The 991,721-nt window shown below is 47.1% G+C and overlaps 1 protein-coding gene across 2 annotated transcripts; it reads right to left on the bottom strand.

Moving 5' to 3' along the window:
- Nucleotides 1–16,926: 16,926 nt before the first annotated feature.
- DYRK1A (dual specificity tyrosine phosphorylation regulated kinase 1A) lies at nucleotides 16,927–650,497 on the bottom strand. Of its 2 annotated transcripts, none has more exons than XM_069202549.1 (13): nucleotides 649,757–650,497; nucleotides 536,099–536,277; nucleotides 496,646–496,720; nucleotides 407,155–407,354; nucleotides 368,380–368,472; nucleotides 327,217–327,405; nucleotides 262,549–262,696; nucleotides 256,649–256,935; nucleotides 197,530–197,676; nucleotides 161,131–161,271; nucleotides 154,495–154,801; nucleotides 97,079–97,203; nucleotides 16,927–20,031 (listed from the first exon to the last, which is right to left on the bottom strand). In XM_069202549.1, the coding sequence occupies exons 3-13, from the start codon at nucleotides 496,653–496,655 to the stop codon at nucleotides 19,414–19,416; spliced, it is 2,265 nt and encodes a 754-aa protein (XP_069058650.1). In that variant the 5' UTR covers nucleotides 496,656–496,720; nucleotides 536,099–536,277; nucleotides 649,757–650,497; the 3' UTR covers nucleotides 16,927–19,413. The 2 variants fall into 2 exon arrangements, with proteins under 2 accessions (XP_069058650.1, XP_069058651.1); XM_069202550.1 differs by having other exon boundaries at nucleotides 649,640–649,790.
- Nucleotides 650,498–991,721: the final 341,224 nt, after the last annotated feature.

Here is a 991,721-nt window from a genome sequence, read left to right as displayed (position 1 = left end):
AGGAGCCTCAACTCAGGGGAGGTATATAGTCCACTGGCCTCCAACACGTCAGTGTACAAGTTACTTACCTTCGGTAACGACATATCTGGTAGAGACATTCTAGTTGCAGATTCCTGACCTTAGAATTTACCCCCAGGCGTCAGATGCTTGCACGTCGGTAGGTGGTGTCGGTTGACTCTGCAGGTGTCGTTGGCGTCATAGTCGCTGTTATGATGTTGGGAATAGTACAAAGACGCAGCCCCAGCGCGGTGACCTAAGTTTCTTTTCACGACTTTCTACACCAAAGCGCAGAGCCACCAAGAACACTGAGACTGATGCGCCATAGCTAAGGCCCTGAAAGGGGAATCCCTGTCCCTTGTAATCAGTTCGTAAGCAGGGAGGATGGGTGGGCTGGTAAGCAATCTGCAACTAGAATATGTCTCTAACAGATATGTCTGGTATCTTGTTCATCTGATAGAGACTTCTAGTTGCAGATTCCTTACCTTAGAATAAATACCCAAGCAATGCCATCCTCGGAGGTGGTCTGCAAATCAAGATAATACTAGAAAGTCCTGCAGGACTGAACGACCAAAGTAGCCGTCCTGACGGACCTGACTGTCCAGCCAGTAATGTTTAGCAAATGTGCGCAAGGATGCCCACATAGCTGCCTGGCAGATATCCAGGGCAGGAATTCTGCGTGCTAAGGCAGTGGAAGCAGCAGTTGCTCTGCTGGAATGAGCACGCAAGCCCCCAAGGGGTTGTTTCTTGGCCAAAGCGTAGCACATCTTGATGCAAAGAAGTACCCATTGAGAGATGGCACGTTTTTGCACTGCCTTCCCTTTCTTCGCACCCACATATCCAACTAAGAGTTGATCATCCACCTGGAAATCTTTAGTACGGTTTAGATAGAACGCGAAGGCTTTTTTTCTCTCCTCCTCATGATAAGGATGTGGGGGTGCGTAAAAAGTAGGCAAGATGGATGGACTGGCCTACATGAAAAGGCATAATGGCCTTAGGAAGGAAGCCTTAGTGCACAACACCACTTTGTTAGAGTGCACAGACAAGTATGGGGGCTTTGAAGACAGAGCCTGAAGCTCACTCCCTCTCTGAGCAGAAGTGATAGCAACAAGAAAAATAGACTTTTAAGTAAGGAGCCGCAATGGACAATTGTGCATCGGCTCGAATGGAGTACACATTAAGAAAGTAAGGACAAGATTGAGGTCCCACTGAAGCATGATAAATGGAGTGGAAGGAAACAAATGGGTGAGACCTTTAAGGAATCAATTGGCAATTGGAGACTTAAACAGTGAAGGCTGATCAGGTAACCTAAAAAAGGCCCAAATAGCCAATAAATACCCAAAGCAGAGCCCTGCTAGGCTAAAGAAAGAACTAACAAAAGAACCACAGAAAGAGGAGCAGAGAGGGAGTCAACAGATTTGTTGGTACACCATGTCACAAATGTATGCCAACGACAGGCCTATACAGTTTTGGTGGAGGGACGCCTGGCTGCCAAAATAACATCACAGACTTCGGGTGGAAGGTTAAAAACCACCACTACGCGCATGAAGGCGGAGATTGGACAGGTTCAGGTGGAGAATCATCCCCTGCTGCTGCGACAGAAGATCCTCCCGAAGAGGCAGTCTGAATGGAAGATCCGTGGCTATGCTCAATAGCTCGCAATACCAAACTCTCCGTGCCGAGTCTGGAGCCACCAAGATAACTTGGGCCCGTTTGTTCTTGATCTTCTTGAGAACTCTGGGCAGAAGTGGTATAGGCGGAAAGGAGGCCGGAGTTCCACTTGAGACAAAAAGCATCTCCAAGTGAGTGCCACCTTGGAAACTCCAATGCGCAAAACTGACATTGCGCGTTCTCGTCGGAGGCTCTCCCCACTGCTAAAAGAGAACTTGCGCCACCTCTGGATGGAGGCACCATTCGTGATCGACTATGCATCGACAGCTGAGTTCGTCTGCTCTGGTGTTCAGAGCCCACCAGGTGTTGAACCACCAGGGTAATGTCCTGATGTTCTACCCATGTCCAGAGCCATAGTGCCTCCTGACAAAGGGTCCAGGACCTAACTCTGCCCTGTTTGTTGCAGTACCACGCGCCCGTAGTGTTGTCCATGAACACTTGCATTACTTTCCCTTTGAGAAAGGGAAGAAATGCTTTCAACGCAAGCCTTATCGCCCAGAGCTCCAGAAGATTGATAGGGAGCTCAGACTCGGCCAGAGACCAGAGGCCTCTGTATTCCGCCTCTCCTATGTGGCCGCCCCACCCCAGAAGCGACGCATCTGTCACTATGGATAGATCTGGCTGGGGAAGGGAGAGGGATCTGCCGTGGACTCAATGCGGATTCGAAAGACACCACTGCGGGTCTTTCACAGTCCCCTCTGAGATCTGGACCATGTCGGAGGTATTTCCCTGATGCTGCACCCACCGGAACTTCAAATCCCACTGCAGAGCCCGCATATCCCTTCTGGCATGTGTCACTTGCAGGATGCCATGAGGCCCAGCAGCCTCAGTCAGTCTTACCAAAACCCAACACAGAGGCTGAAAGATCAGTATCATAGCCTGAATATCTTGGACTCGCTTTTCGGGAGGATATGCCCAAAACTGCACTGTGTCCAGAACAGTTCAGATGAAAGGGAGCATCTGAGAGGGAGTCAGGTGTGACTTCAGGACGTTTATAGTGAACCCCAGCGTGTGCAGGTCTGCCATAGTCTGAAGGTGGGAGACGACTATCTGGGGCGAGTCCGCCTTCAACAGCCAATCATTGAGGTAGGGTAAGAAACTCCCAACTTGCGTAGATGAGCTGTGTCCACTGCCATCACTTTCATGAACACCCGAGGGACGCTGGTAAGGACAAAGGGAAGCACAGTAAATTGAAAGTGCTCATGATCTACCACAAATCATAGGTAACGTCTGTTGGAAGGCAGGATGGGAATGTGGAAATAAGCGTCCTGCAAGTCCAACACTACCATCCAGTCTCCTGGGTTAAAGATAGACAGAACTTGAGGCACGTGAGCATTTAGAATTTCTCCTTCATGAGGAAGAGACTGAGGTCCTGAAGATCTAGGATAGGACGTAAGCCCTTGTCTTTTTTGGGCAGCAAAAAGTAATGGGAATACCAACCACGACCTACTTCTGGCACAGGGACCTTCTCTATGGCTCGTTTGGCCAAGAAAGCTGCAACTTTCTGGCGGAGAAGTGCCAAACGATCCTCCGGAATATGGCTGACTGATGAAGGCATGGCTGGTGGCGCAGATTGGAAGGGGAGGGAGTAGCCCCTTAGAACGATCTGCAAAACCCACCTGTCCGTAGTGATGGATTCCCAGTGGGGCAGGTGATGGCGAATCCAGCCATCAACTGGACCGGCTGAGGGGACGGACTAAGAGGGTTTGCAGGCTGCAGCGTGGGAAGGAATGGACTGGGCAGACCTCTGGTTCCCTGGCCCACGTGGGATTCCGCGTCCCTCTCCACACAGCATGGGTGGCATGGTGCCTGGGTTAGGAACACAACAGGGAGCCCCTTCTGTGGGCACAAAAGGGGCAAAAGGTGGACTTTTGAGGGTGAGGGGCAGTGGAAAGGCCAAGGGACCGAGCCGTAGCCCCGGAGTCCTTGAACCTCTCCAAAGAAGAGTCCGCCTTGTCTCCAAAGAGACGGGAGCCATCGAAGGGAATGTCCATATGTGACTGTTGGACATCCCCTCAAAAAAACAGATGTGCGCAACCAGGCGTTGCACCTCAAGGCCACCGTTGCAACCGATCTACCTAGAGAGTCGGTCATGTGCAGCCCACAGTTGATCGAGAACTTTGCTGCATCTCTCCCATCGATGACAGCTTGGGAGACAATAGCACGGGCGTCCTCCGGTATCTGCAGCAGAACCTGCGCGACCGTATACCACAGAGATTGGGTATAGCGGCCCAAAAGGCATGCGGTGGTCACGGACTGCATGTTTGAAACTGGAGGAAGAAAACATGATCTTCCCAAATTGGTCCTGCCTTTTTGATTCCCTATCCGGGGATGCAGAAGGAATGTCAAAACAAAAACACCTAGGAAGAAAGACATAGGATTCGGGCGCTCACAGTGAGTCCATATAATAGTATTAACATTTCAATTGCGGCATGGTGCTCCTGGCAAGAGGATCTTCCTTAATCCTCCAATGTTTCAAGGGAAACTAACAATGCAAAAGACAACTGTCAGGGCACTCATGAACATAGGATTAGAAGTTGTTGATGTATAGAATCTTCAGTGTGGAAAGGACATCACACCATCAACAGTTCAGATTAAATTTATTTCTTGAAGCACACAGTCGTTAGACTTAAGAGGGAGGTGAGTCTGAGGAGGCAGGACCCGGTGCACTTTAAGGAGAGGGGAGATAACGTCAGAGGAATTCTTCACTAGATGATTTGTTCTGAGATTGTTTGCACTTTAATGAGATTTCACAAGTATCTGGAAAGGATTATTTCTTACATAATACTTACCTGAATCAAGCCCTGATGAAGTCCGTGAGAGGGTTCTCTCATAGGACGAAACACGTGTTGGCTGTGGTGGCTATATGAATATGAAACTCAAGGACAATTTTCTATTATTATGATGAACTGTGTGCTTCAAGAAATAAATTTAATCTGAACTGTTGATTGTGTGATGTCCTTTCCACACTGAAGATTCTATACATCAACAACTTCTAATCCTATGTTCATGAGTGCCCTGACAGTTGTCTTTTGCAATGCAGAAGGAATGTACCCGAGGATGAGGCTGCCTGGAAGGCTCTCAGGCATGAGGTGTTGGGACAGGAATTTAGGGTAGTTCTGGGTGGGCCAATGGCAGCGGGCAATAGCCCTGTTCACAGGAGCCCGTGTTGGGTCTGGACCAAGCACCCAACAGGACATCGGTGAGGGCTTCATTGAATAGCAGAAGAGGCTCAGATGTGGAAGCCCCTGGCTGAAGCACCTCTGTCAGGAGATTTAACCTCACCTGAACCTTAGGCAGCTCAAGGCTGAGGCCCTCAGCCACCCAACTGACCTCCATGGAATAATTTGCTCCCTCCACCGTAGCCAGAGTAGGAGGAGACAGCATGCCAGCATCTGGAGAAGTGTCCAGGCCACTGGCCTCACCAAACTCCTGTGCCCAGGCCAAATTGGGGTCATCCATTCATAAGGGTCCAGGGACCCCTCCCCAAATTCGTACCTAAAAGAAAAAGGATCAGTGTCCGACCTGGGGTGAGTTGGCCTCATCGAAGACAGAGGTGGTGTCGGCAGACGCCACTCTGACTCCGAGTTTTCTGGAATGAGGATCAGGTCGACAGTGGGCATCACCGCCGTCAGGCGCGTCGACAATCGAACCAGCATCAGGGAAGGTCCTAATTTTATGACCGGCACCATTGCAGATCCGGAGTGGACCTCGGTGGCAAGAGCTGGAGCCACAGGCGCGGAACCCGAGGGCCCCCAGACCGAATCAATTGGGCCCGAAGGCGCCATGTCGGGGTCGGCCTGTCCAAAAACGAGGCGCATGGCCTCAGAATTCTCTCAAGTGGGCGGGGGTTGCTCCAGCTCCCCGAAAGTCGGGAAGGTGCAGAGCGGACCCAGAAGCAGGCTCCGAAGATGGAAGCCTTGATCGTCGACCCTCCTCCTGCATTGCATCAGCCAAGAGATGGGGTGAAGTCAAAGGGTGACAGGATCTCTTTGACTTCTATTTCTTCTTACCTTATCCCAAAGACTTCGAGGAAGAAGAATGATGGTGGCTCCGCGAGCAGTCTCAAGACCTTCCCCTTAAGCGAGACTGGGACGAATGCGGAGTCGAGCGCCAGGCCGCCATAAGCTTGAGGGACTGCTCCCTCAAGGCCTTTGGGTGCATGGCCAAGCACTCTGAGCAACGCTTTGGGTCTGGGTCATGCTCCAAGCACCGCAAACAGACCCGATGCGGATCTGTCACTGACATCATGTGGTGACAGTCCTCGCACGGTTTGAAACCGGTCTTCGGGGACATCCTCGACGCACCAAAAAAACTCAACAAAAGGGTAGAAGTTGGTAAAAAAGAGACCAGGGTAACTCTCTCTGGATCAGCACGTGGCACGGAAAGAAAAGAACTGATGTCACTGCACTGAGGCGGCGTCTATGTACTACTCCTGACATCACGGCGACTACGCCGCCAACGCCGCCCCTGGAGTCGACCGATACCACCTACAGACGTGCAAGGGTATTGCTCGAAGAAAGAATCTACGGGGGGAAATTCTAAGGTAAGGAATCTGCAACTAGAAGTCTCTATCAGATATATCAATTCTCCTCATAGTACATTTGACCAATCTCATGACCTGCATTGTAATCATTGTCAGAATCTGTGCCAAACAAAAAATGCAGAGTGCACATTCGTATTAGTGGAGACCAATCAAGCATGGGAAGTGGGCCTCTACAGCAGCTGAGCAAGGTTTTAGTCGAGGTCCAACAGATGACGACTATGTATGAAAGGACAATTGGGGCATTGTCTTCTGGAGTCGACATACTGGGAACCAGTTTGGACCATGGCACTGGAGGAGTGGAAACTAGAGTTTGCCCTGTAGGCTGGTGCAGAGGGTTAACTTCCATGTGGAAATCCAGGCGGCGGTCTTATTGTCTCTGTGGGGCATGCAGGTGCACCATAGGGAGTCTGAAAGGATCTAAACAGTTTGAGCATGGCCTCACAGAACTTAAAAAGGTTTGGAAGTAGCAGACTGTGCCGAAATAAGTTGGGGGTGGTGGGGTGTCTCCGCTCTGAAGTTGTATGACTTTGAGGGCCAGATGAAGAAGTATCGGACTAACCCCATGTCTTCCCAGGGAAGTGTGAGTGGCAGTAGGGGACAAACGTCCTGCTTAAATTTCTTGTGTTTTTTCTTTGACTTACCTGAAGACTCGCTGAAATAAAGACTGACCCCTGAAAACCTTCTGCAAATTCTGGTCCTCGAATATGACCGATATCAAACTTTTGACTTTTACCCAACTCATCACTGAGTCGTCCACTTGGTGATCTAGAGATTCACCTGATGCACGGTCACTGAAAGCCTTAGAGCCATGGTTTGACCCAGGCACCTGACAAGGATCTGTCAGACATTTGTTTGAGACAGTCCATACAAGGCATAAAACCTGTTTTGGGATGCAATATGTGCCTTCCACACTGTAAAACAATTTTTAGATCAATGGGAGAGTTGCAAACAGATGAAAGCTTTGGATCCACGTCTGGTGACACAAAAAGAAATCACTGCACAGGAATGGCATCTATATAGGCTCACACGTCAAAATGTGAGGAATCTGTAGCTAGAAGTCTATCAGAAACTGTTACCATTGGCATCCAGTTTAGAGACTGCACCGGTGCTAAAGGTGGATGGCTGACGTGAAGTCAGATGAAGGATGATGAACTGACTGAGCAGAAGAGTTCAGAGCTGCATGGACTTTGGAAGAGCCCAGCTCTAACAGTTAAGGGCCGAATGTTCCATAAACTTCTTGGAGCACAAAGGAGCACAAGAGGATTGCCGGGGAGTCTGGGTTTGGGGTTGGGAATTGTTGCTGACTAACGTACACATCACCTCAATCCAGGTCGAGATGTGATCAGGGTAAGCTCCAGGGGCCAGGAAGGCCTAGAGCACACCCTTTGGCTCCGGCTGGGAAGCATGTGCAGGATTTACGGCTGGCGCAATGCCTATCAACTTCAGCTCCATAACTGATGCTGTGGTTTAAGAGCAGAACCATGCCATCTTGGTGGACTTCCTATTCACCTTCGACAGGCACAGGACCTGCTAACCTTCAGGAAACACCTCACAGATGAGCAGTGCGCTTTACAAATGCTATGATTGATTGATTACCAGTCAAAGGTGAACTGTAATGGGACCTGGTATGGTGCCTTAAAGCAGAGCAGGGCTATTTTTCCAACCACATAGTCCAAGGCCTTCAAGAGTTTGACTTTCCTATCCTTTATGTTATTTGCATGCATGTGCTCACACTTCTTGAAATAATGACACAGCCCAAAACAGCAAAGGTAAACATTCTCAGGGTACAAAAGCGACATTTGTTTTCCAGGAGATTGTACCCCAAATATTGCACTTTATGAACAAGTTACTTACCCTTAGCAATGCCCCATCTGGTAGAGGCTCTATCCAGCCCCAGGTTCTTGCCTTAGTTATCCCCAGGAGTTGGACTGGACCCGGAAATATCATGAGCGGGGCCCCTGTGCACTGGTAGGTGGTGTTGTTCAGCTCTTTGTGGAGTCTGTCAACTGCACTGTAAGTGGTGCATGGTGCCTATACGGGTGCCACCCAAGTGCGAAGTTATCAGTTTCTTCTTGATTTTCCATTTCAGGAACGCAGAGCCACAAACAACACTGACCACTGATGTGTGAAATTGGGCCCTGAAAAGGGAACATCGCTGTACCTAAAATTCTGTTTGTAGAGTAGTGTGGATGGGTGGGTCGGTAAGGAATCTCAGGCTAAACAGAGTCTCTACCAGATAAGAACTTGTTCATTTGATAGAGACTTCTAGCAGCAGACTCCTAACCTTAGAATAGATACCCAAGCAATACATCCCCTAAGTGGGTCTCCAAACCAAATTTAGAGTGGAAAGTCTTGCAGGACTGAATGGGCAAAGTGCCCATCCCGACAGACCTGGCTGTCCAGGAAGTAGTGAGAAGGAACTCCACGTGCTAAAGCAGTGGATGTTATCTGTGCTCTGTTGGAATGAACATACAAGCCCTCCAGGAGTTGCATCTTGGCCAATGCGTAGCAGATCATGATGCAGAGCACAATTCATCAGGCAATGGTTTGTTTCTGCATGGCCTTCCCTTTCTTGGCTCCGACATACCCCACAAAGAGTTGATCATCCACCCGGAACAGTTGTGTGCGGTCAAGGTAGAACAACAACGCTCTTTTTTGGGCACTGCTGGTGGAAGCCTTCCTCTTCCTTAGAGGGATGAGGCAGAGCGCAAAATGAAAGCAAGGTGACAGACTGGGACACATGAAATGGGGTGACTACCTTCAGCAAGAGGGATGCTAGAGTCCAAAGGACCAGTTTGTCTGGGTAGAAATGTACAGAGGCGGAGATTACAGCCCAGCATTTCACTGACTCTTCGGAAAGATGTATTTGCCACCAGAAAGGCTGTCTTGATGGTAAGAAGCATAAGAGGGCAGTTATGGAACAGCTCAAAGGGAGCACACATTAGAAAAGTAAGACCCAAATTGAAGTCCCAGTGAGGCATAACAAAGGCAACTGGAGGAAAGATGTGCTTAAGACCTTTAAGGAACCTATTTACAATAGGGGACTTGAAAAGGGAGGGCTGATCTGGCAAACACAGAAAATCTGAGTTGGCAAATAACCCTTCAATGTGCCCAATGCAGAGCACTGCTGGACCAGAGTAAGTATAAACAAAATAATTTGAGAAAGGGGTGTAGATAAAAGGTAAACCTGTTTGTGTGTATAACATGCCACAAAGTTGCTCTAACAGTCGGTTGGAGTATACAGTATTGGTGGAGGGACGCAGAGCTGCCAAAATAACATTACAGGCTTCAGGCAGGTCAAAAGCTGTCAACTGTTGCTACTCAATCTCTCGGCATAAAGACAGAATGTTGACAAGTTCGGGTGGAGAACCCTCCCCTGCTGCTGCAACTGGAGAACCTCCTGAAGGGCTGCATAATCAGAGGATCGATGGACATGAACAACAGTCCAGGACACCAGACTCTGAGCCCAGTCTGGAGGTAAAAGGATAACTTGAGTCCAGTCGTTCCTGAATTTCTTGAGAACTTGGGGCAGGAGTGGTATTGGCAGTAAGGCATACAGAACCTGCAGCTCCACTCAAGATGAAAAGCATCTTGTAGTGAGAGATGCCTTGAAAACTCCAGCGTACAGAACTGATGACATTGCACCTTCGCATCGGCAGCAAACAGATCTAACCAAGGCTTTCCCCACTGCTGAACGAGGCCTTACACCACACCTCTGGCTGGAGACGTAACTCGTGATCCGCTAGGTATCTTTGGCTTAGTTCGCCTGCTCTGGCATTCAGAGAGCCTGCCAAGTGTTGAACCAGCCATTTCCAGAGACACAGGGCCTCTTAAAGGGTCCACAACCACTCTCAGCCCTGTTTGCGTAAGTACCACATGGCAGTGGTGTTGTCAGTGAACACCTGTACTAGCCTTCCCTTAATGGAGGACAGAAAGACTTTCAATGCTAGCCCGATTGCTCGGAGCTACAACAGATTGATATGGGGTCCGGATTCTGCGAGAGACCACAGCACACTGATTTCCACCTCTCTCCGAGATGGTCACCGCAGTCCAGGAGTTACCGGTTTGTCACTACCATCTGATCTGGTTGCAGCCACCACTGCAAAGCTTTTACAATGCCCTCTGACATCTGGAGCTTCCCTGCTGCTGTGCCCACTGGAACTTCAGGTCCCACTGCAGAGCATCCATATGCCAACGGGTATGCGTCACAAGCAGAATGCAGGAGGCCATAAGGCCCAGCAGCCTCAGAGTCAGTCTCACCGAAATCCAGGATAGAGGCTGAAACATGGGTATCATAGTGTGAATATATGCTAGATTCCCCGTTCAGGAGGCTACACCCAAAACCGCACCATGCCCAGAACAGCTTAGATGAAAGGGAGCATCCGAAAAGGAACCAGGTGCAACTTCAGCACGCTGATAGTAAGTGGTCAACCGTAGTCTGAAGGTGGAAGATGACCACCTGGGGTGAGTTCACCTTCAACATCGTCACTGAGATAGGGGAAGAAAGGCACCCCTGATCTCATCAGGTAAGCTGCAACCACAGGAATCACTTTGGTGAACACCCGAAGGGCTCTGGAAAGGCCAAAAAGGAGCACAGTAAACTGAAAGTGCTTATGGTCCAATGTGAACTGCAAGCAACATCTATAAACAAGCACAACAAGAATGAAGAAGTATGCGTCCTGTAGGTCCAATGCTACCATCCAGTCTTACTGGTCAAGGGCAGATAGAACTTTAGCATCTTGAATTTCTTCTTTTCAAGGAAGAAATCAAGAGGGCACAGGTCTAGGATACGGCAAAGGCCTCCATCCTTTTTAGGTACTAGAAAGTAGCCTGAATAACAACCACAACCTATCTCTGGTGCTGACACCCTCACCATGGCTCTTGGTCAAGAGAGCCACCATTTCCTGGAAGAGAAATGAGATGTAGCCCTCGTCAGCCTGTCACAAGGAGGTGACATGGGTGGAGGGGTAGTCACAAAGGGGAGGGAATAGCCCTTTTGAAAACCTGGAGAACTCAGCGGTCGGATGTTATTGACATCCAGTTATTGCTCCAACCTCTGGCTACCAGGCCTATGGGTGGCGCACCCTCTGCCATGCAAAGACTGAGAAAACTGCTGCCCCCAGACTATGACACTGCTCTGTCTGGTGAATTGAACAGATCCAGCCCACAGTGTATGGCGAACTTAGCTGCATCCCTGACGTCAACAACGGCTTGGGAAAGTATGGCTCAGGCCTCCTCCGAGACCATAGGCAGCACCTGTGCAACTGAGTCCCAGAGCAAGTGGAAGTAACACTGTGTTAACCGAACGCAGTCCCAGGATGACTGAGAACATAATTTTCCCCATGGTATCCAGCCTCTTGGATTCCCTCTCTGGGGGAGTGTTATGGAACGCACTAGGATTTACTTTGGAAGTGGAGGTTTGGACCACCCATCTCTCGGGGGTGGTGTCTGTTGCGAGGAAACTGGGGTGGGGCATTGGCAGCAGGCAATCAACCTATACACAGAAGACCTTGTGCAGAGCTTGGGTCAGGCCCTAAGTAGGACGTCCAGGAGGGCTTTGTTAAACCGGAGAAGCGGTTCGGATGGGGTGACTCCCAGCTGAGGCACCTTTGTCAAGACATTCATTTTGACAACCAGAGTGGGCTCAACACCATAGCAGGTGAGGACCTCCTCCATAGCCATGGTAGAAGGAGAAACCAATGCAGTATCTGGGGAGGTATCCAGTCCACTAGTAGCCACTTGATCCTCACACCAGGTGTCCTCAGTGACATGTAGGGGCTTGTATTCCTTAGAGTTCTGTAGACCCCTTCCAATCATCTGCAAGTTCTAGTCCAAAGGAATAGGGCACAAATGCTCTGGCTTGGGTGGTCTGCCCCCAATCTGCAGTGGAGTCAGATGATGCTCCCCTTGCTTCGTGTCAGAGTTGAGGATGAGCATGGAGACTGTGCTGCAGGTGGGCGCATGGGAAGGCTGAAGTGGCTTGACTGGTGCCACTCAGGATCCATGTATGTATTGTAACAGGCACGCTGACGGAAGACCAGTAGGGTGAAAAAGTGCTGCAGGAGGTATGGACTGCCCAACAATGAGGTGCATGACCCCAGAAAACTCACAAAATTGGGAGGGGAGCCTTCCTGTGGACATCCATGCCACATCAGGAGACAAGGTCTCAAAAAATTTGTTGACAAAAAGTTCAATAAGTCAGTCAAATAACAATGGGGGGAGAGGGGGCTCTTCTCCAGATCTGCGCAGAAAAAAAAAATTTCAACGCACTGGGGTGGTACCTATAGTGCCATTGTGCATGTCACCTGCAGTGCAGACACCACCTACAACTGCGCAACGGTACTGCTCATGAAAATAATTCCAGATCCAGTCTGACACCTGAGGATTATTCTAAGGCAAGTCAGTATAAGATAAAACTTAATAGCAAAATTCAGAGAAAAGAAATTTCAATTTTGCATCCCAGGTAATGGAAAAAGGACCCAACATCAGTGAGCCGTAGTGGCACAGTTTGCAGCACCATGATGCATGTTTGGGGTAGAGCTCCTGCAATGGTGTAGCGCTGTGGTGCATAAGAGCGGTTACAGTTTCTGGATCTAGTACAGCCCAGGGCAGGATTCTTCTCTCTATTCTATCTGCAGAGAAAAGTACCAATCAGAAATGTGCATTTTTGTGAGTCAGAGGTAAAGAGTTAGCAAGAGAAATCTTCACTAGACAGAAAGGGTAGAACTCCTCTCCTGGCTTGCAAATCTAAAAACACCTCCATAGCAAAAACAAAAACCTGCTGCTGGTCTGCAATTGGAAGGAATGAGATATAAGGAAGAAAAGACGGCCCTAAAGAACAAGTTACTTACCTTCGGTAACACCTTATCTAGAAGAGACATTCTAGTTGCAAATTCCTTACCTTTGAATTTCTCCCAGGCATCCGCTTCATCCAGAGAATTTTGTAAGCAGTACCTCTGCACGAGCAGCGTCGATCAGCTCTGTCTGTTGTCGGCATCGTTCACGCCAGAAATGAGATTGCAGGTCCAATACAGGCATCACCCCGGAGCATTGACTTCAGTTTCCATTCACGACTTTCCACGCCAGAAGCGCAGAACCATGAAGAACACTGACTACTGGTGTGTCAAAACTAAGGCCCTGAAAGGGGAGTCCCTGTCCCTAGAAATCAGTTTGCAGAGCGAGGGTGGATGGGTGGGTCGGTAAGGAATCTGCAACTAAAATATGTTTACCATATAAGGCGTTATCAAAGGTAAGTAACTTGTTCAACTGATAAACGTCTAGTTGCAGATTCCTTACCGAGGAATAGATACCCAAGCAATACCATCCCCAGAGGTGGGTCTGCAAGCCAAGGTCATACTAGAAAGTCCTGCAGGACAGAATGGGGAAAGTAACCATCCCTATGCATCTGACTGTCCAGGCAGTGGTGTTTGGTTAATGTGTGCAGAGAAGTCCACGCTGCCGCCTGTCAGATGTCAAGGGCTAGAGCTCTACATGCTAATGCAGTGGTTGCAGCTGTAGCTAGAGTAGAATGAGCACACAAACCTTCAGGTGGTTGCTTTAAGGCCAGGGCGTAGCAGATCTTGGTGCAGAGTATGACCTTTGGGAGATAGTCTGCTTCTGCACTGCATGACCTTTTTTTTGCATCCACCTAATCAACAGAGTTGATCATCCATCCTGAACTCTTTTGTATGAACAAGATAGAACACCAACGGTCTTTTTGGGTTCAAACAGTGGAGCCTCTCCCCGTCCTTAGAGCGATGTGGGGGTGCATAAAAAGTTGGTATGGTGATAGATTGGCCTACATAAAAGGGTGTAACCACTTTTGGTAGAAAAGAAGCCCTAATACGAAGCCCCACTGTCATAATAGATGGAAAGTTAGGGCGTCTTAGATGATAATGCCCGCAGCTCACTCACCCTGCAGGCAGATGTAATGGTCGCAAGGAAGATTGTTTTCAAAGTGAAAAGCCCGAAGAGGACAATTATGGAGAAGCTCAAACGGAGTGCATAACAGAAATGGCAACACCAAATTCAAATCCTATTGGGGCACAATGAATAGGGATGGAGGAAACATATGTTTAAGGCCTTCAAGGAACCTATGTACAACAGGTGACTTAAAGAAGGTTCATCAGGTAATGTCAAAAATGCAGAAATTGCAGACAAATAACCTTTGAAAGTGCCCATAGCAGAGCCAAAGAAAGTATAAACAGAACCTCAGAAAGGTGGCGGAAAGTGGGGTCAACAGACTTGTCTGTGCACCATGCTACAAATTTCTTCCAAAGACAAAAGTATACTGTTTTTGTGAGGGACACCTGGCTGCCAAGATAATGTTAAAGACTTCGGGTGGAAGGCCAAAAGCTGTCAACTGCTGCTGCTCAATCTACAGGCAAGAAGGTAGAGAGTGGAAAGGTTTGGGTACAGAACCCTTCCCTACGGCTGTCACAGAAGATCCCCCTGAAGGGCCAGTCTGATCGGAGGATCGATGGACATGCTCAACAGCTCGAGATACCAGACTCTCCGTGTCCAGTCCAGAGCCACAAGGAGTATTTAGGCCTGGTTGTTCTTGATCTTCTTGAGAACTCAGGCAGAAGTGGTATGGGCAGAAAGGTGTACAGGAGGCCTGAGTTCCACTCGAGACAAAGAGTCTCCGAGCAATTGTCACCTTGGAAACTCCAACCAGCAAAATTGCTAAACAGTGAGTGTCATCTGTGAAGGTGAACAGATCTAACCAAGGCTCTGCCCACTGTTGAAAGACCTTGCGCCTCCTCCAGATGGAGACACCATTCGTGATCCGGTAAACATTTTCGGTACAGCAGGAAATTGTCCTGTTCCCAGGAGCCCCTGTGCCGGATTTGGACCAGGTACCCAAGTAGGACATCCGTAAGGGCTTCACTGAAGAGGAGCATGGGTTCAGAAAAGGAAACCCCAGGCTGAAGCACCTCTGTCAGGTTAGTCCTGTCTGCCACTGAAGGCAACTCAAGGTTTGTGACCTTAGCTGTCCTTCTGACCACCATTGAGTAGGAACGGCAGGAGGAGAAAGCAGCTGGAGGAGTATCCATTCCGCTGGCCTCAACCAAGTCTGTACGCCAGTCTATAGAGTCTTGGATCTGGTATTCTAAAGGGTCCAGCAATCTCTTCCATTCCTCATCATAACCTAGCCCATAAGAAAGGGGCTCTGGATCAAACATAGGAGGCAAGGCTCCTGCCAGTGTCAGAGTCGTATGATGCCCAACCACCTCAATGTCGGAGTTGGCAATGAGAATGGAGATGGCACCGCCCTTGGACATGGACGACGCCTGGAGAGTCTGGAAAGGTCGGGTGGTATGACTGACGCCGGTCTGGACCCAGGACCAGATCCACGGGTGACCACCAGCACCAAGTCTTAAGCCATTGGCACGGAACACAAATGGACCCCTTCTGACTCCATGTGGCCCAAAGGTGCTCCCACCAGTCGGGCTGCCCAAAAATGAGGCACATGGCCTCATAAAACTCTCAAAGTTGGGTAAGGGTTGCTCAGGCTCCCAGAAACTCAGACACTGAGTTGGCCCAGGATCCTCTGAACGAGGTGTAGAGTGCCAATGCACCCTCGTCTCATCGGCCTACGGAGGAGAAGTCAAAGTACTCTTCGACTTCTTGTTCTTCTTGTGCCTTGACTTACCCGATCGTCCTGAGGACTAAGAGTGGGACGACGACAGTGGAGAACTCCGTGACCACTCCCAGGACTTTCCTCTCATCCAGGACCTAAACTTGCACGAAATCGCGCCATCAGCTTCAGGGACCGCTCTCTTAAAACCTTCTGATGCATGGCCAGACACTCGGAGCACAACTTCGAGTCGTGGTCACACTCTCCAGGCACCAAGAACATACAAGGTGTGCATCAGTCATTGACTTGATGACATGACCCGCAGAGCTTAAACTCATTCTTACTTAATGACATCCTCAAAGCCCTAGGAGTAGAAAACTCAAGAAATCTTTGACTAAAAGTCTAAAAAATGTCAGTCAAAAAGTCATAGTGAGGTAGCTCTCTTCGCCGCAGTGCTAGCTGGCGTGAAAAGAAATGACAGCGCACTGGGTGGTGCCTATATAGGAACCACAATGTCATTTCCGGGGCAGACGATGGAGACGATCAACACCACGTAAAGGCGCGCTGGGGTGCTGTGCTGCTCAGGAAATTCTCTGAATCAAGCGGACACCTGGGGGAAATTCAAAGGTAAGGAATCTGCAGCTAGAAGTCTCTATCAGATAAATTGTAGCCGCTAGGTGGTGCATCACATTTTCCAGTTAAATTTGTCACAAATCTGAGCAGAGCTGTTTGAGGACTCACTGCACATAAGAGGCAGTGAAAACTCTGAAGATGGCCTCCAAGAGAGGAGTTTAAATCTACAACAGCGGATATAAAGTAGGAAATGTAGTTTTTGATACTTCTGTGTTATCTATACACAAGACTACCTGCATGGCATATGGGAATAATTAAAAAGCATATGAATTTAAAAACAGGTGAATCTAGAAGAATGATCCAATACTGTAGAACAACAGTAGCTATTTTAAGTGCATGTTGAAATCTGTCATATGCGTGAAAATACACACTGAGAAATTGCAAAGTCAACATATCAACACATTAAAAGAAAGTGTATGAGAAAGAACATAAATGGATAGTAAAATTATTTCAGACTTTTTCGTTTGTTTTATAAATTAAAAAAGTTAAGAGTCTGAGGACAAATTATTCAACTGTTTATCATACATAAGACTGCATGACTATAATACAAAGGGCTTATCTTTTTTTCATTTAACGTTACAATATACACAGCAAGTCCGGACTAGATCTTACAATCTGAACACAGGTATATTACCTTTTTCCATGCTGTTTAAGTTTACAATGCACAGAAGTCCTGTAACCAAACTGTGCAGTAAAGCACACAAAACTGGACTGTAACATAACACAGTGTGCAGAATTACTGGGCTTTGTAATTTTTTAAGTAAATAATATTTCCTTTAAAGTCTCACATTTTTGGTGCTTGCTAGAGTGTGTCAATGGGCACTGACAAATTGACCCTCATGTTTTTCCATCTTACATTCTTAGTCCGCAGAAAGTACTGGGCCTGTTTGTATATTGCTAATGTTTTAAAATTTTCAAGACATTGTATTTCCGTAACTCATGGATGTAAACATTTCTGAATTCAGTTCAAAAATACTTAACAATTCAATACACGAAGATTATGCACTTGGTAAAAATGGGATTTATGACATGTACAGCCTCGTTTCTTCAATCTAGGAACAGCAAATGTCCAGACCGCCTTGAGTGTGTAAAAACAAACTGCTCATTGCTTATCCCTAGCTGATTTCACGTGGCTTTCCCAGTATATATTCCCTGTGCTGAATAACCAAACTATTGTTTATTATGTCTCAGCTCATCTCCCTATCCCATTTCAAATAAAAAAATAGTTCTCTGATTACATGTCACTATTATATTTTTGTAATGCCCACCCATAAAAGGCATTACGTTAAGCAACAGCCTAGTCGACTGTGTTGTTTTAAGGCAGCATAACCCTAACCAATGAGGCACCTTTTAAAAACCACCATATCACCTCACATCTCCCAAACTTCACATTGCCTTTGCTTTAACTCATAGTATTCTTTTGGGCCTGTCCATGCTTTCACATCATCTTACGTTACTGGGGAATACACATCGCCGGCTGTTTCCAAATATTCTGAATCTAGTGTCCCTTATAACTTCAGGAGCCTGAACAAAAGCTTATAGTGTAACAGATACGATACTGTTGAATAAGGTCTAATATGTGCAGTACACAGATTGCTATTAATGTATGGCTATGAGTTCAGCAACAGTTCCAGTTTTGTATAAGCAATAGTACAGCCATAATTTCAACTGACGTTTAAAAATGGTCTAGTTACACCTTGTGTAAAAGTGCAGAACTGCTACATTATTGGTTACAGACATCTATGTGCTATAAAACAGCTTTGGTACAATAAATTATCAAAAAGGAAAATAAATTTTTGTAAAATTCACAGCATAATTGTGAGGCAAAAAAAAGCAGTCACATAAAATTCTGCAGTTTTAAAAATGTTCAGAATGAACAGAAGACCTCTTGTGCAGAAGTAATGGTGGAGATACCACGTGCTGAGAAAAAGCAAAATAAAGTAATAAAAGCAGGAAGGAACACAGTTGTAGTTATTTCCATCAAACGCAAACTACTACTTCTGCGACCTTCAACCAATAAGGAAGTCAAATTTATGACACACACAAAGTGACCTTGCAATACCCTACAAACAGTGGGTCACAAAAGTCTATTTTAAAAGAAAGGCCTCTTGAATTACCCATTCTCTGTGTTTTCAGCATTAAGGACTGTCTGCAAAAGCATGTCCAAAAGTGATTGCATCTGAAATGGTAGGCTCTAACTCAAGAGTCCAAATCCATAAGGCCAAAGGTTATACCAAAGACCACCACATAGACCTCCCCAACATAGGCAAATATAAACCTTTTGATTGCTTCTCAGTGCAACTTAGTAATGAGTCTGGACGTGTTCCAGCACTACCTGACTGTGGCCTCTATTTGGCGAGCCCAACAGTATTTCATTTTAGCTGCTGCTTTACTCCTCAGTAGGTTCAGACAAGGAGAGCTCTGATGACCGCCACATAGCATGCTCGATGTGCCTTCTGCATTCCATTGCAACTGTCCCTTTATACAATAAGAGATGCATTTTGCTTAGGGACCCCTCCAAGACAGTGCTGCCTTTTCTTTTCCCGTATTTTGGAGGCTTCAAATCCCCAAATCACACAAAAGGACTCATAGGGCCCATTTTTTGTAAATGTGCAGTTATATATTTGTTTTTATCTTGTTGGCAACAGGCTATGGATAGTACACATATCTGTGGCTGATTATTACAAAACAAAATAAAAAGTGATTGGGCTGTGGAAAGTTAAAATGGGAGAGCAAAAGGAGAGGCACCACCTCTGAGCAATCCAAAAAACATGAATTTGGATATGGCTCTTTAAAAAAATAATAAAAATACTTTCACTTAATTGTCTCTTTGAAATCTTTTCAAGTTTAAAAAAATAGTCAGCTTTGCCCTCTTGTAGCGGTTCAGTGTGTTTATCTCCTCCTGATTCAAGCAGCTTTGCACTTGCTCTTTTTGGGAAAACACCACTTCTAAAAACACACACAAACAAACCTAGTTTGAAATTAGTCACGAGCTAGCTACAGGACTTTGCTGAACACAAACTCCTGTCATTGGAGACTCTTCTCTATCAATTCCTTGCCTCATTGTCAGATGTCCTTCAGTTACAAAATGAGCAGGCCCAGTGTTTGCAGGAAACTGGTACGCTGGATGCCCTCCTATGCCAGTCTCTTGGCGTGGATTAGAGTAGACTGTCAAATTAATGTCCAAGGCTCCATTCTGTCCAAAGTCCAAGGCATTAATTGCCACTGGGCGATTCTGGTATGCCTGATTACCTTGATTACCGGTAGAGGAGGAAGATGTAGAGGAAGAAGTAGTTGAGGAAGACAGAGATGTTAGGGAGTGGTGTGTGTGAACCACCTCCATAGAATCCTGGGTAGAAGAGCTACTTGTTGGAGAATTATAGACCCTAGGCCTTGTTCTGCTGCCCAAATGTTGCTGTCCATGGTGGTGATGATGGTGGTGGTGGTGATGGTGGTGAGAGCTATTTGTTTGGTGATGTAATGCATTCTGTTGTTGAGGAGCTACATGGAAGGTTGTTTCTTGAACTGGATGGGTTTCAACCGTCACCTTTATTGGATCTTCAGTACCAGTCCAACCAACAGGAGGAGGAAACTGTGGTCGCACCTACAATTGAAAACAAATACTTCAGTTTTATCCATATATGACTTAACAGATACATATTTGTGGCTGAATAATTTATAATGCAAATCTCTGAAAGTCAAATTGAGAAAGGGAAAAGTACTCACCTCTAACCTTAGCTCGCCACTGCATTAATCTTCACTGAGTTAATGAACACTGAATAGTACTGCTCACATACTTCTACTTTATCTCAGAACACTTTACAAGAGAAATGCAACAGCAACTCCATTTCTGGTTAGATTGATGTTTTTGGGCCGAAGTATACAAATCGGATGAGAAGAATGGGGCAATCCAGGAGACTAATGTATGAATACAGGGCTTGCTGTTGCTCCTGTGTCTGAACTATCGTTTTTCAAACTCCAACCATAGCATTATAGACATTTTAGATTTTAGTGAAGAATTACAGTATTGTAGTTGGTGAAAATATTGGCAATTCTTACAACTTTTCCGAACTGAGAAGAGAGGGTAAGTTATTCATAATACTAGCTCTGAGTCATGGGTATTCTGTCAGAATCTATAAACAAAAGAATATCTCTGGACACAGAAACACCATTTGAAAATATCCTATCTTTAAAAAAAATCTATAAGATGGACCATTCTATCTTAATTTACAAAATGCAGCCAAGTCAGTCAAAATACATTTCATTGTGTACTTTTCAAACTGAAAAAGGTGTCTGATATAATCTTTACGAGTGCAAAACCGATTCTGCCCTTTAACAAAACCTGAATCTGTACATTCCCATCACGATCTCAATATCTAGCTTTGCAGCATAATAAAAACGGATAAACTGGCCGCATTTAATTAATTTAATAAAAAGAGGTGCCAATAACATCTAAAAATCCAATGCCATAAACGAAAGTGACAAAAAACAATTCACTAACTATGCTAGTATACAAGTTACTAAGGACAGGTTGCCAAAGTGTCACTATGCCTTAAAGGTATCCCACTCCTACAGAATCCCACCACTCTAAGCAGGCGACGTTTAGGTTAGTTCATTTTATCGACACAACAGGATCCTGGGTTTTTATTTACTTGTCTGAGGAAGTGGGAGGGTTGCTTATGACTGAGGATTCCTACAAAAGAGAACACTAAGATTACAGGCAAATAATAGTCGTAAGCAACAAACAGAACAGCAAGTCCATCCAACACAAAAACGCAGATGAATGAACAAAAAACCTAAGTGATATAACCAAATAGATTCCATAAGGAGGCCTATGCAACCTGACCATCAGCACTGGAGTCTTTTCCCCTAATAGAGGGAACTTTAAACTTTATACAAACCTTTCTGTTTGCTAACTAGCAACATAGTAAAATATAAGATACTATCCACTTGGCGGGTGATTTAGTAGGGAGCGAAAACAAGACTAACTGGATCATAATTCAAAAAAACCTGTTCAAATTGTTTAATCTCTTTTGTTTTGTCTAAACAGAATTGAAACACTATATCAGGAGAGCACTGGTTGGCAATAAAATATTCTGATTAACTTGAAAATCTGACAGCTCAGTTGAATTTTCAACACTGCCTTGTACTTATGGAGAGGGGTGTGAAACTGATATCTACCAAGCAGCCAGATGGATTGTGTGAGGAGGAGAAGCTTTGCAATACGTCTGTTACCAGGACTTAGGGCCTTGGCCTGGTAGTCTCCCTGCTGGGAGAGAGGAGAGCACCCAGAGAATCCAAGATCACATGCCCTGGAACAACAGTATCTGCCTGCTTGCCACTACCTGTGTGCCATGTGAAGCAGAGGAGAGGTGCTGATGGGAGCAAGGTACAGTAGGACGTCCTGTCGAGTGGACTACCTCTGTTAGGGGTGAGGAAACGGCTGCTGCATCAGTCGGGTCATTGTTCATGAGCAGAACCAAGTTGGTGACACTTGTATGCCAAAGGAGGGCCACTGTGAATTCAGTTGTGTACATCGTTCACTGGTCAGGCCAGAGTCTGTGCATAGTGGGAAAGTAGTGCCCCCATGTGCCAAGAGGCTGCTGTGAGAAGACCGCTGCAGCCCTGTGTGGTAATGGACTGTGACCCCATATTGCAGGAGGAGCCATAGCCAAGGACTTCAGTCTACCTATCGACCCAGGATGAAGGAATTGCACCAGGAGCTACATATTCCTCCTCCAGCCCTCAATATTGCGAGAGGAACCTGTGACAACTTGCAAAGAGGAGCCATCGAGAATCTCCAGGCACTGTGGAGGCATGACCAGGAATGATGACTCCGACAGCTGAGTGCAACACGCTTGGCTGCGTGCAGTGAACTCATTGGAGTTGACTGCTGCCACTCCAGCGGCGGTGAAGGAGCACGCTCAGGAAGTCCAGTCACTCAGATCCTGCGTGGTGCGGGTAAGAATGATATTGGGCCTGACAGCCCTGGGACAAAGGGCATCAGTGGAGAACTCATTGAAGATGTATGTGGTACATGTGGGTATGAATGATGGCAGAGAGTGTTTATCACTTTATGTCCATTGAGCGCTCTTATTTATATATAGTGATTGGTGATTTAAAAAAAAAAAAAATGTGATAAACATTTTGAAATCGTTTATTATTGTATGTATAAGGATATATTCCATGCTCAACGTTGACAATATCATTTAGGAATCCGGTGTTGGAACCTTTATAGGAGGTAGGTGTTTTTGCTTTTCTTACACTCATTGAAGATCTTTCAAAAATCTATCGACAATAGGGGACATGAACTGGGATGGCTGATCTGTCAACAGCAAAAAGGCAGAGAAGTAACCTTTGATGGTGCCAAAAGCAGAGCCCTGCTAGGCCAAAGAAAGAATAAATAAGAGAACTTGTGAAAGCGGTGCAGCTATGGGATCAACTGTATTTTCTGTACACCACGATACAAACTTGTCCCAGTGGCAGGTGAATACTGTCTTGTGAGAGAGACACCTGGCTGCCAGAATAATATTACAGACTTCAGGTGGAAGGTCAAAAGCTGTCAACTGTTGCTGCTCAATCTCCATGCATGAAACTGGAGTATTTGCAGGTTTAGGTGCAGCACCCTGCCCTGTTGCTGTGACAAGAGATCTGCCCAAAGAGGTAGCCTGATTGGAGGACTGATTCTCATGCTCAGGAGTTCTAGGTACCAAAAGCGCCATGCCCAATCTGGAGTCACAAAAATTACTTGGGCCTGGTAGTTCCTGATCTTCTTGAGAATTCTGGGCAGGGGTAGCACTGGCAGAAAGGCGTACTGGAGTTAGGAGCTCCATTAGAGACAAAAAACGTCTCAGAGCGAGAGCTGCCTTGGACACTCAAAACAGATGACATTACACATTCTTGGCGGTGGTGGACAGATCCAACCAAGGCTCTTTCCACAACTGAAAAAGGCCTTCTGCCATCTCGAAATGGAGATGCCATTTGTGATTCATTAGACATAGGCGGCTGAGTTCGTCCACTCTGGCATTCAGAGGCCCATTGAGTACTGAACCACTAGGGAAATGCACTGGTGTCCAGCCACATCCAGAGGTGCAGCACCTCTTGACTAAAGGTCCATGACCCCATCCCGCTTGCTTTGTTGCAATACCACATGGCTGTGGTCACCATCACTGCAGTTCCATTGCGGTACGCTCCAAAATCTGGATCATGTCAGAGAGGTTCCCCGAGGCTGCATCCACTTGAACTTCAAGCCCCACTGCACACCCCCAATATACCAACTGACATGAATCACCAGCAGGATGCCCTGATGCCCAGCAGCCTCAGAGTCAGTCTCGCTGAAACTTGGGATACAGGATGAAACATCGGTATCATAGCCTGAATATCCTGGAATCCCTGTTTGGGAGGATAAACCATTAACTACTAAAACACTGTGTGGAAATTATTTCAAGGAAATACAGGGATATTAAAATTGGGAGTCCATCATAGGGTATGCCTATGGACACTGAAGAATAGAAAATTGTAAACAGTCCTGTGGACTATATTTATACTTATTTATATTTATACTTCGAATGGTGCAAATAAAGTGCAAATAAGAGAACAAGAAGGAATGACAGAATGGCAAGTATTAAGAATAGGCAGTAGAAAGTAAATATGGAACAGAAGGGTGAAAGGAAGAAGGAAGGGTGAAAGGATGGGCAGAAAGGTGAAAAGACTGACGTAAAGATGAATGGAATGAAGGGTGAAAGGTTGCAGTGTAAATGACCTGAGGAGTGAAAATCTGACGGGGTAGGGAGAAGGAAAGTTGGCATTTTCCTGCCTTAGCCATTTAATGGCAACAGCTTGTCATTGGGTCCGATGACTGGGTGTAGCTGATAGTTGGGCTTCGTGTATTCCTACTAGACAGCCACACACAATAGAGAGCTTAGGTGCGCCTGGATGGGCCATCACTGGCACGATGGCAGGGTAGAGGTTGGACCAGTCCTAATTATAACTGAATAGGTTGTATCTTGCCTCCGCTCAAAGATCTGCCTTGCCCTGTCATTAGCATGGACCCAGGACAGGGAAGGCAGGTGTGCCTGTGGACTTCAAAGGGAAACCTCTAAAAGCTTGTTCCACTTCTCAAAAGGTCCAGGAATAAATACTAGACCTCAGACAGCAACTCAGTACAATTCTGGACCTGTGGAGACTTTGCCAGGAAGACTGCTGTGCTGCTGAAAGGACTTCTACCCTGCTGGACTGCTGCCTTGCTGGATTGTTGTCCTGTCTGAGAAAGAAGGACTGGACCTACACCTGAACTTGGGTCTCCCAGAATGACTCCAAGGACTATTCTACTGGCATCCTTTTCAGGGACATAACAGGCTCCCAACAACCTGACCCAGCACCCAGATCCAGCTGGAGTAAAGCCCTGACCTTCAAGTATTGAGGTTTTTTGGCTCTTGGTGACTGAGAATGGGCCAGTTGGTTCCCAAACTTCGTCGCTCGTACTGCCCGCCAACGCAAAGTTCCATCAACCCGACTTCGTGCTACAGCATCGACCACTCCCGGAGAGGGCCACCATGAAGCGCCAGCCCACCTGCTTGAGATGGCAACAGGATCCTTGGGCTACATCGACAACCGTCCACAATGCCAGAGCTGCTCACACAATCCTGTTTTATATCTGGCATAATTTCTTGTCTGTGGAAAGTTCTCTATTTAGGGAACCGGATGAGGTGGAGCTCTAAGCACTGTAAGGTTTCTTTGCAACCTAGACTTCGAGGAAGTCTGAAAGTTGCATGCTTAGGAGCAAAAAGGGTGTGAAACAAGAGCTTTGCATTTGGCTCTATTCTTCTTTCCACAGTTCTGAAATGGAAAAAATAAATCATGTAAGTGTGGAGGTCGGTTGCAGGAATCTTGGAACTAAGGTCTCCAGTTGCTTGTCTCAAATGTGGCAGAGGCTTCATAAACTTAAGTCACAGTCACAATTTTCAGCTTCTATTGCAACTAGTCAGCACTTTAAAAAAAGTAGCTATGTCAGGGAGGAGGAGTGTTCGATTTCTTGGAGTACTTGTTCATGTCAGTGCTATTATCCATGGTGGCTGAAGCAGCTACAGGCAAACATCTCTAGGAAGAAAAGGAATGCTGCTCACTGGAAACACTTGCCATCGTAACTTTGAAGGGTGCTAAGCATCAGACACTTTTCGTAATGTGAACTTTTGTCAGTTTATTGCACTTGAGTTGAGCAGTGATCAATACACCTTTAATTGTTTATTCCTGGGAGAGTCTTATAGGGTTATACTTTAACGCCTCTTAGGTTCTATGAATTAACCGGTCATCTGGCAGAAGAAAAGAATGAGCAGAGATAGGTGGTGCTTTTCCTGGGATTGACTTTGGCTCATGTGAAATATGCAGAAAGACATGCAGCTCTTTTGGCCAAGGAATTTCAAGGCTCTGGGGAAGCAGGCACAGCCTGATCCTTTTTCAGGCCTAAACACCAGTCACTGTGGAACAACCCTTTAACAACATGTGCCAAAGGTGAACTCTTGCAACATTACAGAAACTCGATGTTGGGGGTTTGAATAAATAACTACATTTCGCATTGAGGGCTAAAGACAACCATGACATCTTAACATTAGATATCAACTGGAACAACTGAGATATAAGAAAATAATTTTGGGGCCCAAAAAGGGGGGGAGGGGGGGTAAGAAGGTTCAGATGAGGGAGATAGCTCAGTCTCCATGATGGGGGATCCTGTGGGCACTCGATCTAGTCCCTCATGATGAACCAGGAGGTGCACTCCATCCTTGTACCTGAGCCTTCTGTATGCTTCTCAAGACATATTCCATTACTTCTTTTTGAAGTGAGAATCAAGAAGACAAGTCCTAATTCCTGCCCCAAGACTTATTTCCACAAAAAGAATGGCAATTATCAAAAGTCAGTATGGATACTACCAGTGAGAAGCGAGGTAATACCTTGAGTGAAAAGATGGAAAAAGGCACACATCTCATAAAAAAATGTATGTTTTCCAAGGGGAGGTCATGACCCCACATTTAAACACTGTTTTTGTCTACACAGCCTTCTCACTGGCTGCTGTGATCGGAAATCTTTGCTGAACTGTCTGACTTATCCTGGAAGGCATAATTAGAAGGTGTGGGTTCAAGGATTCGCGAAAGTGCAGTGCCAGTTTATTCACTCCACTTACAGGCTACAAAAGAAGCAAAAGGTTTCATTCTTCAATTTTTTTAAATGTTAAAAACTGAGGCGTTTTCAGTCAAACATACTTTTTAAGATTTTACTCCCAAAAACACATTGCATGGCTTGGAGACTTTTGGTGTTTATGATTTATTCTAAAGAAAAAAGTGAGTTTTGGGAGTTCAGTATGTGTTAAGAAATATTAGACAGCTTAATAACATCACATACAGCCATGATGGTAAAATATACATATATACACACACACTAGAAATGGCCTCTCTGCAGGGTCACCCCCCAAACTTTTTGCATTCCTCCTCCTCTTTTTCTGATCTCCTTTTTGCTGGCTTTAAGACTCTGGACACTTTACCACAGCTAACTAGTGCTAAAGTGCATGTGCTCGCTCCCAAAAAATATGGTAACACTGGCTCATACCCGATTGGCATATTTAAGTCCCTAGTAAAGTGCATTACATATCCCCAGGGCCTGTAAATTGAATGCTACTAGTGGGCCTGTGGCACTGGTTGTGTCACCCACATAAGTAGCCCCTTAACCATGTCTCAGGCCTGCCATTGCAAGGCCTGTGTGTGCAGTTTCACTGACACTTCGACTTGGCTATTAGAAATACTTGCCAAGCCTTAAACTCCCCTTTTTCTACATATAAATCACCCGTAAGGTAGGCCCTAGGCAACCCATAAGGCAGGATGCTATGTAGGTGAAAGGCAGGACATATACAGGTGTGTTTTATATGTCCAGGTAGTGGAAAGCTCCTAAATTCGTTTTCCCCTACTGTAAGGCCTGCTACTTTCATTGGCTAGCATTAGGGCTACCCTCATATACTATTTGAATGGTACATTTGGATCAGAAAGGGGTAACCAGGTCATATTTAGTATGGCCAGAATGGCAATAGAAAATCGTGCTTACTGGTGAGGCTGGATTTCATATTACTATTTTAGAAATGCCGCTTTTAGAAAGTGAGCATTTCTCTGCACTTAAAATCCATCTGTGCCTTACAGTCAGCCTGTCTCCAATCAACGTCTGGGCTGGGCTTTTTAACAGCTTCTTTGTGCATTTCACCCAGATAACCGCAAACAGAGGATACTCAGTCACACCTGCACTCATCTACATACTGAATGGGTCTTCCTGGGCTGGAAGGGCGGAGGGCCTGACACTTACATTCCAAAGGCTAGTGGCCTGCCCTCACACAATGGACTGCCAAACCCTCTACTGGGACCCTGGCAGACAGACCTATACTGAAAGAGGACCTTGGGTACTTCAAAACCACTCTTTGAAGTCTGCCCCACTTCAAAGGGATTTTTTGGTATATAACCTGGGTCCCTGACCCCACCAAATCAGACACTTCTGGACCTGGACCTGAACCTGCAACCTGTCAAGAGGCACTGCCTGGCTACACAAAGGACTCATCTGGACTGCTTTGCTGAGAAGGACTGCTGCCCTGCCGCCCTCTGACTTTGCTGAGAAGTGCTCTCCAAGGGCTTTGATTGATTTCATTTCCTAAAGGAACTCCTTGTGCGCTGAAAATTGCCACACAGCCTGCCGGAAATGATGCACAGCCTGCCTTGCGATGAGAAAATAGCCACACAGCCAAACCGGAACGACACAGCCAGACTTCCGGAGTGAAGAATCGATGAAGCACCTGCCTTGCGGCCGGAAATACGATTCACAGCCGAACCAGAACGACGCAGCCCGACTTCCCAAGTGAATTATCAACGCAATGCCTGCCGTGCAACAGAAAATTCGATGCACCACCATACTGGATCCACACAACGCCTGTGACTTTGTCCCGCACGCCCAAGATTATCACACATCGTCCCTGGGTGTCAAAATGATTCCCACACCGCAGTGAGGAACCAAGACTACGCACCAGAAATCGACGCAAAGTCCCTTGCAGCATGGAAAGAAACGACGCATCGTCTGTGCCGTGCCGGAAACTCCAAAACCCTATTTTTCAACGCATCTCCTCCTCTGCGGTCTCCGTGTGTGTTATTTTTTAAGCAAACCGGGTACTTTGTGTGATCAAGAGACAACTGTTGATTTCAAAGAATTAAGACTCTCTAATCTTGCAAAAGTGATATCTCAACTTGTGCTTACTGACTATCGTTTTGACCTTACTTTAACCAGAAAAACATCATATTGTTCTAAACCTGTTTGGCGTATTTTTGTGGCGTTTTCACTGTGTTACTGTATGATTTATTGCACAAATACTTTACACATTGCCTTCTAAATTAAGACAGACTGCTCAGTGCCAAGCTACCAGAGGGTGGTCACAGGATAATTTGGATTGTGTGTGACTTACCCTGACTAGGATTGTGGTCCCTATTTGAGCAAAGGTGAATACCTCTGCCAACTACACACCCCATTTCTAACAACACACATATAAACACACACACACACACATATATATATATCTACACTCCACACACACACACACACATATATATGTGGAAAATGTCACTTACCCAGTGTATGTCTGTTCGTGGCATGTAGTGTTGCACATTCACATGCTATGCATAGGTCCCGCCATCTAGTCTAGGCTCGGAGTGTTACAAGTTGTTTTTCTTCTTTCTTTTCGAGTCACGGGATCGAATGACTCCTTTCGGTAATAGTGGGAATGGGCATCGACACCTTTGTTTAATTGTTTTCCCGCAGAAGGGTGTAAGAAGGAGTGATAGAGTCAAAGAATGTAAATGTACAACTAAATGTAGTAAGTAAATAAGATGTCCATGTAAATGTGAAGTATATATCTATATGGAAAATGTCACTTACCCAGTGTACATCTGTTCGTGGCATGTTCCGCTGCAGATTCACATGCTGTGCACTGTTCCTGCCATCTAGTGTTGGGCTCAGAGTGTTACAAGTTGTTTTTCTTCAAAGAAGTCTTTTCGAGTCACGGGACCGAGTGACTCCTCCCTTTCGGCTCCACTGCGCATGGGCATCGACTCCATCTTAGATTGTTTTCCTGCATATGGTGAGGTAGGAGTGGTAGAATGAGAATAGTAAAGATGTCCATGCAATGGAATAGATATGTATGTACATAGTTTGTGCTAAAGGAATGTTTATTTACATATATACAATTTCTAATTGCAACTTAAACGGCTACAGGCTCCCGGGGAGGTGGGAGGGCGCATGTGAATCTGCAGCGGAACATGCCATGAACAGATGTACACTGGGTAAGTGACATTTTCCGTTCAATGGCATGTGTAGCTGCAGATACATATGCTGTGCATAGACTACAAAGCAGTAATCCTCCCAAAAGCGGTGGTCAGCCTGTAGGAGTTGAAGTTGTTTGAAATAATGTTCTTAGTACAGCCTGTCTTACTGTGGCTTGTTGTGTTGCTAACACATCTACACAGTAGTGTTTAGTAAACGTGTGAGGTGTAGACCAAGTGGCTGCCTTACAAATCTCTGTCACTGGTATGTTACCTAGAAAGGCCATTGTTGCCCCTTTCTTCCTAGTGGAATGTGCCTTTGGTGCAATGAGTAGTTCTCTTTTAGCTTTTAGGTAACAAGTTTGAATGCATTTAACTATCTACTTGGCTATACCTTGTTTGGATATGGGGTTACCAGCATGGGGTTTTTGGGAAGCAACGAACAATTGCTTACTTTTACAAAATGGTTTTGTTCTATCTATATAGTACATTAGTGCTCTTTTTATGTCTAATGTATGCAGTGCTCTTTCTGCTACTGAGTCTGGCTGTGGGAAGAAGACTGGGAGCGCCACAGTTTGGTTTAAATGAAACAGTGAAATGACTTGGCAGAAATTTTGGATTTGTGCAGAGAACCACTTTGTTTGTGTACTTGTATAAAGGGTTCTTCAATAGTGAACGCCTGTATTTCGCTAATTCTTCGTAGTGAAGTGATGGCTACTAGAAATGCTACCTTCCAAGTTAAGAATTGGATTTGGGAAGAATGCATGGGTTCAAATGTTGGGCCTATGAGTCGTGTAAGTACACTATTAAGATTCCACGAGGGTACCGGTGGGGTTCTTGGAGGTATGATCCTTTTTAGTCCTTCCATAAAAGCTTTAATGCCTGGTATTCTAAATAGTGATTTTGTGTGTTTAATCTGCAAGTAAGCAGAGATTGCCGTGAGATGAATTTTGATGGAAGAAAAAGCGAGATTTGCTTTTCGTAGGTGTAGTAAATAACCCACAATGTCTTGTATAGAGGCATCTAACGGCGTGATTTGGTTTGCTTGGCAGTAGAAAACAAACCTTTTCCATTTATTAGCATAGCAATGCCTTGTGGTAGGTTTTCTTGCTCGTTTAATGAACTCCATACATTCTTTGGAAAGATTTAGGTAGCCAAATTCTAAGACTTCAGGAGCCAGATTGCTAGGTAGAGCGTTACTGGATTGGGGTGTCTGATCTGTTGTTTGTGTTGTGTTATCAGATCTGGTCTGTTTGGGAGTGTGATGCGAGGTACTACTGAGAGGTCCAACAGTGTGGTGTACCACTGTTGGCGTGCCCACGTTGGTGCTATGAGTATTAATTTGAGTTTGTTTTGACTCAGTTTGTTGACTAGGAAAGGAATGAGTGGGAGAGGGGGAAAAGCGTAAGCAAATATCCCTGACCAATTGATCCATAGAGCCTTGGACTGAGGGTGTGGGTACCTGGATGCGAAGTTTTGGCATTTTGCATTTTGTTTTGCTGCGAACAGATCTATGTCTGGTTTCCCCCACTGGTGAAAGTATTTTTGTGGTATCTGGGGATGTATTTCCCACTCGTGAGTTTGCTGGTGATCTCGACAGATTGTCGGCTAATTGATTGTGAATGCCTGGAATATATTGCGCTATTAGGCGAATGTTGTTGTGAATTGCCCAATGCCAAATCTTTTGTGCTAGGAGGCATAGTTGTGATGAGTGTGTTCCCCCAGTTTGTTTAGGTAGTACATTGTTGTCATATTGTCTGTTTTGACAAGAATGTGTTTGTGAACTAGAAGAGGTTGAAATGCTTTTTGTGCTAGGAAGACTGCTAGCAGTTCTAAGTGATTTATGTGTAGTTGTCTTTATTTACTGTCCCATTGCCCTTGTATATTGTGATTGTTGAGGTGTGCTCCCACCCAATCAATGACGCACCGTTGTGAGAATGGCGTGAGGCACATGGTCTTGAAAAGGCTGCCCTTTGTTTAAATTTACAGGGTTCCACCATTGAAGCGAATAGTGTGTTTGGCGGTGTATCAACTCTAGATCTTGGAGTTGACCCTGTGCCTGCGTCCATTGTTTTGCAAGGCACTGCTGTAAGGGCTGCATGTGTAGCCGTGCGTTTGGGACAATTGCAATGCATGATGCCATCATGCCTAGGAGTTTCATTACAAATCTGACTATAGTGCTGATTTGGTTGTATGTTTGATAGCATGGTCTGGAATGATTGTACTCTTTGTGGGCTTGGAGTGGCAATCGCTCTGAGTGTTGTGTTGCTCCCAAGTATTGTTGTAGTTGGGATGGTTGTAAGTGAGATTTTTGGTAATTTATAGAGAACCCTAGTTTGTGGAGGGTATCTATTACATACTGTGTGTGATTATGACACCGTTGTTGAGTGTTGGCTTTTATTAGCCAATCGTCGAGATATGGGAATACGTGCATGTGATGTCTCCTTATATGGGCTGCTACTACAGCGAGGCATTTTGTAAATACTCTGGGTGCTGTTGTTATCCCGAAGGGCAATACCTTGAATTGGTAATGTTTTCCCTGTATGACAAACCTGAGGTATTTTCTGTGAGATGGATGGTTGGGTATATGGAAATACGCATCTTTTAGATCCAGTGTTGACATGTATTCTCCGTGTTTTAGTAAGGGGACTACATCTTGTAGTGTGACCATGTGGAAGTGTTCTGATTTGATGAATAGGTTTAGAGTCCTGAGATCTAAAATTGGTCTTAGTGTTTAGTCCTTTTTGGGAATAAGGAAATATAGGGAATAAACCCCTGTTCCTTTTTGATGGTGAGGTACTAGTTCTATGGCTTGTTTTGTTAATAGTGCTTGCACCTCTATTTGTAACATGTCTAGATGTTGCGCTGGCAGTTTGTGCGCTCTTGGGGGAATATCTGGAGGGAAATGTGTGAATTCTATACAGTAACCATGTTGGATAATTGATAGGACCCATGTGTCCGTGGTTATGTCAGACCAATGTTTGTGGTAAAATGTTAGTCTTCCCCCCACTGGTGATGTGTGTTGGGAAAGGGTGACAGGCAAGTCACTGTTTGTTATTGGTGGCCTGCTTAGTGGACTGAAACTTTCTCCTTGATCTTGGGAATTGTCCCCTGAAGGAGCCGCGAAACCCCCCTCTCTGATATTGGGATTGGTAGGTGGGTTTTGGTTGAGAGGTGGATGCCTCTGAAGGCTGTTGCCTGAAACCTCCCCTATATTGCGGTTTCCTGAATGTCCCTCTATACTGGTACGAGTAAAGCGCGCCCATGGCTTTGGCCGTGTCAGTGTCTTTCTTCATCTTTTCAACGGCTGTGTCCACTTGTGGCCCAAACAGTTGTTGCTGGTGAAAAGCCATGTTCAGTACTGCCTGCTGTATCTCATGATTGAACCCTGAGGATCTTAGCCAGGCGTGCAGTCTAATTGGGACTGCCGTGTTCACTGTTCTTGCTGCAGTGTCAGCGGAATCCAATGTGGAACGAATTTGATTGTTTGATATTGCTTGCCCTTCCTCTACCCCCTGTTGAGCCTGTTTTTGATATTCCTTGGGGAGATGCTGGATGATATCACTCATCTCGTCCCAGTGAGCTCGGTCATAACGTGCGAGGAGGGCTTGTGAATTTGCAATACACCACTGGTTGGCAGCCTTTGACGCCACTCTCTTTCCCGCTGCATCAAATTTCCGACTCTCTTTATTTGGCGGTGGTGCATCTCCCGATGATTGTGAGTTGGCTCTTCCTTGCAGCACTAACCACTACAGAGTCTGGAGGCAGCTGTTGCGTGATGAACACTGGGTCTGACGGGGGTCGTTTGTACTTCTTCTCCACCCACGGTGTGATGGCTCTCCCGTTGACTGGCTCTTGAAAAACTTGCTGAGCATGTTTAAGCATGCCTGGGAGCATAGGCAGGCTCTGGTAGGAGGCATGCGTGGAGGCCAGGGTATTAAAGAGGAAGTCGTCCTCCAATGGCTCTGAATGCATGCTAACATTATGGAATGCAGCAGCCCTGGCCAAGACTTGGGTGTATGAGGTGCTATCCTCCGGTGGAGACGGTTTTGAAGGGTAGCACTCAGGGCTATTGTCCGAGACAGGGGGATGGTAGAGGTCCCAAAGGTCTACATCATCTTGCGACTGCACAGTGTGTGTGGGTGACTGTGCAGTGGGCGTGGCAATAGGTGACCCGGTCCTTTCTGGCGAATGTGGGGGAGAAAGTTCTGGCAAAAAATGTCTAGTTGGCGATTTTTCCCTGGCCACATTAGCTCTTGGCTGATCAGTCTCTGATTGTGGTTGGAAAGCCAGCTTTCTCTTGAACTTGAGAGGAGGGGCAGTCTGGATCTTCCCAGTATCCTTATGGATCTGTATCCATGCCTGCGTTTGGTCAAACTCTTCAATTTGAAGCTCCTCTTCAAATCTGTGCCTCTCTTTTAGCTGCTTAGAGAGCCCATGTTCCTCGGTGTACGAGGTCTTTTTCGGCTCCGAAGCCGGTTTTCTCAGCACCGAAACGGCCATTGTGATGGAAGGCATCGGCTCCGAAAGGCTCTTTCGAGGCTTAGTTGACTCGACAAGTCGGTGTCGAGATTTTTCGACGCCGGGTTCTCGGCTTGAGTCTGAAGACTTTGGCACGATTTTGGCTTTTTTCGGTGCCGAAGGTGTTGCTTGGTCACCGCTTTGCTTTTTATGGGTCGAGCCATGGCCTTCAGGCAGTGGCGTCCCCGAGGCCTTTTGTTTCTTCGACTGACTGTGGGGTCGGGTCAGGCGTACTCACTTGTTGGCCTGCTGTAGGCAGTCGGTCTCCGTCTGAGTCGTCTGTGTCCGATCCCTGGATGGAGATAGCCATCTCCTCCTCTTCGACGTCGAGGTGTTCCGAAGTTTTCGATGCCATCTGCATCCGCCTCGCCCTCCGATCCCTCATGGTCTTCTTTGATCGAAAGGACTTGCAGGCCTCACAAGTATCTTCTCTGTGCTCCGGTGACAGACACAGATTACAGACCCGATACTGGTCTGTATAGGGATACTTAGCGTGGCACTTTGAGCAGAAACGGAAAGGGGTCCGGTCCATTAGGCTTCGATGACGTCTGTGGTCGGGCCGACCGGGCCTCAGCTGGGCGCGGAAGCCCCAAAGGGCCACCGAAAGGGTGTCTCGTAGGTGTCGATGGAAGATGTTTCCCGATTTCAAACAATACTGACGCTTTTCGATGATTTATAGTCTTTTTCCGATTTGAATAACGGAGCGAAGAGGAACATGTCCGAACCCGATGGCGGAAAGAAAATAATCTAAGATGGAGTCGATGCCCATGTGCAATGGAGCCGAAAGGGAGGAGTCACTTGGTCCCGTGACTCGAAAAGACTTCTTCGAAGAAAAACAACTTGTAACACTCCGAGCCCAACACTAGATGGCAGGAACAGTGCACAGCATGTGTATCTGCAGCTACACATGCCATCGAACATATATATATATATATATATATATATATATATATATATATATATATATATATATATATATATATATATATATACACATACATATACATACATATATACATATACATATATACACATACATATACATATATATGGAAAATGTCACTTACCCAGTGTACATCTGTTTGTGGCATGTTCCGCTGCAGATTCACATGCTATGCATAGTCCTGCCATCTAGTGTTGGGCTCGGAGTGTTACAAGTTGTTTTTCTTCGAAGAAGTGTTTTCGAGTCACGGGATCGAGTGACTCCTCCTCTTCGGCTCCATTGCGCATGGGCATCGACTCCATGTTAGATTGTTTTCCCGCAGAGGGTAAGGTAGGAGTGATAGTGTATAAAGAAAAGAGATGTCCATGCAAATGGAATACAGATATATATATACATATGTACAAATTAATGTTTTAACTTAAACGGCTACAGGCTCCTGGGGAGGCGGGAGGGCGCATGTGAATCTGCAGAGAAACATGCCACGAACAGATGTACACTGGGTAAGTGACATTTTCCGTTCAATGGCATGTGTAGCTGCAGATACACATGCTATGTATAGGCTACAAAGCAGTTTTGCCTCCATAAGCGGTGGTCAGCCTGTAGGAGTTGAAGTTGTTTGAAATAATGTTCTTAGTACAGCCTGTCCTACTGTGGCCTGTTGTGTTACTAACACATCTACACAGTAATGCTTGGTAAATGTATGGGGTGTTGACCAAGTGTTTGCTTTACAGATTTCCGTCATTGGTATATTTCCTAAAAATGCCATTGGTGCTACTTTTTTCCTGGTGGAATGTGCTTTTTGTGTTACTAATAGCTGCCTTTTAGCTTTTAGGTAACATGTTTGGATGCATTTTACTATCCATCTAGCTAGTCTTGTTTTGAGATAGGATTACCAGTATGTGGTTTCTGGAACGCCACAAATAACTGGTCTTCCTAAATGATTTGGTTCTATCAATGTAACACATTATAGCTCTTTTAATGTCCAATGTATGCAGCGCTCTTTCTGCTATAGAGTCTGGCTGTGGGAAGACGACTGGGAGTTCCACTGTTTGATTGATATGAAACGGTGATATCACCTTTGGTAGAAATTTTGGGTTTGTCCGAAGTATCACTTTATGTTTGTGTACTTGTATGAAGGGTTGTTCAATAGTGAAAGCTTGTATTTCACTAACTCTCCTTAATGAAGTAATTGCAACTAGTAATGCAACTTTTCATGTTAAGTATTGAATCGGACATGAATGCATAGGTTCAAATGGTAGACCCATGAGCCATGTGAGTACAATATTTAGATTCCAAGAAGGCGTTCTTGGTGGTATGATGCGTTTTAGTCCTTCCATGAAGGCTTTGATAACTGGGACGCTAAATAGAGAGGTGTGCTGTATATTTTGCAAATATGCTGAAATAGCAGTGAGATGTATTTTGATGGACGAGAAGGCTAAATTTGCTTTTTGCAGATGAAGCAAGTAACCTACAATGTCTTGTATTGATGCTGAAAGAGGGGCAATCTGTTTAGATTGACAGTAAAACACAAACCTTTTCCATTTGTTCGCATAACATTGCCTGGTAGTGGGTTTTCTAGCTTGTTTAATTACTTCCATACACTCTATTGGAAGATGTAGATATCATAAGACTTCAGGAGCCAAATCGCTAGATTGAGTATTGCTGGATCTGGATGCCTGATTTGTTGTTTGTTTTGTGTTAACAGATCTGGTCTGTTGGGGAGTTTGATGTGTGGTACTACTGACAGATCTAACAGTGTTGTGTACCAGGGTTGACATGCCCACGTTGGTGCTATAAGTATGAATTTGAGTTTGTTCTGACGCAGTTTGTTGACTAGAAATGGAATGAGCGGGAGAGGGGGAAAAGCGAAAGCAAATATCCCTGACCAGTTGATCCATAGAGCATTGCCCTTGGATAGAGGGTGTAGGAACCTAGATGCGAAGTTTCTGCATTTTGCGTTTTCGCTGGTGGCAAATAGGTCTATGTCTGGCGTTCCCCAGTGATGAAAGTATGTCTGAAGCACTTGGGGATGAATTTCCCACTCGTGTGTTTGTTGATGATCTCGGCTGAGAACATCTGCCAGTTGGTTGTGTAACCCTGGAATGTATTGTGCTACCAGGTGAATGTTGTTGTGTATTGCCCAATGCCAAATCTTTTGTTCTAGAAGGGACAGTTGCGATGAGTGGGTCCCTCCTTGTTTGTTTCGGTAATACATTGTAGTCATGTTGTCTGTTTTGATCAGAATGTGTTTGTGAACGAGAAGAGGTTGAAAGGCTGAGTGCTAGGACTACGGCTAGCAATTCTAGGTGATTTATGTGAAGTTGTTGGTGTTTGGTGTCCCATTGTCCTTGAATGTTGTGATTGTTGAGGTGTGCTCCCCATCCAATCATTAATACATCTGTTGTAAGTGTGGTTTGAGGCACAGGGTCTTGAAATAGCCGCCCTTTGTTTAAATTTGTGGAATTCCACCACTGAAGTGATATGCGTGTTTGGTGGTATATCAACACTAGATCTTGAAGTTGACCGTGTGCCTGTGACCATTGTTTTGCAAGTCACTGTTGTAAGGGCCGCATGTTTAATCTTGCATTTGGGACAATGGTGATGCATGATGCCATCATGCCCAACAGTTTCATTACAAATTTGACTGTGTACTGTTGGTTTGACTGAATTAGTGCTAATATATTGTGGAATGTTTGTGCCCTTTGTGGACTTGGGCTTGCAAGTGCTGTTTGCGTATTTAGTGTGGCTCCTAAATACTGTTGAATTTGCGCAGGTTGCAAGTGGGATTTTTGGTAGTTTATGGAGAAACCTAGAGTGTGTAGGGTTTGTATTACATAATGTGTATTGTTTTGACACTGTGTATGACTATTGGAATTTATTAGCCAATAGTCCAGATATGGAAAGACATGGATGAGTGGCCTTATTAGGTAGGCTGCAACTACCGCAAGGCATTTTGTAAATACTCAGGGAGCTGTTGTTATCACGAAGGGTAACACTTTGAATTGGTAATGTTTTCTCCGTATTACAAACCTGAGATATTTTCTGTGAGCTGGATGGATGGGTATGTGAAAATACGCATCCTTGAGGTCTAATGTTGCCTAGAAATCTTGTTGTAGCAGTGGGACTACATCCTGTAGTGTTACCATGTGAAAGTGTTCTGATAGGATGTAAAGATTTAGAGTTCTGAGATCTAGTATTGGCCTCAAGGTTCCATTTCTTTTGGGAATAAGGAAGTACAGAGAGTAAACCCCTGTTCCTATCTGATTTTGTGGTACAAGCTCTATGGCTTGTTTGAGTAATAGTGACTGTACTTCTTGCAACATGGAGATGTGTTGGGAGGAGAGTTTGTGTGGTTTTGGAGTTATATCAGGGGGAATTTGTGCCAATTCTTTGCAGTAACCATACGGATAATAGACAATACCCAGTTGTCTGTTGCAATTGGTAACCAATTATTGTGGAACGTTTGCAGTCTTCCTCCCAAAGATGAAGTGTTAAGAGGGAAGAGGTGGAGAGAGTCACTGTTTTGGCTGTGAGGCTTGTTTTGCTGGCTGATATTTTCCACTACCTCTGGGGAATTGGCCTTTATAAGTTCCTTGAAACCCACCTCGTTGGTATTGAGGCTGGTAAGATAATTTGGATTGTGAGGTGGATGCTTCAGGTGTTTGTGCTCTAAAACCACCCCTGTATTGAGGTTTCCGAAATGAACCTCTGTATTGTGTAGTATACAGAGCACCCATGGCTTCAGCGGTATCTGAGTCTTTCTTCATCTTTTCAATGGCCGTATCATTGAACGGCATATTAAGGACAGCCTGCTGGATTTCAGGCATAAACCCTGACGACCAAAGCCAAGCGTGTCTCCGAATAGTAACAGCAGTATTGATTGTCCTAGCTGCTGTGTCTGCTCTCTGTGTCTGGTGGTGGTGCATCACCAGCTGACTGACAGTTGTCCCTTTTCCTTGCTGCACTCACAACTACTGAATCAGGAGGCAGTTGTTGAGTAATAAATTCTGGGTCAGAGGGAGGTGGTTTATATTTTTTCTCCACTCTGGGAGTGATGATCCTGGCCTTGACTGGCTCTTGAAATATTTGATGTGCGTGCTTTAACATGCCTGGAAGCATTGGGAAGGGACTGATAAGTAGTGCGAGTGGAGGATAATGTATTAAAGAGAAAATTATCCTCAAAAGACTCGGTGTGCATGGCGACATTGTGGTATGATGCTGCCCTAGCCAGAACTTGAGTGTATCCAGTGCTATTTTCTGGTGGTGGTGGTTTGGAAGGATAGCAGCCTGGGCTGTTATCCGGAATGGGATCTGGATCATAGAGATCTCATGGATCGAAAATGTCCTGTTGTGAATCTACAGAATGTATAGGAGACTGTGCAGGTGTAGGAGTAGTAGGTGGAGAGACAAGCAGGTGAGGTGAATGAGGAGGAGACTGATGAGGTGAACATTGTGGAGGTGGAGATTTTTGCTTAGGCCTTGGCACTTTAGCTGGTGGCTGATCAGTGTCCAATTGGCTAGCTTCCTCTTAGTCTTCAGAGGAGGTGCAGTTATATTCTTGGCAGTGTCTTTATGAATATGAATTCTGGCCTGCCTTTCATCAATGTCCTCCATTTGTGTGAGTTCCTCTGAAAATCTATGGCTTTCTTTAAGTTGTTTCGAAAGTCCATGCTCCTCTGTGTAGCTGGGTCTTTTTGGCTCCGTAGCCGGTTTTCTCAGGATCGAAAGGCCGGGAGTGGATGTTGGCCTCGACTACGAAAGCTATTTTCGAGGCTTCGACTCGATGGGTCGGTGTTTGCCTGTTTCGGAGCCAGTGCTTTGGCTTGAGTCCGAAGGTTTCGGTGGCATGGCCTTTCTCGTCGCCGAAGTTGTTGCTTGGTCACCGGAGGTCTTTTTGCGGGTCAAGCCATGGCCTTCTGGAAGTGGCGTTCCTGAGGCCATATGTTTGGGCTTGGGTTGGACAGGGGCTGGCGTACTCACGTGCTGTCCTGCCGTGACCAGTCTGTCCTCCTCGGAACTGGACCCTCGGACGGAGACTGCGGTGTGCATAATCTCCTCTTCCTCCACGTTGAGACGTTCAGTGCTTCGACGCTACTTCCAACCTTCGCGCTCTTGTGGCTCAGAGTCTTCTTAGAGCGGAAGGATCTGCAGGCCTCACAAGTATCCTCTCGATGGTCTGGAGATAGACTAAGATTACAGATGAGATGTTGGTCTGTATATGGGAACTTGGCTTGGCACCGAGGACAGAAGCGAAATGGAGTCCGGTCCATGAGTCTTCCACGCAGTCGGCCCGACCAGGCCCGAGTTGGGTGCAGGTGCCCCGAAGGGCAAGTAAATAAGTTGGATCCGATGGTACCAAAGTGTCGATGAGAGATGATACGCGATCTAAACAATACCAACGAATTAGAGAGTTTTTAGAACTTTTCCGACTCAAACTACCGGAGCGAAAAGAAACACATCCGAACCCGATGGCGGAAAGAAAACAATCTAACATGGAGTCGATGCCCATGTGCAATGGAGCCGAAGAGGAGGAGTCACTCAATCCTGTGACTCGAAAAACACTTCTTCGAAGAAAAACAACTTGTAACACTCCGAGCACAACACTAGATGGCAGGACTATGCATAGCATGTGTGTACCTGCAGCTACGCATGCCATCGAACATATATGTGTGTGTGTGTGTGTGTGTGTGTGTGTGTGTGTGTGTGTGTGTGTACACACACAAATAAAACTGCAACTACAGGCGTCCAGGGAGGATGCATGTGAATCTGCAGCACTACATGCCACGAACAGATGTACACTGGGTAAGTGCCATTTTCAGTTCGATGGCATGTGTAGCTGCAGATACACATGCTGTACATAGACTAAAAAGCAGTCCTTCTCCTAAAACAGCGGTGGCTAGCCTGTAGGAGTTGAATAAAGTTTTAAGTACCGCTTGACCTACATTTGCTTGTTGCTGTGAAAATACATCCACACAGTAATGTTTTGTAAATGTATGTGGAGTGGACCATGTGGCAGCTTTACATATGACTGCCATTGGTATGTTACCTAGAAAAGCCATGGAAGCACCTTTTTCCTAGTGGAATGTGCTTTAGTGGTTATTAAAAGTTGTCTTTTTGCTTTAATGTAACATGTTTGGATGCATCTTACAATCCATCTTGCTAATCCTTGTTTAGAGATAGGATTTCCCTTATGTGGTTGTTGAAAAGCTACGAAAAGAAGTTTAGTTTTTCTAAACTCTTTTGTTCTATCAACATAGTACATTAGAGCTCTTTTAAGGTCTAGAGTATGACAAGCTCTTTCAGCAGTTGAGTCTGGCTGTGGGAAGAAGATTGGCAATTCCACTGTTTGGTTAATGTGAAAAGGACAAACTACTTTTGGCAAAAATGTTGGATTTTTCCTAAGTACTACTTTATGTATTTGTACTTAGAAAAAATGGTTACTTCAGAGTAAATGCTTGGATTTCACTAACTCTTCTTAATAAATTAATTGCTACTAAGAAAGCAACTTTCCAAGTTAGAAATTGAATATCACATGAATGCAAGGGCTTGAATGGTGCTCCCATTAATCTTGTGAGTACAATATTCAGATTCCATGCAGGAACAGGTGGGGTGCCTGCTGAGCAAGTCCGCTACCTTTTTCTCTATCCCTCGAAGGTACACAGATGAGAGCCTGATGCTTTGCTGCGAGGCCCAGTTCCAGATCTTTTGAGCTTCCCTGGAGAGGGTAAGAGATCTTGTGCCTCCCTGCTTGATGAGGTAATGCATCGTAGTGGTGTTGTCTGTTCTTATTACCACCTCTGATCCAGCAATCTTTGGAAGAAAAGCCTGTAAGCAGATAAACTGCTCTGAGCTCCAGCAGATTGATGTGCATTGTCCTCAACTCTAGTGGCTACTTGCCACTTACTCGAAGGTCTTGCAAGCTTCCAGAGAGGCGTCTGTGGTGATAGTCCACGGTGCTGGACGATGGAGAAACGAAAGGCCGGCAGACAGATGATGCTTCTGGGACCACCATACCAGAGCTTCGACTATTGCTGGGGTTATGCTTATCCGATCTTTGAAGTTTCCCGAAATCTGGAGCCATTGTAGATTGAGCTGCTCTTGCAGAGGCGGCATCTTGAGCCTGCAGAGAGGAACTGGAGGTATGCATGATGACATGATGCCCAATAAAGATTTGAAAAGGCAAACTGAAATGCGGTTTCTTCTCTGTATCGACTTTGCTAGAGTTAATATCTTTTGTTGTCTCTCCACAGTGGGACATGCTATGGTGGATTGAGGGTCCAGATTTGCTCCTAAAAATGTGATTTTGCATGATGGTAGGGGTTTGGATTTCTCCCAGTTGAGGGTCAGGCCTAAGCTGTTGAGTAAGGAAACGCACTTTCTTGTTGACCTGCGCACGCCTGCTTCGGTGTTCGCCTTTATCAGCCAATCGTCTAGATATGGGAATATCTGATGTTTTTTCCTCCTGAGGAAGGCTGCAATTGGCGCTAGGTACTTGGAAAATATCCTGGGAGCTGACTTTAGGCCAAAAGGGAGGACACAAAATTAAAAATGGCTTCCGGCTACCATGAATCTCAGGTATTGTCTGTGGGTTGGGTGAATGGGGATGTGTAAATATGCATCCTTTAGGTCTAGTGTAGACGTAAAATCTCCTTGGTTTAGTCGCAGAAGGACATCCAGTAGGCTTATGCGGAAGGACTGTTTTTTCAAGTAGATGTTTAATTCTCTGAGGTCGAGATTCGGCCTCCAGTCCTTCCACTTTTTGTGAATGAGAAAGAACCTGGAATAAAAACACCTTCCTCGCTGGAGGTACATTTTCTATTGCTCCTTTGAGGAGCATCTTGTTGATCTCCCTCTTGAGCTGTTCTAGATACCTTGATGGAGTTCTATGAGGAGGATTGGGAGGAGGCATTTGGACAAACTCCAAAGTGTGGCCCTGTTTCACTAATTGTAGGACCCACTTGTCTGATGTGATGACCTGCCATTGGTTGAAAAACAGGGATATCTTTCCACCTAAAACCAGAGAAGGAGGGTTGGATGCAGCCGGAGCCTTGGGTGTAACCGGCTCTGCGAGCCGAGTCATTGGCAGGGCGAGTTGAGAGTCCCTTAGAGCCAGATCTGCCGTAAGCTGCTTTTGGCAGTTGCCTTTGTGAGTAGTATTGACGGAACTGCTGATAGGAGGAAGGATACATTGAGTATCAGTATTGCTGGTAGCCTCCCTTATATGAAGGCAGTCCACGTCCTCTGGTTCAAAAGGAAGGTTTCCGATACTGGAGAGTTCCCAATGATTTCGCCGTATCCGTGTCGGATTTAATAGATTGTAGAGACTCCATCGAAAGGAAGGTCTAAAACTTTATTCTGGACCTCAGGTTGGAAGGACGTAAGCTCTTAGCCAGCCTTGCCTCCGACGGACAGCCGCACCTGCAAGCTGACAAAATGCAGTTGTGGCTATATCCATAGAACAGTATCAGTTCCGCTGATGTACGCTCTCCCTCGTGTAATGTCTTCTTCGCCTCTGATTTAACATCCTCCGGCAACTGGTCAATATGCGGGGTGATGTCTGCCCATAGTTGTCTGTCATATCTGGTTAACACTGCCAGGGAGTTAGCTGCTCTTGTAATGAGGCTAGCCATTAACGAGAACCTCTTTCCAATATTGTCCAACCGTCTACCCCCTCTGTCCGGAGAAGAGGGATTTTTGGACCATCTCTGTGCCGCCTGAGCAACCACTGAGTCTGGATGAGGGTGACTAGTTAGACATGCTAAAGCATCCTCTGGTGCTTTGTATTTCTCGTCTAGCTGGGGAAGCACTGCTGTGACCGTAGCAGGGTTGTGCATACCTTTCAACCCCGCTTCCCATAAGAAGTCGACTAATGGTATAGAGCGCACAGATTTCTGGCTCTCTAAAATCATATAAAAAGCAATCTGTTTGCTTGGCAGGCATTGGCAGAGCAAATCGTTTACCGCTCTCTTCTGGAGATTATGGAACCCCCCAATGTCATCTGGAGGGGAATCCACCTTCGGCTGAGAAGGAGGAGCAGGAATAATATATTCGTCCCACTCCGACTGAGTGTCAAGGAGCTCCCCTTCTTCTTGATCACCTTCCGAAACAGTGTCCTGCAGTATGGTCATATCCAGCGTGGCAACATTCTCAAAGAGGTTGGCCTCGGACGTGGAGTGGTAACCCCTGAAATGGGCGACGGAGGAGGTTGCTGTCCTTGAGGAGGAAAACACTTTATGTAGTCAGCCAGCATTGCTCTGAGATCAGAAAGCAGAGAGGTTGGTATGTATGCCCCCTCCCGATATGGTTGATCTCCTCCATAGTACTGTGGGTCATAGGTTTCGCCATATTCATCATCGTCCTCTTGATATTCGACATTTAATTGTGAGGGGCTATGTGTTGTTCCAAATGGACCCTCATCTTCTGACTCTCCATCTCCCCTTCCGGCAGGTCTACTGGAATGAGAGGAGTTATCTTACTAGGTGAGGTATGCTTTGGGTTAAGTTTTTCCTGTTTTTTCTGCTTTTTTCCCCCTCATCGGCGGTGTCGTCGACGGTGCAGATATAGCTTTCATCGACCGTGGAGTCGTCAACGACAAATGCATAGAGATCTTAATCGTCGACAGCCTTACTGAAGAGTCTACCGTCGACGATGGCAATGCGGACCCCATTGTCACTGCCATCGACGATGATGAGGTGTAGATCCTTGTCAATGATGACGTCGTCGACTCTGTTCTCATCGACGGTGGGACACTCGTCGACGATGTCGTCAAAACTGCTGTCGACGCTGAAACAGTGGAAGTCGTCGTCGACGGTGAAAAAGCACTCACCGACGGTACAGTCTTTGCCCCAGTAGCAGATGAAGGCCTTTTAAAAGGCACAGATGGCAGTACAGAGGATGACTTCTTGTGCCTTTCAGAGATGCTGGCATGACCTCTCTCCACTTTCTTGGAGGATCTATGAGGTGAATTAGAGGGGCTGCAGCCCTTGTAAGACCCTGAGGCGGTCTTTTTGTGGGCTTTTCTTGATTGCTCTGAAGGAGATTTTGTATCTGATCTAGCCCTTTTTGATGACTTTTTGGACAATGTTGAGTCATCACTATCTGAGACTGGATTATCTCTGTACTTAAGTTTTTGCAGCCATATCAACAATCTGCCTTCTCTATCCTTTAGAGTTTTAGAAGAAAAGGTATGACAAACCTTACAGTCCTTGGCTGAGTGGTCTGGTTAGAGGCAGTATATGCAATCCTGATGAGGGTCTTCAGAGTGTAGCCTCTTTTTACCACAGGTCTTGCAAGATCTGAATAAACCCTTCTTCTCCTTGTCAGACATGCTGTAGGCCTTACCCCCAATCAGTCAAAACAGGTTTTAGCAGAGAAAAAAAAAAAAAGCTTAAAGCTAATCCAAAGGTGTGAAGAAAGAGCAGAGTTCTGAGGAGACTCCCTAGCACGATGTCTGGAGGGTGGTGTCGTCTGATTGGTGGAGGCTCAAGCTTGGTCCTTTTACTTAAAATGACTCTGATAGACTGTTAAATTAAGAGGCTTAGGGCCCTTAGATTAGATCTATTTGAACACTACTTAGTTAAATGTACCAGGGGCTCCCATATCGACGAGGGAGGGATCAATCGACAAGGGAGGGATCGATCGATGGGGAATGATTCAAGTATGTGAATCTATGAAAGTTCCAATACATTCCCCCGGCTCTGCATCCTCTGAGGTCGGCGAGACTTCAGTCTGCACCAAGAAGCAATAAGGAATCTCCCTTGGAGTGAAGGAGTCGCTCCCCTGCATCTGCAGGCACCAACTGCAACGATGTCCGGCTGCGTGGATCTGCTCTCTCCTGGAACTGCGTGGATCCTGCATTACAGGTGGTGGTCTGGAGTGGTCCCCTCGGTCCTCCCTGCCCACTGTCCAACTTGGGAGACGGTAAACCCTTGCATCTCCTTGCAGGGCACTACTCCTGTGAACTGCGACCCTTGCAGCCACCAATGCTTGTTTGCTCCTGCTCCAAGGGATCTTCAGGCTCCGAGTAACCCCTGCCCCCCAGCACGTCTTCCTGCAAAGCACGGCCTTCTCTCTGCTGCTCCAGCAATGTGAGACTCCTCTTCAGGTGTGCTGACTGGGCCTCGCTGCAACTTACTGTGCCTGCTGCCAGTGAGTTGCCTGTGGGGGCTGCCACTGCTTCTGTTGGCTCTCCTGACTGCTGAGGGTCAACTTGGACTGCCCTCTAAGGGTCGAGTACCCTGGGCCTTGCTGGGCCTTGCTGGTCCTCTTCAGCCTTACGCTTCTTTTCCTCCTCTTGCATTTGCCAAGGATTGTTGGAGGTTCTCCTGCACCACAGACTATCTGCAACCCGACAATTAACGTGGGACACCATCTGCACTGCTCAAAGGACTCCCCTTTAGCTCCTGGGCTCCACACCTGGTCTTCTCCCCTCGTCGACCTGGTTCTGCATCTACTGAAGATTGGATGGTGGCTCCTGCCCCTCTGGGTCACTCAGGTACTCACCTCTTCGAGTCCCTAGTTCTTCCAGCTCCCCTCTAACAACTCCACACCCTTGAGTGGGGAGACTGCATCTCGCATTCCACTTTTAGTATATGGTTTGGACCTCCCCTAGGGCCCTTGCTATTTTTCTACATATTGCCAGTGCTTGTTGTTTCTATTCTATTTTCTGATTGCTATTGTGTATATAATTAGTGTGTACTTACCTCCAGTTATTTTTTGGGGGGGGGGGGGGGGGGGGGGAGAATGGACTGCTTATAAGTATTCTAGTGTGCTACTATATTAAAGTACCTTTATTTTTATAACAGTGTGATAAGTTGCTGTGTGACTATCGTGGTATTGCATAAACTTCGCATGTCTCCTAGATAAGTTGTGGCTGGTCATCCACAGCTACCTCTAGAGAGCCCTGGCTTCCTAGACACTGCATGCACTTCACTAATAGGGAATACCTGGAATAAGGTGACAACACACACCAGGCCAGCTTCCTAAATTGACCAGACTTGAGTGAGCTTGAAGGCTACAATCACAATTTTTTTTTACCATATGGCGAGGAATACAATCAGTTTTTGAATGGTTTAGTTTCAGTGATTTTGCAGCATCCAGTTTCCTACAGCATGCAGGTATTTGGGTAGGTCAAAGGTCCCAAGTCAATCCATTTTAAGAATAATTCTGGTGTTGGCAGCATGAAAGTTTAAATACATTGCGAAACCCAAGGAGTAGGAACAAGTCGACTTTATAGAAAAGGAACGCGATCTTGGGAGTCTTGGTGAACAAAAATCTTTTACTTGAATGGTTTGTGTTCCAATGATGAGGCAGACATGTATACCTTCTACTGATGTACTTGGTTTTCCTTTATCATTTAGTCTTTCCTTCAAGTAAAAGTTGAAGTTCGCGTTGTCAAAAAAGCCTGAAAGATCAAGTAGGAAGAGTTTACCAATTCCTTCGACTTTACCCTGATACTCGGACCAATTCCTTCGACTTTACCCTGATACTCGGACCATACCGGCTCGTAATTCAGTTCCATTTCCAGGTCGGAAACCAGATTCTTGGTCGGAAAATACGTTTTTTTTCCCTCAAAGTAATCAGAGAACTGAATGCAACTGTTTTGACCAATTTACAGGGAGTGCAGAATTATTAGGCAAGTTGTATTTTTGAGGATTAATTTTATTATTGAACAACAACCATGTTCTCAATGAACCCAAAAAACTCATTAATATCAAAGCTGAATATTTTTGGAAGTAGTTTTTAGTTTGTTTTTAGTTATAGCTATGTTAGGGGGATATCTGTGTGTGCAGGTGACTATTACTGTGCATAATTATTAGGCAACTTAACAAAAAAAATATATATACCCATTTCAATTATTTATTATTACCAGTGAAACCAATATAACATCTCAACATTCACAAATATACATTTCTGACATTCAAAAACAAAACAAAAACAAATCAGTGACCAATATAGCCACCTTTCTTTGCAAGGACACTCAAAATCCATGGATTCTGTCAGTGTTTTGATCTGTTCACCATCAACATTGCGTGCAGCAGCAACCACAGCCTCCCAGACACTGTTCAGAGAGGTGTACTGTTTTCCCTCCTTGTAAATCTCACATTTGATGATGGACCACAGGTTCTCAATGGGGTTCAGATCAGGTGAACAAGGAGGCCATGTCATTAGATTTCCTTCTTTTATACCCTTTCTTGCCAGCCACGCTGTGGAGTACTTGGACGCGTGTGATGGAGCATTGTCCTGCATGAAAATCATGTTTTTCTTGAAGGATGCAGACTTCTTCCTGTACCACTGCTTGAAGAAGGTGTCTTCCAGGAACTGGCAGTAGGACTGGGAGTTGAGCTTGACTCCATCCTCAACCCAAAAAGGCCCCACAAGCTCATCTTTGATGATACCAGCCCAAACCAGTACTCCACCTCCACCTTGCTGGCGTCTGAGTCGGACTTGAGCTCTCTGCCCTTTACCAATCCAGCCACGGGCCCATCCATCTGGCCCATCAAGACTCACTCTCATTTCATCAGTCCATAAAACCTTAGAAAAATCAGTCTTGAGATATTTCTTGGCCCAGTCTTGACGTTTCAGCTTGTGTGTCTTGTTCAGTGGTGGTCGTCTTTCAGCCTTTCTTACCTTGGCCATGTCTCTGAGTATTGCACACCTTGTGCTTTTGGGCACTCCAGTGATGTTGCAGCTCTGAAATATGGCCAAACTGGTGGCAAGTGGCATCGTGGCAGCTGCACGCTTGACTTTTCTCAGTTCATGGGCAGTTATTTTGCGCCTTGGTTTTTCCACACGCTTCTTGCGACCCTGTTGACTATTTTGAATGAAACGCTTGATTGTTCGATGATCACGCTTCAGAAGCTTTGGAATTTTAAGAGTGCTGCATCCCTCTGCAAGATATCTCACTATTTTTGACTTTTCGGAGCCTGTCAAGTCCTTCTTTTGACCCATTTTGCCAAAGGAAAGGAAGTTGCCTAATAATTATGCACACCTGATATAGGGTGTTGATGTCATTAGACCACACCCCTTCTCATTACAGAGATGCACATCACCTAATATGCTTAATTGGTAGTAGGCTTTCGAGCCTATACAGCTTGGAGTAAGACAACATGCATAAAGAGGATGATGTGGTCAAAATACTCATTTGCCTAATAATTCTGCACTCCCTGTACAGAGTAGGCTGAGTCCTTGTTTCTTCATGATTGCCTTGATGTGGGTTTATTTTTCATTTTCTGGGGATTTCCCCAGATGATAGTAATTCATTAATAACGGTTTTGGACAGAATGACTACAGATATTGTTTGGAGAAAATCCTTAAATATAAAGAGTGAGTGCACAGGTCAACAGGGGATTCATAGATTAGGCTAATATTAATTAAATCCTGTGTGCCTTTTGGGGACAACTGGATTTTAATGTGCTCATAAAGTGCCCAGATTGGCAGCAAGATGTGCTGTGCCTATATTCTTTAAAACAGAATTACAGAATTCCTCAAAGTGATTAGTCTTGTTAACAAAACTCTCAAATTTTGTAAGACTATTTTAGTAGCAACTGAGATACGCTTAAAGTCACTAGTAATATTTCTTAACTTTTTCAAATGATTTTTGAATTATCACTGTATCTAGCTTTGTTCCCTTTCTGGTCACGTGTTTTCCTCCACAATCTTTTTACTATACTGATTTTTATTTCAAGTATTTTCTTGACTTGGGGGTGTGGCCAGCAAGATTGCGAAATAGAAGCTCCGACCGGGGCTCCTGCCAGTGAACAAACAAAATCCTAAGGGATCTGCCCTAGTCAACACCCAGCTCCCCTGTATATTCTGTCTGGGATAGTGGACTAAGATTCTACACCGCTATGCCCTTGGAGCTGGAATATGGCACAGTACTGCTGTTGGCTGGGAAGTCAGACCCGGACGCATGAGTGAGGCCTAGACTGTGCACCTCTGCCCCGGAGAATCTCTGGCCTACCTCTGTTGGGCGTGTCGGCTAGCTGTGCAAGTAGTAGCAGCAGATGGGGACAGGACTTACTGTTTCCACTATTCTCCTAGCCCAGATGGCGCATTGTGGATCTGGCGAAGACAGATGAGGCTGCTCCTGCATCAACTCCGAGGGCCGCCCTGGGAGGAGTGGCACTGAGTACAAGGTGCTGTGGCTTTGCCTGGTGGGGATGCGAAGACTACTGGAGAGAGCAGACAGCACGGTCCCCTGCGAATACACAGGGTCGCTGCTGGGAAAGCCCCAACTCGCGAGAGAGAAAGGAGAAAAATCCGACACAGGCCCTATGGGGCTGCGGCGTAAGAGCAGAGCTGGGTGATACAATGGGGCCGTGGAACTCTGAAATGGAGGCCAGGTGATAATGGTGGAAATACACAGGGCAATCCTGCAGCAATATGGCGGTTTGGTACTGTGCTCTGGCTGTAAAACAGTGCATCGATTTAGGTGTTACAAACCTACATGAGAGGGCCGGAGAGTTAGAAGCCCCCTACAATCGGGCCTACTCTTATGGCTTAAGGACCTGGGACCTACGATAAACAAGGCACTGTGAATGGCTCATATGCTGCTGGTGCTACTGTACTTAATTACATATCACAGGGACATTCTGTGCTACGAGTCTAACGGACAATGAACGGGGAGAGGAGGTATTGGCTCTTATTTGAATACATCAATGCTGACTGGGTCATACATCTACCAGAAAGTGGGACTACTGCAGCACTCAGTGCAGTCTCTTGGGGCCCAGAGCTGATCCTCTCATCAGGACTGTGAAATACAAAGACTACCAACCCGGTCCGGGCCCCAACACATTTTATTGTTGCAACGCTCCCTGGTGCCTTTTTTATCCACAATGAACCACAGGCCAACAAAATCAACTATACTCAGGCAGCAATGGTGGCAGAAAATTCCGCAGAGACTCAGGCGAACGACAAACAGGGATGTACTCCACCACAAGCAGTGCCGGTCCCATCCCTATAGGATGTTATGGAGGCAATCAGGGGTCCCGTTCTGAGCTGGCCAAAAAATGTACTTGATTGCCATTGACGTAAACTCCTAACGACACCTTTGTGCAGTAGCAGAGTGATAGCGACTGAAGAGAATGTCAGAGACCTACAGCAACATGTAGCTACTCAGAAACAGACAGTGTATTCTGTACAGAAGCTATCTGTGAGGTTGGAATGACAGTGGAAGACTCTGAGGGAAGTTCAATAAATTGCAGTGTGTGTGGTTCCCGGAAAAGGCAGAAGGGGGAGGTCTGCAGAAATGTTCTTAGAGGACTGGCTTATGTCGTCAAGTTATAAAAGGGTTTCCAATTATTTCAGAACTGAGAGAGAACATGGTGTTGTGAGATCTACTTGAGTGCTTCGGCCTTGTGGCGCCTTCTACATCCTGGCTTTTAGCGAAGCGTTGAGAATCTGTGAGTTCAAAGTGTGGTTTTAAGGGACTAATACTTACAGGATGGGAATGGGGCGGGTAATGCAAGATGGCACCCAGAGCTGTTAAAGCCTGGGCGAGGCGACTTCACTGCCCAAGGCGAAGGGGGCGTTGGGATGTTCTGGTTGGTTTGGTTATCTGTTTACAGGGAACAATTGCTACTCGTGTGCCAGGATGATCTGGTGCTCTCACAGCGGTCGACGCACTCTGATGGGTGCTGGTGCACAGGACCGGGCAGTCTGGGAACGGCTGCCTAACCTGATGACAGAGAATGGCTAACACAAATTCATGCCATGGAATGGGAGGGGAGGGGCCTAGCACAACTTGAGATGCGCCACAGAGTTCATGCTATCTGAAACGATATAGTGTCAACTGCCTTGTTACACGAGACACATTTATGGTGTTGGGTGCGGGGCAAGGGCTGTATATCTAGTCTCAGGAAAAAGTGGAGGGGGTCTCATACTCTGGGTATGTACAAGGTGCACTAATATGCGTGGCACCAGGGGTTCCCTTCCAATATAGAGGCCATATGCTCGACCCAGAGAGTAGATATGGTATCCTTTTTTGGGAATGTGGATGGACATAAGATATATCTGATGAATGTTTATGTCCCTAATAGTGACTGCTGGGACTTCTATAATGGGGTGGTCACAGCGGCTGTCCGTTTTTAGCAGCAGATGTAATCCTAGCAGGAGACTAATTATGGGCTTGATGGAGAGCTAGATTGCGTGATACTGAAATTACACACGAAGCCAAACATGACAGGGCGGTTGGTGGACCTCCTGAGAGAACTCAAACTAATAGACCCATGGAGACAAACATACACAAACTAGGGTATACTTCTGTTTCATGCCTGCAACAGAACACACAGCAGGCTGGAATATTGGATAGTGTCGACTGCTCTGGCTCTACGGGTGAAGGATACCTCTTACCTCTTCTGTTATCTCTCTGACCACGTCCCGCTGCTGATGAGCTAGGGTAAGGGGCACGAGCATCCTGCAGTGTCCTGCAGTGTGCCTCTGGCAGCTGCGGTGGCAGCACTGACCAAACCCCCCATTTGAGGCAGATATCCAATTAGAGAGGGACCTTATTCACTGGGAAAAACACTTGAGGGAACTAGAATGGGGTCTCCTGCACCAATTACAAAATTAAATGACTGGCAACATACCCTACTGGCACTCTTGGATGACTGACGTGGGTTAGAAAAACATGTCCACGGCCTACCACCAGAGGCTACATGCAGAGGAGAACACAAGACTGGGGCCATGCTTGCATGACTACTTCGAAAGCAGGAGTCTGGGGAGTCAGTTGTGGTGTTACTCAAAGGGCGATAAATGAGGTATTTAGATTTCACCTGGTCAACCTATATGCAGACCGAGAAGAGAAGATAGATAGATAGATCATGGCGTTGCATTCTTGGTGGAGTTAACATTCCACACTCTGGGTGTAGAGAAACGTACCTATTAGATGAGCCTATTACCCAGGAGGAACTTACAGCAGCTATCAGGAAACGTATGACTACAAAATCGCCAGGAGGCGATGGCCTCTCTGAAGAATTTTATCATCATTATGCAGGACTGATAGCAAAAAAAATGCCATAGGTATACCAAGAGGCACAACAATGAGGGAGTTTACCTGACTCCATGAGGGAGGCACTAATAGTACTAATCCCTAAACCAAATGAGGACTCAACAGAACCCTCGTCCTACAGACCATTGTCCCTCTTAAACATGGATGCTAAGATACTTACTGGGGTCCTGGCAGCAAGATTACTTCTGCACCTACAGGCACTCATACACACAGACCAGTGCAGGTTTATAATGCACAGAAGCACCATGTACAATCTATGGCGTCTGGCACATGTACATCACACACTACATTTAAAGAAAGAGTCATATGCCCTAGTGCTGTTAGATATTGATCAAGCGTTCAATTCAGTAAATTGGGACTACTTATGTTTAGTTTTGAATAAAGTGGGACTTGGCCCCCAATATATCGCATGGGTCAAATTATTGTATGTGGTTCTCCAACGTCTGAGTCAGCCAATTCAGCTGGTAGATCAGTGGGGCACTATGGTTAGCAGCAGCAGTAAGAACCAGCAATTAAGGGATAAAAGAAGTGGAGCCCAAGCATTTCCTGGGTCTTGGGAGCATCAAAGTAGCAAAAAAGCATGCCAGCAGGCTGAATTACTACACATGAAAAAGAAAACAACCCTCACGGAAGCCATTATGAAGCAAGCAAGGAATAAACATAGGATAGTAACATGGAAACTAAAATCAAAGGATAGAGTAATGCTGGAAATTCATAAAGGCATTGTTGTCGCCAAGTAAAAGCAGAGAATGTTGAGGTTCCGTTAACATCCTGATTCATTCATCTACTAGTAAGAATAGTGTGGTCTCGAACTCAGATTGGGAGAGCCAGGTGGTATAACTATATATATGGATTCTGACAAAGCAGATGCTCAAAGTATATTTATGTTGCAACATGAACTAGATGGCCCTGACAACAGCCCCCTAAACGACCTGAAAACAATAAGCTAATAGCACTACTGGATGTGGAAAGCAAGGCACTTGCAAAGGTTCTCTTACAAGAGCTTGAAATTTAGAAAACGAAAAATAACATCACGCCTATGTATCAGATCAGGTTCAGATCCAACTCTTTCACGTTAGACAATGAACTTGCTCTATCATATTTGGGCACAAAAAGTTTTGTCCCCTTCACTTCATGTCTGCTTCTTAGATTATAGTGCAGCTCAGATGGTCGAACGCAACACCCCCTAGAAAACATTTGCAGATTGGGGGATACCCAAAAACCTGCTGGCAGCCATAACTGCCTTATACACGGACACATGGGTGTGAATCAAGATATCTCAAACCCAAGCATCAGAGAACATTTACACTAATAGAGGTCTAAAACCAGGCTGCGTTATTGCCCCCATACTTCTCAATCAATATACCACTGACATGGGCGCGGAGCTGCTTAAGGGGAATACATTCCCCTCCAAACAACTCTCCCCATAACATAGTATGCGGATGATCTGGTCCTGCTCGCCCACACTCAAATACAGTTGAAAAGGGGTCGGGATACACTTCAAAGGTATAACTTAAGGACGCTTTGCAGGCAAAGGCGGCTAAAACTAAGGTCCTGATTTTGGTCGTCCACCCAAAAAAATATCTGATGGAATGGAACCTCGGTTCACTAAAGATAGAGATGGAAACCAAATATAACTACCTTGAAGTCTGGATATCAGATTCTGGCAAAACAATACTTCAGGCAGCATCTCGGGTAGAGAGGATTACCTATGCCCTGTTCAAATTGCACCATAGGCTTAAATCTCCCACTGCAGAGAGAATCAGGTGAGTCATTAAGGCCAAACTATTAGCAACAATTACCAACAACCATCTTAGATACCCTGGCAGGCTCAACCCTGGCCGGCTCACCATGCTACTTGAGAATGGCCACCTAAAGGCCTGTAAGATAATATTTCGGATCCCAAGATCTACAAGGCACACAGTGATTTGTCTGGAATTTGACTTGGTGAGGATGGAGATAGAATGTAAAAAGGACATAATCAAATTCCACCACTGAGTGTGCAGGGCTAACACAGCTTTTCTGCGTGGGACTCTGTAAGCAATTTTCACACACATTTCAAGCAACTAGGCCAGATATTTACGGAGAGCAGAGGAATCCTTCGACCAAGTTCCCACTTACGTGCATGATACCCTTATAACAATGACCCTGCTAAAGAAAACTTTAAAAGAGCATGGGATGCGGCCCTCAAGTGAACACCCCAAAGCTTGTATCAGGAATATTAGAGGCGTAGATGATCTGGTGGAGTCACATGCACACACCTGATGCCAACCATATCTAAAGGCAGCACTGGGTGCCTGTGCGTTCCGGAGCAGACTGCAGATGCGGCTTTTAACTCTTCCCGCATGGGAGTATAGAAGCCACTGGAAGCCCTTGCACAGCACTCAGAAACAATGTGTGAGAAAACTGGGCTGATTGCAGAAGCCCCCTAACTTTTTGCCCCATTTTTCACTTTTGGCTGTTGTTAATTGGCTAGGCAACCTACCTATATATCCCTATTCTATGGTAGGGCATGTAGTTTTAGGGACCCCAGCATAGATGGTGCACCCATAGGTGCACTGCCGACGTGCCCAGTGTAATTTTAAAGGCAGGCCTGACTTGCTGGCTGATTTTGGAGTAAAGTTATATGCAAATTGGACTTAGGAATTAAAAGTACTTCCAAAGTCTTAAACTTCCTTATTTTTACATAAGTCTCTCCTAAGGTGTGTCCTAGGTGGCCCCAGCATGGGTGTAGTGTAACTATAAGCAGGGACCTTATAAAATATGTTTTATAAGCCCTGGTGAGGAAAAATACCCAAATTCGTTTTCCCTCATTGTAGTGAATAGGCATCATCGGCTAAAATGGGGAGACTATTTAAATTAATAAAGTCTCCAAATGAGGTGGATATGGCAAGTATGATCTCAAACTGATTGTTATAATAAATGCAACAACTAGCCATTGATGTATTTAATATAACTAGTTCAGGGAAAGTTTTAGAACTCTTCCTAAAAGTTACCAGTTTCAGCTCTTTAGTGCCCTTCTCTGATTGGCCAGCCTCTGGCAGACTGGCCAAGCTGCCCTGATGAGGTGTGAGGTGGCCTGGGCTGAACACAAAGGAGGCGCCTGGTCGAGGAGATCTGCCTCAGCAGATGGTGAAACAGGATGCGGGGAGAGCAGCTAAACTGGTCTTCAAAGGAGGGAAGGTCATTTGGAGCAGCTCATGACCTCCCCCATTTCCTGCAAACCCAGACAACCAGGTGCCCTCTTGATTAGATTAGGAGAGGGCAGGAGAAGTGTGTGTTAAGAATTTTAAGACACACCAGTGGGTGGGCTCAGCCAGACCTCACCTACAAAATTTCAGCTTCTGCCATTTTGGATTTTTAAGGAATGTTGCTTCCTGGGATTTTTTTTTGCCATACTTCCCAGGAAGTGGTCATCCAAGGGGGTAGTGGCCTGTCTGCAGACCTGCACCCACACCTCAGATCCCTGCTGGAAGAAGATACTGGAGAATGACTGCCCTACTTGACCCCTGGCCTGCACCTGGACACTGCACCAGCTGCACACGTTAGGCTTCAGCAATTAAAGGACTTTGCCTTGCTTCTGCAACACCAGGAGTGGACTCACTGTAAGCTACAGGTACAAAGGAGCTGCCTGAGTCCCCTGCATCAAGTACTGCAAGAAGAGCCCAGCTGACCAGCATCCAGTGGCCATTTGAGGATTCTGACCAGGTGCATTCTGGGAACTGTAGTCCCAAATCCCAAGGAGCAACTCAGAGCTTCTGGAACCTTGGATCAAGTTGTGGACACTTCAAGGACCCAAAAAGGACCTCTGGAAGAAGATCCAGAAGTTTGGAGACATTTGGAGCAACTGTTGTAAACAGCTCAATAAGTTGAAGAGCTGCACTGTGGGAGTTGTAGTCCCACACCCCAAGAGGCAAACCAGAGCATCCGAACCCTTGGCTGGTGCTGTGGACCACTATCCTGTATCAAGAAGCACTTCTGAAAGTAAGTGTAGCAGTGTTACATCATGGGTGGCCTGAACTCTGGACTTTGCCCCTGTCCAGTCTGACCTTTTTAACCCTTTGAGTGCTATTTGCTACTAAGCGCTATAATTACTTTTAATCTTTAAAAATTCATATCGCTAGTTGCCTACATTGGATTTTTGTCGTTTTAGTGTAATTTTAAGATGAAAATATAATCTATTTTTCATAAATTGGTGTTGGATTTTTATTGTGTTTTCCTTATTTACTGTTTGGTGATTTTTAAATGCTTTACACACCCTGTCTGCTAAGTTAAGCCTGGTCGCTCGTTGCCAAGCTACCAAGGGTTGAGCAGGATTAATTTATTGAGACCTGACGGGACCTAGTGGGGGTTAGTGGACTATTGCTAAATGCAGGTACTTACCTGGCCTTGCCAATAATCCACTTTCCAACACAATGCAAATTGTACAATTATCATACAGAATTAGTAGTCCATCTTGTATGTTGCTGTCCATTTCTGAAACACAGATTGGGAACATGTAAAGAGGGCTCTGAAGTACATGTTCACAGCGGTAGTTCCTATGGCACTTGCCTGCTTTGGTAAATTTTTCGCTGAAGCTGGCAGTGTTCCCTGGGATGCAGGGGATCAGCAAGGGGCAGTGATTGGGTGCTCTGATGCCTGAAAGCATGGCTCTAATTATCAAATGCCTAACACTCATACTTCAACTATGCTTTAAGTCTAAAATTAATCAGAACTTGCACATGACACTTTAGTCTCTCAGCTGCGTCTTAAATTATCTGGCTTATAGCTAACATTCATGTGTGTTGCTGCAGCAGACGATTTGTAATGAGTGTATCTATCTGGATCATGTGTTTTATATTTGTTCTTTTATTTCGTTTTGAACATTTTTGTAAGCATACTTTAATACGACAGTCCTCAACAGTAGTGTATTGTATCTGTATTTTATATACTGCTAGTAGATGATTTGCAATGATGGCATGCATTTTACTTTTGTTTTAATATGGGTAGAAGATGATTCGTAATGATGGTATGCACTATAAATATTCACTCCCTCATCTTTTGCTTTACTCTTGTGTATTTTTTTAAAGTAATTATGCAACAGAGTTATGATGATGTTTAAAACATTATTATATACAGAACCAATGGCAAGAGTGCTCATAGGTAATAGTGTTGGACAGATCTGTCCTGAATAGGGGCACCCGGCAGGGCTGCCCCTTGTTGCCTCCTACTTGTGCTGGCCATAGAGCCCATGGGGGAGCTCTTGCGTTGGATTCCTGTAGGGGACACCACTCATGTGGCGTCCCTATATACTGATGATGCGCCCTGGTGCACCTGCTGAGTATTCAGTTTCTACCCTCCTGAACTCCCTGCAGATCTTTGGTGAGGTTTACGGCCTCTTCGTAAACGTACACAAGTCACACTTTTTTCCGCTAGGCACATTGGCAGAGATGCAGATGGCATCTCTCCCATGGGTTGGTCTCCATTGGGAGGAGGGCGGGAGGGGACGGGGAGAGGCACTTGGGTATCTGGGCATAAAGTTGGTCCATATGGTACAGATGTTCCTGGACCTCAACATGGGAAAGGTGATGGAAAGCCGGAGGGCGTCTGTCCGCTTCTGGAAAGAATTGTCACAGTCTTTGATGAGTAGGGCAGCCGTGGTGAAGATGGGGGTACTTCCCAGAAATTTGTATGGTTTGTACCGAGTACCTTTTATGGCATCCCACAGAGGTATTTCACTGAGCTGGATAGTCTACTGGGAGGCCTATTATGGGCTAACAAACGGAAAAGAATGGGCTAACAGATGCTTAAACAGTGTTGGGAAGGTGGTGGGATTGAGACCCAAAACATACAACTGTACTAAATGGCTGCTCACATACAACCGGAGGTCCACTGGCTGGACAACAACGAAGACTGGAAAGAGATTCTCTTGCAAGGCACGCACAGGGAGCAGACACTATCAGCTTTAGTTATGAGCGGGGTGTAGGCGTGCAGGGTGTTGGAGCACACAGTTACACATGATTCATCGTGCTGCTTATGCACAGGACATGCCAATCTGGGACATGAAGCCTTTTGCATGAATTGCCAGCATCATGTCCGTACAAAAATGGAGGGATGGTGGCTGTGACTATCTGGGAAACCTTTATCGAGGAAATGCATTTAGTATGCAGGCAGATGCTATAGAATCGAACAATAAGAAGATGGTGGTTGATGCTTAAAGTCCGCACATCCGTGATTAAGATGAATGGCTGGTCAGTCCAAAATGTTGAGATACAATGTTAAGGTGCCAGGTCCGGTATGACACCCAGGTGTCCAGTGCACTGATCATAACAGAGTTATGAACTGTACTGGAAAACCTATTAAGAAAAAGATACCAGGGCACTCCAAAGTAGTCCAAGCAGTATAAACAGATAGTAAAAAAAAGTCTAAAATTCATAGAGAGATCTTTCTTATTCCAATAAGTTACCCTCTATTTCTGGTATACACAATGCGCAAACAGCCAACACGTGTTTCGTCCGAAGGACTTTTTCAAGGCGAAATATATTGAGTAAAGATGAATTCATAAATGAGAAGACTGAGTTATCATAGAGTCCAGCGATGACTTGTGCGTTCACAGGTGAATGTGAATGAGGTACATAGGAGGTCTGTCTTAGGCACATGCAAAAACCCTTGCACCTTTAAAGGGATTTAGCAAGCCCAGATCACAACTCTTGCGTATCCCCTGTCTGTTTACTAAAGGATCCTGCTTTGTCTTACTAGACTTCTGTCTTTTTTTTGTTGTGGGTCCAGGCCTGCTTCATACTGATATTTTTTTGTGTGTTGTACTTTTTTATTGTTTTCATAACCCGAAACAATATACAAAAATGCAGACCATAGGCCTTCAAGACTTGCATAACGTATACAGCCGAAAGTCTGTCATAAATACCCATGTCAGAATAATAAACAGATTAAGAGAATATCTACGTCCATGACATACAATTATTATCAGCATAGCTTTGAAGAAGAAAAATAGTCACAGTACAATAGTACAAGAACGCACCAATACGGTATCCTATTATAATAAACCAAGTAGGAAGAACACAACAACTCGACGGTGTAACTTTAGTACAGTATCGTTAGACCAGCAGAAGGGTACAATAGCATTCCAACATTCTCTCTCTGCTCTGCCCCTAACCCCAAAATGGGGCCGGGACAGTCTTACCCTACCAGAGTATTCCTTAACTAGATAAATGAGAAGGACAGGTACTAATGGAATGTTGTAGGAGGACGATGAATGATGAGGAGGAGATAGCTCTGGGAGACCTCCGGCTAGAAGGTATGAGCTGAGGATTAGGAACGATGACCCAATATAGTGTAAAAGAGAATAGTATCCTGTCCTTGGAATGGGGAAAAAGAGGCATGAAAGGGGACCTGAATGTAAGAGGAGGGGGTGCAGAAGTGTAATAATTCCCCAGTAACAGTAGTGTAGGTAAAGAGAATAGACATCCCCGAACGCTATAAGAAACAGATATGAAGTGATCAGAAGCGGAGGGAGGGGATTATCCGAAGGAGGGGGAATATACAAACCAAACTAGCAAAAAGAGAAGGGTGTCACTATGATTATGCAGAGGAAAAAAAAAGAAAAAAACAATAAAGGTTCGGGAAAGACATGCGTGCTATGAGGAGAAATAGGGGAGAATAGAACAGGAGGAAGACTGAATTAGAATGAAAGAAAGAAGAAAGAAAAGGAGCAGAGACAAGGGTAGGAATGCGTACAAGAAAGAGGTTAATGATGATAAGAGAGATGGTAGTAGCAGTAATAGTGGTAGTGACAGAGAGGAAAAGAACTACACAAAAAGGGAAAGGGGGCAGAACTGAGGTCATAGAATAGACAAAGCGATGGTAACATGAAAAGGAGAAGAGTATAATGAAGATGAGAATGAAAAAGACAGGGGCGAGGGGAGGGAGCCGTACAGCCTCGATAGAGTGCATGTTTGCATCCAGCGGAGGCCATTACCGGATCGGAGGAGATATAGTTAAGCAATGAGTGATGGCAAGTGATTCAGAGAAGAGGGGCCCCTTCCGTGTAGTTTGGTTGTGACCTTTCATGGGAAGGACTCCGCTCGCTGGTCCGGAGAGAAAGGGCAACCAGGTCTGTAAAAACACATCTGCTCTATCCACAGGTCGTATATAAGTCGTTCGTGGGAGGCTGCCTGATACATTGCAGCAATCCATTCTTCATGGGAAGGGACGGCTGCTGCACGCCAATGCCTGAGGATACATAGTTTTGCTGTGGCCAGTGCGGTGTGCAGTAAACAACCTTGTGGGCGGGAGAGTTCATAGAGCTCTCCAGTGTTGTGCAGTAGTAAAAGAGAAGGGGTGAAGAGAGGCGGCAGGGGCAACACTTCCCTAAGGGTATTCCCTGTGTGGTGAGCAAAAGAACGATGGATTAAACCCAGATCTGTGACTGGGGGTGAATGTTTGATTGGTTCTGCATTCCGTGCATCATTTGTGTCTTGCTATTCCCCACCAACCGCCAAAAAGGCTGAATGGCCGGACAATCATGTAAAATATGGGGCAAGTCGCAATGAGCGTGCGGGCATCTCCAGCAAGAGGCATGAGATAGTAATCCTGGAGTGCGCAGTTTCTGGGGGGTCCAATACCAATCATGTAAGGTTTTAAAAAGACAAAATTTCAAACGGGCCTCTCGGGCACCCCGGTCTTTAGCCTCAATTAGGTCTGCCCAGTCCTCTAGGTTGTAGTCGATCTGTAGGCGCACCTGCCACTTTTTCTTAAGGGAATTAAGGAGGGGGAGTGAGAAAAGATACCGATTTAATAATGCCTGTAGCCCTGAAACAGCTCCCTTCAATTGACCCTAGGTTTCCAGGTATTGGAATACTGGAGAGCGTGTAAGTTGCTGGGGGGAGTTTCCTAGACGTCTCACTAGACAATGTCGGAACTGAAGGAAACGCCATGAATAATGCTCAGGGAGATCAAATTCTTCCTTGAGCTCCTCGAACGACTTCCATGTATCACCCGATATGAGCTGATCTACACGCATGAGACCTCTCTGGTTCCAATCCCTCCAAAAGATATTCTTCCCCCCAATTTGAAAACTTTTATTGCCCCATAATGGGGCTCTGTCATGGGGGTCCACTTTTAAGGATCGATGCGCTTGCCGCCATGCTTTCCGCATAGCTCCAATCATGGGATTGGTTGTTCGCGGATATACCGGACCTGCATCATAAAGCATCTGGAGGCCTGATGAGGCGCCTGTAAGTGTCCGTTCTACTTCCACCAAGAGTGGCGGATCCCGTGCTCCCAGGAGTAAAAAGACCAATTGTGAAAGATGGAATGCGGAGGCGTAGTATTCGACTGAGGGAAGACTCAGACCTCCAAACTCACGCCGGGCTAGTAGTGTGGATCTAGGTAACCGTGGGCATATGGATCCCCAGGCGAAAGCATGGATGCAGCGGTCTATCTCTAGGAGGAGAGATGAGGGTATTTGCACGGGGGGCATGCCCAAGACATATAGAAATCTTGATAAGGTCACCATTCGTACCGCCTGCACTCTGCCCCACACTGAGAGGCCTAAATGATTTCACTTCTCAAAATCCTGTTTCATATTGCTAAGCAAGGGGTCTAAATTGTCCGTCACTATTTTATCCAAACCTTTGTTAATGTGAATGCCCAGGTAACGAAGACGTGAGTGTTTCCATTTGACCGGGAGTCCTTGCACTGAAGTGATGACTGTTACAAGGGATAATGGTAGTGCTTCACTCTTATCCCAATTTATCCGATAGCCCGAAAGATGTTCAAATTCCGTTAGAATTTCTCTAAGGGCCCGGTGGGAATTGGGCAGGTCGGTGAGAGTAAGTAGGATATCGTCTGCATATAGATAAATGACGGAACTCCTGTCTGGAATAGAAATTCCAGATATAACGTTGGAGCTGCGAATAACCGCTGCTAAGGGTTCCACAGCCAATAGGAACAAAAAGGGGGATAGCGGACAGACCTGCGTGTCCCTCTGTGGATCGAGAAGGTGTCAGAGAGAAATCCTCTGCAGTTTACCTGGGCCGTCGGGGAGTCATATAATAAGCGCACTCTATTAATAAAACTAGTCCCTAGGCCAAAACGTTTTAGGATTTCAAAGAGGTACCACCTCTCTATTCAATCAAACGCCTTCTCTGCGTCCAAAGAGAGAGCAAGGGCTTCCTCTTGCGTGTCTCACGCTGTCCAGATAGCATGAAAGAGTGTGCGGAGGTGTTTCCTTGATGAGCGGCCCAGCATGAAACCCATCTGTGTGTGGTAAACTAGGGAGGGAATGACCTTCTTGAGGCGAGATGCCAACATCCCTGCCAATATCTTAATATCCCCATGGATGAGCGAGATGAGGCGGTAACTTCCACACAGAAGAGGGTCCTTACCTGGTTTGGGTAAGACTGTGATGGAGGCTTTGTTGGAGAGAGGGTGTAAGGAACCCATCTGGTCGGCCCCTCTGAATGCCTTGTATAAGGCATCCAGTGTCAGCTCCCGTCCATTTATAAAATGAGGACATAAACCCATCCTCCCCAGGTGCTTTATGGTATGGTAAATTGGCTATCGCCTGCTGGATCTCCTCCTTGCTGATGTCGCCCTCTAGGAGCGCTCTACCTTCAGCCGAGGGACCGGGTATAAGGAAGGTGTCCAAGCGGTTAGTGTCCTCGATCGTTTCTGGGGTGTACAGGGCTTGGTAATAACGGCTGAATTAATTCGCAATTGCCTGAGGGTGCGTGATAAGCGTGTCGTCATGATTACGTATTGCTGGTATGGCCAGTGCGGCCTCCCTTTGACGGAGTTGGGTGGCCAGTAAGCAGCCTGCCTTCTCCTCGTGTTCATAGTGGCGACCTTTCAGCCATTGTAATGCATATTCCGCCCACGAGGTATAAAGGAAGTTGAGCTCCATTTTGGCTCGTTCTAGGTTGCAACGGCTGGACGGGGTAGGCGTTCGGGTGTACTCCTGGGTGGCCAGGGCAATACTATTTTCTAGTTTGCTCTGTTGGTCTCTCTTTTGAGCATTGGAGATGGCCGCATCGCTTATGAGCTGTCCTCTAATGGTTGCCTTCGCCGCCGCCCAAAGAAGTTGGGGTGAGGAAACCGAGCCCTTATTATCCTGAAGGTATGTGGCCACATGTTCTTTAAGTTGTTCCTTTCCCCTCTGGGTTCGGTATCTAGGATTGGGGAGGCGCCAGGGCTTACGGCCGGGTGAGATCAACCCGAGCTCTAGGGTTAATAAAACCAGGGAATGATCAGACAGTGCAGCCGGGAGAATTTCTGACATTCGAATCGACTGCACCATCCGGTGATTGATCAAAAAGTAGTCTGGCCATGATTGAGTCCCATGGACCGAGGAGACAAAAGTGTATTCACGGTCGGAGGGGCGGGAAAGACGCCAGCAATCCAGCAGACCATGATCCGATAGGACGTCATGTAGGAGGGCTCGATCTGCGTTTTTGCCCACATCAAGACCACTTGAGCGATCCAGGATGGCGTCCTGAACAATGTTCCAATACCCTCCTAGTATATATTGGGAGGCGCCAATCTGTGTTAATAGACGATTGAGAGAAAGGAAGAAGGAACGTTTGGAGCCGGTGGGAGCATATATGGAACCTATACAATTTGAAGACTAGCCTACTGTGAGCTTAGCAAGGACATAGCGCCCTTCCGGGTCGCACCATGTCTTAAGTAGTCGAAACTGTAAGGAACGACGAAGAAGTATTGCCACCCGCACCTCCTCCCCGAGCCTTGCGTTCCACTGTGTACTGATGGTGTTCTGCTGAAAAGCACCCAATCTCTACGGAGTTTTTCGGATTCTGATGGGGAAAGGTGTGTTTCCTGTAGTAGGGCAATGTCGGTGTGTTTAGAGCAGAGATAAGATAGGACCTCCTGTCGTTTGATGTAGTGGGTCATCCCGTGTACATTCCAGGACATAACTGTGAGTGGAGTCGTCGACCCCATGAGTGGACGTAGTGGGAGCCTAGTCAAAGAAAAGCAGAGTTCGGTGATAGAAAAAAAAAAAAAAAAAATGAGGTGTTAGGGGTAAGAAAGCTCTGCACAGGCGTGAGATGGGGGAAACAAAGAAAAGGGGAAGGTGTAAATAAAGCCCTCAGTCACAGGAGAAAAGAGTCAAGCAGGTGAAAAAGCAAGTCAGGGGGATAGGAGAAAATGCAAGGAAAGCGGGAGAGGAAGGAAATAGAGAGGGAGCAGCAGCCCCTAGACGACCGGTAAAGAGCAAATGATCTAGTAAGTTCAGAAGGGAGGAAAGGGGTGTAAAGATCTAAGAAAAAGAAAAACTAAGTGATGTTGGTGAAAGGGATGAAAACAGTTGCGCAGTATAGCTCGCTAACGAGAGTCCTACTAAACTGCTGGTCCGAACCTGTAAGGCCTGCGCGCCGGGAGGACACCGTTGGGGGGGGGGGGGGGGGGGGGGGGGGGGGGAGAGACAGAGGCGGGGGACTAATAGTTCACTTACAATCCGGTAAGTCCGCTAAGGAACCTCATTGTTAGACAATTTTGTGTGGCAGTGGGTAGGGCGCAAAAGGCTAGGAGTATGAGGGCTGAGGTTTGGGAGGCGGGGCTTGATGAATCATGAGATACGAAGTATTACTTAGGAGATAGGAAATGTGTAGTATGGAGTACCGCTGGACATGGTACGAAGGATTACGGCGGGAGGGGTTGTATTCTGGCTGGTCTCCCAAGTGGTTATTCAGAAGGTGGTGCCCCGGTGCGGACAAAGAAAGGGTGAGGGCTGTGTTTCCTTCACCTCCATCTGGGGCTAACAGCACCAAGAGAGCCTGCTTCAGTGGTTGGCAGATGTACCCCCGCTATTATCAGGGGGTAGGGGAGTAACTGTGTAACTTTGTCTAGGGGACGTCTAGGGATGGTAGGTAAGCCCCCGGATAGCTCGATGTGAGTGCCAAAATCTTGTTACGCCAGAGCACTGGGCATCCCTCTAGCTTGACAAGTGTGGGTAAATAATTTACTGGGGTAGAGTTAGCCTTTCCCTTAGCCGAGATGTGAAGAATGCGGAGGGGACATGGGGGAGACTCATCACGAGGGGAGGGGGAGACGTCCTGTGACCATCATCTTGCAGGGAGATAGATTAGAAAACTCAGATGGGGGAGTGCAGGAGCGAGGGAACCAATGATCGCTGTTGGCAGGGTTAAAACCAACCTCCAAAGGTCAGCCAAACGATTCGCATAGGATGAGTAATATCATACATAATTCAATAACATTAAAAAAATATCTCTTGTAGCAACTGTATCAGAGAAAATATGCAACAATAAGTTAACAGGACGTTTGCCACCGCTGTGGCTTCCACCTGTCCAATCATAATTCTAACCCAGAAAGAGCAAAATATTAGCACTTAAAGCAGGCGAAGGGCATCTCAAACCTATCATTGACAATAAGATTTTACATAGGCCCAAATCCCTCCCAGATCCCCTCCCACCAGAAAAGAAGTCATCAATTAGACAAGTTGAATTTGCCACTTAGCTATCTGAAGGTGGAAGAATCTGGTGCCAAGTTCGGATCGAGAAGTCCTCCGGGCACTCAGGGGGTCGGTGTCATGGATGTTCGTTGATTGTTGGTTTCAGGGGAGAACGGGATTTGTCTCTGCCTAAGTCCTGAGTGCAGTCAATCACCGCTTGAAGGACATGGTCACGACTGTCCTGAGAGTTAGAGGATCGTTCGTACATTCTGCCTCTCTTTTGTGAGGTTGGGCGCTGAGGTGGAGTAAGCAGGGATGGAGTAGTGAAGGCGGCCCCGGCAGAGAGGGAGTCAGAGCCCAGGTGTGCGGAGGCGGTATCCATGGGATGGGAGTCAAGACTGTTCAGGAAGGAGCCGAGGTCTTCTGGTTCGGTAAAGTCTCTGGATTTGACATTCTATGTAATCCACATACGGGCTGGTTTGAAAAGGCCATATTTAATATCATTTCATTTGTTAATCTGGAGAAATCTGCTGCCACTCTTATCTCGTAACCCTCCAGGCAGAACGGGCCTCGTGTTTTGGCTGCTGAAATGATCTGGCGGGCCTGCTCATGGCACTGATAGGACGTGGCTTGTCAGAGGTCACTTTGTGTAAAGGGCCAATCCTGTGTACTCTTTGGAACTCCAGCAGTGGTGAGAGCTCCATACCAAAGAGGTCAGACAGGAGGGTTTTGAGAAGTCTTGATATCAGATCCCTCCTTATGTTCCGGGATACCAAAAAAGCGCATGTTGTCCCTGCGACTCCTATCTTCCAAATCGGTAATCTCTGCCCGAAGGGACCGCAGCTCCGCCTCCTGATCGGGCAGTGCCGCCACCTGGCCTTCCACAGCTGTGAGACATTGGTCCAAGTCATTTGCTGTCTCCCGGAAGCCAGCGATGTCAGCGCGAATGGAGGAGGAGGCCACAGTTAAATCTGTTATTTTTAAACCCATCGCCTCCAGGTGGCGTCCCACTGAAGCAATCTCTTGCAATATGCGGTCTAGAGCCTCCAACGCGGGGCAGGGAGGGGCCATCTGCGCCACCATGGTTTTTGGTTGTGCAATGGCCTCAGAGAACAGCAGCTGGCGGGAGTGTTTACCTGAAGACGTCCCGTTTGGCATTTCCCCAAAGGTATGAAAGCTCCAGAAATAAAGTGCCCAGCAGGAACGTGCGTATTGGGCCCTGTTCTCGCTTCTCGTGGCATGTGGCGCAGTCGGACAGGCTACCGGGACTGCAGCCTTTGTAGAAGGTCAATCCAGTAGGTTGGGGCTGGGGGGGTGGTTTCACGCCCCTCCATACTGAATTTTAATAATTGATGTGGGAGGACAATGTTTATGTCCATAGTACACTTTCCTGCACACCCCCAGCTGTTAAATTAAAGGTTCCTGCCTTCTGGTGTGACTGTGTTGTGATGCCTTCAAGGAGAGTCACTTTTATCAAACAGCTGTGAGCTAATGTTCAAATTAGCTGACATCAATTGGTTAAGGGGTCACAATGCTATTAATACTGTTTGCCACCAGGTCTAGTGGAGATCAGGTGTGTATAACCAAATGTTGAGATCAACTGGGGCGCAGAGTAGCATGATAAATTGCTCACAAGTGAGTCACATCAGTGTGGCTGAAGGCTTTGGCTACATGGAATTTGCCCTCCCTTACACATCACATTCTAGGCCTGCTTGCTGAAAAGCTAAGTAGACTAGGGCATGAGAACATTTACTTCATTTGTTAGAGAAGAACTAGGAGTGTTCTAGGGTGTCCCTCACCAGCATGTTTATGAACCCTGCAAAGCTGGACCTACCTCATCCACCCTCAGAACACTTCTGGACTTGTAAAAGGATGTCAGACAGACTGAACCTGCTGTTCTTGGCATATGTGACCGGTCAGACTAACCTGAGGAGGTTGGGCCTTGTTCTACTCCTAATCCATGGACAGAAAGATTTCAGTGAATAATCCCAGTGGACCAGTGGCAACTGGACAGGGCTGGACTTAGCTGTTGGCCTCTGCCTGATAATGTGAGAGTCTCTAAGTGCCTTCCCTTGTGGTCCTGAGGGCCTTAGAAGTGTACTACTCTTGTTATTGTTTGTGCACAAAAAAACAACAACAAAAAAGGAAGGAAAGAAAAAAAAAAAAAATCTGGAAAACCCTGAAATCTTTTCCTCCAGACGTACCTTTAAAAAAAAAAAAAAAGATGTAAATCCTGCAATTCTGCAATGCTGGCTTGGAGTTCTGGTTTGCCCCACACGAAGATCTCACCACTTCCAAAAAAATAACAATCAAGTCTTCTTCCGAGTTTGGAATTTTCAGGAAGAAACCTGAAAACCTCCAAAGCGCCAGCAAGATTACCCTGCTTCAGGTATCCAGCCTTCACGATCCCTGCAGTAACTACAGCTTCAATTGTGTCCGGCGCAAAGAGTATTTTCCTGCACTAGTGTCCGGCGCACAGAGTATTTTCCTGCACTAAGACTTAGTAGAAATGTCCGTGTTTTTCTTAAAAAAAGTAACAGTCCATTTCTGAAGTAGGACATGGAAACCTTTTGACTCCCAGACTTTCATGGGGACCAATCCACTTGGTGTACCCAACTCGAGCTCCACTGCGGTCACCGGAAATTGCACAGTGGTCCAAGTCTACAGAGAGCATTACTTTACAATGGGTGTTTAATTTTTTTGGAAGCTTTTTTACATTTTAGTTTACAAACTCATATCTCCAGTTCACCATACTGTTTTTTTGTAGTTTTGGTCTTCTTTACTTATAAAATGTTTCTCTTTATTTTAAAATTGATTGTAGAGTTTCATTGTGCTGTGTGACTTTTACTACTGTTTATGCACTGCCTAAATACTTTATACATTGCCTTTTATTTAAACTTAACTACTTGTGTCATATTACACAGGATTGGTTACAGGTTAGTTTTATTTCATTTGTGCAACATCTAGCTGATGGTGGCCTTCCAGCCCGGTAAGGATGTGCCTCTTTTTGTATGGTTACCCCCAAAGTTCTGAACTGATGCAGCTGGTTGTCAACTCTAGTGCACAGAGGCCTGCTGACCAGACCTCAGTGCCCGGACCTTAAGATGTGTACGGTTGACTCGCTTACCCCCAATTGAATAAGCTAGCTTACCTGTAAATTCCTAGTATATGGTACCCAAGGTCTGTAGGTTCGAGGGGCACCCCAGTGACTGCAGCACTGCGTGTGCCATGTTTGACAAAGTTAAAACATGGCTTCCAGTCTGCCGCTGCAAACTGGAAGGGTGGTTTTTAACTAACTTGATTTTGCCATTTCAAACCATAGCAAAACCCAATCCTCTGTTTTTAGTATATATAAATCACCCCTAACAAAGTCCTAGAAAGCACCAAGGCAGGGTCCTGTATATTACAACCTGGAACATGTGGGTTTCTACTTTTACGTGTAAAAGAAGAACTGTCGTTTTTACTGTGGAACAAGCTAGTAGGCCCATTGGCAAGTGCAGAGTTAAAGGTTGACACCTCCGACCTACTAACTTCTGACTGGGACTACTAAAGGCAGTGCTGTAATGCATTAGACAACTCATTACATTAAGCCTGACTTGATGCTCAAGCAGAAATGAATGCAACTTTCTGTGCACATAGGGTCTTGTTCCAGAGACAATTTTATGTCCTCCAGGGGAGACCACGACCTCCCCCAAGGGCATTTTCTGAGCATAAAAACGGTATCCCAAGCTCTGAGAACTCCAATCTGGTGGACTGGAGAAGAGGACCAAAGAAGAACTGCAGTGCTGCACCAAGGACCCAGGCTGCATCAACATAGATTGTATCTACTGCACCTGGTGGCTACCAAAGGAAAGGGCTGTGCCTTCTGTGTCCTGCTTGTGGAGAAGTCGATTCTTGAACACAGCCAAAGAAAGAAAGTCTACAGGTCAGTTGGCTGACCACCTGTTCATAGCACAGTGCCACAACAGCTGAAGAAGCCTGACGGGGAGAGTTGGCAGCCCGGTTCCCAGATTGCCGCTCCTTGCTGCCGTATAGCCCAAGGTACCAAGACTCAATGCTCAAAAGTTTCCCCGAGTCTGATGGACCCTGGAGAGCCTTCGGGGGGCAGCTAGGTCACCCAGAAGGCAAGTTACCACCAAAAGAAGAAAACTGCTGTATCGGGTGACTCATAGCCCAATGGCGACTGGACGTCTGCTAAGCTCGAAAGGACTTTGAGACGTCGACCACTGTGGCCAAGATCGTCTCACCAAGCCAGTTGATCGAGGAGTAGCCCCAGGAAAACCCGTTCTACTGCACAGCAAACTTCAAAATCCTAGAGCATCTTCAGTATCCCTTGTATCAAGACCACTCGAAAAGAAATAATGGCATGGGACCACTAACACTGGCTCTGGACTGCAGACCATTTTTCATACAGAGGCAACTGATTCAATGGACCTTTTCTGGTCCCTGTGACTGGCTCTCAGTCGGAGTTAGCTGCTTAGAAGTAACTCTAAGAGACTGCATTGATACTCAAGTTTCCTGTCAAATTTGTTGAATTTGCAAATGCTTGTTAGCAATTTAACTAAAAAGTCTTGATTTACTATATCCGAAAAACGCTGTATCTCCCTTCAGTGGATCTTTTTAATTTTGGTGTTTATTATATATTCAAAAATCTAATCTACATTTATAAATTGGTATCAGATTTCTTGAGCGTCTTGTTTATTTCCACTGCAATCGTTTTGGTGCTGTTTAAATGCTTTACACTTGTCCCTTTGTGTATACTTGAGTCCTCAGAGCCACAGCTGCCCAGGTCTGAGCTAAGGGTACAGGAAACGAAACGTGACTGGTTATAAAGGTATTGGCTGTGTATCACACAGTAAGGTCACACAACCACGCCATGTAATACACTAAATTTCCTCACATCTCCAAATAATCCACTCTCCTACATATGAGGATTGCGTTCTTTCGTAAGGATCTAGTGTTTATCACAATACACTTCATATCTGTAGAGGCAACAAGAAAGTCATATCATTATCTCTGGCAGTGTTGATAGTAGTTGTTGTTGTAAGGGCCACAAAATATTGCAGTACAGAGCCTGGAGTTTGGTTTTAATGCTTTGAATTTTCTGGGAGTCGAAGGATCAGATGATGGCTGTTGACTGTATTGGCAAATCTAGGCGTACAAATCGCAAACAGAAGTTACTGGATGTTCCTTGTGGTTTCTGCTGGAGGAGGCTTTGAAGTACAGTGTTGCCTAGACTTACCAATAAGTGTCATGGCCAGTATGGTGTCAGAACCTATTGGTATGGTGTTGCGTCCAGTTTGTCAAGCTCATCCAAAAAGGGAAGTAGAGATCTGACTACATTAGGAGATGCAGTTAGTTGGGAAACTGGAATGTTAAAACACATGGTTCAAAGAGTAGTAGGAGAGGCATGTTGGACAGAGAACTGTGAATAGGTAGGCAAGGAGACAAATTATAAATATGAGAATAGGTAAGTCAGCTAAATGTCCTGAAGGACAAGATCGGTTAATGTTGCCAGACATTGCTTTATATTTTGTATCACTGACATCATGAGAGGAAGTTTGTTAAGGGTAATCATTAGATAAAGGTTTTTTTTCCTAGATAGTGGGCAATATATTAATGACTGGGACTGTGAATACAGAAATTAATTAAGGAAATGTCCTTTTAGCAGTAATGTCTGTGTGAAGTACCTTTGTGAACAAGACCTGGAACCTCAACCTAGGAAAAAACATGTTAATTATTACTTGTTTCCAACACTTGCTATGGTCAAACTTTTCAGTAGAACCTCTCCCAATTACAGTAAAAGGAAGTCCTGGTTGATGAAGGTTTGCTTCCTGTAGAATGGCCACGCAATCTTGCAGGAGCTTCAAAAATCCAAACATTAGAGTAGAAGCCAAACTGTCTAATTCAGTGAAGAACACCGGCATTGTAAACTGCTGAAAGAAAACTTGTTTACATGGTACATCTGTTTCTGCATCTTTCACACCTAGAAGAGGAATTGCAGTAACCTGAAGGTCTCTTCCAAAAGGTTTATTTCTTGAGATGAAGAATTCTGGATGTGGTACCTCCAATTGTTCAGGCAGTGCACTGCTGTACTATCGACATGACCAAGCTAGGAGTTTGTCCTGAAAGCTCAAAGGAATGACTTCCAGGCTGATGATTAAAGACACACCTATTCTGAGATAATATTTTAAAGGTGATCTATGTGGATTCCACACCATAACAGAGAAGCATGTTATTAACTTGAATAGGAATACACTAAGTGTAGGAAGCTGGCCTGGTATGTGGTGAGCACCTATGATGTTATAATCCTATACTAGGTACAGGTATCCCCTATTAGTGAGGTGTAGTTAGTGTCTAGGAAGCCAGGCTCTCTAAAGGTAGCTGTGGATCGGCAGACAAAGCTTATCCAGGACACATGCAAAGCTCATGCAATACCACTTGAAAGTCTCACAGCACCCGTGAAATATCAGTAAACTATAGCGACCCTAGGGGGAGACCAAACCCTATCCTAAACAAAATGGATGTGAAAGTCAGACCCCCACCCAGGTAAATGGAATCTGTAGAGGGGAGCCTTAGGAACCCCAAAAGGTAAGTACCAGAGTGCAACCCCCACTCCCCCCGCCCCCACAGTGACCAGGAGAGACAAGGTAAGTACCTGTTCTTTCTCAAACAGACAGAGAAACTTTGTAAAAGGACTGTGCAAGACCCATGGACGACTGCAAGAAACAGAAGACTGATCCAGACAGAAGAGGACCCTAAATAGCTCCAAAAGGGGATTGGTCACTTTGCAGGGTGACCACCTATCAGGAGGGAGCTGTGACGTCACTTGCCTGACCTGGGCACTCAGATGCTCCCAGAGGTCTCTGCTCACCTTGGATTTAAGATGGCAGAATCAAGTGTCCATCTGGAGGAGCTCTGGCACCACCCCTGGGGAGATGATGGACAGGGGAGTGGTTACTCCCCTTTCCATTGTTCAGTTTCGTGCCAGAGAAGGGACTGGAGGCCCCCTGAAGCGGTGCAGACTGGTTTATGCAAGAAGGGCACCAAATGTGCACCTTCAAAGCATACCAGTTGCTTGGGGAGGCTACCCCTCCCAAGTCAGGTAACACCTATTTCCAAAGTGTTGCCTCCCTCTCCCAAAGGAAATCCTTTGTTCTGCCTTCCTGGGCTTGAGCTGTTCAAGAAGCAGGAGGGCAGAAACCCGGCTGTAGGGTTGGCAGCAGCAAAGGCTGCCCGGGAAAACCCTGCAAATTGGTAGGAGCAAAGCTGGGGGGCCTCTAAGGAGCCCTCAAAATGCATGGAATCATATGTTTGATACAAACATGCCTAGGTTTGGAGTTACCATTATGTAGCCGGACATAGGTAGTGACCTATGTCCAGTACAAAGGTAAAATAGCTTCTCTGCACTCACGAAGTCCGGGAAAATGGAGCTGGAGATCGTGGGGGCAACTCTGCTTATGCAGGGGCGCCCTCACACATGGGTACTTCCACCCTGCCCTCTGGGCTAGGAGGCCCTGCCATAGAGTTGACTTGCAGTGTCCTGGTGCAGTGACCTGTAGTGAAAGGGTGCATGCACCTTTTCACGCAGGCTGCAATGGCAGGCCTGCAGACACATTTGCATGGGCTCCAATGGGTGCCATGATTCATGCTGCCGCCCATGAGGAACACCTAGTGCTGCAATGCCATGGGTACCTAGGTACCATATACTAGGGACTTATATGTGGGCACCAGTACGCCAGTTGTGGGGGTGTACTAAGTTGGGGACAACCAAATGTAGAGGGAGAGAGCACAGTCACTGGGGTCCTTGTTAGCAAGATCCCAGTGAACACAGTCAAAACACACTGACCTCAGGCAAAATGTGGGGGTAACTATGTCAAAAGAGGGTACTTTCCTACACTATGGAAAACTACTGGACTCATCATGCTAAAGAGTGAATCACTGCTTGAGCTAGCATTAAAGTATTTCCCCACCTGCCTTATAATTTGGCACTAGTGCTCTGCCAGAAATAGCTAGGGAAGTCTTTTGTGGAGAAAAGAATTCTTAAAGAGAAACTTAAATCATGGCAAAATGCAGGGGAGGGGAGACCTGCCTGGCTGTTTCATCTTCTTAAGATTGTGACATTTCAAAGAGAATCAAGACATCTCTCCTACAAGAAAGTATCCACAATTTCTGACAACAAATTAATGGTCTGAACTGATAGTGATTGATTTGCTATGAATGACCTACATGCCGGGAGGGCACAGTGTTGATTCCTGTCATCAAATGATGGTTAAACTGCTGAAGGAGAAATAGGTTACTGACTTGTATCAAATGTTTTGTGCTTTAGGTTAGCCTAGATTCACAAGTTGTAGATTATTCAGTAACCTTGTGGTTGGACTCAAACTATATGAAATGGTTTCTTACCTGTAACTCCAGTTCTCTCGTAGGGGTATTTCCATGATAGTCATAAGCACTGAATAGTTCTGCGCGCCTGCGGGGACCCCGGAGCACTGATGTGAAGTATATTCTTAAGTGCAGATACCAGCCCTTTGAAAAAAGGTCTGTCAAAACCACTTAAGAATACACTGTGCAGCCTATGTGAACAGCTACACAGGCCAAATTGTTAAAAAGAAAACAGCTGTATTGTAAATTCACGTTCAAACACTCATTTATTCTAGAAATGTAATAAAAAATACATTCTCATAATTTATTTACACCTCCCATGAGAATAAAACAATGCAGGGCAGTGTAGCCCCTAGGCTGCCATTATACAGAATGTAAATAGAGCTGTGCCTTTAAGAAAGTAAAGTCTTCCTGTATGTATCCCATCATGCACAGCAAAAGGCAGTTGCCTCAGTTCTTTTTGAAGGCTTGTAACCTGACATGAAGGAACAAAACATTAGTTGGAGTACCAACGTTGATACTACTATGTCAACTTTTCTTATGTCAACTCCACCGGGGAGGAGGGAGGGTTGCTTATGACTATCATGGAAATACCCCTACGAGAGAACTGGAGTTACAGGTAAGAAACCATTCCTTCTCTCGTAGGGGATTTCCATGTATAGTCATAAGCACTGAATAGACTAGCAAGCCCATCCCCATAACCGCGGCGGAGTAGACAAAGTAATACTGAAAAAACATGAATCATGCAAATAAATTCTTAAGCGATGCCTGTCCAACCTGCGCATCTACCCTAGCGTCTGTATCAAGGCAGTAATGCTGTGTAAAGGTATGGACCGATTTCCAAGTGGCTGCCTTGCATATCTCAGCCAAAGGGATATTTCTCATTAAGGCCGCAGTAGCCGCCTTCCCTCTAGTAGACTGGGCTTTTGGCCTGCCACCAAGAGATTTGTTCGCTAACTGATAACACAACAGTATACATGAAACAATCTATCTGGATAAGGAATGGTTTCTTACCTGTAACTCCAGTTCTCTCGTAGGGGTATTTCCATGATAGTCATAATCACTGAATAGTTCTGTGCCCCTGCGGGGACCCCGGAGCACTGATGTGAAGTATATTCTTAAGTGCAAATACCAGCCCTTTGAAAAAAGGTCTGTAAAAAAACACTTAAGAATAACACTGTGCAGCCTATGCGAACAGCTACACAGGCCAAATTGTTGAAAAGAAAACAGTTGTAGTGTAAATTCACGTTCAAACACCTATTTATTCTAGAAATGTAATAACAAATACATTCTCATACTTTATTTACACCTCTCATGAGAATAAAACAATGCAGGGCAGTGTAGCCCATAGGCTGCCATTATACAGAATGTAAATAGAGCTGTGCCTTTAAGAAAGTAAAGTCTTCCTGTATCCCATCATGCGCAGCAAAAGGCAGTTGCCTCAGTTCTTTTTGAAGGCTCGTAACCTAACATGAAGGAACAAAACATTCGTTGGAGTACCAACATCGATAATATTTATGGCAACCTTTTCTATGTCAACTCCACCGGGGAGGAGGGAGGGTTGCTTATGACTATCATGGAAATACCCCTACGAGAGAACTGGAGTTACAGGTAAGAAACCATTCCTTCTCTCGTAGGGGTTTTCCATGTATAGTCATAAGCACTGAATAGACTAGCAAGCCCATCCCCATAACCGCGGTGGAGTAGACAGAAGAATACTGACAAAAAACATGAGTCATGCAAATAAATTCTTAAGCAAGGCCTGTCCAACCTGCGCATCTGCCCTAGCGTCTGTATCAAGGCAGTAATGCTGAGTAAAGGTATGGACCGACTTCCAAGTGGCAGCCTTGCATATTTCTGCCAAAGGGATATTTCTCATCAAGGCCGCAGTAGCTGCCTTCCCTCTAGTAGAGTGGGCTTTTGGCCTACCACCAAGGGATTTGTTCGCTAACTGATAACATAACATTATACATGAAACAATCCACCTGGATAATGATTGCTTAACCGTGCCCAACCCTGTTCTAACTGGGCCATAGTTAACAAAGAGCTGTTGTGATTTACGTAAGCATTTTGTCCTGTCCAAGTAAAATTTCAAAACCCTCTTTACATCCAGAGAGTGCAGAGTTGTCTCAGCAGGAGTAGTTGGATTTTGAAAGAAAGTTGGTAATGAAATGGTTTGGTTCACATGAAAGTCGGAGATGACTTTTGGTAAAAATTTTGGATGAGTCCTCATTACCACTTTCGCAGAATGAAAAACCGTGTAGGGCTCTTGAGCGCAAAGGACCTGGATTTCGCTGACCCTATGCGCTGAAGTGATTGCCACCAGAAAAGCAGTTTTCCATGTGAGATGTTGAAGTGATGCCTTATGTATTGGCTCGAATGGAGGTAGCATCAGACGCGATAGGACAACATTCAGTTCCCATGGAGGTGATGGCCTCCTAATGGGAGGAAAGACCTTTTTTAAACCTTCCAGGAAGTCCTTAATAATTTGAATCCGAAAAAAGGAGGTTTGTGAGGGGCTCTTTCTGTATGCCGTTATAGCCGCCAAGTGTACCTTTATTTTTGACAATTGTAAGCCCGATTTTGCCAAACTTAGCAAGTATGGCAGGATAGATTCCTCTCCACAGGATACCGGGTCAATGTTGTTATCCAAACACCACACACAGAATCTTTTCCACTTGCTTGCATAAGCCGATCGTGTGGAAGGGCGCTTTGCTTCTTTCAGGATTTCCATACAGTCCTGAGGTAGGTTCAAGTGTCCATATTGCACTAGCTCAGGAGCCATGCTGCCAAACTCAACAATGAGAGGTTGGGATGAGATATCTGCCCTCTGAACTTCGTGAGCAGGTCCGGACGATGAGGCAGCCTGATGTGTGGTTTGGGTGACCGGTGAAGAAGGTCTGGAAACCACCATTGGCGTGGCCATTCCGGAGCAATTAGGATCATTTTGGACTGAGCATTGGATAACTTCTGGAGGACTGCCGGAATTAGGGGAAGCGGTGGAAAGGCGTAAAGAAATGCTCCTGACCAGCTTATCCACAGGGCATTCCCCAGTGTCCCTGGTTTGGTAATATCTGGAGCCGAAGTTTTGGCATTTTTTGTTTTCTGGGGTTGCGAATAGGTCTATAGAGGGGGTACCCCAAAGTGCGAAAATGGAACGAACGACGTCGTCGTGTAACACCCATTCGTGGTTCTCGTCCATTACGCGGCTGAGAGCATCCGCTTGAACATTCTGGTTGCCAGGCAGGTGAGTTGCCACTAGCGACAGGTTCCTGGCTAGAAGCCAATGCCAGATTGTCTGAGCCTCTCTGGATAAAATCCTGGACCTGGTGCCTCCTTGTTTGTTTACGTAATACATAGTGGCCACGTTGTCCGTCTGGAGAAGGAGAGTTTCCGCTTTCAGAGAGGGAAGGAAGGCTTTGAGCGCAAGGTGGACTGCGCGAAGCTCCAGCAGGTTGATATGATAGAGACTCTCTTTCTGTGACCACTTGCCTTGGACTCGAAGATGATCCATGTGCGCTCCCCATCCAAGCAGTGACGCGTCTGTTACGATGGTTTGAGCTGGAGGCTGTTGTTGGAAAGGAATCCCCACCAAGAGATTGTTGGGTGAACACCACCACTTGAGGGACTGTAGGGCGTGGGGAGAAAGGAGGACTTTGCTCTCCCAATCGTCCACCAGTTGACACCATTGATCCTCCAGGTCTTCTTGTAAGGGTCTCATATGGAGGCGAGCATTGGGAACGAGATGGATACAAGACGCCATGGAGCCCAGTAGAGAGGCTATTACTCTTGCAGTGATCTGTGGAGTTCTCTCTAGTTGTTTGCACTTTTGGAGAATCGATAATCGTCGTTCCTCCGAAGGAAACACCTTTCCTAGATTGGTATCTATAATGGCCCCTAAGTAATGCAACCTCTGAACAGGCGTTGCTGTGGACTTGAGGAGATTGACTTGAAGACCGAGATTCTGTAACAGCTGTAGAGCCCATTTGAAATGTTGTTGTGCCTCTAGATAACTGGAGGCCTTTATGAGCCAATCGTCTAGATAGGGGTAGACAAATATTCGATGTTTCCTCAAGTGGGCGGCTACCACCGCCATGCATTTGGAAAAAGTTCTCGGCGCTGATTTGAGGCCGAAGGGTAGAACCGCAAATTGGTAATGACGTTTTCCGACGGTGAACCTTAGGAATTTTCGATGTTTCTTGGTCACCGGAATATGAAAATAAGCGTCGCAAAGGTCTATCGCACAGAGCCAGTCGCCCTGACGAAGATTAAATTTGGTGCAAGGATAGCATCCTGAATTTCTCTTTGCGAATCCACTTGTTTGCTGTCCTTAGATCTAGAATGGGACGAAACTCTTGCTTGTCCTTTTTTGGCACAAGAAAATACCTCAAATAAATCCCTTTCCCGTGCTGGCTGATCGGGACGGGTTCTATAGCTCTTTTTTGTAATAGAATAGTGACTTCTAACTGAAGAGCTTCGAGGTGGTGGCTGGCTGGTTTGGGTGGAACAGATGGTGGAGGACTGGTGAATCAGAGCGTAACCATGTCGCACAATATTCAATACCCAGGCGTCTGATGTGATGTGTAGCCACTCGTCCAGATGATTTGAGATACTTCCCCCTACCGGAGTGGATAACGGAGGAGGGGGAAGCGAAGATTCAGGGCTTAGACGCGGGAGCCTGTCGAGTTGCCTGAGTTTGTGGTGTTGAACGACCCCTAGTCGACTTTCGTTGTGTGGAGAAGGCCCTTTGATGCTGCTGTTGCTGCTGGGGGCGTGAAGACATCCAGTGTGGTGTCTGATACCTGTGGGTGAAAAGTCTTCGCTGATATGGACGGAATACTTTTCGTTGTTCTTTCGGGCGTTCTATGCCTACCGCTTTTAGAGTGTCTAGCTCAGACTTCATCCTGGCCATCTCGTCATCGGCATGAGAGCCGAACAAAGTGGAGCCTGAGAAAGGTAAATTCTGTATTCTCTGCTGTGCTTTTGGTTTGAGAGATGTTCATCGCAACCATGCATGTCTTCTTAGCGCTACTCCGTGAGCGTAGTTATGTGCAGACAGCACCGAAGAATCAGCAGCAGCGCTTATTACCTGGTTAGAAACCATGGCTCCCTCACCCACGACCTCCAGGAAATCTTCCCTTTTGTCCTTAGGAAGATGCTCCGCAAACTGCAGTATAGAGTCCCAGAGGGCCCGATCGTATCTCCCTAATAAAGCAGTGGCGCTGGCTGCTTTCATTGTGATGGCTGCGGTAGAGCATACTTTTCGGCCTGCAGCATCGATCTTTCTGCTCTCTTTATCTGGAGGTGAGGAGGAAGACGGTGATGTAGAGTGCAACTTCTTTGCCGCTACTATAACCACCGAGTCCGGCACTGGGTCCGACCTCAAGAATAGAGGATCTTGTTCCGGTGGACGATACTTCTTAATAAGTCTGGAAGGAGCAGATTTCGTTGTGGCCGGTGTCAGAAAAATATCCATTGCCGGTTCAATAAGACCCGGAACCAGTGGAAGCAAAGGTCTCGAAGATGTCCTCTGGTGCAACGTCTCGAAGATTACTGATGTCGATGGAGCAGCTACCGCCAGCGGGATATTCAGTTTGGTCGCCCCTAGCACTAAGACCTCTTGGAATGTATTCACGTCGTCTATGGGGGACACTCTCGGGGACGGTGAGTCCAATAGGGTTGGAGAGTAGTCCTGTGTAGACGAAGAAGAATGTCTATGACGTGAATGCGGAGATCTCTGCCGTGACTCATGACGATGGTGCAGAGAGAAAGACGAACGTCTAGAGGAATGTCTAGAATGCCTTATGGATCGCGTTGGAGTCCTCGGAACAGACTCTGAAGGAGGAGCCGGAAGAGGAGCCGTAGGTGTTACTGGTGTCTGCGGCAACGGCGACTGTTGAGGAGAGAGCTGTGGAGACGCTGGGAGCAGGATGAGTGAGGCCGAGGATTTTGAAGTGGTATAAACCCTTTTAGGTCTCTTTGATTGTCGCCTCGACGTCGACACACTCCTCGACGTTGAAGTGCGGTGACGGCGGGTGCCTCTTGACGTCGATTCCTCTCGCCACTGAGAACCTCTTGACGTCGATGTGGTGACGGCGAGCACTCTCTCTCGACGTGGATCGCCCTCGCCGCGTCGACGGCGACCCAGATCCTCTCGACGGCGAGCGTCCACGCCGTCTCGACGGCGAAATGGCTGCCGACGGCGAACGATGCTTCTTCCTCGCCGGTGAACTAGTCCTCGACGGCAAGCATGTTGGCGCCGTTCCCGGTCTCGATGCCCTCGACGTCGTCGGAGACCTGTGCCGTTTTTGAGCAGGTCTGGTAGGAGTTGCAGAGGAAACAGGGTGAGCCCTGGTAGAAGACTGACCTTCTCCTCGCTCTGTGGCAGAATGACCACTTTTTCTCCTGTCCTCTCTTGCCTGAAGTCGGATTTTCTCCCTATCACGAAGAGTTCTTCTGGAGAAAGTTTTACAGATGTCACACGATTCAGGTTTGAGGCTGGATGGAAGGCAAATTATACAGACTCGATGTGGGTCTGTTTTAGCCTTTTTTCTGCCACAAGAAGGGCATTTATCAAAAAGTGAAGGCATTTCTAAACTAGAAAAACCTCAAATTTCTGTCAGAATTTAACAGAAAAGAGTAGCAAATGATCACTCAATATTAAAAACGTCGAGTGAAATTGAAAGTCACAAGATTTTGAATGAATTTGTCAAAAAAAGGCTTTGTGAGGTAGAGCTCAATGCTTCAGGGTCCTGTCAGAAAGGAGCCGGAAAAAAGAACTGAGGCAACTGCCTTTTGCTGTGCATGATGGGATACAGGAAGACTTTACTTTCTTAATGGCACAGCTCTATTTACATTCTGTATAATGGCAGCCTATGGGCTACACTGCCCTGCATTGTTTTATTCTCATGAGAGGTGTAAATAAAGTATGAGAATGTATTTGTTATTACATTTCTAGAATAAATAGGTGTTTGAACGTGAATTTACACTACAACTGTTTTCTTTTCAACAATTTGGCCTGAGTAGCTGTTCGCATAGGCTGCACAGTGTGTTCTTAAGTGTTTTTTGACAGAACTTTTTTCAAAGGGCTGGTATTTGCACTTAAGAATATACTTCACATCAGTGCTCCGGGGTCCCCGAAGGCGCGCGGAACTATTCAGTGCTTATGACTATACATGGAAATCCCCTACGAGAGAATGATTGCTTAGATGTGCCCAACCCTGTTCTAACTGGGCCATAGTTAACAAAGAGCTGCTGTGATTTACGCAAGCATTTTGTCCTGTCCAAGTAAAATTTCAAAACCCTCTTTACATCCAGAGAATGCAGGGTTCTCTCGGCAGGGGTAGATGGATTTTGAAAGAAAGTTGGTAATGAAATGGTTTGGTTCACATGAAAGTTGGAAACGACTTTAGGCAAAAAATTTGGATGCGTCCTCATCACTACTTTCGCAGAATGAAAGACTGTGTAGGGTTCTTGAGCGCAAAGGGCCTGGATTTCGCTGACCCTACGCGCTGATGTGATTGCAACCAGAAAAGCAGTTTTCCACGTGAGATGTTGAAGTGATGCTTTATGTATTGGCTCGAACGGAGGTAGCATCAGACACGAGAGGACAACATTCAATTCCCAAGGAGGAGATGGTCTCCTAATGGGAAGGAAGACCTTTTTTAAGCCCTCCAGGAAGTCCTTGATAATTGGGATCCTAAAAAAGGAGGGTTGAGAGGGGCTCTTTCTATATGCCGTTAGGGCCGCCAAGTGCACTTTTATTGATGTCAATTGTAAACCCGATTTTGCCAAACTTAGCAAGTATGGCAGGATAGTTTCCTCTCCGCAGGATATCGGGTCAACGTTGTTGTCCAAACACCACACACAGAATCTTTTTCACTTGCATGCATAAGCCGATCGTGTGGAAGGGCGCTTTGCTTCTCTTAGGATTTCCATACAGTCCTGAGGTAAGTTCAAGTGTCCATATTGCACTAACTCAGGAGCCATGCTGCCAAACTCAACGATGAGAGGTTGGGATGACATATCTGCCCTCGGAACTTCGTGAGAAGGTCCGGACGATGAGGCAGTCTGATGTGTGGCTTGAGTGACCGGTGAAGAAGGTCTGGAAACCACCATTGGCGTGGCCATTCTGGAGCAATTAGAATCATTTTGGATTGAGCATTGGATAGCTTCTGGAGGACTGCCGGTATCAGGGGAAGCGGTGGAAAGGCGTAAAGAAATGCTCCTGACCAGTTTATCCACAGGGCATTCCCCAGCGTCCCCGGATGGTAATATCTGGAGGCGAAGCTTTGGCATTTTTTGTTTTCTGGGGTTGCGAATAGGTCTATAGAGGGGGTACCCCATAGTGCGAAAATGGAACGAACGACGTCGTCGTGTAATACCCATTCGTGGTTCTCGTCCATTATGCGGCTGAGAGCATCCGCTTGAACATTCTGCCTGCCCGGCAGGTGAGTTGCCACTAATGACATGTTCCTGGCTAGAAGCCAATGCCAGATTGTCTGAGCCTCTCTGGATAATATCCTGGACCTGGTGCCTCCTTGTTTGTTTACGTAATACATGGTGGCCACGTTGTCCGTCTGGAGGAGGAGAGTTTCCGTTTTCAGAGAAGGTAGGAAGGCCTTGAGCGCAAGATGGACTGCGCGAAGTTCCATCAGGTTGATATGATAGAGACTCTCTCTCTGTGACCACTTGCCTTGGACTCGAAGATGATCCATGTGCGCTCCCCATCCGAGCAGCAATGCGTCTGTTACGATGGTTTGAGCTGGAGTCTGTTGCTGGAAAGGAATCCCCACCAAAAGATTGTTGGGTGAACACCACCACTTGAGGGATTGAAGGGCGTGGGGAGAAAGAAGGACTCTGCTCTCCCAATCGTCCATCAGTTGGCACCATTGATCCTCCAAGCACTCCTGTAAGGGTCTCATATGGAGGCGAGCATTGGGAATGAGATGGATACAAGACGCCATCGAGCCCAGTAAAGAGGATATTACTCTTGCAGTGGTCTGTGGTGTTCTCTCTAGTTGTTTGCACTTTTGGAGAATCTATAATCGTCGTTCCTCCGAAGGAAACACCTTTCCTTAATTGGTATCTATAATGGCCCCTAAGTAGTGCAGCCTCTGAACAGGCGTTACTATGGTCTTGAGAAGATTGACTTGAAGACCGAGATTCTGGAGCAGCTGTTGAGCCCAGTTGAAATGTTGTTGAGCCTCCAGATAGTTGGAGGCCTTTATGAGCCAATCGTCTAGATAGGGGTAGACAAATATTCGATGCTTCCTCAAATGGGCGGCTACCACCGCCATGCATTTGGAAAAAGTTCTCGGTGCTGATTTGAGGCCGAAGGGTAGAACCGCAAATTGGTAATGACTTTTGGGACGAAGCTCTTGTTTGTCCTTCTTTGGAACTAGAAAATACCTCGAATAAAACCCTTTCCCGCGTTGATTGATCGGGACGGGCTCTATTGCTCTTTTTTGTAATAGGATTGCTACTTCTAACTGAAGAGCTTCGAGGTGGTGGCTGGCTGGTTTGGGTGGAACAGATGGAGGAGGACTGATGAATCTGAGAGCGTAACCATTTCGCACAATATTCAATACCCAGGCGTCTGATGTGATGCGTAGCCACTCGTCCAGATGATTTGAGATACTTCCCCCTACCGGAGTGGATAACGGAGGAGGGGGAAGCGACGATTCAGGGTTTAGACGCAGGAGCCTGGCGAGTTGCCTGAGTTTGCGGCGTGGAACAACCCCTTGTCGACTTTCGCTGTGTCGAGAAGGCCCTTTGATGCTGTTGTTGCTGCTGGGGACGTGAGGACATCCAGTGTGGTGTCTGATACCTGTGGGTGAATAGTCTTCGCTGGTAAGGACGGAATACTTTTCGTTGTTCCTTTGGGCGTTCAATGCCTACCGCTTTTAAAGTGTCTAGCTCAGACTTCATTCTTGACATCTCGTCATCGGCATGAGAGCCTAACAAGGTGGAGCCTGAGAATGGTAAATTCGGAATTCTCTGCTGTGCCTCTGGTTTGAAAGATGTTAATCGCAACCAAGCGTGTCGTCGTAAAGCTACTCCATGAGCGTAGTTATGTGCTGACAGCACCGAAGAATCAGCAGCAGCGCTTATCACCTGGTTGGAAACCATGGCATCCTCACCCACGACCTCCAAGAAATCTTCCCTTTTGTCTTTGGGTAGGTGCTCCGCAAACTGTAGTATAGAGTCCCAAAAAGCACGATCGTATCTTCCCAATAAAGCAGTAGCACTGGCTGCTTTCAGTGTAATGGCTGTGGTAGAACATACTTTTCGGCATGCGGCATCGATCTTTCTACTCTCCTTGTCCAGAGGCGAGGAGGAAGACGGAGATGTAGAGTGTAATTTCTTTGCTGCTACTATAACCACCGAGTCCGGCACTGGGTCCGACCTTAGGAATAGAGGGTCTTGTTCCGGTGGGCGATACTTTTTAATAAGCCTGGAAGGAGCAGATTTCGTTGTGGCCGGTGTCAGAAAAATAGGCATTGCCGGTTCAAGAAGACCCTGGACCAGTGGAAGTAAAGGTCTTGAGGATGCTCTCTGGTGTAAAGTCTCGAAGATCACCGAGGTCGATGGGGCGGTTACCGCCAGCGGGATATTTAGTTTGGTCGCCCCGCACACTAGGACCTCTTGGAAGGTATTCATGTCATCTACGGGGGAAACCCTCGGGGACGGTGAGTCCGACAGGGTTGGAGAGTAATCCCGTGTAGACGAAGAGGAATGTCTATGACGTGAATGTGAAGATCTCTGAAGTGACTCATGTCGATGGTGCAGAGAGGAAGACGATCTTCTAGAGGAATGCCTGGAATGTCTTATGGATTCCGCTGGAGTCACCAGCACAGACTCTGAAGGGGGAGCCGGAAGAGGAGCCGTAGGTGTTACCGGTGTCTGCGGCAACGGCGGCTGTTGGGGAGACAGCTGAGGCGAAGCTGGAAGAAGGATGAGTGAGGGCGAGGATTCTGAAGTGGTATAAACTCTTCTAGGCCTCTTTGACTGTCGCCTCGACGTCGACAAACTCCTCGACATCGAAGTACGTTGACGGCGGGTGCCTCTTGGCGTTGATCCCCCCTGTCGCTGAGATCCTCTTGACGACGACCTTCCTCGACGTCGATGTGATGACCGCGACCGTCTTTGACGGCGAGCACTCTCTCTCGATGCCGATCGTCCTCGTCGCGTCGACGGCGAACCGGACCAGATCTTCGACGCCGACCGTCCTCGTTGCGTCGACGGCGACCCGGACCCAGATCTCCTCGACGGCGAGCGTCCACGCCGTCTCGACGGCGAAACGGCTGCCGACGTCGAGCGATGCTTCTTTTTCGCCGGTGAACCGGTCTCGACGGCGAGCATGTTGGCGCCGTTCCTGGCCTCGACGTCGATGCCCTCGACTTCGTCGGAGACCTATGCCGTTTCTGAGCAGGTCTGGCAGAAGTTGCAGAGGAAACAAGGTGAGCCCTGGTAGAAGACTGACCTTCTCCTCGCTCTGTTGCAGATTGACCACTTCTTCTCCTGTCCTCTCTTGCCTGAAGTCGAATTTTCTCCCTATCACGAAGGGTCCTTCTGGAGAAAGTTCTACAGATGTCACAGGAGTCAGGTTTGTGGCTGGATGGAAGGCAAGTTATACAGACCCGGTGTGGGTCTGTTTTAGCCTTTTTTCTGCCACAAGAAGGACATTTATCAAAAAGTGAAGGCATTTCTAAAATAGAAAAACCTTAAATTTCTGTCAGAATTTGACAGAAAAGGTTAGCAAATGTTCACTCAATATTAAAAACGTCGAGTGAAATTGAAATTCAAAAGGTTTTAATTGAATTTCTGTCAAAAAATGGCTTTGTGAGGTAGAGCTCAATGCTTCAGGGTCCTGTCAGAAGGAGCCGGAAAAAAGAACTGAGGCAACTGCCTTTTGCTGTGCATGATGGGATACAGGAAGACTACTTTCTTAAAGGCACAGCTCTATTTACATTCTGTATAATGGCAGCCTATGGGCTACACTGCCCTGCATTGTTTTATTCTCATGGGAGGTGTAAATAAAGTATGAGAATGTATTTTTTATTACATTTCTAGAATAAATGAGTGTTTGAACGTGAATTTACAATACAGCTGTTTTCTTTTTAACAATTTGGCCTGTGTAGCTGTTCACATAGGCTGCACAGTGTATTAAGTGGTTTTGACAGACCTTTTTTCAAAGGGCTGGTATCTGCACTTAAGAATATACTTCACATCAGTGCTCCGGGGTCCCCGCAGGTGCGCAGAACTAATCAGTGCTTACGACTATACATGGAAATCCCCTACGAGAGAAAAAGGATTTTTATACTTGTGGGCTTTGAACACAGATCATTTCACAATGACTTTGATTAAGTAAAGCATAAGCCCACAATTCCAATTAAAAGTGCACTATACATATATTTTTTCTTTTGCCTAAATTCAGCAAACTGCCAAGAAACTCAGGTTGTGCCGGAACCAGCTGTGGGATCAGCTGCAAAGTCGATTGACTTCAGTGGCGTGATCTAGGTCCACAGGGTTGCCCAGTTCCTACTCAAGCAATTGGAGTGGTGAGAAGGGGGCCCAAGTTCCGCTTACATTTCTTATGCTTCTTTTTTAAACTCACTGGACGATATGAATTGCAAAGGAGACCGGCTAAGTGAGCGGCTTCACCGATTCCTGGGTTGAGACCAAATCTTGTACCTGGGCTGTGAAATACAATGGTCTCAGAAAGAAGTCTCCTTATGCCTGGCGATGTAGTTTTGCCTCATGGTTCCAGATGGCATTCGGATTCATCAACGCAGTCACAGCAGGCCTTGGAGTTGTGACTTAACGTCAGACACCACAGGCACACCGGATGGGGAACTTTCACAGTCATTTCCTTGTGACAGCCCCAATAGAACATACAACCTGTCATATCAAGGGAAAGATTTCCCTTGCACACTGTAAAATGTAGTAGAAAATATAGCGGTAACAATTATCGGAGAGACTAGAGGTAGCTCCAGATCAGTGTCAGGAGTTGCAGTAAGAAAGTAAATGACATCAGCATGCTGGAGTGGTGTATACACAGGCTCCGCATGTCACTCCCAGAGCAGAACAGCATCAGTAAGGAGCCGCATGCTACCACCTTTAGGAACAGAGAGGAACTGCTGAACAGTTTCCGGACTCAGTCTGATACCCGGGAAATATTCAAAACGTTGAGGAATCTGAGACTAGAAGTATCTACCAGAAATCCCTTTAAAGAATGGAGCCTCTGGGAGGAGTTACATTGACGGAGCTATGTTTAGTAGAGTGGGGATGAAAGTGAGGGCCTATCAGTTTTGGACGATTTGGAGCACTTATCGACCTGATGCCACCTGTGGTTGTAAAAAGTGATCCCAACCCCTACCAGGCAACTAGAAATTGCAGAGGGTAAACTAAAGAGGTTTTGCAGCTGCTGTGGACAAAGGACAGACGACTGTGTGGTTCATTGCCCCTCGGGTCTGAAAGTTGGCAGTTTAATTCCTGACCTCAACCTTAAAATACCATGAAGGTCTGTTTTTACTGAGGCAAAGTCTGGAGTGGCCTCTGCTGGAACTCTTCGATGCCTCAAAAAGGGCAAAATTGTTGTGGCAAGTGCTGCGTAAGCAGTGAAATTCCAAGGGAGCTATCTATGAAACGCTTCAAGGCTGAGGTAGCCTTGTGAACCAAGAGAAACAACAAGCCCATCAGCTATTTGCCATGTTATATAATTGTTGAACACCACTGGAGAACCCTATGGAACAAATCCAAGTGTTGCACAGGAGCACAATACTGGTCGCGACTGCACTACCCAAACAGTTGGTAGAGTCCAGGCCCGAGCAAATAACGTATTTCATTCTGTCATGCCAGTCATGTATGATCTGTTGGAGGTTCGTTCTCTTGTCCTCCAGGAATGCTGGCAAGATCATCGCCACCATGTCCAACAAGGAATGTGAATAGTGACTTAGGAAGAAGCTGGAGTTGATAGAACATAGCAAACATTGCAAAGGAAGGATAAGTTACTTACCTGTAAATCCTAGTTCTCTTCCAGGGGTATCCTCATCAAAGTCACAAACATTGAATATTCCCGCCCCCGTGCGGGGACCCCGGAGCATACACAAAATACACACATGTATAAGTATGAAATATGCACGAAAAAAAAATATATATAGAGCATTTTTAGTAGCCAATTTTCATACCAAACTCACGTATACATGTGTAGAACAGCAATGCAGACCATATTTATAAACAGGCTAAAATGCTTTATTTCTATGGAGTTTTTTTTTTGTTTGTTTTTTTAAACAGTCCCTTTCAAAATTACAATAAGAGAAACTTTCCAAAGCCACATAGCTGGGCCCAGGGAAAGAAGCAGTAGCAACATCAGTAAAAAAAAGAGAAAAAACTACTTTGAAAACAACAGCCAATAGGCTGCAAGCAGGTCAACACAGGAGAACCATAAAATTCTGGCACCGTGCCTTTAAGACCCTGAGCACCTCCAGTATCCCACCATGCCTCAGGGGTGAAGGAGAGGTGACAGTTGGTTCAGTTAGATCAGTTATTTTTTACGTGACAACGTATCCTACAGATTAGAGAGTTGGTCTGTCCTGCACTTCTAGGAGACTTGCGTCCGGGGAGGAGGGTGGGTTGTTTATGACTTTGATGAGGATACCCCTGGAAGAGAACTAGGATTTACAGGTAAGTAACTTATGCTTCTCTTCCAGGGGATCCTCATCAATAGTCATAAACATTGAATAGATTAGCAAGCCCACCCCTTGTCTCTGCGGACTGTCCAATAGAAGTGCAGGAAAGGATATACACTATGCAAACAAATTTCTCAGAGACGCTTGCCTAACTTGAGCATCCGCTCTGGCATCTGAGTCCAAACAGTAATGCCTAGTAAATGTATGTACAGACTTCCATGTAGCAGCCTTACAAATTTCAGAGATTGGAACATTATTAAGGAGGGCAGCAGTAGCCACTTTTCCTCTTGTCGAATGAGCCTTAGGCCTAGCTAATAACGGTTTGTTAGCCAAATGATATGCAGTAACAATACATGAAACTATCCATCTAGATATTGTTCGTTTCGAGGCTGCATCGCCTGTTCTCATATGACCGTAATTTACAAATAGGTGGTGAGATCGTCTAATCAACTTGGTCTTATCCAAATAAAAGTTCAGCACTCTTTTCAAATCCAGAGTGTAAAGCTTTCTCCGCCGGAGTATCCGGATTGGGGAAAAAAGTTGGTAGGGAAATAGTCTGATTAATGTGAAAATCTGACACCACCTTCGGTAAGAATGATGGATGAGTTCGTAGAACCACTCTATTTTCATGGAAAACCGTGTACGGTTCCTTGGAGGACAAAGCCTGAATTTCACTGACCCTCCTCGCTGAAGTAATGGCCACGAGAAAAGCTGTCTTCCACGTAAGGTGTTGCAAAGAAGCTTTGTGGATAGGTTTGAAAGGAGGGCCCATGAGTCTAGATAATACTATGTTTAGCTCCCATGGAGGAGAGGGTTTTCGAATGGGTGGAAAAACCTTCTTGAAACCTTCTAAGAAATCCTTGACTACTGGTCTTGTAAAAAAGGATTCCTGAGAAGGTGACTTACGATAGGCTGTAATGGCAGATAAATGTACCTTAATAGATGACACTTGCAGACCCGATTTAGCCAGATCGAGCAGGTAAGACAGTATGACCTCCTCCTGAGCCAGTATAGGATTCTGACCTTGCTGACGACACCATATGTAGAACCTCTTCCACTTGAACGCGTAAGAACGCCGCGTGGAAGGTCGTCTGGACTCCTTTAAGATGTTCATGCACTCCTGCGAGAGCCCTAGATGCCCATACTGCAGGAATTAAGGAGCCATGCCGTCAAGCTCAGAGAGGGAAGGTTGGGGTAAAGTATCCTGCCTCCCAGCCTGCAAAGGAGATCCAGTCTGCACGGCAGCCTCCTGTGCGGTTGTTCTGATAGGTTGAGGAGATCCGTGTACCAGAACTGACGAGGCCATTGCAGGGCTATGAGAATCATTCTGGTGCTGGATCTGTAGAGTTTGTTTATCACAGCTGGTATGAGGGGAATCGGTGGAAAGGCATAGAGAAATATCCCTGACCAGTCGATCAACAGGGCATTCCCACGAGACCCCGGACGGTAGAACCTGGACGCGAAGTCTGGGCATTTCTTGTTTACCTCGTCTGCGAAGAGATCTAACTGAGGTCGACCCCATTGAACGAAGATGTCTTCGACGACCTCGTCGTGAAGAACCCAATCGTGGGCGTCCTCGAGGGTTCTGCTTAGGAAGTCCGCCTCCACGTTTTGCTGCCCTGGGAGGTGAACTGCTGTAAGAGACATTCCCCTCGCTAAGAGCCAATGCCAAATGGCATGAGACTCCCGAGACAGGGGCAGGGATCTCGTTCCTCCTTGTTTGTTCAGATAATACATTGTCGTCGTATTGTCCGTTTGTACTAGGAGAGATTTCCCCTGAATCGATGGAGCAAAAGACTTGAGAGCCAGATGAACTGCTCTGAGCTCCAGCAGGTTGATGTGGTACGCTCTTTCTTTGTTGGACCACAGGCCCTGAGCTTGAAGGGAACCCAGATGAGCTCCCCAGCCCTGAAGCGACGCATCTGTTACCAGAGTGTCGGACGGGATCAGCTGATGAAAAGGAACTCCTACTGACAGGTGATGTAACGCAACAATTGTCGTGCTCCTATCGGAAGAAGCATTCTGTCCTCCCAGTGGCCTGTGTGCTGGTTCCAGTTGTTCTCCAGAGCCTCTTGAAGAGGCCTCATATGCAATCTGGCGTTCGGGACAATGAAAATGCAAGAGGCCATGGAGCCCAACAGAGATGTTACCTGACGGGCTGTAGGTGCGTGGGAACTCAGAAGGTCTTGACACTTCCTCCTTATTGATAACAGTCGTTCCTCCGAAGGATATACTCATTCGAGCTCTGTATTCACTATTGCTCCTAGGTAGTGGAGGGTTTGTGTTGTGATGAGGGTGGACTTTTGGTAGTTGACTTGTAGACCTAGAGATCAGAAAACACTGAGCACAATGTCCAGATGGTTTTTCGCCTGCTCCAGAGAGGAGGCTTTCAGTAGCCAGACGTCTAGGTATGGATAGATGAAGATGTTCTGCTTCCTTAAATGCGCCGCTACCGTTGCTACACATTTGGAGAAAACACGAGGGGCAGATTTTAGGCCGAAAGGAAGCACCTTGAACTGATAGTGTTGGGAGGCTATCAGAAATTATAGGAATTTCCGATGTTTGGGAATGATCGGGATATGAAAATACGCATCTTGCAGATCTATGGAGCACATCCAGTCTCCTCGATGCAGCTGAGGGAAAATCTGGTGGAGAGCCAGCATCCTGAACTTTTGCTTCTTTATGTACTTGTTCAGCAGCCTCAAGTCTAGAATCGGTCTGAAAACTCCTTCCCAACTCTTCTTTGCTACTAGAAAATAGAGGGAGTACACCCCTTTCCCTCTGTGTGCGACTGGAACCTTTTCTATTGCTTTTTTCTGTAACAAAGCATGAGCCTCTTTGCGTAATAAGCTCATGTGAGCCGGATTGCATTTGGTTGGTGTCAAGTGAGGAGGAGGTTGCCGGAAAAGAAAAGAGTACCCATTCTCTACAATGTTTAGCACCCATTTGTCTTTTGTTATGCCACGCCACTCGTGAATGAACGCTGTGATACTTCCCCCAACCGGAGTGGTGCACGGTATTAAGGGAAGTGAATCCTCATTGTTTTGCAGAAGCTTTGGGGGTAGACTGCTGAGGTCTGCTTGACCCTCGGTCTCTTGTGGCTTTACGAGACTGGAAGAGTGGACGCCCTTGTTTCTGTTGTGGCCTCTGGGACATATGAGGGGTTTGAACCCTCTGTTGGAACGGGCACCTGTCGTAAGGCCTATATCTTCGCCTGAAGTCTTTCCTTCTCTCGAGGCCCACTGCCCTCATTGTGTCCACCTCCGCCTTCATACGTGCCATCTCCTCATCTGTGTGGGTTCCAAAAAGCGAGATTCCGTTAAACGGAAGGTTTAGGATACGCTGCTGCGCTTCCTGCTTCAATCATGTGAGTCTTAGCCAGGAAGGCCTTCTCGCACAAACCCCATGCGCGTAACCATGTGCTGCTAAGTCTGCACCATCTGCTGCCGCACTGATGACCTGATTGGAGACCAGACTTCCCTCCTGAAAATCCTGCCTGTCCTCTCTAGGCAGCTTTTCTGTAAACCTGCTCAGTGAGACCCAGAGTGACAGATCGTATCTGCCTAGGAGTGCGGAGGCGCAGGAGACCATCATTGAAGCCACCGTGCCACACATCTTCCTCCCCAGAGAGTCCAGGTGTCTACTCTCCTTGTCCGGTGGAACGGTGGAGGATGATGCCACTGAGTGCACCTTCCGGGCTGCGGCCAATATGACTGAGTCTGGCGGTGGATCAGTCCTGAGAAACAAAGGATCTTGATCAGGTGCCTTGTATTTCTTTAAGATCCTAGCAGGAGCTGATCGGAGGTTGGCTGGTGCTAAAAAAGTGTCCATGGTTGGTTGTAGAAGACCAGGCACCAGCGGTAACAGTTTCTTTGAAACCACCCTGTGTTGCAGGGTTTCAAAGATTACGGATGATGAGGTTGAAGGCTCCAGGACCTCAATATTCAGCTTTTGTGCTCCCCTGAGGAGCACCTTGTTGAAAGTTGTGATGTCGTCCACCGGGGAAACTCTAGCTGGTGGAGAATCCGTTAGAGTCGGGGAGTACCCTCTTACTGAAGACCCCGACAATGTGGACCAGGAAGGAGACCTTCTGTGACAGCGTGATCTGGATCTTCTCTGGGAGCGTGACCTGCTCCGAGATCTTGTTGCAGCGCGCCGAGGCCTAGTGGCAGACTGGCGAGACGCAGAACGAGCCCATTCTGTCCGCGCTGTTGGCGATGGTGTCCTCAGGAGAGAAGCCGAAGGTGAGTACATTCTCGAGTATTGCGATTCTGGAGAAGCAGTCGTTTTATTAAGACTCTCCAACCACCTTGGCGATAGGTTGATGGGCGAGATGTGCCCTGACGATGCGACTCTCGACCGCCCAGACGAACCACTCCTTATGGAGACCACTGGACTTGTTGGAGTGTTCTTATCAGCCGGCGGTAGCTGAGGTTCTTCTCCTTGTGAGATAGGCAACACCTGTGTCGACGTCGAAAGATGCAACGACGAAGGGAGTACCACGGAATGCTCTGGTCTCGACGTCGAGCGCCTCGACGGTGACTGGTGGTCCCTTGACCGCGACCTGCTCGAAGTCGTGTGCCTCGCCGTCGAGTGATGGGCCGCCGACAACGTACGTCTTTGCTCTCGCCGTTGAGGCGATCTCGACGTCGTCTTCCGTGCCGTCGAGGGATGCGAGGCCTTCGACGGCGAATGAGCACGGCGGTGCTGGCTCGACGTCGATCGGTGGGTTTCCGTCGACGGAGATCTGCCCTTATGATGGTTATGTGCCTTCGACGTCGTATCCATCGACGTCGGTCGGGTCGCCGTTGACGGCAATCTTTGACGATGTGACAGTGGCAGCGATTACGTCGACAGGGAACAAACAGGCACCTTCCTACCAGCTGACGTCGATCTAGCCTGTCTCTCCTGAGAATGGCTTGTTGGCTGCCTGGGAAGCGAAGAGGACGATGTCTTCTGCCTCTCATGAAGACCATGAAGTCTGATCTTCTCCCTGTCCTTCAGAGTTCTTTTTGACATGTTCTTGCAGTGTCTGCAAGTGTCAGGGCAGTGACTCTGAGGCAAACACACAATACAGAAAGAGTCCTTCTTCTTCCCACAGGAAGGGCACTTCACAAAAAGAGAAGGCATTTTCCAGTCAGGAAAAAATCCCTTGACTCAAAGGTGTGAAATGTCGAGTGAAGGTAGAAAAACGCTGTTTTTAAATATTTTCCTGAGAAAAACTGAGGGCTCAATGCTTCAGGATCCTCTCAGAAGAAGCCGGAAAAAAGAACTGACCTAACTGTGAGCCAACTGTCACCTCTCCTTCACCCACTGAGGCATGGTGGGATACTGGAGGTGTTCAGGGTCTTAAAGGCACGGTGCCAGAATGTTATGGTTCTCCTGTGTTGACCTGCATGCAGCCTATTGGCTAATAATGCTCCATTGTTTTCAATGTAGTTTTTTCTCTTTTTTCACTGATGTTGCTACTGCTTCTTTCCCTGGGCCCAGCTATGGGGCTGTGGAAAGTTTTTCTCTTATTGTAATTTTGAAAGGGACTGTTTAAAAAACAAACAAAAAAAAACTCCATATAAATGAAGCATTTTAGCCTGTTTATAAATATTGTCTGCATTGCTGTTCTACACAAGCATACGTGAGTTTGGTATGAAAATGGTCTACTAAAAATGCTATATATATATATTTTTCGTGCATATTTCATACTTATACATGTATGTATTTTGTGTATGCTCCGGGGTCCCCGCACGGGGGCGAGAATATTCAATGTTTATGACTATTGATGAGGATCCCCTGGAAGAGAAACATCCTTTTTGCAAACGTTACATGCACTTTTACAGTGTCTTCTCACTATCTGCCTGTTCTCGGGTGCGCAAGACCCAGGCTTTGCCCATTTGCCCAGGAGTATATAAGTGAGGATCTTTTTGGAGGGTATAAGAGGTTCCTGTGAAGTTTTCACCAGCTACAGAATCTCTGTGAGGGCATTAGTTTTGTTCTCTTTGGCAATAATTGTAGGCCTAGGACTTCGGATGCCCTTCGTATGACCATGGCAATGTATGCAGACTCTTCTGTGGCTGTGCCAGGAGTGTGCAAGTGTAGGTCAGTGGGTGGGGAGGTTTATAGGCCACTGGCACCCTTGATGTCCAAAAAGAGGTTTTCATGGTCTTAAACCCATGAGGTATAGCCATTATCAGGGTCAAGCAGATTATAGTGAAGTGGAAGCATTTCCGAATCAGAATGTGCAAGGAGGCAAGATGGGTGAGACTTTGGTGGAGGTTACGGCAGATCTGCTTACGGGTCCAAAAGGATTATCGGCTCCTCCTATGGGGTTGGTGATGTTAGTGCCGTCACTGAAGCTTGGAACTCTAGGTGCAGGTGTCGGTCCTGAAGTCGGAGCGGACTCTGGGATGGGTACAGTTGGCGTCTGGGACAAACACGCCGGCAGCAGACTGACTAGAGACTCCCTTGGACTCTTAGGGCCCAATCATTTTTGGGATCAGCCTCAGGAACAAGAAAAAGTCCACAACTTTAAGCAGGACTGGGTCTTTCGTGCCTTCATCGATTATCGACACAGAGCTTGCACTGGTGGTCCGCCAAATGGCCTTTGGATTCATACGTGCACATTTGTCATAGGACAGAGCTGTGTGAGGAGCCCAAACACCAGAGACAGACCTTGTGAGGTTCAGTCACTGACATTTGTTTGTGGCAATACTTAAAAGGTTTAAACCCTGTCATCTTGTGGGGGGGGGGGGGGGGGGGGGGGGGGAGGCATCACACTTGCGCACTGGTAAAATGTTTAAACATTGTATAACAAAGTCTGTTAAGTCTGCTAGAATTCAAGGAAATGAGCTCCAGATTCACACTGAAAAGTGAGGGGTAAAAAGGAACGGACGTCAGTGTGGGGAGTTGGTGACTATGTAGGGTCCCTGACATCACATCCCAGGGCGGGAAGGACCAGACAAGGAGACAAGGTTCTGGCACATAGGGGTATTCACAAGGAGAAAAATCTGCTGATAGAAAAACCCATTGGAAATTCTAGCTCTCCAGACTACGGAACAGTAAACTTTGCTTACTACATCATCCTTGAATAATTCATAAGCCTAAGTTAGCCTTGAACACCAGCAGCTTTGAAAGTTAGCAACCAAAATTGTCTTTGCTTAATAAATGTATACTTGCAAGATCCCTAAAAACACAAAAGCATGCTCTTTGTTTAAACAGTATTGACTATTTTTTTTTTTTTTTTTTTTTTTTTTTAAGAGTAAATGCATGTTCTTATATGATGAATCTTAAACACCTGCAAGAAGTGTCTTGATCATTTAAATGAACATGTATAAACCGTTCCTACCTTTGGACTATGCGTTTCGCAATCCATAGCTTGGACAGCAGCAGTGAAGTGTCCACCACTATGTCGATGTTGATGAGTTGGATCTGACCTTGCACGACCACTGTTGCTTGTTCCAGATGAACCACCTTTTAGTTGAGAAATATGCAATGACATAGTGAAAGGTGAGAGAAAGGCAATCTGTGTTGAAATAACGTGTCCATCAGCAGACAAAGCATATGATATTCATTCACAGACTTAGTCATTTTATTCTTTTATTTAGACAAGTGCTATTACATAAGAAACAACATTAAAATATTTTTAAATTTGAAGCGAACCATGCCAGAATCTACACAAGTTAAAGTAAATAGTAATTTATCCACAAAAGAAAAATGCTCAGTGAGTCAACTCTTGCACAGGTATCAAAATGGTTTCTTACTTTTAGGTGTAATGTAATTTTGCAGCTTGAAGAATTTTCTGAGCTCACCTGCTATGTATTATTCTGCCATCTACGGACCTATCACCAACTAACCCTATGAAGCAGATGGTCAATAATTGTATTTTCTTTAGTCCCTCCTCCCCTCTAGTTATACATTGGATGTTTCCCTCAGAAGCACCTAAGCGTTGTCACCATTTTTAGATTTTTTTTCCCTGTGGCAAATTTGATTGGTTCCTGGGCTTCCTATTTCCCAACTGTTTTATCCGTTCACAATCTGCATGTACAAAACCCCCCCATTTGTGAGGAGGGGGGGGGGAGGGTTGCATGTAAATCAATATTTTTTTTTCAAGCTGCTATACTACACGTACAGTTAAGTAATCACTTACTTGTGCAGCATCAATCCTTTCTTGATTCACATGATGTGCACTGATTTTGTAGCAGTATTCATCTTCCTAGGAAGGCTGGACTCCCTAGGAAGGCTGGAGAGCAAACAGGTGTACCACATAATAGTGTTTGGTGAAGGTATTTACAGATGACCAAGTAGCACTACACATATGTCATTAATGGAAAGGTTCACAAAGAATGCAAGTGTTACTCCCTTTTTCTAGTGCAGTGAGCTCTTTTGAATGTTGTATAGCACTTTTGCATTGTTTTTATTGTCCATTGACAACGGTCCCATTGGTTGGGGGGTTAGTCTATCTTTGCTGGTGCAAAGGAAATTAAGAGCTGTTTCCACTTCCTGAGTTTTATTTTATATCTGGCAGGAAAGACATGACAGCCCTCCTCATGTCAAACGACTGCAGGACTCTTTCTGCCTGCTGCTCTGGTGGCTGGAAAAAACACTGGTAGCTGAAAAGCTGGGTTAATATGGAAATGATAAACTATGTTGGTGAGGGACTGCAGCTTTGTCCACATGACCACCCTGTTATTACGTATCTGCATTTAGGGTTCTTGTGTTGAGTCCTTTTAGTCCATTAACCATGTGTAGTGAAAGGATAGCCATCAGGAAGGTTGTCCCAGGTGTTAAGTGTTTGAGTCCTGCCTTATGGCTGATATGTGGCCCGTCACCAAGTGAGATGGATTTAATGACCATGGTTTTCCTTTATTCAATTGTCAATTATCCCAAATGCCTCATCAGTGGATAAACTAAATTCACTTTGTAGCATAGCATTAATGTGTTGTGGCCTTCTGGCTCCTCTTTGGACCTCCAAATTTCTCTTAAGGAGCCCCAGGTGCCTAAGCTATGTCCTCAGGAAACAAGCTGCTGGGTGGGGGGATGGTTGGTTCCAGGAGGCAAACTTGTTCTTGGCGTCACAGGAGCCACAGGGGAACCTAACAGGGTATTCCACGTGAACAGGCCTTCCCTCTGGAGAGATTAAACAATGAATGTCATTGCTAAGATGGAGGAAGACAGTGAGCCTCCTCCTGACTTGCTGCATAGTGATAAGAGGGAAGGCATTGACTGTGGAAGGGGTTCAGCTAGCACTTGAATTACTGTATGAGCAGCAGAAGGAATGTAAAGAGGCCTTGGGACAGTTTGACAACCTCTTCTCGCTGACTCTAGGGTTGAACATGTCTCTGTGCATGACAGACCCAGGCGACAGTCTGCCAGTAAAAGGCAGGATGTACATAATGTATGACCGGGTTCAAGGATGCATTTAGGCCGAAGTTGCAAAAATGTTGAACACAGGGGTCAATAAAAGATCTCATAGTCCATTGTCTGGTCCTGTGGCTTCAGCACCAAAGGAAGGGATTAATGATTTTTGGTTCTGTGTGGAACACTGTAGGAAAGCGCCTCTTTTGACAAGGTCACTCCCCCACTTTTTGCCTGGTTTCTGGTGTAATTTAGACTGAAAGTGCACCGAATTCCTGTTAACCAGGTCCCCAGTGCCAGATCTTTCTCCTAAAAGTGCACAGTCATTTTTCCCCAATTGGCAAAACCTCTAGCACCCATGAGAAGTCCCCAGTAAATGGTACCCCTGGTACCTAGGGCCTGGGGTACTTAAACAGGGTACCTAAGGGCTGCAGCACAAATTGCGCAACCTTAAGGGACCCTTCACCAAGCACACAACAGACTGCCATGACGTACTGCGCGTCTTTGCGCAGACAAAAGTGAAAACATGACATGGCACACAGCCTGTGTAGCATGTCCCCTAACACTGCATGCAATATATGTAAGTAACCCCACTAGCAGGCCTTACAGCCTTAAGGCAGGGTGCATTATATTACATGTGAGGGCATATGTGCTGCACAAGAAGATATGCCCCTGCTATGTCTGTCGATTCTCAGACATTATTAAGTGACCAGGTAAACCATTTTAACTATATGTGCTGGACACTGGTCACTTCACATTCCCCAGCTACACAATGACTTTGATGAACATAGGGATGTTTGGTACCAAACGAACAAGTTAAATACCTTCGGTAACACCTTTTCTGGTGGGCACACTAGCTACCTGTGGATTCCTCACCTAAAGAATTTTCCCCACGCGCCAGCTTTCGACTGAAATTTTCTTCTAGCTCTACATGTCGACGATGACGTCACAATTGCCCGACTCCCACGCGACGCTGTATGACGTCATCCAGGCAATAAGAGGTCCTCGTCGATGTGCAGACATCAGTTATCACCATTTATTACGTGCCTTTGAGGCAAACAGGAGAACATTGACACTACAGATGTGATATGAACACATCAATCAAACTTATATACCAACATTTATTTCACTAATATGAAACCTAACCAATAGAAATAAAAAATACGAAATATGTGCATAACTATATACATATATACACATGTTCTCTCTCTTTTTTTTTTTTAGAATATATATTGTAAGGAAATGCCTCCTTGGCATGGTTACCCCCTGGCGTTTTGCCTTTGCTGATGCTAAGTTATGACTTGAAAGTGTGCTGGGACCCTGCTAACCAGGCCCCAACAACAGTGTTCTTTCCCTAAACTGTACCTTTGTCTCCACAATTGGCACAACCCTGGCACCCAGGTAAGTCCCTTGTAACTGGGACCAAGGGCCCTGATGCCAGGGAAGGTCTCTAAGGGCTGCAGCATGTTTTATGCCACCCTAGAGACCCCTCAATCAGCACATGCACACTGCTTCACAGCTTGTGTGTGCTAGTGGGGAGAAAATGACTAAGTTGACATGGCACTCCCCTCAGAGTGCCATGCCAACCTCACACTGCCTGTGGCATAGGTAAGTCACCCCTCTAGCAGGCCTTACAGCCCTAAGGCAGGGTGCACTATGCCACAGGTGAGGGCATATGTGCATGAACACTATGCCCCTACAGTGTCTAAGCAAAACCTTAGACATTGTAAGTGCAGGGTAGCTGTAGGAAGTTGGCTCTGTATGTACTATTTCAAAGTAAGAAATAGCATGTACAGAGTCCAAGGGTTCCCCTTAGAGGTAAGATAGTGGCAAAAAGAGATAATTCTAATGCTCTATTTTGTGGTAGTGTGGCCGAGCAGTAGGCTTATCAGAGGGTAGTGTTAAGCATTTGTTGTACACACACAGGCAATAAATGAGGAACACACACTCAGACAATTCCAGGCCAATAGGTTTTTATATAGAAAAATATATTTTCTTAGTTTATTTTAAGAACCACAGGTTCAAGATTTACAAACAATACTTTAAATGAAAGGTATTTCACTCAGGTATCTTAGGAACTTTGAATCATCATAATAGCATGTACAGTTTTGGCAAAAATGGCAATAAGCTATTTCAAAATTGGACACAGTGCAAATATCAACCGTTCCCGGGGGAGGTAAGTATTTGTTAGTTTCACAGGTAAGTAAAGCACTTACAGGGTTCACAGTTGGGTCCAAGGTAGCCCACCGTTGGGGGTTCAAGGCAACCCCAAAGTTACCACACCAGCAGCTCAGGGCCGGTCAGGTGCAGAGGTCAAAGTGGTGCCCAAAACGCATAGGCTTCAATGGAAATAGGGGTGCCCCGGTTCCAGGCTGCCAGCAGGTAAATACCAGCGACTTCAGAGGGCAGACCAGGGGGGTTTTGTAAGGCACCAGTGGGGGGGGGGGGAAACACAAGCAGGCACAGAAAGTACACCCTCAGCGGCACAGGGGCAGCCGGGTGCAGAGTGCAAACAGGCGTTGGGTTTGCAATAGGTTTCAATGGGAGACCCAGGGGTCTCTTCAGCGATGCAGGTAGGCAAAGGGGGGGCGCCTCGGGGTAGCCACCATCTGGGCTAGGAAGAGGGTCACCTGGGGGTCGCTCCTACACTGGAGTTCGGTTCCTTCAGGTCCTGGGGGCTGCGGGTGCAGTGTCTTTACCAGGCGTCGGGTTCCTTGAAGCAGTCAGTCGCGGTCAGGGGGAGCCTCTGGATTCCTTCTGCAGGCATCGCTGTGGGGGTTTGGGGGTCAACTCTGGCTACTCACGGGCTCGCAGTCGCCGGGGAGTCCTCCCTGTAGTGTTGGTTTTCCACAGGTCTAGCCGGGGGCGTCGGGTGCAGAGTGGAAAGTCTCACGCGTCCGGCAGGAAACGGGTGGTCTTTAGAAGTTGCTTCTTTGTTGCAAAGTTGCAGTCTTTGTGGAACAGGGCCGCTGTCCTCTGGAGTTTCTTGGTCCTTTTAGATGCAGGGTAGTCCTCTGAGGCTTCAGAGGTCACTGGACCCTGGGGGACCCGTCGCAGTTGGGGTGAAGTGGGTGAAGTGGGGAGACAGGCCGGTAGGGCTGGGGCCAAAGCAGCTGGTGTCTCAGTCTTCTCTGCAGGGCTTCAGGACAGCAGTCCTTTGTCTTCAGGTTGCAGGAATTATCTTCCTAGGCTCTGAGGGCCCCTAAATACTCAATTTAGGGGTGTGTTTAGGTCTGAGAAGGTAGTAGCCAATGGCTACTAGACCTGAGGGTGGCGACAACCCTCTTTGTGCCTTCTCCCTGTGGGGAGGGGGGGGGAGGCACATCCCTAATCCTATTGGGGGAATCCTCCATCTGCAAGATGACAGAGGATTTCTAAAAGTCAGCGTCACCTCAGCTCAGGACACCTTAGGGGTTGTCCTGACTGGCCAGTGACTCCTCCTTGTTTTTCTCATTATCTCCTCCGGCCTTGCCACCAAAAGTGGGGGCTGTGGCCGGAGGGGCAGGCATCTCCACTAGCTGGGATGCCCTGTGGCGCTGTAACAAAGGTGGCGAGCCTTTGAGGCTCACCGCCAGGTGTTACAGTTCCTGCAGGGGGAGGTGAGAAGCACCTCCACCCAATTCAGGCTTTGTTCCTGGCCACAGAGTGACAAAGGCACTCTCCCCATTGGGCCAGCAACATGTCTGGTATGTGGCAGGCTGGTAAAACTAGTCAGCCCACACTGGAAGTTGGGTATGTTTTCAGGGGGCATCTCTAAGATGCACTCTGGGTGTATTCCACAATAAAATGTACAATGGCATCAGTGTGCATTTATTGTGCTGAGAAGTTTGATACCAGACTTCACAGTTTTCAGTGTAGCCTCCCAGACCATATACTCTTATAGCTACTGTAAGGAAATGCAACAGCGACGCATCCAACAGGGTCCAGCGACCTCTGAAGCCTCAGAGGACTACCCTGCATGTAAAGGACCAAGAAGCTCCCGAGAACAGCGGCCCTGTTCAACAAACTGCAACTTTCTGCAACAAAGAAGCAACTTTTAAAGACCACACGTTTCCTGCCGGAAGCGTGAGACTTTCCACTCTGCACCCAACGCCTCCGGCTCGACCTGCGTAAAACTAACACTACAGGGAGGACTCCCCGGCGACTGCGAGCCCGAGAGTAGCCAGAGTTGACCCCCCTGACCCTCCACAGCGACGCCTGCAGAGGAAATCCAGAGACTCTCCCTGACCGCGACTGCCTGTAACAAGGGACCCGACGCCTGGAACCAGCACTGCACCCGCAGCCCCCAGGACCTGAAGGAACCGAACTCCAGTGCAGGAGCGACCCCCAGGCGACCCTCTGCCTAGCCCAGGTGGTTGCTACCCCAAGGAGCCACCCCCCCCCCCCCCCCCCCCCCCCTGTGCCTGCCTGCATCATTGAAGAGACCCCCGGGTCTCCCCATTGATTCCTATCAGAAACCCAACACCTGTTTGCACTCTGCACCCGGCCACCCTTGTGCTGCTGTGGGTGTACTTTCTGTGCCTGCTTGTGCCCCCCCCCCCCCCCTCACCCCGGTGCCCTACAAAACCCCCCTGGTCTGCCCTCCGAGGACGCGGGTACTTACCTGCTGGCAGACTGGAACCGGAGCACCCCTATTTCCATTGAAGCCTATGTGTTTTGGGCACCACATTGACCTCTGCACCTGACCAGCCCTGAGCTGCTTGTGTGGTAACTTTGGGGTTGCCTTGAACCCCCAACGGTGGGCTACCTTGGACCCAACTTTGAACCCTGTAAGTGTTTTACTTACCTGTGAACTTAACATTTACTTACCTCCCCCAGGAACGGTTGATTTTTGCACTGTGTCCACTTTTAAAATAGCTTATTGCCATGTTTGTCAAAACTGTACATGCTATTGTGATTATTCAAAGTTCCTAGAATACCTGAGTGAAATACCTTTCATTTGAAGTATTACTTGTAAATCTTGAACCTGTGGTTCTTAAAATAAACTAAGAAAATATATTTTTCTATATAAAAACCTATTGGCCTGGAATCAGTCTATGAGTGTGTGTTCCTCATTTATTGCCTGTGTGTGTACAACAAATGCTTAACACTACCCTCTGATAAGCCTACTGCTCGACCACACTACCACAAAATAGAGCATTAGAATTCTCTTTTTGCCACTATCTTACCTCTAAGGGGAACCCTTGGACTCTGTGCACACTATTTCTTACTTTGAAATAGTACATACAGAGCCAACTTCCTACAGGGAGGAAACAAATGGGTGAGACCTTTAAGGAATCGATTGATAATAGGAGACTTAAACAGTGGAGGCTGATCAGGTAACGTAAGAAAGGCTGAAATAGCTGATAAATACCCTTTAGGGTTGCCCAAAGCAGAGCCCTGCTGGGCTAAAGAAAGAATGAACAAAAGAACCTCAGAAAGAGGAGCAGAGAGGGGGTCAACAGATTTGTTGGTACATCATGCCACAAATTTATGCCAATGACAGGCGTATACCGTTTTGGTGGAAAGACACCTGGCTGCCAAGATAACGTCACAGACTCGGGTGGAAGGTCAGAAGCCATCAACTGCTGCAGCTCAATCTCCACTCATGAAGGCGGAGATTGGACTGGTTCGGGTGGAGAACCGTCTCCTGCTGCTGCGACAGAAGACCCTCCTGAAGAGGCAGTCTAAGTGGAGGATCCATAGACATGCTCAATAGCTCAGGATAGCACACTCTCCCGTGCCCAGTCCGGAGCCACCAAGATAACTTGTGGCCCGGACATTCCTGATCTTCTTGAGAACTCTGGGTAGGAGTGGTATAGGCGGAAAGGAGGAAGGAGTGCCACTCAAGACAAAAAGCAACTCCAAGCGAGTGCCACCTTGGAAACTTCAATGCGCAAAACAGCTGACATTGCGCGTTCTCTGCTGAGGCAAATAGATCTAACCAACGCTCTCCCCACTGCTGGAAGACCTTGCGCCACCACTGGATGGAGGCGTCATTTGTGATTGGCTATGCATCGACGGCTGAGTTTGTCTGCTCTGCCATTAGGAGGGCACACCAGGTGGTGAACCACCAGGGTAATGTCCTGATGTTCCAGCCATGTCCAGAGGCGTAGTGCTTCCTAACAAAGGGTCCAGGACCCTACTCCGCCCTGTCTGCTGCAGCACCACATGGTGGTAGTGTGGTCTGTGAACACTTGCACTACTTTCCCTTTGAGAGAGAGAAGAAATGCTTTCAACGCAAGCTATATCGCCTGCAGCTCCAGAAGACTGATATGGAGCCCGGACTCCGCCGGAGACCAGAGGCCTCTGATCTCCGCCTCTCCCATGTGGCTGCCACATCCCATCTGTCACTATGGATAGATCTGGCTGGGGAAGGGAGAGGGATCAGCCGTGGACCCAATGCGGATTCGAAAGACACCACTGTAGGTCTTTCGCAGTCCCCTCCGAGATCTGGACCATGTCGGAGAGATTTCACTGATGCTGCTCCTACTGGAGGACCACTGCAGAGCCCGCATATGCCATCTGTAACTAGCAGGATGCAGGAGGCCATGAGGCCCAGCAGCCTCAGAGTCAGTTTTACCGAAACCCAAGACAGAGGCTGAAAGATCGGAATCAAAGCCTGAATATCTTGGACTCTATTTTCGGGAGGATAGGCCAGAAAACTGCACTGTGTCCAGAACAGCTCCAATGAAATGGAGCGTCTGAGAGGGAGTCAGGTATTGGGGGGGGGGGGGGGGGGGGGGGGGGGGGGGCGGGGGGGGAGTCCGCCTTCAACAGCCAGTCATCGATGTAGGGTAAGACAAACTCCCAACCTGCGCAGATAAGGTATGACCACCGCCATCACTTTCTTGAACAACCGAGGGGCGCTGGTAAGGCCGATGGGGAACATGGTAAATTGAAAGTGCTTGTGACCTACCACGAATCATAGGTAACGTCTGGGCAGGCAGGATGGGAATTTGGAAATAAGCGTCCTGCAAGTCCAAAGCTACCATCCAGTCTCCTGGGTCCAAGGCGGACAGGACCTGAGCCAGGGTGAGCATTTTGAATTTCTCCTTCTTGAGGAAGAGACTGAGGTCCCCAAAGTCTAGGATAGGACGTAAGCCCTTGTCTTTTTTTGGGCACCAGAAAGTAGCCGGAACAACCACTACAACCTACTTCTGGTGCAGGGGCCTTCTCTATGGCACTCCTGCAAAAAGTGCCATGGATGCAGCCATTTTTCTTGTAGAATGTGCACACGGTGGATTCTGTATAGGTTTACCTACCGCTGTATGACAATAGTTAATAGCAGAGGCTATCCACCTCGCAATTCCTTGTTTTTTAGATAATGCTTGCCACTTACGTGGAGCACTGAAAGACACGAAAAGTTGGTTAGATTGCCTAAACTGTTTAGTTCTGCCCAGATAAAACTTCAAGCACCTCTGAACATCCAAAGAATGTAGAGCCTGCTCTGCTGGCATCGATGGATTAGGAAAGTTTTTTTTTTCAGTATCACTGGTTGGTTTATATGAAAATCGGACGGGACCTTAGGTAAGAATTTTGGATTTGTTAGCAAAATTACTCTATCCCTTTTGAATTGTAAGAAAGGATCCTGGATAGTGAATGCCTGTATTTCGCTTACTCTTCTAGCTGAGGTGAGAGCGAGAAGAAGAGAAACTTTCCAGGACAGGAACTTCATGTCCGCCTTGTGGATTGGCTCAAACAGTGGTTTCATTAATTGAGACAAGACCAAATTAAGGTGCCATGATGGAGGTTGAGGCCGTACCGGAGGAAATGACCTGAATAGACCCTTAAGAAACAGTTTTATGACTCTCGCTGACCACAGAGGAGGCACGTTCTCCATTCGCCTATAATGGGAAATCGCTGCCAGGTGGACCTTAATAGAAGAAATCGCCAAACCTGATCTGGCCAGGAGTAGAAGATAAGGCAGTATCTGCTGCAGTGATGAAGAAAAGGGATGCACTTGAACCTGAGCACACCAAGAGCAAAATCTCTTCTACTTTAGATGATAACATTTGTTGGTACTCTCAGCTACAGCTCTGGCAAGGATGGCTCTGCAATCCGAAGGTATATCTAGATGTGCAAACTCATGGTGTTCAGGAGCCAGGCTGTCAAGTGAAGTGAAGCCGGATCGGGGTGGAGAACTTGGCCCTCGTTCATCGTAAGCAGGGAGGGCATAACTGGTAGAGGGATGCTGCGGCTCTGCGAGAGGTGAAGGAGTTCCGTGTACCAAAACTGACGAGGCCATGCCGGAGTAATCAGAAGGAGCTTGCAGCGTTCGATCTTTGCCAGAACTCTTGGAATCAGGGGAATGGGAGGAAAAGCGTAGGCATAAATTCCTGACCATGCCATGGAAAACGCATTCCCCCAAGAGCCCCGATGTGCATCCCGACTTGCGAAGAAACGGCATTTCTCATTCTGCGGGGGTGGCGAAGAGATCCAGACTCGGTTTCCCCCATTGGGCGAAGACTTGATTCAAGACTCCTTGGTCCAGTTCCCATTCGTGGCTGGACAACCGTGATCTGCTCAGGGAATCTGCAATGATGTTCTGTACGCCTGGGACATGTTCCGCTCGAAGGTTTATTTTGTGGCTGATAGACCATTCCCAAATGCGCTGAGATTCTCTCGATAAGAGCAGAAACCTGGTTCGGCCCTGCTTGTTGATATAATGCATTGTCGTTGTGTTATCCGTCCAGATGAGAACTGAGGAACCTCTTATTTTTGGGAGAAAAGTGCAAAGCGCTAGTCGAACAGCCTTCAATTCGAGGTAATTGATGTGAAAGACTTTCTGATGAGGCTTCCATTTGCCTCTGACTTGTAGGTGCTGGAGGAAAGCACCCCATCCCTCGAGAGAAGCATCTGTAGTTATCACCCAACGTGCTTGTTGGGGAAGAAAATAAACCCCCTTCGCTAAGTGAGACTCCTGAGTCCACCAAGCTAAAGAGGGTATCATAGGCTTTGTTATCCTGATGATATCGTCGAAAGAGCCCATGAATTGTGTCCATTGAAGATCTAACTGCTCCTGTAGGGGCCTCATTCTTAGACGACAGAAAGGCACCAGAGGAATGCAGGAGGACATCATCCCTAACAGGGACTTGAAGAGGCGAACTGAAACGTACTTTTTTTTTTGTAAACGCTTCGCGAGGGAGATGAGCTTTCTCAGTCTGTCCTCTGTAGGGGCTGCATTGTTGGTGGAAGTGTCCAGTACTGCCCCTAGAAAAATTCTTCTCTTTAAGGGTTGGAATGCTGACTTTTCACGATTGACCATTAGGCCCAGGCTCATGAACAGCTCGATACAAGCTCTCGTGGACTTCTGCACCCGATATCTGGATCTGGCTTTGACCAGCCAATCGTCCAGATACGGGAAGACTTGATGGTTCTGTCTTTTGAGGAAAGCTGCCACTGGAGCCAAGCACTTGGTGAAGACCCTGGGGGCCGATTTCAGGACGAAGGGCAAGACTTTGAACTGTAAATGGTCTCCGGCTACTGCAAATCTGAGATACCATCTGTGGGAGGGATGAATAGGGATATGGAAATATGTGTCCTGCAAATTGAGGGTGGCCATGTAATCCCATGAATTTAGAAGGGACAGCATGTCTGATAGGGTGACCATACGGAATTACTGTTTTTTTAGATAAGTGTTGAGATACCTGAGGTCTAGATTTGGACGCCAACTTTTCTGCTTCTTTCGAACTCGGAAGAATCGGGAGTAGTAACCCTTTCCTCTCTCCTGATGTGGAACCCTTTTCTATAGCTCCCTTGAGAAGCAGGGACTCGACCTCCTGCTTGAGCAGATGCAAGTGCTTCACCTTTCGAGGAAGGGGAGGCTTCGTAGGAGGGTAGTGCAATAACTCCAGGGTATGGCCAAACTGGATGAGATTTAGAACCCATTGGTCTGATGTTATCTTCTGCCAGTTGTGGAAGTAGAAGGAAATCCTTCCCCCTAGTCTTGAGCCCAAGGGAAGGTTTGTAGCCGGAGACGATGGGAAGTCATTGTCTACGGCCTGTATCATTTGGTTGTCTTCCGGCCTTTCCTCTCTGGGAAACTCTCGAATAAGCTGCCTGTGGAGGCATTCTCTGTTGGAACTGAGGGCGAAAGGAATGGGATGCCGCAGAGACAGAAGGGTATCTATACTGCTGAAAACCTGGTCTATACGACGAGTAGCCTCGGCCTCCAGTTCCTCGAAAAGGCTGTCTTTTAAACTGCAGGGTGCCAAGGGACCTGCCCATGTCAGTGTCTGTCTTGATTGACTGTAGCGCTTCATCAATGTGCTTCCCGAAAAGGGCTTCACCATCAAAAAGGGAGGTAAAGGATTTTGTTTTGGACCTCTGGTCTAAATGAAGTCGCTCAAAGCCAACCCTGCCTTCTGAGAACCGCAGAACCTACCATATGACGGAAAGCCGTGGTGGCGATGTCCATAGCACAGTATGATTTCTGCACAAGACCTCTCTCCTTCCTGCAAGACTTTCCTGGCTTCTAATTTAGAGTCTTCTGGCAGTTGATCCAAATAGGGTGTAATGTCGGCCCATAGCTGTCTATCATATCTGCCTATGATAGCCAGAGAGTTAGAAGCCCTTATAATAAACAAAGCCATTAAGGAGAAGCGTTTTCCTATATTGTCTAATCTCCTACCCTCCTTGTCTGGTGGGGCAGAGATTGGTGCTGAAGGGTTCCTAGATCTGCGCTGTGCCGCATGGGCAATAACTGAGTCGAGTCTGGGATGGCCCGTGAGGCAGGCCGGAGAGTCTTCAGGCGCCTTACACTTGTCAAGGCGAGGTAGAACTGGGGTGACCGTGGCCGGGTTCTTCGTAACTTAACTTTAGTGCCCTCATTCCACATATAGTCCACAATCAGCATAGATTTTACACTCTTCTGAAATGGCTCCTTAAAATCCTACAAAAACAGTCCATCTGCTTTGTGGGCATGGGCAACTCAAACCTTTTTGCAGCTCTTTCAAGCAGGTTGTGGAAACCACTGATGTCACCAGGAGGGGAATCCACAGGAACCGGAGAGGGCGAGGACGGAGTAGGAATTTGATAGTCATCCCACTGTGTTAGTGCATCCGGTAATTCTCCCTCCTCTCTGTCATCATGATTATCCGAAGAGGACAAATCCTGCGTAGGGATGGAAATTGGTGTCTGTGGCGGTACATGAGATGGTTGGATTCCTGGATGGACCGGAGTAGAAGGCACAGAGGGTGCAACAGAAGGCTGCTGAACTTCCAAGCCAGCTGATGGAAACCGCCTTCTGTAGTCATCCAACATGAGTTGCAGATCAGCTATGAGTGATCCTTTTTTGGAAGATCTTCTGGGTGGGGGTTGAGGAAATCTGCCTCTTTTCTGTGGTTTTCTGGAGGAAGTTGACGATTCCTCACTGCCAGAACCAGACACTGGATTAGATCTGGACTTCTACTTCTGGAGCCAAATTAGTAGCCTACCCTCCCTGTGTTTGAGGGTTTTGTTAGAAAAAGGTGCTGCAAACTTTGCAGTCTTTGGCTACGTGGTCAGGGTAGAGGCAATAAATACAGTCCTTATGCAGGTCCTCAAAGTGGAGCCTTTTCTTCCCACAGGTCTTACAGGCTCTGAAAAGACTTTTCTTCTCTTTATCAGACATGGTGAATTCTCCTCAAAATAGAGTTCCCTTAAGTAAAGTAAGAAGAAGACACCTTACTTGCTGTAATTTCCTAGAGCATTTTATCCTTTGGGACAGGGAATGGGTACCTGCACGCAAAGTTTTGCCATCTTGCATTTTCTTGGGTTGCAAACAGGTCTAGCTCTAGAATGCCCCATTCATGAAAGAACCCTTCTTTTTTTTTTCTTAACTCTAAACTATGCCAGGTGCTTGTTTGGCCGCTTAGCTGGTTTGCATCTGCATTTTCAAAGTATGCAGCTGTACGGCCTTTAGGGCTAAGCGTCTTTAGGGAGTCAAATTCTGAATGTCCTGGGGCGACTTGAACAGCACGCGTGCCCTTGCCCCTCCCTAATCATGGAAGTAAAAACTTGCTGTTGTGTTGTCTATCTGTATTTGTATTGTTTTTCCCTTGACATGTGCCTCAAAGTGTCAGGAAAGCATCTTCAGTCCCAACACAATTATGTGTTTTACTACCTCCCTTCAATTCCAGAGATTTCTGATGGAAAATGCTACTTACCCTGTGAGCATCTGTTTGTGGCATGTAGAGCTGTAGATTCATATGCTGTGCATACTCCTGCAATCCAGTGTTGGGTCTGCATGTGTTCAAGTTGTGTTTCTTCAAATACATCTTTCGAGTCTCAAGGTAGAGTGACTCCTTTTCTTGGTTATAGTGCACAGAGACATCAACTCCATTGTTAGATGATTTCCTTGCAAGGCAGGTGAGGATGGAGAATGAAACTAAGTGATAAGTAAAAAGATGTCCATGAATAAGAAGAAAAAGATATCAGAAGATATTGCAACGGTCACAGGCCTCCGGGGCTGGCGCATGTGAATCGTCAGCACTACATGATACAAAAAGATGCTTACAGGTTAAGTAACCTTTTCCGTTTGAAGAATGAGTAGCTGTAAATACACATGCTGTGCACAGACTAAGCAGTACTCCCCAAAAGCAGTTGCTAGCCCATGGGCGTTGCAGTGGATTGAAAAAGTATATGGAGAACTGCCTGACCAATATTAGCTTGCTGTCAGGCTAGTACATCAGCACAGTAGTGTTTAGTGAAAGTTTGCGGTGTAGACAAGGTAGCTGCTTTGCAAGTGTCAGCTATTGGGATGTTCCCCATGAAGGCCAGAGAGGCTCCTTTCTTTGAAGTGGAGGGTTGCTCTAGGAGGAGCGGTTATAACTCTTTTAGCTTTAGCATAACATGTCTGAATACATTTACCTATCAATCTCGCAATGTCTGATTTGGATACAGCCTTCACTTTAAGTGTGGGAGAAAGCAACAAAACGTTTACTAAAAGTTCTAGTCCTATAAATTAGCTTGCTTTCCATTCATAGTATGGAGAGCCTGTCCGGCTACAGAATCTAGTTGAAGGAAAAAAAACAGTCAAGTCGAATGACTGATAAAGATGGAACTGAGACACTACCATAGGGAGGAATTTCAGGTTGGTGCGGAGGACAACCTGTCCCTATGAACTTGGAAGAAGGGTTTTTCCAGGGATAATGCTTGAAGCTCACTGAAATGCCTGAGTGAGGTAGTAGCAGTTAGAAATTCCACCTTCTAAGAGAGGAAATGAAACGGACACGACGTGTAGAGGCTCAAATGGAGGGCCTATGAGTTGTGTGAGTACAATGTTAAAATAACATGAAATTGCTGGTGAAACCTGGGGAGGAATCACCCTTTTGAGGCCTTCCAGAAGGCTCTAATAACAGGTTCCTTGAAGAGGGAGGGATGTGTTGTCTATTTTGAAGATAGGCAGCTAAATCCGCTAGATGTAAGCATATGGAGATGGAGACTACCCCGGAAACTTGTAAGTGAAGTAAATAACAATGTTTTGTACTGTAGCTTTAAAAGGGTCAATTTGTTTTGAGTTGACCACAGCAGACAAACCTCTTCCATTTGGCCACGTAGAGGACAACTGGTCTGCAGGCTTCCTTAAGAATACTCATACAGGCCTGCAGGCTTCCTTGAGAATGCTCATACACTCAGGTGAAGATTAAGGTATCCAAATTCTACGACTTCAGGAGCCAGATTGCCAGGTTGAGGAACCTGAAATCTAGGTGCCTGATTTGTCCTTGGTTCTGCGTGAAAAGGTCCGGCCTCTTGGGAGCCTCTCATGCGTGACCAGAAAGAGTTTGAGCAGAGTTGTAAACCATAGCAGGCAAGCCCATGTGGGAGTTACAGGTTGAGCATGAGGGATGCCTGCTGAAGCCTCAGAACCACAAACAGAAAAGGGAAAGGAGTAAAAGTGTAGGTAAATATCCCTGACCAATTTATCCATAGTGCATTGCTGCTGGGGTGTGGTAACCTGAAGGTGAATTTTGGGCATTTGGAATTGTCTGAAGTTGCAAACAGATCTATTTGAGGGAACCTACATTTGTGAAAGAAACTGAGGAGGACATGCAGGTTGGGTTCCCCTTGTGTACTTGTTGCTACATCCTTCTGAGGTTGGCAGAATCGTTGCCCATCCCTGGAAGATATTCCACTAACAAATGAAAGGTCTGAGATAGCTGAGACAGCTGTGGAAAGCGTGTCACCCCCTTGTTTCTGAAGGTAGTACATGGCTGCCATTTTGTCCATCCGGGCAAAGACAAACTTGTAAGAATCTGGCCCCTTGTTTGCAGTACCCCCTGACTTTTTGCCTAGCATTGAAGCTAACTTGAGTGTGTGTGCTGGGATCCTGCTAACTAGGCCCCAGCACCAGTGTTCTTTCCCTAAATGGTACCATTGTTTTCAGAACTGGCACACAGCTAAGTCCCTTGTAAAAGGCACCAGTGGTACCACGGGCTCTGTGACCAGGGAAGGTCCCTAAGGGCTGCAGCAAGTATTGTGCCACCCAAAGAGACCCCTCACCAAACACATGCACACTGCCATTGCAGACTGTGTGTGCTGGTGGGAAGGACAAGGTAAGGTCGACATGGCATGCCTCTCGGGGTGCCATGCCTACAAAGCACTGCCTGTGGCATAGGTAAGTCACCCCTCTAGCAGGCCTTACACCCCTAAGGCAGGGTGCACTATACTGCAGGTGAGGGCATAGCTGCATGAGCAATATGCCCCTACAGTGTGTAAGTCCATTGGTAAGCATTGTGCCGTGTGGCCACATTGAGTACATGGGCTGGGAGTCTGTCATTACAAACGCCACAGCTACTTGATAGCTTCAAAGAAGACGGGGAAGTTTGGTATCAAACTTCTCAGCACAATAAACCCACATTGATGCCACTGTTGGATTTATTGTAAAATTCACCCAGAGGGAATCTTAGAGATGCCCCCTGTACTTTACCCAACCCTTTAGTGTAGGACCGATCAGTCTGTGCAAGCTGCCACTAACAGGCAGTTTTCTGACCCCCATCGGCAGAGAGCCTTTGTGCTCTCTGGGGTCAGAAACAAAGCCTGCTCTGGGTGGAGGTGCTTCACACCTTCTCCCTGCAGGAACTATAACACTTGGCAGTGAGCGTTACAAAGCCCCAGGGCACTCCAGCTAGCACAGATGCACCTTCACCCCCACCCCCACCCCCGACCAAGCCACACTCTTGGTGGCAAGTCCAGTTGGAAAATTAGGAAAAACCACTTCAGCTGGGATCACCCCTAAGCTGTCCAGAGCTGAAGTGACTGTGGAGGGGAATGCTAGTATTTACACCCTAGCAGCAGTGTCAGCTGAATGTAGGGTGCAGCAAATGGAAGTCTCAGAAATGAGCTTGCCCTGTGATGCTATATCCTGACCCCGTTTTCTATGGTCCTCAGGGAGCTGTTGGAGAAGCTCCTCCATTTCGACTCATTGGCACAGTTATATCTTGCAATGAGGACCAAGGAAGTTGCAATATGCCAGTGCTTGGTTAATTGCAATGACACCCCTTTTCCTGCGGCATCTATGCATTTGCTATCTTTATCCGGCAGCGGGGCACCTCTGTTGGCCTGGGAATTAGATTGTTTAGGGGCAGTGGTGATGACTAAGTTGGGTGGGAGCTGACCACAAATATAAATAGTATCAGACACGGAAGCCTTATATTTTTTATCCACCCTAGGTGTTATAACCCTAATTCTGACAGGATCTTCAAAAATGTCAGAGGTATGCTAAAGCATGCCCTTTAGCATTGGTAGGTACTAGTGGATTGGTGAGTGTAGGAAAGAATTTCGAAAAGAAAGTCCTCTTCTAAGGGTTCCTTCTGAAGTTCCATCATATGGAAGGAAGCAGCTCTACTAATCTGATCTTGAAAGGATATATAGTCATAGTGAGGTAAAAAGCGGGCTGGGTAAAGGTCTGGGACCCCTGGTGGCTCTATACTGTAGGAGTCCCACGGCTCACCCTTTGGAGGAATATCTAACGTGTCATTCCCCCCACCACACCCAACCATGTCAGAATGTGGAGACCTCCTGAGGTGCAATGTCAAGGGGGTCCCCTGTCGATGAGGTGGGAAGGGAAAAGGCAGGGGAATGTGTGATGGTGCAAGAAGTAAGAGACTGATAACCTTATCTGCCTTCTTGCTCAGTTTTGAGGGAACTGGAGTGTCCAAAGCTTCCTGGAAGGATAGCTGTAGTTTGGAGGATGGAGCAGCTGGGCGCGAAGGTCTGGGAAGAATGTGGCCCGTGTGAGGGTGCAAGACCAGCTGTTTTTGCCTAGAATTAAGCTGATCCTGGAGCTTATGGAGGATGGGCTTGACTGCTGTGCTGGTGTCAGATCCGAAGTCTTCAGTTCCAAAAGTGTTTTCTGTTTGGGCCGCAAAGCTCTGCTCAGTGCCAAGCCGAATGAAGATGATGCCAAGGGTCAGCTTGCTGCTGGTGTAGTCTGAATTTGAAGGGCTCAGGCTGGGAGGTTTCTTCAGTGCTGGGCAGGGTATCCACAGCAGCTGCTCGGTGCCGACCATGACACAAAGGCATTGGCCTTCCGAAAGGTTTCTCTAATGTTGCAGAGAGGCTGCATGCTTCTTGGCAGAAGGCTACCTGGGATGGATTTGAGGGGGATGGGATGCCATACTCACAGACTGCTGAGCAGATGGGAGGTCCTCAATCTCCAGGTCAGACCCAGAGCTGCCTCCAAGGGAGAAAGCCTCTTCAACTGCTGCCGATGGCTATGGGTGATGTTACCCCCTCGACGTCACTTGGACCGAAAAGGTCTGGTGCGTCTTTTACGCTCCTCCACAACATCTCAAGTCAAAGGGTGCAACAGTCGCGAACAGTCTTCTTGGAGCAGAAGGAGCAGCAGAAGGAGCAGCAGGCGGTGCAGTCAGCCTGGTTGTGCTCCGTGGACAGACACATATTACAGATCTGAAGTAGATTGGTCTGAGGGTATTTTGCAAGGCAGCGAGTACACTAAGAAAAAGGTGTCCATTTCATCACCATCTCCATCGAGGCATGCTGGAGAGATGCGACGGAGATGGGAGTAGACCCAGAATGGCGAGGCTCAAGAAGGGCTGCGGTCGATACAGACCTGGCTTGATCAAAGTATTCAGATGTCGACCCGCAAAGGAAAACAGAGGAACGTGATCGAAGCAAATAAGGTAGGAGGGAAAAGTAAGGTGGGAGCCAGAAAGAGCACCACAACTTTGTCGTACCAGAGCACAGGAGCACACATCTGAACCCATTGGTGGAAAGTAAACAATCTAACAATGGAGCTGATGTCTATGCGCATTATCACAAAGAGGAAGAGTCACTACCTTGTAATTCGAAAGACTTTTTCAAAGAAAAACAATCCGCACACATTCGGAGCCAACACTAGATAGCAGGAGTACACACAGAATGTGTATTTACAGCCACACACATGCCTCAAAGATACAGATTACCCATGTGTGCTGCCTGACCACTGTGGGACACATCTGTAGTAATGCTCATGGAGGGAGTTGGTTGTCGGAAAGGCCTGCCTATTGAGGGGTACTTCAAGTTCACACTATTGTATATCGTTCTGCTCCATCTCTCTAATAACCTCTTGATCCTTTCCAGCTTCTGTTTGTTTGTGACCACTGGTGCTGAAGCCACTCTCGGACTGGCCTCAGAGTCTGGCATGTGGAGTTTGTGGGATGCATGAGGCCTCAAGTCCTCACTGCCAGTGATCACCCCTTCTGGTAAGTCAAGTCTGATCAGTCAATGCCAGGATTCACTTGGTTTTAGGGAATGTTTTACCCTACCTGGAATTTAGTCTTGATATATTTTCTTGCTCCCAGCAATGTATTTTCTTTCTTTGTTATTTGGGAAGATTACTGTAGGTTTAGTGAAACCCCAGTCTGTGTAAAGTTATCGTTACAGTTGTTTGTGTTCCTGGTATTGCGTGAGCAAGTTTGCCTTGATCTTGTAGGTACGGGTACATATGCAACCTCTTTCCTTCTTAAATGTACTACTAGATATTTTGTGAACAGTTTGTGTCCTGACTATCTCAAAAGGTACCATAGCTCCGACAGCCACCAGGTGGAGATCAATGGCGAGGTCTTGTTTCCAGAGACCAGTTGTAGTAAAGTGCCCTCTTTCTTGGCATGGTTACCCCCGTTTTCTGCCTGTTGTCAGTATGTTTGAATGTGTTTACTGGGTTCCTGCTAACCAGGACCCAAGTAACTTTGCTCTCTCCTCTAAATTGTACCTTTTTCTTCCCACAATTGGCATACTGCCCCTCCCCCCACCCCCATGTAGGTCCCTAGTATATGGTAGCTAGTTACCCAGGGCACTGGGATTCCAGGGGATTCCTATGGGCTGCAGCAGTTGTTCTGCCACCCATAGGGAGCCCATGCAAAGGATTCTGCAGGCCTGCTATTGCCGTCTGCATGAAACAGGTGTACGCACCCGTGCTCACTACAGGTCACTGCCCCAGATAACTATAAGTCACCCTTACAATAGGCCCTCCCAGCCCAGAGGGGTGGGTGCAGATACCTGTGTGTGAGGGCACCCCTGCACTAGCAGAGGTGCCCCCACGAACTCCAGACCCATTTTACTGGACTTTGTGAGTGACGGGGACGCCATTTTATATGTGTACTGGACATATGTCACTACCTATGTACAGCTACATAATGGTAACTCCGAACCTGGGCAGGTTTGGTATCAAACATGTCAGAATCATACCCCAATACTGTTGCAAGTATTGGAAGTATGATCCCATGCACTCTGGGGGCTCCTTAAAGGACTCCCAGCACTGCTACCACCAGTCTTACAGGATTTTCCTGGGCAGTCGAGCTGCTGCCACCCCTCAGACAGGTTTCTGCCCTCCTCTTGCTTGAGAAGCTCAAGCCCAGGAAGGCAGAACAAAGTATTTCCTTTGGGAGAGGGGTCCCAGCATAAGCCAGTCCACACCGGTTCAGGGATCTCCCAGTCACTGCTCTGGCACGAAAGTGGACAATGGAAAGGGGAGTGATGACTCCCCTGTCCATCACCACCCCAGGTGTGGTGCTCAGAGCTCCTCAGAGGGTCACTGGGTTCTGACATCTTGATTCCAAGGTTGGCAGGGAACTGTGGGAGCATCTGAGTGGCCAGGCCAGGCAGGTGACGCCAGAGCCCCCTCCTGACAGGTGCTTACCTGGTTAGGTGACCATTTCCCCTTTCAGGGCTATTTAGGGTGTTCCTCTGGGGTGGGTCCTCAGATTCGGCTTGCAAGACTCCAGCAGGACTCCTCTGCAACCTCTGCTTCGACTTCTGGCCTCCGGAACTGCGACTGAACCCTTCAGGGACCTGCAAGCTGCAAAATCCACGAGGACGACTCTCCTGCAACACTGTATCCAGACTTCCTGCCAGCTTTGCAACATTTCCCTGGCCGTGCATCCTCAGACGATTGCTACTCTTCAGCCTGCACAAGAAGAAGGAATCTCCTGTGGGCTGAAGGCATCACTCCCCTGTAACTCCAGGTACCTGGCTGCAACGACGACCGGCTGCATGAATTTCCCCTCATCCTGAGTGGCGTAGGCCCTGCATCACGGGTGATGGTCTGGAGAGTCTCCTTTGGTCCTCTCTACCAGCTGTTGCACTTTGGTGGTGGTAAGTCCTCTCCACTCCACGCAAGACAGCACCCCAGTGCACCCCATATTGTCTTGTCCATCAGGGAGAGGATAAGTTGGGTGTCATCGGAGACTAAGTGATAATAGCAATGTCTTGTAATTGGATGACGTTGGCGAGCAGTGTGATGCATATGTTGAATAGGGTGGAGCTAAGGCATGATCCCTCTGGGACTCTGCCTAACAATGTCTTCCTCCCTGATGTGAAGAATGGCAGCTGGACCCTTTGGATTCTTCCTGTGATGAAGCAACAGATTAATTTGAGAGCAGATCCTTGTATTCCCGACTTGTGGAGTTTTTTGATGACCATATAGGCCGAGAAGTGTACTGGCGTTTTCTATCCTTCTCAGAGTGTCAGCCACGCTTTACCTTTCAGCCCACCATCTCCATTCACTGTCTCATTTTCAGGAAGAGTACAACCTGATAAAGGAGCCTGTGCTCTCTTCTTCGCTGTGGCCACAGTGATTTATTCTGTGACCACAATGCCCTTAATAATAGAGGGGGGGTCTTTGGAGAATAGTTTGCATTTATTCTCTGGTCTTGGAATCACTGCCGTGCAAGAGGCTGGTTCTCTAAAACTTCCTTTCCTTGTCGATGATACTTAAGAGCATCAAGAGACACTGGCCCTATTTCTGTGAAGGAATAACCATCTCCAAAAGAAAGCATGATTCTGCTCCTCCAAGTTGTACCCTGCAGTTGCTCTCTTAATGAAGGTGATGTACACCACTATGTTGTCAGGGGTTGAGGGAGCCTGGAGGAACAGGAATTGCACCCCCCGCGCCACTCTCCCACCAGTTAATCCATATCCAGGTCTTGCTAGTCCCCTTCTGTGATTGCGAAGTCCTGTGAAGGTCCCTGTTCTTACTGTTTCTCTTAATCATACAAGATTTCTTCCACAGGCATTGTTGGGATTTGAAATCCCATCAGGGAATTCATTGGAAGCTCTCTTCAAAAACCCTTTTATTTTATAGGATTACTGTCATTTTAGGTTCAAGCTAACATTTTCTTCCCCATTCGACTTCTGGCATGAGGATCAGTCACTTTTTGCTCTTTGGAGTCAGGGCTTCCAATGTCCTTTCCTCTCACCAGATCGTTTTTCAGTGTCAAACCAGTCGAAGGGCTTACCTATATGACTGCCCTTGTGTTGGGAACAGTGGGCCTCTTTTTGTTCAACATCTCCTCGAGGGGGTTTGAGTCTAAAGTATTTAACTCGATCCAGCTGTACTTCTGAAGTGTTATTTTTGTGCACTTGTGTTCCCTTCACCAGCTGCTTTTTTTGGCAGTTCTTCCTTTAAGGGGTTGAAGGCAGTCACCTCTGTGTCAGACTCTTCTCCCTTTACCATTACTCGACAGACCGATGTTCTGTGAGGAAGGGCTGCTTCTACTATGACTATCGTGGTGAAGTGCACCCACCTCTGTTTTTCTCTGACATTCAGCATCTTAAGTTGTAACTGTACATGCCTCCGAGCATTTGGCACTGTGATCCTTTGGCAAGCACAGACTTCAGACAATGCAATTGACCTTTTGGGAGACCTTGCAGTAGCACTGTGGCAGAACCTAGAGGGTTTTCCCCATTTCCTTTGACGAATCAACTCCCTCAACAGACACAGTCCAACCACAAATTGAGTTTCCCAGTTTTCCTGTTTTGGTGCTTAAATTCTTTCATCGACATGCCTCAATCATGGAGCCTGGACTTTGTATTACTTTCATTTTGTTCTGTCAATGCTTTTCTTTGCTTCAGCTTAGATGGATCTGGTGCCCTGGCCTTGCTTCTTTGTTCAACAGAATAAAAAAGAATCTAAAGATGAAATACTGAGGGTCTTCAGAGGCATGTCTAATGCCACAGGAGGATGGACATTACAACAAACGGGGGTCAATGACTAGAGCAAAGAAAACTGCAGATTACCAAATAATGCACAGCATGGGAACCTAGAAATCATCTATGCTCCAAAACCTTAAAGTTTCTCTTATGCATGCTGTTGCAAACCTTCCATCATCTTGTGGCTAACCCGGAAGGAAAATGTTACTTACCCAGTAGACATCTGTCTGGAGCATGTAGTGCTGTAGATTCACATGCTTTGCATAATTCCACCATCTAGTGTGAGACTCAGAGTGCTGCAAGATGTTTTTGTTCGAATCACAAGATAGATTGACTATTCTTGGTGATACTGCGCATGGGCATCAAGTCCTTTGTTAGATTGTTTTCCCTCAGGCGGGTGAGGTAAGGAATATATATATATATATATATATATATATATATATATATATATATATATATATATATATATATATATATATATATATATATATAAAGAGTAAGGAAAAGAGATGTACATGCAGTGTATGGAAAATGTCACTTACCCAGTGTACATCTGTTCGTGGCATTAGTCGCTGCAGATTCACATGCTGTGCACATCCGCCATCTGGTGTTGGGCTCGGAGTGTTACAAGTTGTTTTTCTTCGAAGAAGTCTTTTCGAGTCACGAGATCGAGAGACTCCTCCCATTTCGGCTCCATTGCGCATGGGCGTCGACTCCATCTTAGATTGTTTTCCCCGCAGAGGGTGAGGTAGGAGTTGTGTATGCTAGTAATAGTGCCCATGCAATGGAGTGAATACGTATGTACATAATGAAGTTTAAAGTAATATATTTACAAATTTACAAATGTTCAAGATCAACTTCTAAACGGCTACAGGCTCCCGGGGAGGCGGGTGGGCGCATGTGAATCTGCAGCGACTAATGCCACGAACAGATGTACACTGGGTAAGTGACATTTTCCGTTCGATGGCATGTGTAGCTGCAGATACACATGCTGTGCATAGACTAGTAAGCAGTTATCTCCCCAAAAGCGGTGGTTCAGTCTGTAGGAGTTGAAGTTGTTTGAAACAATGTTCGTAGTACTGCTTGGCCTACTGTGGCTTGTTGTGCCGTTAGCAAATCTACACAGTAGTGTTTGGTAAATGTATGAGGCGTAGACCATGTAGCTGCCTTACATATTTCGGTCATTGGAATATTTCCTAGAAAGGCCATGGTAGCACCTCTCTTTCTAGTTGAGTGTGCCTTTGGTGTAATAGGCAGTTCTCTTTTTGCTTTAAGATAACAGGTTTGAATGCACTTAACTATCCATCTAGCAATGCCTTGTTTAGAAATTGGATTTCCTGTATGAGGTTTTTGGAAAGCAACAAATAATTGTTTTGTTTTCCGAATTAGTTTTGTTCTGTCAATGTAGTACATTAACGCTCTTTTGATGTCTAATGTATGTAGTGCCCTTTCAGCTACAGAGTCTGGCTGTGGGAAGAACACCGGTAATTCTACTGTTTGATTTAAGTGGAACGGTGATATGACTTTTGGTAAAAATTTAGGATTTGTCTGTAGAACTACTTTATGCTTGTGTATTTGAATAAATGGTTCTTGTATGGTAAATGCTTGAATCTCACTTACTCTTCTTAAAGATGTGATGGCAATTAAAAATGCAACTTTCCATGTTAGGTATTGCATTTCACAAGAGTGCATGGGCTCAAAAGGTGGACCCATGAGTCGTGTTAAGACAATGTTGAGGTTCCATGAAGGAACTGGTGGTGTTCTTGGTGGTATAATTCTCTTTAGGCCTTCCATAAATGCTTTAATGACTGGTATCCTAAATAGAGAAGTTGAGTGCGTAATCTGCAGGTAAGCTGAAATTGCTGTAAGATGTATCTTAATGGAAGAGAAAGCTAGCTTTGACTTTTGCAAATGTAGTAAGTATCCTACGATGTCTTTGGCAGATGCGTGTAAGGGTTGAATTTGATTATTATGGCAGTAATAAACAAATCTTTTCCACTTATTTGCATAGCAATGTCTAGTGGTAGGTTTCCTAGCTTGTTTTATGACCTCCATACATTCCTGTGTAAGGTCTAAGTGTCCGAACTCTAGGACTTCAGGAGCCAGATTGCTAGATTCAGCGATGCTGGATTTGGGTGTCTGATCTGTTGTTTGTGTTGCGTTAACAGATCTGGTATGTTTGGTAGTTTGACATGAGGCACTACTGAGAGGTCTAGTAGTGTTGTGTACCAAGGTTGTCTTGCCCATGTTGGCGCTATTAGTATGAGTTTGAGTTTGTTTTGACTCAACTTGTTTACTAGATATGGAAGGAGTGGGAGAGGGGGAAAAGCGTAAGCAAATATCCCTGACCAGCTCATCCATAACGCATTGCCCGGAGACTGATCTTGTGGGTACCTGGATGCGAAGTTTTGGCATTTTGCGTTTTCCTTTGTTGCAAATAGATCTATTTGTGGTGTTCCCCAACTCTGGAAGTAAGTATTCAGTATTTGGGGGTGAATCTCCCATTCGTGGATCTGTTGGTGATCCCGAGAGAGATTGTCTGCTAACTGATTCTGAATTCCTGGAATAAATTGTGCTATTAGACGAATGTGGTTGTGAATCGCCCAATGCCATATTCTCTGTGCCAGGAGACACAACTGTGTTGAGTGTGTCCCTCCCCGTTTGTTTAGGTAATACATAGTTGTCATGTTGTCTGTTTTGACAAGAATGTGTTTGTGGCTTATTATGGGTTGAAATGCTTTCAGCGCTAGAAATACTGCCAATAGTTCTAAGTGATTTATGTGAAACTGTTTTTGGTGAGTGTCCCATTGTCCTTGGATGCTGTATTGATTGAGGTGTGCTCCCCACCCTATCATGGAGGCATCTGTTATTACATATTGTGGCACTGGGTCTTGGAAAGGCCGCCTTTGGTTTAAATTTATACTGTTCCACCATTGAAGCGAGGTGTAGGTTTGGCGGTCTACCAACACCAGATCTAGAAGTTGACCCTGTGCCTGTGACCACTGTGATGCTAGGCACTGTTGTAAGGGCCGCATGTGCAACCTTGCGTTTGGGACAATGGCTATGCATGAGGACATCATGCCTAGGAGTTTTAACACCATTTTGACTTGTATTTTTTGTTTTGGATACATGGCCTGTATTATATTGTGAAATGCCTGAACCCTTTGTGGACTTGGAGTGGCAATCCCTTTTGCTCTGTTGATTGTCACCCCTAAGTATTGCTGTGTTTGACACGGCAGAAGGTGTGACTTTGTGTAGTTGATTGAGAAACCTAGTTTGTGGAGGGTTTCTATGACATACTTTGTGTGTTGTGAACACCTTTTTAGCGTGTTGGTTTTGATTAACCAATCACCTAGGTACGGGAACACATGTATTTGCTGCCTTCTGATATGTGCAGCTACGACTGCCAGGCACTTTGTAAAAACTCTTGGCACAGTTGTTATTCCGAATGGCAACACCTTGAATTGGTAATGTATCCCTTGGAATACAAACCTTAAGTACTTTCTGTGTGAAGGATGTTTCGGTATATGGAAATATGCATCCTTTAGGTCTAGTGTTGTCATGTAGTCTTGTTGTTTGAGCAGTGGGATAACGTCTTGTAATGTCACCATGTGAAAGTGATCTGATTTGATGTAGGTATTTAATGTTCTGAGATCTAATATAGGTCTCAGACTCTTGTCTTTTTTGGGTATGAGAAAGTACAGAGAGTAAACTCCTGTTCCTTTCTGGTGTTTTGGTACTAATTCTATTGCTTCTTTTAGTAGCAATGCTTGAACTTCTAGTCCTAGAAGATCTATATGTTGTTTTGACATATTGTGTGTTTTCGGTGGGACGTTTGGAGGGAATTTGAGAAATTCTATGCAATAACCATGCTGGATAATTGCCAGTACCCAAGTGTCTGTTGTTATCACCTCCCAATGTTTGTAAAATTGGCTTAGTCTCCCCCCCACAGGTGTTATGTGTTGGGGATGTGTGACTTGGAAGTCACTGCTTGTTTTGAGGTGTTTTGGGGCTTTGGAACTTCCCTCTATTTTTTGGGAATTGTCCCCCTCTATATTGCCCCCGAAAACTTCCCTGCTGATATTGGCTTTGATAAGGGGGCTTTGCTTGTGAGGTTGTGGCCTCTGTAGGTTGACCTCGAAACCCTCCCCTAAATTGTGTTTTGCGAAATGTGCCTCTGCTTTGTGGGGAGTAGAGTGCGCCCATGGCTTTTGCCGTATCAGTATCTTTTTTGAGTTTTTCAATAGCAGTGTCGACTTCCGGCCCAAACAACTGCTGTTTATTAAAGGGCATATTCAGCACGGCTTGTTGTATTTCCGGCTTGAATCCTGACGTACGCAACCATGCGTGTCTCCTTATAGTTATTGCAGTATTTACTGTCCTTGCAGCCGTATCAGCTGCATCCATTGCTGACCGTATCTGATTATTGGAGATACTTTGTCCTTCTTCTACCACTTGTTGTGCCCTTTTCTGGAACTCTTTGGGTAAGTGTTCTATGAAATGCTGCATTTCGTCCCAATGAGCTCTATCGTATCATGCCAAAAGTGCTTGTGAATTGGCAATACGCCATTGGTTTGCTGCTTGTGCTGCAACCCTTTTACCCGCAGCATCGAATTTGCGACTCACCTTGTCTGGAGGTGGTGCATCTCCTGAGGTATGAGAGTTTGCTCTCTTGCGAGCTGCCCTGACAACCACAGAGTCTGGTGTTAATTGCTGCGTAATATAAACAGGGTCTGTTGGCGGTGGCTTGTACTTCTTCTTCACCCTTGGAGTTATGGCTCTGCCTTTTACAGGATCCTGAAATATTTGTTTGGAATGCTTAGCATTCCCGGGAGCATAGGTAAGCTTTGGTATTGGTATTGGCTATGAGTGGAGGATAGTGTATTAAACAAAAAGTCATCCTCAATTGGTTCTGAATGCAAGGTGACGTTATGAAAAGCAGCTGCCCTTGAGACCACCTGCGTGTAGGATGTACTGTCTTCAGGTGGCGACGGCCTCGCAGGGTAACAGTCTGGGCTATTATCTGATACAGGAGCATCATAAAGGTCCCATGCATCGGGATCATCTTGACTCATTGCAGTATGAGTCGGGGATTGCATCAGTGGTGGAGTGGCTACCGGTGATGTGTGCATTGATGGTGGTGGAGTTGTTTGTCTTGCCACCTTTGCCTGTGACTGCTTGTCCTTTTCTTGAAAGGCAAGTCTTCTTTTCATCTTAAATGGGGGAAGAGTGCTTATCTTCCCTGTGTCTTTTTGAATGTGGAGCCTTCTTTGAGTGTAGTCTGGCTCAACTGATTCAAGTTCTTCCCTGAACTTATGTCCTTGCATCTGGGAGGACAATCCCTGTTCCTCTGTGTAGGAACCTGTTTTCGGTTCCGAGGCTGGATGTTTCGGAATCGAAATCTTTCGGTCGCCTTTTTGGGCTTCTTTATTTTCGGCGTCGTGGTGTCTCGGTGCCGAACCATTTCGGTGCCACTGTCTCGGTGCCGAGTCTGCTCGGAGCCGCTATCTCGGGCCCGAGATTGTTGTGTGGCGGTATCTCGACCGGAATCGGATGACTTCGCCACATGCATGCCCCTTTTCGGTGCCCGTGATCGGGCACCTATTTTTCGGGTTAAGCCATGGCCTGTTGGCGGTGGCGTCCCCTGGGCTTTTGTTGTCTTCTCGTGAGTTTTATGCTTTGACGTCTTACTCACGTTTTTTGGCGTTTCTTCGGGATCAAGCTCGTCCGAGTCCGATTCCTGGATGGAGAAGGTTTCTTCTTCCTCCTCGAAACGCCCTTGTCCTGTCGGCGCCGACGCCATCTGCAGTCTTCTCGCTCTTCGGTCTCTTAATGTTTTCCTCGACCAAAACGCTCGACAGGCTTCACAGGTATCCTCCTTGTGCTCTGGAGACAGACACAAGTTACAGACCAGATGCTGATCTGTATATGGATACTTGTTATGACATTTTGGGCAGAAGCGGAATGGGGTCCGTTCCATCAGCCTTGAAGAGACACGTGGCCGGGCCGACCAGGCCCCGACGGGGGATCGAAAAAACCCCTAAGGGCCACCGGAGCTCTTCTAAAGTCGGTGTCGATCTGTTGTAACTAACCCGATACCGAACGCAAACAATACCGACGAATTTTCCGAGATTCTAACTAACTTTCTGACCCGAAACACGGAGCGAAAAGGAACACGTCCGAACCTGATGGCGGAAAAAAAACTATCTAAGATGGAATCGACGCCCATGCGCAATGGAGCCGAAATGGGAGGAGTCCCTCGATCTCGTGACTCGAAAAGACTTCTTCTAAGAAAAACAACTTGTAACACTCCGAGCCCAACACCAGATGGCGGGATGTGCACAGCATGTGTATCTGCAGCTACACATGCCATCAAACATACATATATACACTAGTACAAGAAGAAATGCAGCAAACCCAGAAAGGAGAAGAGACGCACCAAGCCCTATTAGTATCCAGTAACTCACGATATATATAATAATACAAAATTATTCCAGGTACAATAGTGTGCAACTCCACCGAAGCTCCTGCTGCACAGAAGAGCCTAAGAGGTAACAGAGAACCCCATATGGTTAAACATAATAAGGGGGTGCACCACTTGATCCATCAGGTGAAATACAATAAATATATACAAAGTCAAATATAGTCAAAAAAGTAATGATGCCAAATGTCTGTTGGTTTCTTCCAAAAAGTTTTTAATTAGCACTGGTTCGTAAGAGAAAGCAGCCAACACGTTTCGCCCTATACATGGGCTTCTTCAGGGCTGTAAAGTAACATACGACCATACGAAAAGTAACATAACATAGTTGTAATGTATAGAAAAACAAGAAGGAACATATTAATGTATAAAACAATATTTTACAAAAACCAAATTACAAGAACACGATACATTTTGTGACTGTAGTGAAATTACAAAAAAGTTACAAAAAACAAAGAAAAACAATTAAGGTCGATATCAAATCGTATTTTATACACAGAACCAGCAAGAAAAAGGGGTGAGAGAGCATCCCAAGCAATATATATACATATATCTCTTGTGAGAAAGATGTGCACCGAAATAGAAAAGTGAATAAAGTAAGCTTCAAAGCCCATACAATTGTAATATACATATTAGAAGCAACGTGATAAATGTTAATATAGTTCCTTCCCTTAAGGTCACAAAATGACACAAGTTAGTTCAAATCATGAAGTGAAGCAATACATTTTTGAAAAAAGGGGAGTCAAGGAAAGCACATACCAATATTCCGATTCGGATACAAGTCGGGCTCGTAACGGGCATGTGAACGCGAATGCCGAAAGGTTCTGAAGAACCAAAAAGACTGAAAACAGGGGGGGGGAATACTTAGTACTATATACAACGAGTGCAGTAGGTATAGAGAATCAAATATTCTATGCTGTGAATAAAATATGCAGTGTGTACGCGATTGTCCCAAAGAGAAGTGAAAATAGCGGTACTGTAAAGACCGCAATAGTCAGTTAATAGGCTGTTTCAGCCTTACCTGAATTATCAGGATCCGCGATTTAGCGAAATCGGTATAGCCATAAAAATCCGAAATTAGAGAGAGTGTGTGTCCCAAACAAGGTGGACGGGTCCAATAATATATGGCCAGTCACCAACAGTGTACGGGAGTATAAAAAATTGTGCGTCGAAAAGTATCCGGTATTTGTAGTCCCGTCGTCGGCTGAAAATAGCATCGACACAAAAAACTGACTGTACAGAAGAAACAGTCCATGTTCAAAGCAGTCATTCATGGCAGCCATATTGGAAAGATGGAGCAACGAGTATAAAGGGACTATACAAGTCCAATATAACGCAAAGTTATAATTGATAAGAGTGAAGAGGTAAGAAGATGGCTTATCAATATCGCAAACATTATATTAAATGGTAATAGTGTATAAATGTCAGATGTATATGGTCCCGCCGTCGGCTCAAAATGACATCAACACAAAGAACGGACTCTACAGAAAAACACATCATTATTCCAATCGGTCATTCATGGCAGCCATATTAGGAAAATAAAGCAATAAGTATAGAGGGACAATACACGCCCAATATAACGCAAAATTATAATTGGTGAAAGTGAAAAGGTATTAAAAAATAACTAAGGAATATCACAAAAATTGTATTAAAACATAATAATAAATATAATAATAAGATGATCCAGAGAAGAGATAGAGGTAAGGATAGAAGTGCATAGGGGGAAGGGGAACAATCAATGTGAATCGTTAGTAAACCCAAGTGAGGGAAATATACCTATTCGTATAAGGTATAAGCAAAATTAATCATTGAATTGGCATAGACATAATCTATTTACATAAGTAGCACAAAGGAATATGAAACAATACCCACAATGTATATAATGTATTGGAATAGGGTTAAATTAGCAGATCTGAAAAAAATACAGAGCAAGAGAAATGTATATTTTCATCGTTATAGACCTATTAACATCCCCTTGGCTATCAATACATTAAGTCAGTATAGGAAGTCAGTATTTTGGCAAATAAATAAATATGAGCAAATTCAATAAATTCAACAAATTGTATCCATAATAAAAAATAGCTAGAAGATAGGAAACTAGTATCAGAAAATTGATATATGAACAATGTTACAATAACATCATAGATAGTAATGAAGTTCATGATCAGTGTTATGTCCCATCTCAACTGCTCGTAGGCGACAAATCCAAGCCGCCTCCCTTTTGCGTAATTGTAGTTGCCTACGAGCAGTTGAGATGGGACATAACACTGATCATGAACTTCATTACTATCTATGATGTTATTGTAACATTGTTCATATATCAATTTTCTGATACTAGTTTCCTATCTTCTAGCTATTTTTTATTATGGATACAATTTGTTGAATTTGCTCATATTTATTTATTTGCCAAAATACTGACTTCCTATACTGACTTAATGTATTGATAGCCAAGGGGATGTTAATAGGTCTATCACGATGAAAATATACATTTCTCTTGCTCTGTATTTTTTTCAGATCTGCTAATTTAACCCTATTCCAATACATTATATACATTGTGGGTATTGTTTCATATTCCTTTGTGCTACTTATGTAAATAGATTATGTCTATGCCAATTCAATGATTAATTTTGCTTATACCTTATATGAATAGGTATATTTCCCTCACTTGGGTTTACTAACGATTCACATTGATTGTTCCCCTTCCCCCTATGCACTTCTATCCTTACCTCTATCTCTTCTCTGGATCATCTTATTATTACATTTATTATGTTTTAATACAATTTTTGTGATATTCCTTAGTTATTTTTTAATATCTTTTCACTTTCACCAATTATAATTTTGCGTTATATTGGGCGTGTATTGTCCCTCTATACTTATTGCTTTATTTTCCTAATATGGCTGCCATGAATGACCGATTGGAATAATGATGTGTTTTCTGTAGAGTCCGTTCTTTGTGTTGATGTCATTTTGAGCCGACGGCGGGACCATATACATCTGACATTTATATACTATTACCATTTAATATAATGTTTGCGATATTCATAAGCCATCTTCTTACCTCTTCACTCTTATCAATTATAACTTTGCGTTATATTGGACTTGTATAGTCCCTTTATACTCGTTGCTCCATCTTTCCAATATGGCTGCCATGAATGACCGCTTTGAACATGGACTGTTTCTTCTGTACAGTCCATTTTTTGTGTCGATGCTATTTTCAGCCGACGACGGGACTACAAATACCGGATACTTTTCGTCGCACAATTTTTTATACTCCCGTACACTGTTGGTGACTGGCCATATATTATTGGACCCGTCCACCTTGTTTGGGACACACACACTCTCTAATTTCGGATTTTTATGGCTATACTGATTTCGCTAAATCGCGGATCCTGATAATTCAGGTAAGGCTGAAACAGCCTATTAACTGACTATTGCGGTCTTTACAGTACCGCTATTTTCACTTCTCTTTGGGACAATCGCGTACACACTGCATATTTTATTCACAGCATAGAATATTTGATTCTCTATACCTACTGCACTCGTTGTATATAGTACTAAGTATTCCCCCCCTGTTTTCAGTCTTTTTGGTTCTTCAGAACCTTTCGGCATTCGCGTTCACATGCCCGTTACGAGCCCGACTTGTATCCGAATCGGAATATTGGTATGTGCTTTCCTTGACTCCCCTTTTTTCAAAAATGTATTGCTTCACTTCATGATTTGAACTAACTTGTGTCATTTTGTGACCTTAAGGGAAGGAACTATATTAACATTTATCACGTTGCTTCTAATATGTATATTACAATTGTATGGGCTTTGAAGCTTACTTTATTCACTTTTCTATTTCGGTGCACATCTTTCTCACAAGAGGTATATGTATATATATTGCTTGGGATGCTCTCTCACCCCTTTTTCTTGCTGGTTCTGTGTATAAAATACGATTTGATATCGACCTTAATTGTTTTTCATTGTTTTTTGTAACTTTTTTGTAATTTCACTACAGTCACAAAATGTATCGTGTTTTTGTAATTTGGTTTTTGTAAAATATTGTTTTATACATTAATATGTTCCTTCTTGTTTTTCTATACATTACAACTATGTTATGTTACTTTTCGTATGGTCGTATGTTACTTTACAGCCCTGAAGAAGCCCATGTATAGGGCGAAACGCGCTGGCTGCTTTCTCTTACGAACCAGTGCTAATTAAAAACTTTTTGGAAGAAACCAACAGACATTTGGCATCATTACTTTTTTGACTATATTGGACTTTGTATATATTTATTGTATTTCACCTGATGGATCAAGTGGTGCACCCCCTTATTATGTTTATACATATATACACTATTTATAGAAGAATGCCACTACGACGACCACAGGCTTCTGGGTAAGGAGGGAGGGCGCATGTGAATCTACAGCACTACATGCCACGAACAGACGTCTACTGGGAAAGTAAAATTTTCTGTTCGATGACATGTGTGGCTGTACATACACAATCTTTGCATAGACTGTAAAGCAGTTCCCTCCAAGTAAGTGGTGGCTAGCCTGTAGGAGTAGCTTGAAAAAAAGTCCTAGGCACCGCTTGGCCAATATTAGCTTGTTGACGTGCTAAAATGTCTACATTATAGTGTTAAGTAAATTTATGTGGTGGAGACCAAGCAGCAGTCTTACAGATGTCTGCTATCGGAATGTTACCTAAAAAAGCCATAGAAGCACCCTATTTTCTGGTGGAATGTGCTCTGGGATTAATAAGTAACTGCCTTTAGGACTTAAGATAGCAAGTCTGAATATACTGGACTATTCATCTGGCTATGCTAGTTTTTGAAAGTGGACTACCTTTATGAGGCATGGAAAATGCTGCAAAAAGCTGCCAAGGTTTTCTAAAGTTTTTAGTCCTATCAATGTAATACAAAGGAGCCTTTTTAAAATTCTAGTTTGTGATGAGCCCTCTCTGCAACTGAGTCTGGCTGCAGAAAAAAAAATCAGGTAACTCAACTGATTAATGAGAAATGGTGAAAGTACTTTTGGGAGGAATTTATGGTGTCCTAAGAGCTACCCTATCTTTGTGTAACTGGAAGAATGGTTCTTCTGAAGTAAGACCCTGTATTTCACTTACAAATCTTAGAGAAGTGCTAGCTACTATAAAAAGCTACCTTCCATGAAAGAAATTGCACAGAACAGGAATGCATAGGCTCAAAAGGTGGACCCATGTGTCTAGTAAGTACAGCATTAAGGTTCCATGATGGGGGCTAGGGAACCCTGGGTGAAACGACTCTTGAGGCCTTCCATGAAGGCTTTGATAACTGGAATCCTGAACAAAGAGATATGTTTTCTCTTTTGTAGGTAAGCAGCTATAGCTGCTAAATGAAGTCTAAAAGTTGAATATGCTAAGTTTGCATTTTGTACAAGTAGCAGATAAACAGATTTGAACTGAGGCTTTGAGTGGGTCAATGTGTTTAGGTTGACACTAGCAGACAAAACCTTTACATTTTGTAGCATTGTTGTAGGTTTAATTGCCTCTCTAATAATTTCCATACAGTCTGAGAGGAGATTCAAATAACCAAGGTTGTCATGCCTATGTGGGAGCTACAAGGATCATGGTGAGTGATGTTTGTCTCATTTTGTGAACTAAAGACAGAATGAGTTGGAGAGGTGGAAAAGCGTAAGAAAATATCCCTGATCAGTTCATCCATAGAGCATTGCCCTTGGACTGAGGGTGTGGGTATCTGAACGCGAAGTTTTAGCATTTTGAATTTTCTGCGATGGCGAAGATGCCAATTTGTGGTGTTCCCCACCTTTGTACGTATTATTGAAGTACTTGTGGGTGAAGTTCCCATTCATGGACTTGTTGCATCCTCCTGAGGAGGTCTGCAAACTGGTTGTCCATTCCTGGGAGATTTTCTGCCACTAAGTGAATGCAGTAGTGAATTACCCATTTCCAAATTGTCTGAGCAAGAAGGGACAATTGAGAAGAATGTCCCTTCCCCTGCCCCCCAAAACTCCTCCCATGGGAGGTGAGATTTGAGAAAGTTGAGTGTGAACTCCAAGGTGTGGAGAAGATCTACTGTTTGCTGAGTGCCTTCTGAGGAATGGTGCAACTACCGCTAGACATTTTGTGAAGACCCTGGGAGCGGTCACCACCCCGAATGGTACAACCTTGAATTGATAATGTTTCCCCGCAATGACAAATCTGAGGTATTTGAGGTGTGCTGGATGAATGGGAATGTGAAAGTATGCTTCCTTCAGATCTAAAGCTGTCATGGAATCGCCTTACTGTAATAGGGGAATGATATCTTAGAAAGTAACCATATGGAAATGCTCAAAGAGAATACATAGATTGTAGAGATCTAGAATCGGTCTAAGAATCGGTCTAAGTGACCCATCTTTCTTTGGTATAAGGAATATACTCTTAGCACTTGCTGTGAGAGGGGAACTGGCTCTACAGCCCCTTTGAGAAGAAGGGATTATACCTTTTCTTTTAAAAGAGTAAGGTGGTTGTGTGAAAGTTTTCAAGTGCGAGGGGGAATAATACACGGTGGAGTGGAGTGGAGGTGAGCTCTAGATAGTAAAGCCATGTTGGGTAATTGATAGAACCCACTGATCTGTGGTGATATTAGACCACTGTGGATAGAAATGCATTAGTCTTCCCCCTAATGAGGAGGTGTAAGCTGGTAGAAGGTGCAAGTAGTCAATGGCGTGAATTAGAGGCACGCCCACTAGAGATGGACGCCTTCCCTCTACCTTTATTATTTGCACCTCGGAAGGAACCCCTATTATAGAAATGGGTGCCTTGCTTGGTTTGGGAGGTGGAAGGCTCAGTAGATGATGATTTGAAAATTAACCTGAATTTTGTGCAACAAAAATTACCTCTTTGTGGTGTGGTGAGTTTGGCCCCCATAGCCTTTACTGGTTCAGAATCCTTCTTGAGCTTGTCTATGGTGGTGTCAACCTCATGACCAAACAAGTGTTCCCTGTCGAAAGGCATGTTGAGAACTGCTTGCTGAATTTCTGGCTTGAAGCCTGAACATCCAAGCCAGGCATGCCTTCTGATAATACTGGTAATACCACATGCTGCGATATCAGCTGCGTCAGTGGCACACCTAATAGAGTGGTTGGAAATAGTTTGGCCTTCAGAAACTATTTCCTATCCCTTTTTGCAATGACCCTCTGGGAGGTACTGGAGAAGATCCTCTATTGTAATGTGCCAAGTGTACCTGCAAATTGGCGATATGCCAATGATTGGCTCTTTTCCCTGCTGCATCTTGTTTTTTTGCTCTGATTATCAGGGGGAGGTGCATCTCTCATTGATTGGCTGCTAGCACGTTTTCCGTGCTGATGACTATAGAATCAGGAGGTATTTATAACCGACTGAATATAGGGTCTGTAGATGCCACTATATATCTATATATATATATATCTATATATATATATATATATATATATATATATATAGATATATATATATATGGAAAATGGCTCCCTATTGCAGATAGCATAAATATCAGGCAAAAAGTGGGGGCTGACTTGACTGAGAAGTGTGCTGGGACCCTACAGCACCAGTGTTCTTTCACCTAAAATGTACCATTGTTTCCACAATTGGCACAAAGATAAGTCCCTTGTAAAAGGTACCAGTGGTACCAAGGGCCCTGTGCCCAGGGAATGTCCCTAAGGGCTGCAGCATGTGTTGTGCCACCCTAAGGGACGCCTCACCTAACAGATGCACACTGCCATTGCAGATTGTGTGTGTTGGTGGGGAGAAAAAGGCAAAGTCGACATGGCATCCCCCTCAGGATGCCATGCACACAAAATACTGCCTGTGGCATAGGTAAGTCACCCCTCTAGCAGGCCTTACAGCCCTAAGGCAGGGTGCACTATACCACAGGTGAGGCATAGCTGAATGAGCAGTATGCCCCTACAGTGTCTAAGTCTAATCTTAGACATTCTAAGTACAGTGTGGCCATGTTAAGCATATGGTCTGAGAGTTTGTCAAAACGAACTCCACAGCTCCATAATGGCTACACTGAATACTGGGAAGTTTGATACCAAACTTCTCAGAATAATAAACCCACACTGATGCCAGTGTTGGATTTATCACAAAATGCACACAGAGGGCATCTTAAAAGATGCCCCCTGTATTTTACCCAATCCTTCAGTGTGGGACTGACTTGGTGTGAGAGCCTTTGTGCTCTCCGAGGCCAGAAACAAAGCCTGCACTGGGTGGAGGTGCTTAACACCTCCCCCTTGCAGGAACTGTAAAACCTAGCAGGGAGCCTCAAAGGCTCAGGCTTCGTGTTACAATGCCCCAGGGCACGCCAGCTAGTGGAGATGCCTGCCCCCTGGACACAACCCCCACTTTTGGTGGCAAGTCCATAGGAGATAATGAGAAAACAAGGAGGAGTCACCCACCAGTCAGGACAGCCCCTAAGGTGCCCTGAGCTGAGGTGACCCCTGCCTTTAGAAATCCTCCATCTGGAGTTTGGAGGATTCCCCCAATAGGAATAGGGATGTGCCCGCGTGCCCTCAGGGAGGAAGCACAAAGAGGGTGTAGCCACCCTCAAGGACAGTAGCCATTGGCTACTGCCCCCTGACCTAAACACACCCTTAAATTTAGTATTTAGGGGCGACCCTGAACCCAGCAAATCCGATTCCGGCAACCTGAAGAAAGAAAGACTGCTGACCTGAAAGCCCCGCAGAGATGACGGAGACACCAACTGACTTGGCCCTGTCCAGAACCTGCAACAACTTTGCAACAAAGAAGCAACTTTTAAAGAGACTCTCCCTTCCCGCCGGAAGTGTGAGACTTCACACTCTGCACCTGACTCCCCTGGCTCGAGTTTGGAGAAACCAACACCGCAGAGAGGACTCCCAGGCAACTCCAACGACGTGGACACCCTGAGACGACCCCCCTGCACCCTCACAGCGATGCCTGCAGAGAGGATCCAGAGACTCCCCCTGACCACGACTGCCTGATAACAAAGGAACCCGACGCTTGGACCAAGCACTGCACCCGCAGCCCCAGGGACCGAGAGGAACCACCTACCAGTGCAGGAGTGACCAGCAGGAAGCCCTCATCCTAGCCCAGTCGGTGGCTGGCCCGAGAATCCCCCCCACCTGTGCCCTGCCTACATCGCCTAAGTGACCCCCGGGTCCATCCATTGCTTTCAGTAGCAAACCCAACGCCTACCTTGACTACTGCACCCGGCCGCCCCAGTGCCGCTGAGGGTGTGTTTTGTGGGCTTGTGCCACCCCCCCCCCCAGTGCACTACAAAACCCCCCTGATCTGCTTCCCGAGGACGCAGGTACTTACCTGTAAACAGATTAGGACCGGAGCACCCCTGTTCTTCATAGGCGCCTATGTGTTTTGGGCCCTCCTTTGACCTCTGCACCTGACCGGCCCTGTGTTGCTGGTGCTGTGGCTTTGTGGTTACCTTGAACCTCCAACGGTGGGCTGCCAATGCCCAGGAGACTGACTGTGTAAGTGCTTTACTTACCTGAGAAACCTAACCAAGCTTACCTCCCCCAGGAACTGTTGATTTTTGCACGGTGTCCACTTTTAAAATAGCTTATTGCATTTTATCCAAAACTGTGTGTACTACTGTTTTAAATCAAAGTTCGATACTTACCTGTGTGAAGTACTTTGCATGTTATGTACTTACCTCAAATCTTGAATCTTGTGGTTCTAAAATAAATTAAAAATATATTTTTCTATATAAAAACTATTGGCCTGGAGTTGAGTCTCTGAGTGTGTGTTCCTCATTTATTGCCTGTGTGTGTACAACAAATGCTTAACACTACCCTCTGATAAGCCTACTGCTCGACCACACTACCATAAAATCGAGCATTAGAATTATCTAATTTTGCCACTATCAACCTCTAAGGGAACACTTGGACTCTGTGCACACTATCTCTCACTTTGAGATAGCATATAAAGAGCCAACTTTCTAATGTGTATGTATGTATATATATATATATGTATATATATATATATATATATATATATATATATATATATATATGGAAAATGTCACTTACCCAGTGTACATCTGCTCGTGGCATGTAGTGCTTCAGATTCACATGCTGTGCATATATCGCCATCTAGCGTTGGGCTTGGAGTGTTACAAGTTTTTTTTTTCTTCAAAGAAGCTTTTTTCGAATGACGAGATTGAGTGACTCCTCCTCTCAGTGATAGTGCGCATAGGAATTGAGTCCTTTGTTAGATTGTTTTCCCGCAAGAGGGTGAAGTAAGGAGTGAAGAATTGTATATGTACAAATATACAGTAAGTAAACAAAATGTCCATGCAATGTACATACATATCTACATGATAAAATACTACAACGGCTACAGGCTTCCGGGGCGGAGGGAGGGCACATGTGAATTTGCAGCACTACATGCCACGAACAGAGGTCCACTGGGTAAGTGACATTTTCTGTTTGATGGCATGTGTAGCTGTAGATACACATGCTGTGCATAGACTGAAAAGCAGTCCCTGTCCTAAATATGTGGTGGCTAGCCTGTAGGGGTTTGAGTAGTTTGAAATAGTGTTTTAAGCACTGCTTGATCAACATTTGCTTGTTAACTAGATAGCACATCCATACAGTAGTGTTTAGTAAATGTCTGCCATTGGTATATTTCCTAAGAATGCCCTTGAAGCTCCTCTCTTTCTAGTAGAATGTGCTTTAGGAGTTACTAATAGTTGCCTTAGCTTTAAGATAGCAAGTTTGAATTCACTTTACTATCCATCTGGCCAATCCTTGTTTGGAAATAGGATTACCCTTATGAGGCTGTTGGAAAGCCACAAAAAGTCGTATAGATTTTCTAAAGTCTTTCGTTCTGTCTATATAATACATGAGAACTCTTGAGATCATGAGTGTGGAGAGCTCTTTCAGCAACTGAATCTGGCTGTGGAAATAAGACTGGTAATTCCACTGCCTAATTAATATGAAATGGTGAAACCACTGTGGGTAAAAATTTTGGATTTGTCCTAAGTACTATTTTGTGTTTGTGTACTTGGAAGAAGGGTTCTTCTAAACTGAATGCTTGGATTGCACTTTATCTTCATAAAGAAGAAATTGCAACCAGGAAAGCAACCTTACCTGAGAGAAACTGAAGAGCGCAAGAGTACATGGGTTCAAATGTTGGACCCATAAGCCTTGTGACCCATAAGCCTTATTTAGATTCCATGCAGGAGTTGGTGAAGCTGTAGGTGTAATAACTCTAAGGCCTTCCATAAAAGCTATCATGACAGGAATTCTATACAGAGAGAATCTAAACGTTTCCATTTATTTGCGTAGCACTGCCTGGTTGTAGGTTTATGTGCTTGTTTTAGAATGTCCATACGTTTCGATTGAAGCTGTAGGCACCCAAATTCTATGACCTCAAGAGCCAAATCACCAGGCTGAGTATGCTGCGATTGGGATGCCTGATCTGACCCTTGTTTTGAGTCAATAGGTCTGGTCTGTTTGGGAGCTTGTGATGTGGTACTACCGACAGATCCAATAGTGTTGTGTACCAGTAACGTGCCCACGTGGGACCTATGGGTATCATAGTGAGGGAAGTGTGACTGATCTTGTTGACCAGAAACACAATTAGTGGGAGATGGGGAAAGGCGTAAACAAATATCCCTGACCAATTGATCCATAGAGCATTGCCATTGGATTGAGGGTGTGGGTATCTGGATGCAAAGTTGTGACATTTTGCTTTTTCGCTTGTTGTGAAAAGGTCTATGTTTGGTGTTTCCCACATCTGAAAGTAATATTGAATTATTTGTGGGTGAATCTCCCATTCGTGTATTTGTTGCAGCGTCCTGCTTAAGAGGTCCGCTAGCTGGTTGTGTAACCCTGGGATGTATTCCACTAGCAGGTGAATGTGATTGTGAATTGCCCACTTCCAAATTGTTTGTGCTAGAAGGGACAATTGGAATGAGCGTCAACCCTCCCCCCTTGCGTTTATGCAGATAATACATTGTTGTCATGTTGTCTGTCCTTATTAAGACTTTTGAGTATGATCTGTGGTTGGAATGCTTTGATTGTTAAGAACATTGCCAACAATTCCAAATGGTTTATGTGGTGAGTTTGCTAGATTGAGTCCCATTTCCCCTGTATTTATTGTAAGATTGTTGAGATGGGCTCCCCAACCTGTCATTGATGCATCTGTGGTGATTATGGTCTGTGGCACAGGGTCTTGAAATGGACGCTCTTTTGATAAGTTGGTTTGATTCCACCACTGCAGAGATTTCTAAGTTTGGCAGTCCAAAAACACTAGATCCTGTAGTTGACCCTGTGCCTGAGACCATTGTTACGAGAGACACTGTTGCAGTGTTCTCATGTTTAGACATGCATTGGGCCCTATGCCTATGCATGATGCCATCATTCCGAATAGTCTCATAACAAACCTTACTGTGTAGGTTTGACTGACTTGTAATTGGGATATGAGAGTGTGAAACACTTGGATTTGTTGTGGATTTAGGTAGGCTAATGCTAACCGAGTGTTCAGAATTGCTCCCAGATATGGTTGAATTTGTGCTGGATGAAGGTGAGATGTCTGGCAATTGATTGTCAACCCTAGTTTGTGTGGGGTATCTATTGTGTATTTGTGTGTGCTGTTGACAGTTTCGAATGGTGATGGCTTTTATTAGATAGTAGTTCAGATATGACATGTATGTACTGTCTTCTGAGGTATGCCACAACTACTGCTAGGCATTTTGTGAATACCCTTGGTGCTGTTGTTACTCCAAAGGGTAGTACTTTGAATTGACAGAGCTTGCCCATTATCATAAACCTTAAGTACTTTCGGTGCTGGATGTATAGAAATGTGGAAGGAAGCATCCTTCAGATCTAATGCTGTCATGTAGTCTTGTTTTTGAAACAAGGGAATGGCATTCTGTAGAGTGACCATGTGGAAATGCTCTGACAGGATATATTGATTTAGAGGTCTGAGATCGAGAACTGGTCTGAGAATGCCATCCTTTTTTGGTAACAGGAAGTGTAGAGAATATACCCCTGTGCCTTGTTGACTGATGGGAACCATCACTATTACACCTTTAAGTAGAAGAGAATCTATCTCTTGTTTTAACAGAGCAATGTGTTCAAGAGAAAGCATGTGTGAACGAGGAGGAATGTTTGGTGGAGTGGAGATAAGTTCTAGGCAATAGCCACTGTGGATAATTCACAGTACCCATTTGTAGAAAGCTGGCTCTGTATATACTATCTCAAAGTGAGAGATAGTGTGCACAGAGTCCAGGGGTTCCCCAAAAGGCTTGACAGAGGCAATAATAGATCATACTAATGCTAAATTTGTGGTAGTGTGGTCGAGCAGTTAGGCTTATCAGAGGGTAGTGTTAAGCATTTGTTGTACACACACACAAGCAATAAGTGAAAACACACACTCAAAGACTTACTCCAGGTCAATAGGTTTTTATATAGAAAAATATTTTCCTTAATTTATTTCAGAACCACAAGATTCCTATTGGGTTAAATCCTCCAAAACAAGATGGAGGATTTTCCAAGGAGGGGGTCACTTCAGCTTCGGTCACCTTAGGGGTGGGGACCTGGCTGAGGAGGTGACTCCTCCTTGTTTTTCTCATTATCTCCCCGGACTTGCCGCCAAAAGTGGGGGCTGTGTCCAGGGGGCGGGCATCTCCACTAGCTGGAGTGCCCTGGGGTGCTGTAAGACCACGCTAGAGCCTTTGAGGCTCACCATCAGGTGTAACAGTTCCTGCAGGGGGAGGTGTGAAGCACCTCCACCCAGGACAGGCTTTGTTCTTGGTCACAGAGTGCGCAAAGGCACTCACCCCATATGCCAGAAACGTATCTGGGAGTGCCAGGCTGGCAGAGACCGGTCAGCCTAGCACTAGCCGTTGGGCTGGCATGCAGGGGGCATTTCTGAGATGCCCTCTGTGTGCATTTCTCAATAAATCCCACACTGGCATCAGTGTGGGTTCATTGTGCTGAGACATTTGATACCAAACTTCCCAGTATTCAGTGTAGCCATTATGGAACTGTGGAGTTTGTTTCTGACAAACTCCCAGACCATACTCAATATGGCTAACCTGCACTTACAATGTCTAAGAATTGGCTTACACACTGTAGGGGCATAGTGCTCATGCAGCTATGCCCTCACTTGTGGTATAGTGCACCCTGCCTTATGGCTGCAACGCCTGTTAGAGGGGTGACTTACCTATGCCACAGGCAGTGGGTTGTGGACATGGCACTCTGAGGGAAGTGCCATGCCGACTTAGTATTTTTCTCCCCACCTGCACACACAAGCTGTGAGGCAGTGTGCATGTGCTGAGTGAGGGGTCCCCAGGGTGGCATAATACATGCTGCACCCTTTAGAGACCATCCCTGGCCACAGGGCCCTTGGTACCAGGGGTACCTTTTACAATGGACTTAACTGTGTGCCAGGGCTGTACCAATTGTGGAGACAACGTAACAGTTTTAGGAAAAGAACACTGGTGCTGGGACCTGGACTTTATTCGGTTTTTTTTGGAGCTTCCCAGTCCAGAATTGTCTGGATCTTGGGTTGTAAGGGTTGCACTTGGCCTCCACCTACAAGGTGCCCCAAGTATACAACTGTTCTCTGCTGTATCTGGCATTTGGATGCCTTGATAGAGACCTGCTGCTTGCAGGGCCTGCAAAACTTTCTACAGGTGGACCAGGTGATCCTGCCAGTTGGAGCTAAAGACACCAATTTCATCTCATCTAGATAGACTGCACTAAAGGACTCAAATCCACCAAGGACTTGATTTACCAGCCTTTGGAAGGTGGCAGGGGCATTCTTTAAGCCAAATGGCATAACAGTAAACTGATAATGCCCATCCGGTGTTGAGAATGCTGTTTTCTCTTTTGCTCCAGGTGCCATCCTAATTTGCCAGTACGCTACAGTTAAGTCAAAGGTACTCAGGAATTTGGCTACACCTAACTTATCAGTCAGCTCATTTGCTCTTGGTATAGGGCGAGCATCTGTCTTGGTGACAGAACTGAGGCCTCTTTAGTCCACACAAAACCTCACCTCTCTTTTTCCATCCTTGGTGTGAGGTTTGGGGTCCAAGACCACTGGGATAGCCCAGGGACTGTCAAGAGTGCTCTGTTACTCCCAACTCCAGCATCTTGAGGACTTCCACTTTGATGCTTTGTTCGACTTGGTCAGACTGTCTGAATATTCTGTTTTTGACAGGTGAAGTGTCTCCTGTGTCCACATCATGGGTACAGGGATGTGTCTGTCCAGGGGTCAAGGAAAAGAGCTCAGCATACTGCTGTAGGACTTGCCTGCAGTCAGCTTGCTATTGGGAAGAGAGGGTGTCTGAATAAACAAATACATCCACTGATCCATCCTTAGGGTCAGTTGAGAGGAGATCAGAGAGAGGTACTCTCTCTGGTTACTGATGAGAATCAGTAACCATCAACATGGTTGTGTCTGCCCTGTCATTGTACGGCTTAAGGTGGTTAACATGGACACCCTTTTTGGTGTCCTGCTAGTTCCCAGGTCCACTAGGTAAGTGACCTGACTCTCTTTCTAGCACTGGGTAAGGGCCACACCATCTGTCCTGGAGTGCCCTGGGAGCCTCAGGTTCCAGAACCAAGACTTTATGCCCTGGTTGGAATTCAACCATTGCAGCCTTTTGGTCATACCACAACTTCTGGAGTTGTTGGCTGGCCTCAAGGTTTTTGGATGCCTTTTCCATGTACTCAGCCATCCTTGAGTGGAGGTCAAGCACATAGTCCACCACATCTTGTTTAGGCTTACATGATGGCCAACCAGAAGCTCAAAGGGAGAAAACCCTACTCCCTTCTCTGGCACCTCTCTGTAGGCGAAAAGCATTCATGGCAGAAGGAAGTCCCATCTCCTTTTGAGTTTTTCAGGGAGCCCCATGATTGTGCCCTTCAATGTCCTGTTGAACCCTTCCACAAGACCACTCGTTTGTGGATGATAAGGTGTGGTAAACCTATAAGTCACCCCACACTCATTCCACATGTGTTTAAGGTAAGCTGACATGAAGTTGGTACCTCTTGGCTACTGCATGTGCAGTAGTTGACCAAAGGGGAATTGCTTCAGGGTACCTGGTACCATGATCCACTACTACCAGTATGTATTGGTTCCCTGAGGCTATGGGAGACTCAAGTGGACCCACAATGTCCACACCATCCCTTCCAAAGGAGATTCTCCCCCCCCCCCCACCACTGGAAGTGAAATGAGGGGGGGCCTTTGGATGTCCACCTGTCTTGCCACTTGCTTGATAGGAGCTGCAAAACTCCCTTACCTTCTGTGACATATTGGGCCAATAGACTTGGTTCACTAATCTGTCTCATGTCTTGGTTTATCCCAAATGCCCAGCTAGGTGAATGTCATGGGCTAAGGTGAGGATGAACTTTCTAAACTCCTGAGGCACTACCACTCTCCTAGTGGCACCAGGTTTGGGATCTCTTGCCTCAGTGTAAAGGAGTCCATCCTCCCAATAGACCCTGTGGGATCCACCAACACTTCCTTTTTTCTGCTCAGCAGCTTGTGGTCTCAGGCCTTCGGGAGTGGGACAAGACTTTTGTCCCTGGCACAGCTGTTCCCTTGAGGCCCCCCCCGGGCCCAAGAGCTCTACCTGGTAAGGCACCAGCTCCATGGACTCAGTTAAATCAGGGGATAGGACATCTTCCTGGGATGACGTGTCCTGTTTCTGTACAGAGGCTGGTCCCCCAGTCCTCTTACCTTTTCTCTTCGAAGGTTGTGGCATTATTCCATGCTCCAACACTTCTTTTTCACCCTGTGCACTGCTCTGTGCCCTTGTCATAACACACACTAGTTCAGGGATACCCAGCATGGCTGCATGGGTCTTGAGCTTTACCTCAGCCCATGCTGAGGACTCCAGATCATTCCCTAGCAAACATTCTACTGGAATCGCAGAAGAGACCACTACCTGTTTCAGGCCAGTAAACCCTCCCATTCTAAAGTCACCGTTGCCATGAGATGGACTTTAGTTTCATTATCAGCATTTGTGACTAGATATATCTGTCCAACCAGATACACCCCACCCTCAGATACTAAAAGTAGCTTCAGTGTGAACACTGATTTGCTCTGGGCACACTGTTGATCCCACCTGGAGACTGGCTCTTACAGTGCTAACTGGAGTAGTAGTTGTGGAACTTTTCTTGGGACAGGCCTTGTCTCCAGTTTGGTGTCAATGCTGTCTACAGGTGTGACACCAGGCCTTAGGATCAAAGTTTTTACCCTTGTACCCATTTGTGGACTATGAAGAGGCTCGGGCCCACCCTCCTGAGCAGGGTTTTAGGGCCCTTGAGAAGACGCTTTAATTTTGTCCTTGGATGTCTCACCACCCTTCCCCTGGGAGGCTTTGGACCCCTTTCTTTTGGTCACTCCCTTTGGAAGTCTTGTCTTGACCCAGTGGTCTGCCTTCTTTCCCAATTCCTGGGGAGAAATCGGACCTAGGTCTACCAGATGTTGATGCAACTTGTCACTGAAGCAGTTACTTAATAGATGGTCATTCATAAATAAATTATACAGCCCATCATAGTCATTCACTCCACTGCCAGTGCTCCAACCATCTCGTGTTTTGACTGAGAAGTCAACAAAATCAACCCAGGCTCGAGGTTTTGTGAGCCCCCCCTGAACCTAAATCTATACTCCTCAGTTGAGAATCCAAAGCCCTCAATCAGGGTAGCCTTCATGAGGTCATAGGATTCTGCATCCTTACCATAGAGTGTGATGAGTCTATCCCTACACTTAACAGTGAACATTTCCCACAGGAGAGCTCCCCAGTGAGATCTGCTTATTTTTCTGGTTGCACAAGCCCTCTCAAAGGCTGTGAACCATTCGGTGACATTGTAACCTTCTTCATATTTTGTAAAAATCGCTTTGGGGATTTTTAGGATGTCTGTATTCTCTCTGACCCTATTTATATTGCTGCCACCATGTATGGGTGCTAAACCAATTTATTTTCTCTCCCTTTCTATAGCCAGGAGCTGTTTCTCCAAGGCTAACCTTTTGGCCATCCTTGCTAAAAAGATGTCCTCCTCATTGAGGCTGCTCTCAATGTTCTCAGTAGAACTGGACTCCCCTGTGGAAGAACCAGAGTCTGATTTGTGGAGACAGGGGTCCTGGAGCCCTGGTCTCCCTATTTAGGACAGGAGGGGGGAGTACTTCCACCTCAGTGGGGTGGTCCCTAGTGTACTCTACCAAGAGCTCCTGGAGATGGACCTGGGTATGGTTGGAACCTGTTTTAATTTTCTTCAGCTTACGGAGAGTCCTTAGCTCTGCCATCCCTAGATGGAGGTAAGGGGTGAGGTTGAGTTACACCACCATCTCCTCTGTGCTGGTCATTATGTCTCTAAAAGTTGGGATTACTTTTTAAGAAACCAAAAATTACTTCTAGTAGTTAAATCCTAACTTTTACAAAACTTTTAAACTTCAAAAGAGATGCTAACAGGGACTTACACAAGGCTCTCGCAGGACTTTTAAAAATTTGGAAAAATAGTCAAAATTAAAAAAATCTATTTTCTAATGACAATTTTGGAATTTAGTTGTGTGATCACGTATTGGCTGAGTAGTCCAGTTAAGCATTTGTTGTACACACACACAAACACACACACACAAACACAGGCAATAAATGAGAACACACAGGCAATGACTTAACTCCAGGCCAATAGGTTTTTATATAGAAAAATATTATTTTCTTAATTTATTTTAGAACCACAAGATTCAAATTGCAGGTAAGTACATTAAATGTAAGGTACCTTGCATAGGTATAGTTAGAACTTTGAACCAAAACAGTAATGTCCACAGCTTTTCATGAAATGGCAGTAAGCCATTTTAAAAGTGGACACAGTGCAAAATTCAACAGTTCCTGGGGGAGGTAAGAACAGTTAGGTTAATGTGGTAAGTAACGCATTTACAAGTTCAGTCTCCGAGGCTCAGGCAACCCACCACTGGGGGTTCAAGTCAACCCCAAACACCCAGCAACACAGGGCAGGTCAGGTGCAGAAGTCAAAGAGGAGCTAAAACAACATGGGCGCCTATGAAGTCAGGGGGTGCTCCGGTTCCGGTCTGCAGGCAGGTAAGTACCCGCGTCCTCTGGTAGCAGACCAGGGTCTAGTAGAGCACTGGGGGGGGGGGGGGGGGGGGGACCCAAGTAGGCACACAAAACACACCCTCAGCGGCACAGGGGCAGCTGGGTGCAGTGGGCAAACAGGGCGTCGGGTTTTCAATAGGTTTCAACTGAGGGACCCGGGGGTCACTCGGACGTTGCAGGCAGGGCAGAGAAGGGATTCTCGGGCCAGCCACCGACTGGGCAAGGGTGAGGGGCTGCCTGCTGGGCACTGGTGGTCTGTTTCACAGAGGCCTGGGGGGCTGCGTGTGAAGTGCATCTCCAGGCGTCGGATAGCTTTGTCCCGGGCAGTCGCGGTAAGGGGGGGCCTTGGGATTCCCTCTGCAGGCGTAGTCGTGGGGGTGCTGGGAGGTAGCCCAGGGTGGACACGTCGTCCGAGTCGCCTGGGGATCCTCTCTGAATCGTTGGTTTCTCTGTACACGGGCCAGGGGTGTCAGGTGGAGAGTGGTGGGGACTCACGCTTCTGGAAATGGGGAGAGTCCCTTTAAAGATGGTTTCTTTTTTCTTTGGTTGGACAGGTCTGCTGTCCACAGGAGTTCTTGATCCTTTGCAGTTGCAGGGCAGTCCTCTGAATTGGCAGAGGTCGCTGGGCTCGCAGGATGCGTCGCTGGTGCAGGTTCTTTGAAGTTGGAGACAGGCCGGCAGGGCTGGGGGCCAAAGAAGTTGTCGTCTTCCTTCTTCTCTGCGGGGTTTTTCAGCTAGGCAGTCCTCCTTCTTTGTAGGTCATCAGGAATCTGATTTCCTGGGTTCAGGGTCGCCCCTAAATATTACATTTAGGGGTGTGTAAGGGCTAGAGGGCAGTAGCCAATGGCTACTGTCCCTGGGGATGGCTTCCTATTGGGTTAAATCCTCCAAAACAAGATGGAGGATTTTCCAAGGAGGGGGTCACTTCAGCTCTGGTCACCTTAGGGGTGGACCTGGCTGAGGGGGTGACTCCTCCTTGCTTTTCTCATTATCTCCCCGAACTTGCCGCCAAAAGTGGGGTGTGTCCCCGTGTGTGGGTGGGGGTGGGGTGGGGGGGAAACTTGTCTGGGAGTGGCAGGCTGGCAGAGACCCGTCAGCCTTACACTAGCAGTTTGGTTAACAAACAGAGGGTCTTTAAGATGCCCTCTGTGTTCATTTTTCAATAAACCCCACACTGGCATCAATGTGGGTTTTTTCTGCTGAGAAGTTTGATACCAAACTTCCCAGTAATCAGTGTAGCCATTATGGTGCTGTGGAGTTCGTAATGACAAACTCCCAGACCATATACTGAATATGGCTACCCTGCACTTACAAGGTCTAAGAATTGGCTTACACACTGTAGGGGCATAGTGCTCATGAAACTATGCCCTCAACTGTGGTTTAGTGCACCCTGCCTTAGGGCTGTAAGGCCTGCTAGAAGGGTGACTTACCTATGCCGCAGGCAGTGGGTTGTGGGCATGGCACCCTGAGGGGAGTGCCATGTCGACTTTGCCTTTTTCTCCTCACCAGCACACACAAGCTGCAAGGCAGTGTGCATGGGATGAGTGAGGGGTCCCCTAGGGTGGCATAATACATGCTGCAGCCCTTAGAGACCTTCCCTGGCCACAGGGCCCTTGGTACCAGGGGTACTTTTTACAAGGGACTTACCCGTGTGCCATGGCTGTGCCAATTGTGGAAACAAAGGTACAGTTTTAGAGAAAGAATACTGGTGCTGGGGCCTGGTTAGAAGGGTCCCTGCACACTTTCAATCAAAGTTGGCATCAACACGAGGCAAAAAGTGAGGGGGTAACCATGTCAACAGTGGCACTTTCCTACAGTATGATTTCCCTGATGCTCTGCCCACTGGAAATTCATGTCCCATTGCATAGCCCTCATATGCCATCTGGCATGTTTGACTAATAGGATGCAGGAAGCCAAAAGTCCCAACAGCCTCAGAGTCCGTCTCACCGAAACCCAGGATAGAGGCCAAAACATCGGTATCATAACCTGAATATCCTGGATTTGCTGGTCGGGAGGATTGGCCCGAAACTGCACTGTTTCCAGAACAGCTCAGATGAAAGGGAGCTTCTGAGAGGGAGTCAGGCATGTTTATCATGAACCGCAGCGAATGCAGGAGGTCTCCCATCCTTGACAGCCTGGGTGAGTGTCCTGTACACCCTCCGGGACCTGGGGCAGTACTTGTGCCACCATATCCCATAAAGTATGGGTAAAATGTCGCAATAGGCAAGCGGTGTTTACCGACCTCAATGCCAGGCTGGAGGAAGAAAACATCTTCTTTCTAAGTTGGTTCAGCTTCTTGGATTCCCTATCCGGGCGAGCGGAAGGGAAGGCACCACAGGCGGTGGAGGCTTGGACGACCAAGGTCTCCGGGGTGGGGTGTTGGGTGAGGAAACAAGGGTCGCTTGGAGCTGGTCGATGGTGGCGGCCGATTGATCTTTTCACAGGAGCTCCTGGCCTGGGTTTGGACCACGTCCCCAGAAGGACATCTATAAGGGCTTCATTGAAGGGTAACATCGGCTCTGATGTAGCAACCCCTGGCTGAAGCACCTCTGACAGGAGATCAGTCCTGACTGGCACCGTAGGCAAGTCTAGGTCCAAGAGCTCAGCTGCCCTATGCACCACCATTGCATAAGATGCCCCTCCTCCATAGCCACAGAAGGAGATGAGGGAATGCCAGCATCTGGAGAAGTATCCAGTCCACTGGCTTCCCCTAGCTCCTCATACCAGTCCTGCTTCAATTCATATTCTAAAGGGACCTCAGACCCCTCCCACTCCACACCTGTGCCCGGCTGTTCATAATAAGCTTCAGGCACAGATCTGGGCCTAGTCGGCACCGTCGAAGTCTGAATCGGCGTTGTATGACTTCGTTCCGGCTCATCAGGAATGAGGATGGGGCTACCGCCACCAGTGGGCACCAGTGGCGGAGGGAGCGTCTACGTCGGGCCCGGAACAGGAAGAGGCAGACTGAGAACCCGGCACTGGTCCCGATCCGCTATCGGATCCTGGGGTCCCCAATGGCGCAGAAGCCACTGAATCTGATGGGGCCCCTGCTGACCCTGCAGAGTCCGAAGGGTGACCCGCAGGGGCTGCCCGGTGAAAAACAAGACGCATGGCCTCGTAAAAATCCTTTATTTGAGCTGGGGTCGCTCCGACTACCGGAAAAGGGGAGGGCTAGGGGGTTAGACACAAAGTCCGTGCTCGGAATGTCGATGTTCCTGAGATGCCTTGTTGGCCGACAGGCATGGCGAATTCAAAGTCCGCTTGGACTTCTTTTTGTGCTTCTTCCCTGTGTGCCCCGAGGACCTTGAGTGGGACGAAGAGGACTTGGGCTCCTGGAGCGGTTCCGCAAACTCCCCCTTGAGCGGGACTGTGACCTCTGAGGAGTCGCACTGACTGAAGTCGACTGCCAGGCTACCATGAGGTTTAGGGATCGCTCCCTCAAACCTTTCGGAGCCATGGCCCGGAAGTCGGAGCACGACTGAGTCGTGGTCCCTGATGAGGCACAAGAGACATACCTCACGGGGATCCATTACAGACATCGCGTGTTGACAGATGCTGCATGGCTTGAACCCTTGTCTTCCTAGAGGACATCCTCGCACAGACAAAAGTTCTTCGATAAAATATCGAAAAAAAGCTTACCAAAAAAGGTGAAGGATAGCTCGATCCCGGACCTGCGCTTAACCGTCGCAGAAGGAAAAGAACGGACGTATGTGCGCCAAGGTGTTGTCTACATAGACGACCGTGATGTCACACACAGCTCCAACGATGCTGACGAAGCCACGCGGAGCCAGATGACGCACGCGGAACCGAACAACGCCATCCGACGGCGCGCGCGCAGGGTATTGCTCGGCAAAAAGATTACGGATTTGAAGCGGACGCCAGGGAATTCAAAGGTAAGGAATCTACAGCTAGAAGTCTCTATCAGATTTACATGGAAGACCACCATGTTTTCAAAAACCATCTTGTAGTGATGACCACATCCAATTCTTGACACGTTATCCAAACGTTGACTATCATTAAAAAAGAAACTCATTCTAAGAAATTCACCAGATCCAGTTTTAAAAATGTATACACACACACAGAACAGCGTTTCCTATATGTATTTTATTAGTTTATCATTTTTGTGGTTGTCTATGAATCACCTGACACAGCCAGCGCCAAATTCATGTAATAAGCATCTACAAACTTTGGACCAATACTCCGTTCATGGGCTACATGCGAGATTAATTTTCTTGACCAATAATTATGAATGTCTTTTCTCAAAAACAATATTGATGCATCTACTCAGTTCCCTGTGTGCTATTAGATCAAAAGGTCTCTGTTCATGGAGTGCTTCTTATCATGGAATAGTGGCTTAGGATCTTGAAGGGATAGCTCATGTATGTTGCTCATATGTCTGTGCCAGAGGTTCCATCTCAGAATGTGGTGAATCACCCTGAGCTCTCAATAATAGTATAAGGGCATCAAAGGTGAAGGATCCCTTCATATTGCGCAAGTTACCAGAGAAGACCTCTTTGTCAAAGCTAACAATGTTGAGCAGGAGGGATGACTGGACTTTGGCTCTGGGGGACTCGAGTTATTGGAGCGGTTCCCATAAGGTTTAAGGTGGAAACATAAACTCTGTTCCTTAGCCACACTCACTCCAGACTTCGTAGTTTATGAATAAAGGTAAATTACACAGCTATGTCATCAGGAATCATTGTTCCATACTCCTCCAGCACTGTACAGCCGTATTGGACACTGGAGCAGCCTTCAGCAATGAAATATTGGACACTGGAGCAGCCTTCAGCAATGAAACGATTAATGTCCAATTCTAATTTAGGAAGTCTGCTGTGTATTACATCTCATTTGCAGGGGTGCACGGAATTGGTGGAGTTTCATTCCACGGAATTACATTAAAATTCTGCAGAATTTAACCAAGGGGCAGAGTGGGCACCACAATGTGCAGTGCACAACCCTCAGTGCCCTTACATAAGTATGTAAGGGCATGGAGGTGGATATACAGTGCATAACAGCAGTGCATACCCCTTTGCACCCCCTACATACTTATATAGGGACACCGAGGGGTATGCAGTGCACTACAGTGGAGTCCATACCCCTCGGTGTCCTTACACAAGCATGTATGGGCACCCAGAGGTATCCACTCCAGTTCAAGGGCACCAAGAGGTATCCACTCCAGTGCATACCCCTTGGTGCCCTTATATACTTATGCAAGGGAACCAAGGGGTATGCACTGCACTAAAGTTGTTTCAACAGAGAAAGAAAAAGGAGCAGTCCCTCTATGTTCAAAAATCACTGCATATTACACTTTAATTTGCAGTGGTGATTAAAGAGAGGGGCTGCTACCTCTTCCAGCCCTGTTTAAAAACAATCAGTGCTGGTTTAATTTGACCGGCAGAATGTTAAAAATTGGGTTGCCGGTTGACTGGGGTGTGAGCCCTGGTCAAGCAGCAACCACAATTCTTCTCAGTTTAAGGCACAAGTAAACCCAAAGTTAACCTGTGCTCACCATCTGGTAGCCTGGCACAGAGCTGCCTGGCTTAATTTGAAAGCAATGTGTAAAGTATGTATACAACACTTCAAACAGAAACGGATCACATACCAGGTTAGAAAAACAGATTAAGAGTTAAAAAATAAAACAAGACCAAAGCATCAAAAATTCAATCAGAAGACCTTGAGCTATGGACTTTTAAAACAGTGCTTAGAAGCAAGAAGCACCAACCGGGAATATCTGGTTATGATGGACCAGGACAAAGTCAAAGGTTCAGGCTGAGCGTGATAGAGCTCGGGGAGGCTACAGGGACCCAAGTTAGGCCTGCTGAACCAAAGTACCTTAAATCCTGGGTGCGGAGCACTGCATGGCTCTGAAACACAGATGCGTTGTGCAGCCGAGGTGATGCATTGGTTCTGGGATGCAGTGAGGCTACGTGGGAGGTCCTGTTGTGTCGTTGATGGCACTTACAATGCGAAGGCCAGTGTCAGGGATATGTCACAGCTCAGACCATGCTTCAGTTCGGATGAGCACCGAGACGGAGTTAGAGCTGTAGCGTCATCGATGAGGCTGCTGTCTAGGCATACAAGAAGTTTGCGTCAGGGAAAGCGTTGTGTAGTAGTGGTCCGAAGGCGATGCCTCAGTCCCAAGGTGCAGCAATGCGAGTCTGTGGTGTTGGTTCTGTCATACACAGCAGTGGTGATGCAACGGTTCTGCTCTTGCAGCAGAGAATGCATTGGTTCCGATGGAGCCAACACCTAAGGCCCACTTCCAAGGGTGCAGGACTGGGTTGAAACCCCTTGGCAGGGTGGACTGACAGTTGGCAGAGTCCAGGTGCAGGAGCAAGGCGGTGGGAAGTCTTGTTTGTCCCAGATACTTAAGATCAGGCGGCCAGCTAATTAGTCCTCGAGTCACTCCCGGTTCTGTGTTGGAGAGATACAGGTCCAGTCCTTCTCAGCCAGGCAAGAGGGCAGCAGGTCAGCACAGAAAAGTTCAGCAGAGTAGCAGTCCAGCAAAGTGGCAGTTCTTCATCAGCACGGCAACCCTTCTGCCTGGCACAGTATCCACAGGTCCAGATGTGTACTGAGGTTGTGGTGTCAGACGTACAGTACCTTTACCGAGTTGAGCCTTTGAAGTGGGGGAGACTTGCAGGACATGCCCTTTGAAGTTCACAGAGCCCCTGCCCTTGCTCCTGACTCACCACAGGAGGTTATGCAACCCTTTGTTGGTGGACAGGACACAGCATATTCAGGTGTAAGGCTGTGCCCAGCTCAACCCTCCCATCCTGCCCAGGATGTCCCATCAGGTCACACCTAAGCTTCCATTGTGTGTGGCTGTCTAGGAGGAATACACAAAGCCCAGCTGTCACCCCACTCCAGACATGCAAAAAGAGACAGGCAGTATTTATCAAATGGCTAAAATAAGAAAAAAGGCCAACTTTCTAATCGCAGCTTTTTCAGAACTGCAATTTAAAATCCTGCTTCACCATAAGCTGTGATTTTAAATTGCGATTCCAGAAACACCAAACTTGGAAAATCTCTCTCTTCCCAACTGGAACTTGTACTGATAAAAAGTTATAAGGCAACTCCAATGTTACAATATGGAAGAGGCAGGCCTTCACTATCAGGACATAAAACTTAAAAGTACATGCCCAACCTTTTAAAAACGCAGAACTTTGTCCTTGGGGCTATCTAGGGCCTATCTTAGGGGTCATGTACATGTATTAAAAGGGAAGGTTCGGGACAGGAAAAAGGTTTACTTTGCCAGGTCAACGTTACAGTTCAAAACTGCACACCCAGGCTCTGCAGTGCCAGGCCTGGGACATGTGTAAAGGGCTACTTACGTGGGTGGCACAATCAGTGCTGCAGGCCCACCAATAGCATTTAATTTACAGACCACGGGCACAGCTAGTGCACTTTAGGGGGGGGACTTATAAGTACATTAAATATGCCAACTGGGTAGATGTCAACGCGACCATGTTTTAGGGATAAAGCACAAACCTTTTAGCACTGGTCAGAAGTGGTAAGGTGTGCAGACTCGTAAGGCCAGCAAAAACAGGAGGTCTGAGGGCAGAAAGTTAGGGGAAACTACGCCAAGGATGCCAGGTTTAACAAGCAGAATTACTAAATTTGGGGGAAATTTAAAATTCCCCCTATCCCAGACTCATTTCTTGTGTTCTTGTGCACAAGGAAAGCCTTTAAAGCCAACGTTATTAGATATTTTAAATTCACTCTGAACGGATTTTTAAAGAAAAAACTAAAACAATACTTTTAGATAGGCTTTTGTTTTCATTTAAAAAAAATAATAATAATTTGTTTGGGAAAAGGTATTCCAAGTTACAATACATAAACACAGGTATCTTATGTTTATAAACATAAGTATAACAATTAAGTTTCTAAGATTCCATAATAAAGAATTAGTGATGCTTTTATGTTTTGCTCTTTATCTTTTTTTTTTTTAAACTCATCAAGGCAAAGCAAAACTCTTTAACCTAACCGCCATCCAGGAATTTCAAAAGGTCTCTGATATGGGTGACTGCTGTATTAGTTTCAAACTGGTAAGAAAGTGAGAGAAAAAGATAACTGAGAAGGCAGAACTCTACAAACAATTGGCTGCAAACATTTGACTTCCTTTTCAGAGACAAAAGGATGCAATAACAGTATTTGAAAAGGAATAAAGCGGAAGCAATGAAAGAATTAAAAACTACACTTTAAAGGTGCCTTTCAAGTGTATGCTTAGCATACAAGGAGGACTAACATGGTCAGAGCCACAGGGCGTTAAGTGATGTCACTGTTCAATTTCTAATGAATGGATACCATTCCACCTCAGTCTTCAACTAAAGGAGATTGTGTCCAATTTCTAAATAGTGGTAGAGTTACATTGCCCATCGATTTGGACCCAGAGTAAACAGAGTGGAGGAATTTGTATTATTATTTTTATTAAATTCAACAACAACCTGCACAAATAGTAGTGTACCTGAGCTTGAAGATGTACTGGAAGTGGTCCCTGAAGACTGTGACTGCTCCATGGCAGGACTCGTAGAGACGCTGTTACTCGTATTTGTACCTTCATCCGCTGTTTTCTTAAAGAAACTGTGCTGCAAAGCATAATAAGGTTGGATTCTGGTTTTTGGGTCATAGTCCAGCATTCTCAAAATTAGGTCTTTGAACTTTAAGTAGTCTGCAACAGTGTGACCCGATTCTCCAGAACGTCGACCGCCTGGCCCGCCAGTTTCCACTCCAAGAATTGTATGAAGTTTCCGAGTTCCAGCTGGTTTGTACTCCTGCATTGAGATTAAATCCATGTTTTACTTACAGTCAAGTCACACTTTAAATCATACTTTATTTACAGGGGCGCAGATTTTAAAGTTACTGGTTCTATTCATTAGCCATTCTTTTTTTCTTTAAGATACATACTACTTCTTAACTAATATAACATACACCGAGGTGTGCACATCAAGGCCCCCTCTTGACAATTGCATTTTATAACGTGACTGAAGCAGAGATCAAAGCTAAAACCATAACAGTCACAGAATTGAACTCCAAAATGTAACTAAACAAGAAGAAATAAGCAAGAGGTAGCCACATTGCAATTGCAGCTCAACTTCATGGATGATTACAACTGTAACTGTGTATCAATACTACTGTGTTGCCAAATATCTGGCTGCATGGGTATTATTCAAAATGTAGATGTTTAAGTGATAATAAAGTGGACGGCCATAAGCAACAAGCTCTTTAACAATGTTTTCTTTGTTAACTGTTGAAGACAGTTGAGGATGCATCAACGTACGTGCTCTGTAAATTCAAGCCAATAAATGAACACTGTTTAGCAACCTAGCATTCTTAAGTCCGACTTGTAGAAATTGGTGATGGGGTATGAACTGTTCTATTTGAACTACCATTCATCACAGTATCATAACTTGTAAGGGGAAATTCAGTAAGGATAGAGCAACAATAGTCACAAAAAGGCCAATTTGCCGGATCTCTATCAATGAAGTTCATTTTCATGCCCAAACCCACACTTTCTTCTTTGGAGATCTATTAATTGTATGCCTGTGATACCGGCGGCCTGTTGTCTCTGATCTGATGTACACCTTAATTACTTTCGGTAGCACTTTTTCTGGTAGAGACTCACTGCTGATTCCTCACTTTGGAATATTACGCTGCCGCTAGACTGGATCTGGCAAATCTTGAGCAGTATCTCTGTGCGCTGGCAGCTGGCATCAATGTACTCTATGTTGACAGCAATGTGTGCGGTGTCTGTATAAGCACCACCCCAGAGCACTGCCATCAGCTTCTTTCCTGACTATTTCTGTGCCAAAAATGCAGAACCATGTTACACCAACTGTTTGACCAGTGTACCGAATCTAACAGGATGTTATGGTGAAGAGCCCATTGCACAGAACAGAGAAGACTGGAGGGTCAGTGAGGAATCTGCGGTTAGATAGAGTCTACCAGAAAAGGTTTCTAACTTGTTATTTTGATAGAGACATCTAAACGCAGATTCCTCACCTTAGAGTAGATATCCAAGCAATACCCACTTAGAGGTGGATCTGTGAGCTGGCTTCAACCAGAAAACCCTGGAGTACTGCACAGGCAAAATGCACATCTCAATGGACCTGCCTGTCCAAGCATTAGTGCTTTTTGAATATGTCGAGGGACACCCACGTAGAGCTTGGTAGATTTCCATGACAGGTACAACCATGTGCCAACGCAGTAGTCGCTATGGTCTTAAACATGGTGGAATGGGCCCTCAGGCCTTCAGGAGGCTGCTTCCTAACCAATGAATAAGCAGATCTTAATGCAGAGTACAATCTATCGAGGAATGATCCGCTTCTTCCCAGCCCTGTCACTTTTCCCTTCAGTGAAGAGCTGATTATCTACGCGAAGGTTTAGAGCGATCGATGTAGAACAAAAGAGCTCTCTTTGGGTTCAGACAAAAGAGTCTTTCCTCCTTAGAGACGAGAGGGCACGGAAGAAGTAGCCAAAGTCATGGTCTGGCCAACATGAAGCTGAAGGACCACTTTTGGAAGAAAACAGGCACGTGTACTAAGAAGTAGTTTGTCAGGGAAAAGAGATGGCTTAAGGAGAGTGAACCGAGAGAGCTATAAGCTCAATGACCCTTCTGACTGATGTAATGGCCACCAGAAAGACAGTTTTGAAGGTTTAGAGCCACAGACAAAATCTGTGTAGGGACTTGAAGGGGGAGCACATAAGAAATGTGAGGACCACATTAAGGTCTCTTGGGGCACCACAAAAGTGGTAGAAGTGAACAAGTGCTGCAAACCTTTCAGTCACAACAGATGACTTGAACAGGGAGGGTTGATCCAGCAGGTGCTGGAAAGCCGACATGGCTGACAAGTAACCCTTAATAGTGCCCTACTTCTTGGCATGGTTACCCCCATTTTCTGCCTGTTGTCAGTATGTTTAGACTGTCTTTACTGGGTCCCTGCAAGCCAGGACCCCAGTAACTTTGCTCTCTCCTCTAAATTGTACCTTTTTCTTCCCACAATTGTCATAGTGGTCCCCCCCCCCCCCCCATGAAAGTCCCTACTATATGGTACCTAGGTACCCAGGGCATTGGGGTACCAGGCGACCCTATGGGCTGCAGCAGTTATTCTCCCACCCGTAGGGGGCCCATGCAAAGGATTCGGCAGGCCTGCCAGAGCAGTCTGAGTGAACCAGGTGCACGCACCAGTGTTCACTACAGGTCACTGCACCAAGTCACTATAAGTCACCCCTATGGTAGGCCCTCTCAGCCCAGAGGGGAGGGTGTAGGTACCTGTGTGTGCGGGAATCCCTGCACTAGCAGAGGTGACCCCACAAACTCCAGCCCCATTTTACTGGACTTTGTGAGTGCAGGGACGCCATTTTATGTGTACTGGACATAGGTTACTACCTATGTCCAGCTACATAATGGTAACTCCGAACCTGGGCAGGTTTGGTATCAAACATTTCAGAATCCTACCCCAATATTGTTGTAAGTATTGTAATTATGATCCCATGCACTCCGGTGGCTCCTTTGAGGACCCCCCAGCATTGCTACCTCCAGTCTTACAGGGTTCGTCCGGGCAGCCCGCTGCTGCCACCCCCTCAGGCAGGTTTCTGTCCTCCTGCTGCTTGTGACGCTCAAGCCCAGGACAGCAGAACAAAGGATTTTCTTTGGGAGAGGGGTGCTACACCTTCTCCTTTTGGAAATAGGTGTTACAGGCTTGGGAGGGGTAGCCTTCCCAGGCCACTGGCAATGCTTTGTAGAGCACATTTGGTGCCCTCCTTACATAAACTAGTCTACACTGTTTCAGGGACCCGTCCCTGCTCTGGCACAAAACTGGACAATGGAAAGGGGACTGATGACTCCCCTGTCCATCACCACCCCAGGGGTGGTGCTCAGAGCTCCTCCAGAGGGTCCCTGGGTTATGCCAGCTTGATTTCAAGGTGGGCATGGAACTTTGGGGGCATCTGAGTGGCCAGGCCTGGCAGGTGATGTCAGAGCCCCCTCTTGATAGGTGCTTACCTGGTTAGGTGATTAGTTCCCCTTTCACAGCTATTTAGGGTCTTCCTCTGGGGTGGGTCCTCAGATTCGTCTGCCAAGACTCCAGCAAGACTCTTCAGCAACCTCTGCTTCAACTTCTGGCCTCCGGAACCGCGACTGGACCCTCCAGGAACCTACAAACTGCAGATCCACGAGGACTACCCTTCTGCAACATTGTATCCAGACTTCCTGCCAGCTGTGCAACATTTACCCAGCCGTGCATCCTCAGAAGACTGTAACTCTTCCGCCTGCACAAGAAGAAGGAATCTCCTTTGGGATTAAGGCATCACTCCCCTGTAACTACAGATACCTGGCAGCAAAGACAACCTGTTGTAGGATCTCCCCTCATCCTGAGTGGCGTGGATCCTGTATCACAGTCTCCCTTGGTCCTCTCTGCCAGCTGTTGCCCTTTGGTGGTGGTAAGTCCTTCCCACTCCACGCAAGACAGCAACCCTGTGCACTGCATCCATTGCAGTTGCCAAGGCTTGTTTGCTTCCCCTCCAAGGGGAACTTCAGGCGACGTGTAGCTCCCGCCCCTGGCATTCCCTCCTGCAACTCCTGGGCCTCTGCGTGGTCCTCCGGCGATGTGGGAACATCTTCTGTGGGGCTGTGTGGGCTGCTTCAGCGACTTGTGTCCCTGTCCTGTGGGACACTTGTGTGTGCTGCCTCTGCTCCTGTGGGCCTTCCGTGACACGGAGGGTCGCCTGTGAATCCCCCTCCTGGGAAGATCTCTCCTGGGCTTTGCTGGTCCCCGACAGCACCTCTTTTCCTCCAACCATGAATTTTCCTTTGCCAAGGCTTGTTGGTGGAATTCCTGCACCGACACCCAATTGCAATTGTCCTAGCGTGGGAGTCCATCTGCATCCATCAGGAACTCTTCTCCGGCTTCTGGGTTGCAGTGCTGACCTGATCTTCACCATCAACCAACTCCTGCATCTTCATTGTGGTGGGTAGGGGTTCCTGCCTCCACTGGACTCTGTTGTGCCTTCTGGACTTGGTCCCCTCTATCCACAGGTCTTCTTTCTTCAGGAATCCACCGCTGGCTTTCTTGCAGCCTTCTCTGGGTGCCTTCTTTTCCTCCTTCTGGGTGGTTTGGGGAAAATCCAGTGCTTTACTCCTGCATTCCTGGTCACTGGGCGCACAGTGTTACTTAACTTTGTGGTTTTCTAATACCCCCTGATCCCCTCCACACATCTTACTTACCTAGGTGGAGGTGCCTTATACGCATTCCATTTTTTAGTATATGGTTTGTGGTCCCCCTGGGGTCACTATTGGTTATTACTGTTTGCCATGTTTTCTAATCTTTTCTATGCCTAATTCTGATTGCTAGTGTATATACTTAGTGGAATACTTAACTCCTAAGGGTGGGTCACTTGTCTAGTATTTTGTGGTGCCAAAAATAAAGAACCTTTTTTCTGTACAACTGAGTGTTTTCTTTCATGTGTTTAAGTGCTGTTTGACTACAGTGGTATTGCATGAGCTTTGCATGTCTCCTAGATAAGCCTTGGCTACTCATCCACAGCTCCCTCTAGAGAGCCTGGATTCTAGACACTGCCTACACATTACTAAGAGGGGATCCCTGGACCTGGTATAAGGTGTAAGTACCATAGGTACCCACCACACATCAGCCCAGCTTCCTACAATCACCTTAAAGAAAACAGTATACACACACACACACAAATAGGGCACCCACATAAGTGTCTATAATCTCTCACAATCAGGTACCAGCAGCTAGTGCACTGCTTGAAACAAGTATGGCCTACAGTCATATGTCACTAGCACTCTGGAGACAAATTGCACATTAAAAAATGTATTCCATTTTACAGGTGAAAAAACAGCATGTTGCCATAAAACAGTAACATGTTCTCGTCTATCAAAAACCTTTGTCCAACCAATGTTACAAATGAACCAGTCCAATAGAGGGTCCAAGAGAAGACAGACAATGCTAAAAGTAGTGCTGAGATTTCACTGAATGAAAACACAACAGTCAAGAGCAACTCTGTAATGAATTTGCACAATATCTTTTTTATGCTGTGCCTTGGCTGGGAGTAGATGTCAAAGGGGGCCATCTAATGCTCCGCACCTCACCAACTCAGTATTCATAATGGTTCACGCTATATACATTTCGGGGGGTGACTGGTGTGTCAATAACATGGAGGCAATTATGTATAGGTGTGATTTTAAAAAGGAGAACTACAATGTTTAAAGTGCTACATATGTCAGGAGCTGCTAAGTGGGATCATATTCAGTGAAAGACCTTCAGCCAAACATGGTATTTTAGTGCACAGTTTGCTTCATTTTGGGACATGTAGTTTCGTTATAAACATGTAAAGCGTTTTTGCTAAAAAGGCAGGACTGGCTGAACATGTCATGTTATCTTATCTAGGTGCCAACTGCCACCTAGATAAGATAACATGAATTTAAAGGCAAGGTTAAACACTTGCTCTCTAAAGCCCCACACATTTTAGTGCCTCTGCTTACAATATACGTGTTTGATATATGGTATTTATTATAATACTACTCTTTTAAAGCACCTCTATACCTCACAGTATATTTGTTGAAATGTTTGGCTTGCTTCTTATGTATATATTTATTTTGATGCTATGAAGAGAACAACTGAATATCAGTTATGTCTGTTATTGGTGATGGGGTGTACTTGTATCCCACAATGTCTTTGGTGGCGGGGGGTGGTTGGGGGGGGGGGGGTGGGGGAGGCTTTATGGAGGGTTGAGCATGAAAATAATTTGTTCGAAGACCACTGCACTAGGATCTTTCATAGCACTTGCCAGATAATCTTCTTGAGATGGGAGTATGTTGTAAGAATCTTGGTGATTGTGAAAAAAGAACACAAGTAATTTCCACTTGGAAAGAAATGCTCATTCAAGAGCTATGTCCCCAGATATGATGCAATGAAGTTTTTATCTTAAGAAAACACTAAAAGGTAGTGATTCAATTAAAAAAAAAAATGTGTTGAAGCCAAACATAAAATATTTCTTTATAAAGGTATTGATCACCGAAGTGAAACAAAATCTGTTTTTAACATCTGTTTGCGATACACGTTTCATGAAAAACATAGCATACCCGTTTTCCATCTTTGGTCTTCTTTAAGCTCCAAGTGCTATCTGGTGACTTCTCAAAGAATTTTCTTGCTTTGGGTGCTTGGTCAAGAATGTGAGTAGTTGGTACACCCAAAACCTCAACTATTTTGTTCATCTGATCCACCTGTTTGAAAAGGTACATATTTTTTAGTGTACTTACAATGTCTCCCAATTTGACGAATTAATGTCAAAAGAAACAAACCAAAGCACTTGTTAGATACAAAATACACTGTAAATAATGTAATATAGCAGATTAAGACAAATTACAAAAAAAGGCTTGGTTAAAATATGCAACCATTACCAATCAATTCCAAACAACATTAAACTATAGCACATTTACATGCTGTGTGTTTTCTCCTGCAACCTTCTGCTGTGTTTCGAATAGCACCACTTTTTTTTCCTTTTCAAAATCAATAGCTTCTCGTTTCAGATGTGCATCAATGACTCCTGTTAACATTTACTGAAAGTAATAAAGCGCCTATCTTTACAGATTTTGAATTTTTATTTCAGTATCACAATATGGATTTCAGTGTTTGTGATCACGTAATGTAGTTTGAGCATTAAGAGTGTGCACTCTGGTAGGTCAGAGAGGTGCTTAGGAATCGACAACACAAGCTGCAAATGTATGGTTACAAATAAGTCTCATTCCAATTGCAACACATTTAAGACTCACCTGCTTTGCACAGACTAAATTAGTAACCTCTAGTTTCCCTTAAGCGGTTGTCAGCATGAAGTAGAGCTCACCCTTCTTTTGAGTGGAATGTGGGAACAGTGTTCCTTCAAGGATTTCTTTAACTTAGAAATGGCCTTAGCTTGATGTGGTTGTGCCTAAAGCAGCTATGTTTGTGGACTGGTTTTGTACAGTCAGCATAACCCATAAGAGCCCTTGCTGATGCTCTATGAATGCACAAATGCATTTGTTCAAAAGGTGGGCAACAAACCTTATAAGCACTATATTTAGATCTTGCTAAAAACGTTTGGGGTGGAAAGACTTCAAGACCTTCCATGAAGACTGGAATGATTGGATGTAAACAGGGGCATGTGGACCCGTTTCTGTATCAGCCACAATAGCTGTCAGACTTGTGCTGATGTGCAGTCTAACTAAAATGTTTTCAACCTCTCAAGGTTATTTTGATATCCTACACAAAAGCACTGAAGGAATCAGTACTTGAGAAAAGTGGTTCCATTTAGACACAAAGCAGGCACTTATGGTAAAATGTAGGGCATCCTTAAGATATCAGGTGCCAAAAGTCTTGGTTTGCTTGTCGTGTAGGTTCTCATTATCCTAATGAGACTACAGGATTCGGGCGACAGAATCACCTGTACTGCGGGGGACTCAGTCTGACCCCGCACCATGTGGCGCCTGTCAGCCCAATCCGGGTTTTTCCGGCTAACTAGCAGTGCCACATCTCCACCAAAGAGCAGGGATGATTGGGGCAACTGGGCACATGACGTAAATGACTCCTCAGGGGAATCGCGGTCACTCAGATCCTCTCAGTTAAATTAGTCTCACATACACAGGTACAAATCAGAGGCAGAGTATAGTTCAATAAGGTTTTATTGAAGTAACTGCATCTTAGATAATAAGGCATGTATGGCAATAACCAGGACAGTGAAGCACATTAAGATTACAATTCTGACAAGGAGAGTATAACACAAGACTAACTCTACCCTATTGTCACTAGAGTTTATCAGGATAGTTCCTACCTAAGCTATGTTAGAACACAGCATGTTAGGCTCTGGTTCTGCCTTTCAGGTTCCCCCTGGGAAGACATCATCCCTCATACCTGAGCAAGAGGCCTGTAGTCTACATAAGCAGCTGTAGCAAAGCAATCAGCATACGGTCGTGGTCATCTGGCTGGAATCTCCCCATAAACTACATGGGTCAAAGTAGTGTTTTTATAATAAAACAGCTGATATTCCAAGAAAGGATCCCCACGTAAGACTGTGTATGTTTCTGTGAACATTGGAGACAAAGCGTACCACTTCTGCCGGCAACCTATCTTACTGCAGGCATGAGAAAAGCAAGAGTGAAAGAAACATTTTGTTTAAGAATGTAGTACTGACCTAGGCGGAGAACAGCTAGATAGAGAAAATAAAACAAGACCACAAATGTGGCTACTGTTAAAATAATATAATGAAGCTAAAATAAAACACAACTAGGTTAAAGTGCACAGCGGCAGGCCTAGGTTGCTAAAATGATGTATATAAAACAATAGCTAAAATGGCTACACAACACCCTCCCCGTGCCGGTTCAAAGGTGGACCAAAGCCTAATTTAATATATAAAAGCTACTAAAATTCATCCTAAGGCATATATATGTGAATGTCAATATTGACAAGCTAAAAGACACCTGAGCATGTATTAAAAGGAAAATTTAAAATGTTAATTGAAGTGTCAAGAAGAGCTGAATGGAGTCATTTTTAAAGTCGCCAATTGAATCTGAAATAACTGAAGACAGGAAATCTTCCGCTTCAGCAGGTGGTAAAGTAGGAAGTTCATTGCAAAGGAAAACCAAGGAGCATTCGTGTTCCAAAGCCTGTGGAATGCAAAACTTTGGCACTCGTTGGACTAAGCAAATTGCAGTGAGGTGGTAACTAGCTGAACAGATTGAGTAACAGGTGGAGAGAAAAGGCAAACTAAGATGGACAAATCCAGGATTGAGTAATAGGAATAAATTAGAATAGGAGACCAGTGCATCTTGTGAACCACATACAGAAGAATGTAAACTAAGAAATTGTCTGATGACTATCTGAACAGCATGAAACAGATGCAGAAGGTGGATCTATGGCGATGAAGGAATGGTTTCTTACCTGTAACTCCAGACCTCTCGTAGGGGTATTTCCATGATAGTCATAAGCACTGAATAGTTCCGCGCGCCTGCGGGGACCCCGGAGCACTGGTGTGAAGTATATTCTTAAGTGCAAATACCAACCCTTTGAAAAAAGGTTTGTCAAAAAACACTTAAGAATAACACTGTGCAGCCTATGTGAACAGCTACATAGGCCAAATTGTTAAAAGAAAAAACAGTTATAGTGTAAATTCACGTTTAAACATCTATTTATTTTATAAATATATTAACAAATACATTCTCATATTTTATTTACACCTCTCATGAGAATAAAACAATGCAGGGCAGTGTAGCCCATAGGCTGCCATTATACAGAATGAAAATAGAGCTGTGCCTTTAAGAAAGTAAAGTCTTCCTGTTTCCCATCATGCACAGCAAAAGGCAGTTGCCTCAGTTCTTTTTTGGAGGCTTGTAACCTGACCTGAAGAAACAAAACATTTGTTGGAGTACCAACCTCGATAATATTCATGTTCTATGTCAACTCCACCGGGGAGGAGGGAGGGTTGCATATGACTATCATGGAAATACCCCTACAAGAGAACTGGAGTTACAGGTAAGAAACCATTCCTTCTCTCGTAGGGGATTTCCATGTATAGTCATAAGCACTGAATAGACTAGCAAGCCCATCCCCATAACCGCGGTGGAGTAGACAGAAGAATACTGAGAAAACATGAATCATGCAAATAAATTCTTGAGCAAGGCCTGTCCAACCTGCGCATCTGCCCTAGCGTCTGTGTCAAGGCAGTAATGCTTAGTAAAGGTATGGACCGACTTCCAAGTGACAGCCTTGCATATTTCTGCCAAAGGGACATTTCTCATCAAGGCTGCAGTAGCTGCCTTCCCTCTAGTAGAGTGGGCTTTTGGCCTACCACCAAGGGATTTATTTGCTAACTGATAACATAACATTATACATGAAACAATCCACCTGGATAAAGATTGTTTAGACGTGCCCAACCCTGTTCTAACTGGGCCATAGTTGATAAAAAGCTGTTGTGATTTCCGTAAGCTTTTTGTCCTGTCCAAGTAAAATTTCAAGACTCTCTTTACATCCAGAGTGCAGAGTTCTCTCAGCAGGAGTAGTTGGATTTTGAAAGAAAGTCGGTAATGAAATTGTTTGGTTCACATTGAAGTCGGAGACTACCGTAGGTAAAAATTTTGGATGAGTTCTCATTACCACTTTCGCAGAATGAAAAACCGTGTAGGGTTCTTGAGCGCAAAGGGCCTGGATTTCGCTGACCCTACGCGCTGAAGTGATTGCCACTAGAAAAGCAGTTTTCCATGTGAGATGCTGAAGTGATGCCTTATGTATTGGCTCGAATGGAGGTAGCATCAGACACGATAGGACAACATTCAGTTCCCATGGAGGAGATGGTCTTCTAATGGGAGGAAAAACCTTTTTTAAACCCTCCAGGAAGTCCTTAATAACTGGGATTCGAAAAAAGGAAGTTTGTGAGGGGCTCTTTCTGTATGCTGTTAGAGCCGCCAAATGTACCTTTATTGATGACAATTGTAAGCCCGATTTTGCCAAACTTAACAAGTATGGCAGAATAGACTCCTCTCCGCAGGATATCGGGTCAATGTTGTTGCCTAAGCACCACACGCAGAATCTCTTCCACTTGCTTGCATAAGTGGATCGTGTGGAAGGGCGCTTTGCTTCTTTCAGGATTTCCATACAATCCTGAGGTAAGTTCAAGTGTCCATATTGCACTAGCTCAGGAGCGATGCTGCCAAACTCAACGATGAGAGGTTGGGATGGGACATCTGCCCTCTGAACTTCGTGAGCAGGTCCGAACGATAAGGGAGCCTGATGTGTGGTTTGAGTGACCGGTGAAGAAGGTCTGGGAACCACCATTGGCGTGGTCATTCCGGAGCAATCAGGATCATTTTGGACTGAGCATTGGATAACTTCTGGAGGACCGCCAGAATCAGGGGAAGCGGCGGAAAGGCGTAAAGAAATGCTCCTGACCAGCTTATCCACAGGGCATTCCCCAGTGTCCCTGGATGGTAATATCTGGAGGCGAAGTTTTGGCATTTTTTGTTTTCTGGGGTTGCGAATAGATCTATAGAGGGGGTACCCCATAGTGCGAAAATGGAATGAACGACATTGTCGTGTAGAACCCACTTGTGGTTCTCGTCCATTACGCGGCTGAGAGCATCCGCTTGAACATTCTGGATGCCCGGCAGGTGAGTTGCTACTAGCGACATGTTCCTGGCTAGAAGCCAATGCCAGATTGTCTGAGCCTCTCTGGATAAAATCCTGGACCTGGTGCCTCCTTGTTTGTTTACGTAGTACATAGTGGCCACGTTGTCAGTCTGGAGAAGGAGAGTTTCCGCTCTCAGAGAGGGAAGGAAAGCTTTGAGCGCAAGGTGGACTGCGCGAAGCTCCAGCAGGTTGATATGATAGAGACTCTCTTTCTGTGACCACTTGCCTTGGACTCGAAGATGTTCCATGTGCGCTCCCCATCCGAGCAGTGACGCATCTGTTACGATGGTTTGAGCTGGAGGCCGATGTTGGAACGGAATCCCCACCAAGAGATTGTCAGGTAGACACCACCACTTGAGGGACTGTAGGGCGTGGGGAGAAAGGAGGACTTTGCTCTCCCATTCGTTCATTAGTTGACTCCGTTGATCCTCCAGGTTTTCCTGTAATGGTCTCATATGGAGGCGAGCATTGGGAACGAGATGGATACAAGACGCCATCGAGCCCAGTAGAGAAGCTATTACTCTTGCAGTGGTCTGTGGAGTCTCTTGCAGTTGTTTGCACTTTTGGAGAATCGATAATCGTCGTTCCTCCGAAGGAAACACCTTTCCTAGATTGGTATCTATAATGGCCCCTAAGTAATGCAACCTCTGAACAGGTGTTGCTGTGGATTTCAGGAGATTTACTTGAAGACCTAGCTTCTGCAACAGCTGTAGAGTCCATTTGAAATGTTGTTGTGCCTCTAGATAACTGGAGGCCTTTATGAGCCAATCGTCTAGATAGGGGTAGACAAATATTCAATGTTTCCTCAAGTGGGCGGCTACCACCGCCATGCATTTGGAAAAAGTCCTCGGCGCTGATTTGAGGCCGAAGGGTAGAACCGCAAATTGGTAATGACGTTTTCCGATGGTGAACCTTAGGAATTTTCGATGTTTCTTGGTCACCGGAATATGAAAGTAAGCGTCGCAAAGGTCTATTGCACAGAGCCAGTCGCCCTGACGAAGATGTGGGTAAATTTGGTGCAAGGATAGCATCCTGAATTTCTCTTTGCGAATCCACTTGTTTGCTGTCCTTAGATCTAAAATGGGACGAAACTCTTGCTTGTCTTTTTTGGGCACAAGGAAATACCTCTAATAAATCCCCTTCCCTTGTTGGCTGATCGGGACGGGTTCTATGGCTCTTTTTTGTAATAGAATGGTGACTTCTAACTGAAGAGCTGGTTGTTTTGGGTGGAACAGATGGTGGAGGACTGGTGAATCTGAGAACGTAACCATGTCTCACAATATTCAATACCCAGGCGTCTGTTGTGATGCGTAGCCACTCGTCCAGATGATTTGAGATACTTCCCCCTACCGGAGTGGATAACGGAGGAAGGGGAAGCGAAGATTCAGGGCTTCGATGCGGGAGCCTGTCGAGTTGCCTGAGTTTGAGGTGTTGAACGACCCCTTGTCGACCTTCGTTGTGTGGAGAAACCCCTATGATGCTGCTGCTGTTGCTGGGGACGTGAAGACATCCAATGTGGAGTCTGATACCTGTGGGTGAACAGTCTTCGTTGATATGGGCGGAATACCTTTCGCTGTTCTTTCGGTCGTTCCATGCCTACTGCTTTCAGGGTATCCAGCTCAGACTTCATTCTGGCCATCTCGTCATCGGCATGAGAGCCGAACAAAGTGGAGCCTGAGAAAGGTAAATTTTGTATTCTCTGCTGTGCTTCAGGTTTAAGCGATGTAAGTCGCACCAATGCATGTCTCCTGAGCGCTTTTCCGTGAGCATAGTTATGTGCGGATAGTATCGAAGAATCCGCCGCAGCACTTATAACTTGGTTAGAAACCATAGCTCCCTCGCCCACGACCTCCAGGAAATCTTCCCTTTTGTCCTTAGGAAGATGCTCCGCAAACTGCAGTACAGAGTCCCAGAGGGCTCGATCAGATCTCCCTAATAGAGCAGTGGCACTGGCTGCTTTCATGGTGATGGATGCAGTAGAGCATACTTTTCTTCCTGCAGCATCGATCTTTCTGCTCTCTTTATCTGGAGGTGAAGAGGAAGACGGTGACGTAGAATGCAATTTCTTTGCTGCCACTATAACCACCGAGTCCGGTACTGGGTCCGACCTCAAGAATAGAGGATCTTGTTCTGGTGGACGGTATTTTTTAATAAGTCTGGAAGGAGCAGACTTTGTTGCAGCCGGTGTAAGAAAAATTTCCATTGCCGGTTCAATAAGACCCGGAACCAGTGGAAGCAAAGGTCTTGAAGATGTCCTGTGATGCAAGGTCTCGAAACTTACTGACGTCGATGGAGCCGGCACCGCCAGCGGGATATTCAGTTTGGTTGCCCCTCGCACCAAGACCTCCTGGAATGTATTCACATCATCTATGGGGGACACTCTCGGGGACAGTGAGTCCGATAGGGTTGGAGAGTAGTCCCGTGTAGACGAAGAAGAATGTCTATGATGTGAATGCTGAGATCTCGATCGTGATTCATGACGATGTTGCCGAGAGGAAGAAGAACGTCTAGAAGAATGTCCAGAACGCCTTACAGATCGCGTTGGAGTCCTCGGAACAGGCTCTGAAGGAGGAGCCGGAAGAGGAGCCGTAGGTGTTACCGGTGTCTGCGGCAACGGAGACTGCCGAGGCGAGAGCTGTGGAGACGCTGGAAGCAGGATAAGTGAGGCCGAGGATTCCGATGTGGTATAAACCCTTCTAGGCCTCTTTGATTGTCGTCTCGTCGTCGTCACACTCCTCGACGTCGAAGAGCGGTGACGGCGACCTCTGGACGTCGATTCCTCTCGCCGTGGAGAACCCCTCGACGACGACCCTCGACGTCGTTGTGGTGACAGCGAACGTCTCCGACGGCGAGTACTCTCTCTCGACTTCGATCGTCCTCACCGTGTCGACGGCGAGCCTGACTCGGATCTCCTCGACGTGGAACGTCCTCGCCGTGTCGACGGCGACCCAGATCCTTTCGACGTCGTGTGTCCACGTCGTCTCGACGGCGAAATGGTTGTCGACGGCGAACGAGGTCTTTTCCTCGCCGGCGAACCACTCCTCGACGGCGAACATGTTGGCGCCGTTCCCTGTTTCGACGTCGACGCCCTCAACGTCGTCGGAGACCTGTGCCGTTTTTCAGCAGGTCTGGTAGGAGTTATAGAGGAAACAGATCGAGCCCTGGTAGAAGCCTGACCTTCTCCTCGCTCTGTGGTGGAATGGCCACTTTTTCTTCTGTCCTCTCTCGCCTGAAGTCGGACTTTCTCCCTATCACGAAGAGTTCTTCTGGAGAAGGTTTTACAGATGTCACACGACTCTGGTTTGTGGCTGGATGGAAGACAAATTATGCAGACCCTATGCGGATCTGTTTTAGCCTTTTTTCTGCCACAAGAAGGACATTTGTCAAAAAGTGAAGGCATTTCTAAACTAGAAAAACCTCAAAATTCAGTCAAAATTTAACAGAAACTAGTATGAAATGATCACTCAATGTTAAAAACGTCGAGTGAAATTGAAATTCAAAAAGATTGTAAATGAATTTCTGTCACAAAAAACTTTGTGAGGTAGAGCTCAATGCTTCAAAAAAATAACTGAGGCAACTGCCTTTTGCTGTGCATGATGGGAAACAGGAAGACTTTACTTTCTTAAAGGCACAGCTCTATTTTCATTCTGTATAATGGCAGCCTATGGGCTTCACTGCCCTGCATTGTTTTATTCTCATGAGAGGTGTAAATAAAATATGAGAATGTATTTGTTAATATATTTATAAAATAAATAGATGTTTAAACGTGAATTTATACTATAACTTTTTTCTTTTAACAATTCGGCCTGTGTAGCTGTTCACATAGGCTGCACAGTGTTATTCTTAAGTGTTTTTTGACAAACCTTTTTTCAAAGGGTTGGTATTTGCACTTAAGAATATACTTCACACCAGTGCTCCGGGGTCCCCGCAGGCGCGCAGAACTATTCAGTGCTTATGACTATACATGGAAATCCCCTACGAGAGAAACATCATTTTTCTTTCATACTTTCAGTTTTTGCTTATTGCAAACTGAGTGATACAAATGTGATAGTTCACATTTGGAAGTGCTGTCAGAGAAAAACTCAGCTTATTCATGTGTCACCCGATGGGTTTTCCGGAGCTATGCAAATATTCACTCCAGGCAGGTCTTATGCCAGGAGACACATCTGATGGCTCTCTGTGCAGTGCCACATTTTCTGCGCAACTATTGAAAATTAAAAATGCCTCCCTCCCTGTTTCTGCTTAGAGTGCCTGGTTATCAAACATGTGATAAGAAGAACGCTGTGGTACAAATAAGTCTGAAAAGGCATAACAAATAATGCAGCTGATTTCAGTACCACCACACTAATCTAATATGTTTTGGGGTTTGTTCAAGGTCCATTTGAAGTGGGCAGAAAACAAAGGCATGTGTGTAACCCACCGTCTGATGGATGAGTCTGTGGTAATGCTTAAAGATAGCCTCCTCATTTATAAATGAAATTAATCCCCTCTGTTCTCATATAACCAAGCGGGGCTGAGTGGTACAAAATTGCCCCCATACTTTTATTTCAAATCATTATCAAATCTTACAAAGGTACTCCTATATCATCTTTTATTTAAAAAAATCATATACCCCCTCTCATACTCTTGCAGCCCACGCATCTACTCACAAACTGGTGAAACTTGTGCATCACAAACTTATACTCATTGATCACTCATTAATATTTCATTCATTCAATTCCAACCAAACCTACATACTCAAACCCACAGCCTCAACCAATTTACAATGTATACATTCTCTCATGATCTAACAAAGAACAGTACTAATTAAGCAATCCATATTCACTCATTGCTCAATGAATCCTTCTAGTGACTTCATCTTTCAATTTGGCTCATACAGGACAATATGTCTTAATCACAACATCATTATTCTGAGTGTCAATTGATGTATGGTTTTGTTCTCAAATATGCTTTGCAATTTGCAGTGGCTAGTATAGTTCCACGTGCTTCAGCCAAATGCCTTCATCAGGATTACCACAAGCTACAGGCTTTCAAAATGAGCCAGGACCGGATGAGCAAGTTACTTACCTTCGGTAATGCCTTTTCTGGTGGATACATTAGCTGCCTGTGGATTCCTCACCCAAAGAATTTTCCCCCACGCGCCAGCCTCGACGGAAATTTTTCTTCTAGCTCTGCACATCGACGATGACATCACAATCGCCCGACTCCACGCAACGCCGTGTGACGTCATCCAGGCAATAAGAAGCCCTCGCCGACGTGCAGACGTCAGTTATCACAATTTTTTACGTGCCTTTGAGGCGAACAGGTGAACATTGACTTTACAGAGAAATATAATTACATCAAGTAAAATTATATACCAACATTTATTGCAATAATATAAAATGATACTAATGGAAACAACACACTCGTATGGAAACAAATATATATACATATACACATCCAAACATGTTTCCTTTGAAAAATACCATATATGTAAAGAAATATATATATATACACATCTCATTATTATATACAAATATACAATAAACCGTTGCTCACCCAAGGAATTCGTGGTAAGACCAATCAGGCAATGGGGAGGCAGGTGGGACCGTGAAGAATCCACAGGTAGCTAATGTATCCACCAGAAAGGTCGTTACCGAAGGTAAGTAATTTGCTCTTCTGATGGATACACCTGCCTGTGGATTCCTCACCTAAAGAATAGAGTACCAAAGCAGTACCCCCTCCGGAGGTGGGTTCCTGAATGGTCAAACCAAGAAATCCTGCAGCATTGAGCGGGCAAAATGGCCATCCCTCCTGACCTCAGAGTCCAAACAATAATGTTTGACAAAAGTATGGAGGGACGCCCAAGTTGCCGCTTTGCAGATGTCAACCACAGGATCACCCCTAGCTAAGGCCGATGAAGCAGCCTTAGCCCTGGTGGAATGATCTCAGAGCCCTACAGGGGGTTCTTTCTTTGCTAAGGAATAACAAAGTTTGATACAGAGAATGACCCACCTGGACAGCGTTCTCTTGTGGACTGCTCTGCCTCTCCTCTTCCCCACGTATCCAACGAAGAGCTGATCGTCTTGTCTGAACTCCCTCGTCCTGTCGACAAAGAAGCTCAATGCTCTTCGTGGATCCAACCGGTGAAGCCTCTCTTCCTCCTTGGATGGATGAGGCGGAGGGTAAAAGGAAGAGAGTAATGGACTGCCAAAAATGAAAGGGTGTAACAACCTTCGGGAGGAAAGCCGCCTTGGTCCTTAACACCACTTTGTCTCTAAAAAAGGAAACATATGGGGACTCTACACGAAGAGCCTGGACCTCACTCACTCTTCTAGCCGATGTTATGGCCACTAGAAACAGTCTTTAAAACTAAGAATCGTAAGGAACAAGAGTGCATCGGCTCAAATGGCGATCCCATAAGAAAGGTCAATACTAAATTAAGATCCCACTGTGGCATAACAAACGGAGTGGGCAGAAACTTATTAGTGAGACCCTAAATGAACCTCAATGCCAAAGGTGACTTAAACAGAGAGGGTTGGTCTGGAAGGCACAGAAAAGCCGACAGCGCTGATAAATAGTCCTTAACTATGGCAACTGCACAACCCTTCTGTGCCAAGGTTAAGGCAAATAACAATACATCAGACAAATGGGCCTTCAAGGGATCAATTTGGTTCTCTCCACACCAACTGACAAATCTGGCCCACCTGCTTGCATAGTTCCATTTGGTTGAGTGTCGCCTGGCCGATAATATAATATCCAACACCTCCGGCGGGAGAGAAAAGGAACTCAGATTGCCCCGTTCAATCTCCAGGCATGAAGGTGCAGGCTCTGGAGGTGGGGGTGAAGAATCTGCCCCTGCAACTGCGAGAGGAGGTCTGCCCTGTAAGGGAGACGGAGCGGAGTGCACAGAGAGAGTTGGAGAAGGTCTGAATACCACACCCTTCTTGGCCAATCCGGGGCTATTAAGATGACTTGGGCCCGGTCTTGGCAGATCTTCCTCAGAACCAGAGGAATCAAGGGTAAGGGGGGGAAATGCGTAAAGTAACTGATCCTTCCAAGACGTCTGAAACGCGTCCCCCAAAGCTCCTTGCACCGGATACTGGAGGCTGCAAAACGACGGGCAGTGCGTGTTCTCCTGAGTGGCAAACAGATCTATCTGTGGATCCCCCACATCCGGAAGATGTAAAGAACCAGATCCAGATGAAGACGCCACTCGTGATCGGTCGAGATGCGCCGACTGAGACTGTCCGCACGCACGTTCAGAACTCCGGCCAAATGATTTGCTACCAAGCAAATCTTGTGGTCCTGAAGCCAGGACCAGAGTCGAAGAGCTTCTCTGCAGAGAAGATACAACCCCACTCCTCCCTGCTTGTTTATATACCACATCGCGGTAGTGTTGTCCGTCAGGACCTGAACCGACTGACCGGGAAGGGAGGAAGGCCTTGAGAGCCAGATGTATCGCCCGCAATTCCAACAGATTGATGTGAAACCTCTGTTCCACTGGAGACCAACAACCTTTGATCTCCAGGTCCCCCAGATGAGCTCCCCACCCTAGAGTGGAAGCATCCGTCACAACTGTGGCCACTGGCAGAGGCAGCGAGAACGGCCTTCCTTGCGACAGGTTGCCGACAGCAGCCCACCATCGAAGATCCGCTGCAGCGTCTGTGGAGATCCTTATCGAATCCTCGAGATCTCCTTTGTTGTGAAACCACTGCCTGCGGACGCACCACTGAAGAGCCCTCATGTACCAGCGTGCATGCATGACCAGCAGCATGCAAGAAGCAAACAAACCGAGCAGACGAATGACCTTGAGGACTGGGACGACCGCTCCATCTTGAAACATTGGATTCAACTGAATCCGCTGCAGCGGAGGAAAGCCCTGATTCAATGTTGTGTCCAGTACTGCCCCTAGGAACAGGAGGCGTTGAGAGGGCTCCACGTGAGATTTGGGCACATTCACTGAGAATCCCAGGTCGAACAACAACTGAGTTGTCGACTGCAGGTGACCACGCAAGAGCTCGGGAGACTTGGCTTTGATCAACCAATCGTCCAGATAAGGAAATACTGCTATTCCCTTTCTTCTGAGCTCCGCTGCTACCACCGCCATCACCTTCGTAAAGGCTCGAGGTGCCGAAGTAAGACCAAACGGAAGGACCGCAAACTGATAGTGCTACGACCCCACCACAAACCGGAGATACTGCTTGTGCGACTTGAGGATCGTAATATGGAAGTACGCATCCTGCAAATCGACAGACACCATCCAATCTCCTTCGTTCAACGCCAAAAGAACCTGTGACAGGGTCAGCATTTTGAACTTTTCCTGCTTGAGGAACCAATTCAAAATCCTCAGGTCCAGGATTGGCCTCAACCGACCATCCTTTTTGGGGATCAGGAAGTACCTGGAATAGCAGCCCTGACCCCTCTCCTGCTCTGGGACCAACTCCACTGCACCTTTCGACAAAAGGGACATCACCTCCTGTTGCAATAACAGAAGATGGTCGTCCAAACAGAAGGAGGGAAGGGAGGAGGAAATTCCTGAAAGGGAAGAGCATACCCCTTCTCCACAATGCCGGTGACCCAGGAGTCTGATGTTATGGACTCCCACATGCGAAGAAAGTGAGTAAGTCTCCCCCCTACCGGAGACGTGTGAGCAGGGAGTGGTGGAGGACTAAGGCTGCTTTCCCTGCTGCACCCCTCCGGAAGAAGAGGCATAGTGCTGCTGGGTGGCACCTCTAGTGCGTACTCTACCCCTGCCCCTGAAGGATCTGTAAGGAAGAGTTCCTGCAGATTGTTGTTCTGCCGCATGGAGCCTGCCACGAAAGGAAGCGCCACGACCAAAACCTCTAAACCTCCTAAAAGATCTAAAAGCAGAGGAAGTGGCTGCCTGTAGACCCAACGACCTCACCGTGGCTCTACTCTCTTTAAAACGTTCTAGAGCAGAGTCGGCCTTTGATCCAAAAAGTTTGTCTCCATCAAATGGCAGGTCCAGGAGAGTAGTCTGAACATCAGGGGAGAACTCGGACAATCGCAGCCAGGCCTGCAGTCTCGTCGCTATGGATGTGCCCATAGCTCGGGCCACTGAATCCGAGGTGTCCAGCCCAGATTGAATTACCTGGGTCGCCGCCGCCTGAGCGTCCGACAACAGGTTCAACACCTCCTGTGATAAACCAGGGTGGCCCTTAGCCTCATCCATAAGGGCATGAATATAACGGCCTAAAATGCAAGTCGCATTGGTAGACTTTAAAGCCATGCTACAAGAAGAGAAGGCCTTTTTAGCTGCCTAGTCCATCTTCTTAGACTCCTTGTCCGCAGGGGCCCCAGGGAACGAACCAGGAGCAGAACGGGAAGAGCACGACGCCTGGACAACCAAACTCCCCGGAGTTGGGTGCTTGGTCAGAAAGTCCGGATCACCTGGTGCTACACGATAGCGTCTCGCCACCGCCCAGTTCACGGCCGCCAAAGTCACTGGCTTTTTCCAAATGTCTTTAATAGGGTCCAAAAGAGCCTCACTGAAAGGCAGAAGAGGCTCTGCCACAGCTGACGCTGGATGCAGCACTTTGGCCAGGAGGTTTGTCTTCACCTCCGCAGCAGGAAGTGGAAGGTCCAAAAAGTCTGCTGCCTTCCTCACCACAGCATGAAAAGAAGCAGCCTCTTCCGTATACTCCCCCGGGGAAGGCAGGTCCCATCCGGGGAATTGTCCAGGCCACTTGCCGTATTCAAGCCTTGCAGGTCCCCCTGAAGGCTCCACGATTTCACCTTCCTCCAAATGCTGCCTCTCATATTCCTCTTCTTCCAGCAGCCTTAAAGCCAACCTCCTCGATCGAAGCCTGGACTCGACCCCAGCGTCGATAAGGCGTCGGCCAACGCCGAAGATCTTCGACGGCGCCGACCCTTGGAGCCATCCGACGTAGTCTGCGTCACTGGCCTTCTGGGCGACGCCAAAGGCATCGGCACCGAAGCAGAACCTCCAGAAGGAAGAAAAGGGTATAAAGGGTGTCGGCTTGTAAGGAGCCGGAGCACCCAAGTCAAAGGCCAAAGGACCTGACGGACCCACATGCCCACCACCAGGCGCCATGGTCGCAAAAATATTAAACATAGCATTCAAAAATGCTGCGGGGTCCGTGCCCGGCACCGGGAAAGCCAGATAACCTTGAGGAACCGGCGCCGGAGGGGAAGCTGATGACGGCCCAGGCATCTCCTGCTCCAGAGAAGCCCTCAGCTCCTGATGTGGATCCACTTCATATACCGACAGTGGAGACGTCGGAGAAGCTGGAGTTGTCGGAGGAGGAGGCGAGACAGTCGGGCTGATCTCCCACGTTGGTCGGCACCGAACTGATGGCGACCTCGAACGGGAGCGTTCTCTGCTCGATCGGCACCGTGAGTCATGACGCCGCAGAGAGTCCCTATGGCGCTGATGAGTCTTCGAGGACCTTGAAGAAGACTCTCTCCGATGATGCTTCTCCCTCCTCTTCTTAGAACGAGCAAGAAACAATTTTGCCTCTCGTTCTGTCAGGGCCTTAGGATTCATGCGTTGGCACGAACCGCATGACTCAACCTCATGGTCGGAACTAAGGCACCATAACCAATTTTCATGGGGGTCCGTAACCAACATACGACCTCCACACTGTTTACAGGGTTTAAAACCTGACTTCCTCGGTTGTGACATAGTTACACCGGAGTGAAACTGTAGCTCCCTGGTAGCCTCGAAGAGAAACCGTTACTTGAAGGTATGGAAAAAAGGGAACTGACATCTGCACGTCGGCAAGGGCTTCTTAATGCCTGGATGACGTCACACGGCGTCACGTAGAGTCGGGCGATTGTGACGTCATCGTCGACGTGCAGAGCTAGAAGAAAAATTTCCGGCGAGGCTGGCGCGTGGGGGAAAATTCTTTAGGTGAGGAATCCACAGGTAGTTATATCCATCAGAAAACTTTGTATCTCCGATCCAAGAGACTTCCCTTCCGGGCACTTAAAGCACATCCAGGGTTAGCTGAACTGAGGCCTCCCCAACTCAGCTTCTAAAATGTGTTTGCTTTCTTTTCATTTCCGTCACCTCATCTAATACCTTAGTATCTCCAATCTAAAGGGATCCCCGACTCGACTTCTAAAACATCTGTTCTTTTATTTTATGTCATCTCATCTTCTTCAATGCTTGGCTCAATTCAAAAACACCCATTAATGGAAGTTCTTCCCAGCTCCATCAATCTGCTTTTCCAGTTTGTCACTGCCTGAGGAATTGCTTTGCCCCTGTGAAAAGCTCTCTCTGTGGTAATGACCAGCAGCATTTGTGAATGTGCCCCATGTCTACATGTCAAGTGATTGTGCTTTTCCATCTAACATCTTTCTAGCCGCAGTCGTTTCAGACCACTGACTTGCAAACCATTTCTAGAAAGCACGCATTTATGACCCTGGGTTGAGAAGCAGTGGTACACAGGATTCCTTCATACTCAACAGCAACAACACCTTTCTCTCAACCACAAACTAATGGCCTTGAAAAGTTGAAGGATATTCAGAAATGACTAAACTTATTCCTGGGTAACATAAGGTTTGGCTGGCAAGGGAGCAAAGGCTGACTCCAGAATATTCCAGTTGTGACCCAGATGGAGATGAGAATTTCCAACATGGTTAAGGAAATAGTCAGTATAGCAATTAAATAGTTTGCATTATCTCTGTGTCAAACTGTCGATTTTAATCATCCCCTCCACACATATTCACCAACTAATTATATACTTGAATGCACTGTCAATGCAGTTGAGAAGCCACAATAATAGACACTTGGCAAAAACTACTGGTGCTGGCTTTAGTCTGAACTGCAGGTGGCAGACCTAATTATTAATCCAAGTGTAGGAAACGGTCATCTTTCTGGCATATTTGCTCCCACTTTTTGCCCGATGACAGTGTGCCTGGAATGGAGTTCACTGTGATCCTGCTAACCAACCCCAGTGACAGTGCTCTCTCCCGTAAATGTAGTAGTTTATTACTTTTTACACCCACATGTGGCATACTGGTGCACCCGTTTAAGGCCCTAGTATATGTTGCCTAGGTACCCAGGACAATGGTGCACCAGGGGTCGCCTATGGGCTGCAGCATGTATTATGCCACCCATAAAAGCCTATGAAAAATGTGACTGCAGCCCTGTCATTGCAGCCTGCGTGACTGCCAAACCTTACCCCTGCACTTAGACATTATAAGCAACCTCTCTGGTGGGCCCTTCAGTCCAAGGACAGAGCATGTCTCAAATGTGTGACGGTACCCCTGCATCAGCAGTGTATCCCTACAGACCCCAGGTCAATTCCTGGACTAAGTGCGGGGAAACCATCTCAAGGTATGTAGTGGACACTGGTCAACACGAGTGGTCCAACTACATAATGGCAACTCCGTACCTAGGCATGCTTGGTATCAAACATGTTGGAATCATGCAACTACACTGATTTCAGTATTAGCTGCATGATACTGTGTTCTCTGGTGGTTCCCTAGGGGGATCACCAAGTTGTGCCAGTGCAGCCTTTCGGGGTCCAGCTGGCAGTCTGCTCTGCTGCTGACACCAGACACCGTTATGCCCTCCTGCTGATGAACCAGGCTCAGACCAGAGGAGCAGAACAAAGGATTTCCTGCAAGGGAGAGGTGTGACCACCTCTCCCTGTGTATTCGGTGACTAAGGGCTGGGTGGCCTCTAAGGGCTACCAGACTGCTTTGAAGTGCACATTTGGTGCCATCCTTGCACAATCCGGTTTGCACCAGTTCATATAACTGCAGTTCACACTCCTGAGCGAAACTACACAGAGGACAGGGTAGTGCCCCCCCCCCCCTTCCAGGTCCTCCCCTAGGGAGGTGTCCAGAGCTCTGCCACGTAGCCACTTGATTCTGCCATCTTGAAAACAAGATGTGCATAGGCTCATGGGAGCATCTGTTTGGATAGGCCAGGCAGGTGACATCCCTGACCCCCCTGATAGGTATGTCACTATAGAGTGACCAACCCCTTTTAGAGTAACATGAGGGCTCCCTTGCGGGTGGGTCCTTAGATTCGTCGAGCAAGACTCTACAAGAAACTCTCTGCAAGACATCCTCTACTCCAGGCCACTGTAACTGCTGCTGGTCTTTGCCTGAAACCGAACAGGTCAGCCTTTGGTAGGAAGGCTCCCACTGCAACATTGTGCCTCCGTGCCCTGCAAGGATTCTGCAACATCCAGGAAGCAAAAAGGGATCTCCCTTGGAGTGAAGGAGTCACTCCCCTGCATCCGTAGGCACCTCGAAACAACATCGACCAGTTGGTGGGTTCTGCTGTCTCCCGACATCTGAAGATCCTGAAACCAAGGTGGTGAGTCTGTGGCCTCCTCTGGGTCCAACTTGTCTTCTACCCAAGTTGGGAAACTATGGGGCCATTGCTCCTGCCTCTGGACTGGCTCCCCTGTGCACCGTGGCATTTGCCAATGCTTGCTGACTCTCCCACCAGGAGATCTTCAGTCTCCAAGAAGCCACGGGCCCCCAGAACACTACAAACCAAAGATCAGCTCATCTCCTGCAACTCAAGACTTCTGGTTTGCTGGGCTGGTAAGGCCTCCCAGTGACTCCCTGTGTCCAGCACCTGTGCGTCACTTGGGTTGGGTTGGGGGCTCCATCAACTTCAGATGGCCTTCCTCTGTGCTGAGGCCAGCTCTGACTCCCCCTCAAGGGTAACGTCTCCTTGACCTTGCAGGTACTCACAACTTTGCAAACGTCTCTTCTGCTTCTATTTGCAATTGCCAATCCTTGTTGGTGACCTGACTGGTCACTGACCCTCCTGCTAACTGGCGACCATTGAGGGACCGCTCGTAGGCGACTCCTGGGATCCTGGACCCCACAAGCTGGACTTCTTCCACTGACTTGCAGGAACTTCATCTTCAGGAGGGTGGGCATTGCCACCTGGGCACCTCCTTGAGTGATGGACTCAGTCCCCTTGCTTTTCAGGTCCTCCACGTCCAGAATCTGTCCTTGGGTTCCACCGGCCTGGTCCCCGGGTTGTGACAGCAGCAGCACAATCCGAGGCATCCAAAGTCTTCTGAGAGAGTTAATTCTCCCCTCTGCATCTGGGTCCCCGGTGTATGTACTCCTGTTTCCTGGGAATCCTGGGGTAGGGGCACTCTCCATCCATCCTCCTGCCTGAGGGTTTCAGCAAGGTCTGCTGGGGAGGGTCCTGAATTCCACAATCTCAAACAACTGCTTTCTGTGTTAGCCTATGGGACAACTATGTGGTAACGGACTTACTCCTGGTTGCTGGTGTCACCTACTGTACCTACCTCTGATGTTTCTAATTGGCTCCAGCCCCTAGCTACTCACCACACTTGCCTCGGTTGGAGATCAACTTTCACATTTCATTCTGTTTAGTATATAGTTTGTGTAGGAAGCTGGCTCTGCATATACTATACCAAAATGAGGTATAGTGCACACAGAGTCCAGGGGTTCCCCAGAGGCTTAACAAAGGCTGAAATACATAATATTAATACTATATTTTGTGGTAGTGTGGTCGAGAAGTAAGGCTTATCAGAGGGCAGTGCAAAGCATTTGCTGTACACACAGTCACGAAATGATGCAGGTAGGTACACTATCAAGCATATGTATCCAATGTTCTTTGTTTGTTTTTTGCAGACAAAGCAGTTTACAATTAACACATTTCTATTTCAAAAGTTGACAGTGCAACTGTTCATAGGAGTCTACAGAGTCTTTGGGGGGGAGGGGGGGAGGGAGGGGGGCGGGGAAGAGACTTACACAGAAAACATTTAAGTAAGGTAAGTACATGACTACAATGTCCACAGGTCAAAGTTAAGGATGACCTCAGAAGTCCACCACCAGCAACATGGGCCAGCTGGGTGCAGAGGTCAAAGTTGTTTCGGGTTTACAATGGAATCCTAGGAGGCTGGGTGTGCTTGGTGGAAAGCAGATCGCAGGCCATTTTAGCTATAGTTTTATACACGTTATTTTAGCAAACTAGGCCTGCAGCAGTGCACTTTAACCTAAATATGTTTTATTTTAGCTTTGTTATATTATTTTAACAACAGCCACGTTTGCGGTCTTGTTTTATTTTCTCTATCTAGCTGTTCTTCGCCTAGGCCAGCACTGCGTTCTTAAACCAGACATTTTTTTCCACTTTGTGCTTTTCTTAAGGCTGTAGTAAGATAGGTTGCCGGCAAAAGTGGTACGCTTTGTCTCGAATGTTCATAGAAACATACACATATAAGCTGCTTATGTAGACTACAGGCCTCCTGCTCAGGTATGAGGGATGATGTCTTCCCAGGGGAACCTGAAGTGCAGTATTAGAGTTTGACATGCTGTGCTGTAACATAGCCTAGATAGGACTAGTCTTAACGATCGCAGTGACAATATGGTAGCGATATTTTTATTTTTCACTCTCCTTGTCACAATTTTAATCCTGTCATGCTTCATCGTGCTAGTTATTGGAGTAGATGCTTTACTAGCTAAGATGCAGTTATTTCAGTAAAATCTTATTGAACTATATTCTGCCTCTCATTGCCCTTGCATACGTGAGACTAATGTAACTGACAGAAACGGATGAGATCTGAGTGACCACGATTTCCCTGAGGAGTCAATTGTGTCATGCCCTCGGTTGCCCAATCATCCCTTCTCTTGGGTGCAGATGAGGCACTGCTAGTTAGCTGGAACAAAACCCGAATTAGGCCGACAGGTGTCACCTGTAGTGGGTTCAGACTCAGTCCCTCATAGTGCAAGTGATTCTGCCACCCCAATCCAGTATTCTCATTAGGATAATGAGGACCTACGTGACAACACTAAATACCTACCCTCAGCAGCACAGAGGCGGCCGGGTGCAGGGCGCGCAAACAGAGCTGGGTGCCCAAACTTCTCAATCGGGGGGATTCTGAGAGTCACAAAAGATGCAACAGGCCGAGTCAAGGTGGTCGGTTCTTGGAAACCATTGAGTGCCTGCAGGATGTTGCTGGACCGTCGGTCGGATTCCCCAAGGCCAGGGGGCTGTGGGTCTCCTTGGGCATCTGGAATACTTGTCGGATCAGGCTGCAGTCACGTCGGTCCTCCGGATTCAGGCTGGAGGCATTGTGTTGGCCAGCAGGGGTCAACCCAGGGTGAACCCGAGGTCAGAATTACCTGGGGACCTTTTGTGGACCACCTGGACTCGGGCTGTGGGCGTCTGGTGCAGAGTGGGCAGGGCTTGCAAATCCGGGGCGGTTCTGGAGTCCTTTTGGAGGTCTCTTTTGGACAGAGCCGCTGTCCTCTGGAGTTCTTGGTTCTCTGCTGGGCAGGCAATCCCATGGAGGTTTGTAAAGGTCGTTGGTCCTTCAGGATGCGTCGCCTTCTTGGAACAGTGGTCTTTGAAGCAGCAGACAGGCCGGTAGGGGTGGGGCCAAGTCAGTTGTCGTCTAGAGTCTTCACTGCTGGGGTCGACTGAGCAGTCCTCCTTTCTTCAGAGGTTGCCAGGAATCTGCTGAGTGAGGCTCAGTAGAGTCCCTAAATACTACATTTAGCGGTGTTACAGGGGTCAGCGGGCACTAGGGCTACTGGGCTGGAGGGTGGCTACACCCTTCCTGCGCCCACTCCCTTTGGGGAGGTGGGCAAATTCTTAACCCTATTGGTCCCTAACCTCCAAAACAAGATGGAGTATTCTGCAAAGGTGGGGTGGGGGTGGGACTTCAGCACAGGGCACCTTAGGAGTGGTCGTAGCTGCAGTGGTCACGCCTCCCTGTTTTACCTAATTTTCACACTGGACCTGCCGCCAAAAGTGGGGCTTGGTCCAGGGGCGGGTATCTCCACTAGCTGGAATGCCCTGGGGCACTGTAACAGGAGGCCTGAGCCTTTGAGGCTCACCAGCACGTGTTACAGTTCCTGCAGGGGGGAGGTATGAATCACCTCCACCCAGAAAAGGCTTTGTTTCTGACCCTAGAGAGTACAAAGGCTCTCACCCCATGGGGTCAGAAACCTTTCTGTTAGTGAAAGGCTGGCACAGACTGGTCAGTCCTCCACTAAAGGGTTGGGTAAAATACAGGGTGCCCTCTGTGTGGATTTAACAATAAATTCAACATCGGCATCAGTGTGGGTTTATTGTGCTGAGAAGTTTGATACCAAACTCCTCAGTCATCAGTGGAGCCATCATGGAGCTGTGGAGTTCGTAATGACTAACTCCCACCCCATGTACTCAATATGGCCACACTGCACTTACAATGTCTAAGAATGGACTTAGACACTGTAGGGGCATATTACTCCAGCTATGCCCTCACCTGTGGTATAGTGCACCCTGCTTAGGGCTCTAAGGCCTGCTAGAGGGCAGTGGATGGTGGACGTGGCACCCTGAGAGGGATGCTAAGTAGACTATCTTTTTCTCCTCACCCACACACACAAGCTGCAATGACAGTGTGCATAATTTTGGTGAGGGGTGGCACAATACATGCTGCAATCTTTAGGGACCCTCCCTGGTCACAGAGTCCTTCGTACCACTGGTACCTATTATAAGGGACTTAGCTGTGTGCAACGGGTGTGCCAATTGTGAAAGCAATGGTACACTTTTTGGAAAGAACACTTGTGCGGGGCCTGGTTAGCAGGATCCCCACACGCTACATCACAGAGAATTGTATGTAATATCCCCAAAGGAAGGTATACCAATTTCAGTTTTGGAATAGTGCTGTAATAAAGTATCCTTTACTTTTGCAACACTGGTGTAGTTCTTTCTTGTGACTAAGTTACTGCCTGACTCCTGTGGTATTTCAAATGCTTTACATTCCTTCTGAATTAGCTCTAGGGGTAGCCTCAGCTAACCCTAGAGAACTTCTGCTATCTGGATACCTATTCACTATCACTAAGGGCTGCCTGGACTCAGTAGAGGGTGCCACACCATAGGTGTACACCATAAACTGTGCCAGCCTCCTTCGCCAAGCATCATTCTTCTCCCTGCCACGTATGTTGCTCATGTTTTCCTTCACTGTCTGACTCAGACTACGTTGTGTGGTTGCAGGTGATAAGGTGAAATGAAACCAGTTGACTTAGATGAGTGTATCAGGTTTCAATTAATTCTTCAAAACAGAATTTTAATGCTCCTATGATGCACCTACAGATAACTATTCCGACCAACTTGTTTTCAGGGTGGTCCTCAACCATCAGCCGCACACTTCTGAATTTAACTATGATAGTTATTTAGAGGTCAATCTTTAAATCTCAATCAAATCAATGAGTTGAGGCCAAACCCTTAGGGTCTGCCCTCATGAGGAAATCAAGCTTTCCCCAAGGAGAATAATGAAATGAAGGTTTAATCGTCTTTGGGTGCTGATACCCCAGAGTTTGATCGGCAGGCTGTTTTTCCAGTTTACGGCGTTTGTTTCCAATGAGCCAAAATGTGTTAGTCCTCAGGGTTGATGGTGTATAAATGCTCCTTAGTTTAAAATTCTGGATGCGGAAATCCTTGCAGTGACACAGGCACACACTGGAATTCTAAAATCCTTCTTCAAAAGCACCTTATTGAGACAACACAGCAGAGTGCCCAAACGTCTGATCCTTTAAAGTTCAGTATTCACCTTACACCAAGATATGACTTATCACAGTCTTGGGGCAAGTGGAGATTGCAGACCTTTAGTGGGTCTCTCTAAGATTAGTGGAAGCAGTAGAAAGAATAAAAATTAAGAAGGGTATTTTTTTTTTGCCACTAAGGTTCCTTCCATTTTAGCCCAGTAAAATAATCTTATTGTTCCAACTAAAATATAGTGAGAAAACTTTAAATTAAGTAGATCGTGAGTTTTAATTGATTTGCATATATTCCATTTCCTCAAGCTTATATATTCCATTTCCTGGAGCAAAGGCCACTGAAATCAATGGTCGGAAAAAAACCAATTTAAAGAATGTATGTCAGTGTGCATTCTGAGTTTCAGGGGATCTGTTCTGGTTCATTAAAAGCATGTTTGAATTTAAAGTTTCATAAAGAAAAATACGTTTTAATATATCAAACCAAACACTAGATAGCAAGAGGTATCAGTGCGAGGATCTACTAGACATGCTGATATTTTCTTAATAGTTTACAATCACAGCATATGTTTAATGCAACAAAAAATAATTACCTGGATTTATTACAAGTGAATAAGTTACAAGTACCTTTTAATTTCTCTTACAGCAGAACTTCATATAAAGGACAGACAGAGGCGTTTAGTCATCAGAACAAGGCAGGATCCGCCACATGAATCATGACCCAAAAGCTCAAACCCCCTAGATTCCTATATTTATATTGACTGGTTTGTACCTACATAAAAGCCTCACTTTGCACCAGTGCACACACTAATGATATCAATTATTTGCACTCAACAATCTGGGACAATGTGTATGTTCACACAAAAATGCCTCCCCTCCTCAGATAGTGTCTATGCAGTGAAGCGTGCAGCAGTGAAAGACTAATTAGTGGTTCAAACCACTGAACTAACTTTCCCTGTTGGCAGACTGGGCCTGCTTTTGGAAGAGAGTACAATCTGTAACTCCACTCACATGTGACCCTCCACAGTGCTTGCACAGAGTAACATTTTTTATTTATCACTTCACAATCAAAATCACTGTTTTTCAAGAGAGAGTTTTCAAAATTAAAACATAATATACAGCGTTAGACTGATTTAAACATCATTCAATTGAAAACATAGGACAAATAAGCTTTCTTCAATTAAGAAAGTTTCCGTCCCACTTATGAAAATACCATCAAGTGTAGTGCATGTTTCCACATCACTGAATGCTCATGCTTCCGCCTGATAGCTTGCTTCAGTTATTAACTAAGTATCTGTACCATCCCGGAAGGTACAATCAAATGAGGTTTGATTAAGGCTTCTGGCTTGAGCATCAAAGAGACGAGTCAAAACTGTGGAAACATGAGGTATACATGAAGGTATTTTCATAGATGGGCCAGATACCTGTTTCCTATTAGAAGAAAGCTATTTGGTGGAAATATGATAATTTAGTGATATGGAATCTTGCACCCTGAACAAGTGGTAGCACAACCATGAAACATGTGTTAGCATCTTCAGTATTGAGCTCATTGCAAAATAGATTTGCTACATTTATTTCTACACGCAATAGGCAGAGTGTATATATTAAATATTCTACACAATTTCAAATCATTTTTCTTTAATTATATTTGTCATATGTTTTCATATTGAATGATGTTGCTCGAATCAATAGAACACTATAACATCTTGTTTTACTTTTGAATGAACTCTCAACAATGTTAAAAATACAAGTTAATAACAGAACAACTTTGATAATATTGTTTTTTGTCTAGATTTTCTTTTTCTATCCTTACTCCCTACTACCTTTTGTGTAACATGTATGTCAGATTGATAACTGACATTGCGGGTGAGTGTGCAGGGCCAATTGCACTGGATTATCCACAACCATGGATAACCATGGTGCTAATTCCTAAATTGCGCATAGTTAGATCTCCTTTTCAGAGCCTTTATGCCCAGGCAAACAACTGGGTCTCTGACTTGGTGCAGGCAGCCGTACAGATATTCTCTGATAAATTTCATAAGGAACAACAAACAAGTTACTTACCTTCGGTAATGCTTTTTCTGGTGGATACAATAGCTACCTGTGGATTCCTCACCTTATGAATTCACCCTTGCGCCAGCATCCGACGGAACATCTTCTTCCCAGCTCTCCACGTCGACGAGGACGTCACAATTGCACAGCTCCACGCGACTCCGTCTGACATCACCGTGCCAATAAGAGGTCCTCGCTGACATGCTGACGTCAGTTTCACCCATTTTTTACGTGCATTTGAGGCGAACAGGTGAGAACCGACTCCACAATAACTCCAATAAATACATGTATACATAAAATCTTCATGATGCAACATAATCAAAACCATAATTTATATATACACAGGAAAAATATCAATATAAACATACATCTATACAACCACATATCCTAGTGCAATCAGACAGGCAACAGGGAGGCGGGTGGGACTGTGAGGAATCCACAGGTAGCTATTGTATCCACCAGAAAAAGCATTACTGAAGGTAAGTAACTTGTTCTTCTGATTGATACAACTACCTGTGGATTCCTCACCTTATGAATAGAGTCCCAAAGCAGTACCGCACTCTGAGGTGGGTGCCTGTCTGATTACACCAAGAAATCCTGCAACACAGATCGTGCAAAATGGCCATCCCTCTGAACCTCAGAGTCCAAGCAATAATGCTTTGCGAAGGTGTGGAGGGATGCCTAAGTTGCTGCCTTGCAAATAGCCCCCGGAACCGCCCTTGTCAGGGCCGAAGAAGCAGACTTAGCCCTGGTGGAGTGGGCTCTGATACCGTCAGGGGGAACCTTTTTCGCCAACGAGTAGCAGATCTTGATACAAAGGATAACCCACCTGGAGATTTTTCTTTTATGAACTGCTCTGCCCTTCCTCTGTCCAATATACCCCGCGAACAGCTGATCTTCGAGGCAAAAGTCCTTCGTCCTTTCAATGTAAAAATTAAGCGCCCTTTAGGGTCCAAACGGTGAAGCCTTTCTTCCTCCTTCGAGGGGTGAGGAGGAGGGTAGAAAGATGGAAGGGTAATAGTCTGCCCTATATGAAAAGGAGTGACAACTTTTGGCAGGAAAGCCACCCTTTCAACACCACTTTATCTGAGAAAAACAAGGTAAAGGGGGGTTTAACAGAAATAGCCTGAAGCTCACTAAACCGCCTAGCCGAGGTTATGGCAACAAGAAAAACAGTTTTAAGCACTAAAAACCTTAACGGGCAAGAGTGCATGGGCTCAAAAGGTGACCCCATTAAAAAGGTTAAAACAAGATTTAGGTCCCACTTCCCCCTGAGACACATGAAAAGGAGTGGGAGGAAACTTATTAAGTAAACCCTTAAGAAACCTAACCACAATAGGTGATTTAAACAATGAGGGCTGATCCGGGAGACAAAGAAAGGCTGACAGAGCAGCTAAATAACCCTTAACCGTAGCCACTGCACAACCCTTTTTTGCTAAATCCAAAGCAAATAATAAAATATCAGAAAGGTGGAGCTTCAAAGAATCAATTTGCTTTTCTCCACACCAAACCACAAATTTTGCCCACCTGCCGGCATAAACTGTCTTAGTGGAGTGTTGCCTGGCCGATAAAATAAGATTCACTACATCTGGTGGGAAAGAAAAGGAACTTAGGTTGCCCTGTTCAATCTCCAGGCATGAAGGTGCAGGCTCTGGAGGTGGGGGTGTAGAACCTGCCCCTACGACTGCGAGAGGAGGTCTGCCCTGAGAGGGAGACGGAGCGGAGGGCACAGCGAGAGTTGGAGAAGGTCAGTGTACCACACCCTTCTTGGCCAATCTGGGGCTATTAAAATAACCTGAGCCTGATCTTGGCGAATCTTCCTCAGAACCCGAGGAATCAAGAGTATGGGGGGGGGAACGCGTAAAGCAACTGGTTGCACCAAGAGATCTGAAACGCATCCCCCAAAGTTCCTTGCACCGGATACTGGAGGCTGCAGAATGACGGGCAGTGGGTTTCTCCCAAGTGGCAAACAGATTTATCACTGGAGAACCCCACATCTGAAAGATGTGTTGAACCAGATCCGGAAGGAGACGCCACTCGTGATCGGCCGAAAAATGCCGACAGAGTATCCGCAACTACTTTGAGCACTCTGGCCAGATGATTCGCTATCAAGCAAATCCGATTGTCCTGAAGCCAGGACCAGAGACGCAGAGCTTCCCTGCAGAGAAGATACGACCCTACTCCTCCCTGCTTGTTTATATACCACATCGCGGTAGTGTTGTCCGTCAGGACCTGAACTGACTGACCGCGAAGGGATGGCAGAAAGGCCTTTAGAGCCAAATGTATCTCCTGCAATTCTAACAGATTTATATGAAAAGTCTGGTCCACTGAAGATCGATGACCCTTGATCTCCAGGTCCCCCAGAAGAGCTCCCCACCCTAGAGTGGAAGCATCCGTCATGACCGTGGCCACCGGAGGTTGCAGTGAAAACGGCCTTACTTGAGAAAGGTTGCCATCCACAGCCCACCATCGTAACTCTGTTATGTCGTCTCTGGAGATCGTTATCGACTCCGAGATCCCCTTTGTGTTGAAACCACTGCCTGCGGAGACACCATTTGAGAGCCCTCATGTGCCAACGTGCATGAGTGACCAACAGAATGCAAGAAGCGAACAGACCGAGCAGACGTATAACCTTGAGGACTGGAACAACCGCTCCTTTTTGAAACATTGGAATCAACGCCTGAATGTCCTGGATCCGCTGAGGCGGAGGATAGGCTTGTTTCAATGTTGTATCCAGTACTGCCCCTGTGAACAGGAGGTGTTGGGAGGGCTCCAGGTGAGATTTGGGTACATTTATCGAAAAACCCAGCCTGAACAACAACTGAGTTGTCATCTGCAAGTGACGCAACACAATCTCTGGAGACTTAGCTTTGATCAACCAATCGTCCAGGTAAGGGAATACTGATATCCCCTCCCTCCTGAGACTTGCTGCTACCACTGTCATCACCTTTGTGAAGACTTGAGGTGCTGAAGTAAGACCAAACGGAAGGACCGCAAACTGGTAGTGTTGAAACCCCACCACAATCGAGAGATACTTCCTGTGTGACTTGAGTATGGGGATATGAAAGTACACATCCTGCAAGTCGACAGACACCATCCAATCCTCCTTGTTCAACGCCAGAAGTACCTGTGCCAGAGTCAGCATCTTGAATTTTTCCTGTTTGAGGAACCAATTCAAAATCCTCAGGTCTAGGATTGGTCTCAAACGACCGTCCTTCTGAGGGATCAGGAAGTATCTTGAAAAAAAACCCTGACCCCTTTCCTGCTCTGGAACCAACTCCACCGCACCTTTTGACAATAGGGTCTGAACCTCCTGCGGAAACAACAGGAAATGGTCTTATGAACAAAACGAGGGACGGGGAGGGATGGGAGGAGGAAACTCCTGAAAAGGGAGAGCATATCCTTTTCTCACAATGTTTAGAACCCAAGAGTCACTCCCACTCGTGAAGAAAAAGACATAATCTTCCCCCTACAGGAGAAGTATGGTCGATAAAGGGGAGAAAACTAGGGCTGCTTCCCTTGTTGTTGTCCTCCAGAGGAAGAGGATGATGTAGGGTGCTGCTGGGTGGCCCCTCTTGTCCTAACCCTCCCCCGCCCTTTAAAGGATCGATATGGGAGGCTGGTAGGCTGCTGGACCGAGGACTGGGGTCTTCCTCGATAAACAGCTCTAAGCCCAAACCTCCTGAACCTCCGAAAGGACCTAAAAGAGGTAGAAGAGGAGGCTTGCAATCCTAAGGACTCTGCCGTGGCCCGGCTATCTTTAAAGCGCTCTAGGGCAGAGTCCACTTTATCTCCAAACAGCTTTTCCCCATCAAAGGGCAAATCCAACAAAGTGGTCTGTACACCAGAAGAAAACCCAGAGGACATCATCAAGCGTGCCTCCTGGTAGCAACAGATGTACCCATTGGCCTGGCCACCGAGTCCGTAGAGTCCAGGCCAGACTGGATTATTTGTTTTGACGCAGCCTACGCATCAGATAGGAGTTCACTAAATGGTCTCTGTACATCCTGCGGCAGGTCAGGAACCATGGCCTTTGCGGAGTCCATGAGGGCGTGGACATATCTACCCAGCACACAGGTAGCATTTGCAGCTCCATCCGCTTGGATTCCCTGTCTGATGGAATCACAGGGAAGGAGCCTGGATCAGACCGTGTAGAGCAAGAAGCCTGAACCACCAAACTCTCCGGGGTAGGATGTCTTGATAAAACCCCTGGATCACCAGCCGCCACTCTGTATCTCCATGCTACAGCTCTATTCACAGCAGGCGACGATACAGGCTTCCTCCAAAGTTCTAATATGGGCTCCGTAAGAGCCTCGTTGAATGGAAGCAAAGGATCCGCAGAAGTCGAGGAAGGATGCAGCACCTCTGTTAAAATGCTCGTCTTAACTTCCGCAGCAGGCAATGGCAGTTCTAAAAAGTCCACTGCCTTCCTGATCACTGTGTGAAAAGAAGCTGCCTTCTCCGTGAACTCCCTGGTGAAGACAATTCCCATTCCGGGGAAGTGTCCAGCCCACTGTCCGAATCCAGTCCCTGATACTCTCCCAAGGGCTCTACAATCTCTCCCTCCTCCAAAAACTGCCTTTGATACTCTTCCTCCTCTAAGAGGTCGCAAGGCCTTCCTGCATGACCTCAGTCGAGCCTCCAACCTCGGCGTTGACATAGAATTTGCCATCGTCGAAGACACCGGCTTCAATACCTGACGTGGAGCAGGAGAGGAAGGTTGACTGCGGTCGAATCCATCACTCGGATCCGGCGCCGGCACGGATCCTAATGGCGCAGAGGATACTGGTGGCTCCACCATCGGCACAGGCTGACAGGGTGATGAAATCGGCACCATAGATCTGGAAGGCGAGGTCACGGGATCCACAGGGCCTCGAGGCAATGTCATCGGCGCCGGTACGGTACCCTCAGCCGGATAGAATGGCATAAACCACGCCGCTTTGTACGAGCCAACGAAAATGCCAATGGACCCCTGAGTCCAGCCGGTGCACCAGCAGGGGCCATCGCATTGAACATAGAGAACATGGCATTCAAAAATGCCGCCGGATCAGCTCCCGAGCCAGGAAGGAAGGATACCACTGGTCTCCCTGTTGCACCTGTGCTTGCTGAACATCGGACTCCTGAGCAGCAGGTGAAAAATCAAGGACTGTACGGAGGTGCCACAACCTCAAAGACAGACAGCGTCGGAGAAGCCTCAGGGCTCTGGGGTTGAGGAGTCACTGTCACTCACCTCCCACATCACCGACGAGAAGGAGACCTCGATCTTGATCAGCTCTGAGTCGAACGACGCCGAGAGTCATGATGGCGCAGTTTCTTATGCTTCTTCGAAGAAGCATCGGAAGAGGTTCTACGACGGCTCCTATGACCCTTCTTCGCCTTGGCCAAAAAGAGTTTGGCCTCCCTTTCCTTTAACGCCTTTAGATTCATGCTCTGGCAAGACACACTCCTCGACGTCATGCTCAGATCTAAGGCACCAAAGACAATCTTTATGAGGGTCAGTGACAGACATGCGACCCAGCACTCTCTACATGGCTTGAAACCAGACTTCCTAGGGGGTGGGAACATTGTAACTAAAAAGTCAGATAGCAACAAGATGAAACCCTCCAACAGAAGCGAGAGCTAGGAGAAAACCGTTAGCATCGAAGGCACAGAAAACAGGGCACTGATGTCAGCACGCTGGCAAGGACCTCTTATTGGCACAGTGACGTCAGACGGAGTCACGTGGAGCCGTGCAATTATGACATCCTCATCGACGTGGAGAGCTGGGAAGAAGATTTTCCGTCTAATGCTTGTGCAAGGGTGAATTCATAAGGTGAGGAATCCACAGGTAGCTATTGTATCCACCAGAAAAAGGTATTTACCTTCTGTAACGCTTTCTTTATCTGGTAACAGCAGGGTTTTTCCCTGGTGATTCAACATCTCGGCAGGCTATCTGAACGCCAGAGTAGAAAAACTCAGCCCCTTACCAGATCACGAATGGCATCTCCATCTGAAAGTGGCACAAGATCTCCTTTAGCAGTGGGGGGAGCCTTGGTTAGGTCTGTTTGCTTCTGCAGAGCATTTGCAGTGTCAGCAGTATTGCACATTGGAGTTTCCAAGGCAACAATCGCTCGGAGACACTATCTTTAGTGGAACTCAGCCCTCCTGTATTGTGCCACCCATGGGAGCCCATGCAAAATGTGTCTGTAGGCCTGCCATTGCAGCCTGCGTGAAAGGGTGCATGCACCATTTCACTGCAGGTCACAGCACCAGTTCACTGTAAGTCACCCCCTATGGCAGGTCCTCCTAGCCCAGGAGGCAGGTTGCAAGTACCTGTGTGTGAGAGCACCCCTGTATGAGCAGAGGAGCCAATATTGACTGTAGGATTCCATGCACTCTGAGGGCTCCTTAGAGAACCCTCAGCATTGCTCCTACTAGTGTTCTGGGGTTTTCTAGGCAGCCCTCGCTGCTGCCACCCCACAGACAGGTTTCTGCCCTCCTGCTACCTGACCAGCTCAGGCAGAGGAAAGCAGAACAAAGGATTTTCTGTGGAAGAGGGAGGTAACACTCTCTCCCTTGGAAATAGGATTTATATGGCTTGGAAGGGGTAACCTCCCCGAGCCACCGGTATGCTTTGAAGGACACATTCCGTGCCCTCCTTGCATAAATCAGTTTGCAACAGTCCAGGACCCCCAGTCCTCTCTGCGCTCTGGCGCGAAACTGGACAATGGAAAGGGGAGTGACCACTCCCCTGTCCATCACACCCTCAGGAGTGGTGCTCAGAACTCCTCCAGGTAGCCACTTAATTCTGCCATCTTGAATCCAAGGTGGGCAGAGGCCCCTGGGAGCATTGAAGTGGCCAGGTCAGGCAGGTGACATCACAGCCCCCTCCTGAGAGGAGGTCACCCTGCTAGATGACCAGTCCTGGGCTATTTAGGGTCTCCCTCTCGGGTGGGTCCTCCGATTCGATGTGCAAGATTTCAGCCAGGACTCCTCTGCATCGTTTACTTCTTCTTTTGGCCACAGGACCCTCCAGGAACCGACAATCTGCAACTTCAGTGAGGACTCCACTTTGCAACATTATTTCTCCTGCTCCTTCCAGCAGCCTCAACATTTCCCTGGCTGTGCATCCTCGGAGGATGACGAGTCTTCAGCCTGCACAGGAAGTAGGAAGAAATCTCCCTTGGAGTGAAGGAGTCACTCCCCTGCATTCGCAGGCATCAACTGCCACGACAACTGGCTGAGTGAATCCTTCGGAACTGAGTGGATCCTGCATCACAGGTGTTGGTCTGGAGTGGTCCCCTTGGTTCCCTCTACCAGCTATCCAACTTGGGAGATGGTAAGCTCTTGCCTTTCCTTGCAGGATGGCACCCATGTGTACAGCGACTCTTGCAGCTACCGAGGCTTGTTCATTTATCTTCCAAGGGATCTTCAGGCTCCCTGTAGCTCCAGACCCCAGCACTACTTTCTGCAAAGCACAGTCTCCTGCCTGCTGCTCCAGCGACGTGGGACTCCTCTTCAGGTGTGCTGAGTGGGCCTCACTGCGACTCCTGTGCCAGCCGCCCTCTGGTTGCCTGTGCCTCCTCTTCTTGTGACTCCCAGCTGCTGAGGGTCACCTCGTTTGGTCGACTCCCCTCGGCCTTGCTGGTCCTATTCAGCCTTGCAAATCCCTTTTCTCCAACTCTTGCATTTGCCAAGGCTTGTTGGCCACTTACTTAATATATGGTTTGCCCCGTCCCCCCTCCCCCCACCCCCTTGACTGCCTTCCCTGTGGCCATTACATGTGCCCACAGAATGAGCTGCAGGCACTGTCGTTCAAGCCTCCATACCTTTCTCTCTACCCTGAGAGTAGTGCTTCATACTAGGGCTTCTTTTTTTTATCAAAAGTGGTTACGCCCTTATGTGTAAGCCAATCCATCACATTTTCTACTTTTTACACACCACCACATCCCTCTAAGGAAAAGGAAACTTCACTGCCTGGACCCGGAAACAGCAGTAGCATTCTACCTTGATCGTACAAAAGAGTTTCAGATGGACGATCAACTCCTTGTTGGTTTTGTGGGTGCAAAGAAAGGTTGGTCAGTACAGAAGCGGACCATCTCCAGATGGGTCGCTCTCTATATAAAGATCTGCTCTGCACTGGCCAAGAAGGAACCCCCTGAATGCTTGCGTACTCATTTGACCAGAGCCAAAGTAGGGACTACTATGTTAGCACACTGAGTTTCTGTCCTTGATACCTACCAGGTGGCCACGTGGGCAGCCCTGCACATGTTTATAAAAACACTACTTCCTGGGCAGTCAAGTCTTGAAGGACAGGCAACTTTGCCCGTTCAGGTCTGCAGGACTTTTGTGGTATATACTTGGTTTGCAGACCAGGGATGGTATTCCTTGGGTATCTATCAAAGGAAAGGAATCTACAACTAGAAGTCTATCAGATGAACAAGTAACTTACCTTCGGTAACGCTTTATCTGGTAGAAACATATTCTATTTGCAGATTCCTAACCATCCTTCCCACTCTGCAAACTGATTTCTAGAGCCAGTCACTCCCCTTTCAGAGCCTTAGTTTTGACACACCACAAGCCAGTTTCTTTGTGGCTCTGCACTTATGGCGTGGAAAGTCATGAAAAGAAACTGACGAGAGCGCAAGGTGGTGCCTACATAGTACCTGCAGCATCCTATCCGGCTTGGACTATGCAGATGATTGATGTGAAGCCAATCAACACCCCCTAATGTCGCACAGGGGTACTGCTCATGAAAATCTTCCAGATCCAGTCTGAAGCCTAGGAAGAATGCAAAGATAAGGAACCTGCATCTTTTTTGGGTATCAGAAAGAAGCAGGAATAGCAACCACAACCTACTTCTGGCACTGGAACCCTCTCTATGGCTTCCTTGACCAAGAGAGCTGTAACTTCCTTGCAAAGTAGGAACCAGTGATCCTCTTATGTTATCTTGTGTGATGGTGGAATGGATGGATGGTTATTCTTGAAGGGGAGGGAATAGCCCCTTCAGACTCTCTGAAAAACCCACTTGTCTGAAGTGATGGATTGCCAGCGGCAAATACTGCCTCTGACTGGCCCTTGATCAGGGAGGCATACTAAGAAGGCTTCAAAGGCTGCTGTAGGTCGGGATTTGTGGGGACTGGCCAGAACGCTGGCTCCCTGATCCGTGAGGTCTGCTCATCCCACACTTTCTGCCACACAGCAGCAGGGCAGCATGAGCGGCATGGTGGCTGGCCGAGAATGGATGCGGTTGGAGGCACCTTCCATAGTCATTGAGGGGGATGAGCGACCACCGCGAGGCCCAGGGACCGGGCTGTTGCCCTAGAATCTTTGTAGAACTGAAGCGCCAAGTAGGCCAGTCTCCGAAGAGATAGGTGTCATCAAAGTAGTCTGGGCAGCCCCCAAAAACATAGATGTCTTCAACAAAGTGTGGCACTTCAAGGCCACTGTCGACAAAACTGCTCCACCCACTGAGTCACTCGTGTCCAGTCCGCAATGGAGAGAAATTTGCTGCACCTCTCCCATCTGCAACTGCCTGAGAAAGTACGGCCTGGGCCTCATCCGGGACCTGTGACAGCACTTGTGCAATTGTATCCCAGAGCAGTCTAAAAGGCTCACGGACTGCAATGGTAGGCTCGAGGTGAAAAAAATCTTCATAAGTTTATCAAACTTTAGGGATTCCCTATCTTGGGGTGTAGAAGGGATCGCGCCCTGGGAAGCGGAGGACTGGGTGACCAAGCTCTTCATGGGTGGGGGTGTTGCATAATAAAGCTTAGGATTCCCCAGTGCAGGGATATGGCGGTGGGCAACTGTCCTGTTCACAGGAGCCCCTGTGCTAGTTTGGACCAGGTACCCAAGTAGGAGATCCATAAGGGCTTCATTAAAGGGAAGCATGGGTTCAGAGGAGGGAACACACCAGGCTGAAGCACCTCTGTTAGGAGGTTAGTCCTGAGTGCCACTGAAGGCAACTCAAGGTCCAAGACCTCAGCTGCTCTTCTCACCACCACGGAGTAGGAAGCCCCCTCCTCGTAGCCACAGTAGGAGAAGAAAGCATGCCAGTATCTGGAGAAGTACCCAGTCCGCTGGCCTCACCCAAGTCTGTATGTACACCAGTCCATAGGGTCGTGAAGCTGGTAATGTAAAGTGTCCAGCAATCCCTCTCATTCCTCACCATAACCAAGCCCATAAGATTTCATGCAATCTTTATGACCTCAAAAGCCTGATTATCACGGGGAAGTAATTAGAATCGATTAGCCAATTGGCTGTTGGTTGAGACAAAATCAATAACGTACATGCAAACAGAAAATGAGATCACCATGGACCAATCGGGTAAATGTTTACAGCCAATTCATATTATAATGGATGAGCTTCAGCAAATGGACAGTGCAGAGGGCTCACCAGCAAATCTTTTAAGAGACTGCATTCAAGAGAATTATGCATGTTTCATAAAAATGGCTGAGAGATTACTAGATTCAATTGTTAAAATTGCAATGATTTATGATAATCCAAAAGACCGATCATATTCATAACATACAGTGTTAGCACAATTGCTTCATTCTTGCTCAAGTACGATATAACAAGTTCAAAGGGTGCTTAATGAGAAAGTCCAGCTCTGAGGAAGTAGAAAACTGCAGCCTAGAAGACACGTCCTTTAGAATACTGATCTAAAAACTCCACAAACTGGCATAGTGAACTGACAGACTTAATTTGAAAATGAATTTGAACCCCTGTGCAAGGTGAGTTATAGAAAACGGGGTGGAAATCAGATTTAGTCCAATCAAAAAGTATCCTATAAACAAACGATGTTGCATCATGATGAAAAAGGACTCTTAGTTACATACCTCATTGGCTCCACTGAACAGTGGCTCGCCTGTATGCATTTCAACTAGTATACATCCAAGAGACCACATGTCAATTGCAAGGTCATAAGGCATTCCAAGTAGCACCTCTGGCGATCGATAGAAACGGCTCTGGATATACTGATATATCTATAAGTAAAATACAAACAAAAATGAGCTTACACCATCAAAATGTTGACAATATTTAAGACGACGTAACATTTAGAAATGCCTTAAATGAAACCTCATCCTCTGCAGAACAGAATTTCTTCCTCAGTATGTAAAAATTCCATCGCTAAAGAAAAAAATAAATCATAAAACTTGCACATTAAAGTTGTTATTGTCTGGTCTACTTGGCTTTAGATAACTGAAAGAAAGTCTTTTTCTGAACCCGATCGGTAAGTATTTGAGTCCCTGTGTAATTAAGCCTTGTTAAACTGCTACTATATACATGTGCATTACCAGAAAACATGGAAGTTATGACCACTGAATTGCTTTATTTCACCGTCTTCTAAGTGAGCTGAAAATTGTGCACAAATGGTACAAGCAAGCAGCCTAACTATTAATTTCCAAACAAGAGCCTACACAGAAAGAGTTTCTCCTTTCACATTTGGAACACAGCCTGCAACTTGAGATTTCTAATAGCCACGTGGCAGCCCAAGGATGCACAGGTATTAATATTAACTATTTTACATTTAAAATGTTAGGTTTTAACCTGTAAGTCAGCCTAACTTCATAAGCCTAACTTATGAAAGTTATACATAGCAGATAAGTGCTTAAATCTAAAATTTAAGAGACGCACCTAATTAGAATTACAAATGTAAGACAAAATTAACAGGCATGTTATAAAGTGTTTGAGACCATCTTCTAAGCTGCAGTGTATGCCAATGCCAATTTGGGGGTTGGAGGGTTTGCAGCAAGCACAATGGCTGCCACACTGTGAGGCTCTATCGATCAAAGTGCTAAATTCAGCATTTATCCACCTCCTAGAGGCCATAAGTGCCCGCAGACTACAGCCGCATTCCCTCTACAACTGGGGAGCAATGTGAGGGCCCTAATTTCATTCCCGTGGTCCTAACTTTAAACTTTCAGGCCCGCCTGGTAGTCGCTGACGACCGGGCAGGGCATACCGTGAGTGCAGCTTCTGGATCTGCTGCACGCGCTTGGAGACTGGACTCTGCTTCACCCATAGAACTACAGTGCTGCATTCCACTGCTGATCTGAGCATGACCATGGGGGGGGGGGGGGGGGGGGGGGGGGGGTGTGTGTGTGTGTGTGTGTGTGTGTGTGTGTGTGTGTGTGTGTGTGTGCGCGCGCGCGGGGGGTCCCTCACCAGGTTGCCTCACCTTGTGTGGAGGTTGCTCACCCTGACTGAACCTATGTGAAAATTCTACCAAGTGGAGTGCACTGAGTGATTGTAGGAAGTTGGCTCTGTATGTACTATTTCAAAGTAAGAAATAGCATGCACAGAGTCCAAGGGTTCCCCTTAGAGGTAAGATAGTGGCAAAAAGAGATAATTCTAATGCTCTATTTTGTGGTAGTGTGGTCGAGCAGTAGGCTTATCAGAGGGTAGTGTTAAGCATTTGTTGTACACACACAGGCAATAAATGAGGAACACACACTCAAAGACTGATTCCAGGCCAATAGGTTTTTGTATAGAAAAATATATTTTCTTAGTTTATTTTAAGAACCACAGGTTCAAGATTTACAAACAATACTTTAAATCAAAGGTATTTCACTTAGGAACTTTAGGAACTTTGAATTAGCAAAATAGCATATACAGTTTTCACACAAATGGCAATAAGCTATTTTAAAACTGGACACTTAGTGCAATTTTCAACAGTTCCTGGGGGAGGTAAGTGTTTGTTAGTTTTGCAGGTAAGTAAACCACCTACAGGGTTCAAAGTTGGGTCCAAGGTAGCCCACCGTTGGGGGTTCAGAGCAACCCCAAAGTTACCACACCAGCAGCTCAGGGGAAGCCACCACCTGGGCAAGGGCGAGGGCCACCTGGGGGTCGCTTCTGCACTGTAGGTCGGATCCTTCAGGTCCTGGGGGCTGCGGGTGGAGTGTCTTTACCAGGCGTCGGGTTCTTTGAAGCAGGCAGTCGCGGTCAGGGGGAGCATCTGGATTCCCTCTGCAGGCGTCGCTGTGGGGGCTCAGGGGGGTCAACTCTGGTTACTCACGGGCTCGCAGTCGCCGGGGAGTCCTCCCTGTAGTGTTGTTTCTCCACAAGTCGAGCCGGGGGCGTCGGGTGCAGAGTGCAAAGCCTCACGCTTCCGGCGGGAAACGTGTGTTCTTTAAAAGTTGCTTCTTTGTTGCAAAGATGTTTCTTCTTTGGAGCAGAGCCGCTGTCCTCGGGAGTTCTTGGTCCTTTTAGATGCAGGGTAGTCCTCTGAGGCTTCAGAGGTCGCTGGACCCTGTGGAACGGGTCGCTGTTGCAGTTTTTCTTGAAGTGGGGAGACAGGCCGGTAGAGCTGGGGCCAAAGCAGTTGGTGTCTCCGTCTTCTCTGCAGGACTTTCAGGTCAGCAGTCCTTCTTCGTCTTAGGTTGCAGGAATCTATTTTCCTAGGTTCTGGGGTGCCCCTAAATACTGAATTTAGGGGTGTGTTTAGGTCTGGGAGGGCAGTAGCCAATGGCTACTGTCCTTGAGGGTGGCTACACCCTCTTTGTGCCTCCTCCCTGAGGGGAGGGGGGCACATCCCTTTTCCTATTGTGGGAATCCTCCAAAATCAAGATGGAGGATTTCTAAAAGTCGGAGTCACCTCAGCTCAGGACACCTTAGGGGCTGTCCTGACTGGCCAGTGACGACTCCTTGTTTTTCTCATTATCTCCTCCGGCCTTGCTGCCAAAAGTGGGGCCGTGGCCGGAGGGGGCGGGCATCTCCACTAGCTGGAGTGCCCTGGGGTGCTGTAACAAAGGGGGTGAGCCATTGAGGCTCACCGCCAGGTCTTACAGTTCCTGCAGGGGGAGGTGAGAAGCACCTCCACCCAGTACAGGCTTTGTTCCTAGCCACAGAGTGACAAAGGCACTCTCCCCATGTGGCCAGCAACATGTCTGGTGTGTGGCAGGCTGGTAAAACTAGTCAGCCCACACTGGAAGTCGGGTATGTTTTCAGGGGGCATCTCTAAGATGCTCTCTGGGGTATATTTCACAATAAAATGTACACTGGCATCAGTGTGCATTTATTGTGCTGAGAAGTTTGATACCAAACTTCCCAGTTTTTAGTGTAGCCATTATGGTGCTGTGGAGTTCGTGTATGACAGACTCCCAGACCATATACTCTTATGGCTACCCTGCACTTACAATGTCTAAGGTTTTGCTTAGACACTGTAGGGGCATAGTGCTCATGCACCTATGCCCTCACCTATGGCATAGTGCACCCTGCCTTAGGGCTGTAAGGCCTGCTAGAGGGGTGACTTATCTATGCCATAGGCAGTGTGAGGTTGCCATGGCACTCTGAGGGGAGTGCCATGTTGACTTAGTCATTTTCTCCCCACCAGCACACACAAGCTGGCAAGCAGTGTGTCTGTGCTGAGTGAGGGGTCTCCAGGGTGGCATAAGACATGCTGCAGCCCTTAGAGACCTTCCCTGGCATCAAGGCCCTTGGTACCAGGGGTACCAGTTACAAGGGACTTACCTGGATGCCAGGGTGTGCCAATTGTGGAAACAAAGGCACAGGTTAGGGAAAGAACACTGGTGTTGAGGCCTGGTTAGCAGGCCTCAGCACACTTTCAAATCATAACTTGGCATCAGCAAAGGCAAAAAGTCAGGGGGTAACCATGCCAAGGAGGCATTTCCTTACAGTGATGCAACTGCATTTTGGCTGAGACAGCAAGGATTGTGAGACAGGCTGACACACCGGTTGCCATTGGGGGAGGCTGCCTGACCCCCGCCCACCCTCCCCAGCTGTCCAAGAACCAAGTGGGCCTGCTGGTGCCCTCTAAGGAGTGGAGTGACGGGGGAGGAAGGGCATAAAAATATCTACAGCTCCTGAACAACTCATTACGTATCTTCAGTTGTCAACTTGCAGGGGGAGGGTCGCTGCTCCGCTTAACCCACCGTAACAGTTAGCCCCTTGGTGACTTGTTTTGCTTGTGCACCCTCCCTACATACTCACTACCCACCCCCACCCCTGAAAAACAATCCGTTCGATGGCATGTGTGGCTGTAGATACACATGCTCCGCATAGACTGTGAAGCAGTGCCGTCCCAAAAGCAATGGCTAACCTGTGGGAGTCGCATTCGTCTGAAAAAGAGTACAAAGCACAGCTTGTCCAACATTTGCTTGATGCCGTGCAAAGACATCCACACTGTAATGTTTGATAAATGTGTGCGGATTTGACCATGTGGCTGCTTTACAGATATCAATGGTATGTTTCTCCACAAAGCCATAGGTCACCTACTTTACAAGCCGAGTGTGCTCTAGGAGGTATGGGTAGAGATATTTTAGCTTTAGTATACCATGTTTGGATACATTTGATCATCCATCATGATATACCTGCTTTAGATATAGCATTCCCTTTATGTGGAGGTGAAAAAGCCACAAAAAGTTGTTTATTGTTTAGCGTTACAAAAGTCTTTCGTTTTATCAATGTAGTACATTAATGCTCTTTTAACATCTAAAGTGTGTAGAGCTCTTTCAGCAACTGAATCGGACTCAGGAAAGAAGACTGGCAGCTCAACCGACTAGTTCAGGTGAAAAGCAACTACTTTTGAAAGAAACTTTGGGTTGGTACGAACTAATACCCTATCCTTATGTACCTGCAAAAAAGGTTCTTCTAAGGTAAATGCCTGAAGTTCACTCACACGTCTTAGTGAAGTGATTGCCACCAAAAAGGCTACTTTACAAGAAAGAAACTGGATTGGACATTTATGTAAAGGTTCAAATGGCTGTCCCTTCCATAGGTGTTTTAATAATTGGGATTTTTAATTATGTTAAATGTTGTCTATTTTGTAGGTAAGCTGCTATTGCTGCCAAATGCAGCCATACTGAGGTATATGCTAGGCCACAGGTTTGCAAGTAGAGCAAATAGCAAACAATATCTTGAATAGTTAAATTAAACGGATCAAGTTGTTTTGACAATAAATAGCAAACCTTTTTCGGTTTAGCAGCATAGTATGCTCTAATCTGGGGTTTGCAAAAATGGTCATGCATTCAGAAGGTAAGCGTAAGTATCCAAACTCTATTACCACAGGAGCCAAAACACAAGGTTGAGTTCTTTGGGAATTGGGTGTCTGATTTCTCCATGGTTCCGAGTGAGAAGGTCCCGACGGAGGGGAAGCTTCTTGTGGAACAACTGAAAGTTGAAGTAGTGAGGTGAACCATGGTAGACGTACCCAGGTGGGAGCCACCAGATTGAGGGTGAGAGAGGATTGTCTGAGCTTCCTCACCACAAATGGAAGGAGAGGGAGAGGTGGAAATGCGTAAGCAAATATCCCTGACCAATCTAGCCATTGAACACTGCCCTTGGAGAGGGGGAGTGGAAGCCTGGAGGCGAAGTTTGGGCATTCTGAGTTGTTTGCTGTTGCGAACAGATAAATGTGTGGAAATCCCCACTGATGGAAGTATTTTTGTAGGACTTGAGGTTGGAATTCCCACTTGTGAACTTGTTGCCACGTCCTTCTGAGTAGATATGCAGGATCGTTGTCTGCCCCTGGAAGGTGTTCTGCTAACAGCTGAACGCAGTGTTGAATTGCCCAATTCCAAATTGTATGAGATAGTCATGACAACTGTAGCGAGTGCCCCCCTGATTTTCTAAATAAAACATGGCAGTTGTATTGTCCATCCAGACTAGAACAGTATTGCCTTGGAGGAGAACTAGAAATGCTTTGAGTGCAAAGTGAATTGCCTGAATCTCCAAGTTATTTATGTGCAGAGTTTGATGTCTGCTGTCCCACATCCCCAGTATTGAGAGATTGAGGAGTTGAGCACCCCAACCTGTAAGGGAGGCACCCCGTGTGAGAATGAGCTGGGGAACAGGGTCTAGAAACAGCTGCCATTTTGTAAGATTTTTATGTTCCACATTGCAGAGAAGAGTGGGTGCGGCTGTCTACCAACATTAGATCGTGTAACTGACCCTCTGCTTGAGACCATTAACTAGCCAGACACTCAGGCAGCGAACGCAAGTGTAGTCTTGCATATGGGACTATTGTAATACAAGATGCCATCATCATCGCTAGATTTCTTTTTTGGCCTGTTTGTACTGGAACATGTTGATTGGGGGAAAGTTGACTCAAAGTTGTTATATTCTGAATCCTGACTGTATTGGGGTAGGCTAATCCTAAGTGCATGTTGAGAGCAGCTGCTAAGTAGGGCTGTATTTTAGAGTTGTAGGTATGACTTTTGTATGTTGATTGTAAACCCTAACTGGCATAGAAGATGAATGGCTGTCTGAGTGTGCTGCAGACATTCCTGAAGGGAACTGGATTTGATAAGCCAATTGTCCAGATATGGGAAAACATGAATACTTTGTCTGCATAGATGCACTGCAAGTACTGCTAGGCATTTTGTGAATACACAAGGTGCAGCTGTTACTCCGAATGGGAGAACTTTGAACTGGTAATGTCTACCTTATATCATTAATCTGGGATATTTTCTGTGTGCTGGATGTATTGTGATGTGGAAATAAGCATCCTTTAGATGTAGGGCAGACATGAAGTCTCCTCGTTGTAATAGTGGTATTTGGAGTGACCATATGAAAATGCTCTGATAGGATATACTGATTCAGTGGTCTGAGATCTAGATTTGGACCAAGGGACCCATCTTTTTGGGGAATGAGAAAAAACAGAGAATGAACTCCTTTTCCCTTCTGATGATTAAGTACTAACTATTGCACTTTTGTGAAGGAAATCCTGTACCTCTTGATTTAACAATTGGAGATGTTCTAGAGAGTCTGTACTTTTTGGTGGTATTTTTGGAGGTGTGGTTATGAGATACAGGCAGAAACCATGTTGGATAATGTCCAAAACTCACTGGTCTGTTATATTTTTCCAGCTATGGGAAAATTGCTGAAAATGTCCCCGACTGATGATGTGTGATCGGAGGGAATGAGAAGACAGTACTGTTTTGAGGTGGGAGCGGTAGTACGAGTAGAGGCACCTCTTCCTCCACCTTTGGAATTGTTTCCACTATATGATCCTCTACAAAACAAAAAAACCTCTTGAAGGGGACTGGGAATGCTGCTGTCTGAAAGAGGTAGAAGATTCTGATGCGGCTTGTCTATTACTTTGTTTGAAAGTTGTTTTATGAAACCAGCCTCAGCTTACATTTTTTCTACAGCTTGGTCTACTTGAGGGCCAAAAAGATGTTCCTGATCAAAGGGGGAACTTAAAAGCTTTTGTTGGACTTCAGGTTTAAAACTTGATATACGCAGCCATACGTGGTGGCATGATAATACAATCGTGTTTATTCTCCTGGCAGCGGTATCTGCCGCATCAAGAGCGGATTTAATACAATTGTTGGAAAACAACTTGCCCTCTCATACAAGTTGTTGTCCCTACTTTTTAAATTCTTCTGGAAGATGTTGAATAAGATCTTCCATCTCATCCCATGTATGCTCTGTCATATCAATATGACTTGTGAGCTGGCAAATCCTCTAGTGGCTGGCTGCTTAAACCCCCCACCCTTTTGCCTGAAGAGTCAATGAGCTTTGACTCCTTGTCTGGAGGAGGTGCGTCCCCAGATATTTGAGAATTAGCTCTTTTACGAGCATTGGAGACTACTAAGGAATGTGGTGAAATCTGTCTCTTAATATGAGCAGTATCTAATGGAGCTAGTTTATATTTTACCCTGGGTGTAATTATTCGGGCACGAACAGTGTCTTTAAAAACTTCATCCGCATGCCACGCCATCCCCCATAACATGGTCAGATACTGAGATGCCCTAGTGGTGGAAGAAAGTGTTTCGACTAGAAAATCATCTTCTATAGGATCCTTATGCAATGGGACCCGACGGAATGCAGCCACCTTAGCTACCAGATCTTTAAAAGATGTAGTGCCTGTAGGAAATTCCCTTTTTTTGCAGGGTTATCCCTTAACACCCTCCTGACTTTTTTTGCCTGGTATTGATGCTAACATGGGTGTGTGCTGGGATCCTCCTAAACAGGCACCAGCGTTCTTTCCCTAAACTTTACCATTGTTTCCATAATTGGCAAACCCCTGGGACACGGCTAACTCCCTTGTAAAAGGTACCAGGGAAAGCCCTCAAAGACTGCAGCATGTATTGTGCCACCATAAGGACCCTTACCAAACACATGCACACTGCCAATGCAGATTGTGTGTGCTAGTGGGGAGAAAGGGGTAACATCGACATGGCCTCCCTCTCAGGGTGCCATGCTCACCAACCGCTGCCTGTGGCACAGTTAAGGCACCCCTCTATCAGGGTTAACAGCCCTAAGGCAGGGTGCACAATACCACAGGTGAGGGCATAGCTGCATGAGCAATATGCCCCACCAGTGACCAAGTCCATTCTTAGACATTGTAAGTGCAGTGTGACCATACTGAGTAAACAGGGTGGGAATTTGTCATTACAAACTCCACAGCTCCATGATGGCTTCACTGACGAAGGGGACGGTTGGTTTCAAACGTCTCAGCACAATAAACCCACACTGATGCCCGTGTTAGATTTATTGTAAAATGTACCCAGAGGGCATCTTAGAGATGACCCCTGTATTTTACCCAACCCTTTAGTGCAGGACTGACCAGTCTGTGCCTGCCACTTACAGACAAGTTTCTGACCCCCAAGGGATGAGAGCCTTTGTGGCCTTTGGGGTCAGAAACAAACCCTGGTCCAGGTCCAGGTGGAGTTGCTTCACAACTCCCCCCTGCAGGAACTGTAACACTTGTCAGTGGGCCTCAAAGGCTCAGGCCTCCTGTTACAGTGCCCCAGGGCAGTCCAGCTAGTGGACATGCCCCTCCACCGTGTTGCTGGTTGTGCACTTTTGGGGTCAGCCTAAACTTTGACCTGTGGACATCCTAACCCCTGAAGACTGGAACTGTAAGTCGTGTACCTAAGTTTTTCTGTGCTAACACATTCCCCCCTTAGGACTCTATGGGCTGGTGGAGATGGTTTTGCCAAATATACATCAGAATGTGTCCCCTGGTGGGTGAATATCATGTGTGTCCCAAGGATCTAATGGTGGTTGTGGTGTGTCATCATCCCTCCACAGATCTTCTACATAGGAGTGTGGTGACTCTAATGCAGATTAGTGTATTAAATCTTCTGCCTCCAAGTGTGCATGATGTGGTAAAGGAGGTGGATTTTGAGAAGAGGGTGGGTGTGTCGGCCTGACGAAGTGCGTTGTGTGTCCAAAGTTCGCAGTATGTGAAGGAAACGTGACAGAAAACCAAGGATGTCTGTTTTGGAAAAAGGATGCAGACTCGGACCAGGGGACTGAGTGAAGAAAACCCACAACTGCTCAGCTAAGTTTTGATGTTGAGGGACTCCGGGACAAAGTGGGTTCAGCTCCACAAAGGTCCAGGGGCTCAGGATGCAGGGGTATCCTTTGACGTTGGAGAACAGCTTATTGGGGGAAGTCTTCAGATTGAGGCTGCAAGCTTCGAGGCAGAGCATGGCAGGGATGAACCCATGGTGGACTCGTCTCAGAATCACTGGGGAACCTTCACAGGACCGGTGGGCCACTCAGGTCATGGGCTTGCAGTTCCTCAAGGCAGATTTCTTTTTCTTTAAAGTTGGATTCTTCAGGACAGGTCCCTTGTCCGTGAGAGATCTTGGTCTTTGAGGAGGGCAGGCAGTCCTCCCAAGGCTTTGGAGGTCGCTGGGCTGCAGGATGGGTCGTCTTTGATGCAGATTCGTTGAGGACTGCAGACTGGCTGGTAGGGCTCGGGCCAAGTCAGTTGGTGTCTGCAGTCTTCTTTGCGGATGCAACGCTATAGGGTCATCTTAAGTCATTGGTAATCTGAGTTCTAGGATTCAGAGGTGCGACCTAAATACTGAATTTAGAGGTGTCACAGAGAGTGTCAGGTGGTAGACAAAGGCTACTCACCTTTAGGGTGACTACATCCTTTTTGTGACCACTTCCGTTGGGAAGTGGGCGTAATCCGAACTCTAGTGGCCTAATTCCATCCAAACAAAATGGAGGATTTCAAAAAGTAACGGCTTCTTCAGCTTGCCGACCTCAGGGGTGGAACTGGCTGGAAGTAGGCACTCCTGCTAATTTAACTAACTTTACCACCTGTTCTGCCACCAAATGTGGGGTCAGGACAGAGGGGTTGGTCATTTTCACCATCTGGAGAGACCAGGGTTGCATTACAAATGTAGCAAGGCCTTTGAAGTTCCCCGCCCTGGAATGTCCATCCTGCATGGGAGAGGAGGTCACACCTCTGCCCAAGTGGCTGGGGAGCTCATACTGACCAGTGTCCAGCATATGCATTTAAAATGTCTGTCCTGTATTATGTCTAGGAATCGACAAAGACATAGTAGGGTACTTTTGTTACCGACCCGAAGCTGGATGCCAAATTTGGTAAGAACTTACAATTTACCATACACAGGAACAAGTCTGAGAATCAGAATGCACTGAAAGGCCAGCTAAGTGACAATGAGTTCTAACTGCTTGTCAAATCTCAGGCCCAAGTGCCCCCTTCAATGGGGCCTGCCCCATGTTGGCTGGTTCACCAGCAAGGCTTTGGACCTCTCTAATGATCCATTTTAGCCACCCGACATATCACCCTTGGTTGGGCACTACAGGGAATCGATTTCGCCCCTAAGGGATGTTTCTCACGCTAATATCTTTGATATACTGCTCTGGGCTGTTTGTGGGCTGGGTTAGTCCAGACTGGTCCGACTAGGGAGCAGACGCTGGATGTCATATGGGATACTGCGTGCTGCTCTATCCACTTTGTAGAGCTGCTGAGTCCTTTTCCATCCCTAATTGCCCTCACTGTGATCCTGAGGTAACAGCACCCCGACTTAGACAGACATGTAAACCTATTTCCAAGAGAGAGGGTGCTTCCGCCCTCTCCCACAGTAAATCCTTTGTTCTGCCTTCCCCTGCTTGAGCGGTCAAGCAGCAGGACAGAAACCTGTCCAAGGGGCTGCAGCAACGTGGACTGCCCGCAAACTCTGGAAGACTGGCAGGAGCAATACTAGGGGGTCCGCTAAGGAGCCCCCAGAGTGCATGGAATCATGCCACCAATACTGGCATTAGTATTGGGGTATGATTCTGACATGTTTGATACCAAGCATGCCTAGGTTCGGAGTTACCATTATGTAGCTGGACCACAGGTAGTGTGACCTGTGGCCAGTACACGGGTAAAATGGCTTCCCTGCAGTTTTGAAGTCGAATGCATTGAACTGGAGTTCGCAAGGGCACCTCTGCTCATGCAGGGGTGCCCTCACACACAGACACCTGCACCTTACCCTCTGGGCTAGGAGGACCTAGCATAGGGGTGACTTACAGTGACCTGGTGCAGTGACCAGCAGTGAAAGGGTGCATGCATGGGCTCCCATGGGTGGTATAATACATTCTGCAGCCCACCAGGGACTCCTGGTGTATCAATGCCCTGGGTACCAAAGTACCATATAGTAGGGACGTACAGGGATACACCATGGGTGTAAAGGGTACCAAAGCAACCAAATTAGGAGGACAGAGCACAATCACTGGGGTCCTGGGTAGCAGGATCCCAGTGAAGACAGTCTAAACACACTGATAAACGGGCAAAAACTGGGGATAACCATGCCAAAAAGAGAGACTTTCCTACAATGTTTCTCTAGAGTTACTGCATGGAGCTTACTGGCACATCTAAGTGATGTGATTGCAACCAAAAAGGCTACCTTTCAAGAAAGCAACTGAATAGGACATGGGTGAAGTGGCTCAAATAGAGGGCCCATGAGCTTAGTGAGTACAATTTTAGGATTCCACAATGGAACAGGTGGGATTACTCTAAAGTTCTTGCAAGAAAGTTTTAATAACAGGGATTCTAAACAATGAGATATTTTCTGTATTTTGTTGTAATCTGATTGAAGTGTAAGCCACGTTAGCTTGCTGCAAATTAAGCAAATAGTAAATAATTTCTTGGGCAGATGCCTTAATTAGATCAATGAATTTTGGACTGGCAGCAGCAAACAAAACACTTCCATTTTGCTGCATAACATACTCTAGTTGCCGTTCTGAGTGTCTCCATCAAGATCTCCATACATTCAGGAGGTGAATTAAGATAACCAAATTCCATGAGTTCAGGAGCCATATTGCTAGGTTGAGTGATTTGAGGTCTGGATGCCTGATATATCTGTGGTCCTGTATGAGAAGATCTAGCCTGTTGAGGAGCTTCTCGTGAGGATTGTGCAAGAGGTCCAGAAGTGTTGTGAACCAATGTTGACGTGCCCATGTGGACACTACCACTATCATAGTTAGTGATGTCCGTTTGAGCTTGCAAACCAGAAATAGAATGAGTGGAGCAGTGGAAAAGAGTAAGAAAATATCCCTGACCAGTTCATCCATAGAGCATTGCCCTTGGAGGGAGGGTGAGGGTACCTGGATGCGAAATGTGGGCATTTTGCGATTTTTCTGTGGCAATCTATTTGAGGATTTCCCCATCTTTGGAAGTATGTTTGAAGGACTTGTGCGTGGAGTTCCCATTCGTGGACTTGCTGATGCATCTCGCTGAGCAGGTCTACAAAGTCGTCGTCCGTCCCCGGGGGAAACTTTGTCAGTAGGTGAATGTTTTGGTGATACACCCATTTCCATATTGCTTGTGCCAGTTGAAATAACTTGATTGATCGTGAATTCTCAGTGCCCCCCACCCCCATGTGTGTAATCCCAAAGATCCTGCACTGTAAAGTTTTGAAGATGTGCTCCCCAACTTTCAAGGATGCATCCGTGGTAAGAAAAAGTTGAGGCACAGGGTCTTGAAAAGGGCGCCCTTTTAAGAAGTTGGTGAAGTTCTACCATTGCAGAGTGGTAAGTTTGGCGGTCTACCAGCACTAGTTCCTGAAGACGACCCTGTGACTGAGACCACTAACAAGACCGACATTGGTGCAGCTGACGTATGTGGAGTCTGGCATGGGGTATGATGGCAATGCAAGATGCCATTATCCGTGACAGTTTTGACTGTGGGATTGTTGATTTTGTTGTAACTGAAGAAGCAGACACTGGATGTTTTGTATCCGAGCTGCATTGGGGTAGGCTAACCTTAGTTGAGTGTTAAGAAGGGCCCCTAGATATAGTTCAACGTGGAGAGGTTGTAGGTGAGATTTTACAAAGTTGATTGTTAACCCTAACTTCTGAAGAAGGTTCACTGTAATTTGTGCGTGGGACTGACACTGTTGCAATGTGCTGTCTTTGATAAGCCAGTCATCCAGTTATGGGCTGAATCTTTTGTCGTCTGAGATGTGCTGCAACCAATGCTAGGCATTTGGTAAATACCATGGGAGCAGTTGTGACCACAAAATGTATAACTTTATACTAATAATGTTTGCCGGCAATCATAAATCTTTAATATTTGTGGTGTGCTGGATAGATGGGAATGTGGAAGTATGCATCTTTGAGGTCTGAAATGGTCATAAAATCTCACTGTTGAAGGAGTGGAATGAAATCCTGAAGAGTGACCATGTGAAAATGTTCTGAAAGAATGTATTGATTTGGTGTCCTGAGATCTAAGATAGGTCTGAGTGACCCATCCTTCTTTGGAATGAGGAAATATAGCGAATATACTCTAGTTCCTTGATAATTGGGAGGAACTGGTTCTATATCCCCTTTTGAAAGGGACCTTGTACCTCTTCTTTGAGGATAGTGAGGTAATCTTGAGGTAACCTATGTGTGCGAGGAGGATACTGGGAGGTGTGGTTTTGAGCACCATGCAGTAACCATGTTGGATAATGGAGATGACCCATTGGTCAGATGTTATTTGTGTACATTGAGTATAGAAGTCCTGAAGATGTGCCCCATCTTGTGTTACATGGGGTTTGAGTATGTTGAGGTAGTCAGTGTTTTGTTGTAGAATCTGAGCCCCAAGAGTCGAGAGAAATTATGACCTCTGAAAGCCTCTGGCATAGGAACCTGAGGCCTGTTTGTTTTGAGAGGTGGAAGGCTCTGATGAAGTCGCTGATTCGTAAACCTCCCCCCCCCCTCCCCTCTTAGAGTGGGCAACGACAAAATCCTCTTTGTGCCTGTGACTGAAGAACTCCCATTGCCTTTGTAGTGCCTGTGTCCTATTTTTAGTTTTTCCAAGGTGGAGTCAACTTGTGGATCAAAGAGGCGTTCTTTATTGAAGCGCATATTTAATACTGCTTGCTGTACTTCTGGCTTAAAACCAGAGCACCTAAGACATGCATGACTTCTGATTAAGACACTTGTGTTTATGCCTCGTGCTGTGGTATCTGCAGCATCCAGCACACATATAATGGAGTGATTGGCAATGGTTTGCCCCTCTGACACAATTTGCTGGACATGTTTGCAATGTTCCTCTGGGAGATATTTGAGGTGATCCTCCATTTCATCCACCAATGATTATCGGCTTGCACAGCTACTCTTGCCTGCCGCATCAATCTTTTTACTCTCAAACAGGTGGGAGAGTGTTTCCAGTGGCCTGGCGATTAGCTCTTTTTCTGGCAGTAGTAGCTACTAAGGAGTATGGCGGCACTTGTGATCTGGTAAATAAAGGGTCATAAGGAGCTGGTTTGTATTTTGATATACTCTTGGCCTCATCATTCTCAAACGGACAGGCTCTTGGAAAATGTTTGCATGCTGCATCCTACCTTAGAGCATAGGGAGATATTGGTTGTCCCAGTGTGTTAAGTGTGTCAAAAGGAAAATCCTGTTCAATTGGATCCCTATGTAATGGTACATTATGGTACGCAGCTGCCCTAGCAATGACTTGTTGGTAGTATCCTCAGGAGGGGAAGGTCTAGCAGGATACAAGATTGGATCAGTATTAATAACGGAGTGTGGATCATAAGAATTCCAGGGATCATGATCTGATGGTATTTCCTCTAAATCATGTTTCTCAAATAATGATAAACCTTGTGGAGTGTGGTCTCCCTCACTTGGAAAAGTGGGAGAATGACGGGTAGGAGAAGTAGGTGGAGGCAAAGTAGGAGGTGGACAACGAACAAGCTCCTCTGTATAAACAGTCTTTTCCTTACGGAGCTTTTTAGGTGGTGCTGTGCCTCCTGAAAGGTTAGCTTCATTTGAAAAGAAACTGTAGGGGAAGCTACAATTCGTCTTGTGTCTTCCTGAATATATATTTTGCCCTGTCCAGCATCCATAAGATCTAATATGGGCTGAATAGGTGAAGGCGTGGATGAGTGGCTTGTGTCCAAATGCTCCGAAGAATTATGTTCCTTTGTTTTTTAGCTGAAATTTTCGGTCATCTTTTTTGATGCTGAACTCTGATCCGAAGACTGTCTGCTTTTAACCAATGTGTTCGGTGCTGAGTGCTTGTTAGTGGATTCTGAGACCCAAGTTGAAGAGGTCAGAGCCGAAGATGCAGCTGCAGTCTTCGGTGCCGAGTCAATGGGCGGGGCATCCGAAATGTCTGGGAGTGACCATGGCTTGAATGCAGTGGTGGTCTGATAAACTGGGTATGGAGTCGTTTTGGAGTTTTTGTGGTAAGAGGTGGGGCCACTGTACTCACGGTTTGCGCCTAAGTCAGTTCTTGGCTCTCAACATCAGATCCGAATCTTGGATGGGGACAGCTTCCTTGTGGGGCTCCACCTGCACATGTTCTTCTCCTAGAATATCCAGGGTGCCATCTGGAGAAATGCGTGCCATCTCTAGACTACGCGCCCAGTCTCAGAGTGTCTTCTTGGACTGGAGCAATCGGCATGCCTCGCAGATAGCCTCTCGATGGTCTGGCGAGAGGCATAACTTACACACCTGATGCTGATCGGCGAAGGGATACAATGGATTGGCACAGAGGGCAGAACCAAAACGGTGTCAATTCGATCTGGCTTACATTCTCTCTGGTGCCAAAGGTATCAAGGCTTAACGGCCCGAAGGGCGTACGGTCGAAAAAACTGAAACCCTCAAGTGAGAAACTGTCACTGCGAGAGTCAGAAAACCCAATCGAATGTACAATACAGTCGAATAGAAAAGACAGAGGCAAAATCTTGGATCGGAACGAAGGAAAACAATCTAACAAAGGACTTGATGCCCATACACAGTATCACCGAGAGGAAGGAGTCACTCAATCCAATGACTCAAACATCTTAGAAGAAAGAAAAAGAAAAAACACTTAACACTCTGGGCCCAACAGTATTTGGCAAGATAATGCCAAGCATGCGTATCTACAGCCACACATGCCACTGAACACAATGTTAAAAAAACACAGTTAACAACGACTTACGAGGCCAATCACAGGAGAATTAAGTTAACTACTGGGCACAGATCAGAACTACAACAGCAGGTCCCTCCGGGAAGCAATGGGGCGGCCGGGTGCCCAATGGTTTTCAATGGGAAATGGTCCTCGTGGAAACAGGCTGCAGGCTCTGGCAAGGAAGCCAGTCGGGGACAACAAACCAGTCAGTTGTAGATGTAGGGTGCTTGGGACATAGGTGCACCTTTGGTCCTTAGGTGTCCGGTTTCTCCGTCCAGGAGCACTCGAGGTCCGGGGGGCCTATATGTTAAGGCTGCAGGGATCATCAGGGAGTCTACCAGGGGTGAAACCAGGGTGGACTCAAGCTCAGGGAAGCTGGGGAATGTTGTTGGCACCAATGACCCACCTCAGATTGGGCTGTATGCAACGGGTGCAGTGGCTGCTTGAGGTGTTGGGTTTTCTCTCACCACAAGGCTGCAAAACAGGGGGCCTGTGTGCAGAGGCTGCAGGTGACTGGGGTGGGTCCAAGGTGGGTGAGACCACAATGGACTCGGACTCCAGACAGCTGGGGAACCTTGCTGGCACAACTGGTTGTCTCCACCTCGGGTCGTGGACGTCGGGGTGCAATGGTCACTTCGGGTAGAGTCCTTTGAGACTCAATCGAAGGGCAGATTGGCTGCTCACAGGAGTCTTTAGTCTTTATGGAAGGCAGACAGATCTCCTGGGTTTCTGGATGCTCAGCTGCAGGATGAGTTGTCTTTTTGGGCAGAGTTTGCCGAGGTCAGCAAGCAGGCTGGTTGGGTTGGTACCCGATCAGCTGCTTCTTATCTTCCTTTTCTGCAGGAACAACGTATTTGTTTTTTTCTTCTAGGTCATCAGGATCTGAGTTCTGGGGTCTAGGATGCAGCTGGTAAACTTGTAGCGACCAGTGTCCAGCACATGCATTTAAAAATGGCTTCCCTGTTCACTTACTATCTCTAATAATCGACAGGGACATAGCAGGGGCCTTTGCGTTAATGCACATAAGCCCTCATGTGTGAGTATGCACCCTGCCTTAGCGGAAACTTACACCTGGCATGTGCAGTGGTATGGAACCTGGCACACATGGTGTGACAGGTCGTGTTTTCAATGTTACTTTCACCAACACACGCAGGGACCTTCCTTAGTACATTAGGTATCAGGGGTACCATTTACTAGGGACCTACAGAGGGTGCTAAAGAGTGCTAATTGTGCCAAGCAACTGTGCAGTTTTAGTAAAGAGCTCTGGCACTGGGGACCTGGTCAGCACGGACCTAGTGCACTAACAGTCTAAATTACCTCATGTACCAAGCAAAAAATGAGGGGCTCACCATACCAAAAAGGGTGCTTTCCTACATGCTACCATCTAGTCTCAAGGGCCATGGGCAGGGTGCGTATAATTAACATGTTTCTCCACAGAAAGACATTGAGAGGGTAAAAGGTCTAAAATGCTGAATTAAGCTCCCCCAGTCCTTTTTTGGCAGCAGGAAAAAAATAAGTTACTTACCTGTAACTATAGTTCTCCAGTATTGGAATCTTTCATAGATTCACATGCTTGAATCATTCCCCGTCGTCGAGATGGGACTCCCCGGTACCTTAAAAAAGACAATGTTTCAAAGACACAACATCTATAATAAACAATTTTTCTTCATTTTAGCAACCCATCCAAGTCTTTATATAAAAAGGACCAATCTTGAACCTCAGCCAATCAGAGAGTACCACCCTTTAGAACCCTCCTGAGAAAAGCTCCAGCATCTCAGATTTTCTAAGCACTAGTGCACCAATCGACGATTAAACATATGATAGTCACAAGGGGGGCTTTCCCCAATACTGGAGAACTATAGTTACATGTAAGTAACTTATTTTCTTACTCCAATATTGGAACTTTCATAGATTCACATGCTTGAATCAGACTAAAAAGCAGTATTAAGAGCACATTGTATTAAACGTACATTGAAAAACCCCTCAATCAGAGATTGTAGAGCTGATCCTAATAGCATGCAAACATTATGTTTCGTGTGTATATATATCCTAAATCGTGATAGACACTCGTATATTATGGTATAAGGAAAACATGTAAATATAGCAAAGCAAATTCAAAAACATGCAATGTGCGAAGAAGAAAAATGGATGAAGGGAGGCAATGTGAGCTCACCGTTACTAGAACAGCTGTCTCAAGAGCGCCTGGTCAACCGCTGAATCTCCCTTAGGAATGGCATCCAGACAATAGTGTCTCGTAAAGGCGCGAGTTGTCTTCCAGGTGACTGCTCTGCAAATGTCCTGCAGGGGTACACCTGCAAACAGTGCCATGGACGCCAAGACAGTTCTCGTTGAATGCGCCCTCACCGAGAATTGTAAAGGTTTTCCAGCTGCTTGGTGGCAAAAGTTTATAGCCACTACTATCCATCTGGCTATAGTTTGCTTAGGAAGGGCCTGCCCTTTCCTAAGAGCACTGTATGCGACAAATAATTGAGTAGTGTAATGAAATGCCTCCTTGGCATGGTTACCCCCTACCTTTTTGCCTTTGCTGATGCTAAGTTATGACAAAGTGTGCGGGGATCCTGCTAACCAGGCCCCAGCACCAGTGTTATTTCCCTAAACTGTACCTTTGTCTCCACAATTGGCACAACCCTGGTGTAAGGAAACAGCTCCCTGTTGCAATTACCCCCCACTTTTTGCCTGATACTGATGCTGACTTGACTGAGAAGTGTGCTGGGACCCTGCTAACCAGGCCCCAGCACCAGTGTTCTTTCACCTAAAATGTACCATTGTCTCCACAATTGGCACAACCCTGGCACCTAGGTAAGTCCCTTGTAACTGGTACCCCTGGTACCAAGGGCCCTGATGCCAGGGAAGGTCTCTGAGGGCTGCAGCATGTCTTATGCCACCCTAGGGACCCCTCACTCAGCACAGACACACTGCTTGCCAGCTTGTGTGTGCTAGTGGGGAGAAAATGACTAAGTCGACATGGCACTCCCCTCAGGGTGCCATGCCAACCTCACACTGCCTGTGGCATAGGTAAGTCACCCCTCTAGCAGGCCTTACAGCCCTAAGGCAGGGTGCACTATACCACAGGTGAGGGCATAGGTCCATGAGCACTATGCCCCTACAGTGTCTAAGCAAAACCTTAGACATTGTAAGTGCAGGGTAGCCATAAGAGTATATGGTCTGGGAGTCGGTCAAAAACGAACTCCAAAGCTCCATAATGGCTACACTGAATACTGGGAAGTTTGGTATCAAACTTCTCAGAATAATAAATCCACACTGATGCCAGTGTTGGATTTATTAAAAAATGCACACAGAGGGCATCTTAGAGAGCCCCCTGTATTTTACCCAATTGTTCAGTGCAGGACTGACTGGTCTGTGCCAGCCTGCTGCTGAGAGACGAGTTTCTGACCCCATGTGGTGAGGGCCTTTGTGCTCTCTGAGGACAGAAACAAAAGCCTGCTCTGGGTGGAGGTGCTTCACACCTCCCCCCCTGCAGGAACTGTAACACCTAGCAGTGAGCCTCAAAGGCTCAGGCTTCGTGTTACAATGCCCCAGGGCACTCCAGCTAGTGGAGATGCCCGCCCCCTGGACACAGCCCCCACTTTTGGCGGCAAGTCCAGAGGAGATAATGAGAAAAACAAGGAGTCACCCACCAGTCAGGACAGCCCCTAAGATGTCCTGAGTTGAGATGACCCCTGCCTTTAGAAATCCTCCATCTTGATTTTGGAGGATTCCCCAACAGAAATAGGGATGTGCCCCCCTCCCCTCAGGGAGGAGGCACAAAGAGGGTGTAGCCACCCTCAAGGGCAGTAGCCATTGGCTACTGCCCTCCCATACCTAAACATACCTCTGAATTCAGTATTTAGGGGCTCCCCAGAACCTAGGAAACTAGATTCCTGCAACCTGAAGACGAAGAAGGACTGCTGACCTGAAAGCCCTGCAGAGAAGACGGAGACACCAACTGCTTTGGCCCCAGCTCTACCGGCCTGCCTCCCCACTTCAAGAAAAACTGCAACAGCGACGCGTTCTCCAGGGTCCAGCGACCTCTGAAGCCTCAGAGGACTACCCTGCACCTAAAAGGACCAAGAACTCCAGAGGACAGCGGCTCTGCTCCAAAGAAGAAACAACTTTGCAACAAAGAAACAACTTTAAAAGGACTCCACGTTTCCCGCCGGAAGCGTGAGACTTTGCACTCTGCACCCGACCCCACCGGCTCTACCTGCGGAGAAACAACACTACAGGGAGGACTCCCCGGTGACTGCGACCCTGTGAGTAGCCAGAGTTGACCCTCCTGAGCCCCCCCAGCGACACCTGCAGAGGGAATCCAGAGGCTCCCCCTGACCGCGACTGCCTGCTTCTAAGAACCCGACGCCTGGTAAAGACACTGCACCCGCAGCCCCCAGGACCTGAAGGATCCGACCTCCAGTGCAGAAGCGACCCCCAGGTGGCCCTTTCCCTTGCCCAGGTGGTGGCTACCCCGAGGAGCCCCCCCCCCTCCCCGCCCTCCTTGCCTGCCTGCTTTGCTGAAGAGACCCCTGGGTCTCCCATTGAATCCTATTGCAAACCCGACGCCTGTTTGCACGCTGCACCCGGCCGCCCCCGTGCCGCTGAGGGTGTACTTTTTGTGCTGACTTGTGTCCCCCCCGGTGCCCTACAAAACCCCCCTGGTCTGCCCTCCGAAGACACGGGTACTTACCTGCTGGCAGACTGGAACCGGGGCACCCCCTTCTCCATTGAAGCCTATGTGTTTTGGGCACCACTTTGACCTCTGCACTTGACCGGCCCGGAGCTGCTGGTGTGGTAGCTTTGGGGTTGCCCTGAACCCCCAACGGTGGGCTACCTTGGACCCAACTTTGAACCCTGTAGGTGGTTTACTTACCAGCAAAACTAACAAACACTTACCTCCCCCAGGAACTGTTGAAATTTGCACTGTCTAGTTTTAAAATAGCTTATTGCCATTTTTGTGAAAACTGTACATGCTATTTTGCTGATTCAAAGTTCCTAAGATACCTAAGTGAAATACCTTTCATTTGAAGTATTGATTGTAAATCTTGAACCTGTGGTTCTTAAAATAAACTAAGAAAATATATTTTTCTATTAAAAAACCTATTGGCCTGGAATTGTCTTTGAGTGTGTGTTCCTCATTTATTGCCTGTGTGTGTACAACAAATGCTTAACACTACCCTCTGATAAGCCTACTGCTCGACCACACTACCACAAAATAGAGCATTAGAATTATCTCTTTTTGCACTATCTTACCTCTAAGGGGAACCCTTGGACATTGTGCATGCTATTTCTTACTTTGAAATAGTACATACAGAGCCAACTTCCTACACCCGGCACTCAGGAAAGTCCCTTGTAACTGGTACCCCTGGTACCAAGGGCCCTGATGCCAGGGAAGGTCTCTAAGGGCTGTAGCATGTCCTATGCCACTCTAGAGACCCCTCACTCAGCACATGCACACTGCTTCACAGCTTGTGTGCTGGTGGGGAGAAAATGACTAAGACGACATGGCACTCCCCTCAGAGTGTCATGCCAACCTCACACTGCCTGTGGCATAGGTAAGTCACCCCTCTAGCAGGCCTTACAGCCCTAAGGCAGGGTGCACTATACCACAGGTGAGGGCATATGTGCACGAGCACTAAGCCCCTACAGTGTCTAAGCAAAACCTTAGACATTGTAAGTGCAGGGTAGCCATAAGAGTATATGGTCTGGGAGTTTGTCAAACATGAACTCCACAGTTCCATAATGGCTACACTGAAAACTGGGAAGTTTGGAATCAAACTCCTCAGCACAATAAATGCACATTGATGCCAGTGTGCAATTTATTGTAAAATACACCCAGAGGGCATCTTAGAGATGCCCCCTGAATACCTACCCGATTTCTAGTGTAGGCTGACCAGTTCCTGCCAGCCTGCCACACACCAGACATGTTGCTGGCCACATGGGGAGAGTGCCTTTGTCACTCTGTGGCCAGAAACGAAGCCTGTACTGGGTGGTGGTGCTTCTCACCTCCCCCTGCAGGAACTGTGACACCTGGCGGTGAGCCTCAAAGGCTCACCCCTTTTGGTACAGCACCCCAGGGCATCCCAGCAAGTGGAAATACCCGCCCCTCCGGCCACTGCCCCCACTTTTGGCGGCAAGGCTGGAGGAGATAATGAGAAAAACAAGGAGGAGTCACTCACCAGTCAGGACAGCCCCTAAGGTGACCCCTGCCTTTAGAAATCCTCCATCTTGAGTTTGGAGGATTCCCACAACAGGATTAGGGATGTGCCCCCCTCCCCACAGGGAGGAGGCACAAAGAGGGTGCAGCCACCCTCAAGGACAGTAGCCATCGGCTACTGCCCTCCCAGAGCTAAACACACCCCTAAATTCAGTATTTAGGGGCTCTCCAGATGCCAGGAAATCAGATTCCTGCAACCTGAAGAAACAAGAAGGACTGCTGACCTACAAGCCTGCAGAGAAGGAGGAAGACCACAACTGATTTGGCCCCAGCCCTACTGGCCTGTCTCCAACTTTGAAAACCTGCTCCAGCGACGCATCCGACAGGGACCAGTGACCTCTGAAGCCTCAGAGGACTGCCCTGGACTAAAGGACCAAGAAACACCCGTGAACAGCGGCCCTGTTCAAAACCAGCTACTTCTTTGCAACAAAGAAGCAACTTTCAAAGACTGCACGTTTCCTGCCGGAAGCGTGAGACTTCACACACTGCACCAGATGCCCCCGGCTCGACCTGCAGAAAAACACCACAGGGAGGACTCCCCGGCAACTGCGAGCCCGTGAGTAACCAGAGACGACCCCCCTGAGCCCCCACAGCGACGTATGCAGAGAGAATCCAGAGGCTCCCCCTGACCGCGACTGCTTGTAACAAGGGACCAGACGCCTGGAACCAACACTGCACCCGCAGCCCCCAGGACCTGAAGGAACCGAACTTCGACGCAGGAGTGACCCCCAGGCGACCTTCTGCCTAGCCCAGGTGGTGGCTGCTCCAAGGAGCCCCCTCTGTGCCTGCCTGCACCTCTAAAGTGACCCCCGGGTCCCCTCCATTGTTTCCTACCTGAAACCCAACGCCTGCTTTGCTCACTGCACCCGGCTGCCCCTGTGCCGCTAAGGGTGTGTTTTGTGTGCCTTCTTGTGTCCCCCCCAGTGCTCTAACTTTTTTGCCTTTGCTGATCTCTAAGTTACGATTGAAAGTGTGCTGGGACCCTGCTAACCAGGCTCCAGCACCAGTGCTCTTTCCCTAAACTGTACCTTTGCTTCCACAATTGGCAGAGTCCTGGCACTCAGATAAGTCCCTTGTAACTGGTACCCCTGGTACCAAGGGCCCTGATGCCAGTGAAGGTCTCCAAGGGCTGCAGCATATCTTATGCCACCCTGGGGACCCCTCGCTCAGTACATGCACACTGCCTCACAGCTTGTGGGTGCTGGTGGGGAGAAAATTACTAAGTCAACATGGCACTTCCCCACAGAGTGCCATGCCAACCTCACACGGCCTGTGGCATAGGTAAGTCCCCCCTCTAGCAGGCCTTACAGCCGTAAGGCAGGGTGCACTATACCACAGGTGAGCTCTGCTCAAATTATTCTTGTGAGAGAAGATTTTCTCAATATATTGTGTAGGAAGCTGGCTCTGTATATACTATTTCAAAGTAAGAAATAGTGTGCACAGAGTCCAAGGGTTCCCCTTAGAGGTAAGATAGTGGCAAAAAGAGATAATTATAATGCTCTATTTTGTGGTAGTGTGGTCGAGCAGTAGGCTTATCAGAGGGTAGTGTTAAGCATTTGTTGTACACACACAGGCAATAAATGAGGAACACACACTCAAAGGCAAATTCCAGGCCAATAGGTTTTTATATAGAAAAATATATTTTCTTAGTTTATTTTAAGAACCACAGGTTCAAGATTTACAAATAGTAATTCAAATGAAAGGTATTTCACTCAGGTATTCTAGGAACGTTGAATAATCACAATAGCATGTACAGTTTTGACAAAAATGGCAATAAGCTATTTTAAAAGTGGACACTGCAAAAATCAACAGTTCCTGGGGGAGGTAAGTATTTGTTAAGTTCACAGGTAAGTAAAACACTTACAGGGTGGGGGGGGGAGGGGGAGGGGGGGGGGGGACACAAGCAGGCACAGAAAGTACACCCTCAGCGGCACAAGGGCGGCCGGATGCAGAGTGCAAACAGGCATTGGGTTTCAGATAGGAATCAATGGGGAGACCCGGGGGTCTCTTAAACGATGCAGGCAGGCACGGGGGGCTCCTCAGGGTAGCCACCACCTGGGCTAGGCAGAGGGTCTCCTGGGGGCCTCTCCTGCACTGGAGTTCGGTTCCTTCAGGTCCTAGGGGCTGCGGGTGCAGTGCTGGTTCCAGGCGTCGGGTTCCTTGTTACAGGCAGTGCCGGTCAGGGGGAGCCTCTGGATTTCCTCTGCAGGCGTCGCTGTGGTGGCCCCGGGGGGTTAACTCTGGCCACTCACGGGCTCGCAGTCGCCGGGGAGTCCTCCCTGTAGTGTTAGTTTTCCACAGGTCGGGTGCAGAGTGGAAAGTCTCACGCTTCCGGCAGGAAACATGGGGTCTTTAAAGTTGTTTCTTTGTTGCAGAAAGTTGCAGTTTCTTGAACAGGGCCGCTGTTCTCGGGAGCTTCTTGGTCCTTTAGATGCAGGGTAGTCCTCTGAGGCTTCAGAGGTCGCTGGACCCTGTTGTATGCGTCACTGTTGCAGTTTTTCTTCGAAGTAGGGAGACAGGCCGGTGGGGCTGGGGCCAAAGCAGTTGTCGTCTCTGTCTTCACTGCAGGGATTCAGGTCAGCAGTGCTTCTTCTTCTTTAGGTTACAGGAATCTATCTTCCTCGGTTCTGGGAGCCCCTAAATACTGAATTTAGGGGTGTGTTTAGGTCTGGGAGGGCAGTAGCCAATGGCTACTGTCCTTGAGGGTGGCTACACCCTCTTTGTGCCTCCTCCCTGTGGGGAGGGGGGCACATCCCTAATCCTATTGGGGGAATCCTCCTTCTACAGGATGGAGGATTTCTAAAGGTAAGAGTCACCTCAGGACACCTTAGGGGCTGTCCTGACTGGGGGGTGACTCCTCCTTGTTTTTCTCATTATCTCCTCCAGCCTTGCCGCCAAAAGTGGGGGCAGTGGCCGGAGGGGCGGGCATCTCCACTAGCTCGGATGCCCTGTGGCGCTGTAACAAAGGGGGTGAGCCTTTGAGGCTCACCGCCAGGTGTTACAGTTCCTGCAGGGGGAGGTGAGAAGCACCTCCACCCAGTACAGGCTTTGTTCCTGACCGCAGAGTGACAAAGGCACTCTTCCCCATGTGGCCAGCAACATGTCTTGTGTGTGGCAGGCTGGCAGAAACTAGTCAGCCCACACTGGAAGTCGGGTATGTTTTCAGGGGGCATCTCTAAGATGCCCTCTGGGTGTATTTTACAATAAAGTGCACACTGGCATCAGTGTGCATTTATTGTGCTGAGAAGTTTGATACCAAACTTCCCAGTTTTCAGTGTAGCCATTATGGTGCTGTGGAGTTTGTGCATGACAGACTCCCAGACCATATACTCTTATGGCTACCCTGCACTTACAATGTCTAAGGTTTTGCTTAGACACTGTAGGGGCATAGTGCTCATGCTCATATACCCTCACCTGTGGTATAGTGCACCTTGCCTTAGTGCTGTAAGGCCTGCTAGAGGGGTGACTTACCTATGCCACAGGCAGTGTGAGGTTGGCACAGCACTCTGAGGGGAGTGCCACGTCGACGTAGTCATTTTCTCCCCACCAGCACACACAAGCTGGCAAGCAGTGTGTATGTGCTGAGTGAGGGGTGCCTAGGGTGGCATAAGACATGCTGCAGCCCTTAGAGACATTCCCTGGCATCAGGGCCCTTGGTACCAGGTGTACCAGTTACAAGGGACTTACCTGAGTGCCAGGGTTGTGCCAATTGTGGAGACAAAGGTACAGTTTAGGGAAAGAACATTGGTGCTGGGGCCTGGTTAGCAGGGTCCCAGCACACTTTAAAATCATAACTTAGCATCAGCAAAGGCAACAAGTCAGGGTGTCACCATGCCAAGGAGGCATTTCCTTACACCAACGAAAACCTGTTTAGTTTTTCTGAACTCTTTTGTTCTATCAACATAGTACATTAGAGATGAAGAGCTCTTTCAGCAGTTGAGTCTAGCTGTGAGAAGACGACTGGCAATTCCACTGTTTGATTAATGTGAAAAGGAGAAACTACTTTTGGCAAACAATTGTGGATTAGTACTATGTACTACTTTATGTTTGTGCATTGGGAAAAAAAAAAGGTTCCTTCAGAGTGAATGCTTGTATTTCACTAACTCTTCTTAATGAAGTAATTGCGACTAAGAAAGCAACTTTTCAAGTCAGAAATTGAATATCACATGAATGCACAGGCTCGAATGGTGGTCCCATTAGTCTTAAGAGTACAATATTTAGATCCCAAGCAGGAACTGGTGTGGTTCTTGGTGGAATAATACATTTAAGTACTTCCATAAAGGCTTTTATAGCAGGAACTCTAAAGAGAGGTATGTTGTATAGTTTGTAAGTATGCTGATATGGCAGTGAGATGAATTTTCATAGAGGAGAAAGCTAAATTAGCTTTTTGTAAATGAAGCAGGTAGCATACAATATCTTGTATTGATGCTTTAAGTGGGTCTATATTTTTAGGTTGACAGTAGTAAACAAAACGTTTCCACTTGTTAGCATAGCATTGCCTAGTTGTAGGTTTGCGTGCTTGTTTTAAAACTTCCATACATTCTACTGGAAGTTGTAAGTATCCAACTTCTATGACTTCAGGAGCCAAATCGCTAAGTTGAGAACACTGGGATTGGGATGCCTGATTTGATCTTTGTTTTGTGTTAACAAATCCGGTATGTTTGGAAGTTTGCAATGAGGTACTACTGACAGATCTAGGAGTGTTATGTACCAATGTTGCCGTGCCCATGTGGGAGCTATGAGTATCATGGTGAGAGAGGTGTGTTTGGCTGTCTAACACTAGATCCTGCAATTGACCCTGTGCTTGAGACCACTGCTGTGAGAGACACTGTTGTAGTGTTCTCACTTTTAATCTTGTGTGCTGTACTATTGCTATGCAGGATGCCATCATTCCCAATAGTTTCATGATAAACCTTACAGTGTAATGGTGATTTGGCTGTATCTGTGATATGAGATTTTGAAATGCTTGTATCCTTTGTGTATTTGGGTAGGCTAAGGCTTTCTGGGTATTGAGAATAGCACCTAGGTAAGGTTGAACCTGTGCTGGTTGAAGATGAGATTTTTGGTAATTGTGTGAAGAGTTTCTATTGTCTATTGAGTGTGTTGCTGACATTGTATAATGTTGCTTGATTTTATTAGACAGTCGTCTAGATAAGGAAAGACATGTATGTGTTTTCCTATGTAAGCTGCTACTTCCGCTAGACACTTTGTGAAAACCCTTGGAGCTGTTATGCTGAATGGAAGAACTATGTATTGTTAGTGCTTTCCCGCTATTACAAACCTTAGGTATTTTCGATGAGCTGGATGTAAGGGGATTTGAAAATATGCATCTTTGAGATCCAATGCACTCATGTTATCTTGTTTTTGCAGTAATGGAATGACGTCCTGCAGAGTTACCATTTGAAAGTGTTCAGACAGGATATATAGAGGTCCAGAATGGGTCTGAGAGTGCCATCCTTTTTGGGAATGAGGAAGTATTATGAATATACCCCTGTTCTGTGTTGAGATTTTGGAACCAATTCTATTGCTTCTTTTAGTAGTAGCGATTGTACCTCTTGTTCTAACAGAAAGTTGTGTTCTGGGGACAATCTGTGATAACGAGGGTGAATGTTTGGAGGACTAGAAATTAAATGAGTTCTAGGCAGTAACCATTGTGGATAACTGAAAGTACCCATGGGTCTGTGGTGATATTTTGCCATTGGGAGTGGGATTGCTGCAGTCAGCCCCCCACAGGAGATGTGTAGGGTTGTGGTATACTGAGGAAGTCACTGTTTTGATGGAGTGGTGACACGCTGAGGATTGAAATTTGCCTCTGGCTCTGAAGTGTTGACCTCTGCAAGAGCCTCTAAATGCTCCTCTTTGGTATTGCTGTTGACCTTGTGTAGGTTGTGAGGTGGAAGCGTCTGCAGATTGGAGCTTGAAACCTCCTCTAAAATGTTGTTTACGAAAGGAGCCTCTATAAGGTGTAGTGTATAGAGCTCCCATAGCTTTTGCAGTGTCAGAGTCTTTCCTGAGTTTTTCAATTGTTGTGTCAACATCAGGACCAAATAGGTGTTTATCAAGTGGCATATTGAGCACTGCTTGTTGGATTTCTGTTTTGAAACCAGAAGATCTTAACCATGCATGCCTACGTATGGTTATGACAGTATTTGGACTTCTAGCTGCTGTATCAGCAGCATCAAGAGTAGATAATTGCCTGGCCTTCTTCAGCAATTTGTTGAGCCCTTTTTTGATGTTCTTTTGGCAGGTGTTGTAAGAATTTCTGCATTTCGTCCCAGTGTACCCTGTCCTATCTCGCTAGTAGAGCTTGTGAATTGGCAATGCGCCATTGGTTAGCTGCGTGTGTAGCTACCCTCTTACCAGCAGCATCAAACTTCCTGCTTTCTTTGTCGGGGGGGGTATCCCCGATTGATTGGCTATTGGTCCTTTTCCTAGCAGCACTGACAACAGAGTCTGGTGGTACCTGTTGAGTGATGTAAGCTGGGTCTGTTGGTGCAGGCTTGTATTTTTTATTATTCATGGTGTTAAAATTCTAGCCTTTACAGCTTCTTTAAATATGTCTGCATGTCTGAACATGCCAGGCAACATTGGCAAGCACTAGTATTGTGAATGGGTGTAGGACAATGTATTGAAAAGAAAATCCTCCTCCAAAGGCTCAGCATGCCTTTGTATCCCATGGTACGCAGCTGCTCTAGAAATTACCTATGTATATGCTGTGCTATCCTCTGGTGGCGAAGGTTTGGAAGGATAGAGGTCTGGGTCATTTAGGGGTATGGGATCAGGATCATACAAATCCCAGGGGTCAACTGTATCACCACGCGAACATGTATGGGGGGGGGGTTGTTGGTGAAGTCAATGGTGGTGGGGTAGCAGGTGGTGGTGAGAAAGAAAGTTGTGGTGAATGTGGTGGATACATTAGTAAAGGTAATGGTTTCTCCTTCCTTTTAAATATCTTTGCTGGTGGGGGAGCAGTATCAAAATTTTCTTGAAACAACAACTTTCTTTTGGTTTGTGGAGGAGGTGAAGCAATGACCTTCCCAGTCTCTTTTTGGATATGTATCCTTGTTTGTTTGGCGTCCATGATTTCAAGTATAGGCTGAATATCTGATTCTTCCGAAATATATTCTGATGTTGTAGGCAATTTAGAGGATTGCTCATGGAATGTCTTTGAGCTGTGCTTTAATCGTCTCTAAAGGCCTTGTTCCTCTGTATAAAAAGATTTTTTCGGCTCCGAAGTGGACAACTTTTTCGGTCCCGAAGATACAGCCTGTTTCGGCTCCGAAGCTGGACATCAAACTTTCGACTCCGAAGAGTGTGGACGTCGGCTCGGCTCAGATGTGGAGCTTTTAATAGACTTGACTCCGGCATCGAAACCGGTGTGGCCTTTTTCGGCACCAAATTCGAAGGTCGTTGCCGACAATTTTCTTTAGGGTGGAACCATGGCTCTCTGGCAGTGGTACACCCAAGGCCTTAATCGCTCTTTTGGAAGTGGGTGTGCCGCAGTGATCGGTTGACTGTCTTTGTCCGATTCTGCTTCAGAGTCAGTGTTTAGGATCAAAACTGCCGTTTGTGCCTGTTCTTCTACGGTGTTGGTGTACTCTATGTTTCAATGCCATTTCAAGTCTCCTCGCTCTCCAGTCATGCAGTGTCTTTTTCAACTAGAACGACCGACAAGCTTCAGTCTTCTTCTCGATCTTAGGGAGAGAGACAGATTATATACTACGTGTTGATCTGTATATGGGAATTTTGCGTGGCATCGAGGACAGAATCGGAATGGAGTCCGATCCATCAGGCTTCGGCGTGGTAGGCCTGAAAAGCCCGGAGATGGGCACGTGCGCCCAAAAGGGCGTTTTCAGGTTTCCAACTGTACTATCGGCTCGATTACAGATGGAAACGCGATCAACACAATACAGACGGTGAAATAGAGTTAATATAAAGTTTCCAAATCGAAATTCTAGGAGCGAGAGGAAACACGTCCGAATCAGACAGCGGAAACCAAACAATCCAACAAAGGAGCACTATCACCGAATGGAGGAGTCATTCGATCCTGTGACTCGAAAAATACTTCTTAGAAGAAAAACAGCTTGTAACCCTCCGAGCCCAACACTAGATGGCGGGACTATGCATAGCATGTGTATCTGCATCTACACATGCCACCAAACACAATATATATATATATATGGAAAATGTCACTTACCCAGTGTACATCTGTTTGTGGCATGAGACGCTGCAGATTCACATGCTGTGCATTGTCTTGCCATCTAGTGTTGGGCTCGGAGTGTTACAAGTTGTTTTTCTTCGAAGAAGTCTTTTCGAGTAACGGGACCGAGTGACTCCTCCCTTTCGGCTCCATTGCACATGGGCGTCGACTCCATCTTAGATTGTTTTCCCCGCAGAGGGTGAGGTAGGAGTTGTGAGTATACTATAGGTGCCCATGCAATGGAGTAGTAATGTATGTATCTAATGTCTATTAAAATAATATTTATTTACATATTTACAATTGTCATGCAACTAAAAACGGCTACAGGCTACCGGGGAGGTGGGAGGGCGCATGTGAATCTGCAGCGTCTCATGCCACGAACAGATGTACACTGGGTAAGTGACATTTTCCGTTCAGTGGCATGTGTAGCTGCAGATACACATGCTGTGCATAGACTACTAAGCAGTTATCTCCCCAAAAAGTGGTGGTTTAGCTTGTAGTAGTTGAAGTTGTTTGAAATAATGTTCTTAATACAGCCTGTCCTACTGTGGCTTGTTGTGTTGCTAACACGTCTACACAGTAATGCTTAGTAAATGTATGTGGCGTAAACCAGGTGGCTGCCTTACAAATTTCTGTCATTGGTATATTCCCAAGAAAAGCCATTGTGGCGCCTTTCTTTCTAGCGGAATGTGCTCTTGGTGTTATCGGTAATTCTCTTAGCTTTAATGTAGCAAGTTTGAACACATTTAGCAATCCATCTGGCAATGCCTTGTTTGGATATAGGGTTACCTGCATGAGGTTTTTGGAAAGCTACAAACAATTGTTTTGTTTTACGAAATTGTTTCGTTCTGTCAATGTAATACATTAGTGCTCTTTTAATGTCTAATGTATGCAAGGCCCTTTCAGCTACTGAGTCTGGTTGTGGAAAGAAGACAGAGTTCCACAGTTTGGTTTAGATGGAATGGTGATTTGACCTTTGGTAAGAATTTGTACGGAGAACCACTTTGTTTATGTATTTGTATAAAGGGTTCTTGAATAGTAAATGCTTGTATTTCACTCACTCTTCTAAGTGATGTGATAGCTATTAGAAAGGCTACTTTCCAAGTCAGATACTGAATTTAACAAGAATGCATGGGTTCGAATGGTGGGCCCATGAGTCGTGTTAATACAATATTAAGGTTCCACGAAGGTACTGGTGGTGTCCTTGGGGGTATAATTCTTTTTAGTCCCTCCATAAATGCTTTAATGACTGGGATTCTAAAAAGTGATGTTGTATGTGTAATCTGCAGATAGGCAGATATTGCAGTGAGATGGATCTTAATGAAAGAGAATGCTAGATTAGACTTTTGTAAGTGTAATAAATAGTTTACAACATCCTTTGTGGAGGCATGTAGTGGTTGAATTTGATTAGTGTGGCAGTAGCAAACGAATCTCTTCCATTTCTTTGCGTACCAATGTCTTGTTGTAGGTTTTCTGGCTTGTTTAATGACCTCCATACACTCTTATGTAAGATTTAAATGTCCGAATTCTAAGACTTCAGGAGCCAGATTGCTAGATTGAGTGATGCTGGATTCGGGTGTCTTATCTGTTGTTTGTGTTGTGTTAACAGATCTGGTCTGTTTGGTAGTTTGATGTGGGGTACTACTGATAAGTCCAACAGGGTTGTGTACCACGGTTGGCGAGCCCAGGTTGGTGCTATGAGTATTAGATTGAGTTTGTTTTGACTTAGTTTGTTGACCAGATAAGGAATGAGTGGGAGAGGGGGGAAAGCGTAAGCAAATATCCCTGACCAACTGATCCATAGTGCATTGCCCTTGGACTGAGGGGGTGGGTACCTGGATGTGAAGTTTTGGCGTTTTGCGTTTTCTTTTGTTGCAAATAGGTCTATGTTTGGTGTTCCCCAGCAGTGGAAGTGGTCCTGTAGGATCTGGGGATGTATTTCCCATTCATGAGTTTGCTGGTGATCTCGACTGAGATTGTCGGCTAACTGATTCTGAATGCCTGGTATGTATTGTGCTATTAGGCGAATGTGGTTGTGAATTGCCCATGCCAAATCTTTTGTGCTAAGAGACACAGTTGTGACGAGTGTGTCCCCCCTTGTTTGTTGAGATAGTACATTGTTGTCATGTTGTCTGTCTTGACAAGAATGTGTTTGTGGGCTACTAGTGGTTGAAACGCTTTTAATGCTAGAACTGCTAGCAGTTCCAAGTGATTTATGTGAAGTTGTTTTTGTTGATTGTCCCATTGACCCTGTATGCTGTGATTGTTGAGGTGTGCTCCCCACCCCACCATGGAAGCATCTGTTGTGATAACAGCTTGAGGCACTGGGTCTTGGAATGGCCACCCTTTGTTTAAATTTATAGGGTTCCACCATTGAAGCGAGGAGTGTGTTTGGCGGTCTATCAACACTAGATCTTGAAGTTGACCCTGTGCTTGTGTCCATTGTTTTGCTATGCACTGTTGTAAGGGCCGCATGTGTAATCTTGCATTTGGGACAATGGCTATGCATGAGGACAACATGCCTAGTAGTTTCATTACAAACCTTACCGTGTAGTGTTGTTTCGGTTGTATGCTTGATCTACATTTTGGAATGATTGGACTCTTTGTGGACTTGGAGTGGCAATTGCCGCCCTTTGTGTGTTGAGTGTTGCTCCCAAGTATTGTTGTATTTGGGATGGTTGCAGATGTGATTTCTGGTAATTTATAGAGAACCCCAGTTTGTGTAGAGTTTCTATGACGTATTGCGTGTGAAGAAGACACTGTTGTTGAGTGTTGGTTTTTATTAGCCAGTCGTCTAAATATGGGAATACGTGCATGTGCGGTCTCCTTATGTGAGCGGCTACTACTGCTAGGCATTTTGTGAATACCCTTGGAGCTGTTATTCCGAACGGTAGCACTTTGAATTGATAGTGTATGCCGTGCATTACAAACCTTAAGTATTTTCTGTGAGAAGGATGGATGGGTATGTGGAAATACGCATCCTTGAGATCCAATGTTGTCATGTATTCCTCCTTTTTTAATAAGGGAACTACGTCTTGAAGTGTTACCATGTGGAAGTGGTCTGATTTGAATAAGAGATTCAGTGTTCTGAGATCTAAGATAGGTCTTAACGTTTTGTCCTTTTTTGGAATCAGGAAATATAGTGAGTAGATGCCTGTTCCTTTTTGATGATTGGGTACGAGCTCTATTGCTTGTTTTTGTAGTAGTGCTTGGACCTCTATTTGTAATAGAGGTAAGTGTTGTTGGGACAGTCTGTGCGTTTTGGGTGGCAAATCTAGCGGGAATCTCGTGAATTCTATGCAATAACCATGTTGGATAATTGATAGGACCCATGCGTCTGTGGTAATATGTGTCCAGTTTTGGTAGTATGTGGTTAGCCTCCCCCCCACTGGTGACAAGTGTTGGGGTGTTGTGACATTGAAGTCACTGCTTGGTCTGTCTTGGTTTGGTTGTTTGGAATTTTCCCCTTCCTCTTGGGAATTGTCCTCTATAGGAACCACGAAACCCTCCCCTTTGGTATTGTGCCCGATTGGTGGGTCTAGTTTGAGAGGTGGAAGGCTCAGATGTTTGTTGACGAAAACCTCCTCTGAATGGTGGTTTTCTAAAGGTGCCTCTGACTTGTGGGGAATTGAGCGCGCCCATGGCTTTGGCCGTGTCCGTGTCTTTTAATTTTTTCAATGGCTGTATCGACTTCCGGCCCAAACAACTGTTGATTAAACGGCATATTTAACACCGCTTGTTGAATCTCCGGCTTGAATCAAGAACTTCTCAGCCATGCATGTCTGCGAATGGTCACAGCCGCGTTGACAGTCCGTGCTGCCGTGTCTGCCGAGTCTATTGCGGACCTTATCTGGTTATTAGATATGGCCTGTCCTTCTTCCACTACTTGCTGGGCACGTTTTTGGTGCTCTTTGGGCAAGTGCTGTATGATGTCTTGCATCTCGTCCCAGTGTGCCCTGTCGTAGCATGCAAGTAGGGCTTGTGAATTTGCTATTCGCCATTGATTGGCTGCTTGTGCTGCCACTCGCTTGCCAGCTGTGTCAAATTTTCTACTTTCTTTGTCAGGTGGTGGAGCGTCTCCTGACGATTGAGAGTTTGCTCTTTTTCTTGCCACCCCTACAACCACTGAGTCCGGTGTGAGTTGCTGTGTTATGAACACAGGATCTGTTGGGGGAGTTTTGTACTTCTTCTCAACTCTAGGCGTGATAGCTCTTCCCTTTACAGGCTCCTGGAAGACCTGTTGCGCGTGCTTGAGCATGCCCGGGAGCATCGGCAGACTCTGATAGGAAGCGTGGGTGGATGCCAGAGTGTTAAAAAGGAAGTCATCCTCCATTGGCTCTGTGTGCATTGCTACGTCGTGGAACGTAGCTGCCCTGGATAGTACCTGCGTATATGCAGTACTTTCTTCTGGTGGTGACGGCTTTGTTGGATAACATTCTGGACTGTTATCCGATACTGGTGGATCATATAAGTCCCATGCATCAGCGTCATCCTGTGTCATCCCAGTATGTGTGGGTGACTGCATTATAGGCGTTCCCACTGGTGGCAATTGTGGTGAGTGAGGTGGGGACGGTTGTGGTGAGAACATCAGTTGTGGAGATTTGTCTCTAACCACTTTTGCCTTAGGTTGCATTTCTGTCTCCTGAAACGCAGGTTTCCTTTTTGATTTGAGTGGAGGTAAAGTTTGTATCTTGCCAGTCTCTTTTTGAATGTGTAACCTCCGTTGTGTATGGTCAGGTTCTTCCATACCTAACTCTTGCTCAAATCGATGTCTTTCCTTGAGTTGGCTGGAAAGCCCTTGCTCTTCAGTATAAGAGCTTCTTTTCGGCTCTGAGGCCGCTTTTTTAGGTACTGAGGTTTCTGTTACAGTCTTTTTCGGTTCCGAGGAGATTTTCCGTGGTTTGGTCGATTCAAACTCTCGGTGTCTAAAACGTTCGGTGCCGGATTCTCGACCCGAGTCAGAAGTCTTCGGCAATTCTTTGGCCTTTTTCGGTGCCGATGTTTGGTCACCTTCCTTTAAGTGGGTTGAGCCATGGCCTGCTGGCGGTGGCATCCCCATGGCCTTAAATGTTTTGGTGTGACCCTGAGTTTTGGACGGGGCAGGTTTACTCACGGTTCGTTGCACCGTCGAGGGTCGTTCACCTTCGGATTCATCCGAGTCCGTCTCTTGAATGGAGATGCTTTCCTCCTCTCCGACGTCAAGCTGTTCTTTCGGTTTCTACGCCATTTGTAGTCTTCTTGCGCGTCGATCCCTCAAGGTCTTTTTCGATCGGAACGCTCGGCAAGCTTTGCAAGTATCCTCTCTGTGTACGGGTGATAAACACAGATTACAGACCCGGTGCTGGTCTGTATAAGGATACTTTGCGTGACACTTAGCGCAGAAACGGAAGGGGGTCCGGTCCATTAGTCTGGGACGACGGGTGGGGTCGGGCCGACCAGGCCTCCGTGAAGAGTGGAAGCCCCGAAGGGCCGCCGAAGCGGTGTTGATGTAGGTGCCGATTCACTAACACTAACCCGGTAACGAGCGATAACAATACCGTCGAATTTTCGATACTTTTGCTAACTTTCCCGATTCGAAATACGAAGCGAAGAGGAACACATCCGAACCCGATGGCGGAAAGAAAACAATCTAAGATGGAGTCGACGCCCATGCGCAATGGAGCCGAAAGGGAGGAGTCACTCGGTCCCATGACTCGAAAAGACTTCTTCGAAGAAAAACAACTTGTAACACTCCGAGCCCAACACTAGATGGCATGATAATGCACAGCATGTGTATCTGCAGCTACACATGCCACCGAACATATATATATATATACACACACACACACACACACACACACCCACATATAGACATCATACATTAATATCTGCATGAGTACATTAACACATGGAACCAAAATAGGCTCTCCTTAATGAAATAAGTGGTATAGTAAAACCTATCCAACCACTGAATGACTGAGCTGTGCCGATTCCAGGTAACAATGGTGCATGAATTATAAGCACACTTTTCCAAGTCGCATCACAACATCTTCTCCAGAGGTACTTAAGCAAACAAAGTGATTGAAGTGTGAACTGCCCCAGTTGAATGGGATTGCTAGTCTTGGAGTGGCAGAACTGGATTGCAGCTGAAATCCATTCAGGGATGGTTGCATTGTGACTGGAGCACCCTCACGAGTGTGACTATCTGAGTTCAACAGTTGGTCAGTTCACACGAGTTTAGTGCGATGTAAGTAGAAATTTTAGATATCACTTGATACTTGGAGAATGAATAGACCCCTCAGCTGGTGATGCTGAATCTGAGAGAAAAGCACAAATATTATAGGTTCATTGGGGCAAAAACTGAAGGAACCATGGGAATAAATCTGTGGATTGGATCAGAGAAGTACTAAATTGCCTGTGAAACGCAAAAAGGCTTTTGAGTTGAGAAAGCCTGCATTTCCTGTACCCTACTTTTCGGGTGCGCGTTAGTAACAAGACGACCTTCCACGTGAGAAATATCAGGCGTATTCTGTGAGTGAGTTTGAATGAACTCTTCACGAGTTGATACAGAAATATGTTCAGGTGCCAGTCCTAGGAAGCAGCCCTTTCTGTAGGAAAACACTGAATACATCTTTTATGAACTTTGAATTGATGGAATTTAGGAGCTGTGCGCATAAGAGGAGAGAAGTCAGGTCAGGATGAATGGTCTGGCCTTCGTTTATTGTCAAAGGTTTACAGAATGTTGGCAGGTGAATGCGGTTGTGTTCTGATAGCAGGATAAGCTCAGCGAACCAATGCAGCCCTACTCACCTGGGGGATATTAGCACAAGATAACAGTACTTTCCTTTCCTCTTGGTGAGAATCTTTTCTACTAAATGTATTGGGGGGTGTAGGTCTAGATCCTGGACTCTCTATTGAAAGGCATTCCTACAAGATCCTGGATGTGGTTGCCAACTTGCATAGAACTGCCTTTTGCAGGTTTCGTTTGTTTCAAAGGGACGTAAAGCCGGTTTTGCCCCAGAACGAGAAGTTCATACTTCAAGCAGAATGATATAATTCCCATTCTTGGAGGCTGTTTCCAGTTTTGTATAGAATGTCTGCTATGAGATTTCTAGTCCAGGGAATATGTTTGGCCTGAAGAGTTATCCTGTGTGTCTTTGGCCGACTCCAGATTTCCTGGTCTTCCTTAGACAGCGCCAAAGATCTTGTACCACTTTGTTTATTCACATATTGCATGCCGGTGGTATTGTCCTTGCAAACTAACATCAAATTCTCTGCTACATTGGCAGGAAAGTTTGGAGACCAACCAGATGTCTTTGAGATCTAGGTGAGTAATGTGTGCTCTTCTGAAGCAGAGACTACTTTCCTCGAATCAGAGGCTCTGTAGATGACTGCTCTAGTTTTCCAGGGAAGCATTTGTAGTCTGAGACTACCACACTAGAGCATCCATCATACCTATGTGAAAATTCACCAGGCCCTCAAATGATTTGTTTGATTGAATCTACTGCTCTTGTAGTTGCTCCTGTAAGATATTCATTTTGAGACATACAAGAAGGATCATATTGATTGCTGAGGATCTGATGCCCAAAATCTAACTGAACAGACAGTGTCTACTTTCATGTAGGAGTTGATTATCTCTGTTAATTCACAAGGATACTTAGCTTGTGAAACAGCTTCAGCAAAGTCTCTGTGGCCTTGGACGCTTGAAATACCGTTGGTGCTTTTATCAATGAGTAGTCGAAGCTGGGGAAATCTTTCCTGAAAAAGCTGAAGTGAAGCCAAATGGAAGAACTCTGATGAGTGGGTGGGAATGCAAAAAAATATAAATCCTGTGCTGAAGGAGACCACATACGAGGATCGATTCTGGGACTACTTGTTAATTTCTGGAGGTGTATGATGGACACTCCTCTGTTTTCTGGTTTATGAGGCAAAACCAAGAACAGAAGCCCTTTCCTTCCTGAGAATGTGGGCCTTTCTATATGGAACCTTTGGTCAGCGTACTAGCACTTCCTTCCAAAAGAGATGGCGATGAGGTTTTGGTGGAGAAGTGGGCTGAATCTGGGTAAACTGCAACACATGTGGGAGATCCAGGACTTATTTGTCGGATGCTATTTCTGCCATAGATGACAACATTTTTGGAACTGTTCACCCCACTGAATGGTGTAATTAGCACCAGACTTTTGTCACAGTACGTAAATTAGCTTAAAAGCTACTGAGAGGGTTGCTAAGTCAGACACTATCAATGAATACGTCTCTTACTTGGGTCCCCCTAAAGATTGTTTTTTTGATTAGGCAGGATTATGAAAGACAGGGTTTCCCATGATTGTAATTCCTCTTGGACATATCAGCAATTGAAATAGGTTTTACAGCTTTCCTACTTGAAATCATAAAGAAAAAACAAACAAATTTCTTGTTTGCTACAGGAAGCTAGCAGCGTTTGGTCGCTCGCTCTGAAGGGTATGGAAACCACTGTAAGGAAATGCCTCCTTGGCATGGTTGCCCCCTGACTTTTTGCCTTTGCTGATGCTATGTTTACAATTGAAAGTGTGCTGAGGCCTGCTAACCAGGCCCCAGCACCAGTGTTCTTTCCCTAACCTGTACTTTTGTATCCACAATTGGCAGACCCTGGCATCCAGATAAGTCCCTTGTAACTGGTACTTCTAGTACCAAGGGCCCTGATGCCAAGGAAGGTCTCTAAGGGCTGCAGCATGTCTTATGCCACCCTGGAGACCTCTCACTCAGCACAGACACACTGCTTGCCAGCTTGTGTGTGCTAGTGAGGACAAAACGAGTAAGTCGACATGGCACTCCCCTCAGGGTGCCATGCCAGCCTCTCACTGCCTATGCAGTATAGGTAAGACACCCCTCTAGCAGGCCTTACAGCCCTAAGGCAGGGTGCACTATACCATAGGTGAGGGTACCAGTGCATGAGCATGGTACCCCTACAGTGTCTAAATAAAACCTTAGACATTGTAAGTGCAGGGTAGCCATAAGAGTATATGGTCTGGGAGTCTGTCAAACACGAACTCCACAGCACCATAATGGCTACACTGAAAACTGGGAAGTTTGGTATCAAACTTCTCAGCACAATAAATGCACACTGATGCCAGTGTACATTTTATTGTAAAATACACCACAGAGGGCACCTTAGAGGTGCCCCCTGAAACTTAACCGACTATCTGTGTAGGCTGACTAGTTTTAGCAGCCTGCCACAAACCGAGACATGTTGCTGGCCCCATGGGGAGAGTGCCTTTGTCACTCTGAGGCCAGTAACAAAGCCTGCACTGGGTGGAGATGCTAACACCTCTCCCAGGCAGGAATTGTCACACCTGGCGGTGAGCCTCAAAGGCTCACCTCCTTTGTGCCAACCCAGCAGGACACTCCAGCTAGTGGAGTTGCCCGCCCCCTCCGGCCAGGCCCCACTTTTGGCGGCAAGGCCGGAGAAAATAATGAGAATAACAAGGAGGAGTCACTGGCCAGTCAGGACAGCCCCTAAGGTGTCCTGAGCTGAGGTGACTCTAACTTTTAGAAATCCTCCATCTTGCAGATGGAGGATTCCCCCAATAGGGTTAGGATTGTGACCCCCTCCCCTTGGGAGGAGGCACAAAGAGGGTGTACCCACCCTCAGGGCTAGTAGCCATTGGCTACTAACCCCCCAGACCTAAACACGCCCTTAAATTTAGTATTTAAGGGCTACCCTGAACCCTAGAAAATTAGATTCCTGCAACTACAAGAAGAAGGACTGCCCAGCTGAAAACCCCTGCAGCGGAAGACCAGAAGACGACAACTGCCTTGGCTCCAGAAACTCACCGGCCTGTCTCCTGCCTTCCAAAGATCCTGCTCCAGCGACGCCTTCCAAAGGGACCAGCGACCTCGACATCCTCTGAGGACTGCCCCTGCTTCGAAAAGACAAGAAACTCCCGAGGACAGCGGGCCTGCTCCAAGAAAAGCTGCAACTTTGTTTCCAGCAGCTTTAAAGAACCCTGCAAGCTCCCCGCAAGAAGCGTGAGACTTGCCACACTGCACCCGGCGACCCCGACTCGGCTGGTGGCGATCCAACACCTCAGGAGGGACCCCAGGACTACTCTGATACTGTGAGTACCAAAACCTGTCCCCCCTGAGCCCCCACAGCGCCGCCTGCAGAGGGAATCCCGAGGCTTCCCCTGACCGCGACTCTTTGAACCTAAAGTCCCGACGCCTGGGAGAGACCCTGCACCCGCAGCCCCCAGGACCTGAAGGACCGGACTTTCACTGGAGGAGTGACCCCCAGGAGTCCCTCTCCCTCACCCAAGTGGAGGTTTCCCCGAGGAACCCCCCCCTTGCCTGCCTGCAGCGCTGAAGAGATCCCGAGATCTCTCATAGACTAACATTGCGAACCCGACGCCTGTTTCTACACTGCACCCGGCCGCCCCCGCGCCGCTGAGGGTGAAATTTCTGTGTGGACTTGTGTCCCCCCCGGTGCCCTACAAAACCCCCCTGGTCTGCCCTCCGAAGACGCGGGTACTTACCTGCAAGCAGACCGGAACCGGGGCACCCCCTTCTCTCCATTCTAGCCTATGTGTTTTGGGCACCACTTTGAACTCTGCACCTGACCGGCCCTGAGCTGCTGGTGTGGTGACTTTGGGGTTGCTCTGAACCCCCAACGGTGGGCTACCTTGGACCAAGAACTGGACCCTGTAAGTGTCTTACTTACCTGGTAAAACTAACAAAAACTTACCTCCCCTAGGGACTGTGAAAATTGCACTAAGTGTCCACTTTTAAAACAGCTATTTGTCAATAACTTGAAAAGTATACATGCAATTTTTATGATTTAAAGTTCCTAAAGTACTTACCTGCAATACCTTTCGAATGAGATATTACAAGTAGAATTTGAACCTGTGGTTCTTAAAATAAACTAAGAAAATATATTTTTCTATACAAAACCTATTGGCTGGATTTGTCTCTGAGTGTGTGTACCTCATTTATTGTCTATGTGTATGTACAACAAATGCTTAACACTACTCCTTGGATAAGCCTACTGCTCGACCACACTACCACAAAATAGAGCATTAGTATTATCTATTTTTACCACTATTTTACCTCTAAGGGGAACCCTTGGACTCTGTGCATGCTATTCCTTACTTTGAAATAGCACATACAGAGCCAACTTCCTACATTGGTGGATCAGCGGTGGGGTACAAGACTTTGCATTTGCTGGACTACTCAGCCAATACCTGATCACACGACAAATTCCAAAATTGTCATTAGAAATTGATTTTTGCAATTTGAAAAGTTTTCTAAATTCTTAAAAGACCTGCTAGGGCCTTGTGTTAGATCCTGTTTAGCATTTCTTTTAGAGTTTAAAAGTTTGTAAAAGTTTGAATTAGATTCTAGAACCAGTTGTAGATTCTTAAAAAGTATTCCAACTTTTAGAAGCAAAATGTCTAGCACAGATGTGACTGTGGTGGAACTCGACACCACACCTTACCTCCATCTTAAGATGAGGGAGCTAAGGTCACTCTGTAAAATAAAGAAAATAACAATGGGCCCCAAACCTACCAAAATACAGCTCCAGGAGCTTTTGGCAGAGTTTGAAAAGGCCAACCCCTCTGAGGGTGGCAACTCAGAGGAAGAGGATAGTGACTTGGAGGACAATTCCCCCCTACCAGTCCTATCTAGGGAGAACAGGGTCCCTCAAACCCTGACTCCTAAAATAATAGTCAGAGATGCTGGTTCCCTCACAGGAGAGACCAACACCTCTGAAATCACTGAGGATAGCCCCAGTGAAGAGGACATCCAGTTAGCCAGGATGGCCAAAAGATTGGCTTTGGAAAGACAGATCCTAGCCATAGAGAGGGAAAGACAAGAGATGGGCCTAGGACCCATCAATGGTGGCAGCAACATAAATAGGGTCAGAGATTCTCCTGACATGTTGAAAATCCCTAAAGGGATTGTAACTAAATATGAAGATGGTGATGACATCACCAAATGGTTCACAGCTTTTGAGAGGGCTTGTGTAACCAGAAAAGTGAACAGATCTCACTGGGGTGCTCTCCTTTGGGAAATGTTCACAGGAAAGTGTAGGGATAGACTCCTCACACTCTCTGGACAAGATGCAGAATCTTATGACCTCATGAAGGGTACCCTGATTGAGGGCTTTGGATTCTCCACTGAGGAGTACAGGATTAGGTTCAGGGGGGCTCAAAAATCCTCGAGCCAGACCTGGGTTGACTTTGTAGACTACTCAGTGAAAACACTAGATGGTTGGATTCAAGGCAGTGGTGTAAGTAATTATGATGGGCTGTACAATTTATTTGTGAAAGAACACCTGTTAAGTAATTGTTTCAATGATAAACTGCATCAGCATCTGGTAGACCTAGGACCAATTTCTCCCCAAGAATTGGGAAAGAAGGCGGACCATTGGGTCAAGACAAGGGTGTCCAAGACTTCAACAGGGGGTGACCAAAAGAAAGGGGTCACAAAGACTCCCCAGGGGAAGGGTGATGAGACAACCAAAACTAAAAATAGTCAAGAGTCTTCTACAGGCCCCCAAAAACCTGCACAGGAGGGTGGGCCCAGAGCCTCTTCACAAAACAATGGGTACAAGGGTAAAAACTTTGATCCCAAAAAGGCCTGGTGTCATAGCTGTAAACAGCATGGACACCAAACTGGAGACAAGGCCTGTCCCAAGAAAGGTTCCACTCCAAACTCCCATCCAGGTAACACTGGTATGGCTAGTCTCCAAGTGGGATCAACAGTGTGCCCAGAGCAAATCAGGGTCCACACTGAAGCTACTCTAGTTTCTGAGGGTGGGGTGGATTTAGCCACACTAGCTGTCTGGCCGCCTAACATGCAAAAATACAGACAGCAACTCTTAATTAATGGGACTAGAATAGAGGGCCTGAGGGATACAGGTGCCAGTGTCACCATGGTGACAGAGAAACTGGTTTCCCCTGGCCAATACCTGACTGGAAAAACTTACACAGTCACCAACGCTGACAATCAGAGAAAAGTACATCCCATGGCAATGGTTACTTTAGAATGGGGAGGGGTCAATGGCCTGAAACAGGTGGTGGTCTCCTCAAATATCCCAGTGGACTGTCTGCTTGGAAATGACCTGGAGTCCTCAGCATGGGCTGAGGTAGAACTAAAAACCCATGCAGCAATGCTGGGTATCCCTGAACTGGTGTGTGTGAAAACAAGAGCACAGTGCAAGGCACAGGGTGAACAAGTAGAGCTGGAGTCTGGAAGAATGGCCCAGCCTACCAAGAGAACAGGAAAGTCAGTTGGGAAACCAACTACAACACAGCAAAAGAAAGGGAACCTCTCTTCTCAGGAAGAAGTTCTGCCCTCTGAGGGAACTGAGCCTTTGGAGCTTGAACCTTATCAGGTTGAGCTCTTAGGCCCAGGGGGACCCTCAAGGGAGGAGCTGTGTAAGGGACAAGAAACCTGTCCCTCTCTTGAAGGCCTTAGGCAGCAAGCTGCTGAAGAGTCCAAAGGCAAGAAAAATGGAACGCATAGGGTCTATTGGGAAGATGGACTCCTGTACACTGAGGCCAGAGACCCCAAACCTGGTGCCACTAGGAGAGTGGTAGTGCCTCAGCTGTTCAGGAAGTTCATCCTAACATTGGCCCATGACATTCCCCTTGCTGGACATTTGGGACAAACCAAGACGTGGGAGAGGTTAGTCAACCACTTCTACTGGCCCAATATGTCCAACATGGTTAAGGAGTTTTGCCTCTCCTGCCCCACCTGTCAAGCCAGTGGTAAGACAGGTGGGCATCCAAAGGCCCCCCTCATTCCACTTCCAGTGGTGGGGGTTCCCTTTGAAAGAGTGGGTGTGGACATAGTTGGTCCACTAGAACCTCCCACAGCCTCAGGAAATATGTATATCCTGGTAGTAGTGGATCATGCTACCAGGTATCCTGAAGCTATTCCCCTTAGGTCGACTACTGCCCCTGCAGTAGCCAAGGCCCTCATTGGTATTTTTACCAGAGTGGGTTTCCCTAAGGAGGTGGTGTCTGACAGAGGTACCAACTTCATGTCAGCATACCTAAAGCACATGTGGAATGAGTGTGGAGTGACTTATAAATTCACTACACCATACCATCCACAAACTAATGGCTTGGTTGAGAGATTCAACAAGACATTAAAAGGCATGATCATGGGGCTCCCTGAAAAACTCAAAAGGAGATGGGATGTCCTCTTGCCATGCCTGCTTTTCGCTTACAGAGAGGTGCCACAGAAGGGAGTAGGATTCTCACCCTTTGAACTTCTGTTTGGTCATCCTGTAAGGGGACCACTTGCCCTTGTTAAAGAAGGCTGGGAGAGACCTCTCCATGAGCCAAAACAAGACATAGTGGACTATGTACTTGGCCTTCGCTCTAGAATGGCAGAGTACATGGAAAAGGCAACCAAAAACCTTGAGGCCAGCCAACAGCTCCAGAAGTTTTGGTATGACCAAAAGGCTGCACTGGTTGAGTTCCAACCAGGGCAGAAAGTCTGGGTTCTGGAGCCTGTGGCTCCCAGGGCACTCCAGGACAAATGGAGTGGCCCTTACCCAGTACTAGAGAGGAAGAGTCAGGTCACCTACTTGGTGGACCTGGGCACAAGCAGGAGCCCCAAGAGGGTGATCCATGTAAACCGCCTTAAGCTCTTCCACGACAGGGCTGATGTCAATCTGTTGATGGTAACAGATGAGGATCAGGAGGCAGAGAGTGAACCTCTCCCTGATCTTCTGTCATCAGACCCAAAAGATGGTACAGTAGATGGAGTGATCTACTCAGACACCCTCTCTGGCCAACAGCAAGCTGATTGTAGGAGAGTCCTACAACAGTTTCCTGAACTCTTCTCCTTAACCCCTGGTCAGACACACCTGTGTACCCATGATGTGGACACAGGAGACAGCATGCCGGTCAAGAACAAAATCTTTAGACAGTCTGACCATGTTAAGGAAAGCATCAAGGTGGAAGTCCACAAGATGCTGGAATTGGGAGTAATTGAGCGCTCTGACAGCCCCTGGGCTAGCCCAGTGGTCTTAGTCCCCAAACCTCACACCAAAGATGGAAAGAAAGAGATGAGGTTTTGTGTGGACTACAGAGGGCTCAATTCTGTCACCAAGACAGATGCCCATCCAATTCCAAGAGCTGATGAGCTCATTGATAAATTAGGTGCTGCCAAATTTCTAAGTACCTTTGACTTGACAGCAGGGTACTGGCAAATAAAAATGGCACCTGGAGCAAAAGAAAAGACAGCATTCTCCACACCTGATGGGCATTATCAGTTTACTGTTATGCCCTTTGGTTTAAAGAATGCCCCTGCCACCTTCCAAAGGTTGGTGAATCAAGTCCTTGCTGGCTTGGAGTCCTTTAGCACAGCTTATCTTGATGATATTGCTGTCTTTAGCTCCACCTGGCAGGATCACCTGGTCCACCTGAGGAAGGTTTTGAAGGCTCTGCAATCTGCAGGCCTCTCTATCAAGGCATCCAAATGCCAGATAGGGCAGGGAACTGTGGTTTACTTGGGACACCTTGTAGGTGGAGGCCAAGTTCAGCCACTCCAACCCAAGATCCAGACTATTCTGGACTGGGTAGCTCCAAAAACCCAGACTCAAGTCAGGGCATTCCTTGGCTTGACTGGGTATTACAGGAGGTTTGTGAAGGGATATGGATCCATTGTGACAGCCCTCACTGAACTCACCTCCAAGAAAATGCCCAAGAAAGTAAACTGGACTGTGGAATGCCAACAGGCCTTTGACACCCTGAAACAGGCAATGTGCTCAGCACCAGTTCTAAAAGCTCCAGATTATTCTAAGCAGTTCATTGTGCAGACTGATGCCTCTGAACATGGGATAGGGGCAGTTTTGTCCCAAACAAATGATGATGGCCTTGACCAGCCTGTTGCTTTCATTAGCAGGAGGTTACTCCCCAGGGAGCAGCGTTGGAGTGCCATTGAGAGGGAGGCCTTTGCTGTGGTTTGGTCCCTGAAGAAGCTGAGACCATACCTCTTTGGGACTCACTTCCTAGTTCAAACTGACCACAGAACACTCAAATGGCTGATGCAAATGAAAGGTGAAAATCCTAAACTGTTGAGGTGGTCCATCTCCCTACAGGGAATGGACTTTATAGTGGAACACAGACCTGGGACTGCCCATGCCAATGCAGATGGCCTTTCCAGGTTCTTCCACTTAGAAAATGAAGACTCTCTTGGGAAAGGTTAGTCTCATCCTCTTTCGTTTGGGGGGGGGTTGTGTAAGGAAATGCCTCCTTGGCATGGTTGCCCCCTGACTTTTTGCCTTTGCTGATGCTATGTTTACAATTGAAAGTGTGCTGAGGCCTGCTAACCAGGCCCCAGCACCAGTGTTCTTTCCCTAACCTGTACTTTTGTATCCACAATTGGCAGACCCTGGCATCCAGATAAGTCCCTTGTAACTGGTACTTCTAGTACCAAGGGCCCTGATGCCAAGGAAGGTCTCTAAGGGCTGCAGCATGTCTTATGCCACCCTGGAGACCTCTCACTCAGCACAGACACACTGCTTGCCAGCTTGTGTGTGCTAGTGAGGACAAAACGAGTAAGTCGACATGGCACTCCCCTCAGGGTGCCATGCCAGCCTCTCACTGCCTATGCAGTATAGGTAAGACACCCCTCTAGCAGGCCTTACAGCCCTAAGGCAGGGTGCACTATACCATAGGTGAGGGTACCAGTGCATGAGCATGGTACCCCTACAGTGTCTAAATAAAACCTTAGACATTGTAAGTGCAGGGTAGCCATAAGAGTATATGGTCTGGGAGTCTGTCAAACACGAACTCCACAGCACCATAATGGCTACACTGAAAACTGGGAAGTTTGGTATCAAACTTCTCAGCACAATAAATGCACACTGATGCCAGTGTACATTTTATTGTAAAATACACCACAGAGGGCACCTTAGAGGTGCCCCCTGAAACTTAACCGACTATCTGTGTAGGCTGACTAGTTTTAGCAGCCTGCCACAAACCGAGACATGTTGCTGGCCCCATGGGGAGAGTGCCTTTGTCACTCTGAGGCCAGTAACAAAGCCTGCACTGGGTGGAGATGCTAACACCTCTCCCAGGCAGGAATTGTCACACCTGGCGGTGAGCCTCAAAGGCTCACCTCCTTTGTGCCAACCCAGCAGGACACTCCAGCTAGTGGAGTTGCCCGCCCCCTCCGGCCAGGCCCCACTTTTGGCGGCAAGGCCGGAGAAAATAATGAGAATAACAAGGAGGAGTCACTGGCCAGTCAGGACAGCCCCTAAGGTGTCCTGAGCTGAGGTGACTCTAACTTTTAGAAATCCTCCATCTTGCAGATGGAGGATTCCCCCAATAGGGTTAGGATTGTGACCCCCTCCCCTTGGGAGGAGGCACAAAGAGGGTGTACCCACCCTCAGGGCTAGTAGCCATTGGCTACTAACCCCCCAGACCTAAACACGCCCTTAAATTTAGTATTTAAGGGCTACCCTGAACCCTAGAAAATTAGATTCCTGCAACTACAAGAAGAAGGACTGCCCAGCTGAAAACCCCTGCAGCGGAAGACCAGAAGACGACAACTGCCTTGGCTCCAGAAACTCACCGGCCTGTCTCCTGCCTTCCAAAGATCCTGCTCCAGCGACGCCTTCCAAAGGGACCAGCGACCTCGACATCCTCTGAGGACTGCCCCTGCTTCGAAAAGACAAGAAACTCCCGAGGACAGCGGGCCTGCTCCAAGAAAAGCTGCAACTTTGTTTCCAGCAGCTTTAAAGAACCCTGCAAGCTCCCCGCAAGAAGCGTGAGACTTGCCACACTGCACCCGGCGACCCCGACTCGGCTGGTGGCGATCCAACACCTCAGGAGGGACCCCAGGACTACTCTGATACTGTGAGTACCAAAACCTGTCCCCCCTGAGCCCCCACAGCGCCGCCTGCAGAGGGAATCCCGAGGCTTCCCCTGACCGCGACTCTTTGAACCTAAAGTCCCGACGCCTGGGAGAGACCCTGCACCCGCAGCCCCCAGGACCTGAAGGACCGGACTTTCACTGGAGGAGTGACCCCCAGGAGTCCCTCTCCCTCACCCAAGTGGAGGTTTCCCCGAGGAACCCCCCCCTTGCCTGCCTGCAGCGCTGAAGAGATCCCGAGATCTCTCATAGACTAACATTGCGAACCCGACGCCTGTTTCTACACTGCACCCGGCCGCCCCCGCGCCGCTGAGGGTGAAATTTCTGTGTGGACTTGTGTCCCCCCCGGTGCCCTACAAAACCCCCCTGGTCTGCCCTCCGAAGACGCGGGTACTTACCTGCAAGCAGACCGGAACCGGGGCACCCCCTTCTCTCCATTCTAGCCTATGTGTTTTGGGCACCACTTTGAACTCTGCACCTGACCGGCCCTGAGCTGCTGGTGTGGTGACTTTGGGGTTGCTCTGAACCCCCAACGGTGGGCTACCTTGGACCAAGAACTGGACCCTGTAAGTGTCTTACTTACCTGGTAAAACTAACAAAAACTTACCTCCCCTAGGGACTGTGAAAATTGCACTAAGTGTCCACTTTTAAAACAGCTATTTGTCAATAACTTGAAAAGTATACATGCAATTTTTATGATTTAAAGTTCCTAAAGTACTTACCTGCAATACCTTTCGAATGAGATATTACATGTAGAATTTGAACCTGTGGTTCTTAAAATAAACTAAGAAAAGATATTTTTCTATACAAAACCTATTGGCTGGATTTGTCTCTGAGTGTGTGTACCTCATTTATTGTCTATGTGTATGTACAACAAATGCTTAACACTACTCCTTGGATAAGCCTACTGCTCGACCACACTACCACAAAATAGAGCATTAGTATTATCTATTTTTACCACTATTTTACCTCTAAGGGGAACCCTTGGACTCTGTGCATGCTATTCCTTACTTTGAAATAGCACATACAGAGCCAACTTCCTACAACCACCAAAATTAATCTGGTGGGGGAATCCACCAGTTGTGGGTGTAATATGCTCTGAAGCTCTAGTACTAGAGCTACATGGACCTGACCCATGCTCTGCAGTTGGAGGCGGAGTGGTGTAATTGCTCCATATATTGCCCCTCGATATATTGACTGTTGAAGACATGCTCATATTTGCACCTTAATGCATGAAACTAAATTATCCTGGCTTATACGTGTTTTGTTCTTGTTGACAATTACATGTTTTCGTCTTAATTTGTATTGTGATAAAGTTCGAGGCGGATGTAAACTACTAGGCTGATGTAGACAATGTTTGTTGTTGACAAGGCCTTCGTCGCAACCGAGGCCGTCAGAGGATGCAGTCAGACAAGGCTGTCGTTGACAAAGCATACAGAGACGATGCCACTGTCGATGTGGTTCCCTAGTAGAAAACCATCAGAAGAGGCTGTCGCAAACGAACATCATAGATGTGGCCTTCGTAGGTGACCATCGTAGATGAGGCTGTCGTAGACGATACTGCCATCAGAGTTGATGCTGTCATAGACAACCATCATAGATGAGGCTGTCATAGACAACCATCATAGATGAGGTTGGCAAACACAACCATCATAGATGAGGTTGGCAAACACAACCATCACAGATCAGGGTGTCTTAGACAACCATCATAGGTGAGGCAGTCATGGACTAACATCATAGATGAGTCCTTCGTTGATGACCACCATAGAGAACAGTTGTCAACGAGCACCATAGATGGCCGTCGTTGACTACCACTGTAGATGAAGGTCATCGACAACCACCACCACCACCACTGTAGATGAACATTTTCAACGACAACCACTGTAGATGACCGTTTACAACGACAACCACTGTAGATGACCGTTTACAACGACAACCACTGTAGATGACCGTTTACAACGACAACCACTGTAGATGACCGTTTACAACGACAACCACTGAAGATGACCGTTTACAACGACAACCACTGAAGATGACCGTTTACAACGACAACCACTGAAGATGACCGTTGTCGGCGACCACCATTTTCAATTTCTTTTCTCTTTGAGAAGTGCTTTATGAAGTAAGTCTTTTTATGGCTTTTCTGGGTGCCTTCTGGGAAGCCTGGCGCAAAGTCTCCCTCTGACCTCTCCTGTGAGGTGAAGGAATCCTAACTGTCCTCATTATTAGTGACAGATTTAAGATTCTATAGTCCAAATAATAGCCTCATCTCTCAGAACGTGAGAGTTTTTTGAGGAAAAGGTTAGACATATTTATGAAGTCTTACCTTGTTTTCTGCTACTCTGACGTATTAGTGCCAGGGTTAGAGAAATGAAACAGGAAATATAATCCTGGATGATCCAAAAAGAAGTAAAAGCTGAAAAACCAAGCAGAACTCCGGGAGACTCCCTTCACATGACGTGCGGTAGAAAATCTGAGGGACTCAGCCTCTGTTGGGAGTGTTTTACAGGGTGCTGTCGTCTGATTGGTTATAGCTCAAGTTTAGTCCTTTTTTTTTTTTAAAAAGGACATGGATAGGCAATTAAACTTATTTGTTAGCCGGTGTTCATGGCACAATTTTGAGAAATGTTAAGACATACCCCCACTCAATCTAAGTTATCAACTGTCACCCATGTTGGGTCCTGCCTCCAACAAGGTGGCTGTGTGTCATCAAAGGATTGCTAAAAAGGCTTGGAAAGTGCGTCCGCTGTGAGGTTTGGGGGCAGAAGGAGAGAATGAGTTGCATGCTGTCCCAGATTCCCTCTCCTGTGGCACCGAAGCCACAAAAAGGCTTCAAAAATTGCTGTATCGGGTGGGTCTGGTAATACTCGAAGCCCGTAACATTCCCATGGAGGAGGTGAAATTGTTACCACGGCCAGCCAGTAGGAGCAGAGAGGCCCAGAAAGAGGGACACAGAGTCCCATAAGGTATGAGTATTGGCCTAAGAGGCAGCTGCCATTCACAAAAAAAAGGGCTGGGCTCGTCGGACCAATACATGAGACAACTCCCTTACTACAGGTTTCTATCCTCTTCGATTACCTGTCAGTAGGAGTAGTGGTGAATGAGTTTGGGTTCAACTTGCTTGCCAAATTCTGCACCACAAGGCTCTTAGTCGCAGGGTGCTGGTTAAGAAAGTCTAGGTCATCCGGAGCAGAGCAATGACACCTGGTAATATGTCGATTAACAGGTGGGCCTGAGCAGGGCTTGGCCAAGGTCCCCAAAAGCCTCCTTGAATGGAAGGAGGGACTCATAACTAGTTTGGCCAGGTTGGAACACCTCAGTCAAGATAGATTGAGAACCTCATGTACCCTTCGCAAAACCATAGCCAAGGAGGTGTTGTTTTCCATTGCAGAGACTGTAGGTGAAGCCATTCCAGAGTCTGAGAAGTTATCCAGACCACTGGCATTCAGAGCTACTCATACCAGTTCTCCTGATATGGCTGGGCAAATTCATCCCCAGCATTCTAGCATAGCCACCATTTTCATAACCTGGCCAAACAATTTGTGGAGGACATGTGCTCTCCCGCAGAACAAAAGCACTGTTGCATAGTAAGAAGGCTGGGTGAATGGTGGCTTGGTTAAAGAAGTGTGTGGTGTCAGCACTGGACAGCATTATGGGTCTCTGCGACGCTGAGGGTCCCCTGTAACTCCCCCTCCTGGGCCTTGCTGGACCCTGGCAGCACCACTTTTCCACTAACTGCGAGTTTGCATTTGCCAAGGCTTGTTGGTGGAATTCCTGCACCAACACCCATCTACAGTCTTCCTTCAAGCGTGGGAAAACATCTGCTTCCATCAGGAACTCTTCTCCAGCTTCAGGGCTGCAGTGCTGACCTGTTCTTCATCACAGTCAACCAACTCCTGCAACTACAGATGGGTGGGTTGTAGCTCCTACTCCTCCTGGACTCCACTGTGACCCTTGGACTTGGTCACCTCTCGCCACAGGTCTTCTTTCTTCAGGAATCCCCCGCTGATTTTCTTGCAGTGTTGTCTGGGTGTCTTCTTTTTCTTATTTTCCTCCTTTTGGGTGGTTTTGGAAAATTCAGTGATTTACTCCTACATTCCTGGTCGCTGGGGGGTACTGTGTTACTTACCTCAGTACTTTTCTAGTACTCCTAGCTCCCCTCTACACATTTTATTAACCTAGTAGGGGGTCCCTTGTTCGCATAACATTTTTTTTAGTATATGGTTTGTGCTCTCCCTAGGGTCACTATTAGTTATTGCTATTTGCACGGTTTTATAACCTTTTCTATGCCTATTTCTGATTGCTAGTGTATATATTTAGTGTATTACTTACCTCCTATTGGTGGGTTGCCCTTCTAGTATTTTTGGGTGATTTGTTCCAAAAATAAAGTACTTTTATATTTGTACAACTGAGTGTTTTTTCTTTCATGTGTGTAAGTGCTGTGTGACTACAGTGGTATTGCATGAGCTTTTTATGTCTCCTAGATAAGCCTTGGCTGCTCATCCACTGCTACATCTAGAGAGCCTGGCTTCTAGACACTGCCAATACTTCACTAAGAGGGGATACCTGGATCTGGTATAAGGTGTAAGTACCTTAGGTACCCACCGCACACCAGATCAGCTTCCTACATCCAAGAAATGTGGGTTACCAAGGGACACGGCTCCAAAGTGAAATGACTTTGGGAGAGCAACCTGGAAGCACAGTGACATCCTTGCACCCTCACAGAAGATCAAGAGTGGAGGGATGGGGCTGCGTTCTTCCCTGAGGATTTAGATCGCAAAGAATCTATCACAGGAAGAAACTTGGGAGCAGGAACGGGACCTGCCATTGGACCTTGGCCAATCACGATGTGGGGGTCTTGCAGTGTTTTGCACAGAGATATGCTCCCAGAAGGCCTAGGGGAGGCATCAAAGCACAATCACTGCAGCCTCTGAAGTCAACCCTAGGCACCACAGGTAAATGATGCGAGGGTCTGTCGGACATCGATTTGTGACATCCCCCACAGGGTTCAAACCCTGTAGATTGGGGAGGGGACATTTTTCCTTGCACACTGTAGAATGTTAGTCAAAAAAGTGGTCTCAAGAGAGGCAAGGGGTAGCTCCGGATCTGCCTCTGTTGGCATGGACAGAAAGGAACTGATATCTGTGCACTGGGGGATGCCTATATCGGTCCACGCATTTCATGCCTGGCATGTAATGATCTTGAGGGGGAGCAGTAAGCACCACCTTCCAGGGTGCAGGGGCACTGCCTAAGATTTTTTAAGATTCATTCTGTCACCTGGAAGACTATTCAAAAGGTGAGGAATCTGCAGTTAGCAATCTATCTGAATGCTAAGATGCAGCAGGTCTCATGTGCAGGGGCTGCCTAGTAGCTTACTGATATTTAAATGTAAACAAGATAAACTAATTGAGAAAAAGTGCAACATTTCAGTTTGAAAGTGTGCAGATCTCATGAAAGGATGTTTTATCTTTTCCTGTACATTTATACAATTTAGTTGAAATTTCATGATAACATAGGCACCCCAAATTCCTGACAGCCAAGATCAGAGCCTGAAGGCTGTGTAGAAAAATTAGGGTTGCTTACCTGCAACCGTAAATATCATTCAATTGCTGCAATCCTGCAGCACCTATGAGCTGCAAGGTCAGAGGAATCTACAGCTGCACTTAATATATGGTTTGAAACAATTATTCCCTTTTGTAAGTACCTTTTGAAACTTCTGTCTTCATGAGGGAAATAGAGAAATGTTATGAGTCCCAATGTAACTGTCACATTTGCTAAGTAAAGCTACAGTTATGACAGCTTTTATCACAGTAGAAGATGGGTCACATCTTCCTGCCTCCTCTAGACTCAGACTTACCATGGGGAGATAGGGGTTGGGGGCACTGTTAAAGTTGGCAAAGCAGAGCTGTATTTCCTTGCTACCGAAACAATTGCTGCCTGCCCTTAATAACATACTGATCAAGAACACTGCATTTTTTCCTACTGTATTGCAGGAGATGTTTTGGGAGGGGCTGGAGTTAGGAACAGTTCCATGCTAGGTTCCAAAAGGCCAGGAACAACAAGAAGCAACAGCAGAGCTGTAGAGAGGTGACAGGGAATTATTAAAATAACAGACTTAGGGGGTCATTCTGACCCTGGCGGTAATTACCACCATGGCGGAGGTCGGCGGTAGCACCGCCAACAGGCTGGCGGTGCTCCGCCGGGCATTCTGACCGCGGCGGTACAGCCGCGGCCAGAAGCGGAAAGCCGGCGGTGTACCGCCGACTTTCCGCTGCCCATGGGAATCCACCATGGCGGCGCAGCTTGCTGCGCCGCCATGGGGATTCTGACAGCCCATACCGCCATCCTGTTCCTGGCGGTTCACCCGCCAGGAACAGGATGGCGGTATGGGGTGTCGTGGGGCCCCTGGGGGCCCCACAAAGAATTTCAGTGTCTGCTTTGCAGACACTGAAATTCGCGACGGGTGAAACTGCACCCGTCGCACCTTCCCACTCCGCCGGCTCCATTCTGAGCCGGCTTCCTCGTGGGAAGGGTGTTTCCCGCTGGGCTGGCGGGCGGACTTTCGGCGGTCGCCCGCCAGCCCAGTGGGAAAGCCAGAATGACCGCCGCGGTCTTTTGACCGTGGAGCGGTCTTTCGGCGGGAACCGCTTGGCGGGCGGCGACCGCCGTCCGCCGCGGTCAGAATCACCCCCGGAGTTGTTGAAACCGTAGGCGAAAGTACATTCCAACTTCACTGAAGGTGTTGCTGTCACACACAGGTGAAACCCCAGAATGTGGAGAATCAGTTACAGATTGAAACTATCTTCTGTAAGACTAAGAAGAAGCAGCGAATCTAGAGATAAAGGTCCTTGGCATACAAACTCTGACAGGGGTGCTATTTCTTACCAAAACAAATTGCCTGAGCAGTGTCTATGCTGCCAAAATGGAGAGCCCAATCATTCTTGGCACAATATCACTTACTGTCTTACGAGTGAAGAGAGTGTTGTATGTTGTGCTAGAACAGTGGTTCCCAAACTTTTGACCTCGGTGGACCCCCCTCTTTATCATTACTGGAACCAGGGGACCCCCACTGAATCATTATAGGAATCCAGGGACCCCCCACTAAGTCATTACTGAAAGCTGGGGGACCTAATTTGTTAATATTATTTAATTTTCTAAGCAGTCGTGGACCCCCTGAGGAGGCTTCGCGGACCCCCAGGGGTCCCCGGACGACAGGATGGGAACCACTGTGCTAGAAGCTCCATTGGTGGCAAAGTTGGAACTGGCTTGAACAGTACTGAAGCTGGTATTGACATGTCAGGAAGATGAAAGGAGTCGGCTATGGAGAAGAGGATATAGTCACATAAGATATACCAAGTGATGGAGAGGAAGCAGAGGAATATTCAGAAATCCAAGTTGCTGGAGGTTTCCTGACCCATTCTGCATTAAAACAGCCTCCTAAACATCGGCGGCAGTACTAAATGTCTATATTTCAAGAATTCCTTCCATATCAACAGCCATGGTGTCTTCAAGACGATCCAGCTTTCAATTGTGAACAAGCAGCAACTGTTCCCATCTGAGAACAATGTTTTCCTTCCTGTGGCTCTTCCTCTGCAGTAGAGTTAGAGAAGCAGAAGCAAGCTAAGGAAGAGGGAGACCACTTTCTCTAACACTACAATTTCTCCAAAATTGACAGTTGTGTGTGGTGGTCCTCTTTAAACCTAGTGAGGCAAATCTTCTCCTGTCTTGAGGGTCCTCAACATCTTCTGACAGAGGAGACACACCTCCACCCAATAGTGATCAGGGAGACAAACAATGCATACATTGTGTGGACTGGTCTGCACCTTCTTTCAACTGCAGAAAATATATTTTGCAAACAAGATGACATTTATCTATGGAAAAATATTTTCTGGGCACAAACAGAAAATATACATCTCTGCTGTCTAAAGTTATTGAATAAAAATCCTTAAAATAAGGTTGGAAAGGTTCTGGAATAAAAGCCTGAGCTGACTGCTACAAGTTACTGTGATCAGGAGATGGAACAAATGAAGCAACTGTCACTGACACAACAGGACACTCATTTTATATTCCATTAAATACGCAGTGACAAATTTCCAGCCCCTCTAGACTGCCCTCTTTTCTTTTAATAACTGTGTGAAAGCATTTTGTCTCAGTATTCTTTCCATGGCAAGCTTTTAAAAATTAAATTGACTGCTTAAAAATAAAAAATAAAAAAAATAAAAACAAATTTACCCAATATGGCCTTTGACGGGCTGGCAGAACCATTAAATAAAAATATTTTTTTAAACAAGAGCTGGCACAAAGACAGTAGGGCCTGGCTTTGGCTGGCTACCACCCTTTTGGCTTTGTCAAATGCTTGCTTTATCATCACTTTTACAGAACTTTCTTGTTGGGTAAGCTCGCTGGACCTCATCAATCAAAAAAAAGTTAAGATATAATTGCAGTTTCAGGAAGCACAAATTCACATCATAGTCCTTGGCACTTAGCAGAACTAATTTGCGTCCAGATGTGCTCCTCGTGAAAGGGCAGAAAGGTGTCAACAGTAAGGTTAGCAAATGGCTGAAATGGGCTCAGCCACTGCCGCAAGCTATGTACTGTAGTTGGAAGAGGAAAAATGTATGCCAATAATAGACCAAAGGACGAAGAGGGCTTGCTAAAAATCCTCTAAGTTTATTATACATATCATTTTAGTAAAATCAAGAAGCCTTGGCTAACACCAAAGTTAAACTCTGGCTTATCTAAATAAAGACATACATGCTCTACGATCCCACACGTAAGCAAGGCAATTCAGTGCTTATGATTATTAATGGAGTTACCCTGAAGGAAAATACATTGTCTTGGTGAGCTGATAGGAGATCCGGAGCGCGCAACAGTTTCTTGTACATAAGATGTGTAGTTTGAATGGCGAAGCCATTGGCCCAATCATATTGTTCCTTTAATAGCTTTAATTAATCAATATTTTTATTTAGCAGCACTGCTATGAAGCCTTATTGAATATTTGCCCCAACTTAGTTAATTCTAAACACTATCTTTGTAAAGCAATGGCACCAATCGGCAATAAGCTGCAGCCACACTGCAAAGCCTGTTAAGTGTAACTTGAAGAATCACACCAGAAGATGGAATATTTGGATCAAAACACCTGTGTGCACACTGCTTAGGTACTTAAAGTGAAGCTGCAGGTTTCCCATTTCCTCCAGATCAGGGCTTTGCCTTAAACACTACTGAGGACTTGCTTCTCAACCCCTTCCTATGCTGCCACTGCTGATTTTACATGGGTGGAAGCTCACTGCAAAGCAAGGAGTTAAGTTGACACAAAACAAAGAAGCTATCTCTACCTGTATGAGAAACAGGAGGGAGGCGTGCAAGAAAACTACAAGACTAATAAATTCTGCTTCCAAAGCTCACTCCCTCCCCCTTAAATCACCTTATATTTGCTAGCCCTTGCCTTTTTCTAAACATGCTCTGGCACCAAACTAGCGTGTGCACTAGATGGATCGGGAGATTTTAATAAACGAGTAGTATAAGTATGTGCAAGGGCTCCCACATTCATATTCCATGTGGGGACAGATAGTCTGGTTCACGTGGACCGTAATCAAAAGTGCATCATAGTGATTATTCCATTCTGAATCAGGATGATTTCTAAATGCCAGGAAAGACTGCAGTTTTCAGAAAAATAAAATAAGTTTATGCTGGATGCTCACTTCATCAAGACAATCCTACTGCCAGGCAACAGCAAGCAAGGGGGTTATCGGTACCTTGTAAAACAAATGCAAAATATGAAAAAAAATTAACAAAAGGAAACATTGTCTCAGGAGACCTCGCACTGATGTACACTATTTTCTAAGTGGATGGCAACAAAATGCCCAAGTAAAATGCTGTCACTTATAAACAAGCATTTGCAATGTAATGGGTCTCACGTTTGCTCGCGGTAGAGCTATTAGCGTTGTAAATTCCTAATTGGACTTTTCTTGCCACACAAACTGGAAATAAAAACTAAAACAGTTGACATAAGCGAGCCGATTCAAAGCACCGCTGTGAGCGCGAAGTGGGACAAAAGGAAAAAAAAGAAGTTCGCTTGCAGTCAAAGTTGTCAGCAAAAGTGCAAATAGCCATGTAACAGAGTTGACGCCCAAGGCAGTAACAAAACCGCCCTAAGGAGGGAAACACGTCAAGCAGTTACCAATAAAAACAAAGGAATTTTAAAAGGCAAGCCCATGAACGAGTGATAGTGATGGGCGTGGTTAAAAGCCCACATACATACCAACATGTCGGAAAAGCAGCACTTGTGCGCTGCTATGCTCGACCTGAAAAGGGAGCCAAAGACTGAGGGTAGACTGGCTATTGCTCGATGGATGAAGACCACAGACTTAAAGCCCTGAAAAGTATGTATGTTGCATAGGATTTATTTTTAAGAAAAAAAAATAGTATATATAAAAAGGCCAGACCTTTCCTTCCCCCTTCCCAAGTCAAATGAATCTTTCAGGTGGTTCAGGACCCAACCAGGCAAATAAAAAGATAAATAGCCTTTCATAGACAAACTGTGTAACAAGAGGACATCATAATCTAACAACTTACCCTCTGTCCAAGTTGGCAGGAGCTACCGAAGTCAACAATCTTGATAGCGCTGCGTTTTGGATTGCAGAGGAGGATATTCTCAGGCTTCAGGTCACAGTGAATGATGCTAAGTTCTGGAGTTGCCAGGAAAAGCAGTGCAGTGCACATCTGCTGTGCAAATTTCCTTGTCAGGTTGAGAGAGACACCACGGAAATTGGTATTGCGCAATAGGTCATACAGGTTGTAGGAGAGCATTTCAAACACTAAACAGAGATGGTTTCGGAACATAAAATGTCGCTTCAAGTGCACTGAAATAAAACAAAAATCATGTGCCCGTATAAAGCTCAGGTTTACCAAAAGCAACACATTTTAAATCAACAACTCAGAAAAAGAACAACAAAATTAGCTTTTTATTTCAACAGAACATAATTTGCATGAAATCATAATTACTCACTCTACCAAATCTATGTCCATTAGGCTCTGTACGTTTTATTAGTCAGTTCTACTCTGCCTTTGGCAAGTACTGCGCTGCAATGTTCCAGACTATTTAGAACATGGTGTAGGAAAGTACCCTCTTTTTGGCATGGTTACCCCCAACTTTTTGCCTATCAATGTGCTTAGCCTGTTTTCACAGGGGTCCTTCTAACCAGGACCCCATTGATTGTGCTCTCTCCCTCCAATTTGGTTACCTTGGATCTTTGTGCACTACACAACTGGCATACTGGTGTCCCCTTATAAGTCATTAGTATATAGTACTTGGGTACCCAGGGCATTGGGACACCAGGGGTACTCCATGTGCAGCATGTATTATGCCATGGATGTAAAACATGTCTGCAGGCCTAACATTGCATCCTGCATGAAAAGGTGTATGCACCCTTTCACCACAAGTCACTGTCAGTACACCAGGTGACTCTAAGCCAACCCTAGGGTAAGCCCTTCGAGCCCAAAGGGCAGGGTGCAGGTTCCTGTGTGTGAGGTCACCCCTGCATGAGCAGATGTGCCCTTACGAACTCCAGTACAAATGCACTGGACTTCCTAAGTGTGGGGAAGCCATTTTACCCGTGTACTGGACACATATCACACTACTTGTGGTCCATGTTCATAATTGTAGGAAAATGGCCCTCAGTTGCAGTTACCCCCCACGTTTTGCCTGATACTGATGCTGACTTGACTGAGAAGTGTGCTGGAATCTTGCTAACCAGGCTCCAGCACCAGTGTTCTTTCATTTAAAATGTACCAATGTTTCCACAATTGGCACACCCCTGGCACACAGATAAGTCCCTTGTAAAAGGTACCAGTGATACCAAGGGCCCTGTGACCATGGAAGGTCCCTAAGGGCTGCAGCATATGTTGTGCCACCCTAAGGGACCCCTCACCTAACACATGCACACTGCCATTGCGGATTGTGTGTGTTGGTGGGGAGAAAAAGGCAAAGTCAACATGGCATCCCCCTCAGGACGACATTCCCACAAAATACTGCCTGAGGCATAGGTAAGTCACCCCTCTAGCAGGCCTTACAGCCCTAGGGCAGGATGCACTATACCACAGGTGAGGGCATAGCTGCATGAGCAATATGCCCCTACAGTGTCTAAGTCTAATCTTAGACATTCTAAGTACAGTGTGGCCATGTTAAGAATATGGTCTGGGAGTTTGTCAAAACGAACTCCACAGCTCCATAATGACTGCACTGAATACTGGGAAGTTTGGTATCAAACTTCTCAGAATAATAAATCCACACTGATGCCAGTGTTGGATTTATTAAAAAATGCACACAGAGGGCATCTCGGAGATGCCCCCTGTATTTTACCCAATCCTTCAGTGCAGGACTGACTGGTCTGTGCCAGCCTGCTGCTTAGAGACGAGTTTCTGACCCCCTGGGGTGAGGGCCTTTCTGCCCTCTGAGGCCAGAAACAAAGCCTGCTCTGGGTGGAGGTGCTTCACACCTCCCCCTGCAGGAACTGTAACACCTGGCCGTGAGCCTCAAAGGATCAGGCTTTGTGTTACAATGCCCCAGGGCACTCCAGCTAGTGGAGATGCCCGCACCCTGGACACAGCCCCCACTTTTGGCGGCAATTCCAGGGGAGATAATGAGAAAAACAAAGGGGAGTCACCCACCAGTCAGGACAGCCCCTAAGGTGACCCCTGCCTTTAGAAATCCTCCATCTTGATTTGGGAGGATTCACACAATAGGAAATGGGATGTGCCCCCTTCCCCTCAGGGAGGAGGCACAAAGAGGGTGTAGCCACCCTCCAGGAAAGTAGCCTTTGGCTACTGCCCTCCCAGACCTAAACACACACCTATATTTAGTATTTAGGGGCACCCAAGAACCCAGGAAATCAGATTCCTGCAACCTGAACCAAAAAGATAGACTGCTGACCTGAAAGCCCTGCAGAGATGACGGAGACGAGAACTGCTTTGGCCCCAGCCCAACCGGCCTGTCTCCTGACTCGAAAAACTGCAACAGCGACGCATCCAAGAGGGACCAGCAACCTCTGAAACCACAGAGGACTGCCCTGAACCTAAGGACCAAGAAACTCCTGTGAGCAGCTGCTCTGCTCAACAAACAGCAACAATATTGCAACTTTTCTTCAACAAGGATTTCACTCTTACCGCCGGAAGCATGAGACTTCACACTCTGCACCCGACGCCCCCGGCTCGAGATCCAGAGAACAAACACCACAGGGAGGACTCCCCGGCGACTGCGACCCCGTGAGTAGCCCAAGACAACCCCCTGGACACCACTGCGACGCCTGCAGAGAGAATCCAGAGGCTCCGCCTGACCGCGACTGCCTGTAACAAGGGACCAGATGCCTGGACCAAGCACTGCACCCACAGCCACCAGGCCTGTGAAGAACCGACCACCAGTGCAGCAGTGACCAACAGGGGTCCCTCACCCTTGCCCAGTCGGAGGCTGGCACGAGAAGCCCCCCCCTGTGCCCCGCTAGAGAGACCCCCGGGGTCCTCCATTGAAACCAATACCAAACAAGACGCCTGCTTTGCACACTGCACCCGGCCGCCCATGTGGGTGTGTTTTGTGTGCCTGCTTGAGTGCTCTACAAAAAAACCCTGGTTTGCCCACCAAGGACGCGGGTACTTACTTGCTGGCAGACTGGAACCGGAGTACTTACTTGCTGGCAGACTGGAACCGGAGCACCCCTGTTCTCCATAGGCGCCTATGTGTTTTGGGCACCTCTTTGACCTCTGCACCTGACCGGCCCTGAGCTGCTGGTGTGGTAACTTTGGGGTTGCCTTGAACCCCCAATGGTGGGCTGCCTATGCCCAGGAACTGAGACTTGTAAGTGTCTTACTTACCTCACAATCTAACCAATACTTACCTCCTCCAGTAACTGTTGATTTTTGCACTGTGTCTACTTTTAAAATAGCTTATTGCCATTTTAACAAAAACTGTATATGTTATTGCTCTAATTCAAAGTTCCTACTTACCTGTGTGGAGTACCTTGCATTTTGTGTGTTTACTTCAAATCTTGAACTTGTGGTTCGAAAAATAAATTAAGAACTTTTCTATATAAAAACTATTGGCCTGGAGTAAAGTCTTTGAGTGTGTGTTCCTCATTTATTGCCTGTGTGTGTACAACAAATGCTTAACACTACCCTCTGATAAGCCTACTGCTCGACCACAATACCACACAATAGAGCATTAGAATTATCTAATTTTGCCACTATCTTACCTCTAAGGGGAACCCTTGGACTCTGTGCACACTATTTCTTACTTTGAGATAGTACATACTGAACCAAATGTATACAATAATGTTAACTCTGAACCTGGGCATGTTTAGTAACAAACATGTCAGAATCATACCCCAATACTGATGTCAGTATTGGTGGCATGATTCCATGCACTCTGGGGACTCGTTAGAGGACCCCCTCCCCCCAGTATTGATCCTACCACTCTGCCAGGGTTTAGGGGCAGCCCACTCTGCTGTCACCCCTCAGACAGGATTCTGCCCTCCTACTGTTTGACAAACTCCAGCAGGGGAAGGCAGAACAAAATATTTCCTGTGGGAGAGGGGATGCAACACCCTCTCCCTTGGAAATAGGTGTTAAATGGCTGGGGAGGGGTAGCCTCCCCACGCCACTGGTTTGCTTTCAAGGGCACATTTAGTGCCCTTTTTGCATAATCCAATTTGCACCAGTTCATGGATCACCCCCCATTCCTGCTCTGGCACAAAAGCACACAATGGAAAGGGGAGTGACCACTCCCCTGTCCATCATTACCCCAGGGGTGGTGCCCAGAGCACCACCAGATGGCCACTTGATTCTGCCATCTTGGAAACAAGATGTGCGGAGGACCCTGGGAGCATCTGGTTGGTCAGGACAGGTGACTGATGTCAGTGACTCCCCTCTGATAACTGGTCACCCTGCAGAGTGACTAATCCCCCTGGTAGGACTATTTAGGGACTCCCTTGTGGGCGGGTCTCCAGATTCAGCGTGCAAGGCTCCACCAGGACTCCCCTGCAACAACCTCTTTTGCTCCTGGCCACCGGAACCGCTCCTGGACTTCATAGGAACCAAACAAGCCTGAGCTACCAAGACGACCTCGCTTTGCAACATTGTTTCCCTGGGTCCTTCTAGCAATTGCAACATTTCCAAGACTGTGCATCCAGTGGGGTCGGCAAGCCTTCGGCTGCACCAAAGAAGCAAGAAGTCTCACTTGGCGTGAAGGGGTCACTTCCCTTCATCTACAGGCACCAAAGGCAACAACGACCGGTTGATGGGATCTTCTGTCATCCGGCTCCAGGAAGAATCGCTAACACAGGTGGTGGTTTTGAGTGGTCCTCTGGGTCCTCTCTACCTGCTGTCCAACTTGGGAGATGGTGAGCCCTTGCCTCTCCTCGCAGGACAGTACCCCTGTGCGACGCTTGCAGCAACCGAGCTTGCTGACTCCTGCTCCAAGTAGCCCCGGCCTCAAGCACTTCATACTTTCAAGGACAGTCTTCTCCTCTGCTGCTCCAGCGACATAGGACTCCTCTCTGGGTGTGCTGACTGGGTCTCACTGCAACTTACTGTGCCTGCTGCCTGTGGGGGCTGCGACTGCTTCTGCTGACTCTCCCAACTGCTTAGGGTCACCCCAGACTCCCCTCCAAAGGTTGAGTCCCCATGACCTTGTTGTTCCTCTTCTTCCCTATAAATCCTCTGATGCCCAGATCTGCATTTGCTAAGGATTGTTGGTGGTCCTCCTAACCACTGACCAACTGCGACACAGGGACCGATGTGGGACATCATCTGCACGACTCCAAGGACTTCTCTGAAGCTCTTCACTCGTTGACCTGGTTCTTCATCCACAGAAAGGTGTTTAGTGGCTCCTGTCCCACCTGGACACTACTGTGTGGACTGGACACTGTCCCCTTCTTTTGCAGGTACCCTTCTTCAGTAATCCACCGGTGGGCTCTACTGGACTGGTCCTGGTCTTGCAATCTTCCTTTTCCAAGTCTCCTTGTTAGTCTTTGGGGAGACCAGGTAACTTCCCTCTGCTCTCCTGGTCGTGAGAGGGGGGTTACCTAGGTACTTACCTTTTGGGGTCCCGAGCTCTCCCAGATCCCTTCAAACTACTCCACAGCCTTAGGTGGGGGACCTCACTTAGCACTCAACTATTTTAGTATATGGTTTGCCCCCCCCCCCCTTTTTTTTTTTTTTACAGGACCCTAGCTATTTTTCACCAAACTTTTGCCAATGCTTGTTGTTTCTATATGCTAATTCCTAATAATTACTGATGGCGTGCAATGGTACGCTTGAAGAAAAATCTCCAGATCCAGTCTGATGCCCGGGGGAAATTCTAACGTAAGGAATCTGTAACTATAAGTCTCTTTCATAGGAGTATTTTAGTAGCCAAGATGATGATATAGAGATTACTTAGTAGACTAAAACAATTTGATGAATGATAAAATGAAAATACTATTTACCTATGTAGTATTTCATTTCAGTATCATGTTTGTTCATAAGCTCAAGAAGTCGTACTTCAATCTGGGCTTGATTTAAAAAGGCCTTCTTGTTCTTTATGATTTTAATAGCCACCCATTCTTGCTCCACTCTATCGTACGCCTTTACTACCTGAAAAACAGAAAATGTAAATATATTAGCAAAATATATTTTGTCTCGCAACACTTGTCCTTGTATGTCTACTTCTCTTGGTTCTTTCTATAGAATACTATCGCCTTACCCTGGTATGAAGTTTTACTAAATCCTTTCAAGAATGGAAAATGTCATGGTTTAATCAACTAATGCCACTAACAGTACATATAAAAAGTACATTTTAACAGTTAAAGTAAAAAAGGGCAAATTGATTTCAATATTCCTAATTTGTTTGATTCTAGACTCCATAAAAAAAATAAAAAAAATATTTAATATGCCAAACTGGACCTGAAAAAAAAAAAAAGATAAAAAGTATGTGAAAACTGATTCAGAAAAAAATAAAAATAAATAAATAAATAATAATAATACAATGCTTTGACCTCTCGCGGGAATGAGTTTGTATCCTAGACTTGGAGCATGATCAATAATTACATCAAGCCTGCGATAACTTCTTGTGTTTGATGACTTACAGCTTCACTTCCATATCCTGGATCACCCTCGGTGCATGAGGGTGCACTTGTCACACGACTGTTCTGCCCCGAGCCCAAGCAACAGAGAGGTACCTCATGCAGGTACATCATCAACATCCGTTTCCAATAGTCTTGGTACGGTTTGAAGCCTATAGCTTTAGAAGAGGACACAGTTCCCTGCAACACAGTGTTTTCTTGAAAAAATTTGGAAGACCAAAGAAATTGGGAGCATAGATCTGAACGTGCATAGGAAAGTGCTGAAGAAACTTAACTGCCGCCAATGTGCAGAGGTGCCATTTATTTGTAACTCCACTCCATTACCGGAAGTGGTAGGGAACCACATGGTCTAAACTATTGCATATGAACATTGCATAAAAAGTTTAGGCATCGTGTATGGCGCATGGGCAATATTTCAAAGGTGAAGAATGTGTAGTTAGAAGTATACATCAAAAAGTGTGTTATTGAAGGCAAGTAATTTATTTAGATGGATACAACTAGCTGCATATTTCTCACCTTCAGAAGATATACCAAAGCACTACCTTCTAAAAGTGGAAAGTGTGGATTTGAATTTTGCAGGACCAGCTGGGCAAAGTAACACTTCGATTTGACCTGGCTGTCAAGGCAGTGATTTTTCCGGAATTAGAGGAATTTGTACACCAACACCTCCTAGGCCTTCTGTGGTTTCTTAACGTGTGTGGAGCAGATTTTAATGCAGAGAACATGGACAGAGACTTCTTTTGCCAAACATTCCCTTTGTTGGTTCCAGTGAACCCCACAAAAGCTGACTATCCACAAGATGGCCTTGTGTGTTTAATATAGAAAATCAACACTCCCTTACATTCAAGATGGTGGAGCTTCTCCTTCGTCAATCGGGGTCGCAAAGCAAGAAATGTTGGCACAGTGATAGACTGACCGACTTGGAAGGGTGATACTATCTTTGGCAGGAAAGGGGTTTGTAGCACCAATTTGGTCTGAGAGAAAACAAACACGTACAGGGAGGCTGCCTGGAGAGAACCTGAAGTTGACTCATGTGACATGCAAAAGTGGTGGTGCTATTAAAGACACTTTCAGAAGCTTCAGCGGGCAACTGTCCACATAAGAACAATCAGATTTAGGTCCCACTGAGGCATGATGAATGGCTTTGAAGGAAACTTGTGTTAGGCCTTGTGGAAAATGCATCAACCAGTAATTTAAAGAGAAGGTTTATCAGGCAAGCATAAAAAAAGGCAAAAGGGGGGATAAATATCCCTTACGTCAGTCCACTGCAAGACAGAGCTGGGTCTACAATAAAACATTAAGATGTGCAGAAGTTTTAGATAGTATTCCCAAACCAGACCTCAAACGTTTCCTAGCACCCAGCAAAGACATACTGTGGATGGGCATCTGGATGCAAAAACATCTACTTCAGGCGGCATGGCACTCTGGTACAGCGAGCGCACAAATTCTCCGGGGTTGCTTTTTAGCTCTAGGCAGTGGAGTCTCTCCTCTTCCTTAGAAGGGCGTATGTAAAAATTAGCCAATGTGACTGATTGGCCTACATGTAAGGGTGTTGTAGGAAGCTGGCCCAATGTGTGGTGAACACCTATGGTGTTACACCTTACACTGGGTCCAGGCAAACCCCAATTAGATAGTGTTACAGTGTCTAAACAGCCAGGGCTCTCTAGGGTATCTGTGGGGAGCAGCCAAGACTTATCTAGAAGACATGTGAAGCATGTGCAATACCACAGTAGTCACACAGTACCTTAGCACACATGAACGGAACCACACAGTTTTGCAAAAATAAAGATACTTTACGGTACAAACACACAAGATATACACAGGTAAGTACTCATGAAAACCATAAATTAGCAAGAGCCCTATAGCGGGGGCAAACCATATACTAAAAAAATGGAGATAGAATGGATGTTCCCCACAAGAGTGTATGGAGTAGTTAGACAAGCTCTGGGGGAAGTGGAACCACAAAAGACAAGTACCCAGAAGATCCCAAGTTGCTGAGTACAGAGAGGTAAGGTATCCAGTTTTCCCAAAGTCTAACACAGGGATGCCGTGGTTGGAGAATGCAGAAGCACATTGGAACCCAAGGGCGGATTCAGGGTGAAGAGGATATGTAAAAGAAGGGGACAGAGCCCAGTCCAGGCAAGAGCGTCCAGGTGGGGCAGGAGCCAATGCCCACCCTTCTGTAGCTGAAGATCCATGTCGACTGTGGTGGATGAAGTCAAGCTGCTGGGTCAAGGAGCTGCAGAGGAGTACCTGAAGCCACCCAGGACAAGTCCCTCGCCAGTCACGGGATTGCAGATGCGTCAGGGGTTAGGATGGCCAACAACACGCACAAGCAAATGCAAGAGGAGCTGTTGGAGATTTGCAGAGCTGTGGAGGACCATCAAGGTCTAGGGGACTCAACCCTTGGAGGGGTGTCCGGGCTAACCCTGTTTCCTGCCTGCAACACAGAGTGGACCCCCCCGTCCCTCCATTGAAATCAATTACACACCAGACACCCTGTTTGCCCACTGCACCCGGCCTCCCCTGTGCCGCTGAGGGTGTGTTTTGTGTGCCTACTTGGGGGACACAGTCTCTAGAGGTAGCTGTGGATGAGCAGCCAAGACTAATCTAGGAGACATGCAAAGCTCATGCAAAACCACAGCACTTACACACAGGAAAGAGAACACTCAGTAGTATAAAAATAAAGGTACTTTATTTTTGGAACACAATACCACAAAATACTAGAAGGGCAATCCTTCAATAGGAGATAGGTAATACACTAAATATATAAACTAGTTAACAGTAATAGGCATAGAAAAGGTTAGAAAACAGTGCAAAGAGCAATTACCAATAGTGACCTTAGGGGGAGCACAAACCATATGCTAAAAAAAAAAAAAAAATGGAATTCGAACACAGGACCCCCCCCCCCCCCCCCCTCCATCTAGGTAAGTGGAATGTGTAGAGGGGAGCTGGAAGTACTAGAAAACCATAGAGGTAAGTAACAGTACCCCCAGCAACCAAGGAAGCAGGAGACAATCACTGGAATTTTCCCAAACCACCCAAAAGGAAGGAAAAGAAGAAAAGAAGACACCCAGACAAGACTGCAAAAAAAAAAAAAAAAAAACAGCAATGGATTCCTGGAGAAGACCTATGGAGAGAGGGGACCAAGTCCAAGATTCACAGTGGAGTCCAGGAGGAGTAGGAGCTACTACCCACCCAGCTGTACTTGAAGGACAGGAGCTGGTGAACAGGGAGGAAGAACAGGTCAGCACTGCTGCCATAGAGCCGGAGAAGAGTTCCTGATGGATGCAGAAGATGTCCCACGCTGGAGTGAAGATTGCAGATGGGTGTCGGTGCAGGAATTCCACCAACAAACCTTGGCACAGGCAAATTTGTGGTTAGTGGAAAAGTAGTGCTGTCGGGAACCAGCAAGGCCCAGGAGGAGTCAACCCAGGAAGGCGAGCCAGAGGGGGCCCTCAGCAACCGAGGGAGCCCACATGAAGTCATAGAAGGAGCCCACACACCACTACAGGAACGATCCCATGCCGCAGGGGAACCACGCAGAGGGCTGTGCACCGCAGGAAGGAGTGCTGGGGACTGGAGCTACACGTTGCCTGAAGATCCCTGGGAGGAAATGCAAAAAAAGTCTCGGCAGCTGCAAGGGTTTACCTCCACCAAAATTGGACAGCTGGCAGAGGACCAGGAGGACTACTGCGGACCACCACCTGTGATGCAGGATCCATGCAGCTTAAGATGAGGGGAGATCCATGCAGCCAGTCGTCGTTGCAGCAGATGCCTCCAAGGGAGATTCCTTCTTTTTTCTAGTGCAGACCAAAGACACGCCACCCTCAGTGGATGCACAGCCGGGGGAAATGTTGCAGTTGCAGGCAGGAGCACTGGAAACAATGTTGCAGAAGAGTAGTTCTTCTTGGAAGCAGCTTGTTGGGTCCTGGAGGTTCTAGTCGCAGTTCCAGAGGCCAGAAGCAGAGGTTGCAGAGGAGTCCTGCTGGAATCTGGCAAGCCAAATCTGAGGAGTCACCAAAGAGAGAGAGACCCTAAATAGCCCTGAAAGGGGGACTGTTCACCTAGGAAGGTAAGCACTTATCAGGAGGGGGCTCTGATCTCACTTGCATGGCCTGGCCACTCATATGCTCCCAAAGTTCCCTGCCAACCTTGGAAACAAGATGGCAGAACCCAAGGACCCTCTGGAGGAGCTCTGAGCACGACCCCTGGAGTGGTGATGCACAGAGGCGTGGTTACTCCCCTTTCCATTGTGCAGTTTTGGGCCAGAGCAGGGAATGGGGGTCCCTGAACCGGTGTGGACTGATTTATGCACAGAGGGCACCAAATGTACCCTTTAAAGCACCCCAGTGTCTTCGGGAGGCTATCCCTCCCAAACCCGTTACACCTATTTCCAAAAGGAGTGGGTGTTACCTCCCAAAGGAAATCCTTTGTTCTGCCTTGGTGGGCTTGATCAGATCAAGCAGCGGGGGCAGAAACCGGTCTGAGGGGGTGCAGCAGCCTGAGCTGCCCGGACATCCCTGTAAGACTGGTGGCAGTAATGCTGGGGGTCCTCTAAGGAGCCACCAAAGTGCATGGAATTGTACATTCAGTACTTGCAACAGTACTGGGTTATAATTCCGACAAGTTTGATACCAGACATGCCCAGGTTCAGAGTTGCCATTATGTAGATGGACACAGGTAGTGACCTATGTCCACTACACGCGTAAAATGGTGTCCCCGCACTCACAAAGTACAGGAAAATAGATCTGGAGTTTGTGGGGGTACCTCTCCTAGTGCAGTGCTGACCTTACACACACACACACACACACACACACACACACACACACACACACACACACACGTGCCTGCACCCTGCCCTCTGGGCTGAGAGCACCTACCATAGGAGGTGACTTATAGTGAACTGGTGCAGTGACCGATCGTGACCTGCAGTGAAAACGGGTGCATGCTCCAGTTTCACGCACACTGCAATGGCAGGCCTGCAGAATCCTTTGCATTGGCTCCCTATGGGTGGCAGAATAACTGCTGCAGCCCATAGGGATCCCCTGATACCCTAATACCATAGTACCATATACTAGGGACTTACAGGTGGGGGGGGGGGGGGTGTCCAGTATGCCAATTGTGGGAAGTAAAAGGTATAGTAACCAAGTTAGAAGGCGGACAGCATAATCACTGGGGTCCTGGTTAGCAGGATCCTAGTGAACACAGTCAAACACACTGACAACAGGCAGAAAATGGGGGTAACCATGCCAAGAAAGAGGGCACTTTCCTACACCACCTCTCTAATGTAATGGACTGGCAGCAGAGCAGGTGATGGGGAATCATGCCTCCGACTGGTTTCTGGTGGGTAACTGTCAGGCTCCCTGATCCATGGGAAGGATGGATCTCACATCCCCAGCCACGCTGAGGCTGGGTAGCATGCGAGGCATGGTGGCTGGGGGGGGAATGGTCGTGATGGAACACCCCTTCCGGGGCCACGAAAGGCGAAAGCCAGATGTCCTCAACCAGACGAGGTGTCTCAAGGCCACCGTCAAGGCAACTGCTCTGTCCAGTGAATCAGTCCAGTCCAGTCCATATCTGAATGTGAACTTTGCTGCGTCTCTCCCATCAGCACAACAGCTTGGAGGAGAATGGCCCAAGCCTACTCCAGGACCCGTGGCAGAACTTGTGCAACCGTGTCCCATATAGTATGGGTAAAACGGCCCAAAAGGCATGCTGTGTTCACAGACCACAATGCTAGGGCAGAGAAGGAGAACATTTTCTTCCCAAAGTGGTCCAAGTGGACCCTGGGACATAGCGGTTTAGCTAACCAAGCTCTCAGTGGCGTAGTGTTACATCAGAAAAGCTGGGTTATATGGAGTAGGTCTATGACAGCGGGCAACTGTCCAGGTCACAGTAGTCCATGTGCTGGGTTTAGACCAGGTACCCGGCAGGGTATCTCTAAGAGCTTCATTGAAGGGCAAAAGGGGTTCAGAGGATGAAGCCCCAGGCTGAAGCGCCTGTCAGGAGGTTAGTTCTGACTGCAATCGAAGGTGGTCGAGGACCTCAAATGCTCTAAGCACCACCACTGAATAGGAGACTGATCCTCCATAGTCAGTCGGGGGGAGAAAGAATTCCAGTGTCAGGGGAAGTAAACAGAAAAACTGGCCTCACCCAGGTCCATCTGCCAGTCCATAGGATCTTGGAGCCAGGATTCTAAAGGCTCCAGCGACCTCTCCTATCCCTCACCGTACCCTAACCCATAAGAATAAGGGTCAGGATCCGACATAGGGGACACATTGCATGCCTAAGTCAACATCACACGACACCGATCCAGCTCTGAGTCGGCAATAAGGATGGGGTCTACGCCACCCTGTGGTACTGGTGGCATCGTGAGCGTCGACGTCAGAACCAGCATCGGGGATCGTCAATGTGGTATGACAGACGCCGGTTCGGATCTAGGAACGGATCCCTAGATGGCCCCTCGAGCCAACACCACTGGTGCAAACCCCAAGGGGGTCCACTGCCACCCGCAGGGCCTGAGTCACTCCAGCGAAGTCGGGATGCCGAAAGATAAGGCGCATGCCCTCATAAAACTTTCCAAGTTGGGCAGGAGGAGCGGAGCCAACCCAGACGCAAGCACCAAGGATGGAGGACTTTATCGATGACACTCTTTCCCTCGTCTCATTGGCTGGCATAAAATCGAAGAACAAAACCGTTCTCAGAATTTTCCTCTTGATCAAGATGTGGAGCAACGTGGAGCAGAGCACCGGGACGTATGCCCAGGAAGGGGGATTGGTTACTGTAGGAAGTTGGCTCTGTATGTACTTTTTCAAAGTAAGAAATAGCATGCAGAGTCCAAGGGTTCTCCTTAGAGGTAAGATAGTGGCAAAAAGAGATAATGCTAATGCTCTATTTTGTGGTAGTGTGGAACTTTGAATCATCACAATCACATGTACAGTTTTGGCAAAAATGGCAATAAGCTATTTTAAAATTGGACACAGTGCAAAATTCAACAGTTCCTGGGGGAGGTACGTATTTGTTAGCTTTTCAGGTAAGTAAAGCACTTACAGGGTTCAAAGTTGGGTCCAAGGTAGCCCAGGGCAACTCCAAAGTTACCACACCAGCAGCTCAGGGCCGGCCAGGTGCAGAGGTCAAAGTGGTGCCCAAAACGCATAGGCTCCAATGGGGATAGGGGTGCCCCGGTTCTAGTCTGCCAGCAGGTAGGAACCCGTGACTTCGGAGGGCAGACCAGGGGGGTTTTGTAGGGCACCGGGGGACACACAAGTCAGCACAGAAAGTACACCCTCAGCGGCACAGGAGCGGCCGGGTGCAGAGTGCAAACAGGCGTCGGGTTTGCAATAGGTTTCAATGGGAGACCCAGGGGTCTCTTCAGTGATGCAGGCAGGCGGGGGGGGGGGTTGGGGGTTTGCCACCACCTGGGCAAGGGAGAGGGCCACCTGGGGGTCACTCCTGCACTGGAGGTCGGATCCTTCAGGTCCTGGGGGCTGCGGGTGCAGTGTGTTTCCCAGGCGTCGGGTTCTTTGAAGCAGGCAGTCCCAGTCAGGCGGCGCTGGGGGGGTCAACTCTGGCTACTCACAGGGTCGCAGTCGCCGGGGAGTCCTCCCTGTAGCGTTGGTTCTCCGCAGTTCGAGCCGGGGGCGTCGGGTACAGAGTGGAAAGTCTCACGCTTCCAGCGGGAAACGTGTGGTCTTTAAAAGTTGCTTCTTTGTTGCAAAGTTGCAGTTTCTTTGGAACAGGGCCACTGTCCCCGGGAGTTCTTGGTCCTTTTAGATGCAGGGCAGCCCTCAGAGGCTTCAGAGGTCGCTGGACCCTGGGGGACACGTCGCTGTTGCAGTTTTTCTTGAAGTGGGGAGACAGGCCGGTAGGACTGGGGAAAAAGCAGTTGGTGTCTCCGTCTTCTCTGCAGGGCTTCAGGTCAGCAGTCCTTCTTTGCCTTCAGGTTGCAGGAATCTATCTTCCTCGGTTCTGGGAGCCCCTAAATACTCAATTTAGGGGTGTGTTTAGGTCTGGGAGAGCAGTAGCCAATGGCTACTGTCCTTGAGGGTGGCTACACCCTCCTTGTGCCTCCTCCCTGAGGGGAGGGGGGCACATCCCTATTCCTATTGGGGGAATCCTCCAAAATCAAGATGGAGGATTTCTAAAGGCAGGGGTCACCTCAGCTCAGGGCACCTTAGGGGCTGTCCTGACTGGTGGGTGACTCCTCCTTGTTTTTCTCATTATTTCCCCTGGACTTGCCGCCAAAAGTGGGGGCTGTGTCCAGGGGGGCGGGCATCTCCACTAGCTGGAGTGCCCTGGGGCATTGTAACACGAAGCCTGAGCCTTTGAGGCTCAGTGCTAGGTGTTACAGTTCCTGCAGGGGGGAGGTGTGAAGCATCTCCACCCAGAGCAGGCTTTTGTTTCTGTCCTCAGAGAGCACAAAGGCCCTCACCACATGGGGTCAGACACTCGTCTCTCAGCAGCAGGCTGGCACAGACCAGTCAGTCCTGCACTGAACAATTGGGTAAAATACAGGGGGCATCTCCAAGATGCCCTCTGTGTGCATTTTTTAATAAATCCAACACTGGCATCAGTGTGGGTTTATTATTTTGAGAAGTTTGATACCAAACTTCCCAGTATTTAGTGTAGCCATTATGGAGCTGTGGAGTTCGTTTTTGACAAACTCCCAGACCATATACTTAATATGGCCACACTGTACTTACAATGTACAAGAATAGACTTAGACACTGTAGGGGCATATTGCTCATGCAGCTATGCCCTCACATGTGGTATAGTGCACCCTGCCTTAGGGCTGTAAGGCCTGCTAGAGGGGTGACTTACCTATGCCACAGGCAGCATTTTGTGTGCATGGCATCCTGAGGGGGATCCCATGTCGACTTTGGCTTTTTCTCCACACCAACACACACAATCTGCAATGGCAGTGTGCATGTGTTAGGTGAGGGGTCCCTTAGGGTGGGCACAACATATGCTGCAGCCCGTAGGGACCTTCCCTGGTCACAGGGCCCTTGGTACCTTTTACAAGGGACTTATCTGTGTGCCAGGGGTGTGCCAATTGTGGAAACAATGGAACATTTTAGGTGAAAGAACACTGGTGCTGGGGCCTGGTTAGCAAAGTCCCAGCACACTTCTCAGTCAAGTCAGCATCAGTATCAGGCAAAAAGTGGGGGGTAACTGCAACAGGGAACCATTTCCTTACAGTTACCTAGCAAGGTGACCACCTATTAGGAGGGGGGTTGTGACGTCGCCTGCCTGACCTGCACACTCCAATGCTTCCAGGTGCCTCTGCCCCTCTTGGATTCAAGATGACAGAATCAAGTGGTCACCTGGAGGAGCTCTGGGCACCAACCCTGGGGTAGTGATGGACAGGGGAGTGGCCACTCCCCTTTCCTTTGTCCAGTTTTGTGCCAGACCAGGGACTATGGGTCTCTGGACTGGGGAAAACCGGATTATAAAAGAAGGGCACAAAATGTGCCCTTCAAAGCATACCAGTTTGGGGAGGCTACCCCTCTCAAGCCATGTAACACTTATTTCCACGGTGAAAGGGTGTTGGCTCCCTCTCCCACAGGAAATCCTTTGTTCTGCCTGAGCTGGTCAAGCAGCAGGAGGGCAGAAACCAGTCTATGGGGGTGGCAGCCACGAGGGCTGCTGAGAAAACCCCAGAGGACTGGTATGAGCAATACTGGGGGTCCTCTAAGGAGCCCCTAAAGTGCATGGAAGAAAATGAGTTATTTAATGTAACATCAGTTCTCCAGTATTGGAATCTTTTATAGATTCACATGCTTGAATAATTCCCCGTCGTCGAGACGGGAGTCCCCGGTACCTTTAAGAAAGTAGTACTAACATCGGTTTAAACCTAAAGGCCCTTAGGCCTCTCAGTTTAGCACTCTATCAGAGTCATTTTAAGAAAAAGGACCAAACTTAAGGGCCCACCAATCAGGTGACACCACCCTCTAGATTCTTCCTGGGAGAAGCTCCAGTTCCTCAGATGTTTTAGGCACAAGTGCACAGAGGATGAAAGAGAGGTGAAGGTGAGCTTCTCTGGGAAGGCGGGTCGCAAGTGAATCTATAAAAGATTCCAATACTGGAGAACTAAAGTTACAGGTGTAAGGAAATGCCTCCTTGGCATGGTTACCCCCTGACTTTTTGCCTTTGCTGATTGAAAGTGTGCTGGGACCCTGCTAACCAGGCCCCAGCACCAGTGTTCTTTATCTAAACTGTACCTTTGCTTCCACAATTGGCACAGCCCTGGCACTCAGATAAGTCCCTTGTAACTGGTACCCCTGGTACCAAGGGCCCTGGTGCCAGGGAAGGTCTCTAAGGGCTGCAGCATGTCTTATGCCACCCTGGGGACCTCTCACTCAGCACATGCACACTGTCTTACAACTTGTGGTGCTGGTGGGGAGAAAATGACTAAGTCGACATGGCACTCCCCTCAGAGTGCCATGCCAACCTCACACTGCCTGTGGCATAGGTAAGTCACCCCTCTAGCAGGCCTTACAGCCCTAAGGCAGCGTGCACTATACCACTGGTGAGGGCATATGTGCATGAGCACTATGCCCCTACAGTGTCTAAGCAAAACCTTAGACATTGTAAGTGTAGGGTAGCCATAAGAGTATATGGTCTGAGAGTTTGTCAAACACGAACTCCAAAGTTCCATAATGGCTACACTGAAATCTGGGAAGTTTGGTATCAAACTTCTCAGCACAACAAATGCACACTGATGCCAGTGTGGAATTTATTGTAACATACACCCAGAGGGCATCTTAGAGATGGCCCCTGAATACCAATCCGACTTCTAGTGTAGGGCTGACCAGTTTCTGACAGCCTGCCACAACCAGGCGAGTGGCTGGACACATGGGGAGAGTGCCTTTGTCACTCTGTGGCCAGGAACAAAGCCTGCACTGGGTAGAGGTGTTTCACACCTCCCCCTGCAGGAACTGTAACACCTGGTGGTGAGCCTCAAAGGCTCACCCCCTTTGTTACAGCGCCCCAGGGCATCCCAGTTAGTGGAGATGCCCGCCCCTCGGGCCACTCCCCCCACTTTTGGCGGCAAGGCTGGAGGAGATAATTAGAAAAACAAGGAGGGGTAACCCTCCAGTCAGGACAGCCCCTAAGGTGCCCTGAGCTGAGGTGACCCGAGCTGAGGTGACCCCTGCCTTTAGAAATCCTCCATCTTAGTTTTGGAGGATTCCCCCAATAGGACTAGGGATGTGCCCCCCCCCCCTCACAAGGAGGAGGCACAAAGAGGGTGTAGCCACCCTCCAAGACAGTAGCCATTGGCTACTGCCCTCCCAGACCTAAACACACCCCTAAATTCAGTATTTAGGGGCTCCCCAGATCCCAGGAAATCAGATTCCTGCAACCTGAACTACAAAGAAGGACTGCTGACCTACAAGCCTGCAGAGACGACGGAAACTGCTATGGCCCCAGCCCTTCTGACCTGTCTCCAGAGTCGAAAACCTGCAACCAGCGACGCACCCAACAGGGACCAGCGACCTCTGAAGCCTCAGAGGACTGCCCTGACCCCCAGGACCAAAAAACGCCCATGAGCAGGGGCTCTGCTCAACCGCAGCTACATCTTTGCAACAAAGAAGCAACTTTCCAAGAACTCACTCTTCCCATCAGAAGCATGAGACTTCACACTCTGCACCCAACGCCCCCGGCTCGAGATCCAGAGAACCAACACCACAGGGAGGACTCCCCGGCGACTGCGACCCCGTGAGTAGCCCGAGACGACCGCCTGGAACCCCACAGCAATGCCTGCAGAAAGAATCCGGAGGATCCCCCTGACCGCGACTGCCTGTAACAAGGGACCTTACGCCTGGACCAAGCACTGCACCCGCAGCCCCCAGGACCTGAAGGAACCGAACCTCCGTGCAAGAGTGACCCCCAGGCGACCCTCTGTATAGCCCAGGTGGTGGCTGTCCCGAGAAGCCCTCCCTGTGCCTGCCTGCATCACAAGAGTGACTCCCAGGTCTCTCCATTGTTTCCTATCTAAAACCCGACGTCTGCTTTGCACACTGCACCCGGCCGCCCCTGTACTGCTGAGGGTGTGCTCTGTGTGCCTACTTGTGTCCCCCCCCAGTGCTCTACAAAACCCCCCGGTCTGCCCCCGAGGACGCGGGTACTTACGTGCTGGCAGACTGGAACCGGAGCACCCCTGTTCTCCATAGGCGCCTATGTGTTTTGGGCACCTCTTTGACCTATGCACCTGACCGGCCCTGAGCTGCTGGTGTGGTAACTTTGGGGTTGCCTTGAAACCCCAACGGTGGGCTGACTATGCCCAGGAACTGAGACTTATAAGTGTTTTACTTACCTCACAATCTAACCATTACTTACCTCCCCAAGGAACTGCTGATTTGTGCACTACGTGTCCACTTTTAAAATAGCTTATTGCCGTTTTAACAAAGACTGTATATGATATTGCTTTAATTCAAAGTTCCTAACTTACCTGTGGAGTACCTTGCATTTTATGTCTTTACTTCAAATCTTGAACTTGTGGTTCGAAAAATAAATTAAGAAAATATATTTTTCTATATAAAAACCTATTGGCCTGGAGTAAGTCTGAGTGTGTGTTCCTCATTTATTGCCTCTGTATGTACAGCAAATGCTTAACGCTACCCTCTAATAAACCTACTGCTCGACCACACTATCACAAAATAGAGCATTAGTATTATCTAATTTTTGCCACTATCAACCTCTAAGGCAGAGGTCTTCAAACTTTTTGATGCCGGGACCCCCTCTTAAAACAATTTAGGTGTAAGGACCCCCTCCTGATAAAAATTTCTAGAACCTCGTACTCCTCATCATAAAAAATAATAAACATCCCCATTTCACACAGCAAATCATTTTTACTGTGAGGAAATAATATTAAAAAGTTTAGCAAATCAAAGATCAGTGAGTGTGGGGGCGTGGTCAAGGGTGTGGCTAAAATCAAAGGTCCTCATTTATTAGGAATTGACATGGGGCAGAGCTGCAAGTCTTCTTGCTACACTGCCACACTCAAATACAAAAGGGCAAGAATGGACCGTATTTATGAAATACAGTACATTTCTGTCCTTTCCCCCTGCGCTGGCGCACAATTGCTGCCTAGTGCCAACATAGGCAGGATTGTATTTGTGCAGGAAGGGGCACCTTCCTGCACAAAAACAATCCAGAAAGGCATTGTACCTCTTTCTACATGTGTGGCAGATAGCAGCACACATGGAAAGAGAAAAAAACAAGGAGAAATTAAAACATTTCTCCTCATTATGCGTGCTCTGGGGAGACGTAAGGTTTTGGTACTGCTCCAGTTTACGTGATTTTGTAAATCTGGGGCAGCGTCAAAATCCATCTGTGTTGCAGAGGAACACCCACCACTACGCCTGTGGAACACCTCCTTGACGCAAAGTAAGGCAATGCAGCGACTTGCACTGCCTTGCCTTACTCCATGTCTACAAGGCCATGCAATCCGCTCAGGGTGGCTTTGAGTCAGCTCATAGGTACGATTGAGAGGCTTGTGATGCTGGAGCATCAAAAAAAGTGATGCTCCAGCAGCGCAAGCCTCTCATAAATAAATCCAAAATATTCTCTACATTTTTTTTTAAGTCTTTCACCGCCAGGTAGCTACATATAAAATAATAGCCAGCTGAAATGAAAAATAAATAAAATAAAGTTGTTACTCATTGGGAAATGCACTGTAGTGCATTATGAAACCTCTATTAGTTAATGCACTGCAGAGGTCTGTGTTTAACCGGAGAGCAACAGAACTAAATCTTTGTTAGTACAGTTGAGAATAGTGACTTGTGTATTTTTAGTGCCATGAGGTCACAGCCTGTGACAGAAAGCACTGTGAATATATAAAAAGGCATTATTTTATACTTGCATTGCACGCAGTATAATATAGGCCATTACAAAAAGGTTTATTATAAAACTGTGCTTCCAAAATGTGGATTTAAGTAATATCAGAGCATATTCAATACCTTTTTTTTTAAAAAAAGCTGTCCCTTCAACACCTCCAGGTGAAGTAAGCGCTGTGTAAATACAATTACAATTAAAAGCATGCACTTTACAGCTCAGTTAACTCTTCGCACTACCCCTCAAAAAAAAAAATGTTTGTCCTCACAAAGCTTTGATCATTTAAAGCTGCTCCCATGCACCCTTTACATTTGCAGATCAGCTCGTAGAGCACATTTGCTTTTCATTCAGGAAGCAGAAGCCCTGGGCTGAAAGTCTCATTAGCTGTCTGTGGCTTTCACAGCACAGGAGTCTCAAATTAAAGTTCAGCTGAGGCATTTTAAGGATCAGCTGGGGGAATGTGCGACCCCCTTTCCAGGTCTCCACAGCCCCCCTGGGGGTCCCGACCCCCAGATTGAAGACCTCTGCTCTAAGGGGAACCCTTGGACTCTGATACTTTGAGATAGTATATACAGAGCCAACTTCCTACAGATATCCTCTTATAATGTGAGACACAAACACTGAACAGTGCTACGTGATATAGAGAATTTTGAAATATGGATGCTTTTATCAGCCAGATGCTTGTGTAGGAGGACACAAATAGCTTTATCTTTGGTCTTGTAGCTACCACTGTGATGCACTTTCAAAGGATTCATGGAGCAGGCTAAAGAACGAAAGGGAGAAGTTTTTAGTGGCAGTGCACATTGCCCATCAGAAATAGTATGAATTTGCGATGTTTCTGTAGGATAGAGATGTGAACAAAAGTCTCATGAAGATCTGTGGCATATGCAATCTCATAGATGTGGTTGGGAGTAGACTTGATGTCGTCAATATGTAAAACGTCTTTCTTTATATTTCTTTTTTCATCTTAAGTTTAAAATGGTTCAATATTCTTGCCTTGGTTCCTTCTTAGAACAAGAAAATGACATGAGAAAATTATTTCCTTTTTGGGGAGTGACCGATTCAACAACCTTTTCTTTAAATCAGAGGAGTGTTGATATCCAGTTGGAGTCACCTTCAATGGTATTGAGATGTTTTCTTAGAAGGATGTAAGGAGATGAAAAATCTAACAACAATAATCAGCAGCCATCTGTTTTTGAGAGTATCTTTCATTCTGATAGATGACTGCTGATCGCTCTCTCACCCCGACAGCATGGCCAATGAAAAATGTCTGGTGTATGGAGTCACTGTTGGGTGGGATTTCCTGTGAAAGGTGTAATGTTTTCTATTAGTTACTAGGCAAATCTGTTACACTTACTGTGGAGTGAACAATTTTGAAGGCAGATCAGCCAACAGGGATTCAAATGCAACAGCAGCCTGAAGCAAGGACAGCTAATACCAGATGGATCTATCATAGGTCAAGAGATGGAAAACAAGTTCCAGTGAAGAGTCCTTACCCTCTAGCCTACCTTTCCTGGTGGAATCTGGGGCTGTGAAGATGACTTAGCCTGGTCTGTACTGCCCTTCCTCAGAACTCGAGGCAAATGAAGCAGTGGCGGAAACACAGAGGAGAACTGTTTGATTACAGTCAAAATGGGTCTCCCAGGAATTCAATAGGAAACTCCAATGCACAGTAGTTTTGACACTGCACATTGTCATGGTGGGCTTTGTGGGCATGGATGAGGATCTTAAAGGTGATACTTTTTTCTATTGGAAGCCAGTGAAGTGTTTGCCGGTGCCGAGAGATGTGGCAGTATTGGGGCAGGTTGAGGACTAGTCTGGCGGCGTTCTGGATGTTCTGTAGTTTGAGGGTGAGCTTCCTGTTGATCCCGGCATAGAACGCGTTGCCGTAGTCCAGACTACTTGTGATAAGGGCGTGTGTGAGGGTCTTTCTGTGTTCCAGGGGGATCCATTTGAAGGTCTTGCGTAGGAGGCAGAGGATGTGGAAGCAGGTGGATGTGACTGAGCTGATTTGGTGGTCCATGTTGAGTTTGGCGTCCAGGATGATCCCGAGGTTTCGGGCTTGGTTTGTGGGGATGGGCGGGTTTCTGGAGGGTGGGTGGCCACCTTGAGTTGTTCCATGCGTCGGGTTGTGGGCCCATGATGAGAGCTTCTGTCTTGTTTGCGTTGAGTTGGAGGCATCTGTTTTTCATCCAGTTGGCTACTGCTCCCATGCCTTCGCAGAAGTTGCGTCTGGCTGTGTTGGGTTCGTTGGATAGGGAGAAGATGAGGTGGGTGTCGTCGCCAGAGGAGACTATGTTGGTTCTGATGCTCCTGATGATGGCGGCCAGTGGGGTCACGTAGATGTTGAACAGAGTAGGGCTGAGGGAGGATCCCTGGGGGACTCCACAGGTGGTGGGTGTGGGGTCCGAGATGAAGGGGGCTAGTCTCCCTCGTTAGGTTCTGCCAGAGAGGAAGGAGTGGATCCAGTCGAGGGCCTTGTCTCTGCTGCCGGCTTTGTGAAGTCTGCGTATCAGGGTGTGGTGGGAGACTGTGGCAAAGGCCGCCAATAGGTCTAGCAGGATGAATGCTGCAGTCTCTCCCTTGTCCAGCAGGGAGCGGAAGTTGTCGGTTGTGGCCAGGAAAGCTGTTTTGGTGCTGCGTTTTTTTCTGAATACGGATTGTGAGGTGTTGAGGATGTTGTGGAGTTCGATGAAAGTGGTGAGTTGGCTGTTGATGGCTTTCTTGATGACTTTCGCTGGGAATGGGAGCAGTGAGATGGGCTTGACGTTTTTGAGGTCGGTGGGGTCTGCCGAGGGTTTCTTGAGGAGGGAGTTGATCTCGGCATGTTTAGAGTCGTCGGGGAAGGACGCGTCAGCTAAGGAGCAGTTGATGGTGAGGTGGAGCTTGGGGGCGACGATGTCAGCGGCTCTGTTGAAGATGTGGTGGGGGCATGGGTCTGTGGGGGCCCCAGAGTGCATGGACTTCATCGTCTTCAGAGTGGCTTCAGTGGTGAGGGGGGTCCAGTTAGTGATCGTTGGTTTGTTGGTTTTGGGTTCCGGTAGAGGGGTTTCTGCGCTTGAGTTGTCCTCGTTGAAGCGGTCATAGATGGTCTTGATTTTGTGGTGGAAGTAGGTGTTGAGTCTGTCGTGGAGGTTTTGTGAGGGTGGGATGTCTGTGGAACTTTAGGTGCAATAATGCGTTTAAGCCCTTCCATAAATGCTTTTATAACAGGAACTCTAAACAGAGAGGTATGTTGTCTGTTTTTGTAGGTAGGCTGATATCGCTGGTAAATGAATTTTAAGAGAGAAATAGGCAAGATTTGCTTTTTGTTAATAAAGCAAACACAATATCCTGAACTGATGCTTTCAATGGCTCGATATTTTTAGGTTGACAGTAGTATACAAAACGTTTCCATTTATTTGCATAGCACTGCCTGGTTGTTGGTTTACATGCTTGTTTTTGAATGTCTATACATTCTAATGGAAGCTGTAGGTATCCAAATTCTATGACCTCAGGAGCCAAATTCAGCACACTGGGATTGGGATGACTGATTGGACTCTTGTTCTGAGTTAACAGGTCTGGTCTGTTTGGAAGCTTGTAATGTGGTACTCCTGACAGATCTAGCAGTGTTGTGTACCAGTGTTGACGTGCCCACATGGGAGCTATGAGCATCATGGTGAGGGAAGTGTGACGCATTTTGTTGACCAGAAATGGAATTAAAGTTAGTGGGGGGGGGGAGAGTGTAAGCAAATATCCCGGACCAGTGGATCCATAGAGCATTGCCCTTGGACTGAAGGTGTGGGTATCTGGATGCAAAGTTTTGGAATTTTGTATTTTCGCTTGTTGCAAAGAGGTACATTTCTAATGTTCCCAACATTTGAAAGTAATACTGAATTACTTGTGGGTGAATCTCCCATTCATGTACTTGTTGCTGCACCCTGCTCAGAAGTTCCGCTAGCTGAGTGTGTATCCCTGGGATGTATTCCGCTAGCAGGTGAATGTGATTGTGAATTGCCCACTTACAAATTGTTTGTGCTAGAAGGGACAATTGGGATAAGTGTGTCCCCCCTGTTTATTTTAGATAATACATTGTTGTCATGTTGTATGTTCTTATTAAGACTATTTTGTGTACGATCTGTGGTTTAAATGCCTTGATGGCTAAGACCACCACTAATAATTCAATGTGGTTTATGTGATAAGTGTGTTGGATTGAGTCCCATTTCCCTTACATCGTTAGATTTTTTAGATGGGCTCCCCAACCGGTCATTGACGCATCTGTTGTGATTATGGTCTGTGGCAAAGGGTCTTGAAATAGTCACCCCTTTGCTAAGTTGTGATTCCACCATTGCAGAGATTTGTAAGTTTGGCAGTCTAACACTAGATCCTGTAGCTGACCCCGTGCCTGAGACCACTGTTGCGAGAGACACTGTTGCAGTGGTCTCATGTTTAGATGTGCATTTGGTACTATTGCTATGCATGATGACATCATTCCCAATAGTTTCATGACAAATCTTACTGTGTATGTTTGATTGGTCTGCATTCGGGATATGAGGGAGTGAAAGGCTGGTATCTGTTGTAGATTTGGGTAGGCTAATGCTGATTGAGTATATTCAGAATTGCGCCTAGATAAGGTTGAATTTGTGCTGGCTGAAGATGCGATTTCTGGTAATTGATTGTGAACCCTAATGAGTGTAGGGTATTTATTGTGTATTGTGTGTGTTGTTGGCATTTTGAGAATGGTGCTGGATTTTATTAACCAATCGTCTAAAGGAAGACATATATGTGTTGTCTTCTGAGGTATGCTGCTACCACAGCTAGGCATTTTGTGAACACTCTTTGTGCTGTTGTTACCCCCAATGGGTAGTACCTTGAATTGGTAGTAATTGCCTGCGGCTACCAACTTTAGAAACTTGCGGTGAGCTGGATGTATGGGAATGTGGTAATAAGCGTCTTTTAGATCTAACACTGTCATGTAATCTTGTTTTTGTAGTAAGGGAATGAAATCCTGTAGAGTGACCATGTGAAAATGTTCTGACAGGATATATAGATTTAGAGGCCTGAGATCAATAACGTTTCTGAGAGTACTATCCTTCTTTGGTATAAGGAAGTATAGGGAGTATATTCCTGTTCCTTGCTGTGAAATGAGAACTATTTCTATTGTCTCTGAGTAAGAGATTGTACCTCTTGTTTTAGTAGAATAGTATGTTCTGGAGAGAGTCTGTGAGAATGAGGTGGAATATTTGGTGGAGCGGAGATGAGCTCTAGGCAATAACCATTGCAGATAATTGAGAGTACCAACTGTTCCGTGGTAATGTTTTGTCAGTGAGGATGGAATTGTTGCAGTCTTCCTCCCACAGGAGACATAAGGGATTGTGGGAGATTTGGGAAGTCATTGTTTAGTGTGTGTGTGGAAGCACCTTTTGAGGCTGTAAATTTACCTCTGGCTCTGAAATGTCCTCCGTAAGAGCCTCGGACTGACCCCCTTGGATAATACTGCTGTCCTTGCTTTGGATGAGAGGTGGAAGCCTCTGCAGTTTGGGTTTTAAAACCTCCCTAAATTGTGGTTTCCAATAGGAACCCCGAAATGGTATGGTATAAAGGGCTCCCACGGATTTTGCTGTGTCAGTCTTTTTAAAAAAAAAAAAAAAAAAAAAAAAAATCTATGGTTGTATCCACCTCAGGTCCGAAAAGTTGATGTTTGTTAAACGCCATATTCAGGACCGCCTGTTGTATCTCTGGTTTACAACCTGAGGACCTCAACCATCAATGTCGTCTAATCATGATTCTGGTATTAATTCCTCTAGCTGCAGTGTTAGCTGCATCTAGAGCAGACCTAATTTGGTTATTTGTTATGACCTGACCTTCTTCTACAATCTGCTGTGCCCGCTTTTTGTGTTCTTTGGGTAGGTTTTGCAAGAATTCTTGCATCTTGTCCCAATATGCCCTGTCATACCTTCCTAACAGGGCCTGGGAATTAGCAATACGCCATTGGTTGGCTGCTTGTTTTGCCACCCTTTTCCCCACAGCATCAAATTTACGGCTTTGTTTGTCAGGGGGTGGGGTAATCCCAGAAGACAGACTATTGGCACGCATCCTGGCTGCACTGATCACAATAGAATCTGGTGTTAATTGTTGTGTGATGTAATTTGGGTCTGTTGGTGCAGGCTTACAGTTGTTGTCAATCCTCGGTGTTAGAACCCTAGCTTTAACTGATCCTTTGAATATTTCTTCTGCAAGCTTAAGCATACTAGGAAGCATTGGTGTAAACTGGTATTTCTTATGAGTTGAGGATAAGGTATTTAAAAGGAAAACCTCCTCTAAAAGTTCTGCATGCATTTGTACTCCATGATATGCAGCTGCCCTGGATATAACTTGGTTATATACTGTACTATCCTCTGGTGGAGATGGTCTGGTAGGGTAGAGATATGGTTCGTTAGATATGATAGGATCCGAATGATACATGTCCCATGGGTCTACAGTGTAACTGGAATCACCCCTTCTGGTGAGGAAGTGTGATGGTGAAGGTGGTGGAGTGAGAGGTTGTGGTGAAAAAAAGTTGCGGTGAATGTGGTGGAGAAAGCTCAAGAGGTTTCGGTTTTTCCTTATGCTTATACATTTTTGCTGGTGGTGGGGCAGTATCAAGAGTCCCCTGAAATGCTAACTTTCTTTTAGTCTGTGGAGGCGGAGAAGTAATAATTTTCCCAGTCTCTTTCTGGATTTGGATTCTCCTTTGCTTGCTGTCCATAACCTCTAAAATGGGCTGAATGTGCGATTCCTACATTTGATGTTCAGAGGTATGTTTTGTGCCTTTAGAGGAATATTCAGTAAATGTTTTGGGCACCTGTTTCATTCGAACCGAAAGCCCGGTCTCCTCTGTATACGTTATCTTTTCGGCTCCGATGATGTTGGGCGTCGGATGTTCGGACCAAGATGTTTTGGGCCCGAAGCTGGTAGCCAAGTTTTTGGCTCCGAAGCTGAGCGCACTCTTTGCGGATCCAATGATGTTAGGCGTCGACTCGGCTCAGAGGTTGAGGCTTGTATTTTTCGGCACGACCCAGACACCAAAACAGGAGTGGTAACCTGTTGGAGTGTTTTGTCCTTTTTCGGCGCCGAACCAAAGGGTCGGTTGATGATTAATTTTTTACTCCTGGAACCATGGCTAGAGAGCAGTGATGCACCCAAAGCCTTGCCTTATTTTTTAAAAGCTGGTGTTGGGGCAGGTGTACTCACGTACTGCGCTGCTGCTATTGGCTGGCTGTCGTCATGTGAACCCTGCTCGGAGTTGGAGTCTGGGATCGAAACTGCCGTTTGTGCCTGCTCCTCTTCGAGGGTGTCGGTGGTGGACTCTCTATGTGTGGACACCATCTCCAGTCTTCGTGCCCTTCGATCGAGTAACGTTTTATTCGATTGAGAAGACACACCTCACAGGGTTCTTCTCGATGTTCCGAAGAAAGACTGAGATTACAGACCAAGAGCTGGTCGGAATGAGGAAATTTTGCGTGGCACCGAGGACAGAATCAGAATAGGGTCCGATCCATTAGGATATGACGCAGTAGAGCCAAACAGGACAAAAATGAAAAAAGAAAGACTGAGATTACAGACCAAGAGCTGGTCGGAATGAGGAAATTTTGCGTGGCACCGAGGACAGAATCAGAATAGGGTCCGATCCATTAGGATATGACGCAGTAGAGCCAAACAGGACAAAAATGGGCACGAGCGCACAAAAGGGTGTTTCCTTGATCACAACAGTATTATCAGATCGAGTGCAGAGGAAACTGCATTCTAAACAATACAGACGGTATGAGAAAGGTTTGAGAAAATAGAGAATTTCCCAACCGAAAGTCCCAGAGCGGGAGGGAACACGTCCAAACCCGACGGTGGAAAGAAAACAACCTAACAAAGGAATCGATGCCCATGCGCACTATCACCGGCTCGAAGTCACTTGATCCAGTGACTTGAAAAAAAGACTTAAAAGAAAAACAACTTTTAACACTCCGAGCCCAACACTAGATGGAGAGATATGCACACCATGTGCATCTGCAGCTACCCATGCCATTGAAGACTATATATATATATATAATTTCAAATACATAAGCATAGCATACGTAATAAAATAAAGTATATCAAGTGTAATTTGAAGCACCTGGACACCTAGCCTGCCACTTTCCTGTGGCTTTCAGTTCCTGCTTGTTCCAGACTGATCGAGTGACACCTGTGTTTTCCCAACGGGGTTTTACCACACACTGTTCTTCCTGTCAAAAGACACCCCACCCACCCCAGTGTAGGAAAGTACCCTCTTTTTGGCATGGTTACCCCTACTTTTTGTCTGCTGTCAGTGTGTTTTAACTGTGTTCACTGTGATCCTGCTAACTTGGACACCAGTGACTGTGCTCTCCCCCTACAAATTTGGTTGTTCCTGATTTTGTTTACCCCACATTGTCATATTTGTGCCCCCATGTAAGTCCCTAGTATATGGTACGTAAGTACCCAGGGAGTTGGGGCACCACGCGTTCTCCATGGGCTGCAGCATGTATTATGTCACCCATAGGAGCCCATGCAAAATGTGTCTGCAGGCCTGCCATTGCAGCATGCGTGAAAAGGTGCATGCACCCTTTCACAACAGGGTATCCTCTCAAAGCCACTGGTATGCTTTGAAGGGCACATTGGTGCCCTCCTTGCATAAACCAGTTAGCACCAATCCAGGGACCCCTGGTCCCTGCTCTGGCGCAGAACTGGAAAATGGAAAGGGGAGTGACCACTCCACTTTTCATCACCACCCTAGGGGTGGTGCCCAGAGCTCCTCCAGGTGGTCACTTGACTCTGACATCTTGAATCCAAGGTGGGCAGAGGCCCCTGGGAGCATCTGAGTGGCCAGGTCAGGCAGGTGACGTAACAGCCCCCTTTTGATGGGTGGGCATCTTGCTAGTGACCAATCCCCCTTCCTTGGCTATTTAGGGTCTTCCTCTTGGGTGAGTTCTCCAATTCGACGTGCAAGATTCCAGTAGGACTCCTCTGCATCATTTACTTCATCTTCTGGCCACTAGAACTGCAACTGGACCCTCCAGTAACCGACAATCTGCAACTCCAGCGACAATTGAGCTTTCCAATGTTGTTTCTCCAGTTCCTACCAGCAACTGCAACATTTACCTGGTTGAGCATCCTCTGAGGGCGACTACTTTTCAGTCTGCACCAAGAAGTAGGGAAGGAATCTCCCTTGGAGTGATTGAGTCACTCCCCTGCATCCGCAGGCAAAAACTGCAACAACGAACGGCTGTGGGGATCCTCACTCCTCTAGAACTGCGTGGATCCTGCATCACAGGTGGTGGTCTGGAGTGGTCCCCTTGGTCCTCTCTACCAGTGGGTCCAACTTGGGAGACGGTAAGCCCTTGCCTCTCCCTGCAGGACAGTACCCCTATGCACTGCAACTCTTGCAGCTACCAATGCTTGTTGGCTCTTCTTACAAGGGATCTTCAGGCTCCGTGTAGCCCCAGCCCCCTTCCCTGTGACGCACAGCCATCTGCATGCTTCTACTGTGGCATGTGACCCTTCTTCAGTTGTGCTGCGTGGGCTCCTCAACGACTCCTGGGTCCTCTTCCAGTGAGTCTGCTGTGGGGGCTGTTTTTTCTTCTGTGGACTCTGCATCGCTGAGGTCCCCCGAGACTCCCCCGTGGGCTGAGTCCCCCTGCACCTTGCTGGTCCCCAGTAGCTCAACTTGTCCTCTACCACAACTCTTATCTTTGCCAAGACTTGTTGGTGGCTTTTCCACGCCACAGACAGACTGCAATGTTCCATCCAGCGTGGCACGTCAACTACATCCTTCAGGAACTCTTCACCAACTCTAGGGCTGCATTACTGACCGTCTTCGTAATCTGTCCACCAACTTCTACAACCACAGACGGGTGAGTAGTTACTCCTGCCACCACCGGACACTCCTGTGACTTCTGGACTTGGTCCCCTTCTTTTTCAGGCCTTCCTCTCTACGAATCTACCGCTGGTTCCTTGCAGTCTTGTCTGGGAGTTGCATTGCAAGTTTGGGAAAATTCAGTAAATTAATCCTTTATTTCTGGTCGCTGAAAAGGGGGGGAGGGGGCTGTGGTTCCACCAACTCCCCACCTGGGTGGGGGTTCTGCATTCGCATTCAATTTTTTAGTTTATGGTTTTGGATGCTTCTAGCGTCACTATTGTCTATTGCTATTGCACAGGTTTTCTATTGCTATTTATGCCTATTTCGGATTACTAGTGTATATATTTAGTGTGTTTATTTACCTCCTGTTGGGGTATTGCCCATCTAGTATTTTTGATAATTGTGTCACTAAAATTAAGCATCTTTATTTTTGTAACACTGAGTGTTTTCTTTCATATGTATAAGTGCTGTGTGACTACAGTGGTATTGCATGCACTTTGCATGTCTCCTAGATAAGCCTTGGCTGCTCAACCACAGCTACCTCTAGAGAGCCTGGCTTCTAGACACTGCCCACACTTCACTGATAGGGGAACCCTGAACCTGGTAGAAGTAACATAGGTACTCACCACACACAGGGCCAGCTTCCTACAGTTCATATTTGTGACAACTGTCTTGGGATCAGCTGAGCATGTCCATCAAGATGTTGTTTGCGTCTGATAAGTACTCGGTTTTCAGCATGAGGTTGCATGTTGCCAGCCAGTGCCACAGTTCCTGGGCTTCCTGGGAGAGCACTAGCGACCTTGAACCTTGTTGCTTGTTGACGTAGTGCATGCTGGTCATGTTGTCTGTATGCTCCAGCAGCACAGAACCTGCTATGCGAGGTAAGAAAGCTTGGAGGCTGAGAAAGGTTGCCTTGAGCTCCAGGCAGTTTATATGCACGGTCCTTTGGATGGTAGACCATTTTCCCTGAATTTGCAGATCCTGTAAATGTTTGCCCTGGCCATCTAGGGAGGTAAAACGTAAGGTCCTTAGAGCGATGAGAGATCTAGGACCACTATGTTAGTGATTGGACCATCCTTGGTGTGATACTAATGAGGTTGTCGAACAACCCTTTTGTCTGAATCCATCAGTGTTGTAGCTCCTCCTGCAAAGGTCTCATTTTCAGGTGTGCCAGAAGGACTAGAGTGATTGCGAATGACATCATCCCCAGCAACAATTTGCACTGACGCACTGAAACTGACTCATCTGGAGACCTTGATAGCTAGCGGTCTAAGCTTTTGCTATCTGTCTTGGGAAAGGAATGCTTGATGTCTAGGGTGGAGCCCAAAAATTGCATCCTTTGTTTTGGGATAGTGGATAACTTCTGATGATTCACTGAGAGACCCAGTTCGTGAAACAATGTTATACAATACTGTCGCCTTGGAGGCTTGCAAAGTTGTGCTTTTAGCAGCCAGTTGTCTAAATAGGGGACTACCTGGTGATCTTGCTTTCTGAGAGTGACTGTTACTGAAGCCAGGCATTTGGCAAAGATGCAGAGAGCTGACTTAAGACCAAATGGGAGGAGTCTGAACAGTTAAGGGGTACCAGCTATTGCCAATCGAGGATACTTGTGATGCTTGGAATATTTGGAGATGTGGAAATATGCATCCTGTAAATCAAGAGTTGTCATATAGTCCCCGGGGTTCAGGAGATGCGGGATGTCTGAGACAGTGACCGTGTGGTAGGTTTGCTTCTTTAGAAATTTGTTGAGCTTCCCGAGATCTAGGATGCATCTCAATTCCACGGATTTCTTCCTAATGAGGAAAACACGGGAGTAAAAACCCATGGCATTCTGGGACAGAGGAATTTGTTTGTTTGTTCCCTTGACAAGCATAGTGAGGGCTTCTTTTCTCAAGATGTGAAGATGGGGGCGACGGGGTGGTCACTTTGGTGGGAAGTTTGGAGGTTTCTCAAACTCCAGGGTATGACCATGGGTGACAAGATCCAAAACCCATCTTTCTGTAGTTATTTTCCGGCAGTGATGGAGGTGGTTAGAAATGTTTGCATCCACAGGATAGGAAGAAGTGAGGGTGTCTGGCACCAAAATCAAGGTCACTGCTTGTGGATAGTGTCCCGGGACTGGTTAATCTGTTTGCGTCACCTATTCTGTTTTGTGTAGGCCACTGAGGGTGGTGGGCGGTATGGCAGCTGATGGTAGGTAGACCTATATGGAGGTTGAAAGGGCTTGATATTGTTGGAAGCATTGGTATACTCCTCTGTAGGAGGAAAAACCTTTCCCACAGTAACTTTCTAAACTGTAAGATGTCAAGGAATTTCCCGGTATCCATGTCAGTCTTGATTGCTAGAACAGCATTGCCTATGTGCTTTCCAAACAGTGCTTCTCCATCGAAGACCATAATAAGAATTTTGGTTTATTTTAGCCAACCTTGGTGTTGAAAACTGCTACTCCTGCCAACTGCCGGAAGCCAGTGGAGGCAATGTCCATCACGCAGTCTATTATTTCAGAAGACGTCTGCTCACCCCGCTTGCAGGATTTTCCTTGCTTCTTACTTTGTCTTCAGGCACTAGGTCCATAAGGGCACCAATGTCTGACCACATCTGCCTATCGTCGCGACTTAAGATAGCTAAGAAATAACACGCAGAAATTGTGATGGCAGATTTATTAGAGAATCAGTTCCCTACGTTGTCTAAGTGCCTGCCTTCATTGTCCGTAGCGGAGATGGGAGAGAAGAGATTTTTAGATCTACGCTGTGCATCTTGTGAAACTACCAAATTAGGTTCAGGATGTCCTATTAGACAAGCAGGGGAATCTTTTGAGGCTTTGTATTTTTTTTCTTCTTATGAATACCGGATACAAACACTGCCTCTGTTGCTGTGTTATTCATGAGCTTGGTCCCCTCTTCCTATATATAGTCTATGGTTCAAATGGCCCAAATTGATTTTATTGTCTGAACTTTAATGTCCTGTAGGAAGCAGTCGGACTGTTCAACTCAAACTGCCAAGTTAAATCTTGCTGCAATCCATTCCATTAAATTACTAAATCCCCAGATATCCTCAGGAGAGTCCACAGGATGAGGTGTTGGCGGTGATGGAGTGGAGAGGAGATATAACATCCCATTCATCACAGGGTAGGCGAGTGTCTGGGAGCTTGCCTTCCTCCCCATCATCATCCAATGACGTTGGATCTTCCCTTGGGGTTGTTGCTATATTGGAAACAGGTGTCATCCTGGGAGGTACTGGCAGAGGGATAGGCCTTGGGGCTGCAGGAGATGCCGTAGATGCTGCTACAGGTGTAGCAGTTGCTTGCTCTTGAAGTGGTTCTGGGAACCTTTTACAATAATCCTGCAGCATGGCCTATATGTCCTGAAAAAAAAAGAGGCATTTGAATACCACCCTGTTTGAGAGGTGGTTCAGGTTAGTCTTGGTAGAGTTGAAAGTGTCTTTGCTTGGCTAGTGGATCGTAGTACTGGCCATAAGTTTGCTGCTCTTCCTCATCTTCATCATCTTGGTATTTAACCTGGAGTTCTAATGGGCTATGGGCTGCTCCAAAACGGTCCTCATCCTCTGACTCCTCTAGATCCAGCAATTGCCTCCGAGGATAAGGAGAGACCTAGCTTAAGGAAATATCCTGAGGTCTTAAGAAAGTTTCTGGAAATTGTTCTAGTTGACGGTGTTGTCGTCAAGGTGATAGTGCTAGGCAATGGAGTCTCTGGCTACCGTGGCGTCACCGTAGCAGAGGTCACCGACGGGATTGTCATCAATGGTGGTATCGTCAATGGCCGCGAGATAATCATCAACTGGGACTCTTCGTTGACCAGATTAGTGTGGCAGAGAGAGATTGTGTTGTCTGTCTCGTCAATGAGACAGTGGTCCCAGTCCTAGACGACAACAGTGCTGAAGTTGCTGTTGAAAGGGTTTTATGGTGACTTTTAGGCCTCGTCGTTGACTGTTCTGAGGAGGATGTATGTGGGCGATATCCAACCCTGGTAGATGGGTCACTAGGCTTAGAGGAGGCAATTCACAAGGAGATTTGAGTCTTCACTTTTTTGTTTTGCGCTTCTTGGACAGACCCATGATGGGAAAGTTTAAGGGCCTTTCTGCTTTCCTCAGAGGCCCCCTGATCATTGTACCTTTCTCTTTTGTGAAACCTAGCAGAGTTGGCACTATCTTCCTTCGAAGATGTAGGTTTGTGCGTCTTGCCCTTTTGCAGCCACAATAAAAGCCTCCCCTCTCTGTTCTTCAAGGTTTTGGACGATAAAGTGCAACAGACTTTACAATCCTTTACCTTGTGTTGAATGTAGAGGCAGTAGAGAATCCTTGTGTGTGGCATCCACAAGAAGCCTATTCTTTCCACATGTCTTGCAGGGTCTGAAGAGACATTTCTATGACGTTTCAGACATTACAGAATGAAGGCTGATTTCTAGAAGCTTGAAGAAAACATGATGTGTCGTAGAAAATCGGACAGAGTGGAGCTTCTGTGATGAGGGTTCTAAAGGGTGCCGTCGCCTGATAGGCTGGACTCTGGGTCTTTTCTAATGATGTGAATGAGCTGTGAAAGTGAATGCATTTTAACATGGTCTTACAAGTAAAACTTCTCCATACTGCTATTTAATGGTACTGTGGGACTCCCACTTCAAAGACAGGGAATGATTCAAGCATGTGATCATGAAAAATCCAATACTAGAGAAGAAACCCCAATACTGAAACCTCACGTTCAAATGCAAGTACCCGCATATGCCATCTGGCGTGCTGAATGCTATACTGAATGTTTCAGACCTTCAGGAGTAGAAAGGCCTTGAATGCCACTGTGTCTAGGACAAATGAAAAAAGAACAGGTGATGGACGGAATGCTCAACAATGCAAACATTCACCCCCAGTCACAAAGATCTGGGTTTAATCCATCGTTTTTTTGTTCACCGCGCCACCCCAGTTTGGACCCAGCCATATGCAAATCAGTCTTGACCCTGCTCCTGAAGTGGGTTGTGGTCTGTAATGTCCAAACCAGTATGCCAGATATACTTCACCACATCATCATGTACCATTTCAGCCAGCAAGGCTCTGAGGTCTCCTGGCAAGCTCTCACTGGCCATGACCCATAGAGTGTGTACCTGCCCAGAAATCACACTGCATTCAAGGACCCTTAAAAGCTAAACTAGTCAGAGTAGTAGGATATCCGTATCCTCATCATCTGTGTCATGGGAAACATTTTTAATACCACGAGCCACCTCAGTCAGGCGAAATGAAGGTTACCTCCAATAACAATCTCTGGTGGATACTCTACACCAAACTGCAGATTCTTCACCTTGTGAACATTCTCCAGGAGTCAGAATGGATCTGGAAGCTTTAAAACAGTATTCCTCCTGCGTGCCTGTAGGTGACATCCTACAGCTCCACAAAGATGTCATTCTGCTCAAGAAGTGACTAGCAAAGCTGGTCTAAAGTACCAACCACTTACAAAAGTTGCTTTCTAGACAGTTCAAGGCCTCAGACACAGAGCTCATCATTAGACTGGCATGTCCAATGTACATATCCCTAAGTTTATACCTCCTAAGAAGGAAAAAGAATAAGTTACTTAACTGGTTCTCTTCCAGGGGAATCCTCATCAACACTGAAACATATACCAAATATTTATTAAATAAAAACAAAATATATATATATATATATATATATATATATATATATATATATATCTATCTCATGTCACTTGCCTAGTGTACTCTCAAAAAAAATTATTAGCAGGAAAGGGACAAATTCAATAGTTATTACACAGAACCAATAATAACTTGCCTAGTGTACATCAGTTCGTGGCATTTAGTGCTGCAGATTCACATGCTGTGCATAGTCCGCCATGTAGTGATGGGCTCGGAGAGTTACAAGTTGTTTTTCTTCGAAGAAGCTTTTTTCGAGTTACGAGATCGAGTGACTCCTCTTGGTGATGGTGCGCATTGGCATTGAGTCCTTTGTTAGATTGTTTTCTAGCAGGAGGGTGAAGTAAGAGTGAAGAGTTGTATATGTACATATATATAGTAAGTAAAGATGTCCATGCGATGTATATTGAAAATGTCACTTACCCAGTGTACATCTGTTCGTGGCATTAGTCGCTGCAGATTCACATGTTGTGCATAGTCCGCCGTCTGGTGTTGGGTCGGAGTGTTACAAGTTGTTTTTGTTCGAAGAAGTCTTTTCGAGTCCCGAGACCGAGGGACTCCTCCTCCTTTGTTCCATTGCGCATGGGCGTCGACTCCATGTTAGATTGTTTTCCCCGCAGAGGGTGAGGTAGGAGTTGTGTATGTTAGTAATAGTGCCCATGCAATGGAATGAATAAGTATGTACCAACTAAGGTTTAAGTAATATATTTACAAATGTACAAATGTTGAAGATAACTTCCAAACGGCTACAGGCTCCCGGGGAGGCGGGCGGGCACATGTGAATCTGCAGCGACTAATGCCACGAACAGATGTACACTGGGTAAGTGACATTTTCAGTTCGGTGGCATGTGTAGCTGCAGATACACATGTTGCGCATAGACTAGTAAGCAGTTATCTCCCCAAAAGCGGTGGCTCAGCCTGTAGGAGTGGAAGTAGTCTGAAATAAAGTTCTTAGTACGGCTTGACCTACTGTGGCTTGTTGTGCAGATAGCACGTCTACACAGTAGTGCTTAGTAAATGTGTGAGGCGTAGACCATGTGGCTGCCTTACATATCTCGTTCATTGGAATGTTTCCTAGGAAGGCCATGGTAGCGCCTTTCTTGCTGGTTGAATGTGCCCTTGGTGTAATGGGCAGTTCTCTCTTTGCTTTAAGGTAGCAGGTTTGGATGCACTTAACTATCCATCTGGCTATACCCTGTTTTGATATTGGGTTTCCTGTATGAGGTTTTTGAAATGCAATAAACAGTTGTTTTGTTTTCCTAATTTCTTTTGTTCTGTCAATGTAGTACATTAGTGCTCTTCTGATGTCTAATGTATGTAGTGCCCTTTCAGCTACTGAGTCTGGCTGTGGGAAGAACACTGGTAGTTCTACCGTTTGATTTAAGTGGAACGGCGAAATAACTTTTGGTAAAAATTTTGGATTGGTTCTTAGGACTACTTTATTTTTGTGTATTTGAATAAAAGGTTCTTGTATAGTAAACGCCTGAATTTCACTTACTCTTCTTAGAGATGTGATGGCAATGAGAAATGCAACCTTCCACGTTAAGAATTGCATTTCGCATGAGTGCATGGGTTCAAAAGGTGGGCCCATGAGTCTTGTTAAGACGATGTTGAGGTTCCATGAAGGAACAGGTGGTGTTCTTGGTGGTATAATTCTTTTTAGGCCTTCCATAAACGCTTTAATGACAGGTATCCTAAATAGTGAAGTTGAATGGGTAATCTGCAGGTATGCAGATATTGCTGCGAGGTGTATCTTTATGGAAGAGAAGGCTAGATTTGATTTCTGTAAATGTAGTAAGTATCCCACTACATCCTTTGGAGACGCATGTAATGGTTGAACTTGATTATTATGGCAGTAGCAAACAAATCTTTTCCATTTGCTAGCATAGCAGTGTCTAGTGGATGGTCTTCTAGCTTGTTTTATGACTTCCATACATTCTTGGGTGAGGTTTAAATGTCCGAATTCTAGGATCTCAGGAGCCAGATTGCTAGATTCAGCGATGCTGGGTTTGGATGCATGATCTGTGGTTTGTGTTGTGTTAACAGATCTGGTCTGTTGGGCAACCTGACATGGGGTACTACTGACAGGTCTAGTAGTGTAGTGTACTAAGGTTGTCTTGCCCATGTTGGTGCTATTAGTATGAGTTTGAGTTTGTTTTGACTCAATTTGTTTACTAGATATGGAAGGAGAGGGAGAGGGGGAAAAGCGTACGCAAATATCCCTGACCAGTTCATCCATAGAGCATTGCCTTGAGACTGCTTGTGTGGGTACCTGGATGCGAAGTTTTGGCATTTTGCGTTCTCCTTTGTTGCAAATAGGTCTATTTGAGGTGTCCCCCAAATTTTGAAGTAAGTGTTTAGAATTTGGGGGTGAATCTCCCATTCGTGGACCTGTTGGTGATCTCGAGAGAGATTGTCTGCTAGTTGATTTTGGATCCCTGGAATAAATTGTGCTATTAGGCGAATGTGGTTGTGAATTGCCCATTGCCATATCTTTTGTGCTAGGAGGCACAGCTGTGTCGAGTGTGTTCCCCCCTGTTTGTTTAGATAATACATTGTTGTCATGTTGTCTGTTTTGACAAGAATGTATTTGTGGGTTATGATGGGTTGAAATGCTTTCAACGCTAGGAATACTGCTAACAATTCGAGGTGATTTATATGCAGTTTTGTTTGATGTACGTCCCATTGTCCTTGGATGCTGTGTTGATTGAGGTGTGCTCCCCACCCTGTCATGGAAGCATCTGTTATCACGTATTGTGGCACTGGCTCTTGGAAAGGCCGCCCTTTGTTTAAATTTATACTATTCCACCATAGAAGCGAGATGTATGTTTGGCGGTCTATCAACACCAGATCTAGAAGGTGACCCTGTGCATATGACCATTGTGATGCTAGGCACTGTTGTAAGGGCCTCATGTGCAGTCCTGCGTTTGGGACAATGGCTATGCATGAGGACATCATGCCTAGGAGTTTTAATACCGTCTTTGCCTGTATCTTTTGTGTTGGATACATGGCTTGTATAACCTTGTGAAAATTTTGAACCCTTTGTGGACTTGGAGTGGCTATTCCCTTTCTTGTGTTGATTGTCGCTCCTAAGTATTGCTCTGTTTTGCACGGCAGAATGTGAGATTTTGTGTAGTTGATGGAGAAACCGAGTTTGTAGAGGGTTTGTATGACATAATCTGTGTGTTGTGAACACTTTGTTAGGGAGTTGGTCTTGATTAGCCAATCGTCTAGGTACGGGAATACGTGTATTTGCTGCCTTCTGATGTGTGCAGCTACTACTGCTAGGCATTTTGTGAATACTCTTGGTGCGGTTGTTATACCGAACGGCAACACTTTGAATTGGTAATGTATTCCCTTGAATACGAACCTTAGGTATTTCCTGTGCGAGGGATGTATCGGTATGTGGAAATACGCGTCCTTTAGATCTAAGGTTGTCATGTAGTCTTGTTGCTTTAGCAGTGGTAACACGTCTTGTAGCGTGACCATGTGAAAGTGTTCTGATTTGATGTAGGTGTTTAGTGTTCTGAGATCTAGGATTGGTCTCAGTGTTTTGTCCTTTTTTGGTATTAGAAAGTACAGTGAGTAAACTCCTGTGTTTACTTGTGTACATGGTACCAATTCTATTGCGTCCTTTTGTAGTAATGCTTGAACTTCTAGTTCTAGAAGGTCTAAATGTTGTTTTGACATATTCTGTGTTTTTGGTGGGACATTTGGAGGGAGTTGGAGAAATTCTATGCAATAACCATGTCGGATAATTGCTAAGACCCAAGTGTCTGTTGTTATCTCCTCCCAGGATTTGTAAAACTGACTTAGTCTTCCCCCCACTGGTGTTGTGTGAAGGGGTTGAGTGACTTGTGAGTCACTGTTGGGTTGTAGGGGTTTTTGGACTTTGACATTTTCCCCGGTTTCTAGGGAATTGTCCCCCTCTGTACTGGCCCCGAAAGCCTCCCCTTTGGTACTGTCCCTGGTAGGTAGACGGTGTTGATTGTGAGGTGCTGGCTTGTGTGGCTTGACCCCAAAACCCCCCTCTGAAAGTTGTTTTGCGGATGGTGCCGAAAGTGCCTCTGCCCTGCGGGGAATAGAGTGCGCCCATGGCCTTGGCTGTGTCAGTGTCCTTTTTCAATTTCTCAATTGCCGTGTCCACTTCGGGTCCAAACAATTGCTGTTCATTGAACGGCATATTGAGCACCGCTTGCTGTATTTCCGGTTTAAAGCCAGATGTGCGCAACCATGCGTGCCTTCTTATGGTTACTGCGGTATTTATTGTTCTTGCAGCTGTGTCCGCTGCGTTCATAGAGGAGCGTATTTGGTTATTGGAGATGTTTTGTCCCTCCTCAACCACTTGTTTTGCCCGTTTTTGAAATTCTTTGGGCAGATGCTCGATGAGATGCTGCATCTCGTCCCAATGGGCTCTATCATATCGCGCTAGGAGCGCCTGAGAGTTTGCGATGCGCCACTGGTTTGCAGCTTGTACTGCGACCCTTTTCCCAGCTGCGTCGAACTTGCGGCTCTCTTTATCCGGAGGTGGTGCCTCGCCTGATGTGTGCGAGTTGGCTCTCTTGCGAGCTGCCCCTACCACGACTGAATCTGGTGGCAGTTGTGAGGTGATAAAAGCAGGGTCCGTGGGCGGTGCTTTATATTTTTTCTCCACCCTTGGAGTTATCGCTCTACTCTTGACCGGTTCTTTGAAGATCTGCTTTGCGTGCCTTAGCATTCCTGGAAGAATAGGCAGGCTTTGGTAGGTGCTATGGGTGGAGGAGAGGGTGTTGAAAAGGAAGTCATCCTCGACAGGTTCTGCGTGTAACAACAAGTTATGGAACTCTGCTGCCCTAGCTACCACCTGTGCATACGCTGTGCTGTCCTCAGGTGGCGAGGGCTTGGTAGGGTACGACTCAGGACTATTGTCTGATACTGGGGCGTCGTATAGGTCCCAAGCGTCTTGGTCATCTTGGCTCATGGTGGTATGAGCCGGTGAATGTGACGGAGTCTGTGACGGTGATGTGTGAGTTACAGGTGGAGGAGAGGGTGGCGGAGTTACCTTCTTCACCATTTTTTGTGGTGTTTGTTCTTGAGTTTGGAACTTGAGTCTCCTTTTTCTCCTGATTGGGGGAAGAGTGCTGATTTTCCCTGTCCCACTTTGAATGAAGATCCGCTTTTGTGTGTGGTCTACATCAGTGGTCTGTAACTCTTCTTCAAATCTGTGTTTTACATATTTACATAATAGACTACCACAACAGCTACAGGCTTCCGGGAAGGGGGAGGGAGCATGTGAATATGCAGCACTACATGCCACTAACAGAGGTCCACTGGGTAAGTGACATTTTCCGTTTGATGACATGTGTAGCTGCAGATACACATGCTGTGCATAGACTGAAAAACAGTCCCCTCCTAGAATAAGCAGTGGCTAGCCTGTAGGAGTTGGAGTAGTTTGAAATAGTGTTTTAAGCACTGCTTGACCAACATTTGCTTGTTGGTGAGACAACACGTTTACACAATAGTGTTTTGTAAATGGTGTAAACCATGTGGCTGCTTTGCCCATGTCTGTCATTGGTATATTTCCTAAGAATGCCACAGAAGCTCCTCTCTTTCTAGGAGAATGTGCTTTAGGAGTTAGTAATAGTTGTCTTTTAGCTCTAAGATAAAGTTTGAATACACTTTACTGGCTAATCCTCGTTTGGAAATGGAAGAACCTTTATGAGGCTGCTGAAAAGCCAAAAAAAGTTGTTTAGATTTTCTAAAATCTTTTGTTCTGTATATATAATACATAAGAGCTCTTTTGAGATCAAAAGTGTGGAGAGCTCTTTCAGCAACTGAATCTGGCTGTGGAAAAAAGACTGACAATTCCACTGACTGACTGATGTGAAATGGTGAGACCACTTGGGGTAGGAATTTTCCATTTATCCTAAGTACTAATTTGTGTTTGTGAATTTGGAAGAAGGGCTCTTTGAAAGTGAATGCGTGAATTTCACTTACTCTCCTTAAGGAAGTAATTGCTAATAGGAAAGCAACTTTCCATGTGAGAAACTATAGTGTGCAAGAGTGCATGGGTTCAAATGGTGGACCCACGAGCCTTGTAAGCAAAGTGTTAAGATTCCAGGCTGTAGCTGGTGGAGCTCTAGGTGGAGTAACTCTTTTGAGGCCTTCCATGAAAGCAATTATGACAGGAACTCTAAACAGAGAGATATGCTGTCTGTTTTGGAGGTAGGCTGATATTGCTGTTAAATCAATTTTGAGAGATGAATATGCAAGATTTGCTATTTTTGTAAGTAAAGCAAATCGCATACAATATCCTGTTTGGACACCTTGAGTGAATTAATGTTTTTGGGTTGACAGTAATACACAAAATGTTTCCATTTAGCGGCTTAGCACTGCCTTTAGAATGCCCTGACTTTCTGATGGAAGCTGTAGCTATCCAAACTCTATGACCTCAGGAGCCAAATCGGCAGGTTGAGCATACTGGGATTAGGATGTCTGATTTGACCTTTGTTTTGAGTCAGGAGGTCTGGTCTGTTTGGGAGATTGTGATGTGGTACTACAGATAGATCCAATAGTGCTGTGTACCAGTGTTGACGTGCCCTCGTGGGAGCTATGAGTATCATAGTGAGGGAAGTGTGCCGGATCTTGTTGACCAGAAATGGAATTAGAGGGAAAAGTGTAAGCAAATATCCCTGACCAATTGAGCCATAGAGCATTGCCCTTGGATTGAGGGTGCAGGTACCTGAATGGGAAGCTTGTGCATTTTGCATTTTCACTTGTTGCGAATAGATCTATGTCTGGTGTTCCCCACTTTTGAAAGTACTTTTGAAGTACTTGGGAGTGAATTTCCCATTTGTGTGTTTGTTGGTGATTTCTACTGAGGAGATCTGCCAACTGATTGTCTATCCCTGGAATATATTGTGCTAGTAAATGAAGTTGATTGTGAATTGCCCATTTCCAAATTGTTTGGGCTAGAAGGGACAGCTGAGATGAATGTGTACCGCCCTGTTTGTTAAGGTAGTACATGGTTGTCTGTCTTTATGAGAACATTCTTCTGTTTGAGAAGAGGTTGAAACGCTTTTAGGGCAAGAAACACAGCTAATAATTCTAAATGGTTTATGTGTAGCTGTTTCTGTTTGACATCCCATTGCCCTCGAATGGTCCGATTGTTTAGGTGAGCTCCCCAACCGATCACTGATGCATCTGTTGTAATTATGGTCTGAGGCACAGGGTCTTGAAATGACCGCCCCTTCATTAGATTGCTGTGTTTCCACCATTGAAGGGACATATCTATGTGTTTGGCGGTCCATCAACACTCGATCTTGAAGTTAACCGTGTGCTTGTGACCGCTGTTGGGAAAGGCACTGCTGTAAGGGCCTCATGTTTAGACTTGCATGTGGGACTATTGCTACGCAAGATGCCATCAATCCTAGAATCTTCATGATAAATCTTACAGTCTATTGTTGATTTGGCTGTATGAGTGGTATTAGATTTTGGAAAGCTTGTATCCTTTGTATATCTGGATAAACTAGGGCTAGCTGAGTACTAGGGCTAGCTGAGTATTTAGGATAGCACCGAGGTACGGTTGTACTTGTGCTGGTTGAAGGTGTGACTTTTGGTAGTTTAGAGTGAATCGTAGGGTGTGCAAGGTTTCTATTACATAACAAGTGTGTTTTTGGCATTGTATAAGATTGCTTGATTTTATTAGCCAATCGTCTAGATATGGAAAAACATGGATGCGTTGTCTCCTTAAGTAGGCTGCTACTACTGCTAGACACTTTGTGAAGACTCTTGGAGCTGTTATGCCAAATGGCAACACCTTGAACTGGTAGTGTTTTCCTGCTATGACAAACCTGAGGTATTTTCTGTGAGCTGGATGGATGGGTATGTGGAAATACGCATCTTTGAGATCTATAGCAGTCATATAATCTTGTTTTTGTAGTAGTGAAATAACATCTTGCAGAGTTACCATGTGAAAATGCTCTGACATGATGTATAGATTGAGGGGTCTGAGGTCCAAGATGGGCCCGATGGTGCCATCTTTTTTGGGAATCAGGAAGTACAGTGAGTATACTCCTGTTCCTTGTTGAGAATGTGGAACTAATTCTATTGCTTGTTTTAATAGTAGAGATTGTACCTATTGTTGTAACAGAACTGTATGTTCCGGGGACAATTTGTGATATCGTGGTGGGATGTTTGGAGGGGTGGAGATTAATTCCAGACAATAGCCAGTGCGGATAATTGATAATACCCAATTGTCTGTGGTGATATTTTGCCATTGAGAGTGGAATTGCTATAGTCTTTCCCCCCACTGGAGATGTGTGGAGTGGAAGGGAGGTAAGGAAGTCACTGTAGGTTGTGTTGTTGTCTGTTTAGAGGTTTGGAATTTATCTCTATTTCTGAAATATTGACCTCTATAGGATCCTCTAAACCCACCTTGTTGATACTGGGTTTGTTGTCCTTGCTTTGTTTGGGAGGTGGAAGCCTCTGAGGATTGTGGCTTAATGCCTCCTCTAAACTGTGGTCTGTGAAAGGAGCCTCTATATGGGGTGGTGAATAAAGCGCCCATTGCTTTTGAAGTATCTGAGTCCTTCCTCAGTTTCTCAATAGTGGTGTCTACGTTTGGGCCAAAGAGGTGCTTTTTGTCGAAAGGCATATTAAGTACTACCTGTTGAATTTCTGGTTTAAAACCAGAGGAGCGCAGCCATGCACGTCTTCTAATTGTGATGGCAGTATTTACACTCCTTGCAGTTGTTTCAGCAGAATCGAGGGCAGATCTTACCTGATTATTGCTGATTGCTTGACCCTCTTCCACCACTTGCTGTGCTCTTTTTTGGTGCTACTTTGGGAGATGCTGTATAATATCTTGCATTTTGTCCCAATGGGCCCTATCATACCTGGCTAGAAGTGCCTAACAATTTTAAGTTCTCCACTAATTTGCTGCTTGTGTAGCAACACATTTTCTACTATCCTTATTAGGAGGCGGTGTCTCTCTTGAAGACTGGCTATTTGCCCTCTTTCTTGCTGCACTGACTACTACTGAGTCTGAAGGTACCTGGTGAGTGATGTAATCTGGGTCAGTAGGCGCCGGCTTATATTTCTTATCATCCTAGCTTTTACATGTTCGATAAAAATTTGGTCTGCATGTTTAACCATTCCTGGTAACATTTGGAGACTCTGGTACCTGGAATGTGTAGAAGACAGTGTATTAAATAAAAAAATCTTCTAATGGCTCAGAATGCATGGTTACTCCATGATAAGCTGTTGCCCCAGATATTACTTGGGTGTATGAAGTGGTGTCTTCTGGAGGAGAAGGTTTTGATGGGTAAAGGTCTGGGTCATTGTCCGGAATGGGATCAGGGTCAGAGATCCCAGGGGTCTGCCATACCTCCCTGTGAATATAAAGAATGTGTTGGAGAAGGCAGTGGTGGTGGGCTATTCTGAGGTGAGAAAGAGAGCTGTGGAGATTGAGGAGGAGAAGTATGGAGAGGTAGTGGCTTCTTTTGTTTTTGCATCTTTGCTGGTGGTTGCACAGAATCTACTTCCTCTTGGAAAGCCAGCTTTCTTTTGTTTTTTTAAGGAGGTGCAGTGATGATTCTTCCTGTCTCCTTATGAATATGGATTCTGGACTGTCTCTCATCCATAACCTGTAATATTGGTTCAATCTCAGGCTCTTCCTCAGAAGTCTTATGAGATTCCATGATTGGTCTTGTAATCTGTTAATTTTGTTAGGAAGTCCTTGCTCCTCTGTATTTGAGGATTTTTTGGGCTCCTAAGTGTGTCGTTTTTTCGGTCCCGAAAAAAGTAGACTGAGGTCTCTGCTCCGAAGCCGAATGCCGAATTTTCGACTCCAAGGAATGGGTCTTTTACTGGAGTCTGAAACAGGGCTTTTTATAGATTTGCTTGACTTTGAAGTGGACGGAGGAGTGGCCTTTTTCGGCGCCGAACCCGAAGGACGATCACCAACAGTATTTTTTTCGGGCCAAACCATGGCTTTCCGGCAGTGGTGTACCCAAGGTCTTTAAATGTTTTTTGTGCAGGGGTGTAGGTGCAGATGTACTCACATGTTGGCCAGCTGTGATGGGTCTGTGTTCTTCAGATTCCTGTTCAGAGTCTGTGTCTCGAATGGAGACTGCTGTCTGTGCCTGCTCTTCTTCCATGACGATGAGATGTTCGCTGCTTTTCGACGTCATTTTGAGTATTCGGGCTCTGCGATCTTGGAGGGTCTTTATTGATTGAAAAGTTCGACAGGCCTGACAATCTTCCTCCTGATGGTCTGGCGAAAGGGACAAATTACAAACCAAGTGCTGGTCTGTATAGGGGTACTTCGCGTGGCACCAAGGACAGAATCGGAATGGAGGCCGATCCGTTAGGCTTTTCCACACGCTAGGCCAGAGTCGGGAGCACGTGCCCCGAAGGGTGGAAAATGAAGGATCTGAGTGTACTACTGGTTCTATGCTAGATGGGGAACACGATCGAAACAATACCGACGAATAAGAAGGTTTTCTGTGGTTTGCCGAATCGAAATCTCGGAGCAAGAGGAAGCACGTCCGAATCGAAATCTCGGGGGCAAGAGGAAGCACGTCCGAACCTGACAGCGGAAAGAAAACAATCTAAAAATGGAGTCGATGCCCATGCGCAATGGAACCGAGAGGAGGAGTCACTCGATCCCGTGACTCCGAAAGGACTTCTTCGAAGGAAAACAACTTGTAACACTCCAAGCCCAACACGAGATGTCGGAAGAGATACGAATAGCATGTGTATCTGCAGCTACATTTGCCATCGAATATATATATATATATATATAATTCTTCAACAGATGGACAGTTAGCCATCTGACGGCTGCACCGATCCCGTCAGTGAATTTTTAATGGTAAAGTAATCTCGCATCCAACAGGCTCGAATTCAGTTGATAATGAAAATGTCACTTACCCAGTGTACATCTGTTCGTGGCATCAGTCGCAGTAGATTCGCATGTTCTGCAATAGCTCGCCATCTGGTGTTGGGCCGGAGTGTTACAAGTTGTTTTTGTTCGAAGAAGTCTTTCGAGTCACGGGACCGAGTGACTCCTCCTTTTGTCTCCATTGCGCATGGGCGTCGACTCCATCTTCGATTGTTTTTCCCCGCAGAGGGTGAGGTAGGAGTTGAATTGTAGTAATAGTGCCCATGCAATGGAGTGACTAAGTATGCACCTATTTAAGGTTGAGATGATACATATATAAATAATTGAAGGTAACTTCCAAACTGCTACAGGCTCCCGGGGAGGCGGGTGGGCACATGCGAATCTACTGCGACTGATGCCACGAACAGATGTACACTGGGTAAGTGACATTTTCAGTTCGATGGCATCTGTCGCTGTAGATACGCATGTTCTGCATAGACTAGTAAGCAGTTATTTCCCCAAAAGCGGTGGATCAGCCTGTAGGAGTGGAAGTAGTTTGAAATAATGTCCTTAATACGGCTTGACCTACTGTGGCTTGTTGTGCGGATAACACGTCTACACAGTAGTGCTTGGTGAATGTGTGAGGCGTAGACCATGTGGCTGCCTTACATATTTCTTGCATTGGGATGTTTCCTAGAAAGGCCATGGTAGCACCTTTCTTTCTGGTTGAGTGTGCCCTTGGTGTAATGGGCAGCTGTCGTTTAGCTTTAAGGTAGCAGATTTGGATGCATTTAACTATCCATCTGGCTATACCTTGTTTTGAAATTGGGTTTCCTGCGTGAGGTTTTTGAAATGCAATAAAGAGTTGTTTAGTCTTTCTGATGTTTTTTGTTCTGTCAATGTAATACATCAATGCTCTTTTGACATCTAATGTATGTAGTGCCCTTTCAGCTACGGTATCTGGCTGTGGAAAGAACACTGGAAGTTCCACTGTTTGATTTAGATGGAACGGTGAAATAACCTTTGGCAAAAATTTAGGATTGGTCCTTAGGACGACTTTATTTTTGTGTAGTTGTATAAAAGGTTCTTGTATAGTAAACGCCTGAATCTCGCTTACTCTTCTCAGGGAAGTAATGGCGATGAGAAATGCCACCTTCCAGGTTAGGAACTGTATGTCGCAGGAGTGCATGGGTTCAAAAGGTGGACCCATAAGTCTAGTTAGGACAACATTTAGGTTCCATGAAGGAACAGGTGGTGTTCTTGGTGGTATAATTCTCCTAAGGCCCTCCATGAATGCTTTAATGACTGGTATTTTATATAGGGAAGTTGAATAGGTAGTCTGCAGGTATGCAGATATTGCTGCAAGGTGAATCTTAATGGAAGAGAAAGCTAGGTTAGATTTTTGTAAGTGAAGCAAGTAACCCACTACATGTTCTGGAGTTGTGTGTAATGGTTGTATTTGATTAATATGGCAGTAGCAAACAAACCTCTTCCATTTACTTGCATAGCAGTGCCTGGTGGATGGCCTTCTTGCTTGTTTTATGACTTCCATACATTCTTGGGTAAGTTGTAAGTGCCCGAATTCTAGGATTTCAGGAGCCAGATTGCTAGATTCAGCGATGCTGGATCTGGGTGTCTGATCTTTTGGTTGTGCTGTGTCAACAGATCTGGCCTGTTGGGCAATTTGATGCAGGGTACCACTGATAGGTCTAGCAGCGTTGTGTACCAGGGTTGCCTTGCCCAAGTTGGTGCTATCAATATGAGTTTGAGTTTGCTTTGACTGAGTTTGTTTACCAGGTAAGGAAGGAGAGGGAGAGGAGGAAAAGCGTAAGCAAATATCCCTGACCAGTTCATCCATAGGGCATTGCCTTGGGATTGTTTGTGTGGGTACCTGGATGCGAAGTTTTGGCATTTTGCGTTCTCCCTTGTTGCAAACAAGTCTATCTGAGGTGTTCCCCAGAGTTTGAAATAAGTGTTCAGAATTTGGGGGTGAATTTCCCATTCGTGGACCTGTTGGTGATCTCGAGAGAGATTGTCTGCGAGTTGATTTTGTATCCCTGGTATAAACTGTGCAATTAGGCGAATTTGGTTGTGAATTGCCCAATGCCAAATTTTTTGTGCTAGCAGGCTTAACTGCGTGGAGTGCGTCCCTCCCTGCTTGTTTAGATAATACATTGTTGTCATGTTGTCTGTTTTGACGAGAATGTATTTGTGAACTATTATTGGTTGGAAAGCTTTTAGTGCTTGAAAAACTGCTAGAAGTTCTAGGTGATTGATATGCAGTTTTGTTTGATGTACGTTCCATTGTCCTTGTATGCTGTGTTGACCGAGGTGTGCTCCCCACCCTGTCATGGAAGCATCTGTTGTTATTACGTATTGTGGCACTGGGTCTTGGAAAGGCCGCCCTTTGTTTAAATTTATGTTGTTCCACCACAGAAGCGAGAGGTAAGTTTGGCGGTCTATTAACACCAGATCTAGAAGGTGACCCTGTGCTTGAGACCACTGTGATGCTAGGCATTGTTGTAAGGGCCTCATGTGCAGTCTTGCGTTTGGGACAATGGCTATGCATGATGACATCATGCCTAGGAGTTGTAATACCATCTTTGCCTGTATCTTTTGTGTTGGATACATGCGTTGTATGATGGTGTTGAAATTTTGAATTCTTTGTGGACTTGGAGTGGCTACTCCCTTTGATGTGTCTATTATGGCTCCCAGGTATTGTTGTACCTTGCGTGGCAGAATTTTGGATTTTGTGAAATTGACGGTGAACCCGAGTTTGAAGAGGGTTTGTATGATCTGATTTGTGTGATTTGAGCACTGTATGAACGAATGGGCCTTGATTAGCCAGTCGTCCAAATATGGGAACACATGTATTTGCTGCCTTCTTATGTGTGCAGCGACTACCGCTAGACATTTGGTAAAGACTCTTGGTGCGGTTGTTAATCCGAAAGGCAGTACCTTGAATTGGTAATGTATTCCTTTGAATACAAACCTTAGGTATTTCCTGTGCGATGGGTGTATTGGTATATGGAAATAAGCATCCTTGAGGTCTAAAGTTGCCATGTAGTCGTGTAGTTTTAGCAATGGCAATACTTCTTGTAGTGTGACCATGTGGAAGTGGTCTGATTTGATGAAAGTGTTCACTACTCTGAGGTCTAGGATTGGTCTGAGCGTTTCGTCCTTCTTTGGTATCAGAAAGTACAGTGAGTAAACTCCTGTGTTGATTTGTGTGTCTGGCACTAATTCGATTGCATTCTTTTGCAATAGTGCCTGCACTTCTATCTCCAGGAGATTGGAATGGTGTGTTGTTAAATTTTGTGCTTTTGGTGGTATGTTTGGAGGGAATTGTAGAAATTCTATGCAATAACCATGTTGGATAATTGCTAGAACCCAAGTGTCTGTAGTGATTTCCTCCCATGCTTTGTAATAATGACCTATTCTTCCCCCCACTGGTGTTGTGTGGAGGGGGTGAGTGACATGTGAGTCATTGTTTAGTAGTAGGGGTTTTGGGGCTTTGAAATCTTCCTCTATTTCTAGGGAATTGCCCTCCTCTATATTGTCCCCGAAAACCTCCTCTATACTGTCCCTGGTAAGTGGACGGTGTTGCTTGTGAGGTGCTGGCTTGTGTGCTTTGACCCCGAAACCCCCCTCGAAAGGGCGTTTTACGGAATGTGCTGTAATTCCCTCTGCTCTGCGGGGAGTAGAGTGCGCCCATGGCTTTGGCAGTGTCCGTATCTTTTTTGAGTTTCTCAATCGCTGTGTCCACTTCTGGACCGAACAGTTCTTTTTCATTAAAAGGCATATTGAGAACTGCTTGTTGAATCTCTGGTTTAAATCCAGACGTTCGGAGCCATGCATGCCGTCTGATAGTTACAGATGTATTAATTGTCCGTGCAGCTGTATCTGCAGCGTCCATGGAGGAACGTATCTGGTTGTTGGAGATGGTCTGTCCCTCCTCAACCACTTGTTTCGCCCTATTTTGGAAGTCCTTGGGCAGATGTTGAATGAGATGTTGCATCTCGTCCCAGTGGGCTCTGTCATAGCGCGCAAGTAGTGCCTGGGAGTTCGCGATGCGCCACTGGTTTGCAGCTTGTGCTGCGACTCTTTTACCAGCTGCATCAAACTTGCGGCTTTCTTTATCTGGGGGTGGTGCATCTCCAGATGTGTGAGAGTTGGCCCTTTTCCTAGCTGCTCCTACAACAACAGAGTCTGGTGGCAGCTGTGTAGTGATGAAAACCGGGTCCGTAGGAGGCGGCTTATACTTCTTTTCCACCCTTGGTGTGATTGCCCTACTTTTGACCGGCTCCTTAAATATGTCTTTTGCGTGCCGGAGCATACCAGGGAGCATAGGCAGGCTTTGGTAGGAGCTGTGGGTGGAGGAGAGTGTGTTGAACAAGAAATCATCCTCGACCTGTTCTGAGTGGAGGCTTACGTTATGAAATTGTGCTGCTCTAGCCACCACCTGAGAGTACGCGGTGCTGTCTTCTGGTGGAGATGGCTTTGTAGGGTAGGCCTCCGGGCTGTTATCTGACACTGGGGCGTCGTATAGGTCCCATGCGTCCTGATCTTGGTCACCCTGGCTCATGGTGGTGTGAGCTGGGGAGTGAGATGGAGTTTGTGCTGGTGAAACGTTAATCACGGGCGGAGGAGAGGGTGGTGGTGTAATTCTTTTAACCACTTTTGGTTGTGGTGCTTGCTCCGTCTGGAACTCCAACCTTCTCTTTCTCCTAATGGGGGGAAGGGTGCTTATTTTTCCTGTCCCCTGCTGAATGAAGATACGCTTTTGCGTATGGTCCACATCAGTTGCTTGTAGCTCTTCCTCAAACCTATGCTTTTGCATTTGGGAGGTTAGCGAGTGCTCTTCTGTATAAGAGCCTGAAGCTGGGTCGCTTGCAGTTTGTTTCGGCGTCGAAACTTTGTCTGCGTGTTTTTTCGGCTCCGAGGTGACTTTTTTCCTTTTCGGGGCCGAAACCTCTCGGCGTCGATCTGTTTCGGTGCCGCTGTCTCGGCGTCGAGCCGTGTCCACACCGGCATCTCGGTGTCGAGGCTTGTCTCCAGCACTTTCTCGGTCCCGAGAAGGCTGCGTGCCGGTGTCTCGCCCGGAGTCGGACGATCTCGGCACTGTTTTGGCCTTTTTCGGTGCCGACGGTCGGTCACCGAATTTATGGGTGGAGCCATGGCCTGGTGGCAGTGGCGTCCCCTGGGCCTTGTAAATGTTTCTTTGTGTGGTTTTCGACGTCTTACTCACGGTTTGTGTGTCGTCGAATCCTTCGGAGTCTGAGTCTTGGAACGAGAAGGTACCTTCTTCTTCCTGTTCCTCGAACTCCCGTTGGGCTGTCGGTGCGGACGCCATTTGAAGTCTTCTGGCTCGACGGTCTCGGAGTGTTTTTCGGGACCGGAACGCACGACAGGCCTCGCAGGTGTCTTCGCTGTGCTCAGGTGACAGGCACAGGTTGCAGACCAAGTGTTGGTCTGTGTAGGGGTATTTATTGTGGCATTTGGGGCAGAAACGAAACGGGGTCCGTTCCATCGGCGTTCTTCAGCACGCGGTCGGGCCGACCAGGCCCCGACGGAGGATCGAAAAACTACCCCGAAGGGCACCGGAGCTCTTCGATCTTCGATGCGGTGTGAAATCTAAGTACGCCGATCCCGAACGCAACAATACCGACGAAAATCTTCCGAAATTAGCTAATTTTCCGTTCCGAAACTCGGAGCGACAGGAACACGTCCGAACCCGATGGCGGAAAAAAAACAATCGAAGATGGAGTCGACGCCCATGCGCAATGGAGACAAAAGGAGGAGTCACTCGGTCCCGTGACTCGAAAGACTTCTTCGAACAAAAACAACTTGTAACACTCCGGCCCAACACCAGATGGCGAGCTATTGCAGAACATGCGTATCTACAGCGACAGATGCCATCGAACTTTTATTTCTTAATACAGGTGACAGAGCGTCCTGAATTGCGATGTCAATGCGTTTCGGCAAAACGCCTTCTACTGGACTATATATATATGTATGTATGTATATATATAAATATATATATATACACATATATATATTTATATCTCACTAAGAAGAAGTCCTGCTGTTCTTCCTGCGCTCACCTGGCGAGGTTGGTGATCAAAAAATGGGCGCAGGGCCCATTTCATATGTTCCACCACATTTAATTCAGACGTTGCCACTCCATGCAACAAAGATTATTTATTCAAATCCAAAAATCCATATGTCAAAAAATCACCATTATCCAAAAAACAAACAAGAAAAGGGCTACGCGTTTCAACCATCACGGTCTTCTTTGGCCCCCAAAGGAAATAAATGTACAAACCAAGTGGCCCCTCCTACATCCCATATATAACACCTCTTACAAGTCATGGACATAGAAGATTTTTTTTTTTCTCTTCTACTCTCCTTCCTCTTTTCTTCTTTCTCACCCTTCCTCTCTTTCCTACTTCTCATCTTCTTTCTTTCCTTTCTCTTCTCTTATAATTTCCTTCCATACTTTTTCTCTCTTCTCCCTCTCCATGCTCCTAATCTCATATGTTCTACTAACAAAAATAACCACATACCCTCAACATCACTTGTATAGCTAATTGGATGGCCACTTGAACAGTACTGTCAACTTTAATTTAAAATTAGAATTAAACTTGAAATAAGCCCTGAACAGTATAAACACTACCGTGTTTCTACTACCATAACTAACCAATGTGAACATGAAGTTCTTCATCCTTGTTCAAACCCCAATGATGTTGACTGTTTAGTCTAATGATGTATTCGGACTCCAACTTTAACCGCCTCTATCGCCCCCCTCGGGGTATCCAACACGCTATCAATGCCAAAGAAGGTCATTTTTTCCACCATCCCTCCATGTACCAAATTGCAATGGCAAGCTACCGGGTACGTCACATCTTTGTTTACGATTGATCTCCAATGTTCAAGAATCTGTTTCTTCAGGGGACAAATTGTACTCCCCACATATTGTAGCCCGCAGGGGCACACCATAACATAGATAGCAAAATCTGTGGTGCAACTCAAAAATTTCTTAATGCTCTCTTTTTTCCGGTAGGTAACACATAATCTTTGCGATGTATACTATATCTGCATGCTTTGCACTTGGCACAAGAAGGTTCCCCTCCTTTTTAGTACATAACTGTGTACCAAAATATCTCTCAGGGAACTGCTTTTCTTGTAAGTTATCATTGGACGAGGACTAACTAACTGACCAATCACCTTATTTGTCTTAATCAAATGCCAATATTTAGTCAAAATCTGTTTGACTTCCAATGAATTTGCATTAAAGGTAGTCCCAAATCTCAGGGTGTTTGTGTCGGTCCACTTATTTTTTGGTATAAGCAAGGTGGCTCTCTGAACTTTCTCTACCTTTCGGCAAGCATCCTTGATAATTTTGTTAGGGTAACCCCTGGATCTAAACCTTTGGACCATTATTTCTTGTTCCCTTTCAAAACTCTGCGGTGTACTCCAGTTTCTCTTTGCTCGAAGTAATTCTCCATAGGCTATACTCTGCTTCACACTAGGCGGGTGGTGACTCTGGGCATGTAAAATACTATTTCCAGCCGTCGTTTTCATGAACAGTCTAGTATGTAAAGTACCTGCTTCAACCCTAACCTCTACATCTAAAAATTCCATAACCTGTTTGTGTGTTTTATGAGTGAAATTTAAATTCAAACCATTTTATGGTAACCAATTAAAAAAAAAATCAGATAATAAAAGGTTCAGGGCCATCCCAAATCATGAATATATCATCGATATACCTTGTCCAAAAAATATTATGATGAAACCATTCAGCATTCTCGTCAACCATCACAAACTGCGTTTCCCACCACCCCATAAATAGACAGGCATAACTTGGGGCAAAGCAACTTCCCATTGCAGTCCCGGCTGTTTGCCTATACCAATGATCTACATACATGAAAAAATTATTTTCCAAGCAAAATCTCAGCATTTTCAAAAGCAACTCAGAATCTTCTAAAAGTCTGATAGGTTTGTCCCTGAAAAAGTGCCTACAAGCCTGAATTCCCTTTTCATGTGGGATGCATGTATATAATGATACAACATCTATTGTTACCATGATGTAATGAGTTTGCCACAGAACGTCTTGCATTTTTGTTAAAAAATCTGTAGTGTCTCTGCAATATGAGGACAAACTGAATACGTAAGGGCATAAAAAATTATCTAAATAAATTGAGGCATTTTCCAAAAGACTCCCTCTCGCTGATACTATAAGTCACCCTGGGGGGTTGTGGATATCCTTGTGTATCTTGGGTAACATATAAAAGCAAGGTGCTAATGGTTTCCTCACCAGCAAAAACTTAAACTCATCATTGTACATTTTTTCCTTTGGGAGCCAATGAAGAAGACCGTGATGGATGAAACGCGTAGACCTTTTCTTGTTTGTTTTTTGGTTAATGGTGATTTTTTGACATGATATGGATTTTTGGATTTGAATAAATCGTTGCTGCATGGAGTGCCAGCGTCTGAATTAAATGTGGTGGAACATATATATATATATATATATATATATATATATTCATATTCAGCAACTAATCAGATTTAGGAGGCTTGCCCTACTTGCGTGCGTCTGCCTTAGTAGCTGAATCTAGACAATGTCTGGCAAAATATGCACAGATCTCCAAGTAGCGACTTTGCATATTTCAGAGAACAAGTAGGGCTGTAGTTACCCCCCTTACCTCAGGTACAATGGGCTTTGGGCCTGTCAGGCAGTTGCTTTTTGTTTACTTACCAGTTTGCCAAAATGCAAGAAACTATCCATCTGGAGATGGTTTGCTTAGAGGAAACTAAGCCCATCCTCATGGGGCCATAATTTATAAACAGACTATCAGACTGTCTGATCTCTTTTGTTTTGTGTAGATAAAATGTCAGTACTTGTTTGAGATCTACAGAGTGTAACGCTCTTTAACCTGGTTTGTATGGATTGGGAAAGAACATGGGGAGAGAAATTGTCTGGTTAATGTGGAAATCAGATACTACTTTAGGCAGAAAACTGGGATGAGTTAGCAATACAGCCCTGTTGTTGTGATAAACAGTGTAAGGTTCTTTCAAAGTGACTGAATCTCACGGTTTCTACGTGAGGACGAAACTGCTACTAGAAAGGCAGTTTTCCAGGTCAGATGTTATAGAGGAGGCCTTATGCATTGGTTCAAAAGGTGGACCCATAAGTCTTGAAAGTACAACTTTCAACTCCCAAGGAGGAGCAGGAGGTGGTACTGGAGGAAACACTTTCTTTAAACCCTCTAGAAAATCTTCAACAACAGGTATTTAAAAAAAATGACATTTGGGATAGTGATTTTCTTAAGGCAGTAATTGCTGCCAAGTGTACCTTAATAGAGAAGAATTGTAACTCAGGAGCCATGCTTCCAAGCTCAGCGAGGGAAGCCTGGTGTGGAGTATCTTCCCTCCGAGCATGTGGAGGAGATCCGCTCTGCATGGCAGCCTACTGTGTGGTCTCTGAATGATGTAAAAGGTCAGTGTACCACCACTGGCGTGGCCATGCAGGGGCTATCAGGATCACTCTGGTTCTGGCTGTGTAGAATTTGATGATGACCTTCTGTGTCAGAGGAATAGGGGGGACACGTACAGAAAGCTTTCTGACCAATGAATCAAAAGGGCATTCCCCGTTATCCCTGGTTGGTAAAATCTGGACACAAAGTCTGGGCATTTTTTGTCTGCTGCATCTGCAAACAGGTCTATTTGCGGTTGCCCCCATTCCTGGTAAATATCTTGAACCACATTGTCGTTTAGAACCCAGTCATGGTCCTATGTGTTGGTTCTGCTTAAAGATTCTGCTTGAGTGTTGAGACCCCGGTAGAAGAATAGCTGAAATTGTTAGATTTCTGGCTAGTAGCCATTTCCAGGTGGCTTGTGCCTTCCGTGACAGGGGACATGCATGAGTCCCTCATTCTTTGTTCAGATAATGCATTGTGGTCATGCTGTCTGTTGAACAAGTAGGCAGCTCATCTGTATGGCTGGATAAAGAGACTTTAGAGCTAGATGAATCCCTCTGAGCTCCAGCATATTTATTTCATAACACTGTTCTTTGTCTGACCACAAGCCCTGAACTTGGAGAGAGCCCATGTGTGAACCCTAATCCTAGAGAGAAGCATCTGTGATTAGAGATTGTGAAGGTAGTTTCTGGTGAAAAGGGACTCCCATCAGTAATGATAAGTTACTTACCTCTAAATCCTAGTTCTCTTCCAGGGGTATCCTCATCAAAGTCACAAACACTGAATATTTCCGCCCACGTCGGGGACCCCGGAGCATATACAAACACACATGCATATATGTGTGGAATATATGAAAAATAATACTTTAGTAGAGAATTTCAATACCAATATAATATATATATGTGTAAACAGTAATGCAGTCAATGTTGAGAAAACAGGCTAAAATGCGTTATTTTTGGAGTTTTTTTTCTTTTTCACATACATTAAAAACCTTCAATTAAAAGGTACAAAAAAACTTTCTGTAAGCCAAGCATAAGGTATAGAATGTATAAGTAATCCATAATAAAATAGACAAAAAAAAATCACTGAAAATAAAAGAGCATTATTAGCCAATAGGCTGCATGCAGGTTAACACAGTAGAATTAAAAAACTGGCACCGTGCCTTTAAGACCCTAAGGACCTTGAGTATCCCACCATGCCTCAGGGGTGAGAGTGAGGCGACAGTTGGTTCACAGTTAGGTCAGTACTTTTTTCCGGTGGCAATGAGACATAGAAGAGACAAATGAGTAGTGCTGCACTTCTACAAATCACGTCCGGGGAGGAGGGTGGGTGGTTTATGACTTTGATGAGGATACCCCTGGAAGAGAACTAGGATTTACAGGTAAGTAACTTATCCTTCTCATCAATAGTCATAAACACTGAATAGATTAGCAAGGCCATGGCATACCCCTGCAGACTGAGTGACAGACGTGCAGGAAAAGCATTTTCTTGTGTAAATACATTTCTTAAAGAAGCCTGACCCACTTGAGAGTGTCTTGGCATCTGAATCGAGACATTAATGCCTGGTAAAAGTATGTACGGATCTCCATGTGGCACCTTTGCAAATTTCGGAGATAGGCAAATTCTTAAAAAAGGGCTGTAGTTGCCACTTTCCCTCTCATAGAGTGAGCTTTAGGTTTAGCCAACAAGTGTTTGTTAGCTAACTGGTATGCAGTCACAATACATGAAACTATCCATCTAGAAATAGTTTGTTTTGAGGCCGCTCTCCCTGTTCTCATATATCCATAATTAACAAATAAGCGATCAGATTGTCCGATTGCCTTAGTCTTATCAAGATAACATTTTAGTACTCTCTTCAGGTCCAGGGAGTGCAAGGCTTTCTCTGCTGGAGTAACAGGCTTGGGAAAAAATGTTAGAAGTGATATCGTTTGATTAATATGGAAGTCCGAAACCACCTCAGGCAAAAACAATGAGAGGGTTCTTAAATCTACTGTATTATCGTGAAAAAATGTGTAGGGTTCCTTTGAACATAGAGCCTGAATCTCACTGACCCTTCTAGCTGAGGTAATGGCTACCAGAAAAGCTTTATTCCACGTAAGGTGTTGCAAAGAAGCTTTGTGGATGGGCTCAAAAGGAGCGGCCATAAGTCTAGACAAGACCACATTCAATTCCCATGGAGGTGAAGACGTACAAATTGGTGGAAAAACTTTTTTCAAGCCCACTGGCATAGTGTAGGAAAATGGCTATGTTGCAGTTACCCCCCACTTTTTGCCTGATATTGACGCTGACTTGACTGAGAATTGTGCTGAGACCCTGCTAACCAGGCTCCAGCACCAGTTTTATTTCACTAAAAATGTACCATTGTTTCCACAATTGGCAAACCCCTGGCACCCAGAGAAGTCCCTTGTAAAAGGTACCAGTGGTACCAAGAGCCCTGTGCCCAGGGAAGGTCCCTAAGGGCTACAGCATGTGCTGTGCCACCCTAAGGGACCCCTCACTAAACACATGCACACTGCCATTACAGATTGTGTATGTTGGTAGGGAGAAAAAGGCAAAATCGACATGGCATCCCCCTCAGGATGCCATGCACCTAAAGTACTGCCTGTGGCATAGGTAAGTCACTCCTCTAGCAGGCCTTACAGCCCTAAGGCAGGGTGCACTATACCACAGGTGAGGGCATAGCTGCATGAGCAATATGCCCCTCCAGTGTCTAAGTCTATTCTTAGACATTGTAAGTACAGTGTGGCCATATTAAGTATATGGTCTGGGAGTTTGTCAAAACGAACTCCACAGCTCCATAATGGCTACACTGAATACTGGGAAGTTTGGTATCAAACATCTCAGAATAATAAACCCACACTGATGCCAGTGCTCGGTTTATTAAATGCACACAGAGGGCATCTTAGAGATGCCCCCTGTAATGTTACCCAATCCTTCAGTACAGGACTGACTGGTCTGTGCCAGCCTGCCACTGAGAAGTTTCTGATCCCCATGGGGTGAGAGCCTTTGTGCTCTCTGAGGACCGAAACAAAGTCTGCACTGGGTGGAGGTGCTTAACACCTCCTCCTGCAGGAACTGTAACACCTTGCAGTGAGCCTCAAAGGCTCAGGCTTCGTGATACAATGCCCCAGGGCACTTCAGCTAGTGGAGATGCCCGCCCCCTGGACACAGCCCCCACTTTTGGCAGCAAGTCCAGAGGAGATAATGAGAAAAACAAGGAGGAGTCACCTACCAGTCAGGGCAGCCCCTAAGGTGCCCTGAGCTGAGGTGACCCCTGCCTCAAGAAATCCTCCATCTTGGTTTTGGAGGATTACCCAAATAGGAATAGGGATGTGCCTCCCACCCCTCAGGTAGGAGGCACAAAGAGGGTGTAGCTACCCTCAAGGACAGTAGCCAATGGCTACTGCCCCCAGACCTAAACACACCACTAAATTCAGTACCTGGGGTGACCCTGAACCCAGGAAATAAGATTCCTGCAACCTGAAGAAAGAAGGACTGCTGACCTGAAAGCCCCGCAGAGACGACGGAGACACCAACTGACTTGGGCCCAGCCCTACCGGCTTGTCTCCAGACTCAAAGAACCTGCACAGTGACGCATCCGACGGGGTCCAGCGACCTCTGAGGACTCAGAGGATTGCCCTGAACCTAAAGGACCAAGAAACTCCAGAGAACAGCGACACTGTTCAGAACCTGCAACAACTTTGCAACAAAGAAGCAACTTTTAAAGAGACTCTCCCTTCCCGCCGGAAGCGTGAGACTTCACACTCTGCACCCGACGCCCCTGGCTCAAGTTCAGGAGAACCAACACTGCAGAGAGGACTCCCAGGCGACTCCAACTACGTGGACACCCTGAGTCGGCCTCCCTGCACCCCCACAGCGACGCCTGCATAGAGGATCTAGAGGCTCCCCCTGACCGCGACTGCCTGGAACAAGCACTGCACCCGCAGCCCCAAGGACAGAGAGGAACCACCTACCAGTGCAGGAGTGACCAGCAGGCGGCCCTCCTCCTAGCCCAGTCGGTGGCTGGCCTGAGAAGCCCCCCTGTACCCTGCCTGCATCGCCTAAGTGACCCCTGTGTCCCTCCATTGCTTTCAACAGCAAACCCGACGCCAACTTTATCCACTGCACCCAGCCGCCCCTGTGCCATTGAGGGTGTGTTTTGTGGGCTTGTGTGTCCTCTCCCCCACCCCCTGTGCTCTACAAACACCCAACCCCCCCCCTCTAAAGCCCCCCCCCCCCAGGGAACCCAGTACTAACCTGTAAGCAGACTAGGACCGGAGCACCCCTGTTCTTCACAGGTGCCTACGTGTTTTGGGCCCTCCTTTGACCTCTGCACCTGACCGGCCCTGTGTTATTGGTGCTGCGGCTTTGCGGTTGCCTTGAACCCCCAATGGTGGGCTGCCTATGTCTAGGAGACTGACTGTGTAAGTGCTTTACTTACCTGAGAAACCTAAACAAACTTACCTCCCCCAGGAACTGTTGATTTTTGCAGCGTCTACTTTTAAAATAGCTTATTGCCTTTTTAACCAAAACTGTGTGTACTACTGTTTTAAATCAAAGTTCTATACTTACCTGTGTGAAGTACCTTGCATTTTATGTACTTACCTCAAATCTTAAATCTTGTGGTTCTAAAAGAACAATTACTTACCTTCGGTAACGCTTTTTCTGGTGGATACACTGACTACCTGTGGATTCCTCACCTTATGAATTCGATCCTTGCACCAGCATCCGACAAAGTCTTCTTCCTAGCTGTCGACGAGGACGTCATAATGGCACGGCTCCGCGTGACTCCGTCTGACGTCAACGTGCCAATAAGAGGTCCCCGTCGGCGTACTAACGTCAGTGTCAACTCACTTTTTTCATGCCCTTAAAGCAAATAGGAGTAAACCGACCATGAAAATTGATAAATAATATAGAAAGATATACACACACAAAAACCTTGACCATTTAAACAATCCATTCTTATTGAGAGCTGAAATACATAAATATACAAAAATAAATAGAGAAATATCACTATATACATATAAATATACATATATATATATATGCGCTTTCATATACAAACAAATATATATATATAAATATAAAAATATAAGAATAAATATTAATCTAAATACTGCAAAATAAGAGTGTAACCAGGCAGGCAACGGGGAGGCGGGAGGGACCGTGAGGAATCCACAGGTAGTCAGTGTATCCACCAGAAAAAGCGTTACCGAAGGTAAGTAACTTGTTCTTCTGATGGATACAACTACCTGTGGATTCCTCACCTTATGAATAGAGTCCCAAGCAGTCCCGCACTCGGTGGTGGGTGCCCGCCTGATTACACTAAGAAATCTTGCAATACCGAGCGAGCAAAATGACCGTCCCTCCTCATCTCAGAGTCTAAACAGTAATGTTTCACGAAAGTATGGAGGGACGCCAAGTTGCCGCTTTACATATATCTATTAATGGAACTCCCCTCGCCAGAGCCGAGGATGCAGATTTAGCTCTAGTAGAGTGGGCCCTGATACCTTCAGGAGTGACCTTTTTTGCCAAAGAGTAACAGATCTTGATACACAAGATGACCCACCTGGAGAGTGTCCTTTTCTGTACAGCTCTGCCCTTTTGCTGACCAGCATATCCAACAAACAGTTGCTCATCCAAACAAAAGTCTTTAGTTCTTTCGAGATAAAAACTCAGGGCCCTCTTAGGGTCCAACCTATGGAGTCTCTCTTCTTCTTTAGACGGGTGGGGAGGAGGGTAAAAAGCAGGAAGAGTGATATTCTGCCCTAAATTAAAAGGGGTGACAACTTTCGGCAGAAAAGCAGCCCTGGTTTTTAGAACCACTTTATCAGGGAAAAACATAGTGAAAGGGGGCTTAACGGAGAGTGCCTGAAGCTCTCCAATCCTCCTAGCAGAAGTAATTGCGATCAAGAAAACAGTCTTGAAGGCAAAATATCTCAATGGATATGAATGCATGGGCTCGAAAGGCGAACCCATTAAGAATGTTAAAACAAGATTTAAGTCCCACTGAGGCATGTTAAAAGGAGTAGGAGGAAAGCTATTCACCAAACCCTTAAGGAACCTATGTACAATGGGAGACTTGAATAAAGACGGCTGATCCAGAAGGCAAAGAAACGCCAACAGAGCTGCCAAATAACCCTTAACTGTAGCTATAGCACAGCCTTTCTTCGCCAAACTGAGAACAAACAAAAGTACATCTGAAAGATGGGCCTTTAAAGGATCTTTTTGGTTCTCTCCACACCACAACACAAATTTTGCCCATCTTCCGGCATAAATAGACTTAGTGGAGTGTCGCCTGGACGATAGTATAACATCCACTATATCCGGTGGGAGAGAAAAAGAACTCAGGTTGCCCCGTTCAATCTCCAGGCATGAAGGTGCAGGCTCTGGAGGTGGGGGTGTAGAACCTGCCCCTGCGATTGAGAGAGGAGATCTGCCCTGAGCGGGAGACGGAGCGGAGGGCACTGAGAGAGTTGAAGTAGGTCTGTATATCATACCCTTCTCGGCCAGTCTGGTGCTATCAATATGACTTGGGCCCGGTCTTGACTAACCTTCCTCAAAACCCGAGGAATCAAGGGTATGGGGGGGGAAACGCGTAAAGCAACTGGCCGTTCCAGGACATCTGAAACGCGTCCCCCAACTCCCGTTGCATCGGATACTGGAGGCTGCCGAATAACGGGCAATGCGCGTTCTCCCGAGTGGCAAATAAATCCACCTGAGGAGTACCCCACATCTCGAAGATGTGGAGGACTAGATCCGGATGGAGACGCCACTCGTGATCTAATGAGAAGTGACGACTGAGAACGTCCGCACGTACATTCAACACTCCGGCCAAATGATTTGCCATCAAGCAAATCTGATGGTCCTGAGCCCAGGACCAGAGTCGTAGGGCTTCTCGGCAAAGAAGATACGACCCCACTCCTCCCTGCTTGTTTATATACCACATTGCGGTAGTGTTGTCCGTCAGGATCTGAACTGACTGACCGCGAAGGGAAGGGAGGAAGGCTTTGAGCGCCAAACGTACAGCCCGCAATTCCAACAGATTGATATGCAACATCTGTTCCGCTGGAGACCAACGACCCTTGATCTCCAGGTCCCCCAGATGAGCTCCCAACCCTAGAGTAGAAGCATCCGATATCACTGTGGCCACCGGAGGTGGTAGTGAAAACGGTTTTCCTTGGGAAAGGTTGCCGTCCACTGTCCACCAATGAAGATCCGCTACAGCGTCCCGGGAGATCTTTATTGAATCCCTGAGATCCCCCTTGTGCTGGAACCACTGTCTGCGGAGACACCACTGAAGAGCCCTCATATGCAGCGAGCATGAGTGACCAACAGAATGCAAGAAGCAAACAGACCTAGCAGGCGTAAGACTTTGAGGACTGGAACTGCCGTTCCTCTTTGAAACCAAGGAATCAGCGCCTGAATGTCCCGTACCCGCTGAGGCGGGGAGTAGGCCCGAAACCTTGTCGTGTCCAATACTGCCCCTATGAACAGGAGGCGTTGAGAGGGCTCCAGGTGAGATTTGGGTACGTTCACCAAAAAAACCAGATCGGACAACAACTGCGTTGTCATTCGCAGATGAGACAACACAATCTCTGGAGACTTGGCTTTGATCAACCAATCGTCCAGGTAGGGAAAAACCGCTACCTCCCTCTTTCTGAGATGTGCTGCAACAACTGCCATCACCTTTGTGAAGACCCGGGGTGCTGAAGTAAGACCAAACGGGAGAACCGCAAACTGGTAATGTTGCGATCCGACCACAAAACGGATATACTTCCTGTGCGACTTGATTATGGGAACATGAAAGTACGCGTCCTGCAAGTCGACAGACACCATCCAGTCTCCTTCGTTCAACGCCAATAGCACCTGCGCTAGGGTCAGCATTTTGAATTTTTCCTGCTTGAGGAACAAATTCAAAATCCACAAGTCTAGGATCGGCCTTAGACGACCGTCCACTTTGGGAATCAGGAAATATCTTGAATAACACCCCTGACCCCTTTCCTGCAATGGTACCAACTCTATAGCGCCCTTTGCCAACATGACTACAACCTCCTGTTGCAACAACAGAAGATGTTCTTCTGAACAAAAGGAGGGACGGGGAGGGAGGAGGAAACTCCTGAAAGGGGAGAACATAGCCCTTTTCCACAATTCCTAGCACCCACGAGTCGGTTGTAATTGACCTCCATTGCTGCAGAAAAAGACTCAATCTTCCCCCTACAGGAGAAGTGTCACTGATAAAGTGGGGAAAACTAGGGCTGCTTCTGCTGTTGTCCACCAGAGGAGGATGAAGAAGAAGAAGAAGAGGAGAGCTGCTGGGCTGGACCTCTAGCCCTACCCCTACCTCGCCCTCTGAAGGCACGATAGGGCGGGTTGGCAGGTTGTTGGGCATAAGATTGAGACCTACGAAAGGCAGAACCTCTAGCAACCCTCGAAACCTACGAAAAGGCCTGTACAATGTAGCAGAAGGGGTCTGCAAACCCAGGGACTTAGCTGTAGCCCGACAGTCCTTAAACCGTTCAAGGGCAGAGTCTGCCTTGTCCCCAAACTGCTTTTCCCCATCAAATGGAAGGTCCATTAAAGTGGATTGTACATCCGACGAGAAGCCCGAAGACCTTAGCCAGGCATGCCTTCTCGTAGCCACCGATGTTCCCATGGCCCTGGCAATAGAATCCGTAGTATCCAAGCCAGATTGAATAATCTGCTGTGCAGCAGCTCGCGCATCCAAGAAAAGGGCCCCAAAAGATTTTTGCACTTCCTTTGGCAGATCTTTTGCCATCTCCTTAGCAGAGTCCATTAGGGCATGAATGTATCTGCCTAGCACACAGGTGGAATTGGTAGCTTTCAGGGCCATGCTGCAAGAGAAGAACATTTTATTCGAGGATTGCTCCATCCTCTTGGATTCTCTGTCTGTCGGAACACCAGGGAATGTACCGGGGGCAGACTTTGCAGAACATGATGCCTGAACCACCAAACTCTCCGGAGTCGGGTGACAAGATAGAAAAACTGGATCTCCTGGGGCACTTCTATGCCTTCTCGCCACTGCCCTGTTCACCGCAGGAGATGTCACCGGCTTTTTCCATAGGTCCATAATAGGCTCAGTCAAAGCCTCATTAAAAGGCAACAAAGGGTCAGCACTGGAGGAAGAAGGATGAAGAACCTCTGTGAGCAGGTTAGTCTTAACTTCTGCCGTGGACAAAGGCAAATCCAAATAGTCAGCTGCCTTCCTCACCACAGCATGGAAAGAGGCGGCCTCCTCAGTAAACTCCCCCGGAGAAGGAATGTCCCACTCCGGGGAAGTATCCAAACCACTTGCAGTGGCAAGTCCCTGGAAATCATCAGAAGGCTCTATCTCACCTTCCTCAAGCCTTCTGTATTCCTCTTCCTTCAGAAGCCTCAACGCCTTCCTTCGAGATCTTAAATGCGTCTCAAGAGCCGGCATCGACAAGGACTCCATCGACGCCGACGATCTCAGACCTTGAACTGGTTCCGGAAGGCTCCCAGATTCAGCCGGCGCCGGCCTGAAGTCAGCAGATGACCTCCTCGACGCCGAATGTACAGAAGGAGATGGAGCCGGTCTGGATGAGTCCATCAATGACGCCGGATGGCGCGGAGAAGGAGTCGGATGAGAAGCCGACGGATCCACGGTCCCGGGCGAAGGACTCCTACCAGGGGAAACCCCCAGCGCCAGACCACCAGTCTCTGTAGGGCAGAAGGGCATGAATGGAGTAGCCCTGTACGATGCCGGCAAACCCAAATTGAATGCCAATGGCCCCGTGGGACCCGCCGGTGCACCAGCAGGGGCCATGGATTGAAAAACAGCATACATTGCATTCAAAAATGCGGCCGGATTCGTCCCTGGAGTCGGGAAAGCCGGGTACTGCTGTGTAGACATCTGGGGAACATCAGGATCCCTCGGCGCCGATGAGAAGCGAGGACTACCTTGAGTGACCTCACAGACTGAAGGCGCTGGTGACAACCCCGGACTCTCCGGCTGAGGCGTGACCGTAGGACTCATCTCCCACGTCTTCTGGCGCCGTGACGAACGAGATCTTGACCTCGAACGACTCCTCGATCGGCTCCGCTCCGAACGGAGCAGAGAGTCATGACGGCGCCAAGAGTCATGATGACGCTGCTTCTTATGTTTTTTGGGAGAAGTATGGGAATAAACCTTCTTGTGTTCCTTCTTCTTTGCCTTGGCCAAGAAGAGCTTCGCTTCGCGTTCCTTCAGAGCTTTCGGATTCATGCTCTGGCACGAAGAACAACCTTCCACATCATGTTCGGAGCTTAAACACCAAATACAATCCGAATGGGGGTCGGTCACTGACATCCGACCTCCGCATTCCCTACACGGCTTAAACCCGGACTTCTTCGGAGGCGACATTGTAACTTCAAGAGATCGCTACATTTACCAACGGGCCAGGAAGAAAAAACCGTTGGAGTCGAATGCACGGAAAAAGGAAAAACTGACATTAGTACGCCGACGGGGACCTCTTATTGGCACGTTGACGTCAGACGGAGTCACGCAGAGCCGTGCCATTATGACGTCCTCGTCGACGTAGACAGCTAGGAAGAAGACTTTCCGTCGGATGCTGGCGCAAGGATCGAATTCATAAGGTGAGGAATCCACAGGTAGTTGTATCCATCAGAAATAAAGAAAATATATTTTTCTATATACAAACTATTGGCCTGGATTTAAGTCTTTGAGAGTGTGTTTCTCATTTATTGCCTGTGTGTGTACAACAAATGCTTAACACTACCCTCTGATAAGCCTACTGCTCGACCACACTACCACAAAATAGAGCATTAGTATTATCTTATTTTGCCACTATCAACCTCTAAGGGGAACCCTTGGACTCTGTGCTCACTATCTCTCACTTTGAGAGAGTATACACAAAGCCAACTTCCTATACATAGTAAAGAATGACTTTTGCAAGGGTGACTTACGATAAGCTGTACTGGCAGATAAATGTATCTTAATGGATGAAAACTGCAGCCCTGACTTCGCAAAATGTAGGAGCTAAGGTAAGATAACCTCCTCCTGAGCCAGGATAGGATTGAAATCGTGCTGCCTGCACCACATGTAAAACCTCTTCCATTTGAACGCATATGAGTGTTGCGTCGATAGTCTTTTGGACTCCTTTAAAATATTCATGCATTCCTGCGAGAGTCCTAGATGTCCATACTGCAGGAATTCAGGAGCCATGCTGTCAAGCTCAGCAAGGGAAGGTTGGGATGCAGAAGTATCCCTCCCAAACTGTGGAGAAGATCCAGTCTGCACAGCAGCCTCATGTGAGGTTGTTCTGACAACCGGAGGAGATCTGTGTACCAGTATTGCGGAGGCCATTCCGGGGCTATGAGTATGATCCTGGTTTTTGACCTGTAAAACTTGTTGATCACCGCAGGTATCAGGGGGGAATCGGTGGAAAAGCATAGAGAAATGTCCCTGACAAGTCTATCAACAGGGCATTCCCCTTCGTCCCTGGTCGGTATAACCTGGATGCGAAATCTGGGCATTTTTGGTTGATGTCTGCAAACAGGTCTAATTGAGGATGACCCCACCGATGGGAAATGTCTGCTACGACGTCATCGTGAAGCACCCAGTCGTGGGAGTCTGATAGACTTCGACTTAGGAAATCCACTTTTGAGTTTTGTTCCCCCAGAAGGTGGACCGCTGTGACTGACATCCTCCTCGCTATTAACCAGTGCCAGATGGTTTGTGACTCTCGAGACAGAGGACGAGATCTTGTCCCCCCCGTCTGTTCAGTTAATACACCGAGGTCATGTTGTCTGTTTGGACTAAAATGGACTTTCCCTTGAGGGATGGAGAAAGACCCGCGAGCCATATGGATCGCTCTCAGTTCCAGCAGATTGATGTGGTAACTCTGTTCCTTTTTCGACCATAGGCGCTGTGCTTGGAGAGGCCCCATGTGAGCTCCCCAACCTTGTAGTGATCCATCTGTTACAAGGGTTTTGGAAGGAGTGATCTGGTGAAAAGGAACCCCGCCCAACAGATGTTGACTGAAAGTCCACCAATGTAATGATGTCTTTGCCACAGTTCAAAGGGTTATTCTCTCTTCCCATTTGGCTGTGAGTCGACTCCACTGATCTTCCAGATTCTCTTGAAGAAGTCTAATCTGCAATCTGGCATGCGGGACAATGAAAATTCAGGAGGCCATGGAGCCCAGTAGTGATGCTATTTGTCTGATCGTAGGCCTCAGAGTGTGAAGAAGTGTGTGGCACTTCTGTGCTATTGATGATAGTCTCTCCTCCGAAGGATACACTCTTTCTACATTGGTGTCTAGCATTGCCCCTAGGTAATGCAGTGTCTGAGTTGGACTTTTGAAAATTGACCTGCAGACCCAGAGAAATGAAGGTGTTAGGCACTGTGTTGAGATGATTCAAGGTTTGCTCTGCAGTGATGGGTTTTAGCAACCAATCGTCTAGATATGGATAAATGAAGATATTCTTTTTTCTGAAGTGCGCCGCTATGGTCACTACACATTTGGAGAATGTTCGAGGGGCTGATTTTAGCCCGAAGGGCAGCACCTTGAATTTGTAGTGTTGCGATGCCACTACGAAGCGAAGACATTTTTGGTGCTTTGCTATAACCGGGTGTGGATATGAAAGTACGCATCCTGCAGACCTATGGAGCACATCCAGTCCCCTCGAAGCCAAGGAAAAATCTAATGGAGGCCCAGCATTCTGAACTTTTCTTTTTGAATTTATTTGTTCAGATGTCTCAGATCTAAAATGGGTCTGAAAATCCCTTCTTGGCCTTTCTTTTTCACTAGGAAATATCAGGGGTACACTCCTTTTCCTCTTTGAGAAGATGGAACCTTTTCTATTGCTCCTTTTTGCTACAGGATGAGAACCTCCTTTTGTTGCAAAGACTGGTGAGTACACTTTGCTCTTGTTGGGAGCACCGGAGGGGGGAGGAGACTTGAAACGAAGAGAATGTCCATTCTCGACAATATTCCGCAACCATTTGTCGCTTATGACGTGCCACTCGTGTACCTCATTTGCAATACTCTCTCCCCCCCCTCCCCCCCAACTGGAGTGGTGAACAGGATTAGGGGAAGCAAATCCTCATTGCTTGCCCAATGCTTTGGGGGGGGAGACTGATGTGGCCTGCTTGTTCCACGTTCTTGTGTCATCTTGCTGGACTGGAAAAATGGTCGCCCTTGCCTCTGCTGGGGTCTTTGGGACCAATGAGGGGTTTGAACCCTCTGTTGATAAGGGTGCCTATCATACGGTCTGTGCCTTCGTCTATAGTCTTTGCGCCTATCTAGACCCACTGCTTTCATCGTGTCCACTTCTGATTTCATCTTAGCCATCTCATTATCAATATGCGACCCAAATAAGGAGTTCCCATTAAATGGCAGGTTCAGGTGTTGGGCTTCCCGTTTCAAGCCTGTAAAGGAGTGCTGCGAAGAACACCATTACTTTTGTGAACACTTGAGGTGCGTTGGCAAGGCCAGAGGGAAATTAAAATGCTCCTGGCTCACTATGAACCACAGATAGCGACTGGGCCTTCAGGACAATGGCAACTAGCGACCTGTGTATTAACAGGCAGACCGGAACACGGTTTTGACCAAACCCAAAATGTTTTTTGTAAGGACTTAAGTTAAATTTACGGGATCTGTCAGAGACATTATGTGTGATGGGCAGAAGGCTTAAGCAGGAGTGTGGCATTCCATTCTTCAATTCCTTAAGGCTGGTGGGGAAAACAGACAATTCTAAAGAAATATGGGATCCAAGCTAGGTAACAGCTGTATTATTTTTCACTCAGTCTGTGCCTGTCTTTAGAGATAAACAAGGTACTACCTGTCAGCACCAGGGAGCACTGATGTAATGCTCTCCAGCTTTTTACTCCTGGGGATATTCTAAATGTGATCAATCTGTGATACAAGTAACCATCAAAATACTAAGCATGGAAAAAACAACATCAAACCTAAATAGTGGAAACAAATACCTATTCATGGGTGAAAACACAGGATACTTGGTATCTGCCACCTCACTCTGAGTAACCATTAAATAAATGTTTTAGTCTTGTTTGCTAGCACACTCATACCAGAATGCTAGCTTCCTAATATGGCTTGGGGATTCACAAAAACAAATTGTCTAAACTGCACATCTTACATAATTGCACAGACAAGAGTGGCGATCAATCACTCCATCTATTTCAGTTGTGATATGGTATACTGCTAATCAATTTCATACCTACTCTTGGGTTATCAGTGTTCAATCTAGTATGAATCAAGTGAGTTTATGACAGATTTTCTTTCAAGTCAAAATGTGTGCCAGATATGTTCTTACCTGTCCAAAAGAACCTTTGCCAATCAAAGAGTCAATTTCATAACGGTCCATCCACTTCTCCCCATTTTTCACAATGTAATCATAGTTGTCATCATCATAGCCATCATTGTAAACTTTCCTCTCCTTTTTATGACTAGAATCATCTCCTTGACCTTGTTGATGCCGTCTCTTCTTTTTTGCATAGTAAACCTGTAAGGAAACATACACTTTTAAAAAATACTGACAATTTTAATAATGTTTTGAAAACTTCGTATAATCAAGAAATGTCATTTGTATGTTGTTAGACCGGGTCATCCCCAAATGTTTTGCCTTCCTTCTCCTATTTTTCTGATCTCTTTCTGTTGGCTCTAGGACTCCGAGCACTATCACTGCTGATCAGTGCTAAAGTGCATGTGCTCTCCCGTCTAAAACTCGGTATGATTGGCTTACACTTGATTTGTACATTTAATTTACCTGTAAGTCCCTTGTGTAGTGGTATCCCCTACACCCAAGGCCTGTAAATTAAATGCTACTAGTGGGCCTGCAGCGCAGCTTGTGGCACCCACAGAAGTAGCATTTCCAACTTGTCTCAGGCATGCCACTGCAGAGCCTGCATGTGCAGTTTACTGCCACACTAACTTAGCAAGTCAAACTACTTGTCAAGGCCTCAACTCCCTTTTTGCTACACCTACGTCATCCCTATCGTAGGCACTTGATAGCCCTATAGGCAGGGTGCTGTGTATGTATAAAAGGAAGGACATGTCTTTATGTACTACATGCCTTAGTGGTGACAAACAGCCTAGTTAGTTTCTCACTACTATAAGTGCTGCTCCTCTCACAGGATTGCACTGGAAATGCGCTGACATGTGGCTAAGTGGTATTGTTTGATCTAAGGGGTGGAGTGGGAATGTTTGGTATGGTTGGAATGGTAGTGAGAAATGCTGCTTACTGGCGTAGGTGGATTTATTTTTATTACCATTGTAGAAATGCCACTTTTAGAAAGTGGGCATTTCTCTGTGCTTGTAACTCTGGTGCTTTTGCAGCTTGACTCCAAACCACGTTTGAGGTAGAGTGACAGCTGGGATTTGTGCATACTTTCCAGACAGCCAGGGTAGGGGTGTAACATTTGCATACTGAATGGTTTTCCTGGGCTGAGAGAGGTAGAGACGGACCACCCATGCATCTGTAAAGGCTGTGCCCTAACCTCACATAAAGGACTTGTTTACCCCTATTGATCTCTGGAGCTTGTGTTGGAGGAGAAGGGGACATTCCTGGTAGTGGCTAGAGCTGGTTGGAACCCCTCCACCTTTGTGGAAGCTCTGCAAACTGAGTACAAGTACAGGGGATTGTCCCCCTCATTTTTAGACACTAATGCACTGGACACTGGATGCTGCAGGAAGGGGAAACATCCCTAACCACGACTCCCGAACAACAAAGTCGTGGACGACGAAAGCTGAACAACGCTTTAGTTAACGACAACTTCCTTGTTCGGTGCCTTAACCATGCATGTGCTGAATGCACATGCGTGGTTAAGACACAGAAGAAGGGAGTCTGCTTCGTTGGAGGATGTGATCAGGTAAGTGGGGCTGGGGCTGTTTTTGGGGCGGGGTGGCGGGGTGGGCATTTTTAGTTTTTTGGGGGTCGGGTGGTTTAGGGGCGGGGTGGGGGGGGGTTGGGGTATTTTCTTTTTAGGGGCGTGGTGGGGGGGTCTGGGTATTTTTCGCATTTGGGGGTCAGGTGGTTTAGGGGCGGGGTGGAGGGGGTCGGGCATTTTTCGTTTTAGGGGTGGGGATATTTTTAGGGGTGGGGTTGGGGTGGTTTAGGTTTGGGGGGGTCGGGCAATTTAGGTTTTAGGGGTGGGAGTTGGGGTATTTTTAGTTTTTAGGGGTGGGGGGTCAGGGTTTTTAGGTTTAGGGGTGGGCATTTTTAGTTTTAGGGGCGGGGGTTGGGGTATTTTTAGTTTTAGGGCCGGAGGATTGGGGCAGTTTAGGGGCGGGGTGTTGAGGTATTTTATTTTTAAAGGACGGGGGTGGGAGGGGTCAAGGGAGTTTAGGTTTTAAGGGGTGGGGTCGGGGTAGTTTTAGGGGCGGGCAGTTTAGGTTTTAGGGGGTTGAGGGGGGCCTGTAGTTTTAGCGGTTGGGGGGGTAGTTTAGGTTTTGGGGGTGGGGGATCACTGTAGTTTTAGGGGTGGGGGAATGGGGTATTTTTAGTTTTTTGGGTTGGGGGTTCAGGGTGGTTTAGGGGCGGGGTTGGGGTATTTTTAGTTTTTAGGGGCGGGTCGGGGTAGTTTAGGTTTTAGGGGTTTGTGGTAGTTTTAGGGGCAGGGTGGGAGGGTCGGGTAGTTTAGGTTTTAGGGGTGGTGGGGGTCGTGGTAGTTTTAGGGGGCGGGGTGGAGGAGTCGGGGTACGATTGTGTTAGGGGTGGGAGGTTGGGGTTGGGAGTCGCATGCTGGAACCACGCATGCCGTTCATGCATGCCTTTACCAGTAATGCCTTTTAACACCGAATTTTTGTTGTAGGCATTCCTGGTAACAATGCGGTCGTTGTTCCGACCGCGTTGTTTAGGCATGCATGGTTCCAGCATGCGTTGTTCAGACTCCTATTCTGCTCGAAGAACTCACCAGGAACCGCATTGGGACTGCTCTGCTGTTGTGCTGAGACTGCCACTGCATTTAAACAATTAAGCCGACCTGCTTGCTTGGGCCTTGCAGCCCTATGCCCCCATTGCTGTCTCCAGGGGCTGGGTGGTGTGCCCTTCTCTCCCCCTGCATTTTCCCTTTCTCAAACGCATGAAGGGCGCTTTATGATTAATTTCCTCAGCGCGAGGGAAGCGCTGTATGTGCTATTTAGGAGCCTGCAGAGTGCTCCACTTGTCTGCCAGCGTGTGAAGAGTGCCGTTTTCCCTAGTTCTGCCAGAAGGTAAAGGACGCTGTGTTTTATAAGTTGCTGCCCGTTGTGAGGGATGTCTACATGACTTCTTTGGTTGCAGCGGCAGTGCGAGTGGAGTGCCCGACCTCCGTTGTGTTGCTGTGGCCCTCCCAGGCGCATTAGAAGTGAAGAAGAGCTGCGAGCCAGTGCGGAGGAGCGCGCTCCGTGTGGTGCCCCCGGGTTACGACGGGCACTTGTTCCTGAGGATTCACTGCCATGACCCGGGCCGAAACCATTGAGGAGTCCCCTCACCTCTGCAGCCCAGAGAGACCCCACCATAGTGAGATGTGAGCGGGAGGACCGGTTCGAGTCCCCTGCGTCGCCCGGAGTGGTGTGCTTCCCTCCCACCCCTCGTAGCAGGGACGAAGCACCTTGTGGACATGGAGGCGGGTTGCTCCGTCCCTGCAGTGGCTGTGCTGCCCACTCGCAGGCAGCCACACTGATTACACTGCAGGTGGGGAGACAGGGAGAGGTCTCCTCGCTTGCACTAACAGAGGTGGATGTGCCTCCCCACCCCAGATCAGTCACATACCTGTGCTACCATGGCATTGTTGTCACAATAACTAGGTCAGGAAGGCAATAGTCAACAGAGGGCCCGATCCTGGTAGTGTTGGTTTGGAAAATACCGTATTTTGTAGAAGAGGAGCGCAGGAGCTCCTGTGTGGAAGGAGTGTGTTCCCTTTACAATATAATATGTAAGAGAAGCACAAGCGCGCTGAGACTTCATGTACGTATATTCTACTGATAACCGAATGTCCAGCATTTTCCTACTATGTTTCATGTGCTCATTTTCCTTGGGTGCTGTGCAAAATGACCTGGAGTAATTTATTGTATCCTTTTGTATCTGATTGGGATGACAAGCATATTTCTGGGTCTGCATTGCCTATAGAGGGAGGCTGCGTCCATGATATATGCCCTATAGAAACAGTAAAACAAAAAAAAAACACTTAGGGAAAATAAAGCAATATGAATAAAAGCTAAAGGTAAATTACTGAACAGCTAATACACTAATATTGCATAAGCCACAAATATAAATTGCGCCTCCTGATCTGAAGATATATAGTAAAGATAGCCAGGTGGTTATAGGAGTTGGCCCGTTATAGGTGTTGCCATAGGGCCTGGTGGTTGGATTAACGTATAGTAATGAAAATCACTTTACGTATTCACTGATAAAACCAAAGGTTGCTGGTTAGTTATAGTTAGGCTCACATTTTAAACGTATCACACCATATAAACTCACATGTTTTAGAGTTATCTCGGGTAACTATAACTTGCGCCATTGCCATGCACTGCTAATCACCCCACAAATTATGGAACTCAGCACATCTTTGATAACATAATTGGTAATGTCAATGTAATATGTGCAGTAAACTTTTTGACGAACAACTGTGCATGGAGGGGGTGCGAGTTATAGTTAGAGTTATGTCAAGTAACGTTTTACATAGATAGATAGATAGACAGATAGATCTGGCGATAGCAAGTATGTAGTTTTAGTTAGGACCTACTTCCATAGGAAAAGCATTTTTATTTTGCCTATAACTTTGGTGCAGTTTGACGAAATTTTCTAAACTAGTACGCACTGCAATTCAGATGTGTGGAAAGTTTTGGAGTGATTCGTCAAGCTTTGACTAGAGTAGCAAGCACATCCCCACAACACAGCGGTGGAAAGGAAAGAGAACCCAATCAACTGACCAGATTAAGCAAACAAATTTCTCTGGAGGCCTGTCCTACTTGAGCATCTGCTTAAGCATCCGAATCCAAACAACACTGTTTGGTAAAAGTGTGAACAGATCACTATGTAGTCCCTTTACAGATATCAGCAATGGGAATATTTCTCATTAAGCATCTGTACCCCCATCCTGGTGGAATGAGCTTTAGGTCTACCAGACAGAACCTTATTTGCCTTCTGACAGCACAACAGACTGCAAGAGACTATCCATCGGAATATATACTCTTTGGACATGCCTAAATCTGTACATACCGGCCCTTAGTATACAAGCAATTGGTATGACTTGCAGATATCTTTTGTTTTATCCAGATAAAACCTTAAGACTCGCCTGACGTCTAGAGAATGGAGAGACCTTTCAGCTGGTGTAGAAGGGTGCTCAAAGAAGGTAGGTAAAGAAATGGTCTCATTAACGTGAAAATCCAAAATAACTTTCAGTAGGAACTTTGGATGAGTCGTCAATCACCTTGCTCGAATGAAAAACAGAGTATGGTCAGTGAGAACATAATGCCTGAATTTCACCAACCTACGTGCTGATGTGATCGCTACAAGGAAAGCAGCTGTATAAGAATGATGCTGCAAAGAGGCTTTTATAAATAGGCTCAAAAGGAGATTGCCCGAATTTTGAAAGCACTATATTCAGCTCCTAGGGAGGAGATAGAGCCCTTATGGGAGGGCACACCTTTTTCAAACCCTCTAAAAATCCTTGATAACAGGAATTTTGAAAAAAGAGGTTTGTGAAAGACATTTTCCATAGGCAGCAATTGCTGGCAAATGAACCTTTATAGAAAATAATTAAGTCTGGTTTGGTAAAAGAAAGCAAGTATGTAAGAATTGCTTCTTCTTGGCACTTGGTCAGTTCAAAGTTCTTGTCAGAACATCAGATACAGAATCTCTTACCTTCCAATAAATAGGCAGACCAAGATGATGGACATTTTGCCTCCTTGAGAATGTTCATAGTGTCTTGTGGCAGATTCAAATGCCCATACTGCACTAGCTCAGAAGCCATGCTGTCAAACAGAAAGAGTAGATATTGGGGTGAACCATCTGGCCACTGAACTTTGTCAGAAGGTCCAGTTTGCACAGCAGCCTCATGTGTGGATGCTCCAACATGTGGAGAATGCCTGTGAACCACTATTGTTGGGTTAGGGCCACTCTGGAGCCATCAAGATCGTTCTGGCCCTCAAGTGAGACAGTTTGATGAGAACTGCTTGAATCAGGGGGATCAAAGGAAAAACGTGGTACAATTTGCCGGACTAGTCGATCCATAGGGCGTTACCCAGTGTCCCTAGTTGGAAGTTCCTTGAGGTGAAGCCTCAGCATTTTTTGTTTTCTGCAGTGAGAATAAGTCTATGTGAGGAGTGCCCCACATGCTGAAAATGCTTCGCATGATGTCATGAAGGATCCATTTGTGATTTTCATAAAGGACTCTGCTTAGAGAAACTTCTTTAACATTTTGAACACTTGGGAGATGACTTGAAATGATCGGCAAATCTCTGGCTTATTGCTTGTATCTCAGGGAGACTGATGTGATAAGTAATCTCCCTCAGAGACGTTGTGCCCTGGATCTGCAGGTGATGATCCATATGCGTTCCCCAGACTGACAGAAGATAGAGTGATCTTGTCCTTCCAATTGCCTGAATATTAATACCACTGATCCTTCAGACACTCATGAGGAGACAGGCATTCAGCGTCAGAAAAAATCAATGAAGTCATCAAGCAGAGAAGAGATGACACTGTTCTCAATATGGAATGGGAGATCTTCATGAAAGAGTGACACTTCAGTCTGCTTAATAACAGTCACTCCTCTGAAAGAAACTCTTGCTTGATGTGTGTCGATGGCAGTCCGTAGGTAATGCAGAAAAGTGTCAATGTAGTAAAGTGACCGTCAGTTGATAATGGATGTGAAGTCCCTCAGCCAAAGATATGGAGTAGTTAGACGGGAGAACTCGGGACCCCCAAGATGTGAAAACCTAAGTGACCCCCAGCGACCAGGAGAGCAGAGGTACGTACCTGCTTTAGGTGCATGGAGATGCAGGGGAGTGACTCCTTCACTCCATGCCGAATCTGGGGGAATACTGGCATTAGTATTGGGGTATGATTCTGACATGTTTGATACCAAACATGCCCAGGTTCGGAGTTATCATTATGTAAGCTGGACACAGGTGCAGACCTGTGGCCAGTACACAGGTAAAAATGTCTTCCACGCACTTACGAAGTCCAGTGCATTGGAACTGGAGTTTGTAGGGCACCTCTGCTCATGCAGGGGTGCTCTCACACACAGGAACCTGCACCCTATCTTCTGGGCTAGGAGGGCCTACCATAGGGGTGACTTACAGTAACCAGGTGAGGTGACCAGTAGTGAAAGGGTGCATGCACCTTTTCAGGCAGGCTGCAGAGGCAGGCCTGCAGAAGTAGTTTGCCTGGGCTCCCATGGGTGGCACAATACATGATACAGCCCGTGGGGGACCCCTGGTGTACCAATGCCCTTGGTATCCAAGTCCCATATACTAGGGCCTTACGGGGGTACACCAGGGTGCCAATTATGGGGTGTTAATTGTACCAAGGCAGCCAATTTTGGAGGAGAGAACCCAATCAGTGGAGTTGTGGTTAGCAGGATCCCAGTGCAGACATGCTAAGCATACTGATAAGCAGTCAAAACGTGGGGGTAACCATGCCAAAAGAGTATCTTTCCTACAGCCCCCATATCCAAAGTGGAGCAAGCTGGGGTTCCATATTTATACTCTCCCCGACAACCTTCTTGAGTGATTTGGTAATCTGTTTCTAAAAGTGTCATAGCTTTGGGCAGAAACACCATGTGTGAAACAGTGTGCCCTCTATTCTGCATTTGTGCAGCCATAGAGTGTACCCTGCCTTCCCTATTTTGAACAGCAATGTCCTTGTATAGTAGGTTCTAGGAAAACACTCCTACAGGCAAAATCAATCTAATGAAACAGTTGTCAAAATTTGCCCAAGAGATTTCTAAAGAAAATAAAAGGCCAAACTCAGTGCTCCAGTATCCTGTCACCAGGAGCGGGAAAGAAAAACTGAAGCACCTTCCACATGCTGGGCACAATGAGATACTGGTGGTCTATAGGCCCTTAAAGGTGCAACTGCTGTTTTCACAGTTTCATTAGGGCAGCTTATGGGGCTACACTGTCTTTTATACTGACATCTTTAAAAATAAAATAAAAAAAGATTTCTGAAAGAGATGCAACTACTCCAATAACCCTTCTCCTATATATATTCACTGAAAAAAACAAAAGGCTACAGGGGCGTTATAGTTAGGTAAACATTTTAAACATACAAAACAAAGAAATTAATCTGCTACAGAGTTATCTCAAGTAAATATACTTCATGCCCTAAGGTAAATATAACTCGCGCCTCCGCCATGCAGTTTTTTCATCAAAAACTTTACTGCAACCACATTGATATAATCAATGATGTTGTTGAAGATGTCATGAGTGCCGTAATTATAGAGTAATTAGAAGCGCATGGCAAAGATGCGCGTTATAGTTACCTTAGGGCATGAGTTATAGTTACTTACTGTAACCTTTGTTTTTACAGTACATTTCTATGTTTTTTTTTTAACATATAGTAATTTATTACTAAACATTAATCCAACCACAGCCATGCACGGCCTTCAGTCATGCACAGTGGCAGTTGGCTACAGGCCAGGCTCTGTGGCCAACCCCCTCTAATCACCAAACCTTGCGCCACAAGGCCTGTCCTGCAGCCATTCACACCCCTAAGAGAGTGAGATTGAGAGAGTGAGAGAGCGCGCGAGAGAAAGAGAGAGAGAGAAATATTAAGCCTTTGATGAATGAGATACTTAGAATGAGATTTCTGGACAAATTGAAAAGAAAAATATTTTTGTCCATTAAGAAAAGAGTGAGATTACCTTTCAGTATGTAACTTAAACATTTATAGTTGAAAATAAACTAAAGCAGGAAAAGACCACAGACTCACCAAGACTAGAACCCTTAACCTTTAGTGTGGATGTCAGACTTTAATCACGAGGCCAGAGGTGACTCCTTACTGTGCGGTCTATGGACTCAGCCCACCATCATTCCATATTTAATTTAGCCCCAGGGCGGCGACGGTCCCCAAGGCTCTGGGGGCCACAGGGCCTCCCCCCATTTTAAATGTAACTTTTGCCCCAGGAAGGTGGTGGTCTCCCTGCGTTCTGATTACTGATCACCCCGGGCGGTGGCAGCCCCCAGGGCTGATGGAAGCCCTAAATTATAGGATCCAGATCGTGTTTTTTTTTTTTTTTTTAAATGTACCTTACCCTGCCCCTTTTTTTCCTTTCTTTTTCCTGGGACTCAGCTGAAGCAGAGTCCCAAGATGGCTGTCAACACTTCTTGTTTCAAGTGTTGACAGCCAATCTGATATCTGCACAGGGACAGTCGGATCTGGGTCGCTAATAATCTATACTTTTTTATACTCTAATTGCTCCAAAACTACTGAACGGATATACACCAAATCACAAAAAGTGTGCTTTTGGAACCAATATCTAGCTTTCTGCCAAATTTGGTGCAATTCTGTTCAGTGGTTTGTGCTATAGTCCTGCTCAAAATTTTGAAAAATCCCACTGACCTAGAATCGTGCAAAAGTGTTTTGGGGACCCCCCCCTTTTGACGTATCATCCTGAAACTTTCAGGTGACCTGACCAAAGTATAGCTTTTTAAACTTTTGTGAACATTTGTCAAGCAGTAAATGTTTCTCCAGGCCTTACTGAAGAAAGGCCAACATCTAAAGAAGTGCTCTGGGATCCCTCCATGTGGGTGGGACTATTCAAAGCTTACGACTATCAATGGAGATACCTTTTGAGAGAAAACCCATCACAGAAGGCAAGTAACTTGTTCTTCTAATATACACTTATAATTGCAGATTCCTCACCTTAGAATAGCTACCAAAGGTGGAAGGTCCATAGAATGGACTCGGGCCAAAAGGTTGCACAAGACCAAATGAGTAAAATGCCTCCTTTCTGCCAACCCAGGCTATCAAGGCCCTTGTGCTTTGTGCACATACGCAATGTCACCCATGTTGAAGCCTGGCAGATGTTAAAGATGGGCTTTCTGCGTGCTATCGCAGTGATAGCAGCCTTAGCCCACGTGGAAAGAGCTCTGTCCTTCCAGTGGCTGCTCCCTGGCCAGTGCATAGCAGATTTTTGTTTAGAGGACCATTCACCTTGATAGAATCCCTTTCTGCAATGCTCTTCCTTTATTTGCACTGAAGTAACCCACAAAAAGTTCATAGTCCATTCAATGGCCCACGGTACAAACAATGTAAAAGCTTAACACCCTCTTTTGGAGTCCTGCCAGTGCAGACTCTTCTCTCTTTCAAAGGGTGAGGAGGCTAAACAAATGCCGGCAGAGTGATAGTTTGCCAAATTGAAAAAGTCAAGACTTTGAGCAAATATACTGATCCAGTCCTCAGAACCAGCTTGTCAGGGAAAAAAAAAAGTTGAGTAGGGCTGTTCCACTAAAAGGGCCTCAAGCACACTCATCTAACATGCTAGCATAATTTAAATGATGAAGAAGGTCTTTAAAGTCAGGAGCCCCAGCAAGCAGCTATGCACTGCTTCTAAGGGCATTCAATTAAGACCAAGTTATCACCCCACTGCAGCAACAAACCGTTTTAGAGGGAGCCTGTGCATAAAACCTATTGAATCTAATCACAACAGGAAATTTAAGCAAGGACCGTTGGGTCCAGCAAATGCAGAAAGGCAAAAAGGGTCAACCAATAACCTTTAACAGTGGCTCCTGTAAGGCCTTGCTGGGCCAAAGATAAATCAAATAAAAGGAAGTCAGACAGCTTTGCTTGTAAGGGGTCAGTCTTGCGAATGTCATAGCAGGCCAAAAACTTGCCCCAGCACTGGGCATAAATGAATTTTGAGGAAGGGCGTCTGCCAGCAAGTTTGATATTCACCACTTCAGGCGGCAGATAAAATACATTTACTTGCTAGCCTTAAATCTCTACAGATGTAAGTGTAGATCGCACAGATAAGGACTTTGCTCTGTTGCAGAGGTAAGAGGTGCTTGTGAATGGTTAGCCTGATTGGAGGACAGATGTTTATGGCCAGAATGTCCACATACCACATTACTACACCAATCAAGAGCAACTAAGTTGATTTGTGCCTGGTCATTCCTGATCTTCTTCAGAACATGGTCAGAATAGGCAGGGACAGAAAAGTGTACAACAGTCCAGTGTTTCATATCTGCTGAAAAAGGTCTCCTAACAAAAATTCTTGTGGAAATTAACATGCAAAATGTTTAATATTCTGTGGTCTTAATCGTGAAGAGAACTAGCCATGGTTTTCCCTATTGTTGGAAGAGGCCCTTTGCCACCTTGGGGATGTAGGCTTCACTAGTGATCTGCCAGACACTGCCTGCTCAGTTTGCACACTGTGGCATTTAGGGACCATTAACAGGTGGTTCACTATCAGGAAAATCTCCTGGTGTTCCAGCCACCCAGAGAGGCACAGAGCCTCTCAGCAGGAGGCCATTGACCCCTGCTTGTTGCTATACCACATGGCAGTGGTGTTGTCCATGAGAACCTGCACCTGGCTTCGGTTCACGGGCAGAAGGAACCACTTCAGAGACAGATGTATGGCTCACAACTCCACCAGACTGATGAGGATCTCACACACTGCCCGGATACAAGTACTTTGAAAGCCAACTTCCCTACCCAGCAGGGGCGCACATCATTCACCACCATCAGCTTCATCTCAAAGTGGTGAAGGGAGAGAGGCCCGCCCTGCACGAAATGCGTTCAACTAGCCACCATTGAAGCCTGAGCAGTCTCGTCCGAAACACGGACGATGAAGATTAGACTGTCTTCATGCTGGGCCCAATCCATCCATTGCAGAGGCCATATATGCCTGGCATAGCTGACAAAGAGGATGCAGGAGGCTTCGAAAACAAAATGGCTCAGAGCTGCTCTTGCTGTGATCCAGCATCAAATCTAAAACATAAGGATCATAGCCTAAGTGTTCTGGACTCTTTGTGGCAGAGGGAAAGTTCTGAACTCCACTGTGTCAAAGACTGCTCCATAAATGAAAGCCAGTGTGAAAGACTAAGGTGGAACTTAAGCTCGTGCAAAATGAATTCAAACAATGTCATGAAGTTTGCTGTCATGCAGAGGTGGTCCATGACACTGTCAGCGAAGTACAGGAATACCAAATGATGGGTTGTGACCACCGTCAATTTTATGAACACACAATGGGTGCTGATGAGGTGGAAAGGAAGAACAGCAACCTGTAAAGGCTCCTGGCCTACCCTTGAAATGCTGGTAACGTGTGTGGTTGTATAAAACGGGTATATGGAAATATGCTTCCTGCAGAGCCACGGACAACATTCAGTCACCCAGGTCCAGAGCAGATGGGGCCCTCTCAAGCAATAGGTGAGAGGACTAACATTTTGGGCCACCAAGAGAAGGCCTAGGTCGTCAGGCTATTTATCTGCAGACTCTTGGACCCACAAATGAAGGCAAGATGGGATCTAGCAGTGCCTCATTAGAATGAATTAAGGAGATGGTAGCATAACAGGCAACCTTGTGTACGACTGTAATGAACAAAAACATTCCCTGTATAGGAGAGCAATAGTGGTAAGGGATATCCCTCTTCTTGTGAGGGACGCAGACAACTAGTGTAAGGAAATGCCTCCTTGGCATGGTTACCCCCTAACTATTTGCCTTTGCTGATGCTAAGTTATGACTTGAAAGTGTGCTGGGACCCTGCTAACCAGGCCCCAGCACCAGTGTTCTTTCCCTAAAGAATAAGTTACTTACCTTCGGTAACGCTTTTTCTGGTGGATACATTAACTACCTGTGGATTCCTCACCTAAAGAATTCTCCCCTCGCGCCAGCTTCGACGGAAATTTCTTCTAGCTCTGCACGTCGACGATGACGTCACAATAGCCTGACTCCACTCGACGCCGTATGATGTCATCTAGGCAATAAGAAGCCCTCGTCGACGTGCAGACGTCAGTTATCACCATTTTTTACATGCCTTAGAGGCGAACAGGTGAAAATTGACCTTGAAGAGAACATAATCACATCAAAAGAAGTGAAAACGCAACATTTATTACACAAAAAATAATAAGAAACTAAATAAGCCAGTCAAATTCAATCATGTGTACTTGAATTATCAAAACCAGAGAGAGAAAGAAATATACACACACACACACACATACATATATATATACACACACACACATATATATACACACACACACACATATATATATATATATACACACACACACACATATATATATATATATATATATATACACACACACATATATATATATATATATATATATACACACACACACACACATATATATATATATATATACACACACACACATATATATATATATATACACACACACACATATATATATATATATATATATATACACACACACAAGACAATGGCGCTCACCCACTTATTTCGTGGAACGACCAGTCAGGCAACGGGGAGGCGGGTGGGACCGTGAGGAATCCACAGGTAGTTAATGTATCCAACAGAAAAAGCGTTACGGAAGGAAAGTAACTTATTCTTCTGATGGATACACCTACCTGTGGATTCCTCACCTAAAGAATAGAGTCGCAAAGCAGTACTACCTCCTGAGGTGGGTGCCTGAATGGTCAAAACAAGAAATCCTGCAGCACCGAGCGAGCAAAATGGCCATCCCTCCTAACCTCAGAATCCAAACAATAATGTTTGACAAAGGTATGGAGCGATGCCCAAGTTGCCGCCTTGCAGATGTCAACCACAGGAACACCCCTACCTAAAGCCGAAGAAGCAGCCTTAGCTCTGGTGGAATGAGCACGAAGCCCCACAGGTGGTTCTTCATTAGCTAAGGAATAACAAAGCTTGATACAGAGAATGACCCACCTGGATAGCGTTCTCTTGTGGACTGCTCTGCCTTTCCTCTTCCCCACATATCCAACGAAGAGCTGATCGTCTTGTCTGAACTCCCTCGTCCTGTCGACAAAGAAGCTCAATGCTCTTCGTGGATCCAGTCGGTGGAGTCTCTCTTCCTCCTTGGATGGGTGAGGCGGAGGGTAAAAGGAAGAGAGAGTAATAGACTGCCCCAAGTGAAAGGGTGTAACAACCTTCGGGAGGAAAGCCGCCTTGGTCCTTAACACCACTTTGTCTTTAAAGAAGGAAAGGTATGGAGACTCTACACTAAGAGCCTGAAGCTCACGGACTCTTCTGGACGATGTTATGGCTACCAGGAATACAGTCTTAAGAACCAGCAAACGCAAAGCACAAGAATGCATTGGTTCAAATGGCGATCCCATTAGAAATGTTGATACCAAGTTAAGGTCCCACTGTGGCATAACAAACAGTGTGGGTGGAAACCTATTAGTAAGACCCTTAACAAACCTCAAAACCAGTGGAGATTTAAACAAGGAAGGTTGATCTGGGAGGCACAGAAAAGCCGACAGTGCTGATAAATAGCCCTTAACTGTGGCAACTGCACAACCCTTCTGTGCCAAGGAAAGAGCAAATAATAATATATCAGACAAGTGAGCCTTTAAGGGATCAATTCGGTTCTCTCCACACCAACGTACAAATACAGCCCACCTACTTGCATAGATCGATTTGGTGGAGTGTCGCCTGGCCGATAAAATAACATCCACCACTTCCGGTGGGAGAGAAAAAGCACTCAGATTGCCCGTTCAATCTCCAGGCATGAAGGTGCAGACTCTGGAGGTGGGGGTGTAAAATCTGCCACTGCGACTGCGAGAGGAGGTCCACCCTGTAAGGGAGATGGAGCGGAGGGCACAGAGAGAGTTGGAGAAGGTCTGTGTACCACACGCTTCTTGGCCAATCTGGGGCTATCAAGATGACCTGGGCCCAGTCTTGGCGGATCTTCCTCAGAACTCGAGGAATCAGGGGTATGGGAGGAAACGCGTAAAGCAACTGACCCTTCTAGGACATCTGAAACGCGTCCCCAAAAGCTCCTTGCACCGGATACTGGATGCTGCAAAAGAACGGGCACTGCACGTTCTCCTGAGTAGCAAACAGATCTATCTGCGGACACCCCCACATCTGGAAGATGTAAAGAACTAGATCCGGATAAAGACACCACTCATGGTCGACCGAGCTGCGTCGACTGAGAACATCCACACATACATTCAGAACTCCGGCCAAATGATTTGCTACCAAGCAAATTTTGTGGCCCTGAAGCCAGGACCAGAGTCGAAGAGCTTCTCTGCAAAGAAGGTACGACCCCACTCCTCCCTGCTTGTTTATATACCACATCGCGGTAGTGTTGTCAGTCAGGACCTGGACTGACTGACCGCGAATGGAAGGGAGAAAGGCCTTGAGAGCCAGACGTACTGCCCGCAATTCCAACAGATTGATGTGAAACCTCTGTTCCATTGGAGACCAAAGGCCTTTGACCTCCAGGTCCCCCAGATGAGCTCCCCACCCTAGAGTGGAAGCATCCGTTACAACTGTGGCTACCGGCGGAGGCAACGAGAACGGCCTTCCTTGCGACAGGTTGCCGATCGCAGCCCACCACTGAAGATCCACCGCAGTGTCTCTGGTGATCGTGATCGAATCCTCGAGATCCCCTTTGTGCTGAAACCACTGCCTGCGGACGCACCACTGAAGAGCCTTCATGTGCCAGTGTACATGAGTGACCAGCAGTATGCAAGAAGCAAACAGACCGAGCAGACGAAGGACCTTGAGGACTGGAACTACCGCTCCATTTCGAAACGTCAGAATCAACGCCTGAATGTCCTGAACTCGCTGGGGCGGAGGAAAGGCCCGATTCAATGTTGTGTCCAGTACTGCCCCTATGAACAGGAGGCGTTGAGAGGGCTCCAGGTGAGATTTGGGCACATTGATTGAAAAACCCAGGTCGAACAACAACTGAGTTGTCGACTGCAGGTGACGCCGCACGAGCTCTGGAGTCTTGGCTTTGATCAACCAATCGTCTTCTTCTGAGCTCTGCCGCTACCACCGCCATCACCTTTGTGAAGACTCGAGGTGCTGAAGTAAGACCAAACGGGAGGACCGCAAACTGATGAATACTGCGACCCCACCCCAAACGGGAGATACTTCCTGTGCGATTTGAGGATCGGAATATGGAAGTACGCATCCTGCAAATCGACAGACACCATCCAATCGTCTTCGTTCAACGCCAAGAGAACCTGTGAAAGGGTCAGCATTTTGAACTTTTCCTGCTTGAGGAACCAATTCAAAATCCTCAAGTCCAGAATTGGTCTCAACCGACCATCCTTTTTGGGGATCAGAAAGTATCTTGAATAACAGCCCTGACCCCTCTCCTGCTCGGGAACCAACTCCACCGCACCTTTTGACAATAGGGTTAAAACCTCCTGTTGCACTAACAGAAGATGGTCTTCCGAACAGAAGGATGGGCGGGGAGGGAAGGGAGGAGGAAACTCCCGAAAGGGAAGCGCGTACCCCTTTTTCACAATGTCGATGACCCAAGAGTCTGATGTTATATACTCCCACATTGGAAGAAATTGGGCAAGTCTCCCCCCTACCGGAGACATGTGAACAGGGAGTGGTGGAGGACTAAGGCTGCTTTCCCTGCTGTACCCCTCCTGAGGAAGAGGAAGAGGCAGAGTGCTGCTGGGTGGCTCCTCTTGTATGTACTCTGCCCCTGCCACTGAAGGATCTGTAAGGCAGGGAGCTTGCAGATTGTTGTGGTGCCTGGTACCTGCCACGAAAGGAGGAGCCACGTCCAAATCCCCTAAACTTCCTATATGACCTAAAGGTAGAGGAAGTGGCTGCCTGAAGTCCCAACGACCTCGCTGTGGCTCTGCTCTCTTTGAAACGTTCAAGAGCAGAATCTGCTTTTGTCCAAAGAGTTTTTCCCCATCAAAAGGCAGGTCCAGAAGAGTTGCTTGTACATCCGAAAAGCCTGATGAGCGCAGCCAAGCCTGACGTCTCGACACTATGGATGTACCCATAGCCCTTGCCACGGAGTCTGAGGTGTCCAACCCAGACTGAATCACCTGGGTCGCCGCCACTTGAGCATCCGTTAGCAAATGCAACACCTCTTTTGGCAAGTTAGGATGACCTTTCGCTTCCTCCATAAGGGCATGAATGTAACGTCACAAAATGCAAGTTGCATTGGTCGACTTCAAGACCATACTGCATGACAAAAAGGCCTTCTTTGCTGCGTGGTCCATTTTCTTAGACTCCCTGTCTGCAGAGGTCCCGGGGAACGAACCAGGGGATGACCGGGAGGAACACGATGCCTGAACAACCAAACTCTCCGGAGTTGGATGTTTGGAGAGGAAGTCCGGGTCACCTGGAGCCGCACAATAGCGCCTTGCTACCGACCTGTTGACAGCTGTAGAAGTCACAGGCTTTCTCCAAATGTCCTTGATGGGGTCCAGGAGAGCCTCATTGAAGGGCAAGAGAGGCTCTGCCACCACTGAAGCCGGATGCAGCACTTCAGTCAAAAGGTTCCTTTTCACCTCAGCAGCCGGAAGAGGAAGATCGAAAAAGTCTGCAGCCTTCCTTATTACTGCATGAAAAGATGCAGCCTCTTCGGTATACGCCCCAGGGGAAGCCAAATCCCATTCAGGGGAAGTGTCAATACCACTTGCAGTGGCCAGGCCCTGAAAATCACCTGAAGGCTCTAAGATTTCGCCTTCCTCCAGATGTTGTCTGCTATATTCTTCCTCCTCCAGGAGGCGTAAAGCTAGTCTTCTGGACCGGAGCCTGGATTCAAGTCCCGGCGTCGATAAGGCGTCGGCCGACGCCAAAGATCTTTGCCGGCGCCGCTCTTCGGATCCATCCGACGCCGGACCCTCCGGCGCCACAGGCAACTTGATTGTGGACTGGATCCGTGGAGAATCCACCAGCGCCGGAGCAGCAGACGTTGTAGGCGTCACTGGTCTCCTGGGCGACGCCAAGGGCATCGGCGCTGCAGCGGCGCCAGAAGGCAAAAATGGCTTGTAAGGAGCCGGAGCTTCCAAATTAAAAGCCAAAGGGCCTGACGGACCTGCATGTCCTCCACCAGGCGCCATGGTGGAAAAGATATTGAACATGGCATTTAAAAATGCCGCAGGATCCGTACCCGGCGCCGGGAAAGCTGGATATGCTTGCGGAGTCGGCGCCGGCATAGAAGCAGATGATGGACCAGGCATCTCCTGTCCCGGAGAAGCCTCCGGTTCTTGAAGAGGCTCAACTTCAAACACCGACAAAGGTGAAGCCGGAGGAGTGATGGTCGGGCTAATCTCCCACGTCGGACGGCGCTGAGATGATGGAGATCAAGATCTGGACCTGGACCGACCTCTACTCGACCAGCGCCGAGAGTCGTGACGACGCCGAGAGTCTCCATGGCGACGATGAGTCTTCGAAGAAGACTCTCTCCGATGTCGCCTTTCCTTCCTCTTCTTGGAACGGGCTAGGAATAATTTAGCCTCTCTTTCTTTAAGCGCCTTAGGGTTCATGCGTTGGCAAGAACCGCATGACTCGACCACATGGTCGGAACTAAGGCACCGTAAACAATTTTCATGGGGGTCAGTGACCGACATCCGACCCCCACACTGGTTACAAAGTTTAAAGCCAGATTTTCTTGGCTGCGACATAGTAACTACAGATGCGCAACTGTAGCTCCCTGTTAGCCTCAAAGAAAAACTGTTATTCGAAGGCACGGAAAAAAGGGAACTGACGTCTGCACGTCGACGAGGGCTTATTGCCTCGATGACGTCATACGGCGTCGCGTGGAGTCGGGCTATTGTGACGTCATCGTCGATGTGCAGAGCTAGAAGAAATTTCCGAAGCTGGCGCGAGGGGAGAATTCTTTAGGTGAGGAATCCACAGGTAGGTGTATCCATCAGAACTGTACCTTTGTCTCCACAATTGGCACAACCCTGGCACTCAGGTAAGTCCCTTGTACCTTTGTACCTAGCATCCCTGGTACCAAGGGCCCTGATGCCAGGGAAGGTCTCCAAGGGCTGCAGCATGTCTTATGCCACCCTGAGTACCCCTCACTCAGCACCTGCACACTGCCTCACAGCTTGTGTGCGCTGGTGGGGAGAAAATGACTAAGTCGACATGGCACTCCCCTCAGAGTGCCATGCCAACCTCACACTCCCCTAAGGCAGGGTGCACTATACCACAGGTGAGGGCATATGTTCATGAGCACTATGCCCCTACAGTGTCTAAGCAAAACCTTAGACATTGTAAGTGCAGGGTAGCCATAAGAGTAAATGGTCTGGGAGTTTGTCAAACACGAACCCACAGTTCCATAATGGCTACATTGAAAACTGGTAAGTTTGGTATCAAACTTCTCAGCACAATAAATGCACACTGATGCCAGTGTGCAATTTATTGTAAAATACACCCAGAGGGCATCTTAGAGATGCCCCCTGAATACCTACCCGATTTCTAGTGTAGGCTTACCAGTTCCTGCCAGCCTGCCTCACACCAGACATGTTGCTGGCCACATGGGGAGAGTGCCTTTGTCACTCTGTGGCCAGGAACAAAGCCTGTACTGGGTGGAGGTGCTTCTCACCTCCCCCTGCAGGAACTGTAACACCTGGCGGTGAGCCTCAAAGGCTCACCCCTTTTATTACAGCGCCCCAGGGCGTCCCAGCTGGTGGAGATGCCTGCCCCTCCGGCCACTGCCCCCACTTTTGGTGGCAAGGCTGGAGTAGATGATGAGAAAAACAAGGAGGAGTCACCCACGAGTCAGGACAGCCCCTAAGGTGTCCTGAGCTGAGGTGACCCCTGCCTTGAGAAATCCTCCATCATGAGTTTTGGAGGATTCCCCCAATAGGATGAGGGATGCGCCCCCCCCCTCCGCACAGGGAGGAGGCACAAAGAGGGTGTAGCCACCATCAAGGACAGTAGCCATTGGCTACTGCCCTCCCAGACCTAAACACACCCCTAAATTCAGTATTTAGGGGCTCCCCACATCCCAGGAAATCAGATTCCTGCAACCTGAAGAAACAAGAAGGACTGCTGACCTACAAGCCTGCAAAGAAGGAGGAAGATGACAACTGATTTGGCCCCAGTCCTACCGGCCTGTCTCCAACTTCGAAAACCTGCTCCAGCGACGCATCCGACAGGGACCAGCGACCTCTGAATCCTCAGAGGAATGCCCTGGACTACAGGACCAAGAAACTCCTGTGAACAGCGTCCCTGTTCAAAACCAGCTACTTCTTTGCAACAAAGAAGCAACTTCCAAGAGCTTCACGTTTCCCGCCGGAAGTGTGAGACTCAACACTGCACCCGACGCCCCTGGCTCGACCTGCAGAAAACCAACACCTCAGGGAGGACTCCCCGGCGACGGCAAGCCCGTGAGTAACCAGAGACGACCTCCCTGAGCACCCACAGCGACGCCTGCAGAGAGAATCCAGAGGCTCCCCCTGACCACGACTGCCTGTAACAAGGGACCCGACACCTGGAACCAACACTGCACCTGCAGCCCCCAGGACCTGAAGGAACTGAACTTCAACGCAGGAGTGACCCCCCCAGGCGACCCTCTGCCTAGCCCAGGTGGTGGCTGTCCCGAGAAGCCCCCCCCTGTGCCTGCCTGCACAGCTAGAGTGACCCCCGGGTACCTCCATTGAAACCTATACAAAACCCGATGCCTGCTTTGCACACTGCACCCGGCCGCCCCTGTGCCGCTGAGGGTGTGTTTTGTGTGCCTACTTGTGTGTCCCCCTCCCCCCCCCCAGTGCTCTACAAAACCCCCATGGTCTGCCCCCCCGAGGACGCAGGTACTTACCTGCTGGCAGCTGGAACCGGAGCACCCCTGTTCTCCATAGGCGCCTATGTGTTTTGGGCACCTCTTTGACCTCTGCACCTGACCAGCCATGAGCTGCTGGTGTAGTAACTTTGGGGTTGCCTTGAACCCCCAACGGTGGGCTGCCTATGCCCAGGAAGAAAACAAGTTACTTACCTGTAACTACAGTTATCCAGTATTGGTATCTTTCATAAATTCACATGCTTGAATCATCCCCGTCGCCGAAGTGGGAGTCCCACGGTACATAAAATAGCAATAAATAATAAAAAAAAATGTTTTGCCATAGGCTATAATGGAGCCAGCACTTGCTCACATAGCCTATCCATGTCCTTTTGTGAAAAAGGCCCAAACCTGCCTGCTGTCCAATCAGGCACCAGCACCCTATAGAACCTTCTCCAGAGAAGCTCCTTTCCTCAGATTTTCCAGCACGAGAGTGAAAGATTAAAACCTGAGAGGAAATGCGAGCATCAAAGGGGAGGAGGGTGGGTCGCATGTGAATTTATGAAAGATACCAATACTGGATAACTGTAGTTACAGGTAAGTAACTTGTTTTCTTATCCAGTATTGGATCTTTCATAAATTCACATGCTTGAATCTGAATAGACAGCAGTATAGTTGATAAACATTGTATCCAGCGGGGGTGGAGGGTGCGAGCATGAAGACCCTCTGTCTCAAATATAAATAATAAATAATAATAATAATAATAATCACAGTAAACTCATACATATCCATAAATAACTACATACACCTTACGTATTCACATGGAAATATAATAGAAACTTGGTTATTTGCATCTCCATCCATATGACTATAACTAAAGAAAAAGGTCTCACCTTAATGAAAGAGATGGCGTAACACAGCTTGCCCTACTAGAGAGTCTGTTCTTTGTGATGACTCCAGACAATAGTGCTGCGTAAAGGAGTGCGTAGTTTTCCATGTCGCAGCCTGGCAAATTTTTTCAAGGGCAATACCTTGAAACAAATCAGCCGATGTGGAGACTGCTCTTGTGGAGTGGGCTCTCGGACGCCTAGTCAAGGGTTTTCCTGCCTTGGTGTGGCAAAATTGGATTGTTGAAGAAATCCATCGGGCTATAGTGGCCTTGGTTACTCCTGTTCCCTGACGTCCCAGAGAATAAGATACTAGGAGTTGGTCTGATTTTCTGATGTGCTTGGTACTTTGCAGGTAAAATTTTAGGCATCGTTTGATGTCCAAAGAATGGAGAGTTCTCTCTGCTATCGTAGTAGGGTTTGGAAATAAGGTTCGTAGAATAACTGGTTCGTTGAGGTGGAACGAAGATGGAACTTTGGGAATATATTTGGGATTGGTTCGGAGCATAACGAAATCCTCAGGGAAAACTAAAAAGGGTTCTTTAGTAGTGAACGCCTGTATGTCACTGACTCTCCTGGTTGAGGTGAGAGCGAGTAAGGTTGACACTTTCCAGGTGATGTACTTGAGTTCCGCCCTATGGATGGGTTCAAAAGGAGCTTTCATGAGTTGGGAGAGAACAATATTAAGGTGCCACTCTGGCGGAGGTAAGCGTACCGAAGGAAAGGTGCGGAACAGCCCTTTCATAAATTGTTTGATGACTCTGGTTGAACCAATAGACGGCATGTTAGCCGATCGTCTGTAAGAGGCTATAGCTGCTAGGTGAATCTTGACTGATGCATAGAAAACACCAGCTTTGGAAAGGGAGAGCAGGTAAGGAAGAATTTGCTCAGGATTAATTTGAAATGGGTGAAAATTGTTCTGAGAACACCAAACACATAATCTCTTCCATTTGAGTTTGTATGTCTTGTTCGTGCTCTCTGCTCGTGCTTTAGATAATATGAGCCTACATTCTTGATCGATGTTCACATCTTGGAACTCTCTGTACTCAGGAGCCAAGCATGCAAGTGCAGTGAAGTTGGGTCGGGATGTAAGATGAGACCCTGATTCTTCGTTAGAAGATTGTGGTTGCAAGGGAGGCGGACTGGATTGGCTACTGACCGGAGGAGGAGCTCCGTGTACCAGTACTGCCTCGGCCACTTGGGGGCTATGAGAATGATCTTGCAGCATTCGGTCTTCATTTTCCTGAGGAGCCTGGGAATCAGTGGAATGGGGGGAAAAGCGTATGCAAAGATCCCGGACCATCTTATCAAAAGAGCATTTCCCCACAACCCCGGGAGTGGGTATCGACTGGCGTAAAACTGGCATTTGGCGTTCAGATTGGTGGCGAACAAGTCTAGGATCGTCCGACCCCATCGTTGGAAAATGTCCTCGAGTATGGTCTGGTTGAGTTCCCACTCGTGACAGTTGTCGTCTGTCCTGCTGAGAGAGTCCGCTAGAGTATTGTTGACCCCCGCCAGGTGCTCTGCCCTGAGGCGGACGTTGTTCAGTGTGAGCCAGTTCCAGAGAGACTGAGCTTCTCTTGAGAGGGAGAGGGATCTTGTTCCTCCCTGCTTGTTGATGTAGAACATACTTTTTGTGTTGTCTGTTCTGACTAACACTGATGATCCTGCGATGCGCGGAAGAAAAGCTTTGAGCGTAAGATGAATCGCTTTCAGCTCTAACAGATTTATGTGCATCTGTTTTTGGAGCTTGGACCATCTGCCTTGAATGCGCATGTCCTGTAAGTGGCCTCCCCATCCTTCCATGCGTCCGTGGTGATAACGAAATCTGCTATTGGTGCCAGAAAAGTTAGACCGTGGGAGAGGTGGTTGATGTGAGATCACCATTCTAACGCCTGCCGAATCTTTGGTGTGATAGTTATTAAGTCGTCGAAGGATCCTTGTGACTGGGTCCATTGAAGTTGTAGTTCTTCTTGCAGCGGCCTCATTTTGAGTCTTGCCAGCGGTACTAGGACTATGGCTGAGGAAATCATGCCCAGAAGCGATTTGAATAGTCGTACTGAAACGAACTTTCTTGCAGAGATTGTAACAGCCAATTGGGTCAGCTTCTGCTGCCTTGCTAGGGTAATATATGCCTTGTTTTGGATAGTGTCTAATTCTGCTCCCAGGAAAACTCTCCTGCGTGCGGGAAACACGACTGACTTCTGTAGGTTCACTGTTAGACCCAAACTGTTGAATAGTTTTAGGCAGGCGTCTGTGGCTTTTGAGGCTAGTAGAGATGACGGAGCTTTTATGAGCCAGTCGTCCAGGTAAGGGAACACCTGGAAACCCTTGCTTCTGAGGGAGGCTGCGACTGGGGCAAGGCATTTCGTGAAGATTCTCGGAGCTGATCTGAGGCCAAATGGTAGGACTCTGAATTGATAATGGGCACCGGCTACTGTAAAACAGATATTTGCAATGTTTTTGGTGTATTGGAACGTGGAAGTAGGCGTCCTGGAGATCTCAAGTTGTCATAAAATCTCCAGGATTCAAGAGGTGCAAGATATCTGACAGTGTGATCATCCTGAAGGATTGTTTCCGAAGGAACTTGTCGAGTTTCCTGAGGTCTAGTATAGGACGCCACTCTCCTGACTTCTTCCTTATGAGGAAAAACCGGGAGTAGAATCCGAGACCCCGTTGTTGCAGAGGAACTGTCTCTATAGCCCCTTTGGCCAGAAGGCTGAAGACTTCCGCTTGAAGCAGACGAAGGTGGAGAGAGCTGCCTGATGTTGGTGGGTGAAGCGGTGGCTTTTGTGTGAATTCCAGGGTATGACCTCTTGTCACTATATCCAGCACCCATTTGTCTGATGTTATATTCTTCCACTCTTGGATGAAGTTGGAAATGTTTGCTCCTATTTGCTGATGTTGCGGGCATTGGGGGAGCATAGCCGGTGCCTGTAGAAGATCATTGTTTTCTGGGTTGATCTCTGGATTGCAAACCCTGTCTTCGTTTACCTCCTTATCTGGTATAGGAGGCAGTCGATGATTGCCTGTACTGCTGGTGGTTTGAAGGCCTGTACTGGGATTGCTGGTATTGTCTATGGAAGGAACCTCGAAATGAGGTGAAACCTCTCCCTCTAGCCCCTCGAAAGGGCTGCTTCCGGTACTGCAGGGTACCCAGGGACTTGGCAGTGTCTGTGTCCGTCTTAATAGCTTGAAGTGCGTCATCCACATGTTTGCCAAACAAAGATTCCCCATCGTAAGGCATGTCTAGAATTCGGGACTGCACTTCTGGTCTAAAAGATGTGGCCTTAAGCCAACCTTGTCGTCGTAAGACAGCGGCACCCGCTAGTTGGCAGAAACCAGTAGAGGCTATGTCCAGAGCGCAGTCAATCGCTTCCGACGCACGCTCCCCTTCCTGTAGGATCTTTCGTGCCTCTTCTTGTTTATTTTCCGGGATGAGGTCCAGGAAAGGTTGCATGTCAGACCACATTTGGCGGTCATATCGGCCTAAAATTGCTAATGAATTTGCTGCCCTGACAGTGATTGCAGACATGGAGGAGAATCGCTTGCCTATATTATCCAGTCTGCGACCTTCCTTGTCTGGAGGAGTGGAGATCGGTGTTGATGGATTTTTGGAGCGTCTTTGAGCAGCCTGTGAGATGACCGAGTCAGGCTTTGGATGGCCAGTAAGGCATGCCGGAGAATCTTGGGTTGCCTTGTATTTTTTATCCAGTTTTTGTGGAACTGGAGGAACCGTAGCCGGATTCCGCATAATTTTTGTGCCCTCACTCCATATGTAATCAATAATCGGAATGGACCGTACCAACTTCCGTGATTGCTCCTTGAAATCATGTAGGAAACATTCTGATTGGGAGACAGATGTTGGGAGGTGGAAACGTACTGCGGCTCTGTCCATAAGATTATGGAAACCACCTATGTCTTCGGGCGGAGAATCAGAGGGGCGAGGAGCTGGTGGAGAAGGAGTGGGAGCCAAGAAATCATCCCATTCCTCAGTAGGATGTTGTGGAGTGGAAATTTCTCCTTCTTCTGTTTTTTCTTCTTCCCCTGAAGTGGAACCTTCATCTCTGGGGGGTGCAGCTAACACTGAGTGTGATGTTGATCTTGGGGTAGCTGGAGGAGGAGGAGCATTAACTGGCGTCACCGTAGAGACCGGCGCTGGTGGTTGATCTTCCGCTGGGAACCTTCTCCTATAATCCTGAAGCATGGATTGTAAATCCTGGATTAAGGAGGAAGGCATTTGCACGGTATCTCTGTGTTGAGGCTCTTGTGTTTCGTAGTATTGCTCCTGATGAGGAGTATGGTTGATACTGTTCATACTCATCCTCTTCATCGTCATGTTGGTATTTGACATGGAGCTGCGAGGGGCTATGCGCATCTCCGAAAGGACCTTCGTCCGATTCCTCCCAGTCAAGAAGATGACTGGGTAGTAAAGCCGACACCTTGTTTGGTGATGTGTCGGTTGGATAAATGTCCTGTGCAGGTAGATTTCTGATGCTGATCATGGCTCAGAGATCTGGAGACCTGGAAGAGGTAGGAGTGGCCTCAACCTGTCTACTAGGCACCACTGCTGTCGATGGCGTGAAAGTTGATGCAGCCGTGGATGGTACAGATTTTTCTGTTGACGGTGGTCTGGTCGACGGTGGCGTAGCCGACGATGGTTTTGCCGACGATGGTCTCGTCGACGGTAGTGTAGTCGACGGTAATGTCGTCGACGGTAGTTTCTTTGACTGTGTCCCAGTCGATGGCGAAAGCGCCGATGAGAATGGCGTCGCTGAAGTTATAGTCGACGGGGCAGTCGTCGACGGTGCCGATTGAGTCTTGAGAGAGGGGATAGGATCCCTTAACGTCGATGTTAAGGTCATCGACGCTGACGACGGTCTCGTCGACGATGAAGTGGAGACGGTAGATGTAGGTACCGTCGTCGTCGTCACGGTCATCGACGATGTTGTTGTCGTCGATTTAATTTTTAGAGTCATTTTTCCAGAAGTGGAAGGCTCTGAAGAAGGAGATAGATGGTAGGACTCCTTCTTTTGAAGAGGAGAGGAAGGCTCAGAGGAGACTGAAGTCTGTAAGCCCTTCCCATGATGAGATTTCTGCCTCTTCCTGGATTTTTCTATGTGGCCTAGGTCCTCAGATCTGGACCTTTTATGTGGCCTCTCTGACCCACTCTCCTCACCTGAAGTACAGGATTTGGCCTGTAACCATGTCAGGAGCCTGCCCTCCCGGTCTCTGAGGGTCTTTGTGGAGAAGGTGCGACATATTTTGCAGTCCTTAACCTGATGTTGTGGGTAGAGACAGTACAAACAATCTTTATGTGGGTCATCCACATGGAGCCTTTTCTTCCCACAGGTCTTGCAAGGGCGGAAAAGGCCTTTTCTAGAAGACTCTGACATATTTCCAACTCTTTTGAGAGAAAATTTCTGAAGTAGAAGAAAAAACTGAGCAGAGCTCAGGGAGGCTCCCTTCACACGACGTGCGGTAGAAAATCTGAGGAAAGGAGCTCCATGCACGTTTGTAGGAAGTTGGCCCTGTATATACTATCTCAAAGTAAGAGATAGTGTGCACAGAGTCCAAGGGTTCCCCTTAGAGGTAAGATAGTGGCAAAAGTAGATAATTCTAATGCTCTATTTTGTGGTAGTGTGGTCTAGCAGTAGGCTTATCAGAGGGTAGTGTTAAGCATTTGTTGTACACACACAGGCAATAAATGAGGAACACACACTCAAAGACTTAATCCAGGCCAATAGGTTTTTATATTGAAAAATAGCTTTTCTTAGTTTATTTTAAGAACCACATGTTCAAGATTTATATTGAACACTTTAAATGCAAGGTACTTCACTTAGATACTTTAAGAACTTCGAATAAAAGCAATATGATATACAGTCTTTGTAAAAATGGCAATAAGCTATTTTCAAAGTGGACAGTGCAAAAATCAACGGTTCCTGGGGAAGGTAAGCAAAGGTTAGATTAAGAGGTAAGTAAAACACTTACAAGTCTCAGTTCTGGGGCATAGGCAGCCCACCGTTGGGGGTTCAAGGCAACCCCAAAGTTAGCACACCAGCAGCTCGGGGCCCGTCAGGTGCAGAGCTCAAAGAGGGGCCTAAAACACATAGGTGCCTATGGAGAACAGGGGTGCTCCGGTTCCAGTCTGCCAGCAGGTAAGTACCTGCGTCCTGGGTGGGGCAGACCAGGGGGGTTTTGTAGAGCACTGGAGGGACCCAGGGTTCACTCTAGCGGTGCAGGCAGGCACAGAGGGGGAGGGAGGGGGGGGGGCCTTCTCTGGACAGCCACCACCTGGGCAAGGTAGAGGGGCGCCTGGGGGTCACTCCTGCGTTGAAGTTCGGTTCCTTCAGGTCCTGGGGGCTGTGGGTGCAGTGTTGGTTCCAGGCGCCGGGTCCCTTGTTACAGGCAGTTGCGGTCAGGGAGAGCCTCTGGATTCTCTCTGCAGGCGTCGCTGTGGGGGCTCTCGGGGGTCGTCTCTGGTTACTCACGCGTTCGCAGTCGCCGGGGAGTCCTCCCTGAGGTGTTTGTTCTCTGGATCTCGAGTCGGGGGCGTCGGGTGAAGAGTGTGAAGTCTCACGCTTCCGGCGGGGAACGTTCAGTCTTTGATAGTTGCTTCTTTGTTGCAAAGAAGTAGCTGGTTTTGAACAGGGCCACTGTTCACGGGAGTTTCTTGGTCCTTTAGTCCAGGGCAGTCCTCTGAGGCTTCAGAGTTCGCTGGTCCCTGTCGGATGCGTCACTGAAGCAGGTTTTCGAAGTTGGAGACAGGCCGGTAGGGCTGGGGCCAAAGCAGTCATCGTCTTCCTCCTTCTCTGCAGGCTTGTAGGTCAGCAGTCCTTGTTTCTTCAGGTTGCAGGAATCTGATTTCCTAGGTTCTGGGGTGCCCCTAAATACTGAATTTAGGGGTGTGTTTAGGTCTGGGAGGGCAGTAGCCAATGGCTACTGTCCTTGAGGGTGGCTACACCCTCCTTGTGCCTCCTCCCTGAGGGGAGGGGGGTACATCCCTATTCCTATTGTGGGAATCCTCCAAAATCAAGATGGAGGATTCCTAAAGGCAGGGGTCACCTCAGCTCAGGACACCTTAGGGGCTGTCCTGACTGGTGGGTGACTGCTATTTGTTTTTCTCATTATCTCCCCTGGACTTGCCGCCAAAAGTGGGGGCTGTGTCCAGGGGGCTGGCATCTCCACTAGCTGGAGTGCCCTGGGGCATTGTAACACGAAGCCTCAGCCTTTGAGGCTCACTGCTAGGTGTTACAGTTCCTGCAGCGTGGAGGTGTTAATCATCTCCACCCAGTGCAGGCTTTGTTTCTGGCCTCAGAAAGCACAAAGGCTCTCATCACAGGGGGTCAGAAACTTGTCTCTCAGCAGCAGGCTGGCACAGACCAGTCAGTCCTGCACTGAAGGATTGGGTAAAATACAGGGGGCATCTCTAAGATGCCCTCTGTGTGCATTTTTTAATAAATCCAACACTGGAATCAGTGTGGGTTTATTATTCTGAGAGGTTTAATACCAAACTTCCCAGTTTTCAGTGTAGCCATTATGGAGCTGTGGAGTTCGTTTTTGACAAACTCCCAGACCATATACTTAATATGGCCACACTGTACTTACAATGTCTAAGAATAGACTTAGACACTGTAGGGGCATATTGCTCATGCAGCTATGCCCTCACCTGTGGTATGGTGCACCCTGCCTTAGTGCTGTAAGGCCTGCTAGAGGGGTCACTTAACTATGCCACAGGTAGTATTTTGTGTGCATGGCATCCTGAGGGGGATGCCATGTCGACTGTCTTTCTCCCCACCAACACACACAATCTGCAATGGCAGTGTGCATGTGTTAGGTGAGGGGTCCCTTAGGGTGGCACAACACATACTGCAGCCCTTAGAGACCTTCCCTGGTCACAGGGCCCTTGGTACCACTGGTACCTTTTACAAGGGACTTATCTGTGTACCAACTGTGGAAACAATGGTACATTTTAGGTGAAAGAACACTGGTGCTAGGGCCTGGTTAGCAGAGTCCCAGCACCCTTCAGTCAAGTCAGCATTAGTATCAGGCAAAAAGTGGGGGGTAACTGCAACAGGTAGCCATTTTCCTACAGCGTATTATTACATCTTTCATTGAACGTTTAAACACATATTGTATTTGAATGACCTCTGTGGGGCCATATATATATCAAATGTTACTTTATCCCAAACAATCCCATCTGGAATTGGTATAGCAGGAGTGTTCACTAAAGATAAGTCTCTGCAGACCTTGTGAGAAGAAAAATTTGGTTTTAGGACCTCATCCACCAGTTTAACTGTTGACTTTTCAGGAACAAAATGACCATGTATTAGTAAAAAGAATGATATAACAAACCTAATCCAAAGTAGGAAAGCCAGGACAGTCGAAGGAAGGCACAAATAGTCCATGGAAGAACAAAGTAAGATGCTTTTAGCCAATTTCTCAGCTTATGTGTTTTTGACAGTCCAGCTGTCGAAGAGGCTAATGAGTCCGAAACGTTGTCGTTGATGGCAAAGTAGCCAGAAGCAGTTTGTGCAAAAGTTGGAACCTTATTTGTAGGTGGAGAAGGTGTTTCCCGTGATGGTTCAGAAAAAATTACGCCATCCATCTGTGTTGAAGTTGTGTCAAATCGATCAGTTATTTCTGTACTGTTTGATGTCAGTGGAACCAATGCAAGATCATTTTCAACCCTCCCCAAGCTTGGAGAAGTGTTAGTGTTGCTGCTTACAACTTGTAGAGGAATTTCTTGACCAGTAGTGAGAGGGATTCAGGAACTACTGGCTGTTCCTTTTGGTCAGCTGTGCAGGATCAGCCACATGGTTTAACTTGACATTGTCGATAGAAAACGGTTTTCTTTAGCACCAGCCAACGGTGGTACAATAACTGTTCTAGTACCGTGCATTCCCAAGACTGGGACTGGGGCATGATAAGGACCAAACTCCTTTTTCACAGCAACCTTTTCACGTACTAGATCCCCAACATTAGGAATCCAGCCTGTAGGCGTTACAGGTACGTCCTTAAACCTGGGGAGGCAGCACTTGCACAAGCGTTATCATCACGGAACTGTTGCAATTCCTATAAGACAGTGACACGTTCATTTATGTCAAAGGGTGTTTCTGCCGCCTCCACACCAGGACCATCAAGATCTGAAACATACATCCGGGTTCTGAACAGGCACTCACATGAAGTACAACCCCCCCAGAGGCCTTCAAAGCAGATTGTTAAGTGCTCTACATACAGGTGATTAACCCACCTACGACCCGTACCTAAGACTCTGGCTGTTAAGGACTGCTTTAAATCACAGTTTAATCGCTCTACGACACTATTTCCCTCAGGATGAAATGGAGACGAGTACCGGAGTTGGACCCCCAACTAAGCCATGGCGTCCCTGAGTGCCCTTGAGGCAAAAGCAGGGCCCTGGTCCAAGTGGAAAGCCGCAACTGCATATCTACAGATAAAGACTATCAAATCTTTAATAACAGTCCGAGCGTCAGCCGAGCGTTGTGGCCACACCCATAGAAATCTAGAACAGGAGTCAACAGCGACTAAGATGCATTTGTATCAACTTTGAAGTGGTGTTGGACTTTGAATTAGATCGTGAGAGCCGGGCTAGACCTCAGCATGTGGCGGCTGCTAGAGCTCTGACACGTGTGATGGAGGAGGGTGCCTTGGTTGATTTATTGAGGGAAAAAAACCACAGGACTGACAGGGATGGCACCTGCGTCAATTATGTACACTGTAGCTGGTCCCGCATAGACGGATGGCTCGGCACCAGGGATGCTGAGCTCTGGATGCAGTCCATTGAGCATAAGGCCCGTACCTTGTCGGATCATTCGCCAGTCATGCTGGAGCTGGCTGTTCCGGGTGGGCCGTGCCGTGCCTTTATGTGGAGTCTTCCTCATGGCGCGCTTCGGGACCAGGTATTCAGGGATGAGGTCAGTGCCGCCATACTTCATTACTGTGCTGAGAATCAGGGGTCGGTGACCTCTGCCGGAACTGTATGGAAGGCCTTTCAGGTGGTGATCCACGGGATTTGTCTCTAAACAGCACGGTGTGCTGGAGATGTTAAGGCGAGAGCTGACAGAACTGGAGGAACAGATTGCTGAGCTTGAAAAAACACTTGGCTTTGAACTGGTCGGAAGACCTTATGGAGGCTCTGAGGGGGAAGATGAGACAGTTTGAGGGGGCTGCCCTGCGCGAGGTCTGCTTCTTGGGGAAGAAAGCTATAGGGAGGCGATACGGTGAGAGTGACAGAGCTGGCCGTACTCTGGTCGCAATGCTTCGCAAGCTGTGGGCAAGTAATTATGTTGTGGAGCTGAATGGCGGGTCTGAAGTGCGTCGCACTGGTATGGGCGAGATCAAGTGTATCCTTACTGACTTATTCAGCTCTATATGCTGAACCCCCGGGATTGAACCCAGAGGATGCCGCTGACTATGTCGAGGATATTAGCCTTATGTGGTTTGAGAATGCTCATAGGCAGTATTTAGATGTACCCTTCTCGTTGGACGATGTTGTCCAGGCAATACGCAGCTTACCTGGGGATAAGGCACCGGGAATGGATGGTCTTACGCCGGCCTCCTATAAGGAATATGCTGACATATTAGCTCCTCACCTCTTAGAGGCTTATGCGGAAGCTCTGGAGACCAGGCTGCTTCCGCTTTCACTGAGTGAGACTGTCCTTGTGACAATTTTGAAACCCAGGAAAGATCCAGGCTGCTGCGATTCCTATAGGCCTCTCTCACTGATAAGATCCTGGTGAATCTCATTGCAGCTCATTTGCAGCCTCTGCTCCCTTCTTTGGTGCTGCCGGATCAATCAGGCTTTGTGCCGGGTCACTCCAACCTGTATAACCTCCTAACTAATTTTGCAATATCCAGTGTGATTCGAACTGAAGACAGCGCAGCGGCGATGTTTCTTGATGCCACTAAGGCTTTCGACTCTGGCATGGCACTACATGTTTGCGTTGCTGGCTCGGTTGAGGTTTATTCAGCTGATTCGTCTGCTGTACTCGCAGCCGTCCGCCCAGTTGAGGGTCAACGGTGACATCTGTGATCCAATTCCGATTGCTAGGGGTACTCATCAAGGGTGCCCGCTCTGATACCTTTTGCCATTACGATGGAGCCGCTTGCAGCTCGTTTGCGTCAGCATCATAATCATAAGAGCTTGGCATTCCGGAAGCAACCAATATTGGTCTCCATGTATGCGGATGATGTCGCCCTCCATGTTCGTAACCCGCAGCTGCACCTTGATGGTTTACTGGATGAGATAGTGGGCTTTGGTCAGGTTTCCGGGATCACTATCGACTGGTCCAAATCGGTGGTGCTACCACTCTCTAAGGTCACAGTACAGTTCCCCCTCTAGATATCCCCTTTGCTGGGCTGACAGACCGGTGCTTTATCTAGGTATATGGCTAAGCAGGGATGTGGAATGCTGGGGTCAGCTAATTATGCTAAAGCCATTATTTGGCTGGAAGAAAATGTTTTTCTACTTAATATTCATCTACCTCTTGTTCTTACCGCTAGTTTTTTTAAACAGCTTAGATCCGCCCTTGTGACTCTGGCCTGGTCGGGCCGGCGACCTAGACTCTCATGGGAACAACTGACACTTCCATTTAAACGTGGCTGGCGACCCCTGATCTGGCATTATACTATCAATGCGCTCAGGCACATTTTGCATATTTATGGCCACACCCTATTCATTACATACCCACTTGGCACCTCACAGCGATGCCGTGTGGCCTGACAGATTGCCGAGGTTGTTGGTTGGGCCGCCCAGGCCCAGACTGTGTGAGGTCGACACAGTGGCGTGCATGGCAAGAGCCTGGAGAGCGCTGCTGAAGCGCAGCGCGCAGAGGGGAGAGAGAGATCTTTGCCTCTTCGATACCGATCTTGGACATGGGCGATATGCAGTTGGCAGAGGACGCACGGGTGCGTGAGTTTATCCGTGACTCCGGATTGCTTACCCTAAGGTCTTGGTTCCCTGATGAGCGATTTATTACACCGGAAGAGGTGCTTGGTGACGCACACGATACTGCGATGCATCAACTATTCTTTCTTAGAATCCGTGCTATGCTGCGTGCGCGTTACCCTTGCTTTTTTTAAATGCCTTCGGCGTGTATAGTGCTGGAGCTTGTGTACCAGGCGCAGTCCCCGCACAGGCATATAACTAAGTTTTATGTATGCATGCAGCTCGAAGAGGATGAGACGGAGGTTAAAGGCAGGGCCCACTGGGCGATGGACTTGGGTGAGCCCATTTCCGATGAAGAGTGGCGATGCTACTGCGCACATATGCATGTGTTGTCCCACAATTACAGACTGCGCCTCATTCACTTCAATTCTCTACATCATTTATATTATACGCCCCTTAGGCTGAAGAAAATTAGCCTCCAGACTGAAGCGCGTTGAGAGATGTATGACCCATGATGCAGACTTCATGCATCTGAAATGGAGCCGCCCGACGCTGCATGTGTACTGGTCAGAGGTGCTGCGGGCGATTGAGGAGATGACCGACTCCGCTACCGCAAACCCCTAGGCTTGCCTTTTTGGGGTGTGTTGATGGGCTCCCCGCCACGCACAGGAGATTGATCGGACTGCTGCTGCTGCTGGCAAAGCGTAGGGTTGCGATGTGTTGGGGGAGGCGGCAGACTCCCCGCTGTTCTGAATGGTTGCATGATGCTTCGTACTGTCAGGACCAATTAATGATTTACTGGGGCCTAATGCCGGAGGGATCTCGGACGCGAGATATATGGGCCCCTCTGCGCTCCTTTTTAGAGACCCATTCACCGACCACTCCACAGCCTTCGCACCCTCAAGAAGTGCACAATAGCTATACCTCGTGTTGCTCTACTTCATCGTTGGCTTTATATGTGTAGCTGATCTGACAGCTACGGGTCCCTTATTTCCCCTCACCTTTTCTGCTCTATATTCTTCCTCCCCTCTTCTTCTGTTTCTTTTCCTCTTGGCCTTGCACTTCCCGTTGTGGAGGTCTTTTGTATGTTGTTTCTTCTACACATCGGGGGGTCACATTGATGCGTTTGGGATAATTGTGATTTATGACGTTGATTGCCTCCTCAGCGCAGTGTGAAGCTGTTGGGATATAAGACTCTAATGTTTCCTATTTTCAATTTGACCATGATACAAGCCTATGACCTCTCCGATGTGTTTGATGTTGTTCTCAATAAATGCCAAAATAAATACAAATAAAAAGATGTATTTGTATGCACTGTCCACTGTTAGGGAACCAAAATGGTCCAAGTACACACACTGTAAAGGTTTGCTGGAAATTAGGAGGGGTGTCTGCGGTGGGCGCTTATCAGTGGAAACTTTAATTTGTTGGCAGATGTCACAACAAAGGACATTCTGCTGGGCCTCTTTGTATAGGCCGGGCCACCAATAACGGACTTGTAACAATGATATTGCAGCCACCACACCAGCATGGGCGGATGCTACCCTCTCATGCGCTGCTTTTATCAACTCTGGTCTTGTATCTTTGTTGGGAATATCTCGAACCCCTATGCCTGGTATCTTAACCTCAGAGTTTAGGCAGCCTCCCATTCAGTAGGAATATATAGCAGGAAATGCTTTTGGATAAGGCGTACCTTCAGCCTTAGTTTTCACGGCAGCCCATATGTCCTCGCCCGGTTTCACACCTAAGCGGGTTACTGCAGCAACAGTGGCTGTATCTGTATATACAACATGGACATTTGGTAGCGTTTCCTTCACATCCGCTACTTTCCTCCACCTATACCTGTGTTTAATGGAGTTGCCTTTGGAATCTCTGAACCCATTCTGGCGCCAGTAATGCAGGTATTCATTGAAGGACTGGATAAAATAGTACGAATCACAAACAATCAGCGTTAACTGCACAGGATCCGTATGTTCCAGTGCCATCACCAGAGCTTTTAGCTCTGCTAGTTGTGTTGTGCAATCCCCTAGGGTTTGCGTGTATTTTGGGGAAAAAATGTATTATCCTCCATGTAGCCACTTACGACTGTGCAAGCAGCAGAGTATTTGTTTATTTTTTTTTGCCGATTGTGGGTTGCGCTAAGCCATCGGTTTACATGACTCTGATACTGGTCAATAGGCAGTCTGTTTGCAGGAACTGGGTATTCTAGTTCATATTGCAAAAATTCTTGACTTTGCAGTTTTGGGTCAAAAATGTAGTCTACATCAGTGGCTTTCAAAGATATGGCCTATTGTATCCAACTTGGATCTAATGCTTTTGCGTTAGGAACCCTGGCTTTGGTAATAGCCTCAAGGGCTGGAATTGGGGAAACAACAATGTGTTTGCCTTGGGCTAGAGGTCGTTCTTAAATGACAGCCATCTGAACAGCAGTGAGAATTTTCTCAGTGGGAGCAATGCGTTGTTCTGCTGTTGAGTACAAATGTGATTTGTATGTAATCAGGACTGTCTCACCCTCACTGAAAGTTACATAGGTGAAACCAATGGCACCAGCAATTACTCTGCTGACCAAATGTGTTTTGTTGTCCCTTGTGTGTAAGTGTTGTGCTGCAATCATGTCGGTCTGCAGGTCTCTGAGAATGCGTGTGTTCGACTGTCTAAAACGGACTTGAAAAGTCAGGACATATAAAGTCATATAAAGGTTTTATGCGGGATGTATAATCAGGAATGTAAGTACTGCCAAACTTTAGGAAACCCAATAGAGAATGGAGTTTTTTTTTTTTTTTTTTTTTAATGGTATTTGGAGGTTGTAATTGTGCGCATGTTTCCAAGAATTGTGGCACTAGACTCTTTCCTTCACTCAATAGCTCATATCCCAGAAACAAGACACTGAGGAAGGCTATTTTTTTTTTTTTTTTTTTTAATTGAATTTGTAGCCAAATTCAGAAAACCCCACAACAATGTGGGCTACCCGTCTTAAATGTTGCAGCAATTCATCATCTGTGAGATAGATAGATATCTACATAGGACAATGCTTCAGGGTCAATGTCGTGCAATATTGAAGTCACACGAGCTGCGAACAGTCCTGGACTGTTCTTATACCCCTAGGGTAAATGACAGAATTTTTTTCTGGGAGCTTAGTGCACTGAAACTTGTTAAGTCTCTACTTTCAGGTGCTATATTTTGGCAGAAGAAATGGTTGGAAATGTCCAGTGTTTTGTATTTTTTGCGCACTATGTTGTTCATGAGCGCTGTACTATGTGAGTTTTGTATTGCATATGTGTGTGTATGACTGTTTAAATGTGTGGAGTCTAAGACTATTCTTTATGAATGGTCCGGTTCAGCTACTGTGAATAAAGGATTATTAATTGGGGAGAGACAGGGTTCAATTACACCCTGGTACTCCAGTTTTATGAGAATTTCTCTCACAGGTGCTTTAGCATCATGTTTTAATGGATATTGGGGTTGAGGTTGGTTTTTAATTGGAATTACATGGTAGGGGGATTCTTTGTCCCAACTTATGTGGTTGCAATATAACGCGGGTGCCTGTGCCAATACCCAATCGATGGCGTAGGCTTCTGCGAGTTCCTCTGGAACAAGGGGCGAGAAAGGTTTAATAACATCTTCCCCATATGGGCATGTGCGGACAAATTCAGGCAGCCAATCTTGTTCAGCCAACAAAATGTCATATATATTTACTAGGCGATCCCAAAAGATTGCGTCTATTGTGCATTCAATGTCTCCTTCTAACTGTAACGTTACTTTGTACACCCAGTCAGGCGTGGAGACACATGTCCGCAATTTCTACTTGTAAGAAGTCATCAGCTGCTTTCACCTCCAGATACTCTAGAAAATTCCAGCAAACTATTGTGACCTCTGCTATGCTGTCCAGCAGCACTAGTGCCCATTTCCTGTTCTTCAAGAGGACCCTCTTCTCGAGTGGCATGTCGAACCGCAACTGCTGCAACCTTTTTCTTTTTAAATTGTGTTTTTTGTTGGAGAGGTTTCTCTTCCGTTTTAACAGAAACCTCTGCTGAGCGTTGTGATTTCTTTCTCGGTTTCACGTACTCTGTTCTTCAATCAGACCGCCCACCTCTCTCACTGCGTTTTTCTGATGAGTCCTGAAAGTGTAGAGATTGGCGGGTATCAGTATATTGATATGTCAGGCGTTTTTATATTATCTCTATTTCTGAGATTATATCTATTCTGTGGGGTCTAATTCTGTGGGGTCTCGTGAGCGGAGATTCCCACCTTTCTTTTTTAGGTGTTTGTTCTTTTTTTATCCCAGCGTTTCTTATTACCCTCAGGAGCTTGCTTGGAAAATCTTTATTAGATTTACCCTGTATTTGTGGTTTTATTGGTCTGGCCCCCAGACTATCTCGATCAATACTAGAGTATGTCTCTGCGATAAGCTTTGGCATCTCACGTTATTGATCCTGTTAAGGAACATCCCAGAGCCGCAAGGCGCACCGCTAATGCAACTGCTTCCCCATTAAGGTTACTCAAAATAATTGAGGATACTGTGGCAAAGTTGCCCATAAATTGCACCCCCAAATCTAGGGCCGGGGCAGCCCTGTATTCATCCTGAATCTGTTTCAACACTTCCGGTAAGTTAGTAACTGTAGATGTACGGTGTGCGGTAATATAGAATGAGGCAAATACCGTGCCCCTTGTATTATACTTATCTACTGTCAGAACCATCCTAAATGGCAAGCACACTGTTAGTATTCTATGTTTATCCTGAGGTCCCGTATGGGGAAATACTGCTTCCAGTGCATTTATTTTTTGAGCTAACCAAACAGAATTTCTTCTTGTTTGGCGGGTACCTTACCCATGATGGAATGCACAGTTGCAAGGTTAACGCCTGGCGTTCCTGCATGTGGTTGCTCTGGTGCAGCACGTGCTGGGTTTGTATTTAATGTTTGCATTACAAACTGTACTAGTCGTCTGTGTATTGCCGTCAAATCAGTATATAAGCGACGGACTTCAGTTACTGTTAGGTTTGCTACAGCAAGATGAGGTGTATAAGTGGCCAACAAAGGCCAGGTAGGACCATCATTACTTAGAGGACCTAACCTAACAGGTAAAATCGTGTGGAGTAGGGCGCCATCAAGCCAATTATTATGTTCTTGATAAGATAAAGGTATTTCTAAATATGCGTATGCTCTGTATTGTGATGAAATGTGTTTGTGTTCCCATCAACTTCTGGAAATGTGACCCAAGAATAGAAAGGTTCTGTTCTGTAAGCTGCGTCAACCACAAATGTGACTGGACCCTCCTGGGCCGTTAAGCCATGTGCCAATAAACATGCAGTAAGGGGTAGTCTCATATTAACTGCAATTGCCACCTGTTGTGGATTTGCCATAATGAATCTTCAATCTTGTTCAGAGAAGGAACACCAAATGGGGATTTTCCTTTTAGAGTGCAAGCTTGAACAACCTCCAGCGTCAGACAGTGCTCCCTAGCTGAGGAGGAAATCCTCAATACCACGGACGTCTCCGGATATAGTACTGAGGTGTCTTTGTATATAGTGAGACAGATACTCAGGAGGACCCGAAAATTAGAGCCTGACCAAACATTGGTGGCACCAAGTTGCATAGGCTCATTATTCCAATGAGACTACTGGATTTTGAGCAGCAGAATTGCCTGCGGTGTGGGAGACTGAGTCTGACCCACCACAGGTGATTCCCGTCACCCTAATCCGGGTTTTGCTCCAGCTAACTAGCAATGCCTCATCTCTACCCAAGGGAAAGGATGATTGGCCAGCCAAGCGCATGACATAATTGATTTCTCAGGGAAACCGTGGTCACTCAGGTCTCATCCGTTTCTCTCAGTTACATTAGTCTCACATACACATTGACAAACAGAGGCAGTATATGTTTCAATAAGGTTTTAATGAAGCAACTGCATCTTAGATAGCAAAGCATGTCCTGCAATAACCAGGACGATACAGAATGACAAGATTAAAATTGTGACAGAGAGAATAAAGCATAGAAATAACGCTACCATATTGTCACTAGAGTCAATAGACTAATTCCTAGCTAGACTATAATAGAGCACAGCATGTTAAGCTCTAATTCTGCCCTTCAGGCTCCCCTGGGAAGACATCATCCCCCATACCTGAGCAAAGGCCTGAGGTCTGCATAAGCAGCTATAGTGAAGCGTTCAGGAATCAGCATACAGTCGTGGTTATCGGGCTGGAATCTCCCTTTAACATGTAAGGGACAGGGAAGTGTTTTTACAATAAAACAGCTGATGTTCTGAGAAAATGTCCCTACGTAAGAATGTGTTTTTTTCTGTGAATGTCAGAGACAAAACTTTTACCACGTTCACCGGCAACCTACCTTACTGCAGCCTTGAAAGGAGTACAGAGAGAACAAAATGTCTTGTTTAAGAGGGTAGTGCTGGCCTAAGCAAAAACAGCTAGAGAGAAATAAATAAAACAAGACCGCCAAAGTGGCTATTGTAAGAATAATTAAACAAAGCCAAATAAAATCTATCTAGGTTAAAGTGCACAGCGGCAGGCCTAGTATGCAAAAATAACGTGCATGGAGCTATTACTAAAATGGCTACACAATACTAGGGACTTATAAGGGGGCAACAGTATGCCAATTGTGGAGTGTACAAAAAGTAATAGGCAACCAAATTTAGAGGGAGAGAGCAATCATGGGGAGTACTGGTTAGCAGGATCCCAGTGAAGACAGTCGAAGCATGCTAATAACAGGCAAAAAGTGGGGGTAACCATGCCAAAAAGAGGGTACTTTCCGACACCGGTTACACAATCGTAGATACAAAAGGAACTTACTTAAAAGGGTGTAGGTAGTGTTTGTAAAGTAAAACAAAATCAGCAAGTTAATTTTTTAATATAACAAAGTAACTATTATTCTAAATAATTGGTCTTTAGTTCCTCCTTGAGTGTGTGTCTCATTTACTGACTGTTCAACAAATGCTTAGCACTACTCTCTGGATAAGCCTAACTGCTTGGCCACACTACCACAAAAATGGGCTTTTGGGATTGTCACTTAACCCTGTAAATCTATATGGGTCACCTGCACTATCTGCATAGTGTACACCCCTTCATTTGGAACACTACATAGATAGCCAGCTTTCTACAATAAATATATAGACAAATGTGAAAGTGTGTGGGCAATAAGACAATTGTATGTATGAATACCTCACTATTTGTTTAGCACAAACCAAGCCAAAAGGTAAGCTAGCACTGAACAGGGCCAAAGATACAGCCAATCAGTGATTACAGCAGAAGCTGGGTTCCAAGTGTGGAGATGGACCGTTACTCAAACATGATAGAGTTTCTTTCCTAAACTACAGCAGGTTTGAGGCAGTCCTGCTGGATTTCCAGCTCCTGGGGGTCTGGACGGAGAAGGGCTGAATAGTTTTATTTGTTTTTATTTGTGTTTTTTTTTTGCACTTTACATCCAGTCTTATGGTATCTTGGCCGCAAGTATTCAGAATGCCATAGGAGGTGGTGTGAGCATGTCAGCCACATTTGCCAGCGCCGGCAGTGAGGGACAATTTAAGAGTTTGTTTTTAAATTAAGATCCTAAAATGAACTACTAAAAGAAATACTTAACTGAGCCCAAGTAACATGTATAATATTAACATACCCAATATAAAGGGGCGAGTTACGAAATAAATGCAAGGTAATGTATTTTCCTGTGTAAAATGTTTAACACAAAGTACAACCAAAGTTTCATCCAATGTAATTTGTCTTTAAGTGAAGCATATGCATAATGCCAAACTCAATATATCTCAGTTAGAGTTCTAAAACGCTTTTATAATCAAAACAAATTACAACTTAACTACATTAACTGCATACTAGAGTGAAGTGTCTCCACAGAGTGGACAATACCAGGCATTCGTAGAACAATATTAAGATGAAGTCCGTTGAGACAAGATAAAGCGTGAATCTTTGAAATAAATCAAAGAAGTGAAACTACAAAATTTAATCTTTCTAATAATCACACTCAAATTAATGAAATAAAAATAAATGACTGAGTTTTTTGTCCACGCTTACCTCATTAATATGTTTGTATGTTTTGATCAAGTCAACGGATAGCCTTCTCAGGGGAGCAGAAGCAGGATCACGGAACGTTTGGGGCATTCGCCTCTGTAATATGACAACAAATTACCCAGATAGAATTACACTGTGTCAAAACACTGTTTATGCAGAAATGAGCAAAAAGTGATGAATTATTATTATAATTATTTTTTTAAACATTAGCCTACTTATTTTCTGTGGCTGTCAAATCCATTTGTAATTAATTCTAGGCTGGAATACTGGTACATCTTGCTAGTGGACAGTACTGAGGTCCATTCTATGCTCACCTTCTAAGGTCACTTTAGTGTTTAATATGGATATTCTTTTACATTTGTTTATTCAACAGCCTCTTTTCGCTCAGTAACTTTAGATACAGACCTGGAATCAAGTTCCAGTTTGTAAGTGTTCACCGCAAACAAACAACACACTTTTGCTGACACTTCTTTAACAGATTTCTCATCTTTGACAGAACGAGATTCAGAAAATTTAAAGTAATCACAATCTAGCAACAGAACAACAAGCCAGGCACATGTGCAGGAACAGTCAAAGGAAGCAAAGTGAACAGCTTGTACAAGGTCCAGCATAACTCAGGCGCTTGAATGTGGGGAGTTTGGTGTCCAATCAGGCTGCCTTGCCCTGTAGAACACTCCTGTAAGAAGCGCCAGTCCCCCAGATTTTCCAAAGCACGAAAGTAGGAGAACCAATTATAAAGAGAGAAAGGTGAGCTTCCCAGGGGAGGAGGGTGGATCGCATGTGAATCTATGAAAGATTGCAATACTGGAGAAATACAGTTACAAGTAACTGGTTTTCTTACTCCAGTATTGCAACTTTCATATATTCACATGCTTGAATCAGAGTATAAGGCAGTAGTGAAGCACACTGCAACTTAAAACGTAAACAAAAGTCTATAAAGATAAATAAATATGCTGATATGGAAAATGTCACTTACCCAGTGTACATCTGTTCGTGGAATTAGTCGCTGCAGATTCACATGCTGTGCATAGTCCGCCGTCTGGTGTTGGGCTCGGAGTGTTACAAGTTGTTTTTCTTCGAAGAAGTCTTTTCGAGTCACGAGACCGAGGGACTCCTCCCACTTCGGTTCCATTGCGCATGGGCGTCGACTCCATCTTAGATTGTTTTCCCCGCAGAGGGTGAGGTAGGAGTTGTGTATGCTAGTAATAGTGCCCATGCAATGGAATGAATACGTATGTACCAAATGAAGGTTAAAGTAATATATTTACAAATGTACAAATGTTGAAGATATACTTCGAAACGGCTACAGGCTCCCGGGGGGGCGGGTGGGCGCATGTGAATCTGCAGCGACTAATGCCACGAACAGATGTACACTGGGTAAGTGACATTTTCCGTTCGGTGGCATGTGTAGCTGCAGATACACATGCTGTGCATAGACTAGTAAGCAGTTATCTCCCCAAAAGCGGTGGTTCAGCCTGTAGGAGTGGAAGTAGTTTGAAATAAAGTTCTTAGTACGGCTTGTCCTACTGTGGCTTGTTGTGCAGATAACACATCTACACAGTAGTGTTTAGTAAATGTATGAGGCGTAGACCATGTTGCTGCCTTACATATTTCGTTCATTGGAATATTTCCTAGAAAGGCCATAGTAGCACCTTTCTTTCTGGTTGAGTGTGCCTTTGGTGTAATAGGCAGCTCTCTCTGCTTTAAGATAGCAGGTTTGGATGCACCTAACTATCCATCTGGCAATACCTTGTTTTGAAATTGGATTTCCTGTATGAGGTTTTTGAAAGGCAATAAATAGTTGTTTTGTCTTTCTAATTACTTTTGTTCTGTCAATGTAGTACATTAGTGCTCTTTTGATGTCTAATGTATGTAGTGCTCTTTCAGCTATTGAATCTGGCTGTGGGAAGAACACTGGTAATTCTACTGTTTGACTTAAGTGGAACGGTGAGATAACCTTTGGTAAGAATTTTGGATTTGTTCTTAGAACTACTTTATTCTTGTGTATTTGAATAAATGGTTCTTGTATGGTAAACGCCTGTATTTCACTTACTCTTCTTAGAGATGTGATGGCAATGAGAAATGCAACTTTCCACGTTAAGTATTGCATTTCACAAGAATGCATGGGTTCGAAAGGTGGACCCATGAGCCTTGTTAAGACAATGTTGAGGTTCCATGAAGGAACAAGTGGTGTTCTTGGTGGTATAATTCTCTTTAGGCCTTCCATAAACGCTTTAATGACAGGTATTCTAAACAGGGAAGTTGAATGAGTAATCTGCAGGTAAGCAGATATTGCGGCGAGATGTATCTTTATGGAAGAGAAAGCTAGATTGGATTTTTGCAAATGTAGTAAATATCCTACTACATCTTTTGGAGACGCATGCAATGGATGAATTTGCTCATTATGGCAGTAATAAACAAATCTTTTCCATTTACTTGCATAGCAGTGTCTAGTGGAAGGTTTTCTAGCTTGTTTTATGACCTCCATACATTATTGTGTGAGGTCTAAGTGTCCAAATTCTAGGATTTCAGGAGCCAAATTGCTAGATTCAGCGATGCTGGGTTTGGATGCCTGATCTGTTGTTTGTGTTGTGTTAACAGATCTGGTCTGTTGGGTAGTTTGACATGAGGTACTACTGACAGGTCTAGTAGTGTGGTATACCAAGGTTGTCTTGCCCATGTTGGTGCTATTAGTATGAGTTTGAGTTTGTTTTGACTCAATCTGTTTACTAGATATGGAAGGAGAGGGAGAGGGGGAAAAGCGTACGCAAATATCCCTGACCAATTCATCCATAGAGCATTGCCTTGGGAGTACCTGTGTGGGTACCTGGATGCGAAGTTTTGGCATTTTGCGTTTTCTTTTGTTGCAAATAGATCTATTTGAGGTGTTCCCCAAATTTGAAAGTAAGTGTTCAGTATTTGGGGGTGAATTTCCCATTCGTGGATTTGTTGGTGATCCCGAGAGAGATTGTCCGCTAGTTGGTTCTGGATCCCTGGAATAAATTGTGCTATTAGGCGAATATGGTTGTGAATTGCCCAATGCCATATTTTTTGTGTTAGGAGACACAACTGTGTCAAGTGTGTCCCCCCCCCTGTTTGTTTAAATAATACATTGTCGTCATGTTGTCTGTTTTGACAAGAATGTATTTGTGGGTTATCATGGGTTGGAATGCTTTCAACGCTAGAAATACTGCTAACAGTTCTAAGTGATTTATGTGAAACTTTCTTTGATGTATGTCCCATTGTCCTTGGATGCTGTGTTGATTGAGGTGTGCTCCCCACCCTGTCATGGAAGCATCCGTTGTTATAACGTATGTTGGCACTGGGTCTTGGAAAGGCCGCCCTTTGTTTAAATTTGTACTGTTCCACCATAGAAGCGAGATGTATGTTTGGGGGTCTACCAACACCAGATCTAGAAGTTGACCCTGTGCCTGTGACCACTGTGATGCTAGGCACTGTTGTAAGGGCCGCATGTGCAATCTTGCGTTTGGGACAATGGCTATGCATGAAGACATCATGCCTAGTAGTTTCAGTATTATTTTGACTTGTACTTTTTGTTTTGGATACAAGGTTTGTATTACATTGTGAAATGTTTGTACTCTTTGTGGACTTGGAGTAGCAATCCCTTTTGCTGTGTTGATTGTTGCTCCTAAGTATTGCTGTGTTTGACACGGCTGCAGGTGTGACTTTGCGTAGTTGATTGAGAAACCTAGGTTGTGTAGGGTTTCTATGACATATTTTGTGTGTTGTGAACACCGTTTTAGCGTATTGGTTTTGATTAACCAATCGTCTAGGTATGGGAACACATGTATTTGCTGCCTTCTGATATGTGCAGCTACTACTGCCAGGCATTTTGTAAAGACTCTTGGCACAGTTGTTATTCCGAATGGCAACACTTTGAATTGGTAATGTATTCCTTTGAATACGAACCTTAGGTATTTCCTGTGCGAAGGATGTATCGGTATATGGAAATACGCATCTTTTAGATCTAATGTTGTCATGTAGTCTTGCTGTTTGAGCAGTGGGATTACGTCTTGTAATGTGACCATGTGAAAGTGGTCTGATTTGATGTAGGTGTTTAGTGTTCTGAGATCTAGTATTGGTCTTAGAGTTTTGTCTTTTTTTGGTATTAGAAAGTACAGTGAGTAAACTCCTGTGTTCTTTTGATGACGTGGTACCAGTTCTATTGCGTCCTTTTGCAGCAATGCCTGAACTTCTAGTCCTAGAAGGTCTATATGCTGTTTTGACATATTGTGTGTTTTCGGTGGGACGTTTGGAGGGAGTTGGAGAAATTCTATGCAATAACCATGTTGGATAATTGCTAAGACCCAAGTGTCTGTTGTTATTTCCTCCCAAGATTTGTAGAACTGGCTTAGTCTTCCCCCCCACTGGTGTTGTGTGAAGGGGTTGTGTGACTTGTGAGTCACTGTTTATTTTGAGGGGTTTTAGGACCTTGACATTTTCCCCCGTTTCTTGGGAATTGGCCCCCTCTGTATTGTCCCCGAAAACCTCCCCTTTGATATTGTCCCTGGTAGGTAGGTGGTCTTGTTTGTGAGGTGCTGGTTTCTGTGGGTTAACCTCGAAACCCTCCCCTAAGTTGTTTTACGAAATGTGCCAAATGTGCCTCTGCCCTGCGGGGAGTAGAGTGCGCCCATGGCTTTGGCTGTATCAGTGTCCTTTTTTAATTTTTCAATTGCAGTGTCGACCTCCGGCCCAAACAATTGCTGTTCATTAAACGGCATATTGAGCACAGCCTGTTGTATTTCGGGTTTGAACCCAGATGTGCGCAGCCATTCGTGCCTCCTTATCGTGACTGCAGTATTTATTGTCCTTGCAGCTGTATCCGCTGCATCCATGGAAGACCGTATCTGATTGTTCGAGATACTTTGTCCCTCTTCCACCACCTGTTGCGCTCGTTTTTGGAACTCTTTGGGGAGGTGTTCAATGAGATGTTGCATCTCATCCCAATGAGCCCTGTCGTATCTCGCCAGGAGTGCTTGCGAGTTGGCGATGCGCCACTGATTTGCCGCTTGTGCTGCAACCCTTTTTCCCGCTGCATCAAATTTGAGGCTCTCCTTGTCCGGAGGTGGTGCGTCGCCTGATGTATGCGAGTTGGCTCTTTTACGAGCTGCCCCCACAACTACGGAGTCTGGTGTCAGTTGTGATGTAATAAAAACAGGGTCTGTGGGCGGAGCCTTGTATTTTTTCTCCACCCTTGGAGTTATAGCTCTGCTTTTAACTGGCTCTTGAAATATTTGTTTTGAGTGCCTTAGCATTCCTGGAAGCATGGGAAGGCTTTGATAATGGCTATGGGTGGAGGACAGGGTGTTAAAGAGAAAGTCATCCTCAATAGGCTCCGAATGTAGCGAGACATTATGGAATTCGGCTAGCCTAGCTACCACCTGTGCATATGATGTACTGTCCTCAGGTGGTGACGGTTTAGTTGGGTACGACTCCGGGCTATTGTCCGATACTGGAGCGTCGTAGAGGTCCCATGCATCCTGATCATCCTGGCTCATTGTGGTATGAGCTGGTGAGTGTGTTAATGGTGGAGTTTGTGCCGGTGATGCATGAGTTGATGGTGGTGGAGAGGGTGGTGGAGTTACCTTCTTTACCACCTTCGCTTGTGGTTGCTTGTCTCCTTGCTGGAAGTCAAGTTTCCTTTTCCTTTTGATTGGGGGAAGAGTGCTAATCTTCCCTGTATCCTTTTGAATAAAGATCCGCTTTTGCGTGTGATCTGGCTCAATTGTTTTAATTCCTCCTCAAATCTGTGTTTTTTTTAGTTGAGAGGACAGTCCCCGTTCCTCTGAGTAGGAACCAGTTTTCGGTTCGGTTGCCGGGCGTCTCGGCACCGAAACCGTGTCCCTGGATTTTTTCGGCTCCGACAAGATCTTTTGTCTTTTCGGCGTCGTGCCCTCTCGGTGCCGACCAACTTCGGTGCCGCTGTGACGGTGCCGAATTTTTTCTGCGTCACTCTCTCGGTCCCGAGATTGCTGCGTGCCTGTATCTCGACCGGAGTCGGATGACTTCGACAGCAGCTCGCCCTTTTTCGGTGCCGTTGGACGGTCACCTACTTTCCGGGTTAAGCCATGGCCTGTTGGCGGTGGCGTCCCCTGGGCTTTGTCAGTCTTTTCGTGTGATTTTTGTTTCGACGTCTTACTCACGGTTGGTTGTTCTTCGACGTCGAATTCTTCGGAATCCGACTCGTGGATGGAGAAAGATTCTTCTTCCTCCTCCTCGAACCGTTGTCCTGTCGGCGTGGACGCCATCTGCAACCTCCTGGCTCTTCGGTCTCTGAGCGTTTTCCTCGACCGAAACGTGCGACAGGCTTCGCACGTATCCTCCTTGTGCTCGGGGGACAGGCACAAGTTACAGACCAAATGTTGATCCGTATAAGGATATTTATTATGGCATTTAGGACAGAATCGGAACAGGGTCCGTTCCATCAGTCTCGATGTTGCACGCGGTCGGGCCGACCAGGCCCCGACGGATGATCGAAATTACCCCAAAGGGCTACCGAAGCTCTTCAAGATTCGGTGTCGATTTGTTCTAACTACCCCGATACCGAACAAAACAATACCGACGAAGTTTCCGAGATTCTGACTAACTTTCCGACCCGAAACACGGAGCGAAAAGGAACACGTCCGAACCCGACGGCGGAAAGAAAACAATCTAAGATGGAGTCGACGCCCATGCGCAATGGAACCGAAGTGGGAGGAGTCCCTCGGTCTCGTGACTCGAAAAGACTTCTTCGAAGAAAAACAACTTGCAACACTCCGAGCCCAACACCAGACGGCGGACTATGCACAGCATGTGTATCTGCAGCTACACATGCCACCGGACATACTATTATACATTTATTGAAAAGACAACAGTATGTAGACAAGTGATGAATCTACACGTATCCTAGTAAGTCAAACAGATGAGACAAAAGCTGAACAATGTGCAGAACTGATAAGAGGATGGAGAAGGAGATAGCACACTTACTGGAAAAGATGTCTGACCCGCTGCGACAACTTCTTGAAGCGTAGAGTCGAAGTAGTAGTGCTTTGTAAAGGTGTGCCTATTCTTCCAGGTGTCTACTCTGCAAATGTACTGAAGTGGCACACCAGCAAACAATGTTATTGAGGTTGACTCAGTTCTAGTAATGTGAGCATGTGCTGATGTCTGCAACGGTTTTCCAGCTGTCTGTTGACAGTATCAAATTGAGCTCGATTTCCACCTAGCAATGATCTGCTTCGAAAGGGAATGATGCTTCCTTGGTGCGCTGTAAGCCACAAATAACTGGTGAGATTTACAGAAGTCTTTGGTATACTTTAGGCATTTCTTAACGTCAAGAGAATTAAGAACCTTTTCGGCTCATTTTGAAGGGTCTCAAAAGAAAATCTTCAGAATTAGGAGTTCATCGATGTGAAACTCTAAAGGGACTTTCGGAATAAGCTTGGGTTTTGTCCAAAGGATTATCCCATCGCCCTTAAATTGTAAGGAGGGTTCTTGAATAGTGAGGGTTTGAAACTCGCTGACCCGTCTTGCAGAAGTCAGAGCCACAAGGAGAGCAACCTTCCAGGAACTGAATTTTTTATAAGCCCTGTGGATGGGTTCAAATGGGTGCTTCATAAGCTGTAGTAGCACTGTGTTCAATTGACAAGATGGAGGAGGTCCGACTGGTGGGAAAACCCTAAACAAGCCCTTGAGGAACTGCTTGACAATTCTGGTGGACCACAACGATGACTTGTCCTATCGCCAGAACCAAGATATCCAAAAAATCCAGTCAGGAGTGTGCCAACTGTAATAGGTGTGTGTAGCAAAATGCCACTGTTGGCATGGTTACCCCCTCACTTTTTGCGTAGTGTTGATGCCAGCTTTGATTGGACGTGTGCTTGGACCCTGCTAACCAGGCCCCAGCACCAGAGTTCTTTCCCAAAACTGTACCTTTGTTTACCCAACTTGCACAGCCCTGGCACACAGTTAAGACCCTTGTAAAAGGTACCCCTGGTACCAAGGGCCCTGTGGCCAGGGAAGGTCCCTAAAGGGCTGCAGCATGTATTATGCCACCCTAAGGGACCCCCCGCTCAGTACATGCACACTGCCTTGCAGCTAGTGGGGAGAAAAGACAAAGTCGACATGATACTTCCCTCAGAGTGCCATGCCCACCAACCACTGCCTATGGCATAGGTAAGTCACCCCTCTAGCAGCCCTAAAGCAGGGTGCACTATACTACAAATGGAAGCATAGCTGCATGAGAACTATGCCTCTACAGTGTCTAAGTCAATTCTTAGACATTGCAAGTGCAGGGTAGCCATACTGAGTATTTGGTCTGGGAATTCGTCATTACGAATTCCACAGCACCATAATGGCTACAGTGAATACTGGGAAGTTTGGTATCAAACATATCAGCACAATAAACCCCCACTGATGCCAGTGTGTGATGTATTGCACAATGCACACAGAGGGCATCTTAGAGATGTCCCTTGTATGTCAGCCAGCCTGGTAGTGTAGGACTGACCCATCTCTGCCAGCCTGCCACTTCCAGATGAGTTTCTGACCACATAGGGTGAGTGCCTTTGTGCCTTTGTGAGAAACAAAGCCTGTACTGGGTGGAGGTGATTCACACCTCCCCCTGCAGGAACTGTAACACCTGGCTGTGAGCATCAAAGGCTCAAGCCTGGTGTTACAGTGCCCCAGGGCACTCCAGCTACTGGAGATGCCCGCCCCAACCAAGCCCCACTGTTAGTAGCAAGTTTAGAGGAATAATGAGAAAAACAAGGAGAAGTGACCCCTTCAGCCAGGACCACCCCCAAGGTGTCCAGAGCTGAAGTGACCCCCCTTCCTTGAGAAATCCTCCATCTTGCTTTGGAGGAGCAGGACCAACAGAGATAGGAACATGCCCCCCCGAGGGAGTGGGCACAAGGAGGGTGTATCCACCCTCAGGGACAGTAGCAATTGGCTACTGCCCCCTGACCCTAGCACACCCCTAGAGTGAGTTCTTCAGATTCCGATGACCTCAAGAAAGATGGACTGCTGAGCTGAAAGCCCTGCAGAGAAGAGGAGACAACAACCGACTCGGCCCCAGCCCTACCGGCCCGTCTCCTACTTCAAAAAGCTGCAAAAGAAGAAGTAATGCGTTCTGCAGGACAGCGACCCCTGAAAAGCCTCCAGGGGACTGTCTGCATCACCGAGGACCAAGAAACTCCCGTAGACAGTGGACCTGTCCAACAAGAAGAAAAAGAAACCATCTTTAAAGGAATTCCCACCTCACTCCAGAAGCGCGAGTCCAATACTAATCTGCACCAGATGCCCCTGGCCCGTGTCCAGAGGAGCCAACCAGCCAGAGAGGACCCCCACAGGTGATCCTGACCAAGTGTCCACCCTGGGCTGACCTCTCCACGACGACGCCTGCAGAGGGAATCCAGAGGATCCCCCTGACAGCGACTGCCCAAGACGAAGATATCTGACACCTGTAGAAGCACTGCACCTGCAGCCCCCAGACTCGAGAGAAACCAACCACCGGTGCAGAAGTGACCAGCATGCGTCCCTCCTCCCTGCCCAGTCGGTGGCTTGCCTGAGAAGCCTCCCTGTGCCTTGCCTGCAGCACCTAAGTGACCCCACCCCCCGGTCCGCCCACTGAGTTCCATTGGGAACCCAACACCCTCTTTGCACCCGGCCGCCCCAGTGCCGCTGAGGGTGCGAGTTTGGTGCCTACTTGGGGACTCCCGAGTGCTCCTCTAAAGCCCCCTGGTCTGCCCTCTGACAACGCGGGTACTTATCTGCAAGCAGACCGGAACCGGAGTACTACCGGTCTTCATAGGTGCCCATGTTATTTTGGCTCCTCTTTGACCTCTGCACCTAACCGGCCCTGTCTTGCTGGTGCTGGGTGTTTGGGGTTATCTTGAACCCCCAACTGTGGGCTACCTATGCCCCGGATACTGAACCCATAAATTTGCTACTTACCTCAAAACCTGTACTTTACTTACCTCCCCCTGGAACTGTTGAAAATTGCAGTGTCCACCTTTAAAATAGCTTTTGGCATTTTAAGGAAAACTGTGTACATTGTTGATCCCATTCAAAGTTTTAAGTATTACTATGCAAAGTACCTTTCATTTAATGTACTTTACCTGCTAAATGAATCTTGTGGTTCTAGAAATAAATTAAGAAAGAATATTTTTCTATATAAAAATCTATTGGTCTGGAGTTAAGTTACTGAGTGTGTGTACAACAAATGCTTAACACTACCCTCTGAGAAGCTTAACTGCTCGACCACACTACCACAAATAAAACATTAGTATTATCTATTATTGCCTCTGTCAAGCCTCTTGGGGAACCCCTGGACTCTGTGCACACTATATCTCATTTTGATATAGTATATACAGAGCCAGCTTCCTACGGTGTGGAAAGATCTCACCAGCTTACAATGAGAGCAGATGGGCATGCGCCTGTTGGCACCATATACAAAATGTCATACAAAATATCTTCCAAAATTTCTTCTGTGGGATTGACCAAATCCAGGTGTCCTGCGACTCCCGAAATTGGAGAAGTGATTTGGTGCAGTCTTGTTTGCTTGTATAGTGTATTGTGGTTGTATCGCCTGTACGAATCAGAACTACAGAGCTCCTTAATTTCGGGAGGAAAGCCTGTAAAGCCAGGTGTACTGCCTTGAGCTTCAGAAGATTGATGTGTTTGCACCAACAAGGTTTTTGCCATATGCAGGCCCTGAGGTACCCTCCAGGGAAGCATTGGTGGTGATGACCAATGGGGAGGGTAGATTGAGGAACAGGACAACTGACAGGTGTGGTTGCAACGTTCATCAAGATAGAGCTGTGATCATGGCTGGGTTGACCCAGATGATGTCGCTGAAACAGCCACTGGCTGTGTAGTTCTTCCTGGAGGGGTCGGATTCTTAGCTGGCAGAACGGAACTTTGTAGAGGAGCACCGAAAGACTTTTCTTTGGATTGACTTTGCCAATGAAATTAGCCTTAGTTGTGTCTCTGATGTGGGGTACGCCTTATTGAGTGTAGTATCCAATGTTGCTTCCAAGAAGGTTATGCTCTTTGAGGGTTGAAGGACTGACTTTTTCCAAATCAGCGTGAGACCCAACTCACTGAATAGGGTTATGCGGGCAGCTGTTGATCTTTGTTTTGCTTGACTAGAATGAGCCTTGACAAGCCAATCATCTAAGTATGGGAACACTTGCTGTTTTTGTTTCCCTAAGAATGTCGCTACTGGCTTCAGGCACTTTGTGAAAACATGGGGGGGGGGGGTTCATACTTCAGGCCAAAAGGAAGAACCCTGAACTGGTAGTGGCTGCCAGCTACCGTGAATCTTAGTAATCTCCTGTGGGAAGGATGGAGATGTGAAAATACACAATCTGTAGGTCGAGTTTGACCTGTAACATCTGATGATTCAGGAGTAGGAGAATATCCTGTAATGTTACTATGCAGAACAACTGCTTTTTGACATATTTGTTGAGATCTCGGAAATCGAGGATTGGCCGCCACTCCATCCACTTTCTGCAGACCCAGAACACACAGGAATAGAATCCCTTTCCTTGCTGTGAAACCGGAACGCTCTCCATCGCACTCCTCTTGAGCATGGTTATTAAATTTTATGTTTTGGAACGGAGGTGTAAGGTAGGTTTGGTGGTGGGATCTGAATGAATTTTAGGGCGTGGCCAAATTGAACAAGGTCCAGGACCCATTGGTCCGATGTTCTCTTGCCAGCGCTGAATGTACTGGGATATTCTTCCGCCTAGTCTGAATGAAGAGGGAAAGGAAGTAACCGAAGCTTGTAAGTGGTCATTGGTAGTGATCAGCCTTGCCCCCTAAGCACATTAGCCTCTGCAAGCAGTCTAAATGCAGTTGTGGCAATATCCACAGCACAGTCTATCACTTCTGCTGAAGTGGGCTCCCCCTCCTGTAAGGTCCTTTTGGCTTCTTCTGGTAGCTGATCTTGAAATGGCGCATTGTCGGACTATAGTTGTCGATCATACCTTCCTAGAACAGCTAGAGAATTTGCTGCACTGACACGGATGTAAATCACTTATCAATATTATCAAGACACCTACCCTCCTTTTCCGGAGGAGCAGAAGTTGGAGAGGAGTGATTCTTGGCTCTACATTGGGCTGTCTGGGTGATCACTGAGTCAGGCTGTGGATGACCACTAAGATAGGCCGGAGCGTCTTTGGACGCTTTGTATTTTTTGTCTAAATGTGGAGGAACGGCTGTCGTTGTGGCCGGATTCCTCATTACTTTTAGGCCCTCTTGCCAAATGTAGCGTCAATAGGCATAGATCGGACACTCTTCTGGAACGGCTCCATGAAATCAGAGGAAACAGTTTGTCTGCTTAGTGGGACTGGGGAGTGCGAACCTTTGTGCAGCCCTTCGTAATGAATTATGAAATCCCCTAATGTCCTCAGGGGAGGAATCCATTTGAGTGGGTGAAGGAGATGATGGTGTGGGTATGAGATGATCATTTTATTCTGTGTGGGCACTGGGGAGCTCCCCTTCTTCTCCGTCATCAACAGAGGTGGCTGTGTCTTGGAGAAGAGCTGTCTGAGGGGTATGTCTTACTGACTTAGGCAATGGTATTGGTCTTTGTCTGGGAGTAGGAAGTCACACAGTAGGTGACCTCGCAGGTGTAGATACTTGTGCAGTAGTTGTCGTAGGTGGAAAATGCTTTCTATAATCTGAAAGCATGAATTGCAAGTCTGAAACCAGGTAGACAGACCATTTCCTCCTGGTATAGGTGTTGCTATTGCTCCTGAGAAGCATAGTATTCCTGTTGTTCATTTTCTCCATCATACTCCTCTTCCTCTGTCTGGCACTTTGCATGCAGTTCAGAGGGACTATATGCAACACCAAAGGGTACTTCATCCAACAGATGGGCTGGTACCAGAGTGGTCACTGTGCTTGGAGAAGTGTGTTCTGCGGTGAAATATTTGCTTTTTCATAAGTCTGTTTTTCCCCTCATCAACTGTATTGTCGACAGGGTGGAAAGGATGGCCGTCACAAAGTTGTCGACCGAGGAATCGTCGGTCTCAGACGCTGAAAAGGAATGGTTTCTTACCTGTAACTCCAGTTCTCTCGTAGGGGTATTTCCATGATAGTCATAAGCATTGAATAGTTCCGCGCGCCTGCGGGGACCCCGGAGCACTGATGTGAAGTATATTCTTAAGTGCAAACACCAGCCGTTTAAAGAAAAGGTCTGTCAAAAAACACTTAAGAATAACATTGTGCAGCCTATGTGAACAGCTACACAGGCCAAATTGTTGAAAAGAAAATCAATAGTAGTGTAAATTAATGTTCAAACACCTATTTATTCTAGAAATGTAATAACAAATACATTCTCATACTTTATTTACACCTCTGATGAGAATAAAACAATGCAGGGCAGTGTAGCCCATAGGCTGCCATTATACAGAATGTAAATAGAGCTGTGCCATTAAGAAAAGTAAAGTCTTCCTGTTTCCCATCATGCACAGCAAAAGGCAGTTGCCTCAGTTCTTTTTTGGAGGCTATTACCTGACATGAAGAAAAAACAAAACATTTGTTGGAGTACCCACCTCCATAATATTCATGTTCTATGTCAACTCCACCGGGGAGGAGGGAGGGTTGCTTATGACTATCATGGAAATACCCCTACGAGAGAACTGGAGTTACAGGTAAGAAACCATTCCTTCTCTCGTAGGGGATTTCCATGTATAGTCATAAGCATTGAATAGAGTAGCAAGCCCATCCCCATAGCCGCGGTGGAGTCGATATAAGAATACTGAGAAAAACATGAATCATGCAAACAAATTCTTGAGCAAAGCCTGTCCAACCTGAGCATCTGCCCTAGCGTCTGTATCAAGGCAGTAATGCTTAGTAAAGGTATGGACCGACCTCCAAGTGGCAGCCTTGCATATTTCTGCCAAAGGGACATTTCTCATCAAGGCTACAGTAGCTGCTTTCCCTCTGGTCGAGTGGGCTTTTGGTCTACCACCAAGGGATTTGTTTGCTAACTGATAACATAACATTATACATGAAACAATCCACCTGGATAAAGATTGTTTAGATGTGCCCAAACCTGTTCTGATTGGGCCATAGTTAATAAAAAGCTGTTGTGATTTTCGTAAGCTTTTTGTCCTGTCCAAGTAAAATTTCAATACTCTCTTTACATCCAGAGTGCAGAGTTCTCTCAGCAGGAGTAGCTGGATTCTGAAAGAAAGTCGGTAATGAAATTGTTTGGTTCACATGGAAGTCGGAGACTACCTTAGGTAGAAATTTTGGATGAGTTCTCATTACCACTTTTGCAGAATGAAAAACCGTGTAGGGTTCCTGAGCGCAAAGGGCCTGGATTTCGCTGACCCTACGCGCTGAAGTGATTGCCACCAGAAAAGCAGCTTTCCATGTGAGATGCTGCAGCGATGCCTTGTGTATCGGCTCGAATGGCGGCAGCATCAGACGTGATAAGACAACGTTCAGTTCCCATGGAGGAGAAGGCTTTCTAATGGGAGGAAAAACCTTTTTTAAACCTTCTAGGAAATCCTTAATAATCGGAATCCGAAAAAAGGAAGTTTGTGAAGGACTCTTTCTGTATGCTGTTATCGCCGCCAAGTGAACTTTTATTGACGACAGTTGTAAGCCCGATTTTGCCAAACTTAACAAGTATGGTAAGATAGATTGTTCTCCACAAGAAACCGGGTCAATGTTGTTGTGTAAACACCAAATGCAGAATCTCTTCCACTTGCTTGCATAGGCTGATCGTGTGGAAGGGCGTTTTGCTTCCCTCAGAATTTCCATACAGTCCTGAGGTAAGTTCAAATGTCCATATTGCACTAGCTCAGGAGCCATGCTGCCAAACTCAACGATGAGGGGTTGGGATGAGATATCTGCCCTCTGAACTTCGTGAGAAGGTCCGGGCGATATGGTAGCCTGATGTGTGGTTTGAGTGACCGGTGAAGAAGGTCTGGGAACCACCACTGGCGTGGCCACTCCGGAGCAATTAGGATCATTTTGGTCTGAGCATTGGACAGCTTCTGGAGAACTGCCGGAATCAGGGGAAGCGGTGGAAAGGCGTAAAGAAATGCCCCTGACCAGCTTATCCATAGGGCATTCCCCAGTGTCCCTGGATGGTAATATCTGGAGGCGAAGTTTTGGCATTTTTTGTTTTCTGGGGTTGCGAATAGGTCTGTAGAAGGGGTACCCCAGAGTGCGAAAATGGAATGAACGACGTCGTCGTGTAGTACCCATTCGTGGTTCTCGCTTATTACCCGACTGAGGGCATCCGCTTGAACATTCTGGATGCCGGGCAGGTGAGTTGCCACTAGCGACAGGTTCCTGGCTAGAAGCCAATGCCAGATTGTCTGGGCCTCTCTGGATAAAATTCTGGACCTGGTGCCTCCTTGTTTGTTCACGTAGTACATAGTGGCCACGTTGTCTGTCTGAAGAAGGAGAGTTTCCGTTCTCAGAGAGGGAAGGAAGGCTTTGAGCGCAAGGTGGACTGCGCGAAGTTCCAGCAGGTTGATGTGATAGAGACTCTCTTTCTGTGACCACTCGCCTTGGACTCGAAGATGTTCCATGTGCGCCCCCCATCCGAGCAGTGACGCATCTGTTACGATGGTTTGAGATGGAGGTCGTTGTTGGAACGGAATCCCCACCAAGAGATTGCTGGGCAAACACCACCACTTGAGGGATTGTAGGGTGTGAGGAGACAGCAGGACTTTGTTCTCCCAATCGTCCCTCAGTTGACACCACTGATCCTCTAGATTTTCCTGCAATGGTCTCATATGGAGACGAGCATTGGGAACCAGATGGATACAAGACGCCATCGAGCCCAGTAGAGAAGCTATTATTCTTGCAGTGGCTTGAGGTCTTTCCTGCAGTTGTTTGCACTTTTGGAGAATCGATAACCGTCGTTCCTCCGAAGGAAACACCTTTCCTAGCTTGGTATCTACAATGGCCCCTAAGTAATGCAACCTCTGAACAGGTGTTGCTGTTGATTTCAGAAGATTGACTTGAAGACCAAGTTTTTGTAGCAGTTGTAGAGTCCATTCGAAATGCTGCTGTGCCTCGAGATAGCTGGAGGCCTTTATGAGCCAATCGTCTAGATAGGGATAGACGAATATTCGCTGTTTCCTCAAGTGGGCGGCTACTACCGCCATGCATTTGGAAAAAGTCCTTGGCGCTGATTTTAGGCCGAACGGTAGAACTGCAAATTGGTAATGGCGTTTTCCGACAGTGAACCTTAGGAATTTTCGATGTTTCTTGGCTACTGGGATATGGAAGTAAGCGTCGCAAAGATCTATCGCACATAGCCAGTCGCCCTGACGTAAATGTGGGTAAATTTGGTGTAAGGCTAACATCCTGAATTTTTCTTTGCGAATCCATTTGTTTGCTGTCCTCAGATCTAAGATGGGACGAAACTCTTGTTTGTCTTTTTTCTGTACAAGGAAATATCTCGAATAAATCCCCTTCCCATGTTGGCTGATGGGAACGGGTTCTATGGCTCTTTTTTGCAATAGGATATTGACCTCTAACTGCAGAGCTTCGAGATGGTGGTTGGCTGTTTTGGGTGGAACAGATGGTGGAGAACTGGTGAATCTGAGAGCGTAACCATGTCTCACAATATTCAATACCCAGGCGTCTGTTGTGATGCGTAGCCACTTGTCTAGATGATTTGAGATACTTCCCCCTACCGGAGTGGGTAACGGAGGAGGGGGAAGCAAAGATTCAGGGCCTAGACGTGGGAGTTTGTCGAGGTGTCTGGGTCTGAGGTGTTGAACGACCCCTTGTCGACTTTCTGGAGAAGCCCCTCTGATGCTGCTGCTGCTGCTGTTGCTGAGGGCGTGAAGACGACCAATGTGGAGCCTGATACCTGTGGGTGAACAGTCTTCTTTGATATGGGCGGAATCCCTTTCGCTGTTCTTTAGGTCGCTCTATGCCTACCGCTTTTAAGGTATCCAGCTCCGACTTCATTCTGGCCATCTCATCATCGGCATGAGAGCCGAATAAAGTGGAGCCTGAGAAAGGCAGGTTCTGTATCCTCTGCTGTGCTTCGGGTTTAAGCGATGTAAGCCGCAGCCATGCATGTCTCCTGAGCGCTATACCATGAGCATAGTTATGTGCGGATAGAGTTGAAGCATCTGCCGCAGCACTTATGATCTGGTTAGAAACCATTGCTCCCTCGCTCACGACCTCTAGGAAATCTTCCCTTTTGTCCCTAGGGAGATGCTCTGAGAACTGTAGTATAGAGTCCCAGAGGGATAGATCATATCTCCCTAATAAAGCAGTGGCACTGGCTGCTTTCATGGTGATAGATGCCGTCGAGCATACTTTTCTTCCTGCAGCATCGATCTTTCTGCTTTCTTTGTCTGGGGGAGCAGAGGAAGACGGTGACGTCGAATGCGATTTCTTCGCTGCCACTATAACTACTGAGTCTGGTACTGGGTCCGACCTCAAGAATAGAGGATCTTGCTCTGGTGGACGGTACTTTTTAATGAGTCTGGAAGGAGCAGACTTTGTTGTAGCTGGCGTGAGAAAAATGTCCATTGCCGGTTCAATAAGACCCGGAACCAGTGGAAGTAAAGGTCGTGAAGATGTCCTTTGATGCAAGGTCTCAAAGATTACTGATGTCGATTGGGCTGGAGCTGCTAGCGGGATATTCAGCTTGGTTGCCCCTCTCACTAAGACCTCCTGAAATGTGTTGACATCATCTATGGGAGACACTCTTGGGGATGGTGAGTCTGATAAGGTTGGAGAGTAGTCTCGTGTGGACGATGAAGAATGTCCATGATGTGATTGACGACGGTGCCTTGAGGTAGATGTACGTCTCGAGGAATAACCAGAACGCCCTGCAGATCGCGTTGGAGTCCTCGGAACAGGTTCTGGAGGAGGCGCCGGAAGAGGAGCCGTAGGTGTTACCGGCGTCTGTGGTAAAGGCGACTGCCTTTGTGAGAGCTGTGGTGATGCTGGAAGTAGGATAAGCGAGGCCGAGGATTCTGAGGTTGTATAAACCCTTCTAGGCCTCTTAGATGGTCTTCTCGACGTCGAAGCACTCCTCGACGTCGAACTGCGGTGACGCCGAGTGCCTCTAGACGTCGACTCGTCTCGCCGCTGAGAACCTCTCGACGACGAACCTCGACGTCGGTGCAGTGACGGTGAACGCCTCCGACGGCGAACACTGTCTCTCGACGGCGATCTCCCTCGCCGTGTCGACGGCGAGCCCGACTCGGATCTCCTTGGCGTGGACTGTGTTCGCCGTGTCGACGGCGACCCAGATCCTCTCGACGTCGGGTGTCTTCGCCGCCTCGACGGCGAAATAGCTGTCGACGGCGAACGATGTCGTTTTCTCGCCGGCGAAGCACTCCTCGACGGCGAACATGTTGGCGCCGTTCCCTGCTTCGACGTCGACGCTCTCGACGTCGTCGGAGATCTATGTCGTTTTTCAGCAGGTCTGGAAGGAGTCATGGAGGAAACAGGTTGAGCCCTGGTAGAAGTCTGACCTTCTCCTCGCTCTGTAGTGGAATGGCCACTTTTTCTCCTGTCCTCTTTCGCCTGGAGTCGGATCTTCTCTCTGTCACGAAGGGTTCTTCTAGAGAAGGTTTTACAGATGTCACACGACTCCGGTTTGTGGCTGGATGGAAGACAAATTATACAGACCCTATGTGAATCTGTTTTAGCCTTCTTTCTTCCACAAGAAGGACATTTATCAAAAAGTGAAGGCATTTCTAACTAGAAAAACCTCAAAATTCTGTCAGAATTTAACAGAAATCAGTAGAAAATGATCACTCAAAGGTAAAAACGTCGAGTGAAAATGAAATTCAGAAGATATTTCAATGAATTTCTGTCACAAAAGCTTTTGTGAGGTAGAGCTCAATGCTTCAGGGTCCTGTCAGCAGGAGCCGGAAAAAAGAACTGAGGCAACTGCCTTTTGCTGTGCATGATGGGAAACAGGAAGACTTTACTTTTCTTAAAGGCACAGCTCTATTTACATTCTGTATAATGGCAGCCTATGGGCTACACTGCCCTGCATTGTTTTATTCTCATCAGAGGTGTAAATAAAGTATGAGAATGTATTTGTTATTACATTTCTAGAATAAATAGGTGTTTGAACATTAATTTACACTACTATTGATTTTCTTTTCAACAATTTGGCCTGTGTAGCTGTTCACATAGGCTGCACAATGTTATTCTTAAGTGTTTTTTGACAGACCTTTTCTTTAAACGGCTGGTGTTTGCACTTAAGAATATACTTCACATCAGTGCTCCGGGGTCCCCGCAGGCGCGCGGAACTATTCAATGCTTATGACTATACATGGAAATCCCCTACGAGAGAATGGAATGAATGTCTACGGAAAAAACAGTCATCGCTGTAGTCAATGGTGAGGTCAGGGAAATCTTCTGCGTCAACGAGGACCTCGACATTTAGGAAGAGGAAATGGTGGATAGAATGCTGGTAGCTGCTGTTGTGGACGCTGTCGTGTACGTCTACACCATCGACGACAAGGTTTTAGTTGACGGCGGGATGCGCATCGACGATCTGTCAGAAGATGGAACTGAGGAATGCTTTTTAAAAGAATGACGAACCTCAGGAGGTGGTGTAGGTGGTTCAGATGTATTTATTTTTAGCCTTTCTGGGGAGGTAAACTGACCTTTTGTCTCCTTATGTTGGGCAGAAGTTTTAGATTCTTTAGGAGATTTTGAAGGACTGTGGCCTTTGTAAGGTGTGAGTGGTCTCTTTTTTTAATTTATTTTTTAAGACTGTTCACTGGAAGAATGGGGTGATCAGTCCCTGTTGTGGAGTCAGAGTCAATGTAGCAACATTCGGCAAATGCAGGTACTGAGCTCACAGTTGCCTCTTTGCATATATTTGAGATTGGTACATTTTTCATTAAGGTAGCAGTAGCTGTTTTGACACATGTAAAATGAGGCCCAGGCATACCCAGAAAGGATCTGTCAGCCCTCTGGTAACACGTATTTTTATATAGGTGTCTATGCATCTAGATATAGTTTGCTTAGACAAAGCAAAACCAGTACAGACTGCTCCATAATTTACAAATAATTATGTGTAATGGATTCACTCTTATCTAAGAACCACCCAGGAGCTGAATCATCTACTCACGTCTAGGGCAAGGAGCGATTTGTCTGGAAAAAGAAAGTTCGAAGTATGCTGCCTGATTGATATGAAAGCCTAATATTACTTTGGGCAAGAAATAAGTATAAGTTATTAAGGATACCTTAACAATGGAAAATCATAGGATTCCAACAAATATAGAGCATGAAGCTCATTTACACTTCCAAACAAAACTAATGCTTGACGAAAAGCAACTTTCCATGAAATGTGTAGCAGATCTGTTTTGAAGAGGACAATGTTAAGACTCCATGGATGGGATGGCCTCCTGACAAAGAGAAAAGCCTTCAGTAGGCCTGGAAAAAAACAAAATCGTAAAACAATGGAGTGGTTAAAAAAAAAAAAAAACAAAAAAAAAAAAAGATGCCTGAAAGGGACTGTTCTTACAAATAGTGATTGCAGTCTAATGTACTTTTGCAGATGGTAAATGATTTTGCTAAATAAAGCCATTAGGGTAAAACCATCTCCTCTAAAGTGTTCTGAGACCTACCTGCTTTTGATTACATCATGAGGAGAATTTGTCCCTCTTGAAAACGTATGAACAAGCAAGTGAATGGTATTTTTGCTTCTTGCAAGATTTTCATGGTGTCAGCTGTCGAGTTCCCCGTTCCTGTTAGAGGTCCTGTAGGATGTCATCCAGCACCCACTAGTGTTGCTGTGCTCATCTATTCCACAGTTCTGCAGGCCTGTAGCAGGTCTATGAGGCTGCTGAACTTCCACTCACAGCTGTAGCAGATGTTGTGTACACTTTTTTGGTCCTCTCCATCCCGGTTTCCTTTCTTTATACAGAGCAGCTAAAGAGGTAGACCCAGTTGCATTAAAGAGCTTCTAAGCTGCAGACACAGTTAGTGAATTGGGACAAGTCACTCCCAAAAACAACAGGTCAGAATCAGAAAGCATGTACTACTTCTGTCATCTATCTACAGTCCTGATATGGAGGTCTGTGTCAAGAAGGTGAACACTGTAGAACCCCTAATACCAAGCAAGAGTGTGTCTTTTAGAGGAAAGCCTCATCTACATGTTCAAAGATTGAATCATCAATAAAACATATCCCAACCATCCAGCTACCACATCATTGTGCATTTTCAAATCTCTGGTGCCAGGCTTCATGTGTACTCCCACAGGAATGCCTAGAAAACAACTGTCAGGTGTCTGGAGATTAGGATGAAAAAATTAAATTGTCTAACTCAGCTGGTGGTGGGGGGAGGGGAGAGCCTTTAGCTGAAGACCCAAGTGTTGAATTGTTATTGGAAGACTTTATTCTGACCATGCTAAAGCCAAAAGGCCTCTCAAAGCTTTTGAGAGGGCTAACAGGGCCCATTACCTTCAACCTCGAGTACCGCCATGAACGCTTATAGCACACATCTTTATTCATGATAGAGAACAATGGCTTACAGCAAGCCGCTATAATATAAGAATGCGACTATCAGATTTTTTTTCACATTTCACTTAAAGGGTGCAAAGGATGAGATGTGCTTTGAGGGGGTAAAGCAATGCCTACATGATGGTCTTCCCAGCAAAGCTGGCAGTGGAAGCGGAAGTAAAAACACAGGGTTTGTTTCAACACCCCATAGGAAGCATTGGAAAGGATAGACTATTGAAGGCCAGCTGGAGTGAGACAGGCTAAGAACAACAGAAAAACAAGGAGCAGCAGTGCATGACAACCACACACACTGAGGGCACAGCAGCAAGAACAACAGACTTACAATGTGCTAGCCCACATGAGAGGGGAGCAAAGTACCAGCCGTCCCAAAGAACCCAGAAGCCAACCTTCAAAGGACTGGGGTGGAAACTGACCAAATCCGTTCTCCTATGCGAAAAGACGAGTTAGTGACTCTAAGCTTCACCAGTCCAAGACACTGTATTTCCCAACCTGCTCCCTTGGAGCAGTGGTTTCTCAGGTGAAAGAAAACTCTATACTTAACCGAGATCTCTCGTCAAATGGTGAGAGAATGAAAAATGCAGCAATGAGGGGGACCCTCGGAGGAGAGAATGGCAACCATTTGGCTTTCCTAAAAGTTTATGGTTTGTTGGGGTCAATGAGCCCAGTGTAAAATTACAATAGACAGGCACAGGTGCAGGGGTGTTGTCTTAACCCAAGTTAAGACAACAGCCACATTACAAACGGGGTGGAGGTACACAATACCTAGGGGAGGGGTGTTATAGATAATACCAACAGAATCATATAAGGGAGGAAAACCCACTTTGCCAGAAGACACAAGCATGGCACCCGTATGAAGTTACTCTCCTGGAAGGTGAATAGTTTGGAGAGTTAAAATCAAGAAAGAGATAAGACAGGCGGCAGATTTGGCACTACTGCAGGAAACCCATCTAAAGGGCAGTACCTGCAAAACATTGGAGAGACAGGGGTAAATGTTCTAACACATTCATGATCCATGACTGATTCGATAGATGTTGGGCTACTGGCCCGGAAGATAACACCCTTCAGTCCCACAAAGACATGGGTGGATACACAGGGATGTTTTGCTGGATGCACCGGCACGACAATATATGTACACACACAAACACACATATACATTAATATGTATCTGAATACATGAAAATTAGAGGATTGGGGGTAAAGAAATAGACTCACCTTATGCAAATAAATTACGCAAAACCGCTTGTCCTACCGCTGCGTCCATTCTGTCTGCGGCATCTAGGCAGTAATGCTGAGTAAAGGTGTGGCTGCTAGTCTACGTTGCCGCTGTGCAAATCTGTTGTAGAGGAACACCTGCGAAGAGAGCTGTGGAGGTAGATATAGCACTGGTGGAATGAGCCCCGACGTTGGCTGTAAGTGGTTTCCCCGCTAGCTGGTGGCAAAATTGTACAGTGGTGGCTATTCACTAGGTTATTGACTGTTTGGTAACAAGGTACCCCTTTATGAGTTGACCATAGCCTACAAACAATTGATCAGTTTTACGAAAGCTGCTATTTCTTTGTATGTAGAATTTTAGACACCTTTTGATATCCAAAGAATGAAGCGCCCTTTCTGCTGGAGTTTGGGGGTTAGGAAAGTAAGTCTTTAATATTACTGGTTCATTCAGATGAAAGTTCGAGGGAACTTTAGGAATACATTTTGGATTAGTTCTAAGGACAACCATGTCCGGTTTAAATTGAAGAAAAGGTTGAGAGATTGTTAAAGCTTGAATGTCACTGACCCTCTTAGCAGAGGTAAGTGCTAGAAGCAGTGCTGTCTTCCAGGAAATCTATTTCAATTCTGCTTTGTGAATAGGATCAAAAGGATGTTTCATCATTTGTGAAAGCACAATATTGAGGTGCCAGGGAGGAGGAGGGAGTTTATTTGGAGGAAACAAACTGAATAATCCCTTTAGGAATTTTTTGCTATTCTGGAGGACCATAAATATGGTAAAGCAGCAGTAAGGCAGAATCGAGAAATGGCTGCCAAGTGAACTTTGATGGATGAGTGAGAGAGACCTAATTTTGCCAATTGAAGAAGATACGGAAGTATCTTTTCTGGAGAAGATGTTAGAGGGTGGATACTAAAAGCTTTACACCATATACTGAATCATTTCCATTTGAGTTTGTAGGTCTTATTAGTAAAATGGGCACTGGCATTGGCAAGCACTTCAACAGTCTGGTGGAATATCTACGTCAGCAAATTCATAGAATTCAGGAGCCAGGTCGATAATCGAAGAGAAGTCGGGTTGGGATGACGGACCTGGCACTGAGTCATCGTTCGTAAGTCCAGTATTGGTTACATTTCAATGTGCGGTTGTTTCGAGAGGAGCAGGAGCTCTGTGAAGCAAAACTGGCGAGGCCATCTGGGAGCCCTCAGTAACAGTCAGCAAGGTTTCCCCTTTATTTTCTGTAGAAGTCTTGGGATTAGCGGAAGCGGGGGGAAAGCGTAGGCATAGATTCCTGACCATTTGATCAAAAATGCATTCCCACGCAACCCTCTTTGCGGTAGCCAGCTTGCATAGTATTGGCATTTCTTTTTTTCTTTTGTCGTGAATATGTCCCGACTGGGTTTGCCCTAGCAAAGAAAGAGATGGTCAAGAGTTGCTTGGTTGAGCTCCCACTCCTGGCAGGTCATTGGGGTCCTGCTTAACGCGTCCACCGGGGGGTGTGTGTGTGTGTGTTCTTCATCCACCCTTCCATGGCTTGTTTCATTGGTGGGGTTATTTGGATAATATCAAAGGATCCGCTTATTTGCTTCCACTGACTGTCTAGCTGCTGCTGTAGTGTTCTCATGTGGAGATGGCAGTTTGGTATTAACGGAATGCATGAGGAGAACATCCCCAGAAAAGATTTGCAAATCCAGACATAAGAAGACTTTCTTTTGCCGAGTGTCTTTTTCTGGACGACGAAGAAGCGAGAGTAGAAGCTGGTCCCCTCCTGAGACTTCGGTACAATCTCTACTGCTCCCTTGTCTGGTCTTATATTGGAAATTTGTACAAGGAGCTCTTTTAAGTGGGCAGGTGGGGGTCCTCATGGTGGTATCGCCGGATGGAGATTGTTGAAATTCCAGGGTATGCCCTTTGGTGACAATATCAAGGACCCATCGGTCTGAGGTTATCTGGGAACATTGGTGGATGAGGTTGGAAATTCTGCCCCCTTTCAGAGTGCTGGGATAGGGGCTGGATGCAGGCACTAAATGGAGGTCAGTGTTTTCTGTCTGTGTCCGTTCCTCTTCTCTAGTGGTATGCCTGTAGGCTGCAGATGGTGGTTGTCAATAGGGCTGTTGCTGTTGTTGACTGGTGGTTGGATGAAACTGGCGCTGGTAAGGCTGGTACTGTCGATATTGGTGCAGTCCGCCTCTGTAAGAATACAGTCCTCTTCCCCCACGAAAGGGGTGCCTTTTGAATTGCAGAGTATCTAGCGATATAGATGTCTGTGTCCGCCTTTATAGATTGAAGCGCATCATCCACATACTTACCCAAAAATAGTTCTCACACACTCAAAGACTTAACTCCAGGCCAATAGGTTTTTATATAGAAAAATATAATTTTCTTAATTTATTTTAGAACCACAAGATTCAGAATTTAGGTAAGTACATACATTGTAAGGTACTTCACACAGCTAAGTATGAAACTTTGAACTAAAACAGTAATGTACACAGTTTTGGCAAAAATGGCAATAAGCTATTTTAATGTGGACACAGTGCAAAAATCAACAGTTCCTGGAGGAGGTAAGTAATAGTTTGTTTCTCAGGTAAGTGAAGCGCTTACAAGTTCAGTCTCCTGGGCATAGGCAGCCCACCGTTGGGGGTTCAAGTCAACCCCAAACACCCAGCAATACAGGCCGGTCAGGTGCAGAGGTTTAAGTAGGGCCCAAATAGCATAGGCGCCTATGGAGAACAGGGGTGCTATGGTTCCAGTCTGCTAGTGGGTAAATACCTGCGTCCTCAGGGAGCAAACCAGGGGTGGTTTGAAGAGTACTGGGGGGCTACCAAACAGGCACACAAAATATACCCTCAGCGGCACTGGGGTGGCCAGGTGCAGTGTGTCAACAAGGCGTCTGGTTCTAGATAGGAATCAATGGAGGGACCCGGGGTCACTCTGGCGATGCAGGCAGAGCACAAGGGGGATTCTTGGGCCAGCCACTGACTGGGCTAGGATTAGGGCCACCTGCAGGTCACTCCTGCACCGGAGGTTGGTTCCTCTCAGTCCTGGGGGCTGCGGGTGCAGTGCTTTGTCCAGGCGTCGGGTTCCTTTGTTACAGGGTCGTCACGGTTAGGGAGAGCCTCTGGCTCCTCTCTGCAGGTGTCGCTGTAGGGGTGCAGGGAGGGTGACTCAGGGTGTCCACGTCGTTGGAGTCGCCTGGGGGTCCTCTCTGCGGTGTTGGTTTCTCTGGACACGGGCCGGGGGTGTCTGGTGCAGAGTGTGAAGACTCCCGCTTCTGGAGTGAGGCTGCAGGCTTCTTTAAAGATGGTTTCTTTAAAGATGGTTTCTTGGTTGTAGATTTGGACAGAGCCGCTGTCCTCTGGAGTTTCTTGGTCCTTCAGGTGCAGGTCAGTCCTCTGAGTCCTCAGAGGTCGCTGGTCCCACTGGATGAGTCACTGTGCAGGTTCTCTGAGCCTGGAGACAGGCCGGAGGGCTGGGGCCAAGTCAGTTGTTGTCTCCGTCGTCTCTGCGGAGCTTTCAGGTCAACAGTCCTTCTTTCTTTAGGTTGCAGGAATCTGATTTCCTGGGTTCAGGGTTGCCCCTAAATACTAGATTTAGGGGTGTGTTTAGGTCTGGGGGCAGTAGCCAATGGTTACTGTCCTTGAGGGTGGCTACACCCCCTTTGTGCCTCCTCCCTGTGGGAGGGGGGCACATCCCTAATCCTATAGGGGTGAATCCTCCAAAACAAGATGGAGGATTTTCTGAGGTAGGCGTCACCTCAGCTCAGGACACCTTAGGGGCTTGTCCTGACTGGTGGGTGACTCCTCCTTGTTTTTCTCATTATCTCCTCCAGACTTGCCACCAAAAGTGGGGGCTGTGTCCAGAGGGGCGGGCATCTCCACTAGCTGGAGTTCCCTGGGGTGCTGTAACATCAGGCTTGAGCCTTTGAGGCTCACCGCCAGGTGATACAGTTCCTTCAGGGGGAGGTGAGAAGCACTTCCACCCAGTGCAGGCTTTGTTCCTGGACACAGAGTGACAAAGGCACTCACCCCATGTGGCCAGAAACCCGTCCAGATGTGGCAGGCTGGCAAGAACTGGTCAGCCTAACACTAGGAATTGGACTGGTATACAGGGGGCATCTCTAAGGTGCCCTCAGTGTGCATTTTTCGATAAATCCCAAACTGGCATCAGTGTGGATTTATTGTGCTGAGAAGTTTGTTACCAAACTTCCCAGAATTCAGTGTAGCCATTATGGAACTGTGGAGTTCGTGTATGACAACCCCCAGACCATATACTCTTTATGGTTACAATGTCTAAGATTTGGCTTAGACACTGTAGGGGCATAGTGCTCATGCAACTACGCCCTCACCTGTGGTACAGTGCACCCTGCCTTAGGGCTGTAAGGCCTGCTAGAGGGGTGACTTACCTATGCCACAGGCAGTGGGTTGTGGACATGGCAATCTGAGGGGAGTGCCATGTCGACTTAGTCATTTTCTCCCCACCAGCACACACAAGCTGTGAGGCAGTGTCCATGTGCTGAGTGAGAGGTCCCCAGGGTGGCATAAGACATGCTGCAGCCCTTAGAGACCTTCCCTGGCACCAGGGCCCTTGGTACCAGGGGTACCATTTACAAGGGACTTATCTGTGTGCCAGGGCTGTGCCAAATGTGGGAACAAAGGTACAGTGTAGGGAAAGAACACTGGTGCTGGGGCCTGGTTAGCAGGGACCCAGCACACTTTCAATCATAACTAGCATCAACAAAAGGCAAAAAAGTTAGGGGGTAACCATGCCATAAGAAGCATGTTCCTACAGTTGACTAGTTCCTCAATGTTCTCTTTCAGCAGACATGCAGCCTCTAATTTGCAGGTTTTCCCCTGTGGGCTATAGATGCTCATTAGGACTAGATGAAGGGTGGAGGAATCTTGTGTTGCAGAAAGAAGAACTGTCACCAGATTTCTGCACGTAACTGGAGGCATGTGGTGGTGCCCCTTCATTGTTGAACTGAGATATGGGATGAGCCCACCACTCAAGCGCCAAAAACGAGCCCTCCTTGTTGCTGGGACATAACTCACAAATCCTGCGATTGTAGGTGGAGATTCTGTCCAGGTCTCTTGCAACATTATTATCTGGAATTATGTTAGATAATTAAATAGGCACTTGTCCTCCAATTAGTCTAGTAGCCCATTAATAATCCAGGAACATATTGCAAAATGAGTCTTGTCCTCTTCGTTGCTGGTATTGACCTGTCCCTTCATGATTGCCTTGATCCTGTGCTCAGGGTGCTGGGTAACCAGCTCGTCGTTAGAGATGAAGCCCCAGAGCGAGGTGAGGGTTCTGTACTAGGCCGGGCTCCCCAAGGGGAGAGCATCCTGCCGTGAGAATTCCTTTAAATCTTACTGAAAGCACTGGGTGATAGCTGAGACCCACTGCCACCCTGTCAATTTAATAAAGGATGTGGATAAGCAGGGTGTGTTACGGGGGTTATATGTATCCCCCCTTCTCCTGAGCGTAGTACCTACTCCAAGCACTTGCTCTGCTACCTCTGCCGAGGTCCAGGTCACTTTAGTTACTTCATTCATCTGGGGTGCCAAAGGTGAGATAAATGCCACTGAGACCATATCCGACGAGGTAAGATTTGCAGTTTCTGGAAGCTGTCCTAGCATCCATAGAATGTTCCACAGGTTCAGCAGGTCAAATGTGCCTCTCGATCTGTATTCCGGGAGTAACAAAGTTACTGTAGAGCTTGGACCGCTGTTACACAGGATCAACGGAGGGCTCATAGGGGCTCCTTGCAACTGGGGTGTCATGTGGCTGGCCCTGTTTTGAGGTCCGGTAAAGTCACTCGCCTGCACCCTCACCCAGAGTCTTTCTTGACTTAAGTTTTGGGACAATTGGACCTGGCGAGATCTTTTGTCAAAGTTTGCTGTAACTATGAGGGGGGTATTTGAAGAAGTGCAATTGTCAGTTACCGGAAGGACAGTCCGGGGGAAGCATCCTTTGGCAGTGGCGTTACTACTAGGTTCACCAACTGAGGCGCCATCTCGAGATCAATTTATTAAGGAGGCAGAACTAGGGCGGGTCACCAGTTTAAGAGGACTAGGTGACCCATCCTTAGTTTCTGATGAAGGTGTATGTACTTGAATCTGAGGTCTTAAAGGAGAGCAGGTCGATATTTTAGGACCCACTGCCTGGCTGCTGAAGAAGGAAGTAATATGCTTCTAATTAGGTGCTCTTAGCCTGTGTTTCCTCCCTTTCCATTGGCATTTCTTCCAGGGTGGGGGTGGCAAATGAATTTTAGCTAGAGGGCCAATTATGGCAAGAGGGAGAGGGGCCACAAGTCCGGGAGGATGCCCCAAGTTCTGGCTCCTAGGGAGGCTGCTCGGCGAGTCTAGGTTTTGCAAGGAAGTTCCGGGGAGCCGTGCAGCTTGATTCTTTGCTGGTGTTCAATGTCCATGCGTGGGTTCCTGTGAATAGAGCTTGGAAGGTCCTGAGGGTGTATCCTACGGACACGTTACTGAAGGCTGCAGGGGGTTGTCACTCATGGGGTTAGAGGGAAGTCTGAGAGCAACTGCCTCATTTTGAGCCAGAGCTCCTTTAAGTCCTCAAAGGCGCTCCTTAAGGTTCCTGGTAAGGTACTCAGTTTGTCCATGATTGAAGAACATGTACAAGGACAGACGGGTAAACCAGCAATCTACAGTGTTCTGGGCTCTAACTATCATATTGTTGAGATCTGCCTTTTTTCCAATCAATTCCTGAAGTGAAGGCTGCTAATGTATTTAGCAGCTTAATTTGGGTGTCCATTTTTGGGATTGAAGGTTTAGGGCTTTGGCAGTGAGCTGAAGGGTGCTCTATATGATGTTCAAGACTGTTGGTATGTCTGAAGCCGTGAAAATCTTAAAAGGCATACCGGTTCCTAATTGGGGCCTAGTATTAGAGCAAATCCCTGCAGATGAACGCAAAGTGGAGCAAGATTGATTCTGCCCCAGGACGCTGTCTCCATCTCTATATACTGCCACCATTGCCTCCCATTCCAGAGAGGTAAGTGATAATGGATTCTGCCGTAAGCAGCTTGCTGGCTTATCCCGGAGTGCAGAGCTGTTGGGGGGTGGGGTGGGGGGGGGGGGGGGTAGGCTGAGGCAGGGTTCATCCATTGGGTGCTTTGGATGCTTTAATGAGTGGTGGCCCGAATTTAGATCTGTTTGCACTGCGCTGGGTAGACTGTCACAGGAACTGTATGGATTACACTGAAAAAGTGTCAGAGCCAATATGGGGCTGCCTTAGACTCAAAAATGGCATTTTATACTCTAGAGTGGAATTACATGTTTGGGATACTAGAAAAGGTGGAGATAGGCCCAGCGTTTAGACAGTGGATACATCTATTGCTCGAAAAAGTGAAAGGAGTGCGGTTGAAGGCTTTTCAGTTGGAGAAAGGAAATAGAAAAGGATGCCCGCTCTCCCAGATGCTCTTTGTCGAGGTGCAGAAGGCACTGGCGCCAAGGATAGGATTAGATGGTCTACTTAGGCTGCTGAGAAGGGAAACTACATGGGACGAAAGTTGTCCAACCCGAGACAGAAATCCCAAGACTTCTACACATCTTCAAAATAACTTGGAAAATACCCTTGATATAATAGAAACTGGGCGTACTCCCACTCATTTCCCTGGGGGGGGGGGGGGAGAAATGGAAGCAGGGGAATGGAGAATGTCCCGTGAGACCTTAGAATACAAAACTCTGAGGAGGACTTTTATTACTTAGGATTTCATGTTACTATAGACAAGGAGAGGTTTTATGAAGAAGAATCTATACACACTCCTAGATACGTTCAAGTGGTAAAACACTGGAGGGTGCTACTCCCAACACTGATTGCGCGCAGCAAATGTGCAAGCAAAACTTGAGCTGGAGACAATATTTTGAGTTTTTCCTTTTTAAGCAACAAGACGGACTGACGTTATTTTAGGGGATAAGGAAATACACAGAGTAGCATCCCGTTCCTTTTCCTGATCCCGAAATGGGTTGAATATGGTCTTGTAGAACAGAAACAGGGCTGCTCCCCTTTTGCTGCTGGGGAAGAGTAGGAGGAGGAGGAGGGAGGAATAAGCAGAGCTTTCGGTTTTCCTACACTCCTCTCTATGCCACCTGTAAAGCAGATTAGATTATCGCTGCCTGCCTTGAAAGGAAAATTCATGGTTAAGGTCTCCAAATTTTCTGTAGTGTTTCATATGTGTTTGAAGGCCTAAGGATCTGACTGTAGCTTTGTGTCCTTGAAATGTTGGAGAGCAGAGGCAGCCTTTGCATCAAAAAGGTGAGAACCATCAAAGGGACGGACCATTAAAGTGGACTGAATATTTTGGGAGAATTCATAGTTCCCAAGCCAAACATGGCAATGAAGGGATACCAATGTGCCCATAGCTCTGGCCATTAAATCAGCTGTGTCCAGATCTGACTGGATGACTTGCTTGGCCAAAGCTTGCCAGTCTGTAATCAACTCGGGAATGTTCATTGAGAACTGAGAGTTTCAGGCAGAGTCTAGCAATGCATGACCATATATTCAAGGAGGGCTACGATAATTTAATGCCAGGCTGCCTGCTGAGATGTTTTGTGAAGTTTTCTATTTTCCACAGAAATCCACAGGTAGCTAATGTATCCACCAGAAAAGTCGTTACCGAAGGTAAGTAACTCGTTCTTCTGATGGATACAACTACCTGTGGATTCCTCACCTCATGAATAGAGTCCCAAAGCAGTACCACGCCCGGCGGTGGGTGCCTAAATGGTCAAACCAAGAAATCCTGCAGCACTGACCGTGCAAAATGGCCGTCCCTTCTAACCTCAGAATCTAAACAGTAATGTTTTGCAAAAGTGTGAAGGGACGACCAAGTTGCGGCCTTGCAGATGTCGACCACAGGAACACCTCTGGCTAAGGCCGAAGTGGCCGACTTAGCTCTGGTGGAATGAGCTCTAATGCCCTCAGGAGGATCCTTCTTTGCCAAAGAGTAACATATTTTAATGCAAAGAACAACCCACCTGGATAGTGTTCTCTTGTGGACTGCCTTTCCTCTCCTCTTGCCCACGTATCCAATAAACAGCTGATCCTCCAGCCTGAAATCCTTTGTTCTATCGATAAAGAAGCTCAACGCTCTCTTTGGGTCCAGACGGTGCAGTCTTTCTTCCTCTTTGGAAGGATGAGGCGGAGGATAGAACGTGGACAAAGTAATTGCCTGAGCCAAATGGAAGGGTGAAACAACCTTCGGGAGGAAAGCAGCCTTGGTCCTCAACACCACCTTATCCCCATAAAAAGTTGTATAAGGGGGTTTTACTGATAAGGCCTGCAACTCACTCACTCTCCTTGCTGATGTTATAGCTATCAGGAAGACTGTTTTTAAAACCAAATACCTCAAGGGGCAAGAATGCATAGGTTCAAAAGGGGACCCCATAAGGAAAGTCAGGACTAAGGACAAATCCCATTGCGGCATAACGAATGGCTTTGGAGGATATTGATTTAGAAGACCTTTCAAGAATCTGATAACAATAGGGGATTTAAATAAAGATGGTTGGTCTGGAAGACATATGAAGGCTGACAAGGCCGATAAATAACCTTTAATGGTAGCCACTGCACAACCTTTCTGCGCCAGAGATAGAGCAAAAGACAAAACGTCCGATAGATGAGCATGTAAAGGATCAATCTGCCTCTCCACACCACGCAACAAATTTAGACCACCTATTAGCGTAGATAGATTTAGTGGAGTGTCGCCTGGCCGCTAATATAACATCCACTACCTCAGGCGGGAGAGAGAAGGAACTCAGGTTGCCCCGTTCAATCTCCAGGCATGTAGGTGCAGACTCTGGAGGTTGGGGTGTAGAACCTGCCCCTGCGACTGTGAGAGGAGGTCTGCCCTGAAAGGGAGACGGAGCGGCGGGCACGTTGAGAGTTGGAGAAGGTCGGAGTACCACACCCTCCTTGGCCAATCCGGAGCTATTAAGATTACTAGAGCCCGGTCTTGGCGAATCTTCCTCAATACTCGAGGAATCAAGGGTATGGGAGGAAACGCGTAAAGCAACTGGCCGCACCAGGTCATTTGAAACGCGTCCCCCAACGCTTCCTGCATCGGATACTGAAGGCTGCAGAACAACGGACAATGCGCGTTCTCTCGAGTGGCGAACAGATCTACCCGAGGAAACCCCCACTTCTGGAAGATTAAACGGACTTGATCTGGATGGAGACGCCACTCGTGGTCTGCCGAGAAGTGGCGACTGAGACTGTCCGCACGCACGTTCAAGACTCCGGCCAGATGGTTTGCTATCAAGCAAATCCGATGGTCCTTTGCCCAGGACCATAGTCGAAGAGCTTCTCTGCAGAGAAGGTACGACCCCACTCCTCCCTGCTTGTTTATGTACCACATCGTGGTAGTATTGTCCGTTAGGACCTGTACCGACTGACCACGAAGGGAAGGGAGGAAGGCCTTGAGAGCCAGACGTACAGCCCGTAACTCTAACAGATTGATGTGAAAAATCTGTTCCTCTGGAGACCAAAGACCTTTGATCTCCAGATCCCCCAGATGAGCTCCCCACCCTAGAGTGGAAGCATCCGTTATAACTGTGGCCACTGGTGGCGACTGCTGGAACGGCTTTCCTTGTGAAAGATTGTTGCTTGCAATCCACCACTTCAAATCCACAGCAGCATCTCTGGAGATCTTGACAGTACCCTCTAGATCCCCTCTGTGTTGAGACCACTGCCTTCGGAGGCACCACTGAAGAGCCCTCATGTGCCAGCGAGCATGCGTGACCAACAGAATGCAGGAGGCAAAAAGACCGAGCAGACGAAGGACCTTGAGGACTGGAACTACCGCTCCATTTCGAAACATTGGAACCAAATCCTGAATATCTTGAATCCGCTGAGGCGGAGGAAAGGCCCGACCCAATGTTGTATCCAGTACTGCCCCTATGAACAGGAGGCGCTGAGAGGGCTCCAGGTGAGATTTGGGCTCGTTCACCGAAAAGCCTAGGTCGAACAACAACTGGGTTGTTGACTGCAGATGACGCAACACAAGCTCCGGGGACTTGGCTTTGATCAACCAATCGTCCAAGTAAGGGAATACTGCTATCCCCTTCCTTCTGAGCTCTGCCGCAACCACCGACATCACCTTCGTGAAGACTCGAGGTGCTGAAGTAAGACCAAACGGAAGGACCGCAAACTGGTAGTGTTGCGATCCCACCACAAACCGGAGATACTTCCTGTGTGACTTGAGTATCGGGATATGAAAGTAAGCATCCTGCAAGTCGACAGACACCATCCAGTCTTCCATGTTCAACGCCAAAAGCACCTGTGCTAGGGTCAGCATCTTGAACTTTTCCTGCTTGAGGAACCAATTCAAGATCCTCAGGTCCAGAATTGGTCTCAAACGACCATCCTTCTTGGGAATCAGGAAATACCTTGAGTAAACTCCTTGACCCCTTTCCTGCTCCGGGACCAACTCCACCGCGCCCTTTAAAAGGAGGACTTCTACCTCCTGTTCTAGCAACAGGAGGTGTTCTTGTGAACAATACGAAGGGCGGGGCGGGATGAGGGGCGGAAACTCCCGAAAGGGAAGGGTGTAGCCTTTTCCCACAACACTGAGAACCCAAGTGTCCGACGTAACAGTCTCCCATTTGGTGAGAAAATGCTGTAATCTTCCCCCTACAGGAGAGGAGTGAGTGGGAAATGGTGGAAGCCTAAGGCTGCTTCCCCTGCTGCACCCCGCCAGAGGATGAGGAAGAGGCAGAGTGCTGCTGAGAGGCTCCCCTGGTGCGGACCCTACCCCTCCCCCTAAAAGATCTATAGGGGTGGGAAGAGGCAGGTTGCTGATATCTTCCCCGAAAGGAAGAGGAGGAAGAGCCACGCCCAAATCCACGAAACCTCCTGAAGAATCTGGAAGAGGCCGTGGAAGAAGGAGCTTGGAGTCCCAACGACTTAGCCGTGGCCCTGCTCTCCTTAAAACGTTCCAAGGCCGAATCAGCCTTAGCCCCAAACAGTTTGTCCCCATCAAACGGGAGATCCAACAATGTGGACTGTACATCTGCCGAAAAGCCCGAGTTACGGAGCCAGGCCTGTCTCCTTTCCACCACAGTTGTGCCCATTGCTCTGGCTACCGAGTCGGTGGTATCCAGTCCCGTCTGGATAATTTGGGTCGCAGCAGCCTGGGCATCAGAGACAAGATCCAAAAGACCCTGGGGAAGCTCTGTAAACGAAGAGGAGATGTCATCCATCAGAGCATGAATATACCTCCCAGGATACAGGTCGCATTAGTGGCTTTTAACGCCAGACTGCAGGACGAAAAAATCTTCTTCGACTGCGCCTCTAGCTTTTTTGAGTCTCTGTCCCCAGGCACCGTCGGGAAAGAACCAGGCGCTGACTTGGACGAACAGGAGGCCTGCACTACCAAGCTCTCCGGCGTAGGGTGCCTAGATAGGAAACCAGGATCAGTTGGAGCCGTCCGATACCTCCTGGCCACGGCTCTGTGAACTGCTGGGGAAGATGCCGGCCTCTTCCACACCTCTAAAACCGGATCCAGCAGAGCGTCATTAAAAGGTAACAGAGGCTCCGCCGCGGCTGAGGCCGGATGCAACACCTCCGTCAAAAGGTTTTGTTTTGCCTCCACCACCGGCAAAGGCAGGTCCAAAAAACTAGCTGCCTTCCGTACCACTGTATGAAAGGAAGCAGCTTCCTCAGTATATTCCCCCGGGGACGAAAGGTCCCACTCAGGGGAAGTGTCCAGCCCACTGGCCGACTCCAGTCCACGCAGCCCATCACCCGAGTCCTCTAGCTCTCCTTCCTCTAGGGCTCGTTGGTACTCCTGCTCTTCTAGTACCCGGAGAGCACGCCTCCTTGAATGCAGTCGTTGCTCAATCCGCGGAGTCGACAATGCCTCCGCCGAAGTCGGAGATCGGCGCCGATCTTCCGAAGCCACCGACACCGCATCCGGCGCCACGGGTAACTTCGGCGCCGACTGAAGAGCAGCTGAAACAGATGGACCCACCGGAGTCACAGGCCGAAATCTCGACGTCGACGGGATGGAAATCCCTGGGGCCAATCCCTCCGAAGCCACCGGAGCGGCCACCGGCGCCGACACTGGCGCCGAGCCCACGTTCCCAAACGGGAGAAAGGGCATAAAGGGTGCCGGCCGAAGAGGCGCAGGATCACCCAAAGAAAAGGCCAAAGGCCCAGCCGGAGCACCCCCTGGAGCCATCTGTTGGAAGATGGCATACATCGCATTCAAGAATGCGGAACTATCGGCTCCAGGGGTGGGAAAAGCCGGATACTGGGGTGCCTGTCTCGGAGGCGACCCCGACGCCGGCCTCGGCGTCTGCGCCGGAGAAAACACTTGAGGCTCCAATACCTCAATCACCGACGCCTGTCCAGGCGAAGTTGGTGACGCCGGAGAGGGCAACGGCGTCGAAGGATGCGGCGTCACCGTGGGGCTGACCTCCCATGTCTTTCGGCGCCGATCCGGAGACCTGGAACGAGCCTCCCTTGAATGACGCCGAGATTCTCTACGGCGCCGGGAGTCTCGATGACGCCGATGTTTTGGAGAAGACTTCTTGTGATGCTTCTCCTTTGACTTGGCCATAAACAGCTTCGCCTCACGTTCTTTAAGGGCCTTCGGATTCATGTGCTGACATGAATCACAAGTCGAGACGTCGTGGTCGGAGCTCAAACACCAAAGGCAATCGGAATGAGGATCCGTCACCGACATCTTGCCTCCACACTCACGACAAGGCTTAAATCCAGACTTTCTCTGCGACATTATTTCCACAGAGAAAGAGTACGCAGCAAGATATACACTGTAACCGCAAGAGTAACAGTTGCTCCCTCGAAGATAACCGTTTCGAATGCACGGAAAAAAGGGAACTGACGTCCGCACGTCGTCGAGGACCTCTTATTGCCTGTATGACGTCAGACGGCGTCGCGTGCGAGACAGTGACGTCCTCGTCGACGTGCAGAGACTAGTAAGAAGATTTCCGTAGAATGCTGGCGCCATGGGAGTATTCATGAGGTGAGGAATCCACAGGTAGTTGTATCCATCAGAAATAGCGTTCATAAAGGCTGATTGATCCATCCCCAGAGTGGTTAAGTCAGGGTATTGGGCTACTGACTGGGGCCTTGGAGACAGCTCCACAGGAGGAACTGGTTCTGAGGGTGGCGTCTGGCCCGTTGGAGCCACAGCTGTTGGGTCAGTAGGAGTCAGCGCCAGTCCTAGCTTTTTTGGGGGGCAGGTTGCTCAATATCAGAGTCTGGACAAGGTGAAGTTGCAGACTGCAGTGGATGGTGACCTGCGTTTTGAAAATCGAGGTGTGACTTTAGATGACCCCTTTTTTCATCTTCAGCTCTGGCCATAAAAATCTTAGACTTCCTTTCCTTAAGTGCCTTGGAATCAATCTTCTGACAAGAATCACACTTACACACACACACACTTACACACACACACACACACACAGACAGAGAGAGAGAGAGCAAGCTGACAGGACACTTTCTGGCATCCTTGACATAACGCAGAGCTGCATGCGAGGCCAACTTTGAGCAGGCATGCCCTCCCGCCATGATAGAGATATTGGTGAAAAGTTTATGGATCCTGGGAAATTCAAAAGTAAGAAGTAAAATTAGGTGAAAGATAATCAGGCTACTTTCTGCTAATTGTTAATTCTAACAGATTCAACAAAGGCCTGATTAGATTATGTAAATTAGTATAGCTACAGAGGACTTTCTGTGAGGAAATCAGATAAGCTATGCAGCTGAAGGCTACCAGGAGGCACATTCAGCCTTCATTTGCTGGGGGTTTATTCGCCTTTCTCCCAGTGCAGACACAAATAGCAGACAATGCTATGATACTGAACAATAACTGCATTGTCCAAAGCAGGAGTGAGTGTAGACTGATTTCTGAAACTCAAGAATATATTGGACTACTTTCTTCTGTTCACACTCCTCATAAACTTTGCATCTACTATTAAGTTTGTACCTAGTGCAGACAATATGAATTGTAACTGTAATAAGATGTAATACATCTTTAAAATGTGTCCATTGTTTCCTATTATTCTACATAGTGCCCTTTTATCATTAAAGTTTATTTCCACTAATCAAATTATATTTCACAAGACTGATAGTGATCTAAATGCATCCCACTCAAGTACAGCGCAGTGAGTTGCAGGGTGGTTGCAGTCCAACTGGCCTTCTGTCTCGGTTGCCACACTGACAAAGTCCTTAGTGCCAGTATAGAAATCCTATTTCTTGGCCCATGTTCTAGAGAATCTAGAAAACATCAATTTTTCTGCGCATTGTGCACAAGGATAGCTGATCTGCTAAACATATAAAAGCTGGAAGGACCAACAACTACCCTATAACAGTGCCCAGTGCACTTTAACCTACAGCAGAACCTGAGTGGAGTCCTGTGGTGCTTGTCACATAAAACTGAGTGAGATTCAAGAGTGACCTTGGGATTCATCTGGGCACAGTTGCCAAAGGTCTTGGAGTCACGCTCCAAACACCAGAGATCTAACTCGTAGAGACCTGTGACAGACATAGGGTTGCAATAGGCTTAAACCCTGTAGTCTTAGAGGGTAATACATATTTTACACTGGAAGATTTCAAAAGGGAAAAAAATAATTTCACAAAGTGAAGAAAAAGAGAAGTGAAACTCTGGATTCATGGCTGTAGGTATGGAAAAAAAGGAGATGATGCCAGCATCCATGTAATGGATGGCGCTTACATGCAAGCTCTGATCATCACTTCCAGAATGGAACGATGTCAGCACCACGCCATTTCCTGTTGTGAAGAAACACTGCTTTTTGAGTTTTTGGATCCAGGCTCGCACCTGGGGATATTCACATGGTGAGGAATCTACATTCAGAAGTATCCATCGGAAATTTTAAAATAGGAGATTAGGCCTTTAGTTTAGATCCTCCACTACCAACAGAGGGTTATATAAATATAACACTGCATGCAAGATCACAGAATTCTTCCTTGAGATAAGTTGAGAATAGGCTCATGTAAGTTTTAAAAACATTCCAAATGTTGAAAATTTGTTCACTTGATAATATAGAAAATGTATCTAATTTAATATTTCTTTAGATGTTATACCTGATTTGTTAATGGTTGCTGGATCTGATCAGAGTAAGGTAAAGCAGAAACTTGTTGGTCTGTTATGCTCTGCTGCCGACGCTCACTGTACTGCTGATGCGAGTGGGGCATCTGTCCAGCCATCTGAAGGCCAGCAGCATGAAATGAGAATGACGGTGCAAGTCGAACAGATGAAGGTTTGCATGCTGAAGTCTCTCCTCCTAAAAAACAATAAGACAATTTTTCAGCATATAAAAATTAAATAATACCTGCATCATCCATATAAAGCTATTAGCATGAACCATCATTAGGAACTGCGAACTATACATTTCTTAAATCAAAACCGTATTGAAACTGACAGTTATGGTGATTTTTAAGTTTTTAACAGCGCATCACTCAAGCTGTGTGAAGAGCAAGACAAAATCAAGATCATGAATTAGGGATTGTATTTGACAGCTCCCTTTCATTTGAGCAACAGGTTAACCAGACGGTCAAGGGTTGCTATTGGGCTCTAAGATGCCTTAAGAAAATGTTTCCATTTTTGCATGAAAATTTGAAAGTGGTGGTGGTCCTGGCGCTGGTTATATCTAGACTGGACTGCTGTAACGCTTTAATGCTAAATATCAGCAAATCGTCTTTTCATAAACTGCAACTCATTCAGAACACGGCGGCCCGCTTGATCTTAGATCTACCACGTGCGGCATCTGCAAGCAGCTGTCTTAAACAGCTTCATTGGCTACTGGCAGATAAAAGGATTAAGTTTAAGTCCCTCTGCTTAACTTATAAGGCTCATCATTTGGAGGGCTGTGAATATCTGAGATCAGTTCTTCAACCTTATCAACCGGCTCGGACACTTAGATCATCAACTAGACAACTTATTTTGGTACCCCATTGTTTTAGGTCTAGGTGGGGGAACAAAGCCATTTCTGTGGAGGCTGCCAGACTTTGGAACTCCCTACCTCTGATGATCAGACACAGAGACATATTTGGGCTTTAGGAAGAAATTTAAATCTTGGTTCTTCTCCCATTAGGATAGGACTCTTGGGTGACCTTCTCTCTATGCATGGTATCGATTCCAATATAGCTCACTAGTACTAGCGCTTTGATGCTACAACCGGAATGCGCTCTATAAAAGATTTAAAATACAATAAAATTGCATGCAACAGTAGTTTTTTAAAACCAGTTTATCCATACAGTAATATTATCATCAAAAGAATGCCGTAATAGGTGTTAAAACCCATGTGCAAATTATGAACTATTACAAATCAAAACATCAGCATTCAGCATGCAGGACAGGTGGAGTTGTTTATATATTTCAAGTTAACTATCCTGGAAGGTGCCTAGTACAGGAATAGCACAGTGCCATAATGCTGGAGCCGTAGGCTGGCTGCAATGAGAATCTGAGCCGTAACAATGTATTTCTTATTATTGTCACTGTCATTTATTTTATATAACTAGCATTCAGCCAAATCAGCATTATCAACCTAATGTTCACCAAATGAACTTACCTTCGGTAACCCTTTTTCTGTGGATACTCTAACCGCAAATAGCTAAACTTTTGAATATTCCACAGGCATCAGACTAGATCCGGAAATTTTCGATTAGTACCCCTGTGTGCCATCACGCAGCTCCACACCAACATCGTTCTGCTCGTTAAGTGACATACAGAGCTGCCCTTAAGCACTACCCATGCAGACATGAGTTACTTTCTAGACTGTACGCACTCACAGACGCAGAACCCAACAGCAGTCTGAACAACCAGGGGACTTAGCGTCCAGGAAGGTGCAGGAAGCCAACAGATACAGGGCTGGACAAGTCGGAAGACTCTCAGGACTGGGACTCTAGCTCCCAACCTAAACATTGGAATCATATCCTCAATGTCCCATATCCAATGTGGAGGCAAAAAACTTTGAGTGAGAATGTATCCAATACTGTTCCAATGAGCAGGGGGTACTGAGAGGGCTCTAGGTGATATATGGGGTGAATCAGTGAAAAGTCTAAGTTGAACAGCAGGGAAGCTGTTGACTACAATAGACGGGCCACTACTTAGGGCAACTTAGCTTTGATAAACCAGTTGTCAAGGTGCACAAATACTGCGATTTCTGCCTGTGATGGGCCACCACCACTGCCATCACTTTCACGAGGACCTGAGGAGCTCATGTCAATCCAAAAGGAAGTACTGTGAAATGGTAATCGATAGAAACTACCCCAAACAGGTCCTGTGGGACGGCAGAATTAGAATGTGAACAAATGCGACCTGCAACTTTAAAGACACCATAAAGTCTTTCAGCTCTAGCACCAAAATATTCTGAGCTACAAACGGCATTATCAACTTGTCCTTCCATAGATACCAATTCAAGACCCCGAGACACAGGATCAGCTGTATAACGCTGTCCTTCTTGGAACTAGTAAGTACAGAGAATAGCACCATTGGCAGGATCTTAAATTCCTGCTGCAGGATCCCCAGGAGTTCTTCCTGAACCTAAGCGGGCTGGAGAGGGTGTCTGTGTGGGATGAACCACTTTTCTATAATATGGAAGAATCGGTTGTCTGAAGTAATGGCCTTTCTCCTACCAGCATTATGCGTTTATTCCCAGGTAAACTACTGCTGTTTCTCTGGTGGTGCTGGGGCGGAGGAGGAGGAAAAGAAAGGAAGGAGCAGTTTACCAGGGCCCCTTCCATAACCCGCTTTATCGATGCATAAATAGGTCAATACAGCTCTTATATGAGAGGCTGCTGCTGGGCTAGCATAGAACAGTTGTAATTCTTTCTTTGGAAACCTCTAGAAAAAGGAGAGTGGCTTCTACAAGAACAAAAAGTTCCAGTAGAAGACAGCAGTCCCAAAGACCGTGCCACTGCTCTGCCCTCTTCACCGCACCTGCTTATTTGAATAAAGTCTCCCTCTGTCAAAGGGCATGTCTAATAGAGTGTTCAGAACATCAACAGAGAACACTATGGACTGTAGCAATGCATGGTGCCGTAAAGTGACTTATGTGCCCATTGATCTTGCCATGCTGTCTGCTGTGTCTAATCCAGATTGAATTGTGTATCTAAAAGCATCCTGACCATCTCGCACTAACTCCAAAAAGTACTTTTTTCCCCAGACTGTCTGGAAGATTTGGATAGATCATAGCTGCCATACTCCAGAGAGCAAGGGCATATCTGTCCAAAAGACAGGTGGAATTAAGGGAGTGAGGGTTAAGATGCTAGGCAAAAAAAAGCTTTTTTGCCAATGGCTTCCAAGTGATTCAAATCCCTGTCAGGAGGAGGTGTAGGGGGAAAAAAGCTCCAGGGGTGAATCCTGATCTGGAGGAACACTACAGTACTGGGGAGGGATAGTTATGAAGGGCAGCTCCTCTGCTCTGTTACTATCAGCGAGCAATGCCCTTATTATTCATCAGGCAACAGGGAGGTTTTTCCCAGAGATTTAAGAACCACATTAAAAGGGAGCAATGGTCAAGAAATGGATGGTGCAAGTGGTAGAATATTGGCTATCTGTTCCAATGCAAGTAGTAGTAGGTCGAGGACCTAAGCTGCTTTCTTGATGACAGACTAAAAGGCTGACATTTCATGGGGGGAACGTCCCGACATCAGGGTAAATATTCAAGTATGGAGACTTATCCAGCCCACTGGTCCCCTGGCGGGCTATTACATCTGCAGAGTCGTCATCTGTCACAATTCTGGAATTGTTAATATAATGCAATACACTGTTCCAGAAAAGATGAATGAAAAGAAAACAGGGGAGTCCTAATCAATAGGAGCCACTGACATAACCAAAATACGACCGAAGCACAACTTTGTCAACATACCCAAAGCTGAGAGCGATGCCCTCAGAGAACTAGCAACTGACACTAGTATTATCATTAAACCAGCAGACAAGGGTGGAGCAATTGTTATAATGAATTCAGAGGAGTACAGACAGGAGTGTCTACGCCTCCTGGGTGACTCTACTTATTATGCTCAGATTAACCAGGATCCCACAGCTAGACTGCAAACTGAGATCCGTGGGATGATAGAAGAAGCCTGTGGTAACTCTTGGATATCACAGAAGGAAGCTGAATTTCTGGATACTGAAGATCCTCGCATTCCTTACTTTTCCTGTCTCCCAAAGATTCACAAAGGAAGGTCTCCCCCTCCAGGCCGTCCCATAGTTTCAGGTATTGGGTCTGTCCTCGAACCCCTATCCACATTTTGTGATCACTTTTTACGGCCCCTTGTACAACAATCAGTGACTTACCTTAGGGACACAAAAGATGTCCTGAACCTCATTGAAACTATAAACTTAACAGTCTACGTGAATGCGCTCATCACCCTTGATGTCGAGGCATTATACACTAACATTCCGCAAGAAGCTACACTTAAGGTAGTTGAGTCATCCCTCCTGTCTGCTAGATTGAATTCAGCAACCCCAGTCCATTTCATTATGCATTGTGCTAGCTTAGCCATGACAAGGAACTTTTTTTCAATTTGAAGACAAACTTTTTCACCAGATTCGTGGTACTTCAATGGGCAGCAGCTTTGCCCCTAGTCTAGCATGTATGTATATGTATGACTGTGAAAAACGCTTCATTTTGCCAGAGTCCAACCCTTTTTTTGACAATATCAAGTTATGGCGTCGATATATAGACGACATATTGGTTATCTGGCATGGTCCGACCTCAGAAGTGGATAAGTTTACAACATGGGTCAATGGTCTGGACCCCTTTTTGAATTTCACATCCACTGTTTCTACCACTGAGACTCCTTTTTTAGATCTGGTGATCAGCATTAAGGAAGGGAAATTGAAGACTTGGACTCACCAGAAAGCCACTGACGGGATTAGCTTATTATATGATAGCTATCACCCTAAGGCACTCAGAGACCATTTACCGTATGGGCAGTTTCTACGCCTCCGACGGAATTGCAGTAATTTGCATTCATTTGATACCCAAGCTTCCGATCTGCAGACTAAATTGCATGATCGCCATTATCCCAACAGAGTGATAAACACGGCCTACAAACGAGCTAAGTATAGTGACAGAGACTCACTATTACAGTTGACCCCCAAATCCACAGACATGAAACTCACTTGTGTATCCACATTTACGCCATTATCGAATACTGTCAAGAAAATAATCAATAAAAGATAGGCTGTTCTCTGCAGTGGAGGTGAAAATATCTCAAAACCACTGTTTGCTTTCAAAAGGACCACTAACATTAAGGATATGTTGGTCCACACTCGACCGAGATCCCTCATTACCCCTACCAGTCAAAGGTCTCTCTGGGATCTCCCCCCAGTTAAGGGTCATTTAACGTGTGGAAACTGCAACGTGTGCTCACTCACTAAACGGACAGAAATCCTTGATTTAGAACCTATATTGACATGGCGATTGATGAAACATACTAATTGCAATACGCGCCACTGCATTTATTTGATTACCTGTCCTTGTAATTTGCGATATGTAGGGATGACCACACGAGTTGTCAAAATAAGGATAAATGAACACCGCAGCAACATTTGTTGTGGACGTGCCACAACCAAACTTAGTATTCATTTTATGGACAAGAATCATACACCAGATGACATGTGGTGGGTTGTACTACAGACCTGTGCACATAAAGAGACTCGTCCACTCTTTGAACTTGAACAGCGCTGGGTATATAGACTCAACACTCACCGACAAGGGTTAAATGATGATATACCCTGGTTCACCCTTTCCCTTTAGGCAGTTTCTGGACCACAGTTAGTTGCTGAAATTAGATCCACCAGAGCTCCGATATCTTGAGTAATCAAACAACATTGTATAATTTCGTTGTATTACCTATTGACATAGTATTGACAGTGATCAATGTATTCTGGGTCAAAGATTACCTTGCCCTTCATTGTTCTTGGTTGGATTTACATTGGGTTATCTATATATCAGTTAGGCCAATACTAGCTTAAAATGGCCGCCACGTTGTCCTTGGTGTAGTAACCCATTTCTGAAGTTCCTTTTTCATTTCTAGTTTTTTGCATCACATGGCTCGAACCTACCACACGTGTGGCTGTTGCTCAGCAACAAGAAACGCGTCAGCTTTGCGCGCGCTCTGCACGCATACTACTTATACCTCCGGTTGCTCGGCTCAGTTTACCTTCGGGAGCGCAGCCAGGGGGTAGGTGCGAAATTGGACACCGGTCTACACACAAGTAAGTGAGGTGGTCCTTCTGTAGCGGTCGTTTTTATGTGCCGCTGCTACTTTTTTGTACGGGCCCCTAAGTTTAGGTCCCGTGTTGTGGCTCGTTTTTCTTTGCCGCCGCATCAATAAGATTTGTTATACGTAAATAATGGTTCTGATTCCCCGGTACTCGGGTTCTTTGGGTAAGATTACGAATTACACCTGTCTGGTAGTAGAGGACTGTCCAGGATATAGAGTACTTACTGGGCCCCCTTATTGCAGTAGATTACTAGACACTTCGACTATATTTTTACATATACACGTACTTCAGTCTTATAACAGTGGGGCTTTGATTGCACTTTCTGAAATCTCCTGAAATGTGACCGTTTAGTATACGACACTTGTGTTGGAGTGTGGTCTTTCACTTGGTATGTACCATGTTTTATACATATCGCATTATGGCCATTTACTTACCTTGAGTGTATTACAATTACTATCAACACCAGTGACCCTTGAGTATGTTATTTTAGATTTTGAATGTTTTTTGACCTAATGAGTCAATGAATTTTTTGATACTCTCTATGTCCAAGATTGTTGTGTACATTCTCATTGTCAATTCAAAGTATTTTATTAACTAATTGGTAACAGAAAAATGTGTCTTTTTTTATACTTCTATTTATTTCATGACCAGATCTGTTGTTAACCTGGCAACAGGCCTGCGTGATCCCATTAAGCTCCTCCTCTAGTTGGGATGGTAAGCCCTCCTGCATATATTACTAGCATGGGTTGCTACCATCCACTTGATCACTTTGTGTTGCACAGTTTGTCACTATTACATTATTGATTTGATCAAATTGGTCATTCTTTCATTATGACGATCGATTGCTGATGAAGAAGCTATGCAATTTTAACCTCTTCACTTCATGTCCTTAGGGTGACTGATGGGAACAGCAAGTCTGGGTTGAAGTGACCTTGAGTAAGTGACTGTAGACGTCTTGACTGTGAGCGTCAGTATGTAGGAGTCTATACCATTTGTTTTTTCTTATTGGAGAAGTCTAGTGATATAATAGGTCCTGAAGAAGCGTCACAGGATCCTTATGGACCAAAAGAGATGCGAAACATGTCGACCGTATATTAAGGAACGTCTGTGAATGACCGACTTCCTTCCCATTCTATTGTTGTTACTAGTGAGTGTCTGAGCATTATCTCTATCACACTCCCTTGTTATATATTTTTTAATCTTGGCCATCACCCAAACATCAAAGAATAAATGAATAGTTAGTGAGGGTTCTGAGCCAATTTTATTCTCTACCTTTTTTGACTTTTCCTCCTTTCTTCGCGGACCCATATTTGGTTCCGCGGCATCATCTATAGTAAAAAGACCTCCGGCAAAGAGCCCCCCTTCGGGGAGGTGCCCGTCAGACATTGCAGCGCCGGTCTGACGAGGAGCCGTCTGATGATGAAGCATGACCCCTAATATGGTGTGTGAGGACTCTTGATCCTATTGATTAGGACTCCCCTGTTTTCTTTTCATTCATCTTTTCTGGAACAGTGTATTGCATTATATTAATAGATTCTCAGGTGGGTATACACTGGACCCTTAATCCTCCGATCCCTTTTCTTTTGTAGTATACAATTCTGGAATTGGACATCTGAATCAAGCTCCATAGTACTGTATGAGTCATATGATCCTTCCTCCACAATACTGAATGCTTCTCTCCTGAAGGAAAGAATTTAACTAGCAACAGGGTTCAAGTGAAGGAAGACGCGCATCTGAAGTTGCCAGGTGCAGTGCCCTCATCTACACCAAAGGGGAACTCATTCACATAGATAGGTTGGGCTGTGGTGCCAAGTCTGACACCAGTTTTGCAATCACCAAAGTCACCACTGACTTCAGTTTTGAAATCGGTGGGTGAAGAAGGGGACCAAAAGATAGAATCCGTATGAAGGCAACAAGGACATTCCTGGAATGAGGCAGCCGTAGGGGCTTGTGTTCCATCTCATGGGGCCCTCCCCAGAGCAGCTCAGCAACTCTCCTAAAAATATCCATTATGGCTTGCATAGAGGCAGAGAAATCCGTCCTCAACACTGGGTACTCCAGGAAGGCAGACGCCAGTCGAGGAGGTGAGGGATGTGGGGATGGTGGCAACAGCTCGGGGGGGCAGGCACAACTGCCAGATCAATTGCCAATAAATCAGTTTCCAGAGATGGGCCTGAAGCTACTCGATTTAGACTTACCTTAGGAGGAGTGCTTTTCTTCTTCGTGTACCTCCTCCTGCCACTGGAAGACCTGGTGAACAAGGGCAACCTCAATGGTGACCTGGATCTGACTCTTGATCGTGACAACATCCAGAGACGCTTCTGCTAACCCTTTTTAAAGCAAGCCATAAAACTTTTGACCCTACTCTCCTGGATGCCTTTGGGAGCATCTGCCAGTAAAGGTCACAAGACAATATGTAATTCGAGACCACAATGGGCTTCTGACTACTGCACTGAAAACGGGGATTGAAACCAGTTAGCTCTGGAAGTGCCATGTCCCTATCTTGATTCTGATTTGCATGTGTTGAGCGGATGTGGATGGAGACAGACGCTAGCGGTCTCATATTTAAAAGATTTGTTTACTTGGGCGTGTAGGTTGAAGACCCCTGGTGTGTTGCTACAGAGCCTATTTTTGCAACCTGTTGTATTATTTAACAACACAGTCCTGATCATGGTCTGACGGACCTATGACTGCCACTACAGGCCGAAACGTCAACATTCCCTTCTCATTTGACAAGATGAATTGAAAGTCCATGATATTGCTTGAACTGGGACTGAAAACCAGGCAATTATAACCCCTTTCTGGATCTGCAATTGGGATTCAATCTTATGATCTAAAGGGGTTATATACAGTGTAGTTGTTTAAAAAATGGACATTAGTTGGAATTGTTGTATATTTTTTTAACTTCCTGAATCCTATTGAGTAATATATTTGATTTTAACAGTACGGAGTTGTCTTATTCATTAATTGAAGACTGGAACATATGTACGCATAGTATATCTAAATAATTCATCTAGGAGCATTTTTAAGTGAGACATTGTCTGTACTCAGTTCCTAGGGGAATACTGGGTTGCCCCTAAGTGTGTTCATGTCCCTATCTGCATCACTGAAAACTAGGCAGAGAAAAACTTTCTCTGCAGATGTGCAACAGAAGCAGCTCTGGACCTGTTGAAAGATTTGTGGGTGGGGTGGGGGGGGGGGGGGGAGGGGGGGAGGAATTGGGGCACTGATATCAGGGTGCCAGTCCTGATGTTATACAGCACCGATGACATCACATCATAATAGAGCATGCACCCTCTAACGGTGCCCAAGAGCTACTGCAGAACTTTCTGGGCCAGTTGGACACCTATGAATATACAAAGTTGGGGAATCTGTAGAAGTATCCCTTAAAACAAATGTGCAAATCTGCCTTAAAAGAAGTGCACTTCAGTGCCTTGGGTTGGTGGGTCAATGCTTAAGGTTTTTTCTTTCCATTATTTATTTTTAGTCATGTGTTTAACCTAGGATTTAAGGATAAGAGCAATTCAAAGCCAATAGGACATTTTCAGTCCCAATAAAAATAATTCTCCTGTAAAGTGACAAGTATGGTTTTAATTTAATACTCTACCTGTTTTACGTACACCAAACTGCTAGGAAGACCCTGTATTAATCTATTAAATGCTGATCATTTTGTTAATTCTTTCTTTTTTAATTTACAATTGGCCAGCATGGTTAGGCTTTGTTATGGCATGTGTTGGAAAATGGCTCTCTCTGAAGGGTCACCTCAAACGTTTTGCCTTCCTCCTCCTCTTTTTCTAACTTTATTTTGTTGGCTTTAGGTCTCTGACCACATTACCACTGCTAACCAGTGCTAAAGTGCATGTGCTCACTCCCTAAAACATGGTAACATTAACTCCTACCCAATTGCCATATTTAATTTACTTGCAAGTCCCTAGAAAATTGCACTACATGTGCCCAGGGACTGTAAATTAAATTCTAATAGTGGGCCTGCAGCACTGATTGTGTCAACCACATAAGTAGCACCTTAAAATGCCATTGCAAGGCCTATGTGTGCAGTTTCATAGGCTCTTCGACTTGGCATTAAAAACTACTTGCCAAGCCTTAAATTTCCCTTTTTCTACATGTAAGACACCCCTAGGGTAGGCCCTAGGTAACACATAGGGCAGGGAGCTATGTAAGTAACAAGCAGGACATGTACTTATGTGTTTTACATGTCCTCGTAGTGAAAAACACAAATTAGTTTCCCACTCATATGAAGCCTGCTCCTCCTGCTCCTCTCATAAGCCAGGATTAGAACTGCCCTTATATACTTTTAATGGGTAGATTCTGATCTGAAAGGAGTAGCCTTGTCATGTTTAGTATGGCCAGAATGGTAATGGAAAATCCTACGTACTGGTGAAGTTGGATTTAACATTACTATTTTAGAAATGGCACTTTTAGAAAGTGGGCATTTCCCTCTACTTACTGTCTTCTGTGCTTTACAGCCTGTCTCCATCCATGTCTGTGCTGTGCTGTTTGACACCTCCCCTTCTGCATTCTACCCAGACAGCCATAACACAGGACACTCAGTCACAGCTGCATTCATCTGCATACTGAACGGATCTCCCTGGGCAGGAAGGGTGGAGGAGCTCTCACTTACACTTCAAAGGCCAGTGGCCTCACCCCACACAAAGGACTGATAACCTGTACAGGGATTCTGGCAGACAGGGCTGGGTTGAAAGGGGACATTGTGCACTTCAAAATCATTCTTTGAAGTTTCGCCCACTTCAAAGGCATTTTTGGGTATATCAACCAGGTTTAAGACCCTCCAAAATCAGACGCTTCTGGATCTGCAACTGAACTCTGTCAGAAGGACTACCTGGCTGCCCAAAGGACTCACCTGGACTGCTATGCTGAAAATGACTGCTCTCCTGCTGTTGCGCTGCTTTCTGCTGGCCCCTGACCTTGCAAGAAGGACCCTGACTTCCTCCACAAGTGCTCTCCAAGGGCTTGGATTGTGAGCTTGCCTCCTGTTCTGACGTCTCAGGGCCACAACAACTTCACCAAAGAGAAGAAAGTCCCAGTGTGTGGGAAAAATTGACGTAACACCTGCGGAAATAGCCGCAGTGCCTGCCTTGTGGCTAAAAAATCATTACATCGCCTACCGGTTCAAAGCAGCGCCTGCTCCTTCTTACCAGTGTGTCAAGGATTTTCAACCCATCAACCTGGGGCATCAAAGTATCCCTGCATCACAGTGAGGAACCAAGGCTGCACTCCTGGAAATAGTCACATCACCTTGCAGTGTGGAAAGAAACAGCACGTCATCAGTGCCACGCTTCAAAATCTGACGCATCACCTTATTTTTCAACCCATCTCCTCCTCTGTGGCCCCCATACGTCGTTATTTTGGCGCATCACAGGTACTCTGTGTTAAAAGGATATAACCACTAATTAAGGATTGAGAGACATTTAAATCTCTAAAAAGTTATACCTTGACTTGCGAATATTGGACTTTTGTCCCTTTGGTCCTACTTATGCAGATAAACATTATGTACGTTCTTTAACTGGTGTGACATACTTTTTGTGGTGTTTTCACTCTTTTACTGTATGAGTTATTGCACAAATAATTTACACATTGTGTTCCAAGTTAACCCTGCCTGCTCTGTGCCAAAATACTGGAGGGTGGGCAGAGGATAATTTGGATTGTGTTGTGACTTACCCTGACTAGGACTGTGGTCCCTACTTCGACAGGGTATATACCTCTGCCAAGTAGAGATCCAATTTCCAACAGCATGCTTTGTCTTCTTTTTTTTGCTGCATATGCTTAAAAAAAAAAAAACTTTTACAAAAAAGCTAACCCTTGCACCAGCATGCCGTAGTTGTTAGGTTTGCCAATGCTTGTTTGATTACATGGGGCTAATAAAACACCTTATGTGGTCTAGGCAAGACCTAAACAAGCACTGACAAAGCTAAGAGGTCCCAGCTCAATCAGAGCTTTTGGCTTACTTTAAGCTGTTTGGATGCACACCCACAGCTGGCAATGTTGAAATGTTTTTTCATTAAGTAACCCCATTCCAAGAGAGTTGCTGATGTCCACAAGTGCGTTTTTCTGCATGCGAGGTAATGTGCAGCAGGCATTTTAAAATAGTAACTAAAAAATATAAAAATCGTGAGCACTTGGATAAAAATTGGAGAAAGCGTCCCAGCAGCACTTTAGTACACCCTCATAAAACGAAATAAAACAAATGACAAGGGTGAGGAATATCGGGGGAGGGAGAGGAATACATTGGGACAGAGGAAAAAAATGGAACAAGATAGGAAGCACTGGGGAGTAGGGAAGTTAGGAATGAAAGGTGTGCACAGGAAGGAGACCAAGTGAATATGTACTCTCATAGCGTGCTTAATAAAAAAAAAAAAGATAAAGAGTCTCCCCTCAACTAAACGGTGGAAGGATATAACTCAGGCATTAAGAATGTTACCAAACCAATATGTTCCTCGGCTAGGCAAACCAGAACATGGACGAAAGGCATTGAATCAAGAGCAGACAACCGAGACAGGCTATGTATTGAAAACAACATGTCCGGACAATAGACAGCTAAGGCAGTATGTAGCTGAGTCCTTAAAAGGCCACTGTGTAGGTTAATGGACCGAGGAAGAAAGAAAATAAATTGTCCAGGATCACACAGATCAAGGCGACAAATCGGGTCTGCTTCTGACAATTTAAGAAACAGGTCACAGTTCCCATCATTAAGCATAGTGAAATTAATCCCTTCAATTAAACACCAAGTGCATTTATTTTGTGATGCACATTGAATACCGCTTTGTAGAGTTGTACACTTCTGAATTTTTAACTCCCTCTAAAAATCATAAAAAAGCTAATTTAGTATGACCTAAAGGCAGAAAATCTCCGTTGCCCTAGTGGCCCGCACATTAAAGAAACATTTTTTTACAGCACTTTTATGAAAAACTGAAAATGATATACATTTGGCCAATTAAAGTATTTATACTTGGTCATTTTCGGATAAGAGAACGGAGTATCTGTTCACATTTCTACATTGAAGCGAATAAAACGAGAAAAGATAGCCGAAATATGATTTACATACTTTCTCAGATAGGTTGATTAAGAAACTGATTTATGAAAGACCCTCCAACGTAAATGCTCACAGCAAGATATATATATATATATATATATATATATATATATATATACACACACACACAAACACACAGCCACATTTAGGTATTTTCATTTTCACATAAACAAACTGAATATCGCCAAACAGCAAAAGAAGCATTCGCGAGCATAGAGATAGTAAACATTTCACAAACACAAGTAAAATTTTGAGTGTAACTAGTCAACTTAATTGTAAAAAATTAATAATAAAAACGTATAGCAGATTGGAGCATCAGACAGGCAAAAAAAAAAAGTCCGTTAGTCTATGCTTTTATAATTTGATGTATTCTTAACAATGAATTCTTTCCAAGTCCATGCTACAATCTGTTTCGGTCCTGAATGGATAGAGAACTGCTGCAGATAATTAAATACTCATTTATCAATGTCTCTCACCGGGGAACACAATGCAGCACAATATCAAACAGAAATCACACCGAATCCAGGCAAAAGCAGTTAATTTGCATAGCCTACCAGCACCAGTGTGTGACTGCAAGATTTAGAAAGTTAGCCAATCAAATAAGGCAAGGCAAATATCCTTCTTTTGTTGCTAGGGTACAACAACTTTCAACTGTCCAATAGACAACAAGCAATAAACAAGAAAATAAATGGAGTGTTGTCAAGTTTTTAAATTACTTTTAACACTTTCAGGCTTGAAGACAAACTTTCAAAGATTACGGTCATGCTGTGTACACCAGTTACCGACTGTAAAATGCATCAAAAGCAATTGTACATAGAGATACCCGAAAAAAACAACATTGAAAATTCAACATATCTTTTCAAATAATTTCTTATAACAGCAAACATTGAAAACTAATTTCGAAGTTTTAAACCCAGGTTCATAATTCACATCAATATATTTTTTTCAAACACCCTAATGGTGTAACCTCAAAAGAGCTTGCAGTTCTGCTCACGTTTAATACTTCTATTAACAAGAAAAAAAATGCATCTTTGTAATAGGAATTAGTTGAGAGCCAATTCAACCATTCATAACCCCAAATAAGATGGCTAAACGTATTGTTAAGTAGTTTACAAATACTTATTTTAGTGGCACGTACAGTCAGACTACTTTCCCCACTCACTCCCCTGGCTTCACCACACAATCCCTGAACTAGGAATATACAAGGTCACCTTCTCCAGTAGCGTAGAGGCTGACATAAGAACATCAAGAAACTAGTACCAGAGGATCCTGATTTGCTCTATTTTTGGTAGTGTAAAAGGGTGGTCCTTTTGTGAGACTGCCAGTGAGACATCAGATAAAAAGATTTTCAAGGTCCTCGAATCATATTCCCTTTCATTTGAGGAGGAGTGAGCACCTTACCAGAAGGAATCAACTTGTGCTTTGGTCAGTGGTTACAGAGATTTGAAAAAAAACAAATTTGAAGGCATGGCTCAATGTGCTCTTCATGCTGAATAACCTGTGGTGCCAATAAGCCTGAAACTTACGAGAGTTTGTCCACTGTGGGGCCTTAATCTAGCGAGGTTGGGCAGTGTTGAACTTTCGTGCAGAGGTGAGTTCATGAGTGGTTAAAGGTACTTTCCAGCAAAGCGGCATAGCAGTTGTGGAAGGACAAATTACTTCTGGTGTTGTTAGAATCCATTTTGAATTGCTTCGTTTCTTTTACACGTGTAAGTTTGAGCTTTTGTTGTCTCTGAACGCACTGTCTATCACATATGTTATCTTATGTATATTTGTTTAGGTAAAATAAGCCTGGTTCCACGCCATAGGCTTGCAGCTGGTTTCTTTCCCTAACTGGGGCACTGTACTCATTATAATTGTGTGTTCAAATAACTAACTGACCTCGGCTGTGGTATTTTGGGGAGGGAAAGGCTGATATCTATACCTTTGAACCACGTAATCCTTTGAAGGGTCTCAAGAATGTGGGGAGTCAGGCAGCTGCAGAAGGGAGGCAAGGACAAAGCTGGGAATGGAACCAGTGTGTGGAAACTGATTAACTCCTTAAAATATCTGTATGACGTATATCATTATTTACACATTTTATGTATCCTTTGATGTATGAGTATAAATATCACTGTTAAACGCTTTATGCTAGCACACTTTACTTCGGGCCTGGGATGCCAGTGGTAAACCTGTCCTCTTTGCTGCAGCAAAAATAAACAGACCTTTGGTCATTGATTTTTCACTCCGGCTCTCCGTGTCAAAAACTCCTTTGTAAATGCATTTGTAAGTATCTGCAAATATGTGCATTTGACAATTTGGCGCCCGAACAGGGACCTTCCAGTGGATATCTTCAGTAGCTCTGTCACGAGACGTGCTGCCAGTGGGGGGACGCCGTTCCGGAGGTGTAGATTCCAGGGGCCCCTGCACAAAGACTTAGTTTCAAAAGCAGCTGCATCTTATCCACCCAGGCCTCTCCCCGCTTTCTCATGATGTCCCAGCGAAGTCCCTGAAACATCGGTGTTTATCTTGACTGATTAGTCTGACACGGGCGGCCGGAGAGAAATCCAGGAAAAAGCAGATAGTCAGGTAAGACTGTTCCTCGCTGGCTATTTGTCTGCTTTAACTTGCATTTGAGAGAATAATTGTTTTTGGATAACCTATCATTTTTGGGAATGATTAGTTCTTGGTAAATTTGCATTTGTACAAGGTACCATTTGACAATTTGTATTACACGTGTTTTTCTTGTTTGAGTAATTTGCCCAGGCCTGGAGCAATTTGTAAGTTGGTAAATATTTGAAAAAAGGGTTTTTTTTTTCTTCTTCGGTGCACATTTGAAAAAGGTTTTCTTTGGTGCACATGTTGCATTTTGAAATTTGGTGTGTGTTGTCTTTTGAAAATTTAAAAGGTTAGATATGGGAAATAAGAAATGTTGGCAAGGGTTATGTCTTTGTTTTCGCCGAAATCATGTGCCACGTTTAGATAAAAAGCAACCGATCCCAAAAGAGGGAACACCAGGGTGGGACATGTTAAAGGATTATGGTTTAGAGAACAATTTGTATAATAGTATATGGCGCAGATATACTAGACATTGTCCTGACCTCCAGTGGCCAGAGGATGGGTCTTTTGATTTAAAGAAACTAACCTACCTACAGGAATGTTTGTTTCATAAAAAGGCTAGACAACATATGTTTGAGGTGTACAGAAAATGGGAAATGGAAGCCAATAAAAGAAAAATTAAATCAGATAAACTGATAGAGAGGGAAAATAGGAGAACCATCATGCAAAAGGCCGCCCTTTATCACCAGTCCCAAACCCAGAAAGGGATTGAATCTGAAGATAGAGTCCATAGGGCTCAGGTGGAGGGAAGTTATGTATCAAAGCCAACAGAAACCAAACATGCATTAGAGGAAGATGAGGTAATGCTACAGCTATTAGATAATAGCCCTACTGCACCTCCACCTTACACACCCCCTGCAGTAGCCCAACCTATCATGGGGGCACAGCAACAGCAGCAAGTGCAAGGGCACAATTTGGGAAATCCAGGTGCACCACTACAGCAGCATGTGCCACAACCACCACAGCCTCTAGCCCAAGCTACCCCAATAGCCCAAGTCCTAATCCCTCCGCCACCTGCCCCACCACTACCAGCCAGCACTGCAAGGTTACCAATAATGTCCCCTGCCCCTAATACCCCAAATGGACAACGCCGACAGTGCAGAGCCACACACTCACTTTCACCCATATGGAGCACACCTATTAAGTCGATTTCGCCCCCTAGTACTCGCTCCACTATTGGGGATGGGGAAAAACGGGTTATCAAGAATCAGTCAGAGAACTGGATGTCACATCCTATTTAAACCCACACCGATATTATGGACACAATACAACAGATGTCACATTTTGGACAGCAATTAGCACTACAGTATATGATTGAAAAATTGGAGAGGGATTGGAAGTCTTGTATTACAGATTCTACCCCTCTCCCTTATGAACAAGAATTATACCAATTATGGCGGGACAGTGTGGCTTGTATTCTTGATAGTAACAGCATAAATGAGGGAGTACGCATTTGTGTCATAGCCAGGGAAGATGTTCTCAATATATATGACAAGGGGTACCCAATGAGGGAAGTGCACCCTGATATGCCCACTGCAGCTGCAGTTGCAGCAGCAGCTGCCGCCGGACGACCAGCTCCCGGGCCGGTGGCCCAATTTGTCCATATACCATGGAAAAGGGAGGAGGTAATGGCTATAAAGAAAGACTTGCCAGACCCTCGAAAGAATCCAGCTGGATTCTATCGGGACCTTAGAATTGCCATTTCCACCACAACCATGACACTCAAAGACATTGACTATTTTTTTGGTGTTTTATTGGGTCCTGAAGTTTGGCATAAAATTAGAAGAGTAGATGATGCACCTACTTTGGGAAATACATGGGGGGGTTTAGAAGCACGAGAAGCACAAAGGGCACCAGGAACCCTGCCGCATCAGGATATTTTAGATTTACCTAACCGGATATTGACTAAGTTAGAAACTGTTATACCTCTTCAGACTGTGGATTGGGGAAAACTTGCCACTTATAAACAGAAAATAGGTGAAGATGTCCCAGATTATTTTACTAGAATTGAACAAGCTTTCATAGATTTTAGCGATCAAGACCTCGCCACCGTAACAGGTGTCACACTATTTGTAGAACGCTTTGTTAATGGCCTTCTACCTGAAATATCACAAAAATTAAAAGCAACAGAGAGTTCGTGGATGACGAAGGGACAGGCAGAGATTTTGCAGATGGCACAATACTATGAGAGCAGGTACAAGGAAGAATTAGAAAAGAATGAGAAGTCAGTAAAAGAGTTGAAGAAAAAGGTATTATTACAGCAGGCATACCCTCAGCGGGATACAACCCCTCAGCAAAGGGGTGGCCCACCAAGGGGACGGGGAAGGGGTCGAGGCCGAGGTGCATCTGCACCACCCCAAGACCGCCGATTAAATATCAACCAATGTGCCTACTGTAAGCAGGATGGACATTGGCGTGATACTTGCCCATTACTGGAAGGAAGACAAAGTATGTCACTTCATAGAGGGAACGCGGCAGGTAATGGACGAGGAAGAGGTAGAACTGATCAGAATTCGCAGAATGAGAATCAGGTCCCGCGTAACACTAATATTTTTGACAATGCATTTGAACGACAATATTATGCTGATGATTTCTTTTCTGAATCCTACAATTATTAGGACAGCCACAGACAGGGCCAGGGGCGAGTAAGTATTCCTGTAGATCAAAATGGTCCCTACATTGATGTAAAAATCGAAGGAGAGGGCCATAAGTTTCTTCTAGATACTGGTGCCACCAGAACATCTATTGCACATTCTGCAGTCCCCGGGGCTCCCCTGTCTGGGCTTCATACCACATCAATTGGGATTTCTGGAATCCCCGTGGTGAGCCCCATCTCAACACCTATGAGAGTAACTGTAGGCCCATTTACAGTACACACGCCACTCTCTTTAACATCAGGTTGCAATGAAAACTTGTTTGCATTAGATTTGTTAAAGAAATTAAATGCAGTTATTCACTGTTCAATGGATGGTGTCTATGTAACTATGGATAGTGTTTCCCCAACTCGGTGCATGTTTTCACAGGAATACGACTTACCCCCAGAGCTAAAGGAAATAGACCCTCGCTTATGGGCCAAAGGCAAGAATGATGTAGGCATTATGGATATCGACCCTATTGTAATAAAAATCAAACCAGGTGCCCGGTTACCTCGTGTTCCTCAATACAAATTACCTAAATCAAGCGAAAAAGGGCTCAAGGCAGTCATATCTGATCTTGTGCATGCAGGTGTCATAAAGGAAATAGTGAGCAGCCCATGTAACAGTCCAATCCTTCCTGTTGTAAAGAAACGAAATGATGCTAATAGATTAGATGGTGAGCAATCATTTACTGATAACACAGTATATCGATTAGTTATTGATCTCCGAGAAATTAATAAAATAGTAATTCCCCAGTTTCCCGTGGTCCCAGACATGAATAGTCTTTTCACCATGATTCCACCCTCTGCGTGTTTTTTCACCGTAATCGATTTGAAGAATGCGTTCTTTAGCATTCCAATTGCCGAAGAATCTCAATATTTGTTTAGTTTCGCGATTTTTGGTAGATCATTCGCGATGACAAGAATTCCACAGGGATTTGTTGAGTCCCCGAGCATATATAGTCAATGTCTTAAACGTCAATTAGACCAATTCAATCCACCTTCAGGCTCTGCATTGTTGCAGTACATTGATGATATTTTAATTGCCTCAGATTCCATGACACAATGTAAGACTGATACTGTTGCATTATTACATCATTTAGCACCACTGGGCCATAAGGTGTCCCTTCCAAAATTGCAGTATTGTAGAGAGGAGGTCACCTATCTAGGACACCTCCTCTCTAAGGAGGGAAGGAGATTACATCCAGACAGAATTAAATTGGTTCATACAATGACTGCACCACGCACCCCTTCTGAAGTCCGAGCATTTTTGGGATTTACATCCTTTTGCAGACAGTGGATTCCAAATTTTTCACTTATAGCAAAACCATTGACTGCTCTGACACTTTCAGATGTGCCCTCTCCTGTACCTTGGACTGACAAATGTGAGGAGGCTTTTCAAGAATTAAAAAAGGCGATGTGCTCTGCTCCTGTATTGGGTAATCCGGATTACAGCAAACCATTTGTTTTATTTGTGCATGAAAAGCATGGCTGTACATTGTCTGTTTTGACACAGGACCAAGGTGGGAGACAACGCCCTTGTGCATACTTCTCTTCCACCTTGGACACTGTGGCGCAAGCTTTGCCTACTTGTCTTAGAGGAGTGGCTTCTGCAGCAGCTGCGGTGAAACAAAGTGAAGGGTTTGTTGGTGGCAATCCGCTCACTGTGATGGTTCCTCATGCCGTTGATATTTTGTTAAACAAGACACAGACGCAGCACCTCACCAGTGCTCGTCTAACGGGTTACGAATTAACATTGTTCAGTCCAAATATTACTTTGAAGCGGTGCAATGTCTTGAACCCAGCTACGTTACTACCCCTCCCTCAGGACAATGTGGAATTTGATCATAATTGCATTTTTGCCACTGAGGAAGAAACCAAGGGACGGGTAGACTTAACAGACACTCCCCTATCTGACCCACAGGGAGAGCTGTTTGTAGATGGGTCTTGCTTCAAGTTACCAGATGGTACGACCACTGCAGCCTATGCCGTCACCACAGTCAAAACAGTGGTTGAATCTCATAGAATCCCGCAAAATTCGGCACAGGCTGCAGAATTAATTGCCCTCACCAGAGCTTGTGAAATAAGTGAACATCTTAGTGTTAACATCTACACTGATAGCCAATATGCGTTTGGAGTAGCTCATAATTTTGGGCGACTCTGGGCGAATAGAGGCTTTATCACGTCACATGGCACTACCATTCAGCATGGCAACTTGATTGTGACACTTTTGACTGCTCTCAGCCTGCCCCGTCAGGTCGCAATCATTAAGTGTAGTGCCCACAAAAAAATTACTGATGATATAGGACGAGGAAATGCTTTTGCAGATGCTACAGCGAAAGCAACAGCACGAGCACCATTTGACAATGCATATGTTGAGAGTAGCATCAAGGGAGAGCCCCAGTACGAAGTATTAGAAAATACCATGCAGTGTGTGAGAGATATTCAAGCAGAAGCAACAGCAGAGGAAAGGGAACAGTGGGAGAAGAACGGTAGACTAGACAGTGAGGGTTGTTACACAGATGACACAGACAGAAGAAGATGGATGTTACCTAATTGTTATGTACACGCTATGGTTACTATGGCCCACAGTCCTGCACACATCAGTGCCCAAGGCATCAAGACAACTTTGGACCATGTTTGGAGTAATCCTCTGATATCCAAAGCTGCTAATAACCTGGTTAAAAGTTGTATGGTGTGTGCAGTGCACAATGCAGGAAAAGGGACCCCTACGCCCCCTGGCCACTTTGCCCCTCCTGATCTCCCCTTTGAAGCTATACAGATGGATTTTATCCACATGGAACCGTGTAACAAACTGAAATACGTGTTAGTGGTAGTATGCATGTTTTCAAAATGGATAGAGGCCTACCCATTAAAAGACAATGGTGCCCTCTCTACCGCCAAAATATTACTAAAAGAATATTTTCCTAGATACGCCTTGCCACGATTAGTCTGGAGTGACAATGGCAGTCATTTTTCTAATGAGGTAATGGAGAAGGTCTGTACCGCCCTTAACATCAAACATCGATTTCATGCTGCAAATCACCCACAATCAGCGGGCCTTGTAGAAAGGTATAATTACACCTTGAAGAGCAAAATAGCTAAGATTTGTGCTGAGACCAACTTAAAATGGCCAGATGCTTTGCCCCTAGCATTAATGTCCATCAGGATGACTGCCAGTAGCAAGTCACGATTATCCCCCTATGAAGTTGTCATGGGAAGGCCAGCCAATATCTGGGGGGTACCACGACCAAAGAAGCTTTCTGAAGTGCAATATCCTTTGTTTGTAGATTACTGTAAACAATTGACTAAAGATTTGCGTTTGATCCACCAACAGGTCAAGGCCAGCCTACCGACTCCTCTTGAAGGCCCTGGTCACCCTTTTAAGCCAGGGGATTGGCTTATGACAAAGAATTTTCAAAGAACCAACAGTCTTCAGCCCAGGTGGCGGGGGCCAGCCCAGGTACTGCTTGCAACACAGACAGCGGTGAAAGTGGAAGGAAGGAAAAACTGGATACATGCTAGCCACTGTAAGCGTGCACCAATTCCACTACAAAGTACTCTAACAGCAGAATTACCATTGTCTCCTGATTACAGCGAAGTAGGGAGACAGGAAACACCTCCACAGGTTTCAAGTGCTACTTCTGCTCCTGAGGTGACACAGCAGCCCAGTGACGAAGAGTTGCTGTTTGAAGATCAACAAACTCATCGATACAACCTGCGTCCTCGCCCATCCAAATGAACAGAATTTTGAAGGTGCGTAAGGTGGTGACCTCTACGAAAAGCTACATTTACATCACCCTGATAGCTCCTAGCTTGGAACTGCAAACTGAGGTCTCTTCTGAATGGCCAAGGAATCCTCTGCTCAGCAGAATACGGCACGCCTGCCTTCGTGAAATACAGTTCCCCGCTTTCACCGCCACCGGCATTTCCGATGCCATGGATGTACCAGCATTAAAACGAGCTATCCTCACTGTTGTTACGCACACCTTGGGCGACGAGGTTGTAAATGACTGTGATGACTAAATTTCCAGCATGAACACGGGTGACTAGCCTGTGCAACGACACCAGAACATTGGTCAGAACAATTGTCTCAACGAGAACACAAGTATAGTGGGATGCAGCTTGTGCAACGCTATTCAAGCAGTGGGTAAATGGAGTTAACAGTTCTGTGACTGGCGAGAAAGAAAAAAACCAAGTACCAGTTCTACGGAAGCGGCCAGCCATTAGGGTTGGTGCGGTTTGTAGTCCCAGCGGTAAAAAAAAAGGTGCCCTTTTTCTGTTTAATACCCAAGCACATCACTGATCTGGTTGAAAATTGCTGGCCTCCGCCCTCATTTTTGCTGAGACACTGAACGAAACTGACAAACTATACTGAAGACGAACTTTGAAGTATCGCGACTTACTCACTGGGAGTTGAGACTCACCAGGAGTTAAAACTTGAAAAGGAGAAGATAAGGGACCTAGGATCAAGCCAACATCTATTGTCCTGTATTTGAAAAAAAAAACTTGTTCATGGACCAACCAGTGCAGCCTAACTGCTAGAGTGGAAAGCACGGCGGTGCTGAACCCTAGTGGGTGTGAACATTGAAGGAAAATTCACTTATCTGTATCTATACGTATATGATTATTAGTATAGTGATATCAATATTTTGCATTTACATATTTGGTAATTGTGTGGGTATATTTTTGAACAAGCGTAGGCGGTTGAGACGAGTAAAACGGTATCATAGAAAGGTTGTAGGACCAAGGAGGAGAGCACAATAAAATTATGAAAATATATCCATTTGGCAGGACAAATATCCCTCTAGAGAATAGGGAAGAGTGGCCTTATAACTATTTCTACAAAACAATAATGAAGTACCTAGTGACCCTTATGTTAATATGTATAATGTCCAGTGGTGTTGCATCATTGTTGCAAAATAATACCTTACATCCATTGATAAAGGTTCATGGAAAATTAGCGGAGACATTAAGTCTCACTGACTGCTGGATTTGCCGGCACTTGTCTAGACACCCCGAGGATCCTATAGGCCTTTATGAAGTACCAGTATCACCAAGCGAATATGAAAGAGGGGAAGTGTGTCTTGTACCAAATACCACTTGGAGATGTGACCAACAAGAATATCAATGGTACCCTAGGTGTGCGGTGCTCCCTAATACCCAGGCAGAATACAAGCTCTCCCCGATGCCTGGAGAGAATGCCACACTTAAAATGTTTCCCATATGTTTTGGTACCTATTTTTATGGGCAAAACCCAGAGGCAAAATACATGGGAAAGATCCCTCCTGAACAGTGTGTTTACACTTTGTAATTTGATATAAAAACAGGGAATTGGGATCTTGAAGGAGAGGAGAAAATAGACAGAAATTGGACAGCGTTAATTAATGGGACTCATCAAAATTACACTGTAAATTATTGGAACCTGACTGTGGGAGAAAATGAGATTCTAGTAGATCCAGAAGGATTGTTATATGATCCCTCCAGAGAACAAGATAGAAATGGGAAAAATTCACCTGTAATATTGTCCCGGGTTTTCCTTGGCCCCCTCTGGACGGCTAGATGTTCATATGTTGCACCCTGGGCAAATGTATCATTGCTAAATACAATCTGGGAAGATTACAAATATTGCAATAATTCTGAGCATGACACCCCAGAGGGTGTAGGATTGCCCCGAATAAAATACAGCATTATAAATTCACAAATCCAGGGAGGCATGTACTTCGTATGTGGAAGAACTGCATATAAAGTACTACCTCTAAACTGGGAAGGGATATGTTCACTGGCATATTTGGCACCCAACATTACTGTGATATCAAATATATCATCTTCCCAGCCCCTTAACATGGGGAGTTTTGCACATAGGTACAAACGAGGGACACCCATACTGGAGGAGCGAAAGAACTGGGTATTTCAAGTATTACATGTTCTTATTCCCGGATTTGGAATTTTCGATTTACAACTGGCAATGATGAATATGTCAGCTGAATTAGCCATTGCATTTAATGCCACCAGGGAGGCCATAGGAAGTATACAGATAGAGATAAACTCTGCAGCCCAATTGGCGATACAAAATCGGCTTGCCCTAGACTTGATTACAGTACAACAAGGAGGAGTATGTGTTTTAATCCAACATCAGTACCAGCAAAAGTGCTGTTATTTTGTCAACAAGTCATCAGAGATAGAATTGGATATTGGGAAAATAAAAGAAGCAGTACAGGTATTTGAAAAGGGGGGCCAATATGAAGGAGGCGATTGGAGTTTATCATGGTTATGGTCTTGGTTTGGGGGGTGGGGCTGGTTGTTTAAAGACATACTTTTTATAATAATAGCTATTGTATTAAGTTGTTTATTAGTACAGTGCTTACCTGCTCTCTGTTCCTGTTTAAAATTGTGTAAACTTCCGCCAGTGAAAATACTAGAAACCAATCGAGCTATGATGCAGAGAGAAGAGATAAATTCCCTAATGGCTATTGACCCCACTGTCCTCACTACAGATACTGGTTGCTCATACCCATCGGTTGTTTATGTCCCCATGAATGCAAATTTCAATGAAGTAGGAGTAAAATTCAACATATATGAGGAAATTTAGAACTATTCAAACGTTGATTATGTTCAGAAGAAAAAAAACTCAAAAAGGGTCGATTGTTAGAATCCATTTTGAATTGCTTCGTTTCTTTTACACGTGTAAGTTTGAGCTTTTGTTGTCTCTGAACGCACTGTCTATCACATATGTTATCTTATGTATATTTGTTTAGGTAAAATAAGCCTGGTTCCACGCCATAGGCTTGCAGCTGGTTTCTTTCCCTAACTGGGGCACTGTACTCATTATAATTGTGTGTTCAAATAACTAACTGACCTCGGCTGTGGTATTTTGGGGAGGGAAAGGCTGATATCTATAACTTTGAACCACGTAATCCTTTGAAGGGTCTCAAGAATGTGGGGAGTCAGGCAGCTGCAGAAGGGAGGCAAGGACAAAGCTGGGAATGGAACCAGTGTGTGGAAACTGATTAACTCCTTAAAATATCTGTATGACGTATATCATTATTTACACATTTTATGTATCCTTTGATGTATGAGTATAAATATCACTGTTAAACGCTTTATGCTAGCACACTTTACTTCGGGCCTGGGATGCCAGTGGTAAACCTGTCCTCTTTGCTGCAGCAAAAATAAACAGACCTTTGGTCATTGATTTTTCACTCCGGCTCTCCGTGTCAAAAACTCCTTTGTAAATGCATTTGTAAGTATCTGCAAATATGTGCATTTGACAGTGTAGGCAACTTTCTGGGCAATGAATTGTTCGGCACAGGCAGAACTTCGAGGATTCATGTGGTCTCATCACTCTGGTAGGTTTTAGGTCAGTCTGGCTGGGGCTTCTCCAAGTGAAGGCAACTGACAATCCTTCAGCAGAGGGACTCTAGCAAGCACTTCCGGGTGAAGTCCTGGTAAACGGTGGCAGTAACCGGACAGGACATGGAGGACTTCGGTGTTATTAGAAATGGGGCCTCTAGTTAGCAGTGGTTTGCACCCTGTCCAAGTAGGGACTCTCAATTCCAGTCGGGATAAGGGAGTCACAGAGCTAAGATAACCCCTGCTCACTCCCTTGGTAGCTTGCCTCAAGCAGTTAGGCTTATCTCAGAGGCAACGTGTTAAGTATTTGAAAACACACACACAAACGCACACAGTAACAGTGAAAAAAAACACAAAAGTAATCCACACCATTTTAGAAAAATAGCCAATATTTGAGTAAAACAACACTAAAATGACAAAAATCCAACTTACACAAAGGTAAGAATTTTCAAAGATTAAATGTAGTATAGCACTTAGACGAACAATAGCTTCAACTGGGGCATCTTGACAGAGCCGCTTCCAACAGTCTGGTGCCACCTGCCACAGGTGCTGCAGCAGAATTGGGTGCCACAGATGTCAGTGACACTGCACTCTAGACCTGTACTGCGGAGGAACTTCAGAGGTGCTGCAGTGGCATTGGGCCTGCGTTGTAGGTTGCGGACGTTGCACTCAGCAGGGATCAAAGCTCCAGTGCAGGCAGCGGCATGGGGTCAGAGAGCAGCACCGGTTCTGAAGTCGTTGTACTAGTTTTTTCCTTGTTGCACCAGAACACACTCTTAAGGGCAAAGGGAGTGGATTTGGCACCACTTGGCAAGTCCGCACTCTCAGCAAGAGAGCCCCAAGCGCAGGCAGGTGAAGTTTTTGATGTCCCTTAGACTTCTAAAGAGGAGGCAAGCTCAGTCCAAACCCCTGGAGAACCTTTGGAAGAAGGATGTAGAAAGCCATGTCCAGTCCTTTCACTCCCAAGACAGAAGCAGCAGGCCTGCACAACAAAATAGGCAGAGACAGTCCCTCATACAGTATTCAGCTCTTCTTCCGGGCAGAATTTCCTCAGTGCAGAAGGATTCTATCTATGTGGTGTCAGAGGTCCTTTACTTGTACCCATTTCTGTCTATGAAGTAGGCAAACCTCAAAGAGAAGTCTTTGTAGTGCACAAGACCCTGCCTTTCCCTGCCCTGACCCCAAACAAACTCCAGGGTTGGAGACTGCTTTGTGTGAGGACAGGCACAGCCCTATTCAGGTGCACCGTGGCTCCTCCCAGCACCCAACCGCAGGAAGACCCACCAGCCTGGTGATGGGCCGTCAGGGTATGAAGGGCACACCTCAGCTCCCTCTGTGTGACTGCCTAGAGTGAATGCACAAACAGCCCAACTGCCACCCTGACCAGATGTGTATTCAGCAGACAGGCAGAGGCACAGAATGGTTAAGCAAGAAAATGCCCACTTTCTAAAAGTGGCATTGTCAAACTTACAATATAAACACCAACTTCACCAAAAGATGTATTTTCGAATTGTGAGTTCAGGGACCCCAAGCTCCACATCTCGATCTGCTCCCAATGGGAAATGACCCTTAAAATATATTACAAGGCAATCCCCATGTTACACTATGGGAGAGATAGTCCTTGCAATAATGAAAACAGAGTTTAGCAGTATTACACTATCGAGACATGTAAAGTACACCAGTACATGCCCTACCTTTTAAAAACACTGCACCCTGCCCAGGGGGCTGTCTTGGGTCTACTTTGGGGGTGACTTACATGTAGTAAAAGGGATGTTTTGGCCATGTTAAGTGGGTGCACTTGGCAGGTCAAAATGAACGTTTATATCTGCACACACAGGCACTGTTAAGGCAGGCCTGAGCCATATTTACAAGGTTATTCATGTGGGTGGCACACTCAGTGCTGCAGGCCTACTAGTAGCATTTGATTTGCAGGCCGTGTGCCCACTGTGCACTGTACAAGGGACTTACTAGTAAATCAAATATGCCAGTCATGGAGAAACCAAACACCAATCCAATTAACAGAGGGAGCACTTGCACTTTAGCACTGGTCAGCAATGGTAAAGTGCACAGATGCCTAAATCCAGCAAAAAGTAAATGCAGCACACAGTCAAAAACATGTCAGAGGCAAAAGGTTTTGTGATAACCCTGAAAAAAGGGCCATTTCCAAAAGATGTCAAGGCTGCCAGGCACTATTTTCAGCACTTAGTGCCACAAGGTAAAAGCACCAGCTCTTTAAAGCAGAGCTTGCTCTAGCACCTCGGAGGGGTACACCCTGGTCAGGCACCTCTGGATTGTAGTCTTTACTTCCTGGTATGTAATGAACCAGCACAACTGCAGTCACCATCCTCACCCAGTGGAAGAAAGCAGGTGCAAAAGGAAGATACCCATCAGTTCTTCAGGCGGTCCAGCCAATTTGGCATACACGCTGCAGTGTCTTGGCAACAGGGGTGGTACAGGGAGACTGCTCACCACACTTCAGCAGTGCTGCAGATCCACTGACAAAGCTGCTCAAATTAATCAACCCTCTTGACCCCACTGATCCTCAGGTTGTGAGGCTCTGTTGGAAAGACCAGTGCACCAGGGTCAATCATTTAGCCTATTCCACAGCCACCTTGTCCTGCAGGGTTGGTGGTTTCCTTCTGTTCCCAATCAGGCTGGACTCCTTGGATGCCTGGACAAGTGAACAATTCGGTCTTCTGACTGGACTCCAGGTGATGGTCCGTCACCTCTCAGGTAGACACCAGCCCTTGGTTACTTTGAGTTGGAATAACAAGTGGGTTAACTGCTCCCATTTTTTTTTTTTTGTTGTAACAGAGTTAGCTGACAGGTGTGTTGATTCCCAGACTACCTTTTCAGAAACAGTTTGGGTCAGCTGCATTTTCATGCATCTTCTAGATTCTACCTTTGCCCTGACTGATGATCCTTACAGCAGAGTTGTCCTTAAGTTGGGGTATCACAATAGGGGCACAAAGAGGTGTGACCAGATTGCACATGGACTAACAAAAGCCACAATCAGCAGTGACAAGGAAGAGAAACAAAGGGACATTTAAAAGCCCTTCACACATTGTCAACAGATATTGGAGCCCAACTTTTCACCCCGCTGTTAGACATGACATCCTTGGTGTGGCGTTCTCACAAACATTTTGCCTTCACTCCCCTGTTCTGCAGAACTCTTTTGCTGGCATTGGGACTTAGCAATGGTAAAGTGTTTGTCCTCTTCCCATAAATCATCATAAAACTGGCCTACACCTCATAGGCACATTTGATGTACTCACAAGTCCGAAGTAAATGGTACCTAGGAGCCTGTACATTAAATTCTACTAGTGGGCAGTATCACCAATTGTGCCACCCACTAAAGTAGCACTACGAAACATGTTTCAGGTCTGCCACTGCAGCTTGTAATGCACTTTTGAGCTGCTATCTTGACCAGGCAAAATAAACCTTTTGCCAGGCCTAAAGCTTCCTTTTTAGTCCTTAGAAATTACCATTAACATAGACCCTAACCACTCCTAGGTAAGGCATATTTAAAAAGTAGAACATATCTATTTACGTTGTACATTTCCTGACAGTGAAAAACTCCTAAAGTAATTTTTCACTGTTGCAAGGCCATCTCTTCCATAGACTAACAATGGCTTACCTTACTAAACTAAAGTTATAATTTCAGCTTGGGAACTGATAGAGAAATGCTTTTTCCCCTAAAATTAATTGTAATTTAAAATCCTATTCAAGATTTTAATTTACTATTCTGCAAATGCCACTTTTAGAAAGTTGGTATTAGCCTGCCTAAAGTAAATGTGCCTTTTATGTCTGTGTCCAGGATAACACGACTGTGAATGGCTCTCCTTTGGTGTGATGTGTACTCCTTCTCAACAGGGGACAAAAATTGCCTTGGGTGTGGGAAGGGTGTTCCTCTCCTGAGCAAGATGGCTTGGAGGAATTGTACTGAGCGCTTCCTGAGCTTCAAAGGATAGCCCGAGTGCTGTGCCCACTGCCTTCGTGACCTCTGAAGCTGGCTGCCCCATCACTGGCAAATGCAGCCCACACCTGGGACTGCTCTTTGTTAGTTATCGAAGACAGATTGGAGTAAGACCCAGGGAAAGAATCAGCCAGAAGCAGTTAGAGTTCATCAAAAGGGGTGAAATCCCCCTCCACACACACACACACACATGCTGGCACTGGGCAAAAAAGTGGCACTCTCAGAACTGTTAACACTTCTGGACCTGTGAAAATACAGAACTAGGACTACCCTGCTGTCTGAAGAACAAAGACTGAACCAGCTTGCCTTGAACCCAGAAGTGACTACAAGGGTCGGCTGGCTAACAATGTTTGAACTACAGGGATTAAAAAAATAAAAAATAATAATAATAATAATAATAAAATTAAAAAAAATAAAAAATAAAAAAAACTTTCAGAGGCCTTCCCTGCAACAACCCAGCAACAAATGGTGCCAAACCTTGACCCTGCTGGAGTGAGTAGTGACCACCCCCTCAAAAAAGGTACCTCTCCAGGTCCTGACCTGTGGCTGGTGTCAGTCTACTCCAAACTGCAAGAACTAGATTCCAGGTGAAAATACAGAGGGTCTGAGCTCTTTGTATCAACTGACTGGCTGCGTCTCCCACCAATGTTAAGCTCAGACAGCGATCTTCAAGCAGACAACGATCTCCTTGTGATCACCATCAATGCAAAACTCTAGCTGACATGCCTTTTGTGGAACTGGACCATGCGTAGCCTGGCACGTGGTAGTATTGATGTACAAGATGCCATCATGCCAAGACAATGCATCACTGTACCGACTCTTAAGTGATGATGTGGCTGAAAAAAGAGCCAGTTGGCTCTGAAGATTGAGAACCCTTTGAGAATCGGGGTAAGCTTTGCCTGAGATTAAACTCTGTATCACCCACAAATATGGTTGTATTTGTAGAAGTTGTAAATGGGATTTTGTAGCAATTATTGTGAATCCCAATTTATGTAGCAGGTTGATGGTTGCCTGTTTATCTTGTAGACACCTCTGATTGCTTGGAGTCTTGATCAGACAACTGTCTATATACAGAATACATGAATAGTCTGTTCTTAAATGGGATGCTACAACGGCTAGACATTTTGTGAAAACTCTTGGGGCTCTTGTCACCCCGAAAGGTAATACACTGAATTGGTAATGATGACCACTTACCACAAACCAGAGATACCAGTGATGTGCAGGATGAACTAGTATATGAAAATATGAGTCCTTCAGATCTACAGCGGTCATGAAGTCCCCTTTTTGTAGTAATGATCTCACATCTTGAGGTGTCACAATGTGAAAATATTCTCACAAGATGTGTAAGCTGAGCAGTTGTAGGCCCAGTATTGGTCTTAATGTTCCATCTTTTTGGGGGGATTACAAAGACAAGACTATGACCCCTTTCTTTAGCAGGGCTTTTACTTCTTCTTTGAGATGGTGTACATGCTGAGGGTTTAAGATTGGTCTGTGAGGAGATTTGTTTGGTGGATGACTTTAGCTCTAGGCAATATCCCTCGTTGATAATGTCCAGCATCCATCGGTCTGATGTTACTTTTGGCCAAAACTGGTGGAACTGTTGTAGCATTCTCCCAAACAGGTGTTGTGTGATTGGGATGGAATGGAAGGTAAGAGGTAGAGGCTTCCTTTGTGGGCATTACTCTATCTTTCCCTAGTGGCTTAAACCGTCCCCGGTAGTAGCTTCTCCCTGCTTGTTGATGGTATTGCTGCTGCTGTTTTTGCTAAGTTTGGAAGCTCCTTTTACCTGATACTTCAGACAGAATGTTGTGTATGTGATGTAAGACTGCTAGGCTCCCACAGAATCAGCAATCTGTCTTTTTTTATTTATTTTTTATTTCCTCTATCCTCTGGCCTAAATAAGTGATCCCCATTAAACGGTATAGTAAGCAAATGTTGATGCACCTCAGCAAGGGTGTGGAATTTATTAAAATATCTACTTGTCCATGCGACAGGTTGCTTCTTAAATCTACTTATCCTGTAAAAGAAAGAAAGAAAAAATAAATAAATAAAAAAAATAAAAAAAAAATCGACTTGTCCCTTTGGTGCCATGTAGTGCGGCGACAAATTACGGTAGCAATCTCAATCTGTACAAGCTCTGATAATAGCCTCTCAGATTATGCCAGGACTAGTACCATAGTATGGCTTGAAAACTTGCAATTTTCATCCCTACTATAGCAATTTCCTTATTTTGCCACCTTCCGCAGATCTAAATACTGGGGCTGGAGGAAGCAGTAAGCAATAGTTCCAGGCCTGGAATGCCTTTGAGACTGCAAACCTACTAACTTGCATATTTTAAGGATTTTCACCAGCTCTTCTTCCAAGGTTGGAAATTTACTCCCAACAATGGCCGAAGTAAAAGTTCTTCCAGGGTTGGGAAAAAGTGGTTGGAGGGTAAGTGAACTTATAAACGCTCAACAGATTTTCATATGAGCAAATCTACACATGCATATTTGTGTTAAAATACAGTTCACAAATATTTTCTAGGAGTACGATTTCCTGTTCTACTTCAGTAAGGTATTGTGAATTCATGGAAGCCTCTAATTCAAAGACATATACCATAGGTGCACTTTTGTGACTTAAGAATCGGGTCCCTGATTAGGTCTGGTGTTAACGATATTTTGTTTTTATTAAACTTCTATTTCTCTCTCTATATAACGGCTGGCTTTACTGTGAGTGATCGCATTCTGCTTAACCACAAGGAGCATATTGGCAGACAAAGTAGTTTTGTTCAGTGCAAGGAAGTACTGTGGCAATCAGTGGTGTAACAAAATGGGAGACGGTATCCCTGCAAAGAACATGGAGGGCCCCACCACTCCAGACTCACTCAGTGCAGGTGCTGTGATGAGGGGGCTCCTTGGAGGGGGGGGGGGGGGCTGCTTATCATAATCTTGTTGAAAATGGCTACACTGATTTTCCATTAGGAATATTTTTTGGAAATACTAGCATTCATCAACACATTTTACTAACTGACGTTTCAAAGAAATAGCTCCTAAAATTTCATATTAGCAAAACTTTTTTTATTTTTCCTACTTGCATTTTTTTATGAACCTTTTATTCTGGAGGAGATGTTTTAGCTATTTCTAGAGGTTCTAAGTCAGTGTCTGGTAGCACTATGTCAGACCTCCCATGGGTCTGGGCGACGTAGGGGATCTCCTTGAAAGTCTGAGTCATCATAAGTATAGTAAGTTTGATTTTCTATTTTGTCCACAATTGAGTGTGTGGAAGATGGTGATAACAGCTGTGGAGGTGTATTCAAGTCCAGTGGCATAGGGCTTGTGGCATTATACTCTGTGGGTGTATTTTATTTTGGAATTGGCTGAGCTATATCAGTGCCCTGCATTTTCCTTTTATGTGTCTTTTCTGGCAAAAGTTTTTTCTTCATTATCTCTTGAAGATTCCTGAAAACATTTTCTTCAGTGCCAGATGCCAGGTTTTTTTTTTTAGCTAGTTTATCCTTTCCAGCATGTTTTTGCTTTGCCTCAGTAGAGAAATGCTGTCTTGGCGCCAGAGGGTGGATGACATAGAATTCTTTGGAGCCAAACTGTGGCAGTGCTCCGATATCTTCTTTCTTCGAAGTCAATTCATATTTCGGCTCTGACTTTATGTGTGTGTGGTGGGTACTCACAGCCCGTGGCGTTGTCCTCATCTCGAGACCCGACCCTGATGACCCCTTTTCTCGTCTCCCTGACCAGGAAGTCTGAGTCTTCATGTTCCTCTTGCTGGCTGTAGTCTTCGGAATCTATACAATGTGGCCTGGCGACGATGCGCCTTCTGTAACGTCACATCGCCTTCTCTTCAGCTCAGATTGATCGAAGCTGCTGTTCTTCCTCTTCCTGTGAGAATTCTGCTTCCGCTGCCTTCTTCATATTATGGATAATCGTCTGTCTCGTCCAAAGACAGATTGTAGGCTGCGCAGCCCTGCGCTTTGAGTTCGGGCAACAGGCAGCGATTGCAAACGTTGTGTGTGTGTCAGTGTAAGCATACTTAGACCCACATTGAGGAAATTTACGAAAGAAATGTCTTTTGTCTTTAATTTTTTTTTTTTACCCTTCCTCACCCGAAGTTGAACGTTCGACGGGTCCTTGAAGAGAGTTTTGTGAAGCTGATGGTAGATAACTTGCATCGTCTGAAGAACTCTGCTACGTTTGTCACCAATGATTCATCAAACTAGCATCTGAGGGATAGATGCAGTTTCCAAACCACTAGGCATCCTTAGGCCGCTGAGGTGTCGAAGTTGCATGGTGCTCCGGCACAATCCTTCCAAATCCAATGGTGGAAAGAAAAAGAAAAATCAATCTAACAAAGGATTTGTTGGACATGCACTCTCTCTCAAAGTGGTGGAGGCTTGAAATCAAACCAGCAATTAAATGACTCAAGAAAAGCTTGTAAAGTCAGAGCCCAACACTAGATGGCAGGAATGTGCATAGCATGTGTATCTGGAGCCAACACATGCTACGTATATACTTATTCAATTCATCTGAATAGTAAGATATAAACCTCCTTCATAGTAAAGCCAGATTTTAAGTTACTATTCTTAAAACACCACGGTGAGCAAACTGGCTTTTTGCAGTTTTACCCCGACTTTTTGCCCTCATTTTGGCTATTAGGTACTGATCCAATGACTCTGAAATGCCCTGAGCCCTGCTCAACAGGACTCAGTGCATGTGCCCTGACCCTTAAAATTGAATATGTTCAATTGGTTTGTCCCTAGTTAGCTTAGCCTAAGTTACAACCGTATCATTAGTATATGGTACCGGGGTAGCAAAGGTCTATAAGTTGGAGCGTCCCCAAGGGACTGAAACACTTGTTGTGCAACCCTGAGTGGGACAAGGTAAAACAAGGCTTCCAGCCTGTCACTGCAGACTGGAAGGGCAATTTAAAACTACTACCTCGACTTAATTTTAAGTAATGGCAAAGCCCAAACATCCTTTTTTTAAAACAAGTAAGTCACCCCCGCCTGCCAGTCCTAACAAGCCCTAAGGCAGGGTGCTGTATGTTATAAGGTGGACTATCTACTTTTACATGTTCTAACAGTAAAAACCCTAAATTGTCAATTTTGCTGTGGAAAGCCTAGTTGCTCCATTAGCAAGTACAGAGCTACAGGCTGGCACCCCAGTCCTAACTTCTGAATGGGACTACTAAGGTTGGTAACTGTTTGGTATAAAAAAAATAAAAAAATGCTGGCCATGGCCAAGATGGTGATAGAGTAAGTCGCATACCACGTTTCTCCACTGCCCGGGCCTTCTAGAGCTTCGCTTTACATGAGTGCTGCACCCATTTTCACCACTAACACTGCTGCCTGATGGGTGACAACATTGCAGGAGCAAAAAGAGCACCTTGAGTGGATCTGCATTGCCACGATCGACCACACAACTGTGCCCGACTAGAGTGGCACCAGAGAAAAGATGGCCTGACCCGACCCACTTTGCCCGCCTGCTGGCCTACCTTCCATGCCACACCCAGGGGACAACATCACACACCAGCCATTGCGATGACCCTCTCCGCTCTGCGCTACAGCCACAAGGCCTCTGTCTCAATCCGAGGGGCAAAGGCTAACATAGGGGGGTTCTTGGTACCCCTTTGGATAACACATGAAGCCCACTAATGAAGAGGCGGACCTGACCAAGTGGCGGGGTAAAGTCCCGGCCTGGACAACGCGCACCAGCAGCAGTACGAGCAGATCTGAGCCTCACTAGCGGGTCAAAGTGAAGGGGAGTGTAGTAGAACTGCGACCTAGAGGCGCTACAAGCTTAGCTGGCAAGCCCACCACCCCTCATGGCCTCGGACTGTTAATACCCAGTAAGTACGTGCAAGAGATGGTGGGCCATGCGGCAGTATTGAACCCTGCATCTTTGGGGGGAGGTGCATGTATGGTACACTGTCAGACGCCAGGGAGGACTGGGCAGCTCAATTCTACAGGGCCAATGCGGTCCCCAGCCCCATCTGGGAACCCTGAAATATCTTTTAGCCTGAATGTGAAAACAGCATGCCTCGAGGCTGGTTGACCCACCTCCCACCTTCACCACTCTGCATCTACTCTGTCCTCTTGACTACCTTCAGTGGAACATTTATCCCTCCCAGCCACCACTTTTCAAAGCACAAGGTGCAACCTACCGTGATCAGCACACAGATCTACCTAGCAGGGGCAGACAAGCTCTTGAGCTAGGCCTCCCCTCCCCCAGCCTCTTCCACCTCCCATTGATGACCTCTTACTGGATCACCGCTCTCCTATGGGCCCTCAATACCTCTCTCCTCCACAGACACCTCTGGAGTCATCTCATAGCAGCATGGTAGAGACTGCAGTCCTCCCTCCAGGAGCCCGGGTGCTTCCAGCCTCTAGCTACCAGCATGTGGCAAGATCGTACCTCCACTTGGCAACTCTACCCAGCCATGGCATCCGCCAAGAATAAAAGAGACCAATCTGTATGGGAGATGCTCACCAGCTCTGCCCCAACTCCTGCTAAGGACACAGCTTTTTCACAACCCCTTACACAACCAGACCCCGAGAGGTCTCCCCACTCACCTGGGGATTCCTGGCCTCCTATTTGACTCCCTGAAAGCGGATATTCAGGACCTCAAAAAAGACCTTTTCCAGGAAATTTGGGACTAACGGAGCAACTTCTCTTCGGTAGGAGAACGAGTCTCTACCCTTGAAGACAACAAGACCGCAAGATGGGAGGAAGTAGAGATGGTCCAACAAAAAAATCATACGTCTTCATGCCCAACAAGGCAATCTCACAGCCCAAGCAGAAGATTTCAGATAGCACCGGAACAATATACATCTCAGGGGGGATCCCTCCAGTGCTGAAGGGTCAGGCATCCCTGGCTATACCCAGGCGCTCTTCCGCTCCATCCTGGACTGGGAAAACAGCGCTGACCTCCAGCTAGAAAGGGTTCAGAATCAGCCACCCTGTTGGACCAAACGCTGGACATCCTGGCTTGTGTACACTACTTCCAAATCAAAGAGGATATCCTGAGGTCAGCCAAATCCAACTAACCTATCCATTTCCATGGCCACACTATAGGTCTCTTCCAAGACGTTTCACTCCTCACACTCAAACACAGCAGAGAACTCAGGCCTGCTACAGACTTTCTGCGTCCTAAAGAGGTAACCTCTGGATGGGGGTACCCCATCCAACAAATTTTTCAATGGAACGGTGAACTCCGAACTCAAAACATTTCAAGTCGCCCACCGTGTGCTGGGCTGGCCTAAGGAACTGCCTCCTCAATCTCTTCCTGGCTCTCTAGGTGACTCCACACCTCAGACGCAGTCTTGGCAGAATACAAACAAAGGAAATATAACCGCCCAGGGCCAAAGTAGTGTGCCCAAGAACCCTAGGCAGTGCTTGATAGCTTAGCCTCAGGTACTAGAAGGTCTGCTGCATGATGTTTATTTCCCCTATGGCCTCCTCCTTTCTTGAATGGCCTGTGGTGACGGAGGGCTGCTTACCGACTCATCTACCTGACAGCGGATCCACCAGCCCACATCCCTAATGCTAAACATCCAAGACTTAGGACTTCTCCTACCTCCTGTTGTGTTTTTTTTCTATGTTGGGTACTGTTTTTGCAGTGTTTTTCTTCTTCATACTCCATGGTCTACTCATAACACGTATATGGCTCACAGCAATGATCAACACATTGGGTGGCTCCCCTAGACTCCTATTCTCATTTTCAACTTTCCATCTCATCCCGTACCCCGATTGACAATAACCACCCTGGACCTCATTGCGAGCCTTAATGTCCAAGCCCTACACAACTATCAAGCGTACAGTGATCTTGTCCCTTCCAGAACGCACTGGTAGTGACATCTGCCTCATGCAAGAGACTCATTACTCCCCAAAGATATACAGAGACTGAAGTCATGATGATTTCCTTGCCTGCTCTGGTCTTCAAACTTCACAAAGCAAGGGCATGGGGGTGGCAATCCTTTTCTCTTGCAGATTCAGGGGCGAGAACTTCTCCAAGGTAGCTAAAGTTGAAGGACAGCTTCTTGCTTATAGAATCTGATTGGCTAACATTTATGCATCCAATGAGCACCAAGAGAGGTTTACTTCTTGAGGCCCTCTCCCCTGTCCTCCGCTCACCAGACACTGCTACATCTGTAAGGGGCGACTGGAACCTGGTGATGGATACCAATCATGACCAGTCTGGCCAAGGCTCTGACCAGACTAGAGCTTTTTCGATCAGGGTGTCCGATGGCTAGTTGACTGTGTACTCAAAGATGTCTGGAGTTGGCTTCATGGCTTTACTCTCATACGGAAGACTACACCTACCCCATCGTCGGTAAAACCTATGCCTCTATTTACCATTGTTTGGTAACACCCACACTTCAGGCCTTTGTCCACAACATTTTCATTGCACCCAGATCTCCTTCCAACCATGCACCCCTGATGTAGATAGCTCATACAGACTCCAGTCAGTACAAGACCTCATCCTGGAGCATCTGGGACAGTCTACTCCAATCGGAATCCCAATCCACAACGGAATCCTTCCATACGGTAATCGCTGATTACCTTAGCAAAAACGACAACTGTGAAATATTGCTTGCCTTCCTTTGGGAGAAGCTGAAAATAGTGATACGGGGAAAGTTCATAGTGATTTTGGCAACCGATAACCGTAGCCGTCAAGAGAAACAACAGCTCTAGGAACAGAAAGTCTTGGAATGGGAAAACATACATAAATGCACAGGGGCACCCAGGGTGTGGAGGGAATTAGAGAGAGCACAGCTACAACTAAAGCGTCTAGAACACGATAGAGCTGAACACGCACTGGTCTGCTTGAAACACAAATTCTACTTCGGAAGTAATCGATGTGGCTATATGCTCGCACACTGCTTAAGGGCCCGAACTCACACTGGCTAGTTTGGGAGATTCGGCTCACACCTACTGATGCAGTGAGTACAGATGCACAAATTGCACTGGCCTTTCATCTGTTCTATAACACCCTCTATGACACCAAAGATGGTGTCAGTACCTACTTTTCCAATTTTTGGGAGGCTTGCACACTCAAACCTACTTCTGAATAGGGGACCATAGAGAAACCCATTCGCCTTGAAGAGGTCATTTCAACCACTGCCGGTCTGAAATCTGGGAAGTCCCCTGGACCAAACGGCTTCTCCTCCATTCTATAAGTTTTTTGTCATGACTTTGCTCCCTTTATTACATGCCTTTATAACTCCTTCACGCACACAGGCTCCATTACAGAATCCATTTAAGGAGCCTTGATACCTGTCATTCCGAAGCCTGCAAAGACCCAGCTCTTTGTGGTTCTTACAGACCCATCTAATTTCTCAATAACAACGTTAAACGTTTCGTCAGCATAATGGCCCATCGCCTTAATCCACTAATGCCCGGACTCATTGAACCTGACCAGGCAGGTTTCATCCTCACTCCACAATGCTGAGACAACACCAAACACCTCATACACTTATTAAACAAGGTCCACAGCTCCCAGCAAGAAGCTCTCCTCCTGTCTATCAATGCCGAGAAGAAGTTCAACAGTCTATTGGCCCTACCTTTTTGCAACCCTTAAGAGCTTTGGGGACAGATTCTGCAGCTGGGTCCATAGTGTATATAGCACTCCTAGAGCCTCAGTGAAGGGTAACGGGTGACAATGCAAACCTTCCCAATCCAGCAGGGATGCCCACTCCCACCTCTTCTTTTTGCTTTATACATGGAACCCTAACCCAGAACATCCAAACCAAACTGGCCATCTCCAGGATAACATTCGGAGGGGACCACCAATTTATTAGCCTCTCAGACCCAATCTCATCTCTCCCAGCCCTTGTTACAGAGCTCCAGGCCTTTGGGGACCTGTCTGGCCTCAAGGTGAACATGCAAAAATGCGAGATCTTACATCTCTCAGTGACCCCAACCCATGAAGAGCAAGTACCCTCACTGTTCCCTTTTGAATGCGCTCCAGACTCTATCCCCTACCTGGGAATCAAGCTAGTACAATCCATCTCCTGAACTACACTGCCCTCCCCTCTCAAACACTGGCTGATTTGAATACATGGAGCCGCCTTAGTCTCTCACGGCTGGGCAGAATACCGGCCGTTAAAATGACAATGCTCCTCTTCCAGGCTCTCCCACTGAACCCAGCAGAACACTTTGTAGTCCTTACAGCTTGAAATCAATAAATTCATCTGGAATGGGAAGAAGCCCTGTATTTTGAACCACCTGCTCTACCGACCAACACAGGAGGGCGGATTAGCAGTACCCCTTCTCCTGAGATATTGCAAAACCTCCCAGCTCCACCTCTTTGTGGAATGGAGCTGCCCCACTCTCAGAGAAACATTGGTGCTTTATGGACCAGGCTGTAGCAGGCTCCCACATCTGGAAGGACTCCTGGGTGCAACACAAACACTGTCTTGGGGACTCTGCTCCTACCCAGTCACCAGCTCGGTTTTCCAAGTATGGGATGCCATCACACCCAAAGCGAGCTTATCCTCCTTTCCGTCCTCTATGGCCCCAATTTTCTCTAACCCAGACTTTTCCCCAGGGATGCAACCAGACCAATTCCGCCCAAACAGGAGGGAGGGTTCAAATACGCTTGCTTATTTGATTCTCAACGGATCATACTGTTTGACCAACTAAAGACTGCCAGAAGCCGACCGCTTGCAGTACCTGCAAGTCCACCATTGGGTGATGCAAAACTCCCTTAAACCGCATGCTGAGAGACCACTCAGACCATTCGAAAAATGGGTGCTCCTTAAAAAAGATGACCAGCACCTCTGTCCCGCACAGGTCCGGCTAGGTGAGAGACGGACCTTGGTAGAACTCTATCAGGTAAAGAGTGGGCAGGCATTCATTGCAGAAGCCATCACTTTGCCCACAACAGGGTGAGTGTTGAAACAGCTTACACAATTTTATAATACTTGTACCTCACCCACAAGACTCCAGGCATGTAACTCTGCCCATTTCAAAGAGTGCTGGGTGAGGCTGTGGGAACACTGGCACCTTGCTCCACCTTTTATGGCACAGTCCACCGCTGGAACACTACTGGGACCGTATCCTCGGTTTCTGGCTCACACTAAACTGGGGATCCCTAATCCATTAACCTTCCCATTTTGCTACCTTAGGGGGTGAAGCAAATAGTCCTAGCACTAGGGGCAGCCCACCAAGTGATTCTGTCCTTATGCTGCACTGGGAAGATCCCCAAGATCCCGATCATAATACATGGCTCCACAAATTATGGCTCATAGTGGGGATGGAAACTGTCCCTATCAGTTGACTAGTGTCCCCATCAGTTGAGAGCTATCATTCGCTACCCTTTGCCTACATGCACTCTTGCAGACCACTTAGATTTCACACATGAAGGACTGCAGGGGAGTCGTCAGGAAGAGGGGAAACTGGAAGCCCATTGGCTACAAACCGCATCCTACCCAGAGGGCATTTTGTGAAGATAAATGGGGCACTCCTGGCACCCAGAACTAAGATTTTAATTGACTCAAAAGCAAAACCGAGAAGGACTGCCCTGCTGTACTAAGGGACTAGCAAAGAGAGGTTGCACCACCTAGGGCATCACCTGTTTTACCTGATGGCTAGCGAAGAGAGGGACTGTGCCTGCTGTGTCCTGCTCAAGGAGAAGTTGTCCGGTCAAGCCAAGAGAACTCCAGGGGCCAGCTGACTAGCCTCCTGGCGCAGCAGAGGGACACAACAGCTGAAGTCTGCTTGGGTGTGTTTTGGTGGCACAAAGTCTTCAAGCCACTACTGCCACCTTCATGGAGCACCAAGGACCAAGAACCAAAGCAGAGTTGCAGCAGAATTTGCTGAATCAGAGAGCGCTGTCAGAGTTGCTGGGACCCTCAGAAGGTGAGTTATCGACTCAGGAAGGACTAGCTTGGGACCACAACAGGCGACTGGTAGTCCACTGGTGATTGAATTTCAGCCAGACCAGAGAGGACTTCGTGGGACATCGACCTTGCAAGTAGGACTCACACACCATCTTTGTGGACCGGGGAATCTTTGAAGGAAGACCACCCCTTTTGAACCCTTTATTCACTGCATCAGAACCACTCCATAGGAACCCTTTACAGCGCGGATAAAGTGCCTCGAATTGTTGAAGGACTGCTTCTTCTGTAAAGTTAACTGTTCTCGAGGACCTTACTGGTCCCCCTGACAAGCTCCCTGATGGAGTTGGTTGCCCCAAGTATTTCTAACTAAGTGCACTGACATTTCCCTAAGTTTTCCTTGAAAATGTTTTTATGTGTCCAATTCAATAACTTTGCCAAGCCCTGTTTGCAATAATGTGCACTTGCACTGATTTATTATTGCTTGTAAAGTCTATCCCTCCTGAAACCATGGGTGTAAATTTTTCGTTCTGGTGTTCAAAATCTTTAAACATACAACTTATTTTTTATAAATTGGTGTCCGAGCTCGAGTGTTGTGCATATTTCTTCAATTGTTTTGGTGCTGTTCAACTGCTTAACACTTGTTACTCTGTGCAAGCCTTGCTGCTCAGTGCTACAGCTGCCCAGGTTTGAGCTGAGGGTTTGACATACGAAATCCAAGGGTCCTAAAGGCGCTGGTAAGTGTATTACACAGTGAAGTTGCACTACCACACCAAATAATAGACCCCATTGACTCTCAGCCACTTTTAGAAAGTTGGCATTTTCCTGCCTAAACCAAATGTGTTTTTCTGACATGGTCAATGGCAAAATGACTGAACAGCTCTCCTGTGGTGTGGTGTGTTGTGTATCCTTTCAAATTTGGGGAATCAAAGGGGCTAGGATGTGGGGCAGGGTATTCACCTCATGAGAAGGATGTCCTGGGGAGCCTTCCTGAGCTTCAGTGGCTAGCCTTAGGACTTGTCCATCCTCTTCATGACTTCTAAGGGCTGCCTGCTTTGCCACTGACAAAGGCAACACACAACTAAGACTCTCTCTGTCCTTTGCTTCCTTAGACAGTTTGGAACCAAACCCACATAAGGGGGAAGTTAAACAAAGGGAGCATCTTCCACCCACAGACAGGCACTGCAGATAAAAATGGCACCTTCAAGATTTGCTAGTGCCCAAACCATTTTTGACACTGTTGCGTGGCCATTTATGTTCAAGGTGATGCCCAGGATGGGCCTTGGCCCCCCCCCCCCTTCCTCGGCTGGGTGCAGCTCCTATATTCAGACCCATTGGCCCATGAGGTAGTCAACAGGATCTCCTCCCCCCCTCCCCCTTTGTTCCCCCGGTTCTGGAACCCTTTGCTACCTAGATCCGAGGTAACCCCTCATCAGAGGGTTGAGATGGACCACTGAATGGAAAGACAGGATCTCCCTATTCTCGGACGATATAATGTTCTAAGTGGCGAACCATGCGCACACACTGAACATGATGAATAAGGAATGGTTTCTTACCTGTAACTCCAGTTCTCTCGTAGGGGTATTTCCATGATAGTCATAAGCATGGAATAGTTCCGCGCGCCTGCGGGGACCCCGGAGCACTGATGTGAAGTATATTCTTAAGTGCAAACACCAGCCGTTTAAAGAAAAGGTCTGTCAAAAAACACTTAAGAATAACATTGTGCAGCCTATGTGAACAGCTACACAGGCCAAATTGTTGAAAAGAAAATCAATAGTAGTGTAAATTCATGTTCAAACACCTATTTATTCTAGAAATGTAATAACAAATACATTCTCATACTTTATTTACACCCCTGATGAGAATAAAACAATGCAGGGCAGTGTAGCCCATAGGCTGCCATTATACAGAATGTAAATAGAGCTGTGCCTTTAAGAAAAGTAAAGTCTTCCTGTTTCCCATCATGCACAGCAAAAGGCAGTTGCCTCAGTTCTTTTTTGGAGGCTATTACCTGACATGAAGAAAAAACAAAACATTTGTTGGAGTACCCACCTCCATAATATTCATGTTCTATGTCAACTCCACCGGGGAGGAGGGAGGGTTGCTTATGACTATCATGGAAATACCCCTACGAGAGAACTGGAGTTACAGGTAAGAAACCATTCCTTCTCTCGTAGGGGATTTCCATGTATAGTCATAAGCATTGAATAGAGTAGCAAGCCCATCCCCATAGCCGCGGTGGAGTCGATATAAGAATACTGAGAAAAACATGAATCATGCAAACAAATTCTTGAGCAAAGCCTGTCCAACCTGAGCATCTGCCCTAGCGTCTGTATCAAGGCAGTAATGCTTAGTAAAGGTATGGACCGACCTCCAAGTGGCAGCCTTGCATATTTCTGCCAAAGGGACATTTCTCATCAAGGCTACAGTAGCTGCTTTCCCTCTGGTCGAGTGGGCTTTTGGTCTACCACCAAGGGATTTGTTTGCTAACTGATAACATAACATTATACATGAAACAATCCACCTGGATAAAGATTGTTTAGATGTGCCCAAACCTGTTCTGATTGGGCCATAGTTAATAAAAAGCTGTTGTGATTTTCGTAAGCTTTTTGTCCTGTCCAAGTAAAATTTCAATACTCTCTTTACATCCAGAGAGTGCAGAGTTCTCTCAGCAGGAGTAGCTGGATTCTGAAAGAAAGTCGGTAATGAAATTGTTTGGTTCACATGGAAGTCGGAGACTACCTTAGGTAGAAATTTTGGATGAGTTCTCATTACCACTTTTGCAGAATGAAAAACCGTGTAGGGTTCCTGAGCGCAAAGGGCCTGGATTTCGCTGACCCTACGCGCTGAAGTGATTGCCACCAGAAAAGCAGCTTTCCATGTGAGATGCTGCAGCGATGCCTTGTGTATCGGCTCGAATGGCGGCAGCATCAGACGTGATAAGACAACGTTCAGTTCCCATGGAGGAGAAGGCTTTCTAATGGGAGGAAAAACCTTTTTTAAACCTTCTAGGAAATCCTTAATAATCGGAATCCGAAAAAAGGAAGTTTGTGAAGGACTCTTTCTGTATGCTGTTATCGCCGCCAAGTGAACTTTTATTGACGACAGTTGTAAGCCCGATTTTGCCAAACTTAACAAGTATGGTAAGATAGATTGTTCTCCACAAGAAACCGGGTCAATGTTGTTGTGTAAACACCAAATGCAGAATCTCTTCCACTTGCTTGCATAGGCTGATCGTGTGGAAGGGCGTTTTGCTTCCCTCAGAATTTCCATACAGTCCTGAGGTAAGTTCAAATGTCCATATTGCACTAGCTCAGGAGCCATGCTGCCAAACTCAACGATGAGGGGTTGGGATGAGATATCTGCCCTCTGAACTTCGTGAGAAGGTCCGGGCGATATGGTAGCCTGATGTGTGGTTTGAGTGACCGGTGAAGAAGGTCTGGGAACCACCACTGGCGTGGCCACTCCGGAGCAATTAGGATCATTTTGGTCTGAGCATTGGACAGCTTCTGGAGAACTGCCGGAATCAGGGGAAGCGGTGGAAAGGCGTAAAGAAATGCCCCTGACCAGCTTATCCATAGGGCATTCCCCAGTGTCCCTGGATGGTAATATCTGGAGGCGAAGTTTTGGCATTTTTTGTTTTCTGGGGTTGCGAATAGGTCTGTAGAAGGGGTACCCCAGAGTGCGAAAATGGAATGAACGACGTCGTCGTGTAGTACCCATTCGTGGTTCTCGCTTATTACCCGACTGAGGGCATCCGCTTGAACATTCTGGATGCCGGGCAGGTGAGTTGCCACTAGCGACAGGTTCCTGGCTAGAAGCCAATGCCAGATTGTCTGGGCCTCTCTGGATAAAATTCTGGACCTGGTGCCTCCTTGTTTGTTTACGTAGTACATAGTGGCCACGTTGTCTGTCTGAAGAAGGAGAGTTTCCGTTCTCAGAGAGGGAAGGAAGGCTTTGAGCGCAAGGTGGACTGCGCGAAGTTCCAGCAGGTTGATGTGATAGAGACTCTCTTTCTGTGACCACTCGCCTTGGACTCGAAGATGTTCCATGTGCGCACCCCATCCGAGCAGTGACGCATCTGTTACGATGGTTTGAGATGGAGGTCGTTGTTGGAACGGAATCCCCACCAAGAGATTGCTGGGCAAACACCACCACTTGAGGGATTGTAGGGTGTGAGGAGACAGCAGGACTTTGTTCTCCCAATCGTCCCTCAGTTGACACCACTGATCCTCTAGATTTTCCTGCAATGGTCTCATATGGAGACGAGCATTGGGAACCAGATGGATACAAGACGCCATCGAGCCCAGTAGAGAAGCTATTATTCTTGCAGTGGCTTGAGGTCTTTCCTGCAGTTGTTTGCACTTTTGGAGAATCGATAACCGTCGTTCCTCCGAAGGAAACACCTTTCCTAGCTTGGTATCTACAATGGCCCCTAAGTAATGCAACCTCTGAACAGGTGTTGCTGTTGATTTCAGAAGATTGACTTGAAGACCAAGTTTTTGTAGCAGTTGTAGAGTCCATTCGAAATGCTGCTGTGCCTCGAGATAGCTGGAGGCCTTTATGAGCCAATCGTCTAGATAGGGATAGATGAATATTCGCTGTTTCCTCAAGTGGGCGGCTACTACCGCCATGCATTTGGAAAAAGTCCTTGGCGCTGATTTTAGGCCGAACGGTAGAACTGCAAATTGGTAATGGCGTTTTCCGACAGTGAACCTTAGGAATTTTCGATGTTTCTTGGCTACTGGGATATGGAAGTAAGCGTCGCAAAGATCTATCGCACATAGCCAGTCGCCCTGACGTAAATGTGGGTAAATTTGGTGTAAGGCTAACATCCTGAATTTTTCTTTGCGAATCCATTTGTTTGCTGTCCTCAGATCTAAGATGGGACGAAACTCTTGTTTGTCTTTTTTCTGTACAAGGAAATATCTCGAATAAATCCCCTTCCCATGTTGGCTGATGGGAACGGGTTCTATGGCTCTTTTTTGCAATAGGATATTGACCTCTAACTGCAGAGCTTCGAGATGGTGGTTGGCTGTTTTGGGTGGAACAGATGGTGGAGAACTGGTGAATCTGAGAGCGTAACCATGTCTCACAATATTCAATACCCAGGCGTCTGTTGTGATGCGTAGCCACTCGTCTAGATGATTTGAGATACTTCCCCCTACCGGAGTGGGTAACGGAGGAGGGGGAAGCAAAGATTCAGGGCCTAGACGTGGGAGTTTGTCGAGGTGTCTGGGTCTGAGGTGTTGAACGACCCCTTGTCGACTTTCTGGAGAAGCCCCTCTGATGCTGCTGCTGCTGCTGTTGCTGAGGGCGTGAAGACGACCAATGTGGAGCCTGATACCTGTGGGTGAACAGTCTTCTTTGATATGGGCGGAATCCCTTTCGCTGTTCTTTAGGTCGCTCTATGCCTACCGCTTTTAAGGTATCCAGTTCCGACTTCATTCTGGCCATCTCATCATCGGCATGAGAGCCGAATAAAGTGGAGCCTGAGAAAGGCAGGTTCTGTATCCTCTGCTGTGCTTCGGGTTTAAGCGATGTAAGCCGCAGCCATGCATGTCTCCTGAGCGCTATACCATGAGCATAGTTATGTGCGGATAGAGTTGAAGCATCTGCCGCAGCACTTATGATCTGGTTAGAAACCATTGCTCCCTCGCTCACGACCTCTAGGAAATCTTCCCTTTTGTCCCTAGGGAGATGCTCTGAGAACTGTAGTATAGAGTCCCAGAGGGATCGATCATATCTCCCTAATAAAGCAGTGGCACTGGCTGCTTTCATGGTGATAGATGCCGTCGAGCATACTTTTCTTCCTGCAGCATCGATCTTTCTGCTTTCTTTGTCTGGGGGAGCAGAGGAAGACGGTGACGTCGAATGCGATTTCTTCGCTGCCACTATAACTACCGAGTCTGGTACTGGGTCCGACCTCAAGAATAGAGGATCTTGCTCTGGTGGACGGTACTTTTTAATGAGTCTGGAAGGAGCAGACTTTGTTGTAGCCGGCGTGAGAAAAATGTCCATTGCCGGTTCAATAAGACCCGGAACCAGTGGAAGTAAAGGTCGTGAAGATGTCCTTTGATGCAAGGTCTCAAAGATTACTGATGTCGATTGGGCTGGAGCTGCTAGCGGGATATTCAGCTTGGTTGCCCCTCTCACTAAGACCTCCTGAAATGTGTTGACATCATCTATGGGAGACACTCTTGGGGATGGTGAGTCTGATAAGGTTGGAGAGTAGTCTCGTGTGGACGATGAAGAATGTCCATGATGTGATTGACGACGGTGCCTTGAGGTAGATGTACGTCTCGAGGAATAACCAGAACGCCCTGCAGATCGCGTTGGAGTCCTCGGAACAGGTTCTGGAGGAGGCGCCGGAAGAGGAGCCGTAGGTGTTACCGGCGTTTGTGGTAAAGGCGACTGCCTTTGTGAGAGCTGTGGTGATGCTGGAAGTAGGATAAGCGAGGCCGAGGATTCTGAGGTTGTATAAACCCTTCTAGGCCTCTTAGATGGTCTTCTCGACGTCGAAGCACTCCTCGACGTCGAACTGCGGTGACGCCGAGTGCCTCTAGACGTCGACTCGTCTCGCCGCTGAGAACCTCTCGACGACGAACCTCGACGTCGGTGCAGTGACGGTGAACGCCTCCGACGGCGAACACTCTCTCTCGACGGCGATCTCCCTCGCCGTGTCGACGGCGAGCCCGACTCGGATCTCCTTGGCGTGGACTGTGTTCGCCGTGTCGACGGCGACCCAGATCCTCTCGACGTCGGGTGTCTTCGCCGCCTCGACGGCGAAATAGCTGTCGACGGCGAACGATGTCGTTTTCTCGCCGGCGAAGCACTCCTCGACGGCGAACATGTTGGCGCCGTTCCCTGCTTCGACGTCGACGCTCTCGACGTCGTCGGAGATCTATGTCGTTTTTCAGCAGGTCTGGAAGGAGTCATGGAGGAAACAGGTTGAGCCCTGGTAGAAGTCTGACCTTCTCCTCGCTCTGTAGTGGAATGGCCACTTTTTCTCCTGTCCTCTTTCGCCTGGAGTCGGATCTTCTCTCTGTCACGAAGGGTTCTTCTAGAGAAGGTTTTACAGATGTCACACGACTCCGGTTTGTGGCTGGATGGAAGACAAATTATACAGACCCTATGTGAATCTGTTTTAGCCTTCTTTCTTCCACAAGAAGGACATTTATCAAAAAGTGAAGGCATTTCTAACTAGAAAAACCTCAAAATTCTGTCAGAATTTAACAGAAATCAGTAGAAAATGATCACTCAAAGGTAAAAACGTCGAGTGAAAATGAAATTCAGAAGATATTTCAATGAATTTCTGTCACAAAAGCTTTTGTGAGGTAGAGCTCAATGCTTCAGGGTCCTGTCAGCAGGAGCCGGAAAAAAGAACTGAGGCAACTGCCTTTTGCTGTGCATGATGGGAAACAGGAAGACTTTACTTTTCTTAAAGGCACAGCTCTATTTACATTCTGTATAATGGCAGCCTATGGGCTACACTGCCCTGCATTGTTTTATTCTCATCAGAGGTGTAAATAAAGTATGAGAATGTATTTGTTATTACATTTCTAGAATAAATAGGTGTTTGAACATGAATTTACACTACTATTGATTTTCTTTTCAACAATTTGGCCTGTGTAGCTGTTCACATAGGCTGCACAATGTTATTCTTAAGTGTTTTTTGACAGACCTTTTCTTTAAACGGCTGGTGTTTGCACTTAAGAATATACTTCACATCAGTGCTCCGGGGTCCCCGCAGGCGCGCGGAACTATTCCATGCTTATGACTATACATGGAAATCCCCTACGAGAGAAGTTACTTACCTTCGGTAACGCTTTTTCTGGTGGATACAGTAACTACCTGTGGATTCCTCACCAAAAGAATTCTCCCCTCGCGCCAGCCTTCGACGGAAATTTCTTCTAGCTCTGCACGTCGACGATGACGTCACAATCGCCCGACTCCACATGACGTCATCTAGGCAATAAGAAGCCGCCGTCGACGTGCAGACGTCAGTTATCACCATTTTTTACGTGCCATAGAGGCGAACAGGTTAAACCTAAAGAGCACACACTAATCCAGAATAGACGAAAATAAAACATTTAATATAATAAAATATATATCACAGTTATGAATGCTCAATTCGAGATAGAAATAAATAAATATATACGAGCAGGAGTCAAAAGAGGAGACAGAGAATTAGAGACCGGACTAAGAAGAGACCCAAATTAAGAGTAATTGAGAAAAATAACAAGTGGCTTCAACATGGTGATCTAATGGATATGGAAACGGTGAATAAAACTATTGTTAATCTATCAGATCACTTTTTAACTGAAGATGATAAAAGAACATTGAGTTTGGGTCTCTCTTTTTGTCCAACTACACGTTTTAATTATGCTGAAACCCGAATTGACCTGTTTAAATTTGTTAGAAAATTAAAACTAAAAAAATGGTTTAAACTGAAAGGGAACATTTGCAATAGTTTGGAACCTGATGTGAATAAGGATAGTGACAAACATGTTCTATCTATTAGCGATGTGGATACATTGTTAATTCTGCATGAGTTAGAACAGGACTGTATAACACCAATTAATGAAAAGAATCTATATCAAAATTTGGAAGAGCTGGGTGTTGTTTATGATCGAGTAGTTCCTTCCGGTTTCAAACCCAAATCGACATTTTTGCCAAATATGATGCATGATAATATAGATACTTTTTATGACATGACAGTGCGTGGTCTGACACATTTCCGGCATCGAACATGGTTCAGACCAAGAAATAATAACAATATGACATTTAATCAGAGTGAGACCATTAGATTATTAGTGGAAGACAGTGATACTATTATTTGCCCAGCAGATAAAGGAGGCAATATAGTACTCTGGAAAAGGCAGAAATATATTGACGAAGTTATGCGTCAATTGAGTAATACACACTTTTATAAAGTTATAACTAAAGAAGTATATTCTAATAGTATCACTAATATATGGCGTCTCCTAACAGAGTGGAAGGATAAGGGTCTATTAGTGTGGGAGGAGTACTGTTTCCTGAAAAAGGATTTTCCCAAGTTACCTGTATTGTATATTCTCCCGAAAATTCATAAGGATAGACTCAACCCTCCGGGAAGGCCTATAGTATCATCTTGTGGTAATGCTCTGGAAAATATATCCAAATATGTGGATTTTTTTCTAAGAGATTTTGTCATGAATTTACCCTCTTATGTTCAGGATACAAAGGACTTTTTAGGCAAATTGGAGGGTATTATTTGGGAAGAAGATTTTTTACTTATATCTCTTGATGTAAATTCCCTTTATACCATTATTGATCATGAGAAAGGCATACAGGCATGCAGACATTTTTTACATACTAGATCGTTAAGATACCTGGCACATACGGATATGATCATTGAAATGATTACGTACTGTCTGACTAATAATATTTTTTTATTCAATGGTCAACTATACAAACAAATTTTGGGGACTGCTATGGGAACTTGTTTTGCCCCCAGTTTTGCCTGTTTATTTTTGGGCCTTTGGGAAGAACATGTTTTCAAGGATGAAGAGAAGTATCCTGAAATACATCAGGCTATACAGTGGCTCAGATATATTGATGATTTATTTATTATCTGGAAAGGTTCTGAGAAAGAGGCTATTAAGTTTATCACTAAACTTAATGATAATAATCTCAATATTAGTTTAACTTACAATATTAGTAAGGTGTATATTGAATTTCTAGATACAAAGATTGAGATTAAGAATGGGATGATATATACTGAACTCTTTCGTAAGGCTACAGCAGGAAACAGTTTATTGCATGCTGCTAGTGGACACCCAGATAAACTTAAATGGAGTATTCCGTATGGAGAACTACTGAGGGCTAAAAGAATAAGTAACACAGATGAGGCATTTGAACGAGAACAGGTAGAGATGATTAGAAGATTCAAACAAAGAGGTTACCCGGGGTGGATAATTAAAAAGGCCACAGAAAAAATCAAGAAAGTTGAGAGAATTCAGACTCTCTTTGATAATACGGCAGTAACTGAAAAACAGGAGAAGGATGATACTCGATTAATTTTAACTTTTAATGAGGACACCACAAAGATTAAAAAGATTATCTCCAAACAATGGAACATTTTGAAAAGTGATCCTGTTATTGGTAAGGAGATTCAGAGATGGCCTTCGATTACATACAGAAGAGGCCGTAATCTTCATGATATGTTGAGATCTAATGATATTTCTCCGTTATCTCATGTTAAGGAGCATAATTTACAGGGATTTTTTCCCTGTGGTCATTGTAAAGCCTGTCGTAATAGTGTGGCAAGAAAAGAGTACCCCATAAAAAGACCAGGGACAAATAGACCCATTAAGCAGTTTCTCACTTGCAGTACTCCTTTTACGATTTATGTATTGGAATGCCCGTGTCATTTGTGGTATGTGGGAAGTACAAAACATGTAGTGAAGAAGCGTATTCTTGAACATATGCGGGCTATTACATCAAAAAATCCCCATTATCCGGTAGCAAGACATTTTGAGGAGTATCATAATTCTGATGCTACTGTGTTGACCTACTTTGGTATTGAACATATACCCGCGTATCATAGAGGAGGTAATAGAGAGTTGACCTTACGTATAAAAGAATCCAAATATATTCTTGATTTAGAAACTAAGACACCTCATGGATTGAATATGAGTGAAGAGCTTACCACTCATCTTTTTTGATGATTATTTTTAGGATTATTACATGGGATGGGAGCTTTTAGTTATTTGGATTAATGCTCGTATTTGAGTGGTAGCTTTTCATTGAAAGTATGTATTTTTAATACTTTTAATATTTAACCAATTTTCTATTTTTCAATTCTATTTTATTCTTTCAGAATGGAGGAGTCCGGACGGATTCCCGATTTTGGAATACTAAGTGCATGTATTCAGTCACGAGGTGTCAGGGATATCGGATATTTGAAAACTTGTGTAGAACATGTGGTTATGTAGATTGGGAGAAAATATGGTTAGAATCATCTTAGGGAGTAATTTAAGGAATGTTAAATGAATAACTTTAGATGCTAGTGCATTGAAGAAGTACATTTGGAAGTGCGGAATAGATGTAACTTGAAATTTACAACGAAAAAATTGACTGGCTCTTATCTATACTCATATTCTTACTTATATTTATATTTATACTTATATTTATATATTTATATGTAACTGTGAAGACATTTATATGCAATTGAGTATGCCGATACAATTGATCGTGTATAATTCTAGACATCTACAACTATTAAGAATATTAATTTCATTAAAATAAAATATTGTAAGATGTATTAAATAATATCTATGCGGTTAATTTGTTAAAACGGATACATATGATAACTTAGATTTATATATATTTATTTATTTATGTTATTTATTGAGTACTAATTGGGAGCCAGTTAGGCAATGTTAATGCACTTGGTTGAAAACCGAATGTTTTCTTATTATTATCATTCCTTTACTTATTACTTATGAAATATTGCAATTATTTTAATATATGAAAAAGTACTGCTTTATTAATATATTTATTCCTGCAATGGTCTTAATGTATGAATTATTTACTCCCCTTTTTATTTCCACTGTTTGTATAACTTTTGTTATGTGTAGTCCTATTTCTATGTTTATATTCAAGGGGTATTTAACTAAATGTACACTGGTGGTATGTTACACGTGATCAAGGCTGCTAGACAGCCGAAACGCGTAGTGTGTGAAATAAATTACTCTATTTGAGTTCTGGGATTTCCCGAGTGTGCGTTCTTCCTTGGAAGCTTCTTCATTGTTTCTATTTTTAACCGGAGTGCTCTGCCGGTTCTCTACGCACCACCTCTCTCGGGCCTCCAGGAGCCCAGCTGTGAGCATTGCTATAGTGAATGTATATATATATATATATATATATATATATATATATATATATATGTGTACAATACCAGTCCAAAATGTCCTTTTCACTATCTTAGATTGCAAAGGAAAAGTATATACAATGAATACAACCATATGCATGTGAAAGCTATATACATATATATACACAAGTCCAAGGATGCGCACCCAAAGAGATCCTGGTTTGACCAGTCAGGCAACGGGTAGGTGGGTGGGACCGTGAGGAATCCACAGGTAGTTACTGTATCCACCAGAAAAAGCGTTACCGAAGGTAAGTAACTTATTCTTCTGATGGATACACCTACCTGTGGATTCCTCACCAAAAGAATAGAGTCCCCAAGCAGTATAACCTCCGGTGGTGGGTGCCCGAATGGTCAAACCAAGAAATCTTGCAGCACCGAGCGAGCAAAATGGCCATCCCTCCTGACCTCAGAGTCCAAACAGTAATGCTTGGCAAAAGTATGGAGGGATGCCCAGGTCGCTGCCCTGCAGATGTCAGCCACAGGAACACCTCTAGCCAAAGCCGATGAAGCTGCTTTGGCCCTGGTGGAATGGGCACGAAGCCCCACAGGTGGATCTCTCTTCGCCAAAGAATAGCAGATCTTAATACATAGAATGACCCACCTGGATAGCGTTCTCTTGTGGACCGCTCTACCTTTCCTCTTCCCCACGTATCCAACGAAGAGCTGTTCATCCTGTCTGAACTCTTTCGTCCTGGCGACGTAGAAGCTCAGTGCTCTTCGCGGATCCAGCCGGTGGAGCCTCTCTTCCTCCTTGGATGGGTGAGGTGGAGGGTAAAAGGAAGAGAGAGTAATTGACTGACCCAGGTGAAAGGGTGTAACAACCTTCGGTAGGAAAGCCGCCTTGGTCCTCAACACCACTTTGTCCTTGAAGAAGGAAAGGAATGGGGTTTCTACAGTTAGAGCCTGAAGCTCACTAACCCTTCTGGCAGATGTTATTGCCACCAGGAAAACAGTTTTAAATACTAGAAACCGTAAAGAACAAGAGTGCATGGGTTCAAACGGGGCCCCCATAAGAAAAGTTAAAACCAAGTTAAGGTCCCACTGAGGCATAACGATTGGGTGGGCGGATACTTATTAGTGAGTCCCTTTAGAAACTTTAAAACAATTGGTGATTTAAAGAAGGATGGTTGATCAGGAAGGCACAGAAAAGCAGATAGTGCAGACAGATAACCCTTAACAGTGGCAACTGAAAAACCTTTCTGTGCCAAATAGAGCGCAAATGACAAAATGTCAGATAAACCAGCTCTTAAAGGATCTAAACTATTCTCTCCACATCAGCTTGTAAACTTAGCCCAACGATTTGCATAGATTGACTTGGTGGAGTGTCGCCTGGCCGATAGAATAACTTCCACCACATCTGGATGGAGAGAAAAGGAACTCAGATTGCCCCGTTCAATCTCCAGGCATGAAGATGAAGGCTCTGGTGGTGGGGGTGTAGAATCTGCCCCTGCGACTGCAAGAGGAGGTCCACCCTGCAAGGGAGACTGAGCGGAGGGCACTGAGAGTTGGAGTAGGTCCGAATACCACACCCTTCTCGGCCAATCCGGAGCTAATAAGATGACTTGAGCTCGGTCCTGGCGGATTTTCCTGAGAACTCGAGGAATCAAGGGTATGGGGGGAAACGCGTAAAGCAACTGACCCTTCCAGGACATCTGAAACACGTCCCCCAGAGCTCCTTGCACCGGATACTGGAGGCTGCAAAACAGTGGGCACTGCGCATTCTCTCAAGTTGCAAACAGATCTATTTGTGGATATCCCCACATCTGGAAGATATACAGAACTAGATCTGGATAAAGACGCCACTCGTGGTCGACCGAGATGCGTCGACTGAGAATGTCTGCAAGCACATTCAAGACTCCGGCCAAATGATGTGCAATCAAGCAGATCTTGTGGTCCTGAAGCCAGGACCAGAGTCGAAGAGCTTCTCTGCAGAGAAGATACGACCCCACTCCTCCCTGTTTGTTTATATACCACATTGCGGTCGTGTTGTCCGTTAGAACCTGGACTGACTGACCGCGAATGGAAGGGAGGAAGGCCTTGAGTGCCAGCCGTACTGCCCGCAATTCTAACAGATTGATGTGTAATTTCTGTTCTACTGCAGACCAAAGGCCTTTGATCTCCAGGTCCCCCAGATGAGCTCCCCACCCTAGAGTGGAAGCATCCGTTACCACTGAGGCCACTGGTGGGGGTAGCGAGAACGGCCTTCCTTGAGACAAGTTGTCGACCGCTGCCCACCATTGAAGATCCACTGCAGTATCTCTGGAGATCTTTATCGAGTCCTCGAGATCCCCTTTGTGCTGAAATCACTGCCTGCGGACGCACCACTGGAGAGCCCTCATGTGCCAGCGTGCATGAGTGACCAACAGTATGCAAGAAGCAAACAGACCGAGCAGACGAAGGACTTTGAGGATTGGAGCTACCGCTCCATTTCAAAACATTGGAACCAAAGCCTGTATGTCCTGAACCCGCTGTGGCGGAGGAAAGGCCTGATTCAATGTCGTGTCCAATACTGCCCCTATGAACAGGAGGCGTTGAGGGCTCCAGGTGAGACTTGGGTACATTGACTGTAAACGCCAGGTCGTACAACAATTGAGTCGTCGACTGGAGATGGCACCGCACGAGCTCTGGAGTACTGGCTTTGATCAACCAATCGTCCAGACAGGGAAACACAGCGATCCCTTTTCTTCTGAGCTCTGCCGCTACCACCGCCATCACCTTCGTGAAGACTCGAGGTGCTGAAGTAAGACCAAACGGGAGGACCGCAAACTGATAATGTTGTGATCCCACCACAAAACGGAGATACTTCCTGTGCGATCTGAGGATCGGAATATGAAAATACGCGTCCTGCAAATCGACCGACACCATCCAGTCTCCTTCGTTCAACGCCAAAAGAACCTGTGAGAGGGTCAGCATTTTGAACTTTTCCTGTTTGAGGAACCAATTCAAAATCCTCAAGTCCAAAATCTGTCTCAGCCGACCATCCTTCTTGGGAATCAGAAAGTATCTTGAATAGCACCCCTGACCCCTCTCTTGCTCGAGAACCAACTCTATTGCACCTTTTTGTAATAGGGATAATACCTCCTGCTGTAACAGGAGAAAATGGTCTTCCGAACAGAAGGATGGGCGGGGAGGGAGGGTGGGAGGAAATTCCCGAAAGGGAAGAGCGTACCCCCTCTTCACAATGCCGATGACCCAGGAGTCTGATGTTATGACCTCCCACATTGGAAGAAAAAGGGTAAGTCTCCCCCCTACTGGAGACAAATGGACAGGGAATGGTGGAGGACTACGGCTGCTTTCCTTGCTGCACCCCTCCCGAGGAAGAGGCAGAGTGCTGCAAGGTGGCTCCTCTCGTACGGACTCTGCCCCTGCCCCTGAAGGATCTGTAAGGCAGGGTAGAAGCAGTTTGTTGTGGTCCTTGCAGTCTTCCTCGAAAGGAACCACGACCAAATCCTTTAAATCTCCGAAAGCCTCTAAAGGTGGATGAGGCCGACGACTGGAGTCCCAAGGATCTAGCTGTCGCTCTGCTCTCTTTAAAACATTCTAAGGCTGAGTCAGCCTTAGAACCGAAGAGCTTTTCCCCATCAAACGGAAGATCAAGGAGCGTAGCCTGCACATCCGTCGAGAAGCCCGATGATCTAAGCCAAGACTGCCTCCTAGAGACTATGGTCGTGCCCATAGCCCTAGCCACTGAGTCCAAAGTGTACAAACCAGACTGGATTACTTGCGTCGCAGCCGCTTGAGCATCCAAAAAGAGTTGCAGCATCTCCTGTGACACATTAGGATGGCCCTTTGCCTCTTCCATAAGGGCATGTATGTAACGTCCCAGTATGCATGTGGCATTGGAAGATTTCAGGGCCATACTGCACGATGAAAATGTCTTTTTAGCAGTATGGTCCATCTTTTTCGACTCTCTATCAGCAGGAACCCCGGGAAACGAGCCAGGCGAGGATCTGGAGGAACATGAAGCTTGGACCACAAGGCTCTCCGGAGTTGGTTGCCTGGAAAGAAACACCGGATCCCCAGGCGCCGTCCTGTAACGCCGAGCCACCACTCTGTTGACCGCAGCGGTGGATACAGGTTTCATCCAAATATCCTTAATAGGGTCCAGCAGAGCCTCATTGAATGGAAGAAGAGGCTCAGCAGAAGCAGATGTCGGATGGAGGACCTCTGTCAATAAATTTCTCTTAACCTCCGCGGTAGGAAGAGTAATATCCAAAAAGTCCGCAGCCTTACGAATGACCTTATGGAAAGAAGCTGCTTCCTCTGTGATCTCTACAGGAGAAGCTAGATCCCATTCCGGGGTAGTGTCAAGGCCACTAGCCGAGTCCAGACCCTGGAAGTCACCTGAGGGCTCTACAACTTCTCCTTCCTCCAGGTGTTGCCTCGCGTACTCCTCCTCTTCCAAGAGACGAAGGGCCAGGCACCTTGATCTAAGTCTGGACTCCAAGCCTGGAGTCGATAAGGCGTCAGCCAACGCCGAAGATCTCCGTCGGCGCCGAACCTCGGATTCGTCCGAAGCCGGAGGCTCCGGCTCCACAGCGTTCTTGGACGTTGATGGGATCCGAGGCGAATCCGACGGCGCCGTAACAGGTGTAGCCATCCTGATAGACGTCGTAGGCATCGGCGCCGCTTCAGACGCAGCAGACATAAACGGGGTGAACGGCGCCGACTTGAAAGACGCCGGAACACCCAAGTCGTAGGCCAAAGGACCAGACGGACCTGCATGACTTCCACCCGGCGCCATGGAAGCAAAGATGTTAAACATAGCGTTAAAAAACGCTGCAGGATCCGATCCCTGAGTCGGGAAAGCTGGGTACTGTTGCTGCTGCACCGGCAAAGCTGCCGAAGAGGGACCAGGTAACTCCTGGCCAGGAGAACCTTCAGGCCTCTGGGGAGGCTCGACCTCAAAGACCGACCCAGGTGACGTCGGGGTCGCCGGAGGTGGAGGGGTGACGGTCGGGCTTATCTCCCACGTCGGACGACGCCGAGTCGACGGAGAAGCCGATCTAGACCTGGACCGTCCTTTGCTCGATCGGCGCCAAGATCCATGACGGCACCGAGAGCCACTATGGTGATGACGAGACGTAGAGGATCTCGACGAAGACTCCCTCCTATGATGCCTCTCTTTCTTCTTCTTGGACCCGGCCAAGAATAACTTGGCCTCTCTTTCTTTGAGTGCCTTAGGGTTCATGCGCAGGGACGAACCGCATGCCTCGACCTCATGTTCGGAACTGAGGCACCAGAGGCAGTTTTCATGGGGGTCGGTAACCGACATCCGACCCCCGCATTGGTTACAAGGTTTAAAGCCGGATTTTCTAGGCTGCGACATCGTAACCGTCCGTTGGTAACAGTAGCTCCCTGTGAGCCTTGAAGAAACAACCGTTATTCGGGCACGGAAAAAAGGGAACTGACGTCTGCACGTCGACAGCGGCTTCTTATTGCCTAGATGACGTCATGTGGCGTCGCGTGGAGTCGGGCGATTGTGACGTCATCGTCGACGTGCAGAGCTAGAAGAAATTTCCGTCGAAGGCTGGAGCGAGGGGAGAATTCTTTTGGTGAGGAATCCACAGGTAGGTGAATCCATCAGAAAATACAGATACTAGACATATTCCGGCACAACGCGGCCTATACAATCAACTGGGATAAGTCGTTGATTAATCTCCTTCATGGCCCCTCTGCACGGTCACCCAAGGGCTAACCACCCTGGATCACAACAGCAGGATTCTGTTATCTAGATATTCAACAAAAAGGCAAGTGTTTTAACAAAAAGGCAAGTGTTTTAACTAACCTTGAGTAACAGTATTAGAACGAGATGTCAGGAAGCAGTATGCGTCTTCCAACACGCTGGAGCTCGAGCAATTACGTAGCTACGCAAAAAACCAAGGGAATCAACGCTAAGTAACGTCATTTGATTTTGTTACCTAGCAACAAGTTGACTTTCTTTTTTCTTCCGCATTCGTTTGTATATAGTTTCCGATTCCTATGTGAGTGCTGTACGGAACTGCTGTACCGAACTGCGATACGAAAAAGAGGTAAATTATTGCCTTTTGACCTTGCTGCGATTCCTTTTGGCACACTTTATATTTCATGTGCATGTTAAAAAGAAAATATATAGAGAAGAAAATGAGCTATGTATTACCATGCAATTTGATCCACCATTAAAATTTCTTCAAAATAAGGGTGAGCCACCTATTCCATGGGTGAGGTGGAAAGAAGAGTTCACAACATATCTTAAAGCAACTGATGGTGAAAAGATGGCTGCAGAAAGGAAAAAAAAGTATTTTTCTACATTGTTTAGGTTCAGAGGGTCAAGTAGTATTTAGAATGTTACCACCAATGGAGGGTCAAGGTGCCGGAATGTTTTTGAAGAGGCGTTACTAAGGATGGAACATCGATTTAAACTCATGTCTAGTGTTGCGTTAAATAGATTCAAGTTCTATATTAGCGCACAAGAAAAAGGTGAATCTTTTTATCAATTTTTGACCAGTCTACAAGCCTTATCTGTTAACTAATTTTGGTCAAATTGCAGATTAAATGATTAAGGACCAAATTATTGTTAAGAACAAAAAGGCTCAGGAACAGTTATGGGTATTGGGTGATCCCAATTTAGAGGTCGCTATTAACACTGCTAAAGCGTTGGAACAGTCAGAAATGGGGATGAAATTGTTGGGAAGGAATGACAAAACAAGTGATGAAGTATGTAGTGTAGCTATTTCACGTAAAGTGAGCCAAGGAATGAATGCCAGGGATAACAATCAAATGTTTAGTGAAAGTAATAACAAAGGTACATTGTTTTACGTGTGGGAGTCCCAATCATGTAGCGTCATCTCCTCAGTGTCCTGCGTTAAATAGGGAGTCTAGCAAGTGTGGGTGTGTGGGACATTTTGCACGAGTATGTAGGGATTTCAGAAACACGAGTAATACTGGTAATAATAAAGGGAAAGTCTTATATGTAATGGTAAAAAAATCACTAAGAAAATCTGAGTGGAATGGTGGGATTCTACATTATGTAGATGGAACAGAAGAATGTAAGACAGGAAAGAAAGCCACCTAAGTGTATTGTGCACATATTAAATGTGGAACTTTAGTTGTTGGTAGATTAAGGTTCTCCATGGACAATTATCACAAAAGAATATTGTTTACACATGTTCGGGAATAAACTGAGTTTGGACTCTTTAAAGGAGTCAGACAGAGTTGCTAAAAGCTTTGACGGTTCAAGGATAGATATTATGGGATATAAAGTGGTTGAAACTGAGTTCAAAGGAAGGATAGATGAGATAAAAATGTATGTAGCTACTAAAGGAGTCAGTGTGTTGGGATGGAGAAATCAGTGGGAGTTGGGTATCGTTCTTAATCCCAGAAGTCATGATCCGGTGTTGCTGGTTGAGTATGTATCTGATAAGGAAGCTGTGATTAAAAGGTTTCCTAGGGCTTTTACAAAAAATTGAGAAAATTGAAGGGATTTAGCAATAAAGTAAAATTGAAAGCAAATGCTATTCCTGTGAAACAGAGGTTAAGAAGTGACAAGCTAAAAAATATGTTAGATAACCTGGTCAAAGAAAGAATTTTGAGGAGATAGAGTCCTCGGAATGGGCATCTCTCATTGTCCTGGCCAGAAAAGCTGATCAAAGTCTCAGGTTGTGTGTGGATTTGAGGGCACTCAACGTCAATCTGGTGGTGGACTGTCATCCTCTTCCCATGATTAATGAGATAGTGTCTATGCTGGAAGGAGCTAAAATATTTTCTACCTTGGACCTTCGTTCGGCGTACCACCAAGTGGCATTACCGCTTTCTTTTACTCCACAAGGGCTTTTTCAATATATCAGAATGCCCTTTGGTCTGGCCTCTGCAGCCTCAGTTTTCCAAACAGCGATGTACCACATATTTAAATATTTAGACAAATTTGTAAAATGTTTCCAAGACAACATTTTGATCTTTTCAAAGGATTACAAGAACAGGTGGAACATGTGGAAGAACTCTGCAAGAGACTGGAATACCATGGGTTGACTCTCAAAGGAGGAAAGTTTAATTTGATTTCTGATTCTGTGGAATACCCGAGACACACATTGTCAGGAAATGGTGTAGTCCCAAAAAGATCTCTAATTAACGCTAAAGTAAAAGCTACTGCTCCAGACAATAGAGAGAAATTGTTATCCTTTGCAGGATTATGTGAATACTACAGCAAGTTTATTCAGAATTTTGTAACTAAAATGGAACCGCTGGGGAATTAACTAGAAATAAAGTAGACTTTGTCTGGACTGCTAAGACAGCAAGCAGCTTTCCAGCTGATCAAGGCGGGTTTTGCACATGCTCCCACTCTTAAACCATTCTGCCTTAAAGTCTGTGTTATCACAGTGGATGCAAGATTATATGACCTTGGTGGTGTACGTTGTCAAAAGAGTTGGAAAAGTGAATGGTGAGTTGGATTTGCCTCCAGGACCCTTAACGAAACAGAGTAAGTATGCTGTCAGAGAAGGAGTTGATAGCCTATGTGTGGGCTGTATAACATATCCGTAACTATGTGTGGGGTAGCAGGTTCATTCTGAGGACTGACCATAAACCTTTGGTAGGAATTTTGTCACCAAAAGCTGGATGGAATTCCACAGCACGGATAGCAAGACTTACTTCACATTACAGGAATACAGTTTGTGTCGAGTATGTGCCTAGGAAATACAATGTTACAGCTGATTGTCTGTCCCGACTGCCTTGCACTGACAGTTGCAAATAAGAACACCATGAATTAGAAATAATTGCAAATGTTGCAGAATTCATGGGGTTGTCAGAAGTAGTATGGGAAAAAGAAAGAAGAGTTGATGCTGTATAGAAGATGGTCAAAGATACATTATTGAAGGATGGCCAAGAAAAAAATAGATGCTGAAGTACAACCTTTTGTAAAAGTTTCCAGTGAATTGGAATTAGAAGGTAACTTATTCATGCAAAGGGCAATTTTAGATCTAGCACACACTGGGCACCAAGGCATGTCATCAATGAAAAAACTTGTCAGGGCTAATTTTTGGTGGCCTGGCATGGATGTTATGATAGACAGGTTGGTGATGGAAAGTGCGGTATGCACGAAAGGTGACTGAATGCTGACAACATATTCTGCTCCCCTTAAACCTGTGTCATGGCCAAGTTTACCATGGGAAAAGGGGGCCTTTGATATTTCTGGTCCGTTCAAAGAATTACCCCAGCTAGCCAGATAAATTTTAGTGATGATTGATTACCATTCAAAGTTGCCTGAAGCGAAGTTTGTTGCACAGGCTACATCATCTGTTGTAACTGAATTTTTGAGTGAATTAGAAAAGGTGACTCCAAGTTCGTTCGTCCTATTAAAGTAATGAGAGTTAATGAGAACAGCCTTGTTACCCAAGATGTTACCCAAGATGTAAGGTTTGGAATGTGAAGAGGGTGGTTAAATGCAGAGAGTAAAGGAGATTGTAATTTGCATTTTGAATTTATCTACCACATATAAACTTGGAATACTGTATTTTATTTTAGTATTTTATTTTACCATTTATTAATTTTTGTTTTTCGTTTTTTATTTAACCCATTCTGTGCCGGGGATGTAATGGATACGTCCACCGGCACAGTGCTCATGTGCCGAGGACGTAACCATTACATCTATGCCCATTAGCTCCCACCGTGGGCTTCCCCTCCACCCCCCCAGGGCAGTGATGGAAGGGGAAGCCCTTCCGATTCCACACCTGCCCCCCCCCCCCCGGATCCCACCCAGTGACGTCTGATGACATCAGCGTGCGATCACGCGCTGACCTCATCAGAGGCCACCTCCCATCGGAAGAGAAAGCATTTCTCTTCTGATCATGTAATGGGGGCCTGAGAGGCTTCAAAGGGAAGGAAAGGAATTTCCATCCCTTTGATGTCTCCCAGAGCATTTCAGCAGCCAGATCGCTTCATGATCTGGCTGCTGAAATGCCCACTAGACACTAGGGCTTTTTTCCAATAAGAAAATTGGCATCAGGGGGAGCGACCCCTTGAGCAAGGGTCGCTCCGGGGGGGGGGGAGATTGGCCTATTGTTATTAAGCCGATCTGCCACTGGGTGTGTGTGTGTGTGTGTGTGTGTGTGTGTGTGTGTGTGTGTGTGTGTGTGTGTGTGTGTGTGTGTGTGTGTGTGTGTGTGTGTGTGTGTGTGTGTGTGTGTGTGTGTGTGTGTGTGTGTGTGTGTGTGTGTGTGTGTGTGTGTGTGTGTGTGTGTGTGTGTGTGTGTGTGTGTGTGTGTGTGTATAGGGAGGGGGCGGGGGGGCAGAAACCTCTAAGCAGCAGGGATCCTTTTTTTTGGTTGTTTCTGTTTTTTTTCTTTTTTAGAGATGGGGAGCGACTCCTTAGGCAAGGGTCACTCCCCTAGGGAGCAAATTTATTTTAGGCCATGGCCATACCCCCCCCCCCACCCCAAATAAATGGGGCCAAAGTTGGGCAGATGGGGCAATTACCCCCCCCCCCCGATCCACACAACAGGGGGGGGGGAGTCAGAAAGTCTACTAGATGCCAAAGAATAAAAATAAAAAATAAAAAAAAACATTGTGGGGTGGTGGCTACCAACCAGTATGGGCCTGGTTATGCCCCCACCCCCACTGAAGGGGGTAACAGTCTTTCAGCTCTTCCCCCACACACTAAAACAACTTATCCCACGGCAAGCAAGAGGACATTTGGGGTTTTGGTTTTACATTTGGGCCATGAGAGCTTGGATAACTCTCAAAATCGTCCCACTTGGAATGGTGAGGGCTGCACTTTATGGACTTTGCGACGCTGGCATGTAGAAAAATCCACAAGACCTAGACAACTGAAAACGAAACATCTGGGTGATTCCACAGTGGTGTGCTTCACATGCACCCCGCACCATTTTCTTACCCACAATGCCCTGCAAACCTCCAACTTTGCTGGAAATCACACCTTAGTCCCACATTTTTGTGAAGGAACCCTCCAGAATCTGCAGGAATCCACAAAATTCCTACCACCCAGCATTGTCTCATCTATACCGATAAAAATTCTGCTGCACTTGTCAGCCCAAAAATGTGGTTTTTTTTTTCTAAACTGCCGCTTTGGTTCCCCCTCAATTTCGACATGTTTTTGGTTCTTCCCTGTCACAAGCACTCGGCCCACCAACACAAGTGAGGTATCATTTTTACCGGGAGACTGAGGGGAACGTTGGGTGGTAGGAAATTTGTTCCGGTGCTGTGATCCCACTCAGAAATGTGGGGAAAGTGTGATTTTTTTTAGCTAAATGTGAGGTTTGCTGAGGATTCTGGGTAAGAAAACATTGGGGGATCCATCCAAGTCACACCCCCCTGGATTCCCTCAGGTGTCTAGTTTTCATAAATGTCTGGGTTTGGTAGGTTTCCCTATATGGCTGCTGGGCCCAGGACCAAAAACGCAGGTTTTCTTGATACCTATTTTTCACTCTTTATATTTCAGCAAATGAATTGCTGTATACCCGGTATAGAAGGAAAACCCATTGCAAGGGGCAGCTACTTTATTGGCTCTGGGTACCTAGGATTCTTGATGAACCTACAAGCCCTATATATCCCCGCAACCAGAAGAATCCAGCAGACGTAACGGTATATCGCTTTAAAAAATCTGACATTGCAGGAAAAAGTTAGAGTGAAACATGGAGAAAAATTGCTGTTTTTTTCACCTCAATTTCAATATTCTTTTATTTCAGCTGTTATTTTCTGTAGGAAACACTTGTATGATCTACACAAATTACACCTTGCTGAATTCAGAATTTTGTCTACTTTTCAGAAATTCTTAGCTGTCTGGGATCCAGCATTGGTTTCACACCCATTTCTGCCACTAACTGGAAGGAGGCTGAAAGCACAAAAAACTTTGTAAAAATGGGGTATATCCCAGTAAAATGCCAAAACTGAGTTGGAAAATTGGGTTTTCTGATTCAAGTCTGCCTGTTCCTGAAAGCTGGGAAGATGGTGATTTTAGCACCGCAAACCCTTTGTTGATGTCATTTTCAGGGAATAAAAACCACAAGCCTTCTTCTGCAGCCCTTTTTTCCAATGTTTTTGAAAAAAACGAAACTTTTGCTGTATTTTGGCTAATTACTTGGTCTCCTTCAAGGGAACCCACAAAGTCTGGGTACCTCAAGAATCCCTAGGATGTTGGATAAAAGGATGCAAATTTGGCATGGGTAGCTTATGCAGAGAAAAGGTTATGAGGGCCTAAGCGCGAACTGCCCCAAATAGCCAAAAAAAGGCTCGGCACAGGAGGGGAAAAGGCCTGGCAGCGAAGGGGTTAAAGGGAAGGATGTTACATGTTTATCTTTGAATTGTGGTAGCTAAGTAGTTGGAGAGAATTCAGAATGCGCGGCAGAAGCAGTTGGGAATGGTTGGCGTAGAACCTGCTGTACTGTGCTGCTTGAATAATGAAAATGTCACTTACCCAGTGTACATCTGTTCGTGGCATTAGTCGCTGCAGATTCACATGTTGTGCATAGTCCGCCGTCTGGTGTTGGGTCGGACTGTTACAAGTTGTTTTTGTTCGAAGAAGTCTTTTCGAGTCCCGAGACCGAGGGACTCCTCCTCCTCTGTTCCATTGCGCATGGGCGTCGACTCCATGTTAGATTGTTTTCCCCGCAGAGGGTGAGGTAGGAGTTGTGTATGTTAGTAATAGTGCCCATGCAATGGAATGAATAAGTATGTACCAACTAAGGTTTAAGTAATATATTTACAAATGTTGAAGATAACTTCCAAGCGGCTACAGGCTCCCGGGGAGGCGGGCGGGCACATGTGAATCTGCAGCGACTAATGCCACGAACAGATGTACACTGGGTAAGTGACATTTTCAGTTCGGTGGCATGTGTAGCTGCAGATACACATGTTGTGCATAGACTAGTAAGCAGTTATCTCCCCAAAAGCGGTGGCTCAGCCTGTAGGAGTGGAAGTAGTCTGAAATAAAGTTCTTAGTACGGCTTGACCTACTGTGGCTTGTTGTGCGGATAGCACATCTACACAGTAGTGCTTAGTAAATGTGTGAGGCGTAGACCATGTGGCTGCCTTACATATCTCGTTCATTGGAATGTTTCCTAGGAAGGCCATGGTAGCGCCTTTCTTTCTGGTTGAATGTGCCCTTGGTGTAATGGGCAGTTCTCTCTTTGCTTTAAGGTAGCAGGTTTGGATGCACTTAACTATCCATCTGGCTATACCCTGTTTTGATATTGGGTTTCCTGTATGAGGTTTTTGAAATGCAATAAACAGTTGTTTTGTTTTCCTAATTTCTTTTGTTCTGTCAATGTAGTACATTAGTGCTCTTCTGATGTCTAATGTATGTAGTGCCCTTTCAGCTACTGAGTCTGGCTGTGGGAAGAACACTGGTAGTTCTACCGTTTGATTTAAGTGGAACGGTGAAATAACTTTTGGTAAAAATTTTGGATTGGTTCTTAGGACTACTTTATTTTTGTGTATTTGAATAAAAGGTTCTTGTATAGTAAACGCCTGAATTTCACTTACTCTTCTTAGAGATGTGATGGCAATGAGAAATGCAACCTTCCACGTTAAGAATTGCATTTCGCATGAGTGCATGGGTTCAAAAGGTGGGCCCATGAGTCTTGTTAAGACGATGTTGAGGTTCCATGAAGGAACAGGTGGTGTTCTTGGTGGTATAATTCTTTTTAGGCCTTCCATAAACGCTTTAATGACAGGTATCCTAAATAGTGAAGTTGAATGGGTAATCTGCAGGTATGCAGATATTGCTGCGAGGTGTATCTTTATGGAAGAGAAGGCTAGATTTGATTTCTGTAAATGTAGTAAGTATCCCACTACATCCTTTGGAGACGCATGTAATGGTTGAACTTGATTATTATGGCAGTAGCAAACAAATCTTTTCCATTTGCTAGCATAGCAGTGTCTAGTGGATGGTCTTCTAGCTTGTTTTATGACTTCCATACATTCTTGGGTGAGGTTTAAATGTCCGAATTCTAGGATCTCAGGAGCCAGATTGCTAGATTCAGCGATGCTGGGTTTGGATGCCTGATCTGTTGTTTGTGTTGTGTTAACAGATCTGGTCTGTTGGGCAACCTGACATGGGGTACTACTGACAGGTCTAGTAGTGTAGTGTACCAAGGTTGTCTTGCCCATGTTGGTGCTATTAGTATGAGTTTGAGTTTGTTTTGACTCAATTTGTTTACTAGATATGGAAGGAGAGGGAGAGGGGGGAAAGCGTACGCAAATATCCCTGACCAGTTCATCCATAGAGCATTGCCTTGAGACTGCCTGTGTGGGTACCTGGATGCGAAGTTTTGGCATTTTGCGTTCTCCTTTGTTGCAAATAGGTCTATTTGAGGTGTCCCCCAAATTTTGAAGTAAGTGTTTAGAATTCGGGGGTGAATCTCCCATTCGTGGACCTGTTGGTGATCTCGAGAGAGATTGTCTGCTAGTTGATTTTGGATCCCTGGAATAAATTGTGCTATTAGGCGAATGTGGTTGTGAATTGCCCATTGCCATATCTTTTGTGCCAGGAGGCACAGCTGTGTCGAGTGTGTTCCCCCCTGTTTGTTTAGATAATACATTGTTGTCATGTTGTCTGTTTTGACAAGAATGTATTTGTGGGTTATGATGGGTTGAAATGCTTTCAACGCTAGGAATACTGCTAACAATTCGAGGTGATTTATATGCAGTTTTGTTTGATGTACGTCCCATTGTCCTTGGATGCTGTGTTGATTGAGGTGTGCTCCCCACCCTGTCATGGAAGCATCTGTTGTTATCACATATTGTGGCACTGGGTCTTGGAAAGGCCGCCCTTTGTTTAAATTTATACTGTCCCACCATAGAAGCGAGATGTATGTTTGGCGGTCTATCAACACCAGATCTAGAAGGTGACCCTGTGCATGTGACCACTGTGATGCTAGGCACTGTTGTAAGGGCCTCATGTGCAGTCTTGCGTTTGGGACAATGGCTATGCATGAGGACATCATGCCTAGGAGTTTTAATACCGTCTTTGCCTGTATCTTTTGTGTTGGATACATGGCTTGAATAACCTTGTGAAAATTTTGAACCCTTTGTGGACTTGGAGTGGCTATTCCCTTTGTTGTGTTGATTGTCGCTCCTAAGTATTGCTGTGTTTTGCACGGCAGAATGTGAGATTTTGTGTAGTTGATGGAGAAACCGAGTTTGTAGAGGGTTTGTATGACATAATCTGTGTGTTGTGAACACTTTGTTAGGGAGTTGGTCTTGATTAGCCAATCGTCTAGGTACGGGAATACGTGTATTTGCTGCCTTCTGATGTGTGCAGCTACTACTGCTAGGCATTTTGTGAATACTCTTGGTGCGGTTGTTATACCGAACGGCAACACTTTGAATTGGTAATGTATTCCCTTGAATACGAACCTTAGGTATTTCCTGTGCAAGGGATGTATCGGTATGTGGAAATACGCGTCCTTTAGATCTAAGGTTGTCATGTAGTCTTGTTGCTTTAGCAGTTGTAACACGTCTTGTAGCGTGACCATGTGAAAGTGTTCTGATTTGATGTAGGTGTTTAGTGTTCTGAGATCTAGGATTGGTCTCAGTGTTTTGTCTTTTTTTGGTATTAGAAAGTACAGTGAGTAAACTCCTGTGTTTACTTGTGTACATGGTACCAATTCTATTGCGTCCTTTTGTAGTAATGCTTGAACTTCTAGTTCTAGAAGGTCTAAATGTTGTTTTGACATATTCTGTGTTTTTGGTGGGACATTTGGAGGGAGTTGGAGAAATTCTATGCAATAACCATGTCGGATAATTGCTAAGACCCAAGTGTCTGTTGTTATCTCCTCCCAGGATTTGTAAAACTGACTTAGTCTTCCCCCCACTGGTGTTGTGTGAAGGGGTTGAGTGACTTGTGAGTCACTGTTTGGTTGTAGGGGTTTTTGGACTTTGAAATTTTCCCCGGTTTCTAGGGAATTGTCCCCCTCTGTACTGGCACCGAAAGCCTCCCCTTTGGTACTGTCCCTGGTAGGTAGACGGTGTTGATTGTGAGGTGCTGGCTTGTGTGGCTTGACCCCGAAACCCCCCTCTGAAAGTTGTTTTGCGGAAGGTGCCGAAAGTGCCTCTGCCCTGTGGGGAATAGAGTGCGGCCATGGCCTTGGCTGTGTCAGTGTCCTTTTTCAATTTCTCAATTGCCGTGTCCACTTCGGGTCCAAACAATTGCTGTTCATTGAACGGCATATTGAGCACCGCTTGCTGTATTTCCGGTTTAAAGCCAGATGTGCGCAACCATGCGTGCCTTCTTATGGTTACTGCAGTATTTATTGTTCTTGCAGCTGTGTCCGCTGCGTCCATAGAGGAGCGTATTTGGTTATTGGAGATGTTTTGTCCCTCCTCAACCACTTGTTATGCCCGTTTTTGAAATTCTTTGGGCAGATGCTCGATGAGATGCTGCATCTCGTCCCAGTGGGCTCTATCATATCGCGCTAGGAGCGCCTGAGAGTTCGCGATACGCCACTGGTTTGCAGCTTGTACTGCGACCCTTTTCCCAGCTGCGTCGAACTTGCGGCTCTCTTTATCCGGAGGTGGTGCCTCGCCTGATGTGTGCGAGTTGGCTCTCTTGTGAGCTGCCCCTACCACGACTGAATCTGGTGGCAGTTGTGAGGTGATAAAAGCAGGGTCCGTGGGCGGTGCTTTATATTTTTTCTCCACCCTTGGAGTTATCGCTCTACTCTTGACCGGTTCTTTGAAGATCTGCTTTGGAAGCATAGGCAGGCTTTGGTAGGTGCTATGGGTGGAGGAGAGGGTGTTGAAAAGGAAGTCATCCTCGACAGGTTCTGCGTGTAACGACACGTTATGGAACTCTACTGCCCTAGCTACCACCTGTGCATACGCTGTGCTGTCCTCAGGTGGCGAGGGCTTGGTAGGGTACGACTCAGGACTATTGTCTGATACTGGGGCGTCGTATAGGTCCCAAGCGTCTTGGTCATCTTGGCTCATGGTGGTATGAGCCGGTGAATGTGACGGAGTCTGTGCCGGTGATGTGTGAGTTACAGGTGGAGGAGAGGGTGGCGGAGTTACCTTCACCATTTTTTGTGGTGTTTGTTCTTGAGTTTGGAACTCGAGTCTCCTTTTTCTCCTGATTGGGGGAAGAGTGCTGATTTTCCCTGTCCCACTTTGTATGAAGATCCGCTTTTGTGTGTGGTCTACATCAGTGGTCTGTAACTCTTCTTCAAATCTGTGTTTGCGCATTTGAGAGGACAGTGATTGTTCCTCTGTATATGAGCTGGCAGTTGGTTCGGTTGCTGGTCGTTTTGGCACCGAAACTGTGTCTCTGCTTGTTTTCGGCTCGGAGGCGAATTTTATCTTTTTCGGCGTCGAGCTTTCTCGGCGTCGAACTTCCTCGGTGCCGCTGTCTCTGCGCCGAGCAGCTTCGGTTCCGCTGTCTCGGCGTCGATCTTTTTCGGCAGCACTTTCTCGGTCCCGAGATTGCTGCGTGCCTGTGTCTCGACCTGAGTCGGACGATCTCGGCACCAGTTCGGCCTTTTTCTGTGCCGATGGACGGTCACCTACTTTATGGGTTGAGCCATGGCCTGTTGGCAGTGGCGTCCCCTGGGCCTTGTCTGTTTTCTTGTGTGGTGCTTGCTTCGACGTCTTACTCACGGTTTCTTCGACGTCGAATTCCTCCGAGTCCGATTCATGGATGGAGAAGGCTTCCTCTTCTTCTCCTTGTCCCTCGAACTCTCGGTGTCCTGTCGGCGTGGACGCCATCTGCAATCTTCTGGCTCGCCGGTCACGGAGCGTTTTTCGGGACCGAAACGCACGACAGGCCTCACACGTTTCTTCCTTGTGCTCGGGCGACAGGCACAAGTTACAGACCAAATGTTGGTCTGTATATGGATATTTATTGTAACATTTAGGACAGAATCGGAACGGGGTCCGTTCCATCAGTGTCGATGTTACACGCGGTCGGGCCGACCAGGCCCCGACGGGGGATCGAAATTACCCCGAAGGGCTACCGGAGCTCTTCACGATTCGGTGTCGATTCTATTCTTACCCGATCCCGAGCGAAACAATACCGACGTAGTTTTCCGAAGTTAAGACTATCTTTCCGTCCCGAAACCCGGAGCGAAAAGGAACACGTCCGAACCCGATGGCGGAAAAAAAACAATCTAACATGGAGTCGACGCCCATGCGCAATGGAACAAAGGAGGAGGAGTCCCTCGGTCTCGGGACTCGAAAAGACTTCTTCGAACAAAAACAACTTGTAACACTCCGACCCAACCCCAGACGGCGGACTATGCACAACATGTGTATCTGCAGCTACACATGCCACCGAACAGGATGTTTCTTAAAATTACATGAAAATCAGCAAGTGATCTTTACAGTATCTTTTAAAAAAACACGACTGATATCAGTCCTTGTTAAGTGCATTTTAGGTCACAGTCTTCAAAACTTGATCCACCAAATTATCACCAGAGGAATCATCACCATTCCACAATCTATTAATTTAAATGGTTCTCCTGAACAATTCAAGTTTAAAATCTTTTGGAAATTTCAGATTTGCATTTAAAAATACCTATTATAGGTTTGGACTAAGTTAGTCCTCTCTCTTTCACATACAGGCACTTAACAGCATATATTATACCTCACAAGTTATAAAATCTTTTATTCTTAATGCGGGCAGTTTTTGGATACGGGATAATGGACACTTAGATCAAGATATGTACCTTCAGTAACACTCTTTCTAGTGAATACTCTTAGCAGATTCTTCATCTTTAAAATATACCCAGGTGCTAGACTGGATCCAAAAGATTTTAACAGTATTGCTCCAGAACCTGGCATCATGCAGCTCTGCGCTGAAGTTGTTTTACCTTGGAATCAACAAGCTGCACATAAGAGCCACATGTAAGCGCCACACCTAATGTTGCTTTCTTTCGCAACTATGTCTGTGCCCTTGGTCACAGAGCCCACCAGTAATCAATGGTAGCAGTGTGCAGATCTCTAATTTGGGGCCTTTTTGTTTTTTATTATAAGGAGACCAGTCCACAGAAAGTGGAGGAAAAGTACGGGTCAACAACAAAAAAAGTTATTGAAGGTAATTACCTTTTTATTCTGATGGATACTTCGAATCACAGATTCGTCCCCTTGAGAATATATACCAAAGTAGTACTTCCTCAAGTAGTGGTTCTGTGGAATGGCTCAGATCAAAAAGGTCCTGCAGTAAAAAACAAGCCTAAAGCCATATCCATCTGCCCTGGATATCAAGCAAATAGAGCTTATTGAACACGTGCACTGAAGCCCACATCGACGCCTGACTGAAGTTAAGTCCAGACACGCCACCTGCCAGTCCATGGAACCAGACTTGGTCCTGTGGAATGGGCCCCTCCAGCCTTACAGAAGCTGCTCCTTGGCCAGTGCGTACCTGATGATGCAGACAACCATCCACCTTGAAAAAGAACTTTTCTGCACTGTCTTGCCTTTCTATGCCTCAGAGAATCCTAGAGCTGATTGTCCACCCAATGGTCTTTAGTGCGATTTACCTAAAAGCTTAGAGTTCTTTTAGGATCCAGACAATTAAATCTCTCCTCCACCTTCGTGGAACCAGGTAAGGCAAAGAACATTGGCAGAGAAATGTAAGAGTGATGGCTTGTCCAATGTGAAAAGCAGTAACACTCTTAGTTAAAATGCAGCCCTGGTCCACTGTACCACTGATTGGGGAAAAAGGTGGCATAAAGCAGCTGCACCAAGAGTTTGTTCACCCCTAATGCCAATGTCACTTCGACCAAGAACATAGCCTTCAGACTAAGGCGACGTAGTTGGCAACTGTGCATGGGGTCAAATTATAGGCGCACAAAAAAGGGAAGACAAAATCAGGATCCCACTGTGGCATCGAAACAAATCAGTTAAACATTTAAGAAGCCTCATCACAACAGGCAATTTGAACAGGGGCTGCAAGTTCAGTTAGTGTACAAAGGATGACCTTTAACTTGGCCTGTAGGAAGTTGGCCTGGTGTGTGGTGGGTACCTAAGGAACTTCCAACTTATACCAGGTCCAGGTATCCCCTCTTAGTGAAGTGTTGGCAGTGTCTAGAAGCCAGGCTCTCTAGAGGTAGCAGTGGATGAGCTGCCAAGGCTTATCTAGGAGGACATGCAAAGCTCATGCAAAACCACTGTAGTCGCACAGCACTTACACACATGAAAGAAAACTCAGTTATATTAAAATACAACCACGGAGGTAAGTAACACAGAACTCTCCAGCTGGAAGGCAGGAGTAAATCACTGGAATTTCCCCAAACTACCCAAAAAGAAGGGGGGAAAAAAAAGAAAAGACACCCAGACAAGAGTACAAGAAACCAGCGGTGGATTCCTGGAGAGGAAGACCCGTGGAGAAGGGGACCAAGTCCAAGAGTCACAGTGGAGAAGTAGGAGCTACTACTCACCCATCTGTACTTGCAGGAGTTGGTCGACGAATAAGAATTGGAGCGGGAGAAGAGTTACTGATGGATGCAGAAGATGTCTCACACTGGAGTAACAAGCCTTGGCAAAGGCAAATTCACATTTAGTGGAAAGTGGAGCTGCTGGGGACCAGCAAGGTCCAGGAGGACTCAACCCAGGAGGGGGAGTCACAGGGGACCCTCAGCGAAACAGAGAGCCCATAGGAACAAAGGCAGCACCAAAAGGAGTCTCACAGGACAGGGACACACAAGTCGCAGAAGGACCCTATGCAGCACTACAAAAAGGGATCCCACGCCGCAGGAGAACCACTCAAGAGGGCTGTGCGTCAGAGGAAGGAATGCTGTGGGCTGGAGCAGCACGTACCCTGAAGTTCATTGGAGGAGATGCAAACAAGCCTTGGCAGCTGCAAAGGACAAGGTGCACGGGGAAGGCAAGGGCTTACCTCCACCAAAGTTGGGCAGCTGATAGAGCTGAAGTCTTCTTCGTGGATGCAGATTGTCAGTTCCTGGCAGGTCCAGTCACGGTTCCAGCGGCTAAAAGTTGAAGTGGAGGTTGCAGAGGAGTCCCGCTGGAATCTTGCAAGCCAAATCTGAGGACCGACCCCAGAGGAAGAGCCAAAATAGCCCTGAAAGGTGGACTGGTCACCTAGCCAGGTGACCATTTATCATGAGGTGCTTGTGACGTCACCTGCCTGGCCACAGATGCCCCCAGAGTTCCCTGCCAAACTTGGAAACAAGATGGGAGAACCCAGGGGCCCTCTGGAGGAGCTCTGATGGGTGGAGTGGTGATGGACAGGGGAGTGGTCATTCCCCTTTCCAGTTTTGTGCCAGAGCAGGGACTGGGGGTCCCTGAATCCATGTGGACTGGTTTCTGCACAGAGGGCACCAAATGTGCCCTTCAAAGATTACCAGTGGCTTGGGGAAGCTACCCCTCCAAATCCAGTCACACTTATTTCCAAAGGGAGAGGGTGTTACCTCCCTCTCCCAAAGGAAATCCTTTGTTGTGCCTTCCTGGGATTGATCAGATCAAGCAGCAGGAGGGCAGAAACCTGTCTGAGGAGTGGCAGCAGCTTGGGCTGCCCGGACAACCCTGTAACTGGCGGTTGCAATGCTGGGGGTCCTCTAAGGAGCACCCAGAGTGCATGGAATAATACTTCCAATACTTTCAACAGTATTGGGATAAGATTCTGACATGTATGATACCAAATATGTCCAGGTTTGGAGCTACCATTATGTAGCTGGACATAGGTAGTGACTTATGCCCAATACACACGTAAAATGGCATCCCGCACTCAGGAAGTCCAGGAAAATGGAACTGGAGTTCGTGGGGGCACCTCTGCTACTACAGGGGTGCCCTCACACACAGTTACCTGCACACTGCCCTCTAGACAGAGGGCCTACCATTGGGGTGGACTTGCAGTGACCTGCAGTGAAAAGGAGGTGCATGCACCAGTTTCCCGCAGACAGCAATGGCAGCCTTGCAGAACCCTTTCAATGGGCTCCCTTATGGGTGGCAGAATAACTACTGCAGACCATAGGGAGCCCCTGGTACTCCAATGCTCTGGGTACCATATTCTTGGGACTTACATTGGGGGGGCAGTATGCCAAATGTGGGAAGAAAAAGGTATAGTTACCAAAATCTACAGGAGAGAGCATAACCACTGGGGTCCTGGTTAGCAGGATCCCAGTAGACACAGTCAAACTGACAAAAGGCTGAAAATGGGGGTAACCATGCCAAGAAAGAGGGCACTTTCCTACACGGCCCAAATAAAGGCCTTGCTTTTCCAAAGAGAAGACAAACAATACAAAACAACAGAACGTCAAATACTTTGGTCTGCAATGGATCAGTATGATAGGTGCCCTACAAGGCTACAAACTTGACCCAGCTCCTGGTTAACACAGCAGTAGGAGGAGACCTGGCAGCCAAGATGACACCCACAATTTCAGGAGGAATGCCAACAACTGCTGCCACTAATGACGGTGACAACTCTGAAGGTTTGGGTGCAGGACCCTGCTCATGAGACAGAAGGTCTGCTTGAAGTGGTAGCTTGATCGGAGGACAGACACTTATGCCGAGACGTTTTGAGAACCACAATCTCCTTGTCCAATCCAGAACTCAGGATAAGAGAGAGAGAGTGGCAGGAAAGTGTACAGGAGTCCCATGTTCCAGTTCATCCAGAATGAGACTTCATGTTCCACTGAAGAGTCGGAGTATGCCACCTGGCAAAGACTCGCAGAAGCCTCAAAGCCAGTCTCACCAAGACCCAGGACTGAGGCTGAAACATGCAGATCATATACCTCAATGTCCTGCAGTCCTCGTGGAGGGAAGGACTGGCACTCCCCCATATATCTAGGATGGCTCCAAATAAAGGCAACCTCTGAGAAGGAATTAGGTGTTTTTTCTGTACATTTATCATGAACTCCAAATTATGTCAGGAGTTGGCCATCATCTGGAGGGGGACCATGACTGCCGTGGCAGCCCCATTTAACAGCCAGGCATCAAGTTAGGGGAATGTAGGAAAATGGCTCCTTGTTGCAGTTACCTCCCACACTTTATCCCCAATATTGATGCTGACTTGACAGTGTGTGTGTTGGGACCCTGCTAACCAGGCCCCAGCACCAGTGTTCTTTCCCTAAATTGTACCTTTGTCTCCACAATTGGCACAACCCTGGCACACAGGTAAGTCCCTTGTAACTGGTACCCCTGGTACAAAGGGCCCTGATGCCAAGGAAGGTCTCTAAGGGCTGCAGCATGTCTTATGCCACCCTGGGGACCCCTCACTCAGCACATGCACACTGCCTCACAGCTTGTGTGTGCTGGTGGGGAGAAAATGACTATGGCCACATGGCACTCCCCTCAGAGTGCCATGCCAACTTCACAATGCCTGTGGCATAGGTAAGTCACCCCTCTTGCAGGCCTTACAGCCCTAAGGCAGGCTGCACTATGCCACAGGTGAGGGCATATGTGCAGGAGCACTATGCCCCTACAGTGTCTAAGCAAAACCTTAGACATTGTAAGTGCAAGGTAGCCATAAGAGTATATGGTCTGGGAGTTTGTCAAACATGAACTCATCAGTTCCATAATGGCTATACTGAAAACTTTGACGTTTGGTATCAAACTTCGCAGCACAATAAATGCACACTAATGCCAGTGTGCAATTTATTGTAGCATACACCCAGAGGGCATCTTAGAGATGCCCCCTGAGTACCTACCAGACTTCTATTGTAGGCTGACTAGTTCCTGCCAGCCTGCCACACACAAGACATATTGCTGGCCACATGGGGAGAGTGCCTTTGTCACTCTGTGGCCAGGAACAAAGCCTGTACTGGGTAGAGGTGCTTCTCACCTCCCCCTGCAGGAACTGGAACACCTGGCGGTGAGCCTCAAAGACTCACCCCTTTTGTTACAGCGACCCAGGGCATCCCAGCAAGTGGAGATGCCCGCCCCTCCGGCCACTGCCCCCACTTTTGGCGGCAAGGCTGGAGGAGATAATGAGAAAAACAAGGAGGAGTCACCCACCAGTCAGGACAGCCCCCTAAGGTGTCCTGAGCTGAGGTGACCCCTGCCTTGAGAAACCTTCCATCTTGAGTTTGGAGGATTTCCCCCAATAGGATTAGGGATGTGGCCCCCTCCCCACAGGGAGGAGGCACAAAGAGGGTGTAGCCACCCTCAAGGACAGTAGCCATTGGCTATTGCCCTCCCAGACCTAGACACACCCCTAAATTCAGTATTTAGGTGCTCCGCAGATCCCAGGAAATCAGATTCCTGCAACCTGAAGAAAGAAGGACTGCTGACCTACAAGCCTGCAGAGAAGGAGGAAGACGACAACTGATTTGATCCCAGCCATACCGGCCTGTCTCCAACTTCGAAAACCTGCCCCAGCGACGCATCCAACAGGGACCAGCGACCTCTGAAGCCACAGAGGACTGCCCTGGACTACAGGACCAAGAAACTCCTGTGAACAGCGGCCCTGTTCAAAACCAGCTACTTCTTTGCAACAAAGAAGCAACTTCCAAGGACTTCACGTTTCCCGTCAGAAGCATGAGACTCTACACTCTGCACCGGACGCCCCCGGCTCGACCTGCAGAAAAACAACACCTCACGGAGGACTCCCCGGCGACTGCGAGCCCGTGAGTAACCAGAGACAACCCCCCTGAGCCCACACAGCGACGCCTGCAGAGAATCCAGAGGCTCCCCCTGACCGTGACTGCCTGTAACAAGGGACCCGACGCCTGGAACCAACACTGCACCCGCAGCCCCCAGGACCTGAAGGAACCGAACTTCGACGCAGGAGTGACCCCCCAGGCGACCCTCTGCCTTGCCCAGGTGGTGGCTGTCCCGAGAAGTCCCCCCTGTGCCTGCCTGCACCGCTAGAGTGACCCCCGGGTCCCTCTATTGTTTCCTACCTGAAACCAGACACCTGCTTTGCACACTGCACCTGGTCGCCCCTGTGCAGCTGAGGGTGTGTTTTGTGTGCCTACTTGTGCCCCCCCCCTCAGTGCTCTACAACCCCCCCTAGTCTGCCTCCCGAGGACGCAGGTACTTACCTGCTGGCAGACTGGAACCAGAGCACCCCTGTTCTCCATAGGCGCCTATGTGTTTTGGGCACCTCTTTGACCTCTGCACCTGACCGGCCCTGAGCTGCTGGTGTGGTAACTTTGGGGTTGCCTTGAACCCCCAACAGTGGGCTGCCTATGCCCCAGGACTGAGGCTTGTAAGTGTTTTACTTAACTCCTAATCTAACCTTTACTTACCTCCCCCAGGAACTGTTGATTTTTGCACTGTGTTCACTTTGAAAATAGCTTATTGCCATTTTTACAAAGACTGTACATGATAGTTTTCATTCAAAGTTCCTAAAGTATCTAAGTGAAGTACCATACATTTAAAGAATTAACTGTAAATCTTCAACCTGTGGTTCTTAAAATAAACTAAGGAAATATATTTTTCAAAATAAAAACATATTGGCCTGGTGTAAGTCTTTGGGTGTGTGTTCATCATTTATTGCCTGTGTGTATACAACAAATGCTCAACACTACCCTCTGATAAGCCTACTGCTCGACCACACTACTACAAAATAGAGCATTAGAATTATCTATTTTTGCCACTATCTTACCTCTAAGGGGAACCCTTGGACTCTGTGCATGCTATTTCTTACTTTGAAATAGTATATACAGAGCCAACTTCCTACACTTTCTGAAGTAGGATGGACACATGTTCCTCTCTAAGATGTTAGGTATGTGAGGGAGGTGCAGTCAGTCGCAAAGGCAGCGCATGTCCTTGTTGGATGATCTGAAGAACCCGCCTGCCAGATGTTATTTTGTGGCACCCCTGGAAAAAATATTTGATCCTGGCTCCTAAGGAAAAACTAAACCATTTTGGAGGAGGATACCAGAGGGATAGGAGACTGAAGTTTGCTGTTCAATTATAGTCTGAACATGGTCTGCTTGATCCTTGTTTTCAAACAGAAGAGCCTGTTGTGAGGGCAGTGGGCCTTGGCGATACACCAATACTCTTGAAAATTAGGAGACTGATGAGGGGCGAACAGGTCTATGTTTGGTATTTCCGATTGTGGAAAGTATTTCTGAAGTACTTGAGGGTGAATTTCCCACTTGTGTGTCTGTTGATAATTTCTGCTGAGAACATCTGCCAATTGGTTGTGTATCCCTGGAATGTATGGTGCTACCAGGTGAATTTGGTTGTGGATTGCCCATTTCCAAATTTTCTGGGCTAGAAGGGAGAGTTGGGACGAATGTGTCCCTCCTTGTTTGTTTAGGTAAAACATGGTTGTCATATTGTCTGTTTTGATAAGGACATTCTTCTGTGTGAGAAGAGGCTGAAAAGCTTTGAGTGCTAGATAGACAGCTAACAATTCCAAGTGATTTATGTGTAGCTGTTTGTGTTTTGCATCCCACTGTCTTTTAATGTTGTGATTGTTGAGGTGAGCTCCCCAACCAATCATCGATGCATCTGTTGTAATTATGGTCTGAGGCACAGGGTCTTGAAATAGCCACCCTTTGTTTAGATTTGTGGAATTCCACCACTGAAGGGACATGCACGTTTGGCGGTCTATCAACACTAGGTCTTGAAGTTGACCATGTGCTTGTGACCAGTGTTGTGCAAGGCACTGTTGTAAGGGCCGCATGTTTAGTCTTGCATGTGGAACAATTGCAATACATGATGCCATCATGCCTAAAATTTTCAAGACAAATCTGATAGTGTACTGTTGATTGGTCTGTATTTGTGTGATTATGTCCTGGAATGCTTGTATTGTTTGCGTATTTGGACATGCTAGTGCTTTTTGAGTGTTTAGTAATGCACCGAGATACTGTTGTATTTGTGCTGGTCGTAGAAGCGTTTTTTGGTAATTTATGAGAACCCTAGCGTGTGCAGGGTTTGTATAACGTAATGTGTATGGTTTTGACACTGCCTATGACTGATTTTATTAGTCAATCGTCTAGACATGGAAAGACATGTATATGTTGTCTTCTTAGGTAGGCTGCGACTACCGCTAGGCACTGTGGAATAACAATAGCACCCAGGGTATTCACAAAGGGCAACACTTTGAACGGATACTGCTTTCCTTGAATGACAAACCTGAGATATTTTCTGTGCGCAGGATGGATAGGTATATGAAAATACGCATCCTTGAGGTCTAATGTTGCCATGAAATCGTGTTTTTGGAGTAGTGGGATAACATCTTGAAGAGTTATGTGAAAATGTTCTGACAGGATGTAAAGATTGGGGGTCCTGAGATCTAATATTGGTCTGAGGGTGCCATCTTTTTTGGGAATCAGGAAGTATAGAGAATAAACTCCTGTCCCTACTTGATCTCTTAGGACGGGTTGTATTGCTTGTTTGAGTAATAGAGATTCGACTTCTTCCTGTAACAGATTGATGTGTTATGTGGATAGTTTGTGTTGTTTTGGTGGAATGTTTGGGGGAGTTTCTATCAATTCCAGGCAATAACCATTGTGGATAATTGATAGTACCCAATTGTCTGTGGTAATGTTTTGCCAATTGGTGTGGAACTGTTGCAGTCTTCCCCCCACAGGAGAGGTGTGGAGTGGAAGCCAAGTCACTGCTTAGGGTGCTGTGGAGTTTGTTTAGAAGTTTGAAACTTCCCTCTACTTTTGGGATACTGCCTCCTTTATGAGCCCCTAAAACCACCTCGTTGGTATTGTGGTTGGTAGGTTGGTTTTGCCTGCAATGTGGATGCCTATGCTGTTTGAGCTTTAAATCCACCTCTAAACTGAGGTTTCCGAAAGGATCCCCTGTATGGTGTGGTGTATAATACACCCATAGCTTTTGCAGTGTCTGAATCTTTGCCCAATTTCTCAATTGCAGTGTCAACTTCTGGGCCGAAAAGTTGTTTTTTATTGAACTGCATATTTAACACCGCTTGCTGGATTTCGGGTTTAAAACCAGAGGACCTGAGCCATGCATGCCTCCTTATTGTCACAGCAGTGTTGACACTCCTGGCAGCTGTGTCTGCTGGGTCTAGGGCAGACCTAATCCGATTATTGGTGATGGCGTGCCCTTCTTCCACTATTTGCTGTGCCCTTTTTTGATGTTCTTTGGGGAGATGCTGAATTATGTCTTGCATCTCATCCCAATGGGCCATTTCATATCTAGCTAACCACGCTGTGAGTTGGCTATACTCCATTGATTCGCTGCCTGGGATGCAACTCTCTTCCCTGCAGCATCAAACTTCCTGCTTTCTTTGTCTGGTGGGGGTGCATCACCTGAGGACTGTGAGTTTGCCCTTTTTCTGCAGCGCTTACTAATACCGAATCGGGAGGGATTTGTTGAGTTATGTAATCAGGATCAGAGGGAGGTGGTTTGTATTTTTTCTCTATCCTGGCAGTAATTATCCTTGCTTTAACTGGCTCATTAAATATTTGGTCAGCGTGTTTTAGCATGCCGAGTAGCATGGGGAGCGACTGGTATTTTGAATGTGTGGAGGACAGTGTATTAAACAAAAAGTCCTCCTCCAACGGTTCAGTGTGCATGGTGACACCATGATATGCTGCAGCCCTAGCTAAAACCTGATTGTACACTGTACTATCCTCAGGTGGTGAAGAGTTAGAGGGATAGCAGTCCAGGTCGTTGTTGGGAATGGGATCTGGATCATCAAGATCCCATGGATCTACACTGTCCTGTTGTGAGTCAAACAGATGTGATGGTGACTGCACTGGAGTAGGAGTGGTAGGAGAAAATTGAAGAGGTGGTGGTCTCTCCTTTGGCTGAGGCTGTGTAGTGTCCAATTCCTCCTGAAAGGCTAATTTCCTCTTAGGTTTTAGGGGAGATGCTGTTAGGATTCTGCCGGTTTCTTTGTGGATATCAATCCTGGCTTGCCTCTCATCCATTACTTCACGTATTGGCTGTACTTGAGTCTCCTGTTCAGAGGTTTTGTGGTTTTCTTTTAATCTTTTTGAAAGTCTATGTTCCTCTGTGTATCCTGCTCTTTTCGGTTCTGAAGCCGGCTTTTTCGGTATCGAATAAGCTGGTGTAGTGGATGTTCTCAGCTACGAAAGGGATTTCCGAGTTTTCAGCTCCGAAAAATGATTTTTACTGGAGTCTGACACGGAGCCTTTTATCGACTCCGATGGTTTCGGAGGAGTGCCCTTTTTCGGTGCCAAACTGGCAGTTTGGTAACCGGATGTATTTTTTCAGGCCGAGCCATGGCCTTCCGGCAGTGGCGTACCCAAGGCCTTATGCTTGTGTCTTTGTGATGGTACAGGGGCAGGCGTACTCACATGCTGTCCTGCAGTGACCGGTCTGTCCTCCTCAGATTCTTGGTCGGAGTCGGAACCTCGGACGAAGACCGCAGTCTGCATGATGTCTTCCTCCTCCACGTCGAGATGTTCGGAGCTTCTGGACGCCATATTGAGTCCTCGTGCCCTCCTGTCTCGAAGAGTCTTCTTGGAGCGGAAGGATCGACAGGCCTCACAATTTTCTTCCCAATGATCTTGGGAAAGGTAAAGATTACAGACGAGATGTTGGTCTGTAGAAGGGAATTTTGCGTGGCACCGAGGACAGAATCGGAATGGAGTCCGATCTATGAGGCTTCGACGGGGTCAGCCGGACTAGGCCTGAGTTGGGGGCGCGCACCCCTAAGGGCGAGTAAAGTTATCTTTTCCGACGGTACCGATGTGTTGATGGAAGATGTAAACTTGATCGATACAATACTGACGAAAATAAGGCGTTTAAGTTTTACGAATTGAACTTCCGTAGCGAAAGGAAACACGTCTGAACACGACGGCGGAAAGAAAACAATCTAACAGAGTCGATGCTCATGCGCAATGGAACCGAAGAGGAGGAGTCACTCGATCCCGTGACTCGAAAACACTTCTTCAAAGAAAAACAACTTGTAACACTCCGAGCCCAACACTAGATGGAAGAAGTATAATGCACAGCATGTGTATCTGCAGCTACACATGCCACCTAACATATATATATATGTCACTTACCCAGTGTACATCTGTTCATGGCATGTAGTGCTGCAGATTCACATGCTATGCATAGCTTCCGCCATCTAGTGTTGAGCTCGGAGTGTTACAACTTGTTTTTCTTCGAAGAAGTCTTTTTGGAGTCCCGGGATCGAGTGACCCCTCCTCTTGGGCATATTGCGTATGGGCATCGACTCCTCTGTTAGATTGTTTTCCCGCAAGAGGGTGAAGGGAGGAGTGATAGAGTGAAAGAATGTAAATGTGGTATTAAAAAAGTAATAAGTAAATAAGATGTCCATGCAAATGTAAATGTATATACATATGTACAAATAAGAAACTGCAACGACTACAGGCTTCTGGGGAGGAGGGAGCGTGCATGTGAATCTGCAGCACTACATAGCACGAACAGATGTACACTGGGTAAGTGACATTTTCTGTTCGATGGCATGTGTAGCTGCAGATACACATGCTATGCATAGACTAAAAAGCAGTTGCTCTCCCCAAAAGAAGTGTTGGCTAGCCTGTAGGAGTTGGAGTTGTTTGAAATAATGTTTTTAGGACAGCTTGACCAACATTGGCCTGTTGCTTTGAAAATACATCCATACAGTAATGCTTTATCAATATATGTGGCATAGACCATGTGGCAGCTTTGCATATGTCTGCCATTGGTATGTTTCCTAAAAATGCCATGGAGGAACCTTATTTCCTAGTGGAATTAGCTTTAGGTGTTATCAAAAGTCAGTGTTTTGCTTTAAAGTAACATGTTTGAATACATTTAACAATCCGTCTAGCTAATCCTTGTTTAGAGATAGGATTACCTTTATGTGGTTGCTGAAAGGCAACGAAAAGCTGTTTAGTTTTTCTAAACTCTTTTGTTCTATCCACATAATATATTAGAGCTTTTTTAAGGTCAAGAGTGTGAAGGGCTCTTTTAGCAGTTGAATCTGGCTGTGGGAAGAAGACTGTCAATTCCACTGATTGGTTTATGTGAAAAGGTGCTAGAACTAATCCAAAATGTCCGCCAAATGTTGTAAGTACAACTTTATGCTTGTGTACTTTGAAAAAGGGTTCCTCGAGAGTGAATGCTTGTATTTCACTAACTCTTCTTAATGAAGTAATTGCTACTAGGAAAGCAACTTTCCAAGTTAGAAATTGAATCTGACACGAATGCACAGGTTCAAAAGGTGCGCCCATTAGTCTTGTGAGTACAATGTTTAGAGCAGGAATGGGTGGTGTGCTCGGTGGAATAATACTTTTTAGTCCTTCCATGAAGGCTTTAATAACGAACTTTAAAGAGAAAGGTATGTTGTAGAGGTTGCAAGTACGCTGATATGGCAGTAAGATTAATTTTAATAGGTGAGAAAGCTAAATTTGACTTTTGTAAATGAAGTAGGTAGCATACAATATATTGTATTGATGCTGTAAGTGGGTCAATATTTTTAGATTGACAGTAATAAACAAATCGTGTCTAGTTTTAAGTTTGTGTGCTTATTTGAGACTTCCATGCATTCTAATGCAAGTTGCAAGTATCCAAATTCTATGACTTCAGGAGCCAAATCGCTAAGTTGAGAGCACTGGGATTGGGATGTCTGATTTGTCCTTTGTTTTGTGTTAACAAATCCGGTCTGTTAGGAAGTTTGCAGTGAGGTACTACTGACAGGTCTAGGAGAGTTGTGTACCAATGTTGTTGTGCCCACGTGGGGGCTATGAGTATCACGGTGAGAGAGGTTTGACACAGTTTGTTGACCAGAAATGGAAGTAGAGGGAGAGGGGGAAAAGTGTAGGGAAATATCCCTGAACGGTTGATCCATAAAGCATTGCCCTTGGAAAGAGGGTGTGGGTGTCTGGATGCGAAGTTTTGGCATTTTGCGTTTTAGCTTGTTGCGAATAGGCCTATTTCTGGTCTCCCCCACTTTTGAAAGTACTGTTGAAGTACCTGAGAGTGAATCTCCAATTCGTTTATCGGTTGGTGTGTTCTTCTTAGGAGATCTGCTAGCTGACTGAGTATTCCTGGAATGTATTCTGCGATTAAGTGAATGTGAATTGCCCATTTCCATATTGTTTGGGCTAGAATTGACAGTTGAGATGAATGTGTCCCGCCTTGTTTCTTTAGATAATACATGGTTGTCATATTGTCTGTTTTTATCAACAGTCTTGTGTTTGAGAAGTGGTTGAAACGCTTTTAGGGCAAGGAACACAGATAATAATTCTAATTGGTTTATGTGATAATTTAACTGTTTTGAATCCCATTCCCCTTGTATGGTAAGGTTGTTGAGATGAGCTCCCCAACCTATCATTGGTGCATCTGTTGTTGTTATGGTCTGAGGCACAGGGTCCTGAAATGACTGCACCTTCATTAAATCGCTGAGATGCCACCATTGAAGGGACTTGTGCGTCTGGCGGTCTAACACTAGATCTTGCAACTGACCCTGTGCTTGAGTCCATTGTTGTGAGAGGCACTGTTGTAGTGTTCTCAGTCTTGCATGCAGTACTATTGCTATGCAGGATGCCATCATTCCCAATAGTTTCATGGTAAATCTTATTGTGTAATTCTGATTGGGCTGTATTTGTGATATGAGGTTTTGAAAAGTCTGTATCCAGTGTGGGTTTGGGTAGGCTAATGCTTTTTCAGTATTGAGAATTGCACCTAGATAAGGTTGAACCTGTGCTGGTTGAAGATGATTTTTGGTAGTTGATTGTGAACCCTAATGTGTGTAGGGTATCTACTGTGCATTGAGTGTGTTGTTGTCACTGTAGAATATTGCTGGATTTAATTAGCCAATCGTCTAGATAAGGGAAGACATGTATGTTTTGTCTTCTGAGGTGAGCTGCTACTACTGCTAGGCATTTTGTGAAAACCCTTGGAGCTGCTGTTATGCTGAAGGGAAGTACTTTGAATTGGTAGTGCTTGCCTGATATTGTGAATCTTAAGTATTTGTGGTGAGTTGGATGTATGGGAATATGAAAGTAGGCACCCTTGAGGTCTAAAGCAGTCATGTAATCGTGTTTTTGTATTAGTGGAATTACATCCTGTAGAGTGACCATGTGAAAATGTTCTGATAGGATGTATAGATTTAGAGGTCTGAGACATGGACGGGTCTGAGAGTACCATCCTTTTTTGGTATAAGGAAATTTAGTGAATATACTCCTGTTCCTTGTGATATTGAAACCATTTCTATTGCTCCTTTTAGTGATACCGATTGTACCTCTTGTTTTAACAGAACAGTGTGTTCTGGAGAGAGTCTGTGAGAACGAGGGGGAATATTTGGTGGAGTAGAAATGAGTTCTAGGAAAAAACCATTGCAGATAATTGAAAGCACTTACTGATCTGTGGTGATGTTATGCCAGTGAGAGTGGAATTGTTGCAGTCTTCCTCCCATTGGTGACATGTGGGATGTTGAGGAAGTTAATTGTTTTGGGGGAGTGAGAGCACTTTTTGAGGTATTAAACTTTCCTCTGGCTCTAAAGTTTTGGCCTCTTTAAGAGCCTCTAAATGACCTCTTGCATAATATTGTTGCGTTTGTTTGGGATGGGAGGTAGAAGCCTCTATAGTTTGGGGTTTGAAAACTCCCCTAAACTGTTGTTTCAGAAAGGAACCCCGAAAAGATGTGGTGCATAGGGCTCCCATGGCTTTTGCAGTGTCAGAATCCTTTCGGAGTTTCTCGATAGTAGTATCTACTTCTAGTCCGAATAGATGCTGTTTATCGAAAGGCATGTTAAGCACTGCCTGCTGTATCTCGTGTTCAAACCCGGAAGACCTTAGCTATGCATGTCAAATTGTAACGCTAGTGTTGATACTTCTAGCCGGAGTGTCAGCTGCGTCTAGGGCAGATATAATATGGGTATTAGTGATAGCCTGTCCATTCGACAATTTGCTGCGCTTTTGGTGGTCCTTGGGTAGATACTGCAAGAATTCTTGCATTTCATCCCAGTGTGCCCGGTCATACCTTGCTAACATGGCTTGGGAATTGGCAATACACCATTTGTTGGCACCTTGTGTAACTACCCTTTTACCCGAAGCATCAAACTTCCTACTTTCTTTGTCAGGGGGTGAAGTATCCCCTGAAGACTGACTATTAGCCCTTTTGCTAGCAGTACTAACCACAATGGAGTCTGTTGGCACTTGTTGGGCAATGTAGACTGGGTCCGTTGGCACATGGCTTATATTTTTTATCAATTCTTGGGGTTAGAACCCTAGCTTTGACCGGTTCCTTAAACGTATTGTCTGCATGTCTAAGCACACCAGGCAGCATTGATAAGCACTGTTAGCGTGAATGGGTAGAGGATAATGTTTTAAAAAGAATATCCTCTTCCAATGGTTCTGCATGCATTTGAACCCCATGGTATGCAGCCACCCTAGATATGACTTGTGTGTAAACTGTACTATCCTCTAGTGGTGAAGGTTTAGTAGGATAAAGATCTGGGTCATTGGAAGGTATAGGGTCCGAGTCATACAAGTCCCAAGGGTCTACTGTACCTCCCTGTAAGTGTGGGAGTGTGAAGGTGAGGGTAGTGGTGGTGCGGTAGTAGGTGGTGGAGAAAAGGAAAGCTGTGGAGAATGTGGGAGGGAAAGCTAGAGAGGTAGTGGATTCTCCTTTCTCTTAAAAGTTTTTGCTGGTGGTGGAGTAGTATCAAACTCTCTTGAAACGTCAACTTCCTTTTGGTCTGTGGAGGTGGTGAAGCAATAATTTTCCCCGTCTCCTTATGGATATGTATCCTTCTCTGTTTACAGGCCATAACCTCCAAAATTGGTTGGATATCAGAGTTCTCTGTTTGATATTCAGATTTTTTTTTGCCTTTAGAGGACTGTTCAGTAGTTGTTTTTGTCATATGCTTTAGACGGCTCAAAAGTCCTGTCTCTTCTGTATAGAAGGATGCTTACGGCTCCAAAATGGTACTGAGTTTTTACGGTCCTGTCTGAAGCCGGCCGCTGTATTTTCGACTCCGAAGAGCGTAGACGTCTGCTTGGCTCAGAGGTGGAGCTTCTTATCTTTTTGCTTGATGCTGGCACCGAATCAGGCGTGGCCTGTTGATGGGGTGACTTGCCCTTTTTCGGCCCCGAACCAAAGGGTCTTTTGGGTGGGACAATGGCTTTCCAGCATTGGTGCACCCAAGGCCTTAGTAGATTTTTTGAAAGCGGGCATAGGGGCAGGTGTACTCACATGCTGAGCCGCTGTGAAAGGTTAGCTGTCTTTCTCTGATACTGCTTCGGAGTCAGAGTCCTGAATCGAAACAGCCATCTGTGCCTGCTCCTCCTCTAAGGTGTCGATGGACACTGTATATTTAGACGCCATTTCGAGTCTTCTTGCTCTCCGGTCACGCAGTGTCTTTTTCAACCAAAACAACCAACAGGCTTCACAATCTTCCTCTCGATGTGCAAGAGAAAGGTAAAGATTACATACCACGTGCTGGTCAGTGTAAGGGAGTTTCGCATGGCATTGAGGACAGAATTGGAATGGAGTCCGATTCATCGTGCTGTGGCGTGGTAGGCCTAAACAGGCCCAAGAAGGGCGTTTTCTTGATCCAGACAGTGCTTTCGAATTGACTGCAGATGTAAATGCGGTCAAAACAATACAGACGGTAGAATAAAGCGAATATAAAGCTTCCGAATCAAAAGTCTCACAGAGAGAAGAAACCCGTCCGAACCAGACGGCGGAAAGAAAACAATCTAACAAAGGAGTCAATGCCCATGCATACTATCACCGAGAGGAGGAGTCATTCGATCCAGTGACTCGAAAAAACTACTTCTTCGAAGAAAAACAACTTGTAACACTCCGAGTTCAACACTAGATGGCAGGATATGCACAGCATGTATAGCTGTAGCTACACGTGCCACCAAACACACACATATATATATATATATATATACATATACACATATATATATATACGCATACATATACACATATATATATATATACACATACATATACACATATATATATATATACACATACATATACACATATATATATATATATATATATATATATATATATACACACACACAACTATAGATATTGACTTTGATACAATATATCTACCAATACATAAACATTGCCAAGCTTCTCAAATGTATTTTACCATTAATGGTTAACAAAAAGGGGAAAAATGAGAGTTACTATTACCTGTATGCATCGTCTTCCTTCAACTTTCATATCATCCTGTGGGGTGGAGAGGCACGTCCAGTAGCATACCAAAGGCTGCAATGAAAAGTAAAAAGAATATGTAAAGGGAAAAAACAATTACCAGGAAAATGCAAATATTATAATGAATAATAAGGCTATTGGGATGGTGTACAAAAAACAATCTCTGCTCATTCACTAAACTGTGAATGCACTAAATGAGAATAGGCACAGCTGAGGCAAATAAAAGAAAAAGTTACTTACCTTCAGTAGCTATATTTCCAGTATATACTATATCTCTCCCCAGATTCCTAACTTTACATATATTACAAGATGCTAGAAGCTTTTTCCAATAGCAATAAGTGTTCAACACTGTCAGGTGCACCACAGGACTTCAGTTGCAATTGCAAAGACGTGTGCACATTAACCAATGTACAGAACAGCTTTGCATGCTGTCAGCTCTTTACTGTTTGGACACCCACCAGATGCATAAAGATCGGAACCAGACAAGCTTAATGGCAGCAGAGCATGAGTAAATGGAATTAACCAGTTTAATACCTTTAAACTTTACTTTAATAGCACTATCTCACAAGGGTAAGCAGGAGGGTAGGGAGGAATCTCTGTGAAGATGCAGTACACAAAAGAAATATTAGTGATGTTAACTAACTATTTCATCTGATGGATACTTCTTTCAGCAGATTTCTAAGCTTATGAGAAGCCCCCATAGCACTGCCACCCTCTTCCTCCCATTAGTCAGATGTGGAACTGAATAAGGTAAATATCAGCCATTTTGATGCCATTGTTCAGAGCAGTAGAAGCTTCCATAACCTTCAAAGAGCGAGCACAAATGACAACTGGAAGTTCGGTTTTGGGCAAGGAGGAAGGAGTGCCTCAATATGAACTAATATGCTTGGACACTTCTTGGTGTTTCTTAATTGTAGTGACATCAACAAAAAAGCTGGTCACCCATGCCCTCAAAATAGACCACACTAACATTGGTTACAGCTCACCTTGAGCTCAGACAGTGTAAACAAACTTCCCCCTTGGAAGAAGGGAAAGAAAGATTTATTACCGTGTTCTCATTCACCTTCATGGAAATCTTCATTGCTATTAAAATAATGTAAGTGTCCCGTTGTACGCTGGATTCAGAGCAATTTAAATAAGATAAATGCTTTTGTTCACTTAGCGTTAGTAAAGCCAAATCTTTTCATTTAAAACAATTCAGCAATCTATTAAAAAGGCTCCTTTAGCTAATAGCATTTATTGTCTTTAATAACCAACAGGCCAATTTAAAAGTCACCAGATAAACTAGGTGTCAAGAAAATTACCATTTCGCAAACCTTCAAGGCATAGAGCGAAAATTAGGGCACTGCAGCCATAAAAAGATACAATACAGACACTGCAGGTTTGGACTGATTAAAATGGACATTCAAGATTAGTTAAGAGAGAAACTTCAGGCGTGCAAGTATGACCAGTTTCCAAAGAACAAAGCTTTCATTTTCTCAATCCTTCGTAAATACATGGTAGTAGCAAAAAGAACAAGTTACTTACCTTGCGTAACACTAATTTTGGTGGACACTAACCACAGATTCCTCAGCCTTAGACTATCACCAGACTTGATCCAGAGAACGTCAACACCAGTACAGCCATGTGCTCTCTGGTGGCATTCTCCTTTACGTCCTCACTTCTGGGGTAGGGCGGCTTTAAGAGACACGCCCTGCACGCTGACGTCAATTTTCCATCTCTTGCCTTTTCTGCAAACTCAGATGCAAGGAAAAGAACAACGTTTGACAGGCAGAGGCATTTAAAATTATTCTACGCAAGCCAATTTAAAAATCTTTTCCATTTGAAAGCATAGGAAACTCTCCTGTAAGGATGTGCATTTTCCCCTCACAATATCTGTACACTCTTAAGGAAAGTTCAAATGGCCATAACAAATGCGTTCAGAAGCCAGGATCCCAAATTAAACTACGGAAAGTTGGGATATGTGGAAAAAGTAACTGGATTCTGAACTTAATAACAAGATCCGGTCAGCACAGCAACATTCTTGGTGAACATTGTTAGAGGTAAAGCGGATCTGTGGCCATTACTGCCAGCGCCTATCTGGTGCTATTAGGATTATGCTGGCACTGGGATACAACAGTTTAATTGTGAGTATAGAATCTGAGTAAAATCATCAAGTAAGTTCCCTGACCACTTCATCTACAGCAGAAATCTTCAAACTAGGGTGCACACACTCTTCCCCCTCCCTCCTTCTGATAAATGGTCACCCTGCAAGGTGACCAAACTTCCTTTTAGGGCTATTTAGGGACTCCCTTGAGGGTGGGTACCTAGATTCTACGTCCTCTGCTGCTGTGACAGAAAATCGTTCCGAAGAGGCAGTCTGATCGGAGGATCCGTAGCTATGCTCAGTAGCTCTGGATACCAGACTCTTTGTGCAGAGTCCTGAACCACAAGGGTTTGTAGGCCCAGGTATCCTTGATCTTCTTCAGAACTCTGGACAGAAGTGGTATTGGCAGGAAGGCGTAAAGGAAGCCTGAGTACCAGTGGAGAAGAAAAGCGCTGCCGAGCAAGTACCGTCTTGAAAACTCCAATGCGCAAAACATCTGACATTGTGCTTTCTCTGTGGAGACAAACAGATCTAAACAAGACTCTCCCCACTGCTGAAGGAGACCTTGCTTCACCTCCGGATGGTGACGCCATTCGTGATCGACTATGCATCGATGGCCGAGTTTGTCTGCTCTGATGTTCAGAGAGCTCACCGGATGTTAAATCACTAGCGTGATGCCCTAATGTTCCAGCCATGTTTAGAGATGTAAAGCCTCTTGACAAAGGGTCCATGACTCCACTTCGACCTGCTTGTTGCAGCACCCCATGGTGGTAGTGTTTGTTCGTGAACACCTGCACCACTTTCCCTTTCAGATAGGGAAGGAATACTTTCAATGCAAGCCTGATCACCCGGCGCTCCAAAATATTGATATGGAGTCCGGATTCCACCGGAGACCAGACACCTGTATTCTCCACCTCTCCCATAAGAACACCCCATCCCAGGACTGACACTTTAGGAAGCTGGCCTCGTGGACACCTATGGTGTTGGCACATTATACCAGGTCCAGGCAACCCCTATTAGTGAATAGGCAGTGTCTAGGAAGCCAGGGCTCTCTAGAGATAGCTGTGGATCAGAAGCCAAGACTTATCTAGGAGACATGCAAAGCTTATGCAATACCACAATAGTCCTGCACCAGCTTGTCACACATGAAAGAACACACTGTGACAAAAATAAAGGTACTTTATTATAGGCAAGCCCTTAACTGGAGGTAAGTACACACTACATATATACACACAATAATAACTGGAATTGGCACAAGAAACAACAAGCATTGGCAAGAATTAGAGAGAAATAGTTAGGACCCAAGGGGAGGAGCAAACCATATACTAAAATAGTGGAATGCGCAGTGAAATCCCCCACCCAAGGATATGGAGTCAGAGGGAAGCTGGAAGAGCTAGGGACCCCAAGAGGTGAGAACCTAACTGATCTCCAGCAACCAGGAGAGCAGAGGTAAGTACCTGGTCTTCTCAAGGGCTGACAAGGAGCCGCTACCCACCAATCTGTGGATGAAGATCTGGGTCGACAAGAGAAGAACACCACCAGCTGTGGTGCCCAGGAGCTGAAGAGGAGTCCTTGGAGCAGTGAAGTTGGTGCCCCACAGCCGTCGCCTGGCCGCAGATGGTCCGTGGTTTAGGAGCACCACCAGCAAGCCTTGGCAAATGCAAGACGCAGCAAAAGAAGAGTTGCAAGGCTTAAGAGGACTAGCACGGTCCAGGGGACTCGATCCTTGGAGGGGAGTCCGGGCTGACCCTCAGCAGTCGGTAGAGGCAACAGAAGCAGTCGCAGCCCCCACAGGCAACCCACTGGCAGCAGGCACAGAAGATGCAGTGAGGCCCAATCAGCACAGCTGGAGAGGAGTCCTGCGACGCTGGAGCAGTAGAGAGGAGACTGTGCTTTGCAGGAAGTAGTGCTGGGAGCCAGAGAAACTCAGAGCCTGAAGATCCCTTGGAGCAGGAGACAACAAATCTTGGTAGCTGCAAGAGTTGCAGTGCACAAGGGTACTGTCCTGCAAAGAGAGACAAGGGCTCATCGTCTCCCAAGATGGACAGCTGGCAACGAGGACACAGACCACTCCAGACCACACCTGTGATGCAGGATCCAGACGGTTACAGAGGAGAGCACATCCACGCAGCTAGACGCCGCTGCTGGAGGTGCCTGAAGATGCAGGGGAGTGTCTCCTTCACTCTAAGGAAGATTCCTTCTTGCTTCAGTCTGAGGTCTCGCAGACCCGCACAGCCAGGGAAATGTTGCAGTTGCTGGAAGGAGCCGGGGAAACAATCTTGCAAAGTGAGGTCGTCTCGAGAGTTGCAGTCTTGTCGGTTCCTGAAGACTCAAGTTGCAGTTCCAGTGGGCAGAAGTAGAAGTAAACAATGCAGAGGAGACCTGGCGGACTCTTGCACGTAGAATTTGGGGACCCACCCTCAAGGGAGTCCTTAAATAGCCCTAAAAGGAGGTTTGGTCACCTCGCAAGGTAACCACTTATCAGACGTGGTCTCTGATGTTTCAAGATGCTAGAATCGAGTGTCCACCTAGAGGAGCTCTGGGTACTACCCCTGGGGTGGTAATGGACAGGGAAGTAGTCACTCCACTTTCCTTTGTCCAGTTTCGCGCCAGAGCAGGGACCAGAATTCCAGTTGTGCTGAATCCACTGCCTGCGGAGGCCCCTCATGTACCAGCACGCATGGTTGACCAACAGAATGTGGGAGACTAACAGACCTAACAGGTGCAAGACCTTCAGGACTGGAACCATTGCTCCATTCTGGAACATCAGAATTATTGTCTGAATGTTCAGAATCGTCCGAGGGAAGGCTTGACTCACTAGTAATGTGTATATGAACGGGATGCGTTGAGAGGGCTCTAGGTGTCATTTCAGCTTGTTAATGGAAAAGCCCAGGCTGAACAACAACTGAGTTGTCAAATACCAAATCTGGAGACATTGATTTAATCAACCAATCGTCTAGGTAACAGAATACAGGTTACCCCCCCCCCCCCACACTTTCCAAGATGTGCTGCAACCATTGCCATTACCTTTGTGAAGACTTGAGGTGCAGAAGTAAGACCAAACAGAAGAACCACAAACTGGTAATGTTGAGACCCTACCGTAAAGCACAGATCCTTGCTGTGTGACTGCAGAATGGGGATATGAAAATACGCATCCTTCAAATTGTTTGAGAACATCCATTCTTCGTTTTCCAGCGCAAGGTGCACCTGTGCTAGGGTCAGCCTTTTGAACTTTTCCTGCTTGGCAAACCAAATCAAAATCCTCAGGTCTAGAATCGGACACAAACGACTACCCCCTTTTGGGAATCAGGGAATGGCAGGAATAGCAACCCTGACTCCTTTCCAGTTCTGGAACCAACTCCACTGCACCCTTTTGAAGAAAGGATTGGACCTCATGATGGAGTAGCAGAAGATGGCTGTAGGAAGTCGGCTCTCTATATACTATCTCAAAGTGAGAGAGAGTGTGCACAGAGTCCAAGGGTTCCCCTTAGAGGCTGATAGTGGCAAAATTAGATAATACTAATGCTCTATTTTGTGGTGTTGTGGTCGATCAGTAGTCTTATCAGAGGGTAGTGTTAAGCATTTGTTGTACACACACAGGCAATAAATGAGAAACACACACTCAAAGACTTACTCCAGGCCAATAGCTTTTATATAGAAAAATATATTTTAATTTATTTTAGAACCACAAGATTCAAGATTTGAGGTAAGTACATAAAATGCAAGGTACTTCACACAAATAAGTATAGAACTTTGATTTAAAACAGTAGTACGTACAGTTTAGGTTAAAATGGCAATAAGCTATTTTAAAAGTGGACACAGTGCAAAAATCAACAGTCCTAGGGGAGGCAAGTTTGGTTAGGATTCTCAGGTAAGTAAAGCACTTACACAGTAAGTCTCCTGGGCACAGGCAGCCCACCGTTGGGGGTTCAAGGCAACCCCCAAGCCACCGCACCAGCAACACAGGGCCGGTCAGGTGCAGAGGTCAAAGGAGGGCCCAAAACACAAATGAGTCTATGACGAACAGGGGAGCTCCGGTCCTAGTCTGCTTACAGGTAAGTACCTGTGTCCTCGGGGAGCAGACCATGGGGGATTTGTAGAGCGGGGGGGCACAAAACACACCCTCAGCGGCACAGGGGCAGACGGGTGCAGTAGGCAAAGTAAGTGTCGGGTTTGCTATTGAAAGCAATGGAGGGACCCGGGGGTCATTTAGGTGAAGCAGGCAGGGCACAGAGGGGCTTCTTGGGGCAGCCACCGACTGGGCTAGGTAGAGGGCAGTCTGCTAGTCACTCCTGCACTGGAAGGTGATTCCTCTCGGTCCTGGGGGCTGCAGGTGAAGTGCTTGGTCTAGGCATCAGGTTCCTTGTTACCAGGCAGTCGCGGTCAGGGGGAGCCTCTGGATCCTCTCTGCAGGCGTTGCTGTGAGGGTGCAAGGGGGTCGACTCAGGGTACCCACGTCATCGTAGTTACCTGGGAGTCCTTTATGCAGTGTTTTTCTTGAACTCGAGCCGGGGCGTAAAGTGCAGAGTGTGAAGTCTCACCCTTCCGGCGTGAAGAGAGAGTTATTTGAAAGTTGTTTCTTTGTTGCAGGTTTTGAACAGTGCTGCTGTTCTCGGGAGTTTCTTGGTCCTTCGGATTCAGGGCAGTCATCCGAGTCCTCAGAGGTCGCTGATCCCTGTCGGATGTGTCGCTGTGCAGGTTCTTTGATCTGGAGACAGGCCGGTAGGGCTGGGGTCAAGTCAGTTGTCGTCTAAGTGGTCTCTGCGGGGCTTTCAGGTCAGCAGTCCTCCTTTCTTGCTGTAGGTTGTAGGAATCTTAGTTCCTGGGTTCAGGGTCGCCCCTAAATACTAAATTTAGGGGTGTGTTTAGATCAGGGAGGCAGTAGCCAATGGCTACTTTCCTGGAGGATAGGTACACCCTCCTTGTGCCTCCTCCCTGAGTGGAGGGGGCACATCCCTATTCCTATTGGGGGAATCCTCCAAACTCAAGATGGAGGGTTGATAAAGGCAGGGGTCCCCTCAGCTCAAGGCACCTTAGGGGCTGTCCTGACTGGTGGGTGACTCCTCCTTGTTTTTCTCATTATCTCCTCCAGCCTTGCCGCCAAAAGTGGGGGCAGTGGCCGGAGGGGCAAGCATCTCCACTAGCTGGGATGCCCTGGGGTGCTGTAACAAAAGGCATGAGCCTTTGAGGCTCACCGCCAGGTGTTACAGTTCTTGCAGGGGGAGGTGAGAAGCACCTCCACCCAGTAGAGACTTTGTTCCTGGCCACAGAGTGCCAATGGCACTCACCCCACATGGCCAGAAACTCGCCTGGTTGTGGCAGGCTGGCAGAAACTGGTCAGCCTAGCACTAGGATTTGTTCTGGTATTCAGGGTGCATCTCAAAGATGCCCTTTGGGTGCATTTTACAATAAATCCCACACTGGCACCAGTGTGCATTTATTGTGCTGAGAAGTTTGATACCAGACTTCCCAGATTTCACTGTAGCCATTATGGAACTGTGGAGTTCGTAACTGACAGACTTCCAGACCATATACTCTTTATGGCTACCCTTACACTTACAGGTTTTGCTTAGACACTGTAGGGGCATGGCGCTCATGCACTTATGCCATCACCTGTGGTATAGTGCACCCTTAGGGGCTGTAAGGCCTGCTAGAGGGGTGACTTACCTATGCCACAGGCAGTGAGAGGTGGGCATGGCACCCTGAGGGGAGTGCCATGTCGACTTAGTCATTTATTCCCCACCAGCACACACAAGTTGTGAAGCAGTGTGCATGTGCTGAGTGAGGGGTCCCTAGGGTGGCATAAGACATGCTGCAGCCCTTAGAGACCTTCCCTGGCAGCAGGGCCCTTGGTACCCGGGGTACCATTTACAAGGGACTTATCAGTGTGCCAAGGCTGTGCCAATTGTGGGAACAAAGGTACAGTTTAGGAAAAGAACACTGGTGCTGGGGCCTGGTTAGCAGGGTCCCAGCACACTTTCAATCATAACTGGCATCAAGAAAAGGCAAAAAGTCAGAGGGTAACCATGCCAAGGAGGGAATTTCCTTACAATGGCCTTCGGAAAAGAAACCGTGTTGGGGACGAAAGGGTGAGGGAAATTCCCGGAAGGGTAGGACATACCATTTTTCCACAACATTGAACACCCACTGATCCGATGTTATGGATCTCCAGCTGTTGTAGAAACTGGGATACTCGTCCTCCAACCGGTAAAGCATGCTCTAAGATGGGGGAGTCACTAGGGCTGCTTTCCTGTGACATTGGCTGAGGAGGAAGATGGAGGAAGGGCAGCTATACACTATCTACTTTACCACGCCCCTGTAAGCTCAATAAAAAGTGTTGGACAGGTGCTGTTGCAGGTACTGCTGTCTTCCATGAAAGGAAAAGCACTAGCCAAAACCACCAAACCCCCTAAAATGAATATAGTCCTTGGCCTAAGACTGAAGACCCAAAGATCTAGCTGTTACCTTGCTGTCTTTAAACCTTTCCAAGGCAGAATCCGCTCTGACACCAAACAGTCTCGAGCCATTGAAGGGCAAATCCATGAGGACATTTTGCACATCCGGAGAGAAACCAGATCCTCTCAGCCAAGCGTGCCTTCTTATAGCGACTGAAGTCCCCATCGCCACTGAATTAGCAGTATCCAACAAAGACTGTATGACTTGTCGGCCTGCAGCTTGACTATCGCTCAGAAGCTCAGTAAAATGGCCCTGAACATCTTCAGACAATTCTGGGACCACTGCTTTAGCCGAATCCATAAAGGCATGTGCATACCTTCCCAGCAAGCAAGTTGCATCCGTGGATTTCAGCGCCATACTTTCTTGGCAGATTGTTCCATCTTTTTGGACTCCCTATGCGCTGATGAAGATGGAAAAGATCTATGGGCGAACTTAAACTAACTGAAAGCCTGCAAAACTAAACTTTTAGGTGAGGGATGAACAGAGCATCTGGAGCCGGTTTACATTTCATGTCTATTTGCCAGCACACATTAGGGTTCTACATAGGCTTTTGCCAAACATCCAAAATCAGCTCTGTTAAAGCCTCATTAAAAGGCAAAAATATTTCTGAGGATGATAACAGAGTAAAGCACCTCAGTCAATAAATTTGTCTTATGCTCTGTAGAAGGAACAGATAATTGAAGCATTTCCTTGCCTCTTCTAAACCTTCAAAATCAGGGTTTAGAGTTACAATCTCATCCTCTTCGAGCTCTGTGGGATCTTTATATCAGAAGAAATACCTTTCTTCTTCAATAGGCCTTTGAGCCTCTCCTTTACCTACGACATGGGGACTGCATAGGCGGTGGAGGCACCTGCAACATTGAAACTTGAACTTGAGCAGCGAAGTGGCACTGGAGCCGAACCATTCGACTTCAGAACGAAGCCAGCCGGCACTGGAGACGTCAGACTGAACAGCCAGAGAAGGAGTTTTCTTGCTAGGAGAAACTCTTGACACAGGAGTAGGCCAGGGAACTTGGGCCATCAGCATAAACAGCATAAAATAAGCCTCCTGATATTTTGTTGGAAACCCAAAGGAATATGACGGGGTCCCATGCGGCCCACAAGCAGGAGTCATTGATTTATTAAAAATGCTAAACATAGCGTTAACAAAGTGGAAAGGATCTCCCCCTGGAGCAGGAAAGGCTGGATACTCCTGCTGGATTCAAAACCGGCATAGCTTCCTGCATCCCAGGTGAAGTTAGTTGTGGCGTCGGATATAAAGGTGAGGCCGGGCACACAACTGGAGTGGCTTCCTGACACCCATCTACTGAAGCCAGCTGTCGAGACAGACCTCGGCAACCTCTCTTTGGAAGAAAAATGTTGAGAACTAGGACTATGATGTCACTTCTTTTTGTGCTTCTTCTTAGCCGACCTTGAGTGGGGAGAATGAGACTTGGATCAAAGCAGAGGCTTCCGACAACCTCTGTTCTTTTGCTTCACTCTTGTCATGAACATTTTTGCCTCCTTTTCTTTCAATGCCCTTTGATTCACCTTTTGGCACGAAGAACAGGTGTCAACATCGTGATCTGACCCTAAGCACCAAGGAGAAATGTCATGAGGGTCACTAATTTATATCAGACTCTCCTTACAGGACTTGAACACCGACGTCCATACTCAAAAACTGCAGCAACTTCAAATAAATGTTGAGACTTCGACCATTCCCTAATGGAAAGGCAACAAAAACAGTTATGCGTCGAAGGTTCTGATGTCAGCACGCTAACGAGACAGTCTTATGGCTCCAGTGACTTCACACAAGGTCACGTGGAGTCTAGTGAAGATTTTGAAGCCCTTGTCAACGTGAGAGAGCTATCATGAAAATGTCCATGGAATGCTGGCACATGGGAGAATTCAAATGGTGAGGAATCCACAGGTGGATGTATCCATCAGAAGTTATAATGTCCGTTTCAACAAGAAGATAGTGTGTTTTGAAGTCAGGATGTAATGCCTTGATAAGAGGATTTACAGCTCAGAGGCCTGGCGATTGATATGATAGAACACATCCTTGCAAGACTAGGTTCCGAGATTTTGAAGATGGTCCATATGTGCAACTCAACCACTTGGGGAGGCTTATGTCACAATTATCTGAGTTGGGAGATCATGATGGCAAGATTAGGCAGCTGCCACCACTATCAAACAGGTGGACCTTGAGAAGAGAGGATAGGTTTGCCCTCCCACTTGACAGCGTATTGGCAACCACTGACCCTTTAAAAATTGCTGAGATGGTCTCCAGTAAAAGCAAACATATGAAACCAGGAAGATGGAACATGCCACTGAACCAAGCAGAGATTAAATCTGCCTTGTTGTAGGATGATCCAGTCTTAGTAAGGTTGTGCCATATAAGATAGATAGCTAATAGCCTCTCATCTGTACACACTTTTGCCTTTAGTACATGCAACACCAATTCCAGGTAGTTTATGGATTGTACAGGTACAGACGCTAAATTTCCCGGATGGACATGCAAGCCCAAGTAATGCAGACCAGAGACTAATCAGGAAAGGATAAAGAGCTTGCTTGAAATCTGTCATTGTGAGGATGGGCAGAGAAGGGGGAAGCGAATATGGTTGCCACAGCCTGAGAAATATAGTTCCTGGTCACGCACCTCCACTGAAAGTGAAACCAGGATCTCAAATTCTATACACACAACCCCCTGCTCTGATCAGTCAATTATCTAGGAATTGATAGATTAATATCTTCTACCTTCTGAAATCAATAGTCCACCACCACCATTCACTTCGGAAAGGTTCTTGGTGATGGTCTGGACCCAAATGAGAGGACCATCTGCTGGATAGTAGGTTTCCCCAACAAGGACTTTAAGGAAATTCTGGTGTTCCTGGGCAAAGGAATGTTTAAGAAGGCATCCTGAAGATATAGGGCACATAGGCAAGCTTAGATAAATTTAAGGGCGGATTTGATGGAGCACTAGCATTCTGAATTTCTCTTTTCTTACCTGTAAGACATTGGACTAATTTGTGAGGTGGATCTACCCACTTTATGGAATCAACGCAATCTTTGGCAGAAAGAACTATCAAATTCACTAAATTAACCGGAGCTCTACCCCTTGGTGGGTATAGCACTGAACAGATAGTCTTAACTTAGGGCCAATGATGCAGTAACACAATAGCAATAAAGTCAAAAGTGAAACAATAGAAATCCCAAACCAAATTATAAAAATAGAGTAAAATGTAATAATAAAAAATATTACAAATTCATCTCTGGTTCTTAATGGATTTTTGTCAAATTGGTGTTAAGTAGAAATAGCACCAGAGGGGCGTGGCCAACATGGCGACCGGAGCGGGAGCATAAACTGCAGCTCCGATCCCTGGCCCAAATAAACATCCTGTTTGCGGTGCCTGCGCCTTGGAGGAGGGTTGCAGGCATCGCCCTAAACCGATGACCTGGGCCCGCGCTGCGGGCCGCGTCCAGAATCTGGACAATACGCCTGCTCTGCGTTCTGCGAGCGAGCTACCAGGAGGCCGTAGCCGTGCTCGCGACCGCGGCCTGAGGTCTCCCGGGAACACGAGCCGCCAACTTTGGACCCGCATCAGCAGCCATATCAGCGACCGGCCCGGAGGCTGAGTCGCGCAAAGACCTGCTGCGCTGGTGGAGCCGTCGGCGGCTCTCCCTCCACTGGTGCCCGCGTTTGTGTTCCGGCCGCCGCACCCGCTTCGTACGCTGCGTGCGGGCTGCCGTGCAGCCGGATCCGCGTCCACATCTGCGGCCGGGAGACTCGCGAGGACGCGAGTCGCTGAGCTAGAGCCCGAGTCAGCCACCGCACCCGCGGCCGGCCCGGAGGTCGTGCCGCGGTAGTATCGATCCAGCTGGTGGGGCCAAGGGCGGCTCCACACTTTTGACCGTGCTTCGGGGCAGCCGCTCTGGACGAGGCTGCCCCGCTACGTAAACAATACTCCACGGATAGGGGCCTGCTGCCCCGCCCTACGGCGCACTCCTCCTGCCATCCGCTGGACAAGTTTTAGCATCGATGCGCTCTGGACACTCCGGCTGGTAGTAGGACCTACACCAGCAACAGCAGCTGTACACTGAGCGAAGCGTCTGCTACGCCAGCGGCACGCATCCTGCATGTTGGGCATGTGGGTGCGTGCTTGCATTCCGCACATCAACAACCCCCTCGCAGGGCTGTCACCATTGAGAGTGAGCACGTCTGAAATCCTACAGGGCCCATCGCTTGAGGCCATGCCGATGTACCGAGTGAGGGCTCGCTGGAGTAGTGTGCCAGTGGTGGAGGTGCAGCGGCCCTCCTACCTGCGCTAACACTTGCTAATACAATTGGCCATTATCCACACATTCTTCCTCATTGACCCTCAACTGGGCAGCCTGCCCTTGGGCACCCAGGCTGAACCGACCTGCGACTCGCTCCTCATCCTACCCAAACGTGACACTTTCAATTATCCTACTGTCCCGCTACCCCTGTGAGACTCTGGGACAACACCATTTCTTCTGTCTACAGTGACACAGCGTGCTCATCCCATCTACTACCAGAAGTCGGGACGCGCGCTAAACTCGATCTAAAACAGCAGTGCACCCATTTCTCCCCCAGATATTTACCAGCTCGCATCTCAATCACGCGCCTGCAGACCCGATCCGGTGGCGTGTGAATTGTCTCCCACGCTTGGTACGCTACACTGTGGACGGCAGAATATCACTTTTTGCTTTTAACTGTTAACCTCAGCCCCCCCGGAACAGCGCCCTCACTGCGCCACAGGTGGCATTTTATGAACACCCCTCCTGCATCGCCTCCACCCGGTTCTATACTGTCTGGACTCTCCCGAAACCATTTTGCCAAATGGTCAAACCAAAAACCCCACGTGCACCTCCGGGTAAAATGGATCTTGACACCCCCCCTCCCATTGACACCCAAGTGACCATGCAACTGGCTTTGCAGAAGATGGACATCACATTACAATCACACACGTCGCAGTTCGAGAAGATACTGCAAGCTATCCTAGACACTAAGTCCACCCTAGAAGCCAAGATAGGCTCGGTAGCAGAAGACCTTAACATACTCCGAACTGATCAACACGCACTGTCCAACAGGGTATCTGAATTAGAGAAAGACTCTGCAATACTACCCCGGTCTGTGAAGGATCTCCAATCGCAATTATCATGCCTAACAACGGAGGTGGACCTCTTAAAACGCAGAGCGGAGGATGCAGAGAGCAGGTCCCGATGCAACAATATACGTCTGGTAGGATTTCCTGAGCGGGTCGAAGGCCCCAGCGCAGAAGTATTCATAGAACAATGGCTTACGGACACAATTCTCAAAGACAACATCCCGAAGTTCTTCTCTGTCGAACGAGACCACAGGGTTCCGGGAAGACCTCCTCCGCCTAGCACTCAGTCTCGCCCGCTGATAGCGAAACTCCTTAATTACCGAGACAGAGACCTCATTCTACAATTATTTCGCAAATCCGGCCCGATACGTTTTGAAAATGCAATGATCACTGCTTATCCAGATTTCACAGTGGAAGTCCAGAAGAAACGGAGCTCTTTCTATCGTGTCAAAGAATGCCTTCGCAAACACCACATCAAGTAGGCGTTGATGTTTCCAGCCAGACTCCGGGTACAAGATGACACTCGTGTACATTTCTTCATTACACCAGAAGATGCCTGGACCTGACTACACGCCAAGGGCTTTGCCGACCCGATAGACACAGACACTCCAGGTAACAGCTGGTATCCACCCAAGACAAGGCGGAAGCAAAGTAAAAAACAAGGCGCTAAACCCTCACCTGAACAATCACAAACTGAACGCTCCCTTCTCCTGCAAGCCACGTCTAGATTTGTTAATACATCACCAACCGCCCTGTCTAATCAAACTGATGGGGAACCAGGCCACGACCCTGCTTCTGACTCGGCGGAATCCACACGAGGCCCTACTCTCACGCCGCGCACAGCAGATGATATTTGTTAAGCTAACCGTGATTTAGTCATCCCTGCTTTTTACACACGATAACAGGACTTCCTCCCCCTGGATGTCTGAGTGAGACCTGGCGACACTGCGGGTCCTTGGCCGCGGCCCGATCGCGGGACTGGGCGGCGCACTCAGCATCATAAACAACTTGGGCAGGGTAATCTTATCTTATCACTCTGTACTAACGCTTTTTGACACCCCCCATGCGCCATATGGACTGTTCTTTTTTCATTTTTTCACTATTCTTGTTGATGTTATATACTGTTTTCAAGTGCATTTGTTTTTTTTTTGGTTACTGGCTTTGTCACACGCTACTCCACCGCAAATACATCCGCAAATACCCACCCCGCATACACCACACCAATAGGCTCACATTTAACAGTGCTAGGAACGCTGCCTGGCTGGTCTCAGAGGGTAATCGTTGTAATATTCCCATAATGGGACCGGGGGGACAAACACCTCTCCGTTTTAGTAATATTTACAAATGCATTATGGCTTCTCAAACACAACGGGGAATCTTGAAATATAAGATACTCACATGGAACATCAAAGGTATGGCAGCGCCGCTAAAGCGACAAAGGATTCATACATTTCTTGAAAGACAACAAGTACACATTGCCCTGCTACAAGAGACACACCTCACTAAATCCACATTAGAGAATACACGCTTAAAATGGAAAGGACAATTACACGCCACCACCTCCTCTGCTCGTGGTGTGGCGATTTGGATTGCCCCTGGGGTCCCATTTACTATGATACGCACACAATGCGACCCAGAAGGTAGATATGTGATACTAGAAGGCGTCCTTGACGGATCCCCACTAGCGTTGGTAGCGCTATACTCCCCTAACTCTAGTCAAGGAGACTTCCTGAATACGCTTACCACTGGCAGTCTCAGTGACCCTGCATTAGAGTGCATCTGGGGGGACGACTTTAATAGCGTCCTAAATACTCAAATGGACCGCTCGTTCCCCCCTCTTAGTGCGGCTCCATCCAACCGAGCCTCACAAGCTTTAGCAAAATGAGCCTCTCACAATGATTTAAGAGACATCTGGAGGATAGGTCACCCCACCCACCGCGAATATTCTTACTACTCCCCAGTACACAAATTATACACCAGAATAGATATGATGTTTGTGTCCGCAACCGTAATCCAGAAAATGTGCAGTACCGAATATCTGGCATGCACTATATCAGACCACAACCCATTATGCGCAATAATGGCCTGGGGCCACATACATACCCGCATACCAACATGGCGACTGCAGCCAGAAACTCTCTTAGATCCCCCCTTCCATACAGAAATGTCCAAACAATTGGCCGATTACTTCTCACTAAATAAAAACACAACAGCATCTCGCGCTGCAGAATGGGACGCCCAAAAGGTGGTGATACGTGGCCACTGCCTCGCAGCCACAGTGGGGGTAAAGAAGATACTCACTAAAGAACTACAAGACTTAGAGGTTAAGCTCCGTAAAGCGGAGATCGAGGTTTCCCGAGGTGAGGCCACATTAGCTGGACTGAACTCGCTTAAAGCTGCCTACAAAGAAGCAGACACTAGACTGGGTAAACACGATTACAGACACTACATGACACGGCAACACGCTGAGGGGGATAGATCAGGTAGACTACTGGCGTGGCTGACCCGCCAACCCTCGCAGTCATCACCTATCGGTGCAATACGTTTAAGATCTGGCGTCATTGTCAATACTCAATCTGAAATCAATGACGCCTTCTCAACATACTACCGTACTCTATATACACCTCCTCCCCCCCGTCAGAGCAGCAACTAACTGATATATTAACGTTTGTCTCTCACAACCAACATATTATAGACAATGTCACCACCTTGGACGGTCCCATTACAACAGAAGAATTGCGCGCAGCACTAACACAAATGACACGAGGCAAAACCCCTGGCTCAGATGGCGTGCCGGTGGAGTACTGTAACTCCCACGCTACACATCTTCTGCAGCCACTCATAGAAGAATTCAATGAGGCACGTAATAAATTACTATTACCAGAATCCATGCGCCAAGCTCTAATAGTTGTTCTCCCAAAAGCAGGCCGCAACCCTTTAGATGTTACATCATACAGGCCACTCTCTCTTCTCAACACAGACCGTAAACTACTGGGGAAAATACTAGCAAATAGATTACTCCCCCACCTAGAAAGTTTAATACACTCGGACCAGTCTGGCTTTATCCCTGGGAGAAGCACCTTTTTAAACATCAGAAGACTGCTTCACATAATGCACAGTAACACAGAACCAAAAGCTGTAGCCCTCTCCTTAGACATTGAAAAAGCGTTTGACACGCTGAGCTGGGATTACCTTCTACGCATGCTTAAAGCGTTTGGATTTGGCCCCGGTTTCTTACAATGGATCAAAACGCTCTACTCTAAACCCACAGCTCGAGTCAAAAATGGTCGTGTTATCTCTGAGGCGTTTCCCATAGGCAGAGGCACCAGACAGGGATGCCCATTATCTCCTTTATTATTCGCCATAGCTATGGAACCATTAGCAATTAAACTACGCAGTTGCGCACATCTATGGGGCATCTCCGAATCCAACACACATCATATTATATCCTTATATGCGGACGACGCCCTGATATACCTGCGTAATCACTCCACCTCCATGGCTGGGGTACTATTAATGCTCGACTCCTCTGCCCTGGCTTCTGGTCTACGCGTCAATTGGTCCAAATCAAGTACCTTTCCTCTCACCCCCATACCAACAGACCTTCACATGACACTACCGCAATATCAACCCCCATGGTCACACAATACCTTTAAGTATCTCGGGATCAAAATCTATCACTCCATTGCTGACCTGAAAGAAGGCAATATCGATAGAGCACTCAGCTCTACTCGCAGCTCAATGTCATTCTGGGGCTCGCTCCCCTTATCCCCCATGGGTCGAGTAGCGATAGCTAAAATGCTCATCCTTCCAAGGTTTTTATATTTTTTTACTGCCCTTCCACTATGTCTGTCACGGGCGTTTTTTAACAAACTGCACTCATTATTAACTGACTTACTCTGGGGCAGAGACAGACGCAGGGTAGCATTAGCCACCACACAATACCCGCAAGAGGCAGGCGGCTTCGGCATGCCCAACTTCGAGAGATATTACGCAGCTTCTCAGCTGCTATGGGTGTCTACATGGCTCAAAGAGACCCCCTCCCCCGAATGCATAATGCTGCAGACATATTTGGCCCCGCAAACATTGCTGTCCTCACTTTTATCTGGTCCTAACCGCCTACCCTCAAAACTTATATTGCTAGAAGCAGCTCGCTTCTGTTGGCGTAGATACGTTCAAATTAAGACCCCTCTACCCCCTTACTCCCCTCTATTACCGCTGCTCCAGTTACCGAACACCCAAGCATTATCATTAAACCACGATACGCGGGACAGAAGTACACTAAACGCAGGCGACTACTACTCGAGTTCTAAATTACGCACCTTCGCGGACCTAGTGGCCGCTGGGGTTATGCACACAGGAGCCTTCCTGACGTACAACGCTATTAAACGACTACTTAACAACCTCTGGGGATCTGGCAATAATGAACCACCCGAATCCCAACTACTCACTGTTATTCTTACCATGGGTAGCGCAAAAGGCATCATAACTAAATTATACACAGTACTGATGGCGGAAGTCTGCTCTGAGTTACCGCTCGCTAAAGCACGCTGGGACTCTGTCCTCCCTGCACCACTATCACAAAAAACATGGACTGCGGCTCTCACAACGATTAAGTTAATATCCCGCAACCCTCGGTTGCGTTACACCCAATTCAATTATATTCACCAGGCATATTTATCTCCGGCCCGCATTCAAAGAATATACCCGAACACAAACCCGACATGCCCTAGATGTGCTACTCCGGCAACAGATTTCTATCACATGGTCTGGAGCTGTCACCCCATAAACTCAGCCTGGCATCGGGTCACAAATACCACAGCAGACATTTCATTTCATACTCTGTCGCCCCACCCCTGACTCATGTTTACTTGGCATACGTCAACGCGCCAAAGGCGATAAACATCTGCACAGATTCATTGATTTGGCATTCGTTGTCTTTAAACGTCTAATAGCCACGCACTGGAAAGCCCCACATGCACCATCTCACTCTACCTGGCTTCGTGACTTACACAGCCGCTCACAAGCCGAAGCTCAGACATTACGCTTACTGCAATACAAGGGCCTGCTACAGGATGGGCCCGAAGTCTGGGACACTTTCGTGGTAGCGATTGAAAATAGGGATGACACATACCCCCCTTAAGAATCAAAATAAAATAACAACAGCAAAGACATCACCCTCCAGTTTAATAATTACAGTATGGTACCCTCAAACCCCCCACCCACAATCCTTCTGCACACTAACCCCCTCATACCCTCTCCTAACGGAATGTGGTGGCACTTTTGGATGCTTACGCAGGGACCACGCCTTCACGCACTACAGGCTTTGCTTTGTTTATCCCTAAAATAGCTCCACGCCCTATTATACCTCACAACCAACATCTCAACTGTGTTGCCCCGACCTCCAGGCACAATAATCGGATCCTCTCTCTATTTCATCCCACCTTCCAGATTTGGTGTATCCAGCATTAGGAATAATACCAGCGGTGTTTAGCTGTGACCTTAATTAATTAGTTGCATAATTTTCAATGGTGTTCTTGGAACTGTATCGCGCAACCGCGCTGTAGTGACTTATAAATGCGTGTAAACAGTTTGGAAAATTATCAATGACTAAACGTGTTGTTGTGTGTGCATAATGTTTAATAAACAGATTTAAAAAAAGTAGAAATAGCACCAAAAAAGCACAAGGTACTACTCATGATAGCCAATTGTTGAGGTACCTTCGAACATCAGCACAATTTGAAGCTGACCGCGACAGAGCACGGATCAGAAACACCAGCCAGGTTTTATGCAGATTGAAGATTTTACCTTCTCACTTATTCTTTTACTACCCAGTCCACTACAGGAGTATCCTTTCAAAGCGCCCCTGAATGTCAGGAGAGGCATTTAGAAACGGGTATAGGCCAAAAGCAGGGCCCAATTGCCAATGGTTAACATGGAGGTTGCAGGAAAGGACTTTTGCAGCTTGCGGTCTTCTCTGTAGTCACATGGTAGATCACCCAACTGACATTTGGCGCCTACTTCTTTCTCCTTTGGGAAAAGAGGGAGCAGGTTCAGTCCTTCAGGTTCCTCTCCGGTCTAGTTCTCTTTTCCTCCTCAGGTCTAAAAAGGTTTTGAGGTGGGTGGTGATTTATGCCTGGCATGAACTAGAGGGTGGGAATAACTCCTAGGCATGTCTTAACAAATGGGCTAAAATTTCCCAGTGCCAACCCTACCCCACTTTGGGCATTTTCAAGATAGCATACGTCTTCAGAGTTCTACTCAGTGCCCGTGTTTTAACCACATACAATTTGCCTGTCAAAATGGGTACACCCAATTGGTAAGACATGGCTTATTTACAAGTCCCTAGTACTTGGCACCAATGGTATGTGAGACAATGTCCACTCAGGGCTGCAGCACTTTTTGTGCCGCCCTTTGTGTGACAAAGTACAAAATGGCTCCCATCCTGCAACTGCATACTGGAAGGGCAGTGTTTTCACTACCAGTTCAATTTTGTCTTTTAAACCAATGGCAAAGCCACTCTATCCTTAACATTATACGCAAGTACCCCCTAAGTGAGGCCTATAGTCCTATGGAGCATTATTTCATCAAGTAGGACATATGTTTTATGATGTATCTAAGCAGCAACACGGTCAACTTTGCTGTGGGTAGAGTCGGTAGCCCCACTGGCCAATACAGAATTACTGGGAAGCATCCCAACCCACCTACATTTTGACTGGGACTACTAAACTGGTTCATGTGAGTTATCCAAATAACCGTGGAATTGAATGTGCAGTGATGCCCAGACCAAAATCAATGTCACTACTAAAGGTAGACAACTTTTAGAAAGTCATCAATACAAAGACAGCTTTCTGACTGCCTGGGGAGACTTGTGAACGACTCCCAGGCTCAGGAGCAAAAGCAGTGCTGCATCAACAAAGTGTCACCTCCTTTGTCAGGATGGCCACTATGCAGGAGGGGGTCATCTTTGAGCCTGTGTCCCTCTGCATCAAGACCACTCCATTATCTACGGCGGTCATCCAGCAAAGTTTGGATCTTACGCTAAAACTGCTCTGGTGGGCAGGTAACTGTCCAAAGTATTCTTTCTGGCCCTCTAGACCTCTGTCACAATGGACTTGGTCATCCAACTCGGGCTGGAGTTCTCAAACTAACTTATACAAACGTTTCAAAAGTTTCCAAACTTTTTGTTGGCCAATGCTTGTTTGCGGTTGATACAAGTTAATTATTATTTCTAAAATCTGTATCTAGGGAACCCTCCGGTGAATTCTGATGATTGAGGTCTCTACAAAGTTGTAAAAATCTCTTTTTTTTATTTTTTATAAATTGGTGTTTCTTTCGTTTTGTGAGACTTACTTATTCAGTTTGGTGCTGTTACATGCTATACACCTTTTTCTTTTGCCTTACTGCTCAAAGTCAAAGCTACCCAGGGATGAGCTTAAGATTAAGTAAAATGTAATTCGGTATTTGCATTGCACTTCAAAGCTTCCCATCCAGACCATATAGTACACCCAAATCCTAACAATTAGGATTTTAACCAGGTACAGGTTTTCTACATAAGACAGCTAGGCATGCCACAGTGAAAACAGCTGTGAGCGCTAGTCACTTAAGGACATGTTAACAAATAAGTGACCTCCTTCTAACTACCATGCAGCCTCCTTGAGGGCTAGAAGGCCTACATAGAGGTGACTCAATATTTAAATAGGTTTATTTTGGCAGGTCAAATTGTAGTTTTTACACGTCTAAGGTCCAGCTACACAGGGTAGCCCTGAAGGAATAGTTTCTTACCTATAACTCCAGTTCTCTCGTAGGGGGTTTCCATGATAGTCGTAAGCGTTGAATAGTTCCGCCCATCCGCAGGACACCAGAGCACTTTTTCCAATATAACTTCTTAAGTTTTCATGTTCGCCTTACTTCAGGAAGGCCCGGAAAGTCACTTAAGAATGTCCATATGCAGCCTAGAGGAAAGGCTGCAGTGTCCAAAATTCTTCAGCCAGTTTGCTTTAAAAAGGACAAAGTTAAGGCACATGCATTCAAATGCATGAATGAGTTGCAAATTCAGGAGAAAAAAAATCCTTCACAAACCTTTTTATATTGCAAAACTATGATGGAGGGCAGTGTAGCCCATAGGCTGCCATTATCAATGAAGAAAAAGGAGACTGTTGCTTTAAGAACAGCCAGTCCTCCAGTATCCCATCATACCTAGAGTGAGGCAGTTACCTCAGTTTTCTTTTCTGGCTCCTGTTGACAGGACCCTGGGGCATTGAACAATCTAACAATGGAGTCAATGCCCTTGCGCAGTATCACCGAAAGAAGGGGTCACTTTTACCACGTGACTGACAACTTCTTTGAAGTAAAACAACTTGTACACATCCGGACCAAACACCAGATGTCAGAAGTGTGTAGAGCATGTGTATCTACAGCCACACATGCCACCGAACACATATGTACAAGCCCTTTTAGAAACCTATTCACAGGTTGGGTTGGTCAGGCAGCCACAGAAAGGAAGACAGAGCAGAGAGATAACCCTTCAGAGTGGAACCCTGCTGGGCAAGAGAAAGAATGAAAAGAACATGAGATAAAGAAGCAGAAAGAGGCTCTATAGACTTCTCTGTACAATATTTTACAAATCTCTGCCAATGGCAGATATATATATATATATATATCTTCTGTGGAGGAACGCCTGGCTGCCAGGATAAAGTTACAGACTTTGGGAGGAAGGTTAAAAGCTGTCAACTGTCGCCGCTCAATCTCCATGCATGAAGGAGCAGAGTTGATCTGTTCGGGTGGAGAACCCTCCCCTACTGCTGAGACAGAAGACCCTCCCAAAGGGGCAGCCTGATCGGAGGATCGATGCTCATTTCCAGAAGCTCAGGATACCAGACTCTCCTTGCCCAATCCAGATCCACAAGGATTACTTGGGCCCAGTCGCTATTTATCTTCTTGAGAACTCTGTCCAGGAGTGGTCTGGGTGGAAATGGGTACAGGAGGCCTGAGCTCCTCTTGCAACCAAAAGAGTCACTGAGCGATCACAGCCTTGGATACTCCAACACGCAATACTGATGACATTGCACGTTCTCTTCAGAAGCGAATAGGTTTAACCAGAGACCTTTTCTGCTGAAAGAGACCTTGCACCACCTCCAAATCAAAATGCTACTCTTGATCCACTAGGCTTCAACGGCTGAGTTAGTCTGCCTTGCCATTCAGAGAACATGCCAGGTGTTGAACCACCAGGGTTAACACTCCTGTTACAGCCATGTCCCGAGATGCAGGGCCTCTTGACAATAGGTCCACGACCCCACCCCACCCTGTTTGCTGCTGTACCAAATGGTGGTAGTGTTGTCCATGAACATCTGCCCCAACTTCCCCTTGACAGAGGTAAGAAACCCCTTCAATGCTAGTTAGATTGCCAGGAGTTCCAACATGTTGATAAGTCAAGTCTGGATTCTGCCGGAGACCAGAGTCCTCTGATCTCCACCTCTCCTAGATGGCTGTCCGATCCAAGAAGTGATGCATGTATCACTACTGTAAGGTCTGGTTGGGGAAGGGAGGAGTCTGCCTCTAACCCCACTGTGGTTCGTGATCCACCACTGCAGGTCCTTCGCAGTTCCATCCAACATCTGGACCAAGTCGGAGAGATTTCACTGATGCTGTGCCCACTGGAACTTCAGCTCCCACTGTAGAGCCCTCATTTGTCATCTGGCATGATTTACCAGCAGGAGGCCATGAGGCTTAGCAGAGTCAGTATCACCAAAATCCAGGATAGAGGCCGAAACATCAGTATCATAGCCTGAATATCATGGACTCGCTGCTCTGGAGCATTTGAGAGGGAGTCAGGTGTGATTACAGCACGTTTATAGTAAACCCAAGCGAATGAAGGAGGTTCGCCGTAGTCTGGATGCAGGAGACTACAGCCTGGGTGAGCCTGCTTTCAACAGCCAGTCATCAAGGTAGGGGAAGACTGAAACCCCTGAACTATGCAGATGAGCTAAGACTACCGCCATCACCTTGGTTTACACCCTAGGGGCACTGGTAAGGCCAAACGGCAGCACGGAGAACTGAAAGTGTTCGTGACCCACCTTGAACCACAGGTAACGCCTGTGGGCAGGCAGGATAGGAATATGAAAATACTACGCATCCTGTAAGTCCAGCGCCACCAACCAGTCTTCTAGGTTTAGGGCGTACAAGACCTGAACCAATGTGAGCATCTTCAACTTCTTCTTGAGGAAGAGATTTATTGTCCGTAGGACTAGAATAGGGTGAAGACCCTTGTTCTTTTTGGGCATCAGAAAGTAGCAGGCTAAACAACCACTGCCTGCTTCCAATATTGGTACTCTTTCTATGGCTCTCTTGGCCAAGAGAGCTGTAACTTCCTCTTGGAGCAGTGACAAATGGTTCTCTACCAGCCGTTCAAATGTTGGCTGTTTGGGGGGGGGGGGGGGGGTATAGGCAGGGGTGCTGGGGGAGAAAAGATTTGGAAAGGCACGGCATAGCCCTTCCTGATGATATGCAGTAACCATGCGTCTGATGTTATGGACTGCCAGTGGAGGAGATGGTGTTTTCTCCATTCAGCCTGGCCAGCAGATCCAAACTAGGAGGGCTTGAGGCTGCCAGGGGCTATGTGACAGACTATTTCTGGTCTGAAGACCCTCTAGGTCTGAGGGAACAACACCTACGTCCTCACATAGCCTGGGTTGGTTGTGCAGTACAGTGGATGGCACAGTAGTACGCCCCTTCCACAGTGAAAAAGGGGCGAAAGGCAAATGGTGGACGAGGGGTTGCTGAAAGGCCAAGTACTTGGCCATAGCCCGAGATTCCCTAAAGAGCTTAAGGCACAAGAAGTCTGCCTTCTCGCTAAACAAGTGAGTGTCATCGAATGGCATGTTCCTCATGTTTGCCTGGACATACCCCGAAAAAACAAATGTCCTCAGTCAGGCGTGGCGCCTTAAGGCCACTGTCAAGGCAACCCCTCTCCCTAACAAGTCAGTCATATCTAAGCAACACCGAATGGTGAACTTCGCTGCGTCCCTCTTGTATTTTACTGCTAAGGAAAGCATGGCCTGGGTGTCCTCCGGGACGTGAGGCAGAACTTGTGCAACCCAAATGGTGTGCGAGAAACAGCCAAATAAGCACAAGGTGTTCACTGACCTCAGTGCCAAGTTGGTACAAGAAAACCTCTTTCCAAGATGGTCCAGACTCTTGGATTCTCTATCCGGGGAGCAGAAGGGAATGCGCCATGTGAAGTGGAGGTGTGGACTACCAAGCTCTCAGGGGTGGGTGTTGACTGAGGAAGGTAGAGTCGCCCAGTGCAGGGCGATGGCACTGGGCGATCGTCCTACTTACAAAAGCAGGTAAAATTCTGCAGCTTGAAAAAAAAGTTTGCTAAACTATTTTGAAAGTTTAAGCATTATTCTCCACTGCACCATTTAACAAACAGGGATTGATGCAAGTTTATATTAGGAAAAAAAAAGATAAATGGAGATTCATTGTTAACTATTACAGGCAACAATATGGACAACATGAAAATTAATTAGGATTCACATCCTTAAAGTTCAAAGACCTTGCACTGGTGCAGAATTACAAATTGTCTTAAGGTCATAGTTTGAACACGGAGACTTTAGGAGGTGACATCTGACTTAGCCTGCTGAATTAGCAACGCTATAATCTTTGAAAACTTCAGTGGACGGAGAGTTCTGAACCCACAATGGTAAGATGAAAAAACAGACCCGACACCTGCGCATCAGATAGAGTCACATAGGCTGGTATCATTTTCTGGGCAGAGAACAGACTAGAGTCACATGTGGCCACCTAGTAGCATAAGTTATCTATTGTACGAGAAAACGTTTTTGAACCAGTTTGACATACCTAGGGATACTGATAATATGTGAAAAATGCATTAAAAAGTATCCATCACAATTAGCAGGTCTTTCACCTGGATAAATGTGAAAGCTAGACGTCATGAGCAACAAAATAAACTATCACTGAAGAGAAAAGCGACACAGTTTAAACATGTGATTACATCAATTCAAATAAACCCAATGATCAACGTATTTTTTTTTTTTTAAGAACTTTCACTACATGTTTAAAAAATAAAAACAAAAATCGGGTACAATTCGGCATAATTATTAGGTCTCAAACCTCTCGGTGCCTTCTAAAATGTAAGTGCTGACGTTCCAGGGACGTTGTTTGACTCTATCCTTGAGATGTCGATAAAAAGGAAGTGTCTTAAATGTATTTGTACTCCATAGTTGGAATAGCAGGTTAACAATGACCAAAAAGTTAGTGTGGGGTCATGAAGCAAACAGTAATTATCATAGTCTGGTGAGGTTCTGCACTAGCCAGTGTTTCCACTACAGGCAATACTGCTGTGAAATGCCGGCTTTTAAGTTACGCAGACAGTTAGGGGAAGCAATTATGCACCCAAAAAAGTAGCTTGAGAAGAGAATGACCCTAAAATGACCCCTGTGAAGGGCAGTTGGAAGTGGTGCCACCCTTGCTACGATCAGGACAGTGTTGAAGAAGGCAGAAAGGTGATCAGGCAGGCAAAGAGATGCAACCTTCTTAGAGCGAAGAGAAATTAGAATGGACTGGAAGAAAGACCTGTTGGAAGGCAATGGGAGAAAACCACTGTTAGACACTAACCAACAGTACAGAGATTGTTTCTTGTTTACCCTTCAGCTCAGTGGCAAGAACTCTCAGGCCAAGGGTTGATGCTGTACTCAGAAGAGACGTCTGCCTATGGGTGAAGCACGCACCCCCCCCCCCCCCACAACCCCACCCACACCTTTTTTTAAACCTTCAACTTCGCCACTGAAGGTGGCACAGGAAGAATCCTGAAACTCAATGCTCAAAATACAACTAGCATACAAATACAAATAGCAGTTGCACTGGTTGAGAAGCGCATTAAGTTCAAGGCCCTCTGCTTTGCTCACAAGGCACTACACTCAGAAGGCTCCAAATACCTTGTTCCTCTCTACAAAAAGGCACGTGCCGTGCCTACAGCTTATATCATCTGGTCGCCATTTGGTTTCTGTCCCCCGCAGCCAGAAGGCTAAGTTGGGAGACAAAGCATTTACAGTGGCAGTAGCCAAACGTTGGAACACTCTCCTGCTTTCTATTAGGAAAAATGACACCTTTATGTCTTTCAGGAAGCAGTTAAAGACTTGGCTCTTTCCTATCTAATTTTCTGGCGTGGCCTGACAAGATGGCCGCTAGGACATGATCCCTGAGCTCTCCCCCCAAGAACGGAAGATTTCCTCCCTAAATCCTGACACCCACTCAATTCTGTTGAAAGCACGAACCGTGTAGCCTTTGGGAAGCCCAGCACCCCTGGAAGAGAGCCCCCTTCAGCCGTGGAGCGCAATGAAGGGCCTGCGGCAGCCTGAGCAGCCCGCAAAATCAGCGGCTGACATTCGCAGGGCTTGGAGACGAGGGAGAGCGACCAGAGGATCGCCAGCCACCTGGGTTGCTAATAACCATGGGAGTCAGGCAGTGGAGAGGCGGGCGGTGGTTAGAGTTTGGTGTCCCAGCGGACTCCCTTGCACAGTCCTGGATGGAGCGGGTGCTCAGCCTGTAGGCAGACCCCCATCGGACAGCGTATCCTGACAGCAAGGATCCGAAGCAGACACGAAGGAAAAACCAGCAAGTAAATTGGTGCAGGCCCAGACAGCAGAGCCAGCACCGGCGGCTGGCTTGCAGCGGCCTCGGCGGGAGTGTGGTCTGCCTCGACTCTGAGGCCGGTGGGCGCGGAAGCAGAGCTGCGGGCTTCTGGCATCCCCGAGCTGCAGGGGAGCCAGCAGTGTGAAGGAGCTCTCGTTCGACACGGATGGAGGGAGCTCTGGAAGAACGCGGCAGAACCTTTTAAAAAGGTGAGGACTGGCATAGCAGAACTGGATAGAAGGCGCAGGAAGACGCCGACCGAGGAAAACAGACCGGAGTGGTGGGCCCGACCTTTAAAATTAGCATGGGGCACTAGCGGGCCCTGTAGGTGTGTTTCATCGGACGCTGTGCAGGCCTGGTGTAAGTGGAGTGCGTGTTTTTGTTATTGAAAGGGCGCACAGGGCCCTGGTCCCTCGTCCCCTTCAGGGTCCCCTCCGAGGGCCATTATCGCAAAAGTCCTTAACTACAGAGACAGAGACTGTATCCTGAGAGTGGCCCGCGAGCAGCAGGTCCCCAATACGAAAACTGTAATATTGCCATATTCACCAACAATACTAGTGGGGAAATCATTCTTGGCAAATCATTCTTGGCAGCAAAACAGAAACTAAAGGCCATGGGACTGACATATATGTGGTTATATCCTGCCAAGTTGAAAATCCTCCATAATGGAAAAGCACACTTTTTTGATAAGCCACTGGAGGTATGGGACTGGCTTGAAATTGGACCGGAGACCGCAAGCCGGGGTCAAGAGATCAGAAGAAGGAAGAGAACATGGGACAATCGACCACATAGAGCACCTACCGATGCCAGTGGGGAGACCTGGTAGAGAGACTCGTCGACCACTCACAGAATTCGTATAGGAGAGGATGGCACTATGCAGTTCAAATCAAATCATTAACATTTATAAAGCGCGCTACTCACCCGTGCGGGTCTCAAGGCGCTAGGGGGGAAAGGGGGGGTTATCGCTGCTCGAACAGCCAAGTCTTTAGGAGTCTCCGGAAAGCGGAGTGGTCCTGGGTGGTCCTGAGGCTGGTGGGGAGGGAGTTCCAGGTCTTGGCCGCCAGGAAGGAGAAAGATCTCCCACCCGCCGTGGAGCGGCGGGTGCGAGGGACGGCAGCAAGTGCAAGGCCAGCGGAGCGGAGGGGGCGGGTGGGGACGTAGAAGCTGAGGCGTCTGTTGAGGTATTCCGGTCCCTTGTTGTGGAGGGCTTTGTGTGCGTGGGTGAGAAGACGGAAGGTGATCCTTTTGCTGACTGGGAACCAATGCAGGTGTCTCAGGTGTGCGGAGATGTGGCTGTTGCGGGGTACGTCGAGGATGAGGCGGGCCGAGGCGTTTTGGATGCGTTGCAGGCGGTTTTGGAGTTTGGCTGTGGTCCCGGCGTAGAGGGTGTTGCCGTAGTCCAGGCGGCTCGTGACGAGGGCGTGGGTCACGGTTTTTCTGGTGTCGGCGGGGATCCAGCGGAAGATCTTACGGAGCATGCGGAGAGTGAGGAAACAGGCGGAGGACACGGCGCTGACTTGCTTGGTCATGGTGAGAAGAGGGTCCAAGATGAAGCCGAGGTTGCGGGCGTGGTCTGCGGGGGTCGGTGCGGTGCCGAGGGCCGTGGGCCACCAGGAGTCGTCCCAGGCGGACGGGGTGTTGCCGAGGATGAGGACTTCCGTTTTTTCAGAGTTCAGCTTTAGGCGGCTGAGCCTCATCCAATCTGCGACGTCCTTCATACCCTCTTGTAGGTTGGTCTTGGCGCTGGCGGGGTCCTTGGTGAGGGAGAGTACAAGTTGGGTGTCGTCGGCGTAGGAGGTGATGATGATGTCGTGCTTGCGTACGATGTCGGCGAGGGGGCTCATGTAGACATTGAAGAGTGTCGGGCTGAGCGATGAGCCTTGAGGTACGCCGCAGATGATCTTGGTGGGTTCTGAGCGAAACGGAGGGAGGTAAACTCTTTGGGAGCGGTTAGCGAGGAAGGAGGCGATCCAGTCCAGGGCCTGGCCTTGGATCCCGGTGGAGCGTAGGCGGGTGATTAGGGTGCGGTGACAGACGGTGTCAAAGGCAGCCGAGAGGTCGAGGAGAATGAGGGCGACTGTTTCACCGTTGTCCATCAGGGTTCTGATGTCGTCTGTGACTGAGATGAGGGCGGTTTCCGTGCTGTGGTTGGTTCGGAATCCGGTTTGTGAAGGGTCGAGCAGGTTGTTGTCTTCCAGGAAGGTGGTCAGCTGTTTGTTGACGGTCTTTTCTATTACCTTGGCTGGGAAAGGTAGAAGAGAGATGGGGCGGAAGTTTTTCAGGTCGCTTGGGTCAGCCGTAGGTTTCTTTAGTAGGGCGTTGACTTCAGCGTGCTTCCAGCATTCGGGGAAGGTAGCAGAAGAAAAAGAAGAGTTGATGACGGTCTGGAGGTGCGGGGCGATGATGTCGTCGGCTTTGTTAAAGATGAAGTGCGGGCAGGGGTCCGAAGGGGCGCCGGAGTGGATAGAGTTCATGATGGATTTGGTTTCTTCCGTGTTGATGTGGGTCCAGTTGTTGAGGGTGATGTCTGGGGAAGCGGGTTCAGTGGTGTATGGTTGGGTCTGGTGTCCGAAGCTGTCGTGGAGGTCGCTGATCTTGCGATGGAAGAAAGTGGCGAGGGATTCGCACAAATCCTGTGAGGGCGTGACGGCGTTGGCGCTGGGGTTGGAGAACTCTTTGACGATGCTGAAGAGTTCTCTGCTGTTGTGGCTGTTTTTGTCTAGTCTGTCGGTGAAAAAGTTCCTTTTGGCAGTGCGGATCAGGTGGTGGTGTTCTCGTGTAGCGTTCTTGAGGGCGGTCATGTTGTCAGCGGTGTGGTCCTTGCGCCAGGCCTTCTCAAGGGCACGACAAGTTTTCTTTGATTCTTTGAGGGTGTCGGAGAACCAGAGAGGTTTTTTGGTGTTGGTCTGTCGATGCGTGCGTTTGAGGGGAGCAAGGTTGTCAGCGCAGTTGGAGATCCAGTTTGTGAGGTTGAGAGCTGCGTCGTTGGGGTCGGTGGTGAGGGTGGGTTGGTTGGCGGCGAGAGCGGAGAAGAGTTGCTCTTCAGGGATCTTGTTCCACTGTCGATGAGGGATGGGTTGAGTGCGGAGGTGGGAGGTCTCGCGTCGGAATGTGAAGTGGACGCAGCTGTGGTCGGTCCAGTGTAGGGCAGAGGTGTGGCTGAAGAAGACGTGTTTGCTGGCGGAGAAGATAGGGTCGAGCGTGTGTCCGGCGATGTGGGTGGCGGTGTTCACCAGTTGTTTGAGGCCGAGGTTGGTGAGGTTGTCGAGCAGGGTGGTGGTGTTGGGGTCGTTGTTTTGTTCCAGATGGAAGTTGAGGTCGCCTAGGAGGATGTAGTCCGGTGAGGCGAGGGCGTGCGGGGAGATGAAGTCGGCGATGGCGTCGCTGAAAGAGGCGCGAGGTCCGGGAGGACGGTAGACGAGGGATCCTCCGAGGGTGGTCCTTGGGTCGGTGCGAATCTGAAAATGCAGGTGTTCAGCGGCGAGGGGGGGGGGTCTTCGGTGGAGGTGGTGACGCTGATGGAGTCTTTGAAGATGATGGCGACACCTCCTCCTACTTGGTTGGTGCGGTCTTTTCTGGAGATCTTGTAGCCTTCGGGGATGGCGGTAGCGATGTCTGGAGCAGAGGAGGCGTTCATCCATGTCTCCGTGATGAAGGCGACGTCCGGGGCTGTGGAGTCCAGGAGGTCCCAAAGTTCAACGGCGTGCTTGTGGACGGAACGAGCGTTGATCAGGATGCACTTGAGGTGGTTGATGGCGCGTGGGCTTGTGGTCGTGGTAGTTGCGTGGTGGAAGATGCGTTTGCAGGAGTTGCAGGCGAAGGGTCCATGGGTGCGTTTGGGGTGAGCTAGGAAGCAGGTTTTGGAGCGCCCTGGGTTGAGGGCGTGGAGGGTGGTGGGGTCGTAGCGGATCAGCGGGGCTTGGGGGAGCTGGGGACCAGGGGTCGTGGCGCTGGGCGCGGGCCCGGCGCGGACGGGCGCAGACGGGCTTGCCTCTGGCGCGCCTCTGGCGCGCCAGCTGCGCAGTCGCGCAGCGGCCGCCATAAGAGGTAGGGGGGGAGGGGGGAGGGGTCAGCTGGGGGCGAATGGGAGCTGGGGGGCGGGGGCGTGCAGGAGGTCGCGGCGGGAAAGCGCGAGGGAGGGGGGGGGACAGGTAGAGTGAGAGGAGCTGGGGGAGGGGGTTTAGGGTGGAGGAGGGTGAGTGTTAGGAGGTTTGGAGATTAGGGAGAGAGATAGGAGTAGGGTTGTGAAGATAGGGGAGGGGGGGTTGTAGAGATGGGTGAGGGAGAGAGGTAGAGTGAGAGGATAGGGAGATAGGTAGTAGAGGGGGTGGCGGGAGGGGGGAGAGATAGAGAAATAGATAGAGAAAATAGATAGAGAAGTCGATAGATAGGGAAATAGATAGATAGACAGATAGGTAGGTAGGAGGAGGTGGAGAGTGGGGGAGTTAGATAGTGAGATAGGGAGCTAGAGAGATAGGAAGATAGGAGGAGTGAGGGAGGTAGATAGCGAACGGGTTAGCTAGGGGTGAGAGAGGGGGAGGCGAGTGAGGGAGGGGGATGAGGAAGGAGCAGGAGGGCAGGCTCGGGGGACGAAGACGGAGGAGGTAGAAGAGCCGAAGACAGGAGAACAGAAGACAGAAGAACAGAAGACCGGAAGAGCAGAAGACCGGAAGAGCAGAAGAGCAGAAGACAGAAGAGCAGAAGACAGAAGAGCAGAAGACAGAAGAGCAGAAGATCGGAAGAGGAGAAGATCGGAAGAGGAGAAGATCGGAAGAGGAGAAGAACAGAGAAGAACAGAGAAGAACAGAGAAGAACAGAGAAGAACAGAGAAGAACAGAGAAGAACAGAGAAGAACAGAGAAGAACAGAGAAGAACCGAGAAGAACCGAGAAGAACCGAGAAGAAGAACACAGAAGCACCGAGAAGAAGAACACAGAAGCACCGAGAAGAACAGAGAAGAAGAACACAGAAGACCGGAAGAACACAGAAGAACAGAAGGGAAGAACAGAAGAACACAGAAGAAGATTGCAGAGGGGGAGCGAGGAGGAAGAGACAGAGAGGAGGAAAAGAAGCAGGAGCAGGAGAGAAGGTGAGTGGCGCGGGGCAGGGCGAGGGGCTGGGAGGAGGGGGGTACTTACAGTTAGGTGGGTCTCAGGAACACAGGAACTCGGGAACTTGGAGGAGCTGCAGCGGCAGGGGGAGCGACCTACCCTTGGGTCAAGGGTCGCTACCACTGTCGCGCAGCGGCCGCCATAAGAGGTAGGAGGGGGGGGAGGGGTCAGCTGGGGGCGAATGGGAGCTGGGGGGCGGGGGCGTGCAGGAGGTCGCGGCGGGAAAGCGCGAGGGAGGGGGGGACAGGTAGAGTGAGAGGAGCTGGGGGAGGGGGTTTAGGGTGGAGGAGGGTGAGTGTTAGGAGGTTTGGAGATTAGGGAGAGAGATAGGAGTAGGGTTGTGAAGATAGGGGAGGGGGGGTTGTAGAGATGGGTGAGGGAGAGAGTTAGAGTGAGAGGATAGGGAGATAGGTAGTAGAGGGGGGTGGCGGGAGGGGGGGAGAGATAGAGAAATAGATAGAGAAAATAGATAGATAGACAGATAGGTAGGTAGGAGGAGGTGGAGAGTGGGGGAGTTAGATAGTGAGATAGGGAGCTAGAGAGATAGGAAGATAGGAGGAGTGAGGGAGGTAGATAGCGAACGGGTTAGCTAGGGGTGAGAGAGGGGGAGGCGAGTGAGGGAGGGGGATGAGGAAGGAGCAGGAGGCCAGGCTCGGGGGACGAAGACGGAGGAGGTAGAAGAGCCGAAGACAGGAGAACAGAAGACAGAAGAACAGAAGACAGAAGAACAGAAGACCGGAAGACCGGAAGACCGGAAGACAGAAGAACAGAAGACAGAAGAACAGAAGAACAGAAGATCGGAAGAGGAGAAGAACAGAGAAGAACAGAGAAGAACAGAGAAGAACAGAGAAGAACAGAGAAGAAGAACACAGAAGCACCGAGAAGAACAGAGAAGAAGAACACAGAAGACCGGAAGAACACAGAAGAACAGAAGGGAAGAACAGAAGAACAGAAGAGAAGAACAGAAGAACACAGTTGTCGCAGTCGAGCTCCCAGGGGAGAGCTGGCTGGTCCCTGGAGCAGGGGCCCTCGGGAGAGGTTGTCTTGCGCAGTTGGGGTTCCAGCCCAGGGATCGCACAGCCCCATGCGAGAGGTCCCTGCTGGAAGGCTGAGGACTATTGCACTGGAGAGGAAAATTGGCTATCGTCTGTTCAGAACTTTGCGATGCCATATACGCAGAAATGAACCTGTGCTCGCCAGGCAGAGACAATAGAAGGACTCTTAATAGGCTCACTGAGATATGTGCCACCACAGCGTAAAGATACTCTGAAATAACAAACTGAGTTTATCACATGCTTCATGTCATTATAGTAATCAGATAGCTGGTATACTTGGTAAAAAAAGAAGATAGAATTGGGGGAGTAGCATATTAAGTGAACAGGTCTAGGTTGGACCGGAAAGGGGAGTTCTGGGGTTCAGTTTTCTATGTTGTACATTTTGGTTCACTTTGCACAATATGGCTGTGTAAGTCCCGAGGACACCCGTACCGAGGGGACATTTAGAACATCAAAACACAATGGTAGTCCGAAACACTTATAAACTTCTCACTTGGAATGTGAGAGGGCTTAGTTCGGCTACAAAATGATACAGGGTGATGTCATTGCTTGGACACCGGGGGTCAGTATAGCTTGCCTTCATTTAATACAACTGACGGATACCGAAGCGCAGAAGTTGGTCAAAAAATGGAAGGGGCAAAACTAATGCTACTTTCTCATCATTCGCCAGGGGGGAGCACATCTGGATAGCCCCAGGGGTTCCTTTTGCCTTGCAATCAATGGAGGTAAATAATGAGGCCAGATACATCCTGCTTAGGGGGGCCCTGGATGGTCAGCAACTGGAGATACTCAATTCATATGCCCCAAATACAGACAACCCCACATTCTACCCTGCCTTAGCTAGTGAACTGCCTCGCACATGGGGTCGGATACTTTTTGGGTGGGGGACTTTAACTATATTACGGACGGGGACATGGACAGACATCCCCCCCAAACAGGGCACCAAGCCACGAATGACTACAAGTTTAAAAACAACAACATCACACCTTGGGTTCACGGACATCTGGAGGGAAAAACACCCGGATCTCAGGGAATATGTGTTACTCGAATACCCATGGCACATTTAGTAGTCTCGATCGTATATTGCTCACCCAACATAACACCCCCAGGGTACAGAGCGTATCCCACCTTACAAGATACTTGCCAGACCACGCGGTGACATGTGTTCCAATGGAGTTCTGGAAGTAGCTGGAAATTCCCATCAGAGATTCTTCATGTTACAGTGGGCACAGACAATTGCACAATCACTGGCAGAGTACATAGAACATAACTGGATGCCCACACAAACGCAGGCAACAGAATGGGAAGCATGTAAGAGCGTGCTCGGGGGAGGATGTATGGGGCTTACCTGTTGAGTGAGGACGGCATTACAGGCAGAACTGACTCACAGGGAGGATGCACTGGCGGTGTACCAGCAAAGAAGAGTGTGGGGACGCAATAGTCAACGGGAGGAAATTAAACTTTTCTGCCAAGTCACTGAAACCAGAGATAGACTTGAACGCTACACTTTAAAGTCATATCAATAACTCCTATATCGAGAAAGCGACTGATCCGGGAGGCTTTTGGCAAGGATCCTCCGACGGGAAAAACCACACTCCTTAGTACTCCATCTCACAAAGAGAACAGCACGATATAGTCACAGTCTTCAGGGGATCACCTTGAGGGAATATAGGAGAACCCTGGGCACTCAGAAAGTTTAAGGGCATACCTAATTGGGATGCGCCTCCCTCAACTGAGCGAGACAGGGGTACAGGCGCTGGAATCTTACACTTGAAGAGGTTAAGGTGGCTATTCAATCTCTTCCACTGGGTATAAGTCCGGGCAGTGACAGCTTTACGGTCGAGCTCTCAGACATTTGCAACCACACTCGTTCCGCGGCTTTTAGCAGTATACAATGAGGCTCTAAGCTAATATATTACCAGACTCGATGCGCAAAGGCCTCATTGATATGATTCCCAAGTCAGGGACAGCCTTATCAGACCCAGCGTCCTACCGCCCTATCACGATGATTAACCAGGATGTAAAAATCCTATGTAAAATCCTTGCAACGCGACTTTCCCAGAGGTGACCTACTTGATGCATCCTGACCAATGTGGGCTCGTTCCGGGACGAAATAAGATTATGAACACCCGAAAAGCTCATGCACGTCCTCCATGGGGTTAACGATAGCAAGGAGGACCTGGCAATGGTCTCAATAGATATAGCTAAAGCGTTTGATACTGTCAACTGGGTTTACCTCCTCCGGGTCACCTTTGGAACACCCTTCCATTATCAATAATGGGACGAGTAGCGGTCGCAAAAATTTCGTTTTCGCCTAGATGCTTGTACACATTACAGAATTTGCTTTACACACTTCCTCGCTCGGTCTTCAAGCGTCTGCACTCTCGGCTGGTGGGTCTGGTATGGGCGGGGTGCAGCAGCAGGGTGAAATTGAAAACCCTTGAACTCCCATTGACTGAGGAGGGATTGGCATTACCTAATTTGGAATATTACTACTTAGCCTCCCAGTTACAATAAGTGGCGCTCTGGCCAGTGGATGGTGACAATAGGGAGAAAACCCTTCTTTGAGATGACGCCCGACATGAAACCCTATCACAGTTGCAAACTACTGGCGTTAGAGGGGAACAATCACTCCCATACATAGTAAAACATACACAAACATTGTGAATGCGGGCCTGGAGAGTGGCGTTCCACTGAGCACAATTTGCTCGGGAATTTGATTTTTGGGATCTTCCAGCATTTCAACATTTGACCTCTACAGTTGACGTTCAACCTTGGCAAGAGGGTGGGTGCCTAACACTTGCAGACCTCTACCCCAGTGAGACCTTTGTAACATTCGAGGCTGCACGGGACACATTCGGGTTGAATCAGGGACAGTTCTTAACATATGCCAGTATACTTGATTTAGCCCGAGAGATATGGCCCACTTACCCACAGGCCCCGGCCTCATCGGTATTGTTTGATCTCCACCCCCGAATATTGGGGCGGGCAGAGCAGCGTGGGCTTGGGCAACAATCTTATAGCTCACATTTATAAGGTCATGGTAGCAGATACGCCTAGGTCTATCATGCGGGCTCGAGAGGCTTAGGACACCGAATTGAACAGCCCACTAGAGGAGGCACAGTGGAAGGCAATATGCGCTTTCCTCAGACAGGGGATCTGCAATGCTAGATTCAGACTAATACATTTTAACTACATACATTTCACGTCACCCAAGCCTTCCTCCATAGAATTGGTTGCCAACGATGAAGTGCGCAGCCCGCAACTTTCATACACTTAGCATGGAATTGTCCCACAGTACAAATTTTTTGGGATGTTGTGGTCTGAACTTTACGAGGGTGGGGGGGGATGGTGAAACTCCAAAGAACCCCTGTTCAATGCCTTCTGGAGGATGTAAAGAAAAGGAAAGGTAAAAAAAAAAAAAAAAATGGAATGGCAATATATGCAGCTGGCCCTGGTATTGGCCAGACGTTGGGTGGCAATTGCCTGGAGAAGTACAAGAGGACTCAGTGTACAGGGATGGCCTAAAGATGTCAGGGAACGGGCAGTGGCAAAAGAAATACAGTTAAGACAGGCTAGAAGGGACGAACACCTTGAGGAAGATATACAAACATGGCAGGAGATACTTACACGAATTGATGTGGTTGAAGAACCCGGCATGACGAATCTATGGGTACTCAGGAATAAAGGCTGTGCAAGCTATGTTATTAGGAACAGTACTTACACCACTGTGGGGAACGCAATGACTGTATGTACGAATCAAACGCACATGCTTGAAAGAATTAACCCAGATGCTGAACACAAGATAGTAACCATTTAGGGAGCAACTTTTTAACACTGTACAGCTTTCAGTTTTACCATTGTTAACTCTGATATGAAAATGAACACAACTAACGCATCGATTAGAATATATATATATATATATATATATATATTTGCGTGCCAATTGGCGGCACCCAAATGATATGTTTCAGACAAAGCACTTCCCATCTGAAAACAGATATAGCACTGCAGAAAAAAAAAAATCAAATTAAGACAGAAGAGAACCGTCAGATAATGTCACCAACAATGCCAGGAATTTAAAGAGGAAATCTATTACATTTAGTGTGGGAAGTAAGGTTATAGCAGAAAAACAGAAGTAACAGAACAAGGTCTAAGCACTAACTGTGGCATGAAAAACAGGAGGATTTGATTAACTAAATATCAACTTAAGCCACCATCTTCTATTGGTAGCATGCATGAGGTAGTGCAAGAACTAAACCGATTATTCTTCTACAGCCAGGTAAAATCTGCATTCAGTAATTAGCATACACATTGTGAGCATTTGTAATATAATATTTTATATTGTTCTCCGGAGGCAGAGTGACCACAATACATTTAACAGAAATCTTCTTGAACACCTTCATCCACATATTGTTCACAATCCTTGAGTCCACTTTAGTTTATATATTAGTGGGCAATAGGCCTACTCCAGGGACCTTACAATGGGAGTTAAGACTCCATTTAAAATAGGTGGGCTTGACTGCTAAATGGAGTTGATAGAAAGCTCACTAGCTATGTAAGACGACTACTCCTGGCAAAGTCAATAGGTTTCACCATTGAGAAATCAACTAGTTTTGTCAATGTTTTTAAGACGCACTAGATAGCAGCGCTAGCTGCTGTGCAGCATGTGTTGAAGGTAAAAGAAAAAAGCAATATCACACGTTGAACACTGTCTGCGTCATACTGCTAGAGCTACTGTGCAACAGGTCTAAATAAATTGACAAAATCAATAGATTTTGCAGAAGCAAAAGCGAAACCTATTGACTTTGCGCATGCTTGTTGGCACGGAGAAGGTAAGTGAGTTGGCCACAGTCACAATGCTGAGCTGCCGCACAGGTAGGATTAGGTAGTTGTAGAGGCAGCTTTGAGGGAGTAAAGCGAACATTGAGAAAAGCAGAGTCAGGGGAAGAGGGGGTTCTTGGGCCAGCAATGGGAGGTCAGCGGGGTCAAACACAGACAGGCAGGGAGGCAAGGTATGGCGGGACAGGAAGAGTCAGCCTGTAAAACGATGCACTCAGATGGAGTGCTACAGTATGAAAAAAATAATTAAAATTAAAAGGCATCTCTGCAGACACCAGGGGAAGTAACAGTGGCGAGCAGGTGAAGGAGCAGCAATAAGTTGGAAGGAGTGAAGATGGCCTGCAGAGGCATTCGTATGAAGATCTCAATAGGATTTTTTTTTAAAGTACCTTCAGAGTGCTTAGCCAGTGGAAGGCCATTGCCCAGGGACCGGAAGCTGTACACGGGCCAAGCTCCACAAAATGGACAGGCAAGCAGAGCAGGAAGTGAAAGCAGAGGACGTCCTGCCCAATCAGAAGCATATAAATTAGAGTAACATTGGAATAAACCAATTGCAAGCTCCGGTAAGTATATATATTTTTTGGGGGGCGGGGTGTGGAGGGAGGCTTCTAAGTACCTTTTAAGATTTTTTTTTTTTTTTTAAATAATACAAGAGATTTTGCACGCACAGCGCAAGAGCTGTGCAAGCGAAATCTAAAAATGGGAAATAAAAATCATGTTTTAACAGTCGGAGGACAGGCATTTTGCAACCAGTCCTGCTGAAACATCAGTTAATAGATACTTTTCAATTACTATATCATCCTACCCAGAAAGCACTTGTGGTTAATGCCACTGAGCTAGAGTTTTAAGAGCATCATGCAAGATTTGAAATCAGACATAACCACTGCATAAATCTAGTACAAGAAAGCCATCACCTCACTGTAATCAAAAGGAGGATAAATAGCGGTAGTAGTCAAGCCTTCACATTTCTAACCTCCCATGTATTATGCATACAAGAGAAAAGTTTTGATTTTACTGAAAAGAACATGTAAATTGTATTCAAATCTTAAAGAAAACAACGAATTAGATTGAACAGTACCCTGTTCAAAGAACAAGAGAAAATAAAGCATACAAGCCTACCTATCTGGACTTTCAAGCAATAAGATGTCATCTTAGATGTAAAAGATGCTTAGATGTCTGATCCACAGGAGGTGAGGTCACATTTGTCTGCCAGACAGAATTTCCTTTTCCTCACCCATAACTTCAATTTCGAAAAAACTTTCAGTCATCTTCGATCAACATATTCCTATTTCTGAAAACTGAAGAATGCAAAATGTATTTAGACACAAATGGCTTTACAATTTAAAAATGTTTAGATTTTCACATAAAATGAAGAAAATGGTCATACTGCACTGCAAACCCAAAAGAAAGAGTTACTTACTTCATGAGGTACAGGCTCAATCTAGCATCAGATTCCTTACCTTACCTTAGAATATTCTCCAAGAGTCAGACTGGATATAGAAAATCTTGAGCAGTACATCTGCATGCTGGTAGGTGGAGTTGTTTGCGCTGGATGTGATGTGTGCAATGCCTATATAGAAGACACCTCAGTGCACTGACATCAGATTCTTTTTATTATATTTCCATACCAGAATCACAAAGGCACAAGAGAATGCTGATGGACATGTGGCACACATTAAGGACCTACAAGGGTCACCCTATGTGGAGAAATCCGTTCACAAAGCAGGGAAGACTGGAGGGTCGGTAAGGAATCTGCAGTTACATAGAGTTTCTACCATACGTTATTGAAGGTACACAAGTTGTTCATCTGATAGACTTCTAGCTGCAGATTCCTTACCTTAGAATATATACCCAAGGAATACCTCTCCAGAGGTGGACCTGCGAACAGATTTAGACCAGCAATTCCTGGAGGGCCAACTAGTCATTTCTCTGTTACGTCAGACCTGAATATTCAGGCAGTAATGCCAGGTAAACGTGTGCAGAGATGGCCACGTCGCAGCCTCACAGATGTTCAGGACAGGATCTCCAGAAGCTAACAGGGCTCACAGCCTTGGCTCTAATGAAAAGATCACACAAGGCCTCAAGGGGTTGCTTCTTTTTCATTGCATTTTAATGCATAGTTTAATCTATCTTCAGATGGAACTTTTCTGCACAGCTTTTCCTTTCTTGGCCCTGACAAACTTAATGAAGAGCTATCATCAACCCTCAACTCTTTGTTACAATCTATGTAGAACGATAACGCTCTCCAGTCAAGGCGGTGGAGTCTCTCTTCATTGGAAGATTGAGGCAGAGCAAAGAAGGTTGGCAGTTTGATGGTCTGGCCTACGTAATGCCACTTTCGGTAGGAAAGAGGCATGTGTTGATGAACCAGTTTATCCAGGGAAAAGGGTTGTGTAAGGAGGGTACACGAGGGTGCACAGAGTGTGTCTGCACTTCGCTAGCTCTCCGGGCCAATGCAATGACCACAAGAAAGGCTGTTTTGATGGTAAATAGAAGTAGAGGGCAGATATGCATCAGCTCGAATGGTGAGCACATCAAAAAAATAAAAGAAATTCAAAACCAAGTTCGAGTCCCATTGGAGCACGATAAAGGGCTTAGGGAGAAACACACGTTGGACATCTTTGAGAAAATGGGTCACAACAGGTAGCTTGAACAGGGAGGGCTTCTTTGACAACCGAATGAAAGCTGATTAGGCCGAAAGGTACCCTTTAACTGTGACCAAAGCAAACCCTCGTCTGTTGAACGAAAAAAATAAATTACACCTTGCCACAATGCATGAATGAAGACGGAACATGGGCAGGTTCGGGTGCAGGAAGAATCCCCTGTTGCTGCAAAAATAGATCCTTCCGAATGGGCAGCTTGATAGGAGGATCAATGCTCATGCTCAGGAAACTGGGATACCACACTCTCCATGCTTACTCCAGAGCTACAAGGATGACTTGGATCCGGCTGTTCCTGATGTTCTTGAGAACTCTGGGAAGAAGTGGTATCAGCAGAAAGTTGTACAGGAGGCTTCAACTCCACTCAAGGCGAAATGTGCCTCCAAGTGAAGGTTGCCTTGAAACAGCACCCAATGTCAGTAGCATGCTGCTCTCGGCGGTGGTGAACAGATCTAAACCAAGGTTCTTCCTAATCGCAAGAGAGACCTTGCACCACCTCCAGATGGAGACACTATTCATGATCCGCTGGGCACTGTAGGAGGCTGGACTGGCTTGTAGTGAGTACCTAGGGGTACTTGCACCTTGCACCAGGCCCAGGTATCTCTTATTAGTGTATAGGGTGTCTAGCAGCATAGGCTGATAGATAATGGTAGCTTAGCAGAGCAGCTTAGGCTGAACTAGGAGACGAGTGAAGCTCCTACAGTACCACTAGTGTCATATGCACAATATCATAAGAAAACACAATACACAGATATACTAAAAATAAAGGTACTTTATTTTTATGACAATATGCCAAAAGTATCTCAGTGAGTACCCTCAGTATGAGGATAGCAAATATACACAAGATATATGTACACAATACCAAAATATGCAGTAATAGTATTAGAAAACAGTGCAAACAATGTATAGTTACAATAGGATGCAATGGAGACACATAGGGATAGGGGCAACACAAACCATATACTCCAAAAGTGGAATGCGAACCACAAATGGACCCCAAACCTATGTGACCTTGTAGAGGGTCGCTGGGACTATTAGAAATTAGTAAGGGTTAGAAAAATAGCCCACCCCAAGACCCTGAAAAGTGAGTGCAAAGTGCACTAAAGTTCCCCAAAGGACATAGAAGTCGTGATAGGGGAATTCTGCAGGAAAGACACAAACCAACGATGCAATAACAATGGATTTCCAGTCGAGGGTACCTGTGGAACAAGGGGACCAAGTCCAAAAGTCACAAGCAAGTCGGAGATGGGCAGATGCCCAGGAAATGCCAGCTGTGGGTGCAAAGATGCTGCTACTGGACAGTAGAAGCGTAGGTTTCTGCAAGAACGACAAGGGCTAGAGACTTCCCCCCCTTTGGAGGACGGATCCCTCACGTCGTGGAGAGTCGTGCAGAAGTGTTTTCCCGCCGAAAGACCGCCAACAAGCCTTGCTAGCTGCAAATCGTGCGGTTAGTGTTTTTGGATGCTGCTGTGGCCCAGGAGGGACCAGGATGTCGCCAATTGCGTCAGGGGACAGAGGGGGCGTCGAGCAAGACAAGGAGCCCTCTCAGCAGCAGGCAGCACCCGCAGAAGTGCCAGAAACAGGCACTACGAGGATGCGTGAAACGGTGCTCACCCGAAGTCGCACAAAGGAGTCCCACGTCGCCGGAGAACAACTTAGAAGGTCGTGCAATGCAGGTTAGAGTGCCGTGGACCCAGGCTGGACTGTGCACAAAGGATTTCCGCCGGAAGTGCACGGAGGCCGGAGTAGCTGCAAAAGTCGCGGTTCCCAGCAATGCAGTCTGGCGTGGGGAGGCAAGGACTTACCTCCACCAAACTTGGACTGTGGGAGTCACTTGGACAGAGTTGCTGGATTCAAGGGACCTCGCTCGTCGTGCTGAGAGGAGACCCAAGGTACCGGTGATGCAGTTCTTTGGTGCCTGCGGTTGCAGGGGGACGATTCCGTCGACCCACGGGAGATTTCTTCGGAGCTTTTAGTGCAGAGAGGAGGCAGACTACCCCCACAGCATGCACCATCAGGAAAACAGTCGAGAAGGCGGCAGGATCAGCGTTACAGAGTTGCAGTAGTCATCTTTGCTACTATGTTGCAGTTTTGCAGGCTTCCAGCGCGGTCAGCAGTCGATTCCTTGGCAGAAGGTGAAGAGAGAGATGCAGAGGAACTCGGATGAGCTCTTGCATTCGTTATCTAAGGAATCCCAAGAGACAGAGACCCTAAATAGCCAGAAAAGAGGGTTTGGCTACCTAGGAGAGAGGATAGGCTAGCAACACCTGAAGGAGCCTATCACAAGGAGTCTCTGACGTCACCTGATGGCACTGGCCACTCAGAGCAGTCCAGTGTGCCAGCAGCACCTCTGTTTCCAAGATGACAGAGGTCTGGAGCACACTGGAGGATCTCTGGACAACTCCCAGGGGAGGTGCAGGTCAGGGGAGTGGTCACTCCCCTTTCCTTTGTCCAGTTTCGCGCCAGAGCAGGGCTAAGGGGTCCTTGAACCGGTGTAGACTGGCTTATGCAGAAATGGGCACCATGTGTGCCCATGAAAGCATTTCCAGAGGCTGGGGGAGGCTACTCCTCCCCTGCCTTCACACCATTTTCCAAAGGGAGAGGGTGTAACACCCTTTCTCAGAGGAAGTCCTTTGTTCTGCCATCCTGGGCCAGGCCTGGCTGGACCCCAGGAGGGCAGATGCCTGTCTGAGGGGTTGGCAGCAGCAGCAGCTGCAGTGAAACCCCGGGAAAGGCAGTTTGGCAGTACCAGGGTCTGTGCTACAGACCACTGGGATCATGGGATTGTGCCAACTATGCCAGAATGGTATAGAGGGGGCAATTCCATGATCATAGACATGTTACATGGCCATATTCGGAGTTACCATTGTGAAGCTACATATAGGTAGTGACCTATATGTAGTGCACGCGTGTAATGGTGTCCCCGCACTCACAAAGTCCGGGGAATTGGCCCTGAACAATGTGGGGGCACCTTGGCTAGTGCCAGGGTGCCCACACACTAAGTAACTTAGCACCCAACCTTTACCAGGTAAAGGTTAGACATATAGGTGACTTATAAGTTACTTAAGTGCAGTGTAAAATGGCTGTGAAATAACGTGGACGTTATTTCACTCAGGCTGCAGTGGCAGGCCTGTGTAAGAATTGTCAGAGCTCCCTATGGGTGGCAAAAGAAATGCTGCAGCCCATAGGGATCTCCTGGAACCCAAATACCCTGGGTACCTCGGTACCATATACTAGGGAATTATAAGGGTGTTCCAGTAAGCCAATGTAAATTGGTAAAATTGGTCACTAGCCTGTTAGTGACAATTTGAAAGAAATGAGAGAGCATAACCACTGAGGTTCTGATTAGCAGAGCCTCAGTGAGACAGTTAGTCATAACACAGGTAACACTTTCAGGCACACTTATGAGCACTGGGGCCCTGACTAGCAGGGTCCCAGTGACACATACAACTAAATCAACATATATACAGTGAAAAATGGGGGTAACATGCCAGGCAAGATGGTACTTTCCTACACACCCCCCCCCCCCAAATGAAGGACAATAAGACTAGCCATGACCTGATGAGTCTTCATTGTCTAAGTGGAAATATCTGGAGAGTCCATCTGCATTGGAGTGGCTACTCCCAGGTCTATGTTCCACTGTACAGGGAGTGCAGAATTATTAGGCAAATGAGTATTTTGACCACATCATCCTCTTTATGCATGTTGTCTTACTCCAAGCTGTATAGGCTCGAAAGCCTACTACCAATTAAGCATATTAGGTGATGTGCATCTCTGTAATGAGAAGGGGTGTGGTCTAATGACATCAACACCCTATATCAGGTGTGCATAATTATTAGGCAACTTCCTTTCCTTTGGCAAAATGGGTCAAAAGAAGGACTTGACAGGCTCAGAAAAGTCAAAAATAGTGAGATATCTTGCTGAGGGATGCAGCACTCTTAAAATTGCAAAGCCTCTGAAGCGTGATCATCGAACAATCAAGCGTTTCATTCAAAATAGTCAACAGGGTCGCAAGAAGCGTGTGGAAAAACCAAGGCGCAAAATAACTGCCCATGAACTGAGAAAAGTCAAGCGTGCAGCTGCCACGATGCCACTTGCCACCAGTTTGGCCATATTTCAGAGCTGCAACATCACTGGAGTGCCCAAAAGCACAAGGTGTGTAATACTCAGAGACATGGCCAAGGTAAGAAAGGCTGAAAGACGACCACCACTGAACAAGACACACAAGCTGAAACGTCAAGACTGGGCCAAGAAATATCTCAAGACTGATTTTTCTAAGGTTTTATGGACTGATGAAATGAGAGTGAGTCTTGATGGGCCAGATGGATGGGCCCGTGGCTGGATTGGTAAAGGGCAGAGAGCTCCAGTCCGACTCAGACGCCAGCAAGGTGGAGGTGGAGTACTGGTTTGGGCTGGTATCATCAAAGATGAGCTTGTGGGGCCTTTTCGGGTTGAGGATGGAGTCAAGCTCAACTCCCAGTCCTACTGCCAGTTCCTGGAAGACACCTTCTTCAAGCAGTGGTACAGGAAGAAGTCTGCATCCTTCAAGAAAAACATGATTTTCATGCAGGACAATGCTCCATCACACGCGTCCAAGTACTCCACAGCGTGGCTGGCAAGAAAGGGTATAAAAGAAGGAAATCTAATGACATGGCCTCCTTGTTCACCTGATCTGAACCCCATTGAGAACCTGTGGTCCATCATCAAATGTGAGATTTACAAGGAGGGAAAACAGTACACCTCTCTGAACAGTGTCTGGGAGGCTGTGGTTGCTGCTGCACGCAATGTTGATGGTTAACAGATCAAAACACTGACAGAATCCATGGATGGCAGGCTTTTGAGTGTCCTTGCAAAGAAAGGTGGCTATATTGGTCACTGATTTGTTTTTGTTTTGTTTTTGAATGTCAGAAATGTATATTTGTGAATTTTGAGATGTTATATTGGTTTCACTGGTAATGATAAATAATTGAAATGGGTATATTTTTTTTTTTGTTAAGTTGCCTAATAATTATGCACAGTGATAGTCACCTGCACACAGATATCCCCCTAACATAGCTAAAACTAAAAACAAACTAAAAACTACTTCCAAAAATATTCAGTTTTGATATTAATGAGTTTTTTGGGTTCATTGAGAACATGGTTGTTGTTCAATAATAAAATTAATCCTCAAAAATACAACTTGCCTAATAATTCTGCACTCCCTGTATAGTCCATTCCCTGTAGGGATATGGACCACCTCAATAATTTAGGATTTTCACCTTTCATTTGTTTTAGCCAAAGTAGAGGTTTGTGGTCTGTCTGAACAATGAAGTGAGTGCCAAACAGGTATGGCCTCAACTTCTTCTGTACCCAGACCACAGCAAAGGCCTCCCTCTTAATGGCAGACCAACGCTTTTCTCTAGGGGTCAACCTCCTACTAATAAAAGCAACAGGTTGATCCTGGCCCTCAGAATTAAGTTGTGATAGGACTGCCCCTACTCCTAATTCAGATGCATCAGTCTGGACATAGAATTTTTTAGAGTAACAAGGGCTTTTCAGGACAGGTGCAGAGCACATGGCCTGCTTCAGCTCCTCAAAAGCTTTCTGACAGCTAGCTGTCCACAATACCTTTTTAGGCATCTTTTTGGATGTGAGGTCATTAAGAGGGGCTGCAATGGAGCCATAGTTCTTCATGAACCTCCTGTAATACCCAGTGAGGCCTAGGAAGGCTCTCACCTGAGTGAGTAGTAGGGGGAACCCAATCTACAATAGTTTGGATTTTCACCTGAAGTGGTGCAATCTGTTCCCCACCAACAAGGTGTCCCAGATAAACCACCTTCCCCTGCCCTATCTGGCACTTTGAAGCCTTGATAGTGAGGCCTGCCTTTTGCAGGGCCTCTAAAACTTTCCATAGGTGGACCAGGTGATCATCCCAACTGGAGCTAAAGACAGCTATATCGTCCAAATATGCTGCACTAAAAGCTTCCAGCCATTGCAGGACTGTGTTCACCAACCTCTGCAAAGTGGCAGGTGCATTTCTCAATCCAAAAGGCATTACTGTGAATTGGTAATGGCCTCCAATGGTTGAAAATGCAGTTTTAGGTTTAGCATCTTCTGATAATTTGATCTGCCAATACCCTGCAGTCAAATCAAAAGTGCTTAGATACTTGGCAGATGCCAGTGTATCTATGAGCTCATCTGCCCTGGGTATAGGGTGAGCATCAGTTTTGGTTACCTGGTTGAGACCTCTGTAGTCTACACAAAACCGCATTTCCTTCTTTCCATCCTTGGAATGAGGTTTTGGTACAAGTACCAAAGGAGAAGCCCATGGACTTTCAGAGTGCTCAACCACTCCCAGTTCTAACATTTTCTGCACCTCTTGCTTTATGCAGTCTCTGACATGGTCAGGCTGCCTATAGATCTTACTTTTGACAGGCAAGCTGTCTCCAGTATCTATAGTGTGCTCACACCAAGAAGTGGTACCTGGCACAGTAGAGAAGAGTTCAGAAAACTGACCCAGGAGATTTATGCAATGGTCTTTCTGCTCAGCAGTAAGACAATCAGCCAAAACTACACCTTCCACTAGAGCATCTTGTTCTGTGGAAGAGAAGAGATCAGGTAGAGGATCACTGTCTTCTTCCTGTCCCTCATCAGTTGCCATGAGCAGGGTGAGATCAGCCCTGTCATAGTAGGGTTTCAGGCGATTGACATGGAGCACCCTAAGGGGACTCCTGGCAGTGCCTAAGTCAACTAAGTAGGTGACTTCACCCTTCTTTTCAACAATTGTGTGGGGTCCACTCCATTTATCTTGGAGTGCTCTTGGGGCCACAGGCTCCAAGACCCACACTTTCTGCCCTGGTTGGTACTGAACCAAAACAGCCTTCTGATCATGCCATTGCTTCTGGAGCTCTTGGCTGGCCTGAAGGTTTTTACTGGCCTTTTTCATATACTCAGCCATCCTTGATCTGAGGCCAAGTACATAATCCACAATATTTTGCTTTGGAGCTTTTAAAGGTTGTTCCCAACCCTCCTTGACAAGTGTTAGTGGACCCCTAACAGGGTGTCCAAAGAGGAGTTCAAAGGGGCTGAAGCCCACTCCTTTCTGGGGTACCTCCCTGTAGGCAAAAAGGAGGCATGGTAAAAGGATATCCCATCTCCTGCGGAGTTTTTCAGGGAGTCCCATAATCATGCCTTTGAGAGTTTTGTTAAATCTCTCTACCAGTCCATTAGTTTGTGGATGATAGGGTGTAGTGAACTTGTAAGTCACACCACACTCCTTCCACATGGCCTTTAAGTAAGCAGACATGAAATTGCTTCCCCTGTCTGATACTACTTCCTTTGGGAAGCCCACCCTGGAAAATATTCCCAGGAGGGCCTTTGCCACTGCAGGTGCTGTAGTGGTCCTTAAAGGAATTGCTTCAGGATATCTTGTGGCATGGTCCACTACCACCAAGATAAACCTATTGCCTGAAGCAGTAGGAGGGTCAAGGGGGCCAACTATGTCAACCCCTACCCTTTCAAAAGGAACCCCAACCACAGGCAGTGGAATAAGGGGTGCTTTTGGGGTGCCACCTGTCTTGACAGGTTTCACAGGACTTACAAAATTCTTTTGTGTCCTCAGACATTCTAGGCCAATGAAACAAGGGAACAAGCCTGTCCCAAGTTTTCATTTGTCCCAGATGTCCAGCTAGGGGAATGTCGTGGGCTAGAGTTAGGAGGAACTTTCTGTACTCCTGAGGAATCACTAACCTCCTGGCAGTTCCAGGTTTAGGATCCCTTGCTTCAGTGTACAAGAGGTTGTCCTCCCAGTAAACTCTGTGAGAGTCACTGACATCCCCATTAGCCTGCTTGACAGCTTGCTGTCTTAGACCCTCTAGTGTGGGACAGGTATGCTGTGCCACACTCAGCTCCTCCCTGGCAGGCCCCCCCTTCACCCAAAAGCTCAGCAGTGTCTGCTTCCTGCTCCTCTGGTGTAGGTTCTGCACAGGGTGGAAATTCTTCTTCCTCAGAAGTAGAATCCACTGTAGAGGGAGGGATAGTAGGAAGTGCTTTACTTCTACTAGCCCTAGCTTTAGGGAGCACTTGGTCAATTGTTCCAGGATCCAAGTCACCCTGTCCTTTTTGCTTTTTGGCCTGAGCCCTGGTTAAAGCAAAAATATGCCCTGGGATGCCCAGCATTGCTGCATGGGCCTCCAACTCCACATCTGACCAAGCTGATGTCTCCAAATCATTTCCTAGTAGACAGTCTACAGGTACATCTGTGGCTACCACAGCTTTCTTTGGACCAGTAACCCCCCCGCCCCCAGTTGAGATTTACAACAGCCATGGAGTGGTTAAGTGTGTTGTTGTGAGCATCGGTTACTTGGTACTGGTGACCAAGTAGGTGTTGTTCAGGGTGGACCAGTTTCTCTATGACCATGGTCACACTGGCACCAGTGTCCCTGTAGGCCTGAACCTCAACACCATTTATTAGGGGTAGTTGCTTGTACTTATCCATGTTAAGGGGACAAGCAACCACGGTGGCTAAATCAATAGCCCCCTCAGAGACTAATACAGCCTCTGTGGTCTCCCTAATCAGACCAACCCCAACTAAGTTACCAAAAGTGAGCCCAGCTACTCCCTTGGATTGGCTATTAGTAGGTTTGCTCCCACCACCACTGCTATTAGTAGGGACACTAGGCGTAGCATTAGGGGTTGTAGTGGTAGGAGGCTTGGTGCTTTTCTTTGGACAACTGGGATCTGTTGTCCAATGGCCTTTTATTTTACATAAATAGCACCATGGTTTATTTTCTTTGTTTTGATTTGAAGAGGATTTGGGCCCACCACCCCCACCAGAGTGTTTTTGTGGGCCTGATGAAGACTCATTTTTAGATTTGTCCCCACCCTTGTCAGAAGACTTACCATCCTTCTTTTTGTTGCCATCTTTGTCACCCCCTGTATGAACTTTTCTGTTCACTCTTGTTCTGACCCATTTGTCTGCCTTCTTTCCCAATTCTTGGGGAGAGGTCAGATCAGAGTCCACCAAGTACTGGTGCAACAAATCAGACACACAATTATTAAGAATATGCTCTCTCGGGATCACGTTATACAGGCTGTCATAATCAGTAACTTTACTGCCATGTAACCACCCCTCCAAGGCCTTCACTGAATGGTCAATGAAATCAACCCAGTCTTGTGAAGACTCCTTTTTGGTCTCTCTGAACTTTATCCTGTATTGTTCAGTGGTTAAGCCATAACCATCCGGGAGTGCATTCTTAAGAACTGTAAAATTATTGGCATCACTTTCTTTCACAGTAAGGAGCCTATCCCTACCCTTTCCACTAAATGATAGCCATCGGATAGCAGCCCACTGCCTTTGAGGGACATCCTGTACAACACAGGCCCTCTCAAGTGCAGCAAACCACTTGTTAATGTCATCCCCCTCCTTATAAGGGGGAACTATATTGTGTAGATTCCTAGAATCATGCTCTTTTGCAGGATGACTATTGGGAATACTGCTGCTGCCACCATGGGTTTCTAAACCCAGTTTCTGTCTCTCCTTCTCTACTTCTAAGGACTGTCTATCCAAATCCAGCTGTTGCTTCTTGAGCTTCAGCCTGGTTTGTTCCACTCTCAATCTATTGAGCTCCCTTTCTAACAATCTGTCATCAGGGTGGGTGGGAGGGACAATCCTTGACACAGAAGTGTGGTGAGAATGGACAGAAGGAGACCTGTCCCTTACAGAAGGCATCCTAACAGCTTGGTTAACAGAAACATCAGTTCTACTGTGGTGAGAATGAATGCTCTTGCTATGATGTGAGACAACACTATCTGTATGGTGTGACTCTACATCAGTACCAACTATGCTAGACTGTCTAGTAATGGGCAGGCTAGGAAGTTTCTTTCCTGAATCTTTTCCTAGGGGAGTCCCTGGATCAGATTGGGAACCATTTGCTACTTTTTCAACAGATGGGGCCCTTGTGGCCTTATCTTGTTCTCTAAGCATGTTAAGCAATAATTCCAAGGAAGGATTCTTCCCTACACTCAAAACTCTTTCTACACAGAGACTCCTTGCTCCTTTCCAGCTAAGGTGGTCATATGCAAGTTTGGACAGATCAACATTTTGGCCTGTGCCAGACATTTTTAGAAAGAGTTAAAGTGATAGAAAAAGAGAACGTTTTCAGAACTTATTAGAAAGACAGAAAAAAAACTTTTACAACTTTTTAGAACTTTTAAGAAAGTTTAGAGGTACTTTTCAGCACTTTAGAAAAGAGGTGAGAAAAGAAATGCAAAACTTTTTGGTTAGGTGTACATACACTGAACTTGTTTTGTATATTTTTCTCTTACGAAAAGTACAATGACAAGAGTGGTAAGTAGTCTCAAAGCACTTATCCCACCGCTGCACAACCAATGTAGGAGGCTGGACTGGCTTGTAGTGAGTACCTAGGGGTACTTGCACCTTGCACCAGGCCCAGTTATCCCTTATTAGTGTATAGGGTGTCTAGCAGCATAGGCTGATAGATAATGGTAGCTTAGCAGAGCAGCTTAGGCTGAACTAGGAGACGAGTGAAGCTCCTACAGTACCACTAGTGCCATATGCACAATATCATAAGAAAACACAATACACAGATATACTAAAAATAAAGGTACTTTATTTTTATGACAATATGCCAAAAGTATCTCAGTGAGTACCCTCAGTATGAGGATAGCAAACATACACAAGAGATATATGTACACAATACCAAAATATGCAGTAATAGTATTAGAAAACAGTGCAAACAATGTATAGTTACAATAGGATGCAATGGAGACACATAGGGATAGGGGCAACACAAACCATATACTCCAAAAGTGGAATGCGAACCACAAATGGACCCCAAACCTATGTGACCTTGTAGAGGGTCGCTGGGACTATTAGAAAATAGTAAGGGTTAGAAAAATAGCCCACCCCAAGACCCTGAAAAGTGAGTGCAAAGTGCACTAAAGTTCCCCAAAGGACATAGAAGTCGTGATATGGGAATTCTGCAGGAAAGACACAAACCAACGATGCAATAACGATGGATTTCCAGTCGAGGGTACCTGTGGAACAAGGGGACCAAGTCCAAAAGTCACAAGCAAGTTCGGAGATGGGCAGATGCCCAGGAAATGCCAGCTGTGGGTGCAAAGATGCTGCTACTGGACAGTAGAAGCGTAGGTTTCTGCAAGAACGACAAGGGCTAGAGACTTCCCCTTTGGAGGACGGATCCCTCACGCCGTGGAGAGTCGTGCAGAAGTGTTTTCCCGCCGAAAGACCGCCAACAAGCCTTGCTAGCTGCAAATCGTGCGGTTAGTGTTTTTGGATGCTGCTGTGGCCCAGGAGGGACCAGGATGTCGCCAATTGCGTCAGGGGACAGAGGGGGCGTCGAGCAAGACAAGGAGCCCTCTCAGCAGCAGGCAGCACCCGCAGAAGTGCCAGAAACAGGCACTACGAGGATGCGTGAAACGGTGCTCACCCGAAGTCGCACAAAGGAGTCCCACGTCGCCGGAGAACAACTTAGAAGGTCGTGCAATGCAGGTTAGAGTGCCGTGGACCCAGGCTGGACTGTGCACAAAGGATTTCCGCCGGAAGTGCACGGAGGCCGGAGTAGCTGCAAAAGTCGCGGTTCCCAGCAATGCAGTCTGGCGTGGGGAGGCAAGGACTTACCTCCACCAAACTTGGACTGAAGAGTCACTGGACTGTGGGAGTCACTTGGACAGAGTTGCTGGATTCAAGGGACCTCGCTTGTCGTGCTGAGAGGCGACCCAAGGTACCGGTGATGCAGTTCTTTGGTGCCTGCGGTTGCAGGGGGACGATTCCGACGACCCACGGGAGATTTCTTCGGAGCTTCTAGTGCAGAGAGGAGGCAGACTACCCCCACAGCATGCACCAACAGGAAAACAGTTGAGAAGGCGGCAGGATCAGCGTTAGAGTTGCAGTAGTCGTCTTTGCTACTATGTTGCAGTTTTGCAGGCTTCCAGCGCGGTCAGCAGTCGATTCCTTGGCAGAAGGTGAAGAGAGAGATGCAGAGGAACTCGGATGAGCTCTTGCATTCGTTATCTAAGGAATCCCAAGAGACAGAGACCCTAAATAGCCAGAAAAGAGGGTTTGGCTACCTAGGAGAGAGGATAGGCTAGCAACACCTGAAGGAGTCTATCAGCAGGAGTCTCTGACGTCACCTGATGGCACTGGCCACTCAGAGCAGACCAGTGTGCCAGCAGCACCTCTGTTTCCAAGATGGCAGAGGTCTGGAGCACACTGGAGGAGCTCTGGACACCTCCCAGGGGAGGTGCAGGTCAGGGGAGTGGTCACTCCCCTTTCCTTTGTCCAGTTTCGCGCCAGAGCAGGGCTAAGGGGTCCCTGAACCGGTGTAGACTGGCTTATGCAGAAATGGGCACCATGTGTGCCCATGAAAGCATTTCCAGAGGCTGGGGGAGGCTACTCTTCCCCTGCCTTCACACCATTTTCCAAAGGGAGAGGGTGTAACACCCTCTCTCAGAGGAAGTCCTTTGTTCTGCCATCCTGGGCCAGGCCTGGCCGGACCCCAGAAGGGCAGATGCCTGTCTGAGGGGTTGGCAGCAGCAGCTGCAGTGAAACCCCGGGAAAGGCAGTTTGGCAGTACCAGGGTCTGGGCTACAGACCACTGGGATCATGGGATTGTGCCAACTATGCCAGAATGGTATAGAGGGGGCAATTCCATGATCATAGACATGTTACATGGCCATATTCGGAGTTACCATTGTGAAGCTACATATAGGTAGTGACCTATATGTAGTGCACGCGTGTAATGGTGTCCCCGCACTCACAAAGTCCGGGGAATTGGCCCTGAACAATGTGGGGGCACCTTGGCTAGTGCCAGGGTGCCCACACACTAAGTAACTTAGCACCCAACCTTTACCAGGTAAAGGTTAGACATATAGGTGACTTATAAATTACTTAAGTGCAGCGTAAAATGGCTGTGAAATAACGTGGGCGTTATTTCACTCAGGCTGCAGTGGCAGGCCTGTGTAAGAATTGTCAGAGCTCCCTATGGGTGGCAAAAGAAATGCTGCAGCCCATAGGGATCTCCTGGAACCCCAATACCCTGGGTACCTCAGTACCATATACTAGGGAATTATAAGGGTGTTCCAGTAAGCCAATGTAAATTGGTAAAATTGGTCACTAGCCTGTTAGTGACAATTTGAAAGAAATGAGAGAGCATAACCACTGAGGTTCTGATTAGCAGAGCCTCAGTGAGACAGTTAGTCATAACACAGGTAACACATTCAGGCACACTTATGAGCACTGGGGCCCGGACTAGCAGGGTCCCAGTGACACATACAACTAAAACAACATATATACAGTGAAAAATGGGGGTAACATGCCAGGCAAGATGGTACTTTCCTACAGGCACCAACAGCTGAGTTTGTTCTGGCATTCAGGGAGCCCGCCACATGTTGAACCATATGCTCCAGCCATGTCCAGAGCCTCAGGGCCTTTTGACAAGGGATCCACAACCCCACCCTGCAATGTACGTTGCAATACCACATGGCGGTGGTGTTGTCCATGAACACCTGAACGAGCCTTCCCTTGATGAAAGGAAGAAAGGCTTTCAATGCCATGCAAAGCACTGTCAACTCCAATGGAATAATGAGGAGCCAAGACTCAGGAGAAGACCTGAGTCCTCTGATCTCCATCTCTCCCAGATGCCCACCCCCACCCGCAACCCAGGAGTGATGAATCTGTCACCACAGTCAGTTCTGGGTGGGAGAGGGTCTGCCGCTGACCCAATCATGGTTCATCAGCCACCACTGCAGGTCTTTTGAGTTCCCTCTGAAATTGGAACCAGATCTGAGAGATTCCCCTGATGCTGCACACAAGCCAGTAGGCACGTCTTACCAGCGCGATGCAGGAGGCCATGAGGCCCAGCAGCCCCAGAGTCAATCTCACAGAATTCCATGTTAGAGGCTGAAACATCAGGATCACAGCCAGAATATCCTAACGAGGCGTTCCAGAGGATAGCCCCAAAACTGTCCACAGTTGGCTCCAATGACAGGGAGGCAGATGCGACTTCGGCATGCTGTTAATAAACTCCAGTGAATGCAGGAGTTCTGCCATAGTCTGGTGACGACTGCCTGGGGTGAACCCGCCTTCAACAGCCAATCATCAAGGAAGGGGAAGACTGGTACCTCTGATCTGTGTGGATGTGCTACATCGCTGCAGTCAGCTTGGTCAATACCAAAGGCCACTAATAAGGCCAAAGGGAAGCACAGTGATCTGAAAGTGCTTGTGGTGGCCCACCAAGTACTGCACTTAAGATTCAGGGGTGTGATAGATCGGTCTATGACAGGAACCACAAGGACTAAACCCCACAGGTGTGATTGGGGGATACACTCGGAGGCAAAGCTCAAACGAAGCAGTCAAAATGTTTTATATTTAAAAAAAATAAAAAAAATACGTCTTTACTGCAAATAGATTGTACAAACACATGACAATTAACATACCTCACTATAGCACTAAAATAGACAAAATCAGTATGCCTTCAACAGTTAGGAATCACAATTCCCTCGCCGCACCCCCTCCCCCCCACACACACACATCACAATGCATCATTCGCACCTGAGCCAGCCACACAAAGCATTGTGACTGATGTTTTCAGTGGAGGAACACAGACTGCCTCAATGGTCATTCCACTTCCCCCATATCTTGGTCCTTTTTTGGGACAGCCCCTACTCTCATACCAACATGTACCAGTCCATGTCCTGCTCCTAATTTCCCAGTTGTGGTGCCCGATCTGCTCTCCATGATCGTGCAATGTTACGCTTAGCCACCATCAACCCCAATGTCATCCAGATATGGTCCATGCAGGCAAGGTCAGTAGTCTCTCACACATTCAAGAGGCACTGCCTTGCGGAGGTGCCCATGTTGCTCTCGCAAACCTTATTAAGGCAAGTAATCACTGACTTCCAATATTGCTGAAAGACCAGGCAGCTCCAAACCATGTGAAAAAAAAATGTTCCCACTTGGCTAAAGCCCCTGTGACAGTGCAGTCGTCGTCCTGCTACTCTTTACTATAGTAGGGCATGTGTAGTACCATCTGTGCAGAATTTCTAGTTGCACTAGGCGGAACCTAAACCTTATTGCCACCTCTCTGGGGGATGCCAATGCCTCAGGTCACGAGTCAGCCTTCAGGCCCTCAAGATACCGATCCCACTGTTCACGCAGCCTAGTTAGGATATCAGGGGAGTTACTGCTTAGGTTTTGATAAGTGAGGGAGACTGCCTTGTGGGGCATGGAAGCATCAAACAGGCTGTCTTATAGCAGTGATGATTCTTTGAGTTCCACACCCTTCAGCAGCACCTTCTGCAATGCATGTCGTATTTGCAAGTAGCGATAAGTTTCAGTGGGTGTTAGATAGTATTCCCTTTGCAAGTAAGCAAACAGGATCACCCATCCCTGTGTCCATAGGTCCCCAACCTTAAAGGCCAATGAGATCCCATTTGTCGAAACCCAGCTGTGTCCCCAGTTGTGCGGTGTACCGCGGGGGTGGGACATACATAATCCCGTCTCACCAGCCCAGTGCATTTAGTGTTGTATTCCAGAGGGGGAGTGTGACTGCCGTTGCACCTGGGAACAACATGCAGTGCAACCCGCCATAATTGGCCAAGAGGTAGCCATCCAGCTGCATGACCTGCCTATTCATATGATAAGCAGTTTCTCCAGAAGGACGGTGTACCCAGTGATTGACAACAGTGAGGTGTGCCACCCAATAATGTTTTAGTATGTCGGGCAGATCAATTCCCCCCATCATACAGTCCTCTTGTTAGGTTTCTAAATGGCTATATGCGGGGGCCACCGTTCCAGAGAAGAGTCTGGGTTTCACTTTCTATAGCTTTGAAAAAGGTGGCGGGGAGTGTATAGGGTGTGCTTTGTAGCACATAAAGAAAACAGGGCAGCGCCATCATTTTAAATAAATCAGTTTTGCCTAGCAACAACAGTGGGAGAACCCTCCAGTGTTGGACATTGCGTCCCAGGCGCGCCAGTGGAAGCTCTAGGTTATTGGTATAAGATACGCCCGGGTCAGTGCTGATATGAATCTTAAGTAGTGAAACCCATCAGTAACAATGCGAGACGAATAATCTTGGGGCAACTGCAGTTCAGGTCTTTGAAGGAGAAATCTGAGACTGGTTCCAAATGATGATGTAACTTGAGTATTGATGGAACAGAGTAAGTATATGCAAAATCTGTAAAGCGTAAGGTCCGGGTCTGAGACGTAAAGTAAAATGTCCTCAGCATGGAGGGAAACCTTGTCTTCCCAGTCGTCAGTCCACTGCAACCCTCGCACCAGGGGGTCGTCCTTGGTCCAGGCCATGAGCGGCCCCAAGAGCAGGACAAATATTAAGGGGAGAGCAGGCAACCCTGTCTGGTGCCACATTGGAGCCTAAACACATTAGATGAGTCTCCATTTACAGTCACTTGAGCCAGGAGGTCAATGTAGAGGAGTTGCATCCACCCCATGAAGCACAGGCCAAAGCCCAGCCTGGCCAGCACTTCAAACATGAACAGCCACTCAACCGTGCTGAACGCCATACGCACCTCAAGTGACTGCACAAAAGTATCCTCCTAAAGCTAAGCAGCATAACCTAAAATGCCATGTAGGAACCGTAGATTAAGACCAGTGTGCCCCAGCATAAAGCCTGACTGGTCCAGATGGACCAGTGCCTTGACAACTCAGGTCAGGTACGAGAGAAGTAATTTTGTCAAAATTTTGACCTCTGCATTTAACAACGAGATGGGCTTGTACAAGGCGCAATCTACTGGTGGCTTTCCCTCTTTATGAATGAATACTATATTGGCCAATCTTTGGTCACTAGCCAAGGAGCCCAATTTGTGGCTTTACTTAAAATATTTGCAGTAGGTAGAGGACCTTAAGCCTGTATAACTCAATAGGCACACCGTTCACACCTTCAGTTTTACCAAAGTTCAAATCTCAATTGCCTGTATTACTACTTGTTCAGTGAGCTCCTGCTCAGGGAGTGCCCTATCTGATTGCAAAAGACTTGTGCTGCAAATATTTGCCAGCAATTCAAGTGACTCTTCCGCTGTGGCAGTAAGCGCCTGGGAGTACAGATGGTGATAGCAGGCCAAGCTCCCCTTTATCAGTCAGTATTTCCAGAACTCAATGATTTGCCGTTTTCCTCCTGTCCAGCCAGACCAGAAGGTTTCTGGGCATCACCCACCTCGTAGAGGCGACTTTTTGAGTTTAGCAGTGGCTAGCCTTGCTGCCTCCGACACAATATTTCTATATTATATCCGTTTTATGTTCAAAGTACGGTCGGAGCCCTCTTGTTCTGGGTCTGTGAGCTTGGCCTCTAATTTGTGTCTCTTACTCAAGCAGCTCCAGTCATGCCCCTTTGTCTTTTTTGTGCCCCATGATCAACAGAAGGCCCTGGCCCTACATGACTACTTTGTAGGCCTCCTACACGAGTCTGAGCCCTCGTGGTCAGTGAAGTAGTTCTCTGTGGCTTCACTGATGCCAGCACGGATGTGAGGCACCTTAAAGTGCCCCAGGCTGAGTACAATGTGCCAGTGGTCTTGCCGGTCAGAAAGACCATAGACCACCCAGACTTGAAAATGGTCAGTAATACCCCTGGGCAAGGTGGCGATAATGTGAAGATGTAATCAGTTTGCGGGAGACTGCCATTCTTTTGAGTGGAATATGTACTGTTGTGTTGTTGGAGTATGGGTAAGCCATATATCAACCGATCAAAGGGCTGTCAAGAAATCAGCAAGAGGATGACAAGAGGACCCAGTGTGTCTGGGGGCCTGAGGTCAGTTACATCATGAAGATCAGTGTTAAGATCTCCGCCCATCAAATATCCACCGTCAGGGAGTCAGTATATGTCCTTTCAAGACTCAAAGGGAGGGAGGGGAGCAGAGAGGGGGGGTTCTTAGATCTGAGATAGTGTTAACAAACATTTTGCCTTCCCACACCCGGGAAGTGGCATATTTCTCCCATGTGTATCTGGCCAGGTATTTTGTACTGTGAGTGGCACAAGAATTCCCACCCCTCCACATCCAGTGGTGTAACCAGCGTGGGCAATCACCACCTATCCTTTGCTCGATAAGTGTTTACATGGTGGTGTGTCTCCTGAAGGAGAATTACATCTGGCGAATGCCATTTAAGATATTGTATCACCACTCATCTTATAATATTGTCCCCCGGATCACTGATAGTCCAGGATAATATCTTAATGTGCAAACCAGCTATTGTAGTGGCCATAGGTGGAGAGGGGAAGGTGGGAGCAGTGGACAAGTTTGGCTTGTGGAGAAAGAGGCAGGGGGAGAGGAGGGGAGGAACCAAAAGCTGCACTAATAGTGTGCTCTAAACAATGTCCTAACAAAAGATTACGACAAAATGTAAAAAAAAAGTCCAAGGAGTGGATAGAGGTAGTTCTCAAAATGACCAATGTCAGCACGCTGGGGCAGTGCCAATATAGGCACCATAAGTCACTTCAGGCAACTCGTATGCAGAGCCGAATTATACCCCTAACAGTATGCAGAGGGACTGCTTAAGATTTTCTGCATCCAGTCTGAGGCCTGGGGTTTATTCTAAAGGTAGGGAATCTGCAGGTAGAAGTTTAACAAACAGTCGAAGTTTAAACAATCAGCACATGCATACTCTACATGCAGAACATAAAAGAAAAAAAGCTACACTGGCTCTCCATTTATAATTTCCATAATCAAATTCTTACACAATTTCCAAAATGTTTGGAAATGTTACCTGAACCCAGAGGGCATCATAGATCCATACATGTGTTAATGTGTTATATTTCATGATTTATTGATTTTAATAGTCATTAGAAAGATTGAGTACTTAGTGCCATCCATTTGGTATTCACTATTTGCCTGTAACTGCCCATATGTGCAGCAAGGTTTTGAGAAATGTGTGTTTTTATTGAAATCAATGTGTTGCTATTTAAAACGTGTTTCCATGCAATAATGTGTATCATTATAAGGTCAATTTCAAACGTAAAGTTGCACTGCAAGGAAACTAAAACCACATGCTACAATGTGCTTTTCATATGTAGAATATTGACACCATATTGACACCTTATAGTAGGTTTAGCAAGGTATACATAAATTTTTAAAAAGTGCATGCATCTTTTTGCTGTCAGGGTTCTGTGTTAGCAACGTTTATTTTCTCACTGGGGAGGATTCATTGTTAGAGGCTTACATTGAAGGTTGGGCCTGCAAGGGTGAGCTTGTCAGGTATGATTATTAATGCTCTGAGAGCAGTACCATCTCTTGGAAGGCATTATTAGGGCAAGCCTGCAGGCAGCACATGTGCACTGTTGCTTGAGATAATCTGTTCTTTAACAATGTAGAATAAGAATAGGCATAGCCAACAGATCTTGCCTTTGGGACCTTATAAGTATTTAGCAATGCAGCACATTAAACATTTATCAGAAATAAACTGTTTGTGCATTCCTTCATACACTTGACATTAGACTGTAATGGTCAGAACATCCCCTAGAGGGCACCATAATAAAACTAGCATTTGGAAGAAACATGGTCATGTAACCCATATACTCAGCCCCTAGAGGGCATAACCACATGAAAAAAAGAGCAGAGAGCATTGCAGTGTAACCATATAGTCTGCCTCCAGAGGGCATAGTGCATTACACATTTCAGACCTAGAAGGCCTGCTAGAATATTACAAACAAGGCCCTAAGAACACAAACTACTCCCAATTAGGGCCACTAGAGCCTGATTTTTGGGCAAAAATGTGTTGTAAAAGGAACGCCCGCAAAGAATTATGGGCAGAGTGTGCCCAAGTGCAGTGAATATTGTAGTATTGGCTGTCCTGCTGTGCAGGGGAGAGCCGCATTGAGGGTTTCCCTTGTGCTTTTCCTATTTAAAAGGTGACGGTTTGTATATTTTTCAACTGCTAAACTTGGGCAGAATTTAGGAATGGGGCTGCACATTTAACCAGTGCTCATGTAAAGCACTCCAATCGTTCGGACAAGTTAGTGCTATGTAAATAAAATAAATAAATAAATAAGGATCCCCATAAATAAATAAGGAACCCCCTCCAGCTTGCAGCCTTTGTCGGGGCAGGCACGCAAAGAAACAGTGAGATGCCAGAGGAAGAAACAACGTACCACCATGAGCGTGAAGTGGAGAGGCAAAAGAAAAAAGTAGTGCGCCAACACTAAGGTATATGGCTGATCGTTCAATAATCCATGTAACAGGATCTGTCTCCAAGGCGGTAACAAAACAGCCTCAAGCCAGGACAAACCTAAAGCATTTTCCTAACAAACCAAAGGACTTTTGAAAGGCGGGCCAAGGAATGAATGAAAGTGATGGGGATGGTGAAAGCCCACTGAAGTAGAATACTACACGTCAAGCAACAGTGCATGCGCGCTGCCCAGGCTCGACCTAAAGAACTTGCAGCCCGCTCATTATTTACTGTTAGTTAGCTTCATAGTTACTAATTTCGTTGTTTGATTGGTTATTGTGTCCGGGCATTGCATCTAGTTTCATTTTCTTCTTCATTTTGTCCATTTGATAAAGCATGGACCACAAGTACTAATTGATAGCGTTCAAATATGTGTCCTTCCACTGGTTGCGCTTAGTACTTTTTTCTCACTACCCCATCCCTCTCCCGCTTTGTTGCATTTTTTTTTTTTGGTGGTCTCGCATTTCTTCCCAGAACGCCTTCCTCCCTCTCGCTGAAGTAGAACCCCTGGCAAAGTGCTGCAACAGAGGACCTTCTGCAGCAAGGAGCATCAATTATTACAGTGTCAAAGTGGCAATGCAGACTCGAGATTCTACAGCCTGAGCCCACAAAGAACAGGCAAACACACTGCCAAAAAGAAACACCAAAAGAAAAAAAAAAGAGCTTTTATGAGTCATTATGTGTACGGCTCCCAGCAAATACACACCAGACCTTTGGGTAGTTAAACGATTGGCACGGATTACCAAAATCAATTGATTCTTGCTTTCTTGACCACAAAGTGTTGGCTGCCCCAGCCAGAGTTCAATCCTCAAAGGGCAGTTAACCCAACACCAAGACTCAGTCATGTTTTACTTTGCATTCTCGAATTTTTCTTTCTCATAAATGCAGCCACATGTGTAAACTCATCCTCATTTGGAAGGTGTTGCCTGCTTTTCAATGATTTGTTATCTTAAAAAGGAACATCCAAAAAGAAGAGATGCGCGAACATCTTGTGCGCAAGGGAAAAAAATAATGTGATCATTTGCTGGTCTGTTCAGCTAAAGTATCCGTGATATTTATGGGGGCATGGCTATTGAAAGACTGCTAATGGGCCCTCTACTACAGCAGACTCCGCCAATACGTTTCTGACCTATCAACTTATCAAAAGCCATCAAGGCAGTCATTAATTCCTTGACAAATTAAATTACCAAAAAGTCAGTCAGTCTACCCTACAAAGAAGCCAAGAAATGGGATCACGTAAAGCAATGTATTTCTCCAATATGTTAAGTAACTCAACAAGTTCTAATAGAAACGTGGACGTTTCTCTTGCCAAATAATTCCAATAATAATCAACTAGACCAAAAATAAAATACCAGAAAAGGATAAGTGTAGACAAAGAAATTTTTTTAAACTTGAATGAAGATTTAAAAATATAAGATTGAAACAGGACAAAGGGGACACCCGTACAAGAAACCCACCTTGTATCGCTCTTTTTTTCTCCTTCGTAGTTGGGACAAAAAAAAGTCTGAAAACTATGCACAAGCGGTTGTTCAATCACCCATGTTTCCTTTCCTGGAGGCAAATAACAGTGTTCCACAATAAAGGATATCCAACCCATATCCTCCATTTTAGACTCAAAACTTTTAATGCTTCAAGACCAAATATGCAAGCCTCTCCTCGCTTTCTTGTGCAGATAGATTCGTTTTTGTTGGAAGAATCTACCACCCTCGCCTTAACCAATGGGGATGGCAGCCAATCATTTACATCCAGCATGGACAGGCACTCAAAAATGTATCTAAAAACACAAATTAAGTAGTCACGGCTTGTGAAAACCTCCTGCAACAAAAACCGATTAAACACATCTGCATTTAGAGCTTGCCCCATTACAGTCTGTGCCACGTCCTGTGCACCGACTCCTCCCCTGACTCTCAAGAGATCACTCCTTGCCTTTCCTAGCATGCTGTCTATTACCAATGTTTTCAGGAATGAGGTCTGCAAGTACCAGGATTAAAGATGGACATGGACAAATCACCTACGAATGGACCCATGAAGCCTGTAAGGTTATTATATAAAGATTTTAAAATGTATTCCACCATTACTTTCGAACCCTATTGAGCTGCCAATGCATAATACGTTGCGGATTGGGACAAGGAAATCAGGGTGAACCTACTTCCTTCACCTCTGCCAACTGACTGCACTTCAACAAGATATGCTACTGCTGGTCGACCGTATTGCATGTATTTACAACACCACGGCAACAGCCTAAGAAGGCGTCTCTATATAGTGCACCTGTAGGATACCCTCTCAGGACTCATTGGCCCATCTTCAAGGTTGGTAGACACCACATTGATTTATTTGTAACCTATCTCAATTGCTTGTGCCAACAGCTCACCTCCTGCACGAGAAGGAGACCAGATTCCAGGCAGGAAAGCCATAAGTTGAACTTCATGGAACTGCTTTGACATACCACCAACCTCTCTAACACTAAAGATCTCTAGAGATCAGGGAGTCCCCCGAGTGAGTAGTCTTCCTAGTGACTGACACCAGGACTTGTCAGATTAGGTTCCCTAACCGCCTTAACCTTTTGAGGAGACACCCACTTTGCTTTAGTAATCCTGCATCTAACCATACCACAGTCTCAGTACGTGGACGACTTCACTTTTAAATATTTGTGTCGCTCCTGCAAGAACCAGGAGCTTCTGGCAGGCTGTCATGAAGGTCTCCCCAAACACCCAACGCAAAGATATGCGACTGTGGTTCTTTCACCAGTTGTCAGGACACAACATCAGCATACTTAAATGACAAATTAGTGTTATGTATTATCACACCACCTGAGAGACAGTAGTGCACATGGATACATGAAAGAACCACAAAAAGGCTAAAGAGGCTTAATGGGCAGGTATGAGGAATCATTCTCCATGGTCAACAGGGCCATCAAGAATCATACAAATGGCCTAATTCACTTGATTCCTCTGGTGGAGAATTCCAGCAAGCTAACTTGAAAGTCCTTGGAACCAACAGCTTCCTATGACATAAAAGGACTAGATCCGGATGGAGACGCCACTCGTGATCTAATGAGAAGTGACGACTGAGAACGTCCGCACGTACATTCAACACTCCGGCCAAATGATTTGCCATCAAGCAAATCTGATGGTCCTGAGCCCAGGACCAGAGTCGTAGGGCTTCTCGGCAAAGAAGATACGACCCCACACCTCCCTGCTTGTTTATATACCACATCGCGGTTGTGTTGTCCGTCAGGATCTGAACTGACTGACCGCGAAGGGAAGGGAGGATGGCCTTGAGCGCCAAACGTACAGCCCGCAATTCCAACAGATTGATATGCAACATCTGTTCCGCTGGAGACCAACGACCCTTGATCTCCAGGTCCCCCAGATGAGCTCCCCACCCTAGAGTAGAAGCATCCGATATCACTGTGGCCACCTTTCCTTGAGAAAGGTTGCCGTCCACTGTCCACCAACGAAGATCCGCTACAGCGTCCCTGGAGATCTTTATTGAATCCCTGAGATCCCCCTTGTGCTGGAACCACAGTCTGCGGAGACACCACTGAAGAGCCCTCATATGCCAGCGAGCATGAGTGACTAACAGAATGCAAGAAGCAAACAGACCTAGTAGGCGTAAGACTTTGAGGACTGGAACTGCCGCTCCTCTTTGAAACCAAGGAATCAGCGCCTGAATGTCCCGTACCCGCTGAGGCGGGGAGTAGGACCAATACCTTGTCGTATCCAATACTGCCCCTATGAACAGGAGGCGTTGAGAGGGCTGTCGTGTCCAATACTGCCCCTATGAACAGGAGGCGTTGAGAGGGCTCCAGGTGAGATTTGGGTACGTTCACCGAAAAACCCAGATCGAACAACAACTGCGTTGTCATTCGCACATGAGACAACACAATCTCTGGAGACTTGGCTTTGATCAACCAATCGTCCAGGTAGGGAAAAACCGCTACCTCCCTCTTTCTCAACAACTGCCATCACCTTTGTGAAGACCCGGGGTGCTGAAGTAAGACCAAACGGGAGAACCGCAAACTGGTAATGTTGCGATCCGACCACAAAACGGAGATACTTCCTGTGCGACTTGATTATGGGAACATGAAAGTACGCGTCCTGCAAGTCGACAGACACCATCCAGTCTCCTTCGTTCAACGCCAATAGCACCTGCGCTAGGGTCAGCATTTTGAATTTTTCCTGCTTGAGGAACAAATTCAAAATCCTCAAGTCTAGGATCGGCCTTAGACGACCGTCCACTTTGGGAATCAGGAAATATCTTGAATAACACCCCTGACTCCTTTCCTTCAAATGGTACCAACTCTATAGCGCCCTTTGCCAACATGACTACAACCTCCTGTTGCAACAACAGAAGATGTTCTTCTGAACAAAAGGAGGGACGGGAAGGGAGGAGGAAACTCCTGAAAGGGGAGAACATAGCCCTTTTCCACAATTCCTAGCACCCACGAGTCTGTTGTAATTGACCTCCATTGCTGCAGAAAAAGACTCAATCGTCCCCCTACAGGAGAAGTGTGACTGAAAGTGGGGAAAACTAGGGCTACTTCTGCTGTTGTCCACCAGAGGAGGATGAAGAAGAAGAAGAAGAGGAGAGCTGCTGGGCTGGACCGCTAGCCCTACCCCAACCTCGCCCTCTGAAGGCACGATAGGGCGGGTTGGTAGGTAGTTGGGCATAAGATTGGGACCTACGAAAGGCAGAACCTCTAGCAAACCCTCGAAACCTACGAAAAGGCCTGTACAATGTAGCAGAAGGGGTCTGCAAACCCAGGGACTTAGCTGTAGCCCGACAGTCCTTAAACCGTTCAAGGGCAGAGTCTGCCTTGTCCCCAAACTGCTTTTCCCCATCAAATGGAAGGTCCATTAAAGTGGATTGTACATCCGACGAGAAGCCCGAAGACCTTAGCCAGGCATGCCTTCTCGTAGCCACCGATGTCCCCATGGCCCTGGCAATAGAATCCGTAGTATCCAAGCCAGATTGAATAATCTGCTGTGCAGCAGCTCGCGCATCCAAGAAAAGGGCCCCAAAAGATTTTTGCACTTCCTGTGGCAGATCTTTTGCCATCTCCTTAGCAGAGTCCATTAGGGCATGAATGTATCTGCCTAGCACACAGGTGGAATTGGTAGCTTTCAGGGCCATGCTGCAAGAAGAGAACATTTTCTTCGAGGATTGCTCCATCCTCTTGGATTCTCTGTCTGTCGGAACACCAGGGAATGTACCGGGGGCAGACTTCGCAGAACATGATGCCTGAACCACCAAACTCTCCGGAGTCGGCTCCTGGGGCACTTCTATGCCTTCTCGCCACTGCCCTGTTCACCGCATGAGATGTCACCGGCTTTTTCCATAGGTCCATAATAGGCTCAGTCAAAGCCTCATTAAAAGGCAACAAAGGGTCAGCACTGGAGGAAGAAGGATGAAGAACCTCTGTGAGCAGGTTAGTCTTAACTTCTGCCGTGGACAAAGGCAAATCCAAATAGTCAGCTGCCTTCCTCACCACAGCATGGAAAGAGGCGGCCTCCTCAGTAAACTCCCCCGGAGAAGCAATGTCCCACTCCGGGGAGTATCCAAACCACTTGCAGTGGCAAGTCCCTGGAAATCATCAGAAGGCTCTATCTCACCTTCCTCAAGCCTTCTGTATTCCTCTTCCTCCAGAAGCCTCAACGCCTTCCTTCGAGATCTTAAATGCGTCTCCAGAGCCGGCGTCGACAAGGACTCCATCGACGCCGACGATCTCAGACCTTGAACTGGTTCCGGAAGGCTCCCGGATTCAACCGGCGCCGGCCCGAAATCGGCAGGTGACCTCCTCGACGCCGAATGTACAGAAGGAGATGGGGCCGGTCTGGATGAGGCCATCAATGACGCCGGATGGCGCGGAGAAGGAGTCGGATGAGAAGCCGACCGATCCACGGTCCCGGGCGAAGGACTCCTACCAGGGGAACCCCCCGGCGCCGGACCACCAATCTCTGTAGGGCAGAAGGGCATGAATGGAGCAGCCCTGTACGACGCCGGCGAGCCCAAATTGAATGCCAATGGCCCCGTGGGACCCGCCGGTGCACCAGCAGGGGCCATGGATTGAAAAACAGCATACATCGCATTCAAAAATGCGGCCGGATCCGTCCCTGGAGTCGGGAAAGCCGGGTACTGCTGTGTAGACATCTGGGGAACATCAGGATCCCTCGGCGCCGGTGAGAAGCGAGGACTACCTTGAGTGACCTCATAGACTGACGGCGCTGGTGACAACCCCGGACTCTCCGGCTGAGGCGTGACCATAGGACTCATCTCCCACGTCTTCTGGCGCCGTGACGAATGAGATCTCGACCTCGAACGACTCCTCGATCAGCTCAGAGTCTCATGACGGCGCCGAGAGTCATGATGACGCCGCTTCTTATGTTTTTTGGGAGAAGTAGGGGAAGAAACCTTCTTGTGTTCCTTCTTCTTTGCCTTGGCCAAGAAGAGCTTCGCTTTGCGTTCCTTCAGAGCTTTCGGATTCATGCTCTGGCACGAAGAACAATCTTCCACATCACGTTCGGAGCTTAAACACCAAATAATATCCGAATGGGGGTCGGTCACTGACATCCGACCCCCGCATTCCCTACACGGCTTAAACCTGAACTTCTTCGGAGGCGACATTGTAACTTCAAGAGATCGCTACAGTTACCAACAGGCCAGGAAGAAAAAAACGTTGGAGTCGAATGCACGGAAAAAGGAAAAACTGACGTTAGTACGCCGACGGGGACCTCTTGTTGGCACGTTGACGTCAGACGGAGTCACGCGGAGCCGTGCCATTATGACATCCTCGTCGACGTAGACAGCTAGGAAGAAGACTTTCCGTCGGATGCTGGCACAAGGATCGAATTCATAAGGCGAGGAATCCACAGGTAGTTGTATCCATCAGAAACTCTTTTTGTGGAATAAAGAGTTTAACACGGGCCAGGCATAAACAAGCTTCCATCCCCTATGTGCCTCAAAGAGAAGCTTATGCTTGCCCCCCTCCCCCCCCCCCCCCAACACTCATGCCTCTTCAGCAGAGGCCGTCGTATAACATCTTGTGCTTTTACATGGACCAAAATATTGATCAGTATTCTTTTTGTGACCTTAGCTTGCCACAAAGCTGGCTAAGATGCGGATAATGCTGCCACTATAGAAAAAGCATGCCTCACCCAAATATACACTACATGGAGCTGAACCAACTAGTTTATGGTGCCCTCTTCCACGATCACACAATCTTCAATGTCATTCTCCAGGTATAAAGGGCAGTAATACGGCCTACACCCAATAAGCTTCCTACCAAAGCAAAGCTAAATTTACTACAGAGGTTTTCAGAAACGTTTTTGCTTAGGCAGAAGTTGCCTGATGCTACCTTCTTTCTCCTCCTTTCCCATTATGAATGGCCTCCTATCAGTCCAAAAAAAAAAAACAACACACAAGCACACCCATTGTCTCTTTTTTTCTAACTAAATGGCTAACAAGGGTGCACATATAGGCCAGGATGACCGCGTGGCACAAATTATGTGTACATGCATATGTGGTACCAGAACACAAGGCTGGCATCTCAGCAGAAGGCTCCCTGTTTTTAAACAGCCAATGCTGTAAATTCTAATTTACTACTAGGTGGCAGAGTTTCCCACAGGTTTATATATAGACCTGGATTCACAATCCCTACTCCCACACAAACACCAATTTCTAATGCCATACTTGCGAAACACCTGTCCCACAGGGCGCATCATTTAGCTAAATACATCTGCAGCAGTATTCAAACTTTAAAACATCTGAACAAAGTGTTAATATCACCTATAGTCCCCCGTTATGACATGGTGTACAAACTTAGAATGTAGGCAAATTAACTGGGCAATCTGCACCAGGTTAAATTAATGACAAAAAAAGAAAAATCCAAAAAGGACTTTTTAGAAGAAACACAACTGTCTATGGCCTTCTGGACTAACCTGTGTGCTTTGGAGTTTTTCATAATGGCCACAGTTAAAAATATATGTGCACAAAAACTTAGTTGGAAAGGTCTTGTGCAGATTCACTTTATTAGCTATAAGTACCTTTAAAAAAGGTCTATACTGAGAGGGTGATAAATTGGAATATTCCCCAAGACCATAAACTTATCCTCATGCATATCACAGATGATCAGGGGGGCATGCTCTACCAGAAAGCATTTCTTTGGCTGGGCCTCATTATCACAAAGAGGGATATATTTCAAGGGCCTGGAAGGTGACGGAGGCTCCTCACGTAGACACTTAGACCAAAAGCATGCATCATTGTATGGGAATGGAGAGTCTGATCTACTTGACACGGGCTGCCCCAGAAACATTTTAAAGTTTGGAAGGACTGGGGGTTAAGGCTAGAGTCATGCACAGAGATGCCATGGGCGGAGGGCAGGGCAATGGGCTGGTGGGGGAAGGGGAATATTGGTGCACAACGGGAGGGTTGGGTCCAAACTTCTTATTGAGTGGTTAGTAAATTAGCTGTGGGATTTTCTGTGAAGTCTTTCCTGCCTTCTTCCTGCAATGTGATGTATCTTTTGGATATGCATACGTACAGTGTCTAAGTTTCAAGCTTGTTTATTCATGCTTTGCAACTCCTAGGATGTCCATATAAACAATACAATATATTTAAAATAGCAAAAAATGCACACTCAATAGAATAAGATCTACATTATAGACCATATTATTTACAAATAAAGCGCATCCATATATCAGCTCACTTAACTGTATTACAGTACATTTCCCATACAGTACATAAATATATATAAAACTTCATGAATCCATTTGAATAATACACATTCTTTGTATGAAACCACCTGTACCATAATACAATATAGATTTAGAAAAGCCTTAAAATGCAAAAATCTTACAACAGAATATTTCATTCAGTGGGTTAAACAATTTGAGAGCTTCACCTGCTGAGCGGATCCTAAAATACATAGAGGGGTTTCGGCCATTTTTTCCTCTGGACAAAGAAATATAACTGAACATCCGCATAACACAAATCACACACGTTCGAAGTACCAAACCATTTATAGGTAGTCTTTTAGTGGCAGTATGTTCAGACTCAGCAAAATACAAAAAACACCTCAACCCCTGCCGAAGAATTAACAATATATAGGGATGTGGTTTTTTTTCAGAAATGCCAAATTAATCAAAACATCAAATCTTCTCTTTGGCTACAAAGCTCCATACCTAACTGAAAACGTTTCCACATTGCAACCTCCTATATTTTCCTTTTGAATTCGAGAGGCGATAGAGCTAAAGTTAAATCAGAGTCAAGCTCTAACAAATTTAAGGCATATTTATAGTTTCTAAAAAACTGAGATCTCTTTGTGTTCGTAAAACGTCTTAATAAACAAGATGCCTTAGGTAAAATTCATCACTGTGCTCGATATTCTGGCTTTTTATGGCATGTTGTAAAATCAATGAAAAGTTGTTTTAAGAAAAAAGTTCAAAAGACTAACTGTCCATATCACAAATGTATATGTATTTTATATTTACTCATGTTCTAAAATTAAAGCAGTGCAAAGGAGTAATTCTGATCTTGATGTAAGGGGGGTGGGGGGGAGAGAAAAGAGAAGGTCTTCCCATTTTGTCTATCTCCCCCTAATCGGGAGCAGAGATCTGTGATACATATGGAACATAGGTATGCAATTGAGTACAGTAAATCTATACTTATCTTTATGGTATTGTGATGGTCAATATTCTGGCTAGGATATTTTGTATTTCAATATTTAAAACCCATTATTTTGTTATTAAACCTATTTTTCTATATAAATCTCTTTCCAGGTGTGTTAGAGACTGATCACATCTCTGTTGCTAACAATTGTGGCCCCAACTGACACATCTACACATAACTTCACAAAAAAACAAAGTAGGCTTGCAAGCAACTTTAAACAAAGAAACAAAGAAGGGGTGGCAGGGATGTGGAATTCCTGTAGCCCGACGCCCGTGACATATTGTTTGGGGTCAAGAGCAACAAGTTTTCATGTTTATTTTGACCTTGAGACAAGTAGGCCCAACCCCCTGCAGCACACACCCTTTGGCTTTATGTTTACAGAGAAGGGAACTGTCTGCAGTTAAGGTAATGTGTGTTCAAAGGCGAATGCTGTTCCAACTTTATTCATGGTTCATTAATGAAATGTCTTGTTAGGGTGACCACTGTAAATAGTTTTAAGGTCATAGTTCCAGTAAAGAAATGTAGAAGTGTGCACACTTGTTTGAAAAGTTTGACATTAGGAGGCTAAGTATACTACTCCCAGAATGCTCTGTGATAAGATGCAAATGTTTGCAGACGTTTCTAAACAAGAGTAATAATTCTTTGCTTTCAAAATAAAATGTTCAGAAAAAAATGCAAGTAGGAAAAAAAACATTATGCTACTATGAAATTTTAGGTGCTATTTCTTTGAAGCGTCATTTAGTAAAAGTGTTGATGCATGCTAGTATTTCCAAAGAATACTCCTAATGGAAAATCAGTGTAACTATTTTCAACAAGATTATTGGAAGCATGAAAATAAACAAGCACTGGCAGGGCCAACTGATCCGACATTTGTTGCAAGTTTTTTTGTTTTGTCAAAGCGTATTTTGTTTTGACATGGCTTTTGTAACACATTATTGTTGTGAGACCTGCCAGGCTCTCACCTTTGTAACGAACAGTGGCAAAAATAAAAACCAGCTTTTTGGTCTCAAAAAGCACAAATTGCCACCAGTAGCGTAACAAAGGCCCCACATCCTGTGCGGTGCTGGGGGGACCCCTCCAGAAGCCCCCTCAGTACAGCCCCTGCTACTTCAGTTTTGTTACACCACTGATTGCAACAGTATTTTCTGGAACTGAAAAAAACTAGTTTGTGTGAAAATCTGCTCCTTGTGGAAAACCAGAATTCAAATCACTTCCAATAAAACCAACCCATAAATAGAAAGAGAAATAGAAGCTTAATAAAAACAAAATGTCTTGGTTAACGCCAGACCTAATTCAAGACCCATTTCTTAAAGAAAGTCAAAAATGTATACATATGATATATATCTTTGAATAAGTGACTTTCATGAATTTACAAGAACTTACTGAAGTAGACCATAAAATCCTACTCCTAGAAAATATTTGTGAAATGTATGACAGCACGAGCAAATATGCATGTGTAGATTTGCTCATGTGAAAATGTACTGAGCGTTTACAAGTGCACTTTCCCGACAGCCCCTTTTTTTTTCCAACCCTAGAACAACTTCTATTTCTGCCATTGTTAGGAGTAAATTTCCAGCCTTTCTCAGTATGGGAAAAGATTAGCCTGGTGAAAATGCTTAAACATGCAAGTTAGTAGGTTATCAGACTCAAAGGCATTCCAGCCCTAGAACTATTGCTTACTGCTTCCGCTAGCCCCAATATGAAGAGCCGCAAAATAAGTAAACTGCTATAGTAGGGATTAAAATTGAAAGTATTCAAACCCTACTATAGTAGTAGCCCTGGCATTATCAGAAAGGCTATTATCAACGCTCTTACATAATGCGATTGCTGCCGTAATTTGTCACCAAACTACATGGCACCAAAGGGACAAGTATATATATATATTTTCTTTTTTTACAGGACAAGTAGATTTAAGAAGCAACCAGTCTTCAGGACAAGTAGATATTTAATTAAATTCCACACCCCTGGCTCGGTAGGAGGCTATTATGGGAGACTACCAAAGCTTTCCCCATTTTCTAGCTATGGTAACAGAAAGTTAAAATTCTCTTAAGGATGCAGAGACGAAGATTATGCTCAACTTTCTCCACTATATTGTACCAGCAGCCATTTTAAGGAACATTAACTTAATTTTCCATGAACCATAGAGGGAAAAAATGAAATATCAGTCCATACAATAAGCATGCAGGGGCTCCCTTTGGAGCCCGTTGTTGACTCTCCTGCCCCGTTTTTCTTCTTATGACAGAAGCAAGTATCCAACCTCTCTATTACTGTTTCGACAATTCAGTCCCTGTCAGAAACAAAGTTAGTTCTGGTCAAAAACTATTCCAAGGAGGAAATTTTACATTTTAGATCAGGACCTGAGGTAAGGATTATGCTAGTTTAAAGCGTATCTACCACCAGAACCGCTACACTGGAGACTGGCTTGAAATCAAATAGTTTGAAGGTTGAGTCCAAGGACCAATATGCAGCAAACACATTGGATGACAGAGCTCCCCTGGTAAAACGTACGCCAACTATCTTTGTCTCTATGCAGGTCTCTGGCATGGCCAATCTAGCAATCGCAGGGGTCGAGACAGCCCTGTGAGGTTTAACCAATGGCCACGAGGAGTGGTATTTCTCCTCATAGGATGGCCTCCGTCATGGCCTCATATGCTTTTATAATTCAGGCCAAGCTAAATTTGGGAGTCTTAGCAAATGCAAGATGCAGGAATTACACTGTCGTATACATTGAAAGTAACACCACTGGGATAAATATTCTACCTATTATGCCAGGGCTCTGACATTGGATATGCGTCTGCAGAACACCAGACATAGCACAGTAGCTAGTATTTCTGGAAGATACTTGTTTTTGGGCCAGGAGAGGAAAAGGTTAAGGACTTTGTTAACATTCCATAGGGCCCCATGCCTCTGGTTTGGAGATATGAATAGTCAAATGACTAAGCAATTTCCAAACATGAGAATGGACGTTCACAGAATGACCTCCAATGGGGGCATGACCTGCTGAGATTTCTGAACAGAAGATATTTACCAACCAATACACCATACGATTCAAAGCTAGAGAGGCCAGAAAGTTCATAATAAGGATAACTTCTGTTGGCATGGGATCCAAGTGTTTTTGGTGCCATCCATCCATCAACGATCTATAGTGCTCAACGGTACTGTTCGTCCAGGCTCTCGAAATTAAGTCTGCAGCTTGGGACTTTTCATTGTCCCCTGTAATCCTCCACACTTTAAGTTGCATAGAACCTGCCAGAACCAGATGGAGAGGATTTCCTTGAGGGATCCCCGAGGAGACCTGCAAATAGGGATAGATGGACTGTAAAATCTGAACAAAGTTCCATCAGAACCAGATAGCAAACTTGAGATATCCCAGTCGGGGTCACCACCACCAGGTCTGCTCGTTGTCACAGAGCCTGCGCTGAAAGCCTCATTATCATAAAGAGCAGGGGTAATGCATATCCTACCTCCGGCGACCAGTCCTGCATGAAAAGGGGCATTGCTGCTGCATTGGGATCCGAACTCCAGCTGAAATACCCGTCTAGTTGGTAATCCAAGGCACAGAGGTCCACTGTGAACGAACCCCATCTAGATGAAATTGCTTGTGACATACTGATCCAACTTCCAAATGCTCTCATCACCTTGTTGGGAGACATCGGAAGGTGTTCTGCCATCACTGAGGTCTGATTCTCAATGCAGTTGTCCCAAAAGCTGTGTGCCAGGCGCGAGAGAGTCTTTGATCACACCCATCCCAGGTGGTTGACGTAAGGAATGGCTGCCACACTGTACTTTTTTCAGGAGGAAGCAGCACTGTACCTTGCCCTTTGTCCAGCATTTTACTGTGAAAATACCTGTCAACAATTCCAGGCAGCTGATGTGTAGTGTTTGTTCAAGATGGATATCTTTTCCCCCCAGTGGAGAATTCCCCACAAGTCTGTGCCGCTGGAGTCAGACTATCACCAGATCGGATGGGAGCCGAAGATGGCACGCCTGTTCAGGCCTCCATGTGGGCCAACCACCAGCATATTTCTGCATTGGCCTCATCTGAAAGCAGAACCCCTTCCCTTGTGAGCATGCAAGGCCTTTTCCAACATGGTAAGCCTTCAGGTGTTGGAGGGCCCAATAGTGGAGGGGTCCTGGAAAGATGGCCTCAACCTTTGACCCTGCTTCTGCAGGCAGGTCGCTCCCCGCTCTGCCTTCCGCGCCACCTCCACTCCGCATTTTTTGCTTACTTTTCCCCGCCGCTGCGTCCCCTGCGGCCCCTCAAGCCTCCCCCTCCTTCTCACCGTTTCTTTTTGCCTTCTTTCCCGCCGCTGCGTCCCCTGCGGCCCCTCCCACCTCCCCCCTCCTTCTCACTGTTTCTTTTTCCCTAATTTCCCACCGCTGCATCCCCTGCGGCCCCACCCCCCAGCCCTCTCATTCGTCAGGCCCTCCCGCCTCCCAGCTGCCACTCCCACCCTCCCCTCCTCTTATGGCAGCTGCAAGCGGGCGCGCCAAAGGCAAGCCCGTCTGCGCCCGTCCGCGCCTGGACCGCGCCAGAACCCCTGGCCCCAGCAACAGCCACCCCGCCAGCATTCGCTACGACGCCAACACCCTCTGCGCACTCAACACCAGCAGAGACACCACCTGCTTCCAGGCCTCTCCAAAGAGCACGCACGGACCCTTCTTCCTGCCACAACTGCAGCTTCACCTGCAACATAGCCCACATACCTCCTAGGATCAAGACCAACCACCTCCGTTGTATACTCCACACCCGCTCAGCACGCAAGCACGCCATCGAAGTCTGGGACCTGCTCGACTCCACCTCCCCGGACGTGGCCTTTCTAACCGAAACTTGGTGGAACAACTCCTCAGCACCCGACATCGCCATAGCCATCCCGAACGGATACAAAGTCGCTCGCCGAGACCGCACCAACAGAACCGGAGGAGGCATAGCCATCGTCCACAAAGCCACCCTCGAAGTCAAAATCACCCTGGACGACTCATTCAGCGCCGCCGAACTCCTTCACTTCCAAGTCCGCACGGACCCCAACACCACGCTCAGAGGAACACTCATCTATAGACCCCCAGGACACCTTTCAGCAACGCCATCGCCGACCTGGCCAGCAACCACGCACTCGCCTCCACGGACTACATCCTCCTCGGGGAGCTGAACTTCCACCGCGAAAACAACAATGACACCAACTCCACCACCCTCACCGAAAACCTCGCCAACCTCGGCTTCACACAGCTCGTCAACACACCCACCCACACAGCCGGTCACACCCTTGACCCCATCTTCTCCACAAGCAACCACGTCACCTTCAACCATACCACCGAACTCTACTGGACCGACCACCACTGCGTCCACTTCACCTTCAAGAAGCAGACAGAACACCACCTCACCGAACAACCACCCCGCCGACGATGGGGAAAAGTCACCGAACTTCAACTAACCAACACCCTAGCCCAGAAACCGCCCGTCAACCCCACCGACCCTGACATCGCCGCACACAACCTCAAACTATGGATCAACGACTGCGCCGACCGCCCTGCTCCACTCAGAAAACCCTCCAACAACCACAACAAAAAAGCCACCTGGTTCACCGACGACCTCCAAGCCTCCAAACGCCACTGCTGAAAACTCAAGCAAATATGGCTACTAGAACGCACTTCAGACAACCACACGGCACTCAAGGATGGCACACGCAAACACCACCAACTCATCAGGCTAGCAAAAAGATCCTCCTTCAAGACCTGCCTAGAAAACAACGCCCACGACTGCAAAGAACTTTTCAGAATCGTAAAAGAACTCTCCAACCCAAACACCACCGTCAACGACATCACCCCCTCCCAAGAACTATGCGACACCCTAGCAACCGCCTTCCACCGAAAAATCACGGACATCCACAACAGCTTCAACTCCCCTCACACTCCGGACGCTCCTACCCCACCCACCACGTACTCCACCCGCTCCAGCCGACTGACCTCCTCGACCATCATTAGCGACGACGAAACCCGCAAGACCATGAACTCCATCCACTCCGGACCACCATCAGACCCCTGTCCACACCACATCTTTAACAAAGCAGACACAGCCATTGCACCACACCTACGGAAAGCCATCAACATCTCCTTCGAAACTGCAAGATTCCCGGAAAGCTGGAAACACGCCGAAATCAACGCCCTTCTCAAGAAACCAAAGGCGGACCCCAAGGACCTGAAAAACTTCCGGCCCAACTCTCTGCTCCCTTTCCCGGCAAAGGTCATCGAGAAAATCGTCAACACTCAGCTCACCCGGTACCTCGAAGACAACAACATCCTCGACCCCTCCCAGTCTGGCTTCAGACGCAAACACAGCACCGAAACCGCCCTCCTCGCCGCCACAGACAACATCAGAAGCCACCTCGACAATGGAGAAACATCAGCCCTCATCCTCCTAGACCTATCAGCCGCCTTTGACAACGTCTTTCACCACACCCTAAAATCCCACCTCCATGCAGCAGGAATCCAGGACCAGGCCCTCGAATGGACCGCATCCTTCCTCGCCGGCAGAACCTAAAGAGTCCGCCTCCCCCGTACCAATCCAAAGCCTTCAACATCATCTGCGGCGTACCCCAGGGCTCATCCCTCAGCCCAACGCTGTTCAACATCTACATGGCCCCCCTCGCACAAGTGGCCCGTCAGCACAACCTCAACATCATCTCCAACGCCGACGACACCCAACTCATCCTCTCCCTCACCAAGGACCTGCACACCGCCAAAACCAACCTCCACAAGGGACTAAAAGCCATCGCTGACTGGATGAGAGACAGCCGGCTAAAACTGAACTCGGATAAAACAGAGGTCCTCATCCTTGGACGCACCCCCTCCGCCTGGGACAACTCATGGTGGCCGTCCACGCTGGGTCCCCCACCGACAGCGCACGAAACCTCGGCTTCACCCTCGAATCCTCACTCTCCATGTCAAAGCAGGTCAGCGCCATCTCCTCCTCCTCCTACAACACCCTCCTCAGAGTTCACAAATGGATCCCAATAGAAACAAGAAAAACAGTAACCCAGGCCCTCGTCAGCAGCAGACTCTACTACGGCAACGCCCTCTACACCGGTATCTCATCCAAACTCCTACAGCGCCTCCAACACATCCAAAACGCCTCCGCCCGACTCATCCTAAACATCCCTCGCCACTGCCTCATCACCCCCCACCTAAGAGACCTTCACTGGCTCCCCGTCAACAAGAGGATCACCTTCAAGCTCCTCACCCACGCACACAAGGCACTCCAGAACACCGGACCAACATACCTGAACAACAGACTCAGCTTCTACACCCCCACCCGGCAACTCCGCTCCGCCAACCTCGCCCTCGACTCCATCCCCCGCAAATCTTCCGGCGGCAGATCATTCTCGTACCTCACCGCCAAGACCAGGAACACCCTCCCGTTGGATCTACGACAGACCCAGGACCTTCTTTCCTTCAGAAAACTCCTCAAGACTTGGCTCTTCGAGCAGTAGCACCCCCCCCCCCTCCCAAGCGCCTTGAAACCCTCATGGGTATGTAGCGCACTTTACAAATTGATTGAATCGAAGAATGAGAGTAGACCCACTACCCTGTCGGAGGAAAGTGGTCGGTCTGGCCAAAGTTTTGCTTAGTTCGTGTCTGATCTTGGCTATTTTCTGAGAGGGAAGTCTCAAGGTGGCTGAAACAGAGCCCATTTCAAAATCCAGGAAAATCAAGTTTTGTGTTGGAATCAGGACCGACTTTACACCATTTTTTATTTTTTTATTTTTTTTATTTATTCATTTGAACACAAACCAAAGAAAACATACATTAATACAGCAGATCTCTCGACGAGAGGATAGGGATAAATGAGAACCATTACAGACCATACAGCTACTATGGTATCCCGAGGCGCAAGCGGCTCTCTGCTAGTCTCTCTCTCTATATGTTGATATCGAGGGATCCGTTCCAAAAAGGAGCCTCCACACCGGAGGAGCGTAGAAGTCCGCCGCCCCAACGTAGGAGAAAGACATACACGCCAATGGTAATAATCTAACATCGTCGAGCAGGAAGAACTGCAGAAAGTAACAATTGCTAGAACCACTAAAAAGGCAGGTGGAGCACACAGTCACATCGCGCAGGCTTATCATACAACAAGGTAACCCACATGATCCGAGGGGGAATGAACCGCACAAATGGGAGCCATCAGTCACGCAGCGCGCTCCGTCTGTGTCGCCAAATATTCATTTAGAGGGGCCCAAATATCTTTGGGACGGGACCCCTCTGGCATAAGTTCCCAAAATACTAACAGCTGATCATGGCAAAAAGCAGCATCTCGTAACCAGTCGGACCTACGAGGAGCTCTCCCCCGACTCCAACACATAGCAACTCTACGCTTAGCCAGCAGCATGAGAAGGCCCACCAAACGTCTATGCGGGCCCTGAACCTCATCCATATATCCCCAACAGCGCTATCTTAGGGGAGAGGGGTACCTCCACCTCTATCATTTCAGCGATCGACCGTCTTATCTCCTCCCAGAAATTATACACTTCCGCGCACTCCCATGCTAGATGCAAGAAGCCCGCATCCTGAGCCCCGCAGCGAGCGCAGCATGCATCCGCTAGCAACCCCATGGAATGTAGTCTCTTGGGCGTATAATATAGTCGGTGCAGAAACTTAAAATGCAGCAGGCGCAGTCTATAATTCGGGGATAATGCCCTCATGTGAGCACAACAGCTACGCCACATTGCCTCGGGGATAGGCTCCCCCACATCTCTCTCCCATGCAGTCCTAGAGGACACCACAAGGCCACCCCCCCTGCTCCTGCACAGCATTATACAGCTTTGTTATCAGCTTAGAGGGGGATCTCACGCTGCAAAGTACCTCCAGAGCACGAAACTCCAAGGGAGCACCCGGCGCTTCAAAAAAATCGATCTCGCAGCAAAGCGCGGACCCGGAGAGCGCAAAAACGTTGCAACGGAGTACCATCACAGTCCGAATGTGCATCAGGGATATCCAACAGTCGACCGTCCACTATCCAGTCTCCCAGCACCATCAAGCCAGCGTCTCGTAGAAACCCGCGCACCCCTCCATCACGGAACATCTGAGCATCTGAGCATCAGCAACTGCCATACCAGGCAGCGAAGGAGCAAAGGGTACAGAAACCCCAGACCGCTGCATCAGAGCTCTCCACGCTCCTGCCGCGCAGGCCACTGTGTCGATTCCCCTAGAGCGGGGCGGAACCCGCCCACCGAGCACGCACACCAAGCCATCAGGCCAGACAGAATCACTTTCAGGTGCCAGGTGTGGCATATAACGGGTCGGATTCAGCCAGTAGTACGCAAAATGCGCCTGAGCACAGTGATAATATAACTCCAGGTCTGGGGCTGCCAGTCCGCCCCTTTCAAACTGTAGAGTCATTTTCTCCCAAGCGATACGCGGCTGCCGCCCCGCCCACACCAGCCGAATAAGCGCAGATCGCAGGTGCCGGAAATAGCCCCTAGCAAGTGGAAGGGGAAAATTCACAAACAAATACAGAAATTTAGGGAGTACCACCATCTTGGCAATAGCAATGCGTCCAGTCAACGAAAGTGGCAAAGCGTTCCAGATCTCCACCTTTTCCTCTAGCCATGTCAGTGCTGCCCCATAATTAGCAAGACGTAGCGCTTCCTCGTCGCAGCATAGGTGTATGCCCAAATAACGCACTGGTCCCTCCGCCCAAACCAAAGGGTATCGAGAGTCAAATCTCTCCACGCTGGGAGTTAGTGGCAGGATCATCGATTTTGACCAGTTAATAGTGACCCCAGAAAAATTCCCGAAGCGCACGATTTCATCTAGTAAAGCGTCTAATTTCTGCCCCGGGTTGCGCACGTATAGCGCGATATCATCTGCATATAAAGATATCAAGACAGGGCGTTGCCGAAACTGTAAGCCACTACTGCTATATTTCTGTCGCAGTCCCGCCGCCAGCGGCTCCATCGCAGCCGCGAAAAGAAGCAGAGACAGCGGGCAGCCCTGGCGCGTACCCCGCGAAACCGGGAATGGAGCCGATACACCCCCGTTAAGGCGTAACCTGGCAGTGGGCAGGGTATACAGCACCCTGATCCAGTTCACAAAGCGCGCGCCGAGACCCACTCGGTTCAAAAGCGCAAACATATACTCCCAAGCCAGGGAATCAAAGGCCTTGGCTGCATCAAGAAACACCGCAGCTACATCATCGTCCGTCTCTAATGATCCCAGCACCGCAAAGAAAGTACGCAGATTATGGCTCGTGGACCTCCCGGGGACAAATCCTGATTGATCCGGAAGCACTAGAGAGAAGTGGCTGTAATCGCGTCGCTATCATTTTTGCAAGAATTTTGTTATCAATGTTTATCATGGAAAGTGGCCGATACGAATCACATCGTGTCGGGTCCTTCCCAGGCTTCAAAACAGTTATTATTAAAGCCTCCCAGAGGGAGGCCGGGAGTGACCCAGCCGCCAGAGACTCCACATACACCTCCAACAAATAGGGAGCAAGGATATCCGCGTATTCTTTATAAAAAGCGGGGGTCAGACCATCAGTGCCAGGAGACTTATCTCCGGGTAAACTTCGAATCGCCGCCGCCACCTCCTCCTCCTCTACTGTGAACGGCATATCCAGATACATCCTGTGTGCCTCCTCAAACCATACTAGCGCGATGTTCTCAAAATACTCCCTCATATCTGCCTCCCTCAGACCCACCGGGGGCGCATATAGCTGCGTGAAATATTCTGTAAATACCTGCATCACGCCTCTCGATCCGGTCACCCTGCCGCCCTCAGTATCCATCGCCTCAGTAACGTAATTACTGTGCCAGGGGCTACGCAGTAATCCCGCTAGCGTCCTCCCGGCTCTCTCACCCTCCCCATACCTGCGAGCCTGTGTGTGTCTCCCAAGGAAACATACCTCTCTTAGAGAGGCCTCCTCATACAAGGACACCTCACGCCTAATTTCCGCAAGTACCTCACTTGACCATGTCGCCTCTAAACGCCGTTCCAGCTCACCTAGCCTCCTTTCGATATCAGCCATCTCCCGCCTTAAGACTTTCACTATCCCATGCTGCTTCGCGAGACACACCCCACGGATAACCACTTTAAATGCCTCCCATACAGTGCCGGGAGATTCCACCGAACCTCGATTCTCATCAAAAAATAACCGAACCGCCTCCCGCACCTCCTCTCGGAAGATCTTGTCTCGGAGAGCACCGCTGGGCAACCGCCACATCACCATCGGTTGTAACTCACTAGGTATCGCCAAGTCTAACACCGGTGAGTGGTCTGATAACGTACGGGGAAGATGGTCGATCGCTCTAGTCCAAGCCTCCACATCCCTAGTGCCCAGCCATCGGTCAATACGCGACCAACTACTATGGAAGTAATTCAAGCAGGTGCCCTCTCGCACGCCTATATGTCTCTGCCTCCACAGATCCACCAGCGCTCCGCTATCCATCACTGCCGCCAGAGATCTCGCCGAAGAAACATGTTGCACCCTAGCCGCACTCTCTCGGTCCAGCTTAGCATCTAGGACTACATTAAAATCACCGCCCCAGATCACAGCTCCAGCTCCCAGCGACTCCACTAGGCGCCATACCTCTAGGAAAAACTCCGGGTCATCAACATTCGGCCCATACACAGCCACCAGCCGGCAAGCCCTGTCCAATAACATTCCACTCAGTATCACGTATCTGCCGTTGGGATCAGTAATAATTTCGCGCGTACGCCACTGCAGTCCCTTGCGGATAATGATTGCAACCCCACGCGCGTAGCTAGAATATGTAGAGCAGTGAGCCTCCCCAACCCAGCCAGCTTTGAGCCTGCCAACCGCAGATGCCATCAGATGCGTCTCTTGTAACATACAGATGTCAATACCATGTCGCTTAACATAAGCCGTCACCAGCCGGGCCTTCCGATTATCATTAAGCCCCCGCACATTCCATGTCAAGCATCTCACAGCAGAGGTAACATCATCCCCCATCCAGAACTACAGCCGTACAACACTGCGCGTGAACACACATCTCCACCTGCCAAGAACTTAACCAAAAGGAAACCTGAAACATTCCCCAATTGGTCCAGTCCTCCCACCACCCACACAGGCCCCCCAATCGGACCCTCGTAGTGACCCACCCAACCAACCTCAAAGCCCACACTGCGAACATAAAACAGGTAGTAACCGGACTCATCCGAGGGGCAGAAGCCTGCCAAACAGCTCTCCACCCAGATGTTCTAGGGGAGAGGGGCCATGGGCCAAGCATCAGCTACACATCAGGGGCCCGATCACGGAGCGGACCCACACGCACCCACAGCTTCAGACGTAGTAGTATCCCACACATGTCACTTAGTCATTGTCGCTAAGAGCGGCATCCTCAGCGCCCGCCCCCCACCGACCCCCCCGCCCCGACTGTTTTGGTAATCGTCTAGCGAATTTAGTCGCCTGCTTTGGGTCCGAGAAGTACAGCACCTTGCCCTCATGTCGCACCCTCAGTTTAGCCGGGTATAGCAGGGCAAACCCAACTCCAGCCTGGCTCAGCAGGCGCTTTGTCGGCAGAAAACCCCGTCTCTGGGCCTGTACACCTGGGGTATAATCAGGGAAGAAGTTAATTTCGGAGTTCTTATATACTAGAGGTCTTCTCTCCCTAGCTAACCGGAGAACAGCATCTCGGTCCCTATAATTCAATAGTCGTGCAATAATTGGACGTGGAGGCGTGCCAGGAGGAGGACGAGGACCCAAGGAACGATGTGCCCTCTCAATCACCAACAGCCGAGAGAGCTCGCCAGCAAACAGCTCTTGTAACATATTCTCAACAAAGTCCTCCATGCGACCCATGTCAGTTGCCTCCGGCAGCCCCACGATACGGATGTTATTACGCCGGGACCGGGCCTCCAGGTCCTCATTTTTGTTCTGTATCACCTCCAGGAGACGCTCCATCTGCGCAATCTGTTCTGTCACCGCTACGCGCATCCTCTACCTCAGACGTGCGAGTCTCCAGAGCCTCAAACCTGGCATCGTGGTCATCAACCCGGGCTCTGATGCGATCCAGCCGCTCCGATACATGATCCAGCTTAGCATCTATACCTGCCAAGCTGGTCTTAAGTTCCATGAACATGGACCTCACAGACATCTCTGGAGGCTCCCCTTTGACGTCCGCGTCCCCAGGCTGGGAGGCGGGAGGGGCACCACGTTTTTCTCCTCCAGAGAAGGAGAGCTTAGCCTGTCGCTTATCTGCCTTGCCCATCTTTCAATACTTCACGAATAATGCAGCTAGCGCCAGCTCAAGTGAACCGAACCAAGACTGCGGGTCTTCGTCTCCAAAAAAATCACCCGGCCGGCAACTCCCTTCTCCTCACAGGGCCACCAGGCAGCTTCCAGACGCACTGAACAGTCGTTCCGCCTCCCAGGTCAAACCCGCTTCCTTTACAGGAGTTCCACAAATTTCGCCAGTAGCAGGGAGTTCCACACAGCACAGGAGGGGAGAGGGAGGGGAGCCAGGCAGGCACCAGGTTCCAGAGCCAGGATGCTTAAGCCCCAGACACCAGGGGGTACCTCAGAAACACACTGCCGCACCAGCCCGGGCCTCCGCCCCCCGCCTCACCTCTCGCGTCGACGTCCACTTGATTCTGTGCTGCCAGGGCAGTGCAGGGCCCTCAGTGCAATATGCAGGACCTCAGCAGGGAGGAGACCAGGGGCCAAGCCGAAGCCCTCTCAGGTCGTCTCTCCACCAGGGCCCAGAATTCAGGCCCCCGCCTCCTCGCCGTCTCAGGGCCAGGCAGTCACCACCGCAGCGCGCCCTCCGCACGCCTCTTGCCGGCCGGGCCCAGCACGCACCAGCCGGGGACTCGGGAGGCTCGAAAGAGCTCCCCAGTCGAAGGTCGGACGGGGCCCAGAGGGTCGGTGCCCCCAGCCGCTGTGCACGCCAGAAACAAAATGGGGGGGGGGCGCAGCCCGAAGCAGCCGCCGATCAGGCCCCCCAGAGCTCCCCTGCACTCTCGGCTCCTCTCCCTCTCGGCCGGGAGCAGCCGCAGCGCCTCCCCTCCCCAACGCGCACTGTCTAAGCCAGCGCGCGCGGGAGACCACCGGCGCCAGGCCCACCAACACAGACCCGGCCTCCGGGCGCTCGCAGCAGCCAAACCCGGCTCACGTTATGTCGCTGGGGTCCCCAGGGGGGGTGTCTCAGGGGCCCGCTCCCGTCAATGCCACCTGTAGGTTAAGTTACATTGCATGAATTGCCCGGCCCCGGCAGAGCCTCACAATGTGACGGCCATCTTGCCCGGTGGCCAAGCCACGCCCCCGACTTTACACCATTTATGGTGAAAACCAGGGCCCGTAAGAAATCGGTCATCGTCTGCAACTGATCCACCGTACTCCTGGGGCATTGACTCATCAACAGGATGTCACCCATAAATATGATCAGACACATACTTCTTGCCATGTGTTGTTCCACCACTGGTTTAATGACCTTGGTAAAACACCAAGGTGCTGAGGACAGTCTATAGGGTAGCGTTGTGAACTTGAACATCTGGATTCACCTGTGAAACTGCAAGAACCGACAAAGTGGTGGGCAAACAGATTGCGAGTTACCAGTCCTTGAGATCCAGGAGTACCATCCTAGCGCGTTAGGTCTCAGGAAGTCTCACATGAGGTAGATTTCCTCCATCTTGAAGTATTGGAAAACCAGCCACTTGTTCAATTCACTGAGGTTTATGACAGAACGTAGGCCCCTGTGTTGTTTCTCTACTAAGAATAGGTTGCTGTGAAAACCACTCTAGTGAACCACCATGGGGGAAACAGCCCCTTTGGGAAGCAGTCCCCCCCCCATCTCTGCATCAATAATGGCAGCTTCCTTGTTGAAGAAAACAAGAGGACAGGAGGAAAGGTTTGGAACGGTGATCCGAAGAACTAGATTCTGAACCCCTGAATCGCTTGAAGGACCCAAGTGACCATTGTCACTGTCCACCAGTTGTTGGCCAAATCTGCCAGCCTGCCCCCCCAAACCTTATGTGGGGAGAACAGTTTACACTCACTGTGAGATGATACCTGGATATTTGGACATAGCCTCCCCTGGCTCCTCCTCTTTAGCCTTGTTGACAAGGATATCCCCCAAATCTTTTCTAGCCTTACTACTGCCATACAACTCAAATTGCATAATATTTTGGAGGACGGCACCATAGGAAGAGACCCAGTTGCCAGTACACAGTGCAAGAGAGGATGCAATAGGTGAGAAGCATTACCATTGGAATATCTCCTACCTTAACATCTCCTTCATATAGTGCATACTTCTCAGTTTGGAGTTTGTGCATTTTATTTTTTTGTTTACTCTCACCCAAACTCCTCTTAAACCGTTTAGTACAGAGGATGTGATGTTCACCTCCTTCACGCTACCTCTTTAGTGCAGAGGATATGAACATAACACCCCAGCAATTAAAGGGAGAAAATTATTCCGGTTCTTTTAGTATAAGTATTTCCTTTAATTATTTTAAGCTCAAGCAGCCAGGAGAGCTTCACTCACAACCAAACATGTTTTTTAGTTACCTGTGATGTGGAGCACATCATTCACTCTAAATCACAGCTTCTGAACCTGAAAGCAGCCACAGCCTTTAGGCTCTGGTTGCTAACAGCGTGGCTAATGCTTGAGGATATGGCTCAGCCCCACAAACACTGACAGCAACTGGAGAGCTGTCAAGGGAAAGGGAAAAATCTTCCATTTCCTATAGTACCTCTGCCTAGTTGATGCCAGCTCAGGAATAGTCACAAAAGGGCAATCCCCAAGATTGGCTACACCCACTAGATCACCAGAGAGTCCCAAAGGAGGAGCAACAAGACACGCAGGTATGGCATGATGCACCTCCCATGTATAAAGGTCCCCAATAGTCTTTCAGCCACCGTGGGATGGCCTACTGGAGACTTGACACTAATCTGCTTACCAAAAGTGGGTATTATAGCCCTCAATTCAAGAGTAATTTTTCATTTATGTACTTATTTAGTTTTAAATTAAAGTAATGGCCATAGCATCAGGCCATGCTTCCAGTCCGGAAGATTAAACAACCTGTCCAACCTGGAGTGCAGTAGACAGTAGTGGTCTTTACCACAGAAACTGCAACAAGGGTGTGCCAGGCATTTGTGCCAGATCCTTGAGTGTCCAAACAAATGACCAGCAGCGCTTTTATTTTTTCTCCCAAGGCACCACAGATGCTGAGGTGGCCCAATCTACAATATGGATGAGCAAGGGCAATCAAAAGGGGGTGCATTCCCTCAATTACAGTGATACAAGCAAACAAGGGAACGATTTTCCCCCACAGCTGTAATACAAACAAGCACAAAGGCAGAGGGAATAAACCTTGCGGGAAGTGCACTAACTGCGCACCATACAAAGATAGTGCACAGTAGATGAGGCTGCTGAGAACATCCCATGGTAGCAGGCAGAGGGTCCCATGGACACCTACAGACCTCTTCCTCCTCGAGGAGAGGCCAGTCCACCACCAGTGAAAGACTTCGATGCAGTTTCACTAGCACGATTTCTTCTATGCTGGAGTAAAACTGGCAGGGTTTGTGAATGCATGGAGGTCAACATTTTTTATTTTTTTATTTGTTTTCCTTTTTAATAAATCAAGAGCAGTCACATTCAACAGGTACACTTAATTAAAAGGGTTCACAACAACAAGCATTGACTTGTGTCTGGGGTGCGATTCGCGCCCAGGAAATATATATATATTTATTTTTAAAGGGAAGGGGGGGGCTTACGGAATGGGGGGAGTCCATTCTGTTCTCAAGCAACACACTTCAAAACAGCCTCTATAACACCTGGAGTCTAAGCACGAGCATTGCAGCCATCCCCTATGGCAAGTCAAAGGAAATTTGCTAGCTTTGCTCATAGTAACCAGTTATCACCAAACAAATGCTGCCTCCTCAGGTGGCAGAAACACGGTCTGGTGCACAGAGGTAAAAACCAGTGCCAAAATGGGATGACACCACAGCATTCCCATTTTGGTAATTAATGCTTGGGGTCTAGTGGATTTTCTGTTCCACTGTGAACCATCCAATCTCCCTAAGGGGGCGGTAGAACAGTCTGGCGGGCAGGATTGGGGGCCGCAATTCAGTGCAAGACAGGTAAGCCCAACCCTGAACTGGGTTATCACAACCTATTCTCCCAGAAGCCCCCCACACCCACAAAGTAACACCCCCACTACCCTACCCTACACTCCCAAACCAACCATGGTCACATGGTCTCTCTGGAATCTAGCGACAGTCAAATCCAACGTGGTGTGGCTTAAAGGGATTCTAAATTTATGCTAAAGCAATCTCAAGCACTTCCAACCAATGGTTGAGGTCTTATCACCCTGCATTTCTATATTGCTCCCTATCACACACATATATATATATATACACATATATATATATATACACTTATACATACATACATATATTCCTCCCAACCCCCCCACCCCCCCCCCCCCCAACCCAACACACATTCTGGATGGCTAGAATAAGTGTCATAGGAAAGGCACAAAACTCTACCAATGTTTCAACTACATTGACACTGATTTCATGCAGTCCAGGTTTTGACAGGCTACTGTCGTAGCTGTTAGGCGCCCACACACCAATGAATCACTTTATTGCATAATTACTTAAAATCATTACAAAACACATTAAATAGATAAAGTGAGTGCTTTCAAGATAAAAATAGAGTAAAAGGGTACCACCCTGACAATGTGAAGCAAAGCATTTTAGACACAACAGCCACAGAGAGGCCTGATTCAATGGGCACAACGCCAACTTAAGTTATCAAGCAGTCAAAGAACCAAGCTGCGGTGTACTCAAAAGGCGATACCAGAGCGCTTGGCTAGTGCATTGACTTAGAGTGCAAAGTCCACCCCGACTAAAAAGTGTGCAAAACCGGGTCTTTTGTGTGGTCTTTTGCTATTAGGTCTGCAGTTTCAAATGCTGATTGCTCCAAAAAAGGCGTGTTGAGTATATAATGATACTGGACTGTAACAGACCTGGCATGTAGTCTCAGTGACTAGATTATTCCATAAAAACAGTGAATGTAAAATAACAACCTTGAGGGAGCAGTCCAGCTGCCGCGTGTAGCTCAATCTTATACTGTGCAGGATGATACAAAACACATGGAGTCTGAAATGTAATGTGCAATCCCAACAGCTATTAGGGCTGGAATCATAATAGTTAGTTGTTCTCTGAGCATGCTGTTAGCCTGCACAGCCTCCCAGGCCCTTTGTACTTACTGGTTGGGACCCCATTTGATAGCAAGGGATGTCCCCTGTGGATCCCTTGCATCACATTTAGGTGGCATCGCTCAAGTGTCGTAGTTAGCCTCCCAGGATAGGCAAGATGGCCGTAGGCAATAACTTCGCCATGATAACTCTCCGGATAGCCTCCGCAGTGGGAAATTTTAGCCTGTATTATGATTTAGAAAAGACATAGGTAGTTCTCCCTGCTTTATCTAACAGGGAGGTGACCTGATGCATGCATTTGCCTGTATTCGATACCCAGACCCCAAGGTAATTGTACTTACTTGCTGACTATCTTTTAAAGGACATAGGTTCCATTCCAGTTGAGGTTTTTTTGTTCTATGATCAAAAGCAGCACCTTAGTTTTAGCAGCATCTGCCTGCAAAGCGTTCTTTACGTTCCACAAGTGCAGAATTTCTACGGCCCTTTTATTCCTAATCCGTGTTTGAGCAAGCAGTACCAGGTCACCAGCATACTGTCTAATGGGAAGACTTTTCTGGCCCAGTCTGAGAGGGAGCATGTTCCCCTTAAGCAGTTCCATGCCCAGTTCAGCTGTGTATAGGTTGAACAAAGTAAGGGCGCTGACACAGCCCTGCTTTAGACCAGTCAGTGTAAATTTTCCCCATAGCATGCAATTGTGATATCTTAATCCGTACTTCAAGTGTCCGTGTGTAAGGCTGTTATCGCTGCCAACAATTTCTTGGGTGTGCCTAAATCTGCCAATTTTTTCCAGAGGATGTTACGGTTGACTCCATCGAATGCCGCACTATAGTCTATGAAGCAAGTATAAAGTAGCAGATTTCTGTGTCTTAGCACCCAGATAAGACAAGGCAATCACATTGTCCATGGTAGAGGAGTTAGGTATGAACCTGGTGCGATACACTGTTACGACATTTCCCATTTTCCATGAAGCAAGCTTTGTAAGAGCACTTTGGCAAAAGCCTTGCCGTCAACATCCAACAAGTCTATTGGCCTGTAATTTTCAGGAGAGGAACACCACCCCCCTTTTTTTGTTTGGATCAAATGCAAGATTGAGTCCTTCCAAGCCTCCGGAAGGACAGAAAAATAGAGCCGTTCATTAAATAGGGTGGTCATGTGATGCGCCCAACAATTCCAGTCTACTTTAAAGATAGGACATTCTTTAAAGAAGGCCATTTGGATAGTAAAGGGCCCCATCTTTCCGTATGCTCTTGAGAATGCTACATGTGGCCTCAATGGTAACCATCAGGAATCTACTGTCCACACCATCTAATGCCTTGAGGAGTGTCGTGTTATAGCAAACTGCTGGGTTGTCTCAATCCACATAATTTTTGCTCATGGTGCTCCCATTCAGTGGCTGGCACAACAATTTCCTTACCAGTAGTCAAGTTAATCAGGGTGTTGACACAACCCCAAAAATTTCTAGATTTACTTGCCCGCAGTAAAACATGTATGCATTTCCAGCATACAGTGGTGTAGCATTTTTATTGTGAAAAAAAAGGAAAAGCTGGGTAGCAAGTCCTTTTTCCGATCCCCACAGATTCCAGAACAGTCTCCTCTCTAAAATGTGAAAAACTCTGATTTTAGTTTGAAGTTTGCAGGCCACCAAAAATAGTGGGTGCCATGCAAGCCACACCATCCTAGACTGCCTTAGGTGCCAGGTTTCAAGTACATTTGGGGATTTGTACATTTCCCTTGGAGCCACCCGGCCCTTGGGCCCAAATACTGCAGCTACCAATATACCCACAAAGTCTGAAATTCCAAGGAAAATTTGTTGTCAAGAAATTACACTTTGAGGCCCTTCCTGCTGCCGGCGATAAACCCACTCAAACAACTGTAATGCTGTTTTTATTACAAGAAATGTGGGAAAATAGAATAGTAGAAATGTATTATTACCTATTAATTTCTCTCATATTTTGGGCTTTGAAATAAAAGTCAGTGTGCAAGGGTGAAAGAAAACTCTCTGGATCATATTGAGTTATGAGCAATCCCAAATTCAGAGTTGTTTGAATAACCACTATTCCTGAACTCAGATTCTTGGCCCCCTTTAAAAAATGCCCAGCTTTACTTCATATCCACTTTTGATTTGTAAGTTTTTACCCTAGGAACTGATGCAAAGTTAGTACACAGGGGTGTGGAATTTAAAATATCTACTTGTCCATGGGACAGGCTGCGTCATAAATTTACTTGTCCTGTTTAAAAAAAAAAAAAAAATAATAAATCACTTGTCCCTTTGGTGCCAATTAGTGCAGGAAAAAATCATGGCAGCAATTTAATTATATAAAAGAGCTCTGATAATACCCTATCCGCAGTGATCAATAGTTCCAGGGAAGGAATGCCCTTTTACATCTGTGCAAACCCACCAACTTGCATGTTTTAGGAGGATTTTCACCAGTTCTTCTCTGATTTTTTCCCATACTGAGAAAGGTTGGAAATTTACACTTGACAAGGGCAGCAGGAAAACTTCTTCCAGGGTGGGGAAAAAAGTGATTGGAAGAAAGGGAACTAGTAAATGCTCAACAGATGTTTGCGTGAGCAAATATACGCGTGCATATTTGCTTGTGCTGAAATGCAGTTGACAAATATTTTCTAGGAGGTCTGGCCTACTTCTGTAAATTCTTGAGAATTAATGAAAGCCATAAACCTGCTCTAGTGCAAAGACATATCTCATGGATGCACTTTTGTGACTTTGTTTAAGAATAGGGCCCCTCAGAAGGTCCGATGTTAACCAAGACCTTTTGCTTTTGTTAAAAAGCTATCTAGTTATCTATCCACTGCCCTCACTGAGTGACCGCATTCTGCTTTTTCACAAGGAGCATATCAATCTGCACACAGATGTTTTGTTCAGTGCTAGGGATTACTGAGCAATGCTGGCCAATGTTTGTTATGATGGTGTGGCTCTGGTAGCTCCCACAACAAGTAAGGTTTACTAAAACCATGTCAAAACAAGAAACACATTGACAAAACCAAAAGGCTGACCACCAGTGTTGGACCTATTTGCTTTGCCAATGCTTTATAACAGGATTTTTTTGCCTCCTCAGGGAAGCAGTAGAAGCAGTCCATAAGGCCCAGACGAATCTGGGATTTTATAATTATCAGTGGAGATCTATTGTGAACCTCAGGGAACTGACACGTTACTCAAAAACAAATATTCCAAATGATAAGTCTCCTAGATGTCCTGATGCCCCACCCACTGGATCTTCAATACGCATATTATCACATCCAAATACACTGAAAGGACAGAAAATACCTCCGCTTTGCACTGGTGGTTCAGCACTACCATTCAGCCTCAAATCAGTACCACGGATCTTTAGCCTAGTGCAAGTTACTGCCTTTCCCAGATGACAAGATTACAGAGTGTACCCACAGTTAGACAGCTGGGTCGTTAAGGTTCCATCAACGGAAGAGGCAAAGGTTTCTGCGACTGCCTGCTTCACTCTCTTTCACAAGTTGGGTCTTACTCAAAATAGCAATAAGTCTTCTTTAGAACTGCAAAGATTTAGTTAATGGGAGCCTTACTAGACATGAAACTGGGAAAGGCTTTCCAGAGGCCGAAAAGAGTTGTGAAGCTGCAGACCATGGCAAATATTATATCTGCCAAGCAATCAGTCACGGTCAGTCAGAACAAATCTCTGCTGGACCTAGTGTTATCCTGCATACGCCTTATACCCTTTTACATCTGGAGCCTGCATTTGACTGGAAATTATGTTTACTACATTAAATTCTGTCAGCTAAACATATTAAAATATCAATAAAATGTGTATTGATATAAATCTGTCTTCATATATGTATTTTAGTTAAAATATAGCATGTTGGATCTAAAGTTATTACATAATTGCAAATAGTGACAATCTGTGGTTAGTGTGAAACGTTTTGATTTGCTGAGAATAGAGGAGTTGTAGTTTGCCTCAGTATACTCTCCATATAGTCTTAATTCTAAAATAACCATATTGCCCTTGCAGTGCATTAGGCATATACGGTTTACTTGGATCATTTTGATGGCTGTCCTTCAGTCTTTGGTCAATACAGAATTGAAATCTTCAGCCCATAAGAGCGTCAAAGTATTGAGACCATATCTGATCCAGCTTTGGCGGAAGGTTACAACAGTGGTGCAAAAGCATACATTCAGCATTTAACTATCGATTCCACCCAATAGACCAGTCGTCAAAATATTGCTACACTTTAGGTCAGTTTTGACCTAGCAAATGGCATCTCTGTGCCTGCTTGAATTCTAAGATACTCTAATAAACTAAAGAACAAATAAAACAAACTGTGTAATTTTGTATTGAAACCCCAATGTTCTGAATCCAAGTTAAACTATTAAGGGCTTAAGACTTCATAACATTTTCCCCACAAAAGATATGAAGGCCAAATGTGCTACTTTTTTTAAACGTGTTGGGCATTCTAAGGGTACTCAGACTTCATAGGGAAAGGAGAAAAAAGAAGGCAAAAGGGTGCAGAAAGCTCTTTGTTAAAGGGTTGGGGGGGGGGAGGAGAAGTTGTGTCATTCAAGCTTATTTGTTGTTGTTCTGGAAGCATACTACAAGGTGCTTCTTTAATCCCACCAGATGATCTGCCAAACACCTATCTGTGCTTTCTGTTACAAGAATTTGCCATGAATGCTAGTGTTGCTCTCTTTTTCCTCGCTGAGTGGTCTTTTTGGTCAGTGGGGTAGGTGTTTGCCAGCCGATACGTAGCTCGGTTGGATTGTTTTCACGATCCAACATGCAATAGTCCCCTTTATGACAGGGGATCCCTTACTGGATTTGGCATATGAAACAAACAGTTGGCTCCCTTTACAAAACTGCTTGGTCTCCACCAGGTAGTATATGAGTGCTTTCCTTACATCCAGGGTTTGTAATTTTCTTTACAATTCCGTTTGTGGATTCTTAAAGAATACTGGCAACTGGATGGTGTGGTTGACATGAAATTTGCTTACCACTTTAGGTAGTAATTGGAGTTTGCTCTGAGAACTAACTTGTCTTTGTGGATTTCCATGTACTGTTCTTGTATTGTTAGCGCCTGAATCTCACTCTTCGAAGCAATGTGAGTTATCAGGAAGGCAGTTTTCAACGTGGTAAATTGGAGTTCAGCTTTATTTATGGGTTCAAATGGATTTGTCATCAGTTGTGAAAGCCCTGTGCATAGGCTCGACATTGGGGCTGATGCCCTTCTTGGAGGGGCAATTCTTTTGGATCCCTCCAAGAACCTCTTTGTAACAGGTGCTGTGACAAAACCTTTACATAACGCTCCCCTGATTATAGGCAACGATTGCCTCCAAGTGTACCTTGAGAGAAGAGTAGTTGATTTTGCTGCCCAGCAGTAGGTACGAGAGGCTATGACTGTTTCTTGCCTAAATATTGCTTCTAGGCCAGTGGTTCCCAACCTTTTGACATCTGTGGGCCCACACTATCAGTACTGAAACCGGGGGACCCACACTGAATCATTGTTAGAATCTGGGGACCCCCTTCTAAGTCATTACTGAAAGCTGGGGACCTAATCTGTTAATATTATGTCATTTTCTAAGCAGTCACGGGCCCCCTTAGGAGGCTTTGCGGACCCCCAGGGGTCCCCGGACCACAGGTTGGGAACCACTGTTCTAGGCTGGTATTCTCTGTGCACCATAGGTGGTATCTTTTCCATTCTGCTGCGTAGCATTCTTTTGTTGCTAGTTTTCTAGTCTCCTTTAGTATCTCCATGGTCCTAGCTGTTCGGTTTAGGTGTCCAAATTCTATGTATTCAAGCACCATCCTGCTAGATTGAGTGTTGCTGGTTCCGGGTGGAATACTCGCCCATTCTGCATTACAAGTAGGTCCTGTTCCACCTTCATCCTTATTATCATTATCAAGTTGGTTTGAATACCATGCTTGTCTGACCCAGTGAGAGTCTATTAGTATGAGGTTTGTCCCTGGTTCCTGGCCCTTTCCAGTATCTTTAGTATTAGGGGAATCGGAGGAAAGGCATAAGCAAATCACCCTGACCAGATTAGTGACAGGGCATTACCCTTTGACTGGTGGTGTGGAAGCCTGGAGGTGAAGAGTTGGCATTTTTTGTTTATTGTTGATGCAAACAAGTCGATTGTTGGTGTGCCCCAGATCCTGAAGAATTTTCTAGGCTCCTTTGTTTTATCTCCCATTTGTGTGTGCTGCTTTCCTGTCTGTTTAGTCCATCTGCTTCTATGTTGTCCTTTCCTGGTAGGTGAACTGTTTCTAAGCTGATCCCATGTGGAATCACCACTTCCATATTTCTTGAGCTAGTTTGCTTAGGGTAAAATATTTTGAGCCCCCTTGTTTGTTCAGAAAGAAAATTGTTGTTGTATTGTCTGTTTGGATTAGTACTGTTTTCCCTGATATTCGTGTTTGAAAGGCTTTTAGAGCCAGTAACATGGTCTTCATTTCCAGGAAGTTGATGTATTTTGTAGCATCCGTCTTGTTCCACTGGCTTTGAATTCTAAAGTGGTTTGTGTGTGCTCCCCCTCTCTTGTGAGACACATCTGTTGTGATGGTGACAGAGTGAGTTGCTGTCTTGAAAGTTCTTCCCCTGCTTATGTCTTTGGATGTCCACCACTGTCTCTCTTTCTGCATTACCTAAGCTACAATAACTAGATCCTCCCAACGCCTGATGGTTTGTGACCAGTTGTTGCATAACCATTCCAAGAATGGTCTCATGTGGAGTTTCATGTGGGTTATGAGGGAAATGCCGTAGGATGCTGGCCCTCTATGTAGTGTACAAAGCTAGGCACACTGTGCAGGGGGTCAAGGCAACCACACGCTGGTTTACAGAGGTAAAAAGATCACAAAATGCTCCAAATTTTTTGATAGATTGGTCGAGCAGTTAGGCCAATCTTGGAAGTGTGCCATGTCGGTTTGTGTTTTAGGTTTGCACCATTTACTCAGCCTGCAATGGCAGTGCTGGGTGCATCTGGGTGCATGGCCCTGGAGGGTGGCACAATCAGTGGGCTGCTGCCCTCCGGGGCCTACCCATAGTACCCCATGCCCTGGGTATGTAGGTACCCATTTACTAGGGACTTATAGTGTTAGTTAGGGGTGTATCCAATTGTGCACATACATTTCAACAGTTTTAGGGAAAGAGCTCCGGTCCAGGGAACCTCGTTAACATTGTCCCTGGGCACTACCACTTCTAGGCTACATCAAACATCAAGCAAAAAGTAGGGACTAACCATGTTAAAAAGAGGCATTTTCTCACAAATGCATGATTCCATTATGTCCATTAGCTTCATGACTGTCTTCACTGTCAGAGATCGCCCCTGCTGGTAAAGGCGAGCTTGCTCTGCGATTGCCTGTACTCTCCTCTGGGTAGGGTATGTATGTGCTTTCCTTGCGTCCAGTCTGGCACCAAGGAAGATCTTTTCCTGCTGTGGTTTTGAGGATGATTTTTTATTTATGCTGAACCCCTGTAGGGTTGTGATCACTGTTTGAGTATCCCTTTGACATTTTTCTTCTGTATTTGCCTTTATCAGCCAGTCGTCCAGGTAGGGGTATATGTGAATCCCCCTCCTGAGGCATGCTGCAGCTGTTGACAGGCATCTTGTGAAAACCTTTTGTGGTGACTTTATTCTGAAGGGTAAGGCTTTGAATTGGTAGTGAGAACCCCTTCGAGTACAAATCTGAGGTATCTTTTGTGCACCTGGTTTACAGGTTTGTGCAAATATGCGTCCTGTAGGTCTATGGTTGCCATGTAGTCTCCCTTTCCCAGGGGTGGGATTACCTCCTGTAGGGTTGTCATTTTCAAATGTTGTGTGCGGATGAATTAGTTTATGAATCTGAGGTCCAGGATTGGCCTAAGCGCAAGGTCTTGTTTTGGTACCAGGAAGTAGGGAGAGTAGTTTCCCTTGTTTAATTCAGTCTTTGGAACTCCTTCTAATGCTTGTCTAGTTCTTTCACTTCTTTCTTTAGTTGTACCAGCTCTGTTTTCTGATATCTCCTCTTTTTTAGAGGGTTTGGTGGTGTTATAGTTGAGAGTTCTATACAATAGCCATGGTGTACAGAGTTTAAAACCCAATTGTCTATAGTAATGTCTTTCCATTGTTGTGGGTATTGTGCTATTCTGCCCCCCAACTGTGTTGTGTGTGGGCTTGGGGTATTTCTGAGTCACTTGGCTGCTCCTCCTCCAGGAGTTTGGCCTCTTGCTGTCCCTCTTCCTCAAAAAGGGCTGTCTTCCCTGTGTTGCCATTGCTAGTACCCGGTCTGTTGGCCAGTTTGCTGAGTACTCCCCAGGGAGGGTTGTTGCTCCTGCTGTTGTCCTGACTAAAAGGTTCCCCTTTCTGTGGGGCTTCTGATGGTGTTCCTCCCATTCTGAAACTGCCTCTATATTTTAGTGCCCCCATTGCCTTTGCTGTTACGTTGTCCTTTTTGCAAGGACTCATCCACCTCCTGGCCGAATAAAGTCTCTCCAACAAACAGCTTGTTTATGATGGAGGCTTGTACAGATATTCTGACCCAAGCGTGTCTCCTTAGAGTTGTACCTGTGCACATTTGTCTGCTGGCTGTGTCGGCGGCATCCAGCACTGATTTTAGGCAGGCGTTGGTTTTGTCTTCCTGGATACTGGATAATTGCCTTTGCCCTTTTCTTGTCCCCTTCTGGGAGTTTTTTTCATTAGCTCCTCGATTTCGGCCCACTGCTGGTGGCCATATCTATTGAGAAGGGGGATTGAGTTTGCTATGCGCCATTGCGTTGCTGCTTCCCCCCTCCATCTTTCTCCCCACCATATCCAACCTCTAGCTTTCCCTTTCCTTTCTGTCATGACGATGATAGAGTCCACCACTGTGTTCCCTTGAATGTATTTGGGATCCTTTGGGGAGGATTTGTATTTTTTCTCCACACGTGGTGCAACCCTGTTAGCTCCAGCAGGTTCTTTGAAGGCATCCCTGCCCTGGTACAGAATGCTGGGTAACATGGGGAGATAAAAGTTTCCTTTGCTTGATGCCATTAGGGTTTCTAATAGGAAGCAGGAGTCTCCCTTCTCTTCTTCTAAGGGTACGCCATATGTGTCTGCTGCCCTCGTCAAGAGGCTGGGATGTCGTCAGGGGGTGAAGGCTCCGAGGGGTAGATGTCAACCTCCTCTGGGCTCTCTGTTTCCAGGTCACTCCAGTCGTCCTCGAAACTCCCTATTGCTTCCTCCCCTTTGGGGTCGTAAAACTCCTCTTCTGCCTTCTTCGGGAGGCTCGAGGTTGCCAGAGCTTCGAGTGCAGTTTCCTCCTCAACAACCTCCGTTGTCGTTGAGGGTTTTGGTGAAATTCTAAATTGTTGCAGTGCACTATCGAATTCCTTTTTTCACTGCAGGAGCGCTGCCTTTTTGGCCTCTAGTCGGCACCTTTTCTTCTCCACCTCCAATGTCTTTGACGTCTTGAATTGTCGATGGCTGTTTTTTTTGCTATTGCTTTTTCTTCCTCCGAAGGGTTTGGGGTTTCTTTCCCCCATGGAGGGTCTTGCCTGTTTCAGCACCCAGCCTTCTTCGGTATCCCTAGTCTGGGATCCGTGGGGTTCTCTTGTTTGTGGCTGGCCTTCGTCATCGCTTTTTTGGACGTCAAGGCTGCCTTGTGGTACTTCTCAGAGATTTTCTCCTCTGAGGATTTGGGTGGTCTCTTTACCTTTTCGGGTTTTCTTTCGACATTCTTTGTTGATTGCTTTGGCAGACATTTCTTCTCTGAGTTTCCTTCGAGAAGTTCGATATCTGACCCCCGTGGGTCAACTCTGCACCTCCGGCCTTTTCTCTATCACTGAATAGGTTTAGTTCCCTTAGTGACTCCTGATGTTTCTGGCCCTGCATCGTTGCGTGGTGTTTCTCTCTCTGCCTTACACTTGCCTTAAGAGTTTTGGGTACAAAAGCAGCGTAAGCTTCGCAGCCCTCGTCTCTGTGGTCTTTCAGTAGGCAGAGGTTGAAGATGTTGTGCGGGCCGTGCTGAGCTAATTCGTGGTGGCAGTTTGGGCAGAATTTAAATGGGGTGTTTTCTATGACCCGTACCTTGCTTCATTCTCCTGCCACGTGCGGATTCTGTCAGCATACCCTGTCAGGGAATACTCAATCTTTCTTCCGGTCGCTGTTCGCTTTCCGCATTTACCATTATCTTCTTAGAAATAAAACTTTGGTTCTTCTTGATTTTTTGGATGTTGTCTCCAAAACATCAGAGCTCCTTCGTTGTCGCCAGACCGAACAGCAGAAAAAAGAATCAGGAGACGGACTAAACATGAAATGGTGGTAGACAACGGCCAAAAAAAAAAAAAAAAGAATTATGGACCCAACCACTAGATGGCAGAATAATGCACATCATGTGAATACAGAAAAGGATTCATGCTGCAAAACAGCATGTGAATATATGACAGATCCAATGCTCAAGACTAATGCATTGGAGAGGATGGAAGTTCAGCTTTCAAACAGCCGAAGGACAAAAGCATATTGACTTGAGGTTAAGTTATTCATACCACTTCCTAGGGAATTAAAAGGAGAGTAGAGACACACTGAGGCCTGCCCTGCAGGGGTTATGCAGGTGGACTGGGCGATGCCTGGAACCCCGGGGCGCTACTGGCACTTTTGGAATTCAGGTTTGGGGTGTTCTGGCTACTTTTGTGAACTGATGGTGGGTGGGAGGGGATTCACTCCACAGTTGTGGTAGGCCATTCGTTATGGTAAGTTGGGGTTTAGGCTGCGGTCCTGGCAGCATTTACGGACTGGACTTACAGTATGGTCTTTTTGGTTGTTTTACTGTATTTCTGGGGTGGGGTTAGAGGTGGTGGGAGGTTTGTTCATGTTTACAGTTCATTCAACGTGCGGGTATTGGAGTGAGATGTGCGACCAGTCTTGTCTCATCGCAGGGAGCAACACACAGTGGGCTGCATCCTCCGGGTGGGGGAACAATATTGCATTGTCATGGGTCGTCTTATTAATATGCTGACATGGAATGTCAGGGGCATGAAAAGGCATACAAAACGCTACAGGGTGCACTCATTCCTCCGTAGGCACAAGGTTCATATTGCTTGTCTTAAGGAGACTCACATGGCGGACGAGGAAGCGCATAAAATGGCTAAGAAGTGGCGGGGACTGATGTTTTCATCCTTCTTTTCTTCCTATGCACGTAGGGTATCTGTGTGGGTGGCCCCGGGGTCCCTTTACCCATGTATACAGTCAGATGGATGTGGAGGGCATGTTAGATGGTCTACCCATTGTAATCCTTAATATATATGCTCCCAACACGGATGATTCCTCCTTCTACACCAGAATACCTGACATATCGGGGGACAGTGTGGATAAGCCCTTGGTATGGGTAGGGGACTAGCATTGTGTGTTAAATGGGGAGTTGGATCGCCTCCAGCCGAAACTGGGAACCAAACCACTGATGGTAAAATCTCTTAGAGATGTGATGGCACACTTGGGTCTCTGGGACGGTTGGAGGGAACGTCACTCTGACAGTAAGGAATATATTTGTCACTCCAGAACATACTTATTCTGGACTAGACAGGTTTCTGTTGGGTGGTCTCAACAGCTCAAATGTCCTGGATATTACTCATTTGGGTAACTTTCTGTCAGATCACGCGCCAGTTCGGCTGCAATTGCAATGGGGAGAGACAGCCGCCCACACAGCTCGAGGTTGGCATATGCCTGCGGATTTGTTGACTGATCAGGGATGTCAGGAAAGAGTAGGTGCTGCCATAAAACAATATTTGGATTTGAATTGGAACACGACTGCGTCTCGCGGCTTGGAATGGGAGGCTATGAAGGCAGTCATTCAGGGAGAGTGCATAAGCATGGTGGGAGGGGTGCGCAGACAGTGAGAGCAGGATCTTAGGGCCCTAGAGGTAAAACTGGGGGAGGTACAGCAGCAGCCGCCCGAAGCGAGCACGGTTAAGAAGGAGCAGCTCTGGTTATACAAGGACGTTAATGCATGTTGGGACACGCTAAGCGGAACAACATTGATAGGGTACAGGCAGCAGTTGCATCAAGAAGGCGATAAATCAGGTAAACTCTTAGCGTGGATCTTGAAACGGGAAGTGGAGGCCCCGCCGATAATACATATTAGGAATACTGAGGGTGAACTCCTCATGGGGCGTATTGACATTCTACGGGAATTGGCGTGCCACTTCCAAAGGGTATCTAGGACTGGCACTGTGTTGTCAGAAGATGTGTGGGGAAGTTTCTGCTGCAGATGCGGCTACCGAGGTTGGACCCAGAAAGTAGGGACGCTCTTGAACTCCCAATTACTGTGGAGGAGGTGGGAGAGGCAGTGCCCGCCATGGCAAAATCCAAATCTCCTGTAGTGACGGCTTTCCTATGGAGCTGTATCAGGCTTTTTCCTCCACACTACAGGAGAGATTACTGGAAGTTTTTGAGGAGGCGCAGCGGCATGGTAAGTTACCAGACACCATGCTTCAGGGTATAGTATGTTTGCTGCTCAAGCCGGGGGCGATGCTGCTGATCCCTCCTCATATCGACTGCTAACTATGTTAAATAGCGATGTCAAGACACTCAAGATCTTGGCCACCCGGCTCTGAGGTGGTGATTCAGGGTCTAGTGCACGAAGACCAATGCGGGATCATACCAGATCGTAGTACGTCCTATAACCAGCGTCACTTGGCGCATGTCCTGCATGAGACTAAGGGAATGGAGTTGGAATTGGCACTGGTATCTCTTGACTTGGAAAAAGCATTGGATACAGTGGCGTGGGAATATCTATTGGCGGTTTTGCGGGCATGGGTTTTGGCTCCAGCTTTAGTGCTTGGGTTCGACTACTGTACACTGCCCCAACTGCTCAAGTACGTGTGGGGGGAGAGACCACGAACATCTGGGACATTGGCAGGGGTACACGACAGGGATGCCCGCTCTTGCCTCTTCTGTTTGTTCTGGCAGTGGAGCCTCTGGCGATCTGGCTGCGTAAGGAGATGGTGCAGTGGGGGATTCTGGTGGGTCAGGCCACACATAATTTCCATGTATGCTGACGATGCATTGGTCTACGTGCGGGATCCCCGCTTTTCAGTGCCGGCGCTGCTGCAGAGGCTGAAGGTATTTGGGGCTGTCTCTGGTCTCAAGATTAATATGAAAAATATCACTCCCGTTTCCTTTGGGGTCTCTTGTTGGGGTTCCTCAGGTTTAGCTCCCTGGGAAGTTGAGTGCTTTCGGTATTTGGGTATCTGGGTCACTAACTCCATGGATGCGTACAATAAACACAATGTTGACTGAGTACTAACAGGCCTGGAACGCTCGGTTTCTTTCTGGAATAAGTTGCCTCTTTCTGTTATGGGTCGTGCTGCAGTAGCAAAGAGGGTGTTTTTGCCTCGGTGCCTTTATCCGGTACAGAACTCCTTGTATCCGCTGCCTGCGTGGCTTTTTCGTCACTTGGATAGGCTGTTCATTTCCCTAGTATGGGCGGGCCGGCGAACCAGGGTGGCGCTGTCCGTCCTGCAGAAGGACCTAGAGGGGTGGGGGGACTGGCGATCCCCAACATCAGCTATTACTATTATGCAGCACATCTACAGTGTGCAGCCAAATAGATGTCAGAGGTAGATAGTTGGGAAAAGAGGATGTATGCTGGTGTGTGTGATGGTCGGTGATTGGGGCATATTCTCATGTTGGGGGCAGATCTGATCCCTCCACGCCATACCTGGTAAGGATAACTGCTGGGATCTGGGAACGGGTGGTTAAACAGGTGCTCCGACGGGCTCCCTTTGACAGGCAATTAAGGATATGGGATCGGTCTCTGTTTCGGGATATGGCAAGGACAATGTCGGTAGAGGCCTGGAGGTCGGGTGGTTGCGAGGTGGCGGGTAACCTGTACCCTAATGGTAAATTTCTTTCATTTACTGATGCTCAGGATCTGTTTGAGTTGGGTTCTGACCAGTTTCTGCAATATACTAAAATTGAAAGTGTGACCCGCAACATCTGGGACGGTTTACCGATTGCCCCTAGGGCTTCCGCAGTATTGAATGGACTGCTTAATTGGGGCGAGGATACGCACCTAATCACTCGGTTCTACAAGGCACTGCGGGAGGATCAACCGGGTATGATAAGCGCGGGACGTAAGGCGTGGGAAACTGACTTGGGGCTGCCCATAAAGGACGCTGATTGGGATGCAGCCTTATCGTTGGTCCGAACGGTGTCACGTAATCACAGGTTTAAACTTTTGCATTTCAACTTTGTGCACAAAACATATCACTCCCAGTAAACTAAATCAGATGGACCCAGGTCGAGGAGCTTGCTGTCCTCGATGTGGTGAGCTTGGTGCTTCATTCCTGCACCTGGCCTGGTCCTGTAGTCCGGTTCATGCGTTCTGGCAGGAAGTGATGGCAGCGATTGCGGAGGCTACGGAACTCGAATTGGAGGCAACCCCGATGTCTTGTCTTTTGGGAGTGGTGCATAGGCCGCGGGGTAGAGGGGTTGTGCACAGGATGGTGCAGCTAGCGTTGGTACTGGCCAAGCATAAAGTAGCGATTGGTTGGATGAGTACGCGGACCCCTGCGGCTTCTAGCTGGCTGTGAGATTTGCTGGAGTGGGGGGGGCGGCAGAGGAACAACATATGCGCATGACACGCAGCAATGAGAGGGCACTTGCTGATGTGGCGGCTTGGGGTGCACTGTTGAAGCGGTTCACTGATAAAGTAGGTTCTGTAAGTAGCAATGAGAGACGGGGACACATTCCCCCCCCTCCCCGTCCCCCCCCACCCCACATTGAACACATGACGACCAAATATGGAGTCTATATATTCCTACATGCTTATGTTATTTAATGCCTGGCCTCATTAGGATGTGTGGCGGATCCATGGGATCGAGGATGAGATCAGTGTTTTGGTTATGCCTTCACTGACTGTACACTTATGTGTGCGCCCTCGGGCATCATTATACATCAGAAACATCTTGCTCGACTGTAACCTGCACTATGTTGTATGTATACATCGGAAACATCTTACTCGACTGTAACCTGCACTATGTTGTATGTTGTTGGTATGCAATTTCTCAAAATGAAATATAAAAAACAGATTTTAAAAAACCTTGTAGTTTACAAAATGACCAGTAACATTACAACTTCATCTTGGACAAGATAAGCCTCCAAATCTAGCTGCAGCATCAAGCTTACAAGTGATAGGCGTGTGGGTGGTAGCAGGATAGGGCAGTGTGTGTTTTGTTTGGGGAGGGGAGGGAGAGGGGGGTTTAGTGCTGAGGCGGTAGAGAGTTGCAGCCAACTTTATGCCACAGGAAAAATTCCACACCATCTCCATTTATTCATTTTTTTTTACTTTTACAACATATAGGATTACTTCAGTTCTCAACTCAGCCCTAGTTAGATCACCAAGCGTTAATACCTAATTGTAAGGCGAGTCTTCCATTTGCAGCAGCACATGTCCATGCCTGCCAGCAGGAATGGACAATGATTGAGCTACTTGACCACTTTTGAAATAAAAGCATTTCATATAGTTCCTGGCTTACTTTTAAAATTAGTATACCATAATCGGAGGGCCCGGGAGAAGCCTCAAACTACACTAGAGTGCCTGAAGTAGTGCAGGAAATACCTGCACAGCTAGAGTGCAGATGGAGGTAGATAAAGCCATGGTGAAAATATCAACAATTTCACATACTGCTAGAACACAAATGTCAGGTGCTTATCAATCAGAGGTTGATAGTTACAGAATTATGAGCCTCATCATGGCCCACTACTGCTTGCAAAATTCACACTTACGGGGAATATCAGCAGCTCATGTGCTGATAATGCCACATGAAAATGTTTAGGGGGCACAATGGGTGTGACTTTAGTTTGAAAATCGTCAGCTTCATTAAAGATGAGGTGGCAAATAAGATAGCGGGGACAAAGTTATGTGACGCCACATCTTGACAATGGGAAAGGCCTACAACTCTGAACAAGCTGCCTTTATCAAATTTTTCATGGGGCTACAGCCCCTGTTGATGGAGGTGCCTAATTAGTTACTTAGGTGGTGGGGGAATTCACAGAGCTGGATGAAGAGGCAGACACCCACAAACAGATGTAAATTGAGGACAACATTTCAAATTGGAGACATTCACCTATACACTGGGGCGTTGGTGAAAGACATCAATAGCACCTAAGAAATAGGAGACTTAGGATCTCTTTGCTCCGCTTTAGTTTTTTTCCAGAATTCTGTACTTGTAACTACAACTGATTATTTTTTTTATATAAAACAGGGAGCTTTTTTCCCCAGCTGCCTTTTATCAGATATTTTTCCTTCGAAGTAGAGATTAAAGGAACACCAGAACATTCACAAAAGAAGAACTCTACATTTGTTTTTATCATTTTTCTGGATGCAAGACAACCTCTAATAATTATTAGAAGAATAAGGCTAAGAGGCCAAAAGAACAAGTTACTTACCTTTGGTAACGCTTTTTCTGGTGGATACAATAGCTACCTGTGGATTCCTCACCTTATGAATTCACCCTTGCGTCAGCATCCAACGGAAAATCTTCTTCCCAGCTCTCCACGTCGACGAGGACGTCACAATTGCACAGCTCCAAGCGACTCCGTCTGACGTCATCATGCCAATAAGAGGTCCTCGCCAGCGTGCCGACATAAGTTTCACCCATTTTTTACATGCCTTTGAGGCGAACAGGTGAGAACCGACTCCAGAATAACTCTAATAAATACATATATACAAAAAGCCTTCATGATACAACATAATCAAAACCATCATATATATATATATATTTACACACACACACACACACACAGGAAAAAATATCAAAATATATACACCTATACACTACATATCCTAGTACAATCAGACAGGCAACTGGGAGGCAGGTGGGACTGTGAGGAATCCACAGGTAGCTATTGTATCCACCAGAAAAAGCGTTACCGAAGATAAGTAACTTGTTCTTCTGATGGATACAACTACCTGTGGATTCCTCACCTTATGAATAGAGTCCCAAAGCAGTACCGCACTCGGAGGTGGGTGCCTGTCTGATTACACCAAGAAATCCTGCAAAACAGATCATTCAAAATGGCCATCCCTCCGAACCTCACAGTCCAAGCAGTAATGCATTGCAAAGGTATGGAGGGACGCCCAAGTTGCTGCCTTGCAAATATCCACCACCGGAACACCCCTAGCCAGGGCCGAAGTAGCAGGCTTAGCACTGGTGGAATGGGCTCTGATACCCTCAGGGGGACCCTTTTTCGCCAACGAGTAGCAGATCTTGATACAAAGGATAACCCACCTGGAGATTGTTCTTTTATGGACTGCTCTGCCCTTCCTCTGTACAACGTACCCCACGAACAGCTGTTCTTCCAGGCGAAAGTCCTTCGTCTTTTCAATGTAAAAACTAAGCACCCTTTTAGGGTCCAACCGGTGAAGCCTTTCTTCCTCCTTCGAGGGGTGAGGAGGAGGGTAGAAAGATGGAAGGGTAATAGTCTGCCCTGTATGAAAAGGAGTGACAACTTTTGGCAGTAAAGCCACCCTGGTTTTCAACACCACTTTATCTGGTGAAAAACAAGGTAAAGGGGGGTTTAACAGAAAGAGCTTGGAGCTCATTAACCCACATAGCCAAGGTTATGGCAACAAGAAAAAAACAGTCAAGCACTAAAAACCTTAACGGGCAAGAGTGCATGGGCTCAAAAGATGACCACATTAAAAAGGTTAAAACAAGATTTAGGTCCCACTGAGGCACATGAAAAAGAATGGGAGGAAACTTAAGTAAACCCTTAAGAAACCTAACTACAATAGGTGATTTAAACAATGAGGGCTGATCCGGGAGGCAAAGAAAGGCTGACAGAGCAGCTAAATAACCCTTAACCGTAGCCACTGCACAACCCTTCTTTGCTAAGTCCACAGCAAATAATAAAATATCAGAAAGGTGGGCCTTCAAAGGGTCAATTTGCCTTTCTCCACACCAAGCCACAAATTGTGCCCACCTACCGGCATAAATGGTCTTAGTGGAGTGTCGCCTGGCCGATAAAATAACATCCACTACATCTGGTGGGGAAGAAAAGGAACTCAGGTTGCCCCGTTCAATCTCCAGGCATGACTGTGCAGACTCTGGAGGTGGGGGTGTAGAACCTGCGTCTGCGAGTTGAGGTTTGCCCTGAGAGGGAGACGTATTGGAGGGCACAGTGATAGTTGAAGAAGGTCCGTGTACCACACCCTTCTTGGCCAATCCGGGGCTATTAAAATAACCTGAGCCAGATCTTAGCGAATCTTCCTCAGAACCTCAGGAATCAAGAGTATGGGGGGAAACGCGTAAAGCAAGTGGTTGCACCAAGAGATCCGAAACGTGTCCCCCAAAGCTCCTTGCACCAAATACTGGAGGCTGCAGAATGACGGGCAGTGCGCGTTCTCCCGAGTGGCAAACAGATCTATCACTGGAGTACCCCACATCTGAAAAATGTGCAGGACCAGATCCGGATGGAGACGCCACTCGTGATCGGTCGAAAGCACGCACGTTGAGCACCCCGGCCAGATGATTTGCTATCAAGCAAATCCGATGATCCTGAAGCAATGACCAGAGATGCAGAGCTTCTCTGCAGAGAAGATACGACCCTACTCCTCCCTGCTTGTTTATATACCACATCGCAGTAGTGTTGTCTGTCAGGACTTGAACTGACTGACCGCAAAGGGATGGGAGGAAGGACTTAAGAGCCAAGCATATCGCCCGCAAGTCCAACAGATTGATATGAAAAGTCTGTTCCACTGGAGACCAACGACCCTTGATCTCCAAGTCCCCCAGATGAGCTCCCCACCCTAGAGTGGAAGCATCCGCCATGACCGTGGCCACCGGCGGCGGCAGTGAAAACAGCCTCCCCTGCAAAAGGTTGCCATTCACAGCCCACCATCGCAAATCTGCTGCAGCGTCTCTGGAGATAGTTATCGACTCCTCGAGATCCCCTTTGCGTTGAAACCACTGCCTGCGGAGGAACCATGGTAGAGCCCTCATGTGCCAACGTGCATGAGTGACCAACAGAAAGCAACAAGCGAACAGACCGAGCAGGCGTAAGACCTTGAGGACTGGAACAACCGCTCCATTTTGAAACATTGGAATCAACGCCTGAATATCCTGGAGCCGCTGAGGCGGAGAATAGGCCCAATTCAATGTTGTGTCCAGCACTGTCCCTATGAACAGGAGGCGTTGAGAGGGCTCCAGGTGAGATTTGGGTACATTGATCGAAAAACCCAGCCTGAACAACAACTGAGTTATCATCCGCAAGTGACGCAACACAAGTTGTGGAGACTTGGCTTTGATCAACCAATCGTCCAGGTAAGGGAATACCGATATCCCTTCCCTTCTGAGACTTGCTGCCACCACTGCCATCACCTTTCTGAAGACTTGAGGTGCTAAAGTAAGACCAAACGGGAGGACCGCAAACTGGTAATGTTGCGACCCCACCACAAACCGGAGATACTTCCTGTGCGACTTGAATATAGGGATATGAAAATATGCATCCTGCAAGTCGACAGACACCATCCAATCCTCTTTGTTCAACACCAGAAGCATCTGCGCTAAAGTCAGCATATTGAATTTTTCCTGCTTGAGGAACCATTTCAAAATCCTCAGGTCGAGGATCGGTCTCAAACGACCGTCCTTCTTGGGGATCAGGAAGTATCTTGAATAACAACCCTGACCCCTTTCCTGCTCTGAAACCAACTCCACCGCACCTTTTGACAATAGGGTCTGAACTTCCTGTTGTAACAACAGGAGATGGTTTTCTGAACAAAACGAGGGACGGGGAGGGATGGGAGGAGGAAACTCCTGAAAAGGTAGAGCATATCCTTTTCTCACAATATTTAGAAGCCATGAGTCCGATGTAACTAACTCCCACTCGTGGAGAAAAAGACGTAATCTTCCCCCTACAGGAGAAGTATGGTCGACAAAGGGAAGAAAACTAGGTCTGCTTCCCTTGCTGTTGTCCTCCAGAGGAAGAGGATGACATAGGGTGCTGCTGGGTGGCCCCTCTTGTTCTAACCCTCCCCCACCCTCTAAAGGACCGATATGGGATGCTGGTAGGCTGCTGGACTGAGGACTGGGGTCTCCCTCGATAAACTGCCCCATGTCCAAACCCCCTGAACCTACGAAAGGACCTAAAAGGGGTAGTAGAGGAGGCTTGCAATCCTAAAGACTTCCCTGTGGCCCGGCTATCTTTAAAGCGCTGTAGGGCAGAGTCCGCTTTATCTCCAAACAGTTTTTCACCATCAAATGGCAAATCCAACAAGGTGGTCTGTACATCTGAAGAAAACCCAGAGGACCTCAACCAAGCGTGCCTCCTGGTAGCAATAGATGTACCCATTGCTCTGGCCACGGAGTCCGTAGAGTCCAGGCCAAACTGAATTATTTGTTTTGCTGCAGCCTGCACATCAGACAAGAGGTCCCCAAATGGTCTCTGTATATCTTGCGGCAGATCAGGAACCATGGCTTTCGCGGAGTCCACGAGGGTGTGGACATACCTACCCAGCACACAGGTAGCGTTTGCAGCCTTGAGAGCCATGCTGCAAGACGAAAAAGTCTTCTTTGCGGATTGTTCCATCCGCTTGGATTCCCCGTCAGATGGAGTCGCAGGGAAGGAGCCCGGAGCAGACCTTGTAGAGCAAGAGGCCTGGACCACCAAACTCTCCGGCGTAGGATGCCGTGATAAAAACCCCGGATCACCAGGCACCACACTATATCTCCTTGCCACAGCTCTATTCAGCACAGGTCACGATACAGGCTTCCTCCAAAGTTCTAATATGGGTTCCGTAAGAGCCTCATTGAAAGGAAGCAAAGGGTCTGCAGAAGTCGAAGAAGGATGCAGCACCTCCGTTAAAATGTTCGTTTTAACTTCTGCAGCAGGAAATGGAAGTTCTAAAAAGTCTGCTGCCTTCCTGATCACCGCGTGAAAAGAAGCTGGCTCCTCCATAAAGTCCCCCGGTGCAGACAAGTCCCATTCTGGGGAAGTATCGAGCCCACTGGCCGACTCAGGAACTAATACTCTCCCAAAGGCTCGACAATCTCTCCTTCCTCCAACAACTGCCTTTGATATTATTACTCTTCCAAGAGACACAAGGCATTCTTACGTGACCTCAATCGAGCCTCCAACCTCGGCGTCGACATAGAATTTGCCGACGTCGAAGACACAGGCTTCAACACCTGATGAGGAACAGGAGAGGAAGGGTTGACTTTGTTCGAATCAATCACCCAGATCCGGCGTCAGCACGGATCCTAATGGCGCCGAAGGTGCATGCGACCGGCTGATGGTGTGATGATATTGGCACCACAGATCTAGAAGGCGACGTTATGGGATTCACAGGACCTCGAGCTGATGTCATTGGTGCCAGTCCGGTACCCTCAGCCAGATAGAATGACCTAAACGGCGCCGCCTTGTACGGAGCAGGGGAGCCCAACGAAAACGCCAATGGACCCGTGGGACCAGCCGGTGCACCAGCAGGGGCCATGGCGTTGAACATAGTAAACATGGCATTCAAAATGCCGCCGGATCCGCTCCCGGAGCCAGGAAGGCAGGATACCGCTGGTCTCCCTGTCGCACCTGTGCTTGCTGACCATCGGACTCCTGAGCAGCAGGTGAAAAAAAAATCGAGGACTGTCCTGAGATGCCACAACCTCAAAGACGGATGGCGCCGGAGAAGCCTCAGGACTCTGGGGTTGAGGAGTCACTGTCTGACTCACCTCCCACGTCGCCGACGAGATGAAGACCTCGATCTTGATCGGCTCCGAGCCAAACAGCGCTGAGAGTCATGACGGCGCCGTTTCTTAAGCTTCTTCGAAGAAGGGTGGGAAGAGGATCTTCTATGGCTCCTATGACCCTTCTTCGCCTTGGCCAAAAAGAGTTTGGCCTCCCTTTCCTTTAACGCCTTAGGATTCATGCTCTGGCAAGATGCACACTCCGTCATGCTCAGCGCTAAGGCACCAAAGACAATCATGAGGGTCAGTGACCGACATGCGACCCCCACACTCTCTGCAAGGCTTGAAACCGGACTTCCTAGGTGGAGACATTGTAACTACAAAGAGCAAGAAGATGAAACCTTCAACACAAGTGAGAGCTAGGAGATAACAGTTAGCGTTGAGGGCACGGAAAAAAGGGAACAGATGTCAGCACGCCGGCGAGGGCCTCTTATTGACACGGTGACGTCAGACGGAGTCGCATGGAGCCGGGCAATTGTGACGTCCTCATCGCCTTGGAGAGCTGGGAAGAAGATTTTCCGCTGGCTGCTGACGCAAGGGTGAATTCATAAGGTGAGGAATCCACAGGTAGTTTGTACCCATCAGAAAGAGGGCACTACTTACGAATGCTACTAGCTCCGGGAAGTGAAAAGACTCTTCATTTATGAAAACCATCAAGCAGGAATAAGGGAAACAGAAAATAAAACGCTGTGGGGGAAAATCTAATATCAGAGGTACACATGAAAAGAATCATTTGGGGTGACTGGAAGCTTTGGTTTCTCATGAACAAAGCAGACAAGAACGTGTGTCCTGAGCATGTTAGAATGAACACGGATGGTAAGATTTTGGGCTGGCTAAGCAGATATGTGGTACTACAAAGCAGACCCTTAAACTTTCATTCCAATATATCAGCTGTTGATAAACTGACCTACCACTAAATCTTCCAAATAAGTCATTATGATTGTTTGCCAACTATTACATCAGCAAAACCTTTATAACAATTATTGTTAAGGCTCATTAACCTAATTAATTAAAATATATATGTTTGTATAAACAGGAGGTGGAGTCAAACCTCTATAGTGAAGGTTGAGAGGACACTCAGTAGGAAATGATTTGGTGCAGATAGGACAAAAGTTTATGAAGTGGAAGGAGCCCCAAAAACTTCAGTCACCAATAAGATCTGACACCCCCACAAGACAAATATGGGTGAACACAACTGAAAACCGCTGAAAGAATTAACACCAAATGTTTATGGCAGAGAAGCCCTTCTGCATTTGGAAAAACAAAACTGCTCAGCCATATGGGAATTCCCATCCCAGGAACCACTGCTCACTGCTACTTCAGGCCCCAGCATGTGATCTGCCACAAGGTGGCAAAAGGAAAATGGTAGTATTCAAACTGTACTATTGTACGAGTCCTGGAATAATCAGAGAGGCTATTATCTTATCAGAGCTATTATATAATGAAATTGTTGACAATTTGTTGCTGCACTCTCACCGAAAGGACAAGTGGATTTTTATTTACAGGACAAGTAGATTTAGGACACAGCCCGTCCCATAGATAAGTAGATATTTTGTTAAATTCCACACCCCTGAAAACAGACAGAAATGGCTGTTGTTTTCAACTCAATTTCAATATTATTTAATTTCAACTGTTACTTTCTATAGGAAAACCTTGAAGGATCTACACAAATGACCTCTGTCTGAATTCAGACTTTTGTCTACTTTTCAGTTGGGGATCCACCATTGGTCTCTCACCCATTTCTGTCACTACCTGGAAGGCAGTTGAAAGCACACAAAAAAAAAAAAATAATAATAGGAAAAATGTACTATGTCCCAGTAAAATGCTCAAACTGTGCTGAAAAAAATAGTTTTTCTGATTCTAGCCTGCCTGTTCCTTAAAGCTGGGAAAAGGGCGATTTTAGCACTGCAAACCCTCTGTTGATGCCATCTGCAGCACATTTTTCCCATCTTTCCCCCCAAAAACTAATTTTAGCTGTATTTTGACTAGTTTCTTGGTCCCCACCAGGGGAATTCACAACCCCTGCACACCTTTGGAATCCCCAGGATTTTGGATAGCTTATGTGGACAAAAAATTATGAGGGCCTAAGTGTGAACTACCCCAAATAGACAAAAAAAAAGGCTTAGCACAAGAAGGGAAAAAGCTTAGTAGCAAAGGGGCTAAAATGACCACAAACCTTCAAGTTGGCATGCAGCCAACTGGCTACATATAGTGTACGAACACGTGGAAATCAAGTTACAGCAAATATTGATCAATTGCACATCAAGTGGTTTGGATTTTTTTCTATCCTAATAAAATGTGTTTCCCTCACCCTTCAGAAACACAAAAAAGTGCTTTCATAAGGATTACAAAATATTCTGAAATAGTTGTACAGTTCAATTGGAAGCCATTTAACTGTTATGTTAAAACTGACATCCTACAGCCCTTGATTTTACACTGCCTGTAGCTCAGCAAAATTGTAAGTTAGTTTAGTTTACCTTTCTTTCTTTCTTTGACTGCAAAGTTAGAGGATCGTGTAAACCCTTATCTCTAGGATTAAACAAACCTCAATTTGTAAAATGACACATTCTGTCTGCGGTCATGCATGGTCACCTTTTACATGCCGCTGTTTGTCTGGTGCTCTACTCACAGATAACAGTATCAAGATTCACCAATATGCCAATGATGCACAACTCTACTTGGAAGTATCCTCTGCTTCAGACACCGAATGCCTCAGGCTTAGCTTGCACTTTATCCAGACCTGAATGTCCAACATCTACCTGAAGCTCAGCCCAGCCAAAACAGAATCCCCGTTGTTTGCCAAGAGCAATAAACAAGTTACAATACATGTGTGGTTCTTTAACTTGAAACATTGATGCTTCGGACCCAGACTTTCACTGAATGCCAGGTCACTTGGATTCACCCTGGACACCAATCCCACCCTCCAGGAACCCATGGCCAAAAAGCACAGCTTAGCACCAGAAAAAACGTTTCAAGAAAGCAGCTTCAGAGCTACTGTTTCAAGCCTTCATACCCTCTCATTTAGATGGTGGTGATGCTCTGCTTCATGGTCTTCCTGACTCTACTGTGGCAACTTTGGTGGCATCCTAGGTAGTGGAGCTTATCTCATCCAGGTCCTGAAGAAATGATCTCATCACCTCCATCCTGATTGAACTCAATTGTCTCCCTTTGCCTATATGCACCATCTTCGAAACCATCTGCATAATTTACAAAGCCAACACGACCAGCAAACCAGATTGTGTTGTAGATAAGCTTGCTCTCCCTACAGACTAAGAAATGTAAAAAACTAGAAAGCAAAACAGCAGGCATTTTCCAACTATGCACCCAGGATCTGAAACAATATCCCCATTTCCATGAAGTCCGCCCCAATGCTGTTCCAATTTGGGAAAGAGTTGAAGCACACCTGTTTCAAGAACACTACATCACAATTAATTAACTGGCCACAACCCAACTGCCTCCATTCTTACTCAACTTTATGCTGGTCTTTCACCATGTACAGTGCTCCACTGCCTTAAAATCCTGTTTAAGTTCCCATTGGCTGGCATGGTGCACTTTTAGGAAGAACACCAAATGTGTTAAAATGAAAATAAAAAGCACAATTTTGTATTGCAAGTGTTACAACTAGAATTCATGGATCCTGGATCCTTCCTGTTTTCCATGTGCCCTTCAGGGTGTGTGAATCCTGCAAATAGTATTGAGACTTCTGTTTGACCATACATCTGGGTTTGCCACAAATAGAAGGGGTGGGATTAGGATAAGTACGCATTACAAGCCTTCAGGCCTATCCCCAACATGGTTGAAGGTGGTGGACAGCAGCTCTTGCCTGTCCACTGAGAGCAGGATGGAGGGCCTGGCCAGAACCTGCGACCAACCCAGATGTACACACCCTTGCAGCCCACGTAATGTTGGACTGATGCCAGGCCCTTCTGAGACCCAGACCCGCTTTTCCCCTATGGACAGTCTTTGGATGTCCTGGTGAGTTGAGCGCATAGGCTGGCTGCTACTGCAAACTGCCAAAACCTGGGCACAACAGGGGCTGGCTTAATGTAGAGGCCACTGCACACAGAGGTTTCTGTGGCTGTGTTATAGATTGTATTAGAACATGGCTTTTTTTTTTATTTTTTTTATAAACATACATCGTTATTCTCAACACCAACCGTAACCATATTATTAAGTGAACATATGAATGTGTGTTTATATATAGGCAATAGTCCAGTAAAAGGATAATAAGAACCATAGCACATCAACAACCATACTACAATACAATCATCACATCACTAATGCTACTGACAGCAGTAAGTATCAATAAAAGGATTAGGCACAATCCACATTACACTTTATTTTATTTAAAACTCCTTTTAAAAAAGAAGTCAAATGCTCAGAATACAGCTCATGTCAACATCACTATATGCGTAACAACTTGCTTTTAGATGAAAAGGGTACATTATTTCAAGCTGACATTTCAGCAAGTTAGTCCATTTACTGTTCGTCATTCAGTCCACTATTAATCATATCTTCAGAACCAACGTTCCCCATCAGTGCTCCAATGAGTTACAGCAAAAAGAACAGATGATGGACGGAATGCTGAACAATGGAAACATTCACCCCCAGTCACAAAGATCTGGGTTTAATCCATAGTTGTTTTGCTCACGCCACCCCAGTTTGGACTCAGCCATATGCAAATCAGTCTTGGCCCTGTTTCCCATGGGAACAGTCCAGCCTGAACTGCCAGGCCAGGTCCTCCCTGAACCAGAAACAAGCATCCTGGGACCGGTTTCAGGGTATCACCCTTCATCAGCCAGGCTAGCTTAAATCTGGTGGCATTACAAGCACGGGACCCACGTCTGGGCATAACCTTCCCACTTGGGGCGACAAATGCAAACACAACAGATGATGGACGGAATGCAAAGCAAGTCAACATTCACCCCCCAGTCACAGATCTGGGTTTAATCCATCATTTTTTTTTTTGCCATACCATTGCAGTTTGGATCCAGCCATGTGCAAATCAGTCTTGACCCTGTTCCCCATGAAACAGTCCAGCCCGAACTGCCAAGCCAGGTCCTCTGTGGACCCGAAACAAGCATCCGAGAACCGGTTTCAGGTTTTCACCCTTGATCAGTTAGGCTAGCTTGAATCCAGTGATGCAGTGAGCACAGGACCCACGTCTGGGCATATCCTTCCCACTGATGGATTAAACCCAGATCTGTGACTGGAGGTGAATGTTTGATTTGCTCTGCATTACGTCCATCATCTGTTGTTTTTGCCAATAAGTTACATAGCATTACCCTATGACATATATGTGTTCATAGACCTCGATAGCCACGCCAATGGGTCCAAATTTTATCGTATTTCTTGGTACAGCCCATGCCTTTATAAATCTCCTGTTCGAATAGGTGACACCAATCTATGTTATATTTCCATTCACTTACCGATGGGGGTCCTCTTGCTCCCCATGCTTTGGCTATGTTTCTTTTAGCCACTCGCGCTGATGTTTAGTGTCTGGGCCAATTTTCCTCCCCCGTGATATTTAGAATGAGCCAACTGGCCTCTAGCTGCACCTCCAGGCCTAGCACTCGGGTCATCACTGCTGCTACCTGGGACCAGACGCCCTGGATGATTGGGCAACTCCACAAGGTGTGAAAGAAAGTCCCCCACTAGTCCACAGCCCCTGCTGCATAAATTAGAGTTACTGCGGCCCAGATGGTGTAAAAGGGATTTGGAATAATATGACCAATGCAAAACCCTAAATTCTTTAAGGAGAAATCTGGCCCGGATCCCCACATCACATGGGCTCTGTAGGGCTTCCTGCCAGTCATCATCTCTAATGGGACCTATGTCTCCTTTCCAGGCCGCCCGGAGAGTACGCAAAGGATCTGGGGTATTATTCAATATCTTTTTTATAGATCACCGATACTGCCTTGCCTGGAAATGGCTCCAATAGCAATCTGTCCTCTAACAGGGATGCATCTGTGGGGTGGTTCCCCTTCTTTTATGTGTCGCCTGAGTGTATGTCTCAACTGTATATGTCTATATATCTCTCCAAGTCTACCATGGAGAATTCAATACTCATCTCCTCAAAGGAAATCCATCTCCCGCTCCTCCACACATCCCCCAGGCGCTCTATGCCTATGAGGCTCCATCTATTCAAACCCCCCAGTTTACCCAGTTCGCTCAATTGGTCACTAGTCCAAAGTGGGGTTGCACTCGTCAGTGTGTTCTCCCATCCCAATACCTTTGTTGCCTCTCTTCATGCTGGGACAGTGGCCCGGATGTGTGGGGGAAGCCCTGTCTCCTTTTTCTTCATATGCAAGAATGCAGGGTATCCACTTTCTCCCACTGCAGCTCTATCTACCCTGTACGCTGGTTCTTCACTGCTTGCAAATACCCACTCACTCACAGTGGCCAAATGGGATGCCCAATAACAGGCCAGAATATCCAGGATCGCTAATCCTCCTTCATAAACCCCTCTCAAGCTTATGTAGGGCAATGCGAGCTGCCCACGTCCCAAACAAGAATGTGTATTTCACTGTTGATTTTATTAAAGAACTCCTAGGGCACTTGATATGGAGCATTTTGTAGGGCGCACAGCAGTCGAGGGAGGGTCATCATTTTGAAAAGAGCTGCGCGACCCATTAGGGATAATAGAAGTGTCCACAGAATTTTGCATGCGATCTAACTGTGGGTAGAGATTTCCCTTAAAGAAAGCCTCTGGGCTCCTCCTGTTATATATTCCCAGATACGTAAACCCCTCCTTAGTCAGGGGAATCCCACATCTGGGTGGCAAAGTTTGTTCTCTTTCAGTCAGCGGGAAGGCCCAGGACTTATCCCGGATTATTTGATATCCTGAATATTGTCCAAAGGTATGTAGAATGGGTAGTAGCCTGTCTATTGAACAGTTTGGTTTTGTGACGTACAGTATGATATCATCTGCGTATAGGGATATCCGTATCTCCCAGTTATTCCCCTCTCGGACTCCCCATAGTAGTGGATACTGTCATATCCACGCAGACAATGGCTCTATCACTAAGGCAAATAGGAGTGGGGACAATGGGCATCCCTGTTGCGTGCCTCTGTGGCGCGTAAATGAGCGCAAGACTACCCCGTTGACTTTAACCCTGGCTTTTGGTTCATGGTATAGCAATCAAACCCACGAGCAGAATGCAGTGCCATATCCCAGTCTAGTGAGTACTGCAAAGAAAAAAGGCCATTCTATGTTATCGAAGGCAATTTTCGCGTCCAGTGATACTACCATAGCAGCGTCCACGTCAGATGCATGTGTCACATGTAGAATTCCACATAGTCTTCTAAGATTAAGTCTGGTGCTCCTATTTGCATAAAGCCAGACTGGTCCGGGTGCACCAAACTTGTTATTGATAACTGGAGTCTTCTACTTAATTTTTGCCAGAACTTTCGCTTCTAGGTTAATTAGAGATATAGGCCAGTAGGTGCTACACGCCGTTTGTGGCTGCCCTTTTTGTGTATCACTACAATCATGGCCTCTCTCAGGTCTGGTGGGAGGCATCCCACCATTTTGGGCTCCTCAAACATGGCTAGCATGTGTGTGGCCACTATGTTGGCCAAACATTTATAAAACTCGACTGGTAAGCCGCTATGACCCGTCGCCTTGCCTGATTGCAACCCTCCAATAGCCTCCCACTCTTCCTCCACTGTCAGATCCTGATCCAATTCGGCTCTATCATCTGCTGATAAGAGATGAAGCTCTCCCAGGAGTTCCCCACAATCCCTTTCCGTGTGAACCATCCTGGAGGCGTAGATCTGCTCATAGTATGAGACGAATGCCTCTGCTATTACTGGGCCTTAGGTGAGCCTCTCCCCCTCCTTACCCTGTAGTTCTGCCACCCAGTTGCGACCCATATCCCTCCTCTCTAACCACACTATCAATTTGCCGGCCTTGTCCCCCACATCATATAGTAGTCTCTGCACTGCCAGCTTGTGTTTCCTAGCTGTATTTTACGCCAAGTCTTTGAGCTCTTGCTGTTTGAGCCAAAGTCAGTGGCATTGGGAAAAAATGATGACAAAGAGTGACGAACTGACCACAGACCAGTCTGCGATCTCGGTCTCTCTATTTTCTCATATTTAAGTAACTTCTCCTTGTTTACTCCCCCAATTGATGCCTGTGTGTGGCCTCTTAATACTGCTTTAAATGTTTCCCAGAGGGTTCCCGCTGAGTCTACTGACCCTATGTTTTCTCTGAAATAGTGTTCCGTCCCCTCTAATTTTCACCTGCAGTTTGCTATCTTTGAGGTGCCATGTAGCTATTTTGGGAGGGAAGGTCGCAGCTTTCGTGGAACCCCTTAGTATGACAACCACTAGGGAATGATCTCAGACGCCCCATATCAAGTGTCATGCATCTCGGAATCTACCAGCATCTGCCACGTGTGTGAATAATAATCCATGTGGGAAAGGCTGCTGTGGATGTCAAGAGGTATGCAAACTGTCAGGCTTGTGGTCTCTCCACAGGTCCACCAGTCCCATGAAGTCTGCAAATGATCTCAACTGGCTCATGGAAGTCACAGACCTAGCTCTGATCTGTCTGTCACGTTATGGGTCTATGGTGTCACTCATGTCTTCCCCCCTAATAGCAAGATGCTAACTGGCATTTCCAGCAGTACTGTTCCTAGAGCCGGAACGTTTCGTCATGTAGCTTAGGTGGCACATAAACTGAAGAAAAGATATAGGTGGTCATTATGACCCTGGCGGTCTTTGACCGCCAGGGCCAAAACAACGGGAGCACCGCCAACAGGCTAGCGGTGCCTCCCGGCGAATTTGGACCACAGTGGTAGCGCCGCGGTCGCACCGCCGGGGCCGGTGGTATACCACCATTTCAGCCCCGGTGGTGATAATCCGCCAGGTCAGCGCTGCAAGCAGCGCTGCCCTGGGGATTATAACTCCCCTACCGCAAGCCTGTTTCTGGCGGTAAGGGGACTCAGGGGGCCCCTGCACTTTGCATGGGCAGTGCAGGGGCCCCCAGGCAGAGCCCCGTCGCACATTTCACTGCCCGAATTTCGGGCAGTGAAATGCAAAACGGGTGCTACTGCACCCGCTGCACATCAGCATTGCCGCCGGCTCAATTACGAGCCGGCGGCAATGTTGATGCGACTTTTCCGCTGGGCCAGCGGACGGTAACTGATACCGTCCGCTGGCCCAGCGGAAAAGTCAAAATAGGGAGCCAGCCATACCGCCAGCAATGGCGGTATTCTGGCAGACCGCCGAGGTTGTAATGACCCCCATAGTGTCTGACCGTTCCAGATGCCAGTCTGTGTCACAAAGTGGTCAAGGGATACAGTCCATACACAACCTGGAATATGTGGTGTGGAAGTCTTGAGCAGGATCCCAACTCCCCTTGAATTAGAGGTAAATCCTGCATGTGCCATTAAAGTGTATCCCATTCGACGTAGCGCCCTATGATTATTGCCTTTTAGGTGAGTTTCCTGTAGTAGGACTATATCTGGGGCTTGGTGTTTAAGAAATTGGCGTACTAAGGTACGTTTAATCTTGTTGCCAAGTCCATTGACATTCATTTTCATGGCCTTCAGCTGCCCTGTTATTTGTCTCCATAGCATTGGTGTCTGTATGTTGAGTCCTTCAGGCTGATATGACAACGAAGCACCGCTTTCCCATCCCTCCCACACTCAGCATCCATCCCTCCATATAGTGAAGTTGATCAGAGCAAGAAACAATAAGAGATATCAACCATGAAAAGTTCCCAATAAAACTCCCCCTCCCTGCCACCCAGCTTAGTAGGCTTAGAACTACCCAACCCCCCCCAACTTGCAGAGTGCCTGCTCCAGTTTCCTAACAAACTGTTCTATGGGTTGGTTAGCTCCGCCTATAGTAACTAAGGGCTAATTACTGAGGTGTGAACCCCTTTGATGTGTCAATTAGTTGGCAACTGGTAGATATCTACAACATATAGGCTTAAAAACTACACTGTGTATATCAGGGAATGTGGTCACCTTAACTCAGGGGGCTTCAACCATGTAAGGTATCCATGATGTTGTTCCTTCTTGCTCTTCCTTTCTGGTCTTCAAGCCTGGCCTCCATGACAGTCGGTTGCTTGGTGAGTAATTGGACATGCTCCTTTAGACGTGGACTGTAGGGCCTGAATTTGCGTTTCAGCTCTGTTAACTTTCTCAGTCATTTTTGAAAGTCAGCTCTTAAAAGGGAAACATCTATTGTCAGGTGTCTAGCTTTGGATCCAGTGACTGTTTCAAATCGAAGAGGACCGCCATGACGGTGCTTAATGAAGGTTCATGTGTGCCAATGGTGTCTGGGATCGAGATTCCGGGTGTGGCCGTCACCCTTGGCACTGCGTATTTGTCCATTTCATTAAGCTGTGCCCGAGTTTGGCCCCTCGGTTTGACCATGGCTACTGGGGTGCTCCTGCACTCTCTCACTCCTAACGCCTAAGATTAGGGTCGGGGGTGTTGCTGTGTTCCAGGAGCAATGTCCCCCTTAGAAACGTAGCCTCCGCTCCACTATTATCAGGATGGCCTGCACTCCAGACTCTTGCTTTGGGCTGTGCCCCAGTCTAGTTTGCAGTCCCCTCTCCGTGGTCCCTTCTGATGCTGCATCGTCCAGCCACTGACTACACTCTTCATCTCGTTCTCCACAGCTGTTTGGATCTTGGGCTCCCCCTGCTGCTCCTGTCGTCTCCCTTCGGGCATGCGGGGGATTCACGAGGAACGGTCCCCTCTCGCTGAGGAGGAGGCTCCTCTCAGCCCCTATTGTGTGGTCTCACCTGCCCGCCTGCTGTTCATCCGCCGCCGGGTCTCAGCTTGGCCTGCGCGCCTCTCTCATCATTGCGTAGTCTAGTATTCCCCCCAACCGTCCTAGCCTGGGCACAGCAATACCTCTCGACTCGATCTGCAGCTTCGTTCTACAACAGAAGTGGGGGTTATAATCAGCTCCCTTCCTGCAGACTTCTGACCCCGATCAAGTGTCTCCTCAGAGCGGCTTTTCCATGCTCCCGTCTCTGCTGTGGTGTGCACCGCCTCCTCGGTCGTGGCTGTCTCTCGCTCGTCCCCGATCTCAAGGTAGTCTTTTCCCCCGGTTGCGTCCGGTAACTCCCTGTTGCTTCGGCAGGTGCTGGCTTCAAATTTTGCTCACAGGTGCCTTCAGATTAAGGCTGGATGGTGGGGTTCAGGATTTAGGCTTGCTGCGATCGTTAATCTCCGGCCATTTTTGCTGTGTGCTAAGCCACCCCCCCTACATTACACTTTAGTAATTCTCATAACAGTATAAACTTGAATTTGCTTTTATGTAGGTATTTTGACAACGCCTACAAGTTTAATCTCTTAAGTGGCCATAACCAACCTCTGTCCATAAGTTAAGGTAGCATTTTGGTTATAAAATTAAGTCTGAAAACATTAAACACAACAGTTTGCTAGATTACTCATAACCCAAGCCCCTGCCATGCATTGCTCATGAACTAATATATGACATCACATGCAACCACTCCAATGATATGGTAGACATTCTTATTGAAAAATCAAGTGATTTGCATCCTTCAGCCAGCCTGCTATGGGCTGCCAGGCCCTACTGTATTGTTTTACCTTCGGCAGGCAATTTCTAATATGCACAACCTGTAGTTAGGCCCTGTGGCCAAGCCACTGTGGTTTGCGAACTTCAGTTCACAATAGCCTTTGGCCATTAGTAGCAAGGACTGGCCTTACAGAGTTGCAGTACAGTTCACATCTAGTATCCATTATTCTTCACCTGTTAAACACTAACTTTAGTTTTTTACAGTTTACAGTTGCATGCCAGCACTAAAGAATTATTTTTTGCATGTGGTGAATACTATAGTGCTTATTACAATTATGTATAGTATTTAGGTCAAGACTACAAGACAGAACATGTGGTCTGTTGCAAGATAAAATGTGGGCTTCTTAAGAACATACAGTGGCTTTAGGCTCACCCACTGCTTAACTTTGGTTGAATTTCCGGTCATTCATTTGCTTGCTTATTCGATAGTCCATCTTTTGTCTGACTACCCTGGATTATTGTCCCTTTACTTGTGTGCTTCCACTGCTCACTTTTTGGGACCTGCTTTTCTAGTTGTCTTCTTTTCAAAGGCAAGACTATTGGCTTTGCCATGCTTATTCATTTTTTAAAAATTAAAGGTGGCTCTAAAAATGTTTTTTTTTTAATACTGTGAATCAAAAATGAGTTAAAAAAACAATACATGAAAAAAAATATGAATTAAGCCCCATAGTGTGTTCCACGAGCAGCTTCTGCTGTGAATTTTATTATCCTTACCAAATATGTGCTTGGAGGCCAAAATAATTTAGTACCATTGTCTTGTATCTACCCCGGACTTTTTGCTCTCTCACATGGAAATTCTTTTTTTTGTTACTTGTAGCTGTTTTTAAGTCTTGATTACCAGTCAGCTTTTAGATGTCTGTAGGCAAAAGCTTTTTAATGAACTGTACCAAAAAGAACTTAATGGGCTCAGGCCCCGCCCATCTCTTACCGTTGGTTGGCCTTATTTTCACTTTTATCTGCTTGTTCACATTTGAGGGCTTGTCTTCCTCTTGTATTTTTCCTCCCATGGAGTATATCTTTTTTTACCAGCCTTTTTCATTACATAGCTTGTATTCTTCAGAGAGCTATTTTTTGCATTTTCTTTCCGCACAAGAGTGCATGTGTTTTGCATCTTTCTTCCTTGTTTGTGCTTTTAACCCCCATCAACTTCCCAAACACATACTACCCTGCATCGTGTGCTCCATATATCGTCCTCATTCACAACCTCGGCCTCCCCAACACCCCCACAGATTGTCCAATGCTTTCCCCACGCTCTCCCTGTTTTTTTTATTATTTGTTTTCCTTCCATGGGACCCACTCTCTAGTTTTTCCACTGATCCCTCACCCAAGCACACTCCCCTTTTCCAATTCACTCCCCAAGACACGCCGCCACGTTCCAAAGGTCCCTTTTTTAAATTAATTAAATTTTTCTGGAGACCTCTGTAGCTGCCATTTATTGCTGGATCGCTGCACGTTAAAGTGCTCCACATGAGCAAGTTATTTTTTTTGTTAAACCAAATAAAGTTCTATCTTGGATTGGTAAATAAAAAACATTACACTTGCATCATCTTATAGTGTGAACGTGAGGGGTATGTAGCACAAGCATACATCATTGCACATATACACCTACAAAATCATGTGGCTGAGTCATCACTCCATGTCTTTTGTTGGTTGGTGTGTTTTTTTTAAATATGATTGTGATCTGTGCTGCAGCAAAGAAATGCATTTTACAGATGCTGGACAGCACTGAAAACAGCATTAACAGAGCAAATAGGTCCAAAATGCAAGCCCTATTGGTTGCGCCATTGCTTGTTTTCTCCTTTTAACCTAGCAGAGTTCTTCTTTGCTATGTTTGCAAACTACTGTGCCTTTGATCTGGAGGGTGGATGAAATGCTCCCACACAGGAGATGATGTGTTGATTTCTTCCTCTTCTCCCAAATCTTTGATGTACATCACATCACCAGATGATGCTGCTTCTGGAAAAGCATAATATCAGTGTGGTTGAAAGCGGATCTACAGATGTTTCTTGCTTGAAAGCAATCTCCTCTTCCCTACCAGTTGATTCGACTATCCTCTCTCACGGGCCAACTGGAAGCAATATGCGAGTGCTTTAAGGTCGGGCCATTTTCCATTCTCCAACAGTATTTGTTATTGTATAAGAGTAATAAAGAATTATCCAAATGAAATACAAAATTACCTCAGTTCTTCAATCCCACAAGCCTGAAAATGGATGTTTTTGAGCCTAAAGATCTTCTGAGCAGGAACTTCATGTTTTTGGCTTGTGAGCTCCCACTTCTAGGCCCATAATCTTCTAACAAGAAATAAATAAGTCCCTATACCATAATTGCACTCTTTTACAACATTTCAAGAATAGCATGAGCATTACATTTAGTAGCACCCGTATTTGCCTAATTGCTATACATTTTTCCTTATAACTTACGCTTTCAGGCCCAGAATCGTAAGCAAATGGGGCTCAGAACAGGACATAGTTCTATGCCCGCCTTTTATACTTGAAGTCCTCTGTTTCCGGACCAACGGCTTACAGCAGTGGAAAAAATAAAATTGTACTTGGTCATAACTGCACATTGCAAATGACAATTTAATTCTGGGCATTACCTAATAGTGCCACTTTTAGAATAATATATGTGTTTATCCAATTTTAAGCAGTGTTTGTCCTTCATGTTATTCGTCCCGATATTCATAAATAAAAATATCTCTGAACCGGCAGGACCCCCTAAGAACCATTTTTTAAAAATGTATATTTTTATAAAGAAAACCAGGTTATGATAGTTATTGTGTTGCCTTTTATGTGAGCAAATGCATACTATGATACATTTGGCTAAAAACTCAAGCGCACTGGACTTTTCTTAAACCACCAGGTTAATAGATCATTCTAAGAACAAAGGTGTGCCAATTAGACACTGCACTTTTATGTAGTAAAGGGTTAAGTGAGGCAATTTGTTTTTCCGATTCCTCAAACACCATTGCCCTATTAATGCTGTTTTCTGGCTGAAAACCTGAGTGTTTTGTGTAGTGTGGTGCTTTTATGTTTTTGTTTCATTCATCCATTTTTCTTGCAGTAATATTTTTTTCTCAGATGTTTCTTCAGTCACGTTCTCCCTTTTGTGCACAATGCTGGCTTTGACTGGTGTCCTTCTTGTGGAGATAAGTCCTACAAGGACGTACACAATGTTTGTCATCTACTTCCAGGATTGACATTTTAGCACTAAATGTAGGATCCGTCTCCAGAAGACAAGGAAGTTTGTCTCTTGGCAGAACAGAGTGATTAAAGCCATTCCGCCTTGTGGTACATTGGCACAAGAGAGGCAAGGGAATTTTCAACCTCTTCAGCACCTACTGTGACCAGGTTGGATTCTCCCTTGCGACCCTTGGACTGCCTGTCTAGGCACCAGAGATCCCAGTCACCTTTGCAGTGTTAGTAATAATGACAAGGTCAAGATTTTCTTCAGTTGCCTCATTTGCACCTGATGGTACTCCTTCAATTGGATCAATTTCTCTCAGTAACAGATTGCTAGTGCTATGAAGGCTCTTCTGGTCAATCCTACGTCACAGAGAGACCAGTGTCCACCAAGAAGGTTAGTATCGGGAGGCTTGTCACTGATATCCCAACTTTTCTGGACCACGACCTTCAATAGAGGAACTGTGACATGTATCATTGATGGAGAATGACTAATCTTTCTAGAGGTTTAGAGGGTCTATCCGCACGATCTTTACTTCTTTCAGCGGGTACTAATCACTCAGTGCTATTCCCTTTGGCTCTACAGAAGCATACAGAAGAAATTACTTGGCCATCGAGGTGTCTGAAGAGTTTAATAAGAACAAGCAGGACTGTCAATCTAGACTCACTAGGGAAAATATCAGAGCTGTTGATCCAGAGCTTACACTAACAATTCACCATAAGCACTACATATCCCATGTGGTATTACTAGAATGGACAAGTATGTGTGAGAAACACTGATACGTTGAAATTAAATACAACTATTATTAATGCAAAGTAATCATGAGCACCAAAGATCAAGAGCACTGGATTCTTTGGACTACATCTCCCAGAATTACAGGGTGACATCCCATCGACGAGGAAGTAAGCTCACCAACGAACTATGACAGGGAGGACAAAAATCTAAACAAACCCTACCTGTGAGAGACCAAGTCATAATGCTTTGAGACACTAACACTCTGCACCTTATGCACTTAATGCAAATTGTAAACAGAAATATAGTGGAATTGCACAAACTAGATCCATACTGTGGTAGTTCTTTGTGCCAAGTATTGAGTTCAACAAAATTAGTTACAGAATGACTCATCCAAGATATATATTATGTTTCTACTCTACTCTTCTTGCAAAAGAAAGGTGGGGAAATAGATTCCAAATGCTGAATCAAGCACTGGCATAGCCAATAGGTCTCGCCTTCGGGGCCCTTTAAGTGTTTAAAAATGCAACAACTGGGTGCATTGTTAAGTGTTTAACAATGCTTATAAAGGTCCCAAAGGCGAGACCTATTGGCTATGTCAATGCTTTGCACTGGTGTCATTAGTGGTGACTGTTATTTAATCATCAGGAAGAAGACCAAGCAATGTAGGTTAAGGGTATATTAAGCACTGATAATGTCATGAGAAGTATAAAATATGAATACAATACATTTATGTTCAATAGAGAAAAAAACGTGAGAAGTGACAGCAATGGAAACAGTGTGAACGTATTGTTCTTCCCAGACGGACCATGAGAAAGTGCTACAGGCCTTTGCAAACATCATGCTTACCTTTCGTACCATGTATCACAGTCAGTAAAGCTCTGCAAAATAAATCGGGCCTCCCTACACGATTGGTTGCATGTTCTGCTAGGCTCGGGACTTTACAAGCGCCAAGTGGGTTAAAAAAAAAAAAAAAAAAAAAAGTTAGCGCTATTGGCGTTGAAAATTCATAACTAGACTTTCACACCACTCTGTAGAAGTTTACAACTGCTTTTTGGATAAAATGTAAAGCGCACGTTCGCGCAGGAAGGTCTGCAGCAATGACAGGAAGGATGGGGTTCGAGGGCACAACAGCTGGCCAACAAAAAGGATCAAAAACCTTCAAGAATCTACACAAATGACCCTTTGCTGAACTCAGAATGTTGTCTAGTTTTCAGAAGTGTAGAGTTTCACGGGATCCACCTTGGGTTTCACACCCGTTTCCACTACAAACTAGGAGGATAAGAGCACAAAAAATAGGAAAAATGGGCTATTTCCCAGTAAAATGCCACAACTGTTAAAAAAAATGTTTTTTTCTGAAACAAAGTCTTCATGTTCCTAAAAGCTGGGAAAATGTTGATTTTAGCACTGCAAAGCTTTTGTTGATGCCATTTGCAGGAGAAAAACAGACATTTTATTCTGCAGCATTTTTTTTCTTAAGTGTAGAAAATAAAGCAGCCCAAAGACTTGTTATTTAGATCAACTGCGCTAATAAACACATTCAATTCTACAAAGCAAAGATCAAATTCCAACTTATTGCCACTGCACTGAAATTAACAAGACAAAAACACAGCTTGCAGCCTCAGACTTCTCACTGGAAAACAACTCTCTTAACAGCTTTGAGGCCCCTTCAATGTAATTTTAACTACAAAAAAAAAAAAAAAGAAGACAAAGAAAAACAGCTGGGTGCGGGTTGCTTCAATGGCAAATTGGAAGCCAGAAGACACAATGAAGCAAATGCATACTAGATCTAGGGAGTATTTTTTTTATTGTTATTCCTGGTACCCAACAGATTAGACCGAACTCTGTGTACAGCCACGTTGCACACATCAGTGATGTTCTGAGGACCTTGGGGGAAAATCACTACCATACCATAGCTCACAGCAGTTGGGTATGAATTGGTGTAAGCATGGCAGAAAAATGCCTACCTGGTGACTGTAATGCACCATGATGAGAGATTGTGCTTTTATGGGTTTCCAGGGGCATACTACACACCATCTTAGTGAGAATCAAGCTACTACCTCAGTGGGGTGTAAGAAAAGGATAGCAGAAGTAGACAGCATTTGACAAAACAATATTCTCTAAACCCCTCCCGCCCCCCAAAATAATCAAAGTTGGGAACAATCTGGGTACTGTAGTAAAAACACAAAATTACATTAACAGAGCCTTCCTAGACTATTTTGCTAAATTGTACACAAGTCGCAACCCGGCAGAATATGAAGAACTGGAATCCTATCTGGAAGGTCAACTTGTCTACAATACCACAGGGTAATCAGGAAGCTCTGGACCAACGAATGATAGAACTTGAGGGGAAGAGTTGAAAAAAAAAATGGGCACCTGGAAAACCCAAGGCTCTGATGGCTTGTCAGTGATTTTTATCTAGCAGATGGAAATCTGCTGGCACACCAGTTGGCAACAATGTACCTTACTTGTCTGGAATTCAGGCTTCCTTCTAAAAACAAGAAGCAATGCTTCAAAAGTTTCCTTACCTAAGCCGTGCAATGATCCCACAGAAAGATTCTCCAATAAGTCACTATCACACTTCAGTGACAATCGTGTGACTCTTTAGGTTGCTAGAACAATCTGCATAGGTCATGTCAGTCTACTCTGAGAAAGCATCTGACACACTAAATTGGCAGCATTTATTTGCAGCGCTTAGGTGTTTGTGAACTGGTGGGGACATGCTTCAATAGATCTACCTCATATTCTAGGCAGATGCCTAGAGTCCAGACAAGCAATATAATCTCTTCCTAGGTTGAGGTGAATCGAGGCACAAAACTAAGATGCCGACTGTGTGTGTACTGGTGAAAGAAGCTTGTGCAAGCATAATGAAGAATGAGGGCAGGGTGAGGGTGCTATGATAGAGATTAAGTACACCGCTCTGTAGGCAGATTACTTCCTATTGTTCCTGCATGACGAAGGCACTGGGCTGTGACCACAGTGAACTCCCTTAAGGAGGTCAGACTCGTACCGAGCCTCAGGGTTAACTGGGTTAAATATTGTGCCTCTCGCATTAGACAGGCCTGTAGTCCCCCACAGCTGCATGAAGTTGGTATCTTCTGAGGACCACAGACGAATAAGTTACTTACCTTCGGTAACGCTTTTTCTGGTGGATACATTAAACTACCTGTGGATTCCTCACCTAAAGAATTCTCCCCTCGCGCCAGCTTTGACGGAAATTTCTTCTAGCTCTGCACGTCGACGATGACGTCACAATAGCCCGACTCCACGCGACGCCGTATGACGTCATCTAGGCAATAAGAAGCCCTCGTCGACGTGCAGACGTCAGTTATCACCATTTTTTACGTGCCTTAGAGGCGAACAGGTGAAAATTGACATTGAAGAGAACATAATCACATCAAAAGAAGGGAAAACGCAACATTACACCAAAAATAGGAAACTAAATATGCCAGTCAAATTCAATCATGTGTACTTGAAATATCAAAACCAAAGAAAGAAATACATATATACATGATATAACTATATACATAAAGCAGGCATATATATACACATATATATATATATATATATACACACACACATATATATATATATATATATACACACATATATATATATATATATATACACACACACACACACACATACACATACATATACATACATACATATATATACACACACACACACAACATATATATACACAAGACAATTGGCGCTCACCCACGGATTCAGGCAACGGGGAGGCGGGTGGGACTGTGAGGAATCCACAGGTAGTTAATGTATCCACTAGAAAAAGCGTTACCGAAGGTAAGTAACTTATTCTTCTGATGGATACACCTACTTGTGGATTCCTCACCTAAAGAACAGAGTCCCAAAGCAGTACTACCTCCGGAGGTGGGTGCCCGAATGGTCAAACCAAGAAATCCTGCAGCACCGAGCGAGCAAAATGGCCATCCCTCCTAACCTCAGAATCCAAACAATAATGTTTGACAAAAGTATGGAGGGATGCCCAAGTTGCCGCCTTGCAGATGTCAACCACAGGAACACCCCTAGCTAAAGCCGAAGAAGCAGCCTTAGCTCTGGTGGAATGAGCACTAAGCCCCACAGGTGGTTCTTTCTTAGCTAAAGAATAACAAAGCTTAATACAGAGAATGACCCACCTGGATAGCGTTCTCTTGTGGACTGCTCTGCCTTTCCTCTTCCCCACGTATCCAACGAAGAGCTGATCATCTTGCCTGAACTCCCTCGTCCTGTCGACAAAGAAGCTCAATGCTCTTAGTGGATCTAGTCGGTGGAGCCTCTCTTCCTCAGTGGATGGATGAGGCGGAGGGTAAAAGGAAGAGAGAGTAATAGACTGCCCCAAGTGAAAGGGTGTAACAACCTTCGGGAGGAAAGCCGCCTTGGTCCTTAACACCACTTTGTCTCTAAAGAAGGAAAGATATGGAGACTCTACACTAAGAGCCTGAAGCTCACTGACTCTTCTGGCCGATGTTATGGCTACCAGAAATACAGTCTTAAGAACCAGCAAACGCAAAGCACAAGAATGTATTGGTTCAAATGGCGATCCCATCAGAAATGCTAATACCAAGTTAAGGTCCCACTGAGGCATAACAAATGGTGTGGGCGGAAACTTATTAGTGAGCCCCTTAACGAACCTCAAAACAAGCGGAGATTTAAACAAGGAAGGTTGATCTGGGAGGCACAGAAAAGCCGACAGTGCTGATAAATAGCCCTGTGGCAACTGCACAACCTTTCTGTGCCAAGGAAAGAGCAAATAACAATATATCAGACAAGTGAGCCTTTAAGAGATCAACTCGGTTCTCTCCACACCAACGTACAAATTTAGCCCATCGACTTGCATAGATCGATTTGGTGGAGTGTCGCCTGGCCGATAAAATAACATCCACCACTTCCGGTGGGAGAGAAAAAGCACTCAGATTGCCCCGTTCAATCTCCAGGCATGAAGGTGCAGACTCTGGAGGTGGGGGTGTAGAATCTGCCCCTGCGACTGCGAGAGGAGGTCCACCCTGTAAGGGAGACGGAGCGGAGGGCAGAGAGAGAGTTGGAGGTCTGTGTACTACACCCTTCTTGGCCAATCTTGGGCTATCAAGATGACCTGGGCCCGGTCTTGGTGGATCTTCCTCAGAACTCGAGGAATCAGGGGTATGGGAGGAAACGCTTAAAGCAACTGACCCTTCCAGGACATCTGAAACTCGTCCCCCAAAGCTCTTTCCATCGGATACTGGAGGCTGCAAAATAACGGGCACTGCGCGTTCTCCTGAGTAGCAAACAGATCTATCTGCGGACACCCCCACATCTGGAAGATGTAAAGAACCAGATCAAGACGCCACTCGTGATCGACCGAGCTGCGTCGACTGAGAACATCCGCACGTACATTCAGAACTCCGGCCAAATGATTTGCTACCAAGCAAATTTTGTGGTCCTGAAGCCAGGATCACAGTCGAAGAGCTTCTCTGCAAAGAAGATACGACCCCACTCCTCCCTGCTTGTTTATATACCACATCGCGGTAGTGTTGTCCGTCAGGACCTGAACCGACTGACCGCGAATGGAATGGAGAAAGGCCTTGAGAGCCAGACGTACTGCCCGCAATTCCAACAGATTGATGTGAAACCTCTGTTCCACTGGGGACCAAAAGCCTTTGACCTCCAGGTCCCCCAGATGTGCTCCCCACCCTAGAGTGGAAGCATCCGTTACAACTGTGGCCACTGGCAGAGGCAGCGAGAACGGCCTTCCTTACGACAGGTTGCCGATCGCAGCCCACCACTGAAGATCCACTGCAGTGTCTCTGGTGATCGAATCTTCGAGATCCCCTTTGTGCTGAAACCACTGCCTGCGGACGCACCACTGAAGAGCCCTCATGTGCCAGCGTGTATGAGTGACCAGCAGTATGCAAGAAGCAAACAGACCGAGCAGACGAAGGACCTTGAGGACTGGAACTACCGCTCCATTTCGAAACATCGGAATCAACGCCTGAATGTCCTGAACCCACTGGGGCGGAGGAAAGGCCCGATTCAATGTTGTGTCCAGTACTGCCCCTATGAACAGGAGGCGTTGAGAGGGCTCCAGGTGAGATTTGGGCACATTGATTGAAAAACCCAGGTCGAACAACAACTGAGTTGTCGACTGCAGGTGACGCCGCACGAGCTCTGGAGTCTTGGCTTTGATCAACCAATCGTCCAGATAGGGAAACAGCGCTATCCCTCTTCTTCTGAGCTCTGCCGCTACCACCGCCATCACCTTTGTGAAGACTCGAGGGGCTGAAGTAAGACCAAATGGGAGGACCGCAAACTGATAATGCTGCGATCCCACCACAAACCGGAGATACTTCCTGTGCGATTGGAGGATCGGAATATGGAAGTATGCATCCTGCAAATCGACAGACACCATCCAATCTTCTTCGTTCAACGCCAAAAGAACCTGTGAAAGGGTCAACATTTTGAACTTTTCCTGCCTGAGGAACCAATTCAAAATCCTCAAGTCCAGAATTGGTCTCAACCGACCATCCTTTTTGGGGATCAGGAAGTATCTTGAATAACAACCCTGGCCCCTCTCCTGCGCCTTTTGACAATAGGGATAACACCTCCTGTTGCAGTAACAGAAGATGGTCTTCCGAACAGAAGGATGGGCGAGGAGGGAACTCCCGAAAGGGAAGAGCGTACCCCCTCTTCACAATGTCGATGACCCAAGAGTCTGATGTTATAAACTCCCACATTGTAAGAAATTGGGCAAGTCTCCCCCCTACCGGAGACAAGTGAACAGGGAGTGGTGGAGGACTAAGGCTGCTTCCCTTGCTGCACCCCTCCCAAGGAAGAGGAAGAGGCAGAGTGCTGCTGGGTGGCTCCTCTTGTACGTACTCTGCCCCTGAAGGATCTGTAAGGCAGGGAGTTTGCAGATTGTTGTGGTGCCTGGAACCTGCCACGAAAGGAGGAGCCACGTTCAAAACCCCTAAACTTCCTATATGACCTAAAGGTAGAGGAAGTGGCTGCCTGAAGTCCTAACGACCTCGCTGTGGCTCTGCTCTCTTTGAAACATTCAAGAGCAGAATCTGCCTTTGTCCCAAAGAGTTTTTCCCCGGCAAAAGGCAGATCCAGAAGAGTTGCCTGTACATCCGAAGAGAAGCCTGATGAGCGCAGCCAAGCCTGATGTCTCGACACTATGGATGTACCCATAGCCCTTGTCACAGAGTCTGAGGTGTCCAACCCAGACTGGATCACCTGGGTCGCCGCGGCCTGAGCGTCCGTTAGCAAATGCAACACCTCGTGGCAAGTTTGGATGACCTTTTGCTTCCTCCATAAGGGCATGAATATAACGTCGCAAAATGCAGGTTGCATTGGTCGACTTCAAGGCCATACTACATGACGAAAAGGCCTTCTTTGCTGCGTGGTCCATTTTCTTTGACTCCCTGTCCGCAGGGGTCCCGGGGAACGAACCAGGGGATGACCGGGAGGAGCACGATGCCTGAACAACCAAACTCTCCGGAGTTGGATGTTTGGAGAGGAAGTCAGGGTCACCTGGAGCCGCATGATAGCGCCTTGCTACCGCCCTGTTGACAGCTGTAGAAGTCACAGGTTTTCTCCAAATGTCCTTGATGGGGTCCAGGAGAGCCTCATTGAAGGGCAAGAGAGGCTCCGCCACCACTGAAGCCGGATGCAGCACTTCCGTCAAAAGGTTCCTTTTCACCTCAGCAGCCGGAAGAGGAAGATCTAAAAAGTCTGCAGCCTTCCTTATTACTGCATGAAAAGATGCAGCCTCTTCGGTATACTCCCCAGGGGAAGCCAAATCCCATTCAGAGGAAGTGTCAATACCACTCGCAGTGTCCAGGCCCTGAAAATCACCTGAAGGCTCCAAGATTTCGCCTTCCTCCAGATGTTGTCTGCTATATTCCTCCTCCGCCAGGAGGCGCAAAGCTAGTCTTCTGGACCGGAGCCTGGATTCGAGTCCCGGCGTCGATAAGGCGTCGGCCGACGCCGAAGATCTTCGCCGACGCCGCTCTTCGGATCCATCCGACGCCGGACCCTCCGGCGCCACAGGCACCTTGACTGTGGACTGGATCCGTGGAGAATCAACCGACGCCAGAATAGCAGACGTTGTAGTCGTCACAGGTCTCCTGGGCGACGCCAAGGGCATCGGCGCCGCAGCGGCTCCAGAAGGCAAAAAATGTCATGAAGGGCGCCGGCTTGTAAGGAGCCGGAGCACCCAAATTAAAAGCCCAAGGACCTGACGGACCCGCATGCCCTCCACCAGGCGCCATGGTGGAAAAGATATTGAACATGGCATTTAAAAATGCCGCAGGATCCGTACCCGGCGCCGGGAAAGCTGGATATGCTTGCGGTGTCGGTGCCGGCATAGAAGCTGATGATGGACCAGGCATCTCCTGCTCCGGAGAAGCCGCCGGCTCTTGAAGAGGCTCGACTTCAAACACCGACAAAGGTGAAGCCGGAGAAGCCGGAGTCAGAGGAGTGATGCTCAGGCTAATCTGCCACGTCGGACGGCGGCGAGCTGATGGAGATGCGGATCTGGACCTGGACCGACCTCTAATCGATCGGCGCCGAGAGTCGTGACGACACCGAGAGTCTCCATGGAGACGATGAGTCGGAACTAAGGCACCATAAACAATTTTCATGGGGGTCAGTGACCGACATCCGACCCCCACACTGGTTACAAGGCTTAAAGCCAGATTTTCTTGGCTGCGACATAGTAAATACAGATGCGCAACTGTAGCTCCCTGTTAGCCTCGAAGAAAAAACGTTATTCGAAGGAACGGAAAAAAGGGAACGGACGTCGACGAGGGCTTCTTATTGCCTAGATGACATCATACGGCGTCGCGTGGAGTCAGGCTATTGTGACTTCATAGTCGACGTGCAGAGCTGAAAGAAATTTCCGTTGAAGCTGGTGTGAGGGGAGAATTCTTTAGCTGAGGAATCCACAGGTAGGTGTATCCATCAGAAATTTAGATACTAAGGGGCATGTGCAGTGCTTATTTTGTAAATAAAAAACGTGCTGTGCCCATAGCTCTCCTCTTAAACATGCGGCAGCAATTAAATGTGCAAGCATAGAATAAAGAGGCAGCGTAACCCTGAAGTCATCTTGGGCCCACTTCAATCCATTCACAGCCACTACCTGCCCCTTTAGCTCACTATTGCAGCGTTCTGCTTGCTCCCTTTGTGATGCTTTTTCCTCTTCCTCCGTCTTTCCCATATGCGTCTTTTGCTCGCAGTAACTACTTGAGCCAGAAAAATAAGTGCTGGTGCCTCGCACCAGAAACAACAAGCACAAATTAAGCACTGGGCGTGTGTGCATATTGTTTTGAGGCAGGCCTCTACTCTGGGAATTTGAAAGGACCCTGCAATGTTTAGAGAGCAGCCCAGAATTCTGGAAGTCGCTACCATTGAGGGCCATGGAGTGCTGTAAATATGGTAATGCTACCTTAACTGTTATGTCATTTTTGTTAATCTGGTTCTGGAAGACATTTTTTCAGGCACTTCAACTCACTGCTAGCAAAGCTGAAACAGGGCAAAGTAACACACACAAGCACACAGCAAACTAAAACTTTGTCATGAAAGGAGGCCTGGACACACAAGATTTCAATTTCTGTTTTGTAGCTGTCCAAATCCAGTGGGCTGCACATTGGTTAGGTGAATTGAACTTAAATGAAACCATTATACCCCATTACCCAATAAGGAAGGGTGCCCTGAACAACCTGTTCCAAGGTCACAACTGCCGCTAGAGAGCTCCCACCCTTACTGTATGCAGAGCTACAGAGTTGGAGAGGATGTGCACAGAGAACATACCTGGCATATAAGTATATCACAGCCCTGCCATTTGTAGCTATACCCAGATCACGGGTATACTTCACAGCCAAACAACTGTAAGCCATGCTAAGGGCAGGATTAACAATGATAAGTGACTGCTTCTCAATCAAATTGGAAATGTTCTTTGATTTGACTGAGGATGTTAACTACCAACAGGACAATTCTTACTCCACAAAACATTAATGCACACTCTTTGTGAGGCTTGAGCAGGGGTGGATTATGACAATGAACCCCAAAACACCAAGTAATGTTATTGCTGTTTACAATATTAGAGGGACGAAAACAAGGGACCAGTTTTATAAGGCTTCTCTGCATGACAACAAGATCAGTACAATAGTCTAAAAGCCAAATGGAAAGTAGACTTAGGAAGGGAGCTGGGAGATAAGAACTTGTTGAAACCACTCTAATATTCAGGTGTCCAGAAACTCCCCATCTAAGTACACTCAATTTAAATATTTACTCAGACCTTACCGCCCCTTGAAAAGGATCAACAAGATCTATACTGCAGGCTTAAACTGTCCTAGACGTACGCTCACAGATGTGTTTTTCACATGGTCTGGGTTTGGCCTATTACAAGCCCGTTTTACGAGGAAATCACTAACCATTTGCTAGAGGCAATAGGGTAGACCAACATTTACACCACAGGGAGCTGCATGCTGGGCCTCTTTCTCACCCAAAATATAATCGTAACAGATTCAATTAATTGACCCTTTTGGGGGCAAAGAGGGCCATCACAATGTCACAGAAATTCTCTGTGGCACCTCCATTACCAACAATGGCTTAGGTCAATACTCAACTTCAGAAGCATGGTACTACACACGGAACAATTAAACGGGCCTCTGTAGGTGACCAACTGCAACGTTATGGGATGAGGAACTATAATAATCTGCAGCTAGTAGTGGATTAGATGAAGAACCACCTCAAGTGGTTAATAGGTTATTACTAGACCTCATACAAAACAAAGGGTTAGAAAAAAAAGGTAATCATAGGACAGAGCTGGAGTAGATATCAATACATGAGGACCACCAAATGTATAAACAGTGCCAGGTGACTAAGCAAGGCATGCTGACAACTCCTCCTTAGAGGACTTCTTGCCTCTCCCTCAACTGCCCGCTATAGCTCCCGTCCTCCCCAAATGGCTGTCCCACTGGAGAAACAGTGGACAAAAAGAATACACAAGCAACACCACTCTGCATGGACACTAGACGCACACAGTTCAAAGTGTTTTTATTTACATGCTTGATATATAGTCAAGTTAACATGGATAGACACAAACTATGAAGTAGACAATGGCTCTGCGCCAAGTTAAACACAAAAGATGTTGTTTGCAATGTGTACACAATGTTTAGGTTCACAGCTTAATTAAAAATAAATGGTTTAAAAAAAACATTAGATGGGGGGGTGGGGGGAATCATGACTCACTCGAGGCTTTGATGTTATTGAATCATGCTCCCACTCCACGTTAATAATAAAGTATATTATACTAGCCTCTCTGTATGCATGCTATTCATATCTGTGTTTTATATTAACTTCCTTTTATAAAGGTATGTATTTTTTTAATATTCCTCCCTTTGTAATGCATTCTTATTTATTTATGGAAGATCCTTCCAGGTGCTAGACAGATCATGTACATCTATACATATCATGGCCAGTTGTGGAGTTCCACAGGGCTCTGCCCTGAGCCCTCTGCTATTTAATATCTATATGCTGCCATTAGCGGAGATTCATTTGGCCTGAATTTAGTATCATATGCAGATGATACTCAACTTATTGTCTCCTTCTCCAAAACACAACCGGATCTTGGTACAGCACTAGGACCCTGCTTACAAGCAGTTGCTGCCTGGATGGCGGAAAGAAAATTTAAGTTCAATGATGGAAAAACTGAGGTCATGTTTTTTGGGCAACCAAGAAACCCCCTGGCAAATTCAACTATAACAACAGGAGTGGCCACTCTCCCGCCCCCTAAAGACCTTATTAAAAGCCTCGGAGTATGGCTGGACCCCCAACTCTCAATGTCTCAACATGCCAACAGAATAGCTGGAACTTCTTTTGCCTTGCTCGGGACTCTGAGGAAGGTTCTGGCCATTTTGCCTTTTCTCGCCAGAAGACTGGTTGTTCAGGCCTTGATAGGATCTCGCCTTGATTATGGTAATGCTCTATTTTTGGTTCACCAAGATACGTAATACAAAGACTACAGAGGGTACAAAATGCAGCTGTACGAGTGCTTTTAAAAATACCCAAGCAATAATCCATGCAGACGGGAATTTCCTCTCTACATTGGCTTCCAGTAGCCAAGAGGATTCAATTCAAGGCATTATGCCATATTCATGGCAGTAAATTGTCTGTCTGACAGCAATCATCGGATGAGGAAACCATTCTCAGTGCAGATGAAGTTCCTGTTTTTGAGGGGGACACTGATGTGCGGATAGTGTAACAAGAGGCATCTGGATGGCAGGCTGGGGCTGAAAGGCTTCCTAGTGAAAGAGCTGAACTCTGGGCTGCCCCAAACATGGTGCAGTCACCTTTGTCTGTTCAGTTGTTTCCAGACTATGTATTTTTGGGTGGGACTGTTAAGCAGACTAATTTGTATGCTGAACATTATTTGAGGGACAACAGTGCCAGACTTAAGCCCCGCTCTAGAACTATCCAGTAGACTCCCCTAAATCTGGAAGCGTTGAAGTTCTTGGGTTCAACTTTTCTGATGCGCTTAAAAAGAAACCTATTGTGGTCTTCATATTGGTCTGCCAGTCCCCTCTGATGGTAACGGCTATATTTCTTGCAATCATGAGTCGTGATCAGTATTTGCTTCTGCTTCAGATGTTACATTTTGTTGCTAATGCTTTAAATTTGCCACAAGATCACTCTGATTATGACCGTCTTTTTAAGATTCGGCCTCTCCTTGGTCATTGTAGATAGAATTTCAGAGATTTAAGTTCCGGAGGAAGAAATAGCTGTGGACGGGTCTTTGGTCCTGTTCAAGGGCTGTTTGTTTTTTAAGCAGAACATATCTAGCAAGAGGGCATGTTATGGAATTAAGATGTATATGCTGTCTGAGAGTGGTACAGGATATGTCTATAATTTCTGGGTGTACACTGGGAGGGATTACACTATTTACTCCCCCCCTTCCGGGTGGTCTGGCCACTTTCGATGTTAGTGAGAAAATTGTATGGGAACTTGGTAGAGGACTTTGTTTATTCAAAAAAAAGTCACCTTTTGTAACTAGATAACTTCCACAATGGTGTGCAATTGGTTAAATAATTGTTTAAAGTGGACACTTTCTTGTGGCACAGTCCCCAGGGGTGTTGAATTCCTATATCCCAATGACCGGGACATACTATTTGAGGTCAAGGACACCAAGCTTTCATGGTTATTTTGTCCTTGGGACAAGTAAGCGCAACCCCCCCTGCAGCACAAACCCTTTGGCTGCCACTTTGCAGGGAAGGGAACTGTATGCAGTTGAGGTAATATTTGTGTCCAGATGTTAATATTGTTTGACCTTGTATTTATGGTTCATTAATGCAAATCCTTTACTATTAGGGTGAGCAATCTAAAACATTGTAAGGTCACACTACCCCAATGACAGTGGTTCCAGTAAAACAAATGTGCACACATGTTTGAAAGGTTCAACAATATGAGTCTGCATATAATACTCCCAGAATACTCTCTGATTAGATGCGAATGTTGGCGGAAGCTTCTAAGCAAGATTGATCATTCTTTGCTTTCAAAATAAAGTGTTCAGAAAAAAAATGCAAGTGCAATGGGTCTCGCATTTGCTCGAGTCAGAGCCATTGGCATTGTAAATTCACAAATTGACTTTTCTTGCCACATAAATTGGTCAACCCTGCCTCATAATTCAGTCTTTTCCTACCACATAACTCCAGTGGCCCTGCATATAACTAAAGCACTTCCATTTACTTTCTTCCTCTATCTGCAGCCAAAAATGAAAAAGTGTTACCATTTAGCATCCAAATTTTATTTTGCGATGCTAATTCCAATAGAATACCACTTTCACCGCCCCACCATCAGAGTTGCTGGCTGGCTCACGCAATTCCCAAAACAAGACAGCCATAAAGTAATAAACTAGAAGCGTCTTTCAAACATTTCAAGAGTGTTCAAACAGTCATAGTGTAATAAGGATGTTAAGATGGCCTGAATCATGGTCATAATTGCAATAATGAGAGATTAATAAATCATATAAACCCAATAAAAACCTTTACCACAAATGAACGTTTGGCATAGACTGTAATGCCCAAGAACAGCCCCTAGAGGACACCACAATTAAAACAGCATTTGTAGGAAACATGGTCATGTTACCATATAGTTAGCCTCTAGAGGGCACAGCCACATGAAAATAGAATGGCACAAAGTAATGTAGCGCAAACATATATTTAGCACCAAGAGGGTTTAGTGCCTTAAACATTTTCATACCTAAGAGGCCTACTGCAATATTAAAGCCCTTAAAACACAACCTACTCCAAGCTGTAAAACGAACGTCCAGCCATAGTGGAGCTTAAAAAGGACTGAATGGTGGGAGGGGCTATTACTTTGGGGTCCCCACGTACAGGAAAGGTGTGTCATGCTGAACATTTTGGTGGTGGTCCCATTGTCCTAGGACCACCACAGGCTGAGTAATGGGCAAAAATGCTTTGCAAACATTTTGGGGCACTATCCCCGAGTGCAGTGAATATTGTAGTATCAGCTCTCTCGCTGTGCCGTGAGCACAGCTGCGGATTTCTGTGGTTTTTAATAAAGCAATTATCAATTATAAGCGTTTTGGGGAAAGCTATGGAACATGAAGGGGAGCTGCTGGCGCTGTGAGGGCCATGGAGCATGAATGGGAGAGACAAAAGAAAAAAAGTAGTTCACCCACGCTGAAGTATATCGGCAATTATCCATGCAACAGGGTCAGTCTGCAAGGCTTTAACAAAACCGACCCAAGGCGGGACAAACAAAGCTATTACCAATGACATCAAGGGATTTTTGAAAGGCAAGCCCACAAACGAATGAAAGTGATTAAAAGCCCACAATACTAACAACAGGTCAAAAGCACTTGCATGCTCGACCTAAAATTGTTTTGCTAAATTACTGTGAAATTTTAGGTACTATGTCTTTCAGGCATCATTTAGTAAACTGTGTTGATGCATCCTAGTATTTCCAAAAAATACTAATAATGAAAAATCAGTGTCATCATTTTCATCACAAGTGTGAGAAATATGAAAATAAACAAGCACTACCGAAGCCAACCAATCCGACATTGGTGGGCAGTCTTTAGGTTTTGTCAATGTGTGTCTTGTTTAGATATGGCTTTTGTAACCCTTTATTGCTGCGTGAGATGCCAGGCTCTCACCATTGTAACAAACATGGCCAAAAAGCACAACAAAAAAAAAACTTTTTAAAAAAAACAAAATGTGACTCTCAAAAAGCACAAATTACCACAGTAGTTCCTGGCACTGAACAAAACTACTTTGTGTGCTAATATAATCCTTTTGGAAGAGCAGAATGCTATGACTCACAGTACAGCCAGCTGATAGATGGATACAGAGCGAAAAATAATTTTAATAAAATGTCTTGGTTAATGTCAGACCTAATTGGAGGCCCAATCATTAAAGAAAGTCACAAAAGTGCACCCATGGTATATGTCTTTGCATTAGTGGCCTTCACGAATTCACAAGAATTTACAGAAGTAGATCATGAAACCATACTTCTGGAACATATTTGTGAACTCTATTTTAGCAAAAGCAAATATGGATGTGTAGATTTGCTCATGCAAAAATATATTGAGTGTTTACAAGTTCACTTTCCCTCCAATCACTAGGAATTTCTTCCTAACTCTGGAAGAAATTCTACTTTTGCTGTTATCAGGAATAAATATCCAACCATCTCCGTTTAAGGAAGCGCTGGTAAAAAATCATTAAATCATGCATTTTAGTAGATTTGCAAGGACTCAAAGGCATCCAAGCCCTGGAACTATTGCTTCCTGCTTCCTCTAGCCCCAGCACGTAGATCTGTGGAAAGGTGGCAAAATAAGGAAATTGTTATAGTAGGGCTTGAAATTGCAAGTATTCAAGCCCTGCTATATTATAAGCTCTGAAATCATATTTCCTCACATTTCTGTGTGGGATCACCGCACATTCCCCTCAGTCTATCAATAAAAATGATAGCTCACTTGTGTGGGTGGGCCAAGTGACTGCAACAGAGATGGGCCAAAAATGTGTGGAGATTGAGGGGGCACCAAAGCGTGTTCATAAGCGCAGTGTTTTTTTTAATACGTTTTTATGGTGACTCTGCTTTGGGCACCCACACAAGTGAGGTATAATTGTTATCAAGAGACTGAGGGTAACGCTGGGTGGTAGGAAATTTGTGCTGGCACGGTGATCCTACACAGAAATGTGATTTATTTTTTAGCTAAATCTGAGGTTTGCAAGGGCTTTTGCGAAAGAAAACGTTAAGGGATCCATGCAAGAAACAACTTCCTGGACTCCCCGGCTGTCTAGTTTTCAGAAATGTCTGGGTTTAGTAGGTTTCTCTAGATGGCCGCCGAGCCCGGGACCAAAAACGCAGGTGCCCCACTTGCAAAAACAGGTCGCTTTGCGATAGATAAATTTGATGCGTCCATGGTTACATTTTGGACACTTTCCTGTCACAGGCACTCGGCCCACCCACACAAGTGAGGTACCATTTTTATTGGGAGACTGAGGGGGGACACTAGGTGGTAGGACACTTGTGGCTCCCCGCGGGGTCCAGAACTTTGCATCACATAAATGTGAGAAAAATGTGTTTAGACAAATATTGAGGTTTGCAAAGGATTCTGGGTGTCAGAACGTGGTGAGAGCCCCACAAGTCACCCCATCCTGGATTTCCCTATGTGTCTAGCTTTAAAAAAATGTACAGGTTTGCTAAGTTTCCCTAAGTGCCGGCTGAGCTAGAGCCCAAAATCTACAGCTAAGCACATTGCAAAAAATGTGGCAATTTTCAGTGGAAAAATGTGATGTGTCCACGTTGCGTTTTGGGTGTTTCCTGTTGCAGGCACTAGGCCAATCCACACAACTGGGGGTACCAGTTTTCTTTTCTTTTTTTTTTCTTTAAATCAGGAAATTGGGGGGGGGGGGGGGGGGGGGGAGACACGGAATAGCAGAAAAAAGTGTAATTACCAATGGTCTTGCTCTGCATTTGCGCCTTCCAAACGTGAGACAGTGTGTAAGAAAGAAGTGATTTTGAGAAATGCCCTCAATTCACATGCTAGTATGGGTTCCAACAATGGGTTCCAACAAATTCCGAGATGTGCAAATAACCACTGCTTCTAAACTCCATATCTTGAGCCTATTTCAGAAATACATAGGTTTCCTTGATACCTATGTTTTCACTCATTATAGTTTATCAAATGAATTGCTGCATTCCCAGCACACAATGAAAACCCAATGAAACGTGCAGATCAATAATTAGCTCTGGATTGCTTCTGGGAACCTACAAATCCTATATATCCCTCAACCAGAAGGATCCAGTGGATGTTACAGTATATTGCTTTCAATGACCTGCCGTAGTTAGAAGTTACAGTTGAAAACAGACTGAAATAGCTGCTCCCCACCCCCCCCCCCCCAAAAAAAAAAACCTCAGTTTCAATAGTTTTCCATTTCAACTCTTACTTTCTATGGGAAAACCGTGCAGGGTCTACACAAATTACCCCTTTCTGAATTCAGACTTTTGTCTACTTTTCAGAAATATATAGCTTTCCGGGACCCACCATTGGTGTCTCACCCATTTCTGTCACTAAATGGAAGGAGGTTGAAAGTACACAAAAAAAAAAAAACAATTGGGAAAAATGAGTATCTCCCAGTATCATTCCAATATTTCTTTGAAATGTAGGTTTTCTGATTCTAGTCTGCCTGGTCCTGAAAGCTGGGAAGATGGTTATTTTAGCACCGCAAACCCTTTTGTTGATGCCATTTACAGGGTAAAAAAAACCTTTCCTCCCCATCTTTCCCAAAAAGCACAAATTTTAGCTGTATTTTGGCTCATTTGTAGGTCCCCATCAGGGGAATCCACAAACCCCGGGTACCTTTAGAATCCCCAGGATGTTGGAAACAAAGGACGCACATTTGGAGTGGATATTTTATGTGGACAAAAAGTTATGAGAGGGGGCATGAGCATGAATTAGCTCCAACTAGCTAAAAATGGCTTGGCCCAGGAGGGGGAAAAGGCTTAGCAGCGAAGGGGTTAAATGGTAAAATTCTAATGCTGTTACTGGCCAAAACCCTGAACAAGAACATCAAAAATTTGATTTTCCCCACAAACCAGGATTTATCAAGAAAATTCTAACAACAAAATTAATGAACTGATAGCATATTTCTGTTCCGCAAGATAAACTAACAGAGACTCCAGCAATCACTATGGATGCTGAGACAGTGTTTGACATATCTTTGAGTGTGTGAGTGTTTTGGTCTGATAAACACTTCTCGGAAACATAGATTCCAGTTTGTAGAAACACAATAAGAAGTGTTAAACTGCATTTCAGAATAACATGCAACTCATAAAAGAAGAAAGTATGATAACCTAGTCTCTTCAACAAGTGGGTAACAATGTAACTGTAACCAGATACTTTATAACAGCACTGAGTGCAAGGAATTTTACAAGCACAATAAATAGTCTTGTAAAAGAAACTGACAACAATCATAACATTTATTTTCAAGATCATAGATTAACTGAGTGAGTTAAATGCCAAAAATTAAACTGGTCCTACAAATTTCCTGAAAGGAAATAAGACTAGAATTATTTAATGTACTTGCTATGTTTAGTTGGCCATTAGATAAACATAGATCTCGAGTTGTCTTGGCAAAAACTTTGCTAATGCAATACTATTAAGCTTTACCTTGTGTTCTTGGTTTTAAAAATACACAGGATAAAAGCACACCATCCTGTCAAAACGTGTACTACTAAGTAGTCATCGGATGCTCATGAGGTTGTCCGATGTTCAGAGACAAGAAATTAAAATGGTTAAAGTTAATCCTAAGTACAATTCTGGATCAAATGTGGGTCAATATAACCATGCCTCTTCCCAGAAAATAGTTGTGTGAAACTGCTCTATTCTTGCCAAAAAAAAAATAATAATACATCTCTATAAGTAGCTTAAACGGATGCAGTGCCCAAGGGCCACACAACCAAATGATAGCTTAACTTAAGGTGAAATACCTGTCGGGAGAATCCCAATAATTAAACAGTATGTTCAGAAAACTGTAAGCAAGACAGCCACTGAACCAGATGAAGAGACCTTCAGTGGCATGACAAATCTGGAGATGGAACACTCCAAGAAAAAAAAACAAAGAAAAAAAAAAAAAACACACACAACAACAAGAATTCAATGGCTGGCAGTAACCAAAATGGTTGGTTACCACATAAAAATGATAAAAACCCATAATAAACAAAGTAACGTAACATGAGTTAATGTGGCAATGAAATGCTTGAATTTTTGTATTCAATAGGTGGTTACGCCATTACTCACCTCATGGCGGGGGCAAAGATAGCTAAGATTGTAAAGGAAAATATCCTGGGGTCCATTTTTTTTTTTTTTTTTAATCAACTAAAACCAGAGGAAGTGTATTGAACTAGTTTTAACCAGTCACAGAACAAACCCTATTCGGAACAGTAAAAAGATGCATGCTGCGTTCATCACCACCATGATATCCCATGCTAGTTAAAGTAAAACAAAAATTAAAACTAGTCAAAATTAGTTTCTCCATATTATTAGAAAGGTCACTAGAAATAGGAACAATATCCAGAGTTTAGAAAAGGCACTAGTGAAGCCACTTGTGGAAAAGGCTACTCTAAACTCTGAGGTACTGTATAATGAAACTTCCATTTGCTGCCTTATTCTGGACAGATTAAATAGAATGTCGTTTTTACTCAGCTGTCACAATCTGTTGAACCAAATGGTATTTTAAATAATTTTTAATATTTTTCAGGCTACCTTTCAACCAGAAGGAAAATCAGACTTGTAATTTCAGCCATTCATGACCTCTGTATAGTCGTAGACAAACTAGGAGAGGGTGCCCTTGTATTATTTGCTCGGTCACCCGCTTTGACGCCACTGATCATTCTATCATTTGCGGACAGAGGCATTGCTGGCAAACCCTTAAAAATGTTTTAATTTCTTTGGCAGACCATAGTCAGCTTCCAACTCTCTCTCGGTCTCCCTCCTTCGCCATCAACTTATATGCGCATGACAGTCTAGTTGAGCAAAACTTCAGTTGGGTTACAAAGACTGCCAATTACCCTACCCGGTTATCAATCAATCATTAGGTGCTTGGAGAGCACAGCTTCTCACCCCAGGGGTATCCAGGTGCTGTGGGTTGTTGCTGAGAACTGGTAGCCTCTCATTGAACATCTATGTCATCGGCTCCCTCCTGAAGTCGAGGAGGGCGTGTTTGGTACGCAGATGGGGCTGGAGCGGGGGGGGCGTTCTAGATTTTGCCGGCGAGGTAGGAGGAGCACTCACTGCAGCAGTTACACAGTAACAAACAAGATAAAAACCAGTCGGAATATGTGGGTCTGTCAAAGGAGTACTAAGTGCGAAATTTCTCCCAGCCATCACATATGGAGTTACTAGGAAAAGAAGAGAATCTGCGTGACATGGTTACCCGCCAAACGTATAGACCGCTATTTTGCTTCTCCAAGAAGTAATCGGAAGCTAAAATAAGGTAAAATGTGTTGTATTTAAACATGCATGTAGCATGATGAATACCTCTGCGAGACTGTAATAATGACAGATTTATAAGCCCTGAAGAAGTTTGAAGAGAGACAAACACATTGGCTTGTGATGGATGTTTTCTCTGGCTACAATCACATCTGTTTTCAATGAAGAATGAGACAAAGGGTTAAATATAAACTGTATTTTAGACAGTTTATTTTCTCCACACGAAAACTAAATGTTGGATACTGATCAATATACTGTTAGCAATGTACTGAAGTTAGCTACAGAGTGGAGAGTAGTATTATTCAGTTTAGGATCAGGAAGAGACTCCTTGGCAGAGGGCTTGTGGTGGCCGTTCCCTCATACTTGTGCAGCTGTCATAATTTTCACTTGTGGATTTATTTTCAATGTCATGATAGTAAGGGACAGTGGTAGGAGCGGTTGTTTGTTGTTTTCCCCAGCCATCTAGTAGAAATAGTTTTTAGACTCAATTAAATATAAGATTTATAACATTTATGGCACAAGTAGAAAGAAACCTGAAGAAAAGTGACTTGTCTATACATTATCAAATAAACTGTATTCTAAGCAAACATTTTGTCTATCGCACCCTACGACTTATAATGCCTTGGCTGTCATCTATGGGATTCTACTCTTTCAACGCATTTACACGTCTAGATCCACATCAAAAGGTATGATAAGAAATACGTTTTGTATCGGTCAGTTGGATAGAACATTAAAATATCTCTGCAATATCTGTCACGTTTACACTTAATTTCATGTTAATATTGTACAAATGTAACTGACCAAGCACGGAGCTAGAGACGAAATTGTTTAATAACACAATATTTTGATTCTTATTTTCATAAAACTTTCAGTAAAATGTAATGGTTGGCTAATGGTTTTAATTAACCGCACATTTTGATTTAGTTATATTTGGTGTAAAAAAAAAAAATTAAAGTCTGAGAGACAGCACTTGCAGGAAGCAATATTGTGTAACTACAGGAGAGAGAGAAACGAAATAAGAATTGCTGTAGCTAATCACTATGCACCCTTCTGTAGAACAACTGTGATTCGTAAAAGGTCAGGACACGGAGGGCCAAATTACGACCTTGGCGGATGGGATACTCCGTCACAAACGTGACGGCTATCCTGTCCGGAGTATTACAAGTTCCATTATATATATCCTATGGAACTTGTAAAACGGTGGACAGGATTATCTGTCATGTTTGTGACACAATATCCCATCCGCCAAAGTCGTAATCAGGCCCTGACTAAGGTGCTTGTAAGGCCCATCAGTATGCACTACCATGGTCCCAAATCAAATTGAGCACGTGGAAAGAAAGCGAGCATCAACTCGACAACCAGACTGGGTGACCACGTCATATCCAAATAACACAAAAAAAAAATCCAGTGCATTCAACAGTGCAATAACGTTTTGCACATAAGTATGTAAAAAAGAAACTACAAAACAATACACAATAAAAGTTCTTAAAATACTTAGAACGAACCAAGATAATTTAAATGGTAAATCATAGTACATCAGTTAAATTAACTAATAAGTGCACTAAAGAGTCCTCGGTGATAAGCACTATATAATAAAAAAATAAAAAATAAAAAATAGCGCAAAGTGGTTCCCCTGAAAAGAGTTGTACATTAGTTTCACTTTAGGCAGATATAAAAGGCATTTGCGTTTACATGGAGAACTACAGGTGAAATACTCATGTGCAAAAATAAAATTTAAAGTATTGTACTACCTAGTTTTCCATAAAACTGACAAATTCCTTTAGAGATCAACTTCTGTTGTGGCTAGCCACTCTACCTAGTATTCAAATATCTAAACATTTTAATAAAAATTATGCAAAGTCATGGGAGTAGGGGAAGACTGATGAGCCGGTATGGGTTGGTCTAAAAAACAATTAAAAAAAAAAAAAATGTGGAGTTAGGCCCCAATATATACACGCTTGTGGATTGCAGAGAAAGTATATTTGAAGTCACATTCTCCACTATTAAGCAATATTTTACCTAGACCCAAGGACAATGATAAAGTTTAAAATGTTACTGTAGCTTTACTTTTCTACAGTTTTATCCACAGGTGCTGTGAGTTTTTTTCTTTTTTTTTTTTTTTTTAAATTCAGGGTAGGTTTGTTGCGGTGACGAAGTCACGACAGGCTTCCGTAAATAGATAAAATAGATAACTACTTGAGCAAATGGAGACAGTGGAAAAGGAAACATTAACCGGATAGATTTAAGAGTACTTAAAATGTGATCTGCTTAATAGGAATTATTGTTTACAAGTCAGATTGCCCTTCGCCTGCTCATAAAAACAACCATGCACCACTCTTTCCGGCACCCTCAAATTAGACCAATTAAAACAATACACATTGTCTTTCATTATTAATAACTGATAAAAAAAAGTAATATACAAGTCTGCAGTTACAATCTCTCTTCGATGGAAACGTGAAAGCAAAAAGCTCTCACTGGAACGTTACATGCCACCCTACTGTGATGGGATTTATTTTAATTTTTTTTAAAGTACATGCAGAGCTAAAAACAATTGTAAACAGATTTTTGGATAAAAACGGAGCATCTTCTTGTGCAAGCTCGCATGACGGTAACATTCAACAGTTTAATTAGCTTACTAACATGCTCACTTATTTTCTAATATCATGAATTGCTAATAAAACAATAAAATAAATGTTAATGAAGAAGAACCAAAGAATAACTCTGCTGCTGGGTGGGGGTCGGGGGATATGACACAAACTCATCTGAGATGGCGAGATTTTCATAACCGATGCGTATTAAGCTTAAATATCACAAAAGTAATTCTTCAAATAGCTAAAATACTAATAATAAGCAATGGCAAAGCCAATGGCTGGAATTGGCACGCTGAGCATTATTTTATTTTTTTATTGTAAGCATAAGCCACAAAAAAAAAAAAATTAGACAACCGTGACTGCCACATACATGCCTGCATTAAATTAAAAAATAATAATAATAATCACATGGCAGTTTCATTATTAGTGAGGTTCTGTAAACAACAAACTTTTCAGTTGTGTCATCCATTTTTATTAATAATATTTGTAAATGAAACTACAATAAATCACTAAATCCCAAGCAGCTACAATGATACTTATACACTTTATAACTTTAAAGACGGAAGATAAATCACCATTTAACTGGACACCCACAGTACAGGCAAAGTAAAAAGTACTTATGGTTTATATAACAAATAAAGCAAAAAGCGCAGTTTTGTCACCAAAGAGAAAGGGACTATTTGGAGGATGACAACAATGTGCATAGGAATTGTGCAATCGTTCAAAGTGAACAACGTCAACTAGCAAAGTGGACTGACCCATGCTGAATGCTAGAGTGGGTGGATGAAAGTGTGAATTTACCTGTCTAATGGACAAAGCCTCTATCAAAAAGGACCCTCCCCACCCCCATGTATGTATATTAAGATGCATTTATTTATTTGGGGGGGGTAGTCTGGTGAGACAGCTGAAGCGGTATAAAAGGCCATAATTAAAAATGAATCTCCCGCTCCAAACTCCTTCAACCTAGTGATACTCAAAGTACACCTCTAGGGCACCATGAGGCCCTCCTGAACTTTTCAAATTGCCCCCTTTTCAACATCATCACTGGGCAGTTGTTTACTAGACTTAGCACAAACATTAATATGTTAAATGAACAGGCAAGCATTTGCTTAAAGGTAAGTTAAACTTAGGAAGTAACTAGAGTGTCCTGAGCTGCTTAAAACATCTCTCAGCAAAATTATAGAAGTATGATGAAGTCTGTCCAAAGTTCAAAAAGTGTACTTTATTAACTTGCAGAACTGTTTCACTTTAGCAAATTAGATTATATCAGTGCATAGGAGTAGTTTTTTGTGTTAGTTTTCAAATATTAAATTTAGAGCTCCCCCCGTCCACCCCCAGTCAATGCCAATAGTGAACTAAGAGGCAAGTCACTTATGTGCACTCTGGGCTGCCTGGGTTCCTATGATCGATGAACATCATAGTTTATTAAATGAACTACAGTAGAATGTTTATACAGCACACATCCTGAAGTCATGTATTTTGAGATCCTCATAAGTGACAATGCAGAAAAATGAGGAAAAATAGAATAAAATAATTGCCTAGGATCACACAGTTTGGTTAAGTGGAGAAGATGGGATTAATTGCAAGTTTTTAGTTTCACATGGTGCAGTTCAGACATTAGATGTGTATGCTTCCCTTCTTCTACACCCCACCTTTACTGCCAATTCCCTACCGCCATCCGGCTGGCATCAATGCGGCCTTCGGTCACATCACAAACAAAATTTTGTGGCCCCCAGAAAAAGATGTGCGAGTACCCATGTCTTTAATACCTGGGACGTTAAGACAGTTTTAACAAGGGTGATAAAAAAAGAGCTATTTTATAAAGAATAATTTTTTTTTTTACATTTTACAACCCTAGAGAAAAACAAACATTCTATGCAATTTACAGCATTGCTTTGTATTTTGAATTGACTTCTCATTAAACATTGCAACATCTGTGTTTCCTTTACGATGGTACTAAAGAGTGAAGGCAAAAGTCAAGATGATACAACACAATTGCCAGAGAAAAAGATTCACTAACTTTAGAAAGTTGGATCTTCACAGGAACCAATACATGGTCAAAGACTAATCAAAAGCACGTGGAATACGAAGGCAAAGTAAATGTCAACTAAAAGGAGGAATATGTGGTTTGATGGATAACAGTCCCAATGTTATATATTTTCGGTTTCAAAAACAAAGTTCGAGCAAGTCCAGTAAAAATAAATTCACCTAGCCCCCTACACATCATGTACAACATTCAAAACATAAAACGAATTATACTGTAAACTTCAATGGACACAAAACCAGCGACTTGTGCCAAACGATACACAGCGTAAAAATATAGATTAAGTGCTACGAATTGAAGCATTTTGAGAGTTTAGAAATTCATGCAAAAAAGGTTTACCTAGTCGTGTGAGGTAAGCAACAAAAGTCTTAAAGAAAGCACACAGACAGATGCACTATATTTTACAGTTCACGGATGATGACTTTGTTGGGGCAGTAAACAGTTGACAACTGGGTGCCAAAACTATGCAAAGAAACACAAAAGCATTAATTTCCATGTGTACTACATTGTAGCTTGAAAAGAACGGCCAATAAATTCTACAAACGGCCCATCTTTAAAATGTAAATTAGCCTACTAATTCGTTTGACCTCTCAGATCGACCCTTTGCTAAAAGGGGATCTGAGAAGTCAAATGAATAGGGGAGCCTCATTCTAAGATCCGTTGCATTGATTCGGTGACAGCTGTCAAACCTAACGAAGCAAAGAGTACTGCAAAAAAACTTGAGATCAAAGTCTGACAGATGCAAAAGCAGCGAGGCGGGAGCATGGGGGGTTTGTTTTGATTCACCAACCTAATCAACGAGAAACCGCTAGCTTCGTCAAGATACGTGGATCCCCTTCCTCTGCTCGAGCACTATATTCAGCTATGAGATTAGGAAATCAACACTGGAAATCAACACTGTAAATGGGCTGGCCGAGGGCGGTGTGCGGTGTTGAAAACAGAATGGCCAGGAAGCACAACAAAATGCGTAAACCACTTCTAAAAGAACCAGGTCATGGGATGCATAAATCTGCAGATGAGGCCCCTTCGCAATCAGGCTGGAAAGTATCCACAACAAATGCAAAGAAATCACGATTATGGCAAACAGTGCACTTCGTTGCGTTCAGTCCACAGTACAAGCACGCACAAAAGACACACAGAAATCACCAAAAACAGGGAGTACACTTTACTACAGGGTTCAATGCTACAGCCCCTGAGGATAGAGCCCATAGCTGCACGAAGGATAAAGACAGCTCTGTAGTGTTCCCAATTTTATGTAAAAACAAAAAAGCACGAATTTCAAAAGTAACCCCCGCCCCCCAAGATCATTTTTCTAATCAATTTGTATCAGTGAAGAATTGCAGGCGTTTCAATGTCAGATATTCCTCAGTGCAGGTTTGTTAACTATGAACTCCAGGACCAAAAGCAAGGACCGCAGAATCCATTCCAGGGACATGGTCTGCATGTGTGGGTTCTCTTACTCTGAACGAGACAAGACGCCGGAGCGAGTGATCTATTTCCAGGACTAGTATCCGCAAGTGGCTTCCATTCTCCAGAAAGACAAGGAGCCGAGGGGCCAGAAGCCAGCCCACCCAAATACTTAAATCAAACCCTTGCATATTCAGGAGCTGTCACAATATCGATACCAATTCTGCTCTGTCAGGCCGCATACCATAGTCACCGCTCCGTGCAGACAGTGTTCAGGCTCAGCGCAATGACTCGTCCAACGTCTCCATCACGCACAGCAACAGCGCTATCCTCCTGCCCAGCAACAGGGCCCAACACTTACCCGCCTCCTCGCCGACGCGATGGGGCCTGGTGTCAGCCGGTCTCGCGCACCCAGAGGCTCCCCGGGGATCTGGAGTCCACAGCCGGCGGCGCTTCTCGGCGAATACACACAAACACGGCCCCAGGATCTCTCTCCCGGCCGAGCTGCTCAGGGGTGTCACAGGCTGCGTAGATTCTCGGGTCCTCCCCCGCGGCACGCCTCCCCCGCGCTCTCCACCGCTTGTTTTCCTTGAGGGAGATTTTGTAAATTTCACAAAATGGCGCGCGTTCCAAACCTGCGCAGCGAGCCGGCCCGGCGGAGCGGAGACCGGGAGAGGGAGGGGGTATAGCTACCGGGCAACCGCCTTTCACCCGCGTCGAACACGGGTGCTGACCCGGAACAATGCAACGGCACCAAATACCAAAAGCAAGTAGAAAAGAAACAGGTAAAAAAATAAGTCTCTTGCGAACTATCCTTGTTTATTATTATTCGGGCGGGAAGCAAAAAATATTTTTTTTAAAAAAAGCGACTCACAAAATGGCGATAGAAGGGGCATGTTGCCATGGAAACTGTCAATCAGAGCGCGGCCCTCCTCTCTCTTCTGCCAATGACGCGCTGACGTTTCAAAAAATAAAGGCGGGGCTTGTCGCCCATAGCGACCAGCAATCATGTGACCATGACGTTTAAAGTAGGAGGGGGGAACAGGCTCCTGGGAAGAAAACAGTTTGGTTGGAATTCCGTGAGAACCCTCGCCGGAGTGACGTGTACAAACAGACCGCCGGTATAAACACTGAAGAAAGACTGTTCAGCTGACCCACAGTCCTCGCAATCTACGAGAAAGCGGAAGTTGTCGTGTTGCCGATGCATTACTTGAGACCGGCGCATATAAAGGGAGACCGCCCGGCAGTTTTCATTCCTTAATATGGTAACATCAAAAGGCAAAGTTAATTTTTTCTCCTTTTTATATAGCGCGACCTCATTGCACAAGGTAAGATACATTTCTAGGCACAGGGAAGGTTCAGTGATTTTATGTCAGGACCTGAGGCTTCTGATTATGCTTTCCCTTTCTTTACTACAAACAGCAGTCAATAAAACAAACAACAATGTAATACTACATATCCCATGAGGCATGGATACTCTCCATTAAACGCACCAATTCGGGCCCAGCATTCAGTATATAGCCTCCTGACATACAGAGTCTGTCCTCTTTCTTTGCTGCTTGTACTTTACTAAGTACATTAACTTTACTTGCTGTCTTTCTAAAGTTTATTGCGTCATGGCGGATTGCTTACAAGCGCCTATTTGTCTTAGAACGGTCGAAAGCATGCACCTTAGGTGCAACGCGCTGCGCTTCCTTGTCCCCCTTTTTTAATGAGACGGGGTGCCATCTTTACAGTTGTTGCAGGCGAGAAGTGAATTGGGGGGGATATCACAGCAATATATTTTTGCCATGGGCCTCGCACATGCGCAATGTTCTGTTTTTAGCCGTGTATGTGCGTACGAGTCTCCGGCAGATCAGGAGTCGCTCAAACTCCGTGTTTCTCCTGCCTTACGTCCGAGGGGGCTGCTGTAATACTAAACAGCGTGGCTCTAAGGGAATTTGGTGTTCCCTCCTCATCTAGCTTTTTTTTCTACAAGCTTGGGCCTGTTTTAGTGCCCTATAGCACATGGAGAAGCTTTGGACTTCTATTTACAAGATTCTTTCAATAAAGCGCTGGTAAAAGCCTTGCGACCCTTAGAACCACCTATATTTAATTATGGAAGGAGGTGATCTGGTGCAGGATCGGGGTCCCCCACCCCTGTAGAGGTTAATTTGATCCAGCCTCGCCGGTCTAGCACAGACCCATTCGAACAAACCATTGGTTCGGTCCTGCAGGATCATTGATATAGCTCCTCTCATAACGTGGATGCCTCTCAGACAACAGATTACTTCACCGCAGAGGACAACGCTGCTTCTGAGTAGCAAACGGGCAAACACAAATCACACCATGAGAAGAGATCTTTGTCTCCACCCCCTAGTAAAAATATTGTTTAAGTCTGACAGTATCATACATCATAGGTCCACAGAGTTTACACCCTGTCAGGAGGTGGTCCAGTTACATATCAGGGAAGGATTTGAGAAAGATATACACAATACGCTACGCTCTGAATGCCTGTGCCCTTCTCTACCCGGGAAATTAATTGAAACCCTGGAGTTAGATCCACATATGGTTATTTTTCTTAAAAAATAATCAAAAGATCCCAAGAAGGGCATAAACAGGGCCTAATGTGGTTTCCAGGACAAGTTGCTAGATCTTTCAGGCCCTCTCACAAAAATCGGGGACTTAGCTGTCCATGCCAAAGAAGCCTAAGAAGCCACTGACCCTGATGTCCTGTTGGAGTCAGCTCAAAGGGCAATTTGCCTTTTGGGCAATGCCAACTGTTTAATCTCCACTGAACAACGGAAATTATATCGATCTCAAGTTAGCAGAACTGGCTCCGCCTGACGCAGGCTCTTTAGCCAATGGGCTCTTGTTTGGTGACGTTTGTAAAGGACTTAGCTAAATATGGGGCTACTTTCTCGGCTTTAGACAAAGCCCAAACTTCATAAAAAAGGTTTTCCATAGTGGCCTTTTTCACAAGGCCGGATGCTGCAGAGGTTGAACGTCGGCCCACAGCAGCCCCCAGACCTCTAGAGGTTACTACAGGGGAAAAGGGGACCCTAACTACTCATCAGTGGCAACAGAGGATATCATTGAGGAGGTCAATATGCTCAAGGCTCTGCTAACACAGGTAACAGTAATTCCTTCAGGGGAAGTTGTATTGGGAGGCCAAGTGAGGTTTTTCGTGCCGAATTGGCACCTGATGGCACAAGACACATGGGTCCTGGAGACGATTAATGGTTATCATATGGAGTTATATGCATCTCCACAAACTTTTCCTCTGGTTCCACTCACTTTTTCCATCATGAGAGACTCTTTATAGATCAGGAGGTGGCAGCGCTTCTTCAGAAATGGGCTATTACCCTCACGCAACCCTATCCCGGGGGTTCATCAGCACAATATTCCTGGTTCAGAAGAAAGGCAGCAGTTCTCGGTTAGTGCTCAATCTGCGCCAGTTCAACTCTTGGATTGTTTATTGACATTTCAAGATGGAGGGCATTCACCTCCTACGCAATCTTTTGCAAAAAGGAGACTGGATGGTACACCTGGACCTCAAAGATGTCTATCTGACCATTCTTATTTTTGCTCTTTATCACAGATTCCTCAAATTATTTTGTCGGGACAACTGCTACCAGTTCTCAGCCCTGCCTTTTAGCCTCTCTTCCGCTCCTTGGTGTTTCACCAAGGTCATGCGTCCTATAGTCTAATGGCTCAGGGAGAAGGGTGTTCTACTGATAATTTGTCTAGCTGACTTCCTGATCATGGCTCAGGATCAACACTTTGTCCTTCTTCATCTGCCCTGGACAATCAGCTGCTTCAGGACTTGGGTTTCATTATCAACAGGGAGAATTTGCAAAATATGGATTTTCTGGACTTTCAGGTCGATTTGGTCTCAGCTAAGCTCAAACTGCCTCGACCAAGAGATTAGCTATCAAGAAGGAATTGAGAGCGTTGTCTGCCTCTTCGATATCCTTGAAGGTACTTGCCGGATTGGTGGGCCTCCTGGCTTCTTCTAACCAAGCCATATTTCCGGGCCCTTTACACAATCGGGCCTTACAGAGATTGAAGATTCTCCATCTTTGCAGAGGCCTCCCATACTCAGAACAGATTTCCTTGTCCCAGGAAGCCAGAACGGAGATTCAGTTGTGGTTGACTCACATTGATGCCTGGAACAGCAGAGCGATTTTCGCATTTGTTCCAGAGATTGTCTTAGTCAGATGCCAGCAGATAGGACTAGGGATCAAAGTGCGGCCTTTCGGTATATCAACAAGTTAGGGGGAACTTGTTCACAAATGTTATCAGAAATTACAAAAGATGTTTGGCATTTCTGCTTGGAACACCACATTGCAGTATTAGCGGAATATATTCCGGGCAAAGTGAATGTGTTAGCAGACTGGAATTCTCGGTATCTCCTGGATCCCAGCGATTGACGACTGCATCCCCGGGTGTTCCACTTTCTGAACCATCTGTTGGGGCCGTGCTGAGTCACAACTGAATGCCCATCTGCCACGATTTTACAACTGGAGACCACATCCATCGGCAGTCAGCTCAGACGCCTTCCTTCAAGCATGAACGGGGGGATGGGTTATGCCTTTCCTCCCTTTTCCTTGATTCACAGGGTGCTTTCGCAAGCTTGTCACCAGTTGGCAGAGCTGATTCTAGTAACTCCATTTTGGAAAGCACAATCGTGGTTTCAAGTGGCAATGGAGCTGTGTTGTGCCCCGCCAGTTCGGATCCTGTCATCATTGGATCTTTTGTTGGACCCAATGGGTTCTCCTTATCCACTAATTCAGGAGGAACAGTTGTCTCTCATGGCGTGGAGGATCACAGGGGACTCAAACAAGTCTCAGGATTTTTGGACAACCCTAAATTCTTTCTCTCTCAGTCCCTAGCGCCTAGTACACATAAGCGATACACCTCTCCTTGGAGACAATGGGGGGGGGGGGCTGGTGCAGTCAAAGGGGTGTTGTTCCCTTGGGGACAACAGTGCAGATGATTACAGATTTTCTGTTACATTTGGCTGTGCAAGGGCTGGCTTATAGAAGGATTAACAATTTTGGATTGGCCATCTCGGCTCAGCACCCCCAGATCGAGGGAAAGTCAGCTGTGGAGCATCCGTTAATATGTAAGCTTCTTCGAGGTGCTTGTATGGTACTGGTACGTCCACCCCTTCTGAAATATTCATCTCTGTGGGATGTCAATGTGGTTTAAAAAATCTTTGCAAGCTTGGCCAGCTAATGAAGATCTTTCTAGGAAACAGTTATCTGCGAAGTTAACACTCTTTCTCTGTTTGTTTTGTGTCTGCAAGTCTTGGATGTCAAAGTCCTGGATTTTGCAAGTAGGGTTTTTACCCCAACTGTTTTTTTTTAAATTTATTTCTAAGCGTACTAAGTCTAATTCCAAATGTATTAACTATCTAAGTTTTCAGAGATAATGCAAAATTATGTGTGTACAATGCATAAAAGTTTATGAGGATGTTACGCATGAATTGTGCAGAGATCAGGCTGGTCAATTGTTGATCTCCCTTCAGAAACCATGTCAGTCCATCGCATCGGCAACTCTGGCGAGATGGGTCAAGTGGCTGTTATAAGAGGCAGGGATTGATACCTCCATTTTTGGGGCTCACTCTGTAAGGGGAGCTATGGCTTCAAAAGCTTTTGCCTCAGGATCAAGTTCGGAAGACATCATGATGGCGGCTGATTGGTCGTTCGATTCTACTTTCAAATTATTTTATCATAAACCTATAGTGGATGTTGCCTCTGGTGTTGTTGCTCAGCTTTAAAATAGCATAATCTTAAGCCTCCTGTCCTGACATAGAATCAAAAATGTTCTTGCATTCGCATCAAGAATTTTGATTTCTGTTAAGGACGCTGTAACAGGGTCGCGGGGACCCTGTTTCAAGCCACTACCCCCGGATCATCGGACCGATACCCCGGGGGTACCACCAAAAGCCAAAGACCAGGAACACCCCTGTCGAACCCGGATATCCGGGTTAAATCGGAGACTGAAGAGGGACTGAGAACAGCACTGCCGTGGAAAGAGGAGGAAGACGCTGAAGCCAGAACAGGAGGCGAACGACAGAGAGGACAGCAGAATCCAATACCTGGGTCAAGCCCAGAGGAAGACAGAGAGACGACAACATCATGAAGGGCGGACGTCCCAGCAACAGACCTGATTTTGGACGAAAGCTCCCGCCACGTCCTCGGAGGGACGTGGCTATCGCAGGTAAGTGCAGGCTTGCTAGCTCCAGCAGGATATTTGGGTGGCGGGAAGGGAATGCTGGTGGGGTGGGGCGAACGTGGGGAAAGAAACTTAAGTAAGCCTTTGCAGTAAAGACACCATATTTTCGTTGTTTTTTTGTCAAGTTCTGGCCACATTATATTATATTAATTTGCTTTTCCCTTTTCACTCACATACACGAAACGTGCATTTAGGAAGACTGGCTCTGTGAAACAACAGACTCGTGAGAGATATAATACAAATATTTTCTGTTGTTCTTTAAAAGTGACGAGCACAAAGGCACAGTGGTGAGAAACTGGGCACACACCATTTTTGTTTGTTTTTTCCCCCTTCACTCCCTAACCATTCCCTATAGGAATCAGAACAAACCACTTACAGTTTTCTTCGTCTTCTTTATTTTCCTTTGGCCCGACGGGTCCCCGCTGCTCCATCCTGACGTCAACGAGATTTCATCTTGGGAAGAGACACCCTAAAAGAGGAAAAGAGAGGTGTGAGGCACTAAAAGACTTAACAAGAACGACAGGAAGAAGAGGAAGAGCCGAGAAAACAAGGAAAAGGAGAAAAAAGGGGAAGATAATAATGACTGCTGAGGACATTTAAGAATTTAAAACAACCCCAAACACTAATAAAAGACAAGTACTGCAAATTATTGTGACTCCGACAGAGTTATTTACGTCTCCCCTCTGGTATCGCTATCCCACATCCTCTACAGTGGTGTCAGAAGTAGGACATAAGAGGGAGACGATATGCGCAAGAAAAAACACACCTTACACTGGAAAATGGAAACCAAACCTACAATTGGGGATATGATCCAAAGGTTGGCCGAAGGACAACGCCACCTGCAGGTCGTTTGGGAGGTACAGCAAAGAGAAGCACGTACAGTTAGAGAAACCCTCCAAAACGCTTTGAAGAGCCAGGCTACAATAATAGCCAACAACCAGCTTGTTCATGAGACTGCCCTACAGAAACTAACAGATACAATTGCCGAAACATGGGTCTACCCTAAACTGCCTAGCTCTGTCCTACAGAAATATCAAGAAGGTGAAGACCCAGACGCATTCTTCACCAACTTTGAGAGGGTAGCAACATCTGCTACATGGCCCGAGGACAGGTGGGGACAATATGTGGCTCCACTACTGACGGGAAACTTGCAAGCCACGTACCAGGCGGTTAACCCTGGGGGTACCACCCCGTATGCTGATATAAAGAAAAGTATATTGGAGTGGGTTGGCTTTGACACTGAGGATTATAGACTTAAATACCGAAAAAGTAAGTGCTGTCCGATGGAGAATCCCCGGGCTCTTTATTTCAGAGTAAAAGACTTAGGACTGAAATGGTTGGGACCCATCGGCACAGACAGAGGAGATGTTATTCAGGCCATTCTACTTGAGCAATACCTAGAGGCCTTACCTCCTACCACACGAAACTGGCTGAAACAACATCCCAACGTTGATACCACCACAGCAATAGATCTGGCGTGCGCATATCACCGATCTTCTGATTTTAAAGCCGGTCCGTCACGATCTTCTGATTTTAAAGCCGGTCCGTCAAAAGGGTCCAACCCCATCAGCCGATCCCTGGGACCCTCCTATCATCCTAGACTTCTTAAAGGACCCTAAGAAGAATGCATCCCCAGATTTAGCGAGAAAAGCCCTAACCAACAACCACAGTGCTATAATTGTGGTGAGTGGGGCCATATCGTTGCAACTGTCCCCACAAAGAAGAAAAGCAAGAACCAATGGAGATGGGTGTTACCCGAGGAAGGGTATTCTATACCAAGAAGGAGAATTCCAAGTAAATGAAAGAGATCACAGTTAACGGATGAATCACTACTGTCCTGATTGACTCGGGATGCAGTCAATCTGTAATCAGAGCAAGTTTGTTAGACCTCAAAACTCCAACACCCAGAAATATAGTATCCATTTGTTGCATCCACAGTGACATGAAGGAGTATCCCTTGGTTTCTGTCTCCATTGATTGGGAGGAACGGAGGGACATGATGGAGATGGGGGTTATTGACAACTTAGTGGAGGAAGTTATTGTGGGCACTGAATATGCAAATTTTTCTGACCTACTAGACAGTGTACAAACAAAAACCCAGATAGACTTATGGTGGTAGGATGCTCCCTTCTCTAGAATGCAAATCAGTCCTGGGGAAGAACGATATAAGCCTAGTAGAAAGAATAAACGGGAAGGGAAAAATCTGTAGCAGTTTAATGAAGACGCCACCCAAAGAGAGGAACCTAGGAAAATAGCATTGATTTCCCTCCCTCCTCTTCGCAGTAGTCAAAGAGAGGATCCTACCCTACAGCACGCAAGGAAGTCTGCTGCAACAGAAATAACAGGAGAGGTGGGTCCTTATTTCCTTATTCAGAAAGGACTACTGTATAGAATAACAAACCATAATAACAGTGAAAAGAGGCAGCTGGTGGTTCCCGAACCCTGTCGCACCCAAACCTTACATCTTGCCCATAGTCACATGGGGCCTGGACATTTTGGAAGGGAGAAGACGGAGGAATATCTCTTACGACGTTTTTATTGGCCAGGGTTCTTTTCACAGATCCGACGGTTCTGCCAGCATTGCCCAAAGTGTCAATTGAGAAACCCCAGTCCACAAAAGAAAGCCCCATTGTTTCCACTACCTATTACTGAAATCCCATTTTCAAGGGTAGGGATGGATTTAGTCGGCCCTCTCATCCCATCCTCAAAAGGGTATACGTATGTCCTTGTTTTAGTTGACTACGCAACAAGGTACCTAGAAGCTATACCTCTATCTAGTATAACTGTCAAGGAGACCAGATCCTCGGGCTTGCGCATGTTCCCAACATGTCCACCTCTTGGCAGCTCCAAACTCCACTAGTTATATAGCACAGAGTTAAAGAATGGCCAAGTGGGGGAATGGGTTTTGGGTTGGGAACAGCGGGGAAGGAGACATGTGGAAGCAAGAGTTAAACAACAAAATTCAAGATTAATCACAATGACTTTCAATAAGTTTTGTTTCAAATAAACACTAATGCAGAAAACATGAATGGCCTAAGGCTTCAATATAACTAGGCCTCAAGAATCTGGGTACCTGGAAATCAAGAAAGGTTATTCAAGGTTTTCTCATGAACATTCCAGAATTAGCATTTTATATTTTGAACAATAAACTCTCTCCAACATACTTCTTAGAATAATCACTGCATTGTAGCAAGAATCAAAGAGCACATGTTTTTTTTTCTCTGCATGAATAAACTGTACAATTACCATGAAAAACACTGCTACACCACTCTCTGATTAAGAGTTTCAAGACTCAAATGTTCAGGGAATATTATGCACTTTAATAAAAACTGCACATCTAGGTTTCAATGTCTAGAAATGATCGCGCACTCCGCCGATCTGTATTTCTAAAGTTAAACACCATGAAAGAATTGCGCACTCTGTTGCAGAGTCGAACATCTAAATTCACATGCAATGCAACGATCGCGCAAACTGCTGATCTATGGTTCAAGAGTTAAATGCAGGGAAAGAATTGCGCCCACTGTTGCCGAATCAAAATTCACGATACACATGCCATGAAATGATTGCGCATACTGCCGATCTGAATGCCAAGAAGTAAATGCCTGGAAAGAATCACGCACACTGTTGCCGATTCGGAATTCACAATACAAATGCCATGAAATGATCGCGCACACTGCTGATCTGAATGCCAAGAAGTAAATGCCTGGAAGGAATCGCACACACTGTTGCCGATTCGGAATTAACGATACAAATGCCATGAAATGATCGCGCACACTGCCAATCTGAATGGCAAGAAGTAAATGCCTGGAAGGAATCGCGCACACTGTTGCCGATTTGGAATTCGCGCTACAAATGCCATGAAAGTAATCGCACACGCCATTTCAAGTTTAGGCCCAAAACTCAAGTGTCTCTGGAAAACGGAGTCGGGGGCCTAACCCGACCTCCGCCTTACCGCCCTGCTTGAATATCACCAAATACACGAGTGCAGGCCTAGAAATGACTGAATAGGCCTCCAGGATAGGAAGTCTGGAAAGTGCTGCTGCTCTGCACCAGGACCGCTGAATAGTGAGCACGTGGAGCTGGGCTGGCTCCCTTATACAGAGCCAAGCCCCGCCGACGAGCCACACCCAACAATGCTGCAAGAAAGGCTTCTAGAAAGTCTTAGAATAAAGGACCACACCCTTTAGTCCTGCAAACAAGCCTTGCAAATGAACAATGAATTACAAACAGCATTAATGACTTTTCAAGGTGAAAGCTCTGCAATGCAAAAGGTTAACATACTGCATAGAAACATAATGCATGAAATAAGCCTTTGCATAAGGACTGGGTTTTTGCATTTACGTCGCCCGTAGAGCGTGCACTGTCCTGATGTTGACAATGACCACCAAAAGTGTGGCCCATGCCATGATAGGGTTCTTCTCAGGGGTGGGGTTTCCCAAGGAGATCCTAACAGATCAGGGCACCCCGTTTATGTCCCAACTGATGACTCAAATATGTCAGATATTAGGCGTAAAACAAATACAGACCTCAGTCTATCACCCCCAGACGGATGGTCTCGTAGAGAGATATAACCGCACACTGAAGACCCTCTTGAAGAAGACCATCTCTGAGTCGGGAAAAGACTGGGATAAAAAATTGCTCCTGGTCCTCTATGCTATAAGGACTCATGTACAGTCCTCTACGGGTCATAGTCCTTTTGAACTGGTGTTCAGCCGTCAGCCCCGAACCCTCTTAGACATGGCTGTGGAAATGTGGGAGGAGGAAGAGGATGGGGACAAAGATCTCCTTGAGTATACACAACAATTAAAACCCAAGTCCAGACAGTATGGGAAGATATACGAGTACATCTCGAAAGAGCTTAAGAGAAACAAAAACAATATTATGACAAAAACACCAACCTTGGACAATTACAATCCGGGGACAAAGTCCTCATTTTACTGCCTAGTTCCGACATCAAACTATTGGCGAAATGGCAGGGCCCCTGTAAAGTCCTAAATGCCACGATCCTTCTAACCTATATGATTGAATTCTCAGAAAGCCCTAAGAAAACAAGGATTTACCATATAAATCTACTAAAGAAATGGGTAGAACCTGAGGAAACTCTGAACCCTTTACAAACCTGGTTTCTTGTCAACACTGTAAAAGAGTTGGAAATCGGATTATATCTGACAGTCAATGACACAGTCTCAGAGATGCCTGCCATAAACACCTCCCTTTCTCCTGACCAACAGAAACAGTTGAGTGATATACTAAATAAACATAAACTTTTGTTTTCCCCAGTACCAGGGAAAACGCCTCTGATTCAACATCATATTAAAACACAACCATATAGAATCCCAGAAGCACGAAAAGTATTGTTTGAGAAAGAAGTGACAAAGATGTCACAGATGGGCATTATAGAACCATCCGTGACTCCGTGGTGCTCCCCGGTTATTCTCGTACCCAAACCGGATGGGTCCATTCGGTTTTCTATCGACTTTAGACAATTTAACATTATATCACAGTTTGATACTTACCCTGTTCCACGTGCTGACGAACTCCTAGAACGACTAAGCAAAGCCCAGTACATGTCCACACTGGACCTCACTAATGTTTACTGGCAGATTCCCCTATCTTCCTTGGACAGAGAAAAAACAGCTTTCTCTACTCCGTCAGGCCTGTATCAGTTCACTGTCCTTCCTTTTGGATTACACGGGGCCCCAGCAACCTTCCAAAGACTAATGGATAGTTTGTTACACCATCACACTGCTTACGCTACTGCCTATCTTGATATAGTAATTTATACTGAGTCATGGGACGAACATATGAGTCATTTAGATAAAATATTCAAAATGTTACAAAGTGCAGATCTCACCGCTAATCCAGCCAAATGTAAATTAGCCTGTAACGAGACCGATTACCTCGGCTATTACATAGCGAACGGCCAGATCAGGCCTCAATTGAATAAAGTAGAAGCCATACTCAGGGTACCACCTCCATCCACAAAGAAAGAATTGTGTTCCTTCCTGGGCTTGGTAGGTTACTAGAGAAGGTTTATTCCAAACTATTCCACCTTGGCTGCCCCTTTAACTGATCTCTTAAAAAAGGGGCAACCCACGAAGATAAAAACCCTGACTCCTGCCCAACAACGTAGTTATACAATTGTGCAAGGAAGCCTGACCACAGAACCAGTGTTACGCTGTCCCGACTTCACCAAAGAATTCTATTTGCAGACAGATGCTTCCGATGTGGGGATAAGGGCTGTGCTATTTCAAAAGGATAAAAACGATAATAACCATCCCGTCGTATTCATAAGCAGGAAGCTCCTACCCAGAGAACAACGTTATCCAATAATTGAAAGAGAATGCCTGGCAATTAAATGGGCCATGGAGAACCTACAATATTATCTTCTGGGGCACTCATTTATATTACATACCGATCATGCACCCCTCACTTGGTTGTCCCGAAATAAGGATATTAACCTGCGAATAATACGTTGGTTTTTGGAACTTCAACCATTTACCTTTCAGGTACAACACATACCGGGAAATCAATTATGTACTGCCGATTATTTGTCAAGACGTCCCATCTGTCAGGATCTTGAACAGCCCTCTTTTAGGGGAAGGGTGTGTAACAGGGTCACAGGGACCCTGTTTCAAGCCACTTCCCCAGGATCATCGGACCGATACCCTGGGGGTACCGCCGAAAGCCAAAGATCTGGAACGCCCCCGTCGAACCCGGATATCTGGGTTAAATCGAGACCAAAGAGGGACTGAGAACAGCGCCACCGTGGAAAGAGGAGGGAGACGCTGAAGCCGAAAGGGGAGGAGAACAACAGAGAGGACAGCCGAATCCAATACCCGGGTCAAGCACAGAGGACGAGGGAGAGCCAACAACTTCACGAAGGGCGGACGTCCCAGCAACAGACAGGATTTTGGATGAAAGCTCCCGTGGCTATCACGGGTACGTGCCTGCTTGCTAAATCCAGCAGGATATTTTGGTGGCGGGAAGGTAATACAGATGGTGTGGGGCGAACGTGGGGAAAGAAGACTTAAGTAAGCCTTTTCAGTAAAAACACTATTTTCGTTGTGTTTTTGTCAAGTTCTGGCCACCTTATATTATATTTTATTATATTAATTTGCTTTTCCCTTTTTACTAACATACACGAAACGTGCATTTAGGAAGACGGGCTCTGTGAAAACAACAGACTCGTGAGAGATATAATACAAATATTTTCTGTTGTTCTTTAAAAGCGGCGAGCAGAAAGGCACAGTGGTGAGAAACATGGCACACCATTTTTGTTTGCTATTCCCCCACCACTCCGCACCTTCACTCCCTAACCATTCCATATAGGAATCAGAACAAACCACTTACCGTTTTCTTTGTCTTCTTTATTTTCCTTTGGCCTGACGGGTCCCTGCTGCTCCATCCTGACGTCGATGAGATTTCATCTTGGAAAGAGACACCCTAAAAGAGGAAAAGCGTGGTGTGAGGCACTGAAAGACTAAACAAGAATGACAGAAAGAAGAGGAAGAGCCGAGAGAACATGGAGAAGGAGAAAAAAAGGGGAAGATGATAATGACTGCTGAGGACATTTAAGATATTAAAACGACCCCAAACACTAATAAAAGACAAGTACTGCAAATGATTGTAACTCCGACAGAGTTATTTACGTCTCCCCTCCGGTATCGCTATCCCACGTCCTCTACAGACAGAGGCAAAGATTATCCGCTCAAGACAAGTGTAATCTGTATAACTTGCTATCATTATATAAAGTTACGTTATTTGCTTGCATTTGATGTTTTAGATCTCCTGAGGTGGTTGTTACGACTTTCTTCTTTTTACAGATTACAAGCAGACTTAGGAGTCACAGTTGAATTCTGCCTGGTGTTCAAGGTGATAGGAGGTCCTGGTTCAAGGTTGCACTGGTTGAGCTGTTTTGTGGAATTCTTCAGAAAGGGTGTGAAGAGCAGCTGGATGTCAGTTGGTCGGACGATCTGGTTCAAGTTCCAAAGTTGTTGGACTTTTGCTTCGTGATGAGCAAAGAAAGATGACAGACTCTGTGTGTAAGGGCGCTATATATTGTATGCTGGGCCCAGGTTGGTGGGTTAAATGAAAGGTATCCATGCCTCATGGGATATGTATTATTATATTGTTGTTTTTTTATTGGCTGCTGTGTTTGTAGAAAAGAAAGGGAAAGCATAACCCTCGCCTCCGTGTAGAATTGAAACTTCTTGATGCAAATGCTAGAACATTTTTTTATTCTTTCAGAATCACAACATGTTGAGTTGGCATCTGAGACTTGAACCTTCTGTTTCCCCACTTTCAAAGGCAATAGCTCTGGCTGTCAAGCCACATGCTCTTTCATAACTATGTTGCTCCAAATTTCTAACCTCCCCAACTATAAATATTAATTACTTAAATTAACAACAAAATGTTATGAACATGATAAAAACTGAGGGGGGCATGGCCGCGCCGGCAACCAACATGGCCAACTAAGTGTGGTGCTCCAGCCGGCGCGGGCCTTCTCAGCTGCAGGGCTACCTGTTTCCCCCCAACCTGTTGACATAGTCCAATCGGTGATGCACCGGGGAAGCCGTTAAGTTGCTTACTGCGGGGCCGATGGCCCTTTAGCTTGCCAATGGGCCTCCAACTGAACTTTGAGGAGGGTCCGTGCAGCCTGGCATTGTCATGGAGGCCCAGCAGTGACAAGGGCCGTGGGGTAGCCTGATGCTGGGACTACAGAGTCCTGCCACTGCTTCGGACCCCTCCCCTCTCCACCCCGCCCCCTGGCTCTGGATGGGAATGGCGGCTTAACCTGACTTCCGGTGCTTGGTGCCAGAGGAGGTATGTGCTCGACCACAAGTGTGGGCACGTCCAGCGGCATAGCCTTTTCCTGAGTGAGCCTCTCGCTGCTACTGGAGTTGCCTCTGGGTCATGTACAGCACTGCGGATGGCTGGTGCTTGTGCACGGCGACCGTCTTGCTGGTGCTCTGCTGCTGCCTTGGGATCCTTCTCTTTGATGGAGCCAACTGGTCCTGGCTGTGCGCTGCAGTGCGGCCTAGGGACTGTGGCCTGTGTGTGGTGTCTTGCTGTGGCCTACCTACGCCCACCCCAGCATGCCTACAGTATTCTCACAGCATGGATTAGTGGAGGGGGTGCCCGACTTGCTGTCTTCATCTGGCATTGACCCTGCATGAACATCAGTCCACCTTCTTCTGCGGTGCTTCATGGCCTCCAATACTCAGCCTGTAGAGCTGGAGCTGTCTGCCTGTTGTACTTCGACCTGATTTGTTCCTCTCCTGTCTACCTGGTTCTCTCACCTGTGGCTGTTCGTGCACCATATCTGCTCGGTGCCCTGTTGGATGGGGAGAACCATGGTTGACACATTCTCTTTTCCCTAACCCCTGTTCCAGTCCAGGAACTACTGGAGGAGACGTACCCAGGCGCTCATACCACAGTGCTCAATACTGTATGCTATACCTTTCTCCCCTCCTCACCCTTCACCAGTCTACGTGATGGGTCGTGGGGATCCAAAGCAGCGCAAGTTGCTCTTTGAGCAACCAACACCCTCCCAGTGCCACAGCTCTCACTCTGATATGGATGAACCCACTAACAGGGCACGGAGATGGACTCCTTAGATGGCCCTTCGTGCCAGGTTTTGCTCCATAGATACCCGCTTAGACACCTTCACCAGTCGCCTTGACTGTATGGGTGAGCGTTTGGAGCAGCAATCCACCCGACTTGATGGAGCAGAGGAGCATACCTCTGGCTCAGAGGACGGCGCCAGTGCCATGACAGAGCACCTAGAACGGCTGGAACGTATCCTGAAGACTGTGGCTGCTAAGAAGGAGGACTTGGAGGCACAGTCACTCAGAAATAACATTTGTATAATGTATATTGCAGAGACTACCAATATGGGACACCTGGATACTTTTGTTGAACAACACCTCACCAAATTCTTTGACCGGAACAGTTTTACTTCCACCTTTTGTGGTTGATCGCGCACATGGGTTTTTTGCCCCTAGGCTGCCCTTTGGTGCCTTGCCTTGCCTGATCATAGCACGCCTCCTTAATTGCAGAGATCGAGACACAGTGCTTTGTCTGGCTCTCAAGCATGGCCCACTACATTACCAGAGCTCTATGATATCTCTTTACCTCAACTTCACAGCCACTGTACAGGAGGCATGTTACAAATACTCCACTGCTAAGAACACCTTGTGCAAGCTGGGCCTCAAGTACATCATGCTGTATGCTGGAAAGTTTTGTGTTGAGACTGGAGGATGCACCCAGATTTTTGATACACCTGCGGATGTTCTGGCTTTGTGTAAACAGCACTCCACCAATGGTACCTTCTCTCGTCACACTGCCCCTGATCATTCCCACTGTTGGTACTATTAACCGATGGCTGGCCTTTCCTTACCCTCAATTGCTTTACCTTACTGGTACTTGCTATGATGCCCCCTCCTGTCCTATTGTGGTGGAGAGAGTGTGGAGGATCTGATCACTGACCTACAGTGTGTGCTCCTTAGTGCCTCTGTCAATTATGTTATCCTCAAAGTCCTGCAGAATCCATCGACATGCGACCCGCAGCGCTGGAGCATTGCCTCCCTCTTGAGGTGTACACCGCATGCAAACTGTTAGGATGGTTCTATTTGTATTGTTTTGCATGGTTTTGGGGATTCGACAGACGACTTACCGTCTGTTGGGGGGGTTTGTTAACTGTTATGTGCTTTGTTTGATTGGCCTTATCTGCTGGGAGCTCCCTATACTTTCCCTCTCCAGGACACAACTCACCTTTCCTCATACCCCTAGATGACAATGTGTAACAATCGACAACACCAGGTAGACATCACTTTTCTTACATACCTCAACAACCAGCAGAAAGGAAATCAGGTCCTTGCATACCTCTCCCGCCAGGGGTTAAGATGGCGTTTCTTCAGGAGACACACCTGCCTCCCCGTCCTTCTCACACATTTGCAGCCACTTGAGGAATTCACTGCTACTTCTCTTGTTGCCCGTACCCGAGGGAGGTATGTATCCTCATTCACGAGTGTCCACTTCTCCCCTGTAATTAGCTTCATAGACCCTGAAGGCCGCTACATACTGCTGCCTGGCACTCTGGTAGGCTCCAGTTTTCTCTTGGTCAATGTGTATGGCCCCCAACGTCAATGAGCCTGATTTTTATTAGACCATGCATTCTCTTATGGGGACACAGACGTTATCCTCATGGGAGGAGGCTTAAACCTAATATAGATCCCCACAGATAGACACTATGGGTACTCAAATCTCTGGCAAGCCCCAGGCTCAAATGGTCCTACGAGATGATATTGACAACTACATACTCCTTGATGCTTGATTACACATTTACCCTGAACACTGCCTGCCCACTGCCCTGTTCGCTCACCGTTACGGCTCCCATACGGTGGCGGCTTGGAGTACTCTTGATGATTTCAGAGTGAGGTGCTACATGACCCAGTTGTCAGCTCAGAGCTTCACAATGCTGTTAAAGAGTATTTTACTCTGAAATTTTGGGTCATTTATCACACATACTACCCTTTGGAGAGCCTTCAACGCATATATCTGCGGAGTCTGTGTCTCTAAACATGCTGGCATACTGTGCAACATTAGATCCCAACTATCACAGATTGAATCAGATCTACGGGAAATGGATCATGCGGATTCAGGACTTAACAGATCCCCGCAATTCCACAACCGGGTGGCCCTCATGACTGACTTTCGGGACATTGCGGACAAGGAGGTGATGTATTTGGACAGGCATGCCACAGCCAGGCAATACAGCAAGGGGGAATGTCTTAGCCACACCTTGGCAGGGCTGCTCTGCCCCAACCACTTCAATGGGTACATTACTCAACATGATCATCTGTCGAAGACACTATGGGCCTGATTAAAACTTTGGAGGAGAGGGTTAATCCGTCCCAAATGTGACAGATATCCCGCCCGCCGTATTACGAGTTCCATAGAATATAATGGACTCGCAATATGGCGGGCAGGATATCTGTCATATTTGGGACGGATTAACCCCCTCCGCCAAAGTTATAATCAGGCCCTATATCTGATAATACTGGTATTATGGCCAAACCTTTGCATTGCTATGGATACCTCTACTCCTCTCGTATTGCTGGTTGCTCTGATGCACTTGTGAGTTACTTAGAAGAGATCGCAGTGGTCTGGCTTACCACCGGACAGCAACAATTCCTCAGAGAACCCATCACATTTGATGAAATTGTCCAGGCTATTTAATTCCTTGCTGGGACAAATGCTCCTGGCCTAGACGGCCTGCCAGGTGCCTTTTACAAGGCCCGTAAATAACTACTGGTACCCCACCTCCTTGCCCTCTACGCTGAATCGCTTGAGACGGGCCATTTGCCAACCAGTTTGCGAGTAGCAGTCATTATGCTTCCTCCTAAACCAGGCAAAGATCCCTGCTTATGCTTCTCCTACCACATCCTCTCCCTTTTTAATTCCGACAGTATAATTCTGGCCAAAGTACTCTCAACTCACCTATCCTTGTTGATGGTGCAGCTTATATCTCCAGCTCAATCAGGGTTTGTCCCCCACATATCCACCTCTCTTTACCTACAGGTCCTTTTCACAGTTCTGAACAAAATCTCCCCACGGTAGTGGTGTTTCTGGATGCCAAGAAGATGTTTGGCTCCCTTGAGTGGGTGTTCTTAAAGGCAACCCTGAATAGACTTGGCCTCCCTCACAACTTCATGTCATTGATCATGCTCCTCTACTTAGACCCACTGGCTGGCCTGCCACTACACGGTTACCTTTCTGGACCATTCTCTGTGACTAGAGGGAACAGGCAGGGGTGCCCCTCTACCCTTTACTCTTTATTATTGCCTTTAACCACATGGCCCGCCACCTTCAGGAGCGGCATTTCCATTGGGACTTACCACTCTTACTCTCTATGTATGCTGACGATAGATTGCTCTTTGTCCACCAACCTTCTGAAAATATTCTCCCATTGATTTGTGAAATTATACGGTATGGAACCTTTTCTGGCCTCCTGATCAATTGAGCCAAATCAGAACTATTCCCATTGACTGAATGTACTCAGCCAGTACTCATGGAACACATATTAACTTGGTATGCTGACCATACTAAATACCCGAGGATACATATCCACAGGGAAAAGGACCAGGTCATACGACTTAATTATAGACCAGCTGTTGATGGAATCTCCACCCAGGTGGACCACTGGATCAAACAATGGCTGATCAGATTGCCATTTTAAAAATGATCGCCCTGCTGTGGTTCCTTTACCTTTTCCTTAACATTCCGCTTCCCCTGAGGCAGCGTTTTTTCTACACCCTTCATGGTCACTTTTTGAGATTGATATGGGCCAGCCACTAGCCTTGCATTCACTGGGACATACTGACCATCTCCTATGAGCAAAGTGGTTTCGGGGTTCCTGATCCATTGTTTTATTACCTCCCGCCCAGTGCCGCTATACACACCATTGGTACCACCTAGATGCTCAAATTCCCTACCTCAAGCCAGAGGGAGACCAACTTGATGAGCTTCTGTTCTCTCCCATGCTTCCTGAAGGGATCCCTTTGGATCCCTCCTATTAATCCATTCAAAAGCTCTCCACAACAACTTGGGCATGGCAGAGGCTTCGCAATGCTTTGGGGAGGAGGGTCCTGTACTCCACTCACATACCATTGCTCGGTAATCCCGGGCTCCTGCTTACCTGGGAAAACTTGGTTCAGCAATTCCTCCACCACCATGAGCTCCATACAAAGGGAGACGTCTTCACGGATGGACATGTTCTCTCCCATTCTGATGATATTGGATTCCAAAACGCCTCTCAAATGGACCGTTTCCTGCTCAACCGCCTCCATCATACCATACGCTTCAAAGTGCCCTCCTACCTACCTATTGGCTCCCAAAGATTTCCCCCTTCTGACTTTACTCATCACTGACCCTGTGGGCGAACGATTTGTTTCTAGACTATATCAGGCTTGTATTGTCCTGACGCCACTCAGCGGGCGACATGGGAGGCAGACCTGTGTACCCCCCTCTCCGATACAGTTTGGACTTACTGCTGCTCCCAAATCAAACTGGATTCAGCCAACCATAACCACAAACTACTTTATTTCAAATTTCTTCACAGGCATACACAACACCAAAGCTCAACGCATGCATTATCCCACATGTACGTCCCAAAGCCCCAAATGTCAGTCCCCGATACAGACTTTGTACCTCTCACCAGGACATGCCCTTTGATTAACCAATACTGGTCCATTGTTTTCTCCCTCCTCATTGACATCACAGTCATCATTCTCGTACCCACACCACTGTTGGCCTTACTGAGGTATGCCCATGATATCTCCCCTCCACCCAGCGATTCACATCTATTGCCCTCCTGCTTGCAAAATGGGAGATAGCATTACATTGAGGTAGCAAACATGCCCTGGCTAAAGGGCATGCCCTGGCTAAAGGGCATGTCCAGGTGTGAAAAAGTTAGTGAGGACTATGCACAATTACAGCCCCACTTCTGCAACCCAAGGACATCTGGTCCTCTTGGTGAGACTACTTACTTTCCCTAGAGCTGGATACCTCTGATTGAATGCCATCCTTCTACCCTGCTGATCCTAAATCTCCCCCACACCTCTCTACCCCCTTCACCCTCTTCTCTTGCCCACCCCGACGTGCCGTTACCCCCATTCTCTCTGACCTAGGAGAAGTCATGCAACGGATAATGTAAATGTGAAAGGCTAAACAAGCACATTCATGTTGTTAAAACACGTAGCTTTGTTTCTTAGGCTTAGGTTGGTGGCCTTCCAGTTCTCCTGGAAAGCTTGCATGGTCATGGAGCCCTTGCTGTCAGCTCCTGTGCAGTATGACAAAGGCCCAGCAGGGCCCTGGGGATCAGCTCGCGGACAACAAGAATTCACTGTGGAGTTATCCCCCAGCATCCCTCAGAGACATGCACACTGAAAACTGCGCAGCGACTTAACAGCCACAGCAGTCCTGGTGGAATAGCCATAATATGCAACCCACCGCTCACATCCAGCGAGAGTCAATCAGGGTTCTCAGGTTAGCCGCACACAGCAGCGAACCGCTCCTCTCACAGCTGGAGCGCTCCCAGTGCCAGAAGTGAAATAAGAAAAGCAAGCAAAGACGAAAATAAGAAAAGCAAGAAAAGCTAGGGGTGTGTTCTTATACCCATTTACTGAAAGATGGAGAACCAGCCCCCCGGAAGAATTGGCTAAAAATATTTGATTCCTACCTATTAGCCATAGGCGGGGAGAAATTTAATTTGTTATGGAAACAACATATATTGTTGCATAATCTGATATGCAAGGTAGGAAAGTGACAACTGAAACCATTGGTTTTGAGAATGACGATGATGAAGGTACACGGAAGCGTATCAAACCACTTAAAAAAATTAGAATAATATTTTGGAGAGAAGGTCATCCTAGTGTTAGAAAGGAATAAGTTCTTCAACAGGAGCCAGGACGTAATGGGAAGGTAACTATTTACATAGCTGTCTTGGGAGGATTATCTTTGACCTCTGATTTTAGACCCTTTTGCAATTCATTAATAAGGGACCAACTGGTCACATACCTATAACCCTAAAACACAAAATGTTTTATCACTTACTTGTGGTCTCAGTGAGCCAATTGAAATTGTGATATGGGTAAGAAAGATGAAAATATTAAATTATTCTATAAAGGAAACAGCAGATAAGAAAAATAATGAAGTGGATGAGGTGTGCAAAATTAAAAATAACCAACCAGAAAAGCAAAAACAGCTATTCAGAGGACTAAAGTACACCGTAAGAAACTCAAATTTGTTTCACTGTGGGAATAGTACCACTTGGCAAATAACCACAGTTGCTCTTTAAGGTGACAATCAGCATTAAATGTAACAAAGGAAGGCGTTTGTCGTAGTCTTCAGATGCTGTCACCACAAATGAGAAAAAGAAATAGTATAGTATTTCATTTAAACACTATTGGAAATTATAACAATATGTACACTATCATGCTTCTAACATTGTTTTGGATGGAGTGCTTTTTGAAGTATATGCTGACTCATGTCCCCCATATACACTCCTTGACAGAGCACATTTAAAAATAATTTTTAAGGTAAAGAGTATGACATAGAACCATCAGATATAGCACCAGGAGGTTATACTAAAGATGTAATACCACTGGAAATGATGATTAGAATGCACATTCAATTTAAAGGCAAATTCACTGTGGGTAAAGTATATCTGGCAATACAAGGTTTACTTGTTTTAGGTTGTAAACACCAAAAAGGTTTAGGAATTAAATTAGATCCTAATAACGATGAAAACTTGCTATTGCTTGTCTGATCCATAGCAGGAGCAAAAGTATGTGAGGAAATCTCACAAGTTTTCTTGCACAATCTAGGATTACTGAAAAATGTCTTTCACAACACCAGACTCAAAATGGGGTCTAAACCTATTGTACCCAATGCTCATGCTAGTCCCCTCCTAACACAGGAACCATTTTATAATGCTTACATACTTCTTTTTCTCTGCCACCTATTAGGAGCTCCTAGTTTATGGGAAGAGTTTAGTAGAATTGTTAAACCAAAAGGTGAGCATGACCCCGTTCTGCTGGTTCCCAAGAACAATCACAAGAATTATAAGCCTTCCAGTCATCTAGATACTGGAGTTTCCCTTTAAGTACTAGGAGTTACAGGTCTCTTGAACCTCCTACTCTTGTTGCGCATCAACAAAGACGGGAGTAGGTCTTTTTCTAAGCAAGAGAAACTCTGTGACGGAGATGATGTTTTAAATGGGAAACATGAAAGGAACAATGAATCCTTCAGGAAAGGGGAAGCTTTATTCCTACTGTGATTGGACTTAAGATCTTAGGAATTTCAAAGGGACCTTAATATCTAGGAGAGAATTTTGATCAAAAGAGAGAACATGGTAGATTGATGGAGGGTAACCATACTCTGGTTTTTATTTTTGCCTCTGATTGGCCTGGAATTTCTGTCTCAATTTAGTAATCTACACATTCTTAATTAATTTATCTTAAACTTTCTTTGCATTTCCCAGTGAATTCTGTACTGCTGGTATTGGTTCATCTCTCTCTCTCCAAGGCACCTGGAAACGTTCAAGGGTGGTATCCAGTTAACCAAAAATGGTCAGAAACCAGTGGAAGTCTGGAGAGAGTTATTGTGTGCAAACTCTGCTACAGGTAGGAAAGTCCTCCAGTTTCTTGTGCAGCAGAGATATAACATCTTATTAATTGTTCAAGAGTCTGATTCAACCTTTCGTTTGTCCATTAGCTTGAGGATGAGAGCCCAATGTTAGAGCTTTTTAACTACCAAGTTTAAGACACAGATATTTCCACATTTAGATTTGTACTGAGGACTGTGGTCAAAGATGATCTTTGAGGGTAATCCTTGAAGTCTGACTGTCAGAGTATAAGATCTCAGCCATTTCAGACATAGTGGGAAATTGGAAGGAGCAGAAAAATGAGCCATTTTACCATATGAATTAATGATTACCATTATTGTGGTGCAATTCTCAGATGGAGGTAAATCCACAATAAAGTAGGTAGAGATGATTTCCCAAGGTTTGGAGGGAATTTCAGGTGTCAATAATAAACCTGCTAAATTTTGTTTTCCCAATTTAATCTAGGCACAGATTTCAAACAAGTTGTCAAAGTTGGTGACATTGTGATGAAGAGTTGACCACCACAGCTTCTAACAGATAAAGGGCCTGATCACGAGTTGCTTGTAGTATTCCGACCAGATACGTTAATCCTTGTTTACTCATGAGTTTGAAAGTATTTAATGCATCTGATAATTATCAGATGTGTTAAATAACTCAACCTTTGTTAAATTTCTGTCAAAAGTTAGCCGGGGACATCATACAGTATTTACTGTATCATGCAGATTTTGGTGCGTTAAACACCAAAATCCATATGCTATTCCTCACCAACTCATAATGGGTGTTATTTATCACACCGGTTAAATAACATTTCCTGTGATGTCATTATTTAGCAGGTGTGATAAATAACCTTAGTCTTCAGTGACTATTCTTCATTGATTCATGGAGATCAATCAAAGAGTCATTTGGTATTCTTCTTTGTGATTGTTTGGACAGAATAAAGATTTTAAAAGAAAAATCTGACCCTTTGTATTATTTTATTGGGATTGAGAAACGTCTTTCTAAATCATAGGTTTTAACATCTTTGGTTTCTTCACAGAAGGTAGTTAAGGAAATGGAAGCTTGAGAAGTGACAGTCTCCTCAACGGTCCTAGAATACTCTGATTCAGGGTGTATTCTAGACAACGAGTAGGGGATAACATTTTCTGAGCTGGGAATAGAGGTAAGGAAAAAATAAAATGATTGAAAAAGAATGCCCAGTGGGCTTGCCTGCTATTTCATTATCAGCCTGTTGGAGAATTTGAAGATTTCTGTGGTTGGTACAGACACTTACTCCAATTCGAGCTCCAAGTAAAAAGTGTTTCCATTCTAAAAATAACTAATTTAATATCAAGAAGTTCCTTTTCCATAGCAAAATAATTTATTTCAGCTGGAGAGAATTTGAGATAAAAAAAGCGATGGGACACTCATTACCTTGGATAAGTTAAATCAAGAGAGCCCCCTTAGTTGGTCTGAGGCATCAGTTCAAGAATGAAGCGCTTTGAGGCATCTGGTTGCTGTAAGACCAACTCATGTGAACTCTTTCTTAAGCTTTTCAAAAGCTAAGGTGACATTTGGAGTCCATTGAAAGATCTTGTGTGTTTTTTAGCAGATCAGTGATCGGAGAGACAAGTTTAGAGAAATTCTTGATGAAGTTCCAAAAATTATCTAAAAGTTTATTTTACCGAAGTAGGAACAGGCCACTCTGGCTGTCCATTGCGGTCCATTCAGAGGAAAGCACATAGCCCAAATAGTCAACAGAATCTTTTCCAAACAGACATATTTGCCTTTAGACGTTGAAGTAATTGTCTGACACTGACTACATGTTCTGCATGCTCATTAGAAAAAAATAGAATGTCATTCAAATAGACAATCATAGTCTGGAGAATTAGGCAGAAAAATGGGATTCATAAAGTGTTGATAGACAGTTGTGGCGTTGCATAAGCCAAAGGACGTTACTTGATTTTTGTAGTGGCAAAAATATTTTCTAAAGCCAGGCTTCCACTCACCACTTGACTGAATCCTGATCAGGTTGTAGGTTCCACTCAGCTTTAATGTAGTAAATACCTTAGCACCTTGAAATACCTCCAGAATAATAGCAGAAATGAGCTGCAGGGGCTAATGATCTTTAATAGTTACTAAATGTAAACCCCTGTAATCTATACAAGGGCAGAGTGCTGAAGAGCCTCTCTTAAGAACAAAAAAAAGAGGCTCCAGAAGGCGACTTAGATGGAGTAATCAGCCCATTCTCTAGATTATCATCAAGATACTCTCTTAGAGCCTGTCATTACAACAGTGTCCGCCAAAGAGGAAATACATCCACAGGGAACTACGGCCTCAGGAAGGGCTTCCATTGTATAGTCAAAAGGTTGGTGAAGAGGTTACTCCTTAGTAATCAATTTCTAAACCACATCTTGGTATTCATGGTAGGTCTCAGAAATGTAGGTTAATAGTGCAATTGATTGGGTGGCCATGCTGAAAGTAATTCTAGGGCCAAAACGAGATGCTCAACAGTGCAATGTGACATGCAAAATCCTGAGCCCAGGAATAAGGTTTCTGCAGACCATTTGATGTATAGGTTATACCAGGCAAGCCAGTTGATGCCCAAAATAACAGAAAACGCAAGAAGAAAATACATCAAAGAAAGCTTCTCAAAATGTACCGTAATCTGGAGAGACAAAGGTTGGGTTTCCTCTGTCACATGACCAGAAGTCACAAAGTTACCATCCACAGCTTCTACAGCAACTGGAATGACCGCCCTTTGAAGTTGGATATGACGGTTCGTAGCCCACTGGATATCCATGTAGACATTTGAAACTTTGGAGTTCACAAGGATAGGAGCTGAGGGGTTTAGGATTGGAGAAATAGCTCTCCTTGCACTGGAACATAATTGGATGATCTGAGAGGAGGAGGAGGAGGAAGAGGAAGGAGGGACTGACCAACACTCTCCTCTATTTCCTGCACTTGAGTCGAGCTTTCTAGTTTTCTGACTCTTTTGAAGAACAGAGTATGTAGGACAGGAGCTAAGATGACCCTTCTGTTCGCAGTATAAACATAGCCCTTGTTTGCGTTGCCTTGACCTTTCTGCACCAATTTAAGGATCTCTAGTAAAATCCACTTACATGGGTTCATCTTCAGGATCGTAAGTCTTTAATGATGTCTTAAATCATTGTTTGGGAGGTGGTTTAGGCTGATAAATTTTGTGATATCCGAATCGTCCTTGAAGATGACTGTCGATCTGACTGGTCACCTGAATCAGGTCTTGTAAGGATGCTGGCCTAGCAATTGTCACATGTTCGTCCTACAGTTCATCCTTCAGCACCCTCCTGAAACAGGGTAAGTAAGGCTGAGTCAGGCCAGTCAATCTCTGTAGCTAAGCTCTTGTATTTACAGATAAAGATATGCAGATCCATGAACCCTTGGATTAGTTCCAGAATCTCCTTTTGGGTGGAATACTTTAGGTCTTGGTGGTCAAACATCTTCAGTTCTGTAAGGAAGGCTGATAAATTATCCAGAAGTTGACTGGCATCTCAAACAAAAGGCATAGTCCAGACAAAGGCATGCCCAGTGGTGTTACTATCTATAAAACCAACTTTAGATCTATCAGTGGCATACATTTGGCACTTAAAATGAAATGTACCTGGCATGTATCCAGAAAGGTCTTTTGTTTCCTAGTGTTCCCATCATATTTGGATTTCACCAAAACAGCTAAGGGAAGATCCAAAGAACCTTGTAATACAGCAAGAGATTGACACAGCAATCTGATTTTTGGACATGAGTCAAATTGTTGACTACAGTCATCAGTTCTTGGACTTGATTCATCTTTAAATTTAGTGGGCTTCCCAACTTGTTGAGCTGGTCTTTTTGGCGATGCTAGGAGAAACTTGTTAGTAGGCAGGAAAGGCCTATGAGTGCCACAGGCAACACCAGATGCCATATTCCAACTGAATGTCTAGTATTGCTCCAGAAATAACATCCAGGTGGAAGGAAAAAAACTGGATCCCAGAAAAACCTTCCAGCAGACCAGGCCAGGCAGCAAGACGAAGAGCAAGTACAAGCAGGAACTGGAGAAGGCGAGTCCAGTGAGTGAGAAATCAAGCAGAAATCATTCCGGCGCAACAAGACTCAAAATGGGTCCTCCTTTTGTAGTGCCAAACTGGAAGTGATGTACCCACAAGGGTTCTGCCATCTTGGATTAGCAGTATATTTTAGGAAAAAAAACACTAAAAAGAACAAGATGCATAAACCTATTAGAATTGCTTTAAGGCAGAATCACTAATACAAGAGGGTAAATGGTGTTTAGAGTAGTTCTTTACTCCACTAAAACCCTCCTGCATGCGGCATTCTGACATGTCAGCATGCAGGAAGACAACTGACTGGTGAATGTCTAGCACACAAGACACGCTAAGGTAAACAAAATGACTCCTGTAGGATGCAGCCGCATCCTGTGGCAGAGAACAGGAGCCGGCTGTCCTGCAAAACCACAGCGGAGCTTGCACCTGACCGATGTGCGAAGACAGAGACTACGGTGGAGCCTGGAGCACTGGTGCATGGCCTCTGCATTGAGAGGTAAGGGCAAGCCCCTTCCAAGTTCTGCAAGAACACATACAGTTGGATCTTGCACTCTCACATAAATCATCTTTCTCTTTCTTATTGACTTTTGTCAAGACTGTTGAACCACATACCGGAGTACTCTTCAGCAACTGAAGGAGCAGAGTCAAAGGTTTCAAGTAAAACTCTGGAGACGAAGTCAGCCGGATGTTTGCCTTTGCCAGGTCAATCAAGTATCCAGAATTTGGAGTCTTGCAATCAAACACCCCATCTTTATATTTATGTTTGCATACTGACTTTTTTGTCGCCAAGTATGTTGAGTAGCCACCTGGTCATTGGTTATCAAAATGGTAGTGAAATATCTTTATTTATAAGAAAACATCATATAGAAATACATAACTTAGTCCCATCATCAAATATCTCCTATAATTTATCCATTATAACACTTTTGGTAAAATATCTTCTTATTATTAAAAAAAATACAAAACAGCTTTGATTAATTCTACTAAAAACATGTTAAATATTTACTAAAGAATATGTAATATCCATAACTGTACAAATAGGATAAATTAAAACTAGCCCAATCAAAATTAGTCCCTATGCATTCATCACATAATATAGTAATTGACCTATGTTACATAGACATCTCCTAAAATCACACACATCCTAAGTCTGAGTCTTAAAATTTCATCAGCTAGATCATTTTAAAACTGACCTAACATATTCTGCAATTGCAGTGATAATATATAAGGTCTTCCTAGTGCATAAAGTAACTTGTGCTTTATTCCTCGCTGTAATTCCGTGCCACAGCAGAAGTGGGGGAACTCAAAAAGAAAGTACAATCCAGAAGGAGATGGTCTAAAGAGTATTTCATTTCTAATTCACACGGACAGCAACCATTATTCTCAGTGATTCTTACTTTAAGTCCAGAAATTTTCCAACTTGAGTCAGTTCTTATCTGGAGTTGAAGAATAGTACTCCGGATAAACTTGTCTAAGACCTCGGTCAGATAGGGAAACATTTCTTCTTCACCTAAATTTGCTATGAGGCAGGCTACAAAATGCTTTGACGAAAGGTTGAAGAGATGTCCAATTAATGTTCCCTCCCCAGTCCTATATGTAAAAGACTCTTCAGTCTATTTAAAGGAAAAAGTTTGTCAATATTAAAAATGTCACTTCACAATTCATATTTGATAGACATTTTGAGGTAAATCTCTTAAATTCCTCAGAATAGAACATTGAGTGATTCATGGATCGGTTGATTTTTTTCACCTCCTTGTCCATTTTTTATATTATACAAAATTGATCTAGGCTGCGCTAATCATGAACAAGATTCCAAGCCTTTTTCCTTTCTGACTGTTTAAAAAATTGAATTTTTTAGGAGACCAAAAACAGATTTTGGACATAAACTCTCTGACAATTCCCAATAAAATCTTGGTTCTAAAGTAAGTATTTCCGCCCCATACCATGCCTGTGATATTATTTTTCCAGTTTGGGCCTTTATTTAAAGGTTCTACTGCGAAAATGACAATCACATTTTCTTAAGGCATTCACTGTAGTCAGAAGTAAAGTTTTCGAATTGGCTGTGTGATTCTCCCAAGTAAATTATTTGGAAATGTTATACCTAAAAATTTGTAGTTCCTAACCTGCTCCAGGGGAATTTTATTTAAGAACCATAAAATTGTCTTTTGTCGTTTGGCAAAGATCAAAGCCTTGATCTTCTCCACATTTATTGTTAATCTGTTATTGTCATAAGAGTGAAGGGCCAGCCAATCCCTCTATACTCCATTACTTTGGTGTACATGAGACAAGGACGTGTATACCCCCTATTGTTGGAGAAAAAGAGTGAATACTTGCTAATACTAAAGGTAGTTCATAAACAAAGATGTTAAGTGTAGGAAGCTGGCTCTGTATATGCTGCGCTAAAAAGAAGTACACACCGTGCAGAGAGTCCAGTGATCCTCAATTGGTTTGCAGAGGCAAAAGTAGATGGGACTAATGCTCTATTTTGTGGTAGTGTGGGCGAACAGTTAGGTTTATCAGAGGGTAGTGCTAAGCATTTGTTGTACTCAAAGAGGCAATAAAAGAGACACACGCTCAAATAATAAATCGAGACCAATTTAGAGAAATAACACTTCTTTTAATATATACTTTAAACCCAAGAACTTTGTTATAAGTATGCCTTTGAGCATAAATTCTTTTCACTTTCAAAAATCGACACTTAGTGCAGTTTCAGAGTTCTTCAATGTTAACTTATGTAAGGAAAACACATTTAGCAAACAAACACTTTACGACGACTCACGGGACCAGTCTCGTAGACTTAAGGTGAGTAGTGAGCAATGGTCAGGACCACACCAACAGGTCACTCCAGGCAGCAATGAGGCAGCCAGGAGCAGAACAGTGTTGGTTGGCCCATGTATTTCAATGAGGATTGGGCCCTGTGGATTTAGGCTGCAGGCTCTGGGTGGGGGACCAGTCAGGAACAACCAACAGGTAAGCTGCAAAAGTGGGGTGCTCAAGCACATAGGTGCACCTTTGGTCCCCTTCACCAGGGGTGACAGATGCAAGGGTGTCTTTTGGCTTTGGGTTTCCTGTCCAGGAGCACTCATGGTTGGGGGTCCTGTGGTCTGAGGCTGCAGGCGTCGCTGTAGAGTCCAGGAGTGGTGAAAATACAGTGGACTTGAGCTCAAGAGACCTGGGGGACGTCGTTAACACCAGGGGTCCACTTCAACTCAGGCTGGCGGCAAGGGCTGCAGTGGTTGTTTGAGGTGTTGGGTTTCTCTCATCACAGAAGCCGCAGGAGAGGGGGGCCTGTCTGCAAAGGCCGCAGGTGACTTCAAGGAGTCCAGAAGGGGTGAAACCACGATGGACTCGGAATTTGGACAGCTGGGGGACCTTGCTGGCACAGGAGGTCCACGACCCTAGTGGAAGTCACCGACTCCCACTCAGATTGGTGACAGCAGGTGCAGTGGTGTCTTCAGGTGTCGGGTCTTTGCGGTTCGGAGGCTACAGTCCTTTCTGTGCAGTTGGTTGAGGAACAGGTCCACTGCTCACAGGAGACTTGAGTCTTTTTCAAAGGCAGGCAGTCCTCTCAGGTTTCTGGAGATTCAGCTGCAGGACAGGACGTCTTCTGGTGCAGAGTCCATCGAGGAGTGCAGATAGGTGGGCAGGGTTGGTACCAGGTCAGCTTCTTCTCCTACTCTCCTGCAGGTGTGTCTCTTTGTCCTTTTCTTCTTAGGTCATCTTGATCTGAGTTCTGGGGTTCAGGGGTGCCACCTAAATACTCAACTTACGGGTGTTACAGGAGTGCCAGGTGGCAGCCAAGGGGTTGCCCACCTTTAGGGTGAATGCACCCTTTCAAAGACCACTTCCATTGTGTCCCTACTGGCCTAATTTGTTCCCTAACCAAGTGGAGGATTTTAAAAAGTGGTGTCCACTTCAACTCGTCTCCCTTAGGGGTGGGACTGGCATGAATTGGTCACATCTCCTAATCTGCTTAATTTTCCCACCTGTCTTGCTGCCAAAAGTGGGGTCAGGACAGGGGGGTTGGTCATCTCCGCCATTTAGAGAGACCTTGGTCGCATTACCAAGGTGACTAGACCGGTCAACACCCGCGCCCAGTGCAAGCTTTTGTCTCTGGAGCCCATGCTCGCTGACTATCACCTTAGGGGGTTAGAAACATGGCTAAGATGGCTGAACTGGTCAGGACCAATCAGTTAACACACTAGTAGCTGGTAGGATTTCAGGGGGCACCTCTAAGGTGCCCTCTGGGTGCATGTATTGGTAAATCCAACACTGGCATCAGTGTGGGTTCACCAATACGAGATGTTTGATACCAAACATCCCTATCTTCAGTGAAGTCATCATATAGCTGGGAGTGACGAGTGTCCAGCACGTGTTTAAAATGGCTTCCTTGGTCACTTACTATTTCTGAGAATTGACAAAGACATAGCAGGGGCATTTCCGCTCACGCAGATATGCCCTCACATGTAACATAATGCACATCTGTTCACGCAGATATGCCCTCACATGTAACATAATGCACCCTGCCTTAGGGCTGTAACGCCTGGTAGAGGGGTGACTTACATATATTATATGCAGTGTTAGGGGACATGGCACACAGGATGTATGCCATGTCATGTTTATACTTTTATCTGCACCAAGACGGGGGGAAGTCCATATTCTACGGCTGCCGGGAGCCCAGAGGTGAGTGGGAGCAGGAGGGCCGGAATACCGTGAGAGGCCCGCTCCTCACCTCTGAGGGGTGAAAGGCAGTCAGAAAAAGCGATTCTGTGGGTTGCCTCTCCCCCAGTTGTGCTGTCTCCCGCTGGTGGGCCCTGATTAGGATACAGGCACAGACCATGAGTCGTGAGGGCCCAGGATCCTGTGAGGTCTGGCGGCCATTTTATGCGTGACTTGCTGCATTGTGTAAAAGGTGCAGAGGGGCCTGGATTTTCTAACAAGGAACCTGACAGTGCACCCCTCTCTTTCTCTGAGGGAGACAAACTAGCTGGGGGAGCAAATGGCTGAAGCTGCTGATTGAGGACTGGTGATAGTTGTCTGCGGAGGCGGGTGTTCCTGACCGGGTAGCGTGGACCCATCGGCCTATGCCTGCAGAACAGGCTGTCGGGCGAGACCTGCTGAGCTGTAAATGATGTTGCTCTGGGAGTGGGAGGAAAACGGAACAACCCACATTGACCCACTGATTCTGGACAAATTCTTGTACGAGGTCTACGCTCCAGAATGGCACGTTATACCGGATTGTTCATCCAGGTGTAGACCTGGTGGTACCGCCTGAAGGTTGCCCTATCGGGTACCTACCTGGATCCAGTAAACATGGCGTAGCCCACAGGATAACGCCTCAAAGCTGCACCCCCGATGTGTGGCTTGCTGGCCCATGTGGAAAGGTACAATGTTGTAGTTACAGAACCCATGGTTAGATGATAGCATTTGCAAACTGAAGTGCAAAGTAACAGAGTGATTGGCTGTGCCTCTCTCCTATTGATACACTCATTATTGAGCACTTGACAGGCCCACCCATAAACAGGCGTGGGGAGAACGAAAATGAAGTTTTAACTCCAGCCCTTTCTAGTGCCCTCCAGCTCCCTGCCTTGAGAGGGCTCCTCGTCACAGGTCTCAATGTCCTGTGTTTTTCCCACTGACATTGCACCACCGGAGGACAAGTTGGATCTTATCCTGCAGGAAATCCGTGATTCCCGACTCGCCATCGAACAGCGGATAAGAGCACTCGCCACTGACGTATCATTCCTCAAAGATGAACACTAAATTAGCAGTCAGGGTCAAGACAACTGAAACTACGCTCTCTGTTTTGGAACCAGCCACGAAGTTCATGCCACAAGAATCAACAATCTAACTCAGCAGGTGGAGCTGCTTCAGGAGCAGGCAGAAGATGCTGAAGGACGTGCTCGCAGAAACAATATTCGTATCTTGGGTATGCCAGATAGGACAGAGGGCCAATTGTCAACATAATACATAGAAAACTGGCTCTGAACAGCTGTAGCACCAGAGGACCTATCAGATATATTTGTAGATGCGAAAGCCCATCGGGTCCGGACAAAAAAAACAAACCCTGGGGCATCTCCCAGGCCCATAGTAGCAAAAATGTTAAATTATAAAGACCGCAATGCGCTGCTCTGGGCTACCTGGGAGAAGTCCCTAATTCTAGTAAATAGTATAAAGGTCTCACTGTTCCCAGACTAAACACTGTTGGTTCAGCGGAGGTGCGCTTCCTTCTAGGCTATTAAGCAAACATGATAAAAGCTGGGCTCACCTATGCTTTGATGTTCCTGGCAAGGCTCAGAATTCAACATGACAAGAGGGCGATGTGTTTTGGCTCTCCAGAAGTAACACGCGATTAGCTGGACCAGACCTTCTGGAATCTTGGCAGGTGGGGAAACAGGAGCTAGAATCTCCTGCAGCCCCAGAGGAAGCACCATCGCCCTTGCCCAGCTACCATCCCGAGAGGGTGTGTGGCCTTGCGCCCTCTTCGCAGAAAGCCCTGATAGGCTGTGTGGAGGCGCTCAGATCAGCCTCACAGCTTCGTACCCATGCTGATCGGGAGGGCTTCAGCATGTCACAAGATGGGGGTACTGACTCTGACTCCATGGGTAGCCTGTTCCTTTTCCCATCTGTCACTCCTCAGCTGGCTCGGGATCTTTGACTCCCGGATGGACCTGGACTAAGTACTGTCACAATTTCCGAACTGGCTCCAATTCTCCTTTTCTAACTACAGACGTTCCCCGTTAATTGGTCGCAGAGAGAATGTGTTAGTACCCCGGTAACCCATGGTAGTGCAATACCATCCCTACGATTAAATGATTCCTATATTATTGGGCAGTATGGGCGTGTGCTCACTGTGTTGTTTGGTCTGGGGCTCGGCCTGGGCTGCTTCCTGTGGAACGAAGCTTGCAAACGTAAATGTTGGCTTACAGCCCCCGCATGTGCGTAGATACTAGTTGTTTGTTGTAAAAGATGTTGTTGTTATGTATCAAGTTTAGTCGAATGGCCACACGGCGCTGGAACGGGAATTGGGTTATCTGTTTAATGCAAGAGGCAGATGCTACTGATAATTTGTATGGGCAAGGGGCTACACTAGGGCTTTCTTCCAGTAATTGGACACTGTGGGGGTCATTCTGACTTTGGCGGGCGGCGGAGGCCGCCCGCCAAAGTCCCGCCGGCAGAATACCGCTGCGCGGTCAAAAGACCGCCGCGGTAATTCTGAGTTTCCTGCTGGGCTGGCGGGCGACCGCCAGAAGGCCGCCCGCCAGCCCAGCGGGAAACCCCCTTCCATGAGGATGCCGGCTCTGAATGGAGCCGCCGGAGTGGAAGGGGTGCGACGAGTGCAGTTGCACCCGTCGCGATTTTCAGTGTCTGCGTGGCAGACACTGAAAATCTTGGTGGGGCCCTGTTAGGGGCCCTCTGCAGTGCCCATGCCATTGGCATGGGCACTGCAGGGGCCCCCAGGGGCCCCACGACACCCGTTACCGCCAGCCAGGTTCTGGCGGTCAAAACCGCCAGAACAAGGCTGGCGGTAAGGGGGTTGTAATCCCCATGGCGGCGCTGCTTGCAGCGCCGCCATGGAGGATTCCCTTGGGCAGCGGGAAACTGGCGGTACACCGCCGGTTTCCCGTATCTGACCGCGGCTGTACGCCGCGGTCAGAATGCCATGGGAGCACCGCCAGCCTGTTGGCGGTGCTCCCGCGGTCGTTGGCCCTGGCGGTCCATGACCGCCAGGGTCAGAATGACCCCCTGTATGTCATACTATGCCGTATAATGTGACCTCCTATAAGATCCTGACCTGGAATATAAGGGGATTGGGCACATTGCACAAGAGGCATAGAATACTAGCACAATTGCATAGAAGAAAGGCGCAGATAGTATTTTTGCTGGAGAGATATCTACTGACACCTGAAGTGCAAAAGCTCTAGAAGAGGTGGAGAGGTCAATTCCTTCACATGTCTTACTCGGGCTATGCCCGAGGAGCTGCAGTATGGCTAAGGACGGGAGTTCCCTTCATGGCACAAGAGGTGCACATAGATACACAGGGCAGATATGTTCTCTTCAAGGGCACACTAGATGGGGAATCTTTGGTACTGGGCTGTTTATATACACCTAATACGGAACAGGAGACCTACTGGAGGTACCTAACGATGGTCCTTAACGACTGGCAGCACTGCCCATGGGTTTTGGGGGAAGATTTAAATGCAATACTAGATATGTCACTTGATCGCTCCCATCCTCCTTTAGCTAGCTCGGCAGCAATACGTCAAGCAGCGTCCCTACAGCAGTGAGTGTCGGGTTGGTCACTAGTGGATGCCTGGCGTGCCCACAATGTGTGACTCCGGCAATACTCCTTTTACTCATACGCACACAATCTACATACACGCACTGATAGATTCCTGTGCTCACCGCGGCTCCTGCCTGAAGTAGTACATACAACCTACCTCGCGAAGACACTGTCTGATCATAACCCCCTAGAGTTGACATTGCAGTGGGGTAAAATACCATCACCTATACCCACATGGAGGCTGCAACCCACCCACTTAGAAGATACTCCCTTTAGAGAATCGTTGGCACAAACTATAAATAATTACTTTGCTGAAAACACGGGGACAACTATATCGCTACTACATGTGTGGGAGCCTTTCAAAGTAGTGATTCATAGTGTCTCCATTGGCAGACTGGTGGGTGCTCGAAATGAAGCTTTGACGGCTCTTAAGAAAGCTGAAAATAAAATGTCTCAAATGGCACAGGGGGCGGCCAGGAAGGAGATGGACCCAATAGTACTGCAGGATGCAAGTGTGGTGCATGCAGAAGGACTGTAACGTTTGAGATAAATAGACCATAACACCCATGTCCAAGGGATACACACCGAAGCTGACAGATCCGGCGCATTATTAGCTCGCCTTATACACTGCCCCTCCCCCCCATTTCCCGACCTTGATACTTGCCATACTTCTCAAATTCAAGACTTGGTCTCTACACAGCTAGACATCAACAATGCTTTTCAAGATTTCTATGCTGATCTCTACACAGCTCCTGCTGCCCCACCTGATCGGACACTGATCAAGTACCTGGAGAGGACAAGCTTGCCCAAATTACTGCCATCAGATCGGGACACCCTAGGTGCTGAACTCACTGTAGGGGAGATTAGGGGAGCAATTAAGGAGATGGCCCGCAATAAAACTCCAGGATTGGATGGACTTCCCATTGAGTTCTGTGACACTTATATGCTCAAGTTAGCCCCCCAGTTAGAAAAATTATATGTAGAGTCACTATGGGTGGGATACTTACCCACTACCAGGCGACAGGCCATTGTTACATCATTGTTGAAACCTGGCAAGCCCCCCTTTAATTAGCTTTTTACAGACCACTGTCCCTCTTGAACACGGAGTATGAAATTATGAGTAAAGTTCTGGCAAGACGTCTGCTCCCTCACCTGCAACACCTATTGCACACAGATCAGAGTGGCTTTGTGCCACTGCGCGACACCTCATTGAATATTCGTCATCTCTTTCATGTAATGGACAACACCCGCGGTCAATACCCACATGTCGGCTGCTTATCTTTAGATATACGTCACACATTTGACACATTGAGCTGGGAATTTATGCTCGCCACGCTTACTTATTACGGGATACCAGATTCCTACGCTAAATGGGTATGGCTGCTATATTCCCTACCTGCGACGAGGGCAAAAACAGGGGCGTGCATCTCAGCACCATACAACAATTCTCGGGGGACACATCAGGGCTGTCCATTATTGGCTTTATTATTTGTCTTAACAATTGAACCCTTGGCGCAGATATTGTGGCAAGATGCACCAGAATGAGGTATTCCAATTAAAGAGGTGACCCAAGCTACTTCATTATATGCAGATGATATGATTTTGTACTTCAGAGATTTGCGTCGGGATCTGACCATTGTGGCTGACAAACTGACGGAGTTCAGACGGCTCTCTGACCTGCAGGTCAATGCTACCAAAGCCTGTGCCTTTGCGTTCCTAACTGACCTGGGGCGGGAGACCGTGGCGTTTGGAGGTGCTCAAATCCCAGTGGTGACACATATCTTCCGTTACTTACGCATCTGCATATACTGGGACTCCCAAGACAAATTAGAGGGGAATCTCTTACGTGCAGTCAATTCCCTCAAGCCACAAATAGACTTTTGGACAACGTTGCCCCTCTCTGTAGCTGGCAGACTGGCACTGGCAAAGATGGTCCTCCTCCCCAGACTCCTCTATTATGTTGTTAATTTACCAGTGGTGGTTCCGGCCTCAGTGTTCCACCTATTGAACACCTTACCTACTGAACTGGCATAGGGATAGAGCCTGCCAAAATTGCAATTACCAGTGTAGGGTGGAGGTATGGGAGCACCAGATCTTAAGGCGTACTGTGTAGTCGCCCAGTTGCAATGGATGGCGTACTGGCTAGCAGGAGAAATCTTACACGAGGCAGGCTTTATGCCAGCTCAGGTGCAAAACGGGCAACTGCATAGGTTGCTGTGCCAAGTAGGCCGGCCCCTCATAACGCTCCAATATTATTACAGGGGGCTATGGTGTACTTGCAGATTGCATTGCATTTTGCACATATACCCATTCCTTATGCCCTGAATATACCACTAAGGGGTATCCCCCTGCCCATGGGCACTCTGTCAGCTCAGCGGTTGGAATGCTGGGAACAATCAGAAACCATGACGCTGTCAAAGATGTTTGCTGACGGGACACTAATGTCACATTTAGACTTTACACATTTGCATGGATTACCTGACACCCTCCTTCTCATACATGCAGGACTGACTCATTACATTTGACAATATTGGGCTCCAGAGGGTACAGAACCAGCTACATTTGAATTCTTGAGTGTATTCCATAAAATGGGCCGCAGCAGCCATTTAATTTGTTGGCTGTACAGAGGCCTGATGGTCCACTTGGGGATATCTTTACATGCTCTCCGCATTCAATGGAAGGCAAATCTAGATCACACACTAACTGATACTGAATGGAAGGTCTTGCTTAAAGCCCCTAAAATTGTATTGAGAAATTCCAGATTTAAGTTCATCCAATTTTCACTAATTCATAGGGCATACCTCGCCCCACAAAAAAATTAACAAAATGTTCCCTGATGCTGAAGTGGCCTGCCCTCGCTGTCACCAGAGAGATGCTGATCTATTGCATATGTTGTGGAGTTGCTCTAGGTTGATGCTATACTGGGCAGAGATAACACGATCCCCTGAGGACTTAACAGGGCATTCCCACTGGCAGACACCAGAAGCATGTATATTGGGACTTTATTCCTGACCTCGGAAGGTGGGGGTGTCCACACGCTTTACAGATTTGGCCTTACTGTTTGCTGAACGATTGTTGTTGGAAGTCACCAGTTCCCCCTCTGGCGTCACAGTGGCGTGAGGAGCTGTTGGAGTGTGGCTTGGCTGAAAGCGGTGCGTTGCTCCAAGATTAATATAGAGAGCTGCGTAGGACTCCTATTTCCTTAGACAGGGATCTGTTTTTAGAGAGATTTAGAGAGCAATCACAGGAGACTGCAGATAGAGGATCCTAAATGAATTACCAATGAGTGGGGGTCCAGGAGGAAGCGCCAACACCTTCCACATGGCTCTCTCCCCGCCCTCTCCACAATGTGAGATGCTGTATACGTTCACAATGTGAGACACTGTATATGTTCAGTCTATATGAGACAACATGAGACAGCCTCTATGCACACTTAGGCCCTCATTACAACCCTGGCGGTTGGTGTAAAAGTGGCGGTAATACCGCAAACAGGCTGGCGGTAACTACTGCCAAATTATGACCATGGCGGATAGATCTCAGATAGACAGCCACTTTACCACACCGACCGCCAGGGCAGAAACAACAGGCACCACGGCGGTAGCCGCCTACACCCAGGCAGAAGTCAATGTTCCGCCCACCGTATTAAGACATGCCAATCCGCCACCTTTTCCGGGGCGGTACCAACGACATCAAAAGCCTGGTGGAAACAGACCTCCGAAGGGAAAGGACTCACCATTGGAGACACAGGGAATAACCACGCCGCCATGGAGCCCGAGCTGCATGTCTTCCCCATGCTCTTCTATGTGCTGCTCCACCACGGACACCAACAACGGCAAAGACGATGAGGGTGAGTACAGCCGCCTAGCACACAAGGGAGGGTGGGAGTAAAAAGAGAGTAACACACACTCGACATACACACACCATACACACAGCCAGATGCACAAGAAAACAAGTTATTCCCCCTAAATCAGCTGAATAATGCAAGGACAAAATGAATTTACTAAAGTGAGTGTAATAATACGAACACAGTATAAAAATAACTTAGCCAATGTTACAGATATTTACAATTGTACAGTTCAAGGGACACTGCCCAGACCTCAGTTTGCGTGGGTCACATGTCCACAGGCCAAAGTCCAAGGCCCCACATGTCACCTGCATCAACACGGAGAGAACACTGCAGGGGCATCAGTTGGTAAATAGGCAGGCACCTCAGGGGGACAGGGTGTGTCGGGGCACCTCAGCCGGGAGATGGAACAAGACTACTGGTTCTGGAGGGGGCAACATGCCCTGTGCTTGGTCCTGGGGAGTGCAAGGCCACAGTCTCTCGAGTGGGTGACTTGCCCACATGCACTGGAGGGGGGCATCGTGCCCTGTGCTCATGATCCTGGGGAGGCTGGGGTTGGTGGGTGTCTCACCTACTGGTTCTGGAGGGGGCATTGTGCCCTGTGCTCTTGATCCTGGGGAGGCTGGGGTTGATGGGTGTCTCACCCACTGGTTCTGGAGGGGGTATCGTGCCCTGTGCTCTTGATCCTGGGGAGTGAAAGGTCACAGTCTCGCAGGTGGGTGTCAAACACACTGGATTTGAAGGGGCAGGCTGCACAGCAGTCCATGGAGGCAGGACTACATACCGTCCGCCAGCGGTGACAGCTGCTCAGTGGTGGTAGTGGTGCTGCTGCAGCTGCTGGTGGGGGGAAGTTCACGCCCATCCCCTGCATCCTCGGATGGCTGCCCACTGGTGGTGGTGGTGGTGCTGCTGCTGCTGGTGGTGTGAGGCTCCAGCCCATCCCCTGCAGTTTCACATGGCTGCCCACTGGTGGTGGTGGTGCTGCTGCTGCTGGTGGGGGGAGGCTCCAACCCATCTCCTGCAGTCTCAGATGGCTGCACAACCATGTTTGGTGGTGGGGGGGCTCCGTCAGAGTTCCTGCCCCAGGCCCCTTGCCCTTCCTGCCTGTTGGTGCTGGCTCCTTGGTGTTCCTGGCAGCAGCTGGGGCAGGCTCCTTGGTCTTCCTGGCAGCAGCTGAGCTGGGGCTGGCTCCTGGTCTTCCTGGCAGCAGCTGGGGCAGGCTCCTTGGTCTTCCTGGCAGCAGCTGATTCAGGCTCCTTACCCTTGAGGCTGCCTGGTGCAGGCTCTTTCACCCTCAGGACATGTGCCCTGGATCCTTTCCCACCACTAGTGGGTGTGGTGACTACTGAGCCTGTGGACTGGGTGGCTGAGGTGCTTGGCTGGGCTTTTGCCACCTTGGCCAGACGTGCAGGATGGGGGGAAGGGGTAGGGAAGAGGTCAATGGTGGATAGTATTGGGGCGGGAAGAGGGAGAAGGTTTGGGAGTGGAAGAGGGAGTGGTTGTAGGAGGTGTATGTCTGCTGATTTTGGGTGCAGGTGCATGGGCTGGATGCTGTTGTGAGGTAGATGGCTGTTGGGTGTCTGAGTGCTTGCGTTTGTGTACTTTTGGAGCGGGGCAGACAAAGTGGGAGAGGACATAGGGGACGTGTGCATGGCTGTTGTGGAGGTGTGTGTTCTGCTAGGTGTGGTGGTGATGCTGATAGTGGATGAGGATGTAGTGCATGCAGGTGTGAGTGTAGACGGAACTGGGAGGGAGGAGGAGGAGGAGGGGAGACAGTGGAAATTGTGGATGTTGGTATGTCTGCATCTGGTTGGTGTTTGTGTGAGTGCCTGTGGGATGATGTGTGGTGCTTGTGTTCGCCTGTGCCACTCTTGTGCATTGTCTTGTGTGCATGCTCATCTGCCTGTGTGTTTCGGATAGGTTGGGGTTGAGGGGAATGGGATTGGGAAGAGAAAGTTGGAGGGGGTAGGGTGGAAACAGGGACAATGGCTGCCATCAGAGAGAAGGCCAGAGCCTGGATTGATCTCTGTTGGGCCGCCAAGCCAGTGTGAATGCCCTTGAGGAATGCATTAGTCTGTTGCATCTGGGCTGCCAGCCCTTGTATGGCATTCACAATGGATGACTGCCCTACAGAAATGGATCTCAGGAGGTCAATAGCCTCCTCACTCAGGGCAGAAGGGCTCACTGGGGCAGGGCCTGAGGTGCCTGGGGCGAAGGAGATGCCCACCCTCCTGGGTGAGCGGGCACGGGCAACTCGATGAGGGACTGCTGGAAGGGTGGTGCTGGTATGGGGGTGGCAGCTGTACCTGTAGCCACAGAGGTGTCCGCCCCCACCAGGGAGCTTCCATCAGAGGAGGTATCTGTGTCTGAACTGTCCCCTCCAGTATCCGCTGAGATGCTCCCCTCGCCCTCCGTCCCACTGGTGCCCTCAGCGTCAGTGGACTCTGCCTCCTGGGTCCTGTGGGATGCAGTTCCCTCCGTCACTGGTGCCTCTGCTCCTCCACCAGATGATGCTAATGCACATAAGGACAGGGTCACAAAACAAAAAGGGGGGGAGAGAGACAAAGGATACACTTGGTCAATGGCTGCACCAACACAACCGTTGGCGTACACAGCACACTCACACACAGGGTACAGGCCTATGCACTACGCATTGCACTACCCGTGATATTGCTAGCCACCAAGGCATGGGAGGAGCACACACTGGCAAATCCAGCACACCTGGGACCCACGCAGCCTTGACCAGTAGTGGATGCCTACGAGCTAGGTAGCAGGATTATCCCTTCTGGACCCTTGCCACCAGGGGACCTATGCTGCAATGTCAGGCCTGGCCTAGGGGCACCCACTGACACACATCCCCCACCCTGATACCACCCTACCATGCTTAAGTTGTAATGATGGGCACTGTATTCATCCCCTTGTGGCTGCTGTGATGCCCTCAAGCGCCCATCCAGCTCAGGATAGGCCACCGCCAGTATGCGGGCCATCAGGGGGGTCGGGTTCGACGGGCACCCCTTCCTTATTGGGAGGCCATCCCTAGCTGGGCCTCCGCCGTCTTCTGTGCCCAGCGTCTCAGGTCCTCCCACCGTTTCCGACAGTGGGTGCTCTGCCTGCCGTAGAACCCCAGGGTTCACACGTCCTTGGGATGGCACGCCATATACTCTTCTTTTGATGGGCGCTGACCTGCAGAGGGAATAAACACAGGAAAATGGTATTAGTCAGACAGTCCTGCCTGTTACACTTATGGCCCACCATAGCTTTTCACATCACTATTTAAACACACATGGCCCAGCACACAACCTGTACGCCGCCCCGGGACATCCACCCACCCCCCCTTACACGATGCCTTCACACACCACTCCATGCATTCATGCCACATGCATCGTGCCAACAGTGTACTCACCTGTTGGTCTGGAGGCCCATAGAGCAGACCGTCATGGGGCAGGACCTCGTCCACCAGTCTCTCGAACTCCGCCAAAGTGAAGGCAGGGGTCCTTTCCTCAGTCACCCAGGCCATGATAGGTTCCAGACACAGGTGACAGCAGCACATGCAGTGTAGGTCCTTCTCTGCTGTTGAAGATCAGGTAGCAAGTAAAGAATATGATAGCAAATGATGGTCACATCCGCGGTGGTGCATACCGTCACCACCGGCGTACATCACCATTGGCCACTGTAACCCATAGGGCCCAATGTTAACCAATGAGGAGTTGCACGGCGGTTCCCGACCGCATCCCGCAACGGCACACAACTTCTGCGGAATTACCCCACTTCCTCCTGTCCCTCCACACAGGACAGGCGGACGCCATTTCAGGGGGAGGGGGGCAGTCCCTGGATAATTACTGCATCACATTTGGACATACAGAAGAATTCTCACTGACCCATTACAATTTGACAGCATGCATCGTACTGTTGTTGCGCCATTGTTCCGTTTGTGACCGGCTCCTCACTCTTTTGTGCCTTAGATTGCTACCGCTGCGGATGAATAGGAGATGGAGACATACCCCTGTGTACAGACCCCTGGTGGACTTGGCAACAATGGAGGACAGGCATTTCATTCTCACCTATAGACTCAACAGGGCCACAATCACTGAGCTGTGTGCCCAATTGGAGCCTGCCTGATATCTGCTATCCTTCACTCCACTGGGATCCCGCCTCTTGTGCAAGTTCTATCAGTGCTCCATTTCCTGGCAACTGGTTCTTTCCAAGTGACAGTGGGTGTAAGGAAATGCCTTCCTTGGCATGGTTACCCCCTGACTTTTTGCCTTTTGTTGATGCCAGTTATGATGAAAGTATGCTGGGAGCCTGCTAACCAGGCCACAGCACCAGTGTTCTTTCCCTAAACTGTACCTTTGTTCCCACACTTGGCACAGCCCTGGCACACAGATTAGTCCCTTGTAAATGGTACCTCTGGTACCAAGGGCCCTGTTGCCAGGGAAGGTCTCTAAGGGCTGCAGCATGTCTTATGCCACCCTGGGGACCCCTCACTCAGCACATGCACACTTTCTCACAGCTTGTCGACATGGCACTCCCCTCAGAGTGCCATGCCCACCTCTCACTGCCTGTGGCATAGGTAAGTCACCCCTCTAGCAGGCCTTATAGCCCTAAGGCAGGGTGCATTATACCACAGGTGAGGGCATAAGTTCATGAGCACTATGCCCCTACAGTGTCTAAGCAAAACCTTAGACATTGTAAGTGCAGGGTAACCATAGAGAGTTTATGGTCTGGGAGTTTGTCAAACACGAACTCCACAGTTCCATAATGGCTACACTGAAATCTGGGAAGTTTGGTATCAAACTTCTCAGAACAATAAATACACACTGATGCCAGTGTGGGATTTATTGTAAAATACACCCAGAGGACATCTTAGAGATGCCTCCTGAATTCCTGTCCTACTCCTAGTGCTAGGCTGACCAGTTTCTGCCAACCTGCCACAACCAGACGAGTTTCTGGCCACATGGGGTGAGTGCCTTTATCACTCTGTGGCCAGGAACAAAGCCTGTATTGGGTGGAGGTGCTTCTCACCTCCCTCTGCAGGAACTGTAACACCTGGCGGTGAGCCTCAAAGGCTCATGCCTTTTGTTACAGCACCCCAGGGCATCCCAGCTAGTGGAGATGCCCGCCCGTCCAGCCACTGCCCCCACTTTTGGCGGCAAGGCTGGAGAAGATAATGAGGAAAACAAGGAGGAGCCACCCACCAGTCAGGACAGCCCCTAAGGTGCCCTGAGCTGAGGTGACTCCTGCCTTTAGAAATCCTCCATCTTGAGATTGGAGGATTCCCACAATAGGAATAAGAATGTGCCCCCACCCCTCAGGGAGGAGGCACAAAGAGGGTGTAGCCACCCTCCAGGACAGTAGCCTTAGGCTACTGCCCCCACACCTAAACACACCCCTAAATCTAGTAATTAGGGGCGACCCTGAAGTCAGAAAATCTGATTCCTGCAACCTGAAACAAGAAGAAGGACTGCTGACCTGAAAGCCCTGCAGAGACGACGGAGACGACAACTGACTTGGCCCCAGCCCTATTGGCCTGTCTCCAGACTCAAAGAACCTGCACAGCGACGCATCTGACAGGGACCAGCTACCTCTGAGGACTCAGAAGACTGCCCTGAACCCAGAGGACCAAGAAACTCCCGAGACCCACGACACTGTTCAAAAACAGCAACAACTTTGCAACTTTTTAGCAACTTCCAAAGAACTCTCTCTTCCCGCCGGAAGCGTGAGACTTCTCACTCTGCACCCCATGCCCCCGGCTCGAGCCCCTCAAAACCCCCCTGGTCTTATTCCCGAGGACGCAGGTACTGCCAGCAGACCAGAACTGGAGCACCCCTGTTCTCCATAGGCGCCTATGTGTTTTGGGCCCTCCTTTTACCACTGCACCCGACCGGCCATGTGTTGCTGGTGTGGTGACTTTGAAGTTGCCTTGAACCCCCAACGGTGGGGTGCCTATGCCCTGGAGACTGACTGTGTAACTGCTTCACTTACCTGAGAAACCTAACCAACCTTACCTCCTCCAGGAACTGTTGATTTTTGCACTGTGTCCACTTTTAAAATAGTTTAAAATAGTTTATTGCCATTTTAACCAAAACTGTGTGTACTACTGTTTTAAATCAAAGTTCTATACCTAACTGTGTGAAGTACCTTGCATTTTATGTACTTACCTCAAATCTTGAATCTTGTAGTTCTAAAATAAATTAAGAAAATATATTTTTCTATCTAAAAACTATTGGCCTGGAGTTAAGTCTTTGAGTGTGTGTTCCTCATTTATTGCCTGTATGTGTACAACAAATGCTTAACACTACCCTCTGATAAGCCTACTGCTCGACCACACTACCACAAAATAAAGCATTAGAATTATCTAATTTTGCCACTATAAACCTCTAAGGGGAATCCTTGGACTCTGTGCACACTATCTCTCACTTTGAGATAGTATATTCAGAGCCAACTTCCTACATTGGGCTTGGCAGCAGGAATGTCACAACCAGTGTTCTCAATTGTGCTGACCAGAGTATTGTCTGCCCTGATTAAACACATGTGCAGCTACATTGTATTTCCCCAGGTGGAAGATTTGGCCACAGTGAAGGCTGACTTCTATGCAATGGGACATATCACCAACATAATTGGTGCGATTTATGGAACACATATTGCATTTGTCTCCTCCCCGTCAAAATGAACAGGTGTACAGAAATCGTAAGAGTTTCCACTCAGTTAATGTAGAGATGGTGTGCTTGGCGGACAAGTACATCTCCCATGTCAATGCTTAGTATCCTGGGTCGGTGCATGATGCCTTTGTCCTGAGGAATAGCAGCATCCCAAATGTGATGTACCAACTACAGAGGCACAGGGTGTGGCTAATAGGTGAGCCCTGGCCCCCACCCAGTATATCTTGGAAAAAAGAAACACAAGGGTAGTAAGGGTAAAGGATGCCGCACTTCTAGGCAGTAAAACAGTAGTTAATATTAAATATATATGAAAGAGCAATGTCTTGTGCAATCTGGCCGAGTGCCCTACTACCCAAAAGGCACCAAAACGGGTAACAAAGTACCCACGGACAAAACTGAAACAAATTGGCCAAAGCACACAGAATATCGTGTCCAATAGTGTTGCAAGGATGAAAATCCCTGATGGTGTGTTGGAGGTTAGAGAAAGTATGAGGTTAGAGAAAGTATGAGGTTGAAGAAAAAGTCCTGAATATTGTTAGTAGATGATGCCTTTATTCGTGGGTGTTGTAGAACATAATAATCATCATAGATAAACAGCCAACACGTGTTTCGTCACACAAGTGACTTCATCAAGGCTGCAAAAAATAGTGATAAAAGCAACAGTTGGTATATATAAGTGTGTGGAATCAATAGTGAACTCATTGGTGATCATGTGGAAAAGATTCCAAAACCAAAAGCCAGTGACTAGTGTGAGAGCTTGAGAAGATGAGTATTTGAGTGAACATGACAAGCAAACAAATGTGAAAGGGACACCAATTAAAAAAGACACAATATAGATAAAGTGAGTCAACATGACCATGCAGTAAATGTAGAGAACCAATATGTCTCTGATAGTAGACTGTTAAGTTGTGAAAAGCGTATAAAGAGACTGTGAGGCGAAGTATGATGAATACGAGAGTAGGGCAGGGTTAAGAGAGACCAAGCATGTGGGTGAGTAAGAACACCAATAAGGGAGACACGGAGCGGTACATAGTAAGTAGGTGACAGAGAGAAAAAAGGGCCCATAGTAGCCTAGAACAGTAATTCATACCTGGGCCGTCCGGCCAGAGTGGTCAATGTTATTTAGATCTGTGGGCTAGAATAGGTGATATTGATCTAGGAAGGGAAAGCAAAAGAGTTAAACATGATATGGTTGGCTATGAGTAGCCAGTAAAGGAACAAGATCAGAGAATGTCCGTAGGAATGAGACAAGAATAGTAAAGGAAAAGATGATTGGCGGAGAAGTCATAGGAGTGAGTAGAAGGCAGAGAAGGTAGAAGGTAGAAGGTAGAGAAAGTCACTATGTACATACCTTAATGGATTAGTGAAATTGAGAGTAGTAAGGATGCCCGAGCAGCAGCAGGGTGGTTAGGTAGTTGAGCACGTAGGTAAAAGCAGGTATGGCAGGCCCTGAAAAGCCGTGAGACAAAACCTACAAGGTGTAAAAAAATAAAATGAAAGAAGGAGAGTCGGTGTAGAGGGAACAGAGGCAAAGAAAATTGGCCTGTGGGGAATGTAACTGTAGTATTGTGTTAAAAGGCCAGTAGTGAGTCCAGTCCTATGGGACTGCAAGGTGAACCTCGTGGGATGAGATATGTACCCAGAAACAATAGTGAGGCAAGTATGGTAGAGTGATGTCAATCAAAAATGGTGAGGTAGGTATTAAAAAAACGGAGCGCTAATGTGTAGGCCAGTAAAAACTAAAGTACAAGCGTGAAAAGGTCTACCTCATGGTAAGTGTGGTCCATGCAACAAAAGTGGCGGACCCCCGCGGCAGTGCGAAATGTGTTAAAACTCGGTAGTGAGGCGAGGGCATAGAACGGTGCTCAGAAATGAGCCCGGAGAAAGAAAGCGGCCGTATGCTGCAAATAAGGTAGGTAGCACGCAGTTAACACAGTAATGTTATGCCGGTAATGGACGATCTATACATGGGTCAATTTGAGAAAATACACCTTTGGTCCAATTGTCCGACACATTTCACCCAGCACATTCTTTACTGGGGTAGGTACATTGATGATATTCTTGCCATCTGGACTGGCAACATCCCTGACCTAAACATACTCATAGAACACCTCAACACTAATGAGTTCAACCTAGCGTTTACTCATAAGGTGGACACTACTCAAATTGAATTTTTGGACCTACTGCTGTACACTACCAACAACAAGATTATGTCTAGACTTTACAGAAAACCCATTGCCTGCAATTCTGTCCTGCATGCACAGAGCGCTCATCCCCTTACACAGATCAAGGCCATCCCATACGGAGAAATGGTTAGGATTCGACTTAACTGCACTGACACTGATGTTTTTAAGCAGGAACTCGAAAACCTGACCCACCGCTTCCGAACTAGGGGTTACTCTAACAAACTCATCTCGGGAGCTAGCAAACGCATCTCTAACAAGTAACAACACGAGTTACTAATCAAAAGCCCTAAGAAACTTGGCACTAAAAATTCCACCAGCCAGAGACCGGTCTTGTTTATTACCCAGTACAGCCCAGCAAGCAAGGCGATACTACGCATTCTCAAGAAACATTGGCACTTGCTAATGCTGGATACGTGTCTCAAAGACTCACTAGGCGGGTCCCCCACCATCGTGCATAGCAGGGGTCGGACTCTCAGGAACATTTTGTGCCCTAGTTTTCTCTGCCCCTCCTCTCCCACACGCCCTTTGGGGTGGATTCCAGAGAAGCCAACTGGCTTCTACAAATGTGGCTGCTGCATATCCTGCCAACTAGCCCTCAACAAAACCATATCCTTTTCGTACAACACCGGGACAACGTACCACATTAGGAGTTTCATTAATTGTAACACGAAATACACTGTTTATTGTTTGATATGTGTATGTGGTCTGATCTACATTGGAAGCTCTATACGCCCACTGAAAGAACGTATTCAGGAGCATATCAGGGCCATCAGAAATGTCAACATTAACTATCCCCTTGCCGTTCACTTCAACACTGTACACGGGGAAAGGGATCTTCTAAGAATCAGATTCCATGGCATTACTCAGGTCTCTAACTCACCAAGATGGGGAGACAGAACCAGGGAACTGCGTAGATGCGAGGCCAAATGGATCATAAAACTCCGCGCAGTTGAGCTAGGCCTCAACACGGACCGTGAATTACACTTCTTTCCGACATAACCATCTTGTTCCTCCATCCTGATTATGCTTATTTCACGTTGCATCGTATCTACTTATGTACAATCATTATGCTCAAGCTTAACTATGTACACAACTTTATCATTATGTTCTACTATGTTTGGATCTGTCTCTGTGTACAAACAATTTACTCATGCATTTATGAATAGATGTTATTTATGATCTTTGTCACTATATTCCGTGTTCTCGGCTTCACTATGCACCATGTCTTTGGTAATGCCAGGCATCTACATAGTTCTTTTGTATGGACATAATTGTTGAATTGGGTTTTTGTATTTCGTGGTCTTGCCTTTCATATTCACCATTGTCTTCGGCTTACTGGACGTCCATTACTTCTTTTCCGCTCAACGGTGCTTGTATCACTTTTTCTTTCTACTACCTATGCGTACTATCATCCTCCGGCATGTCGCTTACGTTCTTAACCCCCTTTTAACTTTATTTTTACTCTTATTTCATCTATACCTTGTTCTTCCAATATTGTTGGCCCCTTTTACTGTTGCTGTAAGGGGTACACACCATTGATTACCATATTACCGGCCCTTTCCCTAACTTAGGGCATGTCTTCTTGTCCCCAGTTCTAATTCCACTTTCCATAGTGTCCATTATCCGTTTCTAAACTTGCTCCTCGCCTGCTCTTTTTCTCTAATTAATTCTTTATTAGTCCTTTTTAGTCCGGACTTCTATTCTATACACCTAAGATGGCCGCCACACTGTCCCCTTCAGCCTATTTTCGTGTCCCTCCTCCATTTCCATGGCACCCCAACTCCCTGATCACCATAAGAGCGCGGGTCTTCAACGACCATCAGACGCTCCTTGTCTGCTCACCGCGCCTCTCCGGCCTGACTCTTTAAGGTATGTCCTCCAACTCCGGTTATATAGTCCACTCCGTTCCAATTCATCTGCATGGTTATTTCGTGTAAGATTTATTTATTTTTTACAAATTGCCATGTATGTTATAACTTTATTTTAGCCTTACTCTAAATCCCTCGACTTATCCAGTTTTTGAACGCGCATTACTAGTAATCTTTAATTGCCTATTCTCGATTTACGCTCGCCTCTCGTCCATTACCGGCGTAACATTACCGTGTTAACTGCGTGCTACCTACCTTATTTGCAGCATACGGCCGCTTTCTTTCTCCGGGCTCATTTCTGAGCACCGTTCTATGCCCTCGCCTCACTACCGGGTTTTAACACATTTCGCACTGCCGCGGGGGTCCGCCACTTTTGTTGCATGGACCACACTTACCATGAGGTAGACCTTTTCACGCTTGTACTTTAGTTTTTACTGGCCTACACATTAGCGCTCCGTTTTTTTAATACCTACCTCACCATTTTTGATTGACATCACTCTACCATACTTGCCTCACTATTGTTTCTGGGTACTTATCTCATCCCACAAGGTTCACCTTGCAATCCCATAGGACTGGACTCACTACTGGCCTTTTAACACAATACTACAGTTACATTCCCCACAGGCCAATTTTTTTTGCCTCTGTTCCCTCTACACCGACTCTCCTTCTTTCATTTTATTTTTTGACACCTTGTAGGTTTTGTCTCACGGCTTATCAGGGCCTGCCATACCTGCTTTTACCTACGTGCTCAACTACCTAACCACCCTGCTGCTGCTCGGGCAGCCTTACTACTCTCAATTTCACTAATCCATTAAGGTATGTACATAGTGACTTTCTCTACCTTCTACCTTCTCTACCTTCTACTCACTCCTGTGACTTCTCCGCCAATCATCTTTTCCTTTACTATTCTTGTCTCATTCCTACGGACATTCTCTGATCTTGTTCCTTTACTGGCTACTCATAGCCAACCATATCATGTTCAACTCTTTTGCTTTCCCTTCCTAGATCAATATCACCTATTCTAGCCCACAGATCTAAATAACATTGACCACTCTGGCCGGACGGCCCAGGTATGAATTACTGTTCTAGGCTACTATGGGCCCTTTTTTCTCTCTGTCACCTACTTACTATGTACCGCTCCGTGTCTCCCTTATTGGTGTTCTTACTCACCCACATGCTTGGTCTCTCTTAACCCTGCCCTACTCTCGCATTCATCATACTTCGCCTCACAGTCTCTTTATACGCTTTTCACAACTTAACAGTCTACTATCAGAGACATATTGGTTCTCTACATTTACTGCATGGTCATGTTGACTCACTTTATCTATATTGTGTCTTTTTTAATTGGTGTCCCTTTCACATTTGTTTGCTTGTCATGTTCACTCAAATACTCATCTTCTCAAGCTCTCACACTAGTCACTGGCTTTTGGTTTTGGAATCTTTTCCACATGATCACCAATGAGTTCACTATTGATTCCACACACTTATATATACCAACTGTTGCTTTTATCACTATTTTTTGCAGCCTTGATGAAGTCACTTGTGTGACGAAACACGTGTTGGCTGTTTATCTATGATGATTATTATGTTCTACAACACCCACGAATAAAGGCATCATCTACTAACAAGATTCAGGACTTTTTCTTCAACCTCATACTTTCTCTAACCTCCAACACACCATCAGGGATTTTCATCCTTGCAACATTATTGGACACGATATTCTGTGTGCTTTGGCTAATTTGTTTCAGTCCCACCCAGTATATGTTGGTGTATGGGTATGGTGTGGGCTATATAGGATAATGTGTGGCTAAATGTTGTCCTTCAGTATTTGCAGGTGACTCTGGTTACCCCAACATATCATGGCTACTGACCCCTGTGAGGAATGCCAGGACAAGGGCAGCAGAATGGTATAAGGAGGCACATGGGCGAACCAGAAGGATCATAGAAAGTACCATTAGCCTCCTGAAGGCCATGTTTCGGTACCTCCATCTAACATGTGGATCCCTGTGCTACTCACCCAAGAAGGCCTGCCAGATAATAGTGGCATGCTGCATGTTGCACAACCTGGCCCTGAGCTGCCATGCTGCAGGAGGAGGAGGCTGGAGATGCCCGTGTGGCAGCAGTGGACCCTGTGGACAGTGAGGATGAGGAGGCAGAGGATGATGAGGACAAAAGCCAGCAGTGATCAGACAGTACTTCCAATGACACACAGGTAAGACAGTGTTACTTCACATTTCATTGTTATTATTTTGAAATTCTTTAGCACTGGCATGCTGTTATTTCCCACTTCTATGCCCACCTCCTGTACCCTTTGGCAGTTCATTTTACAGATGTTGGTGCCTCACAATAGCTTCCGGTGTGATCACCTCAGCCAACTACAGGTCTTTCATATGTGCTCATTTACTGTACAGTTGAATTGCAATGTTGTACATGGTTAAACGTATACATACTTAAAAAATGTGACATACTCCATACTTCTATTTTTTTCAAGGGTGTTTATTGAAGTGCTAAGATATTGGGGGGCAAGTGCAATGGGATGAGGTGATGATGGAGGAAATTCTAGTGTATAGTTCCAGTCTGTAGCACAGGTGCATTGTCCATGGGGACATAGGAAGGGGAGCAAAGGCAGTTCAAGGTGGACAGGGTGAAAGAGTGGGACACAAGGGTGACAATCAGGAGAATCTCATTTCCTGGCGGGGGTCTTGGCAATAGTCTCTGGCTTCTGCCTGGATCGCAGGGAACGTTTGCGGTGTGGTTCTCCTTCTGCAGGGGGTGGGGGATGCTGGTGGCCTGTGAGTCCTGTGGCGGGGCCTCCTGTCCACTAGCGGCAGCGAAGGTGGAAGGCAGTTGAGATGTCTGGTTAGTCGCAGAGGCCCGCTGTTGTGATAATGCCTCCCTCATACTATTGGCCATGTCTGTCAGCACCCCTGCTATGGAGACCAGGGTGGTGTTGATGGCCTGCAAGTCCTCCCTGATCCCCTGGTACTGCCCCTCCTGGAGCTGCCTGTTCTCCTGCACATTGTCCAGGATCTGGCTCATCGTGTCCTGGGAAGGTTGGTATGCTCCCAGGATCTCTGCCAATGCCTCTTGGAGAGTCGGTTCCCTGGGCCTGTCCTCCCCCTGGCGCACAGCAGTCCTCCCAGTTACCATGTTGTCCCGTGCCTCTGTCCCCTGAACTGTGTGCCCACTGCCACTGACCCCAGGTTTCTGATTGCCGTGGGTTTGAGGTGTGCCCTGGGGTCACTGTAGAGGTGGACACACTGCTGATTGACGTGTCCTGGGGACAAGAGGTGTGGGTACGCTGGGTGGGTGCTGTGGTGGTGTTTCCAGATGGGGGAGGCTCTGTGGTTGTCTGTCACTGGGCTTGGGTAACCGACTGTCCAGAGGTCCCTGATGGGCCAGGTTGGTCATACAGATCCAGGCGACCATAGTTGCTGTCATCACTGTGGGCCTCTTCTGGGGGTGGACTGGAAGTTGCTGGCACCTCCTCTCCGGTGACATTGGCTGGGATACCTGTGGGGATGTAAATGATGTGTTATTGTTTCTGTGTGTGACATGTTGTACATCGGTGGCTGCCTTCTTTGGTTGGATTTGCCCTGGCAGCTTTTACTTGTGTAATTTGGTATGTGGTGGGCTAGCTGATTCTCTCTAGTGTGCATGCTTTAGTGATGGGTGTCCATGCAGGGCTGTGTGTGATGTCCATGCATTGGTAGGACATGCAGGGCTTGGCATTGGGATGAGTGAGATGTGGTGGACTGATGAGAATGAGTGTGAGGGTATGTGATGGCATGCAGGTAGGGGGGTAGTAGTAGTATATAGTTTACTTACCAGAGTCCAGTCCTCCTCCTACTCCGGCCAGACCCTCAGGATGCATGATTGCCAAGACTTGCTCCTCCCATGCTGTTAGTTGTGGGGGAGGACGTGGTGGTCCACCGCCAGTCCTCTGTGCAGCGATTTGGTGTCTTGCTGCAATGGAACATACCTTCCCCTGTAGGTTGTTCCACCTCTTCCTGATTTCATCCCTGTTTCTTGGGTGCTGTCCCACAACGTTGACCCTGTCAACGATTCTCCGCCATAGCTCCATTTTCCTAGTGTTAGACCTGACAGCGTTAGGGTGGTCACCCCTAACTTTTTGCCTGCCTCCCTCCACTTTTTGAACACTGCTTTTGCTGGCTTTTAGACTCTGCGCACTTTACCACTGCTAACCAGTGCTAAAGTGCATATGCTTTCTCCCTTAAAACTTGGTAACCTTGAATCATACCTGATTGGACTATTACTTAACTTATAAGTCCCTAGTAATGTGCACTCTATGTGCATAGGGCCGGTAGATTAAATGCTACTAGTGGGCCTGCAGCACTGGTTGTGCCACCCACTTAAGTAGCCCCTTTCCCTTGTCCCAGGCCTGCCATTGCAAGGCCTGTGTGTGCAGTTTCACTGTCACCTCGACTTGGCATTTAAAAGTACATGCCAAGCCTAAACCTCCCCTTTCTCCACATATAAGTCACCTCTAATGTGTGTCCTAGGCAACCCCTAGAGCAGGGTGCTGTGTGGGTGAAAGGCAGGACATGTACCTGTGTAGTTTACATGTCCTGGTAGTGTAAAACTCCTAAATTTGTTTTTGCACTACTGTGAGGCCTGCTCCCTTTATAGGCTAACATTGGGGCTGCCCTCATACAGTATTGAAGTGGTAGCTGCTGATCTGAAAGGAGTAGGAAGGTCATATTTAGTATGGCCAGAATGGTAATATGAAATCCTGCTGACTGGTGAAGTTGGATTTAATATTACTATTCTAGAAATGCCACTTTTAGAAAGTGAGCATTTCTTTGCACTTAAATCTTTCTGTGCCTTACAATCCACGTCTGGCTGGGCTTAGTTGACAGCTCCTTGTGCATTCACTCAGACACACCCCAAACACAGGGTACTCAGCCTCACTTGCATACATCTGCATTTTGAATGGGTCTTCCTGGGCTGGGAGGGTGGAGGGCCTGCTCTCACACAAAGGACTGCCACACCCCCTACTGGGACCCTGGCAGACAGGATTGAACCGAAAGGGGACCTGGTGCACTTCTTAGCCACTCTTTGAAGTCCCCCCCACTTCAAAGGCACATTTGTGTATAAAACAGGGCCTCTGCCCTACCTCATCAGACACTTGCTGGAGAAGAAACCTGAACCAGAAACCACATCCTGCCAAGAAGAATTGCCTGGCTGCTCAAAGGACTCACCTGTCTGCTTTCTACAGAGGACTGCTGCCTTGCTGTTGGCCTGCTGCCTTGCTGAACTCTTGTCTGGCTGTGAAAGTGCTCTCCAAGGGCTTGGATAGAGCTTGCCTCCTGTTCCCTGAAGTCTCAGGACCAAAAAGACTTCTCTTTTTCACTTGGACGCTCCGTGCACCGAAATTTTCGACACACAGCTTGTTCCGCGGCGAGAAAAACGCCGCACACCGACGCTGATCGACGCGCCGCCTTTGGGACGACCGGAACTTCGACGCACGGCTTCGCAAGGACAACGCCGCCCGACCTCCAGAGGAGAAATCGACGCGACGCCTGCCGTGAGATCGAAATTTCGACGCGTAGCCCCGCAGAACGACGCGCAGCCGGAAAACAAGCAGGAAAATCCACGCACAGACCCTGGACATCTGGTAATCCCTGCGATCCACAGAAAGAGACTGTCCGTGCGCCGGAAAACGACGCACAACTTCCCTGCGTGAAAAATAACGACGCAAGTCCGTGTGTGCTGGGGAGAAATCGACGCACATACCCTTTTTCCACATATCTCTTCTTCTGTGGCCCTCTGAGGAGATTTTCCACTCCAAACCAGGTACTTTGGGCTTGAAAGAGACTTTGGGGGTCATTCCAACCCTGGCGGTCAATGACCGCCGGGTTGGAGGACCGCGGGAGCACCGCCGACAGGCCGGCGGTGCTCCCAAGGGCATTCCGACCGCGGCGGTAAAGCCGCGGTCGGACCAGCAACACTGGCGGTCTCCCGCCAGTGTACTGCCGCCCTTTGGAATCCTCCAAGGCGGCGCAGCTAGCTGCGCCGCCGAGGGGATTCCGACCCCCCCTACCGCCATCCAGTTCCCGGCGGTCCGCCCGCCGGGAACCGGATGGCGGTAGGGGGGGTCGCGGATGGCAGAGGGCCCCTACAAGTATTTCACTGTCTGCTTGGCAGACAGTGAAATACGCGACGGGTGCAACAGCACCCGTCGCACCTTCCCACTCCGCCGGCTCGATTACGAGCCGGCATCCTCGTGGGAAGGGAGTTTTTCCCTGGGCTGGCGGGCGGTCTTTTGGCGACCGCCCGCCAGCCCAGGGAAAAACTTAGAATACCCTCGCGGTCTTTCGACCGCGGAGCGGTATTTCGGAGGGGGGAAGTCTGGCGGGCGGCCTCCGCCGCCCGCCAGACTTGGAATGACCCCCTTTGTTTGCTTTTTAAAGACTTAAGATACTTATATCACTTTTCAGTGATATCTCTACAAATTCACATTGCATCTTTATTCGTTTTGACCTACAATTATCCTGCTAAATATTATATATTTTTTCTAAACACTGTGTGGTGTATTTTTGTGGTGCTATATGGTGGTATTGTATGATTTATTGCACAAATACTTTACACATTGCCTTCTAAGTTAAGCCTGACTGCTTGTGCCAAGCTACCAGAGGGTGGGCACAGGATAATCTTGGATTGTGTGTGACTTACCCTGACTAGAGTGAGGGCTTTTGCTTGGACAGGGGGTAACCTGACTGCCAACCAAAAACCCCATTTCTAACATTGGTGATCAGCGGTGAGGATAGGACTTGTATTTGTGCAGTGACATACAGTAGCTAAGTATTTCACTACCTACCCACAGTTGAAGGTCAACTTGATTTTTTATCTCTTTTTGCAAATTCGTTTTTCCTGACAATTTTCAAAAACTAAATCCTCACTCAACATGTCTCTGACTGGGTCTCAGATAGGAGACTTTGGCCTAGTCCTGTTGGATACATATACGGTCAAACAACTAAAAGGATTCTGCAGGGTAATGAGGGTACCCACCCAAGGGGCCTCCAAAAAGGAGGACTTTCAAGTGGCGCTGAGGGCCTGGGCAGAAGCCCATTTAGAAGAGGATGATGAGGAAGAGGAGCCAGAAAATGGCCCCTCAGAGGATTTGTTACTATCTGTGGATGGTGTTACCACTGCAATTGTGCCCCCTTCCAGACCAGGGAGCAGTGTCTCTGTGCAAAGCCTGACCGCAGAGGAAAGGAGAGAGGAAAGGGAGTTCCAATTGCAAATGGCAAAACTGAAAATTGAGGCTCAACAGGAGGAAAGAAGGGCAGAGAGAGAAGCCAAGCAAGCTGAGGCTGAAAGAGCAGCCAAACAGATTGAAGCTGAAAGAGCTGAAGCTGCAGCTGAGAGAGCCTTGGCTGAAAAGAAACTGTTATTGGCTCATGAACTGAGTCTAAAGGAGCTGGATCTCAAGGCAAAGCAGTCTGAATCCAGCAATAATGGTGGCAGCATACTGACAGGACCTGCTGGAGAAAAGAAGGTTTGTATACCCAAAAATGTGGTGCCCAGTTTTGTGGTGGGAGATGACATAGATAAATGGTTAGCTGCTTATGAAGTTGCACTAAGGGCTCATGAGGTTCCTGAAGGGCAATGGGGGGTAGCTATGTGGGGTTATGTACCGCCATTGGGGAGGGACACACTTCTCACATTGGATCAACCTGATCAAAACACATACCCACTTCAGAAAGCCACTTTACTTGCCAAGTTTGGGCTGACCCCTGAGGGATACCGTCAGAGGTTCAGGGACAGCACCAAACAAACCACACAAACATGGGTAGATTTCTTTGACTTCTCCAGTAAGGCACTGAATGGATGGGTGCAGGGCAACAAAGTAGATGATTATAAAGGTTTATATGACTTGATTCTGAGAGAGCATATGCTTAATACTACTTTTACAGAGTTGCGCCAGCACTTAGTGGATAGTAAGCTGACTGATCCCAGGAAGCTTGCTGAGGAGGTGGACCTCTGGGTTAGCACCAGGGTGTCCAAGAAGGTACCTGGGGGGGACACCCACAAAGGTGGTCAGGGTTCCCAACAGAAGAAAGAGGGGGGAGATAAACTTACAGATAAGAAACTCTCCAAAGGCCCCCAAAAGAATTCCCAGGGAGGGGGTGGCAACCATTCCTTTTCCAGATTTGGGAAAAGCCAGGGACATATGATAGGTCAGGAAAATCCAACCCCAAATGCATGGAGTGTTACCAGTATGGTCACTATAAAGGCGACCCCCAGTGCTCCAAGAGAGCACCGTCCACTACCGGACAGACACCTGGGTTGACTAGTGTAGCGCTCGGGGGAGATGGACCCAGATAGCTTTGGGGAACTGGTAGAGATTTCCCTAGTGTCCCTGGGAGAAGGAGAAATGGTGCCCAAAGCCCACATGCCCCAAAATACTTGCAAGTACAGGCAGTGGGTCACCATTGATGGGCAGAAGGTGGAGGCTCCGCGTGACACAGGAGCCAGTATGACTACTATCAAGAGTCAGCTGGTGTCAACAGAGCAGATAGTCCCTAACACATTCCACCAGGTCATAGTCGCTGACAATCGTGAGAGTCACCTACCGGTGGCTCTGGTTCCCTTTGAGTGGGGGGGGTCTCTGGTACTCTGAAAGTAGCTGTGAGTCCTGCCATGCCTGTAGATTGTCTGTTAGGCAATGATCTTGAGCATACTGCTTGGAAAGAAGTGGAGCTCAGATCTCACCTGGAGATGTTAGGGTTACCTGAGTGGGTCTGCATGACCACACGGTCCATGGCTGACCGAGAGGGAAGTCAAGGGCGTCTGGAGTCTGGAACAATGGCCCAGAGAGCTGCCAAGAGGAGGGGAAAGGGGTGCGGGAAAACGGCCCCAGAAGTTCCCACAGTGGTTGACGGGCCTCCTGAGGAGGAGGCTCCCGAGCCAACTGGGGAAGACATTGCCACCCTAGGTGACCTACCTGAGCTTGCTGGCTGGCAAGTTGAGGGTGGACCCACCAGGGAGGAATTCTGCAAGGCGCAGAAAGAATGTCCCACTCTGGAGGGTCTGAGGAAGCAAGCCTCAGACCAGGCGGCAGGTGAAGCCTCTGGCGATCACCACATATATTGGGAGAATGATCTCCTCTACAGTGAGCCTAAGGTTCCGGCCTTTGGGGCAGCGCGTACGCTGGTGGTCCCCCAGTGTTACCAAACCTTCCTACTGGGTCTGGCTCACGACATTCCCCTGGCAGGACATTTGTGGGAAGGCAAGACCTTTGACAGGCTTGTCACCCACTTTTATTGGCCCAGAATGAGGACAAACTCAGATAAGTTCTGCAGGTCTTGTCCTACCTGCCAGGCCAGTGGTAAAGCAGGAAAAAGGGTTAAAACCCCCCTGATTCCACTTCCTGTCGTTGGCACCCCCTTTGAAAGGGTGGGCATCGACATTGTTGGACCATTGGACCCCAAAACTGCCTTAGGCAAAAGGTTCATCCTGGTTTTGGTGGACCACGCCACCCGTTACCCAGAGGCAATCCCTCTGAGGACCGTAACTGCACCGGTGATGACCAGAACTCTGATGGGGATATTTACCCGTGTGGGATTCCCAAAGGAGATAGTGTCTGACAGAGGCACTAACTTCATGTCTGCATACATGAAGTCTCTGTGGGATGCGTGTGGTGTAACCTACAAGTTCACCACACCCTATCACCCCCAGTCTAATGGTCTTGTGGAGAGATTCCACAAGACCTTGAAAGGCATGATTGGTGGCCTCCCTGAGGCCATGAGGCGTAAGTGGGACGTCCTCTTACCATGCCTTCTCTTTGCTTACAGAGAGGTCCCCCAGAGGGGCGTGGGGTTCAGTCCCTTTGAGCTTCTCTATGGGTACCCTGTCAGGGGACCCTTAAGCATTGTCAAGGAGGGGTTGGAGAAAGCTCCAAAGGCACCCCCTCAGGATGTGGTCAGCTACATGTTGGCCCTCTGCAACCAGATGACCCGCTTCTGGAAAGAGGCCCAAAGTAACCTTGAGGCCAGTCAAGAGGTAATGAAACGCTGGTATGACCAGAAGGCCACCCTGGTAGAGTTTCAACCTGGAGACAAAGTGTGGGTAATGGAGCCAGTAGAGCCTAGAGCTCTCCAGGACCGCTGGTCTGGCCCATTTGAAGTAAAGGAGCGGAAAGGGGAGGCCACTTACCTAGTGGACCTCCAAACCCCTAGGAACCCCCTAAGGGTGCTCCATGTTAACCGACTAAAGGCTCATTTTGAGAGGTCTGAGGTCAACATGCTTCTGGTCACAGATGAAGGAATGGAAGAGGAGAGTGAACCTCTCCCCGACCTCCTCTCTGCCCAAGAAGGTGATGGGTCAGTGAAAGGGGTCATTCTTTCTGACTCCCTGACTCTAAACCAGAAAGGAGACTGCTATGAGCTGTTGGAGCAGTTCTTCCCCCTGTTCTCCCTTACTCCTGGACTGACCCACCTCTGTGTTCATGACATTGACACCGGTGACAGTCTCCCTGTGAAGAACAAAATTTACAGGTTATCGGATAAGGTGAAGGCCAGCATCAAGGAGGAGGTCTCCAAGATGTTAGCTCTAAGGGTTATCGAGAAATCCAGTAGTCCCTGGGCCAGCCCAGTGGTGTTGGTCCCTAAGGCTACTGCCCCAGGTGCGAAGCCAGAACTCTGGTTCTGTGTGGACTACCGGGGTCTCAACTCAGTCACACGGACTGATGCTCACCCCATCCCCCGAGCTGACGAGCTCGTTGACAGGCTGGGTGCTGCCAAGTTCCTGAGTACGTTTGATCTTACTTCAGGGTACTGGCAGATCGCCCTGACTGAGGGGGCTAAAGAAAGATCTGCATTTTCAACCCCTGATGGCCATTACCAGTTCCGGGTGATGCCGTTTGGAGTGAAAAATGCCCCCGCTACCTTCCAACGGTTGGTTAACGGGGTCCTGGCTGCCAAGGATGCCTTCTGTGCAGCCTACCTGGATGACATAGCTGTCTACAGTTCCAGCTGGGAGGAACACCTGCTCCACCTCAAGGAGGTGCTTCAGGCCCTGCAACAGGCAGGCCTGACCATCAAGGCTAGTAAGTGCCAGATTGGGCAGGGTTCCGTGGTGTACTTGGGACACCTAGTGGGTGGTGGCAAGGTGCAGCCACTCCAGGCCAAGATTGAAACTATCAAGGCCTGGCAACCACCTAGAACTCAGACTGAGGTGAGAGCCTTTTTAGGCCTCACAGGATACTACCGCAGATTTGTCAAGGGCTATGGTACCATTGTGTCACCCTTGACAGAACTCACTTCCAAGAAACAACCTAGGTTGGTGAATTGGACAGAGGCTTGTCAGAAAGCCTTTGACTCCCTGAAGGAAGCCATGTGCACGGCCCCCGTGCTCAAGGCCCCTGACTACTCCCAGGAATTTATTGTGCAGACAGACGCTTCAGAGCATGGCATAGGGGCAGTCCTAGCACAGCTAAATGAGGAGGGCCTAGACCAACCAGTAGTCTTTATTAGCAGAAGGCTGTTACCACGGGAACAGAGGTGGAGTGCTATTGAGAGAGAAGCTTTTGCTGTGGTCTGGACACTGAAGAAGCTAAGACCCTACCTGTTTGGGACTCACTTCCGGGTTCAGACAGACCACAGGCCCCTCAGATGGCTCATGCAGATGAGGGGTGAGAATCCAAAACTCTTGAGGTGGTCCATTTCCCTACAGGGGATGGACTTTACGGTGGAACATCGCCCAGGGGTTGACCACGCCAATGCTGATGGTCTCTCCAGATACTTCCGCCTTAGCGATGAGAGCTCCCAGGAGGTCGGGTAGCTCTCCCCACTTTCAGCTGGGGGAGACACATGTTAGACCTGACAGCCTTAGGGTGGTCACCCCTAACTTTTTGCCTGCCTCCCTCCACTTTTTGGACACTGCTTTTGCTGGCTTTTAGACTCTGCGCACTTTACCACTGCTAACCAGTGCTAAAGTGCATATGCTCTCTCCCTTAAAACTTGGTAACCTTGAATCATACCTATTGGACTATTAATTTACTTATAAGTCCCTAGTAATGTGCACTCTATGTGCATAGGGCCGGTAGATTAAATGCTACTAGTGGGCCTGCAGCACTGGTTGTGCCACCCACTTAAGTAGCCCCTTTCCCTTGTCTCAGGCCTGCCATTGCAAGGCCTGTGTGTGCAGTTTCACTGTCACTTTGACTTGGCATTTAAAAGTACATGCCAAGCCTAAACCTCCCCTTTCTCCACATATAAGTCACCTCTAATGTGTGTCCTAGGTAACCCCTAGAGCAGGGTGCTGTGTGGGTGAAAGGCAGGACATGTACCTGTGTAGTTTACATGTCCTGGTAGTGTAAAACTCCTAAATTCGTTTTTGCACTACTGTGAGGCCTGCTCCCTTTATAGGCTAACATTGGGGCTGCCCTCATACAGTATTGAAGTGGTAGCTGCTGATCTGAAAGGAGTAGGAAGGTCATATTTAGTATGGCCAGAATGGTAATATGAAATCCTGCTGACTGGTGAAGTTGGATTTAATATTACTATTCTAGAAATGCCACTTTTAGAAAGTGAGCATTTCTTTGCACTTAAATCTTTCTGTGCCTTACAATCCACGTCTGGCTGGGCTTAGTTGACAGCTCCTTGTGCATTCACTCAGACACACCCCAAACACAGGGTACTCAGCCTCACTTGCATACATCTGCATTTTGAATGGGTCTTCCTGGGCTGGGAGGGTGGAGGGCCTGCTCTCACACAAAGGACTGCCACACCCCCTACTGGGACCCTGGCAGACAGGATTGAACTGAAAGGGGACCTGGTGCACTTCTTAGCCACTCTTTGAAGTCTCCCCCACTTCAAAGGCACATTTGGGTATAAAACAGGGCCTCTGCCCTACCTCACCAGACACTTGCTGGAGAAGAAACCTGAACCAGAAACCACATCCTGCCAAGAAGAATTGCCTGGCTGCTCAAAGGACTCACCTGTCTGCTTTCTACAGAGGACTGCTGCCTTGCTGTTGGCCTGCTGCCTTGCTGAACTCTTGTCTGGCTGTGAAAGTGCTCTCCAAGGGCTTGGATAGAGCTTGTCTCCTGTTCCCTGAAGTCTCAGGACCAAAAAGACTTCTCTTTTTCACTTGGACGCTCCGTGCGCCGAAATTTTCGACCCACAGCTTGTTCCGCGGCGAGAAAAACGCCGCAGACCAACGCTGATCGACGCGACGCCTTCGGGACGACCGGAACTTCGACGCACGGCTTCGCAAGGACAACGCCGCCCGACCTCCAGAGGAGAAATCGACGCGACGCCTGCTGTGAGATCGAAATTTCGACGCGCAGCCCCGCAGAATGACGCGCAGCCGGAAAACAAGCAGGAAAATCCACGCACAGACCCGGGACATCTGGTAATCCCCGCGATCCACAGAAAGAGACTGTCCGCGCGCCGGAAAACGACGCACGACTTCCCCGCGTGAAAAATAACGACGCAAGTCCGTGTGTGCTGGGGAGAAATCGACGCACACACCCTTTTTCCACGTATCTCTTCTTCTGTGGCCCTCTGAGGAGATTTTCCACTCCAAACCAGGTACTTTGTGCTTGAAAGAGACTTTGTTTGCTTTTTAAAGACTTAAGACACTTATATCACTTTTCAGTGATATCTCTACAAATTCACATTGCATCTTTATTTGTTTTGACCTACCATTATCCTGATAAATATTATATATTTTTTCTAAACACTGTGTGGTGTATTTTTGTGGTGCTATATGGTGGTATTGTATGATTTATTGCACAAATACTTTACACATTGCCTTCTAAGTTAAGCCTGACTGCTCGTGCCAAGCTACCAGAGGGTGGGCACAGGATAATCTTGGATTGTGTGTGACTTACCCTGACTAGAGTGAGGGCTTTTGCTTGGACAGGGGGTAACCTGACTGCCAACCAAAAACCCCATTTCTAACACCTAGCTATAGATATCTGCTGCACCTGTGCTCCAAATAGCTGTGGCTCTACCCTGATGATTTCCTCACCATGACCCTTAGCTTCTCCTCTGAGAATCGGGGGTGTCTTTGTGGTGCCATGGGTGTTGTGTGAGTTGTGTAGGTGAGGGTGTGTAGGGTGATGTGTTGGGGCGTGTGATGTGGGGTGCGTGGGTGGTGTATAGGTGTAGGTAGTGTGTGGCTCTTGTTTTTGTCTGTGGTCGTGGTGTCTGTCTCGTGCCAATGGTTTGTAGTCATAAAGGGTTGTAGGTAATGTGGGTGTGTGTTTTCTAGTGGTGTGGGTGTGTGGTGTGTGTATGGGTCTCAGGTGTGTGTTGTTTGAATTGTCCAATGTGGTGATGTTTTGTTTGAGGGTGTGTATTTTGAGCGCGGCGGTATGTACTGCCAATGGTTTACCGCCATTGAATGTCCGCCATGGTAATTCGTGGATCATAATGTGATGGGCATTGTTCTGTTGGCGTAACGGTGTGGTTTTGGATACCGCCAGTTTATCACTGACCTTTGGTGTGGCGGATTTGTGTCTGTGGCTGAATGCTGACGGATTGGTGTGTGTGTGTCATAATATGATGAACAGATATCCACCGCCGCCGCGGTCTGTTGACGACAGTCAGCGTGGCGGTAAGTGGGTTTTACCGCCAATGTCATACTGAGGGCCTTAATGTATAATTCCGCAGAACGTTACTTGCTATCATAACCTCGACTGGGTTCCATGTATAGACTCAGACCGCATAATAAGCGATGATGGACTTCTCTTGCTAGTTGTTTGTTGGCAGAGAGGAGGGAGGGTGAAGGTGGAGTTTATACCACAGTTGCAGGAATTAGATATGCAAGAGAATAATGCGCCCATTTGTGGCCATATCCTATGGTATTGTATACTGAGGCAGCGTAAATGTCACTCCTTCATGTTATAATGTACACCTGCTACTGTTACAAAAAAGCAATAAAGTTTGTGAAGAAAAAAAATCTGCACCAAGACATGGCACCTGCTATGGCAGCCTGTCATGTGCTTGGTGAGGGGTCCCTTATGGCAGCACAATTCGTGCTGCAGCCCTTAGAGACCCTCTTCAGTGCCCCAGGTACCAGGGGTACCATTTATTAGGGACTTACAGAGGTTGCTAGTGGTTTTGCCATTTGGGGAAACTACTGTGCAGTTTTTGGGGAAAGAGATCGGGCACTGGGAACCTGGTTAGCAGGAACCCAGTGCACTTTCAGTCGAAATTACATCAGATACCAAGCAAAAAGTGGGGGGTAACCATGCCAAAAAGGCTGCTTTCCTACACTAAGCAATAGGGAAGCTAAGCTATGCCCTTGCTTTAATCCATTTCCGGGACAAAATGGCCACAGCACACAGAGAGTAATGTCCAACAGTAAAGCAAGAAAAGATATTCCTGGTGTAGTTCTGTAGGTTGGGAGAAGTATGAAGTTGAAACGAGTCTCAAATCCTGTTTGCAGATGGTGTCTTTATTTGTAGGTGTTTAGAAAACATTGAGTCATCGTGGAGATACAGCCAACACGTGTTTCGTCACACAGGTGACTTCATCAAGGCTGGGGCAGCTGGCCTAAGTAAGTAAGTGGTGGTGTTTAGTAGCGAGGTAGCTCTGTGATCAGTTGAGTGGGCTGAGTAAAGTGTTAAAGAAAGCATAGCGGTGAGCTATCAGGTAGTCGCTACGCTTCTTCCTGGTCACGATTACAGGCTTTTCAGGGCCTCCTCAATCTGCATTATCACTCAAGCCTTTTACCTACGTACCTGTAGCTGCCTGGCGCAGTCATACTAATTACAGTTCTTTAACACTTTACTCAGCAATACATTAAATTCAAGGGTAGAGGCATTGTGTTATTTAATTCAGACAGCTGTAATACCAAAATGGTAACCATGCTCTGTAATCCAGAACTTTGTACCAGGGTTAAGGGGAACCCCCACTGAAAGGATTGGATTGAAAATTGAAAAAAATATGCATAATGGCACTCCAGGCAAATACCTGTAATCATGTAGCAATCAAGAAGTCCTGTACCTAAAAGTGCAGAACCCCAAGATTCTGGTGATTTATGGGGTTCCCAAGACTCACAGGGACACTGACGAGCCTCCCCTAAGACCCATTATTTCTATCATTGAGCTTGTGACAGAACCCTTATCCAAATATGTTGACATCTTTCTGAAGCCTCTGATCTCCAGGTTCACTTCATTTGTAGGAGACACTGGTCACATGATTGCTGAAATAGAAGGCTTCCAGTTCAGTCCCTATTAGAAATGTGGTTTTGGTTGGCAGTCAGGTTACCCGCTGTCCAAGTAAAGGAGAATCACACCCAGTTAACCCCTGCTCACCCCCTTGGTAGCTTGGCACGAGCAGGTAGGCTTAACCTCAGAGACCAGGTGTAAAGTATTTATACCAACACACACAGTGATACAATAAAAACACCACAAAATGACTCAACACAGATTAAAAAAAACAGCCAATATTTATCTAAACAAAACAAGACCAAATGACAAAAATCCAACATACACAAGTCAAGTTATGAATTTGTAAAGATTAAACTCAAAAATAGTGCTTAGAAACACAAAATGCTTCAATGAGGTGACGGCGTTGTGACGGAGTCATTCCCAACAATCCAATGACAATGGTGCCGGGTGCGGAGTCACGCAGACCCCCAGGTACAGTACCTTAGTAATCTGTGAGAACAAGTCGGTGCGCGAAGTCAGGGATCCCAGCGTCACTGGATCTGAGGCGGCGGCAGTTCCAGTGCTGCGGGTTGAAGGAGCAGAGGTGTCACAAAGAGGCATCAGGCCCTTGCTGCGGAGCGTTGGAGGTGAGGCGGCCTCGGTGCGAAGTGTTGAATCCGTGCATTTAGATCATAGTCGATATCCGGCGGTCACGACGTGGGTCGTAGCAATCCAGTGAGGACCACAGAGTTGGGTGCGGGCGGCGTCACAAGCTTCAGCAGCGGCGTCGGTCCGGAGTCGTCCGAAGTAGATTTTCCTGGATTTTCACCATATTCTCCTTTTAAGGGCCCGGGGACTGGTTAGGGCACCACTTGTCTGGGCAGGTGCTGGTAGGGGAAGTCTTTGATGGCCCTGAGACTTCAGAAGAAGGGGCAAGCTCAGTCCTGGCCATTGGAGATTCTTCTCAAACAGGAATATACCACAAAGTCCAGTCTTTGTCCCCTTTCACAGGCAGAAGCAGCAACTGCAGGATAGTCCAACAGAGCACACTCACAGGCAGGGGCAGCACTTCTCTTCAGCTCTTCTGCTTGGCAGAGGTTCCTCTTGATTCCAGAAGTGATCTAATTTTCACGGGTTTTGAGTGCTCATCTTATACCCCATTCTGCCTTTGAAGAATGCCTACTCCAAAGGAAAGTCTCTCTTGTTTGTGAGATCCTGCCTTGCCCAGGCCAGGCCCCAGACACACACCAGGAGGTTGGAGACTGCATTGCGTGAGGGCAGGCACAGACATCCGAAGTCGATTTTCCTGGATTTTCACCATCCTCTCCTTTTAAGGGCCCGGGGACTGGTTAGGGCACCACTTGTCAGGGCAGGTGCTGGTAGGGGAAGTCTTTGATGGCCCTGAGACTTCAGAAGAAGGGGCAAGCTCAGTCCAAGCCCTTGGAGATTCTTCTCAAGCAGGAATATACCACAAAGTCCAGTCTTTGTCCCCTTGCACAGGCAGAAGCAGCAACTGCAGGATAGTCCAACAGAGCACACTCACAGGCAGGGGCAGCACTTCTCTTCAGCTCTTCTCCTTGGCAGAGGTTCCTCTTGATTCCAGAAGTGATCTAATTTTCACGGGTTTTGGGTGCTCTTCTTATACCCCTTTCTGCCTTTGAAGAATGCCTACTTCAAAGGAAAGTCTCTCTTGTTTGTGAGATCCTGCCTTGCCCAGGCCAGGCTCCAGACACACACCAGGAGGTTGGAGACTGCATTGCGTGAGGGCAGGCACAGCCGTTTCAGGTGTAAGTAACCACTCCTCTCCCTCCTAGCAGAGATGGCTCATCAGGATATGCAGGCTACACCCCAGCTCCCTTTGTGTCACTGTCTAGAGAGAGGTGCAAACAGCCCGACTATCAACCTGACCCAGAAAGGCAATTCACAAAGAGGCAGAGTCACAGAATGGTTTAAGCAAGAAAATGCCTACTTTCTAAAAGTGGCATTTTCAAACACATAGGCCCTCATTACAACATTAGCGGTAAAAGCCGCTTACCGCCGTGCAGAAGACCGCCAACACACCGTCGCGGCCACGGAAATCCGCCACGGCCATTATGACCCACAGCTCGGAATCCGCCAAAATTGAGACACCCACACAAGTCCGCCACACCAAAGGTCAGTGATATACTGGCGAAAACAAAACCTCCACCGTCACACCAACAGGAATACTCCCACACTATCACGACCCACGAATCCTCGCATCGGTCTTTCAACCGCGGTATTCCATTGGCGGTACACACCGCCGCGCTCAAAATACACACACATTTACAAAACGCTACCACATTGGACAATTCCAAATACACACACCTGATACACATACACACACCGCTCCCATACACCCAATACAATATAAAACACACACCCACATCACGTACAAACCCTTACGACCAGAATAGCGACAGAAGGCCAGAGAGAGACACCACCATCAAGAAACTAGCATCCACAGGCAAACATCACCATCACTCACACAAGATCCACGCACCTCACACAACACACCTCTAAATATCACCCCACACATCACAACACCCACCACCCCACCCCACACATCACCCACACCACCCCATGGCCCCGCAAAGACACCCCAGGTTTTCTGAGGAGGAGCTCAGGGTCATGGTGGAGGAAATCATCCGGGTGGAGCCACAGCTATTCAGATCACAGGTGCAGCACACCACCATAGCTAGGAAGATAGAGCTATGGTGCAGAATAGTGGACAGGGTCAACACAGCACCCAAGAAATAGGGATGACATCAGGAAGAGGTGGAACGACCTACGGGGGAAGGTGCGTTCTGTGGTATCCTTACACCACCTTGCGGTACAGAGGACTGGCGGCGGACCCCCGCCTCCTCCCCCGCAACTAACAACATGGGAGGAGCAAGTCTTGGCGATTCTGCATCCTGAGGGCCTCGAACTACCGGCCGATCTCCCTCCTCCCCTTCCCAGCCAAGGTCATTGAAAAAATCGAAAACAGCCAACTATCCCGGTTCCTGGAAGACAGCAAGGTACTCAACACCTCCCAATTCGGATTCCGCAGAAACCACAGCACAGAGACTGCACTCATTGCTGCCACAGACGACATTAGGACCATGCTCGATGAAGGAGAAACAGCAGAACTCATCCTCCTGGACCTCTCCGCAGCTTTCGACACGGTATGTCATCACACTCTCCGCACACGCATCCACAACGCTGGAATCCGCGATAAGGCACTCGACTGGATCTCGTCATTTCTCTCAGGCAGAACCCAGAGAGTCCGCCTCCCACCGATCGTGTCAGAAGCCTCCAAAATCATCTGTGGTGTACCCCATGGATCATCGCTCATCCCCACGCTCTTCAACGTTTACATGGCCCCCCTCGCCAACATCACTCGAACCCACCACATCAACATAGTTTCCTACGCAGATGACACTCAGCTCATCCTCTCCCTCACGAAAGACCCTACAACTTCAAAAAACAACCTCCACAACGTACTTCACGCCATTGCCAGCTGGATGGAATCAAGCCACCTCAAGTTAAACACAGACAAGACAGAAATCCTCATCTTTGGCACCAACCCCTCAACTTGGAATGACTCCTGGTGGCCCACCTCCCTAGGAACCGTGCCCTCACCCACTACCCACGCACCCAACCTAGGCTTCATCTTGGACTCCACACTCAGCATGACTCAGCAGGTCAATGCCATCTCCTCTTCCTGCTACAACACTCTCCACATGCTCCGCAAAATCTTCAAGTGGATTCCTGTCGAAACCAGGAAAAGTGTCACCCATGCCCTGGTCAGCAGCCGATAGGACTACGAAACGCCCTATATGCAGGAATAACACCCAAACTCCTAACAAAGCTGCAAAGAATCCAGAACGCATCCGCCCGCCTCATTCTGGACATCCCACGCCATGACCACATTTCCCCCACCTCAGAGACCTTCACTGGCTACCAGTATCAAAGAGGATCACCTTCAAACTCCTCATCCACGCACACAAGGCCCTCCACGACACAGGCCCAGCCTACCTCAACGACAGACTCACCTTCCACACCCCCACCCGCAATCTTCGCTCCGCCAGCCTCGCCTCCATCCCCCGTATCCGCCGCACCACCGCCGGAGGAAGATCCTTCTCTCACCTAGCCGCCAAGACCTGGAAGTCCCTACCGCTCCACCTTCGCCAGACCCAAGACCTCTTGACATTCAGGAAACGCCTCAAGACATGGCTCTATGACCAGTAGCTCCCCCCCCAGCGCCTTGAGACCCTAACGGGTGATTAGTGTGCTCTATAAAATCCTTGATTGAAGGAGTAGCTGGAGGAATGGACTCTGGTAAGTCAAACCTTAACTACTATATCCCCCACCCTACCTGCATGCCATCACATACCCCCACCCTCGCCCTCACCCCCATCACTCCTACTCCTCACAAATGTCCCAAAATCACAACCCACACATCCCAACACCAAGCCCTGCATGCCACACCAAAGCATGGACACCCATCACCAATGCATGGCCACTGCACATACCCATACATCCCCCTAAACCATCATCACACAAGGTCCCACACAAGAATGCAAGCACTGGGGTACACGGTCACCCACCCATTGCACACCATGGTACACCCAGATGCAATAATCATGCTTTTACACCCCTGGAGGACCCCTACCCAACCTCACCGCACAGGAGGGTCCACACATGTCCACACCACCAACAGAAGAGGCCCACAGTGATGACAGCAGCTCTGTCCAACTGGATCTAGACGACCAGCCCGGCCCATCTGGGACCTCGGGACAGTCGGTTCCCCTCACGCAGTCACAGGCCACCACAGAGCTTCCCCCTCTGGAAACACCAGCACAGCACCCACCCAGCGGGCCCATACCTCTGTCCCCAGGACACGTCAATCAGCAGTGTGTCCACCGCTACATGGAACCCAGGCTAACCCACCACCCCAACAACAAAAGGGACCTGGGGGCAGTGGCAATGGGCACACCGTTCAGGGGACAGAGACCCAGGGAAACAGGGGAACTGGGAGGGCTGCTGTGCGACAGGGGGAGGACAGGCCCAGGGAACCCACTCTCCACGAGGCCCTCTCCAACATCATGGGAGCATACCATCATTCCAAGGAGACGATGGCAACGGTATTGGCCAAGTTTCAGGAGACCCAGCGGCTGCAGGAGGAACAGTATTTGGGCTTCAGGGAGGAACTTAGGGCCAGATGTAGCAAAAATAAAAATTGCGACTCGCATTTTGCGAGTTGATGCGACTCGCAAAATGCGAGTCGCAAATTGGAATGCCAGAAAAAAAAGCGATCCGATTTTGCGACTCGCAGCCGGACTCGCAACGCTGTGTGCGAGTCCGAATTTTGCGAGGTCGCTGTTTGCGAGTGTGCAAAAACGAACTCGCAATTAGCGAGTGGGTGTCGCAAATTGCGAATACCTTCAAAATTGCTTGCAGATGCAGCAGAACTCTCCAGAAAGCATACCAGAACACTCTGGAAACACTTCCTGGCACATGATGATGGCATCACAGCCAGGAAGTTAACAAATACACCTGGGAGGAGGGCTCAACAGTGAGCAGTGTCTCTGCCACTCACAGTAGGGTGCTGAGGAGTGGTAGGCACAGCACCATGGACGCAGCAGGGACCAGCCAGGCTGGCAGGAGGGGCAGGAGATCATAGATAACAGCCAGGACAGATTAATGTGGCACATGGCGTTAATGTGCCACATGACTGGTTGGCATTTTCCTGCCCATTGACAATTTCAACTTGTATATAGTTTCTTCATGACATTAATAAAACAGTTATTTTTGTTCCACTTAACAAATGGTTAATAGGTGAGTATGGTGGGAGTTGACACGTACCGTCCAAAATATTGCGTTGCAATGTGGTCCCGTCTCAGTCTGCCTTGATTAGCTAGACTCCTATCCCCATGATGGCGATGTGGTTGTTCTTGCTCTTCATCATCAGGATCTGGGTCTGCAGGGGTGAGAGGTAGCCCACGTCGGGTGGCTATGTTGTGGAGGATGGCGCATGCGACTACAATTTTGAAAGCGGTAATGGGGCTGTATTGGAGGGCGCCTCCACTGCGGTGGAGGCATCTGAATCTTGCCTTCAGCAGTCCGAAGGTGCGCTCGATCAGGTTCCTGGTCCTCTTATGCGCACTGTTGTATTACCTCTCTGATTCAGTTCTGGGTGTTAAAAACGGAGTCATGATCCAAGGCCTGAGAGCATATGCACTGTCACCTGTTGGGCACAAAAGTACACGGTTAGGAAGTCCAGATTGTCGTGCACAGTGACCTGTGTGTATGTCTGCAAGTGTCTGTGGCTCTACCTAGGAGGTAACCGTCTCCAAATTCCCCACGTTCCAGGCGTTGATGTATCCCACTATGCCTAAAAATTTATGAGTCATGGGTACTGCCAGGAAACTTAGCTACGATGTCCGTGATGACATAATGGGCATCACAAACAACCTGTATGTTGAGTGAGTGGGTACACTTCCTGTTGCGGAAAATGTGTTCCAGATTAGCAGGGGGGCATATTTGAATGTGTGACCCATCTACACACCCTATGACATGAGGAAAGTGGACAATGCGGTAAAAGTCCAGCTTGGTGCTGTTAATTTCTGCCTCATTCCTTGGTAAGTATATGAAGTGAGACATGTGCGTGACTAAGGCATCTAGGAATGCCCTGAGGAACCTTGACACTGCACTTTGGGATACCCCACCTGCCACGGCAATGACCCCCTGATAGCTCCCTGAGGCCAAGAGGTGCAGTGCGCATAGTACTTGCACATGCGTAGGGATGGCGCAGCCACGCAGAGTCTTGTGTTCTAGCTGTGGTTTCAGTAAATCTATTAATTCTAGAATGGCTGCGCTGCTAAGGCGGTATTTGTCATAGATCTCCTCTTCAGTTTGCTGAAAAAGAGTCTGCCTGGTTCTATATATCTTCTCCTGTCTGTGGCCCCTCCTCCTCCTCTGCTGGGCTGCGTAGACTCTCCTCCTCACTGCTATCAGGTATATCTCCGCCATCTTGAGTAACCCAGATGCCTTCTGGGTCCCCTTTTATACTTTGGTAATGGTTACCACCTGCTCTGAGTTAGTGGTAAATGGGACATGCAAACTGGGCTTTTTGCGGCTAGTCGCAATTTGCGAGTTGCAATTGCATAAGGTTTGCGACTCGCAAATTGCGACTTGCAATTTGCGGGTCGCAAAATGGGGTCGCAACGGATGCGACTCGCAAACGGGTCCCATCGCTTTTTGCGAGTCGGAAATGGGCTTTTTGCATCCCATTTCCGATTTTGCACTGTCGCAAATTGCGAATCGGCCCGTTTGCGAGTCGCAAACGTTTCCTACATCTGGCCCTTAGATCCATCAATTCCACCCTGGGCATCATCGTAGGGGTGCTGAAGGAAGTCCTCAACACCAGGAGGGACACTGTGGCACAACAAGGGGCCCCTGACACTAGCCTGGACGATGATCTGACCACCTCCTCCGCCGGCGCTAGTGGACAGGAGGCACCACCACAGGACAACCACACCAGCACCCCACCCCCTGCAGATGGAGAACCACCCCGCAAACGGTCCCTGAGATCCAGGACAAAGACAGAGAACGATGCCAAGACCCCCGCCAAGAAATGAGACCGCCCTGAATGTTATCCTTTTGTCCCACCTTGTCACCCTGTCCATCCTCAAACTGCCCCAGCTCCACTTCCTATGCCCCTTTGGGCAATGCACCTGTGAGACTAATAGACTGGACTCTGCCATGGACATTCCTCCACCATCACCCCTCACCATTTCACAGCACCCTCCAATATTGAGCACTTAAATAAACACCCTTGAAGCACAAAACAAGCTGGAGTCTGTCTGTGATTTCGAAATAGTGTATTAGCAATTACAGTGACAAAATGCTCTTTCAATTGTAATGTCAACATACCTATGTCACATAGCTCTAGTCCATGAGGAAACAAAGCAGATGTCACACAGTGGGACCCACATCTGTGAAATCGTAAGGGAAAGTGACAACTCAGTGACCATACACTGGGTGAAAAGGACAGACAGTAGAGAGATAGTAGTGTTAAAGTACATGTAGTAGGCAGGTTTGTCTTCTTATCACTGGAACTATTGCAGGATAACCGAGTTCCTGTTGTCGATGTCCTCTTCTTCTGCTTCCTCGTCTTCACTGTCCACAGGCTCCACAGCTGCCATAACACCTCCATCTGGACCATCCTCCTGCAGAAAAGGCACCTGTCATCACAAAGCTAAGTTGTGAAGCATACAGCAGGCCACGATGATCGGGCACACCTTCTTTGGTGAGTAGAATAGGGAACCACCTGTCATATGGAGGCACCGGAACCTGGCCTTCAGGAGGCCGAAGGTCCGCTCTATAATCCTCCTAGTTCGCCCATGGGCCTCATTGTAGCGTTCCTCTGCCCTTGTCCTGGGATTCCTCACTGGGGTCAGTAGCCATGACAGGTTGGGGTAACCAGAGTCACCTGAAAATGGCGAGGGACAACTGTTAGACACACACTAACCTGTAGGGATATCCCCAGACCCAGACAACTATTCCCACTGACTTGCTTCCAGGTACTCACCTAGTAGCCACACACGGTGCCTCTGGAGTTGACCCATCACATAAGGGATGCTGCTATTCCGCAGGATGTAAGCGTCATGCACTGAGCCAGGGAATGTGGCATTAACATGGGTGATGTACTGGTCGGCCAAACACACCATCTGCACATTCATCGAATGATAACTCTTCCGGTTTCTGTACACCTGTTCACTCCTGTGTGGGGGGACCACGGCCACATGTGTCCCATCAATGGCACCTATGATGTTGGGGATATGTCCCAGGGCATAGAAGTCACCTTTCACTGTAGGCAAATCCTCCACCTGAGGGAAAACGATGTAGCTCCGCATGTGTTTCAGCAGGGCAGACAACACTCTGGACAACACGTTGGAAAACATAGGCTGGGACATCCCTGATGCTATGGCCACTGTAGTTTGAAAAGACCCACTTGCAAGGAAATGGAGTACTGACAGCACCTGCACTTGAGGGGGGATTCCTGTGGGATGGTGGATAGCTGACATCAGGTCTGGCTCCAACTGGGCACACAGTTCCAAGATTTTGGCACGATCAAGCCTATAGGTGATGATCACATGTCTTTCCTCCATTGTCGACAGGTCCACCAGCGGTCTTTACACTGGAGGATGCTGCCATCTCCTCACATGTCCCAGCTGACAGTGCCTATGAAGGACAACAGCGAACACAGAGTCAACCAAATCAAAGGTACGTAAACACAGCTTACTCAGAAAACCATTTATAACCCGAATTCGCCTGTATGAGTGTTGAGGCAAGGCCTAGGTATGTGTGACGCAGTTAAAATAAAGCCATGTGGGTCCCTGAAATGGCGGCTGTCTGACCTGTAAAGTGGGACAATGGGATGTGAGGTAACTGCGCTGGCGTTGTACACCGTCGCGGTAGGCGGTCGAAGACCTCGGCGCAATCCTGCATTGGTTAACATTGGACCCTATGGGTCCCAGGAGCCAATGACGATGTACGCCAGCGGTGACGGTACGCACCGCCGCGGACGTGACCGCCATTTTCTATCACTTCAATCACTCGATACCTGATCTTCGACAGTAGAGGACCTACACTGAAAGTGCTGCTGTGACCTCAGTCTGGAAGAGACAATGGCTCGTGCGTCTGGGGAAAGGGCCCCTGCCTTCAGCCCGGAGGAGTTGGAGAAACTCGTGGATGGGTTCCTCCCCCAGTACACGCTACTCTACGGTCCTCCAGACAGACAGGTAAGTACACTGGGAGCATGCTGTATGGGCAATGCCTGTGTGGAGTGGTGCGGATGAAAGATAGGGGTGGGGAGAATGATGCGTGCATGAAACGACGGAGAGTGCATGTGCCACATGGCAAGGATAGGGATGCGGGCCAATGACTGTGACGGTGCAGTTGGTAATAACTTCTCTTTTTTCACAGTTCATGTAGGTCAGCGCCCACCAGAAGAAGGATATTTGGCGTGCCATCGCCAAGGACGTCCGGACCCTGGGGGCCTATCACAGATGGAGCACCCACTGCCGTAAGAGATGGGAGGACATTTGCCGCTGGAGCAAGAAGACGGCGGAGGCCCAGCTGGGGATGGCCTCCCAACGTGGGAGGGGTGCCCGTTTCACCATGACCCCCCTGATGTTCAGGATCCTGGCGGTGGCCTACCCGGAGTTGGATGGGCGCTTGAGGGCATCACAGAAGCAACAAGGGGGTGAGTACACACTCATTCTGCTGATTCAGCGAGCAGTGGAGGTGTCTGGGTGGGGGAGGTGGGCTGTGTGTTTCCCTAGGCCAGGGCGAGTGTGCTAGTTAAGTCCCCTTTTTCAGGCAGACCCTGTGGCACCCCACCCCACCTGGGTACAGTGCCAACTACACCTAGTCAGGCTCCTGTGACATCCATGTGTGCAGATATCGGCCATAGCCTTGTAGGCCGTGTCCCAGGGATTGTATAGTGGACCCCAAGTGCGCGGCGTAGTGCAGGGGGCTTCTGTGTCTGTCGTGTCCGCCAACGGTAGCGGTAATGCATGCACTGAACATGTCTTTCTTCTGTCTCCCCCCCCCCCTTTTTGTGGTCTCGGTGTACATGTGTGTATTAGCATCATCAGGCGGAGGAGCAGTGGCACCGGAACAGGAGGGAGCTGCATCCCACATGGCCCTGGAGGGCGAGACAACGCAGTCTGAAGCCACCAGTGGGACGGAGGGCGAGGGGAGCTCCAGAGCGGGGACAGGAGCTGACACCAGTGATACAGACTCGTCCTCTGATGGGAGCTCCCTTGTGGTGGCGGCCCCATCTGTGCCCCCCGCATCTACAGGTACAGCCGCAATCCCCCCTCCAGCACCGCCCTCCGAACAGCCTCTCAGCCTTTGCCCCGTACCCGCTCACCCAGGAGGGTGGCCATCTCCTTCCCCCCAGGCACCTCAGGCCCTGTGTCAGGATACTTCAATTTGATTTCCTCAGAAGCAGAAGATAACTCCTCAGTCCCGACCCGAGCTACTCACAACGAATATTAATCCTTCGTGCTGAGTACCCCGGAGGGGGAAAGGGGAATGGGATGGTAGAGAGACTGCCACAGAGATGATGAACGCCAGTACTCAGTCTGCCTCTTCACATCTAGGATTGGATACAGCACCTGCAAGAGTCACAGTCGCAATTACTAGGGACATACAACATCAGTTTTTCACTTTCTACTCTCAACACTTAATTCTCTTTAATTCTATTATTTCTTCACTCACCCTGAGTTCTCTGTAGCCTTGCTTCTCTCTATAAATGATAGCTCTTCTTAAAAAAATGCTTATTACTGATTCTGGAAGAACTTCTCAACCTTTGTTAGAGATTGGTTTTATGTTGCTATATATATATATATACTTGGTGATAATGCGTTCTTCAAATCAGCTGATGTTATTAAATTTCTCCTGTCTTATTGTGACTTCTGTCAATACTTGTATTTGTAAATGCTTGTTTATTAAAGTTCGTTTCTCCTTTCTTACTTCGACATTTGTTGATAACTTGTATTTGTAAATGCTTGTTTATTACAGTTAGTTTCTCCTTCCTTACTTCGACATCTGTCGATAACTTGTAGTTGTAAATGCTTGTTTATTTAAGTTCGTTTCTCTTTTAAACTCTATTTTGGTTTATTACCATTGAATTTGTAAATGCTTATTTGTTAACAGTTCGTTTCTCCTTTAAACTTGGCCTTTGTTTATAACCTTGACATTTGTAGATACTTGCTCTTTTAAAGTTCGTTTTTTCTTTGACTTTAATATCTTAAACAAGAACCTTGTAAACATAAGGTTAATTCATACATTAACTCTGTAGCCTTGCCGACTTCCACGGGAACGGTCTACTATCAAACTCTTCGAATAAACCTTGACAATATTTATCAGTTTTCTGTAATATAATCTTCAAATTTAATTTTACCTCACAGGAGTTTCTGTTCTGAAGCGCACTCTCTCTCCACACAGCTGATTCCTGTCAGACCTCAGTTGAAGTGCAAGGCTTCCAGCTGGAGAGCTCGTAACCTAGCAACCAACCGATTGCAAGACTAGAACTGTAACTAACCTTCAGGACTCACAGCGGCCATCTTGGATCTTTTCTTCTTGATTTTTCCTTTGAAATAAGCGCAAGATTACTCTGCAAACCTTCTTCCAGTTTGGGCTTTGCTGTCTCCACTGAGGATATCTCTTTGCTTTTCTCATGCACTTCTTTGATTTGACTTGGCAAGTTTGTGTGGTCATGACAGTACTCCCCCTCAAGGAACAGTTCTCCAATTTAGGTTTGCTTGGGTAGGTTCTATGAAAGTTTCTCACTAATCTTGAAGCATGTACATACTCGTGCGGCTCCCAGGATCGTTCCTCTGGACCATAACCTTTCCAATCAATTAGATAATAAAGCTGGCCATTACGGATTTTGGAATCTAAGATTTGATTGACCTCATACTCTTCTGCAGAGCTAATCTGGATAGGAATTGGAGGGGAGTTTTGACGTAAATTTGGAGGACTGTTCTTTAACAAGGAGACATGGAAAACAGGATGTATCTTTAGATGAGCTGGCAACTGCAATTTAACTGCCACTGGATTGATCATCTTGTCAACTTTGAATGGGCCTATAAATCGTGGCTGAAATTTGCGATTTCCTTTGAGACGTAAATGACGAGTGGATAACCAAACTTTGTCTCCTTTCGATAAATGGGGCTCTCTCTTCTTTTTCTATCAGCCTGAGTCTTATATGAGTCTTTTGCTTGAATTATGTTTTTTCTAGCCCTAACTAACGTGGTCTGCAAATCCCTCACCATCTCTTCTACTGCAGGCACTGAATCATCTTCTTTACCCAACATTACATTAGGATGTCTACCATGGTTCAGATAAAAGGGGGTGAACCCAGTGGTGGAATGAACAGCATTATTGTAAGCAAATTCAGCTGCCCACATCAACTCGGGCCATTCCTTCTCTTTATCAAATAAATTGAGTCTTAAATACTGTTCTAACTCTTGATTCACTCTCTCTGTTTGCCCATCGGTTTCAGGATGGTAACTGGTAGAGTAACGAGAATCAATTCCTAATCTTTTACTAAAGGCCTTCCGAAAGCGAGAAACAAATTGGGACCCCCTGTCTGAAACTAGAATTTTTGGGATACCATGGGCGCGTACTATGTGTTGTGTAAACAACTGTGCAACCTGTGGGGTTCAAAGGAATGAAATGCGCCATTTTAGTGAAAGTGTCTACAAAAACTAGGATAGTGTTAAAACCTTGGCTACTAGGGAGGTCCACTATAAGATCCATAGTAACAGTATGCCAGGCATGGGGTGCAGTGGGCAAAGGTCTTAACAGACCTTGTGAAGCTGTTCTATTTGATTTCCCTCTTTGACATTTGTCACAAGTTGACACATAGGCCCTCATTACGAGCCTGGCGGTCTTAGACCGCCAGGCCCGCGGTTGGCGGGAGCACCGCCGACAGCCTGGCGGTGCCCCGCAGGGCATTCTGACCGCGGCGCTTTGGCCGCGGTCAGAAATGGAAAACCGGCGGTCTCACGCCGGTTTTCCGCTGCCCGTTGGAATCCCAAGCTGCGCCGCCGAGGGGATTCTGACACCCCCTACCGCCATCCTGTTCCTGGCGGTTCGCCCGCCAGGGACAGGATGGCGGTAGGGGGTGTCGCGGGGCCCCCTGGGGGCCCCTGCAGTGCCCATGCCAATGGCATGGGCACTGCAGGGGCCCCTGTAAGAGGGCCCCGCTTGTATTTCACTGTCTGCTTAGCAGACAGTGAAATATGCGACGGGTGCAGTAGCACCCGTCGCACCTTCCTACTCCGCCGGCTCGATTACGAGCCGGCTTCATCGTGGGAAGGACGTTTTCCCCTGGGCTGGTGGGCGGCCTTTTGGAGGCCGCCCGCCAGCCCAGGGGAAAACTCAAAATACCCACCGCGGTCTTCCGACCGCGGTACGGTATTTTGGCGGCTCCCGCCGGGCGCGCGGTGACCGCGCCCGGCGGGAATCAGAATGACCCCCATATTGTCTTATCTGAGTTTTCATTTTTGGCCACCAAAATTCTCGTTGTATTAGATTTTGAGTCTTTTGAATTCCTTTGTGTCCAGCCAATTGATCATCATGATAAGCCTGAATAATTTTTTCTTGCAGCTCCACAGTCGGAACATACAGTGCACCTTTAAAGTATGGCAAACCTTTTTTGATTTCTCTTCCTTGGCCTTCTTTGGACCACTTCAGCATTCCTTCGAATGTTAAGTTTTCTTGAATTTCTTTTGTTAAATTTTCATACAATATGGCAGATATGAACTTCTCTTGTGGAATAATCAATTCTTTTTCTGGAGGCTCTTTAACTGCACTGGTATCAATTCGAGATAGAGCATCGGCCTTCCTATTTACTTTTCCTGGTCTGAAAGTGATAACAAAATCAAAGTCTGCAAAATATAGGGACCAACGCAGTTGTCTAGCTGTTAGAGTTCGAGCTGATTTTAAAAACTGTAAATTTCGGTGGTCCGTGTAAACGGTCACTTTATGCTTAGCTCCCAAAATGTAATGCCTCCACTCACGAAAAGTTTCTTTGACTGCCAATAGCTCCTTATCCGCAATTGAATAATTTATCTCTGGTGGTGTTCATTTTCGAGAGAAATAGGCCACTGGATGTAATTGACCTGTATCTTTATGACGCTGGGAAAGGATACCTCCTATGGCAACATCTGAAGCATCTGCCTCCACATAATATGGCTCATCTGGATTGGGGTGGAGCAAGATTGGAGCTGAGACGAAGGAATTCTTCAAAAAATTCAAAGCATTTTCAGCTTCTTTTGTCCACTCAAACTTCACTCCTTTCTTCAACAATCGAGTAATGGGTGTAACTGTTTGAGAAAAATTGGATATGAATCTTCGATAAAAATTAGCGAACCCCAAGAAACTCTGGATCTCTTTGACATTGCAAGGAGAAGGCCAATGTTGCACTGTCTCTATCTTGGCAGGATCCATACTAACTCCTTCTGGTGACAAAATGAATCCTAAGAACTCAACTCGTTCCACATGAAATGCACACTTCTCCAATTTTACATAGAGATGATTTTCTTGCAACCTTGTGAGGATGGATCGAACATGGGAAATGTGCTCCTGTAGATTGTCGGAAAAGATTAAAATGTCATCTATATAAACCACGGCAATCCAGTCGAGGAATTCTCGTAATATATCATTAACGAAATGCTGGAAGGCAGCGGGAGCATTGCATAACCCATAAGGCATCACTTGATATTCAAATAATCCGTATCGAGTCCGAAAAGCGGTTTTCCATTCATCCCCTGAAGCCACTCGAATCAAATGATATGCTCCTCGCAGGTCCAATTTGGTGTAGATTCCAGCATTCTTTACTTGATCTAATAAAACTGACACTAAAGGCATTGGGTATCGATTCTTGATGGTAACCTGATTGAGGGCTCGATAATCAATGCAAGTTCGAAGACTCCCATCCTTCTTTGGTATGAAAAATAGTGGGGATGACACTGGAGATTCAGAAGGACGAATAAAACCATTAGCAAGATATTGATCCAAATACTCCTTTAAATGTTGATTCTCTGCTTCTGTCAATGCATATATTCTGCTACATGGCAATATCGCACCTGGCTCCAGTTCAATTTTGCAGTCGTAGGGTCGATGTGGTGGCAATTTCTCAGCCTCCTTTTCATCAAAATCGGCGACTAAATCCTTATATTCTTTTGGGATTTCTGCTGTCTTTAGTGCACAGATCATTGAAGAGTGTGATGATAAACAGGCCGCTTGGGACTTGGTGGACACTTCCACTCCATCATGAAAGCAATTCTCTTTGCAGTAAGAGGAATTCATCTTGATCGTTCTTTTGCTCCAATCAATTTGTGGATTATGTTCTGGAAGCCAGGGCAGACCCAAAATGAGTTGAAATTGTGGAGCATCTATCAAATTAAAGATTATCTGCTCCTGATGTGCACCAAAACCTTGCATCTGAATTGGTTCGGTCTCATGGGAAATGGGTCCTGAAGAAAGATTGGTTCCATCCACAGCTCTTACTACTTCCAAAGTAGATTTCTTGATAAATCGAATACCCATTTTACGAGCGTATTTGATATCACAGAAGTTGCCCGTAGCTCCAGAGTCTATCATAACTGAGATCCCTTGAATTTCCTTCTCAAGGGTCTTAACTGATACTGTTTGTACCAAATGTGGCGCTGCGGTTTGTAAGGTATTCGCCACTCGTTGATCTAAAGGAGTTGTCTTGGGTTCTGCTTTCATCAGGGCAACTCCCTCTACTGATGAAGCTGGCCTTTTCCCGACTGAAGAGCTTTGGGTTTCTTGGAACAGTTTTTAACAAAATGCCCAGATGCACCGCAATATAAACATAGTTGATTCACTCTTCTTTTCTCTTTTTCTTCCTTAGATAAAGGACCTCGGATGGAACCAATTTGCATTGGTTCTTCTATCGTTATCCCTTCGCCGGCTCTCATATGATCATTTCTTACACGATAAATTCTCAGGAGAAATGGTTGATACTCTCTTCTCTTTTCTGCTCTTCGTTCAGTTAACCGGTGGTCAATCTGTAACACAAGATCAATTAACTCCGAAATTTCGGTGGGTCTATTTGGAACTTGTGCTAAGGCATCTTTCAATTCATCTCTCAGTCCACGATAAAATATGGCAGCTCTTTTTGACTCCGGCCAGGCAGTCTCTACAATGAGTTTATTGAAATGAGCCAGATAGGCTACTAGATCTTTATTACGTTGCCTGATTTCCAGTAGTTCATTGTTAGTGGCTTGAGCTGCAGTTCGCCGATCAAATATTCTTAAGAACTCTTCCTTGAAATTTTGGAAATTATATAAAACAGGATAATTTCTGGAAATTATTGGCATGGACCATGCGGCCGCATCTCCTGTCAGATAAGACAATATAAATGCCACTTTGGACTGGTCTTTGGAAAAAATGACTTGTCTACTTAAAAAATGCAATGAGCATTGGGTCAGAAAAATCTGCGCCTTATTTGGATCCCCACCAAAGCGCTCGGGTTGAGCCAAAGGAATAATAGGGGAAACCGCATGAATTACTTGAGTGGATATACCTGCAGACTGTGAAGGGCTAGGGATTTGTGAAAACACAGATTCATTTGATTTAGCGGTGTTCCCTAACTCATTTATTTGCTGTTTTATTTGGACTGTTTCTTCTATGGTGTTATTTAATTGTTTCTGTAACCCTTCCAAAACAGTGGCTAATGCTTTTATATCAATTCCTTCTGCCATTCTGCTCAGGAGGAAATCTGTTTTTTCCCTAAAATTAGGGTGATGGCACTTCAATCTGTCAAGATGCTTCAATTCGATTTCCTCAGAAGCAGAAGATAACTCCTCAGTCCCGACCCGAGCTACTCACAACAAATATTAATCCTTCGTGCTGAGTACCCCTGAGGGGGAAAGGGGAATGGGATGGTAGAGAGACTGCCACAGAGATGATGAACGCCAGTACTCAGTCTGCCTCTTCACATCTAGGATTGGATACAGCACCTGCAAGAGTCACAGTCGCAATTACTAGGGACATACAACATCAGTTTTTCACTTTCTACTCTCAACACTTAATTCTCTTTAATTCTATTATTTCTTCACTCACCCTGAGTTCTCTGTAGCCTTGCTTCTCTCTATAAATGATAGCTCTTCTTAAATAAATGCTTATTACTGATTCTGGAAGAACTTCTCAAACTTTGTTAGAGATTGGTTTTATGTTGCTATATATATATATATATATAGTTGGTGATAATGCGTTCTTCAAATCAGCTGATGTTATTTAATTTCTCCTGTCTTATTGTGACTTCTGTCAATACTTGTATTTGTAAATGCTTGTTTATTAAAGTTCGTTTCTCCTTTCTTACTTCGACATTTGTTGATAACTTGTATTTGTAAATGCTTGTTTACTACAGTTAGTTTCTCCTTCCTTACTTCGACATCTGTCAATAACTTGTAGTTGTAAATGCTTGTTTATTTAAGTTCGTTTCTCTTTTAAACTCTATTTTGGTTTATTACCATTGAATTTGTAAATGCTTATTTGTTAACAGTTCGTTTCTCCTTTAAACTTGGCCTTTGTTTATAACCTTGACATTTGTAGATACTTGCTCTTTTAAAGTTCGTTTTTTCTTTGACTTTAATATCTTAAACAAGAACCTTGTAAACATAAGGTTAATTCATACATTAACTCTGTAGCCTTGCCGACTTCCACGGGAACGGTCTACTATCAAACTCTTTGAATAAACCTTGACAATATTTATCAGTTTTCTGTAATATAATCTTCAAATGTAATTTTACCTCACAGGAGTTTCTGTTCTGAAGCGCGCACTCTCTCCACACAGCTGATTCCTGTCAGACCTCAGTTAAAGTGCAAGGCTTCCAGCTGGAGAGCTCGTAACCTAGCAACCAACCGATTGCAAGACTAGAACTGTAACTAACCTTCAGGACTCACAGCGGCCATCTTGGCTCTTCTCTTCTTGATTCTTCCTTTGAAATAAGCGCAAGATTACTCTGCAAACCTTCTTCCAGTTTGGGCTTTGCTGTCTCCACTGAGGATATCTCTTTGCTTTTCTCATGCACTTCTTTGATTTGACTTGGCAAGTTTGTGTGGTCATGACACCCTGCCCCAGTCACCCATGCTGCCCTCAGTGAGGAGGCTATTGACCTCCTCAGGTCCCTCACTGTTGGGCAGTCTACTATTTTGAATGCCATCCAGGGTGTAGAGAGGCAGTTGCAACAAACCAATGCATTCCTGGAGGGCATTCATTCTGGTCAGCAAGCTTTTCAGACTCTGGCCTCAGCACTGATGGCAGCCATTGTCCCTGTCTCTAGCCTCCCCCCTCCAACTTCCTCCACTCAGACCCAACCCCTGTACCTCAGCCTACCCCAAGCACACCATCAGACCAGCATGCACACACCTCAGCACACAAAGGAAGCTCAGGCAAACATAAGCACCACACATCCCACAGGCACTCACGCAAGCATCACACACATGCAGACATAGCAACATCCACTGCCTCCACTGTGTCCCCCTCCTCCTCGTCTCCCTCATCCCTCCCAGTCTCGTCTCCACTCACATCTGCATGCACTACATCTACAGCCACTACTTCCATCACCAGCACACCCACCACCACACCCCGCTAACGTGCACTCACAACCCCCACTACCATTCACACATCCCCTGTGTCCTCTCCCAGTGTGTCTGTGACGCCACCTCCCAAGGTACACAAACGCAGCCACACACCCACCCAACAGCCATCCACCTCAGGGCAGCCTCCAGCGCATGCACCCTCACCCAAAGTCACCAAACGGACACCTCTTACAACCACAACCTCTTCCTCCACTCCCAAACCCCCTCCAGCTACCCATCCCAGTGTTCCTAAGAAACATTTCCTGGCCACCCTTGACCTCTTTCCCTCACTTCCCCCACCCCGTCAGTCTCCTAGGGCCCGACTCTCCAGGTCCCAACCTAGCACCTCAGCCACAACATCAGTGGGACCAGTGGTGTCAGTAGTCACCGGATTCTGGAGTGCACCAGGCAGCAGGGCAGCCAGTGTGGCAAGGAGCCACAGCACGGACAGTCCCCCACCTGTCAAGCATCAAAAGTTGGCCAGTGCCCGGCGGGAGAGGGGGAAGACAACAGCCAGCAAAGCCGCTCCCAGGAGTACAGGTGGGAGTGTGGAGTCAGCTGCGACACCTTCCAACGTGGGGAAGGGGCACAAGAAACCCGGCAAGTCTGGGAAGAGCAGCACGGCGGAGAAGACCGCCATCAGCCCCGCTGCCCAGGATCTGGCCAGCACCAGCCCCACAGGCCCAGACAGGACCGCCAGCAGCTGAGTCGCTGCCAAGGACACCGCCGCCACCAGCACCGCTGCCAAGGACACCACCGCCACAAGCACCGCTGAACAGGACACCGCCGCCACAAGCACCACTACCAAGGACACCGCCGCCACAAGCACCGCTGCCAAGGACACCTGCCGCCACCAGCACCGCTGAACAGGACACCGCCGCCACCAGCACCGCTAAACAGGACACTGCCGCCACAAGCACCGCTGCCAAGGACACCTGCCGCCACCAGCACCGCTGCCAAGGACACCGCCGCCACCAGCACCGCTGCCAAGGACACCGCCGCAACAAGCACAGCTGAACAGAACACAGCCGCGACAAGCACAGCTGCCAAGGACACCTGCCGCCACCAGCACCGCTGAACAGGACACCACCGCCACAAGCACCGCTGCCAAGGACACCTGCCGCCACCAGCACCGCTGAACAGGACACCGCTGCCACCAGCACCGCTGAACAGGACACTGCTGCAACAAGCACCGCTGAACAGGACACTGCCGCCACAAGCACCGCTGCCAAGGACCCCGCCGCCACCAGCACCGCTGGCCCATGAGCACCAAGAGCACTGACGCTACTGAGTCCGCCACGAGCAGGATGAAGCACTCTGGGCACAAAGCCCCCTCCAGAACCAGTGGAGATTTACATCCACTACCTCTGTCCTTGGCAGGATGAAGCACTCTGGGCACAAAGCCCCCTCCAGAACCAGTGGAGATTTACATCCACTACCTCTGTCCTTGGCAGGATGAAGCGCTCTGGGCACAAAGCCCCCTCCAGAACCAGTGGAAAAAGGCATCCACTACCTCTGTCCTTGGCAGGATGAAGCACTCTGGGCACAAAGCTTAATCCAGAACCAGTGGAGACTGTTATCCACTTGAGAGACTGTGGCTTTGCATTCCCCAGGATTGTACAGTGGGCAAACCACCCACTGTAGAGACTTGTGAGACTGTGGCTTTGCACTCCTCAGGATTGAACAGTGGGCAACCCACCCACTGTAGAGACTTGTGAGACTGTGGCTTTGCACTCCCCAGGATTGAACAGTGGGCATGTGGCCCCCTCATGGATTTGGCGTTGTGCACTCAACCAGCTGAGGTGCCCCCCTTTCCCTTCCCCCTGAGGTGCCTGTTTTATTTCTATCTGATACCCCTGCAGTGTTCCCTCCGTCATGTTCGGGTATCTTGTGTGGGCCTCGCCCATGCAGTGTGGGCCCAGTGTTCCACGGACTTAAATGGTGCAATACCTGGACTTCTATTCTTGGTGTATTGTTTGTTTATAGTGTATATATATTTTTGCGTACTGGATTTTAATAGATTACAATGGTTACACTCATTTTCTTTTGTCTTTGCAATCTTCCGGGGGGGGGGATTTGGGGGGTGTAACTGTAATGTATCATGCTGCATTAGTGTGTGTGTTGTCGTGGGTGAGGGTGGGGGTGGGGGTGGGGTGGGGGTGTTGCGTATGTGTCCCCCTGTTTTTCCCTCCCCCCTCCCCTGTGTCGTAGGTGCAGTACTCACCGTGGTCTTCGCCGCCGGCGTTCGTGCTCCTGGTAGAGGAGCAAGAAGATAAAGGCTGAAAAAATATGAAGCTCTGGTTCCATGGCGTCCTGGTTCCTCGTGGGGTGTGTAGAGGTGAGCGTTTTCCCTTCGAAGTCCAGTTTCCGCCGTGTTTTTGTTCGCGTGAATCTGCCCCGGAAAAGGTGGCGGATTGGTAGGTTGTGATACTGTGGGCGGTACATTGTCTCCCGCCTGTCTGTTGGCAGTGACCGCCGCGCTGTTTGTTTGTACCTCCGTGGTGGTCGGAGTGTTAAAGTGGCTGTCTTTGTTGGCGGTTTCCGCCACGGTCGTGATTCCATTTTTTTTTCCGCCCTCCTGTTGGCAGTCTTACCGCCGCTTTAACACCGACCGCCAGGGTTGTAATGACCACCATAATCTAAAAACCAACTTCACTAAAAGATGCATTTTTAAAGTGTGACATCAGAGACCCCAAACTCCATATTTCTATCTGCTCCCAAAGGGGATTCTACACTTAAATAACATTTAAAGGCAGTCCCTATGTTAACCTATAAGAGAGATAGGCCTTGCAACAGTGAAAACCGAATTTGGCAGTATTTCACTGTTGGCACATGTAAAACACATAAGTACATGTCTCACCTTTTACATACACTGCACCCTGCCCATGGGCTACCTAGAGTCTACCTTAGGGGTGCCTTACATGTGAGAAAAGGGAAAGTTTAGGCCTGGCAAGTGGGTACACTTGCCAAGTTGAATTGGCAGTGCAAGACTGCACACACAGACACTGCAGTGTCTGGTCTGAAGCATGTTCACAGGGCTACTCATGTGGGTGGCACAACCAGTGCTGCAGGCCCACTAGTAGCATTTGATTTACAGGCCCTGGGCACCGCTAGTGCACTGTACTAGGGACTTACTAATAAATCAAATATGCCAATCATGGAAAGCCAATTACACATACATTTTACATTGGAGCATGTGCACTTTAGCATTGGATAGCAGTGGCAAAGTGCCCAAAGTATCAAAAACAGTGAAAACAGAGTCTAGCACACATCAACAACCTGGGAAACAGAGCCATAAAGTTAGGGGAGACCACGCCAAGGATGCCAAGTCTAACAGTCCCATTCTAGAGGCCTTAGTTACTATGGACGTAAAGGCTCTTTACACAAATATTCTGCAATTCGATGCTTTAGAACCTGCAAGGTCCCTTCTAATCCATAAACTGAGAGATGGGCCCAATGAGATAATTCTCCAGTGCCTTAACATTTTCCTTAACAAGAACTACTTTGAATTTGATGGGGATTTGTTCAGACAAATCAAAGGTGTGAGCATGGGGGCCGATTGTGCCCCCAGTGTGACGAATACATACATGGAACAATTTGAACGGAGGTGCCTCTTTAATAAAGTAGCCTCTTTCTGCGAGAACGTTAAATCGTAGGGCAGATTTATTATTCACAAATGTATACCCAGGATAAATCTGTGCGATGAGAACCTCAAGTTTACCCCCAAAATGAGCAAGACTCAAGTTTAATTTTTGGACATCTGGATTTACCACAAAGATGGCCAGTTACAAGTATCCTTGTAAATGAATCCGACTGCACACAACACGCTACTACACTTAAAAAGTTTCCATCCCTGCAGCCAAAAACAAGACATCGTATTTGGCCAGTTTTTGCGTATTCGATGGAACTGTAGCACCATACAAGAATATGACTGAAATGAGGAAACTCTGAAGGAGAAACTCCTTAAAAGAGGGTACCCAAAAAAGAAAGATTATAGAAACGTACAAGAGAGCCAAATATTATGATCGGGAAGCAATGTTTGAGGACAGAGAAAGAAAAAAAGGTCAACTAGTCTGTATTATCAGACACTCCCACATCAACAAGATTAGGCAAGTGATCAGTGCACAGTGGCTCATTCTGAATATAAACAAGGATGAAGGTATGTTGCCCAAACCTTTGTTTGCATTTAGACACAATAGAAACTTAAGGGATTGACTGGTCCATGCCAGGTTGCGTTCACATATCCAACTATATCACTGGTAAATCTCCTGTAGTGGGCAACCATCAATGTGGCCAATGCCACACGTGTGACAGTGCGAAGGTTTATGATACCGTCACTTATAATAAGAACCTGGATAAATCGACAAACTGTAAAACCACCAATGTTATATATCTGACTTTGTGCCCATGCAACCTAGGGTATGTGGGCAAGACAGGTAGGGAATTCAGACCCAGATTTAATGAGCATAAATCTGCAATCTGGAACAAGAGACTACCAGCACCATTGTTGGATTACTTTAATGAGTGCTACAACATGGAAAATATCTCAAGTGGGCTATTTTGGAGAAAATATACAGCTTCAAGGATAGGGACAATGATGTGTATCAAAAGAAGAGAGAGTTTTTTTGGATATTCTGTCTTGACACTGAGAGAAAAGGCCTGAATGATAGAGCTCCATGTGAAAATGCATTATGAATTTTGAATAGCGGGGTGATCGACGGTGCCACAATACGTATGTCACCTATGCATTTTAGGGATAGTCACTAATAAGGTAACGGCGAAGGCATTTTCCTGCCTGACTGTATGTGGCACTGGTCCTTGTTTGTTCTCACATCGCTTTCCCATCTTACCTGCAGATTCTGATCTCACTGTCCCTTTGTCCATTTTCTGGACTTTGCCCTTTCTTTTACCTCTTTGTTATTTGCTAACACCGCCACACAGTTTTTGCCCTAATCCGTATTTTGAAGTGTTTACTATCCCACAATGCCCTTAGTCAGGCATCTAGTCTTGAGATAAGTCTCCAAATCTAATGTGACTGCTGAGTTAGCCTACACACGCTAGAGGTTTGGGCATCAGTGTGCTATGCCTGCTTGTCAGTCGTATGTGGGTTATGCCTCAATTGGGCAGCATCAGATCATTGTACTGCTGCATTATGGATTCTCCCTTTTAGCGCCTCTCGGCGGCATTTCAATTCACTTGGTTTGAATCCCTTCCTATCATGTACTGTAAAACATTTTAAGCTGCCGCTGGCAGTATCTTTGGTCGGTTAGTTTGTATGTATTATTATGCCTGCCTAATATGGCTGCCAAATAGCTAGTACACGCAGAAGGTTTTGGTTTCAGCATGCCTGGTTGATCGATGTAAGGTGGCTCTATAATTATATGCCAGCTGTTATTGCAGTTTAGCCATATTGGGCTGAGCATAAATGTGTTTATGACCCACTTAAATGTTGGCCCTCTTTCCATTAATAAAAGCTTTGAATTAGTTGTACATGCTACCACTAGCAGTCCCTCCTAAGATGCCCGCCGAGTAGCATCTAGCGTGAAAGGGTGTTCGTTCTAGCATGCCACCGCCTTTCAATGCAATCATGTATGACACCATTGCAGTTATAAAGAGGTGGGGATCTGTTTGGATCGGTTTCTTTGGTATGTGCAATGTCTGCACATGTGTGATCTGGATCTGCGACTTCTCAGCGCAGAACACCTAATAGGTCGAAGAGGGAAGTTGGGCTGGGGTTTTGAGTCCACCGCTTGTTCAGCACCAGCTTGTGCATTACATTTTTTTAAAAGGCATGTATGTCAAATGGTTGATATTCCCCTAGAGGAACAAGGACAGGCTTGGAGGTTGGGGCTCAAAGAGATAGCAAGGTCTGAAACTGAAAGCGGTGCTAACAGTTTCTGGAGCATTTATTATTACCTACAGCTGGATTATAACACGAGGAGAAGCACTTTAGGTAAACCCTATGTTAGATATGACAGGGACTGGCTCGATTAGTACAAGTCTTTGCGAGCACTATATGCTAATTTTGTCCATTTCTCTCTTTTATCCTTCCCTCGATGCCTGCTTGCTCCTTTATAGATACCCTACTATGTATCTGTTGTGTCACTTCTATCACCCAAAGAGTTTAATCTAATCTGTCCTGCGTTAGTGGGTCTGAAGTCGTTCATCCTTTAATCAGGGGCAGCTCCTCCACTAGGGCAGAGAAGCGCTGCCCCCGCCAGCAGCTGCAAACCTTTTACCAAAAAACAATAATAATATTATGTTTACTATTGTTTTTTGGTAAAAGGGGCGGGCCACAGGCTGTGACAAGCACTGAGCCTCACTAGGCATGTTTGCTTGGCTGACTGTCTCGGGTCAGCAAAACACACATGCGCAGTAGGCTCTCTCCAGCCCAGCACTGTGTTGCCGGGCTAGAGAGAACGGGCACAGGCTCCCAGTCTGCCTGGGAGCACCCTGGCTGGGTGCTCCCAGCCAATCCTAATGCTGCTCTGAGCAGCGTCAGAATTGTCAGCAGGGCAGGCTGGGAGATTATGCCTGCAGCCTGTCTGCAGAGAGGAGCAGTGCGGTGGTTACGGCGGTGGCACAGGTAAGTTTTTTTATTTTATTTATTTTTTATTAAATCCTGAGCTCCCATCAACCCACATGTGCGCTCCGCCTTGCCCCTATTTCCACTGCGTGCCGCTTCTGCCTTTAATGTCATTATACTGCTGTTTGGGTGATGGTAATAGGATTCCAAGAAAGCATATAGTCACTGTTAGAAATGGAGTTTCTGGTTGGCTTGGGTATGCACCAAACCCAAGCAAAACCCGCCACTCTAGTCAAGTAAGTTAAGCACCAAAGATAATCTGTGCTCACCCCCTTGGTAGCTCAGCAAAAAGCAGTCAGGCGTATCCCAGAGGCAATGTGTAAAGCGTTTGCTTAATACACTCAAACCAGTGACACAATGAATACACTACAAGGGAGACTCCACACGTTTATATAAAAACACGTCTATATTATATACATCATAAGACCAGAAACAACATAAATTGGAGATATTGTGCACATTATACCATGGCTGTCATAGAACTCGTTATCCTGACATTGCAGGTGTCTAGAATGGGATATAACATGTTATTAGGACTTAAAATGCACATCAGATTTATGGCAGTACATAGGAATCACTCTCTGTCCTCATAATTTCATAAATCGCGAAACATCACCATGAACATTATCAATAATAAGCCCAAATATACACAGAAACCCTTGTGCCCCTATTAGCGGGGCTGCGTTAATCTTTTGGAGAGCCTGCATGAGACACGTGGACTTTGGCGTAGAAAGGTAGGGCACAGGAGCGTCTGCCTACCTACTACCTACAATGCGGTAATTAGAGCAAGTTCCTGAAAAGAAGTATGAAGCCCCTGGTGGCAGATGAGGTCACCGTGGATGGTTTACCCTGCATGGATGCAAAGTATGTGAGGAAGCTTAAAAACTGAGGCCCTCATTCTGACCTTGGCGGTCTTTTCGCAAGACCGCTGAGTTACCGCCGCGCATATTCCGACCGCTGGGAGCGTTCTGCCGGAAAACCGCCAGCAGCCACACTGGCGGTCGGCGGGAAAGTGGAGACTGGTCAACCTCCACCGCCACGCCAGCAGAACACCGCCCCCAGAATTACGACCCACATTTCTGTGTGGCGGTCTTCTGTTGGCGGTCTTCTGTTGGCGGTCACGTCCCTATGGCTCCCGTCGCCTCCCGGAGGACCAACGCACAAGGTAAGTTGATCGTCCGTGAGGGGAGGGGGTGGGGGGGTGTTGTGTGATGTGTGCGTGCATGGGGGTGTGTAGAGGGGGTGTGTGAGTGCGTGCATGCGGGCGGGGGGTGCTGCTGTGCCTATGGGCAATGTGTGTAGTTCGGCGGGTGCGCATGTTGGCATGTATGTGTGCGGGTATGTGCCCCCGTTGTGTATGTGTGTGTGTAGGGGGTGTGCATATGTGCATGTTGGGGGTGCGTGCATGTCGGGGTGCGTGTATGTGCATGTCGGGGTGGGGGGGCAGGGGGTTCGTACCACCTCTGGGGGGGTGGAGGATGTGGGGGGAGGACTTGTGGGGGGTAGTGGGGGGTGGGGGAGACCCCTATCAGTGCCAGGGAAGGAATTCCCTGGCCCCGATAGTGCCTACCGCCATGGTTCGCATGGCGGTTCCCGACCGCCAAAAACCGCGGCGGTAAGCAGGGTCATGATACGGTTGGCGGTCTTGGGTCGACCGCCGGGCCGGAGTGCGCAAACTCCAGCCCGTCGGTCATGACCGCCGTGGCGGTCGGAGTGGGAAAGTGGCGGTCGATCGCGGCGGTGACCGCCGCGGTCAGAATGCCATTTTTTGGACCGCCGGTCTGTTCGCGGTCCGACCGCCGCCTCTCCAACGACCGCCAAGGTCAGAATGAGGGCCTTAGTTTGGTGTGCAGGTTAATCACAAGGTGGCTGCCCGTGAGCGGGCTGTGCAGCTGCCACCACCCTATGATACTTAGCTCTGGTTCCAGAGCAGGGCTGTCTGCGTAGGAGCACAGACTGGTGGTATCTCCCCAACAGTACCTGAGGGGGTCTACGTGTTGCAGTTGGGTTGGCGGCCTTGTGACTGGAGCCCATGGCGTCTCCCTGGCAAAGCTCCTCCAGGAACGGCGACTCATCAGTGCACATCTGTCCTGCTTGTGCAGGGTGAGTTGTTCAGGGGTCACACTGGTCTCAATGCAGCTTTTTCCCTCTTGGTGCTGGTCTCAGTGTACAACCCCAGGTGCCCCCTTGCAGTTGTCACTCTCACTGGGGGAATCCTCTTGGCAGAGCAGTGCTAAAGCTGAAGATGACATGCTGCACTCGCTAGGGAATCAGCATGGCAAACTCACTTTGGTGGGGGAAATCTCAGCATGTTGAGCCCACGAAGATCGGGCAGTGCTGCAAGATGTAGATCTAGGTTCTGGGGAGGACTTTTGATGTCCCTGAGACCTTGTAGACAAAAGTGGGTAGGGACAAACCAGCAAGTCCCTGGAGAACACTCTTGGTGGGGCACCCAGGAAGGTGGTAGGCAGCAGGCCAGCACATCAATGCAGATGGCAATGTGGCAGTCCCTCCAGATGCCTAAAAGGCAGAAGGCCAGCACAACAAAACTCCTAATCCAAAGATGGTGGTTCCTCCTAACAGCACAACAGTTCTCCTGTCAACGTGCAGATTTGAAAGGCCCGCAGCTTCTGGTTACAAGCCCCACACAGTGCCTAGGGCAACAAAAGTCAGGTAACAGCTGGCAACAGGACACCAAGCAGAAAAGCAATTGAGCGAGTCCTTTATGCAGTACTGAAGTCCTGCTGACAGAGGTTCGGTCCCTGTTCTAAAAGTGCTAAAAAGATACATGGGGTCAGAGCCCCTGTACTCATACTCCAAAATGGCTTTGTTCAAGGGGTGACTCTAGAGGAACCATTTAAAGTGTAACACACCCCCTTTCAACCTAGACTTGCTCCAGACATCAGTAGGGGGCAAATCAGCCCTTTGTGTGAGGGCAGAACACAGCCTATTGACATGTAAGGTGTGAACACCCTCTCCCTCTCTCAGCCCAGGAAGGCTATCAGTGTGCAAATGGATGTAGATTCCTCTCCTGTCACACCCAGCCCCTCCTGTGTTGTGGCTCTCTAGAAAGTATGCTCAAAGTGTAGCTGTGGCTAAGCCCTAGATGTGGATTAGAGTCAGGCTGCAAAACACTAGAGTTATAAGCATAGAGAAAGTTCCACCTTCTGAAAGTGGTATTTCTAAAATAGTAACGTGAAATCCAACGACACCATTAAGCAGGGTTTCTCACTACCATTTCACACATACCAAACATGCCAATGCTACTCTTTGTGTATCAGAAATTACCTCTTAAAAGTACACAAGGGAATTTCCAGTGCAAACCTATGAGAGGAGCAGCCCTCACAGTAGTGAAAATCAAAATAGGCTGTTTGTCACCACTGGACATGTAAAACATAGAAGTACATGTCCTACCTTTTGTATACACAGCGCTCTGCCCACAGGGCAACCTAGGGCCTACCTTAGGGTGACTTAGGTGTACTAAAAGGGGAGTTTAGGCCTTGGCAAGTAGTTTGCCACACCAAGTCAATGTGGCAGTAAACTGCATACACAGGCCCTGCAGTGGCGGGCCTGAGACATGTTTGAAAGGCTACTTCTGTGGGTGGTGCAATCAGTACTGCAGGCCCACTAGTAACATTTAACTTCTTCTGTGCCTTGGATGAGGTGATCTCATCCAAGGCACCGGTGCCCCGGTGCCTTGGACGAGATCACCTCGTCCTGCACCCGACTCAAGGGGGGAGCGCTAGCGCTCTCCCGTGGGCCCCCCACCCACACCACCCGGTCGTGGATGGAAGGGGAATCCCTTCCCCTTCCACCCTACCCCCCCCCCCTTGGCAATCTGTTGACGTCAGAGCGTTCACAGCGCGCCGACGTCATCAAGTATTGCCGAGGATGCGCTGGATTTGCTTCCAGCGCATCGAGGGAGAGGACCCAAAGCAGGTGAGTCCTTCCCTTTTTGGGGGTTTTGGGGGGGAAAACAGACACGGGGGAAAGGAAAGGGTTTTTCCTTTCCCCCTGTGCCTGTTTTTAGGGGATTCCTGCTCCACGATCACGGGCACCAGGGATTCTTCTTGAATGCGATTTAGGGGAGGGGATTGTTCCTATTTCGGCCCCCCCTCTGGGCAGATCGGCCGATGCCCCCAGGGCGGGGCGAAAACGACTAGACACCAGGGAATTTATTTTGGCTATGGTTTTTGGGAGCGACCGCTTGGGCCAGGGTCGCTCCCATTGGGGGCAATTTTTTGTATCCTATTTCGCCCCCCCCTGGGGGCAGATCGGCTGATTTTTTGGCCAATCTGCCCCCGGGGGGGGGTCTGAAAACCACTAGACACCAGGGAATTTATTTTCTTTATGTTTTTTGGGCAGCGACCCCTTAGGCAAGGGTCGCTGCCCCAGGGGTAATAATTTTTTATATGTTTTGGCCCCCCTGGGGCTAGATCGGCCATGTATTTGGCCGATCTGGCCCCCGGGGGGTTGAAACCCACTAGGCGCCAGGGACTGTGTGGTGTGTGTGTGTGTTTTGTGTGTTTGGGGGCACCCCTTGGGCAAGGGTCGCCCCCCCAAAGGGGGGAAATTTCATATTGGCCATCTCTGCCCCCCTTGGGGGTAGATTGGCCAATTTGTTTACACCCATCTAATCTACTTAGGCACCAGGGATCCTGTGTGTGTGTGTGTGTTTTATGTGGGGGGGGGCGGCACCTTTGGCAAGGGTCGCCCCCCGAAGGGGGCACGTTTGTGATGGCCATTTCTGCCCACCTTGGAGGCAGATCAGCCTATTTTTTTAGGCCCATCTGCTCCCAAGGGGGGCAGAAGGCACGAGATGTCAGAGATTATTTTTTTTTGGTTCCCTTTGTTTTTTTGTGCTGGGGGCACCCCCTTCGCCACCTTTGGCAAGGGCCGTCGCCCCAAACAGGGTACAGAGCTGTTTGCCATTTCTGCCCCACTTGGGGGCAGATCACCTATTTTTTTTAGGCCCATCTACCTCCTAGTGGGGCACAAGCCACTTTGGGCCAGATGTACGAAATCCATGAATTGCGACTCGCAAATTGCGAGTCAGAGAGACTCGCAATTTGCGAGTCGCAATTCAGGATGCAGAACGGTGTCTCAGACACCGTCTGCGACTCGCTATGGGGTCGCAAAGACCCACCTCTTCAATATTCATGAGGTGGGTCGCATTTTGCGACCCCATAGCGAGTCCCTGCACTCACAGGGATGGTGGCCTGCTGTAGTCAGCAGACCTCCATGTCTGTGACTGCTTTTTAAATAAAGCATATTTTTTTTTCATTTTGCAGCCCGTTTTCCTTAAAGGAAACCACTGCCTGCTCTGAAAAAATATTTTTGTTGACATTCACAAAGGGGAAGGGGTCCCATGGGGACCCCTTCCCTTTTGCGAATGAGTTACCACCAGTGTGACACTGGTGGTAACTGCGAGTTGGTTTGCGACCGCATTCGCGGTCACAAAGCAACTCTGAATTGCGATGCGAGTCGCATATAGGAAGGGAACACCGCTTCCTATTTGCGAGTCGCATTCCCAAATTGCGAGTCTTTGGGAATGAGCATCTCGTGAGGCCGTTTGCATGGCGCAAACTGCGATTTTCGCAGTTTGCGACATGCAAACGGCTTTCTACATCTGGCCCTTAGGCACCAGGGCCAATTTCTAAGTTCTTGGTGGCGGGGTATCCAACCAGTATGTGTGGTAAAAATTTAAAAATCTGCTCTGCTGTAATCAGGCGTCGCAGCACACTTGTGACACGCTCGGTGTCTCAGGTGGGACCCCGATGATGAAGCATGCCACCAACTTGGTTGGTGGGTGAGGGGTCTTTTTCACATAAACTAAGTGCGTTTCTTTTCATAATTTTAGTGTTTGGCACATCACAGACGTGTGTGGACACATCAAAATGATATATTACAAAACTACCTGTGTTTGGGGGGGGGGCACCTATGTTTTTGGTCCTGGGTGCGGCCTTCATCTGGGGATACCTACCAAACCCAGACATTTTTTAAAACTAGACACCCCAAGGAGTCCAGGGAGGTGTGGCTTGCGTGGATCGCCCAACATTTTCTTACCTAGATTCCTGTGCAAACCTCAAAATTTGCTTAAAAAAGCAGATTTTCCTGACTTTTCTTTGTACGATCACCGCTCCAGCACAAAATTTCTACTCCCCAGCATTCCCCTCAGTCTCCCAAGTAAAATGACACCTCACTTGTGTGGGTCCCCAAAGCACAGTCAGCCTAAAGATGTATAAAAGAAGAATATGTGCTTATCAACTCTCTGTGCTATCCCCATAATCTCTACAAGTTTGTGGCCTTTTTCTGTTGCAGGCACCTGGCCCACCCACACAAGTGAGGTATCATTTTTATCGGGAGACTTGGGGGAACGCTGGGTGGAAGGAAATTTGTGGCTCCTCTCAGATTCCAGAACTTTCTGTCACCGAAATGTGAGGAAAAAGTGTTTTTTAGCTGCATTTTGAGGTTTGCAAAGGATTCTGGGTAACAGAACCTGGTGAGAGCCCCACAAGTCACCCCATCTTGGATTACCCTAGGTCTCTAGTTTTAAAAAATGCACAGGTTTGGTAGGTTTCCCTAGGTGCCGGCTGAGCTAGAGGCCAAAATCTACAGGTAGGCACTTTGCAAAAAACAACTCTGTTTTCTGCAGAAAAATGTGATGTGTCCACGTTGTGTTTTGGGGCATTCCCTGTCGCGGGCGCTAGGCCTACCCACACTAGTGAGGTATAATTTGGGAGACTTGGGGGAACCATGGGTGGAAGGAAATTTGTGGCTCCTCTCAGATTTCAGAACTTTCTGTCACCGAAATTTGAGGAAAACGTGTTTTTTTAGCCACATTTTGAGGTTTGCAAAGGATTCTGGGTAACAGAACCTGGTGAGAGCCCCACAAGTCACCCCATCTTGGATTCCCCTAGGTCTCTAGTTTTAAAAAATCACAGGTTTGGTAGGTTTCCCTATGTGCCGGCTGAGCTAGAGGCCAAAATCCACAGGTAGGCACTTTGCAAAAAACAACTCTGTTTTCTGTAGAAAAATGTGATGTGTCCACGTTGTGTTTTGGGGCATTTCCTGTCGCGGGTGCTAGGCCTACCCACACAAGTGAGGTATCATTTTTATCGGGAGACTTGGGGGAACGCTGGGTGGAAGGGAATTCGTGGCTCTTCTCAGAATCCAGAACTTTCTGTCACCGAAATGTGAGGAAAAAGTGTTTTTTTAGCCAAATTGTGAGGTTTTCTAAGGATTCTGGGTAACAGAACCTGGTGAGAGCCCCACAAGTCACCCCATCTTGAATTCCCCTAGGTCTCTAGTTTAAAAAAATGCACAGGTTTGGTTGGTTTCCCTAGGTGCCGGCTGAGCTAGTGGCCAAAATCTACAGGTAGGCACTTTGCAAAAAACACCTCTGTTTTCTGTAGAAAAATGTGATGTGTCCACGTTGTGTTTTGGGGCATTTCCTGTCGCAGGCTCGAGGCCTACCCACACAAGTGAGGTACCATTTTTATTGGGAGACTTGGGGGAACATAGAAGAGCAAAACAAGTGTTATTGCCCCTTGTCTTTCTTTACATTTTTTCCTTCCAAATATAAGAGAGTGTGTAAAATAACCGCTGCTCCTCAACACCTTACCTTGTGCCTATTTTGGAAATACAAGGTTTTCTTGATAGCTATTTTTCACTCTTTATATTTCAGCAAATTAATTGCTGTATACCCGGTATAGATTGAAAACCCACTGCAGGGTGCAGCTCATTTATTGGCTCTGGGTACCTAGGGTTCTTGATGAACCTACAAGCCCGATATATCCCCGCAACCAGAAGAGTCCAGCAGACGTAACAGTATATTTCTTTCACAAATCTGACATTGCAGGAAAATGTTACAGAGTAAAAAGTAGAGAAAAATTGCTGTTTTTTTCACCTCAATTTCAATATTTTTTTATTTCAGTTGTTATTTTCTGTTGGAAACCCTTGTAGGATCTACACAAATTACCCCTTGCTGAATTCAGAATGTTGTCTACTTTTCAGAAATGTTTATGTGTCTGGGACCCAGCATTGGTTTCATGCCCATTTCTGTCACTGACTGGAAGGAGGCTGAAAGCACATAAAATCGTGAAAATGGGGTATGTCCCAGTAAAATGCCAAAATTGTGTTGAAAAATTGGGTTTTCTGATTCAAGTCTTCCTGTTCCTGAAAGCTGGGAAGCTGGTGATTTTAGCACCGCAAACCTTTTGTTGATGCCATTTTCAGGGAAAAAAACACAAGCCTTCTTCTGCAGCCCCTTTTTCCCATTTAAAAAAAGAAATGAAATTTTCACTGTATTTTGGCTAATTTCTTGGCCTCCTTCAGGGGAACCCACAAAGTCAGGGTACCTCTAGAATCCCTAGGATATTGGAAAAAAAGAACGCAAATGTGGTGTGGGTAGGTTATGTGGACAAAATGTTATGATGGCCTAAGCGAGAACTGTTCCAAATAGGCAAAAAAAGGCCTGGCACAGGAGGGGGAAAAGGCCTGGCAGCGAAGGGGTGAATACAAGCCCTTGATATATAGTATACCACATTACAAGGGACTTGCAGGTAATTTAAATATGCCAAATAGGTGTAAGCCAGTCATACCAAGTTTTAGGGGAGAAAGCACATGCATTTTAGTATCGATTAGCAGTGGTAAAGTGCCCAGAGTCCTAAAGGCAACAAAAAGAGCCTTTTTTGCATTAATTAGGTATGAGAGGTTCACGTATATTCTTTGCCCGGCCATCTAAGCAGACTGACAGGAAGGGCTGGTCATCCATGTGAAGTTCTGAGATCTTAACAGAGACGTTAATGTTGATATGAACCGCCAAGCTACCTTTGCCCTTCCGAATCTGCTGTTTTTTTCTGCAGGTTTAATTAATTCTTCATACTCAATAAAGGGTATACTCACTTGCGTCCATGATTCTTTGATCATTATTATATCAAATGAGCCTTTTTGCCTGCAGACCCTCTATATTCTATGAGCAGATGCTCAGTTTCTCCTGTGGAAATGGGGTCTGTTCAATTGCTATTCAGCTTTTACAGAGCATTCCATGTGATAACGCTGTGGGCGACCAATTCCAATTATCCAGAGAGTCACGTCTTATTTGAATCTTCCTGTGCTCCTCCTCTCTTGAGATTTGAACTCTCACATTAAACCAGGTTTCAGCTCCTTTGTTGCCCTATCCTGAGTTAAATTTCCTATTTGCCCCTCATAGAACAGACCATGGAACATATTTTTCCTTATTAGGACTTTGCTTCTCTCGTAACAGTTATGGATATCTATCTCCTTGATAAGCGATTACTTCAATGGCTCAGGCTTTCAGAAGCTTTTTCCTTTGCAGGATTTGATCCGGGAGATTCAGGGCCGAGAAACTGGCTAAAGTTGGATCCGATTGCTGACTCCCTCTTGCTTGTGTGAAGTTTATGGCCAGGATATCTTCGGCGGTCACATGGTGTAGGCTGGGAAGAGCCTTTATTAGTTTTAAAATACTTGAGCAATTAAGTACAACCTGAGGACCTCTTGATTTAAGTTTGGGAATCCAGAGTAACTGATGCCCCTGCTCCGGATCAATCAGTATCTGATGGTTTACAGGTTCAGATTTTGCTGAGCCGTGTGCCCTCCTCTTAAGGCTGTGTGGCAATTTCGAGATGTGAGAACATCCTCTCCTGCCATTAGGCCCCCAGGTATGGATCCTAGATGGCAACTGATCGGGCATTGCTTATCCTCTGGGAGTGCTTTTATAGGTAATGATGGCCTTGATACTTGCAATGGCTGAGCAATGGTAAGCACACCTTTCCACTCAAGCGAATTAATCCCCGGCACTGCAATTTCTTGCCAGGAGGATCCTTCTGGCTTTTGCACTGTCTTTACTGTCTTGTCTTCCTCTCTACTTTCCTCTGCTAGTTCCAATGTTTCCCTTGTGGCACTTAAGTAAGCAAGCCGGGCGTTCCTCCTACCCTTTGGCACATGTTTCTGCTCCCTCTTTGTCAAGTGTACAGGGAAGTGCCTTCCTATTTCCCTTGGACCCAGTGGAGAGGCTGAGGCTTCAGATGCTCCAGCTGCAATTTCTTGCTTTTCTTTTTCTGTGCTTTTATCTCTATTGGATCTAGCCTTTTGTCGACGCCTTCCTGTTCACTCAGCTGACTTTGCTCTGTATGCCCCTCGGGTAGTACTGCTGTCAGCATAACAGATGGCTGGTTGATCTGTTTGTGCTCCGATGCAGGGGTAACTCGGATCTCCCTCAGTATTCCCTCCAAAGTTGGCCGGCAAGTGGACTAACCTGTCCACTACTTCCTTACATGAACAGATAATAAAGTCATTAAGCTGGTTTGTTTGTACTCTTGGTATCATAGCATTTAATTTTTCTAGTTTGTCATCAATACCAGAGATGAACAAAGCCAGTGTATTTAACAAGTCCACTTGAACATCCATTTTGTTGGAGTGATACCGAAGAGCTGTAACTGTTGCATGCATCAAATTCAGGATTGCTGCCCACATCTAAGTCATGGTGTTTACGACATGGGGGTACACAGGAGAGTCATCTGCCTTTTTCAAGGGGAGGTCCTTTGAACTCCTTCTGCGGTTTCCCAGCTACATTTAGCTGTCGGAGGCATGTCCCCTTCCCAACCCCTCCCTTAAGCCAGGCGGCGTTATATTGATTGATTCCACCATTTTATTACTCGATCTGTATGACAGGAAAGGGTGGAGCTTAGACCTCCGGCTTCCTAACAGTTCCAGCCCCTGAATTTCATTGGTTTCAACATTAACTTCCTCATCTATATCTGATTTGTACAGATTAGACAGGTTACATCAAATGTACTGTTGTGTGCAGTTTTCCATCATTACATTCCCTTGAAAAAGGATTCTTGTCCTAAGATTGACATCCCTGCCCCCCTGTTGGCACTGCCTCTTGATTCACCTCCCTACAATCAATTCCAGTGACTCCACCATGCAGTCCGCCGTACTGGAACTGATTTTTCATGGTCACAATTATTGGGGAGAGGGGAATTAGGGGTTAGATTCACTTCTTCCTTCCAGACTTTTTTTAGACTGGGGGACCTGGACCGAAAAAAGGGTGCCATCTAGGGTTTGATACTTAGGGCTATTTAATGTGATCTTATCACCTTGCTTGCTTGAGGCATGAAAATAGTCTGTTATCTTATGGCAGTCCAATTGATGAGCTACTATTTTCTCCTCCTTCTCCTTATTTTGATGTTCTTTCTGCAGGGCTGCCACTACCTCCTGATCCACTCCCATGTCAGCACTGCTATTGTCTGTTGGTGAACTCCTGTTAGAGGGGATATTTACACTAATTGCCCATTCTCGCCTTGGAGTTTGGGCTGCGCTATTAGCCCTCCTTTTTGAAGCAGTTTCATTTATTGATGTCTCCCTTTTCCTCGTATTGGAGATTAAAGGCTTGCCTCTTGTTTTACCTGATTGCAGGAGGCTCAGCAATTCAATGGTTATTCAACAGGCCAGCAATCTAGCAGGATTCAAAGTGTATTTTAGAGGTGGTTACAGTGGTTACAGTGAGACACAACTGTTGTATTTGCCAAGGCTTGGTGACTCTTCCTCTGGGAGATCGTCAGCGTTCAAGAAGCCCTGGCCCCCAGTACTCTGCAATCCAAAGATCAGCTCCTGTCCTGCAACTCCTGCGACGTGGGACTCTGTTTTACTGGGCTGGTAAGGCCTCCCTGTGACTCCCTGTGTCCAACGCCTGTGGGTCACTCGTGGGGGCTCCATTGACTTGTGTTGGCGTTCCTGTGTGCTGAGGGCCAGCTCTGACTCCCCTTCCTGGGTAGAATCTCTTGGACCTTGCTGGTCCCAACAACTTTGCAACCTTCTCTTCTGCTTCCACTTGCACTTGCCAGTGCTTGTTGGTGGCCTGGCTGGTAACTGACCCTCCTGCAATCCAGCAACCGTCAAGGGAGAGCTTGTACGTGACTCCTGGAATCTTCATCGACTCCTGGACCCTGCAGTTAGACTTCTTCTTGCACCGACTTGCAGGAACTTCATCTTTAGGAGGGTGGGCATTGCCACCTGCACCACCTGGGCACCTCCTTGGGTGCTGGACTCTGCCTCTTCCTTTTCTGATCCTCCAAGTCCTGAATCCGTCCTTGGGTTCCACCGGCCCGGTCCCCGGGTCGAGACAGCAGCTGCACAAACAGATGCATCCATTGTTCTTCTGAGAAAGTTCCTTCTTCCCTCTGCATCTGGGTCCTCATTGTAGGTACTCCTCTCTTATGGGGATCCAGTGGTAGGGACAGTCTCCATCCATCCTCTTGCCTGCTGGTTGCATCAGGGACTGTTCGGAAGGGTCCTGCATTCCACAAACTCCAACCACTGCTTCCTGTTTTAGCCTGTGGGAGCACTGGGTGGGTAACTGACTTACTCCTGGTTTCTGGGGTCACCTACTGTACTTATCCCTGGTGTTTCTAACTGGCCCCAGTTCCTAGCTAACCACTACACTTACCTTGGCTGGAGTTCTGCTTTCACAATCCATTTTAGTATATGGTTTGGCCCTCGCCTAGGGCCCTGTATATTTCTATGCTACTATTGCGGGTTATTTTGTGTGTATAATTGTATGTAATATTTCCAAAGGGAGATATACCAATGTCAGTTTAGTAACAGTGCTGTAATAAAGTATCCTTTATTTTTGCAACACTTCATGATTCTTTCTTGTGACTAAGTTACTGTTTGACTATTGTGGTATTGCAAGTGCTTTATATTTCTCCTGGATTAGTTGAGCTGCTCACCTCAGCTACCCCTAGAAAGCTTCTGCTATCTGGACACCTATTCACTATCACTAAGGGTTGCCTGGACTTAAGTATGTAGTGCCACACCTTAGGTGTACACCATAAACTGAGCCCGCCTCCTAATGTAATTAATTTGTTTGACCAATTTTGAAATGTTAACTCTTTCTAGTAATGTTTACTTATTTTTTTTAAAAAAAAATATTTTTATTAACATTTTATTATTTAATAAACAGTATCATGTTTACAGCACCATCTTGTTTGCTTCGTGTTAATGCATAACAGTGTTAATATCACTACTGTCTACATTGTTTGAATGTTCTACTTCATTATTCGATAACCTTTATACTTTAAACTTATGCAAGAATAGAATATCAGTGGCGCTTCTTCTCGTTTGGGTTGCCCAATTGGCCGGGTGTAGCAGAGTCATGTTTTTCTAGTTATTATACAACACATTTAACTCTTTTCAAACATTAATCAACTTAAACTTAAACACGATGGCAGTGTAGGGGGTGGAGGTTGCTTATGCAGGGGGATGCCATTTCCTGGCTTTTCCAGTATATATGGTGTCATTACTCATAGACTTGTCTGGTTTCAGGTGGGTGGGGCGTCTACCGGGTCCAACCTGTCTGTTACTCAATGTCCTGGGTTCTATCCCCTGTTGTCCGCCTTTTATTCAATCTCGGCCTTATCGTGTCTTCCCTTACCATGTCCTAGAGGGTGAGGCAACATCTCCTCCCTCCCTATGTTTACCCAGTCTCCACTCCTGTTGGTGTGTCTGTGTCCGCTGTTCTCACTATATTGTCCCAGCTTGTCATTGCTACTTCCCATTTCTGTGCAATAGGGTGGCGACGCAGTCCCCTCCCCTCCTCGCTCTTCAGGACCTGGAGTTCGGCTCTTGCCCATGTTGTAACATCTTGTCTTCACCCAACCCAGGGGGGCCGAAACTGTGCCTTCCAGTTCTTTGCGATCTGTCTCCTGTACAGTACCAGTGCCAGACTCAGAAAGCGGGTCTCCACTCTTCCCCGCGGCAGCCCATCCCCAAAGCCCAGCAGACATCTATCAGGGGTCGGAGTCAGGTTCATATTAAGGAGTCTCGACAGGTCGGACATCACCTCGTCCCACCCCAGTTGGATCTCTGGACAGGTCCATACCATGTGGTCAAAATTTGCGTCTACATTTTTACATCTGGGGCACGCCCTAGGATCTCCCCCATAGATTACTGTTAGTCAATGTGGGGTGCGGTACGTTCTGTGGAGGTAATTATATTATATATATCTAAGTCGTGTGCTGCGAGCAACGGTCCGGGGGTAAGCCAAAGCTCTGTTCCATTCCGCATCTGACGGTTCCCTACCGACTGTCCTCCCCATCTCTCTCTCAGTGGCCGCAGGGAGTCTAGTGCATCCTCAACTTGAACTCAGTATAGTTTAGATATCAGATGGGACTCATCTCCTGATGTCAATAGGAGATGCAGCACCCTGCGGGTGGCCGGTTCCGTGTTGACCGTGATCCAGTGCGTTTTCAGCATATGTATCTGTTTATGATACATAAGGAACTGACCCGGGGAGACTCCACTGTCAACAAGATTAGCGAAAGACCTCAATACTCCCTCATGAAACAGGTCTCCCACCGTTTCTATTCCTGCTCTCCTCCAGGTTCCGAGGCTCATGCCTCCCAGGTTCCTCTCACCTGCCTCAATCGTGAGTACCGCCAGGGGTAGGGCCAGGGAGTACTGGGGGTCAACGCCATCCCTTTTCACGCACCTCTTCCAACATGCTGACGCCACTCTTGTCATCAGGCTGTGCATGTGGGGATTGAGCTTCCTGTTTGTCATTCGAGCAATGAACTGATTTATGTCCTCCACTACTGGGTCGGTGTACCTCTCCAGGTGACCCTTACCTGTGAGCCACCCGGCAACCCATTTCAGCTGGGATGCCAGGTAGGAGGCTTCATAATCTGGCTCTCCTAGACCCCCCTGGTTAGTTGGCCTGCATAGTATTTGGAGCAAGGTGCGTCTACGACCATCATCCCATATAAGTTCCCTGAGTAGGGTGTTTAGTTCTCGAAACCACGCTGTTGGAATCAGAAGGGGCAGGTTAGCGAAGTAGTATAGAAGCCGGGCAGCATGACCATTTTGGACAATGCTACTCTGGCCATTATCGTTAATTTCAGCGATCGCCAGAACCCCACCGAGGACTTTAGGGATCGTAGAACTCTGCCCAGGTTACCCTTGCGCAAGTCTGCCCTGTCGTGAAACACCTGTATACCCAAGTACTTAAAGGTTCGTGGGGCCCAAATCATATCCCCAGGGCATGTTGTCGGGCGTTCGCCACCCGGAGCCATAGGGTACACGCATGTCTTGCTACGGTTGAGGCAAAGTCCAGATATGTTCCCATAGTTCTCCAGCACTCCCAGCGCCCATGGGAGATCCTTCTCTCCGTCCCTAAGGTACATAAGTATATCATCAGCATATAGCGAGATGATATGTTCTTGGTGTCCCCATTCCACTCCTCTACCCACGCCTTCCCGCCGCATCTGGGACGCCAGCGGCTCGATGGCCAGGGCGAATAACAGTGGGGACAATGGGCAACCTTGTCTGGTTCCCCTGTAAATTGGGTAAGTTCCGGACACTGTTTTACCTGTTCTCACTCTTGCCAGCGGTGACGTGTATAACAAGTCCACCCATTTGACCCAAATCTTCACCCATTCCCATACGGAGAATCACTGCTCTCAAGTAGTCCCATCTGATTGAGTCGAATGCCTTCTCAAAGTCCACCGCGAGCAACACCCCTGCTGCAGGTCTCGTGTCGCTAGGCATATTCAGGACCGCAAAGAGACGTCTCAGGTTTAAGGAGGTGTTGCGATTCGGGACGAAACCATTCTGATCTACATGTACCAGAGTTGGTACAAGAGGGAGTAAACAGTTGGCCAAGATCTTGCTTAGTATTTTAAAATCACTGTTTAGCATTGACAGGGGGCGGAAGTCGGTCACCGAAGGTTGCCTAGATTTTGTCTTAGGGAGTGGGATTACCATTGCCTCTCTCATGGTGCACGGCATTATCCCATTCTGTAGCGATTCTGTATACATCTCTACCAACTGGGGGGTCAGTTGCTTCTCGAATTTTTTATAAAAGTCCATGGGGAGGCCGTCTGTTCCCGGGGTCTTCCCTGAGGCTAATTGAGCTATAGCTTCACTGACCTCCGCCACCGTCACTAGGCCCCCCAGCCTATCCCTGTCTCCGGCCATCAGGTTCGTTATAGGTATATGTTGTAGGTAATTATCAAAGACCTCCGTACTGATTTCAGCCGGTTTTCCATATAAAAAGGTGTAATATTCCTTGAATGCATCATTTACAGGGCCTGGTCTACTTCTGCATGTCCCTTCCTTATCCAGCACATTTGTGATGGGCTCGGCCTCTCCACCCGGCCTCACCAACCAGGCTAACATTTTCCCAGACCTACCCTCTTCAGATTGTAGGGAGGCAAAGTATTTTTGTGTGCTGTGGCATCTGAGTTGTTCTTCGATCTGGGAATGGTCCCTCTTTGCCTGATTATATTTCTCATTTACTAGTGTGCCCGCCCCCTGATTAAGTTCTCCCTCATGTATTATCTTCTCTAGCTTAGTCAGCTCCCTTTCAAGTGTGCGTCTCACTCCAGCCGATTGTCCAAGACAAAAACCCCTTATCGCCACCTTGAGGGCCTCCCATTCCGTAGATCTAGAGGTGGTGGATCCACTGTTAAATTGAATATGGTCAGTCAGGTGCTGTCTCAGGGTGTCTCTATATGCTGGGTCCTCAAGTGCTGTAGGGGACAATCTCCAGGCCGGAATGGGGGGCCTAATCTCTGCTGCCATTCATGTTACCAATAGAGGGTTGTGGTCGGACAGTGTACAGCCCAGATATTCTGAGTGAACCATCCCACGTGCAAGGTCTGCCATACACGCCACCCTGTCGATTCTGGTGTGGAGTCGGTGAAGGCCCGAATAATATGAGTAATCCCTGTCGTGTAAGTGTTGTTCCCGCCAAATATCCACCAACCCCCAGTAGTTCAACCATTCACTAAGCTTCCCAGCTATCTTACTTGACATTGCACCCTGCAGTGGGGGGGAGGATCTATCCAAGTCTACATCTAATATACTATTGAAGTCCCCTCCAACCAAAAGCTCCCCTCTCCTCTGGCGGGTGAGGTGGCTCAACAATTTCGTCAAAAAGGGGATCTGGTCTTGATTTGGGGCAACATGCAGCATAGGACAATCAGTGTGCTGTATAACATTCCCTCCAGAATCATGAACCTCCCCTCACGATCTATGTTGGAAGCTTCGATCTCTAGGGGAACCCCTGCACGGATCCAGATCATTACTCCCCTTGCGTACGCTGAGTACTCTGTTGCGAACACCCGCCCCCTCCACCTACGTCTCAATCTCTCAGGTTCACCAGCCGCCAGGTGGGTCTCCTGTAGCATTGCTACCTGTATAGTCCTCCTTTTTAAATAAGCCAGTATTTTGTGTCGTTTGGCCGGTGACCCCATCCCTCTAACGTTCCACGTTAAGAAATTGTATTCTGCCATGTTGGTGATTTTTAAATTTACATTGGCTACTCTTTGCTACTCTTACCGTCTGCTCTCCCCTGTTCATTAGTGAAGTACTGTTGTTACGCAACCATTCACCACCCCTTGCCATCCTAACTTGTAACTGCTTATCCCAACTCCCTCTCCCCAGGGCACCTCTCAAACAGTAGGCTGCCTAAAAACAGAAAAAACACCTGTGCAACAGTGCAGCATGTTTCATCTTTTAGTTGCAGTTCTCGCCAGTCCACCTGTACAGGCGAGATTCCAGTAGGGGGGTGGCCCTGCACGGAGGGGCCATTAGTGCACCATTTGCGCCTGCCCCAGGGTGTCCGGTAAGCCTCTGGGCCTCAGAGGTCATCTGCAGTCTGTGGGGTCACTACCGGGGCCTGCACCGAGCTGCTCGAGCCCCCCGCCGATGACATCACGGTCTCGTCCGATTCACCACCAAAGCCCTCCGGGGGGGTCCCCTCTCCGTTCACACGGGCTGCTGCCTCCAGTGCTGCTCTTCTGCCACTTTCTTTTTGGTTCCGGGATGGTGCCAAGTGTGGGCGACTTCGGGTCCGTCTTCCCCTGGGGGGCCGGCGTGGTCCACCTCCGGACGGGCCCCCCCTCCCGAGCCGCTCTGTTTGGGTCCCATGGGCTTCCAACCATTCCCATGCCTCCTCCGGGGATTGAAGAAATGTTGTTTTACTGTCTAGCATTACTTTCAGCTTAGCCGGGTACAGCAACGAGTATTGTATACCTTCGTCCCTTAGAGCCCTTTTGACTGCCATGTATGAGGCACGCTTACTCTGTACCTCTACTGTAAAGTCCGGGAACAGCGTGACTTCGCCATTTGCTACTTTAAATGGGCCCTCTTCTTGCGCCTTTGTAGCAAGATGTCCCTGTCTCTGTAGTGCAGTAATCTTGCGATCACCACTCGGGGGGGCCTGCCCGGCGCCAGGGGTCTCGCAGGCACGCGGTGTGCTCTTTCCAGAGTGTAGAATGAAGTCAGCCGGCCCTGTGCCACCACTGTGCTCAACCATTTTTCCAGGAATTCCACCATATTTGATCCCTCTGCCCCTTCTGGGAGGCCCACCACTCGCACGTTATTTCGCCGGCTTCTCCCCTCTGCGTCCTCAGCTCTTCGCTCTAGTCGCATCACTCTATCTCTGAGATGCGACATTTCGGCCTGCAGGTCTTTTTGTTTTGGTGCGATATCGGCCAGTGTGGTTTCTGTCTCTTTGACTCTGTCCGATAATTTGTGATGGTCAGCCCTCAAGAGGCCCAGTTCGACCGCGACCTGATTGATGTCGTGTTGCAGTGTTAACTTAGTGTCTTCTATCGCACCTAATATTTTGTCCAGGGTGTCCTGTACATTGACCTGCAGTGGACCCTGCACGTCCCCCCCCTTGCGCCCTGGGGCTGCTGTGCTATCCATGACTTTAGCCTTGTGGCGGTTCTTAGGGGACATCGATTGCGTAGGAGATCGTCCCCCCTAGTGGCGAATCGGACCACGGTGCGTTAGTTCAGGGGATCCCCCATCTAGGACTTCCGTCTCCAGCACAGTTCAAAGCCCGCAGAGGCCGCCCGGTAGAATCCCACTAGCACCAGAGACCCGTGCTTTCTCGCTCTGGATCTCAGTGGACTCGGGGTGCGTTGCACCAGGACAAGAGGAACCACACCGGATCGATCACAGTAGTCGCCACTTCAGGAGCCAGACCGGTCCAGACAGGCAAGGCGCCCACTATCGACCACCCCCTGCGGACTGCTCCCATCCCGTTTCGGCAGGCGAGCCCCGCTAGGCAGTTCATCCACTCTTAAGGAGGTGCCGCGAAGCGCCGCGTCGCTGTGCCTTACCACTGGGCCATCGGTTGTCCGCTGATACTCAGCTCCTCGAGTGGCATGCCCCAGTCGGAGTCACCCTGGGATCCTCATCTCCCCAGATGCAGCTGGGCGATCCTTAATGTTCTGTGGCCCGGGGCCCGCCATGCCAGCTCCAAGCCCAGGGGCCACCGCTCCGTCCGCACAGTAGGCCACCACGGGCACGACCATCCAACAGGGTGCCCCTCTATCCGCCGATCATCTCGTTCGGTCGGGGGCCCGGTACTCTCCTCCTTCAGGGGGGCCCTCCCAGGACCCGGCCCGTCCCGCAGGTGTGTGCCGGTGTTCAAAGTGGGTGTCCGCTACACCAGAGGCCCCTTCCGTCAGACACACCGTGCCGCATGCAGGGTCAGCGCCCTGGCAAGGCTCCCAGCAGCCGGGCCCCCCGCTAGGCCCAGGGGCTCCGGTCGCGCACGTTCCTGTTGCTTCCTCTTACTCGCGAGGATGGGGGCAGAGGGCCCACACGCAGCCCAGGCCGCCGTCACACCGTCCTCCGCGGTCGCGGGAACACGAGGTTTTCCACGATCGGCCCCGCAGGAGTCCCTCCGCTCACCAGCAACCGCTAGGCAGGAGGGGGGCCGCCCCGCCTTTCCAGCCACGGTCGGCCGGCTCCCCCTCAAATGGCGCGCGGTCCCACGCCCGGCCGCGCGCCCGCTCACTCGCTCAGTCCGGCTCCCGGCACTAACGCGGTGACAGGCCCCAGGCCGTGGGGCTCGCCGGCCGCCTCCAACGTGCTCCGCCAGGCTCGCTCTGGGCTCCGCTGGTGCTCGGGTCACCCACACGGGTCCCCACTCTCGCTCCCCGTCAATTTGCCCCGGGGGGTGGCCCAGGATAACAGGAGAAGTTTGGGCCCCTCCGGAGCAGACGGATCAAGCGTGCGCCATCTTCGGCTTCGTGGCCACGCCCCCTAGTAATGTTTACTTATAATTGTGAAAACATATACAGTAGTTGGCATTTCATTCATAATTGTTAATTTAAGGATTAGTCATATTCAAAAAAAATTGTATGGGAAATGCTTGGTGTGAATGGTATGTACTGAGATTGTGAATGTGTTTTTATAATATTTGGTGTGGTTGGGCAGACATTATCTATTTTATTGTCTTTATCATCTGTGAGGTTGAAAAAATAAACTTTTGAATAAATAATTGTTAAAAGGCTAAACTGTATAGTGCACAACTTTCCTTGTAGAAAACGTTGGTTTGGAGGCAAGTTGTTTTCTGTTTATCTTTGTTGTGCTTTCCCTGTCCCACTCCTATATTGGGTCCTGCTCGGAGAAACCGGGTGTTGGTTTCTGACCCACTTAAGTAGCACCTTAAACAGGTCTCCGGTTTGCATTGCAGCTTGTGTGTGCAGTTTTAAACTGCATTCTCGACTTGGCAAAACAAACTGTTTGCCACTCCCAAACTTCCTTTTTTTAAATATATGTCACCCCAAGGGTAGACCCTGGACAGCCCAGAGGGTGGGGTACAGTGTATTTAAAAAGTGGACTTGTATCTCTTAGTTTTACATGTCCTGGTAGTGAAAAACTCTTAAATTTGTTTTTTACTACTGCAAGGCCTACCTCTTACAAAGGCTCATATTGGAGTTACCTTCTTACATCCAATAAGTGTTGATTTCCAAATGGGAGCAGGTAACAAGTTTATGTTTGGAGTCATTGGAATTGTAATGAAAAACCCTTTCTCGTGGAGAAGTTGGATTTTAAATTAACATTTTAAAAATGTCACTTTTAGAAAGTTGGCATTTTCTTGCCTTATCATTTGGTGTCTGCAGCCTCTCATTGGATCACATGACTGGGTGTAGTTGGCAGTTGGGCTTTATGTATTCCTTCTAGACACAGACACACTATAGCAAGCCTCCGTAGGCCTGGATGGACCATCACTGGCAGTATGGGAAGGCAGAGCTGGGCACAGCCCACTCGCAGTTGAATAAGCTGTGTCTTGCCTCCACACAAAGGGCTGCGTACTGCCTGTAGTTAGTCTGGAGCCAAGACAGGGAACTCAGATGCCTTTGGACTTCAAAGGGGAATCCTCTGGAAGCTTCTCCCACTTCAAATGAAGGCCCAGGAATACATTTTAGATCCAGGACACCAACTGTTTAGTACACTTTTGGACCTGTGGATACTCTGCCAGGAAGAAGGACTGTTGTGCTGCTGAAGGGACTGGCACTCTGCTGGAATGCTGCTTGAAGGACTGCTGCCCTGCCGTGATGACCTGCTGCCCGCTTGCCTGGGTGAGAAGGACTGGATCTACATCTGTTGCACTCAGGACCTCAAAGTGACTCCACGGGCTAGTTGGCTGGCCTCCTGACTAGAGCTTCTGCGACAGAAGGCTCCAACAGGTTTGACCTCGGCATCTGGACTCTGCCATCTGTGGGCCCTACCATGCCAAGTGGTGCCACCCCAGCCCTGGACTCTTGGAAGTGGGCCTAAAGGTGCTTTGCCATCCCACTGTGGATCCAGCAGTACTGACGCATCACCTCTGCTTCATGGCACAACCCTGATGAGAACCAATGCATCACCTCTGTTGCAAGGGTTCTTACAGAGCAAGGTACCTGTATCGATCTTGCTGCTCGCATTGGCACCACTGCTGTGCGAAGCTTCACTGACCCAGGTCTTCACACCATAAATTTCTCATCAATGGCAGCCTCAATGACGACGCAGGTTCTGGTATCGCAGCCTCGCAGCTCCACTGAACCGACACAGCGGCTCGGCTATGCGACACGGGACTTCACAAAACTCGGCAACCCGGATTTAAGGTGCTCTTGTTCAGCAGGCCTAACTGGGTCCCTATACCTGGCCTGCGCTCCATCTTGGTGGCCTGACTTTGTGACTTTGGCCTGATTCGGCACAACCAGATGTCCACAGTTGGTGCTTTCTGGTTTTTGGGGCTGTTTTCTCTGACATATTTAAAATATCTGCGGTTCTACTGATTGGATTTTTGTTGTTTTGATCTTGTTTGATTTGTTAAAATTCATCATATGTTTCTAAATTGGTGTGGGATTTTCCTTGTGTGGTGGTTTCACTTGATTACTGTTTGAAGTGCTGCATAAATACTTTACACATAGCCTCTAAGTTCAGCCTGACTACTCTGTGCCAAACTACAAAAGAGTTGAGCACAGGTTAACTTTGGGTTTGCCTGACATGTATGGTGGTTGCTGCTTGAGTAGGGTTTCAAACCCCTCAACCAGTAACCCAATTTCTCACAGTTAGCTAATAGACCACCTCACAAAAGGCACTAAAGCACTGCGCGGAGTGGCACCACATCACAGCCCCAAGTACTGCAGCTTTCACTATCGCTTATCTCTCAACCGATCTCTTTAGGGCCATTTGTGTTGCAGTCTCATGGACCACCCACAATAGTGAGATTCTGTTGTTATCTGGAAGTGTGTGGGAACTCCAGGAGGTAAAAAAAATTGTGGATCTCCACAGATTCCTGACCTTTCCTGCACAGGTATGAGTAGAATGTGTGTTTTTAGCCAAAGTTTGAAGTTTGCGAGGGCTTCTGGGGAAGAGCATCTGGTCAGAGGCATGCAGGTCACACCACCTTGGACTCCCCTAATTATCTAGTTTCTAGAACTGTTCATATTTGGTAGGTTTCCCTGGGTAGCGGCACAGACAAGTCCTAAAGTTCACAGCTACCCACTTTACAAAAAAAGATGGCTTTCACTGGAAAAATGTTATATGTCCATGTTCCGTTTTCTGCCCTTTTCTATTGCAGATGGTAGCCCCACCCACAAATATTGGGTTCCATTTTTATGTGGAGACATGTGGGAATGCTGGGTGGTTGGCAGTTTGTCAATCGGAACAGATTCTAGAAATACCTAGAATGTAAATAAGGGAGCAGTCTTAGTGATTTACGCAAACTTTCAAGTTTTAGAGGACATTGTGGGAAAATGAATGGGATCAATACAAGTTATACCATCCTGGACTCCTCCGGGCGTTCAGGTCTAAAAAAAAGGAGGGGTTGTTACTGAACTTTCACAGCAAAACCATGACTCATACAGCTGGGTTTTGGCACCTACAGAAGTGCTAGCTTCAAAGAACAAATAGTACTCACCATATCAGAATACTGAAACCAAGACTACTGAGGGTGAGTAATAAAGCTGCAACAAGGCACCAACCACTTTATCAGCGCTGCCATTTATGCACCACACACAAGAGTTTCATACCGCCAGTCACTGGCCCAATCTAACACAGCATCCCATTCACATCAACATACCACCCCATTCAAGGTTCCATCACATTTATAATGCATATGAGGGAATCCCCAATCACACCACCTCTCAGCTAGTCATCAGCCTACTTGCATACAAATATGCCGCAAACATACCTCTACACACATATGACCAGACATTTTGATGGTTGGTGCATAAACAAGCTTCACAAATGAAAAAAAAGTTTGACTATGTTATTACTGCCTGTCATGTATCCAACTCCATCGACATTCTGACCATTACTAAACGTTTGCCTAGTGAACCTTACCAACAGCATCCATGAAAATTACATGAGGCTCAGGAAGACGTTTTTAAATGCGCCTTTTGTCCACTCACTGTGCTACATCCAACTCCTTCCACTTTGTGTATGTGTTGGGGCATGTTTAAAGATGAGTCACACTAAGGGGGTCATTATGATACCCGGCGGTCGGTGTAATAGGGGCGGTAGTACTGCCAACAGGCTGGCGGTACATACCGCCACTACTATGACATTGGCGGTTTGGCCAAAGCCAAACCGCCAAGATAACACACCAATCGCCACAGCGGTAACGATCGCCGGGCTGAAGACGACAGTCTCCAGCCCGGCGGCCGTCACTAGGCCGCCCATGGCATTTTGACCCCGCCCACTGCCATCAATCAATCAAACATTTGTAAAGCGCGCTACGCACCTGCTAGGGTCTCAAAGCTCTGAAAGGGGGGAAGGGAAGGATTGCTACTGCTCGAATAACCAGGTCTTGAGGCGTTTCCTGAAGGTCAGGAGGTCCTGGGTCGGTCGTAGGTGGGCGGGGAGGGTGTTCCAGGTCTTGGCGGCGAGGTTGAAGAAGGATCTGCCGCCGGCTGTACTTCGATGGATGCGAAGGACGGCGGCGAGGGCAAGGTTGGCGGGTGGGAGTGTGGAAGGTGAGTCACTCGTTGAGGTAGGCCGGGCCCGTGTTGTGAAGAGCTTTGTGGGCATGGATGAGGAGTTTGAAGGTGATCCTCTTGGTGACGGGAAGCCAGTGAAGGTCTCTGAGGTGGGCTGAGATGTGGTTGTGGCGTGGGATGTTAAGGATGAGGCGAGTGGAGGCGTTCTGTATACGTTGTAGTTTCTTCTGGAGCTTGGCTGTGGTTCCTGCGTGGAGCGCGTTGCAGTAGTCCAGTCTGCTGCTGACAAGGGCGTGGGTGACCATCCTTCTTGTTTCAGTGGGGATCCCTCTGAAGATCTTGTGAAGCATGCGGAGGGTGTTGAAGCAGGAAGATGAGACGGCATTGACTTGCTGGGTCATGGTGAGCGATGAGTCTAGGATGAAACCTAGGTTGCGTGCATGGGTGGTGGGTGTTGGTGCGGTTCCTAGGGTGGCTGGCCACCAGCCTGGCCATGGTTTCTGTGGTTTCTATACCACTACAAAAACCATGGCGGTAGGCACTATCAGTGCCAGGAAATTCCTTCCCTGGCACTGATAGGGGTCTCCCACACCCCCTCCCCAGAGTCCTACTCCACCCTCCTCCTCCCGACCCCCGACATATACACACATACATGCACATACATACACACCCATACACACACGCATTCCCACATTCACACACGCATGCATACATTTATACACACTCACAGCAACGCTCACTAACGTACATACAGGCACACACGCAATCACACTACACAACATGCATGTACACACACACACACACACATTCATGCACACACGCATTACACGGGCATGCATGCATTCAAACACAGTCACACACACCGACACACACAACACACCCCACCCCTATCTCCTGTTGGAGAACCTGACTTACCTGCTTGCATAGTGTCCTCCGGCAGGAGACGGGACGCGGTGCTGCTGACAGCAGCAGTGTCCGCCAGCAAAACAACGCCAGGCCGTATCATGGCTCATGATACGGTTTGCGGTGTTCTGCTGGTGTGGCACTGCTGCTGGCAGCAGCGCCACCTTACCACCGTCCACCGCCATGAACGTAGCTGGAATTCCGCAGCCTTCTGGCAGAATTCTGGCTAAGGTCATAATTCGGTGGACGATCGTAGCCACGGCGATGGTATGTTGCCGGCCGTCGCTGTGGCGGTAGGCGGCATTTGCCGCCAATCTTATAATGAGGGCCTAAGTTCTTTAAAGATAATGTTCTACACTACTAAGGACATTCGTTTTTGGCACAACGCTCTATCACTATGTGCAGTGCTGTGACTGTAATTCACTTGTCATATGACAAACTGAACATCTGCTGTGTTCAGACTGAGGATGAACATAGTAAACATGACAAAAATAAGACCCACACATGTAGCATTGGGTGTAGAGTTCTCTCTAATGTTATAGCTATTTGTAAAGCGCACTACAACACAGGAGGGCATGCTGCCACCTACAAAGGAGCAGTCAGGGCTGATCGATAGACTCACCTAGTTTGAAATCTTCAGCTTTGTGCAAAATGCAAAAGTTTAAGGGGTGATGCAGATGTGTAGGGGCAGGTCATACCAGCCTTTAGGAGCAAGGTAGACAGTCACCACTGCCTTCTCTAGTGCTGCATCTACATGGAGTGAGAGTGTAGGAGATTTCTGAAATCTGAGGCTGTTTTGAGAGATGCTGGGCCAGTGTTGTGTAAGACTTTGAATGTGTGTGGCAGGAGTTTGAAGAAAGCTGTGAATGGGGAGTCAGTGAAGCTCTTTGAGATGATGCATGGTGGGAGGATGACAGGGAGCCTGGCTGCTGTGTTCTTTTTGGTTTGGAGTCATCTGCTTAGTTGAGTGGCTGAGTAATTAAAGCGATGAGTACGATGTCAATGTGGTTGAGTCCTTTTATGAAGATGAAGTGACCGCATGTGTATCTCTACTACCTTGGCTACCTGCTTCCTACCTTTGTGATATCTCTGTGAAAACATACTTAGCCTAAGCTTTTCCTACCTGCCCATGTCTCTGTCACTGTCTTGACTAACCTTGTATACTTACCAAGTGAACCTTTACTAACTCCTTCATTGCTAGTTACCTGAAGGCCAAGAAAACATGTCTTTTATGAGCTGTGCTAAATCCAACTCCTTGCAGTTTCTGGATGCAAGTTGGGGTTGTCCAAGCATTCCTCCCAAGGCCCATGTTTCCTCGAACTGAGTGAGCATATATCTACTTTTGAAACTAAGGCAAACATGCTGGAGAAGACTGCCTGAGTTCCCTGAAGAGAACTTCAAAAACTACTAATGGCTTTAGGCTTTACCTCACAGGGTACTCTGCGACAACATGGCTAACGATCAGCCCACCATTATATGCAGAGTGGTGACTGTAATGCACTTGTCATATGGCAAACATTACCATGTTCTGATGGCAGATAAAGGTGTTGAGCAGGCCATAAGTAGGTCCATGAGTTCCTCAAGTAGAGGAAACAATTTGTGAGGCTGCTTGCCTAGTGAAGTAGTGACCCATGGAAGGTTGATATCCATGCCCAGTTCTTGAAAGGTATATATTAGGGCAGTTCCACCTCAGTCCCTTTCCCTGTATGGTACAACATAAAGCAAGTTGGAAAACTTAGAATGGGCTGAGATGGGTGGTGGGGACAGTAACGAGTCTCCTGCCTGTTCTCTTGCTTAGAGCAGACTCCGCAAACACAACATGGTTGAGTTTTCTAGCTGTTGCAGGAATACGACCATCGAAATGCTGATCCTGCTACCTTGCTACATCCTTCACAGCAGATGAAGTGTAGGCTGCTGCATCTGTAGCAGTCAGATTTTCAATGGCGGCCAACTCAATCAATTAATCAATCAACTCAATCAATCAGGATTTATAAAGTACAGCTGATCACCCAATAGGGTATCCAGGCGCTTGCAGGTCCCTGAAGCTTATTCAAATAGCCAGGTCTTGAGAGCCATTCAGAATTCCAGGAGTGAGGTGATGGTCCGAGGTGCGTGGGAGGCTGTTCCAGGTTTTTGCTGTGATATAAGAGAAGGAGCATCCTCCACTTCTGCTTCAGTAAATGCGGGGACTATGGGCAAGTGAAAGGGAGGCAGAGTATAGTCTTCTCAACGGTTGGTGGAAGTTCAGGCGGTGGTTAATGTTGGTTGTGTAGAGCCTTGTGTGCCTGGGTCAGCAGCTTGAATTGGCATCTCTTCTGTATGGGGAGCCAGTGGAGTTGCCTGAGGTGTGGTATGATGTTTGTTCATCAGGGAAGGCCAAGGATGAGCCTGGCTGCGGCTTTTATATGGTCTGAAGTCTCTGTAAGAGGTGTGGGGCGATTCCTACGTAGAGGCTGTTGCTGTAGTCCTGTCGGCTGGTAATGAGGGCCTGTGTCACGGTGCGCCTTGTGTGTAGGGGTAGCCACTTGGAGATCTCACGTAGCATGTGCAAAGTGAGGAAGCAGGCAGATGAGATGGCGTTGATCTGTGATTTCATGAGGAGCTTGCTGTCAATGACAATTCTGAGGTTTTTGGCATGGTCGGAGGGAGTGAGTGTGGGTCCTAAGTCTGATGTCAACCAGGAGTTGTTCAATGTGTTGCTGCAGGCAGTTTTTTTTCATCCAGTCAGCGACGCTTGTCATGCATCTGTGGAAGTTGGTACTGGTGTTGGAGGGGTTGTCGGTTTGTGAGAGGATGAGTTGGGTGTAGGTGAACTGAAATTCAAGGAAAGACATTGGTTTTCCTTTGGCGGTCTGAAGATAAACAACACACACATTTTGTGTTGCCTTCTGGATCAAGTGGGTGAACAGCTTCTTATGCCAAGTACAAGTTGTGCAACTCTCATTGTATGGCTAAAGAACCTGGTCATTCGTATCCACTCCACCCATGTACTTATTGTAATCAAGTATACAGTTGGGCTTGTGAAATTCAGACAACTGACTTCAAACCATGTCGGGAAAGTGCTCTCATCATGGATTGTAATGAGTACTTACACATACCTCCTGTCAGAGAATTTGACTGCGAGCAGTTAGTTGGAACGCAACACAGTGATCTGAGTTTTTTTGGAGCTTCTTACAAACACCCTCCTGCTCCAACTGTTCTGCATGCCACAGTGTCAGCTTTTTACAGCTCACTGAACAGCTCTACTCCCATATAGGCGTTGTCCACATAAATATTTTAACCTTTATGAAGGAGAGGTTGGACGAGCTCTCATACAGTCTTTGCCATGATTCCTGGTACAGAAGGGCAACCTACAGTATTCAGAGCAGGCTCCTACCCTGTATACACTCTCAAGCTGTATACATAGCCAGCAGAGCTTTCACACAGCATGTACATCATGATGCTATAACAAACTGTTTTGCTCAGTATGTACTACCTGAGCAGTAGCCACCATTTGTACAGGATCAAGGACTCATTAGTTGCTATATTCTTTCCAGGAGTATAAACTCTAGAAACATAGCAGAGAAATGTTCGCAGCAGGCCACATTTTGAACAAGCTGTCATGGTCTGGATGTGCCTAAGGCAATGCAGAAGAATTATGACTGAAATGCAGCATATTCTGCAAAAGCAAAAAACGATCTCTGCTCATGTACGGAGCGAAGATGGATGTTACCCAAACTATAAGAGTAGACCAATCAGTCTGCAGGCTTGGTTTGTGCACTACCCACATTTTGAGCGTAAAGCCCAAAAATGTCTTCAACTCCAAGTAAACTGGGAGTCCAACGGTGTGCCTTAGAATGAGGTCCAAGAGTGCCTCCATTCTGCCTCAGAAATTGTTCTGTATACAAATTTGGTTGTTGCACAACTTCCTCATGGAAGCCAGCATCCATTGGACGTATCAATCAGCAAAATATTTGCTGTATCAACTTACAACCAGTATCTGCACTGAACAAATAAATCTGGAACTGCACTAAAGTGGGCACCTGCCAAGAGAGCACTCCATCTGTGCTTGCTGCCGCACATGCCTGCTCTCTGGATTGGTCTACCCTGCTATGGTCCCTTTACTGAACAGAGGTCCCTTTACTGAACAGACTGTGCTTGCGAAGGGACATCACGACTACCATAACCATGTTCCTCAGAATCTCTGGTAGACAAGTCATTGGATGAAACTTCAACAACTAAAATATTGCTTCCAGATTCTGCTCCATTTCTGTCTCCCTCTGATGCTGTCTCAGTATCTGATCCTGCCTCAAAGCTGTCCTTCATACTCAAGTTAAAACTTGGGCAGCAGTCATCCTCCGAGATACCCTGTCTCCTGACTGTCTAAAACCTTCCATCAAAAACACTTCTTCCTACGTATAAGGCTGAAGTATAGTTCTAAACTGGTGGGAGGGTGTATGTGTTTTTGAGATGTATGTGACAAAGTGTAAAAATGCCAAAATGCAAAAAAACACTTCCCCTTTTGATGGTGCTGCAGCTTTGCCAAGGACCCTAAAAATAAAAAACAAAGTATTGCTTCAGCATGCCATATACACAATACTACAACATACTTCACAGGAAAAATGGTGCAATTCAGCAAGCAAAGGTGCTGCACTGCGTCACTTAGGGAGAGGAGAACTGCACCATACCTTCAAAGAAGTGACGTGGTTCTGCTTACTCCGCGTGTTGGCGCACCATGTGCTGCCTTTGGCTGTAGTGCAAGAGTGTTTGCTCAATGGTCAGGATAGTTTTTGTGGCCTCTTCCTGCATAGAAACTATGCTTTCACCCTTTCTCCTCAAGGAAAAAAATATTTCTCCTTGTTACAGCAGCCTCAGAGAGGCGCCCTATTTTGCTATACGTCCACGTTTACAAATCATTGTAGTAATGAATTTGTGTAAAAAACCAGGATGGGGAGCATGGAAAGACCCATGCGTTGGGCATGTGTAAAAAAAAAAAAGAAAAAGAAAATCTTGTCAGTATGGCCCATATTTATTTTAGCAAAATCAAAAGTAGCGCACATTTCAACACAGGGGCAGTTTTCAATTGACAACACTAAAAATGTACCCTTTGCATAGGCCATCACACTCCCTGGTAGTCCAGTGGCCTTTTTAACCCTGCGATCATACCCCCAGGGCAAAACATACCTCTAAATAAATAAATAGCGGTATCACATTTCTATGGAGGGCCACCCCCTCAAAACAACAGAAAATAATGGCCCCCTCCTTTGTTTTCACCTTGGTGGCCCAGTTGCACCCTCATTGGCGGAAGTGGGATACACTTGCGCCTCGTAGGGAAAGAATACTTTTTTGTACGGTTTACTAGTGTTTTTGGTGTAGACTATAAAGGATACATTTGTCAGGTGTAAGAAAACCAATTAGGACAATCAACAAGAATACCATTCCTGTGCAACATCATATTATTGTGGAGGGCATTGGTTCCCAACCTGTGGTCCGGGGACCACTGGGGGGTCCGCAAAGCGTCTTCAGGGGGTCAGCGACTGCTTAGAAAATTGAATAATGTTAACAGATTAGGTCCCAAGCTTTCAGTATTGACTCAGTGGGGGGGTCCCCGGATTTGAATTATGATTCAGTGGGGCCCCCGGGTTCCAGTAATGATAAAGTGGGTGTCCATGGAAGGCAAAAGGTTTGGAACCACTGGTGTAGAGTGCATCTCTATTGCTGGCTTGTTTTACATTTCCCCACAATGGAATTGCCCATAGATCATAACGCAATTTCAGGCACGCTAAAGGAGATCATATTCAGTTTTGACACACACTTCATCTAATGTGAGTACACAGTAATTATTATGGGGGATTTACCCTCTGGTGTCAGTATCTTGCACAATTGTGGGAGGTTCGCTCCAGACGAGTAGAGGTGCAGAGCATCTGCATATTCCATGTATTGGTGGGAGGCCAATTTATTAGAACTAGGTGGCATCATCCACAGCATCTGAGGGTTGAGTGAGAAGATAAGTATCCAGCGACTTCCATATATCCCTGGGCCTAGGGGGTGGTAATTCGGCATATACAGTAAGCTGATCCATACAGTATATCAAATTCAGCAGCCATTCTTTAACCTTTTCCCCATTTACATGCCACCCGCCTCTTGGCAAGTAGCCGGCTAAGTGATACAAATTGAAAAATCATGAGTGTCAGTGCAGTTTTGATCTCCTTCCAGTAGGGCAAAATTCAGGGACATGACCAGGCTAGATGGAGGAAGTCCACCCCTTCTACACCGCATCTAGCACATCTGTTATCTGGGCGGAGATGATATCCATGTAATCTTACAGGAGTGTGACACATTATAATGGATGATGCATAGTCTGCTGCTCAAAGCAACAGTAGAACTGATGTGCATCGGTAAGTGGGATTCCGACTTCCTGGGCCCATACCTCCCTGGCACCTCCTTTCACACGTCTGTTCTTTTTGTGCCTTGTGGTATAGGATGGACACCAAGTGCTGCAGCCCCTCCGAAGTAATTAATGCGTGCAATGTATAAACTGTGGAGGGTTCCCGGGGGAAATGTGGGGTGGCAGCTTTACCATCATATCGTAGTCTGATGTGTAGGAAGACATCTAGGGGTGCCTTCGTCTTAAACACTGTCTCATGGTTTGCAAATCGGCCATCTTTGTTTAGATCCCCCTAAGTGTTGACTACAGCCCCAATCACCATATTCCGGCAAGTGGTTTTGTGTGTAACAGGTATGGAGGCTTGGAAGTGCAGTGGAAGGGAAGGTGTAGGAAAGTACCATCTTGCCTGGTATGTTACCCCCATTTTTTACTTATATGTCAGTTTGTTTTTGCCTGTGTCAATGGGATCCTGCTAGCCAGGACACCAGTGCTCATAATTGTGGCCTGTATGTGCTCCCTGTGTGGTGCCTAACTGTATCACTGAGGCTCTGCTAACCAGAACCTCAGTGTTTATGCTCTCTCTGCTTTTAAAATTGTCACTGCAGGCTAGTGACTATTTTCTCCAATTCTTATTGGCATACTGGAACAACCTTATAATCCCCTAGTATATGGTACCTAGGTACCCAGGGTATTGGGGATCCAGGAGATCCCTATGGGCAGCAACATTTCTTTTGCCATCCATACTGCACTTAAGTAACTTATAAGTCACCTATATGTCTAACCCTCACTTGGTGAAGGTTAGGTGCAAAGTTACTGAGTGTGAGGACATCCTGGCACTAGCCAAGGTGCCCCCACATTGTTCAGGGCATGTCTAAGATCACGGAATTGTCCCCCCAAGCCAAATCTGGTATTGGGGTGCCAATCCCATGCATCCCCGGGGCTCCAGCATGGAACCCGGGTGCTGCCAAACTAGCTCTCTGGGGTTTCCCTGCAGCTACCACTGCTGCCAACCCTCAGACAGGTTTCTGCCCTCCTGGGGTCTGGGCAGCCCAGGAAGGCAGAACAACGGATTTCCTCTGAGAGAGGGTGTTACACCCTCTCCCTTTGGAAATAGATGTTAAGGGCTGGGGAGGAATAGCCTCCCCCAGCCTCTGGAAATGCTTTGAAGGGCACAGATGGTGCCCTCCTTGCATAAGCCAGTCTACACCGGTTCAGGGAGCCCCCAGCCCCTGCTCTGGCGCGAAACTGGACAAAGGAAAGGGGAGTGACCACTCCCCTGTCCATCACCACCCCAGGGGTGGTGCCCAGAACTCCTCCAGTGTGTCCCAGACCTCTGCCATCTTGAATGCAGAGGTGTGAGGGCACAATGGAGACCTCTGAGTGGCCAGTGCCAGCAAGTGACGTGAGAGACCCCCCTGATAGGCTCTTACCTGGTTAGGTAGGCAATCCTCCTCTGAGGGCTATTTAGGGTCTCTCCTGTGGGTTTCTCTTCAGATAACGAATGCAGTTCTCTCTTCAACTTCTGCCAAGGATCGACAGCTGACTGCTCCAAGACGCCTGCAAAACCGCAACAAAGTAGCAAGACGACTACCAGCAACATTGTAGCGCCTAATCCTGCCGGCTTTCTCGACTGTTTCCTGGTGGTGCATGCTCTGAGGGCTGTCTGCCTTCACCCTGCACTGGAAGCCAAGAAGAAATCTCCTGTGGGTCGACGGAATCTTCCCCCTGCTAACGCAGGCACCAAACGTCTGCATCACCGGTCCTCTGGGTCCCCTCTCATCTTGACAAGCGTGGTCCCTGGAACACAGGAGCTGGATCCAAGTGACCCCGACGGTCCAGTGGTCCTTCTGTCAAAATTTGGTGGAGGTAAGTCCTTGCCTCCCCATGCCAGACAGTAATCCTGTGTATTGCTTGATCTGCAGCTGCTCGGGCTTCTGTGCACTTTTGCAAGACTTCCTTCATGCACAGCACAGCCCAGGTCCCCAGCACTCCGTCCTGCATTGCCCAACTCGCTGAGTTGACCTCCGGCTTCGTGGGACCCGCTTTTGTTCTGTCGAGACGACCGCCGTGCTCAGACTTCTTGAACACCTGTTCAAGTGCTTCTGCGGGTGCTGCCTGCTTCTGCATGGGCCCTCTCTGTTGCTGAGCGCCCCCTCTGTCTCCTCCTCCAAGGGGCGACCTCCTGGTCCTTCCTGAGCCCTGGCAGCACCCATAATCTTCAACCACGACTCTTGCAGCTAGCAAGGCTTGTTTGCGGTCTTTCTGCGTGGAAAAAAACTCTGCATCCTCCAGCACGCCGTGGGACATCTTCTGACTAAAGGAGAAGTTCCTGGCACCTTCCGTTTTGCAGAATCTTCCGCTTCTTCCACCCGGAGGCAGCCCTTTTGCACCTTTATCCGGGGATTAGTGGGCTCCACCCCCCCCCCGGACACTTACGTGACTCTTGGACTTGGTCCCCTTCCTTTGCAGGTCCTCAGGTCCAGGAATCCGTCTTCAGTGCTTTGCAGTCAGTTGTTGTCTTTGCAGAATCCCCTATCTTGACTTACTGTCTTTCTGGGGTAGTAGGGTACATTTACTCCTACTCTTCAGGGATCTTGGGGTGGGGTATCTTGGACACCCTTAGTGTTTTCTTACACTCCTGGCGACCCTCTACACACTACACTAGGCCTGGGGTCCTTTCTTGGTTCGCATTCCACTTTTGGAGTATATGGTTTGTGTTGCCCCTAGGCCTATTGTCTCCTATTACATTCAATTGTGATCTACAGTGTTTGCACTACTTTTCTAAGTGTTTTACTTACCTGATTTTGGTTTGTCTGTATATTTTGTGTATTTTACTTACCTCCTAAGGGAGTATATCCTCTGAGATACTTTTGGCATATTGTCACTAAAATAAAGTACCTTTATTTTTAGTATTGTGTTTCATATGATATAGTGCTATATGATATAAGTGGTATAGTAGGAGCTTTGCATGTCTCCTGGTTCAGCCTAAGCTGTTCTGCTATAGCTATCTCTATCAGCCTAAGCTGCTAGAACACTACTAATCTACTAATAAGGGATAACTGGACCTGGCACAAGGTGTAAGTACCACAAGGTACCCACTATAAGCAAGGCCAGCCTCCTACATTAGTGGTGCAGCGGTGGGATAAGTACTTGTAACTGCTTTACCACTTTGTCATTGGTGCCTTTCATAAGAAAAACATATACCAAATACTTCAGAATATACACAGTAACCTAAAAAGTTTAACTTTCCTTCTCTAAAACTTTCTAAAAAGTTTCTGAAAAGTTTCTGAAAACTTTCAAATGTTTTCAAAAAGTTTGAAAAAGTTTTTCTCTGTTCTTTAAAAAGTTCTAAAACTTTTTCCTCTCTCCATCCTAAACCTTTTCTGTCATGTCTGCAGTACAGCTTACTCCCACAGTTGTCCAGGCAACATATGGGAATCTAAACTTTAAAAGTTTGAGGGGTCTCTGCATTGAAAGAGGGTTAGCAATTGGTAAGAATCCTACAAAAGATCTTCTCCTTAGCCTTCTCCTAGAAAGTGACCAGAACCAGTCTGGCCCATCCCAGGATCAGGAGGTAGAGGAGCGGGGTACCCAGCCAGACTGAGAGGAGTCCCCTGAGGATGCTGGGGAGGGTTCTTCCAAGGACCTGCCAGCTAACAGGCCACCTAGTGACACTGGTAGTGGGAGGGGGTCACACATTAGTAAGACACCTTCCACTCCTAAAGGCCAGGTTACTAGGGTCCTGCCAGTTAGGGACAGGTCCAACTCTGCCAGTTCCCACATTTCTTCTGTGTCTCACAATTCCCAAGCCTCCCACCCTGAGGATAACTTAATGGAAAGGGAACTCAGAAAGCTGAGGTTGGAAAAGGCCAGGCTGAAGCTTAAACAGAAGCAGCTGGTCTTAGACAGGGAATCTCTGGATGTGGAAAGGAAAAGACAGAAGTTGGGGTTAGTTCCCCATGGTGGCAGCAGCAGTGTTTTTGATAGCAATCCTGTTAGAGAGAAAGATTCCAGAAACCTGCATAAGATAGTCCCCCTTTACAAGGAGGGGGATGACATTAACAAGTGGTTTGCTGCACATGCGAGGGCCTGTATGGTACAGTTGGTCCCTCAAAGGCAGTGGGCTGCTATCTTGTGGCTATCTTACACTGGTAAGGGTAGGGATAGGCTCCTTACTGTCAGAGAAAGTGATGCTAACAATTACAGAGTTTTGAAGGGTGCACTCTTGGATGGATTTGGCGTAACCACTGAACAATACAGGATTAAGTTCAGAGACACCAGAAAAAGAGTCCTCTCAAGACTGGACAGACTTTGTAGACTGTTCAGTGAAGGCCTTGGAGTGTTGGTTACATGGCAGTAAGGTGACTGACTATGAAAGCCTGTATAATCTAATCCTGAGAGAGCATATTTTGAACAATTGTGTGTCTGATTTGTTGCACCAGTACTTGGTAGACTCAGATCTGACCTCTCCCCAAGAATTGGGAAAGAAGGCAGACAAATGGGTCAGAACAAGAGTGAACAGAAAAGTTCAATCCGGTGAGCGTCAAGGATGGCAAGAAGAAGGATGGTAAGTCTTCTGACAAGGGTGGGGTCAAATATAAAAAACATCCTGAGTCTTTATCAGGCCCACAAAAATCCTCTGGGGGTGGTGGGTCCAAATCCTCTTCTCACAATCAGAAAAAGCCATGGTGTTATTTATGTAAAGTAAAAGGCCATTGGGCAAGTGATGCCACTTTTCCAAAGAAAAACACCAAGGCTCCCACTACCACAACCCCAACTGCAACCTCTAGTGCCCCTAGTAATAGCAGTGGTGGTGGGAAGTCTACTACAAATAGCCAATCCAAGGGTGTAGCTGGGCTCACTATTGGCAGTGTAGTTGGGGTTTGGTCTTGTTAGCGAGACCACAGAGGCTGTTTTAGTCTCTGATGGTGGCATTGATTTTGCCACCTTGGTTGCTTGTCCCCTTATTATGGGTAAGTACAAGCAACTTCCCCTAATCAATGGTGTTGAGGTTGAGGGACACAGGAGCCAGTGTAACTATGGTTATAGAGAAACTGGTTCACCCTGATCAACACCTACTGGTCAGCAGTACCAAGCGACCACTGCTCACAATAACACACTTAGCCACCCCATGGCTGTTGTGAATCTATCTCAACGGGGGGAGGGGGTTACTGTTCCAAAGAAAGTTGTGGTAGCCACTGAATTTCCTGTAGATTGCTTAATAGGCAATGATTTGGAGACATCAGCTTGGGCTAAAGTGGAGGTGGAGGCTCATGCAGCAATGCTGGGAATTCCTGGGCATTTTTTTGCTTTAACGAGGGCTCAGGCCAAAAAGCAAAAAGGACAGGGAAACTTGGATCCTGGAACAATGGACCAAGTGCTCCCAAAACCTAGGGGTAGGAACGGTAAATCCTTGCCCACTATCCCTCCCTCACCAGAAGATTCCCCTTTTGAGGAAGAGGAATCCTCTCCGTGTGCAGAACCTACACCAGAGGAGCTGGCAGCAGACACTGCTGAGCAATTGGGTGTAGGGGGGCCTGCTAGGGAAGAGCTGAGTGTGGCACAGCAGACCTGTCCCACACTAGAGGGTTTGAGACAGCAAGTTGTCAAGCAGCAGAATGGGGATGTGAGTGATAGTCATAAGGTGTATTGGGAAGACAACCTCCTGTATACTGAGTCAAGGGACCCTAAACCTGGAGCTGCCAGGAGATTGGTTATCCCTTTGCAGTACAGGGAGTATCTTCTCACCTTGGCACATGACATTCCTTTGGCTGGGAATTTGGGCCAAAGTAAAACTTGGGACAGACTTGTTCCCCTGTTTCATTGGCCTCATATGTCAGAGGACACCAAAGAGTTTTGTCGCTCTTGTGTGACCTGCCAAGCCAGTGGCAAGACTGGTGGCACTCCAAAGGCCCCCTTAATTCCACTTCCTGTGGTTGGTTTGCCCTTTGAAAGGGTAGGAGTTGACATAGTTGGCCCCCTTGACCCTCCAACAGCTTCAGGCAATAGGTTTATCCTGGTGGTAGTGGACCATGCCACTAGGTACCCTGAAGCAATCCCCTTAAGGACCACTACAGCTCCTACAGTGACAAAGGCCCTCCTGGGAATCTTTTCCAGAGTGGGCTTCCCTAAGGAAGTGGTGTCAGACAGAGGTAGTAACTTCATGTCTGCATACCTCAAAGCAATGTGGAAGGAGTGTGGTGTAACATATAAGTTCACTACTCCTTATCTTCCACAAACAAATGGTCTGGTTGAGAGGTTTAATAAAACTCTCAAAGGTATGGTAATGGGATTCCCTGAAAAACTCAGAAGGAGATGGGATCTCCTGTTACCTTGCCTCCTTTTTGCTTACAGGGAGGTACCCAAAAAGGAGTGGGCTTTAGCCCCTTTGAACTCCTCTTTGGGCACCCTGTGAGAGATCCCCTTGCACGTGTTAAGAAGGGTTGGGAACAACCTTTAAAAGCTCCTAAAAAGGACATTGTGGACTATGTACTTGACCTAAGATCAAGAATGGCAGAGTACATGAAAAAGGCCAGTAAAAACTTTCAGGACAGCCAGGAGCTGCAAAAGCAATGGCATGACCAGAAGGCTGTCCTGACCCAGTACCACCCAGGACAGGAGGTGTGGGTATTGGAGCCTGTGGCCCCAAGAGCACTCCAGGACAAATGGAGTGAACCCCATCTAATTGTTGAGAAAAAGGGTGAGGTTACCTACTTGGTAGACCTGGGCACTGCCAGGAGTCCCCTAAGGGTGCTCCATGTCAACTGCCTAAAACCCCACTATGACAGGGCTGATCTCACCCTGCTCATAGCAACTGATGAGGGACAGGAAGAAGAGAGTGACCCTTTCCCTGATCTCTTCTCCACCACTGAAGATGATGGCTTAGTGGAGGGAGTAGTACTTGCAGATTGTCTTACTGCAGAGCAGAAGGACAACTGTGTAAATCTCTTAAGTCATCTTTCTGAACTCTTTTTACTATTACCAGGTACCACTACTTGGTGTGAGCATACAATCAATACTGGAGACAGTTTACCTGTCAAAAGTAAGATTTATACAGTAGGCTTGACCATGTCAGGTACTGCATAAAACAAGAGGTTAAGAAAATGTTAGACTTAGGAGTGACTGAGCCTTCAGAAAGCCCATGGGCTAGCCCATTGGTGCTTGTTCCAAAACCTCACAGTAAGGATGGTAAAAGAGAGATGAGGTTTTGTGTTTACTATAGAGGGCTTAGCCAAGTAACTAAGACAGATGCTCACCCTATACCCAGGGCAGATGAGCTCATAGATATACTGGCTTCTGTCAAGTATCTAAGCACTTTTGATTTAAATGCAGGATATTGGCAGATTAAATTATCAGAAGATGCTAAACTCAAGACTGCATTTTCAACCATTGGAGGGCACTATCAATTCACTTTGAATCCCTTTGGTCTGAAGAATGCACCTGCCACTTTCCAAAGGTTGGTGAACACAGTCCTGCAAGGGTTGGAAGCTTTTAGTGCAGCATATCTGGATGATATAGCTGTCTTTAGCTCCACCTGGGATGATCACCTGGTCCACCTGTGGAAAGTTTTGGAGGCCCTGCAAAAAGCAGGCCTCACTATCAAGGCTTCAAAGTGCCAGATAGGGCAGGGGAAAGTGGTTTATCTGGGCCACCTGGTAGGTGGAGAACAGATTGCACGACTGCAGGGGAAGATCCAGACCATTATAAAATGGGCTCCCCCCTACAACTCAAACCCAGGTGAGAGCCTTTTTAGGCCTCACAGGGTACTATAGGAGGTTCATTAAGAATTATGGCTCCATTGCAGCTCCTCTTAATGACCTCACTAGTAAGAAGATGCCTAAAAAGGTATTGTGGACAGCTAGCTGTCAAAAAGCTTTTGATGAGCTCAAACAGGCCATGTGCTCTGCACCTGTCCTAAAAAGCCCTTGCTACTCCAAAAAGTTCATAGTCCAGACTGATGCTTCTGAATTGGGGGTTGGGGCAGTGCTATCACAGCTTAATACTGAGGGCCAGGATCAACCTGTTGCTTTCAACAGCAGGAGGTTGACCCCTAGAGAAAAGCGTTGGTCTGCCATAGAGAGGGAGGCCTTTGCTGTGGTCTGGGCACTGAAAAAGTTGAGACCATACCTGTTTGGTACTCACTTTATTGTTCAGACAGACCACAAACCTCTACTTTGGCTAAAACAAATGAAAGGTGAAAACCCTAAATTGTTGAGGTGGTCCATTTCCCTACAGGGAATGGACTATACAGTGGAACATAGACCTGGGAGTACCCACTCCAATGCAGATGGACTCTCCAGATATTTCCACTTAGACAATGAAGACTCATCTGGGCAAGGTTAGCCTTATTGTCCCTTGTTTGGGGGAAGGTTGTGTAGGAAAATACCATCTTGCCTGGCATGTTACCCCCATTTTTTTTACTTAAATGTCAGTTTGTTTTCGCCTGTGTCACTGGGATCCTTCTAGCCATGACCCCAGTGCTCATAATTGTGGCCTGTTTGTGCTCCCTGTGTGGTGCCTAACTGTATCACTGAGGCTCTGCTAACCAGAACCTCAGTGTTTATGCTCTCTCTGCTTTTAAAATTGTCACTGCAGGCTAGTGACTATTTTCTCCAATTCTTATTGGCATACAGGAACACCCTTATAATTCCCTAGTATATGGTACCTAGGTACCCAGGGTATTGGGGTTCCGGGAGATCCCTATGGGCTGCAGCATTTCTTTTGCCACACATAGGGAGCTCAGACAATTCTTACACAGGACTGCCACTGCAGCCTGAGTGAAATAACGTCCACGTTATTTCACAGCCATTTTACACTGCACTTAAGTAACTTATAAGTCAGCTATATGTCTAACCCTCACTTGGTGAAGGTTAGGTGCAAAGTTACTGAGTGTGAGGGCACCCTGGCACTAGCCAAGGTGCCCCCACATTGTTCAGGGTAATTTCCCTGGAATTTGTGAGTGTGGGGACACCATTACACGCGTGAACTACATATAGGTCAATACCTATGTGTAGCTTCACAATGATAACTCCGAACATGGCCATGTAACATGTCTAAGATCACAGTTTTGTCCCTCCAAGCCAAATCTGGTATTGGGGTGCCAATCCCATGCATCCCCGGGGCTCCAGCATGGACCCCTGGTGCTGCCAAACTAGCTCTCTGGGGTTTTCTCTGCAGCTACCGCTGCTGCCAACCCTCAGACAGGTTTCTGCCCTCCTGGGGTCTGGGCAGCCCAGTCCCAGGAAAGCAGAACAAAGGATTTCCTCTGAGAGAGGGTGTTACACCCTCTCCCTTTGGAAATAGGTGTTAAGGGCTGGGGAGGAGTAGCCTGCCCCAGCCTCTGGAAATGCTTTGAAGGGCACAGATGGTGCCCTCCTTGCTTAAGCCAGTCTACACTGGTTCAGGGAGCCCCCAGCCCCTGCCCTGGCACGAAACTGTACAAAGGAAAGGAGAGTGACCACTCCCCTGTCGATCACCACCCCAGGGGTGGTGCCCAGAGCTCCTCCAGTGTGTCCCAGACCTCTGCCATCTTGAATGCAAAGGTGTGAGGGCACAATGGAGACCTCTGAGTGGCCAGTGCCAGCAGGTGACGTCAGAGACCCCCCTGATAGGCTCTTACCTGGTTAGGTAGCCAATCCTCCTCTGAGGGCTATTTAGGGTCTCTCCTGTGGGTTTCTCTTCAGATCACGAATGCAAGAGCTCACCAGAGTTCCTCTGCACTTCTCTCTTCAACTTCTGCCAAGGATCGACCGCTGACTACTCCAGGACGCCTGCAAAACCGACTACCAGCAACATTGTAGCGCCTAATCCTGCCGGCTTTCTCAACTGTTTCCTGGTGATGCGTGCTCTGAGGGCTGTCTGCCTTCACCCTGCACTGGAAGCAAAGAAGAAATCTCCAGTGGGTCGACGGAATCTTACCCCTGCTAACGCAGGCACCAAACTTCTGCATCACCGGTCCTCTGGGTCCCCTGTCATCTTGACAAGCCTGGTCCCTGGAACACAGGAGCTGGATCCAAGTGACCCCGACAGTCAAGTGGTCCTTCTGTCCAGATTTGTTGGAGGTAAGTCCTTGCCTCCCCACGCCAGACAGTAATCCTGTGTACTGCGTGATCTGCAGCTGCTAGGGCTTCTGTGCACTTTTGCAAGACTTCCTTCGTGCACAGCCCAGGTCCCCAGCACTCCGTCCTGCATTGCCCAACTCGCTGAGTTGACCTCCGGCTTTGTGGGACCCTCTTTTGTTCTGTTGAGACGACCGCCGTGCTCAGACTTCTTGAACGCCTGTTCAAGTGCTTCTGCGGGTGCTGCCTGCTGCGTGGGCCCTCTCTGTTGCTGAGTGCCCCCTCTGTCTCCTCCTCCAAGGGGCGACCTCTTGGTCCTTCCTGGGCCCTGGCAGCACCCATAATCTTCAACCGCGACTCTTGCAGCTAGCAAGGCTTGTTTGCAGTCTTTCTGCGTGGAAACAACTCTGCGTCCTCCAGCATGCCGTGGGACATCTTCTGACCAAAGGAGAAGTTCCTGGCACCTTCAGTTGTTGCAGAATCTTCGGCTCTTCCACCCAGAGGCAGCCCTTTTGCACCTTCATCCGGGTTTAGTGGGCTCCTGCCCCCCCTGGACACTTGCGTGACTCTTGGACTTGGTCCTCTTCCTTTGCAGGTCCTCAGGTCCAGGAATCCGTCTTCAGTGCTTTGCAGTCAGTTGTTGTCTTTGCAGAATCCCCTATCTCGACTTTACTGTCTTTCTGGGGTAGAAGGGTAACTTTACTCCTACTCTTCAGGGTCTTGGGGTGGGGTATCTTGGACACCCTTAGTGTTTTCTTACACTCCCAGCAACCCTCTACACACTACACTAGGCCTGGGGGCCATTTGTGGTTTGCATTGCACTTTTGGAGTATATGGTTTGTGGTACCCCTAGGCCTATTGTCTCCTATTACATTCTATTGTGTTCTACAGTGTTTGCACTACTTTTCTAAGTGTTTTACTTACCTGATTTTGGTTTGTCTGTATATTTTGTGTATTTTACTTACCTCCTAAGGGAGTATATCCTCTGAGATACTTTTGGTATATTGTCACTAAAATAAAGTACCTTTATTTTTAGTAAATCTGAGTATTGTGTTTCTTATGATATAGTGCTATATGATATAAGTGGTATAGTAGGAGCTTTGCATGTCTCCTGGTTCAGCCTAAGCTGCTCTGCTATAGCTACCTCTATCAGCCTAAGCTGCTAGAACACTACTAATCTACTAATAAGGGATAACTGGACCTGGCACAAGGTGTAAGTACCACAAGGTACCCACTATAAGCCAGGCCAGCCTCCTACAGAAGGTGAGTACATTAGTGGTTTTCCAGCCCTTTTGGTCAGGTTTCCCCATACTGCATTTGTGCAGACAGCAGTGGAATCATAAGGAGCTACATTAGATGTCTTAGGTCCTAAGGAAGCAGGGGAGGGGATGGGGGTCATGTATCCCTGTTCAATGGTAAGGTGTGGAATTTAAGGGTGAGGGCTATACCAGTAAATAGCATAATGAGCTTGGGCACATAAATAATAAAGCTCCGTGTCTGGAGCCTCAAAGCCTCCTTGCTCAAAGGGTTGGGTGAGCAGCTCCCATTGCAGACACAGTTGCTTACCCACCCATGCCAGGCAAATGAGTTGAGCATTTTGAAGAACAGTCTCCCCAGTGAATGAGGAATTTTAGGAAATAGGCAAAGCCTTTTTGGTAGTATAACCATTTTCATGAGAGAAAAACGTCCTGCCAGGGAAAGGGGCAACGGTTTCCAACAAGTGATGCTGTCCGTCACACTGGACAGGGCAGTGCCATAGTTCACCCGCATGAGTTCCTCTCTCTATTTCTAGATACCTCTATGCCTAAATACTTAAGGCTGGAGTCCACCATTTCAGTGTAAAGTATGTTTGGAATCTCTGGGTAGTCGTGGTTAATCGGAAACTATTAAATTTCTCACCAATTATCTGAATGCCTGACAGTCCCCCAAAGTGAAGAAATTCGCTAAGCACTGCATTCAGACTTTCCCGAGGGTCCATAAGGTACAGTGTGATGTCACCCGCATAGATTGATACTAAAATGTGTCTAGTGGGAGATCTGTTTGCATATTGTCGGTGATGTTGTTGAAGTTTGGCAGCCAACGGCGCCACCACAGGTGCAAACAAACAGCAGAGGCGCTAAGGGACACCCCTCTTGTATGCCCCGAGTAAAATTAAAAGGTGCCAAACAACATGAACCGTTGATTTGGATTCTGACATTGGGAGAGGAATACAGGAGGGCAAGACATGCTAAAAATGCTGGGAGGAAGCCTATTCGCCGAAGCACGACCATCAAGTAGTCCCACTCCAGCAAATCGAAAACCTAGTGGCATTGAGAAAGACCACAACTGCAGATAGGTCCAGGTCAGTGATTTGTAACAAGGCAAGTTGTGGGAAGTGGCCCTCCTAGGGATTAACCCTTATTGATCCGGTCTAACCATAAATGTCATTAAGAGGCTAAGATGATTTGCCATTACCTTGGCTAGTATTTTAGCGTAGCAGTTAATGAGCGATAAGGGCCGATAAGAATCACAGGTGTCCGCCTATTTGTTTTATTTGAGTAAGGTGATAACCATGGCCTCCTTCATGGAGGGCAGAAGGATACAGTCTTGTTTCGCTTCACAATAAACTGCCTTTAGCATTAGTATGAGACTGCTGATGTGGATTTTGTAAAAATCCGTAGGCAAGCCTTCCAGACCCAGGGCCTTACTCGACTGTAGCTGCATTAAAGCCTTGCTTATCTCATCTTCCTCAATATCTGGAGCCAGAAGCTCCATCTGCACATTGCTCAACCACCCCAGTGCGACATCTTCTAGATAGGCATCCACATCAACCGCTGGCCCTTTGTCGAGGTGTATAGAGTACCATAAAATATAGCAAACACACATATTATGTCTGGAGTGTCTCGTACTAATGTGCCATCCTTGTCTTTAACCTCAAGGATAGTGTTTGTGGAGCAGTGTTTACATATCATAGTAGCTAAGGCTAGTCCTGATTGTTCTTCCTCCCCATATGTCCTCGTTTGTGCATATTTGCCCCGATAGAGACATTCTTGTTCTGCAGTTGCTTGAAATGTAGTCATGGAGGTCCTGATTTTTTTGGTTCCCTCAAAATCATTAGATGTCTCCAGTTGGGCCTCTAAGGACTTAACGTCCCCCTCAATATCTTTAAGCAGGTCTCTAATGGCCCATAGCACACCCCCATTCTTAGCCAGGCATAGGCTTCTCACTCTCACTTAAAAGGTTTTTCAAATGGTACACAGCTTGGGCACCTTTTCTCGGTTCCTGTGAAAGAAGTCCTTGATGTCTTGGCGTAGCTCTTTCCTAAAAGGAGTATCCAACAGTAACATTGGAGAGAGCCTACACAGTCCGAGTGGTGAAGTAGTAAATGGGTGACCTAGCTCTTAGAGGACTGGGGAGTGATCTGAGTAAGCGTGTGTGTCCAATCTAGACCAGCTTGCATGTACTCCTAAACAAAAGATCTCCTCCACCACCTGCGAATGCATCGTTCACCAGGCATCCAACAACTCATGCTCTACCATGATATTATGGATATATAGAGTGCTACTTTGTGTGAGGCGGAGGAGCTATTCATTCTATCCAGCCCTGCATTGAGAGCCAGATTGAAGTCTCCTTCCCAGAGAATGTACGTGGATCCAATATCTACTATTTGGTCCTATAATCTATTAAAGAAGGAGAGATCGTCAGTGTTCGGACCATAACAGTAAACTATGGTGAGGGAAGATTGTGATAGTCTACCCCAGATCATGGTGTAGCACCCCTGCAGATCATTTCAAGCCCCCTGTGGTATATACAGTGTGCCCTTACGCAGTAATGTTGGCGTGCCCCAGACATAGGAGGAATAGGTAGTGAATTGTCTGTGAGAAGCTCACTGTGTGGTGAATGTGGCGTGTTCTGTGCCATCGAAATGACTCTCATGTAAAAGTGCTAAGTGTATGTTTTGCCTATCTAAATAGGCAAGTATATATCAGTGCTTACAGGGGTCTCCTAGGCCTCTGACGTTCCATGTGAGACAGTTACTGTGGAGACTGGGGTAAATAGTCTGAATGGCTTCGGTGTCTGTTATCTTCTGAAGAGGGATATTATTGCCTGCTTATCAGACCAAGTGCAGAAGTACAATGACATCATGCGTAGCCAGGGCTGTAACACTAATGAAGGTATATGTGCACAAGAAAACAAACAAATCAATCCCTTTCCTGCCTGCCTCCCACACTGGCAGCCCAATCCTGCCAGGGATATTTCTCCCGTCAAAACCCCAAAGACTAAAAACAAATCAATAGCATCAGTGTCCCCAGTCATAACTGAGCAAGGAAATCCAGTCATGGCGATGCAACTTCAGTTGTAATCTAAAGGCGTTGAGAATAAGAGTGAGAAACTGGAGGAAAAGTAATAAGTGATCAGTGGTAAACCGAGGGAAGGAAGAATTTATGGTAAAGGTAGATAGTGTAGGAATAGTGTAGTACCAGGTTGGTACCGGGGGGATTACCCCAAGAGAGCAGAGGACAGTGGTACAGTGAAAGAAAGATATTTCCTAGTGACATAATCAGGGGTACCATTAGAAGGGTCACCAATATCACCTCACTGAGATGAGGGCGTCCGGGAGACATCACTGTGCGTCCCAGTTATTTCAGAAAGCTCCCTTTCAGGAACTTCAAAGGTGGCAAATGTCATCAGTGACAACAAGCAGTATGCAGTATAAGAGTAGCAGTTAAATGTGAAGCAATGTTGAAAAACTTATATTGGTTCCTAGATAGTTTGTAGACTCATTCAGTCGAGCCGGGGGCATAATATGAGTCGCTGATAAGCAAAAGTAGTCTTTCCAGTGGATTCCATGTTATCCTTGATGTGACAGGGGAGAGGAGGGCCTGGACTGAGGTGTCTCGCGGTCCACCGTGGAAGCCCATGCGGCCTTCCTTTTCATAGATTCTCCAGCCTGTTGCGGGGAGATGAAACTATGGTCCCTGCCCTTATGTGAGACTTGTAGGCATGCTGGGTACAGCATTGCATAGGGGATATTGGCCTGCTGCAGTTTTTGTTCGATGGGTATGAACTTCCTGCGAGGTTCCTGTACTGAGACTGTGAAGTCTGGATAGATGGACACTGCGTTACCTTCAAACTGCAAATTACGCTTTTCCCGGGCCAAACGAAGAGCAGTATCCCCGTTGTGATAGTTCAAAAGCCTATCAATTATCAGGCAGAGAGGAGTGCCCTGCAGTGGCCTGGTCATCAGTGTGTGGTGGGCTCATTCCACTTTAGCATCTTGGAGAATTATTTGGTGTCAAAGAGGATGGTAAGGAGGCGTTCCACAAAATCCTACATTCGGCCACTGTTGGTGGACTCAGGAATCCCCATAATACTTAAATCATTTCTACGGGATCTTGCTTCCAAATCTTTGTTTTTGGTTGATATTAGTTTGAGCACTTTCTCCATGTTTAGTAGCTGCTCCTCCCGGATGGACATAGTATCTTTGAACCCTGAGATTCTGTGCTCCATTTCCCTTATACGATCAACCTGCCTTTCTAATTTGTTAGCGATAGCGTCCATTCTAGTGCACATGTTGTCCATTTTGCTCTCAATGGATGTAAGGATTTGCTGCATAGCCAAGAGTAAGGATGTCATATCATCTGCCTCAGCGAACACACACCCCTTCCCCCCAGGTGGAGGGTCTTCCAAGCCCACATGATCCGAGTTGCCCCCCAGGGCATGGCCAGATCTGCAGGGCGCAAATTGTAGCTTGGTTTGGAGGCCATCAGTTTTCCCCATTGTTCTGAGCAGCAGAGTGTCTGAATTTCAATTGCTTGAGGCGCCGTATAGTCGACAAGAGCCCTTAGAACAGTGTCGCTGGCTCATTTGTCGCCGCAATCCCCACTAGACCCTGGAGCCAGAGCCATGGCACTGCACAGCCTAGAGGTCCCGCCTTGACTCAGCCAGAGGGGCACAAGCAGAACCGGACATTGCAGGAGGATGGAGTACCCCCTACAGCACAGGTTGCCAGGGCACTAGAGGACCAACTGGGACCGTGGCATTGCAGGCCCTGAGAGGCCTTTGGAGGGCACCGCCGCCAGTACGCCAAAGCAGGTTGTGATGTTGCCGTGTCCTCGCGCTTCCCGTCTTACGTCCCGAGCTCGAGAGAGAGAGCTCGAGACACTCAGAGTCAAGAGGACGGTTGAAGGTGGTAGCTGCGACATCGCAGCGGTCTACGTTTTTGATCAAATTATACTTACCATTTTTCCACACTCGTAGTCGTATTCACTACAAGTATTTCTGGCGACGAGTAGACCGCTGCACCCGACCCATTTTCCTCGTCGAAACCAAGCAGGAAGTACGGCTAATATTGGTAACGTCAATCTAAGCTCATGATTGGTTACCTATTTTTGTTTTCAAGAAGAAGCTGAAGCAGTTACATTGGATTTTTTTGTCCAACACTGCCATCTCATGGAACAAAGAGGTACTGCACCTTGATTTTAAGTGGAAAATAATTTTGACAGCTTATTTTTACTTCTTAGCTGCTTATATTATAAGGAACCATCAGTGCTTGCTGTTTGTGATCTTCTTTGGCTCTTATATTAATACAGACGTAAAAGTAAAGAAGGTTAAGTAAAAATTGTTGCTGGGTTTCATCAGCCTTCATTTTCTTCTGCGTCGCACACTCAGTGATATTACTTACCTTCTGCACTTGAACTGCATTAAGAATGCAGTCTGTGAATCCACCTCCACCTTTTTTGGAAACACCGGGTAACCCTCCATTTCCAAGGAAAAATTGGTTTGATGCATTTGAAATGTACTTAGGAGCAATTGGTGCAGCACGCTTCTGTCCCAAAAGAAAAAAAAATATTTTACTGCATTCCCTAGGATTTGAAGGGAGATCCGTTTTTAAATATCTTCCTGCCTTGATATTAGAAGGAGAAGAGATTGATGAGTATGCCGAAACAGTAAAAAAATTGGAACTGAGGTTTGACATACAACCCAGCTTAGTCGTTATTTGACACAAGTTTTTCAAAAGAGAACAAAATCCTGGTGAAGATCTGGATACTTTTGTGTCAGCACTGAGAAAACTTGCAGCTGATTGTCAATTCCAGGCGTTTAGTGACCAGCTGGTCAGGGACCAATTTATTGCAAAATGTACGGACAAGACTATCCAACAAAAACTTCTTTCCTCGAACAATCCGTCACTTGATGAGACATTACGACTGGCAAAGAGCATTGAGACGTCTAAATTGTCTGTGAAAGAACTGGAATCCAGAACGACAGAAAATATAGGATTGGTGAATTCTCAAGATGGAAAAATGTTAAAATCAACTAAGACCTCTTCCAAACCATTTTTTAAACAAAGCAATATTTGTTTTCGGTGTGGTAATCTGAACCATATTAACCCCTTCTGTGCCGCGGACATAATGGTTACGTCCTGCGGCACAGTGCTGCTGTGCCCAGGACGTAACCATTACGTCCTGGGCACACAGCCCAGAGGGAGCGCTAGCGCTCCCTCTGTGGGGTTCCCCCCCACTCCCCCAAGTCAGGGATGGAAGGGGAAGCCCTTCCCCTTCCACCCCCGACCTCCCCCCCTGTGATGTCAGCGCGCGATCGCGTGCTGTTTGTCACAGGGCCTCCCCCATCGCGCTGGAAGCTGAGGGGGGCAGAAACCACTAGGCACCAGGGTTCTTTTTTTTTGCGCCGTCACGCAAGGGGAGCGACCTTGTAGGCAAGGGTCGCTCCTTGGGGGGGTGGGGGGCAAATTTATTTTAGGCCATTTCTGCCCCCCTTGGGGGCAAATCGCCCGATTTTTGTTGAATCTACCCCCAAGGGGGGCAGAAACCACTAGGCACAGGGGATTTTTTTTTTTGCGCCGTCACGCAAGGGGAGCGACCCCGTAGGCAAGGTTCGCTCCCCGGGAGGGAGTGGGGGGGCAAATTTATTTTAGGCCATTTCTGCCCCCCCTGGGGCCGGCTGAGCTAGAGGCCAAAATCCACAGGTAGGCACTTTGCAAAAAACACCTCTGTTTTCTGTGAAAAAATGTGATGTGTCCACGTTGTGTTTTGGGCCATTTCCTTTCGTGGGCGCTAGGCCTACCCACACAAGTGAGGTACCATTTTTATCGGGAGACTTGGGGGAACGCTGAGTGGAAGGACATTTGTGGCTCCTCTCAGATTCCAGAACTTTCTGTCACCGAAATGAGAGGAAAAAGTGTTTTTTTTGCCAACTTTTAAGGTTTGCAAAGGATTCTGGGTAACAGAACCTGGTCAGAGCCCCACAACTCACCCCATCTTGGATTCCCCTAGGTCTCTAGTTTTCAAAAATGCACAGGTTTGGTAGGTTTCCCTAGGTGCCGGCTGAGCTAGGGGCCAAAATCTACAGGTAGGCCCTTTGCAAAAAACACCTCTGTTTTCTGTCAAAAAATGGGATGTGTCCACGTTGTGTTTTGGGGCATTTCCTGTCGCGGGCGCTAGGCCTACCCACACAAGTGAGGTATCATTTTTATCGGGAGACTTGGGGGAACATAGAATAGCAAAACAAGTGTTATTGCCCCTTGTCTTTCTCTACATTTTTTCCTTCCAAATATAAGAGAGTGTGTAAAAAAGACGTCTATTTGAGAAATGCCCTGTAATTCACATACTAGTATGGGCACCCCGGAATTCAGAGATGTGCAAATAACCACTGCTCCTCAACACCTTATCTTGTGCCCATTTTGGAAATACAAAGGTTTTCTTGATAGCTATTTTTTACTCCTTATATTTCAGCAAATGAATTGCTGTATACTCGGTATAGAATGAAAACCCAAGGCAGGGTGCAGGTCATTTATTGGCTCTGGGTACCTAGAGTTCTTGATGAACCTACAAGCCCTATATATCCCTGCAACCAGAAGAGTCCAGCAGACGTAACGGTATATTGCTTTAAAAAATCTGACATTGCAGGAAAAAGTTACAGAGTAAAATGTAGCGAACAATTGCAGATTTTTTCACCTCAATTTCAATATTTATTTTTTTCAGTTGTTATTTTCTGTAGGAAACCCTTGTAGGATCTACACAAATTACCCCTTGCTGAATTCAGAATTTTGTCTACTTTTCAGAAATGTTTCGGTTTCTGGGATCCAGCATTGGTTTCACGCCCATTTCTGTCACTGACTGGAAGGAGGCTGGAAGCACAAAAAATCGTAAAAATGGGGTATGTCCCAGTAAAATGGCAAAATTGTGTTGAAAAATTGGGTTTTCAGATTCAAGTCTGCCTGTTCCTGAAAGCTGGGAAGCTGGTGATTATAGCACCGCAAACCCTTTGTTGATGCCATTTTCAGGGAAAAAACCACAAACCTTCTTCTGCAGCCCCTTTTCCCCATTTTTTTTAAAAATGGCTAATTTCTTGGCCTCCTTCTGGGGAACCCACAAAGTCTGGGTACCTCTAGAATCCCTAGGATGTTGGAAAAAAAGGACGCAAATTTGGCGTGGGTAGCTTATGTGAACAAAAAGTTATGAGGGCCTAAGCGCGAACTGCCCCAAATAGCCAAAAAAAGGCTCAGCACAGGAGGGGGAAAAGGCCTGGCAGCGAAGGGGTTAAGAGTGGCAGAGGATGTCCTGCTAAGAATGCCACATGCAGGAAGTGCAACAAAGTTGGGCTCTTTGCCAAAGTGTGTCAGAGTGGCACAATGAGTGTTGGTTATCAGCAGGGTTCAGGGAAGCTTCCAAATGGTTCAGGGGTAGCATATGTTACAGAAATAGATGATGGTGATGTAGATAGAATCCAAGAAGAGTTCAGGGACATGGTAATGATTGTCACAGAGGATCAGATAGTGACTGGAGATCCTACTAGGTGTGTGGATCCTTACGTTGAAATTGGTGTTGGTGACAAAGTAATCAAACTTTTGGTGGATTCTGGGGCTCGGATCACAATGATTACTCAATAACTGTGCAAGGAGGTTTGGGGAGAGAGAACTCTCTGTGCACCTGACAGAGCACATGTCTCCTATGAAAGGAGAAAGATTGAATTGGCTGGTTATTTCGAAGATGTACTTGAATTTAAGGGAAGGAGAAGTTTTGGCAAGGTTTATGTGGCGATAAAGGGACTAAACATATTGGGTTGGTTGCCTTCAAGGTTTATTCCAAATGGTTTTGAGGCCAGGCACTAAGGAGCAGGTATCTGTTGTAGAATCAGGTGATTATGCAGCCAATATGATAAAGGATTTTCCTTTGGTATTTTCGGAAAAGTTGGGCACCATTGAAGGATTTACTCATGTGATAAAAGTAGAGGAGGGAGCCATTCCAGTGAAACACAAATTTAGGAGTGTACCATTCAGTGTGAGGGACAAATTGGAAAGGAAGTTGAAGGATTTGTGTATGAAAGGTATCATTGAACCTATAGATTCTACTTTGTGGTTGTCTCCCTTGGTTATTGCAAGGAAAAAAAGGGCGATTTGAGAGTCTGTGTGGATCTCCGCAGTTTGAATAAACATATTTGGGTAGATTTGCATCCTTTACCTAAAATTACAGAAATGCTGGCCACTATCGGCGAATCAAAGTGGTTTTCCAAGCTGGATCTAGCTGCGGCGTACCATCAGATTGTTCTAGATCCAGCCTCAAGGCATCTTACTGCCTTTGTTTCACCTTTGGGCACATTTCAGTATTGCAGGATGCCTTTTGGGTTAGCCTCAGCAGCAGCTGTTTTTCATCGAGTTATGTCTCAGATGTTAAAGGACATAAAAGGGGTAGCTGTATTTCAAGATGATGATTTGATCTATGCAGCATCCAAAGAGGAACATGATCACATTGTGAGGAAAGTGTTAAGAAGCATGCAGGAAAAAGGAGTGGTTCTCAAAAGTGAGAAATGCCAATTTTTGCGTAATAGAGTTGAATATTTAGGACATGTTGTTTCCGAACAAGGGATTGAACCCAAACCAGGGTTAGTCAAAGCGATTATGAATGCTTCTCCACTGTCAGTCAAAACAGGATTGAAGTCTTTTATTGGTTTGTGCGAATTTTATTCACGCTTCACGAGTGATTACGCTGCTAAAACTAAACTTTTGACAAATTTGTTGAAGAAAATTTTTGTTTTTGTTTGGAGTAAGGAGTGTCACGAAGCGTTTGAGTGGATCAAATCACAACTAGTTGGGCCTAAAATTTTTAAACCTTTTGATCCAGACGTGCAGTGTATTATAACTGTTGATGCAAGCAGTTTCGGTGTGGGTGCTGTGTTGACTCAGGCGAAAGAAGGTACGGAAAATACTTTGGGATATGCATCGAGAGTTTTGAGAGGATCTGAATTAAACTTTTCTGTTATTGAAAAAGAATTGTTGGCATGTTGGTGGGCTATAAGGAAGTTTCACCCATATGTCTGGGGAAACAAGTTTGTGTTGTGCCCTTGTTTCTATTTTAACTGGAGACAAAATCAGAGAATCAACACCTTGCATTTCTAGATTAGTTACAAAATTATTACAATATGATTTTGAAGTCCGTTATGTTCCAGGTAACAAGAATGTTAGAGCAGATTTTTTATCTAGATTTCCATTGGTTGAAGATGCGGGTGTTGGTGAGGATGAAGATGAAGATGATGTTGATAACTGTTTTATAGCAGCTGTTGATCTGGAAGATATGTGTGCGATGAGTGAATGTGAGTGGAAGAAACAATTGGCAAAATACTTGGTATTGGCTCAGATTGTAAAATTTATAAAATAAGGGTGGCCCAGAGAAAGAAATGTGCCTATTCAATTCCAAACTTTTGTCAAGGTGTCAGGTGAAATGTGAGTTGAAGATGACAATCTGATGAGGGGTGAGAGATTTGTTCCCCCGGAGAGCCTGAGGAAAAGAATAGTTGCTGCTGCGCATGAGGGTCACTTAGTCAGGACACTTACTAAGCGCAGATTACGTGAAACGTTTTGGTGGCCTGGAATGGACCAATTTGTTGATGTTTGTGTGGATGAATGTGTGATTTGCAACAGTTGTGAAAAGGGGTTCAAAGTGAGGACTCCACCGTTACAACCTATTGATCTCTCCTGTAGGCTTTGGGAAAAGCTGGGAATTGATCTTATTGGTCCTTTCTATGCTTTGCCAAGTCCATGTAGGTTTGCTGTAGTCTTAATTGACTACTATTCTAAGTGGCCTGAAATCAAATTTATAACTGAACCTTCTTCAAAAAATGTAATTGAATTTTTGAGAGATGTATTTCTACGGGAGGGGTTCCCTTCGGCCAATGTTTCTGACAATGGTGTGCAATTTGTTAGTCAGGAATTTAAATAATTTTTACTAGAAGGTTATGTCAAACACATAAAGAGTTCACTATATCATCCTCAAACCAATGGCCTTGTAGAGCGCATGAATCGAGTATTGGGGAATTGTGTACAATGGGCTATCGCTAACAAGTCAAATGTTCAAATTTCTGTATGGACTATGCTTTGATTTTATCACACAATCCCCCATTCTTCTACAGGTGTTTCTCCGTTTGAACTGTTGCGTGGAAGAAAGCCATCTTCAAGGATCTGTCCTGGTTGGATGTCTAAGTGGGTGAAACAAAGTGATTTGAGTGTAATTGATGATGCTGTCAGAAATAATGTCCGGAGGGCACAAACGAAACAGAAGGAATATTTTGATTCATCAAAGAAGGTCTACCCCCATCAATTTGAAGTAGGGAACAAGATTAGAATCAAACTTCCTGTTCACAGGAAGAAAGGAGAAAAGAGATTTTCAGAACCCATGATAATTGACAAAGTATGTGGTAATGCTGTTAGGGTTAATTTGCGAAATTGGTGGAATGTTGACACAGTGGTTAAAGTCAAGGAAATTCCTAACAAAACTCTATGGAATGTCAGAACAAACCATCTCACAGTGAACCAGTTACTGATGAAACAAATCCAACAGATGTTGATAAAGTTGTTTTTGAACGTTATGTACGCAGAAGCGGCAGACAAAGGGTGAAACCTTTGAGATACCGTTAATTCTGTGACATGTATTTGAGTTATGATTTTGTTTTTCATCTTTCTTGATGCTTTGTATCTTTAATTTTATTTTTATTTCTTTTGTTGTTATTGTTCTTTTGTAGACTGCTATCTTGATGAGTAATGGTAATGCAAAAATTGTTATTTGCTCATTTGTAAGGGAAGAGGATAATGTGGTGTTGCCGCGTCCTCGCGACTCCCGTCTTACGTCCCGAGCTCGAGAGAGAGAGCTCGAGACACTCGGAGTCGAGAGGACGGTTGAAGGCGGTAGCTGCGACATCGCAGCGGTCTACGTTTTTAATAAAATTATACTTACCATTTTTCCACACTTGTAGTCGTATTCACTACACAGGTGTCTGCTGAAAAGGATAAGTACATATATGGCTGGACCAACACGGTTAATATATAATAAGCACTGGGGTGAGGGGGCCACAGATAAAGAAATATTTTAATTTGAAAACAGTGGGCTGGCCTACCCATCCCTGCAAGCAGCGTATGTGAAGAAAAGCATTGTCATGCTTGCACAGTTTCAGACAGCCGTGTAAATCATTAATTTGGTAGTAAATATTAATCTTGTCCTGGGTGGCCCCTTCCAAAAGCTGACATCAGGCCTCCAAATTTCATGGAGAACCCCCGCTCAGCGCTAAAGCAATACACGTCTCAGAGAATGATGCAGTCCCTCCCCTGACTAACCTTATTTGGGATGAGCACCGGCAGGAGGGAATCTGCATCTCCACTCCACAATCTAGCCGGCATTTCTCTCGCATCCAGGTCCCCGGGTGGAGAGGCACTCCATGCGGCTCCCAGTCAGTGCACTGCAGCAGGCTACTTGAGCGACGCAGCTTGCGCAGTAATCTGGTGGACCGCGCTGTGTCAAGTTTAAGGGTGGCTCCAGAGGTAGGGGGATCAGGGCAAAAGAGACCCCCAGCAATGCTGCAGCTTCTTATGTCATAATGTCTCAGTCCCAAGCCCAACTCGCATCCACACCCGGGCCTTGGGCTGCAAGTAGCAAAGGCTGCCTGCCGCTCCCTGCTGGCCTCTGTTTGCGCTCCTCACTTCCTCCGAGTCTGGTCCCTGAGCAGTCTTTCCTCCCTGCTAAGGACCTCCAGTCAGTGTTGCTCCTGTGTCATCCCCTGCATGGTCGCTCTCCCACAAATCAGTCACCAGGCGTGCATTTACTGGCGGCCGCCATTACAGTCGCTGGAACGTTAAGGAGCCCAACCGGTATGTGGATCCATACTACTAATTAGTCAAACGGTGATATCATATGCCATCCCGCATTTCCTGCTTCACATGTGGCAAGAAATAGGTGTGTGATGCAAGGTTCTTGGGTAGGATTATGACGGATATAGGCCCCGGACCGCAGGACCACATTTGTGCGGCCATCTTGCCCACTGACTTTCTTTCGCCCCCCCCCCAAAAAAAAAATATACTTTTTAATAGTTTATTTTTATCCCCTGGAGTGTTGGCAGATTTCTGAGGGGGGCAACATTTGAATTTATCAGGCGCCATTTTGTTTTCTTCTGGGAGGCGCAATCACGCCCCTCCCCGAGGTAACAAATCCATTTTATTTATTATTTTTTGCCCTCAGGTGTGTCAGCTGATTTGTGAGGAATGCCGATACCCCACAAACACACAAACTTTCCAAGTATCTTCAGCCATTTTGTTTTCCCCAGGGGGGTGCTATTGTGGCCTTCAGGGGGAAACATATTCATTTACAATTTTTTGTGTGTGTTTTACCCATGAGGGAGTTGGCTTATTTATCAAGGAGATTGACCCCCCCAAAAAACAACATAATCCCTGGTAGCCAGTGGAACCTGCTTGTGCCTCGCGGTGTGAGCACGATCCACAAGCAGGAAAGTGGTTGAGGAGGCATCCTTGGAAAGGGTAAGGTCTCCCCCTTTCAAGCATGTCTCACTCACCCCTCAGGAGGCCGTTTTCAGCCTAAATTCCCTGTTGGAGTGGAAGAGAGCACTCTGCTGCTGCGACTCCTCACTCGGATAGGGAATCTGTGATATCAAAGATGGCCGGGAGGGGAGTAGGAGCTGAAGTTTAAGCAATCCCGCTTCGCCCCCGCCCAAGAAAAAAAATATATACTTTTTCTAGCTAACACGTCAAGAATTTTAAATTCTATTAAGGACACGGAGGCGAGGATTATGCTTCTCTTTCTATGCTTTATTTCTAACAGCAGCCAATCAAAAGAGAGTACCATAAAACAAAACATACCCCAGCATTCAAAGTATTACGTCATAACCATAGAGACTGTACATGTATATAACCAAACGAGGATAATGAACTTCCTCTTTCTTTGCGAATGTTGAACCAAAAGTCAATAGGAAAAAGTCAATAAAGGAAGGATCCCAAAGGTAATCCAAAGACCATGCGACGAAGAAAAAAACAAGAATCCAGGAGAATACAACTCGGGAATCCAGCGAGTGTCCAACATCTCATTGTTTCTGGTCAAAACCTAAGAAAAAAGAAACATAACCAGTCATAGACTACAGAAATATCATAGCCATCAATATCATAAGCAACATATGCAATGGGGGGGGAATGCAATAAACAGGACTATAAATATAAAGATTGAAAATATTGTTTATTAAAGAACATAGGCCCCGCCCGCCAGGCGGGAAGCACCATTTGGCCACCACGCAGCCAAAATACCGCTTCCCGCATTCTAACATTCCCGCTGGGCCGGCGGGCGCTAAGCAAGTTAGCGCCCGCCGGCCCAGCGGGAATGAGGGCCGCAACACAGGAGCCGGCTCCGAATGGAGCCGGCGGTGTTGCGGCGGTGCGACGGGTACAGTTGCACCCGTCGCGCTTTTCACTGTCTGCTAAGCAGACAGTGAAAATCCGCCCTGGGCCGTGTTAGGGGACCCCTGCACTGCCCATGCCAGTGGCAGTGCAGGGGCCCCCAGGGGCCCCAGGACACCCGTTCCCGCCAGCCTCTTCCTGGCAGTGAAAACCGCCAGAAACAGGCTGGCGGGAAGGGGGTCAGAATCCCCAAGGCAGCGCTGCTTGCAGCGCTGCCCTGGCGGATTCGCCCAGCCGGGGGTAAACCGTCGGGAAACCGCCGGCCCCGGTTTTCTGACCGCGGCTTTACCACCGCGGTCAGAATGGGCTAGGAAGCACCGCCAGCCTGTTGGCGGTGCTTCCGTCATCCGCGGCCCTGGCGGTCTTTGAACGCCAGGGTCGGAATGACCCCCATAGTGTGGTACAGAGTATATAGAAATATATCTTCAGAGCATTTCTTTACAACAGATAATTTCACAGTAGATATATAGACATATGCAATCTAACAAGTATTCTGAATAATGGGTTGAAGGGTTATGGGTAAATAATTAGGGGAGGGATTGAAAGAGAGAATAGAGAACGAAGAAAAAGGTTGGTCATGGGGAGGGAGGGGAAGAGGGAGATCATATGAACTAAAAGGGGGAAAGGGAGGTTGGGAGAGATAAATAAATGGAGGGTCAGGAAGCCTTGGAGCCAGAATATCAAGGCTGATGAGTGAGTAGTCCGATTATTCCCTGTCTGATGTGGGTTGTCGTGTAGGATTAAATAGTATGGTATGTGTGCCTAAATGGTTATGATATTAGGTAGAGGTTCCAGTGCTTGGGGAAGGATAGTGCCAGGAAAGGAGCGATCAGGGGGATATCCGTGGAAATATAAAGGTTAGGATGTTTTTTTTTGGGGGGGGGGCGGGTCCTTCTTATGTGGATTAGATTGTCAGACACTGATCGGGTAGGAAGAGAAGGAGGAATATATGTTTGATCAGCCCGGGGTCTAGGACATTTACCAGGGCGGATGGCCTAGGGGGTGAGGGAAAAAGGAAAGAAAGGAGGGGAGATAAAAGAGGGGGGGAGTATGGAAGGGGGGGAGGGTTCTGAGTTGACGACTGCCGTCCGCTGACCGTCCACCAGCTGCCTCATGATCTTGTCAGGAAGGGGCTCCAAACGTCCGTGAATAGCGCCGCTTGATCCTGCAAGTTGTAAATTACTCGCTCGTGGGTGTTAGTTTGAAACATGGCTGTCATCCATTCTGTTGGTGTGGGGGCAATACTGGACCTCCAGTGTCAGAGTATGCAGATTTTGGCTGTGGCGATTGCCATATGGAGTAACCGTTTATGGGCTCGTGATAGGGAGGGGTACGGGCGCATATCGTGTAAAAGAATGAGTGATGGCGGTGTCGGGTTTGGTATCTACATAGAGTCTATCAGAGTGTGGCGCACAGATTCCCATAAGGGTTGTATCGTCGGGCAATGACATAGGATGTAGAGTAAGTCACAATGGGGGTCTGCACATCGCCAGCATTTCGCATGTGGCATCAATCCTGCCCTAAAAAGTTTTATGGGGGTCCAATACCATTCTTGGAGGACTTTAAATAGACAAAATTTGAAGCGGGCCTCGCGGACTCCCCTGTCAAGGGCTTCTATTATGTCCGACCATTCTTCTTCAGTGTAGGTGATCTCAATTCAGTCCTGCCATTTTAAGCGCAGTCGTTCGAGAAGAGGCTGCGAGTAAAGATGGTTTGTTAGCTCTGCGTATAGACCAGCCATAATGCCTCTGTGTCGGCCCCACTTCTGGAGATAAGTGACAATGGGTGAGGCTTTGAGCGTCCACGGGGGGGTTCCTAGGGCTCTGCACATGCAATGCTTAAGCTGCATGTATCGCCACTCTTGATTATTGTGGATGCCGAACTCTTTCTGAAGGGAGGCAAAGGTTCGGAAGCTATCACCTTCTATGATTTGAGATATGTTGTGAATACCAGCGTCGTTCCATTGGGGCCATCTGAGGAGGTTTCCTCCTATTTTCATGCTTTTATTCCCTGCTATAGGGGCCTGGGCGTGCAAGAAAGGGTGTGTGCCAAGTAAGCAGTGGGCTCTGCGCCAGGCTGTGTTTGTGGCCATAAGGATGGGGTTAGGCAAGTGGGGGTGATCAGTATATATCCCTCCTATCAACGTATGCTGACCTCTTAGGAGTTTCTCCGTGGTTACCGATTGCGGAGGGTCCGGGGTATCTGGGAGTGTTTACACTAGCTGTGATAATTGTAAGGCTAATGAGTATTGTTCTACTGATGGTAGGCCTAAGCCTCCATAGGGTCGTTGTGCCAATATTGTTGCAGGTTTCAGCCTTGGGCATATGGAGCCTCAGACAAAGGTCCTTATTGATGCGTCGATCATGCGGAGCGAGGAGAGAGGTATCTGTAGAGGGAGCATGCCTAGTATGTATGTGTAGCGCGGGAGGGTGACCATCCTAACCGCCTGCGTCCTGCCCCACATGGATAGGCCCAGTAGTGACCACTTGGCAAAGTCCTGTTTCATTCGGGATATAAGAGGGTCGAGGTTGTCCCTGAACATGTGTTCCAGGCCTTGATTGATAAACGTCGGGGTCCATTTAAATGGGAGGCCATGGATTGCAGCTCTCGTCGTTACGTGGGATAGTGGTAGCGCTTCGCTCTTATCCCAGTTTACCCGATATCCGGATAAGGGTGCAAAGCCCTCTATGATAGAGAGTAATGATGGCAGGGAGCTTTCGAGGTCGGACAAGGTTAATAGGATGTCATCTGCGTAGAGATAGATTTTGGATGAGCCCCCTGTTAAAGGGATACCTTTTATCTGTTGGGAGTTCCGTATAGTAGCTGCCAGAGGTTCCATTGGCAGCAGAAATAGGAGCAGTGACAGGGGGCAACCCTGGCGGGTGCCTCTTCCAGTGGGGAATGGGTCTGAAAGAAAGCCCCCGCAATTAACTTGTGCCGTGGGGTGGTCATACAGTAATCTGACTTTGGAAATGAATTGTTCTCCGAGGCCAAAGTGCTTCATGGTAGTAAACAGATAGGGCCATTCGATACGGTCAAATGCTTTCTCCGCATCTAGAGATAGAGCTAGGGCTTCCTCTGGTAGTTTTAGTGATTTCAGTAAGGTATGACAGAGGGTACGCATATGATTTCTGGATGTGCGACCCGGCACAAACCCCACCTGGGTATTATGAATCAAGGACGGTATCACTTTACGTAGATGTGCTGCTAAGACGCTGGCTAGGAGTTTAACATCTCCGTTCAGGAGGGAGATGGGACGATGACTGCCACAGAGTTGGGGGTCCCTCCCTGGCTTAGGTAGAACGACAATCGTGGCCCTGTTGGACAGAGCACCCAAGGAGCCTTCCTGACATGCTTCCGTAAGTGCCTCATGCACTGCAGTGATTGCCTCTTCCCCAGCCCATCTATAAAATTCCGCAGGGAATCCGTCCTCTCCTGGAGATTTATGATAGGGGAGGTTTGCGATAACTTGCGTTACTTCTTCCCTGCTTATATCACCTTCTAGGAGAGCTCGGCCTGCCTCCGACAGAGAAGGTAGGTTGGCCGCGTTAAGTAATGCCTCCGTCTGTACATGGTCGGTCGCTATTTCAGGGGTATAGAGATGTCGGTAATACGTGGCAAATTTGTTCACAATTTCTTGCGGGCGGGTCAATACCGCTATGGCCAGGAGGCAACCTCTCTTTGTCAAAGCTGTGCCGCTAGGAGGCGTCCTGCCTTCTCGCCTTGTTCATAGTGGTGACCGCGTAATCTTTGCAACGCATATTCCGCCTGTGATGTATAGAGTTCATTATGTGCCATTCGGGCCTGTTTGAGGGAGCGGCGCAGCGTGGGGGACGGCTGGGCAGTGTATTGTTTAGTGAGATTCTGGATTGTGGTTTCTAAGGTGCTTTGGCTAATGCTGCGTCACGCATCATGTTCCCTCTCAGAGTTGCCTTTGCCTTTGCCCATAGAACTCTTTTGGAAGTCACAGTACCCATATTTTCGGCCATATATGTGGATATATGGGCCTTAAGTTGCTCCGTCCCTTGGGGGGAGCGGTATCTATGTATAGCGAAGCGCCATGGTTTTCGACTGGGAGAGGTTAAACCTACTTGGATCAGGAGTAGTATCGGGAATGGTCTGAGAGTCCGCTATCTAGGAACTGGTGTCTAGCATTTGGGGGATTATAGTGTGTGATACAAATAAATAATCCAGGCGTGATTCGGTACCATGGACAGATGATAGAAAAGTATATTCCTTATCTTTTGGGTGTGTTATTCTCCAGCAGTCAACTAAACCTGCATCCGTGGTTAGGTCCGTCAGTATTGCCCTGTCATGATAATTGCCTGCATCAATGGGGCCTGTCCTGTCCAGTATGGCATCTCGGGCGAGATTCCAGTCTCCCCTGATTATGTAATGGGTGGTTCCGATTTCGGTCAGGAGACGATTTTGTTGTAGGAAGAAGGGGAGCTTTGTGCCGGTTGGTGCGTAAAACGGAGCCCACGCATAGGAAGGTGTTTCCTAGTTTTAATTTAGCGAATATATGTCTTCCCTCCGCATTGTTCCATGTTTTAATGATTGTAATCGGGAGGGACTTGCGCGTTAGTATAGCTACTCCGCATTTGCGAGGCGTGCCATTCCCGGTCTCCTGGTCTGTTGGGCAGCAGCTAAAGGCAACCTTTCCTACCCAGTCCCGTTTAAGCTTACTGGATTCCAGGTTATCGAGGTGTGTTTCTTGAATCAGGGCAATGTCTGCTCTTTTAGATTGAAGATAGGGCAGTATCTTTTTCCGTTTAATATAGCTTGTCATGCCGTGTACATTCCAGGAGAGGATTCGTAGTGGATGTGTCGCATGGGGGGCGTTCCCTGACATTTTAGGCAGTAGAGTAGGGTCTCAACGGTTCCGAGGATGGTGATAATGGAGGGGGGGCTACTTCAGCTATTGGAGTGGGGGTTATGCTTGTTATAGTGTAATGGCTTGGAGAAGGGAGGGGCAGCTGCGGGGACCGGGTGTTCTCTCTAGAAAAGGAGGGGGGGTGTATCTTTGTTTCCACAATTGGCACACCCTGGCATCCAGGTAAGTCCCTTGTAACTGGTACCCCTGGTACCAAGGGCCCTGATACCAGGGAAGGTCTCTAAGGGCTGCAGCATGTCTTATGCCACCCTGGGGACCCCTCACTCAGCACAGGCACACTGCTTGCCAGCTTGTGTGTGCTGGTGGGGAGAAAATGACTAAGTTGACATGGCACTCCCCTCAGAGTGCCATGCCAACTCCACACTGCCCATGGCATAGATAAGTCACCCCTCTAGCAGGCCTTACAGCCCTAAGGCAGGGTGTTCTATACCATAGGTGAGGGCATAGGTGCATGAGCACTATGCCCCTACAGTGTCTAAGCAAAACCTTAGACATTGTAAGTGCAGGGTAGCCATGAGAGTATATGGTCTGGGGGTCTGTCAAACACGAACTCCACAGCACCATAATGGCTACACTGAAAACTGGGAAGTTTGGTATCAAACTTCTCAGCACAATAAATGCACACTGAGGCCAGTGTACATTTTATTGTGAAATACACCCCAGAGGGCATCTTAGAGATGCCCCCTGAAAACATGCCCGACTTCCAGTGTGGGCTGGCTAGTTTTACCAGCCTGCCACACACCAGACATGTTGCTGGCCACATGGGGAGAGTGCCTTTGTCACTCTGTGGCTGGTAACAAAGCCTGTACTGGGTGGAGGTGCTTCTCACCTCCCCCTGCAGGAACTGTAACACCTGGCGGTGAGCCTCAAAGGCTCATCCCCTTTGTTACAGCTCCCCAGGGCACTCCAGCTAGTGGAGATGCCCGCCCCCTCCGGGCACGGCCCCACTTTTGGCGGCAAGGCCGGAGGAGATAATGACAAAAACAAGGAGGAGTCACTGGCCAGTCAGGACAGCCCCTAAGGTGTCCTGAGCTGAGGTGACTCTGACTTTTAGAAATCCTCCATCTTGCAGATGGAGGATTCCCCCAATAGGATTAGGGATGTGCCCCCCTCCCCTCAGGGAGGAGGCACAAAGAGGGTGTAGCCACCCTCAGGGCTAGTAGCCATTGGCTACTAACCTCCCAGACCTAAACACACCCCTAAATTGAGTATTTAGGGGCCCCCAGAACCTAGGAAAATAGATTCCTGCAACCTGAAGATGAAGAAGGACTGCTGACCTGAAGCCCTGCAGAGAAGACAGAGACACTAAGGCGGTCATTCTGACCGCGGCGGTCGGCGGTCGCCGCCCGCCAAGCGGTTCCCGCCGAAAGACCGCACTGCGGTCAAAAGACCGCCGCGGCCATTCCGGCTTTCCCGCTGGGCCGGCGGGCGACCGCCAGAAGACCGCCGGCCGGCCCAGCGGGACAGCCCCTTCAACAATGAAGCCGGCGCGGAATGGAGCCGGCGGAGTTGAAGGGGTGCGACAGGTGCAGTGGCACCCGTCGCGATTTTCACTGCCTGCTAAGTAGACAGTGAAAATCTTTGTGGGGCCCTGTTAGGGGGCCCCTGCACTGCCCATGCCAGTGGCATGGGCAGTGCAGGGGCCCCCAGGGGCCCCACGGCACCCGTTCCCGCCATCCTGGTTCCGGCGGTGGACACCGCCAGAAACAGGCTGGCGGTAAGGGGGTCGGAATCCCCATGGCGGTGCTGCAAGCAGCGCCGCCATGGCGGGTTCCCTGGGCCAGCGGGAAAGTGAGACTTTCCACTCTGCACCCGACGCCCCTGGCTCGACCTGTGGAGAACCAACACTACAGGGAGGACTCCCGGGCGACTACGACCCTGTGAGTAGCCAGAGTTGACCCCCTCTGTGCCCCCACAGCGACGCCTGCAGAGGGAATCCAGAGGCTCCCCCTGACCGCGACTGCCTGCTTCAAAGAACCCGACGCCTGGGAAACCCACTGCACCCGCAGCCCCCAGGACCTGAAGGATCCGACCTCCAGTGCAGGAGCGACCCCCAGGTGGCCCTCTCCCTGGCCCAGGTGGTGGCTACCTCGAGGAGCCCCCCCCTTGCCTGCCTGCATCGCTGAAGAGACCCCTGGATCTCCCATTGAAACCTATTGCAAACCCGACGCCTGTTTGCACTCTGCACCCGGCCGCCCCTGTGCAGCTGAGGGTGTACTTTTTGTGCTGACTTGTGTTCCCCCCCTCCCAGTGCCCTACAAAACCCCCCCTGGTCTGCCCTCCGAAGTCGCAGGTACTTACCTGCGTGCAAACTGGAACCGGGGCACCCCCTTCTCCATTGAAGCCTACGCGTTTTGGGCACCACTTTGACCTCTGCACCTGACCGGCCCTGAGCTGCTGGTGTGGTAACTTTGGGGTTGCCCTGAACCCCCAACGGTGGGCTACTTGTGACCCAACTTTGAACCCTGTAGGTGGTTTACTTACCTGCAAAACTAACAAATACTTACCTCCCCCAGGAGCTGTTGAAATTTGCACTGTGTCTAGTTTTAAAATAGCTTATTGCCATTTTTGCCAAAACGGTACATGCTATTTTGCTGATTCAAAGTTCCTATGATACCTGAGTGAAGTACCTTTCATTTAAAGTATTGATTGTAAATCTTGAACCTGTGGTTCTTAAAATAAACTAAGAAAATATATTTTTCTTTATAAAAACCTATTGGCCTGGAATTGTCTTTGAGTGTGTGTTCCTCATTTATTGCCTGTGTGTGTACAACAAATGCTTAACACTACCCTCTGATAAGCCTACTACTCGACCACACTACCACAAAATAGAGCATTAGAATGATCTCTTTTTGCCACTATCTTACCTCTAAGGGGAACACTTGGACTCTGTGCATGGTATTTCTTACTTTGAAATAGTACATACAGAGCCAACTTCCTACATTGGTGGATCAGCGGTGGGGTACAAGACTTTGCATTTGCTGGACTACTCAGCCAATACCTGATCACACGACTAAATTCCAAAAATTGTCATTAGAAACTGATTTTTGAGCTATTTTTCTAAATTCTTAAAAGTCCTGCTAGGGCCTTGTGTTAGTCCCTGTTAGCATTTCTTTTAGAGTTTAAAAGTTTTGTAAAAGTTTGAATTAAGTTCTAGAGATAGTTTTAGATTCTTAAAAAGTATACCAACTTTTAGAAACATTGGCCCTCATTAGACACCCACACAAGTCCGCCACACCAAAGGTCAGTGATAAACTGGCAAAAACAAAACCTCCACCGTCACGCCAACAGAAATACGCCCACACTATCACGACACACAAATCCACGCAGCGGTCTTTCAACCGCGGTATTCCATTAGCAGTACACACCGCCGCGCTCAAAATACACGCACATCTACAAAACACAGCCACATTGGACAATTCAAAATACACACACCTGATACACATACACACACCACACACCCAATACAATATAAAACACACACCCACATACCCCTACGACCAAAAATTCTGAAAGAAGGCCAGAGAGAGACAGCACCAGCAAGAACAACAGCATCCACAGGCACACAACACCATCACCCACACAACTTCCACGCACCTCACACAACACACCACTACATATCACCACACTTATCACCACACACTCCACCCCACACATCACCTACACCACCCCATGGCACGGCAAAGACACCCCAGGTTCTCGGAGGAGGAGCTCAGGGTCATGGTGGAGGAAATCGTCCGGGTAGAGCCACAGCTATTCGAATCACAGGTGCAGCACACCTCAGTTGCAAGGAAGATGGAGCTATAGCGAAGAATAGTGGACAAGGTCAACGCAGTGGGCCAACACCCAAGAAATCGGGAGGACATCAGGAAGAGGTGGAACGACCTACGGGGGAAGATGCGTTCCGTGGTCTCAAGACACTACCTGGCGGTTCAGCGGACTGGCGGCGGACCCCCACCTCCTCCCCCACAACTAACAACATGGGAGGAGCAGGTCTTGGCGATTCTGCATCCTGGGGGCCTTGCAGGAGTAGTTGGAGGAATGGACACTGGTAAGACAAAGCTTTACTATTACATCCCCCACCCTACCTGCATGCTATCACATACCCCCACCCACACCCTCACCCCCAGCACCCCAACTCCTCACATATGTCCCAACATCACAAACCACCCATCCCAACACCAAGCCCTGCATGCGACAACAAACCATGGACACCCATCACCAAAGCATGCCCACTGCACATACCCATACACCCCCCTAAACCATCATCACACAAGCTCCCACACAGGAATGCTAGCACTGGGGTACACGGTCACCCACCCATTGCACACCATTACACACACAGATTTAATAAACATCCTTTTGTACCCCTGCAGGACCCCTACCCAACGTCACCGGACAGGAGGGTCCACACATGTCCACACCACCAACAGAAGAGGCCCACAGTGATGACAGCACCTCTGCCCAACTGGATCTAGATGACCAGCCCGGACCATCGGGGACCTCTGGACAGTCGGTTCCCCTCACACAGGCACAGGCCACCACAGACCTTCCCCCTCTGGAAACACCAGCACAGCACCCACCCAGCGGGCCCATACCTCCGTCCCCAGGACACGTCAATCAGCTGTGTGTCCACCACTACAGGGAACCCAGGATAACCCACCACCCCAACAACAACAACAGGGACCTGGGGGCAGTGGTAGTGGGCACACGGTCCAGGGGACGGAGGCCCAGGAACACAGGGGAACTGGGAGGGCTGCTGTGCGACAGGGGGCGGACAGGCCAAGGGAACCCACTCTCCACGAGGCCCTCTCCTCCATCATGGGAGCCTACCACCACTCCCAGGAGAGGATGGCAACAGTACTGACTAAGTTTCAGGAGACCCAGCGCATGCAGGAGGAACAGTATATGGGCTTCAGGGAAGAACTCAGAACCATCAGCTCCACCCTGGGCACCATCGTAGGGGTGCTGAAGGAACTACTCAACACCAGGAGGGACACTGTGGCACTACAAGTGGCCCCTGACACTAGCATGGACGATGAACTGCCCACCACCTCCGCCGGCGCTAGTGGAGAGGACGCCCCGCCTCAGGACCACCACACCAGCACCCCACCCCCTGCAGAGGGAGAACCACCCCGCAAACGGTCCCTGAGATCCAGGACAAAGACAGAGCACGATGCCAAGACCCCCACCAAGAAATGAGACCACCCTGATTGTCATCCTACTGTCCCACTTTGTCACCCTGTCCATAATTAAACTGCCCCAGCTCCACTTCCTATGCCCATATGGGCAATGCACCTGTGAGACGAATAGACTGGACTCTGCCATGGACATTCCTCCACCATCACCCCTCACCATTTCACTACCCCCTCCAATATTGAGCATTTAAATAAACACACCTAAAGCACAAAATGATCTGGATTTCGAAATAGTGTATTAGCAATTACAGTGACAAAATGTTTTGTAAATAGTAATGTCAACATACCTATGTCACACAGCTCTAGTCCAGGAGGAATCTAAGCAGATGTCACACAGTGGGACCCACATCTGTGAAATCGTAAGGGAAAGTGACAACTCAGTGACCATACACTGGGTGAAAACAACAGACAGGAGAGAGGCAGTAGTGTCAAAGTACATGTAGTAGGCAGGTTTGTATTCCTACCTGTGTCTCACTGGAAATATTGCAGGATCACTGAGTCCCTGTTCTGCATGTCTTCTTCCTCTGCTTCCTCCTCATCACTGTCCACAGGCTCCACAGCTGCAACAACACCGCCATCTGGACCATCCTCCTGCAGAAAAGGCACCTGGCGTCGCAAAGCCAAGTTGTGAAGCATACAGCAGGCCACGATGATTTGGCACATCTTCTTTGGTGAGTAGAATAGGGATCCACCTGTCATATGGAGGCACCTGAACCTGGCCTTCAGGAGGCCAAAGGTCCGCTTGATCACCCTCCTAGTTCGCCCATGGGCCTCATTGTAGCGTTCCTCTGCCCTGGTCCTGGGATTCCTCACTGGGGTCAGTAGCCATGACAGGTTGGGGTAACCACAGTCACCTGCAAATGGCGAGGGGCAACTGTTAGACACACACTAACCTGGAGGGATAACCCCAGACAACCATTCCCACTGACTAGCTTCCAGGTGCTCACCTAATAGCCACACACGGTGCCTCTGGAGTTGATCCATTACATAAGGGATGCTGCTATTCCGCAGGATGTAGGCGTCATGCACTGAGCCAGGGAACATGGCATTCACATGGGAGATGTACTGGTCTGCCAAACATACCATCTGTACATTCATAGAATGATAACTCTTCCGGTTTCTGTACACCTGTTCACTCCTGTGGGGGGGGGGACCAAAGCCACATGGGTCCAATCAATGGCACCTATGATGTTGGGGATATGTCCCAGGGCATAGAAATCACCTTTCACTGTAGGCAAATCCTCCACCTGAGGGAAAACGATGTAGCTCTGCATGTGTTTCAGAAGGGCAGACAACACTCTGGACAATAAGTTGGAAAACATAGGCTGGGGCATCCCTGATGCCATGGCCACAGTTGTTTGAAATGACCCACTTGCAAGGAAATGGAGCACTGACAGCACCTGCACTTGAGGGGGATTCCTGTGGGATGGCGGATTGCTGATATCAGGTCTGGCTCCAACTGGCTACACAGTTCCTGGATAGTGGCACGGTCAAGCCTGTAGGTGATTATCAAGTGTCGCTCCTCCATTGTCGACAGGTCCACCAACGGTCGGTACACCGGAGGATGCCGCCATTTCCTCACATGTCCCAGCGGACGGTGCCTATGAAGGACAACAGCGAGCACAGAGTCAAACAACTCAGAGGTACGTACCCACACTTTACCCAGAACACCAATCATACACAAAAGGTGGCCTGTATGTTTGTTGAGTCTAGGCCTAGGTATGTGTGACGCAGTTGAAAATGAAGCCATGTGGGCCCCTGAAATGGCGGCTGCCTGACCTCTAAAGTGGGACAATGGGATGTGAGGTAACTGCGCTGGCGTTGTACACCGTCGCGGTAGGCGGTCGAAGACCGCGGCGCAATGCTGCATTGGTTAACATTGGACTCTATGGGTCCCAGGAGCCAATGACGATGTACGCCGGCGGTGACGGTACGCAACGCCGCAGACGTGACCGACATTTTCTATCTGTTCAATCACTCGATACCTGATCTTCGACAGGAGAGGACCTACACTGCAAGTGCTGCTGTGACCTCGGTCTGGAAGAGACAATGGCTCGTGCGTCTGGGGAAAGGGCCCCTGCCTTCACATCGGAGGAGTTGGAGAAGCTCGTGGATGGGGTCCTCCCCCAATACACGCTACTCTACGGTCCTCCAGACAAACAGGTAAGTACACAGGGAGCATGTTGTATGGGCTATGCCTGTGTGGAGAGGGCTGGATGCAAGAAGGAAGGGGGCAGAGTGCTGCGTGCATGAAAGACGGTGAATGCATGTGCCACATGGCAAAGGTAGGGATGGGGGCCAATCACTTTGACGGTGCAGTTGGTAATGACTTCTCTTCTTCCCCTGTACATTTCATGTAGGTCAGCGCCCACCAGAAGAAAGATATTTGCCGTGCCATCGCCAAGGACGTCCGGACCCTGGGGGTCTACCACAGACGGAGCACCCACTGCCGGAAAAGATGGGAGGACATTCGCCGCTGGAGCAAGAAGACGGCGGAGGCTCAGCTGGGGATGGCCTCCCAACGTGGGAGGGGTGCCCGTCGCACCATGACCCCCCTGATGTTCAGGATCCTGGCGGTGGCCTACCCGGAGTTGGATGGGCGCTTGAGGGCATCACAGCAGACACAAGGGGGTGAGTACACTCTCATTCTGCTGACTTTGCGCGCAGTGGAGGTGTCTGGGTGGGGGAGTAGGGCTGTGGGTTTCCCTAGGCCAGGGCGAGTTCCGTAGGCAAGGCCCCTCCGTAAGGCAGGCCATGTGGCACCCCAGCCCACCTCTGTAGAGTGCCAAGTACACCTAGTCATGCCCCTGTGTCATCTATGTGTGCAGATGTCGTCCATAGCCTTGTAGGCCATTTCCCAGGAACAGTGGACCATCTTGCAGATGGAGGATTCCCCCAATAGGATTAGGGATGTGCCCCCCTCCCCTCAGGGAGGAGGCACAAAGAGGGTGTAGCCACCCTCAGGGCTAGTAGCCATTGGCTACTATCCTCCCAGACCTAAACACACCCCTAAATTGAGTATTTAGGGCCCCCCAGAACATAGGAAAATAGATTCCTGCAACCTGAAGATGAAGAAGGACTGCTGACCTGAAGCCCTGCAGAGAAGACGGAGACACCAACTGCTTTGGCCCCAGCCCTACCGGCCTGTCTCCCCACTTCGAGAAAAACTGCAACAGCGACACGTCCCCCAGGGTCCAGCGACCTCTGAAGCCTCAGAGGACTACCCTGCATCTAAAAGGACCAAGAACTCCTGAGGACAGCGGCCCTGTTCCAAAGAAACTGCAACTTTGCATCAAAGAAGCAACTTTTAAAGACCACACGTTTCCTGCCGGAAGCGTGAGACTTTCCACTCTGCACCCGACGCCCCCGGCTCGACCTGCGGAGAACCAACACTACAGGGAGGACTCCCCGGCGACTACGACCCTGTGAGTAGCCAGAGTTGACTCCCCTGAGCCCTCACAGCGACGCCTGTAGAGGGAATCCAGAGGCTCCCCCTGACCGCAACTGCCTGCTTCAAAGAACCCGACGCCTGGGAAACCCACTGCACCCGCAGCCGCCAGGACCTGAAGGATCCGACCTCCAGTGCAGGAGCGACCCCCAGGTGGCCCTCTCCCTAGCCCAGGTGGTGGATACCCTGAGGAGCCCCCCCTTGCCTGCCTGCATCGCTGAAGAGACCCCCCCGAGTCTCCCATTGAAACCTATTGCAAATCCGACGCCTGTTTGCACTCTGCACCCGGCCGCCCCTGTGCCACTGAGGGTGTACTTTTTGTGCTGACTTGTGTCCCCCCCCGGTGCCTTACAAAACCCCCCTGGTCTGCCCTCCGAAGTCGCGGGTACTTACCTGCGGGCAGACTGGAACCGGGACACCCCCTTCTCCATTGAAGCCTATGCGTTTTGGGCACCACTTTGACCTCTGCACCTGACCGGCCCTGAGCTGCTGGTGTGGTAACTTTGGGGTTGCCCTGAACCCCCAACGGTGGGCTACCTTGGACCCAACTTTGAACCCTGTAGTTGTTTTACTTACCTGCAAAACTAACAAATACTTACCTCCCCCAGGAACTGTTGAAATTTGCAGTGTCTAGTTTTAAAATAGCTTATTGCAATGTTTGCCAAAACTGTACATGCTATTTTGCTGATTCAAAGTTCCTATTATACCTAAGTGAAGTACCTTTCATTTAAAGTATTGATTGTAAATCTTGAACCTGTAGTTCTTAAAATAAACTAAGAAAATATATTTTTCTATATAAAAACCTATTGGCCTGGAATTGTCTTTGAGTGTGTGTTCCTCATTTATTGCCTGTGTGTGTACAACAAATGCTTAACACTACCCTCTGATAAGCCTACTGCTCGACCACACTACCACAAAATAGAGCATTAGAATTATCTCTTTTTGCCACTATCTTACCTCTAAGGGGAACTCTTGGACTCTGTACATGCTATTTCTTACTTTGAAATAGTACATACAGAGCCAACTTCCTACAGTGTATGTTTCTTACTTCGCTGTATATACCTTGTATCGTATTATTACATCGTAATACTATAAAGTAGAGTACATTCAGGTATTGCCAGTTTTTTAGCTAAACATGTGATACAGTTGTGATCGGACAGAGCCCTGTCCTGTGTGGGGGTTGCAGATGTCCGCAGTAACTAGTCTGGATACGAGTACGTGTGCTCAGTATGGGCTATTAATAATTTATGTGATAATACCACAGTTTGCAGCATTGCATTATAGAGGGCACACATATGCATTAGGTTTTGTGTCGCAGAGTATAGTTTAGTTTAATTTAATTTGATTTTGGCCCCTGGGTGAGTGATGGGGGTTAACTAGCTCTGGTGTAGGTGTTAACCATATGGATTACGTGTTAGGTCAGGTTTAGCTTGTGTTGTATTGTTTGCTGCTGCAGGGTATTCTGTAGTGCGGTGAGGGCATGTCAGTTTGTTTAATAGGTGTTTGGTAACGCCATTATAAAGCTAGGCCTTGACTCTTATGTAGCCTGTAGGAGTCGGTGAGGTCTAGTCCGGGCACTAATATGTGTACCCTATCTTATACTAGAAACAATTTACATTATATTGTCACATTATAAGGCCTTTTATTACTTTGTGGAGAACCTTGGTATATTAACCGCATATTATTAACAATGACACCAACGACTATAAACAGCTATGAAAAAGACACAGATATAAGATCCGAATATGTACTTATCCGTCCATGGGGTTGTCAGCGGGTACGTTTCAGTGTTCTTGCAAGTGTCTCCCATATGCACTGTATCGAGTCGTCATCTCAGGTGGATACTGTCGTTGTTTTAAAGGGGAGCGGGATTTGTCTCTTTCCGATAGCTGAGTGTGGACTGCCACGGTGTGTAAGACCTGGCCCCTGTCATTGTGTGATCTAGCTAATCTCTCCATGTCCCTGCCCCTTTGACAGGTGTCAGCATCATATAGGGTCGTACTTGCTTTCTCCATTCCTGGGTGGGGGGGGGGTTCCGTTACCTTCATCATCCCCTGAAGTATCTTGCGGGCGGCTTGTGCTGGTAGAATCCACAGTCAGATGTTGGAAAGAATCAAGAAAAAGTCTAAATTCTTCGGGGTTGTAAAAATCCTTGGATACTCCGTTTTTAGTGACTCACATTCTTGCGGGGTCAAAAAGGCCATATTTCATCTCCAGTTGGCGAAGCCGGGGTCTTAGGGCTAGAAAGGCCTTTCTACGTTCATTGGTCTCTTTGGAATAGTCGGCAGTTATTCGGATGTCATGCTGGTCTATCCGGAAAGGTCCGTGGCTACACGCCGCTTGGAGTATTTGGCGGGTTTGATTATGGCGTAGTAGGCATGCGATAATTGGTCGAGGCTTTGAGGATTTGTCGGAGCGTTTTGGGCCTACTCTGTGCGCCCGTTGGAATTCCAATGGCGGATCGAAATCCAGTGAGGTCAGTTTAGGAAGGGTAGAGCCCAGGAAGGCCTGTACATCTGTGCCTTCTTCCTTTTCCAGAATCCCAAGTAAGTGGATGTTGTCTCTTCGGCTTCTGTCCTCCATATCCGTTAGTTTACTCCTGAGGTAGAGGAGATCTTGGTCTCTGTCCCGGGACGCGGCTGCCTGCGTTTCCAGTGATCCCATGCATTGTTCCAGTCCTGTCACCCTGGATTGGAAGCCTGCAATGTCTGATCGTATGGATTTGGTCTCCAGCGTTAGTGAGGTTATAGAGGCGTCCATTCCCTCTATTCGGCGGCTGACAACAGTGATCTCCTGTAATATCCGTTCCATGGTTGTGGATTGTTCCTTGTCAGACATCGTGATGGGCTCGGTTGGGGGTGGTGATGCGTGAGGGCCTGTCGTTATAGGAGTTGGGCGTTTATGGTGGAGCGCTTCCGAGAATAGTAGTTGCTGCGCCGGTTTGCTAGCGGGTTTATGGTTCGGTTTGCTACCGGGCATCGCCTTGACGGTCTGCAGGGACTACCCAGTTGGAACCCAGGCCTTCCTCGGGTTCCGATGGGGGTAAAGGTTTCCGAGTCAGCTGGTTCCTGTTTCTGTTCCGTCCCCTTTTTTGTTATCTGTTTTCCGTCTGTTTGCTTTTCTCCTCTTTCCTTTTCCCCTCTTTATTTGTACCGATCCAGTGGCTGCTGTGAGGTGTGGCAATCTACCGTTGTCATCAGGCAGGGAGGGAAGTTATAACGATGAGGGCACCGAAGTGGTGGAACAGGTGTGGGGCCTGTTGTAGTCCAGAGTATTGATGAAGCTGTGTCCACTATTTGCCGTCGTTGGAAGAAATCAATGTAGGGCACTCCTTCAATTAAGGTGAGTTGCGGGGGTATTGAGGGAGGGGGTAGGCAAGTCCTTCTTCATGTCTTTTTGCCAGCAGTCCGTTGTGGCTGACAGCATGTATTCCTGGACATCCCTCCTGTAGTCGCTAGTGTCCCACTGGCACCTGTGGGCTACGGCGGGGGCGTTAGTCCCTGCTCCTGTGCCTGGGCGTCCTGGGAGGAAGGGAGTAGGTAGATGGTAGTGAAGCCTGCCTTGTTGTTCTTGCTTGAATTTTCTTCCCCTCGATTGGTTTCCTTTTTTGTTTTGTTTGTTTGTCTTTTCTTCTCTTTTTTCCTTTATTATTGGTCTGTGTTATCGTGATTTATTTTTTGTTTCTCTTCGTTTGTCCTCTTTTCTTTTTTCAGTTTTTTTTTTTTTACCTCTCCCCTTCCTCGTCTCCCTCCCACTTGTCCTGTGTAGAGAGGGATGCAGGGTGTCTGCCTCTCTCCGGATGCTGGCTGCTTACTATTCCTCCCTCATTTCTCTTTCTTTCTCCTGTCCTTCTTTCCCTCCATTCCTTTCCATTCTCCCCCCTCCTCTTTCTCCTCCTGTTTTTTGTCTTTGTTTTTTATTTTTTACAAGGGGAGGAGGGGGGGAGAAACGCGATGGCTCGGTGGAGGGGTGAAGACAGGGTGGCCCGGCGTCTCCCGCTAGCGCTGGGGAGCAGGGAGCCGTACCTGTGAGGCCAGTTGTTTCTACGTAAGTGAGGCCGCTCCGCCTCGGGTTCTGAGGGCGCGGCTCCACCCCTCCAGCAGGGCTTTTATCCCCGTTGCGTGTTGTAGGTCCCACGGCGCTCCAGTGGGTCCCCCGCCGGGGGCCGGGAATCCAGAGTATCGGAAGGGTCTCCGAGGCCCTCCGCGTCAATCCTCGCCGCTGCCGGCAAGCCGGCTGCGGCGTCGGAGCAATGTGACTCCGCCCCCCGGGCAGGCCTCCTCGACCGAGGCGAGCCGCGGGTCCACAGGCTCGCAACGGCGGACCTTCCTAGCTCGAATCAGGAGCACGGTGGCGGCAGAAGGGGTCGGCGCCAGGTGGGATGGTCGTTCTGGCGGTCTCCGCGCCTCCGTCGCCGCCCGGGATTGCCGCGCCCCAGAGCTCACTGTTTAGGCGACCATCTTTCTTCGTGGCCCGGCCACGCCCCCCCTAAATACTCAACTCTTAAATTATAGTTATTCCCGTAATCCGGCTGGGATAATCCTCGCGTCCGTGTCCTTAATAGAATTGAAAATTCTTGACGCTTTAGCTAGAATTTTTTTAATTCTATTTCAGGACCGGAGGCTTCGGATTATGCTAGTTCAAAGCTGACTTACCACCACTGATGCTATATTTGCAATGGGTTTATAATAGAAGGTCTTGAAAGTCGACTCAGCAGACCAGTCCGCTGCTCTCATAATGTCTTCTAACCTAACTCCCAAGGAGATAGATTTTGAAGCCATAGCTCCGCGAACAGAATGAGCTCCAAAAATGGAGACGTCAATACCAGCTTCCGCCAGAATCCATCTAATCCATCTTGCTAAAGTAGCAGATGAAACAGGGTTGAAAGGCTTTTGAAGAGCAATCAAAAGTTGGCCCCCAGGTTCTCTCCTGATCTCTTCTGTAGCTGCCTCATGAGCTTTCAAGCAGTGGACTACACAAAGTTTGGGGTTCTGAGGAAAAGAAGGATAGGAAACGGAGGAGGTACCGGTCTTAGTACGTCTGAAAATAGCAAAGGAAACTCCGGACGGAGTGAACATCCTTCCAGCTAGATCCAGAGCTCTAACATCCGATACTCTTTTACAAGATATTAGGCACAGAAGTAATGCAAGCTTGGCTGAAAGTTGTTTACATGACAAAAATCTATTATTTGGCCAAGAGGAAACAAACGACAGAACTATGTTAACATCCCAAAGAGTAACGAGGGAGAGGAGGTTTAGCAAGACGAATACCTCTCATCAATTTGCAAACTACAAAGTGTTCACCAATCGGTTTACCTGAGACTGGAATGTGGCCAGCCGAAATAGAAGATCTATAATTATTAACAGATCTGTAAGCTAGACCTGAAGCTGCAAGGGAAGCTAGAAAATTAACTACAAGATTGACATCTGCCTTAAAGGGATCTGAATCCTGTTCCGCACACCAATCAACCCATCGCTTCCAGGCGGAGGAATCACGTTTATGTATGTTAGATGACCATGCCTGATGGATGAAGATTGAAGCTTGTTCAGAAATGCCTGGCATAAGCCATTGTCTCCGGAAATTTTCCACGCTACCAGCTGTACCTTGCCTGACACAATCAGAGGGTGATGATTCCCAAGAGGATCCAGCAACAGATTGTACTGTAGAGGAATCAGAAGGGGAAAATCGCACAACAACTCCAGAGCTAGAGGAAACCAGGCCTGAGCTCTCCAAAGGGGAGTCACAAGGGAGATTACCACTCTCTGTCGGCGAACATGGGACAAGACTGAAGGGATCATGCTGAAGGGGGGAAAGGCATATCCCCGATGGAGAGACCAGTCCTGCAGGAAGGCATCTGTGGCTGCTGCTTCCTGATCTGGTCTCCAACTGAAAAATAATGGGAGATGATGGTTCAGTCTCGAGGCAAAAAGGTCGATGGAAAACGGACCCCACAACTGGTGGAGATGAAGAAACACCTCTGGGAGGAGCCTCCAGTCGCTGCCGTCCTGCAGGAATCTGGAGTTCCAGTCTGCCACTGTGTTGTTCACTCCCGGAAGGTGTTCCGCAATCACTGAGATGCGGTGCTGAAGACAGAATTGCCTAAACTCTTTGGCAATCTGAGCAAGAATCTGAGATCTCGTACCACCCAGTTTGTTCACATACCTTACCGCAGATATGTTGTCCATTCTCAAAAGAATGCAACAATCTGACTTCAGGGGCGACAGACTTCGTATCGCAAAGGAACCGGCAAACAGTTCCAGGTAGTTGATGTGGAGGTGAAGTTCCTCCTTCAACCAACGACCTCCCGTGGTCAGAGAACTGCAACGAGCTCCCCAGCCCCATCTGCTGGCGTCCGACTCCAGAATCACATCCGGCGAGGAGCCGAATATTGCCCGGCCATTCCAGGCTTCCATGTGGTTCAGCCACCACAATATCTCTGATTGAGCCTCCGCCTATAGAGGAAACTTGTATGCATAAGAAAGGCCCTTCTGAAGGTGTGAAATCTTGAGACGCTGCAGGGCCCTGTAGTGAAGCGGACCCGGGAAAATGGCCTGAATCGAGGAGGATAAAAGACCTACCATCCGAGCTAAGCTCCTCAATGACACACTCTGTTTGGATAGAGGAAGCCGCAACTCTTTCTTTATATTGAGGATCTTCTGGGGAGGAAGAATCAAAAGGGTTTTCATGGAGTCTATTTTGAATCCCAAGTACTCCATCTGTTGAGAGGGAAGGAGACAAGATTTGGGTTGATTGATCAAGAAACCCAGATTCTGAAGAAGGTTGATTGTCCAAGACAAGTGGTCTTGAAGGATTATGGGATCTTGGGCCATAATTATGAGATCGTCGAGATAGACAATTAGGCGAACTCCCCGGCCACGCAGGGATTCCACTACTGGTCTCATCACCTTGGTAAAGCACCAAGGAGCGGATGAAAGGCCAAAGGGGAGAACCTGAAACTCGAAGCATTGGTTCATCCAAAAAAAACTGAAGAAAAAGTCGATAGGGAGGAAAAATAGGAATGCTTAGGTATGCGTCTTTTAAATCTAGACGAACCATCCAATCTCCTTCTTGTAGAATGTCTCTTAGGAGGTGAATTCCCTCCATTTTGAAATGCCTGTAAACTATCCAGGCATTGACGTCCTTGAGATTTAGAACCAGTCTTGAACCGCCGCCCTTCTTGTCTACCAGGAAGATGGGGCTGATGAACCCTCTTGGGTGGGGATCTGAAAGGCAAATAGCTCCTTTTTGGAGAAGGGAAAGAATCTCTGAATTTATTACCTCTTGGTCAAGACGGGAAAAATAGGGAAGGGGGTGGAGAAAACATTGGACAGGGGAATGATAAAACTCCAGCTTGAAACCCTGGATGGTCTCTAATACCCACGGGTCCCTGGTTATTTTCTTCCATTCCAACAGACATGTCTGGACCCTGCCCCCAAGAATTACTTCTGAGAAAGGAATGAGTCTCACCTGAAGTGGAGGCATCTTGGGAGGATTCTTGTTGTCCCTTATAGAAGTTCTTGCGGAAGCGGGTTCTCCCTCCACGGGGGTGTGAGGGGTAGAAGGTGGCATCCGCTTGTTGGTCTCTGTAGTATCCCCAGTCACGGGCGAAGGAATCGCGTCTGGGGCCTTGATAGTAGGAGCGGCCTGACGGGTGACCCCGCATGCGTCCGGCCCTCCGAAAAAGAGTCTCTCTGAAGACCTTTTTTAGAGATAACTGAGCCTTGTCCATAGAATTAAAGGTAGCTGCAAATTTAGATAAATCTTTAATGAAAGGAGCACCGAAGAGGAGACCTTGGGCTACCTGACCTGCTTCAGAGGATGCTAGTTCATTGAGCTGGGGATCAATGCGCATCAGCATCAAGATAGAGCTTCTTCTTTCTGTCAAGATCGCAACGTTACCATTACCCAGGAGGCAAATGGATCGTTGAGCCCAACCCACGAGAATATCAGGGTCAATGGGGGTGTTCGATTCTTTAGATATGTATGCTAGTTCCAAAATTTTTGCTAGCGGGCCTGCGAGGTCAAGAAGTTTGTCTTGACACGATCTCCACGCCCGGTCTAGACCCTTCTTGGGGTCCTTTGCCCACTTTTTCATGAACGTAACCATAGTCAATATCCGCCGTGTCAGTGACCTCACCCTCCAGATCCGGTGTAGGGCATTCCGCTCGTAGTCTTGCCCTTACTTCCTTGTCAAAGCTAGCTCTAATGTGTTCTTGCATGTAAACCGCTACTTCAGGGGGAGGGGTCCAGCTGGAGGACTGAGGGTGGACAATGTCTTCAGGATTAAAGTTAAGAACTCGAGGAGTCTTGGGAGCAGGGTTCTTAGCCTTGTCAGACCTCTTGCACTTACTAGGACCCAGGATCTCGCTCCGAGCAGAGTCAGATTCAGAGTCTGAAGAGGACTTTGAAGAGGACTGATCAGAAGACTGGTCAGAATCCTGAGCCTCCTGTAGTTTGGCCGAGCTATAGCCATGTTCGTTCTGGATGGAGGCAGTTAGTTTATCAAAAAGTTCTGAATGAGCCCATTTCTTTGGTTTAGATTTGCCCTTGGAGGTAGAGGGAAGGTCTTTATGGGCATCTTCGGCAGGGGGAATGGGAGGAAACCATCCCTTCTGGCGAGCAAAGCTCTCAAAGTGGTGTGTAAGGGGTCCCAAGGCTTTAGCCAGAGCCTTATTCACAGATAGCTGAACGCTATTGTCTAGGGCACCCACCAAATTTTCTTCCAAAGATGGAGCGTCATCGCCAAAATATTCCTCCTCCTCATATGAAAATGAGTGAGCCATGTTATAATAATCAGTATGAGTAACTGCAATCAGGGGTAGTCAAAGACTACAATCAGGGGGAGTGAGAAACCCCAGCAGGCTATAAGGCACCAATATAGATGTAAAACGTGGAGGGAGCAGCCTGCAGCACTCTAGGCAGAGCGTATGCAAATTATTTCAACCCTGGTCCGATCAGACGGTCCCAGGGCGTCAGGGAGCACAAATGTCCTGAAGGAATTCAATTCTATCGAGTAGCCGGCTCAGGAGTTAAAGCGCTGCACAGGAGAAACAAAGGAGAGGCAGAATGCCTCTAGCGCGCGATCGTTCCGCTTGTAAAACCGCCAAAACCTTTGAAATGAAAGGTAATGGGCGGAAACAAGCTGGAACGGTTACGCGCGTGCGTGTGCGCGCCTGGGAGTGAAATACAGCCGGTAACCGGGTCCCAAAGGACCAAAATGATCTACGGCAATGCCTCGTAGAAAGCTCCCGCTCCCACTACATACGAAGGTGCCAGAATGAACGCCGAACGCGCGTTAGATCGCTAAGCATGTAAATATGTAAAAAGGGAAAAGCACTTAACTGGCTGCGGCAGCAGCAAAGAAAGAGGAAGTTCATTATCCTCGTTTGGTTATATACATGTACAGTCTCTATGGTTATGACGTAATACTTTTAATGTTGGGATATGTTTTGTTTTATGGTACTCTCTTTTGATTGGCTGCTGTTAGAAATAAAGCATAGAAAGAGAAGCATGACCCGAAGCCTCCGATCCTGAAATAGAATCGTAATCCTCCTTTTAATGCCTCTCCAGTGTCAGCCACTGGCTAACGGATGCACTGGAGAGGTAGTGAGAGTGTCTCCCATTAGCATGGTCCGCACTAAAGAAACATACACACCTTAGAATCACTCCATGACTCAGATAAATTTTATTGTAGAATAAAATGTACAGAAAAAATCATCAATATTCAGGCATCCTACCTTCAGTATGCGTACATCACTAGTGATTGTGCTCCCACATTTAAACTTTCAACAATGATTCGATAGTGTTCCAGAAGATAATAGTGTAATGAGCCCTATTATGACATAAAATACAATCTTTTATATTTTAGTGTTTCATTTTCAAAAGCATACATTGTTATCCTTATTTACAAGACAATTCTGCTACTAGTTCATTAAATTCACCCAGTTTATTTCACATAACAATGTTGTAAGGAAATGCCTCCTTGACTTGGTTACCCCCTGACTTTTTGCCTTTGCTGATGCCAAGTTATGATTTGAAAGTGTGCTGAGGCCTGCTAACCAGGCCCCAGCACCAGTGTTCTTTCCCTAAACTGTACCTTTGTCTCCATAATTGGCACACCCTGGCATCCAGGTAAGTCCCTTGTAACTGGTACCCCTGATGCCAGGGAAGGTCTCTAAGGGCTGCAGCATGTCTTATTCCACCCTGGGGACCCCTCACTCAGCACAGACACACTGCTTGCCAGCTTGTGTGTGCTGGTGGGGAGAAAATGACTAAGTCGACATGGCACTCCCCTCAGGGTGCCATGCCAACCTCACACTGCCCATGGCATAGATAAGTCACCCCTCTAGCAGGCCTTACAGCCCTAAGGCAGGGTGCACTATACCATAGGTGAGGGCATAGGTGCATGAGCACTATGCCCCTACAGTGTCTAAGCAAAACCTTAGACATTGTAAGTGCAGGGTAGCCATAAGAGTATATGGTCTGGGGGTCTGTCAAACACGAACTCCACAGCACCATAATGGCTACACTGAAAACTGGGAAGTTTGGTATCAAACTTCTCAGCACAATAAATGCACACTGATGCCAGTGTACATTTTATTGTGAAATACACCCAGATGGCATCTTAGAGATGCCCCCTGAAAACATACCTGACTTCCAGTGTGGGCTGACTAGTTTTGCCAGCCTGCCACACACCAGACATGTTGCTGGCCACATGGGGAGAGTGCCTTTGTCACTCTGTGGCTAGTAACAAAGCCTGTACTGGGTGGAGGTGCTTCTCACCTCCCCCTGCAGGAACTGTAACACCTGGCGATGAGCCTCAAAGGCTCACCCCCTTTGTTACAGCGCCACAGGGCATCCCAGCTAGTGGAGTTGCCAGCCCCCTCCGGCCACAGCCCCATTTTTGGCGGCAAGGCCGGAGGAGATAATGAGAAAAACAAGGTGTTGTCTCTGGCCAGTCAGGAAAACCCCTAAGGTGTCCTGAGCTGAGGTGACTCTGACTTTTAGAAATCCTCCATCTTGCAGATGGAGGATTCCCCCAATAGGATTAGGGATGTGCCCCCCTCCCCTCAGGGAGGAGGCACAAAGAGGGTGTAGGCACCCTCAGGGCTAGTAGCCATTGGCTACTAACCCCCCAGATCTAAACACACCCCTAAATTGAGTATTTAGGGGTCCCCAGAACCTAGGAAACCAGATTCCTGCAACCTGAAGAACAAGAAGGACTGCTGACCTGAAGCCCTGCAGAGAAGACGGAGACACCAACTGCTTTGGCCCCAGCCCTACCGGCCTGTATCCCCACTTCAAAAGAAACTGCAACAGCGACGCGTCCCCCAGGGTCCAGCGACCTCTGAAGCCTCAGAGGACTACCCTGCATCTAAAAGGACCAAGAACTCCAGAGGACAGCGGCCCTGGTCCACAAAGACTGAACCTTGCAACAAAGAAACAACTTTTAAAGGACTCCACGTTTCCCGCCGGAAGCGTGAGACTTTCCACTCTGCACCCGATGCCCCCGGCTCAACCTGCGGAGAAACAACACTACAGGGAGGACTCCCCGGCGACTGCGAGCCCGTGACTAGCCAGAGTTGACCCCCCTGAGCCTCCACAGCGACACCTGCAGAGGGAATCCAGAGGCTCCCCCTGACCGCGACTGCCTGCTTCAAAGAACCCGACGCCTGGTAAAGACACTGCACCCGCAGCCCCCAGGACCTGAAGGAGCCAACCTCCAGTGCAGAAGCGACCCCCAGGTGGCCCTCTCCCTTGCCTCGGTGGTGGCTACCCCAAGGAGCCCCCCCCCCCGGCCTGCCTGCTTTGCTGAAGAGACCCCTGGGTCTCCCATTGAAACCACTTGCAAACCCGACGCCTGTTTGCACTCTGCACCCGGCCGCCCCGTGCTGCTGAGGGTGTACTTTTTGTGCTGACTTGTGTCCCCCCCTGTGCCATACAAAACCTCCCTGGTCTGCCCTCTGTAGTTGCGAGTACTTACCTGCTGGCAGACTGGAACCGGGGCACCCCCTTCTCCATTGAAGCCTATGCGTTTTGGGCACCTCTTTGACCTCTGCACCTGACCGGCCCTGAGCTGCTGGTGTGGTAACTTTGGGGTTGCCCTGAACCCCCAACAGTGGGCTACCTTGGACCCAACTTTGAACCCTGTAGGTGTTTTACTTACCTGCAAAAACTAACCAAAACTTACCTCCCCCAGGAACTGTTGAAAATTGCACTGTCTAGTTTTAAAATAGCTTATTGCCATTTTTGCTAAAACTGTACATGATATTGTGTTGATTCAAAGTTCCTAAGATACCTGAGTAAAATACCTTTCATTTGAAGTATTACTTGTAAATCTTGAACCTGGGGTTCTTAACATAAACTAAGAAAATATATTTTTCTATACAAAAACCCATTGGCCTGGAATTGTCTTTGAGTGTGTGTTCCTCATTTATTGCCTGTGTGTATGTACAACAAATGCTTAACACTACCCTCTGATAAACCTACTGCTCGACCACACTACCACAAAATAGAGCATTAGAATTATCTCTTTTTGCTACTATCTTACCTCTAAGGGGAACCCTTGGACTCTGTGCATGCTATTTCTTACTTTGAAATAGTACATACAGAGCCAACTTCCTACAAATGTCAAGTCTTTCATAATCTACCTATGAGTGTGAGTTTTTTAAAAGAAAAATAAACCTAGCTTTGCTAATTAATCTGAGCCACCTGCATGAGACATATTTTAAGGGAATAAGCACAAGGTAGGTGACATATTGGAAGTTTCTTTGTTAAACTTAAATATCTTTATTGTGAACGTTTGTATATAAAACTTACCCTCATACAAACAGGTTTCCAATTACTTCTTGCCTGAGTTCAGTATCTTCTTCCTCAGCACTGTCATCTTCATGTAATCCCAGCCTCCTAATATACCTAAGTAAAAAAATGTTGTCCAGAGATTTTCATTTTTGATATATGTTTTTTGATCATTAGGGAAGTCATTTAGCTTGGGTAGACATTGTTGATCCAGGCCGAATTTTTCTGGATGACATTTTTAAAAATGGCGGATGTGTTGCAGTGATGATGTAATATTTCAGGAACCATGAGACCTGTATACTTCATTTTGGTGTCAAAACATAGGTTTTGGGGGTCAAGTGGTCTTATAGAGACAGAAAATAACTCCTCAGAGCATCACATCCGCCATTTTCCAAAAGGGCGGCTATAATAGATGAAGAAGAGACATATATAGAAATGAAGCAAATAATGTTTTTTCATCCTTTTTTATGATCTGAATATGTACAACATTATGCCTATCACTCCTGTTTTAGGCACATTTTCATAGTTTACTTTATTTGTTTGTGCAGTTGCTCATGGTACATTTGCAAAATGTTGAACATTTGAGAAGAGCATATCAACAGGGACATCTTTTTGTAGCACAGGTTTTGTAAGTACATGTACATGTAAGTTCCGTGGGTAGAGGCTTTAGAACTTTCGTAGGTTTTAGCACCCCATCAATATATTTCCAACCAAATTCACATGGATCTTTCTCTACATATGCATGATCCAAAACATGTACACCATCTTCTGATCAAGTAGAATGCTCTTTTAATGCATTCACACACAGAATATGAAATCGGTGGAAGGTCACTTAGCAGGACTGATCTCTTAAACTCACTGTACCGAAGATCGTCAAATGTGGGGCAGAACTTGTTTTCCACACACGTGCAAGATATTTTTCTACGTCTTTAAACTCACATTCTTCTTCTGTCTCAGCAAATCCTGTTAGAAACTTCACAGATGCAGCAGTTAAAGCTCCAAGCTTTGTTCCAATTTTGCTCATAGGGTCATCACCTTAAGAATATGTGCCTTGATAAGAAGATTGGCATCTCTGCGTCAAATTTCTTGTAAAGAATATAAAGCAGATCAAGTGTCTTTTCTCACCTGTTTCATAACTCTGACAATCTTTGACCTAAGAACATTGCAACAAATCTAAGTAGCACAATAATAACATCTGTGTCATTTGACAGTACAGTGAGTCAACTGGAACCATTTCAAACAGCCCACTCAACATGTGGCACAACACGAAGGTCAGCTTCCTCCAATTTGCTAATAAGTTCTAGAACAATATGGCACGGACCTTTAAATATATCTCGGCAGACACCAGCTCTCTTTTGACAATCATTCCACTAGCAATAAATGCAAATTCAGTGATCACTGAAACATCAGAAGTGCTTTGGCGCATTAACATCTCCAAGTTCATCTTGTTCGATGTTGATGACCAGAATTTTTCAAGTTGCACAGGTAAGGGCGTCTTATTTTTGATGCAGGCAAGGTCAGTTGTTCCACTTGTAGACATTTGTCTAATTCTCTCACATTCTTTAACATATATTTCAAGATAACTGTTGAAGACAATGTACAGTTCTTGCAAGGTGCACACTGACTTTGATATCTGTAGAACAGTCTAAATGACCTCTCCGAAGCTTTCTACGGATTAAATCTCTACCATTCGTAATTGTGACATGTAGTCCATAGCAACAGCAGTTTTCAATGAGGACACCTTTTCAAATTGAAATTCTTCGGGTTAAAGGTTTTTTTCAGGCTCTTGTATGAGTTTGTGCTTCACTGGTTTTGTTGCAGCATCTCCATCAATAATATGTTTGTTGGAAGAAGATCATCCAACAGAACGTCCTTGATAAATCACCCCTTTCTTTTGCTACAGCCATCTCTCCATGTGCTTGCGAAAGTTATTTTTTTGTAACTGTGGCTGGTTGGACAAAACTCTTACTATAGCAATTAAAGTGTGGAAGTTTAGCTTTAGTGAATATGTCAAACAGCTTTTTCTCTTTCAATACAAATCTCTCCTGCTTCAGTTCTGCCTATAGTTTGATCCATGTTCCAAGACATCTAGTAGACATGTCTTTCTATCGTTATCCACATATTGTTTGGTCAAGAAGTTGTGTAGTCGTACAGGCTCAGTCATTTCAAGGGGGTTTCCTTGCTGCTGCATGAAATGAAGAAGTCTGTCAACATGTTTATTAAAACATTCCCCTCACTTTCCCACAAGTTTGTGGTGAAGAACAGTTTCACAGTGGTCATAATTTTGAATTTGTCATCTCTCTGAAAACGTTGTAAATGGAAAGGACTTCATGGTAAAATAGCTACCATTGAGCAACGTATTCACTTTTTTATGTCTGACCAGCAATTCCCTTGGATCTTTTCTGTGATCTCTGGATCGTCTGTTCCAGTTTCATATCTGAAGCCACAGCATTGAACCTTCCCTCTGTCTTTTGCTACAAAATGTCTTTGGATGAATGTTCTGTTGAGCTATGGTTTTTCCACCTCTAGCTTCTTCACTCTTTTAAAATACCAGGACCCATATCTCAAGTAGTTTATGCAATTGAATTTGCGAAACACAGTAATCAGTGACTCCACATTCTTCAAGTTCAGCACCCAATCACCTTCCCGATCAGCATGTAGAGCTGTCATGTGTAAAACATTTCCCAAGTATTTGCAGAGTTCTGATTTTTTTCTCTCATTCTTTGAGAAACTCTACGCACTTGGTTTTCAGGTTTTCTGATTTTGAAATGAGTGTATTGAACATTACCTGGCTTTGCCTTATGTCTTTTGAATAAAGTGCACCCTGTGCCTTGTTCACTTCCGAGATAAGATATGCAAAACCTAATTTATCATTCTTGTTCCGGAAAGCCTTCCAACACAATGTTTTCATAGCCTCAGATATGATGAGCATAGCTTGTAACAAACAAATATAATGAGTTCTGCTCAATAAGGACTGGAATCCCCAATAAGTGCATAGTCTATGCCACATCCACTGAGATAACTTCCTGCACACCACAACACACCTTTTGTCATGTGGACATACAGAAAACACCTTCATCGCAGACAATTGGTAGGATAGGCTGGTCTTCAAGCTGAGCATGCACATTTTGGAAATTTTGTAGAGCTGTGTATCCTGTTGCGTAGTTTGTAACTGGAGATGTTATTACTGGTAAAAACCTAACCTTCTACTGTGTGGCGGTGTAGGAGGCTGGACTGGCTTGTAGTGAGTACCTAGGGGTACTTGCTCCTTGCACCAGGCCCAGTTATCCCTTATTAGTGTATAGGGTGTCTAGCAGCATAGGCTGATAGATAATGGTAGCTTAGCAGAGCAGCTTAGGCTGAACTAGGAGACAAGTGAAGCTCCTACAGTACCACTTAGTGTCATATGCACAATATCATAAGAAAACACAATACACAGATATACTAAAAATAAAGGTACTTTATTTTTATGACAATATGTCAAAAGTATCTCAGTGAGTACCCTCAGTATGAGGATAGCAAATATACACAAGATATATGTACACAATACCAAAATATGCAGTAATAGTATTAGAAAACAGTGCAAACAATGTATAGTTACAATAGGATGCAATGGAGACACATAGGGATAGGGGCAACACAAACCATATACTCCAAAAGTGGAATGCGAACCACGAATGGACCCCAAACCTATGTGACCTTGTAGAGGGTCGCTGGGACTATTAGAAAATAGTAAGGGTTAGAAAAATAGCCCACCCCAAGACCCTGAAAAGTGAGTGCAAAGTGCACTAAAGTTCCCCAAAGGACATAGAAGTCGTGATAGGGGAATTCTGCAGGAAAGACACAAACCAACAATGCAACAACAATGGATTTCCAGTCGAGGGTACCTGTGGAACAAGGGGACCAAGTCCAAAAGTCACAAGCAAGTCGGAGATGGGCAGATGCCCAGGAAATGCCAGCTGTGGGTGCAAAGGAGCTGCTACTGGACAGTAGAAGCGTAGGTTTCTGCAAGAACGACAAGGGCTAGAGACTTTCCCTTTGGAGGACGGATCCCTCACGCCGTGGAGAGTCGTGCAAAAGTGTTTTCCCGCCGAAAGACCGCCAACAAGCCTTGCTAGCTGCAAATCGTGCGGTAAGGATTTTTGGATGCTGCTGTAGCCCAGAAGGGACCAGGATGTCGCAAATTGCGTCAGGGGACAGAGGAGACGTCAAGCAAGACAAGGAGCCCTCTCAGCAGCAGGTAGCACCCGGAGAAGTGCCAGAAATAGGCACTACAAGGATGCGTGAAATGGTGCTCACCCGAAGTCGCACAAAGGAATCCCACGTCGCCGGAGAACAACTTAGGAGGTCGTGCAATGCAGGTTAGAGTGCCGTGGACCCAGGCTGGACTGTGCACAAAGGATTTCCGCCGGAAGTGCATGGAGGCCGGAGTAGCTGCAAAAGTCGCAGTTCCTAGCAATGCAGTCTGGCATGGGGAGGCAAGGACTTACCTCCACCAAACTTGGACTGAAGAGTCACTGGACTGTGGGAGTCACTTGGACAGAGTTGCTGGATTCAAGGGACCTCGTTCGTCGTGCTGAGAGGAGACCCAAGGTACTGGTGATGCAGTTCTTTGGTGCCTGCGGTTGCAGGGGGACGATTCCGTCGACCCACGGGGGATTTCTTCGGAGCTTCTAGTGCAGAGAGGAGGCAGACTACCCCCACAGCATGCACCACCAGGAAAACAGTCGAGAAGGCGGCAGGATCAGCATTACAGAGTTGCAGTAGTCGTCTTTGCTACTATGTTGCAGTTTTGCAGGCTTCCAGCACGGTCAGCAGTCGATTCCTTGGCAGAAAGTGAAGAGAGAGATGCAGAGGAACTCGGATGAGCTCTTGCATTCGTTATCTAAGGAATCCCAAGAGACAGAGACCCTAAATAGCCAGAAAAGAGGGTTTGGCTACCTATGAGAGAGGATAGGCTAGCAACACCTGAAGGAGCCTATCAGGAGGAGTCTCTGACGTCACCTGGTGGCACTGGCCACTCAGAGCAGTCCAGTGTGCCAGCAGCACCTCTGTTTCCAAGATGGCAGAGGTCTGGAGCACACTGGAGGAGCTCTGGGCACCTCCCAGGGGAGGTACAGGTCAGGGGAGTGGTCACTCCCCTTTCCTTTGTCCAGTTTCGCGCCAGAGCAGGGCTAAGGGGTCCCTGAACCGGTGTAGACTGGCTTATGCAGAAATGGGCACCAAATGTGCCCATGAAAGCATTTCCAGAGGCTGGGGGAGGCTACTCCTCCCCTGCCTTCACACCATTTTCCAAAGGGAGAGGGTGTAACACCCTCTCTCAGAGGAAGTCCTTTGTTCTGCCATCCTGGGCCAGGCCTGGCTGGACCCCAGGAGGGCAGATGCCTGTCTGAGGGGTTGGCAGCGGCAGCAGCAGCAGCTGCAGTGAAACCCCGGGAAAGGCAGTTTGGCAGTACCAGGGTCTGTGCTACAGACCACTGGGATCATGCGATTGGGCCAACTATGCCAGGATGGTATAGAGGGGGCAATTCCATGATCATAGACATATTACATGGCCATATTCGGAGTTACCATTGTGAAGCTACATATAGGTAGTGACCTACATGTAGTGCACGCGTGTAATGGTGTCCCCGCACTCACAAAGTCCGGGGAATTGGCCCTGAACAATGTGGGGGCACCTTGGCTAGTGCCAGGGTGCCCTCACACTAAGTAACTTAGCACCCAACCTTTACCAGGTAAAGGTTAGACATATAGGTGACTTATAAGTTACTTAAGTGCAGTGTAAAATGGCTGTGAAATAACGTGGACGTTATTTCACTCAGGCTGCAGTGGCAGGCCTGTGTAAGAATTGTCAGAGATCCCTATGGGTGGCAAAAGAAATGCTGCAGCCCATAGGGATCTTCTGGAACCCCAATACCCTGGGTACCTCAGTACCATATACTAGGGAATTATAAGGGTGTTCCAGTAAGCCAATGTAAATTGGTAAAATTGGTCACTAGCCTGTTAGTGACAATTTGGAAACAAATGAGAGAGCATAACCACTGAGGTTCTGATTAGCAGAGCCTCAGTGAGACAGTTAGTCACTACACAGGTAACACATTCAGGCACACTTATGAGCACTGGGGCCCTGGATGACAGGGTCCCAGTGACACATACAACTAAAACAACATATATACAGTGAAAACATGGGGGTAACATGCCAGGCAAGATGGTACTTTCCTACAGGCGGTATTCTGGACGATCAGAGCATGAATTCCACCCACGGAGGAACTGGCTTTTCTTCATCCTCCAGTCCACACAAACTAACCGATTTTATACAATCAGTTGGATCAGCTTTGCGGATCGCAGCATCAGGTAGAAGATGTCCTCAGCCACTTTGAAACTTTCTGTGAGACTGTGTCCACTGTATGTTGATGGCTTGTAGTGATTTCGCACACGTTGGCAAGGCAGTTGGGTTATAAGTTTGCAGCTTTGTTTGTTTACGTCTACAGCTGACACAGCTTGTTTCCCAGCACCTACTTTATTGGTACAGTCTTAAAAAAAGCACCATGGCAGTATCGTGTGTACTGGATTTTCCAGACAAAGTATAGCTGTCTTCAAAATTAAAATTATTAAGAGTAGCAATTGTAAATCCTTTCCTGGTAAAGTGACTTGGAAGTGGTGTGCTGTCAGATTCACAAGATTTTACAACATGAGCTGCTAACAAGTTCCTACTCCATACTATGTTATTATAACTTGTTGATTCACCAATCCTATTAATTGAAGTGATTAGCTCTCTACTTTTGCACTTATCATAGACTGCGTGGGCAGTCATCATGTGTAGCAGAGTTTTCTTTTTGCTGTGATGTAATTAATAAAACATGATTTGGAAAAGACAGTGCATTTGCACAGCATAAGCCTGATAATTCATGGGATTGTCTTCCACTTCTTCGCTTATATCTTCAAATCCATCATCAAGGGTGAGGCGTGGTCTGGCCACAAGACTAGTGGCTGCCTAGGCATTGGGCTCCGCGGCCGGGTGAGCTTCCGGGGGGTGGGCGGCAGCACCAACAGAACACGGAGGGACTGGTCTCCTGGTTCCTGTACCGCCCTGATTGTCAGGGACCTGTTTCAGGACCCAGAGCCCCACTCTTTGGGGTTCGACGTGTTCTCCGAGCCCGCGGCCTGTGAAGGAGGTGAGGACTGCAAGCTTGCTTGGAAAGGAGGTGGGGTTTCGGAAGCGATCTGCAGGGACTCGCAGAATGGGCCCCAAGTGGGAATGATGAGCTGCCTCAGTGCCTGGAACGGGAGACCGCAGACCCGAGTGCAGGGGTGCTGCCGCAGTCCTGAGTAGCGCCGCCCACAGTACCCAGACGACGCACTGTGGGGACCCAGAGGAAGGGTCCGGTAAGTGCCGGCCTTTTCTTCTCCTGGAACATTGGTGTAATCCGCAGCACGTGACGCGCAGCGTGGTGGCCGTAAGCTCGCTCCAGCACCTACATAGACCTACGGCACTGCGGGGGAGCTCCGCAACAGGGGCCCCGCAGATGCGCACCGAGATCCCTGGGATGCGAGAGGAAATCACGGCCTGCACCACACACTGTATCGGCGAGCTCGATTATCAATACGGTGTATGTGATGCCATGGCGATCCGTAGCGGGGATCAGGAGGTGAGGTCCCATTGACAGCTAATATCCATTCTAGGACGAAGAGGCGACCACCGCCCGACAACAGAGAGCGCAGTTGTGGGTTCTTCCGATCTCATTTCCACATCAGGGCTCGATCCTGATGTCGCTTTTGGACACAGATGAACATGCACCCCATCATTCGTGGTGCATTCAGCGGTACACACTACCAGACCATCAGAGCGCAGGCCAGAGGTACGGCTGTTATACTTTCAGGGCACTGGAGCATTGGCGGGGCCCACAAGTAGTCTTGCGAGATGTGGCCACAGCCCTGATCCCCTCCGCTCGCCTCTGCCAGGCCTTCTAGGGAGTGCAACACCCTCAGCACCTTTGGAGTCCTCCAGCCCAGGTGGGATTCCCTGCCCTCCGCTAGTGCCTATAGGTCCTCAGGCCAACAGGGACCCTTCGTGCCCGCATCACTGCTCACCCACTCCCACCATTGTGAGCCAAGGGAGAAAAGGGTCTCTTGGGACACCCAAATGGAGTCTGCACAATAAGGTCCTGCGTTTGTCAAGGTCCAGTAGAAATTCCTTGTGACAGGTCAGACAGCCTGCTAGACAGACCAACCTCCTCAGGCCGCAACCTCTGAAGTGAACTATTACCTCACTCACTCTCCATCTTCCCGCTTGCTGATGCAGGTGCAGACCCTTGCTGACCTCTAGGGGGTTCGATTGTCCTTTACTAGCCTCTGGATAAATGGTCAAGGTTAATCAGATTAAGGACTGCATCTGCTAACCTCCCAGGCTTGCAAGGGACGCTCGACTCCAGTGAGACACCCCTTCCAGCCCCTGCGCGCCGTGACGTGCCCATAGGGAGGCACAACGGAATACAGAATCTGCGGCAAACCAGGAATATCTGTCCAGATTTTGCTCCCACCTCGGCAGGGGAACTGCGGCCCCTGTGCCATCCGATATTGGGCATTGAATCCTGAGCCTCATCAACTCTTGTGGATCTCACTAACTGCACGTTTCCAAGGAAATGTCCCCTGGCAAATCATCGGACAAATCGTCAGGCAAGTCTACGCACCAACTACTTTTCTCTGAAGCTGTCTCTCAGTCACGGCCAATGTCTTTCTCTGCCCCTGCTGCAGACCTCGGTTCCACGGATATTCCAGGGACCCCGCCCGGACTCTGATATGGAGCTAATTCTGTGGGAGATCTCTGTGGTGGGCCGCCACCTTGTGGCAATGGACACTAAAATCATGGACCTCTCAGCTGACTCCAAATCAATACGGGCGGATATTGCTGGCTTTCACGACAAGGTCACGGACTTGGATCACCGTAGGCAGGTCGTTGAAAATAGGATGGCTGACCTCCCAGATCATGAATAGGACCTACAATTCCTCCGTAATAAACTCACGGACCTGGAGGACAGGAGCCATAGAGACTATGGCCCTCATTACAACATTGGTGGTAAATCCCGCTTACTGCCGTGCAGAAGACCGCCAACACACCGCCGCGGCTGCGGAGTTCCGCCACGGCTATTACGACCCACAGCTCGGAATCCGCCAAACTCTAGACACCCACACAAGTCCGCCACACCAAAGGTCCGTGATAAACTGGCGATAACAAAATCTCCACCGTCACGCCAACAGGAATACGCCCATACTATCACGACCCACGAATCCACGCAGCGGTCTTTCAACCGCGGTATTCCATTGGCGGTACACACCGCCGCGCTCAAAATACACACACATTTACAAAACACTACCACATTGGACAAATTGAAATACACACACCTGATACACATACACACACCACTCCCACACACCCAATACAATATAAAACACACACCGACATTACCCACAAACCCTTACAACGAAAAATTTGGAAGAAGCAGAGAGACAGAAAAGCAAAGACCACACCAGCATACAGAGGCACACAACTCCATCACTCATACACATCCACGCACAAAACACCACACACCCCACACATCACAACACACACCACCTCACACATCACCCACACCATCCTATGGCACGGCAAAGACACCCCAGGTTTTCTGAGGAGGAGCTCAGGGTCATGGTGGAGGAAATCATCCGGGTATAGCCACAGCTATTCGGATCACAGGTGCAGCACACCTCCATAGCTAGGAAGATGGAGCTATGGAGCAGAATCGTGGACAGGGTCAACGCAGTAGGACAGCACCCAAGAACCAGGGATGACATCAGGAAGAGGTGGAACGACCTACGGGGGAAGGTGCGTTCCGTGGTCTCAATACACCACATTGCGGTTCAGAGGACTGGCGGCGGACCCCCACCTCCTCACCCACAACTAACAACATGGGAGGAGCAGGTCTTGGCTATACTGCATCCTGAGGGCCTCGCTGGAGTAGCTGGCAGAAAGGACTCTGGTAAGTCAAATCTTTCACTACCATATACCCCACACTACCTGTATGCTATCACATACCCCCAGCCTCACCCCCATCACTCCAACTCCTCACATATGTCCCACTATCACAAACCACACCTCCCAACACCAAGCCCTGCATGCAACAACAGAGCATGGACACCCATCACCAATGCATGTCCACTACACATACCCACACAGATCCCCAAGCCAAATATCACACAAGGTCCTACACAAGAATGTAAGCACTGGGGTACAGGGTCACCCACCCATTGCACACCATGGCACACACAGATGCAATAATCATGCCTTTACACCCCTGCAGGACCCCTACCCAACGTCACCGGACAGGAGGTTCCAGACATGTCCACTCCCTCCACAGAAGAGGCCCACAGTGATGACAGCAGCTCTGTCCAACTGGATCCACCACTAAGGGACCCCAGGCAAACCCACCACCCCAAGAACAGCAGGGACCTGGGGGCAGTGGCAGTGGGCACACGGTTCAGGGGACAGAGGCCCAGGAAAACTGGGGAACTGGGAGGTCTGCTGTGCGACAGGGGGAGGACAGGCCCAGGGAACCCACTCTCCACGAGCCCCTCTCCAACATCATGGGAGCGTACCATCATTCCAAGGAGACGATGGCAACGGTACTGGCAAGTTTCAGGAGACCCAGCGGCTGCAGGAGGAACAGTATTTGGGGTTCAGGGAGGAACTCAAGTCCATCAACACCACCCTGGGCACCATTATAGGAGTGCTGAAGGACCTTGTGAACACCAGGAGGGACACTGTGGCACAACAAGGGGCCCCTGACACTAGCCTGGATGATAAACTGCCCCCCACCTCTGCCGGCGCTAGTGGACAGGAGGCACCGCCACAGGACCACGGCACCAGCATCCCACCCCCTGCAGATGGAGAACCACCCCGCAAGCGGTCCCTGAGAGCCAGGACAAAGACAGAGAACAATGCCAAGACCCCCGCCAAGAAATGAGACCACCCTGAATGTCATCCTTCTGTCCCACTTTGTCACCAAGTCCATCCTTAAACTGCCCTAGCTCCACTTCCTATGCCCCTTTGGACAATGCACCTGTGAGACAAATAGACTGGACTCTGCCATGGACATTCCTCCACCATCACCCCTGCCCATTTTACAACATCCTCCACTATTTTGCACTTAAATAAACACCCTTGAATCACAAAACAAGCTGGAGTCAGTCTGTGCTTTCACAATTGTGTATTTGCAATAACTGAGGAAAAACCCAGTGTCCATTCTAATGTCTACATACCTATGTCACGCAGCTCTAGTCCATGAGGTAACATAGCAGAGGTCACACAGTGGGACCCACATCTGTGAAATTGAAAGGCAAAGTGACAAATCAGGGTCCATACACTGGGTGAAAGTGACAGACAGATGATAGGTCTAACAATTTTATCAGATGTAGGAGGCAGTGATGTCTTCTTACCTGTGTCTCACTGGAAGTATTGCTGGATCACAGTGTTTCTGTTGTCTATGTCCTCTTCTTCTGCCTCCTCTTCTTCACTGTCCACAGGCTTCCCAGCTGCCATAAGACTTCCTGCTGGACCATCCTCCTGCAGAAAAGGCACCTGTTGGCGCAAAGCCAAGTTGTGCAGCATACTGCAGGCCACAATGATCTGGCACACCTTCTTTGGTGAGTAGTAGAGGGAACCACCTGTCATATGGAGGCACCTGATCCTGGCCTTCAGGAGTCCGAAGGTTCTTTCAGTAATCCTCCTAGTTCGCCCACGTGCCTCATTGTAGCGTTCCTCTGCCCTTGTCCTGGGATTTCTCACTGGGGTCAGTAGCCATGACAGGTTGGGGTACCCAGAGTCACCTGCAAATGTCGAGGGACAACTGTTAGACACACACTAACCCTTAGGGACAACCCCAGACCCACACAACTATTCACACGGTATAGGGTCCTTGTCCTCACCTAATAGCCACACACGGTGCCTCTGGAGTTGCCCCATCACATAAGGGATGCTGCTATTCCTCAGAATGGAAGCGTCATGCACTGAGCCAGGAAACTTGGCGTTCACATGGGAGATGTACTGGTCAGCCAAACACACCATCTGCACATTCATAGAATGGTAGCTCTTCCGGTTTCTGTACACCTGTTCACTCCTGTGGGGGGTACCAATGCCACATGTGTCCCATCAATGGCACCTATGATGTTGGGGATATGTCTCAGGGCATAGAAGTCACCTTTCACTGTAGGCAAATCCTCCACCTGAGGGAACACGATGTAGCTGCGCATGTGTTTCAGCAGGGCAGACAACACATTGGAGAACATAGACTGGGACATCCCTGATGCAATGGCCACTGTTGTTTGAAAAGACCCACTTGTCAGGAAATGGAGTACTGACAGGACCTGCACTAGAGGGGGGATTCCTGTGGGATGGCGGATTGCTGACATCAGGTCTGGCTCCAACTGGGCACACAGTTCCTGGATTGTGGCACGATCTAGTCTGTAGGTGACTATTACATGTCGCTTTTCCATTGTCGACAGGCCCACCAGCGGTCTGTACACCGGATGATGCCGCCATCTCCTCACCTGCCCCAGCGGACGTGCCCTATGGATGAGAACAGCGAGCACAGAGTCAGCCAACACTGAGGTAGGAAAAAAACAATAGTATTGCACACATTTGTCAATACGCTATGTGCCTGTCTCTGTGTAAATGCAAGGCCTATATCTGTGTGACGCATTAAAAAATAATGCCATGTGGCCACCTGAAATGGCGGCTGCCTGACCTGTAATGTGGGACAAGGGGATATGAGGTAACTGCGCTGGCGTTGTACACCGTCACGGTAGGCGGTCAAAGACCGCGGCGCAATCCTGCATTGGTTAACATTGGGCCCTATGGGTCCCAGGAGCCAATGACGATGTACGCCGGCGGTGACGGTACGCACCGCCGCGGACGTGACCGCCATTTTCTCTCTGTTCACTCACTTGATACCTGATCTTCGACAGGAGAGGATCTACACTGCAAGTGCTGCTGTGACCTCAGTCTGGAAGCGACGATGGCTCATGTGTCTGGGGAAAGGGCCCCTGCCTTCTCATCGGAGGAGTTGGACAAACTAGTGGATGGGGTCCTCCCCCAGTACACGCTACTCTACGGTCCTCCAGACAAACAGGTGAGTACACTGTGAGCATGCTGTATGGGCAATGCTTGTTTGGAGTGGTGTGGATGGAAGATACGGGGGGGTGAGGCCTGCATGATCCAACGGTGAGTGTATGTGCATCAGGGCAAGGGTGGGAACGTGGGACAATGACTGTGATGGTCCGGACGGTAAAAGTGTTAAATTTTCCCCTGTACTATTCCTCTAGGTCAGCGCCCACCAGAAGAAGGATATTTGGCATGCCATCGCCAAGGACGTCCGGACCCTGGGGGTCCACCACAGACGGAGCACCCACTGCCATAAAAGATGGGAGGACCTTCGCCGCTGGAGCAAGAAGACGGCATAGGCCCAGCTGGGGATGGTCTCCCAACGTGGCAGGGGTGCCCGTCCCACCATGACCCCCCTGATGTTCCGGATCCTGGCGGTGGCGTGTCCAGAGTTGGATGGGCGCTTGAGGGCATTACAGCAGCCGCAAGGGGGTGAGTACACTCACATTCAGCTGACTCTGACCGCATTGGAGGTGTCTGGGTGGGGGAGGTGGGCAGTGGGTTCCCCTAGGCTAGGGCAAGCTTTGTAGACAAGGACCCTTTGTGAGGCAGGCTAAGTGGCACCCCATCCCCACCAGTGGTAAGAGCCATCTACACCTAGTCAGGCTCCTGTGACTTCCATGTGTGCATCAATCGGGCATAGGCCATGTACCCCATGTCCCTGGGATTAATAAGGGAACTCCAAGTGCATGGCGTAGTGCAGAGGGCTGCTGTGTCTGTAGTGTCCGCCAACGGTAGCGGTATTGTATGCACTGAACATGTCTTTCTTCTTTCTCCACCCCCCCCTTTTTGTGGTCTCCCTGTTCATGCGTGCATTAGCATCATCAGGCAGAGGAGCTGTGCCACAGGAGTAGAAGGGAGCTGCATCCCACATGGCCCTGGAGGGCTAGACAACGGAGTCAGAATTCACCAGTGGGGTGGTGGGCGAGGGGAGCTCCACGTCGGGGACAGGAGCTGAAACCAGCGACACCGACTCTTCATCTTATGGGAGCTCCCTTGCGGTGGCGGGCCTCTCTGTGCCCACCGCACATCTACAGGTACAGCCGCCACCCCCCCCACCAGCACCGGCCTCCCAGCAGCCCCTCAGCGTGTGTCCCGTGGCTGCTCATCCAGGAGGGTGGGCATCTCCTTCGCCCCAGGCACCTCAGGCCCTGCCCCAGTCAGCCCTGCTGCTCTCAGTGAGGAGGCTATTGACCTCCTGAGATCCCTCACTGTTGGGCAGTCTACCATTCTGAATGCCATCCAGGGTGTAGAGAGGCATTTGCAACAGACAAATGCATACCTGGAGGGCATTCATTCTGACCAGGCAGCCCAACAGAGAGCATTTCAGATTCTGGCCTCTGCACTGATGGCAGCCATTGTCCTTGTGTCCAGCCTCCCCCCTCCAACTTCCTCCACCCAGACCCAATTCCCAGTACCTCAGCCTATCCCAAGCGCATCATCAGACCAGCATGTACACACCTCAACACACAAGGGTGGCTCTGGCATACATAAGTACCACACATCCCAAAAGCACTCACACAAGCATCATACCCATGTACACATACCAACATCCACTGCCTCCACTGTGTCCCCCTCCTCCACGTCTCCCTCCTCCCTCCCTGTCACGTCTCCACTCACACCTGCATGCACTACATCTTCAGCCACTACCTCCATCACCAGCACGCCCATCACCACACACCGCTCACATGCACTCACCACCCCACTACCATTCACACATCCCCTGTGTCCTCTCCCAGTGTGTCTGTGAGCCCTCCTCCCAAACTACACAAACACAGTCACACACCCACCCAACAGCCATCCACCTCACGACAGCCTCCTGCCCATGCACCTTCACCCAAAGTCAGCAAACAAACACCTCCTACAACCACTACCTCTTCCTCCACTCCCAAACCCCCTCCATCTACCTGTCCCAGTGTGTCAAAAAAACTTTTCCTCTTAAATGTTGACCTCTTCCCTACACCTCCCCCCCCGTCCATCCCCTAGGGCCTGCCTTTCCAGGTCCCAACCCCTTGCACCTCAGCAACCTCATCACCAGGCACAGTGGTGCCAGCAATACCCGTTTTTTGGAGTGCGCCAAGCAACAGGGCTGCCAGTGTCCCAAGGAGCAAGGCCAAGGACATTCCCCCACTTCCAAAACAGAAGAAGTTGCCCACATCCCAGAGGGAGAAAGCCAAAACACCTGCCACCAAGGGCTCAGCCAAGACAAGTGTGGGGAGTGGCAAGACAGCGGCGCCAGCATCCAAGGTGGGGAAGGGCCTGAAGCAGAAAGGCAAGTCAACGTCGCCGCCAACCTGCACAGCGGACAAGACCGCCACCGGCACCGCCACATGCACCGCCGCCAAGGACACCGCCGCCAGCAGCCCAGATACAGAGCCCTTCAGCAGCACCGCGGTCAGTGAGCCAGCCACCAGCACCGCCATTACAGACACCGCCGCCAGCACCACGGTCAGTGAGCCAGGCACCAGCACCGCCATTACAGACACCGCCACCAGCACTGCTGTCAATGAGCCAGCCACCAGCACAGCAGTCAGTGAGCCAGCCACCAGCACAGCAGTCAGTGAGCCAGCCACCACCACTGCAGTCAGTGAGGCCGCCACCAGCACCGCCGCCACAATGACCGCCGCCACAATGACCGCCGCAAGCCCTGCCGCTAATGACACCGCCGCCAGCGGCCCCGCGACAACCTGAGCCAGTGGCACCACCGCAGACATGGCTGCTATCCCCAGTGGTCATCTGTACGTGGCTGGTGGTCAGTTCCAGGGGCCTGAGCAGCTTCCATGCTGCCCCACGGTCAGTGGAGTATCACATCCACTACCTCAGTCCTTGGCAGGATGAAGCAATCTGGGCACAAAGCCCCCTCCAGAACCAGTGGAGAGATACATCCACTACCTCTGTCCTTGGCAGGATGAAGCACTCTGGGCACAAAGCCCCCTCCAGAACCAGTGGAGAAAGGCATCCACTACCTCAGTCCTTGGCAGGATGAAGCACTCTGGGCACAAAGCCCCCTCCAGAACCAGTGGAGAAAGGCATCCACTACCTCAGTCCTTGGCAGGATGAAGCACTCTGAGCACAAAGCCCCCTCAGTCCTTGGCAGGATGAAGCACTCTGGGCACAAAGCCCCCTCCAGAACCAGTAGAGAGATACGTCCACTGCCTCTGTCCTTGGCAGGATGAAGCACTCTGGGCACAAAGCCCACTCCAGAACCAGTGGAGAGATACATCCACTATCTCTGTCCTTGGCAGGATGAAGCACTCTGGGCACAAAGCCCCCTCCAGAACCAGTGGAGATTGTTATCCTCTTGAGAGACTGTGGCTTTGCACTCCCCAGGATAAAGCAGTGGGCAACCCACCCACTGTAGAGACGTGAGAGACTGTGGCTTTGCACTCCCCTGGATAAAGCAGTGGGCAACCCACCCACTGGAGAGACTTGAGAGACTGTGGCTTTGCACTCCCCAGGATAAAGCAGTGGGCAACCTACCCACTGGAGAGACTTGAGAGACTGTGGCTTTGCACTCCCCAGGATACATCAATGGGCATGGAGCCCCCTCGTGGAGCTGGTGTCGTGAACTCATCCGGCTGAGGTACCCCCCTTCCCTTCCCCCTGAGGTGCCTGTTTTATTTCGATCTGATGCCCCTGCAGTGTTCTCTCTGTTTCAATCGGGTATCTTGTGTGGGCCTCGCCCATGCATTTTGGGCCCAGTGGTCCACGGACTATATAGGTGCAGAACCTGGACTTGAATTCTTGTTGTACATATTTGTTTATGGTGTACATACATTTTTTGAGTAATGGATGTTTATTGATTACAATGGTTACAATCTTTTCCTTTTGTCCTTGCGTTCTTCCAGGGGGGGGGTGTAAATGTAATGTTTCAGCATGTATTGGTGTGTGTGTTGTTGTAGGTGAGGGTGGGGGTGGGGGTGTTGCGTGTGTGTGTCACTCTCTTTTCCCTCCCCCTCCCCTGTGTCGTAGGTGCTGTACTCACCGTGGTCGTTGCCGGTCGTGCTCCTGGTAGAGGAGCAAGAAGACAATCGCAAGGAGTATTTGGAGTTCAGGCTCCATGGCGTCCTGGTTCCTCGTGGAATGTGTAGAGGTGAGTGTTTTCCCTTCCAAGTCCTGTTTGTTCACGTTGAATCCGCCCCGGAAAAGGTGGCGGATTGGCCTGTCATAATAGTGTGGGCGGTACATTGTCTTCCGCCTGTCTGTTGGCGGTGACCGCCATGCTGTTTGTTTGTACCGCTGTGGCGGTCGGAATGTTAAAATGGCTGTCTATGTTGGCGGTTTCCGCCATGGTCATAATTCAATTTTTTTTACCGCTGGCCTGTTGGCGGTTTTACTGCCGCTTTACCACCGACCGCCAGGGTTGTAATGAGGGCCAATGTCCGCCTCTTTGGCCTATGGGAATAGATGGAGGGGGCAGATATAAGGGCCTTCCTGCGTGACTTCATACCAGCCCTCACAGGCCTCACTTTTTCTCGTATTCTGGAATTTCAGACAGCCCATAGGATTGGACTCTTGCACACCAATACTGCAGAGAGACCCCGCCCCATTATAGCATGCTCTTTGCAACATGAACAGGTTCAATAACTGTTGACATCTGCGACGTCCCGTAGCCCATACCAGAATGATGGTCAGGTGATCCGTATTGCTGCGGACTTCTCCCGGGAGACGAATGGAAAAAGAAAGGCGTTCCTGGCACTCAGACCGCAACTGCGCCATTTGAATATTAAATTTGGGTTATTCGAACCAGCCAGAATGTGGATTACAATGGACTGTAAATCCAGAGACTTTTTGGATCCTATAGAGTTACGCTCTTTTCTGGACGGCCTCTCCCCTCAGTCCATGGATCAATAGCCTGCGGCCTCTTCATCGTACCACTTCTTGCCATACGACTCTGCCCTCCACACAGTTTCTGACCATAGTGACTTCCGCGTGCCTCCTGGGATTCATAAGAGGTTTCTGGACAGACCACCAAGATCTCAGGACAGAAGAGATATGGCTCTTCAGGTAGTGGTAGACATCACGCAGGGGCCACCTTGGGACAGAGACAAGTCCTGGCCCCCCTGAAACCTTTGCCCCCAGCTGACTAATAGCATGCCTGGCCTCTTCCGGGTGATGCCCGGTGGGTAATTCTAGCGTCCCTGTTAGATTTCCAGACTGCTCATCGGCGGAACGATAAGTATCACGCATGTTTGCATCTGGTGTTACTGTGGATTGCTGTGTCATTGTTATTTTGTTTATATTGCTGCTGTTGTTGTTCTTATATGCACGCTGCAGTCTGGAGATGTTTTTACCCCCGAACACCCCCCACCCCCCCCGCAAGACCTCGGACGCACCGCTTGAGGTTCATAATGGGCCCACTCTCCACTATGTCACAACCTCGCTGATTAATATAGTAGCGCGGCCCGCTCTCATAACCGTTTCAACCTTTCAGTGACCGCAGGCCTAATCTACTTAGTTAGAATGGAGGGAACAGCATACATTGGCACTCATTGGCAATCCACCAACAATCATAGCGCAACCACATATGAAAAACAGAGCAGCGGTTGGCTATGATCGTAACACCGTGAGTCAACACACCCTCCAGGGTCTGCCTTAGTCAGGTCATACCTCCCATCCTCACTACCAGCTGCCATATTGGGAATCCTCCCTCCCTCCCCCTTCCATAAATGCCCCTGGTTATCCTCCTTTATATGTCCTCTTCTCCCCCTCCCTGATTGTCATCTATCACTTTAGGGGGCTTCTTCATATGCTTCAGTGGCTTTGCGTACACCTAGAGGTCCCTTTACATCCAATAATGACGTGATTGGAGATGCCCTATGTTCCTCACAACACATCCTGGGGGTACATCCAGAAGGGAGTCGGCATCCTCCCCAATATCCCTCCCCCTCACCATCATGAGATTGGTATGTTCTACTATTCTCTCTGTTGGCTTCCTGCCCTCTCATCCCTCTAGTGTGCCCGGCTGCAGATACCATAGGCTTGGACCTGCGGTTTACAGAAGTTAGGCTCATATACGTTTTATCTTTAATCCGGACACAGGCTTGGACTGTCTTCTTTCCATCCCTACTGAACTGTGCCCATTTCTCGCCTATCTTATTCTATCCTCTTTTCATTTTGTCTTTTCCTCCCTCCTTTCCCTACTCTTCCTTTTCTCCCTTACCCTTTTCCTGTGTCGGGCCCTACATCCTAGGGCACGACCGCTGGCCCCCTCTACAGGCCTCCCATCTCCATCCACCTCCCCCTGACTTTTCCATCTTGCATACCACCCCGACGTAGGTAGCCCGAACTACCCTGCCTCATCCTATAGGTCCAGTAGCACCAGTTCTACCCCCACGGCCCATCTGACAGTTCCTGGTTTGGGCATGTCCTCCCTCTAACGGTGGTATCATGGAATGTTCATGGTCTTACGCACTATATGAAAAGGAAAAAAGTCCTATTTTATTTCCAATCCAAACATGCAGATGTTGCCCTTTTGCAAGAAACGCATTTGTCCCCTTCAGAATCCCAAAAAACTGTGTTGAGACTGGGTGGGTCGTGTACTATATAGCAGTAGTCCGCCGTCCACTCTGGGTGGCTCTGGGTCAGCACGCAGTTTGGGGTGGCAATCGCCCTTCGTCTTTCTTTACAATTCAAGGTGCTCAAATCATGGACCGATTCTGAGGGTAGATACTTCCTCACCAAATTCTGGCTTGGTGATTACACACCCAGCATAGGGTCCGTTAACTCTCCCATGGCTTTAAGCACTCCTTCATTGTACATATTAATCGTCTCCTGAATGAGATTGGTGCCTCTCATTACCTCCTGGGTGGGGACTGGAACCTTGCTCCAGACGCGATCCTGGATAGAACAGGCAGAGTGGATGTTAGCAACAATGCAGACAGAGCCCTATGGGGGGGGGATGTAAAGGCGGACCACGGGCTAGTGGACCACTGGCGCCTCTCTCATCCACTTGACCGTGAATACACCTTTCTCTCATCAGCCCATGGAACACAGTCTTGGCTGGATTATTTCCTTACCTCCCATAATTTGATCTCCATGATTTTGGAGGCTCCACTGTCTGACCATGCCCCGGTACTTATAGCCCTAGACTTAGGTCTCCCCAGGCCGAAAACCGTGGCACCTGAATGTTTTGAGATATCGTACCCCCCAGGGCAAGAACCAACTCCGTGCCTACATCTCTGCCTATCTAAATGACAACAAAGGCTGGGTTTCCTCCCCTCAGGTTTTATGGGCTGCAGCGAAGGGAACAATCAGAGGACAACTTATGAGAAATGCTGCCCTCGCTAATGCCCAGAAACGTTCCTGTAGGCAGGAACTGGGGGATATGATAGCAACGCGTACCCGTGAATACACCAAACACCCTACCCCAAGCACACGCTGTCACCCTGAAAGGGTGAAAATGGAACTTAATGCCTTCTATAGCTCCCAGGCAGAATATGCGCTACAGAGAATGAAAGGTAGGCACTATGAACAGGGTGAAAAGGCAGGCTGTTTGCTGGCAGCCCACCTACTGCCAGCAACAGGAGGCAGCTCTAGCCATCCCGGGCACTTCGTGATATCGATGATATGCTCCTCACGCACCCGCAGGCAATTGCTGATGCATTTGGGTGCTTCTACCGGACCCTATACACGCCTGAAACAGCAACGGACCCTGACCATTTGGCCAAGTTCTTTGAAAAGGCTCACATCCCCAGTCTCACAGCAGAGATCAGAGCGCTGTTAGAGGGAGGGAATAGCAAGGAAGGGATATTGCAAGCCATCTCATACCTCTCCTATCACAAGGCTCCCAGGGAAGATGGTTTTCTGGCGGAGTTTTACAAATGGACAGGACCAGAAACCATGGACTCTTTATATGATGCATTTCAGGGCACAGAACCGACAGGCTCTCTGCACCCCCTTTCCAATAGGACATCCATAGTTGTCCTGCCGATACCTGGGAAAGACCCCTTAGTGTGTGACAGCTATCGCCCCATTTCCCTCCTCAATGTAGATGTCAAAATCCTGGCTAACATCTTGGCATCCCGTCTCAAAAAGGTGATACTGTCGCTTATCCATCATACTCAGGTAGGACTCGTCCCTGGACGATCATCTAGAAACCACCTCCATGTACTAGCGCACAGGCTCTGGGCTGCTAGGGATTCTAGAGAAGAGGCCGTGGTCCTCTCCCTCGACGCTGAGAAGGCCTTCGATAGGATTGAATGTTGGTATCTCTTCGAAGCTTTAAGCCACTTCAGATTAGGGGACGGCTTTATCAAAAAGGTATGCTGGCTTTATGACTCGCCTACAGCACAGGTAAATTGTGGGGGATTCCTCTCCGATGTGTTCCCAGTTAACCGTGGGATGCGACAGGGCTGCCCTCTGTCCCCACTGTTATTCCTCCTGGCTGTTAAACCACTAGCAGCGCTAATATACAGAGTTCCATCCATAGCCGGAGTCCCTATCCCGGGTGGCCTTTCTGTGATAAACAGATGATATTTTACTCACGCTCACTGACCTTGCTCATTCCCTCCCAGCACTGCGTGACACCCTGATGGACTTTGAGGTCATATCCAGTTATGAAATGAACTGGGATAAAACTGAAGCCCTGCCTCTATCCCCGGTGACCACGAGTGCAGCTATAACGGCATTCCCCATCTTGTGGAAGCAATCGCGACTCAAATACCTAGGAATCCTTATCAACAGGGGGCTAGAGCAGATGGTACAGGACAATATGGAACCCTTGCTTGTTCGCACCCAACAAGACTTTGCAAAATGGTCCCAATTGAGCCTCTCCCTGTGGGGGAGGGTACAGGCCGTTCGCATGGTTACTCTATTACGATACATATATGTCCTTGGGATGCTACCACTGTCGGTGCCCCTGCCAATGCTCAGGAAAGTGGATGCCTGTATCCCTAAATGCAACCGTGGCTCTCCAAAGCTATGCTTCTGGCGAGGAGAGAATGCGGAGGCTTGGGATTACCTTCTGTACAACATTACGCGCTGGCGCTACAACTATCTCAGCTGACTTACTGCCGAAGTCGCCGGACCCACCAGAGTGGGTGAGGATAGAACGTTTGATCTTGGGTAAGCCCAGAGGCCTGGATGTGGTATATGGCTGCAAGGCCCCTCCACTTCAGCCCGCACAACCAGTACTGCATGCCATGTTAAATTCTTGGCGATAGCCTCACCACCTTCTAGGAGTGAATCCTCGGGTCCAGGAGCACGCGAGCCTGAAGATGGGGGGGTGACGGTAGATGGGGAAAGCTGGTAGACCAAGGGCACCATATCCATTGACCAACTCCTCATTGACAGGATGCTTAAACCGTACCCGATTCTACAGACAGAGTTTGGGCTACCCACCCATTACTCCTGGTGGTATCAGCAACTCATACACTGTCTTTGCAGTTGCACGGGGCCTTACCCATGGACACTACACCACTCACCAGTACTTGATTAACTACATACATGGGGCTCCTTCCATGGAGTGACGTCGGGCCTGTATAAGCTATTGAATCAACATTTGTTCTCTCTCCCCCTCCTACTCTCCATCAGTGCTAAATGGCAAACCTCTCTGCAGGTGGAATATGATGTGGATGACTGGACCACTCTCATGGAGAACCGGGAGAGAGGGGTCCGAGAGGCACAAATTAAATTTAGCCTTTTTAAAACCCTTCATGACTGGTACTGGACACCCCAGAAACTTAGATCTTCTGGACTGTTGCCCCACGCACAATGCTGGCACTGCCATCATTCACGATGTGATCTAGTCCATATATTATGTGACTGTCCATGCATACACCCATATTGGGTGGCAGTTGGGGAAACGCTGAGGGAGGTATTGCCACGACCGCCCTCTCTGACACCCTCCTTGCTCCTACTGCACGATATGGGAGATGCCCAGCACACAACTCCGCCTCCTCCACACAGCGCTATCCACGGCTAAACTTTGTATCTTGCGACACTGGCGTGCACCGGCACCCCCCACCCATGATGAATGGCTATCAACAATGTTCCAAACAGCTGCCCATGAACGCATTATCCGTGCCATACAGGATCGGGTGGACATATGGGTGCCTTTCCTTCGGCTTGGGAATGACTGAGCTCCATACATGCCTCCTCCCTACTTGGATCCTCCCTCCCTTTCCATCTCCCTTTCCTGCCCCACCCTTGACTCCTAAACCCCCCCCCGACTCCCTCCCTGCGGTCACCCTCCTCTTTCCTCCTTCCGTTCTCTTTATACATGTCTCTATCCTCTACTGTTTTTTCTTCTCTTCTCCTTACCCTCTCCCTTTTTCTTCACTGCCTCTTCTCCTATAATCTTCCTCTTTTTCCCCTCTTCATCTATTCTTTTCTCCCCTCCCCCACCTCTCGTTCTACCTACCCTCTCCCCACCGTCTACAACCACCTCTGTGTCCCACTCCTGGACCTTCCTTCCCCACCTCTTCTCTTCTGTTGTACATCCCTATAGAAATGTCCCCATCTCTGTCCCCATAGCACTATTCTTCTTTCCCATTTCTCTCTTCTTAGAACAGTAGCCTTCTATTCTCATCTACACCCTTTGCTTTTGCTACATTGTGGGTTAGGATTTCCGACATTCTTCTAACTATGACTGTTACATGTTATCTCCCTCACCCAATATCATAGGTTCAGAGGCCCTTCTGGTAGTTATTGTCCCTGGGCCGTATCCACACCTACCCTATCCTGGAGTATCCCACTGAGTATCCAAACCACCAGGAAGCATGGAGCATCCCTATCTTTTGCTTCTTCCACATACAGAGACAGATTTGTATCCCGGCGATAGCCGTAAACGAATGGTCCGGCAGATAGCGTTGCACCCTAATCACAGAGTGGGACTGGTACTGCCACACATATAGAGTGCAAGTTTCTTCCATAGCCGTTAATGCACCTGAACTGGAATTGCTAACATATGACGCTATCTGTGCATTGTGTAGATGTATATCATTTGGGAGGTTGTCATAAGTTTGGAGTTCTGCTGATTACTGCTCTCACGGTTGTAATGTGCTGTGTTCTTGCAGAAGGCTTTTTCTGTACCTCTGTAATGCCCATAACATGTAGGCTGTTATTTCACTGTTATGTTACCGCTACTGTTCTTTAATAAAGAATTGTGAAACAAATCCATCATCAATGTTGTGAGCTTCTGTTCCGAACTCAAGAACATCAGTTTGTAAAAGTTTTGCTTTGCTGATATTAAACAATGATGTAAAAAAATTATAAGACAACATCAGGCATTCTTGTTGACTCCCATGATTTGTGGAGCTCTGGGGAATCACATAGTTTGTCACTAAGTCCAGAATCTAAATCTTTCAGGACGTTTCTTAAAATGGGTCCTGCTGATTTTACTGCATCCTGTGATCTTATTTTGGCAGCAAGGACTTCAGGAGTCAACTCAGCTAAGAACACAGTAAGTGGCTCATTCTTTTTGTTAGACTGACAAAAACAAATTCTGTTATTGTACATTCTCACCAGAAAAATCTTAATTTCATTATTATTTATCAATACGGTTCATCAATGTTGATAATTATTTCTCTGATCTCACTGAGTGTGAACCCATAGCCAGCACTCAAGAGTGGCTTTAAAACTTGGGGGGTCATTCTGGGCCACGAATGACGGAAGCACCGCCAACAGGCTGGCGGTGCTTCCTTGCCCATTCTGACCGCGGCAGTAAAGCCGCGGTCAGAAAACCGGGGCCGGCAGTATCCCGCCGATTTAGCCCCGGTTGGGCGAATCCGCCAACAGCGCTGCCATGGGGATTCTGACCCCCTTCCCGCCAGCCTGTTTCTGGCGGTTGTCACCGCCAGGAAGAGGCTGGCGGGAACGGGTGTCCTGGCCCCCTAACAGGGCCCCAGCCAGCTTTTCACTGTCTGCCTAGCAGACAGTGAAAAGCGCGACGGGTGCAACTGCACCCGTCGCACGGCCGCAACTCCATTCGGAGCCGGCTCCTGTGTTGCAGCCCTCCTTCCCGCTGGGTCGGTGGGCGCTAACATAGTTAGCGCCCGCCGGCCCAGCGGGAAGGTCTGAATGCCGTCAGCGGTCTTTTGACCGCGTAGCGGGCAATTGGCGGTTCGTAATCTTGGAAGAAACCAGCTGCAGATAAAAACATGTTTGCCCTTTGAGACTCCCATACTCTGTACTTTGTTCTTTCGTGAGTCCCTTTGGTCCTTGTTCTGGCTAAACCACAGATAACACATTGAAGATCCTCTGCTTTCTGATCAGTTGTTGGAGGTGGACAAGGGGTAGCCATTGAACTTCTAAGTGGATGGGAATTGGGTTTGGTTGGCATCACTTTCTCAGAAGACTCAGATTCTTGCTGTGATTCAATGGTTTCTGCTACTTTTTGACAATTGTTTTCTGGCTTTTTTCCATTGTATACGACTTGTTACAATGATACAATATTTGATTTTCTTCACCCATCAGTTTCAGTTTTTCATGAACTTCGTCTTTTTCATATTTCTGCAGCATATCAAACTCTCTTCTGTCCAGCCGCAGTTGATGTTAGCTTTACTTTCGGATTAGTTTGGCATATGACAATGTTTTTCTTTGTTGAAGGAGTCCTCAGATGTTGTAGTTAGCAACACTGTCAGGATGTAAATATCCTCTGCTACCACCTGCTTTGTTTTTTATTAATCAACGGAAAACCTGAAACAAAAACAATATTAAAATAAATTACCAATATGATGGCTGAAACACATCATTATAAAACTGCCATTTTGGATAATGGCGGAAGGGTTGCCCTGAGGAGTTATTTTCTGTCTCTATAAGACTACTTAACACCCAAAACCTATGTTTTGACACCAAAATGAAGTATATAGGTCTCATGGTTCCTGAAATATTATTGCAACACATCTACCATTTTTAAAAATATCGTCCACAAAAAAATGACCTAAATTAGCAATGTCTACCCAAGCTAAATTACTTCTCTAATGATACAAAAACACAAATCAAAAATCAAAATCTATGAACAACAATTTTTTTACAGAGGTCTGCTTTGGTATGCAGAGTCTCCTGAAAAATATAATTTAAACATATTCATGTTAATTAAATTCTTATCAAACTCTTCATTGACATCATTTGTTTTAAAATGTTAAAAGTTTGATCACAACACTTACCAACAAGCCAAGTCTTCATATGTCGAGGTTGGGACATCTGCTGTTGTATGCTGCTAATACCTATCTCTAACAAATCATGGGTGGATCCTGGGAATTTGACATATACACTGGTGATGCACAGGTCCAGATTTCCGACGACCTGAACACTGAGTGAAGTTTTTTTTCCAATTTTCGTATACTTGTTCTTGCTCATGAGGTGGTATCTAAGTAATATGTGTCCCATCAATGGCACCAACAACATGTGGAATGCTACTCAATGCTATACAACCTCCCTTTATGGTGTTCAGAGCACCCACATCAGTGGGAAATTGGATGTACTAATTTTTGTGATTAAGAATCACACTCATAAATTCTTGAAGCAAACATGAGAAAGTGGCTTGCAATACCCCACTGCAATCCCCAACCGTGTACTGAAAGGAGATACCTGATTTGAAATGCAGTACTGCCATTGTTTTATAAGTGGTGTGATAGTGGTAGGGTTGCAATTTAGAGGCTGAAGTTCAGCCAAGAGCTGATGTGCCAAGTCCAATATTGTTACCCCATCTCTCATGATGAAGAAGCCATGGCCTTGGCAACATGAACAAGAATGGTGAAAGGCTCACAAAACTCTGTGCCTTGAACAGCCTAGTGATAGGCAGTAGTGTATTCCCTCATGTAAGAATACACAAGGCAACATGGGTGTCACCAGACCATTTCACAGAGAATCAGAACAACCACATCGGCATTGCCCAGAAGTTCCGGATGTTACTGCAGGATGTGAGAGTCATGAGAGGAGCTGTCATGGCATCAGACCATCACCTTGTCATGGCCAGGCTAAAGCTGAAGAAAGCATGGATAGAACCGACAAACCAATGACAGCGACCTACACTCTTCAAAGATGCACAGAAATGGAGTAAATGTGCAGTCACACTCAGTAACAAGTTTCAAGTACTCCAAAAACTAAAGGTCGACAGAGACTCAGTAGAAAGTTAGTGGGAAAAGATAAAATGAAACTGCAACACCAACCTGCCAGGAGGTACTGGGTCCCAAGAAACACAGCATAAAGACTGGATCTCCACTCAGCTTCTCCACAAATTACAAGAGAAAAAAGACAAGAATGCTGCAGTCAACACCAGCTGAATCAGAGTGAAAAAAGCATAAATTCAAGGCAAGTATACCAAAAACCAACAAGGATGCAAAGAGAAGCTTAAAACCAGGCAAGCGAAGATTCATCAGTTGTCTTGTCACAGAACCCGGAAGCAGCAAGCCATGGAAACATGAAAGAACTCTATGACATAACAAGGAAACTCTCCAGCAGATACAACAAGCAAGAAAGACTTGTTAAAAACAAAGCTTGGAAGACAATCATGGGTAAAGAAGGCAGAAGCAAAGATGTGTGGAGCATTTTAAAGAACTGCAGAACTAGCCGCTGCATTCTCTACCAGACATACAGCCAGCTGACAAGGACTTGCCAATCGACTGCAGCAGACCGACCGAGGAATAAAAACGTCAAGCTATCAAACACCTGAGAAATGGGAAGGCAGCATGATCTGACAACATTCCTGCAGTGGCACTGATGGCAGACATTGAAACATCAGTGCACACGTTCTTCCCTATGTTTGGAAGGATCTGGGAAGAGGAAAAGGTGCCATCAGAGTGGAAGGAGGGATATCTCACCAAGATCTTCACGAAAGGTGACCTGAGTAATTGCACAACCTACAGAGGGGTAACTCTTCTATCAACTCCAGGTAAAGTGTTCAACAGAGTTCTCCTGAACAGAATGAAGGAACAAGTCAATGCTCAGTTGTGAGACAAGCAAGCTGGCTTCTGCAAAGATAGATCCTGCACAGACCATATTGCAATGCTGTATATCACCACTGAGCAGTCAATGGAGAGGAATTTCCCCCCTTTATGTTAGCTTCATCTCGTATGTGAAGGAGTTCAACAGTATGGACAGAGAAACCCTTTGGCAACTCCTCTGCCACTACGGTGTGTCCGATAAACTCATAAGAATCATCAGGAACTCTTCCAAGAGAATGACCTACAAGATAGTCCATGGAGGACAACTCTCAGAAGCCTACCAAGTGATAATCGGAGTCCGCAGGGTTGTTTTCTCTCACCTTTTCTCTTGCTGCTGGCCGTAGACTGGATCATGAAGACATCCACAGCAAGGAGAAGAAATGAGATCCAGTGGACACTGTGGTGGCAGCTCGATGACCTGGTCTTTTCAGACGACATGACCCTACTTTCCCATACCCATCTGCAGATGCAAGAGAAGACCGACAATGTGGCATCCACATCAACACAACTTGGCCTCAACACAGAGGAAAAACCAAGATTCTGCGGGTCAACACAGCCACCACAACTTCAGTCGCTCTTGCAGGCGAAGCACTGTAGGAGGATGAGGCCTTCACCTACCTGGGCAGTGTCTTAGACATGCAGGGCAGAACAGACACTGACATCAAAGCAAGAATCCACAAAGCAAGGGCTGCCTTCATTCAGCTGAAGAAGATCTAGAGTTCCCAGGACCTAATGCTGCAAACCAAGATCAGGTGCTTTAATGCCAACGTCAAATCAATCCTTCTGTATGGAGCATAAACTTGGAGGACAATAGTGACCACCACCAACAAAGTCCACACCTATGTCAACACCTGTCTGAGGATTATTTCCCAAATCCACTGGCCAAAAACCATCAGCAACGACAACTTATGGCAGCAGACTTTCCAACTCCCTGCTCATGAAGAAATCAAGAAAGGCACTGGGACTGGATAGGCCACACCCTCCGCCAGCCTGCATTAAATACCACCAGGCAAGCCCTGACCTGGAACCCTCAAGGGAAAAGAGGAAGGCCAAGAAACTCCTGGCACCAAGGCCTGAGGCTGACTGCAAGGAGATGAGTTACACCTGGAGTCAGATTGAAAGAAAAGTCCACTGTTGGAGAGTCCTGGTTGAAGTCCCATACTTCAGGAGAGGTAGTAGGCATAAGTGAGTGAGTAAGTATACAGATAATATAGATCATGTATATATCAATATTAATGTTTAAAATACTTATTTATTTATTTATTTATTTTAATCAGTATATGTAGTTTACTGTTTTTAGCTCTGTCAATAGAGGTTGAAATACACCACATATGATGGAATTATTGCACAATACATTGCAGAAATATCAAAAGCATTATCCAATTATATGTGACGGATGGAATAAAGTAACACTGTCATAGTGTATACATTCTGCCATTTTAGGCAGCTCCATCGAAATTTTCATATAATGTAACATGTGGCATACCTAAAATGTCTGACTTGTACGTCATGCAAGAAGGACACTACGTCAGCTGGCAGCAGTCTGTCAATTACATACACAGCCATATATTGTCATTGTGTGATTGGCTTTGCCAAATACAATCAATGATGTACATGTCCATTGAAGTATACATACGTCACTGTGGCGTAGATCCATCTGTATTTACATTTAATTTGCTTCCTAGCCTTTGGATTGTGCATACCTCCTCATACAGTGCTGCTCAACTACCTCTGCAACCAGAATCGTCTGGTACTTCTGGAGACAGGGCCCTTGACTTCGTAGAAGAGCTCACAATTTTAACAGATGAGGTCCTGTCCCATTACAGCCAGATGTACAAGTTTTTTTAATTTATTTTTTATTTCTTTTTATTGAGCATTTATAATAAACATAATCATCATCTCCCAGCCGGGAGGCCAAAAACTTATTCTAACAGCCAGATTAACAGGCAGCCAAAGGTCAACGTATTCAGCAACCAATCAAGGACAATACATTGTAGCAAGTTCCCACCTAAAGCATCTCAACAAATCGATATTCTATAGCCTCCCGCCAGATCCACTGGGAGATGCAAGAACACAAAATAAACCCCTAGAAGCAGAGGGTAGACTATATAGCGAAAGAACAAACACGACAGGTAGGAAGAAGGAAGAAGAGACCAAGAGAAGAGAAAGACACAGAAAGCCACTGCTGCCATCCATTTACCAGCATGCCTACCAAGGGTGGCATAAGTCATTGACTGGATTCCAACCATCTGTACTCATGGGGAAGTGCGACTAACCAACCGCCTTAAAGCCTCGGACTCCAGGAAGGAACGCAGAGGGGCCCTTATATCTCTAGGACGAGACCCGTCAGGCATCAATTCACAATATATCATTAGCTGTTCTTGACAAAACGTGGCATCTCGCAACCACTCAGAACATTTGGGAGTCCGACTACGGCCCCAGCACATCGCAATTCTACGCTTAGCCAATATCAGCAGCAAGCCCACTAGCCTCCTATAAGCCGAGGGGATCTCCTCTACATATCCCAATAGAGCCAGCTTAGGAGTATAGGGCAGATCAAGTCCGGTCATCGCTTCAATCACATTAAGTACCTCCGTCCAATAGGCACGTAAGGCCCCACAGTTCCATGCAAAATGCATAAAGTCTGCATTCGGGGCCCCACATCTAGCACAACACGCATCTTCACGTAGACCCATACCACGCAAGCCACTGGGTGTATAGTACAAGCGATGTAGAAATTTTAAATGAATCAGGCGCAGCCTATAATTAGGGGACAGCACCCTCATGTGAGCACAGCAATTGCGCCACACCTCAGCAGGTATAGTCTCGCCAATGTCCACCTCCCAGCGCTTCTTAGCTGTACTCTGTCTCGGCCAACTCGTTTTGCATACAAGTGTACAATTTGTTAATAAGCCTACGCGGGGATTGCGCCAGATACACCAGCTCTAGCGCTCGGCACACCGGTGGCGCCTCAGGGAAGCAGGGGAAGTGCGCGTGAAGCATCGCACCGATACCAAGTACGTGTAGCCGATTTAGCGCTGTATCGCGCCCATCTCCAATCACTGCCTCCAAGATAAGAAACCACCCATCAGCAATCCAATCACCCAAGGTAATTAGACTCGACTCATGAAGAAACTCACGCAGACGGGCATCCCCAGACATCTGGATATCCGCTATGTCCAGTATCGGCATCGCAGGAGCAAAAGGCACATCCACATTGGCCCGGCGCAACAGCGCAGTCCAGGCTCGTGCTGTACAAGACACCGTGTCCACCCCACGCGGCCTGGGTCTAGACAGGCAGCCAAGCACTCGCGATAACCTGTCGGGCCACACTGCATCACTTTCAGGTGCAAGGTGTGGTAAATATCTGGTGGGACGGAGCCAAAACTGCGCAAAGTGTGCCTGCGCACAGTGATAGTATAACTCTAAGTCCGGCGCAGCAAGGCCGCCCAGCTCAAACGGTAATGTCAGCTTCCCACACGATATTCGGGGTTGCCTCCCAGCCCAAGTTAGCTTGATCAGCGCAGATCGAAGTCTCTGAAAAAAACTCACCGTTAGGACAAGAGGTATGTTAACAAACAAATATAAAAATTTGGGTAAGATGACCATTTTAGCTATCGCAATTCGACCCGTGAGCGAAAGCGGCAGCGAGTGCCATATCTCAACCTTTTCTTCCAGCCATGTCATGGCTTTACCGTAATTAGCAGACCAAAGCATCCCTACATCTCTGCTTAACCAGACGCCCAAATAGCGCACCAGGCCATCCATCCAATCAATAGGATACTTGGAGGAAAATCGCACCACTTTCTCAAAGAGAGGAAACACCACCGACTTAGACCAGTTGAAAGTAATCCCAGAGATCCCACCAAACCTCACTATTTCATCCAGCAAAGTATCCAGATGATGCCGCAGTTTGCGGACATACAAAGCAATGTCATCTGCATACATGGAAATTAAAATTGGTCTCTGTCGGAACACCAGTCCCCTATGATTGTGATGCTGTCTCAGGCGCGTCGCCAATGGTTCCATCGTTATTGCAAAGAGCAACGGAGAAAGTGGGCAACCCTGCCGAGTGCCCTGAGCTATCCGAAAGGGGTCAGAGATGGTTCCGTTTAAACGCAGCTGAGCAAAAGGTTCAGAATACAGCAATCGGATCAGCTGAATAAACCGGGCGCTCATTCCCACCCGAGCAAGCAGGCCAAACATATACGGCCACGCCAAGGAATCAAAAGCCTTTGTGGCATCTAAAAACACCGCTGCCACATTATCCTCAGCGTCGATTGTACTCGCTACAGCAAAATACGTATGGAGATTATGTAGCGTAGAGTGGCCCGGCACGAAGCTGGCCTGTTCGGGCAGCACCAGTATCAGAAGAAAAGGCTGCAAACGAGCCGCTATCATCTTAGCCAAAATGTTAATATCTATATTGATCAGAGAGAGTGGCCTGTATGAATCACAGCTGCACAGATCCTTCCCAGGCTTCAAAATAGTAACAATTAGAGCCTCACGCAGTGAGGCCGGAAGGACCCCGGTCTCAAGTGATTCTGTATAGACCTCCAAGAGGTGCGGTGCAAGAATATCAGCATATTCCTTATAAAAGGATGTAGTCAGGCCATCCAACCCAGGCGCCTTATCGCCGGGTAGGCTGCGAATCGCTTGCACCACGTCCTCCACCGAAAAAGGGACATCCAGATAGGACCTGTGAGACTCCTCAAACCACAGCAAGCTAATCACAGAGAAGTAATCATGAGCCGCCGCAGATTCTAATCCATGAGGTTCCGCATATAAATCCGCAAAAAAGTAAGTGAAAACGCACGCTATCCTGTTCGTACCAGTGACCCGCTTGCAAGACGTGTCTAACAGCTCGACAATATAGTTACTGGCCCATGGCTTATGAAGCATGTTTGCCAGCGTACGGCCAGCCCTTTCGCCTTCACTGTATCTTCTTGACGTAACATGCTTCCCCAAAAAGCAGACCTCTTGCAGCGCTGCCTCAGATACTGCGTCATAGTGTTTCTCAGAGCAGCCAGTAGGTCCCCGGACCAATCTACCACTAGGTGTTGTTCCATACCAACAAGCTTTGCCTCCAGAACTGCCAGGTCCCGCCACAGCGTTTTCAGCATGCCATGCTGTTTAGAGAGGCATACACCACGAATCACCACCTTAAACGCCTACCAGAGGGTACCAGCCGAATCCACCGACCCACAATTCTCCGCAAAGTAGCAAGTTATAGCCTCACAAATCTCTTCTCAAAATACCTGGTCACGTAGCACACCATGAGGCAATCTCCACATGAAGGCACGCCCGGGACCCCCAGGTATCGCCAGCTCCAACAGCACCAGTGAGTGATCCGACAAGGTACGTGCCATATGTTGAACCGACTGCATCCAGAGCTCAATATCCCTGGTACCCAGCCATCTATCAATGCGGACCAGCTGTTAAGGCCATAATTAACACAGGTGCCCTCTCTGGCAGCACGTGTTTAACCCTCCACAAATCTACTAAAGCACCCTCAGTCATCACAAACGACAGGGCCTTGGCAGCTGCCACATGCTGCGGTCGGGCTCGGCACTCACGATCCTCCACAGGGTCCAAGATAACATTTTAGTCCCCTCCCCACAGCAAAGGCCTGTTCCCCAATGACGCAATCAACCGCCACACCTCCCTGAAAAAGTCAGGGTCATCAGTGTTAGGGCCATAAATCGATACTAGTCTGCAGGGTCTATCCAATAATGTGCTACTCATCACAACATAGCACCCATTAGGGTTCACAATTATTCTCTGGGTTCGCCACTGCAGCCCTTTCCGAAGCAAAATTGCCACCCCTCTAGCGTAGCACGAAAAAAACGCCCCATGGCACTCTCCAACCCAGCCAGCCTTTATCCGTTTTTTGGTCGCCTCAACTAAACGAGTCTCCTGCAACATGCATATATCAATCGCATGGCGCTGTACATGTGCGGACACCATCCTCATCTTGCGCCCATCATTCAGTCCGCGCACATTCCAAGTGAGGCAACGTACCAATGCCACATCCCTGCGTCATTGCAATATCCTAGCAGAGAATCCACCCTCCCTAATCATCTCAGGATAGGTAACTACAGCAGGCATGCAGAGAATCAAGAAAAGAGAGAAAAGCATAAAAGAAACATACCAGGTACGAGATATCGACACCCCCTCCTCCGGAGGGCAAGACACTCCTCCCTTCTTCTTGCCCCCTTCTAATGTAAGCTTGGACTGTCTCTGGTCAGCTTTCCCCATTCTCAACATGGCAATGGAGCCAGTGAAAGGAGACCTGTACCACGTCACTGCGCGAACCGACCCCAGAGATGGCAAGGTCCAACAAATCCAACAGCGTCACGCAGCCACTCACCCCGGCACAGCAGCACCAGCACGTCGCAGCAGGGGAGAGGGGCGACACAGCAGATCCCAAAGGCAGCACCCCACGAACAGTCACACTCCAAGGTGACCGGTCACCGCCAGCCAGTGGGGGCACCCGGCCTGCACCCCATTTCCAAGTATCCCGCCACTCACCACCGGGCAGATCCCACCAACAACTCACAGCCAGCCCTCAGATAAGTCCAGGGCCCCGGCCTCAACCTCCAGCTGACTAGGGGAACAGCAAATCCTCCAAGGAATTGGCAATCTCAGGTAAGTACAGTAGAGGTGAAGCTCCGAAGCCAAATGAAACTCACAGCTCGCCGTGCCCCACGGTTCGACCCAACCGCCAATGGAGCCCCAAAACGGGAGAGCAGCAAAGCGCTGTATATCTGAGCCCCCTAGCCACCACCAGGCCGCGTCACCAAAACCGCCAGATCAGTCTTGGGGCACACAGCGGGCCACAGCAGGATCACACGGCCACCGCCTCCAGGGCCCACAAGCACTTCACGCGCAGCCGGGGTAGCCCTGTAGAGCGGGCCAAGTCAGGTAATCCCCCGCCTCCGGGGCTGCCCGCTCTCGCATCACTCACCAGCAGCCAGCCGCTCCCAGCTCGCCGCAGGCGAGCAGACCAGGGGGCCCAGCATCAACACGCAGCAGGCCCCAACTCCCCTCGGTCGCCCGCGACTCGATGAAGCCGCCGATCAGGCCCCGCGGGGAGAAGTCCTCAGGTCTCCCTAGAGGCACCCTCACCAGGCCACCCAGGGAAACCCGGCAATCAGGAGCAGCCGGAAGCGGCACCACAGTCGCTCGCGCTCCCCGGCCCGCCTGTCCCCGGGCCCGCCTCCACCTCCAAGGCCCGCGCACATCTCCTGCGCCACAAGGTCAATTCCACGGATGTTGGAAGGTGGGTCATTAGTTGTGTGGCCTGCACAAGTAATGGATCCGCACGTGACCGCCACTGGGAACCAAACACCCCATTGTAGCGCTTGACTCTCATAGGGTAGCGTTGCAGAGCAGTCCAAGGCTTACTCAAGGGAGGTGGTGTGGGCTAGTAATCCCCATTCACAAGCACACAAGCATGACTCTCAATAGTTGATTGTCCAGTCTGTGCTTCTTTTTTTATAAAGTAAAAGTACATTTATTACTCACACACACACTACTCAATACTATGCAACAATCTACAAATATACACAAAGTGATGGAATCACTCTGGGAGGACATTGTGTTATCTCTCATGTCTCCTCCAAGGGAGGATATAATCCAACAACCCACATGGCAAAACAATCCCCGGTGTCCCCCTTCAACATTTGAACACTTGACAGTAATGTGGAATGAACACACCTACATCTGCAATTAAGTACATCTATCTTGCCAAGAGGTGGCTTTCAGTCTCATTATTCACATTAGCATCAACAGGGAACATTTAAGACCATATTTAAGCAATTTAACCATTAGGATTACTTTTAGATTACTTTTGGATTACTTTCAAATTACTCTTAGTTGACCATCAAAACACAGTTGAATACATTGGGTAATACCTGCCTACACCTCTAGTAGGCACAGTCCTACAAGCCAGAACAAAAGTCCACATAAGCTTGTGCTCTAACAACATGTAGAACCCTTGGGGGGTTATCATTCCTTTGTCCCACCCTGTAGGAAAATGGCCCCCTGTTGCAGTTACCCCCCACTTTTTGCCTGATACTGGATTCCCCCAATAGGATTAGGGATGTGCCCCCCTCCCCACAGGGATGAGGCACAAAGAGGGTGTAGCCACCCTCAAGGACAGTAGCCATTGGCTACTTCCCTCCCAGACCTAAACACACCCCTAAATTCAGTATTTAGGGGCACCTCAGAACCTAGGAAATCAGATTCCTGCAACCTGAAGAAACAAGAAGGACTGCTGACCTACAAGCCTGCAGAGAAGACGGAAGACGACAACTGCTTTGGTCCCAGCCCTACAGGCCTGTCTCCTGATTCGAAAACCTGCAACCAGCGATCTCTGAAGCCTCAGAGTGCTGCCCTGGACTAAAGGACCAAGAAACTCCCATGAGCAGCGGCTCTGCTCAAAACCAGCAAATTCTTTGCAACAAAGAAGCAATTCCCAAAGACTTCACGTTTCCTGCCGGAAGCGTGAGACTTCACACTCTACACCCGATGCCCCCTGCTCGAGATCCAGAGAACAAACACCACAGGGAGGACTCACTGACGATTGCGAGCCCGTGAGTAGCTGGAGACGAGGCCCCACAGCGACGCCTGCAGAGAGAATCCAGAGGCTCCCCCTGACCGCGACTGCCTGTAACAAGGGACCCGATGCCTGGAAACAACACTGAACCCGCAGCCCCCAGGACCTGAAGGAACCGAATCTCAGTGCAGGAGGGACCCCCAGACGACCCTCTGCCTAGCCCAGGTGGTGGCTGTCCCGAGAAGCCCCCCCTGTGCCTGCCTGCACTGCTAGAGTGACCCCTGGGTCCCTCCATTGATTCCTATCTGAAACCCGACGCCTGCTTTGCACACTGCACCCGGCCGCCCCTGTGCCGCTGAGGGTATGTTTTGTGTACCTCCTTGTGTCCCCCCCAGTGCTCTACAAAACCCCCCTGGTCTGTCTCCTGAGGACGCGGGTACTTACCTGCTGGCAGACTGGAACCAGAGCACCCCTGTTCTCCATAGGCACCTATGTGTTTTGGGCACCTCTTTGACCTCTGCACCTGACCGGCCCTGAGCTGCTGGTGTGGTAACTTTGGGGTTGCCTTGAACCCCCAACGGTGGGCTGCCTATGCCCAGGAACTGAGACTTGTAAGTGTTTTACTTACCTCACAAACTAGTCTTTACTTACCTCCCCCAGGAACTGTTGATTTTTGCAGTGTCCACTTTTAAAATAGCTTATTGCCATTTTAACAAAGACTGTATATGATATTGCTTTTATTCAAAGTTCCCAACTTTCCTGTATGAAGTACCTTGCATTTTATGTATTTACTTCAAATCTTGAACCTGTGGTTTTTAAAATAAACTATGAAAATATATTTTTCTATATAAAAACCTATTGGCCTGGAGTAAGTCTTTGAGTGTGTGTTCCTCATTTGTTGCCTGTGTGTGTACAACAAATGCTTAACACTACCCTCTGATAAGCCTACTGCTCGACCACACTACCACAAAATAGAGCATTAGAATTATCTAATTTTGCCACTATCTTACCTCTAAGGGGAACCCTTGGACTCTGTGCACACTATTTCTTACTTTGAAATAGTATATACAGAGCCAACTTCCTACAACATCTGAGATAAGTACGTCTATGGTGATTGGTTTGTACTTTCAACTAACTGTTCTTATGAGGTTAGATGAAATACAGACGTTTGATTCCTTATTAGGCATAAGTCTTAATGGGTATACAACATGAATATGGGTTCAATGCATGAGTAAATAATCTGTACTTAAAGTTTGTCATAATGGATTATGAACAGGGATGCATAGGTAACAGCAAGGAGGTAAAACGGTTATAGGAAGAAGTATGGACCAGTACGTAACACAAGTACCAGCCGTATACATGGTTAGGCAACATAGCTAAAGTTCGAACAGAGATGGATTATGCATGTACTATGAGACTAATAAAACTGGTGTAAGGCTTTAGCGGACAGATGTTATTTATAGCACGGATTGTATACACTTCTCGCGGTCTTTTGTATTTCCAAGATGGCCGCCCAGTTAGCGTTGTTCTGTTCAATTCAGTTCTATTTTATTTTTCTGTGACGGGTGTATTTAACCACGCAAGTAGGGCGTAACTAATGTTTTAGTTCCCGGCGAGGCTGACTTTAGACTTGTGTACTACCTTACCTACTGTAACTTTGGATTGTTTTGTATAGTCGTATATCTGATTGCACTTGAAGACGTGCTCTACTTTACGCGCACAATGGAGATAATTGGGGTAGTCGCTTATTACACCAAGGGAAGATATGCATAGTTGGATTTTAATATGTGTTTTTTTACGCACTAAATGTAGACTTTGTTTGATTGGAGTTATATGATGGAACTAGATGACTATACCCATGCTGGGTTATACGCGAGTTACTTTCTCAGTTGTCTTAAAACCTGGCATACAAGTACTTGCTACGGAATACCTCTGCTTTTTGTGTCATTTTTTGTATCGATTTGTGTCTCTGCCTGATTTACATGCTACGCCGGTTGGTCTGATCTAGTTGAAAATTTAGATTTTAAGGACAGTTGCGCTTACCATCGCGTTTGTTATTTTGAGTACACCTATACAAGATACTATTTGCTAGGTGTACATGTAGTGTTGGGCACAAATGGCCCTTCATTTGCTGAGTTCTAGGATAAGTTTTGCAAGGTCTTGTACATAATACCGAAGATATATGGTCATCTCGTGACTATACTTTACTTAAATCTATTTTAGGGATGAATTTGGATATGTATATAAAAAACTTTTTGTTTTTATTAACAGGCTAAGGACTTATGATGGTCCTGCTGAATTGCTACTACTAATACATATACAGCTAAAAGCTGTTGAAATTTATCCACTTTTCAAACAACCTAGAGAAGTTATTGGAAGTGATTTTTGAGTACGAAAGACAGGTACTTATATTAAATTACATATTCTTGGTCTTATTTGGCAACCTCTTCCCTTTCTCTTCTCTCTGGGTGTGTTATATATCGGTTTTGAGTTGTAGAGTGATCGGTGTAATACAACTAATAGTGAGTACATTGCATTTCAGTTTTTCCTATTTGGAATGAGCAACATTACCGATGGGTGCATTATACTACAACTTTATGGTAGGTTAGAATGGTAGTAACCGCTACGAATACTCTTTGACTCATGTGGTTGACACATTTTGGATTCCTGGGTTACTTATATTATATTTTTTGGATACTTTACAACACAACTTGGCTGGTTTCATCCCTTCTTCACAATTTCTGGTGTTATAAAAATTTAAAAAAGAATAATATTTACAATTCTTCTTATATACATGGTACAGGCATCCCTCTATCTGTATAGGATTATGATAAAAAGTTTGTGTTTTTTCTAACTCTTTACAAAATATCTGGAATATAAGTATATGTTCATTCTTTTACGTTACAGCCTTGAGAAAGTCACATTAGTGACGAAACACGTGTTGGCTGTCAAGGAATTAAATTAAGATGAAGGACTGTCTCAGAGCAAATTATATTGTAAATTCACAGTAAAAGAAGAATTCATCTTTCAAGAAGAACTGGTTTAGAAGTTCATGATCTCAAGAATTAATGAGAACTGTATGTGATGTGACTAAGGATTGAGTGCTGTGGTTGTATTTTTTATTAATACATAAAGGTCTGCTGTGTTTCTGGTAGGTAGTTGGCCTTGGTTGGGCAACAGGACTACGGATCACCATGGGCAGGTTTAAATATTTGGCTGTATACATGTCACCAGATGCAGCATCGCTTGGCAGTCATGGACGTTAATTCACCAAAATGCCAGGGTTAGCGGAAGTGACATCCCCCGCTGTTTGCCCTCCACTTTGAATCACACTGATATACTTACACATGCTCACTAATTCACTATTGGTGCGATGAAAAATAGACAGAAAACAGAGTGGAGTCCCAACTCAAGAGCTGCCACTGCATTTCTGCCGCTGACTTTGCCATCTCTGAGGTCAGGGGTCGCATAGGCAGTGCCAGGGGTCGCAAGGGGTAAGCCAGGGGTCGCAGCTGCGACCCCTGGCGACCCCAAAATGCGTCCATGGTGGCAGTGGATTCTGGAGCCAATGTTGGCTCGTTTAAAGGAAGATATTCTGGTGTGGTCGACTTTAACTTTGTCCCTCACTGGCAGATCTGTCATTTTTAAAATGGTGTCACTGACCAGGCTCTTGTACCAGTTGCAGAATTTTCTATACGATGTTCCACGACAGTGGTTCCGTAAACTGAATTCTATTCTTAGCAGTTTTCCTTGGGGACGTTGAATTCCCTGCGTTGCCCAGAGCAAATGTTTTTAGTACACATTCTGTGGGGGTATCGCTGCAGCAGATATTAGATCCTATTATCAGGCATCCTATTTGCTGGTCATTAATGATTGGTGGTATGATCTCTAGAGCGATCCTGTTTATGCATCCGGGAGGTTGCGATTGAGTACACCTCTCCTCTGTCATATTTATATGCTGGGGACTACTACGATGCTGACAACTCCACCCTCCCATCATCGCCAAGCAGCGAGAATATTCACTTCGACACAGGGACGGCTTTTGGGTGGTGTGAGCGGTGTGGCCGCACCGGGCGCTGACCTCAGGGTGGCGCTGTGTTTAGCAATAACTTCCAAAACTTGGGATTTAAAGGCACCTGCTGAAAAGTTTCTGGTGTGCATCCAGCCTTCAGGAAACAATTAAAATGTCAAGATACCTCTTGTGATTAATGTTCCTGCTAGAGAGAGAGATGTGAGTTTTGCCTAGTGGCAGTTTTGACTCAACATAAAGTAGCATAGAGGGTTAATATGCCTGCTGCATAAAACAGAACTGTGGGGCATATTTAAGAAAAGTGGCTCTACACACAGTGCAGTGCACTTTTCGTGCACCCCTTAGCGCCCCCCCCTAACGCCATCATGTGTGCCATTAATGTTCCTGCTAGAGAGAGAGATGTGAGTTTTGCCTAGTGGCAGTTTTGACTCAACATAAAGTAGCATAGAGGGTTAATATGCCTGCTGCATAAAATAGAACCGTGGGGCATATTTAAGAAAAGTGGCTCTACACATAGTGCAGTGCACTTTTCGTGCACCCATTAGCGCCCCCCCTAACGCCATCATGTGTGCGATTAATGTTCCTGCTAGAGAGAGAGATGTGAGTTTTGCCTAGTGGCAGTTTTGACTCAACATAAGTAGCATAGAGGGTTAATATGCCTACTGCAAAAAACAGAACCATGGGGAATATTTAAGAAAAGTGGCGCTACACACAGTGCAGTGCCACTTTTCGTGCTCCCCTTAGCGCCCCCCTAATGCCACCATGTGTGCGTCATATTTAAAATACGGCGTACCATGGCAGTTGCTAGGGAATTAGCGTCAGAATGTTTTATGCTGGTCCGGCGCTTTGCAGGATTAGCATCAAAAATGTTGACGCTAAACCTGAGAAGCACCCAGAGGCCCCTTTGTAACCAATGGAAGCCTCCTTTTAATGCCTGCTCTGAGCAGGTGTTAAAAGTGGCGGGGAAAAAAACGCAAAGAAATCTGTCAGATTGCTCTGCGCCATTTTTTGGCCCACCTAACTGGGGGATGCCCCCTTTGCGTACATCATGCCTGGCGCAGGCATAATGTAGAGCAAAGGCTTACAAAGTGTCGCAATGCATGCATTGTGCCACTTTGTAAATATGGCGCAGCGTTTTTGGCCTTCTAATGCCACATTAGTTAAAAAAAATTACACTAATGTGGCGTTAGAATGGCCCTGTGGGGCATATTTGAAAAAAGTGGCGCTGCACACAGTGCTCCACCACTTTTCTTGCTCTCCTTAGCGCCCCCCTAACGCCACCATGTGTGTGCTGTATTTAAAATACGGCACACCATGGCGGAAGTTAGGGGACTAGCGTCAGAATTTTTTACACTAGTAAGGTACTTAGCAGGATTAGCTTTAAAAAATGTTATGCTAATCCTGCAAAGCACCCAGAGGCACATTGTAACCAATGGAAGCCTCCTTTTAACCCCTGCTCTGAGAAGGCATTAAAAGTGCTGGAAAAAAATGACGCAAAGAAATACGTCAGATTTCTTTGCGACATTTTTTTTGCAATCCCCCCCCCACGGGGGAATGCCACCTTTGCATACATTATGCCTGGCGCTGGAATAATGTGGCGCAAAGGGATAGAAAGTGGTGCAATGCATGCATTGCGCTACTTTGTAAAAATGGCACAGCGTTTTTTGGCCTTCTAACTCCACACTAGCGTAAAAGAAAATGACACTAATGTGGCGTTAGAATGGCGCTAGAGCTCTTAAATATGCCCCTATATCTTATGTGGATAGCTGAGTGGATTAGTGAAGCCAGCCTTTACAACAGCTTTAAAACAAATTGATGTATGTGAAAGGAAGCTATGGAGAGATGAGGGGCACATTTGTCGGGTGGTAGTGAGTGAAACCGAGGAGGTCATGGGGTGTGGGGCACCAAAATAATCTGTTGCGCAGGGCGCCACCAGTCCTAAAGCTTCGACAAATGGGGTGATGGTGGAGGCTAGTGGGGTGGACGCCACTCTGGCGGGGCAGACTTGTGTCTGAGGTCACCGTTATCTATCTACCTAGATTTTGTGAAAGGGACTAGCTAGATGAATACATATTAGATGTTGCCTTGAGTTTGGCATCAACTGCACTCTGACATCAAAGTTGTGTAATTAGGATGATGACATCCTGAACAGTGACATTATTTTTTTCATGTTTTGTGCAATGTCCAGGTCAGCTCAGAAGAAAAAGATCTGGCAGGCCATCGCAAGAAAACTTCAGACCCTGGGGGTCCATAAGCGCTGCATGCTACACTGCTGGAAGCATTTAGAGGACCTGCAGATTTGAGAAAGGCCATTCCTCCTTTTGGTTTTCACAGGACCAGGAGTGTTCTGATTTCGTTTTCTGAGAGTGCCATCTTTCTACCCATTGCCAGACTGTGGGGGGAGAACAGCCCTTGCTTACAATAAAGAGTGAGTTTGGGTGTCGTTCCTTTTTTCTCTCTGTAGAGATACCAAGGTGTGTGGATGAACAAAGAGGAAGGGCAGGCCTGGTGTGAATTTACTTTGTTTGTGCAGGGCCCTTTGAAATGTAACTAGGGAAGGGCACAGCACCACCCACCCATTTTGCAAATATGGCTGTCCCCTATCCACACCCAAGCCCTATTGTCCACTCTCTGACCACAATACATATCTCTGGGATGAGAGCAGTTCACATCTCAGAGGCAGCTGGAAAATGGCAGGAAGGCCTCACAACCTTTGAGACATACAAATGACAACTTTCTAAAAAATGCTTTTAAAATTTTAATTTAAAAACGGAGTTTAACATTAAACATGTTTTCAAATTAAGCTAAAAAGAGTGTAGAAAGTATTTTGAAATCACTCTAAAAACTGAAGTTAGCTTTAGTAGGTGGCAAACAGTAAGTCAGTGAGAAGGCTACACCTACACCACAGAAAATAGATTTCTGCTGTTTTTGATTATTAGGACGTGTTTAACCTTAGAAAAAGACGTCCAAAGTGTAAGACTGTGCACTCCACCCTCTAAGCTGATAGGGCCATCTATAAGGCTGAGTTACAAGTAGTAATACGATATTTGTGTGCCTGGGAATTGGTTTAACTTGCTAGCTCGAAATGGCAGTTCACAAATGCAAATTGTGCCACTTTGTAACCCTTTGTGCTACCTTATGCCTGCAGCAGGCACAATGTATCTAAAGGAGGCGTTTCCCCGTTGGGGGGGCTGAAAAAATGGCACAAGGAAGGCTAAGAGATTTCTTTGCGTCAATTTATTTGGCACTTTTAACGCCTGTTTAGAGCTGGCGCTAAAAGGGGGCACACCATTGTTTACAATAAATCCCAATGTACTATTCAGGGTTACCGCCAAAATGCTGGCACTAACCCTGAGCAGTACATCAATAGCGTAAAATTTTTTGACACTATTGCCCCCTACCCTGCGCCATGGTGCGCCATATCTTAGATACGGTGCACACAATGTGGCAGTAGGGGGGGTGCTAAGAGGCGCAAGGAAAGTGGTGCTGCACTGGGTGCAGCACCACTTTCCTTAAATCTGCCCCTTAAACGGGACACATTTTAAAAAGGTAGAGAACAGGATTGTCCTCCATGTGATACCAGTTATAAAGGCTACCTGCCATGGGAACTGCATAATCAAAAAAGGAATGCAGTCGCAGTGTACAAATAACTAGAAAGATCAAAGCAAAATTCAGCTTGTTTTTGTTGTGAAAACATTTTGTGAATGTCTTTTATTCCTTTATCTTTGTATGTTTTGTGTTTAGTAAAAAAAAAAAACAGAAGCACACTCCACGTATCTTTACTAAGAGTAAGGCTTATTACACCCCTCAGAAGTGAAATCAATTATACACTCTATAATCATATGTTAACGCAAGTGAGTAATTTATGTAGTCATTGTGGCAATAAGTGATGCACGATCTTTTTCCACAATATACCATAATTATATTTATTTTGTTTCTTGTTCTGGTATAGTGGCGTCATTGGGGCACACCCCTAGATATTGATGCAGAGCGTAGCCCACAGCCGCCCAGGCTGCAGCTGTCTGTGCTACGGCACAGTGAAGACCGCTTCACTTCACAGGTCTCCATCCCACTGGCTCTGCAACACGTGACCCCAGTGGCTGCCGGGTGGTATCGCCTTCAAAGTTGTTGGCCGTGGCTCTGGTATCCCACAGCGTCCTGATCTGGGTGCCGAAAGAAGCCGCTGCGATGGAGCATTTGTGTCCAGTGAGTGATGGACCCCCGCTCATGTCCCCACTGCCGGCTGCTGGTCTGGCGATCACGAGGCCGTCTCCACTGAGCCACCGGCACGCTCAAAGCTGCACATCTCTGGTGCACAGAGACAGGAACCCGTGGGATATCAGCTTGACTTTGGCTGCAGAGCACTTCAGCGGGCACGGATCATCACTAAAACCGGGCCAGAGGTCGGATTTTGGTGGATGGCTGGGCCGATAGGCCTGAGTGCTAAGGAAGAGAGTCCCCCATCATGGCCTATCAAGCCGCGGTAGTACATGAGCTCTTTTTCAAGCCTAAGCAGTAAAAAAGTAGATTTATCACTACATAAAGTAGGAATTCAGGACAGATAGGAAAGATTACTTCAAATCTTGTTTCATTCTCACAAGAAGGACACTTGAACTCACAAGTCTGTTTCAGGCAGTTTCAGTAGATTTTTAATTCTACGGCAGGACCGGAGGCTCCGATTATGCTTTCTCTATCTTTACAACTACATATACAGCAGCCAATCAAAACCAGTAAAAAACATGTAAACAAACCACATATCCCATGAGGCTTTGAACCACGCCTACTTCACAGTCCACCAATAGTATATAGATATACCCTACAAAACAGTGAAGCACCATCTTGACTGCCTCTTTCTTTGCTGCTCCGCAGTCAAGGTGAATGGCTCTCTGTTTTGTATTGTATGCAATAGTTATGCTGTTGTCAAGATTTATATGCCTGGTATGTTGCGCTCTGTGCGCTGTATCACTGGTAACAGTGTCTTTTCCCACAGCTTATAACAGCACTCTACACTCTACGCATTTTGTTAATTGCACTACTGCCGTTTGGTCTGCTTGAAACCTAAAAAAGGCGCATGTTGCACCTTGTATTCCACAGGATTATTTAATTTCCCCTTTCATTTTCCATCCTTCTTGGGGCCCTGTTCTTAGGCTTGTTTCAAGCCATTGCGCCTCTGGGCAGCCGCAGAGTGAGCGGCAGCCCCTCCTGGGAGCAAGGATGCGTGCGTAGTCCTGTTGAGCTACGCATGCGTACCTCCTGGAAGTTTGCCGACGTGTCTTTCTCTTGTGCTCAGCAACTTCAGGATTGACATTGTGCTGGTGCCACCTCCCCCCGGGCTGCAATAATGGGGGAGTTGCAGGCATTGATAGACTTTAGGGCGATTTTGATGTTTAAAATCTGAGGATTTTGCTGATTTGAGGAGTTTATTCTCCTTCCCATTATAATATTAATAATGTTTGGAAAACCTATGATCTGGTGGCCTGCTTCCAGCTGAATGCTTCCTTTGACAGCCTGTACATCATCAGAGTATTCCAGGGCTGCAACAATGTACAGAGGTTCTGTTTATTCTCTCATTTACACTTTATTTACCCTTGCTTCCCTCCGAGGACTTAAGAATGTGAGGTTTCTCCCTCTTGTGACCATGTCTGACTACGACCCCTCTAATCAAGGCCTTGAGGCTTATGAGCTTAACGAAGATGAATATTGCTATTATGATTATGGCTTTGTTGAAGTCACTGACCATTCTGTCCAACACTGTCTGGATAAAGCCTTTCAACCCTTTTGGAAACAACTGGAAGAACTCTCTAGACCTTCAACAGCTACTTCACCTACCCCCCCAACCAACTCCTGAGCCTACAACGGACCCCTCCTGGCCTCATTCAGATACATATGATAAATTATCCCAAGGGGTTTTAGGTGAACACACATACAGTTCTAAGAAACTCTCAAAACCTCTTTCCCCTCTGACGTCCCCTGGCACGAATACTGACTGTGATTCTTTTCTTCCTCTCATCAGTCCAAATTCTCTAAGCATTCTAAGAAACGCAAACATTCTTCCTCCTCCCAGCCCCCTCACTTCCAATCCCTCTAATTGTGAGCTGTCCGACATCATCCATCCCAAGGGATCCTGTCCCTGCAGTTGCTGACTAGATGCAACACCATCTCCGCAAAGGCTTTGATAAGGAAGTCCATGCCAGACCCAGAGCAGAATGCCCTAGGCCCGATCTATCACATAAGACAGCTCAAACTCCTGGCATTGACTCCACTGTGCTCACCTTTCTTAAGAAATTCTCCAAAGATCCCAATAAAAGGGTTAGACAGAGCCCTTCAAGCTTGTCAAGACAAACTTCTTGATGCCTTGGTCTCCCTGGCAAAAATTCTAGTATTGGCTGTACACGCTCAAGACACTGGCATCCCCATCACTCCACAGGTGTTGGCTGGGTGGACACAATGAGTGATCTATCTGCTGGCAACACCAATTGTGCCCTGGCCTCTGAAAGGTGCACGTTAGTGCTTCTTAGGAATGACCTCCAATTGTTGGAATTGGCCACTACTCAGGTTCTCTTGTCTCCCAAAGATCAAGAAGAAATTCAATAGTTGCTTCTTCATATGGAAGATTATGACCCTCATTTTAACCCTGGCAGAATTGGCCACTGCTGAACCCGGTTGTTTGGCTGAAGGACAACATTTTGTGGACCAAATTGTCAAGGATATAGGCAAATTTGTAAACACCTTTGCTTCTCTTGACAAGGCCCAATCTTCTCTCAAGAAGGTTTTCAACCCCCTTATTGGGTGGTCCAGCTGTGGCAGAGGACATCCGTCCTGCCGCTTCAACCAACAAAGTCCTCAACATGGTTTAGTTTCCCGATGCAGAGGTTACTAGCAAGACACCTCCCAAGCATGTTTCTTCACCTCCAGGAGCTTCTGAGGACGTTATAATTGAAGTGTCAATAGAGGTTTCTAAGCCTCCAGCAGTCATTCCTTAGGTAACGATTCCTCCTTTTCTTTCGAACCTTAAATTGAAGGGCAGATTAAAACATTTTGTACACAACTGAGCCAACATAGCAACCGATTTTTGGGTGCTAGACATGGTTCAGGGCTTCCGTATAGAACTTTCTCAGCTGCTTCTTCATACCGCCACTCTTCAAATTTTTTCCTGTCTGGACATGAGTTTCATAGACTCTGAGATTCAATATCTTTTGATGAAACAAGGTATTGCAGCAACTTTCCCTCATCCAAAGGGTTTCTGCAGCAAATAATTTCTGGTTTAGAAAAAAGGGGGAGGTCAGAGGTTCATCCTCAACCTCAGAGAGTTCAATCCCTGGGTGATTTTTCAACATTTCAAGATCGAAGGTATTGATCTTTTACAGGAACTGCTTCAAGAAAAGGATTGTTTGTTGTGTCTTAATGTCAAAGATGCCTACATCTACAATTCCTATTTTTCCTCCACATAAGTGCTACCCTTAGTTCCAGTGATGAAATCAGTAGTACGAGTATCACGCCCTTCCCTTCGGGCTATCTTCAGCTCCTTGGGCATTTACAAAACTCTTAAAACCAGTGGTAAAGCATTTGAGGGAGATGGGAGTTCACATGATTGTCTATTTGGATGACAAGATTTTGATGGCACAAGGCAAAGCTCAACTCTCTGTGTACCTGCCTTCGGCGGTAACCCTGTTGCAAGATTTGGGGTTCGTAATCAAGTCCAAAAAATCCATGATGATCCCTTTTCAACAGATGGAGTTCTTGGGGTTTCAGATGGACTCAGTCAAAAGCTATCTTCTTCCTCATCCGAAAGTAAAATCTATCAAACAGGAGTTGAAAATGTCTGTTTAATCAGATGGTGTCTTTGAGATCCCTGGCTCGAGTTGTGGGTCTGTTAGCTTTTTCTATTCAAGCTTTCTTCCCCGGTCCATTACACTACAGAGCTCTTCAACGGCTGAAGATACACTTTCTCCAAATAGGTTTCTCATACGATTCCCAGATTCCCTTATCTCCCAAAGATCAAGAAGAAATTCAATGGTTGCGTCTTCATATAGAAGAGTTTGAATGGCAGGGCCATTTTCGGGGCTGTGCTGGATGTCATCATTGAGTCAGATGCCAGGCTTTGGGGCTGGGGAGCAAGGAGCAGAGATTTTTCCACTGGCAGTCGCTGGTCATCTGAAGAGTTAGGGCTTCTTATAAATTGCCTAGAGCTGTTGGCGGGTTCCTTCACTATAAAGTCCCTCTCTCTCAAGAAGATCAACTACTGCATTCTCCTGCAGATGGACAATGTGTCAGCGGTTTGATATATCAGTTGATCAGGGGCACCAGGTCTCACCTTCTAGCGAACATCGCCAGGGAGTTTTGCATTTTTGTCTCAGGCAGAAGATTACTGTGCTAATGGAACACCTTCCTAGCATGGACAACAAGGTAGCGGATTGGAATTCCAAGTTTCTGGTGGATTACAGTGACTGGAAGCTCCATCTTCGATTTTTCCAGAAGATTGTGACCCTCATTTTAACCCTGGCAGTCTTTTGAACACCAGGGTTAATGTGGCAGTATCACCGCCAATAGGTTGGTGGTGCATACCGCCACATAATGAGATTGGTGGGTTGGCTGCAGCCAACCTGCCACTTCCCCAATTATACCGCCATGGCGGTATGAGCCGGTGGGCCGGCGATGTCTTGCTCCAGCCCGGCGGCCGGCATAGTACCACCATAGTACCACCGGCGGCATTATGAGCCTGCCTACCACCATGGTTTTTGTGGCATTAGCACCAAGTGCCCTTAGGTGTTCATAGAGTGATGCCGGTAGTTGCAGCACAACTTTGGAAATTGGGATTACCTATACCACGATGACTAGCTGTTGAAGCTGGGTCCACCACAGTCCGTCATTGGTGGTCTACGACTGGCTGTGGCAAGCCTGCCCTTAACCTTCCAACACCTTTGGGGTTCTCTATCAACTTGCCAAAGTCACATATGACTCCTTCGCAGATGCTCCTTTCCATTGGAGTCATCCTGATTATGGTGCAGTTTTAGGCCACTTCTCCACCCCAAAGAGTACTGGACATTCAGGCTATAATCCTGATGTTTTGGCCTCTGTACCTGGTCTCTGTGAAAATGGCTCTGAGGCTTCTGGGCCTCTTAGAATACTTGTAGGAGGCTGGCCTGGTTTGTAGTGGATACCCAAGGTACTTACACCTTATACCAGGTCCAGTTATCCCTTATTACAGAAATTTAGCCAGTGTCTAGAAGCCAGGCTCTCTAGGGGTAGTGTGGATGAGCAGCCAAGGCCTAACTAGGAGACATGCAAAGCTCATGCAATGCCACTGTAGTCACACAGTACTCAAACACATGAAAGAAAATACTCAGTGTTACCATAAAAAGATACTTATAAGTAATACACAAATTATGGCGGTCATTATGAACACGGCGGTAAACACCGCACCGCCGGCGGTAAAAACTGCCAACAGAGGAGCAGTCCGGACCGCCAAATAATGAACCAACTGAAACACAGGCATCCTGAAAACCACCCACCGCCAGCAGAGGAGTGCCGACAACGACGGCAGAGCCCACCCACAGGCCGACGGAAAGGCCCTACCTGCCCATCAAATAATGAACCACTAGACCGCCGTCAGTTCCGGGGCGGAAACCACTGCCACGCAAAGCCAGGCAGAAACGAACCAAATATAAGGAAACACTCACCGGAGGCTAACACCCATCACGCCGAAACAGACATGGATAGAGCGCTGCAGATCATGCCAGCCCTTCTCCTTGCCATATACCTCCACAACCGAGACCGCCGATGAAGACGACTATGGTAAGTACCACAACCTACCAAACAAGGGAAGAAAGGGCACAGTTACATACCCACCCACTCCACCCACCCCGCAACGCACCCACAACCCTTCACAGCAGCACAAGCCATACACCACACAGCAAGAGGGACTTACCTGACACAAGGCAAATTCAGCCTGTCCAAAGTACATACATGTGCCCCACACCCACAAACAATGAAACGAGAGACCAGGGATCCAGAGTGTGCCGCCAAAACACAGGCCACATATTAACTTTTAATTCAGCTCTCTGAGCAAACAAATTGTAAATAAGGCCAATGGCCAGTCCATAGTGCTAGAAGTCCCATGGGCCACAATGGCCCCAACCTGACTCCCACAAGTGCTATGGTACTCCACCTCATAGGGGCAACAATGGGGCATCCAGGCTCCTCAGGGAACAGGGGCAGGGGGTGGTGGGGGTGGGGATGTACGACGGGGGTGGGGCTTGGATTTGCGTACGGAAGGTGGAGGGGGTTTTGGGTTTGGCCTTGGAAGATGGGGGAGTGTGCTTGGACCAGGTGAAGCCAGATGGAATAGGCTCAGCACGGGGCTTCTTCCTCTCTGGGGAATGGGCACAGGAATGTGAAGGGTGGACAGGCGCGGGCTGTGACGTGGAAGGAGTGGAAAGGGCAAGGAGGTGTGCACGTTTGGGGACGAGACGGGGTGGGCCAGTGGGTTGGAAGAGGTCAGCACAGGAGAGGAAAGAAAAGTTTCTTTGGTGCAATTGGGTTGGGCGTGGAGGAAGGCGTGGGAGTGGAGGTAGATGGTGTGGTCGTAAGTGGTATAGGTGTGCGTGTTGTGGGTGCAGGTGACTGGACAGTATGCTGAGGTGTGGTGGATGTGTGATGGGTGGGTGTTTTGGTGCGTTTGTGTGTTTTTGGAGGAGGCAGGGTGGACACAGTGGGACAAGACAGGCTGCCAGTGTGAATGTATGTTGTTTGTGTGTCTGCAAGTCTGGTGAGTGTACTGCATGTGTCAATTAAAGTAGCTGTGGTGAGTGCAGGTGTGGTGACTGCAGGAATAGTATCAGCAACAGTGAATGAAGGTGCAGTGCCTGGGGGTGTGTATTTAGAGGGGACAGACAGGGAGGCGAAAGAGGTGGGCAAACTGGGGGAAGTGGATGTTGCTGTGTGTGCATGTGTATGTTGGCTGTGTGAATGCTTGTGGTGGGAGGTGTGATGCTTGTGTTTTGAAGTGTGCTTCTTGTGTGTTGAGGTGTGTGCCTGCATTATCAGAATGTGTGCTTTGGACGGGTGAAGGGAGTGGGGTGCTGGAAGGGGTAGTGGAGATTGGAGGCACCTACTGCTATACCCATGGCTATGCCCCTGACTAGTGCCCAGACCCTGCTCTACAGCCATTCCCCAAACAACTTAAGGACCCGATGTGTAGGAGACCTGACCAAAACACCCCTTCTCCCCACGGGAGCCATAATGTAGATGGACATCAGTCAGAGTCCCTGCAACTAAGCAGCATAAACCCGAATGCACACACAGACATCCATCAAGGGTCAAATATATGGTATGTGTACTCACCCTCTTGTGACTGCTGTGCAGCCTTCAAGCGCTCATCCAGGTCTGGGTACGCCACCGCCAGGATGCGCAGCATAAGGGGGGTCAGTGCCCAACAGGCACCCCTTCCCCGTTGGGAGGACTACCCCCGCTGGGCTTCACAGATTTTTCGCGCCCAGCGCCGCAGGTCCTCCCACTTCTTCCTGCAGTGGGTGCTCCGCCGGTTGTAGACCACCAGGGTCCGCACCTCCTTGGCGATGGCATGCCAAAGTGCCCTCTTCTGGTGGGCGCTTACCTAAAAGGGACACACATAAATGAAACACAGAGATCAGGCACTGGCCAAACATATACAGCTGGCTATACGTCCACTATGGGATGGACAGTACAGACGGACTAACAGCACATACACACGCAGCATGTCAGCAACCCTGGACCATCCAGGGTCAGAGGTGCACACGTATGCTGCCAACACCAACCATTACACACATCCATGGCCCACAATCCTCCTACTCACCTGTACCTCTGGCCGTCCGTAGAGCTTGGTGTACAGGGGCAGGACTCCGTCCACGAGCCTCTCCAATACCTCTTGGGTGAAGGCCGGGGCCCTTTCCCCTGCAACACGTGCCACTTCCATGACCAGAGGCAGGACACAGCAGTACACTCAGTGGAGTACCTGCTTGCACAAGATCAGGGAGTCAAGTGAAGTTGGGGTGACGAGTTCGCGTACGCACCGCGGCAGTGTGCACCGTCACCGCTGGCGGCGATCATGATACGCTAGGATTGACCATTGACATCCATGTTAACCAATGAACTTGCACACAGCGGTAAACACCGCTTTACGTTTTTACGTCAACCGCTAGTGGTATGAGGTCACTTCCACAACAACAGTTCTGGATTACATGGGGCAGACATTTTGGCAAAAACTATGCATTTTTGATAATCCCATCTGCACAATGCAGGCCCTACTGTTCCCCAAACACACATAGGCATGTGACAATAACATAACCTCACCTGACAAGCCATGATCTATCATTGTGGTCAAGTAGATGTTATGTCATACACATTATGCATTTGTGCATTAGTGTCACAACAATCAAGCCAGCAGTGCTCAGTGACTGACAATGTGTGCCCATGTATGTGCATTCCTCACAGGTGTTTCCAACTCCTCCTAGGTACAGACCTTTGTGGCGAGGAAGGGCCCCATCGGTATACAGACCACTTGTGGATTTGCGGACCATGGTGGAGCGTAACATCATTATCAATTACAGACTCACCCGTGCAACTATTCTTGAACTACTGCATTACTGGATCCTGCACTGACTTCAGCAAATCGTAATCAGCATGCCATCCCTACTGAAGTGCAGGTGCTTTCTGCACTCCATTTCCTGGCCAGGGGCTCATTTCAAGTGATAGTGGGCATGGGTGCAGGTTTTTCACAGCCAATGTTTAGCATTATACTGACACGATTCCTGAATGCATTAGTACGATACCTGCAGTCCTATGTGAGGTTTCCCCAACGTACTGACCTCCCTGCCATCAAGTTGGACTTCTATGTTTTTGCCAACATGCCTCATGTGATAGGTGCCATCGATGGTACCCACATACCTATAATCCCCCCAAGAGTAAGTGAACAGGTGTACAGAAACCGGAAGAACTTTCACTCCATGAACATTGAATTGGTGTGTACTGCAGACCAGTACATCACACATGTGAATGCCATGTTCCCTGGTTCAGTCCATGATTCATTTGTGCTGAAGAACAGTAGTGTGCCACAGAAGATGGAACAACTACAAGAGGACAGAGGGTGGATCATAGGTAGGTGTTTCTGTCACTTATTGCCACCCTGCAGACAGGCGGCCTGTCTGCCTCTGAGGCTTGTCATTTTAAGTTGTGTTGTTTACCTTTTTCTAGGTGATTCTGGCTATCCCAACTTGTGTTGGCTCCTGACACCAGTGAGGAATCCTGGAACAGATGCAGAGAGGAATTACAATGAGGCCCATGGACGTACTAGGAGGGTGAGAGAGCGCACAATAAGTCTCCTGAAGGCTAGATTTCGTTGTCTACATATCTCTGGCGGTTCCCTGGCCTATGGGCTCTGAAAAGGTGTGTAGAATAGTGGTGGCCTGCTGCATGCTGCACAGCGTGGCTGTGAGAAATTCTATCCCCCTCTTGGAGGAGGAGGGTGCTGTATATCCAGACCCTCTTCCTCAGAGAGGGGACAAGAGTGATGGTGATGATGAGGAAGGGGAAGATGTAAATTCCAGGACCCAACTGATACAACTCTACTTCCAGCAACTATGTGGGACAATTGGATGAGATTGGTGTCTGTGTATCATACTGTCAGTGTGCCTTGTAATCTAGGGGGGAGGGTGGAATATACTAATTGCCACTGTGTCCAGGTCTGCATAGGACAGAATACAATTTAGTGTATTTTTTCTATACATATTTAGGCACAACAACATGTAAGGCGAGTGGTGCTTTTCATGCCACGCAGGTACAAATAAAGGAGTTATCAACCAGTTGCATCCATACTTCACTTTGTTCACACATAATGACAGGGGACATTGTAACAGGTGTGATATGTGTTTTATTTGGTGCAGGGATAAAATTGTGCTAATTACAGTGATGGCAGTGGGTCAATGGTGGTTATCCAAAATGGCAACATGGTGGCAGCATTGTTGTCAGTATTGGTAGGTCCATTAATGCTTACATGAGTTTTTGATTATTGGTAGCACTGTTTGGTGGTTGATTGAGTGGGATAGTTGGTGAACCGTTTTTTGCAGAGTCACTTCTTAGAGGGGGCCTTGTTCTTGGCAGGTGTTCCTGTGCCATATCTTGGCCTGAGGGTCCGTTTGGGCGCCTGTTGTTGGGCTGTAGGGGATGAGATGGATGTCCCCTGTGTTTCCTCAGAGGTTAGTACATGTGAAGTTGCTGCTGATGCTCTTATTGTCCGGTCTGTCTCCTGTGCTGTAGTGGGGGCTTCCTGTTCTCTGTGGGCCTCAGGCTGTGTTTGGACCAGCTGCTGCAGCGCACCTGCTATGCTGGTCAGTGTGGCATTGTGCAGTTTCCACTGCTCCATGTCCTCTTGGAGGTGTGCATGCTGCATCCTCTGACTTTGCTCCAGGGTGGATACTATCTGGGCCAATCTGTCCTGGGTATGGTGGTAGGCTCCCAGGACCTCAAAGATCACATCCTGGGCTGCAGAATCCATCCTGTGGCCTCCCCTCTGGGCCAGTGATGCCTTCCCACTGGGCCTAGCCACCTGTGCCTGTGTCCCCTGCACAGGTCTGGCAGTACCACTTGTACTGGGGCCATCGTCTTCCTGCCTGTTGGTAGGGGTGACTGTGGCCTCTGTACCTGTGTTCCACCAGTCTGTGGCCTGGATACACAGGTGTGGGGACGGTTGCCCTGGGCTGATGTTATTGGCTGGGTGGTAGGGGTGTCAGTGGTATCCTGGGTGGGGCTGCTGGATGGTGACAGTCCAGGACTGAGTGAGGGGTCATCCTGCTCATCAGTGTGAAGGGATCCATCCCCAGTGTCCTGTGAGGTGCCTCTGTCTCCCTGGGGGGCACTGCCACTCCTTGTCCTGTCCGTCAGGGTGGCATGGGTAGTGGTCCCTGTTGGGGGAAATGGACATGTCTGTTACATTTGCATGGTCGGATAGGGGGCAGGCGCCTGGGCGGGTTTGTGCAGCTTACACACTTTGGGGCCATGCAGGATGCTTTAGTGGGGTTAGCATTGCTTTTAGCTTACGATGTGGAGGTGCATTGTGTTATAGGCCATTGTGCTTCCTTGCAGGGTTGGGGGCTGTGCACATGGGGAGGGATGTGGGCCTGTTAGTGGGTTTGTGGGCATGTAGGGGTAGTGGATTCAGTTCCTGTAGGCTTGGTGGGGTAGTGGTCCTGGTGGGTGCTGAAGGGGTGGGGTGGTGCTTGCATTACAGGTGTGATGGATATGGGGTAAATGTAGATGACTTACTGAGTCCATTCCTCCGGTGAGTCCAGTGAGGCCTTCAGGGTGCAGGATGGCCAGTAGCTTTTCCTACCAGTCAGTGTAGTCGGGTGGTGTTGGTGGTGGTCCCCCCCCAGTCTTCTGGACTGCAACGTGGTGCCTGGATGCCATGGCCCTGTCCTTCCCCAGCAGGTTGTTCCATCACTTGCGGATATAGTCTCTGATGCGTGGACGGTGTTCCACTGCATTGACCCTGTTGACAATGGTCTGCCATAGCTCCATCTTCCTGGCGATGGGTGTGTGCTGCACCTGAGCCCTGAATAGTTGTGGCTCGACCTTTAGGATCTCGTCCACCATGGTCCTTAGCTCCCTTTCTGTGAAGCGAGGGTGTTTGGGGGGTACCATGGAGAGTGTTGTGAATGGTTTCTGGTGTGGATCTCGGTGAGGGTGCTCTTCTGTGGTTGGGTGTAAGTATCGTGGATTGTGGCGTTCGGTGTCTGCTTTCGGTGATCTCTGTCTTCGTTGGCATACTTTCATTACAAAGGATTGTGGGGTGTGTCTGTGAGTGTTTTATGGTGTTGTGGATGTGTGTCAGGTGTGTGGGTTTCTAACTTATCCAATGTGTGCACCTCTTACTGTTGGGTCTGCACCGCCAATGGTCGTTCGGCTTCCACTGACCGCCAAGGTGATTTGTGCATCATTATTTGGAGGGTGGAATGTGGGTGTGCTCAGCGGTGGCGGGGTGGGAGGTCCAGCATTTCCGCCGACAAGGTCCTGGCGGAGACAGGTGATTTATGTCGGAATCAGATTTTTTGTTCATTATATGGCAGGTTTATGGTCACCGCCAATGGCGGTCTTCTGTTCACCGTCGCCACGGCGGTCAGTGGTGTTTACCGCCTTGTTCATAATGACCGCCTAGATACACTAGTACGCAGAAATAGCTGTAAAAACAGTTAGAAAACAGTGCAAATAGTGAAAATCACAATAGTTAGAAATGGGCCAGGGGAACACAAACCATATACTAAAAAAATGGAATGCAAAAGTTGGTTTCCCACCTAGGCAAGTTTAGTGTGTAGCTGGGAGTATTAGAAAACACCAAAGGTAAGTTATAGAACCCACCCCAGGGCCCAGGAAAGCAGTAGTAAATCACAGTAACTTTCCTGGGACACAAGAACACGAGAAAGAAGATTATGCAAGAACCAGAAGAGACTGCAAGACACCAACGATGGATTCCTGGACCTGAAAACCTGTGGAAGAAGGGGACCAAGTCCACGAAGCACTGACGAGTCCTGGAAGAACAAGAGCCCCTGCTAACCTGGATGAAGGTCCAAAAGAAGACCCACTGGTGAAGAACAACAGTGATTACTGCACCCAGGAAGACAGATGGGGGTTCCTGGTTGGTGGCCGGATGGATGATTGCAGTCTTATTTGCGTCGCTGGATTCCACCAACAAGCCTTGGCACATGCAAAGCTTGCGGTTAGCGTAAAATGGCGCTGTTTGGGACCAGGAGGGGCCTGGTGGATTCTACCCAGGAGGGGACCCAGAGGGGGCTCTCAGCAACTCAAAGAGCCCCCAGAAGACCAGGCAGCATGCACAGGCCTCCCACAGCACAGGGACAAAGAAGGTGCAGAAGGAGGCCCATACAGCACTACACAAAAGGATCCCACGCAGCTGGAGAACCACGCAGGATGCTGTGCGTCGCAGGAACTGCTGGGGACCAGAGCTGCACAAAGATGTTTGTGGAAGGGTGCCAACAAGCCTTGGCAACTGCAAAACACGCAGTGCACTGGTGTACTGTCTTGCGTGGGGAGGCAAGCTCTTACCTCCACCAAAGTTGGACAGTTGGACATCAGGACCACTTCAGTCCACCACCCGTGATGCTGGATCCATGCACTTTGTCAGGATAGGGGATCCGAGCCACCGGTCATCGCTGCAGAGGGGTGTCTGCTGCAGCAGGGAAGTGACTCCTTCACTTCAAGGGAGATTCCTTCGTTCTTCTGGTGCAGGCTGAAGACAGGCTATCCTCTGAGGGTGCACTATCCTGTGAGGATTCCTTTTTGGTTTCGCTGAACTTAATTCTGTATTGTTCAGTGGTTAAACCAAATCCATCCAAGAGTGCAGTTGTAATAATACTATAGTTGTCTGAATCTTTTTCTCTCACAGTGAGAAGTCTATCCCTCCCCTTGTCAGAAAAGGACAACCACTGAATAGCAGTCCAGTGCCTTTGAGGGACCCTCTGAACTTTGCAGGCCCTCTCAAGTACAGCAAACCACTTGTAAATATCATCCTCCACCTTGTATGGGGGAACTATTTTGTGCAGATTTCTAGAATCTATGGGGTCCTTCCTAACTCTATAACTCCTGAAACTGCTGTTGCCACCATGGGGACCTAATCCCAACCCCTACCTTTCCCTTTCCACAGCCAAGGTCTCCCTTTCTAGGGCTAGCTGTTGCTGCTGAAGCCTCAGCCTGGCCTCCTTCAGGCTCAGTTTCCTGAGCTCCCTGTCTATGGAGTCATCACCTGGAATTGAACAATGAGATCCCTCAGAAACTGAGGTGATATGGGAATGGGCAGAGGTAGATCTTTCCCTAGCTTTTGTAACCCTAGTGACCTAACCTCTAGGTATGAAGGGAGCCCTACCCTGGGTACCTAGGTACCATATACTAGGGACTTATAAGGGGGCACCAGTACACCAATTGTGAGTGAAATGCTGAATTACCAGTATGCAGTAACCATAATGTAAGGGAGAGAGCATAACTACTCTGGTCCTGATTAGCAGGGTTCTAGTAGACACAGTCAGACACACTGACAAACAGGCCTTTCCTACAATACTGCATCCTGCTTGCCGACTATGCCAAGTGGCATATATTGGCTCTACATTGGAACCTAAAGTCTCAGTGGACTCAGCATCAGGGGAGGCTGTTGGTTTCCATCCAGGTTTCAGAGGAGACTGCAAAGGACTTGCAGTGGTGGTTCAACCACAACTGTACCCCTCTCCCGGCATCACCCAGCGCTGACGGTGTTAACGTATGCCTTATTAGTGGGATACAGAGGTCTTTGGGAGAGATGGAGACCCGTCTCCACTTCAACCTGTTTGGGTTGAGGAGCATTTGCCTGGTGTTGAAAGCCTTTCTACCATCAATCAAACAGAGGCAGATTCAGGTTCTCGCAGACATCGATAATGCCATGTGGAACAGCAAAAAGCAGAGAGGGATGGGGTCATGGACCCAGTGCCAGGATGCACTTCGCCTCTGAAGCTGGCTGAAGCGCCAAGGCATTTCCCTGGCCATGAACCACCTGGCAGGATCTTAGAAAGTCAGGGTGGACAAATTCAGCCGATGGCGCCGTGCATATCATGAGTGACGGTTACACCTTAATGTGGCATATGGCATCTTCCAGTGATGGGGAGAACCTTGGCTAGATCTTTTTGCAACCACCAAAAGTGTGCAATGTCAGACCTTTTGTACGCTGGAGTTCTCAAGAAGGCTCTCTCTCGGGGACACATTCTGGATAGATTAGAGCACGTGACTCCTGTATACCTATGTCTTTGTGTTGCTGTCCCTTCTTCCCAAGTTCTGAAGATGATCAGGAATGACCAGGCCCAAGTCGTTCTAGTAGCCCAAGATTGGGCAAGGAGAGTGTTGTATCTGGAATTTTAAGAATCAGAATCTTGTTTGATTTTGTGAGAAATTGGGTTACTGATTGAGGGGGCTGAAACCCTACTCAAGCAGCAACCATAATCTTTGTCGGGGGAGGTACAAGCAAACCCCAAATTAACCTGTGCTCAACCCTCTGGTAGCTTGACACAGAGTAGTCAGGCTTAACTTAGAGTCAGTGAGTAAAGTATTTGTGCAGCCCTTCGAAGAGTAATAATGTAAAAACACAACACAAGAAAGATCCTGTAGGTAAATGCCTCCCTTGGCATGGTTACCCCCTATCTTTTTGCATTTTGTTGATGCTAATTATGATTCACAGTGTGCTGGGATCCCAGTGTTCTTTCCCTAAACTGTAACTATGTTCCCACAATTGGCACAGCTCTGGTCCACAGATAAGTCCCTTGTAACTGGTACCTGGGTACCAAGGGTCCTGTGGCCAGGGAAGGTCTCTAAGGGCTGCCGCATGTCTTATGCCACTCTGGGGACCCCTCACTCAGCACATGCACACTGCCTCACAGCTTGTGTGTGCTGGTGGGGAGAAAATGACTAAGTCGACATGGCACTCCCCTCACAGTGCCATGCCCTCAACCCACTGCCAGTGGCATAGGTAAGTCACCACTTTAGCAGGCCCTACAGCCCTAAGGCAGGGTGCACTATACCACAGGTGAGGGCATAGTTGCATGAGCACTATGCCCCTACAGTCTCTAAGTCTATTCTTAGACATTGTAAGTACAGTGTGGCCATATTAAGTATATGGTCTGATTGTACGACGAAACAATGAATTAAAAAACAACTACTGACTTAACAACGAGGTCGGAACACCGACCTCGTTGCTACTACTAATGATTTTACCACGAATGCCTTAACAACGATATTTTGTTGTAAAGGCATTCCTGATAAAATCATTAGCAATAGGCACCATTCACCCTACATCCCTTACCCCACCCCCCAACCCCACCCCAAAACCTAAAACCCCCTGACCCCCCACCCACTCCCCAAAACCAAAAACGCCCCACCCCCCCAACCCCACCCTAAAACCTAAAACCCCCTGACCCCCACCCACTCCCCAAAACCAAAAACGCCCCACCCCCCCAACCCCACCCCAAAACCTAAAACCCCCTGACCCCCCACCCACTCCCCAAAACCAAAAATGCCCCACCCCCCAACCCCACCCTAAAACCTAAAACCCCCTGACCTCCCACCCATTCCCCAAAACCAAAAACGCCCCACCCTCCCAACCCCAACCTAAAACCCCCTGACCCACCACCCACTCCCCAAAACCAAAAACGCCCCACCCCCCCAACCCCACCCTAAAACCTAAAACCCCCTGACCCCCCACCCACTCCCCAAAACCAAAAACGCCCCACCCCCCCAACCCCACCCTAAAACCTAAAACCCCCTGACCCCCCACCCACTCCCCAAAACCAAAAACACCCCACCCCCCCAACCCCACCCCAAAACCTAAAACCCCCTGACCCCCCACCCACTCCCCAAAACCAAAAACGCCCCACCCCCCCAACCCCACCCTAAAACCTAAAACCCCCTGACCCCCACCCCTCCCCAAAACCAAAAACGCCCCACCCCCCCAACCCCACCCCAAAACCTAAAACCCCCTGACCCCCCACCCACTCCCCAAAACCAAAAATGCCCCACCCCCCAACCCCACCCTAAAACCTAAAACCCCCTGACCTCCCACCCATTCCCCAAAACCAAAAACGCCCCACCCTCCCAACCCCAACCTAAAACCCCCTGACCCACCACCCACTCCCCAAAACCAAAAACGCCCCATCCCCCCAACCCCACCCTAAAACCTAAAACCCCCTGACCCCCCACCCACTCCCCAAAACCAAAAACGCCCCACCCCCCCAACCCCACCCTAACACCTAAAACCCCCTGACCCCCCACCCACTCCCCAAAACCAAAAACACCCCACCCCCCAACCCCACCCCAAAACCTAAAACCCCCTGACCCCCCACCCCCTCCCCAAAACCTAAACCCACCACTTACCTTCGCCAACTCCCTTCTTTGTACCTTAACCACGCATGTTCGTTGTTCAGAACATTCGTAGTTAAGGCACAAAAAAACGGAGTCGTGGTTAAAAAAAGCGTTGTTGCGCTTTCGTTAACCACGACTTTCGGAAAAAAAAAGTAGTAAAAAAGGATGTTTCCCATATGGTCTGGGAGTTTGTCAAACACGAACTCCACAGTTCCATAATGGCTACACTAAAATCTGTGAAGTTTGGTATCAAACGTCTCAGCACAATAAATCCACACTGATGCCAGTGGAGGATTTATTGAAGATGCACACAGAGGGCATCTTAGAGATACCAGTCACCAATGTTAGACTGACCAGTTCCTGCCAGCCTGCCACAACCAGATGGGTTTCTGGCCACATGGGGTGAGTGTCTTTGTCACTCTGTGGCCAGGAACAAAGCCTGCACTGGGTGGAGGTGCTTCTCACCTCCCCCTGCAGGAACTGTAACACCTGGCGGTGAACCTCAAAGGCTCATGCTTGTTGTTACAGCGCCCCAGGGCATCCCAGCTAGTGGGGATGCCCACCCCTCCAGACACAGTCCCCACTTTTGGCAGCAAGTCCGGAGGAGATAATGAGAAAAACAGGGAGGAGTCATCCACCAATCAGGACAGCCCCTAAGGTGTCCTGAGCTGAGGTGACCTCTGCCTTAAGAAATCCTCCATCTTGGTTTTGGAGGATTCCCCCAATAGGAATAGGGATGTGCCCTCTTCCCTCTGGGAGGAGGCACAAAGAGGGTGTAGCCACCCTCCAGGACAGTAGCCATTGGCTACTGCCCCCCAGACCTAAACACCCCCCTAAATTCAGTATTTAGGGGCGACCCTGAACCCAGGAAATAAGATTCCTGCAACAAGAAGGACTGCTGACCTGAAAGCCCCGAAGAGACGACGGAGACAAAAACAGACTTGGCCCAAGCCCTACCGGCCTGTCTCCAGACTCAAAGAACCTGCACTGCGACACATCCAGCAGGACCAGTGACCTCTGAGGACTCAGAGGACTGTCCTGCACCTAAAGGACCAAGAACCTCCCGAGAACAGCGGCACTGTTCAAAAACAGCAACAAGAAAACAACTTTAAAGAGACTCTAACTTCCAGCCAGAAGCGTGAGTCTTCACACTCTGCACCCGACGCCCCCGGCTTGAGTTTAGAGAAACTAACACTGCAGAGAGGACTCCTAGGTGACTCCCACGACGTGGACACCCTGAGTCAACCTTTTTGCACCCCCACAGCGACACCTGCAGAGAAGATCCAGAGGCTCCCCCTGACCGCGACTGCCCGGTAACAAAGGAACCCGACCCCTGGCCCAAGCACTGCAACCGCAGCCCCCAGGACCAAGAGGAACCACCTACCAGTGCAAGAGTGACCTGCAGGCAGCCCTCATCCTAGCCTAGTCGGTGGCTGGCCCGAGAAGCCCCCCTGTGCCATGCCTGCATCACCAGAGTGACCCCCGGGTCCCTCCATTGTTTTCTACAGCAAACCCGACACCTACTTTGCACACTTCACCCGGCCACCCCTGTGCCGCTGAGGGTGTGTTTTGTGTGCTTGTGTCCCCCCGCACCCCAGTGCTCTACAAAAACCCCCCTGGTCTGCTCCCCGAGGACACAGGTACTTACCTGCTAGCAGGCCAGAACCGGAGCACCCCTGTTCTCCATAGGCGCCTATGTGTTTTGGGCCCTCCTTTGACCTCTGCACTTGACCGGCCCTGTGTTGCTAGTGCTGTGGCTTTGGGGTTGCCTTGAACCCCCAACGGTGGGCTGTCTATGCCCAGGAGACTGACTATGTAAGTGCTTTACTTACCTGAGAAACTAACAATTACTTACCTTCCCCAAGAACTGTTGATTTTTGCAGTGTGTCCACTTTTAAAATAGCTATTTACCATTTTAAATAAAACTGTGTGTACTACTGTTTTAAATCAAAGCTCTATACTTACCTGTGTGAAGTACCTTGCAGTTTATGTACTTACCAAAAATTTGTATCTTATGGTTATAAAAATAAATTAAGAAAATATATTTTTCTATATAAAAACCTATTGGCGTGGAGTTAAGTCTTTGAGTGTGTGTTCCTCATTTATTGCCTGTGCGTGTACAACTAATGCTCAACGCTACCCTCTGATATGCCTACTGCTCGACCACACTACCACAAAATAGAGCATTAGTATTATCTAATTTTGCCACTATCAACCTTTAAGGGGAACGCTTGGACTATGTGCACACTATCTCTCACTTTGAGATAGTATATACAGAGCCAACTTCCTACAGATCCCACACCAATTTAGAAACATAGAGCACACTTTAATAAATAAGTCAAGACCAAAACGACAAAAATCCAATCAGTAAAACCGGAAATCTGCAATTTTAAAGATTTCAATAAATATAAGCCCTCATTATGATATTGGCAGTAAATCCTGCTTACCGCCATGGTGATGGCCGCAAATATACTGCCGCGGTGGTGAATATCCGTTCTCCATTTTGTGACACACACACAGACCAATCCAACAGAATATAGCCACGTACTCAAATCCGCCAGCCCAAGGGTCAGTGCTAAAGTGGCAGTACCAACACTCATACCGTTACGCCACAAAAACAACGCCTAGCACATCATGACCCACAGATCACCACGACGGACATACAGTTGCGGTAAACCATTGGCGGTACATACCGCCGAGTTCAGAATTGACACCCACATCCAAAACAACACTACATTGGCCAATACTAAAAACACACACCTGACACTCATACACACACCACACACACCCACCCACAGCACCATAAAACACACACACACATTACCCACAACCCTATACAAACAACAGTTACTGCCAGGAGATTGACACAAACAGCACAGAGACAACTATACACACACACCACATACACCCATACATCCCTCACATACCCCACATCACATACCCCACCACATTACTCAACACACTCTCACCAACACACACCACACAACACCCATGTCCCTAGTACGACACCCCCGAATCACTGATGAGGAGTTAGGGGTCATGGTGGAGGAAATAGTCAGGGTAGAACAACAGCTGTTTGGAGCACAGATACAGCAAATATCCATTGCCAGGAAGATGGAGCTATTGTGGAGAATCGTGGACAGGGTGAACGCCGTGGGGCAGCATCCAAGAACAAGAGACAACATCAGGAAGAGGTGTAATGACCTACGGGGGAGGTATGTTCCGTGGCAGTAAGGCACCAACTCGCCATACAGAGGACTGGCGGTGGACCTCCACCTCCTTCCCCACAGCTCACAGCATGGGAGGAGCAAGTCTTGGCATTTCATGCATTCTGAGGGACTCGCTGGAGTAGCCAGAGGACTGGACAATGGTAAGTCAATATTTACTACTTATCACCCCCCCATACCTGCATGCCATCACACCCCCTCACCCTCACTCCCATCGCTCCAGTCCATCCCATACACTGCACCTACACATTTGACTAACCCCAATGCCAAATTCTGCATGCCATACCAATGCATGGACAGCCCTCCCAGCCCTGCATGGACACCAATCACTGTGGGTGTTATAGGCCATTGTGTTTCCTTGCAGGGGTGGGGGCTGTGCACAGGGGGAGGGATTTGGGCCTGTTAGTGGGTTTGTGGGCATTTAGGGGTAGTGGATTCAGTTCCTGTAGGCTGGGTGGGGTAGTGGTCCAGGTAGGTGTTGAAGGGGTGGGGTGGTGCTTGCATTACAGGTGTGATGGATATGGGATAAATGTAGACGACTTACTGAGTCCTTTCCTCCGGTGAGTCCAGTGAGGCCCTCAGTGTGCAGGATGGCCAGTACCTTTTCCTCCCAATCAGTGTAGTAGGGTGGTGTTGGTGGTGGTCCTCCCCAGTCTTCTGGACTGCAATGTGGTGCCTGGATGCCATGGCCCTGACCTTCCCCCGCAGGTCGTTCCATCTCTTGCGGATGTAGTCTCTGGTGCGTGGATGATGTCCCGCTGCATTGACCCTGTTGACAATGGGCTGCCATAGTCCATCTTCCTGGCTATGGGTGTGTGCTGCACCTGAGCCCTGAATAGTTGTGCCTCAACCTTTAGGATCTCGTCCACCATGGTCCCTAGCTCCCTTTCTGTGAAGCAAGGGTGTTTGGGGGGTGCCATGGTGAGTGTTGTGAATGGTTTCTGGTGTGGATCTCGGTGAGGGTGCTCTTCTGTGGTTGAGTGTAAGTATCGTGGATTGTGGCGTTCAGAGTCTGCTTCTGGTGATCTCTGTCTTCGTTGGCCTACTTTCGTTACAAAGGATTGTGGGGTGTGTCTGTGAGTGTTTTATGGTGTTGTGGATGTGTGCCAGGTGTGTGGGTTTCTAACTTATCCTATGTGTGCACCTCTTACTGTTGGGTCCACTTGCCGCCTGTGGCGGTCTGCACCGCCAATTGTCGTTCGGCTTCCACTGACCGCCAAGGTGATTTGTGCATCATTATTTGGAGGGTGGGATGTGGGTGTGCTCAGCGGTGGCGGGGTGGGAGGTCCAGCATTTCCGCCGACAAGGTCCTGGCAGAGACTGGTGATTTTTGTCGGAATCAGATTTTTTGTTAATTATATGGCAGGTTTATGGTCACCGCCAATGGCGGTCTTCTGTTCACCATCGCCATGGCAGTCAGTGGTGTTTACCGCCGTGTTTATAATGACCGCCTAGATACACTAGTATGCAGAAGTAGCTGTAAAAACAGTTAGAAAACAGTGCAAATAGTGAAAATCACAATAGTTAGAAATGGGCCTGGGGAACACAAACCATATACTAAAAAAATGGAATGCGAAAGTTGGTTTCCCACCTAGGCAAGTGTAGTGTGTAGCTGGGAGTATTAGAATACACCAAAGGTAAGTAATAGAACCCACCCCAGAGCCCAGGAAAGCAGTAGTAAATCACAGTAACTTTCCTAGGACACAAGAACACGAGAAAGAAGATTATGTAAGAACCAGAAGAGACTGCAAGACACCAACGATGGATTCCTGGACCTGAAGACCTGTGGAAGAAGGGGACCAAGTCCAAGAAGCACTGACGAGTCCTGGGAGAACAGGAGCCCCTGCTAACCCGAATGAAGGTCCAAAAGAAGACCCACTGGTGAAGAACAACAGTCAGTACTGCACCCAAGAAGACAGATGCGGGTTCCTGGTTGGTGGCCGGATGGATGATTGCAGTCTGATTTGTGTCGCTGGATTCCACCAACAAGCCTTGGCACATGCAAAGCTTGCGGTTAGCGGAAAATGGCGCTGTCCGGGACGAGGAGGGGCCTGGTGGATCCTACCCAGGAGGGGAAGCCAGAGGGGGCTCTCAGCAACTCAGAGAGCCCCCAGAAGACCAGGCAGCTTGCACAGACATCCCACAGCACAGGGACAAAGAAGGTGCAGAAGGAGGCCCATACAGCACTACACAAAAGGATCCCACGCAGCTGGAGAACCACGCAGGAGGCTGTGCATCGCAGGAACTGCTGGGGACCAGAGCTGCACAAAGAAGTTTGTGGAAGGGTGCCAGCAAGCCTTGGCAACTGCAAAACAAGCGGTGCACTGGTTTACTGTCTTGCGTGGGGAGGCAAGCTCTTACCTCCACCAAAGTTGGACAGTTGGACATCAGAACCATCAGGACCACTTCAGTCCACCACCCGTGATGCTGGATCCATGCACTTTCTCAGGATAGGGGATCCGAGCCACCGGTCATCGCTGCAGAGGGGTGCCTGCTGCAGCAGGGAAGTGACTTCTTCACTTCAAGGGAGATTCCTTTGTTCTTCTGGTGCTGGCTGAAGACAGGCTATCCTCTGAGGGTGCACTATCCTGTGAGGATTCCTTTTTGGTTTCGCTGAACTTAATTCTGTATTGTTCAGTGGTTAAGCCAAATCCATCCAAGAGTGCAGTTTTAAGAATACTATAGTTGTCTGAATCTTCTTCTCTGACAGTGAGAAGTCTATCCCTCCCCTGGTCAGAAAAGGACAACCACTGAATAGCAGCCCATTGCCTTTGAGGGACCCTCTGAACTTTGCAGACCCTCTCAAGTACAGCAAACCACTTGTAAATATCATCCCCCACCATGTATGGGGGAACAATTTTGTGCAGATTTCTAGAGTCTATGGTGTCCTTCCTAACTCCATAACTCCTGAAACTGCTGTTGCCACCATGGGGAACTAATCCCAACCCCTACCTTTCCCTTTCCACAGCCAAGGTCTCCCTAGCTAGGGCTAGCTGTTGCTGCTGCAGCCTCAGCCTGGCCTCCTCCAGTCTCAGTTTCCTGGGCTCCCTGTCTATGGAGTCATCACCTGGAATTGAACAATGGGATCCCGCAGAAACTGAGGTGATATGGGAATGGGCAGAGGTAGATCTTTCCCTAGCATTTGTAACCCTAGTGACCTAACCTCTGGGTATGAAGGGATCCCTACCCTGGGTACCTAGGTACCATATACTAGGGACCTATAAGGGGGCACCAGTATACAAATTGTGAGTGAAATACTGGATTACCAGTATGCAGTAACCATAATGTAAGGGAGAGAGCATAACTACTGTGGTCCTGATTAGCAGGGTCCCAGTAGACACAGTCAGACACACTGACAAACAGGCCTTTCCTACAATACTGCATCCTGCTTGCTGACGATGCCAAGTGGCATATATTGGCTCTACATTGGAACCTGAAGTCTCAGTGGACTCAGCATCAGGGGAGGCTGTTGGTTTCCATCCAGGTTTCAGAGGAGACTGCAAAGGACCTGCAGTGGTGGTTCAACCACAACTGGACCCCTCTCCCGGCACCACCCAGCGCTGACGGTGTTAACTTATGCCTTAGTAGTGGAATAGAGAGGTCTCTGGGAGAGAGGGAGACCCGTCTCCACTTCAACCTGTTTGGGTTGAGGACCATTTGCCTGATGTTGAAAGCCTTTCTACCATCAATCAAACAGAGGCAGGTTCAGGTTCTCGCAGACATCGATAATGCCATGTGGAACAGCAAAAAGCAGAGAGGGATGGGGTCATGGACCCACTGCCAGGATGCACTTTGCCTCTGAAGCTGGCTAGAGCGCCAAGGCATTTCCCTGGCCATGAACCACCTGGCAGGATCTTAGAAAGTCAGGGTGGACAAATTCAGTCGATGGCGCCGTGCAGATCATGAGTGACGGTTACACCTTAATGTGGCATATGGCATCTTCCAGTGATGGGGAGAACCTTGGCTAGATCTTTTTGTAACCACCAAAAGTGTGCAATGTCAGACCTTTTGTACGCTGGAGTTTTCAAGAAGGCTCTCTCTCGGGACACATTCTGGATAGATGAGAGCACAGGACTCATGTATACCTATGTCTTTGTGTGCTGTCCCTTTTCCCGAGTTCTGAAGATGATCAGGAATGACCAGGCCCAAGTCGTTCTAGTAGCCCAAGATTGGGCAATGAGTGTGTCGTATCCGGAATTTTAAGCATCAGAATCTTGTTTGATTTTGTGTTAAATTGGGTTACTGATTGAGGGGGTTGAAACCCTACTCAAGCAGGAACCATAATCGCTGTCAGGGGAGGTACAAGCAAACCCCAAATTAACCTGTGCCCAACCCTCTGGTAGCTTGACACAGAGTAGTCAGGCTTAACTTAGAGTCAGTGAGTAAAGTATTTGTGCAGCGCTTCGAAGAGTAATAATGTAATATCACAACACAAGAAAGATCCTGTAGGGAAATGCCTCCCTTGGCATGGTTACCCCCTAACTTTTTGCCTTTTGTTGATGCTAATTATGATTGAAAGTGTGCTGGGATCCTGCTAACCAGGTCCCAGCACCAGTGTTCTTTCCCTAAACTGTAACTTTGTTCCCACAATTGGCACAGCTCTGGCCCACAGATAAGTCCCTTGTAACTGGCACCCCGGTACCAAGGGTCCTGTGGCCAGGGAAGGTCTCTAAGGGCTGCAGCATGTCTTATGCCACTCTGGGGACCCCTCACTCAGCACATGCACACTGCCTCACAGCTTGTGTGTGCTGGTGGGGAGAAAATGACTAAGTCGACATGGCACTCCCCTCACAGTGCCATGCCCTCAACCCACTGCCTGTGGCATAGGTAAGTCACCACTTTAGCAGGCCCTACAGCCCTAAGGCAGGGTGCACTATACCACAGGTGAGGGCATAGTTGCATGAGCACTGTGCCCCTACAGTCTCTAAGTCTATTCTTAGACATTGTAAGTACAGTGTAGCCATATTAAGTATATGGCCTGGGAGTTTGTCAAACACGAACTCCACAGTTCCATAATGGCTACACTGAAATCTGTGAAGTTTGGTATCAAACGTCTCAGCACAATAAATCCACACTGATGCCAGTGCAGGATTTATTGAAAGCTAGTGGAGATGCCCACCCCTCCAGACACAGTCTCCACTTTTGGCAGCAAGTCCGGAGGAGATAATGAGAAAAACAGGGAGGAGTCACCCACCAATCAGGACAGCCCCTAAGGTGTCCTGAGCTGAGGTGACCTCTGCCTTAAGAAATCCTCCATCTTGGTTTTGGAGGATTCCCCCAATAGGAATAGGGATGTGCCCCCTTCCCTCAGGGAGGAGGCACAAAGAGGGTGTAGCCACCCTCCAGGACAGTAGCCATTGGCTACTGCCCCCCAGACCTAAACACCCCCCTAAATTCAGTATTTAGGGGCGACCCTGAACCCAGGAAATCAGATTCCTGCAACCTACGACAAGAAGGACTGCTGACCTGAAAGCCCCGAAGAGACGACGGAGACAAAAACAGACTTGGCCCAAGCCCTACCGGCCTGTCTCCAGACTCAAAGAACCTGCATTGCGACGCATCCAGCGGGACCAGTGACCTCTGAGGACTCAGAGGACTGCCCTGCACCTAAAGGACCAAGAACCCCCCGAGAACAGCGGCACTGTTCAAAAACAGCAACAAGAAACCAACTTTAAAGAGACTCTAACTTCCTGCCAGTAGAGTGAGTCTTCACACTCTGCACCCGACGCCCGCGGCTTGAGTTTAGAGAAACTAACACTGCAGAGAGGACTCCTAGGTGACTCCAACGACTTGGACACCCTGAGTCAACCTCTTTGCACCGCCACAGCGACACCTGCAGAGAGGATCCAGAGGCTCCCCCTGACCGCGACTGCCTGGTAACAAAGGAACCTGACCCCTGGCCCAAGCACTGCAACCGCAGCCCCCAGGACCAAGAGGAACCACCTACGAGTGCAAGAGAGACCTGCAGGCGGCCCTCATCCTAGCCCAGTCGGTGGCTGGCCAGAGAAACCCCCCTGTGCCATGCCTGCATCACCAGAGTGACCCCCGGGTCCCTCCATTGTTTTCTACAGCAAACCCGACACCTACTTTGCACACTTCACACCGGCCACCCCAGTGCCGCTGAGGGTGTGTTTTGTGTGCTTGCGTGTCCCCGCACCCCAGTGCTCTACAAAACCCCCCCTGGTCTGCTCCCCGAGGACACAGGTACTTACCTGCTAGCAGGCCAGAACCGGAGCACCCCTGTTCTCCATAGGCGCCTATGTGTTTTGGGCCCTCCTCTGACCTCTGCACCTGACCGAACCTGTGTTGCTAGTGCTGTGGCTTTGGGGTTGCCTTGAACCCCCAACAGTGGGCTGCCTATGCCCAGGAGACTGACTATGTAAGTGCTTTACTTACCTGAGAAACTAACAATTACTTACCTTCCCCAGGAACTGTCGATTTTTGCAGTGTCCCCACTTTTAAAATAGCTATTTACCACTTTAAATAAAACTGTGTGTACTACTGTTTTAAATCAAAGTTCTATACTTACCTGTGTGAAGTACCTTGCAATTTATGTACTTACCAAAAATGTGTATCTTATGGTTATAAAAATAAATTAAGAAAATATATTTTTCTATATAAAAACCTATTGGCTTGGAGTTAAGTCTTTGAGTGTGTGTTCCTCATTTATTGCCTGTGCGTGTACAACTAATGCTTAATACTACCCTCTGATATGCCTACTGCTCGACCACACTACCACAAAATAGAGCATTAGTATTATCTAATTTTGCCACTATCAACCTCTAAGGGGAACGCTTGGACTCTGTGCACACTATCTCTCACTTTGAGATAGTATATATAGAGCCAACTTCCTACAGATCCCACACCAATTTAGAAACATAGAGCACCCTTTAATAAATAAGTCAAGACCAAAACGACAAAAATCCAATGAGTAAAACCAGAAATCTTCAATTTTAAAGATTTTAATAAATATAAGCCCTCATTATGATATTGGCAGTACTGCTTACTGCCACGGTGATGGCCGCCAATATACTGCCGCGGTGGCGAATATCCGTTCTCCATATTGTGACACACACACAGACCAATCCAACAGAATACAGCCACGTACACAAATCTGCCAGCCCAAGGGTCAGTGCTAAAGTGGCAGTACCAACACCCATACCATTACGCCAAAAAAACAACGTCTAGCACATCATGACCCACGGATCACCACGACGGATATACAGTGGTGGTAAACCGTTGGCGGTACATACCGCAGCGCTCAGAATTGACACCCACATCCAAAAAACACTACATTGGCCAATACTAAAAACACACACCTGACACTCATACACACACCACCCACCCACAGCACCATAAAACACACACACACATTACCCACAACCCTATACAAACAACAGTTACTGACAGGAGATTGACACAAACAGCACAGAGACAACTATACACACACACCACATACACCCATACATCCCTCACGCACCCCACATCACATACCCCACCACATTACTCAACACACTCTCACCAACACACACCACACAACACCCATGCCCCTACTATGGCACCCCCGATTCACTGATGAGGAGTTAAGGGTCATGGTGGAGGAAATAGTCAGGGTAGAACCACAGCTGTTTGGAGCACAGATACAGCAAATATCCATTGCCAGGAAGATGGAGCTATTGTGGAGAATCGTGGACAGGGTGAACGCCGTGGGACAGCATCCAAGAACAAGAGACAACATCAGGAAGAGGTGTAATGACCTACGGGGGAGGTATGTTCCGTGGCAGTAAGGCACCAACTCGCCATACAGAGGACTGGCGGTGGACCTCCGCCTCCTGCCCCACAGCTCACAGCATGGGAGGAGCAAGTCTTGGCATTACTGCATTCTGAGGGACTCGCTGGAGTAGCCGGAGGACTGGACAATGGTAATTCAATATTTACTACTTATCACTCCCCCCATACCTGCATGCCATCACACTCCCTCACCCTCACTGCCATCACTCCACTCCATCCCATACACTGCACCTACACATATGACTAACCCCAATGCCAAATTCTGCATGCCATACCAATGCATGGACAGCCCTCCCAGTCCTTCATGGACACCAATCACTAAAGCATTCATAGCATAGGGAAACTAACAGTCCCACAATACATCACCATACACAACCAAAGGTGGCAAGGCAACAGCAACGATAGAGGGGAAGCCAGGGATGTACAGTATGTCACAGACATGATGCATAATACTTAAATCCCCACAGGTGCCCCAGCCAATCCCAATGGAGAGGAGATGCCATGACTATCCAGTCCCCCAACAGAAGATGCCCCCAGTGATGACAGTAACTCTGGACTTCTGGATCTGGACCAACAACCTGGCCCATCGGTCACCCCAGCCCACTCACAATCCTCCACACAGCCTCCCCCATCAGTATCCAACACCACATCACCCACCCAGCGTACCCACACCTCTGTCCCCAGGACACGTCAATCAGCAGTGTGCCCACCTGTACAGGGACCCCAATCCACACTTCGCCCCCAAGACAATCAGGGACCTGGGGTCAGTGGCAGTGGGCACACCGTTCAGGGGACAGAGGCACAGGGCAACAGGGACACTTGGAGGACCGCTGTGCGCCGGGGGAGGACAGGCCCAGGGAACCGACTCTCCTGGAGGCACTCACCGAGATTCTGGGAGCCTACCAACAGGATGGGCAGGACAGGATGGGCCAGATCCTTGACAGCGTGCAGGAGAACAAGCGGCTGCAGGAGGAACAGTATCAGGGGATCAGGGAGGACTTGCAGGCCATCAACACCACCTTGATCTCCATAGCAGGAGTGCTGGCAGACATGGCCAACATCATGAGGGAAGCAACTGCACACCAGCGGGCCCTTACCACTAGCCAGTCCATTGACCAGTCCTCTCATTTCGCTGCAGCTAGTGGACAGGAGGCCCGCCACAGGACCCACAGGCCACCTGCACCCCTCCCCCTGCAGAAGGTCAACCACCCCACAAATGTTCCCTGCGACCCAGACAGAAGCCAGAGATACTTGCCAAGACCACCACCAGGAAATTAGACTCTCCTGATTGTCCCCCATTGTGTCCCACACTGTCACCTTGTCCACTTTGAACTGCCTTTGCTTCCCTTCCTATGGCTCCTTGGACTCTGGACCTGTGCTACAAACAGACTGGAATAATACCGTGGACTTTCCTCCATCATCACCCCATTCCATTGCACTTTTCCCTCAATTTCATAGCACTACAATAAACACCCTTGAACACAACTTGACTACTAGTATTTTATGTGTTGGAAATATGCATTTATGGAAACAGTCACATCTATTGCAAATTATCTGAACTCTGTGAGAGCATAGAAATAATGGCCTGTAGCTATCTGTAGTCATCACATCAGTACACAGTTGTTATCTCACCAACATCTGTAAAATGACAAGCCATAGGTGACAGACAGTAAGCTGAGACGCAATGGAAGTGAATGCCATCATGCTACAGCCACACAGAAAACATCAATAGTCAGAGGAATGGTCAGTTGCACTGTCTCACCTGTGTGTAATTGGAAGTATTGACGTATACCTGATGTTCGGTTGTCCTCATCCTCAACCTCTGCCTCCTCATCCTCACTGTCCTCATGGTCCACTGCTGCTACAGGGGCATCTCCAGTCTCCTCCTCCTGCAGAAGGGGTACATGCCGTCTGAGGGCCAGGTTTTGAAACATGCAGCATGCCACTACTATCTGGCAGGACCTCCCGGCTGAGTAGCACCTGTAGCACCTGTCAGATGGAGGCACCTGAACATGGCCTTCAGGAGCCCGAAAGTCCTCTCAATGATTCTTCTGGTTCGCCCAGGTGCCTCATTATAACGTTCCTCAGCCCCTGTCATGGCATTCCTCACAGGGGTCAGCAGCCACGATAGGTTTGGGTAGCCAGAGTCACCTGCAAGTAGTGAGGGACAACATTTAGCCTCACACAATACTATGGAGATGATGCCTGAAGGCATACACTAACATACAGTGGGTGGGAACCATGGCTCACCTATTAGCCACACCCTGTACCTCTGTAGTTCGGCCATCACATTTGGGATGCTGCTATTCCTCAGGACAAAGGCGTCATGCACCGACCTAGGATACTTAGCAGTGATGTGGGAGATGTACTGGTCCGCCAGGCACACCATTTGCACATTCAGTGAGTGGAAACTCTTCCGATTCCTGAACACCTGTACATTCTGGTGGGGGCGTTTAGCAGGGGGCGAACTAACGCAATATGTGTCCCATCAATCGCCCCATTAGTATTGGGGATATGTCACATTGCATAGAATACGGCCTTCACAGTGGCCAGATGTTTCATCTGGGGGAAAGCTATGTAGCTGCACATGTGTTTCACCAGGGCAGACAAAAAAAACTCTTGCCAGCACGATTGAGAACATTGGCTGTGACATTCCTGCTGCCAAGCCCACTGTCACTTGGAAAGTACCAGTTGCCAGGAATGGAACACTGGTAGCACTTGCACAAGAGGGGGGATACCAGTCGGATGACGGACAGCAGATATCAGGTCAGGCTCCAATTGGGCATACAGCTCTGTGATTGTAGCCCTGTCCAGTCTATAGGTGAGCATAATGTGCCTGTCCTACAGTGTAGCCAAGTCCACAAGAGGTCTAACACGGCGGTTTGTCTCCTCCTCCTACTCATCCACAGCGGTAGGTATCTAAGGGACACAAGAGTGTGTAGACTGTCACAATTTGAACAATGGAACCACAACCTCAGTGTACATAGTGCATTTATATGATGGAACAGTGGGAATGGCGAGGTATGTGCTAATCTAGGCTGTGACACAGTTAAGGTTGATATGATTGTTGTCCGCCAACATGAAATGGCGACCATCTGTCTTGTATGTAGGGACAGGTGGAAGTGAGGTAACTCCGCCGATGTTTGGCATCGTGGCGGAAGGCGGTCTTGCACCGCTGTCCAATTCCACATTGGATAATATGGGGCTCTATGGAGAACAGTGGCCAATGGGGATCAGCAGCGGCCGTGATGGTGTACACCGCCATAGAAGTGACCGCCATTTTCTATCTGATTCCTCACTTGTTTCCTGACCTTCAACAGGAGAACACCTACACTGTGTGTGCTGCTGTGACCTGTGTCTGGAACCTACCATGACCTGTGCAACTGGGGAAAGCCCCTGCCTTCACTGCGGAGGAGCTGGAGCGATTGGTGGATGGGGTCCTACCCCATTACGGACAGCTGTATAGGTCTCCAGACCAACAGGTGAGTACACCTTGGACACAAAGCATGTGGGAAGCATACATGGGGATGTGTGTGCAAGCATCGTGTCATTGGGGGGATGTCTTGTGGTAGTGTACTTGGTGTGCGCCGGGTGATGTGTGTTCCAATGGAGTTGAAAACAGGAGTGGTGGGCCATACGTGTGACAGGCTGGATTGTATGTGTAATGGTGTCCTCCCGTCTGTATCGCCTCTGCAGGTCAGCGCCCATCAAAAGAAGGGGTTATGGTGTGCCATCGCCAAGGATGTGTGGACCCTGGGGGTCTATGGCAGGCGGAACACCCACTATCGGAAACGGTGGGAGGACCTGAGACGCTAGGTAGAGAAGACCGCGGAGACCCACCTGGGGATGGCCGCCCAACGAGGAAGGGGTGCCTGTCGTAACCTGACCCCCCTTATAGCCCGCATACTGGCGGTGGCCTACCCAAAGCTGGATGGGCGCTTGAGGGCATCACAGCATCCACAAGGGGGTGAGTACAGTGGGCATTACTACAATAATTGGTAGGTGTCATGGGATCTGGGTGGTTGGTCTTGGGTGTGAATTAGTGGGTGCCCCTTAATGCCAGATCAGACACTGCAGCGTGATCCAGCTCATGGGTAATGGGTGTATGGTAAATGAAGGTAACCTAGCTTGTTAGCATTCCATGTCAGTCAGGGCTTTGTGCGTACCAGGAGGGGTGCAGTTGGCGGTGTGTGGTCCTCGATCTTGCCTTGGCATCTAGCCAAATCACTGGCAGTGCAATGCATAGTGCTCAATCCTGATCCCTGTGTGTGACGGTGCTGTGTATGCCAACTGTGGTGTTGGTGCAGTAATTGACCCAGTGTTTCCTTTCTTTCTCTCCCCCACTTTTTTCTTCCGTCGTCCTGTCCATGTGTGCATTAGCATCATCGGGCGGAGGAGCAGGGGCACCGGCGACAGAGGGAGCTGCATCCCACAGGACCCTGGAGGCAGAGTCCACCGATGCTGAGGGAACCAGTGGGATGGAGGGTGAGGGGAGCACCATGGCGGAGACAGGAGGCGACAATACAGACTCACATACCTCCTCCGATGGAAGCTCCCTGGTGGTGGCGGACACTATGTGACCACCCCAGCTGCAGGTACAGCCGCCACGCCCCCGTACCAGCACCACTTCCCAGTAGTACCTCAGCGAGTTGCCCATACCCGCTCACCCAGGAGGGTGGGCATCTCCTTCGCCCCAGGCACCTCAGGCCCTGCCCCAGTGAGGCCTGCTGCCCTGAGTGAGGAGGCTATTGACCTCCTGAGATCCATCTCTGTAGGGCAGTCAACCCTTGTGAATGCCATCCATGGGCTGGCATCCCAGATGCAGCAATGCAATGCATTGCTGGAGGGCATTCATGGTGGATTGGCGGCCCAACAGAGATTGATTCAGGCTATGGCCTCCTCTCTGATGGCAGCCATTGTCCTGTTACTACTGTCCCCCCTCCAAATACCACTTCCCAGTCCCACTCTCCTCAACCCCAACCTATCCCATGCACACATACAGACGAGCATGCACACAAGACAACACACAAGAGTGGCACAGTCAAACACAGGCACCACACTTCATCCCAAAAGAGCTAACGCAAACACCAGACAGTTGCAGACACAACCACACCCACTGCCTCCACTGTCTCCCCCTCCTCCTCCTCTTCTACCTCCCTCACAGTCACGTCCACACTCACACCTGCATGCACTGCATCAACATCCACCACCAGCATCACCACACCAAGCAGCACACACACCTCACTAGCAGACACCTCCACAACATCCATGCACGCGTCCCCTGTGTCCTGTCCCGCCCTGTCTGTCCCCCCCAAAGGACACAAACGCAAGCACTGACACACCCAACAGCCATCAACCTCACATCAGCACACTGCCCATGCACCTTCACCCAAGTCCAGCAGACATACACCTCCAGCAACCACTCCCTCAACCTCCACTCCCATTGCTCCCCACTCATCCCACCCCACCATCCCTAAGAAGCTTTTCCTTGCCCAACTTGACCTCTTCTCTCCCCCTCCCCCTCATCCTGCCCTTAGGAGCAGGGTCCCAATGACCCAGCCTAGCACCTCAGCCAAACAGCCCATGCGGACAGTGGTGGCACCACCTAGTCCTGGTGGCAAGTCAGTGAAGGATCCCACTCTACCAGCCAGGAAGGGTAAGGATCCCACACCTCCTGCCATAAAGGGGAAGGAGCCCGCACCTCCTGCCTTGAAGAGGAAGAAGCCCTCGACTCCTGCCAGGAGGGCTAAGGAGCCCGCACATCCTGCCATGAAGGGGAAGAAGCCCTCGACTCCAGCGGAGGCTGTCAGGGTGACACCACCACCACCAGTGGTCACAGGCCCTCACCACCAGCTGAGGAAGTGTATCCTACTCCTCCTGCAGAGGCTGCCCAGGAGGTACCTTCACCTGCTGAGATAGTGCAGCCCTCACCTCCAGTAGAGGGTGCCCAGGAGGCACCTTCACTTGCTGACACAGTGCAGCCCTCACCTCCAGCAGAGGCTGTCAGGGGGGCAGCACCACCACCAGTGGTCACCGGGCCCTCACCGCCAGCTGAGGAAGTGCAGCCTAACCCTCCTGCAGAGGCTGGCCAGGAGACACCTTCACCTGCGGAGACAGTGTAGCCCTCACCTCCAGCAGAGGCTGCCCAGGAGGCACCTTCCCCTGCTGACACAGTGCAGCCCTCACCTCCAGATGAGACAGTGCAGCTGTCACCACCAGCGGAAGCCATGTAGGCCACCTTCCAGGGACTGCTGTACAAAGGGCCCCCTCCAGAAGCAGTGGGTATTTTCCCCACCTGAGAGGCTGTGACCTTGCACTCCCCATCACCGTGAAATGGCATGGAGCCCCCTATGGAACCAGTGGGAAAGTCACCCACCTTAAAGACTGTGGCCTTGCACGCCCCAGCACAATGAAATGAACATGGAGCCCCTTCCAGAAGCAGTGGGAAAGTCACCCACATGAGAGACTCTGACCTTGCACTCCCCAGCACAGAGAAATGGGCATGGAGCCCCCTCCGGAACCAGTGGGAAAGTCACCCACTCCAGAGACTGTGGCCTTGCACTCCCCAGTACAGAGAAATGGGCATGGAGCAACCTCCAGAACCAGTGGGAAAGACACTCACTCCAGAGGCTGTGGCCATGCACCCCTCAGCACAGAGAAATGGGCATGGAGCCCCCTCCAGAAGCAGTGGGAAAGTCACCCACCTGCGAGACTGTGGCATTACACTCCCCAGCACAGAGAAATGGCCATGGACCCCCCTCCAGAACCAGTGGGAAAGTCACCCACTCCAGAGACTGTGGCCATGCACTCCCCAGCATAGAGAAATGGGCTTGGAGTCCCCTCTAGAAGAGGTGGGAAAGTCACCCACTCCAAAGACTGTGGCCTTGCACTCCCCAGCACAGAGAAATGGGCATGGGGCCCCTTCCAGAACCAGTGGGCTTGTTCCTGTATTTGTCTGAGGCTGCCCAGGAGGCACCTTCACCTGCTGAGACAGTGCGGCCCTCACCTCCAGATGAGACAGTGCAGCCCTCACCACCAGCGAAAGCCATGTAGGCCACCTTCCAGGGACTGCTGTACAAAGGGTCCCCTCCAGAAGCAGTGGGTATTTTCCCCACCTGAGAGGCTGTGACCTTGCACTCCCCATCACCGAGAAATGGGCATGGAGCCCCCTCTGGAACCAGTGGGAAAGTCACCCACCTGAGAGACTGTGGCCTTGCACACCCCTGCACAATGAAATGGGCATGGAGCCCCCACCAGAAGCAGTGGGAAAGTCACCCACCTGAGAGACTCTGGCCTTGCACTCCCCAGCACAGAGAAATGGGCATGGAGCCCCCTCCGAAACCAGTGGGAAAGTCGTCCTCTCCAGAGACAGTGGCTTTGCACCCCCCAGTACAGAGAACTGGGCATGGAGCAACCTCCAGAACCAGTGGGAAAGTCACTCACTCCAGAGACTGCGGCCTTGCACCCCCCTGCAGAGAGAAATGGGCATGGAGCCCCCTCCAGAAGCAGTGGGAAAGTCACCCACTCCAGAGACTGTGGCCTTGCACTCCCCAGCATAGAGAAATGGGCTTGGAGCCCCCTCCAGAAGAGGTGGGAAAGTCACCCACTCCAGAGACTGTGGCCTTGTACTCCCCAGCACAGAGAAATGGGCATGGGGCCCCTTCCAGAACCAGTGGGCTTGTTCCCGTATTCGGCTGAGGTGCCCTCCACCCCCGTCCCCCTGAGGTGCCTGCCCACTTGCAAACTGATGCCCCTGCAGAGTTCTATCCGGATGAAGTCAGGATTCGAGTTGGGCCTTGGACTGTGCCCTGTGCCCAGGTGGGCCCTTTGTACTTTGGACTGGGCATTGGCCCTTTGTGTACATTTGCACATATCTGTTTTTCGTACAGTTGGTTCTTTTGGTAGCTGTTCACAATCAATACATTCTCATTACTGCACTCTTGTTTTCCTTGCATTATTATGCTGTGCGTGTTTGTATGGTGTGTGTGTGTCAGGTGTGTGTCGTGCATGTGTGTCACTCTCGTTTTCCTCCCTGTCTCCCTTGTGTGCTAGGCGGCTGTACTCACCGTCGTCGCCTTCGTCAGCGTTGGTGTTCCAGGTGGAGCATGACGTAGATGAGAATCGGGAAGATATGCAGTCTGGTTCCATGGCGGCGTTGTTCTTCTCTGTGTCTCTCATGGTGAGTCTTTTCTCTTCTGTGATGCATTTCCGCCAGGCTTTTGATGGCGTTGGTACCGCCCTGGAAATCGTGGCCGTTTCCTAGGTCATGATATGGTGGGCGGTACTTTGTCTGCCGCCTGCCTGTTGACGGCTACCGCCGTGGTGAGCGGTGTTAACGCCCTGGCGGTTGGTGTGGTACTTTGGCTGTCTATGGAAGTTATCTTCGCCATGGTCATCATTTGGCGGTATTACCACCACTTTATCACTCTCCGCCAATGTCATAATGAGGGCCATAGTGTCAAAAAGCCCAAATCCCCACTCATGCTTATCTGGTCTTGTGAGACCGGTAGAAAGTCACAAGTTCAGGCCCACTGTGATGGAGCATGGGTGGCATACAGGGCCAGGTTAGTCCTGCTTAAGAGTTACCTTCTCAGTCCAGCGTAAAGAGTCACGAGGAGCAGAAAAGCATCACACACGTTCATCGATATAGTTCGAAGAACAGGCCAGGCATTGTGGATGGTTGTTGCTGTAGCACAAAGATTCTGCTGTTGTTGCGAGCAGGCAGGCCTGAGATTCTCTGTGGCGCTCCCACTAGTGGTTGATCCTGTAGCACGTAGAGTCAGACAGACCAAACTTCGCATTGGCAGGATTTGCGAGTGACAAGCTTTCAGTGCCAACAGGCCTGTTCAGGGCTATAAAAATCCCCAAATCTTCAGTTCAGTTCAGCCTCTCCTAGGCAGCACCAAGTGTCTAAGACCTGAGAGGCACCACTTGGAGGTCAGGGTCTTACTCCAGCTGGAACTGGATGCTGTTTCAGGTGGTGGAGAGCCTGTTATATCCCTGTAGCTTTGAACAGGATGCCAGCAAGCTAGCCCTTAAAGTCACTCTTGGTATTGTGAGTTCAGGGGCAGGTCCAATCCATCTGACTCAAGCAGGAGGGCAGCAATACAGCAAGGCAGCAGTCCAACAAGGCAGTAGTCCAGCAGGACATCCTGAGAGCAGAGTGACTTCCTCTCAGCAGCACTGCAGTCCCAGTCTCCACAGGTTCAGAAGTGTATAAGAGTTAGTGTCTGAGGTCCAATATTTATACCAGGTTCCTCCTTTGAAGTGTGGGAGAAGCTTTTAGAGGTTGCCCTTTGAAGTACACAGGTTTCTGCCTCCCTTGACATTGCTCCAGACTAACTGAAGGAGGACATGCAACCCTATATGTGGAGGAAAGACAAAGCCTATTCAAGTGTAAGTAGGGCTGTGACCAGCTCTGTCATCCCATCCTGGCAGTGATGACTCATCTAGGCACACCTAAGCCCTCCATTGTGTGTGGCTGTCTTGGAAGAATACAAAAAGCCCAACTGACAGCACACCCAGTCTTGTGACCCTGGGACAGATTGCAGCCGCTAAGTGGCTAAGGCAGAAAAATGCCAACTGTTAGACTTGGCATCCATGGCGTGGTCTCCCCTAACTTTTTGCCTCTGTTTCCCAGGTTGTTGATGTGTGCTGGACTCTGTTTTTGCTGTTTTTGTTACTCTGGGCACTTTACCACTGCTATCCAGTGCTAAAGTGCAAGTGCTCCTATGTAAAATGAATGTGTAATTGGATTTCCATTATTTGATTTACTGGTAAGTCCCTAGTACAGTGCACTAGAGGTGCCCAGGGCCTGTAAATTAAATGCTACTAGTGGGCCTGCAGCACTGGTTGTGCCACCCACATTAGTAACTCTGTAAACATGGTTCAGACCTGCCACTCTTGTGTCTGTGTGTGCAGTTTTTAACTGCCAATTCGACTTGCCAAGTGTACCCACTTCCCAGGCCCAAACCTTCCCTTTTCGTACATGTAAGACACCCCTAATTTGGGCCCTAGGTAGCCCCATGGGCAGGGTGCAGTGTTGCAAGACCTATCTCTCTCATAGGTTACCATGGGGGTACCTTTAAATATGATTAAAGTATAGATTCCCTCTGGGAGCAGATGTACATGTGGAGTTTGGGGTCTCTGAACTCACAATTTAAAAATACATCTTTTAGTAAAGTTGGTTTTGAGATTGTGTGTTTGAAAATGCCACTTTTAGAAAGTAAGCATTTTCTTGCTTAAACCATTCTGTGACTCTGCCTGTTTGTGGATTCCCTGTCTGGGTTAGTTTGACAGTTGGGCTGTTTGCACCTCTCTCTAGACCAGAGGTCTTCAAACTTTTTGATGCCAGGACCCCCTCTCAAACCTTTTTTAGGCATAAGGACCCCCTCCTGACAAAAAATCCTAGAAGCTAGCACTCCTCATCATCAACAAGCATAAACATCCCCAATTCCCACTACAAATCATTTTTACGGTGAGGAAATAATATTAAACAGCCTTTAGCAAACCAAAGGTCAGTGACTGTGGGGTTGTGGTCCAAGGTGTGGCTAAAAACAAGGGTCCTCGTTTATGAGGAACTGGTGTAGGGCAGCGACGCAAGTCCTCTTGTGCCAATATCAAAGGGCTAGGAACGCACAGTATTTATGAAATACAGTGCATTCCTGCCCTTTCCCCCTGTGCTGGCGCACAAATTACTGCCTAGCACCAATGTAGGCAGGGTTGGGTTTGTGCAGGAAGGCAGACCTCCATGCACAAAAACAATCCTCACAGGTATTTTCCTCTTTCCATCTGTGCAGCAGAATGCAACACGCATGGAAAGAGGAAAAAACGGGGATAAATTAACACATTTCTCCTCATTCTACCTGCATAAGGTTTTGGCGCTGCTCCAGTTTACGTGATTTTGTGACTCTGGGCAGTACCATCCCTCGGTGTTGTGTGGAACACCCACTGCAACGGCCATGGAACGCTGCCTTGACACACGACGTACTCTGTATCTATGAAGCCATGCAAAGCCGCGTAGGGTGGCAGTGTGTCACCTCATAGGTATGCGTGAGAGGCTGTACAGCTGGAGCGTCAATAAAAGTGATGCTCTGACGGCGCAAGGCTCTCATAGATATGCCCCAAAATATTCTGTAGGTTTTTAAATTCTTTCACCATCAGGTAACTGCATATAAAAGAACAGGCAGCTTAAAAGAAAAATAAATAAAAGAAAGTGGTTACTCATTGGGAGATGCACTGTAGAGCATTATGAAACCTCTATTAATGCACCACAGAGGTCTGTGTGTAACCAGACTGCCACAGAATTAAATCTTGGTTGGTGCAGTGGAGAATAGTGACTTGTGTTTTTTAGTGCCACGAGGTCACGGTTTGTGACAGAAAGCACTGTGAAAATGTAAGTCATTATTTTATATTTGCATTACACATGGTATAAGATTGTCCACTACAAATTCACTAAAAGGTTCAAGATAAAATTTCCAAAATGTAGATTTAAGTAATAAGTGTCACAATTTTCATGCTAGTTCGGCACTTTGCAGGATTAGCATAAACAATTATGACGCTAATCCTGCTAAGCACCCAGAGGCCCATTGTAATCAATGGGGGCCTCTTTTAACGCCTGCACTTAGCAGGTGTTAAAAAAATGCCGAAAAAAATGGCGCAAAGGAATCTCATAGATTCCTTTGTGCCATTTTTACAGCCCCATCTAGCACCGGACCGCCCCCTTGCATACATTATGCCTGGCGCAGGCATAATGTGGCACAAGGGGTTAGAAAGTGGCACAGTGCAAGCATTGCGTCACTTTGTAAGTATGGCACAGCGTTTTACCCCTTCCAATGCCACACTAGCGTAAAAAAATGACACTAATGTGGCGTTGGAACGGCGCAAGGCAGCATAAATCTGGCCCTATTTAGATACAATTACTATTAAAAGCACATACTTCACCGCCCAGTTGTTAATCCTTTCCACTATCACTCAAAAAGAACAAATGTTTGTTATCACAAAGCTTTGAGTGATTCAATCAATTAAAGATAGAACGGGCTCCAAAGCAGACTTTACGTTTGTACATTTTACCATTTACACCTGTAGATCAACTCGTAGCTCACAATTGCATTTAATTCAGGAAGCAGCCCCCTGGCACGATGGCTTCTGTAGCTGACTGTGCAGCTGCCTTTCACAGCACAGGATGCTCAATCAATGAAAGTTGACCATCGGCTGGGGGAATGCGCGACCCCCTTTCCAGGACACCACGGCCCCCCTGGGGGTCGCGGCCCACAGATTGAAGACCTCTGCTCTAGACAGTGACACAGAGGGAGCTGGGGTGTAACCTGCATATCCTGATGAGCCATCTGAGCCAGGAGGGAGGGGAGCAGTAGTCACTTACACCTGAAATGGTTGTGCCTGCCATCCCACAGTGCAGTCTCCATCCCCCTGGTGTGTGTCTGGGACCTGGCCTGGGCAAGGCAGGATCCCACAAACAAGCAGGCGCGGACCGTCCTTTAGAGTGGAGGGGCCACACACCCTCACCTTTTGCCCCTCATGAAGAGTGTCTGTCGGGATGAACAAAGGTCAACCTGACAGACACTCCTCATGTTCAGGTCAGGCAGCCAGGAGCAGACATGCGCGATTTGCGCAGACTCCTGGCTGCCTGAGCTGAACTTTGCTGGGCTGAGGAGGTCACAACTCCTATGGGGGGTGACCTCCTTGGCTCAGCAAAGGTGCCTCGAGGCCCTCCCCTGGGTGACGAGGAAAGTGTCACTCATTGACTTCGACCTGGGCGCTTCAGGTTTAAGCCCTGAAGTGCCCAGGGCGAGTGTCAATCAGTGACACTTCATCACAGAGTGGGGTGGGGTCAGCAGTCTTACTGACCACATCCCACTCTGTGATGAGGCTGGGACTACTGCCTTCCCTCATTGGCTGACCTAAGGTCAGCCAATGAGGGAAGGCATCAGTCCCAACCCTTCTGGGACCTCTGAGGCTGAGGGTAAGTGTGTGTATGTGTGATCTTTTAAAATGAATGTTTGGTGCATGCGTGCATGTTTGAATGTTATGAGTGTTGTTAATGGATGTGGGTGCGTGTGTGTGAAAGAATGAGTGTGTGTGTGTGTGATCTTTTAAAATGAATGTTTGGTGCGTGCGTGCATGTTTGAATGTTATGAGTGTTGTTAATGGATGTGCGTGCGTGCTTGTGTGTGTGAAAGAATGAGTGTGTGTGTGATCTTTTAAAATGAATGTTTGGTGTGTGCGTGTATGTTTGAATGTTATGAGTGTTGTTAATGGATGTGTATGCATGTGTGCGTGAAAGAATGAGTGTGTGTGTGATCTTTTAAAATTAATGTTTGGTGCGTGCATGTTTGAATGTTATGAGTGTTGTTAATGGATGTGCGTGCGTGTGTGTGTGAAAGAATGAGTGTGTGTGTGTCCTTTTAAAATTAATGTTTAGTGCATGTGTGCATGTTTGAATGTTATGAGTGTTGTTAATGGATGTGGGTGTGTGTGTGTGCTTCCCGTCTGCCCCCTCCCTCCTAAAGCTGCCGGCCGCCACTGCAAACAAGAGAGACTTTCCTTTGAAGTAGGCCTACTTGAAAGGCCAAAATTGGTATAAGAAGAGCACCCAAACCCCTGAAAATTAGATCACTGCTGGACATCAAGAGGAACCTCTGCCAAGGAGAAGAGCTGAAGAGAATGGCTGCCCTGCTTATGACTGTGCTTTGTGAAGCTATCCTGCAGTTGCTGCTTCTGCCTGTGAAAGAGGACAAAGACTGGACTTTGTTGTGCATTCCTGCTTGTAGAGATTTCAAGGGCTTGACCTGAGCTTGCCTCCTGTTGTTGAAGTCTCAGGGCCATCAAAGAATTCCCCTGCCAGCACCTGGACTCTCTGCTGAGACTCCTGCCCTGCCAAGTGGTGCCCTAACCAGATCCTGGGCCCTTGAAAGGCAAATCTGGTAGGCAAAGACTGAAAATCAGGTACAGACCACCGTGCGGGGAAATTTTCCATGCACCTTCCGAGACATGGCTGAGAAACGACGTGCCGCCGGCTTTGCAGCTTAAATCTACACTCCACCTGCATCGCAGCTGGAACATCGACCTAACGCAGCTGGAGGAAAGTCGCGCAACACACGCTGACGGAAGCTGATAATGACGCAAACCCCACGCAGCGCGGTTTTATGATACTATGCAACCGTATTTTCAACGCAACATCGCTGGGCGCGGAAAAACAACGCAAAGTCTGCTTGGACCCAAGGGTGCCTGTCGGGATCGACGCATCGTCTCCTGTGGAGAGGAAAAACGACACACGCCGACCCGACCGGAGGAGGAACGACGCACGGTCATGCTTGCGAGTGAGAAATCGACGCATCGCTGGCCTTTTCTGAAGCACACTCGCCTGTGCAGTGTTATTTTGACGCAACCCAGGTACTTTTTCACGCTAACATTGTTAGCACTGTTTTCTTAGGATTTAAGACTCTTTTTGCTTTTTAATTCATAACTTGACTTGTGTATGGTGAATTTATGTCATTTTGGTCTTGTATTGTTTAGATAAGTATTACCTATTTTTCTAAACCTGTGTTGTGTTATTTTGCAGTGTTTTCACTGAGTTACTGTGTGTGTTGGTACAAATAATTTACACCTAGACTCTAAAGTTAAGCCTGCCTGCTTGTGCCATGCTACCAAGGGGGTGAGCGGGGGTTAACTGAGGGTGATTCTCCTTTACCCTGACTAGAGTGAGGGTTCTTGCTTGGAAAGGGGGTAGCCTGACTGCCAACCAAATACTCCATTTCTAACACCATCTTTCTAAAAATATAACAAGAAATTCAACTTCACTATAGAAGATAATTTTTTATTACAATTCCAAAAACACCAAACATGACCTGGGTACCAGCTCCCATTTGGAAGTTACATCTTATTAAAGGTAATAAGGTAATGCCAATGTTATCCTATGGGAGAGTGTGGTAAAGACCCCTCCCACCCCTGCCTTACCTGTACAGATCACCTGTGATCCTCCCATGCTCCTCTTTGAGAACCTGAACCTGAAAGAAAACCAAAAGGAGGACAGCTGTGGTTCTAAAAATTCTGGACCCATGTAATTTATTTTGCCACAGCAGTACGATTTTAGTATCAAAAGACCGATAATGACTAGTACACTGAGCATGAGCATTTTCGCTCAATTCCAGCACCGTTTTCACCTCGAAATCGCCATTTTCGTCCTGCACTCGTGGCTCCCATTTTATACACGGCAGCCATTTTTAAAAGTTGCCCTCACATAGGCTTATAATACAGTCAGATTTGATTCCAAGGACACGTACACCTTGATTGACTTTTCTCTGACCTGGGCAAGCTGGAACCATTGCCTCAGGCCAAACCTGTTTGGTCAGTCCCTCTCCCAGTGGCCAAATCAGATAGCATCAAGGCACACCATGCCATAAAACCCTTATTATCGCTCACACACCCTGCCTAATCTTGCTCACACCTGCACCTGCTCTTTTCTTCTTCTTACTTTACGAGGGGGAGGTGCCCGTTTTTATTGGGGGTCCACACTTATCTGATGTAAAATACTAGGCCTTGCCGGGTAATTTATTATGGGTTGGATGACATGAAATATGAGGTTTCATCATGACACCGTTTTTTCCTTTGTAGTGAAAACATGTGAATGACCAACCAAAATGTCAAGAATGTTTGCCTGAAGCTTAAAAAACTGTATATAAGGAAACCTGACTTTGCATTGAAACACAGTCTCCTGAGAACATACAAACCATGCTGTTGTACTTCTAGGACGCTTGTCACTTGGTTGCAGCCAATAAATTCGATCTTTGACTTCACCTAGAAGACTCTGAGTTTCTGTGGTCTGAATCAGGAAAGTACCCGAGGTCTTTGGGTGTACCCTGGCACCACTGGGTTACCGGATCAGTACCGGTTCTGAAAAACCCAGTACCTCAGTTGGCGCCCAACGTGGGGCAATACCAGCGGTACCGGTCCAAGCCTGAGGTCCGTGGGGAGCTTCGTGTGAAAATTCTGGAGGAAGGCCGCCACTTCATCGACCCCTGCATGTCGACGTGGTCAGAAAATCTTTGCTGCGAGGTTCCCCGCTTCCCGACGGCTACGAAGGACTGCTGCCCTGGCTATCGCCCTGATTTGGACCCTTGATGTTTGGTAGAGCGAAACGATAAGACGAGTCTTTTGGTGACGTCATCGATATTTTCAGTTAAGTATAAGTGGAGCGTCTCCCAGTCCTTAGTTGGACACTTGGTTTGGTCCTTAGTTGGACATTTGGTTTGGTATCCCTTCGGGATCACTTTGATTTGGAACTTGCAAGTACCAAAGCCGAGGGACTCGTGTATTCACGAGATTATCGTAAACGATAATCCTTTGAAGTTTGAAGCTAGACTAGTGAGCGAAGATGCCTGGTCTTAGCAGACTTGGAAATTTGTTTTGTCTTGGTTGTAAAAGGGACTCCCGGTTGGAGGACTCATGTCCGGTTCCTCCGCTTGGAACTCCAACCTATGAACTATATGTGAAGCACGGAGTGGGCCCCATCACGTTTAATAAATTATGGGTCCGCTATTCTTGGAAATAAATGTCTGTGAGGCTGTTTTTGCAGTTTTTTGGAACACTATTGAGAAAAGTTTTCTTTTCTCTTGTAAATATGACTTACAACTAGGATCTGCAAACGGTTCTGTAAGTAAATTGCGACGGCGCTATTTATGAAAAATGGCTAAAGCGCGCTGTATTGTGTGTCCTGAGTGTTTTCTGTTTATATCTGAAATGAGCTCAATGTGTGTTTGTGGGTCTTCTTGATGTTTTCAGTTTGTTAAGTAAAATGTTGGTTAATTAATATTAAGTAGAAACTTAGAAAAAATCCAGAAATGAACCATGTGATGTGCTAACATAGCTATATGTTGCTCTTTAATTTATAGAATGAGCAATTGTGCACATTTACAAAACTGCTGTTAAATGCTTAATAAATTAGAAAACACATTCAATAGATATAAATAGGGCCCCAAAAAAAAAACGAAATTATCTATTTTTGCAAAAAAATAAATAAATTTACAGCATTTTTCTTAGATGCATTGTATTAGATGTTCACAGGCAAACTTTTCAGCTGCAGTATATTTGATAGGAATGTTCAACTCAGCCAGCACTTTCCCAGTTAAACACGGGTGGAATTTTGCATAACCTTCCTTTTAAATGAAAGTGGCGCAAAAATGTGACGCATTTCAAGTTAGGCTTATGCGCTTAGGCTTGTGAGTTAATGTATCCCAAATAATAGGCAAGGGATGCAGCTTGCTTTTATATGTGGAATTATCACAAAAAAAAGAATAATTGGGTTTTTAAAAAAAAAAAGAAAATTATAAATTATGGAAAAATTATTTAAAAAATAAGTGCCCTTCAAAATCGTTTTTTAATATTTATAAAGCTTAATACCTATACTATGACCTCCTAGCATTAAAATTTAATTTAAGTTATGTTGCACCGCTAAAATGACATTTGTATGTGCAATTTTCCCTTGGCGCAGGAGCAAACAAGCTCATTTCTATAAAGTATAAAGTTAATATTTTCAATGGCTGACTCATGGATTGTGTAATAGACATTCTGGTAATGCATATTATGCAAGAAAATTGTAGGATATTGATTTTAATGCCTAAAATATCAAAGTCGATTTTGGGCAAAAGCACTGTTTAAACTGCATTTTCTTTCATTCAGAGTACTTTTTAAAGTGTCTCAGGCTTCAGTAAATGCATACATTTAGGTTTGATATATATTTGCAGGTTGTGCCTTCTTATGATTCAATGAGTCAATGTGCCAGTACAAAGGCTTGTTTTAATATCAAGGTTGAAGGTTCTAACTTCAGCTGGGCCTACTGAGACGTTCATTCATTCGAGGTTGATGAAATATGTACCATTGCATGGGATTGCAACAAGCATTTATTCTAACAACTGGTATGTGTGTTATTAAGGTTTGTGAATTATTCACAGTAAATGTAGTTTAATAATCTGGAAATAGAGATAATTTTTTTTAGCGCCTAAAAAGGAAAAATTATTTTTTTAAATAGAGTGAATTATTGCAGGTTAGAAGGAAAACAGGAAGGCCTACTGTCTTTGACAGATTCAGAGTGGCAGAAGCTAGGAGAGCTACAGAGGCTGGCTCAAGTCACGCTGCTGAGATGCTATCTTTAGTTTTCCCATAAACAATGGAGGAGGCTGTCATGTTGACACTTGTGACCTTTTAAATTAGGGCCTTGTCTCTGTGAAATGCAGAATGACCCTACGGGCCTCTAAAAGTGGGATTTCTGGTTTCTCCAGAAGAACATCAATACAATTAAAGAACCTAGGGCCAGATGTAGCAAAGAAACATTTTGCGACTTGCAAATAGCGAGTCATAGCGACTCGCTATTTGCAACTCGCAAAATGTTATGCAGAACGGTGTCTCAGACACCGTCTGCGAGTCGGTATGGGGTCGCAATGACCCACCTCATTAATATTAATGAGGTGGGTCGCAAATTGCGGCCCCATACCGACTATGGGCACTCGCAAACATGGAGGCCTGCTGTAGTCAGCAGACCTCCGTGTTCGTGACTGCTTTAAATAAAGCAGTTTTTTTTTTTTAAGTGTAGCCCGTTTTCCTCAAAGGAAAACGAGCTGCACTTAAAAAAAAAAACGAAACCTTTAGTTTCGGTATTTTTTCAGGGCAGGGAGTGGTCCCTTGGACCACTCCCTGCCCTGAAAAAATAATTTGGGGTCCATTCACAAAGTGGAAGGGGTCTCATGGGGACCCCTTCCAATTTGCGAGTGGGTTACCATCCACTTGAAGTGGATAGTAACTGCGAGTCCATTTGCGACCGCGTACGCGGTCGCAAATGGAATTGCATCCCACTGCGAGTCGCAAATAGGAAGGGAACACCCCTTCCTATTTGCGAGTCGGAGCCGACCCGCAAAATGCATTTCTGAATAGCAAAGTGGCTTTTGCGCCTCGCAAACGGCGATTTTCGCCGTTTGCGAGGCGCAAACACTTTGTTACATCTGGCCCCTAATTCCAAAGGGAAAATATAAAAAAAAGGGGTTTCTTCGAAAGTCCCAACATCATGTTAAATGCTCTGCAGAACTGATAAATTTGTGTCTCCGCTCTAAAAAAATAAAATGATGCCTGCTAGTTGCTTTTATTTGACAGAAAACGAAGTGTTGCATTAAGTCTTAGACAGAAAATAAGATGCAGCCCTTTTCTAAAATTTTGAAGGCTACATGCCTTAATGAGAACGATTTGCCAATTAAGACTTATTTTTCACAGTGGAAATTGTAGGTGCCAAATTAATATGGAGTGTCAGTGTAACAATTTTTACTTTTAGAAAGGTAAAACTAAGGTGGCTTGATGTTGCGAAGTAACTGACAAGAGGGTAACAGTTAAGTAATGGAAATGTATTTTCGTGTATTTGGTCCTATCATGAATTGTTCTTGCTGGTCCTGTATGTTAGAAGAGAATCAGTAAAGTTATATTTGACAGCAGATTTCCATTGCCTGGTGATCTACTGTCAAAAGGAGGGTAAGGATTTTAAACCTGACAAATTAAACAGGCCCAAATATTGGGTTTTGGGCTGCAGGTTTACAGTGCATAAAGTACATGACATGGTGTTGTGTGTCACCGCTTATTCACACATGCTATTGTTTTGTCTATGCTTTTTGTGCTTGATACACAGCAAGTATATCTGATAGCTTGACGTTTTGTGCGTTTTTATTATTTTTTATTTGTTTTTCTTGCATGTTTGTTGCTGCTTTTGATACTATTACAAGCTCCCCTGTGTTGTGAGGGGATGGTCATGACGATGCCCATCGCTACGCAACAGTTGGTTGAACTTGTTCTGGTTACTAAATTCCACAGATAATGATATTTCATGCTGTGAACATAAGAGACAACACTTCACGAGTGCATGTCTATTTGGCTATAATGGTATTGAAGGAAAATAAAAAGAGATATACAGGATCAAAGTGTGTCACCTGCAGTTAGTCACGTTACTGCCCTTTCCCTTAAAGGAACAGGCAGCCCTACATTTATGTAGCCTTGATTGGACCTAAGGATGAAATTATAGATCTGTGACTCAAGGTGGCCTAATTTCTATATTACATTAGTTAATGATGTTCTGTTTCCTAAGTAGCATATGGCTTTTGTTCCTTAAAAGAAAACCAGGTTTTCATTTTTTCCTGAAGAAGGAACTGAAACATTAGCTAGGAGTACCGTATATGGTGTAGTCACCAACGGTAGAGTTAAAATTTGTGTAACTTTGGCCTTTGTGTATCACCCGTACTCTCGGTGTTGTGTCACATGCCTGACTATCACCCAAATAATTTTTTTGTTCTTCCTATAGATTTTTTCTTTTGTTACTTCCCCTGACCAATGTCGCATCATGCTTAGTTATTGAGATTTTAGCTATGTCCTAGTCCCATTTCTCTTTTTCAAATTCCTTTCACCAGTCAGACCTTTTATTATTATTGATGTATTGTTCAGGTTCACATTTCCAGACTGCAGTGATGTACGAGGGACCCCCATGTTATGTGTAATTCCCTTTGGTATGACCAGACTGGTTTTCAAGAATTTGCCTTAGGCCTGCTTCAATGTTTTCCAGCCTGACTGTCAGGGTAGCGATAGACTGGTTAACTGACTCAATATTATAGTAAGACAAGTTTTCCATCTCAATAGGAGATATCTTATGTTTACCTTTTTGAACATGACGAATTTTCAATGTCTATTTTAATTTGGTTTTCGGTTCCCTTCTGTTCCTGCTACTTTAATTTTTGGTGGGATCAGATGTGTCCTAATCATGCAAATATCAGGACCCTCTAGTTCTTGTCTTTTTGTTTGCACATTTGACTATTAGCCTGTGTATTGCATAGTGCACCTGATGCACAGTTTTTAAAGGAAGGTTTCTACATGTCCCTGATAATCGGTATCATGTGATTTCTCTATTGAGATGTTCTAAGATAAGGAGGAACACCTAGACTTAATCATTGAGGAAAATATGTGTTTACCCCATTAGACAATGCCACTGTGTGAGGAAATCCATTCAGATAGAATTCTCATGTAGCTATAGATGGCAGAGAATAATGGAGAGAACCCAATTAAAGATGCTAGAGACCCTGTTTTGCCCTTCTGCCTTTGTCTTTGTATTTTATGCCCATGGTGTATGGCTACTCCTTTGAAGATTGCAGACCACCTGCTTGCAGTCCCCTTGTTAAAAACCATGAACTGTTTTTGTACTAAATTGAAGGGAACTAACAACTGTGGCACATTTCCTACGTCACTAGATTCTGCGGGTATCAAGTCATAAAAACCTTCAGGACATTGATTTAAGCCTAATTCCCATCAGTGACAGCTACAGATGAAAGACGGACGTTTTGGCCCTACAGTCTCAGCACCAAGAAAGTAGCAAAGCTGGACAGCGATCGCCAGCGCATGGTATCGTACTTGCTCCATCAGACGGCGTTGGACATCACAAAACCAAAGTTTTAGTGTAAAAGAGCTAAAGAGAAGGATTCCTGTTGTTGATGGCAGAGCTGTTTTGAGGTTTCATTTCTCTACCTGTCATGTGCTGGTAACCTCTGACAGTGTGCAATCCCTTGAGCCCCTTGGCCTGAGTTTTGGCCACACACCCCCTTTTCTTTGCTCCAACGGAAGAAGGGCAGTGCACCGGAGATTTCAAGTTTGGAAAAAGGCACTATATTGTGGTGCCCATGAAAGAGCAGCTTGAGCGTCCTCTGACACTAAATAATGAGTGTTGGAGTCTGAAAGTGCTGCTGAGCTTGAGCTATTTCCCAATTAATGGTGCTTGGGTCTGCACGAGATGATTTGTGCCCTTGATCAATGAAGAGCACATTGTTTGTAGTGTCTGCCACAGAGGAGAGACACTGGTGCATTGCTTTAAGACATTGAGACTTTCGAGTGAGCTGTGGGTGTTTGCCAGGAGGGCACTCCAACTAAGCAGTACTTTTCTCACGAAGAGGCCTGAATTGAGAGGCCCATGCGAAAGAAAACAACAAAAGAAAATTTGATGGACAATAGAAGCCTGCCAGAGAGGCTTTTTGAACGGACTCTGGGCATAGTTGGTTTCACAAGAGGTTTCCGTGTGATTGTATAGACTAGGTGTTAGGAGACTGATTGTTTTGCTGGCATTGTTTTAAAGTACTATTCTGTTTAGTAAAAGCAGAATAAAGTCCATTTTCTGTGGAAAGAGTACCCCCTTTTCACCTTAGAGCATTGATGAGAGTCACCACTGTTCCACCTGAACATAACAAAATTACTGAAATGCAGAGGAGCCCTAAAAATGTTACTAGATAATTTTAGGATTTGCTTTTTGGTTAGGGTTGTGAAAAATTATTATTTCATTTGTAATAGTGGTCACTACTTTCTCCCGTTGTCTATATGTTCTTAATAACGTGTTTTCTAGTGTCTTTTAAACATGACGTTGTCATTTATGGGTGGGATTGTTTTTCTCTACTCAATTGACTTCTGCACCCACTTCCCAACCTATGTCTTTTCCTACTATTGTTTCTTTGCACTCTTTTCACCCTTTTCCTGAACATGAGCAGGTTAGAAGATCAGAATTCGTAAGCAATTCTTTTGTACAGCTTCTGCATCAACACTAGTTAGTAGTGAACATCACTAATTGTTGGGTGTGTGATCTTATGCCACCTACTGCAGATAGAGGTATTCCTTACTTTGTCCTGCCATATGTGGCCTCTGTGTTACATCATGCATAAGGAAACCTGCATCAAGAGACAAGCTAAATACTAGGATGATGTTACAGCAACATCTCAACGACTTTAGAAACATAGACCTGGACTCAGATTAGCATGAGAATAGGTTTATTGCCTATGTAAGGGCAAAAGGAGGGTTTGTGGTTCTAAAAATTCTGGACCCATGTAATTTACTTTGCCACAGCAGTACGATTTTAGTATCAAAAGACCGATAATGACTAGTACACTAAGCATGAGCATTTTCGCTCAATTCCAGCAGCGTTTTCACCTCGAAATCGCCATTTTCGTCCTGCACTCGTGGCTCCCATTTTATACACGGCAGCCATTTTTAAAAGTTGCCCTCACATTGATTGACTTTTCTCTGACCTGGGCAAGCTGGAACCATTGCCTCAGGCCAAACCTGTTTGGTCAGTCCCTCTCCCAGTGGCCGAATCAGATAGCATCAAGGCACACCATGCCATAAAACCCTTATTATCGCTCACACATCCTGCCTAATCTTGCTCACACCTGCACCTGCTTTTTTCTTCTTCTTACTTTACGAGGGGGAGGTGCCCGTTTTTATTGGGGGTCCACACTTATCTGATGTAAAATACTAGGCCTTGCCGGGTAATTTATTATGGGTTGGATGACATGAAATATGAGGTTTCATCATGACACTGTTTTTTCCTTTGTAGTGAAAACATGTGAATGACCAACCAAAATGTCAAGAATGTTTGCCTGAAGCTTAAAAAACTGTATATAAGGAAACCTGACTTTGCATTGAAACACAGTCTCCTGAGAACATACAAACCGTGCTGTTGTACTTCTAGGACGCTTGTCACTTGGTTGCAGCCAATAAATTCGATCTTTGACTTCACCTAGAAGACTCTGAGTTTCTGTGGTCTGAATCAGGAAAGTACCCGAGGTCTTTGGGTGTACCCTGGCACCACTGGGTTACCGGATCAGTACCGGTTCTGAAAAACCCAGTACCTCACAGCTGATTAGAGGAAGGGGTGCACATGGAAGAACTGCCACCAACAATAAAAACTGACTTCTCTTTCCAGGGAAGAAAGGGTGGAGTCATAAGGCAGGAAAAGGAGTCGGACCAGGAAGGCGGTGCATAGCTGAATCCCGGAAGTGACTCAGAGAGAAAGGCCACCGAAGGAGCATACCAGGAGAGCGCCAACAGAAGAGAACAACTGGAGCATTGCAAGGATGCGTATTGCAACTCCAGAAGTTTGGGAGAGAGAAGCTGACTCCACAGAGAATCCCATGGAGACCTGCAGAAGCCAGCCACAACTCAGGAGAGTTGTGGCAGTGCAATGAGTGACCCGGGAAGGGGTAACACATGAATATATGGAGGGGGATTGGGGTGTTTGTCTGGAAAACAGCCTTTTGAGTTAAGGGCTATATTGGGCTACACTAAGCTTGGGTCTTTTCACTGTAGACTATCTTGCCACTGCCTCGAAGCACTTGACGAGGGGCATTATTGAAGACATTCAAGTCACTCAATTGGGTTTTTTTTATAAACAGATTTTATTGAGTATTTTATCATCATCACACCACAATTACAGATGTGTCATCTGGTGCCTGCTGTACTTAAGGCAATACAATCGTCCTTAATATAAAATCTTTTGTAATACTCCCCAAACTTCTCAAACTGCCCCTTCTCCTTCCCCCAAGGGTTATGCCCAAGAAAAATGCATATATTAAGCTGTTAAGTCTGATCTACAATCGTCCCATTAGTACAGTCAAGTAACAGGGAAATCCAATAGCCACCTTCAGTGGCTGGGTCTGTGGGGTGTATTTTATAATAAAGCAGCTCATGCAGACATCCCCAGTCCTAGTAGAGGGTTGGGGCAGGTGATCCCCGTAAGAAAGTACCCTCTTTTTGTCATGGTTACCCCCATTTTTTGCCTGCTCTGAGTGTGTTTTGACTGTGTTCACTGGGATCCTGCTAACCAGGACCCCAGTGACTGTGCTCTCTCTAAACTTGGTTGCTCAGGACTTAGCACACCCCACATTTGGAATACTGGTGTCCCTATATAAGTCCCTAGCCTATGGTACTTAGGTACCCAGGGCATTGGGGCACCAGGGGTTCCCCATGGGCTGCAGCATGTATTGTGCCACCCATGAATGCCCATCCAAAATGCGTCTGCATGCCTGCCATTGCAGCCTGCGTGAAAAGGTACATGCACCCTTTCACTACAGGTCACTGCACCAGGTCACTAATCACCCCTATGGCAGGCCCTCCTTGCCCAGAGGGCAGGGTGCAGGTACCTGTGTGTGAGGGCACCCCTGCATGAGCAGAGGTGCCCCCACAAACTCTGGCTCCATTTACCTGAAACTCATAGGTGCGTGGAAGCCATTTTACCCGTGTACAAGACACAGGCCACTACATGTGTCCAGCTACATAATGGTAACTCTGAACCTGGGCATGTTTGGTATCAAACATGTCGGAATCATACCTCCTTGGAGGACCCCCAGCATTGCTCCTACCAGTCTCATGGGGCTTTCCAGGCAGCCCGTGCAGCAGCCACCCCTCAAAGAGGTTTATACCCTCCTGCTGCTTGACCAGTTCAAGCAGAGGAATGCAGAACAATAGATTTCCTTTGCGAGAGGGAGGCAACATCCTATTCCTTTGGAAATAGGTGTTACATGGCTTGGGAGGGCTAGCCTCCACAAGCCTTCTTAAGCTACCAGTGTGCTTTGAAGGGCATATTTGGTGCCCTCCTTGCATAAACCGGTTTGCACCAGTCCAGATACCCCAGGTCCCTACTCTGGGGCGAAACTGGACAATGGAAAGGGGAGTGATAACTCCCCTGTACATCACCACCCAGAGCTCCTCCAAGTGGCCAGTTGATTCTGCCATCATGAATCCAAGGTGTGCTGAGACCCCTGGGTGCATCTGAGTGTCCAGGTCAGGCAGGTGATGTCCCAACCCCCTCCTAATAGGTGATCACCCTGCTAGGTGACCAATCCCCCTTCTTGGGTTATTTAGGGTCTCCCTCCCGGGTGAGTCTTCAGATTCAATGTGCAAGATTCCAGCAGGACTCCTCTGTATCGTTTACTTAATCTTCTGGCCACCGGGAATGCAATTAGACCCTCCAGGAACCGACAATCTGCAACTCCAGCGATGACTCCCCTCTGCAACGTTGTTTCTCCGGCTCGTTCCAGCAACTGCAACATGTCCCTGGCTGTGCATCCTCTGAGGGCGACGAGTCTTCAGCCTGCATAAGAGGTAAGAACGAATCTCCCTTGGAGTGAAGGAGTCACTCCCCTGCATCCCCATGCACCAACTGCAACCATAACTGATTGCGTGGATCCTCTCTCTTCCAGAACTGCGTGGATCCTGAATCACAGGTAGTGGTCTGGAGTGGTTCCCTTGGTCCCCTCTACCAGCTTTCCAACTTGGGAGACGGTAAGCCCTTGCCTCTCCTTGCAGGATAGTACCCCTATGCACCGTGACTCTTGCAGCTACCAAGCCTTGTTTCTTCCTCCTCCAAGGGATCTTCAGGCTCCATGTGGCCCTGGCATCCGGCACTCTTCCCTCCAAAGCACAGTCTCCTGCCTGCTGCTCCAGCGACGTGTGATGAGTGGGCCTCACTGAATCTCCTGCCGCTGCTGCCTATGGGGGCTGCCTCCTCTTCTTGTGACTCTACCAGCTAATGAGGGTCACCTCGGACTCCTCTCCTTGGGTCCCCTGGGCCTTGCTGGTCCTTTTCAGGCTCGCAAAACCTTCTTCTCCGACCCTTGCATTTGCCAAGGCTTGTTGGTGGTTTTTCAACACCACTGACTGACTGCATCACAACCGCTGACTTGGGACATCACCTGCATCGCTTCTGGAACTCCTGTTCTGCTCCTGTGCTGCACTGTTGACTTTCTTCATCCACCGTCGACCTGGTCCTGCATCCACAGAAGGGTGGGTAGTGGCTCCTGCCACAGCCGGACACTCCAATTCAAACTGGACTTGGTCCCCTTCTTTTGCAGGTCCTCTTCTGTTAGGGTCCACCCTTGGTTTCTTATAGTCTTGTCTGGGTCTTGCACAGTCTTTTCCCAAAGTTCTCCTATGGGTTTGGGGAAAATCCAGGTAGTCACCTCTTCTCTCCTGGTCGCTGGGGGGCAACCTCGTACTTACCTTTTGGGGTTCCTAGTTCCTCCAGCTCTCCTCTACTGATTCCGCTTCCTTGGGCGGGAGACTGCCTTTCACATTCTACTTACTTAGTATATGGTTTGGTCTCCCCCTAGGGCCTTCATTATTTTCTATTGATTTTCCTATTTGCTATTGTTTTCTATGCTAATCACTGACTTCTAAAGTGTATATAATAGTGTGTTTACCCACCACCGAGTAGAGTATTGCCAATGCAGTATTTTAGTATTTGTGTTACTATAGTAAAGAGCCTTTATTTTTGTAACACTGTGTGGTTCTTTCAGGTGTGTAAGTGCTGTGTGGCTGTATTGGTATTGCATAAGATTTGCATGTCTCCTAGATAAGTCTTGGCTGCTCATCCACAGCTACCTCTAGAGAGCCCTAGCTTCCTAGACACTGTCTACACCTCACTAATAGGGGATACCTGGGCCTGGTATCAGGTGATAACACCATAGGTTCTCACCACACACCAGGCCAGCTTCTTACAATCCCCCCCGGCAATGGTTCTCATGATAGGGGTCGTGGGTCCTTTAAGCAATCCACCAGTGACTCCCAAGCCGGGGCTACATCTAGCAAGCCTAGAACCCTTCTAGCTTATCTCAACAATACTTCCTGTCGTATACAACCCATCTCTCAAGTTCCCCATGCCATGTGGCAACCCGGGTACAACCGGGGGCCTTCCAATGTCTGTTAATTTCCCTTTTTGCTAATATGAAGGCCAAATCTTGAAATCTACCTAGGACCTTAGTTTTGGGGGAGTGTGGGAACCAGAGCAGAGAACATCCTTCAAAATGGTATCAGCAACCACTGTTGTTATCTCTTCCCAGCAAGTAATCAGCGATGGGCAGTCCCACAACATGTGCATAATTTCCACCCCTATCCCCCAGAACCTTGGGCAGACCGCAGTGGCCTTATTGCAGTATTTATTGATGTACCCTGGGGTAAGGTATGTCCTATGGAGTGTGTAATAATTGATCAATTTACATCTGGAATTCCTGGACACTTTTAGTATCCTTTCCAGGATGGTTGCCCAGTCACTTTCGAGAATGGAAATCCCCAAGTCCTCCTCCCACTGCATCCGCAGGGTTTCCAGGGCCTGAATCATATCCTCCCTTATTGTCCTATATAAGCATCTGGCCAGAGGTTCCATGGCCAGAGCAAAAGTAAGGGCGACACAGGGCATCCGTGGCTTGTCCCATGCCCCACCCTACAGCTCTCTGATATGACTTGTCCTGTACATACTCTGGCTGTGGGATTTGTGTATAATAGCCTGGTCCATTACAAGAAACTCCTCTCCAGCTGCATGCATTCCATTACGCTTTATAGAAAATATCGACAGCAAACACCGCTGCCTCCATGTGGTCATAGGTATCAGCCTCCATCAACTTTAAAAGGCATCGAATATTGAGCAGTGTTGCAGTCTACTTGATCAGGGTGAACTAGCTTGGTCATGAGTGTAGGAGGCTGGCCTGGCTTATAGTGGGTACCTGATGGTACTTACACCTTGTGCCAGGTCCAGTTATCCCTTATTAGTAGATTAGTAGTGTTCTATCAGCTTAGGCTGATAGAGGTAGCTATAGCAGATCAGCTTAGGCTGAACTAGGAGTCATGCAAAGCTCCTACTATACCAATTATATCATATAGCACTATATCATAAGAAACACAATACTCAGAGTTACTAAAAATAAAGATGCTTTATTTTAGTGACAATATGCCGAAAGTATCTCAGAGGATATACTCCCTTAGGAGGTAAGTAAAATACACAAAATATACACACAAACCAAAATCAGGTAAGTAAAACACTTAGAAAAGTAGTGCAAAAACTGTAAAACACAATAGAATGCAATGGGAGACAATAGGCCTAGGGGCAACACAAACCATATACTCCAAACCACGGATGGACCCCAGGCCTAGTGTGGTGTGTAGAGGGTCGCTAGGAGAGTAAGAAAACACTAAGGGTGTCCAAGATACCCCACCCCAAGACCCTGAAAAGTAGGAGTAAATTTACCCTACTACCCCAGAAAAACAGTAAAGTTGAGATAGGGGATTCTGCAAAGACAACAACTGACTGCAAAGCACTGAAGACGGATTTCTGGACCTGAGGACCTGCAAAGGAAGGGGACCAAGTCCAAGAGTCACGCAAGTGTCCGGGGGGGCAGGAGCCCACTAAACCCCAGATGAAGGTGCAAAAGGGCTGCCTCTGGGTGGAAGAAGCAGAAGATTCTGCAACAACGGAAGGAGCCAGGAACTTCTTCTTTGGTTAGAAGACATCCCACCGTGTGGTGGGGGATGCAGAGTTGTTTCCACGCAGAATGACCGCAAACAAGCCTTGCTAGCTGCAAGAGTCGCGGTTGAAGGTTTTTGGTGCTGCCAGGGCCCAGGAAGGACCAGGAGGTCGCCCCTTGGAGGAGGAGACAGAGGGGGCACTTAGCAACAGAGAGAGCCCACGCAGAAGCAGGCAGCACCCGCAGAAGCACCTGAACAGGTGTTCAGGAAATCAGAGCACGGTAGTCGTCTCAGCACAACAAAAGAGGGCCCCATGAAGTCGGAGTCCAACTCAGCGAGTTGAGCAATGCATGACGGAGTGCTGGGGACCTGGGCTGTGCTGTGCACGAAGAAAGTCTTGCAAAAGTGCACAGAAGCCCTAGCAGCTGCAGATCACGCAGTACACAGGATTACTGTCTGGCGTGGGGAGGCAAGGACTTACCTCCACCAAATTTGGACAGAAAGACCACTTGACTGTCGGGGTCACTTGGATCCAGCTCCTGTGTTCCAGGGACCACGCTCGTCAAGATGAGAGGGGACCCAGAGGACCGGTGATGCAGAAGTTTGGTGCATGCGTTGGCAGGGGGAAGATTCCGTCGACCTACTGGAGATTTCTTCTTGGCTTCCAGTGCAGGGTGAAGGCAGACAGCCCTCAGAGCATGCACCACCAGGAAACAGTCGAGAAAGCCGGCAGGATTAGGCGCTACAATGTTGCTGGTAGTCTTCTTGCTACTTTGTTGCATTTTTGCAGGCGTCCTGGAGCAGTCAGCGGTCGATCCTTGGCAGAAGTCGAAGAGGGAGATGCAGAGGAACTCTGGTGAATTCTTGCAAATCGTTATCTGAGGAAAAGCCCACAGGAGAGACCCTAAATAGCCCACAGAGGAGGATTGGCCACCTAGTGAGGTAAGCACCTATCAGGAGGGGTCTCTGATGTCACCTGCTGGCACTGGCCACTCAAAGGTCTCCATTGTGCCCTCACACCTCTGCATTCAAGATGGCAGAGGTCTGGGACACACTGGAGGAGCTCTGGCCACCACCCCTGGGGTGGTGATGGACAGGGGAGTGGTCACTCCCCTTTCCCTTGTCCAGTTTTGCGCCTGAGCAGGGGCTGGGGGATCCCTGAACCGGTGTAGACTGGTTTATGCAAGGAGGGCACCATCTGTGCCCTTCAAAGCATTTCCAGATGCCAGGGGAGGCTACTCCTCTCAGGCCCTTAACACCAATTGTCAAAGGGAGAGGGTGTAACACCCTCTCTCAGAGGAAATCCTTTGTTCTGCCTTCCTGGGACTGGGCTGCTCAGGCCCCAGGGAGGCAGAAACCTGTCTGAGGGTTGGCAGCAGCGGTAGCTGCAGAGAAAACTCCAGAGAGCTAGTTTGGCAGTACCCGGGGTCCATGCTGGAGCCCCGGGGATGCATGAAATTGTCCCCCCAATACCAGAATGGTATTGGGGGGACAATTCCATGATCCTAGACATGTTACATGGCCATGTTCGGAGTTACCATTGTGAAGCTACACATAGGTATTGACCATTATGTAGTTCACACGTGTAATGGTGTCCCTGCACTCACAAAGTCCGGGGAATTTGCCCTAACCAATGTGGGGGTACCTTGGCTAGTGCCAGGGTGCCCTCACACTTAGTAACTTTGCACCTAGCCTTCACTAAGTGAGGGTTACACATATAGGGACTTATAAGTTACTTAAGTGCAGTGTAAAATGGCTGTGAAATAACATGGATGTTATTTCACTCAGGCTGCAGTGGCAGTCCTGTGTAAGAATTATCTGAGCTCCCTATGGGTGGCAAAAGAAATGCTGCAGTCCATAGGGATCTCCTGGAACCCCAATACCCTGGGTACCAAGGTACCATATACTAGGGAATTATAAGGGTGTTCCAGTGTGCCAATCAGAATTGGTAAAATTTGTCATTAGCCTGCAGTGACAATTTTAAAAGCACAGAGAGCATAAACTCTGAGGTTCTGGTTAGCAGAGCCTTAGTGATACAGTTAGGCACCACACAGGGAACACATAGAGGGCACACTTTTTGAGCACTGGGGTCCTGGCTAGCAGGATCCCAGTGACACAGTCAAAAACAAAAACTTCACACTTGTAAAGCGCACTACTCACCCGTTAGGGTCTCAAGGAGCTGTACGCATACCGCTGTGGAACCCCTCCTGGCTTTTCCCTGTGAGGTGCCCACTCCTGGGCAACCTCCAAGGTGAAGCCAGGCATCCCAGCGCTGTTGGGGCCATTGTGGAGATTAAGCAAGCTATTGCCCAGAGTTACAGAGTGGGACCCATGAATTAGATTAGGCACCAATGCGAGAATTATCAGGTCTGAGGAAATTGAGCCCAAGACTCGCCAAGGCGGGAATTGAACCCTGGTCCCGGGCCAGATTTCTGCATCAGGGTCTGCCGCTCTAACCATTGAGCCACTGCCGCTCTAACCATTGAGCCACAAACATACATACAAGTAAAAATGGGGGTAACATGCCAGGCAGGATGGTACTTTCCTACAATGAGGAGAAGCAGTCTGGTAGCCAAGATCCTGCTGAGGATCTTATGGTCGATATTAAGCATTGACAGCAGTCTATAGGCCTTGCAGTCGTATGCTGGTTTTCCCATTTTGAGCAAGGGCACCATCAATGCCTCATGAGTGCAGCTCGGCAGACAGCCCATATCTCTGTCTTGTAGAGGTCCACCAGTTTAGGGGCCAATTCATCAACATATGTGGCATAGAACTGAACAGGCAACCCGTCTGTTACAGGTCTTTTACCTCGCGCTAAGCTCTTTATTGCTGCCCTTAACTCTTGTAGGGTGATGTCTCTACCCAGTCCCTCAGCTTCTTTGTGAGGTTTGGGATAGGCAGTGGTACAAAAAAAGCTTTCATTGTTCCTTCATCATGCTGTGTAACTTATTGTATAAACTACAGTAGTAAGGCAAGAAATGTTGGTTGATCTCCCCTCTGTTTCAAGCTCCACTATGACCGAGCCTCTCTTCGTTGGATTAGCAAGCCAGGCCAACAGGGTTCCAGTTCAACCATGCTCTGCATGAGCCCGCACCATGTAATTTCTATAATCAAAACACTAGAGTCTTTCAACCTGACCCGCTGCTTTCTCCTTAATGTCTATCAGGGTTTGCTGTAATTCTGGATGCCCAGCATCTCCAGCTCCCTCATCTCCCACTCTGCAGCCAGGACCTCCTGTAGTAAAGTACCTCTGATACCCACTGATTCTGCTATACATTTCCCCTGAGCACCACCTTGAAGGCGTCCCACTCTGTCTGAAGGGAGGACACTGTGTTGCTGTTATCTACAAAATGCTGCCTTATATGATCCCCAATCGCCTCTTGGTACAGTGGATCTTCTAACGATTCAGGTTTCAGTTTCCACGTGGGAATGCATGGTTTATAACGCTTCCATGTCAATTGGAGAAGTACTGGATTGTGATCTGATATTGTTTGAGCCAGATATTCTAAATCATGTACTAAACTCTGAATGTCAGGGGTGCAGAAGAACGTGTCCAGGTGTATGTGTAGTTCGTGTAGGGTCAAGAAAAAGGAATAGTCCCACGATTGTGGGTGCGTACTACGCCATGTGTCTATTAACCCCCATTTGGCCTGCCAGTCTACAAAGAGCCAGGCTGTCCGGGACACCGGCGAATCCCTTAGCGGAGGATGTGAGCTGTCATCGTGGAGATCTGATACGCAGTTAAAGTTTCCCCCTCTGATTGTTGACTGAACCACGTAATAAGCTAGAGGACCCAACAGTTCTCCCAGGAATGCTGTCTGCTCTATATTCGGGGCATATATGTTCACTATCTCTGTCTCAGCCTTCTAGATGGCTCATCACCACCACATATCTACATTCTGGGTCTATCAAGTCTCCCTTGTGCTGGAAGGGGACCCCTGACCAAATCCTGATCAGTGTAGTCCTTGCATAGGCTGACTAAAGAGTGTAGTAGGCCTGGCATCTCCATCACCTCTGCAATGCTGCCCCCGCCTTAACTGTTAGATGTGTCTCTTTTAAGAGTGCAATGTGGATTCCTCTCCTGTTCACATAGGAAAATACTTTATAACGTTTTGTCATTGTGTGCATTCCCCAGTGTTCCAGTAGAGAAACTTATAAGTCATGGGGCTAGCCATCTCTCCAGATAATATCTTCGCAAATGCCTCCATCCTCTAATTGCAACCCAACCATGTGGAATCATCATCCAAAGATGGGACATGAATAAAAGTTGGTCTTCAGTACCTTCCAAGAGGCTGTTATTGCTTGAAGAATGTCTTTAGAGAGTGGGGCCTTCTGGAGGCCCAGGTTGTGAAGCATGGCTCCTGTCATCTCATAGGGACTCAGTCGCCTCATCGACATAGGTGCAGTCTGCACCCAGGTCCTTCTTTCGGGTGGACTTCCTCATAGTGTTGGGTGGGTTAGATATCTCCTTCCGCATTATGAAACCTGTTGTTTCTGCTGCTTCTGCTGGGCCTGGAGGCCTCTGTAACCTCACTGGGGGGGCAGATTGCTAAAGGGGCTATGCGCACCAGTCCACAGGTCAGTAGATTTAATGTAGTGCCTAACGTAGTATTCTCCAGTGTCATCTCATATCATAAATCTTGCAGCCAAGGCATTGAAGCTGGCAGCCGTTTTGACCTCAGGGGGGGCCATTATCAGCATTCCAAGAGGCTATGGCCTGCAGTTTACAAGCCATTCACCAGAAAGTTTGCAATCACTACTCTTTTTCAGAGCTCGTTCTCCTGTAGTGCTTCACCATTTTTCTACAGGACAGTTAATTTCTGGGTCCCAGGGGCTCCTCTGTGAGAGGGAACACTCTCAGTCCCCACCTGTCTGCTGTGGTGCCCAAATGCCCCTCCAAGAAGTGCTAGAAGTCCATGAGGGCATCCAGGTCTGGCCTCCGGTTGCAGCAGTATGCAGTGCTTTGGGGTTACACTTAATGGCTGTGGCGCTCAGCCGCTCAGCCACTGCTCCGCTCCCTTGAGTGGGCTAGTGGCAGCAATCCAGGTCCACAATCAGTGCACCCACTTCCGCCTCTCTCCGATTCCTTCACTTTGGCCCCTGTGTGGTCCTCAATGCTTTGTGCACACAGGCGTGCGCCACCTCAAGCTCAGTGTGGGCCACTCCAGGGGAAAGGCAGTCAACACGGCCAGCATCTAACCTCCAATCACAGCACCCAGTCCTGCCTGGGCAGACTCTATCTCCCCTCTAGCTTCAGAGGAGATGCAGTCGCTGTCTCTGGCTGGGCACTGTGAGGTTCTCCTCACCAATCGCTAGTCAGGCTATGGCCGCCATCTTGGCACGTGATGCTGTCACTGTGTCACTGGAGCCTCAAATTGTGCCCAAATGGCAAATGTTGTCTCACATTTAGGTGGCGTGGGTGCCAGGGGACTGACCACTGAATTTTAGAGTCCCCCAAACCGGCCATCGGTTACAGGATGGTGCTGGATGTGGATTTACCAGCTGGAGCTGTGCTCCAAGCTTCCTATGCCATTGACATCAAGCTACGCACCCGTCATTTAATTGTTGTTGTATCTATATCTCCCTACATTTTGCTGTCAGGGAAAAGAGGGCACATAAAGAGAGGCACTATCATTTGGTACCTCTCGTGACCACGAGGAAATCTACTTTTTTTTTAAACCACAATTTGGGTGAAAGCCCTTCTCAGACAAAGGGGGTAAAAAAGTCACAAGGTCCTTAGGAGGATGGATGTTTTGATGAAGGAAGAACCAAATAGCTTTGAGATCAGTATACTTACCTCTTCTTTTCCTGTTCTCTTGAGGGTGCTGGTGGGAGCAACAACCTCCCTAGACCTGGAGAAAGAAAAGGAAAAGAGAGCATTATCACCTGCTACCTGACCTGGAGAATGATCTTCACCCTGTTGTGGCTGGTCATCAATGTAGTGTGAAGATCCTGTTGTCATCGCAAGTGGACGACTGGAGCACTGCAGTGGTGCTCCCAAAGAGCAATCAATACTATAGCGTGAAGAGTTGGGTTGATGGAACTTCGCGCCGGCGGGCTGTGCGAGTGACAAGTTTTTGGTGCCAACTGGCTTATTCACGGTCACGAAGAGCTCAAAAACATCAATTCAGCCTCTCTGAGGCCACACCAACAGTCCAGAATCTGAGGGCTACCACTTGGGAGCCAGGGGCTTACTCCAGCTGGACCAGGTGGTGGGGAGTCTGTTATGTCCCTGTGGCTCTGGACAGGAAGCAAGCAGACTAGCCATTGGAGTCAGTCTGGGAGTCCTGGGTTCAGGTGCAGGTCCAATGCCTCTGTCACAGGCAGGAGGGCAGCAATCCAGCAAGGCAGCAGTCAAGCAAGGCAGTAGTCCAGCAGGGCAGCAGTCCAGCAGAGTGGCAGTCCTCTTAGCAGCACAGCAGTCCTTCTTCCTGGCAGAGTCTCCATGGGTCCAGAAGTGTGCTGAAGAGTTGGTGTCTGAGGTCCAGTATTTATTCCAGGTGTCTCCTTTGAAGGGGGAGAAACTTCAAACGGTTTCTCTCTGAAATGCATGTTTCCTGCCTCCCCTTCCCTGGCTCTAGAATAACTACGGGAGGGTATGTGTGGAGGAGGGACAAAGCTTATTCAAGTGCAAGTAGTGTTGTCCAGACACACCTAAGCCCTCTATTGTGTCTGGGTGTATTGGAGGAATACACAATCAATCAATCAATCAGGTATTTATAAAGCGTGGCTTATCATCCAGACGATCTCAAGGCACTGTGGGGAAGGATGCGGATCAGTCGAAGAGCCAGGTCTTGAGGTCCTTCCTGAACTGGATCAGCGAGGGGGATTGACTGAGGTGGAGAGGCAGCGTGTTTCAGGTCTGCGCCACGAGATACAAGAAGGATTTGCCTCCAGCTGAGTTCTTATAGATCCTTGGGGTGGAGGCGAGGGCCAGCAGGGCGGAGCAGAGCTGTCTGGTGGGATTGTAGAAGTGTGAGAGAGGGCCTCTCTTTTGGCATGGGTATCCCCCCACTTTTTGCCTGATGTTGATGTGTCCTAAAAATTGTAGTGCCCAAGGCCTCTGCTAACCAGGTTCCCTGGGCCAGAGCTCTTTCCCTAAATCTGTTGTAATGCATTGGCACAGTTGGATACACCCCTAACTACCACTATAAGTCCCTAGTAAGTGGGTACCTATGTACCCAGCAAATGGAGTACTAGTGGTAGGCCCCTGAGGGCAGCAGCACTGATTGTACCACCCTCCAGGGCCATGCATCCGGATACACCCAGCACTGCCATTGCAGGCTGAGTGTTTTGGTGCAAACCTAGAACTCAACCTCGATTTGGCGCACTGTCTGTGTGCCTGTCCACCATACACTGCCTTTACTATGGGTAAGACACCCCTCTGGCGGGCCTTATAGCCCTAAGGCAGGGTGCTCCATATTATATGTGAGGGCACAGCTGCAGGTGTCGAAGTAAGCCTCAGCAAGGCCTACTAGTGCAAAGGGTTCGCCCTTCTCTGCACAAAGTCCTCAGACCATATAGGAAGAAGTTGGCACAGAAACTGAAATAAAAGACAACGTTTATTAAACCTCATGAGGTGGTACCACAGTTCAAACAGCACCCTTCGGTAATGTTTGAAGTAGCACGCTGAACTAAGAGAGCATGGTCCTTTTATACCCATGCAGGGGCTAAAAGAAGGTGGTACAATTATAGAAGCAAGACTTATATACATATAAGGTCATATGGAAATGCACAGTCAACAGGTAGGAGGGGCTAACAATTTTCAAGGACTAGTAGACACATTACTGTCGGTTACTAATTACTAACAGCTGCAGACCTTACTGGGCATGTGCAAAGTGGGAGATGCTAAATATAACTTGTCACTAGACAGATTTTCAAGAGTAGTTAACAGGAAGGTAGGACAGAGCACATGGCGAGCACAAGGCAGCATGTGGCAGAGAAAATGGCTGCCATGAATACAAAATGGATTCCGCGAAATGTTCACAATAGTTGCTAAATACAAGATGTCTTCTGCTAATGCTTAATCCAATCGCTACTAAATTACACCAGACGACCCTTTCAGCATTAGCTGAAGACATTCATCTTTCTGGGATAATCTAAATATTCATCTTGTATATTTATGCTCATCATTTCAGCTATTTCCTTATCTAACATGTGTTGTGCTTTCATTTCTGTAATATTTCTTTTGGTAGGCATACAAGCAGTAATACACATGGAGCAGAACATTGGACCACACTGAATGCAGATACAGCATGTGAAAAATATTGCAATCATTACACACAGGATAGTCAGTAGTTTCCAGCTCCAAGCGGAAACAAGAGCCCAAAACCATCCAGAAAAAGTCCAAGTACCAGTCTGTGTGTGAATTTCTGCAACAATTTTATGCAATTTAGATATTGCATCATCTACTGAAGGTGAGTGATCTGGAATGAAAACGCAGCAACTACTACCGATGATGCGACATACACCACCTCGATCAGCTAATATCACATCTAGTACCATACGATTTTGGAGCGCTACAATCCTCGCAATTTGGAGCTCCTCTGTAATATTCCCAAGTGCCAGAGAAGCCTGATTGGTAACAGCTTCCACAACCATAGTCAATTGTCTCACTTTCCTACTGTTTAACGCAGCACCCACAAAGGAGAACAACCCTAAATTAAAATCAACATATTGTTGCAGGCTAGTGTCTGTTTGGTCTACCTCATTTGTACTTATTGTCCTTTTATATCTATTTTTAATGATGTCATTGAACAGTTAAAAATCTCGGTGATATGATGCAGGTGCCAAAAACACAGGGGGTAATAGAAAAGATACATAACACACACCTGACCACCCAACAGGTAGTTGGTAATATCCATAGTTACCACAAACAAAATATGTATTATGTGAAGCTGTAAAACTACTATTATTTACACCCTCAATAGTTAAAATCAAGGTACAATCGCCTGTCCCCACTGGAATTCACCCAATGCTACGTATACATAAATCTGCTTTAGTTTTTGTAACAGAAATCACAAATTGTTCTTTCTTGTCAGAGTCTCTTATATTTGTGAAGACATATGGGCGGTCATTCTGACCGCGGCGGGCGGCGGTCGCCGCCCGCCATGCGGTTACCGCCGAATGACCGCCCCGCGGTCAAAAGACCGCGGCGGCCATTCCAACTTTCCCGCTGGGCCGGCGGGCGACCGCCAAAAGGCCGCCCGCCGGCCCAGCGGGAAAGCCCCTGCAACGAGGAAGCCGGCTCCGAATGGAGCCAGCGAAGTTGAAGGGGTGCGACGGGTGCAGTGGCACCCGTCGCGATTTTTACTGTCTGCTAAGCAGACAGTGAAAATCTGTATGGGGCCCTGTGAGGGGGCCCCTGCACTGCCCATGCCAGGTGGCATGGGCAGTGCAGGGGCCCCCAGGTGCCCCACGACACCCGTTCCCGCCATCCTGGTTCTGGCGGTGAAGACCGCCAGAAACAGGCTGGCGGGAAGGGGGTCGGAATCCCCGTGGCGGCGCTGCAAGCAGCGCCGCCATGGAGGATTCCCTGGGCCAGGGGAAAACCGGCGGGAAACTGCCGGTTCCCCTTTCTGACCGCGGCTTTACCGCCGCGGTCAGAATAGCCCAGGAAGCACCGCCAGCCTGTTGGCGGTGCTTCCGCTGCCCTCCGCCATGGCGGTCATGGACCGCCAGGGTCGGAATGACCCCCATGGTATTGAAACATTGTCCGGTTGACACTCTTCCCATTCCCATTTAGTTCCTTTGGCTTGGGGATACCCATCTTTGTCTTGGTAGCACACTTTATTAAGGCGAAAAATAAATCTGCCCTCTGTACGTTTTCCAGATGCAAACAAAAGCGTATACCAAGCTTGACAAAAACCATTGTGTGAAAAAGGAAGAGGAATAAAAGGTGTTCCTCCTTTCTTTTGATGCGCAGGTATCATTCCACATACCCAACAGTTAGTAGTATTTGTAGCATTATGAGTATAATGCAACATCTGAATGAAAGTATTATTGAAGTACGATTGACGGTGCTTCTGCTCCTGATAGGGAAGTGTAAAGTATGGTGATACTCTGGTACTGGAGTAGTGGCAACAAAAAACTCACGAGCAGGAGCCATCTTTTCAACAAACCAGGTGATTATTGCTATAACCACCAAAACAACAACAAACCCCATAGTACTTATGATCACTTTGTTATTCATTTTAGCAACAGTGATAATCGACCCTGCCAGAAATTAATTAAAAACAATCGTTGGAGCTCTTATCCCTGGGCAGCCGCTGATTTCTTCACCACGGGCCAAGACGGGTGTCACTACTCTAATGCATGACTGATCCCCCCCACCTTGCCATATTGGCTCTCCGTTTCACTAACGCAGGGCGGTAGCTCAACCAGTTTTTTTCAGCACTACATATTCTTTCCTCGGTCTCAAATTATATTGCAACACTCCAGAAATCGTATGGTCCGGGAAGGACTCCGCAGATTCGTCAGGTGATATAGCACGGCCTTTCTCCGTAGTCAAGATCTCTCGATGATTGGTCAGCACAGCAGGTTCCACCAAGGTAGGTAGCACTCTCTTGCAGTGAGTACTATGGATCCAATTCTTTCAGTTCGTCACTCGAACTGCTGTCCTTGTCGCAAGGAGCACCTGCTCTGGGCCTCGTCACCTTGGTTCCAAGCTGCTTGATGTTTCAAAGGACTTAATCATCACCTGCTCACCAGGTCGGAGTTCATGGCCTTCACCTGTAGATCTGTCAGGAAGTGCTTCTCGAACCTGTTGATGAATAGAAACCAAATTGTCGGTTAACTGTGCCAAATAATCATTCATCAGGACACCAGGTACATCATATACAGAATTTGGCTTAGGAACTCCCCAAATGTTCATTTGTCTTCCAAATACTATTTCATAGTGGGTAAGGCCTGTTCGAGAGTGTGGCACTGACCCAATAGACAATAATGCCAACGGTAATGCATCCGGCCAAGTTAAAGATGTGGAAGCCCGTATCTTCGCTAACTTCAGCTTCAAAGTAGCATTATACCTTTCCACCAACCCTGCTGATTGTGGGTGGAAAACTGCATGGAACTTCTGTTTGATCCCTAATCCTTTCAGGACATACTTAATAACTTTCCCAACAAAATGAGGTCAGTTATCATTCCATAAAAGTCTGCAAACACCAAACCTAGGGAAAAATTCTTTCAAAAGCACCTTCGCTGAGGTAATGGCAGTATTATCCTTTGTGGGGTACGCCTCTATCCATTTACTGAAGGCACATACCATCACCAAGACATACTTTAAATTGTTGCAGCGTTCAAGATGAATATAATCCATTTGTAGAACTTCGAAATGTGCAGGTGGTGTAACAAACCCTCCGGCAGGAGTTCGTGTCCCTTTTTTCAGGATTGTATTGTAAACAGATCAAACAAGACTGTACTACTCTCTTAGCTGTACTGGACATTTCTGGATGCTCCCAAACTTGCGTAAGCAACTTCGTTATTGTTGAAGCTCCAACATGTGCCAGCCCATGTGCCATCTGAACCATAGGTTGTACAAAAGCTATAGGCAATTTCCATTTATCCATCTGCTGATTCCGCCAACAGCCCTCATCATCCAATTCTCCTTCTTCAGACCATTGCTCACGTTCTTTCACAGATGCAGATTTCTGTATATCTAATACGTCTTGTCTAGCATTATGCCAATGTTCAGCTTGTGACTTCACTACATACATAGAAGTAGTACTTCGCTGCATCGCAGTCTCACATGCTACGCGGTCCGCAAGGGCATTACCTTGCCCTGTCTTATCGGTCACTCTCTTGTGTGCACTACATTTCACATTAGCTATTTTCTTTGGATATGTCAATGCAGTCAAGAGGTTATGCACTAATTCTCCATGCATTATCTGCATTCCGTGGGATGTGAGAAAGCCTCTCTCCTTCCAAAGCAAACCAAAATCATGAGTCACTCCAAAAGCATAGCGGCTGTCTGTATAAATATTCACATATAAGTCTGTACTAAGCTCACATGCTCGTGTCAAAGCTATTAGTTCAGCTGCTCGAGCTGACTTCTGTGGTATACGAGCTGTCTCCACTACCGTGTTTATTGTGGTGATTGCATATGAAGCGAGGTAGTACCGTCTGGCAACTTCAAACAAGACCCATCAACCCACAATTCCCCGTCTACATCTGGAAGGGGCGTATCTTGAAAATCAATCTGACCCTTTGTCTGTTCTTCGGTAAGGAATATACAATCATGTGATCTTGTGACTGAGGCTGAGTCACCAGATATGGCAACAAAGTGGCTGGATTTAGTGTTGCACATCTCTTCAGTGTAATGTGAGGAGCCAGCAATGTCAATTCATATCCTGTCAGGCGAGCGCTAGTTAAATGTTGCGTCTTTGTTTGATTTAAAAGAGCATCAACCGCATGGGGTACTAACACCAACAGCTTATGTGACAAAACTATCCCTTCACTCTGACGTATTGACACAGCTGTTGCCGCAACTGAACGAAAACACCTAGGCAACGCTGGAGCGACAGGATCAAGTACTGCTGAAAAATATGCACAGGGACGCTGCTTATCGCCATGTGTCTGTACTAAAACTGACAAATCACATCCATCTTTCTCATGTACGTAAAGTGCAAAAGGCTTCGTGTAATCTGGAGTACCTAACACTGGTGCTGAACAAAGGGCTTGTCGTAGCTGCCGGAAAGCAGTCTCACATTCATCTGTCCATGGGAGGGGCATTGGAGTATCTTTAGTCAAAAGTGCTAGCAAAGGTTTGACAATGTGTGAAAACCCTAATATCCATTGTCTACAAAAGAAGTAAGACCAAGGAATGCACAAACATCTTTCTGAGTAGAGGGTACTGGTGTGTCTAAAATTGCTTGAATACGATCTGATGTAAGTGCAGGCCCTCCTTAGACAAAAGTTGACCTAAATAGGTTACCTTTGGTCTACAATATTGCAATTTCGTTCGTGACACTTTATGATGGTGTAAAGCAACAAAAGAAAGTAAGGACAAAGTGCACTTTTCACATTGCTCAGGGGTGTCAGCTGCCAACAAAATATCATCAACATATTGTATGAGAGCCACACCTTCAGGCAAAGCAAAAGAATCAAGTTGTCGTTTTAACCCTTGACTATAAATACTAGGACTCTCAGTATAGCCTTGAGGAACTCTGCAAAATCTATATGATCGTCAAAGTAAAACCAAACAAATATCGGCTGTCAGGATGAATAAGGATCGAAAAGAAAGCATTCTTCAAGTCTATCACAGAGAACGTAGTTGTTGTCGAGGGAACCAAAGTAAGAAGTGTTGTGATGTCAGATACCACAGGATATTGTGGTACCACAATCTTATTCACTTCTCGTAAATCAATAATGAATCGATAAATCCTAGTATCAGTATCCTTTTTCAGAATAGGAAGAATCGGACTGTTACAAACATTATACGGAACTTCAACAACTCCAACCGCAATAAGATCATGCACAATTCGTGTGAGTGCTTCTTCGCCCTCCTGTGAAATTTTGTATTGAGGCAAACGTGGCAATACAGCACCCTCCTTGACACTAATATGTACCGGTGGAATAATCATTTGTCCCACATCAGTATCTGAAGTAGCCCACAAAGTACTAAGGAGTGAAGCTAATGCAATATCCTCTTTAACTAGACAAACTCTTTCCATCACAGGATGATTATCATTCAAAATAACACGCACCCCTTCAGGAGAGCATTGTATTGCAGCCCTGAAATACTTGAGCATATCAAGACTCACAATATTGTCTGGTGTATTTGGAGAAAGCAAAAACGGACATGGAGCAGTAAATTTATCAACATGGAATGGAAGTGGTTATGACAATGGGCTAAGGGAAGGTGTTCCATCAAAACCTATCGATGTAATGGTTAAGCCAGACAGGGGAGCCCTTGGAACCAATTGTTTAGACAAGGCGCTACAAGTAGCTCCTGTATCAACCAGAAACTGATCAGTAGAACTCAAAACATGTGCTGTAACAAAGGGACCCCTCTGATCTACTAGAACTTCAACTGATTCCTTACCCCATCCTAGGCAATCCTATGCATAAGCAGAAACTTGGAAATCAGGCTGCACATAGTTAGACATCTGGTATTGGTTCCGTCTATCAAAACTGTTAAACACATCCTGCCTTCGTACATTAGCATCAAACCTAGCATGATCATTCGTGCTTCTTCTAGGCCCTGAATATCCTGAGCGATTTCTCATTTGTCCCCGACCACGTGAACACTGCTGAACACGTAGTGCTGGACAATCGGCAGCCCAATGCCCAAATTTCTTACAATACGCACACTGATCAACAGACAAATTCGAACGAGTGTAAGAAGAACCATAAGATCCACGTCCACCTCTATCACTACCCCTAAAAGGCGGACCATGAGCTTGAGCCAACATAACCTTTGTCTTTAATTCTTTAATCTTTTTATCCTCGCTACCTTTTGCTTCTAATTCCTGACGTTCATAATACTGAGCCATAGTAAAAAGAGAAACCGGAGTAGAGGTAGTCCATGAACTTTCACCAGCTTTTAGACGACTAGCTATTCCTGGTAACAGATTTGCGACATATTTATCGACGAACAAATGTCTGCCCGTATCATCTGACAATAACTGGCCACTAAAATCATGAAATGCTTCTTCAAAGCGTGTAAAGAAATCAGGGACCGATTCATCTGCCTTTTGCTTACAAGACGCTAAAACAGTCCAATCTATCTTTTTAGGGGGAATAATCATTTTTAACTTAACTAATATGGCTGCGGTAAGATCTAGAATCAACTGATACAGCTTTTTCGCAGGTTCCCTATCCCCGTCCATCTGTTCTAATTCTTTCCATGACGCCCCAAAAACTATACGATCATCAACTTTACTAACAGTTCTCCATATTCTGGCGGTAATATCAATCCGAAAAATAAATCAATGTCAGCCAAACCCAGCCAAAGTCATAGTACAAGAACTAATTGCTCCCTCAACTTCCTCATAAAAGACGGCTGGATTTTTCCGCAGGTGTGGTAATACTGTTTTAAGTGCACCCAATTATAAATAAAATAACCCTTAGCATCAACAGAAGTTTTATCATCACTTGTACCCAATCCTTTAGGAGGAACATACAAAGGCGTGGCCTCCCACATTGGTTTTGCGTGAACTATCATAGTCTTATCTGTTCCGAAGATAGAAGCTTGCACCCCGCCGGTCTGAGATGTCCATGCAACTATATCCACGGCCCTTTTCTCCTCATGCAAACGGACTGCCGCAACACATAATTTCACCAAACGCCTGATTGCATCAGCCACCTGGGAGAAAACAAAAAGACCATCACGCATTTGCTTATGATCAGCTGCTACATCATCGGGCTCTAACTCATCAGAATATTTCCGAAATAGTTCAATAACTTCTGTGCCAAATGCCTCAGTAAAATATAGCTGCTCCTTTTCCGTCCACCCTTTCATGTTGTCTAAAAGTTCAGAAGCAGAGACAACGCTACAAATTATTTTACGAGCAGTAGATCTAAGCTCAGACGCACGGTCAGCAGGCAACATAGAGCGACTGTCTTGTATCTTCTGTTGCTCCGTACCGGAGGCCTCAGCTAACTCATGAGGGGCAGAAGGAACGACATACGGAGGTGGAGGGCGATCTAGTAACAAAAAATCATCATGCGGTTTATTAAGGATAGGATAGAGAGGTTGCCGAACAGTGTATTGGCCAGTTACCTGTAATTTACTTTCTTTCTCTTCTATCTCCTTTAAATCGTTTATTTCTTTCTTTCTTATTTCCAATGCTTTCACATGTACATTCTTCTGCTGCTCTTTCTCAAGCAAGGCTTGCTCACGCTTCACTCGTCCACGCACTTCTTTCTCCCACATTCATACACAGTCAAACATATTTTGCCTAGACCTTCGCTTACACATACATTGTTCCACATACTCAATCTTTCGCAAATCAAATGACCCATGCATAGGCCAACGTAACTCAGGATCCTCACAAGTGTATTTATTCCATAATGCGCTGTACATTATAGAAGAAAGACCATGTTTAACATACATATCTCTATTGGGCGTCCCCTCTGGGGGTGCCGGTTGCGATTCTTCCAGTCTCAAATTGGTTCCATTACAAAAGCAACACATCCTACGGAGTGCGCTAAAAACAGGCATGCCAAAAATAGTGCAGAATATGCAGTATTATAATAAAGAAGCACTTAAGGTGCCGTTCAAATCAAAATTAAATTGGAGAAAATTCTCCTCATTACCTGCCTATATCAATTGCAATTTATATATCAATTCAAAGGACACAAATTGACTAGTCACCCAAAACACGAGCATCAAAACCCACAGCAAGTGCCGTAAAAAGGCTGTTACCGATCACAGGGCGTCCAGGTTCCAACTGCCAAGTTCTAAAATCTACCAAGTTGTCACTGCACGACGAATGAAATAAAAAGGATCTCAGTCGAGGACCGGCGCCACCTGGATGGTCATATCAGAAAGAAGGGAAAAACGCCGTGGTTGCTAAGACTCAGGTCTCCTCAGACATTGATCGTCCGCAGCGAGATACCAATCCTTCGTCGCGACCAATCCGTCGGGCGTCCGAGTCGCCGATGAGTCCCTGTTCGGGCGCCAATTTGTGGAAGTAAGCCTCAGCAAGGCCTACTAGTGCAAAGGGTTCACCCTTCTCTGCACAAAGTCCTCAGACCATATAGGAAGAAGTTGGCACAGAAACTGAAATAAAAGACAAAGTTTATTAAACCTCATGAGGTGGTACCACAGTTCAAACAGCACCCTTCGGTAATGTTTGAAGTAGCACACTGAACTAAGAGAGCATGGTCCTTTTATACCCATGCAGGGGCTAAAAGAAGGTGGTACAATTATAGAAGCAAGACTTATATACATATAAGGTCATATGGAAATGCACAGTCGACAGGTAGGAGGGGCTAACAATTTTCAAGGACTAGTAGACACATTACTGTCGGTTACTAATTACTAACAGCTGCAGAACTTACTGAGCATGTGCAAAGTGGGAGATGCTAAATATAACTTGTCACTAGACAGATTTTCAAGAGTAGTTAACAGGAAGGTAGGACAGAGCATATGGCGAGCACATGGCAGTATGTGGCAGAGAAAATGGCTGCCATGAATACAAAATGGATTCCACGAAATGTTCACAATAGTTGCTAAATACAAGGGCCCTCATTACAACCCTAGCGGATGGTGTTAAAGCGGCGGTAAGACCACCAACAGGCCGGTGGTAAAAAATTTGCAATTACGACCGTCGCGGAAACCGCCAACAAAGACAGCCACTTTAACACTCCGACCGCCACGGCGGCGGAAGACAATGTACCGCCCACACTAATATGACAGGCCAATCCGCCACCTTTTCCCGGGCGGATTCACCGCAGATAAAAACACGGCGGAAACAGGAATGTCGACGGGAAAACGCTCACCTCTACACACTCCACGAGGAACGAGGACACCATGGACCCGGAACTCCAAATTCTATCTGCGATAGTCTTCCTGCTCCTGTACCAGGAGCACGAACGCCGGCTGCGAAGACCACGGTGAGTACTGCACCTACGACACAGGGGAGGGGGAGGCAAAATACAGGGACACACACATGCAACACCCCCACCCCCACCCTCACCCACTACAACACACACACTAATACATATCTATATATTATAGTTACACCCCCCCAAATCCCCCAGAAGAATGCAAAGAACAAAGGAAATGATTGTAACCATTGTAATCTATTAAAATACAGTACTATAAAATATATATACACTATAAACAAATATATACACCAATAATACAAGTCCAGGTATTGCACCATTTATAGTCCGTGGACCACTGGGCCCAAAATGCATGGGCGAGGCCCACACTCAATACGAGATCAAAACAGAGAGAACACTGCAGGGGCATCAGATAGAAATACAACAGGCACCTCAGGGGGAAGGGAAGTGGGGGCACCTCAGCCGGATGAGTGCACGACGCCAGATCCACGAGGGGGCTCAATGCCCACTGTTCAATCCTGGGGAGTGCAAAGCCACAGTCTCTCAAGTCTCTACAGTGGGTGGTATGCCCACTGTTCAATCCTGGGGAGTGCAAAGCCACAGTCTCTCAAGTGGATAACAGTGGGTGGTTTGCCCACTGTTCAATCCTGGGGAGTGCAAAGCCACAGTCTCTCAAGTCTCTACAGTGGGTGGTTTGCCCACTGTTCAATCCTGGGGAGTGCAAAGCCACAGTCTCTCAAGTTGATAACAGTCTCCACTGGTTCTGGAGGGGGACTGGTGCCCAGAGTGCATCACTCACCCCGTGACGGTCCCAGTTGCATCAGTGCCCCTGCCGCTCATGGGCTAGCGGTGCTTGAGTTGGCGGTGCCCTGTTCAGCGGTGCTTGAGTTGGCGGTGCCTTGTTCAGCGGTGCTTGATTTGGCAGTGCCCTGTTCAGCGGTGCTTAAGATGGCAGTGCCCTGTTCAGTGGTGCTTGAGTTGGCGGTGCCCTGTTCAGCAGTGCTTGAGTTGGCGGTGCCCTGTTCAGCGGTGCTTGAGTTGGCAGTCCTTCATGGCCCAGCGGGTCTTGTGCTGGCGGTCCTTCATGGCCCAGCGGGGCTTGTGCTAGCGGTCCTTCATGGCCCAGCGGGGGGCTGGCGGTGGCCTCCTGGGCAGCTGGGCTGGGGCTGGCGGGGCCCTCCTGGGTGGCTGGGCTGGGGCTGGCGGTGGCCTCCTGGGCAGCTGGGCTGGGGCTGGCGGTGGCCTCCTGGGTAGCTGGGCTGGGGCTGGCGGTGGCCTGCTGGGCAGCGGGGATGATGGCGGTCTTCTCCGCCGTGCTGCTCTTCCCAGACTTGCCGGGCTTCTTGTGGCCCTTCCCCACCTTAGGAGGTGTCACAGCTGAGTCCACACTCCCACTGGGACCCCTGGGAGCGGCTTTGGTGGCTGGAATCTTCCCCCTCTCCCGCCGGGCACTGGCCAACTTCTGATGCTTCACAGGGGGGGGGACTGGCTGTGCTGTGGCTCCGTGCCACACTGGCTGTCCTGGTGGCCGGTGCACTCCACATACCTGTGACTACAGGTACCACTGGTCCCGGAGATGTTGTGGCTGAGGTGCTACTTCGGGACTTATGAGATGGACGGGGTGGGGGAGGTGTGGGAAAAAGGTCAAGGCTGGACAGGAAAAGTTTTTTGGACACACTGGGACGGGTAGCTGGAGGAGGTTTGGGAGTAGAGGAAGAGGTGGTGGTAGTAGGAGGTGTACGTTTGGTGACTTTGGGTGCAGGTGCATGCTCTGGAGGCTATCGTGAGGTGGATGGCTGTTGGGTGGGTGTGTGCCTGCGTTTGTGTATCTTGGGAGAGGACACAGGGGACGTGTGAATGGTAGTGGGGGTGGTGACTGCACGTGAGCGGGGTGTGCTGGTGGGTGTGCTGGTGAGGGACGTAGTGGCTGTAGAGTTAGTGCATGCAGGTGTGTGTGTAGACGAGACTAGGAGGGAGGAGGGAGACGAGGAGGAGGGGGACACAGTGGAGGCAGTGGATGTTGGTGTGTCTGCATGTGTCTGATGCTTGCGTGAGTGCCTGTGGGATGTGTGGTGCTTATGTTTGCCTGAGCTTCCCTTGTGTGGTGAGGTGTGTGCAGGCTGGTCTGATGGTGTGCTTGGGATAGGCAGAGGTACAGGGGATTGGGTATGGGTGGAGGAAGTTGGAGGGGGGAGGCTAGACACAGGGACAATGGCTGCCATCAGTGCTGAGGCCAGAGTTTGAAAGGCTCGGTGAAGGGCCGCCTGACCAGAATGAATGCCCTCCCGGAATGCATTAGTTTGTTGCAACTGCCTTTCTACACCCTGGATGGCATTCAAAATGGTAGACTGCCCAACAGTGAGGGACCTGAGGAGGTCAATGGCCTCCTCACTGAGGGCAGCAGGGGTGACTGGGGCAGGGCCTGAGGTGCCTGGAGCAAAGGGGATGCCCACCCTCCTGGGTGAGCGGGCACGGGGCGAAGGCTGAGGGGCTGCTGGGAGGGCAGTGCTGGTAGGGGGGATGGCGGCTGTACCTGTAGATGCGGGGGGCACAGATGTTGCCACCACCACAAGGGAGCTCCCATCAGAGGACGAGTCTGTGTTGCTGGTCTCAGCTCCTGTCCCCGCCGTGGAGCTCCCCTCGCCCTCCGTCCCACTGGTGAATTCAGAGTCCGTAGTGTGACCCTCCATGGCCATGTGGGATGCAGCTCCCTCGTGCTCCGGTGCCACTGCTCCTCCACCTGATGATGCTAATGCACACAAGAACAGGGAGACCACAAAAAAGGGGGGGGGGAACAGAATAAAGACATGTTGAGTGCATGAATTACCGCTACCGTTGGCAGACAAGACAGACACAGAAGCCCCCTGCACAACGCCGCGCTCTTGGGCTCTACAGTGCAATTCCTGGGAAATGGCCTACAAGGCTATGGACGACATCTGCACGAATAGCTGTACTTGGCACTCTACAGAGGTGGGGTGGGGGGCCACAGGGCCATGCCTTACGGAGGGGCCTAGCCTACGGAACTCGCCCTGGCCTAGGGAAACCCACAGCCCTCCTCCCCCACCCAGACAACTCCACTGCGCGCAAAGTCAGCTGAATGAGAGTGTACTCACCCCCTTGTGTCTGCTGTGATGCCCTCAAGCGCCCATCCAACTCCGGGTAGGCCACCGCCAGGATCCTGAACATCAGGGGGGCCATGGTTCGACGGGCACCCCTCCCACGTTGGGAAGCCATCCCCAGCTGAGCCTCCGCCGTCTTCTTGCTCCAGCGGCGAATGTCCTCCCATCTTTTCCGGCAGTGGGTGCTCCATCTGTGGTAGACCCCCAGGGTCCGGACGTCCTTGGCGATGGCACGCCAAATATCTTTCTTCTGGTGGGCGCTGACCTACATGAAATGTACAGGGGAAGAAGAGAAGTCATTACCAATTGCACCGTCAAAGTGAGTGGCCACCATCCCTACCCTTGCCATGTGGCACATGCACCCACCGTCTTTCATGCACGCAGAACTCTGCCCCCTTCCTTCTTACATCCAGCCCTCTCCACACAGGCATAGCCCATACAACATGCTCCCTGTGTACTTACCTGTTTGTCTGGAGGACCGTAGACTAGCGTGTACTGGGGGAGGACCCCATCAACGAGCTTCTCCAACTCCTCCGATGTGAAGGCAGGGGCCCTTTCCCCAGACGCACAAGCCATTGTCTCTTCCAGACTGAGGTCGCAGCAGCACTTGCAGTGTAGGTCCTCTCCTGTCGAAGATCAGGTATCGAGTGATTCAACAGATAGAAAATGGCGGTCACGTCTGCGGCGGTCACATCCGCGGCGGTGCGTACCATCACCGCCGGCGTACATCGTCATTGGCTCCTGGGACCCATAGGGTCCAATGTTAACCAATGCAGCATTGCGCCGCGGTCTCCGACTGCCTACCGCGACGGTGTACAACGCCAGCGCAGTTACCTCACATCCCATTGTCCCACTTTAGAGGTCAGGCAGCCGCCATTTCAGGGGCCCACATGGCCTAATTTCCAACTGCGTCACACATACCTAGGCCTAGTCTCAACACACATACAGGCCACCTTTTGTGTATGATTGGTGTTCTGTGTAAACTGTGGGTACATACCTCTGAGTTGTTTGACTCTGTGGTCGCTGTTGTCCTTCATAGGCACCGTCCGCTGGGACATGTGAGGAGATGGAGGCATCCTCCGGTGTACCGACCGCTGGTGGACCTGTCGACAATGGAGGAAAGACATTTGATAATCACCTACAGGTTTGACCGTGCCACAATCCAGGAACTGTGTACCCAGTTGGAGCCAGACCTGATGTCAGCAATCCGCCATCCCACAGGAATCCCCCCTCAAGTGCAGGTGCTGTCAGTGCTCCATTTCCTTGCAAGTGGGTCATTTCAAACAACTGTGGCCATGGCATCAGGGATGTCCCAGCCTATGTTTTCCAACGTATTGTCCACAGTGTTGTCTGCCCTGCTGAAAACACATGCGGAGCTACATCATTTTCCCTCAGGTGGAGGATTTGCCTACAGTGAAAGGTGACTTCTATGCCCTTGGACATATCCCCAACATCATAGGTGCCATTGATGGGACCCATGTGACTTTGGTCCCCCCCCACAGGAGTGAACAGGTATACAGAAACCGGAAGAGTTATCATTCCATGAATGTACAGATGGTATGTTTGGCCGACCAGTACATCTCCCATGTGAATGCCATGTTCCCTGGCTCAGTGCATGATGCCTACATCCTGCGGAATAGCAGCATCCCTTATGTGATGGGTCAACTCCAGAGGCACCGTGTGTGGCTATTAGGTGAGCCCCTGGAAGCAAGACAGTGGGAATGGTTGTCTGTGGTTATCCCTACAGGTTAGTGTGTGTCTAACAGTTGTCCTTCGCCATTTGCAGGTGACTCTGGGTACCCCAACCTGTCATGGCTACTGACCCCAGTGAGGAATCCCAGGGCAGAGGAACGCTACAATGAGGCCCATGGGCGAACTAGGAGGGTGATCAAGCGGACCTTCGGCCTCCTGAAGGCCAGGTTCAGGTGCCTCCACATGACAGGTGGATCCCTATTCTACTCACCAAAGAAGGTGTGCCAGATCATCGTGGCCTGCTGTATGCTTCACAACTTGGCTTTGCAACGACAGGTGCCTTTTCTGCAGGAGGATGGTCCAGATGGCGGTGTTGTGGCAGCTGTGGAGCCTGTGGACAGTGATGAGGATGAAGCAGAGGAAGAAGACATGCAGAACAGGGACTCAGTGATCCAGAAATATATCTAGTGAAACACAGGTGAGAATACATTCCTGCCTACTACATGTACTTTAACACTACTACCTCTCTACTGTCTGTCGTTTTCACCCAGTGTATGGTCACTGAGTTGTCACTTTCCCTTACGGTTTCACAGATGTGGGTCCTAACGTGTGTCATCTGCTTAGATTCCTCATGGACTAGAGCTGAGTGACGTAGGTATGTTGACATTACTATTTCAAGAACATTTTGTCACTGTAATTGCAAATACACTATTTCGAAATCACAGACAGACTCCAGATCATTTTGTGCTTTAGGTGTGTTTATTTAAATGCAAAATATTGGAGGGGGAAGTTAAATGGTGAGGGGTGATGGTCGGAGGAGTGTCCATGACAGAGTCCAGTCTATTAGTCTCACAGGTGCATTGCCCATATGGGCATAGGAAGTGGAGCTGGGGCAGTTTAATTATGGACAGGGTGACAAAGTGGGACAGTGGGATGACAATCAGGGTGGTCTCATTTCTTGGCGGGGGTCTTGGCATCGTGCTCTGTCTTGTTCCTGGATCTCAGGGACCGTTTGCGGGGTGGTTCTCCCTCTGCAGGGGGTGGGGTGCTGGTGTGGTGGTCATGTGGCGGGGCGTCCTGTCCAGTAGCGCCGGCGGAGGTGGTGGGCAGTTCATCGTCCAAGCTAGTGTCAGGGGCCCCTTGGAGTGCCACAGTGTCCCTCCTGGTGTTAAGTAGTTCCTTCAGCACCCCTACGATGGTGCCCAGGGTGGAGCTGATGGTTCTGAGTTCCTCCCTGAAGCCCATATACTGTTCCTCCTGCATGCGCTGGGTCTCCTGAAACTTGGCCAGTACCGTTGCCATCGTCTCCTGGGATTGGTGGTATGCTCCCATGATGGAGGAGAGGGCCTCGTGGAGAGTGGGTTCCCTTGGCCTGTCCGCCCCCTGTCGCACGGCAGCCCTCCCAGTTCCCCTGTGTTCCTGGGCCTCCGTCCCCTGGACCGTGTGCCCACTACCACTGTCCCCAGGTCCCTGTTGTTGTTGGGGTGGTGGGTTATCCTGGGTACCCTGTAGTGGTGGACACACAGCTGATTGACTTGTCCTGGGGACGGAGGTATGGGCCCGCGGGGTGGGTGCTGTGCTGGTGTTTCCAGAGAGGGGAAGTTCTGTGGTGGCCTGTGCCTGTGTGAGGGGAACCGACTGTCCCGAGGCCCCTGATGGTCCGGGCTGGTCATCTAGATCCAGTTGGACAGAGGTGCTTTCATCACTGTGGGCCTCTTCTGTGGGTGGAGTGGACATGTCTGGACCCTCCTGTCTGGTGACGTTGGGTAGGGGTCCTGCAGGGGTGGAAAGGCATGATTATTGCATCTGTGTGTGGCATGGTGTACAATGGGTGGGTGACCGTGTACCCCAGTGCTGGCATTCCTGTGTGGGAGCTTGTGTGATGATGGTTTAGGGGGGTGTATGGCTATGTGCAGTGTGCATGCTTTGGTGATGGGTGTCCATGCTTTGTTGTTGCATGCAGGGCTTGGTGTTGGGATGTGTGGTTTGTGATATTGGTACATTTGTGAGGAGTTGGAGTGATAGGGGTGGGGGCAAGGGTGGGGGTATGTGATAGCATGCAGGTAGGGTGGGGGATGTAATAGTTAAGATTTACCAGAGTCCATTCCTCCACCTACTCCTGCGAGGCCCTCAGGATGCAGAATCGCCAAGACTTGCTCCTCCCATGTTGTTAGTTGTGGGTGAGGAGGTGGGGGTCCGCCGCCAGTCCGCTGAACCGCAAGGTGGTGTCTTGAGACCAAGGAACGCACCTTCCCCCATAGGTCATTCCACCTTTTCCTGATGTCCTCCCGATTTCTTGGGCGTTGACCCACTGCGTTGACCCTGTCCACTATTCTTCGCCATAGTTCCATCTTCCTTGCAATTGAGGTGTGCTGCACCTGTGCTCCAAATAGCTGTGGCTCTACCCGGACGATTTCCTCCACCATGACCCTGAGCTCCTCCTCCGAGAACCTGGGCTGTCTTTGCCGTGCCATGGGGTGGTGTAGGTGATGTGTGAGTGGTGTGTGTGGTGAAATGTGTGGTGATATGTAGTGGTGTGTTGTGTGAGGTGCGTGGAAGTTGTGTAGGTGATGGTGTTATGTGCCTGTGGATGCTGTTGTACTTGCTGGTGGTGTCTCTCTCTGTGCTTCATTCTCAATTTTGATCGTAGGGGTTTGTGGGTGATGTGGGTGTGTGTGTTATATTGTATTGGGTGTGTGGGATTGGTGTGTATATGTGTATCAGGTGTGTGTATTTTGAATTGTCCAATGTGGCTGTGTTTTGTAAGAGTGTGTGTATTTTGAGCGCGGCGGTGTGTACCGCCAATGGAATACCGCGGTTGAAAGACCGCCGCGTGGATTCGTGTGTCGTGATAGTGTGGGCGTATTTCTGTTGGTGTGACGGTGGAGGTTTTGTTTTCGCCAGTTTATCACTGACCTTTGGTGTGGCGGACTTGTGTGGGTGTCTGAATTTTTGCCGGTTCTGAGATGTGGGTCATAATAGCTGTGGCGGAATTCCGCAGCCGCAGCGGTGTGTTGGCGGTCTTCTGCATGGCGGTAAGCGGCTTTTACCGCCAATTTTGTAATGACCGCCAAGATGTCTTCTGCTAATGCTTAATCTAATCGCTACTAAATTACAACACAGGAGCAATATGCCCCCACTGTGTCCTAGCCAAACCTGGGAGATAGTGAGTGAACAGAGCAGCCATTTTAATACATGTGCTGGACACTGGTCAGCACGAGTTTCCCAGCTGCATGATGGCCACTCTGAACCCTGGGTTGTTTGGTATCAAACAACCCAGAATGATAAATCCAAACTGGTGCCAGTCTTGGATTTATCCCTAAATGTACCTAGGTGTCACCTTAGAGGTGCCCACTGCAAAAGCTAACTATCCTGGCATAGTTGCTGACTCGTTCTATTCAGCCTGCTACCTCCAGACAGCCAGTGTACAAACCTAGGAGGAGAGGCATGCCTCTCTGGTTTGTAAGACAATGCCCTTCCTGGGTGGAGGAGCTAACACCCCCTTCCTCAGGACTGTGCTCTGTCCTGGCGGTTTGAAATTTGACCCCAGGCCTGCTGCTAGCAGCAGCTGGCATTCCCCTTTGCAAACCACCACTTTTGGTGGGAGCAAAGGTGGAAAACCCAACAAAGGGTAGGAGGAGTGACCTCATCTGCATGCTCCACCCCTAAGCAGTTGCCTGAGAAGTGGACCCTCTTTTTCAGTTTTCTCCGTCTTGGGATAGAAGAAAATAGCCAATAAGGGTTAGGGTAGTGACCCTTCCCACAGAAAGTGGTCACTGTAGTGCGTGTAGCCACCAAAGGTAAGTGTCCCATTTGACACTACCAGATTCCTCCTAAAACACCCACTAAATCCAGTATTTAGAAGGCACCCTAGACCAAGATTTCAGATTCGAAAGTGCACAGAAGACCAGCACCAAAGAAGATCCAAGGCAAGGGAACCGTGGACCTGCTGCATCAAGAAAAGGTGCCAAACCCTGTCTGCTGCACCCAGGACCCAAAAATCGATGCTGCAGAGGAGCTGGACATTGGACTGACCCCAAGAAACCCAGGGGACTTCCAGGCTTCACAAATCACCCCAGATCTCCCTCCTGAGTGGAGGCACCACTCTGCAAACCAACAAGCCATTGATGGTCACTTCACTGACCGCCCAATATCTCCCGAACCGGATGTCACCGCTGGACCCGACAACACACCAGGTAAAACCCCGCAAGTGTGCCAAGTCTGGTGGCATTGTACCCTCCAGTGGCCAAGTCATGCCAATACCCCAGGTACAGGTCAGTGGACGTTGGAAACCAAGTAAAACAGCTCCCCTTGAGCTGCAACTAGACCAGAACGAAGCCCCTGTCCAGGGACTTCAATAACACCCTGGACCTCCTGCCAAAGTGCCCCCGTTGCCTGCAAGCGACCCTAACCGCGACCTGCATCTGGACCAGTAAGGCATCTGTGTGGACAACCCTTGGATCAACAACTCGCACTGCACCTGGCCGCCCTGCGCCCTGCAATGAGGAAACAGGTGTGCCCCAAGGGTCCCTCACCCCTTGCGACCTCAACACCACAAGGCACCACCTTTAGACCTGCCCCTGCAGGCACTTTCAAAGTGGTCCCTTGCAGTGGCTCTGCACCAGCTCCAAGAGTTTTTCCAACACTGCTCCCGCCGCAACCGAGAGCCGCCAGAACTTCTCCTGCTGTCACAGCAAGCCCACCGATGACTGCGACCAATCCGCCAAAGCTAAACTTGGTAAAGCAACTGTATGATTTTACATGCATTTTGACAGGTGGCCCTCCATTGATTCCTGTGGTGTGTAATTACGCACAGAAAGACTGCATTTATTAAAACTTGAAAAATTCATACCTTTAAAAGTACTTAACCAATTTTAATAATCTTGGTCTTAAAAATTATATAAAAATGTATAGTATTTTTATAAAGTGGTCTTGAGGTATTCCTTTGAGTGTGTGTCGCATGATTGACACTGTGAGTACAACAAATGCTTTCCACTTCTCCAAGATTAGCCTAACTGCTCGACCAAGGTACCTCAAAAATGAGAGCATTAAGTGATCTAGTTTTTACCTCTGGAAACCAACTTGTGGTTGCCTGGACCACCTACACAGTGTGCCTAGTTTGATCACTACATAGAGGGCCAGCTTCCTACAAGAAGGAGAGGCAGTGGTTGAGGTTGAGGGTGGATATTGTATAGGGCTTTGTATGCATGTGTGAGGAGCTTGAAGGTGATTGTTTTGTTGACCGGTAACCAGTGGAGGTCTCTCAGGTGTGCAGTGATTTGGTTGTGGCGGGGGGTGTCCAGGATGAGTCTAGCCGCGGCTTTCTGGAGTCTTAATAAGAAAAAATAGTGGAGCACTCAAAGTCTCTATAAATCATTAATTTACAAGTCAATAGGACCGTCTAGAAAGGGGAATTAAATAGAAACATGCACAAATGGAAAAACCTAGAAAATTAGAAAAATAACCTATAGGGTGTTGATATTGTATGTGTCATCAACACCTTTAATGATATGTTTTCTATACATTCAACGTATGATGTTTGAAATGTCCTGTTTATAATGCCATAAAAACACATAAAAGCAATACCAAAAAAAAGATTCTTTCGATACTGCAAAAGCAATTGATGTCCATTCATGCAAGGATCCACTTGATAAATTAATCTCAAAAGTTCGTTCTTTGTGAATCTTCAAGCATTTAAGGTAATCCTCCATCTGTGCAGTGTTATAAGCAAGAGTCCGTTTGACAGTTGGGCACTTATCTTTAATTTTTGTAAGTCTTCCACCACTCAAAAAAGAGTTTCAGCCCATACAATGTTTTTGCCGACACGTGTTTCGTCCCATCCTGGGACTTTATCAAGGCTGATAAAATATTGATATCAAACAAGAAAAGAAATATTTAAAAACGACATTCACAACATATTTTTAATTGGATATTCGTTAATGATATTTGAGACTAACGACACGCTTACTTACATTTAATAAGCTGCAGTTCCTGATTGAGAGGAGGTTGGTTTTGTGGTATGATGTAATATGGTGCACTTTATCAATTTCAAATTTCTCTGGAAATTTCAGCTGCAAAAGGCTAGGTAATATGTTCTTTAAGTAATGTCTGCAATCAGTGCCTTCAGTACCTTCAGGGAGGTTGAACATGTGTAAATTATATTGCCTGTTGCGGTTTTCTGAATCTAATTAAAGTTTAATCATATTATCCAAAACCTTATAGACAGACCTGCTATATCTTGCAAATATTTTTAATTTCTGAGGCAATATTGTGAGTGTTAGAATGAACAGCATGTAATGTTACCAATAATATTGCAAAGTAAGGCTCTGCAGAGTCTACAAATTTTAGATTTATCTGTAAGTAAAGAGATTGTCTGTTTACGTATAATAATATTAACAGGTACAGTGTTTCCTTCCATGGTGATAAAATGCCACTGTATTTTGTACAAATGAACAAAAGGAGGCTAGAAAAAAATAAAGAAAGACACACCAATGCAGTTACAGGTGCTGCAGCTAAAACTAGCTGCAGGAGTGGTGTAGGCCCAAGCGGCGCCCTTTCCTGAAAGCAGCTCCACCTCTCCTGACAGGAACTGCAGCTGCAAAGCTGATGAAGGTCGGTGGTTAACTTTCAAGCACTACAGGCTGCAAAACATGTTATGTTATGTTAATATTGTGCATGAATCACCCCAGGAGGGGTATCTTTGCACTGAAGCAGATCACCAGCAAGAAAAACGCATAGTTAGAAAAGCAATGTCTTGAGCATCTCTCTGAATTTAATGTGATCTGTACATGTACGGCTATAGTAAGGCAGTTCAATCCAGTAGGAGGGGCCAGATAGGAAAACGGCCTACTCGCCACTTTTACCTTTCTGACACGCAGGACAGTGAGCAAGGCTTTGTTGCTTGATCTCAAAATCCTGACTGGACAGTAGAGTGCTGGTTGAGGCACCTGGACCTTTCACCATTGGCGACTCATGAGTAAGGCAGCAGATTTTAAATATTATTCTTTCCTTACAGGCATCCAATGTAAGGATCTCGGAAGAGGTATGGAAGTGGTACCAGAGGAAAGACTACAAATCAGACGGGTCACTGTGTTTTGCACAACTTAAAGTTTAGAAAGTAATGTCTCATTAGCAGAAGCGAGTAAAGCATTGTCATAATCTAATCTGCTGATAATGAGCACAGTACCAAGATTTTCCTCACTGAGAGAGGAAGAAAAGGGAGAGCTTTCCTCAACAGGTGCATCATGTGAAAACATGTACCGAGGGTAGGCAGAACCTGCCCTTTCATAGTTAGGATTTGGTCCAGTCGGACACCAAAGTTCTAAACTACCTGTTTGGGTAATGTTGCCTAGCCAAGTTCTGCTGACCACAAGTCGGCCGACCCCAAGATGTTGGGCCTTGCAAAACAGCATAATCTTGTTTTCTTTCTGCACTCCGTTGTATGCAGTAGGTAGGCATCCAAACTGCAATTGCTCTGTCGCAAAATATTCTTGTGCTTTGACCAGGTCTTTGTCAAAGAAGATGACTGACTGTGACATCAGCATAGGACAGAATATCACATCTGAAGGATTTGAAGATCTTGGCAAGGGGCCAACACAGATGTTGAAAAGCGTACGGTTTAGACATGAGCCCTGAGGCACTCTTTTGTCTATCAGCATGGTACAGGATTTGAAAGAACCCAGAGATATGGTGTGGGTTCTGGTATTTAGAAAATCACAGAACCATTGTAGGGCTGTCCCATAAATTCCAATTTCGTACAACCTTTGAAGTAACTTGGGATGGGACACAGCACAGATGGAGTATTCACATCGAGAGCTAGTCATATGTAGTTTGTGACCACCACTAAAACAGTCTCAGTGCTGTGAGAGGATTGGAACCCAGATTGTGATGGGTCCATATTGTGCTCTAAGTAATCCAAAAGAGGAATCCTGCAAACAAAGGATGCCAGTTGAAGTGCTGAACTCAGCAACGAATGGTAGATGGAGTTAAAGGTGTTTGGAACCCTTACTATTTGGTAAAAATAATCAATAATACTGGCATCTGTGGTAGCTAGCGGGTGGCCATCTTGTTTCGCACGCTCCCACAACTCCTCTGTTTTTTTTTTTACATATGTTAAGACGTTACACCAAATTCAACCATAAGTTCACTTCATCCTTTTGTTTTTTCATTGCGTTTATATATATATATCCATCAGTAACTCCAAAAGATCCTCAACCTGAGGGAGGTGGAGCATGCTGCTGGAGGAGCATGCCAACACAATTCATTAACCTAAGTCCATAAATAAAGATGCTCTCTCTCGACCAGTAGTACTGTGCCAAGGTTTCTTTATTAAACAACAACTCCTGATGCTTTTTGGCTTACAGCGGCCTTAAGAATAATAAAATAAATCTGCAAAAATGATGCACTCCTGTGGGACTCCCACGGAACTGAAAACAAATGGCAGCCAAGCCGCATTTATTAAGGTTATGCCCTGGGGAGCCCACCTCCTCGGATGTGTTTATTGTTAAAATTTCTTTATTGATTTTTCAAGTCATCCAGTCCTGTATTTGAGCCACCTAGCTTCCTTAGTGTTCTCCCACCTGGGTCCTTTAGGTTTCATCCCCTTCCGATAGCCGTAGAAGTCGCAGGTATTTTGGGAAGGTCAGCTCTTCCGAAGAGAAGTGAGAGAAAGGGGTGCCATATTTCTCTGAAGGATTGTCCCTGTGATGTGAGGGTGAGTGTAATCTTTTCCATCCTCAGGATCCGCTATAGCTGATTGTAGGAAAATGGCTCCCTGTTGCAGTTACCCCCACTTTTTGCCTGATATTGATGGTGACTTGACTAAGAAGTGTACTGAGACCCTGCTAACCAGGCCCCAGCACCAGTGTTCTTTCTCTAAAAATTTGCCATTGTTTCCACAATTGGCACACCCCTGGCACACAGATAAGTTCCTTGTAAAAGGTACCAGTGGTACAAAGGGCCCTGTGACCAGGGAAGGTCCCTAAGTGCTGCAGCATGTGTTGTGCCACCCTAAGGGACCCCTCACCTAACACATGCACACTGCCATTGCAGATGGTGTGTGATGGTGGAGAGAAAATGTCACGATTCACCCTGGGCTTACCGCCTGTATCGGAGAAGGATGGTGTGTGGTCCCGGTTCCTGCAAGTCCTACTCTGACCGAGGTAGGAGCGACCCCTTCCGGTAGCCACGGTGCTGTTGACAATAGTACGCCACCACAGTCCGTGCCCTCCAGAAGGAGTCCCAGAGGAAAAACCTCAAGGGGAAAAAACCTCCAACAGGAACTCCCTGGATCAGAAGGAGGACACAAGGAATTAGCACTCAGAAGCCAGGAAATACTGGAAAGCAGAGGAAAAAACAGGAACAACTGGAGTTGGCATGGCTCCAGGAATCATGAAAGAGGAAAGGAAGGCCCTGAAACGGGGCACCCGGTAAGTATGATGCTAGGGGGGGGGCGCAGACACCCCACGACAACACCCGCGTCGCGCGCTGTGCGCATCGAGGACCGACGCCCAATCCTGGGCTTCAGGCCTCGTCAAAGCAGAAGAACAGCGCGTGGCCGAAGAAAAGGGCTGCTGCGGGCCCCGCGACCCCTACCACGGGCCGCGGCTTCCCCCGCGGCGCGGCTGGGAGACGCTGAGGGCCGCCGCGGCGCAACAGAAAAAGGCAAAGTTGACATGGCATCCCCCTAAGGATACCATGCACACAAAATACTGCCTGTGGCATAGGTAAGTCACCCCTCTAGCAGGACTTACAGCCCTAAGGCAGGGTGCACTATACCACAGGCGAGGACATAGCTGCATGAGCAATATGCCCCTATGTCTCTAAGTCTATTCTTAGACATTGTAAGTACAGTGTGGCTATATTGAGTATGTGGTCTGGGAGTTTGTCAAACCGAACTCCACAGCTCCGTAATGGCTACACTGAATACTGGGAAGTTTGTATCAAACTTCTCAGAATAATAAACCCACACTGATGCCAGTGCTGGATTTATTAAAAATGCACACAGAGAGCATCTTAGAAGATGCCCCTTGTATGTTTGCCAAACTGCTAGTGTAGGACTTACCGGTCTGTGCCAACCTGCCACTCTCAGACAAGTTTCTGACCACATGGGGTGAGAGCTTTTGTGCACTCTGTGTTCAGAAACAAAGCCTGTCCTGGGTGGAGGTGCTTTATACCTCCCCCCTACAGAAATTGTAACACCAGGCAGTGAGCCTTAAAGGCTCAAGCCTTGGATTACCGTGCCCCATGCACTGCAGCTAGTGGAGCTGCTTGTCCCCTGGAAAAAGCCCCACTTTTGGCAGGAAGTCCGGTGGGAAAATTAGGTAAAATACAGAGGAGTGGCCACCCCAGCCAGGACCACCCCTAAGGTGTCCAGAGCTGAGGAGACCCCCTCCCTTCAGAATCATCCATCTTGGTTTGGAGGACAGTGACCAATAGGATTAAGTATGTTCCCCCCTCCCCAAAGGGAGTGGGCACAAGGAGGGTGTAGTGTAGCCACCCTCAGGGACAGTAGCCTTTGGCTACTGCCCTCTGACCCCTAAAACGCCCCTAAATCTAGGATCTTAGGCCTCACTGAACCCAGCTTACCAGATTCCTGACGACCTAGCAAGAAGAAAAAGGACTGCTTAGCTGAAACCCCTCCAGAGAAAAAGGAAGACGAAAACTGCTTTGGTCCCAGCCCTACCGGCCTGTCTCCTGCTTCAAAGAACCTGCAAAAGAACAGCGACACATCCAGCGGGACCAGCGATCCCTGCCAAGCTCCAGAGGACTGCCCTGCACCCAAAAGTACCACGAACCCCTGTGGACAGTGGCCCTGTCCAAGAAGAAACCAACAACTGAGGACTCCAACCTCACTCCGAATACATGAGTCCTAACCACTCTGCACCCGATGCCCATGGCTCGTGTCCAGGTGATCCAACCAGCTACAGAGGATCCCCAGGCGATTCTGAGCAAGTGCCCATCCTGGGTTGACATCTCCACCCCTCCACAATGACGCCTGCAGAGGGAATCCTGAGGACACCTCTGACCGTGAGAGCTCCGGATGAAGATATCCAGCGCCTAAAGACCCACTGTGCCCGTAGCCCCCAGGCCTTGGACAAACCGACACCCGGTGCAGCAACATTCAGCAGGCAGCCCTCCTCACTGTTCAGCTGGTGGTTTGCTAGAGACGACCCACTGGACCCCGCCTGCAGCCTCCGAGTGAGCCCCGGTGTCCCCTCATAAAGAATCATTGGACACCCAACATCTTGTTTGCACCCTGCACCTGGCCGCCCCAGTGCCGCTGAGGGTGTATGTTTGGTGCCTACTTGTGCCCCCCCCCCCATTGCTCCTCTAAACTCCCAGGCCTGCCCTCCAAAGTCACGGGTAATTACCTGCCTGCAGATCTGAAACCGAGTGCCTCCAGTCTCCCTAGGAGCCCGTGTTAATTTTGCCTACACTTTGACCTCTGCACCTGGCCGGCCCCCGTGTTGCTGGTGGTGGGTGTTTGAGGTTACCTTGAACACCAACCTGTGGACTTCTTAACCCCTGGAAACTGGAACTGTAAGTGTTGTATTTACCTGTAAAACGGTCTTACATTTCTTCCCCCCAGGAACTGTTTCTGAAAATTGCAGTGTCCATTTTTAAAACAGATTATTGCCAATATTTCAAGAACTGTATAACTTATCGATTTCAAACAAAGTACTGTTGATACATGTGTGAAATATGAATCTATTGAAGTACTTACCTTCAACTTGAATCTTGTGTTTCTAAAACTAAATTAGGAAAATATATATTTGCTATATAAAAAACATTGGTCTGGAGTTAAGTCATGGAGTGTGTGCTTCTTCTATTCTCTGTGTGTGTACAACAAATGCTTTGCACTACCCTCTGATAAGCCTAACTGCTCAACCACACTACCACAAAAGAGTGCATTGGTATTATCTACTTTAGCCTCTGTTAAGCCTCTGGGGAACCCCTGGACTCTGTGCACACTATATCTCATTTTGATATAGTATATACAGAGCCAGCTTCCTACAGAGACGTATATCGAAGTGCTCCAGCGTGGCCTGCAGGTACTGCCCATGGACGCAGTCAAACGCTTTTTCTGCATCTATATGTAGTAGCATTAGTTCTCTCCTTGAGTGCAGGGCTTTATCTAAGATGTGCATGAGCCGTTTGGTTTTGTCCCAACACTGACAATTTGGGATAAAACCCGCCTGATCAGGGTGCACCAAGCCGGGCATGAGCGGGTTCAGGTGGGAGGCTAGGATGCTCATTAGAAGTTTGAAATCTACGTTAAGTAGAGAGATTGGTCTGTAGGACCCGCATTGTGTGGGGGTGTTTCCCCGGTTCAGGGATCACCACAATAGCTGCTTCCAGCATGGATGGCGGGATCTCATCTGGGCCAGTGATGGCATTAAGGAGGTGTGTCAGTATCGGGGATAGGCTCTGGTAGAACATTTTATAGAACAGGCCTGGGAACCCATCCCTCCCCAGGGACTTCAAGGCCTCCAAACAAGCAATTGCAGAGATTACCTCCTCTATCTTGATTGGGGCTTCCAGCTGACCCACCTCTTCAGCCGCCAGTTTAGCTGTGTGTGCTCGGGTGAGATACTGGTAGGGCACATTCCCACTCATCCTCAGGGGGTAGTAAAGGGCCCGGTAGAAGTCACGAAATCTCAAGGCTATCTGCGTGTCATTCATCATCTCCACCTCATTCGAGCCCTGGACTTCTGCAACTGCAAGTGTCTACCTCTGGGCCCTAAGCCTGTTGGCCAGGAGGCATCAGCACTTATCACCCGCGTAAAAGGAGTGTCGAAGGCATAGGGCTGCATACTCCGCTCTCTCCGCACCGAGGCTGGCTAGCTGCGTTCTGGCTGCGCTGAGTTGTCTCCATATTTGGGGAGCTCTGGTCCTTTTGTGGATTCTCTCTAATTCAGTCACCTGTTGTTGCAGTTGGGTCCGCTTATCCCATCAGAGCTTATTATCCGCTGCTGATATCGTAATGAATTCCCCTCTGATAACTGCCTTCATTGCCTCCCAGAGTAGTGTGATGGATGTACCTGCAGTGTCATTGATCTGAAGGAAGTGGGGAATGGCCTTCGTTATCTGTGCGACTACCTCTTTCCTCAGCAGGATGGTGGTTCACAGCCGCCAAAGGCAGTGTCTTTTGGGTTGGGGGGGATGTGCAAGACCAGGGATACTTCTGTGTGATCTGACAATGCGTACGGCTCAATGTCTATCTCCCTCAGTGTCTGCTCTATTTCCTTGGAGACCAGGAAGACGTCAATGCGGGCATATGTCTTGTGTGCATGCGAGTAAATTGTATACTCCCTGGATGTAGGATATCTGCCCCTCCATAGGTCTCCCAGGCCTATTTGCCTCAATCTCCACACCCGTCCATCAACAGCACCCCTGTCCCTCCATATCTAGAGGCTGATCTGTCCCAGTCGTTGTTGAGGACAATAGTGAAGGTCTCTCCCACCAGTACCCGTATGTCCTGTGTGATTATGGTCTCCTCCAGCACCCTGTGTATGAACCACTCCTGTCCCTCGTTTGGCGCATATAAGGATGCAACGGTAACTTGAAAGCCCCCTATATGTATCTGAGATGCCAGTAGGTGACCTCTTATTTCAGCTATCTTGGAAGGACCGCGAAACAGGAAGTGCCATTGCGCACCTTACCCCAACGTTAAACAAATAGAACTCCATGAACTTGTCCTTTTGGCTCCCCTGTGGGAGCCCGAGATCCTGCATAGTCCAGGAAAGAAGGTTAAGTGTCTGGAGAATCTCACCCTGGATTCCCGGCCTCTCTCAGATGCCCTCCACCCTCTCCCCCCAGGCCCTCCCCGGCCATGCCATCATAATGCTTTCCAGTCCCTGCCAACTCGCACCCCTTCAGGATTCTTCATATCCCCCACTGGGGATTCCAGTACCGGCCTTCTTTTGGATGCTATAGTCTCTGAGTCCGGTTTGGCATTCCCGGTCGGTGCTGTCTGCCAGCGTGCTCTCCTCTACCTCCGACGATCTGGTCACAGTGTGTATGGGTGTTTCTCCGAGGGTTCCTCCAGCTGTAACAACTTATACGCCTCTCTCAGAGAGTGCAGCTGGTGAGTCTTGTCCTCCCATTGGAAGATTTGTCTGAAGGGATAACCCCAGGAGTAGGTGACTCCCTTGTCCCTTCGGTAGAAGGTGATTGGCTGGAAGTCTCTCCTCTTTTGCATGGTAATTGCTGCAAGGTCCTGCTATAGGAGCAGGGTGTGCCCCCGGAACCTCTGATGGTGTTGTTCTCGTGCCAGCTGTAGAATACGCTCCTTGAGGGGACATTTGTGTGTACAGGCCAAAAAGTCTGTCAGGGGCACATGAGACGGTCCCAGCGGGTCTACTCTGTGTACTCTGTCCTTTCTGATCTCCTTGTCTGGTTCACCCCCCAGGATCTGACAGATATCATCCTCCTTAGCCCCTGTTGGCGCCTCTCTGATGCGGATGTTATTTCACGTTGAGTGATTTTCCAAGTCCTCCGCGTGGGACTGGAGGTCAATCTGTTGCTCCTTCAAGTGGATTTCTTCCAGTTGGAGCTGCTCGATCTCTTCATCCTGGCTAGTTTCATGGTCTTCCAGGGTAGCCACCCTCTCGCCGATCTCCTCTAGCTCACGCTGTACCTCCCTCAGGTCCTGCCACAGGTCCCTTTTAACTGCTTGTAAGTCCTCCCTTAGTGATCTGAACAGGCCCTCAAGAAATGCCCATGTAATGGGGCCCTCTCCTTCCTCCTCCCGTCACTCACGTCACTTTCTCACTGTGGCAGCTTCGTCCCCTTCAGCTTTGCTCGGTGCGGGCCTGATCAACATATCTTTCACTGATCTGTCTTTCTTACAGCGTGCTGCGGCCATTGTCCACGGTCGGCTCTGTCTGAGGCCTGTCCTCAGCCCCTCGATTTGATGGACGCCCCTCTCGCTGTAGGTCTGGTGGGGCACCTCGTCTGCACACACCAGTCCGCTCCATGTGCGGCCTTTCCTTTGGGACCCTCTGCGCCCAGTCGGTACCTGCCTAGGCGAGTGCCCCTCGGACGCAGGTGATTCTGGTCTCTGCGGCGGCCCTGTTCTCCGTCCTGGACCGGGGGCCCTCCTTCTGCCCGCGCCCTTTCCTATTCGTTTGGTCCATTATTCAGGGGAAAGGGAGAGAGGCTCGGGTCCTGTTCCATGTCTCCGCAGGCCAGCTCTCTGCTGCAATGGGTGGGACTGCTGCTCTTGCCTCACAGGCCCGGTTGTCTCACTCCCCCAGTTTCGGGTCTTCCTGGTCTCACCCCTGTTCCTCCTCAGTCAGGCCCCCCAGTCCAGCTCGCCCAGGGGACCCACCTCTCTGCTCAGTCCTGAGGGGTTACCCTGGTAACTGGGGACCCCTTTGTTTCCCAGGCGGGTCCCTCCACCCGGTCCCTCTCCTCACCAGCTCTTCTCCAGCTCCTTCCGGGTGGGCGCGTGACTCCGCTGCAGGCCAGCCACGCATCCACCCACGGCCGGGAAGGCTCCGCAGGCGCCTCTCCAATGCTCCTCCCCGACAGCTGGCCCACAGGGCCTCGCCGCTTGCCCCGTCGCCAGGCTCTTCTCTGGTCCCCTCGTTGGCCACTCTGCCTGGGCCCTCTGTCTGTGTCGCAGGCCTCTGACCACCTTGGCCCCTCACAGCAGTTGACACGGCGGGGCTCAGCTCCCCACGTCACCTCCTGGGCCTTGCCCCTGGGCAATCAGCGCCAGCTTGGCCTGACCGGTCCCGCGTCAGGTCTGCCTCTCCTGCATGGCTCTTCCCCCTCGTCTGGTCAGGCTACTTGACTCCGTCGCAGGCCCTCCTCTCACTCCATCTCCGGCCAGCGGATCTCCACGGGGACTCCTCTGGTGCTCCCCCACCACATCCCACTTTTGTTGGATGGGCCCGAAAGGGGGCCTGCTGTGCTGGTGTCCTCCAGCCAACCCTCCCGGGCGCCTCTCCCTCCGCTCCAGGCTCCACGGCTTCTGCCCTATGCCTCGGCCGGCTGCACTCGCCTGCCCCTTGGTCACCACCGACCCAGGGAGCAACCAGGTTCTCTGCTCGCCGGGCTCCTGCTCGGCTTCTGTCACTCCCACGCCTACTCCTTCACCTTTGGCGGGGCAAGGGCACTCCAAGGGTCTTGGGGAGCAGGGGGCTTTGCTTTACTTTGCCCCTGGAGGCGCGGGTGGCTGGGGCTTCTCACCAGGCCGTCGGAGAGGCGTGGGAATCTGCCATACCATTCTGCCATCTTTGCTCCTCCCCCTGGGATGTATTTATAAAGGGGAGCCCTTTTTTCTTGTGCGAGATGTCAAACCGTATACGAAAACAATGGTAAAATGGAAACAACCATAGAAAAAGCTAAAGTTAAATAAAACAGTTCCTTGCAAAAGTTAAAGAAAGGGAAATATGGTGAAGAAACTGAAGAAACTGGAACATCTCTTCCAAATGCTGTCGCTGGCGATATAGCGGAAAAGGATGGAATTTAACAAGAATTAGATGGAAGCGCTGCAACCACTGATAAGGAGGGAGAAAAACACCAATTAATAAGTGTTGAAGTGGATTAATACTTGCATCTGTGTGTTAAATAAATTTAAGACTTTCCATCATAATTTATTAGGAAAATGTACATATTATGTCAAGACCAGAGGCTCCAATAATGTTTTTGTAAAGCATGTTAATCACTAAAGAACCTGCAGTGTGATCAGGTTTGCAATAAAGCACTTTGAACACTTTGGGGGTCATTCCGACCCTGGCGGTCTGAGACCGCCAGGGCTAAAGTGGCGTCCGTACCGCCAACAGGCTGGCGGTATGGAGACCCGTATTTCGACCGCGGCGGTACCGCCCCGGTCGCACCGCCGGGGCCGGCGGTTTCCTGCCGTTTTAGCCCCGGCGGTGATAATCCGCCAGGGCAGCGCTGCCCTGGGGATTATGACTTCCCTACTGCCAGCCTGTTTCTGGCGGTTTGCACCACCAGGAAGAGGCTGGCGGTAAGGGGAGTCCTGGGGCCCCCTAACAGGGCCCCGTGCAGCTTTTCACTGTCTGCATAGCAGACAGTGAAAAGCGCGACGGGTGCAACTGCACCCGTCGCACGGCCACAACACCGCCAGCTCCATTAGGAGCCGGCTCCTATGTTGCGGCCGCATCCCCGCTGGGCCGGCGGGCGTAAACTAGGTTTGCGCCCGCCGGCCCAGCGGGGATGTTGTAATGGGCACTGCGGGAGTGCGGCCGCATTGGCGCCGCCCGCCAATGTTGTAATGACCCCCTGTGGCAGGCTTTGGCGGTACAAAACAGGGCTGAGACTAAATAATTGGGTAGGTAAACCAATGTTTTTAATTTCCTTTCCAATTGTAAATACAGTCCAGTATCCGTTCTTTGCTTCTCGTAGTTCTTGGGGTTGTGTTTCAGTCCTTCGTTAAGTGTTGTCCTTTCTTGTTTTCTTTTCTCTCTTCTAGGGCGGCTACTTGTCAGGTTCTGGATGCTCCAGCGCGTTTTACCGAAAAAATAAACAGAAAACGCGAAGGTAAGTTGGTGGGTGGTTCTGGGGTTCTCTTAGGTTAATAGGTGGGGAAGGATCTCCAAGAGGGAGAGAGTGAGGGTATCCCACTGTGAGTGTGAGGAAAAAGGGGTTTGTGGTGGTCTTTCTATTAGTGCCTGTAATATTTCTTAGTGCTTCCCAATTCGAGGGTTAGAAGTGCTCTTGCTAGTGGGGGGTGCCGCACTCCTTTTCCCCTCTCCCGCCTCCCCTGGTCCCTTCCCCTGTGCCCCTTTAGCTGTGGCCTCCCTTGTCCCCAGGAGGGACCGTACTTTGGAAAGCCACGACCCTCCGGAGTCGTGGCGTGTTCCTCGGGTGTTCTGGTCCGGCGTGTCGCTGGAATGGTTGCTGGTCTTCTCGGCTCCTGAGAAGAGTCCTCGCTCGTCCTGTTCTTCCTTGTTCGGGTCTCCGTCTTCCTTCCTCTGCTCCGTGGCGTCCTCTCCTCCCTCCTGGGAGTCCGTCTTCATTTCAATGCCCCGTAGCCGGAAGTCCGTTTCCGATGCGTCCCATAGCGTTCCCATGTTACCATGGGAACGCGGAACTGACGCGGCGGGGTCGGCTGAAGGGTTCCGGTTCACGGAAGGAGGAGACGCGGTCTCGGAGACCCGTCTACACACCCCATCCCATGAACGGTCCTGGTCGAGGACCGAAGAGGAGGAGGGGAACCGAGACAGGTAATCGGCGGGGCCCTGCTGAGAACCCGGGACCTGGCGCACCTGGAAGGTAAAAGGTTGGAGTTCAAGGAACCACCGTAACACTCTGGAATTGGAGTCCTTGTGGGAAGCAAGCCAAGTAAGAGGAGCGTGGTCAGTGTACAGTACAAAAGGCCTGCCGAGAAGGTAATATTGCAAGTTCTCAACAGCCCATTTAATGGCCAAACGCTCTCTCTCAATGGTGGGGTAATGGCATTCTCGTGGAAGAAGTTTCCTACTGATAAAGACAACCGGGTGGTCAAGTCCTTCCTTATCAGGTTGAGTGAGCACAGCCCGAGACCGATGTTAGAAGCGTCAGTATAAAGGTGGAATGGTCTAGAGAAATCAGGACATTGTAATACTGGGTCTGTGGTAAGGGACGTCCTTAACTGTTCAAAACTACTCCTCTGAGAGTCTGAAAACGGGACTAACGTGTTGGGGCGGTGTTTGGCCAGTAGATCAGTAAGAGGGGCAGCGATAATGGAGTATCTTGGTATGAATCTACGGTAATAGCCCACCAGTCCTAAAAAGGATCGTAATTCTTTCTTGGTTTTTGGGGGTTGGACTTGCATTATGGCCTCATTTTTATTTTTTTGTGGTTGGAGGGTCCCATTGCCTATCATTTAGCCTAGATAGGAGATTTTTGTATTCCCTAATACGCATTTTTTTGGATTAGCCGTCAGCCCGGCTTCCGCAAGGGTAGTGAACACCTGGTTGAGATGCCGGAGGTGATCCAGCCAGGTATCACTATAAATGACAACGTCATCTAAATAGGCGGCTGAGAAGGTTTGAAAGGGTTTTAACAACCTGTCCATCAACCGTTGGAAGGTAGCAGGGGCTCCGTGGAGACCAAAGGATAGAAATATGAACTGATATAGGCCGGATTGTGTGGAGAATGCCGTTTTCTCTTTGTCTTCAGGAGCAAGTGGAATCTGCCAGTACCCCTTAGTTAGATCCAATGTGGACAGGTATTTAGCTTTCCCTAATTTTTCTAAGACGTCATCGACACGAGGGATAGGATATGTGTCAAATAGTGATATGTCATTGAGTCTGCGGAAATCAATACAAAACCGGACAGACCCGACGGGTTTTGGAACCAGAACTACTGGAGAACTCCAAAGACTAACAGAGGGTTCAATTACTCCTAGGGCTATCATTTTCTCTATTTCTTCCTCAATGACATGGTTCCTGGCCTCGGGAATGTGATAAGGTCGAAGCCGGATAGTCTGTCCTGAGGGTGTTTTTATTTGGTGATGGATCAAGGAGGTTCTTCCAGGTATGTCAGAAAAGAAATGTGAGTGTTGTTTTAACAGAGCGGACAGTTGTCCCTTCTCAGTTTCGGTTAGAGAACTGTTAACTAAGGGATTACTCTCCGGCTGTTGTCTGTCAAAAGGGAAAAGTTCTAGCTCTATATCTTTGCATGGTGAGATAAAGCATCCGTTCCCTGTTTGAGTATCTAACCTATCTACGGGTTCCCATTTTTTTAGGAGGTTTACGTGGTAGATTTGGTTTCTTTTGGGGTGGGCACTTAGCTCTATAAGGTACGTGACGGGAGAGACTGCTCTAATAACTCTATAGGGTCCCTGCCATCGAGCTAATAGTTTTTGCTCAGACGTTTGCCGCATTATAAGGACTTGATCATTCGGGAGAAATGTTCGTAACTTACTTCCCTTGTCGTAATAGACTTTTTGATTGTCTTGGGCCTTCTCGAGATGTCGCCGTACATCTTCCCATAGGTTTTGTAAGTGGGTTTTTAGCTTATGGACATATTCTAGCAATGGTTTCCCCTCCTCTTCCTCCTCTTCCCAGGTTTCAGCTGCCATGTCCAGAAGACAACGTGGTTGTCTTCCAAAGACCAATTCGAATGGGCTATGACCCGTAGAGGACTGTTCGTGTGTTCGGATGGCATAAAGAACTAAGGGTAACTTTTGATCCCAATCCCTTCAGGAGTCGTCTACTATTTTCCTCAACAGTGTCTTTATGGTACGGTTATAGCGTTCCACTAGACCGTCCATTTGGGGGTGATAGACCGACGTTTTTATTTGGGTAATTCCCAATAACCGACATATATGTTTCATAAGGTTTGACATGAACGGTGTGCCTTGATTAGTAAGGATCTCTTGGGGGAAACCTGTCCTAGTGAAGACTGTTATCATGGCTTGTGCCACCGTTTTGGTAGTCATACTTGACAAGGGAAGGGCTTCAGGGTATCTCGTCGCATAGTCTACTATGACCAGAATGTAGGTGTGTCCCCTGGATGATGGAAGTAGTGGGCCGATTAAATCCATACCCACCCTGCTAAAGGGAATGTCAATGATGGGTAGAGGCTGTAAGGGTGCTTTTCTCGGTATTCCTGGTTCTGTGAGTTGACACCTGGGACATTGTAAGCAGTACCTCCTAATGTGGGCGTAGACCCCCGGCCAATAAAACCTCCGTAGGAGGTATTCCTCTGTTTTTTCCCTACCGAAATGGCCCCCTCCTGGCTGATTATGTGCCAGGAAGAGTACTTGGTTCCTATATAATTCTGGAACCACTAATTGTTGTTTGATTTCTCCTGTGGTAGATGTGGTGATTCTATAAAAAAGGTTTTTCTGAACTAGGAAATAAGGACCCACCTCATTCGTGGCTTCAGTTTTAGCAGTTCTCCAAGCATGAGTGAGTGTGGGGTCTTCTCTCTGGCAGGTTCGAAAGGATACCGGAGCGTTACTAGTCTCTGCTACCACCCTGTTTGGTTTTGTTTCCTCTCGGGCTTCCTGAAATTTCACTTTCTCTTGTCGTTTCTCACTTCTGGTGAGTTTTCTGCGGCTTGGGGGGCACTCAATAAAGCTATCGGAAAACGGGGCTTCAGTCCACCACTCTGGGTTCTCTTTCTGGGTTCGGGTTCGGTCTAGTAGATGATGGAACCGGATATAATCAGTCCCGATAATACAGTCTTCAATCAATTGGTCCATAACTCCTACCGGGAGGAAGTCGTGATATTCGCCCCATTCCAGCTCGACTATTGCAAGGGGATACTGTTCTTTATCGCCATGTATACAACAAATAGTGACCCATTGGCTTGAGGTCAAGTCTATGGGGTCTATTAAATTTTTTCGGATTACGGATTGACTACAACCCGAATCAATGAGGGGAGAGAGGAAGCGTCCGTTTATTTTTATGACTTGTTTGAATTTTGAATTCCCCTCTCCCGTACATAATACCCTGCGTCTGGTAACCCCTATTTCCATGGGTTCAGCCCCATCTGATTTTCGGGGACATACCCTTGCTATATGACCCCATTCCCCACAACTAAAACACTGTGGTAAATGCATTGGATGACACTCCCCCTGTTTATGCGTCCCAGCGTCTTCCAGTGGGTACCTCGGGGTGGGTTTTGGTGGTGGTGGTATGGATTTTATGGCAGGTCTGGGCTGTAGGAGTTTCACGTCTGTAGACCGGTGGTAAGCACAAGCCAGGTCTATAGCTAGCTCCATATCTACCTTGGGATGTTGCCTTATACAATTTTTAGTACTGTTGGGTAATGAATCCAAATACTGTTCAAGGATAATTGTTTTTATGACATCTTCCCTGGTGGTTCCTATAGGGCCCAACCATTTTAGTGCTAAATCTTAAACCCGGAAGTAAAAGGTATGCGGATCCTCATTCTGTCCCCATTTCACCTTCCAGAACTTTAATCTATAATACTCTACATCATGACCAACCCTTTCCAATATACTCCTTTTTATGTCCTTGTATGGGGTGGTACCTCACGGATTAGCAGCTTGGTAGGCCGTCTGTAGAATTCCCATGAGTAATGGTGCGATGTACTGTCCCCATCGTTCCTCTGGCCATTGAGCGGAGGAAGCCACCCGTTCAAAGTTGGTAAAGAAGGAATCCGGGTCTTCTCCTTCCTGGAATTTTTGGAAAACGGAGCTCGGGACATTGGGGTGTACTTTGCTGGCCGCTATGGTGTCTGTTAATTTCTGCAGCGCAGTCTCATGTACAAGCTGGTTGTTTGCCAAGATAGTGGTTTGGCTTTTTAGGGCCGATTGTAGGGCCTCCCTGTCTTCCTTAGCTTCTCGTTGGTGTGCCTCCCATACTAGTTGTAAATGACGCTGGCCTTCCGCCAGTTGTTTAATCATGTCCTCTAGGGTGGGTTTGTCACTCATTGTATATACCGCCAAATAGCCTTCAGGAAAGTTGATCCCACTTCTGACACCACTGTGGCAGGCTTTGGCGGTACAAAAAAGGGTTGAGACTAAATAATTGGGTAGGTAAACCAATGTTTTTAATTTCCTTTCCAATTGTAAATACAGTCCAGTGTCCGTTCTATGCTTCTTGTAGTTCTTGGGGTTGTCCTTCGTTAAGTGTTGTCCTTTCTTGTTTCCTTTTCTCTCTTCTAGGGCGGCTACTTGTCAGGTTCTGGATGCTCCAGCGCGTTTTACCGAACAAATAAACAGAAAACGCTAAGGTAAGTTGGTGGGTGGTTCTGGGGTTCTCTTAGGTTAATAGGTGGGGAAGGATCTCCAAGAGGGAGAGAGTGAGGGTATCCCACTGAGAGTGTGAGGAAAAAGGGGTTTGTGGTGGTCTTTCTATTAGTGCCTGTAATATTTCCTAGTGCTTCCCAATTAGAGGGTGAGAAGTGCTCTTGCTAGTGGGGGGGGGGGTGCCTGTAACGGAACGGCCGCCGACAACGGGTCCACAGTGCTGGCTGTGTCCATAGCAACATACCCCCGGGGCACCAGAGAGAGCCTAGGGGGTATGACGTCTGATGCAGGAGGCGTCGGGACATTTAAGAGAAGACGGACCAAAAGAGAACGTGAGAGAAGAGACGGAGAGAGACGCGCCGCGGAGACAAACCAAGGAAACTAACGGAAAGGAGAAGAACCACAGGGCGCCTCCTGCCCCTGTGGAAGAGAAGCCGGGAGACCGCCAAACAGCCGGCCGCGTCCCCGGAGGGGCGTGGCCTCCTCAGGTACGTGTGTACTGTAACTGGGGTGTTCTGACAGAGTGGCTGTCAGGAATAAGGGGCGGTTGGGGGAATAAGGGAGGAAACCCCTTACCAGGGAGGCCCTGCAGAGAAGGGGAGACCCTCTAACAGAAATGGAAACCTAACCTCGACCTCCCTAACCCACGTATAGGAACGCCACAATAAGAAGCTATCAGGAGAAAGGGAAATTCCTGGGATCACACAAAGGAGTGAAGGGCACAAACAATTAAAGATTATCCCGTCACAACCGCGACCCCTTCTACCCATCCCCGCACCACCCTACTAACCCTATAGAGACTTTTTTCCCTGTACGCCCCACTTACCTGCTTTTGTTCTTCTTTTTCGTTTCTGGGAAACCTGGGCGGCTGGAACAAGGGGAAGACCAGACCCCTCTCAAGGTTGGACCAGACCACGTCGGGACCACAGAAAGAGCCCTGAAAGGAAAAGAAAAGGGGTCTTGAGTGAATGTAACCGGACAAATCTTGTGAAAAGAAACAAGAGATTGCAACAGTCCGCAGTAATCAGAACTCAAATAAATCTGTTATCCCCCTCAAATCTTGCGCCTGTCGCATTATTCCAATATCTCTCTCGTGTGATAACGAACCCATTACAGTGCTGCACTCCTTTTCCCCTCTCCCGCCTCCCCTGGTCCCTTCCCCTGTGCCCCTTTAGCTGTGGCCTCCCTCGTCCCCAGGAGGGACCGTACCTTGGAAAGCCACGACCCTCCGGGGTCGTGGCGGGTTCCCCGGGTGTTCTGGTCCGGCATGTCACTGGAATGGTTGCTGGTCTTCTCGGCTCCTGAGAAGAGTCCTCGCTCGTCCTGTTCTTCCTTGTTCGGGTCTCCGTCTTCCTTCCTCTGCTCCGTGGCGTCCTCTCCTCCCTCCTAAGGAGTCCGTCTTCATTTCAATGCCCCGTAGCCGGAAGTCCGTTTCCGATGCGTCCCATAGCGTTCCCATGTTACCATGGGAACGCAGAACTGACGCGGCGGGGTCGGCTGAAGGGTTCCGGTTCACGGAAGGAGGAGACGCGGTCTCGGAGACCAGTCTACACCCCCTTTGTCATTAGACCAATCAGCTGATCTCAGAATGTCCTCTATTCTGGAACTTGCCCAAAAGGCTTTAGAAGCCATAGCACTCCTAGAGGAATGGGCTACAAAGACAGAGGTATCAATACCTTCCAAGGACATGACCCATCTAACCCAACGAGCTAGAGTGGCCGAAGACACAAGAAGGTGTGGTTTATGAAAAGAGATAAGGAGCTGGGACTGAGAAGAGGCTCTGAGATCAAAAGTCTGTTCATACTCTTTGAGACATAGGCTAACGCAAAGCTTGGGATGATCTGGAAAATAGGGATAAAATACTGAATTTAAGTTAGTTTTTGTGCGTCTGTTAACTGTGAACATTACCCCAGTAGGGAAGTATTGAAGGGAAGAAACATCCAAAACTTTGACATAAGATAAACGTTCAATGGAAACCAAACATAACAACATAGTGAGTTTTGCAGGAAGCATTTTTAGGGACAAAGATGAATTGTCGGGCCAAGAAACAAAAATTTTACCACCACGTCAACATCCCACAATTTTGTATATTTCGGTAGAGGAGGTTTAGAAAATGTTACTCCCTTTAAAAAGACAAGAAAAAGGTGGATGTTCTCCAACTGGTTTTCCATCAATGTGTGGATGATTTAGTGAGATGGCTGATCTATAAAGGCTTATGGTTCTATAAGACTTACCTGTTACCTGTACTGGCCTCCGCAGCCAAAAAATGTACAATATAAATTATATATGATGAAAAGGGATCAACATGTTTTCCCAGACACCAGGTAGACCATAAAGACCATGTTACGACTCTGTCGTCCCATTTCTAGGGGGCGCTGTAAGGGGACTGTCGGAAGCCTGGGAATCACCTTAAACACTTATCTAGAGCCCCTTGCTAACCCCTGTTTGTTTCTCTTTTCACCATGGTATACTTGTGTACTACTACATTTGCTTCCTGGGACTGCAAATCCCATAATGCACAGCCTGGTAGTCAGGAAAGCCCGGATTCTGTTTCCCATTGTTTTCTATGGGAGAAGTCCAGTTGCTCCTTTTCACTGGATCCTCTCCTCCAGGACTTGCAAGTGTCTGAAACTACACACACCTGAGACCTCTCCTGTGCAGCCCAGCTTGGAACTGCTTATAAGCAGCCATTTCCTCAAGATCCCCATAGTGCATTGGAGTTTGATTCCTTTGTGTTACAGACCCTTTATTGGATGGTGTTCCAGTTTTGTTCCTGTTCTGTTCCAGCTTGATCCTGTTTCCTGTTTCTCTGCCCTGCTCATGATTGTTCCAGCCAGAGTCTGCTACCTAACTCTTAGCCTTGTACCTGTTTGTTTCTTCCAGAGCCTGCTCCCTGTTTCTCTGTCCTGCTCCTGCCTTGTTTCAGCCTGAACCTGCTCTCTGTTTCCCAGTCCTGTTTTCTGCTTATTCTTACACCCTGTATTCCAGCCCTGTCCTTGCCTGTAACAGCCAGAGCCTGCTCTCAGTTTCCCAGTCCTATCTTTGTTTGTTCCAGCCAGAAGTTTGCGCCCAGTTTTCAAGTCCTAGTCCTGCCTTTGCTTCAGCCTGTTCCCAGTTCTTGACTCTGCCTCTAGTTTGTTCCCTTCTGTTTCAGTTTCTTCTTGGTTATTTGTGTCTGGTAAGTGTTCTATCAGTCTTCACCAGTGTATAAGTGTCCCCCTTTGTACTGGGGTTGGCTCCTGGTTTCCAGGAGGCAATTCCAGCCCCCATCCTTGTCTAGTGTTATACGTTGTCTTTCGTGCCTAACAGTGACAGTGTGCTATTGCTGTTTTCTCAGGAATCGCCACTGTGTTTCCAGCTGGACCCACAAGAGCGTGTCTTGTGTATGTAAGTACTATCCTTGTTTGTGCTCTAGGGTCCAGAGACAGAATCACTTCTGCTGCCTCCTTTCTATGGGGCTGGCAGGGTGACTATCTGTAAGAGCAAACTGCACAGAGGCATTGACATTCCCTTTCACTGTGGGAGGTTATGCGCCCTACTCTGTGTACAACCCCAGCGCGTTTGTCCATTAGTAATCTATTTCCTGTTTGATCACACAAGGGTTGCTCTGCTTTTACTTTCCTGTGCCTGTCCATAGCTGTCTTTTCTGTGTATGCCTTTAGCTGCTCTTCTCCGTATACTACCTCTTTAGGATATACCGTGACCTCAAGGGGTGTCCCAACCAGAGTCCTGATCAGACCCGCCCGAAACCGTGACAGACCAAGCTTTCTTGTATGCTTTAGTTGTTCCCGGAGCCCAGGCTTTACTGATGAATTCTGAAGCTTGAGACAAAAGGGAAGGTTGGGAAGACCTGTTATCTTCCAAGCAGAGAGAGTGAGAGAATTGTTGAGCATTAGATTGTGGGGTTGGCCCAGATTATCTAGAAGAAGACTGGGAAAGGATGGAAATAGGACAGGAAAGTGGAAAATTAGTTCCAGCAGATGGGGAAATCAAATCTGAGATTGCCAAAGGGAACCACAGTTACTAGAGTAGTTTGTTTGCATCTTGTTTGGACGAGGACTCTGTTGATCATGAGCAAAGTGGGGAATGCATAATTGGAAAGATTGAACCACCCCTGTAAGAACGCATCTGTAGCTAAGGCTAGGGGATCTGGACGCCAGCTGAAGAATCGAGGAAGTTGAGAGTTGAGTGGTGAAAGGAAGAGATCTATGTTGAAAGGACCCCACTTTTCAGAAAGTGATTGGAAGATGGAGGGATGAAGTTTCCAATTGCTGAAGTCTTGCAGATGACGAGAGTGCCAATCTGCAATGGAATTCAGGTTTCCTGGTAAATATTCTGCTGTGACCAAAATCTTGCTTAGAAGACAGAATTCCCAAAGGCTCTTTGCTAGTTCTGCCAGAGGCCTGGATTTGGTGCCACCCAGATGATTTACATAATGTACTGCCAAAATGTTGTCCATGCTAAGAAGAATGGAACATTAGATTTTGTCTTTAGCCAGGCTTTTGATTGCAAAGTAGACTGCTAGCATCTCTAAACAATTGATATGCAATTTGGACTCCTTGATGGACCATATACCTCCAATCGAGATTGTACCACAACGGGCACCCCATCCTGTCCGACTTGCATCTGATTCTAATACAAGGTTGGGGACTGATGCAAAGATAGTCCTTCCATTCCAGGCATCTAAATGGTCTATCCACCATTGAAGTTCTAGACGGGATTCTGGACCTATCTTGATAGAATCGTAATAAGCTAGATCTTTGTGAAGATGTTGAATTTCAAGGCTTTGCGGGCCCAATAATGGAGCGGACCCGGGAAAATTGCCTGTATAGAAGAAGATAGAAGGCCTACTATCCTTGCTTTGATCTGAGCGAAATTAGGGGATGTTTGAGAAAATGTTGGATTTCTGACTTGATTATATTTACTTTTGATTGAGGAAGATGTAAAGTGGTACTTGACGAGTTTACTAGAAAACCTAGAAATTTGATTTGCTGAGTAGAAATCATAATTGACTTTTCTGTGTTGAGAAGGAAACCCAAATCTGTGAGAAGAGAACATACTTGAAGATGGGTTTGAAGAAAATTAATGTTTTGACTCATAATTAAGATGTCGTCCAAGTAAATTATCATTCTGATGCCCAGAGACCTGAGTTAAGTTACGACAGGTTTCATCAGTTTTGTGAAACACCATGGGGCTGAAGAAAGGCCAAAAGGAAGGGAAGAAAACTGGTACGTTTAGCCTGCCATTGGAATTGAAGATATTTCCTGTGAGCATGGGGATTGTTAGGTAGGCATCTTGTAAGTCTAGTCTTACTATTTAGTCGTGTTGAGGTAAAGAATCTCTGAGATGAATTATAGCTTCCATTTTGAAGTATTGATATACTAGGAATAGATTGAAAAGTCGCAGATTGATTACTAGACGCATCTTTTTGTTCTTTTTCTGTACCAGAAATAGAGACCTGAAAAACCCTGAAAGATCTGGGGATGAGATATGAATTGCTTGTTTCAGAAGAAGAGGTTGGCTTTCTAGCGATATAAGATTTTCCATTTTTAAAGGAAATTTTGGAGAAGGAGGAAAGATTTTTTGGAAAGGATGTGAATAGAATTCTATCTAATAGCCCTGAAATGATTGTAAGACCCAGAGATCTGCTGTTATTTCGTGAGAAATAACTGAAGACGACCCACCACAGGAGCATGGCCAGAAGGAAGGCGTACCTTATTGATTTGTGTATCTGGAGTTCTTTTGTCCATGACCTCTGAAACCTCGGCCTCTTTGAGGATAGAAGTGTGGTTTTACATCTTGGTAGACAGAATTGGTGAAGAAGCCTCTGGATCCCTGATTACGGTAGGCCCGGCCGGTAAAGCAGCTCCTTCCTCTACCGCCCATGAAAAAACCCTCTGGGTAAAGACTTTTTTCAAGGATTGTTGCACTTTATTGATGGAAGAAAAGGTGTTAACGTATCTGCTGAGATCTTTGATGAAGGAGTCTCCGAAGAGTAGACCATTAGCTTTTATGCCCAGATTGAGTGTAGCTAGATTAGCCAGCTTGTGGTCCAACTTTAAAAGCAGACCTTTGCGTCTTTCGTGTGTTATGGCAGCATAGGCGTTTCCACGTAAGCAGAAGGTTCTCTGAATCCACATGGATAGATCTTGAGGTTCAATATCACTGTTGTCCAGTCTAGCTGATTCCAGTAAATCAAAAATACAAGCTAGAGGACCCACTATATCTAGAAGCTCGTCTTGATAGGATGACCGGGCCTTGTTAACACCCTTTCGAGGGTCTTTGCCAAATTTAAAAAAGAAAGTCAATAATGGCTAGTCAAGTGATAGGAGTTGAAGAAATATTCGAAGAGAGAGAAGGTCTAGGACATTCCGATATTAATTTACTCCTGGTTTGTTTATCCACGGGTTGACAGAGCCTTGATTAAATATAATCCCCTACATGGGAAGCAGGAGACCATTCTGTGGCATTAGGATGTCGGATGAGGGAGAAATCAAACATAGCAATGCCCACCGCATCCAGAATGGTTTTCGTGTAAAAAGGGATCAATCCTAGATTTTTTTTGAGGAGAAGAAGGGTCATCAAACCCCAGGGTATTGGCATCAATGTCTGCATCCCCAGTGTCATCATCAGTATCCAAAATATTTGAAATAATCAAATCTTGAGGAGTGTCTTGAATATTTTTTGTTTTTGACTTACACTTAGTGTGCACTAAGGAATTCCCTTCCTTTGTAGGAGGCCTGGGAGGAGCATTGTGTTCTTTCTGAAGTGAGGAAATCTCACCGGTCAAATGTGCTCAACTACTCATGGATGTCATGACTTGTTTCTTTTTGGGAGGTAAAGAAATAGACTTCTGTTTTCTGCTTTCCCTGTCATAATGGGCCAATAGAGTCTGTGACATCATGGTTTTCATAGAATTTTTAATGTTTTGGTCATTTTTTCCATGGAAGCCGAAATGGCTTGCTTAACCAAAGAATGAAAAAATTATCATTCAAATCATTCTTGAAACCTTCCCTCTCCTCATCTACATCCTGTAATAAAGGGGAGCTGTCAATTTTCATTTTAAAGTAAAGTGGAATTCAAATAGCAAGGAAAGGGTTAAAATGCAGCATAACTTTAAGGGGGAGTGAAAATATATAATAAACAAGCCCACAGGGTGTTTACTTGTCCAGGAAGATTGGTGAGAGGAGGTGGAGAGACAGGCTGTGCCCTCTAAGGAGACGACAAGAAGGTCGTGCCCCTGAGTGACGACCCAGAGCCTCGTAGGATTCAGAGGCTCCTACACGTGAAGCAGATGGGAGAAAACACTGTTCTGAATGAAGGCTATGACCACTGAGAGGAGCGTTAAAGCAGAACAAACATGGAGTTGGGCAGGAATGAAGAAATATAATGTGCACCTGTTGGAGTGTGACTTTTAGAATCAATATTAACAATGAAAAGTTTGCAATGTCATGTCTAATTAAACCGCATATATGCAGTACTAATGCACACATTTGAAATGTGCCCACGGAGTGTGGCCACCAATGTATATGATGACTAAAGAAATTGACTAATAATGAATTAATAATGTATTCATGCATGATTTTGTATAAGCATTAAGAGTTATGTATTAAGGTCTTGCCAAATTACTCACTAGGCCTTAGTTAGCAAGGGTCTGGGCCTAGCTGCCCGGTCTCATATTAACTGTGTTTTTCTAACGTGCAATGTGCTGATTCCCTGAAGGACACAATGCTGTACTTTTCCAGAAGATAGCGAGATGTGTGTAGCCATAGTAAATTCTTTCTCATGAGACACAACTTGCTCAAGGAGACATTCTTGCCGAATGCAACAGTGTAATTCGCAACAGGTGCAAGGTCGCCTAAGCTGATAAAAGACAATGGAACTACTGACTGGAGCGACAAGTGTAACTTTTCTTACCTGACATTCAACCCGTTGAAGACGTCAATCACAGGAGCCAATAAACTGCATGAGAACTGTCTTAGGTGAAAATTCTAGTAAGGTGTGCAACGGATTATTGGACAGAGATAACGATGCACCAAATATTGCCCAATGAGGAATTAGGGACTTGTTCAACAACTTTAATATAACGACGTGACACAAGGAGAAATCAGCCATTACTGAACATTCCACCGACCCATTTCTGTGCCATCCTTTGGCTTTCTGAAAGATTTTGGCCCTCATTACAACCCTGGCGGTCGGCGGAGAAGCGGTGGTCTTACCGCCAACAGGTTGGAGGTAAAATTTTTGGAATTATGACCATGGCGGTTACCGCCATAGTCATCCGCCACTTCTCCGATCCGACCGCCAGGGTGGAGACGACCGCTGGGCTGGAGACCTGGGTCTCCAGCCCGGCGGTCGTCACAATACCGCCGGCGGTATCATGACCCGGCTGACCGCCATGGATTTCATGGGGTTTGGAACCGCCATGAAATCCATGGCGGCGAGCACTATCAGTGCCAGGGAATTCTTTCCCTGGCACTGATAGGGGTCTCCCCCACCCCCCACCCACACCCCGAGTCCTTCCCCTACGCCCCCCACCACCCCTGCCACCCCCAAAGGTGGCAGGACCCCCCTTCCCACCCCTACCCCCAACATTACATTACACATTCACACCTGACACGCACGCAGGCACCACCAACACACATACCCGCACACACACCAACATACATGCCAACAGCCACACACACAGTCATACGCACACACCCACATTCAGACATACACGCACACATCCATACAGACATACATACAGACAGACACGCACTCATTTCCAAACACACAACACCCCCGCATGCATACACGCACTCACACACCCCCTCTACCCCCATGCACGCACACAACACACAACACTCCCCCACCCCCTCCCCTAACGGATGATCAACTTACCTGGTCTGTTGATCCTCCGGGAGGGGACGGGATCCATGGGGGCTGCTCCGCCGCCACCACACCGTCAACAGAACACCGCCACGCCGAATCACAGAACGTGATTCAGTGGGCGGTGTTCTGTTGACGTGGCGGTGGCGGTGGAGGTGGAGCAACCTCCACTTCCCCGCCGCCCGCCAGTATGGCTGCTGGCGGCTCTCCGTCCGAAAAAGGACGGAGGGCTGCCAGCAGTCATAATACGCCGAGCGGAAAACCGCCACCACTGGCGGTCTTCAGCACGGCGGTCCCTCAGCGGTCTTATCAAAAGACCGCCGAGGTCGAAATGACCCCCTTTGTCTTTTACTTTTAACCATCCTCGCCTTGCCCTTTTCCTGAGATGCACTTCTCCTCCTTATGAGGGAAGAGCCTTTTGCTACACCCTGCTGAGACTTACCTGCTTATCCTGGCTGATGGTGAATCGACTGATGTCCTGAGGACGAAGACTGACACTGTATGCCGCCCCATTTGGATGGGTAACTATCTGATGATAAATTGTAATTGTCTGTTTGCCTTTTCTTTCTAGGTACCAACTGCTCTTTTGATAGAGACCATAGTTAGATGTTTTCTAAATTCATGTTGCTAAATTGTTTTGCATGAAGCCCGACATGCTGTTGCTAATTAGAGGTTAGTTAAGGAGTTCACTAAAATCGGGTGCAAATAGACAAATGACTGAATCTTTGCTTTGTTGAATAATGTACTAATGATACTCTGCTAAAGTTGATTCATGTTGACGTCGTGCTTTGTCCTAATGTTCATGGTCTTTGCTTTGATAAAGTCTTATTCGAGTTGCCATATTGTAGTTTTGTTGATGTGCTTACTGATATTGAGACTAATGAATATGCTAGTAGATTATAACTAATAGGGAATAAATATCCTGAAATTTTACTAGATTGGTGTGGTTATTCATGGCTGAAAGGTCATGGTGTGTTTCATTCTTATTAAATGTTATTGATTAGTTTTATTGATTAGTTATTGTGAATATCGATTTGATTATTGATCTATCAATTGAGATGTTAAATAGATATCTCGTCCTGAGGAGTCTCCAATCAGGGTCAAAAGGTTCATTGGCCTAAAACGAGTCCCCTTGTAAGTAAATTATCAAAGTTGGGACGCGTTATCAGTTCTGGTAGTAGAGGACGGTTTCGGCCCTTTGGGGCCCTAGGACAAGGGACCATTGTTTGAACATTGTTTTTGAGATAATGCAAATTGGAGGGATGATGTGCCCCTAAGTCCCAAATGACTTTCCCGGAATCTCGGAGCTTGCCGAAGTGAAAAGGGTATGTTCTCGGCATTCTAGTGATAGTGTGAGTGACGTAGGGTTTGCGCTTGCACAGCTTATGCATACCGCAGGTGAATTGTGAGGGTTGTGAGAATTTTAGGCCAGGTGATGTTTTAGTAGGAGTGGGCGTACTCCGCAGGATGAGAGTAGGGAAGTCGGCGAACTTCATGTGAGTGTGACGCTTTGTGCTCAAAATTGTCCACGTGGTTGTTGGTGATGTACGGACCCTGCGTGGTCTAAGACTCCGGAGTATATTGATGGTTTATGTTGTAATTTGCGCGGTTTAATAGGTCAATCAGGCATGGTTGATGAGTTGAGTTTGAGTCATAGTGAGTGAATGAAAACTTCGATGGAGATTTGGGGAGTTCTAAAGTGCACTAGAACAACCCATTGACAAGTCGAGAGTAAAATTTGCGGGTCAAATTTTGCTTGCGAGTGCGGGATCTGAGAAGGAGAGAGTAGCGGCCGAGGCTTAAAGCAAAATCTCTGTAAAGTTCTGAAGCGATTGTGTTACCCTTCCTGTAGTAAACCCGCAAATGTGAGCTTTTGTTAGTGCTCGCAATATATTGCATTCGTTTTGTGCGAATTGAGAGTGAGGAAGACAAGCCGCAAGACTTTGTCAGCCACAGTGTGTGTGAGTGTGACGTCATTGGAGCTGTGCTGGGATAGGTCAGTTAGTGAGAAGGGTCGCGCACTGATTGGCAGCCGTCCATGAGAGGCAATTGGTTGAGAAGGTAGGCGAAGAGAGTTCTGGGAATTAAAGTAACTTCCTGATTCAATTGTAAACAAAATAAAAGACGCAAAAATGACATTTTTCAACGCTCTAAGGAACGCTTTGAGGGGAAATGTGTACATTACCGCGAGTGTGGGGGAGCCTACACCACCAGAGGATACTCCAGCTTATGCCGTAATGGAGGAGAGGGGAGTCGCACCATGTCTTTGGCTAAAGCAATGGTGCAAATTAACAGAGAAAGATGGGTATTTGGCGTTTCCGGAACACGGATCATTCAATATAATGATTTTGGAGAATTTGCAGAAGGCGTTAAATGAGCAAAAGCCGCCTCCAAGGCCAGCACAGTTTGAGGCGTTAGCAATTTGGGAATTGATGGCCATACGACAACGGCAACAGAAATTTGAGAGGAGAATGAGGAAGTCAGAGAAGACACTAGCGGAGGGTAGGTGGGATAGTGAGCACAGGATGTGGAGAAGGGAAATAATAGATGGAGTCAGGATGTTTCCGGCAATAACTCAAGAAGCCGGAACACAAGGAAGAAAATCCACTTGTAAGACGGATAAAGTGTCTAGCAAAGAAAAGGAGACTAAAAAGTCCTGGGCAGAGGCAGATGACTCAGATGATGATGAGTTCCTTAATCAGTTGTTACATGATCGACCCCTACCACATGCCCTAGATGATAATAGACCAAGTACAAGTGCGGGTCCTGTAAATTCAACACAGAACCAGGGAACAACTAATACAGCACAGGTAAATACAGTCGCAACACCAGCTCCGGTACAGAATAGTGTCAGTGTGTCTACTGCTCCAGAGATGCAGACGCAGTTGCAGCCACCACCAGTTCAGAGACTCTACCCTGATGTTCCAATATTAGAGACAACTACGAGCTTGATGGTGCCTTCTGATCCGGCTTATACGAGACCAGAATTAGCGCAGATTGAGCCAACTCCACTTTTACTGCCTCAGGCTCAGCAACAGATGGTTCTGAATCATGCCTCAGGCACGGGACCGTAGCTAGTTACAGCACAGATGATGAATCAGAATATGGGAACTAATACTCCACAGGGTTTGGGAAGCAGGCAGTCGCCAGCCGCCATATCCTTACCGATTACAGTTGGTCCACCAGTACCATTGTATGCACAGGCAAATCCTGGCGTATGCGATCAGGGAGTCATGACCCAATGGTGACAAGAGGAGGGTTCATAAGAAGCCCTCAAGGAATAACTCCAGCGGAACAGACAATAGACACATCTAGATCCCTGTTAGACTTCAGTCCGATAGGGGTTCCTCCAGATACCATGAGACAACCAGGTTTGGGACTGCTGACTCCGCAGATCTCAAGTGCGAATGTACCACAGACACCGATGATGCAGGCTGGTAACATCTCATTGCAGGGCTTAACAGCGCAACAACTGAATGAATGGTTGGACAAGTTAAATTCACCACAGACTACCCCTGCGACAGCAGAGCGGTCGGAAAGAGAAGAGTACCTGAATTTTGTGAGGTTGGGCATGGAAGCAGCTGAGCTAGTTGAAGGAAGTATGGGAGTGAACGGACTAGAGTCATACACTGAAGCGGAGTTGAGGTATCTGTGCCCGAAGATAACTAAGGAAGTGAGCAAAGTGCACCAGAGGTTAGTGAACTTAGCAGATAAATACGGTATAGACCTAGACAATACTAAACATTTGAAGAGGAGTTACAGGTTAGACCTCGAGCCTAAGGACTTTGATCACATGAGGGCTACTGGGATGAAGGCACACCTTAAAGAAATTCTGCAGAGTGCGCAGGTTTGGGGTGCCTTAGAGAAGTGGGAAGGCAGATGGGCAAAGAAAAGAGATAAAAGGAAAAGTGACTGCTCGGAGCAGCAGCAAGCAAAATCAGTGCCTGACATCGGTACAATAAAAATGTTACCCATGAGAGAGACAGCTGGAGGGGTTCTTGTCCATGTACCATGGTCTAGAGGTGACATTTTGTCATTCGCAAATGACTTTCCCAGGTTGAGAGAGAAGCCGATAGAGTGGTATCAGCAGACAGATAGGTTTGTGAAGCTTGCAAATTGTCTTTGGGAAGCCTGAATACCCTGTTTGAGATTATAGTTCCAGCTGATTTGCGGATTGAATGCAAGAGAAGTGTTGATTGGCTGACAGCGGAACCGGCAAGGGACAGGGCTACAGGAGCACCGACTCCTGATGTAATGAGTTACTACTATAAGGTGACTGAGTTTTTGAAGCAGAAGGTGTCACCGCAAAATATTGATTGGCAAAAGATTGATTGAACGGCACAAGAAGCCAAGGAGTCGATACATGCCTACTATGAGAGGTTGTTGAAAGCATTCAAACACTACAGTGGTACAGAGGTTATAGAGGCGAAGGACATGAATCACCTTGTGTAAGGAAATGCCTTCTTGGCATGGTTACCCCCTGACTTTTTGCCTTTGCTGATGCCAAGTTATGATTTGAAAGTGTGTTGAGGCCTGCTAACCGGGCCCCAGCACCAGTGTTCTTTCCCTAAACCTGTACCTTTGTTTTCACAATTGGCAATTCCAGGTAAGTCCCTTGTAACTGGTACCCCTGGTACCAAGGGCCCTGATGCCAGGGAAGGTCTCTAAGGGCTGCAGCATGTCTTATGCCACCCTGGGGACCCCTCACTCAGCACAGACACACTGCTTGCCAGCTTGTGTGTGCTGGTGGGGAGAAAATGACTAAGTCAACATGGCACTCCCCTCTGGGTGCTATGCCAACCTCACACTGCCCATGGTATAGATAAGTCACCCCTCTAGCAGGCCTTACAGCCCTAAGGCAGGGTGCACTATACCATAGGTGAGGGCATAGGTGCATGAGCACTATGCCCCTACAGTGTCTAAGCAAAACCTTAGACATTGTAAGTGCAGGGTAGCCATAAGAGTATATGGTCTGGGAGTCTGTCATACACGAACTCCACAGCACCATAATGGCTGCACTGAAAACTGGGAAGTTTGGTATCAAACTTCTCAGCACAATAAATGCACACTGATGCCAGTGTACATTTTATTGTGAAATACACCCCAGAGGGCATCTTAGAGATGCCCCCTGAAAACATACCCGACTTCCAGTGTGGGCTGACTAGTTTTACCAGCCTGCCACACACCAGACATGTTGCTGGCCACATGGGGAGAGTGCCTTTGTCACTCTGTGGCTAGTAACAAAGCCTGTACTGGGTGGAGGTGCTTCTCACCTCCCCCTGCAGGAACTGTAACACCTGGCGGTGAGCGTCAAAGGCTCACCCCCTTTGTTACAGCACCACAGGGAATTCCAGCTAGTGGAGATGCCCGCCCCCTCCGGCCACAGCCCCACTTTTGGCGGCAAGGCCGGAGGAGATAATGAGAAAAACAAGGAGGAGTCACTGGCCAGTCAGTTCACCCCCTAAGGTGTCCTGAGCTGAGGTGACTCTGACTTTTAGAAATCCTCCATCTTGCAGATGGAGGATTCCCCCAATAGGATTAGGGATGTGCCCCCCTCCCCTCAGGGAGGAGGCACAAAGAGGGTGTAGCCACCCTCAGGGCTAGTAGCCATTAGCTACTAACCCCCCAGACCTAAACACACCCCTAACTTGAGTATTTAAGGGCCCCCAGAACCTAGGAAAACAGATTCCTGCAACCTAAGATGAAGAAGGACTGCTGACCTGAAGCCCTGCAGAGAAGACGGAGACACCAACTGCTTTGGCCCCAGCCCTACTGGCCTGTCTCCCCACTTCAAGAAAAACTGCAACAGCGACGCGTCCCCCAGGGTCCAGCGACCTCTGAAGCCTCAGAGGACTACCCTGCATCTAAAAGGACCAAGAACTCCCGAGGACAGCAGCCCTGTTCCACAAAGACTGCAACTTTGCAACAAAGAAGCAACTTTTAAAGACCACACGTTTCCCGCCGGAAGCGTGAGACTTTCCACTCTGCACCCGACGCCCCCGGCTCGACCTGCGGAGAACCAACACTACAGGGAGGACTCCCCGGCGAATGCGACCCTGTGAGTAGCCAGAGTTGACCCCCCTGAACCCACCCAGCGACGCCTGCAGAGGGAATCCAGAGGCTCCCCCTGACCGCGACTGCCTGCTTTCAAGAACCCGACGCCTGGTAAAGACACTACACCCGCAGCCCCCAGGACCTGAAGGATCTGACCTCCAGTGCAGGAGCGACCCCCAGGTGGCCCTCTCCCTTGTCCAGGTGGTGGCTACCCCGAGGAGTCCCCCCCCTTGCCTGCCTGCTTCGCTGAAGAGACCCCTGGGTCTCCCATTGAAACCTATTGCAAACCCGACGCCTGTTTGCACTCTGCACCCGGCCGCCCCCGTGCCGCTGAGGGTGTACTTTTTGTGCTGACTTGTGTCCCCCCCGGTGCCCTACAAAACCCCCCTGGTCTGCCCTCCTAAGACGCGGATACCTACCTGCTGGCAGACTGGAACCGGGGCACCCACTTCTCCATTGAAGCCTATGTGTTTTGGGCACCACTTTGACCTCTGCACCTGACCGGCCCTGAGCTGCTGGTGTGGTAACTTTGGGGTTGCCCTGAACCCCCAACGGTGGGCTACCTTGGACCCAACTTTGAACCCTGTAGGTGGTTTACTTACCTGCAAAACTAACACTTACCTCCCACAGGAACAGTTGAAATTTGCACTGTGTCTAGCTTATTGCCATTTTTGCCAAAACTGTACATGCTATTTTGCTGATTCAAAGTTCCTATGATACCTAAGTGAAGTACCATGGGAAGTTGGCTCTGTATGTACTATTTCAAAGTAAGAAATAGCATGCACAGAGTCCAAGGGTTCCCCTTAGAGGTAAGATAGTGGCAAAAAGAGATAATTCTAATGCTCTATTTTGTGGTAGTGTGGTCGAGCAGTAGGCTTATCAGAGGGTAGTGTTAAGCATTTGTTGTACACACACAGGCAATAAATGAGGAACACACACTCAAAGACAATTCCAGGCCAATAGGTTTTAGTATAGAAAAATATATTTTCTTAGTTTATTTTAAGAACCACAGGTTCAAGATTTACAAGTAATACTTCAAATGAAAGGTATTTCACTTAGGTAACTTAGGAACTGTGAATCAGCAAAATAGCATGTACAGTTTTCACAAAAATGGCAATAAGCTATTTTAAAACTAGACACAGTGCAATTTTCAACAGTTCCTGGGGGAGGTAAGTGTTTGTTAGTTTTGCAGGTAAGTAAACCACCTACAGGGTTCAAAGTTGGGTCCAAGGTAGCCCACTGTTGGGGGTTCAGGGCAACCCCAAAGCTACCACACCAGCAGCTCAGGGCCGGTCAGGTGCAGAGGTCAAAGTGGTGCCCAAAACACATAGGCTTCAAAGGAGAAGGGGGGTGCCCCGATTTCAGTATGCCAGCAGGTAGGTACCCGCGTCTTCGGAGGGCAGACCAGGGGGGTTTTGTAGGGCACCGGGGGGGACACAAGTCAGCACAAAAAGTACACCCTCAGTGGCACGGGGGCGGCCGGGTGCAGAGTGCAAACAGGCGTCGGGTTTGCAATGGAGTTCAATGGGAGACCCAGAGGTCTCTTCAGCGAAGCAGGCAGGCAAGGGGGGGGCTCCTCGCGGTAGCCACCACCTGGGCAAGGGAGAGGGCCACCTGGGGGTCGCTTCTGCACTGGAGGTCGGATCCTTCAGGTCCTGGGGCTGCGGGTGCAGGGTCTTTACCAGGCGTCGGGTTCTTAGAAGCAGACAGTCGCGGTCAGGGGGAGCCTCTGGATTCCCTCTGCAGGCGTCGCTGGAGGGGCTCAGGGGGGGTAACTCTGGATACTCACAGGGTCGCAGTCGCCGGGGAGTCCTCCCTGTAGTGTTGTTTCTCCGCAGGTCGAGCCGGGGGCGTCGGGTGCAGAGTGCAAAGTCACACGCTTCCGGCGGGAAACGTGGAGTCCTTTTAAAGTTGTTTCTTTGTTGCAAAGTTGTTTCTTCTTTGGAGCAGAGCCGCTGTCCTCTGGAGTTCTTGGTCCTTTTAGATGCAGGGTAGTCCTCTGAGGCTTCAGAGGTCGCTGGACCCTGTGGAACGCGTCGCTGTTGCAGTTTTTCTTGAAGTGGGGAGACAGGCCGGTAGAGCTGGGGCCAAAGCAGTTGATGTCTCCGTCTTCTCTGCAGGGCTTTCAGGTCAGCAGTCCTTCTTCATCTTCAGGTTGCAGGAATCTATCTTGCTAGGTTCTGGGAGCCCCTAAATACTCAATTTAAGGGTGTGTTTAGGTCTGGGGGGTTAGTAGGAAGTGGCTACTAGCCCTGAGGGTGGCTACACCCTCTTTGTGCCTCCTTCCTGAGGGGAGGGGGGCACATCCCTAATCCTATTGGGGGAATCCTCCATCTGCAAGATGGAGGATTTCTAAAAGTCAGAGTCACCTCAGCTCAGGACACCTTAGGGGCTGTCCTGACTGGCCAGTGACTCCTCCTTGTTTTTCTCATGATGTCCTCCGGCCTTGCCACCAAAAGTGGGGCCGTGGCCGGAGGGGGCGGGCATCTCCACTAGCTGGAGTGCCCTAGGGCGCTGTAACAAAGGGGGTGAGACTTTGAGGCTCACCGCCAGGTGTTACAGTTCCTGCAGGGGGAGGTGAGAAGCACCTCCACCCAGTACAGGCTTTGTTACTAGCCACAGAGTGACAAAGGCACTCTCCCCATGTGGCCAGCAACATGTCTGGTGTGTGGCAGCTGGTAAAACTAGTCAGCCCACACTGGAAGTCGGGTATGTTTTCAGGGGGCATCTCTAAGATGCCCTCTGGGGTGTATTTCACAACAAAATGTACACTGGCATCAGTGTGCATTTATTGAGCTGAGAAGTTTGATACCAAACTTCCCAGTTTTCAGTGTAGCCATTATGGTGCTGTGGAGTTTGTGTATGACAGACTCACAGACCATATACTCTTATGGCTACCCTGCACTTACAATGTCTAAGGTTTTGCTTAGACACTGTAGGGGCATAGTGCTCATGCACCTATGCCCTCACCTATGGTATAGTGCACCCTGCCTTAGGGCTGTAAGGCCTGCTAGAGGGGTGACTTATCTATGCCATAGGCAGTGTGAGGTTGGCATGGCACCCTGAGAGGAGTGCCATGTCGACTTAGTCATTTTCTCCCCACCCGCACACACAAGCTGGCAAGCAGTGTGGCTGTGCTGAGTGAGGGGTCCCCAGGGTGGCATAAGACATGCTGCAGCCCTTAGAGACCTTCCCTGGCATCAGGGCCCTTGGTACCAGGGGTACCAGTTACAAGGGACTTACCTGGATGCCAGGGTGTGCCAATTGTGGAAACAAATGTACAGTTTTAGGGAAAGAACACTGGTGCTGGGGCCTGGTTAGCAGGCCTCAGCACACTTTCAAATCATAACTTGGCATCAGCAAAGGCAAAAAGTCAGGGGGTAACCATGCCAAGGAGGCATTTCCTTACACAACCCCCCCCCCAAACGAAAGAGGATGAGACTAACCTTTCCCAAGAGAGTCTTCATTTTCTAAGTGGAAGAACCTGGAAAGGCCATCTGCATTGGCATGGGCAGTCCCAGGTCTGAGTTCCACTATAAAGTCCATTCCCTGTAGGGAGATGGACCACCTCAACAGTTTTGGATTTTCACCTTTCATTTGCATTAGCCATCTGAGAGGTCTGTGGTTAGTTTGAACTACAAAGTGAGTACCAAAGAGGTATGGTCTCAGCTTCTTCAGGGTCCAAACCACAGCAAAGGCCTCCCTCTCAATGGCACTCCAACGCTGCTCCCTGGGGAGTAACCTCCTGCTAATGAAAGCAACAGGCTGGTCAAGGCCATCATCATTTGTATGGGACAAAACTGCCCCTATCCCATGTTCAGAGGTATCAGTCTGCACAATGAACTGCTTGGAGTAATCTGGAGCTTTTAGAACTGGTGCTGTGCACATAGCTTGTTTCAGGGTGTCAAAGGCCTGTTGGCATTCTGCAGTCCAGTTTACCTTCTTGGGCATTTTCTTGGAGGTAAGTTCTGTGAGGGGTGTCACTATTGATCCATATCCCTTCACAAACCTCCTGTAGTACCCAGTCAAGCCAAGGAATGCCCTGACTTGAGTCTGGGTTTTTGAAGCTGCCCAGTCCAGAATAGTCTGAATCTTGGGCTGGAGTGGCTGAACTTGGCCTCCACCTACAAGGTGTCCCAAGTAATCCACAGTTCCCTGCCCTATCTGGCATTTGGATGCCTTGATAGAGAGGCCTGCTGCTTGCAGGGCCTTCAAAACCTTCCTCATTTGGACCAGCTGATCCTGCCAGCTGGAGCTAAAGACAGCAATATCGTCAAGATAAGCTGCACTAAAGGACTCCAAGCCAGCAAGGACTTGATTCACCAACCTTTGGTAGGTGGCAGGGACATTCTTTAAACCAAAGGGCATAACAGTAAACTGATAGTGCCCATCAGGTGTGGAGAATGCTGTCTTTTCTTTTGCTCCTGGTGCCATTTTGATTTGCTAGTACCCGGCTGTCAAGTCAAAGGTACTTAAGTATCTGTCAGCACCTAGTTTGTCAATCAATTAATCTGCCCTTGGAATGGGATGGGCATCTGTCTTGATGACAGAATTAAGTCCTCTGTAGTCCACACAAAACCTCACCTCTCTCTTTCCATCTTTGGTGTGAGGTTTGGGGACTAAGACCACTGGGCTAGCCCATGGGCTGTCAGAGTGCTCAATGACTCCCAATTCCAGCATCTTGTGGACTTCCACTTTGATGCTTTCCTTAAGTTGGTCAGACTGTCTGAAAATGTTGTTTTTGACAGGCATGCTGTCTCCTGTGTCCACATCATGGGTACACAGGTGTGTCTGACCAGGGGTTAGGAAAAAGAGCTCAGCAAACTGTTGTAAGACCTTCC

This window comes from Pleurodeles waltl, chromosome 8 (genome assembly GCF_031143425.1).
Source record: "Pleurodeles waltl isolate 20211129_DDA chromosome 8, aPleWal1.hap1.20221129, whole genome shotgun sequence".
NCBI classification, from domain to species: domain Eukaryota; kingdom Metazoa; phylum Chordata; class Amphibia; order Caudata; family Salamandridae; genus Pleurodeles; species Pleurodeles waltl.
The sequence above is the reverse complement of the archived record's forward strand: the minus strand, read 5'-3'. Positions and strand labels throughout refer to the sequence as shown.

Coding starts and splice junctions, on each gene's coding strand:
- DYRK1A (XM_069202549.1), bottom strand. Junction 262,697..327,216: donor GCAAAGGTTCTTTTGGACAG/GTAAGAACATAT, acceptor TCTGTTTTTCAG/GTAGTAAAGGCGTACGATAG. Junction 197,677..256,648: donor CCTGCCAACTTGGACAGAGG/GTAAGTTGTTAG, acceptor TTTTACTTATAG/ATATATCAGTATATCCAGAG.